This window comes from Rhodamnia argentea, chromosome 10 (genome assembly GCF_020921035.1).
Source record: "Rhodamnia argentea isolate NSW1041297 chromosome 10, ASM2092103v1, whole genome shotgun sequence".
Lineage (NCBI taxonomy): Eukaryota > Viridiplantae > Streptophyta > Magnoliopsida > Myrtales > Myrtaceae > Rhodamnia > Rhodamnia argentea.
The window spans coordinates 6,732,514-7,852,001 of NC_063159.1; the positions used below are offsets into that span (position 1 = coordinate 6,732,514).

A 1,119,488-nucleotide genomic window follows, 5' to 3' on the forward strand; every position below is an offset into this window, starting at 1 on the left:
CATATTTCCATATCCGACACCAAGGACAAGTTCACTGCTATCTTATGATACTTCTGCCTTCCGCAATGATCGAGAGGGGATTATGCTTTGGGCTGCACGTTCCTCTACAAAAACTCATTCGACGTGAATAACGGGCTCTGTTCCAGTATCGGCTGCTGCGAGACGAGCATCCCAAGCAAATCATTCAATTACAGGTTTAAGCCTCAGGAGCTATCACAGCCACTAGGATTTGCCGGCTTTTAAGTCCTTGCAGCTACTATCTTTTTTTAGCAGAATATGGCTTTTTACAACTTCCGGGCACGCGATCTCTTGCAACTCAGATTCACGGAGGTCCCTCTAGTTCTTGACCGGGCAATAGGGAACTAAACATGCGAGAACGCATAGAAGAGCAAGATAAGCTACAAGTGCAAATAGTTGACCGATTCTATCGGCGGTTGAGGACGGATCCGGACACTGTTGCCATTGTTCGCAAGGTTCGCAAGGTAAGGCTTGCCTTGCGAATGGCTGCCATGTTACTTTCAAATTGTTATTTCTCAGCTGTCTGTTCATTCAGCGCAACCAGCAGCAACATTAGCTCACTCAACTTTTTCTGAAAAATTGAGTTCCACTTGGTTGTTTTCAGTTCGTGTACATGCACAACTCGCACACGACAATAAAGCTCTACCTTGCCTCAATGGCCACTTTTCTTACTTAGAAAGAGAGAGTTAGGGGGTTCGAACCCACACTTTCGAGGGGGGTGGGAACACGTGGAGAGAGCAGATTTTCACAATCTGTGCACACGCATAACACGTACGGTGGCTTGTAAAATAGAATAAAATTCGATCGGACCAAAAACAACAAAAAAAAAAAAGGCCCTGCCTTGTACCGATCTGACACCATTAATATTGTCTTTGTCGGATCGGGTATGAAGTGGATGGAATGAAGAACACCAGAAAAATAGGTTCCAGTTCCTTGATATCTCGCTACGTCGCCCTAGGTTAGCAACAGATCCTCCAATATTCATGTTTGTTTTTCACATCTTTTTCCAGAACTTCAAAAGCAAACATTCTTCTGGTGAAGAGAAACATCGATATCTATACTGAAGCTTGACATAAAAGATCACATCTCAGCAACTTGATAGAAGCTATTAGTACTTTCAATTGACCAACCTATTTGTATCCATCAATGCCATTTCAAGTGTTACTAATTTCTCAAGATCCTTTTAGATGATTCACGGTCTTTTTTCCTTATCCGCAAGAAATCACCCCTTACAACTAGTGCAAGAACCTTTAGTAGCTACTAAACACCTGCTAGGTAGCCAAGGTATAAAAACAAACACTGCATAGGGAGGTTTGCATTGTCGCCAACTCCATGTTCGTTGTAAAAATTACAACTTAATTCTTTAATCCATTAATTTTTTACTATTCAAGGTTCCCTTGATTAATCATCATTTTCATTATTTCTTTTTCAAACTTTGTAACTTGCAAATTATAGTACACTTCTCTCACTTTTCTATCCAAATAATATTGCACAACAAACAAGCACTTGAATCCTTGTCTATAAGAATTACTATTGCGGAGGACATCACATGCGAGCCACATCCTTGGCAGGCACATAAACAAATCAGAAGCAGAAGCAGCACCATTAGTTTCACAATGGACCTTATTCTTGGGCAACTGAATTGACCAAAAGGTCTAAAGTTAAAGATGTTGGAAGATCATGCAAAAATATAATGATCATGCACAAAACCAATCAATCAATGGTTCTGAGAGAGACTCTAGAAACGCTCATAACTAAATATGTCAAAATGTTGCAAATATTGATAGGAAGAAAACAAGATGACAAGCCCTTAAGACAGTTGAACGCTTTACGTTGCTCGATCAGCTAAGGAAGATGAGTGCATAAGATAAAAAACGTCCACTGGTTTACTGTCTCCTTAAAAAATAATCAGAAAAATCTCATCACTATCTAAGAAAAGCCTCTCCAGATGCCACAAAGCTTTACTAATCTTAGTGAGACTTGACATACTCCATAACAACATGACGCGCCTCAGTCTCCTCCCCAAAATCCTGCAAATTGACCAGGTTTCCTTGAGGGGATAGAAATGGCAATACTAAGAGAGATTGCATCAATATAGACAATCACAAGCAAACATGATAAAAGAAGTTTATGTCTGGTTTAGAGTGCGCTCAAGAGTTACTAATAAGTACCAGCCACTAATACTGATCGTTGAGAAAATCTTAAAAGGCTAAAAAACATGCTAGCTTGTAATCTCCTGATAATGCATATCAAAGTAAATAGCACAAGAAAACATTTCAAAGCTAGTTCTAGTTTCGCCAACCACAGTCTACACTATTTTGGAGGGCACAAAAGGAAGACCATGTAATAACAATATAAATCAGGACTAAACCTTTATGAATAATATAAGACTATTGCAGAACATTTTACCTTTACAACCACACAAGAGCAACCAACAACCTTCCTTGCTTTACCCTCAGAATCAATTTTACACAACTGTACAGAAAAAATGAAAATGTTACTGAGCAATCAAGAAGATACAACAATTTCAACTAACAAACCGGGCTTCACTGAGATAAAACATACAGATTGTCATTGCTGCACAGGTGCCAAAAGAATTGCACAAATAAAAATTGAGCAGGGGAGCTAACTTACACCAGCCCACTCTCCAAGAGTCTTTGCACTAGGCACATTGATCAAACTGACATTATGCTCATTGCATAGCGCCTTCACCAACTTGATGTAATCAGGCTGGTTGCAATCCTCTGCTAGTAGGCAAAGCAGTCCAGCATGCTTTTCAATGGCCTTAGCACCTTCATGGAGCCCACGTACAAGACCTCCATGGGCCAGGGACTTCCTCAGCAGCACTTGTAGAGCTGTATTGAGATCCATGGGCTCACCCAAAGCTGGAGCTGGAGCCGCAACCTCAGGTGCAGGAACATCATCTTCTCTGAAAGCAATAGAATCAAAAGTAAGCAAAGATTCACAACAATGGACCAACAAAATTTTAACAATTGATTTAAGTACTTATCTATAGCAAGAAAAATTGCACAATGAGAATAGAAAAACCTAATCCTTGATGACTTCCTCTCTTTGAGGGAAAAATAAGCTACTAAATAAGGCCCCATTAGATGATCTAAAACATTATGGGGTACAAAAGTCTTCCCCATCCCACTGTTCGCAGTGAAACATTACTTTACCTTGAGAAAGAAGGAAAAGGAAAGGGGATTAGAAAACACAATCACGGGCCAGAACAAGAAAAATGCAGCTCAAATTTACATACCCCGACATTCTTCCACTTGATGCTTAGGTGAGAGATTGCTTTCCTGATGCAAAAGAACATTACATATCAAAACATAGTTACATCAGATTTTGCCACTGTAGGAAAAATATGAATCCCAAATAACAATTCCCTTGACAACCTACACGTCCAGGAACAGAGTGAAAAGAGAACATGAAGTAGAAAACCGTGCTGAGAGTGGCCTTACGGAAGTAACATCGATTCAATTAAGCCCATCAATTACAGTTGATAACCTATACATAAATCCATGCATGCATCGACCTTCCAATTAATATCTTTCCCACTTGTAACAACAAAAGTCAAGTGATTTTACTCCACTTCCAAATTGCAAAAGCCCCAAGTAGAGCGATATCACCTTTTAGCCACCATCGTATTGCATCGATTCTTAAATCACATAAAAGAAGGACAAAAATGACACAGCCATGCTTCAGTATCTAGGAGCCGAAATATGTGCTAAGGCCGTCATTTGAAACATGCATACTACACTGAAACCTTGGTTCACAAACCTAAAAACTAACAAAGTTAAAAGGCGAAGCTTTGCCGCCCTTAGCTACCAGGTCAAATAAAAACAAGATACTATGCCGACACAACGTGTCATCAAAGCACGTAATGTACTGAAGCATGAACAACTGCACAATAACGTTGATTCCGGATTCACGCATTTTCGATCGCGATCAACCTTGAACTGTAATGAAGCTACACAATCCGGACTCATAGCATCTTAGTTCCTCTGTTCTACAACAAGTGTTACGGCAGAGGACGAAACCGAAGGCTCTCCAAGTCGCTCGAATTCAAACGCCGAGCAAGCGATGACAACAGCGAGTCAAATTAAGAGGAGATGTCGCGAAGGAGAGGAAGAGTGAGATGAGACGGAACTTACTCGCAGAGACGTCGCCGGCGACGGAGAAGAAGGGAGAGGCGGGAGGAGGCGGCAGATCGTTGCGCGGAGGATGGGAGGCGTCAGAGAGTTGGAGGGTTAGGGAAGGAGGATGTTGTTAGGGTTTTGACGTAGTGAAAGTGGGCTGGGCTTGCAACAATGGGCCGCATTAGTTGCATTTTCTACTTTTTATTTTTCTTTTATTTTTATCTTTAATCTTGTACTTTGACTTCTTTTTATTTTTTTGAAGATTCTTTTTGGTCATTATTTTTTTTGCAAATCTGATCATGTACTTTTAGTTTCTTAACTAATATATTTACTTATACATAACTATTTTTGAAAACTTATGCTTATTAAACTTGCCTATGTACCATTGCGCATTCAACTTATACGAGAACAATATTTTCAAAGTTATAACGATTACAATATGATCCATTCATTTGTTTTATACATTAATTCCTCCAGTACTTACGAAACATTTCTGATATTGGATCTTGCAGAAACTGAATTACCAAGATATATTCCATTTAATCTCACTCGATGATTTGGTCATTTTTCTAGTAACTATTGTCCATTAAGTAACTGTTGCTCTAATATTATGATCTACTACATATCGTATTGGATGTAATGGAAGTGAGTTTACTTACTATGGTGCATTATATTGCAAACAACAAAATCAATTTCTCTCTTCGTGTGATTCTATAGGCACATGAGTAGATTTTTTTCATAAACATGTCACGTCATATCGTATGTCGTGTACATCAAAGTCACTTTGAATTGGAAGTTATAGTTATAATTATGTTTTGAGTTAATTTTACCACTTACTGCTTTAGATATTGCTAAATAGATGTAATATCTATATATATATATATATATGTAATAATTTTTATAAATATTCGTTCAATCTTTTGTCAAGTTTTCTCATACTTATAGATCAGTTTTCCTAGTAACTATTTATAAATTTTCCTCTAATCTTTCAGTGTTTTCCCTTGAAAAAGCTCTTAAAATTTCATCTCCACTCATTAAGATATATGAATAACATCACAAAATCTTCTTGAACGTCTTTGGTTTGTGCAATGTTGTCCTAGACTTTATTTTTTCGTGTATTCAAATCCTCGAACTTTTCCGTTTTATGCAATATTAGTCATCATGTTAAAAAATCAAACAAAAATGCTGATGTGGCAGCCAGATTCCGGTAAAATGCCACATTGGCATCCTATGTGGTGCTCAAAGCTTAAACATACAAATAATAATTTGTCATAAAAAAAAATTGAGGTGATGAACTAATATGGCAACGCACTCTTAGTTGTTTCATAATTTTACTAATATGGCCTTTTCTTCTGTGCTTCCACATCGGCAATTACATGAGGTGACACATCGGTATGATGCTGGCACGGATGTCATGCGAGAGGACTAATATTCCCCAAATTGTTCACAAAAATAAGACATATAAAAACGATATTGCACGGATCAAAAAAGATTAAGCGAGCTATTAGGCCATTACCCCTAGAATCTAATGGATCCAATGTGCCAAAAAGTCACTTAATAATATACGTATTAGAGATTAGATAAAATGATACAAATGATCCTTAATTTTGGTCAAATGTGCAATGTGATCTCTAAAACTTTTAATTTATTCAATATTATCCATTGTACTATAAGAAAATGCTCGATATTATCTTTTAATTAATTCAAAATTAAGGACAATATTGAATACCTTAATATATTCAGAGACTAAATTCAAGATGTATTAAAAGTTCATGGATCACATTGAACAAATTAAAAGTTTAAGAATCACGTGACACATTAGGATAAAATTCAAGAATCACATTGAACAAATTAAAAGTCTAAAGATTATATTACCTATCGATTCAAAATTCATGAATCATTGGTATAATTATCTTATAAATGAGAGCTTATACGCGTGGCGCTAACTTGCTCACAAACCCTCTGGCCCAAAAAAAAAAAAAAAAATTAGCTCACAAACCCGATTCGGCCTGCCCAGCCTGGATCTGCCTTTTCGGGGCATTCTTAGATCCGGGCAATCGGACGGTGTTCACGGGCTCTTGTTGTGTACATTCCTATATGACAAGCGAATGGACCCCACAACCTCAGCTTCACTCAATGTGGCGGGGCCCATGCATTTCGGTCTCTCATGATCCCGAGCGCCATAATACCCGGGCAATTCTGTCTTGTGAGTGTTTTTCCATTGAGGGGACATGCCTTGGGCAAACAATAGATGCGTATAGGCCAACGGCTGGCTTGTCTCTTCTACCAACGGCAAGCTGCTGGCCTTAACTGATTGGGTCGTGCCTTTGGTGCCGTTACTTTGAAAAAATTAAAGTGTTCAAAGCAAGTACGATCAGGATGCATAAAAAGATCCGAGAAAAATCGATGGCAATGACCTGAGCCACGGTCGGGCCAAGATCGATCATCCATTGAGTCAAAATCCGGCCACGAGTGAGACGGGACCAAGATGAGATCAAGGCACGCCATTAGGGCACGATTGAAACACCGTGATTGGTTCAAGGATGAACACATATGACCAAGCCATGTGACTTGGCCACCATCAAGCCATGATGACCATGCCACAAGTCGGAAGGTGAAGTCATTTTACCGTAGGAAGTAGGTCGAATAGCCTATTCGTTGTAAGTCATGGCCATTTTAACAAGAACAAGGAGACCTCGTTTTTCAGTAAATGCGTATTTTCCAAAAAGGAAAATAAAATTTCTCGTGTTAGCAAAGTTTTATCACAATTAACTTTATCTAATTTCATGTCATATGACTTTCATTGATAATAAATGAGTCCACTTTATTTTGAATGCTCGACTTAGATCAAGCGGATTTTGTATTGAATTTACAGAGGAAAATTATAAAAGAAAACTCCTAAATTTATTGCAATTGTGCTTATTGAGTTTTAAATCATTTTTTTTTACCAATTGAATAGTGAACATTTTGCATTTGTGTAGATTTAGTTAGTCCGACTAACTTTAGCCTCTCGGCATTGATGTGGACGCAGGAGCCTCGACTAGTTGGAAGAAGAAAGAAAAATAAAAAAAAAAAAAAAAAAATATTAAAATAATAATAAAAACTATTACGTCAGCCCTGAATCAGGCCAAAGTTTTTTAGATGGACTGAACAACACAAATATAAAGATTTAGGATTCAATTAATTTAAAAAATTAAAATTGAATTGGCACAATTTCAAACTGTCCCGATACTTAGGAAGTTGGTAGGAAAGTTCAAAAAAGAGCCGAGTTCGGTGACGGTTGCGATCACTGCGACTCCAGCACGCCCCCCACCGAAGCGAAACGACAATAAAAAATCCGCCGTTTTGGAGAGTATATTGCCAGCTAGACACAGGCGGACGCGTAAAGCCCCAAAACCAGATGGATCGCAACCTCGGCACACGTCAACGCGTTTCGACTTCAATCAATCAAGAGTGGCGGGATCCGCAAATCCGTCGGTCTCTGGAGGGCATCCTCGTCATTTCGCACCCCCAACTGCCCCGCCACTAATGTAAGACGGCATTGCTCTAATTAAATTTAACTCGTATTGAAAAAAAAAAACAAATAAAAGAAACTATTTTGACCGTCCATGCGAGGGAGGGAAGGCAACATCAACTCACAAGCAAGTGAGCATCTCCCCGGATTATCTCTCGTCCTCTCGATCTCTCTCGATCTCCGGAGTTCGGCGATTTCTCGTCAAACCCTAAGGAATCGCGATCTGTCTTGCTCGGCTCGCCGAGTTCGCTTCACTCTTAGCTGCTCCAGCTCAGGTGCTTATCAAGATTCAGCTCAAAAATTTCTTCGTTTCTTTAGCTGTTCTTGATTTTTCTGGTTTTTTTTTTTTGGGCTTCCGGAGGGCTGCATTTGGCTCATTGTTCGTGTTCTTTGAGTTTGGCTGGTTTTGCGATTGCTCTGTTCGTTTACTTTGGTTTTTTTGGTGTAATTTCGGGAGATTGGAGGTTCGAGCTGATGGGTTATTTTTTTTTTCTTTCTCTCCATTGACTGTCGTTCAGGTTCTCTCTCATTAGCTGAGATCCTGCGGTTGCCGTCTTGCTGTCGGGGTGTTCCGGCGGAGGATTGCGGGGGGTTTCGAAGTGAAGTAAGTTGTTCCGACTTTAATCTCGAATCTGGGTCTTTCTGAGTCCATGAGGACTACTGCGACGGCTCTAGTGTTTCTGTGTTTGTCGGCATCGTTGTCAGTGGTTTTGGGGGCTGACTATGTGCCGAAGGATAAAATCCTGCTGAATTGCGGGGCGGATCCGCAGACCACCGATCCCGATGGCCGGATATGGACCTCGGACATCGGTTCCAAGTTTCCATCCTCTACCGCGAACACGATCACGGCCACGGCCGCCACGCAAGACCCTTCGGTGCCCCAGGTCCCGTACATGACAGCGAGGATTTTCCCTTCTAGCTTTACTTATAGTTTCCCCGTGGCATCGGGTCGGAAATTTGTCCGGTTATACTTTTATCCCTCTATGTACGAGACGTATAATGCTTCCGATGCCATATTCTCTGTTTCTGCGGGGGATTATACTCTTCTGAAGAACTTCAGTGTGGCCCAAACTACAGAAGCTTTGAACTTTGCATATGTTTTGAAAGAGTACTCGGTCAACGTTGTGGGGGAGACACTGAATGTAACTTTCAGTCCCTCTAAGAACTATCCGAGTGCATTTGCTTTTGTTAATGGGATCGAGATTGTGTCAATGCCTGACATTTATAGTGCGACTGATGGAACTACAATGATCGTCGGTCAGACTGCTCCCTTCACCATCGATAACACCACTGCTCTTGAGAATGCTTATCGATTAAATGTGGGAGGTCAGGATATCTCACCGTCTGGTGACACGGGGCTGTTCAGGTCCTGGTATGATGATACTCCTTACATATATGGTGCTGCCATTGGGGTCACAGTGACTGCTGGTCCAAATATGACGATTCGTTATCCTTCATCCATGCCTACTTATGTTGCTCCAGTTGATGTATACGCAACTGCAAGATCGATGGGACCCAATGCAAGTGTCAATCTGAACTACAACCTCACTTGGATTTTCTCTGTTGACTCTGGGTTCAATTACCTGATTAGGCTGCATTTCTGTGAGTTGGCTGATGCCATAACGAAAATAAATCAGAGAATGTTTGAGATCTTCATCGGCAATCAAACTGCTGACAATCAGGCTGATGTAGCTGGATGGACAAATGGCAATGGAATCCCTATTTATAGGGATTATGTGGTTCTTGTTCCAGATGGAGGTTCGCAGCAGGACTTGTGGCTTGCCCTTTATCCAAACACGGCTTTGAAATCTCAGTATTATGACGCAATTTTGAATGGACTAGAGATTTTCAAACTTAGTGATGCAACTGGCAATCTTGCAGGGCCTAACCCTATTCCTGCACCAAAGCAGGATGTAATTGATCCCTCACGGGCTAGAGTAACACCAGGCTCTGGTAAATCAACTAATCAAACAGCAATTATTGCAGGAGGGGTTAGCGGTGGAGTTGTTTTAGCCATAGTGATCGGTTTCTTAGCTGTTTGTGCTTCACGTCGCCGTAGGCATGGGAAGGATTCGAGCGCAAGTGATGGACCATCTGGCTGGCTTCCTCTCTCTCATTATGGAAACTCGCACTCTGCGGGTTCTGCAAAGACGAACACTACTGGTAGTTATGCATCGTCCCTGCCATCAAACCTTTGCCGCCATTTCTCTTTTGCTGAGATTAAAGCTGCCACCAACAACTTCGATGAGGCTCTCCTCCTTGGAGTGGGAGGCTTTGGCAAAGTTTACAAAGGAGAAGTCGACGGCGCAACGACTAAAGTGGCAATCAAGCGTGGGAACCCCCTCTCTGAGCAAGGTGTGCACGAATTCCAAACTGAGATTGAAATGCTTTCAAAGCTACGCCATCGTCATCTTGTTTCATTGATTGGGTATTGTGAAGAAAATTGTGAGATGATCCTTGTCTATGATTACATGGCTTATGGAACACTCCGCGAGCACTTGTACAAGACCCAAAAACCCCCTCTCCCGTGGAAGCAAAGACTTGAGATTTGCATTGGAGCTGCTCGTGGGTTGCACTATCTCCACACTGGGGCCAAGCACACGATCATTCACCGCGATGTGAAAACCACCAACATTCTTTTGGATGAGAAGTGGGTGGCAAAGGTCTCCGATTTTGGTTTGTCCAAGACTGGTCCTACATTGGATCACACGCATGTCAGTACTGTTGTGAAGGGTAGCTTTGGATATCTGGATCCTGAGTACTTCAGACGTCAGCAATTGACTGACAAATCTGATGTGTACTCCTTCGGAGTTGTGCTGTTCGAGATCCTCTGTGCACGCCCTGCTTTGAACCCCACGCTGCCGAAAGAGCAAGTCAGTCTGGCGGAATGGGCTGCTCATTGCCTCAAGAAAGGCATTCTCGAACACATTATGGATCCTCATCTGAAAGGGAAAATTGCACCGGAGTGCTTCAAAAAGTTCGCCGAGACCGCGATGAAGTGCGTCGCTGATCAGGGCATCGACAGGCCATCAATGGGCGACGTCCTGTGGAACCTCGAGTTCGCCCTGCAGCTGCAAGAGAGCGCGGAGGAGAGCGGCAAGGGCTTCGGGGGGGTGGGCATGGACGACGGAGCTTTCAATGCCGCAGCCTGCAAAGGGAAGAAGGGTCCCGATGCATCCCCTGGTTTCGACAGCAACGTGACCGATTCAAGAAGCACCGGAATGAGCATGAGCATCGGCGGTCGGAGCCTCGCCAGTGAAGACTCGGATGGGCTGACTCCGAGTGCCGTGTTCTCTCAAATCATGAACCCTAGCGGGCGCTGAACTCGGACGCATCTTCCGTTCATCTCTTTGAAATCTCACTTTCCACGGCAAAAATGTCGAACATTCATGGCACATTTCGCTTTCCTCAATCTTCTTATTCATTAACTTGCTGTCAAGATTTCTCTTTTTCCATCTTTTTCTGGCTTCTGATATCAATTTTCTCCAAGGCAGTTGTTAATTTGTTTGTTAAACTCTACATATCGTATGAGGAGTGTAAGATAATATGCACCTTTGCTAAATATCTCCTTTGAGTTCTATCCTTAGTCCAATACATTTTGTTATTCTCTTAAACATTTAACCTCAGTCATCTTTCTTTAGTTTCTGTTCTGCTGACTTTGTGCTTGGGATGGTGTCGTGAACCCATTGACTATGACCCCTCCCATCACATGGGCGGGTCCCGAACAACGTTTTGCGCATCATACAATCTGTTGCCCGCCTATTCTTTTTCGGGTGCAGGACAGCGACTTTGAATGTTTCCATCTTCCAACTTAGCAAAAGATGGGCTGGACCAGCTTGGCACATCGTATGGGCAGCATATTTGCAGCTGTCTGGCGACCTTTGTCTGATCTCCAATTCGCGTCGCAAGTTGTCGCTGGCTTGCATCCGTCGGTCCATCATGTGGCCGTTGATCTGGTGAAACTAACGTGTGAATTGCTTTTGGCGTTGGGTCCATGGATTTAGGTCCGATAAACACGAAAAGCGAGTAATCTATGCAAGTTAGGTTTGATGGGTGGTGAAAAGCATCTTTCAAGAGTGGAAATGCAAAGTGGGGAGACCCTCTTAACAGCGACGGGTGAGACTCGGTCTCTCTTTGATTTCTTCCGCGTCCCATTTCCCGCTGGTTTTCTCGCCCATGTAGGCAACTAACGACGACGACGACGTGGGCTCTCGTCTCGCTGTCTCAAGTTTTTCCTTTTTAAGACAAAGGGTCTGTCTTGTCCACACACTCGGGTCTTGTTGACTGAGCGGTGGAGACCTCGCCACATGGCAGTCATCAAGTCGGCAAGAAAAAGTTGATCGAACGGGATCATTCTTCCGTGACGCGTTCAGGCCGGCATGCTGGCTGCACGAAGAAAGATCGACGAGATGTGTCCATTACAATCAAGATAGAGATAATACTATGGCTTCCGAGCTCGGTCAATCGTTCCCCGTCTCAATGCCACCTCGATAAGGCCCACTACCAACGATGCATCCAACGATGCAGAAACTAAAGCGAACCGCAAATTTATGGCATGGAACTTTAGATAAGGTCTTAGTGGTCCATAGTTGTCCATCCTCAATGTGTAATTTCAATATTATTTTATTGCATAATTGACTTTATCTATTTCGTCAAAAATAAATAATTAAAAGAAAGATCATACATATCCATTACAAAATGAATAAACGAAAAATATTTTCATTGTTCATAATAAAACTTCTTCAAACGAAGCCCGGCGACAACATATGATTGTTTCAAATGACCTGACATTCGTAAATCTTTCTCAGCCATCCTGTTGTTCTTTCATATTTCAAATATCGCAACGTGGGTCACCATGGCTCAGGCTTGAATCCCCTAACATAAGAACTGCACCAAAATCATGACCACAGGGAGCTAAACCGTAGTCAAATTTGTTACAAAACAGGAACCTTAACAAGGTTTGCAACGAACTAAGCTTTACTGCTCTGAATAGAGAGATTTTTCAAAATTCGATCCAAACCGATCGAGATTCTCCATGCAGCACAGATATCGAGGACACGATAAAGAGAACGGACAGACATTTCACCGTTCGTCATCCTCAAGCATTTCTATTTACATTCCAGAACAAGTGCAGCGGAAAGCATTTTACAACTTGGGGACCTGCATATACGTGGTTTCACAACATTTAAAAAGGGCTTAGCTTTGTTCTCCCCACCTCTAGCAGTCCACCATTCAGATCTGGCTTTGCCCGGCCGAGTCTAAAATCGCAGTTATCTTCTTCTGAAGCTCCGGCTTGTTGGCTCCCACGAGCTTGTCAACTTGTTTCCCATCTTTAAGAAAGAAGAAAGTAGGGGTTGCTTTAATGTCCCACGATGTGCTGAACTCCTGTGAAATAAATGAAACGGCACAAGAGCTACGGTCAGTACATTTGGCACATAACTAGGCAAATTTCTCATCCAAGTCGCAAGTTGTTGCATGGTCTGAGAGATGAAAGTCATACTTACAGTTAGTTCATCCACATCGACAAGAAGAAGCATGAGAGAAGGGTGCTTCTCGGATATCTCAGAGAAGAAAGGCGCAATCACTCTACAAGGACCACACCAGGTTGCGCTAAAGTTTGCTATAACCTGTAAAGCATTCACACGTCACGGTGGGGAGCCAAACTTTCATGTAAAGAAAATGTTATAATTAACAAGAGATGACATGACAGGATTTTCTCAGCCACCTTTCCCACATAACACCCTGAAATTATTACAGTTTGCTATAGCCTGACACCACAGAGTGCATGCTACTGTCTACTCTGGATTCTCAAAATTTGAAATGAACTCCAAAAGTCATCCCTATGTTGAAAATATATGGAGATGCAGTTGTCAAATATCAAGGCCAAGACTCAGAGAATAAACCCCAAAATCAAAATCAGTCTCATTTTCAAATTTATGTTTCTCAACAGGGGTACCATCTCATCCCGTGACCCAGGACTTATACCAAATTCCTACAACAACAACTATTAGAACACCAGGCAAATGACCTGATGGCAACAGAGAGGCAGGGTTAGGGGCAAGTCCAGGGCTCGATTACAGAGAACACCGTGGATGCAAAATTACTGAGGGAAGAAAAAGGCTATCTTGTTATGGAAAGTAGCAAGAGCGAGACATCATTTATATAAACTGCATAGAACTAATGTTGAAAACTTACTATCTTTCCGTCCTTAATAGCTTCTGATAACTTTTCATCCCAGCTCTCTTTAGTAGTGATGAGATGCACATTGCCGCTAGCAAAATCAATGTGGTAGTGGTCGGAGTCGTCATCTTTTGTTTCTTGCTGGAAGCACCATGAACAACATAGAATCTTTTTGACAAAAAGAACTGACAGTGTTTCATTTAGATATTTCAAGCCAAAACCCAGAAGACAAGCAACAGCAAATAAATGGAAGCAGCCATTAAATGTCATTAAACAACTGTTTTAGGACAAACATGGTTTAATAGAGTAGGAGAAGGATACTTAGTAGAGTTGCCATTTGTAGAGAGTAATAGATATACTATATGAACAACAGAAATCTCATCCAAACAACATAGCAAAATAACATGACAGAAGAAGTGGTCAAGAAGTCATTACATGATATGAACTACAAAAATGTGTACATATTCACAATAGACAGTAAAATATTTGAGAAGGACAGAATAGATTCCAGCGAAAAATGGCCCAGAGGTATCACCTTGGCTACACATTGCCCCATACCGATGGTTGGAATGGGAATTCCAAGATTCAGCAGAAGAAAGGACAAAGAACCTGACAGTTAAAATATACGAGGATTTACCGCATGATATGGAAGTATTGTCAAAAGGGTTTCCCAAATATGCACATAGATCACATTAACAAGTGGAGCCCAGAAATTCAGAACGAATTCCATTGGCAGAGCAGCAATACCAAACACTTAATATAATCCTTGAGTGTATCTAGAAGTAATTCTAACCTAAAACTTTCCAATCTATTATTTGCCGATGACAGCATTTTGTTCTCTTGTTTGAAGATAAGTCTAGGACATTGCAGTTCAGTAATAGGCTGCAAATCACTTAGTTGGACCCACATCAAGGAATTAAACTGAAAGATCACAGTATTCGGACCTGGTTTTTGCCAAGACAGAAAGAAGATTGGTTAGTTCGAAGAGGTTATCTTGGCAGCAGATTAACTCCAGTAAAGAGACTCATACAACTCTGCCAGTTTTTGTTTTCCTGCTTTTTCCCTCTTCAAGAGTGGCAACTAGGATCCTTGATAACATTGAGAGAAGGTTTCCATAGGAGGTAAGGCAAAGGTATAGTTTCAGCCTTGGTAGGTGGGGCATCATTAAACTCCCCATCTGAAAGTGGCTTTGCCTTTGGGTATGAGTTATTTATTACATTTCCACAAAGCTCTGTGTGCCAAGTGGCTTTGAAAATTATGACCACAAGAATTTTCTCTAGAGAGAGTTCATCAATAAGAACAATGAAACCATGTTGGCCAGGTTAACAATGTCGGTGCACTTTCAGAGTGATCCCTTGGAGATGGATTAACAAATGTTAGGTCGATCTTCCTATACTAACATAGATCACGCTGTTGGCAGAGGAGATTCTGTTTTCTTCTAGCAGGACAAAGTGTGGTTCAACACCCCTTCAAGCCCAAACTGCTTGACTAGTCAGACTTTCTAAGTGTTAAAGGCCACGTGTTGCTAAAATCTTTGACATTTCAACTTTACATGTCCCTAAAAAAAAAAAAAAAACTTTACATGTCCCAGCAGATTTGTCCGAAGCTTTAATGATTGGGTATTGGAACGTCGTGCTAAGTTCTATAACGTGCTAGAGGAGGCAAAACTGAAAGGGATGAGGAAGAGAACAAATTTAGCAAGGGAGAAGGAAAACTAAAACCCCTTAAGGATGGACAAGAACTCGGCTGTTCCTACCAAGATTTCCTTATTTATGCAGAAGGCATCCTCACCAAACTTATAACAGCATTTTATTTTGCAAAGGGCGAATAGTCTTCACAAATAGAAGCCCTCTACATAAGGTGGCTGCGAAAACAGCAAGGGGTTTGTTCATGTGCTGGTGCTGAACATGAGGTCTATGGAAATTGGAACATGATTTTTGGCTTATGTAGAGAGTAATTTGGAATATACAGGACTCCTGGTTCTACGCCATTAACTCTTTCTATATTTAGAATAATGGGATATGCTAGTTACAGTCGAGCTCGTATCTTGTCAATCATTTCAGTATGAGTCAGCATCGCATTGGTGCCACTTAAATAAAATTAGTCCTTGATGACAACGCAACAATCCAACGGATAAACTAGATCAGATGTCATTCGATTAACATGCAGAACTTCTGGAGCATCTTTCCTGCTGCAATATGTTTCACCAGAGAAAAATTCAGGAATTACATTCTAGGCATACAGCTTTCAATCCATGTCTCCTTGGGAGGACAATCCAACTGAGAGCAAGGATCTTTTCAGGCTTTAGAATGGGCAGCTCTGCTTGCAAAATAGCATGCTTAAACCGTCTCTCACTTCATGCCATACAATAAACCTCTAATCGTATCCCACAACCAGAAGAAAACGTCACCATGTTCTTTCGCAATGCTCTCAAGCAAATTTATACCACATTTCAATCTCATCCAGAAAAGATAATAGAATTCAGAACCTCATTTCTTCAACCACATTGAGTGCAGGCAGATATGGTAATTTGTAATTTAATTATCTCATTAGAAAACAAAAACATCGAGAACAACGAGAGGAAACCCAAAGGGCCATATATCAAACACAATGCGCGCGTCTGCAACACCATCAATTCAGAGGAATTCAAAACACCATGGAAATGAAAAGCGCAAACACAGCACGTACCGCGATCGAATTCCGGTTGACTCTCTATACGAGGACGAGGCCGTCTCCTACAGGCAAAATGACCAAGAAAAAAGAAATGGCTCGAAATCAAGACGAGTTGAGAGAGAGAGAGAGAGGAGGAGAGAGGACCCAGTTGAAACTTATTCTTCTCCTGAATTCTCTTTGTGGGTATGTGAATGCCTTGAATTTTACAAGCGAAAATGATTGCCAAATTTGGTCTCGCTCGTGAAACGACACGACGACGAGGTGTCAAGGTGGCAATGCAAGATCAACACCTAAGAAGACAACCCAAATTGCGTCGTCGAATGATGGGATTGCAAGAAAGAACGTCAAAATCACCCTCACCCCCCCCCTCCAGCGATGTCGAAAAGAGGTTCTCGCGCTGCGGTCAACAAGGAAAAGCCCAACTCGTAAAATCGGAGTAAATAATACAAATTATGAACTTTAACTCAATTCGCACGATCCTCAATTTTTTTATTTATTCAACATAATTCTCAGACTTTTGATACCCATTTAATTTAATTTTTATACTATATGAAAATATTTAATATTATCATTCTCTCACTTCATGTTCAGAGATAAAATTGAAGTTTTTCATAGAGTTCGAAGACTAGATTGAATATATATAAAAAGTTTAGGGACTATCGAATAAAGTAAAAGCTTCGGGACGACGATTCATATTGAGCTAAAGTTCAAAAATCACATTAAATATATTTAAAGATCATGTTGTACATTAAAGTTAAAATTTAATAACCATTTATGTCATTATCCCTAAGATCGGCACTTGAGCTTTGTAATGGACACCACGAATTCTTGTTATGATTTATTTTCTTTGTCGGGGGAGGTAGGGACAAAGGGGCATGTCCTTGAGCAATTATTTTTACAGATTGAAAAGTTGCCCCGCTCATACTTACTCGACCCAAAAGTTGTTCGAGTAGATTTACTCGACCGAGGGCAGAAGGTACAATTAAATAGTTATTCACTTTTGGCGTGTCCTTGAGCAATTTTTTTACGGGATTGTAAAGTCTACTCGGTTGGATTGATTCGACTAAGGTGAATTTTGAAAAATGATAACACTACTTAAGAATGAACTTGTCCTTTTTTTTTTTTCCTTTTAACTCGATTTTTTTTCGTAATAGACAGAAAATAAGGAAAAATTTTGGCTTTCCCCCCAGTTATTACAGTTCTCTCGAGAGCATACATGTACAGAGCAATACATATGCATTATAAACAACAGAAATCTTATCCGAACAACAGAGCAAAACATCATGGGAGAAGAAGTGGTCAAGAAGTCACACTGAAAGATTCACAGTATTGGGGTCTGGTTTTTTCCAAGACAGAGAGAAGATTGGTTAGTTTCAAAAGAGGTTATCTTACCAATGCCGGCAGATTAACTTCGGTAAAAGAGACTCATGCAACTCTGCCAGCTTTTGTTCTCCTGCTTTCCCCTCTTCAAGGATGGCAACTAGGATACACTAGTTGCAGCTCAAGATCGTATCTTGTCGATCATTTCAGTATAAGTCGGGCATCGCATTGGTGCCACTTCAATAAAAATTAGTCCTTGATGACAACGCGACAATCCAACGGATCAACTAGATCAGATGTCGTTCGATTAACAAGCAGAACTTCTGGAGCATCTTTCCTGCCGCAATACGTTTCGCCGAGGAAAAATTCAGGGATTACATTCTCGGCATACAGCTTTCAATCCATGTCTCCTTGGAAGGACAATCCAACCGAGAGCAAGGATCTTTCCAGGCTTTAGAATGGGCAGCTCTGCTTGCAAAACAGCATGCTTAAACCGTCTCTCATTTCATGCCATGCAGTAAACCTCTAATCGAATCCCACAACCAGTAGGAAAACGCCACCTTGTTCTTTCGCAATGCTCTCGAGCAAATTTATACCACATGTCAATCTCACCCAGAAAAGATAATCGAATGCAGAACCTCATTTCTTCAACCAAATTCAGGAATTGCATTCTTGGCATTCAGGTTGAGGGTCGTTAATTTTGGTTGACTTTTTTCTTTTTGCATGAACCTCACTCATAACTTGGGGTTGCAGGAGAGATGCAAAAGCCATTGCCGGATCTTCTCAAGGAATATGATTTTACCAATTATGAGTTCGATGAGGAGGCTGGAAAGCTCACTATCTTCATACCAACGGTTTGTGAAGTAGGCTACAGAGACTCTTGTTTTATGTCCTTCCGCCACGGTGACTGGCATTTTGACTGTAAAGACGAAGCTGGCGGACACAGAAGGTCAAAGTTGGGGCTAAGGCTGAGGAAGTTCCTGATGCTATGGAACAGAAATCAGGTTTTTTTTGGGTACTCCTCTCAGACCGTCTTGAAGAGAATCGATTATGGGGAAGAGCTCCTGAGATCAAGCGAGGGAAAGTAGAAGATATGGAAGTCCCTGCAATGCAGAGGACTCAAATGCTAAAAGTGAAAGGATATGTTTGATGAGCTAGTCTTTTGAATACAGGAAAAGCAATTCAGACCAGCCATGGGAAGGTTATTGACGTATACACAACGTAAAACTGTAATGTACATGAAAGCTCTTCGTCAGGGACAAGGATCTAGATAGGCTTGCTGCCATTGATGTCATAGTGGCCGTGGAGACTCTCGGTGGTTTGAAGGCTGAGGACGCTATTTGGCATCCGCCTTTTGCTCACCATCTACATGTGGGAAACTCAAGGTTTCATGGGCGGCATTTGGATCTTATGGAAGGATTGTAGAGTCTGCATTCATCCTAGTACCAACCACGTGCAATTTATCCACGCTCGTGTTGGACAATCTGTTTAACTATAACCGGTGGTTCACATCCATTTATGCGAGACCGATGAAACAGTTTGATTTACAATCTTAATAGTCGAAGAAAGAATGCAATGACAAATCCCAGGCCAAATCCTGCCCATTTCGGAATCAGTCATGTAGAAGTGATTGCAGTATGAATCCATTTGCCTGTCATGTGCTTCCCCTTCACGGAGAATGTTCAAGTTAAGCCCCTGAAATTTGGGAGGAACTACCTCTGCATAGGCGAGTTTTACTATATTGGACAGTGGACCCGAAGCTCTTAGGCAATGCATTAGATACAGTGATTGCATAGTATGTTGAACATGTGAATTTCCATATTGCCTGAGATTTGGCTATTTCAGATCATCTTGCTAGGTTCAGGTTGTGTTTATTCGAAGATTGACTTCATTACAGACTGCCTCTTTATTGTTTCATTCAACCTCAGAAATCAGGTCAATCTTCCCCAATTTGAACCAACTACCATCATCTGCAACAGATACTCGAGCGGTCGAAAACATTTTCATTGTGATCACGGCCTATATTGGCAAGAAATTTATACAAATGTGACAGCCCGGGGAACCAAAAAGAGGATCTACCCATCTTGCCTTCCCTCTGCAGTGGAATATAATCTAAGCTTTGGAATACATATTCCTTGGGTGCACAAAGTGGATCTAATTGACTAACATCGTTTCACGACTTGCAATCTGTTGCCTTTGGCCCGAGGCAGAATCTCCAAGTCCAGCATCTCCTGAGACTGGCTTTGCAAACGTTGTCGGGAGGGTGAGTCGACTGAATCATCTCCCACATCCCTCTTATCTCTCCACATTCCTCACAAGACTCCATGTCCTTGTAAAGCATCATGAGGCCATTCATGTTCCCTTCAGTACACACCACCCCGAATCAGAAGAAGAAATTGTTTGAAACCCAAAATGCTAAATCCAAACATAAAGCTAAAACTCTCCTGTTTACCTTTGGCCTTGTATGTGAGGCATGAAGTGAAGTTGACAAGCAGAGACTTTGTTTGGAAGAGAAGTGAGTTTCGGAAGCATGACCAATTTGTCCACCTGCTCATCCTCATTTTGCTCACTTTGCCTTTCCCTCACTCACACTCTCTCTCTTTCATTTGCTTTCTTTTATACTCATTCTCCCTCTCTCTCTCCCTCTCATCTCCTCACTTCACTCAACAAAAATAATTCCAAACTAGCTCCACAACAAACCTAAACCAGACATGCCACAATGTAACACTGATCAGGACAGGACGGTCCATGTAATCAAATTCCTCCTTTTATGCCGTAAACTAAACATAATTAGAATGCAATGAGACACCAGCGCTTGTCCTCTTAATCCGATAATAGTTTAGAAAAGTCGCAATGGTCCAATTTATTGCGCCAAATGCTCTAGCTAATCAAAATAAACTTGACTTGGGATAAGTTGTTGACATTTATACACAGTGAGTCACCTTGTATTATATGTTCATTGCTAGGCATGTACTTAGACATGCAGGACAAGTTTTTTTTTTTTTTGGTAAAAGTAAGAATTCTATTAACTTTAACCAAGGCGCAACTATACAAAGGAGGAGAAACCCGACACTACAAAAATAGGTCTTGCACTCATGATGACATTGACGAATGTCATAACGAGTGCAAGAGTGTCGTGGTTCCAAAACGGGGTAAGGTCCCTAGCATGTACAAAGAAGCCCGGCCAAGCAAGCGGGGCCAAAAGAAAAAAGGAACTACACAAGTGGGACGACCCTCTCTAGGCACAAAAGATTGTCGGATCAATACCCCATGTGGCTTGCATCCTTCTATTAGGAGGAGTGTCTTCCACATGTTTGAAGGTCGAGCTTTGTCCTTGACCCCGCAGCGTGTCTTGATGGTGGAATGAAGATGGGTCGGTTACGAAATAAGGCGTGATTTCTCTCCCTCCATATAATATGGCATAGAGCAGCAAACGAGAAACGGGCCATGGCTTGGTGGAATGTGTGGCCGCCGAGGTGCTGCATGGCCCAAGATACGTTATCACCCCAACTTCGTTTAACCGGGCTAAGTTACATTTGGCTGCCCAAAAGAAGCCAAGTACCCGTATGTCGGCAAGCAAAGTATAGATGATCCATGTCCGTGCATTGGCAATAGGCACAAGTAGCATTTGTTATGCGTTTGTAGTTTAATAAGATCACCTCGGGTGGGCAAACGATTGAGGGTGATCGCCAAGATGGAACGAATGGCGGGAGCAAGAGTCTTGTTCCAAATGAGTGAGTGCGATGGCATAATCTGCGCCTTTGGTCGAATGGAATTCGGCGAGGCAGTAAAAGTCACCCGAGGTATGGCCAAGCCACATAAATCGATCAACACGTGTGGTGAATAATCGGGCCGTTCGGCCGGGAGTCCAAAAGTCGTGTTATCGCGCGGATGGTCGGAAGAGCTGAGTGGTCGCCACCTTAGCATTCGTGGAATGCCTCGTCGTATATGTCTTATCGACATGAATCTATTAAGAGGTCCTCGAGGATGCCGGGGATCAAACCGGAGGATACATCTCGGCCATTGCCATCTGCCATCTAAACAAGTGCTGGAAATCGAGCGGAGGGCCAATATCTTGTTCCAAGACCAAGAACAACGTTGGCTTAGGTGCTATCCAAAAGTTTTTATTTTTCAAGAACGTTGAGTGGATCCACAACCACGGGGATTCCTTGTCGGTGAATAGAATCCGAATGTGTTTGAGCATAGCCGCCATATTACAATCATGTAGGCGAATACCCGGCCCCTCCTCCTTGGGTAGGCATACGTCATCCCAAGAGACTTTCGCTCCACGGACCCAATCCCGGGCCTTTCCAAAGAAATTGTCTAAGTATCCGTTCAATGCGGGATATTACCGACTTGGGGAGTAGGAATACACTCGCCCAATATACATGAATGGCATGGAGGTCGGCGATAGCCGCAACCGACGGTGAAGGATAGAAATCGTTGGGTCCACGACTTCGCTCTGGTGTTATCATATTGACTAGGAATTGCGTGTTCCTTCCCCAATCTTGACGGGATTACGGTACTCCAAGGTACGGAAGGGCGTGTGCCCTCCTGGAAACCGAGACTTGGCCAACCGGGCGGAGTACCTCGGTCCCCGAGCAATAGATTTCGCTCTTATTCATATTAGGTTGTAACCCCGCCCAATCGAAAATTTATCCAAGCCTTCCTTAAGTAAGCATATAGACCGCATATTTGTCTCGAAAGGAGCACATCATCGCAAAAACAGGTGAGAGAGCCTTGAGCTTTACATCTCCAAAAATTTGAACCCTGGCTGCATGGGTCGGCGATTCAATATTCCGTGAATGTTTCCATAACCAAGGTAAATAGGTAGGGAGACATGGGATCCCCTTGCCGAATCCCTCGTCCACTAGGAAAGAAGCCGTGTAACTCCCCATTAATTGAGACGGGGAACTTGAGTACGAACACAAGTCATAATCAAATTTGTGAAGATTGGGGGAAGCCGAAGCTTGAAGGGCCGATTCAAGAAATCCCAATTAACCGTGTCATATGCTTTTTGAAGTCCACTTTAATAGCACACTTGGGCAAGCATGGCTCATGATGAAAACCACGATATTCCTGAGCGAGGAGGATATTGTCGCTAATACGTCGTCCCTTTACAAAGGCACTTTGGGGCAAACTTATGGAGAGTGCAAGACATTAGCCATTCTGTCAGCCAAGATTTTTGTAATGCATTTGTATACAGTGTTGCAACATGCAATCGGTCGTAAGTCCCTCACGTAAGAGGCATTGGGGACTTTGGGGACAAGACACAAAATGGTAGCATTTATCTCCTTAAGTAGCCTTCCTTCCTCAAAGAAATCTTTTATAGCCACACTACCAGGAGCCAACTATGTCCCACGATTTTTTAAAAATTCTGCATTGAAGCCATCGGACCCGGAGCTTTGCCCGAAGGTAGCGAAACATAGTAGCAATTTGCTTAAATGGTCGAGATATGAGTCGTACTGTTCTTCCTCAAGAGTGCATCCATAACAGCTCGCAAGTCATGGGGGAAGGCCGGGAGTGGGATACGGTTGGCTTAAAGAGTCTTTCAAAATGAGAGACAAAAAGTTGTTGCATTACGTTTAGATCGTGACAAGTTGGCCGAGTCATCTACAGCGATGTTTTGAGGTGTCTTTGATTGACCGAATGGTGAAATACTTTGTATTGAGATCCCTTCCTTGAGCCATTGAATCGCGATTGTTTATAGAAGCCTTCCTCCCGAAGACGAAGGTCGAGAATGCACGCGATCTCTCTAGGGGCATTGGTTGAAAGGATCCCGTACTCGGGCATCGGTACTTGTAAGAGCCTCTAGCATTGGCCGTGCGGTGAGATATCGGAAAGCATCCCTGTTAGGTTTGGGCCGACTTTGAGCACTTGAGTTTCCGAGTAAGGATAAACATGGGAGTTCCTTGAACCCGGTATTCCACACCCGAGTGGATTCAAGAAGGAGGGATGGGACATCCAAAAGTTGAAAATTTGAATGGTCTTCTATAGTTCCCGGGAGGCGTAATCTTAATAACAATAGGAGAGTGGTCCAAACCCGGGGGCCAAGAAGGAGCCTTCGATAAGAGAAATCATTGACCTGGGCATTGATAAGAGCCCTATCAATCTTCCTCGCTACGGGCATGAGTCAAGGAATTTGACCATGTAAGCCAACATAATGAAGGTCCTCCAAACCGTTGGTAATACACTCCCGAGTTCGTTAAAGGAGGGGGACATTCGAGCTACCGATTCTATGAAGGGTCTTTAATGGCATTGAAGTCCCCGTACAAGCCATGGGGAGGATACAACAGGAGCTGGTGTGGATGAGATCGCCCAAGTGGCCGCCTAGAAACGAAGGTATGTTCGGATAAATACCGAGGAAAACATGCCTTGTTGATGTCCGGACGTAAGTGTCCATGGATAACCTGAGCCGATGAAGCGGAGACAACAAAATCTGCATGACAGGATTCCAACCTACCCAAATTCTCCTCTTGGGGAGTACTATATTTGCAACCCATTTCATTAGGCACCGGACTTGTACTCAGGTAGGAAACATGGGCAATGAAACCTTAGTCTCGATATGCCAATGCAACAAAGATTGTTAGCATAAATCAATTGGTCTCCGCTTGTTTCAAGGGTTTACTAGCCCCTAATATTCCAAACTCCTATATACATATGTACAAAGAAGGGGAAATAGTTACCATTTTTTTGCCGCCGCTTTTTTTTTGGAAGTCGGTTTGGCCACCTTAGTTCCGTGGGGCTGCTATCGAACCGAACGGAGAAGTATCCACTACGGGGAGTGAGTTTTTGTTGTTGACCGAAGGCAACTGCCCAAGGGGGTGTTGATCTTTTGTCGTGGGTAGCTGCGGCTTCCCTTCTCCTCCTCCCAATAAGGCTCGTCTCTTCTTCTTTCGAATCGGGTCGGGGTGCCAAGGGGTACATTAAGCAATGGTGCGGGATCACGGGGCCTTAAATCCGGTTGGCATCTCGTGGCCTGGCATCGTGGCCAACTTCAAAGGTATATACGGCCTCTCCTTGGGATACCAAACGTCCTTCTTTTACCATTTTCCTCCGCGAGTGGCATAGAGATTACTAGATCGGGGGGCGGGAGGGGCGACATCCAGGGGGGCCTCTATCTCGCTGATGATCTCCCGGGATCGGGAGGGACAAGAAGGGGCGGTGCCCAAATGTCCCACAAGTTACATGCTTTAGGCCTCCATTCATAGTACCTTTATGATACGAGATTCACTATTCAACAACACCTCGATCTTAGTGTTGATTGGCCTTAATCTCTACCGGCATAAGAGTCATCTTCATGCTTTCGTCCTTTGATCAACATATAATGGCTGCCAATCCACTAGCGGGAACTAATTCCGGGGGCGCGAATGGAATATTTTTTGTGGACTCTGATCATCGTTGGTTCTAGGGGGTGCCATTGTTGGGAAATAGTGGGACACGTGCAACCATTGTCGGGCCACTATCTAGTTTTTGCCGGAATACGGGATCCGGCGTGAAAACGAAGACCATCCTCATTGCATGCTTCCAAGAGATGAGACCCCCAATACTCCTTAGTAACCGATTCAACAAGCTTAAAGAATCTATTCCGTTATCGAAACCTAAAACTCGTTACTTGTAACAACTTTTTGTATTTTTCTCGCATGTGTCTTCGCACAATCCTTTGGTTATTCAATGATATCCGATGATGAGTACGTAATATGAAACCACTAATTTGAGCTTTCATTTCCTGTGATATTTATGATTGAGATTTTTACTTTGTTAGTATGTTTAGATATGAATTGTTGTCAATAGATTGCAGTAGCAAATGATGACCATTAAATATGATTAATTGTTGCAATCATTCAATTAAAAATACTTATGAAGCTTGGATAGACCTTAATATTTGTGATAAAGCAGTTTGATTTTTTTTTTTTTTTGAGTTAGATGATAGCGGGTTCCAAGTTTCAAAAAATAAGAAACTTGTTCCGACGGGTAGAGTTTAAGTGAAACCCGTACGGAATTTGAAACCGCTAACCCCTTTTTATTGCAAGTAAAAAAGTAGATGGTATGTGCAAAGTTTAACTTCTTTGCGTAGGTCCCAACCCCAACTAAACCAAACTACCCTTAGATGACTTTTTTTTTTTTTGGTAATGAAACTACCGTTAGGTGAGAGGACTTCTTTGCACACTAGATCAGTCAAGGACTCATCAGAGTCAACCACTTTGGCTTATCACGACACATTTTAAGGGACTACAATGGTCTGGCTGAGAAAGTGCAGGGACACTTAAGCAAACTCTTCAAGAAGATGATGGCTTAAGAAAACAGCAGTGAGAGATTTTTCAAGCGTGTGGTGGGGAATTGAAAGAGCATACTAGGAACAATGAGACATTTTTAAGCAGGCAAAGAAAATAAAAAGTTGCTTTGGAATACTTGGGCTGCAAGCCTCTTCTTCGCCTCCTCAATGATAGACAGCTTAATACCTTTGCCCTTTGGAAGACACCCAGGGTTTTCTTCCTTTACCGATAATGAAGACATTGCCCAACCGAGTAGCAAACTCATGTCCAAGAGAATCTTGGACGTGGATGGTCTCAAAAGTACCCTTATGCTTCTCTCCGTTCATGATGACACCAACACGCCCTCTGTTCCTTCCAGCCGTCACCACGACTACATTCCCAACATCGAATTTGATGAACTCAGTGATCTTGTTGGTCTCAAGGTCAAGCTTGATGGCGTCATTGGCCTTGACCAGAGGGTCCGGATACGTTCTCGCCAAACTGGACAGATCGCACTTTGCATACGTAGCTTACACAGCAGATGACAAACTTTTTGTGAGCATAGAAGAAAGATCATTGCCATCGCCACTTCCACACAGGAACAAAGGATGCTTTTAGATGAATAATTCAACAGAATGATAGATTAACACCCTTATAAAGTCAAGGCAGACAGAATACAGACCTTTGCCTCATCATCCCTAATGCTGTGAAGCTGGAATCCACCCTTTGTATCATAGAGGAGGTAGAAGTTCTCATTGCTCTAGGGGATTTACACAGCATCTAACAAGAGTATAAAATCTGAAATTACAATTGAGACTTGCGTCACACAAGACATTATAACCCACAGCAAAATGAACAATGGTCAAATTGCCCATCTATTCTTGACCACCCAAATCAATCCTCATTTTACTCGCACCATTATATGTGTAATAATGGGATTTTTAGTTCCTAGACATTCTATCTTCCCATGCACTAACATTAAATGCACGTTATAAGCTTTAGAAATAGTCGCAAAAGAAAGAGGGAAACGATAAAAGCCATCCTCAACTTTTCCCTCAAGAACACCTATTTGCATCCTCTACTTTCAAAATCTCTTAGTTTGCATCCCAAGGTTTCAAAAAGGACCCTCGCACCCTGGCCTTTGCTTTCCACAGTTTCTTCCCAGGTGTGGTTTTTAAAACCTTAAGGCGCAAGGTGTATATTTTGACGTAGAGGATGCACAAGTGTAACATAATACCATATTTGTGGATGCTTTATGTTATTTTCTCCAAGAAAGAACAATTTCATTATGTTGCATACAATTGTTGCACGAGCATAGTTTCTCTGAAGGAAAGGGGCACCACAGCACACATGCGTGTGTCTGAATGTGTGCTTGATACATGATTCCTATACACACAATGGGTACACGTGATAGCCAGCTGTCCATAGCAATGACTTAAATGCTTCAAGCTATCTTCATTAGTGACCAAGTATCAGAAACAGGTAATGATAGGAATGATTTCAAAGGAAGAAGATCACATGAATACTAATGTCATCTCGAGTCTTGGGTTGATATATATAACTTCTGTCTGATTCAGAGGCAAGATGAGATGCACAGCTTCGGGACAGAAACATATAGTGCACATACCCATGAAACCAGCAGGATATGTCTTATCCGTCCTCACTTTGGCATTTACAAGGACATGGCACTGCATCAAGATGGCTATAACCTCACAATATGTAAGGGCATATTTCAGCCTGTTATGAAGGATAAGGATCAATGGCAACCATTCCCTTGATTTGTGGGGTCCAGACGAAGGCTTTGGTGCCCGCAGAACGGAAAAGAAAATTAAAAAGGTATGAACAGAAGCACAAGAACCAAACTCCTGAGAGAGAAGATCACCTAAAAAGGATCACTTACAAAGGCACCTCCTGGCAGCGAACAGACCATCAGACCTCACTGTGCCCAAGGTATTTCTTAGACACCCCCACCAACCCCGATCGTCATCAGACCTCTCTCAACGTAACAGTTATAGCAGAAGATATACTGGCCGGCTTTTTTTAACGAAATTGATCGCGACAAGCTCTCATCAAAGCACCCAAAACAGCTCAAGCTAGTTCAGACCTATATTTTTCTATCCTTTATTTTCCAATTTCAACCAAAAAAATACGGTACTCTCACATGATAAACCGTACTTAGTAAAGAGTAAAGAAGCACGTCCCCAAAGAAGACAAATTGGAGCTAGTTAATTAGGTAGGAAAAAGGATACTAGACATCATAGAATCCAAAATACATATTTTCTCTCATTCCCATTACAATACACTCATTTTCCCCTAGAAATGTCAATGAACAAGATCATCACCATTGTTTATCCATCAATGGCCACACTTGCGATCATTGCCCCATGAAATCACCGTTGCAATCGCTTATCAGTCACAAATCCATGGACTGAAATCGGCAGAGATATAGAGAGAGAGGGGAGGGAGAAGCAAATTGTCTTACGAGTATCGACGGACCGGAGAAGGAGAGGCAAGCGATTGGAGCTAAAAAATGAAAAACCAAATCAAAAATACAAAACAAAATTCTCGATATGAGGGATCCATAGAAAACTGCAAAATTCAGAGAACTAATTGATGCCAGACGAGAAAGGAAACCGACGGGCTACAAAAGTTTAGCAATGTTAAGCTAAAAGCATTAGATATACTCTTAGAAATTCTTCCTAAAGATTCTTCTTGAAGCACGCACGATTAGTCAACACTCGCTTAATCCCCAGAATCCTTGTTATGCGCCCTCGCTTCGAGTTACAGCGGCTCACCTCAATCTTGAACTTATCTTTAGGCAATATCTAAATGCAATGCATCCTCATTTTCCCCATATACCCAAGACCCACGTCCCCGCTATCTAAGCGAACGTGGAACAGGCCGCTTGGCTAGCGACCCGACGATGATGCCCTCGTGGGTCCATTTCTGCTCCTTCTTGCGCTACGACGCCTTCTTGTCGCAAAGAGGGATAACGAGCCGTGGGGTGATGCGTCCTGATTCTTCTTCGTCCACTTCTTCTTGCTTCTTTGCCTTTTTCCTCTTCTTCTCTTCCCTCCTCTTGTCCATCTTCTCCTCTTGCTTCTTGGGTATAGCCCATTTCCTCTTGGGGTGGGGCTTTTTTCCCCGTTTTGATTGCTATTGCCCTAACCAATTTATTTTGCAAAGCGGAGGAATAACTTAGAATACAAAATTATATTACCAAGTTGACGTTGAGCGAAAGAGGGGTGGGCGAGCCGTGTGGATATTTTGTCCTTCGACAGAGAACCAAAATGCCTAACCTCGGATCCCATGGACACTGAGATGGTGGAATAAGGTCCACAGGGCGAGCTTAGAGGCCATGCCAGCAGCAAAAGAATTCATGATTAGTAGGAATATCCTGCATTAGTGCGAAAGTGATGGGAACATTTGAGGTGATCAAGCGACTCACAAGTACAAGCACGCTTAGTGAACACACTCACCCACAGATTCAAAGCGATTGTGTTTTTTCAATGGATCTGTCTGAATCTGTGGTGTGTGTTCACTAAGCGTGCTTGTACTCGTGAGTCGCTTGATCGCCTCAAATGTTCCATCACTTTTGCAAGATATCCCCACTAATACAGATTCTGAGCGATGGCGTTTTTCCAATGGACATGTCTTAATCTGTGTGTTTATTGAGCGTGCTTGCGCTTGTGAGTTGCTTGATGGCCTCTAATGCTCCATCGCTTTTGCAGGATATCCCCACTAACACAAATTCTGAGCGATTGCATTTTTTCAATGGATGTGTCTAAATCTGGGGGGAGTGTTTATTGAGCGAGCTTGTGCTCTTGAGTTGCTTGATCGCCTCAAATGTTTGATCGCTTTTGCAGGATATCCCCACTAATCATAATTCATTTTGCTGTCAGCATGGCATTCAAGCTCGCCCCCCTGTGGACCTTGTTTCTCCGTCTTAGTCTCTCCATGGGATCCGAGAGTTAAGCATTTCGGTTTTCTATCGAAGGATGAGATATCCAAATGCACACGGCTTGCCAACTCCTCTTTTGCTCTATTTCAATATTTCTCAACTTGGAACCCCTCATCTCTTGTCGTTTCGTAATATAATTTTATATTCTAAGTTATTCCTCCGCTTTGCAGAATACTGATCACATCGGTTTGGACACGAGCAACCAAAAGAGGAAAAAGGGGAAAGAGCATTATCCCAAGAAGAAATGGCTGTACTCAAGAAGCAAGAGGACAAAGAGGAGGAGGACAAGAGGAAGGAGGAGAGGAGGAAAAAGACAGAGAAGCATGAAGTGGGCAAAGAAGAAGAATCAGAAGAATATTTAGGAAGCATTGCCTGTGGCCCATTGTATCTCTCTACGCCAAGAAGGCGTCACAGGGCAAAAGTAGATCACACAAGGGCATCATCGTCGGGTAGCTGTCCAGCAGTATGTTCCGGGTCCGCTTGGACAATGGGGATATGGTTCTTCGGTACACAACGGGGAAAATGAGATATATTGCATTTGAATATTGCTTGGGGATAAAGTCAAAATTGATGTGAGCTGCTACAACTCGACGCGAGGACGCATCATGTTTTGCAACAAAGGATTGGGGATTAGGTAAATGTTGAGTGATTGTGCGTGCTTCAAGAATAATTTCTAGAAAGAACTTTTGAGAATAGATCTGATACTTTTAGCTTAACATGACTAAACTTTTGCAGCCCGTCAGTTTCAATTAATTCTCTAAATTTTGCAATTTCCAATGGATCCCAAATATCTCTGTTTGTGAGGATTTTGTTCTGTATTTTTAAACTGCCTCCTCTCTCCAATTCGTCGATACTCGTAAAACAACTCTCTTCTCACCCCTCTCTCTATCTCTGTCGATTCTTGTCCCTGGATTCGTGAACGATAAGCGAACGCAATAGCGATTTCATCGATGATTGCGAGCGTAGCCATTGATGGGTAAACAGAGGTGAGGATCTTGTTCATTGGCATTTCTAGGGGGAAATGGGTGTATTTTTCCTTGTAAGAAAATTCTGACAACTGGGAATGAGGGAAAATCTCCATTTTGAATTCTAGGATGTGTCTAGTGTTCTTTTTCCTACCTAATCAACTAACTCCAATTTGAAGACCAGAAAAGGAGGAATCCACCGGAGGAAATGGGAAACTTTGAAGACCAGAAAAGACTCGAGAGGTTTAGGTTTCAAAGATCTTGTTTGCTCGAGGGACAGGCTTAGCGCCTGAAACAAGAACTGAATGCTTTGGGGAGCCAGTCAGTTGGTGAAAGGGGTCTATTTCCCGCGAGTGGACTTTTGGTAAGCAAATAAGGGCCACCGCCCTTCTTGGGGGTGGCAAAGTTTGTTGGTGGGCAGGGAGGTGATTGAGCCGGAAGTGAGATGGTTAGCGGGAGACGGAAAAAGAATAAAAGTTAGGGAAGACAAGTGGCTACTATAGGTAGAATTGGGGGTCCGGCGACCCTAAATGACCCCCAAACTTGTTGAGGAACTGATTAACCAGGACACTAAAGAGTGGAATACCCAGAAGGTGATTGGACTCTTCAACGAGGATGGGGTGCAAGAGATACTTTCAACTCCACTCAGCACTAATCCAACGACGGTCAAGTTGATATGGACTGGAAACAAGACAGGGTCCTACTCGGTTAAAAGCGGTTATAACAGCCTATGTTCCCTGGACAAACCTCCTAACGCCAACCAGGCATCAACGTCATACAAGCCTCCTAGAGCTTTATGGACCACAACATGGCAGATTCATACCTACCCAAAGATTCGGTTCTTCCTTTGGAGTGTTTGCAACAATGCATAATCCACTAAAGATAACCTTTATAGAAGGAAAATGGCACCTGATCTGCTCTGTCCGGCCTGCCGGCTAGCCCCGGAAACTCCTGAACACCTCCTCATCCTATGTGACCGGACAAAAAATATATGGTCGGACTTTCGGCTTAATTGTGACACCTCCCCCAACAATAGTAACTAGAATCGAGAAATGGGGTTTTAGAGAACTTAGCTTCCCGTGCCGACCCCTCCGCGAGAGCTCTCTTTTTTTAATGATCGAACAATGCTAAAACCAACCGAAAGCTTTTAAAGAAAACGCAGTTTACTTGTGCTTGTGAAAACTGACCGAGTTCTTGCATGGTTTAGTTATCTTTATTGATGCAGCTTGCAAGAGGGGAGTTGCCCCGTTGTTCTTCTGACTAGCAACTTCTATTGCAATCCGATATAGAATCGTGTTGAAACCCGCTTTCTTGGTACTTCCTCTCCAAAAATGGCTGAATTTGTTAGGTTTCTTTTTATAAATTTTTTGTTCGTACATAGTTCTAACATTTTACCATTTTGCTCGGAGTTTTACAAATATGAAAGTTAACATTTTAGTCAATCTGATCTATAACATATAGCTAAAGTCGAGAGACGAAGAATGTCTGCTCATGTGCTTGCCAATTGGCTTTTGACTTTGCCTTTGTGATTGCTATGTATCAAGCCACATTGCGTAGCTGACCCACATGATGTCATGACCCATTTGCTACGTATCGAGTCGCATTGCATAGCCAAGCCACATGATGTCATGACCCATAATCAATCAATTATTAGTATTGATTTAGTGATTTGCATTCTCAAACGTTTGTCGTTTATTGAACTTAAATTTACAAATGGATAAACACAACGTTTCTTCAATCATATTTGCAAATGTATTAAAATTATAGGATAAATAATGGTTATGATGAAGTGTCTTGTTAAAACAACGTTAGGTCTTTTGTTCATGCATTTAGACAAGAATCACATGTTAAAAACTAGTGTCTTTTCTTAATCAAGTTGTCATGGCTTGCTAGTCTTATTTTCTCAGGTCAAGGTAGGTCCTGACCAGCATGTCTCAGATAGCATATGCATGCGTTTATAGATCAGTCACGAAGTTTCAAATCCTCTTTTTTCCATGGTCATTTGCAATGAATCTGATGGCATCGGTGACTTGACCTAAACACCGAAATAACACCGTCCAGAAGCGATTTTGTGTAATTACATCCTTTTGTCACTCCACCAACGATGTTGAGGAGAGGTTTTCACCGCTGCGGTCACAAGGAGAAGCCCAACTTGCAAAATCAAAGATAAATGACATAAATGGTATCTGAATATTGGGTCAACATGCAATGTAATGCATGAATTTTAAATTTGTTTAATATCATTGTTGAATTTTTTTATTTATTTAATGTGGTCCGTGAACTTTGGTAACACAATTAATTTAGTCTCTAAATTATATGAATATACTCAATATTGTCATTCTATTAATGCAAGTTCATGAATAATATTGAACATTTTCATCGAGTTCAAGTATTAAATTGAACGTTGTATCAAAAGTTCAAGGATCCTATTAAATAAATTAAAATTTCATGAACGACATTGTAAATTATATTAAAGTTCATGGATCACATTGAACAAATTTAAAGTTTATAGACCATATTACATATTACGTTAATGTTTAGGGGCTATTTATGTCATTATCTCTAAAATCGGCACTTGAGCTTCACATCGAGCTTCGGCGTATGCTGATAAATTTTTATTACCATGTCTGTCATTTATCTGGGGAGAAATTAGAGGAAAGCTTGTTGATACTTTCAGTTTTTATTTACTCGACCAAGGCCTGAAGGACAAATGGGCGTGTGTTTGAGCATCGTTCTTAAAGATCGAAAAGACGGGCTGCTCATGCTTGGCCCAATCCAAACATTGTACGACGTAGTTTTTACGCTATGGACGGTCCGTCGAGGGTAGTTCCAATAAGTGAGTTATCTTGATCGGTCTGACTACCGAGATCATGAGTTCAGGGGTAAATTTCACGAGATGGTGACCCGAGCAATTGCTATGTGGTGGGGCTGAGATCTCGAGGCCAAGGGCGAGGGTCATTACTTAAGTGGCTAGGGTCGCGTGTCTTGTCATCGAGGTTCGGGTCTAGTCATCAGAGTTTCAATTCTATTTGATTGAGTTGGTCCTACTAACAATATCGGTGGCGTTCGAGGTGAATTTTGAAAAATGATTACACTGATTAACGATGAACATATATTTTCTTTTTCTTTTTCTTTTTGCCTTTTAACTTTCTTTTCTCGGAATCTTGAAAAATGGTTACACTAATTAAGAATGAATTGGTCAAGCTTAATTTCGACATGGCCTCTAAAGGCAACATGGGCCTTGCTTCGGGATGTAGGCTTCTGCATAATGAATCGGACAATTGACTCTCAAGATTTGCTCAGATTGTGGGGGGTGTGCTTTTCGCTCAAAGCGGAACTGTTGGGTATTTTCTTGGATCTTAAATTAGCTATTTCTTTGGGCATCCCTAAACTTATCGTGGAGGTGGATTTGCAAGCTGCTATTTCATTGCTCCAGAAAACTACACCATCTTTGAACTTTGGTGACACGCTCATTTCTTAGATTCAGAAGCTTTTATTGTATTTCCAGCATGTCAAATTTTTGCATAATTTTAGGAAAGGAAACTCATATGCTGATTGGTTAGTAAATTGGGTCATTCACTCTTGTGATGCGTATGACACCTTAGTTTTAAATAGGCTACCGAGAGGTTTGATTCCTTTATTGTTAGGAGATCTAGTTGGATAAAGTTTCATTAAGCGAGTTTTGACGTAACTTTTGGACTTCGCCCGTTTCATTATAAAAAATAAAAAAGAATGAGCCCATCTTTTCTTTTTATTTTTGCCTTTTAACCTTTTTTTTTTTTCCGAAATAGACGAGGAACATGTTTTCGGACTCGAATCCTGCGAAAACCGACGAATGAAGAGCCGTTAGTGGCTTTCCCCACCGACGTTACTGTTCTCTCGACGGACGCGTGTCATCGACTCAATCCGCTGTTGCGAAACTGCGAACATTCGATGCGATGCCTTCTAGTTCTAATTCTTCCTTCGATGTCTCACTTCTACTCCATTGACGTCTCTCTCAGATCAACGAAGCTTTCGTTTCGAGATTCCCCCGGTTCGATCCCTCGGTACGTCTCTCTCAAACATCCGATCCATCTATCTATCTATCTGTTTCCGAGCTTCTCCTTTAGGCATTTTGATTTGATTTGTACCCTAGGGTTTCGCTGGGACGAAGGATTGGGTTTTCCGACGTGCGCGAGCGGTACGCCAGGTCGGCCGTTCGTTTGGAGGCTTTACATTGAGCTGTTTTTTTGTTTTTTTTGTTTTTTGTTTTTGGTGGCGCGAACAGTGATAAGGGATACGGATTTGATTTTTGGGGGTGGTGGGGGCGGATTTGGTCGCGGGAGATTCGATTCGGTTTGCTTTTTGAGCTGGGGGAATGGATGAGGAGAGGAGGAGGAAGAGGAACAAGAAGAAGAAGAATAATAAGCAGAACAGCAAAACGGGGGAAGACGCCGCGGGCGTCGCAGCTGTTGATGGGGAAACTGCTTCGGTTGACCAGACGAGCCGTTTGAGCAATGGGAGGGCCCATGGGAATGAGGTATCTGATGCTGGGCCAGATGCAGGGATGGATCGGATCGAACCTCTGACTAATGGCGTCGGAGATGTAAGTATTTAGTTTTGAGTTCTATTGGCATAGAAGCTGCAGGCATTTCCTTTTAAAGTCGAATGCTGAGAATGATGTTATGAGCTGTTGTTTGACTTAATGAGTTGATCCAAATCACCCAGGGTGGGATAACAGATATCATAGTACAATAGGATTTAGCCGAGCCACAATTCAGATCAGTTTTGTGGTACATCTGCATTCTCATTACATTCCTGGCATTTCAATCTGGAAAGGATCAATGTAGTTGCTAGTTAGCTTGACATGTTATCTCTGCTGGAAAAGATCTTTAGAAAAAGATGCATTGTTTTAGTTTCTAACAGAGCACTTCTGCCATGGATCAAAAGTCTACAGTTTATGTTTTCCTAGATGGAAGTCTTGTTCCAAGTACAGATCCATGGATTCCTCCCTAAGTGGATCTCATTCTACATGGCCTCTAGCGAGCCCCTTTTTGTTCCATATAACTGAGCAATCCACAACACGTGTAATCTTGGGGCAAGCGACATAATTTGAATAAGAAAGAATTATGTGAATTTGCTATCTAGTGCACAAAAATGAATGACATATTTGCCAGTCTAATGCACCTCTTAAATCCTTACACTTTTTCCTCCTTCATTTTGCACAGAAATGCCTGATAGCAGTGATGTTTTATATCCAATTTGTATTTTCTGACGCTGAGATATTTAAATCACACCTGATATCTTGAAGGAAGATATATGTTGCCTTTCTCTCTTTTCTCTTAATTACATTCAATGTTTTAGCCGATTATCTGCAGCGTGTTAGAAAATTAGCATGGGTTTTGATTTAGAATTTTAGACAAATTTTTGGAAAATACTGCAATTTTATGAAGAGAGCATCATGTTTTATTGGGAAGAACGTGTTTCATTGTTCTATATATGCAATGTACTCAATTACCATAACTTTTTAATGATAATTTTATGCCAAAGTGGAATATGCAGTAAATGAAACATCGATATCTTAAGACGAGTGGACCTATCAATGGACTCTCTATCCTCTTTTTACTATATATTTGGTTTATAATTTAACTCTAAGTGAAGAAACTTGAATAGTGGCCATTTCTTCTTCCTCCAACCTGTTGGAAAACATTTGTGAATGTGTTTCATTGTACACCTTTAATCAAACTCTGTATCCGATAATCTCAGTTGCTTTATTTGTGGCAGCTCTGCTGCTATGATTTTTTCCCCTGTTGCCCATAACCGCCACTGTTGCTACTTTCATCAATTTTGTTGACGTTTTTAGAAACAACTATGAATCAATGTGTAGAAATGAGGCTAATATCTTCTTTCTCTACTAATATACTGTACAGCATGTTGACATACAGTCCACTTTAGCCGGAGCTGTGGAACAAAACTGGTTCGAAATCAAGGTGTGGACAATGGCCTAAGAAACTTGTCCCAAACTTCTGCCAAATTTAAATTGTTGCTTCATCTTGATGTTTTACAGCTATTTCTGGCCTATGGTCATGAGCTCATAATGCGATTTTGCAGGCTAGTTTGGAAGAAAACATTCAGCACTTGCAGAATGAGAATGACTTACACAAAGAAAAAGAGGTAATTCAACATGATTATGGGTATAGAGATCAGTTCACCAGATTATATCACTTTAGCATGTGCCTGGCAGGCTCCAGAGAGTTACTTCCATTCTCTTTTATTGGCTGACATAATGTATTGGACTTGTTACAGGCTGGTTTAGCCACAAATATTGCACAGTTGGAGCGTGAGAAGGAAAGCTGGCTTCAGAAAGAGGTAATTTGTTATTGAGGATGCTTTAATGAGGTTCTTTAAGATATCTTGCAACATCCAGTTCAGTCTTTTGTCTGATGCTTATTTGAGGGCTGTGGATCTTCTCCTCCACATAAGAATGAATAACGATATGCTGCCGTCATTACTTTTCTCCATGTGACACTTGTACCTGTCTGATGCTTATTTGAGGGCTGTGGATCTTCTCCTCCACATAAGAATGAATAACAATATGCTGCTGTCATTACTTTTCTCCACATGACACTTATGCCATCTGTTGTTGATTTACCACTATGCATTTAGGTTAGCTTTAGGGACCAGATTAACCAGTTGTCTGATGAGAAAGCTAAGTTAATAGACGAGAAAGCTATTTTGGAACTGAAGCAGGTATATCTTCTTATCTTCAGCCCATTGTGAATTTTTCTTCATGATTTGTTTATTCTATTCCCATCCTATATGTAGGCTAGCTTTAAGGAGAAGATTAGCCAAATCGTAGACGAGAAAGCCAATCTGGAATTGAAACAGGTATCTTTCGAGTTCCTTAGTGGCAATCACATTATCAAAAGTCAAATATTTTGTTTGTTGTTGTTAAGGTTTGGCTGTTCTTTCTGCGTAATCCATTTTTCTTAGAAGTCTTCTTAAGCGATATAACCCACTACTTATGGAGATGACAGTGACCAACTCTGAAAGTAATTCACAGGAAAGTTTGGAGGAAAAAGTAAGACAACTCGAAAGAGGTCATAATTCCTGGGTCTCGGAGGAGGTAAGCAACTTTCTGTACCATGCTGGTTCTTGTTAGTCAAATTTCACTGGGAAAAGTTTTATCATTTTGGTTTATTCTTTTGGGCAAGCTTTTTTAAGCCATGACTGGTGGAGCTGACAAACTTTGAAAATGATTGACAGGAACGTTTAGTGGAAAAAATACGAGAACTAGAAAGGGATCATGATTCCTGGGTTTTAAAGGAGGTACTTTATGTACTACACTTGATAGCTTGTTCTTGTTTAAATTTCATTGAGAAAAAGTTCTTTCATTCAATGAGCTTATGGTCATAATTATTTTTAACCTATGACATATGGAGGTGACAGTATTTGAAAATGATTCACAGGAAAGTTTGGAGGAGAAAATAAGACAACTAGGAAAAGATCATGAGTCCTGGCTTTTAAAGGAGGTGAGAAACTTTCTGTAATATCCTGGTTCTAGTTAGTCAAATTTCAATGAGAACAAATTCTATCATTTGATGAAATTGCTACTATAGTTGCCCATCACAAAAGGAAGTTTGAATTTTTGAATGAGTAAAACCTTTTGCCTTTTGGTTCTCCATGAAAATTTTGAGGTTCATGATTGGCTCTTAATATTTGATGTGAGATATGTGATGTGATTTTTTTATTCTTTCCTAAATGTGTATGAGGGAATTTTCTGCTGCATCCAACTCGGTGGAGGGTTTGTCACCAGTAGCATCCTTGATATCCATGAGTCGTTCTGCATTTTTATTTTTACGGTATCTCAAGTCAAGTTTTGAATTTCGATTCTGATGGATACTTTTGATTCACAGAGCTCAAGTAAAGAAATCTTAGCAAAAATGGAGACTGACATTTCAGGACTACAGTTACAGGTATATCCTGCTGAAGACTTTTTCAGTTGAAATGGTGGACATCAACCATTGTCTTTTGGGACTAAATTTAGATGTCAAGTTCATACTGGCCATGCAGAACCTGGAAAAAAAATTTCAACATGATTTTTAATAAAACTACAGTTGCAATGGTTGTTGTAGCATCCCTTTGTCTGGGACTCTGGGACAAGATTATTGTAGAACTGCAGTTGTGATGATTGCTGCAGCTTCTCCTATCTAGGTGGCTGTTAAGCAAGGGATTTCTATTTTCTTCTCGCCTATGTCTAATTTTACTGAGTGAATCGCCGTAGTTTTTCTCCTACTTGTACTATTGCTTCCAAGTTGTACAAAAGACTGTCAGGGGAAAAGATCCATGACAGACATAAATCTAGACTAACGTAGAAATAAAGATAATACAATCTGATAAAGATTCTGAATTCATGATATTTTGGGAAATTAATAAGAAGAGATGTGTATAAAAATTATTCTACATTAGTGTCATGTTATCATGCAACCCTATGTATTGTGACCGGATAAAAAGCTCATTTTATCGACCTTTCAATACGTTAAGGTTTGAATGTCTTCTCGTCACTTTTTTAATGTCATAAACATTTGCCATTACTTGGTGGCATTAATGAAGAGCACAATAAAGAAACGACTTCATCGTGCATCTTTGCATGCAAAGCGATAGACAAAACAAGGTCATGCACTAATTATTTGGAGAAGAAACTAATGTTGAATGTCATACGTCATCCATCATGTTTTTGGCCCAAATATCCAACTATAGTGATGAATTTAACCAGAGAAAAATATTTATTAGCTTCTGCCTCATTGCTACTTATGACCAACCACTACGTGGCCATTTTCTACTTTTTTCTTGTGGAGTGTCTTTCTTTGTCTTAGTCCAAGCATGTTTGTCTTTGTCTAAAGGTACGGAAGTTTCTTCACCAAGAATATTCGAGTTCAGATACTGGAATCCTGAAAATAGTGCATCTAAGACTTGTGCCTCATGATATTGGGATCCAACTACTCTGAGATGGAAGTGGAATATGTAATCATTCGTTTTTGAACCTAGATCTAAACAGGGATTATGCATGTCTAAAATGTTGGCATTGTCCGAATTAGATTGAAAATATTTGAGTAGAACGAAGAGAAGGAAATAAACAATGTACATTGAAAAGTTAGGTCTCACAACGAATATTATTTTCGATGGACTGAAGTTTTTAAGAGATGGTAGACTAAAAGGAAGAGAAAGAAAAGGGATGGAGAAAAAAAATGAAAGGTAGAGTGAACTGCATTTGAGGAGGAATCAATCGACAGATTCCTATGTTAGATCTCTTGGTAAAAGGGATGGCTACTGGACCATACCTGATTTCTAGAGCCTTTAATTTCCTACCAATGCAGTGAGGGATGTGCCCAGGAGCAGCTACATAGGAAACAATTTGCCCTTCAAATGGTTAAATTCAAGCAACTTTTTTTATTCTGTTGGTTTTGCAGATGATTTTATTGATTGATTGCTTTGAAACATAGTTAGGATCTAAAAAGGAAAACCATTTTCCCTTGTTTACCAGTCCATAAATGTGACTAAATCGAGTTCCTCTGCAAGATGCCTGTCATTCATGTATCTCGTAACTTGGCTTCTCTATCTTATTTCTGTTCATGAGTTTCAGTCTTCCTAGCTTAGAGGAGTTAACTCACCACCACATTATCATGAAATCTGGATTTCACCATTAAGCTGCGAACTCCTCTGTATTTGTCCTGATATGGAAAGTAAAAACAAAGTCTGGCAGGTGTCGAAGTTGGAAGAATCCAAGAACAGTTACTTGCAAGAAAACCAAAGACTAAAAGATAATATTTTGGAGCTGCAAGGTCAGATTCATCTCCTGGAGGCCGCTTCCTCAGTCGATCCCTCAGATGAGCAAAGAAAGGTTTGCTTCCTCTGCAATTTTATCATGCCTTCTGCTTGTCCAAGTGATGTGCCCCAAAAATAGTTGCAATTTGGTTGTGCAGTTTTCATTGTGTAAAGCATTGTCATGTTGGATGAAATGTAACTCGTTCGGTGCTTTTTTTTTTTTAAGGATCAGCCAGGCCTTTTCTTCGGCTATGACAAAGAACTTTTCTTCCAGATCGTACCTCTAAGAATGCATTATGGAATTCTTACTACTTTTTTCTATGTTATAGCGGTCTTCAGAATACGACGAGTTGAACTCCCGGATGGAAGCAGCATGTGCTCTTGTGGAGAAATTGATTACAGAGAATGCAGACCTTGTTGAGAAGGTAAGCTAGCTCATTCCTGTCAGCTATTGCTTATGCTCTTATAAATAAGCGGCGCTTGCTCCAGAAGGCCATAGGCAATAATCATTTATGAAAGTGTGAGTTGCCTGGGTTCTAAGGGGAGGCCTCTCTATGTATTCCCTTCCCACCCCAAAGAACAATAACCTCTAGAAGGAAGGTTTTTGTAAGAGCCGTTAGGAAGAGTAATTAAAATAAACTATTGTTATTCCTTCATCATCAACTTTTGATGACATGGTCAGTCAATCACTTGTTTTTATCAGGTGAATGAGTTGTATCTTCAACTCGATAATGAAAAGGCAGCACCTGGGCTTTCGTCACACTTTCAGAGTGGTTCTAGCATAGAAATTGCTGAAAGCACCAGCATCACGGATCACAGCTACGCATCAAATGTGAATATGCTTCTATTAAATGAGAGACCAGAGTCTTCAAAAGATACTCAGATGCATGATGACATAAACAGTGAGGAAAAACTGAGCAGAGAGCATGGTCTTCTAGTATCTAGCTCTGTGAAGCCCGAAGATTCTGGAGAAATTGTCCAGATTCCTCTTGACGATAATGAAGGCCGGGATCTGGAGTCGCAAGCTGTTGAGAGCGAAGAAGAGCATGCGGTAGCACTCTCGGATGCCCCACTAATTGGTGCTCCTTTCAGATTAATATCGTTCTTCGCAAGTTATGTGAGCGGAGCCGATCTAGTTGACAAGGATGTGAAGTCCAGTCATTAACATAATGTTATAGCCATTTTTGGTCATTGTTCAGAACCTTCTTGCCTCGAAGCAAGCAGCAATTTTGTACATGTAATTTGTTACTGACTTGAAATTGATCCAACTACATGATTTTGTATCCTCAAATTCTTAGGTACTCCATGAGCGAGGTGTGTCATTAGGCACTATTTTGAAAACTGTGACAGTCATTGATTGATTTGATGTTAATTTTTTTTTTCGTAAGGATTGATTTGATATCGCACCTTTCTATAACATACTGCTAATCAATTGCAATAGATAAAGAGTTTAATCTGACAAAGTATACTGGAAAAAAAGTCAGCATGACAGAAAATTTAGAAACCAGGGAGCCAATTTAAGCTGGACCGTGCATCACTTTGGTTTCTTTTTTAGTTAAAAATGGAGTATGACTAAATCATCAGATAGAAAACACTTCGTCCTGGACAATTCATTGAAAGATGACAATGGAAGAGCTGTGACACTGTAACTCTCAAATTAGTTCCTACACAAAAAATTAAAGAAAAATCACTCTTGCAATTTTCCTGCTTTTTCAGATTTTGTACATTTCAGCCCCGAGAATCTGAATCTATATTCATGGCACGAATGCTAAGCTAACCCAAACAAATGGGATTTAAGTGTAAGCAAGCTTTCTGACTTACTACGATGATGGAGTCGGAGTATTTTCCGAATCAGATGGCCGAACTTCTTCAATCATCCTAACAACTTCACCCATCGGAGGTCTTGTATCAGGCATACGGTCTACGCAGGCCAATGCTATTTTAAGCATTTCCACCAGCTCCTCTTCAATATTTCCATCCTTCAGTAGCTCTTCGTCAAACACCTCAGCCGTCCACTCCTCTCTAACAACGGACTGCACCCACCTCGGCAGATCGAAGACATCCTCACGTCTAGGAGATTGGATGGGTGACTTGCCAGTCAACATCTCGAGAAGTAGTACTCCGAAACTGTAGATGTCTGATTTTTGTGTGGGTTTCCGAGTTTTTATGACTTCAGGGGCCCGATAACCTGCACTTCTAGGAGGCACTGCAGGAGTACGGATCAGAGGAGTCAGGCCGAACTCCGAGATGCAACCTTGAAGGTCCTGAGTGAGGAGGACGTTGGAGGACTTGATATTGCCATGGATGAACCTCCCGCCTCCGGCCGAATGGATATGAGCAATGCCTTTAGCCACTCCAAGAGAGATCTTCACCCGCGATGCCCAGTCCAGTGGTTGTCTCCCACCTTCTGCAAATCATTATCGGAAGGAAATGTCAGCAATGCAGGAAATAGGAGGCAACCTACAAAAGATGTTTCTAGGTAACATGACAACATCCATTCAAGGACATTAGCATTGTTCTGTCCATAGAAGACTTCGACCCTGACAGTCGGACACTTCATACTGATATTACACATCTATATCAGTTATCTCAAGTTCTAAATCTCGTGCAACAGTGCAGAATGCGTAACAAAGACATTGTCTACATTTTGCTTGGACATTAACATTCATTGGAGCATAACGATATAGGACTTTACTTGGTCATCAATTTGATCAAATGGCCTACTGTGATTTTGCGGTCTTTCCTTACATTATGTGCCTGATTACAGCATGATACTGGTCATGGTGAGAATCTTCTTTCTTACAATTTTCATAACTTACGTTTTCACTTACCTCAAGCAATAAAATTGGAAATCACTCCTCATAGCCAAAAGAATGGACTCTATAGTCTGCTCTCTAGGCCGCTGTCTCAGGCTACTAACAGCTAACACAAGACTGGTCTAGTTAAAAAGACCAATTACTAGATAATCAAGATCACCTACTCATGATATTTTTAGGTCATTGCTTTCTATTTCATCTCTTAATTTATGCAAATGGTACACATCTACATAAATGATTTGTGAAACCAGGATTCGTTGGTTCGGAAAATTGTCTAAATAATATACCAAATAGACCAGGTAAAGCATACCGTGTAGCAACAAGGAGAAGTTGCCTCCTGTTATATAGTCATATATGAGGAGCTTTTCATCTTTTGAGTAGTAATATGCACGAAGTGGAATGACGTTCGGATGATGTCCTACCCTCTGTACATTCTCCATCTGCTGCTCGAACTCTCTTTTCTCTGCCACCACTTCCTTCAGCCTTTTCACCACCACAGTGGTTCCATCCTCCATGATGGCTTTATATGTGGTCCCACAACTTCCCTTGCCTAGAACTTCTGCTGAGGCTTTCAGTAGATCTTCGAGGTCAAAACTGTGAGAACAACCTTCAAAGTACACAAGCCGGTTTTTCTCCGCCGATTGGACCCCACTGCTAAAGTCTTCAGGCTTATCAGTCCGTACTCCTTTACCTTTCACCGAGGGACCATCTTCACTCTGTTTTTTCTTCACGCAACATAAAATTAATGCCAGCAAGAGAAGAAATAGCACTAGAGTACCTCCGACTGCAATGGCAATAATAATTCCAAGACTCAGTTTCTTCTTGGATTTTTCTCGTGGTGGGTGTGGTGATATGGAAGGTGAGGGAGAAGGTGATGGGCTGATTGAAGAACACTCATTCAGAGGTTTGCCACAAAGTAAAGGATTCCCCAGAAAGGAAGACACAGGGAACTTTTGGATCCCAGATGGAATTGAACCATTTAGATGGTTATAGCTCAAGTTTAACTGCTTCAGCCTAGTTTGTCTGAGATTGGGGATTGACCCCAGAAATGAATTATTTTGGAGGTTCAAAATGGTAAGATGGGTCAAGTTTCTAATTTCAGGTGGGATTTCTCCAGTGAAGGCATTGAAGGAGAGATCAACCACACTGAGCTGGGGAGAGAGTGAAGAGGGTAGGTCACCCGAAAGATTGTTACTTTGTAGGTTGATTGTGTGGAGGAAAGGAAGAGAGAGTACATCAGCTGGCAAATTCCCACTTAGGCGATTGGATCTAAGGCTAAGTGTCGTGAGCGCATCAAGCTTTCCCAAAGTGTTGGCCGGAATAGGACCAAAAAGTCCAGTTCCAGGGAGCCGAAGGGCAATTACACGAGTATGATTTTGGGAGCAGGTGATACCAACCCAAGAAGTACAGATGGGAGAACTAGCAGTCCAGTTCAGTTTCCTTCCATGAGGGACGGCATTTGCAAATTGCAGGAGTGCCAGCTTATCCGAATCCAAATCGGCATTTGCTTGGAGAAGTATGAACAAGAGCAAGAGAAAAGGTAATGCTCTGAAGAAGTGTCGCTTCATGGTCTTCTATATAATTGGGATATCAGCAGTTGCTTCCTATTCCCTGGCCAAGTAGTAATGGTTAAGAATAATCAACTTCATGGAGCCTTCATCAGTAAAGGGAGACGTTTAATTTTCTTTTGCAAGGAAAAGAGTACTATGATGAGTATGGTAAACCCACCCAAAGAAATACTCAAATATAATCAAGGAATATGTCCAGTCATAACAACCTCTGTAAACAATGGAAACTTCTTAAGATGAAAAGCTATAAAAAGTACAACTATGAATAAAGCAGGTCCCACATGGAAGCAACAAAAGGCAAAAGGAATGTACTTGTTTAGATTTATAATTCAATGGGTTGTCTTTAATAGTTAAAAGGGTATTATTTACTGAGGAAAATTCATTAGATGTTAACTAAGCAACTGCCCTAATGACACGTAAAGTGAAGCACATGAACAATAGCTAAAAAGTAGTACATGGACAACCAGTAAACACAAGAAATACACATAGTCGGGGATCCGTGGATCCAGAACCTAGTCAGTTCAAGCAGACTCCCCACAGAGCAGAAACTAGCAAAGAGTTGAGAAAGATATCCTACAAACACTTAATATTAAGAACAACAGAAAATTGAACAGGTGGAGGGAATGTAGCCACACTATCTTTTTCTTTTGTTCATCATCTCAAAAGCACACAGGCATCGCATAGTTATTTCTCAGCATGGCATTAGTCCAGGGACTTATCCTGAAAAACGAGTCTTCTACAAAAGAGAAGAAACTTTAAAGATTCCCGTTCTTTCAAAGAAAAGCCAAAGCACTGGAGCACACAGGACCACCTTGAAGCCTTTTTATCTCTTTAGTATACAAAATATGCTCAACTATGGATCCGCTGAAAAATACGTAGAGAAAAGCAGCGTCACAAAAGTAGGAGAGAATGGCACTCTAAACCTTCACATGAAAGAATCGCAATCTTCAATATGTTTCAGAGGCCTAACTTACCGAGAACAAAAGCATTTACAAACATATGGAAGAACAAGCAATTACAGTAAATTCATGATTATACCGGTTACGGTGATAACTGACAACAATCATCAATAGGTTTCAGACAAAGCAATGCCCCAACTTACCAAGAACAAAAGCATTTACAAACATGTGGAAGGATAGGCAAAGACAGTATTTCACAAGGCCAGTGCGAGAGTTATTTGAAGGATAATGATTTCAGTTCAGTGGCCATTTTCAAGGTCCACAAGAATAGGGAATAACACAACACATCCTCAGCTACATCAAATCCACAAATACTAAGCTTTCGTAATTCTAAAAAAAGACCAGCATTATGAACAACTCCTACATTTCTCTGCATGCGAAATTATGAGGATGAATGAAAGTGAATAGATGTGAACGAACAATCAGGAGAAGAACAAATTCACTTCTAAATTAGGCCCAGACTTTAAAAAAAACTAACTTTGATCAGGCTGAGCAAAACTAGGAATCATTCCCTAACACTGAAACTGGGATGAAATCAAGAAAGCAAGCAGCTACCTTTCTAGAACGGACGTTTGAAATCAGAGCACAAAAGAGGTTCATTTCCCCTAATTCTCACTCTTCACAATCTTCAATCTCACTAGAGCCTCTTCTGCATTAGACCCAAAACAATCCAATGAGTGAGCACAATGTAGCTTGAACCCCAAATCTTGCTTGAATCTCCAGCACCCATTTCCATAATCCCAACAAATTTCTCAAAATTGGGAGAGAGAGAGAGAGAGAGAGAGAAAGGGTGGACCTTAATTTTTCTTTCCCTTCGAGAATGTGGGAAGTTGGCATCAGAGCTACAGCAGCAACAGCTGCAAAATCTTGAGCTGAAGAAGGAATGTGAGCGAGAGAGACAAATGGGCATTCTCCTTTTCGCCTTTTCTTGGTGAGACCCAAAACGGGAAGATACAATCTTCAAGAAGAAGATTGGAAGCTACCGCAGTCGCTCAAAAAGTTAGCTCATTGTTAGCTCAAAAGATTCTCGCAGAGAGAGAGAGAAGAACTTTTCAACGATGGATCGAGCTAACACTCATTACTCTCCAGCTCTGGCTCAAAATGCTTCTTCCCTAAGCAAGCTCCAAAGTTGCAGCTCAGACTCAGATCTCTATGCTACCCCTTTCAGCTCAACCACTCACTACTCTCTCTCTCCCCCACGCACCCCCCAACACACCTCCACACACATTCTGAACCCAAGAGCAAGATTCAGAGAGAAGAGAGGGAGAAGATATACTAACGGGAAAAAGAATTGAATTTGGGAAAGGCCCAGATGGGATGCAGTGTTCTTGGAGTGGCGAAAAAAAATTCAAATAAAAAAATGGGAAAAAAAATAAAGGAAAAAGGAGGCAGATGAGATTGGTTGGTCTTGTGAAAAAAAAAGACTGCGGGAGTCGTTAGGTTTGACGAATATTAAAAGTGTATGTGGGTCGACCTCACATGTTTTGTTTTGTCTTCCTTCGGGAGTCAGCCTGTCATCTCCGGACTCTCATTTGACTATTCCACGAATGAAGTACAACCTTCGCGGATCAAAAATCATGTTCGTAGTTATTCTATAACTAAGCAGAGTGAGCAAAAAAGATCGTCCGGACCAGGATCGATGGTCCGATTCCCGATTCCTAAAATTGGAACCGGTGACCGGGCGGTCCGGTTCCCGATTCCAGGGCCCAGGACCGGACCGGACCGGATTGCCCGGACTGGACCGGTCCTTTTTTTTTTAAATTTTTTTTTAAAACAAACCTAACGTTTACTTGTTATTTAGGTTTATGTCATTTAGAGTTCGATCCAGAGCTGCCAATTGAAAAGGCCTTGACTTCGCCGAGCTCGTGGTACACTGACCCTTGTTTTCTCGACCTCGAGCTCGATTGCGTCTTCTATCAAAGTGTGTATTCACTTTTTAGAACCGCGGATCGGAAATCCTTAGAACCGCCCGGGATTCGGACCGGATCGGGAACTGCTCACCCCTATAACTAACATGGAAACTCATTAGATTTATGAAGAAAAATAACTAATTATGATTGATATACGAGTTTAGCGTATGCTGTTGTATTGTATTTTCATTTTACTTTTACATTTTTTATATAGTGATGTACGTGAATAATTGCTAGCTGCTATTGAAAATACTTCGTCTCTCTTTTGAATACGATGTGGATCGCGCTGGTGTGAATTTATATTATATTTAAAAAATAAAATGATTAATGCTTAACAATTATTGTTGAAAATGACACATAAGACTTTAATTTGCAAGGAATGGATCATTCTCTTTGTAACGAGTGTTTCTTATTTTGCGTCGGATTAGGATTTGTGCTTCTCTTTCTGTACAATGAGTTCTTATCAAAATAAATAAATAAAAAGAGCATTAACCTTAACGAGTTTTAGTATTGAGAATTTGAATATTCTAACGTTGATTTTGTAACTTTTTTCTTTAAGTATTTGCTTATTGAAATGTTCTAAATATCCCGATTGCTCTTTGGGATTTTGTAACCGTACAACAATTTCTACATTAATCATGAGATCAGCACAGTATTTAATTATTACTCATTGTGATTTTCTTATATTTATATATATATATATATATATATATATATATATAGGACTTCAGAAAAACTAATTGCTTAATAATAATTATTTTAGAGCCCGGTTAATCTATTGATTCTTGGCACTACCTCTCCTAATCCTTTTTTTCAGCTATTTAAGTAGTTTTCATATATGTAAGTTACGAAATTCACAGACAATATATGGTGGAGTGACGTAATTATTAACTATTTCTAAGTCCTTGACCAACCATAGTTATGAAATCAACAAGTAAAAAAACAGAGAAATAATTAGGAACATCTATCAATATCAGCCATAATGTCACAGTCCTTCCACATCGGAGCCATTCCTCTCTTGCTTCTTGAAAACGAAATTTGGAGATTGGGATTACTTTTTAGCCCCTCAAATTTTCAAATTATCACGGATAGACCTTAAATTATTCCGCTTTTGTCTCTTTTGCCCCCCTTCTCTTCGTACCGCTATATCCTTAGAACTTGACTCTCGCTGAGTTCTTGTCGGAACTTTGATTACGTCTCTCATGCGATCAATTAGTGAATGTTGTGATAGGCATTTTAATCGAAGAGACTTTTCTTTGCATTGATGTAGGCGTTTCCGATTTCCATTCCCTTTATGATTTCTTGAAGGGGAAGAACACAATTTGTCAATTACATGTAAAAAAAAATTTGTGTAATCTTTCGCATGGTTATGTAATTAATAATTGAAAAGGAAAAAGTAAAAGAAAAAGTAGGTTCGAGATAAAAAGAATCATAAAAGATGAAAATGATTACACGAAATGTTAAAGGAGTAAGTGGGCGCTCTCTGACTTTTTCCCTTTCCTTCTCAACGAGCGTAAGCACAGGAGTTAGATGCCAACCGACAAGTCACAGGACATCGTTTACATTTCATGGTGGCATTAAATTTTTCTTTTTCTTTTTCTTTTTTCTCTTTTTTTCCTACTTTTAAAGTCAATGGGGGACATCTCTTTTTGCTTGGAAAAAGACAGGTTATCTTTTCCAATCACCAGTAGACATGAGGAGCGCGTTCTGACAAAGTGCATAATTTTCTTCTTTCGAACATGGGATTCTATTAAGGTAAGATAAAATTGCACTCAACTGTCGAAAGTAGGGATTAGAAATGCCAGGGTTGGTGAATAATTTCCAATGATGGTCATTTGAATTAAAAGATGAATTGACGTTATGTCAATTATCGTGACTTTTTTTTTTTTTGATAACCTGATGGGGATATGCCAATGCCACCGAGTAAGTGCCCCAAGACGTGATCTTTGGGAGTCGAATATGGAACCTCATCAATTTAACTGTCAGAAAGCTCAACTAACTTGTCTAACGTCCCATAGACAATTATCGTGACTTCTTTTTTTTTTTTTTCAATTATCGTGACTTGATATCTCGAAGTTAGTATTTTTTTTCTTTCCAATTTGATACGTTTTTATTGTTGTTTATCGAATTTTTCCTTGTAAAATACTTGTGATACGGTAGTAATCCATCACCATATTAGCGACAAGGAAAAACACAAAGGAAAAAAAAAAGGATTGAGGGAGAGATAGAGAGAATGGAGGCACGAACAACATGTCGCCACCTAGATCACGAATGCACCATCGACCTAACATCGTCGTCGTCCCCCTCTCTCTTTTTTTTTTTTACCTATTCCGTTCACTTTTATATTTCTTAAAATTTTCAAATGGAGATATTGGATATGATATCAATCAAATATCACCGCAACACTATGCAGCAAACTTGTTATATTCCTAATGTCACAGCATCTAGAATGGTCCAAGTAAATCCAAGGTCGGTGCCATGCATTGTTGGGCGATCCAAACACAAATAATCCCTAAACTCAACGACCACACTACCAAATTAAAATTTCCCAAAATACCCAATTAACAATCGATCGGCCAATTAATTCCCAAATATTTAGTTTTTTTCATAGCTCAAAGTCGTGCTCAAAACTAATGTTGTGGCAAGAAGCTAATCCTAGGTTGCTCTTTAGGGATTACCATAAATTTCTCTCTTTATTCCAAGATGAAGCGATGAACCCCCTTCGTGAAAGTGACCACCGACCGTCCCTACTTAGCTAATCCAAATTTTGCCAAAGCCCTACCAAATTATTTAATTTCGTCCTCCTAGTGTTTTTTTTTCTTTAGGTTGGTTAAAGTTGTGGAGCCCACGGGGAATATATATATATAGGGCCAAAAAGGGGAATTGCTGAAATCATGTGGGGAGGGCAGTGTAATAATTGATGCACGTGAAGCCATTTAAATTTTCTAGCTACTAGTTTGCATGAAATAGCAAAAATTTGGACATTATTGTAGCAAATATCTAATTTCCAGGGTGTTGGCATTCAAAGGGGGAAAAAGTAGATGTGCACTTTAATGTTTAGTGGGTAGGACAAAAATTCCAATGTGGTCCATCATAATGCGCCCTAGATTGAAAATTACATTGCTGGACTTTAATACAATATTTAAGAACCTGATTATTCCATTAGCTTAATTTTTGGAGTGTTGATGTTAACACGAGGAATTCTTCAATAAATTTATAGTTGATATTAGGTAAAATTGACGTAGATGGTCCAAACAAAATGCGTGTGTCTTAAACATTGCATATTGAGCTAGCATTTACAAGTCATTTGTGTCATTTTTCTCTTGATATTATTGTGATGTAGATCTTATTTTACTTACTGCGATGCCTGTTATGACTACATATAATGTTTGAAAAAGGATATTGAAATGCTATGATGATTAATCGAGTACTTGTTGTTAGGTTATGTTGGTTAAAAAGAAAACATAAATGATTGAAGCAGATTAATTTCTTCAAGACTGAAAAGAAATTTTCTGTAAATGATGTTTTGTTTGCATACCATTGAAATAAAAGAAGATTTAATAAAATAGTTGAAAAAAAAGAGAAAAAATTACTAAAAATGTCCTAAACATATTATATGAACGTTAATTTAAGTTTAAACTTTTTAATTTGATTAATTTAATGATAAACTTTTTGACGATTTACCAATGTAGTCATTTCGGCCAATTCTCCCCGGCAATCACTAACATGTACAACGGTCATTTTGTGTGGTATGGCCGGTTGATGTGGACATATTTTATAATTTTTTATAAGCATTCTCAATTTTTTTATTATTTTTTGTTCTTTTCCTTTTTTGTTCTTTTCATTTCACGTAAGATGGCAAGTATCCATGTTAGTAATTTGTGGGCAAAATTGAATGGAATCACTATATTGGCATATGGTAAAAAAATTTTGAACTAAATTAGCAAGATTAAAAAGTTTATAATTGAACTAACATCTGTATAGTAGGTTTAAGAATTTTTTTATAGTAATTCTCCCAAAAAAAGGAATTTGCAAACAAATCGAAACCGCTTGTTGAAACTTTCAATTATTTCTGTTATCCTTTCTTTAAAATTTTGCTAACAAAATAAAAACCTTATATTTGTTGAATTTTCTTTTCCGGGTCAGACAATATTTGTTGAAATTCCTTTTTTTTTTTTTTTGGGAAGCCGAAGGAATTTTCTAAAAAGGCATTTCCAAGGCCTCGCCGCCAACTATAAGTTGACATCTGTCTCACCATGCAATGAACAAAAGTAATTATAGTGACCCGCAATAGTGTGTGACCGCTAGAAAGTATCTGATATGTGAAAGATATGTTTGACCGATCTGCTCATGTTTCTACATGATTTGATGTTTTCTTAGTTCTATAATCAGAAATCTCTTCTGAGTCGTCATATATTTAAATAAAAAGGAGAAAAGAAAAAGCAAAGTGAAGGAGAAGCTCCCATTAGATAACATTAAAAATCGATAACCGAATTTTTGGCTCAATTGTTTATCGGCTAAGGTTTCATCCCCGTGAGGACGTACACGACTTTCAAGTTTGCCGACTCAGTTCTCCGAAAGGAGAATATATCGCATCTGAATCGATCGCTTCACGATTTGACTTGACTTGTCGAGAATCGGATATGTGAATTTTCTTTCTACTTTGGTAGCTGTGTAAGGTCACCACATATTATGTTCTTTCAAGCCAAAAGCAGGATACGTACAATTCATGCTTCATAGTACACATTCACGTTCACATGCATACGTGACTAGAAAGCTGAACAAGTCATTTTTCATTATTTTCCACGCTTAGATGCCCCCTTTTAGGTATAGTATTGGAATCCGATGTGGCCTCCTTTCCACAATCAACGTTCACATTCTAATTTCAATTAAATTCAGTGGAAATGTTGGAATTTCCTCCATTTATATTTTTTTTATGTCGCCAAAAATAAATAATTAACTTAACATTTTCCTAAAATTGATTGCTTGTATCCCTTAAAATAAGTAACCGATAAAAAATTGTCTTCATTCTGAATAACAATTTATATCTAAGCATCTTTTAAGCATCTTCATGAAAAATGAAAATGCTTCCGTCCATCCATTTATGTAAGCATTAAAAGCGATAATTTGTTGGAAAATGGTTTCCAAATAATTTAAATTTCACAAAATAAATGGCGTTTTAGTAAGCGGAATGCCGCTCAGATACACTAATTGCAATTAAATTAATAATGACCATATTCTACAGAAGAGCTGTATTACTCCTGGCATCTAATATTCTCTAATCTCCTTTTTTTTTTTTTGTGTGTGTGTGTTCATTGTTTCTTAGACAGTTCAACTTCTACCGATTTTTTTATTGGGCCAATATTCCAGCATTAAGTAGAAGACAGATGACTGCAGGTGGAATTGATTTTCGTGCTGTTTGAAAACCTTGATTTTAAAAATGCGGGCTAACTTTTATCCCGAAAATATTCTGGACTCATTGTATGTGACCGACGATAGCGTCCATGACATGGGACACCTGAATTGCTAATGATTAATGTACGTGACATTAAAGAAGGCTTACCCACATGTCTATATTATGTCGGAAGAATATCGATGTAATGCGACGAGATGACGATATGCACATGTAAACATGTAGATTGTAACTCCGGATGTGAGATCAATTATTGGAGGGTCCAATAGTTAGTTACTTATTCTATAGCGGGCTTTCGGCAGAAGGTAGTCGGATTCTGCGCGACATCAAGTTCTGTGCTTGTAATGAGATGGTATTTGTTCTCTTGACAAAACTAGTGGAATTTGGCATAGTTTGGGCTACTAGAGTTGGAAGATAGGAGTACGCACACCCAAGGCGAACCTCTATAAACTCATTTGCAATTTCGCTTTGCTTAAACTCGTTAAATTTCGCTGTTTATATTGCTAGTGCTAGTTCACTTTGAGTCTAGAGGTAATATTTTCCTCAGAGATGAGTTATACAAAATTAGTTTATATTTTCTTGAAAAAATAATTCATCCCCCTTTTGGCTGCTTATTTGGACCTAACCACTCTGTTCCCAATCCGATCCTCCACCTGTGAACCTTATTTGTAATGTCTCGTTTCGTAAACTCGATAAATTTAACTGTTTATGTTGCTACTTCACTTTGCTTTTAGAAGAAATTTTTATTGTGGTTGGTTTATATGGTCTGTAATTTCTTGAAAAACCAATCCATCCCCCTCTTGATTGCTTATTTGGACCAACCGCTCCGTCCTAGTTTGATGAAGCTCTATGCCTCCGTCGGAGGCCATCACTGTCGTCGACAAATCTCATATGGTAGCAACTTCCATTAAGGCCTAGATCAAGGTCAGATTTGACTGCGCTGACTCTGATTTAGAGCTCGAGTAGCATGAGCTAGAAGGCTCGTTCGCCTAGCTTTGCTTTGGCCCGCGAGCTTTGTTAAGAGCTAGATTTTGGGGGGGGGGTGTGGCAGCCGGCCGATGGGGCATTGGTGGTCGGTGTCGGGCGGTGATAGGGTTGGTGGTGGCTGTTGCTTTTTTTTTTTTCCTTTAGGAGACCCGACCAAGGTTCTTCCTTAGCTTTTTTTGAGAGAGGAGCAAATCGTCTTTGAGATTCAAGATTTTTTTTTTAGATGCAAAATGAAGATTATGAAATGTGAAGGTGTAATCGACACAAGTGTTAAACATTAAGACGGTATTTGATATTTTGCCAATAGAATATAATAAATAGCACAATTAACCGCATAAAATGTGTATAACCAATCAGTCATGACATGATCTATTGTATGTGACGTGATAAAAAATACTTTAGGAAACCATTTTTCACATTAATCTATTTGGTATTCACCATGTCCAAAAGTTTCGAGGAAAGTAATCCGATTTGGGCTCAGAAATTTGAGCTTTTCTCTGAGTATATTCGCCATTAATGAGATGATTGGGTTCGTGGGCCTTCAAGGAAGCCGAAGCTAGTGGGCCTTCCTTACTCTGGCCCATGTACTGCTAAAACCCCTGATGTATTTCTTGCCTTTATTAGCGAAGTGATGGACATTCACAATTCATATTGTTTGCCTAAGCTTGGACACAAATTTCTAATGAGTGAGAATATGGATCGTGTAAATCTAGATAATCACGCAACAAAACGAAAGAATTTTGTTGGAAAATAGTAACGTGATATTTGAGAGTACATCCGGAAGGGTTTTCTCCTTTTAATGGGGTGGATCCGCTTGCTCATTTGCATGCATTCGGCTTGATTGTATTACTAAGTATTATTTGTAAGGGTTTATTGTTTGATCCGGTAGAAAGATCCTTGCACATTTACCGTTGAATGAGTGACGTATGCGTTTATAATAAGTTTCGTGACAGCAATCTTCCACATGTCAACCATCCAACGGTTGATGAAAAATATTGAGGGTAGATCTAATGAAATGAATAACTTGAAAAATATTTTCTTAAAAATATGATCGCTTAAAATAATTAGCTAATGAAAAATAATTTCATTACTACAATAATTTATTTCTAAATATTTTTGTGAACAATGAAAATATTTTTTGTTAAGTCATACAAGCGGTAATTTTTAGGAAAATATTTTTTAAGTCATTCATTTTTTGCGAAACAAACAAAGTCTAAGTGCGGAGAAGTGGGGTTATGGAGAAATGAGGAATTAAGGCAATTAGCTAGTGGAAAATATTGCTTTAGTAATTCAAATTAATCAGGGAAGTGAAGCAAATTTATAGGTAACTTCCTTCATTTTCGTTTTCTGTAAATACTCTTAGATAATTCTAAATTCATTCTGATTTTTTTTTTAGTTTTCCGGTATTCTTATTATATTTAATTACTACTCTATATGGTTTAAACGAATTTTAAGATACATCAATGGAATAAGATGCCTTAATCTTATAACAGTCTTGCTTGTGATATACGCATAGTATTTTAGCGTGTGTAGAAACTCTAGTTAGACCTGTGATAACCGATAAGGGCATTTTATGGAAGGAATATGTTTATGTGACGGTTTTTCTATCTACGGTAAGATTTGACAGAATGTTGTGAGCAACAAAATATGAATAACAAACAATTAAAAATTATTATAAGGTCCACTCTTTCAAGAATTTCTGGTCCACAATATGCTGTTATTCTCACAGTCATCAAAAAACTATTATGCTAGTAAATTTTTTTACGGGATTATTGCGCGCAATTTTTCAACAAAAAATAACAACCCAAGTTTTTTCTTGAATAATGTTTGTGGGTGCCAATGATGGGTCAGCCCCATCCGCGTCAGCGAATCAAATAACTTATATAGAGTTCTATCCCATCTCAAATTCCTTTCTAACATCCCCAGCAACCTTAAATATGTGCATTTGATATCTTGGTTGTTGCGAGTATAGATTTTAATACGTATATTTGTGTCAAAATTTGTGCACATGTGATGTTGCGAGAGAAAATCTATGCCGTTTCCACGTAAAACCACGCGACTCTTAAATTGTGTAGTCCGTGTCTGTGATTATACCTCGGCCGCGGTTGCAAAACGGAATTTTACCATACGTTGAGGTAGATAATGATTCAACTGTGTTTATGATAGACTCGTGAAGATTTATTGTACGTGTTTCGTTGGAATTGTTTTGCGACAAAATATCTTCCATCGAAGTCCGATTTTCGGCTTTTAAATGTAATAAAAGGGATCTGTGATGATCGTAGATAGGAGTGATCCTAAGAGTCAGAAAATCAACACGTGAAATTTTGCAAAGATTTCAATAGAATGATACAAATGTTATTTGGCCTAGAGTTTGACTTGATGGAGAGATCTAGTAATTACAACTCGAAATTAATCGATACAAGTGGAAATGAAAGAAACAATACAAACCTTACAAAAAAAAGAAAAAAAGAAATAATACAAAAATTGACCAAACCAAAGTTTAACTTGATGGGTTGGCTTAGTAGGTACAATTTCTTCCAAAGAACAACGAACCAACGCACCCAAAATAATGTCAGAGTTTGACTCAATGACAATGCTTTGAACATGCTTCGATAAAGCACTAGAGTTTGACTTGATGGCACCGTATATGGGATAAAGATATACTCCGGAGTTTGACTCGACGACGAAAATCTGAAAGCTACAGCTAAGAAAAGTAAATGTAGTACGATAAAAATAAGATAAATTTGTTGATTTGTTCGGGGGTCGGGGCTTCTATAGCTATTTGGTGGTATTTATAATGGTTGGAGTGGTAACTGTCTTCCAGCAATTGCATCTTTTATGCACCAAAAGTTGCCGCGCTCTCTCTTCAAATCTTTCTAACTTGGTCTTCGAGCAGATATTCAACTCCAAATAACTGACGGTGTTGGGGCTTTTGTCTGATCTTTTTACTAAGGTGGATCGTATCCACGTCCTACATTTCTTGAGGCATTGAAGTTCAAAATCCTAGTAACTGTCGATGAGACGTTCTTCTTTAGATCGTGAGGTCCGTCCATGTTCTCCGCACTCCATGTGTCTTTTGATTTGTTCTCAGGACTCATTTTGAGTGTGTTTGTCTTAAAATGTCTTCCCGTCATAGAATTCAAGAGGATAATCTTCATGTTTTTGGTGCTCCTTGAAAAGGTCTTGAACCTAGCGGAATTATCTCTCATTGGTGCTCAAATTACCAAAACGGGTTAATAACCTCATTAATCGATAGTCACATGCTCTACATATGCTTTCTTCATTCTCTATCAAAACGCCTATTCCTCACGTGTATCGACTCCTCATGTATCCCACTCGGGTGTTGACTTCCACATGCTTTGTATGTGCGTTAATCCTCACGTGATCTAAGCGTGCATCAACCCCTCACATGTGCAACACGTGTTTTTGTAGATGAATTATTTTGAGTGTCAACAGTACATTAAGGTAAGCACAAAATGAACTCATTATGCTTATGACTGTAGATTCACATCTACACGCTTCCTTCTCAATTTCGTGTTGCTATCTCAAATGCGACGGAAGCGTGTAGATGTGAATCTATATATATATATTCAAGATTCGCCATGATTGTGAGGGAATCAAAACGAGCAAATGGTTGGGAAAATGGCATCTACTATGTTTCTATATGACAAGATTTTGTTCAATCCTTATATACATGCTTCGAATGGTATCTAGTGTAATGAAAGTACTGGCAGTCGGTTCGACTAATAGAGGCCACTATCCATTAAAGTGGGTGCAAAAGAAGCACTAAAAGCTAGTTGATTTGGACAACTCTTGCAAAAAGAAGAAGAAGAAAAAAAAAACAGCATTATAATTTCGGATCTTATAAGTGCTCGTTGTTGAAAAATTGGACGAAAAGAAACATTTTCTTCCAATCCTTTGAGTTGACATTCGCTCCCCACAAACATGCCACGAAATTAATCATTGGATGGAGAATCTCTGGCGGTGCAAATGAAAATGTGCGCCTGTGTATAGATTTAGGCTCCATTTGCCTCAAATTGGCGATTAGCCATAGATGAGGTCGGGCTTGCTAGATCTGGGCGAAGACGAGGTGGCTAGTCACCGATTCAGCGACTGGCTGGAAGAAGAAGAAGAAGAAGAAGAAGAAGAAGAAGAAAACTTAAAAGAAAAGAAAAGAAAAGACAAGAAAATTCGAACAAAATGTTAAAATTTTAATAGAAATTGCCACATCAATGTTGGCGTCCATGCCAGCACTAGCCAGCCAAAGTTAGCCGGATGGACTAAATTGACACAAATGCAAAATGTTTTATGATTGAATTAGCAAAAAAAATAAAGGTTTAGCACTGATTTGACACGATTACAATAGGTTCAGAATTTTTTTGATAATTTTCTTATTTTTACACTAATGCCCCTGGATTTCCAAAGGAAAAAGATAAGTTTGGATATGCTTTTTATTAGTTGGACAATAAAAAGTTAATATAGGTGCGACGGAGGTGGTAGGATTAATAGAGTCACATATATGATAGGAGGTAAGATGGACCGAGTCACTTTTTTGGAAGGATTGACCATGCGGAACGAGCCGAGTCATTTTAATAAGTAGATTTTTTTTTCTCGAGTTGAGATTGATTCGGATATTTGATCCAACTCGACAGTGTATCGAGATGACTTTAGCTCCATGGTGTTACTTGGGCCACATGACATGGTTAATTTGCTTACTATTCTTTTGAATGAAATGCGTTTCCCACTAACACAAGCATCCTTGTCGTCATTGCCACGATCTTGTGTAGTTGACTTGCGATCTCGTTCACTCACCTCTCTCTCCCCCTTTCTATGAATCTTCCGGGTGCTCCACTTGGAACCCTAACTTCTTGATTGGCCAACCCTATCGATTAATTTCCACGAACTAGAGGTGGAAGGCTAGAAGCACTTGTCGCTGTTTTACGTATCATTCCTATGAAAACCTTTTCCCTTCGTGCATCTTAGTGTGAGGATTAGGTAACACAAACACAATAAAATAAAAAGTAAAAGGCAAGAAAGAGAAATCGAGATACAAAATTTATCATGGTTCACTCTTAAATTAGGATTATATCCATAAGATGATTGTACTATAATTAGCACCTCTCACATCTCTATTACAATTCTCAATCATAAGCGAAAGACATTATACATAATAATAGCTATTCATAGACAGAAGCTTAAATTTTCAATAAAATAAGGATTCAAACTATAAAAACCTTTTGACGGCTCCCGTCCCTTTTTATCGATTGAGTGTATAAACTATACCCCAATATCTAGTGCTTATGAAACGAGGTTGGAAGCATAAAGGGGACGAGTGGAGCATGAAATATGTAGACACGACATAATGAATGACGTGCTTTTACGTGGACACGGATTCTCTAAATTTAAATGACAATATGACAATCGACATGTTAAATATGATTGACCGAAATTTTCTATTGTTTTGTTTTCTTTTTTGGACTTTTTTTTTATCATTAGCGCCTGTCATTGTTTTGAAATTTTGCTAGGTCGGTTTCATTTATTATTGCGAGATTTGGTGGGATCACTACTAATTATTTTAAAATTTTAAATTGTTAGATGATTACATTTTCAATATTTGAATATTTTAATACTCCTCTCACGAGTAAGCTGGACATTGACCTAAGCTTATATCGTGAAAAAATATAATTGAAAAGATAAATAAAGACCTAGAAAATTTCGAATTCCAAATTTCCTGTTTTGATATTTTCACCACCACTCAGCCATCCTGGTCACCGCTGCCGCTACTACCGTCTTGCCGATGCAACTTGAAGTCCTTTGTGCCCCGACAGGGGCGAGGGGCAAGAAATGAAGTGACAAGACAGCATGGAAAGCCAACGCACAGTAGAGATGTATGAGCATAGGTGGAGAGACAGAGGCGAAGGGGGGGAGGGGATTTTAGGGTTTGCGTAAGTTTTTTTCGAAATATAGAACATTGTGATCAATCTCCGTCAATCATTGCCTGACCATAAGAAATTTATTCAGGGTTGATTGGTGGTGAGACGACCAGAGAGTAATACTTACTTTATGGAAGTACGTATTATTTCGAGAGGTATGACAAGTAACATTCAAACCTAAGATCACGACGAGAATCGCGCTTCTTCAAGGCCCAAATTTTGATCGTTTCATTAACTCGATCAATCAATATGGTTTAGCAATTTGTTCTTAAAGAACATGACGGGAAAAAATAGTACTGTTCAAACTTTCTTTTAAATTTTAATGTGATCTCTTAAAATATCAAATTTCGTCCTTTTCTTTGGGTGATGAATTGTTGTGCCGGTATTCATGGAATTGAATTGTCATTTTCCTAACTTTTCATGATCACACAACCTCGTTGGGGCGGCAGTCAATGAGGTGGCGCCATGATTTCACCAATTGGTCCGTGTCAACCAATAGGTGCTGCGTGCTTCCGGGAAAGGCATGTGATTGGTCGCCCCTCGCGACGGGCGTTCCTCCACTTTCGGTCCGAGTGGTTGTTGGTCGCTGACTACCTCCCCACTTTTTTGGGCACCTAATTAGTTTTGGCTGGCCCCTCTAAGATCCTCCCATACAATTGGTTGTAAAATACACACACACACACACAATATGTGTGAGCATTTCGCTTTTAAACGTGCATGGGATTGTCCTGGTTAAGTGGAATGTGATGCATTCGAGAGTGAAGACCCCTTGACCGTCATTTCCGATTCATCGATAGTGGGTAAAAGAAAAATCCACTATGTGATTTGCTTTGATTTTAGCAGGTAAAAGGGCCGTGTTTATTCACAAATCAATTAATGTAGGATTCTGTGAGATCACTAAGACAAATTCTAAAAAAATTTTAAGCTGTTAGATAGATGCATTATTTAATAATTTGAATATTCTACTACTTTGCATTCCACGCAAGAACAAATTTTGGGCCTCAAACTAGAACATGAATATATAAAATAATGTGGGTCTTGCATGTTTCGGGGTGAGTAGGGTATTTGCCTAGTTTGAAACATATCTTATTACTGTCAAATCCGAATTTTTAAAATCCAAAACCTACCTTTTTTTTTTGTTGCTCGAAACAAAACCTACCTTATAATGTCTTTTTGTATGGTTTCCAAGGCGCCCTGAATCATCCTGTACGTTCTTTTAAACTTTTATTGAATGAAAAATAACATTGACATAAAACACAAAATGCATTCTTGATAAGGTATATGTTCACGTTTAATGATGACATAAATCCAAAGATCTAATAACTTCGAAAGCAAACAAAGAAAAATGTTATTTTCGGATATCTTAGGAGAGGCCAATGAAGCCTTGTGAACCCAGAATGCGGAGCACTTCAAAATTTCTTTTCAAATTTTTCCTTGACAGATTTAGCATTTTACTATTTAATGTTTCCTTTCTTTATCAAACTCAATTTTAGGATTTTTAGAATTTTAGATAATATTCTGATATATTAGGTTATCTCATTTTCACTTCTAATAATTATCCTATTAGATTTTAATTTATTTATCCTTTTGATTTAATAGACGTTATTTCCTCTTCTAGGAGTTATCTGATAGGAGATTTTGTACTTAGTGGATTGTCGTTTTCCAGCATTTATTCGTTTTGGTTTTGTATCTAATATATCTTACCCTTTGATGAATCAATGAAAATTAAGAGTTTTTTCTCTATTGAGTTTGTGCGGGGTGTGCGGTTCCACCTAAAACCTAAAATCTACTTTATAAAACATATTCCTCATTTTTTAGAACCTAAAACTTACCATACATACTCTAGAATCTAGAACCTACTCTGTCATAGATTTCGGGTCCAATTCCAGGGTATTCGGGAAATTGTTAATTTCAATTTGTTCTGTAGTAGAATAAGGCTCTATCATGAACTTCCTATAATGACAGACTGATAAAAATTAGCTGGTCAAGATTTGATCACCAAGCGTATTAGGTCAACACACGAAGGACGATCTCTACCCGGTGAAAATCAGCAAGTCTAACATCTAATGCATCTCCAAGGGCCTTCTAAGTCTCTGGTGGCTTTTTGAAGAAACATTTCATCACGGCTGTCAAGAGATGTAAATGGACCTGGGGATATGAAAAGCCCTACTGGTTACCAAATGATGTAGTTGGGGATACTAGTTCTAGATAAACTTCAATTTTGTTTGCAGAACCATAAAGTCAACTTTGTCACAGAACCACCAATAGGTATATCATGCAAATCAGAGCACTCCCAAGTTAATATGAAGAAGATAGAGATTAGCTAACCGAGAAGCTTTAAGTCACAAGTTCCGATTTCTAGAAAAATAGAACCGGGAAGCAAACCCCGGCTCATCCAAACATGGAATCGGCGGTTAAGCTTTTTGGTTCCTGGTTCTATCCTGGAACCATACTCACCCTCAGTTGTGAGTGTTTACTCAAATTTGTGGATTGACGAATTCGTATTTACTTATTCCTTGCAGCGTCATTTCAAGACCTCTTACCCTAATATCATTTAAAATTTTGTGGGACACATTGCGAGCAGTTATAAAAGTGAAGATGTTAGATGAAAGCATGCTTAATAGCGAAGACTGAGGAATATATTAACTCCCATTTGAGCTAGGAGGCCAACTCAAATGGTAAAATTAGATCTTGGATTTACAAAGAAAAAGGAATGATCTCCGGTTTTTTTCGATTTCCAAATAATAATTTCTTGCCTTCATAAATAGTTTGACTGAATGAATTTTAAACCATGTGGCAGAACTCTGAGCCATTAAAAATATCAATTGAGAGTCTAAATCGGCTCAATTTATAGAACAGAGACATTGACCACTTTGGCCGAACAAAATAAAGATCCGATTTATTAAATCAAATTGATTGAACCAATAATAAGAACAAAAAAAGGTGTCATCACTTTACTAGGCCTAATTCTCAAAAGAAAACTCCTAACTTACGTTGAATTCCAATCCTGCTCGAACTTTTGTTTATTCAATTTTCATTTTAGTCCCAAATATGGCCATGTGTCCAAAAATTGCCACTTGCAGTGATAAAAACACAAGTTTTGATAATAGATATCTAATTGGCCTCGGTATTGAAAACTAAAAAAAAAAATGCCAATTTTTGGACACGTGGGCATATTTGGGACTAGAATAAAAATTGATAATTTTTTAAACAAAAAAGTTAGGACATAATTGAAATTGAATACATAGTTTAAGATAAAGGGAAGTAGTTGCTCTTTCCTCCTCCACCATCAATAGAGGTCCACCGCCTCTCTCCGGACTCTTCCAAGAGTCAAATCCACCACTAGGGTGGATGACATGATATATCTGCTCCCTGACGTTACCCCACCAAAAATCAAATAATTTTTTTTTGTGCATCTTCTTATTAATATTAAGTGTGGTAGGTCAAATGGGTTCCTCATTTTTACTTTTTTTTTTCCCTACTTTTGGCACCCCACTTTGGAGTAGCCCATTGGTTGGCTTATATTCCATGGCTCCCTCTTGTCACATGATTCTCCAATTTCTATATATATACACACACATTGTTCAACTTTGAGTACGCAGTGCCAGAACTTTGTTCAAGATCAGCTGTGAGATCGGAAGCAAATTCAAAATGCCTCTATCACCATCTTGTTAGGTAATTGATTTCCCTTCGATAATCTTCTTTCCCCTCCATGCCCTTTCTCATTTTCTTTATTTCTGTGTGATCTTACGTGTATTTCGAATTCTCTCTTATTGATAAATTCAGAGTTGCCAATTAAGTTAACTAATACATAAGAACACAATGATCCACCACCCTAAAAATGTTGAGCTAGTCGCTTAAAACGGTGAAATTTGCAGTCCATTCTGTTCATAGTCTCACCTACAAATGATCGTAATCATCATATGTGTAAGATCTTAATATAGAGCCATCACACTTTATTTGATTTAAAAAAAGGATGACTGCCATCGTCATTATACGCAAATGATGGGTTGAGATAAAATAAAAAGATAGAACATCTCGAGCCTCGCAGTTCATCGCTATTTATTTTGGTATTATGGCTTACTTTCATCTAGTGTATGAAAAAATGATATCACAGGGTAAATATTATCTAAGTATGTTGCAATAACACTAACGGATGATGAAATATATGATATGCTCGCTTTTTAGGGAGCTCGGTCGTGGTGGCACTTTCGATTGTCAACAACAAAATAAGATTAGTTGAATAATATCTGAGAATATATTTTCCAAAGGAAATTACTAGCAAATAATCAATTTGGAGTAAGACGCTTAAGAGCCAAAGGTCTCATCGAAACGATAGGATACCTAATTCCTTGATGGCTTTTAGATAAAATAAAATTGAGTATATTTCACATATCCATCTTATACATTTTTAGGCTGCGTTTTCTGGATTTTTAATCAAGATAGGATTGGATAGGGTAGGATATAAAATTTAAAGATTTTGCCATATCTTATCCACTATTTGGTGAATCACAGTAATAAAATTGGATATTTTCATATCCTATCATATTCACTGTTTGATATTTACACATATCGATGTAACTTAAATTAAAAATGCACAAACGGAGACTATAAGAATCTCTCATAATTCACTGCCAACTCTATGAAGAGAGAAAATATGATCATTCACATTTGCAACTATAAAAAGTTTTGCTTCTTTGCTACTTTCGTTAAACTTCAACGTAAACCACAAAGTTGCAGAGGAGAATGAGTTTTGACTTTTTTTTCTGCTTTCATAGACCAAAAATACATAGGAGAAGTAGATGGAAACTTCTAGTTTTTTTATTTTTTATTATAGAGATTTCATTGTCCCACATTCTTCGAGAATTATTTTCATTTTCAAGTTCAAATTTTGTTCATTTAAAATCTGGGTTCTTCTAATTAATTTTTATACTTATTTTTTATTTTTATATCTCTTTTTTTATTTTTATTTCATTCCATCATTTCTTAATAAATTTTTATTAAATAATAAACTATACTACCATACCTAAAATATGCAATGTGGATATGAAGTGTGTGCATATGCACAAAATGTATATTATAAAGTAGAAAAAAATAAAATTTATATGAATAAACAAATATTTTTAAATTAAAATTCAAATATAATTCATATTTAATAATAATTTTGATTTTATTATTTAAGAAGTTTGTTATTTGAGATAAAATAGCTTTTATACCATGAACAACAGAAATCTTATCCACCTTTATCCCACCTCCCTATGGGATAATTTTATCTAGGCTATATATCCTCATTATATCTCACTTTATTCTGATATGGGCGGGAACAAAGACAAGATAGGATAAATTTTATTCTATTATGATTTTTATCTTGACTGCCCAACACAGCCTTAAATGTTTGGATCTTACCATATTTTCACGAAGTTACGAAGGAGTCGCGATAAGAAACATTGGATGATCCAGCTCAACCTGGGGATGCACGGGACAAGGCGTGAACTTATTCGTTGCCTCACACCTTTGTCGCCTACGCCTTGGCCTAAGCAAGGCACCTGGCCGTAAGCCAAAATTTTCAAAATATGATTCTCAGCAAATTCTCTAAATCCCCATTTAGACATGATTTCAAGTAATGAATGAAAAAATAAAATAAAAATTCGGTATTTCCCACTAAGATTGTTTATATAAATCACAAAATTTTTGCTAATGTTAACTAACGCAATAAAGATTCGGTATTTTTTTGACCAAAAAAAAAAACTAACGCAATATAATCAGGAGACAAATGTAGGTTGACATAACATTTATCATTAGCAGTCAAGTAGACGGATGAATTTTGCACATTGAGTCTATCGCAATGGATAGACAAAGAGTTTACTTTTGACAGGTTCTTTTTCTCCCACGTAAGTTAACTATAGAAGGAGGTGATTATCAAGTAGCTATACCTTTTATTTGGCTTATATTGTTTAAATTTATTTTCAAGCTATTTTGATAATATTGTTAATTTGTTTCTTTGAGTTTAACTGTAATATAGAAATAAATAAATTAGCTGTATAGATAGATTAATTTCATCCTTGGAGTGCTGATGATAGAATGATACATCAAATAATCTTAAGTTCAATAAAAAATTATTCACATAATAAAAGTTTTATATACATTAATTAGGAAACTTTGTAACTCTAACCGGATAACTTTGATACAATGAGTTATATTGATAATTTACTTTTTAGCATATTATTTCTGATTACCATCAATATTATTTCTGATCGATATTTGAAGATTTTATTGACAATGGCCATATATAAGAAATTATACAAATATACAAAATATTTCTATCTTTCAAAAATTTAATAAACAGGGCAGTGAGGACATATTATTGCCTCCGCCTCCGCCACCTAGAATCTCGTTCATCCTTTTCTCATGGGGGAAAATCCGCTTCGTTCAAGTCGGGGCTTCGCCGGAAGGCGGAGCCACTCTCCGTGCCCATCCCTATGTGAACTCTACCCATCCACCATACCTGATTAGGGGCTGGGCTCGGGGTAGAAGTTTTCTAAGCCCAAGCCCCGGCCCAACCCATCCATGGCATATTTTTAATGAGTATATGCACTATCAATCTTATAAATAATCTACTAAAATAATATACGTTATAAATAATAGTTTAGCATTCACATTTGGTAGTACTTTTATTGTTAAAGATTCAATTTTGTAGTTTGTACAACGAAAATGCTAGATAAAATGAAAGCTTTTAATTTTTCTCTTCCAAAATCTAATCAATTCTAGATGACCCTAGTACCGTTCATGACTCTCCCTAATTTCTCTCTTCTTCGTTCGCAACTCCCATAGAGACGCAGTTAAGGAACCGAACTCGACCCCGACTGTAGGAGAACTTGATCTAGCATCCCTGACGATGAGCTCTGCAAGGCGTCCGGACCACCACGGAGATGGCAGAAGTCAACAAATGATGGAGATTTAGCAGGCGAGTTTCGTCTCAAACTTAGGGCAGGAACATCGAGTATCATACACACCAATGGACTGCTGGATACCAATGTCCATCACGTGGGTCGCGATTGCGGTTTCTTCACTGTTTCTCCGAAACGGCCATCGTTTTTGAAAGTCCAAACTTATTCCTGGCGTCATAACGAACATTAGCCTGCATCATCATCATCGATGTATTGGACATCAATCAAATCCTCTTTGGCTAAGACGTGTATAGATACCCCCCTTCGCCATTTCAAATATCACCCGTTCTGTCATTTCACATTTTCAGCAATCCCCCTCCCTTCTTTTCTCTCTCTCTCTCTCTCGGACACGCACATGATCGCCGGTCTCGCTTCCGGTTTGAGATCCAGGTTTTCGATCCTTGTAAGATCGACGATGCCGAGCTGCCTTCCTTTTTTTCGCCACATGAAATTATGTGATGTAGCCAAATACTCACTCCAGCTATAATTCCGTGTCGGTTTATGAATGTTTGTCGCACTAGATACTTGTTCGTGTCTCGATGCGCAAATTTGTTTCAAGCAACCAAACTGCAGTGGTTACATTGCCGATTTCTTAAATATCGAGATTAAATTGACTTTCGAAGTGACACAGAAATTGGAGGAAGTATCTATATTTGTATCTTTTGCACTTCTTCAACTGATCATGATGTTCGACCAAAAAAAAAAGAAAAAAAAGAAAAAGACTGATCATGATGTTGTGTATATTTGGTGATAGGATCAAGCTCACATGATAAGAACCATGGCGCATCGAGTACAGGAGCTACTTGTCCTGGTGGTCTTGGCCATCTTTCCCAAAACAACGTTCGGCAAGCTGAATTGCAGATGGAGGGCGAGCAACGCGCCCGCGGCAGTGGCGGAAGGCAGCAATGGCTACTGCTTGAGCTGGAGGCTCGCGGTGGAGGCAAACAACGTACGTGCGTGGCGCACGGTCCCGCCTCAGTGCCAGCGCCACGTCAAGTCCTACATGACCGGGGGCCAGTACAACCAGGACCTCAACCTGATTGCCGACCAGATCATGGCTTACGCCGATGGGATCGCTGTGTCCGATGACGGAATGGACGCTTGGGTCTTGGACATCGATGACACTTGCATTTCAAATATGTTTTACTACAAGGGAAAGAGATATGGGTACGTATAATGTACATATAGATAATTTTGTCTTGAAGCTTGTTCTAGGGTAAATGTGAATCATGTGATATACCTTTTTTTTTTAATCGTAGATGCGACCCCTTCGACGCAGCGGGGTTTAAGGCATGGGCGGTACGAGGGGAGTGCCCAGCGATACCGGCGGTGCTGCGGCTGTTTCAGAAGCTGGTCAAGGATAGATTCAAGGTCATCTTGCTCACTGGAAGGGACCAAGAGACTCTTGGACTTGCCACTTTTAACAATTTGATTAATCAGGGATTTTTAGGCTATGAACGTCTGATTATGAGGTAATTGAATCATTTTTGTCTCTATTAGGGGTGATCAGTTCTCCGTTCGGTCCAATTCTCGGGCTGTTCAATGAAACCGATGGGTTATTAGTAGGGGTGAGTAACACGGACTTTAATTTTAATATATTAATTAAGATTGGATTTATATTTAAGAAATAAAAAATAACTCATGAATTATTAGGTATTTACATTTAATAAATAAAAAATAAATAAGTTAAAAATAATCATCCGAGCTGTCTAGTTTTCTTCTAGAATTGGGAACCAGATCGAAAATTAGCAGTTTCAATTTTGTGAAATTAGAAACTGGGCTAAACTGGTTGGTTCGGTTTGGTCCGATCCGATCCAATCCGGACGGTTTCCCTCTTACTCATCCTTAGTCTCTATCTCTCAACTTCTTTTGCTAGGATGTTGCAACGTGATTCGGTGGCAAATTGGCAATGACTCTATCGTCGTGCCCTCAGATTTCAAATCTAATTATTCATGGCACCCGCTTAATGGGTTCTTCTCGAGTCAATACGTCGTCGGCCAATTTGGATTTTCGTGCCCACAAAGTCAGACATTTTCAGAGCCGGAAAAACAGAAAGATATCGATGGAGTTCTTGATTTCTAATAACCAAGTTTAGTTAATTCATGGAGACTAACCCCCGTAAGAATATGATATAAATTTGTTTTTTTTTTTTTGGTTATTTTATGACATAATCTCGAAAAAAAAACCCTAAGTTTGATTTGCTTTTTATCAAGCCCCTCCAAAACCACGATCCGTGTCATCCTTCGAAGCAATATTATATTCCGGATTTGTTGAAAACCACATCCACAATATGTTGACCAATTACTACACCAATAGATTATGTTGTTGCCACATCATTTCTGAGGTCCAATTATATCATAAACTCTTATAGTCAATGAACAGTGACTGTGAGGAGTCTCCTCCGATGAGTCGGAACCCTGTCCATGTAAGAACGTTTCTGTGGTAGGAGACACGTGTTGATCAATGACTTCTGATATGAAACTGTATTATGGATAGTCGAGTGTATTACATATAGAAATGCTGTAATTAGCTAGCACACAATTCATCTTAAGGACACTATGGATGGTGGACAATATATTACTTTTGTGATGGGGAATACACGTAGATAATTACACTATTATATAGGCGCTCCACGTCACACTTACGTGGCAAATGCATGACATTATAAATTCATAAATTGGTATCATCTTGGCTATATCCTGCATGACTTAGGTCCAGTGTTCAATTTTTTTTAATCTTTTATTTTACTGAGACATAACTCATTGCTTATTCTACATTGTGTGTCCCTCTATAAAAAGAAATATAATAATCTTGATAAATTCTTTTTGGATCTTTTTTATTTTCATGCAGGACCCCGGCTTATAAAGGACAAAGTGCAATAATATTCAAATCAGACATAAGGAGGCAATTGGTGGAAGAAGGGTACAGAATCTGGGGGAACATTGGGGATCAATGGAGTGACCTTCAGGGTCAATCCGTGGGCAACCGGACATTTAAGATTCCTAATCCCATGTACTTTGTTCCTTGAGAACAATACGAACCGATTATTCCCATAAAAAAAAAGATAATTGTAAATCAACCAAAAGTGTTTTCGAATGACAACGAGAAAATAATTGAGAAAGAGAAATAAAGATTATGGAAAGTTCTACGTCCTCTTGTGCCTCATGAATCATGATTTTTATTTTTTATATTTTATGATTGAAGTGCTTTATTTAGCTACTAGGAACTCCTTGTTAAAATAATCTCATGGAAAATAGTTGAACTATCTTGGCCTATAGGATTTTCTTGAGTTATCTAGAATATTCTTAGGGGGCGATATGGTAAATATACCATATTTTAGGGCGTTCTTATAAAAAATATGTCAATAGTTATTAGATGGGAGATGAAAGATCAACCATTAGATTTAGAGTCAATCAATGGTAGTCATCAATAGGCTTTTTGTATAATAGGGGAACTCTCTCCCTCATTTGGATCATCCAACACTTGCAATACAAAGCATTCTCTCCCCAAGAGCTTCTTAATCCAACAACGATCATTGGAAAAGGCTTAGTTTAGATGTTCCAACGACAATCTGGAAAGGTTTAGCTTAAGCGTTCTTCCAAGCTAAGTGTTCTAACGATCTAATAAAATCTAAGTCGCTGCATGGTTTGATTTCAAGCGAGAGTAGGGCGAAGGGGAAGATCCCCAAGAGCACAAAGTGGAGGTCCCTCACAAAGAAAAATAGGTCATAACTGCCTCCGTAAACAATGGAGATTTCTTAAGAAGCCAGAAAAACTATAACTATGAATAAAGCAGGTCCCACATGGAACCAAAAAAGGCAAAAGGAATGTACTTGTTTAGATTTATCGTTCAATGGGTTGTCTTTAATAGTTAAAAGGCTATCATTTACTGAGGAAAATCATTAGATGTTAACTGTATAGTTGCCCTAATGACACATAAAGTGAAGCACATGAACAATAGCTAAACAGTAGTCCATGGACAACCCGAAAACATTAGAAATACCCGTAGTCGGGGATCGGTGAATCTAGAACCTAGTCACTTCAAGCGGACTCCCCATAGAGTAGAAACTAGCAAAGGGTTGAGCAAGATTTCCTACAAACACTTACTATTAAGAGCAGCATAAAATTGAACAGGTGAAGGGAATGTAGCCACACTATCTTCATGCTAACTTTATTTAATAGCAATCCGTTATTTTTCTTATGTTCATCATCTCAAAAGCACACAGGCATCTCCTAGTTGTTTGTCAGCATGACATTAGTCCAGGGACTTATCCCGAAAATGAGTCTTCTATAAAAGAGAAGAAACTTTAAAGATTCCTGTTCTTTCAAAGAAAAGCTGAAGCACTGGAGCACACGGGACCACATCAAGGATAAAATCCCTCCTTGAAGTCTTTTATCTCTTTAGTATACAAAGCATGCTCAACTATGGATCCGCTGAAAAATACATAGAGAAAAGTAGTGTCGCAAAAGTAGGGAGAATGGAACTCTAACCTTCACATGAAAGAATCACAATCTTCAATGTGTTTCGGACAAGGAAAGGCCTGACTTACTAGTACAAAGGCGTTTAAACCAAACAAGAGTTTGACTTGATGGGATGGCTTAGCAGGTACAATTTCTTCAAAAGAACAACAAACCAACGCATCCAAAATAATGTCAGAGTTTGACTTGATGACAATGCCTTGAACACGCTTCGATAATGCACCGGAGTTTGACTCGATGGCACCGCATCTAGAATAAAGATAAACGCCGGAGTTTGACTCGATGATGAAAATATGAAAGTTATGGCTAAGAAAAGTAAATGTAATGTGATAAAGATGAGACAAATTTGTCAATTTGCTCGGGAGGTGGGGTTTTTATTCTTGTCTAGTGGTATTTATAATGGTTGGAGTGGTAACAGCCTTCCAAAGGTTGCATCTTTTACACGCCAAAAGTTGTCGCGTTCTTTGTTCAAATCCTTTTGACTTGGTCTTTGAGTAGTTATTCAACTCCAAATAACCGATGATGTTGGTGCCATCATCCGATCTTTTTACTAAGGGCGGTCATGCCCACGTCCTCCGTTTCTTGAGGCTTGAAGTTCAAAATCCCAGTCATTGTCGATGCGACATTCTTCTTTAGATCGTGAGGGTCTGCCCATGTTCTCCGTACTTCGCGGGTCTTTGGACTTGTTCTCAAGACTCATTTTGATTCTATCTGTTTTAAAATTTTCTTCTCACCATTGAATTCAAGAGGAGAATCTTCATTTTTTTGGAGCTCTTGAAAAGGTCTTGAACTTGGCGGGATTATCTCTTACTGGTGCTCAAATTACCAAAACGGTTTAATGACCTCATTGATCTATACAATCACGTGTTCTACATTGTTAGAATTGACGCATAATCGTAGCAAAGTAAAATAAACGAGAAAGAGAAAAATTGAGATACAAGATTTTATCCTGGTTCATCCTTAAACTAGGACTACGTCCAAGTAGAAGATTTCACTATATTAGCACATCCCATCTCTCGTTATATCACTCAATTACAAGAAAAAAAGAGTATATATAGCAGTAGCTATTCGTGAGCCCAAGCCCAAACTACTAATGAAATATTATGGGCTTAAATCGTAAAAGCCCTTTAGTGTCTAGGGGGTGCTACCCCCTTGGGACCCAGGTGCTTTCCTGTGGTAGGGGAGTATGAACCATACGTCAACATTCTGCCACTTGGTGAATACTTTCCATGCTTATTTAGAACCAACTCGGTTGTACACCATTCATACTCCTCCCAGACAGTTGGGTAACCAACTATGAAAAGCTTCACCATAACTCTCGACTTGTTTAGTCTTCTGAACCTCAGTTCACAAAAAAGAAAGACGGCACTGTCACCATCAAATTTGCCAGAGAAAAAGAAGATTCCACTTCTTCATTCCCCTCTTTTCCAACTATTTTGTGCTTTACTCTGTGCCCTGCTAAAATGGTTAGCATGGAATGTCCAAATCCTAAAGAATTTGTCCAGTCCTTTGATTCAAATGGCCAACCTATACATTATTACAAGGATCCCTCTGGACACTTTTTTAGGATGTTGATTGTGTATGTTCTACTTGCACTAGTCATGAAGATGAAGAAGACATGCCTTCTTCCAAAAAGAAGAAGAAGAAAAGAGATTCTTTATACCAAAGATATCTTGACGGTGATCCTACTGTCGGACCTCTTGGCAAAGACGGTGGAAGATGGCAGTTTATGGTCCAATGTGGTACACCTAAACCTCCCCAGTTTTACGTACCACCATCTTGTGCACCGGAAGAACCAGCACCTCCACCACCACCACCACCACCACCACCACCAAAGAAACTCATCACATCTTTTTTTTTACAAGCCAATTTAGAAATGGGTAAAGAAAAACTCAGCTTGCCCAATTGATCTTCCTAAGCCACATACATGTGCCCCTAAAACAGCACTACCTCCTATTTTACCAAGCATTTATATGTTTCAACCCGAAGAATTTCCTCCACTTCAGCATATGAGTTCTAAGTCCAGTTCCTCTCTCCTTCGGTTTCCTCCGTTGGAGAAATTTTCAGACCCACAACAAAGATATTACCATGCACCCAAGGTGTGCTCCTTATGATGTTGATACATATGGCGGAAGGAAAGGCCCAACTTCGGTAGAGACGGTCCTAAATTGGCGACTCGAAAATATCCTAGCTCAGAATGTTGCACTCGACAAGGTATCTACTCTTGTTGAACAGGTAGATTAGTCCACAACTTTGATAAGGAAGATGCTTGAAGACTTCCAGAAAAGGCTCTATATGTTTGAAACCCAGCAAATCCCACATCATTATTTGGAAGATCAAACACTGGAGATTGAAAAGCTGAAGAAGTAGATTAAGCTACTAGAAGAACAGAAAGCTCATCTGGAACATCCTCTTCATTCTAGTTTTTCACAACCAACCCCTTTCTTTCCATAACTCTATCCATTTTGTTCTGTTCTAGGATCTTCAACCAAATTCTCGGGATCTTCTTCTTCCTTTGCTGCTGCTCTTGCTAGCGCACCACCATCGCCTAAGACCAATGTTCTGGCCCTTAGAGCGAAGTTACAAGAGATTGAAAAAGAAAAATCTAGAGAAAAAAGAAAGTTTCCTCCACCTCTTTCAGCCTCCTCCCAAACCAAAAGATTCACCACCTGATTCTCCTTCTCATCGGACCCATTCATACATGGTGACTAACCCTTTGCAAGGATTTCTTAGAAACCAAATTCCTTCTATATCTGTAGTCAATCCAACTGATCCCGCAAATGAATCATCAGATTCATATCCAAATTTGGATCCTTTGGATATCTCTGAGTCTTGTTCCTCTTCCTCATCCGACCAAATTCCACCCGACAAGTCATCTCCTATTGAGATCATGATGGCAGACCCCATAGAACCTAAAGAAGAAGATATGGCAGAACCATATGTTACTATGCCATCAGAATACACACTTTCTTCAACTTCTTCCAAGACATTTTTTTTTACCTTTGATGACATGCCATTCTATAAATGGCCCGATAAACTCCAAGAGTTTCATGCTTGGATGACTACTAGAAACTTAAAGGAGCACAATACTTATGAAGTACTCTTTGAGTTTACCAAGAGACTTACGGGGTCATTAAGAGATTGGTGGAATTCAGCATATGAGCAAGACCAAATTATCCATTTGACAACGAATTTTTCCCAAGCCATTCATGTCATGCATCTATACTTTATTGGCCAACCCGAAAACACCAAAGAACTCAAAAAGAAAGAATTCTTTGGCGCAAATGTTATTCAACCTCCAAAAAAGACCTTGATCGTCACTTTCGTGAGATGATCAAACTTTTTTATCACCTTGGAGCAGACATACATCTTAAACCTATTTTCATAGCTTTCATACCCAAAGAAATTACGGAAGAAGTAGAAAAGATTCTGTAAGCCCAAAAGAAGACACTTGAAGAGGCCACATTTGGAGAAATTCAGCAAGCAGTCCATTTAGCCATAGAGGAGATGTGCCATAGAAAGCAACTCTTCAAGAAGTTTGTTGAAAAAAATTGCAATTTTGATAAGAATTGTGACAAATCTTATTTGAAGATTAAATGTCCGAAGGACTGTAGTGATCCATCCTGTTCGGGTCACAAAAAGAAGCATCATTTCAAGAAATTCTCCTTTGCAAGAAGAAAAGGGAAAGGCAAAGGCAAATGGAGATTTCTACGTAAGAAGTCCCGTTCTTCCAAGAACAAAAGAAAGCCCAAGTTAGACAGATGTTATATCTCGTAATGAAAGGGACACTTTGCAAAAAATTGTCCACAGACAAAGCGTCAAGGAAACTATATAATTCAGAAGATAACCTAGAGCACTGGGATCTCTCTCAGCGATAAAGATATTGAATCAGTCTTCTCCGTTAAAGATGAACCCTCATTTGAAACCCTTTATACTATAAAAGCTTATTCTTCTGATTTTGATGAATCCCCAGGAGACATTTTCGTTGTTTTCCCAAACTTGATCTCGGACTCTCTCTATATTAAGACCTCTGTTTTTCATTCCCCATATGTCCCATTCTAGATCTTCCTCCTTGAACGAGAGAAACCCATCCAAGTGATTGCACTAATAGATACCGGTGCTGTTGCATCCCTCATGGATATCAAAGTCCTTCCAGAAGAATTCTGGATGCCTTATACAAGGTATTTCATCTCTACTTCCGGTAACACTTTTGCCACAAAGGTCCGCAATAAACTAGTCACCCTTCAAATTTTTCCTCGGTGTTCAACACTACCAAAATCCTTGGATGCCCATCCCATGATAAAGATCTTTTTATAGGTTGGGACAATTCAGCCCAACTTTCACAACTCAAAATTGTTCCCGATGGACTTTAGTTTAAAGATCACTTCAAGGAGTTTGTGGACATTGAAATACTCTTTATCATACAGCTTGAAATCCTTGATCCAATCACACAATCTCTCCCATCCTATTGTGCAGATTCTCATTTCCAGTTTTCTCAAAACTGTCCCCATCCCCTTTGGACAAATTTAGACTTCTTTGTCCACCTTCCATTCAAGAAAAATGAGGGTATCAATCCCACTAAGGCCAATTATTCTAGAATGAATCCTGAACATCTTGCTCTTGCCTAGAAAGAATGCTCTGAGTTACTCTCTCAAGGATTCATTGAGCCATCGTACTCACAATGGGCTTGTGAAGCCTTTTATGTCAATAAAAGAGCAGAGCAAAATCGTGGAAAACTTCGGCTTGTCATAGATTACCAGCCTCTGAATCAATTCCTTCAGGATGATAAGTTTCCACTACCTCATAAAAACTCCTTGTTTTCTAGCCTTGCTCAAGCTAAGATCTATTCCAAGTTTGATCTTAAAGTAGGTTTTTGACAATTGGGAATTAGCCCAAAAGATAAACCTAAAGCTAGTTTTTGCATCCCAAATCAGCATTACTAGTGGAAAGTCCTTCCTTTTGGACTAAAAATAGCCCCCTCATTGTTTTAAAAGGTTAAGTGCAGAGTTTTTTAGCCCATCCTGCCCAATGCCCAGATTTACATTGATGATATTCTCATTTACTCGATTGATGAGGAATCCCACCGTAAATTCCTCACCCGGTTCGCTGAAATTGTTAAAACATATGGTATCATGCTCTCTCAAAAGAAGATGATCATTGCCTAGAAAGAAATTGAATTTCTTGGCATGCATCTTAAAGATGGAACTTATTGCCCGGGACCTCATGTTGCAGAAGTTTTACAAAAGTTTCCAGATGATAATCTTACGGTCAACCAAGTGCAGGCTTGTCTTGGTATTGTCAATTACCTTAGAGATTTTGTCCCTAAAGTCTCAAAGGTATTGCACCCTTTTCACAAAATGCTGAAGAAGAATGCACCACCATGGGGACCCAAGTAGACTATGACAATCAAATATCTCAAGGAGATCCTTCGTAACCTTTCCCCCTTTGCAAATTCCTTCTACAAGCAAAGAATATTGCAAATTGATGCCGGTGACAAATACTAGGCAGCTATCCTCCTTGAAGAATTAGATGGTAAGCGTAAAATCTGCGCTTACAAGAGCGGCCGATTCATTAATGCAGAAATGCATTATTCTTCCACTTTCAAAGAGATTTTAGCAGTAAAAAATGGAATAAAAAAGTTTGAATTCCATCTTATTGGCCACCACTTTCTTGTGGAAATAGATATGTCCTCTTTCTCTCAAATGCTGAAGTTTAAACAGAAACAAATTCCTCACCCTCAGCTTTTGAGATGGGCTGAATGATTTTCCAAATACTCTTTTAAAGCCAAACACATTTCCGGAAAGAAAAATGTCCTTGCAGATTTTCTTTCCAGATCCAAAAACCAACTTCCTCTAGTAACATGTATGTAAGAAAACAAGCTTGAGACAACACCTTCCGTATTGTTAATATGAGAGAACACCAATGGCCGTCACACCAATATCCTCCCGATGTCCCTTATCAAATCCAATACAATTAGTTCACTGCAAACCTCTCCTCCAGATTTTGGCATTACCACTATCAAATCTTTAGAGATTATGATGGTTTAATGTTAAGACTAGGTCTTAATTACGATTATCCCTTTATCCATCCCTTTGCAATGGTCTCCCGGATGTTGAATTTCTAGAAGAACTTAAGTGGATGTTATGGTACATGTTTAATCTTTATCATGTTGCCATAGAATTTCCCACAAATAAGATTGTTAAGGTTTTATCTCAAGCACTTTTTAGAGATTACATAACTCATAACTAGAAACATATGATGGGTATGCTCACATGGTTTCAACCACTCCAAACATGGAGAGATTTGTCCGGAATGCAATGGCGAAATGGCAGACCAGAATCAGAGAGACACACAATTGTGGTTTTTTACGAGCCATGATTTTTCATAAGTCTTTCGGGTGATAGACGGATAGTCGCAGCTCAAGTTAGTATTTCAACTTTCAAGCCCGATATCCATGAACAAGTTGCTCGAATTCATCAAACTTTTCCAAGATCAATTTTTCAGATCCAGCATGAGTATAAAGAACTCCAAAGAATCCTATGCTAGGAGAACAAAGTCATTCCTTCAGAGATTTAGCCATATACAACCAATCATTCATTAGATAGACCAATAACACATCCGACCACTTTTGAATCCCATGAAGAATTCCGAAGAAATCAACCAGATCCCTCAATGGAAATGGATTCTCAAAGCTCTTAAGACTCATGGGGTGGTCCACTATCACAAGACCCCTATGATTTCTTATAGCCAATTATGCCTAGCCAAGATATTTCGTCTAGTTCAAGAGATGTTCCGTCCAGTTCTAGTGGCATTCCCGATGATCCAAAGACTTGACAAGAAAATATTTGAGTTTGAAGAAGAACAATTATGGAGAGCCTTCATGCGTTAGAAAGATGGCCCTGACAGCTCGGATAGCGATGATGCAAATTATTATCCTTCATAATGAGTTGTCAACTTTGTCTAATCAACCCGCTAGTCATGCATGTACTATATATGTCTTTTATTTCAATAATTGATTGCTTGTGGTCAAAAGTTGTTAAGGGTTGTTAAGTTATGTCTCAAGTTGTATATGGATCTCAATTATTTGAGTATCCAATGCTTACAGTGTATTGTCGTCTCTATGTACAATTGCCTATAAAATGCCCCCTCATGTAATATGCTCGGCAGAGCTTGCAAAGTTCAACGCTTGCCTTCAAAAATATTAATGTGATTTCCAAAATCATGAGTCACTAAATTCTCTTCTCTTCTCTTCAGAGCAGTGTTCCTCATATTTAGAATCCTCTTGTTAATTTAGCAGTACAATTTGGTTCAATATGCTCTCCACTTGCTACTACAATGCATTCTTCCCACACTAGCACAAATTGCACAGACCAGTCTAGAGGTCGTAAAATTCACTTGGAACCCCCTTCCCAAAATGCATTTGTGGAACCTGTGGATCAGAAATTTTTTATATCCTTAAGGTTGAGCTTCAAGAATGAGTCTAAGAAGCTAACAGGTAGATCCCTCAAAATTGCCCAAGGGGCTTAATACGGGATTACCATACTTGCTTCTTGGTTCGGGCTTGTCTCCGCTTCCTTATTGGTATCGAGCCATTATCGTCGAGTCTAAGTTAAGATTATGATTCTAAATTAGGACCTGCAAATAAGAGAAGAATTCATACCTCTTATGGAATCCTTTGATATTTCATCCCCAATATAGCTTACATCTCAAGTTTTGTTAGCCCCTCCTCCCGAACTTTGTCAATCGATTGTTTCTAAGATAGACTATCTCTACGATGTAACATATTTCGAAGACAGTAAGATTTTAGAAACCCAACTCCCCATCATAAACCCCTACTCTGCTTTTTCCAAACCTTCTTCTTTTTCCCCATCGGATCCATAAAACACCTTATCGGACATACTCCTATGCCATGAAGGAATATGTCCGATCCTCCAAGTTTAACCAGCATCATATCTTGGCCACCCAACAAGAATAGTTTGTGCGCCTTCAGATACCCAGGAGTTACCACTCCAATGGACCCAACAAGGTTTTAATCATCTTCATTTTGGAGCTATTCATCTTGCTTTATCCTTCCATGGCCGAAAAGGGTTACCCGTGGTAGCAAGGATTGCTCTTCCGGATACTCATTTCTTTGATTACCAATGTGCATGTATTGGTACAGTCCAAACCACCTTGAACGCTGGTATTGTATTTGTCACCTTATTCCCAAACTTCAACATGGCTCTTGCTGATCCGAGCCCGCTTTTAGCTCTCAAAGTTCGGATACAGATCACGGGAGCACTTTAGACTCTTAATTCTTTGGTAGCTACCCTTCATTACCGGATGGTCTATAGAGTTTAGAATCATACTATTGATTTAAACCTTCCCACTTCAAATGAAGCCTTGATCATCTCAATAGACCATGATGAAACTTCTTGGTTCGGGCTTGTCTCCTCTTCGTCAAATAATCTATACTATTCACTTGTGTGTCAACTTTTTCCAGCACTATAACTTTCTATTCTACTTTCTCTCGGATGAAGTGATATTGTATGTCAATGTGTTTTATTCTTGCATGAAAAGCGGGATTTTTAGCCAAGAATATAGCACTCTGGCTATCACACCCAATTTGGATGAACTACACCCCAATGAGACTTTCCGTCGCAAGGGAGTATTATATGTCAATGTGGAGCGGGACCCACGTGCCTTTCCTATCGCAGGGGAGTATGAACCACACCTCAATATATATTGGCTTTCTTCATTCTCTATCGAAATGCCTATTCCTCACGTGTCTATAAGGTGTATCAACTCCTCATGTATCCCACTTGAGTGACGACTTCTCACGTGCTTTGTATGTGCATCGATCCTCATGTGATCCAAGCGTGCATCAACCCCTCACGTGTGCAACATGTGTTTCCGCAGTGAATTATTTTGAATGTCAACAGCCCAAAATGAACTCATTATGCTTATGACTATAGATTCACATCTACACGCTTCCGTGGCATTTGAGATAGCAACACGAAATTGTACACTTGATTTATAAAATTCTTGATGCGCGCGTGTGTATATATATGTATATATTCAAGATCCGGCATGATTGAAAGCGAATCAAAACGAGCAAATGGTGGGGAAAATGGCATCCACAATGTTTCTATATGCCAAGATTTTGCTCAATGCTTATATGCATGCTTCGAATGGTATCTCGTGTAATGAAAGTACTGGCAGTCGCTGTCCGCTCGACTAATAGAGGCCACTATCCATTAAAGTGGGTGCAAAAGAAGCACTAAAAGCTGCTTGATTTGGACAACTCTTGCAAAAAGAAGGAGAAAAAACAGCATTAAAATTTCGGATCTCATAAGTGCTCGTTGTTGAAAAATTGGATGAAAAGAAACATTTTCTTCCAATCCTTTGAGTTGACATTCCTCCCCACAAACATCCCACGAAATTATCATTGGATGGAGAAGCTCTGGCGGTGCTACTGTCGGCAAATGAAAATATGCGCGCACGTATAGATTTAGGCTCCATTTGCCTCGAATTGGTGATTAGCCATAGGCGAGGTCGACCTCACCAAATCTGGGCGAAGGCGAGGCTGACGAGGTGGCCGGTCACCGATCCAGTGACCGGGTAAAGGAAGAAGGAGAAGGAAAAAGGATAAGAAAAGATAATTTTAAAAAACATAAAAATTTTAATAGAAATTGCCACGTCGGTGTCGGAGTCCATACTAGCACCGGCCGGCCAAAGCTAATAAGATGGATTGAATTGGTACAAATGCAAAATGTTTTATGATTTAATTGACAAAAAAAAAAAGGTTTAGCATTAAATTGACACAATTATAATAACTTCATAATTTTTCGATAATTTTCTCATTTTTACATTAATGCCCCTGGATTTCCAAAAGAAGAAGATATGCTTGAATATGCTTTTTATTAGTTGGACAATGAAAATATAATATTGGTGCAACGACCGAACCCATCTCACATGGGTCGGATGGCGAGAGGGGGTAGGATTAATCGATTCACACATCTGATAGAATGTAAGATGGACTGAGTCACTTTTTGGGAAGGAGTGATCACGTGGAATGAGCCGAGTCATTTTAATAAGTAGAGTTTTTTTCTTAAGCTGAGATTGATTTTGATATTTGATCCAACTGGAAAGAGTGTATTGAGATGACTTTAGGTCCATGGTGATACTTTGGCCACATGACATGGTTAATTTGCTTACTATTCTATAGTGTGACATGCGTTTCCCACTAACGCAAGCATCCTCGTCGTCATCGTCACGATCTCGTGAAGTTGACTTGTGGCCTCGTTCCCTCCTCTCTCTCGCCCCCTTTTTATGCATCTTACGTGTGCTCCACATGGAACTCTAACCTCTTGATTGGCCAACCCTATCGGTCAATTTCCATGAACTAGAGGTGGAAAGTTTAAAGCGCTTGTCGCTGTTTTACGTATCATTACGATGAAAACCTTTTTCCATCGTGCACCGAGTGTTAGGATTAGGCACAAAAAAATAAAAAATAAAAAATAAAAAAATAAAGAGCAAAAGGTGAGAAAGAAAAATCAAGATATAAAATTTATCATGGTTCACCCTTAAACTAAAGCTATATCTAGAAGATGATTGCACTATAATTAGCACCTCTCATATCTTTATTATAATTCTCAATCATAAACGAAAGAGATTGTATATAACAATAGTTATTTATGGGCTTAAACTCAAATTTTCAACAAAATATAGATTCAAACTACAAAAGCCCTATGACGGTCCTTGTGTCTTTATATCGATGGAGTGTATAAACCATATTCCAATATCTAGTACTTACGAAACAAGGTTAGAAGCGTGAGGGTTATGAGTGGAGCGTGAAATATGTAGACACGATCAAATGAATTCCGTGCTTTTATGTGGACACGGATTCTCTAAATTTAAATGGCAATATGAATCGACATGTTAAACATGACTGATTGAAATTTTCTGTTGTTTTGTTTTCTTTTTTGGACATTTTTTTTTTAATCACTAGCACTTGTCACTGTCTTGAACCTTCGTCGGGTCAACTTCATCTCATACTATGAGATTTGATGGATTACTGTCAATTATTCTAAAAATTTAAATTGTTAAATAATTACATTGTTTAATAATTGACTATTCTAACACTCATTTCACGAGTAAGCTGGACAATGGGCTAAGCTTATTTCATAAAATTACCTAATTGGGAAGGCAAGTAAAGATTTAGAAAATTTCGAATTCAGAATCTCATGTCCTGATTCTTTTACAACCACCCCACCATTCTCGGCACCGTTGCCGCCACTATCCTCTTGCCGATGCAACTTGGTGTCCTTTGTGCCTCGACAGCGGCGAGGGGCAAGAAGCGAAGTGACGAGACAGCATGGAAAGCCAACGCACGGTAGAGACGTATGAGCATAGGTGAAGAGAGAGAAGAAAAAAAGGAAGAGAAAGAGGGGGTTGGGTTGTGTGTGGGTGGGGTGGGTGTGAAGGAGATGGATTTTAGGGTTTTGTGCAAGTTTTTTTGCTTAGAATATAGAGCATTGCCATCAATCCCCGTCAATCATCGTCTGACCTAAAGAAATTTGTACTGGATGGTGGTGAGATGGCAAGAGATAAATATTTACTCTGTGGAAGTACAAGTAACTCGAGAGGTGTGACAGGTTACATTCAAATCTAAGATTACCGAAAATAAAGTTTCGAGAACCGCACTTCTTTCAAGGCACAGATTTTGATCGTTTTATTAACTCGATCAATCGGCATGGTTCAGCAATTTGTTCTTAAAGAACATGACGGGCAAAAACAACACTATTGAACTTTCCTTTAAAGTTTAAATTTTAATGTGATCTCTTAAAGTATCAAATTTAATTCTTTTTTTGCGTGATGAATTGTTGTGTCGGCATTTATGAAATCGAATTGTTATTTTCCCAACTTTTCATGATCACCAACCTCGTTAGGGAGGCAGTCGATGAGGTGGCGCCATGATTTCACCGATTGGTCCATGTCAGCCAACAGGTGCTGATTGTTGCCGGGAAAGGTATGTGATTGGTCTCCCTACGTGACGGCTGTTTCTCCACTTTTGGTCGGCGTGGGTGTTGGTCGCTGACTCCCTCCCCACTTTTTGGGCCGCCTAATAAGTTTTGGCTGGCCCCCCCTAGATCCTCCCAAACCAATATATATATATATAGAATTGCCCTGGTTAAGTGGAATGTGATGCATTCGAAAGTTAAGACCCCTTGACAATCATTTCCGATTCATCGATAGTGGATAAAAGAAAAATCCACTATGTGATTGCTTTGATTTTAGCACGTAAAAGGGTCGTGTTTATTCACAATTCAATTAATGTAAGATTCTATGAAATCACGACAGCAAATCCTGAGAAAAATTTAATCCGTTAGATAGATGCATTATTTAATAATTTGAATATTCTATTACTTTGCATTCCGCGCAAGACCAAATTTTGGGCCTCAAACTAGAACATAAATATATACAATAATGTGAGTGTTGCATGTTTCGAGGTGAGTAGGGTATCTACCTTGCTTGAAACCTACCTTATTAATGTCAATTCCGAATTTTTAAAACCCGAAACATACCTTATAATGTCTTTTTGCATGGTTTCCAAGATACCCGAATCATCCCATACTTTGTTTTAAACTTCTATTGAATGAAAAATAACGTTGACATGAAACACAAAATATCTTCATGATAAGGTACATCTTCATGTTTAATGATGACATAAATCCAAAGACCTAATAACTTCGATAGCAAAACAAAAAAAATAAAATGTTATTTTTAGATATCTTAGGAGAGGCCAATGAAGCCTTGGGAACACATAATGCGGAGCACTTCAAAAGTTGTTTTTAAATTTTTTGTTGACAGATTTAGCATTTTTTTTTGGTCGGAAGATTTAGCATTTTACTATTTAATGTTTCCTTTCTTTATTAAAATCAATTTTAGGATTTTTAGAATTTTAGATAATATTCTGATATCTTAGGTCATCTCATTTTCATTTCTAATAATTATCCAATTAGATTTTTATTTATCTTTATCATTTAATAGACGTTATTTCCTCTTCTAGGAGTTATCTGATACGAGGTTTTGTATTTAGTGGATTGTCGTTTTCCAGCATTTAGTCGTTTTGGTTTTGTATGTAATATATCTTCTCCTTTGATGAATCAATGAACATTAAGAGTTTTTTTTCTCTATTGAGTTCGTGCGTGTGCGACATCTTATTTGTTGTGAGTAGGGGTGAGCAGTTCCACCTGGAACCTAAAATCCTATAAAACAAAATTTTCATTTTTCGGACCTAAAACTTATTCTGCATGCTCTCAAACCTGAAACCTATTTTGTCATAGATTTCAAGTCCGATTTCATGGTATAAGGAAACCTATCAATTCAATTTGTTTTGTAGTAGAACAAGGCTCTATCATGAACTTCCTGCAATGGCAGACTGATAACAATTAGCTGGTCAAGATTCCATATCAAGCGTATTAGGTCAACCCACAAAGGACGATTCCTACCTGGTGAAAATCAGCGAGTCTAACATCTAATGCATCTCCAGGGGCTTTCTAAGTCTCTGGTAGCTTTTTGAATAAACATTTCATCACGGCTGTCAAGAGATGTAAACGGACCTGGGGATATAAATAGCCCCACTGGTTACCAAGTTATAAAGGGGCTGATTCCCTAAAAAGCACCAACTTTAGATCTAATGACGATTCTGGCCCAAATTTTTTTTGTCTCAAAAAAAGCACAAACTTTTGATCCAATGATGATTCTGGTCCGAACTTTTTTTCATCCATGAAAATCACCAACTTTGAACTCAAGTCCCGATTCCGTCCGCCATTATTTTAGATTTCATCTTCAAACCTGTTGAGCACTGCTACTTCTGGAAATAGTTTAGCAGCTTGTTCGGTTGCCTCAAGTGCAGACCAGTTTAAGCTTTTAGAGATGTACACCTTGCATGAGGTAAGCATCATTTTCAACATCTTTAGCAGCTTCACTTGCCTTCAAAAGCTGCACAATCAGAAAAAAATCAGATGATAAAATGCCACAACCATTAGCAATTAGTGGCCTTCTTTTGTTGGTGACCACATACTTAATCCACTCCATCTTACAAACTCACAAGAAAAGAGTGCTGTAGCTAAATAATGAAGAAATAAGAATGAAGTTACCGCATACACTGAAACCCGAAACACATCATGTTTACAAATTCAGTTCCTAAATACTAAACATTAAGAGTCTTCACTGGCTCTTCTTAAAACATAGATAGTGCAAGTGCTTCAAATACTTCCTAATTAGCTAAACCAATCATTCAGTAATTAAGCTTTTCGAATTCATGACAATGGCAATACCCCTTGATATAACTCAATACAGATTCTTCATTAAACAAGCCTTAATTAGTTTCAAATTTATGGCGGCCGGATTTGCAACTTGAGTTAAAGTTGGCGATTTTTCATGGGATGAAAAAAAGTTCGAGCCAAAATCGTCGTTGGACCTAAAGTCGATGCTTTTTTATGAGACAAAAAAAAGTCTGGGTTAGAATCGTCAATAGACCTAAAGTTGGTGCTTTCTTAGGGAATTAGCCCAATTATAAAGTTGGGGATATTAGTTCTAGATAAACTTCAATTTTGTTTGCAGGACCATAAAGTCAACTTTGTCACAGAACCACCACTAGGTGTACCATGCAAATCAGAACACTCCCAAGTTAATATAAAGAAGATTGAGATTGGCTAACTAAGGAAGCTCTAAGTCACAGGTTCCGGTTACTAGAAAAATAGAACCGGAAAGCAGACCCTGGCTTATCAAAACCTGGAATCGGCGGTTCGATTTTTTGGTTCCCGATTCTACCTTGGAATCATGCTTACCCATAGTTGTGAGTGTTTACTCAAATTTGTGGATTGACGAATTCGTGTTTACTTATTCCTTGCAACGTCATCTCAAGATCACCTACCTTAATATCATCTAAAATTTTGTGGGACACACTACGAGTAGTTGTAAAATTTGAAGATATTAGATGAAAGCATGGTTAATAGCGAAGACTTTGGAATATTTTAACTCCCATTTGAGCTAAGAGGCCAACTCAAACGGTAAAATTAGATCTTGGAGTTACAAAGAAAAAGGAATGATTTGCAGTTCTTTTTGATTTCCGAATAATAGTTTCTTGCCTTGATAAATAGTTATGACTGAATGAATTTTAAGCCACCTGGTGGAACTCTGAGCCATTAAAAACATCAATTGAGAGTCTAAATGGGTTCAATCTATAGAACAGAGACATTGAACACTTTGGTCAAACAAAATAAAGATCGGATTTATTAAATCAAATTGATTGAACCAATAATAAGAACAAAAAAAATGGCGTCATCTTTACTCGGCCTAATTCTCAAACGAAAACTCTTAAACTTTAGGTTGAATTCTAATTTTGCTCGAATTTTTATTTATTCAATTTTCATTTTAGTCCCAAATATGCCCACGTGTCTAAAAATTGTTATTTTTTTAGTTGTCAATACCAGGGCTAGTTAGATACCTATTATCAAAACTTGTGTCTTTATCACCGCTCTCACCTTTTGATGGGACAACAACAACCTCTTGATATTGATAAATTTAAAGAAATTAGTGATGATTTTTGCACATGCAGGCAGATTTAGGATTAGAATAAAAATTGATAATTTTTTAGACAAAAAAGTTAGGACATAATTGAAATTGAATATATAGTTTAAGATGAGGGGAATTAGTCGCTCTTTCCTCCTCCACCATCAATAGAGGTCCACCGCCTCTCCGGACTCTTCCAAGAGTCAAATCCACCACTAGGGTGGATGACATGATATATCTGCTCCCTGACGTCACCCCACCAAAAACAAATAAATTTTTTTTTGTGTATCTTCTTATTAATATTGAGTGTGGTAGGTCAAATGGGTTCCTCATTTTTAATATTTTTTTTTCTAATTTTGGTACCCCACTTTGGAGTAGCTCATTGGTTGGCTTATATTCCATGGCTCCCTCTTATTACATGATTCTCCAATTTCTATATATATACACACATTGATCAACTTTGAGTATGCAGTGCTAGAACTTTGTTCAAGATCAGCTGTGAGATCAGAAGCAAATTCAAAATGCCTCTATCACCACCTTGTTAGGTAATTGATTTCCCTTTGATAATCTTCTTTCTCCTTCATGCCCTTTCTCATTTTCTTTGTTTCTTTGTGTGCTTACGTGTATTTCGAATTCTCTCTCTTTGATAAATTTACAGCTGCTAATTAAGTTTACTAATATGCGAGACCACGTCGATCCACCACCCTGAAATGTTGAACTAGTGGCTTAAAACGGTGAAATTCATAATCATCATATGTGTAAGATCTTAATATAGAGTCGTCACACTTAGTTCCATTTCAAAAGGATGACTGAACGTGTCGTCATTATATGCAAATGATAGGTTGAGACAAAATAAGAAGATAGAACATCTCGAGCCTCGTAGTACATCGCTATTTATTTTGGTATTGAGGCTTACTTTTATCTAATGTATGAAAAAACTGATATCATAGGGTAAATATTATCTAATTATGTGCGTTTTGCAATAACACTAATGGATGGTGAAATATGATATGCTCGCTTTTGAGGGCGGTCGGTCGTGGTGGCACTTTCTATTGTCAATAACAAAATGAGATTAGTTGAATAATATCTGAGAATATTCTTTCCAAAGGAAATTACTAGCAAATAATCAATTTGGAGTAAAATGCTTAAGAGCCAAAGGTCTCATTGAAAGGATAGGATACCTAATTCCTTGATGGCTTTCACATAAAATAAAGTTGAGTATATTTCACATATCGATCATATACACTTTAAATTTTCGTGTCTTACCATATTTTCATGAAATTCTGAAGGAGTCGCGATAAATTACACTAGATGATCCAGCTCAACCTAGGGATGCACAGGACTAGGCATGAACGTATAGGTCGCCTTGCGCCTTTGTCGCCTACGCCTTGGCCCACGTAAGGCACCTGGCCGTAAGCGAAAATTTACAAAATATGACTCTTAGCAAATTCTCTAAAATCCCCCATTTAGACATGATTTCAATTAATGAATGAAAAAATAAAATAAAAATTCGGTATTTACAGCTAAGATTGTTTATATAAATCACAAATATTTCGCTAATGTTAACTAACACAATATAACCACGAGACAAATGTAGGTTGACATAATATTTATCATTAGCAGCCAAGTAGACTGATGAATTTTGCACATTGAGTCTATCGCAATTGACAGACAAAAAGTTTACTTTTGACATGTTTTTTTCTCACACGAAATTTAACTATAGAAAGAGGTGGTTATCAAGTAGCTATACCTTCTATTTGGCTTAGATTGTTTAAATTTATTTTCAAGCTATTTTGATAATATAGTTAATTTGTTTCTTTGAGTTTAACTGTACTATAGAAATAAATGAATTAGCTGTAGAGATATATCAATTTCATCCTTGGATTGCTAATGATAGAATGATATATGAAATAATCATAAGTTCAATAAAAAATTATTTACGTAAAAAAAGTTGTATATACTTTAATTATGAAAATTTGTAATTCTAACCGGATAACTTTGATACAATGAGTTATATTGATAACTTATTTTTTCGAATATTATTTCCAATTACCATCAATCTTTAAATTAACAAAATATACACAATTGCCTATCTAATGATCGATATTTGAATATTTTATTGACAATGGCCATCTAAAAGAAATTATACAAATACACATAATATTTCCATCTTTGGAAAATATATGAATGGGGCAGGGAGGACATATTATCGCCTCCGCCTCATCCTAGCTAGAATCTCGTTCATCTGTTTCTCGATGGGGGAAAACCCGCTTCGTTCAAGTCGGGGCTTTGCCGGAAGGCGGAGCCGATCTCCGTGCCCGTCCCTATCTCAACTCTACCCATCCACTAGACCTGATTAGGGGCTGGGCTCGGGTAGAAATATTCTAGGCCCAAGCCCCGGCCCAACCCATCATCCATGGCATATTTTTAATGAGTATAATGCGCTATCAATCTTATAAAGAATTTTTTGACCAAAAAAAAAATCTTATAAAGAATTTACTAAAATAATATACGTTATAAATAATAGTTTAACATCCACATTTGGTAGTACTTTTATTGCTAAAGATTCAATTTTGTAGTTTGTACAACGAAAATGGTAAACAAAATGAAAGCTTTTAATTTTTCTCTTCCAAAAACCAATCGATTCTAGAAGACCCCAATACTGTTCACGCCCTCTTTTTCCCAGCCCCGTTCACGGCTCTCCCTCATTTCTCTCTTCTTCATTCGCGACTCCCATAGTGACACAGTTAAGGAACCGAACTCGACTCCGACTGCGGGCGAACTTGATCTAGCATTCCTGATCATGAGCTCTGCAAGGTGTCCAGACCACTACGGAGATGGCGGTTGTGGTGTAGGTAGAGAGGCGGGGAGAGAGATAGGGCGTGCGCTATTCTTATTGGAGATTTTGCAGGCGGGTTTCGTCTCAAACTTAGGGCAAGAACATCGAGTATCATACGCACCAATAGATTGCTGGATACCAATGTTTTTTTTTTTCCAGGAAGATCTGAAAAACCATCGACGTATAAATTGGATTAGCTCAAATTATGGACCTTTTCAATGTAATGAGTTTTTTCGTCAAAAAAAAAAAATAAAAAAAAAGGGTTCCGAAGCATTAAATTTTTTTAATTTTTTTTTATGGGTCAAAAACTTGTGGGGTCAAAGAATCTAGTGGGTTGAAGACCTAGAAGTCAATGGCGTAAAAAACCATGTTTGGTAGGTCCATATAAAAACGAAATGTCGGATCTCAATCTTAAGTTAAGACCACTCATACAAGCAACGTATGTGTTGGATTTTGTTAGGAAACTTCGTGTAGCAGCGTCTGGTCTGCGCTGGTGCACATATTCTATTCACTCGTGAGGAGATATACTCGGATTCTATGTCGATCACGCGGGTCGCGATGGCAGTTTCTTCACTGTTTCTCCGAAATGGCCATCGTTTTTGAAAGTCTAAACTTATTCCTGGCGTCATCACCTGACGAACATTAGCCTGCATCATCATCATCATCATCGATGTATTGGACATCAATCAAATCCTCTTTGGCTAATTTGTGTATAAATACCCCCTTCGCCATTTCAAACATCACCCATTCTGTCATTTCACATTTTCAGCTAACCATCCCCCTTTTATCTCTCTCTCTCTCGCACGCACATGATCGGCGGTCTCGCTTCCGGTTTGAGATCCAGGTTTCCAATCCTCGTAAGATCGACTATGCCAAGCTGCCTTCCTTTTTTCCGCCACATGAAATTATGTGATGTAGCCGAGTTATTCGCTCCAGCTATAATTCCGTGTCGGTTTATGAATGTTTATTGTACCAGATACGTGTTTGTTTGTCGATGCCCAAATTCGTTTCAAGCAACCAAACTGTAATGGTTACATTGCCGATTTCTTAAATATCGAGATTAAATTGACTTTTGAAGGGACACAGAAATTGGAGGAAGTATCTATATTTGTATCTTTTGCACTTCTTCAACTGATCATGACGTTCGACCTGAAATAAAAAAAAAAAAAAAACCTGACCATGATGTTGTGTATATTTGGTGATAGGATCAAGCTCACGTGATAAGAACCATGGCGCATCGAGTACAGGAGCTACTTGTCCTGGTGGTCTTGGCCATCTTTCCCAAAGCAATATTCGGCAAGCTAAACTGCAGCTCGAAGGCGGGCGACGCGCCCGTGGCAGTGGCGGAAGGCAGCAATGGCTACTGCTTGAGCTGGAGGCTCGCGGTGGAGGCGAACAACATACGTGCGTGGCGCACGGTCCCGCCTCAGTGCCAGCGCCACGTTGAGTCCTACATGACCGGGGGCCAGTACGATCGGGACCTCAACCTGATTGCCGACCAGGTCATGGCTTACGCCGATGGGATCGCAGTGTCCGATGACGGAATGGACGCTTGGGTCTTGGACATCGACGACACCTGCATTTCAAATATGTTTTACTACAAGGGAAAGAGATATGGGTACGTATAATGTACATATAGATAATTTTGTCTTGAAGCTTGTTCTAGGTTAAATGTGAATCATGTGATATACCTTTTTTTTTTTAATCGTAGATGCGACCCCTTTGACGCAACGGGGTTTAAGGCATGGGCAGTGCAAGGGGAGTGCCCGGCGATATCGACGGTGCTGCAACTGTTCCAAAAGCTGGTCGAGGATGGGTTCAAGGTCATCTTGCTCACTGGAAGGGACCAAGAGACTCTTGGACTCGCCACTTTTAACAATTTGCTCAATCAGGGATTTTTAGGCTATGAACGTATGATTATGAGGTAATTGACTCATTTCTGTCTCTATTAGGGGTGATTAGTTCTCCGTCAGGTCCAATTCCCAAGCTATTCAATAAAACCGATGGATTATTAATAAGAGTGAGTAATACGGACTTTAATTTTAATATATTAATTAAGATTGGAATTATATTTAAGAAATAAAAAATAACCCATGAATTATTAGGTATTTACATTTAATAAATAAAAAATAAATAAGTTAAAAATAATCATCCTAGTCCAGGCTATCCAGTTTTCTCCTAGAATCGGGAATCAGATTAAAAATCAACGGTTTCAATTTTGTGAAATCAGAAATCGGGCCAAACTGGCCAGTTTGGTCCGATCCGATCCACTCCGAACAGTTCCCCATTTGATTTGTCCTTCTTACTCATCCTTAGTCTCTATCTCTTGACTTCTTTTGCCAGGAAGTTGCAACGTGATTGGGTGGCAAATTGGCAATGACTCTTTAAGTCTTGCCCTCAGAATTCAAATCTAATTATTCGTGGCACCCGCTTAATGGGCTCTTCTCGAGTCAACACGTCGTCGGCCAATTTGGATTTTCGTGCCTACAAAGTCAGACATTTTCAAAGCCCGAAAAATAGAAAGATATCGATGCAGTTCTTGATTTCTGATAACCGAGTTTAGTTACATCCTGGAGACTCATCCCCGTAAGAATATGACATAAATTCGTTTTTTTTTTTGTTATTTTATGACATAGTCTCGAAAAAAAAAAAAAACTCTTAAGTTTGATTTGCTTTTTATCAAACCCCTCCAAAATCACGATCCACGTCATCCTTCGAAACCATATTATATTATGGATTTGTTGAAAACCACATCCACAGTATGTTGACCAATTACTACACCAATAGATTATGTCCTTGCCACATCATTTCGGTCCAATTATATCATAAACTCATATAGTCAATGAACATCCATTGGAACGAGTCTCTTCCGATGAGTCTCACATGCGCTGATGGATGTTCAATTATAGTTGATCCCCGAACCTAGTCCATGTGAGAACATTTCCGTGTAAGGAGAGGTGTTGATCCACGTCTTCCGATATGAAACTGTACTATGGATGGTCTAGTGTATTACGTATAGAAATGCTGCAATTAGGAAGCGCTAAATTCATCTTAAGGACACTATGTATGGAAGACAATATATTAATTTTGAGATGTGGAATAAACGTAGATAATAATTGGAACTCCACGTCACGTTTACAGGGCAAATGCTTGACATTATAAATTCATAAATTGGTATCATTTTGGCTATATCCTGCATGACTTGGGTCCAGTGTTCAATTTTTTTTTAATCTTTTATTTTACTGTGACATAACTCATTGCTTATTCTACATTGTGTGTCCCTCTAAAAAAAAAAAAAAATAGAATAATCTTGATAAATTCTTTTTGGTTCTTTTTTATTTTCATGCAGGACCCCGGCTTATAAAGGACAAAGTGCAATAATATTCAAATCAGACATAAGGAGGCAATTGGTGGAAGAAGGGTACAGAATCTGGGGGAACATCGGGGATCAATGGAGTGATCTTCAGGGTCAATTCGTGGGCAACCGGACATTTAAGATTCCTAATCCCATGTACTTTGTTCCTTGAGAACATCAATCAATCAGTTGTATTTTTGAGTGGGAATGACGAAATAATTGAGAAAGATAGATAAAGATTATGGAAAGTTCTACGGCCTCTTGTGCCTCATGAATCATGATTTTTATTTTTATTTTTATTTTTTATGACTGAAGTGCTTTTTTGGCTACTCAGACCTCCTTATTAAAATAATCTCATAGAAAATAGTTGAACTGTCTTGGCCTGTAGGGTTTTCTTCAGTCATCTAGAATTTTCTTAGGGGCTGATACAGTAAATATACCATATTTTAAGATTTTTTTTTTAAAAAAATATCGATAATTGTTAGATGGGAGATGAAACCTCGACCATTAGATTTAGAGTCAATCAGCGATAGTCATCGAGAGGCTTTTTGTATAAATAGGGGAGCTTTCTCCCTCATTTGGATCATCCAACACTTGAGCAATACAAAGAATTCTCTCCCAAGAGCTTCTTGATCCAGCGACGATCCTTGGAAGAGGTTTAGCTTAGATGTTCCAACGACGGTCAGCTTAATTGTTCTTCCAACGACGATCTTAGATGTTTCAATCGTAAAGGCTTAGCTTAAGTGTTCTTCCAACGATGATCCTTGGGAAAGGCTTAGCTCTTAAGCGTTCTAATGATCCAATAAAGTCTAAGTCGCTGCACGGCTCGATTCCAAGCAATCGACCCGTGACACTCACGCTACAACGTAGGCAAATCTGACCTCAATCTGGGCCAAATGATGCAACCATCTAAAATTTGCGGAGGATGAGGCGATGAATTGGTTTTTAAAAAGATGCAATCTGATTTTTCACAACCAACCCTAATTCTAAAAGTAAAGTGAACTAGCAATATAAACAGTAGAAATTAACGAATTTCCAAAATAAGAAAAACCATCCTTCTTCAATTATTTTCTCATTATTTTATTACCACTCAAACAAAAAATGAGACTATTTTAACTGTCAAATATTTTCTCTTTATTTTATTATCACTTGGATAAAAAATGAGATGATTTTAACAACGAGTGTATCCTAAGTAGGATAGAGATTGGGACAAAGAAGAGCCGGTTGGTGAGGAAGAAGAGGATGATAGCTGTATGGGACAAAGAGGAGACGGTTGGTGAGGAAAAAGAGCACTATGTTGAGGACGATAGCTATTGGGACAAAGAGGAGTCGATTGACGAAAAAGAAAATGAATATTTTGACAAGGCAGAAGAAGTAGATGAAGATGAGAGGATGACGAGTAGATCCTCGCTTTGAAGCGACTCTGTCATCCTTTGCTCTTCCTCTGCTTCTTCTCTCTATATAGTCCTCTTCTTCTTGGTCCACCAACTCCTCTTTGTCCCAATAGCTATTGTCATAGTTCTATTCTTCCTCGCCAACTGTCTCCTCATTGTCCCAATAGTTATCGTCCTCTTCTTCCTCACCAACCAACTCCTCTTTTTCTCAATTGCTAATAGTCAATTTCCTCGCTCTCAACGCTTATAGTCGTCAATAGTCGTCAACCTGCTCCTCTTAGTCCCAATCGCTATTCTCCTCAGGATAGTCGATTTCCTCGTTCTCAAGATCTTTATATTCTTCTGGTAAGTCCCATATTTCGTGCAGGATACGTTCATCTTCAAATTCCGGTTATTACTTACGGACCATGTTGTTACGTTTGACTCACGGAACCTCCACTATTTCCTTTCAACAGCGAGATGGAATCTGGGCAAAAGAAAATAACATAACATGGTTCATAAAAAAGCAATCGAACGACAAACAATAAAAATGGACAAACTTACTAGAACATAAATTCTTACTTCGATCTGTTTTACATTTTCATACATTTTCAGATATACTATTTAAGAACTTTACTCAACCTCAGCTTTGAATATCCTGGTGTCCTTTTCAGGCTGTAGACATGTCAGCATCACTCAAAATTTATTGAAGGCAATGATAGGGATCACTAAAATTCCAATGAGAATGCTTGGATCTAAATGTTTCACTTACCGGTTGGCGCTGACGTGGTATCGCTAGAGCTGATGTGGCAAAATTTTAATATTTTTTATTTTATTTTTGATTATTTTTGAATTTTATTTTATTTTCCTTTCCTTCCCGACCCTCTCTGCAACAAGCAATTGACAACAAACTGCCAAAATTCAACAGGACCTCGGGGTATGGAAGCTCTTTCAGGCAAGTTGTAAGTAAAATATTTATTGATACATATGAATACCATTAGCAGTAGATCACTACTTTTTCAAGTCTACATCTCAAAAGTACAAAAGCGAGTTACTTCCTCCATGTTTAATCGGGAAAATTTTCTTTCCAATCTTCCAAGAAAACTTTTACCTCAGAATCATTCTGTCCAAGCATCATAAGCGTATTGATTATAAAGAACCGCATGACGAGGTAACATAAATGGCTTCTCAAAGTTCAGATTCGATAAGCAATCAAAGCAGAACACAAAGGCAGACGAGAAGAGTCAATGCAACGCTGGTCAAAATATAGACCTTCTCTTCCATTTGACGATGGACACTAGAGAGGAGAGCAATGTGGTACAAGGGCAATTGCGCCATAGATCATATTCAATGTGTTTAAATTTAACGAGAAAATATTGCCAAGATGACCGACGACAACAATTCTAAAACTATACTTAGGCGCATTTTACAGTATGAAAATCAAGAAAAGTAAGATCAACAGATCGAAACACATATACCATCTAAAACATAGTGTAATGCTTTACTTTTTTTTTCCCCCCAGATTTTGAAACAGGTCTTTGCCAATCTGTCTGGAGATCTTTTTATGAGCAGATATTCACAATATACCCGATACTATGGCAACTTCACACATTCTGGTCATGTTCGAGCATAGTAGATGCCTATGTGTTGGATGAGCATATTCTACATAGCACATTGATAAAGGGGTTATCTACAGAAATGGTTGAACTAACTAGCCGTTCTAAATTGAATAAATTGACTATACCATCTCTTTTACTGGAAACTTTATAAGTACATCCAACGAACAAACACGGCATTCTCTTGCCTTAGTAGGGCGGAGACGTCCCCTAACTGCGCAAATCAAGATTTCATGAGGAGCTCAATGAGTGTACAACTTTCAAATCTAAAAACAACAAATGCCAGATTTCACACGCCGCGAAAATTAGCTAACAGAAAGTTGGAATCTATAGCATAACAAAGAAACCAGTCGAAAAATGAAATAAAACAACAAAATCCTCATCTAAAACCAGTGCAAATCGAGATATCCATAGTTGGCTCTCCATCATCTTGTTCACTAATTAGTTATTAGGCAAGAACGAATGATAATCGCACACGGCACGAACCGCCGATGCAATCAAATGATTCACCGAAAGCAACGAAACGAACCCCGTTTGCACCTCACCTTTCCCGAGTGATTGGTGATGCGAGAAGTGCAAGCCATTTTCGTTTGCCCTCACTAGAACCTCCGGAGCAAGAGATCCACGGAGCCAGAAGCCGAACGAAGGAAAAAACTCGAGCCACTCGCAAATTCCAGAACGTGATCAAGTGAGAATGATACGCAGATTGCAGTAAAAATCCTGCTTTCGGAAATCCTACGGAGCGTGACAATGTTTCCTTTGAGTTACGATGGCGAGGCTAATGAGGAGGGAAAACAGTTCCGAAAGTTTAAGACAAAAGAAGGAGAAGATGACATTGGCACTTTCAGTCGTTGTCGTTTCTTCTGTTTGCGCCACGAAATTTCTTCCCATGTTTGCTCCGGTTCCGACAACGTACGTGAGCTCTAAAGGGATCCAAATCCCCCCCTCCTTACGCTTTCTCCCTCTCTATGAACTTTCGAATTTGACCTGATCATTGAGCGGGCCAAACATATCATTAGCCATTAGGAATTTCTTGCTCAAGCCCATCATAATGAAAAATATAACTACATTTTCTACGCGAAATTGACTGGATTTCGCTAGGCTTGAACGGGTCTAGATAGGGGAGCCGGGCCGAAGAAATGATTTACTTGCATAGGCGGACTCGAGCTCAGCGAATCGCCCGCCATCATCACTTCTATTAGGATAAAATGCGTGCAATGCACGGACATCACACGCATTATAGCGAGTAAAAAAAATCTAATAATCTAAGAGGGCACAAATATGATCAAGCGGTCAATTAACGGAAATTGACGAGTTTATCTCTCTTTAGGAGTAATGCTAATGGCATGGTAGGATGTAAAAGGGTAAAGCAAGGTAATTACGATTGAAATTATATTTGCTCATAATTATGGAGGGTATGGAAGGGTGGCAAGCGTAGTACAAAATGTATGTGAGATTTTCATCTTATGCGGCTCCTTATTAAATTCTTTTGAAGGCATTGTGTGAGTATTTTGGACTTCAGCTCGACGGAACAAGATGCTTTTACTAACATTTTGGGATTTTGATGGCATTTCTTGTATCTCTTTTGCTATGCTACAAGATATTATCTATTTACAATAAGCGCCCAAAGAGGGCGGCATCAAAACAAAGCAAGTCCTAAAGAACTTTGGGGGATTAACCAACCAATTTCTAAGGATAGAGCTTTGTGAGAACTATCTTCATTAGTATATGAAATGCTTATTCGACAAAAAAGAAGAAGATATTATATGTTTATATCCAACATATCAATATTAAAAAGTTTAATTTGTACTCGTGTACCTATTTAATAAGAATTTACTGAAAATTCATCATTCTTCAAATACTTTCTCTTTATTTTATCACCACTCAGATAAGAAATGAGGTTATTTTAACAAGGGGGAGTTCGGAGTAGCTAAATAAAGCCCTTCAGTCATACAAAAAAAAAAAAAAAAACCATGATTCATGAGACACAACAGGACACACCACTTTTCATAGTCTCTATTTCCCTTTCCCAATTAAAGTACAGAAGAATATGGGAATTATCGGTCTGTAATGCTCTCAAGGAACAAAGTACAGGGGATTAGGAATCTTAAATGTCCGGTTGCCCACGAATTGACCCTGAAGATCACTCCATTGATCCCCAATGTTCCCCCAGATTCTGTACCCTTCTTCCACCAATTGCCTCCTTATGTCTGATTTGAATATCATTGCACTTTCTCCTTTATAAGCCCGTGTCCAGCATGAAAAAAAAAAAAAAAGGCCCAACAAAAAAATTGATCAAGATTATTGTATCGTGTATTTAATAGAGGGACGCACGATGTGGATTAAGCAATAAGTTAGGTCGTGAAATATCGTACATACGTTCTCGTTAATTCTAAGATAAGTCCATTTCAAAGAGAGTTAGAGGTGCTCCCGGAGTGCCTTTGTCATTTACACGACCAACAACTAACGAAGCACTAAATTTCTTCATTTTAATTGTGTATTTTGACGATAAAACATGCATAGAAATGCCTTGTTAGAATAATGATATCGTGTTAGCATGTCCATAGTTATTCTTTCATTTTTTCTTTTTCGACAAAGGAGATGATCCAGCTATTAAAAACAAAATGTAATGTGGCTATCATGAGAATCATGGATTAAAACTAGACATAGTAAATGAAACTATCGCAAGTGTAGCCCCACCACTTATCGTTGCTTTGCCAAGCAAGATTCTTCCTTTTTTCCGGGTCCCCATCTCTAATTAAAGCGTCAAATGTTCTTTTTCCCCCCAAAACTTATCATTAAGCCTAAGATATACGATTTTACAGATTCTTTTCCCATCATAAACCAACATGGAATCAATAATTTCGACCAAAAAAACATGGAATCAACAAAAAAAAAAAAACAATAATAGTAAAATAGTAGGACACCTAAAGTTGCAAAGAATAAAGAGGACCCGATTAAACGATTAACCAAAATTGCTGTGTGCTCTAAAACCAGAAACGAAACGATAACTTTCTTCCAATTCTATGAAGCGTGAAAACATGCCGTGAAATCACATAAGTTTTTTTTGTTTTTTCAATTTCATGTGATGTTATAGCAAACAATATAGAGAGGAAACAAATAATTAAATGGGTCCCACTAGATTAGAGTGGGTCCCACCATAATGTTTGTGTGTATATATATATTTTTACCATTCATAACATTTGCGGTTGAGATTTCATCCTATACCCGTCGATTTTTCAAATCCCTATTTAAATCCTTATTAGTCTCCAACTCCATCATTATCTTTCTACAATCCCGCTTTGAAAATGTCTGAGTCTATGGGCATGGAAATCCAAATTGGCCCACGAGGTATTGACTCGAACTAAACCCATTAATTAATTAGATTTCTATTCCTGGCTGCACGACTAAAAGAGTCATTGCCACTGAATCTCGCTGCAACTTCCAAGCAAAAAGAAGTGGAGATAGAGAGATGGGTCAAAATTACCTCATAATCAGACGTTCATAGCCTACAAATCCCTGATTAAGCAGATTGTTAACAGTGGCGGGTCCAAGAGTATCTTGGTCCCTGCCCGAGAGCAAGATGACTTTGAATCCAATGTCAACCAGCTTTTTGAACAGCCCCTGCACCGCCGGTATCGCCGGACACTCCCCTCACGCCACCCACGCCTTGAACCCCGCCAGGTTGAACGGGTCGCATCTATGGTTAAAAAAAAAAAAATCACATAGCGTAGCTCACATTAACCCTGGAGCAAGCTTCAAGACAAAAATATCTCTGCACATTTACGTACCCGTATCTTTTTCCCTTGTAGTAAAACATGTTGGAAATGCATGTATCATCGATGTCCAAGACCCAAGCGTCCATCCTGTCATCGGACACGGCGATCCCATCGGCATAAGCCGCGATCTGGTCGATGACCAAGTTTAGGTCCTGGTCATACTGCCCCCCGGTCATGTAGGACTCGATGTGCCGCTCGCACTGGGGCTGGACCGTGAGCCACCCGTGCATGTTGTTCGCCTCCACCGCGAACCTCCAGCGCAAGCAGTAGCCATTTGCTGCCTTCTGCCGGCGCCGGCAGGTCCCTCACCCTCGAGCTGCAGCTCGACTTGCAGAATGTCGATTTGGGAAAGATGGCCAAGACCACTAGGACCAGTAGCTCCTGTATTCGATGCGCCATTGCTCTTATCATGTGAGTTTGATCCTATCACCATGTATATACGTGTACGAGATCATAATCAGTTGAAGAAGTGCAAAAGCTACGAGTTTAGACGTCTTCTAATGTCAGTATAATCTCGATATTTGAGAAATCGATATTATATCTTTTACAGTTTAGTCGCTTAAAGCCAATTTCCACATTTACAAACATTCATAACCGACTTGGAATTATAGCAAAGTGAATAATTCGGCGACATCACAAATTTTATGCGGCGAGAATGGAAGGAAGCCCGGCATCGCCGATCTTACAAGGATGGGAAACCTGGATCTCAACCGGGAAAGGAGACTGGTGATCATGTGCGGGCGCGCGCGCAAGAGAGAGAGAGAGAGAGAGAGAGAGAGAGAGAGAGAGAGAGAGAGAGGATTTATCTGAAAATGTGATTTGACAGAATGGAGGGATGTTTGAGAAGGCGAAGGGGGGATCTATACACGTCTTAGCCAAAGAGGGTTGATATTCAATACATCGATGAATATGAGTCCAAGACAAAGGACGACTTCTAGACAATGGTGGTTTCGGAGAAACAGTGAAGAAACTGCAGCTGTGATTCTTGTGATCAACATCAGAGGCCAAGAATTTCTCCTCACGAATGAATAGAATATATGCAGGGTGCAGAACAGACGCTGCTTCTGGTATACACGAAGTTACCTAACAAAACACAACACATGCGTTTCTTGCAGAAGTGGTCTTAAGATTGAGAAAAGGAATTTCATTGTATATAGACATCCCAAACCCCTTTTTTACTCCGTTGACTTTTAGGTCTTGAACCCACTAGATTATTTGACCCATTGAATTCAAAAAGTTCATAATTTGAGCTGATCCAAACTACACAATGGATCAAACTATATCGATTGTTCCACAGATAGTTCTGCAAAAACCAAAAGAAAAGAGAATCTTATGAAGATTCATAGGAAGACAAGCTAAAGCACATTATTAGTATCTAGCATTCTATTGGTGTGTATGATACCTTGATGTTCTTGCGCCAAGATCTAGCCAGGTTTCGCGGTCCTCGCTAGTCACTAGTGCCTGGGATCAGCGAGGGTCGGATGGCCCTTGCCAGACAGTTGAGAAAAAAAAAAGTAAAAGAAAGAAAGAAAAAATATAAATACAAAAGAAAGGGAAAATAAAAAAATAGAAGATAAAAAAAATCAGAAAATGCTTTTATGATCGCTTAAGATAGTAAGATAACCCATTTAAAAAATATTTAAGACCCACTAAGTTGTTAAATAATTCATTTATGATCTACTTAAATTTGTTAAGCTACTCATTTATGAGACCCACACTCTTAAATGTTGGTTAACATATGGGTTGATGACCCATTTTGACGCCTCTATGAATCTTGCCTAAGTTTGAGACGAAACCCACCTGCGAAATTACACCGTTGGTTGCCTCCCGCAATCTGTGTCTTTTCAGCTTTTCATCTTTTGCAACTAGCAATAAGAATAGTGCACGTCCCCTCCCCCCTCTCCTACACCACAACCACCACCTCCGTGGCGGTCGGGGCACCTTGCGGAGCTCATCATTAGGGATGCTAGATCAAGTTCGCGCACATTGACCTAGAGTTGAGCTCGATTCCGCCACTGCATCGCTATGGAAGTCGCAAAAGAAGGAGAAGAAAGGAGGGATGGCCGTAAATGAGGTCGGGAGAAAGAGGGCATGAATGGTACCAGGGTTGGGTAGAATTGATTGGGTTTGGAAGAGAAAAATGTAAAAGTTTTCATTTTATTCAGGGAGATGTTTCCTTAACAATACTATTGGGGATAGTATAATCTCAACCGTAGATCTCCGCATCATCACCGCGTGTTTTGTATAAAATACTTATTGATTAGAAAATCGTATGGTGATACATAAATGACAATCTTGTCAAGCTGTCAGGCTAGCACATTCCCTTTGTTTATCGGGTTTGTTGTACAAACTACAAAATCGAATCTTTTAGTAAGGGAAAAATAAAACTACAAAATTGAATGCTAAACTATTATTTATATAATATGTTATTAGGGTAGATTCTTTATAAGATTGATACGGCATATATCCATTAAAAATATGTCATGGTGGATTAAGCAATAAGTTCGGAGACAAGTGTTGATCCACGTCATCCTAACTTATTGCTTAATCCACATTGTGAGTCCCACTATGAAAAACCAAAATACAACAATCTTGATCAATTTTTCTGTTGGGTCTTTTATATTTTTTATTGCAGGACACAGGCTTATAAAGGACAGAGTGCAAATAATATTCAAATCAGACATGAAGAGGCAGTTGGTGGAAGAAGGGTACAGAATCTGGGAAAACATCGGGGATCAATGGAGTTATTTTCAGGGTCAAATCGGGGGCAACTTGACATTCAAATTCCTAATCCCAGGTACTTTGTTCCTCGAAAACATTACAAACCGATAATTCCCATAATTTTCCGTACTTTTACGTAAAGAAAAGACAATTGCAAATCAAGCAGTTGTATTTTTGAATGACAATGAGAAAAAAATTTGGCAAAGGAAAACTAAGATTATGGAAAGTGGTATGTCCTGTTGTGCCTCATGAACCATGATTTTTTATTTTTATTTTTATTGTTTGTGACTGAAGTGCTTTATTTATCTACTCGGAGCTCCTCCTTGTTAAAATAATCTTTTTTTTAATCTGAGTGGTGATATGATAAAGTGAAAATATTTGAAGAAGGATGAATGTTCAGCAAATTTTTTTATTAAAAGGAAAACGAGTACAAATTTGAACTTTTTAATATTGAAATGTTTGACATAAATATCATATCATGTTTTGTAATGAAAGAGATATAAGAAATGCCACCAGAATCTAAAGCTAGTTGGTTTTCTCCGAGATGTCAGTAAAAGTATTTGGGTGAGGGCTCACGGGCCTTCGCCCAATGGCTGGTGGAGGTCGCTGGGCCTCGGCTGATGGCCGGTAGCCTCTTGCTGGCTTGACCATCAGTCGGCCTTCTAACAATATAGAAAAGAAAAGAAAATACATAAAAAAGTACTTAATTTTTTTAAAAAAAAAATCGACATCAGCTTTGGTAGTGCCACATAGGACTCAATGGTCAATTGATGGCATCCATGTCATCAATTTCTAAGTAAAATTAGCTAGATAGACTCAATTAAAAAAAAAAAAAAAGGTGTTTAGGACTCAATTGACTAAAAAAAATTAAGTACTGAATTGACATAACTGCAATAGGTTTATGATATTTTTGGTAATTTTTCTGGAAATTTATTATTGCATACATTGTAATGTTTTGTAATGGTGTGGGAATAGTGAAAGGGTAATCTGGCCTCTTGAATGATTTTCTTACGATTTCTATTTTTCTTAATTGTACTCTAATTATTCATCCTATCAATCTTCCTACTTTTTACTTAATAAAACACCACCATTTGAATCAAAAGATATTGATCGACCAAAAAAATAAATAAATCAAAAGATAGTGGAAGAAAGAGAATATATTTTACACAAATTTGAGTTTCAATAATAAAGGGTTATTGTCTCTTGTTGAATATTTTCTAATGCGTATTGTCACTGTAGTGAGAAGGAAGTAGTTTGATAAGAAAAGAAATATCATATGGGAGACATCGAATTTAAACTTTCTAATAGAAACACGAATGAGGATGATAGATAGATAGATAGATCAACGGATAATTTATTACCGTAGACTTACGATGACAATTTAGGTGATTTGTCACTTCTTTTTCCCAATATCTAATATACCTTTTATGATTTCTTTGTGTCTAATAATGACATTATACGACTTTTATGTGTGTGATATCGGTGCATCGCACGCGTATTATCCTTGTAGAAGTGATGATTGGTTAGGCAGTTTTTCGAGCCCGCTGATGCGAGGTCGACCGAAGGGCAAAATGTAACTCATTTCTTGGACTCGGCTCATCAACTTAGATCCGTTCAATCATATACAAATCCGGTTAATTCCACGTAGAAAATGTAATTAAATTTTACATTATTAATGGGACCGAGCAAGAAATGCTTAACGGCATGCTTGGCCCGCTCATTGATCAGGTCTAATCCGAAAAGTTGGTAGAGAGGGAGAAAGAGTAAGAATGGGATTCGGATCCATTCGAAGCTAACGTACGTTGTCGAAACCGGAGCAAACGTCGGAAGAAATTTCGTGGCGCAAACAGAAAAACGGCAACGACTGAAAGTGCAAATGTCATCTTCTTCTTCTTCTTCTCCTTAAACTTTCCGAAACTGTTTTCCCTTCCTCATTAGCCTCGCCGCCGTCGTAACGTCAAACCAAACATTGTCACGCTTCGCAGCATTTCCGAAAGCAGAGTTCAGACGGAGAAAGAGCAGAAGGAGAAGCAAGGATGAACGACGGAGATGTTTCGAAGCAGATTCAGCAGATGATCAGATTCATCCGCCAGGAAGCAGAGGAGAAGGCCAACGAGATCTCCGTCTCGGCTGAGGAGGTTCCTTGATCACTCTCATATCACCTGAACTATACAATTAAAAAATGCCGTCTTTTTCGGTTAATTATGTGCACCGAGGCTCTCGAAGCGCACCCTTTTCTCCATTCGAAACTGCATTCGGTTTGCAAAGAATTTGTGTTGCAATACGGGGCGATTTGAAAGTTTAGTTCAATTTCGAAATGGATCCAGGAGGAGAAAACTGATAACTGGATGTATGATCGTCCTATGAATTCTTGCTTTTGTTAAAGGGTTTCATTGGAATATGTTTCGATCCAGGAATTCAATATAGAGAAACTGCAGCTGATCGAAGCCGAAAAGAAGAAAATACGCCAAGAGTACGAACGAAAGGCGAAGCAAGTCGAAGTCAAAAAGAAGATGTGAGCTTTCAACCGAAGCACTTATTCAAGTTTTGCTGTTAAATTCTACAATGTTTGAGTCACCCTGCTAAAGAAGTGACGTGCAGAGAGTACTCGATGCAACTGAACGCATCTCGCATAAGGTTCCTTCAAGCGCAAGACGACGTTGTGAACTCGATGAAAGAATCTGCCTGCAAAGAGCTCCTGCGCGTGTCGAGCAATAACAAGGCCTACAAGAAGCTTCTCAAATCCTTAATTATCCAGGTAGTCATTGTGCTTCTACTTTCTTTAAGCTTTTCAAAAGATGCAACAACAATGTCCTATGATACTGTCAATTTTTTCTGTGACAGTGCCTACTGCGTCTTCAAGAGCCGGCCATGTTGCTCAGGTGCAGAGAGGTTGACCGGAAGCTGGTTCAATCTGTCTTGGACGATGCTAAAAGAATGTATGCCGAGAAAGCAGGAGTTGCGCCTCCTGCCATCACGCTCGACGACCATGTGTATCTCCCGCCGCCTCCCAAGGGCGTGGATTCTCACGAGCCTTCTTGGTAAAAACCAGGCCTACCTTCGCTTGCAAAAGTTTCTTTCTTTTCCTATATGTGCCGAGCGTCAATCTAATAGCTTAATCTGTCGGTTTAGGACATCTTATCCGAATGTACTTTAGCCCACATTTGCTCATAATTCCACAAGCTTGAAGAAAACTTTTTGGAATCGCTTGACGATTAACCTTCTTCTCATCCGATCTTTAGCATTGCTCTGATTCAAAAGAATTGCAATAAGAATTTTGATACTCCTCCAACTAATAGACAAGTTGTCTGAGAAAAATGTCTGACAAATCTTTTTGGCCAATGTTCGGAAGCTCGGGCGGAGTGGTGGCGGCTTCACAAGATGGTAAGATAGTCTGCGAGAACACTCTCGATGCCCGTCTGGACGTGGTTTTCAGACAGAAACTGCCTGAGGTATGGAACTGAATATCGACTAGTCATGGGGAGATCAGTAGCAATACACCTTCTGAATTCGTGTTTCCTTTTTCGGTGAATGCAGATCCGAAAGCGTCTTCTCGGGAATATGCAGATATGATTGAGCAAATACCAGAGAAGATTAGTCAAGGTCTTCATTCAGCATTTTGGATCCCTTATGTGAATCTCTAAAAATCATCTTTGAAATGGTTCCTACTTATTCTTTCTGATCTCCAGAACATGCTTGCAATGTTCTTTTTGTTTCCATGTGTGAGCGAATAACATAGGTGTTTCCATTTTTCTATAGTTTATGCCAGAAAATTTCGGTAGTTGTAAGACAAAAAGAAAGAGATCAACCCTTGAATTGACAAAAAATTCGGTAGTAGTTTGAAAAAGATTGCTAGTTTATGCATAATCCTTATCAGCTAGAAGCAGAACATCTCCTACTCCTACCGGTTTTCCCTTCCGACCCTCTGGATTTTCTACACGGTTTCTGTTTCTTTCCTGCGGCCTGACCGTTGGAAGTTCCAATCCTCCCGAATCCTCTCGAGATCGACGTGAACAGCGTCCTTGTGATTCCAGATTTGTGCATCAGCCCCTCCTTCATAAACATCTGCTCCTTCTCCAGCTCGCTGAGCCGCACCCTCATTCTCGATATTTCTGACTTAAGCTCTCGATTCTCCCTCCTCAAAGAAGCGTAATTATCTCGCGGGGACATCGGTGCGCTTGGGATGCCGCTACTTATAAAAAACGCATCTCCTGAACTCCCGGACACTGCGTTCTTGAGGCGGAGTTGCTCAAAGTAGAGGACGCGAACCGTCATCTGCAGAGGAAGCCGGTCGTTCTGGGCAGCGTGATTGCAAGCTTCTTGCGAGAGTTTCTGGCAGTCTATGAACTTGCATAGCTTCTTACTTTCATGTTCAGTTAGCATTGGGTGTGCCTGGCAAAATAGAAGGGAATTAAGATTAAGAGGACAGATCAGGTCTGATTGATAGATACTGGAGAGCTGTCAAACGGGTGGGTTGGCTTGAATATGATCCAATCCATATTGACCCATTCAACCCGTTTTGATCTATTTTCATTTAGTATAAATCTAACGATACATACTCGACATAACCCAACCCATACCCAACTCGATCCATATTACTAAATACTTTTATATTTAATCTAATTTAACAGAACTTATGAATTATTAAAAGAATTATTTAATTAAAACATTGTGTTCAATTTTTATGATTAAAAAAATAAAATAAAAATTAAACATTGACTAACGTAAGATATCTAGCTAACCCATATATAACCCATTTAGAACCCATATAAGACCGATTAAGTTATTAGTGACCCATTTAATTTTGTTAAGCAATCCGAGCTCTTGACCCATTTTGCCACCTCATAGAGCTTGGGAATGTACAGGAATGGCGGCTTTAAATCTGTCGTGATACTTCACCTTTAGATATACGTCGATTGCCCTATATAGACCGTCGTCGATAACACGAGAATAATCTGGCAATATCTCGATCATAGCGCTGAATTTCTGCAGACTCAAATACGGATCGGGGGCGACTTCCGCGAGATAGGACTCGATCAGGCTTCCCACCTTCAGTAAGGAACCGTGGCACGGGGAACCGAGGACGTCGGACTCGTACCCATTTTCTTCTTCCTCTATTTGCTGAAGAAAATTCACGAGTATTCGATGGACTGTATCGATGTCGAACAGAGAATCGCCTACCTGGATAGACGGTATCAGCAGATCATCGAGCGATACCGTTTCGAGACGAAGGGATATCCGCCGCTCTAGCTCGAACCGACAAGATAACGTGGCATCTACCATCATCGCTATCCTCAGCATCCCGAACAAGTAACCAAGGGGGATTGAAGAGCTTTTCTCCGCCGGGAGAAGGCCTACAAGAGTTTCCAAAACCAACCTCTGATCGTTTTCTCGAGTCTCCGGACTCGGTTTTGTTTTAGCCGAACTCCAAAGCTGAGATTTCTCAATGCCCTTTAGCGATGATCGAGCGTAATGCATTAGAGACATGGTGATACTATGGGGCCGAACGCCCGCCCTTCCCATGGCACGGATCACTCTGTCATAAAAGTCAATTCGCAGTACCGATAAATCATCGATCCACCAGTCGAGGCAACCGCTTTTAAGTTCGGTTGAGGGATGGTCGCACTCTAACCTTGACAAGCCAGAAACCAACTGCTCCTTAGAAGCATTCATCGCGATAGCCTCCACGCATCTATCGACGAGACTGACATCCTCGGCCATAGGAATTAAGGACTCACAAGCAGTTAGTACCTCCACCGAATGTTCGAGACTTTGAAGAACCACGTCGTCCAAGTACACCTCCGTCCGGGCAATCAGGTTCTCTTCTCTGTAGTCCTCGGTCATTTCGAGGAACTCTGCCACGCAGCGAAGTTGGGCGACGTTCGCCGTCGTGATCTGGAAGTTCATTCCGTAGCAGAATTTCATTGCGAGCTCAAAGGTTTGCGGTCCAGCTGGTATGTTGAGGAGCTCCAACTTGGATAAATCTGAATCTTTCACCTCCGCGACCAGTTTTCGGATCTTCCCGCTGCGTTGAACCAGGGGAAACTAAACAGAGGAACCAAGTGTTAGAAACAAATTATGTCTGAATCTACTACGAAGATGAGGCTCAAGCTCTCATGTCCTGTTGCTGAGCTGCAACAAGAATCTAAAGATTGCTTTCCAGTGAAAATGCAGATGCGAGACATTGACATCAACTTTCGACTGCCAAAGTTTCTTCCTTTTTCCACTTATTGAGGTGTTGCTGCCGGCATCGCAGGGCTCACAAGAATCGCACATGATTTCCATTGATGATTATACATTCACGCACATATTCAACAGACTTAGGCAATGGCATTTTACCTTGTGAAGCAGAAAAGGCTCTCCATCGACGATGATGGTGATATCCCCCGCGACATCAGAAAAGATACTGTATTCAAATAAATCTTTCTGTGAAGGACATTCTTATGCGCGAAAATCAAACATGCTATGGACAGAAAAAGCCCGAAAGACGTTTAAAAGTGGCTAAACGCATGAGGCACATTGGAAAAGAAACTTCGCTAAAAGCAGGATGCCGGAATAGAGATTTTTTCATGGAGCATGTGAGGCATGATAACAAACAAGTACTTGGAATGTAAGTTCTCGAACGGGAGATTCCCGATATCCAAGCAAAGTTATGGATGAGTTTCTGAATTCTTCGGCCTTTTGGAAGCACACACTGAAAGTTCTGTCAAGATACATTGCTCGCAAATGGCTGAACACACCACAAATGATTCACACCTAAGACTTGGGGAGTGAACTCAAAAGTCCTAGAAGTCGTCCAAACGAACAAGCAAAACGAAATCTAATCATTCTGACATCGGAGCTTCTCAAGAAATCTAAATAGCAATAGCAAATTGTTTTTCCTTTCGACCGCCGCGTAAATCACAGCATGATGGTTGCGTTTCTCAGTTCGAAAAACAACAGAAAAAGAACAGAGGAAACCAAACGAAAAGGGCCAGTCTGGTTGAAGATGGCATTGAAGAACAGCCAATAACGGCCGGGGACTATTACACCACAAAGCACAAACACTACTTCCCATATGGGACATGGATCAAAACTCAAGCCAAGATACAAAACAGAGCATCATAACCAATGAACTTGGCCGTACATTAGACCCAATTGGTCTCACTCTCACGTTCCTACAACAAAACTCTGTTTCTCGAAAAGACTTTTGAAACAGAATGAGCACCAGAACGCGAAGATAACACTCCAAGACACAGAGAGAGAGAGAGTACCGAGCAGCGAAAGTGTGGTGGTTGGAGGAGGAGACCATGTTCAGCACCGCCGTGGATCAGAGGAGGAAGCAAGAGAAGAGCATTCACTTACAAGAGAATGCGCACAAAAACGGGGGACAAAAGAGAAAATTCGAAAAGGGGATTCAATCCATGCACTGTCCAATCGGTTCTTGGTCCAAAGAAAGCCGCCCCACATTCTCATTCTCTCTGACTCTCTTTCTCTGTTCTCCATAAAACGACACGACAGGTTCCCACAGTCCCGTCAGCCACCTTTCGCTTTTCCCCTGAATAATATAAGGCTGTCTTCGTCTCGTAGTGCTTTCTCTCCCAACACTTTCACATTCCCCCTTCTCATTTTTATTTAACCGAAGGGAGTGATTCACGAAACGGGCACATCTTACTTAGGTCGCGTTGGTTTTGCGAAAAATAAATAATCTAAAGTACATTTTTTTTCCAAAATAATTGCATCATTTGAAATTATTAATCAACGAAAAAATATATTCATAATCAATGGTAATTTAGACTTCGAGGGCAACAAGAATATTTTTCGTTTATTTATTTTTATAAGAGATACGAGCGATTATATTTTTAAAAAAATAATTTTGGAATTATTCGTTTTTTTCGCAAGACAAACGCGCTCAATCGCCAAATATGTCCACCTAATTTGTTGTCGTATCTTGTAAACTGATTTTCCATACCTTCTTTTTCAAGCTCGCTCTTGGAGAAATCCTCCGCTTCGGCTTGCATCAAACACGAGCACCCGTCTCGAGAATACATCTTGATTTCGTGACGTACTTCTTCTTTCTGCATACGTAGTTCCTCGCATCGTAATTTATCGAGCGTATCGATTTTTCGTTCGTAAGTGTCTAAAGAGAGTTTTAATCTAAACAACAATTTTACCATCGGCACGAGTTGAATGCTTAAACACGGGACATCCGAGAAACGCAAGTTATCTCACTCGACAAGTCAATCTTGCATATCCATGCCGGATCTCTTTGATGATGAAGCTTACATACCGACCCAAGTTTGTTCGATTCGGAGCTTACTTTTCTCGTTTACTTTTATTTCTTTTATTCTTTTTGTGTTCCTACAGTTTGATTTTCTTCTAATGCAAGAATCTAAAGATTGTCTCATAAAATACAATTGCAAGTAATTTTTCATGGGTTTTCCTTTAAACTTATATATATATATATATATATATATATACATATATATGTATAGACACACACATTTTCAATTTTCCTTTTGCCAAAAAAGGGGAAAAATGAAAGGATTTAATACCACGAAAAATTCCAAACGTGTACATTCGTGATAAATTTATCCAAAACTAATTTTTTGACCACCAAAAACTTCAAATCGGTATACCTGTGATAAATTTACCGTATATTAATTTTCGTTAAATTTTACTGTCAAATTACTAAGTCGGATCACACGTAACAGTTGATGGATGTATCAATTTGGGCTTTTTAACTTTTGTTTGTCGTAAGCGTATAAATTTGAGTTTTTTCGTGTTATTGCCAATTTAAAGAAAAATAATATAGGGTAAATTTATTACAGGCATATTAATTTAGAATTTTAGGCGATCAAAAAATTAATTTGCATTAAATTTATCAGAAATATACTGATTTAGACTTTTCTATGGTAAAAAATTTTAAAATAAGTTTGTCAGCATATCGATTTTGGGCTTTCGGGTGATATTAATCCAAAAAGAAAAAGGCAAAAGTTGACCTCGTCAATAACAGAGCATGCAGAAAAGGAAACTGGAGAGGGCGTATAGGAGCGTGGTGAAGGGGCTCGGAACTCAATAAAGACGCCATTATTGGAGAGAAGTTGATCGCCTTCGCTTTTGCAGCTAACGGGGAATGTGGCCTTCTTTCCTTTTCTTGTGGGGTGGCGTTGGAGTGGGGAATAGAATGGTATTTTAAGTGCCTTCCTGTCGTTTCAAATTCATATGTGGCAGTGTGTAAGAGTTGATGTCGGGTTTTAGTTTGTTTGAGATTGTTGTGTCCCGTTTGTGCGTGCAAAACTCCAGTTTAGCAACAAACATCAATTATGATATCTATTTCCGTATCTTTTTTATGTCGCGAAAAGTGAATGATTTGAAAAATACTTTAGAAAAATAATCACTTGTGTCGCTTGGAATAAACAGTAAATGAATTGTTCACTAAAGATGGTGAGGTTTGCGCTTCTTCGACGTTGTATCGATAGATAGTTGGTGCTTTACTGTATGTGTCTATGATCGGACCATATATTAGTTTCGCTGTGAACTTAGTTAGTTAATTCATGCATCAACCAAGGTTACCTCATCTCCGGGCTGTCAACCCTATATACTAATGTTTAGCCAGCACATCCACTAATGGAATACTCATCGAGCGGTGTCCTCCCACTTCATTGACTGCATATGTGGATGTAGATTGGGATGAATGCTTTGCCACTCGACAGTCTACCTCAGGTTTTTCGTACTTTTCTATGCACCAATCTTGTTTCGTGGAGTGACAAGAAGCAACCCATTGTGGCCGTTTTAGTACACAAGCTGAGTATCATGCTGTCGCTCATTGTGCTATTGAAACTATTTGGATTCGTCATTTACTTTGTGAACTTGTGATCTCCCTCTGTAGTCCTTTCATAGTTCATGTGACAACATATATACCGCCTATTTTGCTCTCAACCCCGTGTTTCTTGCTCACACCAAATACATTGAGTTGGATTATCACTTTATTCGAGAGCGGGTTACTTCCGACAATCTAGGTGTTTGTTACGTGCCTATAGCATATCAATTGGCAAATAATCTTCACTAAGGGACTAACAAGCTCGTGTCATGCGCTATTGAGATCCAATCTCTCAGTTATTACACCTACTTCGGATTAAGAAAGACTATTAATGCGTAATTCACGTATATTATGGGGTATTTCTATAATTTTACATTTCATATGTGCCCTTATTGTGCTTTAGTCACTCTCATAAATATATAACATATAACCATAATTGAGATTAAGCCACCATTAACACTTTATCATCATATTCTCTTTGACTCTAAAACATCAACAGGTAGATCATCCTGTAAGCATTCCTAAAGAATCACCTAGTGATGTCATCCCTATCTCTTAGCAATTTGACCCCAAGAAAATGAAGATGGTGCTTGCACCCACATAAGGACGCCTTGTTGTGGCTCGCTAAGTCGTTCATAGTGCAAAATTCATGCCTCTGTGTAATTCACAGTACTAATTCTTGGTGTTTCCATTGGTTGGTTTGCTATGATTTCTGGTATTTTCATTCTAGTTCCCTCCTGAAACAATTTTTGTAGGAAAAAGCGTGAGGCCGGAGCTCATCAGACGAAGAGGGAAGGTTACGGCGGAGATTGGAGATTGGAGATGAGAGAGAGAGAGAGAGAGAGAGAGAGAGAGAGAGAGAGAGAGTTGCAACGTCAAAGCCAGGGTGTTGCCGGAGGGGATGCCGGTGACGAGGGACTATAGGTGCAATAGGGTTTGCGTCTGTGTGGTTGTTGTTGGATGCTTGACCTCTCTTTTTCTTCTTGTCAACTTTACTCACCATGTAATATTTGTTGGAGTTGTCCCACGTCGTTTGTCGAAGAGGCTAGTGATTGGTTTATAAGTATGATGAAAAGTCTCATCATTTGAGCTAACTTTTGGAATGAGAGATGCTCAAGACCACCTAACACTGGTATTAGAGTCTAGGTTATCAATAAGCCTGAACCTAACAGTCACACGGGAGAAATACGGATTGTCGCTGCCTCCGACCCATGGCCCAATGTGTGAGGGGGAGATTGTTGGGGTTGTCCCACCTCGGTTGTAGAAAGGGCTAGTGGTCGGTTTATAAGTATGAGGAAAAGTCTCATCCTTTGAGCTAGCTTTTGAGATGAGAGAGGTCAAAGACCACCCAACAATATTTAACTTCGAATATTTCAAAAGTCACAGGCTACTTTGATCATGTGTTGACCTTGCCAAATCATATGTTGAGTCACACAATTCAAGGCAGCAAATAAATTTTCGATTATCTCAATTTCACAACTATTCACGAGCTTTTTTTTTGTGTTGCTGTTAAGTAAATAAGTATAAGAACCACGTTAAAAAAAGTAGGTGGAATAATCATGTAAGCAAAAGATGTCGCGAGAAATGGCTCAAAGACTAACAGTAGACCCTTTTCAAATCTACAAAAAATAGTCTTGAATAATATGAAAGTATATGGACGATGATTTTGGATCATTTATGTCATTTTTCTATCGCTTATGCATAATTATTATATTTCTCTATTAATGAACACGTTTATTCATGGAGTAGCCATATGTAGATGTGAATGGACAGGTGTTGATTCTCCACCGCACGTAATAGTTCAATTACAGGTGAAATGTCTCGTAATTCCTTTTCCTTCCTGTTTCGGAATTTATGAGATTGTCACGTAATAGTTCACGCCTCAGACATTTTAAATACCAACCTTAGTGCTTTCCATTGTACGGTTTAGTAAAATAAGTCTTTCTCATCTTTCCTTTATTAGCCTAATAATAGACAATCATATTCTTGCTATTCCAAGGAATTAAAAAAAAAAAAAATACACATGCGACAAAAGTTCTATACGTCATCCCCAATTTCTAGTTCAGTACGATTTTCGTCCTCTTTCTCATGACACCATTGCGCATCCTCAAGCAAAACCCCATGAGTGAAGAGACTGAATTGCTCCTTTCATACTATGCCAACCACAAATTGAGGTTGTTGTGGTGTCCACGACCTCAACTCTCAAATTGAGGTCGCTATAATGGTGACCTTACTCATCAGACACGCGACCCAATGATAAAGAAATGGGATGGGATTGAGATCTTGCGTTCTGTAAAGAGGTAGAGTAAAAATTTGAGAAAGAAGAAATTATAGTAAGATAGACAAGGGGAAAAAAAAAACAGAACAAGAAGAAGTAGTTGTGGTGAGCTTATCAGGGTGGGTCGCAATTGCCGGCCTCGTCAAAAGTCGAGCCCCAATTCTAGGCGCCCACTAGAGGGGGACAAAGGACACAATCGTTCAAAGGTGGCGTCGTAGTGGACACAAGCAGAGTAGATTCAAAAGGGCTTTTTTTTTTTTTTTTAATGACTTAAAGAAGTGGTGCCTCGAGTTTTTTTTTTTTTCTTTAACGGTGTTCTACATATCAAAAAAGTTTCTTTAGAGAGATTCCCAAAAGGAAAACAAAAAACTATATACTCAATTACTCATCTTCCTAATAAAGACAAGAAACACATTTCAACGATAAATTGTTGTAATTCACCAAAGATTTTTTTTTTAATGTCAGAAACAATACAAATATGAGTACAGAATTCGTTATTTATCTATTATTTTCTCCTTCCTAGATTTTTATTAAAAGATTGTGCATTATATACCTATCAATCTTAGAAAAAAGAAACTTGATTAACATAACCGTACGTATTACAATTCTCCACGTGTCGGCAGCGCCGGTTTATTACTAGTAGAAACTAAGACAAATCACTATACCGATATTTCATCGTGCACGAAAATTTAAAATGGTGCCCGGACAATTTATTGCAAGAATGATAAGATTACTGAAAGTAAAAACGAATCCATCATATAAAGGCTCAAACCCTGGACTCTAAGGGGTTGGACCCCTCGAATGCATAACATTATACTAATCGAAGCCAACGCATATCATTTGCACAATCTCTTACACCCTCTTGCGTCGACGACATGTTAGTGTATCATGCATCAAGTCATGAAACATAACACGAATATGTCCATTTTGAAGTGAGCGCGTTTGGTTTGTTGTAAATCGACGATGCTAACGATGGTTTTGAGAAACCTCTGCGAAGCAAGTGAAAGCACACGAGTAGCTATTTCGAGATTCCGATTTCAGAAAGACGAGATTTGGGCACCCAAATTTCGGACCAAAACTTCCTACTCCAAAACTTTCATCAACTATCCGACCACAAAAGCTATAAGTCGAGGCACGTTGTCTTATTCATCTGACGACGAAGGTGTAAGAATTTTTCTTTGAAGCGGCTGTAATTGCGCCCTCGATGTCTGGAACTCGAGATAAATTCGAAGATCACGTCTGTCATTTTATAAGCACGTGATTTGCGTGCATTTAACTCATAAAAACAAAACCACAAGAATGCTACACAAAGGACAGGGAAGTCTGGTCAAGAACTGGGAAAAGTTGGGGATACAAGGTTGGGCTTCGAATTGATTGAGGCCCAGGGACACGAATCAAGATTTTTTTTTAATACGAGTTAAAATTAAGAGTTTTTAATGTATAATGAAGCCCACATGGCTTGCATTTAATTGGACCGACAGTGAATGAGCTTAAATAGATGAGTTGGACTATATAATGTCGGAGGGGCCGGAATTTGCTTCGTGAGACTCAAGTTGGAATGATCGATTTATTAAATAATATTACTTGAGAAACAATTCAGAAAACTGCTTGAAGTTGAATTAGGACATAAGAACCCTCCGCCCCAGGGTTACTCCATTGCAGCGGTATCGACAGACACCCGAAGAGCTACTTTCATCTTTGTCCGAATTGGTCGACCAATTCTGTTTGGTCCACAAGCTCGACTTCCATTACTCATCCGAGGCTTCCTTCGGACGTTCTCAGCGAGCTCTAGTGTAAGGTTTGCAACTCTCAGCCACTAGCAACGTGCGAATTGACCGTGAACTTGGCCGAGCACTTCCCTAGCTGCGAGCACAACCGTCAGCTGTTCTTGTCTAGCCCACCATCATCGTCGATCGTCGTCCTTGGCCAAGAACCTAGCCCCTGCATATGATCTGCCGGTTCGAATTAGGAACACTATTTTCAAATTAGGTAATGTCCCTTTTCCGAAGTGATGCTCTAGATTACTTATCCATTTTAAATAGATTGTTATCTAACTTGGAATTTATTTTGAAATATTAGGCATTATCCGGTTTTGATTTGATTGACAGAAAATCATTATAGTTATTAACTTGATCTCCAAGACTTAATTATTTTGATTTTTTAAAGTCACGATTAACTTAATCCAAGAGACATGGGGTGGGTTGGATATGCTTTTATCTTTAATTTTGACATCTTTCCTATTCAGAAAATACCACGAAATTGCATTTCCAATAGAATCTAAATAGATTTGCATGTTGAATTAGAATATATATTAGATAAGATTGTAAGTTAAATTATAAACAAATATTAGATAAGATTGCATGTCAGATTAGATAAGATTCTAGATAGCATTGAATATTAGATTAGTAAAGAACTTTTGGATAAGATTGCATGCTATATATTATCTATAAGTGAAGATAATTTTTCAAAGTATAATAGGGTTTAACTTAGATTATTTCCTAGCATCGAATTGGATGTTATCTTACTTTAGACAATTTAGTTTCATTTATTGTTAATTATGAACATTCATAAAAATAAAAAATATCAGGAATGTATTTAACTTGGATTATTTCATAGGTTAATTGCATCTTGTCATGCCATTATTGCCATGTTGTCTCTGTTGCCATGCTATCGCTCTTGGCATGTTGCCGTGTCACCATGCATTCCATGTCATTTAGAATTGCATGTTTAGATTGATTTAATTAGAATTTGTATGTTATGATAGAATAAGTCTAATTTTGCTCGTCATTAGATTTAGGTCATGCATTCTCATGACATATTTGAATAGCTTGCATTCTCTTATGCCTTAAATAAGATGAAACCCCCAAAAATCATTCGATATTTTGCTTTGCTTGAATTTCAATTTTTTCTTATTCTTAATTTATCGCTTTGATTATTCGTTGTTAAGCCGTTGATTGTGCACCTACATAAACACTTTTTGCATGTTGGTGGTTAGGTTTTAAAATGAATTTAAGTTGCCTGCAAAACATTTTTTGAAAATAAGAGAAAAAGTGCCGAAATGGCATTAGAGAAATCTAGTGTAATCAAGTCGGAGATCTCATAATCTCTGATTTATAGAAGTAAAGTAATTCTCCCACACTTTACTTTTTTCTGATCGACCCATCAAAAAACTGATTAGTGACGACTCCAAATAAAAATACTTTGCATATTGAAAACTTCACCCAGGTGGTGAATTGGTATGGGCTTGGAGAATTTAATTTATTTTTAATTATGAACTTTCATAAAATAAAAAATGTCATGAGCGTATTTAACTTGGATTATTTCATAAGTTAATTGCATCTTGTCATGCCATTGTTGCCATGTCATTGCTCAAGCCATGTTGCCGTGTCACCATGCATTCCATGTCATAAATGCCATGTCATTTAGAATTACAAGTTTAGGTTGACTTAATTAGAATTTGTATGTTATGATAGAATAAGTCTAATCTTTCTCGTCATTGGACTTAGGTCATGTATTCTCATGTCATATTTGACTAGCTTGCATGCTCTTATGCCTTAAATAAGAGGAAACCCCCAAAGCTCATTCGATAATTAGCTTTGCTTGAATTTCATTTTTTTCTTATTCTTTATTTATCGCTTTGATTATTGGTTGTTAACTCACTAATTGTGCACATGCATGAATACCTTTTTGCATGTCAGTGGTTAGGTTATAAAATGAATTTAAGCTACTTACAAAACATTTTTTGAAAATAAGAGAAAAGATACCGAAAGAGTATTAGAGAAATCTAGTGTAATCAAGTCAAAGAACTCATAATCATTGGTCCGTAGAAGAAAAGTAATTCTCCCACACTTATTTTCTAATCGACCCATAAAAAATCAATTAGTGACAACTCCAAATAAAATTTTACTTTGCATATTAAAAACTTGAACCAAGTGGTAAATTGGTATGGGCTTGGAGGGCCCGAGCTAAGTTTAGGCTTAGTGATCCAATAGCCGAACCCCATGTGCTCTCTCGAGGCTAGGTTGTGACAGTTGGCTCCCTCCCTCCATTAGCGTGTGTCATGTCTAGGAGCCCCACTCCTATGACAATCGGAATTTCGCCTAGTTAATTAAAGGCGATTACGATATTAGAATCCAATCACTTGACATTAATTGGAATGGGGAAAACACCACCAAAAATTCTAAACTATGCCCATTGTGACACATTTACCCTAAAATTTTTTTTGTGACACAAAAAATCCCAAACTTGTACCCGTGTCACATATTTACCCCAAACATTTTTTTATGACACAAAATTTCAAACTCATATCAATGTGACACAGTTACCTCAAATTATTTTTTTTGTGACACAAAAAACCTCAAACTTGTAGGTTTGTGACATATTTTTCCTAAATTTTAAGGTAAATGTGTTATACGGATATATGTTTAGGATTTTTAGTGTCACAAAAAAAATTTTGGGCTAAATGTGTCACATTAGTATAAGTTTGGGGTAAATGTGTCACATGAATAAAAGTTTGGGGTTTTTTGTGACACAAAAAAAAGTTTAGGGTAAGTGTGTCATAATGAATATAGTTTGGGGTTTTTGGTGACTTTTTCCCATTAGAATGTATCATGTGGTTCATTGAGGATCGATAGTACTAATTTAACCTCTAGAGTAAAGAACACAAAGTGACCATAGTACAAATGTGATATCCAGGATTCTTCTTAACCAACTAAATGTGGTCACGGTATTAGATTAGATATTGACTATCACGAATTGAATTTATCAAGAGGTCAATTAAGGTGACTATAATATTAATTTGACCTCTAAGTTGCAATTATCAAGACCATAGTACAAATTATAGCTTAAATTGAAGTGTAATATACCTAATTAAATTACCAAGGACAAAATAGACATTTCCTACCCTAATATGGCCTGCCTCCTCCTTGGAAAATGAGCCAATTTTTCACTCAAGTAACTTCATGATTCACCCCTTTGACATATCATTTCATGCATTATGCCCAATGAAATTTTATAAAAAACTCACATTTGCACTCAATCTCATTCTTCTTCTTCCTCTCTACCCATGGTGGCCAAACACCCCCCTCCCATATGCACACTTCTTGCTTTTAATTTCACTCAAAAACTCTCTCAATGAAAAGCTCAAGATCAAAGGCCAAAGTTTCATCTTTTCATTACTCTATATGATTTGATGTTGCTAGATTATGGTTTATTTGAGATTTGTGGCTAACCATAGATGAGAAATGGAAGTAATGTTAAGCCTATGGTGTTGCGTGTGGTTGATCATAGTGTAAAATGGCTATACACGTGGGGTTGAGAAACCATCTCGGGTTTGGGTCCAGTCTAACTTTCTATGCTTGTTATTTTTGTACCACTTTTTGTGGATTCCTATTAACCAAACGCAAAGCATAAATGTAGATACTAGAATCCTAAACTATAATATATATTAATTAGAAATTTTTTGGAATTCATATGCTTAGCTAAACGGCCTCGTACTTTCACGGTTTAGTCTGTGTTGATTCAGAGCCTGATTTGACCTTCTGTGCTTGTTATTTTTGTACCAATTTTTGTGGACTTTTGTTGATCAAATGCAAAACATAAAATTGATGGTAATATCCTAAAATATAACATATAAAATTTTGAGAATTTTGGAACCTTTTAAGTCAACGACACGACCATTCCCTTAATCAACTTTGTTCCGGTATCGAGACTGACTTTTTCCACAATTTCTTCGATTTATTGTGATTTATACAGCTGATCTGGACTTCATACTTGTCATGAAAGTTGTATAGAAAGATCTTACCAACAACATACTAAATTTTTTTGATTTTACGAGTTGATTTACTTGAGTAAAAGTAATAATTTTGATTAGTGCGCAAAACTATCCCTAAATAAAAGAGTCACGAATTTTGAGGAGAACTCTTGTTCTGTGGGTCAAATGAAAATGAGTTTCCAACAAAAATTATTCTCCACACTGCTCTGTGAATTTTTTGAATTTTTAAGAATTTTTTCAACAATTTTAGTTGAGGTCGGCAACTAGGTTTAAATATGCCTAGTAATTAATTTTGTACTGAATTGAAGATGCGATGTTGAATATCTACATGAGAATATATCTCTATACTTGCTGAGTAGTGGTAGACTTGATTGAGTCGAGTATGGAATGTTCACATAGCATATCATATAATAACACGTGTGCATGAGCATGGAGTTAAAAGATGTGAAAATTTCCCATTGGTCAGAGTTTCGATGTAGTCTCGGGTGTTTGGGACACCTCTTCATGTATAAGGGAAGCCCTTTGCTATGTGATCAAGGAAGCCTCAGGAGTTGAGATGCCCAAGTGTGTAAATCTTGGTAGTGCCATGCGCGGATGTCGAGTGAAATCTGCGACTCTTGGCAAGTGAAATTGAGATATGAAATGAAATAAGGTTTAAAATTATATGCATATTCGTGAGTGCATAGTATATCTCATGCGATGAAATTCATTATGTCGGGTATGATTATAGAAAGAGGAAGAAGTCGAGCTACAAGAAAAATGTCCGCTGCTACCATAGTAGCTGCAAATGCTAGATCTGTATTTTTGTAATAATCCCATATAGCAATTTGGCAAATATTAAATTATGTGCCATGTAATACAAATACAAAGAAAGAATGCTATTTGACACCACCAGGCCTCAACGTGGTGGTATGGGGAATGAAAAGATCCATAAATGACCGGGGTTCGATCCTTGGAAATTGCTGTTGTAAATGTAATAATAAAACTTTTTACTTAGAAATTTAAAAAGAACGTTTATGCTAGTCTTTAATAAATGTTTCAATTGATATAATTTATAAGAATTGCATATCGAAGATGAATTTTAGTCGAGAAGCACATGAATTGCATAGTGTAAAGCTTAGATGTTTTATTTGCTGAGTTGTGGCCCACTCTTGCTAAAATTTGAGATCCTTAGATATAGATATACCACCTCGCCACTTCTATGGAGCGCCATTCCATTTTTAGGCTTGGCATGAGGATGTTGTTTTTTCCGAGTCAACGGCTGTTTTCATTAAGTATACATCCGTTTTATGGGTTAATGTGGGTCGTCTACCTGTGGTTACTTTTAGATTCATCATGTGTTATTTTAGGCAAGGTGATCATGTGTTAGGATCCTTGGTTTCATGGATGACGGCAGCTACAAAGGTGGCAACATCGAAGGTGGCGATGGCGGGCCAAATGATGAGAGCAATCCGATAGAAGTCATAGAGGACTAGGTAATAGATGCAAATATCTGTGTGTATATGTATGGGCGTACGGGGTATAGTGTCCATGTATATTGGATAAGTTTTGTTGCTTGAAACTGCCTGATAGAAGGGAGTATGATCCTTTTTGTACCCCTTTCCAAGTAGGCTAAATCATTCCCTAGACGCCTCGGATGTAGTGTGTTAGTTGGCTATGGCTTGGGTACGAATTTGTTTATGTCTATTAGCCTTAATGAATCAAGATATTATGTTCAATGTGAAACTAACATGAATTTTCTTCCGCTTGCACTAATTAATTGAAACTATAACATAATGATAAATCCCCCCCCTTCCGCTTGCACTAATTAATTGAAACTATAACATAATGATAAATCTCCCCCCCCTCTCTCTCTCGATGGCATTGCATATTAGATTAGGAAAGAACTTTTGGATGAGATTGCATGAATGCTAGATATTGGCTAGATTTGAGGTAAATATTTTCGCCAATTCTATTAACTGTCCCAATAACCTTGTGACCACATAAGACACAGATCGAAATTCACATAACTGGACTAAACATGTAATTGTTTACGTTTAATGGTACAGTAACAAATATCAATGTCGTGGGCCAAATTCTTGCACTCTTCGTTTACTAATCATTAAGCGAATCCCATATAGGTCTTATTAACATCGTGACATGCTTTCTAAGGATTTTATTTTGCTTACCAGAACTTCAAAAGTGAAAAGAAAAATCAAAATTTTAATTACTTCACCAAATCAAAATTCATAACATGGATCATCCGATCTCAATTCGAGAGTATAAAAAAGTTAACCTAGTTAAGAAAATATAAAGATCATCAGTTTTTCTAGGAAAAAAACTATCATGGTAATCCATTGCCAAAAGCGCGCTTAAATCTGCAATGTCGAAGACAAATAATTGAACCAACAACCATTGATTTTCTAGCGGAAAGTATGAGAAACACCTTTATCACCGGATCAATCCCAAGATAGGTTACCAATTCGTATTTGGTTGGACATTTAGTTAATGTCATTATCAAACATTTGTTATCAATATGCTCTTAAACCTTTTTGGATGAACGGACTTGAATTCATAATCTGGAGTCTCACGTTCACTTCCTTTGCTAAAGTTTTTATTTAGAATCACTTATCTAGATAGCACATTCTTATCCATAGAAATTGACCATTATTTTAATGCTATACTTATGAAATTGTGAATTGTTTTAGTTTCTTTCTTATATATTGTAATTTCCTTTTTCCCATCAGTTTCTTAAAAAAATAAAATACTTGAGTGGTATTAGCTTACTGCCCACGCATTGTGCAAGTGGTGCAACTATTAAAACCATAGTGTGATATACATAAAACATAGGACATCAGATTTGTTAGGCATTCAAAATAAATTATGCAAGGAAGAATATAAGAGTTTAAAGACAATAAACCAAACATAGTGATATGAATTTACCAGGTTTTGCTCTCACAGGACAAAATTTCCAAAGATGTCCGTACTTTTTTACTGGTCCATGCCTAAAACCCTTTGCTGCTCCTTATTCTAATTGTCCATTCTACTAAAAAAAGAAAAAATTATCCATGCCTAGGTCTAGAGAAGTTGAAGAATGGTTGTCCTCATATACTTTGATGACGAGGTGTATTGAATGGAAAATAAAAGATGCAAATTCTGAAATTACATTAAATTTCCAATATCACGGGTGTACTGTTTAGCAATATTAAACTCATCTAAAAGAATGTCTAGTTCTATCAAATCTGGGAAAACTTATTGTTTTTGCACAATCCATACAAAACCACCATGAATAGGATTGGCATTTGCCTAGCGTGAATACTTACAAAGACCGAGTGCGCCTATTGAGCTAGAACACATACTTCTGGCCTTATCTTCCTAGATTTGGAAGTTGTCTAAGGCAATTTAATTGCCAAGAAAATGATTAATACGACTCAATTTCTCTTAATCGCGTATCGTATTTAGATTTCTCAAAATTTAAGAAGTCATAAATTTTTTGTTCAGTACAAAAGGAAAACAAACCAACCTTTAAGAGATCCAACGACCTACCAGATATTATGTTCAAGATACTTTACCAATTCTCAAATTAGAGAAACTGTTGGGGAAACCTGCATGAGAGTCGGAGCATTCCATCTGTCACAATGACCGGAATGTTTATAAATGTAGCTAAATACTAGACTAGGAATACCATAGGACTAACTATAACCATAGAAACATTCCAACTTTGAGGTGAGGTGTAAAGAACTCAAGATACATCAAGGTGGCGGAATCGATGAAAGATAGTGGATTAATCAGCAAACAACTCATCATCTACACGGCTTGAGGTTTACATATCTAAAGAATCGCGATGTTGCAACGTATGCTAAAAAAAGAACGATATATTTGCTTCAAAGCTGCATCATCTAGTTGAAACACATGTTGTATGTCAAGACCCAACAGTTCATCCTGGAATAGTAGCGATAGCATACTATATATTCAAAATTTCCAAGAAAGGCATCAAATAGAGTTATCCTGGCACTATCTAGAGGTAGAAATTTGATAGAGGTAACCATATTGCCTCTTCATGTAGTGATAATCCCATAAGACAAGTGTACAAGTAATAGCTGAGAAGATGAAAGCCTAGACTGACCAGAGGACCATGACTATCTTTTATCTTCCCAGCTCGAAAAATAGTAACATGAGACCATTGTGCCCTTTACTACATTCGAGGGCCATTACTGTCATTCTTGGACTTTTGGAGAGACCCATACCAAGATTGACATTGGGGATCTCGGTCAAATTCTACAATGATAATTTGCAAGAAATCCGTGGCAATGTCAAAAAAGAGGGTGGCTGACATTGGCATTAGTTAGCAACGATAAAAATGAATACCTAGTAAAATGGAGATTTTAATAAAAGATTATGCGCTCATTGCTAGTTAACGAGCACTTATTGCCACAAAATTCTTTCTGCTTCACAAGTTTAGCGTTGTTCATGAAAAGTATGGTGCCCAAATAAATGATATAATTTATTTGTTCTAGCATTATTTTCATTACGTATTCATGTGATTCATGGATATATACTTGGTGCCCAACTAAATGACAAAAGCTATCCCCACGTGAACCATCATGGGGTGAGTACATATTTGACCCTTCATAGGATCAGACAATTTAAAATAACTTTTTCATTTAAACAAAGAAATAAACAACAAAATTATTGGAGAAAACTAAAGCAGGATATATATTATGCTAAAATAAAAAACAAGAAGATCCATTCGAATATCAATAAATTACAATAGTGCTATTCTCTCTAACCATCCAAGTAGTGCACGCTTACATGCATGGCATGGTTAGTATCATGATTAATTCCATCCATAAAGAAGAACATTAACTAGGTTAAATGAAGACCGTACAAATCGTTTTGAAGTTCTAATACCAATTACTAATGCTAGCTAAGCATGTAAAAACAGATCCAAAAGAATGAAAAAAAAATCCACTAGAGTGAGATGTCAAAGTACACAATAGTCAATATACATGCATTAAGGTGAAATCTCACTGGCGCCCCTTGCGTTGTCGCTTTGTTGTTCCTTTGCATTTCTATCTCCTTCGCCGTAGGCTCCATATGAATAATTAACCAAAAAATTGGCGCATCTCCTCTAAAGTCAGCCCTCATGTGTCTGGCATTTTCACGTAAACGATCAAATACGCGAAGATCACGATCTCTATGGACAAGAAGGCGGCTCGCGAGGGTGATCGCCTTGTATAGCAGAAACAATATTACTGCAAAAAATGCACTCGGCAGTTGTTTCATGGCAATGCCAATTGCGCTTATCTACGAATGCACCTTCAACGGAAAGATCTCCAAGCTATACACTGATGCAATTAGCCTCGTTCCGATGGGATTAAAATTCCATGTGTAAAAACAACAAGGGGATACACATGGCCAATGCCCACTTAGACTAGTGAGGCACATTCCGAGAGAGGCAAGAGAGCCGATCATCCCATCCATGCTGCTAACCAGCATCAAAGATATGAACTAAAGTACAAATGGGAGGTCATCATGTGTATCCCCTTGTTGTTTTTTCTACGTGGCATTTTACTCCCATCGGGGATGGGGCCGATTGCATCGGTGTATAGTTTGGAGATCTTCCTGTTGAGGATGCGTGCGTAGGGAAATGCAATCGACATCGCCATGAACCAACCGCTGAGTGCATTTTTTCAGTGACATTTTATTGCTATACGAGGTGATCACCCTCGATGAAACCGCCTTCTTGTCTGTCACACCCCGACTCTCGAACTCTCGACATCCCTATCTTACTCGCCTTAGGTCATGAATGATAGCGTCCTAGGTAGGCTATCGACCTACGAAATTACGGCGCATGCGGAACAGTCACGGCCAACGGTGAACAGTGCCGGGACAGAGAAAAATAGAGCAACACAGAGGCGTCGCAGGCTGTTTTGGGGGGTTTTTGGGTTGTGCAAGGCCGGGGGAAGGGTCGGCCAAGGTTGGGTGGTGTCCGGGGGAGCTGTAGGTGGCGACGACGGCGCCGGCGGATGGCTGGAGGCGGCTGAACCGCCGATGGGAAAAACCGGCGCAGAATAGAGGAGGCTCGGGCAAAACAGGGGAGGCTGGCCGAGGGTCAATCAGAGCTCTACGGGCGGCGGGCGGCTGGCAGAAGCTCCGTGGGACAACTAGAGGTCGAGGGCGACGGCCTGGGGTGGTCGGCCGGCAGTGGGCACGGCTCAATCGTGGCAGAGGGCGGCGGACAGTAGTTCGGCGCAAAACAGGGCAGGCGGGCTTCGGGTCTGACCTGGGCTGTTCGCGGCCGTCTCCGGCGGCGTTCGACGGACTGGGTGGTGGCTGAAGGTCGGAGGGAGGCTGGGGTAGTGACCGGTGGTGGCTGAAGGCGGCAGCGTGGGCGGCCGGAGCTCGAGCAGCTCGCTGAGGCCGAAACTGGGGACTCGGCCCAGCTGGCCTTCGCGCGGCGACTGGGACGGTAGCGACGGTTCATGGTGGCGCCGGCGGGTCGACGATTAAGGCGGGAGGTGGTGGTGGTCGGGCGGTGGTGGCCCGGGGCTGTGGTCGCTCAAGGATGGTTGAAGGAGGAGAAGTGTGCACGGTGGGGGTGGTGTTCGCGCAATGAACAGGGGAGAAGGAGGCAGACGAGGGAGAGAGAGAAGAGGGAAGAGAGAGAGAGAGAGAGAAGACTTTGATTGGTCGTTGGGAGAATTAATGGCAAGTGGGGCCCACGGGTCTCATCAGATTTAATTTTCTTCGACTCATATGCATAATATCCAAGGGCGAAACGGTCTTTTCATAAATCGGGACTGATCGGATTTTTGGCTCAATCGATTGGGAATAAAATTTGGATTTTCACGAGCTAGGTTTGGTCCGGAAAAAGTCTTGGCACGAGAGCTAAAAATCCCAAGTCGGGGCGACTACGATTTCGAGACCCAATCGAAACCGAACGATATTTCGGGAATCGTCTAAAATTCGCCATGTATGTCCTTTCGATCCGAAATTTTATACCAACTAAAGTCCAATAATAATCCTTTTTATTAAACTCGGTCTCTCTATAGAGGGCCTAATTTCCAGGGCATCACATTATCCATAGCAATCGCGATTTTCAAGTACTTATTTGTCTACGTGAAAATCCTGGAGAGATGGGGGCCGACTCTGGAGGATCTCGGTAATATTCCAAAATGATAATATGCAAGAAATCCATGGTAGTGGCAAAAAAGGAGGGTCACTGACATTGGGATTAGTTACCAACGATGAAAATAAGATACCTAAATATTAATAAATGATTATGCGCTCATTGCTAGTTAAAAAGCACTTATTGTCACAAAATTATTTTTGCTTCCCAACGTCTAGCATGGTTCATGGAGAGTATGCCGCTATTTTCATAACGTCTTCATGTGAGATAATGTGGTGCCTTACTAGATGACAAAAGTGATCCCCACGTAAACATTCATGGGGTAAGTAGATATTACACCATTGATCAGATCATACAATTTAAAATAGAATAGCCACTCCATTTAAACAATGAAATGGACAGCTAATTTATTGGCGTAAACTAAAGCAGAACCGATAGTGTTAAAAATAAACAGCGAGAAGATCCATTCGAAAATCAATAAATAGCATTAGTGCTATTCTCTCTAACCATCCAAGTAGTGGCCACACATGGCATGGTCAATATCACTATTAATTCCAACCATATAGAAGAATGTTAATTAGATTAGATGAAGACCATACAAATAACTTTGAAGTTCTAATACCAAGTACCAATGCTAGTTAAGCATGTAAAAATAAATCTGAAAGAACGAAAAAAACCAACTTCCACCAGAGTGAGACATTAGAGTCCTAGACACAGTATTCAATGTACATGCATTAAGGTGAAGCCTCACTATTGTCCCCTCACGTTGTCACTTTGCTGTTCCTTTGCATTTCTATCTTCCTCGCCACAGACCTCCACATGAATAGTGAACCAAAAAATTGCCAAATCTCCCCCAAAGTCCGCTCCCGTGTATCCGACATTATGACGTAGACAAACAAGTACGCGAAAATCGCGATTGCTATGGATAAGAAGGTGGCCTTTTCGAGGTTGATCTCCACATACAACGATAAGAATACTACCGATAAGAATGCACTCATTAGTTGGATTATGGCAACGTCGATTGATTTTCCCTACGTACATAACCTCAATAGGAAGATGTTCAAGCTATACACTAATGAGATCGACCCATCCCGATGGGAATAAAATGTCATGTAGAAAAACAACGAGGAGATATACATGGCCACTGTCCACTTGGGCTTCGTGTCTCTTTGGTTTATGCTAGTTAGGCACATTCCGAGGGAGGCGACCGACACGATCAGCCTGTCAATGCTGCTTAGTAGCAACCGCCGTTGCTCGACTTTGTCAAAGAGTAAGGTGGGATGAGGATGGTGATTGCCTTGACAATGTGAAATTTGATAGTCAAGAGGAGCTTTTCGTTGGAGGAGGCGACGTTGACATTCTCAAAATTGTGAGATTTTTAGAGGAGGATAGCGTTGGAGCCACGGGCCTATTGGAGTAAGTGAATGCCGGTAGCGCAAATGAACATGTAGCGAATGGGCGGGGTCGGGTGGAGGAGATCTCGTTACAAGCCCTCCGCATTGTTTTAGATATTGACTTGGACAATGTTGTGGTTGTACTCTACGGGGATGCCGACAACCTCCTTGATGTTGGCATCCTCGCCAAGTCTTGGCGAGGATGCCAACATCATGGAGGCTATCAACATTCCTGTGGTGTACAACCACGACATTGTCCAAGTCAATATGTAGAGCACCGCATAGGGTGTGTGGCGGGATCTCCTCCACCTGACCACTCCCGTACGCCACATGCTCATTTGCGCTAGTGGGATCCACTTATTCCAATAGGCCTATGACTTCGACACTATTCTCCTCTACATCCCTTGTCATTTTGAGAAGGTCGGCGTCACCTCCTACAACGGAAAGCTACTCATGAGCATCAAATTCCTCATTGTAAAGACAATGCTCATCCTCATCCCCACTTTCCTTCTTGACCAGGTCGAGTGGGGGCGATTGCTGCCGAGCAGCATCAATGGGATGATCGGCTCGCTCACTTCCCTCGCAATGTGCCTCATTATCATTGACCAAAGTGACTTAAAGCCCAAGTGGGCGTTGGCCATGTTTATCCCCTCATTGTTTTCCTAAGTGACATTTAACACCTATCAGGATGGGGCCCATCGCATTGGTGTATAGCTCGGAGATCTTCCCATTAAAGATGCATAAGAAGGGAAATGCAATCGGCATCGGCATAAACCAACTGGTGTGCATTTTTGTCGGTGATTTTCCTATCGCTATACAAGGCAATCACCCTCGATGAGGTCACCTTCTTGTCCATAGCAATCACGATTTTTGGGCATTTCTTCCTCTACGTGATAATGCCGGAGACACGTAACGGACTACGAAAGAGATGTGGCAATTTTTTGGATCATTATTCATATGGAGGTCCATGGCAAGGGAGATAGAAATGCAAAGGAACAGTGAACGACAACCCGAGAGTACAATAATGAGGTTTCACCTTAGTGCATGAACATTGAATATTGTGTATAGGACTCTGACGTCTCACTCTAGTGGAAGTTATTTTCTTTTCGTTCTTTTCGATTTTTTTTCACATGCTTAACTGGCATTTGTTAATTGGTATTAGAATTTCAAAGTTGTTTGTATGGTCTTCATTTAATCTAATTAACGTTCTTCTATATAGATGGAATTAATTGTGATATTGACCATGCCATGCGTGCATTTGTTCACTACTTGGATGGTTAGAGAGTATAGCACTATTGCTGTTGATGGATATTTGAATTGATCTTCTTGCTGTTTATTTTAGCATAATATCTATTTTTTTTTAGTTTACTCCAAAAATTTAGTTGTCCATTTCTTTGTTAAAATTGAATAGCTATTTTAAATGGTCTGATTCGATCAAGGGTGAAATATCTACTTGCCCCATGACAGTTTATTTGGGGATAGCTTAGGCACGAAGGCGTTACGAAAATAATGATAGAAGGAATAGTTTTCATCATTTATTTGGGCACCATACTCTACATGAACCATGCTAGACGTTGTGAAGCAGAAAGAATTTTCTGGCAATAAGTGCTCTTTAAATAGAAATGAGCACATAATCTTTTATTTACATCTCCACCTACTAATGCCAATGTCAATGTCAACCACCCTCCTTTTTTGGCATCACCATGGATTTGCTGCGTATTATGATTGTGGAGTTTGGCCTTGATCCCCAATATGAATCTTGGTACGGTCTCTCCATAACTCCAAGAACGATATTAATGTCCTTGGAATGTAGTAACGAGCATAATGGTCACATGTTGCTATTTGCCGAGCTAGGGAGATGAGGGACATTCTTTGCTTTCAATTTCTTGGAAAGTTTGAAGATAGTGTGTACTGAAGCTGCATGTTCACTTAACATGCTGAATTGGCTTCTTAAAGCATTTTATGCTCTAGAGACTTCATACATTTATTAGTAACCGTTGCTGCTGCCCTGACCTATAAATGAAGTATCTTTCTTTGTCGGATACTGTTGCATCTGAAATGTTTTGTTGGAATAGGTGGTAGTAGTCTATCACTACTATTCCAGGATGAACTGTTCAGTGTCGATTATTGTGACCTCCCCATCAAAGGACGGCTACTGGATTACTAAGCCAAAAGACTTAGCTCGAGCTCTTCCAATCCCATACCAACTCGTAACTTTCAAGTCAATTAACACGTAAAAGTTAATTCAATTGGAAGTTGCCACTAATCGATTTTTGGTGGGTTGATTGGACACTTTAGTAAAGTATGGAAGAACACTTTACTTCTACGAAACATGATTAAATGGATTCGGAGACTTGATTATACTTGCTATTTAACTAGTACCCTTTCGGTACCTAAACTTGATCATCTATTTCCTAAAATGTACATGTGTCCACGCAAATGTATTTGAGTGTATTATATCCCAAAAATGCTAAAAACGAAAAGAAAATCAATGTGTTGAAAATGTGAATTAAGTAAAATCGAAATGTATATACACAAACGACTTAGCATTTTTCTCTAAGAACATCCAACATCCTACTGCAAAGACTAAGAGCTTATTCAATTTTGAGTCCAATTTTTGTCCTAAGCCTAAAATGTTCATTAAATTCCTAAACTATGTGAATTCCAACCTAGGAAAATCTAGAACTAATTTTAAACTAGAAGTAACACTAAAAATCTAGTAAAACTAATCCGAATCTAATTTCCAAAATTTTATGGATTTTTTATTTTTTTTATTATTAGAAAATGACCTGGATTGGGCCAAGAGGCCCAACCTAATCCGCAATGTTCTGACCGGACCCAAAGGGTCAGGTTTGTCTAAAGCCTGGATCGGCCTTAAGGTGCGGTCCGAAAATGGCCTATTCTGGCCCTAATTTTGCTCAACACATTAAACTCCTCTAACCAGCTTAAGCCCAAGTGATCCAATTCTCAGCCCGTCTTTTTTTTTTTTTTTTTTTTTTTTTAATTTCTCTTTTTTGTATTGTTCCCATTACTTTTTTTTTTAATATTTTCAATTTTCTGTGTCTATTTTTTAATTTTCTTTCTTTCTCTCTTTCTTTCTATTTATTTATTTGGTCTTCTTCTTCCTCCCAAGACCTCTCTTCCCAAAACCTCACCATAGCCTCTCCATCAAGGTCGCCAGCCGCCATTCTTGATCGTCCTGGCTTGACGTTCGCCTGTACTCAACACCAACCTCACCTTCACCGTCAATCACAGCCGTTATGTACGGCCTCCAGAAACCAAAACAAACTTCTAATTACCATTATTTCATTCTCTGGCCACCGCATTTCCTAACGCAAAATCAGAATCTAACTCTACACATACCCATACGAACAGTATATGAACAAGGAATAGAGAACTAACATAAACGGCCTTAAACCGTGGGATATATAATTAGTTTAAACTCGAATATTCCTCCACCACTGGTGCCAAAAACCGAACATCATGTTACAAAACCCAAACCAAAGAAAGTCACTGGATTTCAAAATCAATGAAGTAAATGTTGATCAATCGTAGATCTAAACACGTTCAAATGGACGATTACACAAGATCAAATTCATTGTTCTTAGACAAAATCATCAAACAGTTACTATGCACTTAGAACATAGACACTCAGATTCAAATTCAATGCAGTTCTTAGCCCAAACTTGATGTAGAAAGCTCTAAATTATTCATCACAAAGCCTTGGAATCATAAGGTTTGTCCAACATTTCATCGAACGGGTCCAATACTATCAACGAGCATGAGGAGAAGAAATATACCTGATTCGGCGCTGAGGAAACATCACGGGAATCGACAACGACACGGAAGAAAGCGTCGGCACTACCTCAACGAGCGGAATTCCTTTCTATTTTTCTCTCTTTTTCTCCTTCGTTCTCTCTCTCTCGATCTCGATCTCTCTCAATCTGTCTCTTTTTCCCAGCGAGTGAAATCTTTTAGAACCTCCAATTGATCTGATCTCCCTCTTTCTGTTGTATCCCCTGATCTTATCTCCTCAAAACAGATTCTGTTAGCAACCTTCTAAAAGATATGGCCGGTTTTTCTTTCGTCCCCGGCGGTAGCGTAATATCGGTTAGGTCCTTGGATCTCTTCACGGTTGGTTTGTTTTCCTGTTGTATTGTATAACAAATTTATGAATTCTTAAATTTTGAGAAAGCTATGATTAAGAAAAACTGAGTTATCTTTATTGTTTTCTTGGCAATTAAATTGCCTTGGATAACTTTAAAATCTAGAAAGATAACGCCAGGAGTCTATGTATCTAGCTCAATAGGTGCAGTTAGTCTCTTTAGGTATTCACGCTAGGCAAATGAGATTCCTATCATGATGGTTTATGGATTGTGAAAAATCAAACCCTAACTTTTTTGCGAATTGATAAAACTAGACATTCAAGATTTGACAGAACTAGACTTCCGAGTGCACTAAAATGCTTTTTCCTAATTTAGTACACCATTAATTTTCGTTTGGATACGTTGAAATCTTTTTAGTATTTTAAATGATTTTAATGGAGTTAAACAATACATCTCATGATATTGGTAATTTACTGTAATTCCAGAATTTGCATCTTTAAGTTATTTTCTATTCAATACACATCATCATCAAAGTATATGAGGACAACCATTCCTCAACTTCTCTAGACCTAGGAACGGATAATTAGTATGAGGAGCAGCGAAGGGTGTGAAGCATGGACCAATAAAAAAGTATGGACACCGCTGGAAATTGTCCTTTCAGAGCAAAAATTGGTAAATTCATATTGCTATGTTTGATTTTTTATCTTTAAATTCTCAGTTTATTCCCTGCATTATTTATTTTGAATGCCGAACAAATCTGATGTCATAAGAAAGACTTATTTTCTTGATATTTTCTTAACTAGTTTAAGTTTTTTGTGCTCTCGAATTGAGAGCAGATGATCCATGTTATGATTTTTTATTTGGTCAAGCTATTTAACTTTTGATTTTTCTTTTCACTTTTGAAGTTCTGGTCAGCATAATTAGATCCTTAGAAAGCATGTCATAATGTTAGATGGACCCATATGGGATTGGCTAAGTAATTACTAAACGAGTAGTGCAAGCATTTGGCACACTTCTTGTAACATTAAATGTAAACAATTGCCTGTTTAGTGAATTTACATGGATTTTGGTCCAAGTCTTATGTGGTCACAAGATTATTGGGATAGTTCACAGACGTGGCGATGAAGTGGACTCTTTAACCATTGAATGAACATCCAAGCAACCTCGAGTTTTTAAATTTACTATTTGGATAACATTTTTAATTTGGTTTTGAAAAATTCGAAATGGATTTTCTTTACTGGGAGAGAGAGTTTGGGGTTAGCGACGGCTGATGAGAGACTTCCAAAAGGACTACATTCACGGTCAATTGGTCAATCGTTAAGTTATAGCTATTAGCTAAAGCAATCCTCCAAAAAATTGGAACTCGGGTAGCTAAAATAGGGAAATTTGAAGGAACATTCGATTTTTGTACCCAATTTCTTCCTAACATAGTGAAATGCGATGACGTGCTTTCAATTTTTTGAACCCGATTTTCTTTTATCATACTAATCTTTTTGTAATCAACAGTCCCTTTTAGTGTCTCGTGGATTTATGTAGGATCGGGCTCGAAGGAAGAGTTAGAATGACGAACATGATTTTCCATTCAAATGCACATGTATGAAGAGCCGTTGACAACGCGTTCACTATTTGTCCTTTTCCCGTAGCTCAAATTTCTATATTTTCTTTTATTCATTTTTCCTCTTTATCCGCATTTCGCTGTTAAATTAGAGCAACGGTACTCGTGAATATCAGTTCTTGTAAGTATGGAAATGCAAGTAGTATCTTAGACCCGCATTGAAAGTACTACTGCTTAAATGCATAAAAGCCTCACTCACATTCTGATTTGGTTGTCTATTTACTTGAATATTCGAAAGGTATTGTGTCTTTTTCACTTTCTTCAAAAAAATTAGAAGCGTGTTTATATATACAAACACCCCCCCCACACACATATATATATGTATGTATATATTGACTCATACATTCACATTCAATTTTTTCAAGATTTATACGGTGTCTTGGAATTAAAGATCGATTTTTTTGCTTTTTGGAAAACAAAAAACATGTCCTATACTAAGTCGAAATGATTGCCTATCGTCACTGTAGAGGAAACAAAAGTGTGCGTTGCGCACCTTTCACAAGATATATACTAATTAATTAGACTAGAGCTCAAAATCTTACTCATGCATTTTGTCCAATCTCAAAGGTTTTGTATGTTCATCTTTATAATGGGTCTCTAGTATATAAAGTCATATTTTCTCTTTAACTTGGCTTGGGACTTTTACAAACTCTAGGATTATAAGACTGAACTTTGTTTTAGTGAGAAAATTGCCGAAAAAATCCTAATACTATTCCAATTGTGCTAATTCAATGCGATTTTTTTTTCAATTTAGTTCTAAGCCTTTTGTATTTATTCCAATTCGGAGAATTCAACGACATGGATACCGGCCATGGCTCGTAGGTTGGCCGTTGCTGATATGGATATTTTTAGATAATGTTTGAATTTTTTTTGAATTATTTATAGTGTTTTTCTTTATTTATTTTCTTTTCTTTTTCTTTCCATGGACTAGGGTCGGTGGGGGCATGGCAGCCCTCGTTGCTGGGTCCGGCCTCACTAGATTTGTGCGAGGGGCCGCGCTCCTCGCCTTGGGCTGGTAAGGATTGGTCGGCGACACTCGCCGGCCCTAAGTGTTAGAAGAAAAAAAGAAAAAAATATTAAAATTTATCAACTTCAGTCTTGATTGTCGTATAAAAGAGGAGATTGAGAGAATATTTTTCAGGATAATTTTCATTGCTATATTTCTAAGATATTTATAGTACATGTACAAGGATGGCAACAACTAAAAATATAGAGAAAATCTCAACTAAATGATAGCTATTAACAAAAATGAGAAAGGCTGAAATTACGGATGACAATTTGAATTTTAAACTGATTCTCTTATACGCCCCCTCAAGCTGGAATTTCCATTGAAAACGTCGATCTTGGCTCGAAGTGTTTACACGCAGTATTTTGATTATAAATTGGTAAGGATGTCCGCTAGTTGGTCATGTGTGGAAATGTGAGAGACTCTCAATTGCTCATCTTTTACGAGCTCACGAACGAAGTGGCAATCAATTGTAATGTGCTTTATGCGAGAGTGGAAGACTGGATTGGCACACACAAAAGTGGCCCCAATATTGTCACCGTATATCGTAGGTATTTGAAGTGAGTGTATTCCAAGTTTGGTAACCAAGTTTTGAACGCAAAGTAATTTCAATGAGATAGCGCAACTACTCTATATTCGACTTCTATTGATGATCAGGCAACGGACCGCTGTTTGCGGGAGCTCCAAGAGATAGGATAGGCGTCAAGATAAACAATGAAGCCAAATGTGGAAGTCCTGCCATCCGAATCACCAGCCCAATCTGTATCCGAATAGGCATGTAAAATGGGTTTTGTATCTTGTGGCAAGTCAAGCCCATAAAATAGGGTACCTTTAAGATATCGAAGAATGCGTTTGGTGGTAGAACAATGATTTAATGTTGGCTTTTGCATGAACCGAGATAATTTGTTGACAGCGAATGAAATATTGGGTTGAGTGATTTGGTGGTATCGAAGGGCACCGACAAGGCTCCGAAATTCAGTTGCAGATGTGGACCTTGAATTATCATGAAGTGAAAGTGGAGTACTGGTTGCCATTGGAGACCCAACATCTTTTGCTTCGGCCATTTTATGCTTTTCGAGTAGATCCCATATGTACTTATGTTGTGAAAGCAAAAGACCCTTCTTGGTAAGAAGTACTTTGATTCCAAGGAAGTAGCCCAAGGTCCCCAAATCTTTGACGAAAAAATGCTTGGATAATCTAGCAATGGAATCATTGAGAAATTGAGTGTTGTTGCCCGTAATAACAAGTTCATGAATATATACTAAGAAATATGCCTCTATGCCATTGTGTGAGTAGATAAAAAAGGAGCTATCGACTTTGAAATTAGTAAATGAATTGGCTATTAAAAATGCACTTAACTCATTGTACCAAACTTTAGGAGCTTATTTGAGCCTGTCGATAACTTTTCGGAGTTTGCATACATGGTTGGGTTTTGCGGGGCCTTTGAAACCAGGAGGTTGTTCCATAAACACTTCATCTTGTAGCGTTCCTTGTAAAAACGCATTGTTGACATCCATTTGGCGTAGTGGCCAATTTGGAGTGATGATAATGTGGATTGTTGTAGGTTTGATAACCGGGCAGAAAGTTTCTTTAAAGTCAATTCCTAGTTTTTAGTGAAATCCTTTGGCAACAAAACGCGCCTTGTATCTCTTAATGCTGCCATCGGATCGACGCTTGATCCTGTAGACCTACCTACAACCGGCAATATTCATGGAAGAATTCTTTAGGGTTAGTTCCCAAGTTCCATTTTGAATTAAGACATTGATTTCTTCGGACATAGCAAAGCGCCATTAGGGATCACTCGAAGCTTAAGTAAGTCCACTTGGTTCATAGGTTTGAAGTAAAAGATGTTTTGTGGTGAATGTATGTAGTTGTTTAGGCTTAAAAATGTTGTTACGAGAGCGTGTGATAATATTATGGGTGTGGGTGAGGTGATTTGGGTTTGGTAGATTTGGCGGTGGTTCGGTTAAGAGTGAGGAGAGTGAGGGGCTGGTTGGTCGGACATTATTTCCGATAAAGGTGTTGCTAGTTGAGTGGCGGTTGTTACTTGGTGAGGTTGGAGGTGTGATACTGGTTCTACGAGCATCGGATAGAGGTGTGTGCGCGATGTTAGAGGAGAGATCACTTACTGAATTGTCGGCTGGATTGGTTGGCAGAACTTAGGTGTCGGTTGAGCTACTAGGAGGAGCGTTTGTCAACGCTGATGGAGTGTTCGGAACATGAGTAATATATGGGACAATAGATGACCAAAGAAGAGGAGTTTTGGTTAAGAATGAAGGAAAGACTCGGGTATGTTCAAAGAGGGGTATGGGAAAACGGTTTCATCAAAGACAACAAGACGTGATAGGAATATTTTTTGGATAGTGGGATCAAAACACTTGTACACACTTTGAGTTAAAGAATAACAAAAAAAAAAAAAATACATGGACTAGAGCATGGTAAAAGCTTATTCTTTGTGTATGGCCAAAACCATGGATAGCAGAGGCATCCATAAATTCAGAGTTTGAGGTAATTTGGGGGTTTGCCGAAAAGACGGTAACATGGAGACTTAAAATTAAGAATATTTGTGGATAGAAGATTATGAGATATGTGGCGGCTTGGGAGATATAGGTCCAAACGGTGGGAGGTAGGCCGGTTTTGTGTAGTAGGGTTAATCCGATTAAACGATGTGATGGTGATACCTTTCAGCGATGCCGTTATGCTGTGAGGTGTATGGAGGAGTGGTTAGGTGTGAAATTCCGAGTTTTGCTAAAAAAGGTTTGAGTTGAATGAATTCCCCACCCCCATCGGAATAAAGAGTTTGTATTTTTTCTTGAAATTGTTTTTCGACCGATGTTTTGAACTGTTCAAAAATAGGGGCAACATCGGATTTGTTGTGGATGGGATAAAACCAAATATAACGAGTGAACTGGTCAACAAAAGTAATATAATAACAAAAACCATCAATAGACAAAGTAGACGCCAAAACCCAAATGTCCGTGTACAATAAGTCAAGTGGATGTCTACCTTCTAAAGTTGAAGAATGAAATGCAACGACAAGAGCCACATGGTAACTTATTTCCTAGACTGAACTCATTTGACGACGGAAGTGAAAAATGCTTAATTGTATGACGTAAAATATCGATGGATGGATGACCTAAATGATCATGCCACGTAGTTGCTCGCATCTGCTCATCAACAAAGGCCGTGTGTGAGACATGTGATTGTTAAGAGGATAGCGGCTACCGATAAACGTCATTTCTGAGTTCTCCTCGAAGTAGCGCCACCCCTGTGCAAAATTCCCTCACCAAAAAATGAGTGGCAAAGAATTCAATCGAGGCTCGATTACTACGTCAGAATTGTGAAAACGAAATTAAATTTTTGGTTATGTGAGGAGTGCGTAAAACATTAAACAATTGGAAGGAAGTATGTGGGTAATTTAATAGAGTAGAACCAATGTGAGTGATACTCAAACCTGAGCCATCTCCAATGACTATCTCATCCGGGCCTTTATACTCGCTATGTAAAGATAAATTAGCAAGCTCCCAAATCAATCAACCAACCCTCTTCTTGGGTTGAACTTGGGCCTGTGACAACATTTGCAACCGGAGAATGGATTGCATTTCGAATGCGGAAACAATTTTTGGCGGAGATCCCACGCAATCACAGTATTGACAAACGGGCCAAGAGCTATTGTACTGTGGAGACCGTGAGTCACCGCTTCTGTAATCTCTTCACCTATCTGAATTGCGGGTGCCAAGGGAATTTCTGGAGTCTCCAGCAAGCTGTCCAAAATAGCTAGAGTTGTTCCATCGGGATGGGACACTCGGACCTCGAGTGTTTCGAGTGCCAAAATTGGTTGTTACCGGTAAGACTTCAGCTACCGTTTCTTCATGTTGAAGGAACATTTCATGGGCAACTAATTTGTCATAAAATTCCTTGAAAGTGATCGTGTTTTCACGAGCACAAATCGCAGCTGTGATTTCACGGTATTCCAATCCTAATCCCTGGAGAGCATAGATGACAAGGTCATCGTCATGGAGACGTGAATCAATCATTGCAAACTCATTTGCAATAGATTTTAGTTATTGTAAAAAATAAAAAATGGAACGAGAGTTGCATTTAATCGTTGATAATTGGTCCTTGAGATGCATGACGCGGGATCGGGATTTGCTTGCGTAAAGTGTTGCAAGTTTGTTCCATGCACTTTGAGATGTTGCACAAGAGGCAATAAGGGGAATGATGGCTTTGAAAGTGGGAGAAAAAAATCCTGTTGAGCAAGAGTTGGTCTTGTTTAATCCAATGAAGGTGGGCGGCATTTGGGACTATTTGATTGCTGCGGGTAATTTCTTCCGGTGGGGAAGGACGCGTTCCATCAATAAATCCTTTAGGGCCATATCCAACTAGCAATGACATGAATTGAGCCCCTTAAGAAGCATAGTTAGTGGAAGTTAGCTTCATGGGAAGCTGCGCACCAGTAGAGATTACAATACGTTGGGTTGAAGTGGCTGTAGGAATTTCAGGGAGAATTGTTTCAGAAGTAGAGTCTATGGTAGCCATGGCTAAGGTAAAACGAGGCAGAAAAACAAGTTAAAAAAAAAGGATGAGAGAAGGCTCTTACGAGCAGATTGCTCTGATACTATAAAAGAGGAGATTGAGAAAATATTTTCCATGATGATTTTCATTGTTGTATTTCTAAGATATTTATAGTACATGTACAAGGATGGCAACAACTAAAAATATGGAGAAAATCTCAACTAATTGATAGCTATTAACAATAATGAGAAAGGCTGAAATTATAGAGGACAATTTGAATTTTAAACTGATTCTCTTATATCGTACATGGCACGATTGGTGTTCACGCTAGCGATTTTCGATGAAAATTGGCTTGGTAGACTAAATCGACACAAATACAAAAGGTTCATGACTAAATTGACCACAAAAAATAACAAAGGTTTATAATTGAATTGGCACATTTGCAATAGGTTTAGAACTTTTTATGTAAGTCTCCCTAGTTTATATAGTGTAGAAATTGAGGGCTTTGTTGTTCTTTTTTCTTTGGGGTATTTCCGTGGGATATAGTTGCTGATTAAGGCTCTCTTTATTTTGAGAAAAATGAATGACTTGAAAAAACAATTCCTAAAAAGTATTGCTTGTATTCCTTACAAAATTAATTAAATGAAAAATATTTTCATCCACTATGAACAAATTTAGACATAAATGATTGTTACTAATGAAAATATTTTTATTGACTAATTATTTCAACCGATATAAGAGATCATTTTTCAAGAAATGATTTTCAAATTATTCATTTTCCGCTAAACAAATGCAACCTAAATTAGAGAAATTGAAAATAGTTGAGAAAAATTTTGCGAGTAATGATTTATTATCCTCTACTGCTAATAATGCCACATCACCTTTTTGTTTTTTTCTCTTAGTCAACGAAGATTGAGGTTTGGATTAGAAAGCAGTGGACTACTCCTAGTTATGAACTTCCGACCTCGTACAAAGATTCAAGCGGGGAAACAATTCGATAGCTAAGTTTCAATTTACTGAAAGAAAAGTGATGTCCACGTGCCGGATCTCTTAAATATGCAAAATTGCAAAATTATTTCATTGGACGTGAAAATAGATGGGATAAACGGTTAATTAAAAGAACAAGGATGAAACTCACTAGGAGGTCGTCCGGCTTCATTGCCAACATTTCACTGGCCATAGCCCTCAACTGCTTCAGAGTATGAGAACTGATCTGTATTTCAAACCCAAAAGCAATTAGAAAGCTAAATTCTTTTTTTTTTTTAAACACGTTATCCGAAAACAATTTCACTATATGAGGGAAAGTTAAAAAGAGCGTATACTTTTTACTTTATATATTTGAGTTAATATTACAAAAATCCCAAACTGATACATTCGTAATAAGTTCACCACAAATTAATTTCGTTACCACCAAAAGCCCTAAACGGTACAACAAATTTACAATTCAAAAAAGCCTCGCACTATATCCACCCCTTTATTGGCTATTGACACCCCCATCTCACATTGAATTGGCTATATTTTCCCTTGCGGGTTCCATCCTTGATTTAAGATTATTTTTTCCATTTTTTTATTTTTTTTATTTCACTAAAATAAAAACTTATCCACATGCCTTCCAAACAACTTTTTTTTTCGCCCTATCCGCTTCTTCCACCGATTACATCTCAACATTTCTTTCACGCTTATGAACTTAGTCTCCATTATTATAATATAATCAAGCATTACTCATATGTTAATTAAAGAAATCTTAGTTTTATCTGCAAATGGTTTACAATATTTCCTTATATTATTCTCATGATTGCGATTTTTTCGACTTTTTTTTTGGATCAAAATTACGAGAATTTACCAAAATGAAATTATAGTTGATGTATGCATTATACACAATTTGCTCATATATTATCCTCTTACTCGTGCTTAAGTTGTTTTTCCAATAATAGTTACCTGGTACAAAAGTTAAAGAAATATACAACTCATCAATGGAATGATTACCTAATTTTTTTTTTTTTTGATAAAAAAAAAACACAATAACTAGTTACCTATCTACCGAATACTTTTTTGGAAAAGAGGTACACCGACTTTGTCCCAACTGGAGAAAGAAAAGGCCAAAAACAAAAAAGAAAAAGGAAAGGCAAGCATTAGTCTTAAATGAAGAGTGAGCCAATTTCTAAATCTATTGCAATTATACCAACTCTATCATGAACTTTTCCCCCCATTTAGTCCTTAATCTTCTGCATTTGTGCCAATTTAATCCATCCGGGCAATTTTGATGGGAAATCACTGACGTGGGTGCCGGCCGTGTATCGTAGAACAGTTGGCATTGATGTGGATATATTTTAATACTTTTGGAATTGTTATAGTTTTTTTCTTTTTTCTTTCTTTACTTTTAATTTTTTTTTCCCAGGGAGTACGGCCGGCAAGGGCATCGCAGAGTCTAGGCTAATTTAGTCCTAAATCTTCCTTAAGGATCGCTTGTATCGCTTAAAAAATGATTGAATGAAAAATATTTTCGTCAACCACGAGCAAGTTTAAACATGTTTAATGAGAATATTTTTATTGACTAATTATATCAACCAACACAAGTGATCAATTTTTCAATAGAATGATTTTCTAACCATTTATTTTTCACAAAACAAATGCAACTAAAATAGAGAAATTGAAAAAGGGTGACAAATTGTGCCAATTATGATTTATTATCCTCTACTGCTAATAATGCCGCATCACCTTTTTTTGCCTCTTAGTCAACGAATATTGAGGTTGAGATGGTACAAAGGTAGTGATTTGATTGTTTAATTTGAGTGCAAAAATGATTTAAGACATCCTCATATCAAATGCGATCAAAGTAGTTTGTCTTAGACTTTGACCTTGAAGAAAGATTCAAGTGTGGAAATAATTCGATAGCTAAGTCTCAATTTACAAAGAAAAGTGATGTCTTAAATATGCAAAATTGCTAACTTCTTGCATCGGACGAGAAAATATATGGGTGAAATGCTTAATCAAAAGAAAAAAGGATGAAACTCATCAGGAGGTCGTCCGGCTTCATTGGCAACATTTCACTGGCCATAGCCCACAACTGCTTCTGAATATGAAAACTGATCTGAATTTGAAACCACAAAGCAATTAGAAAGTTAAATTCTCGCTTTTTTTTTCAAAACGTTATCCGAAGACAATTTCACTATACGGGGGAAAGTTAAAAAGAGCATGTTCTTTTTAATTTATTTTTTGGAGTTAATACCATAAAAAACTTCAAACTGGCATAGTTATAATAAGCCCAAACTAATTTTTTTGACTACTAAAAACCCTAAAAGGTACAACAAATCTACAATTAAAAAAAAAATTGCCCAAGTCGAACAAGCTTACTCTATAAACAAGGGACCTAAGCTTCACATTAAGGGGGCGTCACATTACACATTCAGAGAATGCACAGCTTCGGCCAGAAGGTAGAGGAGGGAAAAAGAGAGAGAGGTTGTCCAGGAACAAGGAGGAGCCAGGCTCTTCAACTCAGAGAAAGCGTTCACGCAGGCCATAATCCGGAGTCTCGCATTCACTTCCTTTGCAAAATTTTTTATTTAGGATCACTTATCTAGGTAGCACATTATTATCCGTAGAAAATTGATGACTACTTTGATGCTATGCTTATGAAATTGTGAGTTGTTTTAGTCTCTCTCTCTCTATATATATAATATATAATATATAATATTATGATTTCCTTTCTTCCCATCAATTTCTTAAAAAGAATAAAATACTTGAGTGGTATTAGCTTACCGCCCACGCATTGCACAAGTGGTGGAACTATTAAATCCATAGTGTGATATACATAAAAATATAAGACATCAAATATGTTTGGTATTCGAAACAAATGCACAGGAGAAAGTGAGTGTTTAAAGATAATAAACCAAACATAGCGACATGAATTTTATCAGTTTTTGCTCTCAAAGGTCAAAATTTGCAGAGATGCCCATACTTTTTAACTGGTCCATGCCTCACTCTTTGCTGTTCCTCGTACCGATCATCCATGCCTAGGTCCAGAGAAGTTGAAGAATCATATTCTTTGATGATGATTTGCATTGAATGGAAAATAAGTTAAAGATGCAAATTCTGGAATTACAGTAAATTGCCAACATCACGAGGTGTACTGTTTAACAGTATTAAAATCATCTACAAGAATAAAAAGATTTCAACATATTCAAACGAAAAGTAACGTTGTACTCACTTAAGAAAAAGCATTTTAGCACTCGGAAGTCTAGTCCTATCAAATCTCGAATGTCTAGTACTATCACATCTGGGAAAACTTATGGTTTTTGCACAATCCATACAAAACCATCATGAATAGGAATGGCATTTGCCTAGCATGAATACTTGAATAGATTGACCGCACCAATTGAGCTAAATACACAGACTCCTGGCCATATCTTCCTAGATTTGAAAGTTGTTTGAGGCAATTTAATTGCCAAGAAAATGATGAATAAGACTCATTTTTTTCTTAATCACGTATCGTATTTTAGTTTCATAAAAATTTAAGAAGTCATAAATTTGTTATACAGTACAAAAGGAAAACAAACCAACCTTTAATAGATCCAATGACCTTCCAGATATTATGTTCTAGATTATGGAAACTATTGAGGATAACTGCGTGAGAGTGGGAGCATTTCATCTTTCACAATGATTGTAATGTTTATAAATGTAGCCAAAGACTAGAACCACAGAACATTCCAACTTTGAGGTGAGGTATAAAGGACTCAAGAAATAACAAGATGACAGATTTGATGAAGACAGAGGATTGACTAGCAAACAACTCATCATCTATATAGCTCAAGGTTTACATATCTAAAGAGTGGCAATGTAGCAATGTACGCTGGAAAAAAAAAAACATATTTGCTTCGGAGCTGCATTATCTAGTTGAAACACATGATGTAAGTCGACATCCAGCAGTTCATCCTGGAACATCAGCGATAGACTACTGCCACATATCCCAAGAAATTGAAAGTATAGTATCCTACAAGGGCCACAAGTCATTTCAATGGCCTCAAACAGTAACAGCTGAGAAGATGAAAGCCCAAATTGATCAGACGACCACGGAATGTCTCTTATCTTCCCAGCTTGGTAAACAGTAACAGGTGAACATTGTGCACGTTCCTACATTCTAGGACCATTAATATCATTCTTGGAGTTCTAGAGAGACCCGTATCAAGACTGATATTGAGAATCCCGCATAAGTTCTGCAATGACAATATTCACGAAATACATGGTAGTGCACTAAATAGAAAAGGAGGGTGGATGACAATTGCATTACTGACCAACAATAAAAAAGACATGCCTAATAGTAAGTGGAGATGTTAATAAAAGAATACGTGCTCATTGCTAGTTAAAGAGCACTTATTGCCGCAACATTCTTTTATGCTCCACAACGTCTGGCATGATTCATGAAGAGTATGGTTCCCAAATAAATGATGAAAACTATCCCTTTTGCCATTATTTTCATAATGTCTTCATCTTATTCATGGATATTGTGGTGCCTAATTGGACAGCAAAAGCTATCCCCACATTTAACATCATGGGGCAAGCAGATATTTCATCCTTGATCATATCATATCATTTAAAATAGCTATTCCATTTAAACAAAGAAACAAACAGATAAATTATTGGAGTAAACTAAAGCAAAATAGATATTATCCTAAAATAAATAGCAAGAAGATGCGTTCAAATATCGATAAATAGAAAAAGTGCTATTCTCTCTAACCATCCGAGTAGTGAACACGTACATGCATGGTCAGTATCATGATTAATTTCATCCATATAAAAGAACGTTAATTAGATTAAAGACCATACAAATAGTTTGAAGTTCTAATACCAAGTACCAATGCTTGTTAAGCATGTAAAAAAGATCTGAAATAATGTAAAAAACCAATTTCCACCAAAGTGAGATGTTAGAGTTCTGACCACAATATTCAATGTACACGCGTTAAGATGAAACCCCACAGTTGTCCCCTCGCGCTGTCACTTCGTTTTTCCTTTGCATTTCTATCTTTCTCGTCATAGACCTCCACATGAATAATGAACCAAAAAATTGCTACATCTCCTCTAGAGTCCGCTCCCGTATCTCTAGCATTATCAAGGTAGATGAAGATCCACAAAATTTGCGATTGCTATGGATAAGAAGGTGGCCTCGTCGAGGGTGATTGCCTCGTATACGGTGAAGAATATTACTAACAAAAATGAATTTAGCAATTGGTTTATGGCGACACCGATTGTGTTTCCTATGCATGCAGCCTCAACGGGAAAATCTCAAGCTATACACTGATGATATCGTTCCCATCCAAATGGAAGTAACTTGTCACGTAGAAAAATAACAAGTAAATTGTGACGATTCAGATTTCTTGTCGAATTATTTATCATGCAGATTAATATTTATCGAATTCGAATTGTCATTAAACGGATGAGTTTTGGAAAAATTATTATACGTTTGGCGCGATGGATTATCTTGAGGCTATGAGAATAGTGGAGATGATATTCGGGACCGGTGGTGTTCGTTTATTTTATGCACCTAGTTATTAAATTGGTCCTGGTGCGAATTCGGTTCGCGTTTGAACTGCGAAGGCTTTTTATATTAAGCGCTCACGCCATTTTCTTTTCCCCCTGCGTGTCCTCCATGTGTTGTCATTTCCCCCATGCCTCTGCCACCTTCCTTCCTTCTTCTTTTCTGCTTTACGACACCCCACACCCCGGAGACGACTTCGGACTCACTTCTTTTTCCTCTACTTCATCCCCTTCCTTTTACAACACCCCACGGATCAAGCAGTCCCTTCGCTCATTCTTGAACCGGCAGTCCCTTCGCTCATTCTTGAACCGGCGACACCGCCGTATAATGATGGCGAATTCGCAAGGCCCGTCCTGGATTGTGGCTTCTCGCTCCTTCGATCCTGACTCACCCTCTCGTCCTCTCGGAGGCCACGGTGCGAAGAGTGATGGAAGGCGGCTCGGGCTCACTTCATCGACAGTCTTGATTCCATCTTCACCGAGCTTCAAACCAGGCAAGTACTTCTCTAAACCACCTACTAGTTTGTCCAATGCCGGCGCGGGGGAGAGGGGACGATGGTGAGCAGAGTGGCAGTTTTTAGTTCCGGGTAGTTGGGTTTCGAGCTTGCGAGTGTTCCGGTGCTCTTAGGGTGCTTCCGTGGAGGTGATGGGAAGTCGATTGGTGGGTGAATTGCCGCAAAGCCGATGCCTTTATAGGCTCAGACGCAGGTGACTGAGGTGGAGAAGAGGGCGCGAATGGCCTGGAGCTGATGTCACTGGTCTTAGCTGAATAGGTGTTAGTTGGGGCGGAAATAGGAGTTCGGCGATAGATTGTTAAGGGCCGCGAGAGAGAGAGAGAACAGATTTAGCCTTGAAAGGAGGAGGTGGATGCTGAAATGCATTTTCAAACGGATTGTTGTGGAAATGATATCAGATGTTTGTTACTCCACGTATAGAAAGCAGATTTTTTTTTTTTTTAGGAGTTAGAGTAATAAATATATGTCTGAATTAATCTCAAAGGAACAAAAAGATGATTATTTGGTTTTGAAGACTCAAAATGGGTATTTAGAATGAAGAGTTACTCTTGTAGGAGTTTATTTTACTTCAGAAGGTGATAGTGGCTAGTTAATGTTGGGGGGGCAAACCATGTTCCAGTTTTTCGAGTATATATGAAATGTCATTCTCCCGCTGTTACCAGCTTAGATGTCGCAGTTATGAAGGATTGGTATGAGATCTGTTCAAGCTCCAAATACTTGGATAATTTGGCTTTTAATTGTGAGAAACTGAGAAACTTACCTTTGTCTAGCTATGGATGCTTGTGGGGGTAATAAAGAGGTCGCTGCAAGGCTAATTGTCCCTGGTACCAAATCCATCCATTTCATGCTTAGCCTTCATTCTCTAATACCCATGTTCTGTAAATTAGCACACATGGACATGCTTCAAGTTATCTCCGACAGTTGGGGGCAGGGTTGTCATAATCAATTTAGCATTGCAAAGCTTGTCCTTTGTTCTCCAATGTCTGTTTTCTTATAATAGGAATCATAGTGTAGTTCATTTCCGAAGTACACGGCGAAGAATCCTAAAGGCAGAATATGGGTTGTTCATTGTGGCTTTGGATCTGTAGTGTTTTAAAGACCCTGCAAGATGACAAACGGGTTACACTGGACAAGCTAATAGATTCTCATTGTATATGACGCATTGTCTTTTGGACCAATACTTGTTATTACAAATGTTGCACGACAAGACGTGAGCATATACATTGATATTGTACTTGAGCATGGTGATACATATCATGTAAATGGCACGGGCGAGGCTCGTGGGAAATGGGCTTTGCGCTCGATTTGATACCCGATAGAGTGTGTGAGAAGACCCTGCTATGTGATCTAGGTGCTCCTAGTGTGTGATTTGGACCGGTTTCTCGGGCGAACGAGACAACTTTCTAACCGTATGTCTAAAATGCTTGAGTCATGTTAATGGCGATGAATATGTGTCATATGCACAAGTCACGATCTCATTCTACAGCATAGTATGCTTTTATCTTAACGCATATGTTATGCCTTTTGAGGGAACACTAAGTTTGACTGTTGTTGACGCCTAAATTTTGATTAATCTATTTTTTGCATAAAAATTATAAAAAAATCATCTCACATATTTATTTTTAGCGTACATTGCATTGGCATATAATCGGGCAAGCAGAACACTTAATTTAGCATGCGTCTAGACTAGGCACGGGATGGAAAAATACACCGAGAAGATTTGAAACTTCAAGGACTGTATTGCAAATACTTAAAATTTCGGGGACTGTATTGCAAATACTTGGAACTTCGGGGACTGTATTGCAAATACCAAAAGAAGATGAAGAAGGGAAGATGATGAAGGGAAGATAATGAAAAGAAGATGAAGAAGGGAAGATGATGAAGGGAAGATAATGAAGGAAAGATGAAAATGGAAGGTGAAGAAATGAAGATGAAGAAGGGAAGATGAAAATGGAAGGTGAAGAAATGAAGATGAAGAAGAGAAGATGAAGATGGAAGGTGAAGAAATGAAGGTGAAGAATGAAGGATGAAGAACTTTGCCTATAAAAGAGAGAGCTCTTGAGAAGAGTTTTAGAAGGGGGAAGTGGAAGAGAATTGAGAGAGTTTTTTAGGAAGAGTGGAAGAGAATTGAGAGAGTTTTGAGAGAGTTTTTGAGAGGAATTTTTAGAGAGGAAAAAGAGAGTTCTTGAGAAAAATCAGAAGAGAAAATTCGAGAGTGAAGAAAAGTGTTTTAGTCGAGCATCATCTTCGACGAGTCCCGACACATATTTCGCCCCTCGCAACCCAACAAGGCCATTGCTTGCCATTTTCGACGACAGCCGCGTTCTTCCAAACTCCGAGATCTTGAAGGGAACTATAACGTGTATGTGAGTAAGATTTTGTGTAATAGAAGGTAATCCTTTCCATCTCGATCTACAAAAATGTAATCGTTTGGTTTGAATATTTGTTTGTTTATTTTAGACATGCCACGTGTTTCAAATTTTAGCATTATTACATGTTAATTTATTTTTATAAATACTCGTGATTGGCTGCATTTTCTTTCTTTCTAAATCACCCATGGTGTATATCGTACAAAGTTCAATGTTTTACATCCCCATAAAAAAGAAGAAAAAACCAAAAAAATTGCATCTTTGAATTTCAAGCAAAATCCATCAAAATAGCCAAATCAAATATTTTTCATGAAAATGGTACCGAAAGGGCGTTAGAGAAATCGACGTAACCAAATCCCCGAATTCAAAATCTCCGGTTCGCGGAAATAAGATAGTTTTCTCCCGCTATTTTATTTAGGTTTCTAATCAACCTACCAAAAATGATTAGTGGCGGCTCCAAAAAATGAAAAATCTTTTGCAAGATAATCACATGAACCATAAGTTGCGATTTGGTATGGACTTGGGAGAGTCCGAGTTAGGTTAGTTAATTAATTAACCTGATAATCCATTAGCCCGAAAATTAACTCGTCTTTTTTTTTTTTAGGTCGCGACAGCTTGGCGACTCCACCGGGGATCCAAAGAGGACTTAGGCCAGATAATTTCATGAAAAAGAAATCACTTGATTTGGTAAACTTTGGTTGAATTCTCATTCTTAGGTGTTAAATGTTTTTGCAGATTGGGAGTTATAAGGGGAGGAGAGATTGACTAACCCTTTGTTTTGCAGGCTTGGTGAATTGGAATTGTGATTTAAATTTTGAATCATTGAAGCGGTGTTTGCCTTTAATTGTTGTGCATGATTTATCGTATTTGCACTACACCGCACACAACCCGTGACCGGACTCCGGGTCACACTAATAGTTTTAAGATGGTATTTAGATGGTTTTTTAACCTTGGCGGTAAGGTTTCGCTAAAGGTTATCCCATCCGGATCCCGAAATTTTTTTCAAAAAATGGCTCAAGGGTCGTTCTCATGCACGTGAGGCTACGATGCATGAGAATTGCCCTTGTCGACCGAACCAAGCCGAAGTGATTGGACTCGACTAGTCATGACTATTGTACGCGAGGTTGCGACTAGTCATGATGATTGCTTGCGAGGCTGCGACATGTCATTTCGTTCATCATTTCACTTTGCAAAAGCCTTTTGGATAGATAGAATAAGATTTAAATTCACAATTCATGCGCATGTCTTTGTGATTGGCATTTTCTTCGTATGAGAGGTAATTTCTTGTCTCTTGTACCCTGTTATCTCATTTTTATTTTGGGCCGGTCCATGGTTTAGGTTGATTGTTTAGAAGTTTCATTGTCTTATTTCCAATTTCGCACTTTGCTTCCGCAGCTTTTACAATTTCATCAGTTGTCCTCAATTCTGATTTGGCTTATTCCTGTTGTGCGATTTTTACTAAATTCTACGATCGAGCTTTGAGTAAGTGCCAAACACGAAAGTTGTAGACCTATGTTTCAACTAATATCTTGCAAAATTTCAGAATTAAATTCATAATTTAAGATGGCCCTTCATTTTTTCAACAACATGCGGTTATAACAGTTTTCTGAAAGTGATTTTTTTGGAAAGACACATTAAACTGATTTGATCCGTGCATTTCTAGTCTGATTGGCCAACATAAAAGTTGTTCATCACCTTCTCAACTATAAGCTCGTAAAATTTGGACATGTTTTGATCAACGTACGAATTAATACGAATTTTTTCGTAAAAGCGGACAAACTGAAAATTACATGTTTCAATCCTTTGGTCATAATCACTTTGTTCGTTTGAGTCTAGAGGGATGTCATGGGCCGGCTCGCTATTCTTGCTCCCTGTACTCATTTTGGGTTTGTTACTACGTACAGGTAATTTATCACGGATCCTCCACATATTACTCGATCAGTCGCAAAGAGGATGGCCGACATTAACGCCACTATCAGTGTTGCCCTGGACGAGAAACTTAATTCATTGACCGAGCGCTTTGAAGGGATGATGTCCCGAAAGATGAAAGAAATGATGGCCGCCTTCACCGCCAAATTTCAATCATCCGCCGCCAGCCCGCCGCTTCCTGCTCTAGTTCCCCCTACGGACAACTTCGGTCACAGTGCCGGAGAAGTTCAAGATGCCCGACTTCGAGAAGTATGATGGGACTTCCAACCCGGTTCAGCATGTCCGAAGCTGTCACAAATGTCAGATTCATGGTAACAAGATTAATGTCCCTCCAAACGAGTTGCATCGGTTATCCGAACCATGGCCGTTTTCTATGTGGGGCATTGATGTTATCGGCCCTATCAACTCTAAAGCATCCAATGGCCATCGATTCATCTTGGTGGCGATTGACTATTTCTCCAAATGGATCGAAGCCGCATCCTATTTAGCGGTCACGGCACGAAATATCGTGAATTTTATCCGCCGGGATATCATTGCTCGATACGATTCACCTGAAGCTATAATCACCGACAATGGCTCGAACTTAAACAACAAGCTAATGGACGAATTGTTCAAGATCAAGCATCCGAACTCTTCCCTATATCGTCCTCGGATGAATGGAGCAGTAGAAGCCGCCAATAAGAACATCAAGAAAATCTTAGCGAAGACGGCTGAAAATTATCGCGATTGGCATGAGAGGTTGCCATTTGCACTTATGGCGTATCGGACCTCGATCCGGACATCTACTGGGGCAACCCCGTATTCTCTTGTATATGGAATGGAGGCTGTTCTACCGGTTGAAGTGGAAATTCCTTCCTTACGTATATCTTGTCTCAAGCTAAGGCGACGGAAACCGAATGAATCCAGCAGAGGGCAAGCCAATTGAATCTGATCGACGAAAAGAGACTTAAGGCTGTATGTCATGGCCGGTGTTATCAGCAGAGAGTTGCTAAATCATTCAACAAAAAAGTTCGACCTCGATATTTTCAGATCAATGACCTGGTCTTGAGAAAATTATTGCCAATAGTCCCACTCCCGGAAGGGAAATTTGCTCCAAACTATGGTGGTCCATATATAGTAAAGAAGGTGCTCCCTGGTGGTGCTTTGATTATGGCCGAGATGGACGGTCATGTCTTTACCAACCCAGTTAGTTCTGACTCCGTAAAGAAATATTATACTTGATTCACTCTGATGTTTTCATAATCGAGTTATAATATTAATACTGATTCACGAGTTGTTCACATTCGGGCATTCGTTTGTTGAGAGATTATTTCAAATGGGGGAGTCTCTCCGGCCCAATTGAAATGACCATCGATAGCGTGAGATTTACATATTCACAGAGTAAAAGGCTTATCTTGCAAAAAAAAGATATGACGACCAAGATGAAATGAGTAAAATGAAGAGCCCCTTCAATCAAAGCATATGGAAGATCGAATAATGCGAAAGCGAAATGCAAATGAGTAAAAACTTGCATTTATTTCATCCATCGGAGAGCCTTACAAACAGATCATCGGGGTGGGAACGTAAAGCCAAACCGAGCCCTAATGAGCATCACAAAGGAGTTTAACCGACTCTCCATACGGTTGATGCTCCGCCTACACCGATCGCTTCGAGAATCGAGATCCGCCAGCTTAAAGAGGAGGAGCTCACATTTCTCTTTAAGCTTGGCCACCCTGTCCTCGTGATACTCGGCAGCAGATTCCAAGTCATGGATCAGCATTCTCCCGCGGGCTATATCCAGGGTCGGATCGTCCAGCCTTTCTTCCAGCCATGAGCATTGAAATTTCAAAACAATATCGAGCGGATCGCGCTCGAAGATGGTCCGGGACATGGCCAAGCGTTCCACCAAGTTCCCCCTCTCACGAATCAGCGGTGAGACTTGATCATTACCGTAGTCAAGGGCCTTCTTATAATTGTCGGCTACAAGATCGGCCAACATCAAGTTATCCGACCGATCCCGATAGCGTGCCCTCACAAGATAGGCCAAAGTAACATCTTGATAAGCATGATTGTAAGCCTCCGGGAAGTTAGTGAAGAGGGTAGGGAAGATCCTATATTCCTCTTCTAACTTGGTACCTTGAATAGAAACGGTGTCCATATCCGTAAACATGAGACGGATTTCGGTTTCGACCTCCGGATGGTTGGCTATATAAGAGTAGCCCTGGCCTAAGAGATTATAAAGTTTCTCCCATTTGGCCAAAACTTCAGCCGAGAAGATGCGTGCGGGGAGGGAGGCCATTGTTGCTTTGAAGTTGCTTTGAAAAAGAGTGGATGCGAAAGAGTGCTTAGAAGGTTGGAGATGAGGATATGGAAGCGATAATCGTCTCGGCGTTAAATCCTAATTTAAAGGGCAGAAAAAGTCATAGCAATAATTATTGTGGGGGCCGAGTTAATTATCCGGGTAAAACTACAGACGTTTCGTCCGTGAATCACGGATCTACCATCTCGAGGCTCACGAAATTCGAAAAGTTGCGAAATGACTTAAAGGTTCCGCCATATTAAAAGAGGGACAAGCATACGCGAGAAAAGATTTGAGGGTCCCACCATGTTAGAAGGAAATGAAGAAGACAGAGCGGGAAACACGAAATCTTGGGAGAAGCACCGGCTTAGTGGTTTTCATCCACGTTAAAAGGGAGGCTCGGAACATGCATGTTTACTCGGAAGAATTTGGAGAGAGTAAGCATACGGGAGAGTAGAGTGAACAAAAGGCAGTAAGAAGTATTTCAATCCAACATGTTTGGAGGCTACCAAGCACTTACCTGGAGGCAACCAACCTAGACATCCCCGAGAATGAACCGCTGAATTTCGAGGCCGGATCCAGCCGCGTGAAGCCGTAAAACCCAACTCCCTTGGCGGTGAAGTTCAAGATCTCGATAACAGCAACAACAATAGCAAAAAGCAGCAGCCGTAGTCAACCCCGAAAAGAAAACATCAAATCAAAGAGCTCGAAGCTGCCTTTAAGGAGTGCCCTTACGTGAACGGGAAACGAAAAAAATGAGTTGAGCCGGAAGCTAGGAATGGAGCCCTTGAAGGTCAGGTTTTGGTTTCAAAACAAGCGGGCCCGAGTGAAGGTTCGAAGTGAAAGTCATGAACTTGCGTCTCTAAAGGAAGAAAATGAAGAGCTTCGAGCGAGAGATCAAGAGGTATAGGGATGCTCTTAACATCGCTATTTGCCATGTCTCGCAGCAACCCCATCACCTTTGGTGGCATGTTCCTTGATGAGCCACATCCGAGCATTGAAAATGCTCATTTATCGATTCATCCTCCCGAGCAAGTTCTCGCACAATCGGATTTCGTTGGGGATACATCCCGGAATGTCGGCCTTGCGGAGGCGAAACCGATGCCCTTCGAGGGAAGTGACATGCATCACTACAATTGGAGTTTCCACGATGTCACGATCGGCCAATTCAACACCGATGAAACTCCGAATCAGTAGCCTACATGAAGCTTGAGTTTTTATTATGGGCTTTCAAAATATCACTCTTTTGAGCATTACTAGCTAGCCTTTATGAATTCTCAAGAGAAGTAGAGACATGCGTGAATGAATGTACTGTTTGTTACAAAGTCCCCATGTGAGACATTCTTCCTTTTACGCCTAGAGTTAATCAAGGGGCAAAGAACGATACTATCCGCAAATATCATCATGCTTAAATGCGTGAATTCTTTGTCGATTTGATCGAACGCCGAAAGGAAAAGCATTAAAAGCCTTCACATAGATAGATGCAAAAAGATTTGAGAAAAAATAGCTGCCTCGTTATTAGAGAAAGCAAAAAGATTCGAGGAAATAACCGCCTCGGGAGGAAGTGAAAAGATCTGAGGAAGGAAATAACTGCCTCGTTCGTAGGGGGAACCGAAAAGATCTCGAGGAAGGAAATAATCGCCTCGTTCATAGAGAAAGCGAAAAGATTTGAGGGCTCCTACATATCGGAAAAGGAAAAAGATGACAGATTGAGTGAGAGGCAAGAGTTATTACGAAATGGATCCAAGGCACTAAGACCGGAAAGGAGAGAAAAAGTTGTCCTCTTTCGTAGAAAAAGCGAGAACCTATATGCGAGACTAACGGATCAGAAAAAGTTTATAAATGACCACCGAACTCGTCACGAAAGACCACCATCACTTTTGTGATTTTCGGGCGGATTGTTTTGCAAGTCTCGAGAACATCTAAAGCTCGGTCTCTCGGTCGAAACAGCCATTTTTGATCTACATATGGAAGGTTTTAAAAGAAAAACACGTTCATTCCAAGCGGAAGTATGGGAACCTTCCTATCCCGAAGATCTGCGAGTCATGGTCATTGATGGCAACCCCGTTTCCCTCTCAATCCTCGTTGCTATCTTTGAGAAGTTGCATGTACATGGTTTTTGCTAATGCGAAAGCAACGGATGCCTTACAAGTACCGAGGCAAGTACAAATATGATTTTGACATTGTCGTCACAGTGCCGTCGTAGGGATCGACATGGACGGTTTCGATCTCTTAAAGATCATTGATTCCGAGTTGGACATACAGGTCATCGTAGTATCAGCAAGTAATGATCAGCAGTTCATAACGAGGGCCATATCGCATGGTGCTCGAGACGTCCCGCGAAGCCGGTCAACGCCCAAGTGCTCCAAAACATTTGGCAGCATGTCTGTAAGGAAGCAATTACTTGTACAAAAAAACCACGACCAAGGCGACGACGACGATTTTGTCCAAAAGAAAAGGCCCCTTTGGTCCGCCAAGCTTCATTCTATATTCATTGAGGCGGTTCGACGCCTAGGAATCAATTCAAGACGACCAATCGGCTGTACATAAAATGATGAATATAGACGGACTCACCATGCAAAGTGTCACAAATCACCTTCAAAGGGTTAGAGATAAGGCGAGGAAGCACGATGCAGCTTGGGACCAAGGCGACCGGACCCGAGTTGGCTGGAAGATCAATTCCGGGAAAACCTACCGAGCAAAAGGTACCCGGCCACTTCCCAATCAAGAATACAGGCTATACCAACCTTCCGCTGGTGGTTCTAGCAGCAGACCAATTGATCATCCCTACAAGTTCCCGAGCAACGGCGGAAGCTCAAGCTCAAGGAGTCGATCGCTCACAACGAGTCACGTCACCGGTGTTAGCAAGTAACAATGCCCAATTCGAGTATCAATTGCTCGAAAAATCAGAAGATTACTTTGATGATGAGCTTGCTACCTTGATGAGCCTGTTTGGAAATGAAGGACCTCCAGAGCCGTGATCCGAAGCAAGTTATTATGGGTCTTCAAACAACGATTGTTGGTGTTTAGTCCAAAACAGAATCGAGTTGATCGTTGGAATGGCCAAGCAAGAGAGGTGGAACCAATCTCGCATGAATACTTCTTTGATTCCATGTATAGTTCCCCTGCGTGGGATATTTTTTTTTACTTTCTAGCTGTCTAGAATTTGCCTAGAGTTAAAGGGCGAATTTTCTCCTCCCTTATCAAATGTGTGAGTTCCTTGTTAAGCTAGGCCCCGTAGAAAATCAATTTGTGGACGACGCCCCTGAACGCCCGTAAAGAGAGATTCCGAATAGCCTTACTTGAGAGAATACGAGTAAAAGGCCAAGCGGACTCAAAGATGGGTAACTCCGTATCGTCCCAATTGGCTCTCAATCATTTCAAACTCTGATTTAAGCTTATTTCATTCTCGACGGGAGATTGCCAACTGTTTTGAGAACAATATAGCAAAAAGCGAACCAACCGTGGACGCCAACATCACCACAGCCTAGTGGTTGGGGGAATGACAGTGGTCCGAGGCGTCCCAGGTTCGATCCCGTGATTTGGCATCAATGTACAAAGATTAATAAAAACCTTTTTGCTTCGCGATTCAATGCCGATTGAAACTCAGCCCATATGGTTACAAGACCGGAGAGATAACATCCCGGACATACAATCCGATCCAGATGAGTTGATCCTTTCAATTCAAAGTTCACAAGAAATTCGTACAAGGGTAAAGCGGTATCGTTTCAACTCGTTTAGAACATGAGAACGTACATTGATGCTTTCCCTTTTGATTTTTACAGGGGTCACTGCCTTTCCGGATAGGGAAGTATCCCTTCTCCCTAAAATTAATGAAATGAGAAATTCCTGGAGCCTTTGACAATCTCATGTCTCGAACCGGATAATGAAGTTTTGCAACTTATTTGCATGAGCAGGGGCAACTCACGATCCACGCCCTAAGAAGTTTCTTATGTGCTTGCGAATTCTGTCCACCAAGATAAAAAGTTGCTGCATTTTACATGCTCAAAAACACTTATACATTGCATAGTTTGCGCATGACTGTTCCTCATGTTTAATTTACCAACTCTGAATAAGGAACATGAACCGCATAAGATACATCGAATGTATGGAATGGGGCGGGACAGGATGATGAAAGGCAATCTTTTTCCAAACACGTCCCATTTTTTCAGGCGAGATGAACGGTGGCCAAATTCCGCATTCCCCGAGGTAAAGAGTTTTCTCGCAAAAGGTACGATAACCGAAGTAACGGAGGCGTTCATTTCTCTATCCTAAACACTACAAGTTATCCATTGATTACCCCTTTTGAGCGGTGGTTTCATTTCTTTACCCCTGTCAAGAACCACCCTACATCGGGGTCCAGACGAGTTAATTCTAACAGCAACACGAGGTAAATGGTTAGAAATTTTCTTGCTCGGACTAACATTAATCTGCGGGTGTTTCTTTGCATTTATACTCGAATTTTAATTCAAGTGCCTTAGGATGATGAAGATCATTCACTTCTCTATCCTATACACTTCATTCTTTGCATAGCCCACTTGAGCTTGCAAATTCATTTCTTAAACCCCTGTTGGTGATCATTTGCTCATTCCAAAGGCGAAGATAGCATTTTCCCAAGGATTAGAATTGGAGATGGTCGAGTCAACAGAGAATTCCCGAATGATCATTATGCTTGTTGTAATTCCTGGTTCAAAGTCATGGGATTGTTAAAAAAAAAGGAGAGGCAAACTCACCTTAAAGGAGAAGGGCCCGCTCTAAAAAAAAAAAAAAAAAAAAAAAAAAAAAAAAAAAGCAAAATAAAGAGATGTCGAAGGGCTCTCAAAGAAAAAGGAAAAGAAATCTTTTCTCGAAAAAAAGAAGAAAAAAAGAAAAATGAGAGTCGGGAGTAAGAAAAGCAAAGGCCGATCTCATATGAAAATTTCAAGCATAGGAAAAGCAAAGTGCCTACCAAAAGTAAGGCCAATGCACATTCATTTGTAAAGTACTTCTGAATTTTGAATGTACATTTTTGCATGTTAAGTTGTAAATTCCATGTACATGTTTGCATTGTGTCTCTTGCAAATCCTTGACAGACACTTGTTGTGAAGAAGACTCCCCAAGAAATCGGTTTGTAAAGTGCAATTTTCAGTAGAAAACTACCATCCCTCATTCAATGATGGTATTCTTTACGAAGACATTTCCGGAAGACCAAGATCGGTGACTAGTCGGCGATGATCACCAACGTCAAGCCCCTTCTCATTTAATTTCGAGCCAAAACGAGCCTTTTCGTTCCTCGGTCCCCAATCCTAGCCTACGTTATAACCCTCCAAAGTCTCTTCTGATTAGGGCACTTGAGTTAACGTAGAGTTAAATGATTTTAAGCATCACTCGAAGAAGTTCGAGCAAGATTATTTCTCTCTCATTTTTGCAGGATTCTTGACTTGTAAATCCGGAGCAAATGATGAAGAAATTCATTTCAGCAGCCTTGACTCAACTGGAGTCCCATTTGTAAACCTTTGACCTAGCTCTCATTACGGTCCTAATCAAGACCTCCGGATCGACTCGGTCGTATCAATTGCGAGATTACTTGGGTCCTTATCGAATGCGATGATGGAAAGATTGAGTGATTTCTCTTGAATCCTGCAGACAGGATAAATAGCTTTTCTCGAGAGTGAGAGAAAGCCCTTTCGGACTGAAGTCCCCCCATTCAGCTCACATTCGAGGTATTCGTAATGTGAGAACCTCCCTGGACAAAATTGGTAATGCAAACTTGACTGAATGGTTATGCATGAACCATAGTATGAGTGATTGCATTATACTCATTGTTGAATATGTTTGTGTGTGTTACCTCTGACATTCTATGATAGGTAATACATTCCCGATGTTCGAGTTCCCTCCCAAGGTCTCGAAATTCATCCAAGGATTATTGAATGAGCAAGTTTTGTTGGCAAATGCCTACCAGGTGCGATACGGCAATCTGCTTCGTTCCTTGATTAATCGTTTGGAGAACCCGGGTAAGTTTTCTGAACCCCTTTTCAAATTAACAACTCTTCTCATGATAGTTGTTATGATTCAATTCAGGCAATATGCCCCTTTTGTACTTATCGATTCCATTCGATGGTGCTCCTATCAAATATTGTTCAATTCGGGCAATATGCCTCTTCCGTCAAGTCGTGTAGACATATGCACCGGCGATCTTGACATCTTATCAAATCATAACGACGTAGCTCTTATGGTTTCAATCTCGGGACGTGAAGACATATGCACTCGGCGATCTTGACATCTTATCAAATCATAACGACGTAGCTCTTATGGTTTCAATCTCGGGACGTGAAGACATATGCACTGGCGATCTTGACATCTCTTCAAATCATAACGACGTAGCTCTTATGATTTCAGTATCGAATCACGAAGACGTATGCACTGGTGATCTTGACCTTTAGTCGGCTCATAATGACATAGCTCTTATGATTTTCGGCTCCTTTATCAAATCATGAAGACATAAGCACCCATATTTTTTGATCCAAACCAAATCATAACGACGTAGCTCTTATGATTTTGGTTCCCCCTTTATCGAATCGTGAAGACATATGCACTGGCGATTTCGACATTTAATCAACTCACAACGACGTAGCTCTTGTGAACTTGATCCCACTTCTTTCGACTCACAACGACGTAGCTCTTGTGATCTCAAACGACACACATATCTTGCGCTGTCTTGCATTAGGGAGAAGTCTCGATAACGAGATAGGCCAAATACCTTAAAATCCTTGCATCCGCAAAAAGAAACTTGGAAATTAAGAGAACCATTAGCTTACGAGAAATTTGGTAAAACAGGTATTCTTGTATGCGATCCATGTGCATGTTTCTCTAACATGGAAAAGAGGAATTATGACACATGTTATTTACAGTCTTGCATATCATGCATCACTTCATTACATTAAAAAAAAATGGGATTAAAACTCCCGCCAAAAAAGTTCATCCATAATTTGCACTATCAAAATTTAGGATTCAATTTTGTCTTTGAGCGGAACCTCTACGAGCCTCCACTCAAAGAGGGGCAGCTGTTGACGCCTAAATTTTGATTAATCTATTTTTTGCATAAAAATTATAAAAAAATCATCTCACATATTTATTTTTAGCGTACATTGCATTGGCATATAATCGGGCAAGCAGAACACTTAATTTAGCATGCGTCTAGACTAGGCACGGGATGGAAAAATACACCGAGAAGATTTGAAACTTCAAGGACTGTATTGCAAATACTTAAAATTTCAGGGACCGTATTGCAAATACTTGGAACTTCAGGGACTGTATTGCAAATACCAAAAGAAGATGAAGAAGGGAAGATGATGAAGGGAAGATAATGAAAAGAAGATGAAGAAGGGAAGATGATGAAGGGAAGATAATGAAGGAAAGATGAAAATGGAAGGTGAAGAAATGAAGATGAAGAAGGGAAGATGAAAATGGAAGGTGAAGAAATGAAGATGAAGAAGAGAAGATGAAGATGGAAGGTGAAGAAATGAAGGTGAAGAATGAAGGATGAAGAACTTTGCCTATAAAAGAGAGAGCTCTTGAGAAGAGTTTTAGAAGGGGGGAAGTGGAAGAGAATTGAGAGAGAGAGTAGAAGAGAATTGAGAGAGTTTTTTAGGAAGAGTGGAAGAGAATTGAGAGAGTTTTTTAGGAAGAGTGGAAGAGAATTGAGAGAGTTTTGAGAGAGTTTTTGAGAGGAATTTTTAGAGAGGAAAAAGAGAGTTCTTGAGAAAAATCAGAAGAGAAAATTCGAGAGTGAAGAAAAGTGTTTTAGTCGAGCATCATCTTCGACGAGTCCCGACACATATTTCGCCCCTCGCAACCCAACAAGGCCATTGCTTGCCATTTTCGACGACAGCCGCGTTCTTCCAGCTCCGAGATCTTGAAGGGAACTATAACGTGTATGTGAGTAAGATTTTGTGTAATAGAAGGTAATCCTTTCCATCTCGATCTACAAAAATGTAATCGTTTGGTTTGAATATTTGTTTGTTTATTTTAGACATGCCACGTGTTTCAAATTTTAGCATTATTACATGTTAATTTATTTTTATAAATACTCGTGACTGGCTGCATTTTCTTTCTTTCTAAATCACCCATGGTGTATATCGTACAAAGTTCAATGTTTTACATCCCCATAAAAAAGAAGAAAAAACCAAAAAAATTGCATCTTTGAATTTCAAGCAAAATCCATCAAAATAGCCAAATCAAATATTTTTCATGAAAATGGTACCGAAAGGGCGTTAGAGAAATCGACGTAACCAAATCCCCCGAATTCAAAATCTCCGGTTCGCGGAAATAAGATAGTTTTCTCCCGCTATTTTATTTAGGTTTCTAATCAACCTACCAAAAATGATTAGTGGCGGCTCCAAAAAATGAAAAATCTTTTGCAAGATAATCACATGAACCATAAGTTGCGATTTGGTATGGACTTGGGAGAGTCCGAGTTAGGTTAGTTAATTAATTAACCTGATAATCCATTAGCCCGAAAATTAACTCGTCTATTTTTTTTTAGGTCGCAACAACTGTTTGGAGTTGTCGAAGCTTACCTGTTTGCTATTGTCACGACCCGAACCTTGCGAGCCCGCTAACATCCCCTCCGGCAACGACTGTATGCAGTTCTCCAGGATCCAAAGGCCAACAAAAATCAATGAAACACGTGCGGAAGCAGAAACGAATCCCCATACAGAAACCAACAATATTAAGATAACTTAGGATGGTAAAAACAAACTTATGTACATATATACATAGTTATTACAACTCTTAAACCTAGGGCTTCAGAGGCCATTGTACAAGCTTGTGACCACCTATAACAAAAAGATTACGTGGTTGAAACCCGCTACACTTCCAAAATAAAATGCTCTACAAAAGTCAAGAAGCCAACTACCCTAGGCCTCGTCCTCGCTATCGGGTACTATCTCATCTATGGCTGCCAACTCGTGCTCGTCCAATTCGGGAGGCTGCTCCGCATTAGAAGGCTCCACAACTTCCCCGTCTTCTCCTGGTACCATGACCTTGGGGTTGGGCGCCAAAACTTCAGGTCCAAGATCGGGATTCACCACCATGCCATCCGGAGGTGCAGCATTCACGGGATCCCATTCCCCAACACCATTGTAAGGAATGTCGAAGCCACTCAGCGGTCCCATTGTCAAATCCCCGTGACGATATGTCCATGCCACGTATGTTTGGGGCTTCCAAGAGAGCTCTCCGGTGTCCACCCAAATCGTAGTAGCGTGCCTATAATACACTTTGTCCTCCCCGACCGGATACTCTGTCACTTGCGTATCCATGTCCCGGGGGATGCCGAACCTCGGGGGTGGAACACTCATGGTTGAGGCAGATGGTCTGAAAAAAAAAAAAAAAACACAAGCCCACAACGAGATGAGAATAAATCTCAGTAAGAAAGTCCATAATCCTATGTTAGGGTGCTAGTGCCTCTAGACACGTCTTAGATGAGCAATTTCTGACAAACCCTTTTTCAGTCAAAAATTCCACAAATAAATTCCAGAATATTTCATTCTTTCTTAAAAAATTGCCACACATTCACAAATATTCGACGTGACTCCCATATCGGCGTTTCGCACCTCGGACTGTCATAAAAATATTCCACATACTCCAGAGCCCACGTTTAACGCATCATGCCATAATATAAATACTCCACATAGATCCAAAGCCCGCGTTTAACGCATCGGGCTATCATATAAAATTCCAAGATGGTCCAAAGCCCGCGTTTAACGCATCAAGCTATATTATAATTGGACAGACCCGCGTAATAACGCCTCATGTTACTATCCCGCATTTAACGCCTCGGGATAATATAATAAGCACAACCCCGCGTTTAACGCCTTAGGGTAAAATAATAATAACAGAGCTCGCATCATAACACCTCGGGCAAATTATGGTCTTATAAAATACGAACCCCGCGTCATAACGCTTCAGGATAAAATTCCACATTCCTTCTCGATTTATTGCTCATCAAGACCATATAAGAATAACAATTCCTCAATCGCTCGCCCAACACCACACGATCTCTTAAATACTTCCGATCAATCGATTAATCTTCGCCACGTGATCTTGCTAAATTTCCTGATTAGCGGATCGAGACCACCCGATCTCACCAATTTTTCTCCAAATAAAGATCGGGACACATGATCTTTCTAATTTTCCTCAAGCGGCCAATCGAGACCACTCGATTAAATTGTCTTGTATAACTACTCGATCGGGACCACGTGATTCACTCATGTTGAATAAATAATAAATCGGGACTACCCGATTAGATCACACTCAAGCCATCGGCCAATCGGGCTGCACGATTAATTTATGCTACCACAAAAATTAATCTACGCCACACAATCCTAACAATGCTAACATAGCAATTAATAACTACCGTCCAATCGGAATTTCACTAATGTACATTTAAGATGTACCACAGAAATAAACTATAGTAACATGGCAATTAATCTGGGCCGTACGATTAAAATGTCCCCACGTCCAATAAATCTCCACCACTCAATTAATCTACACTAAGCAGGAATTAATTTCTGCCGTCCGATTAATCTTCCTAAGCAAGATTCAATATAAGCCATTGGATTAAAGCATGAAAGACAAGATTAAATCCTAGCCATCCATTATCAATTATGCATATTCACTATTCATGCAAGAACACATTTTTTTCTCTCTCCTCCTCTTCATTTTCGGCCATAGCAAGAATTAGCACAAATCCAACCAATTTTTCATCCAAACTACTCAATCTAAAGTCTATTAGCAACATAGATACCTAATATAAGGTTATGAACCAACTTACCACAAATTTAGCAAATTTTCCGACAAGAAGTCGGGAGAAGATTTTGATTCCAACCGGTGGCTCTGGCGATTCCTCTCAATCGGCTTCAACCCAAGTTACTCCGGCGGTTCAAGGCGGTTCACGGTGGAGGTTGAGCTCCGGCGGTTCAAGGCGACGCCGGTGGAAGCTTGGAAATTTTCGGCAATGAAGGATGGGGGAGAGAGAATTTTCGGCCAAGAGGGAGTGAGGTAGAGAGAGAAAGTGAGGTAGATAGAGAGTGTTCTTGAAATAATGAAGAAGAAGGCCAAGAATATTAATTAATAAAAGGTTGGATATTTTTTGGGTCTTCAAAGTCAAGAAGGGCAAAATGGTAATTCCACCACCCAAGACTAGTCAACATTTTCGGCCAAGAGGGGGTATTGACCGAAATGCCCTTGAGCCAAAGTGAAAAATTGGATATTCTCCAAGGGTAAATGGGTCCTTTCCCATTTCCAGTCCAAATTTTATTTTTTCTGAACCCTTTGGGCGAACCGCGAAGAAATCATACGCTAGATGAGGAAACGTCCAAAATTTAATTATTGAAACACCTGAAGGTCCGACGTCAAATTCTGAAGCACGATTCGCGATCGGTTTCGATCAATTGAAATTTTAGCGTATCTCAAACTAACGGGCGGTTTTTAGGAGTTACGCGTATCGACTCGTGATTAATATCACGTTTAAGAATTTCTCGAGCCATGGCGACTTTGGTTGTCATTCAATTGCGAGAGTCAATCACTAGTCCCGATGGACACGATCGTTAGAAAATAATTTATAGACGTTTGGAACCCACACGAGGTCAAACGGAATCACCCGTGATCCAAGTGTATGGTATTATCCAAATCGTTCCTTAATCATTCTAGGATCGGCCTATATTGGTCCAAAATATTCCCTCAACAATTTTTATGGCCAAAGAGTCAATCCAGGATCAATTACTTAGATCACATACTTGATTTTCCTAGCTAGTCATTCCCATTTGGTTAGTCTGCTCGAGAGGGATTAATTCCGAGTAAGATTAAACTGAAACACATCAATGAGACTTTTCATTTATTCAAGGCTTCAAAAACGAGTCGGAATACGGGATGTCATAGCTATTGTTCATTCTTTTCATTTGATAGATTAGTTTGTGTTTTAGAGTTGTGACTTACTGAATTATCTCACTCCTTTCCATTGATAATTTTTAGGTAACTTGTTAAGGTGCCGGAGCCAAGATTTAAGGTCAGGCTACTACACGTGATTTCGGGGAAAGAAGATCCGGGGTTCGATCTGTAACATAGACACACATGGCCACTACCCACTTGGGCTTCGTGTCACTCTGGTTACTATTATTGAGGAACATTCTGAGGTAGGTGAGCGAGGTGATCATCCCTTCAATGCTGCTTAGTAGCAATCACCACCGCTTATCAAGGAAGAAGTTGGGGACGATGATGAGCTCTGTCTTTACAATGTGAAATTTGATATCAAGAGAAACTTTTCGTTGGAGAAGGTGATTGTGACCATCTCAAAATTGCGACAGTCGTAGATGAGGATAGTGTCAAAGTCACACGACTGTTGGAATAAGTGGATCCCACTAGTACAAATGAGCATATCGCAAACGAGCAAGGTCAGGTATCGCACAACATGCCCTTTGTGGCGCTTTGTACATTGACTTGGACAATCTGGTTGTTATACTACATAGGGATGCTGTTACCCTCCTTGTTGGCATCCATGCCAAAAATCCATAGAGGGGACCGCCCTCCGCTCCCCAACATCAAAGAGGTTGTTGGCATCCTTGTGGTGTACAATCACGACATTGTCCAAGTCAATATGCAGAGTACTGCGTTGAGCATGTGGCGGGATCTCCTCCACCCAAGCTCGCCCGTTCGCCACATGCTCATTTGCACTAGTGGGATCCAATTATTCCAACAGGCTTGTGGCTTCGACACTACACTCCTTGACATCCCTCATAATTTTGAGAAGGATAGCGTCAACTCCTCTAACGAAAAGCTACTATTGTGCATCAAATTCCATATTGTAAAGGCAATGCACATCCTCATCCCTAACATCCTCCCTTGACAAGGTCAAGTGGCGGTGGGTTGTTGCTAAGGAGCATTGATGGGTTGATTGTCTTGCTCGCCTCTCTCGAATTGTGCTTCCCTAGCATTGACCGGAGCAACACGAAGCTTAGGTGAGCAGTGGCCATGTGTATATCCTAGTTGTTTTTCTATGTAACATTTTACTCCCATAAGGATGGGGCCAATCTCATTAGTGTATAGCTCGAAGTTCTTCCAACTAAGAGTTGTGTGCGCAAGGAAACACAATCGGTGTTGCCATAAATCAACTTCTGTATGCAATTTTGTGAGTGATTTTCCTATTGCTATACGAGATGATCACTCTTGACGAGTATGTCTTCTTGTCAATAGCAATTGCGATTCTCGCGTACTTGTTCGTCTATGTGATAATGTCAAAGACACGGAAGCGAACTCTACAGGAGATGTGGCAAGGTTTTGAATCATTATTGATGTGGAGGTTTGTAGCGAGGGAGATAGAAATGCAAAAAACCAGCGAAGCAATGATACGTGGGGACAACAGGGAGGCTTCAACAAAGAGAATAGCACTATTGCTATTTATCGATATTGCAACGGGTCTTATTGCAATTTATTTTATTATAATATCTAATCAGCTTAGTTCACTCCAATAATTTAGTTGTCAATTTGTTTGCTTAAATGGAATAGCGATTTTAAACGGTCTAATTAGATCAAGGGCGAAAGATCTACTTACCCCATGATAGTTCACGTGGGATAGCTTTTGTCGTCTAGTTAGGTACCATGAGGCACCACAATATCCGTGAATCAGATGAAGATGTTCACCATACTCTCTATAGACCATGCTAGACATTGTGAAGCAGAAAGAATTTTGTGACAATACGTGCTCTTTAACTAGCAATGAGCACGTAATTTTTTATTTACATCTCCGCTTGTTATTAGGTGTTTCATTTTTATTTTTTTTGGTTGCGAACTGATGCCAATGTCAACCACCGACCTTTTTTGGCATCACCATGGATTTGTTGCATATTATCATTGTGAAATTTGACGTGATTCCCAATATGAGTCATGGTACAGGAATCTCTAGAACTCCCAGAAAAAAATTAATGTCCTCGAAATGTAGTAACGAGCATAATTGTCACAAGTTTACTATTTGCCGAACTGGGGAGATGAGAGACATTCCTTGCTTTCAATTTCTTGGAAAGTTTGAAGATAGAGTATGCTGAAGCTGCGTGTTCCCTTAACATGCTAAATTGGCTTCTTGAAGCAATTTATCCTCTAGAGATTTCCTACATTTATTGTCCTCACCTATAAATAAATTATCTTTCTTTGTCGAATAATGTGTCTAAATCATTCAATGTTTTCAGTAGCATCCACTTGCTAATACTTTCAGCTTGCATCTGAAATGTTTTCAGGATAGTTAGTAGTAATCTATTGCTATTACTCCAAGATGAACCGTAGGGTGTCGATTATCGTGACCTTCCCAAGGGTGAACCATCTAAAAGAGGGCTACTGGATTATTAAGTCAAAAGACTTAGCTCGGACTCTTCCAAGCCCACCAACTCATAACTTTCGTATCGATTGACACGTAAAAGTTGATTTAATTAGTAGTCGCCACTAATCAATTTTTGTGGGTCAATTAGACATCCAAGTAAAGTATGGAAGAGTACTTTACTTCTACGAACCAAAGATTTAATGGGTTGGGGGAACTTGATTACAATAGTTATTCAACTACTGCCCTTTCGATACCGAAATTTGATCATTTTTATTTGGGTGTATTAAAGCATAAACACACTAAAAGGAAAAGGAACAATCAATGTATTAAAAATGCGCAATCAAGTAAAATCAAAATGTAAATGCACAAACGACTGTGCGAATTCTAACCTAGGAAAAATTTTATGCTAGGCAAATGTTCATTAAAATTCCTAAACTGTGCAAATTCTACTCTAGGAAAATCTAGAGCTAACTATAAACTAAAATTATCACTAAAAATATAGTAAAACTAATCAGAATCTAATTTCTACATTTTTCTGGAATTTTTTTTTTCTGATTTTCCTTTTTAGTATTGGAAAATGATTCGGATCAGGCCAAGAGGCGCAACCCACTCCGCAAATGGACTATTCGTGCCCTAATTTTGCTTGGGCGATTAAACTTTCTAACTAGCCTAAGCCCAAATCTTAAATCTGATCCGACCCAATTCTCAGATTGTCTTTTATTCCACTTTTTTTTTTTTTTTCCCCATTTCTTCTTCTTCTTCTTCTTCTTCTTCTTCTTCTTTTACATTTTCTATTTTCTGTTTCTATTTTTAATTTTTTTATATTTTTTATATTTATTTTTTTGGTTCCCGAGTCCTCTCTTCTCGAAACCTCACCATAGCCACACCATCATGGTTACCATTATTTTATTTTCCGACCACTGCCTTCCCCTGCTCAAAATCAGAGTCCAACTCTACACACACAGACATATATGAATAAGGAATATAAAACTAACTGTGAGCGATCATCATCAAATGAGCGGCAGTTTCAGCTCAAATATTCCTCCACGGCCGGCGTCGAAACCAAATATCATGTTACCAAGCCAAAGAAGAGTCACGAAATAGACTCGATTTCACAATCGATGAAGTAAATGTTGATCAATCTCAGAGCTAAACACCACAAAGATTCAACGTTCTCTTGGACAAATCATACAGTGACTCTGCGCTTAGAACATAAGCACTCACATTCAGATTCAATGCAATTCTTAGCCTAAACTTGATATAGAAATCTCTAAATCAACATCATTCATCACAAATCAACCTCGGAATCGTAAGGTTTGTCCAACATTTCATCGAGTGGATCCAAGACTATCAACGAGCATGAAGAGAAGTAATTTACCTGGCTCGGCAATGAGGAAATGTCACGGGAATCAACAATGACAGGGACGAAAGCGTTGGCACTACCCCAACGAGCGGAATTCCTTTCTATTTTTCTCTCTTTTTCTCCTTGTCTCCCTCGATCTGTCTCTTTCTCCCAATGAGTGAAATCTTTTTTTTAAAATAGAATAGAATATAACCAAATCAAATAAAAAAAAAAATCTTCCAGAACCTCCAACTAATCTGATCTCCTCTTTCTCTTTCTGTTATATCCCCTGATCTTATCTCCTCAAAACCGATTCCGTTAGCAACCTTCCGGAAGATATGGCCGGTTTTTCTTCCGTCCCCGACGGTAACACTAGCAGTTTGATGATTGACCAATCGAGCAGGAAGAACCTCGCTTCCTTCGCTCGGGCCAGGCTTAGAAAAAAATGGACCAGAAGATCAAAAGCTTCGGCCAGGCTAAACGCATTTATTTTTACTTCTCTTTCGCGCTCTCTTTCTTATCTATTGGCGAAAAAAGGATGTCAACATTGACCGAAATCATATGTTGCAACAGGATGATGTAGCTCTGAAGGAAATATGTGGTTTTTTTTTTTGCCAGCATATTTTACTACAACGCCACTCTTGAGGTATCTAAACCTTGAGTTGTGTAGATGATGAGTTGTTTGATGATTAATACATTGTGTTTCTGCGAATCTATCACCATGCTGTGAAGAGATATTTTTTTTCTTAACTACTGCCTACATAATATGGGATATCCTTGTCAATGTGCCAATATCGAGTAATTATCATTTTGATTTTGAGTATCAATAAGCTTGTAATGTTAGATCAATTTTTTTTTCGATCAAATTGCATAATATGAGTAAATGGAATGCTGCGTTCGTGATTAGGAGAATGGAATCACGGATGGAATAGTTACTTATGATGTTATGTAATTAGAGACGACCAAAATTATTATTCATTAAATATTCAGGGTTTATGACAGATAATCCGTGACTTTCTTGAATGCATCGGCTCGCTGTCTAAAATTAGAGGGACCGATGAAGATATCAAGAGATGTATTAAAGAAATATCATCGTAGGATAACAAGATGGTGAGTGGGGATGTTTGGTTGAAAATAAGTGAACCTGATCTTTAATGAGAAGATAAACACTGCGGGAGTCAAAGTTTTATTTGGTTGAGATTTGAGATGAAAGGTGGAATAAAAAAATAGGGCAGTGGAGATAATAACAACGTAACAACCATTGTAAATTTGAAAGAAAACAAACAAGTGGATTCATTTGCGTGGCTATTAAGGTATTATCCGCAGCTCTTCTCAGTTGTTAATATCTGTTTAAGTTTGAATCAGAGAATTACGGTCGTTCGTAATAAATTCTCATTGCCAATCGTGATTGCGTTCAAGAATTGATTGAGATTTCTGGCTCCCAAGTATGGTTTGCTCCTACTTGCCATATTCTGTTGGATACAACTGCGTGGTGTGAGGAGGTGATTGCTTGCATGGAGTTCCTTCTTAAGTGTTAAAAAATTAGATTTCACGTAGTTGGGTGTAATTTTTACATGTGATCTTGATTTTTCATGAATATTCTTCTAAAACCAAACTTTTCGGCATATTCTAATTCTCCTACCTTGCCAACTGATATCAAGTTGATTGTAAATCGTTATTTTTTCGATGAGTCTCGGAATGTCGAATTCCGGCATGTGTGTGTTTCAGATTTGATAAAGCTCTGATCATTGCCATGCTCTACTATAACTTTGATTCCCCTTGTTTTCTTGTCTTGCATTAATCAACGCGTATTATGGCTAATGGTCGGTTTCTTAGTAAATGCGTGATTATGGATCATACTGGTAAATCTTGAAGCCCCATGAAATTTTTTTAAGTAAATAAAGGGCCATGGAGTGAAACCATCAGTTACATGATCCTTCACAACCGGCAACATGGCTTCCAAACTATTATTCGAAAAGAACATTACTAACATAACCATTTTTAAGTCACTGTGAAAATAACAATATGTTGTGGACCACAAATTCTCGAAGGAATGAAATCCCACAACAATTTTTAATTATTGATTATTTAATTTTTGGTGCTCACAACATGCAGTCTATCTCAGAATAGATTAACAAAAAAATGGTCACATAAGCTTATTCCTACTCGGAAACTACCAAATGAGTTATGGCCCTTGCTACAATAGGTTTATATGATTTTGTCTTTTTTATTGTGAAGAAGTGGATTTATAAATGTCAGCATCCCGACAAGATGCCACAAGCTAAACAATATCATAGAGTTTTTACAACCACAAATGATTAAAATGCCAAATACAAGGATCCTCATGCCCGCCTTGAAAAACAAAGAAAGGTATGGACAATCTGAAAGTCCCCCTTGTACACAACTCTAGTGAATATAACGCTCTAGAAATGACGAGAAATATCCTAATTTTCCATCAGAAACGGCATAGGTACTTGATTCTAGCTTTCTTATGATAATTTGTGACACTTCTCTTCAATTCTCATATTTTTCATGTTTCAGATTGATTGAAATGTTGAACAACAAAATTAGTTACTAATAACCGGACCATCTTTTTGCAGGGACTCTTCATTAAAAGCTACGGCAACAAAGACATAAGAAAATCCCAATTGACAATTTCGTAACTTAGAGTTTCATGGAAAGCGTATATCAAATATTCAGAATATTCGAGATTCGATTTTTGACATACAATCTTTCGAATTAGACAATTTTCAGATATCTTAATCTCGCAACATGATTTTTCGAGATATGCAATTTCAATCAACTGGATACGCAACCAAATATTCAGAATATTTGAGTTAAGAAAGTTACCTAGATTGCAAAATTTCTTCCCTTGTTTCAATTTGCACGAAAAATTGCACTCCAAGCTTGCGAATTGAACCAATCGGCTAGTGCTTCACTCGAATTGGGTAGATGAGGATCCTCCGAAAAGAAAAGCAACTATGGTAGAGCGGCAAGGGTACAGACTGTGGTCTTGGGGATTATCGGTGTGCGGATCGCATCGCGCAAATAGCAAAGTTTGAGGGATGATTTCTCTAGTTTTCGGTTGTCGACTGAGGTTGACCATGTTGAGACTTTTGTAATACGTCGAATAAGTTTCTTTTTTACTACACTGTTGCGTTAATTGGAGTTTAGTGGGAGGAGTTAGGCTCAAAGAGCGTAGGCTGTCCAATGCGTGATCGGTAGTTTTTTGGCCCATAGGTGTCACATTGTCGTCGTTTGTATGTCATAGTCAATTTTTTCACTAGCATAGTATTTTTTTTCTAGCTTTTAATGTTGTTTTTCAATTAATTTTTAGTATTTCAAGCTTTGCGGTTCGAGTAACTTCTATAGTTTGGACATTGGCATTTTATGGTGAGTTGTGTTTCTCTTTTAAGAATTTACAAAACTCATGCCTTTGATAGTTTGATTTCTTGAAAAGGTAAAGAAATCTGATGTTTAGGGCATTATTTTTGAATAAACAAGATCGAACTATTACTACACCTTCGATTATTTGATATGGCTCATTGACGAATGTTTCACCGAAATACTGTTTGAGAAATATGTTTCTGAGGAAGGCTATGTATTCTATTTGTGAAACTAGATTGTTGTGGTTTTTTGAATTTTGGTATTCCATGCATACTGTCAGGACATCATTGAGCTGAACCATTGGCTAAAATGGTGGTAGACCTAACAAAGAGGAATAAACTTGGTCGCCTTATCACACCATTAAACGTGACCATAGTTGATGATAAGTACTAGATTATTCAATGGATGGACCATCAAAAGTTGGTTCAGTGAGATTAATTAATGGATTAGATCATTGATAGTTTGTTATTATTATGAGTTGCTATTTGATTTACTTTGATGAATGCATAGTGATTTCTTGATCTGCTTAGAAGAGATTGTACTTCTCACTAAGCTGTGCAACCACTTTATTCCTTTTATCTTTCAGGTTTATCGGCGAGCCGCAAGTAGGATCAAGCGTACGTTAGCGGTAGTTCTTTTGGAATGATGGGGGTATATTTTTGGATAAGTTATATATAGTTGGTAAGTTTCGAGAGCTAGATATATAAAGATATGTATATATATATATATATATATATATATATATATATATTTTGATATAGTAGATGAGCTCCAATTTTGTGGACATGTGATCTTTTATCAAATATATTTGGATGTGAATATTTCAATATCAGGTTTTGTTTGAGGTTGCATCCTTTGATTTTAAAATAGAGGACGGCCGTGTCATGCCATTTTTTTTTAAGAATGGGGGTGTTACAATGTCACTAGCCTATTAGTCATCCAGGCATAGCAATTACCTCTGAAACTTCAGTTCTCCAAACAATGGATGAAGAGGAGTAGCAGGAGGATGCTCGAGCACCAGATGAAGAAAGAGAACCGAGTTCTTTCGCAGATACAAAGCACGACTGCGTGACTAATATTCACAATGCTCTCATTATGAAGACCGATTAGCTTTTAGGTGATCTTCAACCTAGTTTCTGAAGTGATAAATCTCAACACCTTATAATTTGCAAGCCGTTATTTTAAATTCATGAAGCACCATCCAACAATAGGGTCGACATCAATTTAATAAGAAGGCCATTCTTCGGCACTACAATGACAGTCAAGAAATGGCCATCACAACAATAGGACTCCACACATGATGTTCAGTGTCCAACCATATCAGCTCTCCGAACGAGTAGTCCTTAGTCGCATTGGCTCCTTTCGCCTTCAGCACGATCTTGAAAGACTTCTCTTCGTCTTCAACTTCAGGCAGGCGGGCTTGACAAGAACCGAAACTCCATGTAGTTGCAGTATCGACGCCCTGTAGGTCCCTGGCAAGCCAACACTCTTCACAGTTCAAGTCACCGTGATTGATCCTGAGAGCTTAGGAACCGTGTTCGAAGGATAGTTGAAGTCTAGAAGACTGATGCGTTCTGAACAATTATAGGCACTGTCAGAGAACCTCAAGATCTGCGTCGCATTGTAACCTAGAGAACACAAGAAGTTGAGATAATCTTTGATGCCCAGATCATAGGCCAGGCCAGGGTCCATAGCACGGTTGGGTTGGATGTGTCCAGCCCCGTAACTGAAAGGAGTCGCCTTGTAGTAGGAGGCATTGATGATTGATTCCATTGCATTATCTTGTGTCGTCGCTGCAAGCAAACAGACGGGCAAAAGATCTGTCAATAATTTACACATCTTGGAAACGCCTATCAAACACCAGGCTAGTTAGTCATGACCAGATTATGTACAGGTTTATTTTGCATTTGTCTTCGGTGGAGATTGCAAGAGAGGCAGGTCACTCCCCTATGATTCAGTGTGCTCATCAGACATTACAGTTGAGACCATAATATAGTTGAAGTATATAGTTCATTCATACTCACCACTAGTCACGATTGCTGATCGAATTGCCGCAGCACTCCATTCTGGATGTAGAGTTTTCAGAAGACCAGCAACGCCAGAAACATGAGGACACGACATTGAGGTGTCCGACACTGCATTAAAACGAACCCAGAGCTTATCGAAATCCTCATTTGTCAGGCCTTCTGCTTTATGTAGGCAGCTATGACGCTGACTCAAGGTGCAGTAATATCCGGCTGTTCACAATCACTTCAGTAACTCAACTTGCTATCATTACAAAAGCAGTGTGACTAAATCCGTGATGAACCTTCAGAGTACCTTTAGAATTTCGGGTGTGATGGTGTTTGGCCCCTTCGAGGAAAAAGCCTCCATGAATGGAGACGGCTTCATGCCCACAATTGTCACTACATGGGTAATCTGAGCAGTGGGAGACCTGTCGCGATGAAAGGTTGCACAAACATGTCAAATCATACGGACACGATTTACGGCAGCCTTATGAGCTGGACCAAGAATGACATGGCTTCGCAGCAGAATCTGTCATTAGGGAGTGAAAGCGAGCCTGTGTGAACTTACTTAGTCGAGTTGATATAACTGAAGATGGCGGCCCCATCAGTGTAGTTGACCTGAGACACGGGAAGGAAATGCGGGTCCGGGATGATTTTTTGTTTCCTGAGAGCAAATTGTTGGCAAGGACCATTCCGAACACGCCGGCCAGGAAGGCCTACTCTCCCTTGTCGACCCTTGCATTATCTCCTCTAAGGCAAACCAGGATCTTCCCCTTCACATTTCTTGGATCAAGCGTTCCTCTCTTGCAGAGTAGCCTGTGTTATGCAACCATAAACACATCAAAAGTTAGCAATAGAGTACGATCGAGCTAAGCGGAAGAGGTAAATCAACGGGTTCAGCTGCAAACAGTAATTTGCAAGACACCAATAGTATGGAAATGGTTGTGATCCTTACGCTTCATCGGCCGACACATTGGGCAATCTTGCATCCGCTCCGCTGATCAGCTTGTAGAAATTGCTTCCAGGCAAGGAATTTGGGAATGAGCTTGCACCCTTCAGAGCAAAAAGAGAGAGCAAAAGGAGACATTTTTACAGAATTAGGACGTACTTGCTGATCATCTTGCGGACATGGAACATTTGAACATGCAATTTCCTGTGCAATCGTGTAGTTCTTCAAATTGGAAATTCGTCTCAAACCCTAAGAAGAGTTTCGCCAATTGAACAAGAGAGACTGACCTTGAATCGCCTCTTATCGCCAATCACCACCTAGTTAGAGAAATCCCGATCCATGGTGCTTGCTGCCACCGTGATCAGCCAAGGTGAGATGTTCGAGACCGTGCCGTCGCCGGGCCCGGAATTCCCGGCCGAGCAAACCACGACGATGCCATTCTTCACGGCGTGGAAGGAGCCAATCGCGATGCTGTCGTTGAACAGCGGGGAGGGATCGCCGTCGAGGGAGACGGAGAGGACGTCCACGCCGTCATGTACGGCCGCGTCGAACGCTGCCATGATGTCCTCGTTGCCGGCGGCCAGCAGACCTTGGAGGCGGCGACGCGGGCCCTCGGGGGAGCCCCCCTTGGCGGTGCCTCGGCCGTAGCGGAAGACGATGGCGCCGGGGACGAAGCCTCCAAGGTCGGACCTCGAAGAAAGATTCAAGCGCGGAAATAATTCGATAGCTAAGTCTCAATCTACTGAAAGAAAAGTGATGTCCACGTGCCGGATCTCTTAAATATGCAAAATTGAAAAATTATTTCATTGGACGTGAAAATAGATGAGATAAACCGTTAATTAAAAGAGCGAGGATGAAACTCACTAGGAGGTCGTCCGGTTTCATTGCCAACATTTCACTGGCCATAGCCCTCAACTGCTTCAGAGCATGAGAACTGATTTGTATTTCAAACCCAAAAGCAATTAGAAAGCAAAATTCTCATTTTTTTCAACACGTTATCCGAAAACAATTTCACTATATGAGGGAAAGTTAAAAAGGGCATATTCTTTTTACTTTATATATTTGAGTTAATATCACGAAAAATCTCAAACCGATACACTTGTAATAAGTTCACCACAAATTAATTTTTTTACCACCAAAAAGCCCTAAACGGTACAACAAATTTACAATTCAAAAAAGACTCGCGCTATATCCACTCCTTTGTTGGCTATTGACACCCCCATCTCACATTGAATTGACTACATTTTCCCTTGTGGGTTCCACCCTTGATTTGAGATTATTTTTTCCATTTTTCCTTTTTTTTAATTTCACTAAAATAAAAACTTATCCACATCCCTTCCAAACAACTTTTTTTTTCACCCTATCCGCTTCTTCCACCAATTACATTTCAACATTTCTTTCACGCTTGTGAACTTAGTCTCCATTATTATAATATAATCAAGCACTAATCATATGTTAATTAAAGAAATCTTAGTTTTATTTGCAAATGGTTTACAATATTTCCTAATATTATCCTCATGATTGTGATTTTTTCGACTTTGTTTTTTGGATCAAAATTACGAGAATTTACCCAAAAATGAAATTATAGTTGATGTATGCATTATACACAATTTACTCATATATTATCCTCTTACTCGTGCTTAAGTTGTTTTTCCAAGAATAGTTACCTGGTACAAAAGATAAAGAAATATACAACTCATCAATAGAATGATTACTTTTTTTTTTTTTGGTCAAAAACACAATAACTAGTTAACCATTTCCCGAATACTTTTTTTTTGGGGGAGGGGGGGGAAACAGGTACTACTAGAGAAAGGAAAGACCAAAAGCCCCAAAAAAAAAAAAAAAAGAGGGCAAGCGTTAGTCTTAAATCAAGAGTGTGCCTCACATTTGTCCTCAATAAATATTGTTTGAGAGAAGCATTGATAGTTTTGTCTCTAGTAAAATAGAAACAAATGGAGAAAAGAAAAAAAAGGTAAGATATAAATCTTAAATCAAGAGTGGAACTCGCAAGGGATAATGTAAGCCAATTCAAGGTAAAATGGGATGTCATGAGCCAATAAAGGAGTGAAAATAGCACAATACTTCACAAAATTGGCTAAGTTGAATCAGGGAATAAAGCCCCTATACTTACTCTATAAACAAGTGACGTAAGTTTCACAATAAGGGGGCCTCCCATTACACACTCAAATAATACACGGCCACACATTCAGAGGAGAGTTCGGCCAGAAGGGAGACGAGGGAAAAAGAGAGAGAGGTTGTCCAGGAAAGAGGAGGAGCCTGGTTCTTCAACTCAGAAAAATCGTTCACACATTGAGGATAAACTTGAACTGAAGAGGCGTGAAGAAGCATATGGAAATGCGACCCAGTTTTCATGAAAAATTACCAAATTTTTTTTTTAAATCTATTGCAATTATATCAACTCTTTGATGAACTTTTTCCCCCCATTTAGTCTTCAATCTTCTGCATCTCTGCCAATTTAATCATCCGGCCAATTTTTGTGAGAAATCACCGACGTGGGCTCCGGCCGTGTATCGTAGGACAGTTGGCATTGATGTGGATATATTTAATACTTTTGGAATTGTTATAGTTTTTTCTTTTTCTTTCTTTACTTTTTCTTTTTTTCCCGGCGGCAAGAGCGTCTCAGAGTCTAGGCCAATTTAATCCTAAATCTTCCTTAAAGATCGCTTGTATCGCTTAAAAAATGATTGAATGAAAAATATTTTCATCAACCACGAACAAGTTTAAATATATATAATGAAAATATATTTATTGACTAATTATATCAACTGACACAAGTGATCAATTTTTCAATAGAATGATTTTCTAACCATTTATTTTTCACAAAACAAATGCAACTAAAATGGAGAAATTGAAAAAGGCTGACAAATTGTGCCAATTATGATTGATTATCCTCTACTGCTAATAATGCCGCATCACCTTTTTTTTGCCTCTTAGTCAACGAATATTGAGGTTGAGATGGTACAAAGGTAGTGATTTGATTGTTTAATTTGAGTGCAAAAATGATTTAAGACATCCTCATCTCAAATGCTATCGAAGTAGTTCGTCTTAGACTTTGACCTTGAAGAAAGATTCAAGTGGGGAAATAATTCGATAGCTAAGTCTCAATTTACAAAGAAAAGTAATGTCTACGTACCGGATCTCTTAAATATGCAAAATTGCAAACTTCTTACATCGGACGAGAAAATATATGCGAGAAATGCTTAATCAAAAGAAAAAGGATGAAACTCATCAGGAGGTTGTCCGGCTTCATTGGCAACATTTCACTGGCCATAGCCCACAACTGCTTCTGAATATGAGAACTGACCTGAATTTGAAACCCAAAAGCAATTAGAAAGTTAAATTCTCGTTTTTTTTTTCAAAACGTTATTTGAAGACAATTTCACTATACGAGAGAAACTTAAAAAGAGCATGTTCTTTTTACTTTATTGTTTGGAGTTAATACCATAGAAAACTTCAAACTAGCATACTTATAACAAGTCCAAACTAATTTTTTTGACCACTAAAAATCCTAAAAGGTACAACAAATCTACAATTAACAAAAAAAAAAATTGCCCAAGTCGAACAGGTTTACTCTATAAACAAGGGACCTAAGCTTCACAATAAGGGGGCGTCACATTACACATTCAAAGAATACACAGCTTCGGCCAGAAGGTAGAGGAGGGAAAAAGAGAGAGAGGTTGTCCAGGAAAAAGCAGGAGCCAGGTTCTTCAACTCAGAGAAATCGTTCACGCAGGCCATAATCCGGAGTCTCGCGTTCACTTCCTTTGCAAAATTTTTTATTTAGGATCACTTATCTAGGTAGCACATTATTATCCGTAGAAAATTGATGACGACTTTGATGCTATGCTTATGAAATTGTGACTTATTTTCGTTTCTTTATATATATATATATATATATATATATATATATATATATATATATATATATATATTCTTTATATATATATATATAATATGATTTCCTTTCTTCCCATAAACTTCTTAAAAGGAATAAAATACTTGAGTGGTATTAGCTTACTGCCCACGCATTGCACAAGTGGTGGAACTATTAAATCCATAGTTTGATATACAAAAAAATATAAGCCATCCAATATGTTTGGCATTCGAAACAAATGCACAGGAGAAAGTGAGTGTTTAAAGATGATAAACCAAACATAGCGACATGAATTTTATCAGTTTTTGCTCTCAAAGGTCAAAATTTGCAGAGATGCCCATACTTTTTAACTGGTCCATGCCTCACACTCTTTGCTGTTCCTCGTACTGATCATCCATGCCTAGGTCCAGAGAAGTTGAAGAACCATATACTTTGATGTTGATTTGCATTGAATGGAAAATAAGTTAAAGATGCAAATTCTGGAATTACAGTAAATTGCCGACATCACGAGGTGTACTGTTTAACAATATTAAAATCATCTATAAGAATAAAAAGATTTCAACATATTCAAACGAAAAGTAACGTTGTACTCACTTAGGAAAAAGCATTTTAGTGCACTTGGAAGTCTAGTCCGATCAAATCTCGAATGTCTACTAGTACTATCACATCTGGGAAAACTTATGGTTTTTGCACAATCCATACAAAACCATCATGAATAGGAATGGCATTTGCCTAGCATGAATACTTGAATAGACAGACCGCACCTATTGAGCTAGACACACAGACTCCTAGCCATATCTTCCTAGAATTGAAAGTTGTTTGTGGCAATTTAATTACCAAGAAAACGATGAATAAGACTCATTTTTTTTCTTAATCACGTATCATATTTTATCTACATCAAAATTTAGGAAGTCATAAATTTGTCATATAGTACAAAAGGAAAACAAACCAAACTTTAAGAGATCCAACGATCTTCCATACATTGCGTTCCAGATTCCATATCAATTCTCAATTGTGGAAGTTATTGAGGATAACTGCATGAGAGTGGGAGCATTCCATCTTTCACAATGATCAGAATGTTTATAAATGTAGCCAAAGACTTGAAATACAGAACAATCCAACTTTGAGGTGTGGTGTAAAGGACTCAAGATACAACAAGGTCACAGTTTTGATGAAGACAGAGGATTGATTAGAAAACAACTCATCATCTAAATAGCTCAAGGTTTACATATCTAAAGAGTCACAATGTAGCAACTTACGCTGGAAAAAAAAAACATATTTGCTTCAGAGCTACATTATCTAGTTGAAACACATGATGTAAGTCGACATCCAGCAGTTCATCCTGGAACAGCAGCGATGGACTACTACCACAAGTTCCACGAAATTGAAAGCAAAGTATCCTACAAGTGCCACAAGTCATTTCAATGGCATCAAACAGTAATAGCCGAGAAGATGAAAAGCCAAATTGATCAGAGGACCATAGAATGTCTCGTATCTTCCCATCTTGGTAAACAGTAATACGTGACCATTATGCACTTTCCTACATTTTAGGGCCATTAATATCGTCTTGGAGCTCTAGAGAGACCCATTAATAGAAAATGAGGGTGGATGACATTGGCATTGCTTAGCAACGACAAAAAAGACATACCTAATAGTAAGTGGAGATGTTAATAAAAGAATATGTGCTCATTGCTAGTTAAAGAACACTTATTGCCACAAAATTCTTTTCTGCTCCACAACGTGTAACATGATTCATGGAGAGTATGGTGCCCAAATAAATGATGAAAATTATCCCTTATGCCATTATTTTCATAATGTCTTCATCTTATTCATGGATATTGTGGTGCCTAATTAGACGACAAAAGCTATCCCCACATTTACCATCATGGGGCAAGTAGATATTTTACCCTTGATCAGATCATATCATTTGAAATAGCTATTCCATATAAACAAAGAAATGGACAGATAAATTATTGGAGTAAACTAAAGCAAAATAGATATTATATTAAAATAAATAGCAAGAAGATCCATTCAAATATCGATAAACAGCAATATTGCTATTCTCTCTAACCATTCGAGTAGTGAACACATACACGCATGGCATGTTCGATACCATAATTAATTCCATCCATATAGAAGAACGTTAATTAGATTAAAAACCATACAAATAGCTTTGAAGTTTTAATACGAAGTACCAATGCTAGTTAATCATGCAAAAACAATCTGAAAGAACGTAAAAAACCAACTTCCACCAAAGTGAGACGTCCGAGTTCTAACCACAATATTCAATGTACATGGGTTAAGATGAAACCTCGCAGTTGTCCCCTCGCGCTGTCACTTCGTTGTTCCTTTGCATTTCTATCTTTCTAGTCATGGACCTCTACATGAATAATGAACCAAAAAATTACCACATCTCCTCCAGAGTCTGCTCCCATGTCTCTAGCATTATCACGATAGACGAAGATTCGCAAAAATCGCGATCGCTATGGATAAGAAGGTGGCCTCGTCGAGGGTGACTGCTTCATATCGCATTAAGAATATTACTAACAAAAATGAATTCAGCAATTGGTTTATGGCGACATCAATTGCATTTCCTGTGCATGCAGACTCAACGGGAAAATCTCTAAGCTATACACCGATGTTATCGGCATCATCCAAATGGAACTAAATTATCACGTAGAAAAAACAACGAGTAGATACACATGGTCACCGCCCACTTGGGCTTCGCGTCGCTATGATTACTATTAATGAGGCACATTTTGAGGTAGGAGAGCAAGATGATCATCCTATCAATGCTGCTTAGTAGCAACCACCACCGCTTATCAAGGAAGAAGTTGGGGACGATGACGAGCACCGTCTTTACAATGTGAAATTTGATATCAAGAGGAACTTTTCGTTGGAGAAGACTGTGACCATCTCAAAATTACGACAGTCGTAGATGAGGATAGTGTCAAAGTCACATGACTGTTGGAGTAAGTGGATCCCTCTAGTACAAATGAGGATGTCGCAAACGAGCAAGGTCGGGTATCCCTCCACACGCCCTTTGCGGTGCTTTGTACATTGACTTGGACAGTTTGGTTGTTATACTACATAGGGATGCCGTCGTCCTCCTCGATGTTGGTGTCCTCACCAAAAATCCATAGAGGGGACCGCCCTTCTGCTTGCCAACATCAAAGAGGCTGCTGGCATCCCTGTGGTGTACAATCACGACATTGTCCAAGTCAATATGCAAGGCACTGCCTTGAGCATGTAGTGGGATCTCCTCCACCTAACCTCGGTCGTTGGCCACATGCTCATTTGCGGTAGTGGGATCCAATTATTCCAACAGGCATGTGGATTCGACACTATTCTCCTCAACGTCCCTCATAATTTTGAGAAGGGTAGCATCAACGCCTCCAACGAAAAGCTACTCTTGTACATCAAATTCCATATTGTAAAGGCAGTGCGCATCCTCATCCCTAACATCCTCCCTTGACAAGGTCGGGTGGTGGTGGTTGCTGCTAAGGAGCATTGATGGGATGATCATCTCGCTCTCCTCCCTCGAAATGTGCCTCCCTAGCATTGACCAAAGCAACAAGAAGCTTAGGCGGGCAGTGGCCATGTGTATCTACTAGTTGTTTTTCTACGTGACATTTTACTCCCATAAAGATGGGGCGGATTTCATCGGTGTATAGCTCAAAGATCTTCCAACTAAGAGTTGCATGCGCAATGAAACACAATCGGCATCGCCGTAAACCAACTTATGTGTGCAATTTTGTGAGTAATTTTCCTATTGTTATACGAGATTATCACTCTTGACGAGTCCGCCTTCTTGTCAAAAGTGATCGCGATTCTTGCGTACTTGTTCGTCTACGTGATAATGTCGTAGACATGGGAGCGAACTCTAGAGGAGAGAATAGAAATGCGTGTGCAAGGAAACACAATCGGTGTCGCAATGAAGCAATGACGAGTGGGGACAACAGGGAGGCTTCAACAGAGAGAATAGCACTATTGCTATTTATCGATATTGGAATAGATCTTATTGCTATTTGTTTTAGCATAATACCTAATTTGCTTTAGTTCACTCCAATAATTTAGTTGTCAATTTCTTGGCTTAAATGGAATAGCAATTTTAAACGGTATGATTCGATCAAGGGTGAAATATCTACTTGCCCCATGATAGTTCACGTGGTATAGCTTTTGTCGTCTAGTTAGGCACCATGAGACACCACAATATCCATGAGTCAGATGAAGATTTGCACCATACTCTCCATGGACCATGCTAGATATTGTGAAGCAGAAAGAATTTTGTGGCAATAAGTGCTCTTTAACTAGCAATGAGCACATTGGACAAAAAAAAAAAAAAACTAGCAATGAGCACATAATTTTTATTTACTTCTCTGCTTATTATTCGGTGTCTCATTTTCTCGTTGCGAACTAATGCCAATGTCAACCACCGCCTTTTTTGGCATCGCCATGGATTGGTTGCATATTCTCTTGATACAGGACTCTCCAGAACTCCCAGAACAACATTAATGTCCTCGGAATGCAGTAACAAGCATAATTGTCACTCGTTACTATTTGCCGAGTTGGGGAGATGAGAGACATTCTTTGCTTTCAATTTCTTGGAAAGTTTGAAGATAAGAGTACGCTGAAGCTGCATGTTCCCTTAACATGCTAAATTGGCTTCTTAAAGCAATTTATCCTCTAGAGACTTCCTACATTTATTGCCCTGACCTATAAATGAATTATCTTTCTTTGCAGGATAATGTGTCTAAATCATTCAATGTTTTCGGGAGCATCCACTTGCTAATACTTTCAGCTTGCATCTGAAATGTTTTATCATGATAGGCAGTAGTAATCTATCGCTACTATTCCAGGATGAACTATTGGGTGTCGATTATCACGACCTTCCCAAGGGTGAACCATGTAAAGGAGCGCTACTGGATTATTAAGCCAAAATACTTAGCTTGGACTCTTCCGAGCCCATACCAACTCATAACTTTCGTGTCAATTGACACGTAAATGTTGATTCAATTAGTAGTTGCCACTAATCAATTTTTGGTGAGTCAATTAGACACCCAAGTAAAGTACGGAAGAGTACTTTACTTCGACGAACCAAAGATTAAATGGGTTGAGGGACTAGATTACACTAGCTATTCAACTAGTGCCCTTTCGATGCCGAAACTTGATCATTTTTTTGGGCGTATTAAAGCATAAACATGCTAAAAGGAAAAAGAAAAATATATTAAAAATGTGCCGTCAAGTAAAATTGAAATGTAAATGCGGAAATGACTATGCAAATTGTAACCTAGGAAAATTTTATGCGAAGCCGCAAATGTTCATTAAAATTTCTAGACTATGTGAATTATAATCTAGGAGAATCTAGAACTAATTATAAACTAAAATTACCACTAAAAATCTAGTAAAACTAATCAGAATCTAATTTCTACATTTTTCTGGAATTTTTTTCTGTTTTTTTTTTAAGTATTGAAAAATGATCCGGATCAGGCCCAGAGGCCCAACCCACTCCGCAGGGATCCGCCCAGGACCCTAAGGGTCCAGGTTGGTCTAAAACCCAAATCGTCCTTAAGAGTCGGTCTGAAAATGGACTATTCGTGCCCTAATTTTGCTCAGGCCACTAAATTCTCTAACCAGCCTAAGCCCAAATCTTAAATCTGACCCCACCCAATTCTCAACTTGTCTCGTATTCCACTTTTTTTTTTTTTATATATATTTTCCCCAAATTTTTTTTTTTTACATTTTATATTTTCTGTTTCTATTTTTTAATTGTTTTTATTTCTATTTTTTATTTTATTTTTTTGGTTCCCTTATCCTTTCTTCTTGAAACCTCATTATAGCCACACCATCAAGGTTGCCGCCACCATTCTCAGTTGTCACCGCCTGCTGCCAACGCCCGGACTCACCTTTATCATCAGCCGGTGACGGCGTTATTGCACCACCTTCGGAAACCAAAATGAACCTCTGATTATCATTATTTTATTCTCCGACCACCGCATTCCCCAACTCAAAATCAGAATCTAACTCTAACTCTACACACACAGACATATATAAACAAGGAATCAAAATCAGAATCTAACTCTAACTCTACACACACAGACATATATGAACAAGGAATAAAGAACTGACTGTGAGCTATCGTCATCAAATGAGCGGCAGTTTCAACTCAAATATTCCTCCACGACCGGCGTCAAAACCAAATATCATGTTACCAAGCCAAAGAAGAGTCAAGAAATAGACTCGATTTCAAAATCGATGAAGTAAATGTTGATCAATCTCTGACCTAAACACCACAAAGATTCAACGTTCTCTTGGACAAATCATACAGTGACTCTGCGCTTAGAACATAAGCACTCACATTCAAATTCAATGTAATTCTTAGCCTAAACTTGATATGGAAATCTCTAAATCAACATCATTCATCACAAATCAGCCTCGGAATCGTAAGGTTTGTTCGACATTTCATCAAATGCATCCAAAACTATCAACGAGCATGAGGAGAAAAAATTTACCCGGTTCGGCGCTGAGGAAACGTCACGGGAATCGACAACGACAGAGAGGAAAGCGTTGGCACTACCTCAACGAGCGGAATTCCTTTCTATTTTTCTCTCTTTTTCTCCTTGTCTCCCTCGATCTGTCTCTTTCTCCCAGTGAGTGAAATCTTTCTTTTAAAATAGAATAGAATAGAACCAGATCAAAAAAAAAAAAAAAACTTCCAGATCCTCCAACTGATCTGATCTCCTCTTTCTCTTTCTGTTATATCCCTTGATCTTATCTCCTCAAAACCGATTCCGTTAGCAACCTTCCGAAAGATATGGCCGGTTTTTCTTCCGTCCCCGACGGTAACACTAGCGGTTTGATGATTGACCAATCGAGCAGGAAGAACTTCGCTTCCTTCGCTCGGGCCGGGCTTAGAGAAAAAAAGGATGTCAACATTGACCGACATCATATGTTGCAACAGGATGATATAGCTCTGAAGCAAATATGTGGTTTTTTTTTTTTTTCCCAGCATATGTTGCTAAAACGCGACTCTTGAGGTATCTAAACCTTGAGCTATGTAGATGAGGAGTTGTTTGCTGGTTAATACACTGTGTTTCTGCGAATCTATCACCATGTTGTGAAGAGATATTTTTTTTCTTAACTACTGCCTACATAACATGGGATATCCTTGTCAATGTGCCAATATCGAGTAATTATCATTTTGATTTTGACTATCAATAAGGTTCTAACATTAGATCATTTTTTTCAATCAAATTGCATAATATGAGTAAATTGAATGCTGCGTTCGTGATTAGGAGAATGGAATCACGGATGGAATAGTTACTTATGATGTTATGTAATTAGAGACGATCAAAATTATTATTCATTAAATATTCAGGGTTTATGACAGATAATCCGTGACTTTCTTGAATGCATCAGTTCGCTGTATGAAATTAGAGGGACCGACGAAGATATCGAGAGATGTATTCAAGAAATATCATCGTCGGATAACAAGATGGAGAGTGGGGATGTTTGGTTGAAAATAAGTGAACCTGATCTTTAATGAGAAGATAAACACTGCGGGAGTCAAAGTTTGATTTGGTTGAGATTTGAGATGAATGGTGGAATTGAAAAATAGGGCAGCCGAGATTATAACAATGTAACAACCATTGTAAATCCGAAAGGAAACAAACAAGTGGATTCATTTGCGTAGCTACTAACGTAAAATCCGCAGCTCTTCTCAGTTGTTAATATATTTTAAGTTTGAATCAGAGAATTACGGTCGTTCGTAAGAAATTCTCATTGCCAATCGTGATTGCGTTCAAGAATTGATTGAGATTTCTGGCTCCCAAGTATGGTTTGCTCCTACTTGCCATATTCTGTTGGATACAACTGCGTGGTGTGAGGAGGTGATTGCTTGCGTGGAGTTCCTTCTTAAGTGTTAAACAATTAGATTTCATGTAGTTGGGTGCAATTTTTACATGTGATCTTGACTTTTCATGAATATTCTTCTAAAACGAAACTTTTCGGCATATTCTAATTCCCCTACCTTGCCAATTGATATCAAGTTGATTGTAAATCGCTATCTTTTCGATGAGTCTCGAGATGTCGAATTCCAGGGTGTGTATATTTAAGATTTGATTAAAACTCTTATCATTGACATGCTCTATTATAACTTTGATTCCCCTTGTTTTCTTTTCTTGCATTAATCAAAACATATTATGGCTAATGGTCGGTTTCTTAATATTGTCTCATACATTACACGTGATTAATACTTTATAATTCCTATGCGTGATTTATTAATTAAGTTTTGTATACATTGGATCATATTGGTAAATCTTGAAGCCTTATGAAAATTTTTTAAGTAAATAAGAGCGAAACCATCAGTTACATGATCCTTCACAACTGGCAACATGGTTTCCAAACTATTATTCGAAAGGAACATTGCTAGCATAACCATTTTTAAGTGACTATGAGAATAACAACATGTTGTGGGCCACAAATTCTCGAAGGAATGAAACCCCACAACAATTTTTAATTATTGATTATTTAATTTTTGGTGCTCACAACATGTAGTCTATCTCAGAATAGATAAAAAAAAAAATGGTCACATAAGCTTATTCCTACTCGGAAACTACCAAATGAGTTATGGCCCTTGCTACATTAGGATTATATGATTTTGTCTTTTTTTATTGTGAAGATGTGGATTTATAAATGTCAGCATCGCGATAAGATGCCACAAGCTAAACACTATCATAGAGTTTTTACAACCACAAATGATTAAAATGCCAAATACAAGGATCCTCAGGCCCGACTTGAAAAACAAAGAAAGGTATGGACAATCTGAAAGGCACTCATGTACACAACTCTAGTGAATATAACGCTCTAGAAATGACCGGAGATATCCTAATTTTCCATAAGAAAAGGCATAGGTACTTGATTCTAGCTTTCTTATGATAATTCGTGACACTTCTCTTCAATTCTCATATTTTTCATGTTTCAGATTGATTGAAATGTTGAACAACAAAATTAGTTATCAATAACCGGACCATCTTTTTCTAGGGACTCTTCATTAAAAGCTACGGCAGCAAAGACATAAGAAAATCCCAATTGACAATTTCATAAGTTAGAGTTTCATGGAAAGCGTATATCAAATATTCAGAATATCCGAGATTCGATTTTTGACGTACAATCTTTCGAATTAGACGATTTTCGGATATCTTAATCTCGCAACATGATTTTTCGAGATATGCAATTTCAATCAACTAGATACGCAACCAAATATTCAGAATATTTGAATTAAGAAAGTTACCTAGATTGCAAAATTTCTTCCCTTGTTTCAATTTGCACGAAAAATTGCACTCCAAGCTTGCGAATTGAACCAATCGGCTAGTGCTTCACTCGAATTGGGTAGATGAGGATCCTCCGAAAAGATAAGCAGCTACGGTAGAACAGCAAGGGCACCGACTGTGGTCTTGGGGATTATTGGTGCAGTGACCGTACTGCGCGATCGGCAAGGTTTGAGGGCTGATTTCTCTAGTTTTTGGTTGTCTGCTGAGGTTGACCATGTTGAGACTTTTGTAATACGTCGAATAAGTTTTGTTTTGACTACACTATTGCGTTAATTGGAGTTTGATAAAAAGAGTTATGGCTCAAAGAAGTTTAGCGCACAGGCTGTCCAGTGCATGATCAACAGCTTTTTGGCCTATAGGTGTCACATTGTCGATGTTTATATGTCGTTTAGTCAATTTTTTTGCCAGCGTAGACATTTTTCCAGCTTTTAATGCTGTTTTTCAATTAATTTTTACGATTTCAAGCTTTGCTATTCGAGCAACTACTATAGTTTGGATTTTGGCTTTTTAAGGTGAGTTGTTCTTTCTCTTCTAAGAATTTATAAAACTCATGCCATCACCTTGGCTACTTCTTGAAATTATTGCAATGATCCGACCAAAAAGGAAAAAAAGAGTACAATGAAAAAAACCGACACTACTTATCCTTAAATTTTTGTCAAAAGGTATAATGTTTCTTTACTTATTTAATATGATCCTTAAAATATTCACAAGTATTTAATTCAGTCATTCAACTTTTAATTTGTTCAATCTAATTTATCAACTTTCCATAACAAAATAAGTGGAATGAATCGAAAGTGTGAGTTATCGATTAGAATTTTTCTCATTTCGACTAACAATATTGTCTACGAGTGATCAAGAGGGTTTGAAGCTTAGCTTTGCATGTGAATTAGTCATGGGCTGTGCAAAAAAGGGTCAACGAAAACAAAAGTCAACAATTATGGGTTTTAAATCCTTTGACCTAATTTGATTTTTCAGACTAAAGACAAAAGTGGAAAAGAACCAAGAAGACTGTAGTCTTCGGGACCCCAGGAACACGTCAAAGCGAATCGGCGGAGCAAAATGAGATTTGTCCCTCTCGAAGGAAGACGAAAAATTGGAACAACCATTATGACAATCAAGGAGGAGTTGCGGATTGTTGCGTCTCGTGAAAGTCAGCCAATTCTTGAGTTTAAAAAAATGACAAAGGGAGAAAGAAAAAAAGGTTTCATATGTCAAATCGATTTAAAAAAAAAAGGATATGTTTAATGGAATTAGCATTTTTGTAATGTTAACTTGCTATTTAGCTCTACGCATATCAACACATTTACATGGAATTCTCTTAAAATAGGAGGTAACTCGAAAATAACAAATAGGTTTACTATTGGAGAATTTTATATAACAGATCACGGACCCAAAGAAAATTCTAATTCTCTGGAAGAAGGGCAAGTGGCCATGCCACCGGGCTTCGTAGGACTGGATATGGCATCATGAACTCTGATTCGACTCCGTGACTGGTCCGAATGTGGAGGCAAAGCGAGATCAAGAGAGGCACTTAGGCTGGGGCTTGAGAAATAGCCAGGGTGGTGGGAGATCATGAAAAAGGAAAATAGGTAATAAAAATAGAATACTCTTTTTGTTAATTTAGGGAAAAGATTGAAATGAGAAGATACATTAAAACATGGGCAATAGTGCAATCATATAAACTTGCGAATGGTGCCGATAGATTGATCTAACTTTGTTATGAAAAATTTGATGGACTACATTGAATATTTATAAATAATTCACTGATCACATTGAACGTTTCAACTGTTCAAAGATAACATTACATGTTAGGTCAAACTTTAGAGACTATCAACATCATTATCCCTTCTTTAATCGTGTCGCATATGTTGTATTGGGTAAGTTGTCCGGAAAGTGTCTTGTTTCTTGTTTCTAAGGGTGTGTTTGTCTATTATGAAGGATTGACCTAAAAAGGAAAGGGAAATGCCTAAAAGACCTGGGACACTTCCACAACTCTATTATGGAAGAAAAGTCAGCGTTGAAAAGGGAGGCTGAGAAAAGAAAGAAGAAGAACCTGTTGCAGCGAAAGCGAGGATCCTTGTCGTTTTGACAGATTACTTTCTACTTTGGAGGGATCGGTCCCAACCCTCCGTCGCTAAAGCTCTTCGACTCTGGCCACGCCCCTGCATGCGCCAAACACCCCCCACAATCGATTACACAAACACTTTTCCCATGCCATGCTGCACCACAGCCCTGTCAATTATATTGTGACAATAATAAGTCATAGGACTGACCTGTTATAAAAAAAAAAAAAAAAAAAAAAGGAAATGTGTAGACGAATGGAAGAAAGCAAGATGGAATAATTCATAGCATGCGGGCAACGAATTACTGACCGGTTACACCACTTAAATCCCTATCTTGCAGTGTATCCGTCGCGTATAAGATCATTCATATTTCCTATAAAAATAGTAAATGAGAAGGGTTATTGTCCCTTTGTAGGAACTTTAGGAAAGTGGGCAGTGAGGATATGGAGTTATGGTCCTATAGACCCTTCTTCTTCGTCTTACAAGGTCAGCTGTATTACTATTTTTATTCATGTGGGTGCAGAGGAAACTGTCAAACCGTGTGGACCGTGTGGATTTATTTTCTTATTGTGTTGATAAAAAAAATTAAAACATAATTCGATTTAATCAAAGGTGGCAATGCAAGAGGAAATGGTGGAAGTGGGCACTGGGAAATCTACTCATTTTGACCTTTCTAGTCCACTAAAGTTTGCAGATGAACCATATCCGCACCACAGTTTCGACATATTCCAAAGGCCAAAACAAAAAAATGGCCTGAGGGTACATTTCATGGCTATAAATGTCATTTTGCCCCAATTCTACATTTTTCCTTAAAGAAACATTCAGCTTTAGGTTTAGTCACAATTCTATCCTAAGCTTCTTCTTCTTCTTCTTTTGTCCCCATAAAAAACCCTCGACTTTAGGTCTTGTTTCAATTCTGCCCTAAGCTTTTTTTGTCCTATAGAAAACTCCCAACTTTAGATCCGGTCTCGATTTTACCGTACAGTTTTAATTTTACCCTAGCATTTTTAGTCTCGTAAAGAAATGCAAACTTCTACTTGAGTCACAAATGTGCCTCTATTAACTTTTCGTCCAAAATTTCTTACGGAGAACTGAGAAGTAGAAAACTCCCAAGTACGAGCTATTCGAACGTCTCAAGCGCGAGCTCTCTGATTACGAGAGATGGAGTATTCCCAAGCACAACAGATCAAAAATCAAACGCAGAATCACTAAAGCGGTTTTTACGGAGGATTAGTGAAAACAGATTTAGATATCAAGTAAAAGTTTATGATCTTTTATGAGATAAAAAAAACTAGAGTAAAATTGAAATTGGACTTAAAGCTGATTATTTTTTATAAGACAAAAGAAGTTTATAATATAATCAACATCGGATCTAAAGTTGAGGATTTTTTATAAGATAAATAGAAACTTATGGTAGATTTGGGACTTGACATAAAGTTAGAGGTTTGATATAAGACAACAAAAAAAGTTTATGATAGAATTGAGACTGCACCTAAAGTTGAAGGCTTTATATGGGACAAAAAATAGAATTGGAACAAAAGTTAAAGGTGGGAGATTTTTAGGATATTAGGCCCTTGATCAATAGAAAAGATGAAGAAAGCAATCACAAGTAAAGAAAAGAAGTGCCTTATTTCAAGGTAATAGCCATTAGGCATAAACAGATAATGATACAAGAATGGGTTCGTCGATTAGCGATTGCTTTGGGTAGATTGGAACGTCGTGCTTTGGAACATTTAAATTTAAAATAAAAAAAACTTTTGAGGACGTTCTACTTGGGACCATGAAGTTCTGACGGAAGGCGGGACTCAAAAGTCCTCCCTCAAATCCAAGCCCGATCCAGAAAGAGCTTGATTGCAGAAACGGGCTTCGAGATGTATCTATGCTAACTTTCATCCAAATGGAGCCCAAATTCTTGCAAGGTCCTTTCCGGTTGGGGGGTCCGACCGGATGAGTCGGGTCTTTTTTGTTTTTTCCTTGTGATAAATTTGGTTTATTTTCGTTCTCATTAGGCAGTTACCTTGTGGTCATCGTGTTCTTGGATATTCCAATTGCGTGTTAAAATTTGACCCACAAGCGTAGTGTAATCGGAACATCAATAATGACAAACTTCATCGACCAATCTAAAGACAATTACCATTTTCCAAAGGCTTGAACATAAGGCATAAAAGAAAATGGTAATCAGGAGACCAATCCCAAATATCACATGGTGTAGAGAGAGAGAGCATTGCATGATTGTACAGCAAGCTGGTTAAAGCTTCATCCCGACGTACGGTGGATATGTCCAGACAACTGGCAGCGCCGCCGACTTGGGTGGCTCGTCCTTCTTGGGCTTCTTCTCTTCTTGCTCCTTCCCATCTTTGACTTTCATTACCGTCTTCAAATTCGCATAACCCACGCTCTTGCGAAGCTTACTAGTGAGCTCGACCGCATCAACTCCGTCCACTGTTACTTCAATCACGTCTCGATGCGTTCCTTTTAGACTCAACGATTGGAACTTGCACTAATTGATCAAGCGAAGAAATCACGGACTCGTTAAACCCCATTCTACTAGAAAATCACACGAAACATGTTTTGATATACTGTCATTGTCTGAGTAATTTTTTTGGTCCAAATAATTTGTACGATAACTCTTTAACAAGTATCAGAACTAAAAGGCACTAATCTTTCTTATGGACAACCCTGAAAATAAATAAAATGGGAAAGTAGAGGAGATTCTATAATTTTTATTGCAAGTATTACCAGAGACAGCCGTTGCAATTCGAAGACCCTTCAGGCGATTATCTTGCCTTCTAAAATTTGGAAAGAGTGAGAACTTCTGATTCCTACCGTTCATTGACGCCTTAACCACAACCTTTTTCTGCAACCGTAACAATATTGACAACAATAGTAACAACAATAATTAAATCATAATATTAGCAAAAATGTACACATACAAATATAGAATAAGAGTAATTTTTTCTTGTGGAAATAGTTATGTTCCCATTTCTTTTCCCAGGAATAATTTCCGTCCATAAATATGTCTACTCCTTAAACGAGTTTCTAAGTAGTATAACGCATTTGAAAACTGTACATAATTTATATTTGAAAAAGAAAAAAAAACAGAAATGCATTTGATACGACTCTAACAATTTCTATTTCCAATTTTTTTTTCATTTATTTATCAAAATGTCAATGGATGCTTAGGATCTGTTTGGTAACTTTCTAGTTCTTTTTTTTTTTTTTTGGGTTCCCCGAAACAAGAAAAAATAAAAATCTGTTTGTGTATGCCCGTTCTTTTTTTTTTTTTAAATCTTTGGAGCATATCAGTGGTTAGGAAATAGATTTGGAACAAATACAAATAGTAAAAAGAAAATTACTATTTTGTTTTCAGGAACGACAAAGAGAAACAAGGTTACTTACCTTAGTCATGGCCTTGATTTGCTGATATTGCTCCGACGTCGAGCATGCGAGAGAGGGAATGACATTTCAATCGGGAAGACGATTCGATAGCGTCTAGTGTCTACCATACATTGCCATCAGGAGAAAGTCAGATTCGTATCGAGTCTTGACCGGAGTTTCCCACGTGGGAAAAGGGGTATTTTCCCGACAAAATTTAAGATTAAAAAAAAAAAGAGGGTGGAAATTTTATGTTCGGAAATTCCGATCCCAGCTCAATCATCAAAGAAATAGGATTCGAGCTCCATCATGTGCGAGTGTGCGGTCCGTATTAGCATGCGTGTGAGTTATCGATTTGATCGGATTAAAAGTTCATTCTCGTTTTTTTTTTTTTTTTTTAATTCGAACCCTTCTCTCTTTGTCTCTCTACTCTCTCAAAGGCGTCCGTCACGTTCGGTGATGCTTGTAGTGTCGTCATAATTGTTCTATTCTAAGCAAGACATTAACGGGATGAATAGAAGAAACTCGGAAGAGAAGTCCAGATGGAAATTGGAAAATTCCAAATGAAGGGTCTAAGGCTGCGCTTAATCGTTCGGATTTTGATTAGGACAGGAAAGGATAAGGTGGAATTAAAAATCCTCCAAATATCTTTGAATTGTGGAAAATCCAATGACGTGTTTGGTGCAATTTATGATAGGATTAAATTTTTTTGAAAATCTCACTTGCTCAACGCCGCGATACCCAGCTCTTACCATCCCTCTTGCTCATCTTCTTCACTGTTTTGCCATTCCAATCTTCAGATCTTATTCCTTGCTCACCTTCACCGTATCAAAGGTGAAATGAGACTCAAAAGAGAATAGAACAGGGATTTAGATTCTTCAAAAATTGAAAGAATTGACACCGGATGGAAAGGGCAAACACAAAAGAAAAATAAAAATCCGAACTCTAAAGTCTCCACAAACAACTATTCTATGCTCTCCGATCACAATATATCAGCCAAAGCAGATCTCGTTCACAGCAAAAATCTTCATCCACAGACTCGGCTGGACACCACAACAAGACCCTGACCTTCGCATTGAAGCCGTTCGGTCCAATCGAAGAATGCAAGGCGGTTACCGATAAGGCGATTACTGATAAAGCCACCGGCCAATGCAAGTAAACCTGAGCTCACGCTCGCCGCCAAGGACAAGGCCCAGCCTCGGGCGACCTCACATCTAGGTTCCCTAAGGCCAATAAGCTCGAATTTGAGGTCGCAAGCCTCAGAGCCAAGGTTAAGAGTGCCAGATATTGATCCGATGGGCTCGACAAGTCTAGATAGATATAGAAAAAGCATGAGAGACAAAGGGGATGATGGCTGACCGGTGCTACGACATCGAGTGACGATGGAGCAAGGGGACATGGTGGGGCTCGGGGTTGCAAGTGATGACAAGGGGCAGCTTGGGCATGTTCTTGGAGAAATTCATTTGGTATATTAGCACAAAATCTTCGATGAAAAATTATTATCGGCGGTCGAAAAATTTCTACTTCATTTTTAAATTTTTTTAATTTCTTTAAAAATTTGTTTGCAATGTCCCAAATATTAGTTGTCGGACCAACAATGCAACTAACGGACTAAGAGAAACAGATGATGTGAACAGAAAATACCGGAAGTTGTTTAGATCTTCTGCTCTCCTCCCTTTTTCAGTTCAGGAACTCACGGTGATTAGCATTCTTGTTCTCTATCTCTTCTCGAGTTTTATACTCCATGCATCTCTTCCGTCTCTAGGACACAAACCTTTGTCCAGACACCGAGCGGGCAAATCTGGTGGAAATGCCGGAGACAACGCGAACCAACACATTGTTGATCACCATGATATAGACCAAAATGTTGAGCAAGAGAAGAAAAGAGGTTAAAAAGCGACAAGAGAGTGTGTGAGTGTGTGTGATTAAATGGGAAAAAAAAAGACTAATGAATCGGAAATCATCCTCGCACCTCGACGATGCCAGGTGAGGACCCGCCCCGCCCTCTGCTCAAAAGCCATTCTCGCCTTTGCTTTGCTGAGCCTACTACCTAGGACTTCCAGCCTTCCACAATCCCCTTCTCAGGCACAAAAAACACTCCGCTCCAACTTTTCTCCCACACTCTCCAAATCGATTTCTTGTTTTTGCCCTCGCTGATGTTTTGTTTACGAACTCTTTGGGTAATCAATAAAAACCTAGTAGTTTTTCGACAAAAAAAAAAAATACCTTTTCTCCCATACTCTCCAAGTCGATTTCTCATTTTATTATATATTGCTATTTTCGTAAGAGTCAACTCAAAAAATCGGTTAAAACTTTCCTTTATGCATGTCTAATAAAAATACTTTCTTCAGGAAAGTTGTTTATCACATTATGAACCATTGATCTTCGTGTTTACAAAATTTTTCATGTTTGTTTAGTAATTTTGCTTAGTGCTTGAATTTGAGTAATAATATGTCCTTGCGGCGACAGAAGCAGGAGATGGAGTGGACAATGTTTGAGCCCTCGGGGATCTCGAGCATGCAAGGGGACATGGTGAGGCTTGAGGTCGCAGGTGATGACGAGGGGCAGCTTGGGCTTGTTCTTGGAGAAATTCATTTGGTATATTAGCACAAAATCTTCGATGAAAAATTATTACCAGTGGTCGAAAAATTTCTACTTCATTTTTAAATTTTTTTAATTTCTTTTAAAATTTATTTACAATGTCCCAAATATTAGTTGTCGGACCAACAATGCAACTAACAGACTAAGAGAAACGGATGATGTGAACAGAAAATACCGGAAGTTGTTTAGATCTTTTGTTCTCCTCCCTTTTTCGGTTTAGGAACTCACAGTGATTAGCATTCTTGTTCTCTATCTCTTCTCAAGTTTCATACTCCATGCATCTCTTCCGTCTCTGGGACTCAAACCTTTGTCCATACACTGAGCGGGCAAATCTAGTGGAAATGCCGGAGATAACGTGAACCAACACATTGCCGATCACCATGACAAAGACCAAAATGTTGAACAAGAGAAGAAAAGAGGTTAAAAAGCGACGAGAGAGTTTGTGAGTGTGTGTGTGATTAAATGGAAAAAAAAAAAAAGACTAATGAATCGAAAATCATCCTCGTACCTCGACGATGCCGGATGAGAACTCGCCCCTCCCTCTGCTCAAAAGCCATTCTCGCCTGCGCTCTGCTGAGCCTACTGCCTAGGGCTTCCAGCCTTCCACAATCGCCTTCTCAAGCACAAAAAACCCTCCGCTCCAGCTTTTCTCCCATACTCTCCAAATCGATTTCTCGTTTTTGCCCTCGCTGATATTTTGTTTATGAACTCTTTGTGTAATCAATAAAAACCTAGTAGTTTTTCGGCCCAAAAAAAAAATACCTTTTCTCCCATACTCTCCAAGTCGATTTCCCATTTTATTCTATATTGCTATTTTCGTAAGAGTCAACTCAAAAAATCGGTTAAAACTTTCCTTTATGCATGTCTAATAAAAATACTTTCTTCAGGAAAGTTGTTTCTCACATTATGAACTATTGATCTTCGTGTTTACAAAATTTTTCATGTTTGTTTAGTAATTTTGCTTAGTGCTTGAATTTGAGTAATAATATGTCCTTGCGGCGACAGAAGCGGGAGATGGAGTGGACAATGTCTGAGCCCTCGGGGATCTCGAGGATGCAAGGGGACATGGTGAGGCTTAGGGTCGCAGGTGATGACGAGGGGCAGCTTGGGCATGTTCTTGGAGAAATTCATTTGGTATATTAGCACAAAATCTTCGATGAAAAATTATTATCGGCGGTCGAAAAATTTCTACTTCATTTTTAAATTTTTTTAATTTCTTTTAAAATTTATTTAAAATGTCCCAAATATTAGTTGTTGGACCAACAATGCAACTAACAGACTAAGAGAAACGGATGATGTGAACAGAAAATACCGGAAGTTGTTTAGATCTTTTGTTCTCCTCCCTTTTTCGGTTCAGGAACTCACGGTGATTAGCATTCTTGTTCTCTTTCTCTTCTCGAGTTTTATACTCTATGCATCTCTTCCGTCTGCGGGACTCAAACCTTTGTCCATACATCGAGCGGGCAAATCTGGTGGAAATGTCGGAGACAACACGAACCAACACATTGCTGATCACCATGACAAAGACCAAAATGTTGAACAAGATAAGAAAAGAGGTTAAAAAGCGACGAGAGAGTTTGTGAGTGTGTGTGAGATTAAATGGATAAAAAAAAACTAATGAATCCGAAATCATCCTCGTACCTCGACGATGCCAAATGAGAACTCGCCCCTCCCTCTGCTCAAAAGCCATTCTCACCTCCGCTCTGCTGAGCCTACCGCCTAGGGCTTCCAACCTTCCACAATCGCCTTCTTAGGCACCAAAAACCCTCCGCTCCAGCTTTTCTCTTGTACTCTCCAAGTTGATTTCTCGTTTTTGCCCTCGCTAATGTTTTGTTTATGAACTCTTTGGGTAATTTATAAAAACCTAGTAGTTTTTCGACCCAAAAAAAAAAAAAGCCTTTTTCTCCTGTACTCTCCAAGTCGATTTTCCGTTTTATTATATATTGCTATTTTCGTAAGAGTCAACTCAAAAAATCGGTTAAAACTTTCCTTTATGCATGTCTAATAAAAATACTTTCTTCGGGAAAGTTGTTTCTCATATTATGAACTATTGATCTTCGTGTTTACAAAAATTTTCATGTTTGTTTAGTAATTTTGCTTAGTGCTCGAATTTGAGTAATAATATGTCCTTGTGGCGGCAGAAAAAGGAGATGGAGTGGACGATGTCGGAGCCCCCGGGGATCTCGAGGACGCAAGGGGACATGGTGGGGCTCGGGGTCGCGGGTGATGACGAGGGGCAGCTTGGGCTTGTTCTTGGAGAAATTCATTTGGTACATTAGCACAAAATCTTCGATGAAAAATTATTATCAGCGGTCGAAAAATTTCTACTTCATTTTTTTAATTTCTTTAAAAATTTATTTGCAATGTTCCAAATATTAGTTGTCGGACCAACAATGCAACTAACAGACTAAAAGAAACATATGATATGAATAGAAAATACTGGAAGTTGTTTAGATCTTCTGCTCTCCTCCCTTTTTCAATTCAAGAATTCACGGTGATTAGCATTCTTGTTCTCTATCTCTTCTCAAGTTTTATGCTCCTGCATCTCTTCCGTCTCTGGGACTCAAACCTTTGTCTAGACGCCGAGCGAGCAAATCTGGTGGAAATGCCGGAGACGACACGAACCAACACATTGATTATCACCATGACAAAGACCAAAATGTTGAACAAGAGAAGAAAAGAGGTTAAAAAGCGACGAGAGAGTGTACGAGTGTGAGTGTGTGTGATTAAATGGAAAAAAAAAAGAATGAATGATTAATCGGAAATCATCCTCGCACGTCGACGATGCCAAATGAGAATCCGCCCCGCCCTCTACTCAAACGCCATTCTCGTCTCTGCTCTGCCGAGTCCACTGCCCAGGGCTTCTAGCCTTTCACAATCGCCTTCTCGGGCATCAAAAACCCTCCACTCCAGCTTTTCTCCCGTACTCTTCAAGTCAATTTCTCGGTTTGCCCTCACTAATGTTTTGTTTACGAACTTTTTGGGTAATCAATAAAAACCTAGTAGTTTTTTCACCCAAAAAAAAAAAATACCTTTTCTCTTGTACTCTCCAAGTCGATTTCTCGTTTTATTATATTGCTATTAAATAGCAAAAATACATTAATTATCTCGCTATTAGGAATGATTATCTAAATCTTCGTAATTAAGTACTATCATTCATTCGCTAGTTACTATCTATACTAATCATGGCTCCAATAGCCATTATATCCGTAACGTATTTATAATCGCATATTATGTCAAAATCTATGTCATGAGGAGTGAAATACTTTAGTGAGGAGATTAGCTAGGCTTGATTTTGAGCACCGTTCGAATGAATTCCATTCGATATAAACAAAGACATAACATATATCATATCTTATAAAGTGCTTGGCAAACCACATTGACACATCAATACCGAAAAATGGCATAGGAAGACTCGAACCACACGATCCGCCCGACAAAAAGGACCCGCGTCCACATAAACCGACTTCTTCGCATGGGGTTGACACAAGATGGCAGCAGCAACAGTTTTCGATGGCGGAGATGCATCGCTCACGATCAGCTCCACCGCGCGATCTCCTTCATTCGCCTCCACGGTCGACTCCATTCTAATTTGGCGATTGGCACATTAAAAAAAAATCGTACATACAATTTTTTTTTCACTTTTTTCTTTCTTGTTGAGAGGTGAAGGCTCAATTGAGAGTAACGGGAGAACTATCAAAATGATCGAATTGGCGCTTACTAGACCGGGTTACCGGTCGAACCGTGAGACAAGCATTGACTCTTGGCCTATGTAGCACCGACATGATACGGGACACGGGACAAGAACGACACAATATGTCGACACATGATTTCTAAAAAAATAGAGAATTCCGACACGTTGGGACACGTTGTATATCAAATATAATTTTTATAAATACATGATAAATTATCATTTTTGTCATTCCACAAATAAATAAATTTTAGAAAAGAGCCCTAGAATGAATCTACACTAAAAGGACCATGTGCCTGCCATCTTCGGGGACGAAATCTTCCGTGGAAGGTGAAGAGAGAGTTTTCAGGGAAAATGGCCTGTGTGTGGATTTCTTGTTCTGCTTCTCATTCATAGACACAGGCCATCCGTGTTCATGTCAATGAATGAAAGTGTTACAATGAGGGACAGAAGCAGTTGGTTCACGCATGATGGAAGCCTTTATTTTTCGCGCAAGCTAAGCGGGAGTATGTCTAATGGAAGCGTGTCTTTGGAAGATGAGACGAGCAAAGACAGCGAAAAATATTCCAAGTCAAAAGAGCAGCGAGATGCGGTCGATTTTTTGAGTCCAAAAGGAAACGGAAGATACAGCAAATCATGTTACTTTGTGTCCAACATCGGATTCTAACTTGCGATAGAGAGGGAAAGCATTCTATAAAGGAGCGGCCCAGTGGCTGGAGAAATGTCCTGATCTGGATGGGGTCGATGGGCCATCAGGAAGCCCATGGGTTAGAGGCTCAGATTTTAGTTTCAAAATACAAGATTTGCTCAAATTATCCATTGGACACGCGATTCCAACGTGTCCCCCACTTGTCGACTGAGTGTCGAGAATTTCAGACACTCTGACTCGTGTCTGCGCTTGTAGGACACGTGTCGGTGTCCGACATGCGGAAAATGCATTTTTGGGCTTATCCGTGCTACATAGCTCTTGGCTCGGTGTCCAGAAGAGGCCCCCAACTTCGCCCTGTCCGCTCAGCCAACCAACCACCACGCTAACAGCCCCTCAAGTAGGGGTGTGCAAACCGGCCCGGACCGGCCGGGTAGGTCCGGTCATTGAGGTGGATGGTCCGGTCCCCGATCCCAATAAATGGGACCGGTGGTCGGGCGGTCCGGTCCTCGGGTTTCTTGTATTGGGACCGGACCGCCAATAATATATAATTATTTATATATAAATATATACAATTGCAAAAAAAGAAATTAAAAACAAAACAGAATAATAAAAGTCAATTGCCCATTTTTTTCCCAACCTTGCACGGTCGCACTCTCCTCCTCAAGACTCTTTTTTTAGTCTTATTTTCCATCTTGTTTTTGGTCATCTTTTCTCTCTGCGAGCTTTTTTGAGTGCGGTTGGTGATGTTTTTATCATGTAATGGCTAGATTTGGTATTGAATTCGAACATTTTGGTCAAGTTCGTCGATTATAAAAGTTATAGCGAGTCGCTATGTTTTTACCATGGTATAGTTTATTAAGTTGACTAGATTTTCAATAGTTAGCGGCCCTCTTGGGCGGGGACCGAGACTCGGATCGGACCGGCCCAGACTAGGACCGCCGGTCCCGGTCCGGTCCTTGGTCCCAAAAATATGGGGACCGGGACTACGGTCCGGTCCCCGGTTCCATGCCGGGACTACGGTCCGGTCCCCGGTTCCATGCCGGGACCGGACCGGCCCGGACCACGCACAACCCTACCCTCAAGGCAGCGAATTTCAACGAAAGCGGCTCCAGTTCACAGCTGAAAAACCCTTCAGGAGAGATTGGGGGATCTTATCTTTCATCGCGGCAAGGTACGCAAAGCCGTCTCAAGAAGAAGATAAGACTGCTGGTTGAGCGAATTTCTTCACTGCCTAGTTACTTTCTTCATTCAGTAGCCAGAAGCGAAACCCAATTTCAGAGAAACTGAACTCTCGGGTTCAGTTTTAGAGTTCAGTTTTAAGGTGGCCATGCCATATGAGACTCTCTTGCTCGAGCACGAAGGATGAGCAATTCGTCGTGTTCATCATCTGAACGGAACGGATTCCTTCAATGAGAATCTCATGATGGCATTCAATTCCTTAATATTCAAATACCGCGGCTTGCATAATTGGTTTTCAGAAGGATTAAATTGTTTTTTGTTCGTCACTCGTGTTACATGAGATTGAAGAACATGGGGTGCCTTTCTCAATTACCAAAACTATGGTTGCATTCGAATGATGATCACGTCTATCGTGTATTTCCTTACAACGAGGAATTATCTCCCATGTTGTTGGACTAGAGTTTTTGACTATTACGACAAATTTCGTGTGTATATCCTGCTTTTGTATGCTGATACTCTCGTCTTCTTCTTGGTAAGGAAAATTGGTTTGGTGCCAATCATTTGCGAGTATCTTTCAAAGTATAAAGAGAAGGGGAGTGATCTGCTTCCTTTTGGTAGCACTTAGCAGGCTCAGCATGGACAGGACTAGGGCTTTGACAGCTCAAAACCCAAACCAGACCTTTAGCTTACGCCGCTTTTGTTCTCCACCCATGTCGTGTTCCTCTCCCTCCAATAGCAAACTCTTTGTTGGCGGTGCGTTCTGTTATGTCAGCTTCATTCAAATTAGCATCGCGCAAAGCACTTGGGTGTCTAATTTTATGGATCTTGGTGTGATAGGAATGTCGTGGTCAGTTGATGAGAAGTCCTTGAAAGATGCTTTCTCTTCATTTGGGGAGGTCACTGAAGGTAGAGCAATCTCCAAAAGCCTAATATTGATACAAATTCTGTACTGGTTTGCTAACTCATGTTCTAGTTCATCAAAGCGTCTCAAGTGAGCAAAGTGAGACTCTGATTTGTGAATGGAAATGTGTTTTGGTTTACCATTTGGTCAAAAGTAGTGGGCATAAAGAACAGATGCGAGTGTGGACTGCTGACTGGCAAACTATTGATCTGTCTGATAGGCCCACTTAGGGATCTCTTCAATAACTAGATCCGATATTTATGGAAATGGCTCAATTTTGTAGTAGGATACTTCATCCCTGTGCTCTGTGGGTTTGCATGCTGCCATGTGACACCCGTGATTGTCAAATTTGCAGTGTTGTTTAGTTCCGAGACTTCTTGTGTTGATCCTTCTAAAATCATTCGCTTCTAAAGATTCATCTATTAAAACACCATTAGTCAAAGGAAGACATGCACCAGCACAAGTACCGGTCATGTTTCTCATTTCTCGGCAGTAGTGATGGTTAACATGTTCAGGATTAGACGATGGGGAAAGATGTTCTTACTTTTTGATGGCCTACGACTGTGTCCGAAGTTTTCTTTCGCTTATTGCCTCGATTTTTGTTTCAGTTAAGATTTTGAATGACAAAGCCATTGGTAGATCAAGCGGCTTTGGTTTTGTTTGTTTTACAAACCAACCTGAGGCTACAAGTGCAAAAGATGCCATAGATGGGAAGGTGAAAAGCATGAGATTTCCCCATTGCATTTTCTTTCGTTTCTGCGTTGTATAAGGTTCAAGTTGTGCTCATGTTTCCCAAAATTCGAGAACTCCATTCCAACTATGGCTTTTTGATTGCAGGCATTGCTAGGCCAACCCTTAAGGATAAGCTACGCTCTTGAAAAGGTCCGTGATGCTCCAGTTGTCGTCCATCGCCTCTCGAGTATTGGCAATGGCACCAGTCTGAAGCAGTGATCTTCCCTGGTAATTTGTTTGTCTCAGCATTGGCTAACTGCAAAAGGAGTAACTAAGACACCTAAATTGTCCGGGACAGCCACATATCCTCCGGTGCTCCCTTATCATCGAATTTACCTCGAGAAAGAAAAGGGTTTTCTTGCTTGTACCTAATATTAGTAGGAATTAAAACTCACAGAAAGCTTATCAAGACGCAATTTATTTATGTAGCCAGCGCCATTACTGGCTGAAAGATTAATGTGAGGTATGAGCCTCGTCTTTCTAGTCGCAGTCCACCTTTTGCTGCTTATAGGCATTCCGACTCATATGAAGAGTTGCAAGTAGTCCTGCTCTCATATGCAGAAACCGATGGCGTGTAATTAGCACTATTAACTATTGGGAAAAAGCCAAAAAAGGGCCCGAAATCCTCATGTTTTCTCAAATAAGGCCCTCAGTGAACACTGTTTCAAAAAAGGGCCCGAGGTCCTCATATTTTTTCAAATAATGGTCTCAAGTGAACACTATCTCAAAAAAAGGCCCGAAGTCCTTATGTTTTCTCAAATAAATGCCCCAAGCGAACACTGTTTCAAATAAGGACTTGAAATAACCATAAAATCTCAAAAAACCTTTTGTTATATGTTTTCTCAAAAAAAAAAAAAAAAAGAGGGAGAAAGTGGACGTGCACAGGTAGGAGGGGCAGCCCTCCCGCTTGTGGCCACCGCCCCACCGTCGGAGGGGCGGCAAAGGCTAGCGAGGTCGCCGGCGCCTCGGCGAGGGCCGGCGACCCGGTTGACTAGAGTCAACCGGGAGAGGGTCGGGCCCTCTCTCGGATTTGGGTGAGGGCCGGCGGTCCCCACCCAGATCGAGGACTGCCGGTCGTCACCCCGTTCTTGATAGGGGGTCGCCTGGTCAAGGCGACCCCGGCCTAGTCCCAGGCGACAGCCGGCGACCCCCAATCCGAGCGGGGACCGCCGGCCCTCACCCAAATCCGGGAGAGGGCCGGAGGCCCTCGCCTTTGACTAGCGGGGTCGCCGATGACCCCGTCCCCCTTCGTCACACCCGGCGATCCCCCACCCGGCGGTGGGGCGGCACCACAAGTAGGAGGGACAGCCCTTTGCCTATGCGTGGCTTCTTTTTTTTTAATCTGAAAAAAAAAATGTGAAATGACAAAAACGCCCTTCAAGTCGGACCCTTTTTTGAAACATTATGATCACTTCGGGGCCTTAATTGAAACATACAATGTCACTTTGGGTCCTTTTTTGAAACATAGTTCACTATGGGCCCTTATTTGAAAAAATAAGATGACTTCAGGCTCTTTTTTGGATTTTTCCCTTAACTATCGATAGCTGTTGTGGGGGTCTTTTTGATACGTTTACCTGTCAACCCTTCTACTCTATGCAGCTTGAGACTGAGACTGGTCTTGGCAAAGGAAGCGAATCAACTTGCCCGGTGAAAAGGGAAACGGCCATAATCCATATTTATGAAGCTTGGTCTCGTTGGCCTGGAGGATCAAACACTGATGAAGCTTGGTTTCAATTACGTGGAGGATCTATTGCTGAGATCTAATCATCAGCTATTCTGAATTGAAGGCGAATCAAGAACTTTAGCAATCTACACTTACCAAGGTCAAGTTTGTTCCCCCTCAGCCTTCTTCAGGGACAAAAGACAGGAGCATTTGGATTGGCCAATCTCCTGAAAATAAGAATGGTGGTGAGGAAAGTTAATGTCCACTTGTCCGAGGAGATGAATGTGACACACAAGCAGGCACAAGCTATAAGGTACATTAAGATTAGACCTTAATGGGCAAAAGGCCTAATGGGCCAGCCCAGGAATGGATGGGCCCGGCTATTCATTTGGGCCCAAATCTCGTGCCTACATAGGATCTTCAGTGGGTTTTTTTCCAATTTAATTTTTTTTTCAAATATTTACGAAATTATTTTTTTTTAAAAAGTATTTATCAATTTGGGCCTCGCTCGGCGGTTGAGTTGCCGAGCGAGGCCCGCTACTCGGCAGGTTGGGCTGCCGAGCGAGCCCTGTTGGGCCCGGTCCCAAGCGCTCGGCAACCCAAGCTTGAGCGGGGCTTTTTTTTTTTTAATTTCATTTTTTTAAGTGTTTTAATTATTTATATTTATAATAGTTAGTTTATTTCGTATTTTTTTAACATGTTTATATTTATTTTATTTATAATTTTTTTCTTGTGAAGCTTATCTTTATAACATAATTAGCAATAATTAATGTAAAAATTTATTAAGATCTATAATTAATAAATAATGTTGTAATTATGTAATTAATTTAAAATATTCATAAAATAAAATTAGTAAGTTAAATGAAAAAAAAAAGAGATTTTCATGATATATTCATCTATTGGAGAGACATAAATCCAATCGGAAGGCGAAACGATGATGTGTCAAGAACCGGCCGATCGGGTTGATGACATCGGATTGGGCTCAAATTCGGTCGGTTGAAGCGAAACGACGTCATAATCAATATTCACCCAGCAAAAGAGTTAAAAACCGCATGAAAAGATTAAAAACCGCAGCAAAAAAGTGGAAACGAGTAAAGAAAGGGCAAAACTTTGGAAGAGCATATCTCATCGCTCGGGCGTCCGTTTGAGACGAATTTTTTTTATTTCACGTAATTTTTTGGAAAATCGCAGTAAAAAAGTTAAAAACGATGGATTTTTGCGATTCGAGATCGTCTAGATGGGTTTTCCTATTTTTTTAGTATTTTTGGGAAACCGCAGCAAAAGAGTTAAAAACTACATGGAAAGATTAAAAACCGCGACAAAAGAGTGGAAACGAGTAAAGAATGGGAAAAATTTTGGAAGAGCATATCTCATCGCTCTGGCGTTCGTTTGAGACGAATTTTTTCAAGATCTCGTCTCGAAAATTTACGTGAAATAAAAAAAAAAATTCGTCTCAAACGGACGCTTGAGCGATGAGATATGCTCTTCCAAAGTTTTGCCATTTCTTTACTCGTTTCCAATCTTTTGCTGCGATTTTTAATCTTTCCATGCGGTTTTTAACTCTTTTGCTACGGTTTCCCATCTATCTATTATTGCGGTTTCCAACATATTCCCGCGGTTATATTACATTATATCACAACATTATTTATTAATTATATATCTTAATAAATATTTACATTAATTATTGCTAATAATGTTATAAATATAAGCTTCACAAGAAAAAAAAATTATAAATAAAATAAATATTCTAAGTATCAATAATTTAAAAAAAATACGAAATTAAAAAAAAAAAAAGGAATGCGGGCCGGATTTGTGCCTTGCTCGGCAGGCCCACTGCCGAGCGGGCCTCGCTCGGCAATTCAACCGCCGAGCGAAGCCCAAATCAGTAAATATTTATTTTTAAAAAATAATTTTGTAAATATTTATTTTTAAAAAATAATTTTGTAAATATTTATTTTTAAAAAATTATTTTGGAAAAAAACCCACCTTCGGTCTATCCACCTTCTTAAATCACAGTAAAAATTGTCTTTGAAAAGGAAAGTTTGGAACGTCTTACAATTCTGCATCTCCTATGCTGTTTGTTAATTTATTTTTATACTTTTTCGGAGTTTTATCCATTTGAATTTCGTTACGTAATTTTTTTTGCTTTCTGGAAATATCCACATGAGGCCATGTAGGCGGGCCTGGACACATGAACAAGCTCGTGATCTCGGGCCTTTGCGGGCCTCGGCAAGCCCATAAGTCCATGTGGGCCCGGCTTGCCTGTCCAGGCCCATGTATGGAGCGATTCCATGCAACCAGACTTCGTTTTAGTCTCAAGGACAGTGAGACTTTCCCGCTGAAGCGGTGCCGTAGCAGCAAAGATAGCTACGGATCCCCAGTCACTCCATCGACATAGGAATCGCAGCTGACTTGAGAAGAAACACATGCGATAGTAGTAATAATAATAACAACAACAATAAAAGAATGACTCCTTTTACACCATGGACATATATGCAAGGAAGGTAGTGGCATAATTGGTATTAATGTGGCAATGGTGTCAAAATAACTCAAGACACGGATTAAGGGTAGGATTGTAAAAAAAAAAAAAAATTCTATCAATTCAGTCATAAACTTTTTTCTGTTTACCAATGAAGCAATACATATTTTACATTTTGTGTCATTTCAGTCAATTCAATTAATTTTGATTGGAAATAGGCGACGTGGGAGGGCTGGCGCTAATCGAGATAATTTTAAGTAACGTTTTTTATACTTTAATTTTTTAATTTTTTTTCTTTTCATTGTCCTTTTTTCTTTTCTTTCTCTTTCTTTTAATATATAAAAATTAAAATATTATTAAAAATTGGTTATATTGATTGAATTGGCACAAATGCGAAAGATTTATGACTCAATCGGTAGAAAAAAGAAGTTTAAGACTAAATTAACAAAATTGCAATATGTCAAAGACTTTTTTGGTAATTTTACCCTAGATTAACACACAAATTTAAACTAATAGCTTTCTTAGAATACGCATTTGCAATCTTCTAAGCTTGCAAATTAATGTTTGTTATATTTTGTAATTAACTCATCGTCCTCAAGACACCCTCCATTAGTAAAAACACTTTGACCCAATAGCAACAATTTGTATCGTTTCACTATATTCATATCATTTCATTCAAATCAATTGGAGAAATTTTCTAATCAATACAAAATTAATTATACGAGTTGCGGTTTAGTTCTAAACTTTTGAATTATGATAATTTAATCTTTAATCTTTTCTTGAAATTTTAATGTAGTCCTTCTCGTGAAATTTTGCCGGGACCGATTAGGTAAACTTTCCCATATCAACTCGTGTCATCATCAAAATGATTACATATTTATTGTTTGACCCGTAATGGATGAAAGTATGTCGATTCTTACTATGGCACATGGCCACCGTCAAAGAATTAAGCAAAAAGATCATCTCCCTTGACGCTAAACAAATAAAAGTGACCGCTGCTCTAATCTTCGTGATGTTAGTACTGAAATTGGGTGAGGAGCAAAGACTCTCTCTCTCTCTCTCTCTCTGAGTATTAATAAGCGAAAAAAATATTCAATTAATCTTATATACACTATATGTATGTCATTCAGTTCTAAACTTTTCAATCTTGCCAATTTAATCCTAAAACTTTGCGCGAAATTTAAGCGTAGTTACCACCCACCTAGGTGGCGCCGCTGGTTTGCGCACTCTTCCTCTTGCAAAAGGTCGAGTGTTTGAATCCCGGAGGCGTTGCAAGGTGACTTAATCGGTGGCACGTGTATGGTGGCTAGCACGTGTTGCCCCCGGGGTTTACCCCCCGGCTGCCGGCCGTGTGGGGGTTCCCCGGGTCACCAAAAAAAAAAAAAAACAATTTAAACGTAGTCTTTTCGGCCAATTTCTACTTAAAATCGTCAACATGGCGATATGCCACGTTTGATGGCCGGAGATGACCGAACCGCCACATCAGCAATTTTAGGTGAAGATTGATGGTAATGAACACATTTGGATTTTGAGTAAAGTCTTATGACTACATTGGTAAAATCGAAATTTTTGAGACTGAAGTAGCATGCGTATAATAGGCTTAGAACTGATTAAATAATTTTTCCATGTATTCATCACAAACATAACAAGCGAAATTAGGGTTTAGGTTTTTATGGTTCCTGTAATTACATTTTCACCTAACATCGTATTTACAACACATACGGTCTGGAAAAAAAATCACTCATTGCGCTGCTCTCCACAGACCAGCAGAAAGAAAAAAAAAACTCTCTACTCTCAGAAGACGACATGCCGAAATAGCTCAAACTGAAGTTTCCAATAGAAGCGAGGAGAGATTCGACAAGTAAAATGGGAGATTGAGTATGGAAATTCTATATAGGACTTGGAAACTATCATAATATCTTTCATGGGGGACTAACATTTGTTCCCACTTCGTTCAGAATCCTTGTACTGTATAGCTGCAAAAGGGTGATCTAGGCCTAGATTTTTCCTCAGAAAAATGGAACTCAAGGATATGGTAAGAATAACTACAATGTTATACATCCATCTTTCTCTTTATTCCTGAGGGAACACCATAACCTACTGGTGACGCACCGGTCAAGAACGGCAGAGTGCAAGCTTCACGAGCCTAACCCATCAACGATCCAACGATCAGTCTATTGTAACAAGTATCTGAACATATCCCGGTATCGGAAAGTTCCGGCGATTTCTTTTTGGATGGCTTCTTTCTGGGATTACCTCCGTTGTTCTTTAAATCGATTGACTTGAGTTCATCTGCCAAGGAACTACAGGGAGAGCAACCAGTGGAATTTGACCTTTCCTTCAACCATGCATCCAGCATGGCCTTGCCAAACCGGTCGATATCCTTGCCGGTCACTTCCCATAGATTGGCGACAATGATAGGAGAATCGGCTAAGAGGTAGGACAATGACGTACCTTCAGGAACGTATGCCCCATTAAGAAGCAGAGAACTGCTACTACTCACCATTAGAAGAATAGCGGCACAAGTGTCCAGCTTCTGAATCTCGTGACGTGGAATATATTGCGATCTTGTGTCAGAAATTCCCGATATAACATTTAAGTGGCATGTTGAACATGTAGTGGGTCGAAATTCAGAGTGAGGCAAGGAAATTTACCATGGCAGTTGCTACTACATGTTCAACATGTATAATGCTGCATTGGGATATCTCGGGCTCTGGCTCTGATCCTGGTAACCAAACTGAGCACTCCCTTGCAGCTGTTGTGGCGGCAGCGGAGGCGAGCTCCATTGACCACTACTAGCATTGATGCCTCTGTTCTGAGGGTGAAAGTCCTGATTTTGATGCACCCCTTCATCTGGGTTCCGGTTGAAAGCCCAGAAATCAGTCGGCGGAGGCGTCGGTTGTTGTGGAGCAGGAGGAGGAGGAGGATATTCATTCGGCACCGCGCACGTGCTGAGGGCTTTCGAGAGTTCGTCTAGGGTTCGGCAGCGACTGGCGGCCAAATGGGCGGTGACGGAGTCATTCCAAGAGAGGGACCTCATGCAGAAGAGAGGAGAGAGCGCCGGGCGCCGTCTCACGAGTGAAGACGCCATGCTTGCCGCCGTCTGTCAAACGACAAGGGAAGCAACGAAAGACACAGTGGTGTCAGAAAGCTCACGCCGACACAGTGATCGCTGATAAAACTCGACCAATTAGAGAGAGAGAGAGAGAGAGAGGAACCTTGATCTTCGAAAGGGCCAAGCGAGATGGTGCGAAAAAAGCTCCAATCCCTTGGAAGCGAAGCTTGGGAGCTTTCCGAGCTTTGACGACGACGCCCCGAGACCAGCCGAGGGTTTCTCGACTTCTATTGCTGGTATCTCTTTATTATTTGCAAATTTTCATTCCATTTTTTATTCTTTCCCCCCTTCAGTAAATTTCGTCCACTTGTCATTTAAAAAATCTTTTATAGACATCTCTAAATTTTGAATTTTTTTTTTCCAATTTTTAATTCGCACTTTAGGTCTGTTGCCTTCCCTAATTTATCATCATTCTTCGTGGATGAATCATCCAACTACCAGATGTGGTGCCAAAAAAAAATAATAAAAAAGATGTGGTGCCAAAAAAAATGAGTCGAGTCCCGGCTAGCATCGCGATTCGATCTCTCCCATATCTGTTTGGACCGAAAAGAGGGGCTTTGTGGTGTTGGGATGAAGAGCGAGGGATGAAAAAGAGTTAACATAATTAGTTTGTGAAAGTGCCGTCGGAGTATTTCTGATAGGAATTCGGGAACAAAATCATATTAAAAAATCTCAGAAGGCATGCTTGATCTCTCGTTCATAAGTTAACTGGGAATTGATCTTGTTCTCTTAACGATGATCGTGGCATGCCGAAACTAATTATTATATTGAAATGATTTATATGTCTAACTCGAGAGGCTGCCCAAGCTAAATTGGCCGCGACATGTTGCAACAATATCATTTTTCTATGATCTATCAACCAAAGGCCAGCCTTTGTGCCTCAATGGGTATCGCATGAGCTTATTCTTGGTGATGAAGATTTTGGCGTTGCAAATGATATTAGAACTGGTTTCCCAAACTACATGGACAGATGACAAAAGGAGATTCGTTGCCACATTTCCGACGAGAAGAGAAATCGTCCTTGGTTTGCTAAGATCGGGAAAAACCTAGTAGACGAAAAAAGTACTTTCAAGGGAGCGCAGTTGGCTCCTAATGCTATGTTTGTTAGGAAGAGCATAAAGTGACTGGAGATTTGCCAACAAATAATAAGGATGTCGCGGAAATTGGTGAGGAAGAACATCATGATCGGATCTCTCTATCTCTAGTACCAACCAACGTGGGTTGAAATGTGGGTTTTGGTGATGTTGGAATGAAGAGTGAGAGACGGAGAATGGTTGATGCAACTAGTTTGTAGGAGAGACTTAAGGCATTTGCGCTCAAAATTTTAAGGATGTAATTATTATCGTATAGCATCTTTAAAGGTGAATCTTGGCTCGTGCATGGACTGTTCAGGAGCTAATGCACTCTACAAATAATGGCCACCATAGTTCGAAATCTGTTATTTTGCTGAAGTGATATGTTTGTCTCGCTGGAGAGATTAAATGCTCGAATTGAATTGTTCGTCGGCATCGAACCGGAGATCTGGATCTGAAACTCGTAGTTTTTCTCCTCTTTAAATCAAAGCTGCTTCTCTCTCTCTCTCTTTCTCTGGTTCTTTCCCTTTGTTGGATCTGACGTTATCCGTAATCCTCCGCATTGATTCGAGGCTCATCGCTTCGAAGATGTGCTCGCTACTACGATCGTTTCCTCATCTCCGTGTTCTTCCTCTGGTTGATGCAGATCCGCCATGGATTTTATGAAGGTTTTCGACCAGACGATTCGAGAATTGTCATCTTCGATTCCGCTCATCTTTTTGTCTTCTTTTTGCGGTTAAACCGCTGCCGTTGATGCGAATTCTGTCGTCCGCGAAGCTGGATTTGGCGCAATGCCATCTTCATTCTGTCGGTTGATTCTGTTTTCCTTTTGAGCAGAAAGAGAGGTGAATCTGAAGGTCCCTCATATCGAACAGAAGGTACGTGGCGTAATCTTTTGTGGAGCATATCGTTTTGCGAGCAGAAGATTTTTCTAGATTTTCTTCGACCTAGGCGGCTGAGCTTGGATGACGAATGTTTAAAACTTCATGTGTTTGGGGATGCAAACGTTGGTGTCGATGGTGCTCAGTGCGTAGATTTAACCCTCAACATGGAGAACGGAATGCACGGGTGCTCCCGAAAATTGAATTAAGTGCAGCAGTTGGAATTCGTAGCTTACTTACCCTTGAGAGTTGCAAGTTGGGTGCTTTAGTTTTTCATTTAAGCATCATTACCGTTCCTAATTTGCTGAGACTAGCTTTGTCCTTCAGTGGCATGCTTGTGAAATTAGTGATGCCATATGGCGTTTATGTCTCTCTTAAACCTGATATTTAAGTATTGCACGGTTGTTTTCCTTAACGCTAATGGCATTATCACATATTCATGCAGCTGTTGGTTGAGCTTTTTTCTTCCTTGCTTGTCTTCAGACCTTATTTCATAAGTTAAAAATTCATCGAGGGTTCTGTAGAAGCAGCGAGTCAAGTCCTAGGATGCTACATGGTCTGGCTTATAGCCCGAACAGCAGAAAAAGCAGCAAAATGTTCTGGGCTTGGGCCAAGATTCAACTTTTCGACAGGTTTCTCGACAATGAGCTTCATCCTTTGTAGAGGCCACTCCTGGCCCACAAATTGTATTTCCTACAATTTTTAACCATAGCATCCACAAGATGCTGAGACGAAGAGCGCATTAGAAAGGTGCCAGGATCTAACTAATTGTCCATCGTGCGTTCAGTTTATTTCTGTCCTCTGCTAAGAGCATGGCTTCTCACACAGTATCCTATTACCTAAGAGTTTCTTCTGCTGTGAAATCACCAAACATCCTGTTCACTTATTAGTGGAATGTGTATTAAAAGTCATTGAATCAACATTGTAAACCTTTTTAGCAGGATGGAATTGATTGTGCGTCAGTAAGCATTTATTGGCCCATTACAACATCAAGTTGGCGTATGCATACATATGTTGACTCATTATTCCATCGGCATTGGTGAAAAAGTTCTGCATTGGGAGAGATTGCACAAGCTACTAAGAAATTGTAATTCTTCATGCCTTGTAATATTTAAAGCTCTTCGAGCATAGTTTAACAGATGATGGTTGGTGGAAGAGAACTTTTTTGTTCTTCTAGTAATTATTGATCGCAATAATTTAACTTAAGGAATTATTTTTTTTATCAACTATACCAGCACGGAATGTCAGATGGTGATGAATGTTCTTTGGACGAGATTGCGTGAGACTGGAAAGGATTGGCGTTATGTATACAAGGGAGAATCATCACTACCGTGAAAGTTTTTACATACCTTATGGACTTCCAAGCCAGGGTTAACATTTTTGTTGGCTGAATCTTCACTTTTTCCCATTGGCTCCATCTCCTTTAAAAAAAACTTGGAACTTAAATTTGATGCAACCATGCAATGTAGAAAGCAACATTACTTGAAGAAGACATTAATGGCAGCAGTTTTGATTTACGCCAGTCACGTTAAGCAACCAGTACACTGTCCAAGTTAACTTCGTTGAGCTCTGAAAAAGCACCTCAGAAAGTCATTCAACAGGAAAAAAAGTTGCACGAACCTTCTATCTTTTGGACGATTCCCCATCTCAATCCTAACTCTGAGAATACTAAATACCAGCAGAAATCCATCAAATAACTTAGGAGGATGGGGTGACAAAATGGACAAATGCAAGCCCTAGTTCCCCACACGATGCATCTAGCAGTCTCCAAAAAATGCAGAATAAACAAAAGCTCATCCAAAACAGTTTTATCTGTAATATTTAAACCTGGAATCAGAGGCAAAGATGGCCAATCAGTATAATTGTTGTTGTTGATGCAAAAACATCAATAATACAGAGCATTGCAAACTGCCAGATACCGCAAGGATCGAGCATTCAGTTTCTCCATCATCTTGCGATAGATGTAAACAAGAAATCGAACATCATCTGTAGCTGCACATGTCATCATTTCAGACGGTGGTCTGTATGTCCAGAACTTGGTCTCTTGTAAATGAAACACGCACATCAGTGAAAGGAAAAATAATATTTTGCATTGAGCACATTGTGCACTTATGTAAAAGGAGCACATTAGTAGTCATGAACAATGGCTATAATGACCTTCGCGAATTGCTGACGTCAATCGAGATCGATTGGATTGAAGCTCTAGCATCTGAATGGAATTGGGCCATTGTACGGATCCGTATCAAGACAGCTGTCGGCCAAAGTGTTAAGTTATCCCAATAGATTCCACATGTTGATTGGCAACTACTGTATTTCACAAGTTCACTTTTCATTTCTTTTATCCCACCTAGATCTTTTTGCAATTGAGCTAATTGTCCCTTGAGCATTGCTCCCTCTTTCTTTGGAAGTCGATTAGATTATTTTGTTCCTTCTTAAGATCTTTTCACTTCTGTTCCTGTAGTGAACCCTTTTTTTCCAACATGCAAATTTATGTATTTGTTGAAACTGGAGTTATCTTTGAACTGGCCACGTACTTTGAGCTAATGAACCATACTAAAAAAATATCATCTCTTGATTGGTTTCTGCTTAAGAAATCCATAATGTAACTCAGCAGATAGTATGTGAGTATGCCAGGGGGTCAGATCTAGTGTGAGATGATAGTTAGCATTCAACATTCTCTTTGGCAGAATTTGGAAAGGATAGACACTGCTGCTGAGTTAATTAACAACTAATAATTCCCTTTTGCAGAGGGAAAATTGTGATTGCCACTACATTTGTAGAGTTTAAGGCAGACGAGAGTAAACCATAGAGTTCTGTTCCAGAGCACTTTTGTCGATCCTACAACATGCAAAAAAGTATGTCCACCAACCAAAAGTAAGAGCCACAGCGATAACGGAAGATGGACTATACCACCACAACGTGGATCTGCAAGAAGGCTGACAAAAGATATGTAATCATGGGGCAATTGCTTCCTTCCTTCTTGCTCCTCTCTAAGGATGTAAGCAATCTGCTTAAATTGAAACAATTTGTTATTCCCAATAATTTTTTAAACTTAAGGAAGCACTCCTGAATCAATTGCTGCATCAAGTTGCATAAACGAAAGACAACGCCTACCATAAGACTAAAATTTCATACAAAATGCTCACCTGAGTATCCACAACATTATTCAATTTGATGCCGAATTGGAAGTACAAAGCCTACAAAATAAAATGTCCAAGCACAAGAACTGTGTGTCATAATGTATGTCAGAGTGGCTGAGATGCAAAAGCAAATAAAATCAGTTAGAGACCTCACTATCTCATTTGCAGTCATGAATAACTATGGTGACATATGTAGACTCAAGTGCAGGCTTGCATGCCTTCATGAGCATCTCACCTCCCTAAGTGGCATCAACCAAATATAAAGCATCTGGAAAAGCTAGCTGCAGATTCCACGGTACTTGAATCATCAGAAAAAAAAATGCTAATTTTCAATAAAATGAGTTGGGTGGGACTATTGGAAACTCTTCTTGATTACAAGCACGAAAACGTGAACAGAAAGAGTCTAAGGAAGCAACACAGCATGGAAAATATGATCCAATTGCTTCTAGACAGCATATATGAACTGGTCACAGAAAATTATTCCTGCAGCGAACAAGACCTACCACATTACTTCATACATTTACTTAGGATAAAATCAGATGATCTGTGTATGTACACACACATATCATTCTCTCGGTCTGCCACGGAATATTGAAATTAGATAACCTACTAGCTGAACATTAACATAACCTGAGCCTAATTGCTTCATTTTAGTTTAATTATGTGACTCTATCTGTGTAAACCATCTGTCCTGTATATTATGCCTATCTATTGTTCTAATACAGGTGATAGGCCGTCTATAGCAAAGCGAAAGTGTTAGTGGTGTCATATTTACACCTTATCAAAAAGGCGAAAAGGCAAATCGTGTGGTTGATGTTTGATGGTAATCATTACCCTATGTATGATGGATGATGCTGAATGTCTTAATGAAACGTCAACATCGTTGAAAATGAGTACATACCTGCATGATACAAAGCTTGCCATAGCAACATAGGTCAACACCCTCACAATCAAAACCAATCACTAATTGCCTATCTGAAGAGGGTTCTAGAAATTCAGCTGATTGCACAGGTAACAAAGTGAATGGGAACCAATGGAAGTTGAGCTCCGTCTTCTACAGGTTTTTCACCTACAGGATGTGAACAAATTCAATGAAATAGATCTTAACGTACAAATGACACGTGACAAGGAATTCCAATTAGGTAATGCAATTGATATACCTACAACAAGCAGATTATGATACCAGGTGAGAAATAAACACTTTTTATTACAAAGTAGTAAAGAAAGAATCAGCACTTGAAGCAACTAAATTCGACAACATAAAAGATGAAAAAAGCATTCAACATTACCCTAAAAGCTGTAGATGCGTGAAGAACAAAGAAAATATAGACATGCTAGATAGGCAACAGTTCTGTTAAAGGCTTATGGAAAGGCAAAAGAAAGTATATCATTCTATGCGTTAATGTATCCAACATAAGTCCACAGGGTTATACGCTCTTCAAATACACATAGTCTCCCTCCACCAATTATTTTAAGCCTTTGAATTCTTATTCGGCTTGCACGTGAGATGGGGTGCCAACATATGGTTTCCTTCCACCAATTACTATGTATTGATAATTTATCCACCTTTATACCTCAATGAAATGCAGACTCTTAGAAGCCAAAGAAATATATGGAAAGAGTTGCTTTTACACAGACAAGTGAAAAACGAAGTAAATCCCACTGTCTTGCTTATAAGATAGTCGAAACAAGATGAAAATTTACTTTCTATTACAAATACCTCACCTATACAATATACGATCTGTATATTTACATAATTTTTTTTTTTTACATCAATCAGCCTTCAAGTTCAAGGTAAGTCCCAATGCACCATTACCATAGCCAGCTTCTAGAATAACTTTTCCCATTGCCCGTCTACAAGCACAATTCCACAATACTAACACAAAATCACCAAGTCACAGGCAGCTAGAATTAGCCAACCGGATTTAAGCAGCGGTTTCAGCGCTCAGCAGATTAGGTTTTACACTCAAGAGCTCCGTCGCGAGCAATTTTCTTGCGATCTGACAACTACCACACCGCATCGCATTTTCCTTTCCAGCACCTCACAAGAATCAGCCAGGAAAGAAACGAAGAACATCCAACCTCGCAACTCGATAACGAAGGGTTCAACTCAAGAGCTCAACGCCCGAAATCGAGACGAAGATCCAGCCAGATGATTCGCGAAAGCAGCGAATTCAGAGAATGATCGGAGACGGGTTTCCCAGAGTCCGGAGGCAGAGGAACCTGCGTCTGGGCCAGAGAAGGTGTGGAAGACGCCATTTTCCTCTCTCTAGCAAGCTGATCAAATCTTGCTTCGAATTGAAAATTGAGTTGGTAACAGGGCAACTGTTTTCCAAGCTCGTTACAGTTTGTGAATCTCTCTCTGTTTTATGCAGTTTGTGAATCTCTCTCTGTTTTATGAGCAACAGCCAAGGGAAAAAAAACTGGGGCTGGGTTCCGGTGCGGCACGTACTAGATTTGCGTACAGTAACCGCCAGTCCTGTGATCGCACGTTACATGTTCTCGGGATAGGTTTAAGCTAGGATTTGGTTGTTCCGCTCGAAATTTCCTAAAAATTTAATCGCTTAAAATAATTAATTTACGAAAAATATTTTGATTATTGACAATAACTTATATCTAAATATGTTTATGTAAGATTGAGGTATTTTTCATTCGTTCGTTTTTATAAGTGATAGAAGCGATCTTTTTAAAGAAAATATCATGTAATCATTTATTTCCCCAAATAAATGCACCTGCAATGATTTACAAAACAAAATTATATAATCTTTATTTATTATGCAATCTTTAAAAATAAAAATGATTATGAAGAAAGTAGGAAAGACATTAAGAAGTCATATTTGTAAAATGTTGTATATGGTAGTGTATCTTGGGAATGTTGAAGAAAAGAGCATCTAATCAAGAGATGGTAGACGAAAAAAAAAAATATGAAGTTTGAATAAAGTATCATCGACCAAAAAAAAAAATCAAGAGATGATAGATAAAATTTTCATGAAAAAATAAGACAATACTTACGGGGGAAAATTAAAAATGTTTGATAAAGGGTAGGAAATATGGAAAATTCCAAATAAGGGGTTTTCGTGGCTTGTCCATTTGATGTACAAGGATGGTGGACTCCAAGGATGCTGTCCTTATTTTAAAATGCCGATATTCACACGTCCTATCTTAAATAATGGCTTGAAACAGATTTTATATCAGTCTAAAAAGAAAAAGGTCCGACTTTCACCGGTGGAAAGGCATTTCATCCTCTTTCCTTCAATGGATATTGCGAGGCTAGTGGAGATCACCAAACTCATCTCAACCGACTCGCCCAAAAATTGGAGCGCTCAAGAAGAGATTTGGGCCGCTCGCCTCACGTGCACCCACTTGCACTTCGGTATGTCGGCGCCGGAGATCTTCAGGAGAGTTTGGCCGTGTCTTTTTTTACCTCCTATGTGGATAAAACGGGCGTAGAATGGCTATCTCCTCTTGCGTTCCCTGTGCGTGCGCGATGAAGAAGAACATAGCAGAAGGCTTCTGTTCTTGCTTCTGAAAATGGAGTTGGTCAACCAGGTTGACTGGGTTGGGTCAACCCGACCCAGTCGACCCGGTTTGGCATTGTCCTTCAAATTCGGTACTCAAATGTCCAAAAATCACGGAATTGATTTTAAAATCAGATTCTAGGACATGGATTTCATTTAATAATGTGACTTTTGTGAAAAAATTGTTCATATTTTTGTAAAAACCCCAATTTTAGTTTTAACCAGAAAAAGAAATTCACAATATACAAACACTAAATTGCGAAATCGATCCAAACTAACCCCACCAATGGATTTAGAAAGCTAAAAAACCTCTGGGTAAATGTTCATTTGTGCATGGGTACATGTCTAGAATGCCCAATTTCATTTTAATTGAAAACCAGGGACTAAATTGAAAGAATTTTATGCAATTAAGTCCAATTCATGCACTTGTGCAATTTCTCCAAACTTAACGACTAAAATGAAATGCATGATATCAAATTCCAATGTCATGACTCTAAAAATGCAAGAATTACAAAATAAAATGATTCCAACGATAATTTTTTGATCAATTCAAGCCTCTGCTCAATAAAGAGACAAATAGTCCTGAATTGAACTTTTGAAGTTTTAAGAGGTCAAAATGAAAAGGAAATCAAATTAAAAATATTGACTATTTGTGTATATTTTTGCGACCTCAAATGCTATGTTAATTGATTTTTCAATTATTTTTCTACTTTCAAAAAGTATGAAAAATTATTTTTTGTACAAAAATGATTCCCTAGGCTTGGACAAATTCCCAAAGTTGATTTTGTAATTATTTTTTTAAAATAAACCGATTAAAATTTAGGTGCCAATAAGTACATCTTCTTCGAGGACCAAAATAGTCACATGCTCATTGGCTGGCCAAAGATTCTTATTTGAGATAATTTGGCTTCTTCATGCTGTTATGTGAAAAAATAAGGATATTTCAGTTCTTTGTTTAAAATTTTCCCTAGAAAATATATATAGAGGCATTTATTCTTCTAATTCGAACAGATAGCAAGAAATTGGATAGAATAATTTCATTTTTTACGTAAGTCCTTTTTCCCAATCTAAATTTGTTGTTTTCCGTAGTTCATAGAAAACGGTTCGACTAGTTTTTGTCATCCAAAACTTGTAATACATGTGTTTGCCTTCGATTGGGACGAAAAATTCAATAATCGAGTGACATGGAGTATGGGCATAGATGACTAGTTACTCATTCAAACAATAGGTAAACTCTCTCATTGGCTCATCATCAAGTCTGGCTCGACTGACCACGTAGGGAATGTGAAGCTATACGCGTATACGCTGAATAGACGCCAAGCACACTTGGCACTTGATTGCAGGTGGATATGCGGGAGGCAACATCCCGACCGTCTATCCGTAGGAAAACAATTTGTTTAGGACATCCGACAATTTCATAAATTTCTCACGGATCCCGTTTGTTGTTCACTAAAAAAAGGACAAAAAAGAAACGATTTAAAACTGAAAATTACAAAAAGCTGGACTATTGTTAGTAAATTTCACATAAGTATCGGCCAATCAAATGGACTGAATTGGCACAATTACAAAATGTGTAGGGAAAAGAAAAGTGTATAACTAAATTGACATAGTGGCAGTAGGTTTAAGAATTTTTTTTAGTAGTTTTCCCAATAAAATGCCTTCATGTAAATGAATGTACCATAGATGTTGTGTTTAACCTCGAATAAACTATGACTATGGGATTAAACCGGGTCGAACTAGCTTATTATTTCAGTCATTATAATACGGTCAAATTTGCCTCGGTGAAAACGTGCAATGCGCGTAATTTTTAAGATGAGCATCACATCATCATCATTATCATCATCATCATCATCATTATTATTATTAAGCGTGCGGTGGGACTTTTCATTGAAGTTTAAAAATCGTATGTGTGGCACAACTTGACGGATGCACGTACTTAAACCATTACAAATGGCTAAAAATCGTAAGCGCTGCATAACTTGACGGAATACACGCGTACTTAAACCATTAGAAATAGTTACAAACGGTTACCCCATTCGAAATTCAAACCATTTCTCCCCACCCAACCTCGAAATTCGCAACCCCTCAACGTTCCAAAACCAAACCCGTCGCCCATTTCTACACAGAGAGAGATCGAACGCCGGAGGCGAAAACGATGCCGGTCGATCATCCAAGAGGAAGAACCCCCGCTAGCCCCGAACCCCCACCTCTTCTGCATGTCCCCATCCAGTACCCACAGGTGCGGGAGATGTACAAGAAGGCCGAGTCCTCCTTACGGACCGCCGAGGAGGTTGACCTCTCCTAGGACCTCTGCTACTACGACTCCCTCTCCGCCGACGAGCGCCACTTCGTCACCCACGTCCTCTCCTTCTTCCCCACCTCCGACAGCGTCGTCCTTGAAGGAGGTCTAGCTCTCCGAGGCGCGTGCCTTCTACGGCTTCTAGATCGCCATCGAGAACATCCACTCCGAGATGTATAGCCTCCTCCTCGAGACCTACATCGAGGACTCCGCCGAGAAGGACCGCCTCTTCGGTGCCGTCGCCCACAAGGCGGAGTGGGCTCTCCGCTAGATTGACGGCGCCGAGTCCTTCACCGAGCGCCTCCTCGCCTTCGCCTGTGTCGAGGACGTCTTCTTCTCCGACCGCTTCCGCGCCATCTTCTGGCTCAAGAAGCGGGGGCTCACCTTCTCGAACAAGCTCCTCTCGCGGGACGAGGGCCTCCACTACGACTTTGCCTACATGCTCTACTCGCTGCCGAGGAGGAAGCCAAGCGAGGAGCCTGTGAGGGGGATTGTGCGAGAGGCCGTGGACATCGAGAGGGAGTTCATCTGCGACGCGCTCCCGTGAGCGCGCGGGTGGGGATGATCCACGACCCGATGGGCCCGTACATTGAATTCGTCGCCGACCAGCTCCCGGCGCCCTCGGGTATAGGAAGATGTACGGCGCGGCGAACCCATTCGACTGGATGGAGAGCTCACTGCGGGGGAAGAGGCGGGCGATGGTGGGCCCCCCTTTGCCACCTGTCACCATCTCACTTTTGAGGATACTTGGTGATTCGCAATAACCGTAATAGAAAAAAGCGACGGGTAGACGTAGAGAGAGAGAGAGAGAGAGAGAGAGAGAGAGAGAGAGAGAGAGAGAGAGATTCCCCCCTGCGGTCGTTAGATAGAAATACCCCCGCGTGCTCGCACAACACACTTTCCCCGCCCTAAGAATGCACTCCTTCCTCTCTCCCCACCCTCGGAATACACTCCTTCCCCTCGAGTTTTTCCTATCAATGACCTTCGCTGGTCTCCTCCTCTTTCGCCTTGTCCATTCATCCCCCGCTCTTCGGGGGGACCCCGATCTCACCCCATCGGCGGCCCTCCATGGGGGAAGAAATCGGCCTTATCTGGAACAGGGAAAAGAAGGCCGACAGAGAAAGTTCAAGACTCCTCCGAGGCCGGAGGAGCCCGAGCCCCTGCAGAAGGAGCTGGATTGTGCGGACGGAGTCTCTGCCGAGGAGAAGAAGAAGGATAGGGATGTAAGAAATAGACTCAAGATTTGAGAATGAGTTTCGCTCATCCTTAACTCTAGGATAGCATTTGTATTTATAGAGTTTTCCTAGAAGGATCAATTCAAAGTATTTTGAATTAGTCCGTTACAATATTAACTACAGAATATAGCCACATTAATGGACTAATTCAAAATTAGTACGTTACGGTATTAACTACAACGTTATAGTATTAAATACGGATGTTACAATATTAACTATAGAATAATTTTGAATTGTCAATTACATATTAACTGCATTCCTTAATAGGCCCCCACAAGTTGAAGGAGGTCTTCTAAATGATCTTCAACTTGGATTTGAGCAGATCATGGCGACAACGTGTAAGAGGCTTGGTGAAGATATCTGCTATTTGGTCACGTGTGGATATGAAGCGAACCTCAAGTTTGCATTGTGACACTAAATGGCGGACAAAGTGAAAATCTACCTCGATATGCTTTGTTCTAGCATGAAAAATTGGATTCACCGTAAGATACGTTGCCCTTAGGTTGTCGCACCAAAGGATAGGGGATTTTGAGTGAGAGATGCCCAATTCTTATAACAACGATTGTAGCCATACCACTTCTGCCGTGGCATTTGCCAATGCTCAATACTCGGATTCGATTGAGGAACGTGCAATGGTATGTTGCTTCTTAGCCGACCAAGAAATCATATTTTGGCCCATATAAATTGCATAACCTCCTATTGATCGTCTATCGGTGGGGCAACCCGCTTGATCCGCATCACTGTATGCATGGAGTTCTATGGAGGATTGAGAAGCGATAAGTAGCCATGCGAAATGGTTTCCTTTAAATAGCGTAGGATGCGTTTCACCGCACTCCAATGGTCTTCTGTTGGTTCTTTCAAGAACTGGCGGACTTTATTTACCGCATAGGAAATATCTGGGCGAGTAAGGGTAGCATACTGAAGAGCTCTTACGGTGCTCCTGTATAAACCGGCATCTTCAAGTGGCTTACCCCGATTGATTAAACTGGTATTTGTAGCCATGGGTATGTGAACCTATTTAACACCGTCCATTACGGTTCTATGGAGGAGATCTGTAACATACTTTTGTTGTGACAAGAGGAGCCCGGATGGATGTTTGAGCACCTCAATTCCCGGGAAATAATTAAGGTCACCCAAGTCCCGTATGAAGAACTCTTTATTCAAGCGTTCGATAGTGTCTTCAATAAATGCTGGGTTTGATCCTGTAATAACAATGTCATCGACATAGATAAGCATGTAAATGGAGAAATCAGGCCGATGTAGTATGAAGAGGGAAGTATCTATTTTTGATATGATAAATCCCAGTGTTTCTAAAAAGATGTTCAATCGGTGGAACCAAGCCCGCGGTGCTTGCTTCAATCTGTATAAGGATTTTTGTAGCTTGCATATATGGTTTGGCTTTTCTTTGTCAATGAAGCCCTAAGGTTGGGCCATGTAGACTTCTTCAGTCAAGTTACCATTTAAAAACGCATTGCTAACATCCAATTGCCGGAGTTTCCACTTCCTTGTCACTGCCAATGAAATAACTGTACGGACGATGGTTGCTTTAATGACGGGACTAAACGTTTCCGTGTAGTCAATACCTTCCTGGCGATTGTAGCCCTTGGCCACTAAACGGGCTTTGTACCGATCTATTGAGCCAAGCGCACGTATCTTGACTCGATAAATCCATTTGGAGCCCACAATATTTGTTTTGGGATTTGGTGGAATCAAAATCCATGTTCCATTACATAACGAAGCATTAAATTCTTGAAGCATCGCCTCCCTCCATTTTTCATATTTATTAGCTTCGGTGAAGCACCGTGGCTCTTCTTTAGAACTCTTTTCAATCAAGCTCATATCTGGTAATGGATATTTCTTGTTAGGCTTTGGGTTCTGACGTAGTCGCATTGGATGGGTCCTCGGTGCTTGATAAGCCGGTTGTGGAGGTATTAGAATAGCTTGCGGTGGGGAGGCATCTGAAAGATTCTCGTTAGAACCCGTACCATCATTAGACAGACTAGAAACCAACGTGTTAGATGTTGAAGCAGTATTAGTATTTGATAATGTCGGTGCTTGTTTTTCAAAGATAGGTGGGGCGGTGCTACATGATGGCGTAGAAGGCAGGATATTACCATTAGCACCATGGTTCGCGTGGGAGGACACACCGGTCGTGGAGATCGTCGGCCAAGGATATGATGGTGAGAGTATTTTTGAAGGATGTGAACCAAATGTAGCGAAAGGAAAAATATTTTCAATAAAATGTGTCTTGCAATGTACATGCATCCAGTTTTGTAATCTAAACAACGGTAACCAACGTGCAATGGGCTATATCCTAAGAACACACATTGAGTAGAACGGAGTGAAAATTTATGTGAATTGTATGGCCTTAATAAAGGGAAAACAGCACAACCAAATATTTTCAAAAACTTATATTCCGGTTGTTGATTAAAAAGTGTTTGAAAAGGGGAGATATTATTTAAAATCGGTGTTGGTAATCCGTTAATAAGATAAATGGTAGTTTCAAAAGCAGAAGGCCAATACTTAAGAAGAAGAGATGCATGAGCCAATAATGTAAGGCCAGTATCAACAATATGACGAATTTTTCTCTCAGCTGCTCCATTCTGCTCATGAGTGTGTTGACAAGCTACACGATGGATAATTCCATTGTTAGAAAAAATTTTATTTAGGGTTCCGTATTCACCACCCCAATTAGACTGTACAGCTTTGATGGATTTTTGAAATTGTTTCTCAGCCATAGTCTTGAATTTTTTGAAAATGGAAGGGACCATAGATCGATTTTGAATAGGATAGTACCAAGTATATTTGGAGAAATCATCAACAAATATAACAAAGTACTTATAACTAGAAATGGAATTAATTGGAACAGGTCCCCATACATAAGTAAATACTAAATCGAGAGGCACTTTACTAATGCTATGAGTTGGAGGTAGATGTGTTTTATGAGATTTTCCTAACAAACAAGAAGCACATTTATTGAAATCAACTGTAGAAAATGGCAAATTATTTGAATGAATCAACGAGCGCACTTTGCTTTGTTGGGGATGACCCATTCGGGGCATGCCAAGTAGTGGCGATGGCGGAAGAGTCAAGTGAGATGGTGTTGGCAGATGGAGATGATGCGTAAAGACCTGACAATCGGTATAGTCCATCCTTAAGCGAACCTTGGAGCAATGGTGTTTCGGTCTGCAAATCCTTCACAACAAAGTGAAATAGATGAAACTCAAAGAAGCGGTTGTTATCACGTGTAAAATTGTGAACAGAAAGCAAATTACGAGTAATGGTAGAGACATGAAGGATATTCGAGAAATTAAAAGATTTGTTGGTATGAATTTTTAGAGTGGAAGAACCGACATTAACAATGTCTAAATGTACTCCATTACCTACACGAAGAGATTCGTTACGGTTATGTGGTGCGTAGATCCGCAAATTGGCAATGTCGGGCGTCACATGGTGAGTGGCTGCAGTATCCGGAAACCAATCTCGCTGCGATGGAGTAGGAAAAATTCCAACCATGTTAGCAATAGGCTGAATTGCAGTATTTTTAGACTGTGAATACCTGAAAGAACATCTTGCGGCAGTATGATTATATTTCTGACAAATTTGGCATCGATCTTTTCTATTTTTAGATTGATTGCCTGGGTTACCATAATTGCGATGGTTGCCTTGACCACGATATTGCAGATTTTGAGTGGTAGAAAGTTGAAAATTGGAAATCGATTGTGGTTGAATAGGAGGGGTGGATGATGGAGGAGTGTAAGCGGTAACATTTGCCTCTATAAGCCTGTGGCGAGACTTCATTCGAAGCTCATGATTGAGGAGCAATCAATGGAGTTCGGGAAATGTTATCGGATCGGGTTTTGTAGCCAAGGCAGCAACAATGTTAGAAAAATCAGAACCAAGATTACGGAAGACAATGGCATTTAATTCTTCACTCCCAAGAGGGCGATTGGCAGCAGCTAATTGATCTGAAATATATTTTACCTCGCGGAGATAAGTTGAGATAGACTTGTCACCTTTAGATGTATTCTGGAGTTGCATATGAAGTTGAAGAATGCTTGTATGTGATAGAGATCCGAAGGCGGTTTGTAGAGCCTTTCGGACATCGGCAATGATATCTAATCCAACCACATAGGGTAAAACATCGGGTGAAAGAGAAGATATCATCAAACTAAAAACAAGTTGGTCTTTTGGAATCCATTCATCATATGTAGGGTTTGGTGCTGCAATAGTGGAGTCCGTAGGGGTGATGGTTCGAGTGGGCCGGATAATGGTGCCGTCAAGGTATCCCATTAAGGATTGGCTACGAAGCAATGGAAACAACCGAGTTTTCCACAATAGAAAATTATCACTGGAAAGTTTAAGGCTAAGGTGGTGTTGCACAACCGAGTGGAGGTGGAAGATGACATTGTGAATATGAGAGATGGAAAAATGATAGAGAATAAATAGCGTCGCTATTGTCAAGGATCCTACCGGTCGTTTGATACCATGTAAGAAATAGACTCAAGGTTTGAGAATGAGTTTCGCTTATCCTTAACTCTAGGATAGCGTTTGTATTTATAGAATTTTCCTAGAAGGACTAATTCAAAGTATTTTGAATTAGTCCGTTACAATATTAACTACAAAATATAACTACATTAATGGACTAATTCAAAATTAGTCCGTTACAATATTAACTACGGACGTTACAATATTAACTACGGAATAATTTTGAATTGTCCGTTACATATTTAACTACATTCCTTAACAAAGGAGAAAAGGAAGATGTAGACGGCGGAGAGAAAAAAGAAGGAGCTGGAGGTAAAGAGCAAGAAGAAGGAGGAGGAGAAGATGAAAAAAAAGGAGATAAAGAAGCGCAAGGAGGAGGAGGAGGAGAAGAAAGCGAGAGGAGAAAAGAAGCGCGAGGAGAAGGAGAAGGCTGAGATGGAGAAGCATCGGGATGGAAAAGAGACACCATAATCGGCCGCTGAAAACATACCATCTCGATCTGGTCCGAACGTTTTTTGCTCTCGTTAGTTTCGATTTCCGCATTTGATGAATCGCAGCGTTGAATTTTCTTTTCTTCTTCCTCTTTCTTTCGTTTTTTTTTTTCGCTCTGTCCATCATCCCCCCTCCCACAAATGCCAATGCGGAAGACCTCTGTCTGGTCCGAACTTTTTTTGATGTCATTAGTTTCGATTTCCGCATTTCTTGAATCGCAGCGTTGAATTTTCTTTTCTTCTTCTTTCTTTCTTCCTTTTTTTTTTTTGTGCTCGAGAGCATTGCTCTCACCGGCCGCAATGGCGGCCCTGCTCATCTGCCTGGCGGTGGCGCAAAGCCCCGCCCGTCACTAGCCCATACCCCGTCCAAGTCACCCTCCGTCTCGTGCTCCCTCGGAGAGTTGTTGGCACAGGTGGTACAGCTGGAATGGTGCATCCTTCCACGGGTTATATGGTAACGAGAACGGTAGCAGTAGCTCCAATTGTCACGAATTCCATAGTAAGTTATCTTGGTTCCGATGGGGGTGTTTTCAGGCAATGAATTATCCGCAAACGTTTGGAAGGATTTGTGGCCCATCAAAAGGCATAGACAAAGGGAGTTCTTCCGCTTTGGTATAGATATTTTGCTTAAGCTCGATTTACCGGGTACAAGGAGATTTCTCAATGCATTTTAAGATCTAGAACCTCATTACTAGCACGGTAGCAACGAACGAACGAAGAAACAAACGCGATGCCAATTTCCTCTGCAATGGACGCCGATGCCATAGGCCTATTGCCTCTACAAGAGCAACCGAACAAGCGAGTATTCCTCAACATCGTCTTTTCGAGTTACCGCCATTTTCAGATAGAACTAATATTACCAATCTAGCGCGCTTACCATTGCTTCTAGATCCCGCATGTTGATCAGTACTTATTTCACCGTCGCAGAATGCAAAGAAAACTATACTTTCCTTTAAGAACAGAGGTCCGAACATGGCCGGGACCCCCGTGGCTCGCCGCATCCACACATGAATAGCGACTAATATCGAGCACTTCCGAGCATAATCACAAGCTTATAGGACCCTCTAAATTTTGTGAAAATGGTTAATTTGATTCAAAATCACTTGGCACTACCGAAGACAATTAAGCATGTTAGCGCGCCTATCTTTATAGCTCCACTAATGTGTTAGCAGCCCGTAGCTCTCTCTATGCACCGAAGTAGAGCTGGGAGGCTAAATTTGTTACGCCCCAACTCTCGAGCTCGCGACATCCCTACCTTACTCGCCTTATGTCATGAATGATAGCGTCCCAGGAAAGCTATCGACCTATGAAATTACGGCGCATGCGGAACGTGCAACACTCCCAAACAACAAGATCAACGGGGATAGTTCAGTAGGAAAAACATCACAGTCATTTCACAAAAGACAGTTTCATTTAAAAAGCTAGATTGGAAGAATCTTAACCCTCTTGAGCTACAAAAGACTTATACAACCCCATTCTTCGGGGTGGCTAACTAAGACATTAAAAAGACATATGGTCGGGTACGGTTAAACCCTCATCTACTCCCAAAAATCCTACAATAATTCTCGCCTTAATGTCCACGGGCTCCATCACTACCTATGTGACATTTTGAATTTCCAACCATTTTGAGGTCTATGAATGAGAAATGCTCTATCGATGTATTTCGGTTATATTCCACTCGGATCCGATCAATCTTGAGTTATCTAACTAAAAAGGGGAAGGCTAACGTGCGACAAGGTACGTTGACCTAGGAAACTAGAATAGGAATTGGCCTTCTGACCATAAGGATTTTAGAGGGGATGTTTAGAGCCAATACAGGTCGATCTAAGAACGATTATGGAATCCATTGCTAGTATTGTACGATTTGCGAAATTTTCCTGAATCGATTTACGAAGATTGAGATCTATGGAGCTAGTGATAAACCCTTGCAATTACATGACAACCAAAATGGCCATGACTAGAGTATGCCTAAGAGTGATGAAAATCATTGAGTCGATACGCGTAACATCACCGCAAAAGCCACCCGTCGGTTTGGGATAAATTGGAGTTACATTGGATAGAAAATGAATCGGAAAATGGAATCTTAAAATTGGGAAAATAGAAATGAAGAATTCCAACATTAGATATACGTTGGATGTCGCCTCATCGAGAGTAATTTTCAGTAGATAAAAGTGAAATGACCGTTTTGCCCCTCAAGCATTATTCTTGTTCTAAGTTCATCAAAGGGCATTTTGGTCATTTTCACTTTGCTTCAGCCAAAAATGTGAAGATAAGAAGGGTCAATGCTGGTCAATACAATTGTGGATAACTATTAACATGAGACAAGTGTCATTAGAGAGCATGGTCGGCATTAATGTGACCTTGACCTTACTATTCACATAATTGAATTTTTTTTTATATAAAACCAAGTCTTCTTCAGCCTTCCTCCTTATTCAAATTCACAAGCACTTCATCTCCATGCTCCATTTCCATCATCTCCTTCATCTTCAAGGTTTTTCAGCAAAAACAGAAAACTTTTTCAGCCGACCACTTTACGGCCGTTCCGTTTGGTCTGTACAACGGCACCCTCTAGTGGTCTTTTGGCCACCCCTGACCACCCACTTGAAGTTCAATGTGTCCCGACAACCTTCAATTGGAATCATGTCATTTGAAGCTCCCAGTTGAAAGAACCAAGATGAGGGAGAAAACTGGACAGATTTGGAGCTAGCTGAGGGTAAGTGGCTGTTCTCCCCCTTAGAAACTTCTTTTGTTTCCAAATTTTCGGTTGTAACTTCTAGACTTATAGGGCTGTGTATGGATGATTTAGGGACACTTAGTGATTAAGGAAAAATTTGAGTTATAATGATTGGATTATAGTGTTTCTGCTGGACATATCTTGGACAGTTTGTGCATTTTGTTTGGTTAAGTTGATTGGGGGCTCAAAATGAGTGGTTATGCTGCCAAATTTTCAGTGGACCCCTAAGACATATAGAATAAGGTTCCCACAAGTTCAATTAGTGTTAAATTAGAGATTTGAATTGGATTTTGGGTGAGACAACACAGGATCGGTTTTGCCCTGTTTTTGCCTTATTGTACCAAAGCTGTTCATGGGTTGTACAAGGAATATTTTGGCTCGGAATTAGAATATGAGACATCCTAATACATTGTGGAAGGTGTTATGAGGGAGTATATGAATTAAATTAAAATTTGGAAGTGAATTCATGGCTAATTTGTGCTTGAAACTCAAGGAAACAAACTGTCCTGTTTTTGGACAGAATATACCATGGACTTGAGGGACTACAAATGGTGTCGTTTTGCTGTGATTTTGTCGGTTGGATGTTTTAGGATGTTACTTTGAGTGCTATTAACGTTTTGGCTCAATTGGATTGAAAATTAATGGAGTTTTGCTATGATTTATATAGATCCGATGCGGAAATATATTTAGCCAAGCTTTTGCGGTTGTGAGGAGACTTTTTAAGTTGCTTTTAGAACCAAGGGTAAGTGTTCCTGAAACCTTTTTTTGATCACTAAGATGCTTTTGAATAAGATGACTTATATTACGAATAGCCGTAAAATGTGAAGTGTAACTTAATTGGCATATGAGTGAAAGAGGGAAATAGATTATCCCGAGTCTTGAACCATTCAGGGTCGATACCCCGGGTCTTGGTTATGCGGGGAATAATTTGTGTAATACTTTGGTTCTTGACATGCGGGGAATAAAAAAAAATACATGGGCCTTGGTTATGCAGAGTACATGTGAAAGGAAATATCCTAAGTCTTGATTATGCGGGAAAATGAAATATCCTAAGTCTTGATCATGCAGGAAAATGACCAATATAGGTCGACACGAACTCTAGTATTGATAGCCTAGAACATTTTGCGCGGCTATGTCGTTATCTTGAGAATCGTAACGAGATGAGAATCTCATGTGTGAGATACGAATGAATAGTTGCTAATACGTCAAGCTTGATCATTCCTGTAGTACTGATTTTGATTATACATGTTGTTATGACTTAAGTCTACTTTGCCATTACTTGAGTTACTTGATCTTGACCTCTATCTATGGCAACTTACGTGAGATATTGTATGATATATATATATGATATTGTACCGTGTAAAGACACTTATTTTGTATATTGTCATCTATATGCTTTGTAGCATAACTCGGAAGGGCTAGTGGTCTAGTATAGGATTTGGATTTACTTGTTGAGATGTGAATCTCACCCCGTAGCGGAACCTTTGTTTTCGGACCCCGGGTTATAGAAATCTTGCCGGTGCGATTGAGTTGAGTGCACATATCTCGTAACAATCTCAAGGTGGGTGTAAACCTTGAGTAAAGGATGGGGATATTCAGTTACTAGCCTTAAGGATATGTCTTGTTACACATAAAGATAAGACATATCGAGGTTCATTGGAACCATAAGGATATTCTCCGGTATACATAAGGTTTCGTGACACATAAGGAAAGAAAATGGTACCTGACAAAGGGGATGACACCTAAGGTAACTATTTTATGAGGTGTCATCCATTTGTCACACTATCATATTGAATCTATATCAGTAGAGTTAAGAACACGCGTGACCATGGATGGCTCTACATACCGTTTCATGCAATTACTGTCCTAATTCAATGTTTGAGACTCTATGGGATCCAATTGGCCATTAAGAATAATCCCTAGACTAGCATAAAGGTGCGCCCTACAATACACTTTCAATTAATATAGCCCAAGTGGGAGAATGTAATAGTTTTCCTTATGTGGGCTACATTAATTAAGATTGTAATTACTGTATTACGGAACTAATTTACCATTTACGGGGTTGGTCTAATAAAGGCACGATATAAAGATTCTTAATGGGCCAAATAAGGGTTCGGCTAGTATGGACCGAATAAAATTCGGCCCATGATGAGAGGGCCCAGCTAAAACACTATAAATAGGGCTAAGGCGCCCCCCCCTCTAACCCTATTAATTACATACACCATTTAGACTCATCATAAGATGATAGAGGAAAGTGTGATGCGGTCTCATCAACGCTAAGCATTCGGAGGGTTATAGAGGAGAAGCACCCGAAGCATTGGATCGTCAGAATTTTGCGTCAAGAACGACGAATCCCAAATGAGGTGCACAAATTTCTTTCCCTCTATTGTATTGTTTTTAGTTTTCGATTACGGCGATCCTAGGATATCGTTTATGGCGATGGACGGCCCTTTGGACGGCCAACATTTTCCACTTATCACCCAATGTAATATCGTTTCAAGTAATGTATTCTACTATGTTTTGTTCTGTTCTATTACTGATTAAAATTATGTTTATCCAGTTTCCTTCCGAAGGGCAAAAAAACCCGGAGAAACTTACGCTCAAACATAAGAAGGTGCGGGAAAGTAAGGAGAAGAGAAAGTAGAAAAAGGAGCAGAAGAAGAAGGAGAAAGACGAGAAGAAACAACAAAAGGAGAAAGATGAGAGGAACAAGCGGGCGAATGAGAACGAGGTGGGTACAAACGAGATTATGGCAATCTTGGATCGGGTGCTTGGGGGGCTGATTGAGAAGCTCTCCAATCGGCTCTCCAAGTGAACATCTCGCAGATTAGTACGATCGATCAAAAATAAGTAATCTACTAAGTAAGATGTTACGATTTCGCCTTGCAATTTCCGAAAGATGTTCCGATTTTCTCCATTAAGATCTCTTCTGATATTGTTAGCCCATTTTCCATCAACACTCTAATGCTATATTTTGCGACCTACGCTAATTTTTATTTTTCGAAAATGTTATGATGCCCTTCTTGAGCTTGGCGTTCTCTATAGCGAAATCCTACGACACTTTTCTTTTGTTTCAATTCATCAATTATCAAAGCAGATTTCTCGCGGTGGTGTGGAGATAGAGAGAAAATTCAAGATCCTCTTTGTTCCGTTCTTTTTTGGGGTGATGGAGAAGTTAGATTATCACTTTTTATAAACGACGTAATGGTGATTTTCATTTTTCGAAGATATTCTGATTTCTCGTGGCTATGCGGAGATGGAGAGAAAATACAAGATCCTCTTCATTCTGTTCTTTTTTAGGGTAATAGAGAAGTTTGATTATGTTTTTTTATGAATGAAATAATGGTGATTTTCATTTTCCGAAGATATTCTGATGTTCTGATGCCCTCCTTGTGCTTGGCATTCTCTATAGGGAAAGCCTGCGACACTTTTCTTTTGTTTCCATTCATCAATTATCAGAGCAAATTTCTCGCGATCCCGTTGAGATGGAGAGAAAATTCAAGATTCTCTTTGTTCTGTTCTTTTTGGGGGTGATAGAGAAATTCGATTATCTTTTTTTATGAATGATGTAATGGTGATTTTCAGTTTCCAAAGATGTTCTGATGCCCTCCCTCTAACCCTATTCATTCCACACACCATTTAGACTCATCATAAGACGATAGAGGAAAGTGTGGGGCGGTCTCGTCAACGCTAGGCATTCGGAGGGTTGTAGAGGGGAAGCGCCTGAAGCATTGGATCGTCAGAATTTTGCGTCAAGAACGACGAATCCCAAATGAGGTGCACAAATTTCTTTCCCTCTATTGTATTGTTTTTAGTTTTCGATTACGGCGATCCTAGGATATCGTTTATGACGATGGACGGCCATTTGGACGGCCAACATTTTCCACTTATCACCCAATGTAATATCGTTTCAAGTAATGTATTCTACTATGTTTTGTTCTGTTCTATTATCGATTAAAAGTATGTTTATCCAGTTTCCGTCCGAAGGGCAAAAAAACCCGGAGAAACTTACGCTCAAACACAAGAAGGTGCAGGAAAGTAAGGAGAAGAGAAAGTAGAAAAAGGAGTAGAAGAAGAAGGAGAAAGACGAGAAGAAACAACAAAAGGAGAAAGATGAGAGGAACAAGCGGGCGAATGAGAACGTGGTGGGTACAAACGAGATTATGGCAATCTTGGATCAGGTGCTTGGGGGGCTGATTGAGAAGCTCTCCAATCGGCTCTCCAAGTGAACATCTCGCGAATTAGTACGATCGATCAAAAATAAGTAATCTACTAAGTAAGATGTTTCGATTTCGCCTTGCAATTTCCGAAAGATGTTCTGATTTTCTCCATTAAGATCTCTTCTGATATTGTTAGCCCATTTTCCATCAACACTCTGATGCTATATTTTGCGATCTATGATAATTGTTATTTTTCGAAAATGTTATGATGCCCTTCTTGAGCTTGGCGTTCTCTGTAGCGAAATCCTACGACACTTTTCTTTTGTTTCTATTCATCAATTATCAGAGCAGATTTCTCGCGATGGTGTGGAGATAGAGAGAAAATTCAAGATCCTCTTTGTTCCGTTCTTTTTTGGGGTGATGGAGAAGTTAGATTATCACTTTTTATGAACGACGTAATGGTGATTTTCATTTTTCGAAGATGTTACGATTTCTCGTGGCTATGCGGAGATGGAGAGAAAATACAAGATCCTCTTCATTATGTTCTTTTTTAGGGTAATAGAGAAGTTCGATTATGTTTTTTTATGAATGAAATAATGGTGATTTTCATTTTCCGAAGATATTCTGATGTTCTGATGCCCTCCTTGTGCTTGGCATTCTCTATAGGGAAAGCTTGCGACACTTTTCTTTTGTTTCCATTCATCAATTATCAAAGCAAATTTCTCGCGGTCCTGTTGAGATGGAGAGAAAATTCAAGATTCTCTTTGTTCTGTTCTTTTTGGGGGTGATAGAGAAATTCGATTATCTTTTTTTATGAATGATGTAATGGTGATTTTCAGTTTCCAAAGATGTTCTGATGCCCTCCCTCTAACCCTATTCATTCCATACACCATTTAGACTCATCATAAGACGATAGAGGAAAGTGTGGGGCGGTCTCGTCAACGCTAGGCATTCGGAGGGTTGTAGAGGGGAAGCGCCCGAAGCATTGGATCGTCAGAATTTTGCGTCAAGAACGACGAATCCCAAATGAGGTGCACAAATTTCTTTCCCTCTATTGTATTGTTTTTAGTTTTCGATTACGGCGATCCTAGGATATCGTTTATGACGATGGACGGCCATTTGGACGGCCAACATTTTCCACTTATCACCCAATGTAATATCGTTTCAAGTAATGTATTCTACTATGTTTTGTTCTGTTCTATTACTGATTAAAAGTATGTTTATCCAGTTTCCTTTCGAAGGGCAAAAAAACCCGGAGAAACTTACGATCAAACACAAGAAGGTGCAGGAAAGTAAGGAGAAGAGAAAGTAGAAAAAGGAGCAGAAGAAGAAGGAGAAAGACGAGAAGAAACAACAAAAGGAGAACGATGAGAGGAATAAGCGGGCGAATGAGAACGAGGTGGGTACAAACGAGATTATGGCAATGCTGGATCGGGTGCTTGGGGGGCTGATTGAGAAGCTCTCCAATCGGCTCTCCAAGTGAACATCTCGCGGATTAGTACAATCGATCAAAAATAAGTAATCTACTAAGTAAGATGTTCTGATTTCGCCTTGCAATTTCCGAAAGATGTTCTGATTTTCTCCATTAAGATCTCTTCTGATATTGTTAGCCCATTTTCCATCAACACTTTAATGCTATATTTTGCGATCTTTGCTAATTGTTATTTTTCGAAAATGTTATGATGCCCTTCTTGAGCTTGGCGTTCTCTGTAGCGAAATCCTACGACACTTTTCTTTTGTTTCTATTCATCAATTATCAGAGCAGATTTCTCGCGATGGTGTGGAGATAGAGAGAAAATTCAAGATCCTCTTTGTTCCGTTCTTTTTTGGGGTGATGGAGAAGTTAGATTATCACTTTTTATGAACGACGTAATGGTGATTTTCATTTTTCGAAGATGTTCTGATTTCTCGTGGCTATGCGGAGACGGAGAGAAAATACAAGTTCCTCTTCATTCTGTTCTTTTTTAGGGTAATAGAGAAGTTCGATTATGTTTTTTTATGAATGAAATATTGGTCATTTTCATTTTCCGAAGATATTCTGATGTTCTGATGCCCTCCTTGTGCTTGGCATTCTCTATAGGGAAAGCTTGCGACACTTTTCTTTTGTTTCCATTCATCAATTATCAGAGCAAATTTCTCGCGGTCCTGTTGAGATGGAGAGAAAATTCAAGATTCTCTTTGTTCTGTTCTTTTTGGGGGTGATAGAGAAATTCGATTATCTTTTTTTATGAATGATGTAATGGTGATTTTCAGTTTCCAAAGATGTTACGATGCCCTCCCTCTAACCCTATTCATTCCATACACCATTTAGACTCATCATAAGACGATAGAGGAAAGTGTGGGGCGGTCTCATCAACGCTAGGCATTCGGAGGGTTATAGAGGGGAAGCTCCCGAAGCATTGGATCGTCAGAATTTTGCATCAAGAACGACGAATCCCAAATGAGGTGCACAAATTTCTTTCCCTCTATAGTATTGTTTTTAGTTTTCGATTACGGCAATCCTAGGATATCGTTTATGACGATGGACGGCCCTTTGGACGGCCAACATTTTCCACTTATCACCCAATGTAATATCGTTTCAAGTAATGTATTCTACTCTGTTTTGTTCTGTTCTATTATCGATTAAAATTATGTTTATCCAGTTTCCTTCCGAAGGGCAAAAAAACCCGGAGAAACTTACGCTCAAACACAAGAAGGTGCATGAAAGTAAGGAGAAGAGAAAGTAGAAAGAGGAGCAGAAGAAGAAGGAGAAAGACGAGAAGAAACAACAAAAGGAGAAAGATGAGAGGAACAAGCGGGCGAATGAGAACGAGGTGGGTACAAACGAGATTATGGCAATGCTGGATCGGGTGCTTAGGGGGCTGATTGAGAAGCTCTCCAATCGGCTCTCCAAGTGAACATCTCGCGGATTAGTACGATCGATCAAAAATAAGTAATCTACTAAGTAAGATGTTCTGATTTCGCCTTGCAATTTCCGAAAGATGTTCTGATTTTCTCCATTAAGATCTCTTTCGATATTGTTAGCCCATTTTCCATCAATACTCTAATGCTATATTTTGCTATCTACGCTAATTTTTATTTTTCGAAAATGTTATGATGCCCTTCTTGAGCTTGGCGTTCTCTGTAGCGAAATCCTACGACACTTTTCTTTTGTTTCTATTCATCAATTATCAAAGCGGATTTCTCGCGGTGGTGTGGAGATAGAGAGAAAATTCAAGATCCTCTTTGTTCCGTTCTTTTTTGGGGTGATGGAGAAGTTAGATTATCACTTTTTATGAACGACGTAATGGTGATTTTCATTTTTCGAAGATGTTCTGATTTCTCGTGGCTATGCGGAGATGGAGAGAAAATACAAGATCCTCTTCATTCTGTTCTTTTTTAGGGTAATAGAGAAGTTCAATTATGTTTTTTTATGAATGACATAATGGTGATTTTCATTTTCCGAAAATATTCTGATGTTATGATGCCTTCCTTGTGCTTGGCATTCTCTATAGGGAAAGCTTGCGACACTTTTCTTTTGTTTCCATTCATCAATTATCAGAGCAAATTTCTCGCGGTCCTGTTGAGATGGAGAGAAAATTCAAGATTCTCTTTGTTCTGTTCTTTTTGGGGGTGATAGAGAAATTCGATTATCTTTTTTTATGAATAATGTAATGGTGATTTTCAGTTTCCAAAGAAGTTCTGATGCCCTCCTTGTGCTTGGCATTCTCCGTAGAAAAAGTCTATAACACTTTTCTTTTGTTTTCATTCATCAATGATCAGAGCAGATTTCTCGTGGTCGTGTTGAGATAGATAGAAAATTCGAGAACCTCTTTATTCTGTTCTTTTTTGGGATGATAGAGAAGCTCGATTATCATTTTTTATGAACGACGTAATGGTTATGCATGCATGTGATCTTCTAGAGCATATGAAATGCTCAATTTAGGTGTTTGAAATTGTTCTCTACTGTAATTGATGGGTTTATCTATGGTTCAAAGGCTATGCAAATACAAACGGCTAGACCAAAAGAGCCCATTGAAAAGATTTCGGACCCATTGGATCAACTACATGACAACAGAAGGAGGAAGACGAGAGAAAGAAGCAGGCAAATGAGAATGAGGAGGCTGCAAACGAGATTATGGCAACGCTGGATCGGGAGCTTTGGGGCCTGATTGAGAAGCTCTCCAATCAGCACTCCAAGTGAACATCTCGCAGATTTGTATAGTTGATCAAAATTAGGTAATCTACTCAATAAGATGTTATGATTTCGCCTTGCATTTTCCGAAGATGTTCTGATTATCACCATTAAGATCTCTTCTGGCATTGTTAGTATATTTTCCATCAACACTCTACTGCTATATTTTACGATCTAGGCTGATTTTCATTTTCTAAAGATGTTCTGATAACCTCCTTATGCTTGGCATTCTCTGTAGAAAAAGCCTATAACACTTTTTTTTTTTTTGTTTCCATTCATCAATGATCAGAGCAGATTTCTCCCAATGGTGTAGAGATGGAAAGAAATTTTAAGATCCACTTTGTTATGTTCTTTTTGGGGTGATAGAAAAGTTCGATTATCATTTTTTATGAATGACATAATGGTCATTTTCATTTTCCGAAGATGTTCTAATTTCTCGTGGCTATGTGGAGATGGAGAGAAAATACAAGATCCTCTTTGTTATGTTCTTTTTTGGGGTTATAGAGAAGTTTGATTATCTTTTTTTATGAATGTCGTAGTGGTGACTTTCATTTTCCGAAGATATTATGTTGTTCTGATGCACTCCTTGTGCTTGGCATTCTCTGTAGCGAAAGCCTGCGACACTTTTCTTTTGTTTCCATTCATCAATTATCAAAGAAAATTTCTCGCGGTTTTGTTGAGATGGAGAGAAAATTCAAGATTTTCTTTGTCTTGTTCTTTTTTGGGGTGATAGAGAAATTCGATGATCTTTTTTTATGAATGATGTAATGGTGATTTTCATTTTCTGAAGACGTTATGATGTTCTGATGCCCTCCTTGTGATTGGCATTCTCTGTAGCAAAAGCCTACGAAACTTTTCTTTTGTTTTCATTCATCAATAATTAGAGCAGATTTCTCGCGGTCGTGTTGAGAAAGAGAGAAAATTCAAGATCCTCTTTGTTCTATTCTTTTTTAGGGTGATAGAGAAGTGCAATTATCATTTTTTATGAACAACGTAATGGTTATACGGTGCGTGTGAACTTTTAGAGCATATGAAATGCTCAATTTAGGTGTTTGAAATTGTTCTCTTCTGCAATTGATGGGTTTATTTCTGGTTAAGAGGCTATGCAATTATAAACAGTTAGACCAAAAGAGCCCATTGAAAAGATTTCGGACCTATTGGATCAACTACATGACAACAAAAGGAGAAAGACGAGAGAAAGAAGCAGGCAAATGAGGATGAGGTGGCTGCAAACGAGATTATGGCAACGCTGGATCGAGTGCTTGGGGGGCTGATTGTTAAGTTCTCCAATCAGCTCTCCGAATGAACATCTCGTGGTTTAGTACAGTTGATCAAAATTAGGTAATCTACTCAGTAAGATGTTTTGATTTCGCCTTGCTTTTTTCGAAGATGTTCTGATTTTCTACATTAAGATCTCTTCTGGTATTGTTAGCATATTTTCCATCAACACTCTAATGCTATATTTTACGATCTATGCTGATTTTCATTTTCCGAAGATGTTCTATTTCCTTTCTTGTGCTTGGCATTCTCTATAGAGAAACCCTACGATACTTTTCTTTTGTTTTTATTCATCAATGATCAAAGCAGATTTCTCGCGGTAGAGTGGAGATGGAAAAAAAATTCAAGATCCTCTTTGTTCTGGTCTTTTTTGGGGTGATAGAGAAGTTTGATTATCTTTTTTTATGAACAATGTAATGGTGATTTTCATTTTCCGAAGATGTTCTGATTTCTCGTGGCTACGTGTAGATGGAGACAATATCCAAGATCCTCTTTGTTCTATTCTTTTTTGGGGAGAGAGAGAAGTTGGATTATCTTCTTCAATGTACGATGTAATGGTGATTTCATTTTCCGAAGATATTCTGACGTTCGGATGCCCTCCTTGTGCTTGGCATTCTCTGTAGCCAAAGCCTGCGACACTTGTCTTTTGTTTCCATTCATCAATTATCGGGGAAAATTTCTCGCGGTGGTGTTGAGATGGAAAAAAAATTCAAGATTCTCTTTGTTCTGTTCTTTTTTTGGGTGATAGAGAAGTTCGACTATCTTTTTTTATGAACGACGTAATTGTGATTTTCATTTTCCCAAGATGTTCTGATTTCTCGCGGATGTGTGGAAATGGAGAGAAAATCCAAGATCCTCTTTGTCCTGTTCTTTTTTGGGGTGATGGAGAAGTTCGATTATCCTTTATTATGAATGACGTAATAGTGATTTTCATTTTCCGAAGATCTTCTGATGTTTTGATGCCGTCCTTGTGCTTGGCGTTCTCTATAGTGAAAGCCTGCGACACATTTCTTTTGTTTCCATTCATTAATTGTCAGAGCAAATTTATCGCGGTTGTGTTGAGATGGAGAGAAAATTCAAGATTCTCTTTGTTCTATTTTTTTTTTTGTGATAGAGAAATTCGATGATTATTTTTTATGAACGACGTAATTGTGATTTTCATTTTCCGAAGATGTTACGGTGTTCTAATGCCCTCTTTGTGCTTGGCATTCTCCGTAGCAAAAGCCTACGACACTTTTCTTTTGTTTTCATTCGTCATCGATCAAAGCAGATTTCTCGCGATCGTGTTGAGATAGGGAGAAAATTCTAGATCCTCTTTGTTTCGTTCTTTTTTGGGGTGATAGAGAAGTTCGATTATCATTTTTTATGAACGACGTAATGGTTGTGCAGTGCATGTGATCTCTTAGAGCACATGAAATGTTCAATTTAGGTGTTTTAAATTGTTCTCTTTTGTAATTGATGGGTTTATTTCTGGTTCGGAGGCTATGCAATTATAAACAGTTAGACCAAAAGAGCCCATTGAAAAAATTTCGGACCCATTGGATCAACTACATGACAACAGAAGGAGGAAGACAAGAGAAAGAAGCAAGCAAATGAGAATGAGGTGGCTGCAAACGAGATTATGATAACGCTGGATCGGGTGCTTGGGGGGCTAATTGTTAAGTTCTCCAAACAGCTCTCCGAATGAACATCTCGTGGTTTAGTACAGTTGATCAAAATTAGGTAATCCACTCAGTAAGATGTTTTGATTTCGCCTTGCTTTTTTTGAAGATGTTCTAATTTTCTACATTAAGATCTCGGTTGTGGTTGAATAGGGGGGGTGGATGATGGAGGAGTGTAAGTAGTAACATTTGCCCCCATTGGTCATTAGATAGAAATACCCCCGCGCACTTGCACAACACACTTTCCCCGCCCTAAGAACGCACTCCTTCCTCTCTCCCCGCCCTCGGAATACACTCCTTCCCCTCGAGTTTTTCCTATCAATGACCTTCTTTGGTCTCCTCCTCTTTCGCCTTGTCCGTTCTTCTCCCGCTCTTCGGGGGCCCCCAACCTCACCCCGTCGGCGGCCCTCCATGAGGGAAGAAATCGGCCTTATCGGGAACAGGGAAAAGAAGGGCGACAGAGAGAGTTCAAGACTCCTCCGAAGCCGAAGGAGCCCGAGCCCCTACGGGAGGAGCTGGATTGTGCGGACGGAGTCTCCGCCGAGGAGAACAAGAAGGATAGGGATGTAAGAAATAGACTCAAGGTTTGAGAATGAGTTTCACTTATCCTTAACTCTAGGATAGCGTTTATATTTATAGAGTTTTCCTAGAAGAATTAATTCAAAGTATTTTGAATTAGTCCGTTACAATATTAACTACGTAATATATCCACATTAATGGACTAAGACCTATGAAGCTAGTGATAAACCCTTGCAATTACATGACAACCAAAATGGCCATGACTAGAGTATGCCTAAGAGTAATGAAAATCATTGAGTCGATATGCGTAACGTCACCGCAAAAGCTGCCCGTCGATTTGGGATAAACCGGAGTTACATTGGATAGAAAATGAATCAGAAAATGGAATCTTAAAATTGGGAAAATGGAAATGAAGAATTCCAACATTAGATATACATTGGATGTTGCCTCATCGAGAGTAATTCAAGTTGGAAAATAATCGAATTTTCGGTCGACGAAAGTGAAACGACCGTTTTGTCCCCCAAGCATTATTCTTGTTCTAAGTTCATCAAAGGGCATTTTGGTCATTTTCACTTTGCTTCAGCCAAAATGTGAAGATAAGAAGGGTCAATGCTGGTCAATACACATGTAGATAATTATTGACATGAGATAAGTGTCATTAGAGAGCATGGTTAGCATTAATGTGACCTTGACCTTACTATTCACATAATTGACCTTTTTTTATATAAAATCAAGTCTTCTTCAGCCTTCCTCCTTCTTCAAATTCACGAGCACTTCATCTCCATGCTCCATTTCCATCATCCCCTTCATGTTCAAGGTTTTTCAGCAAAACCAGAAAACCGCTTCAGCCGACCACTTTCTGGCAGTTCCGTTTGGTCCATACAACGGCACCCTCTGGTACTCTTTTGGCCACCCCCAACCACCCACTTGAAGTTCAACGTGTCCCCGACAACCTCCAATTGGAAGCATGTCATTTGAAGCTCCCAGTTGGAAGAACCAAGATGAGGGAGAAAACTGGACAGATTTGGAGCTAGCTGAGAGTAAGTGGCTGTTCTCCCTCTAAGAAACTTTTTTTGTTGCCAAATTGTTGGTTGTAACTTCTAGACTTATAGGGCTGAGTATGGATGATTTAGGGACACTGAGTGATTAAGGAAAAATTCGAGTTATAATGGTTGGATTAAACTGTTTCTGCTGGACATATATTGGACAGTTTGTGCATTTTGTTTGGTTAAGTTGATTGGGGGCTCAAAATGAGTGGTTATGCTGCCAAATTTTCATTGGACCCCTAAGACATATAGAATAAGGTTCCCACAAGTTCAATTAGTGTTAAATTAGAGATTTCAATTGGATTTTGGGTGAGACAACACATGACCGGTTTTGCCCTGTTTTTGCCTTATTGTACCAAAGCTGTTCATGGGTTGTACAAGGAATATTTTAGCTTGGAATTAGAATATGAGACATCCTAAGACATTGTGGAAGGTGTTATGAGGGAGTATATGAATTAAATTAAAATTTGGAAGTGAATTCATGGCTAATTTGTGCTTGAAACTCAAGGAAACAAGCTGTTATGTTTTTGGACAGAATATACCACAGACTTGAGGGACTACAAATGGTGTCGCCTTGCTGTAATTTTGTCGTTTGGATGTTTTAGGATGTTACTTTGAGTGCTATTAACGTTTTGGCTCAATTGGATTGAAAATTAATGGAGTTTTGCTATGATTTATATAGATCCGATGCGGAAATATATTTAGCCAAACTTTTGCGGTTGTGAGGAGACTTTTTAAGTTGCTTTTGGAACCAAGGGTAAGTGTTCCCGAAACCTTTTTTTGATCACTATGATGCTTCTGAATGAGATGACTTATATTACGAATAGCTGTACAATGTGAAGTGTCACTTAATTGGCATATGAGTGAAAGAGGGAAATAGATTATCCCGAGTCTTGAACCATGCGGGGTCGATACCCTGGGTCTTGGTTATGCGGGGAATAATTTGTGTAATACTTTGGTTCTTGACATGCGGGGAATAAAAAAAAAATACATGGGCCTTGGTTATGCAGAGTACATGTGAAAGGAAATATCCCGAGTCTTGATTATGCGGGAAAATGAAATATCCTAAGTCTTGATCATGCGGGAAAATGACCAATATAGGTCGACACGAACTCTAGTATTGATAGCCTAGAACATTTTGCGCGGCTATGTCGTTATCTTGAGAACTGTAACGAGATGAGAATCTCATGTGTGAGATACGAATGAATAGTTGCTAATACGTCAAGCTTGATCATTCCCGTAGTCTCGATTTTGATTATACATGTTGTTATGACTTAAGTCTACTCTGCCAGTACTTGAGTTACTTGATCTTGACCTCTATTTATGTCGACTTACGTGAGATATTGTATGATATATATATATATATATGATATTGTACCGTGTAAAGATACTTATTTTGTATATTGTCATCTATATGCTTTGTAGCATAACTCGGAAGGGCTAGTGGTCTAGTATAGGATTTGGATTTACTTGTTGAGATGTGAATCTCACCCCGTAGCGGGACCTTTGTTTTCAAACCCCAGGTTATAGAAATGCTGCCGGTGCGATTCGATTGAGTACACATATCTCGTAACAATCTCAAGGTGGGTGTAAACCTTGAGTAAAGGCTGGGGATATTCAGTTACTAGCCTTAAGGATATGTCTTATTACACATAAAGATAAGACATGTCGAGGTTCATTGGAACCATAAGAATATTCTCTGGTGTACATAAGGTTTCATGACACATAAGGAGAGAGAATGGTACCTGACAAAGGGGATGACACATAAAGTAACTATTTTATGAGGTGTCATCCATTTGTCACACTACCATATTGAATCCATATCAATAGAGTTAAGAACACGCGTGACCATGGATGGCTCTGCATACGGTTTCATGTAGTTTCTGTCCCGATTCGATGTTTGAGACTCTATGGGATCCGATTGGCCATTAAGAATAATCCCTAGACTAGCATAAAGGTGCGCACTATAGTACACTTTCAATTAATATAGCCCAAGTGGGAGAATGTAAGAGTTTTCCCGATGTGTGCTACATTAATTAAGATTGTAATTACTGTATTACGGAACTAATTTACCATTTACGGGGTTGGTCTAATAAAGGCACGATATAAAGATTCTTAATGGACCAAATAAGGGTCTGGCTAGTATGGGCCGAATTCGATCCGGCCCATGATGAAAGGGCCCAGCTGAAACTCTATAAATAGGGCTAAGGCGCCCCTCCTCTAACCCTATTCATTCCATACACCATTTAGACTCATCATAAGATGATAGAGGAAAGTGTGGGGCGATCTCATCAACGCTAGGCATTCGAAGGGTTATAGAGGGGAAGCACCCGAAGCATTGGATCATCGGAATTTTGCGTCAAGAACGACGAATCCCAAATGAGGTGCACAAATTTCTTTCCCTCTATTGTATTGTTTTTATTTTTCAATTACTGCGATCCTAGGATATCGTTTATGATGATGGACAGCCGTTTGGACGGCCAACATTTTCCACTTATCACCCAATGCAATATCGTTTCAAGTAATGTCTTCTACTCTGTTTTGTTCCGTTCTATTATCGATTAAAATTATGTTTATCTAGTTTCCTTCCGAAGGGAAAAAAAACCCGGAGAAACTTACTCTCAAACATAAGAAGGTGCGGGAAAGTAAGGAGAAGAAAAAGTAGAAAAAGGAGCAGAAGAAGAAGGAGAAAGACAAGAAGAAACAACAAAAGGAGAAAGATGAGAGGAACAAGCGGGCGAATGAGAACAAGGCGGCTACAAACGAGATTATGGCAACGCTGGATCGGGTGCTTGGGGGGCTGATTGAGAAGCTCTCCAATCGGCTCTCCAAGTGAACATCTCGAGGATTAGTACGATCGATCAAAAATAAGTAATCTACTAAGTAAGATGTTCCGATTTCGCCTTGCAATTTCCGAAAGATGTTCTGATTTTCTCCATTAAGATCGCTTCTGATATTTTTAGCCCATTTTCCATCAACACTCTATTGCTATATTTTGCGATCTATGATAATTTCTATTTTTCGAAAATGTTCTGATGCCCTTCTTGTGCTTGGCGTTCTTCGTAGCGAAATCCCACGACACTTTTCTTTTGTTTCTATTCATCAATTATCGGAGCAGATTTCTCGCGGTGGTGTGGAGATAGAGAGAAAATTCAAGATCCTCTTTGTTTCGTTCTTTTTTGGGGTGATAGAGAAGTTAGATTATCATTTTTTATGAACGACGTAATGGTGATTTTCCTTTTCCGAAGATGTTCTGATTTCTCGTGGCTATGTGGAGATGGAGAGAAAATACAAGATCCTCTTTATTCTTTTCCTTTTTAGGGTGATAGAGAAGTTCGATTATGTTTTTTTATGAATGACATAATGGTGATTTTCATTTTCCGAAGATATTCTGATGTTCTGATGCCATCCTCGTGCTTAGCATTCTCTATGGGGAAAGTCTGCGACACTTTTCTTTTGTTTCCATTCATCAATTACCAGAGCAAATTTCTCACGGTCCTGTTGAGATGGAGAGAAAATTCAAGATTCTCTTTGTTCTGTTCTTTTTGGGGGTGATAGAGAAATTCGATTATCTTTTTTTATGAATGATGTAATGGTGATTTTCATTTTCCGAAGATGTTATGATGTTCTGATGCCCTCCTTGTGCTTGGCGTTCTCCGTAGAAAAAGCCTATAACACTTTTCTTTTGTTTTCATTCATCAATTATCAGAGCAGATTTCTCGTGGTCGTGTTGAGACAAATAGAAAATTCAAGATCCTCTTTACTCTGTTCTTTTTTGGGATGATAGAGAAGTGGGATTATCATTTTTTTTTTTAACGACCTAATGGTTATGCATGCATGTGATCTTCTAGAGCATATGAAATGCTCAATTTAGGTGTTTGAAATTGTTCTCTTCTATAATTGATGGGTTTATCTATTGTTCAGAGGCTATGCAAATACAAACGGTTAGACCAAAAGAGCCCATTGAAAAGATTTCGGATCCATTGGATCAACCGCATGACAACAGAAGGAGGAAGACGAGAGAAAGAAGCGGGCGAATGAGAATGAGGAGGCAGTAAACGAGATTATGGCAATGCTGGATCGGGAGCTTGGGGGGCTGATTGAGAAGCTCTCCAATCAGCACTCCAAGTGAACATCTCGCAGATTAGTATAGTTGATCAAAATTAGGTAATCTACTCACTAAGATGTTATGATTTCGCCTTGCATTTTTCGAAGATGTTCTGATTATCACCATTAAGATCTCTTCCGGTATTGTTAGCACATATTCCATCAACACTCTCTTGCTATATTTTACGATCTATGCTGATTTTCATTTTTCAAAGATGTTCTTATGCCCTTCTTGTGCTTGACGTTCTCTGTAGCGAAAGCCAACGACACTTTTCTTTTGTTTCCATTCATCAATGATCAGAGCAGATTTCTCGCGATGGTGTAGAGATGGAGAGAAAATTCAAGATCCTCTTCGTTCTGTTCTTTTTTGGGTGATAGAAAAGTTCGATTATCATTTTTTAAGAATGACATAATGATCATTTTCATTTTCCGAAGATGTTCTAATTTCTCGTGGCTACATGGAGATGGAGAGAAAATACAAGATCCTCTTTGTTATGTTCTTTTTTGGGGTTATAGAGAAGTTTGATTATCTTTTTTTATGAATGTCGTAATGGTGATTTTCATTTTCCGAAGATATTCTGATGTTCTGATGCCCTCCTTGTGCTTGGCGTTCTCTGTAACGAAAGCCTGCGACACTTTTCTTTTGTTTCCATTCATCAATTATCAGAGCAAATTTCTTGCGGTTGTGTTGAGATGGAGAGAAAATTCAAGATTTTCTTTGTGCTATTCTTTTTTGGGGTGATAGCGAAATTCGATGATCTTTTTTTATGAATTACGTAATGGTGATTTTCATTTTCTGAAGATGTTCTGATGTTCCGATGCCCTCCTTGTGATTGGCATTTTACGTAGCAAAAGCCTGCGAAACTTTTCTTTTGTTTTCATTCATCAATGATTAGAGCAGATTTCTCATGATCGTGTTGAGAAAGAGCGAAAATTCAAGATTCTCTTTGTTCTATTCTTTTTTAGGGTGATAGAGAACTTCGATTATCATTTTTTATGAACAACGTAATGGTTATACCGTGCGTGTGAACTTTTAGAGCATATGAAATGCTCAATTTAGGAGTTTGAAATTGTTCTCTTACGTAATTGATGGGTTTATTTCCGGTTCAGGGGGTATGCAATTGTAAACAGTTAGACCAAAAGAGCCCTTTGAAAAGATTTCGGACCCATTGGATCAACTACATGACAACGGGAGGAGGAAGATGAGAGAAAGAAGTAGGCGAATGAGAATGAGGTGGCTGCAAACGAGATTATGGCAACGCTGGATCAGGTGCTTGGGGGGCTGATTGTTAAGTTCTCCAATTGGCTCTCCGAATGAACATCTCGTGGATTAGTACAGTTGATCAAAATTAGGTAAACTACTCAACAAGATGTTTTGATTTCGCCTTGCTTTTTCCGAAGATGTTCTGATTTTCTACATTAAGATCTCTTCCGGTATTGTTAGCACATTTTCCATCAACACTCTAATGCTATATTTTACGATCTATGCTGATTTTCATTTTCCGAAGATGTTCTGATGCCCTTCTTGTGCTTGGCATTCTTCGCAGCGAAACCCTTCGGTACTTTTCTTTTGTTTCCATTCATCAATGATCGGAGCTGATTTCTTGCGGTAGAGTGGAGATGGAAAAAAAATTCAAGATCCTCTTTGTTCTGGTCTTTTTTGGGGTGATAGAGAAGTTTGATTATCTTTTTTTATGAACGATGTAATGGTGATTTTCATTTTCCGAAGATGTTCTGATTTCTCACGGCTACGTGCAGATGGAGACAAAATCCAAGATCCTCTTTGTTCTCGTTCTTTTTGGGGAGAGAGAGAAGTTTGATGACCTTCTTCAATGTACGATGTAATGGTGATTTCATTTTCCGAAGATATTCTGATGTTCGGATGCCCTCCTTGTGCTTGGCGTTCTCTGTAGCCAAAGCCTGCGACGATTGTCTTTTGTTTCCATTCATCAATTATCGGAGAAAATTTCTCGCGGTGGTGTTGAGATGGAGAAAAATTCAAGATTCTCTTTGTTCTGTTCTTTTTTTGGGTGATAGAGAAGTTCGATTATCTTTTTTTATGAAAGTCGTAATTGTGATTTTCATTTTCCGAAGATGTTATGATTTCTTGCGGCTGTGTGGAAATGGAGAGAAAATGCAAGATCCTCTTTGTCTTGTTCTTTTTTTCGGTGATGGAGAAGTTCGATTATCTTTTTTTATGAATGACGTAATGGTGATTTTCATTTTCCGAAGACCTTCTGATGTTTTGATGCCATCCTTGTGCTTGGCGTTCTACGTAGTGAAAGGCTGCGACACATTTCTTTTGTTTCCATTCATCAATCGTCAAAGCAAATTTATCGCGGTTGTGTTGAGATGGATAGAAAATTCAAGATTCTCTTTGTTCTATTTTTTTTTTTTTTTTGGTGATAGAGAAATTCGATTATCTTTTTTTATGAATGACATAATTGTGATTTTCATTTTTCGAAGATGTTCTAATGTTCTAATGCCCTCCTTGTGCTTGGCATTCTCTGTAGCAAAAGCCTATGACACTTTTCTTTTGTTTTCATTCGTCAATGTTCGGAGCAGATTTCCGGCGATCGTGTTGAGACAGGGAGAAAATTCAAGATCCTCTTTGTTTTGTTATTTTTTGGGGTGATAGAGAAGTTCGATTATCATTTTTTATGAATGATGTAATGATTGTGCAGTGCATGTGATCTTTTAGAGCGCATGAAATGCTCAAGTTAGGTGTTTTAAATTGTTCTCTTCTATAATTGATGGGTTTATTTCTAGTTCGGAGGCTATGCAATTATAAACAATTCGACCAAAAGAGCCCATTGAAAAGATTTCGGACCCATTAGATCAACTACATGACAACGGAAGGAGGAAGACGAGAGAAAGAAGCGGGCGAATGAGAATGAGGTGGCTGCACACGAGATTATGGCTACGCTGGATCAAGTGCTTGGGGGGCTGATTGAGAAGCTCTCCAATCGGCTCTCCGAATGAACATCTCGTGGATTAGTGCAGTTGATCAAAATTAGGTAATCTACTCGGTAAGGTGTTCTGATTTCGCCTTGCATTTTTCGAAGATGTTTTGATTTTCTCCATTAAGATCTCTTCTGGTATTGTTAGCACATTTTCCATCAACACTCTCTTGCTATATTTTGCGATCTATGTTGATTTTCATTTTCTGAAGATGTTCTGATGCCCTTCTTATGCTTGGCGTTTTACGTAGCGAAAGCCTATGACACTTTTCTTTTGTTTCTCTCCATCAATGATCAGCAGATTTCTCGCGGTGGCGTGGAGATGGAGAGAAAATTCAAGATCCTCTTTGTTCTGTTCTTTTTTGGGTGATTGAGAGGTTCGATTATCATTTTTTATGTACGACGTTGTGGTCATTTTGATTTTTCGAAGATGTTTTGATTTCTCGTGGCTATGTGGATATGGAGAGAAAATACAAGATCCTCTTTATTCTGTTCTTTTTTGTGGTGATAAAGAAGTTCAATTATCCTTTTTTATGTAGGAGTTAATGGTAATTTTCATTTTCCGAAGATATTTTGATGTTTTGATGCCCTCCTTGTGCTTGGCGTTCTCTGTAGCGAAAGCCTGCTACACTTGTCTTTTTTTTCCATCCATCAATTACCAGAGCAAATTTCTCGCGGTCGTGTTGAGATGGAGAGAAAATTCAAGATTCTCTTTGTTCTATTCTTTTTTGGGGTGATAGAGAAGTTCGATTATCTTTTTTTATGAATGACATAATTGTGATTTTCATTTTTCGAAGATGTTCTCATTTCTCGTGGTTGTGTGGAAATGGAGAGAAAATCTAAGATCCTCTTTGTTCTGTTCTTTTTTGAGGTGATGGATTAGTTCGATTATCTTTTTTTTATGAACAACGTAATGGTGATTTTCATTTTCCGTAGATATTCTGACGTTCTGATGCCCGCCTTGTACTTGGCGTTCTCTATAGCGAAAGCCTACGACACATTTCTTTTGTTTCCACTCATCAATTATCAGAGCAAATTTCTCATTGTCGTTTTGAGATGGAGAGAAAATTCAAAATTTTCTTTGTTCTATTCTTTTTTGGGGTGATAGAGAAATTCGATTATCTTTTTTTATGAATGACATAATGGCGATGTTCATTTTCCGAAGATGTTCTAATGTTCTAATGCCCTCCTTGTGCTTGGCATTCTCTGTAGGAAAATCCAACGACAATTTTCTTTTGTTTTCATTCATCAATGATTAGAGTAGATTTCTCGCGATCGTGTTGAGATAGAGAGAAAATTCAATATCCTTTTTGTTCTGTTCTTTTTGGGGGTGATAGAGAAGTTCCATTATCATTTTTTATGAACGACGTAATGGTTATGCAGTGCTTGTGATCTTTTAGAGCATATGAAATGCTCAATTTAGGTGTTTGGAATTTGGAATTGTTCTCTTCTATAATTGATGAGTTTATTTCTGGTTCAGAGGCTATGCAAATATAAACGGTTAGACCAAAAGAGCCCATTGAAAAGATTTCGGACCCATTGGATCAACTACATGACAACAGAAGGAGGAAGACGAGAGAAAGAAGCAGGCCAATGAGAATGAGGAGGCTGCAAACGAGATTATGGCAACTCTAGATCGGGAACTTGGGGGCTGTTTGAGAAGCTCTCCAATCAGCACTCCAAGTGAACATCTGCAGGATTAGTATAGTTGATCAAAATTAGGTAATCTACTCAATAAGATGTTATGATTTCGTCTTGCATTTTCCGAAGATGTTCTGATTATCACCATTAAGATCTCTTCCGGTATTGCTAGCACATTTTCCATCAACACTCTACTGCTATATTTTACGATCTATGCTGATTTTCATTTTCTAAAGATGTTCTGATGCCCTCCTTGTGCTTGGCATTCTCTGTAGAAAAAGCCTATCACACTTTTCTTTTGTTTCCATTCATCAATGATCGGAGCAGATTTCTCACGGTGGTGTGGATGTGGAGAGAAAATTAAAGATCCACTTTGTTCTGTTCTTTTTTGAGGTGATAGAGAAGTTCGATTATCTTTTTTTATGAACGACGTAATGGTGATTTTCATTTTCTGAAGATGTTCTGATTTCTCACGATTGTATGGAGATGGAGAGAAAATACAAGATCCTCTTTGTTCTGTTCTTTTTTGAGGTGATAGAGAAGTTCGATTATCTTTTTTTATGTACGACGTAATGATGATTTTCATTTTTCGAAGATATTTTGATGTTCTGATGCCCTCCTTGTGCCTAGCGTTCTCAGTAGCGAAAGCCTGCGACGCTTGTCTTTTGTTTCCATTCATCAATTATCAGAGCAAATTTCTCGCGGTGGTATTGAGATGGAGAGAAAATTCAATATTCTCTTTCTTCTGTTCTTTTTTGGGTTGAGAGAGAAGTTCGATTATATTTTTTTTACGAAGGATGTAATTGCGATTTTCATTTTCCGAAGATGTTTTGATTTCTCTCGTTTGTGTGGAAATGGAGAGAAAATCCAAGATCCTCTTTGTTCTGTTCTTTTTTGTGGTGATGGAGAAGTTCGATTATCTTTTTTTATGAACGTTGTAACGGTGATTTTCATTTTCCTGGGGATATTCGATGTTCTAATGCCCTACTTGTGCTTGGTGTTCTCTGTAGCGAAAGCTTGTGACACATTTCTTTTATTTCCATTCATCAATTATCAGAGCAAATTTCTCGCGGTAGTGTTGAGATGGAGAGAAAATTTAAGATTCTCTTTGTTCTGTTCTTTTTTGGGGTGATAGAGAAATTTGATTATCTTTTTTTATGAATGACATTATAGTGATTTTCATTTTCCGAAGATGTTTCGATGTTCTGATGCCCTCCTTGTGCTTGGCATCTCTGTAGCAAAAGCCTACGAACTTTTCTTTTGTTTTCATTCATCAATGATCAGAGCCTACGACACTTTTCTTTTGTTTTCATTCATCAATGATGAGAGCAGATTTCTCGCGGTCGTGTTGAGATAGAGAGAAAATTCAAGATCCTCTCTATTCTGTTCTTTTTTGGGGTGATAGAGAAGTTCGATTATCATTTTTTATGAACGATGTAATGGGTTTATTTCTAGTTCAGAGGCTATGCAATTATAAACGATTAGACCAAAAGAGCCCATTGAAAAGATTTCGGACCCTTTGCATCAACTACATGACAACAGAAGGAGGAAGACTAGAGAAAGAAGTAGGGAATGAGAATGAGGTGGCTACAAACGAGATTATGGCAACACTGGATCAAGTGCTTGGGGGCTGATTGAGAAGCTCTCCAATCGGCTCTCCAAGTGAACATCTCGCGGATTAGTACAGTTGATCAAAATTAGGTAATATACTCGGTAAGATGTTCTGATTTCGCCTTGCATTTTCCGAAGATGTTGTGATTTTCTCCATTAAGATCTCTTCCGGTATTGTTAGCACATTTTTCATCAACACTCTACTGCTATATTTTGCGATCTATGTTGATTTTCATTTTCCGAAGATGTTCTGATGCCCTTCTTGTGCTTGGCGTTCTTTGTAGCGAAAGCCTACGACTCTTTTCTTTTATTTCCATTCATCAATGATCGGAGCAGATTTCTCGCGGTTGTGTGGAGATAGAGAGAAAAGAGCAGATCGTCTTTGTTTTGTTCTTTTTTGGGTGATAGAGAAGTTCGATTATCTTTTTTTTAGAATGACGTAATTGTAATTTTCGTTTTCTGATGATGTTCTAATGTCTCACGGCTGTGTGGAGATGGAAGAATGGACCCACCCAGAATAACAATGAGCTCAAAAGGAAGCAATGAAATAAATTCTCATCTCCGAGCAAATCGAGTCAAGAATCACAAGCGGAGGACTTGATCAAACCCGAAAAAGCACCAAACGGTCACCAAAACAACAAAAGAAGGAGGACCCAGAAATCCGTACAATCGTTGTGATGATGACAGACCCAGAAGCAAGAAAGGGAGGCAAAATTCACGGATTTTTCCACCTGCGATGGGGCGAGATCACCTTATTTCTGGGCAGGGGACGTTCGTCAGCTGGGGAAGTAAACGAGGAAGTCGTGAAGATATCGGGAAGGGGAGAGAGATCTCTGGGTTGGACCCAAGAAAGAGAGTCAGCGGTGAGCAAATATTGGGTACACCAGGAATGCCACGTCATCTATGAGCAGACCATAGAAATTTCAACACGTGTCCTTGTGGGTCCCACTCTCAGCAAATTTCCAAATGCCTCTCCATCATCGTCTCCCTGAACCCTCTGCTCCACTGCGGGCTTTTTTCAAAAATAGTTCAAAAGAAAAAAATAACGAAATTAGGTTTAATTTTTGTATTCACCAATTTGGGGCCCGCGCGGCATTCTGGGTGTCGCACGGGCCCCGTGTGGCTATCCATGTGTCGCACAGGGAAAGTGTCGCACGGCCGCACGTGCGACCTTCTTCTTTTTTTTCCATATTTTCTACATTTTTTAATTATTTTATATTTATAACATTTATATTTATATAACTCAGTAACTATAATTTTTTTTATTTTGAAGCTTATTTTTATAATATAATTATCAATAATTAATTTAAAAATTTTATTAAGATATATAATTAATAACTAATTTAGTATTTATGTAATTAATTTATTTAGTATGTAAATAATTATTACATACTAAATAAATTATTTTTTATGAATATTTTTTATTGATTGTTTACATACTAAATAAAGTAATTACATAATTAATAAATTATTTATTAATTATATATCTTAATAAAATTTTCAATTTATTATTGATAATTATGTTATAAAAATATGCATTAAATTTCTGCACGGAGCACATGCGGCAATTAGACAGCCGCACAGGGCCCGTGCTGCACTTTGATTGCCGCGCGGGCCCCAAATTGGTAAATAAAAAAATTAAACCTAATTCAGAAAAAAATTTTACCTATTTTAGAAAAAAAAAAAAAAAAAAAAAAAGCCCGTGAACATATATACTCAATAGTGTCTATGCAATTTTAATATCTTCCTTCTCGTTGGCGACACTCGATTCATTGTCGGGAGTTGCGATTGATGAATATTGTTCCACAGTTGACTTGAGACTAGCCGACTCGTAATGGAATTTTCCTATCTTGAGAGCCAGACCGGTTCTATTGTCTGGTTTATTTGAAGCTCTTTGATTGCATGTCGGGGGCACATCATCACCATGAACACCGATCACATTATTTCTTGGCACATATGGGATTTTGTCATTGATGAATCCTCGAGCAATTGCCTAATGGGGAGGAATGGACTGCAAATGGATGCTGAACTTTGGTGGGTCTCAATGCATGTGCGTTGCTCGGTCGATCAAGTGTGAATGACTCCGTCAATAAGTTTTGCAGGGCCGTCTACGCGATTCGTGTTCGGTTCGGATGATTTCATGTTCGGTTCTAGAGGCAAAGTAAGATATGTTCGACTAAAAAGAGAAGTTGCGGTGCATACTTCAATCAGCTTGCCCTTTTTTTTTCTTTTGGAGAGATATGAATCAGCCAGTACTTTTGCGCACGTATTGATTTTTTTTTTTTTTTCCGGCCCATGTATGACAATCCTGGTCCAGAGTGTGCCAGGCATGAACAGCACTCAAATGTTACGCTTTGTAATTTCAAGTAAGGATGGTCAAGGCCCGCTTCCTGGCTCTGCAGAGGCCCTTTTCGAGTGGGGGAAAGGATAGCACCTTACCATACACGAAACATATATATTCTTCCTGGCATGTTTGACTTTGATGTATTTAAAAATTAAAAGGATTAACGTTCACAAAATCCTAAAATCTGTATCCAAAGTATAATTGAGTCAACTTTGAAATTGATATGATAAAGTCCATTCGTTAATCTCGTTCAATTTGACTGACGGAACATGCTCGTGTAATTTTTTTTCTTTTTTCTATTAAGGTAAGTGATTAAGAGTCACATTTGAGAAGAACATTAAATTATCAAGATCGATAAGTTGAGCTTGTTGCTCGAGTTTCGTCAAGCTCGCAGTCATGGCCACTCGAGCTTAGTGAAGCTTGCTATGGCCACGGCCATGGTTGCTCCAGCTTCAAAGCTTCTTCAAGCTTGCGGCAATGGCCAATCGAGTTTTATTGAACTTGGCCATGTTAGAGTGTGCGGCTATTACCGCTTGAATCTATCCGATCAATTTTTTTTCGGAAATCACCGACATGGCACATGAAATCTTTTGAATGTGCCCTGCAATTTTCAAAAAAAAAAAAAATTTCAAATTTGTCAAAATGGTCTATCCGTCCACATTAGCAATTTATGTTAAACTTGGGCGAAATGATTAAATTTACAAAATATTTTAGACTCAATTGACATAATTTCAAGATTCATGACTTTGTCGAAAATTTTCCCAAATTTTGTGTTCAAGTCTTTCCCTCCCTGCCAATACTGCTGTTGATAAATAAGAAAATCTCCATCATCAGGACTGACCTAACAACAAGGCGCTGCCTCTTGATTTTCTTTTCCTATTGGGCTCCAACAGAGTCGAACCCCAAAAAACAGAAAAAAGAAATCGGTACTTCCATTTTGCTGTTTTCATCGATTTTTATATTCCTTTTTCCGTTTAAAATTTCATTTTTTTTAATTCGACACTTGACAAGTGCTGCATCAGTGCCCTGTGTTTTAAGAATATACTGAAAATTATCACATCAAAATTTTTCGCTAGCCAAATTGATCGAATCCAACGAATGTTTTTTCCTCCTTTTTTTTGGAAAATGAAAAAATTTGATTTCATCAATTTAACAAATTTTAAGATCTAATTGCACTATTTATAAATTTTAAAATTTAATTACACTTTCGTGATAAGTTTTAAGACTTTCGATGTAATAATCCCAAAATTAAAATATATGCACCCAGGGCATTGCCATATGCTCAGCATTTTGACAAGTAAATATGAATGAGGAGTGCAATCCAAGCACGCAAGAAGCGATCAAAAGCCGAGTCTCGACCAACATCTGCCGTTATCATGCATGCATCAGCAACCAATTCTTTACCTTAAAAGCGAAACGGAGGCCAACTCTGCATATCAGTACGAACAAGAGACTGAAGAACTAAACACAGGTAAAACATGAATACTGGAAACTAAGAAACATAATTTCTCAGTATCTTTTGGCAAACGCCTAGAGCAAGACAATTCTCACTAGCTACATGCAGAACTGGTATAGATAAAAACAAGAAGGGATCACCAATAATCTCCACAAGAGCACTTGCCATCCTTGAAGTGATGGAACCTTTTGTTGTCTCTAACAATTAGTTCCCTACCCACAATCTTGGACATGATCTTTATTGCGTTGTGACAGTCGCCGCAGATCCGGAGGTTCTTAATGATTCTGAGAGGCGTCCTCGCAGGAGTGCTGATAAGCCCATAAGCTATCGCGAGCCGCTCGCTGTGATAGAGCAAGGCTTGCTCCTTCGCCTCTTGATCAATGTCGTGGAGTACATATCTTGTGTCTGGGACATAACCCCCTTCCTTCCCACTCTTGTATTTCTCGTCGTCCTTGTAAAGAGTAGGATTCTTGAACTCGCTGATTCTGTTTTTCCCCTCGAGCATGTTGATTACAGCGCGCCTCTTGGGTGGTGGTGTCGGGATCTTATTAGCAGTAGTGATCGAAGGATCAAGAGCCATCATCAACTCCTCAACATGGTCTTCAAGATCAAGATCGCCATGGATCCGTGCATAATTCTTCAATGCCTCCCAGACCTCCAATGTGGGCTCAAATGGTAGCTTTTCAACATACTCCACAGCTTCTGCGAGATGCCCAGGTTGACAGAGAACATCAATAAGCCCTAAATAATGCTCAATCCCAGGCTTAATCCCATAATCATTCTGCATCGACTCGAAATGTATAAAACCTTCTTCCACGGCCCCTATACTGGCACATGCTGACAGAACTGCAAGAAAAGTCTGTTCATTTGGCATCAATCCCAACTTCCTCATCTGCTCATACAACTCCAACCCATCGTCTCCTAACCCGTTGTACGCATACCCATTTATCATCAAATGCCACGAGTCCATGTTCTTATCTAGCAGGTGATCGAAAACTCTCCGAGCATCGATCATACTGCCGCACTTCCCATACATTTCAAGCACCTTGTTCTTCATCTGAAGATCACCTCTACACGTTGACTGCAAAAAGTAATCATGCACCTTCTTCGCATTCTCAAGAGACTTGGACTTCCCACACGCATCGAACAACCAACTGAAGCAGTCAGCATCGGCTTTAACCCCCTCATTCAACAACTCTATGGCATCTTTAACTTTCCCTCCTTGGCACAACTGTCTCAGTTCAGCAATCGAAGGCCCTGGAGCAGGAGTTTCCGTCACCTGATTCTCCGTCCCACGCACTACAGATGCTTGCTGATGGTTCCACTGATTAGTACTTGGATTCTGTGGGGCCCAGTGGTTGTGATTAGTTGGTTGCTGATACCCTTGATTTTGGTTGTTCCACTGATCAGGGCTCCTGGGCTGTTGCTGATAGTTCTGGTTCGGGGTGTTCACCCGAGTAGGGCTCTGGTACTGACCATAGCTCTCGTTCTGGGTATTCCACTGACTAGGATTCTGCTGCCGAGGATAACCCTGTCCTGGAACTTGCTTATTCCACTGTTCAGGGCTTTGCTGCTGCTGCGGATAAACCGGAGCAGGATTTGAGTACCCGCGGCCTGGATAGTTCTGACCCTGACTAGGGTATCCTGCATTGGGATAACTCGGGCTCTGGCTCTGGCTCTGGTTCTGGTAACCAAACTGATCACTCCCTTGTGGCGGCTGGGGCGGCGGCGGCTGCGGCGAGCTCCATTGACCACTAGTAGCGTTGATGCCTCTGTTCTGGGGATGAAAGTACTGATTTTGCCGCACCCCTTCCCCTGGGTTCCGGTTGAAAGCCCTAAAATCAGACGGCGGAGGCGGCGATTGCTGCGGAGCAGGAGGAGGAGGAGGGGGATACTCATTCGGCACCGCGGACGTGCTGAGGGCTTTCGAGAGGTCGTCTAGGGTTCGGCGGCGACTGGCGGCCAAATGGGCGGCGGTGACGGAGTCGTTCCAAGAGAGGGACCTCAAGGAGAAGAGAGGAGAGAGCGCCGGGCGTCGTCTCACGAGTGAAGACGCCATGGTTGCCGCCGCCTGTCAAACGAGAAGGGAAGCAACGATAAGACACAGTCGCGTCAGAATGCCCACAGCAAGCTCACGCCGGCCCAGTAAATCGCCGATAAAACTCGACCAATTAGAGAGAGAGAGAGAGAGAGAGGAACCTTGATCTTCGAAAGGGCCAAGCGAGATGGTGCGAGACAAGCTCAAATCCCTTGGAAGCGAAGCTTGGGAGAGTTTCCGAGGTTTTGAAGACGACGGAGACGACGACGCGACGAGACCAGACGAGGGTTTCTCGAATTCTATCGCTGGTCTCTCTCTGTTTATTATTTCCTCGACAAAAATTTTATTCCATTTTTCCATTCTTCCCCCTTCAGTAAATTTTTTCCATTTGTCATTTAAAAAATCTTTTTATAGACATCACTAAATTTTGCAATTTTTTTTTCCAATTTTTAATTCGAACTTTAGATCTGTTGCCTTCCCTAATCTATCTTCATTCTTTGTGGATGAATCATCCAACTTCCACATGTGGTGCACAAAAATAGCCGACCACCCCCGCCCACCCCCCTCCCCCCGCGCGAGCGCCGCGGTTCGATCTTTCCTATATCCATTTGGATCAAAAAGAGGGGCTTTGTGGTGTCGGGATGAAGAGCAATAGATGAAAAAGAGTTGATATAACGGGTATGTGAAAGTGACGCCATGATATTTCTGATAGGAATTCGGGGACAAAATTATACTAAAGAATCTCTAGAGGTATGCTTAGCTTCTTGTTTATAAATTAATCGGGAATTAATGTTGCTCTCTTAAGGATGGTCATGGCATGTCGAAATCAATTATTGTACCGAAGCGATCTGCATGTCTTGAGGACTAAATGCCAGAGTTGAATTGGGCGATGAATTATGATTATGATGATGCGATCCGTTACACTGTCCTTGAAAATAATCTACCGAGAGAAGGTTGGCCTAGTGCTTCGTCTCATCGGGCACCACACGTCCTGTGCCTATTGTGCGTGGTTGAGATCTAGCTCCATTTCATTTGATTTTTTTTTAATCATTTTCTTTTCATTTTGCGGTCGGTACTTGTATTTCATGATCAAATCTCCTTGGTACTTTTAGAATGATAATTTCATTTAGATGTGTTCAATCACGATGGATCCGCTTTTGAATATCCCTAATATATGACGTAACCTCCCTGTTTTCTATTTTATTTCGATTTATTTTTTAAATTATTTTATGAAATGAAATATTTACAAAATCCTCAAATTTCTTTCACCTTACACAAAATGATAAAACTATCTTAATTTTTTTTTTGGTCGAAGTAAAACTATCTTAATTGACTAGATTGAAAAAAACTCTGCAAAATGAGACTAATTACAGAGTTAGTGACTTGGCCATTAAGTGGCAGGGGCATTAGCACTTAAGCTTGGTGTACTTACTTGCAAGCTGCTCCCCTAATCCGTATAAACTCGCACTTTAAAAAAAGAGAAGAAGAAGAAGAACTCTTTTTCCCTTCTTTTCTTGAGAATGCACAAAATTTAAAAAAAAAACATAATAAAATATGATTTGACTTGTTAGGAAATGAATTTAAACTATTAAAAATGATGAACATTTGATTTAACATTCAAATATCCGAGAGATCTTTGTAATTTGATACTACATCGTTCATGGATATTATTAAAATATATTTATAATTTGACATTGAAAGTTCCGTTGGGTTTACTTTTATAATAGGTGTTGTATTTTGGCAATTTCTTCTCGGGGTGTTTGCACTTCATTCCCTGATTTCCATTTTGGTAGTAATCTCGAACTTGATTAGCAATATAAGGATGGAAATCATACAATTCGATATACGATTACGTATATATCGTCATTTCTTTAAAAGTTTGTCCAAAAGATTTCACGTTGCGATCAACGAATCTTAAAATAATTTCATTGTCATTTAAAATCAATTGGGTTATATCACGAAATACATACTCAGATAACAAAATTATATAAAAGGAGGGATATTTGTTGATTGAATTTTGGTATAAATTCGTGCTATCCAATGAAAAATTACAAGAATATTACATCTAGAATATGTAACCAAAAAATGATATTTTATGGCCCTATAAATTCTTATTATTTATAAATGTTAACATTACATATATGTGTGTATGTATGTGAAATTAATATCATGAAAAATCACAAGTCGATACACCTATGATAAATTTATTTAAATTAATATTTTGATCTCCAAAAATTCTAAATTGGCATACTTGTGATAAATTTACTTCTAGTTAGTTTCTATTAATTTGACCATCAAATTGCTGAATTGAATGACATGTGACTTAGCGGGTGTATCGGTTTGAGATTGTCAACATCCGTTTGTCACAAGTATATTAGCTTGAGGTTCTTCATAGCATTAATCCAATTTAACTAAAATCAACAAAAGGTAAATTTATCAAATGCGTACCAGTATGAGGTTTTTGGTAGTTAAAAAATTAGTTTGGGATAAATTTGTTACATGTGTATTATTTTGGGACTTTTCTAGTCAAAAATTAATTAGGGATAAATTTGTCATATGTTTATCGGATATATCGGTTTGGGGCTTTTCGGATTATTAACCTAATGTATACATGCACATATATTTTGTAATCCGTAAAGGGAGCGGCTGCCATAATGGGACGGTCTCGTCTCAAGGTGTAACGCCACACTTTGATCTATTTTGAGGGAATTGGAAGACTTTCTTGAATCGGTTTCAATTTTTGACTTCGATGTTTCCTTTTACTTTTTGGGCGGCACTATTTCTACCCCAATTTTAGCTAAATTACTCCTTTTTTCAATTAATATACTGAAATATCCTTCTCTTTCTTCCACTTGTTATTTCTTTTTTTTTTTATCATGCTAACCAACATAAATGCCTTAATTTCTACTTTTTCTTAAATTATCAATTTGACAATAAATTACACCCAATAAAATATCATCTTATGATGCATCATTTTATCACTTTGCCTAGAAAAGGTTGTTAGTTTTAATTTATGGTCTCATTTTTTCGATTACAAAAGCTAAATAACAGTTAGAAACTTTTAATTATAATGAATTACGAACACATAATTAACTGCCTATTTTTTATGAAATAGCATGAGGGACACTTTGTTTCAAAGTTAAAAATTATAACTCAATTTGATTATCTAATAGATTTAGACATTTTGAGTGATTTTTCGTAATAAATTTATAGGTTTATAATGTTAAACATCGCTGAATTGTGTTTTTTTTTTAGCTTTTCACATTTTAATATGAATTGCTAGATGGGGTTAAAATTTATTTACACATTCTGCACTTTAAAACTCGCATAAGATTGTTTAGGGGAAAGTTTTAAGCATATTTTAAAGTTTTGATCCATTTATTACGAGATTGGGTTTAGAATCAATATTAATTACTTTCTCCGTAATAGGAGTTCTAGAGCAAGAAGTTTCACGTTTTTTTCTTTTTTTCATTTATACATTTATCATTTGTTTTTTTTGGTAAGGAAAAAGAAATTTAGGAAACATTTATCATTTGTTAATATTTAGATATGGTCATAATTGACATTTGATCATGCTTTTAACAAATTAACCTTTTCGATATTTTGATCACTTTTTATTTTTCATTTTTTTTTATAAAGATCGGCTAAGTAATTAAATTGAATTTTGATTTTCGACTTTTAAATATAGTTTCATTCATACTATTTAGACAAAAAGCACTTAATCGTGTGTTCATAAGTTTTCATAAATACAAGTTTCTTGTGAATGAAAATATGAGATTGTAAATTAAAATTGACAACATTCTCTAGGAAAAATAATAAGATTTGGTTAATCGATATCTTCATGGGCGTAATGGAGCATTTATATTGTGAAATTAATGAGATATGATAGAAATAATGGCAGTTTTTCCTGATTAGTGTGATAAAAAAGAAACAATAAATCGAACAAAGAGAGAGAGGGGGTATTTTGGTAAGTTAATTGGATGGAAGGAGTGTCTTTGCCAAAATTTGAGTGGAAATAGCGCCGCCTATCTTTTTTCTTTTGTTTTCACTTTGTTTTTTTTTTTTTTTTCAAACCATGTTTCCGATGTTTCCTTTTTATTTTTTTTACCAATAATATTCGATGTTTCCTTTTGTTATGGAATCACAAGATCTTGAAATATCGAACTTAGAAATTTATTAATACTTTCAGCCAAATCCCCCAAAAAATGCATGAATTAGTTACAGGAGAAAATTATCCTCACTTTTCAAATAACCCACGGTTAAGTTTTCATCCCTGGAAACTGATGAATTCGCTCGAAAAGAACTTGGTTCACTAACCTTGGCTCTTTTAATCTGGGCTACTAATTTCTTAGTGAAATCGACAACACCTGAATTAAAAAACTAAAAGCGTAAAAATATTTTGCGACGGTGCTGTCGCTGCTAATAGTAATTCTACATTATTTTCCCTTGAAATAAAGATGTTTAGATTACTTTTTTTGCACTTAATGTAAAAATATCTAACACTAATAATGTTTTTTTGGTTTTTTTTGTTAATATCACGAAAAACCGCAAACCGGTACTCTTATGATAAATTCACCATAAACTATTTTTTTTTATCATAAAAAATCATAAATTGGTATATCTTAGATAAATTTATTCTAAATTGATACACTTGTAATAGGGTTAATACGACGAAAAACTCTAAAATGGTACACTTATGACAAATTTGCCTCAAATTATTTTTTCGCAATAAAAAATTTCAAACTGGCATACTTGTGACAAATTTATCCCAAACTGGTATACATGTGACAAATTTACCCTTCGTTAGTTTTCGTTAAATTTAACTGTCAAATTGCTGAGTTAATGACACGTGGTAATTGACCGATATACTAATTTGAGATTTTTACCTTCCGTTTGTCGCAGGTCTATCAATTTAGGATTTTTCGTGATATTAACTCAATTTAATAGATGGTAAATTTGTTACAAGTGTACCAATTTGAGGTATTTTGTGGTCAAAAGAATTAATTTAGGGTAAATTTATCACGGATATACCCGTTTAGGATTTTTGGTGGTCAAAAAATAGTTTGGGGTAAATTTATCACATGTGTACCAGTTTGGGATTTTTTGTGGTAAAAAAATAGTTTGGGATAAATTTGTCACGGATGTACCAGTTTAGAGTTTTCCATGGTATTAACCCCCGTAACAAATTTATCTTTTGATAATTTTTGTTAAATTTTATCGTCAAATTGCTGATTTGGATGACATATGACAATTGCTGGATGTACATGTTTAAAGATTTTTACCCTCTATTCGTCACATGCGTATCAATTTAAGATTTTTCGCGGTATTAATATAAATTAATGGAAACTAACGGAGGGTGAATGTATTTTATGAGTATTAGTTTGAGGTTTTTAATGATCAAAATAATTAATTTATGGTAAATTTTGCACACATGTATTAATTTTGGGATTTTTGATGGTTGAAAAGATAATTTAGGGTATTAATTATAGGTGTACCAATTTAAAATTTCGTGGTATTAATTTTTTTTTTTTTGTCTGGTGGGGTTTATCATTTTCCCAAGGAACCGGGTAAACGATTCACCCGGTTCCCTTGCGTAAATATGTGATGCACACACTTCACGGCAGTACCGGTTTCCTACGAGTGACGGTACCGTCCTTCCTCCCTCTAAAAGTAAAACCCCTCTAAAACCCCACCTTCGACCGACGCCCAGTTCGCTGCCCCTGCGCCACAGACTCCACCCCCGCCCGACGTCGCCACCACCTGTCAGCCGCCGCACCTCCATCACGGCCCAGCAAGTGCCTCAGCCACATCGCACGCCCGCTCGACCCTTCTCGGCGGTCGCTTCCGTCTCATTCCGGTGAGCCGGCGATTTCCATTTCTTTCTTTCTCTCTCTCTCTCTCTCTCTCTCTCTCTCTCTCATCGCTGTTCATGATTTTAATTGTTTTCAATCTGTGAAATTGATGTGGGATTGCGAAGCTAGCGGGGACGGAATAGATACTTGAAACTTGTTTTGCCGTTCTTTTGCTCCGAAACTGAGGAAATTTTCATCTTATGGTGCAGGTGCAAGAGGTTTTCCAGTTAGCGAACTACCAAACTGGCTGTCCAATTGCTATTCCTGCAATTTCCTTATATTTAATTTCGTGAACTGATCGCGCAGAGCTAAAAGCTAAAACTTTGCAGCTTTTTTAGCTCATGGAAGACCTCCGCAACAAAAGGTGCTTTTACTGATTCCGAGTTAAAATTCTTGATCACAACCATTATTGGTTAAGATAGTTAACGTGTCCACTATTTGTATTTTGAAAATTATCTTCGTTCTTCTTGATGATGCCAGTCACTCGGATGTCGACTATCAAAAGATAGCCGCTCCAATAAAATCAGCTGTTGACAAATTCCAGCTCGTGCCCGAGTTCTTGAAGGTAATCAACATTTGTATTGATATTCTTATGTCTAGGAACTATTTAGGAAATGGGAGGTGCAGTTCTGCCAACTGTTATTTATAATTTTTGTGATTTCAGGTGCGAGGGCTAGTCAAGCAACACTTGGATTCTTTTAATTATTTTGCAAACACGGAGATAAAGAAGATTGTCCGTGCTAATGACAAGATCGTGTCAAACATCGATCCCAACCTTTATCTCAGGTGACGTACCCCTTCTTTTTTCCTCATTCACTTTCTCTTTATTCCATATAGTTTATTTTCTAACACTCTGTTTTACATCCGCCCATCAATCCTTTTTTACCCTCAGCCATCAAAAGGACATTTGATGCTCTCATCCGTAGTACTGCATGATGTTTTTGCTTTTGTGTGCTCGCTACTGATCTTTACCAATATGTAGCAATTTTAATTCAAATTCCATGATAGTTGGTAACAAAAGATCATTTCGTTCTCTGTGACAGATCTCCTATTATATGTCTTTCTGAGTTTTTTATTTTCTCGTTATTTTAGAGGAAAATCTGATGTGGTGTTTCTTGCTATCTGGGTAGGTTTAAAGATGTCAGAATTGGCAATCCAACTGTAGCTATGGGGGATGGTGTTGTGGAGGATCTCTCTCCTCAAAAGTGCCGTTTGACAGATATGACGTATGTAGTGCATCATTTAGTTTCATTGCTGCATCTTGTTCAGCTGTAACTGTGTTTGCACATGATATATGCTGATTATGCTCCTTAGTCACTGGTCTTAAGTGGGTAGCCTTTTCTTTTCAGAAGAATGTGGAGAATTATAGAATTGGATGCTATAAATTTCTGATTGGTACTTCTCATATTAGAGTTGAATACTTGGTTTCATACTCGGAATTGGTGGTTGGTGAGGATGAGAATGGAAGATAGGTTTCTGATTTGGCGGTGGATTTGCAAGAGCGGCGGTTGAATTATTCTCTGAGTGTAGATGATCAATAAAGAAGAGGGTTGCTTTGGCATTCAGATAGTTTTAATGTCATAGGTCAAGATGAGATGGGACTATTTGAGTTACCACTGCTTTGATAGTTGAATTATATTTGGATGTATTTGACATCGATGTGTCATCAGAAACTTGTGAGCTACTAAGACTGAAAGATCAGCCAATTTTAGTTAACTTGACATAACGCTCTTTTGGATAATTGTTTAATTTAGTTTTGGATATTAGGATAGTTACAGCAAAGTAGGTTTATTTGTCTTCTTGTTTTCTGTTATCTTCTTCTTAACGTCATTGAAAATCCACGTTTCTCCTCAGCCCACACATCACCTTACAACTAGCACCTGGATGCCCTTAGCATGATCGTTTGATTTCATTCAGTACTTTTAAGTGTTAATGTTGACCAAGAAAACAGATCTCTCCTGCGCTGCCCTCCCACATCAAAACTAAAAACTATAATTGCATATAATTAGGTATGCTGCTCCAATTTTGGTTGATGTGGAGTATACCAAAGGAAGTCATGGAGGATATAGCTTGTCAGAAAAGGTAATTGCAGTATCTTTGATTGTTTTATATAACTTTTTGGATATTCTCTTGGGCATTCTGTAATCTCGATACCAATGGGAAATGATCTTGTAGAATGATGTTGCAATTGGAAGAATGCCTGTCATGCTTCGCAGCTGTTGCTGCGTTCTATTTGGGAAAGATGAAGATGAACTTGCAAGACTCGGTTTGTGTGCTAAATTCAAAATCTTCTCCCCTTAGCTTCTTTTAATTCTTCACCAATGAGTTTCTGTTATCTTGCTAGTTTCACTCTGTTGCTTTGCTCGCTTCAGGTGAGTGCCCCCTGGATCCGGGAGGGTATTTTATAATAAAAGGAACAGAAAAGGTACTGTACCATCATATTTTAGTATTTTCTTATTTTGATGCACAATGCTTTCAAATTATACCATTTTATAGGTTGTTATATGCATTTCAGCGAAACATGTTCCGATTGGTTCCATTCTCCTAGTAGCACCTCAACATTCCGTTATTCGTGATGGTTCTTTTTTTCTAAAGGGCCCTCAATTAAGTGGAAGGGTCCTTGACTGTTTCTTATTAGAAAATGGCCTTGAGGAGGCACCAGCGGTGACAAACCCTTTTCGAAACAATTATGTGCAGACTAAATGTTCTTTTTGTCGCTGTGAGAATTGAATTACGAGACAAAAGCCCTTTGTAGTAGAGTACAGAAGAAAGCACGCTGCGATCCACTGTTCTTGCGCCGTTGAGTGTTCTTTGCTTTCTCATTTTTAAACCATGTTTGCCTCATCCTTAGTCTCTAAATTCTAGAGGTTTGGTTTGCAAATGTCTTAATTGTGTTATGCCATGGTTTCACTGGCTGATGTGGGGAAGTCCAATTATGGATGTAGTAGTATAAGGTATGGATGGACTGAGTTCATATGTACACATGTTGATACGTTAAAATGTCTTTTCTTCTGGAGAGGAGATTGTTTCTGCGCAACAAGTGCACTTAATGTTGCTATTAGTGAACTTAAACTCAGTGAAGTTACCCACCCACGGGTGATTTAGTTGGTTAGGGCGCACTTGGGATTGTGTGGTTAGGCGCATTGGTCCCAGATTCGATTCCCCAGCTGAGCACCTGTGATTTAAGTGGGGGGCCATGGCGGTGGCTTGCTGTGCTAATCTCCCCCGAGGAATAGTCGAGGTGCGCGCAAGCTGGCCCCGACACCTCGGTTATAAAAAAAGAAAAAAGAAAAAAAGAAAACTCAATGAAGTTGATAGAGACCTTAGACAAACTGGGATTGATACCTATACTGCATCTTCTGTCATTCTGTTTCAGCCAGAGATATAATTTCCTGAGCTCACAATTTCTGTAATGTGCATTCTCTCTTTGAAGTTTATGCATATCAGTTGTGATCTGATGGTTTTTAATTGTCTATTTTAATCAACCATGGTATTTGTGCTATTGATGGCTCCGCAGTATCAGAAATATTAGGTGAATCGCATGCAGTGCTTTGAGAAACTAAGATTTGCATGTGTCTCGTTGTTTGTCTCATTGGTTTTTTAGCAAAACTTGCTGTTCTCACTTGCCTTTTTCTGCTGAATTGTCTGTTTGCTCATTTCTTATGGCATATATTTTACAGAGTTTACGGTAACTGTATTGTTTGCAGGTGATACTAATACAAGAACAACTGTCGAAGAACAGGATAATTATCGTTACTGACAAGAAGGGGAAGTAAGTTTCTTTACTGTCAGAATTTTGCTGTTATTTTACTTATAGATTGTTCTTCTTGCTACTGCCAGGTTATTGGCCTTTCTCCTGTAGAATTTGTACCAGTAACTCTGTGATTAAATTGCTTAGTCATTCTTATCCCACTTGAAGTAGATTTCACTGTAGGAAACATTGGTACTCCTTCGCAAATGTCTAGTTCAACATGTATCTGATTCTGCACAACTCCAAGCCATGTTATGACCATTGTGATGTTCCATGTCTTGACTGTAATGTTCTTTCCCATTTGACTTGTTGCAGCATAAATGCATCTGTTACTAGTAGCACAGAAGCCACAAAGAGCAAAACTGTGGTTGTGATGGAAAAAGAGAAGATGTACTTACAACTCAATCAGTTTGCAAAGGTGGTTGTGGTTTCATGTATTTCAGTTTCTTTCACATGTTTAAAAGGACCATCTTTGATCTTTTGTGTTGTCCTTTCTGCAGAATATTCCAATTATGATAGTCATGAAGGCAATGGGAATGGAAAGCGATCAAGAGGTAGTCCAGATGATCGGCAGAGATCCTAGATATGGTGCCCTTCTTCTTCCATCGATTGAGGTATGTCTCCTAGTCAAGGAAATTTTTTTAATGCTTGTCGGGGTCAATTAATTTTCATCACAATCCTCTATGTATTAAAATGAATCTTTTAGTGACCTACATTCTCCAATGCTTGTGATTATGCGCGTGTAATTATGTTGTGAGAAAGTCCAACCCAAAAGCTTATGCTAATAGGTGGAGGGAGACCACATGAATATAAAGAGCATTTAGTACCCTTTGTCAAGCAATGTGGGACATACTTCAACACCCCCACTTACGTGCAAGCCAGATTACGAGTGGCATGTGAAGTTGAAATTTTGAGTACACACATTCACGTGGAGTTTTTGAGGAATTTTTTACCATGCACATTCACAAAAGGGATAGCAGTGGTTACGATACCATGTTAAAAAGTCCAGCCCAAATGCTTAAGCTAATAGGTGGAGGGAGACCACATGAATATAAAAAGCATTTAGAACCCTTTGTCAAGCAATGTGGGGCATACTTCATCATATGTTATCTTGTTTTATGATCTCTGGGAGCATTATGTTTCTCATGCCATTTCTCATGCTATCATGACACGTTTAATTGCCAATGAAAATCATCTTCCTGGAAAATGGAATTATGGAAACCTTTGTAGTCCTGTATAAATTTAGTGAAGTCATCATGGAAAAGGATAAGCTTGATCTAGTTTATTTATCAGTACCATATAGTAAGGATATGAAATCATATTTGGCTACATGTTTCTGATGATGTGTATCTTTTCTAGGTTATGGCTTTTGAGTCTCACAAATTGCTTTAATCTCAGGAATGTGCAAGCCTTGGTATATTTACGCAACAACAAGCTCTTGAGTTCCTCGAGGGAAAGGTTTGAAAAGCTTTGCAACTTCAAGCTCTTTTCTATTGGGTTTCTGTTCTGCAAGAGTGCATCAAGTTCCTTAAACTTGTTATGTAGTCCCCATCGGTTCTACTCTTTAAAAAGAAAAGAGGGACCACTATATTATCAAATACACTGTGCCAATTGTTTGTTTATGCACTCTAGGAACTATGATTTTTTTCCAAGAATTCAGCAACTCAGATTCCCATGCATTTGAGCCTTTGCCAGAATTTCAGCCGCTGGATACAAGGTTCTGTATGGACTCTGTAAAAAATATCTTGAATCAACATGATCAAGGCACCTCTTGTATAGGACGTATTACCCACCATGCCCTGGGGGTAGCTGTTAATAATCTTCTCAACCCTTTCTTGTGCTCAGCCTCATTATTATTCTCATAGAATTATAGTTATCCGGAATTTCTTCTCAAGCCTTCCTTGAATGATAGCATTAGTACTTGTGAATTGTAGGTAACTAAGCTATGGTACTTCAGTCCAGTAAGGTACAATAACCATGTTAGATGACATCGAAAAGGTTAGAGACAGCTAATTTCTATGGTGACTATTGTATGTTAAGTAAATGGGAGATTTAGTTGCCTTTTCAACCATGTGTATATTAGCCTTGCTTTATGGTGATGGCATGGTGTTTCGGCTCATCTTCTCACACGTTGATTTCTGCTGCAGGTGAAGAAGTTGCCATATGCAAATCTTTTGACAGGAAAGGTTGTGCCATGCCCAAGGACATGCTATTAGAAATTAATTGAGTTTTCCCTAGTACTAAGTATTTATTAGCGCCTTCTGAGTGGCACTTACTTTGTTTGTATGACTTGTTCAGGCAGGTAGAGCTATGTCTATACTTCGAGATGTATTTCTTGCTAACGTGCGGGTAATTCTTTTTGATATTGTCTTTCTCCTAAACATCATTAGCATAAGCCAATTTTTATTTATTTATGTATTTGTTTCTCTATTTATTTATTTATTTATTCATTCATTTAGTGATCTATTCGTATTTTGAATGCATAAGGTGATCAAGAATAACTTCCGCCCTAAGTGTATATATGTTGCTGTGATGTTACGACGCATGATGGAAGCAATTTTGAATAAGGATGCGATGGATGATAAGGTGAATGAGCCGAACCCTATCGTGAAGAACTTCTTTCTTTTGTGGTGATATTTTGGTGTGTGAACAGGAGTATATTACATTGAGGTGTTACTTGATTCATCCTGTGTAACCATGCTTTAGTTAGTATGGTTAGGTTAAGGAAAAATTTTGGGGGGATAGGAAAACTGTTCTGCTGCTTGATTGCATCTGAAAATTTCTTTCCTCCAATGGAAGTTTGACTGCATTATCCCTAACTCATCAGAAGATGCTAATATATCACGTGCAGGATTGACTAGTGTTATAGTTACTTCTGTCTAAGTAATAATTAGTGATATTGATATTAGCATTTAGTCTGTAGGTAATATCATACTAGGCAATTAGGGTTTCGCAGTGTCTCTTAATGCTCTATAAATAGAGCCCTTAGCTAGTATTTCTTTGAGTCTGTTGAGTAAAGATGTAGCCCTTTGAGTTCTCTCTCCATCTTTCTCAATAGTCCAAAATTATATACAACCTCCCCATGGGTATGATATATAATATATGTAGGTGGAAAACGAGAATTGTATTGGGATTTGTAAGTTTTTGCAATAGATCACACGGACGTTTTTCTTGGATAAGGTTAATCTCATGTTCATAAATGACCTCTCCATAGAGCAACAACAGGCTATTAACAAGTCAGACTTGACAATCCAATTGGGTGGTACGACTATAGCCCTTGGTAAATTAACCAAAGACGAGAATGATTGATTTGATATTATGGATGACAGGGTGACCTGCAATATGGTGGAAAAGTCTTAACCTGCTCTAGCCAATACGGTGTTTACGTTTAACAGTTAAAGGATGCTTAAGCATTGTTTTATCAGTGTGATGCACATAATTCATCTGCCTAGCACAAAATTTTATGATTGTGTGAAATTTTGATAGCCTTACAGATATGGAGACTTGTTTGTGTCTCTAGATTGTTCATCCTTCCTATGTTGTAGAACCAATACGCTTCTGAGACCTGGACCAAGATGAACAATTATATGGGGTCTGTTGAAACCCCTGAATCCTAAGTTACTCCGTTTTGTATGCTTGGCTAGTTTCAAGTGATGTGGGCGATGAGTAGTGATTCCCCCTCTTTAACCTAAAAATGCGCCAACACTGCTTATCTTTATTAGGATTACGTGGGAAACAAGCGGTTGGAGTTATCTGGCCAATTAATTTCCCTGCTTTTTGAGGTATGTGTTTGTTTTAGCATTTCTTGTGATTACTCAAAAGAGAAAGTGTTACTGCTAATAAGGATGTGTATACCTCTTCATATCACTTCTTACAACTCGCCGCAGGACTTGTTTAAGACTATGATCAGCGAGGTCCAAAAGCAGGCAGATAATGTGTTATCAAAGCGCAGCAGGTCAAGCCCACTTGACTTTTCTATGGTAAGCACTCTTTTTCCTACAGTAACCAAATAATATCTTGCAACATGATAGTGCGATATTCATGTGCTTGGCATACCTCACAAGCTCCATCTGACCATTCTATGCAAGATCGGTATGGCGCTAGTAAGACTGAATTACAAGATACATAAAATAACTTCAAACTATTGTATGCTCGTCAAAATGTGCTAAAAGCCTTATTATGCTTATTTAAGTAATAAAGAGACGCCGGTTAGTGCCATTAATACAATTTACTAAAAATTAAATGAAAGAAATTTCTAGTGATCCTGTTAACTTGTAAAAGAAACACATTGAAGCTATATAAAAGCAAGAAAATACATAGCTATTTGAGCAAATCGTTTGAAAGTTTATCACAACAATGCTAGCTAAAAAGAAGAAAGGCTATTACCTTTGATAGAAGATTTAAATATTAAACCGTGCTTTCATCTAACAAATTAAGCTTTTATAACAGTTGGCAGTTTTCCCATTAAATCTCACATGGTATAAGAGCAGGAGATCCATAGTTCAAATCTTTCTAGACCCCTATTTGCTTCCCCAAATCTCACAACCTGACTTCCTGACTTCCCCAAGGGAGGTTGAAGAAGAGGTTGTCCTCTCAAAGCTGCATTCATCACTGCATTTCAACTTGACATCAAGCAACTCTACCTAGATTTGCCTTTTCTGCTTCCTAAAGTCAATCTGGGGCAAGCGGGCTCACTGGAATAGTCCTGGCATATTCTGGGCTACACATTGATCTACACGCTCATTGAAATGCACTAAAAGCCGTATTATGCTTAATTAAGCGATAAAGAGATGCTTGTTAGTCGCACTAATACAATTTACCTAAAATTGAATGAAATAAATTTCTTATGATCCCTTGAACACATTAAAGATATATAAAAGCAGGAAAATACATAGTTATTTGAGCGACATGTTTGAAATTGAATCATGATGATGGAAATGAAATATCTAGATTCGTTATTTTTGGGTCCGGAAAGGTAATTTTTTGTGTCAGTTGAAGACCTATCTAGTATCCACTTGGGAGGGAGGGAGGGAGGCGGGGAGGGAGAGAGTTGATGGACTTGCCACTTGGCTGTCAGATTTGCAGGTCCATCACAAATGCAAGTTCAACCATTGTGATGGTTGGTATCACAGGTCGCTTTTCTCACCGAGCGTCCTTTTTCTTTTTCCAAGAGTTTCCATGAATAATTTCTTCTAAATTGAAAAATCATATGTGTTTCTCTCTTTTTTAAATAATTGGTGGTAGCTTGCATCCCTAAGGAAACAAACCATTTTATCTGAGTCTATCAGGCCTTTCTTGTTAATAATCATGACTCTTTATATCAGCCCAGAGAAATTAAAAGTCGAATTTATACAAAGGGCAGCAGCAGTTACTCACAGGTTGACCCGCGATTTCACCGATTTCACCAAGTCAAAAATTGAGATCCTGCGTTGTCCCACCAGGCCTGTTTTTAGTGCGAGTTGGATCGATTTCAATTGTTCAAATCAAGAAGCATTTTTAACTACTCTGAGATGGAGAACTAGTAATTGCAATTTTACGGTTGGATTGTCCTTTTTTCCCATGGGAAACTTAAAAGGTTCTGATATGGATCAGAATGAATCTATATCATCTCTTTGTTGCCCCTTTTTTTGGTAAAAAGTAAATATCAAGGTGTACTAGTTGGTTGTCAACCCCTAGGCTTATACACATACTAAAGAGTGCATCAAGTGATTGAGCTGATGTACAAGATAAAGAATCCACAATACTAAGATTAACTGTTTACTGTTACGAATAATGTGCAAACATTTCTCTTTTCAGTTATTACCTAGGGATATTATAACTGTTGGCTTAGAAAGGGCCCTTTCAACTGGAAATTGGGATGTCAAACGTTTCAGGATGCACAGGAAGGGCATGACACAGGTTTGTCCCTTTTCCCTTTAACTTTTGTTTCTCTCTCTCTCTCATCATCCTCATTATATTTGGTGTTAATGAGTTACTTTTATGTGTAAAGGTGCTGGCTCGGCTATCCTTTATAGGGACATTGGGTTATGTGACCCGAATCTCACCTCAGTTTGAGAAGTCAAGGAAAGTTAGTGGACCTAGGGCTTTGCAACCAAGCCAGGTGCTTGATATGTTTGATTTCCTGAATAACTTCCAAATTGTGATCTTGTGTAGTTCTTATCTGTTTAGTCTGCCCTGCCTACAATAGCTAGTTTTAAATGCCTTGTAGTCAATCTTTAAAGTTTGTCTCTTTGGTTATAGTGGGGAATGCTCTGCCCATGTGACACTCCAGAGGGTGAGGCTTGCGGTCTAGTAAAGAATTTGGCTTTGATGACTCATGTTACCACTGATCAAGAGGAGGGTCCACTAATATCTTTGGTAATAGCTAGAAACTCGTTTTTCTCATTTAATTTTCTTGCGTATAGCATGTTAAGGCACTAATCTAAATTCTACTTCCAGCTCTGACAATATTTTGATTTCAGTCTGTTGTTTTTTATGCTGACCTAGTAGTTACTTAAAAAAATTGATTTTCGATTTGATGAGATAATAAGGTCCTGAACATTAGAGTTTTATCCTGTCAGTACATATTCTTTCATGCACATTGATTCCCTATTGACAATTATTTCAGTCTTGCTCACCAGCTTGATAAAATAAGGCAGTAATGATTGCTTGTCTGCGACTACGTCATCAAGATTGTTGTGGATAGCTCATGGTATTTTGGATGTGTGGCTAGGATAGGTCTTCTTTATAGCCCCTACGTCATCAAGATTGTTGTGCACATATTTATGGCTTTACAGGAGTCAGTAAAGACCTCTTAACCCTGTGCATAGCCATACCAGTCGACCCTTTTATTCCATGAATATTCATGTTTGACATGTACATGGTAAATTTGTGATGTATAGTTGTGTTAAGGAATATGCTTGACGCATATGCGATATTTGTTATTGATTCCTTTACTAATGCCTTTTTGACGTTTTTTAAACTTTCACAAAAATGTTCAATTAATGTTAAAAAAAAAAAAAATTGGTGATCATGTCGTAGGCCAATTGTTCATATCTTGGCACTTGTCTCGTACGAATTTACTCTCGTTTTTGCTGATATTGTGCACCTCCTCTTCAACGTGCCTATTCCACAGCCTCTATTTGCTTATAGGGGCAAACTTACATGCTGGTTGAGCATTGAGAAATATGTTCTCTACATGTTGATGGTGCCTTTTCTAATTGCTTGAGTTTTCGGAGAGAGATTGGTGGACAACTTGTTTAGCCTAGATTTATTTAAAAATGTCTGGTAAGTATCCCACTCTTAGGGTTTCCATTTTCAACAAGGCACAGCACCATGGGATAGAACTTGGTGTTTAAGAATAGGAGAGATTCTTTCTAGATGATCCCTCTTAAATGAAAAAACTTAAAAAGTGGTTCTATTTGTAAACACTATAATTAAACAGGTAGATATGAACTGATGAGGTTACCTTTCTCTTTTTATCTTTATTTACGTAGCTAGCTTGGTGGCTTTTAGCAATCTTTAGACCATAATCTCGACATTCTTGATGTTACTATAGTGCTACTGTTTGGGTGTCGAAGACTTGGAACTACTATCTGGTGAAGAGCTGCATACACCCAATTCATTCTTGGTTATTTTTAATGGGCTCATTCTGGGCAAGCATAGGAGACCACAGGTACCTTATTGTTTCCTTAGTCTGAAAGTGTTGTAGTATGTGAACATAATTGTTTGTGACACAATCTTTTGGTTTGCTTCTTTTTTTTTTTTTCAGAGATTTGCGAACACTATGAGGAAGTTACGGAGAATTGGCCGAATAGGCGAGTTTGTTAGTGTCTTTGTCAATGAAAAGCAGGTAAATGTTTCTCTCCGCTTTCCCACAATTAAACAGGTGTTCTAGGTGCAACTCTAAAAACTATAAAAATGTGTGAGTAAAAAAGAGAAGAGGTTAGTGGATATTTCATGGTCCGATGTTTATTCACGTAAACTGGGGTTCCACATCATCGGAAAAAGAGGAGGTCGAGAACAGTCAATTTGTTCATGGGTTGTGTAGTGAACAGAGCTGATAGGGTAGCTGATCGGTTTATGTGGGATCAGTGGTGGTCACCATGATGGCAAAAGAATTAATGCAAATTTTGATGGTGTTACCATGATGGCAAAACAATTATTGCAAATTTTTATGGTGTCATCAACATAATTAATTGCTCTTAGTGTGGCATCTGACAGCTGAATTTTTTTTTATCAGCTTTGTGTTTACATTGCTTCTGATGGTGGGCGGGTATGTCGTCCCCTTGTTATTGCTGACAAAGGTATATCAAGGATCAAAGAGCATCATATGAAGGGACTGTTGGTAAGCACATTTTATGTCTACTAATTGAACCTTACTCTTTTCTTAATGTTCATTTAACATGTGCCCTTGACATTTTCTGACTTCAATTTTCAGGATGGAGCACGTACTTTTGATGATTTTGTGCGAGAAGGTTTGGTTGAATATTTGGACGTCAATGAGGAGAATAACGCTTTGGTTGGTTTCATTTGATTAGTTCACTTTATGTTTGGAGTTATTTACTGCTACATTAGTCATAAATGAGCATCTACTGTAGATCTCTTTATATGAATGGGAGGCTACTCCAGAGACAACTCATATTGAGATAGAGCCATTCACCATCCTCGGTGTTTGTGCTGGGCTAATTCCTTTTCCTCATCATAACCAGTCGCCTCGAAATACATACCAGGTTCGTTGGAAGTTCCTGATGGACTCCTCTGACTAGCTATAATCTTGCTCTGATCTGTGGACCAATAAAACTTCATCTCACTACAGCACTTCCTATGTTTAATAGTGTGCAATGGGGAAGCAGGCAATGGGGAATATTGCTTATAATCAGGCAAGTCTCTTGCTCTACTTTGAATCTTTGAACTTTAGGTTGACTATTTTTCCATTTGGCCATATGCCATTCAAATTTGGTTGTATTGGTTCCTATATTGTTTTCTCTTGCTATGGATATTTCTCTCTCCTCCGAAACTTTATGCTTTACCTTTTGCATCTTATCAGCTCGATGAAATGGTTGTAGTTTCAACAATTTTTTGTTCATTTCCTCAAAATGAAGCCTAACAGAATTTAATTAGTTCAGACCTATTTTTAAGTACTTTTATAAATGCGAAAAGTACATTAGAATTGCCAAACGGTGCTCAGTTTAATGCCACAATAGTGCTCAAGGAATTTGATCACTTGGCTTGCTGGAAAAGCCAGTTAGCATTATTTTAACATTCAATAGTCCTACATGGCTCGCCATTGAAATCATTCCTTAATACACGAACATACAATGTTGTTTAACGATACAAATTTGCCCCAAATTGAGGAATTAGGTTTGAATTGCTCCCCAAGCCAAACTGTAGCCTCAAATTTCATTTCAATGGATTGTTTGGCAGCGGGGTAGCCTGACTCCCAGTCAACCTCTTGGGCGTTGGCAATGCTAGATATGAAGAGCCTCGTCTTGAGGCTAGTTTTGGAGGGTGGTGAGGGCGGCATGTGGTGGTAGCAACACCATGAAAGATGATAGTGAAAAGGAGGGGAGAGAGGGAGCAAAAGAGGAAAAATGATAAAAGATCCCACATAGCAAATAGGAGGCCATATAAAAAATCTGTTAATACTTAAAAAGATACCAAGTCATCAGCGTAACTTAAGTAATCGACTCTTCAAAGTTTTTGGTCTAAAATGAGCATTTGAAATGTTTTGGAGCAAACCTTAGCAATGTACCAAAATTTTGACACTTCTAATGTACTTTTCCCTACTAGGTGTATGCATCCACCATGTTCCTCTTGCTACTACTTTTATTTCTATAGAAAATGTATTGTACTTCTCCATAATTATTTTTCTGATGGTATATTGAATCATGTCGTTGCTGACCATCGCTCATCCTAGCATATTGCCCACCAGTTTCATCAGTCAATTGGAGGAAAACTTTTATGTCTCCACTGATACTGCGTAGTGGTTAACACAAACTGAACTCATCTAGTGTGCATGCAAAATTTCGACCCTTTATTTGGTTTGTTTCACCTCTGCTTGTTCTTAGTAATATTGTTCATTAATATTTTGGAACTGAAGTATTTAGGGATCAAAATGACACCTAGCAGATTTACTGGCTTTTTTTTTTTTTTTTAATGTTTCCTTTCCCTTTTTTCTGATGCTCCTATCCCCCTTTGCTTGGATTCTTTTTAGGGTTGTCTGTATGATTTTCTTTTCTTTCTTGTATTTATTCGTAATTTTTTTGGGGGGAAGAGAAAAGGAGGGGGTGGGGGGGAGGGGTTGTTGGGGATGCGGACTTATAGAGATTGATTTTCCTCCATGTAGTAGAAGACATTGTAAAACACGACTTCTTGTCATTATATCTGTTGGTGAATGTGCCTACATCATTGCACTAGTGTGTACTTTGTATTCACTCAGACCTTCTGGACCACTTCCATTTGATTTTGTTTTGTGATGACTATTTCTCAGTCTTTTTGGTTTAAGTGGCAAACTTCTTCTCTGAAAGTTCATTTTTTAAGCAATGACACAGTTTTCATTTCACGCTCTTCATGTGAAGGCCAGTATGATGACGGAGGTCTTAAGCAAGCGCAATGTAATTTGGCTCAGCAATTAAATAATTACACGCTTAGTACTAGGCAAAATACAAGACTAAGCGTGAGGTGTGATAGAATAATTGAATATTAAAGAATGCCTTCATCTAACAGCTTAAGCTTTTAGAACAGTTGGCATAGGTCCCTCAAAATCTCACATATACAATAATAACCCTTCACATAATGGCTTAAGCTTTTACATTATATGGTATTGAAGCCAGGTTCAGCCATGTCCGTGGCTCCCTGATGGTCAATTCCTTGCGTCGGTCTTGGTCTAGTTTGCATGTTAAAGTTGTCTCATATTGCTACAATGGTCTTTGAATGGGCTTTATATGTACATGAAGGCTCCTTCGACCGAATGACGTAAGGGTTTTGTGTTGAACTTTCTGAAAACCCGGCATGTATAATTGAGGGAAAACCACAAATTGGTGAAAGGGTAGTGCGAAAAATCGAATGGGAGATCTTCGACTCTGATACCATGTTCAAGTTGAGTGCGCAACAATCTTCTCTTAAATTTTAAGCCGTCAAAGAACAATGCAGTTGATGGTGTAAATTATTACATCTTTTCTCCTCAGATTTCGCATAATAATATGAGCTGTTGATTTCCTTGAGATGGTTATGTTTTAATCTAAGGATTGTTGCACTGTCTTGATTCTCCAGTTGCTTCGGATGGACACGCTACTGTATCTGTTGGTCTACCCTCAACGTCCTTTGTTAACAACAAGAACTATTGAACTGGTGAGTAAGGTCAGAGTTGTGTTATGATAGTTTAAAGTGAATAAGGGAGTGATTTGATCTCTGGTTTTAGATTGGATACGACAAGCTTGGAGCTGGGCAGAATGCGACTGTTGCAGTGATGAGTTACAGTGGCTATGATATAGAGGATGCAATTGTCATGAATAAATCGTCTTTGGATCGTGGATTCGGTCATTGTATAGTGATGAAAAAGTATGCAAATCCTACCCGGGCAATGATGCTATTTAATTCTTCTTGTCTCTCATTTCATTCCTTGAGTTTCTTGATGTGGTATCTGTGATAATCTCCAGGTATAGTGCCATCAATCAGAAGTATGAAAATAAGACATCAGACAGAATACTCAGGCCACCTAGGAAAGATGACATAAACAAGAAAGGTGAAAATCCAGACTGGGAAAGGATGCAGGCAAGCCATACTTATTTTGTCTTAAGACTTTTAACTTTTCATCTCAAAAGCCCTTCATTCCGGACTCTCTCAGCATGTTTTGCATTTCAAGAATTATAGAATGGTGATGCATTATTTTTTGTTATCGTGCTCTTCATCATGAAATGTCAGATCTCTCAAATTTCTTAGTATCTGGTAATTTGTTGAGGAAATAGAGCTTAAATTTCTATAAAATTCTTCTAAATCATTATTGACTTAGTTTTTTAATCTTTCTTGTACTAATGAGATTATGTGTTCTTTAGATTTTAAATTTCTAACCTTTGTACGTGTTTGAATGTACAAGAAGTCAGAACTATGAGGTTATGTTCGTTTTCTGAACTTTTTTGTTTGTTGCAGTTTCTTTATAATTCTCTAAAAGTATTTATCCAGTGTCATTTCTAGATGCAGCATGCCCACAAATTACGACTTATGATCTGATTATCTAATCGAAAAACATTAGTCAATAGGAATGAAGTTGCATAGAATCTGCCTGTCTTTTTTGTTGCTTCATCTATCTGGCTTGTTTAGATATTGGATAACGATGGAATCGCTGCACCTGGGGAAATTATTAGGCCAAATGATGTTTACATTAACAAGGAATCCCCTATCATAACAAAGGGAGAACCGGTAATGGTTGGGCTGAAAGATAGGTGAGTGTTGTTATCTTGGGTAAGTATGAAGTAGTTGTTGTGTCTTCTGTTGGCTTATGACTTGTTTTTTTCATGTATTGTCCAGTGACTATAAGCCTAGCCGACAAACATTTAAGGGCACTGAAGGCGAGTCTTGCGTTGTGGATAGAGTGACCCTCTGTTCAGATAAGAACAACAATTTATCAATTAAGTTCATGATTCGGCATACTCGTCGACCTGAGGTGGGCATAATAAATGCTGTTTGGCTGTAAAGGTTCTCAATTTGCAATTTACTTCTCTGAATGCATGCCTAGGTTGGAGACAAATTCAGCAGCAGACATGGGCAGAAGGGAGTTTGTGGTACCATTGTTCAGCAAGAAGACTTTCCGTTTTCTGAACGTGGGATTTGCCCTGATTTGATTATGAATCCTCATGGTTTTCCAAGGTAAAGTCCTTAGTTCCACCTTGCATCACTAGCATTGCTTGGCATGGATATCAGCCTGATGTCTTTTGTTGGGAAGTTACAGCTTTTTGAATAGTAGGCTTGTTGGAAAGCGTTTTTAAGTTTGTATTGCCTTTTTTCAGAGAAAAGTCAGTCGCTTATGTTGATAAATGGCATGAACATGCAGAAAAAGTTGTGGACGTGCCTTTTGAGAATGGCAGTGACAATAACTAGAAATTTCTCGTCTTTCATTCGAAGGAGCCCTTCATGCCTACAGGCCACTACCTTTCCATGGCTGACATTTCTTGTTCGGCTTTTTTGGGGAAAACTTTTTGGGAACAAGTCATCAAGGAGTTACATTGGAAAACTTTTGAAAGCTATTGTTAAAATATTTCAAGTAGCAAGAATTGTTTTTTGCATAGTGAAGGTTATATTGATATGATAATCTGCCAGAGTATAATCTGTACAAGAAATGACATTTGATAACATATGTTTCGTCTTTTTCAAAATAACATTTATTAGAGAAAATTCATGACAATTCCTGCAAGATCATCAAAGTTTCTCAGATGATGTTCGTAGTCAGCTAATTAGAAGTATGGATTATGAACTTCACGACAGTTTGCTGCAATTACTGCAGCACTCGTTTCATCTTATGCATATGTCATAGCTTTGCCATGCTCGGTCGCACTACCCCCACACTATTCAGGATATTCTGACATATTGGTTCAAATTTAATCTTTTTCTGAGTTAACCTTGCTTGCTGTTGTTCAAATAGGCGGTTCATATTGTATTAGCTATATGGCCTATTATCCATGGTCGTTACTATCTTAGTTTGTAAGTTTGTACCGTTAAAAGGTCCAACCCAAAAGCTTAAGCTTATAAGTGGAAGTAGATCACACGAATATAAAGAGCATATAGGACCTGTTATCAAGGGATGTGGGACAATACTTCAACACTGTGCAAGCTGGACTACGAGCGGCACGTGGAATTTGACTAATGGGGGGTGGGTGCACATTTGCAAAAAGGATAACATAGGCTCTGATATGATGCTAGAAAGTCCAATCCAAAGCTTAAGTTTATAGGTGGAGGGAGTCCATATGAATATAAAGAGCATGTAGGACCCGTTGTCAAGTTGTCAAGTGATGTGGGATAATTATTCAACATGTACCATGCTAGCCATGCTCCAAATAAAGGACTTAAATGGATTGTAAATTGTTTTTGAAAGTTAGGGACTACTTGAAAAACCTCTTGTTATATGGAATAGTTACAAGCAATAAAGGAGAGGTTCCCTTTGGATAGAACAACAGAAAGTGAAGCAGACATGAGCTAGCACAATTTACCTTTTTGAGGCTGAAATGAGAATGATCTTTCCTCCCTCCGCAGCAACCCCCACGTCACTCACAAAGGATTTTTTTCTTTGTGTTTTTTGGTGGGGGGAGCATGTCCTTTTGATGTTTCTTGAGATGGATACATACTTCTTTGGCACACTGGTCTTCTTTTTTAAGTGGAACTAAATTGTCTGATCACAGTCTATCTTCATCATCATGATGTTTTTTTGTTGGTTGAACATGCACTGTGATTAGGGACTTAGGTTTGCACTGGCACTCTTTTAGTGTTGTGTTAAATCTATTGACTTTATGCTTCTTTTTGTTAGTCGAATGACAGTAGGTAAGATGATTGAGCTGCTTGGTAGTAAAGCTGGAGTTTCATGTGGAAGGTTTCATTATGGTAGTGCATTTGGTGAACCAAGTGGTCATGCAGACAGGGTCGAGGCTATAAGGTTCTTTTATCTCTACTAGACCATCCCTCCTTTCTAGCAAATTTAAATAGGATAACAAACTTACTTATGCTTTGAATAGTGAAACCCTTGTCAAGCATGGCTTCAGCTACAATGGAAAGGACTTTCTCTATTCAGGTAATTATTCATCTCGGTCAAGTTTGTCTCACTGAACTTCAATGCATCAATATCTCTATCTTTTTTTCTTTTTCTTTTTTTCCTTTCTTTTCGTTCTAACACAAGTTTTTTGTGCTTCTCTTTGATGTCATGAAACTATAATATCCTTTTAATTAGACAAACCTGTATAATTGAAACAAAGCATTTCATATACACATTAGATAGTTGCAGTTATAACAGAATTTACCATGATTTTGTGCAAGGATCAATTTGCATATTGATTGGTTGTCAAAATATCCCCGTCGGTATCTGCGCAAGAAGTGTTTTTATAGACAGCAAATTGAAAGCAGAAGTGGCCGGTAGGGATTATAAACATTTAGTATGACATAAATGTTCTACCATATCCAGGACAGCAGTGAGCATTTCGAAGGCTGACCTGCATATGTAGAAGTGAAACACAGGACTAAATTGTCCACATATACAAAAAGATATTCCCTTGGGAAGAAGAGTTTTATAAGTAGCATTCAAGTTACCAATATGCGGTAAACGTAGGAAAAGGTGGACTTTGCTGAAGAAGTTCTCTGATCTAAATGATTACTTGAAGCGTAGTTTCTCAAATGCAACTTCATCTAATCTGTCTTTGTAGTTCTCATTTAGGTAGAAAGGATCCCTTGGCGAATCCTTGTAGTCTTGACAGTTTGCATTTATTTGGTGTAGGGTTTGCTCTGTTTCACACTTCTGCACTGTAAAGTTATTGTGAAGTAACAGGAGATTTGATAGACATGATCATGCATGGCCCAACAATATTGTGTACAGCAGTTTCGAACAGTGTATATGTTCAAGATATAGCATAAAAGTGATTGCATTAGTGCGTTCTTGTCGTCTATGCTGATTTGTGTCAACTAGTATATTGATTATTTCTGTGGTTTTATAGGTATAACTGGTTGCCCTCTTCAGGCCTATATTTTTATGGGGCCAATTTACTACCAGAAGTTGAAACACATGGTGAGTTTTTGGCCCATTGGGATATACTGCCACTCTGTGTCCATTTCTTTGATGAATTGATCTAGTGGGTTCTGGGAACTTTTAACTTATTGACCGTTGCTCTCTCAAAGGATGTAATAAATTATTGTACTAAGACATGACAAGGAGAAAAAGCTGCAATTTGCTAACTTAATTTTGTGCAGGACATTGATATTAGAAGAATTGAAAGAATAAACATTAACAGAATTATGCCTTCCACCCTCATTAGAAAATCGCAAATGGACCATACATTAAAAAGAGACTACTTTTTCTCCAAATCTTCAATTCGACACTTTGACATGCACCAAGTGAAGAGTAGCAAGAGAGATCAACTTTTGAGATTTATTTTTCTGACATCATCTCCTATCCTTCCAAGCCCATTAATCACTTCACTTCTAGAGAGAAGTACAACAGGATGGACCCTTTGTGAAATCTCCCTTTCTACCTTAAGTTGTTAGCATTCTATCATCATATTGAGGAGCAACCTTCGTGCTGCAAGATCTGCGAAATGGCTTGCCTTGTCTATCTATAAGCATTGGTCTGGTCAAATTAGACTCTGCAGATTGTGAATGAAGATGGTTCATCTACATTAATCTTAGCAACTTGCGACTCTGAACTTGAAATGTCTAGGTCTTGGATAAAATGCATGCTCGGGGCAGTGGTCCACGTGTGATGCTAACCAGACAACCAACTGAAGGAAGAGCCAGGAATGGAGGTCTCTACATCACCTGTTTATTCGATTTCAAGTTACCTCCTTTTGCAGCAAGAAGTACCCTTTATTTGTAATAATGTTGAACATCATCCAGGGCTAAGAGTTGGAGAGATGGAACGTGATTGTTTGATAGCTTATGGTGCAAGTATGCTTATCTACGAGCGCCTGATGTTATCTAGTGATCCTTTCGAGGTTCAGGTATCGATTAAATCATATTTATGTTCCTTAATAAGGTCAGTGTGGTCAGTTATCATTCGAATTACCGGTCCTGGTCCTAGTGCAAGTCCTTTTTGCAATAGAAATGCTCGATTTGGTTGGTGTGCTTGTAAGAATTTATTGCATGAATTTGCCTGTGGTATTGTGTAACATTATTACCTGTCATGCTATATTTGTTATAGAAAATATTTAACATGTGATTTTAAAGGAAAAGGGCAATATTTTGTGTCGTAGTGTTAAGCTGCCACTAAAATCATTCTACATTACTATCCAGTGGATATTGAACCTCAAATCCTCTCAAAATAAGCCTTTCTTTTAAACTTGCTGCATTGGTTTGGTAAATTATACACCCAGGATTTTCCCTCGATTTGATTGAGTTTGCAACATTTTCCGGTTCAAATTTCTGTAAGCGTTTTATCAACATTTATTGATGCCCTGATTAATGAATGATTGCTGAAAGAGATCATCGATATTTTAATTTCTCATTCTTTGGCAGGTTTGCAGAGCTTGTGGTTTGTTAGGATATTACAACCATAAGCTCAAAACAGGAATATGTTCTTCGTGTAAGAATGGGGACAACATTTCAACTATGAAATTGCCATATGCTTGCAAGCTTTTAATCCAGGTATATACTCCTTTCACACACAGCCCACCCAGAACTACTACTGTGCTTTGTAGCTGGAATGCCATCGTTCCTTCCTTTTTTTTCATTATTCCAATCTGTGCATGGTCAAAGTGATTTTATACTCGACAGTATGTATGCAATATTAATTGTCGGTGACGCTTGATTCATTGTCAGGAGTTGCAATCGATGAATATTGTTCCGCGGTTGAAACTAGCTGACTTGTGATGGGACTTTCTCATGATGTATACAACCTTGGAAAGCGGATTGATGCACTGCATGGTTTATTTGAAGTTCTTTGATTGCATGTCGGGGCACATCATCACCATGAAGCGTCAATCACATTTTCCGTGGTACATCTGGGTCCATTTATCTGCCAATGCTTCTGATACTGCATCTCGTTCCTCGTTTATGCAAAAGATGACAAGTATGGGCGGGTAGCTGTGGAACGACTACTAGGATTGGCATTGTTAAATCCTCGAGCAAATGCTAATCTGAGGAATGGACTGCAAACGGATGCTAAACTTAATGGGTCTCAATGCGTGTGATGCCCGGTTGATCAAGTGTGAATGACTTTAAATAAGTTTGTCGTTTGCTTATACGTGTAACTGTGTGTGTTCTCTGGGCCCCGGCAACTCGTTGTTGTCTAGAAAACGCTTGTAAGATATGTTTCTTGAGGTAAAGTAAGATATGTTCGATTAAAAAGAGAAGTGTCGGTACAAACTTGAATCAGCTCGTCCTCTTATTTATTTATTTATTATTTTTTTTTTTGAAGAGATTTGAATCAGCCAGTACTTTGTGCACGTACTGATTTTTTTCAGGCCCATGTGTGGCAATCCTGGTCCAGAGCATGCCGGACACGAACGGCACTCAAATGGCACGCTTGTGATTTCAAAGCAGGGAAAGGCCCGCTGCCTGGCTCTGCACAGGCACATTTCGAATGCGAAAAGGATAATGCCACACGAGTAACACGTTATATTCTTCTTGGCATGTTTGACTTTGATTTATATAAAAAATAAAAGGATAAGTGCACTCGAAATTTTTCCAAATGTGAAATTGGTGTAGTTAAATCAATTCGTTAATTTCGTTCAATTTGATTGACGCAACGTGCTGATGTGAGTTTTTTGTTAAGGTACGTGGTCAAGAACCACGTATGAAAAAACAAAAAAATACACTCAAGTATTAAAAAAGTTAAAAATGTTTATAAAAAGAAAAGAAAATGAAGAGGGTGAGAAATACAAAAATAAAAAGAGCTAACAGTTTAAGCTTAAGCTCGAGCTTCTTTTGTTGGGAAAAAGAGCATGAGAATTTTATGAGTTTAAATCGTACGCTTGCTGCCAAATTGGAGATGATAAATAAGAAAAATCTACCTCAAAAGGATTAGGATTAATATTACGAAAAACCCCAAATCGGTATATTTGTGACAAATTTACTTCAAACTATTTTTTTAACCATCAAAAATCATAAATTGGTATATTTTTGACAAATTTACCCCAAACTGATACACTTGTGATAAATTTACCCTTTGTTAGTTTTCATTAAATTTTATCGTCAAATTACTGATTTGGATAACACGTGGGAATTGCCATATGTATACATCTAGGGTTTTTACTCTCTATTTGTCACAGGTGTATCAATTTGGGATTTTTCATGATATTAATCCACTTTGGCGAAAACTAAAGGATGGTAAATTTGTGACATGTGTACCAATTTGAATTTTTGGTGGTCAAAATAGATAGTTTACGGTAAATTTATTACACATATACTAGTTTAGGATTTTTTGTAGTTGAAAAAATAGTTTAGGATAAATTTTTCATATGTGTACTAGTTTGGGTTTTTCGTGATTAAAAAAATAATTTCGGGTAAATTTGTCACAGGTGTACTAATTTGAAATTTTTTATGGTATTAATCCAAATGACTGAGCTAATAAGAAGCGCTTGGTGATATGAAGGATTCAAGAACGTTTCTCTTCTTCCATTTTTTTGTAGGTCTATGATTGAGAGAGCACACCTTGAGAGCTCGCGATTCTTGAAGTTTCTCCTTCTTGTTCTTATTCTGTATTGGGCTCCAACAGACTCAAACCCCAAAAAAGAAAAAAGAAAAATTGACATTTTCTTTTTGCCGTTTTCATCGAATTATTTTCACCTTTTTTTTTTCTGCTTAAAATTTCAAGTTTATATTTTTCATGTGATGTTTGACGAGTGCCGGACCAGTGCCTAGTGTTTTAAGAAAATACTAAAATATCAATATTTTTCGCTAGTCGAATCGGTAGGACCTAACAAAATAACTATTTTTTTGGGTAAAAAAAAGGCAAGTTTTAAGTGCAGTCAATTTATATGAGTTTAAGTCTAGATTTTTTTTTTTTTTGGGGTTTAATAAGAGGTTTTTAGCCCGTATTTTTTATAAAACTTAGTTCCGATTCCTTTTTCTAAATGTCAACTTGACTCTAGGAATATCGAATTCAACATTATTTAAGAATTTAATTGACGATGCACGAGTATTAGACACTTTCCTAGTCGATGCTTTATCCTAGTTTTCGAATCTCAAGATGTACAGAATGAGTCCAATCATGGGGGAACAAAAGTAAATAAGCCGAAATCACAGGTCCAATTTCATATTTCTAAGAGTTTGTGAGGACGTTGAAAATTGAGTGAATATTTCTTTTTCTATATGATTTTGTTAATATTCTAAGCCGATGTCTCTGTCCGAAGTGCCACAAATTGAGGGAAATTGAGAGAGGCAACTGAATTTGGTGAATTATCAATGAATTGTTCCCATCTTGACTTCTTCCACAATTTACACCCGAAATATTTATTGACTTACGAGATGAGGTAATCACTTTATTTAATTACGCCATAGTTAGCAATCTAATATCACGGCGAACAATATATATTTTTCTTATAATTAATGGGTTTTTCGATAAAAATATGTAATTAGGAAAAGTGTGCTTGGTGGAATATGTTAGCAATCCCCCAAAAAAAAAAAAAACTTTTCTTGTCTCCATCAATGGCATGTCATTCAGTTGTTTAAACCTAGCTAGATTGGCACAAAATCGGCCGACCCTATCTGTATGACGTCGTGTCCGGATAAATTCTGACTTGTTAGCTGTTACTATTACATGATGTATATACGTTGACTTACTCTTAACCCGAAACTTTTGTAACATGCGATTATTAACACGTAGATTAACGTATAATTTCTTGTAGATTTTTCTTAATTCGAATTATAAATGAAATATCGATGGAAAACTAAGATGTTACTTTCTATTTTACGTCGTGAAGTATATTTTATACAATTCTTTTAGAATTATATTGGGCCGAACAACGTCAGAAATGCCGATGGGGACCAGAGCAAGTTTGAACCTTTCGCGCCACACAAGTTGCGCACACACCCTCCGGAGGAAGAAGAACAAGTCCTCTGTTTCTCTGCATAAAATAAGCAGAACTCCATCACAGTCCGAGACAATGCACTTCCACCGAATCCGTTACCATTAGATTCCAGTTTTCTATGTGTTTCCTCTGACCCGGCCCCGACGATCCCCACGTCACCGCATCCCGTGGCGTCTACAAAGACGGCTTTTCCTGCCGCTCCCGCTAGCTCGACCCTCACCCACCTCCAGCTCCTTCTCGATCTCACGTCAGGTTAGAGCTTCACGACCCACTTCAACTCGAGCGATTTGTTTTGCTCTGATGCTCTGTTTGTGCTGGAATCTCGATGCTAGCGCCGTGTTTTCCTGGCTCGATGGATGACGAGAAAAGAGTCTGAATGATTCTGAGCTCTGAGAAGTGAGCGGGGGTTCGATTCTGTTCTGAACGTGCTTGATTTGATGTTTCACAGATGGAGAGGGAACGGCTTCTGTTGCTTGGAGTGGCTGTTGCTTTATCGGCATGTTGGTTCGGTTCGCTCGCTTCGGCACAGATGATTCATCCGGGGGAATGTCAGTTTCTCTGCCTTTTCTGTTTGTTCTGCAGTCTTGTAATATATCTGTTGGTAAATGAAATTATGCTCTTCCGTGAGAATCACAAAAAGGAGATGGCAAGAAAAAGATGATCTTTACACAAGATGATGAATTCAATATGCTGTTTTTCTTATTCTTGCTATGATGAGATAGATTCTGATGCTTTGCAGTAAAAGCTTTGAAAGCAATCCGTAACAATCTTGGCGATCCATTAAAGCATCTTCGCAACTGGAAGAAGAGCGATCCTTGCACTTCCAACTGGACAGGGGTCATCTGCACACAGATCCTGGATGATGGCTACCTGCACATTCAAGAACTGTAAGTTCATTTCTAAGAAATGAACATCTCTCTCTCTCTCTCTCTCTCTCTCTCTTTGAAGTACCGATTGACCTGGTCTGCCTCACCAATATGTTCTAAACCTTACTTCGGATACCATTATTGCTTATCTAGTGAGATACATATTTCTCACTAGTTTTGTGTTTTTCGGGTGCTTCATATGATGCTTGCTTGGTGTTTCCTTTGAATGTTTATAGCTTTAAAATCTTCTGTTAGGCTTTGTGGTAATATCTCTAATAGCATTGGATTCTTGTTCAATGAAACCAGTCTATGTTGTTGGATGGCAGAACTTTTGAATATGTGGGAGTCAGACTGTCCATTCATGTACAGGAGTTCAGTCTTGAAATCCTGAAGCAAATCTTGATTTCAAACATGTAAAAATGCTATCAAAATATTTGTGGTTTCTCATGTGGTTTCTCTCATGTGCAGGCGGTTGTTAAATAAGAACCTGACGGGGACATTAGCTCCTGAGCTTGGTGTACTCACCCATGTGACTTACTTGTATGCCGCTGGTCTAATCTTGTCGTCCTTTTCTTTTCGTGAAGTGTAGTGCTCATGCCTGTATAAACTCGCTCTTCTTTCAATTCGATAGTTGAAGTTGCCATCGATCTCTCTCTCTGTCTCTCTTCTCTTCCCGACTCTGCAATATTTCTTTGCAGGGATTTTATGTGGAACAACATAAGTGGCAGCATACCAAAAGAGATCGGCAACATGACTTCTTTGCAACTCCTGTATGTGAGAACTCAATTTGTACTAGGTCCAGCAGATATGCGACGATGCTTTAGAATTTTACGCACACGAGCATATCTGCAGCCTTCTTTCGTTTTTCACTAATAGTTATATGTACTACTTTTCTGTTCAATAAATTTCTCCTGTGTCTGTTTAAGAGTGTGAAATTATGTATGATGACCGATGAAACTATAAACAGGGGTGATTAACTAATTAGCTTGGGATAATAAACGGACAAACCTACATCCAATTGTTTGGTGCCATGGTTCATTTTTTCGGCCTTGATATTGATGAGGTTTATTGCTGCATAAACTCAACTTCTCTCTTTATTAAGAGATACAGAATTTCCTCGTGAGACAATTTCTTGTTGTCGTATGCCAGTTAACACTCTTAGTAGAGCGAGATCTTCAGTGCAAATATAAGCTTGCCTGTCCTTTTACAAAGGTTTTTTGCTTTGACTTGACATGATGCCGGTGTTCAAATTTTTCTTGGCGATGAATCCAGTGTACTTGCTCATAGAACCTTCATTAGTGTTTTGTTTCTGTGCAATTAGCAAATAGGAAATTCTTTCAGTGTCAGATGAAACTTGATATTAATATGCAAAAGCATCTTATGGAGGCCATGTTTAATGCAGGCTTCTAAGTGGAAACAATATATCGGGTCCTCTACCTGATGAGCTCGGATCCCTCCCCAATATAACGAAATTTCAGCTGGACCTTAACCAAATATCAGGACCACTTCCCAGCTCATTTGCGAATTTGCTAACCGTTCAGCACTTGTAAGCTTTACAGATAATAAGATCAACATTCCGTTCTTTGTGGCTAAGTAACCAGATTACTTACTTTTAATCCTTTGATTCTATGTCTTGCAGTCACATGAACAACAATTCCATCAGTGGCCAGATTCCTCCTGAGCTCTCTAAGCTGCCTAAGCTTAAGCACTTGTAAGTATGCTATTCACATTCTCTCGGTCTTTTCCTTCTTTATTTCAACGGTCTAATGGAATGCTTGCAGCCTTCTGGATAACAACAACTTGTCAGGTCATCTCCCACCACAGCTCCACATGATGCGAAGTCTGACGATTCTGTACGTTTCTTGTTGATGAAGCCTTATTTTCATAGAGGCTTTTTCCTCCTTGCTATCCAATCAAATAATTTTTGAGGCTGAAGTGATAACATAAACATTATTGCATATGACTGAAACGACTCACACAGCCTTACTTGTTGAATATGTGCAGAAACGAAAGTGATAAAACAGTTATGACTCCTTTGGCCTCGAAAAAAGTAAAACAGCTTCTGGGAATTCTTACATTGAGGAACCTTAAAATGTATAGGCTCATTTAAGGGAACTTTAAGCTGGTATATCTAGTTAACATTTGAACGGGAACTCAGTTTTGCTTGAGGTTGTTAGTCTTGCTCTTTGCATCTAATCCTGGTATACAAAGTTTCATACAGAGAACTAAAGTTTGAAATTCTGATCACCTATTACTAGAAACAAGCTACAATTTAAACTATCTTGTTTCATTGCAGCCAACTGGACAACAACAAATTTGAGGGGACTGAAATCCCTCCTACTTATTCAAACATGTCCCGTCTCGTGAAATTGTAAGATTTCTCTCTCCGACCAGTCCTCATGTTCAGTCACACACAGGAACGCAAGATAGCATGCACATACGCCACAGGCATGCATACAGCATGCAACCAAAGCCAGCATTGGCCTACCTTTCTGGGTCTCTTTTGTTTGAAGAGAAAACAGACAACCATGAGTGCTGATTGATGTCTCATTGCTTCTAATTCTTGTTATCGATATGGCCTTTACATGAAAATGATTACCATAGAACTTAGCGCCACATGGAGGCTAATTTCAATCAGTATTTTGGCACTCGAAAGTTTTACTCTGTTGGCGTGAGATTGCAATCTTCGCTCTTCATCTTTAGGGATCTTCAACTCTTCTGCCAGGACTAGCCACAAGCTGCATATTTCTTCTCCATTTCGTCTCACAAAAAGGATAGTTTTCTACTTGCTAAACTCGAATCTTTTAATCATAACAGGAGTTTGAGAAACTGCAATTTGACAGGTGCTATTCCTGATTTTAGCACCATCCAGAGTCTTCTTTATTTGTAAGTTTCAATCTTTACTTCTGTAAGTGATGCTTGGCAGTTAGCATCGATTATATCACCAATTGTTTGCTGTTTCGTGGCTTCTGCTGTGTAAATGGTATGAGGAGATATATGAGAAGTATCAAGTTACGTTAGAAGACTTAAATAATCTGGGCATGCTGTCTAACCAAAACTGTTGTTCAATTTGCAGAGACCTTAGCTTAAATTACCTAAGTGGAAGCATACCCACAAATAAGCTTTCTTCGAGTATCACTACTATGTAGGTGCTCCATGAGATTTTCTAGTATTTATGTTGCTCTCTTTCTCTCTCTCTCTCTCTCTCTCTCTCTCTCTCTCTCTCTCTCTCACACACACACACACACACACACACACACACACACAAAAACACAACCACACTCACACGGCTGTAACGATAATCCTTCATCCCTACTTAATCGATTTGCTTCACACCATGCAGTGATCTCTCCCATAATCAACTTACAGGGACTATTCCATCAAATTTTTCTGGTTTTACCCAGCTTCAAAAACTGTAAGGATCATCTGGACTTTCATTACAATTCTTGTTTCCCGTCAAACTCATAGTAAAATCCTTGTTTGAAGCTTTAAGCAGCTACTCACTTCACTTCATCTATTGATGGTGCTATATCATTTTTCTACAGATGGAAGTAGTTACGCAATGGACTTACATAGGAATGATGACTGTTTGTCTTTTGCAGATCTCTTCGTGACAATTTCTTGTCCGGTGATGTTCCAACCAATATATGGCAGAATATCACTTTTAAGGCGACATCAACACTAAATTTGTGAGCCAACTGCAGAGAGATAATATCATGGGTTCATCATTCTTAGCCATTTCTTAGCAATACTATGAGCATTTTGTTGTGTGGCTCAATGACTTATGGTTTGAATGCCTTAAAATTGTGATGTATGTGCACGTAGTCTCCTTCCAGGAATGTTTATGGTTGATACTTATATGAACTGTCAAATGTTGAGCGTGCTCTCTCTCTCTCACACACACACACACAATTTTTCCCCCACCCGACAGCTCCAATTGCAGAGTTTTCATTTGAACCACACACAAAGTTAAGAGATCAAACTGTACATTGAACATTAGAGGAAGTAACACAAGGAAAAAGGAACTGTTGGCTTACCTGAAGTCTTTACCGGGTTACCTCCCACTTGTTTGGAGAACTTTCGTAGGTACCTGATTCCTTTTGTCCTCTTACCCATGTATATGACTCTTTACTTGCAGGGAGTTCCAAAACAATGCACTTACTAATGTTGTGGGCAGTCTCAATCCTCCTCCAAACGTCACAATCAGGTAAGCTTTCTGCTAATCAAGATCTAGTCATGTATTCACTGTGGTCTGGATCAGTCCACAGCTGTTTTTTCTTCTTTGGGTTTAGGTATTACCTTGAACTTTTGATTTTAGAGCCGCTTAATATTACCGATTTTACGTAAACTCGGCCAAGCACCATTCATGTTTCACTTTATCTAGTAGCTCTATCCCGGTTGGGAGCAGTTTGATGACTTACTAGTTCATCTATGAACAGGCTTCAAGGGAATCCTGTTTGCAGAAGAGAGAACGAACTTGGCATAGTCACCTACTGTGCACCTGAAGATGGCAGCGCTGATGCTCCTGCCAATTATACGTTCTTAAACAGCAGCAACTGCCCATCTCAGCATTGCCCCGGCTATTTCGAACATGTGCCTGATGCCCCAGATCCATGCTACTGTGCCGCACCGCTCGGGGTTGGAGTTCGTTTACGCAGTCCTAGTATTTATGACTTCCGCCCATATGCTGATGAGTTCAGATCTTACGTAACCTCCAATCTTGGCTTAGAACCCTATCAGCTGGTGATTGACTCCTTCATATGGCAGAAAGGTCCCAGGCTCCTAATGTTTCTAAAGTTATATCCTGAGATTGGCAATTATTCTGGTGAATTCAGTGCAAGTGAGGTCCAACGACTTGTGAGCGATTTTGCAACCTTTACAATAATTGGGAATGATACATTTGGGCCCTATGATCTGCGAAATTTTACTCTTGGATATTATCAACCCGGTAAGTTTCACGCTCATATGCGATCTTTGCCTGGCAATTCAAATTTTCATGGCCTCTCTAGAAATGCATCTTGAGCATGCCTAAACTAGCGAGCCATCTATATTGCAAATATAATTTCTTCCCTTGTTCTCAAAACTCTTCCAAGTGGTCATTTGAAAGGATGCTCTGCAATTGTTTGAATCAAAGGCGTCTTCTGAAACAAATGAAGCTCTCTTTCACATTTAAACTGGAGCTTAGAGAACAGTAATCTCCTCATGTGCAGATGTTAATCTGCCAATGAGCTCGGGCATGAGCAAGGGGGTTCTGGCTGCAATTGTACTTGGATCCATCTCTTCTGCTGGTGTCACAGGCCTAGCCATTGCGTTTCTGTTCTACCGAAGACACCCTAGGAACCGGAATCAAGGTTCAAGGACAAAATCAGGTGTGCGATTTCTGCCACATAAATTGCAGCTTGAGAAGCCTTATCCCCTAAGAGTGGACTCTTTAATTTTTACTTCCTCTTGTGTAGCTTCGAAACTTTCCATGAAAGTCGAAGGAATAAAAGAATTTTCCTTTGCTGATCTTGAGAAGGCGACAAGTAGCTTCGACATCACTGCTCAGATAGGACAAGGAGGTTACGGGAAAGTTTATAAAGGTGTCTTAGGAGATAGCACTGTGGTGGCAATCAAACGTGCACAGCAAGGATCGCTGCAGGGCCAACAAGAGTTCTTTACTGAAATAGAATTCTTGTCAAGGCTACACCATCGCAACCTTGTTGCCTTAGTTGGGTACTGCGACGAAGAAAGTGAGCAGGTAGAATCTTCATGATTCTGACAGCACTGATGTGCTCATTGAAGCAATGTTTTAAAGAAGTGTCATATTGCCATTCCTGTTTGGTAATAGTATGAAGCTCCTTATTAAGATATTCTCTCACATAATAAAACCCTTTCAAAAGCACATTACAGGGGTTCAAGTGCTGCTAAACTCCAGCTACGAGGTATTCAAAAGTGTGTAGATAGCCTCCATCGTTATGAAGTCAAATGTTTCGGTTTGAATGATGACAACATGTAGAATTCCACTCTGGAAGTAAATCCTGGTAGGATTACAAAAAGTATGGTAATCAATAGGTGCGCCCCTGAGGATTCAGCTGTGATGTTTATACAGTACAAACTTACAGTGCAGCCGAGATGGAGTGCAAGCTGAAAAATCTCATAATCATGTGACCTCAAGTGCAATAAAATCAATTCTATAACAAGTCCTCAATTTTCCTACCATTAAGGTTGGTACCCATGGGATGTATGAAATGGCTAAGATGCTCTTAAAATTTTTATGATTCATACGACATTCTGTAGAATGGTGAGAACCAGGATGTGGACACTGAGTATATCTAACAAATCGGAAAATTGTTATGCATAGTTATTGTGCCTATACTATTCTTTCGTCGTTGTCCCTCTGTGGTAACAATCCTGTTTCACTGTTTTTAGTGCTGGTTTGCTGCCACTCGGTAAAGACAATGACTTTAAATAAGTTTAATATGCTTTCCTTAATTGTCCTTGCAGATGTTGGTATATGAGTTCATGCCAAATGGTTCCCTTCAAAATGTCTTATCAGGTAAGAAGTCATGCAGTTTCATAAGCCGTATCTGTGATTGTTCGGCATGCTCTGAAAAGATCATCTGTCTAATTTGTTTTGTCTTTTGGAACCATTTGGTCTCTTGATTATCGACACGGATCACCTGTCGTTTTCATTTCAAAATTGAGTAAAATAGATTGTCATAAGGTTATAAATGTATCTATCCGGAATGGAGTTCGAACGTATCTTCTCCTGTGAGTTTAAATGTGTCTTGACCATCTTGATATTTGTTAATTGGCAGATCGATATAGAAGCCCGTTGAGTTTTGCAGTCAGATTGAGCATCGCCTTGGGTTCAGCCAAGGGCATTCTCTACCTTCATACAGAAGCAGACCCTCCCATCATACACCGGGATATCAAAGCCAATAATATATTAATAGACAGCAGATTCAATGCAAAAGTCGCAGACTTTGGAATCTCGAGACTTGCTCCATTGCCAAATACTGATGGTTATGTGACTGCTCACATATCCACAAACGTAAAGGGCACGCCTGTAAGTTACCCCGCCTGTCATAGTTGGAGAATTCAGCATACTAAATGAAGAACAAAGAGTATTTGATTGATGTAGAGAAAAAGTAGAATTTAGTGGACCGTTTCTGTGGGAGAATGACCATCTGCCACCATCAACGGATAGTCTCAAACAAACTAAAGTACGACAAACCAGTCATGATTCTCTCGACTTATCTGTAACTTCACCAGTTCATTAGTATGGTATCAGACAAGGAAATTTTGGCATTATCGCTGCTTTCGGATCTGACATTGTTTCATATGCAAGGGGAACAGTAAATGAGTAGAGATCCAGCTCCAAAGTCGTCTCATGTGTGTTTTGTGCTGCTTCGCTATTTTAAGGCTTGACCTTCATAATTCTCGGTGTGCTGTTTCCCTTTGCAGGGCTACGTCGATCCAGAGTACTTCTTGACACACAAGTTAACAGAAAAGAGTGATGTTTACAGCCTTGGGATTGTATTTTTGGAGCTGTTGACAGGGATGCAGCCCATATCTCATGGTAGAAACATTGTCAGGGAGGTACTTGCTCTTTCGGCTTTACCTTAAATCCTAATAGAACGGTCATATAAACCCGACCGGAGAATCCTTATTGTATTCTCCTGACTCATGTATACTGCAATCCAGGGAAGTGCCAGTGTGATTATCTTCCCAACTCACCAAAGCGCTGAATTCTTTGTCAAGACAACATAGAATCCTCCCGTTTATTGTCCATTACTAAGAGAGTGGCCTTGACTTCATTCCATTGCATTTCTCGTCATAGTATCAGAATTTTCTGATGAATCGTCACTTTAGCATCATGATGTTGTCCCGCTGTTGGTACTCTCTCACCGAGATAGTTTATACTGTTGATGGCATTGGCAGGTGCTGCAAGCTTGTCAATCTGGATCGATGTTCTCCATCATAGATCGAAGCATGGGGCCATATCCTTCTGAATGTATCAAGAAGTTCATGGCATTGGCCCTCAAGTGTTGCGAAGATCAGACAAAGGCACGACCGACAATGTTGGAGGTGGTACGAGAATTGGAGAATATATCTTCCATGCTACCGGAAACCGACACTATTGCCTCAGAATCAGAACCTTCCATTTCAGGAACGGGGGGTTCTGCCTCACAGCCTCTTTACGCCAGGAGAAGTCCATACACATCCACCGATTTGATTGGCAGTGACCTTGTAAGTGGCGTGATACCCAAGATCAGCCCCCGTTAATGCGCCGTGAACGTTACGTCCGTGTTAACTAGGATCTGTCACGCCATGTAACGTATCTTTCGGGCCCTCCAAGAGTGTTTTTCCAACGCATGAAGAACTTGGCGAATCAACCTTGTGCGATCCTTTGACCTTCTGTAGCATTCGGACCAAAGAACTTCGACATGTTGGAAATTTCTCGAAGTTTTCTAACAACTCATGGATGGCATAAGTTCAAGAATAGGACTCTACAAGATCCTTCTCTCTTGTGAATGCTTCGAGATCGTACCTGGAAGATGCTTCAACTTCAGGCGTAATCATATGTGGAAGGAATTGTTGTGGACATCTTGAGCTTTCATGGATTGGTTATGTTGACGAGATATTTGCTTACCTTAATCGTTTGTTAGAAATACTCAGATAATGTATAATGGCCTGATAGGGGAAAATTGCTAAAAAAATCATAAATCTATTGTAATTGTGCCAATTTAGACCTAAAATATTTTACCATTTGCCAATTTGGTCATAAACTTTTCGATTATGTCAATTTAGTCATAAAACTTTTGACAATTTGCTAATTTAGTCTCAATTTGTCATTGTAGCTCTTCCGGCCAATTATCCGAATAATAGTTTGGGACTAAATTGTCAAATTTCAAAAGGTTTAGGACTAAATTGACATATTTTCATAAGGTTTGGGATTAAATTGGCACAATTGAAAAGTTTAGGACTGAATTGGCCTCCATACCACAGGTTTAGAACTTTGTGGACAATTATCCGGCATGATAGAGCAACTCATGTTGAACTAGAGTATTGTTGAACGCGAGTTCTCTGTTCAACCGCTAATCCTCTCATATAAGTGCAAGCGAGGTGTTAGAAAACAGTCGCATTCGGGGACAAAAAAAAAAAAAAATCACATCGAAACCGGATCGGAAACCCAAGCTGCTTTTGTTTGTTCCGATTAAACTTTCAATTCGGGCTCGTGGTGCGCGCATATAGATCTTCGGTTGATTGAAAGTAAGTACGATCGAAAAACGAAATGATTTGTATAGGATTAAAGTGAACTAATCTCATGATTTAGTTTAGATACGATCCTTGGAGAAGATTAGTTTGTTTTTTTTTTCTTTTATCACACTCTTTTATGTCAATGTACGAAATTCAATTGATAAGGATGTAGGAGAGTAAAAAAAAGCTGGAACCAGCTTCGGCTCGAGTCTGTTGCATTTGGGTCCAGGGAATTTGATTTGGGCCACAAAGTTGGAGGTGACTTGGGTAGGATTAAGCTTTTATCATAAGCTATGCCTTTTAGAAACGCACAGTCTTGGAAGAGATACCACAAATTTGTTGTTTGGACTTGGCATAATAGGTTTAGAGTAATTATTAACAAAGAAAAATCACAATTATATGAGAAACTTGATAACGCAAATATGCATTAGTTTTAAGGATGAAAATTTTAAGACGGAATTGTACTTCAAAAGAAGCGTGCACGGCTATTGTTACGAAAAAGCTCCACGAGTGGCTTTATCCACCGTTGATTTCGTGATTGTAACTACCCACTTTCTTTTAATTACAACCAAATCAGCGGTGTGCGAAGCCACTTGTAGAAACTTTTTTATTTACGCTGGCGATGTATGCTTGGTTAATTCATCTTGAATCCAAATATACGTCGATAACTAAAACTGGTAACTCAATAACAAATTAGATAAAGTTCAAAATAAATAAAAACAAATGTTAGTAAGCATTTGAAATGAGAGTTTAAAAAACCCGGAATTGATTCGTGACTTAATTGAAGGAAAGTGATAAAACACTCAAAAGGCAGGTGGTTTTCAAGGAAGAGATGCTAAGTTTAAATGTCGATAAACAACTCAAATGAGACTTCATAAACCAAAACTAGTTGGTAGCCTAGCAGGGCAAAAAACAGAAACATCAAATATACAAAGATTGATAAATTTGTACGAAAATTGATAAATTGAAGGACTTTGTAAAAGGGACAAAAAAAAAAACAAATAAAAGTGGAGAGTAACTCAAAACTGATTAGTAATTTTCCCTATCAATGAGGAATGTATGGTCTCCAATCACTTTTTACATGACAGTTGCAAGTCTGAACTCATAAAGAACCAGCCTAATCCTATAAATCCACGAAAGTCTCCATTTCTCGTCGCAATAGGAGCAAAAGACCCCGGGGAGGGGGATCAAGAAAGTTGTCGCTTTGTTTGGATTTGTGGAATCACGATCGTGCTTCTCGGAGTCCCGTTGAGCCATAGCCAACTCGACAAGATGTCTAGTTTTAAATAGCATCTTAGACAAAACTAAGGGTTTTGACAACCCCCATAGACCATTCCCCTATGAAATCGATAAAAGTTGGATAATGATAGTATGCTCTTGGAGAGACATCAAGAGGGATCCCAAAGTCTAGCCCTATTAAGGTATTCAGTTAGATTTGCATTCACTCAAAAGTTTAAACCAACGAGTTATAGGCTAACTAGGATATATTAACTGTTTTACACCGTATCAATTTTCTGATGTAGAATTTTTATAACATAATCCACACTTGCATTCTTATCTAATAATTGGGATCTTTTCTAACATATCCACACTTGCATCCTAATCTAATAACTGGGGATTTACACAGACGACAGTTCGAACTTTGATACTTCAGAAAAGACAGACTATGCTGTTTGTCCAAAGCTAAGCTATAAAATCTCTCTCTCTCTCTCTCTCTCTCTCTCTCATAATGGCACACTTTGAGCCTTTATGATCACAGGTCCACGTGCAGCATTTCACACTGGATTTTGTAGACAAAACATCAGATCCTGGGCGTTGATTTGCATCTAGAAAGCCTTGTCCTCGTGTGAATAAAATATAAACAGATCTGATCATACGGTGTTGTGAATGTTGACACCCCATGAAGCCATGGATGCTGTATTCCCAGCGGCTGCTTGACTTATTCAATCCCTATGATGCCGTAAATTAATCCAAAGCCAATACGCACAAGGCACTTCATATTATCTAAAGCATTTTGCCGGTTACGGCGCTACAAAACGAGTGATAGATTTTTCAATTATAAAAGGAGAGAGCCTGTGATATATTTGCAATTAGGAGGGCCAATACCTGTTTAATTATTTGTTAATGCTCACGGACATCCGCTTGACTCGATTAACTTTTGGAGATGCACGCAACCTGCCTCGGTCGCCTGTAGAACTTGTCAAAACGGGTTGGTTGCGTGGGATTTGTGTTGGGTCGTAAATGGTTTGATCCAAGTAGACTCATTTAATCTTTTTATGACACATTTATAGCAATACAAATTTAGTGATCTGTACACAACACATACCTAAATTGAGGCAAGAAAGCAAATGAGTGAGTGGAAAATCGAATGAGGGCGACAGAGAATGAAGAAAGAGTCATAAAAATGGTTTGAATATAAGCAAGTTGTGAACCGATTTATAACTCATTTACGACTCATTTAACACTCTTGTTATGTTTAAATCGATTGATGATCCATTTATTAAGCATAAGTAACTCATATAGCAACTCATTACATCATTTATGGATTAAGAAATAGATTTATGACCACTTTTGACAGGTCTAATCACGTGCATAAAATAAGACTTCGCGATAGCAAATGTGATTCTTCGAGATTGTTCTAAAGATGTTGTAATTCATTGGATCAAAAACTACTTACTTATGCTGAAATTCGGTGGCGGATGTTGCCACTGCGACCTCGAGCCATTGCCAATATAAGGCCATAACATTGGATCAACTATCGCAACCTTGGGCGACCTTAAATCTAAGATCGTTTTAACTAGTGCAGGTGGTCGCAACCTCCGTATGTTGCAAAGTGAGGAAGAGATTCGAGTCACCGAGGACGGCGGCTCGGTGTTGGGCATCGCCGGGTGTTCGGGCGTGTCGAGAGCTGCAGCAGTAGCGACATGGTTTGAGAGGGGTAGAGAGTGATTTTTTTTTTTTTTTTTATGGAGGTTATGATACCATTGATACGGGCTTATAATATTTTTATGAAAAAAAAAAAACCACGAATCAGGATTTTGGTCGTAGGAAATTTTGTTCCATTAGAGATGTAAGAAAACATTGTCCTAACGCATTAAGGCCATAGAAAATGAAACTAAGTGGATAATGAGAATACCAGGATGTTATAATATCTCACATCATTATCCATGTGACATATACTAAACCTTATCTTTTTTTTTTGGTCGAAATAGTAAAACTTATGTACATGCTGTGCTTATAATTTTTAGTGGCTTAAATTTGTAGAGTTGAATATTCTCACGGTCACCTCGGAAAGTCTGTATGTCTGAGCAATCAAGAGTAACGTCGTGGCGGTCCCAAATCATTAAAGTGACTTTCTCAAGAATATTCGACTTCTCGTACAGGACAAAAGTAAAACGATCTGCCTCTTGTCCTTGCGGAATGAATTGGAGAAAATTAAAAGTACAAAACTCAGTTGCATTTTGTCCAACTTGAGGCCATTTTGGGGGGTCTGACTGATTCCAATATTTGCTAGTAACCGTACATGTTGTCTTACACAGAATTTAGGGACGACGCATTTACACATTAAGCGCACGACCCGGATTCAATTATGAGACAAATTATCCGGAAAGTCCGGAACTTATTATGTGAACAATGAAAACTTTCTTTATTGACTAATTATTTCACGCGATATAAGCTATTATTTTTTCAAATCATCCATTTTTTTTGTAAAACGGGCGGAGTCTTAGATTTATCTACATGATCCGCGAGTTGTGTCATTATTTCATGACCACGGTTGTATAGGCTGCACTTTCGCACTCTTCTCGGAGAAACAATAGTATGAAAATGCTTCTTGATTATTTTATCAACTCTTCAAAAGACGTAAATAATTATATAAGATTGGATTTGAGATATAATTTGTGTGTTCTCCATTGAAATGAGGCAAAAACTGAAAATATAAGGAAATTTAAATTCCTTTATTAGTCTCCATCTCCAAGTAGAATGAGAACAAACGAGTTCTCAAAAATGTTTGCACAAAATATAAAATCGGCAAACGTGCAGTTTGTGCAAAATTTTGGCTCGACAAATCTTAGATAAATTAGAAAAACGATGCTCAGGTGTATTCGAGGCGAAGTTCCCTAAAAAGAACTAGAGCAATTCATCATTAAAGAGCAACAGGTACATTTTATGCTATGAACTAATTTAGGATAAGTTCTGAACCACATGAGTTGATAGAAAAAACTGTCGGAAAAGTCTTAAACCTTTCATATTTTTGTCGATTCAGTCATATTCGCCGAAAATCGCTGACATGGAACAGTTAGAGCCGACGTTGTGAACCGATTTATGACTTATTTATGACTCATTTAACACTCTTGTTATGTTTAAATTGATTGATAATCCATTTATTAAGCATAAGTAACTCATATAGCAACTCATTACATCATGTATGGATTAAGAAATAGATTTATGACCACTTTTGACAAGTCTAGTCGCATGCATAAAATAAGACTTCGCGATAACGGACGTGATTCTTCGAGATTATGCTAAAGATGCTGAAATTCATTGGATCAGAAACTACTTATTTATGCTGAAATGCGGTGGTAGATGTTGCCACTGCGACCTCAGGCTATTGCCAATCTAAGGCCACAACGTCGGATCAACTACCCGCGACCTTGGGCGACGTTAAATCTAAGATCGTTTTAACTAGTATGGGTGGTCGCGACCTCCGTACGTTGCAAAGTGACGAAGAGATTCGAGTCACTAAGGACGGCAACTTGGTGTTGGGCAGCACCGGGTGTTCGGGCATCTCGAGAGCGGCAAGAAGAGCGACGTGGTTGGAGAGAGGTAGAGAGAGATTTATTTTTTTATTTTTTTATGTAGGTTATGATACGGGCTTATAATATTTTTATAAAAAAAAAATCCACGAATCAAGATGTTGGTTGTAGGAAATTTTGTTCCATTAGAGATGTAAGAAAACATTGTCCTAACGCATTAAGGCCATAGAAAATGAAACTCATTGGATAATGAGAATACCAGGATGTTATATTAGCTCTCATCATTATCCATGTGACATATACTAAAACTTATCTTTTTTTTTTTTGGTCGAAATAGAAAAACTTATGTACATGCTGTGCTTATAATTTTTAGTGGCTTAAATTTGTAGAGTTGAATATTCTCACGGTCACCTCGGAAAGTCTGTATGTCTGAGCAATCAAGAGTAACGTCGTGGCGGTCCCAAATCATTAAAGTGACTTTCTCAAGAATATTCGACTTCTCGTACAGGACAAAAGTAAAACCATCTGCCTCTTGTCCTTGCGGAATGAATTGGAGAAAATTAGAAGTACAAAACTCAGTTGCATTTTGTCCAACTTGAGGCCATTTTGGGGGGTCTGACTGATTCCAATATTTGCTAGTAACCGTACATGTTGTCTTACACAGAATTTAGGGAAAACGCATTTACACATTAAGCGCACGACCCGGATTCAATTATGAGACAAATTATCCGGAAAGTCCGGAACTTATTATGTGAACAATGAAAACTTTCTTTATTGACTAATTATTTCACGCGGTATAAGCTATTATTTTTTCAAATCATTCATTTTTTTCGTTAAACGGGCAGAGTCTCGGATTTATCCACATGATCCGCGAGTTGTCTCATTGTTTTATGACCACGGTTGTATAGGCTGCACTTTCGCACTCTTCTCGGAGAAACTTTGATTGAGCACCTAGGAGAGAGAATTCTATGAGGTGAAGACTATCTGTTTTTTATTCGTTCTCATAACCAAACAATAGTATGAAAATGCTTCTTGATTATTTTATCAACTCTTCAAAAGACGTAAATAATTGTATAAGATTGAATTTGAGATATAATTTATGTGTTCTCCATTGAAATGAGGCAAAAACTGAAAATATAAGGAAATTTAAATTCCTTTATTAGTCTCCATCTCCAAGTAGAATGAGAACAAACGAGTTCTCAAAAATGTTTGCACAAAATATAAAATCGGCAAACGTGCAGTTTGTGCAAAATTTTGGCTCGACAAATCTTAGATAAATTAGAAAAACGATGCTCAGGTGTATTCGAGGCGAAGTTCCCTAAAAAGAACTAGAGCATTTCATCATTAAAGAGCAACAGGTACATTTTATGCTATGAACTAATTTAGGATAAGTTCTGAACCACATGAGTTGATAGGAAAAACTGTCTAAAAAGTCTTAAACCTTTCATATTTTTGTCGATTCAGTCATATTCGCCGAAAATCGCTAACATGGACAACACTTGATAAATTTTTAATAACTTTTGTGAAATTTTTAATTTTTTAATTTTTTTCTGTTTTCTTTTTCTTTTATGGCATGAAGGCCGGTGGCCGCCCGGATTATGGTCGGCAGGGGTCGCCGGTTGTCACCTAGGGGCCGGCGGCCCTAGCCGGATCTGGCCACAACGAGAGTGGGCAAGGGCCCCGACGCCCTCCCCACTACCCGCGAGGGCGAGGGGCGCAGCCCCTTGCCCGCGGCCGCGAAGGCCACGAGTGCTTCGCGGCCTTGGCCCAAGGGTTAGCAACCCTTGCTGGCCTTCAAGACAGAAAACAAAAAAATAAATAAATAAATAAAATAAAAACATTCATTTTTCTAAAAAAATTATTAAAAATTATCCATATCAGCGCCAGCGGTGTCATGTAAGATGGCAATGATTTTTTTTAGGACTTTTTTACGTCAATGATTTCCGGTGAATAGAACTAACTCAGCAAAATGTGAAAAGGTTTAGGACTTTTTTTGACAATTTTTCCTGAGTTGATGGCAATCGGTAAAGAGCTAAAACTCGGTTTGGATGGAGTGATTAGAAACTAAAAGAATGAACTTATATTATGAGAGAAAAAAAGAGAAATGATTCTAACGAATTGACTTATTACGTTGTCTTTTAACTAGCAGGAGAAAAAGAAGGGAAAGAATCTATCATGACACAAATATCATTCTATGTACTTATAAACGGATGCGAAACAAATTAATGTTTGGTAGACATGACAAAAATTGGGATACGACAAATTTTATAGGGAAAATTCCAAATAAAAGCCTAGAGTGCCATCATTTTCTCAAATAAAGGTTTAAAGTAAAACTTATTTTAAATAAGGGCCTAAAACTCCATCTTTGTTTCAAAAAAGAGCATGACCAAAGATATTTTCATCATTTGCTTCTTTTTCCTTTTTTTCTTCTTTTTTCCTTTGGTTTTTTCCCTTGGTTTCGTCGGTCGACTAGGCCACCAGCTAGGGGCATCCTATAGGATTTCTTATGTTCTTGCATAAAAATGGTCCCTAAACTTTAGCCAGTATGTAATGAGATCTATGAACTTTTAATTTGCTCAATATTGTCCCTAAACTTTTAGTAAATGTTCAAACTAGTCCATGGACTATATGAAATTATCTAATGTTTCATCAATTTAAGTTCGGGGATAATATTGAACATTTCTATAGTCCAAAGACTAGTATGAATATATATCACAAGTTCAAAGACCACATTGAACAAATTAAAAGTATATGGATGATATTGTACATTAGGTTGAAGTTTAAGGACCATATCAAATAAATTAAAAATTCAGTGATCACATTACACATTACTTCAAAGTTCAAGGACCATTGATGTCGGGAAAAGGACATTATCAATGCCAAAAGTTGTGTATGGAGATCATTTTGGTGCCAAAAGTTTTGTTCGGATCACTTAAGTGTCAACTTTTTTTTTTTAAAAACGATCATTTGAGTACCAACTCCGATTTGCTCCACCAAAAATCTAATGTAGCATTATTTTACTAATATTTGAAGCCGACATGGCTCCGGCGAGGTCCAATCAAGAATTATAAAAGGTAAAAATTGAAGAAAAAAAGCGAACTTAATTAGTTTATAAAAATATAAAAAAATCAAAAATTTGAAAAATATATATAAAAAAACACAAATTTTAATTAAAATAAATTGAAAAATTAGGTGAAATATATATATAAAAGGAAAAATTAAAAAAAAACGTAAAAGTAAACATTTGTAGAACGGGCGGTGAGGGCTTGCACAACCCTCACCGCCGCCGTCCCACTGTCGTTGGCAATGGCAGGGGCCGGTCCCTAGCCCGGGCTTAGCGACCCCCGCTGGCCATGTCACCGCCCAGTTCTTTATATAGAACCTTTTTTTCCTTATTTTTAGGTTTTTTGTAAAAATTTTAAGCTTATTTTTAATTTTATTTTAAATAAAGTTTTTATTTTAAATGAATTTAATTTTTAGCTAATTTTAAAATTTGAATTTGATTTTTTTAATTTATTTTAAAGTGTAAAAGTCCACGTGGCAGGTCACGCGGACTTTTTTTTTAAAATGTCATTTTATATTTAAAAATTAATTATTAATAGACAGTTTTGGTCGGAATATTTTGTCGGAGGAATCAAAATGTAATGTCGTTTTGTCACTTTCCCAATGGGTTGTCTGTACTTTTGTCTCCGTGTGAAAAGCACAAGCGAGCTTCTATGGCGGGGGGGAATGTTCTGTCGTTTCCTTCTTCTCATTTCCAAATCCAGAGACAAAAATGTCAACTTCCCCATTAATCAAATCTGAGAAACTGGGAATGGCGACACCTCGACGGATTAAACTTGTCAGGAAAAGAGCTGCGGGTTTCTCACTCACCCTGATTCGCCATTTGCTATTTCCATTTAATTATGTGGGTGCAACAACCCTGACGCAAATCCCATCTCATGCTTACAGTCCAGAGCTCGTGTTCACACCGGAGAAAAGTCGTCGTTCCACTCCTGCGGTCACCTTCATCATCCTGACGCTGATCTTGATGTACTCATATCACAGAGCTTTCAACTTTTTCCGTATATCCATTCGCTTGAGTTGTTTGACTTCTGGCCCTGAATCTTAAAAGGTTTCTTGAGCTCCTGCTTGCATTTGTGCTGGACTTGAGGTGAGGAAGATGCTTGAATTGAGTCTGAGTTCTGGTCTTTTGCTGAGGGGCCTCCTCTGTTTCACTTGTTAGATGCTTGGAGGAGTTTTTTTTTTTTTTTTCCCTGATCTGGTGCTGTTTCATTGCTAGATTTCAGATGTGTTTACTTTCTTTGGCAATACGATGAATAGGGTTTGTGTATGCGTATGTCTGTTTTTTCTTCTCATGAAGAAATGCGAATCTATAACACACTGCCGATGCTTTGGGAGGTTGAAGAAGTGTGCAATGTCTTAGTCTTTAAATATTTTTTCAGGGAAAGAGGATGCTGAAGCTGAGAATTCCCATATCTGCTCTCGTCCTTTCATGCTGCTACTTTGTGTACCTAGTCGAAGCGGAGGTCACCGCTCCGTCAGAAGGTGATCTTTCGAACTTTAGTTGTATCGCCCAAGTGTGCATGAGAAGAGAGTATATGTGTTCATCTCTTATATTTTCTGGTAGAACGTTGTAAAATTATAAGCTGTCAAATACATTGGTCTATTTGGTTGATGTATAAGGATCTGAGCTTAATTTTTTTTTTTTTTTTGGGCATTATTCTCAGCCATTCCACTGCTTATTATTACACCATCTGTTCTATTGTCCCGATACTCACATGTGGTGAAAGTTAATGTATACGACCAGGAGTTTATTTCTTTGTCTACCAAGTTTGTGCTCCTCGAATTCTGTTTCAGCACCAGGGTAGAAGTCATTGTCACATTAAGGAATATTACTATAGCAAAGTAGTAGTTGACAGTAAATTTCCAGTTCAGGAACTGAAGGTCACTTGCTCAAATTCTACTAACTACATGCAAACTTTTCTAAGTTAGAGTAACCTGCAAAGGCCAAAAGCCTGGACTTAACAGTTTATGGTGCTTGCATTGACATGAATTGCTTAGCTCTTTCTTTCTTTACTCTCCCTTTTTTTGGGATGTATGCAAGGATGTGACACAGGAGAATGAATCTGATGCTATTACTATTTGAGGATGCATGCTGCTTTATAGCATTGTTTCAAGGCTAATTGCTTCTTGACATTTCATTTGTAAGACTTATAAGTGCTTGTGCTATTTGCAGTCAATGCACTAATTGCCGTGAAGAGCAGTCTAATTGACCCTATGAAACACCTTGCAAATTGGAAGAAGGGGGATCCATGCACATCTAACTGGACGGGAGTTATATGCTTTGATACCTTTGGAACTGATGGTTATATGCATGTGTGCAAGATGTATGGTCTATTCTACTGCTATGAGTTCTAAAATTTCGCTAGTAAAAAACTAAATTATCATAGTATATGATAGTCTTGGTATTGAAAATGTCAACCTCCCAGCCTGCTTTTAGTCAAGTTATTCCTTGAGATATACTTAGAATGTATCCAGTTGTTCTTATATTTCCTTTCCTGATGCAGCCAACTGCTGAACATGAATCTTTCTGGAAGTTTAGCTCCTGCTGTTGGGCAGTTATCTCAACTTCTAATTTTGTGAGTTAGTGATTGTGTCATCTTCCAACTTTAGCTTCTGTCATAGGGAAAATCTTGGCTGAGCTAGTATGTAAGATGGAAGTATTGATGCTGATCTTTTCTTATTCTTTTGTTTTTGTTTTTTTGTTTTTTGTTTTTTTTGTTTTTTTTTGGGTGTTTGAAGAGACTTCATGTGGAATGAGTTAACCGGCAGCATACCAAAGGAGATAGGAAGTATTGCGTCCCTGAGACTCTTGTAAGTTGAGTTTGTGATTTGATTCTGCAATCACCAAGCTAGCTCTTTATTCACTGTTTAAACTCTTGATGCACATATAGTTGTTGATGCAGAGCAAGAATCAGGTTCCCTTGATTATCCTTTCATAACTAGGTCTTCAACTTGAGGAAGTGAATGCTAATGAAGTAGATGATAATATGCTGTTGGGTGGTTTGAAGTATTTTAATCATGAATAAGATATATGGACAATTCTTCTCTCTGTAATTTTATGGCTTTTTCTGATTGAAAACAATGTCATATACTGTAAGTTTGTGTTTAGTTTTTTCCACATTTCTGCAATTGATACAACTTGCAGTTTGCAGAGGTCTCACCAGATAGTGCTCATTCACAATTGTTCTCCAAACGGTTTTCTCTAAGCCCTAATAAAAGTAGCCGATTTTCATTTACTAACTGATTTTTAGAAATAACTAGTGAAAAGAAGACTACTAGATTTTAGAAAAGAATACTATCTGTTTTAACTAAATTTCATAGTTTGAAATTGCTTGTTTGTCTGAATGCCTGAAAAGTAGCAACTGGAGAGCAGCTAGAGAAAGGCTTTCCAAGGTTCTATGCTTTCATGATCGGAACATTCAATGTCGTGAGAGTAGTTCCCTCCATCAACCATGTTTTCCTCAGAGTGATTTGGTTTATTTCTGTCAGCGCAGGCTTTTGAACGGAAACAAGCTATCTGGATCTTTACCTGATGAGCTTGGCCATCTCTCAAACTTGAATAGACTTCAAGTGGACCTGAATCAATTATCAGGTCCAATACCAAAATCATTTGCTGGCTTGAGTAGTATGAGACACCTGTAAGTGGATTTTCATCCTTTTCTTGGGTGCTTGGTGTTGGCTGGTGGCCTAGCCTTCTTCTGCGTATTACATGTGCTTACAGATTAAATGATGCAGCCATTTGAATAATAACACGATAAGTGGTCACATTCCAGCTGAGCTTTCCAGCATATCCACGCTTCTTCACTTGTAAGTTTACAGTTCATCCATTTTCTGATTTTCTCAAACTTCTGGTACACTGCTGTTAAAGTCTGATACAGAAGCATCGTAAATTTTTTTTTGTGTGATGACATAATACAATTAATTTTGCAGGCTTTTGGACAATAACAACTTATCTGGATATCTTCCACAAGAGTTCTCACTCTTGCCAGACTTGCGCATACTGTATGACATCTTTATGTAATCCTGGATAGCATTTTGGATTAAGTTGTTTCTATTGCGGTTCTGATGTCATCCCACATCTTTTAGTAAATCAGTTGCGTCTAAAGGTGCCTATAGATATGGCTCTCAAATTCCATTGAACACATATGCATTAATAGGACATGGAACTATGATAGCCTATCGAGGTCACTGGAGCCTTCATTGTACAAAGGCCCTTGTACTCGATGTCTACTAGGTCTGCAGTAATCTGCTTACTCTCCTTTCCCTAGCTCTCTTCTTTTCCTTTTTTATACTGAATGTTGCAAAGTCCTTATGTTGAAAGAAACTTTTGGTCAGAAACAAGTGAACTCCCTACCAGACAAAAGTCTGTAAAAACAAGGTGTGGCACTGCAACCGTCTCAATCTGAAGATGCAAACAATGTGGATATAATTTCCAATTGGTAGGGTCAACTCTGTAATCGAGTAGGTTGACTGAACCATAAACACCAAGTGGTGGTGTTTTGCCCATGAAGACTTAATTGTCATGCAACATTGAAAAAGAGGATATGCGTAGTCGTAACAAGTTTGTAAATCTAATGTTGGATTGTCGTTGCCCTTCTCATAGCCTTCTTCACAAATGAAGTTCTCTCCTCAATGTAGCTGCTCTATAATCTGTAGTAGCTATATTTTGGTATGACTGGAATGCTAGGTCAACTGGTTATTCTAAAGGTAGCATGAGGAATAGCAGATCTGATATTTTTCAAATTGCCCCCTTTTTTTGCATTCGATGACTTACTCTGGTACTGCTGGAGACGTGCGCTAGAGGCATACATATTACCCTGTTAAAGTATGTTGTTGATCTGATCTTTCCATAAAAGCTCTCCTCAATCTTGCAGTCAACTTGACAATAACAACTTCGAGGGCACTGAAATACCAGCTTCTTATGGGAATTTCTCCAGATTAGTAAAATTGTGAGTTGACATTTAGTCTGTAACTGCATTTAGTATCATAAATTATGCACTGCTGGGGCATGAAATCACATGATTCTAGCATGCTCTTTGTCTATAGTAGAAAGATTGAAAATACTGGAGAAATGCATTATCAAAAAAATTGGCAGCTGGAATGATGAAGCAGCTTGGGCTATAAACTGCTTGAGAGCAAAAACTTTTCAGATCTTGTAAAAGTGGCTTGTTGTACATGCAGTTATCACCTTTGGAACTATAAATTCTGCAGTGCATCAATGAGAGAAATTTGATGTGGTCCAGACACCTAAAACTATTTTTTTCATCAGTAAAAACAGTCTTGAATGCGACGAATTCATTGATAGGAAATTGAGGAATGACTACTGTGGAACATTATAAAACTTGGGGAAGTGCTTCCCGAAGCTAATGGTCTGATTGAGATGTATTAGGAGAGGGAACAGCTTTACTCTTTAAAAAAGCAGTAGTAGGCTTCATCTAAGACTTTGACCATATATTGCATAAATTATTCCATAAGGTTTCTAATGCACTTCCAAACTTGCTTGGCAGGAGTCTTCGAAATTGCAGTTTGGAGGGATTGATTCTTGATCTTAGCCAGATACCAAATCTTAGCTTTTTGTAAGTTTGAGAATAGTCCAATATCTGGTTCTTGGTTCCTTATAATCTGCCAAGTCTGACGTATATGTTTTCCATCAGGTGCCTTTTAGAATATTCTCTTGCGAATACATCTAAAGCTTGTTTTGGCTTCTTCTTTTTTTCCATTTTGCAGAGATCTTAGCCATAATCGGCTTAGTGGGCCTATACCATCAAACAAGCTCTCTGATAACATAACAACCATGTATGCTCACAATCAAGTCTATGATTTAACTTCTCTGTCCATGAAAATGATATCAACGTATGAGTGACTGCTAAATTTGGGATACATTCTTGTTGGTTGCAGCGATCTATCAAATAACCTTCTTAATGGATCTATTCCAGCAAGTTTTTCCGATCTTCCCTCTCTACAAAGACTGTAAGACTATCTTTTCTTTCTTGATTGTATAAATTCTTGTTTTGTATGTTATTAGCAGATGTTGAAGTGGCAGTGTTTTTTAGATTAGTTTCTTGTACTTAATCTTGAGAGAGTACAAGATACTCATTCTCTAAATATTAAGTTTTCATTATTATGACTCTGGACGTTACTTATAATGCAGGTCACTGGAGAATAACAGCTTGACAGGTTCTGTCCCTGCAAACATTTGGCAGAATATGACCTTCACTCCAAGCGAGATGCTTATAATGTAAGCACTGAGTTTTCCTCCTTGTTAAGTATCTGATCTGGAAGTAAAGCAGTGTCTTGCAGCATGTTCATTCCTGAAATGCACTGTAATGTTATCAACAAGCTTATCAAAACATTATGCACATCTGTCATCTACTAGTTCTTTATGAGATGGTTGATGTTTATTTGTTCTTTTTATATGTTTATCACAGTGATCTTCAAGAGAATTCATTCTCAGATGTGGTAGGAGATCTTAATCCTCCAGAGAATGTCTCTCTAAGGTTCTTTTCCTTTCCTTCCTGCCCCTTAATTACATTAAGGAACAATATAGGTGTAGATTATGTTGTTTATACGCTGATTTTTCAACTGTACACCTGAAAATAACTATAGTGACTTGTCAAAATCTTGGTTGGTACTTCAAGTTCCTACTTTTGGTTTTCTCAAGTAGTGGAGCTCTTAGCAAATGGTACCTGGAGGTCCTGCACCTGATCAGGGGCTGTCAGTTGCTTTTGGAACCCGTCCCAAAAGGCCAAAATAAGCATTGAGGCTTATGGATAGTTTCTCTTATAGGCATCACATATGTTTAGACCTTGCATTGAAAAGCCAAAAGAAATAAGCTATTTTTGAGCTATTGGCACATGCTTTTGGCTTCTTAGTGCAAAAAAAAGTTGGAAAATGTCAAACGTTTTCATTTCTTTAATTGGAATATGCTTTGGAGGATTATTTGTCGCTGGTCCAGTCCTCCTGTCTGAAATGTAATGAAGGAGTTTTCTTTTAGGCTTGGAGGCAATCCTGTCTGCAGTAAACGGAATATAACGAATATTAGCCAATTTTGTGCGAATGAGGGTGGTGACGATGGGACACGTGGCAACTCAGTGAATTCAACAAATTGTCTTACTCAAGCATGCCCTACAGATAATTTCTTTGAATATGTTCCAGCATCGCCTGTGCAATGCTTCTGCGCATCGCCCCTGAGAATCGGATACCGACTGAAGAGTCCCAGCTTCTCTTATTTCCCTCCTTATGAGGATTCATTTGAAGTGTACGTAACCAGTTATCTTAACATGGAACTATACCAATTGCATATTGATTCGTATGCCTGGGAAGTAGGACCACGGATGAGGATGTATTTGAAGCTTTTCCCAGTTGTTAATGGTCCGACTACATTTAATGCAAGCGAGGTTCAGCGAATAAGAGGCATCTTCACATCGTGGAAATTTCCTGGAGATGACTTATTTGGACCATATGAACTTCTCAACTTTACTCTTCTGGGACCTTATTCAACTAGTAAGTACTTAACTCCACACATTTTTTTCTTAGAAAGAGTCACCTTTGGTGACAGTTTCTAATGATGCTGATGCTGCAAAGTAGCCCTTTGACATATGCCGTCACTTGATATGGGTAATCAGGAAATGTAACATGCAATACTACCTTCCTTACTTATTTCAAGAAAGTAGAGTTGCCTCAAAACAACTTGTTATGCAGTTCCATTGCTTCTTAGTGAGTACATGATGGGAAATTTATCTGCAAAGTTGGTATGAAATTCAAGAATTTGTTTAAGAGCATATTTGTTGAGCGAACTGATACTCTAGGGTGAAAATACAGCTGGCTCTCTAAAATGTCAACTTCGTATCACTTTGCAAGCAAACAGAAACATAGTCATTGCTTGATATTTCCTTCTTGATCATTGTTGTCTCTATCCATATGAAGACAATAACCTGTACATCTTCTTTGAAGATTTAATTAGGCATCTCTCATGTACGTTTTCCTCTTTTCTCTGGCACTTCCACTCTGGGTTACTGTATAAAGTTGACTGTACGAGACAAACTCAGGATCATCATAATAAACTTACCCTGATTAAGAAGTATACCTTGGCAATTTAAGCTTAGTTAGATAATCGACAAAAGCTCTATTACTCTTTTCGAGGATGGTAATACAAGCTGATGTGTCAACATGTATTATCATTAGTTAAATTTGATTTTATCAAGAATAAAGCACTAATCAAGTTATTTGATTCACGTGATTTCATAATTCGACAGTGATTCTTCCAAATCAGAAGACAAATATCAGTAAAGGAATATTGGTGGCCATAGTATTATCATCTATTGCCTGTGTTGTTGCAATCTCTGCCATGATTACTCTTTTCATTGCAAGGAAGACCAGATATCAGCCTTCGCTGTCAAGGAAGAATCTATGTAAGTTCTTCAAGATTTCCTTAGCTAAATCGAATGAGAGTTGCCTGTTATCTGATTTTGTATTGCTCCTCATAGCCTCAAAGGTATCTATGAAGCTTGAAGGTGTGAAAGCCTTCACTTTTAGAGAAATGGCAGTCGCAACTGACAACTTCAATAGATCGACTCAAGTTGGGCAAGGAGGTTATGGAAAAGTTTATAAAGGAAATTTATATGACAACACAGTCGTAGCCATAAAGCGTGCAGAAGAAGGATCGTTACAGGGACAAAAAGAATTTTTGACAGAGATAAAACTGTTGTCAAGGTTACATCATCGGAACCTAGTGTCGTTGGTGGGATATTGTGATGAAGAAGGGGAACAGGTAAACTGCTTGAGTTTGGCTTTATGATATGTGGTTGTTGGATAGTGGCATGCCTACTAAAACATTTGCGATGAATGATAAAACGATGTGGCAGCTGATATTCTATGTTTTCAGAATTTGTACTGCATAACTATTTGTTCATGTGTCTAGATGTTTGCATTTATCATGAGCAGCAGTAGCAATGGAATATTTTTATGCATGCGAAAGGAGAATTGCTAAATAACTCTTGAATCTAATTTAGCGCTCAATCCATCCGCGGATAGATGGGTTCTTGCAGCTTGCCATCAAGTATGTGCATAGCAAACAGTTGTTGAAGGAACAAATTTCAATTCTCTTTTGTTCAAAATGATCATGTTTAGGAAAATGAAAGAGCTTCACAGTTGCTGGAGAGTAGTGTTTGTACGTTGTACTTGTGTGCATAATGTCAGAACATTTCTTTCACTCAATTCTACAACCGATGGCCATCTTCCTCCAAAGAAAATTACTATTTGTGCATGGCTGTCGTGATTTAAACAGAAGAACTTATTATGTGCTCTTGGTGTGTTTACAGATGTTAGTATACGAGTTTATGCCCAACGGTACTCTGCGGGATTGGATTTCTGGTACGTGCTTTATATTCTCAATATTTTAACGACATATCAGTTTTCCAAACTTTTGACTAGTAAAATAGGCTGTCCACAAGAATAAGAGGCATGCGTATAGAAGGAATTGGATTCACATTGGTTTAATTCCTCTTCTTGAGAGAATCATATTCTGTTTTCTCTTTCATACTACTATTCTGTATTCTCAACTTCAGGAGTAATCTAGGTTGACTACTTTGTCTGGATTTGAGGATTGGATTGCCATATCAACGTGTTCTTTCAAGAACTTCCATTAATATAATTTATCTAGTACTCAGAAGCATTCATTTGGAGAGTGGTCCCATGACAAATATATCTTCACAGAACCAGTAGGATGTTCTTTTTCTTCTCTGTTCTTTTGCTGGTGGAGGCAGGAGCTTTCCATACACTTTAATGCATCAATGCTATCATATGATGCTTCATGTACTTTGTCCTTTTCTTGCTTCATGGAATTTCATCTTTACTTGCATGCAGGGAAAGCTAAGGATTACCTTAACTTCAGTATGAGGCTGCGTGTCGCGTTGGGGTCTGCTAAGGGCATTCTTTACCTCCATACAGAAGCAAACCCTCCGGTATTTCACCGAGACATTAAGGCCAGTAACATTCTCTTGGACTCCAAGCTTACTGCCAAAGTTGCTGACTTTGGACTATCACGGCTCGCCCCTGTCCTAGATGATGAGGGGACCGTGCCCCATCATGTGTCTACAATTGTTAAAGGGACTCCTGTAAGTGGTCTATTAGAAACTTCAGGTGCCCAAATCTACGTACTTTTGCTGTACCTCTGACCTCCCCTTTTTACTATGGTTTTTCTTATCAGGGATACCTCGACCCAGAATATTTCCTGACGCACAAGTTGACTGATAAAAGTGATGTCTATAGTCTTGGGGTCGTATTTCTGGAGCTATTGACAGGAATGCAACCGATATCGCATGGAAAGAATATTGTCAGAGAGGTACTTTCCTGATATGATAGGCTCTCTTGGTTCTCGTCATTCATTGTCATCGTTTGATCAGTTCTCACCTAAATAATGTCTCTGAAGTTTGGGCTTATTTTAATCATAAATAGTGATATATCTGTTTTTGCTTGAGAACCTCAGTAGTAAATTAGTGTTATTTTCTGCTTTTGGAAACTGGTGAAAGCGTGTTTAGTTCCAATCTCCTATGCACTGAAGCCTGACAGAAACTGACGCTAAGACATTCTTGCGAAGAAGGAGAAATCCAAAAACAGGTGTTCGGTGGTTTCAATATCTTCATAGTATTGTACCCGAATATAGTAAATCTGTGGTAGGTTCTAATTTTAGGTGGGGAACAACAATTAAGTGCAGCAACAAGGATTAACGAGGCATGATCTGAAATATCAGACCAATATGTAAGACCTAGTGATGGTCGCAATATCAGATGCACTGAAGAAGAAACTGGAGATGCTTTGTTTCGTTCTCGGTGCTCAATTTTTCGAGTGCATTGTCAGGTGAACATGGCGCATCAAGCAGGCATGATGTTCTCTATTATAGACAGCAGAATGGGTTCTTACCCTTCGGAATGTGTCGAGAGGTTCGTCGCTCTGGCCCTCATGTGTTGCCACGACAAACCAGAGAAGCGGCCATCCATGTTGGACGTGGTGAGGGAGCTGGAGAGCATACTCAAAATGATGCCCGACGCCGACGCCATACTTTCTGAGACGACTTCCATTTATTCAGGCACGTCACTTCCGTCATCTTCAACTTTTATGAGCCGGGACCCGCATATTTCATCAAGCGTCTCGGGAAGTGATCTGATAAGCGGGGTTGTACCAACCGTTACACCTCGATAGTGGTGCGAATTTTGAGAGATGTGTATATTCCTTAAGTGAATCGAAAACCGTCTTTTGTCTTTCTTTTCTTCCTGACTTGAAGATGTAAATATGAGGGATGTGTATATTCCACTGGCTCTTCCTTTGTCTAATCTTACAGCATATCATCTAGACATTTGATAGAATGGGACAGATTTGCGAAACAATGTTGCAAGTTGGAGTCAACATTTGTGGTGTTCTTTGTGTAAACGTATTTCGTATATTTCACTAATGAGGAGTTTTTACATTAAATAAGACCCAAGGAACTTAAAGACCAATTTACCCTTTATACCTCTAACACTCCCCCTCAAGTTGGAGCAAATATATTGATCATGCCAAGCTTGTTACAAATATATTCTATCCTCTCACTACCCAAATATTTAGTAAAAATATCTGCAAGTTGTTCACCAGTTCTAATATGACTGGGAAGAATCATCCTACTTTGCAGCTTCTCTCGAATGAAATGATAATCAACCTCAATATGTTTTGTTCTCTCATGAAACACGAGGTTGGAGGCTATATGCACCGCAGCCTTATTATCACACCACAGAGGCATAGGAACCGAAGTTTTAAAGCCTAACTCAATCAATAGTTGCTGAATCCATACCAATTCATATGTCACTTGTGCCATAACTCTATATTCTGATTCACCTTTGGAGCGGGCCACAACATTTTGCTTCTTACTCTTCCATGACACCAGATTTCCTCCAACCAAAGTATAATAGCTAGTAGTTGACCTCCTATCATCTAGAGACCTTGCCCAATCAAGCATCGAAAACCCTTCAACTTTGCTATGACCATGGTTCTTGTAAACAATTCCTTTTCCTAGAGTCTTCTTCAAGTACCTCAAAATTTGAATCACTGCATTCCAGGGAGATGTACGAGGGAAAGATAGAAACCGACCGGAAAAGCAATGTCCGAACGAGTAACTGGGGTAATTCGGTTTGCCTACCAATCTTCTATATCTCTCGGGATCATCAAAAAGTTCTCCTCCCTCAAGAACTAGCTTAACTCCTTGTTCCATGGGTGAGTCAAGAGGCTTTGATCCCAGCATACCTGTTCGGTAAGTAAATCCACGACATATTTTTGCTGCGACAAAACAATACCTTTCTGTGACTATGCTACTTCAATTCCTAAGAAATACTTCAATTTTCCTAAGTCTTTCGTCTGAAACCGCTTCTAAAGATAAATCTTTAGTTTAGCTATGCCAACCGAGTCATCTCCCGTGATGATAATGTCATCCACATATACAATCAAGAATAATTTGTCTTTCCCCGATTGTCTATAAAAGAAAGAGTGATCATTATCACATTGAGACAATCCAAAAGAAAGTACAGCTTCAAAAAATCTTCCAAACCATGCCTGTGGAGATTGTTTCAAACCATACAAAGATTTTTTTAATTTGCAAACTAGCTCCAGCCCTCCAGACTCCCCCTGAGCAACACATCCCGGAGGTTGCTCCATATAAACTTCTTCATTGAGGGTACCATGCAAAAAAGCATTCTTGACATCAAGTTGAAACAAGGGCCACTTATAAGTGGCGGCAAGAGAGATCAAGATACGAATAGAGGTAAGCTTGGCAACAGGAGAAAAAGTATCCGGATAGTCAACCCCATATACCTAAGCATACCCTTTCGCAACTAGTCTTGCTTTTAAGCGAGCAAGAGAACCATCGGGATTGACTTTCATAGTATATACCCATCTACAACCAATAGCAGTTTTGCTCGAAGGAAGAGGCACCAAGTCCCAAGTTTCATTAACTTGGAGAGCATTTAATTCTTCTTCCATAGCTGTCCTCCGGCCAGAACTTTGTAATGCCTCCGTGACGGACTTAGGGACAGGATGTTGTTCAACAAGACATAAAAAGGACCGAAAGGAAGGAGACATAGAAGAATATGAAATAAAATTTGCAATAGCATGTTGAGTACAAGTTCGTGTACCTTTACGATGAGCAATTGGAAGATTGAGATCAAACGCATGAGAAGGACCAACTAAAGACGGACCTGGGACGGAAGATGATGTAGTAGTGACGGGAGGAAGGGATGGTGTAGTAACCTGAGGACGCCGAGTGTAAACCCGTAGAGGAGGTGGTTCTTGTGTAGGTTCCGGTGAAACAGCTGGAGCAATTGATCGAATCGTGGCCACATGTAACTCTTCATCCAACTCAGACACACTTATTGGAATATCACGATAAGGAGTTCATTCAAAGAATGAAACATCAGCAATTATGAAGTATTTTCTCAATAATGGAGAATAGCAACAATATCCCTTTTGAGTACGAGAGTAACCTAGAAACACACACTTGATAGCCTGGGATCAAGTTTTGATACCCAAGTCGATGGTCGCGAACAAAACAAACACAGCCAAAAACACGAGGTGGTAAATCAAATAGTGATTGATTAAGAAACATAATAGAAAAGGGAATACCACCTCGCAAAATAGAAGAAGGCATACGATTAATGAGATAGCACGCAATCAAGACATCATCGGACCAAAAGGTTTTAGGGACCTTCATCTCAAACAACATAGATCTAGTGACTTTCAATAAATGTCTATTCTTCCGTTCAGCAACACCATTTTGTTATGGAATATCGGAACATGAAGATTCATGAATCATACCATGCTGTCTCATAAAATCAGAAAAAGGTGCAGAAAAATATTCCTTTGCGTTATTAGAACGCAAAACTTTAACCCGCACACCAAACCGAGTATGAATTTCAGATATAAATGTAGAAAATATAGAAAACAACTCTAAACGACTTTTCATTAAATATAACCAAGTAACTCCGGAATAGTCATCAACAAAAGTAACAAAATATCTAACCCAAATTGGAAGTCACATGACACGGACCCTAAACATCCGAATGAACTAACAAAAAAGGAGACGCTGTTCGTTTAATGACTCGAGGTAGATAACTAGCACGATGTAGTTTCCCGAGTTGACATGACTCACACTCTAAAGTAGAAAGAGACTTAAAACCGGAATCTAATTTCTAGAGACTCTGAAAAGAAGGATGACCAAGTCAACAGTGGATCCGATGTAGAGAGGTAACACTAGAGTATGCAAAAGATGTTGTGTCTTCAAGTACATACATGACCCCTTCCTCACGTCCTCTACCAATCGTCCTCTTCGTATCTAGATCCTGGAATATACAAGAATCGGGATAGAATGTTACTGAACACTGAAATTCTTTGGTTAACTTACTAATGGACATGAGATTAGAAGGAAATTGTGGAAGATAAAGCAACGATGACAATGGTAGTGAAGGATTGGGATGAACTGTGCCAACTCCCTTAACATATATAGATGAACCATTGGCTAATTTAACTGATTTAAGTGTGGGTAAGAATGAGGTAAGAGAGGAAAATATACCTGAAAAACCCGACATATGATCAGAAGCCCCCGAATCAATGATCCAAGGACGAGAAGCAGCTGAAAGACACACATTGGCATTACCTGTCTGACTTGAAGTAGCAGTGGAAGAAGTAGGCTGTGAAATATGAGATTGATTGTACCGAGCAAACTCTTCTTCAGACATAACAACTACCTTGCCTTCGGAAGATTGTGAGAAAGAATCAATACCGGATGCAGTATTTGCAAACCGTTGTTGCTGCCCTGGTACCGGTCTCCCATGTAGCTTGTAGCAAAATTTCTGAATATGGCCGGGTTTGTCATAGTAATGACAAGTCCGTGCAGTCCCCGAGCTAGTAGTAGACATGTGAGATTGTTCATAAAGATGCTGCTGGCCTTGGCTTCTCCCTGTTCCTATCCCTCGCCCCCCCTCCTCGACCACCACGTCCATTGTATGCTCCACGGTTTTCCCCATCACTCCTACTCCCACTAACGGTTCGAGATTGGGAAATAAGAGCTGAACTTTCTGCTATAGGTGTGGGGCCCTAAGAAGACTCACGAGATACCCGAAGAACCCGGGCAAATGTATCTGTGAGTGATACAATTGTTTCTCCTTCAAGAATCCGAGATCTAACAGTTTCATAATCGGGACCGAGACCTCCTAGGAATTCCATTACAGCCAATTGTTCTCTTTGAAGTTGCATTTGCTGAACATTGGCTGAAATAGGGAGAACGACATTCAATTCTTCATACATCCTCTTAAAATTAGCAAAGTATTGTGTAATAGAACGCCCCTTCCTCTCAAATCGGTAAAATTCCTGTGATGACTCATAAATCCGTGAGAGGTTATTTTGGCCCGAATATAATATATCCAAGTACTCCCACATTTCTCTAACTGTGTCAATATGGGTTACCGGATCAACTATATTACTCTCCATAGAGTTTAACATCCGACCAAGGATACGCGCATTAGTAACATCCCAAGTTTCATCATCTCCGGGCTTAGACTCGGTTAAGTATCTATGCTGGTTCCTACTTGTTAAAGTAAGCTTCACAATTTTCTTCCATTTATGAAAATTAGCAGCACCCTCAAGTTTCTTATCGGTTATTCGATTAGATGAAGATGAAATCACCTCGATCATCACGGTATTATTCTTCCCGGATCCACTGTCAACTTTACTCGCATCATCATTAGCCATTTTCCAATATTATTCTTCAACCCAACCTTAACAATTTAATAACCCAATGCAATGAAGAGTATCACGTCACCTACTCAGCTATGCATCACTCCATAAAATGCCCCAAAGCGTCACGATCGGAGAAACAACATTCTTGACATCAACAAATCAGTCCAACAATTGATCAACGGTTCGCATACAACCAAATGTCCATTAGAGCTACCTGCTGAATCAGAACCATGAAGATAACACTAGACAACAATCCGCCAAAGCTGGACAATACTGGGCGAGGCCGTAACAGCCCTCGTTGGTCCAGGAAACGTCCGAACAGCCCTCGTTAGCTTAGGCAACACTGGTAGAAGTCGGATCGGGATTGGGCGACATCATATCTGAGCTCGTCGGCCTAGATGACGCTTGTCGACATTCCTACTGGGCTGGGTGACATTGGATCGGGCCTCGCCGGAGCCAAAACAAGCCTCGCCGGCGTCAGAACAGGCCTCGATGGCCTAGGCAACGCTAGTCGACACCCCTACGGGACTGGGCGACGTAAGATCTAAAGCGTCGATGCCTCTCCGGATCCGGACGAGGTCGGATCTAAGATTCCAACGAGATTCTAGTGGTTCTCAGAGTAGTGGACGACGGCGGTGGTCGGTGGTCGATGGTGGTGAGCGACTGTATACCTAATCTAGGGTTTAGGCTCTGATACCATGTAAATGTATTTCGTATAGTTCACTAATGAGGAGTTTTTACATTAAATAAGACCCAAGGAATCTAAAGACCAATTTACCCTTTATACCTCTAACACTTTGCATTGAGTTGATGTAGAATGAATTTCGACACAATTTGCGAAACAATGTTGCAAGTTGGAGTTAACACTTATCATATGAAGAATGAATGTGGAATTAAAGAATGAGGAGCCACACAATTGCACCGAGGGCTAGAAAAATAAAGAACCTGACTTGATATCATGTTAGAAAATCTAACAAAGACATAAAGCCGATCCGTTTGCGATTCTTTTGTTTTTCCAGCAAAATTTTAAGAATGATATTAAATCCTACATAATTATGAAAAAAGAAATTATTGTAAAAATTTCAGGTGTTTCTGATTTAAAAAAGAAAGGTCAAAGGGAGTGATTCATAAAAGTCCGTTCGAAACCTATGAATGAAAAACGATGGGTAGTTCAACAGAGCCAACGACGACAAGTGAGTGTAGTGTCGCTTAACAAAGTGTCATTTTGCTAGGGGTTGCAGCATCAAAGCATGCAAAAAAGAGGACGGGTGGCAACAAATTTTTAGGCAAAAGGAAACTACATACGTCATAACTTTCAAACACTGCTCAAATTTTTTTTTAATAAGTGTCCTATACATTTTATATGGATGCAAATTCAGTCTTAAACCTCTCAATTTTATCAATTTGTCTACTGAGCATTTTGATAATTTGTCAATAAAGTCCTTTCGATCAATTTTGACCGAAACTTGCCGATGTGGACCTTAAGCGTATTATGAGGCACGACCGGCATTAACATTGATAACTTTTACAATTTTTTTAAAAAAAAAATTTCTACTAAGTAGGGCTAGCGACCCTCGCTTAGTGGTCGGCAAGGGTCACATGCCAATCTTGAAAGAAAAAAGGATTAATACCATGGAAAATTTTAAAATGGTACGCCTGTAACAAATTTACCCCAAACTATTATTTTTACCACGAAAAATCCTAAATGGTACACTTGTGATAAATTTACCCCAAACTAATTTTTTTATCACGAAAAATCTCAAATTGGTACACTTGTGACAAATTGACCCTTTGTTAAATTTGGTTAATACCATGAAAAACCTCAAATTGGTACATCTATGACAAATAGAAGGTAAAAACCCTAAACCGGTAGACATATGAATTGTCACACACCATTAAACTCATCAATTTGACAGTCAAATTTAACAAAAACTAACATAAGGTAAATTTATCACAAATGTATCAGTTTGAGGTAAATTTGTCACAAGTGTACTAGTTTTAAATTTTTTGTAGTCGAAAAATAGTTTGGGGTCCTTACCCAAAAAAAAAAATAGTTTGGGGCACTTTACCAAAAAAAAATTAGGTAAATTTGTCACAAGTGTATCGGTTTAGGGTTTTTCGTGGTATTAACTCAAGAAAAAAATGGAAAAGAAAGAAAGAAGAAGAAAAAAAATAATCTGACAAATTTACAAAAATTATAAAAATTTGTAAAAATTGTCCATATTAATTTCTACCATGTAGGACAGCCGGTGTCTACATTAGGGGCTCTTGTCCAAAATTAACTGGAAATACTATATTGGCAAATAGCCAAAATTTTAGGATTAAATTTGTTAAATTGAAAGGTTTATGACTAAATTGGTATCCATACATTAGGTTTATAACTTTTTGATAATTGTCCTCTTTTTTTATCATTTGAGTGCCATAACTTATGTGTGTCGCTCACTTGAATGTCACAATATTTTTTTCGATCACTTGAGTGGAATATAACTTTCAATCAATCACATGTATGCCATTATTTTCTGAAGTTATTCACCACATGTATCATGCCACATTAGGTTTTCTACACTTAGGGTAAAATGTTTTTTTTTTTAAAAAAAAAAAGTGGCACTCAAGTAATCAATTGAAAGTTATGGCATTTAAGTGAACATTTTTAGAAATAATGATACTCAAGTGGTTGAAAAAGAAGTAATTGCATCCAATTGAGTGCGTTATAGCACTTGTGATCTCCTAATCGATTTTTGAATAAGTAATGAACCCAAACGTGATATAAGAAAGAAGAAAGAAGGTATTTTACGAATCCAAAAGCTAATTTACAAACTTTATTTATCATTTACAATACAATGAGGAATAAACTTGAAAAATTGACAGGATAATTTACTGACTCTATTGAATATTTACAATACAATAAGAAATAGGATTTTTGACCACCAAAAATCCCAACTAGTGGACATATGACAAGTCTACCCTGCGTTAATTTTCGTTAAATTTTACCATCAAATTATTGAGTTAGATGACACGCGGCAATAGACAAGTGTATTAGTTTGAGGTTTTAACTCTCCGCTTGTCACAGGTTTACTAATTTGGGTTTTTTGTGGTATTAACTCAATTTAATGAAACTAACAAAGGGTAAATTTGTCACGGGTATACTAATTTGAAATTTTTGGAGATTAAAAAATCAGTTTGGGATAAACTTATTATAGGTCTACCAATTTGAGATTTTTTTGTGGTCAAAAAATTTATTTCGGATAAATTTATCACTTGTGCACCAGCTTGTGTTTTTTTTATGGTATTAAGTTCACCATAAAGAATATTATTACAAAAACGATAGAAAAGGTAAAATATGAAATCAAGAGATATTTTAAGAACTCCAATTATTATTTGCAATACAACAAAGAATATTATCAAAGATAGTATGAATGGATAAGAGAATTACCAGGAAAATTTCCAAAACTCATAAACTTATATTGTAATTGTGTCAATTTAGTTCTAAACTTTTTTTTGTCAATTGAATCATAGATATTTTGCATTTATACCAATTCAGTCTATTCGAACAATTTTGGTCGAAAATCACCGATGCAGCCCTACCAGCGTTGACGTCGACAATTTGTAATAATTTAATATTTTTGAAATATTTTTTTTGTTTTCTTTCTCTTTCTTTTTTTTTTTTCCTTCTTCCTCCAACCACACCTCGACGATCGGCTAGAGGTGAGGTCCACCTCACTAGGCAAGCACCAAACGAGCTCGAGGCTCGCCTATGGCCACTACTGACCGGTCACGGTGGAGAAAGAAATAAAAAGAAAAACAAAGACAATAAATATATAAAAAGTACTTAAACATTTAATTTTATGTAATTTACCCAAAAAAAAAAAAAAAGAGCTACACTACCATCTGGCTAGCCGTACATGTAGAATGGTTGGCATCCATATTAACCATTTCTGGTCTAATGATAACACGGAAAATCTTTATCAAATGACGAAAAACATTTTCTAATTCATTTTTGGAATTCAACAAACCACCAGAAAGTATTATCATTTTCCTGAAAAATGACTTTTTGAAATACATTGTCAAAAAATGTCACATTTTTCGCGAAAACAAATGAAGCCTAAGTTAACAATAATTTTCTTTTATGCTATTTTAGTAAATTACCTAATGGAACGTAATTGTCCTTTGCAGCACATGATCGTCCCACAGATAGTAATTTACATGTAGATATGATTTCATAACTTTTCTTTGAATGACGTGATCCGTGGTCGTAAGTACTGCGGTATTATGGTCAATAATATTCCTAGAAAATCGTAATCTAACTAAGTTAATAGTAAATTTCTTTTGTCGTATCATTTGTAAAATACCAAATTGACCTTAACTCTCCTTTATGCTCCTTGCTCTTTTGCAACCTATGATTAAGTAATTCTCCCTATTCGTCGTGATTTTCTTCAAAAAAATTTTGTACGTCATATCTCTAACCCTCCTCTGGTAAATTTTGCTTAGTCTCTTTATAGAGTGCGAAGTCGAACCCCGCACTTATGATACTAGTGTCGCCCACCCTCTCGATCCTTTTACTCGTAGGGAGATTAGGGATGCATGCCTACTGGCATTTTTTTCAATTTCAAATATAAATTTTATAACTTTTGCGACTAGAACTTTCCTTTGAAGTCAACAAGCTATGACAGGAAATCGATTTTATGGGGAATCAGTTGCACTTTATAAATGTAGATCTGAAGGATAATTTTCCTTTTTTTATTATTTTTCTATGCAATAATCCACATGGATGCGGGACTGGTCCTGTAAACACTTACTTGATCCAATAAATTTCCCCATTTTGTTGTTTATGCCAATTACAAATCCTATTAAGAGAAAGTTTCATATCAAGGACATTTCACAAAGGTTCCATTTGTTTCGTGAAAAACGAGTAGTTTAAAAAATATTTTTTTTAAGAAAGTGTTGATTTTGATTAAAATAATTAATTAATCAAAAATATTTTTTTATCAACAATGATTTATGTCGAAATATTTTCATGAACGATGAGAATAACTTTCATTCATCCATCTTTATAATCGATGCAAGTGATTATTTGACGACAATATATTTCGAATGCACAAGATAACAATGTTATCCAAATCATCGGAGACCTAACAAAATTAAAGACCAAGTAGCTTGAGTAAATAAATCACATTTTCGTATAGCCGAAGAGTATCTAATTCTATCCATTATTCAGTTAAATAGCATGTCCTGTCAAAACGGCTTTAAAGATCGCCAAACATCTAAGATTCCCTCACATATCACGCCCTACCAAAATCGCTCCAAAACAAAGAAAAAATGCGTACCATATTCACAAGGGATTGCCAGTGATATACGGATTCACCTTACCATCTTTAAAATATGGATTTTTCATATAATATACACAATGTGTACCGTACTTTCTACAAGACTCACATGTCGTCATATACATGGATAGTCATAATTTGAAAATTAAACTAACCATGGATATTATTTACATTGACAGGATCATATGTTTTCTCTTTCATAGAATGAGCTGTAAACAATCAAAATATTGAGCCAATTACGTAATACCATAAAAATGGCCCGTAAAGAAATTCCTTCGCAAGTGGTATTATCATAATTGTCCAACAATTAATGAGGATTTGAAAGAGATGTGAACGTTAAAAATTTAACAGAAGACACGGTGAATTATATTCAAAAGTAGATAGAGGGAACATGATTAAAAAAAAAAAGTCTTGAACATATTCTATGGATGTCAATTCAGTCATAAACCTTCAATTTGACCATTTTTTTTATTGAAAATTTGACCAAATTAGTTCTAAATATTTTGACAATATGATGATATAGCTCTTCCGAACAGTTTTGGCCAAAAGTTGCATGGACGTACGTGACACGACCGACGTGACATGGATTATTTTTACATTTTTATTAAATTTAAAAAAGAATAAAAGTGAAAAAAAAAAACTCAATTTTTTTTAAAAAAAATATTAAAAGATTTCTTCCCGTCGGTGCCGATCGTGCCATATAAACAGCCAGCGCCCATATTAGCAATTGCCAGTCAAAATTGATTAGAAAGATTATATTGGCAAATTATCAGAAGATTTAAAACTGAATTAGCCAAATCGAAAACTTTAAAGCTGAATTGACATTCGTACAATAGGTTTAGAATATTTTTAGTAATTACCCCTAGACAATTTTAAACTGAAATTTTCATTGTCCAACTGCCAGAATCAAAACCTTTTCTTTATTATGATTTAGAGGGAATTACGAGAGCAAGCACGAGGATAAAAATCCCTCCCGACATCTCTACTATTTCCCACATTAGACAGGCGGGAATGTAATCAAAGCCTGCTTTACCAAGAAGTTAGATTCGGGTGTGGAGAAGGACATTGGGATCTAAAAGTTTAGACCGAAAATCTGGTTGTGTACAGGATATCTAAACCTTTCACCGGCCAAGCGACCGTGGCAAGTTAGCAGCACGGCACGGGCGACCCCCGACTTGGCCGTGCAGCGTGGTCTCGCGTGGTAAATTTTTTCCGTTTTCGATTTTTCTTAGGTGCCAATCGAAGTGGGCTTGTATCAGCTCAGTATACAACAGGGGACACAATTCGAGAAAAATTGAAAATTTCCAAAAATTCCAAAAAATTCGAAAAATTCGAAAAGTTAAAAGGGCCTATATCAAACAATTCAATTAAACCTTCAAAAGCGCTCGCCTCCTTCTCTTGTGTTTCTCTCACATGAAAAAGAAGGGTTACTACCATAAAAAATCATAAACTTGTACATCTGTGATAAATTTATCTCAAACTATTTTTTTCACCACGAAAAATCTCAAACCGGTACACCTATGATAAATTTACCCCCAAACTATTTTTTTGACCATAAAAAATCCTAAACTGGTATATCTATAACAAATTTACCCTAAATTAATTCTTTTGACCATGAAATATCCTAAACTGGTACACTTGTAATAAATTTACCATATATTAAATTGAATTAATATCACAAAAAACCCCAAATTGATAACTTGTGACAAAAAGAAGACAAAAATCCCAAAATAGTATACCTATTAAGCGCCACGTGTCATCAAACTCAGCAATTTGACACTTAAAATTTATCGAAAACTAATGGATGGTAAATTTATTATAAATATATTAATTTGAGGTAAATTTGTCACAAATATATCGGTTTGGAGTTTTTTGTGGTTAAAAAAATAATTTGGGATAAATTTGTCACAAATGTATTAGTTTGGGATTTCCTGTGGTATTAACCCAAAAAAGAAAAAGAAGGAAACTTTAAAAGAAAAAAAAAACTGAAATAAACTACCCTAATCAACGGTTTGTTCAACTTTTCAATCAAGCAACGTCCTCTGCACAGGCTGCACGTGTGCATGATATTCTAACAAAAGGGAATCACCGTAAAGCTTCCCACTCTTATGCAACTTGCGAATCTTTATATTAAAACACAATAATCCAACTTCATATCTTAATCAAGCAGATCCAACTTTTCTCTAGAAGGCATCGAAATGCCAGCCTTTTCCAACATTTTCTATCATTCTCAAGATGCCTCAAGGAGCAATTATGAAAATTTAGTGCAAGTTGGAGGCACATCAAACTAATAGAAGCTGACAAAAAGCACACATCTTTAAATTCTAAAATGTCCACATACACACAAAATTATTCCAATCGGTGGCATATTAGCACCTGAATCAAACGGCAGCCTGTTTCTGGCCCAATTCCAGACAGAAGAAGGTGAAAAAAAAAATCATAAGAAAACATACTCTAATAAACCAATTCATCAAATAATATTTTGCAGCAACAGTTTGGCATTATTGCAAGGTGACAGATATTGAAAATACTTTTTAAATTTCGTTTTCCTAAGGGACAGCAAACAGTCAGAGCCATGCATCCTACATAGGATTCCCCAGGAATTAAGATACTCTTGCATGTGCACAACAATAAATGGAACATCTTTCTGTGGCCATTGTGCATGCAGCAATGCAGGCTCTTTTTCCTTTTTTTTGTTGTTGGGTCTGTTTTTTGTTAGCAGCTTTATTGTTGTTTCTTGGGTAGTTGACAAAGCTTCAATGTTTTCAAGTGATTGAATAATGACACCACCCAGAAACAGGTCAGAACCAAAGAATCAACTTGACAGTGACCTCTGGCCTCCCAAAAATCCAACATGCCAAAAGACCCAGATGCCTTTTTGTAGGGTCAAAAGATTTTAGATGCTTTTTAGATGGTCTTCACAGATCTTGCAGCAACTTTAGACCATTTATTCATCTCTATTCAAACACGATATATGTTTAAAAGTGCACGACAAGCACTATCATTGTTAGGACAACAATTTCAATACCATATATTAACCCACAATGCGCGATATCGGTGTCTAATACAAGAATAAATCCAATGAATGGGTTTACAAGGAAAAAAACTGACCTCAAAGAACCTACACTAAAAGCCACAAACAATATAGACTATATACTTCTCCTTTTTCATGTTTTTTTTTTTTTCTGTATTCATCGTTCGCCTGTGGTTCAAATAATTAAAAACCCCCCGGGACCAAAACGAATGACTAAAATCTTTTGGAGAACACCAGCAGCTCACCATAAAGAACCGTTAGCCTATGCTTTTCGTACTTGTGCTGAACTGTTATGTACCTTAGAAGTGTATTCAGCCACGAATCTTGTAAGCAGGTAGAAACCATCAGGAACGATCTTCTATGGATTCTCAGCGTCCCGTTTTCGCACGTTTCATGCCACTGGAATTGAAAGGAGAGACACTACCGCTCGGCCCAGGACTGTCTTCTCTGAAGTTCGAGTTTAGCATCGCTAACTCACGCAATTGCTGCCTCTTAATGTAGTCCTGTGACTCATCCTGCAAGTGACAATTTCAAACTCACAAACAGCACCAAACAAATGTCTGGGGCTTGTCTACATGATGACATGTAATGAGAATGTGAAACTAACTATAATTACACATTATTAAGAGCGTAAAAGGCCACATAACACTAAATGGAAGAGATCAAGACGCTACCACGGGTTTAAGCAGTTCCTCGATAATTTCCTGAGCCTGTCTCAACCTTAAGTCAACGATATTGGCAGGTAGATCAGCTTCAATTAAAATGTGGAGTGGGTCATTAAGGTGCTCATAGCCTGGTCTTCCCCTTAGCTTCTCTTCCTTGAGGATGTAAAAGCAACAAAGTAATTATAAAGAGGGCAATTCTCTGATGTCAGAAATCCACCATGATATAATCTTCCTTCAGCTCTAGTGAAATCATCCTGAGTTTTAGCACTTGATGAAGAGTCATGTCAATGAATAGCAGTACCTTGTCTGGATCCTTGATAGAACCCTTCCCTCTGATGTACACGCGGCAGCCCGTTGTCACTTCAACCCGCTTAAGCGAATTGCCTCTAGGGCCAAGAAGCCGCCCGACAAAATTAAACTGAAAGAACAAGCAACGCAGCAACTTTTATCAATTTTAGAGTGCGTAGTCAATCTTTAGTATGGCAAAACATTGGTCCAGCTTTCATAAATGAATCTTACATTTGGATAAAGATCCACTGGAATCTCCAGGCGCAAAATCCTCTTTACAGTGTACGAACTAGGGCTTGCAGGTGTTCCTTGCCAATCCATCGTCATTCCAGGGTGTCCACTCAATCTCTGTGACAAAGCAGAGCATCTTGTGTCATGTCAAACCTAACTGGAAGGAAGGAGTTGGTTGACGATTACAGGAACAGTGGCAATCATGATACATTCCTGTGCCCTTGGAAACAAAAGGCCAATCATAACCACCGCTAGAACTTAGAAGCAAATGTCTAAAACAGCTTCAACAAGATAGTTCCATAAACTGCCCGAAACGGCAAATTTAAGGGCTCATTTCTGAAACTTTTTCTCAAAAAGACTTAGTTCTCTTGTCCAAATCCTGCCAAAGTATCAAGCGCAACTATGCCTGACTGGAGCAAAAATGATGCTCTAAGCTAAACAAAACAAGAAAAAGTAATAAAAAGGAAACAATCTGCAATTGAGTATGAAGGATGTGCTTTTGAACCCCTTAGAGGAAAAGGGTTCTGCTACATACCTTTCAGGCACTAAATAGAGCTAGTTGCTTTCTTCTCAACTCCAAGGCACATTTTCACAATGACTTTTTGATAAAAACCCGTGTCATATTAGGATATCAATTGATTTATAAACAGTGATTAATGGTACAAGCAGGTATGTAACTTCAGTATTGAGGCTCAACATTTAGACATATGAGCAACAATTTCATAGAAAGAAGAAAAGTAGGACAGATAATACTTTATTGAGAACATTTACAATTGTTGGGACATTCCTGTACACGTGTCCTTCAATATCAGGAAAATCATGTAAGAAACCATAAGTCTGAATTAAGTGAACCCTCTCACAAGCAATGCCTTTGAGTTGTTCAATCATCAAGAGTCTCCTTTCACAAGGTCACTAGTTCAATATCACTATGGAGGGTACAAACTCAAATCACTGCATTCAGAAGACAGATTTTCTTCCCTTTTGCACAACATTCGAGAGTGCTAGATCTAAGCTCCAGCCCTCACTACGGCGTGATTTCCCTTGGAAATATGTAAACCTTGATTTGTTTCCCTTGTTGCGTCATGACACACTGTCAACTAGCAAGCTGAATGTTAGCCCACATAATGGGCAGCATCAACATTTCACAACTCACTATACTTGCTCAAAGAAAATCACGAAAGTTGATATTAGACTATGCTACTAGCAGGCAAAAGAGTATCAGGTGATCCATGAAGCCCCTCTCAGCATGTAAAGAATTCCATACCTGCTTTTGTTGATTTCATAGTAAATATTAATTACTTGGCACTATAAGCAGCCGAAAACAATGCTTTGATAGGACAAGAGACAAGGTAATGTCACAAATCAAAGCATTTTCCCCAACTCACTGAAAAGCTTCTGACGAAACTTCTTAGTAAGGATTCACAGAGCATCATAATAGCATTTGAGCGAAATCTTCGTCTGTATCAGCATCAGATTGATAGTTTGATGCTTGATAATATGGTATAATACCATAAGGCCCTTTGCTAACTATTCCGAAAAGAATTGATAGAGTTTTGCATCCAATTTGAAGTTCCAACAAGTACAAGTCTTTATAATTTGCCAAACTCTAAAAAATTATCTACATAGATCTCTGGTAAAAGTTAGTAGGAGGCTTTGCATCTTAGAAATGGAAATTCATAGGATATGCACAGATAAAAGGTGAAAACAATATACGTAGTCCAACAACTACGTGAAGGGAAGTAGGCTACTACCAGCATTATGTTTTGGTAAGTATGATATCACAGAAAGTCATACACTGATAGCAGCAAAAATGTTCCAGTTCAATCTACCATGGAACACAAGTAATTCATTGAGGCAATAAGACATTCTCATTGTTCAACAAAGTTTTCTCATCCGCCTCCGGGTATCACAAGTTTTTCTTAGCCTTCTTTGGCCGCATATAAAACATACACCTCGCCAATAATCATCAGAAAACACAGACCGAGTTTCCAACTCAAACAGAGATTTCACACCCAAACTTCTTAAACAAATATGTGATGACAATTGCATATATTTGAAGCTTCCAAGAAATCCACTTACAAAAGAAGCGTAGACAGAGAAAGATAATCTTCACCACTTCAAAGTTGGCAAATGAGAAAGGACAACTGGGATAAATGCATCTTGATGACAATCTAACGCCAAGCATTGAAGTATACATACCTCCTGAGTAATACTGTTCCAGCCACTTAATCCTGTCCCTCCAACACTCATGTTTGAAGATGCCATGGGACTAGGGCTTCTATACCGTAGTCTGTCATAGTCACTGTAACCTTGGTTTGACATCATTCCAGATACCCGCAGTATCTCTGCATACAGAAGGCAATACCCCATTGTGAAATGGAATGGCAATAAACAAATCCGCAGTGCAATGAAAGAATTTGACACAAAGAAAAATAGAATGATTCAGTCATTTCGAGAGGATCACTGGACTGTGACTCATAAGTAAGCCTTTTCCCGATGAAATGGAGGGCAATATATCAGGTCAATTAGACAAAACCGATCCCGCAAAAATTCTAGGATAGTAAATAACTTTTAAAAGACAATTCAAAACACCAGTCCAACTATGTCCACACAAGAGGATATCTTCTAAACATTTGACAGCATATCCCTCGAGGTGACAGTCAATAATAAATATTCTTAAGAGTTCAACAGCGCTAGTAAGACTTCTGCCACACACATCGGATAACATCACACTAGTCATTCGATCTAAAGAGCGCTAAGCTAATTTGAATTACCAGGGTGGTGAGACGTTCTCTCGCAGAATTTTAACCCAAACCCAGCTTTGCCATTGCCCTCTCCTCCTTCCAAAGAGGCACACAAAGTCCAAATGCTGTACACTGCCGAGGCAGCCGTAAATGTAGGACCTATCTATTCCTAGAATTATTATTATCAAATGCCCATTACATCAGCAGTCAACCACAAGTGGTAATACCACCACCACCGACAGTACTGTCAATAGCTCAAAACGATCCACAGAGAAAGATGGTTAAGAAATTAATGTTCATGGATGCAAAAGTAATGTGAGAATTAATCTGTGGAGATGCAGATACAACACAAAGATATCAAAATCACTAGAAGGAACAGATTCACATGCCCAGCGGCAAAAGTATATGGCATCAAGAGCAGAAAAAACAGACCCCAAAACACATCAAGAACAGAAAACAAGATCCAAAGCAGGGAGAGAGAGAGAAAGCAACCTTGATTTAGTAGTCGGCTACATATGGGAAGGACTGGTATGAAAGGTCCAAGCTTTTGATGCTCTGCCAGCAGCTCTGCCAGGTACTGACTACACAGTTTCACAAAACCCGCCACAGATCAAGACCCAAGAAACCATTAAAGCTAAACAAATTACAACTGAAAAACAGCTACGAGATGCTTCAAGAACATGGTCAAGATTGCATCTTTTCGCTGCCTCACAGGCTAATCTTATTGATACACCGATGGGTAAGTTCCCACTTCTGAGAAAGACTCACCTGTCAACATCTGGGGTGCTCCTAATCTGTGGAGAAGCAGCTCTCGCAGGTGAGTAGTTGGGATTGTATAACCCTGACATAGCCTTTTTCTCTTTGAGGAAGAAGGAAGATTCAGAGCCCGGAACAAAAGGAAAAGGGTGGTGCTTGAAAAGGGTTTTAGTTGTTGCCGCAGCAGCTAGAGAGAAAAAGGACACAGCGCCATCAATAAAGGAGGACTGTAATCGTAAGGCAAAGGAAGCCCCGAAAATATAGAACCAAAAAATTTATAATTAAAAAAAAAAACTACAGACTCGACAACAGCTCTGTGTATTTCGCAGGTAAAGAAGCCAACCCATTTAAATTATATTTTCAGCTCCCACCTTAAAAACAGTAAAACTCGCTGACCAAAACGGGAAATTCTGAAAATGGTCAGAACAGCCGTGGAGGTAAAGAAATTACAGTAAAAAAAATGAGACAAAAAAGAATTTACAGAGGAGATTCTGAAAATGGTCAAAGCGAGTGTCTGTGTGAAGTGCAGAAAGTTCAATTTTTTTTTTTAACCTGCGGCACAGGGAGACACGTGTTCAGCATGCATCGAATCAAGAGGTCCCAAGAGAAGGAACGAGGCCAGTGGCCAATGATGTCGCCAACCCTAACTTAGCTGGAGTGTGAGCGGATCCTATAGAAGTTCCCTCCCCTCCCGAAACCACGTCGTTTTCCGCACTCTCCCTTGCCCTTCCTTTCCCAAATTTCATTTTCTCTCTCTTTTTTACAATATAAATATATAGTGTTACTAGTGGTAGTAGATTCTGTTGGTAAATACTCGTACTTTTACTTGTATTACACGTACGTACGTGCTTTTTGCATAAAAATTCTTGTCTTCCAAAACTTTGTTGAACCTACGGAACCGTTCTTTGGAAGTATAACGTAGTATACACGTATAAAACACGTGACGAACTATACTTTCGAGAAAAGTACTTCAATTTTCAATTTAGTACGGCATCTCTTCAAATAGTCAATTAATGTTGTGGGATCTCATTTATCATTTATATATCAAAGTAATGACAAGATCATGAAATATTAATACATGCAAACTTAGTTTTATTTGATTTCTCATTAGATAGAAAAAATAGCAATACAATTTGATTGATAGGTGCAAGATTTTTATAATAACTTATAAGTTGAATGGCCCCTCTTTCTATAGTTACGGTTTTTGTTGAGGTGTGGTTCACATTCTCCATCGACAAGAATGTATGGAGTCTTACTTCTGAATGTAGCTCTAATTTAAAGGTGAATCGGGATAAATATTGTATTTGAATTTTCTTCTCACTTTTAAGGGGATCATTTGACTTCCGCTGCCTCCCCCCCCTCTCTCCGAGTACCCAGTTAGTGATTATCAATGACCTTCATAATATTTATTGCATTGGCTATTTGGTTTTAGGATAACATCGTTAGCCTAGGATAAAGTTTGAGAAACTAGGAGTATATTGATTATAATAGGTTTGAATGTTGTAGAGTCTAACCGAGCGCGCGAGACTCGGGACACCACAGGGAGAGCCTGTCTGTAGTGAAACATGAGATTGAATTTGCAATTTGGTCCACCCGACCTCTGTGGACCTGGACCCAAGCAAGAGCACTGGGGATCCGGCACGAGCACCAAAGGGGTCTCAAGTCCGGCCTCGATGGACCCAAGCCCGGGCAATTATGGAACCCGGACCCGTGCCCAATTCTCCAAGAGCCCGTATCCAAATTCTTGAATCCCAAATAATGTATTTTTTTTTTTTTTAGAGAAAACAAGGAGAATTTTCCTTACAAAATGTTGAAAAATATTTTCCGAATCTTTTTCAAGTTTCAGCCAAATATCGAAAATATTATTATTGTACTGAAAAATGACTTCCTAAAAAATATTTTCCAAAAATGTTACATCTTCCGCAAAACAAACAAAGCCCTAGTGTAAACTCCCGATAACATCAATCCTATGTATTGTTAAAGTAAAATCGAATTTTTTTACACCTATTTTTAAGAAAATTGAGGGTATATATCCATGCGTATCCTGTATCGTACAATTTTCCTACCCTATATTGCCCTGGCAGAAAGGATTTACTTATAAATTATAACACCTAAGAGAAGCTATTTGATTATATTGCTCTTGCACCCCCTAATTCTAATTTAAATTGCAATGATACCCCTCTGGTCATTCCAAATTTTGCATCTTACCTCTTGTTGGCTAGCTTGGGAACCAAGAGTTATAACTCACTTTGGGCCAGACAATCAACGTTTGACAGCAATGTAGAAGTTCTGTCGAAATTTAATTACATTTCCTTTCATGTCGCCAAGGCATAGTTGGTCTTAAGGAAACTCCAATGATGAAAAAAAGAAAAAATACACATTCACTCCCATTTTTTTTTGGGGGAGAGGGGGAGGGAAGAATTTAACAGCTAATGATCCGAAGGACTATATTGCAATATTTAACGAGGAATGAGGACTGCATTGCACAAACAAAAGAGTTTAGGATTCGAATGAACTTTATACGAAGTGTTTAGGATATTCAATTTTCCGGCTAATTTTTCCCTTTTTATCGACCACACGATTTTTCGATTTTGTTGCTGAAATACAATAGAATCTATATATAATCAATTACGCTACCTCAATAAGTTCACTAACAACATCATTGTGCCCCACCCTAATTAATAAAATCGGAAGAAAAGCCAGGAAAATCAAATCATCGACATCAAAATCAAATGGCCCAATAATAGTAGCGATTGCGATGAAAATCAAGTTATCGTTATCACGGTCAGAACGATGAGAATGTGGCCATCGAATTTTGGTTTTGTCAAGGGCAAAGACGTGGTTACGCTGGAGATCATTGATGAGTAATAGAAGCACATACTAGGTCAGGAAACTTTGCAGTTCGCCGAGCGCACTCAATCCCACCCGCTATCATGTGGATCCGCCGCTTATCCGGTGTATATCATCTATTTAATCTCGTTCTGTCGAGGGAACATAAGATCGTAGTCATTGCGATAATCTCGTATTGCCGATGAGGACGCTTGATCGGACACTTGCCAATAAATTTTCAAAAGAATCCTCTCTAACATTAGTGCATGCTACCAATCCCCAACTTAACTTAATGAAATCATTGGCAAATTTCACTAAAAGCAACAACCAAACCAACCTTTTAGCTAATGCTTGGCGGGCCAAATGACAAGAATCGAACACGAGCCCATGTTGGTAGGAGAGCTAGGTCGACAAGACATTCGACAGCGATGAGCCCATGTCGGTAAGCTCACTCTCAACTTTCTTCGTTCTTCCCCCACCTCCCTTCTTTTTCCTGAAATTTTTTCACGGAATATTTTGCAAGTTCCACGGACCGGCTAAGTCTGGGCATTCAACCTGTGTATATCATGCCGACCTAGAGTAGTTTGCATGCAATTAGTGGAATTCCGACATGTCGTCTCCTAGCGAGTTATGCCTTGGGGCATCACACGTTCGAAAACCGGAGGCGACATCCTGTAATTACCTTTATAGCTTTCTCGGTCTCGGATAATTTAAAGTGCATCAGTGTTTTTGTTAATTTGGAAAAATTATTCCTACCTTGAAATGTTAGCTACCTTTAATTTTTTCCACAACCTCATCAATCGATATTTTATTATAGACAATGTGGTTTATTAAATAATCATACTTGACAGACACAGTCCTCGCTATTGATGTAAAATGATACGAACGTTGCGTGGATTAACAAGATAGCAAGAATTCCACTGGAATACTTTTCCACAGGGTGACCCGCCTTGAGATTGACTTGATACGTTCTACACTAGCAAAAGCGAACACGTACTCGAAAAGTTGACCTGTAAAGGATTTTATAAAATCAATTGTTGGAAACATATTAATTGTTGTTGACACCACATGAAGAAATTAAAGACATATATATATTTTTTCGTCTGGTTCTATCATATCATATTCTACTATACAAGCCACATTGTGTGTGCTATGTACCGTGTGCGAGTTACAAAACTCTGCTCCCTCCTCACGCGTTATTTGGAAAGAGACAAAAATTTGAAAATTGAAATCCTCTCTGTCTGTAAGGTTGTATATAAGGTAGAAAAGATTTAAATTTTTAAAATTGAAGCGTTTGAGAGGTTGACTGGAATAATCGGTTCTCGTGTTTTTCCATTTATAGAATATTTACAAGATAACTAATTGAGAATATAATGGGAAAGATGATGGATTGTGATCCCTTGAAAATAGAAGGTCTTTCTTATTTTACATTATCGCATTTATTAGATTATGATAAACGTGATATTACATAGTTAATTATTATAGTAATTAACATTTCCATAGAGCTCCTGGTTTACTTTGGGAGAGTCATAAATTTCTAGAAATCCTAGGATCTAATCTAGTTCACAACGGATTGGACCAAAAAAAAAAAAAATTGTAGTTCACAACGGATGTAATACAAAGTGAACGAAAAAGAGGTTCTTGACGCGACCAAGGAAAAAGAAAAGTTCTTCCTCTTTTCTTTCTTCCGGTCGCAAAGGAAAAAGGGAAAAGTAAACCCTCGCCTATTCCGGCAAGAAATAGAAAAATGACCCTAGTCTTTTGATGGAATAAAGGATGGCGAGGGGCGACTAACCCTAGCGGCTACTTCCAGCCGTAACGATACGGGTCTCACGTAGGACTACAAAATGTTGGTGTCGGGTTACGGTTAATTTGCGTCACTCATGACTGGAAGATTTGAGGTAGGGGTGACCCCGTCGTCACAGCCCCACCAAAATGTATCCGGATAGCCTAACATTGGGATTTTCTTGACATGCGTAATATTAGTCAAATCAGGCCGTCCAAATGAAAATACACGGTCCGATTTGAGCCACGTTTGGGATTCAAAATTTTTCTATCCCCAAAAAAATTCCCGCTCATATTTTTTCCCTTCCTTTCAATACATGATGTGGCTCAAATCAGGCCTCTATTTTCATTTGAATGTCATGATTTGAGTAATGTCATGCATGTCACGAAAATTTCAATATTAGACAATCTAAATCTCACCAAAATACCGTTTGCCAATAAGTCTCTTCACATGTGGTTATGTCACAATTAGACAACACAACACGAATTGCTCACAAATCGTTCAGATGAATCAAACCTTTAACCTAAAGGAAAATAGGCGACTCATTATTATTAGACCAATCGCCTTGGTGGTAAAGTAACAACCATCTAGTGCGAGCTAAATTACTATCAAAAGTTCAATGCACTGAAAAATCATGGCATTATTAAATGTTTGGTGCAAAATGAAAATGATTTCTTTTTTTCCATTTTAATAGTTCGAGAGCACAAGTGTGAATACTCGGCCATTTGGAGGTTATGAAACACTCTGAAAACCCCATTAACTAGTTAGTCTAGACTTCTAACCTACGTAATGTGCCTTGACCCGTAACAAGATGCATGTATCATGAGCTGGCACTTTCTCGGCCTCGAAATGGCCCCAAGCGATGCCCGGTGAGTCATCTTCGCCTGGCCGGCCTTATTTCTCGTGTTGTCCCATGGAACACTCTAGCGGATAACTTTTGCGTATCGAATCATACCACTCCCAGCTTAGCTCGGACTTCTTATATCGAGTGAGACGAATAAAACACTTTAGACACCACAACTAGTTTCGGCCTACCATGGCCTCGTCAAGAGAGCGGCATCGGCTCCCAATCAATTTGTACACAAGAAGTCAATTCCGCCTTCAGAGCTCCTAAGAGTATATTCTATTTAACCTAGAACTCATAACACAAGAAGCCAATTCCGCCTTCAGAGCTCCTAAGAGTATATTCTATTTAACCTAGAACTCATAACACAAATGGCTCTGACGCCACTCCCACGGACCCGATTACTTCTTTCCTCTCTACACCATTCACTCACCATGACGATACCACAAAACTCCACTTCAAGGTTATACGAGCACGAGAGAGAGCTTTCCCATTTGTGACACGAAACAACCGGTCCGTGTCACATGAATGTGGTGAAATTCGAGTCGACGATCTCAAATTCCTGAGTCGTAAATCTCCGATGCCCCAATCAACTACGTCAATTGCGAGGGTCGAAGATTCTGATCCTATTTAATTATTTTATGGTTTCAATTCGTTGCCTCAAGCTTCTCAAGGAGCAGTTGCCGTTTATTCATAAAGGAAAAAAAAGGGGGGGTCCATAATCTAGTCTCCATCTAGAGCTAGAAGAGCATTTAGTATTGCACATCTTTTTTACTAATCTTTTCTAAGACAGTGATGTTTTGGGGCCACGCATGGTAATACATTTTCTGACGTCAGCAATTCTATAAAAACATATATATATTCTCTGACAGAATTTAATATGGCCACATCAAGTATTGCCTCTTTTAATCTTTTGTCACCATCTGAAACATTTAAGGCTTCTCACCCAACCCGTCTTTTGCTTGTAAGCTCCCCAGCTCAATCTGGTTGATGCAAGTTTTGCATTTTTCTAGATTTTTTTTTTTTGTTGTTGGAGTGTATGGGAAGCGTTTAGTGACAATATTAATTAAATCCTTGCGCTCAATGATTGTGAAAAGGACAATCTTAGACATAATCAGACTCATTCACTAACTTACCTCACCTCTTAAGTTTTGCTTTTCCAATAGACACGCACACACACACCGACTTAAATAATGATCTTGTAGAGTGATGTATTCATATCTGTCTATATGTATGTTTAAGTCATAAGTGCCGTTTGTCTCGATTTTAATTTTTCCTACTTACCCTTTTGTCAGAATTAATATTACCCGCTACTCCCTCTTGTCGAATTACTGTCCAAACGTATTGGATGCACTCAATTAAATAATCACTTAGTTCATTTCAAAGAATGATTCTTTTTTGTTATAATCAAATCTGTAAAAACTAAAAACCATGAAGGAGCTTGGAGAAAATAACTTTCAATCCCCCATATTTCATTTCTGCCTTTTTTTTTCCCCTAATAATATAAATGGTTAGGTAACGTCCGAGTCGGTTTTGGCACACATTTGACTGGTCTATCGCGTCCGGTTTTAATTTAATTCTCTCATTTTTTTTCCTTTTTCTAAATATACAATACCAAACAAAGTTAGGAGGATGTCATGACTTGGGCTAAAATGTTGAAATTTATTTCGCAAAATTTTAAAAAAAAGTACAAAAATGGTGGGGAAGGGATTGTTTGTCCGGCCTTGACTAGCATGTCTAAGAGGTGCCAATTAGCACGAAATTGATGGTCACCAACATAAAAAATTTCCATGACTGGACAGCTCATAGCAGAGCAAAATAATAGAGCATGGTGGGTGATTAAATTACTAATGAATAATTAATCACTAATCAATAATTAATTAGTGTTGACATCATATAGAAAGCCTTGACTCACATTATTCTGATTCCTATTGGATTAAATTATGTGGAAAGGCAGACAAGAAAGCACAAAGAATCCTAGGCCAAACCAGCTTTGGACTCTCTGTGTGTGTGTGACCGAAGAGCATATGTGTTACTCAAAGCGAAAACATTATGAAATTTCAAAATCATTCTATGAATGACATAATAAACAGATTAAGATATGCCGTAACTTTGAAAAAAATGAACGAAAAACTTGTCTCTCGAGAACGGCCGGATCGTTTTCCCGCAACAATTTAAACCGGCGGGGACGGCAGTTCGAACCGTCCTTTGACTGAGTGGTCCAAGAGAATATGCCCACGGGACAAATTGAAATACAGCATTAAGCATAGTCATGGCAAAATTCCAAATTGATTGGGTTCTTTTGGAAAAGGATAGGGGGGGTTGGCGAATCATCTAATCCAAAAGTCAGGAAATGCCCATTTTGGTTTGGAAAAATACGGGCGTCTTGCTAGACCGGTTCCGCATTGAATGCGGGCAATCAGGTTTAAAATTTACGAGAAAAAAAAGAAGAGAGATCCATTTTGAATGAAATTTGTTCACGTTTAAGAATGTTTACCGAAGTAGGATTGGGAAATTTTACAATTTGCCAGCGAAACTTACGCTAATCAAGCTCCGATCACTAATCGCCGTTTTCGTAGACCTATATGTAATTTTATGGATTATTAAGGTCAATTAGTGATCATAAGTTACGTCTTTTACTATAATTTACGATACATTGAAGTGATAGGAATTTCATAATACAAAACCTATAGCAAAATTAGAGATTTCAATCATCTAATTTGCTCATATTTATGGTGTCACAAATTAGTTTTTTTTTTCTCAGGCAGTAAATTACTTCTAGCTATAATCCTCAAAATTAATAATGTACCTTCAAAAGAAGAAGATTTCTCTAGACAAAAATAATTTGTCTTATAGGGAGAATTCAAAGTGACAATTGAATTGATATTATATGATGCAATTCACCTTAAAAATAGTAATTTTCCTTAATAGCAGATTGAGTGAGGGCAGATTAATGATGATTGTAATTGCACTTACTTTTATTAAATTACTACCAAAATCTAATCTTAGAAGATACTTTAGTGTATCGTAAATGAGAAATGACTATGGCAAAATAATTTCCGATCAAGCTACTCCCAATATTTGATGGGCTAAGTTGTATTTTGTGTTTGTAAAATAAGTTTCTAATGTCGTAAATTACTTTTAAGCTTGTAAATAAATACTTGTAAATGCGAAAATTTTGTACAGATTTCCATTTTTCAAAAAAAGAAGAAGGCCTAATACCCAAAAAAACTCTTAACTTTAGCATTTGTGGCAATTGTATCCAAAACTTTTTTTTTTGTCTCACAAAAAACCTCCAACTTTTACTTTTATCCCAATTCTACCGGTCTAATACACAAAAAAAATCCTTAACTTTAGCATTTGTCCCAATTATATCCGAAACTCTTTTTTGTCTCATTAAAAAACCCTCAACTTTTACTTTTGTCTCAATTATATCCGAAGAGAATACGAAAAGCGTCGTCTTGAGTGACTCTTAATCTCCCGGCAATATGTAGGGGAAGTAAACAACATAAGAGAAGTGCGAGGCTTTTTTCATGTCAACTTTGCCGAAGTGTAATTTATCAACGACATGAAAATGTCACGTAGGATTAACTAATGGTAATTATAGACGGAAGATTAACGGTTGTAGAATTGGGACAAAAATAAAAGTTGAAAACTTTTTATAAGACAAAAAAAAAAATTGGATATAATTGGGACAAATGCTAAAGTTGAGGGTTTTTTGGTACTAGGCCGGTAGAATTGAGACAAAAGTAAAAGTTTGAGATAGAATTGAAATAAAAGTAAAAGTTGGAGTTTTTTTATGAATTTTTTTTGGATATTATTGCCATAAATGCTAAAGTTGAAGGTTTTTTTTTGGGTATTGGGAAAAAACAAAAATAAAGGAAAAATATTATGAAACTTCCAACTTGCCTCTTTTTGCATGACCTAATCAAATAAATATCAAAGTTTCGTTTTTTTTTTTTTTTTTTGAAATAGATGTGGTGTGACTCATGCTGAATGAAACCCATCTGCTTCTTCTTGTCAACATAGATGTACAAAAAAGAAAAGGTGAAATTACCATTACTCAAGCTTGAACCTCGCTACAAGATGCAGAGTACATCACAGAGGAAGGCTACATTAGAAGGATGATCCTTGCCTGGACTACGGGTTCACATGAGCTACATGATCGTAACTACCGACGAGATGAACATCTGGGATAGATCCGTTACGGTATTATCATAAGTAGATCAACTGACCCACCAACTCATACTCGAGGAATGAAGAACAAGTCACAAGATGCAGATGACAAGAATGGGGAATAACTTTATTCGATCATCGACAGGATATGTGCATTGAATGCACAATAGAACAGATTTGCGCGGGGAGCATAGCACAAAGAATCATAAGACTATGGACAGATTTTTGCAAGAAACAAGGATTTACACCAGATATCCTAAGATTACCCCCCACACTAAAACCGAGAGCCTACCCAAGGACAGAACCAACCAAAGGCACCCAGAAAAAGAATAGTTGCAAGCAGGAAAAGAAGGTATCTGGATACATGGATTGAATTTGAATGAGAAGTCGTACCGAAGTAGGAGGGGAATACTGTACGGTTTATTTTTAAGTTAGGGCACATACTCGTGCTCGAGGGCGGGTTGAGTCCTGGTGACTGTAGCTGCCGGGGCTTTCGTATCGCCGATTGGCCTCATCCTTAGAGCTTCCCCTGCTTCTGCAGCTCTTTCCATTCGCTGAATTCTCTTCCTTTTCTTGTACCTTTGCACCCAAAAGACCAGCATTGCCAACAAAATCAACAATGCCAGTCCACCAAGCACTGAAGCAACAACCACCCAAGATCTGGAACTTTTCTTTGCTTGACCACTCGGCCCAGGACTCGGACCAGGGGGTGGTGGAGGAAAGGTCGGAGATGGAGAAGGGGCAATCGACTCAATCACTATTGAGAAATGCCCCTGTTGCTTCGATGAACATGTATTTCCCGATTCTACATCGCTAAAATTGACCAAACTGCCCAAATCAAACCAAACACATTTTGGCACGGACCCTGCTGGAGCCGGTCTGATGCTGCTGAAGTGGACCAGAAAAGGTTCACCAGAAGCCCTGATATCCAACTCGGGCAAATTTGTGGCTGATAAATTGGATGCATTATAAGCAAGAAGACCCAAAACCGGAGATAAATATGTATAACCAGGCAAAGGATAGTACACTATAGACCAATTGCCAAGGTTCTGGTACACCAGAACTAGCCTCTTCACATACGGGTGCACGATAACACCTGTTGGAATCTCAAACTCTTTGTACATCTTAACACCTTTCCTCCTCAAGCTCCCACTTCTAAGCCTCATCGCGGATACAGTGATACCAGTCATATTCGACGGAACATCCCCATCATAAGGAATGCCAGTTCTCGGACGGACAAATGCCCCATAAGCATAGTCTTGTAGCATCATATCCAAAGCCCTCGCAGAATCGACATTCCCATTTGAAACATTCTGGGCTCCAAGTTCCAGAGGTCGCAACAACCATAACTGAAGCACAAGCATCGCGAGACTTCGAAGAAGCCCCATCGATGCCTTCTGCTAGCGAAGATCAGCACCGCGCACTTTTTCCGATCCCTGCTCACCCCACGAACCCAGTAAAAGGAAATACCCACAAAACTCAATCAACCTCCCCAATACAACCGACCAGCTCAGGACTCAGATCCCTAAATGGCAGAGTTGGAAAGCTTCGAGGGGTTTTTTTCCAGCACATATACCATCACTCAAATTCCATGACATCGCCGAACCGTAAAGGAAAACAATTGGATGCTGAGTAAGAAAAAGAAAACATTCCATATGGGCGGCACTCAATGTAAAGCAGCTTTGAAGGTTCAACCGATGCTCATTTCCCTTTTCTTTCCCTTTTTGGATCCTTGTAAAAGAAGCCAATTCCCACAAACAGTCAAAACCTTAATATTGTTTCCTAAAAAGAAATTATAGCCTCTTGATTCCCCCAGCATTACCATATAATCCCAACATTAAGAGTATTAATGACTCCTCCTTCTGGCTCTTCTTCAGTGACAGTCTTGCAAATCAAAACCCATGTATGGAGAGACCCCAGAATCAATCAATACAACATAATCAACTCACCCTGGAAAAAACATGAAATCTTGAACTTACACGCAGATGGGTCTTGACAAAGATGCTGTATTTCTTGATTAAAACTACGGAAAACCCAGTAATGGCGAAAAGGAATCAGTCCCACCAGATTCTTGAAGCTGAACGAGAGAAGAAATTCCACCCCCACAATGCAACAAGACGGCGCTCCCTGATCGAACCACAGGGGCGGCGGTTGAATGGATTTTTGGGATCCACTTCGCTAGAGAGAGAGAGAGAGAGAGAAAAAAGAGGTATGATTCAGGGGTTATCGTGTATGGGGCTATCTTGGAAGGAGAGTCAGGGAGACGGAGCAATCGCATGGAGGAGGAAGAAGAATCTTGAGTTGAGCAAAGGGAGAAGATAAGCTTCCCATGGCCTGGATGACAATGGCCAGTGAAGCAAGACTGGTGTGGTGTGAAACAAGAAGAAGACAAATTCTATTCCGTAATATATAAATCTTGGTGCTTGGTCTACCAGAGAGAGAGAGAGAGAGAGAGAGAGAGAGAGGATTTACAGATATGCAAAGCAAATCGATGAACCCTACTCCTACTTTTAGATTTCTGCTGTTTGTTCTCTTTGGTCTTTACACGTTTTCTCCTTTTCCCATTTTGTTTGAAATACTGGAATTTGTCCTCTGTTTTTTTTTTTTTTTAACTAGCGGCCAGAAGAACGGGTCTTAATCAAGAAATTGTCTAGCTGCTTCCTTCCGTGCGGTTGGGGATGATCATCGCTCATAAAGAAAGCACCACTTCCGGCGAAAAAGAAATCGTCTTGCTCAAATCATTGCGGCGGTGGCGGCGGCGGCAGCGGCAGCGGTGTTTGGTTCGCGGGATAACCGACCGGAGTGGAGAGATAAGTTTGGACTGCGCCACCTTGTTTTGGGTGCGGGGATCCCATTGTCGGCGAAAACAAATGTTCCGATGAGACCAGCCATTGCATTATTCAAAGGAATTGACAAATGCTTGCCGTGGGGGAAGGCGTGTACTTTACTTCCCTTCCAAAAAAAAAAAAAGCCCATATCAATTTCCTTTGAAAAAGACCAACCATGTGCGAGTTGAACATGGTGGGTGTCGGGTCGGGTCCACCCCATGATGGGCCGACCCAAAAACCGGATCCACGTTCTTTAAAGTTTTGTCAAGAGGGAAATGTTAGGGTGGATAAACGCTACTCCCCTTAAAACAAGCTATCGTGAGTTCAAGAAACGGTCTTGCTAACCTGAATTGGACTAGGAATGGGACCACGGTCGGATTTGGTTTTTTATCGATCCCCATTTGATTAGGAAACGGTCGAGCCCAGCGTCGAACCAATTCGACCGATCATTAACTGAACCGATCATCACTTTGACCAAGCTTTTGACTTTGTAAAGAGACTTTTAGGGAAGGAGGCAACATGGATCAACATTTTTAGCCTCTTGGGAGTGCAACAATATTATTCTGGGACTGTGACAGTAACATTGTTAGTCTTGATTTCGTTTTGCGCAATGTATCATGTGCGATGCCTTTCCAAAATTTTTAATTGGTGCAATTAAATCCCTAAAGTTTCGTGGAATATTCAAGGTTATTCATGAATTTCAATCGGTTCAATCATGTTCTTGGATTCCTTTTTAATTTTGGCTGTGATCCTTGTTTTCAAGAGGAGCTTCCAAATTAGTCAAGTAACACTTGCTCAATACGAACAATGTCATCGTCTTTCCCAAACTTTTAATTAGATTGGGTTAGGAGCGATATCACGATATCTGCACTAATCACCGAGGATAACCCTTCTCTTCATATAACCTTTGCAAATTAACTTGGAATCACCATTGAATAGAGTTGAGTCAATAAGAACGATCGCTTAAAGTGAACGAGCAAAGAAAATTTTATTTATTTAGATAAATAGTACAAAGGAATGGTTATTACTGGTTATTACTATTTTGCAATTTCAAGTTTGTATGAACCGTATAACTTTTTGTTTTTAATTGAACATAAATCTCTTTAGATTGGTAGCCATGTTACTAAATTTTGTCGAAGCTTACTCATACGAGGACAACCTTGAATAATTTAAAATAGTTTACCAAATTAATAAGAGATTCCGAGGATAACATTATATATAATATAAAAGTATACGAATTTAATTGCAATAGTTGCAATTTGATGAATTGTACAATGGACGAAAGTTTAGACTATCGGTGTCATCGCCCCTTTTTGTGATAATCGGATTTCATATTAAAAAGCAGGAGGATAACATCATTTTTCAATTTAATTAAATTTTTGAAAATGGAGTATGACTTCAAATTTGAGTTGATCAGTATAAGCTACTAGAGTCTCCTTAGTAGAGGAGAGAGAGACACGTAGAAAATATTGGCTACTTTAGACATGCCACGTAGATACTACATTCAACCAGTCACAGATCGGCACGTGGCAGACAGCCCCACCGGTCAGAACTTTAGAAAAGAACTGAAGCAAACGGTCTCCGTTATCTCCCTCTCCACTCGGCTGTCCCCGCCTCTCTATCCAAGTTCACTCTCTCTGTCTCCCTCGACCACCAGTCCCTCGACCAAAACCATGCCGCCGCCTCCGCCTCCGCCGTCTCGAAGCCCCTGCTGCCACCTCGTCTCTCTCCGAGTTCACGGCATGCTCTGCTCTCTCCAAGTTCACTCTCTCTCCCTCGGCCAAAACTCTTCGCTCGACGGCACCGCCACCTCCCGGAGCCGCGGCTTCGATTTGTCCTTTGTGTCCGACGAGCTCAGGTTAGGGTTTTCCCTCTTTCCAATCCAAAGGCTGAAATTGAGGGTTTTTGCCGAGTGTGGTAATTTGAAGGATGCTAAACTGTAGTGGTGAGATAGGAAAGAGTAATTTCGAGCTTTTGCGAAGGGACTTTCAAGAGTCGTTGCTTCGTCGATGGGCAGTGTTGCAGCTTGTTAGAAGCACAGTCGACCATTTGATTCAGCGCTAGAAGCGCGACCTCCATAAGAAATTAGTTTAGTTTGCTGGAGGGAGTTTGGTTTTTAACCTAAGCACGTTTAAGCATGGGAAGATTTGATAGACATCACTAATCGTTTCTTAAAAGGCAGATGTTGCCCGGGTTTTCATCTGATGTTTAGGATGGGGCCAGTTTCTGCATGAGAATAGGGATTGCTTTCTGCTTTTTTTTTCCTCAGGGACCTTTTTTCCTTCTTTGATCCTTAGCAGAGCAAATCCTGTACAGGCAGGATCTCATACCGAGTTCTCCCAGTGGCTATGCCATGTGCATAATGAAATCAACAGAAGGTAGCTTTCCTGTTTGTTCAACTCCTTTTCTTGTTTTGGTCTTCCAGATAATCAAGAACGGGCAGTCTATATATAAAAACATCTAAACACTCTCCAGATAATCAAGAATGGACAGTCTATATACAAAACATCTAGACACTCTCGAGACCAGGGGATGCTTTCGCTAGAGAATGCCACCTAATGGATACAGGATTCAGTTTTGGCATGTTTTGATCCCTTTCGATCTCTTGGCCTACCGTTGGATGTTCATACTGGTCTTGGTTCAGCGGCAGTTCCTCGGTTTCTCGTTGTTATTGTCGTGACCAAACCTAGATTTACACAAAAAGATTGGATACATATATTTCTTCAATTTTGGTGGGAAGGGGATGCGTGCATGTTATTTTGAAATTCGTATAATCTCTCATATATAGGCATGTATATATTAGGTTAACTGTGTTGGAATGTTTGGCAGAAGCATCTATCACAATTGCTTGAGAACTGAGACATTTGGATGCATTGTCCCACAATTGGTCCAGGCACGTATGATGTAAGTCTTGAGCATGTCATAAATACTAAATATTGCTTTGACCTGAAAAAGAATCATGACAAAGCACCTTTATTAAAAGGAGAAAGTAGAGTTGAAAGAGTTAACTGTACCCTTGGTCCATTAAGCTCAAAAAAGAGGCCTAGATTCATTCTTTGACATAGGGAGATGGCATTCAAGGTAAAATGATATAGAGATAGATGGCGAGATTGCATCTCCCTAATTAGCTCCTCTGCGGCTTCAAGGTTTTCAACCTGCCAAAGTCCATTGTTGTTGTCCCCCTTTGAGCATTTCTCAGAAAAAGCATCTTTGACTTGTCAACTCTTCCCTCTTTGCAGTATCCGTCGATCAACGTGTTATAACTAATAACATCAGGTGCGCAGCCTCTTTCACTCATCAAATCAAGCACTTTCATAGCATCCCTCATTCTATTTTGCAGACAATAACCATTCATCAATCGATCGGTCCAAGATTATTTTATTCTTTAAATCTCTTTAAATTCTCTTCTAAGGTCATGGATATTTTGCCAATAAGATTAAAATCCCAGAAAGAACAGAAATCTGGGACCAGCACAGCCCATGTTGGACGTCTTCTCAATGGGGCCGAAGACAAAGCCATGCTAGGGAAGGATGATCAATCTGCATCAACTTCAACACATGGGATTCCTGGCCGAACAGTCGTGCTATCTTAACTAGTGGTTATGACCTGTTTGTGGATGCATGATAAGAGTGAGGCAAGCCCTTTCGTTTTTCATGAGAGGGCTAAAAATGGTTGGATTGATGTAATGAATTGAGTTTAGCGTACAACAATATCAATTTCTTTTATAACTTAACAAGGTGTGTGCCAAAGATCGATGCGAGTGTACTCGCTCGCTGGTTCCGTGGCCAAGTTGCTCAAAAGAATTCATCCATAATGATATTTGCTTGCACAAAGGTTTGTTACACTTTCTTGAGGACTATGAACTATTGTGGAGATTAAGTCGATCCCATCATGTGCGAGTGAAATACGGTGGATATCGAGTCGGGTCTGCCCGTGATGCGTTGACAGAAAAATTCGACCCATTTTCTTTGAATTTATTTTCTAGAGGGAACCGTGCACAACTCTTCTCAAAACATTCCGTCACGAGTTAGAAAAGGAGGGAGGTGGTTCGATATAAGGGCTGACTAATTATCATCTGGACATAAAAGGTTGTCATCCAGCCTTAGACAAGAGGAAGAGAGGGAGAAGAAAAATGTCTTCATCAATGCAAATTATTTCAAGCGAGAATAAACTTGAATTCAACCAAGCATGTGGCATGGTTGGGTATGGAAACTTGGGCGCTTTGGATTCGTGATTTTGTCTTCGGCCATTGGTAACACGTGCATTAGTGAAAACGATCATTGATCATGGATGCACAAGGCGCGATCCCGCAAACCTTGAAATCCGACCAACTGATTCGATTGATTGGACCGGGAGCCGGACCATGGTCTGATTTGGTTTTGCCTCAACCCCCCGTTTGGTCAAGAAAGGGCCGAACCCAGCTTCGAACCAATTGGACCAGTCATTTAGCGAATCGATCATCACTTTGACCAAGCTTTCGACTTTGTAAAGGGAATAGTAGGGAAGGAGGCAATGTGGATCAACATCCTTAGCCTGTTGGAAGTGCAATAATATTATTATGGGACTGTCACGACAACAGTGTTAGTCCTGATTTTCTTTTTGCCCAATGCATTATGGGCAATGCCTTTCCAAAATTTTTAATTTTGGTGCAATTAAGTCCCTCAAGTTTTGTGAGGCTATTCATGAATTTCAATAGGTTCAATCATGTTCTTGGATTCTTTTTTAATGTCTTTAAAGAAGAGCTTCCAAATTAGTAAAATATCATTTGCTCAATACTTACAACGTCGCCAATAGGCATGCGGCCTTGCCGGTAAGGGATTTTTGGGGGGGCGGGGGTGTGGACGCTAGTATCATAGGCATGTGATTCAACTTTCGCGCTCTATATATAGTCATAGCAAAAGTCAAAGAGATGAGATTTAGCATGAGGGTAACATCATTATTCAGTTTAATTATATTTTTGGGAATGGAGTATGACTTCAAATTTGAGTCGATGAGTGTTAGCTACACACATACGGCCCCCGAACTTTGACTTAATATATAATGTGATCCCCGAACTTTTAATTTGACCAATATTGCCCATGCACTTTAACCCAATGCGCAGTATGATCCATAAACTTTCAATTTGTTCAATGTAGTCCCCGAATTTTTGAAACTTGTTCAACTTAATCCTTGAATTATATAAAGATATTCAATGTAGCCCTTCTATTAATTCAAGTTTAGTTATGACTTTGAACAATTTTTTATAGTTCAAGCACTAAGTTGAACATGTTTCGAAAGTTCAAGGATCATATTAATCAAATTAATATTTCAAGGACCATATTACATGCTGGGTGAAAGCTTAGGGATCATATTGTTCAAATTAAAAATTCGGCGACTATATTACATATTTCATCAAAGTTCAGGGGTTGTTTGTGTCATTATCCCTTTTTTTGTTTTTTCAATTCATCGAACATTAAAATGACAAACAGAGGATATTGGTTTCCAAATATAGTAGGGAGGGTCCTCGTCAAGCTCTGCTTTTGCTAGCCGATACGCAATTCGATTTGTTTCACGAGAACTAATGGCCCACTTCAATGCACCGGGCTAACGTCGTCGCAGAGCTTTGACGATGGTGACGAGGCGATTTCCGATCTGGCAAATGCCGTGACATCTCGGCGGAGGAATCCCGACAAATTCCAGCCACGGGCTCCCTCCGTTTCCCCTGCCGCCGGCGACCCATCAACGTTAAAATTCGAAGAGCCTGTCTTCGGTGGGTCCCCATTGCTCGGGTAAGGTGCTCCCTCGAGTTCTTCAGATTCATCTGCTGATGAAGCGTACGTCCTAGATTATGTCCTAGCACAAAGAGTGGCCTCCAAAGCATATACAGTAGACCAATATGAATCGTACGTCGCGTTTGTAGATTGTCCAACTTCCCGATCCGATGGTCTGACGGTTGACCCATGAACCAAGAGTTAACGTCTGACTTCATGTCTTTGTCTAGCAAGGTCGATTCTGGATGATGGTGATGCTTCGTTGATTGAAGTGTGCATGTGGTGAACAAAGTTCATGGAGAATGAGCAGCGATTTCTCTCATTTTGTTTTCCTTTCTTTGTTGCGATGCATCGTTAATGCCGACGAATCATGCATATTTGTGTTATAAATTCGTATTAGCCTACTGTATATGCTTTGGAGGCCACTCTTTGTGCTAAAGTTTCGCCAAAATGGTTAGTGTGGACTCTCGCCTGTTGATAGGAATTTCCTCTTTTTGACGATTTCAATTTCAAACGTTTATTTAAACATATTCCGCTCATTAAAACCACCTGCAAAAAAAAGGAGAGAGAGAGAGAGAGCATTGGATATAATGATCACAAGATTTGTCAACCATTAAACTAAAACATCATGCCATAGAACCATAAACTTTGAGTAATTTGCTATTGCCAAGTTTGGTAAGTTAATGTAAAAGTTAATAAAAGGTAGATGGAAAGGATATGTGATTGACTACAATATTATTCTTGAATTGCAACAAGGACACTATAGTTTTGAATTTCTTATTCAGTGGGTGATATCGAATATCTTTTCGGATCTTTTAATAAGTGCGTCTAAGTTTTCAATAGAGCATTGAATTATCTTTTAACGTTCGATATGATCTTTGTTTCAAAGAAAAAGCTTCTCACTTAGTAACAGATCTATCACCCAATACAAACCAGGGAAAAGGATAGCATACATACACTGACTATTATACAACGCCAACTTTGATGGCAAAATCTTGCAAACGGTTATCTAAGTGCTGCTATTTTTCAAAGAGCGATTATTTAATTGATATTAGCGATGAAATATCCAATGCGGCTCACCAGAATCATTTAATGGGACACTTTTAAAAGGTTGTGACACTAAATTGATGGTTTATTAAGTGTCGGCTACTAAAGTTATTGTTTTTAAAGTTTTAACCCAAAACCTTTTACCATTTGTTCGTTTGTAATTTTTTTTTTAATAATCGAGGTTTCCCACGTGTAATGGATTATTTCTCGGGATAGTGGGGGTATGAGTGCCAATGCCACCAGTTAAGTCCCCTAAGACGCGGCCGGGAAGATTCGAACTTGGGATCTCATCGGTTAGGTTGACGTGTAATTTATGTAATCTATAGCTTAGTTAAACGCATGTATTTTTCAAAGTTGAGAAATTGGGGTTAAATTAGTTCCCAAAAGCAGAGCTATACGGGGAAGTGAAGAAAAGTTTACTTTGCTTCCCTCATTGTCTTTTGCAGGAAAACAAATAAATCTTTGTGATTTTAAATGAAACAATCTTGAGAGAATGTTTTACTTTATGATCTTGACTTTTGAGTCTAATAAAACTAAGAAAAATAGGGGTGAAGTTAGGAAAATATTTGCTTTTGGCACATGTCGCCAGTTCGTTAAATTTCTAAACTAAAAAAAATTTGGAGCAAAATAACTCGTAAATGATCAATTTGGGGTCGAAACTCCATGAGCGATAACTTCAATACCAAAACCTTTATAAAATGTTCAATTAAGTGATTTCGACAAGCCGAGCCACGTCGGATTTTACAGCAAATTAAAATATTAGAGCCGCTTAAATGGTCGATTTTATAAATGGATTAATATCACAAAAAGTCCGAAATTTAGTACACCCGTGATGAATTTATTCAAAATTATTTTTTTTATCACGAAAAATTCTAAATTAGTATACTGCGACAAATTTATTCCAGATCGCAAATTTAACCCATTATAAATTGGGGCACTTAAATGACATGTTCATGGAGACATGAACGGAGTAGCATCGTGGGACCGCTTAGAGGTGAGCATGGTTTCGGGGTAGAACCGAGAACTTGGAATCGGAACCTGTATGATCCGGTGCGGTTCCGGGTTCCAATGTATGTAGGGTAGGTTCTAGGTTCCAAAAATTGAGGGGACTGCTTAGAGGTGAGCATGGTTTCGGGGTAGAATCGAGAACTTGGAACCGGAACCTGTATGATCCGGTGCGGTTCCAGGTTCCAATGTATATAGGGTAGGTTCTAGGTTCCAAAAATTGAGGATCCTGTTCCAACGGGTAGGTTCCACTACATAGAACCTAGAACCCGGAACCTGGACCCTAGATTCTGAAATAAATTTTTATATTTTTCTTGGTATATATTTTTGCACAATTATACAATGTTCTATGGCATCCGATGATGAATGTATGATTTGGAGCCAAAAAAATTTTTAGGTTTCGTGTTCCGATGGATTGGTTTCGGGTTTTAAATGTAACATGTACTGAGTCTAAAATCACTCACCTTTACTTTCTCTTAGATGTTATAGCGTTCGTTCTCATTTTGCTTAATTAAAAATGAAAAAATAAAAGAAAATAAAAGAAATTGATAAGTTCTCGGGTACTCTGGAATCGACCTTAGAACCTGTGACAGGGTAGGTTCCAGGTTCCAAGGTACGACGGGTAGGTTTCAGGTTCCGAAAAATAAGGAACCTGTTTAACGGGTAGGTTCCAGGGTTCCAAGTGGAACTTGTAAGGAACCTGGAATCGCTCACTCCTAGGACTGCTCAAAGCGAAAAAATCTCTTTCAGTTTTTCAGATTCCATCTGCTGATGAAGCGAACGAGTCTCCATCTCCCTCGTCCTCCTTCTTCTCTCCCTTTCTCGTCTCGCGGTCGTCGGAACCCTAATTGGGACGACCGGAACCAGCTCTTAAGTTACGTGAGGGAAAATTGCAGAGCTGGTGGTGTGCTTACGAGTGTGGGTGATGCCCTGTGTTGCTTCGTCAAGATGATGAAGGCGAACCCTCCACCTTCTTCCAAGGATTTTAGTCTACTGTTGGGTGCCATTGTGAGGATGAAGCAGTACTCTACTGCCATCGGGTTGATTAAGCAGCTGCGCTCTTTGGGGATTGAAGATAATCATGTTTTGGTGACGATTTCCCTCAATTGCTATTGCCGGTTGAGGCTGGTTGATTTGGGTTTGTCTATCTTGGGTAGGATCTTGAAGCTTGGGTTTCACATCGATGTGGTGGCATTGAGCACGCTAATTGACGGTCTCTTTATAAAGGGCAAAACTGATCAAGCGTTGAGGTTGCTCGACGATATGCAACGAAAAGGCCCCAAACCTGATGAGACCACGTATGCTATAACTGTGAAGGGGTTATGCAGGGCAGGTAACACTAGACTGGCCTTTGAATTGCTAAAGGACTGGGAAGAGAGGAGCTGCAGGATCAATTCCTTCACATACGGCATAATACTCGATAGTCTTTGCAAGAAGGGATCGATCACAGAGGCCTTGAGACTCCACGAAAGTATGAGTAGGAAAGGCATCCAACCAGGTGTTGTTATTTATAACTCCTTGATCCACGGTCTGTGTAATGTAGGCCAGATAGAAGAAGCTCTCGTATTGTTGAAACAGATGACAAGCAGAGGGATCCCACCCAACATAATCACTTATAGCTCCTTGGTTCATTGCTTATGCAACCTAGGCCATTGGAAAGACGCTACGGTCTTGTTGGAGAAGATGATGAAGGCAGGAATTGAACCTGATGTCGTTACTTATACCTCCGTCATTCATGGAGTTTGCAATTCTGGCCAAGTGACAGAGGGTCGAAGACTGCTGAACCATATGTTGCAAAGCAAAGTAATGCCGAATGTTCGAACCTTCACTATTCTTGTGGATGCATATTGTAAAGAGGGAATGCTTGTGGAGGCAGGGGCCATTGTCGACCAGATGATTCAATTAGGTCAAATGCCTAATAGTTTCACTTATAACATGTTGATGAATGGCTATTGTTTGCAAAATAGAATGAAGGATGCTATGGAAGTGCTTAATTTGATGGTTGAAAGAGGCTGCTCACCTGATGTTGTTAGTTACTCCATGTTGATTAACGGATACTGCAAAGCGAGAAGAGTTGACAAGTCAAAGATGCTTTTCGGAGAAATGTTGCAAAGGGGCTTGATTCCTAACGTCATCACATACAGCACTCTCATAAATGGATTTTGCCAGATTGGGAACCTTCAAGCCGCGGAGGAGCTAATCAACGAGATGCGATCTCGCGATCTCCCTCTTAATCATTATATCTTGAGCGCTTTCGTGGATGGCTTGTGTAAAGTGCAGCAGATTGACAAGGCCATTACATTGCTTCGAAAGATGGAAGATTTCAAATTCCTCCCAGACATTGTGACTTACAATATTCTAATAAACGGCATGTGCAATGCTGGAAAGCTCGACGATGCTAAGGGGCTGTTCAATAGTTTGAATGCTCGAGGCTTGCAACCTAATGTGTGGACGAATAACATTCTTATGCACGGGTTGTGCAACAGAGGACGCACGGAGGAAGCATGTCAGCTGCTAAAGGATATGGAAGGAAACGGATGCCTTCCAGATGGGGTCGCTTATAACACCATAATCCAAGGACTACTAAGAAATAACGTAAATACTAGGGCAGCCCAACTTGTCAATGAAATGGTTGAAAGGGGTTTTTCTGCAAGTGTAGCGACGGCAGAGTTATGGGTTAAACATCTCGTGACAAATGGAACTTCTTCCTTTTCTAGTTGAGCTCTCCATTGTCTCTGAAATATGTCCACGTTTTCATCTGAAATGTGAGGATGAGTAAACCAGAAGGATGGCAAGTTTTCTTCCACACATCATCTCATTGAGTCCCATGTCCCGTTAATGAAGTTGTCTCAAGTCTGGGAATTTTGATCTCTTGCTTCCGTGTAAGGCTTTTGGAGGTATGGAAGGTGGATTTATTTCTAGCATACCTAGGTTCTGTAAGAAGTCTCTGTTTTAATTGGTAGCTGCACTCGCCGGTTAGTGCTTTTGGTTTCTGGTATTTATCAATCAGGTGAGATTCATACAAATGATCAAGCGGTGTGAGGATATTCTTGAATAACTAGATGTTAATAGCATTAACTCTACCATGTACTAAAGTCATGCAATTCTGACTTTGTGCACAAATATCATGGGGCTTTTATACTCTTTTCTTTGCACAATCTGATCCCTTCCATGTCCTATCTACTATTGTTACTTCAAAGATGATGCATACGTGAAGGTGGATGCCTGGATGGTATTCAATCATGGTGTGGTCACTCTGAATCGACAAAGTATTGACAAGTAACTCAAATAACATGGTAGTTAGGAGATGGAAGGGATCTGGCCAGTACTGCCCGGTTCCAGTATATTGGATTCGGGAACCGGTCGGTCCGGTCCGGTCCGGTCCGGTCCAGTCCGATCCGAGGGATTCTCGGTTCTTTCGCACATCTCTAGTGGATGGTATTTTGATCATGGTGGCGGTCACTTTGAATCAATAGCGGGGAATATTTGTGATGAGCTGGGTACTCAGATTATCATCGCAGGTGAATTGCAGATTTGGGTTATTTGCTCTGCTTCTTACATGCAAATAAGGGCCAAATTTGGGGGACGGCTTTCTGACCGAGTAACATGGCAGCAAGTGTATGAAAACTACTTGCAGTATCTTTTCCTTTGCACCACGATGGATTTTCCAAGAAGCATTTGATTTTCGGGTGAGCATCATATCAGATGGCACTGCATTTTGCACAGTTCATCAACGAGCTCTTACTACAATGTTCTGACTCTTTCTCTTTGCTATTTCTCTTTGAACATCATGGATCAGAATGTACTTCAGCAAATAGACTTGGCTGGGCCTCATTTCCTCATATTCATTACCAAAAAAATTGGCAAAATACAGTGCATAAGATATGGTGAATTGCAATGCGAACAGATTATCGAGCTTTGTATGTAGTAGTTTTGAGGATGGCTTAAATAGTTAAGATTTCTCCAATTCTTTTCAAGCCGAGTCAAGTAGCTCATGCTTGAAATCTTTTACTTAAATTAGCAAGAATATCGTCCAAAAAGTCTTAAACCTATTGCACTTTAACCAATCCAGTCTTAAATTTTTTAATTATGCGAATTGAGTCCTAAATCTTTTCACGTTTTGTCAATTGAGTCCTAAATTTTCCTTTGTAAATGGGTCTTCTAAGTTCTCGATGAGTTCATCCTTCAAGCCATCGTCGTCCTTGTCTTCCTCGTCTTTTGTGATTGGTGAAGTGGGGGAAAGTGAGAGCATGCCAGCCGACTGAGGGGTAACCAATGGGATAAATTCCTGCAACCTCTTCAATCAAACTTCAATCTTTCATGGTGAGTTGGTGGTACTCAACAATTTCCCCTTGGGAAGCGCTTTCTCGTGTGCGTATGTTTCATTCTCGTACAAATTTGCTTGGACATCTCTAGTCGTCGTTTGTAACTCAAGGTGAAGTCGGGAAAAAACAGAGCATCTGCAAGAAAAGAAGCTATTAAGCAAGCAAACTGCCTCCCGTTGGAATCTGAATTTTGCTTGAATGACAGAGAAAAAGCAACAACGTTAACGTGAATCTCAGAAATACTATCACCTGCGGATGACGGCCGTGTTCCTTAATCTGAGTTCATGTCGGCCACAATATCCACACGTACACTAAGCTCAAAGACCGATGTCCGAAACACTTGCACGCTATTATGATTGCGACAGAACACAACAAGTAGAGGGCGTGATGAGAGGTAGACTGGCCAGGCAACCCCTTCTGTCGTGGTAAGTGAAACAGGCATTAGCAACAGAACAAAAAATATGCGCTTCCGAGCCAGCAATAGAGACAGATGCCAGTGGCAAGGAATGTAGCTCCGTGGAGAGCCAACCCTATCTATCGGGAAAGTAATTCAATCTATGTGGCGGAAATGACGATGGAAAGTTAAATCATCCGGGCCTGACTTTGATGAAGTGGTGTTGCCGATGATGTCTATGCAGTTTGGCATTTGGAATGCCCGTCAATGGCGTTCGTGGTCCCCACGTAATTAAGAAATTCGGAAATGACATTGCACATGATATAAAAGGTCACGATCTATCTCTGAATCATTATACCTTGAATCTTATCCTGGATGGCTTGTGTAAAATGCAGCAGATTGACAAGGCCATGATATTGCTTCGAGAGATGGAAGATTCCAAATTCATCTCAAACATTGTGGCTTACAATATTCTAATAAACGGCATGTGTAATGCCGGAAAGCTCAATGATGCTAAGGGGCTGTTCAATTGTTTGCATGCTTGAGGCTTGCAACCTGATGTGTGGACATATACTATTCTCATGCGTGGCTTGTGCAAAGGAGGAAGCACGGAGGAAGCATATCAGCTGCCAAAGGAGATGGAAGGAAATGGATGGTTTCTAGATGCTGTCACTTATAACACAATAATCCAAGGTCTTCTGAGAAATTATGAAAGTAGGAGAGCAGCACAACTTGTGGGTGAAATGGTTGTAAGGGGATTTTCTGTGGATGTACCGACGACGGACTTGTGGATTAAATATTTCGTGACAAATGGAACTTCTTCCTTTTCAAGTTGAACTCTCCATTGTCTGAGATCTGTCCCTCTCCATTTTTCAGCTTAAATGTGATGAAGAGTGAACCAGATCTAAGGCAAGTTTTCTTCCACACATCACCTCATTGAGTCCCTTGTCCTATTGATTAAGTTGTTTTAAGTCAGGGAGATGTTTTCCCTTGCTTCATTATAAGGCTTTTGGAGGGGTGGAAGGGGTGTTTCGAAATTTCTCGTATAGCTGGGTTCTGTAAGATAACTGGTACATGAACTTGTCGATTGGTGTTTTTGGTGCCTAATGTTTATAAAACGGGCGAGATTCATAAAAATGATCAGCTGTGTGAGGACGTTCTTACAATTAAATAGATGTTAATTGCAGTAACTTTACTATGTAGCAAAGTCATGCAATTCAGACATTTGCACAAATATCATGGAACTCTTCCTCAATGTGGAACTAAAGAAAATGATTGTTTTTGGGGGTGGTCAACAAATTGTGTCACAAATCCTGAGTAGGCTGTTATGTATGTGCCTTGAGAAAGAGATTCTAGTTTTGTTTTTCACTCTTTCCTAACACAATCTGTTCCCCTCGATGTCCTTGCAGCTCGATCAAGTATTTGGGTTATTTTGCTCTGGTTCTTACATGCAAATAATGGCCAAGTTGGAGGGACGGCTAGCTGACTACATTGCTGCAAGCGTATGAAAACTACTTGCAGTACCTTTTACTTCGCACTGCGATGGATTTTCGGAAAAGCAACTACTGATGGGGGACCACGAACGCCATTGACGGACATTCCGAATGCAAACTACATAGACATCTTGCGCAACACCATTCAACTTCATCAAAGTAAGGCCCGGATGATTTAACTTTCCATCGTCATTTCCGCCCCATAGATTGAATTACTTTCCCGATCGATAGGGTGGGCTCTCCATGGATCTGCATTCCTTGCCATTGGCATCTATCTATATTACTGACTCGGGAACACATCATTTGTTTTGCCAGTTGTTTATGCGCGTTTCACTTACACACAGCAGGAGCTGCGTGGCCAGTATGCCTCTCCTCACGCCCTCTACTCGTCGTGTTCTGTCACCATCACAGCAGTGTACAGGCATTTTGGGGAATGGTTGGTGTGGATATTGTGGCCGACATGATCAATTGAACTCAGAAAACGGAACTTGTCAAGCAAAATGATCAAATCGAAGCTCTGCAAACGTCAGAAGAGGATCAACTCTTCATCTGTCTGTGAGGCAAAGTCAGTTTTACCTGAAAATGAGGAAAGCTGTATCATTGGCTTATTTCAGATAAGATTTGACTTATTTCAGATGAACAGAATAGAAGAGCTCGTATTAATTTTTGCAAATTCAAGTATGTAGATTGGTGTCCGTCTTAGTAAACATTGGCACTTAATTACGGGGGGATAATATTGAATATTTGTAATTTGTGTTCAGGGATTAGTTGAACAAATAAGAAATTCGGAAATGACATTGCATATGATATAAAAAGTTCATGGACTTAATCACATAAATTGTAAAGTCATTGATTCGCATTAGACGAAAGTTCATTGATTATTTATATCATTATCTTTTTTTTCAATTTTTAATTGATTTATCTTCTCATCCATAAGAACATGTATAAAAGCACGAACTTGACATTATTTTTCCATTTAACATCCATTAGATTAGAGTGGCCTTGCCAGAAACTGGCGTACTGCGAGAGAAGAGAGAGAGAGATCCCAAAGCAACAGCTATTCAGTTTTTCAGAATCGATGATGAAGCGAACGAGTCTCTGCCCTGCTTTCGTCTTCCTTCTTCCTGCTCTGGCTGCGATCACCCGCGAGTCTTCATTATCCCATTCCGTTGATGAACAGCTATTGTGTGCAAAAATAGAATGAACGAACGCATGGTTGAAAGAGGCTGCTCATCTGGTGTCATTACTCATAACACGTTGATTGAACCGGTCAGCGTGTGGATGCATAATATTCTCATGTTGGGTTGTGCAGAGGAGGACGGGCAGTGGAAGCATATCAGCTACAAAAGGAGACGGAAGGAAATGGATGCTTTCAAGATTGTGTCGCTTATAACGCAATCTTCCGTGGACTACTAAGAAATATCGGAAGTACGAAAGCAACGCAACTTGTCAAAAAAAAATGGTCGAAAGGGATTTTTCTGCACATGTAGCAACGACAGAGTTGTGGGTTAAACATCTCGTGACAAATGGAACTTCTTCCTTCTCTCATTGAGATCTCCATTGTCTCTGAATCTGTGCACATTTTCATCTGAAACGTGATGATGATTAAACCAGACTAACGGCAAGTTTTCTTCCACACGCCATCTTATTGAGTCGCACGTCCCATTAAAAGAAGTCATTTGATGTCTGGGAATTTTCATCTCTTGCTTCATTGCAAGTAAGGCTTTTGGAGAGGTGGAGGGTGGATTTTGTTTCTCGTATAGTTAGGTTCCGTAAGAAATCTCTGCGTTTAACTGGTAGGAGTACTGCTGTGTTAGTGCTTCTGGTGATTAACATTCATCAAACCAGTGAGATTCATATAAAGGATCAACCGGCGCGAGGACGCTCTTGAATTAAATAGGCAGCGATAACTTTGCTATGTTCTAGAGTTAATGCAATTCAATCAATGAGCAGAAACAGCATGGTAACTCTTCCTGATAATGGAATTAAAGAGACATTCCCAATGCCCAACCCCGTAGAGACTGGGAGCAACACCAATCAACTTGATCTCAGGCTCAGATGCTGTAACTTTCCATTGTCTTTTCTGTTGAATCGAATTAGTCTCCTGATGAATAGGCTTGGCTCTCAATGGGGATACGTTCCCTGCCATCTTAATCTGTTTCGGTTATCCTTGCCATTTTTATCTGTTTCGGTTAGTGGCTCAGGAACACAGTTTACTTCGATGGTTTTTGCGTGTTTCACCTACGACAGCAAGATTTGCCTGGACAGTCTGCCTTTTGTCACACCCTCTAATCTTTGTTTCCTGACGCAATCATAGTAGGTAAAATACCGACAGGCAAGGAGATAACTCTCCTAGATGCACTTCGGAGGCAAGCTTGATGATGACGTTCGATCTTTTTTAAGTGTATGTGGTGCTTGATTCTATGCTCTAAAGTAATTTTTGAATTGCAATTTACATTGCTATGATTCATATGGAATCTATATACTTGAAGAAGGCATTGATCATTGTTCATACCAACCAAGCAATTGTGAGGAATATTTCTGTTTATGCTCCGTAGCAATGTGACTCAGACGCTCTACAATGTTTGCCAAGCCAAGAATCTTATAACTGATCAAAGTTTCCATTCTCAAAAGACATAATCTAGGTTGCCATGGTTTCTGTTGTGCAGTTCCGAATCGCAAAACAATCTTATGGATACAGCTGATCGCGTGATTTGTCCAATATGAATCGTACGACGCGTTTGCAGATTGTCCAACTTACCGATCCGACGGTCTGACGGTTGACCCATGAACCAAGAGTTAACTTCTGACTTCATGTCTTTGTCTAGCAAGGTCGATTCTGCATGATGGTGATGCTTCGTTGATTGAAGTGTGCATGTGGTGAACAAAGTTCATGGAGAAGATGAGCAGCGATTTCTCCCGTTTTGTTTTCCTTTCTTTTGTCGCGATGCATCGTTAATGCCGACAAATCATGCAGATTCGTGTTATAAATTCGTATTAGCCTACTGTATATGCTTTGGAGTCCACTCTTTGTGCTAAGTTTCGCCAAAATGGTTAGTGTGGACTCTCGCCTGTCGATAGGAATTTCCTCTTTTTGACGATTTCAATTTCAAACCTTTGTTTAAAGATATTCCGCTCATTAAAACCACCTGCAAAAAAAAAAAAAAAAGGAGATAGAGAGAGAATGCATTGGATATAATGATCACAAGATTTGTTAACCATTAAACTAAAACATCATGCCATAGAACCATAAACTTTGAGTAATTTGCTATTGCCGAGTTTGGTAACTTAATGTAAAAGTTGATAAAAGGTAGATGGAAAGGATATTTGATTGACTACAAGATTATTCTTGAATTGCGACAATGACATTGTAGTTCTGAATTTCTTATTCGGTGGGCGATATCGAATATCTTTTCGGATCTTTTAATAAGTGCAATTAAGTTTTCAATCAAGCATTGAATTATCTTTTAACGTTCGATATGATCTTTGTTTCAAAGAAAAAGCTTCCCACCTAGTAATAGATCTATCACCCAGTACAAATCGGGGAAAAGGACAGTATACATACACTAACTATAATACAACGCCAACTTTGATGCCAAAATCTTGCAAACGGTTATCAAAGTGACGCTATTTTTCAAAGAGCAATTATTTAATTGATATTAGCAATGGAAAAATCCAATGTGGCTCAACAGAATCATTTAAATGGGATGCTTTTAAAAGGTTGTGACACTAAATTGATGGTTTATTAAGTGTCGGCTAATTGAAGTTATCGTTTTTTAAGTTTTAACCCAAAACCTTTTACCATTTAGTAAAAGGTCTCTACTCTTTTCTTATCCCCGTTTGCGGAGGCAGCTCGAGCATTCTTCGTGTTTGGCGACTCGCTCGTCGACAATGGCAACAACAACTACTTGGCAACCACAGCCCGTGCGGACTTGCCCCCCTACGGCATCGACTACCCGACTGGCCGGCCCACTGGCCGGTTCTCTAATGGGCTCAACATTCCGGACTTCATCAGTAGGTTTTTCCATTCCCACATGTTTCAGTGCACATTTTTCAGTTTCATTGTGATGCAAATGAGGTCCGACTTATCAGCTAAAATGCGATGAATTGCCCAGGTCAGGAATTAGGATCCGAGTCGACATTGCCGTACCTGAGTCCGGAGCTCACAGGAGAGAAGCTACTAGTCGGTGCTAATTTTGATTCCGCCGGAATCGGAATCCTCAATGACACTGGAATACAATTCGTAAGCATAATCTGTACTAGCTACCTCTAGAATGAGTAATATTTGTGTTGGTATCAACCAAGTGCCTGTGTTTTTTTTTTGGCAGATAAACATTATAAGGATGTACAGGCAATTGCAGTACTTTGAGGAATACCAGCATAAGGTGAGTGCCCTGGTAGGAGCTGAGAGAACTCAACAGCTGGTAAACCAAGCTCTTGTGCTCATCACCGTCGGAGGGAACGACTTCGTGAACAACTACTTCCTGGTGCCTTACTCTGCCCGGTCGCGCCAATTTGCTATCCCCGACTATGTCATATGCGTGCAGAGTACTGACGATTTCCCTCAATTGCTATTGCCGGTTGAGGCTGGTTGATTTGGGTTTGTCTATCCTGGGTAGAATCTTGAAGCTTGGGTTTCACATCGATGTGGTGGCATTGAGCACTCTAATTGATGGTCTCTTTAGAAAGGGCAAAACTGATCAAGCGTTGAGGTTCCTCGATGATATGCAACGAAAAGGCCCCAAACCTAACGAGACCACGTATGCTACAACCATGAAGGGGTTATGCAGGGCAGGTAACACTAGACTGGCCATTGAGTTGCTAAAGGACTGGGAAGAGAGGAGCTGCAGGATCGATTCCTTCACATACGGCATAATAATTGATAGTCTTTGCAAGAAGGGATCGATCACAGAGGCCTTGAGACTCCATGAAAGTATGAATAGGAAAGGCATCCAACCGGATGTTGTTACTTATACCTGCTTGATCCATGGTCTGTGTAATGTAGGCCAGATAGAAGAAGCTCTCGTATTGTTGAAACAGATGACAAGCAGAGGGATCCCACCCAACATAATCACTTATAGCTCCTTGGTTCATTGCTTATGCAACCTAGGCCAATGGAAAGATGCTACAGTCTTGTTGGAGAAGATGATGAAGGCAGGAATCGAACCGAACGTCGTTACTTATACCTCCGTCATTCAAGGAGTTTGCAATTCCGGCCAAGTGACAGAGGGTTGAAGACTGCTGAACCATATGTTGCAAAGCAAAGTAATGCCGAATGTTCGAACCTTCACTATTCTTGTGGATGCATATTGTAAAGAGGGAATGCTTGTGGAGGCAGGGGCCATTGTCGACCAGATGATTCAATTAGGTCAAATGCCTGATAGTTTCATTTATAACACGTTGATGAATGGCTATTGTTTGCAAAATAGAATGAAGGATGCTATGGAAGTGCTTAATTTGATGGTTGAAAGAGGCTGCTCACCTGATGTTGTTAGTTACTCCATGTTGATTAACGGATACTGCAAAGCGAGAAGAGTTGACATGTCAAAGATGCTTTTCGGAGAAATGTTGCAAAGGGGCTTGATTCCTGACGTCATCACATACATCACTCTCGTAAATGGATTTTGCCAGATTGGGAACCTTCAAGCCGCGGAGGAGCTAATCAACGAGATGCAATCTCGCGATCTCCCTCTTAATCATTATATCTGGCACGCTTTCGTGGATGGCTTGTGTAAAGTGCAGCAGATTGACAAGGCCATTACATTGCTTCGAAAGATGGAAGATTCCAAATTCGTCCCAGACATTGTGACTTACAATATTCTAATAAACGGCATGTGCAATGCTGGAAAGCTCGACGATGCTATGGGGCTGTTCAATAGTTTGAATGCTCGAGGCTTGCAACCTGATGTGTGGACGAATAACATTCTCATGCACGGGTTGTGCATAGGAGGACGCACGGAGGAAGCATATCAGCTGCTAAAGGATATGGAAGGAAACAGATGCCTTCCAGATGGGGTCACTTATAACACCATAATCCAAGGACTACTAAGAAATAACGTAAATACTAGGGCAGCCCAACTTGTCAATGAAATGGTTGAAAGGGGTTTTTCTGCAAGTGTAGCGACAGCAGAGTTATGGGTTAAACATCTCGTGACGAACGGAACTTCTTCCTTTTCTAGTGGAGCTCTCCATTGTCTCTGAATTATGTCCACATTTTCATCTGAATCTGAAATGTGATGATGAGTAAACCAGAAGGATGGCAAGTTTTCTTCCACACATCATCTCATTGAGTCCCATGTCCCGTTAATGAAGTTGTCTCAAGTCTGGGAATTTTGATCTCTTGCTTCCATGTAAGGTTTTTGGAGGGGTGGAATGTGGATTTATTTCTAGCATACCTGGGTTCTGTAAGAAGTCTCTGTTTTAATTGGTAGCGGCACTTGCCGGTTAGTGCTTTTGGTTTCTGGTATTTATCAATCAGGTGAGATTCATACAAATGATCAAGCGGTGTGAGGATATTCTTGAATAACTAGATGTTAATAGCATTAACTCTACCATGCACTAAAGTCATGCAATTCTGACTTTGTGCACAAATATCATGGGGCTTTTATACTCTTTTCCTTGCACAATCTGATCCCTTCCATGTCCTATCTACCATTGTTACTTCAAAGATGATGCATACGTGAAGGTGGATGCCTGGATGGTATTCAATCATGGTGATGGTCACTTTGAATCGACAAAGTGTTGACAAGTAACTCAAATAACATGGTAGTTAGGAGATGGAAGAGATCTGACCAGTACTCACCGGTTCCAGCAAAATTGGATCCGGGAACCGGCCGGTTCAGTTTGGTTCGGTCCGAGTGATTCTCGGTTCTTTTGCACACCTCTAGTGGATGGTATTTTGATCATGGTGATGGTCACTTTGAATCAATAGCGGAGAATATTTGTGATGAGCTGGGTACTCAGAATATTTGCACACCTCTAGTGGACGGCTTTCTGACCGAGGAACATGGCAGCGAGTGTATGAAAACTACTTGCTGTATCTTCTCCTTTGGAACACGATGGATTTTCCAAAAAGCATGCGATTTACGGTTGGACATCATATCAGATGATACTGCATTTTGCACGGTTCATCAACGAGCTCTTACTACAATATTCAGATTAGTCGGGCCTTTCTCTTTGCTATTTCTCTTTGAGCATCATGTATCCGAATGTATTTCAACAAATGGACTTCGCTAGGCCTCATTTCCTCATACTCATTACCAACAGATTTGGCAAAATATAGTGCATAAGATATGGTGAATTGCAATGCAAACAGATTATCGAGCTTTGTATGCAGTAATTTTGGGGATGGCTTAAGTAGTTAAGATTTCTCCAATTCTTTTAGAGTCAAGTAGCTCATGCTTGAAGTCTTGAACTTATATTAGCAAGAATATCGTCCAAAAAGTCTTAAACCTATTGCACTTTAGTTAATCCAATCTTTTCACATTTTGTCAATTGAGTCCTAAATTTTCCTTTGTAAACGACTTTCCTAAGTTCTCGACGACTTCGTCCTCCAAGCCATCGTCGTCCTCTTCTTCCCTGGGCGGGAGATTAAAAATCTCGCCTTTTGTGATCGGTGAAGTGGGGGAAAGTGAGAGCATGCCAACGACTGAGGGGTAACTAATGGGATAAACTTCTGCAACCTCTTCACTCCCCTCATCAATATAAAACATGGTGAGTTGGTGGTACTCAACAATTTCCCTTGTGAATCGCTTCTCGTGTGCATATGTCTCATTCTCATACAAATTGGCTTGTAAATCTCTAGTCGTCATTTGCAACTCATGGTGAAGTCGTGAAAAAAACAGAGCATCGTCAAGAAAAGGAGATATTAAGCGAACTGCCTCCCGTTGGATTCTGAATTTTGCTTGAATGACAGAAAAAAAAAAAAAAACATCAACCTTCACGTGAATCTCAAAAATAATATTCCATGCGGATGATGGCCGTGTTCCTCACTCAGAGTTCTATGTCTCATGTCGGCCACAATATATCGAGAGGTACACTAAGCTCAAAGACCGATGTCCGAAACACTTGCACGCTACTATGATTGTGACAGAACACGACAAGCAGAGGGCGTGATGAGAGGCAGACTGGCCAGGGAACCCCTGCTGTCGTAAGTGAAACAGGCATAAACAACAGAACAAAAAATATGCGCTTCCGAGTCAGTAATAGAGGCAGATGCCAATGGCAAGGAATGTATCTCCATGGAGAGCCAACCCTATCGATCGGGAAAGTAATTCAATCGATGCAGCGGAAAAGACGATGGAAGGTTAAATCATCCAGGCCTGACTTTGATGAAACTGAATGGTGTTGCTCAAGATGTCTATGCAGTTTGGCATTCGGAGTGTCCTTCAATGGCGTTCGTGGTCCCCCATCAGCAGTTGCTTTTCCGAAAATCCACGGCAGTGCAAGGTAAAAGCTACTGCAAGTAGTTTTCATACCCTTGCAGCCATGTAGTCAGCTAGCCGTCCCTCAAACTTGGCCATTGTTTGCAGTAAGAAGCAGAGCAAATAACCCAAATACTTGACCAACCTGCGATGATAATCTGAGTGCCAGCTCGCCACAAATATTCAAAGAGCCCATCACCATGATCAAATGCCACCCACTTCCACATATGCATCTTCTTTGAGGTAACTATTGGTAAATAGGGCCATAGAGGGGAACAGATTGTGTTAGGAAAGAGTCTACAACAAACTGGGATCTCACATACTTTAACAGCCTAATCAGGATTTGTGACACACGTTGTTGACCACCCCAAAAAACAATTGTTTTCTTCAGTTCCATATTGAGGGAGAGTTCCATGATATTTATCCATAATGTCTGAATTGCATAACTGTTGGGATGTATGGGGGTGTATGGGAGAACCGTGGTCTATCCATGTAGACTATCCTAGCCCCTTATCTTCTTTTATAGGTGCCAAAAGCAGTTACTCCTTTTTAAACGTGATAAAGTTCGCGCTTGTTTTTGCATTCTGAGAAGAACAGCATTCACTTAAGTGAGAATAAGAGAGAACAGCAAAAGGAAGAAAAGTGACGATGATATTCAGCCTCTCTCCTGTACGTCAAATGGAGGAATGATCTTTCGAGGGACTGCAATGGGTATTTTTTTTTTTTTTTTGGGTTCAACAATGGGTACATTTAATCTGTGAAAAACGAGGTATGTCCGTTTTGTGATGTACCTTTCCGATTAGTGATTCAAATAAGTTCTTGGGCCTGTTAATTTCCGTATAACTCCGCTGCATATGTTGTCGGCGTGTTCCCTTCTTTGGTATTAAAGCATAGAAGTTCTTGTTTCCCGATCATGTATAATTTGTGAACGAAATTGAAGCATACTCAGCTTGCTCTTTTTAAGCCCTGATAGGTATCAATATTGATGTCATTCTCTAAATAACATACCAACGTCGAGTTGTTTTCCATTTATGACAACTATATTTATACATTCGTAAGTGTTGGAACATGCCTATAACATGGTTATTCAATTTTTGACATCCAGATTGAACTCCCGATCAGACTAATATTTCCTTTTGACATTTGAGTCAAGTCAGGTCAGCTAAAGGTCGAGCTCGAGAGACAACTTATCCAGTCGGAACTTGAGATATGTACAAGTGTTCTTCGCTCCAAGTTGTAAATTACATCGACTTACCTCAGGCCGATCCTTCTCCTAGTCATATATCACTATTCAACTAGAGGCCTTGAAGCCTTCAACCTTTGCAAGAGTTCAGAGCGCAGTCTTTGAGAGAACATCATTTACAAAATTAGCTTCGCGCTCTAGGCCATCAACGAAGGAATACAAACAAACATCAAGACATTATTGTAAGAGCAAAACCAAACAGCTCGCATTACAGAGTCAGAAACCCAAGGAATAGCTTAATGCAAGCAAGCATACGGTCTACTCCCGACCCCTCCTTTTTCCTTCCAGATGAAAAACCACAATGGAAGAAAAAGAAGAAAAAGAATTAAGACAAATCGGCATTCGACATATCTTGTAAATGAAATAGGGACACAAAACTTAGGCAGAAGGTGGTGTTTGTAGTCTATCACCTGCTTCCTTGGTAGCCGAGTCATCTAAATTCTCGATGACTTCATCCTCCAAGCCATCGTTGTCCTCTTCTTCCACGGGCGGGAGATTAAAAATCTCGCCTTTTGTGGGAGCAGGTGTCTCAGTTGGTGAGGTTGGTGATTTTGGTGAAGTTGGGGAAAGTGAGAGCATGCTAGCAACTGAGGGGTAACCCATGGGATAAACTTCTGCGACCTCTTCAATCCCCTCGTCTATATAAACCACATCTTGCATGGTGAGCTGGTGATACTCAACAATTTCCCTTAGGAAGCGGTTCTCACGTGAATATGTTTCATTCTCATTGGCCAAACGAGCTTTCTCCGCAAGAAGGGTCTCGAGTTGAAGGCGTATCTGAGAAATATTTTTCTTTAATTATGAGATGCTTAACCATTTTGGCTCTTGGGCCGGATAATAACTTGCAAACTAATAGCAAATTGGGAAACAGTTACATGTAGATAATGACGCATTTGAAATGAAGCTGAGTAGAAGGTGGGCCTAAAATGCCTAACAACATGCAAAGAGTTACAGTGCAGGGCACAGATTCATGCACGGAGAATATTTGTGTGCTTGAGTGCACGTGTGCAAAGCACGATTGTGTGTTTGTTGTGGTGGGGGGTGGGGGGGGGGTGCGGTTGGAGAGAGAGAGAGAACCATATCGTCATCTGCTGGATTACCCCCCTTCTCCCGGCTTTCTCGAAGGCTCTTGTTTTCTTCTTCAAGCTGAGAACATCGCAACTTTGAAAAAGCCAAATCTGCTTTAATGGTTTTTAGCTCACGTAGAAGAAGTTTTGCTTTTGCAGCTGTTGCCATTGCAACCTGTGATCAAAAAAGGATTTGCAGCTAGTGGATGTAAGAAACTGGATCCGCCAAAAAAAAATGGAGGGAAGGACAAGCACCTCCGACAGTATAGAATTAATGCTAAAACTAATCTAGCGACCTAGTCAATATTTCGAATGCATAATCAGGAAAAAACTTAATAGACATTCATATTCCGGCCTTCCAAACAATGTAAAATACAAAAACCCATTTGGATTAATATTCGGTCGGCGTATCATGACTGGAACTTCTATTGTATAACCGTTGTACAATGCAACATTAGGACATGCTGTCACAACTAAGTAAAAATGCCGTAAACCATCCTAAAATGCAATTTTTTTTTCTTGTTTTACGACATTGCAGTGTATGGTTGTCATCAAAAGTTGTTGTGAAATAGAAAAAATTATACTGTACACTGGTTGTACCATAGTAGTTCCTATCATAGACCGCAAGATTGGGTCAAGTAATGTATGAGAACAGTTTCTTCCTAATTGAAAATGCCTTGCGTGAGAGGGTAGTCCTGGTATAGAGCAACATGCATGAGCAAATAATGTTTTACCATCCAATTGCACAAATCGAATTTCGCAATTTTGAGGCATTTGATACTTAGCCATTCATACACTACAAGGGTGCAACCTTACGTCGCGAGATGCCTTGAGTTGAGTTTCATGGGTGGTTGGGTTCTGCTGTTGGATTGGCTGCTGCCAGGAACTATTCATGCCAGTGGGTTGATTCTGCACCTCCAGGTTACTACCTTTCCGTCTAATTTGCAGTTTAATATCTGCAGTCTTATTTTCCACAATAGTCCGGCCTTCCTGCACATATTTGAGAAGTTTATGAACATATTTCTTGTATGGCAAGGAATGCCGTACATCATTTCAAGGCTTTATAAACACTAATCTCTCAAAGACAGCACAGTTAAATGTGGAGAAGGAGATTGAGCACAGGGCAACATTTCACTCCAATCGCTTTATGACTCGAGTTCTAATCTTGCGTTAATCAATACATAGCAGAAAATAGCATTAGTCTAAAAAGGAATTGACATAGTCATTAACATCTATTTAATCTCAGTGAAAACTGTTTGTCAATACAATGGAAAAAGAACTTGTTCTTAGTTAGCAGTTATGTGTTGGCCAAGCTGCTGTATCATATGTGATATCACTATTCACGTCAGCCAATTAATGAGAGGTCATGAGGGTATGCACATGTCAAGATGGCGCCAATCAACATGTATGCAGAGGCAATAGCAGCAGAAGAAACATTTTACAAAATGAGCAGTATTGCTTGGCTTAAAAAACAATGATGCAAGAGATATATGTTTTCATATTCCCAAAGTTCTCATAAAACATGACAGAATATGCATTGGTATTAACAATGCTGAAATATAAAACAAATTCAGTTTGCAAAAGATGACATTAAAAAGCTTCCCTGATGTCACCCACAGTGGCAGAAGAACATAGATTATTATGCTCTATTAGCTGGGGAACATGAGTTCCAGACGGAATACTAAATGATTCCGAGAAAACCCTGGAGGTATTATCTCAAACATTCGGGGCCCGTAGATCTGGCAATGCTATTGCAATCTCTCCGGTATTAGACAGTGTTTTGAAGTGATTGTTTTGAAAGAAAATATTAATTTGTCCACATTTCCTATAGATCGATGGATAACAGGTTTCTAAATATTGGCTGAAGCCTTGTCGTGATGATCATGCATACTTAAGGTGACGGAAAAGGAGGACACAACACTTGACCTGGTAAAATACCAATAGGCAAGGAAATAACTCTTGCAGGTGCACTTTGAAGGCAAGCTTGACGACAGCATTTGATCATTTTAATTGTAAGTTATGGTTGATTTTAGGCTCCCAAAGCATTATTAGATTTCCAATACTTGGCTATGATTCATGTGGATATTGTATGCTTGATGAAAGGCATTGATCATTGTTTATACCATCCATGGAAATTTGAGGAATCTATGTCTGTTTATAATTTGTGGCAAAGTGACTCAGACGCTCTGCAGCAAAGTTTAGTCTAAATAACAAACTTTCCACAAGAGATGAGCCAGAAAAGTGGAATCAAGCTCACAGCACTAATTGGTCTTCTGCCCGACATGTTCATAACATTCTCTAATTGCAGTACCATTTCCTTGCCGAACCTAAAATTCTCCAGAGTTGCTTATCTGATAGAATCTGAGGGAATTGGAATTAGGAGCTAGACTAGGTGCACATGAAGTTTCTCTGTTGTTATTTTTCTCCACTTTCCTTTTGGGCCAACGGCTAAGTTAAAGGGGGATCATATACATTTAGCCTATCTCTACCATGCCTATAACCGAAGAATCTTGTAACTGATCAAAGATTCTAATCTCAAAAGAAATAATCTAGGTTGGCATTGTTTCTGCTGTGAAGTTCAGAACTGCAAGCAATCTTGTGGATACAACTGAGCACATGATTTGTCTAACAGGTAGTTCACATCTTGTTAAGTTGGTCCGATTTTACTCTCTGATTAATATGAAGTTCTCTGTAACAGCTCCTATATCCTGCTTTGGTAATTTTTCCATAAATAGACTTATCTAAAGGGAAGAAGGATCATGGCCATACAAATATATAACATTAAGATGATAGATGGATAAAACTCATGAACTTCTTTTTCCTTGAATAAGTTTAAAGGTGGATGAATGTGTCTTGAATCCAAGTCATCGAGAGGGAAATATTTGCAACTGGGCCAACTTGGGTATTCATAGTGAATAAACTCAAATCACAGATTCGCAGGTAATATGAAAAAGCGGCTAAACTATGATGACAATAAATAATGACTACTGATGTTACCTCAAAAGCCTTTTCAAAAGTGTCACCGATTTGATTAAGCGAAGTTGTGATCCTATCCAAGCCCTTTCGTAATCTAGGGTTGTCCATTCTTCTGAAGCTCTCAGAGATCTGATGAGTATGCTAGAACCAGTAGAAACAAGCACCATAAATTGAGGACATAAATATCACAATGTACTATTGTATATTAAAAATTGGTTTCAAAGTTCAAATCCAGAAGTATCAATATTTCTCCTCAAATCATATATAAGATTTACCTGGCCATCCACAGAGCTATCAATCACCTGAGGCGTTGTTCTACTGGGGTTTTCAAACTGTTGAGATACATTTTCATCTTCCAGTATTGACTTAGCTTTGCGAGCCAAAACACCCCAAAATCCAGATTTTGACTCCATTTGCACTGGTGAATTCCCATAGGCAGAAAAGCTCTACAATTCAATCACTATATTTATTGAGCAGCAGCAGCAGAGAGAGAGAGAGAGAGAGAGAGAGAGAGAGAGAGAGAGAGAGAGTAAAATACATAATTTCTTTTACTGAATGAACCACTACTTATATGTGTTCTGTCACATTAAGGAGAAACTTGAAAGAAAGAATATTGTTCCCTTCAGGTACATGCAACTTTAGGTTGAAAGAAAGACAAGACATGAACAGTCAACGTTATGGAGAAACTTGAAAAAATTTGCAACATGTTACCTCCAACTTAACACTAACATAAGGCCAAATATTGTCAAATTGTCACTGCAAACAATAAAACTCTACAAAAAGGAGATAAATTCGTTCAGCAGAACTTCTTGGAATAAATAAAATTTGAAGGGTCCAGCTAGGGAAGATAAATTCCAGATATATCTCTGACAACAACCGAAGGAAAAATCAGATGCCCTAAGATATATCCAGAGCTCAATCAGAAAAAATTCCTTCAGGCAATCAGATTCTACTTATCAGTCACCTTCAATGCATTTTCCTTCTAGGACATGAACAGAAATGTCCTACAATAAAATTCCTGAAAGAATGAAGGGTCCCAGGACCGGGTGTAGATGAAGCTAAATTATTGACATGTAATTGCACTCTCTTCTTTTACCCCTCCATACTTTTTCCAGACTGAAATTATGATGCCAGTAAGGAAATTTTAGTTCCTCATACATAATCACAGCAATCAGGACAATTTCCCATGGAAATTATAGCCGACGGGTCAAAAAGAAATGCCTGAATAAAAAAAATGTCCTTTCAGTTCTTCAGAAAGTATAATCCAGGCAATCTGTTTCAATCACTGAAAAGCAGATGCTTGAACTGCTTCACGATGATGAATTTTCTATAAATTCTCAGCATTTTGCAAAACTAAAACACATATGAGAATTTACAATATCCTCTAATCTGCGTGCCACACGTGAATGAATGAGATTGAATTAACAAATCGCATGTTATCCAATCCCAAGTTGCAAAGACGTTGTGCTTCAGTGATCGAGAACTCCTGAAATTAACTTTTGAACAGGCATAAGTAAAGGGAAGATTCCAAATTGACTAACTAGAACTTGCCCGCTTCGTCGGACGCGGAAAATTCTGATTCACATAAATGATCTCAGATCACGTGAATCCTGCATGAAAGAAAAGAGCAAGCAACACGGGCACCCTGACAAAGCCAACTCTCCGTTCATCGACAGCGAATGAAATTAAATCAAAGCGAGACACGAAACAGAGAAATCAGACATCGACAGAAGCTCCTGAAAAGAAAGGAAAAAGCAGAAGCAGAACCTTAGATCTGAGAGGATCATTCTCTCTGTCTCTGTAAGCAAAAGCGGAGTCGCCATACGCAGACGAGAGCGACGATTCGCGGTGAGCGGCGGACGCCCTGATCGCCTGGGCAGCCAGCGAGGAGGACGAGGAGGAAGAGCGGTCCTTGTCGTCGGCGGCCGCCGGCGGAGCGTAATAAATCTCCTCCTTGAAGGTCGAAGATTTCGTGATCCCGTGCCTTCGCCGATACGCCATTTCCGGGCTTTCCCCCCACTTCGACGCTCCGTCGTCACAGACCCGAGCAACCAGTCCCGCGGATCGAATCGAGCCGAATCGGCCGCCGAGTGGGGGGTGGGGGCGAAACCGCCGCGAGAGACGCCGGAGAAGTCCGATGAGCCGCCGCGATGGCGAACCGCCGACGATGGTGGATGATGGTGGTCGCCCACACGAACGAGTTGGAAAGGTGATGAGCTGTTTTGCGGGGGAACGGAAAGGAGAAAATGAAAAACCACCTCATTCACGTCTTAACGAACTCTTTCGGCCCCTCCTTTTAAAAAAATATATATATATATTTTCTAAAAATAAAATTAATGAAAAAACGAAAAAAAAAAAAAGTATCAGCAGAGAGAGAGAGAGCGAGAGAGAGAGAGAGAGTAGGGGATGATCGCGCGCAGCAGTCCCATCTAACCACCGTCCGATCGGAGCTTTCATGTAATTCCCGCTAAATCCGACGGTCTATATCTAATCTTATATATGTATCAGCTTTCATGCGATAATTGCAGCCTTAAATTCTGAAAATGATTGTTGGAGAGATCAAACGCTTGAGATCCGATGCACTTGAATCTCCGTTCCGCACTTGGTTACTCGGCGTTCACTGCGGGCACAACAGTTGATACACTAGAGGTGCGTCCTTTCTAATTCTCTCGTACAAAGGAAAGGTCCTCTCGGTGCTCTAATGCTCAAACCATATATGGACCGATACTGTATATGGACTGATCCGTCTCACGACATTCTGAACCCAGCTCTCGTACCGCTTTAATAGATGAACAGCCAAACCCTTGAAACATATTATCCATTGAGATGCCAAACCTTCTCGTTGATGTGAACTCTTGAAAAGACAGAGCAACTTTTATCTCTTGAGCAACGGCCCTTCCACTTGGCACTGTCGGATCAATCGCATCACAATCGTTGGAGGCCCTGCGAAAACAGCTTTTGATTGCGGGAGTTTCCTTTTCTTGAGAACAACATCGCCCTTTTTCTTTTCTCTTTTTTTTTCCTTTGCCTATCTTCGAATCATTTTACTTTTTTTTTTAAAAGCAAATCATGACATATCTCCTGGAAAATGCAAATATATTATTCCGATTTTCCTTTTGTTTGACATGCGAATGCGAATAAATAATAAAAGTTTCTCGTTCTTTTATAGTTACTCTCTAAAGTCCGGTCGATCGAAATTTCAATGCATAATGCGATTCCTAATATATGAGGTGATGAAACAGATAACCTATGAACTTTGGTCTAATATGCGGTTTGGTCACCGAACTTTAAATTTGTTTAATATGATCCCTAAACTTTTAATTTATTCATTTTCAAAATAATCCCAAAGTTTTCAACCAAAAAAAAAAAAAAATAGTAGTCCCAAAGTTATGTGAAAATATTCAATTTCTTTTTTTAAGTAATTCAATATTAGGGACAACATTGAATATATTCCTATAATTTAGGCACTAAATTGTGCATGTTTTATGAACCACATTGAACAAATTAAAAGTTCATGGATCACAATAAATATTGAGTTAAAGTTCAAATAAGGTCCTTCATTCACGTTATGTACGATTTAATTTGTTCTATGTGATTCATGAAATACGAACATGAAGGGTTGCTTTGGTGATACAAAGTGGAAGATAAAAATGCCGGATGGCTGGTTGGTGAGGACTGAGGAGCAAGGACCCGTTTGAAAAGAACCGCTCAATTTTCGTTTGGTGAAAGTTGATCGCTTCATAAACAAGTCTCATCTTCGTTGTGTTATCCTTTCATGCTTAGCGAGGCGAGGCGAGCCGTGGCGAGGCGGCATTGCATGATGCGCGGTTTCTTACAGTTAAAGGGTCGAATCAGTGTGATGACGCGGATCAAACAACGTTCCTCGTCGCTTACGACTGTAGCAATGGATGTTCGGCTCCTTGTCACATATCAAAGGTGGCCGGTACGCATTTCCGTTGGAAGAGGGCTTCTCGGCTTGGAGACTTGGATGAGCTGACCTTTCCGGACCTGAAGAGATCATCTGGTCGAGCCTCTCCTTCAGGTACGGTAAGTCGAACAAGAATTGTGAAGCCGCACGCTCCGGTTGGTTAGTTTTTGATGACGCTCCGACATTGCATGGTTTGTTGACCACAAGGCACGAATCTCTACGGTTGTGTGATCCTGAAATTTCCGTCCAGGCGTTAGTTGCTCCGACAATGCTCTTGTTCTTCTCAAGCGACGATGGGGAAGATCGCGAGACACGGTTCTCCTGCAAGGATTGCGGAACATCCAGCCCAAACGTGTCTAATGCCAAGTCCAATGCTCGCAACTTCCTTTCGACGGTCTTCTGTGCGGCTGGTCCTAAGCCCTTGGAGAACAATACCAGACTCTCTCTGTAGCCGATATCCTGTTGCTTCACCTGGAAAGGCGAGAATTCTCACCTTCAACACCACATTTTCATTTTTGATCTTTTGCGTATTTCGCCTTACTAGTAGTGAAATCACTCATCAATTGAGACTAGGAATTTTACGCCGTGTGATCACATATTCGTCAGTAAGTATAAGCACCCTGAAACCACATCGCGCTTGAATTTAGACGCACACATAAGTAAGAGCTAAGAACTCACGTGCATTAGCGGCTGTATACACCCGATTGTTTTGCTTACAGGATCACTTCTGTTGAGGAGGGATGTCCCAGGCCTGTATGAAGAACGCCAATCGGCATCAGGAAGGCTGGATTGTCGTCCCCAGTCTCTGCTGTAACCTAGAGAAAAACGGAAAGTTCATTACATAATCAGGCGAGATTCCGTTCTCCGTTCCATTTCTGTCTATTAGCTGAGATACTGTGTAAGCTTAGTTTCTTGCAGGCCAAGGAACTTTTGAGACGTGGGAAACATGATGGCAAAAGCTACTTCATTTGTTACCAAAAATCGGTCCATTTGATGCTTGCACAAGACTAGCAGTACGAAAGCTCCTGGAGTTCGTCGAGGCATTCCTGAGATTCGATGGACCTCTTGCAGATTGGGAAGCCCTTGATGATGTGTCCTGACTCGACCTCACGTTCTTATGAGTTCTCCTGGAAGAACTGTTCGTTTGACCCCTAACTTCTGCCTGAGATCTCCTAGTCACTCGCCTCGTCTCCGAGAATTGCAATTCGAAGTCATTCGGATTGGTTCTAAGTATATGAAAGACCTGCTTTGCTAGTTCATGGATGGCTCGAGCCTGCGCAACCATGTGAGAATTGACTTGTTGAGCATTCTCGGATTTTTGTATATATTGAAGGCAGCTGTTAGAGTAGCGAAACATACCTGTCTGAAGTAAGTGGTTCCTGACGGATTAAAATGCATTGCGTTTTTGGTAATTAAGAAGGCATCATGCTGCACGGGACATAGCAAAAGAGAGAAGAAACTAATTAGTCAGATGATGCTGAGAATTTTACATGACAGTGATCCTTTCTTACATTTCAATTCAATTCAGTTGCTGTTTTATCCTTGACTCGATGGTAACGTGTACGCGTCATTGGGATGATAAAAAGACTTAATGTAGAGCATGGAAACGAAAATCTATGACACCGGCATTGTGTAATAATGACAGGACCGATCCTAACTAAAACTACAAGGAAAAATCAAGAGCTACCATCTTTCAAGCTTATGGCAGTATATGCCTCTGTTTATCGTGGTATATTTCGTACTGCATAAGATGTCAAGCTGTCCATCGATAATCGATAACAAATTTCAGTCAGAAATCAGAAACAAAATTACAGGAAGTCTATTCTCCTATTCCAACCAGATGCTATTCCAATATTGCAGTGCCGTAAAACAGTGGATGCTACCTTCGGACGATAAATCTAATGAATCGACAGACAGTAGCTACTGGAGAAGGAAAAAAAGCAAATTTATCAGAAGACGAAAGGACTATACCTCAAACTGTTCAAGACTGCCATACATTCCTTCGTGAAGTTTAGCTCTCATGGTTCCGAAATCCATAGGCTCCTCAATGATTTTGTAATAATCCTCAACCTTGTATGGAAAAAGAAACAGAGAAAACACGGGGTCAGTTGCATAAGGAGAAACGCATGTGTAGAAGCAAATGCTGTCATGACGTACAAGACCAGACAAATACCTCGGTCGGATCAACTGGTTCACCAAATATCTCGTAAGTGTCTCTCCTGAGTAAAGAACACGAGATCATAAACAGAAAGACATTGGCAAAATATGTTCAGTACATGACCAGATCGACAATTTACCAACTCTAATTGCCAGAGTTTGTCATAGATCAACTGTCATAAGATTCCCACCTTTGTAAAGTGTCGATAACGAGTTCTAGCACGCGCTTTTCCGGGATCTCCGGTGTCGGGGACAACTTGAGACATTGAGCTGATTGCTGGCCTGAAGAAAACGAGATCGAGTATCTATGTCAGATGACTCGCTCTACTGGGAGGATTATATAGATTGCAGATTTAGATGACTGAACTGAGGCAACCAACCATTGTTTCTGTTCTCATCATGATCTCCAAGTTTAGACTTTGCCCGGTCCTGCATCACCTGCTGCTCATCTGAAAACGTTGAACAAAGTGAAATTCAGGACAATCACAGTTAGGAAGTAATACCGTTGTTCATTTATTTTGCTGGTGCAAAAAAGGCTCACCACTATCAACTTCATGATCTTCATGTCTTCTTATGCTTCTAACCTGTATTAAGATTTCCAACAAAAGCAAGAAAGAAAATTCTGAAGTGTCACAGAAACAGTCAAAAGAGCAGCACCCTCTTGGTTCTAAAGAACCCAGTAACTTGGAGAAGAATATAATCACCTCAACTACAAGAGGACCTAAAATTCTCCGTAGCTCAAAACACATGCTTCATCAAAACATAATTGGACATAAATTTCTTATTAATGACGAAGAACAATGAATCAATACACAGGCATGCACATTGCATATAGGGTTGATATTTGTTAGCAAAGTAAGAGGTTAGAGGACTAACTGCCGCATCGTCGTCATGAGGGATGGGCAATTTTCTCTTGTTCCTTGCTCTGGTCCTGGAAGCTGGCCCCTCCTCCTGGTCCTGGGAGTCATTTCTCTTCTCAGCAATATCATTTTGTGGCGAAATGCGAACAGAATCATCCGCAAGATTCGATCCCCGTGACTTGCACTTATCCAAGGAATAGACTCGCGGGCTTTTCCGCCTCTGTCCCTCTCTCCACTTCAACACCTGCACTTTTCTACTGCACCAGAAATTAATATAAAGAAACTAGGACCTATTTTTTCACACCAACTACAGTTACATATAAATACAGATATCTGAAGCAACTGAAGAGGAAAAGAAAAGAGGAACAGAACGGAAATTTTTCTTTTTTAATGAAGTTACATGATGAATGATGAACCAAACCTGGACATTGTTGTAATTTTGTGAAGAGAGAAAATTTCCAACTTTCTGAAACAGAAGAAAGAAAGTGAGTGACTGGGTTTCCCAAGGTTTGCTTCTTCAGCTCAACAGATTATATAGATGGACGTGGTGTGAAGTGGAAGTGAAGAGAGAAGGCGAGAAAGAGAAATGTTTGTGTCTGTCACATTTTTGGTGATATGCATGCCAAATTTGGCTTTGCTATGTTTCTGCTTCTGGGAAGATTTGGACAACGCAGTCATGGAATGAAGTGGACATCAAATCACCACAGGTCGTCGGTTTTTGATTCGATTCATTAACAACTGGATTATATCATTGGTTTCAGAATACTAACCGGAAAGAACAATGATCTGTAACCTGCAAGACAGTTTTTTTTTAAAGTTCCGGGTTGATTTGGCCAAGCCCAATTTTCTTGGTTCAGGTCAAGTTCTTACTGTCCTTATAGATCTCCGACCCCATGAGTGCGGAATGGGCATGATTTTAAACTGACGTATTCTGGTGAAAATCCTTAAATGGAAGAGAGTGCGCAAGCCAAACTGAACGAAAGAGAACGAATTTGCAAAAGCATCATCTCTGGCTAGCCTCTACCATATGGAAACTGGATCCCGCCTAATTTTCTTTTACAAATGATCAGGTGGCAGGAACATCCAGGAGGGAGGGGTAAGAGAGGGAGAGAGCAACAAGTATCTAGAAAGATTGAAACACAGAACGTATCTTATAATGACTAAGAAATCTCAACATACAATTTCCATTTTTCTACATCTGAATCACACTCACATCACTGGACTCCACCCTAGGAGATCCCTCATTGTTGCCACTGTGACCAAATGATTGATGATGCAAAACTAATAACAGATTCTACAGCACGCAACTTTGACTTGCATTCATCAGACTCTCAGCAGTATTGTCCAATGAACAGCATAGTCTTGCTTCGGCAGCCAAAGAAGACACGAGGCCGTCCATAGATGTCAATTGTCCGTGGAACTCCGGATGCAACACCAATGAGGAGAAGTTGGTGTCCAGCACCAGGCTGAGGCATCTGACAACATCTTCGAGTTTAGGAACCAGATCACAAGCCCACAATCCCAACATGGACGACGCTTGTGGACAAGGGCATGCTTGAGGAAACTTTTCATACTTCTTCAGCCACTTCTCCAAATAACTGAGCAAACTTGCCATCTCTTCTCCATTCAATTTGCTTATGGCAGACGACAACATCACTTCATCGACGTTTGCCCATGCTAACAGATGATGCAAACAAAGCTCGGAAATGGTAAAACCATCATGAGCGACCATAAGCAGAATCGCAGCATCCCTCGCGACTGCACATTCTTTCTCTGTAAGATTCTTATCACTTGCCTTCGCAATAGCTGACATGCCCTGGCTTTCCAATTCTTTCCTCACAGTGACCATGCTATCCAAGGCATCTTTAGGTGGACAAAGGAAGTACTTCAAGATGCAAACCAGCTCATCTACATGAAGAACCGGGGCATGCTTAATGCAAAGACAAACCAAATCCGACCTCCTCTTCAGCAATAGATTGAATATCAATTTCGAATAGCATGAATGATCGACAATCCCACAAATAATCAAGCATCGCACCAGTTCCCATAAATTCAGAGCCACACATGCTTCCAAAATCAAGGACATGATGTCTTTACCCACGAGAGTACCCGCATTCTCAATCAAAACCTCTGTATACTTCCTATGGTTTCGAGAAACCCCAACTGAAATTCCGACAATCTGAAGAACTTTCTCAAGAAAAGGTTCCAAAATTCCAAAAAACTCACTCCTGTCAAATTTGTTAGTGTCCTTGAGCTTTTGCTTTAAGTTCTTAGAGAACTTGCCAACTAAATCAATGAGTTGGGAATCAGTTTGCGAGACTTGCCATCCTGTAACAGGGCAAACAAGAGATAGAGGATCTCCGTCTTCTTGTTTAGGCTTCAAATTCTGAAGAATATGGTCTGGGTTCAGGGTCACTGGACATTCTGACTCAGAATCTGTTGAGTCGTGACCACCCCCGGCCTTGGTTATAAGCTCCAGCAGAGTCATAGCGGCAGACGTCAAGCTAATGTAAGAACCTGTCGGGCAAAAAAGAAGAAGAAAAACTCACATGATCAGAAGCAAAAAGTAATTGATCCAATCATGATAGCATTGTTCTCGGGTAAGACTAAGCCATGTGAGGGAGTTTTGGAGCGAACTCTAAGCAGAGGACTTCCCCTTTAATAATCTGTCTGAACAACCAGATGCATTCCATTATCGCGCTCTCATACCCAACACGAACTAACCCGCATGGCTGATTACATGCCGACACAAGATTCTTTACAGCCAAGTTTTTGCAAGCAAAACGACAAGGCAAATGAGTGACATGACCCTCTGATCAGCCACACAAAACAGAAGAACAGCACGGGTAATCCACAAACTTTATCAATAACCGCAGGCAGGCTATTGTACATTGTTCTAGAGAAATCCGAAGGGCTCAAAGCTTAAAAACTTGAATTTTCCGAAAGACCAATGAAGACTCTGTCCCAGGCCATACGAAATGCACCCAGAAAACGAAAATCCTCAATCAAACAACCCATTTAGCCATTCAAACAGCAGAAGTTAACAACCGCTTAAAACATCAGTTCACACTCTCTATCACCGAAAGATTAGTCAAATAACAGCAAGGCAAAGGAACGCAATTGAACAGCACCGACAGGCACCCACATGAGTGAAGAACATGCCGACACACACCAATGCCGACACAACAATGTCATTTGCCAACAAAATCTTGGTCCGGCAAAAGGATCAACTTTTGCTTCATGAAACTAAGTCTAATGGTTCTGAAGAAGCGATTCCAGAAGCTAGCTTCGACAGGAAAGCGTACCTCAATGGTTTTGATCGTTCGGCGGCTTGGAATGCAGAGAGAGAGAGAGAGAGAGAGAGCGAAAATGGCTGTGAGTCTCGTGACGGAGGATTAACGCGAACGGGATGCGCTGCGCTTCGCTCCGCTTCCCAGAGAAGGGCGAGCCTGAAGAGGGCGAACGTTTGAGCTTGGTTTTGCTAGGGTTTTGTCCCGTCCCCTAGACGTGTCTATTTTTCATTATTGTTGAAAATCGATTTTTCTTTTTTCCAAAATAAATCTCCCAATAGAACCATTCCAAAAATATATTAATCCCATTACTATTTTCAAAAATCTAGAATTCATATTGCCAAATAGCCAAGTCATCACCCTCTTCATTCTTGTCGCTTATGCTTCTATCTCCCTTAAACTATTAGTGCACCGACTTGTTGGCGACGTACCTTGATTCAAAGACACTGTGCGAATAATTTCCAATGCCTTACGTAATCCTTAGTATTTCGCGATTACTCTGTTATACATAATAAAAAAAAAAAAAGAGATAAAATTTCAAATAAAGGCCTGAAGTGCTTTCATTTTTTCAAATAAAGACATGAAGTAGACCTTATTTTAAGGAATGACCCGATTAAGGGTATTTTTGTTATTTTCATATTATGATTTTTTCCCTTTTTCCTTTTGCCTCCCTTTTCGCCGGTGGCCGTCCTCGCTAGGGGCCTGCGGGGCGGAGCCCCGCCATGGTCGGGCGAGGTTCCCCTCATCGCGGGGAGGTGAGGTCCAGCCTCGCCCGCCCAAATCTGGCGAGGCTTGGCCCCCGCCGTCGCTCCCATTTCAACTGGATGTTGCTTAAGAAGCAGGTGGAGGGAGACGCTGGGGCTAAAGAAGCCATTGAAGTTGAAAGAGAGATTGAAGATTGTAAGGTACTCAAAGAAAGAAATTAAACGAGAGAGAGAGAGAGAGTGTGTGTGTGTGTGTGTGTTCACGCAAGTCTGTGAAGAAAACATTGGGAGGTTTGGCTTGGAACGAGAACTCAAGAGTAATCTTCAAAACAGGAGAAGGGGCACATGCTGGACAATACTATAATATTTGCTTCGGGTTGTGGAAAAACTTATCTACAAGCTCTCATGGAACTTGGGACTCTCTGGCTCTGCGTATCAAGAACGCAAATAGGAGCAGGGGCGTGAGGAGGTCGCCAAGGCAGTGCCAGGCTCGCCTTGCTAGATCTGAGCTGGCGAGGTTCGGCCACACCCCACTACGATGAGGGGAGCCTTGCCGGCCCCTGGCGAGGCCCGCCGTCCCTCTGGCAAGATGCCTGACCTCAGCGACCGGCATCCCTGTGAAAAGAGGCGTCCTTGTGAAGACCGGCGTCCCTCTACAAAAGAAGAAGAAGAAGAAGAAGAAGAAGAAGAAGAAGAAGAAGAAGAAGAAGGGGAAGGAAAAAAGAAAAAGGAAAACAAAGAAAAGAAAAAAAAAGGAGAAATAAAATAAAAAATTCAGAAATAATATTAAAATATTTGGTCATCGGCCGGCCGGTGTCCACGTTAGCGCCGGCGGGCCAAATTTTGCTGGATAGACTGAATTGTCACAATTGCAAAAGGTTTATAACTGAATCGGGAAAAAATAAATTTAGGACCGAATTGGCACAATTGCAATAAGTTTAGGATTTTTTGGTAATTTTCCGATGAATGTGAGAGGGTATTTAGCAAGAAAATAAGGATAGGGATTTCAGAAATTGAGAATTCGTTATATAACTAACCGGTCAAGTATATCGAATTTTCATTAATAGTATTTAAATTTTCTTTATTTATTTTCATATTCTTTTTGGTCGGCCTTTTTTTTTTTTCATATGAAGAATATTGCCGTTTGAAGGTTTTACATGAATTTCCAAATTTGACAGTATATCTACTAGAATTAATATTGTGTTCGGCTAAAAATATTGGAATGAAACGGAATCCCCATTCTTTCTTCTTCTTTTTCCTTTTTGTTATCCCCATTCTTTTCGATCGTGTGTTCGCTTAGTAGCGTTAGAACAGAAGGGAATTTCAAATGAAGCCCGCCAAACATTCCCCTTTTTGAAAGCAAAGATGAAAGAAGTTTCTGAATGGACCTGAGCAAGTCCGTCTGAACTTTGGAACATTAAATTTCGGGAGTATTTCCTGCCTTTAGTGAAAGAAAAAAAATTTGATTTGCAATTGGAGGTGCAAGGCGTGTAGGCACCGGCACGTTAAAATAAGGAACGCATCCGTGGAGCCCGCCGTCTTTAATTATCAAATGAAACACCCATCCCCTTTCTTTGTTCTTTTTTCTACTTTTTGTCGAAAACATTGCCCTTTTTGAACGGAAGGATGAGAGAAATTTCTGAATTATTGGAAATTGTTCAATCAAGTCTCAATTTATTTCCGTAAAATTGGGTCCTTGACCTAAATTCTTTTTTGGATCAAGTCAACTCTTCCGGAAAAAAAAAAAAGAAAACATTTGTTGACGTGGACTTGTACACCTGTGCACCAACGCTGATTTGATAATGTAGATATTCCAATTTATGAAAGAACAAAGAGTAAGGCCAAAAGGGAGAGAGAAAAAAGAGGGAACACGGCATCGAGCGATAGGGAGTGGAGGTGGCAATGACCCACAAGTCAAGGGCGACCGAGCCCTTGTCGGCAGTCGCTGGGGATCTTGCAACCCATGTCGGGCGGCCCCTACCGCCTATTCCAATTGTTTAGGATTGGGATTCGCCCTACCAATTATGGTTTTAATCAGCCATTCATGGCCTCGTTCAGGAGATAAGTGAATTCTTGGATGCGAACACACTTCTCTCTCTCTCTCAAGATTTGCTTTTTTTTTTTTTCTTATAATTTTGTAGTAATTATCTTTTCTTTTAATGTTTTCATAATGCATTCCTTCTACTTAACCACCAAGTTAGCATATCCTTGTCTTTTTTTAACAGAATGACTAACTCGAACAAAAAGTACACAATTTAGAGGTCCAATTGCAAAAAAAATCAAAAGAAGAAAAGTTAGAGAGTTCATTAAACAATTTACAGTAATTCAGAAGAGACTTCTTGCGCCTAAAGAGTCGTTTGAAGGGTCGGCATCATCTTCTGAAATTCAATAATATAGTATTAATCATAATCGGTATAACTAAAACATGAAATGCAATTAATTGCATTGATAAATTTCAAGCGGTTAATAATTCCAAATTAGATTTTGTGCTTTAATTATTATTGTGTTCGATTAGATAATCATTTCAAATTTTGTGAAATGTCATGTATTATATAGTTTATTAATTATGATTTGAAATTATACTTAAGAATTACCAACTATTATACTATTAATGCAAGTTCATACATTTTAAGTCTATTTATAATTTAATTTCTTCGGGAAAAATTGTCCAAAAATGTTTTAAGCCTATTGTATGGCCGCTAACTCAGTCTTTTGCCAATGTAATTGTAAACCTTTTGATGATTTTCTAATGTAATTCATCCGGTCAATTTAGGTGAGAATTCACTAGTGCCAACCGTCTCACGTGCCACGTTGGTAGCGGACTCGGATAATTTTTACAATTTTATTTCAAATTTAAAATACTTTTTCCTCTCCTTTTCTTTCTTTTATGCTCTTGTTCATCTTCGTCCTCCGCCAATTACTAGGCCTTGGCAGTGGTCAGCAAAAGTTGCTTTTACCAACCGGCCACCCCCGCCTAGATTTGGTCGAGGGCCCGCCCTCGCCGGCACGACTCTCTTGCCTAGATTTGGCGAGACATTGCAACCTTCGCTTGTGGTTGGCGACCGGTGGAGGAAAAAGATGAACATAATTGGGAAAAAAAAATAAAAAAAAATGAGAGAAAAGAAAAGGAAAAATACAAATAAGTCAAAATAAATCGGAAAAAATTATCAACGTAAGCATTAGCCATGCCATGTTGATGCTAATTGGACCGTCACATAAGCAATTTCCAACTTAAAATTAGCTAGATGGATTATATTAAAAAATAGTTAAAAAATTTATGGCTACATGGAAAAGTTTATGACTCAATTGAAGGTGCTATGATATGTTTAGGACATTTTTGACAAATTTTCCATTCCTTCACCATTACATTTTTCTTACAATCAAGAATGAGAGTCCTCAGTTCTATTCTATTCAACCGTTTACTAAGCAAAAGTAATTTGAATCGACATTTCATTTCATTCCATTCCATTCCATTCCATTCCATTATGTCCAACCAAACGCAACATTAAAGTTTTCTAATTGGCAGGCTGCAGACATAAACATATTTACGGGTAAGTTTGCAGATGAACGAGATCCTTATCTTTTAGCTCAGCAATCATAGATGTTCCATATAGCCACAGAACTATAAAGTGAAGATCAAAAGAAGTCCATCACTATTACTATTATTGCTGCTAGTCCAATACATGTTGCGGATCCAACTTAGAGTGAAGATCAAAAGTAGAATCCAGGGAACGGCACAAACGAGCTCTTGCAATGAGCAATCGCCGCCTGAATGGAGTTCTCTCCGGCATGAAGAGGAGAGCACCTAATGGAGCTCGGACAACTTGCTGACGACGATGTTCTTTCAAACCGGCCACCGTTCAAAGCCTCCGCCACACTCTTTTTGCTGTTCGTCTTCGCAGACGAGCTCTTGTCGTAACGTTGGTCTTTCCCAGCTGATGATGACGACATCGATGCTGACGACGACGAATTCTTGGCGGTTTTACCAGTGGACATCCTCCAGTAGAACCCGAGCGTCTCCTCCAGTTTCTGCTTCCTTTCTCTGCCTGAAATCCTCTTCTTGCCTTTGGGATCGGTCGCGGTCGCGGTCGCGTCGCGGGTCTTCATGATCGGGGCCAAGAGGGCTTTCGCTTGCATGGCTCGGAGCTTGATGAAGAACTTCATGATGCCTCCGTTCGTCGTCGTCCTTGTCTTCGATGATGGCTTCCTTTTAAATTCAACAAAAATTGAATTAAGGCAGGCACATAAACCATGCCATGAATTTAGGACAGCTTCAAGGACAAGATGACGCATCTGAATCTAAGTTTATTACGGTACCTCGCGCGCGGCATCTCGGTCTTCTTATCTTGCTTTTCATTGCTACAAGCATCATTGTTTTCTTGGCGAATCTCCTGCGGAGCCTTCAAGCTCGATATGAGCATATTCAATAGCCGGCTGACAGACGGAAACTGCGCTGCGCCTCTCCCGCCGCCGGGAGATCCCTTCGATTCGGGTGCCTTCTTGTTGTGGTCGCGAGCTTTCGACCAAAACCAAGAAGTCGAAGCGTATGTGGCAGACGAAGGTGACTGGCTGCTTCCGCTCTCAGCGCCATCGGTCTCCCGGCTGAAGCTTGGAATCGACAGCCGGGGAAAGGGGGCGTGGGACGAAATCGAGATCCGCAGCTCTATCTCGCCGTCCTCGCCGTCAGATTGGACGTCGCCTCCGGTCCTGTGGGATTTGGCTCGTTCGAGCTCTATCTCGATGTATGACTCGTCGCTGTCCTCGCCATCGGACAGGACGACGCCGAAGGAGGAGGAGGAGAAGTCATAGTTGCTCAAGGAGAAGCTCTCTTGACGATCTTCGAGCTTATCCTGCTCTTTCAAACTCATGCTTCAGAAGATCACACCACAGAAGAGCTGATTGGCATGAATAAAAAGGCTTTTAGCATATCAACATCGGATTGAAATGGACATGCAAACACGAAATAATAAAGTTAGGGTTTTTGTAAGTCCAAAAATCATTGCATGGTCTCTGATTAATTATAAAACTTTGGTCGATTACTGATTTAATTTTTAAGGACCGTCCACTAGGTTGACTCTTGACCACTAATCCCGAAACTCCACTAGATATTGGTTCCTTCACGCATGCAAATTTGTTGCCTCTGTCTTCTCCATGATTTTTCAATGCTATCGAATATGACGTAGGAGCCCACACCTAGTTGATATTGATTAACGTTTGATTAATCTAAACTCTGATATTAAGTCTTAATTAGTCAGCTCACATAGTTCTCCTTTTTCTTTGTCTTATTTTTTTGAAAAAAAAATTATTTTTAGTGGTATGCTACTCGTGTCGCGATCATTAGTTTATCTTTCTTCCACTTAACTTGATTTGTGTACGGAAATTCCGCCTTATATCGAGTGCGTTGTTTAAAATCATCATGAGTAAATACCTAAATATGTTCCGTATAAATTGTAACATAAAAATAAGGAATGCCCATCTTTAATAATTTTGTCATCATCCAATTATTTTCGAATGGGTCCATTCAACGTTGGGAAATATCAAAATAAGATAAGAGACTCGATTAAAAAATGACTCTACAATCAAATTTAACAATTCGATTGGCCCTTCAGTCATTTTACTATTTAATAACTTTAATCCCATTTTGGAAACTAAATATTTGCAAACTGAAAATTTTAAACAGATTTTTCAAGAAATTGACTATCAATGGGCTACACAGACCATGTAATCAATCAAACTTCTACATATAACAAGATTGACGCGGTCCTCGTAACCAAGGTTAGTCGTTTTTTAATGGTCGGCGTCCAGAAGTATGGTTTGGACGTTATCATTATAGCCTTAATTATTCTCCTCATCTAGTCTTGTTCCTCAATGAATTCTTAATCCATGCTTTTAATATGATCAACCCGGAAAAAATTCATGCTAGTGCCCTGTTTGTTTAGTGAAGAGTAAACAGTTCTAAAAATATTTTCGTTAAAATGACAGCTTGCATCACTCATTAAAATGTATGAACAAAGTATTATTTTTTGCTTCAAAACGTAAATTATTTTCAGTAATAAATACATTTTTCATTGACTAATCATTTCAATCAATTCAAGCGATCGTCCCTAACAAAATATGCTTTTCAAGTCATTAATTTCTTGCGAAACAGACGGAGCGTAAGGCTGGATCAATCTCATGAACAGGATGGTAGACAGGTACAAGAACAGAATCCCACGATGTCATCTTTTGTATGTGCTTATGATGCTGAAAACTGAAAAGAGCCTCCGAACCACCTCAGTGTCCGTGGGGCTCCACTATCTTTGTCGACTCTTGTTTCTTAATCAACAAATAAATACAGATTTTATCTATAAATCCCCTTTTTTACGGACCTTAAATTAAGGTTGATCTGTCCATAAGTATGACTAGTTTGACTTTGACGACGAACGCTATGGGCTCCATTGATTTGTCCATGTCCTATTGCATGGAGGGCATCTCCTTGGACAAGTCATTGAGGTATCAATAATGTGCTCGGAGAACTTTCTTTAATCGGTTTTTTTTTTTTTTTTTTGTGAATTGTAAAGGCAAATCGGTTTCTCTTAATCGTGATTATGCATGTAAATACAAATATAAATATTATGGATGACTAAAATTTGAAACATAGTATTATCTACAAGAACGAAGATCCTGAAATTGGAAAAAAAAATGAAAAGTAATTAGGGATGCCTTAATCTAGTTTTGCTTATTAGTGATGAGATTTTTGGTTTCAGGTCTTGCTTGACTAAGCAATCAAGAAGGAATAGATCCGCTTTGATCTTCCGAGCTAAACAGAGGGGAAAAAACTGTAGAACGCTGTTAACAATTCACTGTGAAATTTTCTAAATCTATCCGGTGTTTTTCTTTTGTTTTGAAAGACGAAAAACTTCATCTTGACATGAGCGCAGCACCATCACCCTTAAATCTCTCTCCATTTTTTGTGAATTGATCGTTCCTTGAGCTGCTGCTGTGGTAAATGCTTCACCCCTAATGAAAAAGCAATCACGATGTGAACTTACCATATATTTTGAACTCAAAGTACAACTCCGTGTTGAAATTCGGAAGCAACAACGATGACTTTGTCCCCAGTCTTTGCATAAGGATGGCTGCTCGAAAATAATCAAGGAGGTCGAGAACATATTTACACGGTGCAAGATAGGTGCAGCATAAGATGGAATCAAACAAACATCTAATGACGCAGTCGGGGATGCTTCAATGCTTTTTTTTTTTTGTGGGGTCGGAAGAAACCAATGCTTTAGAAACCAACTTTCTGTTAGATTTGACGTTTCATCGCGACAGTGGCTTTGCTACAGCTGCTAAGCCCATGAACCTGCTCTTTAAAATTAGGAAATGGACAAAAGAGGCAGCTGAGGAGTTGATCCTCTTGTTACATATGCAGAACTCAGATTTGATCCTTTTGCTTGACAGGTTCTTTTTTCTGAGTTCAATTGATCACATCCGTCATGGTATCCACACGTCAAATTAGCTCAAAGACTGGTCTCCGAAACGCTTGCAAGCTATTATCATCGTGTCAGCAAACTAAGAGTAGAGGGCGTAAACGGGAGGCAGACTGTTCAAGCAAATCCTCCTGTCATAAGTGAGACACCTAAAAACAAACAGAAAAATGTGTTGCCGGGTCAGTAATTGAAACAGATAAAAATGGCAAGGAGCGTACCTCTGTCGAGAGCCAACCCAATTGATCGGGGAAAGTAATTCAATTGATGCATTGGAAAAGGCAATCCAAATTCACACCATCTGGGCCTGATTGCGATGGGATTGATTGGTGTTCGCTCAAGACGTCCAGCATTGGGAATCTCTGTCAACGGCGTTCATGCTCACCCATCATCAGATGCTTTTCGGAAAATCTCATGCAGTGTGAAGGAGAAGATACTTCATGTAGTTTTCATACACTTACAGCCGTGTTCCTTAGTCAGCAAACCATCCCTCAAACTTCACTGTTATTTGCATGTAAGAAGCGCAGCTAGCCCAAATATGTAATCGACCTGTGCCGATAATCTGAGTACACAGCTCGACCCAAATATTCTCAACTATTGTTTCAAATACCATCCACTCCAAGGTATGCAAATAGTGTCAGGAAAGGAGTAGAGCAGAAAACTAGGATCTCTCTCTCAAAGCACATACCCAACAGGCTAATAAGGATTCATGACTTAACTTACTTTATTACCTGGTAAAGTTATCGCCATTAACATCAATTTAATTCAAGATCAGCCTTGGACCGCTTGATCATTTGTATGAATTTCACTTGTTGAAGAACATTAGGCACCAGAAGCACTAATCGGCAAGTACACGTATGACGTACCACTTAAACACAGAGACTTCTTACAGAACCTAGGTATACTAGAAATAAATCCACCCTCCACCCCTCCAAAAGCCTTACAGGGAAGCAAGAGATCAAAATTCCCAGACTTGAGACAACTTCATTAACGGTACATGGGACTCAATGAGATGATGTGTGGAAGAAAACTTGCCGTCCATCTGCTTTACTCACCATCACATTTCAGATGAAAATGTGGACATATTGCAGAGACAATGGAGAGCTCAACTAGAAAAGGAAGAAGTTCCATTTGTCATGAGATATTTAACCGACAACTCCATCATTGCTACATCAGCAGAAAAACCCCTTTCAACCATTTCATTGACAATTTGAGCTGCTCTAGCATTTTCGTTGTTTTTTAATAGCCCTTGGATTATTGTGTTATAATTGATCCCGTCTGAAAAGCATCCATTTCCTTCCATCTCCTTTAGGAGCTGATATGCTTCCTCCGTGCATCCGGATTTGCACAACCCATGCATGAGAATGTTAATTGTCCACACGTTAGGTTGCAAGCCTCGACCATTCAAACAATTGAATAACCCCTTAGCATTGTCGAGCTTTCCAGCATTACACATGCCGTTTATCATGGCCTTGTCAATCTGCTGCATTTTACACAAGCCATCCAGGAAAGAATTCAAGGTATAATGATCTAGAGATAGATTGCGAGATTGCATCTCGTTAATTAGCTCCTCCACGGCTTTAAGGTTCCCAACCTGGCAAAATCCATTTACAAGAGTGTTGTATGTGATGACATCAGGTGAGCAGCCTCTTTTAACCATCAAATTAAGCACTTCCATAGCATCCTTCATTCTATTTTGCAAATAATAACTATTCTTCAATGTACTATAAATGAAAATATTAGGCATTTCACCTAATTGAATCATCTGGTCCACTATGGCCTCCGCCTCCACAAGCATTCTCTGTTTGCAATGTGCATCCACCAGAAAATTGAAGGTTTGAACAGCCGGCATTACTATGCTTTGCACCATATGATTCAGCAGTCTTCGACCCTCTTTCAATTGGCCAGAATTGCACACTCCTTGAACGACAGAGATATAAGTAACAACATTCGGTTCAATTCCTTCCTTCATCATCTTCTCCAACAAGACTGAAGCATCGTTCCATTTGCCTAGGTTGCATAAGCAATGAACCATCAAGTTATAAGTGATTATGTTGGGTTGGGTCCCTCTGCTTGTCATCTGTTTCAACAATACGAGAGCTTCTTCTATCTGGCCTACTTTGCACAGACCGTGGATCAAGGAGGTATAAGTGACAACATCTGGTAGGATGCTTTGTCTACTCATACTTTCATGTAGTCCCAAGGCCTCTGTTACCAATCCCTTCTAGCAAAGACTATCCATTATTATGCCGTATGTGAACGAATGGATGCTGAAGCTTCTCTCTTCCCAGTCCCTTAGCAATTCAATGGCCAATCTGGTGTTACCCGCCCTACATAACCCCTTGGCGATTATCACATATGTGGTCTCATTAGGTTCCGGGCCGTTTAGAACCATATCATCGAGAAGCCTCGGTGCTTCATCAGTTTTGCCCTGAATAAAGAGACCATCAATTGGGGTGCTCGATATAACCACATCGATGTGCAACCCAAGCTTCAAGATTGTGCCCAGGATAGAGAAACCCAAATCAACCTGCCGTAACCGGCAACAGCAATTCAGGGAAATCGTCAGCAAAGCAACATTATCCTCGATCCCTGACGATCGCAGCTGGTTAATCAACCCGATCGCAGTGGAGTAATGCTTCATCCTCACTACAGCACCCAACAGTAGATTGAAATCCCAGGAGGAAGGCAAATGGTTTGCGCTGATCATTTTACCGGAGCAGCACAGGGCATCACCGACACTCGTAAGCACACCACCAGCTCTGCAATTTTTCCTCACGTAGCTCAAGAGATGGTTCGGGTCGTCCAAATTAGCGTTAGGGATCGAACAGAACCTCCGAGGAAGGCGAGCCGAGAAAGGGAGAGAGAGAATGGGAAGGGATGACGACTGGCTGGAGATGGCAGCTGGAGCAGGAAGAAAGAAGACGGAAGCAGAGCAGAGACTCGTTCGCTTCATCAGCCGACGACGAACCGGAAAAGTGCAGAGCTTTGGCATCTCTCTCTCTCTCTCTCTCTCTCTCTCTACACTAAGGAGATCTCGTGTTTTGATATTAAATAAATTTATTTCCGAATATTCATCAAATATTGTATATTAAATTTTTTTTTTTTACCAATATCACGAAAAACCCCAAATTTTTTTTTGTGGTTGAATATATTAATTTTGAGATGGCCGAATATATGACTTAAATATATATATATTTAATTGTGCGTATTGAAATGACATGAATATATGATAAATTTACATTTTGATTCCTAACTTTTTGATAATGCTTAAAATTGATCCGTGCGTATCGAACCGACGTGTCGGGATGCTGGATTCGCGCGTCATTTCTAAAGGCCGGCCACATGTGATCTTATATCGGAAATTGTCCAAAACTATTAGACACCACACGAAAACTCCCGAATAGTATCGGCGCTTAATGCCCAACCTCTGCTAAATCTCAAAAGAATGGTGATCTATCTGATCCCAACATAGAGAACATTGTCGAATGGTAACAACACACGGATGAGCATTGCGCTAGTGTGTTGAAGAATAGATGCTTTAGTCATGCATCCTAATTTCTATGATGTGTAGTTGTTTTTCTGCTTGACATGATGTCATGTTTATCGTGGGAAATGATACTGACACGTGTTTCCTATACTTCTTATAAGCTTCTCAAACTGATTTTTTTTTTTTTTTTACCACGAGAAAACCTAAATGACTAAAAGCTAATGACTAGTATAAAAACATAAAACTTGCATCGTGTGTCTAATCCACGCAGACGTCACAGGGTTTGTTCCTACAATACTAAATCGAGTCTTCAAGAAACAGCAATTGGAGAGGCTAGGACGTACAAGATAGTGCAAGATCAAAAGCCTAAATCAATATAAGGAAAAGCTGCCCAAAGGCTGAGGAAATGGTTACGACCTTGCTAAAAGCCGGTTGTGAACATACCATACATGTCGAACTCGAACCACGACTCCGTGTCGAAATTCGGGAAGAAACAACCATGACTTTGTCCCCAGTATTTAACATGAGGATTGGTACTCGAAAATCGTTAAGGAGGTCGAGAACAAATTCACGCCATGCAAGATAGATGCCATGCGATGATAAAGTCAATTTCAAGGGACCCAAATACGAAAACCAGAAATGCAAAATGGAATTATCGGCACAAGATTGAACCAAACCAGCATCTAATAACACGGTAGGGGCTTTCGATCCGTCTGTTTTCAGTAATTTTTTAGAAAATTCATAAAAAAAAATCTATAAAAAGTAAAAGAATTGCAAAATCAACTTTGAAAACCTTAGCCAAAGCCACGGGGACTAATTTTGAACAAAAAAATAAATTTTCATACTTTTCCTATTTTTTAATATTTTCCGAATATAGAAAAATATGTAGAAAATCGGGAAAATCCCGTCATTCTGCACTGTTGACACCTGATTTTTTATCAATCAGTTTTTACTAAATTTTACGAAAATTCATAAAAAAGTAAAAAAAAAATTGCAAAATCTACTTTTGGAACCTTGGCCAAGCGTAAGGAAGCATTTTGCTTCAGAAACCAACTTTCTCTGGAGATTTTACGTTTCATCGTAAAAGTGGCTTCGCTTCAGTTGCTAAACCCATGAACCTGCTTTTTTCAAATCAGGAAACAGACAAAAGCGACAGCTGAGGACTTGATCCTCTTGTGATACATGCAAAACTTCAATTTGATCCTTTTGCTTGGCAGGTCGTTTTTTCTGAGTTCCATTGATCACGTCTATCCAAGACTCTTCTCCGAAACGCTTGCACGCTACTATGATGGTGTCAGCAAACAAAGAGTAGACGGCGTGACGAGAGGCACACTGTCCGGGCAAATCCTCCTGTCCAAAGTGATCCACTTAACAACCAACAGAAAAATGTGTTCCTGAGCAAGTAATTGAAACAGATAAAAATGGCAAGGAATGTACCCCTGTTGAGAGCCAAACCTATTGATTGGGAAAGCAAATAAATTGATGCAGTGGAACGGACGATGGATATTCACACCATCTAGGACCGACTGGGATGAGGTTGAATGGTGTTCGCTCAGGACGTCTAGCATTTGGAATGTCTGTCGGCAGCGTTAATGTTCACCCATCACAGATACTTCAGAAAACCCCTCGCGGTGCAAAGGAGAATTAGATACTTCAAGCAATTTTCATACACTTGCAGCCATGCTCCGTAGTCAGCAAGACGTTACTCAAACTTCGCTGTTAATTGCATGTAAGAAGCAGAGCAAATAACCCAAATATGTAATCGACCTGTGGTGATAATCTGAGCACCCAGCTCGACCCAAATATTCTCCACTATTGATTCAAATACCATCCACTTCAAGGAATGCATCTTCTTTGAAGTATCTATGGTAAATAGGACATCGAAAGGATCGGATTGTGCTAAAAAAAAAGAGTATAACAGAAGACTCTCAGTAAATAGGACATCAAAAGGATCAGATTGTGCTAAAAAAAACAGTACAACAGAAGACTTGGATCTCTCTCTCAAAGCACATATACAAAGAGACTGTTATCACGTCTGTGAAGAGCTCTCAAGATGTTATTTACAGTGACTGTTATTTTCAAGTTCTCAAAATAATGATTTTGATTTTTTCATGACCAGAAAAGCTGAATTGGTTTGTTATTGTGATACTTAAGTGAGTCTTCAGGAGAATCTAAACACAAAATCAGTTCGTCACAGAGCAAAAAAGCTGATTAACATCTGTCTAAAATGAAATCATCATCATGCCTCCAACTTTAGCAATGCTTGAGCATTGATCATCTTCACTAAACATAGTGCAAAACCAAAAGTCTAAACCAATAGGAGGAAACACTGCATAAAGGCTAAAAGAAATGGTTATCACCTTGCAAAAGCCACTTGTGAGTTTACCATATATGTTCAAATCCTGAAAGACATAACCATGACTTTGTCCCGGTATTTGCATGAGGATCGCCACTCGAAAATCAGTTGAGAGCTAACCCCATTGATTGGTAAAGTAATTCAATTGATGCAGAGGAAAAGACAGATGGAAATTTTACATCTCTGAGCCTGACTGGGATGAAGTTGATTGGTGTTGGCTCAAGAAGTCTAGCATTGGGAATGTCTGTCAACGGCGTTCATGTTCACCCACCATCAGAAGCATTTCGGAAAATCCCTCACAATGCAAAGGGGAAGATACTTCAAGCAGTTTTCATACATTTTCAGCCATGTTTCTTCTTCGTCGTCAGTTGCATGTAAGAAGCAGAGCAAATAGCCCTAATATGTAATCGACCTGTGGTGACAATCTGAGCACCCAACTTGACCAAAATATTCTCCACTACCGATTCAAATACCATCCACTTCAATTTAGGCATCTTCTTTGAAGCATCAATGATACAGAGGACACTGAAAAGATCAGATTGTGCTAAAAAGAGAGTAGAACAGAAAACAAGTATCACTACCTCAAAGCACATATACAACAGGGTAATCAGGATGTACAACATAATTTATGTATGACGCAGTAAAGTTATTCTTATTAACATTTATTTAATTCAGTATCATCCTTAGACCGCTTCATCATTTGTATGAGTTTCAACTTTGAATACAATAGGCACCAGAAGCACTAAACGACGAGCACACTTACAAGTAAAATACAGAGATTTCATGCCGAACCTAGGTATAATAAGACCACTTCCCCCCCTCCAAATATTTGCCTTCTTGGGCAGTTCGATTTGGTCAATTGTCTCCCAGATTGAAAAAAAATTTGTTAATTGGACATGGGACTCAAAGTGATGATGTTTAGAAGAAAACTTGCTGCAAATCTGATTTACTCTTCATCACATTTCAGCTGAAAAAATGGACACATCTCAGAGACAATGGAGAGTTCAATGTGGAAAGGAAGAAGTTCCATTTGTCACGAGATATTTAACCCACAACTTCATTGTTGCTACATCTGCAGAAAAACCCCTTTCAACCATTTCATTGACAAGTTGTGCTGCTCGAGTATTTTCGTTGTTTTCTAGCAGTCCTTTGATTATGGTGTTATAAGTGACCCCATCTGGAAAGAGTCCATTTCCTTCCATCTCCTTTAGGAGCTGATATGCTTCCTCCGTGCATTCAGATTTGCACAACCCATGCATGAGAATGTTATATGTCCACACGTTAGGTTGCAAGCCTCGAGCATTCAAACAATTGAATAGCCCCTTAGCATCGTCAAGCTTTCCATCATTACACATGCCGTTTATTAGAATATTGTAAGTCACAATGTCTGGGACGAATTTGGAATTTTCCATCTTTCGAAGCAATATCATGGCCTTGTCAATCTGCTGCATTTTACACAAGCCATCCAGCAAACCATTCAAGGTATAATGATCTAGAGATAGATCGCGAGATTGCATCTCGTTAATTAGCTCCTCCGCGGCTTCAAGGTTCCCAACCTGGCAAAATCCATTTACAAGAGTGTTGTATGTGATGACATCTGGTAAGCAGCCTCTTTCAACCATCAAATTAAGCACTTCCATAGCATCGTTCATCCTATTTTGCAAACAATAACCATTCATCAATGCATTATAAGTGAAACTATTAGGCATTTCACCTAATTGAATCATATGGTTGACTATGGCCTCTGCCTCCACGAGCATTCCCTCCTTACAATGCGCATCCACCAAAATAGTGAAGGTTTGAACATCCGGTGTTACTCTGCTTTGCACCATATAACTCAGCAGTCCTCGAGCCTCTTTGAATTGGCCGAAATTGCACACCCCTTGAATGACGGAAGTATAAGTAACGACGTTCGGTTCAATTCCTGCCTTCGTCATCTTCTCCAACAAGACTGTAGCATCTTTCCATTGGCCTAGGTTGCATAAGGAATGAACCAACGAGCTATAAGTGACTAAGTCGGGTTGGATGCCTCTGCTTGTCATCTCTTTCAACAATACGAGAGCATCTTCCATCTGGCCTATATTGAGCAGACCATGGATCAAGGAGTTATAGGTAACAACATTTGGTTCAACGCCTTTTCTACTCATACCTTCGTGCAGTCTCAACGCTTACGTGATCAATCCCTCCTTACAAAGACTATCAATTATTATGGCATATGTGAAGGCATTGATCCTGCAACTTCTATCTTCCCAGTCCCTCAGCAATTCAACCGCCAATCTGGTGTTACCCGCCTTGCATAATCCCTTCACGATTATCGCATATGTGGTCTCGTTAGGTTCGGGGCCATTTCGCCTCATGTCATTGAGGAACCTCAATGCTTGAACAGTTTTGCCCTTAATAAGGAGACCATCAATTAGGGAGCTCGATGTGACCACATCGATGTGAAATCCAAGCTTGAAGATTCTGCCCAGGATAGACAATCCCAACTCAACCTGCTTTAAACGGCAAAAGCAATTCAACGAAATATGCAGCAAAACAACATCATGCTCGATCCCCAACGAAGGCAGCTGCTCAATCAACCGTATCGCAGTGGAGTACTGCTTCATCCTCACTATAGAACCCAACAGCAGACTAAAATCCCTAGCAGAAGGCAAAGGGTTTGTCTTTATCATTTTATTGAAGCAATACGAGGCATTACTGACACTCTTAAACACACCTCCATTTCTGCAATGTTTCCTCACGTATCTCAAGAGCTGGTTCGGGTCGTCTACACGAGGGATAGGGATCGAAGAAAACCTCCGACCACCGCGAAACGAGAAACGGACACAAGAAGGATGAAGGTGATAGAGAAAGGAAAGGGATGACGACTGGCTGGAGATGGCAGCTGGAGCATGAAGAAGGAAGATGGAAGCACCATAAAGACTCGTTCGCTCCATCAGCAGATGAATCTGAAAACTGAATAGCTTCTTCTTTGGAAGATGGAAGCACTGTATACGCAAAGACGTGGACTTGATTTCAAATGATATCACAACATCAATTCTCATTAATTTTTATAGGCGATCATTTTGAAGAAATTTCGTTTTTCGTTCGAAGAAGTGACTATTCACACGCACAGTATTACTTCTCTGGCAAGTAGTTGAGATTTGCTGGATCATTGGATGGCTTGATAAACAATGTGATAACTTGATAATGAGCATCAAACAATATATACTTCAATGAATTTATGTGTATAGGCATTTGACACACAATTCACCTCAACTCACTCTGTGTCCTAATTCAAGACAGAAATTTGATCTGACAACCTAAACAGAGAACAAAAATTTGCGCACCACAGGTCAGATTCACAAGTTAGATTTTGGAGACTCTAGGCGCATTTCAAATCCTAATTTCTCAAACATACCTGACTCAGCTATTCCTATTTCAACTGCAAAAACTTGAGCCATTCCGCTCCATAAACAATGATCCTTCCAAAAAACGTGACTGTCCAATGAGCTAAGCTGAACAGAGAGAGAGAGAGAGAGAGAGACGGAACCTGAGCGGTGATGGACTATCCAATGCTTCGGAGATTACTGTTGGAGCGGCGAAAGTGGCGAAACCAGAATTGTTTTGAGCGAGAGAGAAGCAGGCGAGGACGGCGATGGCGACGAATACTCCAGTCGTGGACGGCGGCGCGTGGGCCAGTCATTGGTAAGAGTTACCCAGAGAGGCGAACAAGAACAATAGGGCAAGAGAGGCGTCGAGCGTGAGAGTGAACTGAGGCTACGAGTTTACCCAGACAAACCCAAAAAGAGCTTTCTTCTATTATTATTATTTTTTTTTTTTTTTGGTCTAAGCCAAAAAGAGTTTTTGCATTAGATATGAATTTTATTTAGGAGTACCGATTTTGAATTTTTATCTGAGAAAGAATTAATTTAGAGCAAATATTACCTTAATAGTAATAACTAGGCCGAACATGTCTTGGTTTGTCTTTGACGGTTCTGATTTTAGGTCCAGTTGCCGATCCATACGAGTCGGATAATTTTCCGCCCGATCTGATTCACCCATTAAACCGCCCCAAATGTCACCAAATGAAAGCAAAAAGCTATATCCCTTTGAATTATGCAAGATGGGACATTGTGATTCACATTGATGTGTTTGGTTCATATGGGAGGCGTCCAATCAAGAATTAATTAACGTATTTAAAAGTTTGAAGTGATTATTCAAAGGTATGCGCATGGATTAAGTAAGATTCAAAGTAGGCATGAACATTATTAAAGAGGGAAATTCTTCTTACGCTAGCAATTCATCGAGCCACTTATCCTCGTCTATTGTGTTTATCACCATTTTCTTGTCATTTATCTTTGTTAATTTCCCGACCCAAAAAAAAAATCTTTATTAATTCGTTATTTACGTTAGCTAATGGAAAGGAAGAGAAATAGATAATGGCTTGAATATATTGCTCATGAAGATCCAACTTACTGAATTAATCTCTACACACATAAAAAAAAAATGCGACATGGGCCTAATAATGTAAAATCACAACATTTTAACGTGGGAACCCTCCAACAATTTTCTTTATTATCGAGCGATAATTCATACAATAATGACAGCTACTTTTTAATTAGAGTATTTCAATTAATTCGACGTTATAAAAGAAAAAAGAATTTCATACCGCTAATAGTCTCATATATATCACCAATTAATCGTTTCGTTTTTATACAGGTAATTTCGATAAACCGCAATGTAAACACATTAAAGTCTGAGAGGATAAATGACATTTTAATGCCCTGACACACCACACAATCATATTGTACCGGTGTTAATAGTGATTACATTAAAAAAATATATATTGAATTGAAAGGTCACTATGCTTCCGGGTCATTATCCTTAATCAATTGTATTATCTCCATGAAACAATTCATTAAGTAGCAACCGGATTATTGAAATAAAACCGAAAAAAAATCATATTACGAGAAACGTGTATTTAAAGCAGAACGTGTGTCCAGCAGACAAAGAAAGTAAACATCCGAAGCATTCTTACGTTGGATAAATGCTTAACGAGGAATGAACTTGTAAACAAACCGTATTAGACAATGCACAGAGCTCAGCTGTATCCACAAGATTGCATGAGAAACGAACCGGCAGAAAAGCATGATCTCAGCCTAATCTAGCTCCTTGGACAATCATGCGTTCGACCAAGAAATGGTAGTGCAATTAGAGAATTGTTAACTCCAGATTCAAAAACACGTTCTGCAGACGACCAATTGGTATAATCTGAAATGTTCCTCATATTTCCACTGATGGTATGAAAAATGATCGATGCCTAGTCTAGCTCCTTGGACAATACCAAGAAATTGTACTGCAATCAGATTCAAAAAGCACGTTCCGCAGAAGACCAATTACTCTAAATGAGCTTGATTCCACTTTTCTAGCTCATCTCTTGAGAAGAGTGTTACTAATGGACAACCAGAAATTAAAACCAAAATTTGCTGTAGTGTGTCTGAGTCACTTTGCTATAGAGTATAAACAGAAATATTCCTCATATTCCCATGGTTCGTATGAAAAATCATCAATGCCTTCATCAAGTATACAAATTCCATATGAACCACACAACCAAGTAATCCGGATCTAAGCTTACTTTGAGAGCATAGAATAAAGCATAACATACAGTTAAAAAGATCAAATCACATCATCATGCTTGCCTTGAAAATGAAGCCTGCAGAGAAAAGAACGACCGAAAATGATCAAATCGCAGAGTGTCGGAGTCTAGCTCCTTGGACAATCATATGTTTGACCAAGAATGATAATGTAATCAGTTTCAAAAAACATGTTCTGCAGAAGACCAATTACTTTAAATGAGCTTGATTCCACTTTTCTAGCTCATCTCTTGAGAAGTGTTACTAATGGAAAACCAGAAATTAAAACCAAAATTTGCTGTAGAGTGTCTGGGTCACTTTACTACAGAGTACAAACAGAAACGTTCCTCATATTTCCATGGTTTGTATGAACAATCATCAATGACTTCATCAAGTATACAAATTCCATATGAACCATACCAAGTAACGCGAATCTAAACTTACTTTGAGAGCGTAGAATAAAACATAGCATAACATGCCGTTAAAATAATCGAATCACGTCATCATGCTTGCCTTCAAAGTAAAAAGGAGGAAGTTCCATTTGTCATGAGATAGTTAACCCAAAACTCCGTCGAAGCTATATCTGCAGAAAATCCCCTTTCAACCATTTCACTGACAACTTGCTCTGCTCTCGTATTTTTGTTATTACTAAGTAGTCCTTGGATTATTGTGTTATAATTGACACCATTTGGAAATGATCCATTTCCTTCCGTCTCCTTTAGCAGCTGATATGCTTCCTCCGTGCATCCTCCTTCGTACAACCCATGCATGAGAATATTATACATTTACACATCAAGTCGCAAGCCTCGAGCATGCAAAACATTGAACAGCCCCTTAGCATCGTCGAGCTTTCCAGTATTAACACATGCCGTTTATTAGAATAGTGTAAGTCACAAGGTTTGGGACAAATTTGGAATCTTCCATCTTTCGAAACAATATCAAGGCCATAGTCTTTCGAAACAATATCATGGCCATATCAATCTGCTGCACTTTACTTAAGCCATCCAGCAAACCATTCAAGGTATAATGATCAAGATATAGACCACGGGATTGCATCTCATTAATTAGCCCCTCCGCGGCTTCAAGGTTCCCAACCTGGCAAAATCCATTTACAATAGTGTTGTATGTGATGACATTAGGATTCGAGCCCCTTTGAAGCATTTTTCGCAAAAGCATCTTTGATTGGACAACTCTTTTTGCTTTGCAGTATCCATTAATCAACAAGGAATAACTAACAACATCAGGGGAGCAGCCTCTTGCAACCATCAAATTAAGCACTTCCATAGCATATTTCATTCTAATTTGCGAACAACAACCACCCATCAGTGTATTATAAATGAAACCATCAGACATTTCACCTAATTGAATCATCTGGTCAACTATGTCCTCTGCCTCCACAACCATTCCCTCTTTGCAATGTTCATCCACCGGAATATTGAAGGTTCGAATATCCGGCGTTACTCTGCTTTGCAACGTATGGTTCAAGAGTCTTCGAGCCTCTGTCAATTGGCTGGAATTACACACTCCATGAAGGACGGAGGTATAAGGAACGACATCCGGTTCAATTCCTTCCTTGATCATCTTCTTCAACAAGACTGTAGCATCATTCCATTTGCATAGGTTGCATAAGCAATGAACCAACGTGCCAAAAGTGAATATATTGGGTTGAATGCATCAGCTTGCCATCTCTTCCAACAATACGAGAGCATCTTCCATTTGGCCTACATTGCACAAACCATGGATCGCAAAAATATCTGGTTGGACACCTTTTCTACACAAACTTTCGTGTAAGCTCAAGGCCTCTGTGATTGATATCTCCTTGCAAAGACTATCTATTACCATGTTGTATGTGAAGGAACCCAGCCTGCAACTTCTCTCTTACCAACCCCTTAGCAATTCAATCTCCAATCTGGTGTTACCCGCTCTGCAAAACCCTTTGGCCAATATGGCATAAGTGGTCTAATTGGGTTCGAGGTCCTTTAGAACCGTATCATCGAGGAACTTCAATGCTTGATAAGTTTTGTCCTGAATAAGATACCACCAATAAGGTGTTCGATGTCACCACATTGATGTGAAACCAAGCTTCAAGATCCTACCTAGGATAGACAAACCCAAATCAACTCGGTTTAAGCGGCAAAAACAATTCAACAAAATATTCAGCCAAAAATGATTAACATCAATCCCAAAGAACACAGCTTCCCAATCAACCGGATTGCAGTCGAGTGTTGCTCCATCCTCACTACAGCACACAACAGTCGACTGCAATCCCTGGCGGAAGGCAAAGTGCTCGCACTTATCATTTTACCGAAGCAACGCAGGGCATCACCGACACTCGCAAGAACACCTCCATTTCTGCAATTGGTCCTCACATAACTGGACAGCTAGTTCAAGTCATCTAAATTAGGGTTGAGAACATATTTACACCATGCAAGATAGATGCCATGCGAGGATAAAGTCAATTTCACAGAACCCAAATTCGCAAATCAGAAACTATATCAAATCATTTACTGGTCATACCATGTAATTGTAATCAACACAAGCCAAAACAAGTACAGAGGATGAGCTAATGCATGAAAAGCAAAATGGAATTATCAGCATAAGATGGAACCAAACCAGCATCTAATAATGCAGTAGGGCATTCTTCAGAAACCAAATTTCTCTGGAGATTTTAAGTTTCATCATAAAAGTGGCTTTGCTTCAGTTGCTAAGCCCACGGACCTGCTTTTTTAAATCAGGAAACCAGACAAAAGAGACAGCTGAGGAGTCAATCCTCTTGTGATATGCAGAACTTCAATTTGATCCTTCTGCTCGACAGGTTCTTTTTTCTGAGTTCAATTGATCATGTCTGCCATGGTATCCGCACGTGAACTTAGCTCAAAGACAGGTCTCCGAAACACCTGATTGTGTCAGCAAACAAAGAGTAGAGGGAGAGCGTAAATGAGAGGCAAACTGTCCAGGCAAATCCTCCAGTCCTGAGTGATTCACTTGAAAATAAACGGAAAAAAGACTTCCTGAGTCATTAATTGAATCAGACAAAAATGGCAAGGAATGTACCTCCATTGACAGACAACCCCATTGATCTGGAAAGCGAATAAATTGATGCTGTGAAAAAGATGGAGGAAATTCACATCATCTCGGCCTGACTGCAGTTAAGTTGATTGGTGTTCACTCAAGACGTCTAACATTGGGAATGTCTGTCCAGGGCGTTCATGTTCACCCATCATCAGATGCTTTTGGAAAATTTCACACAGTGCGAAGGAGTGGACACTTCATGTAGTTTTCATAGACTTGCAGCCATGTTCCTTAGTCAGCAAGCCATCCCTCAGACTTCACTGTTATTTGCATGTAAGAAGCAGAGCAAATAACCCAAATATTTAATCACCCTGTGCTGATAATCCGAGTACCCAGCTTGACCCAAATGTTCTCCACTATTGTTTCAAATACCATCCACTTCAAGGTATGCTTCTTCTTTGAAATAACTATGGTAAATAGGACATTGAAGGGATCAGAATGTGTTAGGAAAAGAGTATAGCAGAGAACTAGGATCTCCTTCTCGAAGCACATACACAACAGGCAAATCAGGACTCATGACTTAATATACTTTATTACATAGTAAAGTTATTGCCATTAACATCTATTTAATTCAAGATCATCCTCAGACCCCTTGATCATTTATACGAATTTCACCAGTTTGAAGAACGTTAGGCACCAGAAGCACTAAACAACAAGTACATGTACCAGTTAAAAATAGAGATTTCGCACCGAACATAGGTCTTAGAAACAAAATCCACCTTCCACCCCTCCAAATATTTGCCTTCTTGGGCGGTTCAATTCAGTCAACAGTGCCCAGACTTAAAATAACTTCAGTAATGGGACAAGGGACTGAAAGAGATGATGTGACGAAGAAAACTTGCCTTTGGTCTGGTTTACTCTTCATACACATTTCAGATGAAAAATTGGACATATCTCAGAGCCAATGCAGAGTTCAACTAGGAAAGGAAGAAGTTCCATTTGTCACGCAATATTTAACCCACAACTCCATCGTTCCCACATTTGCAGAAAAACCCCTTTCAACCATTTCACCAACAAGTTGCGCTGCTCTCGTATTTTCGTTATTTTTGAGTAGTCCTTGTATAATTGAATTATAAGTGACGCCATCTGGAAAGAGTCCATTTCCTTCCATCTCCTTTAGCAGCTGATATGCTTCTTCTGTGCGACCTCCTTTGCACAATCCATGCATGACACTACTATACGTCCGCACATTAGGTTGCAAGCCTCGAGCATGCAAACAATTAAACAGGTCCATAGCATCATCGAGCTTTCCGGCATTACACATGCCGTTTATCAGAATATTGTAAGCCACAATGTTTGGGATGAACTTGGAATCTTCCATCTTTCGAAGCAATGTAATGGCCTTGTCAATCTGCTGCACTTTACACAAGCCATCCAAGAAAGCGCTCAAGATATAATGATTAAGAGAGAGATCGCGAGATTGCATCTCGTTGATTAGCTCCTCCGCAGCTTGAAGGTTCCCAACCTGGCAAAATCCATTTATGAGAGTGCTGTATGTGATGATGTTAGGAATCACTCCCCTTTGCAACATTTCTCCCAAAAGCATCTTTGACTTCTCAACTCTTCTTGCTTTGCAGTATCCGTTAATCAATATGTTATAACAAACAACATTAGGTGAGCAGCCTCTTTCAACCATCAAATTAAGCACTTCCATAGCGTCCTGCATCCTATTTTGCAAACAATAACCATTCATCAATGCATTATAAGTGAAACTATCAGGGATTTTACCTAATTGAATCATCTGATCGACTATGGCCCGTGCCTCCAGGAGCATTCCCTCCTTACAATGTGCATCCACCAGAATAGTAAAGGTCCGGACGTTTGGCATTACTCGGCTTTTAACCATATGACTCAGCAATCTTCGAGCCTCTTTCAATTGGCCAGAATTGCACACCCCTTGAATGACGGAGGTATAAGTAACGACGTTCGGTTCAATTCCTGCCTTCATCATCTTGTCCAACAAGACCGTAGCATCTTTCCATTGGCCTAGGCTGCATAAGCAATGAACCAACGAGTTATAAGTGAGCAAGTCCGGTTGGGTGCCTCTGCTTGTCATCTGTTCCAACAATACGAGAGCATCTTCCATCTGGCCTACATTGCACAGACCGTGGATCAAGGAGTTATAGGTAACAACATTTGGCTCAATGCCTTTCGTACTCATACCTTCGTGCAGCCTCAACGCTTCTGTGATCAATCCCTCCTTGCAAAGACTATCTATTACTATGCTGTATGTGAAGGAATTCAGCCTGCAACTTCTCTCTTCCCAATCCCTTAGCAATTCAATCGCTAATCTGGTGTTTCCCGCCCTGCATAACCCCTTCGCAATTATCGCATACGTGATCTCATCAGGTGCGGGACCATTTAGAACCATATCATCGAGGAACCTCAACGCTTGATCAGTTTTGCCCTTATTAAGGAGACCATCAATTAGGGTGCTCGATGTGACCACATCGATGTGAAATCCGAGCTTGAAGATTCTGCCCAGAATAGACAATCCCAACTCAACCTGCTTTAAACAGCAAAAGCAATTCAATGAAATATTCAGCAAAACAACATCATGCTCGATCCCCAACCAAAGCAGCTGCTCAATCAACCGTATCACAGTGGAGTACTGCTTCATCCTCGCTATAGCACCCAACAGTAGACTAAAATCCCTGGCAGAAGGCAAAGGATTTGTCTTTATCATTTTATTGATGCAATACGAGGCATCACTGACACTCTTAAACACACCTCCATTTCTACAATGTTTCCTCACGTATCTCAAGAGCTGGTTCGGGTCGTCTACACAAGGGATGGGGATCGAAGAAAACCTTCGACGACCGCGAAACGAGAAACAGACACAAGAAGGATGAAGGTGATAGAGAAAGGAAAGGGATGACGACTGGCTGGAGATGGCAGCTGGAGCACGAAGAAGGAAGATAGAAGCACCATAAAGACTCATTCGCTCCATCAGCAGATGAATTTGAAAACTGAATAGCTTCTTCTTTGGAAGATGGAGGCACTGTATACACAAAGACGTGAACTTGATTTCAAATAATATCACAACATCAATTCTCATGAACTTTTATAGGTGATCATTTTGAAGAAATTTCGTTTTTCGTTCGAAGAAGTGATTCACACGCACAGATTTATTTCTCAGGCAAGTAGTTGAGATTTGCTGTATCATTGGATGGCTTGATAAAAAAATGTGATAACTTGATAATGAACATCAAACATTATATACTTCAATGAGTTTATGTGTATAGGCATTTGACACAGAATTAACCTCAACTCACTCTGTGTCCTAATTCAAGACTGAAATTTGATCTGACAACCGAAACAGAGAACAGCAATTTGCCCATAACAGGTCAGATTCACAAATTAGATTTTGGAGAATCTAGGCACATTTAAAATCCTAATTTCTCAAACATACCTGACTCTAGTCGCCTCGAAGTGTATAGCATTTGACAGAGAATTCAGGACAACTCATTCTGTGTCCGAATTAAGACTGAAATTTGATCCCACAAACAAACCTGACTCAGCTATTCCTATTTCAACTGCAAAAACTTGAGCATTCCGCTTCATAAACAGCGATCTTTCTGAGAAACAGAACTTTCCGATGAGCTAAGCTGAACACACACACACACACACACACACACACACACACACAGAGGAGGGCAAAACGGAACCTGAGCGGTGACGGACTATCGATTGCTTCGGAGATTACTGTTGGAGGGGCGAAACCAGGAATCGTTTAGAGCGAGAGAGCAGCAGGCCAGGACGGCGACGGAAACTCCATTGGTGGACGGCGGCGCGTGAGCCAGTCACTGGTGGCTGGGATCCACGACGAGAGAGGCGAACAAGAAGAAGAGGGCAAAGAGAGGAGTCGAGCGTCAGAGTGAACTGAGGGCGAAGAGTTTTACCCAGGCAAAACCAAAAAGAGCTTTCTTTTTTTTTTTTAAACTTAAAAAATAGAATTTTTTGATTTTTTTTTTCTGATCGGAACCAAAAAAGAGTTCACTTACCCCATAAACATTTACCCTTAAGACTTCCAAAAAATTCTCAAATTAATACCTCAGGACATATTTATCCCACTAATTTTTAATCTCACGAAATATCTCAAATTCATGCCCCTCACCCAGATCTACTCTTAGTTAAAATTCAAACTTGTCAATATACATATATTTCCCACTCGGATCTTTCGTTCATATTTAAGTACTTCATGTCAACCCGTCTGCCACATGTGTTGACAAAGTTGCACTAGATATGATTTTTTTTTAGGAGTACCAATTTTGGATTTTTATGTGGGAAAGAGTTTATTTAGAGCAAACGTGTCATGAATTACCAATTTGAAAAATTTAATTGTATTAGCCTAAAAAAAATTGAGAAAAAAGATGCCCAAATATCTCGTCCAACGGTTTTTCTTAAAATACCACTTTAGAATGGGCTTTTCTCAAAATTCCAAATTATCATGAGGTCTCTCTCTTGAAAGAACACCAAACTATACCAAGGCAACTTCAATTGCTAATCCTCGTCATGATAGTTCCTTGAGCTTAAAATTTCTTTCTTGAAAAGTTTAAAAGTTTTAAAATGAATCGAATTTGGAAGTCTTACTCCATTTCCAAATGCATAATTAAACTAAAAAATCATGTAACCTTAATATTTTTATATGTCTTTACTTTTGTGTAATGTGAATCCATGAAGTTACTATTCGCATAGTGTATGGTAAACTAGAGTACCGGGTTGACACGTCGGTTTCCAGACACTATGCAAAGCACAAGTCAACCCAGCAAAAGCCGAAGCTTTCCTTCATATGTTTTTCTTCCTTGAAGAGAGGGAATACGGATATAACCTACGGGGAGATCCCTCAACCATATGGGGGAGTTCCTTCCCTTGTCTCCCCTTGAGCCTTTTAAGGACCTACTTAGGTCCTACTCACGATCAATGTATAAAGTCTAAGAACTTTCATGTCATATGTAATGTCATTGCCGAACTCTCTATTTATTCAATTGGGTCCCCTGAACTATTTTAAAGTATTTGATATTATCCTCGCATTAGTAAGCGCTAATGAAATTTACTGACATGGACAACAACCTAAAGAACATTAAAGTTGCCTAAAGAACATTAAAGTTGATTGAAATTAACTTTTGTATATTTCAAACATATTTAAAATTGCAAAAAATTATACTCGTTCATTTGAACTCTTTATTTATTTACAAAGGTTTCTTTGCTCAATCAATTAAAAGACATTCGCATTCACCTAACTCTATTCAATAGTGGTTTTAGAGGTCTCAATTGGTAGCAGGACAAGAAGAATAAGGAAAATTATTAATAACAAGCATGGATTCTTTTTAACGGGTCCAATAGTGAGTTCAACAAAGAAGATGAAATTATTTGTATGGGAAAAGGACAACAACAGTGTAACAAATCGTGTATGGCTTCCACTTTAGTGTTAAAACTTTTTATACGATTATTTAAGTGCTACAACGTTTAACAAGCAATAAGTAAGTGACATCGGTGACTTAGTTTTCAAAAAAATTAAACGTACTTTCCGAAGTCACTTAATCGGATGTTTTCAAAATGTCTGGATAATATTTATCATTTATGAAATGTTTGCTCTAAAACTTTTGAAACGTGAGCCAAAAGTACAAATCACGAAGCAAATATTCCAGTTACTATTTTCCTTTGTTTATTACGCTAAAAAGAAAAGCCATAAAGGAAAGATTCTCTTAAAATAATTTTATTTAAAATCACGAAGATGTATTTGTTTTCCTCTAGAAGGAAAAAAAAATAAACAAAAAGGGAAGTGCCAGAGCAAGTAACCTTATGAAAACGGGCTACTTCTCTTTAATCAACTGGGAGAATCAACACTAGAGTTTGGGCACCAATTTATCCCCAAAATCTCCATGTGTGAAAAATTGATGCATTTAATGATGTTGTTCGGTATATAAATTACACATCACCTAGTTTTAAAATGTTTCGTGTCGGGACTTCAAACACGACTACTTTAGTACCAAAACTTTATAAACAATCAATTTAACTCCCAAAACTTTTTAAAAGCATCTATTAAAGTGGCTTTGGTGAGCAACAATAGAATTTCCGTCACAAAAATGTTAGGATTTAAATTTATCACTGTAAAAGTTTTGGCATCAAAATGGGTGTTGTAGAACAGCTATGGCACAACCGTTTTTCTCCCTTGATAGTATTTAGTGAATGGTTTTTTTTCTTATTAATTTTAGAAGCTTTTATTGAAAATAAGGATCACATTGAAGCTTAAAAAATAGCTCAAAAACTGGATTGAACCGAACTTCAAATGTTATCCCAGAAAAAAATTGCAGACGAAATTGGACCAAAAAATTAGAGACAAGAATGCAACGAATAAGGAAAGGCATTAAGAATCTTCTCAATTAATTTGTCTACTACCGATGGAATACTTGTTACTATTTGAGTAGCGATCCTTATGCAAAAGGCGTGGCTTATGTCCTTGAGAACATGGTGACCGTGACACCACCCAGTGGCTGCCTATACTCGTGTGGACTGTAGTCAAGTGCTTTCTTTAAGGATTGTTAATTTAAATTTCTCAAAACGATTTCCATTTTTTAGGACGAGAAACCTAAATTGGGTTTGTTATTTTGATACTTGAGTGAGTTTTCAAGAGAATCTAAACACAAAATTAGTTCGTGACAGAGCGAAAAGAGTGAAACTTGATTATCATCTGTCTAAAACGAAATCATCATCATGCCTCCAACTTCGTACATACTCGAACACTGACCGTCTTCACTAAACATAGTGCAAAACCAAAAGTCTAAATGAATGGAAGGAAACGCTGCCTAAAGGCCAAAAGAAATGGTTATGTCCTTGCTAAAGCTCCTTGTGAACTTATCGTTTATGTTGAACACAAAGCACATGTCCATGTTGAATTTCAAAAAGACAAAACCATGACTTTGTCCCTGGTATTTGCATAAGGATCGCTACTCGAAAACCAGTGAGGAGGTGAAAAAACAAATTTACACAATACAAGATAGATGCCACGCGAGGATTCGGTCATTTCGATACCAACAAAATATTTCAAAGAAGCCAAATCGACAAAGATGAGACCTAGGGTAGGGTAACCCTTTCACATGTCAAACCAATTGCTGGTCATTCCCATTCATATAAGAGTCATAAAATGGAAAAAACAAAAGAGGATTCTAACCATGAAACACAATGGAATTATCAGCAAAAGATTGAACCAAACCAGCAACTAATAATGGAATAGGGGATTCTTCAGAAACCAACTTTCTCTGAAGAGTTTACATTCCATCGTAAAAGTGGCTTCGCTTCAGTTGCCGAGCCCATGAACCTGCTTTTTTAAATCAGGAAATGAAGAAAAAAGACAGCCAAGGAATTGATCCTCTTGTGATATATGCATAACTTCAATTTGATCTTTTTGATTGAGAGGTTCTTTTTCCTGAGTTCAATTGATCATGTCTGTTGAAGTATCCATGCGTGAACTTAGCTCAAAAACTGGTCTCCGAAACGCTTGCACGCCACTATGATCGTGTCAGCAAACAAAGAGCAGAGGGCATGACAAGAGGCACACTGTCCAAGCAAATCCCCCTAAGTGATACACTTTAAAACAAACGGAACGTGTTTGGGGGTAAATGTGCCGCACAAATATAAGTTTGGGGCAAATATGTCACATCGATAAAAGTTTAGGGTTTTTGGTGTCACAAGACAAAGTTTAGGATAAATATGTCACAGTGGGCATAATTTAGGGTTTTTGATAGCTTTTTCCCTTGTCATTATGATACTTGAGTGAGTCTTCAAGAGAATCTAAACACAAAATCAGCTCATGACAGACCGAAAAGAGTGGAACCTGATTATCATCTTCACTAAACATAGTCCAAAACCAAAAGTCTAGATGAATAGGAGGAAATGCTGCCTAAAGGCTAAAAGTAATGATTATGACCTTGCTAAAGCCATTTGTGAATTTACCATATATGTTGAACTCGAACCATGAGTCCATGTTGAATTTTCAGAAAGATGTAAAAATGACTTTGTCCCAGGTATTTACATAAGGATCGCTACTCGAAAACCAGTAAGGAGCTTAACGACAAATTTACACTAAACAAGATATATGCCACGCGAGAACTTGGTCATTTCGATACCAATAAACTATTTCAAAGAAGCCAAATCAGCAAAGACAAGACCTAGGGTATTGAAACCCTTTCACATGTCAAACCAATTACTGGTCATTCCCAATCAAGTAAGTGTCACCAACATAAGCCAAAACAAAAAATACAGAGGATGAGCTAATCCATGAAACACAAAATGGAATTATCAGCATAAGATTGAACCAAACTAGCAACCAATAACGCAATAGGGGATTCTTCAGAAACCAACTTTCTCTGTAGATTTTACGTTCCAACGTAAAAGTGGATTTGCTTCAGTTGCAAAACCCATGAACCTATTTTTTTAAATCAGGAAATGGACAAAAGAGACAGTTGAGGAGTTGATCCTCTTGTGATGCAGAACTTCAAGTAATATCATTTTGCTTGACAGGTTCATTTTTCTGAGTTCAACAGATCATGGCTGCCACCGTATGCACACGTGAACTTAGCTCAAAGACTGGTCTCCGAAACATTTATCCTAGTTCAACCCAAAAAAAAAAAGAACATTTATCTTAATATTTCAACACTGACAAAAACAAAATCATCATCATGCCCCCAACTACACAAACACTCAAACACCGACCATCTTCACTAAACATAGTGCAAAACCAAAATTCTAAATGAATGGAAGGAAACGCTGCCTAAAGGCCAAAATAAATGGTTATGTCTTTGCTAAAGCTTCTTGTGAATTTACCGTATATGTTGAACACAAAACACGAGTCCATGTTGAATTTCGGAAAGACATAACCATGATTTTGTACCCGGTATTTGCATAAGGATCGATACTCGTAAACCAGTAAGGAGGTGAAAAACAAATTTACACAATACAAGACAGATGCCACGCAACGATTCGGTCATTTCGATGCCAACAAAATGTTTTAAAGAAGCCAAATAAGCAAAGACAAAAAGACAAGACCTAGGGTATCGAAACCCTTTCACATGCCAAACCCATTACTGGTCATTCCCAATCATGCAAGTTTCCTCAACATAAGCGAAAACAAAAACAGAGGATGAGCTAATCCATGAAACACAAAATGGAATTATCAGCATAAGATTGAACCAAACCAGCATCTAATAACGCAATAGAGGGTTCTTCAAAAACCACCTTTCTCTGAAGATTTTACGTTTCATCGAAAAAGCGGCTTTGCTTCAGTTGCTAAACCCATGAACCTGCCTTTTTAAATCAGGAAATGGACAAAAGAGACAACTGAGGAGTTGATCCTCTTGTGATATATGCAGAACTTTAATTTCATCCTTTTGTTGACAGGTACTTTTTTCTGAGTTCAACAGATCATGGCTGCCACAATATCCATACATGAATGTAGCTCAAAGACTGCTCTCCGAAACGCTTGCACGCTACTATGATTGTGTCAGCAAACAAAGAGTAGGGGGCGTCACTGTCCCGGCAAATCCTCCTGTCCTAATTGATACACTTTAACAACAAACAGAAAAATGTGTCCCTAAGTCAGTAATTGAAACACATAAAATTGGGAAGGAATGTACGTCAGTTGAGAGCAAACCCTATTGATTGGGAAAGTAATTCAATTGATGCAGTGGAAAAGACGATGGAAATTTACATCATCTGGGGCTGACTGGTATGAAGTTTATTGGTGTCGGCTCAAGACGTCTAGCATTGAGAATGCCTGTCAACCACGTTCATGTTCACCCATCGTCAGAAGCTTTTCGGAAAATCCCTTGCAGCACAAAGGGGAAGATACTTCAAGTAATTTTTCATAGATTTGCAGCCATGTTCCTTAGTCAGCAAGTCATCCCTCAAACTTCGCCATTATTTGCACGTAAGAAGCAGAGCAAATAACCCTAATATTTAATCGACCTGTGGTGATAATCTGAGCACACAGCTCGACCCAAATATTCTCCACTACCAATTCAAATACCATCCACACCAAGGTCTGCATCTTCTTTGAAGTATCTATGGTAAATAGGACACTGAAAGCATCAGATTGTGCTAAAAAAAGAGTATAAAAGAAAACAAGTATCTCTCTCTCAAAGCACATATACAACAGGGTAATCAAGACGTATGACATAATTTATTTATTACGCAGTAAAGTTGTTGCTATTAACATCTATTTAATTCAATATCATCCTCACACCGCTTGATCATTTTAATGAGTTTCAACTATTTGAAAAACACCAGAAGCACTAACTGACGAGCACACGTACAAGTAAAATACAGAGATTCCGTGCCGAATCTAGGTATACGAGGACCAAAATCCACCTTCTGCACCTCCAAACATTTGCCTTCTTGGACGGTTCGACTGAGTCAATTGTATCCCAGATTGGAAAAAACTTCATTAATTAAACATGCGACTCAATGAGATGATGTTTGGAAGAAAACTTGCTGCAAATCTGATTTACTCTTCATCACATTTCAGATGAAAAAGTGGACACATCTCAGAGACAATGTAGAGCTCAACTTGAAAAGGAAGAAGTCCCATTTGTCACAAGATATTTAACCCACAACTCCATCGTCACTACATCTGCGGAAAATCGCCTTTCAACCATTTCACCGACAAGTTGTACTGCTCTCCTAATTTTGTTATTTCTTAGAAGCCCTTGGATTATTGCGTTGTAAGTGAGACCATTTGGAAAGCATCCATTTCCTTCCATCTCCTTTAGCAGCTGATATGCTTCGTCCATGAGTCCTCCTTTGCACAACCCACGCATGAGGATATTTTATGTCCGCACATTAGGTTGCAAGCCTCGAGCACGCAAACAATTAAACAGCCCCTTAGCATCATCGAGCTTTCCGTCATTACACATGCCATTTATTAGGATATTGTAAACCACAATGTAAGGGACGAATTTGGAATCTTCCATCTTTCCAAGCAATATCACAGCCTTGTCAATTTGCTGCATTTTACACAAGCCATCCAAAAAAGCACTCAAGGTATAATGATCTAGAGATAGATCGTGGGATTGCATCTCATTAATTAGCTCCTCCGCGGCTTCAAGGTTCCCAACCTTGCAAAATCCGTTTACGAGTGTGTTGTACGTGATGGCGTCAGGAATCAAGCCCTTTTGCAGCATTTCTCACAAAAGCATCGTTGACATGTCAACCCTTCTCGCTTTGCAGTATCCGTTAATCAACATATTATAACAAACCACATCAGGTGAGTAGCCTCTTTCAACCATCAAGTTAAGCACTCCCATAGCATCGTTCATCCTATTTTGCGGACAATAACCATTCATCAATGCATTATATGTGAAACTATTAGGCATTTCACCAAATTGAATCATCTGGTCGACTATAGCCTCTGCCTCCACAAGCATTCCCTCCTTACAATGTGCATCCACCAGAATAGTAAAGGTCCGGACGTTTGGCATTACTCGGCTTTTAACCATATGACTCAGCAATCTTCGAGCCTCTTTCAATTGGCCAGAATTGCACACCCCTTGAATGACGGAGGTATAAGTAACGACTTTCGGTTCAATTCCTGCCTTCGTCATCTTCTCCAACAAGACCGTAGCATCTTTCCATTGGCCTAGATTGCATGAGCAATGAACCAACGAGTTATAAGTGAGCAAGTCCGGTTGGATGCCTCCACTCGTCATCTCTTTCATCAATTCGAGAGCATCTTCCATCTGGCCTACATTGCATAGACCGTGGATCAAGCTATTATAAGTAACAACATTTGGTTGGAAGCCTTTTCTACTCATACCTGCGTGTAGTCTCAATGCTTCTGTGATCAATCCCTCCTTGCAAAGACTATCTATTACTATGTTGTATGTGAAGGAATTGAGCCTCCAACTTCTCTCTTCCCAATCCCTTAGCAATTCAATCGCTAATCTGGTGTTACCTGCCCTGCATAACCCCTTCGCAATTATCGCATACATGATCTCATCAAGTGCGGGACCATTTAGAACCATATCATCGAGGAACCTCAATGCTTGATCAGTTTTTCCCTTAATAAAGAGACCATCAATTAGGGTGCTCGATGTGACCACATCAATGTGAAATCCAAGCCTGAAGATTCTGCCCAGGATAGACAATCCCAACTCAACCTGCTTTAAACAGCAAAAGCAATTCAATGAAATATTCAGCAAAACAACATCATGCTCGATCCCCAACCAAAGCAGCTGCTCAATCAACCGTATCGCAGTGGAGTACTGCTTCATCCTCGCTATAGCACCTAACAGTAGACTAAAATCCCTGGCAGAAGGCAAAGGGTTTGTCTTTGTCATTTTATTGAAGCAATACGAGGCATCACTGACACTCTTAAACACACCTCCATTTCTACAATGTTTCCTCATGTATCTCAAGAGCTGGTTCGGGTCGTCTACACAAGGGATGGGGATCGAATCGAAGAAACCTTCGACGACCGCGAAACGAGAAACGGACACAAGAAGGATGAAGGCAATAGAGAAAGGAAAAGGATGACGACTGGCTGGAGATGGCAGCTGGAGCACGAAGAAGGAAGATAGAAGCACCATAAAGACTCGTTCGCTTCATCAGCAGATGAATTTGAAAACTGAATAGCTTCTTCTTTGGAAGATGGAGGCACTGTATACACAAAGACGAGAACTTGATTTCAAATAATATCACAACATCAATTCTCATGAACTTTTATAGGTGATCATTTTGAAGAAATTTCGTTTTTCGTTCAAAGAAGTGATTCACACGCAAAGAGTTATTTCTCTGGCAAGTAGTTGAGATTTGCTGGATCATTGGATGGCTTGATAAACAATGTGATAACTTGATAATGAGCATCAAACAATATATACTTCAATGAATTTATGTGTATAGGCATTTGACACACAATTCACCTCCACTCACTCGGTGTCCTAATTCAAGACAGAAATTTGATCTGACAACGTAAACAGAGAACAAAAATTTGCGCATCACAGGTCAGATTCACAAGTTAGATTTTGGAGACTCTAGGCGCATTTCAAATCCTAATTTCTCAAACATACCTGACTCAGCTATTCCTATTTCAACTGCAAAAACTTGAGCCATCCCGCTTCATAAACAGCAATCCTTCTAAAAAACGTGACTGGCCAATGAGCTAAGCTGAACAGAGAGAGAGAGAGAGAGAGAGAGAGAGACGGAACCTGAGCGGTGATGGACTATCCAATGCTTCGGAGATTACTGTTGGAGCGGCGAAAGTGGCGAAACCAGAATTGTTTCGAGCGAGAGAGAAGCAGGCGAGGACGGCGATGGCGACGAATACTCCAGTCGTGGACGGCGGCGCGTGGCCAGTCATTGGTAAGAGTTACCCAGAGAGGCGAACAAGAACAATAGGCCAAGAGAGGCGTCGAGCGTGAGAGTGAACTGACGCTACGAGTTTACCCAGACAAACCCAAAAAGAGCTTTCTTCTATTATTATTATTATTATTTTTTTTTTTTTGGTCTAAGCCAAAACGAGTTTTTGCATTAGATATGAATTTTATTTAGGAGTACCGATTTTGAATTTTTATCTGAGAAAGAATTAATTTAGAGCAAATATTACCTTAATAGTAATAACTAGGCCGAAAATGTCTTGGTTTGTCTTTGGCAGTCCTGGTTTTAAGTCCTGTTGTCGGTCCATACGAGTCGGATCATTTTCGGCACGATCTGACTCACCCATTTGGCCGCATTAAATGTCACCAAATGAAATCAAAAAGCTATACCCCTTTGAATTATGCAAGGTGGGACATTGTGATTCACATTGATGTGTTTGGTTCATATGGGAGGTGTCCAATCAAGAATTAATTAACGTATTTAAAAGTTTGAAGTGATTATTCAAAGGTATGCACATGGATTAAGTAAGATTCAAAGCAGGCATGAACATTATTAAAGAGGGAAATTCTTCTTACTTCTTACACTAGTAATCCATCGACCCACCTATCCTTATCTCTTGTGTTTATCACCATTTTCTTGTCATTTATCTTTGTTAATTTCTCGACCCAAAAAAAATCTTTATTAATTCGTTATTTATGTTAGCTAATGGAAAGGAAGAGAAATATATAATGGCTTGAATTTATTGCTCATGAAGATCCAACTTACAGAATTAATCTCTACACACACACACACAAAATGCGACATGGGCCTAATATAATGTAAAATCACAACATTTTAACGTGGGAACCCTCCAACAATTTTCGTTATTATCGAGCGATAATTCCTACAACAATGTCAGCTACTTTTTAATTAGAGTATTTCAATTAATTCGACGTCATAAAAGAAAAAAATAATTTCATACCGCTAATAGTCTCATATATATCACCACTTAATCGTTTCGTTTTTATACAAGTAATTTCGATAAACCGCAATGTAAACACATTGAAGTCTGAGAGGATAAATGACATTTCAATGCCCCGACACACCACACAATCATTTTGTACCCGTGTTAATAGTGATTACATTAAAAAAATTATTGAATTGAAAGGTCACTATGCTTCCAGGTCATTATCCTTAATCAATTGTATTATCTCCATGAAACAATTCATTAAGTAGCAACAGGATTATTGAAAGAAAACCGAAAAAAAAAAACATATTACGAGAAACGTATATGTAAAGCGGAACGTGTATCCAGCAGACAAAGAAAGTAAACATCCGAAGCATTCTTACGTTGGATAAATGCTTAACGAGGAATGAACTTGTAAACAAACCGTATTAGACAATGCACAGAGCTCAGCTGTATCCACAAGATTGCATGAGAAACGAACCGGCAGAAAAGCATGATCTCAGCCTAATCTAGCTCCTTGGACAATCATGCGTTCGACCAAGAAATGGTAGTGCAATTAGAGAATTGTTAACTCCAGATTCAAAAACACGTTCTGCAGACGACCAATTGGTATAATCTGAAATGTTCCTCATATTTCCACTGATGGTATGAAAAATGATCGATGCCTAGTCTAGCTCCTTGGACAATACCAAGAAATTGTACTGCAATCAGATTCAAAAAGCATGTTCTGCAGAAGACCAATTACTTCAAATGAGCTTGATTCCACTTTTCTAGCTCATCTCTTGAGAAGAGCGTTACTAATGGACAACCAGAAATTAAAACCAAAATTTGCTGTAGAGTGTCTGAGTCACTTTGCTACAGCGTATAAACAGAAATGTTCCTCATATTCCCATGGTTCGTATGAAAAATCATCAATGCCTTCATCAAGTATACAAATTCCATATGAACCACATAACCAAGTAACCCGGATCTAAGCTTTCTTTGAGAGCATAGAATAAAACATAGCATAACATGCCGTTAAAATAATCGAATCACGTCATCATGCTTGCCTTCAATGTAAAAAGGAGGAAGTTCCATTTGTCATGAGATAGTTAACCCAAAACTCCGTCGAAGCTATATCTGCAGAACATTCCCTTTTCAACCATTTCACTGGCAACTTGCTCTGCTCTCGTATTTTTGTTATTACTAAGTAGTCGTTGGATTATTGTGTTATAATTGACACCATTTGGAAATGATCCATTTCCTTCCTTCTCCTTTAGCAGCTGATATGCTTCCCCCGTGCATCCTCCTTCGCACAACCCTTGCATGAGAATATTATACATTTACACGTCAAGTCGCAAGCCTCGAGCATGCAAAATATTGAACAGCCCCTTAGCATCGTCCAGCTTTCCGGTATTAACACATGCCGTTTATTAGAATAGTGTAAGTCACAAGGTTTGGGACGAATTTGGAATCTTCCATCTTTCGAAACAATATCATGGCCATGTCAATCTGTTGCGCTTTACATAAGCCATCCAGCAAACCATTTACGGTGTAATGATCTAGAGATAGACCGCGGGATTGCATCTCGTTAATTAGCCCCTCCGCAGCGTAAAGGTTCCCGACCTAGCAAAATCCATTTACAATAGTGCTGTATGTGATGACATTAGGATCCGAGCCCCTTTGAAGCATTTCTCGCAAAAGCATCTTTGATTGGACAACGCTTTTCCCTTTGCAGTATCCGTTAATCAACAAGGAATAACTAACAACATCAGGGGAGGAGCCTCTTGCAACCATCAAATTAAGCACTTCCATAGCATATTTCATTCTAATTTGCGAACACTAACCACTCATTAGTGTACTATAAATGAAACCATCAGACATTTCACCTAATTAAATCATCTAGTCGACTATGGCCTCTGCCTCCACAAGCATTCCCTCTTTGCAATGTTCATCCACCGGAATATTGAAGGTTCGAACATCCGGCATTACTCTGCTTTGCAACGTATGGTTCAAGAGTCTTCGAGCCTCTGTCAATTGGCCGGAATTATACACTCCTTGAAGGACGGAGGTATAGGGAACGACATCCGGTTCAATTCCTTCCTTGATCATCTTCTTCAACAAGACTGTAGCATCATTCCATTTGCATAGGTTGCATAAGCAATGAAGCAACGTGCCAAAAGTCAATATATTGGGTTGAATGCTTCAGCTTACCATCTCTTCCAACAATACGACAGCATCTTCCATCTGGCCTACATTGCACAAACCGTGGATCGCAAAAATATCTGGTTGGACACCTTTTCTACTCAAACTTTCGTGTAAGCTCAAGGCCTCTGTGATTGATATCTCCTTGCAAAGACTATCTATTACCATGTTGTATATGAAGGAACCCAGCCTGCAACTTCTCTCTTACCAACCCCTTAGCAATTCAATCTCCAATCTGGTGTTACCCGCTCTGCAAAACCCTTTGGCCAATATGGCATACGTGGTCTAATTGCGTTCGAGGTCCTTTAGAACCGTATCATCGAGGAGCTTCAATGCTTGATAAGTTTTGTCCTGAATAAAGATACCACCAACAAGGTGTTCAATGTCACCACATTGATGTGAAACCAAGCTTCAAGATCCCACCCAGGATAGACAAACCCAAATCAACTCGGTTTAAGCGGCAAATGCAATTCAACAAAATATTCAGCCAAAAATGATTAACGTCAATCCCCAAAGAACGCAGCTGCTCAATCAACCGGATTGCAGTCGAGTGTTGCTCCATCCTCACTACAGCACACAACAGTCGACTGCAATCCCTGGTGGAAGGCAAAGTACACACACTTATCATTTTACCGAAGCAACGCAGGGCATCACCGACACTTGCAAGAACACCTCCATTTCTGCAATTGGTCCTCACATAACTGGACAGCTAGTTCAAGTCATCTAAATTAGGGTTGAGAACATATTTACACCATGCAAGATAGATGCCATGCGAGGATAAAGTCAATTTCTGAACCCAAATTAGCAAATCAGAAACTATATCAAATCAGTTACTGGTCATACCATGTAAGTGTAATCAACACAAGCCAAAATAAGTACAGAGGATGAGCTAATGCATGAAACGCAAAATGGAATTATCAGCATAAGATGGAACCAAACCAGCATCTAATAATGCAGTAGGGCATTCTTCAGAAACCAACTTTCTCCGAAGATTTTAAGTTTCATCATAAAAGTGGCTTTGCTTCAGTTGCTAAGCCCATGGACCTGCTTTTTTAAATCAGGAAACGGACAAAAGAGACAGCTGAGGAATCGATCCTCTTGTGATATATGCAGAACTTCAATTTGATCCTTCTGCTCGACAGGTTCTTTTTTCTGAGTCCAATTGATCATGTCTGCCATGGTATCCGCACGTGAACTTAGCTCAAAGACAGGTCTCTGAAACGCCTGATTGTGTCAGCAAACAAAGAGTAGAGGGAGGGCGTAAATGAGAGGCAAACTGTCCAGGCAAATCCTCCAGTCCTGAGTGATTCACTTGAAAATAAACAGAAAAAAGAGTTCCTGAGTCATTAATTGAAACAGATAAAAATGGCAAGGAATGTACCTCCATTGACAAACAACCCCATTGATCTGGAAAGCGAATAAATTGATGCTGTGAAAAAGACGAAGGAAATTCACATCATCTCGGCCTGACTGCAGTTAAGTTGATTGGTGTTCGCTCAAGACGTCTAACATTGGGAATGTCTGTCGAGGGCGTTCATGTTCACCCATCATCAGATGCTTTCCGAAAATTTCACACAGTGCGAAGGAGTGGGCACTTCATGTAGTTTTTGTAGACTTGCAGCCATGTTCCTTAGTCAGCAAGCCGTCCCTCAGACTTCACTGTTATTTGCATGTAACAAGCAGAGCAAATAACCCAAATATGTAATCGCCCTGTGCTAATAATCCGAGTACCCAGCTTGACCCAAATGTTCTCTTGTATTGTTTCAAATACCATCCACTTCAAGGTATGCTTCTTCTTTGAAATAACTAGGGTAAATAGGACATAGAAGGGATCAGAATGTGTTAGGAAAAGAGTATAGCAGAGAACTAGGATCTCCTTCTTGAAGCACATACACAACAGGCAAATCAGGACTTGCGACTTAATTTACTTTATTACATAGTATAGTTATTGCCATTAACATCTATTTAATTCAAGATCATCCTCAAACCCCTTGATCATTTATACGAATTTCACCAGTTTGAAGAACGTTAGGCACCAGAAGCACTAAACGACAAGTACATGTACCAGTTAAATACAGAGATTTAGTACCGAACATAGGTATTAGAAACAAAATCCACCTTCCACCCCTCCAAATATTTGCCTTCTTGGGTGGTTCGATTCAGTCAACAGTGCCCAGACTTAAAATAACTTCAGTAATGGGACAAGGGACTGAAAGAGATGATGTGACGAAGAAAACTTGCCTTTGGTCTAGTTTACTCTTCATACACATTTCAGATGAAAAATTGGACATATCTCAGAGCCAATGGAGAGCTCAACTAGGAAAGGAAGAAGTTCCATTTGTCATGCAATATTTAACCCACAACTCCATCGTTCCTACATTTGCAGAAAAACCCCTTTCAACCATTTCACCAACAAGTTGCGCTGCTCTCGTATTTTCATTATTTTTTAGTAGTCCTTGTATAATTGAATTATAAGTGACGCCATCTGGAAGGCATCCATTTCCTTCCATCTCCCTTAGTAGCTGATATGCTTCTTCCGTGCGTCCCCCTTTGCACAATCCATGCATGACACTACTATACGTCCACACATCAGGTTGCAAGCCTCGAGCTTGCAAACAATTAAACAGATCCATAGCATCATCGAGCTTTCCGGCATTACACATGCCGTTTATCAGAATAGTGTAAGTCACAATGTCTGGGACGAATTTGGAATCTTCCATCTTTCGAAGCAATGTAATAGCCTTGTCAATCTGCTGCACTTTACACAAGCCATCCACGAAAGCGCTCAAGATATAATGATTAAGAGAGAGATCGCGAGATTGCATCTCGTTGATTAGCTCCTCCGCGGCTTGAAGGTTCCCAATCTGGCAAAATCCGTTTACAAGTGTGCTGTACGTGATGACATTAGGAATCAAGCCCCTTTGCAGCATTTCTCCCAATAGCATCTTTGACTTGTCAACTCTTCTCGCTTTGCAGAATCCATTAATCAAAGTGGAGTAAGAAACAACATCAGGTGAGCAGCCTCTTTCAACCATCAAATTAAGCACTTCCATAGCATCGTTCATTCTATTTTGCAAACAATAACCGTTTATCAATGTATTATAAGTGAAACTATCAGGCATTTTACCTAATTGAATCATCTGGTCGACTATGTTCTCTGCCTCTACAAGCATTCCCTCCTTACAATGCGCATCCACCAGAATAGTGAAGGCTTGTACATTCGGCATTACTCTTCTTTGCACCATATCACTCAGCAGTCTTCCAGCCTCTTTCAATTGGCCGGAATTGCAAGCTCCTTGAATGATGGAGGTATAGGTAACGATGCTCGGTTCAATTCCTGCCTTCATCATCTTCTCCAAAAAGACTGTAGCATCTTTCCATTGGCCTAGGTTGCAAAAGCAATGAACCAAGGAGTTATAAGTGAATATGTCGGGTTGGATGCCTCTGCTGGTCATCTCTTTCAACAATACGAGAGCATCTTCCACCCGACCTACATTGCACAGACCATGGATCAAGCTGTTATAAGTAACAACATCTGGTTCAACGCCTTTCCCACTCATACCTTCGTGCAGTCTCAACGCTTCTGTGATCAATCCCTCCTTGCAAAGAATATCAATTATTATGTTATATGTGAAGGCATTGATCCTGCAACTTCTATCTTCCCAGTCCCTCAGCAATTCAATCGCCAATCTGGCATTACCCGCCCTGTATAATCCCTTCATGATTACCGCATACGTGGTCTCATCAGGTGCGGGGCCATTTCGTCTCATATCATCGAGGAACCTCAATGCTTGATCAGTTTTGCCCTTAATAAGGAGACCATCAATTAGGGTGCTCAATGCGACCACATCAATGGGAAACCCAAGCTTCAAGATTCTACCCAGGATAGACAATCCCAACTCAACCCGCTTTAAACGGCAAAAGCAATTCAACGAAATACTCAGCAAAACAACATCATGCTCGATCCCCAACGAAGGCAGCTGCTCAATCAACCGTTTTGCAGTGGAGTACTGCTTCATCCTCACAATAGAACCCAACAGCAGACTAAAATCCCTGGTGGAAGGCAAAGGGTTTGTCTTTATCATTTTATTGAAGCAATACGAGGCATCACTGACACTCTTAAACACACCTCCATTTCTGCAATGTTTCCTCACGTAACTCAAGAGCTGGTTCGGGTCGTCTACATGAGGGATAGGGATCGAAGAAAACCTTCGACCACCGTGAAACGAGAAACGGACACAAGAAGGATGAAGGTGATAGAGAAAGCAAAGGGATGACAACTGGCTGGAGATGGCAGCTGGAGCACGAAGAAGGAAGATAGAAGCACCATAAAGACTCGTTCGCTCCATCAGCAGATGAATTTGAAAACTGAATAGCTTCTTCTTTAGAAGATCGAGGCACTGTATACACAAAGACGTGAACTTGATTTCAAATAATATCACAACATCAATTCTCATGAACTTTTATAGGTGATCATTTTGAAGAAATTTCGTTTTTTGTTCGAAGAAGTGATTCACACAAAGATTTATTTCTCTGGCAAGTAGTTGAGATTTGCTGGATCATTGGATGGCTTGATAAAAATGAGATAACTTGATAATGGGCATCAAACATTATATACTTCAATGAGTTTATGTGTATAGGCATTTGACACAGAATTAACCTCAACTCACTCTGTGTCCTAATTCAAGACTGAAATTTGATCGGATGACCGAAACAGAGAACAGCAATTTGCCCATAACAGGTCAGATTCACATATTAGATTTTGGAGAATCTAGGCACATTTAAAATCCTAATTTCTCAAACATACCTGACTCTAGTTGCCTCGAAGTGTATAGCATTTGACACAGAATTCCCGTCAACTCATTCTGTGTCCCAATTAAGACTGAAATTTGGCCAGACAAACATACCTGACTCAGCTATCCTATTTCAACGGCAAAAACTTGAGCATTCCGCTTCATAAACAGCGATCTTTTCGAGAAACAGAACTGTCCAATGAGCTAAGCCGAACACACAAACACACACACACAGAGGAGGGCAAAACGGAACTTGAGCGGTGACGGACTACCGAATGCTTCGGAGATTACTGTTGGAGCGGCGAAACCAGGAATCGTTTCGAGCGAGGGAGAAGCAGGCGAGGAAGGCGACGGAGACTCCAGTGGTGGACGGCGGCGCGTGGGCCAGTCATTGGTGGCAGGGATCCACGACGAGAGAGGCGAACAAGAAGAAGAGGGCAAAGAGAGGCGTCGAGCGTGAGAGTGAACAGAGGGCAAAAGGAGTTTCTTTTTTTGACATTAAAAAATGCGTACACGTCAACACACAGGGATTTTCCACTCTGGTCTTTCGTTCATATTGCTCTGTTTAAATACTTCATGTCAACGTACCAATTTTGACAAGATTGCATCACATATAGATTTTATTTAGGAGTACCAATTTTGAGTCTTTATGTGAGAAAGAATTAATTTAGAGCAAACGTGTCGTGAATTACCACTTCGAAAACTTTGATAGTATTAACCTAAAAAAATTTGAAAAGAAAAAAAAAAGATGCCGAAATACCCCGTTCACCGCTTTTTCTTAAAAAGACTCCTTTAGAACACGCATTTCTCGAAATTTCAAAGTGTCATGGAATCTCTCTTAAATAGAACACCAGCCTATACCAAGGCAACTTCAATAGCTTATCCTCCTCTTGATGGTTCCCTGAGCTTAAAATTTTCACCATGAAAAGTATGAAGTTTTTAAAATGAATCGAATTTGGAAGTCATACTCCATTTCCAAATGCATTATTAAACTAAAAAAATCATGTAACCTTCATGTTTTCATACTAATGGGTACAAAACTATAATGGATATATGTAAAACTTTGAAAAGGGCTAATGACACCGATGGGTCTTTACTTTTGTATAATGTGAATCCATGAAGTTACCATTATACTTGCGATCAATGTATAGAGTCTAAAAATTTTCATGTCATATCTAATGTCATCCCTGAACTCTCTATTTATTCAATTGGTTCCCCTGAACTATTTTAGAGTAATAAATTTTATCCTCACGTTGGTAAGCGCTAATGAAATTTACTGACATGGGCAACAACCTAAAAACATTAAAGTTGATTGGAAATGACTTTTATATATTTATACATCGAAAAATTATACTCGTCCAATTGAGCTATTTAATTAAAACAGACAAAGTTTTCTTTGCTCAATCAATTAAAAGATATTCACATTTGCCTAACTCTATTCAATAGTGATTTTAAGTTGTTTGAAAAATTCGTACGGGGACAAGAAGAATAAGGAGAATCATTAGTAACAAGTATGGATTCTTTTTAATGGGACCGGTTGGTTACCGGGTTCAGTTGGTTCATTATGCTCTGCTCTAAAACCAAGTACTAGTCATTCCCAATCATTTAAGTGTCATCAACATAAGCCAAAATAAAAACAGAGTGGTAGTGGGGATTAAGCTCGAGAACAGGAATTGTATTGCTAGAGTGGCAATGGGGAATAACTTTGAGGTTCAAGTATTTGAAAAGAGATTTGTGGTTAACTTGGCTGGGAAGACCTGTGATTGTAGGGAATGATATTTATCTGAAATATCATGTAAACATGTGATATGTTGCATTTGTTTCGTGGAGTTCGATATTAATGATTACATTGATGACTGCTTCAAGAAAGATGCTTATGAGAGATATTATCGACTTTCCCTCCCAGCCATGAATGGACAACAAATGTGGCCCAAAGTCATTGGTGAGCTAATCAAACGCCCACTTTTCAGAAGGAAAAGGGAGAGAGAGAGAGAGAGATAAAAAAAAAAAAGAACAGCAAAATTAAGGGCAAGGATGAGCGAAGTAGCAATGGTAAGAAATTGAAGAAAGTTTGAGTCCAAATGCGATGTTCAAATTGCCTTCAGTATGGGCACAGCAAAAAAAAACATGTAAGAATGCTACAGCCCCAAGGCCACCCGAAGTAAGCTTTATTTGACAATTATGTGACTTTTTCTAATAAATTTTTTTGAGGGATATCATGACGGTTAACGTTGGTGTTTTTCTTTTTCACACGTAGGTAAAAAGAGGAAGACAAAGAAAGATACTGGGTAGGATAGTGCACAGGCCAGTAGACCATCTAAGATGGACTCTGCTATTGTCAGAAAGTAGAGAGCACAAGTCGGTATTTCTTTAGCCTTATTCTATGTTCGTAATACTTTTGTATGTTGTGATTAATATTGTATACTCATTTTGTATCTTCAAGCTTGACAAGGATATGGACTTTTTATTTCTGAAACTGGGAATTCATATTTAAGGGTATTATCCTTGTTTAATGTTCTATATGTTTATCGAAAAGGAAAACAAGTTCACATGTCAGATTTTTTTTTTCTTTACTACATATGCCTGGGAGTGATAGAGTTACTGGCATGGGTAGTCCATCCTTCTCCAACATACAAGCAAGAGCGAACCAATCTCAATTGATATTTCAAAGTCTCCATGTACTGAACAATCTGAAATCAGTGGGGGATTGTGAAATTGTGGACCAAGAAATGCTAGTTGATGTTCAGTGCTAGCTGTGCTAGCTGTTAGATAGGGATTTTTGTTGCAGATTGAAAAGTGCTAACATTTTTTTTTTTAATGGATTTGGTTGAGTACTATCTATTCGGCCTGCGGATTTGATAATTTTTAGTTCAATTTCTATACTTGGAGTTTAGGTTCAGCATTTTGTAATGATCTTACTGAAGGCGATAAGCAACTTTTTGCACCTTGTATTATTGCTTTTCGATGGAAAACTAGTGATTTCTAGACGGGCAATATATTGTGAATGAATACTCTGTGATGTTTTTGCATTAGTCTCATGTATGGTGTGAAATTTTGGAGAAACGCTGTGAAAACCACTGCTAATGTAAGTTTCAAAAGAATAAAAAAAACATAGGAAAATTGTTGCGAGCTCTCCCGATCAGATTATCAGTTTGCTGTTGAGAAAGAGGCTTCTATGCACTACCTTTGGAAACATTTATCATATGATTCAGGTTAGCCGAGAAGGGAGGCTGTTGTCCATTTTGCAAATCAAATAATGTGGTACAAAACATAGTTGTTTAACAGACATGCAACCTGCTTTTGACTTGTGCACTTTGTGTCTGGTCTTTCGACATGTACCGTTTGTGGTGCTGACATTCGTTGAAGGTAATTGGTTGGATTATTTGTGGTAAAGCTAATGATAAAAAACAAGCTAATACAGTAACTTTTGTATTTGTATTTCAAGATCACAGAATTACAACTCAAATAGGTCTTTCACCAAGTTACAAACAAATAAATCGAGAAGAGAAAATGGGAGATGTTAAAAAACGGCTACAAGATGCTCTGAGTCATCCAAAACACAACTACATTTCGGTCGACCCCTACTGAAGGATGCCATGGATGTGAGAATGCTTTCTGAAAGCACCACCGTCAATAAAGGTTTTTCCGCATCCTCCGTATCATAGCTACATAAGTTGGCTCTGACTCTGGCTTGGGCACCTTTGCTCCTTTTTCCTTCTCTTTCTAGACCTTCAATGTGTTCTCTTCAAGTGCTGATGTTCAGTTGAAAATCCATAAGCTTCTTTACTCCCATCCTTCAGTAAAACACATCAAGAAAAAATGGCTTCATGAGCTTCTTCAGTTCTGAGTAAATATTATGCAGTATCCTGAAAAAATCATACATGGATTCCTGTTCTCATTGGCATCTGACAGGAGACGGCTTCTTGTCCTTCTGCTGGTCCCGTCTTTGTGTAGGACTGTATTATTTTTCATGTAGCACATTGACCAAATAAGTGAGAACACTCGTTCAGGAAAGACAAATATAAGTTTAACTTGAAATTTTTATAATATTGAAACTGTATGGTAATTTTTTAAATCTTATATGCCCATAACACGTTACCAGTACACAACCCACACACACGACTTAAAAGTTATTCAACTGCCCCAAAAGAAAGATCTCATGCCTGCTTATATGAGTCTGATATCAGTTTCAGAAGCCTTTGCGATTATCAAATGCAATGAATTAGATATACAATATCTGTATTGCAGAACCTGATCGCATAAAAATGCTGGAAATTGAATAATATCTGCAACTCTTCCCATTGCTTCACACTGAAAAAAAAAAGAAAACAAAGGAAAAGAAAGATAATTGATACTGATTAGCTTGCAGTATTTACACAAACAGCAATTCGGGCACATACTAATTACAGAGAGACAAGAAGAGACAACAACAACATTAGCAATTTGCACCATGAACAAGAACAACGGAGCTCCTCTTTAAGAAAGGAGAATTCTTTAACAAAAAATCGAGCTGTAATGTGTGCGACAGATATCCAAGTCCAGCACGAGCACAAAACAGCAATGGTTGAATTCGTAAGAAAACAAAAGAATGAACGTCGACCAAAAAAGACACCACCAGGAATTCCAACCCAGCACTTCAAAAGAAAATAGTATTAGGAAGCAGAACCGGAAGCAGAATGGCAAATCAAAGAGATGCAACTAGCCCGAGCTCCCATGGAAGCGGAGAAGCTCTGGCTTTGTTGCGTCGAGCAAAGCAATGGAGAGAGCGACCGCTGGCTTTGGTCTGATGTGTAGTTGTTTCTGCCTGACATGATGTCATGTTTACTGCAGGAAATGATACTGATATGTGTTTCCTATACTTCTTATAGGCTTCTCAAATTGATTTTTTTTTTACCACGAGAAAACCTAAATGACTAAAAGCTAATGACTAGTATAAAAAAATCAAACTTGCATCGTGTGTCTAATCCATGCGGACGTCACGGGGTTTGTTCCTATAATTCTAAATCGAGTCTTCAAGAAACAGCAATCGGAGACGCTAGGACGTGCAAGATACTGCAAGATCAAAAGCCTAAATCAATAGAAGGAAAAGCTGCCTAAAGGCTGAGGAAATGGTTACGACCTTGCTAAACCTGGTTGTGAACATACCATATATGTCAAACTCGAAGCACAACTCTGTGGTGAAATTCGGGAAGAAACAACCATGACTTTGTCCCCAGTATTTACATAAGGAATGGTACTCGAAAATCATTAAGGAGGTCGAGAACAAATTTGCACCATGCAAGATAGATGCCATGTGAGGATAAAGTCAATTTCAAGGGACCCAAATACGAAAACCAGAAACGCAAAATGGAATTATCAGCATAAGACTGAACCAAACAGCATCTAATAACACAGTAGGGGTTTTCGATATGTCTGTTTTAAGTAATTTTTTAGAAAATTCATAAAAAATCCATAAAAAATCAAAAAATAGCAAAATCAACTTTGGGAACCTTGGCCAAGCCTAGGGGACCATTTTTGAACAAAAAATAATTTTTTGCATTTTTTGCAATTTTTTTATTTTTTTCTGAAAATAGAAAAATACTTAGAAATTCGAGAAAATCCGGCGATTCTGCACTGTTGACACCTGATTTTTGATCAGTCAGTTTTCAATAAATTTTTCAAAAATTCATAAAAAGTCAAAAAATTGCAAAATCTACTTTTGGAACCTTGGCCAAGCCTAAGGAACCATTTTGCTTCAGAAACCAACTTTCTGTGGAGATTTTACGTTTCATCGTAAAAGTGGCTTTGCTTCAGTTGCTAAACCCATGAATCTGCGTTTTTCAAATCAGGAAATGGACAAAAGAGACAGCTGAGGAGTTGATCCTCTTGTGATACATGCAAAACTTCAATTTGATCCTTTTGCTTGGCAGGTCGTTTTTTCTGAGTTCCATTGATCACGTCTATCAAAGACTCTTCTCCAAAATGCTTGCGCGCTACTATGATGGTGTCAGCAAACAAAGAGTAGAGGGTGTGACAAGAGACAGACTGTCCAGGCAAATCCTCCTGTCCTAAGTGATCCACTTAACAACAAACAGAAAAATGTGTTCCTGAGCAAGTAATTGAAACAGATAAAAATGGCAAGGAATATACCTCTGTTGACAGCCAAACCTATTGATCAGGAAAGCAAATAAATTGATGCAGTGGAAAAGACGATGGATATTTACACCATCTAGGACCGACTGTGATGAGGTTGAATGGTGTTCGCTAAAGACGTCTAGCGTTTGGAATGTCTGTCAGCAGCGTTAATGTTCACCCATCACAGATAATTCAGAAAACCCCTCACAGTGCAAAGGAGAATAAGATACTTCAATTAATTTTCATACACTTGCAGGCATGCTCTGTAGTCAGCAAGACGTTACTTAAACTTCACTGTTAATTGCATGTAAGAAGCAGAGCAAATAACCCAAATATGTAATCGACCTGTGGTGATAATCTGAGCACCCAGCTCGACCCAAATATTCTCCACTGTTGATTCAAATACCATCCACTTCAAGGAATGCATCTTCTTTGAAGTATCTATGGTAAATAGAACATCGAAAAGATCAGATTGTGCTAAAAAAAAGAATATAACAGAAGACTTAGATCTCTCAGTAAATAGGACATTGAAAGGATCAGATTGTGCTAAAAAAAGCAGTATAACAGAAGACTTGGATCTCTCTCTCAAAGCACGTATACAATAGGCTAATCAGGACTTATGGCATAATTTACTTTATTGAATAGCAACGTTATTTCTATTAACATCTATTTAGTTCAGTATCATCCTCAGACAGCTTGATCATTTGTATGAATTTCACCTGCTTGAAAAATATTAGGCACCAGAAGCACTAACCAACTAAGTACACGTACCAGACTCAAAAGTAAAGCCATTGAGCAAACACTCTCTTAAAATAATTTGATTTAAAATCACAAAGATGTATTTTCTAGGGAAAAAAAAAAGAACAGGGAAGTACCAGAGCAAGAACTCTTGTGGAAACAGACTACTTCTCTTTAATCAACTGCGAGAATAGTAGAACACTTACGGCATTGATTCCGCCATTCGCCCTTGTTTGCATTTAGTGAATGATTTTCCTTTTTATGAATTTTAGAAGCTTCTATTTAAAACAAGGATCACATTGGACATTAAAAAATAGTTCGGAAACTTGATTGAACCAAAATTCATAAGTTATCCCAAGAAAAAATGGCAGATAATTGGATGAAAAAGAAGAGCCAACAAAGCAACAAATGGGGAAAGGCATCAAGAATCGGTGGTATGGCGACCATGACACCGATTCACACAAACTACTACTAGTCCACTGCGTCTCCTTAAACCCACAGCAGCTGCCTATGGTCATGCCGCCTGTAGCCAAGCATTTTTTTACGGTGATTGTTATTTTCAAGTTCTCAAAATAATGATTTTGATTTTTTCATGACCAGAAAAGCTGAATTGGTTTGTTATTGTGATACTTAAGTGAGTCTTCAGGAGAATCTAAACACAAAATCAGTTCGTTACAGAGCAAAAAAGCTGATTAACATCTGTCTAAAATGAAATCATCATCATGCCTCCAACTTTAGAAATACTTGAGCATCGATCATCTTCACTAAACATAGTGCAAAACCAAAAGTCTAAACCAATAGGAGGAAACGCTGCATAAAGGCTAAAAGAAATGGTTATCACCTTGCAAAAGCCACATGTGAGTTTACCATATATGTTCAAATCCGGAAAGACATAACCATGACTTTGTCCCAGTATTTGCATAAGGATCACCACTCGAAAATCAGTTGAGAGCTAACCCCATTGATCAGTAAAGTAATTCAATAGATGCAGAGGAAAAGACAGATGGAAATTTTACATCATCTGAGCCTGACTGGGATGAAGTTGATTGGTGTTGGCTCAAGAAGTCTAGCATTGGGAATGTCTGTCAACGGCATTCATGTTCACCCATCATCAGAAGCATTTCGGAAAATCTCTCGCAACGCAAAGGGGAAGATACTTCAAGTAGTTTTCATACATTTTCAGCCATGTTTCTTCTTCGTCGTCATTTGCATGTAAGAAGCAAAGCAAATAGCCCTAATATGTAATCGACCTGTGGTGACAATCTGAGCACCCAGCTTGACCAAAATATTCTCCACTACCGATTCAAATACCATCCACTTCAATTTATGCATCTTCTTTGAAGCATCAATGGTACAGGACACTGAAAAGATCAGATTGTGCTAAAAAGAGAGTAGAACAGAAAACAAGTATCACTACCTCAAAGCATATATACAACAGGGTAATCAGGATGTACGACATAATTTATGTATGATGCAGTAAAGTTATTCCTATTACCATTTATTTAATTCAATATCACCCTTAGACCGCTTCATCATTTGTATGAGTTTCAACTTTGAATACAATAGGGACCAGAAGCACTAACAAGCGAGCACACTTACAAGTAAAATACAGAGATTTCGTGCCGAACCTAGGTATAATAGGACCACTTCCGCCCCTCCAAATATTTGCCTTCTTCGGCAGTTTGATTCGGTCATTTGTCTCCTAGATTGAAAACAACTTCGTTCATTGGACATGGGACACAAAGTGATGATGTTTGGAAGAAAACTCGCCGCAAATCTGATTTACTCTTCATCACATTTCAGATGAAAAAATGGACAGATCTCAGAGACAATGGAGAGTTCAACGTGGAAAGGAAGAAGCTCCATTTGTCACGAGATATTTAACCCACAATTCCATCGTTGCTACATCTGCAGAAAAACCCCTTTCAACCATTTCATTGACAAGTTGTGCTGCTCGAGTATTTTCCTTGTTTTCTAGCAGTCCTTTGATTATGGTGTTATAAGTGACCCCATCTGGAAAGAGTCCATTTCCTTCCATCTCCTTTAGGAGCTGATATGCTTCGTCCGTGCATCCTCCTTTGCACAACCCACGCATGAGAATGGTATATGTCCGCACATCAGGTTGCAAGCCTCGAGTATGCAAACAATTAAACAGCCCCTTAGCATTGTCGAGCTTTCCGTCATTACACATGCCGTTTATTAGGATATTGTAAGCCACAATGTCAGGGACGAATTTGGAATCTTCCAACTTTCCAAGCAATATCATGGCCTTGTCGATTTGCTGAATTTTACACAAGCCATCCAAGAAAGCACTCGAGGTATAATGATCTAGAGATAGACCACGAGATTGCATCTCGTTAATTAGCCCCTCCGCAGCTTCAAGGTTCCCAACCTGGCAAAATCCGCTTACGAGTATTCTGTATGTGATGATGTCAGGAATCACGCCCCTTTGCAACATTTCTCCCAAAAGCATCTTTGACTTCTCAACTCTTCTTGCTTTGCAGTATCCGTTAATCAATATGTTATAACAAACAACATCAGGTGAGCAGCCTCTTTCAACCATTAAATTAAGCACTTCCATAGCATCGTTCATCCTATTTTGCGAACAATAGCCATTCATCAATGCATTATAAGTAAAACTATTAGGCATTTTACCTAATTGAATCATATGGTTGACTATGGCCTCTGCCTCCACGAGCATTCCCTCCTTACAATGCGCATCCACCAAAATAGTGAAGGTTTGAACATCCGGCGTTACTCTGCTTTGCACCATATGACTCAGCAGTCTTCGAGCCTCCTTCAATTGGCCGAAAGTGCACACTCCTTGAATGACGGAAGTATAAGTAATGACGTCCGGTTCAATTCCGGCCTTCGTCATCTTCTCCAACAAGACCGCAGCATCTTTCCATTGGCCTAGATTGCATAAGCAATGAACCAACGTGCTATAAGTGAGCAAGTCCGGTTGGATGCCTCTGCTTGTCATCTGTTCCAACAATACGAGGGCATCGTCCATCCGGCCTACATTGCACAGACCGTGGAACAAGGAGTTATAGGTAACAACATCTGGTTCAATGCCTTTCCTACTCATACCTTCGTGCAGTCTCAACGCTTCTGTGATCAATCCCTCCTTGCAAAGACTGTCTATTACTATGCTGTATGTGAAGGAATTAAGCCTGCAACTTCTCTCTTCCCAATCCCTTAGCAATTCAATCGCCAATCTGGTGTTACCTGCCCTGCATAACCCCTTCGCAATCATCGCATACGTGATCTCATCAGGTGCAGGACCATTTAGAACCATATCATCGAGGAACCTCAACGCTTGATCAGTTTTTCCCTTAATAAGGAGACCATCAATTAGGGTGCTCGATGTGACCACATCGATGTGAAATCCGAGCTTGAAGATTCTGCCCAGGATAGACAATCCCAACTCAACCCGCTTTAAACAGCAAAAGCAATTCAATGAAGTATTCAGCAAAACAACATCATGCTCGATCCCCAACCAAAGCAGCTGCTCAATCAACCGCACTGCAGTGGAGTACTGCTTCATCCTCACTATACCACCCAACAGTAGACTAAAATCCCTGGCGGAAGGCAAAGGGTTTGTCCTTATCATTTTATTGAAGCAATACGAGGCATCACTGACACTCTTAAACACACCTCCATTTCTGCAATGTTTCCTCACATAACTCAAGAGCTGGTTGGGGTCGTCTACACGAGGGATGGGGATCGAAGAAAACCTTCGACCACTGCGAAACGAGAAACGCACACAAGAAGAATGAAGGTGATAGAGAAAGGAAAGGGATGATGACTGGCTGGAGATGGCAGCTGGAGCATTAAGAAGGAAGATGGAAGCACCATAAAGACTCGTTCGCTCCATCAGCAGATGAATCTGAAAACTTAATAGCTTCTTCTTTGGAAGATGGAAGCACTGTATACACAAAGACGTGAACTTGATTTCAAATAATATCACAACATCAATTCTCATGAACTTTTATAGGTGATCATTTTGAAGAAATTTCGTTTTTCGTTCGAAGAAGTGATTCACACGCAAAGATTTATTTCTCTGGCAAGTAGTTGAGATTTGCTGGATCATTGGATGGCTTGATAAAAAATGTGATAACTTGATAATGAGCATCAAACATTATATACTTCAATGAGTTTATGTGTATAGGCATTTGACACAGAATTAACCTCAACTCACTCTGTGTCCTAGTTCAAGACTGAAATTTTATCTGACAACCGAAACAGAGAACAGCAATTTGCCCGTAACAGGTCAGATTCACAAATTAGATTTTGGAGAATCTAGGCACATTTAAAATCCTAATTTCTAAAACATACCTGACTCTAGTCGCCTCGAAGTGTATAGCATTTGACACAGAATTCAGGTCAACTCATTCTGTGTCCTAATTAAGACTGAAATTTGATCCGACAAACAAACCTGACTCAGCTATTCCTATTTCAACTGAAAAAACTCGAGCATTCCGGTTGATAAACAGCGATCTTTCTGAGACACAGAAACTTTCCGATGAGCTAAGCAAGCAAGCAAGCAAGCACGCACGCACGCACGCACAGAGGAGGGAAAAACGGAACCTGAGCGGTGACGGACTATCGAATGCTTCGGAGATTACTGTTGGAGCGGCGAAACCAGGAATCGTTTAGAGCGAGAGAGCAGCAGGCGAGGACGGCGACGGAAACTCCATTGGTGGACGGCGGCGCGTGGGCCAGTCACTGGTGGCTGGGATCCACGACGAGAGAGGCGAACAAGAAGAAGAGGGCAAAGAGAGGAGTCGACCGTGAGAGTGAACTGAGGACGAAGAGTTTCACCCAGACAAAACCAAAAAGAGCTTTCTTCTCTTTTTGGTCCAAATCTTTCATTTCCGAAGGAGGAGCTTCTGAACACAGCCACAAGATTTTTCAGCTGTCGCTCACCCATGCAAAAAAAAAACAATAATTTATTTTTCTGGGTACAATGTCTTTGTCAGCGCGATACAACAAGAAAACAAAATTGGTGTTTTTTTTTTTTTCTGGGGTCAGAACAAAATTGGTATTCAAGAAGTGGCAATTAATTATTATTATTGTTATTGTCATGATTATTATTTAAGATTAAACTTTACTATCATAATAATTTTTGGGTGACCGTGAACAATATCAATATATTATGGGTCATAATTTTTTTAAAAAAGTGAACTCTAAGATAATTTTTATTTTTTATTTTTTATGGCCTAAATCAAACGATTAACACGACGGTCGTCCGAAAATTATATTTTCATTGGGATTTGCTTGTCCAATTCTTTTGTACGATGAGGTGGTCGTGATTGACCGAGTTCGCTTGTCGTCGCGCACTTTGCATTTGGCCCTTCTCCAATTAACCGGCGCCAGCCTGTGATTTTAGAAAAATAAATTATTGTTTTTACCTATCAACGAAAGATTCGAGGAAGAACATTAGGGCCCCAATGGGAAGGTCATAAGTGATTCTCGTACGTCGATGCGTGCTCGATGCAAACAACCTAGTCAAAATTGGCCATTTTTATTGGGAACTCGATGGAGCATATCTGTTTTTTTTGTTGTTGTCAACAACAGTGAACAGAAGGATCAAAAGACTGTGAAATTAGGGTTCTTGTTAGGTTAAATCCCAACACTTTTTTTTTCTAACTTGGCCAGAGTTTGTTTAAAATGTAAATGGACCAGATGGTGCAGCCACCATGCTGGTTTTGTTGCTCATTAGATAACATGAAATAAAATGACCGAGATCTCCGATTTTCTCTACCTAGATTACAGACATCAGTGTTCAAATCTTCCAAATGAGGTTGAAGTTCAAAATAATTGTGGGAGGTAGATACTTCTACTATATATACTTTCATGCCAAATATCTCGTCCAACGCTTTTTCTTAAAATGCCACTTTAGAATGGGCTTTTCTCAAAATTTCAAAGTGTCGTGAGGTCTCTCTCTTGAAAGAACACCAGACTATCTCAAGGCAACTTCAATAACTTATCCTAGTCGTGATAGTTCCCTGAGCTTTAAATTTCTTCCTTGAAAAGTTTAAAAGTTTTAAAATGAATCGAATTTGGAAGTCATACTCCATTTCCAAATGCATAGTCAAACTAAAAAATCATGTAACCTTCATGTTTTTATAGGTCTTTACTTTTGTGTAATGTGAATCCACGAAGTTATTATGTGCATAGTGTATGGTAAACCAGGATACTGGGTTGACACGTCGGTTACTAGACACTATGCAAAGCGCAGGTCAACCTAGTAGAAGCCAAAGCTTCCCTCTGTGAATCCAAGTGCGGGAGGCTACTATACCTACCTACCCGACGGTCGCCACCCGGAACCGATTAGGAGTCTACATTTCCCTATCGGAGGCCCCTAAGTTCCCCTTCATATGTTTTTCTTCCCTGGAGAGAGGGAATACGAACAAAACCTACGGGGAGATCCCTTCACCATACCGGGGAGTTCCTTCCCTTGTCTCTCCTTGAGCCTTTTAAGGACCTGCTCGGGTCCTACTCACGATCAATGTATGAAGACTAAGAACTTTCATGTCATATGTAATGTCATTGCCGAACTCTCTATTTATTCAATTGGGTCCCCTGAACTATTTTAAAGTATTTGATATTATCCTCGCATTAGTAAGCGCTAATGAAATTTACTAACATGGACAACAATCTAAAAAACATTAAAGTTGATTGAAAATAACTTTTGTATATTTCAATCATATTTGAAATTGCAAAAAATTATACTCGTTCATTTGAACTATTTATTTATTGACAAAGTTTTCTTTGCTCAATCAATTAAAAGACATTCGCATTCACCTAACTCTATTCAATAGTGGTTTTAGTGGCTTCAATTGGTAGCAGGACAAGAAGAATAAGGAAAATTATTAACAACAAGCATGGATTCTTTTTAACGGGTCCAATAGTGAGTTCAACAAAGAAGATGAAATTATTTGTATGGGAAAAGGACAACAACAGTGTAATAACTTACGTATGGCATCCACTTTGGTATTAAAACTTTTTATACGATTATTTAAGTGCTACAACTTTTAACAAGCAGTCAAGTAAGTGATATCAATGGCTTAGTCTAAAAAAATTAAACGGACTTCCCAGAGTCACTTAAATAAAAATAAAGGAGTCAACGTTTTGTTACATATACGTCATTAAAGATCTGCAACATCTCTTGCGGCCGCGGCCACGGCCACCGCCAAATGGTTGTTTTGGCTAAACTTTTGCATAGTCACTACCTCTCTCTCTCTCTCTCTCTATGTGGAAAATACTGAAAAGTCATAATCCTATTTTTTTTCGTAATCATAAATTTATTGTACTTATGCTAATTCAGTCGCAATCCTTTTAACTATGCCAATTGAATTTTAAACCACTTCATGTTTTGTCAATTGAGTCCATTCGATCAATGTTGATTTGAAATCACCGACGTAGACGCTGGCTATTTTATATGACACGAATGGTGCTGAAGTAAATACTTTGAATAAAATTTTCATGATTTTATTTTTTTATTTTCTTTATCTTTTTTTATATTTTTATGTTTTTGCGTAGAGGGCGAACAAGAATTGCCGGCCAACCCTTGCCAGCCACAACAAGGGCACGCGAGCCCTCAACTAGTGCACGAGCGCTTTGTATTCCTTTGTTCATCCACGCACGAACTCCAGATCCAGAGCAGTAGGTGGACGAACTTGCAACAGTACGTGGACGAACTTCAAATCTAGGGCCAAACGACTCGAGCCACCGTCCAATGGCCGCGAGCGCAGTTTTTGAAAGAACCCTAGATTTGGAAGATAGTTAAGTGGGCAAGCCCTAAAAATCTGGAGCCACGGCTGCGAGCAACACGACTTGTTCACATATTCCACATGTTGAGCTTGTCCATTTGCGCGAGTCTTGACGCAGAGGTCCACGGCGACTCTGCCAGCAGCGACGGTGAAGGGAGGCGCCGGTTACTGGCTCAGAGCCAATAAACATGCCACGTTAGTTGGTTAATGACATCCGTTTTCCTCCCTTGGTTGTATTTAGTGAATGGTTTATTTTATTTTATTTTATTAATTTTCTCCCTTGATTGTATTCAGTGAATGGTTTTTTTAGAAGCTTTTATTGAAAATAAGGATCACATTGAAGATTAAAAATAAACTTGATCGAACCGAAGTTCAAAAGTTGTCCCAGAAAAAAATTGTAGACGAAATTGGACAAAAAACAAGAGACAAGAATGCAAACCAATAAGGAAAGGCATTAAGAATATTCTCAATTAATTTGTGTACTGCCGATGGAATACCTGTTACTATTTGAGTAGCGATCCTTATACAAACGGCGTGGCTTAAGTCCTTGAGGACATGGTGACCGTGACGCCGAATCATGCGAACTACGACTACTCCACCGCGTTTCCATGTCCCGCAGCGACTGCCTATAGTATAGTCATGCCGACTGTAGCCAAATGCTTTGTTATTTTGATACTTAAGAGTGAGTTTTCAAGAGAATCTAAATACAAAAAGGAATAATTATCATGCCTCAAACTTCGGAAGTACTCGAGCATTGACTAACCATCTTCACCGAGCATAGTGCAAAACCAAAAGTCTAGATGCATAGAAGGAAACTCTGCCTAAAGGCTAAAAGAAATGGTTATGACCTTGCTAAAGCCGCATGTGAATTTGCCATGTATGTTGAAGTCGAAGCACCAGTCCATGTTGAATTTCAAAAAGACAAAACAATGACTTTGTCCCTGCCGTTTGCATAAGGATCGCTACTCGAAAACTAGTGAGGAGGTAAAAAAGCAAATTTACACAACACAAGATAGATGCCACGCGAGGATTCGGTCATTTCGATACCAAGAAAATATTTCAAAGAAGCCAAATCAGCAAAGACGACCTAGGGTAGGGTAACCCTTTCACATGTCAAACCAATTACTTGTCATTCCCAATCATATAAGTGTCATAAAAAAAAAATAATAAACAGAGTATTCTAATCCATGAAACACAATGGAATTATCAGCATAACATTGAACCAAACCAGCAAGTAATAATGGAATAGGGGATTCTTCAGAAACCAACTTTCTCTGAAGATTTTACATTTCATCGTAAAAGTGGCTTTTTTAAATCAAGAAATGGAGAATAGAGACAGCTGAGGAGTTGATCCTCTTGCGATATATGCAGAACTTCAATTTGATCTTTTTGCTAGAGAGATACTTTTTCCTGAGTTCAATTGATCATGTCTGTCGTAATATCCATGCGTGAACTTAGCTCAAAGAATGGTCTCCAAAACACTTGCACACTACTATGATCGTGTCATCAAACAAAGAGTAGAGGGCATGTCGAGAGGCATACTGTCCAGGCAAATCCTCCTAAATGATACACTTGAAAACAAAAAGGAAGTGTTCCAGAGTCAATAATTGAAATCGATAAAAATCGCAAGGAATGTACCTCAGTTGAGAGCAAACCCTAATGACTGGGAAAGCAATTCAATTGATGCAGTGGAAAAGACAAATGGAAATTTTACATCATCTGGACCTGACTGGGATGAAGTTGATTGGTGTTGGTTCAAGACATCTAGCATTGGGAATGTCTGTCAACAGTGTTCATGTTCACCCAGTATCAGATGCTTTTTCGGAAAATCCCTCGCAGCGCAAAGGGGAAGATTCTTCTAGTAGTTTTCATACATTTGCAGCCATACTTCTTAATCAGCAAGCTGTCCCTCAAAGTTCTCTGTTATTTGCATGAAAGAAGCAGAGCTAATATGTAATCGACCTGTGGTGATAATCTGAGCACCCACCTCGACCAAAGTATTCTCCACTACCGATTCAAATACCATCCACTTCAAGCTATGCATTTTCTTTGAAGTATCCAGGGTAAATAGGACACTGAAAGGTAACAGAAAACAAGCATCTCTCTCAAAGCACATGTACAACAGGGTAATCAGGATTTATGACATAATTTTTTTATTATGCGGTGAAGTTATTAATATTAACATCTATTTAATTCAATATCATCCTCACACCGCTTGATCATTCGTATGAGTTTCAACTGTTTGAAAAACATTAGGCACCAGAAGCACTAATCAACAAGCACGCATACCAGTTAAATACTGAGATTTTGGGCCGAACCTAGGTATACGAGGAGCAAAATCCACCTTGCACCCCTCCGAATATATGACTTCTTGGGCGCCGGGCGGTTCGATTCAGTCAATTGTTCCCAGATTGAAAACAACTTCATTAATTGGGCATGGGACTCAATGAGACGTTGTTTGGAAGAAAACTTGCCGTGAATCTAATTTACTCTTCATCACATTTCAGATGAAAAAGTGGATAGATCTCCGGGACAATGGAGAGCTCTACTGGAAAAGAAAGAAGTTCCATTTGTCACGAGATATTTAACCCACAACTCCATCGTCACCACATCGGCAGAAAAACCCCTTTCAACCATTTCACCGACAAGTTGCACTGCTCTCGTATTTCCCTTATTTCTTAGTAGTCCTTGGATTATTGTGTTATAAGTAATCCCATCTGGAAAGCATCCATTTCCTTCCATCTCCTTTAGGAGCTGATATGCTTCCTCTGCGCATCCTCCTTTGCACAACCCACGCATGAGAATGTTATACGTCCACACGCTAGGTTGCAAGCCTTGAGCAAGCAAACAATTAAACAGCCCCTTTGCATCATCAAGCTTTCCGTCATTACACATGCCACCTATTAGGATATTGTAAGCCACAATGTTAGGGATGAATTTGGAACCTTCCATCTTTCGAAACAATATCATGGCCTTGTCAATCTGCTGCATTTTACAGAAGCCATCCAGGAAAGCATTCAATGTATAATGATCTAGAGAGAGATCACGAGATTGCATATCATTAATTAGCTCCTCCGCGGCTTGAAGGTTGCCAACCTGGCAAAATCCATTTATGAGTGTGTTGTACGTGATGGCGTCAGGAATCAAGTCCCTTTGCAGCATTTCTCCCAATAGCATCTTTGACTTGTCAACTTTTCTCGCTTTGCAGTATCCATTAATCAATATGGAGTAAGAAACAACATCAGGTGAGCAGCCTCTTTCAACCATCAAATTAAGCACTTCCATAGCATTGTTCATTCTATTTTGCAGACAATAACCGTTTATCAATGTATTATAAGTGAAACTATCAGGCATTTTACCTAATTGAATCATCTGGTCGACTATGTTCTCTGCCTCTACAAGCATTCCCTCCTTACAATGTGCATCCACCAGAATAGTGAAGGTTTGTACATTCGGCATTACTCTTCTTTGCACCATATCACTCAGCAGTCTTCCAGCCTCTTTCAATTGGCCGGAATTGCAAGCTCCTTGAATGATGGAGGTATAGGTAACAACGCTCGGTTCAATTCCTGCCTTCATCATCTTCTCCAAAAAGACTGTAGCATCTTTCCATTGGCCTAGGTTGCAAAAGCAATAAACCAAGGAGTTATAAGTGAATATGTCGGGTTGGATACCTCTACTGGTCATCTCTTTCAACAATACGAGAGCATCTTCCACCTGACCTACATTGCACAGACCATGGATCAAGCTGTTATAAATAACAACATCTGGTTTGACACCTTTCTTGCTCATACTTTCGTGGAGTCTCAACGCCTCTATGATCAATCCCTCCTTGCAAATACTATCAATTACAATGCTGTACGTGAAGGAATTGATACTGCAGCTTCTCTCTTCCCAGTGCCTTAGCAACTCCATCGCCAATTTGGTGTTACCCGCCCTGCATAACCCCTTTGCGATTATTGCATACGTGGTCTCATCAGTGCTTGGGCCATTTAGAACCATATCATCGAGGAAGCTCGGTGCCGGATTAATTTTGCCTTTAATAAGGAGACCATCAATTAGGGTGCTCAATGCCACCACATCAATGTGAAACCCTATCTTGAAGATCCTACCCAGGATAGACAAACCCAAATCAACCCGGTTTAACCAGCAAAAGCAATTTAGGGAAATATTCAGCAAAACATGATCATCTTCAATCCCCAAGGAGCGCAGCTGCTCAATCAACCGGATCGCGGTCGAGTATTGCTTCATCCTCATCGTAGCACCCAACAGTAGACTAAAATCCCTGGCGGAAGGCAAAGGACTCGCATCTATCATTTTACCGAAGCAACGCAGGGCATCATCGACACTCGTGAACACACCACCATTTCTGCAATTTTTCCTCACATAACTCAAGAGCTGGTTCAAGTCATCTAAATTAGGGTTTGGCATTGAACAAAACCTCCAATGACTGCGTAATGAGAAAGGGACACAAGAAAGATGAGGGAGATAGAGACGGGAATGGGATGACTGGCTGGAGATCGCAACTGGAGCACGAAGAAGGAAGATGGAAGCACCATAAAGACACGTTTTCTTCATCGGCTGACGAATCTGAAAACTGAAGAGCTTGAAGAATGCCGGCCTGTACCAAGGCGACGTTAAGCCAAACACAAAATTATAGGAAAAATAAAGTGAATGCCAAAATAACTTAGGGATAAGTGCACCTTGTAAAACTTGTCACGAAAATGTACTTGAGTTCTAATAAGACAACTTCACTTAAAAAACTTTGCCATATTTGATCGCACTTGATTTAAGAAATGCAAGAGCATTTGCTATACATATAATCAAGACAAGAGAGAAGTCCAGCAAAGTAATCAACATCAGCACCAACAGATTCTACTTGAGTATAATTCCAGAAGAGAATGTGCAGATTCTACATCAGCACCATTCTTTTCACGTTAGACCAGACCAGACCAGACCAGACCACTCATTTCCCAAAAGGTTTTCCTGAAAAAATAAAAAAAATCTTGAGGGTGATTAAGTACAAACTCAAGAGGTCTTTGTTGTAAACGGCAAACATTTCTTGTGCCTGTGTTTCTCTGCCTTTGCCTTTCTTGGGTTTTGATCAGTGAATTAATACTTTCTAAGCAGACAAAAGAATAAGAAGAAGAAGCAGAAGCAGAAGTGGTATTTCAATGTCACGGAAACTGGAACAAAGGAGAGATTTTTCCAACATCGAGATTCAAAAGGAGCTCGATGTAACACTTTTTTTCTTTATTTGATTGCTTTAGGTGAATTTCATCAAGTGGGCAGAGCAGCTGACATGGACCAGCCCCAGCAACAAAATAAAGAACAATCTGTGCAGAAACTTTTGGGTGTTGTCACTACATTTTCTAACATCATCTGCATTTCTTGAATCTTCCATCACTCTTCAGCACTTACTGAGATGCAAAATGTAAGTATAGAATTGATAACAAATGAACCCAGATGAAGGAATTGAGTTGGCCAATCGAACCCGCAAATGGAGAAGTGACCAGCAGTTTGTCAATCGCACACTCAAATTCAGTTTGCCCAAAAACCTCAAAATGAACAACAAGCCTACCTGAGAAGAGAGACGAGCGCGACGGCGTGCGTGACGGAGAGAAAGCGGCGTCTCGAGGGGCGCAGGAAAAGCGGCGTCCGGCGAGAGAGCTCGAGGGAAAGAGAGTCGCGAGGCAAGAGAAAGAGAGAGACAGAGAGAGAGGGGCGTCTTTTTCAGGATTTTGTTTGCAAATGGCAAAAACGGAATTATGTGTAATAAGTGAGGGTGGGATGGGAAAATGAATATATTTTCATTATTGTCGGAAAATGCTACTTTCCGACAATAATTTTGTTCGCGGGCATATATCATTTCCATTTAACTTTTATTAAACCTTATCCTCAACTTATCAAATAGAGTGGGCCCAAAGCTTGAAAGCTTCAAAACAAGTGAGTAATAAAAGAATTCCTCACAGTCAAAGGCTGCGTTTTGATTTCGAGGGTAACATTGTCCTCATTTTTTGGGCAATTGAATAACTTAAAAGAAATGAGTTAACGGAATACCTTTTTCCTATTGAATCTTAAATTCAGGAAAATGATTAACTATTTAAAAAATCGAAAATAATATTTCAAGACTAGGTATCGCCGGCAACACTGCGCTTAGGCACAAGAACTCTAAAGGTTATTCCCCGAGCCCTTGGCAGCGGGCTGGGTCCTCGGTGCCCGGGCCCCGAGTCCATCGAGGTCGAGCTTAGGAGCCCGCGCTCCAGCTCGGGTCCATCTAGGTTGTGACCGAGACCCCGGCCGCCGCACCTGGGTCCATTGAGGCGGGGCCCGTGCTTGAGTCCATCAAGGCGGAGCTCCAAACTCCAGGCGCCCATCGCTCAAACCTGGGTCCAATTAGGCTGGGCCATAGACCCCGACGCCCACATTGGGTCCATCAAGGTTGGGGCTTGAAACCCTGTGCCCGCACTCTGGTCCATTGAGGCCGAGCCCATGACCCTGATGCCAAATTGGAGCTCGGCAACAAGCGTTCGAGCACCTCTTGGCCTTAGCGTCGGATCACAATGTTTCCCAGCTAAACACGTTAAAAATTAATTGTGCACAATTCCCTCGTGATTTTATGGCATTGTTTAGTTCAAGGATGGCTTCAATTTTGTCATCATTACACACTAGACATTTCTCTTGTTCTATGAGTGTTCCCTCTCAGCATATCACAACCCAATATACTCACTCAGAGTAATTCACTACTTCCACGTAGTATAGGCCCGCGCGAAGTGGCACACGCCATGTAGTTAGATTACGCAATGCTCCCGACATATGTTAAAGCAAAGATCTGGATTTCCAGCAAAAGAAAACCTCTTAAGTTTCTTTCAAAACCCAGGCCTGCCGTGTACTTGCACATGGTTTTTAGTCAGGGGAAAATGACAAAATAAGTGAAACTAAAATCATCATCGTGAAAGAGGCTTTGCTTCAGTGGCAAAGCCCATGAACCTGCTCTTCAAATCAGGATATGGACAGCAGAGACAGCTGAGGAGTTTGATCCTCTTGTTATATATGCTGAACTTCTATTTGTTCCTTTTGCTTGACAGTTCCTTTTTTTCTGAATACAATTGATCATGTCGGCAATGATATCCACACGCGAACTTAACTCAAAGAGCGGTCTCCGATACGTGCTTGCATGCTACTATGATTGTGTCAGGAAACAAAGAGTGGAGAGCGCGGCGAGAGGCAGAACTGTCTAGGCAATCACTGTTGCCGTAAGTTAAAACACGCAAAACACAAACAGATAAATGTGTTCCAGAGTGAGTAATTGAGAGGGAATAAAGAAAAAAAGGGCAAGGAATGCACATCCAATGAGAGCCAACCATATTCATCAGGAAAGTAATTCAATTAACGAGGCGGAAAAGACAATGGAAAGTTACATCATCTGGGCCTCTGTGATGAAGTTGATTGGTGTCGCTCCAGACGTCTACATGCTTTGGCATCGGGAATGTCTGTCAACGGCCTTTATGCTCACCCATCAGCAGATGCCTTTCTCAAACATCTCGCAGTTGCAAGGAAAAGATACTGCAAGTAGTTCTCATACACTTGCAGCCAAATACTTAAGAAAGCCAGCAATCCCTCAAAATTTGCTATCATTTGCATGTAAGAAGCAGAGCAAATAACCCCCATATATAATCGAACTGCGGTGATAATCTGAGTACCCAACTCGCCACAAATATTCTCCACTACTGATTCAAAGTGCCCATCACCATGATCATATATCACTTCACATTCACGGAGCCATCTTCTCTGAAGTAACTACTGTAAGTAGGACATTGAAGGGATCAGATTGTGTTAGGAAAAGAGTATAAAGGAAAACCAGTATCTCTCCCCCAAAGCACATGCATAATAGGCTAATCAGGATTGGTGAAATCAACAAACAAAAAAGAAGAGAGATTTTTATGCATCGTAAACTTATTGGTATTTCGACCAACAAACAAAAAAGAAGAGAGATTTTCGAGTATTGTAAACTTATTGGTATTTCGTCCCAAAAAAAAAATATTGGCATTAGCATCTATTTAATTTAAGAGCATCCACACACCGCTTGATCATTTATATGAAGCACTAACCAATGAGTACGTGTACCAGATAAATACCGAGATTGCTTGCAGATCCCAGGCATATGAGAAAGAAAACCCCCCTTTGACCCCTCCAAAAGCCTTATAATGAAGCAAGAGAAAATCTCCCAGACTTAATACAACTCCATTAATGGGAACATCGGACTCAATGAGATGATGTGTGGAACAAAACTTGCCGTCATTCCAGTTTACTCTTCATCACCTTTCAGATGAAAAATTGGACAGACCTCAGAGACAATGGGGAGTTCAACTAAAACAGGAAGAAGTTCCATTTGCGACGATATTTAATCCACAACTCCATTGTCGCTACACTTGCAGAAAAACCCCTTCCAACCATTTCACCAACAACTTGAGCTGCTTTCGTGTTTTCCTTATTTCTTAGTAGTCCGTGGGTTATCGTGCTATGAGTGACACCATCTGGAAAGCACTCATTTCTTTCCATCTCCTTTAGCAGCTGATATGCCTCCTCTCGGCATCCTCCTTTGCACAATACACACATGACAATACTATACGTCCACACGTCACGTTCCAGCCTTGAGCATGCAAACAATTGAACAGGCCCATAGCATAGTCAAGCTTTCCGGCATTACACGTACCTTCTATTAGAATAGTGTTATTCACAATATCTGTCACGAATTTGGAATCTTCCAACTTTCGAAGCAATATCAGCCCCACATACTCCAATGAATGGGTCGAGAAAGCATCATCACCAATAGTCATTGCATGAGCATGTTCCACCCATAAAATGGTGGAACCTATTCGCATCCCTTACGACTATAGCTCTTCCAGTTGCCATGGAGATATATTTGATTGCCGAATGACAATCTCCGCAAATGCGAAGATTCTTAAATACCCTGATAGATTTCTGACTGGAGGTGCTTATAAGGCCAAAAGCAACAGCAATTTTCTCACTGTGTTGGAGCAAATATTGTTCCTTTTGTCCCTCCTCCACGTCATGAAGAACAAATTCAGTATTCGGAACATGACCCAGTTTCTTTATTCGACTAGCCAATTGGTTCAGTTCGTCATAGATCTCCTGTGCCATTGGGTGTGAAGTGTCACCCACATAGAACTTGTGAACTGTATTTTTCACTTCAATCCAGCTACAACCGGCTTCTTTTGTAAGATTTTTCACTTTCATCTTCTTTCTGATAGCTGCTGCATCTTCATATAGACCAGCCGAGGCATACATATTCGACAGCAAAATATAAGCAGCGGAGTCATCTGGTTCCTGCTCAAAAATCATTGCTGCAGCTTGTTTTGCAAGATCAATATTGCCATAAACTCGGCAAGCTCCAAGAAATGTACGCCAGACCAGTGACTCAGCCCTGAAAGGCATTGAATTTATAAATTGAAGGGCTTTGACAAGGGATCCTGATCTACCCAATAAGTCCACCATGCATGCATAGTGTTCGGTTCTGGGCACGATTCCATGTTCTGTGTACATTGACCTAAAGTGTTTCCATCCATCAGAAATCAAACCCACATGACTACAAGAGGATAAAACAGCAACATAGGTGATCTCATTTGGCCTCACACCGGCATCAAGCATGTTATGGAAAGTGTCCAGAGCTCTTGTCCCAAATCCATGTTTTGCGAAACCAGTGATCATTGAAGTCCAAGTTATGATATTTTTCTCTCTTGTCTCGCTGAAAACTCGAAAAGCAGCTTCTATGTTTCCACACCTGGAATACATAGAGATCAAAGCATTGGAAATGCACTGATTTGAGTCGAGCCCTGATTTTACCATCCTCGCATGGATTTGCTCCCCCTTATCAATAGAGCCGACACAGGCAGCTCCACTTAAAAGGCTCGCAAATGTAAAAGCGCTCGTTCCGATCCCTCTCTCCTCGATCTCATGCAGTAATTCAAAGGCTTCATCGGATTCCAAACTTTTGGCATAGGCATCCACAAGGGCATTATAAGAGACCAAATTCTTTTCAAATAGCGCATCAAAAGCTCTCTGAGCATCTTCCATGTGGCCCGACCGGGAATACATGCTAATAAGAGAATTTCCCATGCAAGTATCACAGGCAAAGCCCGATTTTATAGCTAGTGCATATATTTGAATCCCCATATCTACATCACAAATATTTCCACATGCCTTGAGAACACTAGCAAATGTGAAATGGTTGGGCCTCACAGGACCTTTTGTCATTTCCCAAAAGAGTTTAATAGCCTCCTCATTCTCCTCAGCGTGCACATATCCTGTGATTACAGCTGTCCAAGACATCACATTGTGTTCCTGCATCCGATCAAACACCTTTCTCGAATCATGAAGCAATCCACTATCTACGGACTTCACGTACATGTCCACCAAACTGCATCCAACACAAACATCCAAAGCCAATCCAGACCGTATAACCCAGGAATGCAATTGTAACCCAAGCAATAGCAACTCCAACTCAGAACATGCCGACAAAACAGCCGTGAGTGTAAATCTGTCTGGCACAGGCCCACTCACCAGCATATCCAAAAACAAATCAACAGCTTTCTTTGGACAACCCAACCGAGTACATCTTGTCATCATCAAAGTCCAAGCAACCACATTCCTCTCAGGCATTTTTTCAAACACCTTACAAGCTGAAACCAAATCAGCACTACCCTTTGCAAACATGTCAATCAATGCACACCCAACACACACATCAGAATCAAGATAGCCACTTTTGATTACAAACCCGAAAACTGTATCACCAATTAATGCATTCTCTGGAACCGAACAAGCCCGAATAACTGCCGCGAAACAATAATCATTAGGAAAAAAACCATCTTCAAGCATACGAATGAACGTATCGACGGCTTCAAACTCCTTGTGATTATTGGCATAGCAGGAGATCATGGAACTCCAAGAAACTAAGTCCCTTTTATCACCCATGTCCCCAAAAACCCTCTCCGCCTCAGCCCAGTCGCCGGATTTTGAGTACAGACTGATGAGCGAGTTGAGAATCACCGAGTCGGGCTCGAGCCGGGACCGAACGAACGCGCTATGGACTCGCCTCCCCAGCGCGAACGCGCGGGAGCGAATGCAGGACTTGAGGAGGAGAGAGAAGGTGAGGAGGTCGGCATGGGACCCGTCACGCGACACGAGGTCGAGGTGCGAGATAGCACGGCGGAGGCGGCCGCCATCGAGGTCGGTGGTGAGGCGGCGGTCGAGGGTCGAGGGGGAGAGGTTTTGGCGGGAAGGAGAGAGCTTGAGACTGGACGGTGGACAGAAGAGAGAGAGATTCATTGCTCCTTACAAGAAGACAGAGCTTGGCCTGGCCTATCATCTCGAGCCCTCAGGACACAAGAAACGTAAATAACATGGGAAAAAAAAGGCAGTCAAACATGCACGATTTCGTAACTTCATTGTTATTTTGATGTTGGAATTATTCTCAATTTGTCGGGACACTCGATGAAGTCGAGAATGATCCAAGTTCGTTTTCAATGTCAAAACTTCATCAACCGTGTCTATCTGACGGATACAAAAGCGGCTGTGCGGCGGGTCGCAGTTTATCAACATCTCTTTCCAGCATGTATAGGTACTCTGCTCATCGATGGCCGATCACTGAGGACTAATTGTATACACCAAACGGCAACAATCATCGTATTCCCCGTTCGGAGTTATCCTTCATTTCTTTTCTAATTGTTTCATTTCCACATTTGCATTTACATTTCTCCTCCTACCGGCCATTTCCATCGTCAACATCCCAAAACTATGAAAAACAACTTTATAGGAGACACCGTCAATGCCTTGTAACATAGCGCGGCAGCCATACATCTCACTGTTCTCTTGGAGTAGTCAAGGATCCACAGGACCAAGAAATGCAAGCCCAAAGTCAAAAACTTTCGGAATGAAATTACGGTCCATAAGAATATTGTGAGACTTGATGTCAAAGTGCAAAATTTGTTTGTCGCATCCCCGATGCAGATATCTATCCCTCTAGCCACATCGAAAGAGATCTCGCATATTTCCCTGTAATCAAGAGAATAGTCACCTTTAAAGAAAAATAAGGTAATCGTAAACAACCTGCTCGACATGAGATCATACACGAGAGCTAAAAAGTCCGTCATCTTCTTACGAGTACTAGTCAAGCTAAAGATTTTGAAATAGTTCCAATGTCAAGGAAGAAGAAATTGCAGACGAAACAGTATGGGAAAGAATAAACGAGAATGCAACGAACAACGAAAGGCATCAATAAATCTTCTTGATTAATTTGGCTTGTCCTCTTCGGCTCGACCAACAATAATTTCGGATACAAATTAGAGCCCTAGGTGAAACCACAAGATGAAAGCAAACAGAAGCAAAATAAACCAAGTGCACATGAGCAATCTAGCAACTTTGAATAATATTTAACTCTTGGCCAATTAGCAAATCGACAAATTAGCCGAGATAAAAAAAAAATGACAGATGTACAGTTGAGGAATAATTTGAATTACTCCAACAGATCAAGTTGCATACTTGGCCCACAGCAAAAGATCAAATTGCATTGTTTCCATTCTATACCCGAAACAAGCAGAAGGTTTTGAGATTGCTCCATGCATTGGTATCATCACAGAAAGATTCATATGCCAATCATAGGTGCTCCGGACACCGGCGTAGCTTCTAGGAGTTGCAATGCCGTCAGCTATTTGAGCAACGGCCCTTACGCTAACAGCGTGGCTTATGTCCTCGCAGACATGGTAAACGTGACTCCAAATCACGCGAACTACGACTGCTCCACCACGTCTCCTTATCCAACGGAGGCTGCCTATGGTCATGCCACCAGTAACCTAGAGCTTTCTTATAGCGATTGTGGCATATGCTCAAGCTCTGCTAAACTTCAGATTCTGGCGGACTGTCTATACAGTCTTGGCGTTTACATGGCGCTTCAAGATAGTTGTATGAGGTATGATTTCTACTCGTTCACTGGCTAAGTAGTCCTCCATCAAGCCAGAGAATGTGGTTGTTTCGGCCATTCGTGTTGCCATGTTTGTTTTTGTCGGAAATGATATGACAGTCGTTATGATTTCTTTGTTATTTCAAAGTCCTCAAAATAATATTAGACTAATTATGACAAAAAAAAACCTAACTAATTAGTTAAAACCTAATGACTCGTACGAAAATTCAAACTTGCGACGTGTATATAATCCACACTTACTCATTGGATTTGTTATTATGATTCCCAAGTAAGTCCTCAAGAGACAGCAGTTGGAGACACACAAATAAGAGGACGCGCTAGATAGTGCAAAACCAGAAAGCCTAAATCAATAGAAGGAAACGCTGCCTACTAAAAGTTAATGGTTATGACCATGCTAAAGCTGCTTGCGATGAACTCGCTACTTCGCTAGCACAACATCATGTTGAAATGCGGCAAGAAATTAGCAGGGCTTCGGCCTCAATATTTGCATCGGGATCATGATATATACGTATGAAGCCATCTGCACATCAAGCTAATAAATATTGCAGTGTCGAGTTGTAACAAATAACACCAACTACCAGAAAAACATGCACAATGGCCAGCCACACGACGGGACGAAAGATGTAGTGATAATCAACCCTTTCAACCAATGTGTATGCGCCTTATATCACTTTACACCATCTGATAAGCTGATTACCTCTTATTTTTGCACACCCATCTACGTAAAATGGGTTTCCTATTCAGAAGAAAAGTTGCAAGAGACCACATTTCAGTGCTATTCAAAACACAGAAATAAACCTGATTAGTTTTCCACGTACTTGAATATTCCAGCTTGATCGTGATTATTAGGATCCATAGTGGAAGATAAAGCACTAACGGCAAAAACGGGAAGAAAAATATTTTTGCACAAAATTTTGTGCTCCAGAGGAGCACCACCAGATTGTGAAGGTAATTGAAATTGGTTTGACAGCAAGCATAATCTAGTCCACAATGCATGGGATGATGGCAGATCGACAAGAAGAAAAGTGGATGCCTTTGAGGTTGTGTGTAGAGAAGTGTTGCAAGGAACGAGTTGGCAAATTTGGCAAATTTGTACCGGAATGAGAATGCGCAAGAGAAAACTCATCATCATATCTTATTCACGCTTCCCCCAAAAACACATTTTATCGACTAACATGAAGGTTTTTGATTTAGAGATACAAAGCTTTGTAACCCTCAAGAGAAAAAGCATAGCGAATAAGCTTAGACAATTGCGTATTTGACTTGATTGAGTCAGATCACAACCTAATCAAGCTCATCTCTTTTATTCAAGTCAAAGCAACTGAAAAACTGCAGTATATTGAATTCTCAGACAGATTCAAGCCCAGCAATGCAACTTATCATGATTCAACCACAAAGCAAAGAAATTCTCCATCTAACCCAAGAATGTTGCTACCCCTTCAGTTTTTTTTGTGGCCGAAATACCCCTTCCCCTTCAGTGGAGAAGCATCCAACAATTATGCAAATCAGGTACCATAACATTCAACTTTATTTACACAACCTTGCAAATGCAAGTACGGCTCTTCTAACAAGCAAAAAAATAAAAACTAGGAAGAAGAGTTAAGATACAATGATGACTCAAAAGTCAAAGCAACACATCTTTGTGTGTGCTTTCTACATTTACAATAGGCCTACCTGCAACATGTCATGGATGTCCAGGTTTTGAAGCTACATTCGTTGTTCTATCTGTTTCTTGCCGCACTTTTGTGAACCAAGTTGTGTAGAGAAATTGCTTATTCGGACCAACATGGTTGCATATGAGCCGCAACTTTTGTCTCTCTCTCATCCATCTCAACACAATTTTCATGTGCCTTTTGCTAGTCAGTCCTCTTAAACCAACTTCCTGAATTGTTTTGACAAAATGATAAGCAAATTAAGCACCCCAACATGACAATAAGACAACATCCAAGATACGCAAAGGTGTTGATGCATTATACAGAAGAGGCAAAGAATAAGGGATGGGAATTGGCAAGCACTGAAACTTTTTAAAAACAAAAAGGACATTACTTGAACACGTTCCCAGGTGTCTGCTATCGTGAGAGGACCATGCTCCTTCAATAAGTCAAAGATGACCCTCGTGATTGTTTGTGTCTGCTCTGGAGGCATCTTGAGCTCAGTCGGTTTCATCTTCGGTTTCGGCTTCGTCGAAAAAAGCCTAATTGCTGTCCCCAACATGACCCTTTATATGCCTGTCTCCTGCTTGGAAGACGGAAGCTTCTTATAACTTAAAAACTAGCGAGCAATTCCGCACATTGCCATACGATGAAGTTGAACAATCAGTAATTCCACCCAAAAAAAATCACTTTTGGCTATCCCTCGTTCGAAGAAGTGAGAATTCATGTACACAGTTCTATATCTCTTGCAAGTAGTTCAGACTTGCAGGATTATGGATGGCCAGATAGATGATGTCACAACTTGATAATGAACATCTAACGGTGCGCATGATCTATGAATAAAGTAAAGCATTTGGCAAAGAATTTAACTCACTCTACTCCTAAGTTAACAACAGAAATTTGATCTGACAACACAAACAGGGAAAAAAATTGCACAAACAGGTCAGTGTCATCAATTAGATTCCGGAGCCTCTAGGCACATATCAAATTCACTTTCACAAATGTCTAACTCAGCTATTCCTAATTCAACTAGAAAGACTTGAGCATTCCGCTTACCAAACAGCAATCTTCCGAGCAAAGTAATATCTGTCCGACGCGCTAAACAGTGACGCCGGAGAGAATTCACGAGCTGAATAGAGAGAGAGAGAGAGAGAGAGAGAGAGAGAGAGAGAGAGAGAGAGAAGGTACCGGAGCGGTGCCGGAGTACCGAAAGAGACGGAGATCGCTGTTGGAGCGGAGAAAGTGGCGAAACCAGGGACCGTTTCGAGCGGGATCGTCGACGAGCACCGAGCGGGGGAGAAGCAGGCGAGGAAGACGACGAATGCTCCGGCGGCGCACGTCGGCGCTCGGTCTAGCCGTTGGTGGCTGAGATCAGCGAGAGGGGAGGACAAGAGCGAGAGGGCGAGAGCGGCGTCAAGCGGGAGAGCGAAACTGAGGGCAACGAGAGCCTATCCCGAAATGGGAAAATGAAAATAAAAAAGAAAATAACGGTGGAAAATGCCAAAAACTAGCCGGTCCGGCCAGCACGTGAAAGCCACGTGCCCATTTCCCCTCGAATTGCTGACGTGGCATGAAGTCATGCGAATTACACAAAATAAAGCCCAAAAATCTTGGTTGAGCCAACATATATTAAAACAAAATACTTGACGATAAATTTTATCGCATTCCCCTCAGATGACAAACTGACTTTCGTCACCACAGGTCACCCAGAGGCGACTAGACATAATTCGTGGTCTCTAGGCCACAAATTCTTAGTTAGGAAAAACTCCATGATATGACAAATAGCGTTATATACGGATAAGCTTTCGGTGTAATTATTTTGTATGATGCAAAACGAGAACGCTTAACAAGATTTTTAACATCACATCCACATGTCCAGTGATATAATACAAAAGGTTTTTTCTTTTCTAATTTTGTAGAGTTCGTGTGTATGAAAATCGAATGGTCAATCGCTATATCTTCCTCGACTCTCGTAACTCGTAAAAGAAACACGATAACAATTCATTTGATTGCAAATTGTGGAAAGATGTGATGAATGACTTAAAAACTAACGAACAAATGAAATATATTTACTTCAACAATGAAAATATCGAAGCGTGATATAAATTTTCGGTGACAATGAAAACATCCCGAGACAACCAATCCCTTTATAACAAAACATTTATCGAATTTTTTTATTTTTCACAAAAAAAAAAGTGATCGAGGGTTCATTTCTTTCACGAAAAAAGAATAATGGGAAAAAGTATTTTCCTATCGCTTACGGCGGTTGAAATAGTTAATCAATAAAAATATTTTCATCATTAATGATAATTTATGTCTAATTATTTTTATAAGATCAAAATATTTTTTATTTATTTATTTTTTATAAGCGGTACGAGCGATCTATTTTAAAAAATTTTTTTTTTCCGAACGGACTCCAAGTCAAATGGAGGGTTCTTTTAGCTCTCATGATGATTATTCAAAGGACTTCATCTACTATAGATCGCTGCATCTTCCGAGTCTTCCGCGCCCCAAATCGGTTTGCTGATGGTCCACGCTCTCGCACGTGGCGGAGCGGTCCACTGGTCCGCACGGCGTTATGGAAGTCTCCGCCCCACCATCCGTTTGACTTTTATCCAACGTAGAGCACCGTGCTCCAGATTTTATCAAGCCAAAATAATCGACCCACCGCGAAAGCGCACCGATATTCGTGTCGACAAACAGGTCAGGCGTGCCGTGTCGAGCCGTGTTCGAAATATTTTTTTTTTCTTTTTATAATCCGCGTTTATCTCTCGTGCTATGTGAAAGGAGATAATAGCCGTTATGGTTAACCCCTAGGGCCATGCTATCAATGCGACCTAGAGGTGTCGATATGGATTAAGAACTCATATTCAATAAAATGAGCCAAATATGGGTTAGCCTAGATCGATGGATATGAATTTTAAGTCTAATTATATATAGGTTATAAATGAGTTTGTCTTTGAACCCATTTATTATCAATTTAGTTAGACAAACCCAACTCAATTGCAATTCACTTAGCATGTGAAATTTATTAGTTTTTTTTTCTTATTTTTATTTTTATAAGTAAAAGAAAAAATTAAAAATATAATTTATAAATATAATAAATGTCCAAAAAAGTAGAATGTTGTTGTATGTCCCCGATGACCGTCGCTCATCGCCGTCGTTTGTCGCCGCCAACCCCCTCCATCTAAGGCCACCCCACCGCATCCCCAACCGTCATCTGCTGCCGACCATTGCCGATCGTAGCTGGTTGCGGGATTTTGGAGGAAAAGAAAATAGAAAATAAAAATAAAATAGAAAAGTTAAAAAAATATAAAAAAAATACTAAAATTTGTATTTGTTTTAGCAATATCATTTATCTTAACAAATTTATAAGCATTCCACGACTTGTTCTAAATATAGAAGTATTTAAGCAATACGGGTTGAGTCGAGTATGAGTCGATACATTTATGTTGCAAGAAAATGAGTCGAAATGAGTTTAAAATGTTACTATGAATCAAGTCGAGTATGAATCGGACTATATTCAACTCGATGCATTCACTTGACGTCGCTAGTGGGGCCCAACCTCGTGAACTTCCTATAGCGAGCGACGGTCCCCCTCCTCTCCAATTCAACGTTGAGGAGGAGTGGCTTTGTCAAGATCTAGAAACCAGGAAGCAGTCGCGCAACGACAGCGCCAACGGCCAACGGCCGCCAAACGCGCATTACCTCGTAAAAAAAAAAAAAAACCCATAAATCAAAATTAGAGACTCCACTCATAATTCCACGTCAGCAACAACGAACTCTCCCCTCTCCCTCTCCTCTCTATGTCTCCTCCTATTTAACCTTCAAAAGCGCGCACACAAGCACGTTCCTCCCTCTCCCTCTCTCTAGACGCTTCTCTCTCTAAAGGCGAAGAAGGAGACCCGCGGAAAGCCATGGAAGTCGCCGCCTCCACAAGGCTTGGGTCTTCTTCTTCCTCCTCCTCCTCTCCTCTAGCGATGGCGTGCGGGAGGAGCCTCAGCAAGAAGTCGGCCTCGTTCCGCCTCCACAGCCCGAGCCTCAACTCGCTCCGCCTCCGCCGCATCTTCGACCTCTTCGACAAGAACGGCGACGGGGTCATCACCGCCGGCGAGCTCGGCCACGCCCTCACCTCCCTTGGCCTCGATGCTAGTCCCACCGAGGTCGACTCTGCCGTCCTCTCCTTCGTCAAGCCCGGCTCCACGGGCCTGGAGTTCGACGACTTCGTCCTCCTCCACCGGTCCCTCGACGACATCTTCCCTGCTCCGCACGAGAACGGCGACAATGACTCCGGCGGCAACAGCTCCTCCCCTTCCTCCTCCTCCTCGCAGGACGAGAGCGACCTGTCGGAGGCGTTCAAGGTGTTCGACGAGGATGGCGACGGGTTCATATCGGCGACGGAGCTGCAGACGGTCCTCGGCAAGCTCGGCCTGTCGGAAGGGCAGGAGATCGCACGGGTCCGGCAGATGATCGTGTCGGTCGACCGGAACCGCGACGGGCTGGTCGACTTCTTCGAGTTCAAGGACATGATGCGAGGAGTCATTGCCACGATCGGTTCTTGATTCAACATACATTTTTAGGGTATTTGAATACGGTTTTCCGTATATTGAAATCGTATCTTAGCAAAGTTTCTACGTGGAAATGAAAAGGATCATGATTATGTGAAATTATTGACCGACCATATTTGCTGGACTTTTCTTTATTATATTTAGGGTTTGCTTTCGTTACTGGGACCACGTGGTGATGACCATAGCCAGATCAGAAGTAACGTTTAACAAATATCTGGAATAAAAAGAAATGGTCGATCACGTTCTGGTGTTTGTGTATGGTGCCCCGATTGAGATATGATTGAATCTTCGTATTTGGAAATAAACTCAATTTCATCGTAAATGAACAGATAGCATCCCACCTTGAGTGCTTCGGTTCGAGCAGGGTCAGCGACGATCAAGATATTTTTCTCAATTTGCTGTATCTTTCGTAATTCTCTATATCTCCGTTTGATTATGTATTTCCTAGACTGATCTTATTACTTAGATTGTCATATTGTAAAGCAAACTTGTACCGTCTTCATTGCTATATAAGAGAATTACACAATTCTCTCTTCCTACATTATTCTTATCTTGCATTTGAGAGGGGTGCTAGGTATCCATATGCTCTTTATGTATCTACAGTACCTTTCCACTTATTAATTTAAGCTTTTGGATTGGAAGTTTTTTTTTTTTTTTTGTGGAGAATCACCCTAACAAGCATTCGTGGGATTTGGTCCATTTAACTTAATATGACTAGTGTATTTTAGGAGATGCTTCTTTCTGCCTAAGCTAATCTTCGTTCCATAGTTGTATAAACATTCTAATTCCTTACGTGCTATGCATAAACACGGTAAAACTATCAAAAAAGTTCTAAACCAATCATCCGGTGGCTAACTTAGTTATACCATTTTAGTCCTACAATTTTTAATAATTTTTCAATTTAGCCTTTTCGACCAATTGTGGTAAAAAACCGCTAATGTGGATATTGGCAATCTCACGTGGTAGAACCCGCATTTCACATGGACAATTTTTTCAGTTTAAAAAGAATTTTGAATTTTTTTTCCTTTTGCCCTTTTTTCTTTCTTTTCTTTTCTTTTTCTTTTATACTTCCTTGGATTTCTAGCTGGCGGGGGCCTTGCGGCAACTGGCAATGCCCTTGTTGGCCAAAGGCTAGGGCGTCAATCCCTCGTCTAGATCCAAGTGAGTGCCGTGCTTGTTGGCCAATGAAGGTTGCGGCCCTTGCCTGCATTTGGGCGAGAGCTACCGGCCCCTTGCTTGGATCTTGGTGAGGGCCACGACACCCTCACCCAGACCACCCGACAAGGGTTAGCTGAAGATCTTGCTGGCCCAAAGTTGAAGTAAAAAAAAATTGAATGAATATATAAAAATAATAAAGAAATTTTTAAAAATAAAAAGTTATAAAAATTGTCTATGTCAATCCTGGCCGTGTCACGTAGGATACCCGGTATCTACGTCACCGAATTTCGATCAAAATTGACCAGAATGACTATATTGACAATCTTCAAAAGATTTAAAGCTAAATTAGAAAAATTAAAATATTTATGATTGAATGAGCCGTCGTACAATAAATTTATGATTTTTTTTTTATGATTTCTCGAACAAATAGTATACATGATGCTTGGGTCCTTACCTATAGTAAAGTTAGCGATCCAAACGAACCCAATTAGAGAAAGTGCAGCTCTTGGAATAGTACCCATCATACTACTAATCTCTTCCTAATTAATACTTTGTGCTCCTAATTGCTACTAAAACGCCCATTTTAGGGCTATGCATGAAGTAGGTTACATTGGGGTTCCACCCGCTACTAATTTGCGTTGTGGATGATTAAATGCAAACAATAATCAATTTCCTAATTTTCTATGTATATGCGTTTCTAGTTTCTTCGATCAATTTTGGTTTCTTAATGTAGTTATCTTGTCAACACTTAACATCATCTTTTTGTCTTGGAGTATGTCTTGACTTGTTGATTGACCAAGAAAGTTGACTTTTTGTCCCTTGAAGTTTGCACGTAAATCAGTTGCAGTTAATATAAAAATTTAAAATTGATACATCCGCAATATATTTGTCCCAAATTATTTTTTGATCAAAAAAAATTTCAAACCGATACACCTACAATAAATTTATTCTCAAACTATCTTTATGACTATAATAAACCCCAAACTTCTATGCCTATGAGAAGTTTATCCTAAACTATTTTTCTAACCATAAAAATTAATAGTCTCGAATCCATCTGATCCACTTTGAAGTTAGATGCTAAATTCTAGTGCAATCTTTAGAAGCTTAAGTCATGAATGGTTAGAGGCGAAATCACTACGAAGTTTTGATGATGAATAAGTAAATGATGCAAATGAAGGGTAAAATTTTCCCGTATTTTGTCTTCAACCTGTCATGTTCTAAATGGAGCAGAAGAAGATAGGCTACACATAGATCGATCATCAATATTAACAGTAATAGCTAATCTATGTACAAACTTCAAGTGACCAAAAGTCGATTTTCCTTGGTCTATCCACAAGTGAATACATACTCCAAGACAAAAAGATAATGCTGACAAGATAACTACATGAAGAAACGAATTAATCACAGAAACTAGAATAGCACGCGCTTAGAAAATTGGGAAATTTATTTTTGTTGGCATTGACAAATTCACTCCAAACTAATTTTTTCACCATCAAAAACCTCAAATTGATATACTTGTGACAAATTTACCCATCGTTAGTTTTCATTAAAATTTACTATCAAATTACTGAGTTAGATAACACGTGCGGTTGATGGGTATCCCAATTTGGGGTTGTTATTCTTTATTTGTCACAAATAAAGAAGGTTTGGAGTTTTTTTGTGATATTAACATAATTTAACAGAAACTAATGGAGGGTAAATTTGTCACAAGTGTGTCAATTTGAGGATTTTGGTGGTCAAAAAATTAATTTGCGATGAATTTATCACAAATGTACCATTTTATGATTATATATACTTATTGTCCATTTTAGCTTACGGCTCTCTAAGCTCATCCAAGTTTTTAGAACATGATGCCCGATGCCAACAAGAATTCTTAGTTCAACCTCTCTAAAGAAGAGTCCGCTAGTAGTCTTCACTCAACCTCATGCTACTCCTTTTGCACGAGAAATTACATACCATATGTTTATCATTTCGTTTTCTTAGCATCGATTTAGGTTGCAAGTACTGTCCGCGGCAAAATTGTCAAGTAATTGAAACGAACTTTAGTTTTAATACCCAATACACTTAGGTTTTGTGCCATAGCAATTGATGTAATTCCTCTATATTTTGATCTATTTTCCATCCAAAATGCACTTAGCAACTACTATTCTGTATTCTCACTGGCGATGACTTAGGCATTACTGTGCCAAAAAAACACATCTGCATTGATTATTTGCCAATTGAATGGGAGATGGCAAGCGGCGAGGGTTGAGTCAATAGAAACATGGGAAAATCACGAAAAAGTCCTAAATTTATTGTTGGCTTGGAGATTCGTTATAAATCTTTTAATTTTATCAATTTTTTTTGGTTGAAAATTTTACCAATTTAAGAGTAACTTTTTTTTATGATTTTTCAATGTAGTCTTTCCAGCCAATAGTGGCTATAAATCTCTAATGTGGATGGAGACAGTCCTACATGGCACAATAGGCATTGACATGAACCATTTTTGCAATTTAAAAAAATTATAAATTTTTTTCCTTGGTCCATTTTTTTCTTTCTTTTCTTTTCTTTTTACTTTACTTTTCTATTTTCCCTCCTTGGATTTCTAGCTAGCGGGCCCCTAGACAAATTGGTGACGCCCTTGTCGGCCATGGGGAAGGGCCATGCCTATCGGCCAATGATGGTCACAGACTATTACTGCATAACGAAATATGATTATTTTTTTTGTAAGGTAAGTATGTATTGATCTTCCAAAAAGCTAGGTACAAAAGAGCCGGACACAAAAACCATGAACTCAAAGTGGCACAGGATGTGGCATAGGGAGTTCATGGGTGAAGCGGCTGCAAAATATAACTAGGGAAAGAACAAGTTAAGGGATAACAAGCCGATAGAAGAAAGCCAAACAAGTGGCCTAAAACTAAGGGGCCAACTAGCGAGGAGAAGAAAGCCAAACAAGCGGCCAAAGATTAGCATGGGAGTCAGCAAAACCAGAGAAACGGCAAGCTGTACAAGTACAGGAAATGGTATAGCAATAAGCAAAAAGGAAGCTCCGGAGACGTGTGTAGCAGCTTCATCGCGGCACCACAGCGACAGCAACAGAAAGTCCCGTGAGTACGTTGAGGACAAAACAGCAGCAACAAAAAACCAGGAGCAGTGGAAAATGGAGAGAAAGTCCCCCAAGTAGCATATAGTAGGAGCCAGTGGCAAGAGAAAAGAAGAACTGAAGCAGCAACATGGATCCGCAGCAGGTTAGTAGAGGCTAAAGCATCCACAGAGAACTGAACAGAGGGGCAGATCCCAGTGGGTGCAGCAGCGGCCAACAGCAGAAGAAGTAAGCAGCAACAGTATAATAGTTGGAGAAGAAAGAAGAAGCAAAAGTCCAGGCGGAGGCAACTCCCAAAGTGTAGAAGAGGCAAATTCGACAAGAGCAACCCCGGACCAGAGGTAGAAGAGGTGAGCAGCATCAGCCAGGGCACCTTCGCAGCAACTAACCAGAAATAGTAGAGTAGTCGCAGAGGCTGTAATGAAACAACAAGAAGCAAAAGAAGAAACAACAGAAGAGGCCCCAACCAGGGCAAAAAACCCACAACAACTAGCGGGATAGCCCAACAACCGGTGGGCAGAACAAATGCTAGACATAAAAGAAAAATTAAAAGAACAGACAGATAGCAGAAACCAGAAGGGCCAAAGGCCAATTAAAACGACAAAAGGCAGACTGAACCAAGAGGAGGCTGTGTGAAAGGATCCACGACTTAAGGCTCAAGGTAAGAGCCACCAGGAGGGCAACCAGCAGGAGGTGAAGGAGGAGCCAAAGGGAGACCAGAGCACCAGTGGGAGGGGCATTCCCAATGATCAGCAACAGTAGAGTGATGGTGAGAATCCAGCAACCACAGTAGGAGGCAAAGGCAAGAGAAAGAAATATCTAGCAGGAGCATCCATAGCGGGATCACCCAGCAGTCTATAAACCCCAATAGTAGTGGACACCAGGGGGGTAGAGAGGACCTCCTACATAAGGCCTAGAATACAGCAGCAGGTATAGGCAAGCAGCATTAAAAAGAAGCAGGGGAATCCCCATAGTCCAAACAGTAGGGGCAATGGCCACAGAACAGCATAGGGAGCAGAAGCCATAAAGCATAGACACTATAAGGTCAAGGCTCTCCATGATAGAGTAGCAGTAGAAGGCATCTGTGAGGGATTGTGGCTGTATAACACCGTGCAGATAGCTTCCAGCAGCAACATAATCCATCGTGAAAGCATATAGTCGATGCGCCTATTACGAGGATAGTCCCAAACATGGAAAAGGGGTAGACATCACAGAAGTATATCGAGCTGAGAACCGAAAACCTCCCCTTAGTGAACAAAGGGACCAGCAACAGAACCATCAAGGCATGTGCATATTAGTCCAGCAACAGTGCAGGTGAATTAACGTTGAAGAGGCCATCAATGGAATGAGGCCTTGAAAAGTCCCCCTTAGGTCCCCCTTAAGTCCCCCAGAGGGAATAATAATGCATAGAAACAATAGGCAGTAAGAGCAGAATCAGTCGAGACTGTCCAACCGTGTATTTAGGAGGAGTAATGCTGGAGCCAGATAGGAAATGTGTGGTCCAACTCGAGCAAAGGCTTGGCAGCAGACTTATATAGTACTATGGTAAATGTAGAAGGAAACAGTAAATAAAACCCAGCTGCTTAGTAATAGTAACATGCCCCAGCAACCAGAGTATGAGGTCAGCAATGACAATGAAAGTTCTAGTAGGGACATCAATGATCCAAAGTGACAATTAGCAAGTGCACAGTGAACCAACAGCCTCATAGCACATAGCAGAGACGCAACAGCAGCAGCCCAACAGCAGGGTAATTCAGTTACAAAAGACCCGAGAGCATCACAGCAGCAGAAATAGGAAAACAGCGACAAAAACCATCAGGGGCGCCCATATATACAGCAACAGAAGAGCCAAGGGTGATAGACCAGCATGGGAAGCAGAAGGTATAGATCTAAAAGAGCATAACAAAAGCCTTCCATATACGAGTGGGGACAGAATCACAGCTCCCATCAGTACTACAATCCAACGTGTGAGCATGTATTTGATGCAGCAACAGCAATACTATAAAGGCTCATCAAAAATAGCAGCAGAAAGACCCCAATTGTTTTGGATGCGTCTATTTCGAGAATGATCTCGAATAAGCCCCAACGATAGGGCTTTATCCTTGACGAGTTTAGTGAGGTGGAAAAGCATCGCCGGAACAAAAAATTGCTTATTGCGAAATAGAATATCATTCCTTGTGATCCAAATAATGTGACAGAGGGCACTAAGGGCAAATCTCGCAATCCTATGGGAAAATGAGGGGCCACCCAAACGTGCATTTGCCCATTTAATGAACTCATTCCAAGGTCGATTCCGCCAATGTAGGAGAAAGTTGGAAGCCCAAGTAGAGGCTAGTTGGCTAGTAATAGAGCAGCCAAAAAAGAGATGATCCACCGAGTCCGGTGTACTATGGCAGAAAACACATGAGCCATCGTCTATTATACGATATTGAAGTAGAGTTTGGGTTGGAAGACGAATATGTGAAGCTAGCCACATAATAAAAGTATCCCGCGGTGCAAGATCCTTGTTCCATACGAATGAATGCCAATGAACCTTCTGGCCTCTCGGCCCAATAAGGTCCCAGGCTGAAGAAACGGAAAAGTGTCTAGAAGAGTGACCACTCCAAATGAATCTGTCAGCCCTACTCTCCACAAAAGACGGCACCGGATCCAACCAAGGCTGAATGGCAGAGAGTACCGTAGATGGTGGGAAGGAAGAGTTAAAAAACTCCCGAACGGTGATCGTGCGAGGGATCCTAGCCCGGTAGATATCCCCAACTGTGAAGAACCTATATAGAGGGCCTTTCTCGTGCCAGTGGTCAAACCAGAATGAAGTTGAGAGGCCATTCCCTAATCTCCATTTGAAGTGCATGAAGAAGTCTTGGCGGAGGCCTAGTACTTTCTCCCAAGACGAAGAGCAAATAGTCGGTGTAGTTGTAATCCAAAAGTTGGATTTACGTAGAAAATTGGAATGAATCCATTTACACCGGAGAGATTCCTTGTTGGTGAAGAGAGACCATATGTGTTTTACCATCAATGCTTTGTTACAGTCCAGAAGCCTGCCGATCCCCAAGCCACCTTCCCTTTTAGGGCAACATATGTTCGCCCAAGAGACCTTAGCCCCTCCAACTCCAAGATCAAGGCCCTTCCACAGAAATTGTATAACGAAATATGATTGAACTGCACTAAATCGATAAAAGCTCAAAAGATAAGATTAATGGAGTCACGTTCAGCCTATTACGATACACAAAAAAAAAAAACAAAAAAACAGCAAGCATTAAGAATTTTATCAATCGCAAAACAATGAGCATAAAATAACCCACACAACCAGTGATGCAAAAGGAACCCTTTATAACGAGGTCGGACAATGCGGTGGCTAACTCGTTAAACGGGTATTCTTCGTATCTCTGCAGTCGTCTGGGAGCTCAATCTGAGCCCCGAAGCTATTAGGACAAGCCTTAGATATTCAAACCTAGCAGCAGGAGACAGGCAAAGCAGCTGTGGAAAGAAAGCGTGTTGCTGCAGTTCGCATGACCATAGGCGATCAAGTAGGACAAGGAGACCTGGTGTAGTAGTCGTAATTCGATTGGCTTTGTGTGAGGATCACCATATTGTGGAGGACAAGAGCTACGTGGTCTTCATAAGGATCGCCGCTTGCATAAATTCCGGTGTTGCAGACGAATACGTAGGTGGGGAGTTGGTCACCTAAAACCATGTTGAACATCCAAATGAACCCAACGAAAGTGACTACAGTGCTTGGTAAATTAGCCATAACACCTTCTCCTCCTCCTTCATTGGCAATATATAAAGATCTGCTTCTCTTTTGTTCCTCCGTTGCTTAGTAAAATTTCCAGATGACTTTGTACGTCTATTTTTACGTGCTCTGGGAGATTATGTTTTCTTGTATAGATGTGTTTCTTGTTTTCCTTTTCTGAAGATCCAGAAAGGCTTTTTTTTTTTTTTTTGTTAGGTCTTTTTGGCATGTAAGGTGCTTCTCTAGTGATTGATCAAGGACTTTGTCTCTTTTGCAGTTAAATACTTATGAGGTGTGTATTTTCTGTTGGAAAAATACCGGAGGAAATGGAGTAACAATGTAGTCGGACTATGAGGCGTGTAATGACTTTCTTTTAGGATCACTTTGCCTCACAAAATTACAATAGGTTTCTGGTAAATTCCCTTCAGGATACAACAAAGTCACGGTGAAAATACTGAATAGTAATTTTAGTAAATCTCCTGAAACTCTCCATGAAACAATAGAAAATTTTCTATCTCTCTTTTGAAGGAAAACGAAAAATGAAAATAAGTAACTAAAAATTAACAAAAATGTTCATTATATAATACGAATAGAACACACCTCTTAGTGTTTGAACAACTCATACGAACGTGCCTATTTATGTCCAAAAAATCGCAATTTGGACATCGTTTGGGTGTAATAATCGCCATTCGGACACAACTGTTTGCATGTGATAACCACCATTTGGGCACAACCTTTCATGTCCTAACAGTCACAATTAAAAAAATTAATGAAATAAAATTATCGAATAATTAATTTCGAAATAAAAACAATTGTTAATTGAGGCTTATTTCCATCTGCGGCCCACAAAGTGCTAAGTGCGCCTAATAATCGGGCAATTATTCACGCACCTGCACATGGGTATGGTGAGGTCTAGCCTGCTCACCTACCCATTTCTCTATTTGGAAGACTACAATAATCTTCTCTTATTTAAAGTGTCTTGCACTCTCTCATCCGTCCAATGTGGGATAAGGAAAATGCCTTATTTATTTGTTTTACAAACAAACACCAGCAATCCCCCACTTTGTTTATAAAATAAATATTTTTAATAACATATATATATTTATTTAAAATAAGATACATCCAAAATTCCATGAGATCAGTATACTTACATGACGATCTCTTTCAAGTTAAACCTTCATTTAGTGCAAGTATCTCAAAGCTCTATCAAAGTCAGAAGTAGCTGCCGACTTTAAACTTCTTACTTTCAGTAATAGAATAGGACATACCGCACATACACTAACCTTTTGTTTCAACGAGAAGTTTACAATTTACTTAGCACTGTTATGGCCTTGTATTTGTACCTTTTATGAGTTCTCTAGAAAGCAAATATAACTTTCGTAAGAAGTGGCACCACTTTTAAGCTTATATAGGTGAAGTATCTATCACATGTTTTTGTTACTTTTTAAGACAATACATTAATGTATTATACTTCATTAAGAATATAATCAGCCTCTAAAAAGCTAACAAATGATATTGATTTCTCATGTAGGGGCGAATGTCAATATCATACAATTACTTTCAATAACTTATTCTTACCCATTAAACCATATAACTAGTAATGTGCTAGTATTTGGTCGGGTTACCATTACTAGTGATTTTAATTAAATGGTTTCACCCCATTTCTTTCGAACTCATTATTACTACCTCTCTTGGTAATGCCTTTGTGAAGGGTTGGCCAGATTCTTGCTTGGCCTTACATAGACAATTATAATGATACCATCTTGAATCAATTATCTTACATAATCATGTCTTACACTAATATGCCTAGACTAATCATTATAGGTGCTACTATAAGCTCTTGCCAAAGTAGCCTCACTATCATAATAGGTAGAAATAGGAGGCATAGAACTAGGCCACAATTTGATGTCCGACAACAAATTCCTAATCTACTTGGCCTCTTTTCAGCTACTAAAGCAATAAATTCTTATTCCATTTTTAAGTGAGATATGTAAGCTTGTTTCTTACTCGCCCAACATACAACACATCCTCCTAATATGAAAATCCATAGGATAATCCTAAATTTTTTGTTCTCTTAAGATAGCAAAAAATTCTGGTAATAGCATTCCAATATTCTATACTTATATTACTAGTATATCTACTCAACTTACGCACAAAAAACAAAGGATTTTCTATGTACTTATTCATCAATTTCGTCTATAATGATATTTGCAGTTGTCTTATACTTATTGTCCTTAGAAACAGCGTCTAGCAACTATAGTCCATTTTAACGTTTGACTCTGTAAGCTCATTCAAGTTTTGGAACATGATGCATTTAACTTAGTATGAATAGTGTATTTGAGGAGATGCTTCTTTCCGCTAAGCTAATATTCGTTCCATAGTTATATAAGTTTTCTAATTTATTATATTAAATTTATGTCTCGAGTTTGAGATTTGTTTGGTTTGTTGAACTGTCGGAAAGAAATCTGAAGAACCTCTTGAAGGGCATACAGAAATATATGTTGAGATTTGGTTGGTCATTTGACTCTGCGTATGACCGCACACGAATATCTCCGAAGAAAGCCGTTGCAAGATAAAAGTAATGGGCTCACAAATGTTATTATTTACGTGGTTATTGGTGGGAGCGAAAAGGTCTTCGCTGGTGGAAAGAAATAAAACTGAAAAGAGGAGACTTTGTGGTTCCCTTGTTTTCTGGAACAGCCGAGAGCGGTGAGAAATAGGAAAGTCAGACGTTGGTACGCAGATCCCTCTTGCTTGGGCTTGAACACGGTGATTTGTGCTTTGGGAGTTTTCATCCAAATTGAGTTGTTTTATTAGTTAATACATTAGGCTTAAGTATAATCTTGATGTAGGAAACACTCGAGCATTGTGAGCGATTGTAACTTCGATTCATTGATTATAAAGGGTTATTACTGCTGGCTCTCCCCTTGAATGTGGATACCGATATTCGGACTGAACCAAGTAAATCTCTGGTGTCCTTTATTGTTGCTCTTTTATTTCGCTGGTGATTTCGCATTGACTTAATTTGCAAGATCCTAATACGTTTCTGTGTTAATATTACAAGATATTACGTGGTATGAGTAAACACGGGAAAATTACCAAAAATGTCATAAACATATTATACGGCGGCCAATTCAATTGTAAACTATTTAGTTTTGTCTTTTTTGTGTCGAATTTTTTTAATGATTTTTCAATTTCGTCTTTACGGTCAATTGTGGCCCCGAAATCACCGGGCGTGGATCTTGTTGTCTTACGTGCCACAACCGCCATTGACATGTACAAGATTTGCAATTTTAAAAAATTACGATTTTTCTTTTTTCCTTTTTTTCTTTTTCCTTTTTTTTTTCGTAATCTTTACCTTTTCTTTTTCCCTTCCTTGGATTTCTAGCTGGTAGGACTCGTGCAACAATTGGCGACGCCCTTGCCGGCCACATGCAAGGCCATTGATCTCTCGCCCGGATCCGGACGAGGGCCGTGCCCGTAGGATGGTGAGTGTTATGGCTCTTGCCTACATCTAGGTGAGGGCTACGAGCCCCTCCTTGGATCTTGGTGAGGGTCATTGCGCCCTCACCCGGACCACCAGATGGAGGGTCGGTCGAAGACCTCGCCGGCCTAGAGTGGAAGAATAAAAGAGGAGGAAAAAAAAAGAAAAGAAGATATAAAATCATAAAGAAATTCAGAAAAATAAAAACATTGCAAAGCTTATCTTCATTGGTGTCAATCGTGCTATGTAGGATAGCTAGCATCTATGTTAATGATTTCCCACGTGGCCGAAAGCACTGTATTGACAAACCATCAAGAGTTTTAAAATTAAATTGATAAAATTGAAAATTTTATAAATGAGCGGTTGTACAATATATTTAGGTCTTCTTTGGTGATTTCCTGAACAAACACTATACACCATGATTGGGTCCTCACCTACTGCAAATTGAAGATCCAAAAGAGCACAATTAGAGTAAGTGCGGCTCTTGGAATGGTACCATCATACATCAATTCCTTGCGAATTAGTTCTTCGATGCATCCAGTTACATTAGATTTGTAGCCTTTTGTATGCACTTGAATGCGGAAGTAGAAGATTACCAATCAAGAATCCGAAACAAGGGCCTCATCATTAGGGGCTAGGCTCCACAGGCGGTGATTCTCAATCACGAGGCGATTGGGGGGGTACGTGACGCATTGGGAGTGGAACTCAATCCTGGAGGAAGTGAAGGCAGGCGTGCGGATGATGACGTGGCCGGTCGCGGCGGAGCAATTCTACAACGAGAAGCTGGTGACCCAAGTGCTGGCGGTGAAGAGAGTGCTGGTGGATGAGGAAGCAGAGGAGATGAGGAGGAGGAGAGCAAAAGGACTTCCAGAGATGGCGAGAGGGGCTGTGGAAGAAGGCGGGTCTTCTTGGTCCGATTTGGGTGCTCTGATCGAAGAGCTCAAACTGCACAAACTGGCTCACAATAAGAAGATCTGATTCATGGCCCGGAGCAATCGATCTCAAATTTTTGCTTCAAGAGGATAAAACTTAAGAAATGTTTATCTCGTTTTCTCGGTTTCTGTTGTGGTTTCGCAGCAGAGAAAAATGCTGGATTTGCTGTTTCTTTTCGTGGGATTTATCATCGGAATGTTGTGATCATTCATCTTTTTGTCCGTGTCTGGTTTGAAATAGTCTCTCTCTCATTTGTTGTTCTGTGGATGGAAAATTACAGGGGGAAACACATACAATTTCGGAACGTCGAAGCAGCGGAGTATATAAACATAGATATGGTGTCCATTCGGTAGGGTTTTTCGTAATTATAACAGTGGCGAAACATGGCATCTTGTCTCTTCGAAACGTTTGATAAAGTTTAGTATCTAACTTCAAAGTTAATTAGATGGATTCGAGACTATTACTACATAAAGAAATATGATTGAACTACACTAAATCAATATAATCTCAAATAAGATTAATGGAGTCATTGTCACACTATTGCAGTACCAAAAAAAAAAAAAAAGGGCAGCATGCATAAAGTGCTTTGTTAATAACAAAAAGATGAGCATAACATAACCCACATAACCAGTGATGCAAAAGGAACACTTGATAACGAGATCCGACGATACGGTGGCTGACTCCTTAGTTATCGAAAAACTGGTATTCTTCGTATCTCATTGTACAGTAGTTGTCTTCCATGTGCAACTGAGCCCCGAGTCTATTAGGGCAAAACTGAAGAACTTCATGCCTAGGAGTAAAGAGACATGAATAGCAGTTGTAGTAATCCATCCCAGTGTAGCAGGCGGCATGACCGTACGCGATCGCAGTAGGAGAAGGCGACCAAGTGTAGAAGTCATAACCTTGGCCTTGTGTGAGCATCACCAAATTGTTGAGGACAAAAACTACGTTGTCTCCGTAAGGATCGCCGCTATCATAAACTTGATCGCTGCAGAGGTATGTGAAGGTGAAGGCTAGGTTACCTAAATCCATGTTGAACATCCAAATCAACCCAACGAAAGTGACTACAGAGCTTGGTAAGTTAGCCATAACACTTCCTCCTTCATTTCTTGCTTATGACTCGATGGCAATATATAGAGAGAGCTGCTTCTCTTTGGTTCCTCCGTTGGTTCGCATTCCACTAGAACATTAAAACTACATTGAAATTCGATATGGCTTTGTATGTCCATTTCTACATGCTTCTGCGCATGGAAGATAGTCTATACAATAATGACTTAACAAGCTTTGGGAAATCATGTTTGCTTGTATAGTTGCGTTTCTTGTTTTCCTTTTCTGAAGATCAAGAAAGTCTTCTTCTTTTTTAGATCTTTTTGGCGTGTAAGGTGTTTCCTCAGTGATCGATCAAGAACTTTTGTCACTTTCGCCGTTAAATACTTAAGGGGTGTGTATATTCCATATACTTGTTTATCAATTTCGTTTATAATGATATTTGCAGTTGTCTTCTTATGCTTATTGTCCTCAGAACCAGTGTCTTGCAACTATAGTCCATTTCCACTCGTGACTCTCTAAGCTCCATCCAATTTTAGAACGTGGTGCCCATTGGGAAAATATGATGAACGAATGGAAAGAAATGAAATCAGATTATGATGCGTGATAGTATTCTCATTAAAAAATTATTTTCTGCACAGCATTACTAATAGTTACCAGCAAAAATTCTCTAGGATACAATAAAGTCTTCGAATGAAAATATTATATAGTAATTCTGATATTTCCCCAAGAACTCTTAAAAGGAAAAAAAATTGGAAAGACGGATGGATCTCTTTCACAAAGAAATAACGAAAATCGAACCAACACTGCCCTAATGCTAACAAGAATTCTTAGTATTATACATCCAATGTAAAGAAAAGTCTGCTAGTAATCTTCCCTCAACCTCACGCTACTCCTTTTGTAGCTGAAATAACATACCATATGTTTCGTCATTTCGTTTTTTCAGCATCGATTTTAGTCGCAAGTACCGTCCACGGGAAAATTTTCAATTAATTGAAAAAGACTTATAGTTTTAACACTCAATACACTTAGTTTTGTGCCATAGCAACTAATGTATTTCCACTATCTTTTGATCTATTTTCCACCCGAAATGTAGCAATTCTTATCCAATATTTCTCACGGCAGATGACTTAGGCTTTACTGTGCCAAGAAACACATCTACTGTTTCAACCGAATTGTTCCGTGACAAAATGTCTTTCATCGAAATTCGTGCTTCGGCTTGTAAATGTGATAAGAGATTTTGTGATGATATTGGACAGGAGAATTTCATATAATCAAAAAAATCAACTTGTGAAATTTGTATAGAATCCAATAGAATTACACAAATATTTGTCTTGACCGGAGTTTGACTCGATGGTGAAAGTTTACAAGTACAAATCCAAAGGAATCGATGCAGGTGAAATTGTAAGAAAAAGTGCACATATGTGAACTAAACTAGAGTTTGACTTGATGGAATGGTCTAGCAAGCACAATTCCTTTCCAAGGTAACAAACCAGCGCACCTGAAATAGTGTTGGAGTTTGACTTGATGTCAAAGCTTTGAATACACTTTGATAATGCACCAGAGTTTGGCTCGATGGCATAGTATATAGGATAAAGTTAAATGCCGGAATTTGACTCAACGACGAGAATTTGAAAGTTACAGTTAAGGAAAGTAAATGCAGTACAATAAGTAAAGATAAGATAAATTTATTGATTTGTTCAGCAGGTTTTTATGTGGATGCTTGGTGATATTTATAATGGTTGAAGTGGTAACTGCTCTTCAACGGTTATAATCCAAGCATGCCAACAATTGCCACTGTCATTAGTCTTTTTTGAATTCTTTCGACCCGAGTCTTTGAGCAGTTATTCGACTTTAGATAGCTGATAATGTTAGCGCTTCTCTTCAATTTCCACGTGCGTCAATCATGCCCATGTCCTCCACATCTTGAGGCTTTGAAGTTTGACAATCTAGTAACTGTCAATAGGATTCTCACGGGTTCTCTTTCGGTCGTGAGGGGTATGTTCATGTCCCCCGCATTTCGCGAATTCCTCGACCTGTTCTTAGGGAATCATTTTGCTTCAAAAATGTCCTCCCGCCATGAAATTCAAGGAAATAGCTTTCATATACTTTGGCGCTCCTTGAAAAGACCTTGAATTCGGCAGGACTGCTCCTTGTTGGCGCTCAATTTACTAACGGGTTTGACGATTTCTTTAAATGATGCCCATCGGTACCATCACGTGCTTTGCAAGAGCTTCTTCGTTCTCTCTCAATGTGCCTTCTCCTCACGTTTAACACGTGTGTTGACTCCTCACGCGTTCTGCTCAAGTATCGATCCCTCGAGTGTTCTGCACATTTATTGATCCCTCACGATGATAGTACGTGCCTCGGAAGGCAAGTTATTTCGAGTGTCAACATCTACAAATGGCAGATTTGCCACATGAGGTATTAAGAATGGTAGTTGGGCTCTATTTTCAATTAATTGGAAAGGACTTTAGTTTTAACACTCAATACACTTAGTTTTGTGCCATCGCAATTAATGTATTTCCACTATCTTTTGATCTATTTTCCATCCAAATGGCAATTTATATCCTATATTTCCCACGGTAGATGACTTAGGCATTACTATGCCAAGAAATATATCTACAATGGCATATTTGCCACACGAGGTCTCAAGAATGATACTTAGGCTCTATTTGTTTCACAAAAAAAATGAATGATTATGAAAATATTATCTAAAAAATGATTGCTCGTATCACTTATAAAAATGAATGAACCGAAAATAATTTCATCGCGCACGAAATATTTAGGCACAATTTGTTGTCAAAAACGAAAGCAATTTTCATTGATTAATTATTTCAAACAACACAAACAATCACTTTTAGGAAAATGCGCCATGTGGCAATCTTCATGTAGGAAATTGGCGGCAGATAGGTTGCCGTGTGTCAACGAGACACAGGCTAATCATGAGGACACAAACCAATGATAGGTCGTTTCGTGTTACGTTAACAAAGGTCTAACACCAAAAAAACTAGAAATTGGTTAGCATATAAACCGAGCAAGAACATAAACCGAGCCATCCCTAACGAGCTCCGTTTGGAGCTTACCAAGTCAAAACATTCTGTGCAATTCAACAGGATAGCTGCCACTAATGATACGTTATTCCTGCAACGAGCGCAGCAATGCTCCACGGAATAGATATGCAGCAAATCCATGGCAAGGCTATTAGGTATTAAGTTTGAAGATTATATCAAAATACATTATATTTTGCTATGGCATATGTATTGAATGGCTAAATTTGCGCATCCATACATAGCCAATTGACTATGTATTTGACTTATTTACAATTTCGACTTTATTGTTTCGTCCGTTTTTGTGGAATGGTGTAGTGATATCGACATGATTTATCGTGAATTTAGTTGTAATTTTTGTTTTTTTAGCAGGTTGAACATAGCAAAAAGATGCCGAAAGTGCATCAATTGCCAAAAGAGCAAAGTTAAATGAGTTTAGGGCATGTTTATTTACACAAAAAATAAACAAAAATACTTTTTATTTTCTCATAAACAAATTAAAATATTATTAATATCTAATAAGATTTTGAAAAAATTATATGTGCATTTACATGTCAATTTTTAGTGTTAAGAATATTCGGGAGTTTCGCATTAAAAAAAGTTCACAAGATTTATATTAAGAAAAACAGACAAAGGAAAATCAATCCAATGAAACTCTTAATAATTGAAGGGTTTTGTTAATAAGTGTCCCTTCAACGCTAGTTAAGGGTGCACATAAAAACACTTCTCTCCAAGAAATCAACTTCTGATCAGAAGTTGATTTCTCTACTTCTCATCAAAAGTAGAAGTTGATTTTTCTACTACTGCTCCAAATTGACTTCTGATCGGAAGTTGATTTCTCTACTTCTCATCAAAAGTAGAAGTTGATTTTTCTACTTCCGCTCCCAGTTGACTTACGATCGAAAAAATTCGTTTGCTAACAATTGAAAATTTATACTTTTGAAACATTATTAATAAAATTTTCGGCGGTAATGGTTGACGGCGGTGATGGTCAACGGCGGCGGTGGTAGTCGGCAGCGGCGGTGGTCGGAGGCGGTGGCGATCGGCGATGGTTGGCGGTGGTCGGCGGCGAAGGCGGTCGGCGGTGGTCGGCGGCGGAGGTGGCTGCGATGGTCGGCGGCGGTGGACTGCGGCGACGGTGGTGGACGACGGTGGACGACGGTGGGCGGCGATGGGCGGTGCAGTGGGTGGCGGCGCGGCGGTGGTCGGCGGTGGTGGACGGCCGTGGTGGCGGTCGGCGGCGGTTGGCGGTGGTCGGCGGCGGAGGTGGCTGCGATGGTTGGCTGCGGTGGACGGCGGCAATGGTGGTGGACGGCGGTGGGTTGTCGGTGGGCGACGGCGACGGCGGCGGGTGGGCAGCGATCGCCGCGATTGTGGTCGGCACGGGGCGGTTGCAGAAACGGTGGTCGGCGGAGGCGGGTGTGGTCCAAGAAGTGAATCTGGAATTGAGAAGTCAAAATTTTTTACTTCTCAAAATTGGCCAAAAATCCTATCAGAAATGAAAAATCTTACCAAAAGTGAAAAATCCTACCATAAGTCAATTTTTTTACCAAACAGATTTCTACTTCGATTAGGTTTTTATCAAACACATTTCTCTGCTAGATGGGCTTCTGGCGGAGAAATGAAATTTTTGAAGTGATTTCATGCAGGCCCTAAGCTAACTAAAAGCAAAAATAACTTCTTCTAAGATAATTTCGAAAGGAAGACGTTACTTTCGCCAAATGTAAATTCTCAATTTTCAGTGAAGATTTTGATAAAATTTGACAAGTGCCAAGGGGTCAAAATTTGACAAGCATCTAAGGGACACTCTTGGAGATTTTCCATAATAAGACAAACAAAATGTAGCAATACCATCAGAAATTGCATGAACGTATTAGAGGTGGGTCCTACCATGGCTTTTGTATACATAATACTTACCGTTGAAATTATAATGTTACACGGTCAGCTTCTCAAATCATAATGTTACATTTTGATAAGATTTAACATGTGATTATACGCTTTCATATACGCGGAGAAGCTAACGGCCATTTGTTTTTCCCGTGTTTTTGCCTTTTGCCACATGGAAACTAGAGAGACGGTGTGCTTCGACTGGAGTGACGCCTCGGAGTTTGGAGTCTTGTCCGCCACCGCCCTCGGCCCATCCCTTCTTTCCTTCAAAGCTCGGGCGAAAGTTAGCGCGCGCTCCTGCAAGTCCTTCTCGATCTGCTCGCCTGCTCTTCTTCTTCTTCCGTTGCGAAGAGCAAGCCCCTTTTTGCACAACACCAAAAGGTACTTTCTCCTGTAACCTGAGAATGCCCCTCGTCTTTTTTTTTTTGGTCGTTTTCTTTTGATTTCTCATGGGATTACACCCGCATTTCACTTTTCGATGATCATTTTCAAGATTTGTCGTGGGACTCTGTAATCGTTGATGGACCCAGTTTGTATTCCGCGTCAAGGTTTGAACTTGAAGAGACCCTTTTGAGATTTGCCCTCTTTTTTCGTCTTAGGTTTTCGTTCTTGTGGGTTTATTGTTTCTTTAAAGATCCTGGGTTCAATCTTGGACGTTTTCTTTGAAGACTCTTGTAACCTGCAAATTCCCCTCTTTCTTTTTGTCGTTTTCGTTTGATTTCTCATGGGATTAGACCCGCATTTCACCTTTCGCTGCACGTTTCTTTCTTCTTTGGATGATCTTTTTCAAGATTATCGTTAGACTCTGTAATCGTTGATGGACCCAATATGTATTCCGCGTCAAGGTTTGAACCTTGAAGAGGCCCTTTTGAGATTTGCCCTCTTTTTTCGTCTTAGGTTGGAGCTAGGGTGGAGTCAGGTATTGTTGTCTAGCAAATGCTCATGGTGCTGTGTGCTGTTTTTTTCTTTTTTTCAACAGGTATCGTTTTTATGCTCGTGTTCATGGGTTCTGAAAGAAAAGCAGGTTCTTTCGATGATGTTGAGCGTCGATGTACAGATTCAGCACAGAAGTTAGAATCTTTTAATGTTAAGGACACCAAGAAGGGTGTGGGAGGGCAAGTTGCTTCAATTTTGGATGACAAGTTGTATGCTCAATGCCGAGTTACTTTGGATGTTAAAGGCGAGACAAGAGATGCAATCCTCGATCTCGAATCTCCCCTTATCGCATTGGAGAAAGGAATGGGTTGCCACACTCCTAAGGATGATGCATTGGGCAACAGTGTCATCGATGGTCGCGACAATGCTAAAATGACTTATCAAAAGCTAAAGCATACAGATGAATGGCGAACCAACGTTCCTCGGCAGCTTAATTTCGGCCCCTCAACCGATTGTAGGGGAGGTGGAATTCGTGGGAGGGATCTCGCCATGCTGTCAGATGAGGAGATGGTCGAATTAATTTACCAATATTTATTAGACATGATTTTGCTCGAGAAGGCCGAGGATCTTCTCTCTGAAAAGTCGAAGGTGAAGCTGGATTTCGGCGATTGCAGGACGCCTCCTTCTGTACCACGGTCAAATGACACTGTAGAAAGTTGTCCCGGAGCTCCTGTAAAACGCATGACTCAATCGAGGAATGTCGGTTCAGGTTTATGCAGAAAGCTTCAGTTTTGATACTTTTTACTGCTGTGCTGTTGTGTTGAGACCTATACAGGTTCTTCTTTGTTTGGTATGACGATTATATGCTAATTCAAGATTGTAACATATACTCCTTCATATCATGGTCATGCAGAAGCGATATTTCCAGGGAAATGTGTCCTTAACATTCTGTTGTCAGAAGAGGACGATGGATCTGTCTGCTGTTTGGATTGAGTTTGTGTTAAGTCAGGATGTATTGTTTTTCTTCATTCGGGTTAGGGGAGTGTTTCTGTAACTGCAGCATTTTGCATCTAAGTCATATAATTGCAATTCTAAGCATGCAATGTATCCTCTATTGTTCTTTTCGACAATTAAAGTGACTGAAATATTTTCGCCAGGCTTTCCTTTCGAGACTGCAGTTTGTAATCGCATATCATGTAATATTGCAGTGATATATGTCCTGATGCACCATTGAGGCCATTGAGGTTGTTTTCCAGTTGCTGGTTTGATTGAGTTGTTCTCAGGAGAGGAAATCAGAAATTCTTTGGGACCATTGAAAGTTTTCGACCATGAACTTTTCAAGCATTTCGTGCTTTCCTCTGTGAAAAGAGCAGGCTGTCAATTGTTGTCTCTGTCTTGTTGCATATGGCTCACAAAGCAAAACCAATCTGTCTGCAATTTTAAACTGAACCAACATCAGATGCCAGGACAGGACAAACTCGTCAAGTTACTGAGAACAAACTGAGATCCTTAACCATGTTCCGCACATCCTTTCGTTCATCAGACTTCCATAGCTTCGAGACCGATGAATAGCTGTCCTCCGCAAGTAATCAGAACCTAGAGGTTAGTGAGAGAAGCTGTCTTGCTCATTCGAACAGTTCACTTACTTGCATGCTACAATGGTCCAACAAGTAGCTGCCAAATTCCATGAAGTTCCCCCGATGATCTATTTTTACTCGAAAGTTTACCCTCAAGAACACGATAAAATGAGTCTGCACAATGTTTCTTTTCGAATATATCAGGGTTCATCGTCGATAGTTGTCGTCCCCTTGGATGCTTTTCACTTTCCATTTTTAAGTTTGAATCGTTGAATATGAATCTATGGGCTCAGCACAGTGCTGGCTTTTCTGATTGATTCATCAGAAAACCAAAATCAAATGCTTCTACAAAGCAAAACCAGTCAGATTTCGCTAATCTGAATGTTCTTGAGCTGTTGGTTTCATCTGCACTGTTCTTATGGATGAAAATTATAATCAGATTGAACCATATAATCCATCTCCCGAGGGAACAAATTCTTTCATGTGTTTGAAACAAGATCATAGAAGCTGTTTGAAACGAAAAGATGCTTGAAAGAAGAACACCTTCCTCAAGATCGAAGCCTCGCCATTATTTGCATGAAAGCAATCGGGAGTTATTTGGGAAAAGTTCAAACACGGCGAGCAATGAGTTACACGACTCCGAAATTAACGATGCCGACCCCGGTGCGTTCACGATAAGAGGAATCATTTTTAAGGAAATGAAAACAATGGGGCTATGGCAAAAAAGTTTGAGCATTCCTCTTGTTCCATCTCTTTCGTTTCTGCGTAAGTGAGATTCTGGTTCTGCCTTCGGGCTTACCCTACAACTTCGTCTCATACTTGCATTGGTGGTCGTCAATGGTTCTATTGGAAATGAACACATTGATGTCGCAGGAAACGGCCGACGTCACATGAATCTTGAACACGCTCAAGATGGAAACCTTGCCAGATATCTTCGCGTAAGTGGTGAAGGGAAGCACGCCCCCCATGACGTCGGAGAACGCCCGCCGGTTCGACAGAAGGCGATCTGCCATCACCGTCACCACGATTTTCATCTCCTCCGTGCTGTCCGCTGAGATCCTGCCTGCAGGGATCGGAGCATCGCCGACAGGATCTCCTCGGTAGCCTAACAGTGCGGTCGAGTTTGTGTACTTGAAACCCACCCTATTCGGGTTCCTCACGGAGAGGTCCGCGTCCACCGTCATGTTCAGCAAGGCGCTCATCCGCGCCATGTCGAAGGAGACATCGAGGTCCTTCAGGTTCACCGAATTCACCGTGATGACCGGCTTCTTGGCCTTGAAAACTGTCAGGGCCAATATAAGAATCACCAGGGCGACGATCACGGTGACCGCCGACACGGCGGCGCAGATGTTCCTGCACCTGTTGCTCCGCTTACCGTCCTTCGGCCGCTCGACGGGCATTGGAGGCGCCGACGCCACTTCCATGTGATGCGACCCCCGGAAGCTAAGGAAGGCTTTAGGACAGGGCCCTTTTAAGGCATAGGAGGATTTCAAGGCTCAAGAGGCAGAGTCGGAGGTTATAGCTATTTAGGCCAAATGAGGGCGAAGATGATCAAAGGCTAAATTGGTGATTCGATGCTTTAGTTAGTAACCCAGTATCGGCCGTTGGATTGGTTGCCGAGCACATTTAGGGGCCAATTTGGATCGTCGGATTTCGATAACTACGTGCATGAATTTTTTAGCTAAGTAATCCTCCGTTTGCTCGATAGTAAACTGTTCTCGAGAATTTGTCATCTAGCATCCAATTGATCGACGCATGTTGTGTGTAGAAATCGAATAAAGCAAGTCGAAGAAAATCGGTATGTTGGATTCACGGGTTTATTTTGGTTTTGCAAAAAAGGAAAAGAAGAAATGGTCCTTTTGTTTAAAGAAAGATTGTTTCTGAAAAATTATTTTTTGATTTTACGGTGTTTGGATGACTAATATGTGGAAAATATCTTTTTTTAGGCAGAAAACAATAAGTTTAGATTGAGGGAAAGTAGGGGTGATAGGTTTCCGGTTTGGGTCGGTCCAACCCAAGACCCGAGAAGAGGATTGGGAGGACCGGTTCTCGGTTTCAAGGACTGGGAATCGGATCGGAAGATCTTGGGGGTCTAGTTCCCGAGCGGTCCAATCATTGGACCAATGCTTTCTTTTGCGATTTGTCGTTCAATTTTTTCTTGTTAACAACATATTCATTAGACCATCTCTCGTTAATTGCAATACATTATCGCAAAACCTGAAACTCATAATAAGCATCTTAAGTTTATGTTTAGGTTTACTTTTAGATTTTTTTTTTAAAAAAAACATATATTAGCAGATGTGGTTCGAATGGTCCAGTTTCAATTTTATGGAACCGCAGACCGAACCGAAGCTCTTGAGAACTAGATCCAATAGGCTGGCTCAATCCAATTCAGGGGGTTCTCGGTTCGGTCAGTCCATCATACTCAGCCCTAAGGAAAAGGACTTTCTCTTTCGGCAAACCACTTTTCCAAAACAACCAAATAAATGAAATTTAACCATTTCATTTGAAACGATTTCCATGTAAAATATTCTCGTTTATCATGAAGTTTTTAGTGAAATAAATACACTCCAAATTTAATTTGACTATGACCTGACATTTATTAACTCGAATCGAAACGCTAAAGAAGCCTCATTTTCCATAAGTAATTTCACTGAGGAGATCATTTGTTTCTAAACTGTACGTTTTCCGTGGACCTATGCATATCTTTTCATTTGGTGATTCTACATCATTAATTTTCCGTACTCAATAAACATTCTTACATTAACGTCTTGGACAACGATTTTTTTTTCGATTATTGTAATTATTAGTATTATATGCTTACGGTAATACCCACAGCCCATGGACCAAATAGAGGATAGCAGAAGGTTCTGAGAGACAAAATATTAATACGCTTATCCCTTGACTAAGGTTAGGACGCTAGTTAAATTTAGGAATAGATAATTGGAAATCCTAAAATTTGTTATGAAAGTGCAATCGAGTCTTCAACCTTTCAAAAAGTACAATGAAGTCCTAAAATTATCGCGAAAATGCAATCGAATCCTAAAACTTTCAAAAAGTGCAATCGAATCCTAAAACTTATTACGAAGGTGCAATTGAGTTCTAAAACTTTCAAAAAGCGCAATCAACGAAAAGACTTAATTTTACCAATTTGACAATTTTTAGAACTTGATTGCACTTTTTTCAAAATTTTGAGGCTCAATTGCACTTTCTGACAAGTTCTAAGACTTAATTGCACTTTTTGAAATTTTGAGGATTTGATTGTACTTTCGTAACAAGTTTTAAGACTTGCAGCGTACTTGTTCCTTAAATTTAGGTGCCTTTGTTTCATGGAAAAGAGATTTGAAAAAACACTTTTTCATGAATAATTGTTTGTATCGCTTACAAAAATAAATGAAAGAAAAAATTTCGTCACCCACGAAAATAGATATGTTTAAATTATTACCGATGATGAAAGCATTTTTTGTTAACTCATTTTTTTCAAGAAATATAATCAATCATTTTTCGAAGTACGTTTTCTAAATCTTGAGTTTTCCCCGAAACAGTCGGAGAACCAAGAACAACACATCATTCAATATTTTGAATTCTCCTGCTTGACTAGAGCAAAAAAACAAACCTTTAACGTGAAAAATCAACCCTCATTATCCCTCTATACCCAAGTTTCTCCTCACCTTATATCGTTAGCCAACTCTTGAGGTTATGTTTGGACGTCTGGATTTTTTTGTCATAATAGAATTGGATATGACGTGATATGAAATTCAGAGATTTTGCTATATCGTATTTATTGCTTAGTGAATCAAAGTAATAAAGCCAAATATTTTCATATCATATGATGTCATTGTTTTGGTATAAACCACAATGTAAATGAACATAAAAATTGCACAAATGGATATATTAAGAATCTTGCCTATTCATTTTTATTCGCTTATTGTTTTTTCCTCTCTCTTTTTGCTTCTTTTATTTTTTTATATCTTTTTTCCCCTTCCATCAAATTCAATTAAATAGTAAACTATGCTAACATACCGAAAATACCAAAGTACATGACATATGTAGTAAATATATTTATATACTGAATATGTATTAATGCAGGAAGAAATTCAAACATATAAATAAAAATAGGACTAAACAAAATGGAAATTCCATAATTCTGGATTTTATATATTGGAATTCAGATATTACTTATAGTCAAAGATCATTTTGATTTTACTAATTTAATAATTTTTTAATTGAGAAATAAGCTTTTATATTATGGATATTAGCTATCATATCCGCATTTATCAAGGTTATGTCTCTCTTATATCTGACTTTATCATGTCTTTAGCAGGCTTGAATTTTATCTTGACTTCCAAACGTAACATAAAGGTTTCATACTACCCATTGGCAACCCTCGACTTGAAAATGCCCTTGAAAGAACGATCCAATCGAGAACGTTGGTTACCCGGAAGGAAGGCTTCGAATTCGTCACGCCATGCGTGTGCTTGTGTACCCTAATCGATAGCCCGTGGAATCCCCCTCCTTCCCTGCTCGCGCGACGTCGCTTTTGCATGGCGAATTCAACCAAATTACAGGGAGCCAGCATAGCACGGATGAACGCAACATGAGAAGAGCGAAAATCGACACGGCTATGAGTAGACCTAGATGGCAAGTGAGTTGTTTTGTGGTTAGGTAAAGAGCGCCGGAAGAGAGAGGTAGGCACCCACAACCAGACGATAGCTAACGTGCTGATGACCCTTTCAGTCTTTAGCTACCACCGCACAACAAAGAGTGGTCCATGCGAGGGAGAGCTTAGCCCACCAATGCTTTGATTGGGGTCCGGAGATTTAGCCGAATCAAGAACCCGTCCTCGTTCCCCCCCTATTCATGCAGGCGGTTGTAGCTTGGAATTAGATCACCACGAGGCAAGCAGAAGATGGGAAAGTCGGTTGGTGGGGGAATTGATTGGATATGATGTCAATCTTCTAGACTCATCTAGATCGATTTGATTCTCCGGAGTCCCGACACGGGTAGTTCGATGTCTAATCCGAACGAGGGAAAAAAAAAAAAAAACCACTTTCAAATCGTGGGTCCTTCGTTAAAAGTGACTTTAGAGACCGTGTTTGTTGTCCGATGAGAGTAATCGATAAGAATGGTCGAGATGGTTCGATTATGTTTATGGGAAATAGTTAGGTCGAAAAGGCTTGGATGCCATAATTCGCTCATACATTTTTTTATTATTATAAATGTTGGATATTTTTATTATTATTATAGAAAAGTGTAAATTGATAAGGAAAAGTATACTTTGCTAATTCTATTAGTAGGTGATAATAATTCACTAAATTTTGATACACTTCACAAAGGTATCCACTTAATTCTTTAATAAAACTAGTGCGGCCCGGCGGCGCTATGCAAATAGCCTTTTGAACGGCACGTCGTTGCCAAGTGTTCTACCAATTTCCGCTTTTATGGAAACGTACGTAGAATTCCCGTTGTGGTCCGTCAATTGCAAAGTTTGGAGTGGCTCTTATAACTTTTCATTTTTGGCCTTTTTCAAATTTTGACGAAGTACGCGCTTTATTGGTTTTACAAAAAAAAAAAAATGCTTGAAACATTTAAAGATGTGTTTATCTGAAATATGTTGATTCATAGATAGAATTTATTCGATTCTATTTTCGATAAAATTGTTAATTTCTATAGAAATGTAAAGAAAAAGGAATTTTTTAAGCCAAAATAATTAGAACTATATTGAATAAGTTCATGGAAGAATCTCAAATAAAGGTTTGAAGTGCCCTCATTTGCTTAAATAAGGGCTTGAATAAAAATTTATTTTAAATAAAGGCATGGAGTGATCATATTAGTCTCAATGAATGGCTTCACCTCACCCGCTAGTTAAGGGCATTTTCACCATTTACTTTTTTAAAAATAGTTAATTTATATAGAAATGTAAAGAAAAAGGATTTTTTTAAGCCAAAACAATCATAACTATATTGAATAAGTTCATGAAAGAATTCCAAATAATCGTCCGAAGTGCTCTCATTTTTTCAAATAAAGGCTTGAAGAAGACATTGTTTTAAATAAAGGCATGAAATGACCATATTATTCTACGAGAAGGGCCTAATTTCACTAGCTAGTTAAGGACATTTTCATCACTTACTTTTTTCTTCTTTATTAATTAAATTAAATAAAAAAATCAACTAAATTTAAAAATATAAGCCTTAGGCCCTCGCCGCCGCCGCCCTTCCAATCGCCAAAACCATCGCCAAAAGGGCCCACTATAGTGGGGCGAGGATCGGCTAGGGTCGCCAGCTCGAATTGAGTAAGGGCTTGCAAGCCCTCTCCTATGGTAAGCAAGGGTCGCGGGCCACTAGCCATAGCCTAGAGGCGGGGCTTTTTCTTTTATTTATAAATTCAATTTAAGAAAAAAAAAATAAACGATGAAAATGTTCTTAACTAGCTAGTGAGGTTAAACCCTTCTTTGAAACCGATTTGAGTACTTTATGTCCTTATTGAAATAAAATTCACCTCATATCCATATTTAAGAAAATAATTGCACTTCAACTCTTTATTTGAGAAAATGAAGACATTTCGGGACCTCGTTGGACCTTGTTTGAAATTTTCCCAAAGTTCATTAACCAAATAGTTTATAGTTTTAATTCATCCATCACATCAAGCTATACAATTAAGAAAATCCAAAACCACTTTCAAACTTAAAATTTGGCCCAAAGAATTTTCTAATACACCGAGGGCTTATGTAAATGACAACATTATAACATTAAATGACCGATAAAATGATAATTCTATAACCCCACAAGACTTTCTTAAATATTAGAATTTAAATCAAATCCTTTTCATCTTACTACAAATTGCATTGTTTTTTTTTTTTTCAAAGTAATTCACATAACACTATCTTCTATAAATGTATGCAAATTTGATATTTGTGTTTGTAGTGTATTAGAAATTTTAAAACTTGTTACAAAAATGCAATTCAAAACTAAAATTTTTCAAAAGTGTAATTAAGTCTCAAAACAAATTTTTCAAAAGTGTAATTAAGTCCCAAAACTTATCTCGGAAGCGCAATTAATTCTTAAAACTTGCTAAAAGCACAATCAACTTCCAAAACTTGTCACATTGGTTTGATCCAATCCTTTTGTTGATTGCGTTTTTTTGAAAGTTTTAAAACTTGATTGTATTTTTATGACAAGTTTTAGGACTTGATTGTATTTGATGAAAATTTTATGATATTTTTGTGACAGTTTTCTGGCTTAATTATATTTTTGAAAGTTCTATGGCTCAATTACATTTTCACGACAAATTTTAATATTTCTAATATACTTTATTCCTTTTTTTAAAAATGATAGAGCGTGAGATTATAACTCGACAGATCTCGACCGTTCGATATGCCTAAATATAGAAAGTTGTGATTTTCTGCTTTATTATTGTGTTTTTCCCATAAATGTCCGATACGATTCGAAACGCCCTCCAATATCGCATCCCTGTTGCCCATGCACCGACTCACCTACCTCATCCCCCTCTCCCTCCCTCCGTCTTCTCCGTGGGCTCTCTTCCGACGCTCCATTCTCCGGCGAGCGCGAGCGGCGGAGCGATGGGAACCGAGAGCGGCGGCGCTGGTTGCGGTGGCGGGGGGCCGGCTGAGTTCGAGAGGCTGGTGTCGGAGGCCATGAAGCGGTGCCGAGCGAGGGGGGAGGCTCCGGCCGTGTGGTCGGCGGAGGTCGCCAATTGCGTCGTTTCCCGGGGGCTCGAGCTGCCGAGCGCCGAGCTGGGGCAGTTCCTCGTGTCCCGCCTCTCCTCCAACTTCGGCGAGCCCTCCCTCTGGAAGTTCCTCGACCACGCCATGGCCTCCCGCCTCATCTCCTCCCTCCACGCCCTCTGTCTCCTCACTCCCAGGTACGCCTCTCTCTCTCTCGTTTCGTGGAATTCACTCGGGCGGTTGTTTCTATGTGCCTGCGATCGTTCTTTCTAGTTTCGTGTCGCTGAGCGCCGAGTTAAAACAAACTGCGAGAATGACGATCCAGAAGTGTAGGAGAGATTGTGCCAATGCCTGAGATCAGGAGTGGAAAATGGCGAACGTTATGTGTTTTTTTTTCCCTTTCAATTATAATGGCGTGGAAATTTGAATCTGATGCGGTGATTGAAGAAGTGACGCATGCTAGGGGAGGCAATACTCTGTCTGTGATGAATCAATGTCATGGAAAAACGAATGGGAAATAGATTTGATGATTTTTAGGAAGATTTCACATTAATACGATTCAATGAAGATTGGAAAGAGTGATCGCCGGGACTGCTTTTACGTCTGTACTTGTAAATGACTGATTCTCAAACTTCTGCTCTTGCTTTGTGATTTAATTTCTTCGAGAAGTTTAATGGCTTGTTCAAGGGTGGTTTTAGAAGCAAGAGCAGTTGTCTGATTATCTCCGCTTTTAGGCCTTTTGCTCTAAGGCTCTGCTTGGACAATGATTCGATGGATTGTTAAGTCATATCTGTAGCCGATGTGTAAAAGATTTTGGAAACTCTATCCTGCATTTTCGGCAGAAGCTTCTTGTCCCTTAACTCACATTTGCAACAGGGTCCTCTCCTCTCGGCAGGCTCAACCAGAAGCATACAGGCTCTATCTCGACCTCTTAGCTAGATATACATTTTCCCTTGAAGATGTTCCCTCAAAGGCTTCCAGAGATAAGTAAGTTTTAGTTTCTTGATTTCGACTTTTACTTAGTGGAGTACTAGATTTATCACCTTCATTCATGATGTGGCACCTGCTGAATCTGTGAGAGTAGTTCTGTGTGTTATTATTTATACCGAATGCAATTGAGTTCTAAATCATTTAGTTGATGCAACTACTTTATGAACTTTGAAAAAGTGCACGTTCTACTGGAAAATGTCTAATTGGTGGGAAAAACTGTTTGTATGGCAATTCACAGGTCATTTTGCCGGATACATCAGAAAATTTGATGACCCCTTGACTTGCCCACTTTTTCCTTTTTCAAATATGTTTAGGTCTTATTGCAGCAATTGACAGTTTTAGCACTCAATTATGCACTTCATATAAGATGTAGAACTTTCGGCGTACTTATCCCCTTTTAAAGAGTTCACTTGTGTTTAGATAAAGGGTGGTATGGTTTCTCAATGTCCCCTTTTGCAGCACTCAAAGTCGGAGACGTCGAAATGGCTTTGGCACACTTTGTTGATGATCAAGATGGAAGCATACTCTTGAAGTGTTTACTTGGCATGCTGATAATAATTATGCTTTGAGTTTATTCATCGCATGGATATTCAATTGAAGTAAATCTTCGGATTATTGTTCATGAAATTCATGAAGACATTACTTCATGCGGTACTCTCAGTATTTATGCATAGCTTCACATGTAGGTTTTTTGTTCATTTTCTAGATTTTCCTTCGAGCTTTATGCAAGTTTCCTTCACAAAAAAACAGACGTTTTTTTCTCATCGTAGTCTCCCTACTTTTTCTGCTTCTAATATTAAGGACTAGAAGGAGAATGTGGAACTGGATAATGATTGGATGCATAAGAAAAGGCATATCTTTCTACTTTGAAGCAAAGGTTGACCTGGATTGGTTCCATTCATTTTCCTCGACCTTGGAGTACGAGGTTCTTTATACAACCATTTTGCTTTATAGCCATTGCTGAATAAATAAATGTGGAGTGTGCCACGTGGAGCAAGATCATTGTCTTCTAGCCTTGTTTTGCCACTTGTCACCAGCTCACTTTGTTTTTGAATTTGTAATGTAGTGCTAATTATTGTGCTTGCTGGTGCATGGAAAATGCTAACAGAATACCTATAAAAGTGTGCAGGATTGTAAGAGCTATCGATGCCAATCTTCAGCTCTCCCGAATTTATGGTATCAATGTTGGGGAGCTTGGACATACACTAGTGATTTTCTTCTTCAGCACTATAGTTAGTTTGATAGATAGCACTATGGATGATTGGGGATTACAAATTGCACCTGTGGGCAGACAGAGTGGCTCATTTGGAAGCATGGAGCACCACCAAAGGAATGTAGATATAAGTAGTCAAGATAACAAGAGAAGTGGACATCGTGAATACATGAGGAACATGAATTCACTTATTGCCATGGAGGTGTTAGAGAACCTAACACGAAGCAGGAAGGCTTTAGCTTTACTTCGCCTCGTTCACATGAATATGTAAGCACTGCATTCTTTTCCTGATCTATCTCTAACTTTTCCTCCATTCAAGTTCTCTAAATGATTGTAGTGAGAGCTATGTCTTTTATTTTCTTAACAGCTTCACATCCTTGAAAATTTTTAGGTGTCTTGGACATTTTAGTGTACAATTTAATTCTTAGTATGCCCATTATTCACAATATGTGCCTTCTAGTCCATACCGCTTTTCAGCCTGTTTCTTGAGACAAAACTGTTAACCTGTGACTGGTGATGGTGTCCTCTGGTAGCTGCTATTTCGGTGTATATGTTCTCCACTATGACCTGTAGAACGTAGCATATTTATGTTCATCATTTTACTACCATCAACAAGCCCTATTTTGCTAGATTTTTCTTAATCGTAGATAACAAGATCGGAACACCATAAGAAGGCTCTACGCGGGAATGTGGTTTAAGATAATGATTCTGATGGAATACCCGATTACTGACTATGTGCTTGGTTCCATTGTTCTCGTCTAATCACATTTTTTTATAGCCGCATAGTGCGTATCTACACCCATTTATGGATGGCATATCGGTCTCTGTACTGTTTGATGCATCTGATGAAGGCACCTTATTCTTTATTAGATAATGTTCATGGGTCATTGATTTCTGATGGTGGATAACCAAGTGAGTGTATTGGTTGTGTCATAGGCTGTGCTTAATGATCTCATATGATCTTACACTTGTTATAAACATAAGCTAGTAATCTTTGGGATTTGATTGTGTCAGTCTGGTTGACAACATTTTTGGTTTTCTTTTCCCCTTTTATAGGCCTGATAAATTCAATGGGCTCCTTCAGAGGCTGCAGTTTCTTGAAGCCTGCAAGTTACCGTCCCCAAATCTAATTTCTGCAAAGGAGGTTCTGGCAAGATTGTCTTCCAATATCCACAAAGTTTTGGCATTTGAATCTGACTTAAAGAGGAGTTTCATTGGGATGTTCCTTGACATCAGATCGATCAAGAATGTACCCTGCTCTGACTCTGGATCTGCGCTGTCTGCGTGTTGGGCACCTTTTGATATTTACATGGAGAGTGCAATGGATGCAAGACAACTTCCTCTAACCTCAACGACCGCTATACTTACAGGTGACCTTAAAGATTTTTTCTTAAGCTTGTATTTTTAGTGCTTCATCATTTGGTAGTTTCTCTATTAAAGGGACATGAAGCATCCTTTACACTTAAGAGGATTTATCTACTCTTTATATCAAATTGCAGAAACAATATTTTCTCTCCAAGCCTTAAATCGGGCAAGTTGGCAGGAAACATTCTTAGCGCTCTGGCTTTCTGCCCTTCGGCTTGTGCAAAGAGTTAAGTCGATCTCATTAATTGCATCCCTTATATCGTGCAGTACAGCTGATAGTTCAAAATTTCCTTCATAATTGTAGGAACGTGATCCAATTGAAGGTCCTATTCCGCGTCTGGAGGCCCGTCTTTGCATCCTTTTGTGTATTGTCCCCTTGGCAATAGCTGATGTTCTGATGGATGATATCGATTTGAGTTCCACCTTCTCTTGTGATCCATCTGCGTGTATTCTTTCGGATCTAGGGCATGGACACAGGATAGATGAGAAAGTCCACGGATTGAGGAGAAATGGGCTTATATCCTCCCTTCAGTTGCTAGGACAATTTTCTGGTCTCTTGCACCCGCCAGAACTAGTCCAAGATGCAGCCAACAGCGCAGCTGCAAAAGCAGCAAATTTTTCTTCTAAACAAATGAAGGGGAACGATAGCGTAGGTATAGGGGATCATGATGTTTTGGTGAAATGCGGTAATGCTGTACATTCGCTGTCTAATAGCTAATTTGAGAATATCATCCAGTGATTTTGGTGCTTACCTCTAGTGCTTTTCAGGTGGTAATATGAGGCACTTAATAGTGGAAGCTTGCATTGCGAGAAGACTAATGGACACATCCGCATATTTCTGGGCTGGTTATGTGCCCACTTCAGTAATGTCAATCCCTGATTCCTCAATGAAAGAAATGTCTCCTTGGTCAGCTTTTATGGAAGGCGGTGCACTGACTGCCTCTCTAATAAATTCACTTGTTGCAACTCCAGCTACTTGGTATCAGAAAAGATGTTGCAATTTACTTTACCTGACTTTTTATGTACGGACGAAAATAAATAGTGGAACTGATGAAAGGAGATCACCTCATGTGCAATGGTTAATTCTCTTTTGCTTTGCTTGTTCAAGTTTTGCAGAGATAGAGAAATTATATTATGTTGCGTTGAATGGGTCAAACGAGGAGAAATCAGCAGCTGCAAGGATTATATGTGGTGCATCTCTCAGTCGTGGATGGAACATTCAGGTCTCACCTCACTAAATTATGTTTGAGGTTTCTGTTTTTCTTCAGTGGTTACTTCCATAAATTGTTGCATTACTTGTTTGGTGGTAGGGAGATGTTTGTGGAATTACCAACACCGACATTATTTTGTTTTCTCAGTTTTCTTCTTTCGCTGTCCTTTTTAATCATTTCTCCTGAGCTTTATGGAGTACAAGCATCTGATGTCAACAAAAGCCATACAAGAAACTTAGCTTCATGTTGAATTTCACTGTCTCTTTTTCAAGTTACAGATTCCATAGTTTAGAACCATCAGTGTATCTAGTTATGAACTTAGCTTCATGTTGATTGTACTGGACGTATCTCTCCATGAAAAGCGAATTTATCAGCATATGATGTTTCTTTTTCTCTTTGGCAGGAACATGTGGTGAAATTTGTGGTCAAGCTTCTTTCTCCTCCGGTGCCTGCAGGTCATAATGGACCGCAGTCTCATTTCGTGGATTACATGCCCATGCTAACTGCTCTTCTATTTGGAGCTTCCTCAATTGATACTGTTCATATACTTTCCTTGCATGGGGTGGTAAGTTATAGTTCTGAGTGCAGAGTTATTTTTGCGCAATACTCCGATATATATTCGGTCCTACATATATTGTGAATGGCGGATCAATTGGCACCATAGTTCAGACAATGCGTCATATTAGCTTTGTCACTTTATGGTTTGTCAATTTTTTGAATGTTGAGGCCATGTATATCAGCACAAATGTTAGTATTGTCTAATTTTTGTAATTGATCTATAGTGGCCTCCAGTGAACATGACATAACAATTGGTGTAATAGTTCATACTGTTCTGGTGGCACGTTAACTTGGTTAGTTTAATTCTCAACGTCTTTTGATTTTGATGTCATCATTATCAAAACGAATGTTCAACAATGTATAGTTTTTGTTTTTTATTTTTAATGGCATCTTCTATATCAGAGAAAATCTTTTTTTTGTTTTTTCAAGATTGAATTCTAATCCAAAGTTTTTCTTTCCTTTTTTACTAAAGTTATGCAAGTGTTTCTGGTTTTGGCAGAATTAGTCTTTGGTTTATGTACCCTGTGTGAGTCCAGTTTTTAAACTTTTGGGTTTGGAATACTAGGATTGCATTTGTTTCATGGTCAGTCGTCCATTTAATCTGTTGCCACTGCTGCTAATTATCTCTTGACTCATACACTGAATTGTTTTTTATTATGAAAACCGCCTGTTTCAACTTGAAATCTAGATGCTTTAGTTGATTGCATTAATTCAGGTTCCTGAAGTTGCTGCAGCTTTGATGCCCCTTTGTGAGGTATATGGTTCACTAATTCCTTTGTCAAGCTGTGAATCTCGAGCCAGCGAGGAACCCTCAGTCTACATGGTTTTCTCTGCTGCATTTCTATTTCTTCTCCGTCTATGGAAATTCTATAAGCCAGCGATTGAAGGAGGAGCTATTGGAGCTGAGCTAACTTTGGAGTATCTTATGCTTTTGCACAACAGCCGCAAATCATTTGCGTCACATGATTCTGCTCCTCAGAATGAAGTGAACTCCAGTACGAATCAGACTTCTTCCACATCAGATGAACACGTATATATTGATAACTACCCGAGATTACGAGCTTGGTATTGTCAAAACAGAATTTGTATCGCTTCACCACTTTCCGGCGTCTGTAGTGGTAGTCCTGTCCATCAGGTCGCAAACAAAATTCTTAGTATGATATACTGGAAAATGACTAGAAGTACCTCCTCATCTGGTAATTCTTCAACGACACCACCAAACAGCGGCGTGGGTGGGTCTCCAATATCTGCTGGAGAGGAGCCTTATCAGAGACCTGTGCTTTGTGCATGGGAAGTGTTGGAAGCTATTCCTTTTGTCCTGGAAGCAATTTTAAGTGCCTGTGCCTATGGGAGGCTTTCATCCCGGGACCTGACCACAGGTTAGCTTTAAGTCGTGAACTTGTGTAGAAGAATTGGGTATAGAATAAATCACTTCTGAAGAAATCTTTCTCACTTGCAGGCCTGAGGGACCTTGTTGACTTTCTACCTGCATCACTAGCCACCATTATTAGCTATTTCTCTGCAGAAGTCACCCGTGGTATTTGGGGGCCGGTTCCAATGAATGGAATTGACTGGCCTAGTCCAACACAAAATATTGAATCAGTTGAATATGAGATCAAAGAAATCCTTGCATCTGCAGGCGTCAATTCACCAAGTTATCCCTCTGGTAGACAATCGTGTTTTACCAGTTGTCAAATTGTACAAGATGCTTTGCTGTTTATTCTGTCATATGCATTCATCCGGTTAGTAAGGGGAGGGGAGGAATTACTATGGTTCTGGAAACTTGCTTGTTCATGTTGAATAGTTACATACTTGATTACAGCAATTAATCCTTACTGTCTACATGGATTATATTTTGCTTTCTGATTTGCGACTTGAGAGGGGGGTGTTTCGACTTGCATGTTGGTAGCTATGTGCTCCCCATTGAGTTCTCAGGTAAATAGCAATCCATGTTTGTGTTTTGGGGATACGCTTGGACATGTATTTTATCATGGGGGCTCCTCAACATCCTGTTTATTTTGGATTTGAAACTTTTCTCTTGTTTTTTTGTGGCCCTTCGGTGGTTTTGGTGATCTTCATTTATACATATTAAAGCAAGTAGGAATGCGTGTTATGCGTGCGAACTCGAACTTCCTACTGTCTAGTAATGAGTATTTGCATCAAATGGTTGGTTGGTACACGCCTTTGAGTAACTCTTTGACTGCTTGCTTTGTAGGTGTCGTGCCAATGCTTCCACTTCCGATGGCAGCTCTGGTTAGTTTAACCATCACTTTTAAACTTGACAAGAGCCTCGAGTACATACACGCTGTTGCTGGACCAGCTATGGAGAATTGCGCGTCATATTGCCCTGGGCCTAGCATGCCCATAATTGGTTCTCTATGGACGCAAAAGGTTCGACGGTGGCATGATTACATTATTGTGTCATGTTCTCGTTGTGTTCTACAACAAAACAAAGAAGCCCTCGCCCAGCTCGTTAGGAGTTGCTTCGCATCATTTCTTGGACCACCCGATGATTTAAATCGTCTATTGACTAATCAACCTTGCTTAAATGGGCTGCTGGGCGACAAGATTGCAGCCCTTGGTGTTCCTCTTTCCATAGCTCCTGGACTTCTTTATCTACGCTCTTGTAGGTTCATCCAAGACAAGCAATACCTAAGTGACACTATCATAAGGCTAGTGGTTGAATATGGCTCCAAATTAGCCACCCAATGCACCGAGACTAGTTCCGCCCGTTTGAAATCTGGTCAGGCATCCTTGTCCCTTGCGGCTGCCCGGATAAAGGAAGTGGCCTTGTTAGGTGCCAGCCTCTTGTGCTCGGCGGGTAAGATGCAGCTTGCCCAAGAACTGTTCCAGGAGACCATTCCGACCTGGCTCCTCACAAGTCGGGAAGAGAAACACGGCGAGGGAAGTTTTGCGTCCTGTATGTTTGAGGGATATGCAATGGCATATTTCGTGTACTCGACATGTGCATTCACATGCGGCATTAGGGTGAGAGCAGCGCCATGGACTTATTCCCGGAGATCTCACATCATCGGGATTCACATGGACTTTCTGGCGGGGGTGTTGGAGGGGAACATGTCCCTCGGGTGCCATCCCGTCACCTGGAAGGCTTACATCTCTTGTTTGGTGGGTCTAGTTGTGAGCTTCGCGCCAGCGTGGGTTCGAGAAGTGAAGCACGAGACGCTGGGGAGATTGGCCCGGCGTTTGTGGGGATGGCACGAGTTGGAGCTGGCCCTGTCTCTTCTTGAACGAGGTGGATTTGCGACCATGGGGCATCTGGCCGAGTTTCTCAGTGTAATTGACTGAGGATCTCTCAAATCTATCGAAAGGTTGGAGTTGTGAAGGTGCCTCGTATTTGTTTTGCATCCAAGCGGGCTAGGCTTATGTTCACTTGCAAATTTACCGAGTGGTTACAGCTCAAGTCGAGGTTTCGTTTATTTTGCGAAAAATAAATAATTCAAAAAATATTTTTTCAAAAATGATTATTTGTAACGTTTTTAAAATAATAAGGTAATCAAAAAAAAATTTCAATTCGATGATAAATTATGTTTAGATGGTGAAAATATTATTTATTTTATTAAGTTATGTAAATAATATAGGCGATCACTTTTATGAAAATATTATTCATATTAGTTATGGCATTTATTTTTATTTTTCGTAAAATAAATAGAGCCTAAATATTTCGTTACGAGGGAAGAACATGCTCGAAATCTTAACGTTATGGGCCCAACGTTTGCTTTTTATTCAGCCCTCGATGGCTCACAGGAGAACAAAATACCAGCAGTATCCGTTCACAAGATATTCACTCTCCATGGAAATCCTGAGATGCAAGTAGAGCTACAAAACGATCCCCTTGTAGACATACTGTCATTTCGCCGGCCGCTGGTGGGGCGAGCCCTGAGCGAGAGGCTAAGGCCGGAGGAAGAAGAAAAGAAAAATAGTAAACAGAGAGAAAGAAAAGAAAAAACATAAAAAAATTGAAAAGTATTTTAATATCATTAAAAATTATCTACATCATTGGCGTCCATGTCGGCATCGGCCAACATCCACGTCAATGTCGGCTGGTCAAGTTGATCAAATGGACTGAACCGACATAAATATAAAAGGTTTAGTCTCGAATTATCACAAAAAAAAGTTTTAAAACTGAATTGGTACAAATATAAAAGGTTTAAGATTGAATTTATAAAAGTGCAAAAGATTTTTAGGACTTTTCTGATAATTTTACTTTGTTTCTTTAATTAGCCCTAATTTAAAAACGAATAGGGCTCATTCTCTCTCTTTCCCTCGGAGCATGAAAAATCCTCGGTCTTTGTCTTCATCTAGCACATTCCTTCATCATGTGATTAGGCATTGAAACTCATTCAAGTACACTTTATCTTTGATAATCTTCTCGTATTCGTTTTTCTTTTCAGATCGCCCCTCTCTTGGAACCACTTCCAATAGCCATTGAACATCCTAAGTCAATGAATTGGATGAGTTCGCCAACTGAACCTTGGAAAAAAAAAATTTGAAAGCGAGAAGATTAGCAGAAATAAATGTTTCCTTGCATGAGTTTCAATGGCCAATTATGAAGATGAAGACAACGATGAAAGAGAATATGATTTATGATTTTCGTACTTGAGGGAGAGAGAATGAGCCTTATTCGTTTTCAAATTATAGCTAATTTGAAGTTTTTCATGACATTAACCCTTTAGAAAAATTGTCAGAAAAAAAAATAAAACGACCATTTAAAAATAAATAGTCACTGAAATACTACAACCAGATAAAAAAAAAAAAATTACTACAACAAAATTACTTCGAAGTGTAGAGGATATGCCATAAAAGTTGCAAACTTTTGCAAAAGAAGAAGAAGTAAATTCAAATCCGTTTGCCTCCTAGGAACTCTGAATAAATTATTCATGATGTTGAAGACTTCACAATATTTATTTTATCAAATGCGAGCTGCGAAGATGTGGGTGCGGTCGTCGTAGGGTCGATTCTAGCGTCGAAGTATTTTCCCATGTTATAGAGTTTCTAAGAAAGTTTGAGGTCCTAAACAACGTTGGTTGGGAAAAATGCGACCGGCATAAATTATTTGTCCGGTGTCTCGTTAGCAAATTATCGACTCATATATCAAATTACCAACCTTCGGTTTGATTATTTCAAATTCACACACTCTTTAGGTAAATTACTAATTTGTATTTGCGAAGGTTAAACGCGTTAAAATTACCAATTTTGATGCGAAATTGCCAACTATAGCATGAGTAGCTTACCAACTATTTTTAACTCATCAACTCTTATTCGAGCCACTTATTACTAATGTTTGTTTGGCCATTCCAGAATTATTAATTTATGTAACAACTTATATTTTTTTTTTTCTCTTTTCATTTGGATGGCTGACCAAAATTATAAGCTTACAAATTGTTATGTCAAATTTATGACCTGAGCTATTTACCAACCTTTTATTTGATAAATTTGTCAATTAATTTTAGATTATCAATTAATATTCGAATCATGTTCGTGCCACACATGCGCCATTTCGGGTGTTCATCTTTTTTCCGAGCAAATCAGAGACGCCCGTAAAATTACATAAAATAATAAATTTAATTAATAGAACCCTCGTATCGGGCCAATTGTGAAAAATTTAGAAGTAATTGATTGAAAATCTCCGCGATTATGAAGTGAGTAAAAAAAGTTCCTAATATTTGTGGTGTCGTTATATTTTAGAACGCACCCGGATAATTTAAAAAAAAAAAAACAAAAATTAGATGGAGGATTTCGATTTTAAGATATTCAACAATTAATCCGGCTGACCGACATCTCTCTGTTCAACTTGAGCTCGAGCTCTCGTCGATCCTCGTCGTCGTAGCTCCATTTGCTCCACAAGCGGTCGTCGTTTTCGTTTGGCGAAACCTCATTAAAGATCCCCAAGTCCCAACCTTTCCATCCAACTTCAATCCCCCCATCAAAAATCAACGTTACCCCCACAACCCCAATCCCCAAAATCTCTCCCCTGTTCCTCCCCTCTTTCCCCCATTTCTGCTGAGAAAGCACCCATTTCTGAGAACGTCCCGTTTCGTCACCGGAGTTGGTGATTCGAGGTGAATCCCTCAGGGGGATGATGTTCCCCCCTTTGGGTCGAGCTTGAATTGAGCTGGGTGTCGTTGGTGGTGGTGGTGGTGGGGATGATGATTGAAGGGAGGAGGATATCGGCGAGCCCTAGGCCGTGCTCCGGCCGGAGAGTCGTCGCCAAGAAGAGGCCGCGCGGCGAGGGGTTCGTGAACAGCGTGAAGAAGTTGCAGAGGCGAGAGATTCGCTCCAAGAGGGATCGCTCGTTCAGCATGAGCAATGCCCAGGAGAGGTTTCGCAACATGCGATTGACGGTCAGTGTAATTTCCTATTTGGGTTCGCTTTAGAACCTTTGGTTTCTATCAATTGATTTTGGACCGTGTATTTTTGGTACTATGTAGTCTTGTGTACTCTTTGTTGTAATTCGTGATGTACTTGAGATGGGTTTAGAAAGACAGTTTGTGAGGGTCGGGATGCTTAATTCGTGCTTGCAATCGTTCTATACCTGGGATTGGAGATACTTAATAGCTGTTAGAGCTTGATTGAAATGCTTGTAGACAGATTTGGAGTGAGAAAGAAGAGTGGTGAAGTTGCAGCGATAGTTCTGAATTGAAGTGCGCAGTTGAGAAGTAGCATCTTGTTGACGGAGAGGAGTGCGGATGCGACACCTCTCCTTTTCTGCTCATCTTACTGGGTGAAGGTTGGAGTTGCAATATTAAAGGAAAGTATTTTCGTTTGGGTAGGTTTTAGCTACTTTGTTTGAACCGCACACTAGGAGTGTCCAATCAGATTATATAGGAGAATAAGTTCATTACTTAGATTTGACAAGTTCATTAGCTAGTAAACCATGTCTCTGCACCTGGCTAATGCAGATCTTGGAGTTAGACATAGGATGCATATTTGTCTGCATCTGATGCTTTTGGGGGAAGTCGTGGTGGAGTTTCTTCTTTGACAGAATTGTGTTCGAGCATCTTTGGAACGGTGTTTGTCTTTGGTTTAAAATGATTGTATGGGTTGGGGAAGCAGGATTTAAACTGCCAGTTCTTATCCCAATGGGTGTCCTACTGGATGGTGACAATCAGCTCTTGTAGGTAATGTCTTTCCTCACGACCAATGAATTTAGATTAAAATTGCTTAGAAATGAAGTGAAAATAATGGATCTCGCATTACAGTTTCTGAAACTTTATTAACTTCTCCTTTCTAATCAGTGCGACTATCATCAAGACGACTTGAATATTTAGCTCAACAGAATTTGCACCAACTGTTATTAATTGGGTAATGTGTTATGGTTCAGGAGGAGTACGACACCCATGACCCCAGTGGACATTGTTCACCTGTATTGCCTTTCCTGATGAACAGGACAAAAGTTATTGAGATAGTGGCTGCACATGACATTGTCTTCGCTCTTAACCATTCAGGTGTTTGTGCGGCTTTCAGCAGAGGTACACACTTGATTCATTTGTCCATATAGGACTGCAGGTTTGACACAAGAATGCAGTGAGCTAATCCAATGCCCACAACTCCATAATAGAATATGCATGTAACAGTTAATGTTTGGCTATTCGTGCAGAATCAAATGAGAGGATATGTTTCTTGAATGTTACTCCTGATGAAGTCATTCGGAGTTTGTTTTACAACAAGAACAATGATTCGCTTATTACAGTTTCAGTATACGCTTCTGACAACTTCAGCTCCTTGAAATGCAGATCTACTAGGATCGAGTGCGTACAGTTTACCTTTTGTTTGTTCTTCTTTCAACTTAAGGAAGCAGATTTTGTACATGACATGTTGTATTCTATTCTCTCTGATAGATACATAAGGAGGGGCCAACCAGATGCTGGATTTGCTCTTTTTGAATCAGAATCCTTGAAGTGGCCTGGCTTTGTGGAGTTCGATGATGTAAATGGGAAGGTTCTTACTTACTCGGCGCAAGATTGGTATGCTTCTTTGCTAAAATTGTAGATTGTTACCATAGACTCAATCCTTGATTGGTCCTCTCTTTTCTCCCTGCTTTTTTACCAGTATATACAAGGTCTTCGACTTGAAAAACTATACAATGTTGTATTCCATCTCGGACAAGGATGTGCAAGAAATAAAAATCAGGTAATCTCTCTATCTCTCTCTCTCTCTCTCTCTATGAGATACATTTGTTTGCGCGTGCCTCCAAATTTGAACAATGATAAGCTCAATTTTCAGTGTGAAATTTTGGTACGAATCATTTGAAGCGAAGAACAAGTAGGGCCTCTGTTAATTGATGCGATACTTTTGTGGTGATAGTGGTTCACTTGTCACAGCCGCTTCTTTAAACTACTCATAAGGCTCCTTAAGAGAGTTTAATTGCTGACTTTGTGCCATCAGCTATGTAAATCAGGTGATAGTAAATTTATTCTCCATGTGTCTAGTTGTTTCGACTGCCTTTTAGCTAGATGCTTCAGTAATAGAAATAACAACGCACATGCAGTCAGTTGTTAACCATACAATCATACTTAAACCTTCTCCTTTTTAAGAGCATCTTTGCTGTTGTAAGTGCCCATCACTACAGTGGCCAGTAACCATGAACTCAGTCTCTATATCTACATTTTCTAGTTGTCAGTTGTAAGCATGTTATCTTCTGTCTATCACAAATTGAATATAGAACTGAACAAGTTGGATTTCCAGAAAATACGTACATATTATGACGTGTCACTGCTTCATCTTGTAGTACATATGCATACTACACAGCTAATGCCTCTTTTTTTCTACTTTTTCTGGTTACAGTCCAGGTATCATGCTACTGATTTTTAATAGATCTGCTAGCCACGTTCCTCTTAAGATACTGTCAATAGAGGATGGAACAGTCCTCAAGGCCTTCAACCACCTACTTCATCGCAATAAGAAGGTGGACTTCATAGAACAGTTCAATGAGAAGCTTCTGGTCAAGCAAGAAAATGAGAATCTCCAAATACTTGATGTACAAAATATCTCTCTAAATATCTCCTTTGATGTCTTTTTAATTCACATCTTGGTAACTGTTAGTCTTTGTTCCTTGAAGGTTCGAAATGCGGAAGTAATGGAAGTTAGCCGGACGGAATTTATGACTCCATCAGCATTCATCTTTCTTTATGAGAATCAGCTGTTCTTGACATTTAGAAATAGAACTGTCTCGGTGTGGAACTTCCGCGGGGAGCTCGTGACTTCATTTGAAGATCACCTGTTGTGGCATCCTGATTGCAACACTAATAACATCTACATAACGAGCGATCAGGATCTTATAATTTCTTACTGCAAGGCCGATTCTGATGATCACTGGACAGAAGGGAATGGTGAGCATTCTTCTTTGCAAAATTGACATTGAACAAGGGCCATGCATGATTCTGGTGACGATGTATTTGCAAAATTGACTTTTCTGGTCTAAAATTTTGGATACGCTTCTCTATAATTTACCCTTATATTCTGTCGTTACTATGTAAATATATAGCCTGGGATGACTGTCAATGTGGCTTCACACGTTTAGATGCTTGTGTCTGGGATTCATTTGGTGTCACTTTCGGTACAGCTGGATCGATCAATATCAGCAATATCTTGACGGGGAAATGCCTGGCCAAGATAAATGCTACTAATGGCAGTCCAAAGGTCGACGACTGTAGCAGCGATGGTGAGAACTTGAAGAAGCCGAAGCTGCTTGGCGGGAAGTTGAAGAAGCCAAGTCTGCCGAGCCACTCTCAGAGGATGAGAAGCACGGTCTCAGAGGCCCTGGAGGACATAACTGCACTTTTCTATGACGAAGAGCGGAACGAGATATACACCGGTAACCGCCGTGGCTTAGTTCACGTATGGTCTAATTGAGGAACTTGTCGATTCAGCCGACGTGTGGGCAACCTGCAAAAATGGGCATCGCAGGTAGAAAAGCTGTGGCGCACCTCAAACCCCCTTTGATGGGTGATGATTGCGACGCACGTAGGAAAGTATATTCGAAGTGCAGGCCATGTTGTAACATTAATAGGTGTCTCTTAGGATTTGTTTGATGATAGCCTATTGAAGATCTGTTGTATTTCGGGGTAGAACGCTAATACCAATTGCCAGATATCAAGACTTGTATGTTTCAGAGATTCTTGTGAGATTCTTCGATCTGTGTCGTCAATTCGAGATTTGCCCTCTTACTAATACCGTTGGTTTGCTGTTTATTATCCACCTTGGTCAGATTGGATGCTTACGCATTTTGTTCATTGATTCCGATAACTCTAGCTTTTGCTTAAAAATGAAGAACTCTTCTGGCTGTTCGCCACCGCGGAACTTGGCAACCCCCGAACTTGGCTGCTGCCACCATTACTAGAACCTCCAAACTCGACCGATGCCACTGATTGATTTGCAACAGCTGCCAACATCGCCTCCAATCCCACTAGCCCGGCCCAGCACCACCGCCATCGCCGTGCGCCCAGCCCACCAACTTCCTCTTCAATGAACCCTGGTCAATAATGGATCAAGCAGGCAGTCCGATTGCATCGTTGGGAATTCTGCATTATTTTTTTCAGTGAAGGGTATGTTTTTTTTCTCAAAAAATAAATGATTTCGAAAATAATTTCCATAAGTGATGTGCTTTTATCACTTATAAACGTGAATGAACGAAAAATATTTTCATTCATGAAAATGTTTAAACATAAATTATTATCGATGACCACAACACTTTTCGTTGATTAATTATTTTGAGCGATATAAACGATCATTTTTAAAAAATACTTTTCAAATTTTTCGTGTTTCTTGAAACAAATGGAGCCTGAGTGTCAGTTCCACCTATCCGCACACATGACTTTTGGTTGTGGGAAATAGCCATTTCATGGAATGGCTCAATATTACGGAGTGTTGAATGGATATATTTATTAACTGGGAAGTTAAATGAGGAGTGAGTTATCTCTCCGCGATTTCATATTTAGTAATGCATGAGTGGCAACATGAAGGACCGACCCAATTTGAGCAAAGGCGGGGATTGGCACAAATGAAGGTTGCTCTATGTCCGCGATTTCCAGCCAAAGAATTAATCAGATAGATTGAATTGTCACAAATACAAAAAATTTACGATTTTTGACACAATTACAATAGGTTTATGACTTTTTTGGCGGTTCTCCTATATATTTAGCGCTTCATCAAATCTAAGGAAAAGAAAAGGTACAAGTGTGTCACCACATATCCTAGCAAACTAGTATCCTCGTACTATCTCCAAATGTGGGATACCCATTGCTTTCATTGAAAAAGAAAGCGGTAGGATTAAAGTATTGCAGACCCTTTGTTTAATCCGCGATCGAATAATCCTGGCATCAAATTGTGCAATCGTGGAGCACCATTTGAATCCCGATACCATTCGGACTAAAACTGATCACGAGAATCAAACTGTTGAGAAAACATGAAATATACTTTGTCATTACCATTTACAGATTTCGATCTCGTGATGTATCAGATTGCGCAAGGAAGACAACCCGCAGTTAATAAGATTCCGGTTATCGTAGGGCAAATGAGTTTGGTTTGAAGTTTTTTTTTTTTTTCAAAGAAGTTTATCTTGGCAGAAAATGATTTCGTTTCCCTTTATTGACTGTATTCTACAAATAATATGGATGTGATTTTCTGATGTTTGTCACAGGAAATGGACGTTTGACCCAAAAAAAAAAATTCTCGAGTTCAACCCAGATTCTGGGTTAGGACACCAGGGACCTGTACCCGGTCTTAGGGTACTCGAGCTTCATCACGAGGATTTTGGGACCAGGCTCGGAGGACCCGTGCCGACCCTCGGGTACCGAGGCCTGGGCTTGGATAAATTGCATGTGCATTGGGGTCTTAGGCATGGGAGCAAGGTACTTGGGTTGCCGGGGTCTCAAGCACGTTACGGGGGATCAGGGCCCGAGCATCAGGCTCCCGGGTCCAAGCACCAATGTCTAGTCATATTTTGGAGAATTATTTATGACTTTGAAAAGAAGGAATCAATTTGGGACTAACATTCTATACTGGATAATTAATGGTGTTACTTTGCCTTTCCTATTCATTGCGGGATGGCAATTCATCAACACGAAGGAGGATATGAACATTTTCGGTTTATAATAAAAGTTTTTAGCGAAACAAAGAGTGATCACATGTCCTAACAATTTTTTTCACAAACGCGGAAAGTAGACCGAGGAGAGCGAGTTCAAATGGAGGAACAGAAGCCATGACCTCTGTTTTATCTTTTCATTTGTTACCAACTCTTTCCACCTTTGTTGCAGCTAATTTGAGTTCAGTTTAAACCTATACATAAAAAATAAAAAAATTATCTTTGTATCCTCCGGCCTTATTGCTGGCTGTTAGTCTGAAAATGTTAGCCTGAGAGAGTAGACGTAGCCCGAGTGGAAGGTCGAATCAACTGCATTTGCAAATGACACTAAAACTACGTCTTTTTTCTCCCACCTACTTCCTTTTCGTTTCAGTTCAGTTAATCCCATCGAAATGATCTGGTCAGATAGGAACGAGGTTCAAATTTATCGGTCTATCAGCTAGGAGGTCTCAACTGCACACATCACTGCATTCGCAGTTGAATCTAGCATAGCGATCAATGGCGGCGCCGTGAACTTCCCTTTGATTTTACAAAACAGTTCCATTCCCACAGGGGCAGACATGGTTTAAGGGGAGAAAAGCTGTAAAGTTTTGCAGTTGTCAATATGGTGTACCTAATAAAGCAACTATTAGCGGCAAAAACAAAGAAAAAAAATAACATATGATGATGATGTACTGCTTTCAGTTGAACGAGAGCCAAGTACAATATTCATCACTTATGCTAACAATTTGCCGTAATTCAACGAAGCAGGAGAGATGTCTTAAGCTTTTTATTCAGAAGTAAGCTTGGACTATCTCCATATCTGAGATAATCATTGCTCTTTTCGACAATTGGAAAAGGGCGAAAAAAAGAAGAAGAGGAAAATGCTAGACGGAAAGTGTTTGAGATCTCTTCTCTACTCCGAGAACTGGTAATTTTCGTATCTCATTTTGCAGTGCTGAAGCTGCATTTGAACTCCCATTCTCTTGCCGCATTCGTTGACTATCCTGCTCTTGGCATGGCTCACGCAGGTAGCGCAATCGGTATACGAAAGCGATGAATCACAGAAAGCATGGCCGTAAGCGGTTGCTTCTGCGTAAGGAGAATGGGTGTAGTAGTCGTAGCCGGGGCGGTTCGCTGTCACGGTCGCCATATCCTCGAGGACATATGACACGCTGTCCGCGTAAGGATCGCTGCTTTCGTAAGAATCGCCGTTGCAAATCTTGTTTACTGCCGCCACATTCGGATCACCTCGGACAAAAGCGAACACGGAAAGGAGACCGAGGAGAGGGAGAGCGAATCGACGAGCAGAAGCCATGGGTTATGTTTTTATCTCCTCTTTCTTGCCAACTCTCGCTCTCTGGCTCTTTCTTTTCGCTCTCTTTGCAGCTGATTTGAGTTCAAGTGTGAGGCCCTATAAAGAGAAGCACCTAGCTTTGTTTCCTCCGACAATTTGAATAATAGAACATTACATCCAATCATATGTTTTGTCGATCCTGGAAGTCTACTTGTAAGATGTTTTCTTCGATCCGGTTTTCCGTGTACGCAAGTTTTATCTGTATTCATGAGAATAGCACCGTCCATTAGACACATTGGGCTATTTGTTTCTTGCAAAAAAAAAAAAAAATGAATCGTTCGAAAGATATTTTCCTAAAAGTGATAGCTGGTATCGCTCGAGCTAATTAGTCAATGAAAAATAAATTTGTTACCGGCCACAATTCATGCATGTATGAACATCTTCGTGGACGGCAAAAATGTTTTTTGTTTATCCATTTTTGTAAGAGATATCGGTGATCATTTTTTAGGAAAATATTTTCCAAAACGGAGAATTCGAAGCAAATCTTTTTCCCTACATGTGATTGGGGGAGATATGGCTCAGTCTCAACTGCCTGAAAATTCTGTTGAACTTGCCAATGACCAAATCAACCACATGGTAACAAAGCCGTCCGTCACTATTTGCCGCTCATGTATACAATGATCTTTGTTGATCTCAACATCGTATTCAGTTTTCGTCTCGTTTTCATTTTCACCTCTGGCAATACGCGTACCTCGTTCGGCTTATCTCTTTTTTCCCCCCCTTAGTATCTTTTCGGATTTCGATAAGATTTTCATCTTTCTCAGCCTTGAACTATTGTATTACCGGAGGGCGATTTCACAGTATATGATCGTTGTTAATTCAATCATAAATGACATACTTGCTCTTCCAAAATCAATGACATGAGAAATATTGTGCCATTAGAAAATTTTTGTGATCTTTCAAAAGGGGGAAAATTATCCGGAAAGTCCCGAACCTATTCCTCGGCGGCCAATTCGGTCATATACCTTTCGGTTGTGTCAATTTAGTCCTAAACCTTCTGACTCAAGGTCAAAGAAAGAAAGATCTGGTGTGAACTTTAACGCCAGCATAAGAATTGGCTAATTAAAATGTGCAAGTCCAAGCCAAGAAATCTTGCCTACATTCAAGTCCTCCTCAACCGACAGTAATATTGCGGAAGAATGGACGAACTTTCCCTTCGGTGGGTTCTCTACTACGACAACCGGTAATTTTCGTATCTCATCTTGCGGTCCTGAAATTTCATCGATCGGTTGGCATGCGTAAGGAAGAGCGGCCCGTAGTAGTCAAATTCCTAACGTTTGCAAATCAAACTTGGATGATGACGGCGTGTTGGCAAAATTTAGGTCATTTTGCTCTCTCCATGTAGCTTAGTTTTAAGCTTCCTTGTTCGTAAGAGCAAATTTTCTACAATCTTCTAGTAGGAATTGCTCAATTGAGTTTAGTAAATTCGATCCGTCGAAAGTTAGAAAACTATGGCTCTGTTCGTTTCGCGAAAAATGAAAGATTTAGAAAATGTTTGCTTAAAAGTGATCGCTTGTATTGCTCAAAATAATTAGGCAATGAAAAATAGGTACATTATCAAAAACAATTTATGCCCAAATTTTTTCGTAAACGATACAAAATATTTTTTGTACATTCATTTTTGTGAGCGATAAGACCCTTTATTTTTTAGAAAATATTTTTCAAATCATGCATTTTTCTCGAAATGAAACCTATGTTGGATCTTGTCTCATGAGTCAGCGACGCCCTGAGCTAGTTCATTGCATATTGTGCCTCGCGATTTTGTAATTGCGATTTAGTGGTGAACACTGAAATTCAACTTTAACTTTTGATAGACCCATTTTGTATACTCGAAAATCACCCTTAGGTACAATATTGACAATCTCTGAATATGAAACTTTAGTGATTTTCCATTTATAGATATCATCGTTTACGAAAACAATCCCCCTCCGAAGGGGAAAAAGAAGAAGAAAAAGATCATGTTGTTCTTCATTTAATCGGACAGGACCAAGTACAATATTCATCACATATCCCAACAATTTGCCCTACTTGAACGACGCAACACAAATGTCTTTAAACTTTTAATTCAGGAACAAGCTTTTACTATCTCCACAGCTGGGATAGATTGCTCCTTTTGATAATCAACAAAGAAAAAAGTTGAAAGGGAAACACCGGATAGAAAAGTACTCGGGGCCTCTTCTTTAATCTGTGAACACGTAGTTTTCATATCTCATCATACAATCGTGAAGCAGCCTCCGAGGCTATTCGGGCATTTGCTGAGTATCTGACTCTTTGCGGAGCTTACGCTAGTAGCGCAATCGGTATAGGAGAGCACTGAATTGCAGACAGCATGGCCGTAAGCCGTTGCTTCAGCATAAGGAGAATAGGTGTGGTAATCGTAGCCGGGGTGGTTCGCCGTCACGATCGCCATATCATTGAGAACATACGATACGCTGTCCGCATATGGATCACCGCTTCCATAGTCGTTGCTGTTGCAGAACTTGTTTAGCATGGTCGTATCCGGATTGCCCCGACAAAGTTCGACACGAGAAGCACACCGAGGAGCACGAGCGCAAATCGACGAACAAAAGCCATAGCCATGTTCATTGTTTTCTTCTCTCTCTCTCCTCTTGCAGCCAATTTGAGTTAAGTGGAAGACTATAAATAGAGAAGCACACATCTTCGTTTCCTCCGATGATTTGGGTGGTGGATTATCATGTCCATCAGTACGCATTGCCGATCCAACATGTCTATTTCTAAGATGCTTTGCTTTGTTCCATCCGGTTTTCCCCATAGTTAATGTTCATCCGTATTCATGAAAACCATGCGGTCTATTAGATCCCTTGTGAGTAAACTCTTTTCCCTACTTTTAGCTGGAGAGAAATGGCTAAATTCGAATCGGCTAAAAAATCGGGAAATTTGTACCAGAAGTAACTAAATCTTATATATGGAATCCAATTAAGTGCTAAACATTTCAATTAATTCAAATATGTCATAAGTAATTTTTTCAAAAATTGTAATCGAGTCATTTCGATATCTGTGTGACATCCATCAATATTTGTTGCTCGCGTTCACAATGATCTTTGCTGATCTTAACGTTCAATTCCGATTGATCAGATCTTGGGTCATTTTCAATGTCCTCTGCCGATACAAGTTCCTTGTCAGGCCTGTTTGTTATTTTCTTCTCAACTTCACTAAGGTTGTCAATTTTTTCTGCTTTGAACTGTGATCTTTCCGGAACTCGACTTGAAGTTATATGATCTTTGCTAATTTAACCACGATAGACGCGTTTGGTCTTTCGGAATCAAGAACTGAGATATATTGTGAGAAAATTGTTAAAAAGGTTCTAAATCTACTGTAATTGTATCATTTCAATCATAACCTCTTCTTTTTTTTTGCCAATTGAGTCATAAACTTTTTGCATTTATGTCAATTCAGTTCATTCAACTAATTTTGGCTAGAAATCGCTGATGTGGATAATTTTTAATAATATTTTTAAAAAATTCAATTGTGTTATTATACATTTTATTTTTATTTTTGTTTTTATTTTTGTTTAATTTCCTCCCTTCTTCCTCAAGTCGGTAACTCAAGTCGACCTCCCGTGGCAAAGCTCACCCCCGACAACCCCCGGCAAGGGCGAACCTTACCCATTGGCGACGAGACGATGGACGAGGCTCACCCGGCAATGCCGACGTCAACCTCGCTATGGCTGGGCAAGGTCGACCTCGCTCGACGATGACGAAACTCGCTCTCACTAGTGGCCGAGGGACAGGGGGAAGGGGGAAGGGGGGAGGGGGTGTGAGCTTCGCTAGAGGCCGGCAAGGTCGACCTCAATTGCCCACGGTCGATCGTCGAGGTCCGGCGACCGGTTAGTGGAAGAAGGGCAAAAAAGAAAAGAGAGAAAAGAAAAAATATGAAAAAATTAGAATACTATGCCACATCAGCAATTTTAGCTAAAATTGGCCGTATGGACTGAATTGGCATAAATACAAAAAGTTTAAGACTCAATTGGCAAAGAAAAATATTGAAGACTGAATTGGCACGATTACAATAGGTTTAGGACTTTTTTTGGTAATTCTTCCTATATTGTGTCCTAGCTATTATTTGAGCGAGAAATATTTATTAATAATTTTAACGGGTGGTCACTAAACTTTTGTAAATTTTGCAATCTAAACTTTGACTTCATATCTCATCCTACAGTACTAAAGTTGCAACTGACATACGAGGAAATACGATGCGCTGTCTACGTACGGATCACCCCTTCCACAAACGTTGCCGCTGCAAATCTTCTTGTTTAATATGGTCGTATCCTGATCACCTCGGACAAATTTGAGCACGACGAGGAGACCAAAGAGCAAGAGCACAAATCGGCGAACAAAAGCCATAGCGATGTTCATTCTTTATTCTCTCTCTCTCTCTCACACACACACACACAGCAAATTTGAGTTAAGTGTAAGACTATCTATAGAGTAGCACTAATGTTTGTTTCCTCCGATAGTTTGGAACCTAGAACAAGTCATTGTGTTTTTCTTGTTCTTTAGTTTCGCGCAGTCTTGCAATAATCCATAGAGCAATGATGAGTGTGTAATCTGGAACCACTAGTTTGAGCATCCATTTTCGGCGATATACATTTCTGAGACTTACACTTTATTAATATTTTGTATTCTTCCTGTGTCTAAATATGAATGGTGGCCAGTTAATATAGCAACAAGTTGTTGCCATTAGAGATGATGATTAACTGTAATCATTCAATTAAAAATGTAGGTGGAACTTGGGTAGACCCTGAAATCTATGACTGGGTAGGTTCTAGGTTTCAGGATATGCATGATAGATTCGAGATTCCAAAAAATGGAAGATCAATCCCAATGGATAGGTTTCAGGTGGAACCTCAACCGATTCTCAAACCGGTCATCCCTATAACGAAGTTTGGATTAAACCGACCATGCTACCCTAAAATCAAAAACAAACTCACAGCCTCACTCCAAATTTTACAAGAAAAGGAGCAAGGGAAGAACAAATGGGATCTAGATTCTAATGTGCATTGAATGAGAGGTCAGGTAGTGCTCTGTGTGAAGGCTAGCACTATCATCTAGAAGAGAGTGAACAAGTAATTTTGAAACTCTTGACTAAATAATGCGGAATTAAAACAGTCAAGATTATCATCTGAAGTTAGAGGCTGAAGACAGATTATACGATAATCATATTCACCAGTGTGTAAAATATTATCAGATGCAGTAAATAAAAATTAAGAGATAGAAGAATTGCAAACAAAATTTATAGTGATTTGACTTATAGCAAGCCTACGTCCACTCTCCACGCAGAAAACCCACTAGCTGGATTTCACAAGTGAATTAATAAAATGTTACAATGAGCGATGTTTCTCATATCGATAGATCACACTATCTCACACAATCACTCTTTTCGATGCCTCTTAGAGATTACATTTTTGAAGCTCACATAAGACAAAATTATATTGAAGCCCTCTTGACCTTAGGAATTTTATATGCAAGAACTCTATTTCTCTTCAGCACCAGAATCCCCTTTTATACTCCTCCACTTCCAATTTAGCCGTTGGACGGACTTGAGAGGATCATTTTCCAATCCACTCGTTGGACACGAAAACTTCAAGGAGATTGAGTACCCGTTAACAAATAAAAGCAAAATCCCCACTGATTCAATCGCCCATACAACTAAAATTGGGTTTCCATAAGTAGAGTTTTTCGATTGGAAAGATTATCTTGTCTTCAAAAATATTGTCAATCAATAAAGATGTTTCGCATGATGAGCTGTGTCGCAAAACAATCTTTAAGATTGACGATCGAAACCTCAGTCGAGATCACTCATTGATGCTATATATTGTTGTATTCTGATTTTGAATAGATTTCCATAACATATGATACTGTGAATAGATCATCAGTCTAAATAGACTTAGCATAAATATTGAAGATGCCAAACGCCTTGACATTATCCATGTATGAGAGATGCTGATATCCTTGTCGCATTGTTGATATCCACTAAATAAATATTCAGAGCTTTAGACGCAAAATCTAGAATCTGAATAAGGTTTCTCCATGAGTATGACCTGAAAAAATCTCCATCATATCTTAAACAATTTGAAAATTTTTGTCATTCTCCAAAACAAGTTAGGAGGTTTTCTCGACGCTCTCGATACCAAGCATCCGGCTCCTTGTGCTTGAGTGTGGAAAGCTTATCATGGATAGCTGTCCTATCAAAGTTGCGAGGCCAACCCTGGTAATATTTGGAGAGACACAAGTCGATGCTGACTCACCTTAGTGCTTCTATTGTCGCTTCTATAAACATTGCCCTTACTAATCTTGTTCACTATGGTTGTACTAGAGCGGCCCGGACCAAATCGAAAGCGAAAAAGAGGAGGAGGTGAGCAATCGCAGCTGGACGAACAAAAGCCATAATGATGTCTATCCTTGCTAACTTCTTACCAACTTTTTCTCTCTCTTTTTCGTTTTTTGGCATCTATTCAAGTTATGAGCTAGATTATATAAAGCAAATTACATCTTTCTTTTTTTTTTGGGTAAAGTAAGCAAATTACATCTTTGTTGGGTAAATTGTCCAAAAAAAGTCATAAATATAGTACACTTCTTTCGATTCATTCCTAAACATTTTAATTATGCCAATTTAGTCTTAAACGCTTTCACATTTTGCCAATTGAGTTCTTCCGGCCAATATTAACTAGAAATCACCGATATGGACATTGGCCATCCTACTTAGCTCTGCCGGAAAATTTATAATTATATTATAATATTTTTTGAATTTGTTTTTATTCTTTTCGTTTCTTTTCTTTGGCTTTTCTTTTCCTCTTCCTCTACCGGACACCGAGCATTGGCCATGGCCGACGACGGGCCAAACATAACTACCGGCGACGGTGACCCGCCAGCCTCGGTCGATGTCATCCTTACCAGGATCTTGCCAAGGGTGATCTCCTAAGAGGCCAATGATGGTCGGCCTCGCCCAAGGCTAACGAGGATGACCTCATGCGTGGCCGATTGCCGGCCATGGCTAAGGCCGGGCAACCGACGGAGGAAGAATGGAAAAAAAATTAATCAAAAAATAAAAAACTAATTGATAAAAAATCAAAAGTATATCATAATATTGTTAGAAATTCTCTACGTCAGCACCGGCCTAACCACATAGTATGACCGACATTTACGTCGGCGATTTCCAGCCAATATTAGCTGGATGGACTCAATTGGCAAAACTTGAAAAGGTTTAGGTTCAATTGGCACAATTAAAAAGTTTAGTACTAAGTTGGCAAAAGTGCACTAGATTTAGGATTTTTTGGATCATTTTTCCTATCTTTGTTTCCTCCAATATTTCATAAGATATTGATGAAAACAAGTTTAAAAAAGGATTGATGAATCCTCAATGTCAATTTGTAGAGGTTTTCTTTCATCAGTTTCCCTCTCTCCCTCTATTTACATAAGTACCAGAAAGTTGAATGTTGGATTTGACGAAATCCACCCAAATATGTGAGCTATCAGTTTATTATTTAATTAAATATATTTTGGGCACATATTTGTTATATAATTGTCACATTCAATTGGACTTCTAGAGCCCTTATCTTTAAACTTTGACGGACGGTTGAGATTTCGTAGCTCTAGGATTGGTCCCATCACTCCTTATATATAAGGTCTATTTTTGTGGATAACGGCTATCGCATTCGTACGCTTCCACATTCTTACGTTTTCACAAAATTACAAAAGAGGAAAAAAAAATACACACTTCATCATAATTATTATAAAGGAGAGTGGTGAAAATCCATACTTATAAGAGGACATCTTCTCTCTCGTCGGATCAACAATGGCTTCTTTTGATTTGGGTATGTTTATTTATCGATTTATATATGTTCATGCGATTGAAAGATTCAATAAACTAACAATGAAAACGTGGCGGTCTGACTTTTATTAGATACCTTGTAAAATATGAGGTACTTTCTTCGTTTGACTGTCGTTAAGTCACATTAACGAATTGACTAGAAATTAATTCTCCATGTGATATTTTGTAAGACTACGTGAGTGAGGGGTCCAAAAATGTCGATCTACCATTCGCCCCTCATGCTTCCAATGATCATTTTGTCCATCTTAATATCAACAATTATAGATCTATGATCATATATTGTCTAATCTTCATCATCTGCCTTTCGCAATAGAAAGTATTCAAAAACTTTTCTCTAATTCGAGAGTAAGAAATTTTCATATCTCGTCTTACCGCTTTGCAGCTGCATCTGACCCCCAATGTTATTCAGGCAAATGATGGGTAGCTGGTTCTTCGCAGAGCTTACGCAAGTAGCGCATTCAGTAGATGAGCAATGTATTGGAAATGGCATGGCCATGAGCCGTTGCTTCAGCGTAAGGAGAATTAGTGTAGTAAACGCAGTTAGGGTGGTTCACCATCACCGTCGCCATATCCTCGAGGACGTACTATTCGCTTTTTCCGCATGGATCCCGCTTCCGTAAACGTTGTCGTTGCAAATCCTAATTACTACGGTTGTATCCTGGTCACCCCGGACAAAGCTGAACACGAGAAGGAGACCGAGGAGCGGGAGCGCCAATCGACCAACGAAAGCCATAGCCATGTTCATTCTTTTCTCTTCTTTCCTACTCTCTCTCTCTCTCTGAGCTAATTTGAGTTAAATGTAAGATTATTTATAGAGAAGCATTCATCATCGTTTCCACCGATGGTTTGAATAATAGATTATCATGTCCACTGTCGATCCTAGATGTCTATTTCTAAGATGCTTTGTTCGATCGGGTTTCTCCCTGTAGTTAATGTTCATCTGTATTCATGAAAACGATGCAGTCTTTTGGATAACTTGTGAGTTGTGAGTAAATTCTTTTCCCTACATTTGGCTGGAGAGATACCGCTTAGTTTGAATTGGCTAAGAAATCGGGAAATTGTACCTGAAGTCCTAAATCTCACATATGGAATGCAATCAAGTCTTAAACTTTTCAATTGGTTCGATTAATTCCTGAACTATTTTTCGAATAGTGCAATCAAATCATTTTGATAATCGTCTCACGTCCATCATTATTTGCCGCTCGTCTTTACAGCCATCTTTATTGATCTCAATTTTCAATTCGGGTTCATCGGATCGCGTGTCATTTTCATTTGTCTCTGACCATACAAGTTCCTTGTCAAGCTTGCTTTTTATTTGGGTTAATTGTTGGGAATCGCACACCAATTCCAAAAATATAATCTAAACAAACAATCCACACTAGTAGAATATAATAATAAAAGAATAGAATTAGAAAAATACACGGGAGAATTTGTTATTGAAGTTCACCCAAACTTGGGCTACGTCTCCACACAAAGGCGCTCTGCGAATCTACTAGTCTTCGAGACAATTGATAATCTTCTCACAAGATTGGGGTGCAAAGAAATTAAGAACATTCGAGATTGCGATCACGACTCTCTTTTATTTTTTTCTCTATATTCGATACTTTGCGTTTCACTACTTTTCTCTTCTTTCTTTTTTTCCCCCCTTAACGGCTACTACCTATATAGTCCTAATATATAAGGTATGGCTTTTAACCTAGAAGCAAAAAAAAAAAAAAAAAAGGAAAAGACAAAAAAGCCCTTAATGATATTTTTTGCTTCACATGCCATCATTAAGATCACGAAAAATCCCAAACCAGTACACATGTGACAACTTTACCCCCAAACTATTTTTGTAATCACAAAAAATTTCAAACCGATTCACATGTGACAAATTTACCCCAAATTAATTTTTTGACCATCAAAAATTTCAAATTGGTGCACATATGATAAATTTACTCTCCGTTAATTTTCATTAAATATTATCATAAAATTACTAAGTTAAATGGCACATAGCAGTGGATGGGTATACCAAATTGGATTTTTACCTTCTGTTTGTCACGAGTGTATTGGTTTGAGATTTTTCGTGGCATTAATTCGATATTACAAAAAATAAAAGAGGGTAAATTTATCGAGAGTGTACCCATTTAGAGTTTTTAATGGTTAAAAAATTAATTTGGGATAAATTTGTCACGTATGTACTAGTTTATGATTTTTATGGTTAAAAAATTAATTTGGAGTAAATTCATCATAGATGTACCGGATTGGTGTTTTTTATGGTTAAAAAATTAGTTTAGGTAAATTTGTCACCGCTGTACTAGTTTGGAGTTTTTCGTGGCATTACCCCATTTTATTTTCTTCTCAACGCCACTAAGGTTCTCGTTTTTTTCTGCCTTGAACTGTCATCTTGCCAGAGCTCGACTGGAAGGTGTATGATCTTTGTTCATTTAATCATGATAAACATGTTTGCTCTTTCGAAATCAATGACATGAAATATATTATGTCCTACATTTTAGTAGATGTTGCATTCAGGTGACTAAACTATGATTTCACTGAAGTGCTAAAATGGCGGACACGAAGGGGTGACATGCTCCCCCAGAAAATTTGGCCAATAACAAAGTCCGGATTAAACCGACCGTGAACGAAACCGATGCCCGAGCGGCTTAATATGAGCAGAGGACTCTGTCGTTCGAACACGAAATCTGATACATCCGAACCAGATGCTCGATCTTTCGCCCAGTCCTATGGAGTCGATTGCGTTGTCTGTTATTATTCCCATCTATTGCCGGAGGATCACAGAAACACTGAAGTGAACATTGCTAGATAGGCATTTTTACAACAATCAAGCCATTGTCTGCCTAGTCTCACTGTCAATTTCCTTCGGATGTGCATGAAGTTGCATGAGGCATTACTCACACCACCTTTCAAAGCTTCGACTCCAGATTTTTACATCATCGGTATTCGAATCATCTGCTGAATTCCGCTACAAACGCAAACCCAAAACGAGCTTGAGCTCGACCTTCCTTTTGAAAGTTGTCCGGCATCTCGAGTTGCGAATTTTTTTTGCACTGTTGTGCATCAATTCCTATTTGGAAATGACAGGAAGCTTAGGAATAAACTACTCAGTCCCGTGAGTTGCAGAAGTACTCTGCTCGTTTGTTGTCACCCTTCCTCAACCCCATGGCTTTACAATCTGAAACGAGCATAGCAAGCTCGCGTCCACGTTCATTAGCGCCCCAGCATTGTCGAATTCCCCGCAGTAATTAGGAGCTGAAAATATGGTTACCAGCTGCCGGTCTGCGAAGAATTCGTAACCATCTTCGGCCACCTGCAAAACAATTTTACAGCCAAAATGTCAGCAACATCATCTCCATAGAGCAAAAGATTCATGGCCAATTAACAGGTATTGCCAATGCATTCCCTCATTTCGATCGAATTCGACAGAGACAACCTGTTTGTTTGCTCGAAAAATCTCAATTACACTAGTACTTTCCAATAAAATGCGTAATTCTAACATATATCTTTTGTTTTCAGTTCTTAATTACGGTGTGCTGGATCCAGAATGAGTTTCTTGCATATGACATTGAACAGAAAGAATCTTGATGCATAGGCGAATCGAAAATGACCTGGTGAGCACGGCATATTAGATCGAGGTCGTGTTTCTTCAGGAACTCTTCCACTTTGTCGGCTCCGAATATGTAGGAAACGCCCCTGTCATTCTCGCCCCACCCTTTGATGTCTCTATCAGGATCCGACCAAAGCAGGTCACACAATAGCCCCTGGTCCGGCACGTCCGTGGGCCTCTCTAGGCCCCTGATCTGATCCAAGTTCTCAAGCTCCGGCGAGAGTCCACCGTGCATGCAGATGATCTTGTCATCAATCACTGCTGCCACCGGCAAGCAATTGAAGCAATCCGTAAAGATCTTCCACAGACGGACGCTGAAGCGACGCTTGCACTCGTCATAGAAGCCGTAGATCCGGTTAATGGAGGCACACTCGTGGTTCCCTCGGAGGAGGAAGAAGTTGTCCGGGAACTTGATTTTGTAGGCTAGGAGGAGGCAGATGGTCTCTATGCTTTGCTTCCCTCTGTCGACATAGTCTCCGAGGAACAAGTAGTTAGCATCCGGTGGGAAACCACCGCTTTCAAATAATCTCAGTAGGTCTGGGTATTGTCCATGTATGTCCCCTGAAGATGTAAGAGAAGAAAAATCATTTCATGAAGTTGTTTCATAGGCTAAATCCAAAAAATTGATGCAAGATAATTTGAGCTATCCGACGTTCCATTCTATGACAGCAGTCCCAGGAAAATCGACGCCAGAAAGAAGCAGAACCAACGCTCAAGCATTCGCTTGGCGTACCTGTACATATTTCCGTGTTCGTTGTAACCCAAACCGGCCTAAACACCGGTGGAACAAGTTCCCGTTGAAACATTTGAGCATCGACACCATTCTAGTACTTCTGTTCTTGTCGTTCTAGCAAACAGGAACTTCTGAAATTTCCTTGACACATCTAGCATTCCTTGTTAGCAAACAATGCCGGAGTTCTTCATACTAGAAAGGACAATGTTAACTAATGCATAGCACGTATGTTAAGCCCATTTCCTGATAGTTTAAGAAATCTTCTGCGATCATCGATAAATTCACAGCAGCAAATTCATTTCGCTATCATGAGTTGGACATTCGTGGGAACAAGAAATGAAGAGGAGAAGAAGAGTGGCAGGGTTTTGAGGAGCACAATAAGTGAATCCAATTTGATGGGATTCGCCGCATCAAACCTTGGAGTTACTCGAGACTTCAGTTTTGTCTTGTGCAATGAACTCTCGTAATGCATTTCGTTTTTCCAAAACCCGAGCCGACATTGTTATTGTTATCCAAGTCTGGTGTTGTTAAAAAGAGCCCCGGAACGACAAGATTCTCTCGGGTCTCTCGGCCATTCCTTGGACTCCATGTTTGAGCAACAAGCATCACCTTTATAAGCCAATTCCTCGGCGAGATATCTATAAACGTAACACAACCCACGCAATCTTTTGCCTGGTTGAATCTCAATGACATATTGCGGGGAGCAAGATCGCATGATTACAGAGGAAGAAAAGTCCACAATCCCGCGATCTTTCGTTGCCTATGCATTACCATTACCACAATCGCACAAAATGATGGGAAAGGAGCACAGGATTACCACAGATGTTAATGGGGGCTTCTAACTCGAGGAGATTGGGCTGAGCAAGAAAGACTTGTTTGGCGACGGTGCAAAGCCGGCGAATTTCGGGCTCCATCAGCGGAATGTATTTCCCTCTCTTTTTCCTTCCTTCCAACAATCTGTCTATCATCCCTCCAACTTCTTCCATAACATCATCCATGCTGATCTCCTTTGTTCCTTCTGAATTCATTTGTGATCAGATTCAGATAGATGAATCAAGAATCGTACAATAAAGACTCGGCCGGAGAGCAAGGGTGATGGGATGACAGAGAGAGAGAGAGACAGAGAGACAGAGAGAGAATATATGGGATTGCTCTAATTTGAGTGGATGGTTCAGATTTGGCACGGAAAAAGTAGGGGTGAGCAAAAAGGACCACCCGGACCGGGACCAATGGTCCGGTTCCTGGTTTTAAGGGGATCTGGTCCGGTTCCCGGTTCCTAAAATTGGAACCGGTGATCGGGCAATCTGGTTCCCGGTTCCGGGGCCCAGGACCGGATTGGACCGGTCATTTTTTTTAAATTTTTTTTTAAAAAACAAACCTAACGTTTGCTTGATGTTTAGGTTTAGGCCATTTAGAGTTCAATCTGAAGCTGCCAATTGAAGAGGCCTTGACTCCGCCGAGCTCGTGATACACCGATCCTTGTTTCCTCGACCTTGAACTCAACCACGTCTTCTATCAAAGTGTGCATACACTTTTCGGAACCGCAGACCGGAAACCCTTAGAACCGCTTGGGAACGGACCGGACCGACGGTCCGGTCCGGTTCCCGGGTCCGAGGGTGGCCAGTCTGGTCCGCGGTTCCGAAAAGTGGGAACCGGGACCACCGGTCCGGTTCCCGGTTTTGTATGAGAACCGGACCGGACCGGGAACCGCTTACCCCTAGGAAAAAGGAAGAAACATTCTACAACGTCCCTTATTTGCCCAACTTGCATCCAGCAATGGCATCACTCTGTTACGAGAGCCCACAATAATCTCTAATGAATAAAGAACCTCCATCAAAATAGTCACAATTCTTATCCCAATTGCTAAGGGAACCGAAAGCGCCCCTTCACTACACATGTCATCCATTTTTGTCAACTATATATAGCAATGGACATTCAACCATCGACGCCTGATTAAACGTTAGAAAGACAGAGACATTGGAATTCTCGGGGAACATAGCCATTGCCACTATTTAAAAAAAAAAAATCATTGGTAGTGTTACATGAAACTTCATCACCAAGATGATGACAGTCGGATTCATCAAGTGCCGAGCAAACAGAAGACCTTTAAGCAGTGAAAGCAACTTTAACGTAAATACAAGAACTACATAGAACATAAGAGCACGTCCAGTGAACACTTGACCGTATCCGAGGCATTATCAGAACTGAGACTTGTCAAGACTGTCAAAATAAGGATGATCAAGTGCTGCTTTGGCTGAGATCCTCTCGGCAGGATCATATTTCAGCATTTTCTGCATCAGTCAAGTACAACAATTAAGAGTCTCCAGGATGTAGAATATAACAGAGAGATGTATCATCCCATAAGATTCGGGCAATTATTTGCCAAAGAGCAACCAATGTTGGCTACAGACATGCATGATTGAGCACTACAAAAAGCTCAGATACTCAAATCAGAAGTCATATCTTTCCACATGCACATTATTTGTGACCATCGACACAACCTAGAGTTCCAATCCTTGGCCCTCTCGCTTGCCAGAAAACAACTTCCAACTTTTTTCTGTACTTCACATTTGCTTGCAATTGTATTTTGAGGGCTTTCACTTCAATATAGAGAACAGATTCACGCATTAAGCCAAGAATCAAGGCATGCTGGCACTACTAGGAAAATCCATGGATTAGCTAAGAATCCATACTTATTGGCATTGCGCAATTCCGCCCCTACATCATTTGTTTTACTAGCCTCCAACTCTTTTTATGTAGCCTTACAACAATGATCATGGGTCAATGGTAGAAAACAGTTTCAGACAGAGAGCACAATTCAAGCCAAATCATCTTCTTGCATATATTTATGTAGCGTAGACAAACAAGGGTACAAATACTAACCGACATAAGGTCCACCCCATCAGGTCCAAGGGATGGAACAGCTCTTGCCAAGTTCTGAGGTTCCCATTGTGGATAAACATGCCAATCCCTCAAAGTGGTAACTCCTGGCCATTGCTGCTCAGTTGGGGTTCCCATTAGCCTTCAGTTGCAAATATCCAAATAATCTTAGCAGGATTACTAAAACTCATCATCAACATAAACTTGAACACACAAGGTACGACTTGGGATTGTCCCTTATCATCAGAGTGGAGAAAATACACATCAAATAGAACAACTGAAAGTGAGGTACTATTGTCAATTACTACCCAGTTCACACTGTAGCCTAACAAATAGACTATGGTGTGTTATTCTCAGCGGATCAAGGATTCATAAGTACTACTTCCAATGCATCAACAAAGATTAGAAGAAGTTAGAAAGAGGACATAAGATAGCTGGTTTTAAGGCCTTCATATTAATGGGCGAAACAAATGACCTGAATATGTGAAGCAGTTGCTGAAACTCAGAGTCCCCAGGAAATAACGCTTGCCTTCTTACCATCTCAGCTGTGATGAACCGGGACATCTAAAGTTAGGATAAGCAGGAGACGAGAGATATACTTTCCATATGCGGAAGGAAATCGACAAAAAAAAAAAGAAAAGATCAAAAAATCGAGCAAAATAAGGAAGTGTCTGAAATTAATCACAGCACTATACAGAGGGAACAGAGAAAGCCAGGACCTGTTGCTGACCACAACAAGCACCTCATGACTAGATATGACAGAAACCAAAGAGATGGAAGCACAAGCACTTGGCGCAGGAATGTGAGGAAGAGTGTCTCCTCTCTACTTGCCATTCAACATATCGATCAAGTTTGACCATGGTGTAACTCTTTTCGTCGAGTCACCCATGACGCTAAAAGTGAGATGATCACAACAATTAACACCGTGTCCTGCATATTATGGACTCTACATCCTCATGAAAAATCTGAAATCAAAGAAACCGAAGAACTTATACCTATCCATGCTTTAGAAACGCAACACCTATACCTCTACAGAGACCGCTTGAAAGTGTTGTCTATAACATCCGAACGAAGAATATTTGAGTCCCATACTGAAGAAGGTGATTTCAGCAGAAGTAAGCCAGAGATCTAACATGGCTGATGCAAAGGGCTTTCAGAAAATAGAGCAAATAACTAAAATAAAAAATGACATCACCCACTTCCAGGCGACAGATTTCATTAGATTGTTACCGAAGATACACCCAACAGACCACATATCCACCCCAATTGAGTAGTGAGTAGATCCCAGCAACACCTCAGGTGCTCTGTACCAGAGAGTGACAACCTGCACCAAGAGTTTGCCAAAATCATAAGTTCCATTCAACAGCGGTCTCCAACTCCGAACACCATGAAAGGATCATTAAAAAGCATAAACCTCATGAGTATAACTCTTGAGAGGGACGGTGAAGGCGCGACCCAGCCCCAGATCGGCGATCTTCAAGATCCCCTTCTCCTTGTCGACGAGCAGGTTCTGTGGCTTGAGATCGCGGTGGAGCACGCCGTGGCTGTGGCAGTGAGCGACGCCCTTGAGGAGCTGGTAGAGGAAGTTCTGGACGAGCGCGGGAGGGATGGGCCTAGGATTCGGCCCCTTACGGTGCGAATCGATGAACTTCTTGAGATCGGTGTCCAGGTACTCGAACACGAGATACAGCATCGGCTTCCCGGCGGCGGCGGCGGAGGCGCCATGGCCGCCGTCGTCGGCGGCGGAGGGGGCCTTGCGCTTGGAGGTGGCGGCGTCGACGTGCTCGACGCAGAGGAGGCGGACGACGTAGAGGGACTGGGAGAGCAACTGGAGGAGGGAGACCTCGCGGAGGGCGGTGGGGGGCACGCCTTCCTCGTCCATCTCGAGGCGCGTCTTCTTGAGCGCGACGAGCTGGCCCGTCGCCTTGTCCTTGGCCTTGTAGACCTTGCCGTACGTGCCCTCGCCGACCTTCTCCAGCTTCTCGTACTTCTCCATCTCCGATCTCCGATCACTCTCTCTCTCTCTCTCTAGTAACGGGCGGTGGTTTTGGTTTTGGAACGTTGAGCGTTGAGGGGTTGCGAAGTGGGGGGAGGGAGAAACGGTCGGCGTCGGTGACGATTTTGAATTTTGTCGAGAGGAGGGAGATGAGTTGGCACGTGCTTTCCCTCCTCCATGTGCTTTGAATTTCGAATGGGTCTCTGCCACGTCATTTTGTCGATTTGCCCTTTTTGCCCTCGATGATCATCCAATTATTTTTTTTTTCCCATTTTACTAATTATTTTATTATTATATCCACACAATAATAAAACATTCAAAATGAGTAAATATTCATGTAATTGTTATTGTGCAAAATTATGATACTACGAAGTCATTTATTATGTCGGAAATGATTAGTTATGTAATAACTAGCACAACATTAGTCGCTTACCGTTAGGGATGATTCTCTCGATCTTCATAATTAATTATTGCGCTATTCATTTAATTGTTTCTTATCACATATTATATGATTACATCTAATCATAATCATACATTAATTATTTAAATAACCGAAAGACGTATTGTTACTATTAAATAACCACATTGATCATCTTGCTATTTAGAATTATTGTCTAGATCTTCGTAATTAAGTATTATACTATTCATTCAACCCTTTTTTTAGCTACTAATTATACTAATCATGGCTCAAATTGCTGTTATCGCCACCATAATGTTAATAAAGTATATTATTTCAATGATACTATGATTTATGTAACAAATAATACATTTCAATATAATAGTTAATGTCTCGAAAAATCTCAAACCGGTACATCTATAATAAATTTACCATTTGTTAGTTTTCATTAAAATATATTAATTTCACAAAAAATAACTTGAAATCGATACACCCGTGATAAACGAATGGCAAAAGCTCCAAATTGGTACTCCTATAAACTGTTACATGTCATCCAACTTGTTGACACTTGTTTTTCAATCATTTGTATTTTCAAAATTAATTAAAAATCAAGAAAAATTCATAAAATTCAAAAATCAACTTTGGAACCCTTGACCAGGCATAAGGAATCAATTTCGAGCAAAAAAATATTTTTTTTTCATTTTTGAGGATTTTTTTGGAATTTCTTTTCATTTAAAAATGGCAGAAAATTAGAGGAAATACCGAATGAGGTTAAAAAAAAATCTGGAAAAATAGTCAAGAATTCTCTTTTGATTCCATTTGCACCTCTGCCACTTTAGATTTCGAGAACTTGATTTGGGTTTTAAAAAAAAAAAAAAACTCGATTTGTTCAGAAAGATTCTAGACCGACCGGACAAACGGTAGGGCCCGAACCGCCGTCTGGATCGAGGAAGCGTTCTTACTCTTGCAAAAAGCGGGTCCAAATCAGAACTCCCGACGAGCGCGGCCGTCGCGTCCCCACCGTTGACCCGAGCGCTGTCGATGGTCTCTCCCTGCCCAGTTTTGTTGCAGAACCAGAGGAGCAAAAGAAGAGCCGTGCGTGCGAGGAGGGAACGAGAAGAGAAACGGAAGACGCCTTTCTCTCTGGTTCAGCCTCACGTTAATCTGCCGACCACCTCCATCATCTCTCGCGGGACGACTACCAGCCAGCAAAGGTCTGCGCAAAGAGAGCTCGAAAGAGCCTGAGGGGACCGGGAATTCGGGCGCTCGAAATCGAGATGTCCATTCGCGAGTTGAGTCTCCACTCAGCTAGCCCTTCTTGCGTAAGGACGTTAGCGGTATGGGTCCGGTATTGGTCGTTGGAGATGGCCGGCGATCCAGAGGCGACAACGGCAAGGCGAGCACGACCCCAGTAGGCTTCGGGCGCGCGAGAAGAAGCGGTGTGGTTGGATCAGACAGCGGGTCTGGGCCAGACGAAGGGCGTGCGTTTCTGAGCTATCTCTATATGTGTCTGGTTAGTAGCTCGCCCTCTTGTCCCGTAGTGCTTCTCCGCATTGTTCATTTGCGCTCTTCGTGTAGTTGCTTGTTGTTGGCTGAATTTGCGCGTCACTGTTTGTCGACCTTCAGTGTTACGTCGCGAAGAGCTCGGCTACTTATCGCGTGGCCTTGGTGGTTGTCCGCGTTGGCGTTAGGTCGACGATGGATAAGGTTAATGGTTGGCTACGTCCATGGCGGGTCGCAGTGAAGTCTGAGAGAAGAAAATTCACGTAGAAGACTCAAGGGGAAGAAGACCCGGGAAACCGAAAAGAAGAAGGGAACAAGTAAAAAGTAAACAAGTGATAAAGCCTATTAGAGGTTGGCCCGAGTGTTTATTAGTTCTGGTATTATGACCCTCGGGCTTGTTCTCAAATTTGGGCCAAGATTGAGTTTTAGGATTGGTCCCAGTGGGGAGAGAAAATTGAGGGAAATTCGGGCCGATCCGGAAAATAAAAATAAATAAATTATAAAAAGTTAAATATTAAAAAAAAAAATAGGGAAATGGTTGGATTAGCCGTGTTTCCCTGGCTTTGACCCTTAAAACGCCCGAAAATGACAATTTTGCCCCTTCGGGGAAATTGTCCCGAAATTGTTCCAAGTTTTAATCACACCGTTCTCTAAGCTCCTAGGGTTTAACTAGGGATGCCATGTTTGATTTGATGTATTTTATCCGCACGTCATTGATTCTTTGATTGCGCACATTACACACCTTGATCGTGATTGATAGGACAAACTCATACTTGCACGCGCATATTACAAAAACTCCCAATTCTAGTGCCGAAAGGACATCGGTGGAAACACTGGTGTAATCAAATCCTTGGACCATTAATCTCTTGTTACGTAGAATCAAACGACATTTCTCGAATATTTGATAGGGTTTCCAGTCTACTTTCCCTAAAGACTGGTGGTGACTCCCCTTTGCATGTACGCATACACATACCACTCGATTACACTAGGATCGACTTCGAATTTTCCCCTTAACATTTGGTATGGGCTTGGGAGGGCCTAAGCTAAGCTCATCCTGGAGGCTTAGTAATCCATTAGCCCGATTTTTTCGAGATCGGGTCGCGACACAACTCAGCAATTTAACATTTTAATTTAACGAAACCTAATAAAGGGTAAATTGATCATAGGTATACTAGTTTCGATTTTTCGTAGTGTTAACCGTCAATAAAAACACATATCGTGTGATTATATCCGAATCATAATCATACATGAATCATTAAGTAACAGAAATACATATATATTATGACTTTTGATTATCAAATAACAGAAACACATTAATTATCTCACTATTTTTTTGGTCAAATAATTATCTCACTATTAGGAATGATTGTCTAAATCTTCATAATTAAGTACCATAGTATTCATTTAATCATTTGCTAGTTACTAATTATACTAATCATGGCTCAAATAGCTATTATATCCACCATACTGTTAACAACGTATATTATTTCAATGATACTATGGTTTATGTGAAAAATAATACCTTTAACATTGTCACATATTATGTCAAAATCTGTGTCATAAGGAATGAAATACTTTAGTGAGGATATTAGCCAGGCTTGATGTTTGCTTTCGAGAGAGCCACCAACTTAATCACTAGTTTTTCCCAAACTCTATGGTCATGTGATCAAATGAATTCCACTCGGTATAAACAAAGACGCAGCACATATCAGATCTTATAAAGTGATTGGCAACCCAATTTAACATATCAATACCGAAAAATTGCCTAGGAAGACCTGAACCACGCAAGTCGAGAGACAAAAAAGACCAGAATCCGCATAAACCGACTTCATCGTATGGGGCTGACACAATCAACAGCTGTGTTTTTTTTTCTGTATGATACGTTCCGCCAACAGTTTTAGGCAAAATTGAGACAAAAGGAGAATGAGAGAACACTCGGATGAGGTCTGAGAAAGAGTAATCAGATATTCAGCAGATAGTACAACAATTTGCCCGATTGTGAATTGCTGTTCAGTCCGTAAGCAACAAAATTTGGGTGTTCGATACCAATGACTCACCAAATCCGGGTCAAACTCAGTTTGAACTTATTCAAGCATATATTAATCCACAGGCAATCCTCATCGCCTGGCGCTCAATCCAAAACTGCCGAGACTTAATTGAGTTTACACTAATTATCAGTCGACTACTTCTATAAGGGTAGGCTCGTAATCGCCAGGAGCCTCAAACCCGTGAAGATTCATCACAGTGGCAGCAACGTTCGCGAGCCCTCCAGCAGGTACGTCGCTGCGGAACCTAACTCCAGGTGCCAACCCTGGGCCTCCAATGGCAATGGGCACCTGCAAAACAAGTACGAAAGAGATCTCATTAATGCTTTCCCGATAACCAGCACTAGCAGCGAATGAAATTCTACATTGGAGATCACTAGCCCAATTTTTGTAATGTATGTCATGTTTTCCACAAAAAGAGATGAGGAAAAGAACAAAATGAACTTACTGGCTCAAGAGTGTGGGAAGTGAGGATCTGAATGTTTCCATTCTTGTCAAGCTGAGGCTGCCCCGACTTGTTTCTCTTCACCATATCTTCAGCATTTCCATGATCTGCAGTGACGACATATATTCCTCCCACTTGCTCTACAGCATCAAGGATCATCTGCAGTTACAGAAGGTACCCCATTCAGTGACCCCATACTCTCTCTCTCTCTCTCTCTCTCTCTCTCTCTCTCTCTCTCTCTCTCTCTGTGAATGTATGTGCGAAAAGAGGCTCAGTTACTTGTCCTAGAAAAGAGAGGAAAGATATATATATTTCGGTGCTTGGGGGTTTTGTTCGGTGGTGGGATTAAGCGAAGCTTCAATGAAGATCCTCTTCTTTAAAGTTCTGTGTGCTCAACACAAATATACTGTCTCAGAACTAAACAGGCTGAGCCAATCTGTTCATGGCAAGTCAAGCTTAAAAGAATGTCCCCGAATGAACACTGGAAACAAAACCGACACTTGGACTAAAGTGTAACAAAATTCAGGACATCACACCTTGACTGCTTCATCAGCAGCTTTGCATGCCACAATCGTTGCCTCAATGTCTCCTGTATGCCCCACCATGTCACCATTGGGAAGATTAACTCGTACCTTCAGTTGCAAATGCAAATGTAACAGTCAAATTATAGGATAGGATCAAAACTCAAAGCCTCCTGTGTCAGGCTGTTCACTTCTTCCATTTTCACGATGATAAGTAATGGGAGCCGTCATCCACATCACAGAATTACCTGGTCAAATTTACCGCTTAGGATGGCATCCCTAGCTTTCACAGCAATTTCGAGTGCCTTCATTTTTGGATTGACATTGAATGTAATTCCACTGTCGCTAGGAATTTCCACATATTCTTCCATTTCAGGATTAAAATAGCCAGAGCGATTTCCATTCCAGAAAAATGTGACGTGGCCAAATTTGACAGTCTCGCTATTTGGATGAAGAACGAAAGAATGTCAGTATATAAACTCTAACAAATGTTAAAAGCAAAACCAGGTCAAATAAAATGCAGCTTCTAAAGAAAAACAGTAGACATGAGAACCTGAAAAGTGACTCCACTATTCTTAAACATTACAATGAGTTATGCAAGACAAAACGCTCAATAAGTAAAAGAGCAAGATATCAGATGTCAATTAATGAGGAAGAGCACAACCAATTTCAAAAATGTACAGCTTGAAATGCACATTCAGCACAGTTAAAAAGCAAAAAAAAGGCAATATGGCAGACTTACCTGCAGGCAAATGTCCGTACACCATTATACACAAGATATTCACCAGATGTTCTTTCTATCTCTGGAGGAGAGACAAGGTAACGGCTTGGAAGCTTCAATTCACCATCATACTGAAGCATTCCAGCGTAACGAATTTTAGGGACTCTAACACGATCAAATTTGTCAAAATCTTCATATTCGAGTGACTTTGCAATCATAACCATCCGGTCAGCACGGAAATTAAATGTAACAACAGCATCACCATCCACTATTGGGCCCACTGGCTTTCCATTGTCATCGACAATGACAAATGGAGGCAAATATTGGTCGTTGGCCTTGGGTTCCTGCCTTAGCTTCTTCACAGCTTCAACAGCACTCTTAAACTTGTGAGGAGCTTCACCGAGAACTTGTGCATCCCATCCTCGTTTTACAACCTCCCAATCGTTCTGCGCGAGGTTCATACTAATATGTTTATCATGTGGTCAACATTACAACTGATGAAATGCTAATATAGAGAGACTTGCAAGAAGCTCCTAATATTGTGGTCTGAAAACAATTCAACAAGAATATTTTTCCATGGCAGATCAACAAGATATAGTATTAAGGAGGGACTTTATATGGTATGCACCGGATAACAATTTAATGACATTCTTTCTATTGATTATCTAACAGATTAAGTAATCAACGTCATAGGCCGGCCCTGGAATTTGTTGGTTTGCTCGCCCAGGCGGCGCTATCTATGTTGGTGTGGCAGAAATGAACGAAAGTAGATGGGTAGATCACAGGCAAAGAATAAATCGATAACCAAGTTCCTACAACTTTCAGCATAACCAGCTAGATTTTACTGGACAAAGTCCCCTATCTCACCTGTCATAACAGCAATAATAGAAGAGAAATAGCAATAACAGATACAAAGTTCCTACCAACCATCTTATGCAAAAGACCTCACACATGTAACTGGTTCTTTGAAGCGTTAAATTTATTTTCATATACAGAACTAGTAAAATGACCCAATCAACAACTAGAAAAGCTCTATGACCAAAAAACAAAACAACCAGAAAAGCTCACAAACACTTAAAACCACACCCGACACTGGCATGATCACATACCTCATACCGGTCCATAGTGACATACATTCGACCTCCACCAGATGCAATTTGTGCATCAATACCTTTAGCTCTTAAATCTGCAAGGTCATTTTCAAGAGTTTCTACAAAGCCCACGCTTGAACCATCCAAAACATCACGTCCATCTGTAAGAATATGGACACGAATTCTTTTAGCACCACGCTCGGCAGATCCTTTTAGCAGCAACTGCACCACGGAGCAAAGGGCTAATCATTACAGCTGCAAAAGTCAGCTAAACGTGCAAAAGATGTACAAGATGGGATTAGAGAGCAGACCTGCACTTGATCAAGCCTAGAATGCACTCCACCATCACTTAGGAGCCCAATCAAATGTAAGGTACCAGTCTTGAAACTTTCCTTAATGTAGTTGAAACCTTCTCCATCATAAATCTTTCCGGAAGCAAGAGCAAGGTCAACAAGCTTTGCACTACATTTGGAAAGAGAGGTTTTACAATTTCTCGCTTTCAAAGCACTTGAACCATTACATAAATAAAGAGAAGGGCCGAAGTGATACCGACAATAAAAGAAGCATAAACTATGCTAAAACCCAGCAGAAAAAGCTCACCCTTGAGCAAAAATGCGGCCAGCGCCGAGAGCGTTGTGACCGACCTCACTGTTACCCATGTCATCCTCCGTTGGGAGACCCACTGCAGTTCCATGAGCTCTGACCAATCTCCATTTCTCAGGGGCACCCTTTAACACGAAAAGTGTAAATTCTCATTCAGCATAGAATAAGATCCATAAGCAAAGGCTAATGGAGCATCCAAGCAAATCTAATTTGACGATAGCTAAACAAACATCAGAAGCAATAATTCGATTCCATACGAATTGGGTAAACTATATGGAGCTTGAGTTGCTCAGAGATGTATATGGTATAGAAGATAAAGCTAGGAAGATCAACGATTGTTCATTGGGTAATAAGGTGGGTCAAAATTAGAAATTTGACATGGAATCGTCAGATCACCGACAATAAAAAAGAGCCCAAAATCGACAATTAATGTCCAAATCACGGGATAGCATCAGCGACCAAGGCAAAGGATTAATGATCTCCAGATCCGTCACCAATCCACTCGACAGTCTCTATCAAAGACTCACAGTCCATCACTAGCAACCAATTTGCACCACTCGACTCAAATCAACCGGAACAACTCTGACCCATGATCGGAACCAAATCAGCCAAAAACCCAGATCCTACATTCGCCGATCATTATTCGTAAGCTATAAGGGACGCAAAGAAAACCGAGCTCGCAAAACGCACCTCCTTGAGCGAGTCCATGGTGGGGGTCTGGGCGATGTGGATGCAGTTGTACTGGTCGGGCTTGGCCTCGCCCCAGCCGTCCAAGACCACCATGGCGATCGTCTTCCCCTTGGGCAGCTTCGGGTGATCCGCCAGCTTCCATGAGAATCCGGAGCTCCCCATTTGCGTATCTCCTCAACACAGCCTTAACTCCAAGCTTGTCGTCGCACGAAAAATATCACAGAGAAGCAGACGACCCAAGAAGCCTCTCTCCTATGACGACAACAACCAACAAAGCCCGATCTGAACGAAGACAGAGATGGGTAAGAATCGGAATATGCTTCGCACCCAAAATCGAAGGAAATGATCGGCAAACAGCATTATATATAGAGAGCGAGAGAGAGAGGACAAGTGGAGCTGCGCGACCGTTGATTTCGCATCCGTCGTATTAGCAAGGAACAGGATCTGGGGCCGCTGATTTTAGGTTTACGACGTTGGAGTGGGGACCAAGGCAGTATCCGTCACGTGGCTCCGCCTCTTCACCACAACCAATCTACAAATCGGGAAAAACCAGAGTCTCTTGTCTTGCTTTAAGCTTTGATTGGTAACGCTGTAACTTCGGCTGTGCTTTTACTTTCTTTCTTTCTTTCTTTCTTTCTTTCTTTTTTTGCCAATAATAAAATGACATTTTCAGGCAAAAGAATGATCCGAATGCATTAAATAAGTCACGTCGTGTCGTGCCATGTCGAGTTTGGATTTCTCTCTATAAATTTTCTTGATATGCGAATTCGTGCTCGCTTGACCGTGCTCTCGTCGGCAGCGGTGGAGATAAGTGCTCTCGTCGGCGGCGGTGGAGATAAGAGCTTGTCTCCTTTTTTATTTTATTTTTTTCTCCCATGAAGGCTATAAGAAGAGGCGAAGATTGAAGGTTCGATAGCAGGTTTGCATTTTGTAGCGGCACGCGATTCTTATTCATCACCAAAGTGGGTCTTAAATTGTTTTGTAAATGACTACTAACAGGCTACATCGAAGTATAATGGCTAAATGATATAAATGATCCGTAAATTTTGGCTTAATATGCAATGTGGTTCACTGAATTTTAAATTTGCTCAATATGAACTTCGAATTTTATCCCAACGTGTATTGTCATACCCGAATTTTTAATTTATTCAATGCGATCTTGCACTTTTAACTTGTTCATTGTGATCCTCGTACTTTTGATAGACATTCAATTTAGTCTCTAAAGAGACGTTATTGAACATCTTCATATAGTTCATGGATTACATTACTTGTTGGGTCAAAGTTTATGGATTATTTATGTCATTACCTCAAATATAATTACGTAAGCCAGGCAAAATTCCAGATTCGTGGGCATCCCCGAAAGTCAACGTTGCGTAAGAAAGTCGCGATGCAAAAATATCTCGATTTTATGTTATTTCTAATTTCAGTTTTGCGCCTACATAGTCGAGCCAGTTCGTGATTTGAATTTATTTATTTTGGGTATAATAAGGACTTGGAGTTTTATTATTAGGGTGAAATTTGCATTTCAACAATTGAGTGAGGTCAAGACCCGTGAATAGATAGAACTGAAAATTGTCTAAATAGAATATGCTTTGAAATATATTTTTGTTAATATTGTGTTGTTGACGGGTCAACTGTCAAATAAAGTTGCCGCTTTTGACGGGTCGGGGTTTGGTGCAACCGTGAGTCTCATTGGCTTCAAAAGTAGATGTAACTTTCTTTCTTTATTTCTTTTTTTAAATGTTTTTGTTTTTTTAACTAGCCACGAGACTTGAACCAAAAAAAAAAAAAAAAAAAACTAGCCACGAGACTTGCATGTGAAATGTGCGGGATAAGCATGTTAAAATTCCTAAAATTTATCACGAATTTAGTCCTAAAACTTATCATGAAAATGTAATGGAATCCAAAGTGCAATCGAGTCTAAAATTTATCAAATTGATCCAATCAAATCCTTCCGTTAATTGCAATTCTTGAAAATTGTAAGACTCAATTGAATTTTTTTAAAATTTCAATACTAGATTGTACTTTCGTGATAAGTTTTAGAACTATATTACATTTTTTGAAAGTTTTGGGAGTTCATTGCACTTTCGTGACAAGTTTTAGAACTTTCAATGCATTTATCTCAAAATGTCTTAAGTGCATAAAAATCCAATAAATGTTAGAGAAGCTTACAATTCTTTCGTGGTTTTTTCCAACTTTTTATTTTACGGTAATAAAAGGTTTGAAATGTTCATCTTAGTATTGACACCTTTGTTTTATTTATCAAAAGAAAATGCAACCTCAAGCAAAAAAAGTCACAATCGGTAGCACGACATTACAGCATTTCCGTTTGCGTAGTTAAAATAATTTACAAAAAAAAAAAGAGAAAGATGTGTCGATCTTAGACTTTATTCTCGATAAATTTCATATGAAGTTGATCATGAATTATACTGATATATTACTAAACAAGAGACTCAATCAAACTTTAAGGGTCGGCTTGTTTCGCGGAAAATAAAGGATTTGAAAAATATTTTTTTAAAAATGACCACTTCTATCGATTAAAAAATGAATGAAAGAAAAAATATTTTTAGCATCTATGACAATGTTAAGACACAAATTATTGTCGATAATGAATTTTTTTTTATTAATTAATTATTTCAAGCGATACAATTGATCATTTTTAAGAAATTATTTCTCAAATCCTTTATTTTTTGCTACAAAAATGAAGCCTAAAAGTACTAAATTTCTAACGCTTCAAATCACGATTCTCGGAATCAGTAATGCTTTCCGGACTCAAGTTTAAATTCTCACTTTGGTAAGTTAAATTTTTCACATTTCGGAATCTTAAGCATATTAACTTTTTCTTAGCACGCGCCCTTTTGTTAGAGACTCGGTTGACTTTTGAATATGATAGTATGACATCATAATATATCATGGACCTTTCATGAAAGTTATGACAAAAAGTTTGAGATTGAAATGATTTTTTTTTTTTAAGTTTGTTTGATCATGTTAGAGAGATAAATAAGAACATAGGTGTGTAGTTGTTTGTTGAGGGTTTTTTTCCAAAATAATTTTAAAAAAATATATATTTACAAAAATATTTTTTAAAAATAAATATTTACCGATTTGGGCCTCGCTCGGTGGTTGAATTGCCGAGTGAGGCCCACTCGGCAGTTCGTTTGAGATGATTTTTTTTTTATTTCATGTAATTTTTCGAGACGAATCCATTGGCAAACCGCCGTAGGTGGTTTGGCCCGGCTTTTTCCCAAAAAACGCCATTTTCCTTGTCAATTTTGCATTTTCTTCCTTCGGTGCCACTTCTCGATATCGAACGAACCCTTCTTTCCCTCTTTCCTCTTTCAATCTTTCCATACCATACTCATTAAATCACGTCTTTTGTAGTGGGAAAGGGGTCTAGGCAGTTTTTCATGTCCAAATTAATATCACGTCTTTTAATATGTGTACAGATTAATTAAACTGCAAATAGTGTTACTTACTGTACCTTGTACCCCGTTGGTTGTCGTTCGGGCTTGTTCCATCTCTTGTGTTTTTTTTTTTCAAAAATCAATATACTCCAATTGATTGAAAATGGGCCTTCTTGGAGCACTTTGGTTAGGAATGGGCAAGACATAACAGTTAATAGTAAAATATTACCATATTCCTAATAAATAATTATAGATCTTAATAAAAAAAATACGAAATTAAAAAAAAATGGGCCGGGTGTCTGCTTTGCTCGGTAGCCCAACCGCCGAGCAAGGGGTTGGGGTGGGCCCAGCCCCTTGCTTGGCAATTGGGCTGCCAAGCGGGCCTCACTCGGCAATTCAACCGTCGAACGAGGCCCAAATCCGTAAATATTTATTTTTAAAAAATAATTTTGTAAATATTTTTTTTAAAAAAATTATTTTGGAAAAAAACCCGTTTGTTGACTCTATGATAGCCCTGATCAAATGATAGATAATAAATATTGTGTAAACACTAAAATGAAACGGGACGAGACAATACAATGGGAGATTAATCAAATCGAAATTTATTTGGTATTGTGAGATGGAACAAAATGAAAAATTCCGACAAATTTAATTTTGCTAAACAATTTCACTTCCATTTGTTCTATAATGTAGACGATGCAACAGTAGAGATCGTAACAATTATTCCTGCTCGCAAAACAACGAAGAAGCAAGAACGACGACGACCATGACAATAGAATGGTAACCTAAGCCTCTTGCCCGATTCCATCATTCACCACATCTTCTTCTTCTTGCCCACCAGTATTTTCGTAGGAATATCCTACTTATATTAATTTAGATCTTTTTCTTAATTTCTTGACTAGATAAAATTTTCAAATTTTTGCGTCCCATGTCTTAGTAATTAAATTTGTTTAAATCTTATGCGTTATTTTTGTGAAGATACTTTATTTATGGATCATGAACCCTAGAGCTTGAAAACGCACAAAATTAACTAACAAAAAGCTTGAAAATTTTACCTATAAAAAAAAAATATTACGTCACTATCTTCAAACAAAGTATTTCCCATGGTAGGAACAAAATTTAGAATTAATATAATTATGATATCCTTACGAGAATAATTAAGCTTAAATTGGCGGGAATATTTGTCGAATATCTAAATTCAATCCTCTCAACGATGCAAAAAAGTAGTGGAAATTTGCTCAACACAAGAATTTACGTGGTTCAAGAGGGGAGATAGTTCGCCTATCTACGTCCACGGGGAGATGAGATCCGTTTAACCGATAACATAAAAAAGTGTACAACCATTCTTTCTCAGACCCTCTCTCTATAGAGACATGTTTCGCCCTAAATATATATAACGAAACCCTACATGACACAAATTACAAAATTGCCCACATAACCTAAAATATTTAACTTTCCTATATAAATCCTTTTATGACCGAATATAAATCGTCTATGGCGGCTCGGGGGTGCTGCCCCCACGACCCTCACCGGGGCGGCCCCCCCGAACCCCCGCCCGCTCGCCGGGGAGCGGGACCCCCTTGCTGTCCGGTCGTCAGGGGGTCTTTCGGAACCTCCTCATAATTTCTTAGATAACAAAATATAAGACATCAACTTCAACAATATTAACCTGACGTAATTCTAAATGGCGCATGCTATTCTCTTCAAGAAATTCATAACATATTCTCGCATGGACAGAGCCGTCATGCTTCGACACCGCCCCAAAAATCATTTAAACTACTTAAAGGTGATGCCTTCTTCCATGGCGTGCACCATGTACCGATGGAGACTCAGCTAGCAGGGTCGTGCAATCGATTTTCAAACTTAGGAAATTATTATTGTAATCACATGATTTTGCCCTAGCGTCATCTATATTCTATACTTGTAAGAATCTGTTTAAATCCATATCAAGTGTACCTCACAAAGGGAATAAACATCCAACGAGATGCATGCATCTTCCCTATCTTTGACCATTTTTACATCAATTTTTAATAATAGAACTTTGGTTCTTTCATAATTCATGCTTCGTTAAATTATTCATGAAGTCTTCTTTGGGCGTATCTTTTCTTTCTAAAGTTGGTATGAGAGGAAAGATATATGCATATAGGGACAATTTGCATAGGTGGGTACTTACATAGAAAAATATTTGTGCATGTAGCTGTCTAAGACAACTAAGAAAAGTGGAATCAACATTTTTCTCGTCGCCCAGAGCCATGACTTTCGATTGGAAGAGAAAATGAGTGTCTTTCATTGCTCGATAGTAGAGGTCGATCTCCTATCGACTGCTGTTTTCCCCTCGGTGCCTCGCTATAGTCGGTACATCTTCTTTGTAGACATCCATTTTATTAAAAAGTCATACCCAAAATTTAAACTGATAGGTGGATGAAGACCATATGGATATAAAGATCATTTAAGGCATGTTATCAAACGGTGTGAGACAATACTTTAACATATTCCATCGAACAGATGATGAACTTGTCTATCTCTAGCAATTGAAATGCTTAACTTGGGTTCCCATCGGATAGTTATTTCCTACTTTGCCACTTTGCGCCCGACCTTCATTTTGGTCGCCGACAAATTGAATTAAGGGGTTTGAGATATAGACTAATGGTGAAGAAAACATTAACTAAATGGAAAATTCAACAGTTACGCAAGACTTGCAAAAGCAATTATGTATTGTAGAGTAATCATACCATGAATCATAGCCATGGAACTAGTCAAATATACAAATACGAAAAAGTAACTAGAACGAAGTGCGATTGAGCTATATCATCACAACAGAAGGTTTCTATTTTCACCAATCTTTACATCTATTGGAATTAAAGGAACGAAGAAAAATTAAGGTTTTTGACGGTTGTTTTTAGCAATTTGAAAAGTAAAGGAGCCAAGGAGGGGAAAAGAAAAAAAGGGGCAGTTCACAGAATCCATGGCGGCGACGGCGAATGCATGTTCAGGCTCTCTCACTCCGCTCTGCAGACGGCGTCGAACCTTCCCAATTGCAGGCGATGACACAGGCGAAGAAGTAGAACAAGGGCAGCAGCGAGAAGAAGATGATCGCCTAAGCCTCTTGCCCACGACGGACGTCTTCAAGACCCGCGCCCTGACGACCAGGTGGCGCGCTGCTCTGCGACACCGTCCCGACCCTGGCTTTCTCTCTGCCCTGGAAGGCGCGGCTCTCATCAGTGGAGGCATTCTGCTCCTTCGTCGACACGGTCCTCGACCTTCGCTCCTCGACCCACCTCGCAAAATTCCACCTCGATCTCCCCCGCCTCACTCCCAATGTGGAGTCCAAGCTCGAGTCTTGGCTTTCGTTCGCCGCCACATGCCGTGTCAAGGGCCTGCGCCTCGTGCTCGCCCCCTTCGAGCAACTCTTTTCGGTGCTGCGAACCTTCCGCGATTGCCCTTCGCTAGTGGAGCTTCGGTTGAGCGGCGGCCGAATGGGGTTCGAGTTATCGAGCGGCGCCATCAATTGGGCCTCTCTCAGGTTCTGTCTATGGCGTACTTGTGATTGACGGATGACAGATCAGGGTGGTTTTCGCGGGGCAGTCCCGTGCTCGAGTCCCTCGAGCTGAAGTATTGTTGCAGCGCGGCCCGAATCGAGGTTCGCTCTAGGAGGATGAGAGAATTGGTGATTGATGGGTGGGTTTACTCGTCCCTCGGAGGATCCACGCTGGAGGTTTCAGCTCCTCATTTGCAGACGCTGCGCCTGCGGTGTAACTTCCCCTGGATGGAGTTGCCATTGGCCGGGGCCAGCTCCGTGGCCGAGGCCGAGCTGAATTTTTCCCTGAGTATCGATCATAGCGATTGGTTTCATAACTACAGATGGCCGCACAGCTTGGTAGGGAATTCTTCAGAAGCTGTGCAATGCTACTAAATTTGTACTTGGGTGTTGGTACCTTCAGGTGGGTATTTGGTACTACTTGTGTTTTGCCTTTGAAATTTATTCCTAGTCAAGATGGTCGATTCGATGGGCCTCAAGTAGTATGCTATTAAGAAATGAAGGTACTTGATGAATAGTTAAACGGTTAGCTCTGATAGCAAGTTGATGTCTGGACATGTTGAAGCACATGCTTAGGTAGCTCTGGAGCCCTGGTCTGCCATGTTCATGGATTACTAAAATCTGTTTCCTCGAGAGCATGAAAATTATGATATGTTTCATACTATGTAATGTTTGTTGACACAGATACTGGACTTGGCCAACAATGCTATCTCGTGCAAATTTTCCTAGCTTTTCTCTATCATGTAAATTTACTACCCTTTATATTCAATGGTTGATGACTGGCCACTAGGGGCAGATGCTCACCGCTCCAGCAAAGCAGACATGGCGGTTCTTAGTTTGAATCTGTTTATTCTTTCCCTCCCTTCACAGTCATGTCCGTTCACGGGCAAATTGGCTAGTTGGCATGGATCTTTACCCAAAACACACACTGACCCAATTCAATTCTGTGTTTTCCCTGTCCCAAACATTGAAAATCCAACTGATACATGTTCTGAACGAAAAATAGTATGGGTTATCAGGCCAAGAGCTTTTTGACACACCTATCGGTTGTTCCATAGCCCTGAATAATGTCATAAGTGGCAGTGATTTTTTTTTTGTTTTGCACCTTCCCTTTGTGGCTTTGTAATGGTCAGCTTCGTTTGCAGTGTGCACCCTAGTTTTCTCTGGAAAATTAGATCCTGTAATAGGGTTATGGTTTCTGCAGATTTTGTATGAACTGAATGAGAAATATTCTAACAATTCTTCATCTTTTCTGTCTTCGGGTTGGATGTGCTCAGGTTCTGTCATGTTTGGAGGAGGGAGATTGGCCTCCTCTGCTTCCCAATTGCAGTATCTCTTGGACTAGACACACGTTGTCTATCATGGGAATGCCATGGTATATCGAACATGATAGAAAGTTCACCGCAGGTGGAGAAATTGGTCATCAAGTTGGTTCGACAATTCTGGAACTCCGTAAATTCCTCTCCAAAGCTAGCTCTTTCTGTGTAAACACAGTAGTATTTGTACCTTTGGGGTTGGGCAGGATCTCTGGGGTTCGAGCCCAAGCAGGCCCTGCCTGAGCCCTCCCGGTGAGAAGGTCTAGTCGCTCGACCCGTGTGTTAGCACGGATTTAGAAGTAATGAATATTTTCATCTTTGTTACGTTTTCGACTGGATCACGATAGCTTGTTCTCATTCCCATCTGTGTAGCTCGAGTTTAATAAGTACATCAGGGTGTTCGCCTCCGGTAAGCAGAAATACTCGGGAACCTTAAAGAGGAATAATAAGCTCGAATGCGTGGATTGACACTTGAGGCGGGTCGACATTGTTCGTTTCAATCCTAGGCATTACTGGTGTAGCAGCTTGCACGACCCGGTGAAGTTTATCCTTAAAGAGGCGCTCGTCTTGGATATGATGCTCATCGATGCTTGTAAAGTCGAGGCAGATGGATCGAATTCTGCGGAGGTTCACGATCCACGCTGATTGTGAAGAGGACTTTTATGAACCACATAATCCGGTTTTCATAACTAGAGTCATGGCTCGCATCATTCCGACGCTCGCCCTTTAACCGTCTTAATGAGAAGTGGCCTAAACTCGCGCGGTGCCGATGAAGCTAACTTTTTTTCCTATTGGCTCATGTCGCATTGAAAAGTTACTAGTTAAGGACGAGAATGATGATCGACCGCGCCATTATTGAGAACTTTCGAAATCATGTTTGGAGTTCTACATTTGAGACTAGGAGACTAGTGTGGCACACTGCATTAACATTTATGGAGGCTCTTGATCCTCACAAATTAGGGGCGAATTATGTTTGATAGTATTATCACGAATAGGTGAAAGCCGTTTATGCTTGAAGTGCTTCCATGAAGGACTTCCATATGACTGGCAAGGAAGGTGGCTTTTCTCCTTTTGATGTGATTCTATGCAATGTGAATCGTAGTTCTCGGAATGACGACTGTCATCGCTCGCGTTTTGGACCGTTTTAATGAGAACTAACCTGCACTTTGTTATCCCTTTGTTAGATATGCAATTTGGTTTTATGCCGCGGGAAAGGGCTCAGTGAATATTACATGATAGAATTTAAGAATGCAGTCATGAATTGAATTTACACTGAATGCCGAGCAATCGGGGAGGCAGTTGGCACCGCCATCCGGGCTCGTGTCCCAACCTTGCTTCACAAAAATTGCAATTGGCAATGACTTTGTCAGAGCCTGTGGCGTCTCAGGCTCGCCACATCCATTAACGAATAATATTAATTAACCAATTAAAGGCAATTACATAGGCAACTTATCAAAACATAATACTTTATTTACTAAAGATCGGCAAAGGTCGGATCGGTTTTAAGTACAACCAAGGAGAATACATCGAGGAAGGCCTCAAAAAATCGCATATCGCCTATACCCGGTACATAAAAAGAAACTCAAGCACTCACATGTACATCCAAAACAAACTCCCATGACTCTACATCGGTGAACTCCTATCCCAAAAAGTCATTGTCGTCGGTCTTTGCACGGTTGCCATCTACCTACAACTATCGGGAGTCCCCTAGACCGAACCATCCCCGACCACGTAGTTGAATGGGATGGGGCCAACGAACCCCAAACCATCGTCTAGGAGGCCGTAGATGGCCACGAAGCGATGGGGAACCTCCCCTACGTTGAGTCCGCCATGGACCATCATAGTGATAGTGACACGGGCGAACTCCAACTCGGGCAAACTCGGGACCGAAAAAGGTGCCAGACTTCATTATAGTCGAAGTGGCACCCCATAGGAAATGGTTGGTAGGCTAGCCATACTTATCTAAAAATTGTCAACAACAACGGAGTGAGAAACTCAGCAAGTCGAAACTCTAAATCACCGACTAAACTATCTGATGTGATGAACAAATAACAGTAAAATAATAAGTATCAAAACACTCGATAGCCAAGATCACGTCCATCGTCTCGAGGTTCATTATATGCGAGAATGCGCACGAGATGCTATGATATGTTGTATGATCATGCATTCATATTATCGTCTCGTACCACCTCAAAGACCGATCCAGTCACACAACATGGTCACCCAGTCACACAATAGGGTTTCCCATAAACTCCATGGAGTATATACATTCAATTACAAACTTAACTTTGCGATCCACAATCGCACCTTTTTCATGTTATGCAGAACCATTCTTGTGCACATGAATAATATGTGCCTTATGCCATGCTATACCGAGTTTTACGATACCATATTCCTATCATAGAAGTCAGATTCACTATGCCAAGTATGTAACCAAACTTGGGTCCACACGAAGCCATCCCTAATACTCATATTCACACGATTGTGCTGAACTGGCACAACCTACATCAAGAAGGGGTCTACCACATGCAGCAAGAGAAGGCATACGACTGTAACCCACATTGCACACTTCAATCCCATCCCCAAGGTTCTTGAACACCAATACCATGCCCCAGACTTTACAACTTTCTGCCTAATGTATCCTATTTATTCGTTTACCCAACTAGTTCAACTACAAATAAGCTTTTACAACCATATTGTGAAAATTCCAGCACTCCCAACACAACCGAGACTATTCCCTCACGGTCCTCCCTCTTAGTTTACAGCTTCGACGCCTGCCGTGCACGGTCATACTCCCTCCTCAGTCCACATTTCTATTTACACATCCTTGCATCACCTTTTTCAATGGCTCGGCCAACATCTGACTGACCTAACTCCCAAGACGCCCACACCTATCAACAAATCAGACATGCAACGCAATTCTGCTCCCTAACGCTTGACGAATGTAACCCGAGCCTGCTGAGTGTGAGCCAAGCCACACCTTCCCATCGCGCCAGTACATTTTCGAGGCCAAATCCTAGTCCGCAAGACCCATTTCTTCATTTTTTTCACCCATGCAATTGAATCATGACTAAAACGCACTCCGGCACTCCTCGACCGAACCCAACCCGCAGCTTATACACTTCCGTTCGCCATTCTCGACCCCCCATCAGAACGATTTAGTAAGTGAGTTAGAGGGTCGACTCGCCTTAAGTTTTGCTGCACTTGGACCGAGCTCGTCATTCACCGTGAAGTCGCTAGCGCCTAGTTGGACGAAGAGGACTGCACAGTTGAGCGGCGAAACAGGGGAGGGAAAACTCCACGATTGACACAATCAAGGTAAAGAAGGAGCTGAAGGTGGGTCTGCCAAAATGGGGTTTTGAAGTTTCTCGGGTGGGCTAAGCTTTAAGAATTTCTTAGGCCTTCGTAATTTGCAGCTGGGAGGCAATTGGGCCAGTTCCTTGCAGCCCATGTTGCTGGCTGGGATAACCAAGGAGATAGCTACCCAAGTTGAGATGGGTCAGCTTCACGCGGCCCGCTATGTCGGCCCAAAAAGAAAATAAAAGGGGCCAGCTGTAGTTGGGCTGCAGAAAAAGAAAAAAAATGGTCGAGCTATTCGGCTGGGTTTTGCGCCGCCCACGGTAACTGGCAAAGAGCAAAGAGGGCCAATCCCCCTAAGGGGCTGAATCCAAGCAAAAGCCAAGACCACTTGTAGCCTGATTACCATGAACCGTGTTGGGCAATTCCGCTTGGCCCGCGATGGTTGGCTGAAGGATTAAAAGGACTGGCAAGTCCAGTAGGCTGTACAGTTAAGTGGCTAAAATTCCAAAGAGGTCCCTCTCGCGGCCAAGCACAAATGGGGCGAGATTCACTTGACGGGCCGAGATCAAATATCCGGCCACTCAATCACCGTTCATCCATCGAGCCTGTAAATTAATCCAGTGACTAAAACCAAATCGTCCACTACTCCTTTCTGCCTGAGTCAGCTTTCTAATCCATTTCTTCCAATTCTCGTTTATTTAGAACTATTTAAAAAGGGGTGTCACAGACTTGGCTAGCACGATCGACCATGAGAGACTCATTATGTGATAATGTGACATGTCGAGGTTTTTGAGGCATGATCGATCTATCATATGGCCGAGAAAAACCCCAAGACTTGTCGTGTCTTGGACCACTAGGGTTTCCTAAGGTTCTCTAGGCCTATCTAGAATATTCTCAAGGGTGGGCGATATTGTAATTGTCTCTCTCTAGATGCTTTATATTTATTGTCGGTGGTTAGGAAGATGGGAGATGCAATCTTAGCTATCAGATTAAATATAAATCAACGGTTGTAATCCGAAACCCTCTGCAATATAAAGAGTTGCCCTCTTCTCATTTGATCATCCATAAAAGAAATACAAAAGCATTCGTCCCAAAGTCTCTCTCTAGAACCGCTCCAATGATACATTTACAAGACAGGTTACCAAACATATCAAGAATCTAAACCCCATAGGGGAGCTGAAAAATAACTCAAACATATATATTAACAGAAATTGGGATCTAACCAAGTTGCTATAACTTTCAGCATAACCAGCTTGATTTTACCAGACAAAGTCCTATCACACCGGTTGTAACAGCGATAATAGAAGAGAAATAGCAATAATAGATGCAAAGTTCCTCCCAACCATCTTATGCAAAAGATCTCATACATGTTTCATTCTAATTGGTTCTTTGAAGCGTTAAATTTACATTCATATACAACACCTGTACAATGTGCTAATTGAGACCCAATCAACAACCAAAAAAGCTCTATGACCAAAAAGCAAAACAACCAGAAAAGCTTACAAACACTTAAAACCACACCTGACACTGGCATGATCACATAACTCATACCGGTCCCCAGTGACATACATTCGACTGCCACTAGATGCAATTTGTACATCAATACATTCAATTGCCACCAGATCACTGGCTACAATCCATACCTTGTTGTGCATCTTGCCTCGGATGTGGCAAAGTCGCTTGGTCTTGTCGATGCACATGGCTCGCACCTGCCATTGCCGAGCATGCAATGAACCAAGGCATACTCTTGCCCGTTTTCCTTGAAGACTAGCACACGTTTCTCGTCATTAAAAACTCTATAAATAAAGCTCAAGTCGCTCCTCTAAACACTAATACCCATATAACCTCCATAAGTAGTCATAAAAAAGCGATATGTGAGGAGCCATCTTATTGAAGTCGGTGTTTAAGGAATTCATAGAGAAACTCTTGAACATCGGATTGTCGCAATTCCGCATCAAGAACAATGGTTCCTAAACAAGATGCGTCAATTATTCTATTTTTATGAAACTGTGATTCGCATATCTAAACCTTGTTGTGCATCTTGCCTCGGATGTGGCAAAGTCGCTTGGTCCTGTCGATGCACATGGCTCACACCTGCCATTGCCGAGCATGCAATGAACCAGGGCATACTCTTGCCTATTTTCCTTGAAGACTAGCACACGCTTCTTGTCATTAAAAACTGTATAAATAAAGCTCAAGTTGCTCCTCTAAACACTAATACCCATATAACCTCCATAAGTAGTCATAAAAAAGCGATATGTGAGGAGCCGTCTTATTGAAGCCGGTGTTTAAGGAATTCATAGAGAAACTCTTGAACATCGGATCGTCGCAATTCCGCATCAAGAACAATGGATCCTAAACAAGATGCGTCAATTATTCTATTTTTATGAAACTGTGATTCGCATATCTAAACGTGTCAATCTTAGACGTTGCTTAAAGTTATAATTGCACCTTACATGTGGTATTAGAGCAACGTTCTTTCTCCTTTTCTTGTTCTTACCTCCCTTACCCTTGTTCTTCGGCGTGGTCGTAGGTTCTCCCTCGGAACTGAAGATAGAAAATCAAGAAACTCAATCACACCTTATCGTATCATCATCGACACAGATAAATAAAAAAACAACGTTTGGTTTCAAGGGAATCAGAGAAACACAAAATCACGCAATCCGATATGCAAATCGACATAAAAAATGAAAAACTCGAAGGCAAAAGGGGGAATTCATCAAAGAAAAGAAGAACTTTTAAGTACTTGAAGGCATTATAAAATTAAGGATAAGGGCACACAAAGCATGCTAAAACCCAGCAGAAGAAACTCACCCTTGAGCAAAAATCACAAACGAGCCTCGTTTCTGCATCTTTTTCTTCTCCCTTTTGTGGTTGGCCTCCTCTAGGAACTTCCTGTGTTTGGCCACCTTATCGTCTATATCTCCTCAAGTTTTTTGTTCTTTGCATCTGCCCATTTTTCAATGCTCGAGGTGTTTTCCAGAGAATGAGCGTTCAAAGTTTATGAAAATGCGAGGCTTGATGTCTCCTTTCGAGAGAGCCACCAAATGAATCACTAATTCTTCCTGAACTCTACGGTCGTGATCGTGTGTATTCCGCTCGATGTAAACAAAGACATAACTCATATCAGATCTTACGAAGTGCTTGGCAAACCAATTTAATATATAATACTGAAAAATTACCAGTTAAGCACGTATGATGATCGACTGCACCATTATTGAGAACTTTTGAAATCATGTTTGTAGTTCTACATTTGTGACTAGGTGTCACACTACATTAGCATCTGTGGAGGCTCTTGATCCTCATAAATTAGAGGTGTCAATGGATCGGGCCGGGTCGATTTTTCATTATACCCCACCCGACCCACCCGAAACACTATAGGTATATAACCCAAAGCGGCCGGGTCTGTAGATGAATGACTAACGAGGTGGTTAAATAGGTCGGAATTAAGTTTGATAGTATTATCACAAATAAGTTAAAGCCGTTTTTGCTTGAAGTGCTTCCACGAAGGACTTCCTTATGACTAGCGAGGACTTCCTTCTATGCAATGTGAATCGTAATTCTCGGAATGACGACCACTGTTGCTCGCGTTTTTGACTGTTTTAATGGGAACTAATCTGCACTTTGTTATCCCTTTGTTAGATATGCAATTTGTTTTTTATGTTGTGGGAAAAAAGTCCAGTGACTATTGCATGACAAAATTTAAGAATGGAGTCATGAATTGAATTTACAACGAATGCCGGGCGATCGGGGAGGCAGTTGGCATGGCCATCCAGGCTCATGATCCGACCTCGGTTCCCAAAAATCATGACTTGCAATGACTTGGCTCGCGCGATCGACCATGAGAGACTCATTATGTGATAGTCTCTAAGTTTTATCGATGCATAATTTTTCACTCTACGTGGATCAAGACTAAATGAATCTTAGTTCTCTTTTGAAGATATATGTACATGTACCTTAACATGATCATAATGCTTTGAATTTGAATATAACAGGAAAATTACCAAAAAAGTCTTAAACTTATGGAATCGTACAAATTCATACCTATACTTTTGTTTTTACCAATTTAGTTTTAAAGCTTTTATATTGTGTCAATTCAGTCATTTTCAATCAATTTTGGCCCGAAATCGCTCACGTGTCGTAGCCGGCATTAACGTGGTGTGACCAGCAATAACGTGAACAATTTTTAATGATATTTTACATTTTTATTTTATCAATTTTTTCATTTTATTTATTTTTCTTTTCTTCCCTTTTTTCTTCATCTAATCAATCGCCGAGGTCGACCTTGCCTCGGGCGAAGCTCGCCCCCACCAGCCATTGTCGAGGCTTGACCTCGCCCAATCAAGACGAGGCTGGTCTCACCCGGATGTGGCGAAGCGCGACCTCGTCCTCACTAGTGGCTGGCGGGGGCGAGCTCGTCGGCTCTCGCCTTTGGCCGATCGCCGAGGTCCGGCAACCGGTTAGAGGAAGAAGAAAAAAAAAATAATTCAAAAAAAATATTAAAAATTATTAAAAATTATCCACGTCAGTGCTGTTCGCGACACACGTCAACAATTTTCAGCCAAAATTGACATAAATGCAAAAGGTTTAGAATTAAATTGACAAAAAATTAATAATTTTTTGGATAATTCTCTCTAATATAATAGCTAGCAAAAATTTCAATTTTCTTATTTGTCTTTCTCCAATGATGTACTAGTGCAGTGCAAATTACGCATACCGTCTAACTTCTTGGATCCATTACGGGCGTCCCTGCTTGGCCCATTATGCTTCGAAAAAGAAACTATCCTCTTTATAAAATTATAGACCGGCCAACACGTGTTATAAATAAGTTTAAACATAATATAAGTGTTAAATATGTCATGGATGAGTTATAAATTGATCATGAATGGGTTTATAACTTATATAGACCTAATTCACACTTTTTTCATTCTCTCTCGCCCTTTCTTGCTCCGTATTCTCACCTCAATTTGGACAGGAGTTTTTTCAAATTGAGTTAAATATGAAAGCGTTGTAGAAATATGGGTCGGATTAGATGTTGGTCACTAAATTTACATTTCATGTAAATGAGTTAAAACGAGTCAAATGAGTCTATTTGGGTCGGACCACTTTCGATCCAATCCAGACCTGATTGGATCCACTCGTTTGATGAGTCTAGTGCTTCGAAACCGCCCAAAGATCATTGAACTATCTAAAGTCGACGACGGCCATGTCGAGCACCATGTCCTTCTCCCAATCAAAATAGTCTTTGTAATGTCGACTGAGGTTCACTACGTAAGCTCTCCATTCTTTTTTGTATTGGGCCACAACATTTTCAAGCATGGTCATGCATTCCAAATTTTCAAAACCGTGGAGACATTCATTATTGTAATCACATGATTTTGCCCTAAGCGTCAGCTAAACTTGCAAGAAACTCTTTCAGTTCACATCAAGTGTGTACCTCAGCAACAAATTTTAAAATTTTGGACAGAGATTGCTACATTCAGGAGCAAAGGTAGAGAGATGCACGCATGTTCTCCATGTCTGACCAAATTAATATCCAATTTATTGGCATTTTATTAAATAGAACTTCGGTCTATAATAAATGAATTTTCCATTAAATTATTGAATAAGTCTTCTTCGGGTGCATATATTTGCACCTCCACGGTTGGTGTACCATTGATGCATGTCATGTCGATAGCGAACGTTTAGCTTGAAAAATTATTCAATGGAAGTACGTAGGTTCTAGCTAAGCTTTTACTTGGATAAATTTATCAATCTAAAGTTGGTAAATGAAGAAAATGACATACCAATGCGGACGGTTTGCATAGGTGTGCATAAGATAATTAAGAAAAGCTAAACCGTTAAGTCGATGGAAAATTCAACAGCTATGCAAGACTTCCCACAAGCAACGAATAATTTAGAGTAATTATGCCATGAATTGTAATTATTGAACTAGTCGAATATACTAATAAAAATAAATAGAATTACTATTATTTTTTTTTTTGTGATTGAGCTACATGGTGACCACAACAGTTCGAATAGAAAAAGAAGAAGAAAAACACTTAATTATTTCGCCAACAATAACATTAATCGCACTTTTATTGTCAATTTGATGTATTTCAACGTGTAAATTGAAGCATTCTCCTGAAATTTATTTTCACTTTCGAATCATCTCATAATCCGATTAAAACAAACGAAAATTCTCCTAATATACGGCATAGTATTATTGTAATTTTGTTTTTTGTCTTTTCATCATGATTTTACGATATATATACACACACACAATCTGAATAATTTTTAAGACGATTAAAACAATGCATCACCCGCGACTTCCCAAGGATTATAGAGGTAGGAGTTTGGGGCTACCCAACCAAAATTTCATTTCGACCAAAAAAAAAAAAAACCAACCCTAAATTTCATGGGAGACTAATGGTTGCTTACCTAATGACCATAATGGTCATAGTTATCTAAATGAACCATCTTCTTAATCCGCATCATCTAAAGTTGTGGTATTGCTAATTAGGAGCGGTACCTTCTCAAACTAGACAATTACCTCTCGTACCTAAACAAAATAAATCTCCTTAATTTAATTCGCACCAAGGCATCAAATAAGATATTGAGCTCATTGATCTAATATAGACGTAGCATTAGCTAATTCTATTTTTTTATCCCTACACTTTCACGCATTTTCACTTGACTTTCCTTTTCGACCAAAAAAAAGTCAAGTCTATGTACCTTTAATTTTTCTAATAAAGTCTTTCTACTTTCATAAATTATTCCAGATCAAGTCATTTTTGACACCAAATCCAGCAGGCAGTTCGACTTTGATGATGTTTCTCGGTGTGGGCATCCACACATCATGCTCCGATGTTGTCTTCATTGGCTAAATTTTTTCCACACACGTCCACTGGGGCATCTGCATAACTCATCCGTGCCGTGCTTTAGCGCCGTCCGACGGTCACGTTGGTTGAGTACGGTTGGATCTGGCGTCGGGACTCGATTAGAGAATCCGTGAAAGTCGAAGGACTTGATTAGACGAACTAAACATACATTGACGCGGCTAAGGAAAAAAGCACGAAAGTGGAGGGCAGGGACAGTGTAATTTTTTTCCTTGACCTAATGCCCCGAGAAGGCAAACAAACAACGCCTAATATCCTAATGATAATCCCCAAATTAAACTTGGTTGTGAATTTGTAATGCACGTATGAGAATCTTGGAGTCGGATCGTTAGCTATATTCGTATTTTATTACCTGTGGCAAAACAGAAAACATAGTGGAATAAGACGATCATAATAGATGAACTAACTATTTCTTCTTGTCCTAATCCCATTGTCATATATAAAGACAAGTAATATATTCAAAAAATTTATATATATTATAAACATGAACGTCTATTTCATCATTCCATTTCCTATTTGACGAAACTTGTCCGAAGCAACTTTTTATTTGAATCGATCCCTTCCTTACCGTGCATGGAAACTAATTCCAAATTAGAACGGCATTTGAATTTTCAACTCTGATTTAAAGGCGAATCAATTTATATTTAATCATAGTTTTCACACTATTTTTCGTAATCAGTGGCTTCAAGGAACGTTTCTGGCCATCGATTGAGTTTAGAATTCAGATGTCCGGTGACCCATTTACTATAAATAGTTGTTCTTTTCTTTAGCTGTCTTTTTCTTTATATTCGAAACCATAAAATTGACCAAATCGTACTTTCGAAAAATCATACTCGAAGGCATCAAATTGAATAAGCAAAGATGCGATGTGATGCACGGAATCTCGACAAGATTTGCAAATTATACCTTAGCTTTTCATAATGTGTCTGGATTTTCGGAGTCTCAATCGATAAGCTTTTACGCAACTTCTATGGTTAATAATATATGACTTAATGTAATAACAGAGAATATAGAGACCATAATTTACTTTTATAGCATTATTTATTTATTATTTTCCGACACTGATAAATAAAAAAAAAGGAAAAAAAGTGGCAAAAAAAGAGAGAAAATTACACAATAATACAGCATATATATATCTCCCCACTTGGAGCTTGGTTTTTTATTTAAAAGGAAAAAAAACGAAGCTCCAAAAAAAGAGCAACAAAAAAAAAAACTCTCAGATTAAAAAACATAAAAAAAAAATAAAAAAAAAGTGGGGAAATATATATATTTTTTATGTGACTGTCTAAAAGAGGGAAAATGGTTGGAGATTGTCGATGGTTTGTGGTTGGTGCTGCTTCCAAATTGTATTCATATATATGACGTCAGAATTTATGTACGTCTCTCTAATGTACTTCGCTGTCCAAAACGAGGTCGTTTCGGGCGTCGATTCAGTTCGAGAACCGCCTGGAAGAGCCGAACATTTGGTCGAGCAGGATGACGAGGGCCATCGCCACCGCCATGTCCATCCCCGGCTTCACCACCAGCCGGAACACGTCGCTCCCCACCGCCTCCTTCTGCCGTATCTCCGCCACCACCCTCCTCTGGGCGTCGTACACCGTGCAGCAGCGCTGCGCGTACGATCCCTCGATCTCGTACGCCACGTTCTTGCCGCCGCTCCTGGGGGACCAGGATGAGGACGGCGAGGACGGCGCCGAGGACGGCGAGGAGCTCCCACTAGCGGATCCGCCGCTGCCCACGCTCACCTGGGCCAGGCTCTTGGTGTTGATGATGTTGGTGTGCTTCCTCGCTGTGAAGCGAGGGTTCGCCGCCGTCTCGCCGTCGAAGACTTGCCAGTTGTCGCTGAGGCTCAACCTCTAGTGTAATCAACATAATAATGCTCCGTCAGTTCGGACCCGCAAATCATTTACGAGCAAGTTATAACCCATTTCGCTATAGTTGAGAAAAAAAAAAACTCCTTTTGAGATCGGCAACAATAACAACGATGAGAAACGTCGGCTAACCTTGCGACGGATGGTGAGGAGAGGCTTGCCGGCGGCGTCCATGAGGACGATCTCGCCCTTGTTGCCGGCGAGGTAGTTGTCGACCCGGAAAACAAGATTCCCCTTGCAGTCGTACACGGTGAAGCCGTTGCAGTTGAGGAGCAGGGACTTCTTCCACACCGTCAGCACCTTCTCCTCCTCGTACGCCATGGAGAAGCTCCTGACCTGGCCGAGAGCCTGGCTGCCGCCGGCTGCGGCCGCTGCTGCGGCTGCTGCTGCGGCGGCGTTCGGATGCACCTTTGTCATCTCTATCACTACAAAGCCCTAGTCCTCACCAAGCTATTCCTAGAGAGAGAAAGAGAGAGGAGGGAGAGAGAGAAGCTCAAGTGTTTGCGTGTGGTTTGGAGATGCAAGTTGCAGAGAAACCGCATGTCCTTATTTATATATGAAGGGAGGAGGAGGAGGTGGTGGTGGTCCGAATTTTAATTCGCCCCCTTGCTTTGGACCAAACGACAAAACGCGCACTCCTCGCTAAAAAGTCTACTCCGTGTGTGAATAAACTATAGTTACTATGCTCTAAAAATTTAAGAAAGGTTTATGGCCCCGCGAAATCGCGATCGACGAAACCAATCGCAGTGTCCAAAAACACGCATTAAAGCAAAGGAAAATTTCAAATAAAAGTTTGAAGTGCATTTATTTTTTCAAATAAGAGTCGGAAATGAACTTTATTTCAAATGAAGGCAATAAATGATCATGTCAACCTCAAAGAAGGGCTTGACCTCACTAGCTGATGAAGGGCATTTTCGTGCTTTAATTTTTTATTTTAATTTTCTTTCCTTTCTTTCTTTCTTTTTTTCATTTTCTATTCCTTTCTTACCACCGGCAATTCCCAAGAGAGGGCCGGCCGAGGCCCTCGAAATCCACAAGTGAGGCCTAGCCTCGCTTAGATGTCGTTTTGATCTTGAACATTAATTTTTACATGAAATATTAACTAAATTAGGTTAAACAATGCAAAACAAACATATTCCATAAAAAAAAAGCTAAAAAAATTTCAAAGCCTCCGCTTGCGGCCGACGAACCTCGCCAACAAGAGGTGAGGGTCGCTGGCACTTGTTGGCCATGGACAACGCCCCACCAATGACGGGCCACCGGCCAGAGGTGGGAGAGCCCCGACGTTTTTTTTCTTTTCTTTTCTTTTTTAAAAAACTCTAGTTTTATTAATTTCTAATCTAATTCAGTTATACTTTAAGTTAAAATTGTCTTTGGACAAAAATGCCATTGATCGGCCGGAACATTTAGCCGGCCGGCGAGAGCATGCCCTTATTTAAAATCGCCATGGCCATTTCGGATCTTAATTTGGAATTTTCCCTTAAAACGATTTCTTTTTATCTTTGTCAATTCAATTGTGAATCGTAGTGTTTCGTGATTCGGCGATGGCGATTAATTTTCCCTCCTAACCCGGTGGGGAATAATAATGATTTACGGCGAGCGCGCCACCATCGCGTGACGTCGGGGAGATAGAGATAGAGAGAGAAAGAGGTGGGGGGTGGTGGCGGGTGGTGGCGGGCGATGGAGATAATTTAAGAGCAGCCAGGGCGATGATAAGTTATTCATTTATACGTCCATTTTAATATAAATGGAATAGAACAAAGTCCTATCTAATCTTTACTTCCAAAGCTCGATATAATAATGACAATGAGAACAAAAAAATAAAAATAAAAATAAAAACAAGTCTTTTATTTTGTGGCTGAGGACTGATTCGCGGCCGTGGGGAGGGGGACGCCTGTCACCCCCATGGTCTCAGATTTTTCTGTGCAACCTTGCTAATTTTTTTATTTTCATTATTATTTTCCCCATTTTCCTGATAATTTAATCTCGTCCTAATTATTTATTTAGTTTAGAGGATAACCATCCTGTATTGGGTAAGGCCTCGTCGGTGTGCCCGTGCGACACGTGTCGTGCAATGAGTGAGACCGGGAACGGATGACGTGGCCATTTTCAAGGACGTGGGCCGTTGACCGATTCCTCGTTCTCTTTTGTTGGTGTGTTTATTAGGGTTTTGATAATGTTGATTAGCACTGCATCAGATGGAAATTTAAAAAAAAAAATTAATTAATTTTTGGTTGATTAGGAGAGCATGAGATGGAAAATAGGAAAATTAGTTTTGTTGTGACTCACATTTGGAGCCGCGGTATCTAAAGTTTCAAAGCTATTCCGCTTCTTGATTTGCCTCTCACTTTCCTTAACAAGAAAACAAATTATTAACCGTCATTTTCGGCTTCGAGTTAAATATTGTTCAACCCTATAGATTAATGCAGAGGCCAAGCTGACTCCACCAGAGGACAATTGAAGTACGCGGCCTGAGATTCGACTATCCAATGGGGGTGAAAATTCGATTCAATAGAAACTAGAAAGTGACGCGATCGCGTGTATGGGGTGAGGATCATTTTCGAGCTGATCGATGTTTGAACATTAGAAGTTTTCAAAGATAACCCTATTTACGAAACTATTTTCATGACTTACAATCCCACCAAACCTCCTAAAAATCATCTAATATTGGCCCCTATTACATAGGCAAGGAGTTTTTAACAAATTATACAAGACTTTTTATAAAACTCATCTAAAAATCAATCTGAAGAACTGGGGCATGCGCGTAACGCATCGGTTGATTGTAGGAGTATTTACTGCCAAAGAGCTATGAACTTCAGTTTTGATTTTCCACTACTTTTTGAAATCCCATGAATCGACCCAAAAAAAAAAGAAAAAACCCATGAAATGCAACTTAGTTGTACATTAAATTGCGAGATTACTCTTATATTCGCTGTTCAATTACAATAATTCTCCTAACATTCCATTTTGTTCATGTACATTATCGATCTTATTTCAAGATATATATATTTTGTATACATAAATTCCTAATCTTGAACAAAATTCTATTGCATTGCCTTCTTTGATGTAAGAGGAACTAGAGTGTGTTAATGTCTGTTCTTCATATTGGAGTTTAAAGATCTCATGACAATCAAACGTGAGAGAGCCGCCTAACTCGAACTCTTTTGACCCTTTTTCAGTGCCATGTCAAGCTTTAAAAAAAAAAATTCCAAAAATTGCTCTCTCGACATCATATGAATTTACGATAAAATCAACCGTTAAAAAAACAGAAAATTGGTAATAATCTAATACTCAAAACAAAATCACGTCAAATCGTTCGACAACCGACGGGAAATTAACCGCGGCGTTGCTTTAATAAGTCCTTTTTTTTTAAACATGAAATAACCCCGAATCAACGGTGGACTCGCAACAAAACATGGGTTGAGTTGAATTCACAAGCTACCCCACCAAAAACGACTAAGACTAAAACTCAATTTAATAGCTTGAGTGCAGCGCACTCCACCTCGGCTTCTTCTGCCTACGATTATGTGGACAACATCCTCAAACGACTCGCCGTCCAACTCTGAAAGCGACCGAACATCTCGTTCCTGTTGCTGCCTTCTGTCCTAATTCGCTCCCAGCACCACGCCGTTTAACCAGCGCCAGCAACAAGCGAGAAACATCGATCTTAGGGCTTGCGGCCAATCAAAACGCTCGGGAGATCGTCCCGATCGGGTCGATAAGTCCACCACGAAGTTGGCCACAAACGTCTCATCATTGCAAAGACGGTGCTGGGGCGGCAATCCCAAACGCAAAAAAGGCAAGTGGGTGGGGGCCCTCGCCAGTCAAAAGTTTTTGCGATTTGATTGGAGGAGAAGAGATTTATAATATTATATATATATATATATATAAATGTTTGTTTATGTATTAATTAATTAATTAATTGGGACGAAAATGGAAATGGGTTGGTGGGAGGGTGAGAGGAGGAGGTTGCATCCCCATCAAATGGAGTTGGGAGAAAATTTTCATATTTGGGTAAACCCATCATCATATTTAAGGATGACATATCAAAATAAAGAACGACCCATTTCCTACGCATGCTCAATCTTCTACTTACATATCTCATGCGAGTGACCCATCGAAGAAAAGGAGAAAGGACGTTACATAAAGATTCATAGAACCTTAGAACAGCCTCCGTTCGTGAGATGGGGATCGGTTCGATTTCGAGGCCACATGCATCTCGGCCGCACTTTCGTTAAGCGAATCGATCTTATCATTTGAAACCGACAAGACCCGTTATTTTTCCGGCAATGTCCTCCGGACAAAAGGGGTGGGTAAAAAGAGAATAAAAAAAAATAAAATAGAGCGACGATTATATCGAATGTAACGGGCGATCGGGGCGAGCGACGCATTTGGAATAGTCTCGCCCGCGATCAATGGACCCCAGTTAACGATGAGAGCGTGTGTGATTTTGCCTGCCATTTCTTGTTTCAAAGAAGACATAATTTTCAAAAAACGTGGGGGGAAGCATTGGATCCCAAAAGGGGTGGCGGTGGTGAGCGTGCTTGTCTGAAAACGACAGCCACACACGGTTTTTGTCTTTTTTTTTTAATTATATAATTTATAATTCTTCTAATTTTTAATTTTAATTCAATTTTTTTTTTTTTTTTTTGTAAATGATTAGTATTTTCGATTTTGAAGAGAATGATTTGAGATTTGTGGGCTTGCGTGGTGTTGTCTTGTGAGGCCAAATTCCAAATTCCGATTCCCGCATCCAACCTCTCCTTTTTCTTTTCGCCATTTGCAATCGCAGCAATATGAAAACTTTCTTGGATTCGATTCCCATTCACTCCCAACCAGCAACGACAACACACCTTCGTTGTCTCCCATCTCCACCATTTGTTCGGTCTCCTTTCTAAAATCAACAAATCCCCACAGACCACCAATCCTTTTTCAGTGATGACCCGTCTCACCACCTCCTCCCATCGCCCCTCTCATATTCTCAAAAGCCACCCCCCTTCCGTACGCTGTTCGTGAAAATTGTCCAAAATATCCTCAACCCGTTTGCACTTTTCGCCAATTCAGTCCTAAATATTTTAATTTTTTGCCAATTGAGTCATAACGCCTTTTCAAATTCTGCCAATTGAGTCTATTTCGGCTAATTTTGATCGGAAATTGCTAACGTAGATGCCAACCGTCTCACGTAACACGAACGACATCGACGTGAATAATTTTTAATAATAATTCGGCATCTCTCCAATTTTTATATTTTTGTTTTTTTTTTACAACTATTACCGACAAAGGCCACGATGCCCTTGCCTAGACCAAGCGAGAATCTTTGGCCTCTCTTGCCTATGGTCGACGATGGTCGGCCAGAAATGTTAAAACAAAAAAGAAAAGAAAAGGTTAATAAAAAAAATTATGTAGTTATTATTAAAAATTATCCATGTCGGCGCCGATAGCTCCATGTAGGACGATCGGCCTTCATATCAGCCATTTTCTATCAAAATTAGTTGAATGCACTCTATCAGCAAAATCTAAAAAAATTTAGGACTCGATTGATAAAAGCACAATATGTTTAAAAGTTTTTGGACGATTTTCCCATCCTCCTTCTGTCCTTGTCAAGGCTCTTGGGTTGAGCTTTTCCTAACCTTAATAAATCCCACCAAACCTACGGCCAAAACCTAGGGCTACAAAGACTCGTATCATGCTCTCCTTAATAGGAAATCGAAACGCCTTTTCGGATAGACCGTTCGCTTTATTCTTGGCTCGCGTCACAAAGGTAGAGCAACTCAAAAAGGAACTCCAAAGTCAAAAGCTTCATAGCAACCCAATGGTCAACTTGCTCTAACCAGCCTTTTATAAAGCAGGGGACTTCAACTCGAAGCACACAAAGCAGAAGCCGATACCGCGGTACGCGTAACTTTACAGGCCGACGGTTTACATTAATCGAACACGTAGAAAGGCCGGCGGTATGCATAACTTTACAGGCCGACGGTTTACATTAATCGAACATGTAAAAAGGCATCTGATGGGGTGTGATTCATACTTTTCTGTGATAGAAAAGCATGCGGGTCCGCTTCACATTGAGCTGGTGGGGATCCGAAAGAGCCGCCCAGGCGGAGGTTTTAAGAGGACAGCGCCTCTAGGCACCATAAGACTTTTACGATTTAAGCCCGTAATTTTTTATTAATAGTTTGGGCTTGGGCTCATGAATAGCTACTTTTTTTCGCTTGTAATTGAGTGATGTAACGAAAGATGCGAGCTGCTGATGAAAGTGAAATCCTCTGCTGGACATAGCACTAGTTTAAGGGTGAACTAGGATAAAATGCCGTGTCTCGATTTCTCTATCTCGCTTTATGTTTTATCTCGACTTGATTGTGCGCCGAATCCTAACGGGACCGAAGCGGAGACTGCTACGTAAATTTATCTACGAGTGGTTCCCAAGAAGCTACTAATGTCGGTCATTCATTCGAACATGCACCACAAGTAAGTCGACAGGCAATGACAGGTGAAAAATAAACATGAGAGGAGGAGGAGAATCTACAAAGGAGACCTTGCAGTTGAGCCATTATCGTATGAATTGGAATGGAATAACATATCATGATAGGAAGCAGTCACCAAATTGACATTAGGCTGGAACAGCATGGTACCTGTTCCCAACAAAGAGATTCCGAGCCTCCGGGAGGCGGGCCCACCGGAGATCTCGAAAAACGATTCGGTTCCATCCGCCCGCCGGAGCAACAGTATCATGTTCAATGTGCTTGAAAGTTCAAAGCCATCAGATGCACGTAGGTACGCCCTTCAAACGCCCCGGTAAGAGAAGTCAAAACGAAGGACCCCCCTCTTCCTTTTTGGCCTTTACAGAAGGCTTAGCCAGATGGTCCACAAAGCGTTGATGTTCTTTCTTCCGTATCAGTCACGATCGGAACAGAACACATGAAACTTGCGAACGCCGCAATACTAAGAGTCCGAAACAAACGGGACAAGTCCTAAAGATGATAGGTCGGCGGCTTGGCGTATCAGCGAATGTAGCAGCAAATGATACAGCTTGAGACAGCTAAGTGCGACCTCAGTTGCGTGATCAACTCAAACGCTAAGCATGGATGGCCTCATCTTCGCAAAACCACCCACGTGTCCTCGCCTCGAGGTCTTCAAGCCTGTGAAGATTATGAAGAGGATGCGTCAAGTTGCGCAAATTTAAGCTAACATGTTGAAGCAAAACGAGTTATTTCTCGTCACTTTGAATGAAAATGAAAAAAATAACAATATTGAATTGACTCATTCAATCTAAGCAAACGGTAGGATCACAGACCTTAGTACATCGCGATCGTGAGAACTCTCTATAGTCGACATCTGAAAATCGCCTTAGTTGGAGTTGAAGTGAAATTATACAGATGATTTCCAAGAACGACGAGGAATACTCGCCCCCAAATAGCACGAGCATCGGTAAGGAAAAAGCTAACATAATCAATAACTAAATCAATTGATAAGATGACCCTCTGAGTTTTGTCCATATCATCATCTTATACTCCTCATTTTTAACTCTTGTAGGTTTGAATTTCGCAAATAGCTCTAACACATAACAATGATAGACGTATTGGATTTCCCGATTGAACGCAATCGGAGCGAATAAATCAACTTCAAAGTGGATTTGTTGTGCGAATAGTGTGTTATGGCCCGTGGCCGCCTGCCCGGTGGGGGTGGCTCCTCCGTTGTGGGTAAATGGGAAACCCGATTAAGAGAAAGAGCGAAACATTGAGCCCCCGAAAATTCTCAAGTAAAGTGAACTTGACATGTATTTTCCCATGCAATCTCAGGAATCCAATAGTCCTAGCTAGCATTAACTATATACTAGGCAATTCCACTGGCAATAGTATGTTAGGCAAGCGTTAAAGAAGGTGGCTACCAAGTACTTAACACAGACATTGACATTCGAATTGCCTAAGGGAGAACAGGCGCGACATGAGATTTAGAGATGTCAATACGGGTTTTTGACGCACTTTTTAACCTACTTTCATTTACTTGAGTCATATATGAGCTCGGTAGATTAGAAAAATGAGTCAAATATAGATTTAGACTTATAAAGTTTATTCAAATATGAGTTTTAACTCAACCCATTTTTAACCCATGGCCCACAGCTTTTGAAGCATCACTTGCAAATGGGGCTCAATTATATTAGATTATATCTTTTATATGTTAAAAAAAAGGACAAAAAAAAAAAAAAAACTGTTTTGGGACGCTACCGCAGCCTGCCGCAGCCTGGAACATTGCTTCCTAACTATCAGGTTCAGTTTTGCCAAAAAGACAGAATAAGCGGTTTTGATTCGCCACCACAGTGCAAACATGCCAAACAAAGTTGAGAAACAAAAATGTTAGCATTCAAGAAGTTTGACTTTTAACTAGGTGGTAAACGTTGGAATGGTGTATCGGTGAAAACATGAAGCCATAGCAGAGGTAAACAATGAAGCAATAACATTTACTTTCCTTGTACATGACAGCAATTCTCATCGTCAAACAATAAGCTACATTAATTTGGTTAAACACCAGATTCACAAATTTGCCGGTAGAAAAGTTAACTAGACAAGCTCGATATAGGCCATAGGTGCATTGTCCCCGCGCCTTGGCAGAGTTCTAATAATTCTTGTATAGCCACCATTTCTCTCGCCATACCTCTCTGGGACTTCGGCAAATAAAGCATGAACGATCTGCTTTTCATAGATAAAGCCAAGGGCTTGTCTTCTTTTGTGAAGAGATCCATCCTTTGCCAAGGTAATCATCTTGTCGACATACTTCCTAATGGCACTGGCCCTTGCTCTGGTGGTCTTGATCCGACCATGTTTGAGAAGCTGAGTTGTGAGGCCACGAATTAGTGCGCGTCGCTGGTCAGGGGGCCTATTAAGCTTGGGAACCCGCCTGCCATGCCTCATAGCGAAAACTCGAGATCCGTTGTCAATGAGGGTGAAGTTGTGTTCGTAGCTGGTGTAATCTGGAAGAAAGCCATTCACAGGCAATATTTCAAAGACGAACATGATAATTTAAATAAACGCAATGCACAATCTGTGGAAGTTAGATGCTACAGATACTAATTTAACAATAAAAAACATCTTCTATTTTGGTGGGAGCATAGGACCCGGAAGATAGACCCTAAAATTGAAACTTAGATTCAAGTGGGCCTTAAACTTGAGGATCTATGTAAAGGCTGCAAAGCCCATTTTCAGCAATTTGAGGTTGTTTCAGTCGATCAACTTCAGAAAAGATTAAGAGGTTCTTCTCCCAACCATCGAAGCAAGTGAAGTCATCATAAGATCATCAAACTATTGGACAGAATGTCAACCATTGCCTTTTCCTCACATAAGCAAAGTGACATTAAGTACAAGTTTGGAGCTTTTACCTGCTCAACCTTCATGCGTCGCTTCTCCTGCATAAAAACACCTCGACACAAACAAGCCCTAAATGCAGAGACAGGTACGAAAGCTAGAACCAACAACAGGTTCTGGACACGGATGGACTGACAGAAATGGGCAAAAAAAACAATATTGCAAATTGTGCCCCTATTGTAGGTGTCAGCTCATGTTTTCTATCACTAAGGTAGCCTGTTGCCAAGTAAGACAGATAATTAGCACACCGGAGTAAAAAGCTCTCCCCATGGGAAATATGAAACACAACTTGCAGAAAGATGCATGGGCAACACTGGGTTGCAGTAGTCCAGGTTATCAGCCGACTATAAAGGTCAATTAGTGAACCAGAGTCCCCCTAGTTTCATTTTAAGCTTTGCCAAACATCTTAATCACTTCTATTTCTTATTGATGAATTTTTCCGTGATAATCGGATCGGCCAATGCAAAGAATAGATCAACAGGAAACAGCACATCCAAGCGAGAGGTCAGACCAATCCCATTCATTCTGGTCTGATCAGAACGGATCTTGTTGAATGAATTTATCCATTATGCCCCAATCTAAATATCAGCTTTAAAGACTGGTCAAGGATTCCTCACCCTTCACCAGGTTACCTTGTTTCATTTCCTGCGTTTTGCAGTTTGACCACGATCACATGTGATCACACAGGACCCGTGTAAGCACCAAAAGTAAGTCTAGAGCCAACCCTTTGTTGCCATGGCCCATGCTAATAATAATCTCAATTATCATATAGTCCTCATCTCACATGTGTTTCTTATTTCTCTTCACCTTTGCAGCTTAATAAGCAGGTGTTTCCTTGTTCTCAAATTTTTGGCTCGTGTAGGATAGTTTTTCTTTTTGACAAAAACAGATTGGGAAGGTAAGACAGAGTATTTGGGAGGTAATTGGAGGAGCATAAGCTAACTATGGTCTTTGTAAAGAAGAGAGAAGTAAAAGATATTCAACTAATATACTTCAACAGCCTACACGTGTTTCATCCAGAAACGCCTAAACAGACGAAGTCCAACATCTGAGCAATGCCTGATCCGACGACTATTATGGGCACATCAGCCTCCACCCAAACACACTGCTTTCAACATGGATTCTACATCTTGTAGTCTGTTTTTACCAGATAAACAACCCAAAGACAGATCAATGTTTATGACTCAATAATGTCTTGCCGATCCAGCCAAACAAAGGGAGACAGCACCTACTACCAAACCAATGTTTTCAAATCATAGGATGGAGAGCTCTACTTCTATGAAGTAGCAGCACAGAAACAAGTAACCAGTACATGAAACAGAAATGTGAGGTCCCCTGGCATTAGAGTTCTTGCCATATTTTCTGCTTAGTGTGAAGGGTATAACCTCCCACCCAAGTAAACCTTTAGTTCTTGAAAAGGGTGCGGAGAGGAGCAATTCGATCCAAGACTGCATGTAATGTTTTAGACCACAGAACCGGCCATTCAAAAACGACAATCAATCACATTCTCTCGAAACTTGAAGCATAAATCTCTACCAAAACAAAGACTCATGAACCACATATAATGCTGCACATCATGTCCGGCTTCAACCTGTTAATAGACTACAGAAAACAAATTTGCCTCGAGAGAAACTCATTCAACAAGAACGAACGACAAAACCAGCCCTATATGGAGCTAACTCTATCCCCAAGTCCTAGCCATCATTTCGCAAACTCAGTCAATTACTACCATAGAAACAATGCCAACAGGCTAATTCACCAAATACATAAGAAACCCACAAAAGCAAGGACGTCAAAACACAGAGACGCTCTCATTGGATCGAAGAAGAAGTAGACATACCCGCGAGCCCGAGGGAGAGAAGGGGATTGAGAGGGGACAACCCCGCGAACGAGCCCAACTGCAACTTGGGTTTGCGAAGGAGAGGAAAGGAGGTCCTTTTAGCGACGGAAAAGAACCGAACAGAAGGAGGAGTCGTCTTCGAAGCCGCCGCCGCCGCCGCCTTGGGAAGAGAAGGAATGGAAGGAAGAGCCGACTTGAGAGACGCCATGCTCCATCGGGTATCAGTAGAACTGCATCCACAAGCCATCGCCATAGCTCAAGCTGCAAAGCTCAAGAAACTCTATCCTAATCCAGATGATAACAGCACTGGAGTCTACGAAAGAACCCAGAAAACAGAGGGAGGGAACGGAGAGAAACGGGTCATTTGGCATTTGCTCGATGTCTCTCCACGTTTGGGCCTTTCTTGTTCTATCCACTTCGGCCCTTTTGTCATTGCAAAAAAAATTCCAAGTTGTTGTTCTTGTTTTTTTTTTAAGGTGTAAGAATGAATTTCCTCCTAATTCGGAAAAGGAAAACACAAAAAAAGGAAATTTGTGTATTTTTCTCTTGCCATGATGGATACAAAGTTCTATAAAGGCATGATCTTTTGAAACTCTTATGGTAATGATTGGGCCTATTTTGATGACCAATTGAAAGAAGTTCGAGCCTTTTGGTCGATACCTCGCATATGACTATGATTAATATAGGGCACAGTTGAAACTAGAGTTAGTTCCCAAAAAATGTGAGATTGTTTTGCCCTTGTTGTCTCACAAAATGAGAAATGTGTCCTAAACGTAAATCACGCTCTTACATTTGAATAGCTAAGTCCTCCGCTAATTATAATCTTGCTTTTCCTCCATTTTTAATTTCTTATCGAGAACGTCATATCATCATTCATGCTTACTCACATCAAGCAAGTTGCGCATAACCAATATTTCAAAAGATGCGATAACTCACTCGATATAATTTTGGCGAGATGTAATGTCAAATTAGTCATGAATATATATTTTTTTTGCCATTTATTGGTTTAACTTTAAAAATCCTCTGGCCATAAAATAAGATGAACAGGAAACTTTTATCTGGAGAAATAAGAAAAATGAAAAATAAAGCCATTAAATCTATATATATCCATGACGACACGTGTCGTTTTCCAATTAAGCCTTACAAGAAATGACCGTGCTCCTGAACTTCTCACTTTTCACCAGCAAACCCTCACTTTCTTGTCACTCTCTCTCTAAAATCTTTCTTTCCTTCTCTCACCTTCCATCATCCACTCAAGACACGCAGAGAAGTGGCGATGATAGCGTCTTCGACTCCATCAGCCACCTCTGCGCGTTCAAAGCTCACCATCGTCGCTTCATCTTTAGCTCAAATCCAACTTAAGGGCAGCCACCAGTCATACCCGTCAGTGCGCTCTCTCTCTCTCCCTCTCTGTCTCTCTCTCTCTCCCCTCATGACTTTGTCTTGAATCTGAGCTGCATTTTGAATGTGAAGTCGGAATCTTGAGGATGCTTTTGAGTTTTGGGTGTGAAACCCATCTCTGAATGCTGCAAAGTCCGCAAGATTCAAATTGTGTTGCCTTGATTTTGATGTTCATGTCGAGAGAGTGTCTTTAGCTGTAGAGTTCAAGATCACATTTTTCTCTTCTTGTTTCGAGCGGGGGCAAACCGCACGAGTCGCGGGACCCAGAAGCCATTGTGGGCCGGGACACGCGATCCCCGCCCCGCCCTGCCCCGTTGCTATAGGCGACTTTTGGGATCTGGAGATGTGTAGTGGCCATTGTTTAATAGTGATCATGTTCTAAGTATCTTTTGTGTTGGCTGTCTTCTCTCCCAGTATGTGTTCGCATTGTTTAATGGGTTTCTCTTCCGTTTCTTTCTTTTTTTTTTCTTTTTAAAGTAGAGAAAGTTCTCATCTACTTTGAGAGAGAAAAGAAGAGTATCATATAGATACTGAAGGGTCGAGAGAGGAGGGAGCAAAAGGGAAGAGGAAGGCAATCACTTGGAGCTCTGCAACTAGGAATTCTTCCTTTCCACTGCTGGTGTTTGCGCTTTTGCATCATCTAAACAAGAACGTTCAGACCAAGAACGACGGTGGGCGACCAAAATGGGCAACTGTGGTACTAGAGAAGAGTCTGCCGTTGTGGCTAATGCGCATGCGCAAGGTCAGATTTTCGTGTCTCTCACATTTCTATCTCTAGATCTAGTGCTCTTGTTTTGCCTCTTACATTGTGCTCCTGCAGACGCTTTCTACCGTTTGCTTACTTTTTTCTTTTGGGTAATGATGAGGAGGATGATGATAGTTCGAGCTGAAGTTTTTACTTCGACTTTCTGAATTTGACAATGTTCCTTACATTGATGGGCTTCTTTGTTTCTGATTTTGATGACCCATTATAAACATGTTGGCAATTTTAATTTGTGGGTCAGACTTTAAAATGTTGGGCGATTTCGCTCCTTATGGAAGGGACAAAAGAAGCATCTTGTTCTTTCTTTTTCTCCTTGCTAACTAGCTGTAAGGGTTTCATTCATCTTACAATTAGTTTGTCCTTTTGGCAGTCCAACAACTTCAAATATTATCTCCATTGCCCGGTAAAAATCCACCATCAGAGAGAAAGCATAGCCGCTCCACATCAGATCTGAGTGATTGTTCTACCCCCAGAAACTTTGAGGACTCAAGAAAAAATGCCGTGCTCTACACCCATGTGATTGCTTTCACACTTTATGAACTCGAGACTATTACAAAGAGCTTCCGCTCCGATTACATCCTGGGGGAGGGTGGATTTGGGACTGTTTACAAAGGTTATATTGATGAGAATGTGAGGGTTGGTCTTAAATCTCTTCCGGTTGCTGTTAAGGTTCTCAACAAGGAGGGTCTTCAGGGCCACCGGGAATGGCTTGTATCGTCGTTTTCCCTCACTTTCTCTTCCTTTTAAATCTCTAATTAGCATCATTCTTTAGTTGTGCCAGCTTGTTTGACTGCTGATGTGTATTTGGCAGACGGAGGTCAACTTTCTTGGACAGCTTAGACATCCAAATCTGGTGAAATTGATTGGTTATTGCTGCGAGGAAGATCACAGATTGCTTGTGTATGAGTTTATGTTCCGAGGGAGCCTTGAAAACCACCTGTTCCGAAGTGCGTACATGTCTCTTTGTCTCCTGTGTATTTAAGTATCGCATGTAATTTTGCATTCAAATTATGTCTTAGTAGCTAGTTTGAATGCTATTTCATAGATGTCGCGTTTTTTGAAAATGAACCTCTTTCAAGTGAACTCTCATATTCATGACCTTTTTACTTAACATTACCATTTTCTCAAATCTCTATGACTAGAGGAATTACAATAGGTCTAAGTGCCTTTTTAGGCCTGTGAAATTGAGATGAAACGTGTTGTCTTTTCTGCATGTTCATCTCATTCATCTTGTGAGTTGCATGAATTTTGCTGGTTGAATGCGGTATCCTCACTCAGATCTTGTACCAATGCAACAGCTTAAGCCTGTCAAATTTGTTTGTCCCAGTTCCCTTGTTACTAACAGACATGAATTGAAGAATATTCGCGATATTCCATTTGCGCCTATCAACAACTTCGTCACCTCTTTGTCCATATTGGCATAGGCAATAATTCATGCCCCGCGGTTTATTATTAGTTACTATGATATTCGTAAAAAGTACCCTCATTTATTTCAACTTAAAATGTTGCTGTATCTTTAAGTTGGTGTCTACTGATCAGTTCCATCATGTATTATGAAAAACATATGTGGTCAAATCAGTGTAGCACATTTTCAGTTTCAATTGCTGCAGTTTGACTTTATCTGTCTTTATGCACGTGAGCAAACGCACGGAGATGTTGAATCCCATTTTATGGGATTTATTGCTCTGGAGTTGCTTTTGATTCACATTGGTTAGCACGCATGTAACTCAGAATTTTACCCATGCTATGATCTTATATGCTGTTTATCTGATACTTTTTTTGCACTGACATTACTCCCCGCTTTCTCCTCAGTCTCAGCTGTCAGGATTATACTTTAGCTGATCGATGTCTAACAGTGGTTTAAGTGAACTAATTATATAGGCTAGTGTTTCCTTTTTTATCTCATCTTTGAACATGAGCTTCCAGCATCATGTCTCTTCTGATGCAGTCAAATCATTGTCTCTAACAGTTAGCATTACCGCTAAATTATGCTTTGTCCACTGAAAATTCTTGCAGTCATGCAATTGACTATGGATGGATCAACAAAGTAGCGACTCAACATTGTGCATCATTCAATCAGGGAACTCTTATTTGTAAATCTTCAAAATGAGGTTGCTCTATTTTGGAAATTGATTCATTTAGGGTGACTTCATTAGCCTTTTAAGAATCTAAAGTTAATGCGGCACTTAAGATGACATGTCATTTTATCTACATGCGAACGGCCTTATGACACGACACAGTAGCTTTTCATTAGCTTTTCCAGAGGATGGCTGACAAATTCATTCAATTTTACATTCAAAGCTTCAATGATCTGATTGAAAAACTCCAAAGTATAATCTTTTTATTGTTTGAAGTCTAGTCAATAAAAGTTTGGTATGTTTATTATTGTCTGCTGCTTTGATTTCTTAGAGAAAATCCAGCTAATTAAAACCGTTATACTAATTGTGAGCTCATTTCTTGCATTTACAAAGATACATGCTAGTTTTTTAAAATTAATACAATATGGTCTTTTCATGAGGTATTTAGAAGCAACTATTCCTTTACCATGGGCTACAAGGATGATGATTGCTCTTGGGGCTGCCAAAGGACTTGCTTTCCTTCACAATGCTGAAAGACCAGTCATCTATCGGGACTTCAAAACCTCAAATATACTTTTGGACTCTGTGAGTTTGCCACTTACCCTTAATCATACTCAGTATCACTTTACTAAGAACGAGAGATTTATTTTCCTACTTTCCTATGATCGACAGGATTATACAGCAAAGCTGTCAGACTTTGGGCTAGCAAAAGCTGGCCCTCAGGGTGATGAGACTCATGTATCAACCCGTGTTATGGGAACATATGGTTATGCTGCCCCTGAGTACGTAATGACTGGTAGGTTGATGAGATATTTTAGTGTTTGTTCACTTTACTAGCATGTGTGGAAGCATATATTGCATTTGTTTCAGGTATATCCCATTGCGTTATGAACTAGGAGTGAACTATTTTAACCATACTTTATGGGTGGGATATAACATACATAATATATATGGGTGTGACCTTGGCGCCAGTGGTGTTATTCTATTTCATCAATTTGCTGGTTATAACGAGACTCTAATTTTCTGCAAGAGCTATGCTCTTTGTATCCCCAATGTATAAAATGTATTTCTTATAGCAAAAGTCTACAAGGGAAATTCATTGTCCATATGGGAATGTGGTAATAAAATACCTATGAAAAATTGATAATATGGTAAAATTCATATGATCAATTAAGGACAGATGGACAAGATTTTGCATTGAATTTTATGGACAAATCATGCGAAAGACTGGTCTTCTTAAAGTAGATGAGCTGCATTTACCCATCTTTCTTTTCTAAACATGCACCGCTAGATCTACTTTTTATTTACTATTTTCATCAACGGAAGATGGATTGTGGAAAGATTATGTAGAAATTATAATCAAGCAATGGAGTACGTAAGTCATATTTCCCTGATATGGTGACAAATGCTGGAAGTTTTGAAATTTGTTGGACTAATGGGGAAAGAAGTTTTCACTTTCTGGTGTAGTTCTCATGCATTCGATGCCCTATGGCTTCTTGTTTGGAAGAATACATGCAGAGCAAATAGAAATGATGAATACAGGCATTTCCAACTATATATGAAAGGACTTCAGGAGAAAAATTTAGGATAATAGGTGAAGTGAAATCTTCCCTATCTCATTTGCATGAAGGAAATATAACAGCGAACTTTGAAGAAGATTGACGGATGTCAAGTTATTTTCTTGCAGTGCTAATGTAGAATCTGTGCTGAGGAATCTTTGAACTTTGTTGCTAGCAATTCCTCAATTTATTAGCCACTGAATGTTTCTTGAAGAGGACTGCAATTGTGCATTCTTGGCAGGCCGGGTTCGGTACTACTTATGACCAGTTGCGCTTACATGATGTGTCGAAGATTGAAACTCCTAACCTTTTCATTAAAAAGACGAAACTTCTGATGATTGTGTTGTTGAAGAGTCCAGCTCAAAAAGTTCTCCACACTTCTGAATGAATTACTCTAATACTCTATATAATGAGCAGGTCACTTAACAGCGCGGAGTGACGTGTACAGCTTTGGAGTTGTTCTATTGGAGCTTTTGACTGGGAGGAAGTCTTTTGACAAGACCAGACCAAGCAAGGAGCAGAACTTGGTTGACTGGGCCCGGCCGAAACTGAACGACAAAAGAAAATTGTTGCAAATAATCGATCCAAGATTAGAGAATCAGTATTCGGCAAGAGCAGCTCAAAAGGCGTGCAGTTTGGCCTACTATTGTTTGAGCCAGAATCCCAAAGCAAGACCCCTAATGAGTGATGTTGTTGAAACCTTGGAACCTCTACAAGGTAGTAATGATGGTGTAAATGAAATGCCATCAACACTAGGACTTGGCGGGTCCTTCACGATGGGTGGAGTTTCTCATTATCAGACCCGTCGCCGGTTCGTAAGCAACGTGGGTCCTGGTGCTAGCTGCCGGTCTCCAAACCCTAACTGTTCACCGGGTGGCCCTGCAGCATGCCGAGTGAGATGAGTAACCACTCCTCAATTGTGTATACTCCTTTTGTTGTGCCTCTTCCTCCCCAGGCCTCTTTAGAATGACAAAAAGTCGCTTAACTATAGTGGCGGGTGCATTTGCTTCTTTATGCAAGAAGTCACATGGTGTCCTGGTGTTCCATAGTTCCAGTCAACTCCACCGTGGTCCGTGGATGTTGTGGTTGTATTAATCTCGAGGTCTTGTTTGGCTGATACAGTGGTAAATTTCTCATGTGAAAAGTTCTAATCTTTGCATTTTGATTTCAAACGGGGTAGTTCTGTATCTCACCCTTAGAGTTTCTTTCCTCCTCTCTTGTTTTGTTTTGTTTTGTTTTTTTTCCTCTGGGGATGTCAGGGCGGGGTTCCCTGAAAGAGGCTAAAGTTTCATAACTGATGATGCAATTCCAGTTTGGGAATTGAGAAAATGTGTGTAATGGCTGTAAGTTTTGATAGTTCCAGGAAACTCTAATAGTTATTCTCCTGTTAATTGTTACTGTTCCAGTGTCATGTGTGTATTTTCTTTTGCTTGTTCGGCTGCAAAAGTTGGCATGTTTTTGGTCATTTGCTCATTCATGCTGTCTGGTTACCATGCAATATTTAGTAGCGCAAAACAGAAGTGCCGATCAGAAAGTAGAGGCCTGCGCATTCAACATTGTCGTGAGCTTGTGCAATGGCAATGAGACTGCATGATGTGGGTTGCTTAGCAAAAGTGGACGCGTTATCAGAAGCGACGGATCAAATTCTTGAGACCCCTCCAGGAAGAGAAGTATTCTGGGGTGCATCAATCTCCTCCTAAGAGAGGTAATCTCTTGAGAATGAATCTTTTCTAGCCTCTACTATTTGCACGTTGGTTCTGCTTTCTGCCCCTCTTTTGCTTTCCTATGGACATTGGAGTCATCTATATTGAATTACCAATGATTATGTTTTTTTTCCTGTGATTATTCCTTATGGTTCATTCGAGTTAATATTAGAATAATTTTGATCTAGTACCTCCATCTTTCCGCATGAATTTTTCTTAAATCTATAATTCCGACTTTGAAAAATATCTTGGGATTTTTTTTTTAGGGAGAGGAAGCTCAATTTAAATAGGTAAGTTTCGACTCCATGTAGTTAATATGACCAATGTCACTTCTATGGATAATAATTTGTCCTCTCATTCCTCCTAACAATTCTTGGTCCCCCATTAAAGTCTACAAGACGTAGGCCAATTCTATGTCCATAATATTGATAATGTTGTTAAGTGGTTGAACCTACCAGCCTAATGATACAACGTGTTCAATAAAATGTTCCCGGTTCATCATTAGGTTCACTATAGAAGAGGGAATAGCAAATGCCGGCACGCCATCGCGTAAGCGAGAGATCCGCATTTGAACGATAAGCACGAAGTCGCCTTAGTATGAAATATTTGAATCGTTGAATAATCGTACGGGGATAATCGATAAAGCTACACAATTCAAAGAAATGGTACATGTGAAAAGATGAACATATTTGAAGTAGTGGGGTTGTTGTAAGATAGAACAGATGCAAATTTCACAACGTAAGAGATAATAATTTAGAATTATGAATTTGTAGTGGGGCAAAAAAAGATTGAGATCTCTTAAAAATAGGACGCCATTTTTGTCATGCACGGGTATTCCTAAAACTTGTCACGATCATGCAATCGAGTCTTAGAACTTTCAAAATGTGCAATTCAGTTCTACAAATTTTCGTGCAATCAGGTCCTAAAATCTAAAACAGATACAATTAAGACGGATTTGATTCCATAAATTTACTAAGTTTTAAGCCTTAGATTGCACTTTTTGAAAGTCTTTTAAAACTCAATTGTACTTTTTGATAACTTTCAGGACTTAATTGTACCTTGCGAAAGTTGTGGGACACAATTACACTTTTGTAATAAATTTTAAGAATTTTGGGGCACTTATTCCTCTCTCTCTCTCTCTCTCTATATATATATATATATATATATATATATATATATATATATATATATATATATACACACACGTCTGTGTGTGGATAGATGGTCGCGTGTTAGTTTGTGGCCGTTGTTTCAGACCAATGTCATTTAGATCTGCATTTTTTTACCAGCTCATTTGAGACCATCCAAATAATTTAAAATATGCCCGTAAATTAGGACCTTGTCAATTGAAAATATATTCTGACAAGAAAAGATTAATATATATATGCATATGTATATGTATATATGTATATAGGCAATTATTTTTTAAGACAGGCCAGGCAACCGACATGTCATTTAAGAAAAGGAAATGTAACCCTGTCCTCCTTTCTCTTTGTGCTATAATCTCCCGGTTGACTTTGACTTTTAGCTAAATATTGGCCAAATATAAAATAAAAATAAAAAATATATAATAAAGAGATCATTTTTTTTTTCCAATTTCTTAGTACTCAATTTTTCATTTTTTTTTTTAATGTTTCACACCGCCACCACTTCCATAGTCTCTGTGCTAGTCACCATCCCCTTCCCTCCTCCCACCATCATCTAATGGATAAAACAAAGATGAAAACAACATTATCGAAGTTTGAGGGTGAGAACATGGAGGAGGAGAGTTGTCGATAAAGACTGGCGTTCTATATTGCTCCTTATCTTTTTGCTACGTGCAGTGTCTTATCAGGGTGAAAATTTTATTTGTGGTGTGTTCTTTTGGTGGGGAGGAGAAAGTACCGAAAAGTCCCTGAACATGTTTGCGTTGGTATCCATTCAGTCTTGAACATTTCGATCAAACCAATTTAGTCGTGAACTATTTGCTTTTGTGCCGTCCGGTAATTTTGGATGAAAAATGCTGATGAGGACCCAGGCGTGGCTGACGCGGAATTGGGCATTTTTAATAATGTTTTTCTGAAAAATTTTGAATTTGAATTTGGATTTGGATTTTTTTTCCTTTTTTTTTTAATTATTTGGCCAACAAGGACAAGGGCCAGCAAGCCCTCGCCGGCCATTGGCGTGGGTTGCCTTGCCCAAAGCCGGTGGGGCCGTGAAGGCTTGCTTGCTATCGGCGAGGCGACCCTCACCGGCCAAAATGAAAGGAAAAAAAAAAAAAAAAAATTGAGAATAAAGTTTGTGTAAAATATATATGTTTAAAATGCTCATGTCAATATTAGTCACACTACATAGGACGACCGACGTTCACGTGAACTTTTTTTGGGCTAAAATTTGTCGAAATGGACTCAATTTGCACAATGCAAAAGGTTTTATGATTAAATCAGTTAAATTGAAATGTTTAGGACTAAATTGAAATAAATACAATATCTTTTAACACTTTTTTTGGGTATATTTTCGCTTCTTTTTAGGTAAAGCATCAGCATGTGTAGCGTTTATGTTGAAATCTCTCGTGCTCCTGTCTCAGTTGTGCGGTCCGCATGGGCTTATCTGGTTTGCATTCTTTACGTTTCGCGCTGTCTGCTGTGTAATGAATCGGAACACAACATCATGGATCTTGTGAAGTGATGAGGTTACATCACTTAATCCCACTCTCTCTCTCTCTCCGCGCCTAACTTGCTTGATTAATTAAGTGAAGTGGAGTGTGCTAAACCGGATCGATTAGGACGCCTTTTGGGTTATTGAAAGCGATTATGTAATTTAGACATTGAGCGATAACGGCCTAGGAAAAATTACCGAAATAGTCATAAACTTATTGCGATTGTGCCAATTCAGTCCTAAACTTTTTGTATTTGTGTCAATTCAATCCATTCAGCCATTTTTGCCCGGCCGACGTTGACGTGACAATTTTTAATTGTATTTATTTATTTTTCAAATTTTAACTTATTATTTGTTATTTATATATTTTATTGTATTTTATTTTCTTCTCCTTTTTTCTTCTCGACCCTCGCCTCTAGCGAATTGTTGATTCGGTGACTTGTTGGATGAAGAAGGAGAAGAAGAAAAAAGGAATCGAAAGAAAAGAAAAGAAAAAGGGAAAAAAATATATAATTAAAAAAAATTAAAACATTATTACAAAATTTCTATATTAGCGTCGACGTTCATGTTTGCATCGGTTGGCCAAAGTTTTATTTCGGTTCACCCTTAAAACAGGGTTACATCCGACAGAAAATTTTACTATAATTAGCACCTCCCACATTTCTATATCATCCCTCAATTACAAGAGAAAGAAATAATATATAGAGGCCGTCGTGCTTTCCTGTCTATGGAGGATATAAATTACAATATCCCAACAAAAGTTAGCCGGATGGACTGGATTGACATGAATACAAAAGGTTTAAGACTCAATTGATAAAAAAAAAAGTTTAGGACTGAGTACAATTACAATAGGTTTATAATTTTCTTGGTAATTTTCCCTAATGCCTAAAAGTTAATCATCACGACGGAGTATTACTTTTTTTTAGCAATTTCCCGTTAATCCTTCATGCAAAGTGACATGTAAAGATTGAGATGGTAATATAAACCCAAAACCAAAATCACCAAATCGTTTCATTTACACTACGCAATCACTAGGTGCCACAATTAATGATTTATTTATATCTAATTGGGAGCCACTTAATTGCAAGAGGACAACTCATGATAGCTTCGACTCATTCATGACCAATCACTTTCTATATGAAGAAAGAAAATTGCCGATAGGCTTCTATTAGCAAAAATCCTAAATATGCGACTAAACACTTTTTTTTTCTTTTATTAGGTTTTTCTTGCCAACGCGTGCTGGTTAAATTTAGGATTAATACCACGGAAAACCCTAAACTGGTACACCTATGACAAATTTACCAAAAACTATTTTTTTGATCACAAAAAATCTCAAATTGATGCATATGTGATAAATTTACCCTCCGTTAGTTTTCGTTAAAATTAGATGGCAAATGGTAGTTCATGGGTGTACCACTTTAGCGTTTTTAACCCTCTGTTTGTCACAGGTGTATCAATTTGGGATTTTTTTTGTGGTATCAACCGAATTTAACGAAGGGTAAATTTTTCATAGGTGTATCAATTTGAGGTTTTTCGTTGTAAAAAAAAATTAGTTTTGGATAAATTTATCACATGTATACCAATTGAGGATTTTTAATGATAAAAAAAAAATAGTTTGTATCAGTTTGAGATTTTTCGTGGTATTAACCCAATATCTACAAAAGTAATACCGCATGTGGAATTGTATTTTTTTGGCCGCCGCACTTGGAACAGACAATAAATTAAAATTTAAGAAATATAGTTAATTATAGGAAAACCACTTAAGAAGGGACATGGGTAAGAACATCCTAGGCTTTGGGCTGCATGGATGGATTTTAATCACCTATCCCTTTTCTCTCTGCTCAGCTTTTTTTTTACTAAGGACAAGAAGCCCTAATGGGTGTCGGCTACCATGGAAAAGCCACCAATTTTTTCTTAGATTAATCCTCTCTCTTCAAGTGAAAATGACCTTTCTTCAGCCATGCTTTCATCTTGAGTATGTGATTTAATCATATTTTAACTCATGTCATTGTTTGAGTGCTATTCTGACTCAAAAACATGGGGCACTAAACCAAGTTTGATTACATTAGCCTCGGACGACTCCTCATGTCTCAACTCAAGTTGCTAATATATTAACACATCGAAACATTCCATTTGACCTTTTCGTACATTCTATTCAAATCTTAATGGCGAACGCACATCGAAGTGCTGCCATCGGATAAACTTCACGCCAATTTTTTCGAACCGCGACGGTAGGAAGAGTACAAAGACCACGCTGTGGTTCCAATCGGAATGCGCTCAAAATTGTTTGCGACATTTTGGAATGTTAATTAGATCGCGCTTGGCGGAAGATTTGATTCCGCCTAAATAATTAGACGGAGAAAACTACAATCGGCCACAATTGACGAAATTTTTCACGTGTGTTTAAACGAGACGTCGACATACGACTCGATAGAGATTAGGTTAATGTGGAAAGTCCTTGGTGCTCATACATATCATTGACGCAAGTAAATATTTTCTTCCTCTATCTAATCCAAACTAACAATTTTAGAAAATTAGAGAACGTGTTCAAAATGACAACTTTAGTGATGATGTAACGGAAAAGAATCTTGGGGGAGAATAAAGCACTTAAAATCTTAGATGCCATTGCACATCTTTATAGGTGGCAAACCATGCCTTGGAAAGAGAAGACATGGACCTAACAAAAACCAAAATCATCATGTAATTGGTAGCTTGTTGCGAACTTATTGATTGCCAAGTGAAAATCACGGATATTTGTCCAAAAAGTCCTAAACTTTTTGAAAATTTACCAATTTAGTTATGAACTTTTCAATTTTGCCAATTTGCTTATTAACCTTTTTACGTTTTGCCAATTTAGTTTTATTTGGATAATTGATCGAAAGGACTAAATTGGCAAACCGTCAAAAAGGTTTAGGACTAAACCGGCAAATCGCCAAAGTGTTTAGGATCAAATGGCAAATCGTCAAAAGATTTAGTACTAAATTGGCTCAATTGAAATGTTTATGAATGAATTGACCATCGCATAATAGATTTAGAGCTTTTTGTACAATTTTTCCATGAAAATCATGTCTGGAAAAGCATACCAAAGAAAACCAAAGATTAAAGGAGAAAAGCAGAATATAGCCAAAAAAAAGAAGAAGGAATAAAGCAGAAAAGCACAACAGGTAATCGATGACGCCATAAATTAAAGCTAAGTAAAACCCTACGTAATGGACCACTACTGGCCAATTAGAGAGACAAACATCAGGGACAAAAAGCTCTCTCTCCCTCTCCATGCGAGTTCCTTGTATCAACCAACTTCCTTACAACTTATAAAAAGAGCTTTGGATTCAGTTCAAGTTTCAGACAACTCTGTTGCTCCATCAACTTTTCTGTTGGATCTTTAATCTCCTCCTTCGGTCTTTCGTTGAAAGGTGTCGTGTCCTCCATGTCTAAAATCCACCCAGTTGAGAATAAATGCGAGGGCGTAGCAGGAAACGGCAGCTACCGGCGCCCTGATCCATGTCCGACCAAGTTGACGGTGTGGAAGAGATCGAGCATGAGCTTCCAAGGGACTGACGGGTTCACGGTCTTCGACGAGCATGGGAGACTCGTCTTTCGCATGGACAACTACTCGAGGAAAGGGTGTCGCTCCGCTGGGGGCGGGCTCGTCCTCATGGATGGAGCCGGCAATGGTTTGATGAGTTTGAGACCCCAGGTAAAGGCGCCGTCCCCGTATCTTGACACTTGACGAGGAAATCATAAGACTACGTCGTTTGTTGATGCGAAACCTCATAAACACCCTTTAATATGCTGTTGTGTTACGTTCGAAAGGCTGATTTAATCGAGCATAAACAGTAGTCATTGTTGTCGTGACTCATTCTAGTAGACACATCGGTCAAATTCTGTATTCCGAAACATACGATGATGAGTGACATGTTATTATAGTATCACCGATCCAATTGCGTATTTTGGTAGCAACATGGTATCATTTACGTTTATCGCTCTATTCGGAGACAATATTACATCGCGCTAGCGTAGCATCCGATGTAGGAGAAGCGCCATAGGAAACAGTTTCTCCTGAGCAATTCTACCAAAGTCCCTATAGATGTACATATAAAAGGTTTATGGCTTCTGAGTCTTAACGTAGTAATATTCCCCTTCACATACAGATTCTGAGCATGCAATGCCAGTGGAATGCATACAGAGGAGAAGATGAGTGCAAAGAGGGTCAAAACTTCAAGCTCTTTTCCATGAGAAGAGCGTCATCCTTCCTCCATCGAAGAAAGGAGGAAGCAGAAGTCTTCGTTGAGGGATCTAGGATACCGGCATTCACGGTCGAAGGGTCATTTGGAAGCCGAAACTGTACGATCAGGCGCTGCGGACGCCAAGAACTCGTGGCCAAGATCACAAGGAAGAGAGCGAGCCCTACGGTTTTGCTCGGAACCGACGTGTTCAACTTGGTGGTGCAAGATAGCTGCGATAGCGACCTTGTCATGGCCTTCGTAGTCATAATGGATCGCATTTGCTCCAAGTCCTTCGCTCCGGCTTTGTGCTCTTAAATTAGAATTGAAACCCTAGTTAGAACTGGCTGAGATGTATAATAGAACCAAATAGCTGATGAAAATATTGTACAGTCAAAACATGCTCAAAGTCTCAACATTTCTCAACATTGCAGGAATAGGTACAGAATTTGGGTTAATGAGTTCTGACATGAAAATAGATAGACATGGATGTAAACTCTGTCAAAATGCATTTTATGATCACAAGCTCATCTACAAACTTGGTATGATTGACAAGGTTGGGTAGGCGAAAGTTTATGCGGGGATGCATCGGTTGTTCTTGCCGCTCATCTTCACACCCTAACGGGATGCATTTGTTGCGACTCGCGAATGGAGTTGTGTATCTTCCTCTTCGCTGTTTGTTTGAGTATATTCATGGCCAGTCATACGAGATACATGTGAAGAATGGATTCGGAAACTCCGAATCGACATCTTCTACTTTCTGATACATAAGTCCCTGCGAATTTTTGATTTCCTTTTGAGTAAAACATTTCCACACGCATTGAGTCCGCGAGTCATCCCCGTCCCTCGATCTCTATTCCCCTTACTAGTTATTGCTCTTCAATGTAAGTGAAGACTAAATCTTGGCACCAAGAATTGACCTAGTGATGGAGGGTTTGCAGAGGGTACACAAATGCCAGAGTATGCACGAATTAAGAAAAACCTAACCAGGCAAAAGAAGAAAACCGAAGGAAATGTCTCCTATCTATATGCTGTCCTTAGAAAATTCACTTTCTAGTGGATTTTATGATTTTTTCATAAGCAAAAATGTAGGATGGATGTGTGAATTATGTTAGAGAAATCCCATATCGAAAAATCGGTATGATGTAAGATAGTTAATATATCATAATTGGCCATAATTCATTAGATTATCTATCGCTATGTAGCCAATTCGATGGCCTTCCAGACTGAGCATAATCACATTGGGATTTAACACAATCACATGCGGTGCACGAAATCAAGGACTAAACTGCTGACTTAACGACATTTAGGGACCACAGAAGCAGTCTTCTCAAACTCGGTGAACAAAAGACCAACTACTGTGATGTGGACTCGATGTCATTATTCCTCCGGAGCGCTTTTGGTTCTGCTTTGAAAAATGTCTTTTGAAAATATAAAGATTTTTGGAATAAAGGTGTTTTTTGAAATGCAAAATTCGAAATGCAAATAGTATTTGAAAAATTGTAATTTTTGAAGTGCATTGAAAATAGCTTTGGCTCAAATGATGTTTGGCAAAATCACACTTCGGAAAGCATTTTTGCATATATTTTTTACTTTAAAAAATCAATTCCGACAACGACTCAGCGGGAGACCGGCGAGGCTACATCCGATTGCTAGCAGCCTCGCTTGGGTTCGCGTGACCCAGGTTGCATCGCTTGAGTTCTGGCCTCAAGCGAGGCTGCCGACGCTAGATTTGGCTCACCGGAAGCTCATTGGCTGACTAAATCCTCACCGGTAACGTCGCATTAGGCAGAGATGTTTCCAGAATTGGGAAAGTGAGAGGGCAAAGTCGAAAGAAAAAAAATTGCATTTGCATTTCGCAATTCAGCATTCCAAAGTACCTCGGGTTCTACCTTGAGTTGAAAGTTTCCCCAAAATTTTGGCAAATGGCATTTGCATTTACCCAAGGGGTTTTGGGGGCCCCAAAGGGTTTTGGCAATGCTGAACCAAAGGCATTCTAAATCCCACTCTTATCCTCTATAGATCATATAAAGTGGGCTCTAATATGCAGCAAGAGCACGTTAATGCTCAGAAAAACTACCCTGATGGTAACAATGAAGAGTCATCACATGTTCCAAGCACATGAAACCAATATCAATGAAAAGTAATTACATCTTCTTCAAGTGCAAGCAACATATTACTTATCCACGGGTGTTATTGAATCAGATGAGCCCATGTAAAACTATAGTGGCTACATGATTGAGCGGTCCAAGGATGTATTTTTGGATAAGTTGCTAATTTACCTAAACAGAAGAAAGGCACAGAGCCATGAATCACAATTGGCAATTTGGCTTCAACAGCATGCTAATTCCTCAAGGAACAAGCTAGAGATGTGACTTTTGGCTCAATTTCATAATCGCAAGAATGTACAATTGGTACAAATACACGTAATAATTGGCCCTTCGATTGTTTCGACCACCAAAAAAAAAAAATATCTAGTTCAAAAAGACATGAAAATCAATCTGGAATAAAAAATGTGAAAGAAAATGAGTAACTTACTCTATAATAATCGCTTTCCATCCAAAATTATCATCAAGCGGTAGTTTTCTCTTCCCAGGAGCACCTTGCAGTAGCACCTTGAATGAACCAATTATTCATGCCGGTTTCCACTCAAGTCGTCCAATTCCAACCCTATGGAACAAACAGAGAGACCCATATTCCCTCTTTGTCCGATTGATTCGCTGCCAGAGAGATATCATTCCCTTGCTAAGATTCAGACGTGATCACAGAATGTCTTCCTTTCCTGCTTTGCAAAGGTAACTAGATATCCTTTTATTTACCAAAAGAATCGGAAATAAATCTCAATGTTCATGGCTGCTAGCACTTGATTCACAGCTACCTTTCTGATAAATCTTTCAACTGGTCAGTATGGTACCAAAGTCAACGGGCATCTGCAAGACAATGCTACCAGCAAAAAGGCAGTTGAGCTTCATGCAGTGTAATTGCCACCCAATCAAGGGTTCACATTGCATACGCTCAATATCTGATCTTCTAGATTCAAAAACTTTCTCCAGTAGTTCTTATATTGAGGAATTCCCATCTCAAGCCATGGTTTCATGTTTCCATTATAGTGCAAAACTGCAGCTTTCCTGATGGCTTGGCTATCAAGACCATAATGATGCCCCAATCCCGACAGAACCCACTCACCATCCAAACCCAAAATTAGGTCCTGAAAGGTAAGCAAGCTTGCACGCAACGCAGCAGCTTCAATTGATTGCTCCCCAATATCCGACTGCAATATACATCCAGAGAGAAGAAGGTTAGCCAGACATCCACAATAACATATATGATAATCTTGCAAATGAAAATTAGTCAAGACTCTGGCCAATGACGTCACTTCAAAGCTGAAGAAACAGATACATATAAGTTGAAGGAGAAACATTTGCTAGAACAGGGTTGTGTGGGTGATAATTTCAGCACAACAAGTCATTAAATTACAAAGTAAGTACTGTTTAGAGCAAGGGTAAATGACAAAAGAAGTGCACAATGCAGTAGGGTCCTCACCTCTTGCACCAACCTCCGATAAGTTTCAGTGAGTTTTAGCTCTCTCCACCTAGCTAGATCAATCAGATTTAAACCAGACATCCAAGCACAAGAATTTTTATCTAAACTGTTCTCACCCAAGTAACTTTGTAGCTGACCCAATCTTACAGAGCAAAAATGCACAGCGCCGTTCACTTTCCCTCCCATACTGAGGCTCCACAGTGCAGACAAGTCCTGCTGGACAACAACATCATCATCTAGAACCACAATTTTCTTCAAACTCGGGAATAACTCTGGGAGAATATAGTGAGAATTTGAAAAAATAGAAATGTATTCTGTTCTCGTCTTGGGGATTGACATATTATTCATGCCGTGAAAGGAAACGCGAAATTCCTCTGACAAAGAGAGAGGCAATAAAGATGCTTTATCGTGGTAGCCCAAATCAAGATCTTCAACATTTAGCACTTGAACAGTGGCATCCTTATAAGCATTTTTAAAGTACCATAGCTTCATTGCAAAGTAATTCTCTTGATCTGTCAGCACATGAAAAACTAAATTTTGGCTTTCCTGCAACATATAATGGATATAGAATTTCAGTGACTAACAAATTTCAACAATTGAAAAATCAAAGCTTGTATCAGAAGTCTGTAATTATACTTTTGCATGCATGATTGTTGAGTTTATCACCACTGAAGATGCAAGTATATTCTTGGAGAATATGACCAAGTGACGCAATGTGGGATCTAAATACTTCTCCGAAAGTGGAACCTGCATATCACTTGACGGTGATGTAAAATAGTCCACCGTGAGCCTCAAAGAAAGGCAGTGAAGGCTCTTTGGCATGGTCTGAACTGCTACTTTGTAGAGGAAGGCACTTTGTTTCATATGGAAGTTAGCCTCGTCCTCAGTCAAATCCAAGATTTGACTCAATTTCTTGTATACATTATTACAATCTACTGGGAATGATTTAGCTTTTGCAATTGACGCCTCCATTTTTTGCAGCTTCTTTCCGATCCTGATATGTAAACACATTATGTAAAGGAAATTTTAAAGGTAAGGACTAAGGTATATTGAATATGGCAGTATAGTTATATCCAGACAGGAGGAAAAAAGATGTAATACTAGGAATAATAACACTATTCATGAAATTGTTTTACAAAATGGTGTGGAAAATTATAAGTGCATATTTAACAAGTGAATCCTATACGAGTACCCAATAGAAGTCTGTCACTTTACTTTATAAATCAATATTACAAACCAGTCTTATTATCTTAGCATTGTTCAAAGATGACAAAATAACTCAGGTAAAAAGGAAGCAGTGGGGATCACAATACATGCAAGGCATGGATAGTCAAGAAAGGTAGTTAAATAGATCTACAATGTGCCTCACTCTAAGATTATTGTTAGCTCATTGTGGATAAGAACTCTTTTATCGGATCATGTTCCTAATACATCAGATAACAATGATACTGATCCAAAGAACCACTTAAAAAGAAGCTCTCTGAAGATTAAAAAGTCAGCTGTAACTACTATGTTTCACAAACTGGAAAGGAAGCAGTACCATAAACACTTTGAAAAGGAATGAATAGGGTATGACACACACGACTTCACAGATCATAAGAGTATAGCACCACAGGGTCTGAAAGGAAGGAACTGGAAGGACAAGCATAAGAAAATTAAAATGACTACTTCCTTTAAATCAACAGCATAACTTGTGAGCAGAAACACCATTATCTTGCTTGAAAGAGTAACTGGAAGACTATTACGAATCATAAGTCTAAAGTCACTGTATATGCCAATCAAAACAAGTACAAGCTTCTAATGATACTTGCCAAATTACACAGCAATGCACTATTTTGACATAGTGATAATGCCAGTAGCCGCTCGGTCAAAAACCATGACAAAAGCAAATGCATGATGTACAGAGATAAATTCAATAACATCAAACAGAGAAGGTACAGTCTGGCCCCTATCAGCAAACTTCCATCACTATAAGCATTTCATGCAGTTTATAACTTACTGGGGAGGAAGATCAGCATCTTTAGAAGATTCACTCAGAACACGCTCAAAATCCTGAATATTTTGTCTCAATTCACGAGACAACTTTTCTTGACTGGGAAGTTTTGCAATACTAGGAAAATATGCTCTTGCAACAAAAAGCTGGTCCTTCAATCTCTTCACCACAGAATCCTTTATATCCTCCTTATGTTCTTGCAGCCATAAACAATAGCTTCCAAATCTCAGTTCACATGATTTGCCAAGATCAACAATTGCAACTTTGCTAGATTCAGAGCCTTCAACTTTTTGAGCAATGGTAACCTGCAAGACTATTGATTTGGTTATTGAGGCTGAACAGGAATTCACTGGGATAAATTTTCAAAAGGCTCAATATAAATATTTTGGATGCATACGCACATTTGAACTTGGGACAGGCTGCAAAACTACTTTAGCAGGTGCTGGAAAACCTGCAAATGTATGAAATTTCAATGATCTCAATGAATAAATCTAGAAAGACAGCAGACAGCATCTCAGAAGCAGATTAGTTTGAAACCAAACCTTTTCGTTGATGACTGTTGTGTTTGTTCACTGAACTGATGGAGTGGTTCTTCGATTCATTCTCAACTTTTTTGAACATGTCCTGACATTAAAGAAGAAAAATGAATGAATATGAAGAATAAAACAGGTGGGCTGAGCATGAATCAGATGCTTGTAAGAACGCATCAGATCAATTGTCATCTTATCATATACAAAGCCGGATGATAGACAATATATTACCCTTTTGACAAAGAGAAACAAGATTTCTAAAACTCGCACATAGTTTTGGAGTATTAATTTGAATTATAAGGATGACTGTATCAAATATGACCCTTGCAACAAATAATCACAGCATCCATTGTAAGTTTGAAGACAAAGCATGAAGGAACACTATTCTGGAGTAGCATAAATGAGTACTTCTCAATTTTCCAGCATGTTTAACGGTCCAAGGCTTATCATTCTCATGGTCTAGCTCCACGAGGGATGAAACATCAAAAGCTCATATCACATTATTCGGAAAACAAAATAGATGAGAAGAATAAGATCAGCAGAAAAGACGGTCAAAATAAAGAAAAATAAATCTATGCAGATCATAGTGCAGTAAACAATCAGCAGGCAAACTAGGGCAAGAAAGGTTAGACAAACAATGCAAAATAGATACATGTCAATAAAGTTTTCTGCAAAAAATGGTTGTGCGATTTAGTATGACAGCAGATTATAATATACAAATGTTAGAACATACACTGCTTCCACCAGTAAGCGTTGTGGAAATTCAGAGCATGCATTTCAGAAGGGGGAACTCAGTTAAACTTGATTTAGATGCATCTGAAGAACTCCAAAAACTGTCAATAATTTTCACCTTGCTGGAATAGAACTCTCCAGCTTACTAACATCTTTGGGAATCCCTTTTAGTGAAAAAACAGCACAAGTGCACAAAAAGATAGACAAGACAAAAATGCAAAGTTATAAAAGCCATGATAAGCTTGGACAAAGGACCCAAAATTCACCAAAAAATTTCCTGTGAAGCAGTCTCCTTATAACTGCTTCACTTGTAAAAAGATCGACAGAGCCTAAAGTTCGGATATAATTCAAAGCAGATTCGGCTATATAATGGGTAATTCTGACAGGAAAAAGACAATGATCACTGACATATGGTAATTCATTTGCATGACAGGCATCTCTTTCTTCAAAGATCATTCCACCTCGCTTGATTATCTTTTGTCAAATACCACAGAATATATTAACTTCACATCAAATAATCGCATGGCAACGTCGATGCACCCTTTTCTCATTATTAAATATGCTCTTGCACTCCCATTAGCTACCACACACCTTAACCAATCCTCATACTGAAGTGCACCCTTAATCTTTTCACTCACATCTTAGGTTCTGGGTGGGTCTCCTTGTAAGAGTGACTCACAAGTCATGACAATATTATAACAAGAAAAAGTTAAATCCCCAATTTAGTCCGGTCAATGTCACATTGTTCCTAGACCTAAAAATATGCTTGGCATGAAAATTGAAAGGTTCAATCTTGATTCCTTCCACTTAACAGCAGATTTTGCACCAACATTGTCCAAAATAATGCCATGTATCTTCTAGCATTAGACGCTTTATAGAGCCATGCAACCCTTTTCCACTGTATCCACACTCATATAAAACAACCGGGTATCTTCGGCAAGGATATTTGGGACTCACAAGAGTGGATCGAGAAAGTGCATCATCTGTTTGTGCAACTTTTCATATTCTGTAGCAGCCTTAATTCTTCCAAATGAGTATCTCTTACTGCTCCATCTCAAATTAAGTACCCAGAAAAACAAGTGAAAGTGGATTTTATATGGAGAGAGGGCAGAAGAAATGACCTAAAACTTCCCAAGCTCCTTGTTAGCTGATTAGCAAGAAAAGTCGGATATCCAAATATGCATCTAGAGCATAGAAATGACAAATAACCTGCTTTCAGCAGCGAAAAACAAAAACACCTCCTATTTGTTGCCAACTACAATATCAACAGGATTTCTTCCTTCTTTTTCGAAATTAAATTTACGACGTAGTGTTTTCTCCCGTGTTTTTCAAGTTACTCTCTCAAAGTAACAAATGTTTTCCCACATGCACATCTCTATTATACCGTCCCTTCATTCCCATCTCATGTCTCATGGACTAGATCAAAAGTTTCCTGTAAAACATTACATCCTGATGACACTACAAATATCAAGCTAATAGTGACGACCCCATGCTGTCGCAATGGTGGAGAAGGATTAGTGATACACACAATAAAGGGTCTATGCAAATTTGTACATGAGTGGCAGAGACCTACTTTTACAATCTTCTGCCCATTCTAACTGTAGTATGGATCAGTTTCCTTACAAAAAGTCTCTTGTCAACCATTTAAGAATGACAGAGAACATCAACTCCTAAGGATAATGCTGATATACATTGTCAAAACAAAACAAAAGAAAGACACAAAAGACCATATAAAGCACCTTAGGAATTGCTGGTCCCAATTTTTTAATAAGATCTTGTACATGTTTCGACTGATCCTTCTGCAGCATAAAAGAAAAACAAGTTATTTAACAGCTGATGGTAGACTAAAATCTCCCCCATAAAACTCCCGTACAGGAAGAAAACAATTTTGCTAAAGCTCACAACAAAATCTTAGCCAATGAACTGTGAAGCATTCTGAGGAACAGAATGTGGTAAGTACTGCGCATGGCCCAAAAAGAGCACGGAAACTCATTACCTCGGACTTAGACTGATTCCTGCTTCGTGTGTTGTACTTGTCATAACTCCTAATACCACTCTGATTCCACATCACAAAACATAAACACAAATAATCAATATCAAGTCATCACAGAAAAACCTGACCTTGCAATCACATAATTGAACGAAAAGTTGACCCATGATAGTAAAAGGAAGCAAATTAAAAGATTCAGTATTACTTACTGAGCCTTCATTGAGGTGGTCAGCCACGAAAACTGCAGAAAAGGCAAAACCCACGAATGAATGAGAGACAGAGACTATTCAGTTCTAGATGCTGCTCAATAGAGGGGGCGCATTACGTCAGAGATCTACAAGACGCGACAGTGACCAATCAAATTAAATAACTCATGATGAGCAACAGACCGGAGATCGCGATTGATGGCAACTGAACTGAAGAATCAGAAGTCAGAAAGTAGATAAGAAGGAACGATCCGATCACCATACATTGATAACGACCCAGGACCAAGAGATCCATAAATGGCGTAAGCAGAGAGAGGGTGAGAGAGCACTGAAAATTTTTACCAGAAGTGGAAGCAGAGTGAAATCTGCCGAGCAAGAACCCGAGAGGGACGAGCATCGAGAGGACGACGAGCCCCAACACCCCAATCACCAAGCCTCTCCATCGCCGTTTGCCAACTCCGCTCCCTCCACCACCGCCTTTCATCCCTCTCTCTTTCTCTCCCTCTGATTCCTTCGACTTCAATGGCGACGCGATTCGAGCAACAACACCATGACGAGCACGAAATCCGCCGAACGCCGAGAGCCTACCGACCGGAGATCTCACGAACCCCGATTCGATTCCGCCAGAGAAGAGGACAAATCTCGAGGCGTCGCAGCCGTCCCTCTGTCGCAGTTCATCACTGAACTCGGCCCCACTGAATCGTCGAAACTGAGTCGGTCCGAGTTCGGATTTGGATCGCAATCGCACACTCTCACTCTCACTCGCACAGAATCCAGGAGAGGGGGAGGAGAGAGACGCGGAGATTTGCACATGGCGACGGGGCCAGTTTAGAATCACCGTCAGTTTACGGATCCAAGTTCACGTTGGCGCACGTGGAATCATCCCATTGGTCAAGCGCCTTGCGGCTACCCTGCTTTGAGTTGCACGGGAAGATTGTGCAACATTCCTTTTCTTTTTCTCTCTCTTTTTTCTTTTAATTTTTTTTTTACATAAAAGTAAAGTCATGACCCATGAGGAAGGAAAAGTAATGTCGCCAGAAAAAAGGGAAGATAAAGTGAAATTTTTTTTAAATGTAGAACGGAAAAGTGATTGAATGGGATAATTGCAATATCTTAATTTCAAAAGAGCATGGTAATTTCCCCGAGTAAAGCATATCGATCTTTTCGATTAAGCTAATCACATTCGATCCACTTTAATATTTAATTTGAACGTTAAGTTCGATTGGTGACAATTTCAAATTACATAATGCATATTAGATCACGTAATATCTATATGTGGTTCCGTCACCGATCTAAAAACACGGGTAGAGAAATGAGATTGTGCATTATCTCGACTCGTGAGATATCGGATTGCGACAACTACGACCTCGGCCGAGATATTGCCACAATTTTGACATGAAGAATTATCGGTCGAATCAAACATTCGGTAACAAGTATGACTTGTTCTGACGATGGCGACCGATATCTAGCAATGCCAATAAGAATCTGTCCTTTTTAAGAAAAAAAAAAACACAATAATACTAATAATCTATCTTCCTCCCGTCCTTCTCGATTATCAAATGACATAAGATTAAAAAAGTGTGGATATCAATTTATTTTGTCTGTAAAAAGCTTGTCACATCAACTAATCAATTGCTCATAATAACATGCTGTAAACAGATTCTAACCCGAGGCCTTGATCTACCTGCACCTCCACGTCAAATCCATGTAGGGTTGGAAAGTTCCGACCCCGACTCGTTTGCATGACGGGGTTGTTACGCGTGCTCAGGATTGAGCGTGATTGTATTCGCGTCGTAATGCGTATCATAAACGAGCCAAGATAGTCTTGATTATATATTTTAAACTTGTCGTGTCGAGTTTTATGTCACGTAAGTAATTCAGTTAATAAACTTGTCGTGTTTAAGCTTTGATAATAGGAACCCATCGGGCGGACAGATTACTGTACGAAGACACGTCTAGACATCTATTATCTCGGTTCGACAGCAACTTGTAGCTAGAACTTCGAATGAAAGTTGACGAGAAACAGTACGCTTTTATTATCTCATCCTTTCGATAACTTATGCCATTTGCTCCTCTCTTAAACCGGTCGGACGGACTGAGTCTACTCTGAGACATCTTAACAAGCAATACTCGGGAAACCGATGATAATTCCGAGGCATTGGCTGTCATCTTTTTCTCTCTTCCATCTAAATTGTTTTTGCCAAACATGGTCATTGATTCAAGATAAACAGACAACCAAACATGGTAAGAACGCCAAAATGCTATTACAATCATATTAACATAGCTACATTACCTGAATGAGAAGATGGAACATAAAGCAGTAAGGCATTTGCACAAAAACTTTCTTCAGTTGATGCAGCTGATCAAAACTATTACACATGGGAAACAGGTTACGGAAATTGTGAAGAGGACCAAGCCAAACCTGAACAAGAACAAAGGAAAAAGAAAGAACAAAAGACCAATGACTGAGCAGATCGATGATCATGGTTCACTTGGGTTCAATTTTTGTAGAGAGTGCATATCCACCACTGTAATCAAATGAATCACTATAGCTAACATCCTTCTTGGGCAAGGCGTCGTTGTTGTATGGATGCCGAGGAGCGCCGCCTTTGGACGAACCAAAATCCGTCGCCGACGAGGATGCTGATGTCGAGTTCGTGTGTATCCCATCGTTCTGCAACATGGTCTCGATCGCCTTCACTACCTCGCTCATCGTGGGGCGGTCCGCAGCCGACTCCTCGACGCATTGCATCGCCAATTCCAAGAACCTGTCGAACCCAACAAGGTAGCCCATGTTCCTAATGGACGGGTCCATCATTTCCCTAACGCCGTGGTAGTCTTGGTCGTCCTTCTCCATGGCAGTGCGGATCTCGCGGACGACGTACTTGCCCTTCTCGATCGGTTGCTTTGCAGTGATCATCTCAAGCATAACCACCCCGAAGCTGTACACGTCGCTCTTTTCTGTGAGCTGTTGAGTCATGTAGTATTCGGGATCCAAATAGCCCTGCGAAATGCATAGCGTTCAAGTCAATGTTGCTACAAATCGAGCTTTCACAAAGACGAGTTGTCGAGCAAGGGCGAATAACACTTACCAGTGTGCCTTTCACTTGCGTGGACACATGCCCCTTTGCGCTGTCTGATACCAGTTTGGACAAACCGAAATCTGCAACTTTGGCTGTCAAATGTTCGTCCAACAAGATATTTGTGGACTTGACATCTCTGTGGATAATTGGAGGATTCGCGAGTTCGTGCAGATAAGCAAGTCCTCTAGCCGAACCTAGAGCTATTCGAAGTCTCCTCTTCCAATCAAGATATATGCCTGATTTTCCTGCAATTTATACGAACATAACATCCTTCCCTTAGGCCGAGTTACTAATGTCGTGCCTATCAATATCTCACTTTACTGATTCACAGAGTCGAATTGCGTTTTGAGTACCTGTCAAGCTATCCCGGAGTGTCCCATTAGGCATATATTCATAGACCAACATCTGCTCTCCTTGCTCGAAACAGAATCCTACAAGGCCGACCAGATTCTTGTGATGAACCCGCGACAGCAGCTCAATTTCTGTCTTGAACTCGACTGCACCCTGCATCGACCCTTGTTGAGCTCTTTTGATTGCTAGTATATGGCCATCAGGAAGCACTCCCCTGTACACCTGAGGCAAACCGAATAGTAGAAGGATTAAGAAAGAGGCAGCACAAGGCCTCACCTCATCCAACCTGAAAGGACTGTCGTGTCAAAATGTACCTTTCCATATCCACCGGAGCCTAATTCATTACTTTCAGAGAAATTATTGGTGCACTTCTTTAGTTCGTCGTAAGAGAACCATCGGGCTCCTTTCAGTTGCGGCGCTCCTCCGCTATCTTTACCACTGGGTGCCCAGGATGCTGATAGATGGACAAAAGCATATGAGGCACACAGTTTTTTGGTTTTCTTTGGCTTCAATCTGCGTTAAATCACTTTATAGTTCACATGGGAAGGAATCTATTACCGAAGGGTTTGCTCAGCTCAAGAGCTTTCTCTGCCCGTTTCTTTTGTCGAACAGCATAAATACCTAATCCGACAAGGCCGAGAAGCAGAACCGTGCCGCCAATAGCGATCCCAACTATCACACCTTTGCTTATGGTGGTTCCTCCATTAGCTGCAAGCAATGTCAATCCTGTCTCAGAAAATTTGTAGTCAAGAACAAGTTGTATTCACAAGAAGATGAAGGCAAGCTACCTGGAAAAGCATAGGGGGAAGCGATGAAGTAATAGGGGCCGAATGGTTTAGGAGGCTTGAAAGTTTGGTTGGTCAAATCGAAACCGATCCTCTGGATATCCGACCGACTGAAATATTTCCCGCTTGGGGGGAAGAGTGATAGCTGCACTTGAAGGTAGTCGTCAAGGTTGAAGAAGGGGTTCTGAAGAGAAACCGAACCTGGAGTGAGATTCAACTTCGTCCACAAGTCCATTTCGAGCATGTGAAACAAGGTGACATTGGACAATTCCCTGAAGGAGGGACCTCTAAAATATAATGTCCCTTGGTACGGAAATGCGCACTCGCAGCTCTGAGGGTTCAGCCTTTCATCAGGGACGCACGACTTGCTTCCGCAGCTGGCCAGGCTGGTCGAATAAGGCTTCACTGTCTGCTGCTGAAGCTGGCAGTAATTAGTGTTTGACAGTTCGGTAGTGCAAACCGGGTTGCCTATTAGCCTAAGGGACAAGAAAATGAGTTTAAAAGTTGATGAAAATGCTCATAATCAGAGAGATATTAGCATGTTACTGTGAGCTTTCTCACATCAGTGTATTTGTGAATCCCGGAGAGCCCAGCGTCACCGATGAAATTTCGTTGTTTTGCAGATCGACAAGCTGCAATTGAGGACTGATGTTGTCTCCGATGTTCAGCGTACCATTGAAAGCATTGTTCCTCAATTTCCTGTAAGAAGATTAAGAAAGAAAATGAATTACTGATGTTACCTTGCAATGCAAATGCATAAATAATGAGAATCATTGACGTTGTCCATACACTTGCTGTAGCTGAGGAAAGCTGAAGAGCTTTTGTGGGACAACCCCTTTAAGCGATCCGTATTCTATAACCCTGTCATGAATGAATCAGCAAAATTCTGATGTTCAACACTTGCTAAATGAAGTATTGCAAAATGCCATGTATCAGATGCCGATAAGTGATAATGACTTACAGCGTGGTAAGAGAAGGTAACGTTGAGAACCAATCTGGAGCTTCCGAAGGGTCAAAGAAGTTGTTGCTAAGGTCACTGCAACAATGAATTTCCGCCATGTCAATTGGAGTACGGAGCACAAAACATTTTAGAAAAATAGGCGTGAAACTTCGTTCTCGGCGTGTCTACTCACAGGTAGTTGAGGGAATTCATATCCGTCAAGTCCGGTAAAGGGCCGGTCAATGCATTATGGGCTACGTTCCTAAACAGAACTAATAAAATCAGAACGAGTATTGTTAAACCCTTCAGATTGTCCCAACATCATCATATTAGAAGTGTTTACTCACAGTTCACTAAGGTTTGTGAGGCTTTTGAGATTCAGAGGGACTTTTCCAGATAACGAATTCCTGTCAAGTCGACTGCGTCGCATTCAAACAGTTTGCAAGAAAACTAGTTAGCAGAAAGAAGAAAAATGTACTTGGAAGGATGTTTATGATTGAGAAAGTAAATGTGGCAAGGTTATTTTTTTACTCACAGAACCTCAAGATCTGGAAGAAGTCCTAATGAGGACGGTATAGTACCATTAAGCTGATTTCCATCGAATAAGCTGTCAACAAGCACAGAGCGGCGCTAAGAATGACAAGAGCAAAATGTGGGATGCGAAATAATCACAGAAACGTACACGTGTATTAGAACCATCTCCGAGCTGAATAGCTTTTCTGGAATGGGCCCTGAAAGCTTGTTCTTGTTGAAATGACTGAAACATTAATTCAAGTCGTCATTATGCTCAGCATTGTCGCACAAAGTTGCAGTTCTCTTGTCGAAAGAGAATCCTTAGCTCAAATTTGATTGCTAGCTTGAACTGCGAGTCGTGGGAACAGAAGACTTACAAGTGCTTTGCTTTTAACAGGAGGTCCAACCCGGGGGACGTGTCCGTTGATATCGGGATAGGCCCCGTTAGTTGATTATCAGCCAGGTCAAGCCAGTAAAGCTTGGAGAGTTTACCCAAGGAAGCAGGTATATTACCCGTGAAGTTGTTTGAGTTCAGTGCCCTATATTGACAAGTTCAAACCAAAGGAAACCATGAGCTCATAATGTTTAACTGGCATGCAAGTCAAAAGCACAAAACGCCTCTGAGACCGAAGTCGTACAAGAACGATAGCTCCGCAAGGTTGCCCAGTTCGACCGGAATACTACCAGTGAAACTACAGCCAGCCAAAATCCTGAAAATTACAAAAAACCAACACTCCTGGTTTGGTTATATGTCTAGGAATAAAAGATATCAGTGAAATAGACAATGTGACTGCTATTACAGTATGTTCAACTTCTGTAGATTGCCCAACTGCCGAGAGAGCGGACCAGTGAGGTCTTTGTTGAAGGAAAGGTCCCTGCAATCAAAACATAGACAACGTAAGTTCGAAGACCAACTCATGTTAGTTGCCTAATATAATTGAGAATGGGAAAGAGCATGAGAATTCATGTGTTCATATTAAGGAGAATGACTCACAGAGATCTTAGTTCCGTGAGTCCAGCTATGTCACCACTTAGCTGTCCCTTGATTCCCATTGTCGATAATCCCCTAAAAGTAAATTGATACTGGTGAGTCTCTGGCTAAACCGATGCGACACTGGAAAGCGAAAGATGTGAAATCAATGAGGACTACACACAAGTAAGGTACTCACAATGCAGTCACCCTCGAATTGTTATTGCAGGTTACTCCTTCCCATGGGAGTCCGCACGGGTCACTTGACCTTCCCCAGCTAGGCGGCGTGTTCTGCCATGTGCTCTTGATGGATTGGAGAGCCGCGGCTGATCAAACACAGTCATGCATATTTCGACACAGTCAATTCAGAGATGGACTATGATCATTTAAGCACCAAAGTTTGAATCTAATTTATGATGGACAAATGGCCACCTAGAAAATTTCCCCACTATAAACATTTGCAACTTTAAATGCTGCCCTAATAGAACTTTTCTCCTACAGCCCCAGTCGAATTGCCCAAGAAAGTAACGGACGGGTATATAAGATTTATCAGACTGTGAGGATTCTTTTCAGGTTGATTGTAAACAACCCCCGATCTGCGATATCCCCCTCACCTATCGAGCTTTACGCAATCCAACCTCGAAAACACTAAGAGCCAGGAGTAAGAGATGTACGAGACACGAAAGATCCCATTACGAGCATTTCCTAAAAATATGTCGTTGGACATGAATCTATCGATCCCTGAAGACTAGAAATTAGCCATTTTTCCAGTCCCCTATGTACAGTATTTGCCCCAAGACTTCAAAACTAAGCACCCCATACGGAATCCTTCAAAATCTGAGCACAGGGACACGACATGTCCAGGTTCAAACGTCATCTTCTTATCACACACATGAAAGCACTGAAATCGAAAAGGATCACAAAGATCACTACTTCCTTTCCCTGTTAGGAAACTCATTTTGACCAGCCCTGCTTTGTGACTCCAAACGGAGAGATAAAAAGACTGCTCTTTTGTCATCATCTACAGATGGAAAGCTAGCCAGAATGGGCACTTCCCCAGAAAAAAAGTTTTTAAATTGGAAAGAAAAACGTCCATTTGACTCAGAAGACAGACACTAAAGCCGCCGCCGCCACTACATATAGGCAAGTATACTTACAGTCATCAGAATTGGTGAAAGAGAAAACCAGCTGCAGCTTGGCAGACAAGAGCACCCCCACCAAGAAGATCACCCTCAAAACCCTCAAGGTTGCTTCCTCCATACCTTCACAAGCCAAGGAAAGAAAAGAAAGTCAAAGAACTCTTCCTGCCTCCAAGGCTCTTCCTATTACTGTCCCAATACTGTGTGCCAACTTGCAGAGCATAGTGAGGAACGTGAACATGATATTGATGTGTGGAAAAAATCAGCACAGGAGTGTGTTGGGAGGGCTTGGTTGATGACCCTGTCAAAAGTATCTTTCCTCTAAGAGAAGAAAAAGCTGGGGAAATGTAGCAAAAGATAAATAAAGAAGGGAAATTAAGGGGGGATGCTGGGGGGTGTTGGGCTTGCTTTTTAATTGATTTTGCCTTGTCTTTGAAGCCAATTTATCTCCCTCCCACCACCACCGCCAATGGGCATCAGCTATCATTCTTCACACCCTTCACTTTCATTATGACTGTTGTTAATCACGCTTAAACATAACAAAAATGGACATCCCACCATTCATTCTCTCTCTCTCTCTCTCTCTCTCTCTCTCTCTCTCCAGCTGAGGATAAAGCTTGAGCCTCATGAACAAAACTATGATTTGCTTTTGTTTAGTAAACTTTAAGGCACCATCATGTCTTGCTGGTTGTTGTCATAACTTTTTTCCTATTTTAAAAGAAATCTCATGGCTATCGTTTTGTTTGAGCATATGCTATAAGTGTATTTCCAGGCTTGAGTTCAAATCCTTTTAAAGAATCAGAGTAGGGGAGATCTTAAATTCAAATATTTTCATACTTCATTTGCTTCTTCAATTATATATTTTCACACTTCATATTAGGAAAAAGAAAATCAGACTAAGCACGAGGGGAAATAATCATTTTTAGCTAAATATTGAATAACTTAAGCGTTTAGAACAGTTGATAATGGTCCTATACAATCACACACATGTCAGAAAGATTGTGTTGTTTAATGAAATTTGCATATGGCAGAAGATTTCTCTTCTTCTTTTTTTGTCCTTATTTTTGTTGTTTTAAGAGAAATCTGGTAAATGGGTAATCAATGTACAGTTGGGAAGTAGGTGGAGGTGGCCCCACATGGGACAAGACTTATTAATCCAATGCAACGATCTAAAAGGAGCCCACTAACCGAGAGCACTATTTCTGGACACAAATGCCAAATAAAATCTGACAAAAAAATGCCAAATAAAAAATAATTCAATTATCATGAGATCAAAACAAAAAAAAAAGGAAAAATTTCAAAAAAAGGCCTCAAATGCCCTTATTTGCTCAAACAAGGATCTGAAGTGGTTATACTTACTTCAAATAAGGGCCTTATCTTGCTTGTCGATCGGCCAAATTTTCCGACCGATCAAGGGTATTTTTGTAAAATTATAAATTTAATCAATTTTTTTGTCAAATTAAACAAAAACAAAAAATTAAAAGAAAGGAAAAAACACATGCGGAAGGACTAACCTCTCGCTTGTAGCTACCGCCCCACCACTGGTGGGGTGGTGGCTACGACGGGTAGGGGTTCTTGGCACCTCGGTGGGGGCTAGCAATGCCGTCGACACGGCCCTTGCCTCGCCCAAGAGAGGGCCGTGACCCTCTCCTAGATCCGGGCAAGAGTCTCGTTGCGCCTTGGCGGGGCCGGTGACCCCACCAACCATCGACGACGGCCCGCGGGCCCTTGCCTCGGCCGAGAGAGGGCCGCGACCGTCGCCTAGGTCCGGCAGAGGGCCGCGGCCATCGACAAGGACCGAGGGTGGGTCGGAAGGCTCCGTCTATCCCGGGCCGGTCCCCGCCCACGGCCGCAGCCCTCGGCCGGACCCGAACAAGGGTCGTGGCCCTCTCCCGACTAAGGCGAGGGCTTGTTGGCCCTCGCCGATGGTTGGCGTGGTTGTCGGCCCCCGCCGAGGCCCGAGTGACCCCGACGATAGTAGCCGCCCATCCCAGCGGTGGTGGGACGACAACCATAGGTGGGAGGTCTGTGTATTTCCCGCTTTTTTTTCAAAATCTCTAAAAAAGAAAAGAAAAAATAAGTTAAAATAATAAATGACCAAAATACCCCTAATTAAAGTGACTTAGGCTCTTTTTTGAGACTAATATAGTCACTTTAGGTCCTTATTTGAAACAATATACAATTCAGACCCTTCTTCGACATAATGTGGGCACTTCATGCCCTTATTTGAAATAATATCCACTTGAGACCCTTATTTGATAAAATGAAGGCACTTTTGGCCATTTTTCTGAAATTTTTCAAAAAAAAAAAAAAAGAGGAAAAAATAAAAGGAGAATTTTTTTTTTTTTTGTGCGTGGAAATAGTCGCTATCCATTTCTACCTTGGCAAGTAATTGAGCAGCACAACCTAAATCTTGACTCAGGAAGAGCACGATTGTTGCTTTCAAACGCGCATATGGGTGTCAACATGCAATTTAGGGTTTCAATTCTCCCCACGTGATTAGGAGTAAGTCTCAATAGGTTCGCCTTTAAAATGATTTAGTGGTTAAGAAATATGTGAATTAGCTGCACGACGTGTAGATCTAATTTCTTGCGTTACTATAGGCAAACGGTTTCACAACAAGAGAGATGGGTGGCTCGAGCATCCAGTGCAACCGGCCTAAATCTACCTGAAAACCGAATCGGGTCATACGAAAAACAGGTCTTAGAATCGATTTCTGGGGGAACCTATTAGAACATGTCCAGTTTCCAGTTTCGAGCGAATACCCACATGAGAATTGGACTATAGTGAACCGGTTGTGGAACCGGCTTCGGAAACGGTTTCATGACTTAAAAAAGCCAAACATTAAAATCTACGGCAGCCACAACTCAACAACAGGGCGGTACTACTTCGCCCTTCCTCTTTAGAGATTGTTGCTTTTGGCGGATAGTGATTTAGATTATTCTTTTGTTACTTTGAATTGTTTCATTGCAATTCACATGATTTTGCTCGTAAAAATGAAATCAGAAAAAAGGAACAAACGAAAAACAAGTTGCCGAGTAGATCTTGGAACCGGATTGGAAAAACAGGACAGGTTCCAAAACAGATTTCGGGGAAAATAAGACAAGTTTCAGGTTCAAAAATTGGGAATCAATTATAATATGGTAGGTTACAGGTAGTTATCTCGGAACCGATCGCTCCGTTGAGGCATAGTGTCTAGGTATTAAAGAAACAGCGAAATCTCATTATGAAAGGATTGAAATCCTTTTGGTGTTCCTCGATCAGATGATGAGTGACTCGGAAATTGAATGATCACCGATGGTCCCTGGCGTCATCATCCATGCCCCGACAGAAACAAAAACTGCCAGTTGAAGAAACAGATGAGCATTTCCCTAAGGCAATAGAGACGTTGATTTTGGCAGAGTCTGATGAGAAGTAGCAGAATTTCTTACAACATGAAGAGAGACTTCAGGCCATTAATACTGGCCAAGAGGAGAGCTAGGCCGTTAATAATCCGATCCAAACGACACTCCGTAGAACAATGACCACAAAGAAGAGTACCAGCCGCAAAGTCAACTGTGAAACCAAGATCGAATAGCAGTCCGGAAAATGAATCGCCATCCTAATTGGCAGTCAATCTCCGTCCGGCCCGAGGAAACCTTTGCGCCCGTTTCATCAAGAGCTTCCAATCTTTTTCGCCAATAATAGGAAACGTCGGCCGGAGACTGAAACCTACGAGAGGTTCCCACCCATATGCAAGCAGATTCAGGAGCATTTGCCCCTCGCAATCGAAGTCGGCATGCGCTGTATGACATCCTAACGGACAGTTATCGAAGTTTCTGAGAATCGAATTTCCGGGACCTCGGATATGTTTTGTGAAAGTCCGAACATTATAATTTTTGGATATATGGCGGGGAAAAAGGCTAGAAACAATATGTTCTCCATGCGGATGACAAGAATTGAGAAAATCAGAGAGTAGGTGAACTATTGTAAGTACTATCTTAGAAAAGTCAAAACTCGTGTTTACAGTTGGCCAGTCAACTTAAGTATACTTAAAACGTAATTAAAGACAAAACGATAACCACTCCTATGCATTGACCAGATTTTTAGTTGACTGGAAGAAGCAGATTAATACGTTAGTTAGAAAATATTTTTGAAGATATCATCGCTTATATCGCTTGAAATAATTAGTCAATAAAAATAATATTTTGATTAGTGATAACAATTTGTGCTTAAACAACTTTATGAATAATGAAAATATTTTTTCTTTATTCAATTTTATTATTCATTTTTGAAAGTTTTTTAAGCGGTTATTTTTTAAAAAATATTTTTCAAATCATCTTCATTTTTTCCTAAATCAAACGCACCAGTGTAGTCAGAATTTTTATGCCTTAAGTTGACAGATTGTGGTTGTGGTTGGTAAGTACGGAGAACGATGTGATGCTCCAACGAAAATGACAACAAAACCATATGGAGTCTTCCATAATATGTAAGCACGCATCAATGCATCATGAGAATGACAAAAAAAGGTTACGTTACCTAGAGAGGAACTGATGCACCAAGAGGAATTTGAACATTGAACCAAAAAAGAAAGGAACAAGTTAAGTGGCTCACACCATCCGCAGTTACTTCGGTTCGATCTTCGTGGAAAGCGAGTATCCGCCGCTGTAATCGAACGAATTGCTGTAACTAACATTCTTGGTATTGAGCGAAACGTCGCTGTACAAAGGATGTCTAGGAGCGCCACTGTTCGACACTCCAAAGTCTGTGGCGGATGAGGACGCAGAAGTCATGGCTGTGTCAATCCCGTCGGCTTGCAGGATTGTCTCGATTTCCTTTACAACTTCGTTCATCCTGGGACGGTTGGTGGACGATTCCTCCACGCACCGCATTGCTAACTCCAGGAACTGAGTAAACCCCGCGAGACGCCCCTCGTTGCGAAGGGACGGATCCATGACCTGGCGTAGTCCGTGGTACTCTTGGTCGTTCTTGTCCATTGCCGTGCGGACTTCGCGGACGATGTACTTGCCCTTGTCGATCGGCACCTTCGAGGTTATCAGTTCAAGCATCACAACCCCAAAACTATAGACGTCGCTCTTATCTGTTAGTTGCTGGGTCATGTAGTACTCTGGATCCAAGTAGCCCTGCAAGATCACAAATTCCGAACAATCAAAATCGGAGTTGAAATCAGGAAAGCATACACTACACCTTCTGAGGAATTTCAGTCATCCTGTGGGTGTCCTGTGTTTTCCTTAATTCTAGGGAATCTGACATAAGCATATCATCTGCTGAAGTTTAGGGGGAAGACAGGGGAACGCATTTCAGTTGGAGTTCGACAAAATACTAGAGGTTATCTTTCGTGTAAGATCTCGTAAACCGCCGGTGTCGCCTAAAATGGACATTCACGTTGGAGTATACCATACCAGTGTCCCCTTGACTTGTGTTGAAACATGTCCTTTCGTGCTGTCCACCACCATTTTAGACAAGCCGAAGTCTGCAACTTTAGCCACCAAACTTTCGTCCAACAAGATGTTTGTGGACTTAACGTCTCTGTGAATTATCGGGGGATTCGCGAGCTCATGCAGATATGCCAGTCCTTTCGCAGAGCCAAGAGCGATCTGCAGCCTCCTCTTCCAACCAAGAGGTATGCCAGTTTTCCCTGCATCAAATATATTCAGTGTGCATTGCTACAAAACAATACGCAGATTCATTCACAAGAAAGCCCTTCCTCGTACTTATGCTAGAAATAACGAGACAAGAACATGGCATGGTATGCATAGTTTTATGTGGAATCTAACAAAGCTCGACCCAAATTTAGGCAAAGGGAAGTACCTGACAAGCTCTCCCTAAGTGTCCCGTTAGGCATATATTCATAGACCAACATCTGCTCTCCATGCTCGTAACAGAAGCCGACAAGGCCGACGAGATTCTTGTGGTGGACTCGAGAGAGTAGCTCGATTTCCGTCTTGAACTCATGCGCGCCCTGCATCGACCCCTGCTGAGCTCTCTTGATTGCCAACACTTGGCCATCGGGAAGCACTCCTTTGTAGACCTATCAGATAAGTGATAAAGAATTACACAGCAGTGATACGAAGCATGTTATGAATTTACATGGAATCGGCGCAGCATGTGATTTTTACCTTTCCATAGCCCCCAGAGCCTATCTCATTACTTTCAGAAAAACTATTAGTGCACTTCTTGATTTCGTCAAAATAGAACCACCTTGCCCCCTTCAACTGTGGTGCTCCTTCGCCATCACTTCCCCCCGGTATCCAGGATGCTTAAACATGGATAGATCAATGTGAGTGACGCAACAAAATTCTGGGTCTTATTTATTTACTCATTTTCTACGATATCAGAAATCGGCCTCTCTTAAGTGCTTTAGAAGCAAAAAGATGAAGAGTTTGTGCGTTAATTACCAAATGGTCTGCTCAATTCCATTGCTCTTTGTGCTCGTTTTCTCTGTTGAATAGCGTAAATCGCTAACCCCACAAGTCCAACAACCAGGACTGCGCAGCCGATGGCAATCCCTGCTAGGACGCCTTTGCTGATGCTTACTCTGTTAGCTGGATCGATTTTTCATGTCAAAACACATGAACGGCAATCAAAGCTGATACACGAGAGGATGAAACTTGGTTACCTTGGAATGGATAAGGATGTGCGCTGAAGAGATAGGTACCGAAACCGCTGGGCGGATTAAAAGTTTGGTTAGTCAAAACGAATCCGATCCTCCGAATGTCTGACTTGCTGAAGTACGTCCCATTAGATGGAAAGAAAGACACAGATACTATAAGATAGCCACTGCTTGGATCAAGGCCGATATTCTGAAGAGAAACTGAACCATTAGTTAGGTTCAATGTCTGCCACAGGTCTACCTCCAATGATTGAAACAGAGCGGCATTGGACAAATCGCTGAATGATGGAGCTTTAAATGTCAATGTTCCTTCGTACGGAACTGCGCACGCGCAGCTTTGGGGATTGAGCCTCTGATCGGAGGGACACGAAGCACCTCCACAGTTGGTTGGGGTAAAATAAGCTTGTTGCTGCTGAACTTTGCAGTAGCTCGTCGTTGAGAGAACAGGTGCATTGGCACATACCGGGTTTCCTACTAGTCTGAAGTAAAAAGACAAGTGATTAGTATAAAAATGCCTACCATATCTCAGAATGGAAGTCTACTCCCAATGAACTGTCTGTCTCACATTAATGCATTCTTGTAGGAACCAGTCGTCAGCGATTCAATCTGGTTGTCTTCCAGATTAACGAGCTGCAATTGGGGACTGATGCTGGTACTCATATTCAGCGTTCCGTTGAAAGCATTGTTCATCAGATCACTGTAGAAGTTTGAAAAATCATCAAAATGGTAGAAGAAAGAGGACGCGAATTAGCAATATGTTTTCCTTACACTTGCTCTAGCTGGGGAAGGCCGAAGAGGTTCGGTGGCACAGATCCTTGAAGCGGTCCATTTTGTATGATCCTGGTATGGTAAGATAAATTTTAGGTCTCAAACTAGTTTCAAAAAGCCACACAACTTTTCATTGTAGCAATTGCCCTGAGAAATCTTACAGAGTGGTGAGAGATGATAAAGTTGAGAACCATGCTGGAGCTGCCGAAGCCGCAAAAGAGTTGTTGCTGAGGTCACTGCAAAGATACAATATTGCCAATTCAACCGGTCAACGGGATTAATCGTGTGATATTATGAGGGAGAGACAAAGCCAGGGTGTCTTACTCACATGTAACTGAGCGAACTCATAGCCGTCAAGTTTGGCAAAGGACCGTTCAATCCGTTATATGCTAAATTCCTGAAGGAAACTTAGCAGAATGAGGGGAGATCTTTCCTTGATCTCGCTACAATACCATTGTTGAAGAAATCTATACTCACAGTTCACTGAGGTGCGTAAGGTTGTTGAGAGTTGAAGGGACATCTCCAGAAAAGGAGTTCCTATCGAGTCGGCTGTGGCATGTTGTGCAATGTGAGTCCAAACAAATTTAGCAGGACTTAAATATCCCAAAGCACAAAACAAACATTAGATGAGTGGTTACTTACAGAGCCTCGAGCGTCTGAACAAGGCATACTGTGTATGGTATAGAACCAGTAAATTGGTTGTCATCAAATAATCTGTCGGCAATAGCTGGCGCAAGTTAGAGCAGAAAGCTAGGGATATTAGAACAAGTGATAAAACTGGCAACTTACATGTGTATCAGAGACATGTTTGAACTGAACAGTTTATCTGGTATGGTGCCGGACAGTTGGTTCTTGCTGAAGTGGCTGCAGTTACGGATGCGGCACAGTCCAAAAAATTAACGAGGAAAGAACACAAAGATTATGTCTCTATCACTAGGAGCTGGAATGAAAAGATCCTTAATCTATATTCATCACACTTGGCTCCGAATTATTGTAGACAACTTACAAGTGATTACAACTGAACAAAAGGTCCAACCCCGGGGTGGTGCTCGTCGAAACTGGTAGCGATCCGGTTAACTGATTTTCCGACACATCAAACCAGTAGAGTTGGGAGAGTTTACCCAAAGAAGCAGGTATATTACCGCTAAAATTGTTGGAATTTAGCGCCCTGGTACACATGGCAATTTGAAAAAGTCTAAGCAAAACATTTGGTTAAACTTCCTTAATCAGCGAATTAGTGGCATTCTCATTTTGACAAGCCTTACAAGAAAGTCAGCTCCGAAAGGTTGCCCAGTTCATCGGGAATACCACCACTGAAGCCGCATCCAGCCAAGATTCTGAAAATTGGAAAGATCAAGGCTCATACATGAGAAAAAAGAAGAAGAAGGAAAACAAGCTGTTTAAGCAATGACTGCAGTCAAAAGGGATATTACAAGATATTCAACTTCTGTAGACTTCCCAACTGTGAAGGGATCTGTCCGGTGAGACCCTTGTTTAAGGAAAGATCCCTGCAGTTCAAAGGGTAAATGAGACAAATAAGTAGACTTGTTCGTATGCTAGTTGATGATTGACCACAAGATATGACCAGCTTCCCTTTGAAGTACTTCATCTATGCAATTCTTATTACATATCTAAAACTCAAAATATAATCATGACAGAAGGTAGAAAGTCAAGAAACTCACAAAGAAGTGAGTTCTGTGAGCGCCCCTATGTCAGTTAGCAGCCGCCCTTTGATATTCATGCCAGATAACCCCCTGTTAAAGTGAAAACAGAAAGAAAGTATCAAATCAAGGGCTGCTAAAATGGCATTATTGATGTCAAAGAAAAAAGACAAAATATTCTAGGAACTGAGAACAGAAATGAGCACCAATGAGACAAGTAGAGAGCACTCACAATCCGGTCACTCTTGAATTACCGTCGCAGGTGACTCCATCCCAAGGCAGTCCGCAAGGATCATTGGACTTGCCCCAGCTGGATGGTGTGTTCTTCCACTGGGCTTTCAGGGCTGAAAGAACGGTTTCTGCACATGTGTATGGCAAAAAAGAAAAAGGAGTGAAATTTTAAGATGGGCAACAAGCCAACAAGGTCAAATGCACATGCGAGTCTCCAGAAAGTCTCCAGAGATCTGTTGTTTTTCAAATTGCAAGAGATGTGGTGTCGTTGCGTACTAAAGCTTTCTGATGGCTGCAGCAGTTGAGCAAAACTGCTAATGGTTGTGACAGCCATTTTTACTAAAATGCTCATCGACAGATATTTGGGCATGCACTTTTGTTGCAGCTGTTGTAAGTGCAGACTTCTCACTGATCTTCAGTCGTTTCAGCAGCAGCATCTCTTTTCTATTGCTGCAGCAACTGCTCGAGAATCGATGCAGATAGACGGTTTCCCTTTTCCTTAAAAATACAGTTGTTTCGCATTTCTTTCATGGTCAATGCCAGAACTTATTCTCCGTACAGGGCGTATGATTAGATACGAAATTTCATAACGCTAGGATACACAAGCTTAGTTCTACATCTACAAGGCAGAACAAGGCCAACATGTTCGACAGGGCTAAATATGTCATGTTCTGCATTGCCTCAGAGCAGATAATCGAATTGACTGCATGGACAGCTAAGACAACTCTCGCGGCAATAACCACTAGACCTATACTCGCGCATCTAATCTCTATTTATTCTTGAGTTCCACTTTGCCGAAATTGTCTTCAAGGAATATGTATAATACTTTCCAAGTTTATGAAATGGTTAAGAACATAGTGGGAGACCTCTTTCTTGCATCTATGTCAGCTCATCCTTTGAGTAGTCATACCAAGGCTGGAATGACTCAATCCCAAAGCACATAGCGAACAATATAGAGTCCTTGTTGATCAAGACTAGAGGGAAAATTTGAGACAAGAAAGACCTGCGAAACTAGCATCCTTTTTAAGAATTTCTGCAGATACTTAACGCAATCCGGATGATCCTCCAGGTCCAAAGAGACCAAAAGTAGCCCTTTCCTAGTTCCAACAACATAAAATGTTCACGTCTCGCCAGACAAGCTCAAACCTTAAAAACCTGAGGACTTCTAAGGCCTACACAGACAGCTTAAAAACCTGATGACTATCTACCCATTTTCTCACACCATCCCAAAGCCAAAAACAAGACGAACCCAAAACGAGATACAGATAGAAAGAAATAAAGGACGAGAATAACAAGAAATTCATAGACCATAGCAACATAAAGAAACAAATTCATGTGTCTGCGCTTACGGTCATTTGTGTTTGTAGTGGAGCATATCAGATGAATCCCGGAACAGAAGACAACCAGAAACAAGAGCAACCGGAGGTTCTTGCTTGCCATGATTCTGCCACCTCTCCTTCCTTTTCCAAAGTCAAAGCCCTGCATCTTCTCATTCACCACCATCTTGATACATACTGTTCTTACCCAATATCACAACATGTACTAAGGCTCGTTCAAGATTGAGACGTTAGGTCTATCTGAATAAAAACATATTCTTTAGGACAACCTGGGAGTGTGAACGACGAAGAGGTGGTGGGGTTTGTTGAAGACTCTGTCAAAGCACATCTGGTTCAAAGTCAACAAGAAAGGAGGGAGGAAGGAATGGGACAGGCTTTGGTTTGATTCTTTCTCTATTTTTTCTTGTTGGGTTCGAGCTTGATGATTGATTCTATTTTAAATTTTAAATTTTTGGCTTGTGTTAAGAGTTAACATGACTCGTTACCAACCATTTGACCATCCTTCTTCCAAACCATCATCTCATTAATTCTCGCTAGATACTGTTCATCACACGATCCAACAACCATTTGCTTATTTAATTCCCTCCGGCCGGCTCTCCACCGAAACGCTGGAGAAAAGAATGTGTAAACAAAGGCTAGCTGGAATATTCTGCTCCTCTTGTTTCACTTTTCTTATTTGCTTTAATACCACGAAGAATCTCAAATTGATAAACCTATAACAAATTTACCCTCTATAAGTTTCTATTAAATTTTATCGATTGTCGAGTTAAATGGCACGTGGCGGTGATGGTCTGTACCAATTTGAGATTTTTACCCTCCCTTTATCACATATGTACTTTTTTGGGATTTTTCGTAGTATTAACCCAATTGAATGGAAACTAACGGAGGTAAGTTTATAACATTTGAACCATTTTGGGATTTTTGCTATCAAAAAATTAGTTTGAGGTAAATTTGTGATAAGTGTACCGGTTTGAAATTTTTGATGGTCGGAAAATTAGTTTGGGATAAATTTGTTATATGTATACCGGTTTGAGGTTTTTCATGGAGTAGAAGAACATTAGAAATGCCAAAAATTATTACCAAGCTCACTTTAGTGTCAAAGTTTCTTTCGGATCACTTTTCAGTCCGATCTCTTTGGCCAAAAATCCAATGTAACTATTTCTTATTAATATCTTGAGCCGACATGGCTCACCGGAGATCTAGTCAGCAATGTAAGTTAAAAAAAATAAAAAAGTATTAAAGAAAAGAAACTTAATAAGATTAAAAAAAAAGCTACAACAAAAATTAACGGTAGGTGTTGGCCAATCCCTTGTTGATGGCCGTCGCTACAACCGTTGGAAGAGCCAATGGAGGTTGCTTGGGCCTTCCCGAAGCCCGATGACCCTTGCCGACCTGGGGTGTGGCCTCAACGGCCCCCGGCGAAGGCATGCTGGCCCGGACTAGGGTTGGGCACGACCCTCACCCCAGATCCGACCGCTTGACCCTGGGTGAGGCCTCATCGGCCCTTGCCTAGCCTTAATTTGGGCCAGCAGGCCCTTGCTAGGGGCCACCGAGGCCTTGACTCAGGCGAGCGAGGGTCGTTGGGCTTGGGAAGGCCCGAGCGACCCTAGCGGCTGTGGCGGCAATCATTAGCGAAGGCTTGGCCGGGTGACGCAGGAAGTAATATCTAGAAAGCTTTTCCAAAGGATTGACTGAAATTTGATAAAATGAATCGTAAATATTACATAGAGTAGACGTCCTTTATATAGAGATGGCTCCTTTGTGGCTTTGATGGCGACTATATCAACGCAATATTGCTTCAAGAGAAGTTCCTATCGTAATTGTGTGGTTAGAAAGAGAAATATCTGCGGGAATACAACAACGTATTGGTCCCGGATATGCCGATCCTTTGGGAATTCTTCAAACTTTAGCAGATGTGACAAAACATAGTTTCAAAGAGAATCTTTTTACATCTAGAGAAGATACTCGTTTGGGCTCCTAGAATATGGCGCCCTTGAGGCTTTCTATTTTATTGTATCGAAAGGCCCAATTCATTGGGATGTCCTTGTTGGGCCACGTCATTTTGGGGCAAGCAGATTATTTATGATGAAAAGGAGGAGCATCAAGAGAATGAGTCGGAGTTTTTGCAGAGTGGAACCATGCAGTACCAGACATGAGATGGATCTTCCAAAGAACAAGGCTTTTTAAAAATAAGCCAATTTATTTGGGACCCTGCAGTCAAATCGGATATCTTGCAAAGTTGCCTAAAATCGAAAAATGCCTAAAAACCCATCTAAACGAATCGGAAACGCAAAAATACGACGTCAAATCCGAGCGCATTCCGAACTCGGCAACCCCAAGTGCACATCGGTGGTGGGTTCGCCCCGATTTCCGGCGATCGCGTTTTTTTAGGAAATTAAATGCCTATTGTTCTACATCACTAGGCGATGATTTTTTTTTTGTTTGATTTTTTTTCAATTTTAACATTTTTAATATCTTGCGTTTTTTTTTTTTTTAAGTTTAGAAGTTGGAATGAATTTTAAAAAATATGCCACGTCATATTAAAATTTTAATTGTAAGTGCCAGAAAATCAATTTGGCCGGAATTTTTCTCGATTTCTCGAATCCTTATCCCTTTATGGTAGTATTAACCCTTCTTCTTTTAGTATAGGTGGTGTCCATAGCATTTTGCACGACAAGTTGATCGCCTTATCTCCCCGATTCGATCAAAGATAGATAGTCCGCAATGCCACGAGGAATTCTAGGGTTTTCGATGACATTATCGCAGCTAACCTCTTGAATTTGCCGCTCATCTCTTTCTATGGTTCTTGAGAATCTATAATATTATCTACACTAATGATGTCTCGCGTATGGATCAATCCATACAAATTCGAGATATTTACAAGAATAATCTGATGAATCAAATAAGAGACTCGCCCCACATCGGCGTTTATTTCGGCTCGATCTTCGTCGAAATCGCGTACCCACCGCTGTAATCGAACGAATTGCTGTAACTAACGTCCTTACTGTCGATGGAAACGCCGCTGTACAAAGGATGTGTAGAAGCACCACTATGCGATGCTCCAAAGTCCGTGGCCGACGAGGACGCGGACGTCGTGCTTGTGGCTAACCCCTCGGTTTGCAGGATCGTCTCGATTTCCTTCACGACTTCGTTCATCCTGGGACGGTCGGGGGACGAGTCCTCGAGGCATCGCATTGCTAACTCCAGGAACCATGTGAACCCAGCGAGGCGCCCCACCTTGAGGAGGGACGGGTCCATGACTTGCCTGAGTCCGTAGTAGTCTCGGTCGTTCTTGTCCATCGCCATGCGAACTTCGCGGACGATGTACTTGCCCTTGTTGAGCGGTGGCTTCGCAGTTATCAGTTCGAGCATCACGACCCCGAAACTGTAGACGTCGCTCTTGTCTGTTAGCAACTGGGTCATGTAGTACTCTGGATCCAGATAGCCCTGCAAGATCACAGGTTACAAAACTATCAAAACTCCAAACCAAATCAGAAAAGCATACACTTCACCTTCTGGGGAATCTGGCATTAACATAAGATCTGCTGAAGTTTCCAGCAAGACAAAGGCGAACTTATTGTCAGTTCGAGTTCGATGAAAAACTAGAGGTGATCATTCGGTTAAGATCTCGCAACCTGGCTCTGTTGCCAAAACTGGACATTCAAATAGGAGTAAAGCATACCAGGGTGCCCTTGACTTGTGTTGAAAGATGTCCTTTCTCGCTGTCCGCCACCATTTTAGACAAGCCGAAGTCCGCGACTTTAGCCACCAAGTTTTCATCCAACAAGATATTCGTGGACTTCACATCTCTGTGAATTATCGGGGGATTCGCAAGTTCGTGCAGATATGCCAGTCCTTTCGCAGAGCCAAGAGCGATCCGTAGCCTCCTGTTCCAATCAAGAGGTATGCCAGTTTTCCCTGCATCATTAATTGTCAGTGTCCATTGCTACAAACCATAGGCAGTTTCATTCATCGGAAAAGTCTCGCTCACGGTTATGCCGGAAATAAAGAGACGAGGATAAAGCAAGATAGGGGAAGTTTCATATGGAATCTAAAGATCACGAAGCCCAATGCGATTCTGGCAAAGGAAAGTACCCGACAAGCTCTCCCTAAGTGTCCCATTAGGCATGTACTCATAGGCCAACATCTGCTCTCCTTGTTCGTAACAGAAGCCAACGAGGCCGACGAGATTCTTGTGATGGACTCGCGAAAGTAGCTCGATTTCTGTCTTGAACTCGTGCGCGCCCTGCATCGACCCCTGCTGAGCTCTCTTGATTGCCAACACTTGGCCATTGGGAAGCATTCCCTTGTATACCTATGGGATCGTGAAAAAGAATTACAAAGCAGTGACATGAAGCATACTATAAGTTACATACGACCAGCACACCGCGTGATATTTACCTTTCCATAGCCCCCGGAGCCTATCTCATTACTTTCAGAAAAGTTATTAGTGCACTTCCTGATTTCGTCGAAATAGAACCACCTCGCCCCCTTCAACTGCGGTGCTCCTCCATCGTCACTTCCCCTCTGTATCCAGGATGCTTAAACATGGATAGATCGATGCGAGTAACAGAACAGCTTATTTAGTTTACTCATTTCCAATGATCTCAGCAATCAGCTTGTCAAAGTGCTTCAGTAGCAAGAAGATGAAGAGTTCATGAATTAATTACCGAAGGGTTTGCTCAATTCTGTCGCTCTTTGTGCTCTTTTCTTCTGTTGGATAGCGTATATTCCTAACCACACAAGTCCAAGAACAAGGACCAAGCAGCCAGCAGCAATCCCTGCTATGGCGCCGATGCTGATGCGTATCCCGTGAGCTGGATCAGTTGTTCATGTCAAAACGGATATGAGATGATAGTCAAACCTGATACAGGAGAGGATGAAATAAGTTACCTGGGAATGGATAAGGATCTGCGCTGAAGGTATAGGTACCGAAAGCGGGGGGCTGCGTGAAAGTATGGTTAATCATATCGAATCCGATCCTCCCAATGTCTGACCTACTAAAGTAGGTCCCATCAGATGGAAAGAAAGACACGGGTACTATAAGATAGCCACTATTTGCATCGAGGACGATATCCTGAAGAGAAACTGAACCATTAGGTAGGTCCAATGTCTGGCACAGGGCTACTTCCAACGATTGAAACAGAGGGGCATTGGACAAATAGCTGAACGATGGAGCTTTAAATGTCAATTGTCCTTCGTACGGAACTGCGCACGCACAGCTTCTGGGGTTGTGCTTCTGATCTGAGGGACATGATGTGCTTCCGCAGTTGATTGGGGTATAATAAGCTTGTTGCTGCTGACCTTTGCAGTAACCCAAGGTTGAGAGAACCGGCGCATTAGTACATGCCGGGTTTCCCGTTAGTCTGAAGCACAACAAAAGAATGAAAGAACAAATGTTTAGCATCATAATGTCTATCATATCTCAGAATTGAAGTCTTAACTCCTGTGAACTGTCTGTCTCACATTAATGATTTGTGGTAGGGACTGGTCGTGAGCGATTCAATCTGGTTATCTTCCAAATTAACGACCTCCAGTACAGAACTGATGCTGGTACCCATGTACAGCGTTCCATTGAAAGCATTGTTTCTCATATCACTGTAGAAGTTCGAAAAATCATTCAAAATGGTAGAAGAAAGAGGACACAAACTAGGAATATGTTTTCCTTACACTTGCTCTAGCTGGGGAAGGCCGAAGAGGTCTGATGGTACAGTCCCTTGAAGCGGCCCATATTGTATGATTCTGGTCATAGTGAGATAAATTTGAGTTCGCGCACTAGTTTCAGAAAGCCAGATAACTTCATATTGTACCAATTGCACTGAGAAATCTTACAGGGTGGTAAGTAATGATAAAGTTGAGAACCAATCTGGAGCTGCCGAAGCCGCAAAAGAGTTGTTGCTGAGGTCACTGCAAAGATACAGTTTTGCCAATTCAACCAGTCAATGGGATTGATCGCATGATATCACAAACGAGAGATAAAGCCAGGTTGTCTTACTCACATGTAACTGAGCGAACTCATACCCGTCAAGTTCGGCAAAGTTCCGTTCAATCCGTTATATGCTAAATGCCTGAAGGAAACTTCGCAGAATAAGGGGAGTTCTTTCTGTGATCTCGCTAGAATACCATTGATGAAAAAAATCTATACTCACAGTTCACTGAGTTGTGTAAGCTTGCTGAGATTTGAAGGGACATTTCCAGAAAAGGAGTTCTTATCGAGTCGGCTGTGGCAAATTGTGCAATGTGAGTCCAAAAAAATTTAGCAGTTTCCTATGGTTGATAATTAAGTATCCCAAAAGCACAAAACATGATCTACTTACAGAGCGTTGAGTGTCCGAACAAGGCCTAATGTCGACGGTATAGAACCGTTAAATTTGTTATCATCAAATAATCTGTCAACAATAGCTAGCGCAAGTTAGAGCAGAAAGCTTGGTATTTTTTACCAAGTTAGAAAATTGGTAACCTACATGTGTATCAGAGACATGTTTGAACTGAACAGTTTTTCTGGAATGGTGCCGGACAGTTGGTTCTTGCTGAAGTGGCTGAAGTCACGGATGCAGCACGGTCCAAACAGTCAATGACGAAAGAACATTAAGATGTGTCACTTATCAGTAGAATCTGGAATGTAAAAATCCTTAGTCTATATTCATCAGACTAGGTGCAGGATTATTGTAGAGAACTTACAAGTGATTGCAATTCAACAAAAGGTCCAACCCTGGGGTGTTGCCCGCCGAAACTGGTAGTGATCCGGTTAACTGATTTTCCGACACGTCAAGCCAGTAGAGTTTAGAGAGTTTACCCAACGAAGCAGGTACATTACCGCTAAAATTGTTGGAATTTAGCGCCCTGGTAAGAATGGAAATTGGATAGTCTAAGCAAAACACATAGCTAAACTTCCATAATCATTGAATTAGTGGCATTTGCATTTTGACAAGCCTTACAAGAAAGTCAGCTTCGTAAGGTTGCCCAGCTCATTGGGAATACTACCACTGAGGCTGCATCCAGCTAAGATTCTGAAAATTTGGAAAGAACAAGGCTCATCATACAGGAGAGAAAAGGGAAAAAAACAAACTGATTTAGCAATATATGCAGTCAAAAGTGATATTACAAGATATTCAAGTTCTGCAGACTTCCAAACTGTGTAGGGATCGATCCGTTGAGACCCTTGTTTAAGGAAAGATCCCTGCAGTCCAAAGGTTAAATGAGACAAACAAGTAGACGCGTTCATATGCTACTTGATGATTGAACTCAATGTTTTGAAGTATTTCATTCATGCAAATCCTAACACACATCCAAGAATCAGCATATGACCATGACGGATGACAGAAAGAGGAGAAACTCACAAAGAAGTGAGTTCTGTGAGCCCCGCTATTTCGCTTTGCAGCAGCCCTATGATACTCATGCCAGATAACCCTCTGTGAAAGCCATAACAAAAAGGAAATATCACAGTCAATGGCTAGCTAAAATGGCATCACTAAGTCTGAGAAAAAAGACAGAAAATTCTCGGAACCGGGAACAGAAATGTGCACCAATGAGAACAAGTAGAGAGCACTCACAATCCCGTCACTCGTGAATTATTGTCGCAGGTGACTCCTTCCCAAGGCAGTCCACAAGGATCACTGGACTTGCCCCAGCTGGGTGGCGTGTTCTGCCACTGGGCTTTCAGTGCTACAAGAATGGTTTCTGCACAATTAGATGGCAAAAAAGAAAAAATTCAGAGGGGAAAGGGAACAGACTTTGCCCTGGCCACAAGCCAACAAAGGTCAAGTGCCATTGGATGGCTAAGACAACTTTCGCGGCAATTTCCCATTAGGTGCTTCAATTTCTATACTCATGCATCTAATCTCTGTTTATTCTTGAGTTCCACGTTGCCGAAATCCTCTCAGGGGAATAACGGACACGATCGTATCCAAGTTTACCAACTTGGTAATGGTGAACACCATAGTGGAGACCTCTTTCCTGCACCTATGTCAGTTCTTCCTTCAAGTAGTTATGCCGAGGCTGGAATTACACAATCCCAAAGCACATACTTGTTGATCAAGACTCCAGGGACATTTTAAGACGAGACAGACCTGCGAAACTAGCAGCCTTTTAAGCATGTCCTCTTGAGCACGTAACGAAATCCACATGATCGTCCGGGCTCAAAGAGACCGGAACGGAAGTAGCCCTTTCCTGGTTCCGATAACATAACATGTTCACGTCTCGCCAGACAAGCCAAAACCTCAAAAAACCTGAGGAATTCTAAGTTCGAGACAGAAAGCTTAAGTTCTAGACAGAAACCTTCGTTCTCCCAACCATCCCAAGCCAGGACAAGATGAACCCAAAAGAAGTACAAATGGCAAGAAAGAACGTGAAATGACGAGAACTTCATACACCATAGCAACATACATAAACAAATACATGCGTGTCCACTTACGGTCATCTGTGTTTGTAGTGCAGCAAATCAAATGAATCCAAGAGCAGAAGAGAACCAGAAACAAGAGCGACCGGAGGTTCTCGCTCGCCATGTCCCCGCCACCTCGCGTTCCTTTTCCAAAGCGAAAACTCCGCATCTTCTCATTCGCCTCCATCTTAATACATACCGTTCCAACCCGATATGAAAACATTGTAGTTAGGCTCGTTCAAGACTGATATGTCAGGCCTACCCGCTGATGAGCGCTTTCTAAAAGCAAAAACAAAAACATTTCCTTTAGGACAATCTGGGTGCGTGAACGATGATGTGGTGGGGTTTTGTTGAAAAATCTGCCAATGAATATCTGGTGCAAAGTCAACTTGGAAGGAGGGAGGAAGAACTGGCACAAGCTTTGACTTTTTTCTCTCTTTTGCTTGCGGGTAAATACCACCAAAAATTCAAACCCAAACCGATGCACTCGCCATAAACTTACCTCAAATTAATTTTTTCACCACCGAAAACCCTCGAACTGGTACAATTACGATAAATTTACCCTCAAATTAATTTTTTTCACAACAAAAAATCTCAATTTGATACATATGTGACAAACTTATCCCATTTTAATTTGCATTGAATTAGGTTATTATCACCAAAAAATCCAAACCGATATACCCGTGACAAATGGAAAGTAAGAACTTCAAACTAATTCCCCCGTTAATTGTCACGTGTCATCCAACTCAGCAATTTAACTGCAGAATATGACGGAGATTAACGGAGGGAAAATTTATCACAGCTATAGCAAGTTGGAGTTTTTCGCGATCAAAACTTAAGTTGAGATAAACTTGTCACGTGTGTACCAATTTAGAATTTTTCGTGGTATTAATCCTTTTCTTGTCGGGTTTGTGTTTGATGATTTCTTTCTTGCCTTTTTGTTTTGGCCTGTGTTAAGAGTTGACGAACCCATTCTCAACCATTTGGCCATGCTTCTTCCAAACCATCTCCCACATGAGTTCTCACCAGAGACTTTTCGACTCGCTTACGATCCAGTAAACGTCTAGAAAATTTATTTCCTCGCCAAAAGCCTAGAGAGAAGAATGTGTAAGCAAAGGCATGCTTGAATATCCTGCTCCTTTTGTTTGACGTTTTTTCTTGTTTTAGGTACCGATGACGGCGCACTAAGCGTTTTCGCGTGACATATTGACCACCTCAACTTCCCGATTTGGTCAAAGATAAACCGCCCACGGCGTCACAACGAGTCATATCTGTGTCATAATATTTAATAATATTTTAAGAAATCCGTCCTACGTAGGACACTCGGCGTCCATACCGGTGATTTTAGGCGTAAATTGATCGGATGGACTGAATTAATACTGATGTGAAAAAAGTTTATGATTAAATTAGTTTAATTAAAAGCTTTATGATTAAATTGGTACAGATGCAATAAGTTCAGAACTTTTTTGGTACTTTTTCCCGCAAAAGGGCGACATCGACTCTCTTTCTCGCTCGTCGTGTTCTACCGAAATTCGAAAGTCTATGGTTTCGGCTCACATGCTCCGAGTGCATACAGAATTTTTACGGCGCATTTAGAGAAGAAGACAGAAGTAAATGCAATTGAAAAGCATGGGGGCCAATTTCTGACCTAAAGGGAAATAGACGGGGTCAATTAAAATGGGAGCAGGTGAAGAGGGTGACGTCCTTGCATGAAAACCTTCCTTGAGATGAATGCCGCTATTTCGGTCGTTTTTGCTTCTTTCTTCTTTTTTATTTGGGCTTAAACCTCGTTATCCAAAGGGATAACGTCACAAATTGTTCATAAATTTTAATTCAATATACAATATCGTCCATGAACTATTAATGTGTTCAATATAATTTATATATTTTAGTTCAATGTGCAATATTATCCCTGAACTTTTAATTTGCTCAACTTGATATATGAACTTTTGGTAAATTTTCAATTTAGTCCCTAAACTCTATGAAAATATATAATTGTATCCATCCATTAATTCAAGTTTCAGGTCAACATTGAACGCATTCATATAGTTTATGGACTAAATTAAACATATATAAAAAAAATCAAAGACCAAATTGAATAAATTAAATGTTCGTGGATGACATTGCGTATTAGGCTAAAGTTTAGGAATTGCATTGAGCAAATGAAAACTTTAGGAACGACATTGCACATTAGGCTAAAATTCAGAGATAATTTGTCATTTTTCCTTGTTGAAATTGCAAAACCGCGTGAAGGAACTAATGAGACGAATCATTGAATTGTTCGGCTTGCATTGTCAATTTGTCATCTTGGCTTCAATCTTACAAGTCCTCAGAGTTATTTAATGGTCAGCTTCTCCTTGCATATTTTTTTCCAAGAATTAGTTAGCTAGCTCATGCCCAAGTATTACTTAAGAAAAGATTACGATTTGCAAAACCCTTCTTGTAATTGGGTAATTAAAACTCGTCTTGCAACTTCTAATAACCATTGTTTTTTTTTCTTGTTTGGGATTTGAATTCCTCTTAATATATGGAACGTCTGAAATCTTTGAAGCCACATGACTGTCTCTGTTTGTTTCGCAGCAAATGTAACATTTCTGGAAATTATTTTCTAGAAATTTATTTTCCAAAAAAATGACAATATTTTCTGGTATTTGGCTGAAATATGAAAAAGATTCGAAAAATAATTTTTGGTGTTTTGTATGGAAAATCGGATTTGATTTTCCCCCATGTACTCCTTTTAATAACTTTTTCTTTTTTCTTTTCATTTTGTTAAAAATGAATTTTTAATTATTTATCTTTATCTTTTATCTTTTTTCTCTTTTCTTTTTATCTTTTTTATTTTTTTTCTTGTCCTTCTAGTTTTGGCCGGTCGCCAGTCATAGGCAAGGCAAGGCCGACGAGGCTCGGCTTGAGCTCACCGGCCTCGGACAAGCACTTGTAGCAGGCGATTTGTAGAGAAAGAAAAGGAAAAGAAAAAAAAAGAAAAAAATTAAAGAAATAGAAAAATTGAAATTATTTTTTAAGTTAATAAAAAAATGAATGTAAAGGAGTTGAGGGATCAAATATGAGGGTAAATATTTCCCCACTTTTCAAGGAGTTTTTTTCCATAGGCGAAAAATATTTTCCTTAACTCACTTATTTTCCGTGAATTGAACGCTGGAAAATCTAGAAAATATTTTTTTGGAAGTTGTTTTTTTCGTGAAATAAATGGAGCATATTCAAAATAATTTGAGGCATTTTTTTTTCAAAATCATATAATTTTTTTTTGAATTAAAATAAGTACTTAAAAAAATTTGTCCGGGACACCAAAAAGTTCTGATAATGGCCGACGAATGATCTTCTGATATGTCAACGACGAATGATCTTCTGATAATGGCCGACTAGATGCATCAAAAAGTTCCTCTCATTTTCATCCATTTTTAAATAATTACTGTTCTTTATGCAACGATAGATTAATCCGGTCGATCACAAAAATATGAGACGTGCAAAGCGCGCGATATTGAAGTAGGCATCACGTGAAAATTCCGCTATTTTTCTTGAATTGTGATAGTTAGCTTAATTGATCTATGTCGGCACGGACGATTTCCTCTAATCCCCCACGTTGGAAATGAAAATATGCTCTTATTCCGTGGTTGACAAATATCTAGGACGCGCACGCGTATATATATATAGTCAAAGTCAAATCAAGCCCCTTAATTTTTTGGGCGTTGAGAAAAATATCTTAAGAGAATTTTCAATCCCCATCAAAAAGGGATGACTTCTCAATAAAAAAAAGCAAATTTTTTTCAAATTTTTTTTTTTGGTCGTTTGTTTTTGCCACTAAATACAAAAGCAAGGTCGAACATAGTAAGTTTGTCATGTTGTTATGTTACAAGTTTTCAGCAAGTGGTGGTCCCTAGGGCTTTGTGGGAAACTAATAATTCCTTGTTCAAACGCAATCAAACCCATCGTAAATTACAAAATTGCTATCTATGATGTTTTCTACTTTTCAATTTTAATTTCGTTTTAATTTTCACATTATCATAATAATTATTATTATTAATTGTTATGGAAGTCGTCGCTAATGTGAACACCTGGCGAAAGCACGCGGAAGACTCCATTCAAGTCAGACAAGTCGTGGTTGATTCCCCGTCGCCAATTAGCCATGATGCTTTCTCGTATTCTCCGAACGCCGTTCGATGATTCTGCTGATTTTGTTTTGTGTGTGGGGCCAGCCATTCTTGCCATAGGCCTTTTAATAAACGTGTAAATTGGGGTGTTCATAAGTTGACAAGTAAAAGACACGTGAGAAATCAATAGAAGTTTTTGTACCGATGAAGTTTTTAGTCATAACTTCAGACGAGGGGTAAATTACTAAAAAAAAATGTAAAATCTATTGCACGAATACAAGTCAGTTCTTAACCTTTTTAATTTAATCAATTTAGTGCTAAACCTTTCAACGATTTGCTAATGTAATCTTTTCGATCGATTTTAGCAGAAAATTACTCACGTGAAGATCCGCAACCTACGTGGCATGACCGGCGCCGACGTGAACAATTTTTATAATTATTTCTCTTTCTCCTTCTTTTATTGTCTTTACTTTTTGAAAAAAAAAATTATAAGGAATAAGTTTCAATAGATTGAGATAAATATGAAAATGTATTAGCAATATGAATCGGGTCGGATATGAGTTAAGTATGGGTCGGATCGGATATAGATCAAGATATTTGCATTACTAATAAATAGGTCACAAGCGGGTTAATGGATCAATTTGGATCGGACCATTTATGACCCAATCCGACCCACCTATTTGATTGGTCTACTCTAGGACAAACTATTTAATTTTGGTATTAATCACCCGAATAGCATTTATTTCTTTGAGCTAGCTAGTAGGGCTTGGTGGTTGGGTATGCATTAATGACTATAATGCCAGAATGGCGCTCTCATCTACTAGGACTTAGGAGCAAATTTTTACCACCAAGCAAGTGAATCCCAAAGAGGTACATTCAATGCAAGATCGATCCCTGTCAGAACCCATTTCCTTCGCTGGGCGTTCACCATCACCCCCAAGAATGCTTCGTTGAGCTAGTTATTAGGGTTTGGCAGATGGTTCTATCATGATGCCAAACACAGTGCTCTCAACACTTATTGCTCCTGTCCTAAAGGTAAATTGGACGGTGACTTCAGGATGGCAACTGCAGGAATGAAACTGCGAAAACGACACGATACTAAAATTGTTTCGGTCCTGAGAAGACTGACCTCGGGTTCGAGTCCACCCAATGCCACCGGTTACAATCATGAATTCACATACATAGGGTGCCTGGAAATTCATCGCGAGTCCCGTTGGGGTCTAGGGATGGTGGGTGATTGCCCATTTGTCAACATCAAAATACAAAGCGAAGAAGCTAACACCGGCCAGGTGCACTTGCCAAAGGTAAACGAAATCCTCAGTGAGAATGCGCTGCCATGGCGACAAGTCATTATAGCGACAAGAAGGATGCTCAATTGCGTCAAAACTAATCATCAACGGCAAAAGAAATACAAGCACACGGACAAATTTCAGCCCTCACGGACGATAGCGTTGCAGCACGTTTTCACCCAAGAAGTGAAAAACTATCTGCTGGGGAAAAAGAAAATATATAACCTCAGAGAGAGAGAAGAATGGAGACAACCTATTGGTTTGTGGCTAAAAGAACAAGAACCCTTTCACCAGACTTGAATTGATTTTCGTTTCAGACTGTTGCTTCCTCTGTCCGATGGTGTTTATGTTTTGCCAACGCTAGAAAATGTCATTGTTTTCCTACTGTACAATTGGGTCGACTCTAGCGAAACTTCAAGAATTGGACTCCTATAGCTCCTTGCAGAATTCTTTCATGTAACAATTCCGAGCCAGCAATGCTGCCCCAACCGCAGGCTCCACCTGCACTTCAAGTGCAGACTTGGGTAAAATCCACAGCACGAGCACCAGCATCAAATGCTGGCTAGAAAGAATCTCGGTGGACAAGTACAAAATGCACAGACGTCACGGGTAAAAGCAACCATCAGAGAACTTATTCGAACATAAAAAATGTATTAGACATTGCGTGCCAGAAGCCCCGAAGTTTTAGAAGAAAAACTCACAAGATCCGTATTCGACTATTTCTTTTAATGCGTCTACATGTCACGTACCAAACGCATAGGGCCAGGCCTACTGAAACATAAAGATGTATGATCTCTTTAGATACATATAGACACACATCACATGTGTGTGTCTGCATATATCCGAAACTTCATTGATTGCAAATTTAAGGTTGAAAAAAAAAATTACAATTTGCTGAAGCTCTCTATGTTCCCATGAATTTCTGGTCACAAGAACGTGAGAATCATGAAATGCTAACCAGTCGACACACATTATCCGTATGTTCCTAAAGAAATTGTCATTCTTTTCGCTTGAACGGTAATGGACATGCTTACCTTTGAACTTCGTTGCCAATATCCCATCTCTTCTTCCCTTCAAGAACACCACCCACCATGACAAGGGGGAAAGAATCTTTTCCATCTGTAATGCCATTTTCATGATTATGTAATACAAATTCCACATAGTAATTTATCAACTGTGTCTAATGGGCACATAGAAGAATGCACAATACGTGTCCATCAAAGTTTTCATTTCCATTGCAGTAGATGACTCGGAAGGTTAGAATCAAATGACCGCGATGCAATAAAAATATCCAAGAGAGAATAACCAAGGCATATCTGCCATTTTACGAAACAATGGCTGAAAAATATGTTGAGTTCCCTCATAGCCATTCATCAATAATAATAGTACAGTGGAAAAATAACTACAAATCTCTGCCCATTGCTGAAAGGAATATATTTGTTATCCATGAGGTACACTGTACCGAAGCTTCCCTGGTTTGAAGTTTTTGCTCATTGGAACCTAAACAGAGTACAGAGTGCCTGCGAAAGCTTAATTATAATTGAAGAAAACCGTCGAAACTGAGAGTTTTGATTTGAGTTATTTCCATCTCCAGAGAATATCAAACAAAATTTAGTAAACCAAATCTACAGATAAAGCAATTGGGAAATGAGGAACAAGGAATAACCAAAAGATGAGCCATTTTGATAATTTGAGGCTATTATGCAATTGCATGAAGATTTAAGAGGATCAAACGAGCACTCTAAGTTGACTACAAAATCCCATTGAAGTACAAGAACTCCATTAATGCGCTGTAAATAAAACTCTATTTAGTTGATATCCAATTGTTCTATTGAAAACCACAAAAAAAAGGAGAGTGATATCAGTGTGCATAGAAGATGGATTAATATGAGATGGAGTTGATCAGGTATATCTGCAGACACGTCACATAGCATGGAGATGATTGTTTCCAATAGGAGAAAAAAAAAATTAAGACTAGATAAACATGTTTGAGGTGTTTGGACATGTCTATCGGTAGCTCCAAAAGATGTTTTCAATTAAAAGGTCAAACTTACTTCAAAATTGCTAAGGCAGGCCTAAAGAACATAGACTCTGACAAAGGACTCTGAGAATAAGAAGCTTTCAAAACTTTGGTAGTAGATATTATGGTTTAGAGTAGAAGGGTACCCAACTTAGGAGTAAAAGATTTAGTCACCATTACTAAATTGGTGCCAGTGCTGACAAATACTTCCTCTCCCCTATTTTCCACTCTTTTAATTTCCTTTCAATGTATATCATGGTTTAAGAGCACTAAAATCATAACTTCTGATGTCAAATTTGCACGTCACATCTAATGAGAAAATAATGAAGGGTAAAATGGGTCCTCAAGTATATCTCTATGGTGAAGTGTCTCACCTTCACCACACAGATGAAGTCTTTCAACAACAGCTTTAACACTTAAAGCCAACTCTTGGACAGATTCAAACAAGATCTTGTTAGCAACTTCATCCCCTGCCTCTGCACAAGACACCACGACTGGGACAAGTGCCGCAATGCGAGCCCAAGATGGATCTGCGTGGGTCCACCTGATTTATTGAGAGAGAAAGAATCTCAATGCAACACTAACTACTGATTATGCATAGAGTGCTGATTTACAACAAGCAATCAGTAGAATTGCAATTGGACAGAGACTGACTACCCAAATTTCAGAGAGTTATCTCAGTCTAAATTGCAATGAACAGCCCAGTAGAAACAACAGTGTTTCTGAATATCCTCTGAAAATGAATCATCACTTGAACAACTAGTACCACGTTTAGTGACATGGAAAAAAAGAAGAAGAAGAAGAAGAAAAAGATGTACCAACAAGGAAACTGTGCAATCAAAGTACAAATTTTTGGTTTTTTCTTCTTCTTCTTCTTCTTTTTTTTTTTGTCAAAAGAATGAATCCGTTCATCTTTTTGCTAAATTAAAAGGAACAAATCTGTTGTTGACATAAGGTCACAGTGATCCAGAAGTTTGGAAACAAATGTGCTCACTGTATTCTACTCAGTAATCTTCCTAAAGATTTCTAGACTTTGAACCTACAGACAATATGACATCCACGAGTTAAAAGCATACCCAATTAATTCATCTGCCGAAGAAAGGCCAAGCTTTTCCAATATGCTGGAAGTCAGATTTGTTTCTGGCCCACGACCATCATGAGCCCGAATTACTGCCGTTAATGCCTGTGCAGCTATTCCATAACCACTGCAATCAAAAAAGAAAAATTATGCTAAATGTTGCTGAACACGCACGCAACACAATGATTTGAAAACTAAACCCACAAATTTCTTTAACAGCTACATGATGGAATGCATCAAAGCACATAACAGAGGCAAATCGATTAGAGTTAACCTCAAGAAATCCAGAGGTAAACAGACGGGAGATAACATAGATCTCAAGCCCTAAGCAGCATCTCTGGCAATCATGTGCCATCATGATACAGGAATTGATGCCGTTAAAACTTCTGACGCAACAGCAATTACATAAACAGGAATTCAGGTAGTTGACATACTTATGACAGGCATAAGAGATGAGAGAGCTTAAACTTTCCTGCCACACATAACACATTTCCAATAAATTCTCATCGTGACAACATGACCTGATGCTCATACTCGATGTTGGTCAACTTTCATAAACAAACCGCACGGTTCACTAGTATCATATCATATGGACCACCCGCGTCAGTATTCCATCTTGATATGACTTGACAGATGCAACTACCTCCCTCCCTCCCTCCCTCGGGCCCAAACAAAGAACAAAACTAAGATTTGTTGACTTGGGAAAACGACGTGGTAGTCCACATCATTACTTTGGCCCAGTAAACGCCGACATTGCAATACACATAGAAAAATGCGCGTAATATTACAATTCAATTAGCAGAAGAATATTGAAGCGATACTTTTTTCAAATTTTAGTGATTGGATAGGAAAAGAGAAAAAGAACTCGGACCACATTGAATATTGAAGAAAAGTCTAATGACCCCCCATGTCATCACCCCTTAACAAATCAAACTATTAAACTCTAATAATGAGGCACATCCTAAGGCAATAAATGAGCATTATAACCATTAACTCTAAATTTAGTCAAAGGCCATAATCTCTTATCCCGAAAAAGAACGTACAAAATATGCATGTAGGATACATGCAAATGTAGAGCAAACTTTTAGCCCTACGAAATTGAAATTGGAGAAAATGAGCCATGTACCTTCCCCAGCCCGAGCTTCTCTTCCATCTTCTGTAAATCCATAAGCGATGGTGCCAGTATCGGCAATTGAAACACATCCATGAAGTTTTCCCAGGGTTCCACTCGCCAGAGCTGCAACGGCATCATTTTGAACATAGAGCCTAACATAGCTCGGGAATATTTCCCTGCAAATATTTAGATCCTATTAATACATGTAAAACAATGTTAAAAAACGTCATGAAATTTGATGTAGCCATATGCAAGTACACCACTCAGTGAGAGAACTTGTGCACTTAAATCAACTGAAAGAGAGCCATCTAGTTTCTACAATGTGTCTTTTTATTTTGAAGAAATTACGGAGTTATAAGATAACTAACAGAGTTGCATGATCTCTCCACTGTATTGGAGCATTCACAAATCACAATCTGCATGGAAACTCTTTCATTCCTCTATTTCTCTTTGTGTCTGCTTTTTTCTTTTTCTTTTTCTCCTTTTGTTTCTTTATTCAGCACTTGAGAAACTCCTCTTTCTTAATGGTTTCAAAGCGCAAGATGCGTGTATGAAAAAATGAATTCGTCAGAACCTTTTCATTCTTGTTTGCTGTATAATATTTCTTTTTACAGCTGGGTGGTGTGTTCTGCCACTGCGCTTTCAGGGCTAAAAGAACGGTTTCTGCACAATTATACAGCAAAATGCAAAAAGAGTGAAACTTCAACTGGGACAAGGAAAAAAACTTTGCCTTGGCCTCAAGCCAACATGGTCACATGCACATTCGAGCCTCACGAGATCCATTGTCGTTGCAAGATTTTTAGAGAAAAACTTTCAAATTGCAAGAGCCACGGTGTCATCCTGTACTAAAAGCTCTCAGATGGCAGAAGCAGTCGGGTAAAACTGCTTATTGTTGGCTGAAGCAGTTTGGTAAAACTGCTTATTGTTGTGACAGCCACTTCCATTAAAATGCTCATCGACAGAGATCCGGGCATGCACTTTTGTCACAGTTATTATAATTGCAGACTTCCCACTGATCTTACCGTTGATTTAGCAGAGGCATCTTTGTTCTATTGCTCGAGCAAGTATTCAAGGACGGATGCAGATGGACAGTTTGCCTTTTCCTTTCTCTCCCTAAATTTAGCACTCGCATTTTGTTCGTGGTCAATGCCAGAACTTATTGTTGTTCTGAGCATATGATTAGATACGCAATTTCAGAATCTAGAATTTAAAAGCTTAGTTCTAGATCTACAAAGCAGAAAAAGACCGACATGCTCGAACAGGGCTAAATATTTCATGATCTGCATTGCCTCGTAGCAGATAATTGATGGACAGCATGGACGACCACGACAACTTTCGTGGCAATAACTATTAGATGCTTCATTTTCTTGCAACTATGTCAATTGTTCCTTCGAGTAGTTATTCCGAGGATAGAACGACTCAATCCCAAAGCACATAGCGAAGAGTATATCCTTGTTGATCAAGACTCCAGGGACGATTTAACCCAAGAAAGACCTGCGATACTCGAAGCCTTTTAAGCATGTCCTCTCAAGTATGTAACGAAATCGAGATGATCGTCCAGGCTCAAAGAGACTGGAAGTAGCCCTTTCCTGGTTCCAATAACATAACATGTTCACGTCTCGCCAGACAAGTGAAAACCTCAAAAAACCTGAGGAATTCTAAGTTCGAGGCAGAAAGCTTAAGCTCTAGACAGAAACCTTTGTTCTCCCAGCCAGGACAAGATGAACCCAAAAGAAGTACAAATGGCAAGAAAGAAAGAACGTGAAATGACGAGAACTTCATAGACCATAGCAACATACATAAACAAATACACGCGTGTGCACTTACGGTCATCTGTGTTTGTAGTGCAGCAAATCAAATGAATCCAAGAGCAGAAGAGAACCAGAAACAAGAGCCACCGGAGGTTCTCGCTCGCCATGTCCCCGCCACCTCGCATTCCTTTTTCAAAGCGGAAACTCCACATCTTGTCGTTCGCGACCATCTTAATACATATTGTTCCGACCCAATATGAAAACATGGAGTTAGGCTCGTTCAAGACTGATGTGTTAGGCCTATCCGTTTATGAGCGCTTTCCAAAAGCAAAAACAAAAACATGTCCTTTAGGACAATCTGGGTGCGTGAACGATGAAGTGGTGGGGTTTTGTTGAAAAATCTGCCAATGAATATCTGGTGCAAAGTCAACTTGGAAGGAGGGAGGAAGAACTGGCACTAGCATTGACTTTTTTCTCTCTTTTGCTTGCGGGTAAATACCACCAAAAATTCAAACCCAAACTAGTGCACTCGCCAAAAACTTACCTCAAATTAATTTTTTCACCACCAAAAACCCCGAACTAGTACAACTACGATAAATTTACCCTCAAATTAATTTTTTCACCATTAAAAACCCCAAATTGATACATATGTGACAGACATACCCCCTTTAATTTGCGTTGAATTGGGTTATTATCACCAAAAAACCCAAACCGATATACCCGTGACAAATGGAAAGTAAGAACTTCAAACCGATTCGTCCGTCAATTGTCACGTGTCATCCAACTCAGTAATTTAACTGCAAAATATTACGGAGATTAACGGAGGGAAAATTTATCATAGCTATACCAAGTTGGAGTTTTTCGCGATCAAAACTTAAGTTGAGATAAATTTTTCATGTGTGTACCAATTTAGAATTTTTCGTGGTATTAACCCTTTTTTTGTTGGGTTTGTGTTTGATGATTTCTTTCTTGCCTTTTTGTTTTGGCTTGTGTTAAGAGTTGACGAACTCATTCTCAACCATTTGGCCATTGCTTCTTCCGAAACCTCTCCCACATGAGTTCTCACCAAAGACTTTTCGACTCGCTTACGATCCAGTAAACATCTAGAAAATTTATTTCCTCGCCAAAAGCCTAGAGAGAAGAATGTGTAAACAAAGGCATGCTTGAATAGTCTGCTCCTTTTGTTTGACCTTTTTCTTGTTTTAGGTATCGATGACGGCATACTAAGCGTTTTCACGTGACGTATTGACCGCCTCAACTTTCCGATTGGTCAAAGATAAATCATCCACAGAGTCACGACTAGTTATATCCATGTCATAATATTTAATAATATTTTAAGAAATCCATCCTACGTAGGATATCCGTTGTTCATATCAGTAATTTTCAGCATAAATTGACCGGATGAACTGAATTAATACTAATGTGAAAAAGGTTTATGATTAAATTAGTCTAATTAAAAGCTTTATAATTGAATTGGTACAGGTGCAATAAGTTCAAAACTTTTTTGGTACTTTTCCCCACAAAAGGGCAACATCGACTCTCTTTCTGGCTTGTCGTGTTCTACCGAAATTCGAAATTCCATGGTCTCAGCTCACATGCTCCGAGTGCATACAGATTTTTTTACCGCGCATTTAGAGAAGAAGACAGAAGTAAATGCAATTGAAAAGCATAGGGGCCAATTTCTGACCGAAAGGAAAATAGACGGGGTCAATTAAAATGGGAGCAGGTGACGAGGGTGACGTCCTTGCATGAAAACCTTCCTTGAGATGAATGCCGCTATATCGGCTGTTTTTGCTTCCTTCATCTTTTTTATTTGGGCTTAAACCTCGTTATCTAAAGGGATAATGACATAAATTATTCATAAATTTTAATTCAATATGTAATATCGTCCATGAATTATTAATGTGTTTAATATAATCTATGAATTTTAGTCCAATGTACAACATTATCCCCGAACTTTTAATTTGTTTAACTTGGTATATAAACTTCTGGTAAATTTTCAATTAGTCCCTAATCTATATGAAAATATATAATTATATCCATCCATTAATTCAAGTTTAGGATCAAACATTGAACGCATTCATATAGTTCAGGGGCTAAATTAAACATAGATAAAAAAAATTCAAAGACCAAATTGAACAAATTAAATGTTCGTGGATGACACAGCTTATTATGATAAAGTTTAGGAATCGCATTGAGAAAATGAAAAATTTAGGAATGATATTGTACATTGGGCCAAAATTTAGAGATAATTTGTGTCATTTTCCCGTATTGAAATTGCAAAACCACGTGAAAGAGCTAATGAGAAGAATCATTGAATTGTTCGGCTTGCATTGTCAATTTGTCATCTTGGCTTCAATCTTACAAGTCCTCAGATTTATTTAATGGTCAGCTTCTCCTTGTATACTTTTTTCCAAGAATTAGTTAGCTAGCTCATGCCCAAGTATTACTTAAGAAAAGATTACGATTTGCAAAACCCTTCTAGTAATTGGGTAATTAGAACTTGTCTTGCGACTTCTAATAACCATTGTTTTTTTTTTCTTGTTTGGGATTTGAATTTCTCTTAATATATGGAAACTCTGAAATCTTTGAAGCCACATGGCTGTCTCTATTTGTTTCGAAGCAAATGTAGCATTTCTAGAAATTATTTTCTAGAAAGTTATTTTACAGAGAAATGATAATATTTTCTAGTGTTTGGCTGAAATATGAAAAATATTTGAAAAATAATTTTTGCTGTTTTGTACAGAAAATCGGATTTGATTTTCTCCATGTAATTCTTTTAATAATTTTTTCTTTTCATTTTGTTAAAAATGAATTTTTAATTATTTATCTTTATCTTTATCTTTTATCTTTTTTCTCTTTTCTTTTTATCTTTTTTATTTTTTTTCTTGTCCTTTTAGTTTTGGCCGGTCGCCAGTCACAGGCAAGGCAAGGCCGACGAGGCTCGGCTTGAGCTCACCGGCCTCGGACAAGCAGTTGTAGCCGGCGATATGCAGAGAAAGAAAAGGAAAAGAAATAAAAAAGAAATAAAAAGACTGCTCTTTTGTCATCATCTACAGATGGAAAGCTAGCCAGAATGGGCGCTTCCCCAGAAAAAAAGTTCTTAAATTGGAAAAAAAAAAAAACGTCCATTTGACTCAGAAGACAGACACTAAAGCCGCCGCCACCACCACATATAAGCAAGTATACTTACAGTCATCAGAATTGGTGAAAGAGAAAACCAGCTGCAGATTCTTGGCAGACAAGAGCACCCCCACCAAGAAGATCACCCTCAAAACCCTCGAGGTGGCTTCCTCCATACCTTCACTAGCCTAGGAAAGAAACGAAAGTCAAAGAACTCTTCCTGCCTCCAAGGCTCTTCCTATTATTGTCCCAGTACTCCGTGCCAACTTGCAGAGCATAGTGAGGAACGTGAACATGATATTGATGTCTGGAAAAAATCAGCACAGGAGTGTGTTGGGAGGGCTTGGTTGATGACCCTGTCAAAAGTATCTTTGCTCTAAGAGAAGAAAAAGATGGGGAAATGTAGCAAAAGATAAATAAAGAAGGGAAATTTGGGGGGAGGGTGGGGGGTGTTGGGCTTGCTTTTTAATTGATTTTGCCTTGTCTTTGAAGCCAATTTATCTCCCTCCCACCACCACCGCCAATGGGCATCAGCCATCGTTCTTCACACCCTTCACTTTCATTATGCCTGTTGTTAATCACGCTTAAACATAAAAAAAAATGGACATCCCACCACTCATTCTCATTCTCTCTCTCTCTCTCTCTCTCTCTCTCATCCTTCTTTCTAACTGAGGATAAAGCTTGAGCCTCATGAACAAAACTATGATTTGCTTGTGTTAAGTAAACTCTAAGGCACCATCATGTGTTGCTGGTTGTTGTCATAACTTTTTTCCTATTTTAAAAGTAATCTCATGGCCATTGTTTTGTCTGAGCATATGCTATTAGTGTTATTGACACCTAAATTTTGACTAATCTATTTTTTGCATAAAAATTAGAACTAATTTTAGTTCTAAACAAAAATCATCTCACATATTCATTTAGCATACATCGCATTGGTTTATAATTGGACAAGCAAAACATTTGAGCTTAATTTAACAGGCATCTGGACTAGACATGGGTGAAAAATACACCAAGAAGATTTGGGCTTGAAAAAAATAATTTCTCAAGGACTGCATCGCGAATACTTAGAACTTTCGGGACTGTATTGCAAATACTTAGAACCTCATGGACTGTATTGCAAATACAAGAAAAGAGGAGATGATGAAGAGAAGATGGAGAAAGGAAGATGGTGAAGAGAAAATAAAGAAGAGAAGATGAAAATGGAAGATAAGGAAATGAAGATGAAGAAAAGAAGATGAAGTTGAAGAAGAGAAGATGAAAATGGAAGATGGGGAAATGACAATGAAGAAGAGAAGATGAAGAGGAAGAAGAGAAGATGAAAATGGAAGATGAGGAAATGAAGATGAAGAATGAAGGATGAAGAACTTTGCCTATAAAAGAAGAAGAGTTTTTGAAGAGAGAGGGGCTTTTTTTGGAGAGAATTAAGAGTTTTGGTTATAGAGAATTTAGAGAGCTATTGAGAAGAGTTTTAGAGAGAAAATTTGAAGAGAGTTTTAAGAAAGTATGAGAGTTTTGAATCCCGGTGCTACCATTGCCAATTTCTGTACCAATCAACACAAGCCACAAGTTCATCCCCATCGTTCAACCCCGTCATAGCAAAAGAAAGCTAAGTGATTTCCTAATTCCCTCTAAGTTCTGATGCAAATTAGCCCAGATTTTCTACACTGATTTCTCTATGTTTTATGTTAAATAACAGTTGCATATCAATGATGAAACATCAATGGTACAAGAATAGAAGGAAAGCAAAAACGGAGAGAAGACCAACACTTAGATTGCATTCGTCCCGATGATTAATTTGCCAAAGCAATTTCCTCCACTAGAGCTAAGTCCTCTTACTTTCTCTAGCTTGGTTCAAATCAATCGCACTCATTTTAGTCTTTTCTTAATTTGCAGAGCCTCATGGAATTATAACAAGATGAAAAAAAGCATAAAGGAGAGATATGGCCAAGAAACTTCTCGGTCTAATAAGCCACCGAACCGGTCCAATGGTCAAGACAAGCCTGGAATATAAGTTTGGTGTGAGAGCTCAAACCGGGGAGTAATCTTAAACCTATTTAATCTTAATTTCATGTAATTTCTTTATTTTGAAAATAAACAAAAACTAAAAAAAAGGGTCATAAGAAGAAAAACCCAAAAAAAAAAAAAAATCACACCTTTGAACATCAAGCGGAATCTATCAAAATTGCCAAATCGGACAACTTTTCATGAAAATGGTATCGAAAGGGCGTTAGAGTAATCTAGCGTAACCAAGTCCCCAGACTCTTAATCTCCGGTTCGCATAAATAAAATAATTCTCCCACTATTTTATTTAGGTTTCTAATCAACCTACCAAAAATGATTAATGGCGGCTCAAAAAATGAAAAACCTTTTGCAAGATAATCACATGAACCATAAGTTGCGATTTGGTAGAGCTTGGGAGAGCTCAAACTAGGTTAATTAATATAATTAATTAATCCGGTAATCCATTAATCTAAATATGAAAACTCGTTTTTTTTTTAGGGTCGCAACAAGTGTATTTCCAGGCTCGAGTTCAAATCCTTTTAGAGGATTAGAGTAGGAGAGATCCTAAGTTCAGATCTTTTCATACTTCATTTGCTTCTTCAATTATATATTTTCACACTTCATATTAGGAAAAAGAAAATCGGACTAAGCACGAGGAGAAATGATCAATTTTAGCTAAATATTAAATAACTTAAGCGTTTAAAACAATTGATAATGGTCCCATACAATCACACACATGTCACAAAGATTGTGTTGTTTAATGAAATTTGCATATGGCAGAAGATTTCCTTTTTTTTTTCCCTTATTTTTGTTGTTTTAAGAGAAATCTGGTAAATGGGCAATCAATGTACAGTTGGGAAGTCGGTGGAGGTGGCCCCACATGGGACAAGACTTATTAATCCAATGCAACGATCTAAAAAGAGCCCACTAACTAAGAGCACTATTTCTGGACATAAATGCCAAATAAAATCTGACAAAAAAAATGCCAAATAAAAAATAATTCAATTATCACGAGATCAAAACATAAAAAAGGGAAAAATTTAAAAAAAAAAGGCCCCAAATGTCCTTATTTTCTCAAATAAGGACTTGAAGTGGTTATAATTGTGTCAAATAAGGGCCTTATCTCGCTTGTCGACCGGCCAAATTTTTTGGCTGATCAAGAGTATTTTTGTAAAATTATAAATTTAATATAATTTTTTTGTTAAATTAAACAAAAACAAAAAATTAAAAAAAAAAAAGGAAAAAACACAGGTGGGAGCACCGACCTCCAGACTGTGGTTGCCGTCCCACCACCAGTAGGGCGGCGGCTACGATCGGTAGGGGTCGCCGGCACCTCGCCGAGGGCCCGTGACCCCGCCAATCCGGCCCTTGCCTTAGTCGGGAGAGGGCCACGACCCTCTCCCAGATCCGGGCGAAGGTCGACGGGGCCTCGGTGGGGGCCGCCGACCCCGCCAACCATGGGCGAGGGGTGCGGCCCTCTCTCGACTAAGGTGAGGGCCTGCCGGCCCTCGCCGATGGTTGGCGGGGTCGTTGGCCCTCGCCGAGGCACATGTGGCCCCGACGGTAGTAGCCGCCGCCCCACCGGTGGGGGGGTGACAACCACCGGTGGGAGGTCTATGTACTTCCTGCTTTTTTTTTTTTCAAAATCTCTAAAAATAAGTTAAAATAATAAATGCCCCTAATTAAAGTGACTCAAGCTCTTTTTTTAGACTAATATAGTCACTTTAAGCTCTTATTTGAAATAATATGCAATATAGGCCCTTCTTTGATACAATGTGGGCACTTCAGGCCCTTATTTGAAATAATGTTCATTTCAGGCCCTTATTTGATAAAATGAAGGTATTTTGAGCCTCTTTTTGAAATTTAGAAAAAAAAAGATAGAGGAGAAAAATAAAATGAGAAATTTTTTTTTTTTGTGTGTGTGGAAATAGTCACTATCCATTTCTACCTTGGCAAGTAATTGAGCAGCACAACCTAAATCTTGACTCAGGAAGAGCACGATTGTTGCTTTCAAATGCACATCTGGGTGTCAACATGCAATGTAGGGTTTCAATTCTCCCCACGTGATTAGGAATAAGTCTCAATAGGTTCGCCTTTAAAATGATTTAGTGGTTAAGAAATATGTGAATTAGCTGCACGATGTATAGATCTAATTTCTTGCGTTACTATAGGCAAACGGTTTCACAACAAGAGAGATGGGTGGCTCGAACATCCAGTGCAACCGACTTGAATCTATCCGAGAACCGAATCGGGTCATCCGAAAAATAGGTCCTAGAATCAATTTCTGCGGGAACCTATTAGAACAGGTCCAGTTTCCAGTTTCGAGTGAATACCCACATGAGAACTGGACTATAGCGAACCGGTTGTGGAACCGGCTTCGGAAACGGTTTCATGACTTAAAAAAGCCAAACATTAAAATCTATGGCAGCTACAACTCAGCAACAGGGCAGCACTACTTTGCCCTTCCTCTTAGAGATTGTTGCTTTTGACGGATAGTGATTCATATGTTACTTTGAATTGTTTCATTGCAATTCACATTAGTTTGCTGGTAAAAATGAAAAAAAAAAAAAAAGGAACAAACGAAAAGCAGGTTGTTGAGTAGACCTTGAAATTGGATTGGAAAAATATGATAGGTTCCAAAACAGGTTTCGGGGCAAACCAGACAAGTTTCAAGTCCCAAAAACTGGGAATCGGTTATAACATGGTAGGTCACAGGTATTTACCCCGAAATTGATGGCTCCGATGAGGCATAGTGTCTAGGTACTAAATAAACAGCGAAATCTTATTATGAAAGGATTATAATCCTTTGGTGTTCCTCGATCAGATGATGAGTGACTCGGAAATTGAATGATCACCGATGGTCCCTGGCGTCATCATCCATGCAACAAAAACTGCCGGTTGCAGAGACAGATGAGCATTTCCCTAAGGCAATAGAGACGTTGATTTTGGCAAAATCTGATGAGAAGTAGAAGAATTTCTTTCAACATGAAGAGAGACTTCAGGCCATTAATACTGGCCAAGTGGAGAGCTAGGCCGTTAATAATCCGCTCCAAGGACACTCCGTAGAACAATGACCACAAAGAAGAGTACCAACCGCAAAGTCAACTGTGAAACCAAGATAGAATGACAGTCTGGAAAATGAATCGCCATCCTAATTGGCAGTCAATCTCCGTCCGGCCCGAAGAAACCTTTGCGCCCGTTTCATCAATAGCTTCCAATCTTTTTCGCCAATAATACGAAATATCGGCCCGAGATTGAAACCCGCGAGAGATTCCCACCCATAGGCAAGCAGATTCAGGAGCATTTGCCCCTCGCGATCGAAGTCAGCGTGCGCTGTATGACATCCTAACGAATAGTTATCGAAGTTTCCGAGACTCGAATTTCCAGGACCCCGGATATGTTTTGTGAAAGACCAAACATTTTAATTTGGATATTTGGCGGGGAAAAAGGCTAGAAACAATGTGTTCTCCATGCGGGGGACAAGAATTGAGAAAATCACAGAGTAGGTGAATTATTGTAAGTACTATCTTAGAAAAGTTAAAACTCGTGTTTACAGTTGGCCAGTCAACTTAAATATACTTAAAATGTAATTAAAGACTAAATGATAGCCACTCCTATGCATTGACCAGATGTTTAGTTGACTGGAAGAAGCAGATTAACACATTACTTAGAAAATACTTTTTAAATTATGATCATTTATATCACTTGAAATAATTAGTCAATGAAAATAATATTTTTATTATTGATAACAATTTATGTTTAAACAACTCCATGGATGTTGAAAATATTTTTCGTTTATTCATTTTCGTTATTCATTTTTAAAAGTGTTTTAAGCAATCATTTTTTAAGAAATATTTTTCAAATCATTCATATTTTTGTGAATCAAATGCACCGGTGTAGTCAGAATTTTTATGCCTTAAGTTGACAGATTGTGGTTGCGGTTGGTAAGTACAGAGAAAGATGTGATGCTCCAACGAAAATGACAACAAAACCATATGGAGTCTTCCATAATCTGTAAGCACGCATCAATGCATCATGAGAATGACAAAAAAAGGTTACGTTACCTAGAGAGGAACTGATGCACCAAGAGGAATTTGAACATTGAACCAAAAAGAAAGGAACAAGTTAAGTGGCTCGCGCCATCTGCAGTTACTTCGGTTCAATCTTCGTCGAAAGCAAGTACCCGCCACTGTAATCGAACGAATTGCTGCAACTAACATTCTTGTTATTGAGCGAAACATCGTTGTACAAAGGATGTCTAGGAGCGCCACTGTTTGACACTCCAAAGTCTCTGGCGGATGAGGACGCAGAAGTCATGCTCGTGTCGATCCCGTCGGCTTGCAGGATCGTCTCGATTTCCTTTACGACTTCGTTCATCCTGGGACGGTTGGTGGACAATTCCTCCACGCACCACATTGCCAACTCCAGGAGCTGAGTAAACCCTGCGAGACACCCCTCGTTGCGAAGGGACGGATCCATGACCTGGCGTAGTCCGTGGTACTCTTGGTCGTTCTTGTCCATCGCCGCGCGGACTTCACGGACGATGTACTTGCCCTTGTCGATCGGCGACTTTGAGGTTATCAGTTCAAGCATCACGACCCCAAAACTGTAGACGTCGCTCTTATCTGTTAGTTGCTGGGTCATGTAGTACTCTGGATCCAAGTAGCCCTGCAAGATCGCGAGTTCCGAACAATCAAAATCGGAGTTGAAATCAGGAAAGCATACACTTCACCTTCTGAGGAATTTCAGTCATCCTGTGGGTGTACTGTGTTTTCCTTAATTCTAGGGAATCTGACATGAACATATCATCCGCTGAAGTTTAGGGGAAGACAATGGGGAACACATTTCAGTTGGAGTTCGATAAAATACTAGAGGTTATCTTTTGTGTAAGATCTCGTAAACCGCCGGTGTCACCTAAAATGGACATTCACGTTGGGAGTATACCATACCAGTGTTCCCTTGACTTGTGTTGAAACATGTCCTTTCGCGCTGTCCACCACCATTTTAGACAAGCCTAAAATAGTTTCGCATTTCTTTCATGGTCAATGCCAGAACTTATTGTTCGTACGGAGCATATGATTAGCTATGAAATTTCACAACACTAGGGTACACAAGCTTAGTTCTACGTCTACAAGGCAGAAAAAGGCCAACATGTTCGACATGGCTAAATATGTCATGTTCTGCATTGCCTCAGAGCAGATAATTGAATTGACTGCATGGACAGCTAAGACAACTCTCGCGGTAATAACCATTAGACCTATACTCGCACATCTAATCTTTATTTATTCTTGAGTTCCACTTTGCTGAAATTATCTTCAAGGAACACGTATAATAATACTTTCCAAATTTATGAACTTGGTATGGTTAAGAACATAGTGGGAGACCTCTTTCTTGCATCTATGTCAGCTCTTCCTTTGAGTAGTCATACTGAGGCTGGAATGACTCGATCTCAAAGCACATAGCGAACATACAAAGTCCTTGTTGATCAAGACTCGAGGGAAAATTCGAGACAAGAAAGACCTGCGAAACTAGCATCCTTTTTAAGCATTTCTGCAGATCCTTAATGCAATCCGGATGATCCTCGAGGCCCAAAGAGACCAAAAGCAGCCCTTTCCTAGTTCCAACAACATAACATGTTCACGTCTCGCCAGACAAGCTCAAACCTTAAAAACCTAAGGACTTCTAAGGTCTACACACACAGCTTAAAAACCTGATGACTATCCACCCATTTTCTCACACCATCCCAAAACCAAAAACAAGACGAACCCAAAACGAAATACAGATAGAAAGAAATAAAGGGCGAGAATAACAAGAAATTCATAGACCATAGCAACATACAGAAACAAATTCATGTGTATGCGCTTACGGTCATTTGTGTTTGTAGTGGAGCATATCAAATGAATCCCGGAACAGAAGGCAACCAGAAACAAGAGCAAGCGGAGGTTCTTGCTTGCCATGATTCTGCCACCTCTCCTTCCTTTTCCAAAGTCAAAGCCCTGCATCTTCTCATTCACCACCATCTTGACACATACTGTTCTGACCCAATATCACAACATGTACTAAGGCTCGTTCAAGATTGAGACGTTAGGTCTATCTAAATAAAAACATATTATTTAGGACAACCTGGGAGTGCGAACGATGAAGAGGTGGTGGGGTTTGTTGAAGACTCTGTCAAAGCACATCTGGTTCAATGTCAACAAGAAAGGAGGAAGGAAGGAATGGGACAGGCTTTGGTTTGACTCTCTCTATTTTTCTTGTTGGGTTCGAGTTTGATGACTGATTCTTTTTTAAATTTTTGGCTTGTGTTGACATGACTCGTTCTCAACCATTTGACCATCCTTCTTCCAAACCACTATCTCATTAGTTCTCACCAGTTACTGTTCATCACACGATCCAACAACCATTTGCTTATTTAATTCCCTTAGGCCGGCTCTCCAGCGAAAGGCTGGAGAAAAGAATGTGTAAACAAAGGCTTGCTGGAATATTCTGCTCCTCATGTTTCACTTTTCTTATTTAATTTAATATACCACGGAGAATCTCAAATTGGTAAATCCATAACAAATTTTCCCTTTATAAGTTTCTGTTAAATTTTATCGATTGACGAGTTAAATGACACGTGGCAGTTGATGGGTGTATCAATTTGAGGTTTTTACCCTCCTTTTATCACATGTGTACTTATTTGGGATTTTTCGTGATATTAACCCAATTTAATGGAAACTAACGAAAGTAAGTTTATAACATTTGAGCCATTTTGGGGTTTTCGCTATAAAAAAATTAGTTTGAGGTAAATTTGTGATAAGTGTACCAGTTTGGAGTTTTTGATGGTTAGAAAACTAGTTTATGATAAATTTGTCACAATTGTACTAATTTGACGAGAAATACCAAAAATTATTACCAACCTCACTTTAGTGTCAAAGTTTCTTTCGGATCACTTTCAATCTAATCTCTTTGGCCAAAAACCCAATGTAACCATTTCTTATTAATATCTTGAGCCGACCTGGCTCACCGGAGATCAAGTCAGCAACGTAAGTTAAAAAAAAAATGTATTAAAGAAAACAAACTTAATAAGATTATAAAAAAAAAATGAACGGCGGGTTTGGGCCAAGTCCTCACCGATGGCTGTTACCACAACCGTTGGAAGAGCCAATGAAGGTTGCTTGGGCCTTCCTAAAGCCCGACTACCCTCGCCGACCTGGGGCGTGGCCTCAACGACCCCTAGTGAAGGCATACTGGCCCAGACTAGGGCTGGGCACGACCCTCACCCCAGATCTGACCGCCTGACGCCAGGTGATATCTCGTCGGCCCTTGCTTAGCTTCAATCTGGGCCAACAAGCACTTAGTAGGGCCGCCAAGTCCACTGGGGCAAGCGAGGGTCGTTGGGCTTTGGGAAGGCCTAGACAACCTCAAGCAGCTGTTGCGGCGAAATGGAACAAATTCGAGCTATTTACAAGAATAATCTGATGGATCAAATAAGAGACTCGCCCCCCACCGGCATTTATTTCGGCTTGATCTTCGGCGAAATCGCGTACCTGCCACTGTAATCGAACGAATTGCTGCAACTAACGTCCTTACTGTCGATGGAAACGTCGCTGTACAAAGGATGTCTAGGAGAACCACTATGCGATGCTCCAAAGTCCGTGGCCGTGGAGGACGCGGACGTGGTGCTTGTGGCTACCCCCTCGGTTTGCAGGATCGTCTCAATTTCCTTCACAACTTCGTTCATCCTGGGACGGTCGGGGGACGAGTCCTCGAGGCATCGCATTGCTAACTCCAGGAACCATGTGAACCCAGCGAGGCGCCCCACCTTGAGGAGGGACGGGTCCATGACTTGCCTGAGTCCGTAGTAGTCTCGGTCGTTCTTGTCCATCGCCATGCGGACTTCGCGGACAATGTACTTGTCCTTGTTGAGCGGTGGCTTCGCAGTTATCAGTTCGAGCATCACGACCCCGAAACTGTAGACGTCGCTCTTGTCTGTTAGCAACTGGGTCATGTAGTACTCTGGATCCAGATAGCCCTGCAAGATCACAGGTTACAAAACTATCAAAACTCCAAACCAAATCAGGAAAGCATACACTTCACCTTCTGGGGAATCTGGCATTAACATAAGATCTGCTGAAGTTTCCGGCAAGACAAAGGCGAACTTATTGTCAGTTCGAGTTCGATGAAAAACTAGAGGTGATCATTCGGTTAAGATCTCGCAACCTGGCTCTGTCGCCAAAACTGGACATTCAAATAGGAGTACAGCATACCAGGGTGCCCTTGACTTGTGTTGAAAGATGTCCTTTCTCGCTGTCCGCCACCATTTTAGACAAGCCGAAGTCCGCGACTTTAGCCACCAAGTTTTCATCCAACAAGATATTCGTGGACTTCACATCTCTGTGAATTATCGGGGGATTCGCGAGTTCGTGCAGATATGCCAGTCCTTTCGCAGAGCCGAGAGCGATCCGTAGCCTCCTGTTCCAATCAAGAGGTATACCAGTTTTCCCTGCATCATTAATTGTCAGTGTCCATTGCTACAAACCATAGGCAGTTTCATTCATCGGAAAAGTCTCGCTCGTGGTTATGCTGGAAATAACGAGACAAGGATAAAGCAAGATAGGGAAAGTTTCATGTGGAATCTAAAGATCACGAAGCTCGATGCGATTTCGGCAAAGGAAAGTACCTGACAAGCTCTCCCTAAGTGTCCCATTAGGCATGTATTCATAGGCCAACATCTGCTCTCCTTGTTCGTAACAGAAGCCAACAAGGCTGACGAGATTCTTGTGGTGGACTCGCGAAAGTAGCTCGATTTCTGTCTTGAACTCGTGCGCGCCCTGCATCGACCCCTGCTGAGCTCTCTTGATTGCCAACACTTGGCCATTGGGAAGCATTCCCTTGTATACCTATGGGATCGTGAAAAAGAATTACAAAGCAGTGACATGAAGCATACTATAAGTTACATACGACCGGCAGACCGCGTGATACTTACCTTTCCATAGCCCCCGGAGCCTATCTCATTACTTTCAGAAAAGCTATTAGTGCACTTCCTGATTTCGTCGAAATAGAACCATCTTGCCCCCTTCAACTGCGGTGCTCCTCCATCGTCACTTCCCCTCTGTATCCAGGATGCTTAAACATGGATAGATCGATGCGAGTGACAGAACAACTTATTTAGTTTACTCATTTCCAATGATCTCAGCAATCAGCTTGTCAAAATGCTTCAGTAGCAAGAAGATGAAGAGTTCATGAATTAATTACCAAAGGGTCTGCTCAATTGCGTCGCTCTTTGTGCTCTTTTCTTCTGTTGGATAGCGTATATTCCTAACCACACAAGTCCAAGAACAAGGACCAAGCAGCCAGCAGCAATCCCTGCTATGGTGCCGATGCTGATGCGTATCCCGTGAGCTGGACCAGTTGTCCATGTCAAAACAGATATGAGATGATAGTCAAACCTGATACAGGAGAGGATGAAATAAGTTACCTGGGAATGGATAAGGATCTGCGCTGAAGGTATGGGTACCGAAAGCGGGGGGCTGCGTGAAAGTATGGTTAATCATAACGAATCCGATCCTCCCAACTTCTGACCTATTAAAGTACGTCCCATTGGATGGAAAGAAAGACACGGGTACAATAAGATAGCGGCTATATGCATCGAGGACGATATCCTGAAGAGAAACTGAACCATTAGGTAGGTCCAATATCTGGTACAGGACTACTTCCAACGATTGAAACAGAGTGGCATTGGACAAATCACTGAACGATGGAGCTTTAAACGTCAATTTTCCTTTATACGGAACTGCGCACGCGCAGCTTCTGGGGTTATGCTTCTGATCTGAGGGACATGATGCGCTTCCGCAGTTGATTTGGGTATGATAAGCTTGTTGCTGCTGACCTTTGCAGTACCCCAAGGTTGAGAGAACCGGCGCATTAGTACATGCCGGGTTTCCCATTAGTCTGAAGCACAACAAAAGAATGAAAGAACAAATGTTTAGCATCATAATGTCTATCATATCTCAGAATTGAAGTCTTAACTCCTGTGAACTGTCTGTCTCACATTAATGATTTGTGGTAGGGACTGGTCGTGAGCGATTCAATCTGGTTATCTTCCAAATTAACGACCTCCAGTACGGAACTGACGCTGGTACCCATGTACAGCGTTCCATTGAAAGCATTATTTCTCATATCACTGTAGAAGTTCGAAAAATCATTCAAAATGGTAGAAGAAAGAGGACACAAGCTAGGCATATGTTTTCCTTACACTTGCTCTAGCTGGGGAAGGCCGAAGAGGTCTGATGGTACAGTCCCTTGAAGCGGCCCATATTGTATGATTCTGGTCATAGTGAGATAAATTTGAGTTCGCGCACTAGTTTCAGAAAGGCAGATAACTTCACATTGTACCAATTGCACTGAGAAATCTTACAGGGTGGTGAGTAATGATAAAGTTGAGAACCAATCTGGAGCTGCAGAAGCCGCAAAAGAGTTGTTGCTGAGGTCACTGCAAAGATACAGTTTTGCCAATTCAACCAGTCAATGGGATTGATCGCGTGATATCACAAGCGAGAGACGAAGCCAGGTTGTCTTACTCACATGTAACTGAGCGAACTCATACCCGTCAAGTTCGGCAAAGTTCCGTTCAATCCGTTATATGCTAAATGCCTGAAGGAAACTTTGCAGAATAAGGGGAGTTCTTTCTGTGATCTCGCTAGAATACCATTGATGAAAAAAATCTATACTCACAGTTCACTGAGTCGTGTAAGCTTGCTGAGATTTGAAGGGACATTTCCAGAAAAGGAGTTCCTATCGAGTCGGCTGTGGAAAATTGTGCAATGTGAGTCCAAAAAAATTTAGCAGTTTCCTATGGTTGATAATTAAGTATCCCAAAAGCACAAAACATGATCTACTTACAGAGCGTTGAGTGTCCGAACAAGGCCTAATGTCGACGGTATAGAACCGTTAAATTTGTTATCATCAAATAATCTGTCAACAATAGCTAGCGCAAGTTAGAGCAGAAAGCTTGGTATTTTTTACCAAGTTAGAAAATTGGTAACCTACATGTGTATCAGAGACATGTTTGAACTGAACAGTTTTTCTGGAATGGTGCCGGACAGTTGGTTCTTGCTGAAGTGGCTGAAGTCACGGATGCAGCACGGTCCAAACAGTTAATGACGAAAGAACATTAAGATGTGTCACTTATCAGTAGAATCTGGAATGTAAAAATCCGTAGTCTATATTCATCAGACTAGGCGCGGGATTATTGTAGAGAACTTACAAGTGATTGCAATTCAACAAAAGGTCCAACCCTGGGGTGTTGCCCGCCGAAACTGGTAGTGATCCGGTTAACTGATTTTCCGACACGTCAAGCCAGTAGAGTTTAGAGAGTTTACCCAACGAAGCAGGTACATTACCGCTAAAATTGTTGGAATTTAGAGCCCTGGTAAGAATGGAAATTGGATAGTCTAAGCAAAACACATAGCTAAACTTCCATAATCATTGAATTAGTGGCATTTGCATTTTGACAAGCCTTACAAGAAAGTCAGCTTCGTAAGGTTGCCCAGCTCATCGGGAATACTACCACTGAGGCTGCATCCAGCTAAGATTCTGAAAATTTGGAAAGAACAAGGCTCATCATACAGGAGAGAAAAGGAAAAAAAAACAAGCTGATTTAGCAATATATGCAGTCATAAGTGATATTACAAGGTGTTCAAGTTCTGCAGACTTCCAAACTGTGTAGGGATCGATCCATTGAGACCCTTGTTTAAGGAAAGAACCCTGCAGTCCAAAGGTTAAATGAGACAAACAAGTAGACTCGTTCATATGCCACTTGATGATTGAACTCAATGTTTTGAAGTATTTCATTCATGCAAATCCTAACCCACATCCAAGAATCAGCATATGATCATGATGGATGATAGAAAGAGAAGAAACTCACAAAGAAGTGAGTTCTGTGAGCCCCGCTATTTCGCTTTGCAGCAGCCCTATGATACTCATGCCAGATAACCCTCTGTGAAAGCCATAACAAAAAGGAAATATCACAGTCAATGGCTAGCTAAAATGGCATCACTAAGTCTGAGAAAAAAGACAGAAAATTCTAGGAACCCGGAACAGAAATGTGCACCAATGAGAACAAGTAGAGAGCACTCACAATCCCGTCACTCGTGAATTATTGTCGCAGGTGACTCCTTCCCAAGGCAGTCCACAAGGATCACTGGACTTGCCCCAGCTGGGTGGCGTGTTCTGCCACTGGGCTTTCAGTGCTAAAAGAATGGTTTCTGCACAATTATATGGCAAAAAAGAAAAAATTCAGAGGGGAAAGGGAACAGACTTTGCCCTGGCCACAAGTCAACAAGGTCAAGTGCCATTGGATGGCTAAGACAACTTTCGCGGCAATTTCCCATTAGGTGCTTCAATTTCTATACTCATGCATCTAATCTCTGTTTATTCTTGAGTTCCACGTTGCCGAAATCCTCTCAGGGGAATAACGGACACGATCGTATCCAAGTTGACCAACTTGGTAATGGTGAACACCATAGTGGAGACCTCTTTCCTGCACCTATGTCAGTTCTTCCTTCAAGTAGTTATGCCGAGGCTGGAATTACACAATCCCAAAGCACATACTTGTTGATCAAGACTCCAGGGACATTTTAAGACGAGACAGACCTGCGAAACTAGCAGCCTTTTAAGCATGTCCTCTTGAGCACGTAACGAAATCCACATGATCGTCCGGGCTCAAAGAGACCGGAACGGAAGTAGCCCTTTCCTGGTTCCGATAACATAACATGTTCACGTCTCGCCAGACAAGCCAAAACCTCAAAAAACCTGAGGAATTCTAAGTTCGAGACAGAAAGCTTAAGTTCTAGACGGAAACCTTTGTTCTCCCAACCATCCCAAGCCAGGACAAGATGAACCCAAAAGAAGTACAAATGGCAAGAAAGAACGTGAAATGACGAGAACTTCAAACACCATAGCAACATACATAAACAAATGCATGCGTTTGCACTTACGGTCATCTGTGTTTGTAGTGCAGCAAATCAAATGAATCCAAGAGCAGAAGAGAACCAAAAACAAGAGCGACCGGAGGTTCTCGCTCGCCATGTCCCTGCCACCTCGAATTCCTTTTCCGAAGCGAAAACTCCGCATCTTCTCATTCGCCACCATCTTAATACATATCGTTCCGACCGGATATGAAAACATTGTAGTTAGGCTCGTTCAAGACTGATATGTTAGGCCTATCCGCTGATGAGCGCTTTCTAAAAGCAAAAATAAATGCATATCCTTTAGGACAATCTGGGTGTGCGAACGATGAAGTGGTGGGGTTTTGTTGAAAAAACTGCCAATAAATATCTGGTTCAAAGTCAACTTGGAAGGAGGGAGGAAGAACTGGCACGAGCTTTGAATTTTTTCTCTCTTTTGCTTGCGGGCAAATACCACCAAAAATTGAACCCCAAACTGATGCACTGGCCATAAACTTACCTCAAATTAATTTTTTCACGACCGAAAACCCCGAGCTGGTACGACTACGATAAATTTACCCTCAAATTAATTTTTTTACCATCAAAAACCTCAAATTGATACACATGTGACAAACTTACCCCTTTAATTTGCGTTGAATTGGGTTATTATCACCAAAAAAATCCAAACCTATATACCCATGACAAATGGAAAGTAAGAACTTCAAACTGATTCACTTATCAATTGTCACGTGTCATCTAACTCAACAATTTAACTGCAGAATATGACGGAGATTAACGGAGGAAAAATTTATCACAGCTATACCAAGTTGGAGTTTTTCGCGATCAAAACTTAGGTTGAGATAAATTTGTCACGTGTATACCAATTTAAAATTTTTCGTGATATTAACCCTTTTCTTGTTGGGTTTGTGTTTGATGATTTCTTTCTTGCCTTTTTGTTTTGGCCTGTGTTAAGAGTCGACGCACTCATTCTCAACCATTTGGCCATTCTTCTTCCAAAACCTCTCCCACGTGAGTTCTCACCAGAGACTTGTCGACTCGCTCACGATCCAGTAAACATCGAGAAAATTTATTTCCTCGCCAAAAGCCTAGAGAGAAGAATGTGTAAGCACAGGCATGCTTGAATATTCTGCTCCTTTTGTTTTACCTTTTTCTTGTTTTAGGTATCGATGACCGTGTACTAAGCGTTTTCGCATGACATATTGACTGCCTCGACTTCCCGATTTGGTCAAAAATAAACAGTCCGGGGCGTCACGGCAAGTTATATCTGTGTCATAACATTTAATAATATTTGAAGAAATCCGTCCTGCATAGGACACCCGGCGTGCAACATCCCACTTTTGATGGATTCCAAATGGTCAAGGAGGACCGAAATGGGTTTGAAAGTTGACTTGTGACTAGGGGATTCACGTATCTGGTACAATGGTCAAGAGGGGAGGTTAAGTTATAATAAGGAATCGCATGTGATTAGGAACATGAGGAGACTATAGGATCGAGCAACTCATGGTTGGTGTATTCAGTGTTGCGAAATGGGATTACATCGAGGATTCGAGGAAATCGATTTGGAAATCTTAGTTAATGTGGGAGAGATACATGGAGCATGGTCACTAGTGATGAGAGCCGAATGGCACTATGAAATAATTTGGATCTGATCAATGTAATATCGAAAACCTTATTTAGGGCGTCCAGTGTGACTTGTTGGATTTGTCGCGCATAGATGACTGGGGAAAATAAACCCCTCAATCCTCCTATCACATGTGAGTCCATTATGGGGAATTGGGAATGTCATGAAGAGACATTAGAGCATTTAAATGCAAGTGGCAGAAAATGAGGAATTAAAGGAGGATGCATTCTCTTGTCAATCAAGTAAGCCAAGATATGTTAAACGAGTGGCAAGAAGGGGAACCCATTAGCCAAGTTTGGCGACAAGTGGCCGATACATTGGGGGATTGATGGACCAGTCATTGCATTGGAAGTGATTAAGCTTCGGCATGTCACACAAGTGGCATCTCACATACAACAAATGGCATCACAAACTTGACAAGTGACACCCCATTCAACAAGTGTCTAACCATATATGACAAGTGGCAAGTTGGAAGATCACTAATCCAAGAATTAAGACAAGTAGGAGATTTTTAATCAAAGAATATAACAAGTGGCAAAGGAGGGGGAAGATTGGAAGTGCATGTTAGTGGCTGATGACAAGTGTTTGAAGGATATCAAGGAACTTGCATGCAAGCTGCCACTTGTTAATCTTGACATCACATCAATCCTTCCCTCCCATCACTGAATATGTGTATTTGAGTTGAGGGAGAGGTTTATTTGGTTGCTTCAATTTCCTCCCATCAGAACTGCGAGCAGGAGGAGCACTTCATCCCGAGAGCTCATTCTCTCGGAACCCTGCGCGTCCGAGAAGCAAATGCTTGTTCGAGCTCATCTGGAGTCCAAATTGAGCTTCCTTTTTTCCACGCGACCGTCAGATCATGAGAAACATCAATATGAGGTCTGATTATCCAGGAAGTGGGCAGAATTTCGTCAGTTGGGGCTGGAATGATTATGGTCGTGGAGACCCATTGTTGTTTGGTGCAATTCAAGCTTTGTTTTTCTTCGTGCGCGATCATAGGCAAGTGTACATCTATCCTTACCACTAATCTACCCATTGGTCTCTTGTTCTTGTGTGAATCATTGAAATTAGAAAATGGGTATTTGAGATTGAGTTTTCTCTTGCATGGGCAAGGAATCTATCCAACTCTGTCATGTAGTCTCGCTAGGATGCTCTGATAGAGTAGATTAGCTGGTTCGGTTCTGCTTGCACACTGATTCATTTAGTTGGATTGGCAACTCGACGACTCAGATTAGAGGAATGGACGGGGAAAATTATGGAGCTCGAGCCATGAAGTATAACTTCCCCTTTGATGCGATCCAGCCTAGACTCAAAGAATACTTAACGATTTTGCTTGTTCTACCAAATGGATTGATTATTGTCGTCGAGGGTAGAACATCGAAAGGATAAGCTAGTTATAGTGTATTCTGAGTTGGATTGTGGCCTTTGGAACATTAAAATAATGAGATATTGCTAGTCGGTTGAATTTGCTTGCCATCTTAGTACCTAAATTTGATTTCGGTGTTTTCAATTGATGTGTAGTGCCTCGACCGATTACTTAATGGATCTATTGAATGCAAGGGGTTGTTCTATTTATGTGTAGAATGGTGGTTATAATGTGCAATATGAATATCTAAAGACTATGTTCTAATAGCATCGAGATTCTTTGTTCAATGTACTAGATTGACTAGTGCTTTATTAATGGTGCACACATAACATGAGGCGTATATATAGCATTATATTTGAGTGCCTATCAACATTGTTCATTTAGAGTTGTTGGAGACACCCTGAGCTGTGTGCAGGGAATGTCATAAAGTTGTGGCACCCTGAGTCGGGTGCGAAAAAGTGCTATACGGATATCCAGGGAGCCTCGGAGTAAAGGAAGCACGTGGAGCCTCGGAGTAGAGGATGGTAAATGGAGTGTTGTAAATGATGGATCAATCACGGGTTAATGGAGATTGGCGCATTTGACGAAAATACCTCAAGCATGCACCATTTACATATCATTCTTGCACACGTATATACACGCTAAATGATGGCGAAATTATAGTCCTATGACATGTGCATTGGTATGGCTTGTGCTTGTGATTGTCAATTGTAGGATTCTGCTTGAATGAGTGGTTGAGTGGACGGTTTAGTCGTTTAGCTAGATGCACTTACTTGCTAAGCTGTGGTTAGCTTACCCCTATTTGGGTACTATCTTTTCGGATACTTGGATAAGGAATGAGATCCAACTTAGAATATGGTGGTGAATATGAAGCTAGATGATGATGTCGATAGGATGAAAGTAGTCATCGTAGTTTGTAGCATTTGAACTTTTGTAAAGAATCTTTCAAAAGATATAAAGAATTATTCCCAAGTCTATTGCTTATTGATCGTTCGCTTTAATAGGAATATGAACTTTATAAATAAAGCCAAACCTTAGACGTCGTGCCTGCCGCACGTTCTTCATGCACTTGTATTTTAGCCTTCCTCTTGCACCATTAATATTAATAATATCAAATTAAAGCGTAACGCACAAGCGTGTCGGGTCAAGCAGGTGGCGGGGGCCGAGCCGCTACACGGCATCCATATTAATGATTTTTGGCGTAAATTGGCCGAATGGACTGAAGTAATACTAATGTGAAAAATGTTTATGATTAAATTAGTCTAATTAAAAGCTTTATGATTGAATTGGTACAGATGCAATAAGTTCAAGATTTTTTTGGTACTTTTCCCCGTAAAAGGGCGACGTCGACTCTCCTTCTGGCTCGTCGTGTTCTACCGAAATTCGAAATTCCATGGTTTCCGCTCACATGCTCCAAGTGCATACAGAATTTTTCCGGCGCATTTAGCGAAGAAGACAGAAGTAAATGCAATTGAAAAGCATTGGGGCCAATTTCTGACCGAAAGGAAAATAGACGGGGTCAATTAAAATGGAAGTCGGTGAAGAGGGTGACATCCTTGCATGAAAACCTTCCTTGAGATGAATGCAGCTATTTCGGTTGTTTTTGCTTCTTTCTTCTTTTTTATTTGGGCTTAAACCTCGTTATCCAATCGGATAACAACACAAATTGTTTATAAATTTTAACTCAATGTGTAATATAGTCCAACATAGTATATGAACAGTTCAATGCGCAATATCATCCTCGAACTTTTAATTTATTCAACATGGTATATGAACTTTTGGTAAATTTTCAATTTAGTCCATAAACTATATGAAAACACATAATTTTATCCTTCTATTAATTCAAGTTTAGGGACTATATTGAACGCATTCATATAGTTTAGGGACTAAATTATACGTGTACCAAAAACTCGAGGACCAAATTGAACAAATTAAATGTTCGCGGATGACACTACGTATTAGGCTAAAGTTTAGGAATCGCATTGAGCAAATGAAAAATTTAGGAATGACATTACACATTGAGCCAAAATTCAGAGATAATTTGTGTCATTTTTCCTTACTGAAATTGCAAAATCGCGTGAAGGAACTAATGAGACGAATCATTGCATTGTTCGGCTTGCATTGTCAATTTGTCATCTTGGCTTCAATCTGACAAGTCCTCAGAGTTATTTAATGGTCAGCTTCTCCTTGGACACTTTTTTCCAAGAATTAGTTAGGTAGCTCATGCCCAAGTAGTTAAGAAAAGATTACGATTTGCAAAACCCTTCTTGTAATTGGGTAATTAGAACTCGTCTTGCGACTTCTAATAACCATTGTTTTTTTTTTCTTGTTTGGGATTTGAATTTCTCTTAATATATGGAACTTCTAAAATCTTTGAAGCCACATGACTGTCTCTGTTTGTCTCGTAGCAAATGTAGCATTTCTAGAAATTATTTTCTAGAAAGTTATTTTACAGGAAAATGATAATATTTTCTGATGTTTGGCTGAAATATGAAATAGATTCGAAAAATACTTTTTGTTGTTTTGTATGGAAAATCGGATTTGATTTTCCCATGTACTCCTTTTAATAATTTTTTCTTTCTTATTGTCATTTTGTTAAAAATGAATTTTTAATTCTGTATCTTTATCTTTTATCTTTTATCTCTTTTCTTTTTATCTTTTTATTTTTTACTTCTTCTAGTTTTGGCCGGTAGCCGGTCACATGCAAGGCAAGGCCGACAAGGCTTGGCCTGAGCTTACCGGCCTCGAGTGAGCAATTGTATCCGGTGATCGGCAGAGAAAGAAAAGGAAAAGAAAAAAAATTAAAGAAATAGAAAAATTTTAAGTTAATAAAAAAAATGAAAGTAAAGGAGTTGAGGGACCAAAGATGAGGAAAAATATTTTCCCACTTTTCAAGGAGCTTTTTCCATAGGCAGAAAATATTTTCCTTAACTCGCTTATTTTCCACGAATTGCACGCCAGAAAATCCAGAAAATATTTTTTTGGAAGTTATTTTTTTCGTGAAACAAACGGAGCATATTCAAAATAATTTGAGGCATTTTTTTTTCAAAATCATATAAAACTTTTTTGAATTAAAATAAGTACTTAAAAAAAATTGTCCGGGACACCAAAAAGTTCTGATAATGGCCGACGAATGATCTTCCGATATATCAACGACGAATGATCTTCTGATAACGGCCGACTAGATGCATCAAAAAGTTCCTCTCATTTTCATCCATTTTTAAATATTTACTGTTCTTTATACAACGATAGATTAATCCGGTCGATCACAAAAATATGAGACGTGCAAAGCGCGCGATATTTAAGTAGGGCATCACGTGAAAATTCCGCTATTTTTTCTGGAATTGTGGTAGTTAGCTTAATTGATCTATGTCGGCACGGACGATTTCCTCTAATCCCCCACGTTGGAAATGAAAATATGCTCTTATTCCATGGTTGACAAATATCTAGGGCGCGCTCGTGTGTGTGTATATATATAGTCAAAATCAAATCAAGCCCCTTAATTTTTTGTGTGATGAGAAAAATATCACAAGAGAATTTTCACTTGCTTTCCACACATTTCATATAACTCGAGGCGGCTAGTCCGATGGCTATTCTTATTCAAAACATAATCATTCCCATCCCCACCAAAATTGGATAACCTCTCAATAAAAATAAAAATAAAAAGCAATTTTTTTTTTTTTTGTCGCTTGTTTTTGCCACTAAATACAAAAGTAAGATCTAACATAGTAAGTTTGTCATGTTGTTGTGTTACAAGTTTTCAGCAAGTGGTGGTCCCCAGGGCTTTGTGGGAAACTAATAATTCCTTGTTCGAACGCAATCAAACCCATTGTAAATTTACAAAATTGCTATTTATGACATTTTCTTCTTCTCAATTTTAATTTCTTTTTAATTTTCGCATTACCATAATAATAATTATTAATTGTGGTCGAAGTCGTCGCTAACGTGGACACCTCGCGAAAGCGCGTGGAAGGCTCCATTCATGTCAGACAAGTCGTGGTTGACTCCCGTCAATTAGCGGCGATGCTTTCTCGTATTCTCCGAACGCTGTTCGATGATTGTGCTGATTTTGTTTTGTGTGTGTGGGGCCAGCCATTCTTGCCATACGCTTTCTAATAAAGGCGTAATGTTCGTAGGTTGACAAGTAAACGACGCGTGAGAAATCAATAGAAGTTTTTGTCCCGTTGAAGTTTTTGGTCATAACTTCAGACGAGGGGCAAATTACTAAAAAACAATGTAAAATCTATTGTGCGCATACGAGTCGGTTCTAAACCTTTTTAATTGGATTAATTTAATACTAAACCTTTCAATGATTTATTAATATAATCTTTTCGATCGATTTTAGAGGAAAATTGCTCACGTGAAGATCCGCAGCCCTACGTGGTATGACGGGCATCGACGTGAATAATTTTTGTAATTATTTCTCTTCCTCCTTCTTTTATTGTCTTTACTTTTTTGAAAAAAAAATTATAAGAAATAAGTTTTCTTAGATTGAGATAAATATGGAAATGTGTTAGTAATATGAATCTGATCGGATATGAGTTAGGTATGTATTGGATGGGATATGGATCAAGAAATCTACATTACTAATAAATAGGTCACAAACGGATTAACAAGTCAATTTGAATCGGACCATTTATAACCTAATCCGATCTACCCATTTAACTAGTCTATTTTGGAACAAACTACTTATTTTTGGTATTGATCACCCAAATAGCATTTATTTCTTTGAGCTAGCTAGTAGGGCTTGGTGGTTGGGTATACATTAACGACTATAATGACAGAATGGTGCTCTCGTCTACTAGGACTTAGGAGCAAATTTTTACCACCAAGCAAGTGAACCCCAAAGAGGCACATTCAATGCAAGATTGATCCCTTTTACAACCCATTGCCTTAGCTAGGCGTTCACCATCACCCCTAAGAATGTTTCGTTGAGCTAGTTATCAGGGTTTGGCAGATGGATCTATCATGATGCCAAACACAGTGCTCTCAACACTTATTGCTCCTCTCCTAAAGGTCAATTGGACAGTGACTTCAGGATGGCAACTGTGGGAATGAAACTGCGTAAACGACACGATGCTAAAATTGTTTCGGTCCTGAGAAGACTGACCTCGGGTTCGAGTCCTTCCGATGCCACCGGTTACAATCATGAATTCACATACATACGGTGCTTGGAAATTCGTCACGAGTCCCGTTGGAGTCTAGGGATGGTGGGTGATTGCCCATTTGTCAACATCAAAATACAAAGCGAAAAAGCTAACACCAGCCAGGTGCACTTGCCAAAGGTAAACGAAATTCTCAGCGAGAATGCTCCGCCATGGCGACAAGTCATTATAGCGACAAGAGGACGCTCAATTGCGTTGAAACTAATCATCAACGGCAAAAGAAATACAAGCCCACGGACAAATTTCAGCCCTCACGGACGATAGCGTTGCAGCATGTTTCACCCAAGAAGTGAAAAACAATCTGCTGGGGAAAAAGAAAATATATAACCTCAGAGAGAGAGAAGAACGGAGACAACCTATTGGTTTGTGGCTAAATGAACAAGAACCCTTTCACCAGACTTGAATTGATTTTCTTTTCAGACTGTTGCTTCCTCTGTCCGATGGTGTTTATGTTTTGCCAACGCTAGCAAACGTCATTGTTTTCCTACTGTACAATTGGGTCGACTCTAGCGAAACTTCAAGAATTGGACTCCTATAGCTCCTTGCAGAATTCTTTCATGTAACAATTCCGAGCCAGCAATGCTGCCCCAACCGCAGGCTCCACCTGCACTTCAAGTGCAGACTTGGTTAAAATCCACAGCACGAGCACCAGCATCAAATGCTGGCTAGAAAGAATCTCGGTGGACAAGTACAAAATGCGCAGACGTCACGGGTAAAAGCAACCATCAGAGAACTTTTTCGAACATAAAAAATGTATTAGACATTGCGTGCCAGAAGCCCCAAAGGTTTAGAAGAAAAACTCACAAGATCTGTATTCGACTATTTCTTTTAATGCGTCTACATGTCATGTACCAAACGCATAGGGCCAGGCCTACTGAAACATAAAGATGTATGGTCTGTTTAGATACATAAAGACACACATCACGTGTGTGTGTGTGTGTGTGCAGATATCCGAAACTTCATTGATTGCAAATCTAAGGTTGAAAAAAAAAATTATAATTCGTTGAAGCTCTCTACGTTCCCATGAATTTCTGGTCACAAGAACGAGAGAATCATAAAATGCTACCCAGTGGACACACATTATCCGTATGTTCCTAAAGAAATTGTCATTCTTTTCGCTTGAACAGTAATGGACATGCTTACCTTTGGCCTGATAGGAACTGCCCCAGGATACTCCTTGGAGATGCAGTTTATGACTTCGTTGCCAATATCCCATCTCTTCTTCGCTTCAAGAACACCACCCACCATGACAAGGGGGAAAGAATCTTTTCCATCTGTAATGCCATTTTCATGATTATGTAATACAAATTCCACATAGTAATTTATCAACTGTGTCTAATGGGCACATAGAAGAATGCACAATACGCATCCATCAAAGTTTTCATTTCCATCGCAGTAGATGATTCGGAAAGTTAGAATCAAATGGCCGTGATGCAATAAAAATATCCAAGAGAGAATAACCAAGGCATATCTGCTATTTTACGAAACAATGGCTGAAAAATATGTTGAGTTCCCTCATAGCCATTCATCAATAATAATACTACAGTGGAAAAATAACTACAATCTCTGCCCATTGCTGAAAGGAATATATTTGTTATCCATGAGGTACACCGTACCAAAGCTTCCCTGGTTTGAAGTTTTTGCTCATTGGAACCTAAACAGAGTACAGAGTGCTTGCAAAAGCTTAATTATAATTGAAGAAAACTGTCGAAACTGAGAGTTTCTATTTGAGTTATTTCCATCTCCAGAGAATATCAAACAAAATTTAGTAAACCAAATCTACAAATAAAGCAATTGGGAAATGAGGAACAAGGAATAACCAAAAGATGAGCCATTTTGATAATTTGAGGCTATTATGCAATTGCATGAAGATTTAAGAGGATCAAACGAGCACTCTAAGTTGACTACAAAATCCCGTTGAAGTACAAGAACTCCATTAATGCGCTGTAAATAAAACTCCATATAGTTGATATCCAATTGTTCTATTGAAAACCACAAAAAAAAGGAGAGTGATATCAGTGTGCATAGAAGATGGATTAATACGAGATGGAGTTGATCAGGTATATCTGCAGACACGTCACATAGCATGGAGATGATTGTTTCCAATAGGAGAAAAAACATGAAGACTAGGTAAACATGTTTGAGGTGTTTGGACATGTCTATCGGTAGCTCCAAAAGATGTTTTCAATTAAAAGGTCGAACTTACGTCAAAATTGCCAAGGGAGGCCTAAAGAACATAGACTCTGACGAAGGACTCTGAGAATAAGAAGCTTTCAAAACTTTGGTAGTAGATATTATGGTTTAGAGTAGAAGGGTACCCAACTTAGGAGTAAAAGATTCAGTCATCATTACTAAATTAGTGCCAGTGCTGACAAATACTTCCTCTCCCCTATTTTCCACTCTTTTAATTTCCTTTCAATGTATATCATGGTTTAAGAGCTCTAAAATCGTAACTTCTGATGTCAAATTTGCACGTCACATCTAATGAGAAAATAATGAAGGGTAAAATGGGTCCTCAAGTATATCTCTATGGTGAAGTGTCTCACCTTCACCACACAGATGAAGTCTTTCAACAACAGCTTTAACACTTAAAGCCAACTCTTGGACAGATTCAAACAAGATCTTGTTAGCAACTTCATCCCCTGCCTCTGCACAAGACACCACGACTGGGACAAGTGCTGCAATGCGAGCCCAAGATGGATCTGCGTAGGTCCACCTGATTTATTGAGAGAGAAAGAATCTCAATGCAACCCCAACTACTGATTATGCATAGAGTGCTGATTTACAACAAGCAATCAGTAGAATTGCAATTGGACAGAGACTGACTAACCAAATTTCAGAGAGTTATCTCAGTCTAAATTGCAATGAACAGCCCAGTAGAAACAACAGTGTTTCTGAATATCCTCTCAAAATGAATCATCTCTTGAACAACTAGTACCACGTTTAGTGACATGGAAAAAAGAAGAAGAAGAAGAAAAAGATGTACCAACAAGGAAACTGTGCAATCAAAGTACAAATTTTTGGTTCTTTCTTCTTTTTTTTTTTTTTTGTCAAAAGAATGAATCCGTTCATCTTTTTGCTAAATTAAAAGGAACAAATCTGTTGTTGACATAAGGTCACAGTGATCCAGAAGTTTGGAAACAAATGTGCTCACTGTATTCTACTCAGTAATCTTCCTAAAGATTTCTAGACTTTGAACCTACAGACAATATGACATCCACGAGTTAAAAGCATACCCAATTAATTCATCTGCTGAAGAAAGGCCAAGCTTTTCTAATATGCTGGAAGTCAGATTTGTTTCTGGCCCACGACCATCATGTGCCCTAATTACTGCCGTTAATGCCTGTGCAGCTATTCCATAACCACTGCAATCAAAAAAGAAAAATTATGCTAAATGTTGCTGAACACGCACGCAACACAATGATTTGAAAACCAAACCCACAAATTTCTTTAACAGCTACATGATGGAATGCATCAAAGCACATAACAGAGGCAAATTGATTAGAGTTGACCTCAAGAAATCCAGAGGTAAACAGAAGGGAGATAACATAGATCTCAAGCCCTTAGCAGCATCTCTGGCAATCATGTGCCGTCATGATACAGGAATTGATGCCGTTAATACTTCTGACGCAATAGCAGTTACATAAACAGGAATTCAGGTAGTTGACATACTTATGACCGGCATAAGAGATGAGAGAGCTTAAACTTTCCTGCCACACATAACACATTTCCAATAAATTCTCATCGTGACAACATGACCTGATGCTCATCCTCGATGTCAGTCAACTTTCATAAACAAACCGCACGTTTCACTAGTATCATACCATATGGACCACCCGTGTCAGTATTCCATCTTGATATGACTTGACCGATGCAACTACCTCCCTCCCTCCGGCCCAAACAAAGAACAAAAATAAGATTTGTTGACTTGGGAAAACGACGTGGAAGTCCACGTCATTACTTTGGCCCAGTAAATGCCAACGTTGCAATACACATAGAAAAATGCGCGTAATATTACAATACAATTAGCAGAAGAATATTGGAGCGATACTTTTTTCAAATTTTAGTGATTGGATGCGAAAAAAGAAAAAGAACTCAGAGCCCACATTGAATATTGAAGAAAAGTCCAATGACCACCCATGTCATCACCCCTTAACAAATCAAACTATTAAACTCTAATAATGAGGCACGTCCTAAGGCAATAAATGAGCATTATAACCATTAACTCTAAATTTAGTCAAAGGCCATAATCTCTTATCCTGAAAAAGAACGTACAAAATATGCATGTAGGATACATGCAAATGTAGAGCAAACTTTTAGCCCTACGAAATTGAAATTGGAGAAAATGAGCCATGTACCTTCCCCAGTCGCCTAAGATGGGCCCTGCACCAGCAGCCCGAGCTTCTCTTCCATCTTCTGTAAATCCATAAGCGATGGTGCCAGTACCGGCAATTAAAACACATCCATGAAGTTTTCCCAGGGTTCCACTCGCCAGAGCTGCAACGGCATCATTTTGAACATAGAGCCTAACATAGCTCGGGAATATTTCCCTGCAAATATTTAGATCCTATTAATACGTGTAAAACAATGTTAAAAAACGTTATGAAATTTGATGTAGCCATATGCAAGTACACCACTCAGTGAGAGAACTTGTGCACTTAAATCAACTGAAAGAGAGCCACCTAGTTTCTACAATATGTCTTATTATTTTGAAGAAATTATGGATTTATAAGATAACTAACAGAGTTGCATTATCTCTCCACTGTATTGGAGCATTCACAAATCACAATCTGCATGGAAACTCTTTCATTCCTCTATTTCTCTTTGTGTCTGCTTTTTTCATTTTTTTTCTCCTTTTGTTTCTTTATTCAGCTCTTGAGAAACTCCTCTTTCTTAATGGTTTCAAAGTACAAGATGCGTGTATGACAAAATGAATTCGTCAGAACCTTTTCACTCTTGTTTGCTGTATAATATTTCTTTTTTCAGAAATCAGACAAATATAAGACTGCCCTGGGAAATGAAACTTCAGAAATTGAAAATGTATGATAATAAATTTCTGCACAGGATAATGCATTGTATAGGGCAATTTTTGCTAATAGCTATTGCAAATAGAAAAAACGATATTGGAAGTACGACATCTTATACAATTAGAAAAAACAACATTTTGCATGCGACAACTTCTAAAATATTCAATAAAGAGTATAATAGAATAAACCAAGAAGTTTCTAAAATGGAAAGTAGCTTCCCCGTATCAATAAATTCAAGAAAGAAATCCTAGCCAGGACAGAATTCACGCACTGAAGTCCATTCTTTCTCGGTTAAGTGCATCTATATTCCTCACGAAATAATAAGAAAAATCCAAAAGGAAACTTCTTATAATGTCAGGCATTCATTGAATACCCATCGATGTGGATTTAATTGAAATCACTGCAACAAAATAAACCTTCTCCTGAACAGCTTATAAATTAGTAATCAAACAATGTACTGCCAGAGCAGACCTGAGCCACTTTACTATTCTCTGCTGATCAGTTGGATGGTTAACACCAGACACGGCTAGACAAACAGCCCGGACAGCTGACCGGTTAGAACCAGATTTAGCAAGAGCATCTGCCATAACTTGCTCCAGCGTCTCCCTTGCAGCAGCTTCTTTAAAATGGAAAGATTGAGAAAAATCATTAGATCATCTCATGAAAATTGGTCCATGTTACAATTTTTCCAGACTTGTAGTTAATCACAAGTCATGCAGAAAAAGAGCAGCTAGAAATTGTATTGAAAAGATATATGACAAATAAAGCAAACTCGTGCAAAACGCAGTTAAGGTATATCCTCCTATCTCTCGGCCCAGTTCCAAGGTTCAACTTCAACTCAAAAACGACATCAAGAAAAAAGGAAAATTCATTCTTGGAAGATGGCATGACAAAATAGCACTGGGACATCACCAAATAGCATTGAATTTCAAAATATCACCGGTTTCGACAAATATAGCAAACTCATGCAAAACAACGTACGGTATATCCCCCTATCTCTCTGCCCAGTTCCAAGGTTCAACTTCAAACTCAAGAATGGCATCAAGAAAAATGGAAAATTCATTCTTGGAAGATGGCATGACAAAATGGCACTGGGACATCACCAAATAACATTGAATTTCAAAATATCACCGGTTTCTTTAATTCTTTTATGAGTAGTACAAGTAAAAAGCCCACGATGCCTGCAAATTTCAATCGTGGAATGCGCCTTTCAGTTGAAAATTTCCAGTAGTATGGCTGCCATTACTGCTTTTACCATAGAGAGCCACTGCCATCATTTACCTCAAAATGTATTAGCTTATCATCGCTCCCTTACTTGTCACATCTCAGCCATTGGGACACTTTACACCTACAGTGGAAAAAGATATGGACAATGCACTCATGCACAGAATTGACTGCCCACATAACTGACATAGTCAATTCGAATTTTAGAGTAGCCAATGGCTTCAGTTTTCTATTTGCAATCTATCGAGTTTCGACTGGTTTCAAACAATATAGCAGAATTTTGGGAAACCCATACTCAGATTGAGCACAATCTTCTATTCATAATGAGAGACACTCTGATTGTTAATTTTACATAGCACAGACAATGCGTACGCTTTATATTGACTTCTCCTTTTTCTCTGGAGGCTATACTTCCAGTGAGGTTCATCTCAACCAGCAGTTAAAAGCCAAAAACTTGGATTCAATGTTGAAGACCTATGCCATTCGTAGACATGTGAAACAATTCCCTGACCAAAAAAAAAAAAAACCAGGCCAACAGCAACATGATCAAACAAGCAAATATGCAGCCCAAATTACATTTCTTTCTCCAGAAGCATTGTAGTTGGAGTACCTACCCCATTTAATACAGAAAAAAAGGAATTCAAAAGGGAAACCACTGATCCAAAAAAGTAACAAGGACCTTGCATCTCAAACAGCCTTTCCTTGAAGAAAAAAAACAAGCATAATCGGCAAGAACTTGTGAATTGAGGGACATACATCTATGATCCACACACCTCCTCATTGCAAACAGCCTATTAATTGGCTCTCTCTGTAATTTGACACCAAATACGGATATATTGATCCGGCGTCAAAAAGTTGGTAAATCCCTTCAGAGGTCAGAGCTCAGACACAATGAACTCAATTAGCCCCAATTTCAGCAACACATGAAGAATGCCGTACGCAAACACAAACCAGGTGGTGCGCAATGCAGCTTGAACACAAAAAAAACCAAACCGACACCATACACAACTTCGCAAACTTCTATATTATCAAAACCACCATACCACACAACATCAAGAAAACATGACGCACATGAAACGAGTAGACAAAAAAAATCAAACACATCTACAAACAGAGAGAAAAAGAAAACTCAAGCAATAACTGAACAGTGACAAAATTTTTACCGCCAACACTGTTGTGATTGGAGCAACCGGCGACGGCTTTGGCCAGAACAGGCAGGGGGTCGGGGAGAGGGTCGGAAACCGGAAGCAGAGGCATGCATATGCACACCGTCGACGTCGTCCCACCGTCCAACCCAAGAATCACCTCGTTACCCATGACCGGCATTTCATGCTCAAAGTCCCAAATCTCGCCATTCCTGTACCTCTTCATCACTCCTGACTGTCACCCACCACAACCCACGCCCGAAAAGGCCAATCGGGTTCAGAAGGGCCAATTGGGTCGGAGCGATTCTTGATTCGCCGAGCCTCCCTCGTCCTTTTACGTGCTGATGATGGCCAGACGGAAAGAGACAGTTGGAACAGAGTGCGCGAGAGCGAGGCGGGCAGAGAGAGAGAGAGAGAGAGAGAGTCGACAAGAAGGAGACACCCAGTTTCAAGAATTAAGTAATGACTCAAGAGGAGGGGGAGATCATTAAAAAAAATGGTGGGGGCGTGGGGATTCGGACGGCAGGGCAAAGCCAGACGCTAAATGGTCGATCTTTCAGTGTTTCGCTTTGAAGTTTTATTTCCCCTTTTCTCCTCTCTTGAAATTTATGGCGTGATGCGTTGAAGAGAGAGAGAGAGAGAGAGAGCGAGCGAAATCCATTTGACTGGCGTTTCTGCTATCTGCGTAGGAATCGCGGAATGAAGGCGACAAGAAGCTGATCATAGGGGTTCAACAATGCACTCGCCTTCTTCTAACAACTCTTGCTTGAGACGACGGAAAGATGACATAAATCATCATTAAACTTTGTCTGAATATATATAATATGATGTTTATAATTTTAATTTGTTCAATATAATGTCTCGTTAACGTAATATGTAATATCGTCATTGAATTTTATATTTATTCAATATAATTTTTAAACTTTTGATTCATATTTAATTTGATCCTAGACTATGTAAAAATATTTAATGTTGTCAACGGTTCAAGACTAAATCAAACATAAATTGAAATTTTAGAAATCATATTAAACAAATTAAAAGATTAGAAATGGTATTGCACATTAAAATAACGTTTATGGACTGCATTGAATAAATCTGAAAATTAGAGACCACGTTGCACGTTAGGCAGAAGTTCTCCGTGAGCAGAATTACATTAATGTTCCATACGAACCATTTATGTTGCAAGTGAATAAGTATGCTTGCATATAAAATGATTTTCTAACAGTAGAAGCATTTTTCTTTTTCCGAATTAGTTTATACAATTTCCAAGAAAAAAAAGAAATTACAAACAAAATCTATTAAAATCTCAATCTAAGTACGGACATGTAATTACATTATGACATTTCGTATGTCTAGTCAAATAGACCACGTATCACGCACGACAATTACACGGTGGAGAAATACAGAAAATTATTAACATGAATCAATAGATAGTGTAAAATTACTTTGGATCAATACCAATATGAAAATATTTTAATTTGGCCAATTTAATCATAAACATTTAAGCAATTCACCAATTTAGTCCTTTCGGCCAATATTAAGCTGGCGTGGACAAGTTTTACGGTTTTTAAAGTTCTTCAAAATTTTTAATATGCGTATCTTTAATTTTATTTTGTGTCTTTATAAATTTTTCTTTTCTTTACAACGAGGGTCACTAAGGCCTCGCCTATGTATGGGTCGTCGAGACCTTCGTGGCCGACAACCCTCCCAACTATAGTGGAAAAAAGAGGATAAAATAAAAATTATAAAATAAAAAAAAAATTATCCATGTTAGCACCGGTCTTGTGGCATAGGATCGTTGAATTTTCAGACAAAATTGATTGGAACAACTATATTGGCAAATTGTTAAAAGGGTCGATACTAGATTCACGGAATTGAAAAGTTTAGAGCTGAATTTGCATCCATACAACATGTTCACGACTTTTTTGTTGGTAATTTTCCCAATTAAGTTCTTTATCTTATTAGCAACACGTTAGTTGCATCTAGACATACAACTACGATACAAACACACAAATCCTCAATTTGTCTTAAGTTGTTGGCTTGAATCAACTTGCATCCGTCTGTTATCCTCGTCGTTTCAGAGTCTGAAGCTCGATAGCGGAGAGACAGCATCGAGTCTGTTTTCCTTGCAGACCTTGGCATGGTAGGACGCCAGATAACCCGGCGCCGTGGTTGCCCGGTACACTGGCGGGTTCTCTTCCGACACCAGCTCTTCAATTGGTCCGTAGAGCTTCGAGGCCTGCTCGATCCCAAAACTCGTCCTGAAGAAGCACGCAATGGAGACTCTAGGGCCCGTGGCTTTGGCCAACACCCGGTGGCTCGCGCTCTTGAACTTGTCATTCGAAATCAGCTGCACCGCAGAGCATTCACCAAACAAGAACAGGAATCAGTTTAAACACTGAATGGTAGACATATCACCGTCATGCAACCCTACTGGACCTGCTCCAAGTTGTTTCTTCTTCTTTTGGCTATGTGTAATCCAAACCCTTTTCCGGCGTAGCTAGTATTTTTGGGTTTCTTTCGTATTGCATATAGAAAATTACGATTTTCGCCTATGATTAATGTTATGCCGCCGTCGTTATTTACAGCATACAGAATCAAACCTGTCGTATTTTTTTTTTTTGGAGATCTACAGAACATCTCTATCCAACATGAGACAACCATAAAACCTCCATCATTGCATGTCCTATGAAAAGCCGAATTCGCATCGAATGTGCGAATATCGTGCGCCCGTTGCATTTAATCTGCTCTTCTCAATTAGCAAAGACGAGACGATTACAGCAGCGGAAAGGAGCAACTCATAGTTATAGGCTTATAGCTTTAGCTTTGCTTGCCTGCATAAGGTCTCCAATGTTCACCAGCAAAGCTCCTTTCTGAGGAAGGACATTGACCCACTGATCCTCATGAAGGAACTGAAGGCCGCCCAGTTGATCCTGCAGGAGTATGGTCAGAAAGTTACCGTCGTTGTGAGTGTTGCACCCCATGGCTCGGTCCGGCTCGGGACACGGCGGATAGTACTGGCACAAGAGGAGTAATCCCTCGCCGCAATGCATGTCCTTCAGGTGGTTCGGCTTGAGACCGAGCGCCTCCGACAACAGCTCCAGCAATGTGATCCCCAAGTTGTGCACTTGTTCCGAGAATTTGATCACAATGTCCCTGGCAAGCAACGCGAAAAACAAGCACTTCAAAGTCTTTGAAGTCTAACCAAAATCAGAAGTAATGGTCTATCTTTAGGATTCATCGTCAGGGTTTTCAGCAAGTTAATGGTGAAAGTCTTCAACAGGGAAATTGCGAATTTCGCCAATCTTGAGCACCGATACCACTGTTTCGAACAGGGGTCTAGTCAAGTTCAGTTGGGCCGACAGGGTTCGGTGCCCGGAGTCGGAGCTCGACTTGACTAGGTTGGGCTTGCTGATATCCTGGCTTGAGCACGATTCCTCTGGCTTGAGCGTGGTCGATTTCACTAAGCTCAAATTCGACCTCAAATTCTTGATAGTGCAAGACCAGAATACTTATATGATCTTGCTATTAACAGCATTTATAAACGCATCCATACTATTTTCAATTGAGCGATTCCGCTATTGAGTTATTCCAGTGCAAGTATTCTTGGACTCAAACTCGAGAAAATCAAGAAGGTTCCGGAGGTCGTACCTACACGATTCCGGCAATTCCTGAGGCTCCGGCGGGCTCGGAGCCATCTCGCAGACCAGCGTGTCCCTCCAGTCCGCCGCCGCCACGTTGAACAGAGTGAGATTCGAGTAGTACATCACCTTCCTCCCCCTTTCGCGGGAGTACCAATCCCTCCTGCTGTCGCTCTCGTGGAACCTCCGGACCCCTCCGATCATCTCCTCCAGCACGCCCTCCGGGATCCCGTGGTTCACAACCTGGAACAGGCCCCAGCCCTCGCACGCGCTCCGGACTCCTTCCACCACGCGCCGCCGGAGATCCCCGCCGCCGCCGATGACGCCTCCTCCGAGGTCGACGGTTGGGATCGGGAGGTCGACGCCGTCGGCCGTTGACTTCCGAGTGTGGACGAAGAAGGACGGGATCTTCGAGACGCCGGAGTCGTAGAGGCCCTTGACGCCGAGCTTCGTGTCGTCGAAGAGTTTCAGCTCTTCGTCGCGCCGGAGGGTGGCGGTACTCGTCGCCGACATCCTCGCTTTGCTTTTGCTCCGACGAGCTAATCGGCGAGGTCCGTGGCGCAATGGTCGGATAGTGCGCTGCCGTACGACCTGCATTGTTGTAATTATTATTATTATTATTATTATTATTATAACTTTATCACTTTTTTCTTGTTAGTATCTTGAATTTGGATCAGGCTAAGCCGACCGTCCCACCAAATCAGACATAAGGACGGCACAACAAAACTATTCTATGGAAACCGGATCACTTGCTTATCTGGTTTCCACACTTTGACACCCCATTGTTGTTTTCTTTTTTGTAGAGATGGCCGGTTCCGATTCAGGAACCGGCGGTTCTAGTTCCGGTTCCGGTTCAAAACCGCCGGTTTCTAAGCCCAATAGTTCTTTTTCCCGAGCCTTCTCCCTTTTTTTTTTTTTTAAATCGGGTCGGAACCGGAACCGTGGGCCCGGTCAACGAGCTGGTTCCGGCCTGGTTCTGAGCCCCGGTTCAATATTGGCCATGTCTACTTTTTTGTGTACTTTTATGTATTTTTATTAGAAGCTAAAATTCGAAGAGAAAAATATAAGAGGTTCGCACAATTAAGATTTCAATGAAACATATGTAATTGGCAAGTTTATCACGTAAATATGTGGTGCGTACATGTCAAGCATAGACTTTTGGGCGACAAGCATGTCACGCGGATATGTGGTGCGTATATGTCAGACGTGGACTTTAAGCTGACAAGAATATCACATGGATATGTGGTACGTGTGGGCCTGTCACACTCATGCAATGTCACCTTAGCTTTTCTCAATTTTTAATAACTCAAAAAAATATAAATGTAATTATCTTGCATAATTTTGTCTTCTAATTTTTATAAATAAAAAAAAGGAAAATGATGAGTCAAAGTGTGGGAACCGGATGAGCAAGTGATCCTGTTTCCATAAAATAGTTTTGTGGTCATTAGTTGACTGTCCCACCATCCGACTTGGTGCGACGGTAAGCTAAGTGTTCTCTCTTGGATTTTTAAAACTGTCAATAGGACACGGTCTATCTACATATGTATACGAGATTTTATTCACGTGTAAATTACTGAGTAGTACTCTACGAATTTAAGATAAAAATGCAAGACTATTAAAACAATAGGCACCACAATTTTAAATCACATTTACAAATGGTGAAATTTGAAAAAAAAAAAAAAACCGCCCTGAATTTTCCACTCGATACCTCTTTGCATTCTCTGTTTTTCAAAATACTCTCTCTCTCTCTCTCTCTCTCTACACTTTTGCGATGATGCACCGGATTTCATCTTGCCCCACATTATCATCCGATTTTATTTTCGAAGTCTGCAATTTTTTTTCTCCAAATTGTCCTTCTCACTTTTATTTTTTATGCCTTATTACTTAGAAAACCCTAGACACACACTTCAAACATATAGCTTAAGTTGTTGTTGTTGCTGCCGCCACCGCCGCCGCTCCTCTGGCCATTAGTCGTCGGCCATCGCTGCCATCACCTCTCTCTCTCCTCTCCATGCATTCATGCCTCTATTTCTCTCCATCCCCTACAAAATGACTTGTCCAGGCTCTTCCTTTTCAGTGGGACCTAAAATGCCCTCCACATTTAATTGGAATCATCGCCTAAAAGTGGGATCCATAGGGACAATATGGTCAAAATAAAATGTATCTTATATGTAATTAGTACGGGCATGCGATCACTTCTCCTCTCTCTCTCTCTCGGCGACTCCCGCACGGCGACAAAGAGAAGCACGTATCAATTCTCTCGCCACACGGAGCTCGCTCTTCTTTTCATCCTTTTCGATCTCGCTCACGCCTTCGCATAGTGCCAAGAACGTAGGAGCAAAAAACTCCGATGATTCACTTTATGCGCGAATCGCTACTATACGAATTTATTCTGTGATAGTCATTCGAAAGTGGCATGAAGTCTATCCGCCACATTTAATTGAAAAAAAATATTTTTCTTCGTTTTATTCTAAAGAATATCCTCGAAGTTTTACATTTCACAATTTAAATGAAATTATTTAAAGACTTGCATAGATCCGTCCAGCCGTCCAGGCTTTTCTATCGGTGGGACCCAAAATGGACTCCACATTTAACTGGAGTCATCGCCTGAAAGTGCTCGATCAAACTAAAAAAAAAAAAATCGCCTGAAAGTGGGACCCATACGGATAATATGATCAAAACACAGTGTATTAAAAGTAATTATTCGGACTTAATCCGTGATTAGCACTGGCATGCGATCACTTCTCGTCTCTCCCGCCCTCTCTCGGTATTTCCTACACGGCGACCAAGAGAAGCACACAGCAATTCTCTCGCCATACGGAGCTCGTTCTTCCCTTCGTCCTTCTCGATCTCGCTCACGCCTTCGGGTCTCCGATCGCCTGACCGGCCTCGGATCGTCCACGGATGGCGGAACCGAGGCACCCGCGCTTCCCGCAGCCGAAGCCGCCGTCCTCGCAGCTGCTCCGCGCCACGCTCCTCATCTTCCGCTTCGTCGTGCTGATCCTCCTCGTGGTCGGCGCGTGCTCGTTCCCGAGCAGCTCCGGCGGCTCCTCTAAGGCGAACGAGCTGAGCTCGATTTTGAGGATGAGCGTGGAGAGGTGGGTAATGTGGCTTCGGATTGCTAGAGGTGCGAGTTAGCTGGTAGTTTGGCCGCTATGTTTGAAAACGTCGGTTTTAATCTCGCACCCGAAAGGAAATTCACGTTTTCCTGGTCAAGTTTGACTGAGAATTTACTCGAGCTAATACCTCCTCCATCTATAAGCGAGTCTAAATTGACTGAGAATTTACGACCAAAAAAAAAATTTTTTTGACTGAGAATTTGGATTTTATTTAGGTGCAAAAGTTGAGGTAGGCCATCATGTTGTGAAAATGGATTTGCTGCAGACCGTCCTATCTGAATGTTGCTACTGGATTGGCTGTGTGACAATATTTTGACGAGAAAATTGGTGTTCTTGTATGGTGTGATGCAGGAGTGGACTTGGAAGGGAAGGAGACAGAGGCGAGCAGTGGGTTGAGCTCATCTCATGGGAACCTATAGCGTTTGTGTATCACAATTTTTTGGTAAGCAGGTCAGAATTGCGAGAGTTTTACTGCATATCATTTCATAAATTGGAGATGCTATTTTCCAGTTGTTGGATTTTGGTTTTTAATAAATTGTTTGGTTTTTTTCATCTGCCTAGCTTCTGATGTGCATTTCATGTGCCGCATCGTACTTCTATTTTCGCTGATCTTTGAATGGGTCTCCATCATCAAGTACAATACTGCCTCGCCGGTAGATTCTGTGGTTTCAACACATACATGGACATCATAGGAATCACGTAGTGAAAGTTTCGACCGAAGAAAAAAATGTGGTGAAAGCAAGTGAAAATACTAAAAGTATGCAGGTCGCTAGTTTTGGGATTTGATTGGAAAATTCTGTCAAGGTGCATTTAAATGGTGCATGGTCATGTCCTCTAGCTGATACATTTTCGGAAATCCATCAAGATGGAATCGATTCAATAAGTTGAATTCCCAACTCAGTAAGTCATCCTTGAGGCTTTCTATCCATTAGACAAGCACCTTGATGTTTGCTACGCCATAATTTTCTTGTAATGACCAGGAAACCCGCCTAACCAGGTAAAACTTGGTCCATGAAACACCTCACTAACCTCATGGCTCAGTGCTGCCCATAATTTAACAATGATCAATCAGGCTTGACTGCAATTTCCTGACTAAAAACCTCGTCCTTTAGCCTAACATATGATAAGTTGAAGGAGTTCGGTTATATGAGTTTACATTTACATTAGCACATTTGTTATGGTCCTGCACTTGGATTTTATAGCCTTTAACATTGTCAAGCCTTTTTTGTGCAGTCTGAAGACGAGTGCATATACCTAATCGAACTTGCCAAGCCCCATATGCATAAGTCAACTGTTGTAGACAGTAGTACTGGAGAGATTAAAGATAACAGGTTCACTTACCATCTATTTCCCAAAGTCAAACATTGAGTTTTTAACACACCTCTGTTTCATCCCTCTTCATGAAATATCTGGTCGATAGTGTATTCCTTTATAATCTCATTGTATGCAGGGTACGGACAAGCTCAGTGATGTACCTGACGAGAGGGCGTGATAAGATAATTGGGGATATCGAGAAAAGGATAGCAGATTTTACCTTCATACCCGCAGGTGTGCAATAGAATTTCCTTAACCAGCATCATAGCCTACACATCAAATAAGAAGTATTGATGATTAGGTTTGAAATACTTCAATTGCAGCTATCAAATTAATATGTCTTGAAACTATTGTCTCTTCCAAAATCTGTCTGACATAATGTCCGCCAATTCGTGGATACATAGCCATTTTTTACCCAGATAAATCTTTTTGCCCACGCATCAACCACATTCTTGTAGCAACACTGATACCAATTTTCATGTATTTAACAAACTTAGCAAATTGTAGAGCATGGAGAGGAACTTCAAATCCTCCACTATGAAGTTGGGCAGAAGTATGAACCTCACTATGACTACTTCCTTGATGAATACAACACTAGGAATGGTGGTCAACGAATTGCAACTGTTGTCATGTACCTGTGAGTACAATGGCCTTTTAGCTTTTGCATATAGTTGTATTAGTACATACTGTGTTGTCCCTCTATGTTCCTTTTGTGACTTTCTCCATTTGCATACTATTGCAGCTCTGATGTTGAGGAGGGAGGTGAGACAGTTTTCCCTGCAGCCAAGGGTAACTTGAGTGCAGCACCTCGGTGGAACGGGCTTTCTGATTGCCGTAAAAAAGGACTTTCTATTAAACCGAAAATGGGTGATGCACTTCTTTTTTGGAATACGAAACCTGATGGTGCTCTGGATGAATCCAGTTTCCATGGTTAGTTGTGCTCTCTATTTGGTTGTCATGTGTTCTTGGTCATGCCTAGATTTCGTAATACAATAGCATGTCGAAGTCTGTACAATTTTACTAAAATCTATATGTTGATCTTGTAAATGAGGTATCGAATTTATTCTCTGGTTTCTGTCACCGTTCACTTAGCCATTCTGATTCATGTCAGGTGGTTGCCCTGTTATTAAGGGGAACAAATGGTCATCTACTAAGTGGCTGCGTGTGCATGAGTACAAAATTTGAGATACTAAGGTAATTGTTTTTCTCTGCTGAGAGGAGATGGTTAGGATACACGCACAAGTATCATTTTCAACATGAAGTGGTTCACGATCATGTTTCCTTGCAGTAGCGATTGTTAGCAATGTATGATATAGTGATAGTTTCTCTGCTGCTAATAAGTGTCTCACCCCGTACGTTAGTAACGTAATAGAAATTTCATTAATCTAGCTTCTAACCATCTGGTAATTGCATGATGGGTGAAATATTTCTGGTTTTATCTTTTGTGCTATTTTATACAGACATCACTTTATTAAATGGAGACGATCCAGGTTATGTTGGGTTGGTTTATGGCTGATGTTATGTTCAGCTCCAGGTTGGATGAATCCAATATGTTTACTTTCTAAAAGGTATAAACCTTGCCGAGGCTGTTCATATACGTTTTGGAATGTTTAGAAAGGATTTAGGAAAGCGTTGGCTGGATAGGTTGATTCACCTAGTGTGTCGGTCATGCTACAGATAAGGAAAGATTGCCCTGCTTCGATACTACTTTCAGTTCGGTGCATGTATCACCCTGAGTAAAACTGGAATTATCACCATTTTGGTTTTCCTTCCTGAACTTACCTAGATTTTAAATATCAGTACCGATTATTGCCTATAACTACTCCATCTTGCACCCACTGATAGGTGCTTCGTTTGCAGGTACAAAAGTTTGTAAACTCCTACTGTTGTAACCTGTTTGAATTCTCTGGCGAAGGCCCCGTCTTTTGGGTGTCATGTACTCCTTTCACGTTAGCAACCTGCATGCAGGGACTCGCAATTGTGCGTTGTCTTCATAGTCCTATTGTAATACAGAATAATAAGCTTGAACAGCAGTCCTCGTTCCCCCCTCTCTCTTCCTTCCCCTCTTTTCCGGAATCACATTAGAACACGAGGATGCTGATGAGTGCCATTATTGTGAACTTCTGGAAGCAATGGGTGACGCATTTTGCATTCCCCGCCCCTTAAATGCGAGTACAGATCTCATCACATAAGTTATGAATAGACATTTTCTGTTCTAGCCAAGATGTGACCTCTATTGTAGCGTGAGCCAGAATCGGCATGCATCCACATAGCCGTTCCAATATGCAATATGGAAAAGTGTCTCTGCTAAAAGTGTTGTAGAATGTACTGGAGAGAATCTGCGCGTATTTGGCCTTTGTCGTTATGGTTTTGATTGCTTTCGACCCAAAACCAATGAAACGACCAAAGGCCCCTGGATCCCATTTCCCTTCTTATTCAGCTATTAACAGGAAGAGTGGTCACGTGGTAAGATGCCATTCGGACATCTAACACGTGACCTCCTAGTACCCGTGGATATGGGATCTCCACCACCTCAATAATGAATTTCATGTTCTCTCTCAATTCGTTTTGTGTTTGTAGCTTTGAAAGAAAGCGTCTCTTGGGCATGGATCGTACACCATCGTCTTGCACCAGAAGGCGGCAAAACCAGAAGAAGGCAAACTGGTCGAGTAAATCAAGGTTCGGGACACAGTTGGAAAAAAACTTGTTGGTTTCTGAAATCCAAATCATTTGTCCGGTGAAAATCAAACTGAAAGCTTTTGAAACGAAAATGGGAGGCCAACAATGGATTGTCCACATATCGTGAACACCGACCCTGACCTTGCGATGTTAATTCATCCGCCACCCACGAGTCAGAATGATAAGAGTCGGCTGGTGAACTTGCCTGGTCGCTCAATGTCTAGCTCCGATCAAGTTCCCGATGACGTGCTGCAGGATGCCCCTGTGATCGAAATAAGCCAGCTCAACCTATATATGACTCAGCAAAGAGACGAGAAGATAACGAATCTTCCAAGGATATAGAGAAGTGACGGATTAATGTTTTCACCTCTGTGTCGAACCGTAGTGTGCACTACAAATGACTCGCCAGGCTTTCCTGCCTGGTTGTTTGGAGAAACCGAGGAAGTGAATGAAAGTGAGCCAAAAGAAGATGGTAGTTATTAAAGAAAGTGGTTCAATTTGTCTCATTTCTTTTCTTAATATCAGATAGGTTAAATGTGAGGGCATGATAGTAATTTAGGTGAAAGACATCCAATTTAGTAATTGACTTTATAAAGCATTATAGATATAAGGGTTAATACGACGGAAAACCCCAAACCGGTACATCTATGACAAATTTACCCTAAATTATTTTTTTGACCACCAAAAATCCCAAGCTGGTACACTTGACAAATTTATCCCAAACTGGTACACTTATGACAAATTTACCCTCCTTCAGTTTTCATTAAATCTAACTGTCAAATTGCTTAGTTGGATAACATGTAACAGTTCACGGGTGTACTAGCTTGGGATTTTTCCTCTCTGTTTGTCACAGGTTTATTAATTTGAGATTTTTTGTGATATTAATCTAATTTAATGGAGGGTAAGTTTGTCACATGTGTACTAGCTTGAAGTTTTTCTTGATCAAAATAATTAGTTTAGGGTAAATTTGTCACAAAAGTACTAGTTTATGATTTTTGGTGGTAAAAAAAAATAATTTGGGATAAATTTGTCACAGGTGTACCAATTTGAGGTTTTTTATGGTATTAACCCTAAATATAAATAGATAGTAATAAGACTATCCCTAAAGATTACATGTAATTCTAAAAGCAAGTATGATTTCATTTGGCATTTGGCGTATTATTTGAAATGGGTTTTAGACCTCTAGAGTAGACATGGCCGGTTTCAAGGAACCACTGGTTCCGATTCATGAACCGACGGTTCTAGTTCCACGAAAAGGTGGAACCGGCAATTCCGGGTAGGTTACGGTTCGGAACCGGTGGTTCCGGCTGGTTCCTGGGACGATTCTGGTTCTGTTTTTTAATTTTAATTTTTAAAATAATAAATAATAAAATAAACATAATAAATTATAAATTATAATCAAATTTTACATTGTAATAAAATGTGGGGAAAAAAGAGAGAGAGGAGGAATGGGCTTGAATTTAATGAATTATCATTAAGCGCCTACATATCTTCTTAGGGATAGAAGAATCAAAGCTCATGTAGTTCTTTTACCTTTGATAACCCCAACTTACCTCATCGTCAATTGTCGCTACCGGTTGTGGTACTCGTGGCGGTGATATCTCCACAATCCTCACCAAAAAATTCGTGTTCTTGATCTAACTCTTGGTATCGAAATCTAGCTTTCGTCCAATTGTCAATACAAGCTTGAGCTTCCATAAACTCTGGACTTAATCTTGAACGGCGAGAGTCTAAAATTAATCGTCCAGCGCTAAATGCTTGTTCAACCGCAATCGCTGAAATAGAGGTTACTAATATCTAGCAAGCGATGAGGGTGAGAACTAGGTAATCAATTGAGTGACTCTTTCACCACTCCAAGATTTGGAAATCTGTACTATGTTACGTATCACGAAAGTTAAATTGAGTGATTAAATATTTTTCTAATTCAGAAATACTACATGTTGCCCCTTTTTATTTTTTTTTGTCTACTCTTGAGCATATTGTACCATCTACTAAGTGAACTACCATCTTAGTTTCATGAGGCAGTAGATTGTAAAGATCCACAACCACTTAAACCATATCTACTATAAAATTTTCCATATAACACTACTATAGATTCTTTAACATCTCATTGTATATTTGAAATATTTATTGAATCTTCCAAATGTAAAAAATCATAATAATACACATTCGGATAATCTAGTAAACCGTCTAATTTAATATGTGGATCAAAAATAATACCAACTAAATAGACAAGAGGAATTTTGAAATAATAATGCAACCATTTTTCTCACATTATTAAAATAGTCTGATCTAATTCAGTATCTTTTTTTATATTCACTAAAAACACTACTAATATTAACACACTCTATTAAAAATAAATGCGTAGTATGATAATAAATACCAGATAAAGTATTAGTAGCACCATTAAAAATTTTCAAAAAAATCTAAATTTTTTTTTTTGCAAACGTCCCAATGTTGCGTAAGTAAAGTAATTTTGGGGAATATTTTACGAAATAAACTTACATAATAAATCTTTGTAATCAAAAGTTTGACGAAACAACTTGTAGGTAGAATTCCAATGAGTTAGAATATCTTTTGGAAACCTTTTTGCTATTCTCCCATGTTGTTTACAAAATTTTCCCCATACTTTCATAAAATGGGCAAGACTCCATAAAAATTTAATTGCATCATTTATAGGGGCGAGAGAAGTGTCAAGAGTTCGTAAACCATCTTGTACACATAAATTTAAAACATGGCAAGCACATCTAATGTGAAAAAATTGTCCGCCAAAAGAGGATTTGCAAATATTTTCTAATTCGGGAATGGAAGCGGTATTTGCGGCGGTATTATCAAAACCAATTGAAAATACTTTATTTATCAAATTATATTCTTCTAAAACTCGCCTAATTATTCTATAAATATTATGAGCCAAATGTTTTTCATCAAAAACTCGAAATGCAATAAATCTTTTTTGAATGGTCCAATCGTCACCTATCCAATGACACGTGACACCCATATAAGAATGAATTTGCCAAGAATCACTCCAAATATCGCTATCTAAATGCACACGTCCATTGAATTTCGCAAAAAAATTGGCTAAAGATTTTTTTTTTATAAAGATACAAAAATTCGCCTTTAAGAGTACTTTTTGGAATATTTGGTAATTGCGGAACCAACGCAGTATTTATCAAATATTTCGAATTAAAATTTTCACCAGTAGTAAACGAAGCATGATTAAGGGCAACATATTCAGCTAATGTTTGTTTATAAAGTGCATCAGTATAAAGGATGAGTATTAAAATTGGCGTACTTGGAAATTTGTTGTTGCGTAGTGTCGATTCCCGCTTGCATTAGATGTTTTTTCGTTAGATGCCGACGGAATGTTCCGTAGTCGTCTCCTTTCGTAAATTTGTATGTTTGCGAACAATATTTACAATTTATATTATACTTACTTTCGCTTTCATCACGTACCTTATCAAAGTGCAGCCACAAGTCGGATGTACTCTCTCGGCCCTTCCGTTCCGACTCATTTGCCGTCGACGTTTCTTCGACACCCGTAGGAGGATGAAGACTTTCTTGTGTTGAGACGTGCTCGACGTTCGAAATGGGAACAACGTTGATATTATTGTCGTCGTCTTCCCAACATGCATACTCACGAGGATCATATCCGGGAATAGGATACTCGGAATCTCCTATCGCCATCTTGGCCTTTCTAGTATTTCCGCTTCCACTTGCCATTTTTGAGAGAATTGATCGGAAATCCGATTGAGAGAATTGAGGCGGAATTGAGAGAATTGAGGCGGGATTGAGAAAATTTGAGAGAATTGAGAGAATTTGAGAGAAAAATGAAAGGGGGATGATATGTATTTATAGAGAAGGGGAGAGCTATTTAACTAAAAAAAAAATTAATTTTTTTTTTTGCATCATGCAACGGCCCAAAGAGCCATTTGTCTTGGAACTCGCGGGGAGAGTGGGGGGGTGGGGAAAGAGCTCGGGCCGGTTTCGGGCCTACGGTTCCATTTAGCCATTTCTACTCTAGAGCCTTTTGTGTCAAAGTTGAGGTGTTTGAGCAAGAAAATTCCAAAGGCTTTTGAGCCAATGCCAACATTTCCAAAGGCCCTTAAACCCATTGCAAGTTTTACTAGCCTTGACTTTGGGCATTTCGAGAATGTTAATGTTTTTTTTGTCTTCTAACTTTGTCCTTGCTAAATTATCTAAATTTCGCTCTTCATTGTCACTGTTCAAACCTCGTGCGACTCTCCGACGAGCCTAATCTAGATTCGACAAGCCACGGTTGGGGTCGTACGACCACAAACAGGGCTGCCCGAGGTCCCACAACCTCAACATGGTGTTGCTAGGGTCCTATGATCGCAAGCAAGGGCCGCCTAAGATCGCACCACTTTCGGATGGCCGACGCCTAAGGTGGTTAATGTAGTTACTAAACGCGTTTCTGTTCTTTTTTTGTTCCGGGAACAGAATTTTTTTGCGGTTACCAAACGCGTTTCTGTTCTAGAAAATCGTTGCTGGGAACGGAAACAAAAAAAAGTGTTTCTGTTCTAAAAGTTGTTCCGGGAACAGAAACGTTACCATACGCATCCTAAGCTGCAGCACTCGAGCGCGATTAAGCTGGGGTTTCCTTTATTTTAATTTAATAATTTTTAATCACCACTTTCCTTGATGCGAATAGTGTTTACCCGTACAATGTTTGCATTTCATCAAAATCCCTTTACCCTAAAACCCTTTACATTTACTTAAAAGGTACTTCCCAATTGCTCTTCCAAGTCCCAACCCTACACCTTCTCTCTTATTGCTAAGTTTGGTTTCCTCACATGCTCCATAAATAGCAATACCACCTAAGCATCTCGTGTACATTAGTGAAAATCGACAAACGCTCTACATTCAACCATTATATGAAAGGTGCATAATATACACTAATTAACATCGACACACACTCGCCCGCCGGGATTCCCAACCGATGGATGCCAACCTCGCTCTTGCCCTATCCGATTGCCATCCCTACACGCGGACCGCAATGAAGAGCGTGTGTCGCGAATCCGCTCTCGGGGCATGGCTCCCGGAGACGTAGCAGTGATGCCTCGAAGATTAAGGCTGCGTATGGTAACGTTTCTGTTCCCGGAACAACTTTTAGAATAGAAACATTTTTTTTTCTATTTTGTTTTTGCAGCAACGATTTTTAGAAACAAAAATGCGTTTGGTAAGCGTAAAAAAAATCTGTTCCCGGAATAAAAAAAGAACATAAACATATTTGGTAACTGCATAAAATTTATGTTATGGAACAAAAAAGAAGAAGAAAAGAAATGCATTTGGTAACCGCAAAAAAATTGTTCCTAATTTTTTCATTTAATTAAGGGGACTATATTTATTAAAATTAAAATGTCTTTATCTTTTTAACTTACTAAATCAAATTAAATCGCATTTGTTCAATTTACTAAATCAAATTGGACCAATATATGTATAAGTAATTTGTGCATGATTTATCAAATGATGATATGGACGAGATCAACTATAAAAAGAAAAAAATTGAAAGAGAAGACGAATTGGAATTAGATAACGATAACATCAAATATGTTTTCTATAGATAGGAAAAATTACAATTATGAGTTACAAGTAAATGTTTCCAAGTAGTTAAAAATATGATTACTTTTAAACGGGGACACTAGAAAAATATTAATTACACTTTGAGTGAAATTGGGGACTAAAATGAAAAATATTTGTGCATTTAGGCCCTTTTAGTCCAATTGTGCAATTTTCCAACATGAGGACTGAAATGAGATGCAAGATATCAAAATTTCATGTCATGACTCTAAAAGTAAAAATTTTGGCTAAAATGATTTAAAATGAATTTTTTTAGTCAATTTAGGATTATGTTCAATGAAGAGGCATGTGGTCCCAAACTAAATTTTTTTAAATTTAAGAGACCAAAATGAAAAGGGAATTAAAATAAGAATATGGACTATTTTTGTACATTTTTCTGACCACAAATACTATTTTTCCTTATTTTCGGATATTTTTATAATTAAAATAAATCTGCAAAATGTTAAATATTACAAAAAACATTTTTTGTTCAAAATTGGTTGCTAAGGCTAGGCAAAAGCTTCCAAGGTTAATTTTGTAATTTTATGAATTTTTTCATATTTTTAATTAATTTTTTAAAATAAAATGATCAAAAATCAAGTGTCAACATCATGCAAGAACAAAAGAGAAAAAAGTGTGTTCAAAAACAAAATTGTTCCCAATTATTTTTAAAAAATGTTCCAAATATGTTTCTAAAAAGTGTTCCAGGAACACAGAAACAAGTTTTTCTTGTTTTTTGTTTCTGCTCCAAAAGTGTTTCTGTTTCTCAAAAGTGTTCCCGGAACACTTTGGGAACACTTTTTTGCCATACGCATTTCTGTTCCCAAAGTGTTCCGAGAACACTTTGGGAATAGAAACACTTTTTCTGAAACGTTACCATACAGACCCTAAAGCAGCAAGAGTCTTCGAAGAAAGGCCAATCCTCAAAGTCCAAAGCAATATTGTGATCATACATTTCTCTGACCATATATCATAGAATTTCGTACTCGCACATGTCAACAGTCAAGTTCTTGTCTTGGAACAACTCAGCGTCTGTCTGTCCTCATCGCTTCGCGTTCTGAAGCTCGCCAGTGGAGAGTCGGTGTCAAGCCTGTTTTCCTCCCAGACTTTGGCGTAGTAGGATGCCAGATAACCCGGCACTGTGGTCTCCCGGTAGAGTGGCGGGCTCTCTTCCGATACCAGTTCTTCAATGGGTCCGTAGAGCTTCGAGGCCTGTTCGATTCCGAAACTCGTCCTGAAGAAGCTCGCGATCGAGACTCTCGGGCCCACCGCTTTGGCCAACACCCGGTGGCTTGCGCTCTTGAACTTGTCATTCGAAACTAGCTGTCCATAGAGCATTGATCCGAACGAAACGAGAATCAGTTCAAAGACCAAACAGTAGAATTCGTACCGAACGAGTGAATATTTGTGTCCGTGTGAGAGTGCGTGCGCAAGGGCGTGACGACTCTTCTCAATTAGCAAACGATGAGATGATTACAACAGAGGAAAAGAGCAACTCATAGTTATGGGCTACTGCTTTAGCTTGCTTGCCTGCATAAGGTCTCCAAGGTTCACTAGTAAAGCTCCTTTCTGGGGAAGAACATTGAACCACTGATCCTCATGAAGGAACTGAAGGCCGCCCAGTTGATCCTGCAGAAGTATGGTCAGGAAGTTACCGTCGTTGTGCACACTACATCCCATGGCCAGCTCCGGCTCGGGGCAGGGCGGATAGTAATGGCACAGGAGGACCAATCCCTCGCCACAATGCATGTCCTTCAGGTGGCTCGGCTTGAGACCGAGCGCCTCAGACAACAGCTCCAACAATGTGATCCCCAATTTGTGTACTTGTTCCGAGAATTCGATCACAATGTCCCTGGCAAGCAATGCAAAAAACAAGCACTTCAAAGTCTTTAAGTGCAACCAAAATCAAACTGCTGGGTGTAACCAAAATCAAATTACTGGATTTGGGTCTATTTTTTGGGACCACTATCAGGGTCTTCAGCAAGTTAATGGCAAAAATTCTCGCCGCCAAATCGGGAATTCACCAATCCTGAGCATCGACACCACTGTTCAGAACAGGAGTTCAGTCGAGTTCAGTCGGGTCAACAGGGGTTCAGTACTCAAGCTCCACTCCGACTCGATTGGGCATATTGAATTTCTGGCCTTGAATCAAGCTCGAGCGAGGTCGACTTCACTAAGCTTAAATTCAACCTCAAATTCTTCAAAATGTAAGCTTAATACTATATTATATAGCTACTTGCAGTGTCTATAAAATGTATCCGTACGATTTTCGATCACTCGATTCAGCTAATGAGTTGAACTTGACTTAGAACTCGAGAAAATCAAATCTGCGATCGAGTATATTATGAGTCAGAGCGGAGCCAAGTAAAACGTGTCCAAGGTCGTACCTACACGACTCAGGCAATTCCTGAGGCTCCGGCGGGCTCGGAGCCATCTCGCAGACCAGAGTGTCCCTCCAATCCGCCGCCGCCACCTTGAACAGATTGAAGTTCGAGAAGTACAGCACCTTCCTCCCCTTTTCCCGCGAGTACCAGTCCCTCCTACTCCCGCTCTCGTGGAACCTCCGGATCCCTCCGATCATCTCCTCCAGCACGCTCCCCGGGATCCCGTGGTTCACCACCTGGAACAAGCCCCAGGCCTCGCACGCGCTCCGGACTCCTTCCACCGCGCTCCGCCTGAGATCCCCGCCGCCGCTTTCTCCGCCGACGACGCCTCCTAGGTCGACGGTTGGGATCGCGAGGTCGGCGCCGTCGGCCGTTGCCTCCCCCGTGCGGTGGACGAAGAAGGACGGGATCTTCGAGACGCCGGAGTCGGCGAGGCCCTTGACGCCGAGCTTCGCGTCGTCGAAGAGCTTCAGTTCTTCGTTCCGCCGGAGTGCGGCGGTGCTCGCCGCCGACATCTCCGTTTAAGCTGATCGACGAAGTCCGTAACGAAATGGTAATGGAGTCTGCTGCTGAGTTAGGTAGCAATGTGCGTGATTTCGTCTGAACCAGTGTGGGTCGTGACTGATCAGTTCGTTTGCCTATAAAAAAAATAAAAATAATAATAACAACAACAACAAAGAAAACTCGTTATTTTTTTTTATAATATTAAATTTCCACAAACTATTCCAATGCTAAAGAAAAATAGAGATATTAAGGATTAAAATTAACATCCCGAAAAATTTCAAAATTGTATACCTCCGAAAAATTTACTCCAAAATAATTTTTTGACCACCCAAAATTCGAAAACGATACACTTATGAAATTAATTTTTTGATCACAAAAAGTTCAAAACTTGTACATTTGTGACAAATTTACCATCCATTAGATTCCGTTAAATTGTGTTAATACCACGAAAAATCATAAATCGGTATACCTGTGACAAACGGATGGCCAAATTATCAAATTAACATGTCATCCAATTCAGCAATTTGATAGTAAAATTTAATGAACGTTGACGGGGGGAAAATTTGTCATAGATATACCGATTTCGAATTTTTGGTGTTAAATTTTTTTTTAGGTAAATTTATGACATGTTTTCTAATTTAGAGTTTTTTGCGATATTAATCACAAGGATTATCTCTTTGCTAAAAAATGAATTACATGGAGAATTTGATTTCTCCTTGTTTTCGTGAATAAATGGGAAAATTGCTTTGAGTAAAATCAAGAAATTAGGGGTTTGGATCGAACGAACCATGAATTCGCCGCGGTCGATCTTGGGCCTTGGCCCAAATGGGCCGTTCCCTAGTAACCGGGCCGAGTCACTGGCTCAGTGACTCCGGCACCTGCTTTTACTTCAGCCCACATCGCTCGCGATGAAAATTTGGCGCCTTTTTCTCTCCCTTCTCCCTCCGCGAGAGTCTGAACTGAACCTCAGCGATTTCAGCGACGGAGAGACACCGAAACCCTCAGCCGGCGAGCCTCTTCTCCACCCGCAATGGTGTTCCTGCACCAGCAAGGACCTTCTCGGAAGAGAAACTCCTCCTTCAACCCCCCGTTTTCTCAGTCCAAGCTCCCCAGAACCACCACCGACCATCCGCCTCCGCCTCCGCCTCCACCGCCGCGGCCGGCGGTGAACGAAGTGGCGGGCGCGTCCCCGGAGGAGAAAATGGTGTCCATTCTGGCCGACGCGGGTTGCACGCTCTTGAACCTCGACTGCCCGCCCTGCCTACCCTCCGACGTCCACAGGTTCCGCGCTCACCTCCATCGCCTTCTCTCTGCTCCTTCTAACGACGCTCTGCGCTCCGATTTCGTCGCCGGTTTCTCCTATCATGTTCAATCTCCTAAGAATCTCCTCAGGTAATGGCGTATTTTTCAGTTTCCTTGAAGTTTTGTGCGATTCTCTGTTGCGAATGGGGGCGAAGAAATAATCTGTTCCGAATTGGTGCGTGCGATTGACTGTGATTGTTCGGAGGGATTTTGGTTCTGAGCCATTTGTTTCGTTGTTGAATTTGTACATGAATCGAAACCTAATCTGAGAAACTCTGCTTCTCTACCTTGTACATGGTCAGTTGTCTATGGGGGTGAATTAGACTCGGAACTCTCTGATGCTAAAGATATAAACCACGTGTGTTCTTCTTTTTGGCAATGAAATGCATCTTCGTAATCAAGTTAGTGTATTCAGTTGCATCGGAGGTCATCATGACGTTGAATAAGTTACAATCTCTCTCTCACCATTTCTCTGTTTTCAGGGTTCTCACAGGTTCAGATAATGGCGGTCTTTTGGCCACGAGAAGCAACAGCCTAGTTAGGAACCTCCTACTGGTCCCCTCAATTCAAGTTGATCTTCAAAACATACTCCTTGAGAAGCTTCCTGAATTTTTTGACGCAAACCCTCAACCCTCTGGGGCATCTTTGTCGCTCAAAGATGATGTTGCCAGGCTTATCATCAACCACTTGAGATGGCTTGATTTTATTGTTGATTCTAATTCATTCATTGATAAGTTGATGCAAGTCCTGTCCATTTGCCCCTTACATTTGAAGAAAGAGATTATTGGATCATTGCCTGAGATGATTGGTGACCAGAACTATGATACTGTGGTTAATTCCCTGGAACAAATGCTTCAAGAGGACACAGCAATTATAGTGCCTGTGCTCGACTCTCTTTCCAATCTTCATTTGGATGATCAGTTGAAAGATCAGGTAACATGTTTTAGCTTAGTCTTTGCTTTCTCTTTGGCTTGATTGTTGAGAAGATCTTGCAGAGAGTGACAAAATTGGACTTTACAAGCCCAATTGTTTTGTGAGTGTTACCCTCAAGCAGTTTCAGAGCACCCAGTTGATGATTATCTTTTCTTTCTTGAGCGATAACATTTCCATATTATAATTAGTTGTAGTCACTGGAACAATGTGTTTGACCAATTGCTTATACTGGATATTCATCCTTTGCGGCAGCAAAACAAAGGGATAAGAAAAATAGATTCTTAGCAATTCTTGAAACAATTATCATGCGAGGTTTGCCATCATTTGTAGGAAGTATCTGATGCAAATTTATGTAGTCCTCCATTGAAGTCAATCTAATGCATTTACTTCCAGACTGCACCAATATAGGAATTGACGTTCTTTTCGATTTGAAGGTCGTCACGATCGCATTATCATGCCTTAGAACAATTGATGGGGAGCACATGCCGTTTTTACTTAGGTTTTTATTGCTTTCAGCAACACCAGCAAACGTTCGAAGAATCATCTCACACATTCGTGAGCAGTTGAAATTTATTGGGGTATCCAATCATCATAGTAGCCAACATAGAAAACTAAAGGGAAAGTGTGTTGCAGATGGCATTGAGGCCTCCATCCTCAACACATTGAGATTGGGTCTAAGATTTAAGAATGTAAGTTTCCACTATTATAGTTTCTAGTAGTGTCACCACGTTATTCAGTGGAGCATTTCTTGATAGTTGTATTCACAGATTCTCTGTCAAGAAATTTTGAAAGAATTTGACAGCCTTAAGAGACCGCAAGATCACAAAGTCATTGACTTATGGCTTATCATGGTCATGTACATGAATGGCGATTCTGTCCAGAAAAGCATAAAAAAGATCTTCAAGAGAAAGATAGTTGATGATTGCATTCCGTTAGAAATGATTGATCAATGTCTCCATGGCCATGCAAACCTCGTACTGGTGCGTTTCTCTATTTATTAGCTATATGGGGATACAATATACTCTTCCTATCAAAAGATTTGCATATCAGCTAAAATATTTGGAAGCTGTATTTGATTGTTTTGCTCATATGTGATAGGACTACTTTCCGTCATTTCTCTCTCTGTGTGAGTACATTTTTTCTTGCAAAGAACACAAAGCAAGGACGTTTGGCATTCACATGTACACTTGTCTGTTTGAAGAAGTTGCGGATCCATATTCAAGGCAGGAAGTAAGAAACTCTAACAGATGTATTACTTCCTTTGGATGAGAAGAATATATGTACTGTGCGTATCATCATAATCTTGTTATGGTTTCTGTGCAGATTATAGGAGCATTAGTTACTCATGTGGGAAGTGGTGTAAATCTCGAAGTTGGTTCTGCTTTAGAGACCATGAATTTACTGGTTGCAAAGCATCCTCTGGAATTAATTCGGCTTTCTTCTTATATAAACGGTATTAAAGCCACCTATTGTTGTACTTAAAACTTCTATTTCAATAGATGTTGATTAGTTAAGACTTAAAATTTCTTCGATACACTTTGTGGTGTCCTCAGGTATCTTGGACTTTTTGGAAGGATTTAGTATGGAAAACCTGTATAAGGTTGGCATTTTCTCTCATACGTTCTCAAGTCAGGCCCTGAATTATCTCTTATCTTTTACAGACTTTCTCACATCGTAGGTGTATGAGGTTTTCAGCAATCTGGCACTATCAGTCAGATCAAGTCAAGATTCAATGGGTTCGTCTTTTGCAAACGAGCTTCTGATAGTTGTTCGAAAGCAGGTATCTAGATTCGTTCATGTACAAGGAAGACTAAGGATGTTTTCTTTCTGTAGATTTTGGTGTATTGATTTGACTAAATTGTGTCAATTGGTTGACTAATTGGTGGCCTTCTAATTGGGTAGGTCAATCATCCAGATATGAATTACAAGAAGATGGGATTGATTGGAAGTTTGAAGATAGTTTCATGCATTGGCGATGCAAATAACATTCTCTCTCCAGATCCATCTCTGGTGCCACCTACTGCTGTTGCTTGACTTCTCCATCGCTTGTCAATATTGTTTACACTCAAAAGTGGCCAAGAATCTTGATTATACCTTCTTAAGAATAGGGAGTAACCTACCCTGAAAATGAAAACTAAGAAGTGAAACAAAGCTGCATATGTGAAGCTTGCACATACAAGCATAGGGTAAACACTAGCAAGTATGTGTTACCGTGTTCTTGCCATGTAACTTGGAGCGCTTTAACTCATTAATTCTATGATATGTGACTTTTTATGAGATATTTTTGCAGAAGTCCAATGTTGAGGAGGCCTTGGAGCTCTTGGAAACATGTTTAAAGTCCTGCAAACAATTGGCCTTGCCACTGACCCTCTTTTATGATGAAATGACCGCCTTGTTGAGTCAAAGAAATCTGCACCCAGCAATAATGGAATGGTGAAATTTTGTTTTGAGTTGATTTAGCTGTTAATTTTGGCTAAAAAAAAATACATTGGGGGCATTACCTACCCGTTCTTGTTGTAGGATTGGTAAAAATGCTGGAGAATTAGAATCTATATATCTTTTGGATCTTGAAGATGGGAAGTTGCCTCTTAATGATTCCTATGGCGGATTAGAAGGTGAATAAAGTCTGCATTTTGGGAATTTTGCTCTTCAACAGAAATTTGTCAATGTGTTCGAGAAAAGATAGTTGCACATAATAGCTTCTCTGACTTCCCTTTGTAGGGGAACTATGGATGAACTTGGATGGTGATATATCTCCGATATGCGTGAACATTTTGCCTTTGACTTCCTCATCATTGCAGTTATGTCAATTTGATGCCTAACTCTCCGCTTCATGAAAGTCTTGGTGATTTCTTTTGACACTGTTATTTCTTTTTGTTGCAGGTCTCCTCTATTACAGATTCTGCCTGCCAACATTCTCCTACTTTCTACAGTAAGTGCATGTTCTTTCAACCAATTTGAAGAGCTTTGAATTCTCGCAAATTTATACAGTTTCTGTTGCCAGGTTGAAAGATCAACGAATCAAGGATCTCTTGGAGGGATTGATGCACTCCTTGGATGTCCCTTGCACCTTCCTTCCTCTAAGGTGAAACTACAATGTGCCACCCTGAGCTCTATTTCATCAACTTACAATCTTTGTAGAGGTTAAAAGGTGAACATTGATGGACGAATTATGTATGCCTATAATTTTCCTCGTAAGACTGGGGTGGTTCGGAAACTCTCTCTGTTACTTGGGATTTTTTTAGCAAAGAAGGGTATTTTGGATATCTTGAGCCGATTTTTTTTTGGTTTACTGTGTCCGCGGATGCTAGTTTTGTGAATCCTCTATTATTTGACCTATGGAGGAGAGGAAAAGAAACCCTTTATTACTTGCCCCATGGAGGAGAGGAAAAGGAAACCTCCATTACTTGCCCCATGAAGGAGAGGAAAAGGAATTGTCTCATCCCTAGAAATATTGCATATGTATGTGGAGGAAGCAGGCTCTTTCTGATGATCCATTACCAAGTCAGAGAAAGCACCTTAAATATCAACTGCAATTTGTGACATTTTCCATGTGTTGCTCTGTTGACATACCTTGGTTCATTTTTGTTGCTTGTTAATGCAGCTAGATGTTTTAGTTATAACATGCATTTTTACTACCTTGATGCCAGTATTTCTCCAAAGCTGTGTGGCAGTCTCTCACAGGAAAGCAGAAGCAGATAGTGTGCCTCTCACTCTATTATGCGGCTAACTGGATTAGAGAACTGGTATATAAAGTTTAAAGTCATCCCTCCACCCTTAAAATTTAACATGAAAGTTTGGTGCATAGCCTGTAACAATTGTTCTGTCTCATGTAGCTCAATGCTTTCTCCACACAAGTTGCTGGAAAATTTGAATGTACTAGTCAAGCTACAAAAGAGGACATAATCAACAAACTGCTGAAGCGATTGAGGAACCTAGTGTATGTGCCTCTTTCACAAATTTTCATGCTTTGTACAGCTGCCCCTTTGGTTGTCAAACCCACTGCGCCAAGTGATTTTATGTTTATGTTGTGATTGAAGTTAAGAGCCATGGTCGTTAAAATCTGGACTTAAATCTTAAAATTTTATGATTTTACCATTTTGAAGCCATTGCATGATGTAAATCCGTCTTAGACTTTCTAGTAATATATAATCTTTTAAAATTCTGTGTAGATTCAAAAGATGTTGAATGATTTTTCATCATGTGAAAGTTTTAAATCGGTGGAGTTGTATATGTGAGTATTCTAAGATGTTCAAGAGAGGGAGAAAAGATTTAAAGGCTACATGTTTAGTGAAAGACTTGATGAAAGAAGGTAATTACGGTTTTTGGGTGTCTCTTGTGCTCTATAATGGAGCCATCTTATGTATTTTCATCGAGTCAATCAGCAAAAATTAACCTTTGAATCTTTTCCCCCTTCCTCTCTTGAACATCCAAACAGAGTGTAAGAGACCTGAGAAGCTTGTGTGATGACAGCTGATACGAAAAAGTGTATCATGCTTGAATCTAACTAGGGTTCGCGGTGGTAGAGGAACTTCCTTTGGTTTCCATATAAAGGACACGACGAGCATAGACTTGCCGTGGTAAGGAAGAAGGGTGGAAAGAATTTGGAATGGCAATTGGGTATAATTCCTGAGGGCGAGAGGAGTAGAATAAAACACAGATAGACTATTGCAGATTGGTAGCCTGTAAAGTTTTCTATTTGGTAATTGATGCTTTTGTTGCAATGTCTTGCCTTTCCTTTCGAGAACTGTATTGTCTAGACAGGGATGACAATTAATTTTATCTTTGATGTAGACCGTTTTCTTCTGCTTTATTTTATTTCATACAGGATAATTCGGCCTCCTTATTCTGAAGTTTTACATGACATGCACATGTTTCACTGATGTTGTTAGTAAATTTGTAGTTCTATGTTGCTTATACATTAAACATGAGCATGGTGCTACTAAAAATTGGCGAGTGATTGATTTAAGAGGGAGTCAGTTTCATTCTTATATTTGGTGATGTAGATTTTTGGAGAGCTTGTTAAACAATCACTTAGAGTCTTACCCACTATGCCTGCCGGAGCTCCATCTTCACTTAGAGCAGCCCAAGTCTTCAAATTTAAGCCAACTTTATCCAGTTGGACATCTGAAAAAGAAGAATGAGCTGAAGAGAGCACATGATCTCACTTTTCCAAACAAGTGTGAAAAAATGACTGACTCTGAACCAAGTTCATGCGCTGATAGAAAGCTTCATCAGCCCACTATAGTGGATGTGTTAAATAAGGCAAGAGTAATGACAAGCCCAGAAGTGCAAAATGATGATTCTTCAAGTCCACATATGAATGGCGGGAGAACCACGTTGGAAGATCAGCATACTTGTGATTCTGATGAGAAGTTAACCCTAGAAATTTCTGCAGCTACTACAGTTCTGGAACTGCAGAGATCCAAGTTCAGACCACTTCTGCTTCAGTGTTACTCCATTTTGGCATTCTCAAAGGTATGATGAATGGACTTTGTCCTTTATGTCTCTGTTTGCAAGCTAAACTGTTGCATCTATCTTTATATCTTGGTCATTAGCACCTTTTTGCATCCCACTTTTTTTAAAACTTTGCAATAGCTGAAAGAAAATGACAGTGGATTGCAAGTACTTGAATGAATCCTAAGTCATTCCTTTGGTGGAGGAAATCTCGGTATTATTTGGAATCTTGTGACAGATTGTCCCCATTGTTACTTTCTTTTATGTAGGTAATCAAACAGATAGTTCGACATGTCACCAGAATTTTTTGTAACTGTCTATGTTCTCTCATTCATCAAATATAAATTGCATGTTCTGATGTGCATGAGATGCCACTTTTTCTGTCTTATCATACTTCTATCAGTGGTGGCAATTATTTTACTATACTTACCAATGAAGTTTTAAGGCTAGTGATAGATTATGTACAATTGGTAAATGAGTTGGGATCACATTATGGACTAGTATCACATAATGAAAAATTGATGGCCATTTAAAAGTAGCACACATGGAACTTGCTGGCTATTTAGCTAGTGAATGCCTATGGCAGTAGTGCCAATTACCTGCGTAGGATCTTTGCCTTCGCTTAGGTGAACATGAGTTGTAAAGAAGGAAACTACTCCTTTCCGGATAGCTTAAGCAAGCAGAACCAACCATAATAAATACACGACGGAGAGTAGCAACAATAAAATTATCACGGTGGATAAGATAGCAATGGCGTTGATGTCAAGTATATAACCATGAGATCAACCAAGAAGGTGGAAAAGGGATGGCAAATAAGTCTCTTTCTAAGCTACCTATGACTTTCATGATGCATAATGTTCAACTGTTCTAGAATGGAAGAGCAATTCAAATGCCAAGAATGATGGAGGAAACAAGATTGACATTGAGGTGGTGAGGCTAGTAACCTGACCTTACTTATGAAAATAGTATACTGCATCTAATAAATAGGCCCTAACACACCCATATTGGACGCAAATTTGTGGCCAGTTCCTAGAGATACACATTTCAGAAGATCCTTAACTTGGTACATCAAAAAAGTGATGCTTGAGCTGACAAATGTCCCTGAATGTCTCTTATTTTGGATGACGAGTTCTAGCTTTTTATATTTATACAACTGTGGAGCTCATGGGGTCTCCCTTACAGGTGTGAAACCTTTATACCTTTTGGAGAAGGGAACAATCCAGGTTGACACTGCTTAAAATCAGCCTTAGGATAGTAAAGTTGGATGAAATTTGGTAGACGGTGATAAATCAGCCAATTAATTTTTGAATTACATGGACGTGATCCTTTCACTCACTCCCCCCTCTTCTCTCACACATGTAACCGGGATCAGTTATAAAATTATATGTTGCAGGGTTATTCTCTTCTTGAGGTTAAGAGCAAACGCTAGGCATTCCTTTGATTAGGTTTTTAAGCTTAAATGTAGCCAAACTTGCTGACACGTGATTTTTTTATTTTTATTTTAGAGATTTGCTCTTGCAAATGGGATCATGCCCTCACAATTTGATTTTATAAATTTGGCATCGTGTGGCTGTGGTAGAAAATTGGTGTGTACTATCATGAGATAGATGAAGACTTTTTCAAAGATACTGTCTAGTTTATTTTTCAGATATAGACATTCAGTGGCATATATATATAACAAAAATTTATATTGTTGTAATGTTGCAAAGATCCTTGTAGTATATATTTAGAATCACACATTTACAGGATGAAAGCAATAGCCTACTTGGTTGTAAATGATAGGCTGTTTTAATAATGGCTATTCATGTCCTCTAAATTGCAGAAAGAGGAGACCTGTTGCTCAGATCCCATGGCTGAGGTACCTTATCAACCTAGATTTGCCGTTTTTCTTTCAAGTTAAGATCCTTACTAGTTTCTTAAGTTGATTATCTTCTTTCAGTTACCCCTATGTCTGTACCTTCTGAGAGATCTTCATAAGAAGCTGGATTACTTCAAAACTACATGTAATGGCTGTGCTGCATCTGGATTTGCTGGTGTTACCTTGGAAGAGTTCTTACTTAAAATCAGACCACTCTTTCCCTCTTTGAAGAGGCATTTAGATAGTGCAATGAGTATCCTTGAAGAAGGTATGTATGCCCCCTCTAGTTGGTCGAGATATTTGCTTGTGATGATGTTCCTAAAATTTTAAGAAAATATTTTGCAGGTGATCACAATTGCAGAGGACACTGGAAAGATCAGAGCATTAATGCTGGGAATCCAAATCTTCCTGATTGTGTGCTCACGGTGACTTCAGCGACAACTTTTTTAATAAAGGAAGTACTTCATTGTCTTAGTGAGGTAGGTCTTTATGCTTGTTGGCTCATCATCTTTTGTGATCACTGCATGCATGGCTTGTCTTAATAATATATAATGGAAATGGCAGATGCTAAATCTTCCAGATATTCAAAGGGACACAACAATCCTTTCAGATCTGCTACGTGCTTTTCAGCCACTTGAAATGCCTGACAGTAATATCTCAGGCATGCAGCCCCGTCCTATGCCTGGGAGCATAGAATACTTATACTGCGGTGCTTATTCATTTCTGGAGAACATTTTGGACAGTGGTTTGTCGTCCATCCTTTGTTTTGTTTCATTTTGTATTTGGATGCTTTGTCACTCCAAATTCCTAAGAATTATCTCCTTCCTGCAGCCTGCTCCTTTTCCATCATGACAGCATCAGAAACTCTTCTTACGCTTGAAGCAGCTTTGAGCTCAGCCCAGAAGTTCAACAGTAAGTTGATTGGGGCAAACTGTAAATTTCCACAGTCAGGATTCAATCAGGATGTCCTTCTAAACCTGCGTAGAAGACTTGGAATTTGTGCTGAGAAGATTCTGAAGCATAGATGGGATGCTGAGAATGTTGAGAACAATTGGAAGAGTAAAGTGAGACTATCCCCATTACGCCATCTCCCTTTACTTCAAAGTTTGATTTTAGTGATGAGAGCGCCCTGTCAACAAATTGCATATGGTCCTTGCTCCATTAGGAGTGTGACTTAGCTTCTAGATTTTCTCAGAAACAGTCACGTATCTTTTATGATAAAGCTTTCCTTTCAGCAGGGAGACAGAGTACACAAGGTCTTGCATGTTTACCTGGGGAACAGTGAATCTACAACAAATGTGCTAAATGAACTTGCCCTCTCTGTGTTACCACAGGTGAATAAAAGTACTTCGCTGCACATTTGAAATGATTCTTTAGTTCGAAGATGGATGGCTACCAAAATAGGCATTTTATTCCTGGCTGTTTAAAGCGCTTAAATTTGTTGTTGTTTCTTCTGGCCAAAGCTTCAATTTGTTGTTAAAAATGCCCTCCAAGAAATTAAATTTAGTCTCAAGCAAGAACAAAAATAGAGTAGCTGACTTGGCTCAGGCTGTGAACAGACTTTCTAGACGAACTTATTTATAAATCCCGCCGTGCCCCAATATTCATTATCAATGCTTCTTTATTAGGCCTTGGTGTGCAAAATGGACGAAAGCGATGTGCATCATGGCTTCGCATGCTTGTGCTCTGCGACATTTCATGTATGGTACCGGGTTTTGGTAAGAAATCTGATTCCTGTTATACATCTGGTAATTAACCATGCATTTTCGGGAAGTATTCTTACAGAGGGTGTTTCTCATTTAGCATGAAGTCAACCTTATTCGATTCAATGATTTGGTGAGTTCCAAGTCAAAGATTGAACGCTAGTTTATAATTTTTGCCAGTTTATTTAAAATATGCCTTTATTTGTCCTCAATTGTGATTCAGGTTAAAGAAGTTGGTCTTAGGAGTAAATCGGATGCTGGTAGACTTGGAAAGGATGCCACACACGATGTCGTAAGAGGACTTCTTATTAAACTGCTGGAGCCTGTGAATGTGGTTGTATCCCTAGTTAATATGTGCAGGACATGTGACAAGGTAAGCGAGCTGCACAGAATAATTCGTGTTTCCCCTTATTTAGGGGGAAGATCTTGATTTTAACTGTTGCATTGAATTGATTACAAGAGATAATTGGGTAGGTGACTATGCATGCTATGGCTGTCAAATATGGGGGGAAATTTGTTGATTCTTTTCTAAAAGGTAAATAATGATTTTCAATTGCATTAATTGTTGTTTTGAGTGCTTTTTCTACTGAGCTCTCGACTGTCTTCCCAGTTCTTGAGTTTTTGGAGTTGCAGTTTCAAGCGCACCAAGAACTTGTGATACAGCTGGTGAGATTAGATGCTTTAAATGTACTCTGCTACTTGGATGTTATAAACTGGAAAAAAGTCTTAGCGGCTGTCACAATGCTTTTTATTAATGATCAAGGTTAAAGAGCTCCAGAAGGCCACAAGAACATTGCAGACACTGTGCTCTGAAGCAAAGGTTGGCATTGCTTCTTCAATTTGTCAGAGGCAAAATCATTTTCACTTAAATGCTAATGTTTCTGTTTACTTTTAAGGGTTTGAAACAAATGTCCATCACCAGCAAAATTCCTGCTATGAAAAGGTCTCTAGAGCGACTTTTATTTCGTGTCAAGGCTCTTCTCCACAATCCATCAAGCGGATGCGCTTTTTGGATGGGTATGCAAACTTATCCTTGTTTCACCCCGTTAAAATATTTTCTTGTTCTTCAATGTTCACACACTGGTTTCCGAGTTTAGTCCGCACAGTGGCCACTTTCCACTACTTGTTTTCAGGTCTCACGAGATAGTTACTTATGGCTGCAGGTTTTTGTACTTTCGCAGTGGCCTTTCAATTGTTTGCTTCTGAAGAATCACTATTGATCTTTCAGTCGCTGATATGGTTTTCTCTAAATGGCAAAAGCTAACCATGCTTGACCTCTGACTGCTGTTCACATCTTCCCCTCTGCCTGACAGGTAATTTGAAACATAAAGACTTGGCAGGTCAGGTTGTAAGCTCGCAGGCATACAATGATGAACAAGACTTTAGTGTCGGTGAAGATGCGAGGGGAGAAGATGCGGATGAGCCTCCGTTAGGCGAGCCTGATGAAGAAACGGAACAAGGGTGAAAAGATAGCAACGCCTTCATGTCACCGGCTGTGAATGGATCAAACGTGCAAACTGAAGGTTTTTGTTATCTACTGCGTTCAATTTATTTTGGCGGCATCTGTACATAATAGCAGAAGCGCGGCTGTTGTATCATTGTCCGCATTCCGGGGTCATCGACTTTCAGCTTACAAGGTGGTTTTTACCCTCTCGCAGGGCTATTTAATATATTTTAATTCCTCTGGCATTTCATTAAGATGAGTGTATCGACACAATGGTAAAGTGATATAATTTTCCTTTTTTTTTTAAGTAATTGATTTAAGTTTTCTTTTCTATTTCATAATTTGGAGAAAGGGAAGTGTCATAACTTTCTTACTATACTAAGTGCCGTGACTCTTAAAACATATTAACTCAGGTGATATAACTTTCGCGCCATGTTCACTTGATAGATATGACTTTGATAAAATGTTCAATATAAGTGTCGGATATCTAATGGGGTGGGCCACTTGTGGTGGACGTTTATTAATAGTTATGACATTCAAGTGACCGATTGAAAAGTCACAACACTCAAGTGAATAAATTTTAAAAGTTATGGCACTTAAGAGATTGATTGAAAAGTTAGAACACTCAATTGACCGTCATATCAAAGTTAACTAAAATATGCAAAGGAGAAAAAGCGATGTACCATTCGTTCGTAATCGTGCTCGGGGCCACGAATAGGTTGCTTCACTTCATCCTCCACGGTCGTTGTAGTGTTCTCTGGGCTTTGTTGAGTTGCGTAGGTGATGGTCTGTGCGTAAAATGTGGACTAAAGTAAAATTAAAAAAGGCGATCATCTAATAGGAGCAACGCAACGGGGACTCGCTTCGACGGTGTAAGTCGTCTGTGCCCTCTTGTTTAAGCAAAACATTCATGTCCTCTGTCTCCGTTTGCTTTTGTATCGACAAATTTACTTCTCTTGCTATCTACAATCTCTGACCAACCAATAGAAACCACTTGCTTCCTCTTCGATGAATCGTACGGTCGAGAGTTGCTCAACTTGTGGTTTTTCTCGTCCGTATGAGCGGCGATGACAAAGAGGTCAAAGTGCAGCCATGGATCTTTTGGGTCTGCGTGGAGCAATCAAATGGACATTTTTAATTTTTTTTCATTTGACATGTCCTATTTCTAACTCTCATTTCTCTGATTTTTGCTCCGCGTCTTTACAGCAGGCAGGAGTCCAACATTCGTACTTGTGAAACTAGCGCCCCCAAGCATGCGGCCCTGCTGGTAAATGATGATAGTGGAATCAAATGGACTTTACAGAACTTTCTTTTTTGCTTTGTTTCCTTAAGGTAATAAGGATGATATTAGGTGTCAATTCTACTTTCATTTTTTTTATTATCATATTTAAAATGCTGTTTAATTATAATGTCTAGGAATTTTCAAAAATGTATCAAAATATGAATAGATTGAAACGTTCATGATATCTTCAATTTTTTTTTTCAAAATGTATTTCTTCACTAGAACCACCCAGAAACCGAACCGATCGAACCGAATTTTGAACCGCTTTCATAAAGCCTAAAAATGCTCGATTTTCTCTTGGCATCTTTTTCTATATTTTTTTCTTTTTCTTTTTTCTCGAACCTCACTCGGACACTTTACCCTCGCTACTCGCTTGTGACTCACCCTTCCTCTCTCGTTCGTGCCTCACAACCGTCGCTCCTTCTTGACTCGCCGTTGCTCGCTTGCCCTTATTCATCTTTTATTTTGAACCGCCTTGTTGCTCATATTATTTTTGCTGTAAAAAATGAAACAAAAAAAATGAGCAAAAGAAAACAAAAGGTTTTTTGGGTAGACCCTAGAACCGTCGGAAAAACAAGGTAGGTTTCGGGATCTTTTCTAAGGAAAATGGGATAGGTTCTAGGCTTCAGGTTTCGAAATATGAGAAACAGGGTAAGTTTCAGATTACATGTGCGGAACCTACCAATCATGATATCAAACGCTCCTAATCAAAATGCACAGGATTCACAAGGACTTAATGCATTTAAAGTGTCTCACATCCGATAAGAGTGTGTTCGCTTCTCTACAAAGTATAGTCGCGCTAAAATAGCCATGCCTGCACTTCTAGCGACTGCCCCCTTTTGGCAGATACTTAGGATCGATGTTAGGCTGATGAGCACTGCGGCACTAGTGGTATCTGACGCGCATGGAAGATGATTTTCCACACCTCATTATATTTTATTGCAACCTACAATCTACTTTTACATTTGATGTGCCAATAATATGAATAACTCGAAAGTTGCATATGCGTTTTTCCCAAGTTTTATTAGTTTGGAGCAGAGCAATGTTGACTCGGGGAAGAATAGTTCTTTCTTTTGCCAGGCTTGGAAGGAAATAGCTGGTTAAAGTGCACTACAAGTATCAAAATTTGTGTACGGTGTTTACATCAGTGTCAAAACTTTTAGAACGATCACTTAAGTGCCAATTTTTTTTAAAAGCGATCACTTAAGTACAAATTTTTTTTAATAATGATCACTTCAGTGTCAACTCCGATTTGAGCTAACGCGGGTCACTGGAAATCCAATGTGGCCCTTTTTTTATTTATTAATATTTGAGTTGACGTGGCTTACCAAAGTTGACATTGAAGTGAGTGTTTTTTAAAAAAATTGACACTTAAGTGGTCATTTAAAAAAAAATTAGCACTTAAGTGATTGTTTTGAAAGTATTGGCATTGAAGTGATCATTTTTAAAAAAAATTGGCATTTAAGTGAGCGTTTTGAAAGTTTTGGCACTAAAGTAAGCGTCATACACAAGTTTTGGCATTTTTAGTGTAGTTAAGCAAAAATAACTCAATGAATATTTTCAAAAAAAAGAAAAACATAAAAATGGGATTTTGATAAAAGGAAAATTTCAAATAAGGACATGAAGTGCCTTTGTTTTCTCAAATAAAGGCTTGAAATGGATCGTGTTTCAAATAAGAGCCCGGAATGTTCTCATTATTTCAAAAAACAGTCTGACGTAAAGGCATTTTCGTCTTTTCACTTTTTTATAAATATTTTTTCTATTTTTTATTTTCCTTTGTTTTTTTTTCTTCTTGTTTTGTTCTTCCCCTCTCCTCCCCAACGTCTTCTCTGCAACCTCGACACCTTCATCTTCTTCGACCCCAACGTCTTCTACAACACTTCGACCGCCTTCTTGGCGGAGTACAACGGGCCGCTGAAGCTATCGTTGGCCGCGAGCATGGCGGCGAAGACGTTGGGGAGGGGAGGGGAAGAACAAAACTGGAAAAAAAAAAAAAGAACATAGAAAAAATTAAAAAATTAAAAATTAAAAGGATGAAAATTCTCTTCGGCCAGACCATTCTTTGAAACAATGTGAGCACTTCATATCATTATTTGAAATAAAATTCACTTTAGGCCCTTATTTGAAAAAATAAAGGCACTTCAGGACCTTTATTTTGAATTTTTCCTTACATAAATGAGACGAGGATGTGATAATATTTAAATAAGTAGGACATATTAAAACACATTGTCCTATCGCTTTATTAATTAACTTTATAAAAGTTTCATACTTCTAGCATTATTCTACTAATAGGAAGGCAACGAGATGGATCCTGATGCTCTTACATGGTCATATTGTCCATTGTTAGAATATTCACATTTTAAATCATGTCTTCATCTAATATTGGCAGCGGTGGTCCCACAAAAAATCTTCACATGATGTTTGAAAAAGAGGTTTTGCGTTCAAACCTTTCTAGACCTCAATTTGTCTCTCGTGTTATACATTTCCTCAGGAAAAAGTGTCAAAAAAGTCCTAAACCTATTGCATTAGTGCCAATTCAGTCCTAAACCTTTTTTTAGTGCCAATTTAGTCCTAAATCTTTTGTATTGGTGCCATTTAAGTCTTAAACCTTTTATTAATACCAATTTAGTCATAAACCTTTTATAATAGTGCTAATTTAGTCCTAAACATTTTCTATTTATACCAATTGAGTCAATTCGGCCAATTTTGATTGGAAATCACTAGCGTGGACGTCAATTATCCTACGTGGCACGGTTGGCGCTAATGTGGATATTTTTTAATTTTTTTATATTTTAAATAATTTTTAAAAATAATTTTGAAAAAAAACCAAAAAAATGCTTAAAAAATTATTTAAATATTAAAATAATATTTAAAAAATATCCAAGTTAGCGCTAGCCGTGCCATGTAGGAAAATATGTCCACATCAGCGATTTTCGATCAAAATTGGCCGGATTAACTCAATTGGTAAAAATATAAAAGATTTAAGACTGAATTGGCAATAATACTGAAGGTTTGGACTAAATTAGCACCAATAAAAGGTTTATGATTGAATTGGTACCAATACAAAAGGTTTAGGACTGAATTGGCACTAAAAAAAGGTTTATGACTGAATTGGCATTAATACAATAGGTTTAGGACTTTTTTGACACTTCTCCCCATTTTCTCATGCAGTCATAGGCCAAAGTTTGAGCTTACGTTTGAGAGGAGGGAGTTAAAATGTTTAAATATTAAAGAACGCCTTCATTTATCAACTTAAGCGTTTAGAATAATTGATAGTGGTCTCACAGAATTTCACAATCATAATGTTCTAAATTTGAGAGGGTGAATCAACATTTGGGGTTGTCTGAAAAAAAAAATTACAAGATCGAGCATTTAGTAGATTTTTTTTGTCCTTGTCGTAGAGCATTTAAGAATTCAATGCATGGAAGTAATGTAACCACACCAATTAGAGACTATATATCATTAACTAAAGCCAGAAATTGAATATCAAAATTCTTTGGCAAGTAGGGAAGCATTTCACCTTTTTGTTGTTGTTGTTGTCGTCGTCGTCTTGTGTGTGAATATTTCATTGAGGAAGCATTACTTTGGCCAAGAAAAAATAGAGAAAATAATAATTCCTTACATTTCATTCAATGAATATGTATTCTATGCGAGATACGGGTGGGAATAAATTAACCAATTAACTTATGGACGGAGATCTAAAATTCTATCCTTTCCTATAAATTCATCGTTAAAATATTTAACCCGCAAGTATGTATATAAAAAGTACACTAATCCTTTAGATTAGTAGACAAAATGTCGAATAAGGAAAAAACAAATCACTTTCTCGCGTAAAAGAGAGGGGTAATGACATAAATGATCACTTAACTTTGATCCAATGTGCAATGTGATCTATGAACTTTTATTTTGACCAATATGATCTTGAACTTTAGCCCAATGTGCAATATAATCTTTGAATTTTTAATTTGATCAATGTAACCCCTAAACTTTTGGAACATATTCAACTTAATCCTTGGACTATGGGAAGATGTTCAATGTAGTCCTTTCATTAAATCAAGTTTAGGGACTATGTTACACATTTGTCTAAAGTTCATGGACCATATTGATCAAATTAAAAATTCAGATATCATATTGTACATTGGATAAAAGTTTAGGGACCATTTACGCCATTTTTCCTAAAAGAGAAATTGAGTGGGTCAATGAACTTACAGCAATTATTGCGTTAGCAATCGCAAGCTCTTGCGCCTACAAATGTGAAGTATTATTGTTCTTCCAAATTTTGTCTTTCTTTATGCGTGGTTGGATAATGAACTTTCCAGCATAAAATAGAAATATTGAGTGGTCGATGCTCTATGATTTTGCGTCATATATCAACTACATATATTTAACTTCGAGAAATTGTTTGGTCAACCCTTTATCATGCAGCTTCTAGTTATTTCATAGTAGAAAGCATAGAATCATGTTATTTAAATAATTGATTCGTTAATCTATTCTCGTCAACTAAATGATAACACAAGCTTTTTTCACGAATCAAAGATTGAAACTTGGTTATGACCATATACATTAGTCGCACAGCCAAAAAATCAATTCACGAGATGAATATTTTCCATTCTAATCATTTCCCATGTGTAAATTCGATCGAAAGCAAGTGAATTGTTAGTTCTAATAAAGAATGATGGGCAAAATCAAATTACAAAAATCGAAGCACAAAAAGTCGATTATTGCAAAGCTTGTAGCCTTATGTATATACTTTATAAGGTTAAAGGTTCTCTCGTTCGATTTAGGTGAACATTTCTATTTATGAACAGTCATATAACGATGATCAAAAGATTTACGGACTTTGGCACGGTCTTTGGATAATGATCATCAACCCAAAACCCTAGGAAGACAACTATAGCAAAAAAAAAAAAAAAATACCGTTTCCAACTAAGTAACTACGGAGAATTATCCTCCGTCATTCTCTTGAGATCTTCGACAAAGCCGGCCATATTCGCCGCCGCTCTCGAGTTCGTCTTTGCCGACATCATCCTCTCCTTCAGCTCCTCCAACCTCAGCCCCATCTCGCCGTCCTCCATGACCCGTTTCACCCCGTCCTCGACCTCCCTCTCCCCGAACCCTTCCAGCCTCATCCCGACCCGCCACGCCTCGACGATGTACTTGCAGTTCACAAACTGGTCCCCCGCCACAGGCCAGCACAGCATCCGCCGCCCGCACTGCACCGCCTCCGCCGTCGAGTTCCACCCGCAATGCGTCAAGTAGCACCCGACCGCGCGGTCCCGCAGGACCTCCACCTGCGGGGCCCACGGCACGACCCTGCCCCGGCTGCGGACCCTCTCCAGGAAGCCACGCGGCAAGCCATCGCGCCACGACGGCCCGAGCACCCACAGGAAGGGCCGGCACGTGGACTCGAGTGAGAGGGCGAGGCTGGCGACTTTGTCGCATCCGATGGGACTGACCCAACTGCCGAACGAGACGTAGATCACCGAGTTGGGTTTTTGAATCTTCAACCAGGCCAGGCAGGTGGCGTCTTCTTCCCAGAAGCTAGGGTTCTTGGTCAAGGGGGACGGGCAGGCTAACGGTCCGATGGGGACGATGGTCGGGTAGTCTCGGGAGCACTGGATCTTAGCTTCGTCTTCCTCCTCGGGGAACGAGTTGATGAGGAGCCACCGGAGAGACGCCGACCGGTGTAGAGTTCGGGTCCAGAACCGGAATCTTGCTTTCCGGGCGCTGACAGGCCCGATCAGCCATGGCAGGTCTTGGGTGGTCAACGAGGGGTTTTGACGTACTTGGCTTTCTTTCTGGGGTATTCCTGCATCCATACGGTCACATCTCACAAGAATCAACACGGGTTCGATCGCATCCGACTTTGACAATTCTCAAGTTATACGAGACGGGGGGGTCGTGGGATCATTTTCACGTGGATCTTCGTTCATTTTGCGTAAAATACTTATTAATTAAAAAATTTTATGATAAAAAATAATTAATTATCAGACTATCAAGATACTAGCTCCCGTAATGTCGTGGCCTTCAAGAAATAGTCAAAATAAACGGTTTCGTCACTTTATAGGGTCGTTCACGGATTCCTGAAATCAGGTTATACGCAAATATTATCAGCTTGAAAGAAAGGTGAATCTGCTCGGCCATCAAAGCAACATGGGAGTCTAAATTGTTAATACATCGGCATACGATAAAATAATTTTTGGACTGTCCAAAATACAAGAACATGTTCTTGTTAGTGAAGGTGGCTCTACGCGTGACATTCCAGGCAACATGATCTGATCGTACGCGGAAGAGGGTAGATTTCCTGACACAAATCCGTGATTAACTTTTTAATCAAAGTGTTAATTAATGAATGGTTGACCTGGGAAGCGATCTTGCTAATTTGACATGAGGAAGGCATGTCCGCCTTTTGATTCCTATGGCAAAGTCAAGTGTACTAACTGAACATTTTACTACAACGCCATCAGTTTTGCAAACAACATATGAACGATCCTCTCAACTCGGTCGGTTTAAATCTTATGAATTCCGTCAGGCAATTATAGCAACTTATGTTTCTAACATATTGTACATGCGATACTAGGCTCGATAGAACCGCAAGAACGTATCTTGATCAAGACTTTCATGGGTGACATGTCAAGACCTTTTGCAGTATGGAAAAAAAAAAATATTAGGAGGAAGTGAGGACTTTGAGAGAAAGTAAAGTGCATGGATGGAAGCGATCAGCGATCGGAGACTCACCGCAATCGGAAATGTGACCTGCTCGGACCAGTTCCGGGATGGCCGTGACCAGCTTGTAGGTCGCGAGCATGGCCGTCCAGAGCCCTGCGGTTGGGACACCGCACTTGTTCCCCACCTCGATCGCGAACGAGGCCAGCAGGTCGACTACCATTAGTGCCACGCCACCATCCACCACGTCGAGCTCGCCCACGAGCCGCTCGAGGTGGACCGGCATGACATCCTCCATGGCCCTCTCGACCGAGAAGAAGTCGCGGGGCTTGCCGTCGTCGTCGGCACCCGAGCCATCGGGGATTGGCACAAAGGCGATCGCCTCCGCCGTCGCCCGATCGACTGCATGATGAGAGATCCGGCGGTGGATGGATTCTGGGGTGACGAGCACCGGGTCGAAGCCGTGAGAGTGGAGGATTGAGGCTAGCTTGAGCATGGGAGTGACATGGCCTTGTGCTGGATAGGGGACTAATATCACCTTTGGCCGCCTTGGCCAGGGCTTCATCTCTCTCTCTCTCTCTCTGAGGATTTATGGGGTTCGTATGTATTTATGTCTTGAAGCACATTTGTCTATATAGTTCATTAAAGGCGCATGGCCCTGAGAGAGCGAGAGAGAGAGAGAGAGAATGGAGTCAAACAAAGCATGTCAATTCACAAGTGTCGTTCGAGAAGAATGAGGAACAGGTGCGCACGTCATTTGCTATTGGGACATGGTTTCCTAACAGTCAGTAATGATATAACTTAATCGTAAATTCACACGTCATTATCACGTATTTTACATAAAACACCCATTGATTGAAAGATTGTGTGGTTAGAAATAAGCGACTGATCTTGTCGGATTGTCAGGCTAGCAGCTTCCTTTACTATTCACTATGTGCTACATGCACGCGTAGGCTATACAATAGTAATGGAAGAGGGAAGAGCTTAATTTTGAAATTCCAAAAAACAAAAGTCATGTATTAAGGTACATATTGTGATATTTCAATACGTTTTCTCCACCGTGAGTGAGTAGCAGCGAAAAGACTTTCGACCCCCTCGGGTGACCGTCGACGACAACCTCAATTTCATAAATCAATGGTTGAGATTTTTTGGGAACACGGGGGGGGGAGTACCCATGGGTTAGAGAATCCATATCCCTCGCATCCATGGTGGAAATTTTCGTAACCATATCGTTAAGACATGTACCAAAGGGACGCATTGTGTCGAAGTTGTGTGATCCTACTGTCGACTAGAATCCTATTTGCCATCAAAAGTAACTCCGATTATCTCGATTCTCGAGTTTATCCGTACAAAATCGGTTGAAAATGAGAGACGGGTGGAAAAGGGCTATTGTAATTGAAGCAAGAAATTACACACTTTGAAACAGATTACAAAGGATGCACACGAGAGATAGCGCTCCACGAGCCTTTTTAAGGTCATCCGATTACATGTGAGCCTACCGTATCTCATCCATTAATGTCGATTCATCTCATATGGAATTCACATGATCTAAGGGTGGAGACGTAGCGGAAACAGATACGCACGATGCATCGAGAGAGGTCTCGCGTTTTGCACGTGTGTACCTTTGCTCTTTTAGGAAGCAAAAGTCAAATATCACAGCGCTCCAAAAGCCATGCCTGCCTTTGTAGCGACTGTCCCTTTGGTAGGTACTTACATTTTGATGTTCGGTGGAAGGTCACTAGTGCACTTATTGATGGCGAGTGGGAGGATTGAAAATTTTCCACACGTGACGATATTTTATAGGAAAGCCACAACTTTATTGTCTTTTTGGGGAGCCAATTAAATGAATTTTTTGGTCGGAAATGACATGAATGGATGTGCCTGTTTTTGGGCTAACTGTGCTTTAGTAGCTCGAAAGTTGCAAACGTGCTTTTCCACGAGTTCGAGGATTAGGAGCAGAGCACTGTTGACTTAGGACAAGATGCTTCTTTCTTTTGCAAGACTCGGAGAAACGATGGCTCATTGAATGATGTTAGGGATCCACTTAGAAGTCTAAGCGATAATATTTAAACGAATAACAACACAAATAATCTATGCATAAGCTTTGATTTAATGTGCAATTTGGTTTATAAACTTTTAATTTAACTAATACAGTCCTTAAACTTTAGCTTCATATGCAATGTGGTCCTTAAAATTTTAATTTGACCAATATGATCTCTGAACTTTTGGAACATGTTTAACTAGGTTCCTGAATTATAGAAATATGATCAATGTAGTCATTCTATTAATTCAAATGCAAGGATGACTTTGTACATTTTCTTATAATTCAGAGATTAAGTTGAATATATTCTAAAAGTTTGAGGACCACATTGAACAAATTGAAAGCTCAAGGACCATATTGCATATCGAGCTAAAGTTTAGGGATCATATTAGTCAAATTAAAAGTTCATGGACTATATTGCACATTGAGTCAAAATTCTTCTCATATTTAAAAAAGTGAGGCGTATAGAGCACTATGTCCTAGCACTTCATAGAATTTTGTAACTCTACCATTCCTTTAGCATTCCTCAACTTGCCAAAATGGGTTCTGATGCTCTTATATCGCGATATCAATTAGAGGTGATCAACTCCTATTTCGAATATTCGGAATCGTAAATCGAACCCATCGATTCATGGTTCTGCTCGAAAGCCTACCCTACTTTATTATTTTCTATAAAAAAAAATATGATTCTTTTCTTCATAATAAATATGAAAATTGCACCATCACACTTAAAAAATATGTGTTAGTTAATCAAATGGTTGTGTTGTTGTTTATTCATGCTGAAGTTCTGGTTCAATTCTCGTTGGATGCAAAAGTAATTTTTTTAAAAGAAGCTTCTAAACTAGTCCTCGGGAGGAACCGGGAAACGAACCGATCCTAGGTGGGTTCCAAGTTTGGAACCGAGAACCCAACCTAATCATTCTCCCAAGAGCCGCTCGAACCATTCGGCTTAGGCATGTTTGGTTTACTTCTTGAGTTGAACCGGATCTGATTCTCAATATTAGCAAGGACCATGATGCTCCACGTGGGTTGATTTTGTAAAAAAAAATTGACACGTAGTATTGAAAATTAATAAAAAAAAATACCACGTGTATTGTTTGGCCGGAATTGGCACTTCAATGATCTTTTTTTCTACGATTTGGCACTTAAGTGGTCCAAATAAAAATATTGGCACTAAAGTAAGCGCCATACACAAATATTGGTACTCTTGCTGTACTCTTGCTGTCCTCCATACGAGTAGATCCAAATTTAAAAAAAACAAAAAAACAAGTTATGAATTTCCTTCCATTTCATCTATTGAATCTATATTCCATTTTAAATTCAGGTGGGAATATGTTAAATCAACTAGCTTATAGATGGAGATATATAAATTAACTTACACGTGGAACCCTAGGTGGTGGATTGTACCCCGGCGTCCTACAAACGTGAAGTGTTTGTTACATGCGGGGGTTCGAGAATGAAGTTTGGGGCATAGGAGGAGAAATTGAGCGGTCAACACTCAATTAATTGCGTCACAAAAGGTTCATTTCGCGTCATGTGATGCGTCAGCCACATGCATTTTTCGTTTCGAACGTGAGGAAGTTGGGCGATGAGCACTTATCATGCATCTTCCAGTTGCTTCGCAATTTAAATCTAATTCACGTTTAAAAAAAGTTATGGACGTGCATGTACGCCATTTAAGAAAACCAAATACGTACACCAGGGGCTGTTTATTTATATGAAAGTGATTTCCACGAAATGATTTTTTTCAAACTTTCGTGTGCTTGATTCGCTAAAAGCGCATAATCGTAGTTAAATTAAGATATTACAGTCATGTAAAACGATCGTAGTTAAATTAAGGAAAAAAAAATGATTTCTCCGCCATAATAGGAGATAAATGGAAAACCGTTCTCTCATGAAACTTTATGAGTATTGAGAGATTAAGTTTGTAAAATACACTTAAGGGGTGTTTATTTATATGAAAGTGATTCCCATGAAATGGCTTTTCAAATTTTAAGCATAATCAATGGAAAGACATTGCGGGTCATGAAAATTAATCGTAATTAAATTAAAACGGTGGATGCGGCTTTTAATAGTCGAGCCCATGCCTGTGGCGGCCATGCAAAAGGGTTAGACTCGGAGCCATTCCCGGGTCGCCCTTTGGCGCTCCGCCGTGGTTCAATTTTGCCATGTTCTTTTGGGATTTTTTTTTTTTTTTTGGGGTCAAAAGGAAAGTACTTCCATGAACTTTCGAGTACCAGCGAAATAAACACGACTCGAGTCCTTACATAACAAATCTCAAAGGGGTTGAGGGGGCTTAGAAAGCCAATTAGGGAAGAGATAACCAAGTCTATGAGCTTTTGCGACCCCGATGTGCACACCCATTAGTTTCATGTTCTTTTGGGAATTCACTTTGCAACTTCTTTTGAATTGTTGATTCGGCTATTGGACACAATCTTTTCATCACTTGCACTTGGAGGCTTGGCCCCTAATTCAAAATGGACTTGTTCCCCCCAACTTCGAGGCCAAATTGGAGGATCCCTTGTTTAGCCCATGTGACAAGGAATGGCATCTGAAATTCAATAAAGTGCTAATCATTTTGGTTTGTTCGATCAAAATATTAATTTTTCAATAACTCTGATCTAATCAAGTAATGTTACTAAACCAAAAGGTCACTGACTATATTCACATATATGTTCATTGTTAATTTTCTTACATAGGAAGTCGAACCATACGTAAAAAGCTTATAAATACTTATTTGTAGAAAGAATGTTCTTATTCCTTATTAATTATTACTAATTGCGAAATTCTACCGCCTTATTGATAGTTTGATTAGAGGTTATCAATTGGCCAACATAAGATCGGATCAAAATTTTTTAGCTCGGGACTGCTGATGAGCAAAATGAGTTTGATGAGGCCCGGTTGGACCCAATAATAATAGGCTCTTTCCCAAGCCTGCCCAAGGATGAACGTGGCACGGCAGCCGCCAGATCTATGATCAAGTATAATTCTTATGCTTACGTGTAACATTAAGGTTCTTGTAACCATATGAAGAATCCGATTTTAGTATCGGTTAAGATATACGGTGAACTTAATAAGCTTTTAGCTTATTAAGCTTTAAAACTTATCATGAAAGTGCAATTGAGTCTTAAGACTTTCAAAAAATGCAATCAAGTCCTAAAGCTTATCACGAAAGTGCAATCGAGTCTTAAAAATTTCAGAAAATGCTATCAAAGGAAGGGCTTGATTTCACCAATTTGACAAGTTTTAGAAATCGATTGCACGTTCTGACAAGTTATAGAACTTAATTGCACTTTTTAAAAAGCTGTAGGACTCAAGTGCACTTTTGAGACAAATTTCAAGACTTCCAAAGCGCTTATCCCTTGATTTTTATCACCGAAATTCTCATCTCTTATTGAATTTTGAATATTGAAATAATGCTAAAGGAAAGGAAGTATATTCCGTAAAGAAATGTCGGGGGTTGCTATTGCTGCGCGATGGTTGGATCTTCCAAAGAGATGATGAGTCGTCATCAGTATGTCTCCCGACGAAGGAACATGAGCTAGATGGATCATTTGCAAAATTTATTTATTTATATTTATTTATGGCACCTCTTTTTTTTTTCTCCTTTTTTTTTTTTAAAGGTGAAAGGCTATTTATTTTTTGGGGGCTTGATTCTTCAACGCAATAAAAATGTAATGAATGAATGAATGAATAGACGAGGAAACAGATTGCTTACAGAAGAAGGCTTGCGTTCCGTAGGCTGGGACCGACCGACCGACTGACCGACCGACCGACCGAAACGACCCCCGAAGAGACATTCACATTGGGCACGCGGAGAAGGAAAGGCAAAACGGCAAGACGCACGCAACCCGACATTAATTACTGTCGTTATTAATGTTCTTTCGCGGTGAACGAAAAAAATAAATATAAATGAATGAAATGGTTCGATAAAAGAGACCAGCCTGAGACGACACCGCGTTTTTCTTCTTTGGGGCTGCATCAAACAAAGACGGCGGTCTCCTCCGGCTTTGTTGGCTGACGCCGCCAAAAAGCGCTTCGTCTCGCGAATGAAGAAGCTGTGAAAGTTCCGATCTGTATTCAACCTTTCGAGATTCTCTTGAAAAAAAAAAGAAAAATCTTTATCGTGTCTGCTCATATGATCCTCACAGTTATTTGCGATCTGATAATTCAAATGAGTAATAAAAATAAGTTATCCAACATGTCATCGGAAATCAAAACTCGTTCGATAATCCCATCGGCACGGATGTACGGAATTCAACCGAGCAAGGAACTCGCTCATTATGTTAAGTAACATCGGGACCACCTCGCGCTTTGTCCAATAAGGATTTTTTCTTTTTTTATGGTCGCCATCCAACACCGAAGGGAAATGATAGTATGAGAAAATTGCCCGAACAATATCGTGTTGAGATATGCCGGCTTCGATTGCGTTTCCGACTATATGAGAATTAACAACATTCAGCAGTCGACGTATTCGGTGATGTTATCGAATAAAGGTTCATTTTCGTTTATCAATGTTTTCGACGCTTACTTTCTGATTCCCTACGATGCGATCTCTAGTGTGATTTTACATATTGTTACATCTCATAAGAGTCCGGAGCGACATTTATTTTTTAATTTTTTATTTGGTTGATCTAAATCTTCAAATTCACACTCGAAGTCCGAAACTCTTGAAAATGAACAACTTTTTTTTTCCCTTAATTTACTTAAATTTATAATAAGCATATTTTAAATTTTGAAAGGAAAGAAGAGTAAAGATAAGAACCGGTTCTCGAGCTAAAGTCCGGGAAGAAGGGGAAGAAAAACGCTTGCTTCGCTTTCGCTTCGTGCCCCACGAGCTCACGCGGCTTGACGCGCCTTCGGAAGCATCGTCAACCACCTGCTCCCTTCTCCTCTTCCGTGTCGTCGTCTTCCTCCTCCGTCCTTCTATAAATCTCGCACCATACCTGCACTCTCTCTCCATCCTATCGTCTCTCTCTCTCTCGCTTTCTCTCTCTACCACCTGTATCATCTCTCTCTCTCTCTCGCTCTCCAAAGCACAGACTTGTTCGTGAGCTAGATCTCAGTCAACGTTCCCCGATCGAAGATGAGCCAGTACAACAACCAGAACCAAATCCCAGGTAATGATCGAAACCCGTCCTCGATCTCCATCGATCCTCCTGCCCTTTTCGGTTTTGATCCTCTCCCTCGAATTTCGCCGGTTTGTTCTCGTCAAAAATCGCTTCTTTTTACCCACTTAGTCAGATCAGGTCGATCGACGATTGTAACAGCAGTTCAGGAGTCCTTTGTTTGTCTGTCCTGTCTTTTTTTCTTTTTGTTCTAATTTTTGTTTAGACTTGACGAAGGAATCGAGCTAGCTCTCGCCGTTCTTTTCGGTTAGAACAATTGTTTGTATTCTCGGGAGGAGTTGCCGGCTTTCTTCCGAGGGGGCTGGTGGAGGCGGCGGATGTGGCCGCTGGCCCCACCACCTACTTTCGAACGGTTTTTTTTTCAAAGTATTGGGATTCTTATACCGATGACTTGTGACGACGGTACGTAATGTTTTGTGTAGTGGCCTACCCACCACCGGTGTCGGCAACGGCGTACGTGGCGCCTCCACCGGTCGGCTATCCCACAAGGGACGGCCAACAGCCGGCGCAGAATGCCGTCCCTATCGAGACCAAGACCAAGGGAGACGGCTTCTGGAAGGGCTGGTAAGTAATTATCTCACAAAATGTAGCCCTTTTTTTATTTTATTTTTAAATACATTTTTTGTGTTACATTAACTTGTCCTAATTGCTCCTCTTCTTCTTCTTCTTCAGCTGTGCCGCGCTGTGCTGTTGTTGCGTCCTGGATGCTTGCTTCTAGGAATACCACCGGAGAGGATTCACATTTTGCTCTTTATGTTTAGCATTCTCTTTATCGCTGTTGACATATATTGTGACATGTTATTGTCTCTTGATATATACTAGTTTTCTCGAATTTTTTCTTGAATCTTTTGTGTTGCCAATTCGCTCCTTATTTCCTTTTTTTTTTTTTTTTAATTTTGTATGTTAAACCCCGTAAAATGAGTCCGACTTTGATTTAAACGTAAGATTTGGGAAAATGCAAATGCGAGACCTTGGAATTCACATCTTCCATTCAGTGGGCATGCAAAGATTATTACAGACTTTATCTGCAAGAGAGTGATTGTTATACCCTTATACCCCTTGACCAACCTATAAAATCGTTTGTGCAAAGTTGATGTGCGTTTAATTTTTCGAAAGCAAAATGTTGCTGCTACCACTAGAAACTTGGTCCAAAATAGTAATGAACTGAAATTCATTGGGGTTTTTCACATTAGATAGCCCATTTCCTCGAATTCTGTTTTTTTACTAGTGTGAAATGAGACATGCGATGTCGAAAAGATGGTTCCATATGATGTGACGTTGTTTCTTGTTCAAAATCTTAATTGCGGAGACTAATCAAGATCAAGAGATTAAGGGTGTGGTTTGCGAAAAATAAAGAATTCATAAAATATTTTTTTTAAAAAAATAATCAAATGTATCATTTATAAAAATAGATGAACGAAAAAATATTTTCTTCGTGCACAAGATTATTTAGACATATTATCAATAATGATATTATACCTTTATCAATTAATTTTTTTATAAACTATTAATGTCCACCCAGTGGTATTACCAGCCATTCTGGAGGAGCAGTTGATTTAGCAATTTCTAGTCTTCATCTATCTGGTGTTTCATCCATTTTAGGTTCTATCAATTTTATAACAACTATCTCCAACATGCGTGGACTACGAAAAGATCGCTTGGATTTAAGAAAGAGTCGCTTGGATTTTTCCATGGTTTGTTTATTGCTTGTCCCCAAAATCCTATTTCAATCTGGTCCAAAAAGATTTCGAAATCAAAATATAGGATTTGATTTGGCTTTTTTTTTAGTTAGTTAAATTATGTTAACTAGAATATATAGAATAATATGGTATATTATAGAATATGTCCTTTCGTGTTCCTTGTAAGAGTGACACGGAGGCACTTGATTCGAGTTAAAAAATATTTCATAATTTTTCATGTTTTATGAAACGAACAAAACCTGAAAAGAAATTGCCACTACGCGAAATGTCCCCGCGTGTCATATTGGCCACCACCTTTCTCATCGGTCAAACTAGATGATTCTAATTGGTGGACGGGTTATTTCTTTGGTCGTAAAATTATTATTTTTTCCAAGTCGTTACACACAATGTGATTATGTTACCATGGTAATGTCAAATAAAATGTTTGATTGCTGAGAGGGCTTGTCCATGAAATAGGATGCCTTTGATTCGATTTTGAGGAAATGCAAAATTTTTAGGCTAAAAGAATTTTTCGGAATGTAAGTAGTGTTTGGTAAATTGTGATTTGAAAGTGCATTGGCAAAATACCTTTGTCTTAAATGATGCTTAGAAAAATCACGGTTTGTAAAGCATTTTCAATTTTTTTAACTAAAAATCGGCAAGGACTTAGCGATCGGCGAGAGGTTGACAAGGTTAAATTTGGCTGTCGGTGAGCCGAATCTGGTGCCAGTAGTCTCATCCGGCTTCGTGCAACCGTAGGCGACGCTACTTGGGTCGAGCAAACCCACGTTAAGGGTGAGCAAGATGGATCGATCAGACCGGGATTCGCCCAAACTGGACAGACCGATGGGTTTGATCCAGTTCTAGTGGTCATCGGTCCGGTCCCCGGTTCCTCAAGGTGCAACCAGTGTCCAAGCAATCTGGTTCCCTATTCTAGGGAGGAATGAAACCAATGGACAAAAACCCACTCGAATCGAGAAATTTTCATTTTTTATTTAATATTTTAATACACAGCTTAAATATCAGCAATCATTGGTGAGGGTACCATTAATGGGGCTAGGCCTGGCCATCCGAGTGGACGCCATCAAGGACGAAGTCCCCGATCGTGATCAATTTAAAGGTGATACAATTCTGAAGCTGCCTGTGGCCAAAGAAGGTGGTCCTGCAGTTAGGTCTGGCCATCTAACGGGGTGCATTTTTCCGAATAATTACATCTTTGCCTTCTAAACCGGCGTTCTTGAATAAAAGCTTTGCGTTCCAAATAATTAGTATGCTTTTATTTTTATTTTCATTTTACCGGTTTTATTGAACCGCCCGGAAATAGATCGGACTGGTGGTGCGGTACAGTCCGGTTCTATGGATCTTCGATTCTGAAAATTGAGAACCGAAACTACTGGTCCGGTTCTCGAAACCCGAACTATACTTACCCCTAACCCACTCGTCACGGCCTGGGTCATGCGAACCCAGGCAGCCGTTGCTTGGATTGTACGACCCTAGGAGAAGTTGTTGGACAAAACAAGGCTCGCTTCTCCTTTTTCCGAGCCATAGCACGATGAAATGACAAAAACACAAGTAGAGGTGAGCAAATTTCTAGAGTAGAACAGCAGAACCGAACTGATGGAAATTAGGGCAGATTTTCAAGTTCAAAAAATTAGAAATGGGGTAGGTTTCAAGTTGGAACCTAGAACGAATCTTTGTGCTTTTTTTTGTTCTAAATTTCATGCAATCGTGTGGTATTCCGTGGCGTCCGATAATGAATGTGTAATCTAGAACTACCGTTAGTCTAAGCTTCTATTTTCGGTGATATACATGACTGAGACTTTTACTTTGTTAATGTTTAATATTTTTTGTATGTTTAGATTTAAGTTATAATCAGTGGATTGTAGCTAGAAATAATGATCATCGAGGGTGATAATTCATTATAATCATTCAATTAAGAATAAATGAGGAATCTAAGTAGATCCTAAAACAAACCTTAGAACCTGTGATAGGGTAATAGATTTCAAGTTCTAATGTATGCAAGGTAAGTTTAAGTTCCAAAAAATAAGGAATCGGTTCCGATTGATAGATTATAAGTACCTAGAATCTAGATGATCCTAGAACTGCTCACCCGTAATCACAAGTTGATCGAACGCGCTACGGGCGAGTTTGAGAGCGTGCAGAATTGGCTCGCTTCCAATCCTTGTGCCGATCGACGCGCCCGTCATGAGATGAGGGGATGGGATGTCTACTTCGTTGTCGATCTCAATGCTGGCGTTTGGGAAAAGTTATTTCCCAGATTGCGTGGGAAGCCCAATAATGCTCAGGTGGCCCTCCATGGTTATTTTTTCAAACTATTGGTACTCTTATACCGATGGCTTGTGATGACGGTGCGCAATGTTTTGTGCAGTGGCCGACCCACCACTGGCATCGGCGACGGCGTACGTGGCGCCACCACCTCCCGGCTATCCCACAAGGGACGGCCAACAGCCAGCGCAGAATGCCGTCCCTATCGAGACCAAGACGAAGGGCGACGGCTTCTGGAAGGGCAAGTAAGTAATTATCCCACAATGGATCCCTTTTTTTTTTTCCTTTTTTTGATACATTTTTTTATTACATTAACTTGTCCTAATTGCTGTTCTTCTTCTTCTTCAGCTATGCTGTTGCTGCGTCTTGGATGATTGCTTCTAGGAATACCACTAGAGAGGATTCGCGTTTTGCTCTGTGTTTAGCATTCTCTTTGTCGCTGGTGACATAAATTGTGACATGTTATTGTCTCTTGATATATACTAGTTTTCTCGAATTGTTTCTTGAATCTTCCGTATAGCCAATTCGATTCGTATTTTCGACTGAAAAAAATTTGACACTTATTTCCTTTTTGTATTATGTTGCCCCCGTCTAACAAGTCCGACATTGATTTAAACGTAAGATCTGGGAAAATGCGAACGCGATATGTCGGAGTCCACATCTTCGATTTAGTGGGTCGCGATGCAAAGATTATTACAAACTCTATCTTTGAGAGACTGATATTGTTATAATCCTTGACCAACCTATAGAATCGTTTGTGCAAAATCGATGTGCATTTAATATTTCGAAAGCAAAATGTTGCCATCACCACTAAAAACGTGGTCCAAAATAGCAATAAACTGAAATTCATAGGTGTTTTCCAAATTAGACCGCCTGGTTCCACGATCATTGGTTGCTTTACTAGCGTGAAATGAAACACGCGATATCGGGTTCCGTGTGATGTGAAGTTGTTCATTGTCCAATGGAAATGCTTATCTTTATTATAGAGATTAAGGATGTGTTTGTTTCGCGAAAAATGAAAAATTTGGAAAATATTTTTCTAAAGCTTAATCGCTTGTATTGCTTATAAAAATAACTGAACGAAAAATATTTTCATCGTCTTCAAAATCAAATAGGCATAAATTATTATCAGTACTAATATTATTCCTTATCGGTTAATTATTTACAATCAATTATCTTTAAATATAATTTTTTTTCTCCTTTACTACCTGTGTTGTTGCTGCGTCCTGGATGCCTGCTTCTAGGAATCCCTCCCCGGGAAAGGATCCGCCTTTTGTCCTTTGTGTTTACCATTCTGTTTTATCGCAATTGGCATAAATTGTGATATGTTATTGTTACGTGATATATATTGGTGTTTTCAATTTTTTTTTTCTTGAATCTTCCTTGTCGCCAATTCACTTCAATAATGGCTAGCTAAAGTTAGCTGGATGAACTGATTTGTTACAAACGCAAAAGGTTTAGGACTTAATTTGTAAAAAAAAGAAGAAGTTTAGGATTGAATTATCACAATTGCAATAGGTTTAGGACATTTTTTGGTAATTCTTCCATACTAAGTCTCATTTTCCCCTGGAGCCCTTGGGGGTCCATTGCGTATTGAAGCCGGCTTGGACGGCCCTTCCAGTCTTTTCTTACCAAAATTGAATAACTTATCATTTGACCAAGAAAAAAATGATTTCCATACACATGTTCATTGCTGGAAAGCTAAAGCGGGATAGGTGTAACGACTACTGAACATTTTGGATCGTTGCTCCATGAGGTCTTGACATTTCTTTCTTGTCGTGGAATCACAAGAGTCTTTAAGGTTTCGTCAATCGAGTACAAAACCCGCATTGCGTTTGAGCTTCTGAGGTCTGAAGATTGGACGGGACTCGCCTCGCTCGTTTTTTCCTCGCGACAACCAAAGTTGACCATACGACTAGATTGAATTGAAAAAAAGACCCAATGGTGTCACGCCATATGGCCAGGACAGGGCGCCACATGGCGGTAATGTGACCCCGTGTGGCATGAAGTTAAATACCTCAATATAATCCATTAGTATTGGTTAGGATGTAAGATGATCAAATAAGCTTCGGCTTATTAACTTTTGGGACAAATGCATTGAAAGCCCTAAAACTTGTCATGAAGGTATAATCGAATTATAAAACTTTCCAAAAATGTAATCAAAGGAAGGACTTGACTTCATCAATTTGACAAATTTTAGGACTCGATTGCACTTATTAGAAGTTTTAGGACTCGATTGCACATTCATGACAAGTTTTAGAACTTAATTGCACTTTTTGAAAGTTGTAGGGCTCAATTGCACTTTCGTGACACGTTTTAGGATTTCCAACGCACTTATCCCTCGATTTTTATGATCAAAATTCTCATCTCTTATTGAATTTTGAATATTCAAAAATTGTAAACAGAATTCGTTTGGTAACGCAACTTCTAGAGCACAAATATGTTTGATTACGCAACTTCATTTTTCTACTTCTAGAACATCTTTTCGATTCAGAAGCGGTTTTAGAGCCATCGAAAGAAGTAAAAAAGAAAAAAAATTTACTACTCTCAAGAAGTGGAAAAATCAAATTCTATTCAGAAGCAGAAGTAGAAAAATCAACTTTTGACCATAAGTTGATTTTTATAACAGAAATATTGGCATGCGACCTCTTAGGGCATGTTTTCCGGCTTTAACTACTTTTACTACCTCCTCGAGAATTACTTCCTAGTTTATCAATAGGGTTACTAAATTCTCAAGCATTAATTTTCTTCAAAAAAAGAAAAGAAAACCTCTTCATGTTTTCCAACCTACTACTTATACCATTTGAAATTGGCATTTCTCAAGCACAATAGATTTTCTAGTCACATTATCGGGAATGCTTAGCGAGAAAGGAAAATTATTTTTTGTTCTTTCCTTTTTTTTAAGGTGAAAGGCTATTTATTTTTCGGGGGCTTGATTCTAAAGCGCAATAAAAATGTAATGAATAAACGAGAAAACAGATTGCTTACAGAAGAAGGTTTGCGTTCCGAAGGCTTGGACCGACCGAAGGACCGAAACGACCCCCCGAAAAGACATTCACATCCGGCACGCGGAGAAGGAAAGGCAAAACGGCAGGACGTACGCAATCCGACATTCATTATTGTCGTTATTAATATTCTTTCGCAATAAACATAAAAAAAAAATGTAAATGAATAAAATGGTTCGGTAAAGAGACGGGCCTGAGACGACACAGCGTTTTATTTCTTTGGGGCTGCATCAAACGAAGACAGCGGTCTCCTCCAGCTTTGTTGGCTGACGCCGCCAAAAAGCGCTTCGTCTCGCGAATGAAGAAGGTGTCAAAGTTCCGATCTGTATTCAACCTTTTGAGATTCTCTTGAACCCAAAAAAAAAAAAAAAAATTATCGATCCACACAATTATTTGCGATCCGATAATTCAATTGAGTAATGAAAATAAGTTATCCAACACGTTATCGGGAATCAAAACTCGTTCGATAATCCTCATCGGCATCAACGTACGGAATTCAACCGAGCAAGGAACTCGCTTGTTATGTTAAGTACCATCAGAACTACCCTGTGCTTTGTCCAATAAGGATTTTTTTTTTTTTTTTGTGGTCATCATCCAACACTGAAGGGAAATGATAGTATGAGAAAACCGCCCGAATTATACGGTGTTGAGATATGCCAACTTCGATCTCGGTTCCGACCACACAAGAATTAACAACATTCGGCAATCGACGTATTCAATGATGTTGTCGAATAAATGTTCATTTTCGTTTCTCAATGTTTTCGATACTTACTTTCCGATTCCCTACGACGCGGTTTCTAGTGTGATTTTACATATTATTACGTCTCACAAGAGTCCGGAACGACATTTATTTTCTTTTTTTTTATTTGGTTGATCTAAATCTTCAAATTCACACGTTTATTGTTTTTCGAAGTCCGAAACTCTTGAAAATTAACAACTTTTTTTTCCCCTTAATTTACTTAAATTTATAATAAGTATTTTTAAAATTTTGAAAGGAAAGAGTAGTAAAAATAAGAACCGGTTCTCGAGCTAAAGTCCGGGAAGAAGGAGAAGAAAAACGGTTGCTTCGCCTCTGCTTCGTACCCTCGAGCTCACGCGGCGTGACGCGCCTTCGTAAGCATCGTCAACCACCTGCTCCCTTCTCCTCTTCCGTGTCGTCGTCTTCCTCCTCCGTCCTTCTATAAATCTCGCACCATACCTGCACTCTCTCTCCATCCTAGCTATCGTCTCTCTCTACCACCTGTATCATCTCTCTCTCTCTCTCTCGCTCTCCATATCACGGACTTGTTCGTGTGCTAGATCTCAGTCAACGTCTCCCGATCGAAGATGAGCCAGTACAACAAGCAGAACCAAATCCCAGGTAATGATCGAAACCCATCCCCGATCTCCATCGATCCTCCTGCCTTTTTCGGTTTCGATCCTCTCCCTCGAATTTCGCCTGTTCATTCTCGTCAAAAATCGCTTCTTTTTACCCTCTTAGTCAGATCAGGTCGATCGACGATTGTAACAGCAGTTCAGGAGTCGTTTGTTTGTCTGTCCTTCTTTTTTCTTTTTGTTCTAATTTTTGTTTAGACTTGACGAAGGAATCGAGCTAGCTCTCGCCGTTCTTTTCGGTTAGAACAATTGTTTGTATTCTCGGGAGGAGTTGCCGGCTTTCTTCCGAGGGGGCTGGTGGAGGCGGCGGATGTGGCCGCTGGCCCCACCACCTACTTTCGAACGGTTTTTTTTTCAAAGTATTGGGATTCTTATACCGATGACTTGTGACGACGGTACGTAATGTTTTGTGTAGTGGCCTACCCACCACCGGTGTCGGCAACGGCGTACGTGGCGCCTCCACCGGTCGGCTATCCCACAAGGGACGGCCAACAGCCGGCGCAGAACGCCGTCCCTATCGAGACCAAGACGAAGGGCGACGGCTTCTGGAAGGGCTGGTAAGTAATTATCTCACAATGTAGCCCTTTTTTTTTTATTTTAATACATTTTTGTGTTACATTAACTTGTCCTAATTGCTCCTCCTCTTCTTCTTCAGCTGTGCCGCGCTCTGCTGTTGTTGCGTCCTGGATGCTTGCTTCTAGGAATACCACCGGAGAGGATTGGCGTTTTGCTCTTTATGTTTAGCATTCTCTTTATCGCTGTTGACATATATTGTGACATGTTATTGTCTCTTGATATATACTAGTTTTCTCGAATTTTTTCTTGAATCTTTCGTGTTGCCAATTCGCTCCTTATTTCCTTTTTTTTTTATTTTTTATTTGTATGTTAAACCCTGTAAAATGAGTCCGACATTGATTTAAACGTAAGATTTGGGAAAATGCAAATGCGAGACCTCGGAATTCACATCTTCCATTCAGTGGGCATGCAAAGATTATTACAGACTCTATCTTCAAGAGAGTGATTGTTTATACCCCTTGACCAACCTATAAAATAGTAATGAACTGAAATGCATGGGGTTTTTTCAAATTAGACAGCCCAGTTCCTCGAATTCGGTTTCTTTACTAGCATGAAATGAAACATGCGATATTGAAAAGGTGGTTCCATATGATGTGACGTTGTTTCTTGTTCGAAATCTTAATTGCGGATACTAATCAAGATCAAGAGATTAAGGATGTGTTTTGCAAAAAATAAAGAATTCATAAAATATATATTTTTTTAAAATAATCGAATGTATCATTTATAAAAAATAAATGAACGAAAAAATATTTTATTCGTCCACAAGATTATTTAGACATATTATCAATAACGATATTATTTTTTGTCAATTAATTTTTTTTATAACCTATTACTTTTCAAAAATATTTCATAATCTTTCATGTTTTATGAAACGAACAAAACCTGAAAAGAAATTGCCGCTACGCGAAATGTCCCCTTGTGTCATATTGGCTACCACCTTTCTCATCGGAATAAGTACACTAGAAGTGTCATGACTTTTGTACAGCATTCATTTGAGTGTCATAATTTTTAAAACGTTCACTTAAGTGCCATAACTTTCAAAAATCGTTCACTTGAGTGTCATGTTGACGTAGACGTCGGAAAAGCAGACGTGGCTCGCCGGAAAACTAATGTGGCTAGCTAGAAAACCGACGTGGCACGCTGGAAAAGATGATGTAACACTTAAGTGAATGATTTTGCTACGATGTGGCACTCAAGTAAACGATTTTTAAAATTATGGTACTTAAGTGAACGTTTTGAAAGTTATAGCACTCAAATGAATGCTGTACACAAGTTATGGCACTCACGATGTACTTATCCCTTTCTCATCAGTCAAACTAGATGATTCTAATTGGTGGACGGGTTATTTCTTTGGGTCGACATCTAAGTCGCTATCATAAAATTATTATTTTTTCCAAGTCGTTACGGACAATGTGATTATGTTACCATGGTAATGTCGAATAAAATGTTTGATTGCTAAGAGGGCCTGTCCACGAAATAGGATGCCTTTGATTCGATTTTGAGGAAATGCAAAATTTTTAGGCTAAAAGAATCTTTTGGAATGCAAGTAGTGTTTGGTAAATTGTAATTTGAAAGTGCATTGGCAAAATACCTTTGCCTTAAATCATGCTTAGAAAAATCGCCGTTTGTAAAGCATTTTCAATTTTTTTAACTAAAAATCGGCACGGACTTAGTAGTCGAGAGTAGGTTGACGAGGTTAAATTTGGCTGTTGGTGGGCCGAATCTGGTGCTAGTTGTCTCGTCTGGCTTCGTGCGACCGTAGGCAATCTACTTGGGTCGAACAAACCCACGTTAGGGGTGAGTAAGATGGATCGATCAGATCGGAATCCGCCCAGGCCGGACAGGACCGACAGATTTGATCCAGTTTTAGTGGTCATCGGTCCGGTCCCTGGTTCCTCAAGGTGCAACTAGTGTCCAAGCGATTTGGTTCCCTGTTCTAGGGAGGAACCGGACCAATGGACAAAGCCCACTCGGATCGAGAAATTTTCATTTTTTATGTAATATTTTAATACACAACTTAAATATCAGCAGTCACTGGTGAGGGTAGCATTAATGGGGCTCGGCCTGGCCATCCAAGTGGATGCCATCAAGGACGAAGTCCCCCATCGTGATCAATTTAAAGGTGATAAAATTCTAAAGCTGCCTGTGGCCAAGGAAGGCGATCCTGCAGTTAGGTCTGGCCACCTAACGGGGTGCTTTTTTTCCGAATAATTACATCTTTGCCTTCTAAACCGGCGTTCTTGAATAAAAGCTTTGCGTTCCAAATAATTAGTGTGCTTTTATTTTTATTTTCATTTTACCGATTTCATTGAACCCCTCGAAAATAGATCGTACAGGTGGTGCGGTAGTCCAATTCTATGGATCTTCGATCCGGTCCCCGATTCTGAAAATTGAGAACCGAAACTACTGGTCCGGTCCTCGGAACCCGAACCACACTTATGCCTAACCCACTCGTCATGGCCTCGGTCATGCGAACCCAGGTGACCGTTGCTTGGGTTGTACGACCCCAAGAGAAGCTGTTGGACAAAACAAGGCTCGCTTCTCCTTTTTCCGAGCCATAACACGATAAAATGACAAAAACACAAGTAGGGTGAGCAAATTTCTAGAGTAGAACAGGAGAACCGAATTGATGAAAATTAGGGTAGATTTTCAGGTTCAAAAAATTAGAAATGGGATAGGTTCTAGGTTGGAACCTAGAACGAATCTTTGTGCTTTTTCTTGTTCTAAATTGCGCGCAATCGTGAGGTATTCCATGACGTTCGATAATGAGTGTGTAATCTAGAACCATCGTTAGTCTAAGCTTTCATTTTCGGTGATATACACGATTGAGATTTTTACTTTGTTAATGTTTAATATTTTTCGTATGTGTAGATTTAAGTTATAATCAGCGGATTGTAAAGACAAATAATGATCATCAAATGTGATAATTCACTGTAATCACTCAACCAAGAATAAATGAGGAACCTAAGTAGATCCTAAAACCAACCTTAGAACCTGTGATAGGATAGTAGATTTCAGGTTCTAAGGTATGCAATGTAAGTTTAAAGTTCTAAAAAATAAGGAATCGGTTCCGATTGATAAATTCTAAGTACCTAGAATCTAAATGATCCTAGAACTGCTCACCTGTAATCACAAGTCAATCCAACACGCTAAGGGCCAGTTCGAGAGCGTGCAGAATTGGCTCGATTCCAACCAACGTGCAGATCGACGCGCCCATCATGAGATGAGGGGATGGGATGTCTACTTCGTCGTCGATCTCAATGTTGGCGTTTGGGAGAAGTTCTTTCCCAGATTGCGTGGGAAGCCCAATAATGCTCAGGTGGCCCTCCATGGTTATTTTTTCAAACTATTGGTACTCTTATACCGATGGCTTGGGATGATGGTACGCAATGTTTTGTGCAGTGGCCTACCCACCACTGGCGTCGGCGATGGCGTACGTGGAGCCACCACAGCCTAGCTATCCCACAAGGGACGGCCAACAGCTGGTGCAGAACGCCGTCCCTTTCGAGACCAAGACAAAGGGCGACGGCTTCTGGAAGGGCTGGTAAGTAATTATCTCACAATGTAGCCCTTGTTTTTTTTTAATACCTTTTTGTACTACATTAATTTGTCCTAATTGCCGTTCTTCTTCTTCTTCAGCTATGCTGCGCTATGTTGTTGCTGCGTCTTGGATGCTTGCTTCGAGGAATACCACCAGAGAGGATTCGCGTTTTGGTCTTTGTGTTTATCATTCTCTTTGTCGCTGGTGACATAAATTGTGACATGTTATTGTCTCTTGATAAATACTAGTTTTCTCGAATTTTTTCTTGAATCTTCTGGGTAGCCAATTCGATTCTTATTTTCGTCCAAAAATAAAATAAAATTGACTCTTATTTGCTTTTTGTATTATGTTGCCCCCGTAAAACAAGTCCGATATTGATTTAAACGTAAGATATGGGAAAATGCGAACGCGATATGTTGGAGTCCACATCTTCGATTTAGTGGGTCGCGGGTCGCGATGCAAAGATTATTACAAACTCTATCTTTGAGAGACTGATTGTTATAATCCTCGACCAACCTATAAAATCGTTTGTGCAAAATTGATGTGCATTTAATATTTCGAAAGCAAAATGTTGCCATCACCACTAAAAAAGTGGTTCAAAATGGCAATAAACTGAAATTCATGGGTGCTTTCCAAATTAGACGGCCTGGTTCCACGATCATTGGTTGCTTTACTAGCGTGAAATGAAACACGCGATATCGGGTTCCGTGTGATGTGAAGTTGTTCATTATCCAATGGACATGCTTATCTTTATTATAGAGATTAAGGATGTGTTTGTTTCGCGAAAAACGAAAAATTTGGAAAATATTTTTCTAAAGTTTAATCGCTTGTATTGCTTACAAAAATGAATGAACGAAAAATATTTTCATCGTTTAAAAAACATAAATAGACATAAATTATTATTAGTACTAATATTATTCCTTATCGGTTAATTATTTACAATCAATTATCTTTAAATGTAAATTTTTTTTCTCCTTTACTACCTATGTTGTTGCTGCGTCCTGGATGCCTGCTTCTAGGAATCCCTCGCCGGGAAAGGATCCGCCTTTTGTCCTTTGTGTTTACCATTCTGTTTTATCGCAATTGGCATAAATTGTGATATGTTATTGTTACGTGATATATATTAGTGTTTTCAATTTTTTTTTCTTGAATCTTCCTTGTCGCCAATTCACTTCAATAATGGCTATCCAAAGTTAGCCGGATGAACTGATTTGTCACAAACGCAAAAGGTTTGTGACTCAATTTGTAAAAACAAAGAAGAAGTTTAGGACTGAATTATCACAATTGCAATAGGTTTAGGATATTTTTTGGTAATTCTTCCAAACTAAGTCTCATTTTCCCCCGGAGCCCTTGGGGGTCCATTGCGTATTGAAGCCGGCTTGGACGGCCCTTCCAGTCTTTTCTTACCAAAATTGAATAACTTATCATTTGACCAAGAAAAAAAAATGATTTCCATACACATGTTCATTGCTGGAAAGCTAAAGCGGGATAGGTGTAACGACTTCTGAACATTGTGGATCGTTGTTCCATGAAGTCTTGACATTTTCTTTCTTGTCGTTGAATCACAACAGTTTTTAAGGTTTCGTCAATCGAGTACAAAACTCGCATTGCGTTTGAGCTTATGAGTTCTGAAGATTACACGGGACTCGCCTCGCTCGGTTTTTTCCTCCCGACAACCAAAGTTGACCATACGACTAGATTGAATTGAAAAAAAGGCCCAATGGTGTCACGCCATATGGCCAGGACAGGGCGCCACATCGCGGTAATTTGACCCCGTGTGGTATGACATGTGTAACTCGGTATTTAACTTCACTAATCAGTTAGGATACAAGATGATCACATAAGCTTTAGCTTATTAACTTTTGGGACAAGTGTACTGAAAATCCTAAAACTTGTCATGAAAGTATAATCGAATTATAAAACTTTCGAAAAAATATAATCAAAAGAAGGACTTGATTTCACAAATTTGATAAATTTTAGAACTCGATTGCACTTGTTAAAAATTTTAGGACTCGATTACACATTCATGATAAGTTTTAGAACTTAATTGCACTTTTTGAAAGTTGTAGGACTCGATTGCACTTTCGTGACAAGTTTTAGGATTTCCGACGCACTTATCCCTCGAGTTTTATCATCGAAATTCTCATCTCTTATTGAATTTTGAATATTTAAAATTTGTAAAAGGAATCCATCTGGTAATGCAACTTCTAGAGTACAAATCTATTTGGTTACGCAACCTCATTTTTCTACTTACGGGGCATCTTTTCGATTCAGAAGTAGTTTTAGAGCCCTTGAAAGAAGTAAAAAATTTTTTTTACTACTCTCAAAAAGTGAAAAAAACCAAATTCTATACGTAAACGAAGCGAGAAAAATCAACTTTTGACCATAAGTTGATTTTTATAACAGAAATGTTGACATGCGCCCTCTTAGGGCATGTTTTCAGGCTTTAACTACTTTTACTACCTCCTCGAGAATTACTTCCTATTTTATCAATAGGGTTACTAAATTCTCAGCGTTAATTTTTTGAAATAAAAAAAAAAATCCTCTTCATGTTTTCCGACCTACTACGTATACATTTGACATTGGCATTTCTCAAGCACAATAGATTTTCTAGTCACATTATCGGGAATGCTTAGGGAGAAAGGAAAATTATTCTTTTTTTTCTTTCCTTTTTTTAAGGTGAAAGGCTATTTATTTTTGGGGGCTTGATTCTAAAGCGCAATAAAAATTTAATGAATAAACGAGAAAATAGATTGCTTACAGAAGAAGGTTTGCGTTCCGAAGGTTTGGACCGACCGAAGGACCCAAACGACCCCCGAAAAGACATTCACATCCGGCACGCGGAGAAGGAAAGGCAAAACGGCAGGACGTACGCAATCCGACATTCATTATTGTCGTTATTAATATTCTTTCGCAATAAACATAAAAAAAAAATGTAAATGAATAAAATGGTTCGGTAAAGAGACGGGCCTGAGACGACACAGCGTTTTATTTCTTTGGGGCTGCATCAAACGAAGACAGCGGTCTCCTCCAGCTTTGTTGGCTGACGCCGCCAAAAAGCGCTTCGTCTCGCGAATGAAGAAGGTGTCAAAGTTCCGATCTGTATTCAACCTTTTGAGATTCTCTTGAACCCAAAAAAAAAAAAAAAATTATCGATCCACACAATTATTTGCGATCCGATAATTCAATTGAGTAATGAAAATAAGTTATCCAACACGTTATCGGGAATCAAAACTCGTTCGATAATCCTCATCGGCACCGATGTACGGAATTCAACCGAGCAAGGAACTCGCTCGTTACGTTAAGTAACATCAGGACTACCCTGTGCTTTGCCTAATAAGGAATTTTTTTTTTTTTTATGGTCGTCATCCAACACTAAAGGGAAATGATAGTATGAGAAAACCGCCCGAATTATATAGTGTTGAGATATGCCGGCTTCGATCGCGGCTCCGACCATACAAGTATTAACAACATTCGGCGATCGACGTATTCAATGATGTTGTCGAATAAATGTTCATTTTCGTTTCTCAATGTTTTCGATGGTTACTTTTCGGTTTCTTGCGACGTAGTCTCTAGTGTGATTTTACGTATTATTACGTCTTATAAGAGTTTGGAATGACATTTATTTCTTATTTTTTTTATTTGGTCGATCTAAATCTTGAAATTAACATGTTTATTGTTTTTCGAAGTCCGAAACTCTTGAAAATTAACAACTTTTTTTCCCCTTAATTTACTTAAATTTATAATAAGTATATTTTAAATTTTGAAAGGAAAGAGTAGTAAGGATAAGAACCGGTTCTTGAGCTAAAGTCCGGGAAGAAGGGGAAGAAAAACGGTTGCTTCGCCTTTGCTTCGTATCCTCGAGCGCACGCGGCGTGACGCGCCTTCGTAAGCATCGTCAAGCACCTGTTCCCTCCTCCAACGCGTCGTCTTCCTCCTCCGTTCTTCTATAAATCTCGCACCATACCTGCACTCTCTCTCCATCCTATCGTCTCTCTCTCGCTTTCTCTCTCTACCATCTGTATCATCTTTCTCTCTCTCGCTCTCCAAGCGCAGACTTGTTCGTGAGCTAGATCTCAGTCAACGTTTCCCGATCGAAGATGAGCCAGTACAACAACCAGAACCAAATCCCAGGTAACGATCGAAACCCATCCTCGATCTCCACCGATCCTCCTGCCCTTTCCGGTTTCGATCCTCTTCGCCGATTTTATCTCGGCAAGATCGCTTCTTTTTCCCGTCTTAGTCTGATACTGGTCGATCGACCATTGTAACAGCAGTTTCAGGAGTCGTTTGTTTGTCTATCCTGTCGTTTTTCTTTCTGTCCTAATTTTAGTTTAAACTTTGACGGAGGAATCGAGCTCGCTCTCGCTGTTTTTTCGGTTAGAACTCTTGTTTGAATTCTCGGGAGGAGTTGCCGGCGGTCTACCGGGGAGGCTGGTGGAGGCGGCGGATGCGGCCGCTGGCCCCACCACCAAAGTTCGAACAGTTATTTTTAAAACTATTGGTATTCTTATACCGATGACTTGTGATGACGGTACGCAATGTTTTGTGCAGTGGCCTACCCACCACCGGCGTCGGCAACGGCGTACGTGGCGCCTCCGCCGGTCAGCTATCCGATGAGGGACGGCCAACAACCAGCGCAGAACGCCGTCCCTATCGAGACCAAGACTAGGGGCGATGGCTTCTGGAAGGGCTGGTAAGTAATTATCTCACAACGTAGCCCTCTTCTTCTTCTTCTTCTTTCTGCACATTCTTGTATGCATTCGCTTGTCCTAATTGCTCCTTTTCTTCTTCTTCTTCTTCTTCTTCAGCTGTGCCGCGCTGTGCTGTTGCTGCGTCCTGGATGCTTGCTTCTAGGAATACCACCGGAGAGGATTCACATTTTGCTCTTTGTGTTTAGCATTCTCTTTGTCGCAATTGTGACGACGTTGTTGTCACTTGATATATACTAGTGTTCTTGATTTTTTTCTTGAATCTTTCGTGTTGCCAATTCGACCCTTATTTTCTTTTCTAATTTTGTATTAAAATGAGTCCGACATTGATTTAAACGTAGGATTTGGGAAAATGCGAGCGCGAGACCTCAGAATCCACACCTTCGATTTAGTGGGCACGCAAACATTATTACAGACTCTATCTTTGAGAGAGTGATTGTTATAGTCCTTGATCAACCTATAAAACCGTTTGTCCAAAATTGATGCGTATTTAACTTTTCGAAAGCAAAATGTTGCTGTCACCAATTAAAAAACATGGTCAAAAATAGCGATAAACTAAAATCATGGGTGTTTTTCAAATTAGACAGCCCAGTTCCTCGTTCATGAGCTTCTTTAGTAGTGTGAAATGAAACATGCGATGTCGAAAAAGATGGTTCCATATAATGTGATTTCTTGTTCGACGACGTGAAATGCTTATCTTAATTACGAAGACTAATCAAGATCAAGAGATTAAGGGCGTGCTTCACGAAAAATAAAGAATTCATCAAATATATATATTTTTAAAAAAATAATTGACTATATTGTTTATAAAAATAAATAAACAAAAAATATTTTCATTATAAATTTATTTAGAGATATTTCAATAATGATATTATTTTTTATCAATTAATGTTTTACAAATGATTACTTTTAAAAAATATTTCATAATTTTTCATGTATTACAAAACAAACAAAACCCGAAAAGAAATTGTCGGCTACTCGAAATATCCCCTTGTGTCATATTGGCCGCCGCTTTTCTCATCAGTCAAAGTCAAACTAGGGGTGAGCGGTTCCAGCTTCCTTACAAGTTGTACCTGGAACCTAGAACCTACCCGTCGGAACGGGTTCCTCATTTTTTGGAACCCGGAACCTACCCGTCACACCTTGAAACCTAGAACCTACCCCGTCACGGGTTCTAGGGTCGGTTCCAGGGTACCCGAGAACCGATCAATTTCTTTTATTTTCTTTTATTTTTTCATTTTTAGTTAAGCAAAATGAGAGTGAACACTACAACATCTAAGAGAAAGTAGAGGTGAGTGATTTTAGGTTACGTACAAGTTACATTTAGAACTTGAAATCAATCTATTGGAACACGTTTATCATTTTTTGGAACCTGGAACCTAAAAAATTATTTGGCTCCAAATTATACACTCATCATCGGATGCCATAGAACATTGTATGATTGTGCAAAAATATATACCAAGAAAAATATACAAATTTATTTCAGAATCTAGGGTTCGGGTTCCAAGTTCTAGGTAGTGGAACCTGGAACCTACCCGTTGGAACGGATTTCTCAATTTTTGGAACCTGGAAATTATCCCGCATACTTTGGAACCCGAAACCAAAGTGGATCTTACAGGTTCCGGTTCCAGGTTCTCGGTTCTACCCTGGAACCATGCTCACCCCTAAGTCAAACTAGATGATTCTTAAGACAAAAAAAAAAAAAAAAAACCTAGATGATTCTAATTGGTGGACGGATTATTTCTTTGGGTCGACATCCGAGTCGCTATCATAAAATTATTATTTTTTCCAAGTCGTTAAACACAATGTGATTATGTTACCCTGGTAATGTCGAATAAAATGTTTAATTAGAGAAAGAGAGAGAGGGCTTCTCCATGAAATAGGATTTTGAGGAAATGCAAAATTTTTAGGCTAAAAGGATTTTTCGAAATACAAGTAGTGTCTCGTAAATCGTGATTTGAAAGTGCATTGGGAAACTAATTTTGGCTTAAATGGAGCTTAACAAAATCATACTTTGTAAAACTCAACTTTTTAACTAAAAATCGGCAAGGATTCAGCGGCCAACGAGAGGTTGACGAGGCCAAATCTAGCTGTCGGTGAGCCAAATCTTGCACTAGCAATCTAGTTTGGCGTCGTGCGACCGCATACGATGCTACTTGGCTTGAGCAAACCCATGGTAGGAGTGAGCAAGATTGACCAATCGGATCGGGAATCGCTCGAATTGGAGTGGACCGATGGGTTTGGTCTGTTTCTAGAGATCATCGATCCGATCCCCAATTCCTCAAGGTAGAACCGGTGTCCGGTGGTTCTCGATTCTAGAAAGGAACCATACCAATGAACCGCCCACCCGGACTTAACAAATTTTTATTTTTATTTAATAGTTTAATACATAACGTAAATATTAGCAAACACTAGGCCTAGTCATCCAAGCGGCTCTATTTCAAGCTTTTGCCTAGTTGCCATATATCGTGAGAGAGAGAGAGAGAGAGAGAGAGAGAGAGAGAGAGAGAGAGAGAGAGAGAGAGAGAGAGAGAGAGAACTATCCAACCGCTATATCTATGAATGTGATCGGGGCTGAACATTAGGAGAGACGTGTTCCCAATATGGCGCCGACCAAACCGATAAACGACACGGACTCAGCAACGAAGTGTTAGCCGCTATAAACCTTAAGTTGGCAATCCCATGATTAACATAGTTAAAATCTAGAAACACAGTAATGGTTTAAAGGAATTCGTGCACTTAATTTGACATCGTCGTTCTTGATGCAGAATTCTGACGATCAAATGCTGAAGTACTTCCCTTTTATCACCCTCCGAAAGCCCGGCATCGATGAGACCGCCTCACACTCTCCTCTCTTACCTTATGAGGAGACTAAATGGTGTATGAAATCATTCGGGTTAGATGAGGCACCTTAGCCCTATTTATAGAGTTTTCAATTGGGCCCGACTTGGCCCACATTAGCCGGACCCATATTCGGCCCATTAAGAATCATTATATCTATCCTTTATTAAACCAACCCCGTAAACGGTAATTACAATCCTAATCAATATAAACCCACATTAGGATAACTCTAACATTTTTTTATTTGGGCTATATTAATTGAAAGTGCACAATAGTGTGTGCCTTTATGCTGGTCTAAAGATTATTCTTAACAGCCAACTCGATCCTATATAGTCTCAAACACTGAATCATGGCAATAATCGCATAAAACTATATGCGGAGCCGTTCATGCTCACGAGTGTCCTTAACTCTAATGCTATGTATTCAATATGGTAGTGTGACAAATGAATGACACCTCATAAGTGAGATACTTTATGTGTTATCCCCTTTGTTAAACACCATTCTCTATCCTTACGTATCACGAAACCTTATGCGCACCGGAGAATATCCTTACGATTCCAATGAACTTCGATATGTCTTACATTCATGGTCAACCTTACTTTATGTGTAACAAGACATATCCTTAAGGCTAGTAACTAAAAGCCTCCAGCCTTTACTCAAGGTTTACACATACCTTGAGATTTTCAATTGATATAAGTATTCAATATCACCTTAATCATAAATACTTTATTGCATGCTATAGAGTAGATACATATCTAGATGTTACAAAATGTAACAAATATAGATGTGAACTTTTTTAAAGCGAAAACTATAAATAGCTCCCATTGAACCACCGCATCCAATGATGCCACTAAGCCCATTTTAATGACATGTCATTCAAATAATAAGGGCGAAGATCTTTAGTTAGTGGGTCTACATCCATATCATCTGTGGAACTATGCTTTACTTTAATGTCACAATTTTCATCTGTTTCCTTTATGGTCAAAAACTTGACCGCTAGACATTTAAACCCCTTAAGACCTCTGTTGTTGTTAACAAACAACACTACAGAGTTATTTTCCATAATATAACTGTATGGGCTTATCCACAATCAAATACGATCAACTCTTTAATGAGGTTTCATAGCCAAATAACTTGAGTAGCAGCCTAAAAGCATGCTATAAATTCCGCTAGCATAGTAGAGGATAATACAAACTTATGTTTCTCACTTTTCCATTATATTGCACTGCCTGCTAACATAGAGATGTACCTTGTTGTCAACTTCTTGTCATCTTGATAACTAGTAGGGTCTAAATTCGAATACCCTACTAGTTGTAAGTCCTTAACTTGTTTGTAAATAAGCATGTAGTCTTTTGTCCTCTATAAGTATCTTAAAACTTTCTTGACAGCAACCCAATGATCGTTTCTTGGATTTGACAGATGTCCGCCTCAAGTTGAAAAATATAATGTTTGGATTTTCTCAATATCCTTATGAGGATACTGTAACTGATTCAGTTTATCACCCTTAATGATAGAAGCAACTCTTGGATTGCGGAGCTGCATACTGAATCTTTCCATAATACGATCTACACATGTCTTTTGGGACCAATCTAATACCTAGCGAAAACGATCCCATTAGATCTCAATGTCCAGGACAAAAGACGCATCACCAAGGTCCTTTATGACAAAATATTTTTACAACATTTGTTTCACCTCATGCAGTCATCGAAGATCACTACTTGGGAGCAACAAATTGTCTATATGAAGATTATAATTCCTCTCACCGACTTTGTAGTATATACACTGATTCACTTTACTTTCGACATTACTGAATGAAGTGATAACACTATCAAACTTTAAATATCATTATCTAAAAGCTTTGCTTGAGACCTTAAATAGATTATTTTAGTCTACATATAAGCTTACTTGAATCATCAGCTGCAAAGCCTTTAGGTTATACCATATAGACTTCCTCATCAAGGCTTCCATTCGGAAAGGTAGTTTTAATATCCATCTTGTGTAACTCCAAAACAAAATGAGTTACAAATGCGATAATCACTCTGAAAGAATCTTTATGAGAGACTAGGGGAAAAATTACTTCATAGTCTATGGCTACCCAAACGACCCTCATAATTATTTCCGATCCGATAATTCAATTGAGTACTGAAAGTAAGTTATCCGACACGTTATTGGGAATCAAAACTTGTTCGATAACCCTCATCGACACTGACCTAAAGGAATTCAATCGAGCAAGAAACTCGCTCATTATGTTAAGTAACATCAGGGCTACCCCATGCTTTGTCGAATAAGGATTTTTTTATTATTATTATGGTTGCCATCCAATACTGATTGGAAATGTTAGTATGAGAAAACCGCCTAAATTATAATGTGTCGAGCGAGATCTGCCGATTTTGATCGCGGTTCCAACCATACGAGAAGTAACAGCATTCGGCGGTGGGCTAAAGTTCGGGAAGAAGGGGAAGAAAAGCGCTTGCTTCGCCTTTGCTTCGTGCCCTCGAGCTCACGCGGCGTGACGCGCCTTCGTAAGCATCGTCAACCCCATGCTCCCTCCTCCTCCGTGTCGTCGTCTCCCTCCTCCGTCCTTCTATAAATCTCGCACCATACCTGCACTCTCTCTCCATCCTATCGTCTCTCTCTCTCGCTTTCTCTCTCTACCACCTGTATCATATATATATATACATATATATCTCCAAAGCACAGACTTGTTCGTGAGCTAGATCTCAATCAACCTCTCCCGATCGAAGATGAGCCAGTACAACAACCAGAACCAAATCCCCAGTAATGATCGAAACCCGTCCTCGATCTCCATCGATCCTCCTGCCCTTTCGGTTTCGATCCTCTCCCTTGAATTTCGCCGGTTTATTCTCGTCAAAAATCGCTTCTTTTTACCCTCTTAGTCAGATCAGGTCGATCGACGATTGTAATAGTAGTTCAGGAGTCCTTTGTTTGTCTGTCCTGTCTTTTTTCTTTTTGTTCTAATTTTTGTTTAGACTTGACGAAGGAATCGAGCTAGCTCTCGCTGTTTTTTCAGTTAGAACTCTTGTTTGTATTCTCGGGAGGAGTTGCCGGCTTTCTTCCGATGGGGTTGGTAGTGGCGGCGGTTGTGGCCGCTGGCCCCACCACCTAAGTTCCAACAGTTATTTTTTCAAAATATTGGTATTCTTATACCGATGACTTGTGACGATGGTACGCAATGTTTTGTGTAGTGGCCTACCCACCACCGATATCGGCAACGGCGTACGTAGAGCCTCCACCGATCGGCTATCCCACAAGGGACGGCCAAAAGCCGGCACAGAACGCCGTCCCTATCGAGACCAAGACGAAGGGCGACGGCTTCTGGAAGGGCTGGTAAGTAATTATCTCACAATGTAGCCCTTTTTTTTTTCAAATACATTTTTGTGTTACATTAACTTGTCCTAATTGCTCCTCTTCTTCTTCTTCAGCTGCGCCGCACTGTGCTGTTGCTGCGTCCTGGATGCTTGCTTCTACGCATACCATCGGAGAGGATTGGCGTTTTGCTCTTTATGTTTAGCATTCTCTTTATCGCTGTTGACATATATTGTGACATGTTATTGTCTCTTGATATCTACTAGTTTTCTCGAATTTTTTCTTGAATCTTTCGTGTTGCCAATTCGCTACTTATTTCTTTTTCTTTTTTTATATATTGTATGTTAAACCCTGTATAACGAGTCCGACATTGATTTAAAAGTAAGATTTGGGAAAATTCGAACGTGAGACATTGGAATTCACATCTTCCATTCAGTGGGCATGCAAAGATTATTACAAACTCTATTTTCGAGATAGTGCTTGTTATGCCCCTGACCAACCTATAAATCGTTTGTGCAAAGTTGATGTGCGCTTAATTTTTCGAAATTGCTACTACCAGTAGAAACGTGGTCCAAAATAGTAATGAACTGAAATTCATGGGGATTTTTCACATTGAACAGCCCAGTTCCTCGAATTCAGTTTCTTTACTAGCGTGAAATGAAACATACGATGTCGAAAAGATGGTTTCATATGATGTGAAGTTGTTTCTTGTAGAGACCAATCAAGATCAAGAGATTAAGGGTGTGTTTCACGAAAAATAAAGAATTCATATTTTTTTTTTAAAAATAATCGAATGTATCCTTTATAAAAATCAATGAAGGAAAAGATATTTTCTTCATCCACAAAATTATTTAGACATATTATCAATAATGATGTTATTATTTTTATCAATTAATTTTTTTTTATAAACGATTACTTTAAAAAATATTTCATAATTTCTTATGCTTTATGAAACAAACAAAACCCAAAAAGAAATTGCCGCTACGCGAAATGTCCCCTCGTGTCATATTGGCCATCACCTTTCTCATCCGTCAAACTGGATGATTCTAATTGGTGGACGGGTTATTTCTTTGGGTCGACATCTAATTTCATAATTTCATATAATTATTATTTTTTCCAAGTTGTTACCCACAATGTGATTATGCTGTCATGGTAATGTCAAATAAAATGTTTGATTGCCGAGAGGGCTTCTCCAAGAAATAGGATGCCTTTGATTCGATTTTGAGGAAATGCAAAAATTTTAGGCTAAAAGGATTTTTCAGAATGCAAGTAGTGTTTGGTAAATTATGATTTGAAAGTGCATTGAAAAAATACCTTTGGCTTAAATGATGCTCAGAAAAATCATAGTTTGTAAAGCATTTTAATTTTTTTAAAGTAAAAATCGACGAGGATTTAGCGGTCGACGGGAGGTTGAAGAGGCTAAACTGGTTGTCGGTAAGCCAAATCTGGCGCGAGCAATCTTGTTTGGCTTTGTACAACCACATGCGACGTTACTTGGGTCGAGCAAACCCACGTTAGGGGTGAGCAAGATGGATCGATCGGACCGGGAACCGCCCAGATAGAACAAGACCGACGGGTTTGGTCCAGTTCTAGAGGTCATCGGCCTGGTCCCCGGTTCCTCAAGGTGGAACTGATGTCCGAGCGATATGGTTCCCTGTTCTAGGGAGGAATGAAACCAATGGACAAAAGCCCACTCGGACCGAGAAATTTTCAATTTTTATTTAATTTTTAATACACAAGTTAAATATCAGCAATCACTGGTGAGGGTAGAATTAATGGGGCTAGGCCTGGCCATCCAAGTGGATACCATCAAGGACGAAGTCCCCGATCGTGGTCAATTTAAAGGTGATAAAATTCTGAAGCTGCCTGTGGCCAAAGAAGGTGGTCCTGCAGTTAGGTCTGGCCATCCAACGGGGTCCTTTTTTCCGAATAATTACATCTTTCCCTTCTTGAATAAAAGCTTTGCGTTCCAAATAATTAGTATGCTTTAATTTTTATTTTCATTTTATCGGTTCCATCGAACCGCCCAAGAATGAATCAGACTGATGGTATGGTGTTGTCCGGTTCTATGGATCTTCAATCCAGTCCCTGTTCCGAAAATTGAGAACCGAAACTACGGGTTCGGTCGTCAATGCCCGAGGAACCCGGACCGTACTCTCCCCTAATCCACGCAACACGGCTTGGGTCATGCAAACCCAGGCATCCATTGCTTGGGTTGTACAACCCCATGAGAAGCTGCTGACGCCACATTTAGTTCGCCAACAGCCACATTCGACCTCGTCGAGTGCTCGCCGATGGCCTAAATCCTTGCTAGCGATGACGCTTTAGGTAGGGACAACTTAGAAATTATGAAAGTTGAGCGAGGGCAAAGTTAGAAAAAAATTATATTTGTATTCTAGAGATGCAGCATTCCTAAGTATCCGGAGACCTCTATTGGGCTAAAGGCCTCTACGGAGCTTTAGAAATGCAGTTTCCATCTCTAAAGCTCCCCAAAATTTTTACCAAAGGGCATTTGCATTTGCATTTGCCCAAGAGTTTTGGGGGCCCCAAAGGGCTTTGGCAATGCTGAATCAATCGCATTGTAATTAAGAATTCATTCTTTCTTTCCTAACTCTATAGAAAATAAGTGACGTGACTAATTTTGATACGAACAAAAAAGTTGACCCATTTGATTAACCGAATCAAAGCGTGGCATAAGTAGGTTGAAATAGTTAACTCATCACAAACACGTTTATCATTCTTATACAAAAGGGATCAACCTCAACACCCTCAATTACGTGTCTCGTGGATGATCTCGTACAAAATTGTCAACCTTCATTCATATGCCATTGTCTTATGTATTTATATTGCGCGTATCCCTTCTGCAACTATTTAAAATTTCTTAATCTTCAACCCTTTTGCCTTGTGCTGTAGTTTAGTGTTGGTTTTTCAAACGAGGGGCAAAAGGGTACTCAATCCAAGATTTAATGAGAAATTACACCTTATTCACGTGCATGGTTCATCATGACAATCGAAAAAGAACTATAGCTGATTACAGTTGCGACATCCAAATTCAAATTGGGATAAAATGTACCTTTTAATCAAGAGAGAGCTCTGATAGATGAGTTGAGGGCCCAAAGATGAGGGAAAATGTTTTCTCTTCTCAAAAAGAGGTTAACATTTTCCCCATTTTTTAAGGAATTTTTTCATTGGTGGAAAATGTTTTCCTCGACCGGCTTATTCTCTGTGAACCAAACGCTCGAAAATTCAGAAAATATTTTGTTAAAGTTATTTTCTGCTAAACAAACGGAGCTTATAAAAGACCTTTTACGAAACATAACAATTCAACAGGTCAAAAAGATGTCTTCTAGATAAATCAAAAGGCATGGTCACAAAGAGCTTTTCCAGTTCACCTTCTGATGGAGATGTTATTCCCCACCAAGCGCTTTGGTTCTCTCGGAAGGTTCTTGTCACTGGCATCTTATTTCGTCAAAGCTAAACTTGAGAGATCAACCAAATTGCAAAAACTCGAACGTGTTAAGTACGACCACTGCAAACTTTCGAGAGTGCAACATGCGCTATTCTCGCCGTGACGACGAACTATCTCAATTTCTCGTTTATCCAAAAATCACAATAAGGTCCATTTTAGCTGGTTCATGCAATGGAATTTTTGTTTGTTTATGATCTCGTGATGACAGGAACCCTCACGGCTCAAAGATCTTTAGTCAAGAAGCAGCCGTTCCTCAACCCAACTTTCACGTGTCAAACTTGGTTGGCTTTGGATTCGATTCCGTCAAGTTATCATCTCGACGATGTTAAAATAGTCAAAGTAGATATTTATTTCAAAGAACCACCCCTAGATGTACCTCCCAAGAGATGCGGTTGGGAAATTGTTTTTTTAAACTAAGTAAACATCTTGGACATAAATACATTGGACCATGTCAAAGAGACTTCCATTTGTCTGATTAAGATTCCACCTCTTTTCCGCCTTCCACGGACAATGCTGAGCATTAGGTGTTTGGAACATTGTTTATTCGGACTAAAAGAATTTACCTCGGGGAGAATTGAATGTGCATGTGATGTAAATAGAAATAATTATGCCTTTAAGAGCTATGCATACTTTATCATCAAATTTTAAATAAAGTTTTGTCAATTGAAGTTTCATAATATTAATAATTTTATTAGATTGTAAACAATTTTGTTCTTTTATACGGAACCCCTAATGCCTTAGGGACTAGACATTAGTCTCTAGGGACTCAAGCTCGGCCACCAAAGTCCTCGTCGTAGGAACCAAGGTTCTCAGGCCTCGCCTCCATGGAAATAGGCCTGTGCCCTGGTGACTTGAGCACTGGAGCTAGGTACTCGGGCATGGCCTCTAGGGACCCAAATTGTGCATTGAGGTCTTGGGCTTGGCCTCAAGGAGCCTAGGCCATACTTAGTGGACTCGAGCTTGACTGCCGAGGAACCGGGCTAGCCTCCGATTTACCGATACCCAAGTGCTAGTGACTTGAGCATGAAAGCCAAGTACCTAGGCACAATCGCCAAGGGACCAGGCACCAGGCATCGACGACTAGAGCGCTGGAGCGCGGTACTCATGCATGGCTACCTGGGACTTGAGTACGGCAGTAAAGTGACCTAGGCTCGACCACCGTGGACTTGCGCACAGGCATCGGGAGTTCCCGTGCCCTAGTGCCGAGGTATTTGGTCCAAGCATTGTTGTCTATTCACATGCGTGGCGCATGACTAAAGACAAAAGTTCAGCTAACCAGGATAACAACATCCAAACTCAATTTGGGATGAAGTGTAGCCTCTTTAATTAAAGTTCAAAGGCAGAGTATATAAATATTTTCTTCTTCTTCTGCTGCTTCGCCTTGGCTTCCGTGTATTCGAGAGCTCACGCGGCGTGACCCGCCTTCGGAAGCATCGTCAAGTCAACCATCTGCTCCCACTTTCTCCGTATCTTCCTTCCTCCTCCATCCTACTATAAATCTCGCACCATACCTGCCTTGTCTCTCTATCCTATCATCTCTTTCTCACTTCCTCTCTCTCTCCCTATCGTCTCCATCATCTCTCTCACTTTCTCTCTCTATCTTCTCCATCTTGTCTCTCTTCCAGCACAAGACTTGTTCGTGAACTCGATCTCAGTCGACGTTTCCGATCGAAGATGAGCCAGCACAACAACCAGAACCAAATCCCAGGTAATGATCGAAACCCATCCCATCCTCGATCTCCCTCGAATTTCGGAGAAAATATTGCGTACCCAGGGGGTAACGCTGACGTGGTCCTCATCTCCACTCAGCGCGCGACACGTGTCGCACGGCCCCATCAATATCAAAAAGAAAAATTTCTCTCTTCATGAACCCCTTTTTTCTCTTTCTGTATTATCCCATCTCTCCTCCGTCTGACCCCGACGACTGGCGCACTGCTCGGGATGAGCGGCTGAAGGCTCATCCATCGCCATCGTCGGCGTCATTCGGGTAGATTAGATCGGCTCGGTTAGCGATGCCGGCGAGGGAGGACTGCTCGAGTCCTTGATGAAGTTGACGGCGACGACAAGGGGAGGGGCGAGGGCTCTCAAGCTTGCAGGTGCCATGGCCTCTCGCGCTCGAGCTTTAGCTTTGGGTTCACCGGCCACCGGCAAAGCTGCCTCGGCCATGGCCGCTCGAGCTCGACTCGCGGCCATCGCAGCCATGGCTGCTCAAGCTCAGCTTCGGCCATCTTCGTGAGGCGCACGACGGGATAGGGATCAATCGGCGGCGAGCCCGCTGCCGGAGACTCCGAATCATGCTTTCCGCCGCAGTCGGTAATGGCGATGGCTCGGGCTCGAGGTCGGAGAAGGGAAAAGGGATCAACTGGAAGAGAGAGGGGGTAGGAGGTCGGAGAGGTCACGCGCAGGAGAGACGGGGAAGAGAGGAGAGTTTCTTTTTCTGAAAAGTGGGCCCGTGTGACACGTGTCGCACGATGGATGGAGTGGGTATTTGCTGACGTGGTTCCCCGACGGTACCTAATATTTTCTCCGAATTTCGCCCATGAGATCGCTTCTTTTTTCCCTTCTTTTTCATGCAAGAATATTGCGAGTCAGATACTGGTCGATCGATCGACGATTGTAACAGCAGTTCAGGAGTCTTTATTTGTTCTAATTTATCCTTTTTTTAGTCACCGGTGGTCTTCCGGGGGTGCTGGTGGCCCCACCACCGGCATCGGCGGCAGCATATGTGGCGCCGCCACCGCTCGGCTATCCCACGAGGGACGGCCAACAGCCGGCGCAGAACGCCGTCCCTATCAAGACCAAGACTAGGGGCGACGGCTTCTGGAAGGGCTGGTAAGTTATCTTATTATCTCACAATGGAGCCCTCTTCTTCTTCTTCTTCTTTTAACTACATTTTTGTGTTACATTAATTTGTCCTAATTGCTCCTCCTCCTCCTCCTCCTCTTCTTCTTCTTCTTCTTCTTCTTCTTCTTCTTCAGCTGTGCCGCTCTGTGCTGTTGCTGTGTCCTGGATACCTGCTGCTAGGAATCCCCGGAAAGGGTCGCCGTCCATCTTACTTATCACTCTTTGTATTGAGCATTCGATTTACTACAAATGGGATATGTTATTGTCCCGTGATATATACTAGTGTTCTCGAATTTTTTCTTGCGTCTTCCACACTCTTATTTCCCCTTTTTTCAATGTTTTTCCCGTAAAACGAGACATAAATTTAGGCGTAGGATCTGGGAAGATGCGAACGCGAGATGTCGGAATCCACATCTTCGATCGAGCAATATCTTTGTCTCGTTTTAGCGCAAATCACCTCGAACTTGAGCTGAGGAGGGGGAAGGAGGGGGCAATTTATCTGTATTCGGGAGAGAGATCGTATATTCCTTGACCAACCTATAACATCGTTTGTGCAAAATTGATGTGCATCTGATTTTTCCAAAGCAAAATGTTGCTATCACCACTGCGAGCGGGGTCCAAAATAGCAATCAACTGGAATTCATGGGTGTTTTTCAAATTAGACGGCCTAGGTCCTCGGTCATCGGTCATTGGTTGCGGTACTAACACGAAATGAAATGTGCGATGTCAAAAGGAGGATTCATATGATGGGAAGCTGTTCTTTGCTCGCCGGAAATGCTTATCTTCGTCACGGAGACTAATCAAGATCAAAATATTATGGGCATGTTTGCGAAAAATGAAGAATTTAAAATTTTTTTCCTAAAAATGAACGAATAAATAAATAACTATTTTCATATATTATAAAAATATTTTTATTGATTAATTATTTTAAGTAACATAAATGATTATTTAAAAAAAATTATTTTTAAAAAATATTTATTTTTTACTAAACAAGCAAAAATTAATTTTTTTTTAACCACCTTCTGTTTATGTCCCTACGTGTCATGGTGGCCAGTGGCTACAACCTTTCTCATCATTCACACTAGATGATTCTATTGGTGGAGGGGCTACTTTCTTTGGGTCGACGTCTCATCCGGATCAACGTCGCTCTCATAAAATTTCATTTTTACCAAGTCGTTACACAATATGGTTGTGTTACCTTGGTAATGTCAAATAAAATGTTCGATTGTTGGGAGGGCTTCTTCACGTGATTAGGCATTCACTCTTTCTTTACTAACTCTCTGGAAAACACGTGACGTGATTAATTTGAAAAAACGAACCCCTCTAATTGACCGTATCAAAGCATGTCGTAAATGAATTGCAATGGTCAACACATTACAAACACATTTACGATCCTTCCACAAAAGAGATCGACCCCGTAATGGTCAAACAAGAATTTATTCGTATCTGATGAAGGACCTTGTAAAAAATTGTCAACCCTCATTAATTTGCGCTTGTCCCTTTGCAACTACTTTAAATCTCTTAGACTGTGTTTGGTTGTTTGGACGATTAGCTCCAGCTTTCTTTGCAGCTTTCCCTTATATATGGAGCACAACAATGCCCTTCCTTCAACCTGAATCCTAGAACCAACATCAACCCCCCAGAGAACAGGGAGAGAAAATGGGAAGCAAGTCGTCGAACCGCCAATTGGCTCCTAAAGTTCTGTTCTTCTTGATCACCTTGCTCACGAGTTTGAACCCAATGGACTCGATAACATGTCAGGATGCTCTGAAAGTTGTACTTCCCTGTGGACCGTTTGCTTTCGGCGCAGTTCCACCTCCGTCAAGCGCGGAGTGTTTTTCAGGCATGCGAACCTTGGCGAGCATGGTGAATACCACCGAAGCATGCCGGACGCTGTGCCGATGTTACAAGGGCATACCGCCTTTTGTAGGGATCAAGCCTGAGAGAGTCCAAGGGATCCTTCAGTATTGCAAGGTTAATGTCACCATCCCAACTGACCCTCAAGTTGATTGCAGCAGGGGAAACCGCCATATCTCTGTATGGTAACACTTTTGATTGCCTCCATCAAATTCAAGTAGCGAAATTCGATCGTGCGGAGACACTCGGTCAATATAGATAACGTTACCTAGCCACAAGTTTTCTATATATGTCAACACTCTTGATTGCCTCCATCAAATTCAAGTAGCGAAATCCGATCGTGCGATATGATATGATGTCCGAAGATTGTCTGCACAAAGTTCCCTATTTGTGCATTGTCTCTTTCGTGCACATATGGAGAGATCTATCTGAAATTTACTCAATTGAAGAATGAAAATAGGAAGGGCTAGCCTCGCGCAAGCCAAATTTGGCGAGGGTCGCCCTTACCGGGGGTCGCCCTCACCTGTGGCAGGCAATGGTGACCCTCGCCCGGGCAAGGCCAACCCACCCAATCGCTGGTCACTGACAAAAGGAAGAAGAAAGGAAAAAGAAAAGAAAAGAAAATCACAAAAATATTGTAACGCTATTAAAAATAGTCCAAGTGAACATCGACTATGTCACGTAGGACTATCGATATCTATGTTAGCGAATTCTGACCAAAATTGATCATATGGATTCAAATGGCAAAATGTGAAAATGTTTAGTACCGAATTGACAAAATTGAAAGTTATAATACTGAATTGGCAAAACTGCAATAGATTTAATAAGTGAAATGAGGCTTATGATTGTACGTACCTACTCGTCCACCGATCATTTTTGGAGAAACACATAAATGATGACTGCCTCCTTAGTATTAGAATGCGGGTTTTGCATAAAAGCCGTACATTTGCAGATGCAGACATATTTTAGTGTGTCGTGTTGTATGATATGCTGTGGTTCGATGCTTGCCCAATCTTTAGTTATGGAAGAACTTCAATTCATTGTGTACATGGGCCGTGATCTTGGTAAGATAATCTATCTAATGATGCTTGGGTATATTCTCATTTTTCCTTTTCTTTGTTTCAAGCATTCCGTGGAGGAGGAAATCTTTAGATGGTTCCTGATCTTCAAGTCAAGACGTTTTCGGAGACAGCATAGTTTTGACACATTGCCAATGTCTTTACATTTTCATGTATGTAATAATCGAATAAGCAATGTGAATGAAGAGATCTTAATTTTCTCAAAATTTTTTCGGTGTTGTATTTCGTTTCTAATAATTGATCTGCTACCACATACGGCAAATTTTATCAGCGGACTACTCCTCGGTCCTCACTAAGGGGGCACAAACTAGAGATCAAACACTTTCAGTTTGAAACCGACGATGTTCCAACGAGCAGCCTGATGATTTCTTCGCATTATGCGTCGGTCAAATTGTTAAAAAGACAGCAAGTTTCCAGCAAGTCTGATTCAGTCCGATTCCGGAAATTAAGAATCGGGACCACCAGTTCGGTTCTCAACTCTTGATGGAAACGAGACCGGACTAGACCCGAAACTACTGACCCCTGTTAGAAGCGGCCAAACCAGGCAGAGTCATGTTCACAGCTTGTCCATTGTTCATATAATTCATAAGACCATAACCTGGAATTGAAGACCGAGCAATAATTCCCATATGATTACAAGAGACCTTTTATGAGATATGACAATTCTTCAATTTTTTTTTTTTTTTGGTCAAAACGAGAAATAACAATCCAACATGGCCAAAAAGATGTCTTCTAGATAAGTCAAAGGCATGGTCACAAAGAGCTTTCCACTTGACCTTCTAATGGAGCTGTTATTCCCCACCAAAAGCCTTGGCTCACGTGTGTCCGTAAATCTCGGAAGGTTCTCCTCACCAGCATCTTTCTTCGTCAAAACTTATCTTGAGAGATTAACCAAATTGCGAAAACTCAGATCTTGTTAAGTACGACTTCGGCAACCTCTCGAGGAGAATTACCACAAAAGTTTTACATCTATTCTAATTGTGTCATTCGGTCCTAAACTTTTTTTTTTGTTGTGTCAATTTAGTTTAAATCTTTTACATTTATACTAATTAGTTCTAAGCTTTTTGCATTTGTACCAATTTAGTCCATCCGGCCAATTTTGATTAACCGGTGCTTGCGACGTGCCATTACCGACACCGACATGGACTTCTTTTTAAGAATATTTATAAATATATATTTTTTATTTTCTATTCTTTATTTTTTTCCCTAACCCTTTGGCAGGAGAAAACAAAAACAAAACCTAAAGAAAATAAAATAAACAAAAATTATAAAAAAATAAAAAATAGTAAAAATATTTTAAAAAAGTTGACGTTAGCACCCATTCGTAAAATTGGCCAAATACACTAAATTGACATAATTACAATAGGTTTATGACTTTTTTTTTTTTTAATCATTTTTCCCGACCTTTCGAGAATGCACATGCGTTATTCTCGTGAAGACGAACCAACTAATATCAATGTCTCATTTATCCAAAAATCGCAATATGATCCATTTTAGTTGGTTCATGCACAATAGAATTTTTGGGTTATCCACCTGTGACAACAAGAATCCTCACGACTCAAAAGGTCTTTAGTCAAAAAGTATCCCTTCATCGACCCAACTTTCGGGTGTCAAACTTGGTTGGCTTTGGATTCGATCCGGTTCAGTTATCATCACGATGATTTTTAAATAGTCAAAGACCACCCCCAACTGTATCTCCTAAGGGAGGTGGTTGGGAATTTTTTTTTTCAAACTAAATAAACATCTCGGACATAAATATATTGGGTTGGAATATGTTAAAGAGACTTTTATTTGTCCGATTAAGATTCTTCCTTCCTTTCCAAGTGCTTTAACACCACATCTCGGACATAAATTCATGTATGATTAAGATTCCACCTTTATTTCCCCGCGCTTTCATACAAAACCCGATCGGTTACTCGCATAGAGAGTTTATTTGGCCCTTTGCTAATCGGGGCTATATGACACAATGAAACCCGGACGAACAAAATGTTGAAACCTAAGGTCTAAGGGTTAATATAAAGCTCATTTGAATTTAATGATTTCTTAGGAGTATTTGATATTCAAAGAAGTAGAAGGTATCGCAAGATAGCCCAAGTCGGAGGGAAAAAATTTGCATCTAACCTATCAATTCATGTTGAAAATAAAAAGTCAAGTAGAAGTGAGATGATGTATGCAGCTGAGGCACGTGTTCAACTTCTCTGCCATTCATAAACAACGCAGAGCATTAGGTGGCTGGAACATTGTTTATTCGGACAAAGAATGCCTCGGGGATAATTATCCTGTACTTATTTGTATGATTAAGATTCTCTCTTTATATGCACGTGCTTTTGAACCACAATTTTGTTTGGTGAATTATGGATTGTTTGAGAATTATAGCATCTTCGCAAAAAATTAGAAGAGTCGTGGGTGTTTGTCGGAAGGTAAGTGAATGTGCATGTGATGTAATTTGAAATAATTACGCCTTTAAAGAGCTATCCATACCTTACCATTATATTTAAATATTTCTTTTGTCAATTGAATTTTTATAACCTTAATAATTTTATAGATTGTAAACAATTTTTTTAAGTACTTGTGTACAACCGTCGAAGATTCGGGCATCGGTGTAGAGATCTTGAGCCTAACCTCGAGGGACCTTGGGTCGTTCGCCGGGATTCTGAACTTGAGTACCAAGGACCCTAGTTTGAGCATTAGGGACTAGATCTCAGCCTTGAGGGACTCGGGCTTGGCCACTGAAGTTCTCATTGTAGGAACCAAGCTCGAGCCTTGATGATTTGGGCACTAGAGCAGTACTCGGGTACAGCTGTTGGGGACCCGAACTAGGCACCGAGGTCTTGGGCTTGGCCTCGAGGAGTCTTGGACTTATTGGACTCGAGCTTGGCTGCCGAGGAGCTCGCCGTGCCTCCATTAACCGACACCCGAGTACTAGTGACTTGGGCATGAGAGATGAGTACCTGGGCACAACATCTAGGGACTCGGGCACGGGCACCGAAGTCCCTTGCTTGGCCTTTATGGACCTAGGCTCGGGCTTTGATGACTTGGGCGTGGAAGCCGGGTTTGCATGCACTGTTACTCGGTACTCCATCATGGACCTGCGCACGGGCATTGGGGTTCCCGTGCCCAAGTGCTGAGATATCTGATCCAATTATGGTTGTCCGGTCATATTTTAAAATATGATTTTTTAATTTTTCTTTCTAAAGAGTAAATTATTTATCTGAATTTTAGCACAGTTTTTGGTCGACTATGTAAAAATCTCCCGACCACTCGTTTTCCTAAGTGATGTAATATCTAAACAATGAGGATATGTTATCGGGAGACACATACAACCTAATGAGAAATCAAACCTCATTCACATGCACGGCGCACGACTAACGACAAAAAAGAAAAAATTTAGCTAAACCAGTATAACCTCTTTAATCAAAGATGGCGTGTAAACAAATATTTCCCTCTTCTCTTCTTCTGCTCGCCTTTGCTTCGGGCGTTCGAGATCACGCCGCGTGACGCGCCTTCGGAAGCATCGTCATCGTCAACCACCCTGCTCCCTCTTTCTCCGAGTCTTCCTTCCTCCCTCTCTCCATTCTTCTTCTATAAATCTCGCACCAGACCTGCACTCTCTCTCCATCCTGTCATCTCTCGTACTTTCTCTCTCTATCGTCTGCATCATCTCTCTCTCTCTCTCTTCAAGCACAGACTTGTTCGTCAGCTAGATCTCAGTCTCCGTCTCCCGATCCAAAGATGAGCCAGTACGACAACCAAAACCAGATCCCAGGTAGTGATCGAACCCATCCTCGATCTCCGTCCGTCACCCTCCTGCCCTTTTGCGATTTCGATCCTTTCCCTCGAGTTTCGCCGATTTTATCTCGAAAAAAATTGCTTCTTTTTCATGCGAGAATACTCCGAGTAAAGATACCGGTCGATCGGCGACTGTAACTGCAGCTCAGGAGTCGTTTGTTTGCCTTTCCGTCTTTCTTGTTTTTGAATTTTCTTCATCTTGACCAAGAAATCCAATTTGCACTTGTCCTTTCTGGTTAGAACTCTTGTTTGACTTCTTGGGAGGAGCCGCCGGCGGTCTTCAGGCAGCCAGTGACCCCACCACCGAAGTCCAAGCAATTTTTTTTCCGAACTATACTGCTTGAATTATACTAATGGGTATTCATATACCGATGCCTTTCGATGACGATGTGTCTACACGTGCAGTGGCCTACCCACCACCGGCGTCGGCAGCGGCGTACACGGCGCCACCTCCACCAGTCGGCTACCCGACAAGGGACGGTCAACAGGCTCCCCAGAACGCCGTCCCTATCAAGACCAAGACTAAGGGCGACGGCTTCTGGAAGGGCTGGTAAGTAATTATCTCACAAAGTAGCCCTTTTTTTTTTTTTAAATGCATTTTTATATTGCATTAACTTGTCCTAATTGCTCTTCTTCTTCTTCTTCTTCTTCAGCTGCGCTGCGCTGTGCTGTGCCTGCGTCCTGGAAACCTGCTGCTAGGAATCCCCCGGAAAGGATCACCGCCCGTCCTACCCGTCGCTCCTTGTATTTAGCATTCGATTTAATGTAAACGGGACATATTGTCGTCGCCGCACACCTACTATCGTGATGTATACTAGTGTTTCTGAATTTTCCTTTCATCTTTGGTGCAATCGATTTGACCCTTATTTTATCTTTATGTTCTTTTTATCCCGAAAAGTGAGTCCAAAATGAGTTTAAGCGGCGAGAGATGTCGGAATCTTCGACTTCGTTTTAATGGGTCATGATGCGAAGAACACTATAAACTCCGATTTTTGTCTCATGTTATTGGAAATAACATTGAACATCAAATTAAATTGGATAATCACATCATCCTTTAAGCAGTTGTCAAAGCAATTACACTGGCAATTTCATAAACTATTTTTCTGAGCGACATAGTTCTAATTTTCAATTAAGCGCATATGAAACCATTTGTGTAAAAATGTCGTTTTTTTTTAATATTTACCAAATCAAAATGTTAGCAATTTACTAAAATTGATGGGTGTTTTCTAAATTAGATAGCCTATCTCCTTGTTGGCTGCTTGCCTGACTAGCGTGCGAACCTTCCTTAAAGCATTTCGTCATAAAAGATCATGTCTCACGCGTATGATGTTGCTTAATAAGTCCTGAAATCTTTCCTTAATTTTTCTTTGTCTGAAAATCTTTCCTTAATTAAGTATGTGATTTTTGGGATGATTCAAATCGCTGGAAAATACTTATTTGGATATTCCATATTTTATTTCAAAGATTAGACAAATTAAAAAAAAAATACAGATCAAGAGACTAAGACAATATATGTTCCACCAACTTAGGATGCCGCCTCGTGTCACATTGGACCACTGACTGTCTCATCAATATCGGCGGCGGTATCATACCATCATTATTGATTTTTTTTTTCTTTACCAAGTCGTTGGAACACAATATAACTGAGTTAGCCACGTAAGGTTGAACGATATGTTCGATTGGTTTGAGAGGGCTTCTCCAGCTAATGTGATTAGACATTCATTCGGTCTTTCTTCACTCTCGGACAAAGAGGGCCGCGACTTATTTTGATACAGATAAAATGTTGACGTATTTAATTAAATCTGTCATACAGTTTTTTTTTTTTTTTTTTGTGGTTGAACATAAACGGGTTAAAAATGGTCATGTCGACAGAGGCATTGTTAACACATAAATTGTGATTTTTCCTTAATCATTTATTTTGCATAAAAATTAGGAACATTAGGAGTTAAATTTTAATTCTTACAAAAAATAATGAAATCATTTTTCACATTTATTTTAGCATGCATTACATTTGCATTAGATTGGATGATGGCAAAGGCAAAGCTAAATTGAAAGACGATGGAGTCGAGTGGATAGTTTTGAGATTAATTAAGATGAACCTGCGGTGACGCAAATTCAACCTAACCCATGGCTGAAAATTAGATCGTGCTTAATTCAGAAATTGATTAGTGCCGCCGAGTACGTCGTCCACAGGCTGTCCACCGGTCGCTGCGCCAAACTGTGAACTCCTCCATCGTAGTCGTCGAGCCCCGTGACGTCCATATTGATCAGCCTCTCGACCGTGCCTCCCGTGCCTCACGGACACCGGTCCCCGCAGCTGCCGTCGCTCCGGCCGCCGCTGTGACGATGGTGTCGCTGCTCCTGCATTACCCCCAAGCATCCCTTTTGTACTCTCGACGATAAATTGTTCTTGGCCCCAGTTCGAGAATAATAAGTTCATATTTTCACAGGTTAAAGGAAGGGTTCCAGGAGATGGTCAAAAGAACTTTGGTGGGGGGTTTGAATTAAAATAAAAAAAAAGGAACTCAAGCAGTCCAAGGTGAGCACGTCCACAAAAGAAAATAATAAAAAAAAATCCCACTGAGCCCCCGCCGCGACGTGACCAAGTTGATCCGCGAACCATCGTCATCGTCGCTGGGCCCAATCCCCGATCTCGAGCTGATTCGGCGCAATTCAAATTAGGAAAGCTTATCTTGCAATCAAGGTAATTTTCAAATCTCGGGTCTTTTTGAACATTTGGCTGCCTATTTTGCGTAAATTGTGTATTCAATCGCATATCTTGAGAATATTGTTTCTTGATTTAGATCCTTGCAATGTATCATTGCCTAAATTGAAAAATTGCATGTATAAATTAAGTATCCTGCAAGCTTTGCAATAAATCATTGGTTAAACTGGAAAGATTGTGATTCACGTGAACATTTTGGAATTTTATGATAATATTGTGATAATTTGAAAATTTCCTGAAGGTACTCAAAGGTATCCAAAATATTTTACAACGTAATTGATTAAAAAAATTTCCTAATCCGTAACCGCATAAATGGAATAGGTCTATCTATCAAGCTTTAGATAGAATTATTTCCATAGCATGTATTTTAAATTTTAGGGTTGATCTATCGGACTTTAGATCGAAACTTAATTCGAAATAAATAGCTAAAATTATCTTTCAATTTAAAATTTGTAACTCGAATTTCAATTCACCCATAAAAATCGAAAATCGCAAAAAAAAAAAAATTCCTTGGTGGTTCATCTTTTAATTTAATCTCACAAAATCTCAGAAAATTCAAAAAGAATAAATCTAGCAAAATATGATTTCTTAAAAATCATGTCTTATCATTTTTAGAAAGACAAGATTTTCTAGAAATCCTATCTTATGGATTGCTTGAATAAAATCTTTTTGAATCCATCTTAACTTTTAAAAGATATGACTTAGCTTAACAAGATTTTCCTAAAATTTTGGGAATTAATGCAAATTAAATCCAAAAATTATAAGTTAATCTTGAACAAATTCGTACTTATTTTAATTTAATTTTTAATTTATAAAATTACACAAAAATGCGAAAAAATTCATAAAAAGATAACCCAAAAAAATACACGTTTGGAACTTTAAATCATGGTTCATCAAAATTGACAAATTGATCAAATATTTTCACAAAAATTGGTATCAAAAGGACATTAATTTTAAAAATTAAGGTAACCAAGTCCCGAACTTAAAATCTTTGGTTCATAGGAGTAATTTAATTCTCCCACTAATTTACTTAGGTTTCTAATCGGCCTACTAAAGAACAATTAGTGGCGGCTCCGAAAATTAGAATTTGTTGCATGATAAATACTTGAATCTAAAGTTGCGATTTGGTAAAGTTTGGGAGAGCTCGAACTAGATTAGTTAATCTAATTAATCAATCTGGTGACCATTAACCTAAAATTGGAAGCCCGATTTTTAGGTCCCTACTGGCATGCTCATTTTTCTTATACAAACGAGGTTGATGCATTTATGATTAAACACCATTATGCTCGATTTTGAATGCCCTTAAAGGAGTATCTTGTGACGGGTGTCGTGAAAAAAATTGTCAACCCTAATTAATTTGCCATTATCATGTTTATTTATGACGTGGATATCACTTTAGCAACTTTTACAATTCTCTTCACTTTTAACGTTTTTGCCCTATGATAAGTATTAGTGTTGTTTTTTCAAGCGAGGGCAAAAGGATACTTACCACAAGATTTAATGACAAATTGAAATTTATTCACGTGCATGGTTCGTGATTAACGAAAATAATTTGGCTAACTACTGAAACAACATTGAAATTCAAATTGGAAGAAAAGGGTATGCGGGTTGCAATGACTCGTTCAAGATAGAACCATAGAAGAATCCTATTATATTATATTTTCTTTGGTAACCCTAAATTGACTGCCAATAGTGTGGCAAAGACCAAGACATAATAACTGGGTAGGGCCCAAAACGATGTCTTCTGGACAAGTCAAATAAGGCATCGTCACGTCCTAGAAGCAATTATGGAGTCTAAAGATATTTTCTACATTTTGCTTGAACAAGTCTACACGGCTGCCGAGGACCCGAACGAGGCACCGAGGTCTTGGGCACGGCCTCGAGGAGCCTTGGAGTTGAGCTTGGCTGTCGAGGAGCTCGGCCAGGCCTCCATTAATTAACACCCAGTTGCCAGTGACTTAGTTGTGAGAGCTGAGTACGTGGGAACAACCGCCGGGGAACCGGGCAGGGGCACCGAAGTCCCTTGCTTGGCCTCTATGGACACAGCTTGGGGCTTTGATGACTTGGGCGTGGGAACTGGGTTTCCATGCACGGCTACTCGGGACTCGGGTGTGGGACTCAAGTGACCCGGGCTGGGTCATTGCGGACTTGGGCGCCGGCATCGGGTTTTTCATGCACAAGTGCCGAGATATCTGGTCCAATAACCGTTGTCCAATCATATTTTGAGATATGATTTCTAGTTTTCTTTATTAAAGAGTAAGCACACTATGTCAAGATCTCCTGACCACTCGTTTTCCCAAGTGATATAATCGCTAAAAAAAGAAGGATATCGATTTCTACAGAAAACTTGTCCGAAAACAGATAAGAGCCTAGTGAGAAATCAAACCTTATTCACATGCACGGTGCATGACTAACGACAAAAAAATTTGCTAAACAAGTATAACCTCTTTGCGTTACGGGTCTTCGGAAGCATCGTCGTAGTCGTCAACCACCCTGCTCCCTCTTTCTCCGTATCTCCCTCCCTCCCTTCCTTCCTCCCTCCCTCCCTCCTTCTTCTATAAATCTCCAGCCGGACCTGCACTCTCTCTCCATCCCATCATCTCTCTCTCTCTCTTCAAGCACAGACTTGTTCGTGTGCTAGATCTCAGCCGACGTTTCCCGATCCAAAGATGAGCCAGTACGACAACCAGAACCAGATCCCAGGTAATGATCCAAACCATCCTCGATCTCCGCTGATCCTCCTGCCCTTTTCGGTTTTGGTCCTGTCCCTTGGATTTCACCGATTTTATCTAGAAAAAAATTGCTTGTTTTTCATGCGAGAATACTCCGGTCGAGATACTGGTCGATCGGCGATTGTAATTTGTGACTGCAGTTCAGGAGTCGTTTGTTTGTCTGCCCGTCTTTCTTGTTTTTGAATTTTATTCATCTTGACCAAGAAATCGACTTGCACTTGTCCTTTCTGGTTAGAACTCTTTGTTTGACTTCTTGGGAGGAGCAGCCGCCGGTCTTCATGCGGCCGGTGGCCCCACCACCGAAGTTCAAACAATTTTTTTTTTCCGAACTATACCGCTTGAATTATACTAATGGGTATTCGTATGCCGATGACTTTTGACGACGGTACGTGCCTACATGTGCAGTGGCCTATCCACCACCGGCGTCGGCGACGATGTACGTGGCACCTCCTCCACCGGTCGGCTATCCGACTAGGGACGGTCAACAGGCTCCCCGGAACGCCGTCCCTATCGAGACCAAGACTAAGGGCGACGGCTTCTGGAAGGGCTGGTAAGTAATTATCCCACAATGTAGCCCTAATTTTTTCTTTTTTGCTTTTACTTTTGTTTTTATAGGTTCAGCTAATTATACATTCACTCGTCCTAATTGCAACCTTTTTTTTTTTCTCTCCTTTACTAGCTGTGCCGCTCTGTGCTGTGCCTGCGTCCTAGAAGCCTGCTGCTAGGAATCCCCGAGAAGGATCGCCGCCCGTCCTGCTTGTCGCTCTTTGTATTTAGCCTTCGATTTACTATAAATGGGACATGTTATTGGCGCCGTGCACCTATTATTGTGATATATACTTGTGTTTCTGAATTTTTCTTTTATCTATTTTTGTAATCGATTTGACCCTTATTTTCTCTTTATGTTCTTTTTATCCCGAAAAGTGAGTCCAAAATGAGTTTAAGCGATAAGAGATGTCGGAATCTTCGACTTCGTCTTAATGGGTCATGATGCGAAGAACACCATAAGCTCCGATTTTCGTCTCATGTTATTGGAAATAATATCGAACTAAATTGGATTATCGCTTTTTCCTCTCAACAATTGCCAAACAATCACACGAGCAATTTTATAAACTATTTATTTGAGGGGGAGAGTTCTCACTTTCAATCAAGGGGGAATGAAACCGTTTGTGTAAAATGCCGTATATTTTTCTTTCATGTTTACCAAATCAAAACGTTAACAATTTACTAGAAGTGATGGGTGTTTTCTAAATTAGACGGCCTAACTCCTTGGTGGTCGCTTGCTTGACTAGAGTGCAAACCTTCCTTAAGCGTTTCGTCATAAAAGATCACGTCTCGCGCGCATGATGTTGCTTAATAAGTGCTGAAATATTTTCTTAATTTTTCTTTGTCTGAAAATCTTGTCTTAATTAAGTACGTGATTTTTGGGATGATTCAAATCGCAGGAAAAATATTTATTTAGATATTTCATATTTTATTTTAAAGATTAGTTAAATAAAAAAAAATACAGATAAAGAGATTGAGACAATACATGTTCCACCCACTCTGGATGTCGCCTTGTGTCACATTGGCCACCAACTTTCCCATCAATATCAGCGGCGCTATCATACCATAATTATTAAATTTTTTTCTTCTTTACCAAGTCGTTATAACACAATATAACTGAGTTAGCCACGTAAGGTTAAATGAGATGTTCGACTGTTTTGAGAGGGTTTCTCCAACTAATGTGATTAGGCATTCATTCGATCTTTCTTGACTTTCGGATAAAGTGGGCCGTGACTAATTTTGACACAGAATAAAATGTATACGTATTTTATTAAACGTGTTATAAAAAGGTTAAAACATGTTCATTTTTCACATACAAATGGATTGATGCATTTATGACCAAACATGGTTATACTCGATTTTGAACGCCCTTAATGAAGTATCTTGTAATGGGTGCAGTGAAAAAAAATTGTCAACCCTAATTAATTTGCCGTTATCATGTTTATTTAAGTCGTGGATATCCCTTTAGCAACTTTTACAATTTTCTTCACTTTTAACGTTTTTGACCTTTGCTGAGTTTTAGTGTTGTTTTTTCAAGCGAGGGCAAAAGGATACTTACCACAAGATTTAATGACAAATTGAACTTTATTCACGTGCGTGGTTCATTATTAACGAAAATAATTTGGCTAACTACTGAAACAACATTCAAATTCAAATTGGAAGAAAAGGGTATGCGGGCTCCATTGACTGGTTCAAGATAGAACCACACAAGAATCCAATTATATTATATTTTCTTTGGTAACCCCAAATTGACTGCCAATAATGTGACAAAGACCTTTGATTAATATATAATAATTGGATAGGGCCCAAAAAGATGCCTTCTAGACAATGCATAGTCACGTCCAATAAAAATGCATCGTCATCTCCATTGAAATCAGAGGCAATTATGGAGTGTAAAGATATTCGCCACTTGAACAAGTCTACAAAAATTCCAACATAATAATAATAATAATAATAATAATAATAATAATACATAATTCTAGAAAAACAATGGGGATCTTATCTACAGGCCCCCAGGAAAGCCTTTGATTCGGGTCAAGTGTGTCTTTTATCCGAGCTTATCTTGAGAGATCAACCAGACAGACAGCTAGGGGCGTCCAAAAACGCATCGAAAACTGAACTAAAATACAAAAAACCAACCGAACCAAAATTTTGTGCATTTTCTATTAGTTTAGGAGAATGAAAAATAACCAGTTTTTCTTTTTTGGGTTTGGATAATTCCCCTTGAACGAAAAAACAATCTAATCTGCTGAGCGAAAATCAAGATGGAAAATGAATTGACTCCAGAAAAAAAAAAAAAAAGACTAAATCAAAACCAAACGTAACCAAACCGGGTCTTTGGTTCGATTCAAAGCTAATGCATACCCAACCAAATTGGTTCGGTTCAGGTTTCATGAAAAACCAAACCGAACAGTTGACACTCTTACTAATAGAGAAACTTCGATCTTATTACGTACGGCGCGAACACCCAAGTGAAAGCGCAGACGAGGTACTCTCCTGAAAGCGAAATATCTAATCTCAATACTTCATTCGTCCAAGATCACGCGAAGGTCATTTTAGTTGGTTCCGCAATGGAAGCGCCTTTTTTTTTTTTTTAAGCCGCTGTCGACAGTAAGAACCCTTATCACTCAAAGATCTTTCTTTGGAACCCTTCGACCGGTTCAAAGCGTAGCTCTTTCTCAAGTTGCCATCTCCGTGATTTTAAAGTAGTCAATGTAAATATTTATTCCAAAGAACACCGGAACCATGCCTCCCAAGTGGAGGGGTATAGTTTAAGAAATTGTTGGAAGCAACTGTTGGTGTGAACTGTAATTCCCTATTTTGTAAGATTAATCATCATCTCAAAGAATATTTTCTGCAGCATGGCTTGCTCCATGAAATGTCATACTCAGGAACGCCCCTAGTTTATCAACTTTCTTGGAAATGATACAAAGAAAAATGTCTTTGCTGACAAGAGAAAAACCGATCTTTCAGAAAATGGATTCCTATTCGAAGAGTGCATAATTGCATGGATAAGCTCACACTAACCCGAGCCGGATCTGGAGTATCATAAGGGATTTGCCTTTTCTATGGATTCTTACGTATTGGATCAAAAACAATTCTTGAATGAGGTATTTGGGTTGAAGGGAGATAGTGCATCAAGCTGTTCACAAGGGCGGAACTCCAATAATTTGTTTAATTGATACAAATTGTGACTCGGATCTGCAGATATTTCGATTCCAGCAAATGATGACGCTATAGCTTCAATCCGATTAATTCTCGTCCTATAGTAAGAGGAGTGGTTATGAACCCCGTAGACCATCCCAAGCATTCTTCTTACGACTAGATCCAATCTCCAGGTCCCTGCAGAAAGCCCAATAAAACGGAGTAGCAGAAATGAAGAACATGTATATCCTTGAGATAACTCGTTCTTTATTATTTGAAAATTATGTCCCTCACCACGAGAGAGGGGAGAGAGATAGTCGGCGTAGTTTGTCGAAGGGGCGTACTGCTGTCCCCACTTCGCTCGCTAGTTAGTTCTCATAAGGAAAATTTAAGTTAGAAGGCTTGTCGTCCCAATAACAGCCTGATTGGACAAAAATAAGGAATGAGCTTGGGTCGAATTTGACACAACAACCATTAGTATCAGCTTTTCCACTCGGATTTTTTCCATTTTGCTCTCATGACTGAAAATGCCATCAGGATTTAAACTCATATATATATATATATATATATATATATGTATATATATGCATAGTCCATGCGTTTTTTAGTATATGAATCAAAACATCGAAAAATGACTTGCAAGTAAAGGGAAAATGACAACACAAGAGCCATAACTTACTTCTTACCTAAGATAAGGACTTCACTTCATGCTTAAGATAAGTAGTTTGAAAAGTAAAAAAATAAAGGAACAAAATCCAACTTTTCTTTTTCTAACCAAAAAATCAATTTTATTTGATTTCTAATAGTTGGATTGCCAATTCTGACATATTTGAACCTACAAAGATGGCATAACTTCATATTCTTCTCGTTTTGATAAAAATAGTCATAAACCTATTGCAATTATGCTAATTCAATTCTAAATCCTTTTTTTTGTTAATTCAGCCCTAAACTTTTTGCATTTGTGCTAATTCAGTCATTTTGGCCGACTTTGATCGGCCGACAACGACGTGGCACTATCGTCACCGACATGGCAATTGTTTTTTCAGTTGAATCAATTTAGTGCGGTAGTATTAATTCAGTCATAAACCTTCCAATTGAAACAATTTAGTCCTAAACCTTTTTGCATTGAGACAGTGAACTAATGCTCGAACTTGATTGTCATTGTAGTTGGAGTTCTCTCCAACTTGCCCAGCCGATGCAACTTGGGTTTGCTTTTTATTTTTTTTAATAAAGTTTTTAAGCTTACTTTTTAAATATAATTTAATTTCTTTTCAAAATTTAATTTAATTTCCACCATGGACTTATTTTTAAAAAAATTGCCTCATGGACTTATTTTTTAAAAATAATTGCCACATGGACTGCCTTTTTTAAATAAAAAATCCACATAAAGTTTAAAAACTAATAAAAAAATGCCATATGGACTGTTTGGCCGGAAGTGGCACTTAAATGATCGTTTTCTCCGATTTGATACTTAAGTGAGCCGGCAAAAAAAAAATGGCAGCAAAGTGAGCACCGTACATAAATATTGACACTTGAGGCGTCTTTTTGATGAAGAAAAATATGTTAGCATACCGGAAGGATGCGTGTCTCTAATAGTGCATAATTCATATACCGGACATTACGAGTATGAATCAGGAAACAATCTGGTGTCCACGAATCGGGGACAAAGTAGTATACGATTGGAGCGTCTATGAGAAACATTGCTTCTTTTTGGCCACTTGGGTTCGCAAATTCTAGTGAATTTTTCTTCCTAAAGCTCATGGATGTGGATTTACGCATCAAATCTGCTTCTTCTTAGGATTGCTGTGTAATTTATTAATTGGTGAATCGATTGGGCTGTTTGTTGGAATTTAATTCAATGTTTGTAAGACTAACACCGTTTACCTGGTCTCAGGTTGATTATACTAACACATGACATAGAAAATGTATATCGAGAAATCTAAATTCCTTATCAGTTTCTCCCTTATTTTCAATAGATTTCCTACTTTGACTAGGTTTCCTAGTTCAATGTTTCCTAATTAGATTTCCTAGTTTGATTTTTACTCTTTTAAGATTTCCTATTTATTATTTCCTAATTTAAGGTTTCCTGTCTTAATATTTCTTAGTTTGACGTTCCTTAGTTAAGTGTCCTAATCCCTTTATAAATAAGGGGTCTTCTCAATTGTAAGATGCAGATTTGTAAGTTGATATAATATATGAGAGTTCCTTTCAATTAAGCACTTGAACTGAGTGTGCAAGATCAATGGCAAGTCTTCCGGTTGACGTTCTAATGGAGATTTTCTTGTGGCTCTCTGCAAAAACTTTGGTCCGATTTAGATGTGTATGTAAATCTTGGAATTCTCTTCTCATAAGCCCCTTTTTCATCAAAGCTTATCTTGAGAGATCGATCAAATTGCACAAATTTTATCTTCTTAAGGACGACTTCAACTTTTCGCGAATACAGATCCACGATTGTCACAAAAGTGAACTATCGGATCTGGACACTTCATTTGTGGAAGATGGCCAACAATTCAAATTAGTTGGTTCTTGCAACGGGGTCGTTTGTTTGTCCAATTTTGGCCATGGGTACACTCGCCACTCAAAGATCTATCTATGGAACCCGTCAACGGGTGAAAACAGAGCCCTTCCGCAAGCCAACTCGCATGTGTGCAACGTGGTTGGATTCGGGTTCGATCCCTCAAGTGGTCATCTAGATGATTTTAAAGTGGTCAGCCTGAGTATATATTTTGAAGGACCTTCGGACCACACCTCCCAAGTGGAGGTTTATTATGGTTTTAGAAGAAATTGTTGGAAACAAGTCGGCGACATTTTCCCTGCATCGTTTGCGCATTGCTTGCACCATCAAGTTATCTTGGAGAATTTCATCTGTTGGTGCCCTTTTCATCCCCTCAACGATGAGTCATCGTTGATCCTATTTGACGTAGTTAAAGATGTTTTCCAAAGAATAGCAGTTCCAGATGTACTGCCTCTTGCACAGAAATATATCAACTTACTGGATGGATGCTTGTCTCTGATAGCATACAACTCACTAACCCAACTGTTTGACGTATGGCTAATGAAAGAGTTTGGCGCCTGCGAATCTTGGACCAAGTTGTACACAATTGGAGCGCCTGCGGACGGATCTTTGGGTTATTGGCCAGTGGGGTCTGCGAATTCTGGAGAAATTCTATTCTCAAAGGCACTTGAAAGCGGTATAGCGAAGAGACATTGGGTTCTGCTTCTATACAACGTGGGAAGTGAAGAGTTTGAGGAATTTGGAGTCGAACTTGATTCTTGCTTCAACGTTCGAGTGGTTCCTTTTATAGAGAGTTTGATTTCTCTCTCGTCCACAAACAATGTTGAGCATTAGTTGGTCGGGAAAATTGCCTTGGTATTTGTTGAAGGGACTTCCATTTGTATTAGTAAGATTCTCTATTTTATTTTGATGTACTTTCCATAGTATAGCTCTTGACCGGGTTTCGCGTTGATGACTTCGATTGTTGTGCTAGTCTAGAGTAGGCAAAATGACACAAATGGTCCTTGAACTTTGACCCAATGTGCAATGTAGTCCCTGAACTTTTCATTTGACCAATATGGTCTTTGAACTTTAACCCAATGTGCAATGTGGTCCATGAACTTTTAATTTGACCAATATGGCTTCTGAACTTTTAGAACGTGTTCAACTTAGTCCTGAAACTTGAATCAATGGAAGGATTATATTGAACATTTTCCTATAGTTTAGGGATTAAATTGAAAATGTTCCAAAAGTTCAAGGATCATATTGTTCAAATTAAAAGTTCAAGGAGCACATTGCACGTTGTGTTAAAGTTCAAGGATCATATTAGTCAAATTAAAAATTCATGAACTACATTACACGTTGGATAAAAATTCATAGACTATTCGTGTCATCATCCCTCTAGAGTACAATGAGTAGGGGGTGTCAATGGGCCAGGTCTCATATAGGCTCGATCCAGCTCGAAACCAAACAGCGCCAAGCTCAGCCCGGGCCGGCCCGATAGCCGAATCATATACATCCAAGATATTCGAGTCCGGTCGGGTCGGGTTTGTTGTTGTTTTTTTTATATACTATTATTATTATTGTTATTATTGTGGAATCAAGCTCCAAAAAGCCCATAGATTTCAAGAATTTAATATTTCTACCATCTCCAACACATAATTCGGGAAGTTCTTGTTTTGCTTAATCTAAATCCTCTTGCGTTTGATGAACTGCAGAGATGTGAAACTTGTGTTCAAGGATGGCCTAAAACAGAGCAAAAGCAAAGTTCCAAGCATCCAATTGCACCTCTTTCTTCCCATTAGAACGGCTTTTCTTTGTTACAATTTTAGACTGAATTGAGAAGCGACTTTTGATGAGTAAATTCATTGGTTATTCACGGAAAAAAAAACAAAAAATTTGAATGTGGGAGGACTAAATACCTACTACAAGCCCTTTTGTAGTATATCCATCATGAGCTATACGAGCTAAGCACAAGCTTCATGAACAAAACTCTTTTATCAAACTGTCATAGCCAATATTACGCAACATGTCCGCAGGTAATAAACATCGATTTTCACGAATGAAGAATCAATCAACAGCTGCATTTGGCTTTGGAACATTGGTCTTCAAAACAATGAGATCTGGCTCCGTGACTTCACTATCTGCCTAAGAGTTCTTTCGATTCTAGCACGTGGTCCCGGACCCTTATTACTTGCTGGTTGTATTGGGAAAGCAGGTAAAGCCAGCACTGTCCGCCGCCTCTTGGCTGTCGAAAGGAATGAACATAGTGACTGTTTGCTATGTACAAAGTCTAAAGAAACAGCCCAACTTTCAGCAAAAAGCAACTAACCAGTTTCTGCTTGTCGATGATGCTCTTGTAATATCCCCTTGGAGGTTCCAAGTTTCTTTCCAAGTCTAAACAGTATTGCATTTTTGACAGGATGGGTCATACTCACGTACAGTGAACTCAGCTGGGGAATTTGAGCTGTGACAAGAGAATAGAAGAAGTGAGTTTTTTCCAGCCTAATATGCGTGAGCCAGAGAAAAGTAGCACTACTTTAAGAAGGACATTCCACATATCCCGGAAATATAAGACAGATGGTACTAAAGAGAAAAGGAAATAGATAAATTGAGGGCAATGATCGGCATGTTAAAGATACTTTCAGCCCCATTTTACGAACTGCTTCCATCTCACTCAGAATGTGAAACTGCATTTTTCATCTTGCAATGGATCAATCAATTGTGGCACCAAGAAATTCAAATCACCAGAATTTTACTCAAAGATGCAACTCTGAAGAACATTACAGATCGAGCATTTCACAAGTTCAGTCAGACCATGATACTAAGGCAGAGACAATCTCGTGCTCCATCAACAGGACAAATACTTGAGCACAGATCTGTCATTTCCGTTAAGAAGTTTTGGCCGGAACAAGTCCATCACCACCCCATGAAGGATAATGCCGGTTAAAATAATAGCATGGTTGTGAAGAAGGTCGACATCATATATGAGAAGATATATTACTTCATCCATGAAATGACGCTGGATCGTGCTTGCAGAGCAAATAATGGCACAAGAAAGGACTTCTGAACAGGAGTCCCTTCGCAAGCATCAGTACCCTGTATCGGCACAAGAAATCATACGAAGATGCTGTACAATCTCGATAAGCAGAAAAGGAGCACCCTGAAGGAACCAATAACTACTTCTAAGCTTATTTATACACCATTAACAAGAAAAAAAGCAAACTCGAACGGTCAACTGAAGGGATAATAACACTACAGGTTACTGCATTTCTCAAACAACATTACTCAAAAAAGAAGGCTATCAGATTACATTCTCCATACGCTCGTGTCCAATTAAATCAATGTTTATCTGAAAGGTCAAATTTGAAATCCATCGAGTGCGATAAATTACGAAAGAAAAACGGAATATAGTTCATAGTTTCCAAAATTACTTTGCGAGTTCGCACGATTACAACTCTCGGCAACAAGTTGGCAACATTCAGATTGAATATCACATTTGCAAGGACCATAGACTCTATTTCGCAGATTGAACTACTTCCTATAACTCGGACCATCCCCATGAACCATCTCAACAACCCTTAATACAATATCGAGTCCAATTTAACTAACATTGAGAGGAAATGCCGCAGCATCCATCAAATACGCCATCACAGAGTGACAAAAGAGAGAGTCTCGCGCGGAAGAGATGGTGGAGATCCACTAGAGATCACGGACAGTGAGAGACGCGGCGTAGCAAACAGCACCAACGCCTTCACTCCTCTTCATCTTCCTCTTGGTCAAAGCCATCCTCTCGCACTCAACCGGATATCTAGCAAAAACCATCGGACAAAACGACCCGACATTAGTTTCGAAGCCAGCTCGTTAATGGGTACGTCTCCAAGATCGATGGTGACCGAACCAGCGAATTCAAGATGGACGAAAAAGACCTGAGAGGGTTGTAAGCGAAGGAGCTTGCGCGGGGAGGAAAAAACGGCGAGCGGTTGCCGATGAGGCCGAGCGGAGGTCTTGGCTGGCCGAAAGCTCAAAGGTGAGCGAGACGCCGTGGACCCGTGGTTGATGAATGTTATGTATCTCTTCGTGCACTAGCAGATTGCGTTGTATTCACTGATTCACGGTATTCTTCTTTCTGGGCAAGCTGACTCGACAAAGAAGTTTTGATAAAATATACAAAGAAGCAAGGCAAAAGATGTCTTCCTAAAGTCCAAAGGCACCATCACATCCAAAGAAGTTGGCCCCCGCTTGCATAGAAATCGTAAGCAACTTGCGTAGTCCTAAAAAGATCTTCCTGAGCACCTACCCAAAAAAAAATATATGCAACAAAAATGGCAAGCTTGCCGGTTGATATTCTGATGGAGATCTTACTAGGACTTCCGGCTATTAAAAAATCTAACCCCAAAGTTTATGCTGATAGATGAAAGGAGACCACATAAATATAAGAAGCATATATGACCCGTTGTCAAGCCATGTGGAACACCATTTCAACACCAGCGAGACTTTTGATCCGATCCAGGTGTGTATGTAAATCATGAATATTTGTCTCTAACAACACATAACTCATCATCCAAATATTATAAAGTATGGATCATGAAAGAGTTCGGCACCATTGAATGATGAACCCAGTTGTAACGATCCGAGTGTATTTTAGAAGCACTACACGCAATTTGCTTTTTCTCAATTAAAAGATGCAGTTAAAAAGTGCAGCGAAATCCTCAGCAATTGAAAAGTGCAATTAGCTATGTTCAATTTGAGTGATGGAAAATACCAATTCAATATATTCCAATATCATGTGACGATCCAATCTGAAAAAAAAGTGAAAAGGAAATAACCAAAAAGAATAAAAGGAAAAAACCAACAATAAAAAAGACGAAGCAAACTCGACACGAGAGACAGAGAGGAGAGAGATAATCGGCGTGGGCTGTCAGAGGGGCACACCACCCATCCCCACTTCACTGGCGAGTTAGTTCTCATAAGGAAAAAGATTAATTTAGAAGGCTTGTCGTTCTAATAGTAGCCTGATTGGACAAAAATAAGGAATGACCTCGGATCGAATTTGGCACAACAACCGTTATTATCAACTTTTCCACCTGGATTTTTTCCATTTTGTTCTCAAAACTAAAAATTCCATCACGATTTAAACTCATATCTATGCATAGTCCATGTGATTTTTAGTGTATGAATCTACTAAAAATTAACTAAAGCATCGAAAAATGACTTGCAAGTAAAGGAAAATGACAACACTAGCCACAACTTACTTCTTACCTAAGATAAGGAGTTTGAAAAGTTAAAAATAAAAATGCAAAATCCAACTTTTCCTTTTCTAACCAAAAAATCAATTTTATTTTATTTCTAACAGTTGGATTGCTAATTCTGACATCTTTGAGCCTACATAGATGGCATAACTTCATATTATTCTCATCTTGACAAAAACAAGTTCTAAACCTGTCAATTCAATTTTAAATCTTTTTTTGAGCCGATTCAACCCTAAATCTTTTGCATTTGGGCTAATTCGGTCTTTTAGGCCAATTTTGACTAGCTCATGCTGACGTGGCACTATCGTCAATGACATGGCAATTGTTTTTTTAGTTGAACCAATTTAGTGTGGCGGTGCGAATGCGATCTTAAATCTTTCGGTTGAATCAATTTAATCCTAAATCTTTTTGTATTGAGACGGTGAACTGTTGCTTGAACTTGATTTTCATTGTAGGTGGAGTTCTCTGCAACTCGCCCAGCAGTTGCAACGTGGGTTTGCTTATATATATAAGTTTTTTTTTAAAAAAAATTGGCTTAATTTCCCACATGGACTTATTTTTTTAAAAAACTTTGCCTCATGGACTTATTTTTAAAATAATTGCCACATGGACTGCCTTTTTTAATTAAAAATCCACGTAATATTAAAAAATTAATAAAAAATGTCATGTGGACTGTTTGGCTAAAATTGACACTTAAGTGATCATTTTTTATCCAATATGGTACTTAAGTGAGTGGCTAAAAAAAATTGATACCAAAGTGGGTGCCGTACACAAATATTGACACTTGAGATGTCTTTTTGCTGAAGAAAAACATATTAGCATACCGGAAGGATGCTTGTCTTTAATAGTGCATAATTCATCGACCAGACATTACGATATGAATCAGGAAATAGTCTGGTGTCTGCGAATCGGGGACCAAGTAGTATATGATTGGAGTGTCTATGAGAAACATTGCTTCTTTTTAGCCACTTGGGTTCGCAAATTCTGGTGAAATTTTCTTCGTAAAGAGCATGGATGTGGATTTACGCATCAAATCTACCACTTCTTGGGATTGCTGTGTTATTTATTAATTGGTGAATCGATTGGGTTGTTTGTTGGAATGTAAGTCAATGTTCATAAGACTAACACCGTTAACCTGGTCTCAGGCTGATTATACTAACACATGACATAAAAAAATGTATATCGAGAAATCTAACATTTATTAGCAGTTTCTCTCTTATTTTGAGTAGATTTCCTAATTTGTCTTGGCTTCATAGTTTATGTTTCCTAATTTGGCTAGGTTTCCTAGTTTAATGTTTCCTAATTAGATTTCCTAGTTTGATTTTTCCTCCTTTAAGGTTTCCTATTTTAACGTTTCCTATTTTGTTATTTCCTAATTTAAGGTTTCCTATCTTAACATTTCTTAGTTTGAGGTTCCTTAGTTAAGTGTCCTAATCCCTTTATAAATAAGAGGTCTTCTCAATTGTAAGATGTAGATTTGTAGGTTGGTAATATATGTGAGAGTTCCTTTCAATTAAGCGCTTGAACTGAGTGTACAAGATCAATGGCAAATCTTCCAGTTGATGTTCTAATGGGGATTTTTTTTGTGGCCCTCCACAAAAAAATTTGTCCAATTTAGGTGTGCATGTAAATCTTGGAATTCTCTTCTCATAAGCCCCTTCTTCATCAAAGCTTATCTTGAGAGATCGATCAAATTGCACAAATTTGATCTTCTTAAGTATGACTTCAACAACTTTTCTGGAGTATAGATCCGCGATTGTCACAAAAGTGAACATTCAAATCTTGATGCTTCATTTATGGAAGATGGCCAATAATTCAAATTAGTTGGCTCATGCAATAGAGTCATTTGTTTGTCCACTTTTGACTATTGGAACCCTCGCCACTCAAAGATCTTTTTATGGAAACCGTCAACAGTGAAAACAGAGCCCTTCCACAACCCAACTTGCATGTGCCAAATGTGGTTGGATTTGGGTTCGATCCCTCAAGTGGTCATCTAGATGATTTTAAAGTGGTCAACGCGAATATACATATTGAAGAAGCTTCGAATTGCACCTCACCTCCCAAGTGGAGGTCTATGGTTTTAGAAGAAATTGTTGGAAACAAGTTGGGGGCATCTTTCCTGCCTCGTTTATCCTTCACTTGGACCATCAAGTTATCTTGGAGAATTTCATCTGTTGCTGCCCTTTTTATCCCGTCAGCAATAAGCCATCGTTGATTCTAGTTGACGTAGTTAAAGACGTTTTCCAAAGAAAGTAGTTCCAGATGTACTGCCTTCTGAAAGAAATTTATCAACTTACTGGATGGATGCTTGTCTCTGATAGCGTATAACTCACTAACCCAACAGTTCGAAGTATGGATAATAAGAGATGTTGGCGCCTACGAATCTTGGACCAAGTTGTATACGATTGGAGCATCTGCGAGTAAATTTTTGAATGATTGGCCAGTCGGGTCTGCAAATTCTGGAGAAGTTTTCTTCTCAAGGACACTTTATAGCAGTGTAGTGAAGAGTTATTGTGTTCTACTTCTATACACCGTGAGGAGTGAAGAGTTTGAGGAATTTGGAGTCGAACTTGATACTTGCTTCGCTTGATTGGTTCCTTTTATAGACAGTTTGATCTCTCTCGTCCACAAACAATGTTGAGCACTAGTTGGTCGGGAAAATTGCCTTGGTATTTATTGAAGAGACTTCCATTTGTAGTAGTAAGATTCTCTCTTTTAATTTGATGTACTTTCCATAGTATAGCTCTTGATTGGGTTTCGAGTTGACAACTTCGATCTCTGTGCTAGTATAGAATGGGAAAATAATACAAATGATTCTTGAACTTTGACCTAATGTGCAATACAATTCCTGAACTTTTAATTTGATCAATATGGCTCATGAACTTTAACTCCATATGCAATGTATTGTTCTTTCTCGGCAAGTTGACTCGACAAAGAAGTTTCGATAAAATATACAAAAAAGAAAGGCAAAAGAAGTCTTCCTATAGTCCAAAAGCATCGTCACATCGAAAGAAGTTGACCCCCATTTACATAGAAATTGTAAGGAACTTGCGAAGCCCTAAAGAGCTCTTCCTGAGCACCTGAAAAAAAAAAAAAGTGCAACAACAATGGCAAGCTTGCCAGTTGACATTCTAACAGAGTTCTTATTAATACTTCCAGCTATTAGAAAATCTAACCCAAAAGTTTAAACTGATAAATTGAAGGAGACCACATAAATTTAAGAAGTGCATATGACCCGTTGTTAAGCCATGTGGAACACTACTTCAACATCGGTGAGACCTTTGATTTGATCCAGATCCGCATGTAAATCATGAATATTTGTATCTAACAACACATAACTCATCATCCAAATAATATGAAGTATGGATCATGAAAGAGTTCGGCACCATTGAATGATGGACCCAGTTGTACACGATCCGAGTGTATTCCAAAAGCATGACATTCACCTTGCTTCATCTCAATTAAAACACGCAGTTAAAAAGTGCAGTGAATTCTTGAACAATTAAAAAGTGCAATTAGCTATGTCCAATTTGAGTGATGGAAAATGTCAATTTAATGTATTCTAATAACATGTGACGATCCAAATTGAAAAAAAAAAAAACTGAAAAGGAAACAACCAAAAAGAATAAGAGAAAAAAACCAATAATAAAAAAGAAGAAGAAAACTCGACACGAGAGAGTGAAGAGAGATAATCGGCATGGGCTGTCGAATGGGTGTACTACTATCCCCACTTCGCTCGTTAGTTAGTTCTCATAAGGAAAATTTAATTTAGAAGGGTTGTCATCCCAATAACAGACTGATTAGACAAAAATAAGGAATGAGCTCGGATTGAATTTGGCACAACCATTAATATCAACTTTTCCACTTGGATTTTTTCCATTTTGTTCTCGTAACTAAAAATTCCATCACGATTTAAACTCATATATATGCATAGTCCATGTGATTTTTAGAGTATGAATCTACTAAAAATTAACTAAAGCATCGAAAAATGACTTGCAAGTAAAGGGGAAAATGACAGTACAAGAGCCATAACTTACTTCCTACCTAAGAGAAGGACTTCACTTCTTGCCTAAGATAAGGAGTTTGAAAAGTCAAAAATAAAGAAGCAAAATCCAACTTTTCTTTTTGTAACCAACAAATCAATTTGATTTGATTTCTAATAGTTGGATTGCCAATTTTGACATCTTTGAACCGACACAGATGACATAACTTTGTATTCTTCTCATCTTGACAAAAGAAGTCTTGAACTTATTGTATTTGTGTCAATTCAGTCGTAATTCTTTTTTTCTCTACCAATTCAGCGCTAAACCTTTTGTATTAATACTAATTCAATCTTTCCGATCAATTTGACCGGTTGACGCCGATGTAGCGCTGTCGTCACCGACATGGCAATTGTTTTTTCCAACGTAAAGGGAAGATGACAACACAAGTGTCATAATTCTTGTACGACGCTTACTTCTATGTCATAATTTTTTTTCAACCACTTGAGTGTTATGACTTTTGTACGGTGCTCACTTGAGTTCCATAATAATTTTTTCGATTGCTTGCGTGTCATATAACTTTTCAATCGATCACTTGACTGCTAAAACTTTTAAAAAACATTCACCACAAGTGTTATGCCATGATGGATTAAATCGTGAGCGCCGCATCTTCATTAGAGAATCGAACACAAAAATCCCAGTATGGCAGTCAACAAGGGAAGGTGAATTTGTTGACAAATAAAATTTCCAAGGATAGAACTCTAATCCTATCATCCGCCGAGTCTGAATTCCACTATTAAATCAAGTAAATCACGAGTTGCAAATCCTTCGCAGTAGCAACAGCAAATCCTTGGTGCTTACAACTTCATGAAACACTTCCAGTTTACGTTTACAAGAGAACAAAACCTCCCCGAGTACAATTCAGGGACTCACTCAACATATTCGCAAGTCTAGGTACAAGAGCGGCAGCAATAAGCAAATATAAGCCCACTGTTTTCCTCTATTCTTCTCGTATTCTTTCTTTAGTCTGAAAAGCAATTTTCGTAACCACCTGGAGCCCAACACTGACTTTGGATTGAGAGAGAAATCAAACTCTCAATACAAGTAACCAGTCGAGTGGTCGAGTAGGAATCCACTTCGACTTCAAATGCCTCAAACTTTTCACCTTGTAGGTTGTATAGAACCAAATAATTGGGAGACTCGAAGAGGGAATCCATATACGTGCTCTTTACAAAGAAAACTTCTCCAGAATCTGCAAACCCAACTGGCCAATAACGCATGATGCTTCTAGTAGACAATCCAAACGAATACAACTTGGTCCACGATTCGCGGACGCCAAACTCTTTCATGATCCATACTTCATACTGTCCGGTTGATGTGTTATGTGCCGCTAGAGATAAGCATCCATCTAGTGGGCCGATATGTTTTTCTTCGGCAAGCATTATATCTGGAAGTGCTAATTTTTCTGAAAACATCGTTGACTACATCAAATAGGATCAACAATGTGACTATTCCATGACCAAGGCGAAAACAAGGGCACCAACAGATGAAATTCTTGATGATAACATGATCGCCCAAGTGTTGGGTAAGTGATGGAGGGAAAATATTGCCGAGTTTTTGCTGCAATTTCTTCTAATACTGTACACGTCCACTAGGGAGGTATAGTTCGGGCGTTGTTCAAAATATATGTTCACGTTGACTACTTTAAAATCATTTGGATGGCCACTTAGGGGATCGAATCCAAATCTAACCATGCTTGACACATGAAAACTAGGTTGAGGAAGAGCTATGTTTTCACTGGTTGACGGGTTCCATAGAAAGATCTTCGAGTGGTGAGGATTCTTACTATCAAAAGTGGATAAACAAACAATACAATTGCATGAATCAATTGACTTGCATTTCTCACCATCTTCGACAGATGAAATATCGAGGTCAGATAGTTGGCTTCCGAGAGGATAGCGAAGCCGTACTCTGAAAAAATTGTCCCAGTCATACATTTTTTTTGGTCGAACTACGATACTGCATTCATTCAACTTGAAACAGAATAACTACAATTAGCGTTCCCAGAGTCACAAAAAAGAAGATCCCAAAGCAGTTGGAGAGGTTTAATCATCCAATTGAAGGGGAGCAAATTCTTCCGACGGACTTTGTCAACCCAATCGGCTGCACTATTAGCAACTCGCGGGACACGGGTTACGTCTACTGCTTCCGAGCCGAGTTGGGCTATGATGGCCTCGCAGTCTTCTATCAAGCCTTTAACAGCCCATGGACACTCCTCCGAATCCTGTAGAAGATAAGGGATGGAAACACAATCTGTCAGAGTATCCACTTTTAGCTTCTTTTGTACTGTTTCGCCCATAGAGCTGGCCAAAACCATCTGGTTTTCTGTCTTGGCCTTACCCATCTGCAGAACCCGAAGAGCAGAAAGAACGCCGAGGATCTCCATTTCCTGCACAGAGCACGCTTTCTCCTCCTTCGCGAAGTCAGCAACAATGAGACCCCTACTGTTTCTGCAATTCCCAGCCACGGATCCGCTTTGGTATCCTGTTATACACGAGCAAACGACATTGAAGCTCCATGCTTCAGGTCCTGGTGGTGTCCAAGCATCAGGTGCCGTGACCTTTTTTCCTTCCGCCGTAGGTTTGTTCTGCTTCCTACTGTCGAAAATAGCTACTTCCACCTCTGCTTCATCTGCGATTAAACTTGACTTGGGCTGTCTCCCTCGGAAACCCTGTTATTTCTCTCTTTCCACAGACGCCAGAGGATATTAGCCACCAGCGCAGGTGTTGGGAGGCTATGGCTGCAGGTAAAAACCTCCATAATCCACTTATCTAGCCTCTGGACTTTGAGTGGATTTGTGTCTAACTGAACTCTATTGTCTGACCATATGACTTTTACCTAGTCGCAGAGCAAGAATAAGTGTTCCAGCGTCTCTGGGGCACGGCCACACACAGGACACCATGGGTCAGGAGCAAGCTTCCTCTTGAAGAGATTTTCTTTAGACGGTAAGGCATTTTGACACACCCTCCATGGGAAGAATTTGATTTTCGGGGGTAGGTATGTTCCAGATTGATTTCCATAGTTTTCGGGGAGGCTGGTACGAAGTAGATGCTGATTGTGAATTGTGCTGCATTGACTTGCTTCTTAGCTGTCCAGATATCGCCATTTGGGTAGTATATGCTTTTGAATACCCTACTCCATAAGGATGATGGGTTTTGTCCAAGTCTCCATGCTTGCTTGCCCAACATAATTCTATTAACAGCTATTAGATCTCTGAATCCGAAACCTCCCTCCATTTTGTTCTATTTTAAGGTTTCCCACTTCCTCATGTGGATTCTGGCTTTTGATGAGTTCTGTTTTCACTAGAAGTTAGCTATTTTTTGCTCAATCCCCTTATAGATCGAGATAGGAATCTTGAATATTGACATAGCATATTAAGGAAGGGCTCCGACAACCGTTTTGATCAAAATCTCCTTTCCTGCCTTAGACGACAGTTTTTCTTTTTAGCTTTCAAATTTCATGTTCACTCTCACTGGGATTCATGCAAACATGTCTTCCTTTGTTTGGCCCTAGTTCGAAGGTATATCCAGATATTTCCTAGTTTTATCTAGGATTGGGCCTCTCAATTTTGATGCCATATTCAACTTTAGTTGTTCTGGGCAGCCATGATTGAAAAAGATTCCTGATTTATTAAAGTTGGGGTTTTTTTTTTTAAATTTATTTTTTTAAAAAAAAATATTTATAAAATTACTTAAAATTTTTTTACAAATTTGGGCATCGCTCGGTGATTAAGGTGTCGAGCGAGGCTTGCTTGGTAGCGGGGCTGTCGAGCGAGGCTTGTTTGGCGGCCGGGTCGCCGAGTAAGGCCCACACCTGCTTAGCGGCGGTGCTGCCGAGCGGGCCAGATTTTTTATTTATTTATTTTTTTTAATTATTGATATTTATAATATTTATTTTTTTTATAATTTTTTTCTTGTGAAGCTTATTTTTATAAAATAATTAACAATAATTAATGTAAAAATTTATAAGATCTATAATTAATAAATAATATTGTAATTATATAATTAATTAAAAATATTCATAAAATAAAATTGTTAAGATATATGAAAAAAATAAGATTTTCATAATATGTGACAATCATCGATCACAATTACATCTATTAATGATGTCCTCCTATATGACATCATGTTTCACAAGCATGCCTTTTTCATTGTTCGGCGGGTCCGGTATTGTATCGAGGAGGAGGACGAGGATCCGGATGAGTAGGAATTATATATGACGAAGGCATATCTTATGAAAATATGATGTGTCTAGACTCTATATTAGGAGGTTATTGAAAAAATGGAGTGAAATCGGATTCATATAAACTAGCAAAACTAGTTGGAGTCTCAGGAAGTAGATTGTTACTAAATTAAAAAAATGGATCCCTATAAGATGGGCACGCAAACTGTGCGAACCTTACATTAAAATCTGACTAACCAAACCTCGGAGTGAAATCTGTCATATGATAATCCAAGGGGTAGGGGACGAGATCACCATCCGGATGAGCTCGAGTAGTCTTCCGTGTCGGTTGAACAGTTTCGGATGGATCATTATCTTGCGGCCCAACGGGTGTTGCTGTAGTTGATGATTGAGGCGATGATATCATTGTTAGTCGTTTTTCCTCATTCCGGGTATATAGCATCGCCCTAGCTATATTTCCTACTATTGTCCAAGACCGACGAGATTGATTGACATTACTTATAATGTGTAAAATTTGTTCGACGCCATCACCCCGTTAATGATATCAAAATTAACAAAAGTTATAAAATGATAATAAGTTATGTTACTAAAAAATAATTAATGAATTAAATTGAAAATGTTTGCACGAATCGTTATACCCATTGCGGCCCTCGAAATGGAAGTCTAGCTTCGGGTATGTCTACGGTACCACTCCATATATCCCGAATGATAGTGAAGTGCCTCCTTGCAAGATTACCATTGACTATATAATCGATACGGCGATTTTACATATCAATCCACCGTCTGTGTTTACATACCTAATTCTTTCTAACTAGCTTTAATTCAATATCATGCAATGTTGTATGATCACGCAGACGAGTAGGTATTAGTTGTTGCATACCTAATCGACGAAGTACTCGGTCTGGATAATGCCACTCAACTATCCAGAATGAGATGAGTGGGACATGAGCCCTCCAACTGTCTTGTCCTTACCAGCGATAATATGATAGAGCCTCCCGAATGTCATGGGAGTAAAGCTCCCAAATAATCTGATATAATAATAAAACATATCAAATTAAATCAAGAATTAATTTATAAACTAACATTATATTAAATTTATTGGTTGTTATCATTACTTACGTCTTCTGATCCTATTCTATTGAGTTGGTAGCGCAAATGTGGCAATGTATGTGTGGGGAGTTCCGTTGTCGGTAGGCCTTGACTCTAGCCGCATATAGAGGTGGCCGGTTCCGGTTTAGGAACCAGTGATTTCGGTTCGTAAAAAAGATGAAATCGCCGGTTTCGGTTTCGGTTTCGGTTTGGAACCGCCGGTTCCTATGCCCAAATTGCTCTTTTCCCCCAAGTCTCCTGCTCTCTTTTTTTTTTTTAAAGCGGCTTGGAACCGGCCTAGCAGGTTCCGGGCCCACTGTTCCATTTCGCCATGTCTAATTGGATAAACAAAAAAAAAAAAAAATGAGATTTTCATATAGTATACGCATTGAAAAGAATTAATGACTCACGAACTAAAAAAAAGCAATAGATCACATACCGACTATCGAGAGGTGCATCTTCTAAAGGATAATGGTCTGTTAAGGATAGTGACACATTTGAAGCGCTCGCACGCCCAAATCCGCAATACATATAGGGCGCTCTCGATTTCATATTTTGATGGATCGGTTGCACCGCATAACTCCCGATACAATCACGCAAGCGCCGCCGAGCCCTAATTGTCTTGTGTAAGATCGTTGAGGTTCGCTAGCAATGGAAGAAACAACAAACTAACTCATGTCATTAATTTATTCAAAAAAATATACCATCCAATTAGGCGAAGAATGAATGCCCTACCATGTTATACTATAGTGACGTCATTCGCATATGGAGGAAGATCATCAAAGTGTTCTCTCGGTTAGTTTAAATTTATCTGTGTGCCGTGCAAATTAGGTGGACGAGCACTAAGTAGATCATCACAGAGAGTGCCCCAATTGAAATCCGTAGGGCTAGTAACTTCACATCCATCAATGGGAAGCTTTATATGCACCGTTATATCCTCAAGCGTGATCATGCATCTACCTTCCAGCATATGGAAGGTGTGGGTCTCGAACCTCCACCGCTCAACAAACGCAGTAATCAAATGCCAATTTAGCTAAAAATATCTAATCATATAAATTTCATAAAATCCCGAAACTTGAAGATATGGGAGTATACACGGATCAAGTTCATCTACGTGCAGCATCGATGGTTGGCATCTAAGAAGTGCATTTTGATTTGGCTATGAAATGTGATATGAATCGTTAGTAACAATTTTGATATTGGTATTACGAATGATAGATGAACTGCTATATTTCTCAATTACCCGAGTGTTCTATACGGTCTTTGATTTATGTCGAGCCCGCCGTGTAAGCAGTGAATCATCATGCCGCTAACAGGTTCATGTCGTTGATCGAGAATGCACTCCTTAGATTAGAGACCGTATGGAACGCTCGGGTAATTGAGAAATTTAGCGGTTTATATATCGTTTGTAATACCAATATCAAAATTGCTACTAACAATTCATATCACATTTCACGATCGGATCAGAATGCACTCCTTAGATGTCGGCGATCGATACCGCACGTATATGAACTTGATTCGCTCATACTCTCGTATCTTCAAGTTTCGGGATTTTACGGAGTTTATATGATGGAATATTTTCAACTAGATTAACATTTGATTACGGCGTTAGTCGAGTGGTGGAGACTCGAAACCTACACCTTCCATATGCCGGAAGGTGAATGCACGATCACATTTAAGGATATAGCGATGCTCACAAGGCTTTCCATCGATGGACGTGCAATTACCGGCTTTACTATTTTCAATTGGGGCATTATCTATGATGATTTACTTGGTGCTCGTTCATCCAATTTGCGTAGCACGCAAATAAACTTAGGCTAGCCGAGAGAATATTTTGATGATTTTTTTTTCGTATATCGAGGACGTCACTATAGTACAACATGCTAGAGCATTCATTCTTTGTCCGATGGGATGATGTATTTTTTTCGAATAAATCAGGGGCACGGGTTAGTTTGTTTTTTTCACCGCCGGCAAACCTCAACAACCCTACATAGTATAGTTAGGGTTCAACGGTGCTTGAATGGTTGTGTCGGGAGCTATGTAGTGCAATCGATCGATTAAAATATCAAATCGGAAATGCCCTACATGTATTGCAGATTTGGGCGTACGATCGCTTCATATGTGTATCCCCATTCTTGGTAGACCGTTATCCTTTAAAAGATGCACCTCTTGGTAGTCGATATGTAATCTATTACTTTTTTAATTCGTGAGTCATTAATTCTTTCCAGTGCGTATAATATATGAAAATCTCATTTTTTTTTATGCAGTTGGAGCCAACGCCTACCGACAACGGAAGTCTCCATATATACGTTGTTGTATTTGCGCTACCAACTCGATAGAATGGAATCAGAAGACGTAAGTAATGATAACAATCAACGAGTTTAATATAATGTTAGCTTATAGATTAATTCTTGATTTAATTTGATATGTTTTATTTCGATACCATATTATTTGGGAGCCCTACCTCGATGACTTTCTGGATGTTTTACCATATTACTGCCGGTAGGGATAAAACAGTTAGAGGGCTCGTGTCCCACTCATCTGTTAATGGATAGTTGAGTGGCATTATCCGGACCGAGTACTTCATCAGTTAGATATGCAGCAGCTAATACCTACTCGTCTGCGTGATCATACGGCATTGCATAATATTGAATTATAGCTAGTTAGAAAGAATTGGGTAGGTAAACACAGACGGTGGATTGATATGTAAAACCGCCATGTCGATTATATAATCGATGGCGATCCCGCAATTGACACTTAATTATCATTCATGATATATGGAGTGGTACCGTAGACATCCAGAGATGGATTTCCATTTTCGGGGCCGCAATAGGTGTAACGGTTCGTGCAAACACTTTTAATTTAATTCATTAATTATTTTTTAGTAACATAATTTTGTTAATTTTGATATCATTACGAGGGTGATAGCGTCAAAACAAATTTTACATATCATAAATAACGTTAATCCATATTGTCGGTCTTGGGCAGCTATGGGGAATATTATTATAGCAAATGTTATACCCCTAGAATGAGGAAAAACGGCTAAAAATGATAACACCGCCTCAATCTGCAACTATAGTAGCGTTCGTTGGGCCGTAGGATGATGACCCACATGAGATTGTTCATTAGACTCGGAAGACTTTTCGAGCTCATCTAGATGGTGATGTCGTCCCCTATCTCTTGGAGTATCATATGAGAGATTTCACTATGGGGTTTGGTTAGTCAGATTTTAATGCAAGGTTCGCATAGTTTGCAGGCCCATTTCATGGGGGATCCGCTTTTCAATTTCCCGACAATTCATTGCGCAGACTCTAGCTAGTTTTACTAATACATATGGATTCGATTTCTCTTCCTTTTTTCAATGCCCTCTTAATGTAGTGTATGAGCGTGACATATTTTCACAAGATATGCCTTCGGCATAAATACATCCTACTCATCCGAATTCTTATTTTCCTCTTCGGTACAATACTAGACCTGTCAAACAACAGAGAAGACCCGCTTGCGGAACATGAGGTCATATAGGAGGACGATATCATTAGTAGATGTAATTGCGGTTGATGATTATTACATATTATGAAAATCTTATTTTTTCATGCATCTTGCCAATTTTATTGTATGAATATTTTTAATTAATTATATAATTACAACATTATTTATTAATTATATATCTTAATAAATTTGTACATTAATTATAGTTAATTATATTATAACGATAAGCTTCACAAGAAAAAAATTATAAAAAAAATAAATATTATAAATATCAAGAGCATATCATTTTATTCATAGCCGAGATGAGTTCATTGAGCATAAAATTCAACGGGCATTTGGACCAAATTCAATTTGAAAATCTCGGACGAGGCAATAGGGTGTGCCAAATTTATTAAGGTCAATTGGACCTAGTTTTGAGCTAAATTCAGTCCATTCATGCTTAAATTAATTATTAAGCCTTTCAGTTAAATATTCATATTTAGAAAAAGCCTTAATTGAGCTCGAGAATGTGAGACGAGCCCATGATTTGGACCGCAATTGGATGGGTCATAGACATGAGAGTGCCAAAATTCTGTGTTGGTTTGGACCTCATTCAAGCTCAAAACAGCCCATTTTAGCTCTTTTAATTGAGTGAACTCCCAATTAACTACCCATTAATTATCTAGAACCCAACTAGGCTCAAAATTGTATTCTAAACTCACAAAAGAGGCCCTTTTCAGCTACTTCTCTCATCATTGCCCCCTTTGGACGAAATACATAGTCCTAGTGGAGTTGGACAATCAAATTTTCAAATTGGATTAAGAAGTTTTCAATCAATCAAAAGATCTTATCTTAATAGGTGTGTTGACACCTGATTTTTAAATTAAATTCTTTTCAAAAAATTTCATAGAAAATTCATTAAAGTCAAAAAAAAATTTGCAAAATCAACTTTGGAGACCTTAGCCATGCCTAGGGAACCATTTTTGAACAAAATTTAATTTTTCATATTTTTATATATTTTTCTAAAATAGAAAAATGATTGAAAAATTGAAAAAAATAGCATTTGAGATCGCAAAAATACACAAAAATAGTCAATATTTTTATTTTAATATCCTTTTAATTTTGACCTCTTAAAAAAAATCCAAAAATTCAATTTAGGACTATGTGTCTCTTCATTGAGCATAGGCTTAAATTGATTCAAAAATTACCATTTGAGTCATTTAATTTAAAATTTTTATATTTTTGGAGTCTTGACATTCGACTTGGTTACCTTGCATTGCTACTGAGTCCTTGAATTTTAAGAAATTACACGATTGCATGAATTGAACTTAAATGCAAAAAAAATTTAAATTTAGTCCCCGGGTTTCAAATAAAATGAAATTAACTAAAATCAAGAGATCGCCATGCAAAAGTAAGACCACCGCCCTATGTCTTTCAACCTTATGAAACAATTGGCGTGGGTATTTTGAAATGATTTTGTCATTTAAACCCTTAATTGCACAGTTTTCATAATTGGATCTAATGAACAACTTAGGGTTTTTATACAATTTCACACGAAATATTGGGGAAAATGACATTTCCAAATAGAATTCAAGGTGTTGAATCCAATTATATGGTTTAATTTGAAATTTTCTCAAGAATTATAAGTCAATTTCGAGAAATTGGTTCAATCGGGTCTACGGGATCAAACCGAGTCCGACCCACCGACCCAGTCGAATAGTGTCATCTTCTTCTCCATTTCACGCCAAATTCAAATGTTGCAGGCTAGATTTCGTCAACCAAATTGAGACTCTTCTCGGCGATAATCAGAAGAGCTTGGGGAGGCATTTTGCTCAACATGTCACCTCGTGTCGATCGGGATAGGTATCATCGCCGGTGGCTGCCGAAGCACGACGGAATGTGATGTTCAATGCCACAACGACTCACCAAAGTCAACTTTCATTGAATGTCCAAATTAGACGTCAATTCGCGCAGATAGGAGAACCGGTTTGACTTAACAGAGTTCCCTATGGTCTCCTTGCCATCGACGTGCATTCTCGTTCAACTTAACTTCCTCCAGCTCTAGAACAAAAGGCTCATCTTTAACTATAACAAAACTTTCTACATTGGAGAAGCATTTTTTTAGGCTTTATTATTGGGGTCAACCTTATCCCAATAGTGGGAAGTTCGAACTCTTCCTAAGAAAGTCATGGCGTAATCCTTCTATAAGCGTGTTCGTAGAGTTGGGTTGTAACCCTATTGTAGAGAGCAAAAAGACCCTATTCGTTCACAGGAGATGGCTACTCTTACTTCCTAGAAGGTAGGAGGTGAGAAACCGCTTTGTCTTTGTGCAAAGCGGGAGATGAATGAGAGTACAAGTTTAGTGCCATTGCCCCGGTGTCACATGAGATTCAAGTCGGCGAGGCCCCTCCCGTGTTCGCTCGAAATTTCGAATTGGGATATGAGGCCTCACATGGTTTCGATCAAGGGAGAGCCGGCATTCTGTTCATTCGAGCCTAGTAAAATATATATAAGGGAACTAAGATCGATAAATCGGTGCATAAAATTTGAAATTAAGATTGAAGAGAAGAATGATAAAAGTATGTAGAAGAAAACAAGATTATAACAAAAGATTACTCAAAAGGATGGAAGTGAATATCATAAAGGATATCGATTGGAATATCCAAATTAAACCACTCACCAAAATCACAAATAAATTTTATCCATAAATGTACACAACGTGTCAGAATGAGAATGATAAAAGTATGAAGACAGATAGTAAAAATAAACAAAAATAAAAGATGCAGCATGTGAGGGGTCGGGAGATCCGACGTTCTCACTAGTCAAGATATTAAGAACAGATCTTCTTGAACTTAACAAAGCGAGGGGAGGGCTCCCGGCGGACTCCGCACTCTATTCACTTAATATGTAAATTAGTTAAAATTAGAAATATATAAAAGGAGCATGTAATGCCGACCACCGATAGGAGGCACGGCCTTCCGATTCTGGGGTTTAGAAAGTAAATAAATTATAGAAATTTAAAGTACATAAAGTAAATGCAGAATGTAGAAGACAAAGCTTGAAACTCCACAAGTAGGAGGCAAAGCCTTCCGCGATCTATGGGTGTTAAGCCCGGATATAATAAAACTTTACAATATTATTCATAAATATGAGAGTTTACAACAAAAGATCCGTAGATCCGTGCATAATAACTCCAAAAACAAAAAGATCCGGAGTAGATCCGAGAAGAAGATGAGAAAATAAAAGGATTAGGGAAGATCTAGGCAAAATGGGTTCTTACCGGAGACCTTCCGAGAAGAAGAGAAAGGTTTCTTCAAAATGGGATATGGATTTCGGAAGATAGAAAGGGTTAGTTCTTTTCTATGGGTGCTCGTAAGGAGCTATCAAAAAGATAAGATATCAAAAGGGTTAGAAAACGGGAGAGAGTAAGGGGCTCACAAGGTTCCGTGTTTTCTATGATTTGAACTTCCCGCCCATATCGTTTACAAAACGGGTATTTAAAAGCAAAAATTTATTGTTGCTACGGTGCTACATTTTAAAATTAAAAATCGCTACATTGTACAGTGAAAGTCTACAATGTACAATGTTGTACGATATCGGAATCAAAATCAAAAGCTCGGTTTAATGTCGAGTCTTCAGCATCTTCTTCTTCAAGAACATTTGCCCAATTTAATCTAGGCAGTATTCCATAGCAGTCATCCTCATTTGAATTTCCGCTATGGTGCGATCCTTCTTGAGAAGCCTTAGATTCTTTATAATCGGCTATTGCTTTCTTCATTTTTTGATAGAATTCCTCTTTTGTTGTGGATCTTGCCAAGTTAGAGACAGCAATAGCTCTGTCGTGCAAAAATGAGGTACCGATTGATGATGGCTTCGGAGGTTTTTTCATTTGAAGCCACATCTCAACCGCATCTCTAGAAACATTTTTCCATAAGTTAAAGCCATCCCACTATTTGACTTTGTATCTTCCGGTTAAAGTCAAAATATCAAATTTCGCCGATTTTCTCCGGTATTCAAAATTCGAACCAAGAATCCAAGAGATTTTAAAAAAGGCTGAGAATAACAAAAGAGAAGGGAAATTTTTCTCTTCTGCAGTTAGAGTATATTTGTGAAAGAAAAGATGATAGGAATCCAGAATACTTCGTGGTAGTATATCCTGGATTGGACCAAATGTTTCTCACCATCTTACAAACCAGAATGGGATCATAAAGAATTCAAAATTATCTTGAAAATAAAAAAGCCATGCATGGGTTGTATTAGGATTTTGTCGAAATAATACATTCCATCGGGCTTGCCGATAGTCAAAATAAGTGAAAGAAGGTCTGTGAAAAATAATCTCAGTTCACTAGCTTTCGAATTTGATGGGTGAAGCTGGAGAAACATCCCACTCATTAGGGTTAATGACCCTAAGTAATTTTGCAGTGGAATAATTTACAATTCCTGGATGAATTTTATCCGGAAAATGTTTAAAAATGACAGACTGGGTCTGTGTCAAGATCTTCTCATAAAATTCTATTGGTTTTTGTAAATCATGGGGAGTATAAAATCTGTTTTCCCCGAACATTTTCTTCACAAAAGTGTAAGGGTTTTGATGGTAGAATCCCCTTTCTACCGTAAAAACTTTATCAAAATGTTTTAAGAAAAATTTTGATTTTTGATTTTGATTCCGATAACTCTGAAGACCGCTATGGAATACCGCCTAGATTAAATTGGGTAGACGTTCTTGAACAAGAAGAGTCTTAAGACTCAGCATTAAACTGAAATTTTGATTTTGATTTTGATTCCGATACCGTACAACACTGTACACCGTAGACTTTCACCGTAAATCGGAGCGGCTTTTAATTTTAAATCGTAGCACCGTAGCAACAGTAAATTTTTGCTTTTAAATACCCGTTTTGTAAACGATATGGACAGGAGGTTCGGATTGCGTAAAACACGTAACCTTGTAAGCCCTTTACTCTCTCCCCTCTTCTAACCTTTTTGATATCTTCTCTTTTTGATAGCTCCTCATGAGCACCCATAGAGAAGAACTAACCATTTCTATGTTCTGAAACCTATATCCCATTTTGAAGAAACCTTTCTTTTCTTCCCGGAAGGTCTCCAAGAAGAACCCATTTTGCCCAAATCTTCCATGATCCTTTTATTTTCTTATCTTCTTCTTTTATCTACTCCGGATCTTTTTGTTTTTGGAGTTTTTATGCATAGATCTACAGATCTTTTGTTGTAAAATCTCATATTTATGAATAATATTGTGAAGTTTTATTATATTCGGGCTTAACACCCATAGATCGTGGAAGGCTTTGCCTCCTACTTGTGGAGTTTCAAGCTTTGTCTTCTACATTCTGCATTTACTTTATGTACTTTAAATTTCTGTAATTTATTTACTCTCTAAATCCCCGAATTGGAAGGCCGTGCCTCCTATCGATGGTCAGCATTACATGCTCTTTTTACATATTTTTGATTTAAACTAATTTAGATATTAAGTGAACAGAGTGCGGAGTCCGCCGGGAGCCCTCCTCTCGCTTTGATCAAGTTTAGCGAGATCTGTTCTTAATATCTCGATCGGTGAGAGCGTCGGATCCCCCGACCCCTCACATGCCGCATCTTTTATTTTTGTTTATTTCTACTATCCGTCTTCATACTTTTATCATTCTCGTCTTCAATCTTAATTTCAAATTTTATGCATTGGTTTATCGATTTTAGTTTCCTTATATATATATAATCCTCTCTGCAACGCCATTATCGCGAGCTCGAACTCGGACTATGGATCTTCAATTTGAGCAATTCAGGCCAAATCAAAGCTTCAATCCACCTCTAAAAGCTTCGCATCATCCTCGGGAAGCGATCGTACTAGCTCACGCCGTCGATCATCCTCGGAAAAGGTGAGATTTACTCTCGAGCTTCTCATTGCACTAGCATGGCATCTTACTTCACCATGATCATTCTTTCAATTATCATGTGCATTTTGCTCTCTGAATACTATCGAACATCGTCGCAACCTTTTTTTGCTTCGATTTTACATAATCACCCCGAGTCAAACCTCCTACCGGTCGAGAAGCATTGTGACTTGGCCAACCAAATCTGGCGATCTACGGCTCTATCGGGGCCTCAAGTAAGTCTTCCGAACTTGAAAGGAAGTGATTCCGTGAATTAATTGAATAGTTATGATCTAGATTGCATGTCCGAAGTTCACCATTGATGTCTTGTGTGTGCTCGATTGATCGTGTTTTAGTCGATAGCTAGGTCTAATTCTTAGATATGTTAAATCGGAGGTCATGGCAAGTCGATCGACACCAATTTCGTGCTGATTGGCTAAGGTTTCGTCGTCGATCGGCGCCGGAGAAACCTCGGCCATTCATTTCAATCTGTCGAGAGGTTGAAAATGAAGACCGTTCAACTTTTGACGTAGCGCTATGAAGCTTGACATATGGAAGCCACGTCAACGTAGTCGGATATTCGAACATGTTTTTTGTAAAAGAATACAACCCGGATCGGATGGGCGGCATTAGGCTACGTGCCACGTGCCACGATCCGGGAATTTTTTAAAATAAAAAATGGTTTTTAGAAATTAAAAAAATAGAATTTCTGATCGAACAGTTGAGAATTAGTTTCGGCGTTCGATCGTGGCCGTCCATTTTAGCATTTAGATCGGATAGTCTAGGATCAGTCATTGATAGATTAGAGCTGTCCATTTCGGTAATCAAATCTAAAGGCCGAGGCTAGGCCACGTGGCTCAATAGGAGCCGTAGGATTAGAAGTTAGATTTTAAATTCCGTTAAATAGATAGAAAAAAAATTAAAAAATTAGAAAAAATCAAAACGGTGTCGTCTAGGGCAATTCGGGACTAATAGGGTCTGGACTGGGTTGTTCGGTCCACGAAGGATGGTTCAACCCGGTCTGAAAAATTAAAAAATAGAAAAATCAATGATAAATAGAAGAAATTTTAAAAAAAATTCAAAAAAAAAGAAAAAATAGGAAAAATTTCAAAAAATCACAAAAAATGGGAAATTGCCACACTCAACTGGTCCAACCCTAGATTATGGTTTTTTAGGTGTCCGAACATCCAAAATGACCATTTTACCCTTTTGGGCATTTGGCCATCAAAATTTTCCGAACCAACTCCCGAACTCTAGTAGGCCATTCTCTAAGCCTATAGGGCTATACTAGGCATGCCACATTGCTTTAATTGATTGATTTGATGCGATTTATCCATATGTCATTGCTTCCTTGGTTTGCGCACTTAATTTCTTCATTGTGATTGCTATGGTAAAAAATCCCCATCTGCAAAATATCCATAGGTTGTTAGAGCCTACCTCACCTCCTGAAGCATCCGTATGAATTCTTAGATTAGAAAAATACTCAACTTAGGTACCAAAAGGGCATCAATGACATCCTCGGCGTAACTAAATCCTCGAACCCATTTCTCTTATTTTCGCCGAATCGATTGGTAACTCCCAACCATTCGATAGGATTTTCAATCATACCCTCCAAAAAATTATTAGTCGTGACTCCGATGGCATGTACACTATGCACATGCAACCCCGACTACACTAAGGTCAACCCCTATTTTAATTCCTTCCGCCGTTACGATTTAGGTAATGGGTCTTGGGAGGGGCCCACATCCGAAATCCATCCATTGCGAGTTGGACGACGACAACCCATTAACCCTTGAGAGCATTCCCCATCCAACGTAACCTCGCGAGAGGGTCGCGACAAGTTGATCTAAGAAATTAAAACTCTATCATTATGCAACTAATAACAGAGAGTTTTGATGGATCGGAACTCCTCTAAATCTTATGACCATTATCAAATCCCGTTCTAGCTAGAACTCTTGATCCGACGGTTGTCAAAGACTCCTATTCCTATTAGGACTCTAAGGACCAAGTCTATATAAACATACCTTTGGTTCAAGCACAAAGGCCAGCATTCTTGGGTTCAACACATTCAGAAACTTAGAGGAAAATGAGAGAGGGGGGGAGTCTCGGCCAAGGCATCCAACCGTCGATTGCTACGAGCGGTTTCGTGCCAATCGATTGTGCATCGTCGTCCTTGCTCCATTTGAATCGTGCTAGCCACCACAATGTTCTACACTCGTCGATCTATCAGCAACCGCCGATAGTGTGACGATCCAATACCTAGAGCTTCTTGTGCAAGCCCCTAAATTTGCCGTCCCAAGTGCCCGATTCAGCTACGGTTCCGTCGATTGTGAGCTGTTGTCCGGCTACTAATCAGCCTCAATTCAAGGTTGATTTGCTTTCATTTCGTCATTATTTAAAGCTCTAACATCCCTATTATTTGTGCTTGAACATTCGGAAAGGTTCGGCAATGAAACGAGCTCGAAAAGGCGTATTCTCAAACGAATTTTCTAGATCGCGAGCTTGTTGAATTTTTTGCTAAAAGTTACTTTTTTGCTTAAACTTTTGATTGTGACTTGTGCTTGTTTTGCTTGGAAAACTTGCCCATATGTTCTAAGGATTTTATGGGCATTCGATTCGCAATTGAAAGTGAAAATTCCGAACCTTTCTTGCTAACTTTTGTGCTAGAACCGAGCATTGAACGTTGTCAATCAAAATCTGATTTTTCTTTACATCAAACTCAATTTGATCATGAATTGATCTTGCAATGCTCTTGAGAATTGTTTAAATTAAATTGGAATCATGTCTTTTCTCAAAGTGAAAATTACTCAACCCCTTTATTAAGATCAAATTGGATTGATTGTTAAAATCAGATTTTTGGTTGAAAGGGAGATCAATTTTCGGCACATATATATTGCCTTGGCCGAATCACACGCGGGTGACCTTTGTTGATTACCTCTTGCTCTTGAATTGTTGAATTATGTTTATCCATTATTTGTTAGATGCTATCTCTATGTCATGGGTGCAAATTTGAGCTCAATTGGATAGTATCTATTCTTAATGGATAAAGTTTTGAGCTTGTTGTTATCTTTAACATGCTAATTGTTTGATGTTTTATTTGACAAATTCTTATATTATCTCTTGCAATTTTTCTGAATATGTTTGACTAGAGATAGGATTTGATCTAGATTGGACATTTATTTAAGTTTTGAGAATTACATGAAATAAATTTTCCAAACCTTAAAGATAATTTTCTCAAATTAAAATTGGATTAAATTTTTTATGAGGAAAGGTGGGCCCCAATGTCATATTTTCAGCCACCCCTCTCAAATTCTCGAAAATTCAATTTAAATTGACTCATTTTCTTTTTTTTTTGTCATGTTTATTTTGATTTGTTATAAAATTTGCACATTTATAAGCAAATATGCTCATAATATATGCTCCCCAATGTGCCTTGCCTCGACGAAAAATTAATTCATACGCCTTGTCCATGTTCTTATGGAATGAGATAGTGATTTAGTATGAAGCTTCTGTTCCATGCCTATGGCAAAAGGGACATTGATGCTCTATACAATTATCCACATAGTAGCTCGAATCTTCGAGGATGTAGCGGATAAAAATTCTGCTATAACCTAAATCTTTGAGAATAAGTGAATTTTTCAAAAAATTCAAAATTTAAAGGTATATTATGGGCATTTTTGTTTATTTTTGTTCAAAATTTTTATTTCTTTTTTTGGTGCTTTTTATCTTTGACAAAAAATAGAAAAATCAAATCATTCTTTATCATCTGTTCTCATGTCACATTTTCCTAAATCAAATCAATTCACATCAATCAATTGAAAAAGAATTTTTCATGAAAATGGGCTTAAGTACACCCCAAGTGCCATAAGTTGTGTACGGCGCTCACTTTAGTGCCAAAACTTTCAAATCGATCACTTTAGTGCTAAGTTTTTGTAATTTTGATCACTTAAGTGCCAACTTCTTTTAAAAACGATCACTTTAGTGCCGGAGCTAACGTGGCTTGCCGAAAATTCGACACGTGGTATTTTTTATTAATATTTGAGATGACATGGCTCGGTGAATTTGATACTAAAGTGATCGTTTTTAAAAGAAATTGGCACTTAAGTGATCGAAGTTACAAAAACTTAGCACTAAAGTGATCGTTTTGAAAGTTTTGGCACCGAAGTGATCGAAGTTACAAAAACTTAGCACTAAAATGATCGATTTGAAAGTTTTGACACTAAAGTGAGCGCCGTACACAACTTATGGCACTTGGGGTGTACTTAAGCCCATGAAAATGGTACCGAAATGGCATAAATTTTTCAATTAATGTAACTAAGTCCTCGAACTCATTTTCTCCGATTCGTAAAATAAAAATAGTTCTCTAGCTATTTTATTTAGGTTTCTAATCGAACTACTAAGAAACAATTAGTGGCGGCTCTGGTCAAACATTCTTTTCATGAATAAACCTAAGTTACAATTTGGTAGGACTTGAGAGAGTCCAAATTAGGTTAGTTAATTGAATTAACCCGATAGTCCATTAGCCTAATTTTTAGGTCGCGACAAAGCATTTGCAAAAGCTATCTTGCTGACGCGGGTTATGAGTTCTCTATCAATGGTCAACAAGAGATTGGCTATGGAGATGTTCACAAGCTGAAGGTACCTGAATAGAAAGTGAAAAGGCGTAGAATGGGAAATTTGGTAAAGCTTGGAAAGACCTTGGATAGTTGAACAGTGAAGCATAGCCACAATTGCCAATACGTTTCGAGGGATCAAAAGATAGATCGTTGATACACGCGAGCAAAGAAGTTTATATTAACCTTAGTTAGATGTTCGGACTCCAGTGAAGAGGATCGTGTATCTATTTATGAAGAAATTGAATTATGTTTATCCAAATTATTTGATTATATAGATTCAACTACGCCTTCGAAGAAGACTTATATGCGAGCATCAATAAGCACTCTATTAACTTCCAACTCGGTGTTACCTCTATTCAGATTTTGAAAAGTGGTTTTGTTTTTTTTTTAAGACTGTCCCGAAACCGCGATGTATATAGAAACTACGACTTGTCGAGAGACTACGACAAATTCTAAAACTGTCCTTATGTGTAGACCCACATATGATGAATGCTATATATGGCTGCGAATTTGTTTTCAAGGAACTTTGTAATCTTCCATTTTCAAGATAAATCTACAACATATCGTAGAATATCTCAAGTTAGAAATTACTTTTCTAGAAACAAGCATACTTCCATAAATGAAGGGATCTACTAATGGAAATCAAAGATTTGGACATATGGGTGACGGAATCAGCAAGGTTCGGATGTTATTTCTGAACAGCTAGTAAATCTTCAAGATACAGCTTCGTTGAATCAAGATTGATGGCGTCCAATCAAAGATTGAAGAACGATCCGCTGCAGACCTATCATCATTAGTACTATTACGAGAGAGGGAGTTTAGAATCATAAATTCCAAAGTGCAAGAGAGCTTCAGATCCTGGAAGCCGGCCATGGGCATCTCACTTCGAGGCATCGCGGTTTACTAATCGCGGCATCCAAGGTTTGCCGACCTTGGGCATCTCCATACTCCCGGGTGGCATCATCGGTTTGTCGACCGATGGTCCTCACATCATTTCTTTTCGACCAATTCGTGCATGATGCTCAATGCATACAACTATGCGAACACCATGCCAGACATGGGGGGAGAAGAAAGTTCCTTGCCGAGAGTGAGAAATGAGGAGAGAGAGAGGATTTGGGGTTTATATAGAGGTGGGAAGGAGAGAGAGAGAGAGAGCGTTGCACATGGCACACATGCACACAATTGCATTTATGTGGCCGGCCCCGAAGGAAAATACACTAGTTGTACTTATTTTCATGCAAACTTGGCTCTATGGGACCGAAAATAAGGTGCCATTGCCTTTCCGTTCCAATAAACGTCGCGCCTTCAACTAAAAGTCTTTTAATTGTGATCTCACAATTATCGCCGCTATAATTTATCCGCTTTGCTCTTTAACGAATAGGCGAAAATCAAGATGTCACATTAACTCCAATTGTAATAAATTAAATTTGGAAGTTTCGGGTGTAAATATGGCACGAATGTACCGGTTTGAGATTTTTTTTGATATAGTAATTAATCTGGAGTAAATGTGGCCCGAGTGCACCAATTTGGATAAAATGTGGCATAGGTGTACCAGTTCGCGACTTTTATACTGCAAAATTAGTCTAGTGTAAATGTGGCATAGTTGTACTAGTTTGGGATTTTTCGGTGGTATAAACCCAAACAAAAAATATATAAGACCTAGCATTCATAAGACTTACTTTTGAATCACAGCTTCATTGGAAAGTCTTATACCTAAGACAATTCATCTTAGGCAAGGAACAAGTAAAAGATCGGAAATCCAGTCTCTCCTTCGATGCATCTACATGACCGATTCATTATGGTAATTCCATCTTAAATCAACAACATTTGGCCTTCATTGCAGTCATTGTTCATCGCTGGGAAAACATTCCACTAGCATTGTATGAAGGAGCCACAATGGCGTAACCACTTTGGCACCTATAAATGTGAAGCCAAAGACATCATAGGAATCAGGAACCTTATAAAATTCTACTATACTTGAGCAATTAACAAAACTTTTTACTCTATTCAACACCTGTGGGTTGTAGAAGGTGTTTGATCGTGGGGATAGTTCAAAGTTCAACTAAAATGCATTTTAAGCCATGATGTAGCTTGTCAAGATTAAATCTAGACCTTATTTCACCTCTACGAAGAAGGTTAGAAACAGTATTGAATACACCTACTCTGCAATTCCGATCATCAGGCTAAGGAAAATGGGACCGCTTTAGCTTCAGATAAACTTATACCGAAAGCAAACTTCCATAGCCAAGTATAAGAACCGTTGATCGTATTTAGTTCTATACCCGCCGAGATCAACAAGTTTTTTCCATTTCGATCTTTCTTTTCGAGGCCACTGCCTCATTTTGGCTTGAGGTTTGCGCTAACATAGAGCGAGATCCTTCCATAGCAGTAAATCCATGTTTAGCCATGTCGATGTACCTGCTTTCTCATCTTCCACCAAAATCTTAGATTTCCTCCATGACCTATATCATACATAGTCGGAGAAAATTTCAAAATAATCAACAAAAAATTCTATGCTTTGAAGATTTTGAAAGTGTAGACAGCACAGTAAGAGTGAAGGTACATCTAGAAACCTCCCTATCAACTCAATGCGAACTGAAATTGAGAAGGCAAAAACTGAAATCCAGGGCATGTGTTTATCATGGCTTGGGGTGCAAGCAATGAAAGCAGACCATTTCTTTAATCTCTCAATGACCACCTTGTAAAAGACGGTTATGATATGCATCGATTGAGAGCACCTTCTTCACCTGGACCAATTTTATCCCCCACAAAATAGAGGTTAATCCAACACTAACAATTCCATGGAGTGTCTTCTATTACTGTAATTCACAGCTAATCATAATCAACAACAAAATGTCTGCATGTAGACTAGCGGCATTTAAAAAAACAAGTGCATTGTAAAACTTATTTTATAAATAACAATTTCGGCTCTCTCAATTAAAGATGTTCCCTTCGAGCAGTGGACAACCCATAGTAGTCTACATTCAGACCGAAATAAGCTATTGCAACGGAGGATCTCGCACCAAAACTGAAGACTAAAACCCTACCAAGCGACGCCGCTTCCAACAAAATTACGCCTCGACAAACTTCTTAAGCATCTTCAACCACATCAAGTACTCTCTGCTGCCTTTGTTGATCATGTATCCATACAAGAAATTGGCTGTGCTGGCTCTGATTCCTCTAATCGCTAAATACTTGTGAAATTCTTTCTGCAGATTCTCATCCAAATCCCTGGAGAAGAGAGAGCACAAGAGAAAGTGAAATGGTTAGGTCGAGGGACTATGTGTGACAGTAATTAGACAAGATACGAACTGTGTATCTTACAGATAAGGGGGGAAAGGAAACAAAAAGAGCTTACTGGAAATCACGCCCTTCATAAGCAATTTGGTCCTCAAGTTTTCAGGATTGTTAACACCCAAGCAGTCAATTTCGAGGTTATCGGTGTAAGCAACGCAGTCGAATTTAATAAACTGTCTACTGCCGTTGGCAACGCTTATGACTAGAGGAATGCTCTCCTTCTCATCACTATAGGCCTGGATGTCATCACTGGTCACGCGTTTAGGGCAGCTGACTTCAACTTTTATCTCTTCACCCGCATACTCCCTTAACAGTGTAATGGTGGCAGATCCAGGCTTGTCTTCAATTTTAAAGGGGAATCCATTTGGTGCATCTTCAACCTATAAACAACATCATAAGTTCAAAAGAAAATGTGAATCTCGTATAGGAATAGCCCTCCATATCATATTTTTTGTACTTCTTATTTGAATTGTATTTTTTTGCTTCGAACCCTCAATGATAGGAGATGCAGATGGAGAGTTTCTCAAGAAGAGGAAATTCAAAATTAGTATATAGTTAGTTTTTCTCCCCTAGCAGGCTAGCACATCCTGCACAGTTTCGCATAAAAAACGGGGGCAAAAGCATATAATTAATGGCATGATCCTTGATAGAAAAATAAAAGCCCAGTTGTTGTGTTTAGAAACATGTCTCTTCCTTCTGCAAAAAACAAGCAATGTTTAATCATTTGCCTAAAAGAATTTCATCCTTGTTTTCACTCACCCGATAGTGGTCGACGGTTTCCTTAGCGCATTGCATTTCCGAGTCGAGGACTCGGAGGAGATTCTCGTCAGAGCTCGGCCTCTTCGTGGAGTAGCTAAAAGGAGGAGGCAGAAACGGACTGAGACGAGGCTCGCTGGAAATGATCCTCGTCTGGTTAAGAGCGGCAAAGATGGCAGAGTGGCAATTCCGCTGGCTCCGGAGAGCACGAACCGCGAGAGACGCGAAAGAGGAGGCCGATCGGCGAAGAATAGAAGAGAAGGCCATTTCTTAGTAGTTTCAGAGAGAGAGGGCGAGACAGAGGGACAGAGGAGGGGGTACGGGTTTTAGGGGAAAGGGACGGACAGGCGCGAAAGATTACGTAGGGTTTTAGAACAAGTTAGTGAAGAAGAGTCGAGACTTCAAAGTCAAAGCCGGCCGATACGGTGCGTCGTATTTCGTTGGGGGACTGGGCTGTCAAGTGGGCCCAAAGAGGCCCACTAAGAATAATTACGGGCCTTTGGGTGTCGATTATGTAGGCCCATTAGAAAAGAGTGAAAGCATCCAAACAGAACCAACGCCTGAAACAGGATCAAATGATCAAGAAAGCTTACCTGATCAACCGACGGTCCAGGTTTTGCGTGGAATGAGCTCATAAGCTCGTGGGTTCAGGGCCGACACTGTAGGTTTCATGCAACAAAAACATAGAAAAAGTATAGATTCGAGATCAGTAATGCATGAGTAGTAATCTGGATCAAAAAGCACTAAGAATCCTTTTGCCTTTAACACGAACTCGGGCGGACTGAAGCTGGACTCACCTTTTCCGGCAATGAAATAGTGCCCGACTGGGTTCAAAAGCTTCGTCTTGTCTCTGTAAAGCTTGCAAGCTCAATCTTGAGGCCCGGCTCGCTCTGGATCACTCTGACCAAAGCTTTGAAACTTCGGCTCCAACTTTCGTCCAGGGCAGAAGTGTCAAACCCTCGAGAGTGTTCATTTCTCTTCTCCCCCTCTCTCAGATCGTTGGAGATCGTTTTTTTGTCCCTCTGAATCTGTTACGACCGAAAAATGGAAAAATCTCCCCCTTTGATCCAAAAACCAATTTTGTTTTCTATACCCAATCGACCTCCCCAAAAAAAAAAAATCGATCCCGGAGGGGGAACTTCAAAATGCTTGCGCCCAACGGGAGTATGGGCGTGCACCAAAACGTCTCGGAGATGGCTTCCTCATTTCTGCCTGTTTCTGACTGTTCACTACACAAAACATAAGTAGATGGTCTGCTGGGTCGCGGGTCAGATCCATCCGACCCGACTGATCCGCACATTCGAAAAAAATGTCAATTCGAACCTGCAAATACTCAAATTTTATGAAATTAAAGCCAAAATTAGATTATATGATATGTTTTTCATCTAGGAATGAAGCTTGGGTCCAAATGGCTTAATTTCACGCAGACCCCCAAATTTTAAATTTGATCCGATTACCCAAATTTAGTCATGGCCACGGGCCGGTTTGCACCCGAAACCAACCCGGAACAGGCCCGGGTCAAAATCGGAACAGGCCCGTTGATCGGGCCTGCAATTCCAAACTAGAATTGGCCCATGGCATACGGGCCCGGTCACAGTTTCATGAAAACTTAAACCGGGCCCGGAATCGGAGGTTACGGGCCGGTTCGGAATGGCCAAAAGAAGAATAAAAATTGAAAAAATTAATAAAAAGGAAAGAGCCGTGGCCTTGGCAACGGCTCTTGGTAATGGTCACCTCACTTTTTTTTTTTACTAATTTCTAACTTATATTATAAATACCCCTTCCTATCTATCATTTTTTCCACACAAATTCTCTCTTTATCTTAATTCTTTCAAATTTTCTCAATTCTCTCGAAAAATGGCAAGTGAAAGTAGAACTAGTGATAAAGGCAAGAACAAGGTGGGGGAATCCAATTATGCTCCTAGTCCTCATTATTTGAAAGATTGGGGAGTCGATGTTGATGTAAATGATGAAATCAACATTATTCCTAATATGGAGCATGTCCTAATGCAAGAGAGTTTTTATCCTCCTACCGATATCGAAAAAATGTCAACAACAAAGGAGCCTAAGCGAGAGTTTACACCCGATGTGTGGGGCCACTTCACGAAGATAGAAAGATTTGATATAGCACCAAAAAGGTATGATCTAGTTTGTAAACACTATGCGACAAATATAACTATATCGGTGGACCAGGATATAGAACATTTAAACATCATCTTAAAGAGAAACATCTAACCGAAGCTGGAATTGACACCAAGCAATAACAAATTTTTGAATATGTCAATTCTAAAACTCCTCCTTTATTTCGTTATAATGAAAAAACTTATAAAGAAGAATTAGGTAAATTTATTTCTGTTGAGCATTTATCATTTAGTTTTGGTGAAAGATTTGGTTTTAATCAATTTATACAAAATGCATGTATTCCACAAGCAAAACGTGATTCTAGAAATACCTTTAAACGCATATAGATAGCGATATTTGGAGTGATCATTGGCAAGTTCATTCTTATATGGGTATAACATGTCATTGGATAGATGATAATCGGAATATTCAAAAAAGAGTTATTACATTTAGAGTTTTTACTAATAAGCATACAGCAAATAATATTTATAGATTAATTAGAAAAATTTAGAAGAATATTATTTGCTTAATAATTTTTTTTTTCAATTGGAATGTCACGGCAAATACCGCTTCAATTGTTGAACTAGAAAAAATTAGTAACCCGTTTTTGGTGGATAATTTTTTCACATTAGATGTACTTGTCATGTTTTAAATTTATGTATACAAGATGGTTTAAAAACTCTTGATATTTTCCTTGACGCAATAAAAATAGCAATTCAATTTTTTTGGAAATAATCCCAAGTAATGAAAGAATGGTTAAAATTTTGTAAAGAAAACAAAAAAAAAAATTCAAGAGATGTTTCAAATCGTTAGAATTCTACTTACGAGTTGCTTAATGAATCTTTTGCATATAAAAATTTATTATGTGCATTTATTTCAGATAATATAACTCAAATTAATTTATAACCACAAGAATGGGATATTTGAAGAAAATTTTTAGATATTTTAAAAAATTTTAATGATGCAACTTATACTTTATCAGGTATTTATTATCCTACTACACATTCATTTTAAATAGAATGTATTAACATTTTTGAAATTTTTGAAGAAAATGAAAATGGGGATAAATTAAGAGATACTATTATAGAAATGCAAACAAAATGGCTACGTTATTATGGGGAAATTCTTATTATTTATTTAGTTACTTGTGTTTTTTATCCATGTTATAAATTAGATGGTTTAGATGATTATTTGAATACGTATTATGAATATTTACATTTAATTGATAGGGTAAATATTAGAGCTATACAAATAATGGTTAAAAACGTAATGATATAATTATATAATGAATTTTATAGAAAATATAATCTAGGTGATAGTTGATCTTCTTAATCTAGTGACATACAAAGTGGGAACATATATAAAATTAATAGAGGGTACCAACTTCTGTTGCATAGGCAAAAAAAGCAAAATGGAGCAATATGAAGTAATTCTGAAATAGAGAGCTATCTAATCATTTCTTTTGAGTTTGATGAATCTGAAGGCAACATTGATTTCATAATATTGGATTAGTGAAAGAGGCACTCCACCCAATACTCAATTCTAGCTCTAATTGCAGAATAAATTTTAGCAACCTATCATTCAACAATTGCGGTATAACAAGCATTTAGCACTGGAGGTAATATTTTGGACGAACGACATTCAAGATTTCTTCCCGATTTGATGAAGGCTCGAGCTTGTGTTGATGATTGGATAAAGACTCAATATAGATAACAAGAGATAGATTGCAATAATAAAACCGAATTCTTTGATAACAGAGATACCACCACCATCGGTACCAATACCGGAACGGCTAGCGATGATTGAGGATGAGGTAAGTATGGGGTTATCATAGGAAAGAGAACTACATGGGATTAGATTCTTCTATCCCCAAGAAGATATAAAGGCGCTTAATGATAATTCATTAAGTTTAAGCCCCCTCCCCCCTCCTTTTTCCCCCTAAATTTAATTACAATTTGATTACAATTTATATTTGATAATTCATTATTTTATAATTTCATAATTCATAATTTTCTTTTGTTTAATAATTTATTATTTGATAATTTGATTACAATTTTATTACGAATTCCTTACAATTTGATTTTTAAACTCAAAAACCGTAACCAAAACCAAAACCAAAACCTCCAGTCCCATTTTCGATTTTGAGCCGAAACCGGGCACGAAACCAGCGCGAAATTGCCGATTTAAAATCGGAACCGGAACCATCACTTAAGGGCTCGGTTCCGGTTCCCCCGACATATGGAACCGAAGCCGCTTGATCATGAACCGGAACAGCCGGTTTCGACCCGTGGCCATGACTACCCAAATTGTGCAATTGGGATAGAAAATGATGAATTTAGGCCAAGCTATTCCCCACCGTCATGTTTAGAATGCGTAAAAACTAGGGGTAGTGGTTTAGATTTGAATGGGGTTATCTAAAAATGACTAATTGCACTTTGGATAAAATTGAGGGACTAAATTGAAAAAAAAATGTGTTGAAATAGAGCAATTACGAAAACAATCGGATAAAATGTAATATGAGGCACTAGAGGCAAACTTCATGACTTGTAAAAGAGAAAATAAAATGAGCAAAATGTAATTTTTTTTGGCTCAATTTCGGTTCACTTTTGTGAAAAATCATGTGATCCCAAATTGAAGTTTTCAAACTTTCAAAGAGAAACATGAAAATAGAATTAAAATAAAAATATTAACTATTTTTTCATATTTTTTCCACCACAAATGCTTTTTTTTTTTTTAATTTTTATGTATTTTCCTAATTTTCAAAAAATATTAAAAAAATTCAAAAAAATACCGAAAATTATTTTTTGTGTAAAAGTGGTTCCTTAGACTTGGTCAAGGCTTCCAAAATTAATTATTTGATGAATTTTTATTGTATTTCTAATGATTTTTCTAAAGAAAAATTGATTAAAAATCAAGTGTTAACAGCAGTAGAACCAGAGCAACGAACTTCTTCTTCCGGAGGAGGAGAGTTAGGGCTTGCTACTTCTTATTCTTCAATTTTGCTCCAAGAGAGAGTACCTTCGATCGCTCTCTCCGTATCATATTGGCTCTTGACAACACGAAGTTAGAACCATATCAAATTCGCTCTCGACAACACGAAGTCGAAGCTTCTCCTTCCTCTGCGTGTCAACCCCTCTCCGTGTGTTAGCCTCTCGACTTGTTTCACTCAAAGGATTCCAACAAGCCTATTTGCCTCATATTCTAAACTACTGCTAAATTTATTGATATTGGTCCTAGAATTTAAATTATCATAGTGACACATATTTAACCTATTTGCCTCTTCATGTAGAGCCTTGATATACGTGCTCATGTTCGGTCGCTCAAAGGAGAGGGTGGCGGAAACTGCGAACAACCTTTGTGACAATCATGTATTGTTCTATTGTTTCTTTTTTCCTTTTTCCTCAAAATTTAACGACGAAATTCTGATGAAGTATGAGTGCATTTATCTTGCCTTTGTCAATTCTTACTTATGTGTATTATTCTGATTAGAGGCTTGCTGTAGTTATTTCCATTTTGTCTGTAAGTTAGTACCTTTCGTTGTTTCCTCATGGTCATCACTATAACCTCAAGCAGTGGAAATAAGAAAGATGTGCTCAAAGTACTCGGGTCCTTGAACAGAATTCAATCACAGAAAAATGTTGGTTGATTGTTATGGTAGTCAATTGTTCCGAATATGTAAGTTGTGTTATTCACATGTCGCTTCAATCAATGTGATGCGTTTAACATTGAACTTGTCGGTTGATTGTTGTTTTTCTCGTAAGTTTTGCTCGCAGAAATTGGAGTATTACTAGGTTGAATTAGAGCTAATGATGAGTTGATTCGATTGTTGACTCTTTATGTTCGAATATTGTTTTTAGTTATTAGCTTATGACTTTGTGCATTTTTTAACGGAATGAAAGTAACAGTGATTACAACTTATTGGATTGGAGTGATAAAGAACCAAATATATTATATGATGAAGAGTCGGTGCCAAAGGACATGATGAGAGAATTCGAAGAAGCAAGAATGAAGGAGGAGGAGGAGGCGGATGATGGTCGAGATTTAGATGTAATGTCACACTCTGATCCCCGGACCCGCAACAGCTCTACCAAATCGTCTCTGGTAAAAAAGGACGACGTCTCGGACACGTCATCGGCCCATTATTTTTATCTTATTAATACACGCATGTGGAGCGTAAAACTCCCAAATAGTTATAAAATGAACAGGAATAGCAAAGCAAGATGTTAAACAAATCATCACATTAATCAACATCAGCAACGATCATTTTTTTTTATTTGTTGTTAACCCGGGAAGTATATATATACAAGTCCTATCTCATGGCCACTTCCTACGACCCACAAAAATAACAAAGCGGGTTTAGGGGTTAACACTACTCCGTACTACTCAACAATAATCCATGCCCACTTCTAGCTCTCCATAGTTAAAGGCTTGAAAAAGGTTAATAATAACGGAGTGAGATATAAATCTCGGTGAATCAATGCCTAAGTCCGAGCAAGATCCCGATTCGCTCAAGACAACCTATACATGCAAGATAAATTTCGATGACAGATTAATAGCGTGCGACTCTCGCCACGCTCTAACTACCATATGATCGGGCATAACCTCACAATATATCATCAATCGTGTGCAATCTTACCTCACCTTAGCCCACACATGAACATTATAACATGGTAATCTATTGTACACAATCCAAGACACATAACCAAAACACTCATTACAATTCGCATGCACAATATACCACATGCATTCCGATTGTTAATAGCTCGCCCATGGGACATCCCCAAGTGACATTTTATCTTCGGGACACCCTCAAGTGACGTTTTATCCCCGGTACACTCCCAAGTAACGTTTTATTCCCGAGACACCCCTAAGTAACGTTTTATTTTCAGGACACCCCCGAGTGATATTTTAACCCCGGGACACTCCCGAGCAACATTTTATTCCCAGGACACCCCCGAGTATTGTTTTATCCCCGGGACACCCCCGGGTGACATTTTACCTCGGAACACTCCCGAGTAACGTTTGATCCCCGAGACGCCCCTAGGTGACAGTAACCATCATGCTAGCCAATTTATATCTTTGGATTAAATCCCAATGCACACACGGTTGTGCTCAAAACATGGCTCAATGCCATTTTCATGCTCAAAATTCAGTCCATACGTGGTCACATAAATACACATATTGTCTACCGGACTTTGCATTTATAAACAGGGTGATCAATCACATCGATCCGAACACTCAGCAGTCACATATAATCATCCAATAATAATAATCATCTAATAATTAATTAACAATTAATTAATTATCCCAACCGTAATTAATTATTCTATCTCGATCAATTACTTCAGGCTCCGATTAATTGTCATCACAATATTTAACTGACTCAACTTCGGGCAAATAATCCGATTACGATTTAACAAATATATTCAGCAAACAACAATAATTAATCTAATCCTTAAACACGGTTAAGGCACTATTCGTAGTTTAGGAATTAACTCACAAACTCCGGTGATCAATATAGGGTCAGACACGATGGCGATGTAAACGGCGGGGCTTGCGGGAGGCGGCACGAACCGGATGCGGGTACTATAAGTTTCGGGTCGGGTCGGTTTGGGTCAAGTCAGCATTTCGAGTCGGGCCAAGGTCAAAACAACGGTTTCAAGTTGAATCGGGTATCGGACAAGAGGGCTTCGGTTTGGGCCAAGGTCGGATGGGTCAGGTCGGGGTTTTGGGTAGAGTCGGTTTCTCGGGTTTGCCGTGCGTGGGGACTTGGTGGTGGATGGGCGTCGGGCTGGGGTAGTGGTGACGGCCGGGCGGCGGCGCGGCCGACCGGAATGACGGGCAAACAGCTCGACGTAGAGGAAACTCAGGCCAAGATCGCGAGGTCGGGCACGGCAATAGATCGCGATGTGGGTGGGCAGCAACGTCAAGGGCAGTAGCTGCTCAGCTGGGTATGCGTAGATCCGGCGAAGCTCAAACGGTGGAGGACGGCTCGACTATAGGCGGAGGGAAGTGGTGACCAGATGTGGATAGAGTGGGTTAAGCGAAAGGTTCCAATGGATGCCACGGGTCTCGTCCCGCTCGCACGTCCGGCGGGTGACGGATGACGGAGCGGTGGCTCGGCGCGGCGGCAAGGTAGCAGAGAATGACGAAGACCGGCTGGGGTGGGGGTGGTCTCGAGCTCTCGGATCCGGAGGTCCCGTGGTTGGGACGGCTGCTCGCAAACGGCTGCTGCCGCCGGGAGGCTCGAGCAGATGGATGGGTGAGCCGGGCAAGCAGCTGAGCGACGGAAGGTGGCATGGTGGTCGTGCGAAGGGGCTGGCCAACCGGAAAAAGAAACAAAAAAGAATGAAGAAGAAGATGGAGTAGATGCGTAAAGAAGGAAGGGGGATGGTCTTCGCATGCGAGCAGAGCAGAAGAGAAAGAGAGTCAAGTCGGTCACGTGGGGGGGGGGATGGGGGAGGGATACGGGCCTTGTAAAGCTTACGTGGCCCGGTTCACCATTCAATTTACAACACGTATCGAATAGGGGTCCACCACTCGGGAAAAAAAGAAAAATTTCTCTCTCCTTTGTCTGTCTTGCCACTCTCTCTCTCTCTCTCTGTCTTTCGCCCGACCTCTCCGACCACCGACCCACTCTTTCCTCCGACTAATCTCTTTTCCCGTTTCGACCTCGAGCCGGCCCACGGCCGCTACGGACCGCGTCGAAGAGCGCTCTCAAAGTCTTCGACAACCGACTTGCCGCTGATGGATTCTGTCCCTTCATTCGTCGACGTCTTACCGCGAAGCTCGAGCCTAAGGCTCCCGGCCGCCATGGCCGTGGAGCTCGAGCTCGAGCTACGTGGCCATGGCCGTTGGGAGCCATGGCCTCGAGCTCTGTTGTTGGGGCCAACGTCTTCTCTGCCCTCGGTCGCGAAGCTCGAGATCACGACTCGCGACCGCCATGGCTGTCGAGCTCGAGAACTCGAGGTCCGCGGCCATGGAGGCCGCGAGCCGTGAGCTCGAGCTCTGCGACGGTGGCCGACGTCTTCTGGGTCTCTGGCCGCCAAGGTCGAGCCCATGGCTCACGGCCGCCATGGCCGTGCGGCTCTAGAGCTCGAGTTCCGTGGCCATGGCGGCCACGAGCCGTGCGCTCGAGCTCCTCGCCCATGGTGGCATGAACTCGTCGGTCGGCGCCCCGGCCGTAAAAGTCGCAGCCGCCATGGCCGTGGAGCTCGAGCTCTGTAGTCGGCGTCTTCTTGATTTTCCGGTCGAGATGCAATGCGAGAGAGAGACAGTGGAGAGAGAGGAGAGAACTTTCCTTTTTCTTTTTCTTTTTCTTTTTTGTGGTGGGACCCTTTTGCGCCACTTGTCATGCACTAAATGGTGATCTGGACCACGTCGGATTTCCCACGTTTGTACCTAATATTTTCTCGGGGAGGAACCTTGGGCAGAAGGTTTTGGGCGGGCGACGTGTGAGGGTGACGCCATGGGGGGCGATTGATTAAGAAAGAAAGAAAAGAGTCGGGGCCCACAAGTTTCTTCACAATTCAATTTTTCTTCACCTTTTGAGTTAAAATTGGGGCAATTTGGTAAATTGGCAAAATGGGTATCGGTGGTCATTTGTCTCAACCAACCGAGGGCAAAATTAAGATTTTCACATTTAGAGTTCGATCAAGACCGGGTTCAAGCGCGAAGGGTTTCAAGATTATGAGTCAATGTTTGACTATTCAAACATAACTTTTTCTGACCGACATCTCAAAACGAACCAATCATCGTCTCTTAAATCTTCAATATCCAAATTTATTTTCTACGCTGAAATTCATAATTTTTCTTACCAACATTAAAATTCCAGGATGTCACATGTAGGTTCCACCAATGTTGTTTATATGAAGATGAGGCAGCTGATGAAGATGCAAATTCTAATAATGAATCTCCAAGTGGACTCGATATTGATGATTTCGAAGAAACCAATGGCATATCATGCTTAATAGTTAAGAGATATGATCCTACATGTGACCATAACGAGGAAATATTTAGTATATGCATGAGATTTGAATCTCATGAACAGTTCAACAATGCAGTGAAAAGCTATGCCATAATTAATTATTTAACATTTTTTGGAAAAAGAATGAATATAAAAGAATGGAAGCAGAGTGTGTAAGAGGATGCGGTTGGAGGTCATATCGTAGTTCAATTCAGAATGAGAAAACTTTGTCATTAAGAGAGTTGGAAATCCCCAAAATTGCAATAGAAGTCTTTAAAATAGGCAAGCCACTGCTGCATGGCTTGCTCAAGAGTACATGCCCAATATTAGAGCCATACTTACTTAGTCGCTGAAATACATGCAGATGCAAAGAAAGGTTTACCCCGACACTTAACAAGAAAAAATGTTACAAAGCTATAGGGAAAGCTCTTAGTGATATAATAGGCTCAATAGAGGAGCAATATGGTATGTTGAAATCTTATTTGGCGGAGCTCAAGAGGGTTAGCAAAGAGGGAACATTTGATGTAGAAGTCAACCCAATAACCAAGGTATTTGAGAGATTTTATGTGGGTTTTGATGAGTTGAAAAGGGGTTTTTAGTAGGATGTAGATGTGACATAAGCTTAGATGGGTGCTTTCTTAAGACTAGATTGAAGGGTATGTTGTTGTGTGCTGTAGGACGAGATGGAGACAATCAAATATTTTCAATAGCTCCGGTAGTTACGGAAGTTGAATCCGAGACAACTTGGACTTGGTTTCTCACCCCGTTATTCATTGACTTGAGCGTCGGCATAGGTGAGGGTTGGACTTTTATTAGTGATCAGCAAAAGGTGATGTCTCATATTTTGTCTTTAATGGCTATTACCCTACAATAGTGCGATTATTCATGTGATTTGCTTATTCTTATAGGCTGATTTTTTTGTTGCAAGGACTAATGGATTCAATTTCAGGCTTATCTCCATAAAGAAAACATCAAAATTATGCAAGACACATATATGCTAATTGGAAAAAAATTTGCATAAATGGGATACTCTTAAGAATCTATTTTGGAGGGCTATAAGATGTACATTTCAAGCTGAATTTGACATAGCAATGGCGGATTTGAAGGAGGAGTGCCATAAAGGTTATGAAGACTTTTTTAGGCAAGGCCTTCAGCACTTTGGTAAGGCTTTCATCGGGATAGATACCAAGTGTGATGCAGCTGATAATAACTTAAGTGAGACCTTCAACAGATACATTTGGATACCAAGAGCAAAACCCATACTTGAGATGCTGAAAGGAATAAGAAGAACTATGTTGATGGACAGAATGGCAGAAAGAAGATAGTTAATGATGGATTGAACAGATCCAATTTGTCTAAGGATTAAATGAAGTTGGAGAAGACTAAGTTGGAGAGCATGCATTGTATTGCTAGAGTAGAAATGGGGAATAACTTTGAGGTTCAAGTATTTAACAATAGATTTGTGGTTGACTTGGCTGGAAAAACTTGTTCTTGTAGAGAATGGGATTTGTCTAGAATACCATGTAAACATGCCATGAGTTGCATTAGTTTCATGAAGTACAATATCAACGATTACATTGATGATAGCTTCAAGAAAGATGCTTATGAAAGATGTTATCAATTTTCCCTCCCAGTCATGAATGGACAACAAATGTGGCCCAAAGTCAGTGGTGAGCCAATCAAACCCCCACCTTACAAGGAAAAGGCGAAGAGAAAAAAAAAACAGAATCAAGGATAAGGATGAGCGAAGTAGTGATGGTAAGAAATTGATGAAAATTGGAGTCCAAATGCGATGTTCAAATTGTCTTTGGTATGGACATAACAAAAAAAAAAATGCAAGAATCCTACAGCACCTAGGCCACCCAAAGTAAGCTTATTTGACAATTTTGTAACTTTTAATAATTTGTTGGGGATATCATGGACGTTAACGTTGGTGTTTTTTTTTTTTTTTCACATGTAGGCAAAAAGAGGAAGACCAAAGAAGGCTACTGATGCGCAAGATAGTGCACAAGCTAGTGGACCATCTAATAGGGACCATGCCATCATTAGCATGGAGAGAGCAGAGGTTGGTAGTCTATTCATGATATGGACTTCTATTTTGTTTTGTTTTCATAACACTTGTGTACATTGTGATTAATGTTCTATCTTCATTTTGTATCTTCAGGCTCGCCAAGGATATGGACTTTTTATGTCTGAAATTGAAAGTTCATATTTAAGGGTAATATATTTGTCTAATTTTTTATACGAATATCGAAACGAAAAACAAGTTCATATTTTTTATTTCACTACAGATGCCTGGTAGTGATAGAATTATTGACATCGGAGGCCCATCCTTCTCCAATGGACAAGCGAGAACAAGTAATGTTCAAGTTTCACCGAGCCAATCTTCAATTAGTATCTCAGAACCTCCATGCACTCAACAATCTAGAACCGGTGGTGGATTGTGAAATTGTGGACCAAGAAATGCTGGTGGAAGTTCAGTGCATGCTGTTCGATGAGGATATTTTGTTGCAAATTGAAAAGTGCTAGCTTTTGTGTTTTTTTTTTTTTTTTTGTAAATGGATTTGGTTGTGTACTATATGACTGGTATGGGGATTTGGTAATTTTGAGTTCAATTTCTGACCCTGGAGCATTTTGTAATTGATCTGGAGTTCAACATCAGCATATCTGTGCATTTTGTGATGTCTGGTTTGGCGAATGTGAGTTCCAAAAGAAAACAAAAAGGAAATTGTTGCAAGTTCTTTTGATCAGATTATTAGTTTCACAGGGCTTGAGTTGCCTCTTCTTTGTAATCTTCCATTTATATGAAGTTCTGCTTCAAGAATTTTATCTGAAGTTGCTGCTGCTCTGGTGAAGTCCGTGAGGTTTACCTTTTTTCAGCAAGAGAAAGTTTAAGTTGTTGCTAAAAAGTCTTTTTTCACATCAATAGGTTTGGCCTTAGCATATTCTAATTGGCCTGATGTAGATGCTAGATGTGGTAGTGAATAATGAGATGATCCCACTTTGCACCGTAATGAGTCCGACACGGATCCATCTTTGCTTCAAAGTTTCACTTTTATGATTTTGTATGTGAAGGTTTCCATCTATGAATACAGAGGAGAGGCTGAACATGTGAATGTTTTCATCTATGTTGTAGTACATTCATCAGATTTGCAGAATAATTGGTCTAAATAATCTGAAGTACCATGTGTACTCAGTTTTCCATAAGCAGCATGGCTAATGCGAGGTTATCTGTTGTTAAAATCATTGAAGTCGTGTTGATATTCCTGGATGAAAGGGCCACTGTTTAGCATTGCTTCTTTTCCGAGTGCAGTTAATGGCAAAGCCCCAAACGACATTGTTCTTATGTTAATAAAACATGATTAAAGCTGAAAAGCTGCCTCTATTAGAATCAGTTTCGGTGAGTTTTGCATTGTCTGTTCAACTCGCTACTCTTACAAGTAAAAGATGACTATACTTAGAATTCCACCAACTTCTCATTGAATAAAGACCGGCAAACTAATATAAAACTTTGGAGACAGGTAGGGGTGTCAACGGGCCGGGTCTCGGCCCGGCCCGGCCCGAAACTAAATAGTACCAACCTTGGCCTGGGCCAACCCGGCCCGGCCTGAATTATATATGCCAAACTTTTCGGGCCGGGTCGGATTCTTTTTTCTTTTTTTTTTCTTTTTTTGGAATTAAAATTACTTGACAAGCCCGTTGAATAAAAATAATAAAAATAAATTAAACAAAAAAGAAAATGTGGGTGCCAAAAAAACCAGAACCGGGTCGGGCCGGGCCGGCCCGAAAGGCCCCAAAAATTAGGTGAATTTTCTGGCCGGCTCAGGTCGGCCTTGGCCGGCGTAGGCTTTTTTGACAACCCTAGAGACAGGCTCTCGTCATCCAAACTAGAACCATACCTTGGTCCGTCTAAAATTGCTGACTTGGAGTTCGTTGCTGACTCCAAAAACCACATGCAGCCCAAGAGCACGATAATGTTCTGCTGAACCATGGCTTGAGTCGTCCACAAGATCTTCCGATCTAACACTAGACATGCTTTGGCTCTCGCTTGCAGAACGAGCTGCCCGACTTCCTTCTTGCAAGTACAGCCTTTTGATCATTTCTTTACGTGTACCTGCAGTGGCATTTAAGTAATGCCCTTTGATTTCACATGTTTCAGCTTTCAAAACGGATGATCTCTTGAATGATGAAATGCAAAAGGGCGGTTTTACCATCCTTTCCTCTGAGATCAGACAATTCCATTTCAGATGCAAGTCATGTGTCAATCTTTCGTGGTTGTAGTAGCAAACTCTAGAATGGTCTTGGTTAGTCTTTTGAATTACAGTCCGACCTCTAAACAAAATGAAAAGTGATTTCCTCCTTCTCTATGAAATTTAACTGATGATGATCTGAATTTTGTAGTTTGTGACTCGTATTAACGACGGGCCTTCTCTCATGACAGCAAATGGTGCGACTTCAATGGAAGAAACAGAGAGTAAGAAGTGCTTACTTTTAGGGTGTGTATGGTAACACTTCTGGAAGTGGATTTCTGTTCTAGAATTATTTCTGGAACAAAAATCCGTTTGATAATTTAACTTCTGAAGCATAAATCCATTTGGTATAAATTTTTATTTCTAAAAGAAATTTCCACTTCTTAGGTGAATTTCCACTTATGAATCTATTTTTCTCCCAATTTAAGATGTTAAAAAAATAGCTTCTCCAACTCAAGAAGTAGTTCTCGTCTTACCATCTTTTTATTACATCCTCACTCTCTTTTCGATCATACCCACATCCGACAACCTCCGCCACCGCGGACCGTCACCGATCGTCGCCGGCCACCGCCCATTGTCAACCTCCACAAGCCGCGGCCCACGACCACCGCCGACCATCGCTTGCACCAGCCCACCGTAGACCTCCGCCAACCGCCACCCCCCAACTGTCCTCGATAGCCAACCACCGTCGGCCACCTACAATTGCCTCCCGCGACTATCGACCACCGTCGCCACTAACCACCAATCACCGACCATCGCCCGGTGATAGCCTCCAATCTTCGCCGATCGTAACCGCAGCCAACCATTGATCACCGCGCCGGCCGCCGCCGCCAAATCGCCATCTCCGGCCGCCGAAGTAAAAATTAAATAATATTTTAATAATAAAAATTATTTTTAAAGAAATTTAAAAATTTCATAAATGAAATAGAAATTTTTCGGCCCCCGATAATAATTTTTCATAGAATATTTTTTGTTAATAATATTTCAGAAGTAGAAATTTTCAACCGTTACCAAACGAATTTCTCTGATTAGAAATAACTTCTAGAGTAGAAGTTGAAAAATCAACTTCTGTTTATGAGAAGAAGTAAAAAAATCAACTTCTGGCCAGAAGTTGATTTCTAAAGCAGAAGTGTTACCATGCGTAGTGGTCACCCTCACCTTTAGTCTCATCACTACAGTTCTTGGTCTTTCAAGAAAAGACGAACAAAATGAACAGGGAGAGTTCAGATTCAGAAGCAGCAAGGCCATCAAGAACTCCTCTGCTTGTGAAGAGAACCATTTGTCTAGATGAAGGGGGCGGTGGATCTTCTTCATCTTCTTCTTCAGTCACGCCTGGTCTTGTTCTCACCACGTTGGTGGCTGTCTTCGGTTCATATGTGTTTGGTTCTGCCGTGAGTATTAGCAAAAACATCTTTTGTTATCACTTGGGTCATAAATGATATGTTTAATTTGAGTTCTTGTCCGACCAAAAAAAAAAAATTGAGTTCTTGTCATATGACTGTGTTCTTGGGTTTATCGTTGCAAGCTCTTCCTTCAGATTTGGTCGTACCATGTGTTCTTCAAATATGGTTTTGGCGGTATATATCAGGAGACAATTGAAATCATGAATCTAGATTGACAGTCATTTTTTTCTTTTTTGTGGATTTTGGTTTCATTGGACTAGATGAATGTAAATTTGGATAATGACAGTACAAAGTTATTCCGATGCCCACTTGATGGTTGTTTATGGGAAACGTTTCTCCTTGATGAAGGTAAATTTGCATTTTTTATTGAAAATTCTGGGACTTAATTTGCTCAATCCGCTAATTGGAAAGATGTTCATATTGCCTCTTTGCTTCTTCTGAAGATGGTTTGTAATGATTGTATTTCGTTTTTATGGGTATGTTGGATCGTTTTTATTTTGTTTCGAAAGTGGCAAGTCTTTGCATTTCGCGTTGTCGGGCATTTGATGCCAAATGGATTCTTGTTGCTTGTCATAAATTGTGGTCTAATGGCTAGGTTTGATCGATTTTTAACAACTCCTAATACCAAAAACAAGAAAATGGCGATGTTTTTTGGAGTTTGAAAGTGTTATATGCCTGTGTTTTGTTGCCTTGCCCTGCAGGAGTTACTCTGTGTTGATGTCCCTAAAGATGGGGTGGAGCTTGATGCATGATTTTGCTCCGGGACATGAATTCGAGAACTGAGATTCTGTCGAAAAATGAGTTAGGTAATTCAGGTCGAACATGCTTGATGGTCGGTTAAATTCATCGAACACATGTATATCTGCTTTCAAAAAACGAGTTACCCATACGAAAATGGGCTCGTTAAATACGGGTCACAACCGACCAAAAAAAAATTGGTCACAATCCATTTCGTTAGCCTTTTTTTTTTTAATAAGTATTCCAATTTATATATTTTTTGTATTTTTTATTTTATTATTAATTTTGTATTTTTTTAATTTATTTTTAATTTGATGTGAAGTTTTTATCCATGGTAACATATACATGTGAAAAGCTTAAATTAGGTTTAGTGTGTTTTGGTAATATGGGTCAAAACGGGTTAGATGGGTCAATATGGGTCGGATCATATTCGACCCGACCCGATTTACCCATTTGACACCTCTAGCCCGATCAAAACCACCGAAAGATCTGGTCTATAAAGTTGTTTATTTAGTTCTTCTTTCTCTTGACTTCTCATTCAAATGAGGGGCACATTCTTCTAGTTGCAACTTGCAGGGCCAGATGTTGGGTCTTGAATATTTTTTCCTTTGTTGTAACAAATGCGAAAGCGAACACAGAACACAATGATTTACGTGGTTCGATCAAGGTGATCTACGTCCACGGGCGAGGCAAAACAAGATTCCACTATAATCAAAGAGAGTACTTATTACGTAAGTCGGTCTTATCGACTAAACAAAAGCACACGACTCACGAGTCTTTCATGTAAAGAAAATTCTCAATACCAAACGAAAAAAACCTAACCACAGTATAAATAGAGCCCTATCGGCCCAACTCTCCGCGTCACGATCTAAATCTTAATTTTTTCTCCACTTTTGGGCCACACAAAAATATATCGGGTCAGGTGATGAACCGAACCGGATACATAAAATTCAAGACATATTTAACATCCTTCATGGACGGTTCCAAAAATTTCTAATTATCACATGCTTACTAAGTTGATATACTAATTTTCTAGTCTTTCGACAGTCTCAAACAAACCCCCCCAACAAACACCCCCACTCACCCCCACCCCTCCACCACACCCCCCCAACTCTGACCCCAGTCCTCCCGAAAGATAAGCTTTGGTGCCTTCCACTGCAGAGTTTATACTTTTAGACTGGGTTTTTCCTTGCCAGGATCATATTGGTTTACAATTTGCTAATCTCTATTTGTTCTATAGGCCATATCATCTGAGGATAGGGGAAACATCCTGCTTGACATAGCTGACGCGCTCGAAGCAAATCAAGAACAGATAATGAAGCTGATATTGCTTCTGCAGAAAAGGCAGGATACGAAAGATCTTTGATCTCTCTGTTGGCTCTGATGCCTGGAAAGTTTGGAGATCTGAGTGTCTAATTAATCATCAAACCCAGTAAGAGGTTTTCTCAACACATCACATTTTTTTCCCCCCTGAATGCAGATAACTAGCCTTGCCAATTCTATTCACGTACTTGCAAAAATGGGAAGATCCAATTTGGCGCGTTTTGAAGAGAACAGAGGTAAAAGAAGGGGTCTTAAGCACTTCTTGCTTGAGCTTCTTTTATTCTCTGACATACTAGTGCATACATCAACCTCTTTTTGAGTTTGTTTTACCTTAAACAAGATCCCTACCACTGAGAAAAATCATCGGCGTAATGATAAGGAAGTTAGAATGAGACTAATGGTTGTTGACTTCCTAGAAAAATAGGTCTTCTTCATGTGAAATGCTAGTGATTTTTCATAGCTTTTCTCATTCTTTAGTTGATTTTGCATCCAGCTTGCTGATGGGCTTGTCCTAGAGAAAACATCATCTCCTTTGGTTGTCCTGCTCATTTTTTTGAGTCTTCATCTGATGCTCTAGTTCAGGTAATTACTTAAGGATCTTCATCTGTTGGGAGGACCGAATTATGGGTCTAATCTGGGCTGCAAGAGGAGGTACATTGTCTTAAGTATCTGTTTTTTGGATATGTTATTTTGATTTTTTAAACATTGGAGCAATTTAAACTGTCTCATAGAGAATGGTCCAACCTTACTAGGTAGTGCACAGGGATTCTCTTGTGCAACAAAAAAGCATGCTTGACCTCAAGTATTTATTGTGTCCTTGAGACATGTGGATCGGTGACTATCAATGCTTCTAAAATGATGGCAATTGCATGAAGGTATTTTTTGAAATGAGTTGTTGATCCAATAAAGCTTGGGTATGCATGTTAATAGTTGACATAGATATAGTGCTTGCACACAAGCACCAGTATTGCTTTTTACTTAGGTTATCTCTGTGTGTTTTTCTTTGCAACATTAAGGAGTCTGATCTTATTTCTTGGTATCACAAAGTAGGGATGCAGTCAGAGTTCATATTTGATGTTTTTTATTATGTAACTGAGCTATAACTTAGCTAACAACGTGTATGAATAACTGTCATTTTTTTTTTCTAATATTGTGACAGATAGCTTCATCAGCTGTTCGAAGTGGGAATGGGCTACCCTTGGTCTTGAAAGTGGGTAAAGAGGCCAAGTGATCAAACACCATTCTGCACAAGGTTTAATTTATATAAGGTTACTGATTACAATTTTATTTTGATAGGATCTGGCCAGCAATGAAATTACTGCATCACGTTTCTCATATTCTCTCAAATCATAAGGTCGTCACCGACGATATTCTAGACAGCATTGGTGGGAGACTAATTGGACTTGTATCTTCGAGAGAGGAGATACAAGATTTGCTTAAGGTGAGTAAATGTGTAAGGAACATCTATCTAATGTCTCGGCGTCTATTGTCATGATCAGTTGGGGAAATCAATTCTCTGAGGAATTTTTGTGTATCGGCTATTGATCTAGTAATACCAAGAGGAAGTAACAAGCTGGTTTCCCAAATCATGGAATCAACCGAAATACCTGCTCTTGTTCATTCTGGTGAGAAAGAACCGACATGCTAGTTTTATATTTCTTCTTATCTTTTACGAGAAGAATGTGATCATTGACCGATTGCATTTAATCACACTGTTTGTTTGCTAGATGGAAGATGCCACGTTTACGTTGACAAGTCTGCGAACACGGAAATGGAAAAACGCATCATTGTGGGCACAAAGGCAGATTATCCAGCAGCCTGCAACGCAAGTAATCAATTGGATCATGAATATTTTCACAATGCTTGCACGAGATTCTGTGACGGAGGCATGATTTGGACAGGTTACAGAGGTACTAGTCTTATTTTTCGTCAATTTTGAACTGTAATCAATTGGATCATGGATTATTTATTCTGGAGAGCACTTTCAAATGGCCTCCATGCTGGGGGTCCAGTTGGAGTTGAAGGATTGTTAACCACAAGATGGTAGGATTCTGAACTAGTTTTTCAATTTTGGTTATCTGAAACAAGAAGAGGAAACAAGTCATTCGACACATCCCCAATAAGTGTGCAACCATTGATATTGAATATACAGATGCTTAAACTAAAAGTACGTTCACGAATGAAATATAGCAAGTTAAAACCATGCAGCAATGCCAATATAATGCCGGATGATGCTGCTTTTGTTTTGGGTATTCTGGTTTCACGTGAGTGGTTGAATTCGCTTTTCTCTTTAATTGCAGGATTCTACGGGAATGGACAATTGGTGGATGGTGATAAAGGGGTCACTTACACCCACAGAGACCTCCCCATCCAGTCCTAAGTTGTTTCCAGTGGGGTGCAACAACTGTTGCTGCTGCTGCTTATAATTTATTCACCCCCTTGCAAAGGGGCAGGCAAGTGCAGCTGATTTTTAGATGCTGCTATCGTTGTGAAGTGTCGCTCGGAGTTCACTTGTTTACCAAGCTATTGAGAGAAGAAGAATAGTTCGCCTCTGTCGATTCTGGTCTTGGCAGTTACAACTTTTTTAGTTCCCATATGTTACCGCAAGTATCGTAGTCTTCTTATGGATTTTTTTTCATTCCCTTGAGATTTCTGGTCAGTCACCGCGGTTGACTTCTTCCCATTCTTCTCTAATTGCAGCAAAGATTGTGCATTGGTGCCAAGTTTTGCTTCTTCGTTTCGTTTATTCCATTTTTCTTTGTTTCCTTGTTCCTTCTTCCTCCTGTTTGCGTCCAGCAAAACAGGAATCGCATCCCACTTTCCTGAATGTCTCACAAATCACCTGCTCCTGTGGGGCGTATGGATGGCTTGAAAAGCCGAAGAAAATAAGGTTGCGATCGGCCCAACCACAGCACCATTCTCTGTACTTTCTAGTGGATTTGATCTTTTATTTCCTGACCAGATTTGGATTTGCAAACTCAGTCCTGCGCCGGTAGTTTCCAAGCGTTGTTAAACAATTTCCTAAGATCTGTGTCCCAAATATCGTGATTATTCTCTTGGTCACAGTTATAGGAGACTCACTGGTAATTCGACGCAAGCAAACACTTCTCCTCGATGGAAATTTGCAAAAACAAATTTATGTAATTGGCAGAATCGGACTTGGGGCACTTCTATTACTGTAATGAGCAGCTAATCATAATCAACAACAAATTGTCTGCATGTAGACTAGCGGCATTTAAAAAAACAAGTGCATTGTAAAACTTATTTTATAAATAATAATTTCAGCTCTCTCGATTAAAGATGTTCCCTTCAAGCAGTGGACAACCCATGGTAGTCTACATTCAGACCGAATAAGCTATTGCAATGGAGGATCTCGCACCAGAACTGAAGACTGAAACCCTAACAAGCGACGCCGCCCCCAACAAAATTACGCCTCGACAAACTTCTTGAGCATCTTCAACCACATCAAGTACTCTCTGCTGTCTTTGTTGATCATGTATCCATACAAGAAATTGGCTGCGCTGGCTCTGATTCCTCTAATCGCTAAATACTTGTGAAATGCTTTCTGCAGGTTCTCATCCAAATCCCTGGAGAAGAGAGAGCACAAGAGAAAGTGAAATGGTTAGGTCGAGGGACTATGTGTGACAGTAATTAGACAAGATACCAACTGTGTATCTTACAGATAAGGGGGGAAAGGAAAACAAAAAGAGCTTACTGAAAATCACGCCCTTCGTAAGCAATTTGGTCCTCTGAGTTTTCAGGATTCTTAATCCCCAAGCAGTCAATATCGAGGTTATCGGTGTAAGCAACGCAGTCGAATTTAATACACTGTCCGCTCCCATTGGCAATGCTTATGACTAGAGGAATGCTCTCCTTCTCATCACTATAGGCCTGGATGTCATCACTGGTCACGCATTTAGGGCAGCTGACTTCAACTTTTATCTCTTCACCCTCATACTTCCTTGACAGTGTAATGGTGGCAGATCCAGGCTTGTCTTCAATTTTAAAGGGGAATCCATCTGGTGCATCTTCAACCTATAAACAACGTCATAAGTTCAAAAGAAAATGTGAATCTCATATAGGAATAGCCCTCCATTATCATATTTTTGAGACTTCTTATTTGAATTGTATATGATAGGAGATGCAGATGGAGAGTTTCTCAAGAAGAAGAAATTCAAAATTAGTATATAGTTAGTTTTTCTCCCCTAGCAGGCTAGCACATCCCGCACAGTTTCGCATAAAAAACAAGGGCAAAAGCATATAATTAATGGCATGATCCTGGATAGAAAAATAAAAGCCCAGTTGTTGTGTTTAGAAACATGTCTCTTCCTTATGCAAAAAACAAGCAATGTTTAATCATTTGCCTACAAGAATTTCATCCTTGTTTTCACTCACCCGATTGCGGTCGATGGTTTCCTCAGCGCATTGTATCTCCGAGTCAAGGACTCGGAGGAGATTCTCGTCGGAGCTCGGCCTCTTCGTGGAGTAGCTAAAAGAAGGAGGCAGAAACGGACTGAGACGATTCTCACTGGAAACGATCCTCGTCTGGTTAAGAGCGGCAAAGATGGCAGAGTGGCAATTCCGCTGGCTTCGGAGAGCACGGACCGCGAGAGACGCGAAAGAGGAGGCCGATCGGCGAAGAATAGAAGAGAAGGCCATTTCTTAGTAGTTTCAGAGGGGAGAGAGCGAGAGTTTCCGGGGTTTATAGGGTTTAAGGGGAGAGGGACGGACAAAAGCGAACCAAAACGTAGACTCGGATTGAAATAAGACAGGACAAGGGAGATTTGAAATCTTCCGAATATTTCCTGGATTTCTAGAATATTTCATTGATAATATGCATTTGATTCGGGTTTCTTTTGGTCGAATACTTCCTAGTTTAAGATTTCTTATTTTGATGTTTCCTAATTTAATTTTTCCTATTTTGACATTTCCTAGTTTGTTGTTTCCTAGTTTAAGTGTTCTAGTCCCTCTATAAATAAGAGGTGATTCTCAATTGCAAGATGCAGATTTGCGAGTTGATAATATCTGAGAGTTCCTCTCAAGTAAGCACTTAAACAAGCGTGCAAAATCAATGGCAAGTTTTTCAGTTGACGTTCTAATGGAGATCTTATTGAGGCTCTCTGCAAAACCTTTGGTCCGATTCAGGTGTGTAAGTAAATCTTGGATTTCTCTTCTCACCAGCCCTTTTTTCATCAAAGTTTATCTTGAGAGATCGATCAGAATGCAGAAATTTGATCTTCTTAAGTATGACTTCAACAAATTTTCGAGAGTACAGATTCTCAATTCTTCCAAGGATGAAATATCGGATCTCGATTATTCATTTTTCGGAGAAGGCAAAAACTTCAAATTAGTTGATTCATGCAACGGGATCGTTTGTTTGTCCATTTTTGACTGGATGAACCCTCAACTCTCAAAGATCTTTCTATGGAACCCATCGACCGGTGAAAGCAGAGCCCTTCCTCAACCCAGTTTGCAAGTGTCAGAATTGGTTGGATTCGGATTCGATCCCTCAACTGGTCATCCAGATGATTTTAAAGTGGTCAATGTGAATATACATTATGAAGTAGAAGCAGACCATTGGAAACGTACCTCCCAAGTGGAGGTCTATGACTTCAGAAGAAATTGTTGGAAACTAGTTGGCGACATTTTCCCTCCATCGCTTACCAAATGCTTAGACCATCAAGTTGTCATCAAGAATTTCATCTGTTGGTGCCCTTATTTTCGCCTCAACGATGAATTCGTCTCATTGTTGATCCTATTCGATGTAGTTAAAGATGTTTTCCAAAAAATAGCACTTCCAGATATAATGCCTCCTGAACGGAAACATATTAGCTTACTGGATGGATGCTTATCTCTAATAGCGCATAACTCACCGAAGCAGCATTACGAAGTATGGATCATGAAAGAGTTTGGCATCTGCGAATCGTGGACGAAATCGTACACGATTGGAGTGTCTGCGATAAGCCATGTGAGGTACAGGCCAGTGGGGTTTGCAGATTCTGGAGAAGTTTTCTTCCTAAAGAGTTCTAAAATGGGCGTACGCCGCGAATCTCCCATTCAATGTGTTCTGTACAACGCGGGGAGCGAAAAGTTTGAGGCACTGGAAGTCGCAGATGGAGTCGATGCCCACCATAGCACTCGACTGGTTACTTGTGTAGAGAGTTTGATTTGTCTCTCACCCACGAACGATGTTGGGAATTAGGTGGTGAGGCAAATCGCTTTTCAGACTAAAGAATACATGGAGAGAAGTATGTTATTCTCTATTACAGAGACTTCCATTTGTATTAATAAGATTCTCTCTTTTATTTTCATGTACTTTTCATAATATAGCTCTTGATCTGATTTCGAGTTGATGACTGATTGCTGTGTTAATTCAGAGTATTATGAGTGCGATCCCATGTAAAATGAACTTCCTTCCCTAGTCTTTTTCTGTGCTTGCGATTGTAATTTATCTCTTCGTGCATTAGCTGATTGCAGTACATTCACTAATTCCCAGTAAACACGTAGGTACATCCCACGGTCTTGTTGTTTCTTGGTAAGCTGACCGGACAAAGAGCTTTTGATAAGATATACAAAGCAGCAAGGCACCAAAAAAAAAAATTCTTTCTAAAGTCCCAAGGCAATGGCTCTGATACCGTGTCAGGAAATCCAACTCAAAAGTTTAAGTGTTGATAGTTGGAAGGAGACCACATAAATAAAAAGGGCATATAGGACACGTTATCAAGCGATGTGGTAAACCAATTCAACAGCGATGTGGTAAACCAATTTAACACCGGCGAGACCTTTGATCTGGCCTAGATGTGTATGTAAATCATGGATATTTGTCTCTAGCAGTGCATAACTCATCACCCGGAAATTATGAAGTATGGATCATGAAAGAGTTTGGTATTTGCATAAGAAGTTTAATCTTTCGTCATTGGGTAGCTTTTGTTTTTAAGACTAATAATGTGTTGGATAAATATATGTTGTACTATAACAAAAGAGACATATTATTGCTAAAGATTCGATTCTCTATACTTTTTGTCGCAACCTTCCTGGAGGTGAACCACCCAGGAGGAAAGCTAATGGATTAGTAAGCCCTAAGACTTAGCACCAACTCTTCCAAGCCCATACCAACCGCAACTTTCGAGGTATTAATTTGATCAATTGAACATGCAAATCAATTTATTTAAGAGTCACCACTAATCAATCATTGATAGGTCCATTAGAAACATGTACTCTTCATTGTGGAATATAAAGAATTCACACAATGCTCTTTTCCCCGTAGTGTTATCTCTAGTTGATCAGGTATGCCAACTTTGTCGCACCAAAATTATCGTCATTAACTACATCTTCAACCATCATCCAAACTTTTAATTTTGCATTGACGAGTTCACGATAACATACTACATGTGTCCATTGAATTATATTCATATGATTACCCTGGATTGACAGAGACCTTTTATTAACATACAACAATTCAAGTGGGCCAAAAATGTGCATTGAAATCGAAAGCAATCTTGGAGCTTAAAGAGATAATTGATCCTTGAACAACTCTACAAGAACAGTGGAGTGCTTTCCTGTTGACCTTCTAAAACAGACCTTATCGAAGCTCCCAGCAACACGTTAGTTTCACTCATTTGTGTATGTTAATCTTGAAATGTTCTTCTTTGTAGCACCTCTATCATCAAAGCTTATCTCGATAGAGCTAATTGTCCAAAAAAACATTAAACTTATCGTGCGGCCAGCAATTCACTGATAAACTTTTAAATTTGGCTAATATAGTCCTAAATATTCTGACGATATTTCAATTTAGCCCTACTGGCTAATTTTGGTCGAAAATTGCTGACATAGCGACCTACTTAGAACCGATCGTCTTATGTGGCACAGTCGATGATGGATGATTATTGCAATTTTTATTATATTTTTGAGTTTCTTTTCTTGCCTTTCCTTTTCTTTCTTTTTTTGTTGTTTTTCTTATTCATCTTCATCCCTATGCCAATATCACCTAGAGGGGGGTGAATAGGTGATTCTGAACTAAAATAAATTTAATGCGGAATTGAATCGGTTTTAATAAACTATTGATCAGAAATAGTAGGAATACATGTAGTGATAATCTAAACAGAAAACTAAAAGATCAAGGAAGAGAAGATTGCACGCAATGTTCATAGTGATTCGGCTTGTTAGGCCTACGTCCACTCTCCCACGACGACAGCCGATTAGCTGAATTTCACTAGAATGAATTCAAGGAGATTACAAGAGATGATGCTCTCAATCGCTCTTACAAAAACCTCACCAAGAAAGTAACTTTACTTTCTTTGAAAAACACGAATTTCAATCTGAAACACTCAGCCTTTTTGGATTGTATGTTCTCACTTCTACTCTGCCGATTGCCATGGCTCTTCTTTTATACTCTTTTGCTTCCGAACTAGCCGTTGGACAATCCTTCGAAGGATTGCTCTTCAATCATTAATTGGACGTTATCAATCGTAATTGAACGAGACCGTATCAAAGAAGATATGGTAGCCGTTGAAGTAGAGTTTGAACTCTTCAGATTCGATCGCCCATATAACTAAATCTTCGATTGCCAAAAATAGAGCGAATCAAATAAACTTCAAATTTTATAATTGGAAGGTAATATTTAATCGTAGATGCTCTCCTGATTTGATTGAAAAATAATCTTGTCAATCAAATATTACGAACTTCTATAAAAAGATACCGCCAACATCGAAAACCTACCAAACATGGGTCTTCGGAATTTGACTGGGATATATCGATGAATTCGAACTTTATTCAGAAGCAGTCTTCAGAAATAGAGACTCTCTAAATCCGAACAGACTTAAAACAGTGACTCTGAGCTCCAATAAAGTCCTCTAGGTCAGTACCATACTCCATCCGAACTCCTTCAGAAGCAAATACATGACTACTTCCATTTAAGTCTGATTGTCAAAGTTGGATCAATATGAACTTTTGTTCACTTGTTCTCCTGCAATAAAGATTTAAAACCATTATACAGATTCTCTCCGAATAAAGATAGTTTTGTCGGAACCAAAATATTCAGAATGAGGGTTTTCTTCAACATTAGATGACGTTGTATTGAACAAATTTTTGAAAGACAGATTGAACAAATTAGAGGGAAATTAGAGGTTACACCAAGCCAGAGTATAGCAAAATGTAAATGACTAAACATTTCGTCATGAATGTCGTGACTTAAAATAAATAACCATCCCTTTTGCTAGCAATAAAAATCATTACAAGTATCACGTTGAATAATCAGTATAGAAAGACTCTCATTGATAAAATTTGTGATATTCGAGGATGATTCCAATGGAAATATCCAATGGTCTGTTGCTAGCTGAAAATTCTTAAGGATTTTAACATTTGATTTGACCGATGAGCATATTTCTAGATCAACAAGATCGGCACCCTTAACTCTTGTACATGTCTTGTAATTAGATGGCCGAGCGAAAGATCGACACCCTTAATTTAATTTGCTTTTGTTATATTCATCTAAATCGTGCTTATTTCTAAGCAACAAATTCAAATTTCTCATATTCGACTCGTTACTTTTTATCTACTTCATTGATTAACTTTTCAGCCGATTCCAATTTTGACGAGAGAGAATCAAACTCTATTCATTTGCACAGTAAACAATTCATGAGAAAATTTAGGCGGACTTAATTGTTGCGACAGTATCCAAATTTGAGTTGGGGTAAAGAGTGACGCTTTTACCATGTTGGCAGATAAATTTTTTCTTGTTTTTTTTTTTTTTTTGTGTGGCAATCCATTAGATTGTCTCATCTTGATAACCCTAGACTGATATGGACATTTTTATAAGATATATAACAAATCAACAAGGCCAAAGACGCGCCAAATAAAGAGACGAGCCATCGCTGTATCCAAAGAAATTTACCTCCATTTACATTGAAATCAGAAGGCAATTTGCGAAGCTCAAAGAGATGCTAAGCACTTGAACAAGCGTGCAAGATCAATGACAAGCTTTCCAGTTGACATTCTAATGGAGATCTTCTTGAGGCTCTCCACAAGACCTTTGGTCCGGTTCAGGTGTGTATGTAAATCTTGGAATTCTCTTCTCACTAGCCCCCCTTTCATCAAAGCTCATCTTGAGAGATTGATCAAATTGCACAAATTTTATCTTCTTAAGTATGACTTGGATAAATTTTCGAGAGTACAGATTCACTGTCATCCCACGAACGAACTATCTGATCTCGAAATATCATTCATTGAAGATGGGGAAAAATTCAAGCTAGTCGGTTTGTGTAATGGAATTATTTGTTTATCCACTTCCGATTATGAGAGACTTCACCCCTTAAAGATCTTTCTATGGAACCCAACAACTCGTGAAAACTTCACCCTTCCTCAACCCAATTTTCATGTGTCAAACACGGTTGGATTTGGATTCGATCCCTTCAGTGGTCGTCCTGATGATTTTAAAGTAGTCAACGTGACCATATATTTTGAAAAGTTCCCCAGCTATACCTCCCAAGTGGAGGTGTATAGTTTTAGAAGAAGTTGTTGGAAACAACTCGGCAACATTTTTCCTCCATTGCTTACTCAACACTAGGGCAATCAAGTGATCTTCGAGAATTTCATCCGTTGGTGCCCCTGTTTTCGCCTTAACCGTGAACTAATTACATTAGTGATCCTATTTGATGTAGTTAAAGATGTTTTTTGCAAAATAGAACTTCCAGAGATAATGCCTCCTGAAGAAAAATATATCAGCTTGCTGGACGGATCCTTGTCTCTGATAGCACATAACTCATCGACTAGACATTATGAAGTATGGATTACGAAAGAGATCGATGTCTGCAAATCGTGGATCAAGTTGTACGCGATTGGACTGTCTACAGCAAGCGTCTTGCCCTATAGCCCACTAGGGTTTACAAATTCTGGAGAAGTTTTCTTTGTAAATACGATGCATGTCGGTATACGATTCAAATCTCGCACTTATTTGGTTTTATACGACGTACGGGGTGAAAAGTTTGAGGCACTTGAAGTCAAAGTGGACTCCTACTATAGCACTCAAATGGTAACCTGTGCAGAAAGTTTGATTTCTCTCTCATCCACAAACAAAGTTTGACTTACATTGTGCTATGTTAAAGAGACTTCAATTCGTATGATTAATAGCCTCTCTTGCATTTCCGTGTACTTTTCAACATGTAGCTTTTAATATTTTTTCGAACTCGTGAATGAGTTGTTGTGTAATTTTATTACCTGTTGAATCGATGGTCTGCTTATTGGAATGTAAGTCAATGTTCATGTGATGTAGAGTTTAAAGGACCAATTAGCCTTCTAGGCGCAATTAATCTCGAGTTTCAAATTGACAGCCTGAACATGTTTCTTTCTTATCTTAAATAGACATGCATTGTCTTAATTGCTCTCATAAAAAAAAAAAAATTCTTAGCGGGCCTGAGTAATGTTTGTAGGCCTAATAACAAACCCGATCGAAAGACTGTGCTTGGGCCGAATTTAGGGCAGAAACCATTCATATCATTTTTTCTACTTGGGTTACTTTTTTGTCCTTTTGTTTTGGAAACTAAAAACTCCACTAGGATTTATATTTAGAATCAGTGCATGGCGTTTGTCAATTTTTACTATCACGATCTAAAAATTAACTAGAACATCAAGAAAGGGATAATTACCAAATAATCTATAATTATCATACGGATGTCAATTTAGTCTTAAACATTTCAATTTGGCCAAATTAACCATAAATCTTATGTCAATTTATCAATGTAGCCCTTCTGGCCAATTTTAGCAAGAAACCGCTAACGTGGATGCTATTGTCCTATGTGGCATGGCCAAAACTGACGTGAACAATTTTCAAGATTTTTTAAAATTTTTGTGGATTTTTTTGTTTTTTATTTTCTGAATTATTTATATTTCTTTTGTTTTTTTATCTTTTCTTTATCTTTTTCATTTCTAGTAAAGCCCGGTGAGTGACGCTGATTAAGCCTTGCCTAGTGGCCAGTGAGAGCCCTCGCGGCCTTTGTCCAATGGCCGTTAACCCTCGTTGGAAAATTTAAAGGAAGAAAAGAAAAGTAAAAAATATATGAAAAATTGGAAAATTAAAAAAATGCAAAAAATAATCAATGTCAGTGCTAATCGTGCGATGTAATGGGAGACGAAGTATGGTTTATGGTATACACGGCAATATTACAAGCCTTTCCCAAAACCGTCAAAGACGAAAGGATGAGATTAGAAGATTGCGTGTCTCAACATTGATCAACGTATATGAAGTTCCAAACGTATTGTGCTGGCGCTGGTAACATGTTGCCTGTTTCATAAAACGTGTCTAACTATGTCATAAGCAAGTTGAAAGATCCTCCCGTCAAAGACACGTTTGCCATTCTTGAACAGCCGGATCAAGACGTTCACCACCCGAATACAATTGTTGCGCGGAACCAAGCGATCGAACAATAAATAGACAGAACAAGAAAATAAATCGGACACCAAATATACGTGGTTCGGTCGTAGAAACCTACGTCCACGGGGAGAGCAGCAACGAATTTCACTATAGAACGAGTGATACACGGAGATTACAGAACCACACTCAAATCACTCAAACACTCTCGGTGTTTCCCAAACCCCAATTACATCGAAGAACGCACACAGTGTTTAGCCCACAATTCCTAGCGAAACAATCTCTCAATCTCGCAAAGGAATTAACACAAATCTAACCTCAAGATTTAATCGGCTTCGACACTTGAATTCTTGATGTAATTATGCGAACAAAACGAAATCTCAATATCAAGCACTCGCTTAGAAACCGGCGCTTCCAGAAATCTCCTTCGTTTTCTCTGGACATGCAAGCACCCAGCACCTATGGACTTAACCACGGCACTTTGAGAAAAAAATTGTGCTTCAAGACCTTCTGCGTCTATATTTTAGGAACAAGGAACGCAAAACCCACAATATATATTATTAAACCCATCGCCAGAAGGAGTCCAACATGGGTCAACGAAAAAGTTCCTATTTGACCGGTCCAAGAAGAAAAGCTCATCTTAAACTTTTCCTCTTTTGTTGTTATCTTGACAGCCTTTAGTTATTGACCTTATCTTCTTCTTTTTTTGTTTCTCACGATCAAACTCCTACTTCAAGATGCGGTAGATATCTTTAGACTTCAAACAAACTTCATCCAATCTTCCCAAAAGATATCAAACGCATGCATATTGTGTTTTGCTCAATTTCAATTGTCCATAAAATATTCGATTCGGAATATTCACAATTTTACTTCGGGCTCAAACTCGAGACATATTTTAACAACAATTAAGCTCAATTCAAACACGCTTAACTCTTGTCCAAGTCCATTAATAAGAAGGCTGTGTGAAAGATCCATACCCTTAATTTGCTCTTATTATGTTCAATTAAATCGAGCATCTTAAATTCGACCGCAAAAAAAAAATCGAGCATTTTAATGGTTTTGTCTTTTCATCTGTTTCATTTATGACTTCTTCAAGCGATACAAGATTTGATGAGAGATAATTAAACTTTATCTATGTGCACTACGCAATTAATGAGAAGATTTAGTGGGACTTGGTTGTCGTAACAACATTCGTATTCGCGTTGGGCTAAAGTGTACCTTTCTAACCCAAAGGGTATATATAATTTTCCCAAATTTTTGTTAGGCCCATTCTAATACAAGAGTTAGAAAGGACAACATGTTACAAGTGTCAACACGATGTGCTTAAATGTATTTACAATACTTTGTATTTGTCAACCAAAATTTTCGTAAACATGTTGATACACGTAAATAAAAAAAAAATTCTAGTTTTTTAAACCATTTTATGATTTTTTTAAAAAAAATCAATAATCACATGTGATATTATATATCAAGACAAAGAAAGAAAATGCAAATATTCAAATTTTTCTGCTTTTCTTTTTCATCACTTCAAATATTGCTTTCTCAAGCATGTAAATACCAATTTAGTGGGACTTGGTTGTCGTAACAACATTTGTATTCGCGTTGGGCTAAAGTGTACCTTTCTAACCTAAAGGGTAGATATAATTTTCCCAAATTTTTGTTAGGCCCATTCTAATACAAGAGTTAGAAAGGACACCATGTTACAAGTGTCAACACGATGTGCTTAAATGTATTTACAATACTTTATATTTGTCAACCAAAATTTTCGTAAACATGTTGATACATGTGAATAAAAAAATATTCTAGTTTTTTAAACCATTTTATGATTTTTAAATTTTTTTTTCAATAATCACATGTGATATTATATATCAAGACAAAGAAAGAAAATGCAAATATTCAAATTTTTCTGCTTCACTTTTTCATCACTTCAAATATTGCTTTCTCAAGCATGTAAATACCAATTTCCTTTCATAGGCAATTGCTCAACTTCAAACACGCATGTAACGTGTGCTCCAACACATCGATCTCTAATTGCCAAGAAAGTCATCCACTGCCGATTCTTCCACCCAGAATTAACGGCAAAATAGTTATGGATTACTATTAAAACACCTTGGTGCTCATGGCCTGTCGCGACCTTTTCAGAGGTAATCACTAAGGGAAAGCAATTGAATTACTAACCAAATACTTAGTTCGGATTGAGCCCACATAAACACTATGTCGTTATTTCTCTTTAACTCTAAACATCAACATCTATTACATATCCTAAAATTCCCACGTACACCATTATTTTAGTGACATAAAATCATTTTCCAAGCATCATGGCCTTCATGAAACCCAAGATTTTTATTTGTTTTCTTTTGTTCATGTGTTAGTAAAATCAACCTCAAACAAGGTTAACGGCATTCCCGTTTCTTACCTCCATCATATGAACATCTACTTGCGTTCTACTAACCCGTTCATTGATTCACCAGATAACAATTTACACAGCAATCCATCCATAAATTGAAAACCATACTAAGAGCTATACTATGAGAAAGTACATGGAAATAAAAGAGAGGATCTTAATCATACAAGTAGAAGTCTCTTTACTATAGAACAACATATTCCTCTACACGAATTCTTTAGTCTGAACGGCGCTTTTCCCAACCAGCTACTACTCAACGTTGTTTGTGAACGAAAGGGAAATCAAACTCTCTATACAAGTAACAAGTCGAGTGCCCCTATAGTATGAATCGACTTCGACTTTAGGTTCCTCGAACTTTTCACTCTGCACGTTGTACAGAACCAAGTAAGTGGGAGATTTCAAGCGTAAACTCCTATACCTTCTGCTTACGAAGAAAACTTCTCCGGAATCTGCAAACCCTAGCGACCGATAACTTACACCGCTTCTCATAGACACTCCGATCATACACAACTTGTTCCATGATTCGCAGACGGCGAACTCCTTCATGATCCATACCTCATAATGTCCGGTCGTTGAGTTATGTGCCATTAGAGACAAGCGTCCATCCAGCAAGCTGATATATTTCTCTCCAGGAGGCATTATATCTGGAAATGCTATTGTTTGGAAAACACCTTTAACTACATCAAACAGGACCAACAATGTGACAAGTTCGTGATTAAGGCGAAAATAAGGGCACCAGCAGATGAAATTCTCGAAGATGACTTGATCGCCTAAGTGTCGGGTAAGCGATGGGGGAAATGTGTTGCCGAGTTGTTTCCAACAATTTCTTCTGAAGCTATACACCCCAACTTGAGAGGTATAGTTGTGGCGTCGTTCAGAATGTATATTCACGTTGACTACTATGAAATCATCCGGATGACCACTTAAGGGATTGAACCCAAATCCAACCAAGTTGGACACGGTATAGCTGGGTTGAGGAAGGGCTATGTTCTCACGAGTTGATGGGTTCCATAGAAAGATCTTTGAGCGTTGAGGATATTTGCGGCTAAAAGTTGATAAACAAACGATCCCATTGCACGAACCAACTAATTTGAATTTTTTGCCATCTTTGACAAATGATGTGTCGAGATCAGATAGTTCGTTCATGGGAGATTGGCAAGCATGTACTCTCGAAAAGTTATCTAAATCGTATTTAAGAAGATTGAATTTGTGTGATTTGATCGATCTCTCGAGATGAGCTTTAATGAAAGAGGGGCCGGTGAGAAGAGAATTCCAAGATTTACAAACACACCTGAATCGGACCAAAGTTCTTGAGGAGAGCCTCAAGAAGATCTCCATTAGAATGTCCACCGGTAAGCTTGCCATTGATCTTGCACCTTTGTTCGAGTGGTTAACGTCTCTTTGAACCTCACGAATCGCTTATCGCTTCCGATTTTTGTATAAATAGTGAAGAACTTCTTTGGATGCAACGATGCCTTTTGACTTTATCTGGCATTTCTTTGGCCTTGTTCATTGTTCTATTCCAAGAAAAAAAAATGTCGTAAGTTAGTTTATTTTAATTGTGATTGTTTACAAATGTTTATTGTCATCGCCCAGAGGATAACTTCGTAAGCTTCAACTTTTTTAAAATTACCACGTTTTACAATTGTTTACAACGGTATGTGGTAACTGAGAATAAATGTCAAAAATGTGGATTTTTTACTAGTCATTGGTTTTCAAAAAGTTACGATTTTTTTCGACGTAATCTCTGTAATGTTCCAAAAGAATCGCCAGCGCTGATCATCCCACCCTTCTTTTTGTCAATAAAAAAGAACTCCAATCGACAAAAATCATTTAATAAGATACAATAATTCTTCTTCTTTTTTTTTATCGAAAGATACAATAATTCAAGAGGGCCAAAATGATGTCTTCTCGTGAAGTCAGAAGGCATCGCTACCTCCAATGAAAAATCATTATAGTTTACATCAAAGTCAGAAGGAATTGTGGACAAAAAAAAAAAGTCAGAAGGAATTGTGGACTTGAACAATTTGACAGAAGCAAGGATGAGCTTTCCGGTTGACCTTCTAATGGAGCTCTTATTGAGGTTCCCATTAATTCAATTCGGGTGTAAATGTAGAATTGAAATGTTCTTCCTAAGAGCACCTCTCATCAAAGCTCATCTTGAGAGATCAACCACATCGCATAGTTTGATCTTTTAACCAAATTCTTGCGCATTAGATAGTGGGGAAGATTGTGAAATCAGTGCTAAACTTATTGCATGGTAGACCCGTCAAACGGGTGGGTCGGATCGAAAAGGGTCCGACCCATATAGACCAATTTAATTCATTGTGATCAATTTTCATGCAATGCAATTCTAGTGACTCAAACCCGACCGACACATACGCGACTCATACCCGGCCCGACCGTTTCCTAAAATACTTCCATATTTAACCTAATCTAGGAAAACTCATACCCAAACTTAAGTGAGCGTCCGGAGTAAATGAGGGCGAGAAAAAATGAAAAGAGAGTCACAGAGGTAAGTTGGGTCTTAAGTAAGTTTTAACTCATTTCCGACATATTTAACACTCATATCATTTTTAAACCCATTTATGACCCCTTTATCTAACATAACTAACTCATAAAACAATTCAACACATCATATATGGTTTAAGAAATGATTTTTAACCCATTTTAACAGGTTTATGTATGGATACCAATTATGTCCTAAACTTTTCTACATAATCTCTTTAGGACTTCGCGAGTTGCTTATAATTTCCATGTTAATGGCTGCCAACTTCTTTGGATACAATGATGCCTCTGGACTTTATGAAAACTTCTCTTTGCCTGGTCGCTATGTATATTTTACCAAAAGTTCCCGGTCAAGCCAGCTTCCCAAGAAAAAGAACTGCTGTGGAACACACCATGGATGTACTTTGAATTAGGCTTTGTTTATTTTATGAAAATATTCAAAAATATTTTTTTAAAAATAATCGTTTGCATCGTTTCAAATTATTAATCAATGAAAATAAACAAAAATAAACATCTAAATAATTTCATTGACGGTGAAAATATTTTTTGTTCATTCATTTTCATAAGCTATACAAATAATTATTTTTAGATAAATATTTTTCAAATCACTCATTTTTCATGAACCAAACAGAGCTTTAGTAAATACAATACGGTTTGCCAGCGCACGAAGAGACACATGAGATCCAAGTGTGAAAACGCTCACTCTTTACATGGGCTTTAGCTTATCATTGCGGAAGCAGAAGTTCAATCATTCCTCATGCACTTTGGTGTTGAATTCATCCATAAGCTCCATTTTCAAACTACTTAAACGAAAAATCCTAGGGTGTCAAAGTGTCTCTCGTTAGAAAATTGATTATATAACAGTATCTTGATAACTGTGAGACTAACATTCTGTGCCATAAAAAAAACCAAATAACAATTAATTAAAAATTATTGTGAGGTCTATTCTTTTAAGAATTTGTAACTCATAACGTGCTATTATTCTCATAGTCACTCAAAGATTGTTAGGCTAGCAAAACCTCTCTCATTATTGTGTTCTCATTCACTACTTTTACATGTCTATAAAGACGCACAACATCATTAGAAGAAACATACACAAGAAGATAGTTTCCTTAAGTAATCTATGATGAGCTTGTGCGTAGTATTCACAGCCATTTGATGTAACATTCTTCTCATGACAATCTGTTTAACCTCTTTTCTTTATCATGAATTGACATTTTAGTAGGCAAAAAATTTGACATTGTCCCTCAAGTACCTTGCCAAGGGGAAAACACATTCATAATCAATTATTTTTTTTGCATAATCCGCCTTTGATATCGGAAGATATATCAATATGAAAAAAAAAAAAGATACATGTAGGATCCATATGTTTTGCAAAAAGTGAATATTGTTCGTCAATAAAAAATATTTTCATTATCAACAATAATTTATGTCTAAATATTTTCGTAGACAATGAAATTATTTTGCGTTTATTCATTTCCATAAGCGACACAAGTGTTCATTTTTCAGAATATATCTTTCAAGTCATTCATTCTGCCCAAAATAAATAGAGCCTTAAATATAAACTGTGATAGAGTTTTTAGCATCAAAAAAGGGGAGTAAAAAAATACCATAAATTTGGCCCAAGCTCATTCCTTCAATCAAGGTTTTTATGAGTCCTGTAAACATCACTCGAGATATATATCTAGGGAAAATTTCAAATAGATATCTGAAATGTCATCGTTTTCTCAAAAAAGGATTTGAAGTTGACTTTATCAAAATCAAGAGCCCGAAGTACTCATTTAGTCTCAAAAAAGGGCCTGACTAGCCGACCAATCAAACTTTCACTGGCCGGCGAACAGATGCATCTCATGTACGTATTTCGGCAGCCCGATTAGAGGTATTTTCGTCCAAAAGACATTTTACCTTTTTTCTCTCGCTTCTACCCTGTTCATTTTCTTCTTGATCCAAGCCACGGTTGTCCCTATTCCTCGTTTTCTTCGTCAACGTAGAAGACAGGCATAAGATTAATGCTCAAATCAAGAACACCGGAATGATTGTTTCAAATAGGCGCATGAGAAACGAAAGATATGACATCCCTCTCTTTTTCGGTGTGTTTCACGTATCCATCGACACTCATCCCCTAATGCGAAAGATTCTGAATTGAGGGGAGGTTTCAGCACGAGCGCCAATGTAAGAGACGGCGGTGGTGCTTTGAGGAGGGCTGAATCTGAGGCCGCGCAGAAGAGATTGCTCCCTGACTGTATCATGGTGAAGCAAATTTGAGGAGGAAGAAGATGATGAAGCACCAGCTCTGCCATGGCCTGGAACCAAAAGAAGAAGATGGGTAGAGGGAAAGCAAAAGAGAGAACGATTTGGGAGCAACGCGGTCAAGCACTGCCTTCTCTACCGCGGCCACGTCCACTCCGCCAACCTCCTCCCTCGTAAGCACCTCTGCCCCTGGATTTACGACAATTACACCTCCGCCGGTTGCTCCACCAACAACCTCGTCCTCTGCCGGGACTACAACTGGGAAGCCCACACCGCCTTCCCCAGCTGCCCCCCCGCGGCCCTTGAACTCGCCTCCCTCCGGTGCCTCGATTTGGCCGACATTAATCTAATGCCTATCTTCAACATTGACGAGGAAGATGATGTTTAGGGTCAGCCGCGTCTTGGACGAAGAAGAAGATGAACAGGGAAGAAAAGTGGAAAAAAAAAAAAGGCAAATTAAGATGCCTTTGGACAATTATACCCCTGATTCAGCTGTCGGAATATGCACGTGACATGCATGTGCATGCAGCCGGTGAAAATTTGATCAGTCGAAGAATCGGGCCTTTTTTTTTTATTTTTTAATGGCCAATTCATTCCCTTATTTGATACAAAGTTCCCTTAAAATTTCAATACACACCAATATTTTAGCGACATAAAATCTTTTCCCAAGCATCGTGGCTTGTATGAAACCCAAGATTGTTTTTTTTTTTTTTGTTCATGTGTTAGTAAAATCAACCTCAAACAAATTAAACAGCAATCTATTTATAAATTGAAAATCATATAAGAGCTACGTCAGGAAAAGCACATGGAAATAAAAGAGACAATCTTAATCGTACAAGTAGAAGTCTCTTTACTTCTGGAAAGACATGTTTCTCCACGCGTCTTCTTTAGTCTGAAAAGCAATTCTTCCGAACAGCTACCGGTCGACATTGTTTGTGGCCGAGAGGGAAATCAAACTCTCCACACAAGTAACAAGTTGAGTGCTGAAGTAGGAATCGACTTTGAATGCGAAGAAACATTCTGCTCACGAAGAAACATTCTCCAGAATGTGCAAAACCCAAGTAGCCTAAAGCGCACAATGCTTCTCGAAGACACTCCAATCGTACACAACTTGGTCCACGATTCGCGGACGGCGAACTCCTTCATGATCCATACTTCATAACGTCCCGTCGATGAGTTATGTGCCATTAGAGACAAGCTTCCATGCAATAATTAAGCTGATATGTTTCTCTTCAGGAGGCATTATATCTGGAAATTCTATTGTTTGGAAAACATCTTTAACTACATCGAATAGGACCAGCAATGTGACGAGTTAGTTAAGGCGAAAACAAGGGCACCAACAGATGAAATTCTCGAAGACGACTTGATCGCCTTAGCGTTGGGTAAGCGATGGGGGGAAAATGTTGCCGAGTTGTTTCCAACAATTTCTTCTAAAACTATACACCTCCACTTGAGAGGTATAAGTGGGGCTTTGTCCAAAATGTATGTTCACGTTGATTACTATGAAATCATCTGGATAACCACTTGAGAGATCGAATCCATATCCAACCAAGTTTGACACAGGATAGCTGGGTTGAGGAAGGGCTATGTTAGCTCGAGTTGACGGGTTCCATAGAAAGACCTTTGAGTGGTGAGGACTCTTATCTGTCAAAAGTGGTTAGACCAACAATTCCATTGCACGAATCAACTAATTTGAATTTTTCGCCATCTTTGACAAACGATGTATTGAGATAAGATAGTTCATTTTTGGGATAATGGCGAACTTGTACTCTCGAAAAGTTGTCCAAATCATACTTAAGGAGATTGAATTTGTGCCATTTAATCGATCTCTCAAGATAGGCTTTGATGAAATCGGGGCTGATGAGAAGAGAATTCCAAGACTTACATACACACCTGAATCGGACTAAAGGTTCTAGGGAGAGCCTCAAGAAGATCTCAATAAGAATGTCAACCGGAAAACTTGCCATCGATCTTGCACACTTGTTCAAGTGCTTAGCGCCTCTTTGAACTTCACAAGTCGCCTCTGAATTTAATTTATATAGTGGTGAACTTCTTTGGATGCAGTGATACCTTTTGACTTTATCTAGCACTTCTTTGGCCTTGTTCATTGTCCTAGTATATCTTGTTATAATGTCCTCATCAGTCTAGGTGTATCCAGAAACAACAATATGGTAAGTGCATACTAAATTAAGGGCGGCCATCTTTCACCAAAGCTTCTTACAAGTAGACATGTACAAGAGCTAGGCGTGTCAGAATGGCAAACGTTTCTTTGACGAGTTAATCCTTTCGACCCATTTATGACCTATTTAGACTCGTTTTTTTTTTTAAAAAAGTAGGCTAGCATGTGACTAATGCCAACACTATGTGCTTGGATACATTTAGATAACTTGATGTACGTTAGTAAAAATTATCGTTGATATATGTCAAATCAAAATTTTTCTAGTTTTTAGAACTACTTAATAATTTTCAAAACTTTTCAATCAATCATATCTTTTCTATATATCAAGACAAAACCACTTTCTGCCTAGCTTTTTCATTACATCAAATATTGCCCCCATCAGCAAATGAAAGATAACAGATCTATTCAGACCTGTACTAAATAATTGAAAGACAAGTATGATTGACGCTATTGTGATGACCAGCATTGCCATGGGTAAGCCATGGAAGGAAAATATTGACAGGTTTTTTTTTTCTCTAGAAATTTCTTCTAAAGCTATGGACTTTCACATGGGAGGTGCAAGTCCATTTTGATAAATCCACTACCAATTGTGATCTCCCCCTCCGACAATTTCGATGGGATAATGACATTAATAATCAATAAACTTTGGCCCAATGTACAATATGATCCCTAAACTTCTAATTTATTCATTATGTTTTTTGAAGTTTAACTCAATGTGCAATGTTTTTCTTGAACGTTTAATTTGTTCAATGTGGTCAATGAACTTTTGATAAATGTTCAAATTATGTCCGAACTATATGAAAATACTCAAATGTTATCCTTCTACTAATTTAAGTTCAGAACAATGTTGAACATTTTCATATAGTCCAATGGCTAGTTTGAATATGTACCAAAAGTACAATGGCAATATTGAACATATGAAATGTTAAGGGATGATGTTGGGCGTTGGGCTAAAGTTCGGGGACCACATTACACATATTAAAAGTTGATCTATCATTTATGTCATTTTTCAATTTTGATTTGACTTATGTTTCCTCTTTTTTCTTAACTTTGTCTTCTTCTTTTTTTGGCTTCTTTTTTAACCTTTGGCCTTTTTTCCTCGCATAGAGCCCGCTTGACATCACATCAACACCAGTGACCTCTAAAAATATTTTAGAAGCCTTTTTCACCAATAAAAGATACCTTCATAGAATTAACGGAAGAACTCGATTGTATCAATTAACAAATTTAGAAGTTGATAGCACTGTTTAAGTTTTTTGGACCTCGATTGCATTTTTGCAATAAATTTTGAGATTTTCAATAGACTTATCCCTTTCATTAGTATTAAATTGTGAACCATGGAGTCATGAACTGCTTGAGACTTTGTGTGTCATCAGAAATAATCGAAAGTATATATACTTGTATCTGAATGTAAGTGAACGTGCATGGGATAATAACATAATTTTGCCCAACATTTGGTAGGAGCGAAGCGTGCACCTGCACGTGAGAAGTTCAGAGCCAATCATAGACCGGGCAACCTCTAGGCCCAATCCAGTTCCCTTGGGCCTCAAATCGTCCAACTTCAATCTCAAACTGCATCAATGTATCCGTCAAACCCATTTCCCTCTTCTGAATCGTTGTGTTCCCATCTACCAATCACCCAGACATTGGTTTGGAACAGTAGTCGTAACCTCTTGGGAAAACATATGTAACACTACTTGTTGTAGCAAGAAAAAATAATAACATGGAAAGGCGATAACAACTTCAATAATGATCAAGTCGATGACCAAACGAGGATACAATAACAGATCAAATTGATATAAAATTATAATAGGATTACACGAGAGGTGAGGTACAGCTAACTAAATTTCCTTAAGACGATTAATTCCTATCAACGGTTAAGCAGCTTCACAGAACTATGCCCCCAAGATACAGCACATCGAACCCATTTGAGTTAGTAATGCAGGGCTCTGCCGAACCCTTCTCAAAATTGGCACACTTAGAGCATGACTACAGAGAAAACTAGAGGAGTAGTTCAAGGAGTTCTTCTCTTTTGAACTAAAGAGACACGTCCATTTATAGATAAGGAAAACAACTACAGACAACCAAAAGGACATGAACTCAAGAGTCATGTAGATTATGTTCACATTTGTTGAGCCATTAACCCTTTATAATGATAATATTAAATTGAAAAATTGCCACAGAACGAAGAGTCACTTGAAGTCATTAACTCATAACTGCAACAATTAGGACATGATCCAGAAAGACATAACTGATGCAAGAGATGTCTCACTTATGTTGATCCATTAATAACCTACAATAAAACGACATTAAGAACATCCCAAGCACAAATACATATCCAATCAGTAATAGGAGAGCTCCCTTCAACCCATCGACCTATTGTCTTACCCAATCATTCTCAATGTTGTTCTACATTTAATTTTTCTACCCTAAACCCAGAAGCACTCTCCGTGCCCATCTGACTTTTTTTCTTGGCTTGTGAGGTATGGTTTGTACTCATCATCAACAAGAAAGCACGGGGATCTCGAGTTTAATGACGAGCTCGTGAATTTGATGAAAGGTGTTATTGTCTCGGTGCATCGCGAGGGGAGCTAACTAGTATATATTACATTTGAGTGTAGGCAAGCTGATGATGGACCGAATCATCCTTGCGACCAAGTAGACCGGTTCCATGGGCCCACTCGGGAATCAGACCGTATCGGACCAGCCATTCCCATCTGTGGAACGGGTCCTTAGTAGGGGTAACCAGTTCCTTAGTAGGGGTAACCGGTTCCAAGTTGGAAATTACTCATCCCGAGACCGGTCACCCCTACTACTAGGCAGCTGGGAAATAAAGGATGATATTGTGTGTATCCTCTTTTCTTTACCATGCATTGACATTTAAGTAGCCACATTCGACACTGTCCCTTAAGTACTTTGCCAAGGGGGAAAACATAATCATAATTAATGATTATGTTGGGTACTCTGCCTTTGATATCAGAAGATTTGTCGATATGAAAAAAAGGAAAAGATACAATTAAATATAGATCGTGAAAGTACCCCAAATTCGGCCCAAGCTCATTCCTTCAATCAGGTTTGTCATTAGGACTACAAACATCTATCGAAATTTCTATTACACAAATTCCCAGTGCACCATTAACTTAGGGTCTGTTTGGCGGTGATTCTGATCCTCTGTTTCTGTTCCCTTAAACAAAAAAGGATCAGAAACATGTTTGGTAATGGAAAAAAAAATGATTTTGATTCTGGTCCCGGGAACACTTTTGGACCACTTTTCAGAAGCAAAAAAAAGATGATTCCGGTGTTTTGGAACACTTTTGGAGATCACTTTTTTACACAATATACTTATGACTTATCTCTCATACTTAAATTAAATTTTTAATATAAAATGGTATTATTTTAAAAAAAAGTCCACGTGGATTTTCAACTTTACATAAATTAAAATTCAATTTTAAAAATTGCTAAAAACTCATTTTCTTAAATTAAAAATTTTATTTAAGGAAAATTTAATAAAAAAATTTAAAAATTTAAGAAATGGGGGAAATAAAAAATATTTAGATTTTTAATTTAATAATTTAAAAATAATTAAAAAATTTTAGATTGAAAATAGCTAAAATTTTGAAAAAAAATTCTAGTCACCAGATTCTTCCCCTCCCCCCCTCCTTTTTTTCTTAAAAAATTAGTTTTTTTTTAAAATTTTAAGCCTATTTCTAAATTCAAGTTAAATTTATATTTATATTTAAAAAATTAGTTTTTAGAAAATTTTGAAATGTAATTTATTTTTTATATTAAGGGACCTCTAATACCCCTTTTTTTTGAATTTTTAGCTATTTTATTTTTTATTCTAATTAAGTTTTATTTTTTATTTTCTATTATGTTTTTTCAACTTTTATCTTTTTTTTAATTAAAGATTGGACCCAACCCTCCGCGTCGTCAACTAAATCTCCATTTTTTCTCCATGTTTTCGAGCCGCACAAAAAATTTGTCGAGTCGGGTGAAGAAAAAATCAATGTAGTTAAGTTGCGGGTCTTGTAAGTTTGTACGATATGTAATTACAAGAGTGCAAAACTATAGGCGGTTGCACAATGAGGAGCTTTTCTTTCATTTTTTTTTTTTTTTGGTAATCAATCTACAAGTCACGAGAAATAATAACAAACAAATGATTTAGAAAAATTCTGTAAATGTAATACGAATTACTTTTTAAACAATATAAACGATTGCATACTCATGAAAAATCGACAAACAAATTGGGAACGGAAATTTTGTTACTTTTTTTTTTTTTGCTCCATAATCACTATTTGATTATTTTCCCTCTTTGCCATCAAACGTGATTATATAATTATTTGATTTAAATGAAAAATTAGGAACAGAAATTTTGTGCAGCTACCAAACGCCTTTCTATTCCAGGAACAAAAATTTTAAACAGTTACCAAACGCATTTTGATTCTCAAAAAATCATCCAGGGAACAAAATCAAAAAAAGTAATTTTGATCAGAATCATTTTTTGGGAACAGAATCACTGCAAAACGGACCTTTAGTGACATAAAATATTTTCGCAAGCATCGTGGGCTTTATCATTATGAACACCAAGATTGTTATTTGTTTTCTTTTGTTCATGTGTTAGTTAAATTAACCTCAAACAAGGTTAACGGCAATCTCGTTCCAATTACCTATTCATTAATTCACAAGATAACAAATTACACACCAATCCATCCATAAATTGGAAACCATGGGAAGAGCGATGTCATGGAAAGTACATTGAAACAAAAGAGAGAAATCTTAATCGCACAAGTAGAAGCCTCTTTAATGCAGAACAACATTTTTCTCTACACGTATTCTTTTGTCTGAAAAGCAATTTTCCAAACCAACTAATGCTCAACATTGTTTGTGGACGAGAGGGAAATCAAACTCTCTACACAAGTAACAAGTCGAGTGCTATAGTAGGAATCGACTCCGACTTTAAGCGTCTCGAACTTTTCACTCCGTACGTTGTGTAGAACCAAATGAGCGGGAGATTTGAAGCGTAAGCCCCCTATATTTTTTGCTTACAAAGAAAACTTCTCCGGAATCCGCAAACCCTAGTGGCCGAAAACGCACACTGATTCTCGTAGACACTCCGATCGTACACAGCTTGGTCCACGACTCGCAGATGACGAACTCGTTCATGATCCACACTTCATAATGTCCGGTCGATGAGTTAGGGGTCATTAGAGACAAGCGTCCACCCAATAAGCTTATATGTTTCTCTCTATGAGGCATTATATCTGGAAATGCTACTGTTTGGAAAACATCTCGAACTACATCGAATATGACCAGCATTGTGACGATTTCATGACTGAAGCGAAAACGAAAACAAGGGCACCAACAGATGAAATTCTCGAAGATGACTTGATCGCCTAAGTTGTTTCCAACAATTTTTTTCTAAAACTATACACCTCCACTTGAGAGGTATAGTTGTGGCGTTGTTCGAAATGTATGTTCACGTTGACTACTTTAAAATCATCAGGATGACCACTAATGGATCGAATCCAAATCCAACCAAGTTTGATACGGGATAGCTGGGTTGAGGAAGGGCTATGTTCTCACGAGTTGACGGGTTCCATAAAAAGATCATTGTGTCGTGAGGATTTCTACGGTCAAAAGTGGATAAGCAAACAATCCCATTGCACGAACCAACTAATTTGAATTTTTTTGCCGTCTTCGACAAATGATGTATCGAGATCGGATAGATCATTTATGGCGAAACGGTGGAGCTGTACTCTCGAGAAGTTGTCCAAATCATACTTAAGAAGATCGAATTTGTGCAATTTGATCGATCTCTCAAGGTGAGCTCTGATGAAAGAGGGGGTGGTGAGAAGAGAATTCCAAGATTTACATACGCACCTAAATCGGATCAAAGGTCATGGGGAAAGCCTCAAGAAGATTTCCACTAGAATGTCAACCGGAAAACTTGCCATTGATCTTGCACACTTGTTCAACTGGTTAACATCTCTTTGAACTCCACAAATTGCTTTTGATTTTTATGTAAATAGTGGTGAACTTCTTTGGATGCAACGATGCCTTTTGACTTTGTGTGGCACTCCTTCGGCCTTAGTTCAGCGTTCTATTCCAAGAACAAAATGTCGTAAATTAATTCTTTGTGACCTTTAGAAATGTTTACAATGGCCTTAGTTTATGTTTACAATGGTATGTGGTAGCTAAGAATAAATGCCGCAAACTTGGATTATTTTAGATGGTTTCGATTTCATTTTATGGATTGCTGTGCAATTTTTTATCGAGTGAACAGATGGAACGATTTATTGGAATACAAGTCAATGTTCATATGATGTGGACAACAAATGGTAGGTATTTCCAATAATCTTAACCTGATTTCAGGTTGATTTTACTAACACATGACATGGAATCTAACACGTATTATCAGTTTTAAATCTTCATCACTCTTAACACATGGAATATCAAAGATAAAGCCCGTTATGTTACTGAAGCCTGATCCCATTCTTATATTTCTCTTGGCTAATACCGTCAAAAATCCCAAACCGGTATGAAGAATCTCAAACCGATGCTCCCGTGACAAACTTACCAAAACCTTAAAAGAAAAATAGAGACAAATAGAAATCTTGCCTTATACTTGGAAAGAAAAAGTTGCGCGCTCACGCGTGAAATTTAGAGCCGATCATGGACCGGACAACCGATTAAAAAATTTATGGGTTTCCGTTAGGAAACTAACCGAAAGAAAATTTAGGGTTTTCAATACGTTGATCATTCTCGTGACGTGCATAATCAGTGCCTCGAAAAAAAAAATCGTCGAAATTTAGAGAGGATCACGGACAAGTCGATCGGCTAAAAAAAAATTTTTGTCAAAATGGATGGGCTGGGCCAGGCTGTTAGGCCCAAAACACAACCTGATCAGATGTACACAAAGACTGGGCTTGGAATTAACACGCTGAAAAGTGAAGATGGGGATATTTTTCCGCGTAGTTTTCACAAGGGAAAAAATTGTTTGCATATGAAAATGAGCTAAGCATTATTTATGAGAATTGCCCGCTAATTTTGAAGTCTTCATCAAGTCCAAAAGAGAGTTGAGTTTTATGGAGTTCCAAAGGATTACGACGGCCAAGAAGAAAATGTCGTAAATCTATGTAAAGAGTTGCAAAGTTTGGTCGTAAATAATAATTCGACGCTGTAACTTTGCACATTTTCAATTCCTAGCCAATAGGCACGTGGCGCTGGCAGTAAAAGGATTAGGGGGTAGAGACGCTAATATCATAGGTACGGGGTTCGACTCCCGTGCTCCGTAAAGAGGCCGAGCAAAGGTCAAAGAGAAGAGAATTAGAGATAACTCGGACAAAAAAAAAAATTACATTCTTTGCAAATGTCTATAATGGTCTATCATAATGAAGAACAAAACATCGTATAATTAGAAAAAAAAAAAAGGAAAAAATTTATTACAACGTTTTTATAAATGTGTTCAATATTCCAATGATTCGTTTTTTCTCTTTTCAAAAAAAAAAGTTCCCATTTCACATGGAATAGAGGTATGTAATTTCAAAATATTATTGCAAATCCTACAAAGCAAGTAAATATAAAAAATGAATCAACTTGGTAAAGCCTACGGAAATTCACCTATTTTACAAAGACGAATCTATCATAGCATCAAAGCATAATCGATGCTTGATCGCCGAATCTCATATCATCATCAATGATAAGAGCATACCGAGATTTTTCTCTCCAATAGCTACAATTTTACCAAAGAGCGATGCGCATCTAAGTTCGGCATCCCCAGCACCATCACCTTCTAGAAACAACAACACAATCAACTGGTTGAAAGAGCATATAAAATACCTTGAAAATCTCATATCTATATTTCCATAGGAATAGAAAAATACCCAAATCAAGATCTAGCTCTGGATCGAAAGAGAAAAGATCCAAAATAGATACTAGTTGATCAAAAAATTACTTTCAGATAAGCCGCTCCTGAAGGTAGCAGTAGAGGAAACTCGGAGACTTGTAGAGCGCTCGGCTATCTAGAGCAAGCATCAAAGTCGGAGAGAGCTAGCAGATCCGAAATAGCAGATTCTTTCGAGACGCCACGCTTCATACTTCTGAACTCACAAGACAGAACTCTCTTCTTCCGCGAAAAATATCAATCGCGTTATCCACGAAGTCAACCAAAAGTATTGAAGACGAGAAGATAGAGAGATAGAGAGACAAAGAGGGGGATGCGACGGAGGAGGGAGAGGGAGAAAGTCCCTCTCTCTCCCTCGGGAATGTCGCTATAGAAAGACGGCTGGGCGGCGGGCTTCTCATAAACCCTAAGGGGAAAAGTGAAAAGGACATTTCTCTATCATCGTATACAATGTTCCAATATGTCCAAGAACTTAATGTTGTACGTTTGAATTCTTTTAATTACACAAACGAAGGTTTGCATCATCGAACCGAGAACATAATGTCATGAAAGTTCGTTAAATTTGAATTTTATTTTTACAGCTATACTCAAATCCACTTGAAAAGCATAGCACATTTCACTTTTAAAGACTTCTCCTCAATAACAAATCTAGTCTTTGGAAATCTAGTTATTTGTGGAAATTTTCAAGGGGCATAAGCAAAAACTTTGGCACTTGCATTTAGTAGCCACAAAAAATTATGATTTGAGGCTTACTAGAATATTGGAATTATGTCCTTGGCCGCATTAGGTAATGGGGGGAGATGATGTTTGATTAGCTAATTAAACCATGATTAAAAAAACATAGTTATGAATAAATAAAAAAATCCCCCCAACCCCACTGCCCATGTCACAATCATCTAGTGGCCAAGATCAAGCCCCAAGTAGATACAACCCTTCTCTCAAGAGCAAATTTAAAAAAAACAAAACAAAACAAAACAACAAAAGACACATCAAAGTCCCAAAGAAGAGACGAAGCTTTTTGCATTAATCAAGTCGTCCCTAAACACAACATCCTAAGAAACCAATGATGATGGCAATTAGGAGGTCGGATTAATAATCTAATCATGATTATCTTCCCCCCCCCTCACAATAACAAACGGACATAACGACACCCTTGAACGGAGTACCTAACGAGGATTACCAGAGACCTCGATCCTGCTATTTAATTTATTGTTCCTGACAACGACGCGTCCGAAGTCTCCGAGAGACCAATCAATTCTCCCCTAATTGGTGGAAAGTGATGCCCAATGATGTCAATACTCGTGCGCTAGAATAATATACAAAAAAACGGGGCGGTGAATTGTAAGCAGTTTGTGCTATTTAGCAAATTAGCATTGTTCATCAACCGCTCGATCAGAATTTGTCGTGTTGCCTTGTGAATTAAACTAATTTACCGATAATAAGATTTATATTGGAAATTCATGTGTTATTTAATGTAGTGATTAGTGCATAAATGTCATATTTACCACTAATTTTTTTCCTTTTGGGGGGATGGTACAATGTAGCATAGGAACAATGATAGGTTGAAATTGAATTATCAACAGCCCCCCACCGGCCACCACCCATCTTCTTCTTCTCTCTCTTCTTTCTCTTTCTCTCTCTACGTTCCAGCTCTGACCCTGACACCAACATCTCTGCAACTTCTCTGCCGAGCTCGTCTTGTCTTTCTCTCTCGGATTTGTTCGTCTTCCCCGCGAAAAGCTCTTCCCCTTTCGATTCTCTCTCTGACAATTTCCGCTTTTTCTCTCTCTCTAACCCACCCCGACCCACCGTTTCTCTCTCTACCTTGACTCCCATCGATCATGCTTCAGAGCTCGCTAGTCCCTCAATCCCCCGTCACTTCTTCGACCCCAAACCTCCTCCGCCCCTCCTCCATGAAGACGAAGCGCGACAGAGAACTCCCCGGCGCCGATTCTCCCTCTTCCGCGGAGGACCAGCCCTCCTCCAAGCGACCCAACTTCTCGGGCGGGGACGAAGCCACCATCTCCGGCGAGAAGGCCACCGAGGAGACCGATCAGGAGCAGGAGCCGCCGGTCGACGAGGGCGAGTGCAACGGGCTGAGGCTCCTCGGGCTCCTCCTCCAGTGCGCCGAGTGCGTCGCCATGGACAACCTCGACGACGCCAACGACCTGCTCCCGGAGATCTCCGTCCTCTCGTCGCCGTTCGGGTCCTCGCCGGAGCGGGTCGCGGCATACTTCGCCCACGCGCTGCAGGCGCGCGTGGTCAGCTCGTGCCTCGGATCCTACGCGCCGCTGGCCGCCCGGGAGCTGACCCTCGCCCAGTCGCAGCGGATCTTCCACGCGCTCCAGTCGTACAACTCCATCTCGCCGCTCGTGAAGTTCTCTCACTTCACCGCGAACCAAGCCATCTTCCAGGCCCTGGACGGCGAGGATCGCGTCCACGTCATCGACCTCGACATAATGCAGGGCCTCCAGTGGCCCGGATTGTTCCACATCCTCGCCTCTCGGACCCGGAAGATCCGGTCCATACGGATCACCGGGTTCGGGACCTGCTCCGAGCTGCTTGACTCCACGGGGCGCCGGCTCGCCGACTTTGCGAGCTCGCTCGGCCTGCCCTTCGAGTTCAACCCGGTCGAGGGCAAGATCGGGAGCCTGACCGACCCGGGCCGGCTCGCGGTCCGGCCGGGGGAGGCCGTGGTGGTGCACTGGATGCACCACTGCCTCTACGACATCACCGGCAGCGACCTCGCGACGCTGCGGCTGCTGACGCTGCTGCGGCCGAAGCTGATCACGACCGTCGAGCAGGACCTCAGCCACGGCGGCAACTTCCTCGGGCGGTTCGTGGAGGCGCTGCACTACTACAGCGCGCTGTTCGACGCGCTCGGCGACGGGCTGGGCGGCGACAGCGTGGAGCGGCACGTGGTGGAGCAGCAGCTGCTGGGGTGCGAGATCCGGAACATCGTGGCGGTCGGCGGGCCGAAGCGGACCGGGGAGGTGAAGGTGGAGCGGTGGGGGGAGGAGCTGAGGCGGGTCGGGTTCCGGCCCGTGTCGCTGGCAGGCAACCCGGCGGCGCAGGCCGGGCTGCTGCTCGGGATGTTCCCGTGGAAGGGCTACACGCTGGTGGAGGAGGGCGGGTGCTTGAAGCTGGGTTGGAAGGACCTGTCGCTGTTGACTGCGTCCGCGTGGCAGCCGTCGGATTGATCTTATCCTTTTTCGCCCCCTCAAGATCGGACGGCCGCGAAGAAGTCTGTGGGTAATGCTGGAATACGGCATATGCGTTCGTTTAAGTAATGAGCGAGTGTCCGGATTCCGTCGATTTTCGACCCTTTGATCGGTGATACGGGCATCGGCGCATGGACGCGATCGTACGTCGAAAGCACCTGATAAAATTCCTCGGAAGACTCGAATGGTAAGCGGAATAGCGTTTTGGACAGGGGGGATTCCGAAGCCAAGGCAATCTTCTTGTTCACTTTTGTTGTTGTAATTCTTTGGAGGGATTAATTGGCAACTTGTATTTATTTGTCGGAACAACAAAAAAAAAAAACCAATTTTGTGAAAAACTCTCTTTTTTTGTAATTTATTTATAGCTCCTGACTTTTAGGAATAAAGAATCAAAATTTCTATTCTTTAGTTAAAAAAAGAGAGACCCCCCAACTTCTGGGGATTCACAGATTTGGTCCCTTTTGATGTATAGGTGGGGGGCAATGTGTTTGGATTCTCCTTTTTCCTCCCCCGGTTTTTTAGGGTGATCCACACAAGCTTTGGGAAAGTAAGTTGTACAGTTTTTGCTTTTGTTGCTAAACAGGTGTGTATCCATGTTTTCATAGGCAATAGTAGTGATTAGCCATTTGAATTTCGAGTTCGATCGTTGGAACATGCCCAAAGGAAGACGGTGCTTTTGTCTCAATTCGATCGACCGATGTACATAAACACCCCCGATATCCACAAGCGACACGAAAAAAAAATCATAATTAATGTTGGAATTTGGATACAATATCTATGATTCGAAACCAAAAAGGCAATTTAAATTTTCTCGCTACATTTAGTCAACAATCTAGTCTTGCCCCCTTATTTGGTTTATTATCATCAAGTGTCTGGTCAAAGAATTGACTGCAATATGTCAAAATCATCGTCTAGTCCCAGCACTACAAATGGGAGTGGGACTAGACGTTTTTACCAGAAGGAAACTTCAATTGACTAGCCCTATTAAGTTGGCCGCTTTGTTTTTTTTCTGACAAAAAAAATTGGCCATTTTGGTAAAGTGCCATTAAAAGAAGCCGTAACAATTGAAGTGGTTTAATGGACCTGAGCATAGATATGGCCACGGACCAATTTGAGCCCAAAATCAGTCTGTGGAAGAATCGGAATCGGCCTAGCCTCTCACGGGCCGATTACGATTTAACAAAATTCCGAATCAACAGTTCTAGGCCGATTTTGAACCGCCAAAAAAAAAAATGCGACTCTTTCCCTTAGGCCATTGCATACACCCCCTTCTCCCCCCCTCCTTTTTTTTGTTCTTAAATTTTCTATAAATATCATTCCCCCTTTCATTTTTTTCACAATTTCTCACAATTTCACTCAATTCTCTCAAATTCTCTGAGTGCTCTCAAATTCTCTCAATCTCTGCTCAATTATGTCAATTTTCTGAATAAGCTTTCCGCTCAATTCTCTGACAAAAATAGTAAGTGGAAGCGAAGCTCGTGATAAGAGAAAGAGCCCGATGCTGATGGGGATGGGGGAATCCGATTATCCTCAACCTCATGATCAATATGATCATCGTGAGTTTACATGTTGAGTAGACGCCGATGATAATATCAACTATATTCCCAACATCGACCACGTCCTAACGCAAGAAAGTCTTCATCCTCCTACCGACGTCGAAGAAACGTCTACGGCAAATGAGCGGGAACGGCAAGCCCGAGAGAGTACATCCAACTTATGGCAACACTTCGACAAGATATATGTAGGCGGAGATAAGTATAAGATAAGTCGTAAATATTATACAAAATCATACAATTTTAATAAAGGAGACGGCTATGGAACATACCGTCGGCATCCGACGCAAAAACATGCAATACAAGTGTAAATCGACATTAGGCAATAACAAATTTTCGAATACGTCAAGCCTAACACTTCTCCTTTATTTCGTTTTAGTGATGAACTTTATAAAAAAACATTAGTTCAATATGTTGCCATTGAACATTTACCGTTTACTATTGGTGAAAATTTTGATTTGAATTTTTTGATAAACACCGTATGTACTCCGTAAGCAAAACCTGTTTTGAGAACTACTCTTAAACGTGAACTTTTTAGGGTTTATAAAAAATAAAAAAAGGCTTTGCAAAAAAAAATTACGGATTTCAATGAACGTATGCATATATGTAGCAACATTTGGAGTGATCCTTGGCAAATTCATTCTTATATGGGAATCACATGTCATTGGATAGGTGGCAATTGAAACATTAAAAAAAAAATACTTGCATTTTGAGTGTTTGATGAAAGGCATACTGCCAATAATTTTTATACAATAATTAGACAAGTTTTAGAAGAATATAATTTGATTGATAAAGTTTTTTCAGTTGGTTTTGATAATGCCGCATCAAATACCGCTTCCATTTTCGAGTTAGAAAATATTTGTAAACCCTCTTTTGACGAACAATTTTTTCACATTAGATGTGCTTGCCACGTTTTAAATTTATGTGTACAAGATTGTTTACGAACTCTTGAGGCTTTTCTCACCCCAATAAAGAGAGCAATTAAATTTTTATGAAGTCTTTCCCAAGTTATGAAAGAATTGGGCAGATTTTGTAAATCACATGGACAAAAACCAAAAAAAATTTCAAAAGATGTTCTAATTTGTTGAAATTCTACTTACAAGTTGCTTCATCAATCTTTTCCTTATAAAGATTTATTATGTACGTTTATTTCGAATAATGTTTTCGAAATTAGTTTACTCCCGCAAAATTGGGTTATTTGCAAAAAAAAAATAGATTTTTTGAAAGTTTTTAATGATGCAACTTATACTTTATCTAGTGTTTATTATCCTACTATGCATTTATTTGTAATAGAGTGTGTTAACATTGTTGGTGTTTTGGTGAATATGAAAAAGATGTTCATTTAGCCCCAACTATTATAGCAATGAAAGTAAAATGATTGCATTAATATGCCTGCATTTTCTAATTATCCGAAGGATTATTTTTATGATTTTTACATTTGAATGAAACAATAGATATTAAAACTATACAAGTGGAGGTTAAAGACGTTATAGTAGCATTATATAATAAATTTTGTAGTAAATATGGTTTAGGTGGTAATGGATTTTCTCAACCTAGTGCCTCACAAAAGGAGAAGAGTGATAGACTTAGTAGATGATACAATCTGCTCATTATAGGCAAAAAAAGATAAAATGGAACAATAGATAATATTTCTGAATTAGAAAACTGTTTAACCATTGCTTTTGAGTTCCGTGATTCCGAACGTAGCACAGATTTCAAAATTCTGCAGTGGTGGAAGACTCATTCAACCAATTCCCAGTCTTCGCTCTCATCGCAAGACGGATGTTAGCAACCCATTCTTCAATAGTTGCAGTTGAACAAGCATTTAGCACTGGAGGATTAATTTTGGACGACCGCCGTTCAAAATTAAATCTGGATCTTGTAGAGGCTCAAACTTGTGTCGATAATTGGACAAAGGCAAAATTTGGATAACAAGAGTTGGATCAAGACAACTAATTCTTCAATGATGATAATAGAGATACCACCGCCACGGATACCGCAACGGATAGCGACGATTGACGATGAGGTACGTTGAGATTATCAAAGGTAAAAGAACTACATGGACTTTGATTCTTCTATTCCCAAAAAGATATATAAGCATTTAATTATAATTCATTAAATTCAAGCCCATTCCCTCTCCCTTTTTTTCTCCCCAAAATTTGATTACAATGTACAATTTGATTATAATTTATAATTTATAATTTTTTATTTTTTATTTCATAATTTATTTTTTAAAATTAAATTTAAAATTGGAAACTGGAACCCGCCCTTGAGCCGGCCCAGAACCTGGACCGCCCTTCTAGGGCCGGTTCGGGTTCAAGCATGGTCACGAACTGGAACCACCGGTTCCTGAATTGGAACCGCCGGTTCCCGAACTAGAACCGGCGTTTCACGGCCCATGGCCATGTCTACCTGAGCAGGTCCTTAAAAGGATAAAAGAGAAACAACGAAAGGAACTTCCCGATATGGAGAAGGGATCTCCCCGTAAGTTTTCACTTATTCTCTTTCTCCAGGAAGAAAAACATCAGAGAGAACTTGGAAACCTCTTCTTAGATGAGTGGTCGGCTAGTGTTGACCTGATTGTAATGTCGGAGTCCGATAACCGACTCGATCAACACAGCCCTAGTTATCAAACTCCATTTGGGTTAAGCCTTCAAAAAGCCAACTTCTAGACCAATGTTTTTTTCTAGTATTTTCGTATCCAAACTAGTGCAAAACAATATTTACCCAAAAAAAACTAGTGCAAAACAATGCCCTTCTTTGGGCTATTCAAGAAGTGGAATAGTTGGGTCGAGTTTATTGATCTTTTGTTCAAGAATATGTCCATTAATTTTCTAACGGAGTAGGAATAACGATGCAAGCTGGTGACCATCCGAAAAGTGATTTTTACTCACGAATAACATCACAAAAACCTCGTCGATCTAATGTTGGAATTGGGGTGTCACAAATTCCCTCTTGAACCACTAACGTTCTCATTAGGGTGGATGCATATTGTCTAGCAATGCTCCTCCCACTTAATGTGGAAAAAATTATCAAAAAAATCTTAAATCTATTGCAATTGAGTCAATTTAATTCTAAATCTTTTTTTAGGATCAAGTACTAAACTTTTTTATATTTTATCAATCGAGTCCATTGGCCAATTTTGGCCATAAATTGATAACATCTCACCTGAATTTTTATTTTATTTTTCTTGAAATTTTTTATTAAATTTTTTCTATCTTATTTTTCTTTTCTTTTCTTTTATTGTTAAGGGTCGACACACGTCCAGTGGACAACAAGCATCCATGTCATCAATTTCTAATCAAAATTGGTTGGATGGACTCAATCAACAAAACTTGAAAATGTTTGGGACTGAATTGATATAATTACAATATGTTTAAGACTTTTTTGGTAATTTTTCCTTTGATGTGCAAATCGATCCATTTTCACCCCTTCATTATCTTAGAAGCCCACTAAGAGTGTGTTAAGTTCAACTTTTCCAAAGCCCCTTAGGGAAAATGTGGAGCATTTGGCAACCATTCCCAAGGAGCTTTAAGATAAAAATCGGCCTTGGGAAGGCTGAAAACTCAATACTGGTAGGGATCATCGGACCGGAATTGAGCTTTCAGCATTTGGCTAAATGTTATCCTAGGATTTTGTCATCCAAAACTACCATCATCGATTCTTTCAAATTCCAATTTTTCATCTCATCTTATTTGCAAAAATATTAAAAAAATAATAAAAACAAAAATCAAACCTTAGGATAAGGCCATCGGCAAAGGCTCTTAGGGGTCGGGTGACCCTCGACGAGAGCCGCTTGGGGGTCGCGGCCCGGGGAACTAACGCTAGGGGTCAACCCCGGCCTCCAAGAGCCCTTGGTAGGGTCAGGTGACCTCGGGCCTCATCGTCGGGTTGCGCGACCCAAACGACGGCCGCCTAGGGTCACGTGGCCTAGGCAACCATTGCCGAGGGTTGCTCGACCCTTGGCGACCTCAGCCTAAGGTTGCTAGCATCAAATCTGGCTCACCGGCGGCCTTAACCATGGGGTTTATTTTTTTATTTTAATTTTTAAAAAATTGTAGGAAAGCCCCATTACACAAATTTACTAGTTCGCCCAAAGTTGCTTTTCAAAGTACTTTTTCATAAATGCCATTTGCATTTTTCCAAAGTTCCTTAGGCTAAAGGTATTTGCATTTTTCCAAAATTCATTTCTAAAGCCGAACGAAACGCACTCTAAGTATCACAACTTATTCGAGCTCTCTAGCCTCAGCGATCACTTATTAGTCTTATCGAATTGAGTATGGGCATATTCCTCTATGAGCCATTCATATATTTTGACATCATCTGGAACAACCCAATCCGTTTTATGTGAGCCAAGTCCTCAAAAGGAGTACTCAAATAATTACTAGAATGGTGGTTTGAGTGTAGATCTTATTTATGAATAACATCCCAAGATTTCGCGCATATAATGGGTACTTAGGGTGTCACGAAAGACGTACTTATCCAAAGGAAATTACCCCTCTGTCCTTTCCTCCCCGTCACCTTAATTATCATAAAGAAAATTAAAAACCCATAAATATTGGACAAAATTAAAAGTGAGATGATTTGGAGAGGTTCGAGATCAACTAGTGTTTTGGGTCTTTTTCTAGAAGACATTGCATTTCCTTTCTTTTCCCCTCAACTCTCCTACTCTCAACCGAACAATTGATAAAGCTCTTTCTTGCATTCGAAATCAACATATAAAAGATAATTTCCTAAAAAAATCCTAAACTTATTATACAATTCAATCATAAACTTTTCAATTGGGCCAATTTTTTTTGTCATCAATTGGACCAATTGAGTCCTAAATTTTTGACGAACTGTCAATGTAGTTCGTCCGGTCAATTTTGGCAAAGATAGCTAACGTGAATACTGGTCATATTACATGGAACAGAGAGTGCTAACATGGACGATTTTTGTATTTCTTAAAATTTTAGTTGAAGCTCACCAAGGGCAAGCGAGCTTCGCGAGAGAAGAGAAAAAAAAAAAGAAAACAAAACAAAAAACAAAACGTTTGAAAAATATTTAATTATTATTTAAAATTGACCACGCTAGTGCGAGCGGTGCCACTCAGCGATTTTTGGCCTAAATTTGTCGAAAGGACTGAATTGATACAAATGCAAAAAGCTTAAGACTAAGTTGACATGAATACAAAAGATTTAGGTCTAAATTGGTATAATTGCAATAAGTTAAGGACTTTTTTTGTAATTTTCCCTCGAGACTTGTATCAAACTAAGTTTGACTGACTATAGTTTAGGTAGTGCATGATAACACTTCTCTGTTCCGGAAGTCATTCTGGCAAGAAGTGAATTTTTCAACTTCTGCTTTTTAGCGTAAGTAGTTTTTTCTATTTTTGCTTCAGAAGTTGATTTCTGACGGAGAAATGCGTTTGATAACCGAAACAAATTTTTACTTCTGATAGGAAAATTTGTTTGATAATGGCTTAAAATTTCTATTTCTGAAATAGAAATTCGTTTGAAAATAAGTGCAAATTTTTACTTCGGAGTAACTTCCCAGCACAAAACACTTTTACAAAAGCAATTGGGCTTTTTCCCTTTGGTCGATCTTCCAATTCTGGCCAAAATGAAAACAACACTAGCAACCTACACTCCTCCCCAAAGCAAACAGGAAAAACCCTAAATTTGCTCCATCGAAGATCGTCACTCCTTGAGGACGGAAGACAGCCGTCGGCGGCCATCGGATGCTCGACGACCCTCGCTCCTCCTCTTCGTCGCCACTCTTGCGTAGCCGTTGGACACTCACCACCGAAGGCCTTCACCTTTCGATGACGGACGACGGCCACCGACTCTAGCAAGAAGCCTGGGGATTTTTGCATCACAGCGACTCGTTGAGTCACCACCGAAGCCCTTCATCTCTCGATGACGGATGCCGGCCATTGACTCTAGCAAGAAGCATGGGGATGTTCGCACCACGGCGACTCGGTGAGTCACCACCGAAGCCCTTCACCTCTCGATGATGGACGTCGGCCATTGACTCTAGCAAGAAGCCTGGGGATTTTCGCACCACAGCGACTCGGTGAGTCACCACCGAAGCCCTTCACCTCTCGACGACGGACCCCAGCCATTGACTCTAGCAAGAAGCCCGGGGATTTTCGCACCACGGAGACTCGGTAAGTTCCCTCGATCGATTGGAATCCCTAAAAATCACCAGCCATAGTCCGGTGTTACGTCGTTGTAGGTATTTAGATTTGTAAAGGTTTTGGAAACTTCATGCAAAACCAGTGTGGATTATATGCAAACCGGGAGGTAAAATGTGATTTGTTGGGAGAGTTATCCGGGAAGATCTTACAGAGTGCCAGTGTGCTATAATGCCTGCAATACGGTTGATGTCCGATCTTATGTTTCAATGAAGGAAAAAGAAAAAGTCTTTATGCCATTGTGCATTGCCATTGATCCTAACTTTAGTGAGAAATCACCTTCCATTGAGGAATATCTTCAAGTAATTTGCGACCGAGAGAGATCTGCTTTAGCTATCTTGCTGAATCACATGTAGATGCTGGTTGTAATGTAACTGACATCTCCTCCACGGAGAGACTCGAAAATGGTGCTTCTGTGATCGGTGAATTACATTTGAAACTTCACGTAGTTTCTCGCCGAATGTGTGACGTCAAATGCATGATAGTCATTGGATAACATCAAAATCACGTCCGCTGAACTTTTCAAGTGATTGTATAATCGGAATGGCTTGTGTAAGTTTTGTTCCATCTTAATAAGGTCTAACGATAGTACTTTCACTTAATACGCCCGATAAATCATGAACTAATATAGTTGGTGTAACAGGATCAACCCGAGAGCCATGCTTGAGGGCAGTGGATATGGCTTTAGATGGTTACTCGATAAAATTAGGGGATGATCATCATTGTTTGATCGTAGCACTGGGAGCTGCATTGTGTAGGGACATCAAACAAGCTGGTTCTGTAGAAAAAGGAGTTGGAATTTTATTTACATGCTTCTCTGTTGCCATCGGTGAATTCACATATTTCAGTATTTTTCATTTATATAGTATTGATTGTGACTAGTAGGGGTAGAATATATGTTGGTTGTTCGTTCTTAAACGAAGAAATACTGAGGGCAGTGCATTTCTATGCGGGAAGGTTCGAACCGAAGGATTCAAACATGATATCCTCAACCCTCACGGTTCGTAAAAAAATTAATGCTATCCACACTTCTTTCTTGCGGATGGCGGAATCGAAGACGTTGGTTCCCCCAATGGACAAAGATACATATGTGTTTTGCTATTGTGGCCCGAAAGCTCCTCTACAAACAGCAAAGACGAAGGAAAACCGGGGAAGACGATACCGTGGCTGCCCAAGATACAATCGCTGTAATAAAGGGGAAAGTTGTGGTTTTTTCATTTGGGTAGACGGGGAAATCGGTGAATCGTGTAGTATGTCCAGAAGTTTGCAACGGAACAATGCCAAACAAGAACCAATATCGACTCATGATGAAGACGATGGTTGCTCAATAGTCGCCGAGGTCAAAGCTCTCAAGGCACAATTGAAACAAATGAAGCAAGTAAAACAAGAGTCGGCATACCCGAAGAAAGAAAATTGTAGATTGAAGATAATTGTGGCTGTATTGTTATTGTTTATAGTGATAACACAATTTATGTAGCCGACATAAAGTTAAGGATCACGAACCTATTCTGTATATATATGCTCACTGTTAGTGATTTGAATGAAGGCAATTTTGTTGTCTTGCTATTTGGCAAAGTTTTTCCGTCTGTTCTTTGTTTGGAATTTGCTGGTAGATTGATTCGTGTTGAAGAATCTACCCGCAACATTTGGCTTTCTTGAGTTTCAACTCGGCCTACTTGGGTAGAAAGGGGTAACGTTTTTTATGTTGGGAATGCCTGTTAGTGATGTCCTCATAGCAGGTTGTAAGAGAAAAAATGCTCATGGTTTCGGGAAAGAACCATTTTATTGAGTTCCACGAAATACTTGTAAAAGTTTTACTCGCACGAGTAGATCACATCGCGTAAGGAGATGTCCTCCTTGCTCTTGAATACATTAGTTTCAAGAACTGTATCTGACTAGATCTAAGTTTCAATTTGTCTATTGATTTGGGGGCTGAAAGAAATGGGATTTTAAAAAGAGCTAGAGTAAATCGAGCCACTCATGAACTAAACCTTAATTGCTTGTGGTGAAACCTGTGCAAAAACAGGGGTTGAGTTTCATCCGCAACTGAAATTTATTAAACGCAATGAAGTGTATTACCTTAATTGTTTGTGGTGAAACCTGTGCAAAAACAAGGGTCCAACGACTCATCAACTAAACCTTAATTGCTTGTGGTGAAACCTGTGCAAGAATATGGAGGAAATTTATCGTAGTTGATCTTAAATGCAACGAAGTGTATTACCACGGATGAAGCGGGAAAAAAAAATTCTATATCTTAGAATGAAATTTACCCAAAGCTTTCTAAACCAGGCTACAAAATGAATCACGGTGGCATTGGAAACAATGAATTCATATAGTCTAGCGTAGACATCATATAGCTCCGAACAAAGTGATCAACTAGCGGGCTCATGTCATTCTCATATCGACAATCCGATTTCTCCAGGAAATCATAAAGCTGAAACTACCCGAACCCTTTTCCTCATTTCTTTTGGACCTACGTCAACCGTACGTTCAAGAGCTTAACAGTTAACAGCGATAAATGAATGCACGGACCGAAGAAACTTTCGGTAACCTAAAGTATGACAAGAAGTTGAACGAAAACAAGCCACACATCGGTGCGAAACCGTGAACTGTTGCAATCTGCGCAGCACAATGATCCAGGCTAGGGTAATCTGTGTTCATATAATCGAATCTTCCTCACCACAATTTGCTCTCCCTCAAGGACAATAATGAATCCTAAACATGCCCTCAATATCGAAACCGAAAAGGGAGTCCAAAAAAATCGTGCGTGGGAAATTTGATACATGTATACTTGAACAAATCCGATGGTCTCCATCAAAGTCGATATTAAACAGGAATACATAGCTGAATGAGAAGGTTAGGACTCAAAAACTTTGTGCGAAAAGTTCAACAAAGTGTGTACTTCAGAATTACAATGAGTATCTACGTCAAAATGCCTTTCCATTACACAAGAGGAATAGATACACATGAGATAGTGTGTACTTCAGAATTACAGTGACCTCGTAATAGATACAAATGACATGAGCTCATTCAAAATGAACTTGCTATTCAAAAGAGTGTATTTCAGTTTTACAATGACTAACGTAACGAAGCACGTGATCACAAGCACCTTGCACACATGAAAACTCCCCCTCGCAGTTCAACTCCATTTGTACCCCGTATGAAAAGGGAGAAAACTCTGAAGGAAACAAATAAATTAGTAACACTATATTCAACCTCAAAGAAGATCCGAATATACTCATTAGAAAGAAGTTTGAAAGTCTAACTTGATGCATAGCATTTGTGTCACATGCACGAACTTAACTCAAACAAAACCTTAAGCCACAATAATATGTCACGGACTCCGCAAAACTATGCACTTGACTCCCTTGGAGGCAAAACTTGTATCTCATTCAACAAGAGCATGTCACAACCGAGCAACCCGAAATCATGGAATCTCCTCCATACCATGATCCCTCGCTATTTTATTGGCAATATGTTTTTCGAGAATGCTCATCTCGGTTCCCTCCTCTGTCGATATAACATCATCTGTCACCTCATCGTGCATAGATTCATTCACATACTCGGGATCTCTATATTCAGAAAAGTTTCTATCTCTCCTATCTTGGTCGCGGATGTAATTATGAATGGCACAACACGCTATGACAATATGTGCCTGCTTCCTAATTGAAAATGGAGGCATATGTCTTAAAATGAAGAAGCGATTCTTCAAAGCCCCGAATGATCTCTCAATGACGTTCCTAAGTGAAGAATGTCTATAGTTAAAAAGCTCTCTTGCATTTGTAGGCCTTGCATTTCGTCTAAAATCATTTATATGATACCGATCACCTTTAAAAGGTGTTAAAAATCCCGATGTTGATGCATAACCAGAATCGACCACATAGTATTTGCCTATAACAAAGTATTCAGACATTTGTCATAATAAGCGATCACAGCAAAATCACAAGGACAAGTACTCATTTATAGCAAACAATTACCTTGAGGAGGTCGTGGAAATTGTAGTGTGGGATCCTCGAGTGCCGCCGTGAGAACCCGACAATCGTTAGCAGATCCTTCCCAACCAGCGTATACAAATGTAAATTTCATATCAAACGAACACGCGCATAATACATTTTGAGTGGTAGTTCCCTTCCTACATGTAAAACGATTCCGCATTGCAGCAGGTACTCTCGCATCAATATGGGTGCCATCAATGGCGCCTATGCACCCCTGTCACAATTATCACAGACCAACATTAAACAAGATTATTAACAACATTAAACCAACGGTGCAAAGAAATGATAAAAATGATACCTTGAAGTAAGGTTTGTGCTTAGGATCCATGAGAATCTCCTGTGGGACAACATCTAAGGGAGGTGGTGCGATAAGCTCCTTTGCAAGTTTTCGAACCGCTTTTAGAACTAATTGAAAGTACCAACTAATAGTCCGTCCCGAACGTTGAAATCTCTCGGCCAAGACTCTATTGGAACCGCCATGACAGATTATAAATAAGAAAATCCCCAGCTGTTCGGATACTTTAAGATATCGACTATCGGCCACCCAACCTCTTGCAGTCAAGAAACCACATAAGTTAAGAAAAACATGTCTCTCCATTCTAAAAGCTTCGTATACTCTATCAGAATGTCCATTAAGAATTTCACTTATCCATTCCGCTCTGGACAAAGCGATGTCCCTAATACGTTCTCTCGTACGCAGGGCCTTATGTAGCTGACCAAGACATAACCATGCATGCAGTATACGATAATATTCCTCATCAAACTCTTCACAACTTGATTCATTTCCTCCAGCTGGAGCTACTTGATCACTAACTCCATCCATATTACCTATAACACGAAAAGCGTCAACACACGAGACCATACCGTAGTCTTAGATGAAACGAGAGTGAGAAATGAAAGACTTTATCTATTGAAAAGTAAAGCAATCTAAATAATAGTCAACGCGTAAATAGGCAATCCAATATCAACTAGAAAACCAGTCACAATATAACCATAGTCGCATAAAATTAAAACAAAGCTCAAATGTCTCAAACACATAGGTCTTGTGAAATAAACCACTACGAAATCCATAACATATGCTAACATCTATTTAAATGGAATCAAGAACTGCACGACGCCATTCGGGTTCCGTTAAGATGAAACCCTCTCTCCAAGCAGCATTCATGGAACCATAATTCAAAGCTTTGGCATAAAGAGTAGGTTCCATGTCGGGCATGCTCTTCAGGATGGCAATGAAGGCTCCCATGGAGAAAGGCTGTTCGGGCGGTGGAGCTTGTGAGGTGACAGAGGAATGTGATGATTGAGCCATCTTCATTTGGAGAGATTCTTGAATGGCTTTGCATGTCTTGGCAAAATCATATGAAGTGCTCTTTCTCCTTCTCTTCGAATTTGGAGTCCTATTCAACTTGTGCTTCTCGAGAACCGGGACAGCTAACAATTCATTATTCAACCCTTGTCCACTTTGGTGTTCATCATCTAACCCATATTCAATCTGTGCTTCTTCTGTCCTTGCTTCCTCGGGAGTACCTAATGCAACACCACAAGGAAATTCATCCCCAACACCATTGTCACCTTCATCCGATGAAATCTGGTCTTACACATTTCCCGATGCAAACTCTCCAAGAGCATAGGTATCCCCAAACACCACACAAAGTTGGGGATACAAAGAAAATCCGTCCTTTCTAAATGTACCCCGGTCGGGATGCTCCCGCATCATTTTCAAAATGGTATACATCAACAAATGAATTTAAAACAGATTACTTCTTTCATATATATACAAAGCTGGCACGAACACCCAAAAGTGAGGCTATACCTTGATATGATCCTCCCAAATAGTTCCCTCATGCACAATAATCTTGTTGTTGACATTGTCCCATCCAAATCCGGTTTGGTTAATCGGCTTCTTGAAACCGCCATCTTGCTTCTTCGGTTTGAATACTCTGTTTTTGAACTTGTCCAAAGAATACCGGCACCCCGAATGCTTATTGAATTCGCGCTGAATGTTATTCCACCCTGCTTTGTTGAAAGTAGAGGTGGTTCGATTCCCCTTTTTTACCTCATATACCATCAAGCTTACCAACAATCGCGTCAATGGCTCGGTCCACTTAGCAGTGACCGTTTCTTTTTGGGATGCCATTTAACGTAAACCGATGGAGTGTAACATGAGGCAAATCATTAAAATGAATTAAAACATTCGCCAAATAGAAAATATGAACTCGTTTCCGAGCATTACAGATATACTTAGTCAAATGACACATTTTCAGCAAACATAAGTAAATTTCTACTGCAACAAGAAATGTAAATGCAAAGGTTGTGCATCTCATTACCTTTTGTTCACCTAATGCAGTCTTTGCTGAAGGCCTAGATTATATGATCCTACTCCTGTTCAACAAATCAGTTAGAATGTCAAACGGAATGTTATGTAGATAGCAAGCATGAAGCAAGAAGTTGTCTTGTTTCGTGCGAAACATACTTTCCCACGATAAGGGAGCGATGTTTAACAGGGTTTAATCTAAAATTAACTTTTGCCATTCGGCTTTAGCTGTCTTCCCAAGTTAGTTTGTGAATTTGTTATTTGTGTAATACTTCCTACAATAGATTTCTGTCTTCTGTCCTACCTACTTGGTGTGATTTAGAAGGAAACCTCATTTAGACTGCTTGAAATGTTCAAAACGATGCATGATGACACATATTTTTGGAAAAGAAGGGAAATTTCTATAAAAGATCAAATCCGCGACTTCAAAGTTGAAAATTGCAAAGCTTTGACTCTCCTCCCAAGCATGGCCTTTATCAGAAATACAGTTTATAAATAAATAAATAAAAAAACCGCCCTAGGCAGTTTGAAGAAACTATATGTCATCAGTTTTTTTAATCTCACAAGCTTTACTTTATTGCCCACGTAAATCGGAGACAACTTGCGCACTCAGAAACAACTTGCGCACACATACTTCACAATTCATATCTTAAATGCGTAGTGGAAGACATCTATGTGAGATCTTAGATACTTCATGTAGAAAACTAGAAAGTATTGATAACCTATTAATACTCAATAAAGCACGAGTACCTATCTAATGCTACTAAAGAGATTCACCTTGAGATGACAATTGTCGGTGGAACTGGTTGAGTGCCGATTCAACGGAGCTGCAGTTTCCTTATAAGCTCATGATGCGGCTCACGATAAGTAGACCACCAGCGTAACTTGTTAGCCTGCATTCAATTTCAAAACTAGCTTTATCTTCCTAACTGAAACATCTATCAAACGAATGCTGCAACCACCCCAACAAAATACCCCCTGATTTGAACTTGTACAACTAAAAAGAACTTGTATTCGATGAGAAGTAAATCCAACCATGACTGAAACATCTACGTAGAGCCGAGGGAAATCAGCCCAAAATGAGGAATTTGGAATTACACGGGACTCAAAGATGTGAAAAACTAATCTTTTCTTTTTCGGTTGGCTAGGATAGAAGCGACGAGTAAAACCAATGGTAACCGAGATGATTGAAGCCCAATAGAGAACACGCAACAAAAAATTCGACACAAAAGTTGAAACCGCCTTCACAAACAACAAAGAACAAAACGCAAAAGAAAATCCTGCACAAAAGTTGAAACCGCCTTCACAAACAACACAGACCAAAACGCAAAAGAAAATCCTGCACAAAAGCCTTCACAAACAACACGGAACAAGTTAAGGCAGAGCATACCCTAACATCGCAGAACCGATTTCATTGCATAGGAGGCAAATCGGAACTGTTGATAGAGTTTTTAGAAGCAACGGTAGAAGCGAAGGTTTTCAAAGGGGGTAATCGGGATGTGTGGCTGCATATGAATATAGAAGAGGACTGGGATGAGCGAATTGCAATCAGCAGCTCATTGAGGTCGTCGGATCTGCAAATCGAGAGGATATGGTGGAGGCAGAGGTCGAGGCGAAAGCGGAGGTCCAGGCGGAGGCGGAGGCGGAGGCGGAGGCGGAGGCGGAGGCGGAAGCGGAAGCGGAGGCAGAGGCGGACGCGGAGGTGGACGCGCAGGGACGGGAGCTTACCATCGAGAGAAGCTTTTGGGTGTTGTCCACAAAAAAGGTTTTTACGATGGGATGAATTCTGGTCAAGAATGGAAAAAGGGAGAAGCAATTTTTTTTTACTTCTCAAGATTGAAGGAAAACGTGATCTGAAGTTAATTTCCACTTCAGAAGGCCAAATTCTTGTCAAAACTAAAAAACATTTGTCAAACGGCTTTCTACTTCTGGTGGGTGTTTACCAAACAAATTTCCCTGCCGGATTGACTTCTGGCGGGGAAATTAAAAAGCAGAAGTGTTATCATGCACTACCTTAGTGATCACCCTGAAAAACAAACTGGTGGCAACTCCATACTCGTTACAAGATGAAGGTGATTCGATACGCCGGTCGAGCTTAGAAGAAAGGAGATTCGAGAAACCTAAAAATGCCATCGAGTAGCGATCTTGGTTTTGCAAAATTTGAACGCGATACAATCGATTTAAACGGATTTGGAATCGGCCCTTGTGACTCGAATGGTGGATACGACCACCTTCGGTTCAATCCGACGAGTCCTAGATGGTTTGACAAATTTGGAATCGTGAACGGAATTGATTCACATGAGAAGCGGCGTGAATTGGAACCGCGATGCCATATCAACCCGATTTCCGCGTCGAACCCGCTCGACTGCTCGTCTAAATCTCCACTCTGTTCAGTTTGGCAAAATCTGGAGGATGAACAAGGGTGTTCCATTCTCTTGCTTCCATTGGCCCCCCCATTCCCCGCCGAAGCGAGCGTTCATTGCAAAATCAGACGAAGCTAGTTTGTGCTAAAATACATGTTAGGTAATGTTAATCTGACAAAATTTAGAGAATCCACTTAATTTGGAAAGCATGTCCAAACGAATGGTGAAATTTTCACAATATCGATTTTAATTTTTCTCCATAACTTGACGGATAGAGGAAAAAAAAAAACACACACAAATCACATTCAGGAGAATCAGGAAGCTCTACATACAACCAACAACAATGCATCAATCAAATCCATGAGACCACTTTTTTTCTGTGCATAAGGGCGAGGGAAATAAATGAAAAACAAATTTCCCGACCAGCTTCGACCATACAGCTACAAATCATGCAGAAACAGGCTCTCCGACCAGCCCGTGCATACCGAAACAGGCTAAAATGAAACAATAGAGCGGAATAAATTCGCACTAACAAGGAAAACCAAATATCAAAACTTCAAACAGAGATAGTAACCTTTCCTGTCTGGCGGGGACAAGTCCGAGCTAATACCGTTTCCCCAGGATTATCCCGAGGATGATGGAGACGAGGGCAACTCCAAGTATGTACTTGAAGGTCGTAGCGGAAGAAGCATCCTGGGCCTGAGGTTGCATCTGCAAAGAGGTTGAGACCACAGAAGGCGATGCTTCAGCCTTTTTCTTGCTCTTCCTTTTGGATGGGGTCGAGACGGGCGATCCGATGTCCCTAGACTTTATCTCCGTCGCATTCTTGGGCTCGACTTCACTACCCACGGTCTCCTGCGAAAATAAGACAGTGATTGTCAGCAAGTTCTTGATGCCATCAGGAAACCTAACCAAGATAGTCGCAACACATGGCATGAATTTTGCACCAATCATATTTTCCTGATACATTGTATGGCTTCATCCTATAAAAGTGAGTTTTTTTCTTTTCCTAGAAGAAACTGACCTTTTCCAGTAGTTTAGCTTCCGTCAGTTGTAATTTGTGCTCAAGCTCGGTGACTTGCTGCTCCAGAGTTGCGACCGCTTTGCTCTTCTCTTCAAGTTTTTCAAGGGACGCCTTTAAAGATGCTTCTCGTTCCACAAGTATTTCTGCCTCCGCTCGTTCCCTCTGTTTCAGTGAACAACACAAACTCCATTTGTTTACTGGTCCCAATCTCCAGTCAAAAGACGTACTTTGAAGTATGGCAAAAGACGCCTATTTCCCAGGAAACTAGTCTTGCCGGTGGCTTTACGTGATCTCACATGAATTGGAAAAAAAATAAACAGAAGTACTTAGATTTCCTCACCTCATCAATAATGGACTTCTCAGCGATCTTCTCTTCAAGCTCCTTGAGACGGGTTTGCAGTGCAGACTTCTCCAGGATCTCAGCCTTAAGATTATCAATTTCACTTTTTAAAGTGTCTTCACTCGTTTGCTTCTCCTTTGCTCGTTCTTCCAGCTGGAACATCAAAGATTCAAGTTCTTTCTTTGAATTGCCATATGTTTCCCCGAGCGAGTTCTTCTCTTCCATAAGCGAATTTATCTATAGCGCAAAACAAAACAAAACAAAACAAAGCAAAACAAAACCTCCGTTACGAAAAACCATTCAAGAAAATTCCTCCCTCTAATCATTTGATATGATACGCTGAGATAAGAACATCAGACCTGAGATTTCAGTGTTTGCCCCTCTGTAGTAAGCTGCAGTTCCAACTCCTCCAGTGCTTTTTTGGATGAGTGAAGCTGTTCAGTGACTTCATCCTTCTCAGCTACTGCTGCCGAAAATTTCACCTGCAAATCATTGACTTTACCTTCATAAGCAGCCAGTTCCTCAGCAAGCTTTAGGTTGGCCTCAGCTAACCCTTCGTTCTCCTTCTGTTCCTGACTTGACTTGGCCTGCAGTTCCTCAACAACATCTTCCAAGTGCTTCAACTTCGATAGAGTCTCTTCCAGCTCAACCTTTTGCTTTTCAGTAGTTATAGATACTTCACAAGCTTGTTCTTCAAACGCTTTTATTTGGCCTGCTAGTGCAATGAGCTTCTCATTTAACTCTTTAGCTTCTGCATCTTTCTGGCTGAATCTGTGTTCAGCTTCTTGCAACAGCTTCTCTGCCTCCATTATGCGAGTTTCGCTTGCTGTGTGAAGTTCTATAGCTCTAGAGTGCTGATCTTTCAGGTTGTTAATGTCACTGACATGCGAGACAAGCTGCTGAGCAGTGGCTTCCCTCTCAGAAATTGCCGCATTCAGTAATTCCTGGAGTTCATTAACCCTGTCCTTTAGTTGGACATTAGTCTCGACCAACAGCTCATTGTCTGAGAGGGATTGTGAAGCCTTGTTTTCCGCTTCCGCAATCTGCTTTCTGAGTTCCTCAACTGTACCCTCCAAAAGAGCCACTTTCATCACACTCTGATCCAATTCTTCCTTCAAAGAGGCAGATTTTCCTGATGCTTCAGCAACTTGACTTTCATAACCTTTTGCTTGGTCTTCAAGATATTTCAGTTTCTCAATTAAAGAGTTTGCCTCAGAATCTCTACTGGAGAAGCTTGTCGTTGCTTCTTGGAGTTTCAGCTCGAAATCCCGAGTTACAGATTGATGCAAGGATTTGAGCTCGGTATTTTTCGATGCAGTTTGTTCCAACAATTTCACTTGTTGCTCCATCTGCTCCCCTGCAACCCTAAGCTTTTCCAGGACTTCACTCTCTCTGATCCCAGAAGCCTTCAGATCGTTCTCAATGCTCTCTAGCTTCTCACGTGTCAGAGTCAACTCATTCCTCAAAAGTTCTACTAGATTTTCTGAATCAGCAAGCTCCATAGCGGAACAGCTCGATGCATCTTCTAACCTTTTCTTCTCCTCTGTAGCCACATTCAAACACTCTGTCAGCTCTTTCTCTTTCTCCTGAGCTGCTTGCAGTGCAATTTCCAAGCTTGAAGACCTTGCTTGGAATGCCTCAACTTCTGATGCGAGTTCGGATGCCTTGTCAGAGAATTTCTTGGAATCTGCCTCTGCATCGGCACATTTCTTTTCCAAAAAACTTACTTGTTCTTCAAGCTCCTGAATTCTGTATTTCTCTGTTTCAAGTAACAATTCCAATTCACTCACCTTTTTACCTGAATCCTCTGCTTTGGAGTGAGAGATCTGAATCAGATCTTCCAACTCAAGGCTACGCTGATGGGTCGTTTTGGCACGGTCCTCGTGTTCCGCACATTTTCCCGAAATGCTCTTCAACTCCTCTTCAAGTTCAGAATGTCTCGTAGATGAATGGCTCAGAGAAGCTTCCAACTGGTTAATTTTGTCCCGGTATTCCTGTACTAAAGTACTTTGTTGTTCCTTTCCCCCCTCCAATTCTGTCAGTGTGGTAGTGAGTTCTGATACCATAGTAGCAAAGTCTTCCAGTTCTCTCTCTGCATCACTGCTTTTCTGTACCGCTAAATTCAACTGTTCCTCCAGCTCCGTGTTCTTCTGTTCTGCTGCTAGAAAACGCGCCTCTAGCTCCTTCATTTGGGCCTTTGCTTCTTCTGCTGCTGCAGTTGAAGCTTGAACAATACTTTCAAGCTCAACTTTCCTCTGTGCAGCTGCTGTTGCTGCGTCTCCAGAAGCATTATGGAGCTCTTCCAAGGATTTCAACTTCTGCACGAGTTCTTCAATATTTGACGATGCCTGAGACAAAAGAGAATCTGCTTTGGAGGAGTTGTCTTCTGATAGCTTCAATTTGCTTTCGAGTTCTGCACGTAGATCCTCCATGAGTGCCAGATTAGCATTGAGATCGCTCACAGTTGCCTCAATAGCTTCTTTTTCGGTAACTACTTTTGCCAACTTATCTTGTACATCCAAAAACTGTAACTCCTGGGCTTTGAACTGACCTTCAAATGTTCCCCTCATATTTGTTTCCTCCTCCAGGTTTAATTTGATCTGCTCCACTTCTTTAACCTTTGCCTGAAGATCATCCTTCGTAGATTCCAAAATATCCTGAAGGGTTGCAAGATCTCCCTTCACCTGAGATTCAGATGCCTTTATCAGGTGCAACTCCTCCATGAATTCAGTTATAGTAGCTTCCTTCGAAGAAAGTCTCTGCTCGAGTTCCAGCATTTGTGATTTTGAAAGCGTCAGCTCCTGCTGGACAGCTGAAAGTTCACCTGTTGTTTTCTCAAGCGCTTCTTCCATTTTTTGATTTTCAGCAATCTTGTCATAGAGGCTCTTCATTTCTTCCTGCAAGCAAGTCACCTGATCCTCCATTTCTTTTGCACTCAGTTTTGCTACTTCTAGAAGTCTTTCGAACTCCGAGGCCCTTTTCGTCTGAGACTCGGCATGTGAACCACTTTCTTTGTGCAGCTCCTCAAACTTGCGTGCTTCACCTGCCGAGCACTGGAGCTCATGCTCCAACTCCAGTAACCTCTTCCTTGAGTGCTGAAGCTCAAGTTGAAGACCATCAAAATCCTCTTTCACATTGATCAGCTCCTTGTATTTTGCTTCCTGGGCTTGTAACGCCTGCTGCAAAGTGCTAAGTTCAAGACCATATTTCTCTTCAGCTTCAATAATCTGCTGTTGCAATTTCTTGTGATTGTGTTCAAGTTCTTCATACTTCTTTCCGCTTATCTCCAACTTCTCCTTTGTTTGCGAGACCTCATCCTTAAATTGGATATTCTCAGATTCGGTATGCTTTAATGCCCCAACCACTCTTTCCAATTCAATCTCTAGCTCTTTCATCTTTTCTTGGGTTTCTAGCAATTCACGGACTGAATTGCTTGAACTTCTCTCGAGGGAAGAAGTATCATGCTGTGACGAAGCTGATTGCACCATGTGGTGACCGTCCTTCCCTTCTAACGACTCCTTCTCTACTTTGATGAATTCACCATCCAATGCAGTTTCCTCCTCCTCTTTCTTCGCTTCCTTGGCAACAGGAGGCACGTCTCCATTTAGAGCCTACAATAAGAACATCATTATTCACAAAAGTATCACTAAATACGTTCACAAAGGTTCTGGTTCAACTTTCTTTGTTTGCACAAAATTAATTTATCCCAACTTTTTAGAGCTTTACGTTGTTTTGTAATCCTCCCCACAGTAAAAGCTCAAGAATCATGGCAACTGTATCGAAGCGACAGTTTGTCATTGGCAATTCAGTTTTTTAATAGAAAAAGAGGAACGTCTCACTTTAAGATTTGTGTTTTTCACGAGTAATTCCCCAATTCTTTCAAGTAGGAAACGATAGAAATCGCCATGTAACTATAAACGAAGTTGCAAGGGAAATAGCTTTGCCAATCTTTAGCTTTTTCTGAGAACAGGTGAACAGAATTACAAAGTTAGCCAAAGTATATAAAACAGATTTCCAACTCCTTCAATCTGCAGAATGTTTGGAAACTCATCCTAAGCAAATGCCACGGGTAAATGAGAGTGAGTGACTGAGTGACTTGAGATGCCCATATTAAAGTTGGTAAACTCTGCAACATATAGTATAAGCGTGTGAAGCTAAAGATATAAAAGGGTAGGGAGGAATGTAGTCTACTAGCTACCTTAACAAGATCAGCATTGATCTCGCTGTCATCGATGACTTTAGTGACAGGACCAACTGGACTGGTTGTTGTCTCTTCTTCCATTTCTAAGTGAAGCTAGAAGTACCCTTTTTTGGTCCAAAGTGCCTGGCAAATTCATTCCCAGGTTACAATTAACTATGCAAAACATAATTGGAAAACAAGAAGAGCAAACTATAGATTCTAAGAGAATAAAGAAAGATCTTATATGACCACGAATGATGACCTTTGATGATCTTAAACATATACAAAATTTATTATCATGCTGGACATTTGAACATCAGTTTGTGGAAATTTTTAGCTGAACTATTTCTTGGGAATTTTTTATAACCCATCTGAGTTGATGGATTAAAAATTGTATATGCACCAGGGTCGTGCTGAGGACAGTAAAGACGAGTATAGAAATATTGTTACGATGCAATGCAATACCAATATAAAATAAGTAAAACAGAACGAATAAAAAGATATTACATTATTCAGCTGGATTGACAGGAGGGCTGACAAATTGTCGTACAAGATGATTACACAATCTGATGTGAAAACGAAAAGGCTTTACTTTTTCTATTTTCTAAAGAGATGTTCTAAGTTCGACCAAAAAGCCAAAAAAGAGATATTCTACGAAAGTACAAGAAACAAAATAAAGATAAAGTTTAAGTATTCTATCCTTAGAAGGTATTACGTCTTATAATCTTTCATCCTCAGATTAAAATGCAGCAAATCCCTGATAATTGTGATTGTTTGCTTTTTCGATCCAACGGTGAAAGATTATAAAGTACAATATCTCGGGGACGATAGAGCCACACAAAAACTCAACTTCTTCCATGAAAAAACTCAAAAGTTTGTTAAATAGAAGTTAGAGATCCATCTATCTATTTTAAGAAGTATATTGTGAAAATGATTAAAATAAAAAATTACTATAGATAATAGATAGAAATATATATGATCTTTTTTTAATGATTCTATCGCTAAATAACAATCAATTAAGAAGTACCAAAAATTCAGAGAAATGACAAATTTTCAGATTAAATCCGTCAAATGTGAAAGAACATAAATAGGATGACAACTCTGCTAATCTATCACTCCAGTTTCATAAACAAAAACTAAATGTTGAGGCATAATATAATTTGAATATTGCATAACAGAAATATAATATAATTTAAATTTTGTACACCTGCATTAATCATAAAAAGATATTACACCTACACCAAGGACAATTGAAATGATAAATGGAAAAGAAATACATTTGATCCATACCCTCGTGCTTGTCTCGACTTGACAATCCCATCAAAATATATAATACGATTCAAATTTCACATAAACTATTAAAAAATAATATATGGATTTATATATCGAAAATTCTACAGTTTCTATGTTTCGTATTGAAAGAAAAAACCAAAAGCATGTTTGGCGTAATAAATGAATTCCAGGTCAGTATTTTAAAATTACTATTTTAAAGAACAGGCTGATCTCGGCTAATGGAAAGTGCTCGGACATTTTAGGCACCAACCATGATTTGTACAGCATACCGACAACATCGACGTGGAATCCAAAGCGGGGTCCCTTCAATTTCACACAATTCAAATCAGACACACTTTTGCCCAAAAAAAAGAATTCAGACACACACACTTTTCGACCAAACAAAAAAAGAAAGGACACGCAAGCACAGACAACGATGACACCTCTTCATTAATCGAAAAGATTCTTAGCTGCCAGTCCTATGTGCTCCTAACTCTAATGGTACAGCTCTTTATAATATGCCACCGTTTTTCATTTTACTATTGATATTTCGAGTTTTGATTACACATATTCAAATCCAAACTAATTTACAAGCATGTAAAATTAATTATAATAATTGATAATATAATATGGATTTTCCATCTCGATAGAATGTCTAAGCATTAGGCAGAAATCTATGCCCTTTAATAACCTTAAAAACAACTCTATATATCATGCAATAAGTCACAATGACCATATTGAGAGCAATCATGCTAGATAGCGGAAGGCCCATGTTAAGTTAACACTTCCCTTTTTCTAGACATCCACCGATGCCAATCTGCGAGGATACCATCTAAAGAGAGAGACTAGAGGTATAAAATACGACCAGAGAAAAAAAAGGGGAAGCAAGCAAGAAATGCTCTCCCTAATTAAGAGTGAAAGATTAGTATCACCAGAAAATATCATGAGATCACACGTGGCATCACTATACTCCAGAATATGTAAAAAAAAATCTTGTTGTAGGAGTATCTAAAACTTTCAACGACGTTCAAATGTCTAAATCTGATCGCAGATTTTCTAAGTCTTGTAATCTACGCATAGAAGTAATGCCGTCAGGTGGGCCCAATCAAAATTTGAACAATCAGAGACTGGAATTGGAGGGTTACTGGGTCTCTTTCCAATTAAATTACTGCTTTTTGGTAATGCAAAGTTGAAGTCATCTGGAAACTCCACCGTACAGCGTGAGGTGCCCGCCATACACGCACAGTTAAGAAAAAGAGTGCACTTGTTTGGAACCTATACAGGGTGTGCTAAGACAGCGACGTATACCCACCCTTCTACTTTTAGCAAGCAGATCCATTTCATCACCACACACCTTGACATTTTTTTTTCCCATCATTCTAATACAGTAGGAGACCTTTTGCTAGATCAATCTCAAGCCTCAATACCAAACACCGAAATGCATCGAAAGTAGATACATGACCGATACTCCAAGTAGCATGTCAAAGCACGACCATGGTTCGACCAAATAAATAAATAAATAAAAGCACGACTATGGGCATAATCGTAAATAGATCATAATCTCAGAGGGTCCCCCAGAAGAACCGAATGGGGCTCGTCTCTGTGCATTTTCACAGATAAACCAAGGAAAGCAAAGTGGGTGGAGCCCACGATCAATTGACAGATTCTCCGCCGGTCTCTTTTCAGCCTTTAGCTTTTTCTCGCTTTTCAATGGATTTCGAGAGTTTCTAACCGCGTGGACAGCTCAATCATACGCACCCATTCCTTTGATTAATCGACTGATTAGTATCGCTTGCCGGGAAAAAGGTTACTCGAACAAGATACAGCTAATCACCGGTTGTTATCTCGAAGGTCGAGAGTAGGAAATCGCACTGAAACTATAGACTCTCTGGATACGCTTGTACGGTCGTAGAAACCAAAAGGCAATGGCTACAGCGAACAAATTCCAGAAGTGAATAGGTACAAGCTTCAAGAAGCGAGAAAATGGCGTGATGCGGTTTAATATGTAACATGCACCTGCCACAGAGAGACTGAAGCAAACGATAGAGTGGGGTGGATTAGTGAAAAAGGCCAGAGAAAGAGGATCTCATGCAAGTGAAGATCTCGGAGAACGGGATCGGATCGGAATTTTGCAGACGCGAAGAAGGGAGGAAGGCTTCTTAGATGAAGGATCGGGATCATCGGAGATTGACCGTGCCAAGAAACAGGGGAGACTGATCGGATTCGTAGGGAGCGACGAAATCGGGACGAAATTCTATCAACCGAAAAGATCAGGTATTAGCAGACAGGTCGAAGATAGAGAGCGAACGAAACGGAGACGAAAAAAAAAAACAAAAGCACAGAGAGAATCTGGAAATGACGAAACCGACGGCGTATCAGAACCCAGCCGGACAAACAAACATGCAATACCAAACGTCAAACGCATCAGCAATCCGCGTTAAATCCGCGGTACCGATCGGGAAGGAGATCGGAACATATGCGATGATTGTTTCCGAAGCGCGAAGACTGACCGGGACACAGTAGACACCATCAGTCACCGATCGGTATCGCAATCGCAATCGCAATCGCCACCAGATACGGAGACGATACAGAAAGCTCAGCACACCCACCACGACGGCAGTGACGACAAAAGCAGGCGGCTTACGGAATAGCACACGGCGCATGACGACACGGAAGCAGAATCAAACGAGAGAGAGAGAGAGAGAGAGATTGCCTGAGAGAAGAGGCGTTTCGCTTCTCGATTGGCGTCGGAGAAGCGTTTCCGATCGGCCGTGCTTCCTTCGCAGAACAGGGGAATGACAGAGGGGAGAGAGAGAAAGATGAATAAGAAGAAGGAGAAGAAAAAGAAGCGGGTGGCGAGGTAGAGGAAGTAGGAGTCCACCAGTTCGTAGTGGCTGTGGGGACACCATGCGGGTCCCACCGCCCATCGGAGGCGGAAGAGTCGGGTCTCTCAACGCTGCCGCTCTTTGCCTTTTCCCTTCTTTCCTTTTCTGTCATTTTACCCATTTGCCCCCACACACCACACAAAATGCCCCTCCGTTTTACATTTGTGCCCCTCAGCCGACGGTTATTCATCCGCCGTCGTTTTTTTTTTTTGGAAAGGTTGATACCACGAAAAATTTTAAATTAATATATTTATAATAAATTTACTCTAAATTATTTTTTTGACCATAAAAAATTTCAAACTCATGTGACAAATTTGTCACAAACTAATTTTTTTAACCACGGATAATTGCAAATTGATATACATGTGATAAATTTACCATAAACTATTTTTCTTACCACAAAAAGTCTCAAACTGATAGGACAAATTTATCCCCAAATATTTTTTTTACCACAAAAATATTAAATTGATACACTTGTGATAAGTTTATCCTTCGTTAAATTTTACCATTAAATTACAGAGTTGAATGATACGTGGTAGTTGATAAGTATATCGGTTTCGGATTTTTACCTAATGTTTGTGACATGTATATTAGTTTAGATTTTTTTTATGGTATTAACTTAATTTAACGGAAACAGACGATGGTAAATTTGTCGCAAGTATATCAATTTGAGATTTTTGATGGTCAAACAATTAGTTTAGAATAAATTTGTCACAATTTTATCACTTTGAGATTTTTTGTGGTCAAAAAAATAATTTGCATTAAATTTATCATAAAACCAGATTGGAGCTTATTGTAATGAAAAAATAATTTGGAGTAAATTTAACACAAGTATACTGAAATTTTTTAAGGTCAAAAAATGGTTTGGAGTAAATTTATCACATGTCTACTAATTTGAGGTTATTGATGGTATTAATCCTTTTGAAAAAACCTCAATATTAGATATTTCAAAAATGGATTCGCAATATAGAGATGATAATATCAATGCGGCTGATTCGGCTTTTGCAAAATGTGTTTGTGTGAATGCAAAGAATTTTAGGTTAAAAGGTTTCGCAAAATGCAACACAAACTTGTAAAGGACTTTCATTATAGAAAAAAAAAAATGAAAGTGAAAGCATAGATAGACCAGGGTGACGCTCAGGCGAACCCCGAAAGAGAGGTGAGGGCCCGACGCCGAGGTCGCACAACCCCAGGCAACCTCGGTACGACCTAGACCTGGCCTTCCGGGAAGGATTGGGGAGGCGGCGGTGAGCATATTCTGCCAAGTGGAGAGCTTGATCAAGAGCGAACTCATGAAGGACAAGACGGAATCCTCGTCGACGATGATGTTGCCATTCTCAGTGCAGTTGATAACGGTAATGTACCTAGTAATTTGTATAAGGACCCATCGTTGCGGTGCATTTTCTTGATAAACAATGGGAGGTAGATTGTGCAGAAGATCAAGGGATCAAGCTAGATACGCAAGCTAACGGGGGACACAGGGTGCTAGAGGAGGTCGTCGGATTGAGGGTGAGCGGTTTTTGAGCCGTTTTCTATTTCATCCGGAACCCGAAACCTATCATGTCGAAATCGGTACGCAGGCTTTTGAACTTGGAACATGCTCTGCATACCATGAAACCTACCCTATCCATCGGTTTTAGGGTCTACTTGAAAACCGGCCAATTTCCTTTTCTTTCTTTTTTTTTTGTTGTTTCATTTTTTTTTCTTCTTTTCTTTAGTTTTAATAGCAACATACCTTAAAAGATGAACGTGCAAAATAAAATAAATAATAAAAAATTTCAAAACACGTAACATAAAACCTAAATTATAGAACTCCAGTTCTCAATCATTCATGAAAAATTATTTGGAATTCTAACCACTTGAAATCAAAAGAAACGATAAACATGGTTGATCACTTGATGATAATTTTTATTTTAAAATTAATATTAACTAAGCTAAAATAAATTTTAAAGAACCTCACCATGTACATTCATTTTATTTCAACTCGTAAACTCTATTTACCGGTGATAATCTCTTTATTAAGACAATTCATATTTAAAAATAGGCATCGTTTGTAATTATCAGCAAGCGTACAAAGAGAATTTAGAGTTAACTTAGGTCCAATTCATCGGTTCCATGTTCTTGGTTCTACTGTGGACCCACGCTCACTCTAGTCGAACCTCGGCAACCTCCGTCAAAGGGCTGGCCAGACCACTATATCCTTGACCTTGACGAGGAAGAAGATGAACAGTGTTTTTAGAGGGTAAGATTGGAATGCGCAATTATCAGTGAGCGCAAGATTGGAAGAAAAAAGGTCATTAAATTCCACAATAGTGTTCCCAAAAATCTAGCCTATGTTGGGTTTTCAGTTTTGTCAATGCCGACATTTCTCCAAAGTGGTTCAATAAAATTTTACCAAACCCCTAACTTTTTCCCTAAGGCTCAAAGTCCCTCGAAAATCCTTGGAAAAATTGAACTAAACGCGCCTTAAATTCTCAGCTCTATGTAATTTTAACTGGAACTCCCAAACTTTCCCATGAACCGATGATGTGGTGGATGCATGGTCATTTTTCCTTGGGCCATGTTTGTGATAACCCTAGATTAATCCAGCCGTCCTAGTAGTACTCTCACTTAAGAATGCTTAATGTTACATCAAAACAGTCTCTTAGAAGTTAATTCTACTTTACACATGTAATCCAATAAAAGCTCTATCCCTATACGTATGGTGCACGACTCGTTTCATCGCCACCACTTTCACCATCTTAAAAGGCAATCGGGGCCCCGCTCTGTTCGAATTCTCTCGCCACGGTGATCACTCCCTGCTTTTGCCGGATCGGGCCGTCACGGTCAGACAACATGCCATTCCAAATCGAGATTCTCAATTTGCCGCCGGTGGACTGACGGATGCGGAGGAGGACATGTAGGTCGTTGGACAGTGATGCAAAAATACGAAAATGTTGGCTTTTTGGTCTCAAAGTGGCGGCCACGGGGGCGACCGACCAAACCGCCCTTCCCTCGCCGAGCAAACAAGATGAGTCGGATGACGACTGCGACTTTGGCTTTAGCTGATAGAGACGCTTGCTTTGTCCACTCTTTTATATGTTGGTTCTGTCATTTCTCTATTTATTCAAACTTTTCAATCAACCCCATCAAAAATTAAAATATACTTATCCTAGTTTAGCCCCTCTTTAAACATTTTATATGCATTTACACCCTTGCAAGAGCCTGAAACCATCGTAATCAAGACGCCTCCTGTGCTCCCGCGCCATTAATTACTACATGGTTTTCGACCCAAAATCCACTTCAATTATTCCGAAAATAATTATTTTCGCGACCGGGTGCTGAATTCGTGATTATTCATCCGATTACCTGCTTAGTTATTATCTTTTATGTAGTGAATTATGGTAGTCTTGTCTTCTAATTTTACTTTATTTTAAAGAAGTGCTTAATTTAAATTTTTTTTTTAGTTGTTTAATCCTCCATTTAAAGATTCAAGATCCGGGATTCATGTGGGAAGTTCATTTGTCTAACGTCATCGATTTTTCATTTTTATTTTTATGTTTGCTTTTATTTTTTTACTTTTCAGATGTGCACAACCTTTCAAGTTATCTTCATCTTTCTTCTTTCTAGAGATGATTCCCAACAAGGGTCGACACGTGTTTCGTGGTCGAGACATTGAGCTACCCCCGACAGGGTGCAATCTTGATACCCTCGGGAACAAGGAAAACCAAATTCTAAGGAATCTAAAGAAAATAACGAAAAATCGGATCTTCTCGATGATGCGGAGTGATAAAAAGAATCTAACGATAATACATCGGGACTCCAGAATTAGAACTAGGAGTATCTCTATGATGCTTATTACTGTGTAAATGATATTTCGAGAAAAAGATCTCAAATTATAGGACACACCACACATAATAAAGAATAAGCACCGGTGAAAAAATAAGAAAGATAGGAGTTCTATGCGTCTAAGCAATCCCTAGAGAGCAATTTTAAGAGTTGGGTTCTCCTAATAACGGAACAATCAAGAAATTACGTGCGTGCACTCAATGCATGTCTTCCTTCATTTGCCAAAGGAATTTCTCTAAGGCATCAGTTACTTGACATTAGGTTTTTTTTTTTTTTTTTTTTTGTGGGGGGGGGCACCAAACACACATCATCAACACTCCAGCACGTAGATAGTTTTTGTACCTTTTTCATGTCCAAATACTATACTTTTACTCTTTATTATAGCACTCCGCAGTTATATTTAAGTAATCTGAATAATTCGGTGTGCGCGGCACTTGTATAAGCACGAGGGCCGTCTTAGGAACGACGAATTTGTAATTTCATCCTTCAATCGTGGTTAGAGGATAATGCAGGTGATATCGAGGTGTTTTCAGATTTTCCGAGTTGACGACAAAATTCTAATGTAGATGAAATTTTGATAATACGGAAATCTCTCAGTAAATATTCACCACTTGTTGAAGAATCTAGATGGAATTTCGTTTTCTTCCTTTGGCTTTGATGGCGTTGAAAGCCTGGCGTTTAGAAAAACTCCAACGTAGGTATCAAGAACCCCAAAATTGAACTTTGAATGTTGGACTTGGAATTTGGCTGATTACCATGCCAACGTACGGCATCATGGCTAACGTTAGTAAGACTTCCAGTCTTCCAAAAGGCAGTCCAAGATAGTGCACTAAAGATTCACATCACCATTTCACATTTACAAGAACCAAAAAAAGTAATGACTCAAAGAATAGCCGTCAGGCATGCCCGGCAGCTCGCCTTCGCGGGGGGGGGGGGGAGTTCAAGAGTTCAAGATCACGACCTGAGATCCAAATCCGAGCCTGTCAACTATGGAACTAAAGAGTTAAATTGCCAAGAAAAAAAAATTATTCACACGCGAATATATCTACAATCAATGAGCAGAGAAATTTTGGTTCAGGGAACAAATTCTATGCTATTTGACAAAGTTTCAAATGAAATATTCACCATAAATGAAAAGAGCTCTCGCAAAAACACCTATAATGAACCGTCCTAACTCCTAATAAAGTTGTTCGACCAAAAAAAAAAAAAACTTCCCAAAAAGTTCGACCAAAAAGACAAAATCCTAATAAAGCAAAGTGAGGGTAGGAATCAGTCCATTTATAGAAAGGGAAATTTGCAAATGAAAAGGAAAATTGCTAACTTGTCCCCAACTATATGTCAAATTATATTTTGTCTCTCGTCCTTCTAATACTTTTATAATTGAGTGCGTTAATTTGGGTTTTTGGAAATTAGTTTTTCGGACTTTCACACGTTTGGTTGACCGAAAATGATTTAGTCAATGGAAAATTCATGTACAATATTAGGAAAGTGATTTCCTAAATTTGAAGAGGTGAAATCACTTTTCGAAATTACTCCTCGCGAAATTTTTTTGGTTTTTTAATTTTTTTATTATTTTATCTTTTCAATTTATTTTTTATTTAATTGATCTATTAATTTATTCTTATTTTATTTTTCATTTATGTTTTTCTTTTTTCTTCTCCCTCCACCCGTCGATGAGCCTCGGCAACGGTCGGCGAGCCTCGAACTTGACTTGCGAGCTAGTCGGTCGCGGTGGAGAAAGAAAGAAAGAATGAAAACAAGAAATAAAATTTAAATAACAGAAAAAGTTAAAGATTATTTTTCGATTTTTTTTTCCTAAGATAAAGTGATGATATTGAAATCATTTTAAAATGAGATCCAAAACTCACAAAAATTTTCGATCTCATATCACGAAACAAAGAAAAACTAACCAATATCCTAAAAAATGATTTCCCAAAAACTATTGTCCTTTAACATAAGTTTTCTGTGAAACAAAGTTGTCACGCCCAAGTTCTACTTGTCGATGATATTGTCTGCTTTGGGTCAGAACTTGCATGGTTTTGTCCCACTTGTCAACAATATTGTATGTTTTAGGCCGGAGACTGCACGATTTTATTCTTCTAGGCTTCACCCAAAAAATGCATCACTACAAGTTAAGGACAAGTACCACACATATAGCACTCCACTTCACCACACCCAGGCGATGTGAGATTCGATTCATCTTTGCCCCTTTTTGCCATCCTAAAAGCCTATTAGGAGTCGCTCCTTATCTAAGCCCTCTAATCCCAGGGACCACTCCCCGCCTCGTCGAATCGGGCCTGGCCCACCATCTTCCAGCGGGGCTTTGGCTCTGATACCATAATGTCACGCCTAAGTCCCACTTGTCAATGTTATTTTCCGCTTTGGGCTAAAGCCCGCACGATTTTGTTCTTCAAGGCTTCACCCAAAAAAGGTCTCATTGCAAGTTAAGGACAAGTGCTACATATATATAGCACTTCATCTCATCACATCTAGATGATGTGGGATATGATTCATCCCTCGCCCCTTCGCCGGCTTGGAAGCCTGCCGGGAGCCGTTGTTTGTCCAAATCCTTTAGCCCCAACGACTAGACGTGACCATTCGGAACAGGGGGCCCGGAACCGGCCTGTTGACCCGGCCCACGGTTCCGACCCAGAACCGGAACCGGCCCTCAAGGGCCGGTTCCAGTTTCACAATTGTTGGAACCGCTGGCTCCGACACGTAAAAAAATAAAATAAAAGGGGGGGGCTCTTTCCCCCCTTTTGCAATGGCCAAATTTGACCACTCCCCAAAATTTTTTTTTTTAAAGTTAGATAACCATCTCCTTCTCTATAAATACCTATTATTCCCCTTTCATTTTTCTCACAAATCCTATCAACAATTCTCTCAATCCACTTAATTCTCTCAACCCCGCCTCAATTCTCTCAATCGGATTTCCGATAAATTCTTTCAAAAATGGCAAGTGGAAGCAGAAATCTTGGAAATGCCAAGATGGCGATGGGAGATTCCGAGTATCCTACTCTTGGATATGATCCTCGTGAGTATACATATTGGGAAGACGACAACGATAATATTAACGTTGTTCCCATTTCGAACGTCGAGCACGTCCCAACACAAAAAAGTCTTCATCCTCCTACTAGTATCGTAGAAACGTCGACGGCAAATGAGCTGAAACGGAAGGGCCGAAAGAGTATATCCGACTTGTGGCTGCACTTCGACAAGATATATGATGAAAGCGAAGGTAAGTATAATATAAATTGTAAATATTGTTCGCAAACGTACGAATTTACCAAAAGAGACAGCTACGGAACATTCTATTGGCATCTGATGCAAAAACATCCAACGCAAGCGGGGATCGACACTAGGCAACAACAAATTTTCGGGTACGCCAATCCTAATACTCAGTCTTTATTCCGTTACACCGATGCACTTTATAAACAAACATTAGATGAATATGTTGCTCTTGATTATGCTCCGTTTACTACTGGTGAAAATTTTAATTTGAAATATTTGATAAATACTGCATTGGTTCCCTAAGCACCAACTATTCTGAAAACTACTCTTAAACGCTAACTTTTGCATATTTATAAAAAATAAAAAAACATCTTTGGCAAAAAATTTTGCGAAATTCAATGAACATATGCATTTAAGTAGCGATATTTGGAGTGATCCTTGGCAAATTCATTCTTATATGGGTGTCACATGTCATTAGATAGGAGACAACTAGACCATTCAAAAAAGACTTACTGCATTTCGAGTTTTTGATGAAAAGCTGGCCCATAATATTTATAGAATAATTATGCAAGTTTTAGAAGAATATAATTTGATAAATAAAGTATTTCCAATTGGTTTTGATAATGCCGCCGCAAATACCGCTTTCATTCCCGATTTAGAAAATATTTGTAAACCCTCTTTTGGTAGATAATTTTTTCACATCGGATGTGCTTGCCATATTTTAAATTTATGTGTACAAGATGGTTTACGAACTCTTGAGACTTCTCTCGCCCCAATAAAGGGTGCAATTAAATTTTTATGGAGTCGTATCTATTTTATGAAAGCATGTGGAAAATTTTGTAAACAATATGGGAGAAGGGCAAAAAGATTTCCAAAAGATATTTCGACTAGTTGAAATTCTACCTATGAGTTGCTTCGTCAAACTTTTGATTACAAAGATTTATTATGTATGTTTATTTCGCAAAATATTCCCGAAATTACTTTACTTCCGCAACATTGGGACGCTTGCAAAAAAAAATTAGAATTTTTGAAAATTTTTAATGATGCTACTAATACTTTATCTGATATTTATTTCCTACTACGCATTTATTTTTAATAGAATGTGTTAATATTGACGGTGTTTTTAGTGAATATGAAAAAGATACTGAATTAGCTCAAACTATTTTAGTAATGCGAGAAAAATGATTGCATTATTATTTCAAAATTCCTCTTGTCTATTTAATTTGTATTGTCTTTTATACAAGTATTAAATTAGATGGTTTACTAGATTATCCGAATGTGTATTATTATGATTGTTTACATTTGGAAGATGCAATAGATATTTCAAATATACAAAGAGAGGTTCAAGAATCTATAGTAGTATTATATGGAGAATTTTGTAATAGATATGGTTTAAGTGATTGTGGATCTTTAGAATCTATTGCCTCACGAAGCGAAGCTAGTGGTTTACTTAGTAGATGGTACAATATGCTCAAGAGTAGAAAAAAAAAATAAAAATGGGCAACAAGTAGTATTTCTGAATTAAAAAAATATTTAACCACTCAATTTGAGTTTCGTGATGCCAAACACAATACAGATTTTCAAATCCAAGAGTGGTAGAAGAGTCACTTAATCAATTACCCAGTTCTCGCCATCATCGTTTGTCGGATATTAGCAACTCCTTCTTCAACAGTTACAGTTAAACAAGCATTTAGCGTTAGAGGATTAGTTTTGAACTCTCGCCATTCAAGATTTAGTCCGGAGTCCGTGGAAGCTCAAGCTTGTATCGACGATTGAACGAATGCTAGATTTCGACACCAAGAGCTAGATCGAGAACATGAATTCTTTAGTGAGGATTGTGGAGATACCACCGGCACGGGTACCACAACGGGTAGCGACAATTGAGGATAAGGTAAGTTGGGGTTATCAAAGGTAAAAGAACTACATGGGCTTTGATTCTTCTATCCCCAAGAAGATATGTATGCGCTTAATGATAATTCATTAAGTTCAAGCTCATTCTTCCTCTCTATCTTTTTTTTCCTCAAATTTTATTACAATGTACAATTTGATTATAATTTATAATTTATTATGTTTATTTCATTATTAATTATTTTAAAAATTAAATTTAAAAAACGGAACCGAAACCGGCCCGGAACCTCCTGTTCCACCTTTTGTAGGAACCGGAATCGGCGAGCCAGAGGAACCGGCCACGTCTACCAACGACCACTCTCCACCCTCGTCGAGCCGAATCATTACGAAAGCACCTAAGTTAAGACATAATTTTTGAGCATGTTACAATGGTACCTTAAATTTAGGGGAAAGTACAAAAAGTCATGAACTATATGTCAAATTTTATTTTGTCCTCCGTCCTTCTAATACTCATGTGATCGTGCCACGTAGGATGGTCGGTGTCTATATCAATTATTTCTGGCCAAAATTAATTGGATGAAATGAACTAACACAAATGCAAAAAATTTCAAGACTAAATTAGTTAATTGAAAGTTCTAAGATTGAATTGACGCCAATGTAAAAATTTAGGATTCTTTTGGTACTTTTACCATCAAAATTAGACTTAATTCCCCAAAAAATTTCCAACTTTTGGTTCAGTCCCAAATTTACCTTGAACATTTTTGTTTCAGAAAAAACCTCCAACTTTATGTCTAGTTTCAAATCTACCCGAACTTTTTTTAGTATAGAAAAAAAATCCCAAACTTTAGATATAGTCTCAAATTTGCCTCGAATTTTGTGGTCTTACATCTACCCAGTGGTCCAATTATAACTTGACGTGGCATTTCTACATCAATAAAAACACCAACATAATAATGGGAAAAAGTATTTAAAAAAAACTCCAAATATGGACGTTAGTAGTCCATAATTTTCAAATCCTAGAACGGTTTCATTTTGGAGGATTTATTTACTAGGGTGGATTTAATATTCATGTGAAAATGTCACATTGGTTCGTACGTATGCCCATTACATTGTTAAGGAAAAAGTGTCAAAAAAGTCATAAATCTATTGTATTAGTATCAATTCAGTCATAAACCTTTTATTTGTGCCATTCGGTCCTAAACCTTTTACATTTATGCAATTTAGTCATAAACCTTTTGCATTTGTGTTAATTGAGTCAATCCTCCCAATTTTTGGTCGAAAATTTGTTCACATGGATGTTGATTGTCCTACATAGAACGGTTGGTGCTGACGTGGATATTTTTAAAGTTATTTTAATATTTTTAATACATTTTTAATAAATATTTTGGTTTATTCTTCTTTTTCTTTTCTCTCAATCATTTTTAAAAATTATTTTAAATATTAAAATAATATTAAAAAATATCCATATCAGCGCCGGTCATGTTATGTAAGACAACCGATGTCCACGTCGGTGAATTTCCAGCCAAAATTGACCGGATTAACTTAATTAACACAAATACAAAAGGTTTAGGACTGAATTACACAAATATAAACCGTTTAGGACTGAATTGACATTAATACAATAAATTTATGACTTTTTTGACACTTTTCCCTTAACAATGTAATGGGCGATAGGTACGGACCACTATAGCATTTTCACGTGAATATTAAATCCACCCTAGTAAAGAAATCCTATAAAATGAAACCGTTCTAGGATCTGAAATTATGGACTACTAACATCATATTTGGAGATTTTTTCTTGGACAAAAAAATTTAGGGTAGATTTGAGACCGAAACTAAAATTTAGGATTTTTTCCGAGACGAAAAAAAAATTATGGACAAATTTGATACTGAGCTTAAAATTGGGGTTTTTTATTCTGAGACAAAAAATAGGTACAGATAAATTTTAGACTGAACCTAAAGTTGAGAATTTTTAAGAGAATTTAGCCCTCAAAATTACATATACAGAAGGCCCGATCTTTTTACATGGTACGGCCACAACTAAACTGCAGTCATGTGATGGGGTTGCCGTTCGCCATACATGTTTTAAAACTACGCTGCCCAAAAATTGCGCGACACAGCTTCTTAAAAACTGCTGAATTCCGGAGGCGATACCACCGAATACCACAGAAAAACTGCAGCATCCTTTCCATGGTCAAACCTGTTTCGAAAAGCTGTGTGGGACGGTCTAGTGTATGGATCGCCTGCAATTTCCTCCGACTGTGAAACTCAATTAGTTTCTCACTGGATCCACCCTTCCTGGTTCTTGCAATGGAGTCGGAAAGGAATGGACAGAAGAAAACGACGGTCCAATGTGTGATATTGAAGAGGCAAACGGGCAACTCAGGGAATCAATGACAATATCAAAGTCAGAGTCGAATTAGAATAAATCTCAATTTCAAATAACTAAAAGGCAAGTTTAAGTTAAAAGCCTCGCCCTTGAACATCAATAGATCTAATTCATGAACGGGGCCAACAACCATGGACATCTAATCAGATCTAAATCCGTCTTTAGAAAACTCCCTCCTCTTAAACCCCTCTTGCGAGTACTTGGTCTTGCATTATATGATGGATTTCATTTACTGTGGATGCTTGCAAGGAGACCTCCTCGAGATCAAGCAGCGAATGTAGAGATTAGATTACTAAGCTGCATTAACACTCAAATCAAGCAACGAATTGGAAAATCAAAGAGAACTCAGTGAAAAGTTACTCAGATAGCCTCCTTCTATTAGACAGGTAATAAACTAAGCAAAAAGTCAGATTAAACGCAGGTACATGTGAGCTTTTCCAAACCACCCACAACTAGCCTTCAATAAACCTTTAGTGTTCACCGAGTTAAGATAATCTCACTAAGAAGTTAATCGACAAAGGTCGTTCCAACACCAACTTGATTTCATGGAAGTATGCACAGCCAAAGATAAGGCTAGCAAAGATTACCAGTCACTAGATTGTTGGTGTAGAATGCCTTTCCTTATTCATCAACAGCACATTGGGAAGACATTGTAGGCAGAGGTGAGGGGGAAAATAACATATTTGGTATACATTATTCTAAAGGTGCCCAGATAAATCCGAATAGGTGATATAACAGATAATGTGATTAATGCTGGGCCAACGCAAATGAGAACTTGAAATCATTGCTCGAGAATATGCATGTTGGGTATACTTAAAGGAACCAAGCAAATGTCGGTCCTAAAGCTGCAGAAAATGTCGATTAATGGAGTACCAGATACATTCAAGAGGAATAGCCAACCTACACCTATCAGATGAAAGCAGAAGTTCTCGAATGCGTGGATGGGTTGTTCGCTACATGTACAAGCAAGATTTAATAGTAAAGACGATAGTCGCACCTGCTCAGCAGAGACAAACATAAAACTTGGCCCTGAATATCTCAATGCTGATCACGTTACAACATGCGGCTGCCAAATAACTGCAGTTTGGACGAGGGAAGAAACATCCCCGAGCACTTTCTCGTTAACAAATCTGAAGAGAGTAAATACGTCATGATGCTAACAGATAAATCTGCCAGTAAATGCACTGGAATGAACTGGTCAGCAGCACAAATTGCAACCATCATGTCTCCGCAAGCAACTTATGTTCAAGTGAATTCAGATTTGTCAGCTCAATGAAACTTGATGGATGGAGGAGGTACCAAGCATTCAAGTCAGAATCCTAGACTTGATCACCTAATCACTGTTTTAAACCAGACACAGATGGAGGATTCTGATCAAGTCCCCCCGGGATGAACACTGGCAACTGCTTTGAAGCCGCATCCCGCTTAAACCGAGATTCACGTGGTAAATTCAGTACCACCCTCTCGAAGGCCTCTCTAGAACCTTGACTACCTTCGGCTCTCAAATTATCCCTTACTGGGGCACTCAAAAGTGGACCACCAAAGAAGATAGAATCCCCCGTGTATGTGAGTTTCTCTGCCTGCTGCACCAACGATACTGCCTCAGAAGATGATGATTCTTGCTGCGGAGGCTTTCTTCCATAACTACTCTTTTCTACTCTAGAATTTGGCTTTGTCAAGGCTTGATTGGGTAATCTATTTCGAGCTTCTGAAGCAGATACAGGGACCGAGATGTATCTACCTGCTTCTTGGTCCCAAACAACTGATGTCCTTTTGACATCTCTGAGAATAGAGTGGGCTGGAGCCGATAGGAGTAATGGGTCGGTGCTACTTCCCTTTTGTACCGTTTTATTATCAACTCCTAGTCCAGGATTTGTTACTGGATTGTTCGGACCAGAATAAGTTGACCCGGCAATTACAGGCCGATCAGGAACAATTCCAGGAACTGAAACACCCAAACCATAGCTTTGCGGTAGCGGGCTGAGCGTAACAGTCTCGTGCACATGGCTTGGACTGCTCATGCTACTCGCACTTTGAGTATACAATTCACTCTCTTCCTGGCTACCCTGACTAGGAGCAAACGAGTTCCTAAACTGAGACATCCTCAGATCATTTTTAATTTCTTTATTTGCCCCCAAGTCAGTGCTCACACTACTTCTCACACTGATGTTTTCACTAGAGCTTAAATCAGTATCGTGTAAACGCCGACCATCAACAGGTCTTAATACTGAGGATGATGCCCTAGCTCTGGCTGCTGCTCTCATGGCATCATGAGAATCTAATTTGGCGAGCTTCCATGCACTAATACGAACGGGCTTTTTGGGAGCCTTCTGCCCTCTGTCTACAATTCCAGCTGCATCTGGGTCCACAGTTGATGGAACCATCCCAGGCTCCAAGTGAGGTATGACTTCATCCTGAGCAGTATAATAGCCATGTAAGAACCCATCAACTTTATGGAAGCTTATTGCTAGCGTATTGGAAAAAATACTTTTCTGAAATCAAAGTGACAAACTCGCACAAGGGAAAAACCAGCCCAAAATAACCATGCACATGAAGAAGATGGTATGATATAGCATGCCATCAGCTGAATGGATGGGAGGCTGATAATGAAAAAATGTTGCCAATGGAAATCTATGAAATCCATGACATAAATGAAAAGAGTAATTTCAACTCACACACGAGAAAGAAAGATGATGAAGGTAGAATCAGCACTTGAAGAGGAAAACATATCATGAAAAGTGAAAGCATATCAGTGTTTTACAGAGGGGTACCAACCCCTGTAACAGATTAGTAGGGAAAGGCAAACATAGGAGAAAAAGCACAAGAACTTTGTAAAAAAGATTCAGTGGATTAGTCGTTTGTCAATTAACTTTGGAGCCACTTTCAATTAAGTCACATCTCAGCATTTTGTCACTTGTCGGACAGATATTTAATCCGATTGAATATTCTAAAACAATCAGTTAACTAATTGAATGCGATCTCAAAGTTGAGCCATTGTTGATCCAAGTTACCCTGTTACAATTTAGGCTGAAAGATTTAAGAAATGTGTGAAACAGCAGCAGCAAAGCAAAAGCCAGCAAAAACATTCTTGGTAATTACGTAAATAAGTTTACTCACTTATAAGTCTCCTTTGTACCCATTAAAACCTTATATTTAACCCTTCTAGAAGTGGCTAGACTGAGAAGTCAGCCATCTAAAGCCCTACAGGGACAGGAATCTGCTGCAAAGGATATGCCATGGTGCTCATTTGGATCATAAAGTCAAAATAGAATGCACTAAAATTAATATCATAGACACCGAGGAAGTACCTGATAGTCCACAAAAACTCTTGGAGGTGTGCACCATGAACCTTTGTACTGCAAACCAAGAGAACTGCCACCACTCAAGCCAGTTGTAGCAGATCCTGATGGAGAATACAGCACATTAGGAAGTTCCTCATCTACGGATGCTGCTGCAGGTGCTTCACTCATGGCCCTCATTGCCACAACATACTCATAAGTTGTAATTCCCTAGGGAAGAAAAAGGACCATCAAGTTTAACAAAGAAAAATAATCATTCAATCTCATATTTCTTTTAAATTCCAGTAGCTATCCAAAACAATGGTTCGGAAACCAAATGGAACTGGCAGGTTTAGTCATAAAGCAGGCTACACCTGGTTCAGTTGATCTTTAAGAAACAAAATTGGTCAAAATATGGATTGAACTGGCATTCCCTGGTTCAACGGATCAAGCTGAACAGGTTTACCAGGTTGAACTGATCCACTCATCTGACACTTTTAATAAAAGACAAAAACAACAATCTAGAATAATAAGCCCATGTCAACACACTTTCCTGGCATTGTTAAAGCACATCAACCATTGGACCAAAAACTTGCTCATGGATTGGTATAAACTTTTTACATATCAGGCAAAATGCAGACCTAAACACTAAAAGGGAAAACGACAAAAAACATTTCAATATGCAACCTGTCTGTGATTGGGCATTCTACGCCCATCTCAAAAACTGGATGGCCACTTCGACAAACTTAGGCGTAGAATTTAGACATTATGTTAAGCTGGTGGCTCCACTAGCTTAAGCCGGTACGTGAACCAGTCTCTTGACTGGTTCTGACACTAGTCTAGATTTAATTAGACAGTACATGACTTGCATTTTCAACTTCCCTGTTGAGTTAAAACTTAGCTTCTCCAGAACAAGTGACTCTACAGCTACAAACGATCAGATCCAAAATAGTTGTTTACAAGTACAAAGTTGTCTGCTCACCTTCCTAACCAGTATCATGTGGAAGAAGAAAAGTTCACCTAAAGGTACACAAGCCAACATAGACACTGCAGTACAAACAGCCTGCACGCAATGCAACAGCCAATTAGATATAGATATGATGACCAATACACTGCAGTACGAACAGCCAGCATGCAATGCAACAGTCAATTAGATAAAGATTGATGGCTAATTGAAGACATTACTACCAAGAAACATACCACCACTGATGCAAAAGGGATCCGAGAAAAACCGTTTCCAAGCCTGTCAACAATTTCTGTCTCCATACTTTTCTTATTAACGAAGCAACGTACAAAGATAGCAATACCGACTCCTGCCTCAATGACAAGCTGAGACAAGCAATGGCATCATTAGCAGTTGAGAAAGAATTTTTCTTTGAAATGAATGTCAACTATACTCACCCAAACCAAACTAATGGCCATGAGAGATATGAAAGTGACATAATTTCTCCGTCCCACACAATTGTTAAGCCACTACAGCAAGGCAATATGGGTTGAGATTAGCCAACAGTAAAGATAGATGAACTTCTTAATTATCAAATCAAGTCAAAACCAATTCAAGTTCTAAACTGTACCCGACAATGGTGATCAAAACCATCCACACATTTATCACAACTTCTGCAATGTTTACTGAACTTGCGAACCTGCAGCCAAGAATATACGTCTCATCCAGCACACCAGATAATGGTGGGACACATCACTTTACACACGCACGAGAGTATACACAAGCGTGTGGAGTTTTTCCAGCAGATGGCATAGAAGCAGTTGTCATCCTTTTGCAACGAAGGATATGATCCATGGAGCCAGTGATAGGAGTGGATAGTCATTCAAGATAGAGACTATCACATTGACAAGCCAACTGATCAATGGTACCAACATCTGTTAATTGACGGACGTGGTAGTACTGATGGCTATCGTGGCATTGGTCTTAGAAGGCAACTAGCTGGCCTGGTGGTGCTAGTGCTTGATATCAATGACGATGGTTTGGTGGGTGTGGGTGTCTCTGTGTGAGTGTGTGCGCTTGTGTATCTGCCTAGTGCGACCATGCTGTGAGGCTGCTACCTCAGGCGACCTCCGACTTGAGGTCACCCGAGGTCCACAACCTCCAAAGGGTTGCTGCATATGAGCATGCAGTCATGCAAGAGAGAAGGAAGGGAAGGTTTGCAGCTTGCAGAGGAAGGCAATCTCAAGTTGAAGCAGTCGACCACAGCAGTTACGGTTCTCAAGAGAGAGATTGAGATGAGACAGGGAAATGGGGAACTACGCATGAGAGACACTCAAGCAAGTGAGGGCGACAATGGGGAGGGCAAGTGGTGGGGGCCCTAGTGGGCGTGGTAGGCCATGGCTGTGGTGAAAAAGAGATTAGTGTATGGGTGTTAAGGGTTTTATGGTTTGTGGTGATTTAGGAAGTATGTTACTATTCTTCTTTAACAGCTTGAAAGCATGTTATTTGAAAAATCAAGAAATCCCATTTCACTAGGCTATTATTTTATAGTGACCCATTTTTTTTTAATCATATTCTCTGGCATCAGTGTTTAAACTAAAAAGTAGGTCCTTGACCCACTTTGCCACATCTCTTTTAAATATTCCGTTCTCCACCCCTCGAACTTTGTAACTTAGTCTTCATCTATAATCACAACTCCTCAATGGAGTTGTGATCAAGATAGCACGCAAGTATGCACAATGGAGGGATAAAAGGGTTTTGCCAAACTTTCTAAGTGAATATATAATGAAATGGCTCCAAATAAATTCCAAGAAACTCTCTCACTAGAACAGATATCCACATAAAAACTGACCATGCACAATTGCTGATTAAGTACCATCAGGAAACTGAGAAGCAAATGAAGCCATACGATTTACCTCGGCATTACACAATGTGCAAAACAAAGCATCTTCAACAGTGCCCTCTTGCTCAGTCAAACCATTCTCATTTCGACAATCTTCAAGCACAAATAAAGCACACATAATTCCTCCAATTCTACAACCGGATTTCCTCGCGATAGGGATGGGATTTGAAGAAGTATCTACTCTCTCCACATCTCTATCCAAGACTTTCTTACTAGTATAAGTTGGCGCTACGGAACTTTTAGAAACTGATGATGGAGAGGAAAGCACACCAGCACCAACTTCATCAAGATGTCCAGAAGGGTCCATTGCAGACAAACCGCTATTCTGGTTAGTTTTAGTTCTGGACCGTGGGTCAAATCTTGACATAATGCCAGGATCTGCAGGGTTAATTGCAGTAGACCGGACATAAAGAATGAAAACAAGAAGTGCCTGCAATGCCAGCAGGGAAAAACAAGACATATACCTTTGTGAGAACCAAATAACACTTGCAAAGAACTAAATGAAGCAAAATATAATGAACTGGCTATGACAGCAACTATTGAACAGTCTGGCCTTCTCATTGAGAGACCAAAAACAGAAATCCGGAACTCCAAAGCAAATTGAGAACAGCCAATAAAGAAGCGGTAAAAAAAATCCAAATAAACTCATCTAAAATCACATAAAAAAGATAAAGATAATGAAGAAAGCCTCGAAATATAGAGAGAAGAGTTTTACATACCACAGGCGTGTAAGTGCCAATCAAGATGTATTCCCACACACGTCCTCCAAGGAAAGGTGCAAAAAAAGCATAGAAGGCAATAACCAGTAAGCAGAACACAGTGATTGCGACAACCTACATAGGTGAAAATTCAAGCTTTTAGAATACCATGGTTCAACCATAAAATATAAATGCCAGAGTAAGTTTGGCAATGATGAATGCTTTACAATAGAAGAGGACAAGAGGACCATCAAAGATATCAATTAACAATCCCAACTAGAGACAATTTCAAGACATCAAGAAAGTTGTGTTAGATATTTTAACATATTTTTACCCAAGAGATAGATAAAACATTGTGAAATAAATCAAGGTTCTTTGCCAAGCTGTTGAGACCAGCATACAACTTCATACCCAGCCGTCCTCTCACCACCGCATCTCTGTTTGGTGGCATGGGAGAGAGACGTTGTGGGAAAAAGGGGGGGGGCGGAGTCAATCCCAGGAAAGATGTATGGACCTGTGTGGTACTCCAAAAATCCAACCAATTCAAAAACAATAACCAGCGGTCCTCTTTAAGAAAGGAGAATTCTTTTAACAAAAAATCAAGCGGTAATATGTACAACAGATATCCAAGCCCCAGCACGAGCACAAAAGAGCAACGGTTGAATCCCCAAGAGAACAAAAGAATGAACGTCGACCAAAAAAAAATACTACAAGGAATACAGACCTCCTCCAAAAGAAAATCAAGTATCAGGAAGTAGAACCTGAAGCAGATTGGCAAATCAAAGAGATGCAAGAATCTATCTCTTTCCCTCTAGCTACACTTTTTACATATCTTGTTGCTTATGTATCAAGTACTCTAGGAGGTGGACATGAAATTTTCCAGTTCCTCGTCTTATCACTTCTTGTATAATTAGCACAATTCACCAAAAACTGTCCTCTCCAACCTCCTCTTCCCCCCCTCTCTTCTCCCCCAACAGATCATATAGCTTTGTTTTCTCACCTCAGCAATTTTTTTTATTAACAAATTATAGAAACTAGAAGAATCCACAATTTCATACTCACCTGTTTTCATGTTGCTCAAACTACGAATAAAAGCTCATCTCACCAATTTCTCAAAACTTCAAAAGTAACCAACGAATGCTTCACAGCTCTTGGCACTTCTTTCACCCCCAGAGTTGCCTATGTGAACTTTAGATATCTGAGTTAGCCAGACTAAAGTTCGCCCAAGGTAATTCTCCAAAAACATATCTTCTTATTTACACAGAACTATATCTAAGGAAGCACTAAGCAGGCAGTGACGCGGCAATCAAAATCAGTAGAGAGCAAAGAATCCTTGTGCCCTGCTTTGGCTATTCCTCACGTTCCTTTTCAAGAGCAACACAGCCGGTCCATCAGAACCACGCTTACAACTTAAAAATTGCAGAAATTCAACTGATGGGTGCTTCATCCGTATGTGCACGAACCTAGTTTTAAAGCCAATTACGCCAAAAAAACTCTCCACCCCAAAAGCGTGCTCTAAAGGCAGATGAACTACAAAGCGGAAATAGCTCGTCGAAATCTAGAAACACTACATGGACCTGACTTCCTCTCCCATAATTTCTCAGAAAGCAAACACTCAAAAAGGGGGGGAAAAAATTGCACAGGAGGAAGCGAATCACGGTTCAGTTCATGGAATGAGCAAGAACTTCACCAGAAACAACAGTGCGATCGCCGAGGGAACGTACGAAACAGAAGACTCGGGGGTCCATACCTGCAAAGTGTGGGCAGGCAGTTGCCATCCGTGCTTCCTCACCATATCTGCAAAAAAAAACCCCCACGCCCCTAACCCCTCCCTCCTCGCCGCCGAACGAACCGAAACCCTAACACACCCACGGCGAGAGTCCCGCGACTGTGAGAGAGACGGAGCTCCGTTACCGAGTCAAAGTAACAACGACCCTCCCGTTGACGAGATGATGCGATCTGCTCAGTCACTGAGCAAGCGCCGCTAGTGCGACATGACGAGGCTCGCCATTATTGCGACCATGGAGAGAAGAAGAAGGAGAAGGAGAAGAGGAGTCGTAGATTCGTGGAATCAGAAAGCGGAGGGAAGAGGAGGAGAGAAGGAGATGTGAGAAGGGGGGACAGCTTTTTCTGCGCAAAGTTGCGACCGACCGAGGAAAAGAAAAGAAACGAAAAGAAGAAGAAAAATTTAAGGTATATATATGTAATAAAATTATTTAAAAAATGTATAAAAAAAAAATAAAGTCCAGGCGAGGAAATTATAAGGTATGATGCATGTACAAATGAGACGTGTACGAGCATTAGTTGAGTCGGTAAAGTTATTAAATGCGGGGAGTTTTTGGTGGGTCCCATCTCATCTTTTAGTTGCTCCTTTTGCGATAGTGACAATCGGTCCCCCAGAATTTGGCCGAATATGGGATACGCCGTATCATGGCCAATTGTGAACCGGGGCCTGGAACCGGCCCGTTGACTGGGCTCACGGTTCCTAACCGATTTTTTTTTACAAAAAAAAACAGGGAGAAGGTTCGAAAAAAAGAGCTATTGGGCCTAAGAAGCGGCAATTCCGAACAGGAACCCGAACCGGCGGTTCCAAACTCGGAACCGGTCACCTCTAGGATCTTGTCATTTCCCTTTTAATTTGATCAATGTGATCTTTAAATTTTTATTCACCATATAATATCATCTCTAAACTTTTAATTTATTCAATGTGGTCCCTGAACTTTTAATAAATATTCAAACTAATTCCTAAATTATATGAAAATATATATTATTATTTTCTTCTGATTTAATTTTACAGTCAAAATTGAACATTTTCATATAGTTGAAGAACCGGCTTGAACATATATAAAAAATTCAGAGAGAAACAATTAAAATTTTATGAATGATATTACGCATTAATCAAGAATTTAGAGATCACATTAAATGAATTAATTATTCAATGACTACACTACACGTTAAGTCAAGTTTAAGGACCATACGTGTAATTTTTTTCATGTTCTTTCCTTTCCCAAGGACTTATATGATCATAAAACCATTTTCGTTGCTGGTGATTCCGCAAATTCTAAAATCCCGGGGGCTCTTTGCAAAATAATATTGTTCGGGGGGCATCTCTGGCGTTCATTTTCGAAGAAATGATGAACACCGTTGGATCAAGGAAAGTGGAATTCTAACTGGCAAGTGGCGTGCAGGATTTTGAGTAAGATTTTTAGCAAAAGTGATGACTTTGTATTTGAAGTTACTAAAAATTTATTTTACGGAAATTACATGTATGTCGAGAAATTATTAATACGAAGGGACTTTCATAGCAGAGTAAAATTACAAAGTGTTGTAGGAGCACACTTACTTTTCATAATGGTGAATGTAATTTGTTTACGTAGCGAAGTAAAAAATTATATTCGATTAGTAACTTTTTGTTCACTAGTGATATCCATATATGATCGGTAATTTTGTTTTAAGTGAGAAATAATTTTCGATATTCTTACTCCATTTCAACATAAACGAAAATGTAAAATGTCGTATGCAGTAAATGATTTTTCATCTAATTGTGATGTCGTAATTTTCGCATGCATCGAAGTAACTTTTAGAATGCTTAATAACTTTTTTCTAACGAGTTTCATGCGGTTAGGAAATGACAGTATACTCAATAATTTTTTGTATAAGAAAGTATTAAGATTAGTGCGGATAGTGGCCTCCCGTTTATCAATGATGTTAATAAGCGATTAATGATTCTCATATGAACTGAGGGAACTTTGTATATATGTCATGTCAGTTAACAACCTATGGACGCAGCAAGTATCGAAAAGTTCGAGGACCTAATTGCACAAATTAGGTAAGTTAGAGGACCAAAAAGGGATAGAGCATACGCATGATTAGGAGCATCCCAAGCCAATTCATACGAATTGAAAGGTTGTGAAGACAATTTTGAAGTTAAAACTAATGAAGGGATTGCTTCTGTCTCAATGCTTATACCTACTGAGAGTATGTGATCATTACAGCACAGCAAGAAGATACTTCATGGTGATCCGTCCAAAGATGAATACATCCCTTGTCATTCGTGCCCCTACCACACAATTCATTTGATCTATAGCTGGTTGAAACACCGAAAAGGAAAATGCAGGCCATCCGCGACACATGAGTTCGACCACAGATGCACGAGATCTGGATCTGTTGTTAGAAAACACCCGCATAATCGACCTCCATGTCATGGCATACAAACTCGAATTGCTACCTGGTTTTGCCTTGAAAACATGAGGGCACAACCGCACAATGTAATCGTCACGGCACGGAATATCCACGGTGACTTTAGCCCAAGTGCCATCATACACCATTAGTCACTGATTTCAACTTCGCTCTCCAGTAAACATACTTTACCCTGATTACAGGTAAATTCAAGTTAAAAGTGTAATAATTGAGACAGTATGCCATTCTGATCCATTGGGGGCATCCCAGCTTCTAACAGCCGCAGCTAAACAGCTATAGCTTACATTTGCCTGTCGACACACTAGAATCCACTGCACATATTATTTTGCCTGAACTTGACCTTCCAACTACGAACCATCTCATTCCCTCTGCAACTATAATAGACCGTGGTAGAGTCAGTTTCGATGGTAAGAAAGGCCCACTGTTTGCGGCAGCCAGTGACGCTGCTAACTAAATTGCTTGACAAATAGGCCTTGCCTCTGCAACATCAGCACAATCAGTGACACTCTTTCTGCAGCCTCCAACCAAAGCGCCACCTAATGATCTCACTACGACAATGTTTGTCTGCTTGCCTTCCTAATGAGCACATGCTTGAAGAAGACTAACCGCTCATGGTCTTCTCAAATCAGTATCTGCTTGAAGAAAACTAACCAGCATATTCTTCTCAGTCAAGTCAAAACTGATTCAAGTTCGAAATACCCGACAATGTTGCTAAAAAATCATCCACACATTTGTCACTACTTCTGCTATGCTTGCTGAACTTGCAACCTGCAACATAGAGTATTACATCTCAGCCAGCATAAGATGCAACAAATCATAACATCCACAAAGCTTGAAAGCCGTGAACTTCAAGCAGATGGAATGTAAGCAGCTCATCCGATCCTTTTTGCAACAAAGCATATATCCCATGTGCCAGCGATAGTGGCTGTTACTTACTGGCTAAAGGTCGAAACTTTCTCATAGTAGCATATTTCAATTGATACTACTGGTGGTACCGACTGCTAGCTGTGGTAGTCATCATTTGTAGAAGGAAGTTAGCTGGAATTGCTCAGTATCTGTCACCAACATCATTGCTCAGTTAGCATAATGAGGAAACTAGTATTAACGACCAAACGAAACCATTCAATTGCATCACTAAGAAGGATGTGCGATGGTTTCTGTGAGTTTTTAGTAACAATTGTACCACTGAGGACTTCATCCTACCTTAAAACTACGGGTGTCAACGGGCCAGGTCTCGGCCCGAGCCGGCCCAAAACTAAACAGCACCTAGCTTGGCCTGGCCCGACCCGAGCCTGAATTACATATGCCCCAACTGTTCGGGCCGGGTCGGGTTAGGTCGGATTTTTTTTTTTTCTTTTTTTTCCTTTTTTCGGAATCAAAAGCACTTGACAAGCTTGTCGAATGAAAGAATATAAAAAATAAAAACGAAAAGAAAATAAATTAAAAAGAAAACGTGGGTGTCAAAAAAAGCCAGAGCTGGCCCCGCCTGACCCGGCCCAAGCCTTACACGGACAGTACCGAAGCCCAGCCCGAAAAGGCCTGAAAAATAGGTGAATTTTCGGGCCGGGCCGGGTCGGGCTTTTTTGACACCCCTACTTAAAACTGTGTTCAAGGACTTACAATGTCATTACTTTTCACTTGTCACCAAGCTTCTGAATGCACGTCTATCTCTCCAAGACTAGAAGAACCATCTGCAATCCAAAAGTCTCTCGTCACCCCTTCCCCCAGCAACTCATCACTTTCATCATTACCATCAAAATGACTATCCCAATCAGTATCGTTGGACTCCAATAAATTCTCAAAACCATCATCAGAAAATTCCCCATTGTCCCTGTATGCCTCCTCGGATTCCACGATAAAATCACCAATGTCATCATTGTCCATTTCACTCTTTCTCCTTTCTCTTCTGATCCTCTTCCCTTCCATTACAAGGTCCATTAGCCAATCATTAATTACTAAAGACTGGTCCTTCTCCAAAAGTGTACCATTGTCATCATATCCTTCAACTAGAAAGACCGAATCCCTCTGCCCTTTCAAGCTCACATAAAACAAATCTCGATGCCTTATAATCATAGATCTCAACTTATTAGGGAGAGCAAAATCCTTCCTGAAATGAGTTAAATGGTCTACTAAAGTCCTCTTTTCAACTGTCATGCCCAAAATCTCACGTACTACGCTACATGCTCTCTTCTCTGCCTCAACGGATTCTTTGCTTAGCTCAGATGCACCAGTGGTATAAGGGCATACATCTGGCAACTCCCTGAATCTGATTAAGAAGTCCTGATGGCGCCTCTTCAAATTCAGCCCTTTCTGGAGTTTTAAGCGCTTGAATTTCAAAGGCCGGTCCACTATGAGCTCACGACAATCAACTTCTGTGAATGATAGTGGTCTAGCTAACTCTGGATTCCACGAAACGAGCTCAAGAGCACGGCCATAGGATGTATCAACAGTCTTAAATTTATCTGGATGCTCATTGCAAAGGCGAGAGCGAAAATTTGGAGGTAAACCCAGATCAGGGGCAAGGTGAACCAGTTTGGATAAAACAAGGCGATGGTGAGAAGAGAGCATAAGAAGTTTCTGCAGTTTGGCAGCCAGGACATTGGAGATAGCTGACTTGAGATTGGACTCTTGGGCTGCGAGAGCAGATGCAGCTGGCGTGAGACGAACACAGAGCTGTGAGCATGATTTTGTCGCATTGAATGGTGTCGGTGGTGTAGGGATGGTAAAGAGCTCAAAAATAGTTGGATATCGACGTATCATAGAGAGAATAGAGCGAGGCTTCGAGAGTGAAAGGTAGGACCGGCACTTAGAAAGAATATGAAGTGGGATGAAGTGTTTGGGCTTAGAAAGGAGCAGTGTTTTCAGTTTCTGAACAAAGCGAATTTTGTTTTGCCTCACCACATGCTTGTCCAGAGAAGGATTCCTAACGATCTTCAGCAATGAACAGCAAGGACAACTGTATGCATACTGTTTATTAGTGTGCCTGAAAAGTAAATGATGCCTCGCAAACTTTAAAGGAGAAATTGGAGGAAGGAAGTTGGACTTGAATCGTGGGATGAGCCGATCTTTATGGGATGAGACAGGGAGAGAAAACTCCATGATTATATCTGATAATGTTTAGGTTTATAGGTATTTAACCTCCTGTGGTATCACAGGCAAACATGGGATAACGACATCGATCACCCTCCTGCCAATTTCAGCTGGACTTAGGCGAAACTATAAATACGAGTTCTCCTGAGCAAGTTAAAGCAAAATGATAGCCCTTGATAAGACCTGTCAAGAACAAGGCCAACATGCCAAATATTAGAAAGAAACGTGAGGATCAGACCTGAATCAAAGCAACAGACATCAACTGTGTAACGAGCAGAACACTGGAAGGTCCCATTATGTTAAAAACCTTACTACTTGGCAAGAACGGTAAAAGAAAAGGGGATGCACAGAGTTTCCCAGTGAAAACTCAAAAACCATAGACATTCATCACCATTAAAGGTAAACGTAGGGAATCAGGATCAAGTAGCCTATATAAGGGCAATATAAGAATGCATTTGAATTAACACAGCCAAAACACCAGAAGAAACAAGAGACAGCTTGGTCACAGACTAGATTAAAATCATTAGAAACGATCTTTATGCATTTTCATAGTGCTAGATAAATTTCATGCAAACTAATTTTGGCATGTCACCTTTATTTCCTCCTGTGACAACCTTTTTGCTAATTTATATCGTCTGACGTTTTTTAAATGGGCAAACCATGAATATCCGTTGCCTGGTATAACTTAAGTACACCATAAATATCATCAAACCCCTGCACCAAACTGCATAAATTTTCGTTGAACTAAAATCGCATCCACAAAAGGCCATCACTTATCTGTGTGAGAACCTATATGCGCATAAGCAACTGTCCTTAAGCATTATGAGGGAAGTGATTGAAGTTAATCCATATACATTCCTCAAAACGGAACTAATATGGTTTGTACATTTTCTTGAACTATTGTGATCTAGTAATCTATGAAAGCTTGCTCCATAGAGATAACCCTACCCTTTACACACAGGCCACCAGAAGAAATGCAAAATGTCATGCTAGTCATGCACAGATATGTTATTTTTAACAAATACATGGAAAGAATCATGTCAATGTGCGTGATCTAAACTCAAGAGAATCATTTGGTATATAGAAACCATTAGATCCATTCCACTACTGTATTCCTTCATAATCCCCAAAACACCAAGATTTTGGTAAGCGGTACTAGACAACTGACGAATCTCTCATGGAGTTGCTGGTTAACCTTTTGTCATGTCTCTCATGGCCAGAGGTAAAGGTTCGACACAAATTCAGCAAAATTGGCATGAGTAGTTATGAAGAATAATTGCTAGATGAGGGATGAGGTAAATTGTTAAGACTTCTGTGACAGTCGTAAGTTTCAATGTTGAGAATAAATAATGGGGTGTTTTTAACCTTTTGTCATGTCTCTCACGGACAGAGGTAAAGGTCAGACACAAATTCAGCAAAATTGGCATGAGTAGTTATAAAGAATAATTACTAGACGAGGGATGAGGTAAATTGTTACTTCTGTGACAGCCGTAAGTTTCAATTTTGAGAATAAATGATGGGGTGTTTTCAACTGTAAGACCATATATTTAAATGAATAGGAATACTCTCTTACTTAAGTTCCTCCTCCTCCTCCTCCCCCTCCTTCTTCTTCCTAACTCAAGTTCTTCGCTTACTTTAATTTTATTACGTTCTCCTCAGCTTACCTTCGTTGGAATTCTTGGGTCCTGACAGATTCATCCACCCGCAAGCCATAACCATTGCTAAAGATTTTCCACCTTAGTAATCATCCTCAAAATACCATCGCCCATGCTTACGAAATCCCCTAATTCATGATATGAACCGTATGATTCGAGTCAAGACGCAGAAGTTTCCATCCACCTCTTACGGGGAAATCAGCACAGAAGGAGGGTAAACAGCGGCGATTCGAACACTTCAAGGGGAACCACGAAAATCCCATATCTTTCCGCCTAGCCAAAAGTGTTCGGGATTGATCCCCCATTTCGCAGTATCATACCCAATTCCGACGATTCCTTAAGAAACGAATCGAAGGAACAAAAGGACAACTAAAAATCTCTGGAGAGGCTACTTGTGGAGATTAAGCAACCCAAAACTCGATATGCAATATCAGAACACTCGCTACCAGTCAATGCTGCTTGATTTCCCCCATCGTTTTCCATTCTCCAAAAAGTGACAGCAACTGAGATAATTCAAAGAGATACGAACCTATCCATCCCCTATTCACATCTGCAAGCATCCATCCAAGTCCAATCCGACAATTCATACAGGAAAAAGCACACATCCCCACGTAAAAGAAGAGGGAAACAAAAGCCATGGAATCAGCACGAATTAAAGGACGAAGAAGACGGGTAGTTCTGCTTCTTCGCTCACCTTGCGGTTCTGGGCCTCGTCACACGAACTCGAGCTGTTTATAGACTGACCCAGGAAGGCAGAGTCGAAGAGAAACAGAGATACAGAGTATGAAGAAGATGTGTGGCCAGAAGGCGAGCGAGAGAGAGAGATTATGCTCTGTTTGAGTGGGGGGGAAGAGGATCGGTCCTCAAATGTCGAGAATCACACTCATTTTCCACCAAAATCTTAGATTTTAAACGTTAAATTTTAAGAATTCGCACGAATTTTTCTCATCGACCCTTTTTTTTTTATTTGAATTTCTCATCAAGTTTTACTGGACGCTAATTCTAATCGATTCGAGCTGAAGTGGCCGTCGAACCATATCGGAAAGACCTGACCCCTGCTTTCATAGAGGAACCATCATGGAAATTATTTACTTAGGTGCAAAAGTCACCACGAAAATATCATTTTCATTTGGTTGACCATAATAAATCGATCAAAATCAAAAATCTTCTGAACCGAATTAAACTTGCCCATTTAATTTGGTTTGGTTCCCAATATCATAGAATTAAAACCGATTACGATCGGTTCGATTCTCGATTTTAAGGTAATCGAAAACCACCGAATAACTTTTCTTTAAAAAAAGAAATCGATCCTCCCTACCCGATTTCCGATTCCAATGTGGGATAGGATCGATCACCCCTACTTTCCACATCATAATCTGTCAAGACCCAGCAATGATTTCAATTCAATTTGATGGAGGTTAATATCGAAGGGATTTAATTAGAAAATTTACATAAATTCAAAGGTCGGTTTTATTTTAAATACGGAGAGATGATAGAGAAAAAGCACATAACTTTTTAGATAAAAATTAATAAAACAAAACAGTTTTTTCTTTTTGGTCGAACTAAAATAAAACAGTTTAAATAGGAAGTTTTTGGCGCCGGCACCATATTTCCATGGAAAAAGGTCCTTCGTCGGAGGTCTCCCATTAACGTTGAGTGAGTTGATTCGAGAGAGAGTTGATTCGAGAGAAAGTGGATAATTGCGGTGGACACGCCTTTTCAAGAATCCTTGCCACTCCACTATCATATTTCCAAAGAGTATATTTTTATTTTGCAAAAAATAAATAATTTAAAAATATTTAAAAAAAAAATCCGTTAATATCGCTTGACAAATTTAGTCAATTACAAATATTTTCATTATTAACAATAATTTAGATCTAAATATTTTCGTAAATAATGAAAATATTTTTCGTTCATTCATTTTTGTAAATAAAACGGTGATTACTTTTAGGAAATTGCTTTATATATTATTCATTTTTCATGAAATAAACGCGCCGGTGGTTTTTATTACATTTTTGGAAGCAAGCAATGGCAATGAAAATAAGCATTCCATTATCTCTAGCCAAAATTATAATTTTTCTTTTGGGTCTGAAACAAAATTATAAAATTTAACTACTACAGCAAATGATAATGGATTCACTATCCACAACTAATCTTAAGTTCTATGATCATAATTTTTAATACAATAATCCATTATATATATTAACCAATGTCGGAGTGGTTTAATTATTTAAATATCATGATTAATACTTAACTTTTGCTAATTCGTGCTAAGTAATAAATTGAACTTAATACACCAAGGATTCACGGTAACCCCACTTAGAGATCAAATGGCCTTTTTTCCATTATCTCCGTTGCCTTATCATTATTTAATTGGATTAATATCCCGAAAAACCCAAAAATGATATATCTATGTCAAAGCTACCCCAAACTAGTTTTTTAATCACAAAAAATCTTAAGTTGGTACACTTATGCTAATTTATCCCAAATTAATATTTTTACCACTAGAAATCCCAAACTAAGACACGTATGATAAATTTATCCCTATTAGTTTCTGTGAAATTGGGGCTAATGCCACAAAAAACTCTAAATCGGTACACTTGTGAGTAGTATAGTGTAAAAATCTTAAATCGGTACACTTATCAACTCCCGTGTATCATCCAACTCAGCAATTTGATGGTAAAATTTAATGAAAATTAACAAGGGGTAAAGTTATTGTAAGTATACCAATTTGAGATTTTTTATGGCAAAAAATTAACTTGGAATAAATTTCTCTGGTGTGTATCAGTTTGCAATTTTTTGTGAGATTAATCACATTTGATTTACAACATAACTATAGACGTGGCATGTGTCGTCTCATGTTGATTAAGTTGCAACTGAAGCATGATTCTTTTCACTAATGATTCGTAGTAATTTAAGATCCAGAGGCATATTAACGTTTTTTATGCTAGAAGAATTGTATGGGATTATTATGCGGTATTCTAGTAAAATTTTATTTAATAATACATCTTCCAAATGCATAATGCTAGCCTAGGAAGTATTAGCACTCTCCAGGGGTCTTCGTGTCATATTGCGTCATGTCCGACACCCCGATACTCTTCTGCATGCGATTGACACGTGATCGGCTCTCCGGACACGCCAATAACATGCGAGTCTAGCATTTCCATACGGCATTTCGACACGCACGGGATTAATTTTAAGCATTTTCAATAAATTATGGATCAAAATGTAAAGTTATCAAAAATACATATACTTCGATCATATACCCAGCCATCCCTAAATTAATCTACCAAGCTAGCCAAAAAAGAAAAAAATTAATCGTGAATCCCTAAAAGAAGAAGAAACTCGTCACTAATTTTTTTTTTATATACATGATAAATACATGATAATTTATAATATACATATGAAAAACATACATTTAATATACAATGTGTTCCATCGTATCGGAATTCTTTATTTTTGACAAATGAAGTATCGGTGTGTTGGTATCGGTGCTACTTAGATGCTAACATACTTAGCCCATGTTTCGCATGGGTTCAATTTCTAGGAATTTGTGAAAAGCTTATTTTTATCAAAACCAATAAATGCAAAGAGCAAGATAGAAGTCACGATTGGTATACATTCAAATCCAAATCATTATAACGTAATTTCAGTCCACTTCTTATATATTTTCCTCATTATATATGGTACAAATTTACATGCAAACAAACTATAATGTACATTAGGTATTTTATCTATATTTTCTTGTAAGAGTCTCATCGCGCGCTCGAAAGATTGAGTAATTATTTTGAAAATTAAGACCGGGCACGTAGACCGTTTTCATTTAATACACAAATAATTTTGGAATGTCGAAAGGGGGATACAAAAGCTATTATACTTCAGTTGTGTAGTGGGATTAGAGATTATCATTAATTACATCTAAATAAAAAATCGTTAAAAAGAATTTAGCGAAAAAAAAAGAAAGGAGGCGCAGCTGGCACGCGCCGGGGCGGGGCGGGGCGGTCCGCAACCCGAGACTGACGAAGCGGTTTGGCACGCGCGGGGCGTGCGGGGGTGGGCGAGTGGCGTGCAAAAGGCGAGTGGCCAGGAAGAGAGAGAGAGAGAGAAACGGATGGGAATGGCGGAGCCCTAACGCGGCGTGAGATCTGCAAACCCCCACTCGCTCCTCCCCCTCGCGTGAGGCGGCCTCTCCCCCACTCTCTCAGATCTGATCCCCACGCTCCTTCCCAGAGGTTGAAGCTCCAATCGCTGCTTCCTTCTCCAGTTCGTCGATACTTGTAAGACAGCTCGCTTCTCTCTCTCTTGGCCGATTCTTGTCCATTGAATCGTGGTCTGTGGCGATCACGAACGTCGCCATTGATGGATAAAATAGCGTGACATTGTTGAAATGACTTTAAATTGGTTGGTGCTTGTGTCTATGGACGTGTAATCGCGGATTGAGCTTCTTGTGCCCGAAATTCGGGTCGACGCGCGCTTCACTCTGCTACTCTCTGTGGCACCAGAGGAAAAGATCGTCTTCGTTTCTTCGTGTGTGATTTTGTCGGCTGAATTCGTGGGTTTTAGGCGGTTCATTCGGTGGAGTTTAGGTTCTTGCTGGGTAGTGATTTGAAATGCTCCTCCTAGTGTTTGCTTCTTCTCGGCTTCCGATCGTTTGCCACTTGCAATCTCTGGTTTCCTTTCCTCTTCTGTAGTCCTGCAATTGTTGTTACTTTAGGATAGGTGGAAAGTCCTAGTTGAAAGCACAGGCCTTCGTTTCGGCAAATTGAAATGGCGATGATCTTGTTCATTGGCATTTGTAGGGAGAGATGGAAGTATTTTTCTTTGTCAAGAAATTCTGGAATCTGGGAGTGGGGGAAAATGTGCCTTTTGAATTCTATGGTATGCCTAGTGTCCTTCTTCCCACATAATCAACTAGCTCCTGTTTCTCTCCTTTGGGGACGTGCTTCTTTACTTTCTCTTTACTATGGGTTATCATGTGAGAGTCAGAATTTCGCTATTTAGATTCCTATTCGATTTACCTAAGTAAAGCTTGAAATTTGTTTGAATGAGCCCTATCTCATCTAATTTTGCGAACTGTAGTAGTGTCTTTTTTGTCCTTTTTTTTGGCTTTTTGAAAGAGAGATGTAGAAGCTCGTCATTGCAGTGGAGAATTGCAGAATGGGCTTATTGTCCATTTTTTCCCATACTAAATGAAGAAATCTACACCAACTGCCACTGGATGGTAAATGCAGGACCAGTGGAAGAACATGAGATAGCCCTGAGCAGATGTATTTTGAAATGAACTTGACTGCATTTTTAAGTAATGACTTCGTATACGAGCTGAGTGCAGTGCTAATATCAGATTCCATGAATCAGATAAGGAACCTTTGTATTTATTTGTTGTCATTTCCTTCCTTTTCCTTTATGTTATTCTTTTGAATTCGGAAGGATCATATGCATGACCCAATTCCCTTTGCCAAGGTAGTTTTAGATGAGTCCATTTTCTTTATATTGGGGTCATCCTATGAGATGAGCTGCTGTTTGCTTCTGCAGCTGCGTAATTCCATCAGCATATGCCGATTCTATGCCACTTTATGTAAATGCTTGCAATGCAGGCAAGAAAATGCTTTTGAAATGTGAATGTGCTTTGATTGGATCATATAAGGAGGCTGATACTTACAAGAACTTTTAATTATTCATATTGGGCTTGTGTGGTTTGTCATGTCCTTTGGATGCTATTACTCAAATTAACATGTTAAGTACTTTAAGTTGCTATAACGCCTTATATTTTCTCCATTTTGCAGGTGCCGAAGAATAGCATATTGTTGAGCTTATTGTTTGACGTCATGAACATTGATCTCAGGCTACCTTCCGGTGGACATGAGAAGGAAGAAGGAGAGCCGCATGGTATTGACAACATGTTGAACGGCCAGGAAAAATTGCATAATGGTGATATAGTGACTACAACTCTGGCAGATCTTGGAGATGCATCCCATGTTTCAGATGGAGGTGTTCTGAATCCCGTCACAGCAGATATGATAGAGGTGAAAGAGTATATGAACCTTGAACCACTTTCAGGTATGGAGTTTGAATCGCATGGAGATGCCTATTCTTTTTATCAGGAGTACGCTCGGTCTATGGGTTTCAACACTGCAATACAAAACAGCCGTCGTTCGAAAACATCTAGAGAATTTATTGATGCAAAATTTGCGTGTTCTAGATATGGGACAAAAAGAGAATATGACAAGTCTTATAATCGGCCTCGGGCCCGCCAAAGCAAGCAAGATCCAGAAAATGCGACTGGTCGGCGAGCTTGTGCTAAGACGGATTGCAAAGCAAGTATGCACGTGAAGAGAAGGTCAGATGGAAAATGGGTTATACATAGCTTTTTCAAGGAGCATAACCATGAACTTTTACCAGCCCAAGCTATCAGTGAACAGACGAGAAAGATGTATGCCACAATGGCTAGACAGTTTGCGGAATATAAAAATGTGGTTGGTCTGAAGAATGACATAAAAAATCCCTTCGAGAAAGGTCGTAATATTCTATTAGAAGCTGGAGACGCAAGGATCTTGCTTGAGTTCTTCTCACAGATGCAATGCTCAAATTCAAATTTCTTTCATGCGGTTGACCTGGCTGATGATCAGCGCGTTAGAAGTTTGCTTTGGGTTGATGCAAAGAGTAGGCATGACTACAGTAATCTCAGTGACGTAATCTCCTTCGACACTACTTACATTAGAAGCAAGTACAAGATGCCTCTTGCCTTATTTGTTGGCGTGAACCAGCACTACCAGTTCATGTTGCTTGGATGTGCACTATTGTCGGATGAAAGTGCTGCTACATACTCTTGGCTCATGCAAACTTGGTTGAAAGCCGTTGGTGGTCAGCATCCAAAAGTAATAATCACCGATCAAGACAAAGCCATTAAAACAGTCATTTCAGATGTTTTCCCTAATTCTCGTCATTGCTTCTGTTTGTGGCAAATATGGGGGAAGCTTTCTGACAATCTCGGTCATGTGATAAAAAGACATGATAATTTTATGGCAAAATTTGAAAAATGTGTCAATAGGTCTTGGACAGAGGTAGAATTCGAGAAAAGGTGGTGGAAGATTATAAACAGATGTGAACTAAGAGAGGATGAATGGATGCGCTCATTGTATGAGGATCGCAGGCATTGGGTGCCGACCTTCCTGAAGGATGCTTTCTTTGCTGGAATGTGTAGCATTCAGCGAGTTGATAGTGTAAATGCCTTCTTTGATAAGTATTTACATAAGAAGACCACCGTGCAAGAGTTTGTAAAACAGTATGAAGCAATTCTGCAAGATAGGTATGAAGATGAAAGCAAAGGAGAGTCTGATACATGGAGTAAGCAACCTGTACTGAAATCTCCATCTCCATTTGAGAAGAGTGTTTCGGGATCATACACACATGCAGTTCTTAAGAAGTTTCAAGTTGAGGTTCTAGGTGCAGTTGCTTGTCGTCCCAAAGAGGAAAGACAAGATGAGACCTCCACGATTTTCAGAGTCCAAGATTTGGAGAAGGACCAAGATTTCACTGTCATGTGGAACGAGATGAAGTCAGAAATTTCTTGTACATGCAGGTTATTTGAGTACAAAGGTTATCTGTGTCGACATGCGCTGATTGTTCTACAAATGCGTGGTCTTTCTGCAATTCCATCTGCTTATATTTTAGAAAGATGGACCAAAGATGCAAAGAACAGGCTTTTGATGACAGAGGAATCTGAACAGGTTCAATCAAGAGTACAGAGGTACAATGATTTATGCCAGCGGGCAATGAGATTGAGTGAAGAGGGATCGATGTCCCAGGAGGCTTACAGTCTAGCAATGCGGGCAATTGAGGAAGCTTTTGCAAACTGTGTTAATCAAAACACTATTAACAAGAGTCCTGCTGAAGCCGGCACATCAGCAACTCATGGTCTATTGTGTGCAGAAGATGACAGCCAAGGCAGAGGAATGAGCAAAACAAACAAAAAGAAGAACCCGACCAAGAAAAGAAAGGTTGGTTGTCAATGTCATTGGTATTTTTTCTCACCGGCATTCTTCCTATCTGATTATGACACCAATTCCTTTCTTTTACAGGTGACCTCTGAGCCAGATATAATGACAGTTGGGGCACAAGAAAGCTTGCAGCAAATGGTTTGTCCCCGTTCTTCATCTTGGAGTGATATTGTTTGATCAATCCACTATTTTTACCAAAGGGTCCTTTATTCAGACGACTTGCTAAATGCAGTAAAACTTTCGCTGGCATATGCCGAATGGAAAAATGCTGGAGGTTCTTGTTGTTGAGTTGAGTTCTCTTTCTTTCTTTTTTATAGGAGAAACTAACCTCAAGATCAGTGACCCTTGATAGCTACTATGGCACTCAGCAGAGTGTTCCGGGGATGGTAGGCGGCGTTATTTATGCTTGCATCTGGGGTGCTATTAATTCATTGTATAGCTAATTTTGTGCTGGAACATTCTTGTAGGTACAACTAAATTTAATGGCACCTACTCGTGATAATTACTATGGGAGTCAGCAGACAATTCAAGGGCTGGTATGTTGTAAAGAAAGTGGAAAAGTATGTTATAATTGTTACCGTGCGGTTTGGGTATTAATGTAGCATCTGGATTCCACTGTTGCAGGGGCAACTCAACTCAATAGCACCAAGTCATGATGGATACTACACTCCTCAGCAGAGTATGCATGGGCTGGTAAAGTATCTCAGGCTTGCAATAGTTTACGGGGTTTTTAATAGATCTCTTGCATAACTATTTTATGTGACTATTCTTGCAGGGACAGATGGACTTCTTCAGATCCCCAGGCAGTTTTACTTACAGTATTCGGGTGAGTTTACCATATTTAGTCGGATATGGTTGTGTCATTTAAATGGAGACACTTATGTTGGGTTTTCTGCTTCTTGATTGGACCAGGATGATTCCAATGTCAGAGCAGCGCAGTTGCATGAGGATGCATCAAGACATGCTTGACATCTATTAGATAAAGAGAGGTGATAGCATGCAGCATATAGATCTTGATTATTGCTGAAACTTTGTCAATATATGACTTCCATTTTTGTGTTCGACAGGAAACAGAAGCTGTAGTTCGCCAAAGGGCGGCAGGTGAACTTATATCCCAAATGGAAGTAACATAAGTCTACGATTGTAGTGTTTGTAAGATAGCAGATAGGCTAATGATTTTCATCACCATAGATCGGCTGTTGTATTTTATTTGTGGAATCTGGAGGAAAGTTGGGATAAGCTCGAGGTAGGATCGTTATCAGTTGTACAGGGTGTTCTTGTTGTATCTTGGATTGCATCAGCTCAGAATTAGAATAGGATTTGTTGAGATGAGTCGGTAAATTCTCCATTTATTCAGTCTCAGCTCTAATGTTAATGTTTGCCAGCATAGTTCCTCTCTCTTCCCCCAGTGTTTTCCACTACACTACTATGATTTTTTTTGTTGTTTTTGGGGTCGAACCCACTATGATTGATGCATTTGCAGAACGTGGGGATAAATTTGGCAAGTACTGGCAGGCTTTCCCACTTCAAGTGGGAACAAATTTGGCAATCTTGACAATCTTCTCAGGCTAATGAGCCGCGAGTTTGCTTTCCTAATCGTATGCTCAGAGCCTTTTCTCCAACAGGAACCACGCGAGGTTAGCCACCGAAGAAGAAAATGGGGAGGAAAGAGTGCAGGGAATCAGATCAAGCAACCATGACTCGCAAAGGAGTCAACTTATTTTCTAATGTGTAGTCATGAGCCCTTACAAAGGATTAATTTCAGGAATATTAGGTTTGTATACTAAATTGTTCTTACCAACTGTGTGCAAAATGCTCTGAGGTAAGGTTACCTGCAGAGGTCGAGGGCCTGAATTTGATCGGTTCATGAAGCTTGAGCCTCTGAGTAGCCGTTTTTTTATACCTATGTCACTGAATTATAAATAAAAAAAAATTTATCATCTTACCAATGATTTTTACGAATTGATCTTGTTATTTCTACCTGGTCACGAGGAGGAGATGCTAGAGGAAAAATAGGGTATGGTGTCTGGAGGTAAACCGTTGTTGCTCTCCAGCATGTCTTTGTGGGCTTACTTCTGTTAGGGATGAGGATTCATGATTTCTTGTCATGCTTGAATCACATATTATATTTGCCAAACTCCACGGTCTCCAGCATGATTAATTTCAATAACCTGTTGTAATTTTGAAAGACAAACACATGACATTATTAAACAAATCACTCAACATGTTTTGTAAAAATAAGCCCTCGGACAAAGTGCTCAGGCGTATTTAAACGTGCCTAAATATATTTGAACATGTCAATATGATTAACAAGTTAACGTTTAAGTTAAACTGGGTCAGATCATACAATTATGAAAATGTCATTTTAACATAATTAACAAGTTACAAAGATTAGACATGCATGTTTTTTATTCACATTAAATAAATGCGTTTATCACATGAACACAATTAAGTTCGACATGAATGATCTCAATTGAAGTGACATTTAAATGGGTGACATAAGAAATTGTCTACTCTATTTTGTATTGAAAAAGATATCGATAAAGATGGACTAACAATGCTAGAAACTCCCCCTATGTGCTAGTTACAGCATGTTCGATCCGTACCTATCTAGAATAAATTTCCAATTTGGTATTCTAGATTTTGTTTTTTTTTTTTTCAGGGAAGTCCTCTAACCTTTTACAGTCATGTCATTTAGTCATCTAAGTTTTGTTTTCTATAATCAAATTCTTGAATTTTTCTCAATTCTTCATAATAAATCCTCTGGCAACCGCTTTAATTGACCTGTCAATCAAGTAATGATGTTTGCATTGTTTATGTCATAGAAAATGACACGTTTGACATCAAATGATCAGAAAATAAATGCAAAAAACAAGAAAAAAGAAATTCTAGTTTGAATGAGAAAGCATTTGATTATGCAAATAAAAAAAGAGGATTCGATTGTAAAAAAAAATTAAACTTACGGGATTAAATTAGACAAATCTAGAAAGTTCGAGGACTTGATTGCATAGAATAAAACATAGAGGACCAAATTACCCAACCACCAAAATTTAGAGGACTAAATCTGCCTTGAACCCTATCTAAAGCTCTCCGCAGTAAGCCCTAGTTTTGCCCTGCACTCTCGGCGCCACTATAGAACTCGCAGGGAAGCTGAAGTTGCCGCCGACCCGGGTCTAATCTCTCTCTGCTCAGTTCTTGCCTTGTGTATGCCTCTCTCTCTCTCTCTCTCTCTCTCTCTCTGTAGCCAGTTCTACGAGTTCGAACGATGGTTTTTTCGCAAACAAAAGTTTCTGCTTGGCTCGTAATGAACCACATGGAAGCTTGCCATTGTAATCTACTCAAAGTTTCGAGTGGTTAACACAGTATGAGCTTGTTGGGTGTTCATGGTTTTGCGTGGATGCTTAGATTTCGGTTTCTGGAACATTCGAGTGGCTGAAGCTGAAGCAGCTACTTTCGAATTAATGGTGAATTTATGCTGATCTGGTCTATTTCCATTGATTCTGCTCCGACATCTGCAGGTTTTATCGAGCCACGATGTATCTTCAGTTCTACATAAACGATAATGGGGACAAAGTGTACACCACCAAGGTACTGTCTTTTTCCTTTTTTCTAGGTATCAAATTGTCGCGTTTTATACATATGTTATTTGCGGTGGTAAAGCTACTAATCTCGTGCCTGCTGATTGGATTCATCTGGACGCTTTACTTAGGAAAATAGACCGTCGTGTTCACTGAATAGAAAAGGGAAAGGAAAAAGTTCTCTGCTTTAGAATTCTATGTCTACTTGCTTTGCCAAATCGAATAGGAAAAAGAGCTTTGGCTTTAGAGTCCTTGTGCAAATGTATGGGGATTTTGGTATTAGTAATGCCTTGCGGTGAGCAAATGAAAATTGTTTTTGACTATTACAATGGTTGCTTGAACTCTTACAGCATTTCATAGAATTGGGTAGGGGCATTGGTTTTCAAATTGTAACATGCAATTATCCTGCCAGAGAGTGATTTTTGTAAGTTTTAGACAATTAATTACAAAATGATACACGAATCCAGCTTGTTCGCTTTATAAAGCGCATGCTTTGATTGGTAATTGATTTTTGGGTGGCAGTTAGTGCCCACTTGGTGCCTCTCTTACCTTCCATACTATTTTGCCGATCTGTTCTAAAGTGGCTACGCTATTGTATGCAGAAAGAATCACCCTTGGGTCTCCCTACACAATCTGCACATCCGGGTTAGTCACCTCTTTGGATCTTTTCTTTTCTTTTCTTGAGTTATGTATTTGGTTGTTATATTTGTGTGGTCCTGGTGGGATTATCGCACTGGACTGAGATGGTTTTTAATTGAACGTAGGGCTGTTACAGTTTTCTAAGTTATCTTCTTTCTATACCACTGTTGAGATCATTTTATTGCCCTTATGGGAAAAGTTGGATTTTATTGACCTTCATAGTCCATCTTGGCAAAGCTAAGAAGCCTAGTGGCAATGATTAGCTTTGAATGCTAATGGACTTAGAGTAAATGTTACTCTTAACTATCCTGCGCTTTCTCCCTATAATGAAGCTGCAGTTCAGTGGAGATGAAACACATATGCTTCAACCGCCATCTTCTAATTAGTCCATATTAAGTTGGATTTTATTGCACTCTGTAGTCCATCTTGGCAAAGCTAAGAAGTCTAGTGGCAATGGTTAGCTTTGAATGCTAATGGACTTAGATCGAATGTCACTCTTAACTATCCTGCGCTTTCTCCTCCAATGAAGCTGCAGTTCAGTGGAGATGAAACACATATGCTTCAACCACCTGGTCTTCTTAGTCCATATTATTTAAATCATGCCTTCACGCAATGCAGCAAACTACAGAATTTCGTTAATAAGGTTTCTACAACGTAGACTGATCTTTTTATTTATGTTCTGTTCATGTTCTTTCTGCAGCTCGCTTCTCGCCTGATGACAAGTACTCAAGGCAAAGAGTTCTTCTAAAGAAGCGATTTGGATTGTTGCCGACCCAACACCCTCCTCCGAAATACTAAATTTGGGTTGCATAGGTGTTCTTTTCTTGTGAAACTAAGATCCTTGCCCGTGTAACAGATTTGGTTTTCTAGTACCATGTGTGTCCGCAAGTGTGTCCCTGTTACACATTCCTTCGACCAGTACTTAGCAAAACTCGAGTCCGTCGCATGACCATCTAATGCCGTGCTTTAATGGGACACACAAACATCTGGGGTGATGTTCTTGTGACCTGGAACGGATGTTCTGTATCGCGTGAGGTTCATTGTGTTTCCGCAGTCTTGTCTTTGTCAGTTCATTTGTTTTGGCTCTTCGCATTTTCATGATCATATTATGGGACATCCTCGCTGAGCTGGTTCATTCTGTTTCCTTTTGTCGGCTCGCGCCCTTTTGAGGTGCCATCCAGAACTGGCCGTGGACTGTCCTCGCCTAAGTTGTCGGGAACCAGACTCGGTTCTACTTCGCCTTATGAAATGTTTGCAAACTCTAGTGCAGATTTCTCATTCAAATCTGTAGGAGCTATAGCCGAGAAGCAGAAACAATGCGAGGGTATGAGAGGTTCGGTTCTGTTTTCTTTGCGGATTTTGCTAATTTCCAGTTTGGATGACATGTCGATGATTGAATCCTGGAGAGAGACTTGGACGATGGTGTAAAACGCATTTAAGCATTTAAGACGGTGCATTGATCCCTATTGACTGAATTGTGGGTTCCTATGTTGCTGTTTTTTTTAATCGAATAACAATTTAGGTTTAGTTCATTTGGAGAAGATAAATGATTTGGAGCGCGTCTTTTTATAAACGATCGCTTATAATAATAATTAGTTAATGAAGAATAATTTTATTATTGTCAATTATTTATGTTTAAATGTTTTCATAAAAGATGTAAGCGACCAAGAGTTAGACCTATTAAGATTAATCATTTGACCGATTTAGAACCTTTTTTTTTTCTCTCTCTTTGATTGGCTTGACGGTGGAACAACCTATTATTCTTGAATGCCTGATTCGGGGCTAAAGAACTTTCCATAAAAGCAGTGAGTTTTCTTGAATTGCACTATGATACAATCTCAACAAAATTGTTCATGAAATTCACCTAGAAAATAATCACCGACTGATATAGTTTAAGGCCATTGGAAAACAAAAGGATCTAGTTAGTTTTGACAATGGTATAATGTTATTTATGGGACTTTCTCTCAACACACTTCTCTTTAAAATATGAACAATGTTAAATATTTTTAAATATTTTTAAAAACTAACTTGGACAATTTGAAAATTAAGGATGACATCCTAAACAGAATTTTAAGGATCCATATGAACTAACCGAAAGTTAAGAGATCGCATTGCACAGTGGATAAAAAATTTAGACTCCTCAAAAGCTAGCGGTCATTGTTATTATTAATGCTAATCTAGTTACCCTTTTTTTACTTATGATTGAATTAATTGAAAGCTCAACCTAAATGGACCAATTAAATGGGCAGAGATGATATATTGCACTTCGACTAAAATCAAAGGATAGGGGTGCGTTTATTCCACTAAAAAATGAACGATTTGGAAGATATTTTTTTAAAATAATCACTTATATCGTCTAGAAATATGAATGAACGAAAAAAAAAATATTTTCATCGTCTACGAAGATTTTAGAACATATATTGTGGTCGATATCATAAATATTTATCATCGACTAATTATTTCAAGCTTTACGGATGGTTGTTTTAAGAAACTATCTCATTTTTCGCGACTAATATAATTATTCTTTCCTCGTCGTAATTAACCTTTTTTTAATACCTTTTCACTTTATTCCCCATCCTTTCCTCTCTCAAAATTTCTCCTTGGTCTCTCTATTTTCAATATTGTGCTGCTTTTCTATTCCTTGGGGTACTTTAAAAAAAAAAAAATCAAGCACAATTCGGCGACTATATATTGGTTATGTACGTCAGACATTCCATTTTCTTGAATTACTTAAAATTATTAAAAATATATATTCCCTATAATTTATCATCATCACTAATGTGAAATGTGAATGTCTCTTTTTCTGTGAATGAATTATGATGATTAATGATGTGATTGCAAAGGATCGTATTAGTCTGTGGCTAGAGACACTCATTAAAAATAGTTAGTTAATAACTAGACATAGGATTAAGGACATGAAGTTCGTCTTGGCCGTCGAGGGCGGCCTCGCCTCGACGACCCCGGGTGAGGCAACTGGGAAAGCGAGGCCGCCGAGCCAATTTTGGAAAAAAAATAAAGGAAAAAAGGGAAAAGGAAATTTTTTTAAAAAAAAAGCAAATAACAAAAATGCCATTGATCGGACCCATCTTTGAAATAAAGGATGCACTTCAAGTCCTTATTCGAAACAAGTCCACTTCAGGCCCTAACTTGAGAAAATGAGGGTTGCTTCGATGCTTTGCTACTCTTTCATGTAGGAAATTAGATTCAATTATAGCAAAAGTGATATTCTTAAAAAAATAGAGAAATTAGAATCAAGTTACGAAGATACGGGTTAATCCTTTCTTCTTGTGCCAACGATCTTATTATTTTTTAAGGAACTAGAGTTACATTTGTTTTCCATTTCCATTTAGGAGGTCTTACGTGTTTTTGCGCGATTTTGAAACCCAAAAAAATGGATAAATTCTTCTTTTTTTTTGTTTTAGAAATGCATACAATATTTGTCCTTCTTGAAAGGATAACCGTAACATCCCAATAACTATTTCATTTATAAATTTCATAGTAATAGAAGTACATCTCCTTTTGAAACGGAATTTATAACTTGCTATCCTCTTTTTTTATCGAAAAATTCCTTATTTTTTGGACCAAAAAAAGCCCTTATTTGTTTTTTTTAAATATATTAAAAATTGAAAAATGTATTAGTTATCGATGAAAAGACTTAAACAGGAAAATTCGCTCTCCGTTCTCACTTCCCCTTCATTTCTTCTCGGTCACCTGCTTTTCCTCTGCTAATCTTTCTTTTTCTTCTTCTTCTTCTTCTTCTTCTTCTTCGGTTCATGACCAACAATCGTCGGATCAGACCCAAAGCTTCATAATTCATTGGCGCAGCGCCCAACCCCGAAGCTGGACCCTCTCGTTTCATCCGCCACTGAACCGATCGCCACTTCGAACGAGGTCTCATGTCACGACTTCCTCTCTTGCTCCTCTTCAGGTACTAATCACCATTCAGTGCTCGCTCTACTTCATTTGCGCAGTTCTCAATGTCCGTTTGATTCGCATTTGTGGGTCTCCAGACTTCGGCCTCATCGCTCCCTCGATGTCCTTGTTGTATTCGTCTTTGATTCAATAGAACCCGCTTGTAATCCGAGAATTGCATTGGGACAGCCTCACGAGTTTCAAATGGCTCGCGGTTGTGTTCGTCCGTGTCTTGGACGTCTGATCATCACTTGAGCCAGGGCGGAGCTTGCGGTTTTTTTGTCAGCGGGTGCAATGGCGCCCGCTCAATGGGGCAAAACACGTTTTTGTTTTTTCTTCCATAAACCTAAATCATCCACGAGACAAATAGTCCTAAGATGCTATTGTCTCAACGGTGTCTACTTCCTCTGGAAAGAGGAAAGGCGAAAAATTTGAATCTTGGACAAGTGAAAAAAAGTGTCTCCAACGTGGGTTCACTGGGCTGTTTTGTTTCATGGCAAAAAAGAGGATCAAACATGAGGAGACTTAATGATATCCCTCATACAAGTAAGAAAAACAACTAATAATCAGACTTCTACATACGTAAAAAATCTATATCCATACTCCATGTTTTTTTCTCTATTTTCGTGATTAATGGGGCATAAAATTATTAACTGCGGTCAAAAGAAATTACGTTATAGCGACTCTTACGGTCATTGACGTGTTTCTGTGCATGTAAAGTGTTGGAGTGTGACCATTATTTCTTTTTCTAAGCCAACTTAAATTTTCTTAGCAAAGTAACTGCAGATTATTCATCTACTAAAATGTTTCTGTGTTGGATGAGTAGATTAAATTTAGTTTCTTCCCGAAGTCTGTTATTCATTTACATGATATGAAAAAATTAATATATCCAATTCCAAAGAGTAGAGAAATACTTTACATTATTGTAGGTACTATTGTCGTATGAGAATTTGACTTTATTTTAATGTGATCTGACGTTGTTTACTTGTAAGATGAACATGGGTTTGAAGTCATCCCATTACGTTTTCCAGTGTGGTCAAAGAACAGGTCTATCGGAGCAATCTAATTTGTAACACAAACACGATATATTACTTGAAGAATGTTGAAAGTTCAGTAGGGGCACTTGCACCCACTGATGATTTGGTAGGGCACATCCCTGACTTGAGCTCTTGGACCAAGGCATTTGTTGGTTGGTTTTGTAGTGTCATTGGCTTACAATGGCATGGGTCAGGTCAGTCATGTGAAAAACTTTTGTGCAATTTCATCAGCGTCAGTGGAAAAATCAACTCACACAAATGATTGATTGAGTTATTTAGTCCTTTAAGTTGATTAAAAGGAATGTAATTGCTCGGATTGACCTGGCTTGTGGACTATGGTGGAGGGGAGGGAAGGGGAGTAACGACTGGGCTTAACTTTTTTTCGTCATTCCACAAAGCTTAAGTTTCTTGAAAGACCCTCAAACGACCAACACTGAATTTATACATGCATACTAAGTTTGTCTTGAAGTATTTTCTGCCTTGGTATTGTGAATTCTAACCCACAAAAACTAGAATCTTTGGTCATTGCTGTATGATTTTTCATGAAATATGTTCTCTGGATTTGTCATCTGTAAACAGTTTTCGTCTTTCTTTCGCCTGAAATTTGTGAAAAGTTCTTCCCATATTCTTGCAGGAATCTAAGAGTTCAAAAATTAGTACATGGAGATTGATTTTGAACTTCCTTCAGATGGAAAAGAGAAGTTAGACTCCGACAAAAATGCAGGTTTGGATGTTGGAGAGTCTTCCAATTTTAACATGCTTGCTGAGGAAGAGGATGTAAATTCTCTTGATAGGAGTGAAAATATTCTGGTAGCACCCCAGTGTGACAGCGGGGAAAATGTAGATTTTCTTAACAGGAGTGAAACTAGTTGGGAAAATGTAAATTCTCTTAACGGGAGTGAAGATATTATGGTAGCCCCCCAGCATGACAGCGAGGAAAATGGTGCTTGTGTTATGAATCAGGCGGAGACAAACTCCATTGTCGATGTTCATCATAGATTTCCGAGGACGGCTCCTCGGATTGGTTTAGAATTTCAAACAAAGGAAGCAGCATACTCTTTCTACAGAGAGTATGCCCGCTCTGTTGGATTTGGCATCACAATAAAAGCAAGTCGTCGCTCTAAGAAATCTGGGAAGTTTATTGATGTGAAGATAGCTTGTTCTAGGTTTGGAAGCAAGCGGGAGTCCAGTTCAACTGTCCATCCACGCCCCTGTATAAAGACGAACTGCAAAGCCGGAATGAATATGAAGAGGAGGGAAGATGGCATATGGATTATATATAGTGTTGTTAACGAGCATAACCATGACATTGTCCCAGATGACTTCTATAATTCCCTCCGGGGAACGACAAAGCAAGCTGGTGCTTTAGCCTATCGAAAGAAAGGTCTACAAGCTGTCCTAAATGAGGAAGATACACAAGTGATGCTTGACCATTTCATGACCATGCAGCAGGAGAATCCCAATTTCTTCTATGCAATAGATTTGGGCTGTGACAAATGCTTGAGAAGTGTCTTCTGGGTTGATGCTAAAGGAAGGCATGATTATGCCAGTTTCTGTGACGTGGTCTTCTTTGATATCTTTTATGTTAAAGAAAAATACAATGTTCCTTTTCTTCCTGTTGTTGGAGTCAATCACCATGCTCAGTACTTACTGCTTGGATGTGCATTAATTGGGGACGAAGAGAAATCGTCTTATCGTTGGGTGATGCAGGCATGGCTCAATGCAATGGGTCATCAAGCTCCTAAAGTTGTCATAACCGATCAAGACAAACAACTGAAAGAAGCTGTGGCAGATGTATTTCCAGATACACGCCATTGTTTTTGCTTGTGGCACATTTTCAGAAAAATTCCTCTAACTTTGGCACATGTTCTAGATCAATATGATAAATTCATGGATAATTTTAACAAATGTGTGTATCTGTCTTGGATGGATGAACAGTTTGAAAAGAGATGGCAGAAACTGATTCATAAATTTGAAATAGGGGAAGATGAATGGGTTTGCTCATTATATGAAGATCGTAAAAAGTGGGTCCCAACTTACCTGCAGGATGCCTTTTTAGCTGGAATGTCCACAGCGGATCGAGCTAGAAGCGTGACGGCTTTTCTTGATAGGTACCTAAATAGAGGAATTTCTTTTAAGGAATTCTTGAAGCAATACAAAGCGTATTTGCAAGAAAGGTATGAAAGTGAGGCTGCAGCAGATGCCGAATCACAGTGCAAACCACCTGTATTAAGGTCTACTTCAACATTTGAGAAGCAAATGTCAACAATCTATACAAATGCAGTTTTTAAGCAATTTCAGGATGAGGTTCTGGGAGTTGAGTTGTGTCATCTGCAAAGAGAAAATGGAAATGAACCAGCTGCAATCTTTCGAGTTGAAGATTTTAGGGAAAGTCAAAATTTTGTTGTCTCTTGGAAGGAAGCTGACTCAGAAATTTTTTGTTCGTGTAAATCATTTGAATACAGAGGTTTCCTTTGTAGACATGCAATGCTTGTTCTTCAAACATCTGGCGTTTCTAGCATCCCATGTCCGTATATTTTAAAGCGCTGGACAAAGAATGCAAAGATCAGGGAAACTGACTCTGAAAAATCAAAAGGATTGCTTGCTTCCAGAATGCAGCGGTTTGATGATCTTTGTAAGCAAGCAGTTAAACTGGGGGAACTGGGGTCTTTATCTCAGAAAGCTTACAATATTGCATTTCAGGCCTTAGAGGAAGTGTCAAGACAGCTTTCGAGGGTTAATTCTGGGTGGAGTGTTTCGGACCCTAGCTTAGTTACTGTTCACCAAAATGCTGAAGCCCCAGAAGAGAATCACGGGAACGTGGTTAAGTCACTTAAGAGAAAGAAAATATGTAAGAAGAGAAAGGTCAGTTTAGGCTTAGTTTCTGACACTTCGAGGAGCAGATGTGTTGCAGCAACTGTCAGGTGATCCAGCCCTTGAGCATGTCCTTATTCATGTTGCAGGTGGCGCATTTTGAGCAAGGAGGTGCGGCTATCAGGACTCAAGATAACTTCCATGATATGGTAAGGCTTATTCATTTTAGTTCATTCCGTTATTATGATAATGCCAGCTTGTTCATTGAGAGGTGATGTAACTTAACTAGCTTTGTGCCTTTAATTGTAGGAGCAAGCAAGTTCGAGAACCGAAGGCCAGGATAACCGTTGGATTTCCCTACAGGGCATGCAACACACGGTATGGAGTGTGGACAGTGTTTAGGAACACAATTTCAAGATTATGCTGTGGTTATTCTCTTTCATTTCGCTGTCTTTCAACTGTGTAGGAATCAAATTTCAGAACAGCAAGTCTAGATGGCCATGACGATGCTCATCAAAGTATGCCAGGAGTGGTACGGAAACTTACCATCTTTGATAAACAGATTTTGCCTATCATGGATGGTGCTATTGAGCTCTTTTGTTATACTAAATGCGGGGACAACTAGATTCACTATGTCCCTCTCGCAATGGTTATTATGGCAATTTACAGGGTGGCCTGGTTTGTGTGTTACATGCTTGCCTTCTGTCCTTAACTTCTAATGCATAGTTTTCTGTGATCCTTTTGTCCATATCTTCTGGTCTTTGATCCTGACCTTTGATCTTATTAGGGACATTTACATTCAGTGTCATCGCGAGTTTTTCACTGTGGGACACAACAAATTTTGCCGGAACTGGTACAGAATCTAATTAACCGATGTCCCGGTGAGGAGATTTTGTTTCAACAAATTAAATTGATGGAGAAAGTTTGTTGATTTCAGGGACACAGTTTTGGAGCACAAGAAATTCCTGGGTGCTTCACCATTCGGAGTGATTTCCTAAACACTGTATGCATCTTAACTAAGTCGTGCCTTTTCTTTTTTGACTTTCTGATTGTATTGTACCGTAAGCTTGGCGCTGTGCAGGGACAGCCTGTTGGTTCGATGCACTTGCAGTTTCAGGGCATTGCATTGAAGAATTTGCCGGATAAGAAATTGCATAGGTGAATTTACCTATTGAACTTTTCAGTGAAGTTAAGAATGGCAAGAGCATTCTCAATTAGCTACCAACATATGTAAGGTAGAAAAGGAGCTCTCAACATCATGTAGATTCACTTTTCTGTAGATTAGATGAGCATAGTGACAAATGGCCACAAATCTTGTATGTCTTCAACTTAGCTGAGCATAGGTGACGAATCACAAGAAGTGTAAAGGGATCTTTTCTCATATCTGAATGATGTTCTCTCTCTCCCTCTCTAGATTCATGTTGCAAATTAGAATCTGTGTCATCATTTCTCAGTTCTGTGTTGCAGTTGCCAAATCAAACTAAGAATTGTCAATTGGATACTTAATTTGCTGCAGTAAATCGTATTGGCAATATATGGTAAAGTGCCTGAAACAACGCTCAGCTCTGTGCTGAAAAAGACAGTAAAATATATTGCAAAAGTGAAATTTCACGACCAATCTGTCAATACAACCTTCGGACCTATTTTTTTTTTCAATCTGAAAAAGACAGTATCATAGATGGCCATAGAATACCCCCAATTTTTTTTTTCCAAGATGAAGCCTCATTTTTTTTTTTTTTTTTGGGCGTAGCAAACCAATTCTGCCAATACAACCTACACACATCCAAGTGGACGAACATAAGTGCTCATTATGTTTTTCTGCATATGACTCGCTATTCAAGTCTCATATAACATGAATTCATAGAGAAGTCATTGTTACAGAGCACCAGATTCTTGCATCTAATCTCGACTCTAGGTAAGGGAAGAGGGTTTTCGCCTATTGAATCTGTACTGTGTATGTATCGCACTGGCGAACTTGAGTCTACGAAAAGCAAATGAAGATCTGTTCATCAATGGCAAGCTAAGAGATACAAAGAACAACCCGAGAAAAGGCTGACTTGCCCAGCCTTTAAGAGCTTATAATGCATTTTGATGATCAGATTTGGGGTTGATCAGATCTCTTTCTCAATTTACACCACAATCCGTTCTTCGTGTGGATCGTTGCGCCTGTGACAAGTTCCACAGAGTCGGCAGATCCTTTCAGCTCCACATCAAATTTCTGGAGCAGCATAGCCAATGCCACCGTCGACTCCATTAGGGCAAATTGGTCCCCGACGCACTTCCTAGGCCCACCACCAAAGGGCAAGAAGGCAAAATCCGAGATTATCTGATCATCACCCCAAAAAATTTACATTTGATAAAGGACGCGAGCCATTTTTTTTTTTTTTTGTGGCCAAGTAGAACGAGGCTTATTGCTTGAAAAGATTTCAATTTAGAAGAAGTAACCTCGTTTGGGTAGAGTGCTCCAGGACTCCGAGATGGATCGAAGCCGGCCCAGCCTTCAATCTCCTCGCTCTTTCTTTGTGATAGGAACCTCTCCGGTTCGAAGTCACTGGGGCGATCCCAAAAATATGGAGATCGATGAAGGTTATACACCTGAATAGTTTGATTTAAAGGATAAAAGGTTATGCACATCAGAATGAGCGGAAGCAGGAAGTGAAGAAAAGGCTAGTGTATAAAGCCAGACTAAAATTATAGCTTCACAAAAGTGGCAGTACAACCGATAGGAACTAAGGTGAAAACAATGCATTTACTCACAGAAACGAAGATATCTGTGCCGGCAGGAATCGCATAACCATTTTTGTCACCTTTATAACCTCCTGAAAGACAAAGTTGGCAGAAAAATGCAGACCTCGAATTCATAATTAAGACGACAACTACCACAGAAAATCAATCACAAAAGTAAACGAGTGTCTTCATTCCCGTCGACATGCTTCTACCACAGGGATGCATGGAAGAAACACTTATGTCACATGGTATAATGCCACCTCAACTAGCAGCTCATTCGAACTTCGCTTGGTTGATTGGATACTCTCTATCGGTCATGCAGACTTTCTTGAACAAAAACATCAAACGATAAGACAAGGGACTTCCTTGGGATAGCTCATTAGCTCATACAGAGGAGAACTTGCAGTTGGGCAACTCAATGCAAACCATGTTTATTATTAATCTTAAGGATGACCTAATGGAAAACCACCAGAAGTAGTTTCTTCAAGATGAATAGAGATGGTAATGCCTGCAGATCAACATGACCCACTCATACTAGCATTTATTGAGACTGAGTTTGTAAATATATTTCTATTTTATTTGATCCAAAAGTGGTTTAATATCTCCTTTCACAAGCAGTCATACTAATAGCAGTCCTGGTATCTGCGATTGCATCAAAATGATCTCCACACCATTGGAGGTTAACCTACAGGTGGGCTTTTTATACCAATGCAGCATACACTACAAGCTACCGAGTTTAAAACTTAATAACCAATCATGTTTTACGATTGCTAGTATTTACCTGGCAACCGATCTGATTTGAGGGCACGCCTGATAAGCAAAGGTGGTTGAGGATACAAACGAAGCGCCTCTACAACTATTAGTCTAATGTACCCGAAAGAATGGAAAAAGACATGAATTTTGATTATCAAGAAAGAAATATATAGTCCAGATACCAAATCAATTAAAGAAAGGTTAATACCACAAGAAGCTCCAAACCGGTACACCCGTGACTAATTTATCCTAAACTATCTTTTTTAACCATGAAAAACCCCATCTTTGGGACACTGCGAAAAATTTATCCAAAACTATTTTTTGACCATAAAAAACCCTAAACTGGTACACATGTGACAAATTTACCATAAACTAATTTTTTTTAACCATGAAAAACTCCAAATAAGTACATCTATGACAAATTTACCCTTCGTTAACTTGGGTTAATACCACAAAAAATTTCAAATTGATACGCCTGTGACAAAAAGAGGGTAAAGACCCTAAACCGGTATACCCATGAATTGCCACGTGCCATATAACTTAGTAATTTCCCTAAATTTCTATTTTTATATAATTTTTTCTTTTCCAGGAAAAAGGATTAAAAGGACAGTTTGGAACATAGGAATTTTGTCCCTCCACAATGCTAATGGCTTCCCTCCACTTCGTCCTAAGATAAACCGTACGCCAATCTATTTCCCACTTCATTAAATCTTGCTTTATTACTTTCTCCTAGGTAAATTTCGGCCGACCACTTCCTTTCTTCATGCCATGCTCTCGGTAACAAACTTTTGTTCTTACCGAAGTATCTAGAGATCTTCGAAGAATATGCCCAAACTATCTCAATCTATGTTCTCTCATCTTTTACGCCACTGGTATTTCTCCAACTTTTCGTCGAATATCTTCATTTCTTATCTTATCCATCCTTATATAACCACACATCCACCTTAACATCCTCATTTCCGCTACTCCCATTTTATGCTCATGTTGCCTCCGTGTTGGCCAACATTCAACTCCGTATAGCATTGCAGGCCTTATTGTTCTATAAAATTTTCCTTTTAGACTAAGAGGGATTTTGCGATCACACAAAAACCCCGATGCACTATGCCATTTCATCCAACCTGCTCCGATTCTATGGCTTACATCCTTATCAATCTCTCTCCCCTTTTGCATATTCACGGATTCTTGATCTCTTCCTCTTGCCGTGACGAACTCAAACTTCATGTATTCGATCTTACTTTGACTTAACGTAAATCATTTAGACTCCAACGTACTTCTCCATAATTTTAATTTAGCACCAATCCCAGCCCTAGTCTCATCAATAAGCACAATATCATCCGCAAAAAGCATACACCACAACACCTCATTTTGGATATATTTTGTTAGCTCATCCATAACTAGGGCAAAAAGATAAGGACTCAAAGCGGAACCTTGGTGTAAGCCTATTGTGATTGAAAAATAATTTGATGTGCCATTATAAGCCTTTACACATATAGTAACACCATCATACATATCCTTGATTGCCTATACATACTTTGAAGGTACTTTTTTCTTCTCAAGAACCCACCACGGAACCTTTCTTGAAACCCTATCATACGTCTTCCGGAGTTCAATAAACACCATATGTAGGTCTTTCTTCTTTTCTCGATATCTCTCCATCAACTGTCATATCAAGAAGATAGCCTCCATAGTAGATCTTCCTAGCATAAATCAAAATTGATTTACAGAGATCTTGGTCCTTAATTCTTAAACAATGCTAAATAACTCTCTCCCACAACTTCATTGTATGGCTCATAAGCTTAATGCCTCTATAGTTGGAACAATTCTAGATATCCCCCTTGTTCTTGTAGATAGGCACAAGCATACTCTCCCTCTATTCATCGGGCATCTTATTAGTTTGGAGAATCTTGTTAAAAAGGTTAGTCAACTAACTTATTGCCACATCCCCCAAGCATCTCCACACTTCAATAGGGACACCATCGAGTCCCAAGGCTTTACTAGTCTTCATCTTCTTTAATGCCTCCTTAACTTCATGCGCTCTAATTCTACACACAAACCTTCCGTTTAAATCATCAGAAGCATTCTCCAAATCCATCTCACTTCTATCGCTCTCTCCATTAAAAAGCTTGTTAAAATAGTTCATCCACCGTTCCTTAACTTCTGCATCTCTTACTAAGAGTTTTTGATTTTCATCCTTGATGCATCCAACCTGTGTCAAGTCTTTACTTCTCTTGTCCCTTATCTTTGCAAGCCTATAGATATCTTTTTATCCCTCTTTGCTCCCAAGTTTTTTGTACATATCGGAGAAAACCTTGCCTCTAGCCTCTCGCACTGCTTTCTTGGCATTGTTTCTCGCCAATCTAAACTTTTGCAAATTCTCTTAATTGGGACATTTATGCAAACATCTTAAACACTCCTTCCGTTTAATTGCCTCCCGCACCTCTTCATTCCACCACCAAGTTTCCTTTGTTTGATGTCCATTCCCTCTACTTTCCCCTAACACCCCTCATGCCACTCTTTGGATGTGGTTAGACATCTCGTTCCACATCCTATTTACTTCGCCCTCTAGTTGCCATGGTCCTTCTTGAAGCATTCTTTACTTGAAATCTGTTTGTTTTTCCTCTTTCAACTTCCACCATCTTATTCTAGGGTTCTAAGCACTTCTCCGCATTTTGACATAGTAATTTGACGGTTAAATTTAACAAAAACTAACGAAGGATAAATTTGTCACAGGTGTACCGGTTTGGGATTTTTTGTGATCAAAAAAATAATTTGGAGTAAATTTATCACGGGTGTATCGGTTTATGGTTTTCCATGGTATTAACCCATTAAGAGACTACCAAACCAAGGATTAGAGAAGAGAAATCTTGCAAGTATTGCATCACAGTTCATAAACATGCCCGAGCTTGCTACTTACATAACTAGATTTAGATAAGAGAAAACAAAAGCACCTTGGAAGAATCTTTCTTTTCCATGGTCTTTCTGGCTGGAGGTAAATAAAAATACTAGGAAGAGAAGTTGCGGCCACAGAGCAAGCAAACAACATCATTGGAAAAGATCAAGGGAATAGTTCTGCAATAATCTCCCCGTCTCACTCTCTCTCTCCAGTGCAACAGAAATAAACATTTCCTCAAAACAAAGTGCGATCAGATTTTTAGCTTTGAGTAGTCAAACAGAGAAACTAATGTTCAGCTTTTTTTTTTTTTTGGTAAGGATGTTCAGCTTTTTTTGTGCTGCATGGAGCTAAATTTCTCTTAACACAATATTAACATATATAGATTATTGTCTGCAGAGAGTCAAGTTCCACAAATCACTTCCATTTAGTTAAAGCCTTGTCTTCAAGAAAGAGATCCACAAAATGGCAACTCTGATTCTGAGCTAAGAATTATTGCCCTCAACAGGAGAAAACTCTCCCAAAGACGGCCACGAGTCAACTTCAACACTCATTTGTCACTATAACATGCATATATGTACCAGAAAGCAAGGCGTATCATCCAAAATTAACAATATATGAGTAGATACATGGCTTACTCCAACTTCTTTAGAGATTCAAAAGTTGGCTCCTTGTGACCTAGCACCGAATCAATCTCTACTTGTGCTTTTCTCATTTTCGATGGGTTCTGCATTCAGAAAACTAAAGTGATCAATCAAAAAGAGAGTTTTTGGCAAGTAAATTTCAAGCGGCACAGACACATTAAATCCATTCCAACATGATGCAAGATTGAAATTGCTCCATAAAGAAGTTCGTGATTGGAAACATACTTGAGCAAGTAAGAAAACAGCCCAGGTAAGAACAGCAGCGGTTGTTTCATGCCCGGCAATGAGCATAGTCATAAGGTCGTCCCTCAACTGTTATAATGAGTTGTTCAGAAAAAGCCAAAGGCACATCCCTGAACTATATCCGTGTTAAAGCAATGAATTTCAGAAGCATAGGTGCAACTACTGTGATGAATTTTTTTGAAGCATATGGTCCAGTGTAGGCATGAGCAACTAGCATCCACTATGTGTGAGCATAACTCTAGCCAGGGATGAATACAGAACTAATATACTGGGTGTCAGGACTTGCAAGAACTATCAATTTAGCTCAGTGTTCAACTAATATCTTGAGAAAGACTGACCCCTTAGATGTATTTATGTCTAAGATGATGAAACAGAAACATTGGTTGAAAATTAATAGTGGTGAAAAGCAAACAGAAATATGACACTACTAAAGTGCAACTGAACCGAGCTCTATTCTTCAGTCTTTTGGTTCATTGGGTTTGTTTGGTTGAAAAAAAGGAAACTGATTGATTGGGCCTGTTTTCAGAATCGCCACATCTCAAAAGTAAGCCATAACAAACAAACTGAAGACATCCTGACAATGGTTCCTCATATAGTTTAAGTTTATACAAGTACTTATATGCTCGAAGATCTTCAGGTTAAAAAGATGTCTTACATGGTATTATGGATACATCATTGCCCGTAATTATTGAAAAATATAACCTATTTACTATTGATCAAGACTTGTCAGACATATTGCAACTAAGAACCCTTAAAAATGGCACTGATGGTCAAATTTAAAATGAGACAAAAATATTTGTTTAATTTGGAAGTTTAACTCCTCCAGTTTGACATGTTTAGCTTGCAAACTTTTCCTAACACAATGTTGGCGTGAGGAGGATTTCAAAACAAACCAAGATGGACAGTGACCAGCACAAGGGACTGCACTCAGAATAGCAACTTATTGTTAACCCCTGGGGAAATTTCAACTAGCTGAAGTTTTGAGAGATTATGGAGTAATAACTTACCTGGCGATCATCTACATCTGCTCCACGCATATCAACTAGAAAACGTAAAAGACTGGCATCCTGCAAACTTAAAAAATACATTGCCTGGATTTGATAAGTTATATGCTCATTGACTCATGCAAACAACTCTTAACTTGAAGGGAGAAAAGAATTAAAACATGTGTACCCACATTGAGATTTAAATAATCCCTCTGTTGCAGCTTTTCAACATCTGTTTCCTGCAGTTTAGTTCCATAGGATATAATTCTTCAAAATGGTTTATCTTGAAAGTAGGAGAATTAAACAACAAGATGCGATTCACACGGGCTCCTGCAACTTCACATACATGTGATTCATTTGCATTACGCAATCCAGGTCTCCACAAATGGAGTTCTCGCTGCTAATTTTTTCAATGGGATGGTGGATAACTTTCATAAAAAACCACCGCTAAGAATACAAACTTTAAAATTATAGCCGTCAACAGAGTAAACTCAGAAACTGTGACCAATTACAAGACAATAACTCAAACCACAAGTATTTGAATTGAATCTATATTTTTTATCAATATATGCAATGATATGAACATCAAGTTACTTGAACTTAGGATTGTCCTTGCCATTTATGGAGCCTTGATCTTTGCTATGACCTAATCAGCAATCATCAGTTACTTTCTTCCAACTCCTAACACTTTTCATACTGACACCGATTCCTATTCCTCAATGATATCCCACGATCATGGAGGTTTTCATTGCCAAGAGAACGCACCCAATATATTTTAAAATCTCAACAGCTATATAACATGCACTGTAAATAGCAGGTATTTCCTCACCTGTCTGGTCTCTTTTGCATTTTTTATGAGTCCGTCAAGACAGTCATTGATAACCTTGAGATTTTTCCGGAATTTTCGCTGCCTAGGAACAATCCACGAAGCTAAAGGGACTTTCCAATAAGGAATGTAAAAGGTAGACCTATGCTCTGCTTCAAAAAGAGTACCATATACCGCCTACACCAAAATGACAGAGTATAGTCATAGAGCTGTCAAAGTGAGATCGGCATCATGAACTGAAATTCTTATATTGTGTCTTTAAGATCCAGTGAACTACCTGTCGATTCTAGGGACATGAATTACACTAAGAATACTGTAAAATGAGATGTTTTCAAGCAATATTGGATGAGACAAATTCAACCGCACAATATTCCCATTGAAATACCATTTAATCTTTTGCACATATGATGCAGATGAAAGTGTCAAGCATTTAGTCATAAAAGTTTGAAACATATAAAACAACGATGCACATAGGAGACACTCCCTGTAAATCCTGAGGATTTATAATAACTTGAGGTGATCCAATAAACTTACTTAGTGGTCATATGTGACAAATGGATGCTGCAAACAGTTAATTATTAATATTTCTCAACCTCTATATTACTTGATTGTGTCATATTTCAATGACATAATAGGCAAGATATAGTCAAGTGAGCTGATGCCTATCGATCCCATTTTTCCTGCAGTAATTTGTAAGTTCACAAATTGTAACAAAATGGGTTTATTTCATAACGACCCCTTGCTTTTTAGTGAATTCGATGAAAATCCCATGATTTCCAGAGTCTCCTCTACAACCCTTGTCAGAGGTCAATCCCTTTTCTAAGACTCCATGTCCCAAAACTAGAAGGGTTGACCCACTCAAACAGGTTTCAACCCCCTTAACTTCGATGGTGCTTACAAAGGATATTTGAAAATGTAGGAGGTTTCACTGTAGGACAGGAGGAAGAGGGAGAGAGGAGGGGGGGGGTCGGTGTCAATATAATTACTGGATACATTTGGCCTTTGATAAATCCAGAGTAAAAATTCATATGTTCATGCTGAAAGCGAATTCAATGTGTCATTATTCTAATATTGATGGCAGTAAAATCATAGCCACACGAAAACAAAATTCTAACTGACAAATTTGTGAAGCCTCAAGTTTTTATAGGTTTTTTAACTGTGATAGAACTGAGATCAGTATACACAAGAAGGAAGCATCTTTGAGAGATTAAACAAAATGAATGCCACTAAAGGAAGAAGACTAGTCACAACTCATCAAACCTTGATCACAGGCGACTCTTTTGTGACTGAACCAAAGTCATAATTGAAGACGCCAAGGCCTATAATATCAAGAGCCAAATTCGAAAACTCTGCTTCAAGATCCAGCTCAATTTTCCTCTCTCCATGTTCCTTTGTGCCTTCTGCAATCTTCTCAAATTTCTGGATGGTCCTCTCTGAACATTTTGTGAACACTTGGGTCATAGCTTCCAAGTATAACGAATGGAATCCAGGAGCAATAACTGTAATGTTTCAGACAAGTTAAGTTAACTTTAGACAAGACCCCATACACTTGCATGACCCATGCAATTAAAACAAAAATATAGATAGTTTGTCGCGACTAAGGCAACAAAAAAAGTCACTACATACACATTATCCAAAATAGACTGAGCACAACACTTCATTACGATACCATTTGATAATTCTAGGTTGATATACTATGCATCACACCCTAATAGCTTTAGCTTTTAGAACAGCTGGATTGTCCTGTCATAGTTTCCAACAAATAGCTAATGACAGGATGATAAAGAGCAGGAAAATTAGATGAAGTATCAACAGTAAACAGTTGACACTAACTGGCTAATTGTAAAACAAAAGGTAGGATGCTAAAGGGAAAAAATTGAGGTACTAGAATCCAACTTATATTTTTGACTGAGCAACTCTGATCAAATAAAAGGAATTCTGACTTAAAGATTAATTGACGACGTTGCTGCAAAACAAGCTAACCCTTCCATTGATCTCCTAAATACCCATTTGAAGGCAAGGTAGGGACAGCCATAATTGTTAAGCGAAACAGAAAGCAAGGATCCGAATGGCGTTGATCATTGCATCCTGCAGTTGTTCAATGCCTCTCAAGATCATGTTTATTCGGTTTAACCTGTAAGCAGGCCAATAAATTCTTCTACAAATATACTTGGAATTACAGATGAAATATTTCATATGGAGGAAAAGTGCCTTATAAGTTTTAACTAAAAACTGATAGGCAGGTACTCCAGATTGGTTTAGACCCATGTCCACACCTGAAATGGCATAATCTTAACTTGCTCACCTCTTCTCCTCTGCTTCCAAGTGTCAAGGTCGGCAGGTATAAGTCCTTTTCCCATTATTGGCTCTAGGATATCAGCTAGAATTCCCTATTATAGCACAAAATACTTGCTTGTGAACCACTACAATGGATACTACCATACGTTGAAATCTTCAAATAACTTAATTAGCCTAAAATAATCATCCAAAATTTGCAGACTCCATTCTATCTGTCTCAAACTTTTGACGAAGCTCCTACATATCTAGCAAATACTTAATCACCAAATTGTGTCTGGATTTAATAATTCAATCATTTTCACACTACCAGATATTCTCAATTCCAAATTTGAAGAAACTTCGCTATTTTTTTTTTCTGGCGCAAGCAAATAAATAAAACAAAATGAACCTTGACAGGGAATTCATGAGAGTTACTATATTCGTTACATAAACGTAAGGCATCAAACTACATTACCTTATCGTACAAAAACGCATTTTCTCTAAGGATGTGCCTTGCGACTATGGGATCCGATACAACAACAAATGCTTTTGGTCCAAAAGCAAGTTTATAAACAGCTCCATGCTGCACAATGAGTAAAGTGAGTCTAAGTGGCTTCATAACCAGTGCAAGATGGAAGATAAAGTAACTTTTATGACTTTCGTTTTGACATGATTGGCATTATAAGAAATTGCATGTGACAAAACAACTAAGTGCAGCTTAGTCAGTCGATTAAATTATGAACCATCTACACACTTCTAAAAATAACAAGCAGCTAACATGTAATAGTGGACTCCTAAGAAGCCTGGAAATTTATTTAGACATCTTTGTCAAACCACCATAAGTTAATTGGATGTCAACCACTCAGCCTTTTTGACAAGCAGAATATAAGAAAATCGATGAAGAACTTCAATGATTTGTTCGAGTACCTCTAAGAACCAATCATACAGCGAGAAGAAGAAAGGCTTGTCAAACAAATCTGTCACTGCACCTTCAGCTATTGGCATCGATCCCAGACTCCCTCCACTCAACAAATTAGTAAGAAGATTGCTGGCATTGTCGAGAAGATTCCTTTTTGTCCTTGGTTCATCTGTACTTGTTGTCTGGCATCTGTCATTAAAAGCTTTACTGATAAACCTTAAAAGTGAAGCTCAATCAAGCATGCAATGCTAGCAGAAGTCCAAATGACTGGAACCATTTCTAGTATTTGCTAATTTAATATTAATTCTACTTAGTACAAGCAGCATGAGGAAAAGGGCAACTTTCCTGCTCCAATAAGTTTGTATAAACTGAAAGAAGACTCCATACTTTAAAAGTATAATTACCACAAAAAATACAGACATCTCTATTACAGACCAATAAGACTACACTTCACTTTCCATTTTTTCCATTTTCACTCCAAGACTCTGCCTCATAAGAAATCCGTGGCGGTGTTTTCTTAAGATAAGAATCAAATTAGCATTAACCTAAGTCCAAAAAAAAAAAGCACTCTTATTTTTATCTCTCAACGCAATTATCCATTCCCTCAATTTGAACTCTCTCAAACAGAACACTCCCTAGTCCATACATTAGCCCATAGCCATACTTACGAAAACACAGTTTCCTCTCTCTTTCAGTTTTCTTGCAAACAGGCAGGGAGGAGAAAGAAAATAAATTGGGTCTCTATCACCGGCAGCTTCATCACTTTAAGGAATTATACGACTGCTTCCTGAAGGTTTCACTTCAGCACGAAGATATCAACATTCAAGTTCATTAAGCCAAGAATCAAAAGGCCAAATAACATTCAGAAACTAATTGACGGTTCTTGCATAGCATTCGCCCAGAACTTCAAACTTGAACTTCGCACCCTCCACACAGCCGATAAATTTCACGAGTGAATCATCTATTACCGCAGGAAAAACGGAGAGCCATTTATACCACACGACGGCTTCTCCAAAACCCAAAACAAGAACAGAACTAGACGAAACATCAAACGAGAAGAAACGGAAGTTATCCGCTGATTTTGCTCAAGCACTGTGGGATGAGTACCGGATACAAGGCCCTCTTGGCCTAGCAGCGCAAGAGCGAGAGCGATGCGATCTGGAGACACCCATGAGCCCAAAATCGCTCCTTTTGAAGCCGCCGTTGAAGGCACCAACGGAGAGCGAGAGCTGGGAGAGAGGAACGGCAGCCATTGATGGGGCAGCTTCGTGTTTCAACTTTCAAGAAGTGACCAGCCCAGTGCCAACACTAGCCGTAAAAGAAACCAAGATAAAGAGGGAAACATACGCCAGATTTTGGTGGAACATTTGCTGTGTCTTTGTTATTGGACTACCATCTTATCCGTGTGTTTTTTTTTTTTTTTATGCTACAATTGCATTTTGCCTTCGCTAGTGGGTCGGTGTGCACACCAACTGTCAAAAGATTGCATATAAAAAGGAGGGGGGAGGGGAGCGAAGAAAACAAGAAGAAGAAACTCCCACGTAAGTCCTACAATTTTGGGAAAATTCTAAAAAAGAGCTCCAAATGACTTTATTTTTTCAAATAAAGATCTGAAGTGGACATTATTTCAAATAAGAATTTAAGTGCACTCATTGTGTCAAAAAAGTACATATTATTTTAAATAAGAGTCCGAAACAACTATATTAGTCTCAAAAAAGAGCTCGAATCACTTTAGTTATGAGCACTTTGATCATTTACTATTTTATTTTATTTTCTCTTTTTTGAGAGATTTTGAAAACAAAGTAAAAAAACAAAAAACAAAAAAAACACATGCAAGAGGACCGACCTCCCACCCGTGGCGGCCGGCACGTCGGCGAGGGCCGGTGAACCTACCAGCCGGAGGCGAGGGCCTACTAGCCCTCGCGTCGGACGGGTGATGGTCATGGGCCCTTCCCAAATCTGGGGGAGGATCGGCGGCCCTCACCTAGGTCCGGTTGAGGGACGCCGCCATAGGCCGAGACTAGATCGGCCCGGGGTGGCACCGTCTACCTCGATCCGAGCCGAGGGCCACGGCCCTCGATTGGACCTAGGCTAGGGCGGCCAACCCTCGCCCATATCCGGGAGAGGGTCGCGACACTCTCCCAGTCGAGATGAGGGCCAACCCCGGCTTTCGGTCGACCGAGGCACTAGTGACCTCGACGGCCATAGTCATCATAGGCGGGAGATCTCTCCCGCCTGATTTTTTCCCTTTTTTTTTAATTTTTTTGTTGTAATTTAATTTAATAAAAAAATTAGATTAAATTTATATTTTTACAAAAATGCCCTTGAACGATCGGTAAGGTCAAACCCTTATTTGAAATAAATATAATTACATTAGGCCCTTCTTTGAGACAATAAAGGCACTTCAAACCCTTATTTGAAACAAAGTCTACTTGAGGCATTTATTTTTTAAAATGAGAGCACTTGGGCCCCTTTTTTGAAATTTTCCTAATAATTTTTTGACCAAAAAAACTTCTTTCAATTTATTCTAAAAGTTCAATTAAAATCAAAATGTTATGCTGGTAGATTTTTAATTTTTTGTTTTAAGTTAATTTAAATCTCACTATCCATGCATATTTATTGATACAAAATATCGAAAAATAGATCCACATATAATTTCTCATATAATTTTTTTCCTCATATACTGTTAGAATAGAAACAAATAAGCCTAAAACTTTCGAATCACGGAATCAAATTCTAAACCTTATAGAAATTGGTGCAATTAACGGTTTTAATCAAGTGAAATAGCATTAGCCATTAGGTCACCATCGATTGTGCCGGTTAAATATGAGGCATTTAACGTAAAATTCTCTTGTGCGTCGTCTATACTTTTATTAACGTTGGACCCCTCCTTTTTTTTTTTTAAAGAAAATATGGCCGAAAAATTTAAATAACCTTTGCATTTGTTCTTTTAGGACACCAACCTATAATGTTTCACCCGGCACAGCAGACAAAAAGAACACAAAAAACACAAAATCTTCCAAGCCTGCTCTAAAGGTTTGAGACCAAAGAGTGCATGACAACCATTCTATTTCGGAAATAGAATTTTTTGTTTCTATTTTTGGATGAGTTTTGGAGCAAAAAAATACGTTTGATAACGACATAAAATCTATGATCCTAGAACAGAAGTTCGTTTGACAACATTTGAAAGTTTCTACTTCTAGAAATTATTAATTACTATTTAAAAATAATAAAATTATTATTTATTTTTTACTCCGGCAGAGGTCGGCGGCGCTTGGCCATGGTTGCGGCAACCTACGGAGAGTGGTGGTGGGCGGTGGTTAGCGGCGATAAGGTTAGTGGCGGCCGGTAGTAGCTATAGGCGATGGGTGGCGGTGAAGTGAGGGCGACGGTGGGTGGTGGTTGGCGATGGCAAAGGTCGGCGGTGGACAGTGGTTGGCGGCGGTCGGCGGAGGTCGACGGCGGCCAACCATGGTTGAGGTGGCCGGTGGCGATTGGCGGCTGTCGGCGATAGTTGAGGAGGCCGGCGGAAGGTGGCGGTGGGCGATGGTCCGCGGTAGGCGGTGGTCGATGGCAACGGGCTGTGGGTAGCGACTGTTGGCGGTGAGGCAAAGGGCGAAGGCGAGCGGCGGGAGGTTGTGGTCGGGGCAGCGGGTACTTGAAAAAAAGTGTGAGGTTATTATTTCTGATTTCTGTTTCTCTAAATAGCTAAAATTTTTTGTTTGTGATTTCTCTTCCAAATTTATTTATGAAAAAACTTTTTATTTCAGAAATAAAAAAAATAAAATTAAGTTACCAAAAGAGTTTACGTTCCAAACCTGTTCCAAAAATAAGTTTGGAATAGAAACAAAGAAGTACAATGGTTGTCATGCATCCCCTATTGGGTTTCTTTTCTTGGACTTGTGTAACTTCCGTTAGAGCAGGAATCATCTACTAATTTGGGGGTCGCCCGAGAGTAACCTTGAGGTGAGGGAAATGTTGGATAAGCTCCGATTGCCATATCAATAACACAAAAGTCGAGATCGATTCATTAAAGTCCTATGAACTTCCGGGAGTTCGGCTGATTGTTCTTCTCCTCTGATGCGAAATGTCTTGCTCGAGCGCATGACATCGGCTAGGAGGCTCCGGCGGTGCGGCTCGTGACATGTTCTTGGATGTTAGAATAATTAAATATTAAACCACGTCTTCATCTAATAACTTAAGTCTTTTAGAATAGTTGATAATAGTTCTATCAAATTTCATATGATATCGTAGCTTGGGGTCCTATGCCCGTGGTCGTAGACCATGCCAACTAGAGGCAAGGGCCTTTTTTAATTTAGAAAAATGAAAAAACAAAGAAAAAGAAGAAAATAAAAAAAAATGTGACGAAAATGCCCTTAATTAGTCAATGAGTCGGACCCTTTTTAGAGATTGATATTGTCACTTTAGGCTCTTATTTGAAATAATACGTACTTCGGACCCTTATTTGATAAAATAAAGTTAGTTTGCGCCTTTATTTGGAATTTTTCCTGAAGAAACTAATGTGATCACAGATGGAACTTGCTCATTTTGGCAGATCTGTTCATGATTGTATATACCAGGTCTTCACTTTTGACCTTAATGTTGGTGTTATGGTTAGAAGAAGCTAAATACAGCCCAAACACCTGGTTTGTATTATAGATATGTTGTGTCCAGAGAAAATTATTCAAAAAAACTTAAATTTATTGCTTTTTTACTGATTTATTCTTTGACATTGCAATTTTGTCGGATGAGTCGTAAACTTTTTGACAATTTGTCAATTGAGTCTTGTTGGCCAGAAATTGTTAATGTAGATGCCGATCATTTACGTGGCACGGTGGATCTTGATGTGGATAATTTTTATTTTTTAGATTGAAATTTTATTACCATTTAAAAAATAAATAAAATAAAAATAAAAATAAAAATAAAAAATCAATTTTTTCTATAAAAAATAAAAAAAAAATGATCCACGCTAGTATTAACTTTGCCATATAGGATGATCGGCGTCCACTCGAGCGATTTTTGATTAATATGACTAAATAGGTAAATTGTTAAAAGATTTATGATTCAATTAATAAATTATCAAAATGTTTAAAAATGAATTGGCAAAAATGCAATAAGCTTAGCACTTTTCGGACCATTTTCTTGTTGTGTTAAGGTATCGATTTTCCTACCCAAAAAGATATTCCATAACTATATTCACAAAAAAGCCGATTACATGAATAAAAGAGCTATCGATTATAGGGTGAGGTTAACCGATCATATCATAGTCAAGTTTTCGATTTTTGGAACTAGGAACCGAACCGGTCGGTTTTCAATTTAGCCTGTGAATCGGGCCTACCTTTAAAGAAAATAAACTTGTAAGTAGTAATAATAGAAAAATATACCATGTGAACAATATGTGAATATACGAAAGTAAATGAAATTAATGTAAACCCTAGTCCCTCTTTTTTTTTTTTCTTTTTTTTTCTGTTAATTTCTCCGAGTGACTGAAACGGTGAGACTCGCCTCTCTCACGCATTTGCCTCTCTCGCCTCACTCCAACGTCGGTCTTTTAGAACGAGCCGCAACGCAGCCATCTCCGCCGTCGCCGTCGGCGTACTAGCAACTCCTCTTCGCCGTCGCAGGAGCGTCGACAGCTTTCACTCCTTCTCCCCGCTTACGACCTTCGCTCTCGCTCATTGCGCCTGACTCTCTCGAGGCTCGCTGCCGTCGAGCCTCACCTTCACCAAACCAGGTTCGTTCTCTCTCTCTCTCTCCATGAATTCGATAGGTGCTTCGAAGTTTTTTTAGGTGAACAATCCCGTGGGTGTGTTGTCATTCGATTCAGTTCGGTGACGCGCGATTCATGCAACAATTTACACTGCTGTTGCCCCCTTGAGGACGGAGGGGGCTATAGAATCCCGTTTCTTTCGTTGTTATTGCTGGTGAAAGAACAAAGGTTTCCGATTTCTACAGTTGGGTTTTTGGGTAATGCTGAAAGGAAAATGGGAATGTGATTTTCGGAATTTAATTGTACCCACCACCGGCTTAGCTGGTGAATATTCTTTTTCCATTGAATGTGGTAATCGCATACAGGAAGAAAGAAAGAGAGAACTCATAGATGCAAGAAAGAGAGAATTCATAGATGCAAGTGATTGCTATGATAGATTTGAAATTGACTTCTGTGTTGTTTTGAGTAATCTGATTTAGATTTAAGGATAAGTTGAAGGTGTCATTTTGTGAACCAAATAACTTGAGCTCAATGAGACTGTAATATCAATAGAGTAGTTGGAAAGAGAGAGGTACTGGGGGAGAGCAAAGGATGGAAAAGAGAAATTTTGGGAGAGGGGACATACATTTGTACCGGTAGTTGTTGGATTCTACATCTTCTTCAATATGCATCTCTTTCTACATTATTCTCCCACAACAATCGAAGTAGTTAAACAAATTTCCTTTTATGACAAAAAGAGGACAGTCAACGTATTTTCTCTATGTGGTCCATATGAAAACCTGGTGCTTCTGCATGGTTATTTCCATTGTATCCTGCTCTTTGCTACTGGTTTATACTCAAAATGATTCAACAACTATAGTCAAACAGTGTACTGGAGTGAAGCTACATTTGCGAATTACTGACCATATATCTGGAACTTGAATCTTTAAATGCAGTTCTGCTAGCATGAAGCTTTGATAGCTTTCTTTATCGTCTTAGCAAGCAGCTGAAAAGAAGAGGAGAGGAGTAGGATGAGCGCCCGTAGATTATCCCCGCAAGTAGCAATCTCTTGGTCCAGTCTTATCTTCAAGCAGGGCCTTGCCAAGAGATCAATACACACTTTACCCTTCCTGTACTCCGATACTTGCTATTCCTCTAGCAGAAAAGTCCCTTTCCGTCATCTTCCCAAATGCCATTTCTACACTTCCCAAGAGGCGGCATCGAGAGCTGTTCATGAACTATTGGCGGAGGTGGAGAAGGAGAAGCAGAGAGAGAGAGAGGCTAGGAGGAGGGCTGGCCTTGATACCAAAGACATCGATGCAGAAGATGAAGAAGACTACATGGGCGTAGGCCCGCTTATCCAAAAGCTCGAGAAGGAGAAGCTGAAGGGCGATGCCTCTACTGATCTCGATTTTTTTGAGGAGCCCACTGACTCAGAATCCGATGACGACGATGAGCGGTTCAGCCCAAACAATCTCAAGAAGAGGTTCGAGCAATTTGAGAAGAAGTTCAAGCGCCATGAGGACTTGCTCAAGAATTTTGTTGAGTCCGGTACTTGCATTTTGCTTTTGTATTCCTCTATCTCTTCAATGTTTCAATTCCTTGGTGATTTTTGGCGCTAGTTGAAGGTGCATATGGTCTTCGATCATTATAATGAGTGGGCACAAAACGGGCTTATGATGCTGATGCAAGAATTGATTTCTGTTGAATTTGTCTCAGTGGGACCAGTGGGATTGAGTTAGACTTGCTAAATGGTTGTACTTGTTAGTTTATGTCCACTGCAGTTTAGATTGCTGAAGTTTCCAATAATATACACACACACACACACACACACACACACACACACACATATACATATATTTGGTGCTTGAGCAGTTTTCCTGCCATTTCTATGTTACTGCTTTACCCCTCTTTGTTTCTGTGTGCTTTGTTACAGATACACTTGATGATGCATATAAATGGATGAACAGAATCGATAGGTTTGAGGATAAACATTTCAGGCTTCGTCCAGAGTATCGAGTCATTGGAGAATTGATGAACCGTTTGAAAGTAGCAGAAGGGAAGGAAAAGTTTATTCTTCAGCAGAAACTAAATAGGGCTATGAGATTGGTAGATTCGAAGGAGGCTTATGATCCTAATAATCCTGCTAATTTCGGAGTCATTCAACTTGCACAAGTGGATCCCTCAGTTGATCTTTTAGATCAGGCGGGCTTTGAGAAACAGAAGCAAGTTTTACAGGGGGTTGATGATGATGAGGATGAGGAATTTGATGACATGAAAGAGAAGGATGACATGCTGATAGAGCAAATTAATGAAATTGATAAGATACTTGAAGAGAAGTTGGCACAGTTGGATCATACTTTTGGAAAGAAAGGAAAGGTGCTAGAGGAGGAGATCAAGGACCTCGCAGAGGAAAGAAATGCTTTAACTAAAACGAATATAAGGCCTCTTTACAGGAAAGTAAGTAATGGTGGCATATTCTGCTTTATTTCATGCAACAGTTGTCTTCTTAGAGGAACGGGATTTCTGGTCTGTGCCTTTTTCTATTAATGTACTCTTGCAAATAGCAGACTACCAATGGCTGCCATAGGGCATTGGATAGGATTTTTTCTTCAATGTGGTGACAAGTTGACAACTACTGGAGCCATTGCTATAGGAACAACTTTCAAAGACTCCTAAATTTATTTGCATCTTATTCTATGACTTCATTGCGTGTACTATTTAAAGAAAGGTAAGACGAAAAAGGCAACCTCATGGAACTTAATCTCTTTAGTGTGTAGAATTCTTTTGCTTCAGACATTAATAGTTTGAGTACATGCTATTATTCTTTCTCAATGGCTTATTGCCCTTTGAAATTATTGGACTCAATAATACATAATAATGAAGTTTCGTTATTGATGGCAGGGATTTGATGTGAAAGTGATAGATCTGAATCGGACTTGTAAAGTTACAAAGGTATCATCTGCTTTAGAGCTTATGCTTTGATTCCTTTATGGATATTGAGTGGCTTGAATGATATTTGTGGCCTTATTCTCAGGGTGGGAAGGGTGGGAAAGTGGTCAGCTACACTGCTATGTTGGCTTGTGGAAACTACCATGGTATTGTTGGTTTTGCAAAAGGAAAGGGCCCTAAGCAACCTGTTGCTTTTGAAAAGGTATAGTATTGGGTGATTGCTGTTTGAACTCTCACATGTTATATCTAGTTAGCTAGGATTGTTTTTCGAACATTGTTGTCCTTATTTTGCTAAGGAGGAATTTGAATTTAAGGGTTGAAATCATTAACAAAGTATTTGCTGATTAAACAGTCACTGGATAGAAATGTCCTGCATAATCTAGAGATGCATGGTGTGCCTTTCTTTTTGGTGGTAGGGGCATTTCCTGGTTACTCTATGTATGCTTGCTTGAATGTACGTTCACGTGAAGGCCCCTGAACTACTGTGATGAGAGAAAAGCTGCTTGGTTTAATTGCGTCGGATGTTTGATTATCTCGAGAATTTGGGGTGGATAAGAAGCCCTTTTCATTTATCTTGCGATTTTGTTTGAATCAATCAGGCATATGTAAAATGCTTCCAGAATCTTCATTATGTGGAAAGACATGAAGAGCATACAATTGCACATGCTGTACAGACAACTTACAAGAAAACCAAGGTTTTAAATTTACTCTTACACTGTGCTGGGTTTTAACTACTGTACTTAAGTGGTCAAAGATCCTGCGCTCCCCGTGGTTTTTCAAATCTATCTGAGGATTGTTACTCGGTTAGGTATATCTGTGGCCGGCTTCAACCAGAACTGGTATTAAAGCTGGAAGAACTGTTCAAACAATTTTGTATTTAGCTGGTTTCAAGAACGTGAAGTCTAAGGTAACAGATCGTGTTCCAAATGATAGTTAAAGCGATTATTCAGTTGTACCTCTGTTGTAAACATAAGTTCTCTATTAGGTCATCGGCTCAAGGAATCCTCATAATACTGTTAAAGCTCTTTTCAAAGCTTTGAATGCGGTAAGTAGACCCTGCCTCTTTCACCTGATGTTATGACTCCTTCCTTTAGCCTTCTCAACATGATAAAACTTGTTGATGTGATGTTATTACAGATTGAAACTCCAGAAGACGTTCAAGAGAAGTTCGGCCGGACAGTTGTGGAGAAGTACTTACTATGAAGTCTTTGTGTCTGCGAGCTAAAAAAATGTTTGGCCGGTGCTGGAACAGGTCGTGAGCTAGTTCCTACGATGTCTTTTGAGTCTGCAGGCAGCACGTTTTCTTGGATTTTGAAGGGGTTTTGACTATCAGTCCCTCTTTTCGAAACTGAAGCTTTTGCGAAAAGTCGAGTCTTTTCCGCCGGATGAGTTCAGGCCATGATGGGCGTGTGCTCTTTGCCTACGAATCTGGATTTACCTTTGGATTAAGGTGTATCAGTTTAGTTTTTACCGAAATTAAGGTATCCATTTAGATACTTTGACGTCGAAATGTGAATTTTCTTTTCTCCGCATCATCCCAACAACCAATGCCCTGCTTTAATCCCAAGTTGCATTTTGCATTTGCGTACCGTTGCGATTTGGATTCTTCTCGGTCTGTCTTTTTCAGCTCTTTTGGTGAATTTGCCGTTTGATGTGCCTCCTCATCACAGCACAACCATACGAGGGTGGAACACATCAGATAGCCAACATACATCAGCTGCAAAACAATGGATTGTCCATAACGTTTAAGATGTAAAGAGATCATATAAATCTCCTCAGTGGTCGGGTCGACTGTCGTTGGTCCTCCTGGTCGTTCGCCGGCCATCATGGCTTGATGTCATGAGTGGTCACCGACAGAGGAAGAAGGAAAAAAAAAAAAAAAAGAAAAAGAAAAAAATTTATTAAAAATTCAGGAAAATAAGAAGAAAAAGTAAAAATTATTCACTTCATTGTCAATTAGGAGGGTTGGTATTTACATTGGCGATTTAGTGATTGTTAGTCTAAATTGATCGAAAGTATTATATTCGCAAATCATTTTTAGATAATTTGACTATATTGAAAAGTTAACGGCTTTTTATGATTTTATTTTTTTTATTTTCTCATGCAAAAGCGCCCCATCACTCCGCCAGCCAACCCACAGCGAGAGAGGTCACACGTGGCAATCGAATGGGGCCTGCGCTTGTGTGTGTGAATGCAGGGGATTGGGAAGCACGAGCGTCGGCCATCCACGTGTCGACCGCAGTTAGGTGCCAAAAAAAGAAAAAGAAAAAAGAAAAGAAAAGAAGAAAAATAATCCACAAAAATAAAAAAAAATAATGAAAATGAAATGGGGGAAAGCCGACGGAAAAGGGGAGAGAAGACCCGTTCAACGTTCCAAGTGTGGATTCCGGAGGTTTTGGTGGTTATTTGAAGACATCTTCGATCGTCGCGGCGATGGAGAATCAGGCGCAAGCAGAAGCACTCCCGCCTCCTCCCGACAGCCCCGATCCCATGCCTTCGAGCAAGCCCGTCCGCGTCTACGCCGACGGCATCTACGATCTCTTCCACTTCGGCCACGCCCGCGCTCTCGAGCAAGCCAAGAAATCGTTCGTCCCCCGCTTCCCGTTTTCGCTTTCCCCGATCGCGTTTTCTTTTTTTTTTTTTTTTTGGCGCTTCAGATCGTCGTGTTTCGTTAGATTGGTCACTTCGTTCTCCTTCGCTATCTGTGTTTGTTGTCGCGGGTTTTGATTTTGCAGTTCGATTCGCGCCTTCTCGTGGCGTGATTCGCGGGAGGTTTTCCCCGATTCTTAGCGGTGTTGATCCCGCGTTGGTTGATTGACGCTTGTGAGGTTTGATTGGCTCTCGCGGGTTGAGTTTCGTTGGGTGTGTCGTTGTTGTGTGAGTTCCTATTGCGGGAAATTGGATTCCAAAAGTGTCTGATTATTTTTTTCTGTTTGGGGCGTAGGTTTCCAAATACTTATCTGCTCGTCGGATGTTGCAACGATGAAATCACCCACAAGTTCAAGGGCAAGACCGTCATGACGGCAGAGGAGCGCTACGAATCGCTTCGTCATTGCAAGTATGGTGCTAGATCCTTTGTCTGAAAGCTCGTTCTTCTGTCAATCCCTTGTTATTTTGGCGTGCTGTTCTGTTACATATTGTTGCCAAAAATGGGGTGATGAGAAACAAAGGTTTTAAGCAGTCTGCACCACAATTCTGATTTGAAAGAAATCTAACAAAAGGGCACCACACAGCTATTCATTTATATTTGTAGGACCACGATGACGAGCTTCAATCGAATCATCCATGACTTTTTTGATACCTTTGCTCGTTCTTATTATTCCTTATAGAAAAGGAAACACAAATTATTTACTTGTCGATCTGTTTATTTCGTCAGATGGGTAGATGAAGTTATTCCTGACGCTCCTTGGGTGGTCACGAAAGAATTTCTTGACAAGCACAACATCGATTTCGTAGCCCATGACGCTCTTCCGTAAGACTACTAAACCAAATATTTGATTTTGCGATGAATGAAGTATGCTGGATGAGATGATGTCAGAGATGAAAAGGCTATGTTTCTGGTGGAATTGTAAGGGCTCTTATTGTAAAGGAGAATGAATGATATAAACATGAGAAGAAAGAAGCGCATGTATTCTAGCCTGGACAGCAGTAACCTACTTGCAGTGATCTTGGATAAGAATCGATAAATAGCTAAGTGAGAGTAAATTGTGGGAATGCTGCTTGCCTTCTGCTACCTTTTGATCCTTGTAAGTAGCTGATTATTTGTCATCCAGGAACAATTAGTAAGACAATACCCGTGAATTTGCATCGCCTACCAAAGAGTTTGTGCCTTATAGTTAAGCAGCGAAAAAACATTATCCTCGAATTACATGCTGAAGTACAAGAGAGCCATCTTCCTCGCGTGTTATCCAGGCATAACGGTCCAACTGACTCTATGACTTCCGGATGGCTAGTCATTATCCACATTGTTTTGTGGAAAAACTGATTTGAACCCCAGAACATATAGATGTGATTCCTTGAAGGAAACTCCATAGAAATGATATAAAGTACTCACCCTATTAGGTAGTGACTACGAATACTAAATTAGATGCCATTATAAAATCCCTTAAGAAGCTATTGAGGATGTGTAGAGGATGGTACTCTTTGTTTGTGTCGCACAATAAGTTCTGTGCTGTTGAAATCTCTCCCATGTCAAATAGTGGATAGTAGGATGTGTTTTATCTATCTCTTGTACTGAATCCAGGGGCGTTAGCATGAATTAGGAAATATTGCTGACAATTATTTACTTGATTCAAGTGCCAAAGGAGATGCATACAAATTGCTCTAGGCCTTTCACATGAAAATAAAATTTAGTGTTTCCTCATGACTGCGGTAAATGAGCGTAATAGGTCCGTACTAATACATCCATTCCTTAAGTTCTCAACTGCGGGCAGTGCCCTATGGAGGCATTTCATGTTGTGTTGTCTGTTTTCTAAAGGGTACCGCGGGCTTCTAAAGCCAAAATCTGTTTCTTTTTTAGTCACATGCACCTATGGCATCAGAATTGATTGAAACTCTAGAAAGTTGAAAGTTTTTAAGTTGACTTTACGAGTATGGAAAAATAAGAGTTGACTTTGAAAAAATGACCATCATTTTGGCTATTTCATGGAGGCTGAACTCCATCATATGATCCAATTCGAAAATATGTGAAGGATATCTCCTACAAAAACTGGATTAAACGGATGACATGCTAATTGTGGATTCCTTGGTCTGGCTGGCACATTCATGTTATGTTAGTTCATTACACTCCCTTCACTGGGCTTGTGAATATCCTTATTCATCTTTATCTAGTCAATACACTTGATAGTTGGTTGAGGGATGGGCTTTTGCTATGTATTAGACAACAACCCAAAGTCTGCGTGCTGCCCTGCCCGGTCTTGGGCCTAAAATATTCATATGCGTATCCATCTATTTAAATCAGGGACTTGTCCAGGCTCCACCCAAATGGCCATGCAACTAGAAATGGTCGATATGTTTGCTTCTAATATTGGGGTTATATTTAATTATTTCTTCAATATGATAATGACTTTAGTCAGCTAAACATTTTATAAGACATGTTGCCCTTATATACTCTTTCATGAAAATTGCATAGTTATGCTGATGCCAGTGGAGCTGGAAACGACGTATATGAATTTGTACGTAAGAGATCTTCTGCTTCTTGCCTTTGCTGTTTTTTTCTCCAACTATTACATTAACAGGAGTTTTACAGGTCAAAGCTATTGGGAAATTCAAAGAAACCAAGCGCACTGAAGGGATTTCTACTTCAGACATCATAATGAGGATCGTCAAAGACTACAACCAGTATGTGATGCGGAACTTGGACAGGGGTTATTCAAGAAAAGATCTTGGTGTTAGCTATGTGAAGGCATGACTCTTTTCTTTCATGTGAATATGCGCTTTCTGATGTCCTGATGTAGGTCCAAACTATTATCTGTGGTTATGCATTTATGTGTTTTCTACGTTCACATAGTAGTGAATAATCTCTGTTAGAGGCTATATTTATTTGTGCAATGATGTAAGCAGGAAAAGCGACTGCGGGTGAATATGAGACTAAAGAAGCTACATGAAAAAGTGAGGGAACAACAAGAGAGGGTAAGTAGGAGATCAAGCTCCAGTTTATTTCATTCTTTTGCCTTAAGTGTCTGACTCGATGTTTCTTTTGAATTTAGATTTTCCAATGAGTTTCTTTGTCTTACATGTGAGCTCGGGGTGAAATAGTATTTCTTGAATTTCCACATGGGTGAAGAATATTCTTTTCTTCCTAAGAGGGAATTTGCCCAACATTGACAATTACTTGTATTTTGTTTCCCCACACGTGTATGATATAGTTGTGCGGCCTTCATGTGTCAGATTCAAACTGTGGCAAAAACTGCTGGCATGCATCGGAATGAGTGGGTTGAAAATGCGGATCGCTGGGTTGCTGGATTTCTCGAAATGTTTGAAGAAGGTTGCCATAAGATGGTAAGTAATCTCGACTTTTGTAGCTTCTAACGATTCGATGCGCATTTCTTTCTAACTCACAGTTTCTGTATCTCACCAGGGCACGGCCATCAAGGATCGGATCCAAGAGAGCTTGATGCTATCGAGAGATTCTGGATACCTGTTGCAGAACGGGAAGGATGAGGACGACGGCACCGGTGAAGATGACGAGTACTTTGATTACTATGGACAGGAAGAGTATGATGATAACGATGAGTATTACGAAGAGAAAGCAGAGGAAGTGCAGAGAAAGAGCTAAACGTCTCAACTGCCGAGTGCCAGGGATTTTCCGTTTAGCTTTTGTGTGCTATTTGTTCATGGAGTGCAATATATAGCAAGTGCGAGATCATATACACTTAGGCTGCGTTTGGTCGTCGGGATTTCGGGTCGGGATAGGATTGGATAGGATAGGATAAGAAATCTAGGGATTTGGCCATATCCTATCCATCATTTGGTAAACTACGGATTTAAAGTCGGATATTCTCATATCCTATCTTATCTCGCATTTGGTAGAAAGCGTATATCAATATAAATGACATATATGCTCTATGTGATGTTATGAAATATTCCAATCTTATTACTATAAAAATAATATTCTCATACAAAAAAAAAAACTTGAAAATGTACACATTTTATTAGATTTTCAAAACTCTTTGCAAAAAAAATAAATAAAATGAAAATAGAAACAAATGAGACAAGAAAGTTAGCTTTTATATGACGGATAAGAGAAATCCTATCCGACCTTATCCTACCCCCTCCCCTAGGATTTTTTTATCCGGATTATATCCCCCTTATATCCGACATTATACTATCAGGGACACCTACCAAACACGGGATATGATAAAACATACCCTATCCCGAGTTTTATACGGACGACCAAACGCAGCCTTAGATGTATCCGGTATACCTTGTCCTTTTTGTTTAGTTTTATGAATTGAAGATTTTACATATTAATTATTCTTTTCCTATCTTATCTAGAATATTGGGTGAGGGGGTCCGGATCTGTCCGTACATGTTCCCATTATAAAAACGGGAGAGTTGACTTCTAGCGCGATTCTTCGTTTGGATCGTGAACTCCTTGGCCAATGTACAATTGGGTCTTGGGACTCCAATTTTGTTCGATTTGATTTTTGAATTTCGAAAATTCGACCGATTTTGATCATTAAACATTATTTTTGTACAACTTAATTCTTGAATTTTTTGAGGATTGAAGCGCTTTTTGTTCCGACTCATATTTTTCCAACCGTATCGTCAAATAGCTGCATCATCGACCGGGTGACTGTCATCTACAGCCTCTCGGTTCTAAATTTCAACTAACCATCTCGGTATCTTCCGTCGGATCTTTTTCTGTTGTAATGGGGCGGTCTTTGTAGGTTCAGAAATTCACTTTGTAAGTCCAATGGCGAAAAAATTAAACGCCAAATAAGATGTGAATTTACTCAAATACATTAGCTCTACTAGGTAAACCCCAAAAAGGATTTTTAGTTGCTTTTCATTCTAAAACAAAAATTTCACGAAGTCATCAAACTAGCAACTCCGAATATAAGATTGAACATGGAGACAACATCAGACGTGGGACTTATGAAAGACTTTCTTCAATGGGAAATATTATGGTCACGTGCGAGAAAAAAAAAAAAACGAGATCGATCCTGTTCAATAGGTGCTTTTGAGATTTAGAGGGAATAAACTTTCACCGTCGAACCCACCGATCGGTGGCCGAGTTGGTTTGAGTTCGGTTTCTTTCACGAGAGGTCTTGAGTTTAAAACTCCTCGGCGCCGGTGTCTTAAGTGAGGAGTCGTGGTGGTGGGCTCCTGCGCTAGCCCCTCCCGATGACTAGTCGTGTTCCACCGCTATGTTAAGCGAAGCTTACCGGCTGCGCGGAACCTCGGTCATAAAAAAAAAAAAAAAAAACTTCCACCGTCGATGATTTCAAAAGGGTAGTAACTTTGATGGTAAGTAATCTCAGCTAATTATCGACAAAAAAAAAAAGAGCTAATTGCGATCTACGAATTAGATGGTAAGTAATCTCAGCTAATTACGATCAACGAGGATGACGAGTACTTTGATGGCTATGGACAGGAGGAGTATCATGATAACAACGAGTATTACAAAGAGAATGTTGTGGCCCCAGCGGCTTTGTCATTCTCTTAGCGTGGCCCCCGTGAACTCCTTGGCCAATGTTCAATTAGGTCTTGGATTTCAATTTTCCCTCAATTGGGTCCTTGAATTTCGTGAATCCGGCCGATTTCGGTCACGAAATTTTAGTTTTGTCGAACTTAATTCATGAATTTCGAGGATTTAACCCTTTTTTTTTTCCCGACCCTTATATTGGTCCTTGAATTTCCGAAAAATAAGATTGATCCTGTTCAAATGTGCCTTTTAGATTTGGCTCTACTTGTTTCATAGAAAATAAATGATTTGAAAAATATTTTCTTAAAAACGATCAATTGTATCGATTAAATTAGTTAGTCAAATGGAAATTACTTTGCATTAGCGACAACAATTTATGTCTAAATATTTTCATGAATGATGAAAATATTTTTCTCTTTCTCATTTTTGTAAGCAATACAAGTGCTTGTCTTTAAGAAAATATTTTCCAAATTATTCTTCGCGAAGCAAACAAAACTTGAGAGCGGATAGACTTTTACCATTGATGATTTTGAAAGGATAATAACTTGCAAGCATTTAAGAAAATCACCGATTATAAAGTCATCGATGTTGCTGTTGATCAAGGAAAGTAACAAATGATGATAATTACTCACTCGAAGGTTCTTAAATTTACCTACTGTTAAGTGATGTTGCAATTATTCAGCCAAGTTACTAAGATTAGGGAGAAAAAAATTTAGGATAGCTTCAGGTTGTTTACGATTTTTTTTTTTTGAATATGAATGTTAGAATATCCAAAATTATGAACTTTTAAGTTAAATTTATATCCAAATTTGTACGAGTGCTAATTTAATTTTAAAATTTTTAATTTAACATATTTAGCTCTATTCATTATGACAATATATTAATGTAGTTCTTCCGGTCAATTTTGATCGAAAATCCTTGACGTGGACACCAAATGTTCTATGTGCCATAACCAACAATGGCATGATTTTTTTTTTTTGCATTTTTGATTATTTTTTTGAATATTTGTTCTTTTTTCAATTTCAAAAAACTACAAAAATTATTTACGTAAGCGTCGGTCATGCTTGTAAAATCGCCGACATCCACGTGTACAATTTCCTCCATGCATTAGCAAATTGTTAAAGATTTACAACTAAATTGATCAAATTAAAATGTTTATGATTGAATCGACATCCGAACAATATATTTAGGAATTTTTTTTAGTGATTTTCCCAAATTGTACATATAAAGGGTGCTCGCCGATCCATTGTCTGTAAGGACTTTTTGGGACACGACAATTGTTGAGGATCACTTGCCAAAATTTAAAGCATATCTCTACGCCCTTGCCACGTTACAAACTCTATAGTTAATCCATAAAAAGAAATTACAAATCACAAGTGCAAACAAACTTCGACAATCAATTAGAAAAGTCTATAGAACAATTTATGGTCGGACGAATAAAATGAAGTACGGTACTAATGAATTGGGGTGGAGAATCCTTTCTTTTGCCAAACTTGAAAGCAGACGTGATTGTCAACGCATCTGTCACGTCGAGGCCGAAAGCCAACCCAAGTTGACCATTTTTTTTTTTTACGACCGTTGAATTGAACCGACCACCATCACCACCACCACCAGAACACTCTGCAGCACATATCTTCACCACGAGGCTTCGTTATGTGTAGTCACTAGTCAGGCTTTAGATATAAGGCACACTTTTTGTCTCCCAAAAAACGGAATGCCTAACTGTTTATCGACACGGGCAAAATCAGGAAAAACCATTGAAACTGTTTCAATATTTAATCTTGGATATGCAATAGTTCTGAACCGAATCTCTTTAGAAAGAAAATCTTTTGTTTTATAGTAGCATGCTCCAATCCTCTCATGAAACTTTCGCTGTTGGGTTAGCCATACACTTTACATGTTTCTAGTGCTTCACAATATATAATTAATACGAGTCTTGGATAAAAATCTACAACGCATTAGAACGCCCTTGTTGATGATTCTACAACATATAGGGCTACTCGAGTAATGTGGTATCTCATACTCGATAAATCCTTAACCCTTCTTCCTCTTATTAAGACAACATAATGTTCTTGTGAATTATAGTCAATATCAAGTATATAAGTAGTGTCGATTCTTGCATTGATAATCAGATGGTCAACTTTCACGTGCCGGACTAAAACGTATTCGTAACGCGATCGACAGTGTGCCATCCGCCTCGCCCTTAGGCAATGGGGGCCCCACCCGTCACAAACTCGGGGCGGGTGTCCTCATGGAACTTCGAAAATTTCGTTCATTGGATTTATGGTTTCTCATTGCAGATTGCTAACATATAGTTGATGGGTTTTTTTATTTTGAACCCAAATTGTTTTAACCATGGTCTCTAGGGTGGTCCATACAAGATATATCTTTTATTTTCACAAAAGATGCAATTGGTAGTTATTGACCCCAATTTTTTTTTTTTAAAGAAGATCAGTTTGGTTTATTTGGAAAACCGGTGTCCGTTCACGCCAAGATGGAAGGCTTTCAGCATCAAAATTTTCAAAATCTTATGCATTTGATCTCATGACATTTTGCAAAGCTTGAACATTTTACAACTTCTTTTGCTTAATGATAGTCGAGGAAAAGAGGGATACTGTGATCTGACGGGGAATCAACCTGTTCCACTTCCCCTAATCTCATCAAGGATGACTTTATAATGTACCTCCAGATTAAATGCCTAATATCCTAAAAAGTCTTCAAATTTGGCTCTTGTCCCAATTCCACCTTTTGACGCATAAAAAACTTCAAACTTTAAGTTCAGTCCCAATTCTGTCTTAAATCATTTTTTATCCCATAAAAAACCCCCAACTTTAGGTCATGTCCTAATTCTACCCTAATCATTTTTGTTTGTCATATGTCCAACATTAGGTCTTGTACTAATTTTATCGTTCAGTCCCAATTATATCCTAAAGTTTTTTACAGCTTTATGTGATGAGAGGGATCGACTCGTTCCTTCTCCTTGAATCTCTTCATGATTGACTTTATATCTACTGAACTGAAAAGTAAAAGCAACGGTGTCTTGAGAAATTTGAGAATTCACATTGTCGACCAATGAGATAAGAACAACAAGAGTACCACCACTTTCGTATGGCTCTTAATTGACTTCCATAACTTTTTTTTTTTTTTGCTAATTTGAGTGTCACATCGGAGTAAAAGCGATCGTTTAGTACCGGTGACCCTCAAATTTTTTTTTTGGATTGTTATTTTATTTTTTGACTTTTCTTTTACTTTTTTTTTCTTTGCTAGTTAGGGTCATCGGCACTAAAATAAAAAATGTTATGGCATTCAAGTGAGCACTGTATGAAAATTATGGGACTTTTGCTATTTTATGCCGCCTACCAATAGTCCAACCAACAAAAATTTCTATCCTATTCTGTGGAGCCTACTGTTTTGTGGTCAAGATAGAGTACCCACTTCACTTTGGACTTACAATATGAAGGGAGGAGGAAGATGCTCCCCACAATTTTAGGATACCTCTCCTTTTCCTTTCTTTTCATGATGAAAAAGATTATCCAAAATTTTTTAAATTTGATACACTTTTGTTAAATTAGTTCTAAAATTTTAATTGCACTAATTGAGTCATAAACATTTTCACGGTTTTTCAATTGAGTCCATCCGGCCAATTTTGATCGAAATCGCTGATGTGAAAATTGGCTGTGTCGACGCCGACATGGATAATTATTAATAAATATTATATATTTTAAAATTTTATTGATTATTTTATTTTTTCTTTTCTCTCTCTTTTTTTTCCCCTTCTTACTCCGCTGGTTGCTAGGCCACTGCCACAGTGGACGACCGGCCAAGGTAACTACCAATGAGAGGGTACCTCGTTGGCCTCGAGAGAGGCTCGCCCTAGCCTGAGGCTGGCCCTCCCCGGTCGTTGGCGAGGGCAACCCTTGCTCAAGGCTAGCGAGGTCCCCTCTAAACAAATCCCTGCAGTAGCTGCCTTTGGCCGATCGTAGCCTAGAGGTCCAACAATCAGCGGAGGAAGAGGAAAAGAAAAAAGAAAGAAAATAAACAAGTTAATAAATTTATGAATATACTATTATAAACGGTCTATGTTAGCGTAGCTTGAGCCATGTAGGACGGCTAGCATCTATGTCACCGATTTTCGTCCAAAATTGATTGGATGGATTCAATTGAAAAAAACGTGAAAATGTTTAGGAGTCAAATGGCGCAATAAAAAGATTTATGACTGAATTGACAAAAATACAGGACTTTTTAGACAATTTTCCCACTACGATTTCGTCAAACTTATCAACTGAAACAACATCGATACAAAGGACAGATCTATAGGGTGCGTTTGTTTCGTATAAAAACGAATGATTCGAAATATATTTTCCTAAAAATGATCACTTTGTATTATCTACAAAAAATGAATAAATGAAAAGGTATTTTTATCGTCTGTAAAATATTAAAAAATTATTTATTAAAAAATTATTTCAAGCAATGATTGTTTTTTAGAAAAATGTCTTTTCAATCATTCGTTTATTGTAAAATAAAGAGATAGAAAGCTAAGTGCATAGGGTTTCGTCATTGGAATGAAGGTCTGAGCCCGTGACACAAGTCATAGTATTAACAAACCCTTCCCCTACGTATCAAATGTTTTACTTTTCTAAGCTTGATTTGGCTGTAATCGAAAAAAGTACCAAAAAAATCTTAAATTTCTTGTAACTATTCCAATTCAATTTTAAGCCATTTTTTTTCAATACAGTCCTAATCCTTTTCGGGTTTTGCCAATGAAGTCTATCTGACCAATTGGCCAAAAAATACTGATGTGGACACTAATCATCCTACGTGACATGGCAAGCATTGACTTAGAAAAAGTTTAATAGTATTTTTTCTGACAATTTTTTTTTCTGTTTTCTTTTCTTTACCTTATTTTTTTTAAATTTTTTCCCTAGCTAAAGGTCGCAACGGCCTTACTCACCGAGATCGGGCAAGGGTTGCAACACCCTCACTCGAGGCATGTGAGGGTCATCGCGGTCCTCTCCAAATGCCCTCGCTTGATCTGGGTGAGAGGCCACAACGTCCTCGCTGGCCCCAGGTACATGGAAAAAAGAAAAGTAAAAAAAAAATTCAAAATATTAGTTAAAAAGACTATGAGAATTATCCACGTTAGTATTGATTGTGCCATGTAAAATCGCCGGCGTTCATGTTAGCTATTTTTAGCAAAATTTGCCTAGATGAATTGAATTGGTATAATACAAAAGATCTTGGCCAAAAAAAAAAAAAAAAAAGAATTCGATCTGATTGACATAATTGCAGTAGATTTATGATCTTGTTAATAATTTCCTAATTAGAATCTTCCGAACCCAATCTCGCACACCAAGTTTTCTCATTAAGAAGATGGAAAAATTCTTCTTTTTTTTTTTTGGACCGCCTGGTTAAACCCGCCTCCTCGTTTTGCTTTTTCGAACAATTTCCGGTCACTCATCTAATATCTTCAAATTCTTTGACCAAAAAAAAAAAAAAACAAAAAGAGAACATCTTCAAATTCGGGCAATCATTTCACTTTGCCAATAGGAAGCAACGTAAATTTCCTTGCAAGTGGCAAGCGATTATTACATCAATAAATGTCGGGGGAGGAAGAACTTGACCCCTAGAGTTCAGATGCTTCCACACGCAAGCGTTGACTTTTAGCAGTTCATGCCACGAAACTGAGAACGAGGGTGTTTGACCCCAGACCAGTTATGTCGACATAGTTTCGACACTCGGAACTGTCCTTGCTTTATATAACTTCCCCCTAGAAATTTCAAACCCTCTTTGCCAACTCCCACGTTCTGTGCCTCCTACAAATAATGCCTCCATTGTTGGATATAATAATGCATTGAACATGCTGTCGTATAATACGGATGCTAATCACATCTTATAAATAAACCAAAGCGAAATTACCAGAGACATAAACAAGAAATAATAAAGAACATCACAGATTTACGTGATTCGATCCGAGTGTCGGTACCTACTCCACGAGGAGAGTCGGCAATAAATAATCCACCGACACACCAAGATTAAGCCCAAAGCAAACTCACAAATATTATCTTACAATCTCTCAGAAATAACTCGCTAAGAAAACTCAGAGGGAGAATGACACTCCTCCTGTTTGCCCCTTGTATCTGATCCGAGAGTAGAATAAATGTAGTTCAAATATGAAACTTGTTTTAGGATACCTACTCAAGCTAGGAAATCCGCTTAGCTTGGAGACATATTCTCAAAAAGGTTTTCTATCCAAACTATTGAAACCCGTGTTAGGAAAACCTATTCAAACTAGGAAATCCGTCCAAACTAGAGACATATTCTTAAGGACTTTGCTGGTATAACATCCTTTGAGCGATCGTGAGAATGACTGCTGTTGTAGGTGATGCAGATGTCATTAGTGGTGCGTTTCTGGATCGATTGGATCGATAGAAATCCATCGGAAGGCGAAATGGTGCTCTTGCTAGAACCGGCGGATCGGATCGACGACGTCGGATTGAGCTCAAATTCGGTAGGCTGAAGCAAAACGGCGTCCCGATCAATACTCACCGCCTTTGGCCGTGACTAACGATGAATTTTGGCCGTTCGGGAATGTCTAGATGGGTTTTCCTTTTTTTTTTTTTATAGTATTTTTCGGGCTTAATTTTATTTCAGTGGCACTTTTGTAATTTTCCGTTTTTTGATATTTCGATTCCTAATTGGACTACGGTTAGGATAACACCCGATAAAAGGTGTTTATCACGTTTTTTTGAAGGACATCATCAATAATATTCATAGAATTTTCGATATTTCTCTCCTTTTAGCAAGGATTTACTTGGGATCTTCACTCGAAGTTGCGTCAGTAGGCCACAAATTCTTAAAGAAATGGACCTCATGATAATTTTTAATTATTTGTAATTTGTTTTTTTTTCATTAATTTCAGAATTAAAGATAATCACATATTCATTACTCCATTCTCAATGGGATAGCTAACAAAATCATCACCCAAATGTAAACAAAATAGAGTTCAAACCGGTTTGTCATAAAAGTGTCCTCATTTTTGCTCCATCAGGCAGCAGCAGGGCAAATTCTTCCCTGGATGGCTTATTCAACACCGATTCTTATTTAGCTTGCGGTCACGTCTCAAGCTTTGCAAGGCCTTTTCTTTTCAGTCTCGACAAGCAAGCAAAAGCAGAGTCTCGTTTCCCATCCCCTTCTTCTTCTCTTGGGTTCAATTCGATCTATCTCAGCGTCTTCGAGAATCGAGTTGCGACGATGATCGACCCGAGCTGCCGTCGTTCGTACCGGCTCCTGTTGCTATGCGCTCTCGTCCTTCTCCCCTCGCTCGTCCTCGGAGATTGCACGTGCGACGCCGCTGGTGGGCAGCGCAACAAGAGGGAGGCTCTCAAGTACAAAGTGGGCGCGATAGTCGCCATTCTCTTAGCGGGCGCGGCCGGCGTGTGCATCCCGCTGCTGGGGAAGGTCGTCCCGGCCGTAAGCCCCGACAAGGACGTGTTCTTCCTAGTCAAGGCGTTCGCGGCTGGCGTGATCCTCTCGACGGGCCTCATTCACGTCCTCCCCGACGCCTTCGACCACCTGACATCGCCGTGCCTCGACCAGAACCCGTGGGGCAAGTTTCCCTTCGCGGGGTTCGTGGCCATGCTCTCGGCCATCGGGACGCTGATGGTGGACACCTACGCGACCTCCTACTACACGAGGTCCCACTTCAGCAAGGCTCGGCCGGCGGGCGATGGGGATGAGGAGAACGCCGCCGCCGGCGAGGATCACGACGGGCATTTGCACATGCACACCCATGCTACTCACGGGCACGCCCACGGCTCGGCCTATCAGGATCAAGAACTGGGCTCGTCGGACCTTCTTCGCCATAGAGTCGTATCGCAGGTAACATTAATCTTCCAAGTTCTGTCAAAATGGCTTCGAGCAGGATCCCTTTCACCTGCACACTGTCCATCAGGAGTGATAGAACCAAAACATAAAATCTGGATTGGGTCGGGGTTACTAAAAAAGTCATAAACCTATTTCAGTCTAATTTTTTTTTTTGGTCAATTTAGCTCTAAACCTTTTGTATTTGTGACAATCCAGCCCTTCCAACCAAAATTCACTAGAAATGATTGACGTGGCGCAGCCTGACTGTTTAATTTTTTTTTTTGAATTTTTTCTTTTTCTTTTAAAAAGAGTGAAGAAAGAAAAAGATAAAAAAAAAAAAACGAAAGGAATTATGTTAAATTTGTCCCAATCAACGCCGTGCCATATAGGATGACCGACGTCCACATCAATAATTTCCGATCAAAAGTAGCTGGCCGAATTGAATTGGCACAAATGTAAAAAATTTAAGATTGAATTAATATAATTACAATAGATTTATGACTTTTTCGTTAATTTTTCTGGGTTGGGGGTGATCTTGTTGGCTATGTTGCGTTTGATTTACACTTCGCTGCTTCATTAGCTGTGGACGGATTCCTCTTCAAATCTTCACACCGAGGACCTGAATGCAATTCTTGCTTTTCTTGTGGGGGGTGGAATGATAAATAAACAGGTCTTGGAGCTGGGGATCGTGGTGCACTCGGTGATAATAGGGATTTCCCTGGGGACTTCCGGGAGCGCGAAGACGGTGAAGCCATTGATGGCTGCTCTGACTTTCCATCAGTTCTTTGAAGGCATGGGACTCGGCGGATGCATCACTCAGGTAACAAAAAGTCATCTCATTCTCATTTTCATTCATTCATTCATTATGACCTAATTAGCTTTTCCAATTTTTTTTTTTTTTTATTCTCATCATAACGTTTCGAGATTATGACTCTTATTTGTTTCGAGAAAAAACGCGACGTTTTTTTTACAAAAAGAAAAGATTTAGGACTGCAAATGGCACATGCATCTTTTGAAAAATGATAAATTCTTGACGTGCGTCGACATAGGTAAAGAAAAAAAGGAATTTTCTTACACAACTAGATGCATTCGGTGCCTCACGCATCGGTATTTCACCGTTTGGCATTGCAATTCGATGTTGCCCGATGCGTTCGTTTACGGTAGTAACTTCCAAACAATTCACCTGCTTAAGGAACATAAACAATGGAAAAAGATTAGTGCTAAGTGCATCGCCGGGGTCTGCTAAATCACTTAGAGATCACATCAAGTAGAGACCATTCAACCAGATGGTTCGCCTTTTTTTTTTTATAATAATTGTTGTACGATGTCGTTTACCCCCGGCTTCCGTTGACCTAAAACATGTGCGGGCGGGTCCCGGCACATTTGTTTTTAAAATTTTTTTACAAATTTTATGATTATGGTTTTTTTTTTTGCACATTTAATTAATTAATCTTCACTCTTTTGTTTCCCCCCGGCTTTGGGAAGGCCAAGTTCAAGGCACGAGCCACGGTGATAATGGCCCTCTTCTTCTCCCTCACCACGCCGGCCGGGATCGCGATCGGCATCGGGATATCCGACACATACGACGAGAGCAGCCCGAGGGCGCTGATCGTCGAGGGCGTCCTGAATGCCGCGTCGGCCGGGATCCTGGTCTACATGGCGCTCGTCGACCTGCTCGCGGCGGACTTCATGAGCGCCAAGGTGCAGGGGGACGGGAGGCTCCAACTGTTGTGCAATTGCTTCCTCCTGTTGGGCGCTGGGCTTATGTCCTTCTTGGCCAAATGGGCATGAGCGAGTCTCAAACGATTTTGTTGTACAAAATGTGCATAATAATAATGGCGTTCAATTCTCTTTTTTTCTCTTTTTTATTTCTCAATTTTGTGCATTGGATTTTCTTGCTCACATGTCGGTTCTCGCATTCAATTTCCAATGCATCTTTTCTCTTTTGAATAAAATAAAGGTGGGAATTCTATGTTCATATGATCTATTAATGTAAAATATGGAGGACTGCATCATATGGGAAAATTGTCCAAAAAATACTAAATCTATTGCACTTTTGCCTATTCAGTCATAAACCTTTTAATTTTTTCAATTGAGTCTTAAACCTTTTCATATTTTAGCAATTGAGTCCACCCAACTCTTTTTGGCAGGTGTTGGCGTGTACAATTTTTAATAATACTTCAATATTTTTTTCGATTTTATTTTATTTTTCTTTTCATTTCTTGGTTTTTTTTTTTTTTTTTACATTTCTGGCCTCACCGATATGGCGTCGTCAAGATGTAAAAAAACAAAGAAAAGAAAAATCAATATATACAGAAATTTAAAAAAATATTATTAAAATTTATCGACGTTAGCGTTGGCCATGCCTCATAAGATGCCCGACATCTACGTCAACGATTTTCGGTCAAAATTAGCCGGATGATTTCAATTGGCAAAATGTAACAAGTTTAAAACTCAATTGGCAAAAATTTTAAAGTTTAGAACTGAATTGGCAAAAATGCAATAAGCTCGCGAGATTTTCAACAATTTTCCCCGATAATAGATAGTAAATTCTTAATTATCGCGTTAATATGACAAAGAGAAGTTTTGTATAATCAATTAAATTGTTGTGATATTGAGAGCATAGTAAAAACCTTCCAATGATATACTTAATACCATTTTTTTTTTCTTGGTCAGAAGGAATAGTTAAGAGGGAAGGATGCAAATAGTGAAATACTACCCCATTGTTGAACGTAAAGAACTTGCCAATTATTATAATACGAATCGCCCCAATGACACGAAACAATAGAATACATGCGGTTTGACAGACTCGATCGCGTTGACGCTGCGCTCGCACAGGACGTTCCGAGTAAAGCCCAACGAGCTGATACGAGTCGGACTAGGTGAGAACACGGGGCTCGTAGCCTTCGGTGTATAGATCACGGACCTTGAACGTGCCTGAGTACGGCTCAGTGAGCTGACGCGAGTCGGACTCGGCGAGTGCATGGGGCTTGAGCAGCCACGGTCATCGAGTCGGGCGAGGAATCGCCTCCGGTTGCCGATGTCGGTTCGAGACACCTTCTGTTTTGCTCTTTGAAATAGAAACGAGAACGAAAAGATAAGAGTGAACAAACAAGTGATATTAGTGTGTTCATGAATAATAAGATCACGATGCTTCGAATACTCTATCTCGCTTTCTTTCTTTTCCATATTTAGAAAGGGAAACGTTTCATAGACAGTACTATCGGAAGCGGTACGATCTCAACCGTAAATTTACACATTATCACCACGTGTTTTGCACAAAGCACTGGTCGATTCGGAGATCGTATGGTCACGGATAACCGACGGTACTATCAGACCGTCGGGCGGCTTCCATCCGAAAAACAAGCAACATTACGTAACTTAATCTTATTGCAAATCGATTACTAGGACTTTTTACATTTTACTAAATCAAAATCTTGTAAATTCACTTGTTTTGATTTTATCATGATACGAAACTCCTCAAACATTTGCCACATTCATTTATGTTGCTCGCGGATTCACATATAATTTCATATCGCATTTTAAAGTTTTATGACTCGATATCGTTTTTTTTTTAAAAAAATTTTAGGATCCAATCGTACTCTTCTTCATAAATTTCGAGACTTTTAATATATTTATATCAAATGAAAACGAGAATGATCATTCAAATGAACACGAAAGTAACATTAGTATCTTCATGTATAAGATCATGGTGCGTGGAATCTCCAATGTTAATTTCTTCTCAAAGATCCTTCTACTTGCTCCGAATCCCCCCCTTTACTATGCTGCAAAACAATTGAAAAATGCACAAAATAGAAGGAGAAGAAATCGGTGGAGAGAGGTGCAATACTTCTTTATTCAATTTTTCAATTCGCTTTATTTCCGTCTTTTTATGGGAGATATATTTAATTATATTCCACCCATATTCGAGCGCGCTTGGCACGTGCGACCATCCGGAAACTCCCACATCGGAATATCGCTCAAAGGAAGATGGGTATTTAAGAGAGGGAGTGATGGGAAGAGGCCACGACCTTACTTGAACAGGATCTGTTCTATAGGCTCGTACCTCTGTGTCCTTGAGACCCAAGGAGACAGGAACCGAAGTCTGGTGGATGAGCCATGGCCGTGTGATCAGAGCGTGATTAACGGTTCTGATGAGTCCTCTTGGATCCCTCAGAACTGTAGAGGATCGTTCTCAGCCGGGTATTCTGGCTGGGGTGATCACCCGGCGGTCTGACAGACTGCTAACTCTTTTTCCTTTTTGTTTCCTCTCGCAGTCGGAACGGTAAGACGGCCATCGCTGAAAGCCGGTTAAAGAAAGTCAACGTGAAGAACGCGTAGGTGGGGATCTGGACCTCGCTCGCCACATCGATCAGCGCCGTGCAGAACATGTTGAGGAAAGCCCGGTGAGGCGAGGCGAGTTGGGACCGAGTAAACACTCTGCGAACACGCGGGGCTTGTAGCTTTCGGTGCCAGAGGTTGTGGACCTTGCTGGGGCTTGGTCTCGGAAATGGGATGTGAACGAGGGAGACGATCGAAACGAAAGCGAGGCATGGCCATCGGGTTGGGTCGGCGAGCCAGCGTGTCCGGTCGTGAACGTCGGACCAAGACTCACCGTGGTCCGTGGCAGCTTCACGATCAGGAGGGGGATCGATAGGCGGGGATGGTTGTGTTCGACTAGGAGCTTGTCCATCTCGACCGCCTGGCCCGGCACCGGTGGCCAGTGATGGGGACGAACAAGGGTTCTGTCTTCACTATGATGACGATTTCTATGAATGTTTAATGTCAAAGGTCCATTCACTAAGAGGTGCGAGCACACGAAAATCTATTTCGGATTAATAATCATTGAACACTTTCTATATATATAGAGTAACAGACGTCATCATAACGAACGGCTTCCGATCGATATTTTACTATCAATGATGAAGTACTATTTAGAGTAGCGGTCCTAATATATCGTATTAAACATGAATTATAGTCACAAGATCACTAGAACACACCCTCCAAGTAATTAAAGATTCAAAATACTATCTTGCAATAGGAAGTGAAGATTACATCAAAGCCCTCCTACTCCCTGGAGGGGTTTGGCCGGAGGGAGGATCGCAAAGCGGATGCCTGCAGCTACGGAGACAGCGAGCAACACGGACGCGCGGGAGTCGACCTCGGAGGCGAAGGGCAGCTTCATGATGAATGAAGACGGTGTCGGAGAGCCGGTTATCGCGGCCCACGAGGAGCTTGGCGATCTCCACCGTCGACACCAGGTGGGATGAACATGAGCGCAGATTAAACGAAGGCTCATTGACTCGAGACATCCTCGATGAAGTGAGCCAAAGACAAGTAAGAAGAGCCGCCCTCCGCCAAAGCCTTCCTGCTCTTCTCGCTCACCTCCTTAACCTTCTTCCTCCTCTCCCTGGCCTCCTCGCCCTCCATTAGCTTCCTTATCCCTCCCTCTATTTCGTCCGCCGTCACAACGCAGTCACTCCCTATTGCATGATCTCTCCGATAATCCATCTTGATCTCTGCCGCGAGGCCGAGTTCTACCACCAGCTGGAATGCGTTGAGCTGTTGCTCCGCATATTGAGGCCACGTGGCGACCGGTATGCCGAACCAAATGCTCTCAAGGGTGGAGTTCCACCCGCAGTGCGACACAAACCCTCCGATGGCTGAGTGGGCCAGGACTGCAACCTGCGGAGCCCACCCGATCACTCTCCCCAGGCCGGCCGTCCTATCAAGGAACCCCTCGGGCAGGGCCTCTGCGGGATCCGGGTAGTCACAGGGAGCTTTCATCATGCCCTTCGCCGGTGCCTGCCGTAGGGACCACAGGAAGCGGTACCCGGTCCGCTCCAATGCGTGGGCAATCTCTTTTGCCTGGTTCTCATGGAAGGTCCCGCGGCTCCCGAAGCACAGGAACACCACCGACGCATCCGGCTGCTGGTCGACCCAGTCCAGGATCTCGAAACCCTTTTCGCTCTGGACCTTGATGTTCAGTATGGGGCCGATTGGGTACACCGGCGGCGCTCCCATGCTCGCCAGGGCCTCCAGCGCGCGTGGTTCCAGCTCCGCGAATGTATTTACCAAAATTCCCTTGGTCTCCCTAAACCTCAGGGCATGTCCCAGGAATATCCGGCGGTCTTCTTCCATAAACACCTCCAAGGGCAAGAACTTGGAGGCGGGCAGCGGGTTAGCGAAGCACGGGAAGTCAAGCTCGGCGTCTGGACCCTTGAGCCTGGTCAGGTCCATGTGTTGCTCATCTTGGAGAGACTGGAGGTGCAGCATGATTCCGAGGAACGCCGCGCCAGACGTGAAGAACATGTATGAAGGGACGCCGAACTCAACAGCCACGTCGATCATCGAGGTGCAGAACATGTCAAAGACGAGCCCCGTGAGCCGCGGCGAGCTGCGGGCGGAGAGCTCGGCCACGGCTTCTCGGACGTCGGCTTTGTGGCTCTCAACGAAGTGATGGACGAAGAGCAGCGGGGACGTCCTCGGGGAGGGGTCTTGCAGAGGGAGGAGGACGAGGCGGATGCGGGCAGCGATGGAGGCCGCGAGCGACTCGAAGTGGGAATCAATCTCGGAGTCGAAGGGGAACTTCATGATGAGGACGGAGACGGAGAGCCGATCGTCGCGGTCGACAAGGAGCTTGGCCATCTCCACCGTCGGAGCCAGGTGGCCGTGGCCGGGCGATGGGATGAACACGAGCTCGTATTTAGTAGTCATGGTTGGTGACGACGATGCCTTCGAAAATTTCTTCTTTCCCTCACTGATTTCACTCGGTTGCGAAGATGATGGCGAGGTGGAGGCCCTTATGGACCTCGATTTTGTGGGTCTTCAGTTAGTGGCTATGAAGGCAGCACTCACAAAGATTCGGATGGATCGCTAGGACGAGGTGACGACGACAAGCTGATTGTGGTCTGCCTCGTCGTTTAGTTTGACTCGTATGTCTCGAATTTCAATTTTGTTTCTCAAAAAATAAATAATTTAAAAAATACATATTTTAAAAGTTCGTTCAATATCGTTTGAAATAATTAATCTGAAAATTTTTATTTTAATAAACAATTCATTTTTCATGAAACAAACGGAATGTAAGTTTAATGATTGATTGTGAATACCCCGAATTCAACCCGCGCATGTCGATCCAATGCATCTGAAGAACGTTAGCGGGTTCATCGTGAGAAGCTATTTCACGCCGAAAACGTCGAGTGATTTATATGAGTCACATCACTATATAATTGAGAAGTTGTTAACATAATACGTAGGTCATTTACAACAATATCATCTGAGTCAATAATCGAGTGACGACATGATTAGTAGTTCAAACGAGCTCAGTCTATATAATTTGTAATAATTATTATTTTTTTAAATTGGGAAGCCCGACAACTACCTTCCAATTATTGATTGCCATGACAACATTATTGGTGATCTTTTTGGAGATGTGGCCGTGAATGACCCCTTCCGTGTATGCTCTTAACAAGGAAGAATGCCATGGGCGACTTCATGATCTGGAGCTGCGTTTGAGGTTTGTTCGATAAAGAAGGATGTGAAGACAGGATAAGATAAAAGACACTAGGGATTGACGGATTGAGTAGGAGTGAGCAAAAGAATCGGACTGAATTAGATCGATTTTCGTTTCCTAACATTCGGAACTAGTAAATATTGGTTTGGCTCCCAATCTCAGGTGTGGAACCACCCATCCGGACTGGATCGATTTTTTCTTTGATTTTCATTATTCGAAATTTTCAAAACCTTCATTCCCATTATTTTCTCTCTTAGACTCAGTCCTCATGCCTCTCACTGTCACTTCTCTCAGTCCCAATCACGCAATGCTCATGCCTCCCTTGTGGCTCGACGCCTCTCAGACTTGGTTCTTGATGATCAGTATAGCCTTGTTCGTGGAGATGATCACCATGTTTAGCTTATCACAAGCTTGTTCTCATCACTTATGTAGTACCTTAGACCATACAACCATATTTGCAATCTTTTTGGAAATAGGAAAAAATAAAAAATGGAGATACGGCCAGTTCCTAGACCCACCCGAAATCCGCTCCATACCGGTTCCCAATTCTAGGATGGGAACCGGCCCACCTTGAAAGCGACCAACCCTATAAAACACAGCCTTGTATCCTATATTTTATTGGTTACCACGAATTTGAAATGGTGGGAAAGGTCCGAGGAAGTGGAGGTGCCAGCGACACCTAATTCTCACCTGAAGATCTCTCATGTATTTATGCAAAAATAAGAATATTTGATACCTACACAAAGATATCGATTGCGGAGAGTTTTGCGTTTGCGTTCGCATTCTTTAATGCATTTCTATGATTTTAGATACTAGAGACATTTTGTTTAGGGAACAACATGTCCGCATCGAATGAGACATAGGTCAATTATTCAAATCATTCCAATGTGCGAAATGAGCTTGAATTTAGAAGATGAGGATTCTAAACTCACTTGAGTTTTCAACACCGAGCCCATATGAACGATTTGAGCCCGGCCTCTATGCAAGATTCGGCCATTCTCATTTTTGTTCTTGCTTGGCTGGATGAGAGCATGTGCGATGTAAGGAAAATTATGGAAAAAATCTTAAACCTATTGTAATTGTGCTAATTTAGTTCAATTTTTTTTTTTTCAATTCAGTCCTAAAGTTTTTGCATTCGTGCCTATTAAGTCCATCCGATCAATTTTTATCAAAGATCGTTGATGTGGCGCTGCCGACGCCGATGTGGCAATTTTAATAATATTTTAACAAGCAACCAACTAGACGAAGAAGAAAGGCTAGAGAAAAGAAAAGAAAAGAAAAGAAAAGAAATATTCGAAAAATATTAAAACATTGTTATACCAGAGCCGGTAACGTCACGTCAGCGATTTTCAACAAAAATTGACCGAATGGACTGAATTGATACAAATGTAGAAGTTTTAGGACCGAATTAACACAATAGCAATATATTTAGAACTTTTTTTTGGTAATTCTCCCATGTGATGCATGATTGGTGCTAAATTAGGAAATGAACTAACACAAGATAAGAACATTCGGCTATATGAAATATGAATTTGATGAAAGTAGAGAGAAAAATGGAAGGGGAATTATGCTGAAAACAAGGGAGGGTAGTATTGGCGTGAGCTGTAAATTGAGACTAAATGTTGAAAATATAATTTTGTTTTGTAGATCTTAAATTGATTGATTCTGTAAATCATTAATATTAGATACTTAGCCTATACAATAGGAAAATAGCATCTTGTATATTCTTTTCTAGACTAAAGTACACTACAAGTGCTAAAATTTATGTACGACACTAACTTTAGTACTAAAACTTTCAAAACGATCATTTAAATACCAAATTTTTGAAAAACACTCACTTCAGTGTCGTTGACATCTAAATTTTGATTTTTTATTTTGTTGCATAAAAAATGAGGGGCTAACTTTAGTCCCTACAAAAATAATTAAATCATCTTGCATATAGTTTACACTCATTTTATTTTATTTTATTTTTGGCACGGATAAATTTACGTTTTTGTTGGACTGATGGTGGATGATCTAGACTTAAGTTTTCTCGACGAAACCCGCAAAGGCGAACCTAAATTGAAGGAGGATGGATTTGAGTGGATAGTTTTGAGCTTAATTCTTTAGATATTTTGAAAAGGGAAGATTATCAGCAGATTTCATATCTTCATGAATGGGAAGACAACAAAAAAAGGAGAAGAAAATAAAAGGGACGTGAATCAAGATGAAGTGGGCAGAGAAGTTGTTAGACAAGGGGATTTGATCGGATTTGTTGGAAACCAGAATTGATTTTTTTTAATAATCTGGAGGTTGGAACAAAAATATTTGAGCCGATCTATTTAGTTAGGTCCGAATATTTTGCGAAACTTTAAAAAAATATAATCGTCATCTCGGCTATTCTTTTCAGGCTTTCTGTGCCTATAAGTAAAGACACCTTGGCACACGTTCAAGGGGGCCTCCCGAGTATCATAGGGGCAGAAAAGTTAGATGAGGTTCTTTCTTTTTAAAAAAAAGAGTGAGTTTCGTCCAGCGAGAGAAAGAGAGAAGTGTGAGGAGGGAGGGGGAGCTTCTTCCAGAAAAGCCAGAGAGAGAGAGAGAGAGCAGAAAAAGAGTGATAGAGGGAGACTCCCCCCAAAGGCAGTCCACGAGTAGAGTTTGAGACAAACGGGGTGCATTGCTTTGTTCCAACTACTCTAGTTCAAGCGATCCATATGCTCATCTAACGGGCTCCCAATTGTATAAGATGCGCATGAAAACACTTCTATATGAGAAATCAACTTCTGATCAGAAGTTGATTTCTCTACTTCTCTTTAAAAGTAGAAGTTGATTTTTTATTTCTGCTCCATATTGACTTCTGATTAGAAAAATTCGTTTGATAACGGTTGAAAATTTATACTTTTGAAACATTATTAACAAAATCTTCGGCGGCGATGATCAACGGTGGTGGTGGTCGGTGGGCGACGGTCGGTGGTGGTTTGCGGCTGCGGCAGCTGTGGTTGGCAGACGGCGGTCACAGCAACGGTGGTTGGCGGTGGTCGGCGGCGGTAGTCGCGGTGGTCGGCGGCGGTCGGTGGCCGCGGTCGGCAGCGGCTGTGGTCGACGGCCGGCGGTCACAGCAACGGTGGTCGGCGGAGGAGAGTGTGATTCAAGAAGTGATTCTGAAGTCGAGAAGTTAAAATTTTTTGCTTCTCAAAATTGGCCAAAAAACCTATGAAAAATAAAAAATCTTACCAGAAGTAAAAAATCCTACAAGAAGTCAATTTTTTTACCAAACGGATTTCTGCTTCAATCGGGTTTTTATCAAACACATTCCTCTACCAGATGGACTTCTGACAGAAAAATGCAATTTCTGGAGTGTTTTCATGGGCACCCATACTCCAGTCAATCCAGCAAGCATCCTGGTCTGTGGTCCTACATCGCTTTCCGACGCTGTTCCTCCATCCGGACGAATAAGACTTGCGACCGGGGATTTGTACTAGTGCTGTTGCTCGACGCCTACCAGTTGCATTCGTCTCGAACAAATCCATACTGGCGAGTCAGAAGTCTTTCGGTTGAACCGGTGGAGTCCTTACATGAAAGTCGACAGTCTTGTGAAGTCCTCTTGACATGACGTCCTGCCAAAAGTCTGCAGAAGATACAAGAAGCACATAAAAGCAATAAAAGAGAGAAAATTTGTTCCTTTTGTTAACAGGTCGCTTTTGTCCCATTATTCCATTATTTTGTTGACCAGAAAGCTCAAACAATCCAGGTCCAGCGAAGGAGCATCACCTGCAGTGATTCGGTGACGCCTACGGCATTGATGGACCACCACTGACCTGCATCGGCGCCACCATCAAGTCCAGTACAGGACCTACAGGTCTCTCCTTTGGGCCGATCCTCACCCGCAAGTCCCATCTGGATCCAAACGAGGAACGAAAATCTGAAATTTTTTTTCAGATTAGGTAAAATTCGATTTGTTTGTATTTCGTTTCTTGCTTTTTTAATATTATGTGAATATTGGATGATATTCTTTTAGGCAAATTTTATCTATGTTTAGGCAAATCTTATTTATTGATATTGCAATATATGATAGTTGCGTACTTGAATTTTTTTTTCTCTCCGGCATCGTTAGCATGTTTTATAGATTAGAAAACCGTTTCGAATCAGAGGGATGATTCCCAACCGACAACGTGCAAATTCAGACTAATTTCAACCCTGAGATTTGTCTCGATGGCACGGGGATCGAGATGTCTAATCTTAACCACCATATTTGACTCCTCGATCCAACCCGTTATCCAATTCGAATCGGAAAAATATTTTCGTAAAAGATCCTGCATGATTTGATTTGTTACGTAAAAAAAATATAAAAAAAAACACCCAAAACATCTCATGTAGTTGCATATAGTTTGGAACATTCTATTCATATAGATTGAATATATTCATTTTATATATGCACGTCATGTAGGTTTAGTCTCATGACCGTTATGTCATTTTCATGGTGCATTGATTCGCTATGTCATATAGTTTTGCCGCATCATAAAAGTCCGTCATATCATATAAGCATGTCGTTTTGTCATATTATTTATTGCATGTAGTATTAGCTTGGCAATGATGCCATTTTACATTTGTTTGTCATTTAGGTTCGTCCATTTTAAATTGATAGGCTGGTCTAGTCTGTCACATGCCATTTAGATCAAATTCATGTCATTTTTGCATGACATGTAGGTTAGAATTTATGTTGTTTTGCATTTTTTTTAAGATTCAAAAACTAAAAAAATTCGTTATGCATTCAAGTCATACTAGGATAGTCATCATTTATCATGCCATTAGAATAATTGTTCTTAGAATACAATTACATTCATGCATTGCATCATTCACTTAAATTAAAAAAATAAAAAAATAATTACACCTTTGGAACTTTAAATCACAATCCTCGAAAGTTGCCGACTTAGATAATTTTCATTGAAATGAAAGTTAATAAAAATATTAGCGTAACGAAGTTCCCGAACTCAAAAAATCTCTGACTCGTAGGATTAAAGTATTTCTCCCGATACTTTACTTAGATGTCTAATCAACCTACCATAAAATGATTAGTGGCGACTCCAAATATAAAATCTTTGCATGAAATTGAACCATAAGTTGCGATTTGGTATGAACTTGGGAGAGACCGAGTTAAGTTAATTAGATAATTAGCTTGATAATCCATTAGCCTAAAAATCTGATTTTTTAGGTCGCGACAAGTGTCAACTTCGATTTGAGCTGACGTGGCTCGCCGGAAATCCTACCGAGCTAATGTGGCTCGCTAGAATTGACATTGAAGTGAGCATTTTTAAAAAAAATTGACATTTAGGTGATTGTTTTGAAAGTTTTGGCTTTGAAGTGATCGTTTTGACTCCCGGTGCACTTATCTTGGTTCACACTCTTGCCAGGACGGGACACAGAATACCGAACACGACACGACAAGTCGACACGTGATTTCTCAAAAAATAGAGAATTTCGGCATACTATATATTAAATGTATATTTTTTTTATATATACATGACAAATTTCGACCCAAAAAAATATATATGATAACTTATTATTTTTATGATTCCATCTGCTTTTCTTTTTTGATTTTCTAAAAAAAATTAAAAAAATTACTAATACATAAATTAAAGCCCAATTAAAATAAAATAAATTCAGGAAAAATATCACTAAAAATCAAAACCCTCTCTATCTCTATAACTCCAAACACCTTCTCTCTTTTCCTTTTTTCTTTTTTCAGTCACAGTGATTCCTTTATTCAGTTGGAAGATTTCTTTGTCCAAGCCCTTTGCGCCTTTCCTCGAAAGTGCAGTTTGCACGACTAGAGATAATAGTGCGAGGGAGCCTCCGTTGGTCTCCTTCTTCTTTCTCCATCGTCGTCCCACCGCCATCGCAGCCGAAAGTAGGAAACCCTAATTCTCTATTGCCATGGATCCCTAATCCACCTAGTTCCTGCAGGCAAAGGTTGCGATTTCCTCGGCCCCGACCCCTCCGACTTCGAAACCCTAATCTCTCATGGTAAGGCAGCGAGTGGCGAGGCGAGGCAAAGCCGAGAGTAGAGAGACAAAGCGGAGAGGAAGATGAAATTAGGTTAGCGATTTGGGGCTTTCAGATTTTAGTTTCACTTAACTAAGTTTTCCCAAATTATCCCGGGACACTTTTGTTGATTGCATGTCAGAAGGTCGGACACGCGTTGACTACGTGTCGGACACTGTCCCAGTGTATTGGACACCGACACGTGTCCGACAAGCGAAAAACGCCTTATATCTCGAGTCCGTCCTACATAGAGGGGAATTAGGGTTTTATTGGACCAGTTACCCGTTCGGTCCGGTTTCCCTGGATGACCTAGCCTACAATTTGATTACCCTGACTAATATTTGATAACTTTGTTGATTCACTGTATCATTTGAGATTGCGCATATATTTTGACTGATGTATAATTTAGATTGTCATCTAATAAAGCCTAATATGAGAGGATCGAAAACATTATTTCTAACTCTTCTTGTCATCGTATATAGTCAATTGTTATTTTTCTTTGAAAACCTTTTTTTTTTTCGAAGTTTCAATTTTTTTTTCCAGTTTTTCCTGAATTACAATTGTATAGATTAAAATGAGAGAACCGTCAAATTTTGTGCCTGATCCCTCTAATTTTCACAGAATAACCAACATTTCTATTCTTAATGAAATATTGTAACGTGTTCTTCTAAATTACAAGAAAATCTTAGTGCGGGCGTTACGGTAATTGCATTGCTATCGTATATGACGTTAAATTTATATATCGAGTTTGAATCGTTTATGAATATATGTTGATTTGTTAAATCGATTTGTTCAAAGAAAAATATCCACAAACGGCGTGCACCGAGTGACAACTTTCTCTGATCTGAGAATGACACTACAGGATGAAGGAGGGGCACACTTATCTCTATATGGAGCAGATTGTGCATATCTCTTTTTGGTTGTCAAAAGGGCATCTTGTGGGGCCCATTGAAGAAAAGGACAAAAAAAAGGGGTTGATTTCTCTCTCTTTCTTTCTTTCTGAGTCCTGCAAAATCCCGATTAGTTTTCGCGCATTGCTATTACAACATATAAAATTCAACACAATTTTCGTCCAATTTTAATAAACTTTCCGTGAGAACCATGTTTTATGTTTAAAGTGAAATGAAAAATTGGCAAAATAATGAAGAATCTTTTTGTTTTTATTTCGAGGAAAATTTCACGATAAAGGAAAATATTTATCAAGACTAGAAAAAAGTCTCTCGCTTTTTCGTTTAAGGAATTCATTTTCCTAACTTTAAGCATGTATATTTTCTCCGAGCGGAAATGATTTTCTATTGATCAATAGTTTTCAGCAAATTAAATATGCGAAAGTCCATAAAACTAATGCGCAAAAAGTCATTTCACTCTGACAAGCACACCATAAATATAAAATGGTTAGGATGGTAATTTCACAACTTCACAAAATTATTCTGAAATTTAGATAAGATCAAATGTCCCAATATCACGTTCTTCGTCTTGTTCAATCGATAGGATTGATCACGAGATGTCTCCATCACCCTAAAAGAAAAACAAATCAAGGATGAAGGAATTTCCTGGATAAAGTCAAAAAAGAATACCACCCGCATTGACGAACCAAAATTTTTTCTACGTCTTGTTAAGAATTACGTATAAAAAGTATTAACTAGTCACTTCACTACACAGATTGAACTTGTACGTTGATACTGATATTTCCTTTTATGAATAAAACGGTCGGGAAACAATGACCACTGACATCGGCATGAATTATATCTTGTTAAGCAAGGTTAGATTTTTCGACTTATACTTGGAGATCAAGAGCCGCCGGCTGGCCCTCACTCGATCTGTGCAAGGCCACGCGATCTAGGCATTGCGGCCTCGTCCGGGGCCAGCAAGGGGACGAATTATCCGAAGAGGATCGCTTAACCGTAGTAAGAGCACGAAAAATTGAGCGTTTCTTATCCCAACCCTTTTTCGTAGTAGAAGTATTTACCGATTCCCTCGGGAAATATGTTGGTCTAGCAGAAACAATTAGGGGATTTAAATTGATGCTTTCCGGAGAATTAGATGGTCTTCCTGAACAAGCCTTTTATTTGGTAGGTAACATCGATGAAGCTACTGCGAAGGCTACGAACTTTGAAATGGAGAGTAAATTGAAGAAATGACCTTAAATCTTTGTGTATTAACCCCTAATAGAATTGTTTGGGATTCAGAAGTGAAAGAAATCATTTTATCTACTAATACTGGACAAATTGGCGTATTACCAAATCACGCGCCTATTGCCACGGTGCCCTTGCCTGGCCTTATTTATATTTGGAGATAAAGGAGGGATGCTTGCCGGTCAATTGATTCTTTTCGAACACTTTCTATGGCTTGTCTTTGCCTTTTGTATGATACCACATAAAATACGTCAAAGGGTCGACAAGAATCAACGTGGTTTATTGTCACAAAAACAGATCCGCTGAAGCACACACGCCAAGTAAACCTAGAATCAAAATGCCAACATTTACTCAAAATACTAGTCAACTAAGTCTCCTGGCTGAATGGAGGCTCATTGGCTCCGGACATCATCGATGAAGCGACCCAAAGACAAGTAAGAAGAGCCACCCTCCGCCAGAGCCTTCCTGCTCTTCTCGCTCATCTCCTTCACCTTCTTCCTCCTCTCTCCGGCCTCCTCGCCCTCCATTAACTTCCTTATCCCACTCTCTATTTCTCCCGCCGTCACGAGGATGTTGCTCCCTTTGACGAGATCTCTCCGATAGTCCATCTTGATCTCCGCCGCGAGACCGAGCTCCACCACCAGCTCGAACGAGTTGAACTGTTGCTCCGCATACTGGGGCCATGCGACCATCGGCACGCCAAACCATATGCTCTCTAGGGTGGAATTCCACCCGCAGTGCGACACAAACCCTCTGATGGCTCGGTGGGCCAGGACCTCGACCTGTGGGGCCCACCCAATCACTCTTCCAGTGCCGGCCGTCCTGTCAAGGAATCCCTGGGGCAGGACATCCGCAGGGTCTGCGTAGTCACAAGGGGCTTCCAGCTTGCCTTTCGCCGGTGGCCGCCGTAGGGACCACAGGAAGCGGCACCCGCTGCGCTCCAACGCGCAGGCAATCTCTTTCACCTGGCCCTCATCGAAGCTCCCGTAGCTCCCGAAGCACAGGAACAACACCGACGCATCAGGCTGCTGGTCGAGCCAGTCCATGATCTGCAAACCCTTCTTGCTCTCGACCTTGATGTTCAGTATGGGGCCCACAGGGTACACCGCCGGCGCTCCAAGGCCGGCCAAGGCCTCCACCGCGAGTGGTTCCAGCTCGGCGAATGTATTTACCAAAATTCCCTTGGTTTCCCTAAACCTCCGAGCGTGGCCCAAAAATATGCGGCAGTCTTCTTCCATGAACACTTCCGAGGGCAAGAACTTGGCGGCGGGTAGCGGGTTAGCGAAGCACGGGAAGTCCAGCTCGTCGTCAGAGCCCTTGAGCCTGGTCAGATCCATGTGTTTCTCGTCTTGGAGAGACTGAAGGTACAACATGAGTCCGAGGACTGCCACGCCCGACGTGATGAACATGTACGAAGGGACGCCGAACTCGACAGCCACGTCAATCATCGAGGTGCAGAACATGTCAACGACAAGCCCCACGAGCCGTGGCGAGCCACTGGCGGAGAGTTTGGCAACGGCTTCTCGGACGTCAGCTTTGTGGCTCTCCATGAAGTGTGTGAGGACGGCCATCGGGGATGTCTCCGGGGAGGGGTTTTGCTGAGGGAGGAGCACGAAGCGGATGCGGGCAGCGACAGAAGCGGTGAAGGACTCGACACGGGAGTCGATCTCGGAGTCCATGGGGAACTTCATGATGAGGACTGTAACGGAGAGCCGATGGTCGCGGTCAACGAGGAGCTTGGCCATCTCCACCATCGACACCAGGTGGCCAAGGCCGGGGGACGGGATGAGCACAAGCTCGGATGTAGTACTCATGATAACGTTGAAATTTCTTCTTTTTCCTCAGTGAGTTGAATGGTTTGCGGAGATGATAACGAGGCGGAGGCTCTTATGGAGCTCAATTTAAGAGTCTTTAGTTAATGGGAACCAAGGAACACACAAAAGGATGCGGAAAGTTTTTTTTTTTTTGGTAGAATCCAAAAGGATGCGGATAGATCAATAGGACGGAAGTCACGACGTCATGCTAGCTGTGGTCTGCGTTGCCGTCTAGTTTGACTCGCCTCCATTGGATTCTAAGTTTGGGGGGGGAAGCACAAAAAAATTACCAATTAAGCCATAAACTTTTTAGTTAGATTAATTTAATCTTAAACTTATTTCATTAGTATTAATTGCGTTCATCCGATCAATTTTGATCTGAAATTGCTGACATGAAATTGGTTGTTTTACGTGACACGACCGGCACCGACGTGGACAAATTATATAATTTTTTTTTAAATTTTTATTAATTTTTGTTTCTTTTGACAACGCGAGGGTCGCTGGCAATGGCTGCCAAGCTCTTGTCGCGACCTAAAAATTGGCTTTTTCAAGGTTAACGGATTATTAGGTTAATTAGATTAATTAACCTAATTCGGACTCTCCCAAATCCTACCGAATCGCAACTTAGGTTCAATTACATGCCAAGATTTTAAATTGGAGCCGCCACTAATCTTTTATGGTAGGTAGATTAGAAACCTAAATAAAGTATTAGGGAGAAAATACTTTATTTCATACGAACCGGAGATTAAATGGATTCGGGGACTTGGTTACATTAACTTTTCAATTAATGCCCTCTCGGTACCCGATTTTCATGAAAAATCCTTAGTTTGATGATTTGAATTAATTTTTTTTTTGGGGTTTTCTTTTATTAAATGCAATGCTAATGCAATCTACCTATATGACATGTGAGATGTAATGACATGGCAAAAATACGTGACATGGCATAATGACGTGGCAAATATGCATGACAAGGAAAATATAATAATGCAAACTAAACTATAATGCTATGCAACGTGGATGGTATTTTTTTTTTTTGGTATATTTTTGTGTATTTTCGGATTCATGAAAAAAATAAAGGTAAAAACTACTCTAATGTGAAGTAACATCTAATTTAACTTAAGAAATTGATTTCTCAAAGTCCTAATTTTATTAGACATTATTTTCATGCAAAAAGTGAAGAGAAATGTGATTTAGCTTAAGAAAACGTGACATCTTTTTTTGGGATTTTTTTGGAATTTATTTAAACCATGAAAACAATGAAATTTGAACAAAAATAAACAATATTGCCCATAAAACACCTTTAAATCCGAAATTCCGATTTTTATTCACAACATCCCCCGAGATTAGGGTTAGCAAGTGAATATATTATAGAATTACCGTCGTCCCTATATACATAGGGCAAACCTTGAAATTCTATTTAGGAATTAGCGATCCGCTCCTCGAGATCGAGGATTTGATATCTAATTCACACGTACGGGCACGATCGTACTTCGAGATCGAAGTCATATGTTGCCTTTAATGTACGTTTTCCGAGGGACAAGGCACAATTGGGGAGCATGTGTTATGGGCAGTTTTGTTTAAAGATGTGCAAATATTTATTGAATTTTTTAAAATCCTTAAGGGATTCTGAAATTTTCAAGGAGATAAGCTCCTATCCAAAAGGATTTCAAATCTTTTAAAATATGGAAAGATTATCTTCTGAAATTTTTCAAAGTGTATTAGATAGCTTTCCAAATTTTAAAAGATATGTTCCAATATTCGAATAGATATACCTGGTACTTTCAAAAATTCGATTTGGCTATGAGATATGCTCAAACATTTCAAAAATCTATCGCAATCTTGCAAGATATGATCCAAATCACTTCACAATCAAATTACCGGATAATATGCTAAGTATCCAGGAAGATAAGGATGATATCCCATATTTACTCAGAAATTTTCGAACATACAAGATTTAAGCAACAAACTTCCTCATAGATACGCTCAAAAGTGATCCGAAAGTATATATGCACAATATCCCGAGATGCTCCCAAATTCGAAATTTTAAATTGAGCAACTATAATTTATCTGGAAATCATGCAATATTCATGAAATATTCATGTCGAGCAAATATTCTCATAATATCAACATATTAGAAAATTACCTAATTTGAAGAACCACTTGCCAAGTTGTCCGCGGATGGAACTTACGGCTCCCGTTGACGTTCGGCTCAGAGGATTTGCAAACTGAACCGTCTTGTGGATGGGACCTGCGGATGAACTCACGAGCAGAGTTTGTTGATGTCAATGGTCTCAATTTTGATAAGACTCAATGGTTCACGACTCAATATCGGTGTCCTGCAAAATTAGACGCTAAAAAAATTCTCTAGGAATCCTTGAACAGTGGCGGTTCTGATCTGTTGATTATTGGGGGTTCTTCGTGTGCACATGAAAAGGAGTATCGTCCAAGTGGATGCCCTTCAATGTGTGTAGATATCCCAGAAAGGTCCTCCAAGTGGCGTTTTTTTTCAGAAGCTTTTGACTGAAATATCTTTGACCTTGATTAGCAGAATAATCAAAAAGCAATAGAACCCACCTCTTGGACTCAAAGTTTCGGACCTTCGGTAGTAACGACTGTGGCAATCAAAGGGATCACAAGGTCAGCAGATGGAGCCAACACTGGAGTATGCAGGAAGCGGTCGCCAATCGGAGGAATAAAACAAAACGCCCCCACGAGATGATTCCCAGCCACAACTTTTAGCTTTTGGCCTCTCAATTCTCCCGTGCGTCTCTCGAACTTTCGGAATTTTTCTGAGTGAGGGTCTGTGTGAAATCTCTTTTCCCAACGTGAACGCAGCCTTGTATTTATAGAACTTGTCTCGACAATCCTAGTAGGAATAGGAGTCAATTTGGATCGTTGGATAGAGAGTTCTAGTTAGAACGGGATCGAATGTAAGCCTTAGATTTTAAGAGTCCGTATCCACCAAAACTTTCTGTTATTTGCAGCCAATTAGTGATAAAATCTTAGTTAAGATAAGACTCTTTAAATAAATTTTGAATTTTGACCTTAAAAGAGTCCTAATCTAACTAAACACCTATCAATTTCGGCCAAAGTGAAGTCATCATGTGTGGGCAAAATTTCTTCTCACTTTATGGGCTACCACACGTAATCTTCAAGGTCTTTGGGCCTTAATTAGTTCAACAAGTAATAAACTAAAGGCTTCAATGACCAAAAATGGGCTAGATTAAATTTGAGATAAAATTCAAGCCACGAGTAAGAGTTATATGACCAAATCAAAACAACTCATGGGCCTGCTTTATTTATGATTTGTCAAAAGCATCCCCTTACTTCCACAAAGAAAAACCACCTGCGGCTCCCACTTGTTATTCCTCCTATGCCCGTACCTCCTTTTCTTTCCATGGTAATCCCTCTTGGACACGTAGCAATATAGAGATCATTCCTTGTGACCCTAAATAAATATGCAATGACAGAGAGTAAATATGCAATGCATGAAAAATTTATTTTTGGTGAGAACTATGACTAGTTCTCATTTTATGGTCGAAATGGATGATTTTAGAAAAATCAAAATTTAGGTGTCAACAATTGCCCCTCTTTGAGTGGAGACTCGTAGAGGTTTCGCTCAAAGACTAAAATTGAAACCTAAATTTTGCAAATGATATGATAATTTATTTTTGGTGGGAGTCTTAATCCCATTTTCTAATGTGGTAGGAAATAATGCATGCCATGCAAAACAGTAAATGACATGTGCCAAAGCTTCTCTTTTTTCCATATTAAAGAAACACGCATATGGATCGCATACGAGCATACTGTTTTACCGGATACCTCATAAGCTAATGATTCTCTTAACTTCCAAGCTTCTTATGCGAGGATCTTAAGGTACTAGGCCCATCTGTTATCGAAACTTTCCTCGATGCGAGACGACGCAAGATATGTGTGTCCTTCAAGATCACAAGAGCTACGTCGTTGTGAGTCGATAGAAGTGAAACCAAGTTCACAAGAGCTACGTCGTTGTGAGTTGATAAAATGTCAAAATCGCCGAGTGCATATGTCTTCACGATTTGACAAATGTGAACCAAAATCATAAGAGCTACGTCGTTATGATTAGGTTTGGATCAAAATCATGGGTGCTTATGTCGTCATGATTTGATAAAAGGGCCGAGAATCATAAGAGCTATGTCATTATGAGCCGACTAAAGGTCAAGATCACCGGTGCATATGTCTACGTGATCTGAGACCGAAACCATAAGAGCTACGTCGTTATGATTTGGTAAGATGTCAAGATCGCCCAGGTGCATATGTCTACACGATCTGACGGGAGAGGCATATTGCCTGATTTGAACAATATTTGAGAGGAGTACCACCGAATGGAATCGATAAGTACGAAAGAGGCATATTGCCTGAATTCAATTATAACAACTATCATCGGAAGAGTTGTTAATTTGAAAAGGGATTCGGAAAACTTACCCGGGTTCTCCGAACGGATAATCACGAAACGAGGTAGATTGCTTGTATCATACCTGTTTAATCACTTGAGATGAACATGATCAATTGTTAACATGACACGTCCACAAATTCTTGATTTTTTTTTTGCAAAGCTCCATGGGGATTTGTCAATAAGGAAATAAGTCTGATCCTTTTGACGAGTTTGATCAAATCGAATGAGGAACTACGATCAAAAAGGACTTCCGCTCACTCTCATGAAAAAGGTTTTGAAACCCGACCATTGATACGGGTAAGAGAAAACACTCGGAACCGCCATCATCACACTTGACAAGGGTCCGAGTATTCTCGCAATCGGTATGACCGGACCAATCTATGAGGTCTTTTGCAAGGACCGTAATTCGGGCTTGGTCAAAGGGTTTATCAAAAGGGGACTCGTATGAGTCATTTTTGGCTTTGAGATGAAATGAAATTCTTGTCACCTGCATCGGGTTTACAAGTCGGGAACCCCGCAAAATGAAGTAAAAATGAACTTGCTCGCACTTCTTCGAGCGATATTTATAAGCAATTCAAAATCCTACATTAACCCAAGTGCCCTAATCGAAGAGACTTTTGGTAACGGTTGTAATGTAGGTTCAGTGGTAGGCCTAGAAATGAAAGGCTTATTTGCAACAAAGGGTGCATAATGATGAGGCTCGGTGACCATCTCTTTGCTTAGAATGGTATTCTTGCGAGACTCCCTGGGAACATTTGAATGCGTCCAAACCGAGACACCTCTTCATTCCAAAGATTTTCCCAGGAGTTTTTTCCTCTTTTTTTTTACGGGGAAATGGCCCCCTTTTCTCTTTTTTTCTTTACGGGCCGCATTTCCCATTTTATTTTCCTTTTTTTTTTTGGGATTTTGGGGTGCTCAAAATTTTGCCCATTATTTTCTCTTTCTCTCTTTCTTCTTCTTTTTTTTTTTTTTTGAGTGGTAAGCCTTTGCTTTTCTTACTCCTTCTCTCGCCTCTTTTTTTTTTTTTTTTAAAAGGAAGGGGTATGTCCAGATCCTACACATTTTGCTGGCAAATCTTTCGAGTTCGAGTTTGCCCCAAGGCATTTTGCTCATTTGCCGGATGATTTGAAATGATTCCTCGCTAGAATGATCACCAATTGGGTTACGAGAAATGAATCCGCCGCTCAAATTGGGTTTGCAAAGGGATAAATGTGTATGATGTAGAGAATGAAATGCTCTTCGTCATGTCTAAGGCACTTGGACTAATACAGAATTCGCATGCAATAAATACACTCAAAGATTGATGCAAGTGAGAGCAAGAAAATTTTACTCATTCCTTGATCTAAAAATTGCCCCGATGTGGGGTTGTTCCTGACAGGGGCATGAAATGAAACGCCGTTCAAAGGGGTTTATCAACAGACAACCTGTGGTGTTTGGATAGAGGAAATGAATGCCTCATATCATCTTGGTCGTCATACTTCTCGCGAGATAACCCTTTACCTTGTCGGTATGGAAACTCTCTCTTTTCCTTTGGGGGTTATGATATAGACGTGTATAGGAAATGGCTTGCCTTTCATCGTCCCGATATTCCTCATTCAAAATGATCAATTCAGCAGAATCAAAGAAATTTCCTTATCGAAAACTCCCACATTGAAGATTAACAATGCGAATAGGAACAATTCAAGTACAAGTATAATGCATGAACACTCATTAGATGAATTGTAACTTGATTAAAATGTCAGAGCACATCAAGCATAATATTTCTTTACGACATCAGAATTGTGAGGGTTGGTAAAAACACGACCATCCATCTCATTCAAAATCAAAGCGCCTCCCGGGAGTACCTTCTTCACAACATACGGGCCACCATAGTTTGGAGCGAACTTCCCTTCCGGGAAGTGGAACAATGGGCAACAATTTCCGCGGGACAAGGTCACCAACCTGGAAGTGTCGAGGCCGAACCTTTTTGTTGAAGGATTTAGCAACCCTTTGCTGATAGCACTGGCCATGACATACGGCCTTAAGCCGCTTTTCATCGATCAAATTTAATCGGTCCATCCTCCGTTGGATCCAATCAGCCTCGATCGGCTTGACTTGAGATAGGACCCGCAAAGAAGGAATCTCCACCTCATCGGTAATATCTGCTTCCATCCCGTATACAAGAGAGTACGGGGTTGCCCGATAGATGTTCGAATCGAAGTCCGATACGCCATGAGGGCAAACGGCAACCTCTCATGCCGGTCGCGATAATTCTCACTGTCTTAGCTAAGATCTTCTTAATGTTCTTGTTGGTGCTTCCACCGCCCGTTCATCCGGGGACGGTATGGAGAAGAGTTCGAGATGCTTGATCTTGAATTCCTTGAATAGATCATCGACCTGCTTGTTGTTCAGGTTTGAACCATTGTCGGTGATTATGGCTTCGGGCGAACCGTATCGCGCGATAATGTCACGACGGATGAATTTTACGACATTGCGAGCTGTGATCGCCGGGTATGATGTAGCTTCAATCCATTTAGAAAAATAGTCAATAGCGACAAGAATAAATCGATGCCCGTTAGATGCTTTAGGATTAATAGGACCAATCACGTCGATGCCCCACATAGAAAATGGCCATGGTTCGGACAAGCGATGCGGCTCGTTCGGAGGAACGTTAATCCTATCACCATGAATCGGCATTTGTGACGACTCCGGACATGTTGAATACAATCACTCTCTAAGGTGAGCCGGTAATAGCCCAACCTCATGATCTTCTTGGCTAGCATGTGTCCGTTCATGTGCGGACCACAAATTCCTTCATGCACTTCCATCATTAGGCGGATCGCTTCGGTGGAATCTATACACTTTAGAAGGACCGAATTGAACGACCGTTTGTATAAACTCTCTCCGCTCGAGAAAAATTTTGAGGCCATCTTCTTTATGTACCTTTGGTCGGACGCGGTACTTTTCTCGGGAAACTCCCCGCTTCCGAATATATGTCTTGATATCGTGGTACCATGGCTTGCCGTCGGGTTCATCGGTCATAGCCATACAATATGCCGGCTTCCTTAGTACCTCAATCTTCAACGGCTCAACCTCAAGTCCATTAGTGACTAACATTGAGGACGGGGTAGCCAAAGCATCGGCGAATTGATTGTGAGTTCTAGGCAAATACTCGAACGAGATATCGTGAAACTCCTCTACTAATTCATCCAGATACTCGTGGTAGGGCAGCAGTTTGGCATCCCGAGTTTTCCATTTTCCAACTGTTTGGAGGATAATCAACGCCGAATCCCCAAACACCTTGAGTCGAGTAACTCCCATTTCGATCGCGGCACGCAAGCCGAGGATACACGCCTCATATTCTGCTATGTTATTTGTGCAAGGAAATACCAACTTTGCTGCCACAGGATAATGCCGACCACCGGGGGATATTAGGACCGCTCCAAGTGCACGATCCGAGATAAATTTACAGCTCCGTCAAAATACATTGTCCGAGATGTAATCCTCTACCGACATGATTCGATCCTCGGAATGATAGGCATCATCATCTCGCCCCGGATTTTCGGCTAGGACATCCGCTATAACCCGTCCCTTGATTGACTTTTGGGACAAATATTGAACATCAAACTCAGAAATGAGGATTTGCCATTTGGCAAGTCTACCAATTAAGGCGGGTTGATTTAGCAAGTATTTGATAGGATCGCACTCTGTCACCAGAAGCACTTGGTAATGCAAGGTATATTGCCGAAGCTCGTGCGGTACCCGGACTAACGCCGCACATGTTTTCTCTGCTTCGGAGTACTTCATTTCCGAAGCTGTGAATTTCTTGCTTAGATAATAAATGGCTCGTTCTTTTCCATCTTCCTGCCTCTCTTGGGCTAACATAGCGCCCAAAGACTCACTATGGATTGTGAGGTAGAGGATTAAAGGTTGCCCGTATTTGGAGGAACAAGCACGGGTGGATTCATCGGATCTTTGCTTCGACTTCTCAAAAGCTTCCTCACATTCGCTATCCCATTCGACTAGCGCATTCTTCTTTAACGGCTTGAGGAACGGCTTAGCGGTTTCGATAAGCGAGAGATGAATCGAGCAATATAGTTTAGCCTACCCATCAAACTTCGAACTTCTTTAACCGTCGCCGGCGGCTTAAGCTCACGAATAGCCTTGACTTTAGAAGGGTCGACTTCAATACCCTTTACGCTTACCACGAATCCGAGCGGCTTGCCCGAGCTGGTCCCAAAGACACATTTGGCGGGGTTGAGGCGTAACTTGAACTTTCGAGTCCGTCGAACAATTTCTTCAGCGTTTCGACGTGATCTTCTCCATGCCTAGTCTTTGCTATCATGTCATCGACATAAACTTCAATCTCATTATGCATCATGTCGTGAAAAAGGGCAACCATGGCTCGTTGGTAAGTAGCTCCAGCGTTTCTGAGACCGAACGGCATCACCCGGTAATGGAACATTCCCCATGGTGTGGTGAAAGTGGTTTTCAACTTGTCATTGACATTCATCAAGATCTGATTGTACCCGGAGAAACCATCCATGAATGAAAACAATTCAAATCCTGATGATCTGTCAACGAGTACGTCGATATGCGGGAGGGGAAAATCATCTTTAGGACTGGCCTTGTTCAAGTCTCGATAATCGACACAAACCCGAATGCGGCCGTCTTTCTTTATGACGGGGACTATGTTAGCGACCCAATCGGAATATTACGTAGTCTCAATGAATCCTACGTCGAGAAGCTTCATGACCTCCTCTTTGATCTTCTCGCACTAATTGCAGTCCGGCCCTCTTTGACTTTTGCACTTCGGCTTAGCCGAAGGATCGATCGGCAAACAATGTTCGACAATGGAACGGTCAAGACCGGGCATATCCGCATAGGACCCAGGCGAAAATGTCCTGGTAATCCTTCAAAAGCTTGATCGGGCGCTCGGACATTTACGGGGAAAGATTCGCCCCTATCTTAATCTCTTTAGGATTTTCCTCATCGCCCAAGTTGATTGATATAGTCTCATCGCCAGTTAGAGGTCTAAACGTCTCGTGTTGCTCGAAGTCTTGACGTATCTCCTTGTAGTCGGGAGTAAACTCGTCCAAGTCGTATACTCCGGAATCCGCTAGGTCTCCCTCTTCCCATTTACCCCTGAAACAAGAAATAGGAAAATTAGGAGGACAAACGGGGTTTAGATATTCGATGCATTTCTTTGCAAATCGAGCACCTTTAGCCACTTTTTTTATTTATTTTTGAAGACCCCGGGACGAGAAATCTTGGCGGAGTCCAACCCTCAGTGCTTACCATAGATGACGGATTGTTCAATCGTTGGTTATCGTCATTGGGTTGGTTTGGGATACTCCGACAAGATTCCAAAGATCATAATAAAAATTGATTGTAATTTTATTGATATCAAATCAATGAATTACATCTTATTGAAAGGGAAGTACGACATTGAATCAAAATCCTACGAGAGTAATGTAACCTAAAGGAAAGCAGGAAATGTCCCACGCAGGGGAATATGAAAATAAATAAGCAAGTGTTACTCTGAAACCAATCCCTCCAGCGGATCGCCTAACGTGGCATCGACGGATAGCTTCGGGAGTTCATGTGCTATATTAGGCTCCTCTACAAATGCGCCATCAACCTCTATGGTCTCTTCCAATACAGCAGCAATAGTAAGATTATCGAACCAAGCGGCAAGGTCGAGGTCTTCATCTTCTTTGTCGAGTATCATCGGATTAGCATTTTGGCATTCTGGGAACACTATTCCCGGATCATCCTCAAACCGGCTCAACTCATCAAAACCACCGGTCACTTCAGCCAATCGGAAGGTAGTGTACAGGGGCGGTGGCAAAGGACTGCGCTCTTCCTTGCTCCGACCGGTTGTATATTGCTTGTCACGTTTAGGGCGGGTATACCCTCGATATCCCAAACCACCTGTGTGGGACTGCTCTTTAAGTTTGATCGGTGTGCGGATCCCTTGGCCGTGCCGACCTAAACCCATGCCGGGCTCGAAACCACAACCGACCATTACTTTTGCCACCATAAGAGATGCAGATGACACTTCGGAATGGGTAAAGGGTTCTCCGGAGATGCATGGATGGTGTGTACTATCTCAAAAGCATGGTAAGAATCTTCTTCATCATGCGCCGGCTCGATGTAAGGGATAGCTGTTTCATTGAAAATCCGGTAATCTTCCTCTCCGTGGACAATCACCAACTTCGCGCTCGACCACGAACTTAATTTTTTGATGAAGGCTTGACGGGACTGCCCCGGCGTTGTGAATCCAAGGACGGCCTAGGAGAAGGTTAAAGGCCGAAGGAATATCCAGTACCTGGAAGAGAACGTCGAACAAAGAAGGCCCGATCTGAATCTCCAAGTTGATTTGCCCCAGGACATCCTTCTTCACGCCATCGAACGACCGGACGGAAGTCTTGGCCGTCTGCAACTTAGCCAAGTCGATTCCAAGACGATTCAATGTGGCTAATGGGCAAATATTCAGTGCCGACCCGTTGTCAATAAGTACCCGAGCCACGTGAGTTTGCTTGTGTTTGACTGTTATGTGTAAAGCTTTGTTATGACCCCGCCCCTCGAGCGGAATCTCATCGTCGGCGAACGCGACTTGATCCTTTAGAAGGATCGTCCCTACAAAGTTCTCCGGTTTGTCCTGCTCAATATTCTCGGGTACGTGAATTTGATTGAGTACCTTCATTAAGGACTCCCGATGCTTCTCGGATGATTGCAGAAGTTCAAGTAGGGACACCTGAGCCGGTGACTTCCGCAAGCGATCGACAATGCTATACTCACTCGCTTTGATCACGGCTAAGAATTCCTTAGCATCCTTCTCGACAATTTGCTTAGTTGGCTGGTCGTCGTTATAAGCACGTCCCGATCTTGTTATCGGGGCAAGATCGTAGGACCAAGGAACCGCCTTGTCGCTAACATACGGAAAAGGCTGGGGCGAGGCAATGACGATTCCGAGTTCATCATCCACTGCATCTTCCAAGGCGGGCATATCAGCCAACTCCGGGTCATTCTTGATCAAGTCGGTCACATCAGCATCTTCTACCCGAGATTCTCGAAAGGTCCCGGGTTGGGTCAAAGCTGCAAGTTCCTGATCCCAATCAATGACGATCCGGGAAATGGTGGCCATTGTCCCGACTTGACTTGTCCAAACTATGAATCCGTTCTTCATGAGACCGGAGACCTTTTCCTTCAAGCGATCGAGTGATATCGGTTCACCGACCTTATAATATCCTGCCACGATCGGAGCGTCGAGGATATCGGCTACTTCAACCTTAACAGCAACAACCTGTCTAATTCCTAACCCAAATACAGCATTAACTTTATTTGAATGATGCGGCAAAGGATTATTACGGACGTTAAGTTGTTTGTTACCCTGGAACGAGAATGCCTTGGAATCGAGTAGATCTTGAATCCGATGCTTCGATCTGAAACAGCCGTCGGTATCATGTCCAAGCTCCCCACAATGGTAATCACATTTCTTTGATGGATCGTATCTCGGCGAGCTCGTGTTCTTGGGTCGCAGAGGCTCGGAAGTCGATAAGCCTCTCTTACGTAGAACCGCGAGTACCTGCGACGGGGTCCCCGGTAGAGGGGTAAACCGCCGAGGGACCGTAGATTCCCTCTTTGTCGTTGCGCGCCGAAATTAGCCTCGTTGTTGATTAGGAATGCATACGGCGGCGTCCGAGTCATGGGCTTTTGGCTGTAGGTCATGTTGACCTGTGGGGCCGGCTCCTTGTCCTTCCTTACCGCAAACCTTTTGGTTGTCATGGCGGCTTCACCGTACCAACCTTTCTTCATGCCACTCTCGACTTCTTCAGCCATTGCAATGAGATGGCTGAATGACGTGGCGACGGATCCCAAAACTCGAGTTCTCATAACTTGCGGCGGGGTGGAAACAAACAATTTCATGAGCTCCCTTTCGGGAGGGACCGGTTTCGGTTGAGATGCCACGTTCCTCCACCTGGTGGCATCTTGCTTGATCGTTTCTCCTTTCTTCATCTCAAGCTGCTCAAGATCTTCTCTGGTGGTGAGCACGTCCAAGTTAAAACTAAAATGTTTGACGAAAGCATTAGCTGCCTTCTCCCAATCATCCATCCGATAGATCTCGTAGTCCGTATACCATCTCATGGCAGCTTCCTTTAGACTAGCCTGGAAAGTCTGAACCATTAGGGGGCCGTTGGTCGCATGCTTGTTCATTCTTGCACGATACATCCGGACGTCTTTGGACCGGGTTAGAAGTCCCATCATACTTCTCGAAATCGGGCATCTTAAACTTCTCCGGCACCGTGACCTTTGAAAAGACAGATAGGTCAATCTGGGGTATCTTTGTGCGTTCCTTCCATCTCACGGATTCGCTGCTCCATTTGGGCCAATAACTTGGCCATTTCAACGGACGGTCCCATAGTCACGGGGCTGGCTTGGGAGATGAGAGCTGGTGATGGGGCGCTCGAGCTAGCGCCGGTAATGACAACATCCTCTAGCGGCATGGTGTAATCAAGGACATGCTCAGAAGCCTTCTCGGGATTGCTTGCGGGAAGGGTCGGAGAGACGACGTTCTGAGGTGTCGGACCGGTCGGGTGCTTAGCAGAAGCAACAGTAGCAGCCATCATACGTTCCATCATCTGGCTCATCATACCCTCAAACCTCTGGTTCATAACCTCGAATTGCTCTCGCAGAGCTTCCCGGACCGCGTTGTTGATTTCAGCTTTGTCCGCCATTTTCTTAGCCACCGATCGGGTAATGTGTGGAGGATCCGTGATAAATTACCTACAAAAGAGAGTCATATGATGAGTATAATGCATGAAAGATGTTGAGCCGATCCATGGCTATACTAGACTCATGAGCACTTGACTCGTGACCTTGACCTGCAGGTTCCAGCCTCGTCGGGTTTCGGGAATTTATTCATGAAAAATCATCCGATTGTGAAAATGGTGTGAAAATTTACTAGCTTAGAGTCAAGAGGCTGATTAACAACTTTTGTGTTGGACAATCGAGCTAGATCTGAGTGGATCAAACCAGTTTAATGCATCTTTGTGAAAAATTACGTTCAGAAAACTGTTTCGTCCACCTGTTGTTAAAAGAACGAAGGACCCCTTTAAATGGTGAATTTAATTCCGAAATTTTTCAGGCTGTTAATTGAAACATAGATCAACAACTTTCATGTTTGGCAATTTAACAATGCGGCACGTTTACTAGTAGTAAATCGCAAAATGAATCTGTAGTCTGAGAACGTGTCAAATTCCAGCCTGCCTGACTCCGGCCATTAATTCCATAAAAAATAGAAAACACGATGGATTATTACGAAATTTTTTGAATAGATGGTTCAAGATCTTATGAACATTTTTCATTTGAAGTGAGGAAACTGAATCCAACAGGAAAAGGGTGTAAAAATTCTTACAGAACAGCAAGGTCAGAATGAGAACAGGACTGTTTTATTTATCTGAAACTGCAATTAAAGGATAACAAGCCTAACACTTGACGAAAGTTTCCCTAACAAGAGGCCTAGGAAAATAAAGAATGTGTCCAGACATCGAGAAGAAAATTAATTAAATGTAAGACCAATAACCAAACGACTCGATGACGATACGATCTCGATTTACTACTCCAAGAGAGCATTCTTGTTTTTCAACCGTTTCAATGCCCGTGTCGCCTCTGCCGCTTTCCTCTTTGCCCGCTCCAATTGCTGCGTGAGATCTTCCACTTGAGCATGAAGAGTAGCCGTAGGTCGCACCTCTGGGATTACCGGTTGTAAGGCTTCAGGAATTGAATGCTTCTTGATGTATTGAGGGGTGGCATGATATATCTTTTCATTGCCCAGCAACTCCTTCCTCGGTAGCTTGAGCTTGGATGGCCGACAAAAATTCCACAATGAGCGAATGGTAATCACTGATTGTTCACGCTCTGGGACCTTGACGGTGAAGTCGAGCCGAACACCTTCGGCCTCTAGGGGTGGTGGTAAGGTCTGGACAACTCCGTATTGACGTGCCACCCGTAGTGGATAATACTCGGTAGCTCCGGTGAATCCGAGCAAAGGGATTGGTCTTGCACCAGCGCTTGCCAAACGAGCCATACCTATCTTGAACCAACTAGCTTGCCATAGGAAACCCCTAGGTTCCGGATCCTCTAACAATCCTATCCACTCACAAAAATGGTAATCTGGAATTTTATCCTGTTTTTCTTTGAAAACAATGATTGGGGGAGAAAAATTTCTGAGCTTTTCGATTGTTACAAGATTTTGACATCCTTTAATATGAGAAAGGAACCATATTTGCAAAAGCTCAGCCGAACCTTTAAAAGTACCACATTTATCTCGCTTATACTCGTTCAAAGACATAAAAGTTTCCGCCAATATTGCATTGACGAAATTTTTCTCTTCACAAACTTGTTGAACGAAGTAAGCTATCTTTGGGTTAATCGAATTTTTACAATGTGGAAAGATTACTAATCCAAAGAAAGCCAGCAAGAAAATTTTCCCTTTTTGCAATGAAATAGCTTGATTAAAACATTCGGTCAAGAACGAGAATGAGCAATTCCCGTAATTAGCTTTTAAATTTCTTTGAACTTCAGCTATTCCAATATTCAAAAATTCAGCAAGCAAGAGTGGAGGATCGGTACCGATATATGGACTAATAGGTTCCGGATCTAGGGACTTTCCAATGAGCATGCTATATTCCTCCAAAGTTGGGGTAAGCTCATGCTTACCGAATATAAACGTCGAGGTCTCGGGGCACCAAAAATGAGCAATCGCCTGAATAAGCCCGGTACGGACCCGTATCTCACAAAAATGCACCAAACGCCCCAATCTGTGCTCCACATAATCTCGAGCTATGCTGTCCAGCTGAGTAAACCAACTGCCTAATCCCTTTTTGGGCATTGGAACGGTTCGGATGTTCTTGCATTCCATGCACTCCATGAAGTAGTAAATCGAGACACGACCAACCTAATTGCCATGGACCGACCGAAATAGTACACGAGGATAAGTAATTTGCACGAAAAGGATCAGAAAGCTTACCCACCAACATTATGACATTACACGGACATGCGCGTGACGGGTGTCAGGTGTGTGCCCTTTTTATGATTTTTTTTTAAAAAAGTTCGAAATCTTATAGACAAACCGTACCAAATTAGATTGGTCAATGCTCAGCCTTTAAGAATTTCATTTAGGTCGAGGGTCCATTCCATGCTATGAGATTATAGCCAGGTTGGGTGATCCTCCGTACCAAAGCTCGGGATCAAAGATGGGGTCACCCATTCCCCGTGATCGAGGCTAAGGAGATTCCCAATCTTGATACCGTCCTAAATTTTACTAAGGTTTTGAAAATGGTGTAGTGCAAACAAATGAAAATTCATGCACAAGAGTTTATGATTCCCAAGATATTAAATTACAATATGACACAGCTATCAATTATCCAAAACAAAGGCAGATAATCAGAAAATCAATATAACAATTAACACCCAAAGAAAAAAAAAACGAACAAATTACAAATCCAAATCATCAACCAAGGAGAATCAACATGAAAATCACTTAGGCTTAAGTCCACCAGAATTTTTTCGAAAAAATTCATGTCCCCAAATGAGTCGCCAAGCTGTCGCGACCTAAAAATTGGCTTTTTCAAGGTTAACGGATTATTAGGTTAATTAGATTAATTAACCTAATTCGGACTCTCCCAAATCCTACCGAATCGCAACTTAGGTTCAATTACATGCCAAGATTTTAAATTGGAGCCGCCACTAATCTTTTATGGTAGGTAGATTAGAAACCTAAATAAAGTATTAGGGAGAAAATACTTTATTTCATACGAACCGGAGATTAAATGGATTCGGGGACTTGGTTACATTAACTTTTCAATTAATGCCCTCTCGGTACCCGATTTTCATGAAAAATCCTTAGTTTGATGATTTGAATTAATTTTTTTTTTGGGGTTTTCTTTTATTAAATGCAATGCTAATGCAATCTACCTATATGACATGTGAGATGTAATGACATGGCAAAAATACGTGACATGGCATAATGACGTGGCAAATATGCATGACAAGGAAAATATAATAATGCAAACTAAACTATAATGCTATGCAACGTGGATGGTATTTTTTTTTTTTGGTATATTTTTGTGTATTTTCGGATTCATGAAAAAAATAAAGGTAAAAACTACTCTAATGTGAAGTAACATCTAATTTAACTTAAGAAATTGATTTCTCAAAGTCCTAATTTTATTAGACATTATTTTCATGCAAAAAGTGAAGAGAAATGTGATTTAGCTTAAGAAAACGTGACATCTTTTTTTGGGATTTTTTTGGAATTTATTTAAACCATGAAAACAATGAAATTTGAACAAAAATAAACAATATTGCCCATAAAACACCTTTAAATCCGAAATTCCGATTTTTATTCACAACATCCCCCGAGATTAGGGTTAGCAAGTGAATATATTATAGAATTACCGTCGTCCCTATATACATAGGGCAAACCTTGAAATTCTATTTAGGAATTAGCGATCCGCTCCTCGAGATCGAGGATTTGATATCTAATTCACACGTACGGGCACGATCGTACTTCGAGATCGAAGTCATATGTTGCCTTTAATGTACGTTTTCCGAGGGACAAGGCACAATTGGGGAGCATGTGTTATGGGCAGTTTTGTTTAAAGATGTGCAAATATTTATTGAATTTTTTAAAATCCTTAAGGGATTCTGAAATTTTCAAGGAGATAAGCTCCTATCCAAAAAGGATTTCAAATCTTTTAAAATATGGAAAGATTATCTTCTGAAATTTTTCAAAGTGTATTAGATAGCTTTCCAAATTTTAAAAGATATGTTCCAATATTCGAATAGATATACCTGGTACTTTCAAAAATTCGATTTGGCTATGAGATATGCTCAAACATTTCAAAAATCTATCGCAATCTTGCAAGATATGATCCAAATCACTTCACAATCAAATTACCAGATAATATGCTAAGTATCCAGGAAGATAAGGATGATATCCCATATTTACTCAGAAATTTTCGAACATACAAGATTTAAGCAACAAACTTCCTCATAGATACGCTCAAAAGTGATCCGAAAGTATATATGCACAATATCCCGAGATGCTCCCAAATTCGAAATTTTAAATTGAGCAACTATAATTTATCTGGAAATCATGCAATATTCATGAAATATTCATGTCGAGCAAATATTCTCATAATATCAACATATTAGAAAATTACCTAATTTGAAGAACCACTTGCCAAGTTGTCCGCGGATGGAACTTACGGCTCCCGTTGACGTTCGGCTCAGAGGATTTGCAAACTGAACCGTCTTGTGGATGGGACCTGCGGATGAACTCACGAGCAGAGTTTGTTGATGTCAATGGTCTCAATTTTGATAAGACTCAATGGTTCACGACTCAATATCGGTGTCCTGCAAAATTAGACGCTAAAAAAAATTCTCTAGGAATCCTTGAACAGTGGCGGTTCTGATCTGTTGATTATTGGGGGTTCTTCGTGTGCACATGAAAAGGAGTATCGTCCAAGTGGATGCCCTTCAATGTGTGTAGATATCCCAGAAAGGTCCTCCAAGTGGCGTTTTTTTTCAGAAGCTTTTGACTGAAATATCTTTGACCTTGATTAGCAGAATAATCAAAAAGCAATAGAACCCACCTCTTGGACTCAAAGTTTCGGACCTTCGGTAGTAACGACTGTGGCAATCAAAGGGATCACAAGGTCAGCAGATGGAGCCAACACTGGAGTATGCAGGAAGCGGTCGCCAATCGGAGGAATAAAACAAAACGCCCCCACGAGATGATTCCCAGCCACAACTTTTAGCTTTTGGCCTCTCAATTCTCCCGTGCGTCTCTCGAACTTTCGGAATTTTTCTGAGTGAGGGTCTGTGTGAAATCTCTTTTCCCAACGTGAACGCAGCCTTGTATTTATAGAACTTGTCTCGACAATCCTAGTAGGAATAGGAGTCAATTTGGATCGTTGGATAGAGAGTTCTAGTTAGAACGGGATCGAATGTAAGCCTTAGATTTTAAGAGTCCGTATCCACCAAAACTTTCTGTTATTTGCAGCCAATTAGTGATAAAATCTTAGTTAAGATAAGACTCTTTAAATAAATTTTGAATTTTGACCTTAAAAGAGTCCTAATCTAACTAAACACCTATCAATTTCGGCCAAAGTGAAGTCATCATGTGTGGGCAAAATTTCTTCTCACTTTATGGGCTACCACACGTAATCTTCAAGGTCTTTGGGCCTTAATTAGTTCAACAAGTAATAAACTAAAGGCTTCAATGACCAAAAATGGGCTAGATTAAATTTGAGATAAAATTCAAGCCACGAGTAAGAGTTATATGACCAAATCAAAACAACTCATGGGCCTGCTTTATTTATGATTTGTCAAAAGCATCCCCTTACTTCCACAAAGAAAAACCACCTGCGGCTCCCACTTGTTATTCCTCCTATGCCCGTACCTCCTTTTCTTTCCATGGTAATCCCTCTTGGACACGTAGCAATATAGAGATCATTCCTTGTGACCCTAAATAAATATGCAATGACAGAGAGTAAATATGCAATGCATGAAAAATTTATTTTTGGTGAGAACTATGACTAGTTCTCATTTTATGGTCGAAATGGATGATTTTAGAAAAATCAAAATTTAGGTGTCAACTGCTCTCACCAAATCCAATGAGGGCTCGACCCTTGCAGTCTTGGTAGTCCTTGCCTGCAATTAATGATGGCTTGGGTCCTTGGGGCCCTCGCCCAGGAGGCTTGGCCAGCAAGGGTGGTCGGTGACCCTTTCCTAGATGGCCAAAATAAAAATAAATAAATAAAAGAAAAACTTAAAAATTAAAAAAGTATTAAAATATTTTAAAATTTATTCTCATCAATGTCGGTTGTTACGTAAGATGGCTGGCGTCTATGTTAACGATTTCTGACCAAAATTGATCGGAAGAATTGAATTAATACCAATGCAATAGGTTTAGGATTAAATTGATTTAATTAAAAAATTTAGCACTGAATTAACCAATGTAATATTTTTAAGATTTTTTTTTGTACTTTTCCCTCGAGTTTAGTCATTGCTCGCCATCGGTTGGCTCCATGAAACATTCTAGGAACACGCCGACACGTCGTCCAATGCATCTGAAGAATGTTAAGAGGGCTCTTCGTGAGACAAAGAAGACCTAAGGGAAGAAATGGATTGGTTTATATGCAGTCGGTGCCCCCAAAGGCTATTCCATGCAGAAAATTCAAGTTGTTCATATCCCGTTGTCGCGACCTAAAAATTCAAAAAATTTCAGGCTAATGGATTATCAGGTTAATTATTTAACTAACCTAACTCGGACTCTCCCAAATCCATATCAAATCGCAACTTAAGGTTCAATTGATTAACATGCAATATATTTTAATTTTGGAGCCGCCACTAATCATTTATGATAGGTTGATTAGAAACCTAAATAAAATAGCGGGAGAACTATTTTATTCCTACGAACTAGAGATTAAGAGTTCGGGGACTTGATTACGCTAAATTACTCTAACGCAATTTCGGTACCATTTTGTTTCATGAAAAATCATTTGAGAATGCAACATTAATTGATTTTAACCTAAGTCACTAACAAAGGTTATCATGCGGGTGCACAATCAATTAATGAACATCCAGAAGTCAATATAATCAAGGGAGCATGCACCACACAAAATTATTTTTTTTTCTTTTATAATTTTATATGAATGCATGAAAAACTATACTATATGTGATGCAATGTCGTGATGCAAATGCAAGACTAAGCTAAATGACGTGCAAAAGATGACATGCAAATGAAAATTAACTTCGTGACGTATGAATTAAAATTTTAAATATGCAATTTTAAACTAATGTATAAAGATATGCTCATAGTTTAATTAAATTGATTACGTGATGTCGGAATCAATTAAATTAACCTAAGCATACAATTCTACATGCAATGCAAACTAACATGCAACCTCTATGACATGGTATGAGATGACATAGCAAAGATGAATGACGTGGCAAAGATGAATTTTTTTTTTTATTTTCGGATGAATTTATTTCCTAAAATAGAACTATGCCAAAACAATTTTTATCTTGTATATTTTAGAGTTTACATTAAACTAAACCCTAATATATTAAAGACAAATTATTTTAAACATGAGATTCTATCTAAACATGCAATTTCTACCCTAAAATGCAATCTAACCTAATTATTTACAAGAAAAAGATTAGATATGCAATGATCTACATGATGCTATTTTTGAAAAGATACGTAATTTTCAAATATGGAAAGTGAATGAATACAATTTTTAGAATTTTCGAGATTGGATCACGCGACGGATATATTCTAAAAAAATATGGCAATCAAACAATTCAAATCAAATTAGGAAAGTGAATATACCAATCAATGTCAATCAAGAAAGTGGATATATCAATCAAGTTTTGAAATATTTCGCGAATATTTGAGTTAATCTTTAATTCGTAATCTTACGATTAACAATTAAACCTAAATCCTTGCCTAAACGAGTATTCCATCAATAATCCTAAAGATGGATGTTCTCGATCGTGTGACAAGTTGCGGATTAGGAAAGAAAATTTTCCTAATCAACCTGTATTTTGAAAAAATATCCACTTCGATGCAATATTCAAGGTATGCAAATAAATCACATAATAAGCAAGTGAATATATCAAAGTTCAAGATAGAAAATTTACCTTGTCTTGCAAATTTATGCTTCCCTAATTTGGACCGGACCAAATTTTGCACTCCAAGCTTCCACTCCTTGGATCGGTTTAGTGAGGACACGTTCGATGGGAAATCTGCTGGTCTTTGTGCTATGCAATGGTGTACAACGCGAGACTTGTGGAACACCTATGAAGGGCCTGTTCATCACCTTGCATGGGGATGAGGACGTTATGATGAGGGCGCCCACTAATACTTGGACTTGAGGTGAAGCCTTAATGCCTGCAGATCAACTCCATGAACGTGAGACAGAAGTCCCTCTCTATCCTTTTCTTCCTTTTTTTCTTCTTTCTCTCAACTTCTCACGTGATTTTTGAGCTGGAAAATTTTCCTGACTCCCTCTCTCTCTCTCTCGCCTATGGCTCTCGACATTCTGCCCCCCTTCCGTCTATAGTGAGTCTTATTTATAGGCAAAATCAGTATGCCTCCTTTCCAGCGGTGGGTGAATTTTTAGGAAGAAAACTGTCTATGAATCATGCGGAAATCCCATATTTTATATCTACCGAATCATCCAAAATATTCCTTTTATTCACATGATCGAGAATAACAAAACAAATACGCTGAGAATAATTTGCACATGCTTGTTGCTTCACAGAATTTTTCTTTCCCATTAAACTTTACACAATTCCCTTAAATAGTTGAATGTGCATGCATGTATTTGGAACCATCTGCACGTCACATGTAACTTCGGTCCCCATGGCGGAATTCCAAGATTATTCAAAACCATTCATTTTATGCTCATCCATCGCCAGTCCGGATAATATGCAAAATGCATGATCGACAAAAACTAAATATAAATTATGAATTATTTTTTTTGTGAGAGCTAAAACTAATCCTCTTTTTTTATACAAGATAAATGATTTAAGAAAAATCAAAATTTAGGTGTCAACACCCGTCATGATAAATTTTGAAATTATTGCATGGTGTTATTTAGAGCAACATAATATAAGTCAACAATAATGTCATTATTATCGTAGAGCTTATGTGATCAATAGTGTAAATGAGCGATATAACGTAAGGATTGTCATGGGATAGGTTGTATTTTGAAAATTAGGATTTGATGGATTGACCGGAAAAGATAGCCTCCTATCTTCCATTTTATTATTTGTAGATCTGATCTCTAAGTTGGCAAACAAGGGCTTATGGTGGGAGAAGTTTAAGTGCGAGGAGCTCTTGACACCTGATCTTTGCCGGAATATCGGGAAAAGTACACTAGAAGTGCCATAACTTTTGTACGGCGTTCACTTGAGTTTCATAACTTTCAAAACGTTCACTTAAGTGCCATAACTTTAAAAAATCGTTCACTTGAGTGCCATGTTAACGTGGCAGTCGGAAAAGTTACTATAGCACGCCGGAAAAGTTACTGTAGAGGCCGGAAAGATGACATGGCACACCGAAAAGCTAACGTGGCTCATCGGAAAAGTTCTTGTACCACTCAAGTGAACAATTTTGCTCTAACGTAGTACTCAAGTGAACGATTTTTGAAAGTTATGGCACTTAAGTGAACGTTTTGAAAGTCATGGCACTCAAGTAAACGCCGTACACAAGTTATGACACTTCTAGTATACTTTTCCCCAGAATATCCCTCATGCACTTCATAATAGTTAGGGCTTAAACTTCGTCGAACACCGCAGAAGTTGAACCCTAAACAAAACGTTAATGCAGAAGAAGGGCTTGTACATTTCTCTTACTTTAGATGCTAGAGACATTTTGTTACAACATTTCAACATCGACATGAAATATAGATCCGGCCGTAGTTGCATTTCGAATTGGCCCCACGTGTGCAATGAGGTTGAATTTAGAAGAAGGGGGAAACTCATTTGAATTTCCAAGACCGAGCCCACATGAGCCCGGCCACCACCCGATATTCGGGCCATTCTCATTTTTATTCTTGCTTGGCCGGGGTAGCTCGGGTGTTATGCATGTGTGGTGTTAAATTAAATATAAATAAAACTAACACAAGATAAGAATATGTCAATAACGTTATTATTTGACACATAACCACAATGAAATAGAGCGTAAATGTGAGAATATAGAAATCGAGAGATAAAGTTTATCTTGATTCACCCTTAAACTAGGGTTACTTCTAGTAGATGCTTCTGCTATAATTAGCGCACCGTGTCAAAGGGAATGATGACATGTTCTGATTAGATACAATTTCTCCATCACTTACTCGTCAAGTACCATTTCAGTCGGCTATAATCTCTCCCCTACTTGCGCATCAACTACAATCTTAGTCAGTTACAATCTCTCCATCACTTGCTCATCAACCACGATCAATTCTTTCCAAAGAGAAGATATTATGATTGTGTCCTTCATTAATTCTGTAACCCTAGCTTGTATTATAAATAGCCGAAGCATGTACAAAAATTCTATCAATGAAACACAAAACACTTATTGGCAATCGTCACCCAATCTCATCTTGTTTGTTTATTGTTTTTACATGGTATCAGAGCTATATTTTGCGAAAGCATATATGACAAACGAATTAGATTCATCCACCACCCCATCTTCCTCAAACGTAGCTACTAGCAATCAAGCAACATGGAACCCAATCCCAAGTGTTGCTAATCCCACTGACCTCATCAAGAATGGTATCCCATCGTGTCCTCTCATCCCTTCCACAAGAGGCTCATCCGGATCAATCACATGTCCTGTGGTTGGTATCAAATTAATCAGAGATAATTACATCATATGGAAGGCACGCCTCTTGCCCTTCTTTGGGCCATTTCACTCCTATCAATTGTGGATAGAACTAGACCATGCCCTCCACACACTATCACCGAAATCAACGAGAATGGTGTCACCAAAAGTTTACCAAATCTAGCATATGAGACATGGTTTATCCGAGATCAAATTGCCTTGGGGTGGATTCTCATTTCCACAACTGAAAACATCGCTGCACAGTTCTCCAATTTAGGCTCTTCGGTAGCCGTGTGGTCTTTCTTAGCTCAATCATATGCAGCACATAACAGTGCCCACGCCACACATCTACAAATGCAACTTCAGACTCTTTGCAAAGGAAATCAAACAATCACAGAATATCTACAACAAGCGGCCTTCCTTGTTGATCACCTTGACTCGATTGGTGAGAACATCTCTTCACAAGAATAACAAACTCACTTGTTTAGGGGACTCGAAGCGGAATATCAAAGTTTAGCAGTGTCGATCTCCATTAAAGTCAATACCAATACCTTACATGGGAGTCTCTACATGGGCTACTCTTGGTTCTTGAGGCACAACTTGATTTGCTTGAGCCCATCACCTCCACTCCAGCAGCGTTCATGACGCAAACAATACACCAAACACCACAGCAGGTTCCTTCTCACGTGGATAGGTCATATAGCCCGGGCAACAATTTCCGCGAAGTGACCAGCACTTTGACCCACCAAATTGAGCCCAAATTACTCACCAAATGCAAGCAATTACAGAAATCAAAGGAGGGGCAGTGTTTGATGTTACCTCTGCAATCGCTGTGGTCATCGAGCCAACGTGTGTCGTGATCATGGGCCTCCACCATAATTTTTAGGCTTATCACTACAGCTCCAAATTGCTGAAATTCCACCACCACTGTCAAGTCTTTTCGGACTCATGGTATCCAGATTCTGGTGCAACACACCACGTCACAAACAATCCGTCTCAATTGTCCTCTCTCCAGCCTTACACATGCAACCAACGTTTTACTATAAGTAATGGGTCTAGCCTCCCAATAACCCATACGGGTACTTTTTTTTCCCAAAATTTACGTTTGTCTAATGTCCTCGTTGTTCCCTCTATATAGAAAAACTTACTTTCCATTCGTCAATTTTCTTAGGAAAACAATTGTGATTTCATTTTCTCACCAAATTGTTTTTCTGTGAAGTGCCGCCGTACGGGTAAGATTCTCTTCAAGGGAACCTTAATCAGGGATTTTATCAACTGTCGGGACAGTCCAAGTTTTCTCCTTCAGCTTATTACTTCTCTTAGTCTAGCTCTCTTGTTTGTTGGCACCATCATTTATGCCATGCTGCATATTCCACTATTTCTCGCATGTTCAATAAGTTGTAAGTTGTTCAACCAAATTCCTCGGCTTGTGCATCTAGTAAGAGTCATCATCATCCTCATCCTCCCAATTTTCACAGGTCCACAACTCCCCTAGAATTAGTTCATTTTGACATTTGAGGGCCAGCTCCTATAACGTCTCATCAAATAATAAATATTATGTTTGTTTTATTGATGATTACTCCAAATTTTCCTAGCTTTATGTGTTCAACTCTCGTGATCATTTTTTACATATCTTCGTGGTCTTTCTAAACTTTGTTGAAAACCAGCTCAATACTCGAGTTCTGACTATCCAAAGTGATTATGCTAGAGAATTTCTTTTTGCATCTTTTAATAAATTGTCACGGGAGCGTGTCATTTATAAACGGATATCCTGTCCTCGCCTGGCCCTTCAAAATGGTTCGGTCGAACACAAACATAGATTTGTGGTTGAAATGGGCCCGGCTATGATGCACCACGCGTTTGTTCCCTCTCATTTTTGCGATTTTCCTTTTAAAAGTGCAGTTCACATTATCAACCGACTACCTACTCCCCGTTCTGCAGCATTGTTGCCCCTAGGAAATACTCTTTTCTATCGCACCACCCATTGAGCACCTTCGGGCTTTTGGTCGTACTATGTATCCGAGCCTATGACCCCATGCTAAGCACAAACTAAAGCCCGGGTCAAATCGGTATATTTTCTTGGGACATCCCTCTGGTGTCAAGGACTATCGCTGCTATTCCCCACAACGACAACGGTTCTATACGGTTGTAGACGTAGTTTTTGATAAAACTGTTTTTCCGTTTCTTGCTTCCATCATCGATATATCATCAATTGTGTCCCCATCAACACCTTTGGAGTTACCTCTTTATGTTTCCCCACCGACGCATTTGCGACCTGATGATTCACATATGTGGGAATCGAGGATTGATGCATCTCACATGTTGACATTTGTACACAGTAGTCCCACCACCTCTCGTTTAGTATCCCCCCAACTGCTATAAGAAGTGCCCTCTCCTGTCATTGAAACTGTCCCATAGAGCACAATCTAGTAAGCTACCGGTCTGCCACTACAACCAATGCTACCCGCCCACCCCATGGTGACCGGACTTCGAGACGACACCGTTCCTTGCCGACATGTTCAAAAGGATCACTTCTATGCACTCACCACTTTGGTAGCATCCCCATCCACACCATCTTATTACGGTCATGCGGTAAAAGACCTGAATTGGCTAGCAGCTATGGCCGACGAGTACACCGCATTGCTGAAAAATCAGACCGGGAGCTTGTACCATCTCCTCGACATTATAAGCCTATTGGTTGCAAATGGATCTTTCGGGTCAAGCTTCGTGCAAATGGCACTTTTGAACTATACAAGGCTAAATTAGTGGCAAAGGGCTTTCATCAACAGTAGGGATTCGACTATCATGAAACCTTTAGTCTGGTGGTGAAACATGTCATGGTTCGCACAGTCCTCGCAGTTGCATTTTCTCGGGGTTGGCAACTCCAACAGCTAGATGTCAAGAATGCTTTTCTCCATAGTCATCTCACCGAAGAAATATTCATGGATCAATTTCGTTGATCCCCACCATCCTCATCATGTTTGCCGCCTGAAATGATCTCTCTATGGCTTGAAACAAGCACCCCGTGCCCGACACCAACGTCTCAGTAATTTTCTCGTCTCCATTGATTTTGTAACTTCTACCACTAATTCATCACTATTAATATTGCATACAGCCCAATACAGCATTTGCTTTCTCATATATGTCGACGACATCATTCCTACATGATCCCCTATAGCACCATTGTGTGCTCTCCTAAAGTCGCTACAAAAGGAATTTGCTATCAAAAACTTGGGTACACTCCATTATTTTCTTGGGATTGAACTACAATGCACTTCGGATGATATTCTTCTTCACCGGACAAAATACGTAGCGGATATTCTTGCCCGAGCAAATATGCAAGATGCGAAGCCTGTCACCACCTCATGTTTAGCAGGCTCGAACATTCCATCTACCCATTGTGGTGAGTTGTTCTCGGACTTGACACCTTGTCGTAGTGCCATGGGTGTATTGCAGTATCTTACTCTCACTCGGCCCGATATTGCCTTCAACATTGCCTGTCGGTTCATTCTTGCCCCCATGGAGGTCCATTGGCGGTTTGTCAATCGCATATTGCACTTTGTTTGAGGCACGCAGCACTGTAGCATACTCTTTACCCGCAGCCACAATTTCCATCTTCATGCTTTTTCATATGCAGGTTGGGTTGGGGACCATGACACCGGACGGTCGGTTAGCGGCTTTGGCACATTGTTTGGCTTAAATCTCATCTCATGGAGTTCCCGTAAGCAATGGATGGTCGCCCGATCTAGTACAAAAGCCGAATTCAAAAGCTTAGGCGACATAACTGCTGAACTTATTTGGATCGAGGCTCCCCTTGGCGATCTCGGTGTCTTTTGGCAAGGCCCTCCGATTTTTTGGTGCGATAACATCTTAGCTATCCATCTGACTAGGAATCTAATCTTTCATGCTCGGATAAAGCACGTGCAAATTGATTATTACTTTGTGCGAGAACGAGTCGCCAAAAATCTACTGCATGTTCAGCACATCTCCACTAATGATCAACTTGCCGGTATCTTCACCAAAGGGCTCTCCACGGCTCACTTTCAACTTCTAAAGTCCAAGCTTACTGTGCGTTCCGCCACATCAGCTTGCGGGTGTCAAAGGAAATGATGACGTGTCTTGGTTTAGCTACAATTTCTCCATCACTTACTCATCAAGCACAATCTCAGCCGGCTACAATCTCTCCCCTGCTTGCACATCAAGCATAATCTCAATCAGCTACAATCTCTCCACCATTTGTTCATCAAGCAAGATCAATTCTTTCCAAAGAGAAGAGATCATGATTGCGCCCTTCATTAATTTTGTAACCCTAGCTTGTATTATAAAAAGTCACCACACTACATAGCCGAAGCCTGTACAAAAATTCTATCAATGAAACACAAAACACTTATTGGCAATCACCACCCAATTTCATCTTATTAGTTTATTGTTTTTACACATCGCACCTCTCTGTTATATCACTCGGTTACAAGCGAAAAAGAGTATATATATGCAGCAACTATTCATGGGTCCAAAACAAAACTACTAATAAATATATGGGCTTCAACTATAAAAGTTATTCGTACCTTCCTCTCGATGAGGAATATGAATGACACCCCAACAAATTGAACCACAAGAATTCTTTGTTGAAACGTGGATTTTCACAGCTGAATTGGGCAATATGTTCTTAGCTGTATAGGGCATACCTCCTAGCTGAATCTGAGGGGCATATGTTCGGCCTGAGGAAGACAAAACAGGAACAAAAAACACAAAGGGAACACTCGATGCAAAAGATTCGGTCAACAATAGAAAATAAAAATAAAAAAACACTAGGTCGAAACGTCCAGCAAAGAAGAATATGGTCACTCAGCACCCTAACACACATCAAAGATATATTAAGAAGCGAAAAAATGTATGTCTTCAGTAAAGATTCAGGTCTAGCACGATCCGGAGAGGCGATCGGTTGAAGCAGTGATCGAGAAAAGTTGCAAGAAGAGACCATGGATGAAAGCGAGCATAAGAAAACATGTACGATCACGAGATGGAGCTCAACGTCGTTAGCCATGTTGATTGTCCACTTAGGATTCTTTGGGCGGAAAAGATAATTCAGCATAGCTTTCGCACCCCAAACCTAGGATAGTTCCACTAGGAAAGTCTAACCGCATTGAAAGACAACGTAAGGTAACAATTAGCTTCCTCTTCAAGTAGGATTGATTCTGGCTCGGGCACATAAAATGGATGGTCCGACAGAAAACCAATCCGAACAGGATGTGGCGGTGGTAAGATGGTCAGATCGAAGTAAAAAAGGGCCAAACCAATGCCCCTCATGGTATGTCTTCCAATGCTTGATCTCCTATTTCAACCGAGGATGCACGTGTGCAGGGTGGTAGGAAGGTGGGCACGGCGAAAGGACTTAACGGTTTTATTGCAATTGTTGTGGCATGAAAGAACTTAGTGTTTCGGTCCCCCACTTTAGTCAATTTATCCTCGATCGCATCGCCCAATACATTTCCTCCCTTCTCCAAATCCCTTCAATCTCATCCCTCAATCCCTTGATTTGTTCTTTCCCCTTCACAGTATTTCGGCTGTTCGTTATCCTTTGGACTTCTTCCATTAGCACCTTAATATTATTTCGTCCACTTGAGAATTTCTTCTTGCTCCATCTTTGCAATGCTACAGTAGCCTATTCATCCTCGCCAACAGATTCTCATTTTCCATTTCAGCTGAGGTCCAAGCCTTGTTTATGACCATTCTACACTCCTCAATTCTAACCAATAGGCTTCAAATTTGAACTCTCTCCTCCTCCTTTGTTGAGATTGGAAACACGACAAAAGGATAGGGCTATGGTCGGAACGGATAGCCGGTAATGCAAAGACTTCAGCCTCGGGGAATTTTAATCTCCGGTCTAGATTGCTAACTGCCCTATCTGATCTTTCTTTCACAAACTATTCTCCCTCACGGTCGTTGGACCATATAAAAGCAGAGTCCTTACTCTCAAGGTCCATTAATGAGCAGCTATTTAAGAACTCCCCGAAGGCATGAATCCTATAGTGATCCGCCATTCTCTTGCCAACTTTTTCCCAATGGTACATGCAAACCCAGGGTAGCTTGTTCACCTCACTTGTAGTACGAATTTCATCCCTCACCTCGAGTCTTGCATAGTAATTGTTAGGCGCATGTACAAAAGTCACTCTCATCTTAATTCCATAACCCTCTTCATATATGATATATCTATCTATTCAGTCGAAGCATTCATGACTGAAATTGTAGCATCTGTGGTCCACATTACAACCAAGCCCCCCTCCTATACCAATTGGGTTGACTAAATAGCAATCTTCAAATTTCACCCTCCTCCTCAGCCTGTGTATTTTCTCTTCCTGATTTTTTGTTTCCATAAGAAATAGTACATTGGGCCTTTCTTGAGCCACAATAGCTCTTAATGCTTAGACTATCGAGGTTGTGTCCAACCGTTAACAGTTCCAGCATAATAGCTTCATTTAAACCCCGATGGCTTATTAGGGCTAGCCACCAAAAACAGCCCATTTTTTCCGAGCCTTCCAATACTTGAATTGGTATATCAAGAAGTTGGTCTTCATCAATAATGAGAATGTTGTTACCCTGAGCACCATAGGAACTGAATCTTTTCACCTACTTACCCACTGGAGTCTTCAAACTACTTTATTTTTTCTTGTCTGAACTCGCATGGTCCGTTATGCGAAACAAACTATCGAACAATTAATAGATAGAATAAAAAAATAAATCGGACACTAGATGTACGTGATTCGATCGTAGCGATTTACGTCAACAGAAAAAGCATCAACGAATTTTATTATAGATCAAGTGATATACGGAGATTACAAACAATACTCGAGTCACTTAAACACTCTTAGCGTTTCTCAAGCTGCAATTATATCAAATAACATACATAATATTTAACTCTCAATTTTTCGTGAAATAATCTTTCAATCTCATAAAAAAAATTATACACAAATTCTTACCGCAAGAATTTTTAAGCTGAAACATAAAATCTTCTTGGATGTAATTCGCAAAGTAAAACTTCACTCGTCGTCGGATGAATGGCACGAAGACCCACGCACAGCCACGAAGACTCACGAAAGCGGTGCTTCAAGACTTCGTACGAATGCCACGTACAGATCAACCAGGGCGGCCCACGTTTGAATAGTCCAACCCCAATTTGGACTTTTTCTCTTTTGCCCTTATCTTCACTTATCCCCCTTTTCTTCTCTCATCTTTAGTTGACCAAGTCAACCAACCAAGTCCTGCTGCCATTACTCCTTTTCCTGATAAACCCCATCATTCCCACGTCCAACCGTCAGCAGAGCTTCCTTCTTTTATTTTTGTCCTCTTTTGTGTCAAAGTCCAACCCGTCTTTGGACTTCATGCGTGCAATCGTAGCCGAGTGCAACTTGGAACGACTCCCATTCTTAATTCCACATTCATCACGAAAGTAATTTAGCAACTTCGATTTTGACCCGGGATTTATTTGATAGACTTAAACTCGAGACATATTTTAATAGGGTCAATAGTTAGATCAAGTTCCTTTGGGACAGTCATATCTCCAGCAAAATTAATTGGTACTTCTGTACAAAACCCATCTGGGTTTGAGTTAAGAGCTTCTGTAATTTTGCCCTTTCTTTTTCTCCTGCTGTTCTGTTGCAAAGACACATTAAGAAGCGAAAAAATGTATGTCTTTCAGTAAAGAATCCGGTCTAGCGCGATCTGGTGAAGCCGTGATTGAGAAAAGTTGCGAGAAGAGACAATGGGTGAAGGCGGGCATAAGAAGCCATGTACGATCTAGAGATGGAGCTCAACGTTGTTAGCCATGTCGATTGTCCGCTTAGGATTCTTTGGGTGGAAAAGATAATTCAACATAGCCTTCGCACTCCAAACTTAGGATAGTTCCACTAGGAAAATCTAACTGTATCGAAAGACAACGTAAGATAATAATTAGCTTCCTCTTCCAGTAGGATTGGTTCTGGCTCGGGCACTATTGCAATTACGTTCATGATTTTTTTTTTAAATCTTACGGCAATTTAAACATTCTTTGTAACTCTTCTCATATCTGTTAGTCTTTGAAAAGCTTTTTTATTATTATTTTTTTTTTGGAGTTTCCAATTTTCCATAACACTGAATTGCAATAGTATAGATAAAATAGAAAAGTGCACCAGGAATCTTAAGACTTATCATAAAAGTACAGTTGAATCATATAATTTTTACAATGTACAATCCAGACCTAAAATTTATAAAATTTGCACAACCAAGTCTCCCCATCGATTTTTCTAATGTGATTAGTGAAAAATGTTGACATGAGCGCCCACCAAACGTCACTTCAAGAAAAAGTTATTTAAAAAATAAAAAAAGATAAAAAGTAAAGGAGAATAAAAGAAAAAGAGATGCTAATTAGAAATAAATAGATGATTGAATGTGAAAAACTATAGAAAAAAATGCAAGACATTGTTGGTCGCCGGCCCAGCAAGACCAAGCTCAAACGGCCATAGCCTATGTAGCATCGACACGACACACGACACGCGGACTAGAGGTGATCGGTTTCCAGTTCAATCCAGTTCCTCTCAAGAACCGAGAACCGGACCGGTGGTTCCGGTTCTCAATTTTTCAAAATTGGGAATCGAGACCACTGTCAAGTTCGGTTCCCGGACGGTTCTATTGGATTGGACACATGCTAAAAAAAAATGCATCATTTCGGGACAGTCACGGTCCAGCAAATATAGAAGTTGAACAAAAAAAAATTTCAAGTTCATTTCTTCTCTTTCAAGACAAAGTTAAGAACTTTTTGCAAGATTGTTTTCAAAATACACATGGGATTCAAGTAGAAACGATCTCCCTTCAAGTCAAAAATGGCCCAAGAAGCGGCGGAGGTAAGATCGACATGGGAATTTCGTTTGGGAACTAAAAAGGCAAGATCGAGAAAACTCCATGCGCATGGAGTTTTCTTGATCAAAATAAAATAAAAAAAATTCGATCGGTCCGGTCCTAGCGGACCCTAGAACTAGGAGTTGGACCACCGGTTCCGGTTCGGGCGATCCAATCTGGGAATTTCGTTTGGGGACTAACGTAAGGATTTGAATGCATTAATTAAAAAGTTCTAGGATTTTATTGCATTTTTTGAAATTTTTAGGATTCATGCGCACGTTGGTAATAAGTTTGAAGGCTTTTAGTGCACTTATTCCTAAATAAAATCATAAACCATCAAAATTTGTGCCTAGTCCCTCTAATTTTCACATAATAGCTAACACTCTCTATCCAAATGCATTATTGTAACTTGTTCTCGTGTTAGGAAAATTGCTAAAAAAGTCATAAACTTATTGCACTTTTGCCAATTCAATTTTAAATATTTTAAGTTTGCCAATTGAGTCTAAATCTTCTCACATTTTGCCAATTTAGTCCTATTGATCAAAAATAGCTAACGTGGTCGTTGGCCATCCTACATAGCACAGCTGGTGTTGATGCGGGATTATTTTTATTTGTCTTTTTATTTTCCTTTTTTTTTTCTTCTGTTTTTTTTCAACGGCCGACAAGGGTCACTTAGCCCTCACCTAGATCCGGGCAAGGTTGCCTTGTCCGGGACCGGCAATGTTGGCTTTGACTAGACCATTGTGGCTGTGTTGGCCTCACCCGGTGATCGGCGAGAGTATAGCGACCCTCGCTGGCAGCTGAAGAAAAACCAAAAGGAAAAAAAAAGAAAAATAAATAAGTAATACGAAAAACGCACTAAAATATTATTAAAATTTGTCAACGTCAGCGCCGGACATGTCACGTAAGACGGTCGACGTGTGCCACAGCCCGTGAACGTCTACATTATCTATTTCCGGTCAAATTGGCAAAATTACAGTAGGTTCAAGATTTTCTTGATAATTTTCTATTCTTTTGTTTAAAGTAAACATGAAGCTTAAGTTTAATAGTGTCTTTTTTTTTCTTCGTCTTTATAAGAAACAACCGCTAGATGTCTCCATCGCGATAAGTTAAAACAAATCAAGATGAAGAAATTTCGTGGGCCCCAAGTCACGACCTTGTCATGTCTCCATCATCCCTCCTTGGTCTCCAAGGAATAATATTCTGCCCCCCCATCTTATAAGTCAAAAAGAATACCATGTGCAATGACGAACTAATTATTTTTTTAAATAATTTACCAAGAGTTAATGATAGATATATTAAAAACGACGTATAAATATATCATTTTACATTGAACTTGTTTCACGGATTAAGTGTTCTCAATGTAGAGAGAGTCATCGAATGGACGTTCACATAGAGAAGTTTTCCTTCATTCTTCGTTATCATTGTGAGAACGACTTATTTTATAACTTAGAAGAATGACGTGACGATATCGTCAATTACCAACATGATATCTTATCGCTTTAAAAAACGATAACTGTTATCTATAATGGGTAATGAGCTGGCTTAGCCTATATGAGTCCATCTCCTCGCCCATAAAATTCAACAAAGATATCAAAATTATTCATGAATTGTAATAAAGCCAGAGCTATTCTACACCCGACACGAATCGAACCGTTGCCATAGGCGAATTGGGATTTTCTCGAAACCGGCAAAGGATGAAGGTTTAATTTGAACTTATTGGGAGAGTGAACCTTCACCAGGTAGTTTAATCACCAGTTGCATACTTACTGTTATGTTACGTATAATCAACAAAAAATGTTTTTCCACCACGTGGGTGGCCACATCCTGATTCGTATAAGTAACCCGAGCCTCTCAGCTTTAGGCAACTTCATCCGACAAGGAAAGAGACCTCCACGTCCATCGGAATCGTCAAATATGGTCAAAGCAGAGCTCGTGTTCGTTCCGTCGCCGGGCTTCGGCCATCTGGTATCGACGGTGGAGATGGCGAAGCTCCTCATCGACCGAGACCCCCACGTGTCCATCACCCTCCTGATCATGAAGCCGCCGTACGTGTCGCATTCCGGCATTGACGACCGGACTCGATCGCTCGCCAACTCCATGGCCGCCCGCTTCCGGTTCGTCCATCTTCCCGACGTGGGCCCTATCTCGGAGACCAACCCCAGCAAAACCCGAGATCTGTACGTCGAGAGCTACAAGCCTCACGTTAGAGAAGCTATCGCGCGGCTCACCGAGCCCGGCTCGGGCCAGGACTCGCCTCGGCTCGCGGGGCTCGTGGTCGACATGTTCTGCACGACCATGATTGACGTGGCGAACGAGCTCCGGGTCCCCTCGTACGTGTTCTTCACGTCGAGCGCGGCCTTTCTGGGGCTGATGTTCCATCTCCAGAGGCAGCGGGATGAGCAAGGAATTGACTCGACCGAGTTCAGGAACTCGGACACCGAATTGGACTTCCCAATCTTCGCGAACAAACTGCCTGCCAAGGTCTTGCCCACCGCATATCTGGTCAAGGAGGCCGCCCCGGCTTACATTGGCCACGCCAGGAGGTTCCGGGAAACCAAGGGCATTTTCGTAAATACGTTCGCCGAGCTCGAAGCGCATGTGTTGGAGTCCTTGGTCGACGACATGATCCCACCGGTTTATCCGGTTGGACCCATACTGAACCTCACAAGGTCGACCGGCGGCCCAGGACCGTCCAACGGTTTGGAGATCATGAAGTGGCTGGACAATCAGCCGCGTTCGTCCGTGGTGTTCCTGTGCTTTGGAAGTCGGGGAAGCTTCGACGCGGACGCCGTGAGAGAGTTCGCCACCGCACTGGAGCGTTGTGGGCACCGGTTCCTGTGGTCCCTGCGCGAGCCGCCGCCCAAGGGCAAGGTAGGGACGCCACGTGACTATGCCAATCTCGAGGAGATCCTACCCGAAGGGTTCCTCGATCGGACGGTCAAGATAGGGAAAGTGATTGGATGGGCTCCGCAGGTGGATATCTTGGCCCACCCAGCAGTCGGGGGATTCGTATCCCACTGCGGTTGGAACTCCACTCTCGAGAGCATATGGTTCGATGTGCCGATCGCGGGATTGCCACTATATGCAGAGCAACAATTCAATGCGTTCGAGATGGTGGTGGAATTGGATCTAGCGGTGGAGATTAAGATGGAGTATAGGAGGGACGTTCGAATACAGAGCGAGACGAGGGTGACCGCCGAAGAGATAGAAAGAGGGATACGGCAGGTGATGGAGATAGATAGCGCGCGGAGGAAGAAGGTAAAGGAGATGAGTGAGAAGAGCCGGAAGGCCTTGGATGAGGGCGGTTCGTCGTGCTCGTCCCTCCGCCGTTTGATCGGCGATATCTTCAATAATATGCCCCGATAAGACAGAAATTTCACATTCGATGGACGCGATCGCTTGATGTGTCCAAAGGATTTCTATGTAAGTTTGGATTGTAATGTATCTCTATCATTATTTGGATGCAGTGCAACCATGGAATAAATTCAAAGGCAGCATTTTAATGGGTGTTCTAGGTGGATATGGCTTCTGCAAAGCAGTTCCTTATGTGTATGCTTGCAATTTGCAACAAAGAAGAGAACCAAAATTTGCGAGGTTTTTGGTTAATTTTCTACCGTGTAAATTAAGATCAAATAGAGACCTCTCGGCGACAAAAGTCTTAACTTCTCGCTAAAGCAATAACCGCGATCGGCACGCCGAACCATATGCTCTCCATCCTGATCTCAATCGTGAGGCCCAATTCCATCATCAGTTCGAATGTATTGACTACTTTCTCTGTATATAGGGGTCACGTGGGTATCGCCACGCCGCACCATATGCTAGCGAGAGCCAAGTCACATTCGCAATGCGACACGGACCCTCCTCTCTCTCTCTCTCTCTCTCCCCAAATTTATAAAAAAAAAAAAAAAAAGGCTGGATGGGCCCCGACCGCAAGCTTGCGGGACCCACTCAATCACTTTCCCGATGCCAGATGTCCGGTTTAGGAGGCCCTCGGGCAAGACCTTTGGGGATTGCACGTAATCAAGTGTTGTGGAGTTCTGTGGTTGGACAGGGCGGTGACGAGGCTGGAGGCATTTTATGTTGATTAGTTAATTTCGTGTTGGGAGGTGGGCAAGATTCTTGGTTGAGAAGAGTCGTTCTTTCTATTTGCTTTGTTTGATTTTATTAATTCCATTTCGCGAGACATTTGTGCTTCAATGCATGTGCGCCCTATTGCTACCTGTGACTTTTTCGTCAAGTTGAGAAGTATATAAAATTGGGATATGTTCGCTACAAATTTTAAAATTTATCACGAAAATATAATTGAGTCTTAAAATTTATAAAAAGTACAATTGAGTCCTAAAACTCATCAAATTGGTACAATTGAGTCCTTTTATTAACACTATTAATTTGTCTAACGAAAAATTTTGACCTGACATTTTTAAATTATTTTCTCTGTCTTGCGTGATATTTTTTATTAGTTTCTTTTCAAATTCTTATTTAAATCAAATTAAAAAAACTAAAATATTAAAATTTAAAAAGCTAAAACAGTTTTGAAAAAAAAAAAAAAAAAAGAGGGCGGTTGAGGCCCCGCCTCGCTGCTGCGGCCCATCTCGGAGCGGCCGGCTGAGGTTGCCGGCCACGGGCGAGGGTGGCTGGCCGGCCCTCGTCATCCCTAGGCAAGGCTTCACCGGCCCCAGGCAAGGAGGAGGCACACCCAAGCTTGCAGAAGTACTATGTATCTCCGATTCTGAGGCTATCTAAAGGACACTTATACATTCCTTCAAGTACTTGACGGATCGGGAGAACAGAGAGTTACTGGGCATGATGGCACACTGAATGAAGCAACTCTCCTCAAAATTGGCTCTCGATTGCCCAAGAAACATCCCCAACACTAGATTAACCACAAATGCAGATTTCACTTTGTCCACGTTCTTCTCTTACAATGAGGGAGAATTAGAAGGAGCACAGACGATGTGACAATTTGAGAATTAGGGAGAATTGCGGATCTGGTCCGATTGCGTGGTTCCTTCTTCGCCATCCTCAACACCACAATCACCTCTGCCTCTCAAACCACTTCCGGATCCGGGTTGAAAGCTTGGCGAGTCGCTTGCCCTTGCCTGGGGCCGGCGAGGCCTCGCTTGAGGCCGGTGAGCATCGGCCACCCTTGTCCAAGGCTAACGACCTTTGCTGGCCCCTCTAACAATGGGTTGCGGCGGCGGCCGCGCCTCACTAGTGAGGCCTTGCCTTGCCCTGCCCTCCTTTTTTTTTTTTTTTTTTCCTGTTTTATCGTTTTCATATTTTAGTTTCTTTAATTTAATTTAAATAAGAATTGAAAAGAAAATAATTTGTCCAACTAGCCAATTTAGATAGAGGATCGGAGAATGTTAGGTTGTTGGAGAAGCATTGGGTGGGCCGACCCCTCCACGTCAGCTCCACCATCGCATCTCGGAGCCACTCCCTCTCTCTCTCTCTCTCTCTCTCTCTCTCTCCCAAGAGCCCCGATGGTGTCATCCCGAGCTCAAATCTGCCTTCGCTCCCGCCGCCTCTGTCGAAGTATATTTTTTATGCTATCACTTTTGAGTCCCTTATTTTTCTAACTACGAGCCTCTGCCGAAGAAGACGCCGTAGTTAATGAAGAGAGAGGAGGCAACAGTTTGAATGAAGGAAAGTGGGACCCGGATGATATGTGGCGCCACATGTCGGCCAATGAATGGGCTGCATCTATGGTGACGTGGATGGTTCGGGTCACATGGGAGCACATACTGCTAGTGTAAACAGAACTTTATATAGTCTAATCAAACCCTGATATGAGAGGATTTTAACTAGCAAGAGTGAATAAAGCCACTCGTTAAAAAATTATTGACTTTTCTAACATACCAGTTTTTGAATAAATGTAAGAATAACTATTTATTATGAGTCAAATATTTTTAAAAAAATGAATCCCATAAAATTTTTTGATTGTTTGTTATTTAATTTTATATGGATCAAAATAGACGGTTAGTCTTATAGAGTTATAGTCACTCAGAAACTGTTACATAATCAATTCTGGAAAATTATCTTACACGAACTATATAGTTAGATTTCCACAATAAACTCACTTTTACGAGTACAAATTGATTTAGTACAATGAAAGCAACCTTTTTCGATCCAACGCGGATACAACCCAAGATGCTAAAGATTCCAAACACCAGAGTCACCTCAATCTAAGGCATATTACTCAAGATATCCTCAATCAAATGACCCAAAGACATGTAAGAAGAGCCACCCTCAGCCAATGTCTTCCTGCTCTTCTCCCTCACCTCATTCACCTTCTTCCGCCTCTGGCTGTCGACGTCTTCCATTAACTTCCTTATTCCACCCTCTATTTTCTCCGCCGGCACGATAAAGTCTCTCTCCATCATGAAATCTTTGTAGTAATCCATCTTGATCTCCACCGCGAGGCCCAGCTCCACCACTAACTCGAACGCATTAAATTGTTGTTCTGCGTATAGAGGCCACGTGGCCACCGGTACCCCGAACCAAATGCTCTCCAGGGTAGAGTTCCATCCGCAGTGCGACACGAATCCCCCGACCGCCGGGTGGGCCAAGACCGTGGCCTGCGGGGCCCACCCAATTACTTTCCCTACTCCGGCTGTTCGGTCCAGAAAACCCTCCGGCAAGACCTCCGCGGGGTCCACGAAGTCACGCGGTACATCAACCTTGCCCTTCGGCGGCGGCTGCCGTAGGGACCATAGGAAGCGGTGCCTGCTCTGCTCCAGCGCGCGGGCGATCTCCTTCACCTGGTCCGCACTAAAGCACCCCCAACTCCCGAAGCACAAGAAAACCACCGACGAAGGCGATTGTTCGTCGAGCCACTCCATGACATCATCGCCTCGGCAGCTACCATCATCCTTATTTTTAGTCTCCCCTTTCAAATTCAGGATGGGCCCCACGGGGAACACCGTGGGTGCCCCGAGGCCCGCCAAGGACCCTAGTGCATGCGGTTCGAGCTCGGCGAACGTATTAACGATAATTCCCTTGATCGCTCTTATTCTCTTGGCGTGCTCCAGGAATGGTTGGACCGACTCCTTCGTCAGCACCTTGGACGGTAAGACCTTGGCTGGCAACGGGTTTGCGAAACTCGGGAAGTCCAGCTCGGTGGCCGAGTCCTTGAATTCGGTTATGTCCACGTGTTGCTCGTCTTGGAGCGACTGGAGGTGGAGCATTAGGCCGAGACACGCCGCGCTCGACGTGAAGAAGACGTAGGAGGGGACTCCAAACTCGCCCGCCAGGTCGATCATGGTGGTGTAGAACATGTCCATAACGAACGCCGCAAGCCGCCGGGTCGAGGAGGCCGAGTCGGCGAGGTCAGCGACAGCCCGCTTGATGTGGGGCTTGTTGCTTTCTATAAAGCGATTGTGGAAATTGCCCGACGAGATCTCAACGTCTGTGTTCACAGGAGGGAGGTGGATGAGGCGGATGCGAGCAGCGTCCAAGGAGGCGGCGAGCGAGCTGGTATACGAGTCCAGTTCAGAGTCGAAGAGAGGCTTCATGATGAGGACAGAGATAGAGAGGCGGGGGTCACGGTCGACGAGGAGCTTGGCCATCTCGACCATCGACACGAGATGGCCCATGACAGGGGTTGGGACGAACACGAGCTCGGCAGAGGTCATGGCGATGGAGCTGACTCAAATTGAGTGCCTCGTAGTTTTGTGGAAAGGCGGTGATTGAGGTCGACGCTTCTTGCGTTGGGTTGTGACTAGTGTGAAGTGGGGAAGATTCCCGGTTAAATACGTCATCTCGCGGCAATTTTTTGTCATTCTTTTATTTGCGCTGTTCGATTTTATCAATTCAATGTCGTGTCAAACTCGTCTTTCTTCACATGCGTCGAATTAAAAAAAAGGAAGAGAAAGAAAAAGAGATGCTTGGGCAGCAAGAACTAGAAGTGAAATAACGTCATGGCTTTGCTGGCAGCGGTCGTCCACTCGTGATTAAGAAGGGACCACCTGGGTTTTGAATGCTCACCGTAGGATTGGCAAGGCTCGATCGATGGGAGAAGCACCGCAAAATTCTTAAAATTATTGCATCGGCGAATCGATCAATTTTTTGATCGGAAATCGTCCCCGTGTTACGTGGTGTACCAGCGCTTACAAGGGCATTTTCAAGAAATTTCAAACAAATTGATTTTTTTCTCTTTCCTTTTCTTTTGGCTGCCGAGGGCCCAGATACCCTGCCGTCTTGTTCGCGGCCTCGCCTGCGGCCACGAATGAGATCGCGAAGGCGCCACAATGGCCTCGCCCATGGCCATCACGATCTCGCCAGCCGTGAGCTCGGCTCCGGGCAAGGCGGCCCATGCCAACGGCTGACGACGACTTGTCGGCCAAAATGAAAGAAATAAAAATTAAAAAATGATTAAAAAATAATCCTTGTACTACTCTACCCATGGAGTAGGTCACACCGAAAGCGTTCGAATAACTCGAGCGTGGTTGTAATCTCCATTATATTTGCTTAATTGGAATCTTTTGTTGCTCTTTCCGTGGAGATCACCATCTGAACCACGTAAATTTGGTGTTCCATTCACCTCCTCATTCTATTAATTTTGTTGTTCAATCATTTTCTTTTACAGCACATGAATATAGAGACTGTTGATTGAGGACGAAAATTCTTTTATGGGTGCTTGAATAAAAGTTCCATGTATGTTTATATCGTCATAGAATTTGTCATGTCACTACATCAATGATTCCATGAATTCTGGAAAACATTTTTCGAAAAGTCAATTTTCAGAAAAATGACTATATTTTTTGTGTTTGCCTGAAATATCAAAAAGGCTCGGAAAATATTTTTCGTTGTTTTGTTTGGAAAATTGTATTTGATTTTTTTCCCATGGATTCCTTTCAATAATTTTTGCATTGTTCCGAAAAAAAAATTCAAATTTTTTTAATGTTTTAAATATTTGTCTTTATCTTGTTTCTCTTTACTTTTTTACGTTTTTTTTATTTTTTTCTATTCCTGTAATTCTTCAAAATCCACCTCGCCTTCTCCGATTCCGACTCCGCCCTCGTAAAATCCCCCACCGGACTCAACAGCTCGCTCAACCACCTACCGGCTGCCGGCCTGTGGCGAAGCCTCGCCTTGCTAGATCCGGAGAGCTCGCCCATGGCCGTCAAGGAGTCGAGGCGAGCTCGCGGGAATAGAGCTCGAGCCTCGATTCCTCCGGATCCGGCGTGGCTCAATGATCAGACATCGGGCAAGATGGCATGGATTTGGCGACTCCCCGTAGAGCCGGGGGTTACGAGGCGGGGAGAGAGAGAGACGACAACTGGTTGCGGAAGAACTGTCTATAATTGAAAGCGCATTTGGGAGCAATCAAGAAGAGAGCGAGTGGGAGTGAAGGGAATTTAGAGAGAGAAATTGAGAGGGGTTTTTCAGAAATGGAAAACATTTTCTTCAATTTTAAAAGGATTTTTTTATTAATTGGAAAATATTTTCTTTAATTACATATTTTTTTTATCTCTAAATGCTAGAAATTCAAAAAAAAAATAATTTTTAGGAAAACTTTTTCCGTGGGATAATTTGTCAAGAGGAGAAGATTCAATTCTACGCAATAAGCAGCTAATAAAACGTAGTGATTCAATTCTACCGTTACTTGATTCATGGGTTCCATCATAAAGGTTTTTCAAAAGCACGTGGGTCTATTTTCTTCTGCATCACAAAGAATTTCCTGAATAACAAAAAGTCCGCCGGCGAAATAAATCGCTCTCCACAAAAAAAATAATAAAAAGAAAAGACAGAGAAAGCGTGGCGGACTAGGAAACATTATAAATAACGACAGCGACAGGAACAAGTGCCCAAAAAAACAAAGGTTGGGCATTGTCATGTCTAATTGTCAATCTCTTTCAAATGAGTTGAATGCATTTTTTTTTTTTGTTGATAAAATGACACTTCATAAGTCAATATTTATGTATGTTGCATATGGTTGCATTATTATTTCAAAATTTCTCTTGACTATTTAGTTGGTATTATTTTTTATCCACGTATTAAATTAGATGGTTTACTAGATTATCTAAATGTGTATTATTATGATTGTTTACATTTAGAAGATTCAATAGATATTTCAAATATACAAGGAGATGTTAAAGAATCTATAGTAATATTATATGGAGAATTTTGTACTATATATAGTTTAAGTGATTGTGGATCTTTACAATCTATTGTCTCACGAAGCGAAGCTGGTAGTTCACTTAGTAGAGGGTACAATATACTTAATAGTAGACAAAAAAAAAAAAAGGGCAACAAGTAGTATTTCTAAATTAGAAAAGTATTTAACCACTCAATTTGAGTTTCGTGATGCCGAACATAGTACAGATTTTCAAATCCTAGAGTGGTGGAAGAGTCACTCAATTGATTACCCAGTTCTCGCCCTCATCGTTCGCGAGATATTAGTAACTTCTTCTTCAACAGTTGCAGTTGAATAAGCATTTAGCGCTGGATGATTAGTTTTGGACTTTCAACATTCAAGATTAAGTCCGGAGTCTATGGAAACTCAAGCTTGTATCGATGATTGGACGAAGGCTAGATTTCGACACAAAGAGCTGGATCAAGAACACGAATTTTTTAGTGAAGATTGTGAGATACTACCGCCACGGGGTATCACAACGGGTAGCGACGATTGACGATGAGGTAAGTTGGGGTTATCAAAGGTAAAAAAATTATATGAGCTTTGATTCTTCTATCCCCAAGAAAATATGTAGGCGCTTAATGATAAGTTATTAAGTTCATGTCCATTTCTCCTCTCTCTCTCTTTTCTCCAAATTTTATTACAATGTACAATTTGATTATAATTTATAATTTATTATGTTTATTTTATTATTTATTATTTTAAAAATTAACATTAAAAAACGGAACCGGAACCGGCTCGGAATCGGCAGTTCTTTTGAATCGGTCACGTCTAGTTTGAATGAAGGCAAGTGGGACTCGGCAGATATGTGGCGCCACGTGTCGGTCAATGAATGGGCAGGATCTGTGGTGACGTAGAGGGGTCGGGTCACATGGGAGCATATACTGCTAGTGTAAACAGATCTTCATAAAGTCTAATGAAACCCTGATTTGAGAGGATTTTAACTAGCAAGAGTGAATAAGGCTGATTGATAAAAAAAATAATGGGCTTTACTAGCATACCAATTTTTAAATAACTATAAGAATAACGATATATTATTAGCTACATATTTTTAAAAAATAAATCCCACAAAAAATTTTGATTGTTTGTTATTTAATTTTATGTGGATCAAAACGGACCGTTAATTTTACAAAATTACAGTCACTCGAAAACTATTACGTAATTAATTTTGGAAAATTATCTTACACGGACTACATAGTTAGATTTCCACAATAAGCTCACTTTTACGGGTACAAATTGATCTAGTACAATGAAATCAACCTTTTTCGATCCAACGCGGATACAATCCAAGATGCTAAAGATTCCAAACATTACAATCACCTCAATCTAAGGCATATTACTCAAGATATCCTCAATCAAATGACCCAAAGACATGAAAGAAGAGCCACCCTCAGCCAATGCCTTCCTACTCTTCTCACTCACCTCTTTCACCTTCTTCCGCCTCTCGCTGTCGACATCCTCCATTAACTTCCTTATTCCGTCCTCTATTTCCTCTGCCGCCACGATGATGTCTGTCTCCATCAGGAAATCTTTTCTGTAGTCCATTTTGATCTCCACCGCGAGACCTAGCTCCACCACCAACTCGAATGCATTGAACTGTTGCTCTGCGTATAGAGGCCATGTGGCCACCGCCATCCCAAGCCAAATGCTCTCCAGGATGGAGTTCCATCCGCAGTGCGACACGAACCCCCCGACCGCCGGGTGGGCTAGGACTGCGGCCTGCGGGGCCCACCCAATCACTCTTCCAATGCTGGCGGTCCGTTCTAGAAACCCCTCCGGCAAGACCTCCGCGGGGTCCATGTAGTCACGCGGTACGTCAACCTTGCCCTTTGGCGGCGGCCGCCGTAGGGACCATAGGAAGCGGTGCCCACTCCGTTCCAGCGCGCGGGCGATCTCCTTCACCTGGTCCTCGCGGAAGCTCCCCCTACTCCCGAAGCACAAGAAAACCACCGACGAAGGCAGTTGCTCATCGAGCCACTCCATGATATCGTCGCCGCGGCAGCCACCATCGGCCTTCTTTTTAGTCTCCCCCTTCAAATTCAGGATGGGCCCCACGGGGAACACCGTGGGTGCCTCGAGGCCCGCCAAGGACCCTAGTGCATGCGGTTCGAGCTCGGCGAACGTATTAACGATAATTCCCTTGATCGCTCTTATTCTCTTGGCGTGCTCCAGGAATGGTTGGACCGACTCCTTCGTCAGCACCACGGACGGTAAGACCTTGGCCGGCAACGGGTTTGCGAAACTCGGGAAGTCCAGCTCGGTGGCTGAGTCCTTGAATTTGGTTATGTCCACATGTTGCTTGTCTTGGAGCGACTGGAGGTGGAGGATTAGCCCGAGACACGCCGCGCTCGACGTGAAGAAGACGTAGGAGGGGACTCCAAACTCACCCGCCAGGTCAATCATGGTGGTGCAGAACATGTCCACAACGAATGCCGCAAGCCGCCGGGATGAGCCGACCGAGTCGGCGAGGTCAGCGACAGCCCGCTTGATGTGGGGCTTGCTGCTTTCTATATAGCGATTGTGGAAACCGCCTGAGGAGATCTCGGTGTCTGTGTTCACACGAGGGAGGTGGATGAGGCGGATGCGAGCAGCGTCCACGGAGGCGGCGAGCGAGCTTGTATACGAGTCGAGTTCGGAGTCGAAGGGAGGCTTCATGATGAGGACAGAGATGGAGAGGCGGTGGTCGCGGTTGACGAGGAGCTTGGCCATCTCGACCATCGACACGAGATGGCCCATGCCGGGGGTTGGGACGAACACGAGCTCGGCAGAGGTCATGGCGATGGAGCTGACTCAAATTGAGTGCTTCGTAGTTTTGTGGAAGGCGATGATTGAGCTCGAGGCTCCTTGTGTTGGGTTGTGATTTGGGTGAAGTGGGGAAGATTCCTGGTTAAATACGTCTTCTCGCGGCAATTTTTTGTCGTTCTTTTATTGGCGTTTGTTTGATTTTATCAATTCAATGTCGTGTGACACTCCACTTTCTTTACATGAGTCGAACTAAAAAAAAGGAAGAGAAAGCGAAAGAGATGCGTGGGCAGCAAGAAGCGAAATAACGTCATGGATTTGCTGGCTGCGGTCGTCCACTCGTGATTACCACGTGGGTTTTGAACGCTCATCATAGGATTGGCAAGGCTCGATGGATGGGAGAAGCACCGAAAAATTCTCAAAATTATTGCATTGGCGCATTGATCAATTTTAATCGTCAACGATTTTCGGTCAAAATTGACGGGATTGACTGAATTGATACTAATGCAAAAAGGTTTAAGACTAAATTGATCCAATTGAAAGGTTAAGATTGAATTGGTACCAATACAATATATTTAGAAAATTTTCAATACTTTTCCCGTATGAACATAGCATCGGGAAATTGGACTTATTCACGAGCATTGGCCCTCACTCTCATCATCGAGGCGCGCATCATGTTAGGGTTGATTCTCCTTTGAAAATACCAGGGGAAAGATGGTTTCTCGAGGCACCTGTGAAGTTCCTTGTCCCAAAGTTCTTGCACGGCTGCTTTTGGACCAAACCGGCCTGGCTTTGTTGATTCCAAATATCACAAGAACCATCACAAAACCAAAGTCGAAAACCGCAGTTAAGAAAAGTATGAATTCTCAGAGGATAAATGGCGGGTTAGAGATGGGAAGTCAAAGGACTCTGTTGGGTCTTGGTTTTCAAGCTCAGTTACCTTCCTGAGTGTTTCAAGGATCAAAACTTGGCTACCATATATTACAACCATCAGAAAGAGACGTGGCCAATGGCAGTAAAGCTCCTTCGACCAGGCATTCGCTGGACCAGATAAGATAGCGGCTCCGTCGGTTCAGGTAAACTGAGCGATCAGAATAATCAAGGCCGATCAATCCGAGGGACTAAAGCTTCACGGACGATATGAGGAAAGAGACATGAAAAAGGATGGATTTCTAAGGGCCAAATCAAAAACACAGAGCTTCAAGCCGCAAGAATAAAGTTCAATAAAGACTCTGTCCTTGAATGTTCACCGGGCAGAAAACAGTTCCATCACAGGATACTAGGAGAGAAATCCGTCGGCACCCATCGTAGCTTCTTTAGAACTGTGCCGACTAAAATACACGTTTCGTATAAAAAATCAGGCAGTTCAAAAGCTGAAAATCCGTCAGCAAAAGCCCCATAGTCGAAGAACATCTGTCCCATGAACTCTTGGGCCTTTCGGTCACCTTGGAACCTCCAACGTGCATGCCTCAAAAGGTTACAGGCGCCCTGTCCTGTTCGTGTCCTTACATTGTCAACTTAAACTAGTTTACAGTTGAACAATAGCCATTAGAATACGTTTTCAATTGCACAAACATAGGAAAAACTAATGCAATGCACAGTCCACTACAAAGTCACTGAACCTAGGCATCCCAAATGATTAAAATCGACCCACTACAGAAGCGTAAGCAATGAAAATGCCCCATAAATGGCCGAGGTTTTCAAAGACGAAGCACAGAAGAAGGACATCCTTGAACTCATATCTCTCTCGCAGCACTTCGAGTTTTAAACTTCATTCTGCCAGGATTTCGTGTTCAGGGATGAAAGTTACCTCTACGAAAACCAAAAAGCATAGAAGCGAAAGACAATGAATACGTTAAAATTCATACTAAGGAGAACGGCGTTAACTAAACTTAAAATGAGGGTAGGAACCTGATTCGTATCTCTGAGCATTCTCCAGGCTCTCTTCAATGTAATTACGGATGGGACTTCATCTCGACCAATCTTGTGCAAAAACGAAAGAGTCCAGGACCTTTGGAGTCAAAGAGCAATGAAACTGATCAAGCACGCATCTGGCCTCTCTGAAAGCTGTATCGAAAGCAACCGTAGATGCTGGAATTGCCAAAATAAAGAACTGGGTAACCATCAATTCAGTTCGCTAAAATTGTTCATATTTCCATTAAATAGCATAGCCTGCTAACATTTCACAAAACAATTCAAACTCATTCGACCATGGGATATACTTAGATTCCATCAAAATTGCAAAATTTTCTAGTTTAATGTATGTCGAATTACATAATGAATAGAAAATCATGAATGAAGTGTCTGTCCAACCATCCAATTTAAGTGAAGGATGAAGAATGTTAAGTCACTCGAGAAAATATTGGATGGGCCGACCGCTCCACGTCACCCCACATTCAATTGTGGACGCGTAACGCCATGTGTCGGCCGGGTCCTGCCTTTCCCTCTCCTTTTTGTTGCTTCTTCTTCCCTCTCCAGCCGCACGAAAGAACCCCCACGGGTGGCATCGCAAGCTCAGTTGGTGTCATCCGGACCTTAGATCCACCTTCATCACGTCACCATTGCCGTAGCCTTCGCCTCTGTGTCACGTCGCTTTCGCCTCCATCGTCGCCTCTAACGAGGTATGTTTTTTATGCCATTACTTCGAGTCCCTCATTCTTGAAAAAATTCAAATAAAGATTTGAAATAGCCTTATTTTCTTAAATAAAGACTTAAAAATAAATTTTATTTCAAATAAGTACTTAAACCCCCTCATTGTTTCAAAAAAGGACATGACTGAAAGGCATTTTTATTGTTTACTTTTTATTTTATTTTTTGTTTTTTTTCTTTTTCTTTTTATGCTTTGTTCTTCTTCTTTTCATTTTTTTAAAAAAATTTCCCCCTCTTCCCTCCCCGACCATTGCCGAACTCAAACGAGGACCTCCCTCGCAGAATCTAGTGAGGGTCACCCTCACCAACCGGTGAGGAAAGCCTTCGCCGGCCCGGGTGAGGGCGAGGCTTTTCCTGGCCAAGTGAGGGCTATCCTTGCCCGGGCTAGCAAGGCCGGGCGTTGGGCGAGGTTGCCCCTATTGGATCTGGAGAGGACGACCCTCGCCCGATGTTGTGAGGACAACCCTCGCCCGAGGCCGATGATGGGCGAGCGAGGGGAGAGGAAAAAGAAAGAAAAGGAAAGGAAAATAGAAAAAAAATTTAAAAAAAAGTTAAGGACGAAAATGGCCTTTGGCCAAGCCCTTCTTTGAAATAAAAATGGCACTATCGGCCCTTATTTGAAAGGGTGAATATCATGAAAAATCCTAAACTGGTACATCAGTAACAAATTTAGGTCAAACTATTTTTTTGACTATGAAAAATTTCAAATTGGTACACCTGTACAAATTTATCTCAAGCTATTTTTTTACCACCAAAAATCCTAAAAGCGATACACTTATTACAAATTTACCCTTCGTTAGTTTACATTAAATTTTACGGTCAAATTGTTGAGTTGGATAACACGTGACAGTTGGCGGGCGTATTAGTTTGAGATTTTTATATTGTGTTTATCACAACCGTATCGGTTTGTGATTTTCCGTGGTACTAACCCAATTTAAAAGAAACGAACGGAGGATAAATTTGTCACAATTGTAACAGTTTAAGATTTTTTATAGTCAAAAAATTATTTTGGGTAAATTATCACAGATATATCGATTTGGGATTTTTTATGGTAAAACGTATCAAAAACCTAATTTATGGTAAATTTGTCACAAGTGTACTAGTTTGAAATTTTTAATTATCAAAACATAAATTTGGATAATTTATCATAAATGTACCGATTTAAGATTTTTCGCAATATTAATTATATTTAAAACAAATCCACTTTAAATCATTTTTTGAGAAATAAGGGTATTTAAGATTTTTATTTGAAATTTTCCGTCTATTTTTCTACTTTAAGCCTCTGTCGGAGTATTGCTGGCTCAATTCAAAATAAGAGAAAAGCTATTATGACAACTGATGAGAGTGCCGAATTCAATACACATATCATATATCTGCGTGATATGTTTATCAGTTAAAAATGCACGTCTGACGAGCATGATTCAAGTGACATCGTTGACATACAGTAAAGTCGAGCAAAGCCCTCAAAAGAATGAGCACAAAAGAAGATTTGGCTTGACGGAGAAGAAGACGCCGTCATCAATGACTGAGAGAGGAGGCAAAAGTCCGAATGAGGGGAAGGTGGGACCCGACCGACAATGGCGCCACGTGTAGGCCATTAAATGGTCGAGAAAATATTAGGTACCTTTAAGGAACCACGTCAGCAATCTACATCCACTCATCGTGCGACACGTTTCACACGGGCCCACAATTCCCAAAAAGAAACTCTCTCTCCTCTTTCTTCACCCTCTCTCTCCTCCGCGTGACCTCTCCAACATCCCACCCCCCGTCTCTCTCTCCGTCTTTCTCCCTTTCTCCTCCGCCTCATCCCTTTTCCCTTCTCCGACCTCGAGCTCGAGCCACCGCCAATGCCGGCCGCGGTGGGGAGCACGATTCGGAGTCTCCGGCAACAGACTTGCCGCCGATTGATCCCTGTCCCTTCGTTCGCCTCACGAAGATGGCCGAAGCCGAGCTCAAGCGGCCATGGCTGCGATGGCCACGAGTCGGGCTCGAGCAGCCATGGACAAAGCAGCCTTGTCGGTGGCCGGCGAACCAAAAGCTAAAGCTCGAGCGCCAGAGGCCATGGCACCTGCGAACTCGAGAGCCCTCGTCCCTCTCTCTTGTCATCACCCTCAACTTCATCAAGGACTCGAGCAGTCCTCCCTCGCCGGCGTCGCTGACCGACCCAATCGAATCTGGCCGAATGATGCCGACGACGGCCATGGATGAGCCGTGGGCCGCTCGTCCTGAGCCGTGCGCCAGTCATCCATGGAAAGAGGGGTCTGGCGGAGGAGTGATGGTGGGAAAGACGGAGAGAGGGGCCTCGTGAAGAGAGAAATTCTTTTTTTTTTTTTTTTTTAAACTGGTGGGCCCTGTGCGAAATATTTCCTCAGGTTATTCGGAGACATCGAGGTGGCGTGCTCCATGCATGAGGAAAACTTAACAAACGATGGACCATCCTAGTCCCCAATCGATTGACAAATGATGTTTAAGTGACTTAAGCCTTCGCTCAGATCGCACAAAAGACTCTTAAGACAAAATCAAAGGTCCGCACCATTCATGCACTTTGTGTAGAAATGAGGCTTGTTTAAGAGATGCAAATGATGTTCTTAACCATTCAAACCGAACAAGTATTTTAAAATGAAACATGAGAGCATACACGGACAAACTCTTGAGTTGGGAGGATCTTAACTAGCAAGTAGCAAGAGTGAATAAGGCCGCTTGGTGAAAAATTATGGATTCTACTAGCATAAGAGTCTTTGATAATCGTACGGATAACACTATGTTATGAGCTAAATAATCGTAAAAGAATAGATCCAATAATAATTTTTAATTGATTACTATTTATTTATTTTATGGCTCAAAACAATTTATTAATTGTATAATCACTCAAAAACTATTACCTAATCAATTCTGGAAAATTATCTTACACTGATGATATATGCTAGATTTCCTCAATAAGCTCACTTTTATGAGTACAAATTGATCTAGTACAATGAAAGCAGCCTTTTTCAATCCAACGCGAATACAACCCAAGATGCTAAAGATTCCAAACATTACAGTCACCTCAATCTAAGGCATATTACTCAAGATATCCTCAATCAAATGACCCAAAGACATGTAAGAAGAGCCACCCTCAGCCAATGCCTTCCTACTCTTCTCACTCACCTCTTTCACCTTTTTCCGCCTCTCGCTGTCGATTTCCTCCATTAACTTTCTTATTCCGCCCTCTATTTCCTCTGCCGCCACGACGATGTCTGTCTCCATCCCGAAATCTTTTCTGTAGTCCATTTTGATCTCCACCGCGAGACCTAGCTCCACCACCAACTCGAACGCATTGAATTGTTGCTCCGCGTATAGAGGCCACGCGGCCACCACCACCCCGAACCAAATGCTCTCTAGGGTGGAGTTCCATCCGCAGTGCGACACGAACCCCCCGATCGCCGGGTGGGCTAGAACCGCGGCCTGCGGGGCCCACCCAATCACTTTCCCGATGCCGACAGTCCGGTCTAGGAACCCCTCTGGCAGGACCTCCGCGGGGTCCACATAGTCACGCGGTACGTCAAACTTGCCCTTTGGTGGCGGCCTCCGTAGGGACCATAGGAAGCGGTGCCCACTCCGTTCCAGCGCGCGGGCGATCTCCTTCACCTGGTTCTCGCGGAAGCTGCCCCCACTCCCGAAACACAAGAAAACCACCGACGAAGGCAATTGCTCATCGAGCCACTCCATGATATCGTCGCCTCGGCAGCCACCATCAACCTTCTTTTTACTCTCCCCCTTCAAATTCAGGATGGGCCCCACGGGGTACACCGTTGGCGCCCCGAGGCCCGCCAAGGACCCTAGTGCATGTGGTTCGAGCCCGTCGAACGTATTGATGATAATACCCTTGATCGCTCTAATCCTCTTGGCGTGCTCCAGGAATGGTTGGACTGACTCCTTCGTCAACACCACGGACGGCAAGACCTTGGCCGGCAATGGGTTCGCAAAACTCGGGACGTCCAGCTCAGCCGCCGAGTCCTTGTATTCGGTTATGTCTACGTGTTGCTCCTCTTGGAGCGACTGGAGGTGGAGCATTAGCCCGAGGAAAGCGGCGCTCGACGTGAAGAAGACGTAGGAGGGGACTCCAAACTCGTCCGCCAAGTCGATCATGGTGGTGCAGAACACGTCCATGACGAACGCCACAAGCTGCCGTGTCGAGCCGATCGAGTCAGCGAGGTCGTCGACAGCCCGCTTGATGTGGGGCTTGTTGCTTTCTACCAAGCGATTGAGGCAAGCGCCTGAGGAGATCTTAGTGTCTGTGTTCACACACGGGAGGTGGACGAGGCGGATGCGGGCAGCGTCCACGGAGGTGGCGAGTGTGCTTGTGTACGAGTCGAGTTCGGAGTCGAAGGGAAGCTTCATGATGAGGATGGTGATGGAGAGGCGGGGGTCGCGGTCGACTAGGAGCTTGGCCATCTCGACCATCGACAAGAGATGGCCCATGCCCGGGGCTGGGACGAACACGAGCTCGGCAGAGTTCATGGCGATGGTGCTGATTCAAATTGAGCGCCTCGTAGTTTTGTGGAAAGGCGGTGATTGAGCTCGAGGCTTCTTTTGTTGGGTTGTGACTTGTTGGAAGTGGGGAAGATTCCTGGTTAAATACGTCTTCTCGCGGCAATTTTTTGTCATTCTTTTATTTGCGTTTGTTTGATTTTATCAATTCAATCTCGTGTGACACTTGTCTTTCTTTACATGCGTCGAACTAAAAAAAGGAAAGAGAAAGCGAAAGAGAAAGCAAGAAGTGAAATAACGTCATGGCTTTGCTGGCTGCGGTCGCCCACTCGTGATTGCCACCGGGGTTTTGAACGCTCATCATAGGATTGGCAGGGCTCGTTCGATGGGAGAAGCACCGAAAAAATCTCAAAATTATTGCATTGGCGCATTGATCAATTTTAATCGGAAATCATCCCATGTTACATGACATACTGGCGCTTCCTTCCACGGGCATTTTCAGGAAATTTAAAACAAATTGATTTTTTTTCTATCCTTTTCTTTTGGCTATCGAGGGCCTAGATGCCCTACGGCCTTGTACGCGGCCTCCAAGATCATGAAGGCGCCGCAATGGCCTCGCCCATGGCCATCGCGATCTCGCCAGCCGTGAACTCGACTCTATGCAAGATGGCCTTTGCCAACAATCGACGAGGACTTGCCGACCAAAATGAAAGAAATAAAAAAAAAAAAAAATTTAAAAATGATTAAAAACATAATCCTTGTGTTGCTTTACTCGTGGAGTAGGTCAAACCAAGAGTGTTCAAATAACTCGAGTATAGTTGCAATCTCCGTGATATTGCATGATCGAAATCTTTTGCTGCTCTTCCCCGTGGAGGTTACGGTCTAAACCACGTAAATTCGATGTTCAATTCACCTCCTCATTCTATTTATTTTGTTGTTCGATCATTTTCTTTTACAGTACTTAAATAATAGAGATTGTTGATTGAGGACGAAACTTCTTTTATGGGTGCTTGAATATAAGTTCCATGTATGTTTATATCGTCATGGTATTTGTCATGTCACTACATCAATGAATCCATGAATTTTGAAAAATATTTTTCGGGAAGTCAATTTTCAGGAGAATGATTATATTTTTCGATGTTCGACCGAAATATCAAAAAGACTCTGAAAATATTTTTCTTTGTTTTGTATGAAAACTTGGATTTGATTTTTTTTTTTTTCCCTTGTACTCCTTTCAATAAATTTTTATCGTTCCGAAAAAAATTTCAAAATTTTTAATGATTTAAATATTTATCTTTATCTTTTTTTCTCTCTTTTTTTTTATTTTTTTTTATTTTTGACGTTTTTTATTTTATTCTATTCCCGTAATTCTTCCTAACCCGCCTCGCCCTCTCCGCCTCCGACTCCGACTCCGACTCCGCCCTTGTAAAATCCTCGACCATGCTCAACAGCTTGCTCAGCCACCGAGCGGGTGCAGGCGAGCTCGAGCCTCGATTCGTCCAGGTTTGGCGAGGCTCAGTGATTGGACGTCAGGCAAGATGGCGGGGATTTGGCGACTCCTCTCCTCGCAGAACTGAGCTTTTGAGGCAGGGGAGGGAGAGAGAGAGACAAGGACGGCTGGTTGTGGAGGAGCCGCCCATAATCGGAAGCGGGTTCGGGAGGGATCAAGAAGAGAGAGAGAGAGAGAGTGGGAGTGAAGTGATTTTAGAGAGAGAAATCGAGAGGAGTGAGAGAAGGTGGGGGAGGAATTTCGGCTTGAGGAAGAGGATGAGAGCACGTGTGAGAACCAAAGGAAAATGATTTTCGTTTTTCAGAAATGAAAAACCTTTTTTTTTCAATTTTAAAAGCATCGTTTTTGACCACTTATTTTCCGCCCTCAAACCCTAGAAATTTGGAAAAATATTTTTCGCCGAAAACTTTTTTTCTGTGAAACAATTTGTCAAGAGGATAACACTCAATTCTACGCAATAAGTAGTTAGTAAAAACGTAATGATTCAATTCTACCCCCACAACTTGATTCATGAGTTCCATCAGAAAGGTTTATCAAAAGTATGGGTCACTTTTCTTCTGCATCACAAAGAATTTCCTGAATAACAAAAAGTCCACCAGCGAAATAAATCGCTCTCCACATAATAATAATAATAATAAGAAGAAGAAAATACAGAGAAAGTGTGGCGGACTAGGAAACATTATAAATAGCGACAGCGACAGGAACAAGTGCCCAAAAAAACAAAGGTTGTGAATTATCATGTCAAGTTGTCAATCTCTTTCAAACGAGTTGAATGTTTTTTTTTTTTGTGTGTGTGGGGAGAAAATGACTCTTCATGTGTCAATATTTATATACGTCGCATATTTTGATATCAATATTTGTTTTGAATCACTTAAATATCATTTTTTTTAAATAATTATTTAAATGCCAACTCTGGTAAGGTCGCCGAAATTTCTTACCGATGGCACTAAAGTGATTATTTTTCTTCGATTTGACACTTAAGTGATAAAAAAAATATTAAAACTAAAATGAACACCGTACACACACACACACACACACACACACACATATATATATATATATATATTGACACTTGAAATATTCTTTTGCCACTTTTTTGTTATTTTGCAAAGTACAAGAAGCTAAAGGGTACTTTAGGTTTGTCCGTTAGAACTCTCCAATGCTTGAACAAGTAAAGAAGGCAAGAGAGAGAGAGAGAGACACGGGTCGATTCTCTAGCCAGAAAAGTACTTATGGTTTCCTTTGCAGTCACATTGGCATTTTAGAGTACAAAAGCGAGGGAGGTGTCATCGGTTAGGATGCGCAAGGCCAAAAGAATAGGTTTCACTTTTAGTATTCATTTATTTCTTGAAAAATAAATAATTTATAAAATATTTTTCTAAAAATGATAGTTCATAAAGTTTGAAATAATTAGCTAATGAAGAAAAAAAATCATTAGCTAGAACAATTTACGTTGAAACATTTTCGTGAACGATTAAAAAGCTTCTCATTTATTCATTTTCTAAGGGATATAAGCAATCATTTAAATTTTTTTTAACTAATATATTATTCGTGAAACAAACGAAGCCTACGCAGCAAATAGATTAACTCTTGAGGTAAAAAAAAAAAAACTTGAGTTGAAGTATCAACTTGAGCAGCAAACTCACTGGCCACAAAAATTGAGAATTAATGGTGATGCATCACATGTCGATGAGATGTGACACCTCAACTATGCAAGTATAAGGAAGTAACACGACCATCCTCCCACCTAAAGTGCAACTTCATGCACATAATTAACATTATCATGCTATAAAAAAGTTTATGTTCTTCTATATATTTTGATAAAATAACAAGCTGGTTATAGCATCACAATTCTAAAGTCCACCAAAAGGAATATATTACCAAACCTAACAAGTACCATTTCGAAAATTACATACAACTATATAAACTTATACCAAAACTCGCCCAGATATCATTCTCATTTTATTTGCCGGTAGCTGTAGAACCTAAAAAAGAATTGAGATGAATTGTAGGGGCAAACCACCGCTTAATTAGTAGTACAAATCTCTTCTAAGCAGATCAAGCATCCACTATGCATAGTGATGCACTGAAAAAAAAATGTTTTTTGAAATCTAGTATATAATATACATATAAACATCAAAGACGAGTTATATCACTTTAATGAAACTCCACATCACTTTAAAAATACTCATTCAATTAGGAATATCAAAGGATACATCACTGATTTGGGTTATGAAATGCAATTAAATTTACCAATTGTCAAGCTGATAATTCAGACATGAAATGGTCAAGAAAAAAAATTATGTCCAATTAAATGCATTTACCCAAAACAAACCAGGGGCAGACTATCTAATTTTCTTCTTTTAATAACAAAAACAATTGTTTTTTGCAACCCAAATAAAAAGAGCAATAGTCCAAATAGCTAGGTAGTTGATCCCATTGCCAAAAATAGCTCGATGTGGCAGTACAATTTCATTAGATCATGTTGAAGAATGACCCGGTTTAGATTACCACTTTCTGTTTCTTGAATGACCGACTAATGTTTCCAATATTGTATGGTAAACTCATTAGAATATGTGCTGTAAAATCTCTAGCATTACTTAAACGATAAGACTGTCGTTTTCCATCCTTAGCAATACATCCACAGTCACTTTAGTCTACTAAAAACACTCGATGGAACAGTCGAGATTTCAATCCTTAGGGTTGGATCCTCGGTCGCTCGGAGTAGTTCGTGATATAAGTTCACGTGGTATTTTCAAAGGAGAATCAACCTTAACATGATCTACGCCTCGACGATGAGAGTGAGGGCCGATGCTCATGAATAAGTCCAATTTCCCGATGCTATGTTCATACGGGAAAAGTACTGAAAAATTTCTAACTCTAATGTATTGGTATCAATTCAATCTTTAACTTTTCAATTGAATTAATTTTGTCATAAATCTTTTTGCATTAATACCAATTCAGCCCCTCCCTTTTTTTTTCCTTTCTATTTTAGCTATTTGATATTTTAGTTTCTTTAATTTGATTTAAATAAGAATTGAAAAGAAAATAATTTAAAACTGCCACATAGGATAGAGAAATTAATTAAAAATGCCACGTCAGTATTTTTAATTTGACAGTGTTAACAAAAGGACTCAATTGCTTAAATTTCACAAATTTTAGGATTCGATTGCACTTTTGCAAGTTTTAGGACTTAATAGCACTTTCGTGACAAGTTTTATGATGTATACCAAAAATATCTCATATAAAATTGGTTACAGACGATGTGAATGAGGAAGCCCCTTGCAGACATTTTTGGGGCAGTCGTCTACCGAGGAAGGTGGATGAAGCGTGTGAGGGCGGCGACCGACACGACACGATTGGCTCTATCCGAGAACCAATCTCGGAGCGAAACAGGACCTTGGTGATGGAGGATGGTGACGGAGAGCCAATCGTCGCGTTCGACAAGGAGCTTGGCATAAACTGGAGTTTCCCGATGCCCGGCGATGGGATGAATGCGAGCTTAAATTTAGTTCTCATGATGACGATGATGTGTTTAAATTTTTTTATCCCTTACGGAGCGAACTCGCTTGAAGTAGGCTAAGGCTGCGTTTGGTCGTTGGGATTTCTGGTCGGGATAGGATTGGATAGGATATGATAAAAAATCTAGAGATTTGGCCATATCCTATCCACTATTTGATGAATTGTGGATTTAAAGTCGGATATTCTCATATCCTATCATATCCTGCATTTGGTAGAAACCGTATATCAATACAAATGACATATATGCCCCTACGTGATGCTTACGAAATATTCTGATCTTATTACTATAAAAATAATGTTCTCATACACAAAAAAACTTGAAAATATACACATTTTATTAGATTTTCAAACCTCTTTGCAAAAAATAAATAAATAAAATGAAAATAGAAACAAATGAAACAAAACAGTTGTTATCATTCTAAAAGTTAGCTTTTATATGACAAATAAGAGAAATCATATCCGACCTTATCCTACCCCATCCCCTCGGATTTTTTTATATGGGTTATATCCTCTCTATATCCGACATTATACTATCCGGGACACCTACCAAACATGGGATATGATAAAACATATCCTATCCCGAGTTTTATACGGACGACCAAATGCAGCCTAAGGGTTTTTATGCACATCATGCGTGGGAGTTTTTTACTTAGTCTGAATGACAAATGATTATATGATTGTCCTTAATTCATAATGAGATGAACAACATATTTTGAGCCATAGAAAATTAATTACTTGAACAATAATAGTGGACCGGTCAAGCGTCGGTTGAATCCGGGCCTATTAATGGACCGGGCCATCCCGAACACGGATGGTCTGAGCTTATGAGTTTTAGTATCTCTAGCGTTACTTGAACGATAATAGAAAACTAATTAGCATTCATTTTTTATTCTTGATATCTGAGCTATTCCGTTCCTGGAAATTTGAAATGACTTCTTTGCAAATCACCAATGCACGAAATCAAGACATCTTCTTGGGATAGCAATCTTCGTCAAAGGCTCAAAAACTATGTTTCCTAAGAACACTCGATGATATAGTCGAGATAAAGCATCGGGCAAAGCCGTTTTCAATCCTTAGCATTTCATGTATGGTCACTTTAGTTTTTACTAAGAAAACTAATTGAAGCATGGAAACGTACCAAAAAAGTTTTAAACCTATTGCATTAGTACAAATTTAGTCATAAAATTTTTAATTCGATCAATTTAGGCTGTAAATTGCCGATGTGAATGCCGATTGTCCTACATGGTACGATTGGTACTAAAGAGGATAATTTTTTAAAATTTTTAATATTTTTTTTAAATTTATTATTTCTTCTTTCGTTTTTTTTTTTTTCTTCTTCTTCTTTTAATTTCATTTTTTTCCACTGTGATTGGCAAGGGTTACCGGGGTTCACCAGCCACTGGATGGGGCCAAGCTTGTTGCAAGCAAAGGCGGACGTAGCCACAGCTGCCTGAGCCTCGCCGGACGACCGTGAGCGAGGTTGTGTCACTCAATTCTGAGTGAGGTTAGCCATGCCATGGCCTCACCATTTGTGGGTGAAGGCGCTATAGCCTGGCTAATTGCGAGAAGGCCGCCTTCACCCATAGTCGGTTAGGCCAGGGCGAAGCCGACCTATATAAGATCTGAGCAAGGTGGCCTCGCCGAGTGGCCGGCGAGCTCGCTTGAGCTCAATGGAAAAACAAAAGAAGAAAAAAAGTGGAAAGGAAAAAAGAAAAGAAAAAATAATAAAAATTCTAAAATTCTTAAAAAAGCATAAAAAAAAAAAAAGAGTCCACATGGCACCACTCATGTCACGTAGGATTGTGGTTTGTCACGTCGGTTATTTTCGACCTAAATTGGCCGGATGGATTAACTTTGTACCAATGTGAAAACATTTAAGATTAAATTGGTCAATGAAAATGTTTAAAACTGTATTGGTGCAAATGCAATAGATTTTAGACTTTTTTGGTGCTTTTCCTCACTGAATTAATCAAGATAAGCATTAAGCTTAGTGTGCTCTCAATCTCTAGGGTTAGATCTCCGGTCACTCGTTACATTTCGTAGTGTAAGTTCGCCTGGTACTTTCAAAGGAGAATCAACCCTAACATGCTTTACATCACGATGATGAGAGTGATGACTAATGCTCACGAATAAGGCAATCTTCACGATACTCTATCAATACAACATCCCGAATTGTCTTCGTTCACAAGTTTAAGTCATCGATCGGGGAAAAGGACTGGTAACCATCAATTCGGTTCACTAAAATTGTTTGTGCTCTCATTAAATAGCTTAGCGTGCTAACATTTCAGAAGACGATTCAAACTCATTCGGGCGTGGGATATATTTAAATTCAATCAAAACTACGAAATTTTCTAGTTTAATGTATGTTAAATTATATATTGGATAGAAAATCATGAATGAAGTGTTTGTCCAACTAGCCAATTTAGGTAGAGGATTGAAGAATGTTAGGTCATTGGAGAAAATATTGGGTGGGCCGATCCCTCCATGTCACCTCCACCATCGCCTCTCGGAGTCCCTCCCCCCCCCCGGCTCTCTCTCTCTCCCGGGAGCCCCAATGGTGTCATCCCGAGCTTAAATCTACCTTCGCTCCCGCCGCCTCTGTCGCAGTATATTTTTCATGCTATCACTTTTGGGTCCCTTATTTTTCTAACTACGAGCCTCTGCCGAAGTATTATTGGCTTGGTTCAAAAGAACGAGGAAGAAGAAGACGTCGTAGTTAATGAAGAGAGAGGAGGCAATTTGAACAACGTAAAGTGAGACCCGGCTGATATGTGGCGCCACGTGTTGGGCAATGAATGGGCTGAATCTATGGTGATGTGGACGGGTCGGGTCACATGGGAGCACATACTGCTAATGTAAATAGAACTTTATAAAGTCTAATCAAAACCTGATTTGAGAGGATTTTAACTAGCAAGAGTGAATGAAGCTGATTGATAAAAAATTATGGGATCTACTAGCATACCAATTTTTGAATAACTATAGGAATAACGATATATTATGAGTTAAATATTTTAAAAAAAATAAATCACACAAAAAATTTTGATTTTTTTAATTTAATTTTATGTGGATCAAAACAAACTGGTAGTCTTACAGAATTATAGTCACTCGAAAACTGTTACATAATTAATTGTGGAAAATTATCTTACACGGACTACATAGTTAGATTTCCACAATAAGCTCACTTTTACGAGTACAAATTGATCTAGTACAATGAAAGGAACCTTTTTCGATCCAACGCGGATACAACCCAAGATGCTAAAGATTCCAAACAGTACAATCACCTCGATCTAAGGCATATTACTTAAGATATCCTCAATCAAATGACCCAAAGACATGTAAGAAGAGCCACCCTCAGCTAATGCCTTCCTACTCTTCTCACTCACCTCTTTCACCTTCTTCCGCCTCTCGCTTTCGACATCCTCCATTAACTTCCTTATTCCATCCTCTATTTCCTCTGCCGCCACGACGATGTCTGTCTCCATACTGAAATCTTTTACGTAGTCCATTTTGATCTCCACCGCGAGACCTAGCTCCACTACCAACTCGAACGCATTAGATTGTTGCTCTGCGTATAGAGGCCACGCGGCCACCGTCATCCCGAACCAAATGCTCTCTAGGGTGGAGTTCCATCCGCAGTGTGACACGAACCCCCCGACTGCTGGGTGGGCTAGGACCGCGGCCTGCGGGGCCCACCCAATCACTTTCCCGACGCCAACGGTCCGGTCTAGGAACCCCTCCGGCAGGACCTCCTCGGGATCCACATAGTCACGCGGTACGTCAACCTTGCCCTTTGACGGCGGCTGCCGTAGGGACCATAGGAAGCGGTGCCCACTCCGTTCCAACGCGCGGGCGATCTCCTTCACCTGGTCCTCGCGGAAGCTTCCCCTACTCCCGAAGCACAAGAAAACCACCGACGAAGGCAGTTGCCCATCGAGCCACTCCATGATATCATCGCCTCGGCTGCCACCATCAGCCTTCTTTTTACTCTCCCGCTTCAAATTCAGGATGGGCCCCACGGGGTACACTGTGGGCGCCCCGAGGCCTGCCAAGGACGCTAGTGCATGTGGTTCGAGCCCGTCGAACGTATTGACGATAATACCCTTGAGCACTCTAATCCTCTTTGCGTGCTCTAGAAATGGTTGGACCGACTCCTTCGTCAACACCACGGACGGCAAGACCTTGGCCGGCAGTGGGTTCGCGAAACTCGGGGCGTCCAGCTCAGCCGCTGAGTCATTGTATTCGGTTATGTCTACGTGTTGCTCATCTTGGAGCGACTGGAGGTGGAGCATTAGCCCGAGGAACGCCGCACTTGACGTGAAGAAGACGTAGGAGGGGACTCCAAACTCGTCCGCCAAGTCGATCATGGTGGTGCAGAACATGTCCATGACGAACGCCGCAAGCCGCCGGGTCGAGCCGGCCCTGTCGGCGAGGTCAGCGACAGCCCGCTTGATGTGGGGCTTGTTGCTTTCTACAAAGCGATTTTGTAAATTGCCCGACGAGATCTCGATGTCTGTGTTCACACACGGGAGGTGGACGAGGCGGATGCGGGCAGCGTCCACGGAGGTGGCGAGTGTGCTTGTGTACGAGTCGAGTTCGGAGTCGAAGGGAAGCTTCATGATGAGGATGGTGATGGAGAGGCGGGGGTCGCGGTCGACGAGGAGCTTGGCCATCTCTACCATCGACACGAGATGGCCCATGCCGGGGGTTGGGACGAACACGAGCTCGGCAGAGTTCATGGCGATGGAGCTGACACGAATTGAGTGCCTCGTAGTTTTGTGGAAAGGCGGTGATTGAGCTCGAGGCTTCTTGTGTTGGGTTGTGAGTCTTGTGTGAAGTGGGGAAGATAAATACGTCTACTCGCGGCAATTTTTTGTAATTCTTTTATTTGCGTTTGTTTGATTTTGTCAATTCAATGTCGTGTGACACTTGTCTTTCTTTACATGCGTCGAACTAAAAAAAGGGAAGAGAAAGCGAAAGAGACGCTTGGGCGGCAAGAAGTGAAATAACGTCATGGCTTTGCTGGCTGCAGTCGGCCACTCGTGATTACCACCTGGGTTTTGAACGCTGATCATAGGATTGGCAGGGCTCCATCGATGGGATAAGCACCGAAAAATTCTCAAAATTATTGCATTTGCGTGTATCGATCAATTTTAATCGAAAATCGTCCCGTGTGACATGACGTACGGCGCTTACACAGGCATTTTCAAGAAATTTAAAACAAATTAATTTTTTTCTATCCTTTTCTTTTGGCTATTGAGGGCCCAGATGCCGTGCGGTCTTGTACATGGCCTTCGAGATTATGGGCGCCGCAATGGCCTCGCCCATGGCCATCGCAATCTTGCTAGCCGTGAGCTCGGCTCCAGGCAAGGCGGCCCTTGCCAACGGTCGACGAGGACTTGCCGACCAAAATGCAAGAAATAAAACAGAAATAAAAAAATTTAAAAATGATTAAAAATATAATCCTTGCGTTGCTTTATCCATGGAGTAGGTCAAACCAAAAGTGTTTAAATAACTCGAGTGTAGTTGCAATCTCTGCTATATTGCATGATCGAAATCTTTTGCTGCTCTTCCCGTGGAGATCACGGTCTAAACCACGTAAATTCGGTGTTCGATTCACCTCCTCATTCTATTTATTTTGTTGTTCGATCATTTTCTTTTACAGAACTTAAATAATAGAGATTGTTGATTGAGGACGACATTTCTTTTATGGGCGGTTGTTCCATGTATGTTTATATCGTCGTAGAATTTGTCATGTCACTATACCAATGAATCCATGAATTCAGAAAAATATTTTTCGGGAAGTCAATTTTCAGGAAAATGATTATATTTTTCGATGTTTGACTGAAGTATCAAAAAAACTCGGAAAGTATTTTTCGTTGTTTGTTATGGAAAATTGGATTTGATTTTTTTTCCCATGTACTCCTTTTGATAAATTTTTATTGTTCTGAAAAAAATTTCGAATTTTTTAATGATTTAAATATTTATCTTTATCTTTTTTTCTCTTTTGCGTTTTTATTTTATTCTATTTGCGTAATTCTTCCCAATTTGCCTCGCCCTCTCCGCCTCCGACTCCGCCCTTGTAAAATCCTCAACCATACCGATTAGCTTGCTCAGCCACTACTCAAATCAGACCGTCCAAATGAAAATGGACGGTCTAATTTGAGCCACGGTTGGGATTCAAAATTTTTTAAACCTCAAAAAAAAATTTGCCCACATTTTTTCCCTCCCTTTCAACACATGACGTGGCTCAAATCAAGCCGTCCATTTTTATTTGGACGGCTTGATTTGAGTAATGTCATGCATGTCGTAGAAATCTCAATGTTAGGCGATTCAAATCCGAGCAGCTACAGGCGAGCTCGAGCCTCGATTCCTCCACATTTGGTGAGGCTCAGTGATTGGACATCAGGCAAGATGGCGGGGATTTGGCGACTCCTCGTAGAACTGAGCTTTTGTGGCAGGGGGAAGAGAGAGAGACAAGGACGGCTGGTTGTGGAGGACCCATCCACAATCGGAGGCGGGCTTGGGAAGGATCAAGAAGAGAGAGAGAGAGTGGGAGTGAAGTGATTTTAGAGAGAGAAATCGAGAGGAGTGAGAGAAGGTGGGGGGAGGAATTTCGGCTTGACGAAGGGGACGAGAGCACGCGTGAGAACCAAAGGAAGATGATTTTCATTTTTTCAGAAATGAAAAACCATTTTTTTCCCGATTTTAAAAGGATCGTCTTTGACCACTTACAAAAAGCGACCGCGACAGGAATAAGTGCCCCAAAAAAACAAGCAAGGTTGTGCATGGTCATGTCAAATCGTCAATCTCTTAAAAGAGGGGAGAAGTGTCAAAAAAGTCCTAAACCTATTACATTAGTGCCAATTCAGTCCTAAACATTTTTTTGGTGGTAATTCAATCCTAAACCTTTTGCATTGATGCCAATTAAGTCCTAAACCTTTTATTGGTGCTAATTTAGTCCTAAACCTTCTGTATTATTGCTAATTCAGCCCTAAATCTTTTATATTTATACCAATTGAGTTAATCCGATCAATTTTGATCGAAAATCGCTGACGTGGACATCAATTGTCCTACATGGCATCGCTAGCGCTAACTTGAACATTTTTTTAATATTATTTTAATATTTTAAATAAATTTTTAAGCATTTTTTTCGTTTTTTTCAAAATTATTTTTAAAAATTATTTAAAATATAAAAAAATATTTAAAAAATATTCACGTTAGTGCCAACTGTGCCACGTAGGATAATTGATGTCAATGCTAGTGATTTCCAATCAAAATTGGCTGAATTGACTCAATTGGCACAAATGTAAAATTTTTAGGATTAAATTGACACTATTGTAAAAGGTTTAGAACTGAATTGGCACTAATAAAAGGTTCAGGACTTAATTGGTACCAATACAAAAGGTTTAGGACTTAATTGGCACCAAAAAAAGATTTAGGACTGAATTGACACTAATGTAATAGGTTTAGGGCTTTTTCGACACTTTTCCCCTTAAAAACGAGTTGAATGTTTTTTTTCAAGCAAAAGGACACTACAATGTCCATATTTATGTATGGAGCTTATTTCGACATCAATAATTTTTTTAGATCACTTAAATATTAATTTTTAAAAAAAGATTATTTAAATGCCAACTTCGGTGAGGTGGCCGGAATTTCTTGCCATTGGCATTAAAGTGATCATTTTTTCTCCTCTTTTACACTTAACTAATCTTAAATTTTTTTTTAAAAACGATTATTTGAGTGTCAACTTTAGTGAGATCGCTAGAATTTCTTGCTATTGGCATTAAAGTGATCATTTTTTCTCCTCTTTTACACTTAAGTGATCTTAAATTTTTTTAAAAAACGATTATTTGAGTGTCAACTTTAGTGAGATCGCTAGAATTTCTTGTCATTGGCACTAAAGTGATTGTCTTTTTTCCGATTTGGTACTTAAGCGATCCAAAAAAGCTATTAGCATCAAAGTGAGCGCTATACACAAATATTGACACTTGAGGTGTTCTTTTGCCCTTTTTGGTTGTTTTGCAAAGTACAGGAAGCTAAAGGGTATTTTAGGTTTGTCCATTAGAACTCTCCAATGCTTGAACAAGTAAAGAAGGCAAGAGAGAGAGAGAGAGAGAGAGAGAGAGGTCGGTTTTCTAGCCAGAAAAGAACAACATCCCGAACGGATGATGCAGTGACATTATTACAGTTTATTTGCCGGTTCCGAGGAATCTGAATTACCTTACCAAAAGTACTTACAGTTTCTTTTGTAGTCACATTCGCATTTTAGAGTACAAAAGTTAGGGAGGCGTCATCCGTTTGTATATGCAAGGCCAAGAGAAAAGGTTTCACTTTAGTATTTATTTGTTTCGTGAAAAATAAATAATCTGTAAAATATTTTTCTAAAAATGATAGCTCATAACGCTTGAAGTAATTAACTAATGAAGAAAAAAATTGTTATCTACAACAATTTACGTTGAAACATTTTCGTGAACGATTAAAAAACTTCTTGTTTATTCATTTTTCTAGGGGATACAAGCAATCATTTTAAAGAATTTTTTTTCAACTAATACATTATTCGCGAAACAAATGGAGCCTAAACAACAAATAGATTAACTCTTGAGGTAAAAAAAAAAAAAAACTTTGAGTTGAAGTACCAACTTGAGCAGCAGACTCATTGACCACAAAAATTGAGAACTAATGGTGATGCGTTACATGTCGATGAGATGTGACACCTCAACTATGCAAGTATAAGGAAGTGACACGACCGTCCTCCCACCTAAAATACAACTTCATGCACATAATTAACATTATCATGCTATAAAAAAGTTTATCTTCTTCTATATATTTTGATAAAATAACAAGATGGTTATAGCATCACAATTCTAAAGTCCACCAAAAGAAATATATTTGTGGTAACAAGTACCATTTCGAATATTACATACAACTATATGAACTTATACAAAAATTCGCCCCGATATCATTCGCATCTTATTTGCTAGTAGCTGTGGAACCCGAAAAAGAATTAAGATGAATTGTAGGAGCAAAGCACCGCTCAATTAGTAGTACAAATCTCTTCTAAGCAGATCAAGTATTCACTATGCATATTCATACACTGTACAAAAAAAAAAAACGTTTATAGAAGTCGAGTATATAATATACATACAAAAATCAAAGACGAGTTATATCACTTTAACAAAACTCTACATCACTTTAAAAATACCCATTCAATTAGGAATATCAAAGGAAACATCACTGATTTGGGTTATGAAATGTAATTAAATTTACCAATTGTCAAGCTGATAATTCAGACATGAAATGGTCAAGAAAAACTTATGTCCAATTAAATGCATTTACCCAAAGCAAACCAGGGGTAGACTATCTAATTTGCTTCTTTTAATAACAAAAACAATTGTTTTTTGCAACCCAAATAAAAAAAGCAATAGTCCAAATAGCTAGGTAGTTGATCCCATTGCCAAAAATAGCTTGATGTGGCAGTACAATTTCATTGGATCATGTTGAAGAATGACCCGGTTTAGATTACCACTTTCTGTTTCTTGAATAACCCACTAATGTTTCCAATATCGTATGGTAAACACATTAGAATATGTGCTTTAAAATCTCTAGCATTACTTAAACGATAAGACTTTCATTTTCCATCCTTAGTAATACATCCACAGTCACTTTAGTCTACTGAGAACACTCGATGGAACAGTCGAGATTTTCAATCCTTAGTGTTGGATCCTCGGTCGCTCGGAGTAGTACGTGATATAAGTTCACCCGGTATTTTCAAAGGAGAATCAACCCTAACATGATCTGCGCCTCGATGATGAGAGTGAGGGCCGATGCTCGTGAATAAGTTCAATTTCCCGATGCTATGTTCATTTGGGAAAAGTACTGAAAAATTTCTAAACCTGTTGTATTAGTACCAATTCAATCCTTAATCTTTCAATTGGATCAAGTTAGTCCTAAACATTTTTGCATTGGTACCAATTCAACCAATCCCATCAATTTTGGCCGAAAATAGTTGATGAGGACACCGGTGATGCTACGTAGGATGGCCGACAACGATGTAGATATTATTTCATATTTTTTAAAAATAATTTTTAACTTTTTTTCATTTTTTTGTGAAACTTAGGGTTTGGCCGGCCACAGGTCATGGCATTGCACGCGGCCATACTGTCACGACGTAAAAATCGGGTTTTTCAATTTTAGGTTAATGTATTACCAATTAATTAATTAGATTAATTAACTTAGCTCGAACTCTCCCAAATTCTATCAAATCGTGACCTATGATTCAAATGATTATCTTACAAAATATTTTTAATTTTGTCGAAGCCACCATTAATTGTTTTTTGGTTGGTCGATTAGAAACCTAAGTAAATTAGTGGGAGAACTAAATTACTTCTATGTATCAAAGATTTTAAGTTTGGGTCTTGGTTACATCAATTTTTTAAATTAATGCCCTTTCGGTAGCAATTTTATGAAAAATGTTCGATTTGGCAATTTTGATTAATTCTAACTTGAAGTTCAAAGGTGCAGTTTTTTGGGTTTTCGTTTTATGAATTTTTTGTATTTTTTGTGTGATTTTCGAAATTAAAAATTAAATAATGAGAGTGAATTGGTTCAAGATGAACTTATAATTTTCAGATTTTTTTTTTTTTTTGGTAAGGTAAATAATTTTCAGATTTAGTTTACATTAATTCCCAAAAATTTTAAGAAAATATTTTTACACTATGTCTACATCTTTTAAAAGTTAAGATGGATTAAAAAAGATATTATTCATTGAATGCAATCTATGAGATAGGATTTCTAGAAAATCCTCTCTTTTTGAAAAAAATGATGAGACGTGAGTTTTAAGAAACCATATTGTCCTAATCTCTTTTCTTTATTTTCGAAGATTTTGTGAAATAAATTAAAATACGAGACATGAATGATTTTTTTGAAATTTTTGAATTTTCTGAGGTGCATCTAAATTAAAGTTGCAAATCTTTTAAAATTGAAAAGATAACTTCTGTTATTTTTCTCCAATTAAGTTTCGCTCTAAAGCCCGATAGATCAACCCTAAAAATTCGAAAATACCCGCTATGGAAATAATTTCATGTAAAGCCTGATAGCTAGACTTATTTTCATGTATGCGGTTGTGGATTAGGAAATTTCCTAATTGATTACACGATCAGAATATTTTGGATAACTTCAATATATTCAAAAGGATTTTTCAAATTTAACTAGACTATCACAAAATTCCAAGAATATTCACATTGAAATCACTAACTTCCTTTTGACAAAAAAAAAAGAAGAAGAAGAAATCACTAACTTCCAAATTAGGCAATCCAATTATTCACGAAATTTTTCAAGATACTTAATTTAGACGTGCAATTTCTCAATTAAAGCAACGATATATTGCAAAGTTCTAAATCAAGCAACGATATCCTCAAAATATGCAATTCAATCGGCAATTTATGCAAAATAAACAACCATATATTGAAAGCATTCGGAAATAGGAAATACACCCAAATTGCTTTCAAAATTGAGTCTTGCTTGGAAGATGTGGTGTTCTTCTCGGTGTACGACATCGAGACTGGGGGATGGCTGGACGTCGCTCTTCTTGTTGGGAACAAATATGGGCTGAGCGTTGGTGAAGGAGCGATTGTTTTTCGCAAAGCAACGGGGGCTCACGGAGATGCTGACTTCGCCGGGTTGGGCGTACTCGATGCGCTAGACTGGTATTGGAATTGTTGAAATTTGTGGCATCAACCCGCCGAGCAGAACTAGTCGATCGTGAAACACCAAAACTAGTTGACGTCTCAGCTTTTGGCCCACCTTCGATGCCGGTCCAATTAAATGTAAATGTAATGTATAAATGCTAAAATTGTTGTGAAAATTGATTTAACTATTTTTTATGGGGACTAAGGTTAGTCCCTAATTTTTATGCAAAATAAATGCTTAAAAAGAGTAGCCAAAATTTATGTGTCAACAGGAGGCCGTGATGGCCTTAGGCAACGGCCTTCCTCGCCAGATGCCGCAGAGGGTTGGCCGGCTCTCGCTGGCCAAAACCTAAGTTTCACCAAAAAAAAAAAAAAGAAAAGAAAATTTAATTTTTAAAAAATATTATTAAATAATATCCACATCAGCGCCGAACTTCTTACGTGGCATCGCTGATGTCCACGTGAGGATTTCCGATCAAAATTAGCTGGATGGATCGAATCGGTACCAATGCAAAAATATTTAGAACTAAATTGGTTTAATTAAAATATTTAAGACTAAATTGATATCAATACAATAAATTTAGAATTTTTTTTTTAGTACTTTGCCCATGTTAATACAAAAACCAAAATTGTCTTTGTTCACAAATTTGGGTCATCGATGAGAAAGAAACTGGGTAATTATCAAATTCGTTTTGCTAAAATTGGTCGTATTCCCATCGAGGTGACGTGCTCCATGCACGAGGAAGACGTCAATTTTCACGAGCAAATGCATAAACAAAGTACAAGAAGAAAAGGACAAAGGGGATAATTTTGCATTCACACGCCAGTGCACCCAGACAATGATGACTGTTTTTTTTTTTTTTTTTTTGGTAAGGTAAGTGTGTATTGAACTTTTCAAAAGGCTAGGTACAAATGGAAAACCGGACACAAGAAACCATGAACCATGAGTGGCACCATCGGTGCCAAAGAGGGTTCAACGGTGAGCCGGTTGCAAAATACAAAGCATGAGCTGGAAGAATGAGCACATAGCCAAGCAATCCGCAAGGGGAGAGAGCAAAAGCTAAACAAAAAGCCAGTAGGGCAGGAGATAAAAAGAAGCAGCGACATAAAACATGCAAAAACTGGCAATACAAGGGAGATTGGTTCACGAACACCGGAAGTGACACCAAGGGAGAGCCACCTGGGCAAAATAAGCTTCGATCATCGCCTGCAGGGGTCGATGCGATAGATGAAGAGGAAGAGGCCGATAGTTGTAGCAGTAGAGGCTGTCACGAGCAAAGTTGACAGTCTCTAGCGGGAGGGATATGCGCCATTCTGTGTATTATAGTCACAGAAGTATTGTCTTCAGTCGTTGGGGTAAGCGTGCAAGGTTCGAGCAAGTAATGGCATCCCAGCAAGACATTTATACAAGGAGCAGCATTCTACGGGGCTGGACCATGGGTGGTCTATAATGATGCTCAGCGATCTTCAAAAATGGTGGTAGAAAGGGCCCAATTCCTCTGTATAATTCTATTGAAGGGGCTGTCACGGATAGGGGCCATAGAAACAGCTTTGTCCTTGACCATTTTAGTGAGATGCAACATGATGGCCGGTATAAAGAGGGCTTTGTTTCGGAAAATAATGTTGTTACGCTCTATCCAAATGATATGGCATAAAGCTCCAAAGGAGAATCTAGCAATGCGGTGCCAAAAAGATCGGGTACCTATCTGTTGTTTGGCCCATCGAATGTGATCCAACCACGACCGGTTGCACCATGTGAGATTGCATTTAGATGCCCAATCCGCTGCAAGGCCGTGAGTAATGGGACAACCAAAGTAAAGATGGTTGACTGAATCCGGTTGGCATTGACAAAAGGCACATACACCAACTTCAATCCTACGGTACTGGAGTAGTAATACCTGCATGGGTAATCGGTTGTGGGAAGCAAGCCACATAAGAAAGGCATGTCTCGGTGCAATAGCCTTGTCCCATATAAAGGAGTGCCAATGGACGCGTCGTCCTTGGATTCTAAGGAAGTCCCATGCGGAAGAGACCGAGAAGTTCCCGGAAGGTTGAGGTGTCCGGGAGAATTTATCTTCCTTATCGTCTACAAAGGTAGGAGAAGGCCCCAACCACTGTATTATGCCGTCAAGTATAGTAGATGAAGACCAATCCGTGTGGTAAAAATTCCGAACCGTTACCTCTCGAGGTATTCTAGAACAATAAATGTCGCTAGCCGTAAAGTGTTTGAAGAGGGGGCCCTTATGGTGCCAATGATCAAACCAAAAAGATGTGGAATGGCCATTACCTATTCTCCATTTGAATTGCAAGTAGAAGTCGTTCCGGAGATCTAGGCAGACAATGATGACTGTGCCGATCCACAATTTCGATTAACCAATGATTTTTATAGGGAAAACAGCCCAAAAAATCATAAACTTATTATATTTGTGTCAATTCAGTTCGAACCCTTTTAATTATGTTAATTCAGTTCTAAACATTTTGACAACTTATCAATTTAATCATAAACCTTTTAATTATGCGAATTTATATGATTTGCCAAACTATTTCAAACCTTTTGTTAATTTAGTCATTTCAACAAGTTACTAAAATAATAGATTTAAGACTAAAATGGAAAAACTTCAAAAGATTTAGGACTAAATTAACAAAATTTCAAAATGTTTAGGATTAACTTGGCATAATTGAAAGGTTCACGACTGAATTGGCAAGTTGTCAAAAAGTTTAGAACTGAATTAATATAATTAAAATATTTAGGACTGAATTGACATAAGTACAATAAATTTAAGATTTTTTAGTAATTTTGCCGATTTTTAGGTGACTTAACTCTTCACCGAGATCGCACAAAAGACTCGGGACAAATTCAACTGTCCACGATTGGCCTGGATATTCTCAACCATTCAAAGTGAACACATATTTTTCCACCACAATAAAAAGTGAATACATATTTTAAAATAAAATATTAGAGCACAAAATGCTAGGGCAAATAAACCTTTGTACAAATAGTCTAAATAAACCTTGATTTGCGAGGATTTTGACCACCATGTCTCTATCTAACGATCATATCAACGGTGGATAAGGCGGCTCGTGAAAAGATATTTTTACACCATGCTAGATTTCCAGGATACGCTGACTTTTATGAATACAAATTGATCTTGTCCAATGAAAGCAACCATCTTTTAATCAACTTGCATACATCAGAAATGCTGAAGATTTTCACCCATTGTAGTCGCCTAAATCAAGGCATACTACTCAAGATGTCCTCAATCAAACGATCCAAAAAGACAAGTAAGAAGAGCCACCCTCAACCATCGCCTTCCTAGTCTTATCACTCGCCTCCTTCACCTTCTTCCGCCTCACGCGGCTGAACTCCTCCATTAACTTTCTCATGCCACTTTCTATTTCATTTGCCGTCACGATGACGTCGCTCTCCATTTGGGAATCCTTCCTATAATCCATCTTGATCTCCACCGCGAGACCCAACTCCACAACCAACTTGAATGTGTTGAATTGTTGCTCCGCATATAAGGGCCACGTGGCTATTGCCATGCCGAATCATATACTCTTTAGGGTAGAGTTCCATCTGCAGTGAGACACGAACCCACCGATCGCCGGGTGTGCCGGGAATGTAGCTTGCGGGGCCCGCCCAATCACTTTGCTGACGCCGACTGTCCAATCCAAGAACCCTTCGGGTAAGACCTCCGCGGGGTCTTCATAGTCACTCGGTAACTTGAACTTACCCTTCGGTGGTTGCCGCAGTAGGGACCACGGAAATGGGTGCCCTCGTTGCTCTATTGCGCACGCAATTTCCTTCACCTAGTACTCGCGAAAGCTCCCCGCGCTTCCGAAGCACAAAAAAACCACAGATGAAGGCGGTTGCTCATCGAGCCACTCCACGATCTCATCGGCTCGGCGGCCACCATCAGCCTCCTTTTTAGTTTTCCCCTTAAGATTCAGTACGGGCCCTATAGGGTACGCCGTTGGAGCCCCGAGGCCCACCAAGGACCGCAACGCTTGCTGTTCTAGCTCGTCGAACGTATTTATGACAATTCCCTTGGTTGCCCTCATCCTCCTAGCGTGCTCTAGGAACGTTTGGACTGCCTCCTTAATCAAAATAACAGATGGTAAGACCTTGGATGGTAACGGTTTCGTGAAACTTGGGAAAGTTCAGCTCGGTGGACAACTCCTTGAATTCGGTTATGTCCAAGTGTTGCTCGTCTTGGAGCTGAAAGAGTTTGAACGTGAATTGATCACTCACACAATTAGTGTGGCGATTTGTATTATATTTATAACATGTACAAAAGATTTTACAGAAGGTAAGAATATACAATATTATCGCAAATTATGGAGATTTGCTCTATCAATGGAATCAACGCAAATCATGGAAGATTGGCTCAATTAATGAAATCAGCACAAATCATGGAGGATTTGCTTTATCATGATTTGCTTTATCACACCCCCTCAAGCGAAACGGTGGCGGTGTCACTGTAAGCTTGTTGCGCATAATAAGAAATTTGGATATTGACAGAGGCTTTGTCATGACATCAGCCGTTTGCACCTGTGTAGGAATGAAGCGAACTTCCAATTTCTTTCTACCGATTAAATCACGAACAAAATGATAGTCAATTTCCACGTGCTTGGTCCGTGCATGGAAGATGGGGTATGCGGCCAAATATATTGCCCCGACATTATCACAAAGAACAAGTGGTGATCGATGAAGAGTGCATCGAAGATCTAGAAGGAGTTGTGATAGCCATAACAATTCAAAGGCTGCATTAGCCACCCCTTTGTATTCTGATTCAGTATTGGATTGAGCAACAGTTGGTTGCTTTTTAGAACTCCAAGAGACCAAGTTGGGACCAAAATAAATACAATAGCCACTTGTGGACTTTCGGTCATCAAGACAGCCGGCCTAGTCTGCATCCGTAAACGCAGTGAGAGTCGGTTATGCATAGTCCGCAAGTTAATCCCATGATGAATAGTAGCTTTGAGATATCGTAAAATTCGTTTGACGGCTGACCAATGATCCACAGTAGGACAATGCATAAATTGGCACACTTTATTGACAGCAAAGGATAGATCCGGTCCGGTAAGAGTGAGGTATTGCGGTGCCCCAACCGTACTTCGATATATGGAGGCATCGGCTAGTGGTTCACCACTTTGCTTGGACAACTTAGAAGCCGAGGGAGCCATAGGCGATGAGTAAGGTTTTGCATCAACCATTCCTGTGCGAGTGAGAAGAGCAGTAGCATACTTGGATTGAGTAAGAGACAACCCAGTAGAGGATCCGTGAGTTTCAATGCCAAGAAAGTAGGATAGATTTCCCAAATCGGTGATTGCAAACTCCGTGCCAAGTTGAGTGATTAATTTGGTGATGGAGGAAGTAGAGCTCCCAATGATGATGATGTCATCAACATAGATAAGAAGAATTAGAATATAATCGGATCTACGTTGAATGAACAATGAAGAGTCGGCAAGAGAGGCCACAAATCCGATAGATAGTAAATAAGAACTTAGTCGAGAAAACCAGGCTCTTGGAGCTTGTTTTAGCCCATATAGGGCTTTCCGAAGACGACATACATGGCCAGGATAACGCGAATCAACAAATCCTTGGGGCTGCTTCATGTAGACTTTTTTCTTGAATGGTTCCTTTTGCAACGAGCCGTGCTTTATATCTATCAATTGAGCCATCATCCTTGGTTTTAAGGCGATAAATCCACTTGCGATTGACCACATTCATGGAAGGGTGATGAGGAACCGGTTCCCAAGTGCCATTTTGAATGAGAGCATTAAATTCACCGGCCATAACTTGTTGCCCGTTAGGGTCTTTATTTGCAATAGAAAAACAAGTGGGTTCACTTGATGTCGGGCTTGAGTAAAAACAAGAACACGGTGGGTGCTTAGTGGTAAGAAAAACTTTTGGCTTACGGATGTTATTTTTTAGACGAGTCACCATTGGATGGGTAGAAGTTGATGGTTGAGGCTTGGAAGATAGCAAGGGTGGAGCTTCTAGAGAAGAGGATCCACAAGAAACCGTGAGAGTAGATGATGGTTGAAGTTGTGATGAGAAGTTGTCCATGATATTAGATAAACTTAATGGAAGTGATGAAGTAGTTGACACCTCCCGAAGCTGCGAGGGCTTTGTAGAGGAATAACCAACGCAAACAGGGTTACTTGGCAATGGTGATGATGATTGAACGGATTGTGATTTGGCAAATGGAAATAGATGCTCCTGAAAAATCACATGGCGAGAGACATATATTCGGCTAGTGCTACGATGGAGACAACGATATCCACGGTGATGAGGAGAATAGCCAATGAAGATACATTGCATCGTTCTATCATCAAGTTTATGGCGAGTATAAGGACGTAGCCAAGGATAGCATGCACATCCAAAAATACGCAATCGTAGATAATCAGGTTTCTGGCTAAATAATTTCTCATAAGGAGACAATCCACCCAACACCGTTGTAGGCATGCGATTAATCAGAAAAACTGCAGTGAGGAAAGCATCAATCCAATATAGACGTGGAACAGAAGCTCGAGTAAGTAATGTAATGCCGGTTTCTACAACGTGACGGTGTTTGCGCTCCACCCGACCATTTTGTTCCTGTGTGTACGGGCATGAGAGACGGTGCGGGATGCCATGAAGACGAAGATAAGGATCAAATTTCTTATACTCACCCCCTCCATCGGTTTGAAGGGCCTTGATCTTACGGTTAAAATATTTTTCCACTTGGGATTTAAATCGCACAAAAGTAGAGAGAGCATCGGATTTCACAGTAAGTGGAAAAAGCCATGTGTAACCACTGTAGGCATCAATAAAAATAACGTAATAACGAAAACCATTCAATGATGTAATGGGAGAAGGTCCCCATAGATCGGAATAAATTAATTCCAAAGGAGCATTGTAAGTGGTAACCGATCTAGTAAAGGGAAGACGATGCGACTTGCCCAAGTGACATGATTCACAGAAACTAGATGATGATGAAGTAGATATCGGCAAGCCATGCTTTGAAATAACTGAAGAAGTAATGCGAGTAGTCGGATGACCCAAGCGCTCATGCCAAATAGAAGTAGGAACTCGTTCACCGATAAAGCAGGATGAAGCTGGCGGTGATTTATTTGATTGTGGAGGTACCTTATGAATGGTACGTGCATTATTAAGACGATAAAGTCCATTCTTACTCCGGCCTTTGAGTAGGAGGTTCCCCGAGGATCGATCCTTAACACAACAGAAAGTAGGATGAAATTCAAATGCCACATCATTGTCCTTAGTAAATTGAGAAACAGATATTAGGTTCTTCTTAACAGATGGAACATGATAAACATTCCGTAGATTAAATGAACTGGTAGGAGAATGTAAAATAGAAGAACCAATATGTGATATTTGCAAACCCGACCCATTTGCGGTGCGGATTTGATCGGTGCCGTAATAGTCATTCTGAATGTTCAAATTTGCCATCTCAGCCGTAAGATGATGAGTAGCACCGTAGTCCGGGTACCAGTATGGGTCAAATGACTCACTAGTTGAAGAGGCATACATTGCGGATGGAGAGCTCGTATTGGCTTTATAGCCAGGATTAAATCGCCGATAGCATTGGAGAGTTGAGTGACCCGCACGACCACATACCCGACGGATGATTTGAGAATTAGAATAAGTCCCATCATAAAAATTACGACCACGGCCTCGGCCGCATCCTCGTCCTCGGCCACGACCTCGACCATTGGAGGGAGTATTCCGAGCATCGGATGATTTAACCGCAACATTCACAATTGGAGAAGACTCTATTGGAGATTCAATGGTGCGGCTTTGAAGAATAACTTCCCGATTGTAAAGAAGGCCGAGGAAGTCATCAATAGGTAGTGGATCAAGACGAGAAGTAACGGAGGTAACAAATGCATCATACTCCGAACCCAGGCCACCGAGGATGCTGAGAACTAATTGAGAATCAGAGATTGGATGAGCAGCTGCAGAAAGATGATCTGCAATATTCTTGGCCTTTTGAACAAAGGCCTCCATGGAAAGAGAGCCCTTCTTTAGAGATCGAAGCTGATACTCTAATTGCATTATGCGAGCTTGAGATTGTGGTGCATAAAGTTTCTCAAGCGAAGTCCAGACAGTATGAGAAGTGTCAAGACCAACAATGTGTGAGAAAACCGATTCGGTAAGTGTAGAGAGGATGCAGCAGAGGATGAGTTGATCTTGATAATGCCGGGCAGTATAATCCGGGTTGACGGTCTCGGTACTATCAGCTATAGTGATAGAAGGTGCCGGACAAGGATATGAGCCATCAACAAAACGAAGATAACCATGAAGACGAAATAAAGGAAGGAATTGCGCTCGCTACAAAAGGTAGTTGTTGCGATCTAGTTTGATTTGAAGAACATGGGATATATTGCCCAGAGCAAAGGATGGTTGAGAGGGGGCCAACAAGGATGGAGAGCTAGCAGCGGTGGTAGCGGTAAAGGTGTTTGAGGATGCTGAAGAAGAAGACATTGTAAAGAAGAGAGATAAAAGAAAAAAAAATTGAGAAGCTCGGATACCATGAAAGAGTTTGAACGTGAATTGATCACTCACACAATTAGTGTGGCGATTTGTATTATATTTATAACATGTACAAAAGATTTTACGGAAGGTAAGAATATACAATATTATCTCAAATCATGGAGATTTGCTCTATCAATGGAATCAACGCAAATCATGGAAGATTGGCTCAATTAATGAAATCAGCACAAATCATGGAGGATTTGCTTTATCATGATTTGCTTTATCGGGAGCGACTGGAGGTGTAGCGTCAGGCCAAGGAACGTCGCGCTCGACGTGAAGAATACATAGGAAGGGACTCCGAATTCATCAGCCAGGTCGATCATGGTGGTGCAGAACATGTTGATCACGAACCTGGCGAGCCGCCCAGTTGAGCCGGCTGAGTTGGCGAGGTCGGCGACAGCTCGCTTGACATGGGGCTTGTTGCTTTCGATAAAGCGAGTGAGGAAATTCATACCAGAGTTCTCGCTGTCTATGTTCACACGGGGGAGGTGGATGAAGTGGATGCGGGCAGCGTCCACAGAGGTGGCGAGCGAGCTTGTCTACGAGTCGACGTTGGAGTGGAAGGGAAACTTCACGATGAGGACGGTGACAGAGAGTCAGGGTTCGCGGTCGACGAGGAGCTTGGCCATCTCGACCATCGATACGAGATGGCCCATGCCAGGGAATGGGACGAACACGAGCTCGGCATAAGTCATCCTGATGTGGCTGATTCTTTCCTGGGCTCAAGTGGTGAGTGCTTCGGCCCTTTTGTGGTCGGAATGGAAAAGGCAGGGGTGAAGCTCGAGGCTTCTTGTGTTGGGCTGTGACTTGTGAGGTGGGGAAGTGTTCACTCGTTTTGTGACGATGAATATCTTTTACCGAAATTCATTCTTCGGTTAGGGGTCCTGTGGCTCAAGTATCTAGGAAAATTTAGGTGAAAAGTGTTTAGGTGGATTGGTGTATATGGAAAGATCGAATGTAAATGGATTGAGTACGGATTGTAGACTGATATCAAGTTTCAACAAGTTACAATACTTCCAAGGAAAACAATAAATTGCGATGAAGACAAATGTCTTTTGTTGATCAATCGGGGGAGATTTCCTCCATCTTCATTGCATATTTATCTTCCCTTGTACTTTATAATTGCTCAGTCGATTATTCCCAGACTTTCAAATCTTGAATTTTGGCGCTTCTAATAACTTCCTTTTGATCCACGATCCTTATAACTTGTCGGCCAAAATTCAAATGACTTCTTTTCAAGATAGGCCACGATTTGCTCGCGCCCATTATTTCCGCTCTCTGCTTGTAACTCCCTTGCTGATATGGTTAAGTCGACATATTCATGTTCAGTTATATTGCTCCCGATCACTAATCTTCTTTATGGTTCTATCGGCGTTATTCATCTCAACTTATCAATTTTATTATTAATCGCAACAAATGAAAAGAAAAAGGGCACCAACGAAATAAATCGCTCTCCACAAAGGGCAAAAAAGAGACGCACATTGTAAAGAAGCAAGACGGAAACTTCCATATTCTTCGAACCATTGGACTCGAGCTGCGCTCCTTGTAGAGGAAATCGTGGGCCCGATGTGAGGGTGGTGACCGAGTCTCTGGCTTGCGGGGAGGTGGAAAATGCGCGCTTGAGGAGGCGAAACGAGGAGGGTGTGGTCATTTCTATGTCTCTGATCTTGTGAATCTGCAGGTGGAATGGACGCGACCTTCGAACTGCAAAATGGCGAGGGTTCTGTGGTGGAGTTTAATCTTGAGGGCTTGGGCTTGAAGAGACAGCATAGGATTGGTTCGCCAGTTCCTTACTTAGGCCATGTACTCGTCTTTAGACAGATTTGATGAACACGCTTCGTTTTGATCGAACGGGAGAGAGATTGGAAATGACGAGGACTTACGACGGCGCAGGCGGCGAAATTGGGGTTGAGGCGAAATTAGGGTTGAGGACTTTCTTGGCGAGGTAGTGAGTGATGATCTCCTCGTCCGTCGGGTGGAATCTGAAGCCCCGAGGCAAGTTCACGATGTCGTCTTCCATGGCAACCGTGAGCTTTAAGTTTTTAAGTTTTTATTTTTTCGGTTCGGTTTAGTTGACTAAACGGAACCGAAAAAAACTGAATCGAAAAATAAATTGTGGTTCTTTCTACTATCCAAACTGAGAACCGAACTAAGATTTCAGTTCGGTTCAGTTCTTTATTTAGTTCGCGGTTCAGTTTTGACACCCCAAGTTGATGGTGAGGCTGGTGATGATGATTAAGGCTACTTTCAAAACAAGGAAAACAACATAAATTATTGTAAATTTTGGCCCAATATGCATTGTGATCCATGAACATTTAATTTATTTAATATAATCTCTTAACTTTAACCCAGTGTGCAATATATGTCCTAAACTCGTGGTTATATTCAACTTAGTCTCCAGACTACATGAAACGTTCAATATTGTTCCTGAACCTACATTAACGGAAGGACAATATCAAACATTTCGTAATGTCCAAGAACTAAATGGAATATGTACCAAAGACCCAGGGACCATACTGCACAAATTAAAAGTTTTAGAGATCATATTGCATATTAAATTAAAGTTCATAGATCATGTTAAATAAATTAAAAGTTTATGGACCACATTATATATTTGATTAAAGTTTAGACACTATTTTAAGTCATTATCTCTAAATTATTCCGATATTGAGTTGATCTGTTCTGCACCTGAGGAAGACTGTCGATAGTGGTTGAATGATTCTCGGACACTTCAAGACGAAAACATGAACTATTTTATCAAACAAGTGCGAGAAGTAAAAAATAGTTTTTAGTGGAATCCACGCACACCAGTGCGACCAAACGAGTATTGTAATTGATTTGATTCGATTCGATTGATCACATCGTTCGTGAATCAAAGTCTAAATTAAAACTTCAAACTTTTTATATCTGAGACGTTTTGTCCTGGAAGGAGGTGCCGTTTGCTGAAGAGATGCAATTCACATTCTAAATCATTCAAGATGTGCACATATTTTAAAATAATTCATTAGGGCTTATTCCCTTTTGTTTTGATTGCAGCTAAAGAAGAATATTACATTATACTGTCTGTATGTGCTGGAAGATACCTTAATGTAGGGGCACATTTGTTTGAAATTTCCACGTTAAGCTGACTTTAATAAGGACAAATCGATTTAGTACTATGAAAGCAAACTATTTTTATTCAATGGGGCATAGATCAGGACTTCTAACCCAGTGCAGTCACCTAAATTAAGGCATGTTACTGAAGACGTCCTCGATCAAACGACCCAAGGACAAGTAAGAAGAGCCACCCTCAACCAACATCGTCCTGCTCTTCTCGCTCATCTTCTTCACGTTCTTGCTCCTCTCGCCGTCGACCTCCTCCATTATCTTCTTTATTCCGCCCTCTATTTCGTCCGCCGTCACGACAAAGTCGCTATCCATCCTGGGATCCCTCTTGAAGTCCATCCTGATCTCCGCTGCAAGGCCCAGCTCCACCACCAGCTCGAATGCGTTAAACTGTTGCTCTCCGTATAGGGGTAATGTGGCCACCGGCACGCCGAACCATATGCTCTCCAGGATGGAGTTCCATCCGCAGTGGGACACGAACCCCCCGATTGCTGGGTGGGCCAGGACAGCAACTTGTGGGGCCCATCCAATCACTTTCCCGACGGCGGCCGTCCGGTCCAGGAACCCCTCGGGCAAGACCTCCGTAGGGTCCACAAAGTCACTAGGGTACCAAACCTTGCCCTTTGGCGGCGGCCGCCGCAGGGACCAAAGGAAGCGATGCCCGCTTCGCTCCAAAGCGCAGGCCATCTCCTTCACCTGGTCCTCGCCGAAGCTCCCCATGCTCCCAAAGCACAGGAAGACTACCGATGCAGGCAGCTGCTCCATCGAGCCACTCCATGATGTCATCGCCTCGGCAGTCATCCTGGGCCTTCGTTTTAGTCTCATCCTTCAGATTCAGTATGGGCCCTATGGAGTACACCACCGGAGCCCCGTGGCCCGCCAAAGACCTCAGTGCATGCGGTTCGAGCTCTTCGAACGTATTTACAATAATTCCCTTAGTACCTCTCATCCTCCTGGCATGCTCCAGGAACGGTCGGACGGTCTCCTTCGTCAGAACCAGGGGGGGTAAAACCTTGGCTGGCAACGGGTTCGTCAAACTCGGGATGTCCAGCTCGGCGGTGGAGTCCTTGAACTCGGTTATGTCCACATGGTACTCGTCCTGCAGCAACTGGAGGTGCAGCATCGTGCCGAGGAACGCAGCGCTCGACGTGAACAAGACATAGGATGGGACTCCAAGCTCGTCTGCCAGGTCGATCATTGAGGTGCAGAACATGTCGATGACGAACCCAGCAAGGTGCCCAATCGAGCCGGCCGTGCTTGCTAGCTCAGCAACAGCCCGCTTAACAAGGGGCTTGTTGCTTTCTACGACGTTGGTGAGGGAATGGCCCGGGAAGATCTTGGTGTCGACTTCCTCACGCGGGAGGTGGATGAAGCGGAGCCGGGGTCCGGCTGCGGAGGTGGCGAGCGAGCCCGTGTATGAGTCTACGTTGGTGCTGATCGGAAGCTTCGTGATGAGGACGGTGATAGAGAGGCGGGGGTCGCGGTCGACAAGGAGCTTGGCCATCTCGACCATCGCGACAAGATGGCCCATGCCGGGGGACGGGATGAACATGAGCTCGGCAAGCGACATGGCCATTGTTTCCCGCGCGCTTTAAGTGATGGCTTTGAAGTTCTGCGAGTGTTTTGAAGCTCAGCTGATGAAGCTCGAGGCCTTTTCTGTTGATCTTTATGTACGCCGGGTCGCGAGGTGGGAGAAGATTCTTGAACAGCAAGAAGGGAAATTACATCGTGGCTTTGCTGGTTGCGATCAACTTGACTCGACAAAGTACTTAGTTAATTTCGAAGGGTCGTCATATTATTAGCAGGACTCGGTCCATCTTTAGATCCAATCGGCAATGTCGCATGCGGTGCGTGAATTCCACTGTGTCCAATATCTTAATGACTTTTTGTAACTTTTTATTTCTGCGGGTATTGTCAGGAGGATTAAGCGCACAAACCCAACAAAATATAGAAAAAATGTAAGATAGAGAAATCGCGACATAAAGTTTTATCCTAGTTCACCCTTAAACTAGGGTTACATCCAACAAATAATTTCAATATAATTAACGCATCCCACTTCTATGTTACAACTCCAAGAGAATGCGGATAAGTATAGTTTCAATAGTTATTTACAAGCCTAAACTCAAACTACCAATAAATTCCAGACCCAAGCTATAAAAGCCTTCTGGAGTCTCATAGTGCTATTAAAACGCCGATGAATCACCCCAAAATTATCGATTGAGGACAAATTTTACGATGCTTGAATGTAAATTCCATTCGTGCTCACATCATCTTAGGATTTGCCATGTCACTAGATCGATTTTAGAAAATGAATCCATGTAGACCTAATGCTACTTGTGACTTTTGGTCAACGACGAGAAGAATAAAATATCGTTTAGGCCGGCGATTCATTCCTTACTTTCTCCGCCATGCTTTTCTCGCCCGTTTCTTTAGGAAAAGGGCTGCCATTGGCCTACGAATCACTCAACAAAATTTGCAAGCAGCCCTGGCCCAAGCACGTCGGAGTTATATAATAAAACTATAAGATAGTTGACGCAAATGGAAAAGGAAGAACGAGTAGGATCGAAGAAAGTAGCAGACTAATCACTAAACAAAAACAAATAGGTGCAAATTCTGGCTCTCTGCCGATCCTTACGAAGCTGAAGCACCCGGGTGCAATTACTTATCATATGTAGAGTCTTTCCTCAAATACGTCTCTCTTAGACGGGGTCACGACATATATTAAAAGTCTATTAAAATCAGTTTATTAAGTGGGGCAATAATTGATAGCTAATAAATAGAACGATTCACAGTGATTTCACCATAATTTAATTCACGAGTTTTATCGGAAATATCAACACCAACTCCATCTTTTTTCCTCGAGAAAACTGTCCAAAAGATCCTAAATTTATTGTGCTTTTGCTAATTCAGTCTTGATCATTTTAACATTTTGTCAATTGAGTCCTAAACATTTTTGCATTTTGTCAATTGAATCCATCTGATCAATTTTGGCTAGATATCGCTAACGCCGATGCCGACCTTCGTATATGGCATGGCCAGCACCGACGTGGACGACTTTTCTAATATTGCGATATTTTTTGAAATTTTTTATTTTAAGTTTTTATTTTTATTTCTTTTTTCTGTGATTTTTTCCTATGCCGACGAGGGTCGCTAGCGAAGGTCCTGGGCAATGCCATCGTGGCCTAACCAGCTATGGGCTATGCAGTCCTTGCTAGATGCGGGCAAGGGCCTTGGCGCTCTTGCTCAAGTTCGGCGAGGCTGCGAAGCTCTCACCTAGGGCAATTGCGACCTTATAATTTAGGCTAAGGCTGCGAGTGAGGCAGGTGGCGGGGCTGCAAAGGCCTCACCCATAGTAGGCGGGACCCGATGGCCTCACCCGGGGCCTTTGAGGCCTGCCGCCTACATCCATCGCCGGTATAGAAAAAAGCAAGGAAAAAAAGGAAAATTGTCAATGTTAATGCCGACCGTATCACATAGGACAATAGGCGTCTACGTCCATATCAGCGATTTTCGGTCAAAATTCGCCGAATGGACTCAATTGGCAAAATTGAAAGGTTTAGAACCGACTTGATAATAGTGCAGTAGATTAAAAAGTTTTTAGACAATTTTTCCTCTTTTTCTCAGTCCCGTCATTTGTCTTCATAAATCCTTAGGTTGCGTTTGGTCATCAGAATTTCTAGTTAGGACATGATTGGATAGGATAGGATAAAAAATCCAAGGATTTCATCATATCCTATCTATTGTTTGGTGAACTACGGATTTAAAGTAGGATAAGCAAAGGCAAGACGCGGCTGAGATCGACTCTATTCTGCTAAAACATCATATGCTTCATAAATTATTCAATAATGAGTTCTAATGAGTGAATTATTGTTGATAAGAGATTTGTACCATCTAAATTTGGGCATAACATCGACATAGCAGACCTCGTAGAATCAAGGGTCTTGATTTGGAGTCAAGCCTTTGAAATTGACCCACTGGCCTTGCTCTTTGTCTTGTTGAGTGAGTAAACGGGTGTTGAACAATCTAGTTATTCATCCTCTTTTCACAAGTTAAAGATGCACTCATACAGGTAATTCAAGAGAGCAACCTTGAAAGTCGATGATCATCCTTGAATTTTTCATAACATGTTGAAATCCCATTAGAATATTTGAAAGGTTCAAGCAGTTAACGAATGAGTCACACCAAACAATTGATTAAAGAATAAAGTCGTGAATATACCCAGCTTTACGATCGGAGACTCCAGCATGGCGTCGCCGGAGAGGCGGCCACGCCGCCACCGAAGAGGTGGCCTAGCACGACGAAGAGGCGGTCCAACGCAGAGGAGAGGTGGTGGTTGTGGGAAAAACCTAGTTCTCCTCATGTCTACTTTCTTGAGAAATCCTATCATGGTCTATCCCACATGTTGCGGAAAACGCCAAGAGATAGGCAAATTCAAGCGCGAAATATAGAAGGATGAAAGTAAAATAACAATGTAAAAACCCAAAATGGGAAAACCACGAGGAGAGAGAGGGATTTTACTATCTTCAATAATGAGTACAAGCATACAATCAAAGATCTAAGGATCTAACAAGAAGAAGTGAAAAACAAAAGATTTCGGGATAGAAGCGAAAAGCTCGGGACAAAAGTAAAACAAGCATTGCAATGTAATGTGCAACATATTTTTTTTATAGCCCCATCTAAAAAAATCCTAAGATAAAGTGTATGATCCAAAATAACCTTATCTCCGACTAGAACTTTATCTTTAATTTGAAAGTCAAACTTAACAAATCTCCACCTTGACTTCAAATTTTCATAAGAACATTTTACCAAACGCCACAAGACTCCTCTCCCTCACCACCAAGAGTGACCACACGAGGCCACCCGCTAAACGGCAGAATCAATGACGCACATGCCTAAGTCTACGTGAGCGTACTCAATGTAAGAAATAATGGATGAACATTCATCAACACCGTCTAAGCAACTCAAATGGTGAGAACACCAATCAAGTCTAAACAATGCTTGAACTTAGTTAAAGGAATTGGTTTGGTCAACATATCTGCCGAATTATCCGTTGTAGATGCTTTCTTCATTGTAACTATACACTTAGCAACCTCATCACGCATAAAATGAAAATAAATGTCTATGTGTTTCGTTCTCTCATGATACATCGTGTTCTTAGTCAACTTAATCGCACTTTGATTAGCGCAAAAGATAACAGAGGCTCCCTTCTGCTTTACCCCAAGTTACGTAACCAAACACTTCAACCAAAGAGCTTCTTTTGATGCTTCCATTGCTGTCATGTACTCTGCTTCAGTGGTAGATAAAGCAACCGCGCCCTAAAAAATAACCTGTCAAAGATCTCCTTTTGTCAAGATCACCTGCATAGTTAGAATTAACAAAGCCAACAACTAAATGCCCTATATCACAAGTCCAATACTTTCACTCGGAGAGATGGCCAAGAGAGAGCCCAAATCCGAGCCCGTTAACATATCCAGTTGAACCCACCTTCACTCAAAAGCTTAAGTCAATAAGTTATGAGGCAACATGGATATATTAACCGCTTCATACCATATTAATTCTCTAATGTGGGATTTCTCTAGCACAACTCACATATACATTCTCATATTAATGACAATGCCATTGGTCGCTCTCATCCTCTTGGCGAGCTCCAGGAACGGTCGGATCGCCTCCTTTAGTAGAACTACGGAGTGTAAAACCTTGGCTGGCAACGGGTTAGTGAAACTTGGAAAGTTCAGCTCACCGGTCCAGTCCTTGAATTCGGTTATGTCCGCGTTATGCTCGTCTTGGAGCGATTGGAGGTGCAGCATCAGGCTGAGGAAGGTAGCGCTTGACAGGAAGAAGACACAGGACGAGACTCCGAACTCGTCCGCCATGTCAATCGTGGTGGCGCAGAACATGTCGAGAACGAACCCCGCAAGCCGCCAGGTCGAGCCAGCCGAGTCGGCAAGCTCGGTGACAGCCCGCCTGACGTGGGGCTTATAGCTCTCGATAAAGCGGGCGAAAAAATTGCTCGAGGAGATCTCGGCGTCGAAGTTCTCTCACATGGGAGGTGGACGAAGCAGATGCGAGGGGCGGCATTTTCTTAATTCTTTTTATTCTCGCCGTTCGATATATATATATATATATATATATATATATATATAGGATAGCAAGAAGGGAAATGACGTCATGGCTTTGCTGTACTAAGTGACTTTTTGGAGTGCTCTTCACATTATTGGCAAGACTTGATCAATTTTATAAGATAAGTCCATGCGCACCTAATACATGAGATGAATATAAAATAGGTTTGGTAGGCCATTTGCTCCTTTCTTTCTCAGCAATGCTTTTCTCGTACGTTGTATTTCCTAAAAATTCCTAAACTTTAGATTCAGTCTCATATCTATAAACTTGGATTTTTAAGATATTCAATACTCAAGTTTTCCCGAAGTGGTTATTTTGTCTCGGAAAAAACCCCAAAATTTAGGTCTAGTCCCGAGCAGAAGCAGAAGATCTAGATACTTGAATTGACCTTCACTTTTGAACTAAGGGATTTCAAGCACACGTACCCGCTCGAAAATGAGCTGATCACGTGAGATCCAACCAAGAGAGCTGGCTACGAATTGCCTTATTCAAGGCTCTCCAACTCGCTCATACATAGTTGGCTATGATCTTTGGCTTGCTCTTTCCATAAACCTCCATGAACTTTTTTTTCTTGAAAAAAAAAACCCAAAATTTTAGTACAATCCCAAATCTATCACTAATTTATTTTGTCTAAAAAAAAGCAAATTTTCAATATATTATCAAATCTACCCCATGGTCCAATCCCAACTTGATATGACATTTCCTCGATAAGCAACTCGCGTTAGCTAAGTAATGGGATGATAGATACAGACCAAAGTGGCATTTTCACGTGGATATTAAGTCTACACCAATAAAGGAATTCTAAAAAATGAAGCTGTTCTAGGATATGAAAATTAGGGACGATCAATGGTAATTTCTGGACAGAGGGCTCATGGAGTATATTTGAGGTTAGATTAAAACTCTGTCAATTTTTGTAGACAAAACAATTGGGATAGATTTGAGACTACACCTAAAGTTTAGGATTTTACCGAGATAGAAAAAAATTGGGGGCAAATTTGGGATTGAACCTAAAATTCCAAATTTATTCTGAGACAAAAAAAGTTCGAGCCATATTTGGGACTTAACCTAAAGTTGAAGATTTTTTTAAGGATTTAGGCCGCTGAAAAATTGTCCAATAGTCTTAAATCGGGAAAATTACCAAAAAAATAATAAATTTATTGCATTTTTACTAATTCCATCATTAACTTTTTAATTGTACCAATGGAGTCATAAACTTTTTCACCTGTTATCAATTGAGTTCATTCAGTCAATTTTAGTTGGAAATTGCTGGCGATCCTTGTTTAGATAAATATTTCACAAAAATATTTCTGCAGATTAGATGAGCATAGTGACAAATTGCCACAAATCATATTGAATTTAGCTGAGCATAGGTGACAAATCACAAGAAGTGCATAAGGGATCTTTTCTCGTATATGAATGATGTTCTCTCTCTCTCTCTCATGTAGGGAGTCATCGTGGCAACCTTCTTTTTTTTTTCTTTTCGATGCACAGGAGATTATCAAGCGACTTAAGTCATCAATCTCATCGCTATATAAATTTGACAAAAGACTCGTCAAATCAACCATCCGCGATGAATCAGTTCATTACGTACTAGTTTAGGGACTTTGCTAATATAACAGCATTTGAGTGGCTATAAGAATAACATATCGTGGATCACAATTTGTTGAAGGAATGGATCAAACAATAATTTTTAATTATTTTTTTATGGCTCACAACATGTTGTCGATCTCCCAAGAGACAAAAAACTATCACATAAGCATCTTCCACAAATGTTTCACATGCTTATTTTCACGTTATTCCTACATTGTGATAGATTTATATTCTTCGCATTGTTACAAGTCAAGTGTAAGCTAATTTTTTTAATATTTCATATGTCGTGCTTTTGAAGGAGGCCCCATTTGTTCAATAGGTGCGATTGGCATTCTCAACCATTCAAAGTGACCAAGTATTTTAAAATGAAACATTGGAGAATTCACTAGCGTAAACAAAATTTTAATTACACGAGAGCTTTACCCTTGATTTGATGATTTTGATCAATCTCTAACTCACCATCAAATTTCGATCAATCTTGGACTCGTTTTGTGGTTGAACATTAATCTAAAATTTTCATGTTAAAGACGACTTTAATGAATACAAATTGATCTAGCACGATGAAAGCAACTTTCTTTTTTGTAATTCAACATGCATACACCAAGAACTGCTCTATCATAGCAGTCACCTAAATCAAGCCTTATTATTCAAGATATCCTTGATCAAACAACCCAAAGACAAGTAGGAAGAGCCACCCTCAATCAACGCAAGCTTGAAATGACTAGTTTGAACTCTACGGACGCTCATTTCAAGTGAGTCCAAAGTCATTTCAAATCTAACTCTACATACTTAACAGGCAAACTCGCCTCCGACCTAAAAGATGGACAAAAATAGAGGTACGAACCGGCTCCAAACAGAGTAGTTCAATCCGGTTCCAAAAGTGCGCAACAAACTTCAAAGTTTTACCTAGTGCTTCGAAACGACATTGATTTGGCATCGTAGATTGCTAAACCGGTCGATTTCCCTATCTTTTCTATCATTCTTTCTTTTGCCGACTCTTCCCTCTCTTTTTTCTTCTCTTTATTTTCCTATGAGCTAGCTACAGAAGGAAATAAAAATGGCTCAGGGCTTGAGTCTCTTGGGCCTGAATTCCTCCTTTCTTTTGGAAGGCCCATTTGCTATACTGGGCACACTAGGCGAGGTGAGACACGGCGAGCGAGCGAAGCTCTGCGACGGCTTATCAGATGTTGGGTTTGTGGCTCCCGGCGAAGTGACTGAGGGAAGCTCATTGCGGTGGAGGTAAATGAAGTGGTGGAGGGTGGCGATAGACGTGGCGGGAGCGACTCGATCCGAGAGTCGATCTCAGAGTTTTGATCTAGAAGGAGGCTACATGTGTTCAGGAGATGCAATTGCCATTCTTCACCATTTAAAGTGACCACATATTCTAAAATGAAGCATTAGGGCAAACATGACTTGTGTAAATAAAACTTAATACAAAAGACCTGATCGACTTTTGATTTAACGATTTTAATTACCAAGTCTCTCGATAACAATTAAATCAAGAGAGGATATAACCGATTGCGTTAGCGGTGTATGCTGGATTTACTCTTTCAAAGTCCTTGCCGACCCAATATTTAGAGAGAATTTCATTTTCTAAAATGCCCACATCAAGCTGACTTTTACGAGGACAAATTGAGTAAGCAACAGTTTTTGATTCGATGTGCATATACCAGAAATGTTAAAGATTCCAACCATGGTAATAATTTGAATCAAGGCATATTAGTCAAGATGTCCTCAATCAAACGACCCAAAGACAAATAGGAAGAGCCACCCTCAACCGATGCTTTCCTACTCTTCTTGCTCGCCTCCTCCACCTTCTTCCGCCACTCATTACTGCCCTCTTCCATTAACTTTCGTATTCGACCTTCTATTTCTTCTGCCGTCACGACGTCGCTCTGTATCCCGAGATCCCTCCTGTAGTCCATCTGGATCTCTATCGCGAGGCTCAACTCCACAACCAGTTGGAATGCGTTGAGCTGTTGCTCTGCATACAGGGGCTACGTCACCACCGCCATGCCAAATCATATGCTCTCCAAGGTGGAGTTCCATCTGCAGTGCGACACAAATCTCCTGATCCCCGGGTGAGCCAGGACCACAGCCTGCGGGGCCCACCCAATCACTTTCCCGACACCGGCTGTCCGGTCTAACAACCCCTCGGGCAAGACCTCCGAGCGCGCGGTAACTCAATCATGCCCTTCTACGACGGTCGCCTTAGGGACCATAGGAAGCGGTGCAGCACGCAGGACATCTCCTACACCTGGTCCTCGTCGAAGCTCCCGTTGCCCCCGAAGCACAAGAAAACCACCGAGGAAGGCGGTTGCTCGGCGTGCCACTCCATGATGTCATCGCCTTGATAGCCACCATAAGCCTTCTCTTAAGTCTCACCATTCAGATTCAGTATGGGTCCCACGGGGTACGCCACGGGGTCCCCGAGGCCCGCCAAGGACCTCAACGCAAGCGGTTCAGGCTCGTCAAACGTATTTACGACAATGCCCTTGGTCGCTCTCATCCTCTTGACGTGCTCAAGGAACGGTCGGACCCACCCCTTTATTAGAACTACGGAGGATAAAACCTTGGCTGGTAATGGATTCGTGAAGCTCGGGAAGTCCAGCTCACCGGTCGAGTCCTTGAATTCGGTTATATCCACGTGGTGCTCGTCTTGGAGCGACTGGAGTTGCAGCATCAGGCTGAGGAACGCAGCGCTCGACGGGAAGAAGACATAGGATGGGACTCCGAACTCGTCCGCCAGGTCAATCATGGTGGTGCAGAACATGTCAAGGACAAACCCCGCAAGCCGCCAGGTCGAGCCAGCTGAGTCGGCGAGCTCGGTGACAGCCCGCTCGACGTGGGGCTTGTTGCTTTCGATAAAGTGGGTGAAAAAATTGCCCGAGACCTCTGTGTCGATGTTCTTACGTGGGAGGTGGACGAAGGGGATGCGAGGGGCGGCCAGGGAGGAGGCGAGTGAGTTTGTGTATGAGTCGACGTCGGAGTTGTACGGAAGCTTCCTAACAAGGACAGTGACAGAGAGGCGGGAGTCGCGGTCGACGAGGAGCTTCGCCATCTCGACCATCGACACCAGATGGCCCATGACCGGGATCAGGACGAACATGAGCTCGGCACGGGTCATGGCGATGGCGATCGCGGAGGAAGATGCATTGTGGTTGGAAAAGACGGTGATGAATCTGGAGGCTTTGTATGTTGATTATAGTCTTTCCGTGTTTTAAGGTGGGGAAGATTCTTGGTTTAATACTTCTCCTTCTCGCGGCAATTTTGTAATTCTTTTTTATTTTCTTTGTTCGATTTCATTTATTCTATTATTTGAGAAATTTGGCTTTCTTTATTTGTACGGAACTAGAAAGAAGGGAAATGACGTCATGGCTTCGCCGGATGCAGTCAACGGGAGGTGTAGTTTGACTACGCACGGTACTTACTTCTTAGTAACTTTTGAATGCTCTTCACATTATTGGCAAGACTCGATCAATTTCATAAGGTCAATCCACGTGCACCTGATGCATGAGATGAACATGTAATTCGTTGGGTCTGAAAAGTTATCTAAAAAATTCTAAATAAAAAAAATTACTAAAAATTTTTTAAATTAATTACACTTTTACCAATTCAATCGTAAACTTTTTAATTGTGTTAATTGCGTCATAAAGATTTTCACGTTAAGTCAATTAAGTCCATTGGGTCAATTTTGGCCGAAAATTGCTAGCGCAAGTGGCGACCATCCTTATTTAGATAAATATTTCACAAAAATACTTTCTGCAGATTAGGTGAGCATAGTGTAGATATTCAATTGAGCTGAGCATAGGTGACAAATCACAAAAAAGTGTTAAAGGGGTCTTTTCTCATTCTGAATGATGTTCTCTCTCTCTCTCATGTTGGGAGTCATCGTGGCAACCTTCTTTTTTTTCTTTTCGATGTGCAGGCGATTATTAAGTGGCTTAAGTTATCACTATATGAATTTGACAAAACACTCGACAAATTATCAGAAAAAAAATCCTAAATTTATTGTAACTATAGCAATTTAGTAATAATTTTTTTGATTCAGTTCTAAACTTTTTGCATTTGTAGCAATTCAATCCATTTGAACCGTCAGCGGCGACGTGGCATCGCCGGTGCTACGTGTATAATTTTGAGTAGTATTTTTTAAAATTTTTCCTTTCCTTTATCCTTTTTTCTTTTCTTTTTGTCTTTTTCTTTTCTTTCCCACTTTGGCCGGCAAGGGATGCCAGAGCTCGCTGGCCATTGGGCAAGGGCTTTGCAGCCCTCCATTGGCTCGCCTAGGCGGGACAGAGGCCATGGCAGCCGTGGGTGACGGTGGCCATGGCCTCGCTAGCCCCGAGCATGACCGCTAAGCCCTCGCCGACCACAGGGAGAAAGAAAAAATAGACAAAAAGGAAAGAAAAAAAGGAAAAAGAAAAGAAAAATAAATAAATACAAAATAAAAAAAATATAAAAATATTATTTTTTAACCACTATAAAAATATTATTTAAAAAGTCCACATCAGCTCCGCCTCGTCAAATGGGCTGAATTGGCACAAACGCAAAAAGTTTAGTACTCGAATTGGTAAAAAAAAAAGTTTATGACTTAATTAGTACAATTGCAATAGGTTTAGGAATTTTTTGGTAATTTTTCTTAAAAAATTTGCATACATATTTTCACGTTATTCATACATTATGATAGATTATATTCTTCGAATCAAGTGTATGCTAAATTTTTTCATAGTTCATATGTCGTGCCCCATTTCAAGAGGTGCAATTGACATTCTCAACCATCCAAGGCGAACAAGTACTTTAAAATGAAACATTGGAGCATTCCCTAGTGTAAATAAAACTCAAAAACTCTACACAAGAGTTTTAATTTACCCTTGATTTGATAATCTTCGATTAATCTCTCCCTCTCCATCAAATTTCGATCAGTCTTGGACTCATTATGTGGTTGGACATTAATATAAAATTTTCGCGTTAAAGATGACTTTAATGAATGCAAATTGATCTAGCACAATGAAAGCAACCTTTTTCTAATTCAACATGCATACACGGAGAACTGCTATATAATAGTAATCACCTAAATCAAGCCATATTATTCAAGGTGTCCACAATCAAACGACCCAAAGACAAGTAAGAAGAGCCACCCTTAACTAACGCCATCCTACTCGTCTTACTCACCTCCTTCACCTTCTTCCTCCTCTTCCCCACCTTCTCGCCCTCCATTAACTTCCTTATTCCACCCTCTATTTCACTGCCGTCACGACGATGACGACATGGCTCCCAATCTAAAATCCCTCATGTATTCCATCCTGATCTCTGCCGCGAGGCTAAGATTCACCACCAGCTCGAATGCATTGAACTGTTGCTCTGCGTACAGGGGCCACGTGGCTATCGGCACGACGAACCATGTGCTCTCTAGAATCGAATTCCATCCGCAATGGGACACAAACCCCCAATTGCTGGGTGGGCTAGGACTGCAACGTGCGGGGGCCACCCAATCACTCTCCCGACACCTGCCGTCCGGTCCAAGAACCCCTCCAGCCAGACCTCCGCAAGGTCCACATAGTCACGCAGGATCTCAACCTCCACTTGCCTTGGCAATTTGAGATTTTTTGGGTTCCCCGGTTTTCGTAGGTTATTTCTTTTCTTTATCATTTGTGCAGAGGTCTCATTTACTATTGTTTATTTGTTTATTGATTTGATAAATAGTAGGATTCGTGCTCCAAGAAAATTGGAGAAGAATTTTGGGATGGTGGTTTTCCTCAGTTAGTCAAGATTCCTTCTTTGATGAGATTGTAACGAATGATTATTGCTGACATTCCAAAGAAAGCCATCCCGTCTTGATAATCGTTTCTCGGATGTTGTAATAGCCCTCTCATCTCGATGACCGCTTCCTGAGCCCACATTGAACCGATTAGGGTCCGGTCCTTCACAAGCCACGCTAAAAAGAGGGTCGTGCTCCAATTCTCTCAATGGATAATTTGGAAGCTCGTCCTTTATTAGCCAAATCCTCGAACAAATTACTTAGTTAGGACCATCCGTGAGTTAATCTTTTACTTACAAGTAACATCACAGGTTAATTCTCCTCTCTTTTATGGTCCAAGATGGTTGCCATGGGAATTAATTGAATCAATTCTCTCCTTTCTCCACTGACTACAATAAGCATGAGTTTATAAAAGAAATTTTCATAGAAAGGACTTAACTAGTGACATACGGGGTACCATGTACTAGTCTTTGTTTTCTTTCTTCTTTTGAAAATTGAAACCTCAATCTCGCTTAAAGATAGCGATCTTTGAGTCTTTTCCATGGATTGACGACGAGAAGTACAAATTTTCCTGATGATTAGGAAAGTGTTCACTCATTTTGCAACAAGGAAAATCTTTCACCGAAATTCGTTCTTCGATTTTTATTAAGAGGGTTCTGTGTTCAACTATCGATGGAAATTTTAGCGAGAACAAGGAACAACGCGGATATGTGGAAATGAATTGGAAGTAGATGAACTGAATGAGTACTTGAGATCAACACGGGTTTGAACTACGTTACAATGCTCCTAGGAAAGCAGTAAATAGCTGGGAGTTAAACTTGGGTTGCAAAAAACTGAAAGTGCAGGAAACTTGAAATGCGTTGAAAGCTAAATTGTAGAAGACATTGAGTATTTTTTGCATGAGTTGTTGATCAGCCTCCTTCCTCTTCTCTTCTAAGTATTTGTATCTTCTCGCATCTCATAACCGTCCCGTCGGTTATTCTCTTATTTTCAAACCTTGAATCTTGGCGCTTTCAATAGATGCCCCTTTTACCCATGTTCCTCACTTTCTTTGTTCGCCAAAACTTGATCCTTAACTACCCACATGATTTTGAATTTGAATCTTGATAGATAACTTCCCATGATCTGCTCAAGCCCATTACTTCCGTTTCCTGCTCGTAAATTTAACTTAGTTGACTCATGGTTCTCTTTAATCCTATAACTCTCTATCGTTGCTGGCCTTCTGTAGTTTTCGGGACATTCCCAAATCATGACCACCCTGCCAAATCTCCAAACTACTCAATAGTCCTGCTCCCCCACTTCCCGAATATCGGGTTTAGCCTCTTTGCCACTTTCGGTATCTTGCGGTCAACTTATAGACTTCGAGAAGTGGTTCATAGCTCCCGATTTGCCGAATTCGGGACATAATGACACCGACGCCCACTCGGCATTCGTGCTCATTCTTATTCTAGTGTCAACAAATGCCCCCTTTTAAAAGAATTAAAAGAATAAACATCAGAAATAAAGAGTCACTCCCTTTTTGCTTCAACCGCCATCTCGTTGCCTCGTTTTGCACGCTTGGTTTTTCAACCCTTTTCGAATCAATCTGATATATAGACGGCTATCCCCACGCAATCCGACCTCTCGCCTTCAAATCTATCCTTTCGAAATTCATCTTCTTAGTCATTCTCGTGCCCTTTTCGCTTTCTCTGCAACCTTACTCCGTGTTTGTCCAAACTCCATGGCTCCCAAGGCTCAAGCCCCTTCCTTTTCCACATCCAATGCCCTAAATCAATATCGTCTATTCGGGGACTCTGACGATTTCAAAGTTGAACGGCATCCGTTCGCGGTGCAAAACGATTATGAGGATTCCTACATCTTCAGCCCCGCGGTCTACAACCATTTTTCTGTTCCCAAGTGCCTCTCCAGTTTCTTCCCACGCCATCAAACCGAGGTACTCCAAATCCATGATTCGTCCATCTTGGCTTACAACTAGCACTCTCGCCCTTCTCGTCTTAGGGCTTTTTCTGATTTCGAACCAAATTTTTACCAATGGTACCTTCGACCCCTTCCTTCCAAGAGCTCTCTTTGGGATGAGCTTCTGATCCATAATACCTTGCGTCTTGTTGTTTTAATTATCATCTAAATCACGGGCTAATTAGTGCGTTGTCCTATTTTTGATCTTCTTCTACCAATTGCTTCTTTTTCCCTTTCTCTCCGATGTCGGTAACCTTGCTTGACATCTATCGCCTCACCGGTCTCGGTCCTTTAGGCATGCACCCGTCGATTTTGTCTTCTTTAGATTCTCGCTCGGGGCTCGGTAAGTTATCCGACTCTGAGTTGGCTTACTGAGCCTTTATCGTTAAGTATTTTAGGAAGGAAGATGCGGTTACCGATGAAGAACACACTGCCTTCCTTTTGTATTGGCTCAGTAAATTCCTCTTATGCCATCCTATCGTTAGAGTTTCCAAAGACTTCTTTGCCATAGCTTCTGCTTTAGCTTCGGGAACTTAGCCGGCCCTAGGCAAAACCACTCTAGCCTTACCGTATTGAGGCTTAGGCCATGCTGCTTCTTCTATCATTTCGGATGAAACCGGTGGAGTTTATAGTGGTCATCTCTAGATTCTCCAAGCATGGGCATCCTTTTGATTCCCTTCTTGGTTTTTTGAGGACCAAGTCATCCAGCCTCTCTCTATTTCCATCTTGAATCATCCTGTCTATCCAGCTCTAGGCAGAGAATTAGTCCTCGTTTAGAGGGGCGGTCTTCGTATCTTCGGTATTTTCTTTCTCAAATCCTCTCTACCGAAGGGAAGCAGCCTTCTTTCTGCCCTTTTCTCACTTCTCAATTTAGGTCATATCTTCCTTCTTTTCATAAAAACAAGAGTGATTTCTGGCGGTTAGTCTTGACCTCTGTTGATCTCCCCGTAAGGTTTTTCACAAAGGGTAGATTCGTCGCTAGATTCGAAATCTATTCTCCCCAATATTGTGCTAGACAATTTGGGTTGATTCAAGGGGTTCTAATCCCGGCTCTCTATACTTTTTCCTTTTCTTCTATCAATAAAGCCTTCTGTAAACTGGGTGACAGTCAAACCTTCGCGAAACCGACCACACTAATCGGTACATCTACCACTTGTTTCGTGTTACCAAATTTTCTACACATCCCGATCGCTCTTCGGTAGAGTTCGACTACTGGTGGAAGGACTATCGAAATGATGTATTCTTAGAGCACCTGGACATGGTCCTTCTGAAGATAAAGGACGTGGTTCCTCCCACACTTCCCAAAGCGATCGAAGATGACTACACACCTTCTGCTGAACCGACAAAGCCCATCAAGGGTTATCTACCTCTTCTTCTTCCAATATGTATCTTCATTCAGTATTTAGTTCTGCATCTAACCATCTACTTTTACAGCAAGTAAGAAGAGAAAAATTTTGGAACCGCTTGCTCCAGTGAAGGTGCCGAAGAAGCCTGCAACCAAAAGAATTTATGTTTGGCCTTCAGAACCATCTCCCGAAAGCTCTCCACTAATGAGCTCATCTCCCGAGCCTACGCTTTGGGCCATGATGAAGCCGCGCACTCTAAAGGGTAACTTTACGTTTGTACCCAGTTTTTTACGGTCATAAGTGTATTTGCCAATGCTGACTTGTATTTTTTCAACTAATTCGGACACTCTTAAGACTTATAAGTCCAATGTAGTATCCCTCACTTCACCTCCGGCCATGGCTTCTTCTATCAAGGCAACGACTCCCGATCCTGCTTTGGTGATTCCTACTTCCTCAACAGAGATTCATCTGAGTCGGTATAATCCCAGCCTTCCGGCCTTGAGGAAAATGCGCCAGCAAAGGATCCCTTTCCTCCTTCAATCATTGGTACACCTTCCTCCCTTCCTCTGGGAGTTGAAACCAAGGAGAAGAGCTCGTCCCTTACCCCAGGTGACGAATCGTCTTACGCCCCTCTTTCGGGATCCGAGGAGAATCAACTTCCAGCTCCGATTGGTAAGTTATGTCCTTTCTTTGTTTCTTCAAGTGCTTCTTGTATTATTGGTTAATGTATATATTTACATTTGTAGACATTGATGAGCCTCCACCTACACCAAAGAAAATTCTAATTCTTGATGGTGAATTTCTCGAAGGCCCATCAACCGTGTCACCACCTCTTGCCCCTCCTTCCACAATCGTCCCGCCCCCTCAAGGAGCTCATGTCGTAGCTAATTCATCCGCTCCTCCTACTCCTTCTGCAACTAAGGCGGCACCTTTATCAAAGGAGGAGAGAGCCAAAATGAAGAGGATACTACTCACTGATCTTCCTTGCTCCTCTGCTATCGACCATCCTTCAGAGTCCCTCGATCCATCATCACTCTCCGACGTCCCCAGGCATATAGCCAAAGCCAAATGGAAAGAACTCCTTGAGCTGTTGGAACCTGGTTATGGGAAGTTGATCAATGACTCAAAAAGGGAATGCCAAGCGAGGGCTCTCTTTCGGGAAGTATGTTATGGTAATCCTTCTTTCATGTTGTCTAAAGATTTCTAGGACAAGAGTGACCTCTTCGCTATTGGCTTTGTGGATGCCGTGAATAGCATTAGAGTCAACCTCGATCACCTTCCTCATCTCCTCTTCGGGGAACAATGGGGAGTGACCATTCAAGATGAACTGGCCCGCAAGCGTGAAGATGCTTGTCTTTTCTACGATAGTTATAAAGCTAAAGAGAGCAAAATTCATCGCTTGATAGAGAGGAAAGCAGAGCTGAAGAGAGTAGAAATTCAAATAGCGGAACAAGAGGTTACAGTGGACAACCTTTGTCCTGCGGTCAGGCGGAAACTAGAGAGGTGTCGGGAGCTGGAGAAAGAGTACGATTCCACAAATAGAATAGTCAAGATCCATGAGAAGAAAAGGGCTGCAATCATGGAGGAGAACTTTAGGCTAGAGTCTGAATCGCACTCATTTGTAAACGAAGCTAAGGCTTTGTTAGCTAAATGGAAATGAAATGAGCACTCCTTTCTTTGACTCCGACACTTGCCGAATTTTATCTTTGCCTTCTTTTAATTTGTTTAACTTCCAAAGAGTAATAAACATCCCAACGATGAAGCTTCCCAATGCCACGCTCTACCAAATCTAACTGTTTGATCATCTTGACTAATTATCAAATACAACGCTCATCCGACTCTCGCTCCATTTTGAAGTGCTTGGAAAGACACAATGCCGCGACTTCCATAATAAAACCAACAAGAAGGTTGAAGCACTAACCCCTCTTCACGTTTCTCCTCTTGACGTGATTGACAATAACATCCATAACCGTTTCTCCACATGCACGAACCACGTTCCTCCACTTTATTCCACTTTTTCAGAAATAATCTTGGACACGACGTGGAGTAGATTCTACCCATTGCTCGCGCTATATCTTCCATCCTTACCCCTTCCAATCAACTTCCACATTGACCATTCTGGATATCCTAATCTTCCTTGATTGCTACTGATTTGCTTGCTATGTCTTCGCATGGTTCCTCATCTCATATTCCTCTCTGGCCTCATCCAAGGGAACATTTCCTAACTCATTGAGGTAACAATCTCACTAGACACCAATTCGTGTTCTGTTTGAATTTGAGAACCGATCCCTTTTTCTTCTTGCAGAATTCACTTCTTGTAGCCGGGTACCCACCGACGATCGTTCTTTGTGGAGGCGGTTACACAAACTATTGTTGCAAGGGTATCATGGCTTGCTGCTAAACCGTGAACAGAGAGTGGAAGTCACCGAACTAGCGGACATATTCAGGTCCAAAGTGTTTCTATCCGTGGACTCCTATTTCTTAGATTTAATATGGGAATTATGCTCTCTTTCCCGCCAGACTGGATGAATTTAGGTACAATATGGAGGAAATCTGGAGCCTTGAACCTTCAATTGTTGAAGCCGGTGTTCTTGAATCTCGGATAATGGAAAGAAGAATATGCTTGGGCTAAGGATGCTTGTATTCGATCTAAGCATGAGATCGACATGGCATTCAACCTTCTCAATTTCCTTTCCAATCTTATCCAGGATGGAAGCAGAGCACGGTTGTTGGAAGAAGAGATACTTCGTGCTGAGACCTTGGGTGAACTCCTATCGAGTCGGTATCGCCAACCGGTTCGAGATGTCAGGGAAATGTTTGAAGTTCTTCAAATCCATTCACATCGGCTAATGCATCTTGAGGAGTGCCAATCTGAACTTCAACATGATCTTCAATTACATTCCAATCTTGTAACAAAGAACTCTAAACCGATCAAAGATTTGAGAACTTTTGTAATTAAGATTGGAATGCACTTTCACTTTTCATACCGAACTTAATTCCCTTGCATTTCCCAGATTGACGGATGATATTTCTTCGGGAATCTTCCATTAATAGAACGAGACAACTCCTTTCAATTAACATCCATCAGCCTATATGCATTTCCACCGAATGTTTCGGTAACTATTTAGGGTCATTCCCAATTCGAGGACCACTTACCGAATTCTCTATCTTGGTCATTGAGTGATAGAATTGCTTTCCATGTTAAATCTCAATGACAAACCGCTTAACTTTGACCTTCTTGTTAAAAACCTGAGATACCCTCTTCTTTTGCGCAATCAATTGATCTAAAGCATCTGCACGAACTTCATCCAACTCGTCCAAATTTATATGCATCCAATCTTTATAATCTTTATGCAACATTTCACTTTGTAACTGGACTGCAACATTTCACTTTGTAACTGGACTCTTAAGGATCGTACAATTATCTCCATCGGGTAACACCGCTTCTTGTTCATATGTTAGCATGTATGGACCGACACCGGTGCTTGATCTTTGCGAGGTTTGGTACGCCCATAATATCGTTGATAGTAAAACATCCCACTCTCTTGGGTTCTCCTCCAAATGCTTTTTGATCAATCCCACCACCACTATTTGATTGGTGGCTTTTGCTTGTCCATTCGCCTTTGGATAATAAGGTGTTGAATGCATCAATTTGATCCCTCTTAATCAAGCGAACTCCACAACCTCACTTCCGGTAAACACTGTCCCTTGATCTGCTGTGATGGACTCGGGCAAATCAAAACGATGAATAATATTCTCCTAAAGAAACTTAATTATTGTCCTCTGACTAATGTTCTTATATGGGATTGCTTCTACCCATTTTGTAAAGTAATCCGTAGCCAGAAGAATAAAACTATGCTTATGAGAAGAAGATGGATAGATCTTGCCTATTATGTCCATTGCCCAACCCCCGAACGACCATGTCTTTATAATGGGATGGAGTTCAAGAGCAGGGACATGTTGTAGTGGTCCATGTTTTTGACACGAATGACATGCTCTGCATAATCAATACAATCCTGCATTATTGTTAGCCAAAAATATCCATATCTTTTTAACAGCCACCTCATCTTAATCCCAGCTTGATGCGCTCTACATATGCCCTCGTGTGCTTCTGCCATGACCAATTTTGCATCATCCTCACATAAACATCGCTGTAATGACCCATCCGAAGATTTCCGATACAACTCTTCTTCTACTATCACGTACTTCTAGGCTTGTCTCCTCAACTTTTGGTCTCTTGAATCAAGATTTCTCAAGTATTTTATGATAGGCTGTCTCCAATCTTCTTCTAGGTCTGCCTTCACGACCGCTATCGATATCTCTCTTTGTTCAATGGAAGGTACCGATAGTACAATGGTGGTTGCAAAACTTGCCAATTCTTTTGATATTTTATAGCCCGAAGCCAATTGTGCTAACTCGTTGGCTTCAAATTTTATTTTTCTTTTGACATGGACTATGTCATAACCCTTAAACCGAACCGAAAGCTTCTTGGCTAAATAATAATAGCTAATCGGATTTTCATTTGAGCATTGATACTCTTTTTTTAATTGCTTAACTACCAACCGTGAATCACCTAAAATCTTGACAAATTGCGCTCTTAGATCAATTAATATCCCTAGGCCTATTATCAATGCTTCTGTTCGCTCGTTTTGCAACAAGGAAAATCTTTCACCGAAATTCGTTCTTCGATTTTTATTAAGAGGGTTCCGTAGTTCAACTATCGATGGATATTTTAGCGAGAACAAGGAACAACGAAGATATGTGGAAATGAATTGAAAATAGATGAACTGAATGAGTATTTGAGTTCAACACAGGTTTGAACTACGGTACAATACTCCTAGGAAAGCAATAAATGGCTGGGAGTTAAACTTGGGTTGTAGAAAATCGAAAGTGCGTGGGAAGCTAAATTGTAGAAGACATTGAGTGTTTTTTGCATGAGTTGTTGATCTACCTCCTTCCTCTTCTCTTCTGAGTATTCGTATCTTCTTGCATCTCATAACCGTCTTGTCAATTATTCTCTTATTTTCAAACCTTAAATCTTGGCGCCTTCAATAATTGCTCCTTTTACCCATGTTCCTCACTTCCTTTGTCCGCCAAAACTTGATTCTCAATTGCCCACATAATTTTGAATTTGAATCTCGATAAATAACTTCCCATGATCTGCTCAAGCCCATTACTTCCGTTTCCTACTCGTAAATTTAACTTAGCCGACTTATGGTTCTCTTTAATCCTATGACTCTCCATCGCTGGCCTTTTGTAGTTTTCGGGATGTTCTCAAATCATGACTACCTTGTCAAATCTCCAAATTACTCAATAGTCCTGTTCCCCCACTTGTAGAATATCGGGTTTAGCCTCTCTGTCACTTTCGGTATCTCGCGGTCGGTTTACCGACTTCGGGAACTGGTTCGTAGCTCCCGATTTGTCAAATTCAGGATATAATGGCGGTTGGCACTAACGCCCACTCGGCATTCGTGCTCATTCTTATACTAGTGTCAACAAAGGCCCCCTTTTAAAAGAATTAAAAGAATAAACATCGAAAACAAAGAGTCGCTCGTTTTTTGCTTCAACCGCCATCTCGTTACCTCACTTCGTGCGATTGCCTTTTCAACCCTTTTTGAATCGGTTCGATATATAGACAGCTGTCCCCACGCAATCCGACCTCTCGCCTTCAAACGTGTCCTTTCGAAACTCATCTTCTTCGTCGTTCTCATGCTCTTTTTGCTTTCTCTGCAACCTTACTTTGTGTTTGTCCAAACTCTATGACTCCCAAGGCTCAAGCCCCTTCCTTTTCCGCATCTGATGCCTTAGATCAATACCATCCGATCGGGGACTCTGATGAATAGCATATGTTCGCGGTGCAAAACGATTATGAGGATTCCTACATCCTCGGCCCCGCGGTCTACAACCATTTTTCTGTTCCTAAGTGCCTCTCCAGTTTCTTCCCATGCCATCAAACCGAGGTATTCCCAATCCATCATTCGTCCATCTTGGCGTACAACCGGCACTCTCGTCCTTCTCGCCTTAGGGCTTTTTCTAATTTCAAACCAATTTTTTACCAATGGTACCTTCGACTTCTTCCTTCCAAGGGCTCTCTTTGTGATGAGCTTCTGATCCATAATGCCCTGCATCTTTGTTGTTTTGATTATCATCCGAATCACGGGCTGATTAGTGCGTTATCCTGTTTTTGGTCGTTTTCTACCAATTGCTTTTATTTTTTGATTTATCTCAATTTCAAAATAACATTGAATATTTTTATATAGTTCAAGGACTAAATTGAACACGTACTAACTCGGTTAAATTCTTTTGAACACGGAGAAATTCAAGACTCAAGTAAATATACATAAAGAAAAAAAAACTTATTTACGAAATCTCATTTTCCCGATCCACTATACGAGAATATATGGAAAAACAAGTCAAAAACTCCGAAAACTAACATTCCTTTAATTATCTAAATTGTCTAGAGAACTGATAGAATCAAAATCGATCTGACATCATCATCCTCTTGTTTGCTCGAAAACCACGATGTATCATCAACCCATTTACCAAATCCGATCAATTTAATTTTGTTCTGTTGCATAAATCAAAACTATTTTTTTTTCTGTTCAAAAATGAAAGGAAAAAGAAGAGGGGGGGGAAGAAGTAGATGGAGTGGTCGTAGGCTGTAGGCCATAGTTTTTTGGCTGCGGAGGTTTTAGAAAGAGGAATCTGAGGGGCACCGGGAGTATCAGGAGTGAATTAATTAGAAGAAACTGTTGTCGTCTAAGTTTGTATAAACAGAAATAAGATTGAAAGACTAACCTTTAGCCAATGTAAAACGAGAACGCAGAAGATTGATTCGAGCCCAACAAATGTCGTTGTGTCCTTAAGACAAATTTGTCCCTTCAATTTCGTACCCGAGGACGTTGGACAATTGTCTCCCAAGATAGAACGGATCGCGTTCCTCCGAAGTGGTACTTTTTCAAAAGACTCCAACGAACGTAACTTTGTAGGATTATCGCACAAAATGTATGAGGGAAAAACAGGTATGCAAGTTCCGGAAGAAACCGAAAATGTATGCTCAGGAAAAAGAAAACGTGTCCCGAAATGGCCTATTTGAGGACTATTTATTTTGGAAGAACGAAAAGCCACGAAGAGTCACGAAGCTTGAATCCGGGCGGTAGTTTACATAACCGATCGACTCTTTACGAACAATTGTGTTTGTTTGTTATTCTTTAAACGAATTTTTCCTTTCGAACAATTGCAACTGTTCGTTCGCGGACGAATGTCCAGAAATTTCTAGACAATTCTGTTCGGCTATGTGTCTGTTCGGCAAAAAATAAAAGACCGATGGGCAAAAATTAAAATAGAAAAAATGGAATATAAGAAGCCCCGACGGCCGGGCCCGACCCTAACCGAACCAAGCCCGCCGGCGGAGGGCGGTGGCGGCGCGCGCGCGTGTCGGCCAATCTTAGCTTTGCGTAGGTCCTCTCCCTTTCACAAAAGTTGGGTGCCCCTTGGGGCCCAAACCCATTTGCAAAGTTCCAATATATAAACCCATCTCCCATCTATCTCTTATCCTATGTGAAACACCCACACTTCTCATTCACATTTAAAGGACTTAAGGGATAACATCCCCAACAATCCTCCACATAAATGAGATGTTCGGACATCATGACTTTTCGTATATGTATGAAATGCAATGTGCGATTATTCCATGAGAAATCGTTACATCGGGATAAGTAGTCCGAGACTTTGAACTTTCCTAGTAAGACCTATCGGATTTACTCGGTCAATCAGTAGACTTGATGTCTTTGAACTGTCGACCTTTGGTGTAAGCCTAAACAATAGAAATCACATAACTCTCTCTCGAATAAGGTTAGTTCTCATTGTTGTGTTCGTTGTGGCCATGAACACCGCCTAGTTTCATGAGTGTTATAGAGAATTTGGCGTTTTCAATTCTCACCGAAGCGGCCCTCACTTCACACTCACATAGGTGATTTTCGAACATATAGTATATCATATACTCAATTTAGAATCATTAAAAGCTTTTGCTTAACCTTCATGTATTAGTACTGTCTCTATCCGGGAATGAGTAAAAATTTGACAATACTTTACACTATCTTCATAACTTAGTTTTCCATTTGAACCTAGATCTTGGGATCTCCAGTCAACTAGGTAGGGTTTCCGCTATGATGACTTGTTTATAGGCCTTAAAGCCATTCCCCTTGATGTTTTCGCAACCATCTCTCTAGTTAGGCCTTTTGTCAATGGATCCGCAATATTATCTTTTGACTTCACATAGTAAATGGTGATAATTCCACTAGAAAGAAGTTGTCTTATCGTGTCATGTCTTCAACGTATGTGTCGAGACTTACCGTTATACATGACATTCATTGCCCTTTCTATTGCCGCTTGATTGTCACAGTGTACACATACAGCGGGCACTGGTTTGGGCCAATTTGAAATATCTTCCAAGAAGTTTCGAAGCCACTCTGCTTCTTCACCGGCCTTATCCAAAGCAATAAACTCTGATTCCATTGTAGATCTTGCTATGTAAGTTTGTTTTGATGATTTCCAAGACACTGCTCCCCCACCAAGTGTGAATACATATCCACTTGTTGATTTTGCGTCTTTAGTGTCGGTTATCCAATTTGCATCACAATATCCCTCAAGTACCGCTGGATATTCTGTATAATGCAAAGCATAATTTTGAGTATGCTTCAAGTAGCCCAATACACGCTTCATAGCTTTCCAATGATTTTCATTTGGACTAATTGTAAATCGGCTTAGCTTGCTTACCGCACAAGCGATATCCGGTCTATTGCAGTTCATGACATACATTAAACCGCCTAGTATACTAGCATACTCATTTTGAGCCTTACTTATACAAGTATTCTTTGAAAGATGTAAATTAACATCTATCATTGTACTTATCGGTGATATGCCTAGATTCTTGCTTTTTTCAAGAATCTTCTCAATGTAATGGGATTGAAATAGAGATAGTCCTTCAAATGTTTTACGAATTTTAATTCCTAAAATGACATCTGCGATCCCCATACCTTTCATATCAAATTTACTTGTGAGCAAGCATTTGATCTCCTTGACAACCTTACTATCACTGCCCATTATAAGCATGTCATCTACATATAAACATAAAATGGCAAAGATATTATGAGTTTGCTTAACATATACACATTTATCGCAGTCATTAATTTTGAAGTCATTTGACAACATGACTTGGTCAAATTTAGCATGCCATTATTTTGGTGCTTGTTTTAAGCCATAAAGTAACTTAATAAGTCGACATACTTTCTTCTCTAGTCCTGGAATAATAAACCCTTCAGGTTATTCCAAATATATCTCTTCTTCTAGATCCCCATTTAAAAAAGCTGTTTTAATATCCATTTGATAGATTTCAAGTCTATACATCGCTGCTATGGCAATTAGCATCCGTATAGATGTAACTCTCGTGACAGGTGAATAAGTGTCAAAATAATCGGACCTTCACGTTGTCTGTAGCCTTTTACTACAAACCCAGCCTTATACTTATCAATAGCACCATCTGCCTTCGTTTTCCTCTTAAATATCCACTTACATTGTAGTGGCTTATTACCAGGAGGAATGTCAACCAATTCCTATGTATGGTTTGACAAGATGGATTCAACTTCACTATTGATAGCTTCTTTTCAAAGCGGGGCTTATGGCGATGTCACAGCTTCTTTGAATGTCCGAGGCTCATTCTCTAAGAGATACGTTAAAAAATCGGGTCCAAAAGACGTGGAAGTCCTTTGTCTTTTACTACGTCTAGGTTCATCCTCCATTTGATCATTTCTAGATATAGTATCTCGAGGCCTCTTATTATTATCAATTGGCTCATATTCTATGTTATACGGGAATATATTTTCAAAGAACAAAGCGTCCCTTGATTCAATGATAGTATTAACATGTATATCTCGGGATCTCGACTTATGAACAAGAAAACGATATGCATTGCTATTCTAAGCATATACAATAAAAACACAGTCAACGGTCTTTGGTCCTATCTTAACCTTTTTAGGTTTAGGAACCGCAACGTTAGCCAAACACCCCCACACTTTGAGATAATTTAAGTTAGGCATTCTGTCTTTCCATTTCTCATATGAAGTTTGTTGTGTCCTTTTGTGGGGTACTCTATTTAAAATAAAGTTTGCTGTCAAGACAGCTTCCCACCACAGATTATGCGGTAAACCAGAACTGTTCAACAATGCATTCATTGTTTCCTTTAGGGATCGATTTTTCCTTTCCGCCACATCATTCGATTGCGGTATATAAGGGGCGGTAATTTGGTGAACGATACCAAATTCAGAACAAATTTCCTCAAAAGGAAATTCATATTCACCTTCTCTATCACTTCTTATTATTTTTATTTTCTTATTTAATTGATTTTCAACCTCACACTTATAAGTCCTAAAAGCATTCACAGCTTCATCTTTACTGTTAAGTAAATAGATATAGCAATACCTCGAACAGTCATCTATAAATGTGATAAAGTACTTCTTACCACCTCTAGAAGGTATTGCTTTCGGATCACAAATGTCTGTGTGTATTAAATCTAAAGGTTATGTGACTCTATTATCTACAGAATGAAAAGAATGCTTGGAAAACTTAGATTCAACACACACTTGGCACTTTTCACTTGGACGGTCAAACTCCGGCAATAGTCTCATACTCATTAATTTCTTTATTGACTTATAGTTAACATGTCCTAGTCTTGCATGCCATATATTAGAAGACTCAAGCATATAAGTAGAAGCAACTTTATTCATAGCATCTTTGGTTACAACAGTCATTACATTCAACTTGAACAAACCATCACTCGGATAACCCTTTCCTACATACATCTCATTTTTGGAGAGTACAAACTTGTCAGATACAAACACCAACTTGAAGCCATTCTTGCAAAGGAGAGATGCAAATACTAAATTCTTGCGAACATCCGGCACATGAAGAACATTGTTCGGTGTCACAATTTTCCCGGATGTCATCTTTAAAGCAATCTTTCCAACACCTTCAACTTTAGAGGTTGATGAATTATCCATATAGAGTTTTTCATCATCCCCCACGGTTGTGTAGGACGAGAACATCGACCTGTTTGCACAGATATGACGAGTTGCTCAAGTATCAATCCACCACTCCTTGGGATTTCCCACCATATTACACTCGGATATTATAGCAGTCAGATTGATATCATCAACACCATTGGAAATCTCTTCCACCACATTTGCCTGAGTTTTCTGCCTTTTCTTGGTTCTGCAGTCTTTGGCTCGATGTCCGGACTTTCCACGCTTAAAGCATTTGCCAACGAACTTTTTCGGACCTTGGGTGAATCCCTCTCCAAACTTACTAGGCATTTTCCTCTTCTTGTTGCGTTTCGATCTTTTTTCAACAACATTGGCCCTTGAGACATCCAGATTTCTGCCAAATTTCTTCTCGGAAAATCTATTATCTTCCTCTATCCTCAACCGAACAATATAGTTTTCAAGTGACAACTCATTTCTCTTGTGTTTGAGATAATTCTTAAAATCTCTCCAAGAAGGTGGCAATTTTTCAATAAAAGCAGCCACTTGAAATGATTCACTTAGAGTTATTTCTACAGCATGAACATCATGCATAATCACTTGAAGTTCTTGAACCTGGCTTAAGACGGTCTTTGAATCGACCATCTTGAAGTCTAGAAATTTGCCAACAATGAATTTCTTCAATCCGGCATCTTCGGTTTTGTATTTCTTGTCCGGACTATCCCATAACTCCTTAGCCGTTTTCAGCGGACTATAGATGTTATAGATAGTATTATCTAGACTGTTGAGGACATAGTTGTGACACGGGAAGTCGGAATGCTTCCATGCATCCACAGTAGCAACCTTTTCTTTATTTGTCTCTCCAACGTCCAATTTAGGACCATCCTCATTGAGGAATCTTGCCAAGTTCAAGGTTGTGAGATAGAACAACATCTTTTGTTGTCATCTCTTGAAATCAGACCCGTTGAACTTTTTCGGCTTTTCTCCATGATTCGGAATAGGAGTAATCGGAGTCGAAGTCGAAGCCATTTCTTTAAAAAATAAAATAAAATTTACTAATGAACGACGTAACAAAGAAAACTTACAAAAAAAAAACGTCGAGGACAGATTATATCGGACAACACGTGAGTATGTGAGCAACAACAATTCGGGAAAGACAACTATACGAAAGTTGTATTCAACACAAAAGCCCGACATAACACTTTCTTCAAATTGTAAGTAGTATACGAAATGTACAACCACACAGAATACTCACAACGTTGACGAATAGCAAAATACGTTTATCTCGAAAAACAACTCTTATAAACGTTAGGAATGAAGTTCGAGAATGATCATTCGAACATCATAACAGAAACTTGATACACCACTAAACGAACGAAGAACAGATTGTTCACAACAAAAAATTATACGAACTAAGCGCAAAAACAAGAAGTCCAATACAGAAAATTTTTCTTAAGATTGTTGTCGTCTAAGTTCGTATAAATAGAAATAAGATTGAAAGACTAACCTTTAGCCAATGTAAAACGAGAACGCAGAAGATTGATCCGAGCCCAACGAATGTCGTTGTGTCCTTAAGACAAATTTGTCCCCTCAATTTCGTACCCGAGGACGTTGGACAATTGTCTCCCAGGATAGAACGGATCACGTTCCTTTGAAGTGGTACTTCTTCAAAAGACTCCAACAAACGTAACTTTGTAGGATTATCGCACAAAATATATGAGGGAAAAACAGGTATGCAAGTTCTAGAAGAAACCGAAAATGTATGCTCAGGAAAAAGAAAACGTGTCCCGAAATGACCTATTTGAGGACTATTTATTTTGGAAGAACGAAAAGCCACAAAGAGTCACGAAGCTTGAATTCGGGCGGTAGTTTACATAACCAATCGACTCTTTACGAACAATTGCGTTTGTTCGTTATTCTTTAAACGAATTTTTCCTTTCGAACAATTGCAACTGTTCGTTCGCGGACGAATGTCCAGAAATTTCTAGACAATTCTGTTCGGCTATGTGTCTGTTTGGCAAAAAATAAAAGACTGATGGGCAAAAAATAAAATAGAAAAAATGGAATATAAGAAGCCCCAACCCCCGGGCCTGGCCCGAACCGAGCCGGGCGGCGGCGCGCGCGTGGGCCAATCCTAGCTTTGCGTAGGTCCTCTCTCTTCCACGAAAGTGGGGTGCCCCTTGGGACGCAAACTCATTTGCAAAGTTCCAATATATAAACCCATCTCCCATCTATCTCTTATCCTATATGGGACTCCCACACTTCTCATTCACACTTAAAGGACCTAAGGGATAACATCCCCGACAGAAACAAATTTTGACATATAGAACAAACGAAAGTTTTGTGGACACATGCCAATCCCTTTCAAAGAGGACAATGCTTGTCGCGCCGCAAGGGGGCCTCTCATCCATTGCGAAATGTTTCGCCTGAGCCGAAATTGCTCGGTCCATTCATAGGTGCAAGAGGTAGCAAATGCGGAAGGCACGAGCTAGGTTAGACGTTCGCTCGCGACACGGCGTGAACGTGCCGCTTTGTGGAGGAAGAGAATTTTTCGAATTGTCGCGAACAAGATTATTTATATTTTTTTTATTGTCACTAATGCGATTGTAACAAATGAATTTTACATAGCTGAACACATCTCGACTTAGTTATTTTGGATTTCTCTCGCAAATTCTCAAAAGAGGACCATTTTATTGGACTTTCGAGGAGCTAAATGTTTTCAGCGCGCCCCAAAGGTTCATTGCTAGTGGAGAATTATGTCCATTGGTCTTGCTTTTTACTCCTCAACAATGAATACAAATAGTCTTTTACTTATCTTTGTCACTCAAATTGTCCTAGCGAGGCTCCCTGATTTTTCGCTTTCTAATTTCAAAAGGATTTCCACGTGAAAATATGTGTCTTCTTCTTTGTTTTTTTTTTTACCCAACAAAACGCGTGAGAATTACCAAAAAAATCTTAAATCTATTGTAATCGTGTCAATTCAGTCCTAATTTTTTTTTTTATCGATTGAGTCCTAAACCTTCTGCAATTATGCCAATTCAATCCATTTAATCGGCTAGCGCCGACATGATAATATTTTTTAATTACTTTTTATAATTTGTCTATATTTTCTTCTTTTTGTCTTGTTTTAGGATTTGGCCCAGTAGGAGGCCGCAGGCTCGCGGACCCTTGCCTAGCCCTAGCAAGGGTCGCACCCCCTGTAGCAGAGGCTGGTGGTCGGCAGCGCCGCCGACCCAAACCCTAAAAAAAGACATATAAAATTAAACAATTTAAAACTAAAAATTAAGAAATTGAAATATTATTAATAAGTTTCATGTCGGTATTGGCCGGTCAAATGGGCTGAATTGGCACAATTGCAAAATGTGTCAGGAAAAGAAAGGTTCGGAATGGAATTGGCACAACCGCAATAGGTTTAAGATTTTTTTTAGTAATTTTCCCAACAAAACGCCTTCATGTAAATGAATCCATCATAGACGTTGTGTTTTACCACGAATAAACTATAACTATGGGATTAAACGGGGGTCGACCCAAACCCGAAATGTTCCGGGTTGGATCTTTTTAACCTTTTAATTTTTGTCGAAAAAAATGCCCGTCCGAAGGAGATGTTATGAACTCATACGAAAGGGGTTGAGATGGGATATTGGTTCATATCACCAAGCTAGAAATTGTGCGACATGCTTTGAACTGTACCTCCCCATGCTCGTCTCACCGTCTTCCACGTTAGGCCCTAGTTTTTTCATTCAACTTTTTCTATCTAATTAAACCGTGTACTTTAAATCATCACACTTTACTCCCTCGAACTAGCTTATTATTTCAGTCACTATATCACTGTCAAATTTGCCCCGTTAAAACGTGCAATGCACGTGATTTTTAAGATGAACATGCTGATTATAATACATTTTTTTTAATCAACAAACTCTGTAATGGGATTCTTCATTGAAGTTTAAAAATCGTATGTGTTGCACAACTTGACAAATACACATACTTAACGGAAAAATTTGACGGTGAAAATCGATAGGATAGTTTATAAGTTAGGGAGAGTAAAAAGTGCAACGAATTTTAAAATTTAGAGTTTTACTTGTAATGGATTCAAAGTTGAGGGGCTTATTTGAAAATTTTAGAATTTTATGTGTAATAAGTGATTGTGTGGATATAATTATAAAATAATTAGTATAATAATAATAATAATAATAATAATAATGGGCAAAAAAGAGAAATCGACAAAATGACGTGGCACGGACCCATTCGAAATTCAAAGCACAGGGCGAAGGGGAAAGCACGTGCCAACTCATCTCCCTCGTCACGATAAAATTCAAATCTGTCCCCAACGCCCACCCTCTCCATTTCTCCCTCCACCTAGATGTGGCCATTTAGAACCGTGGGCCCGGAACCGGCCCGTTGACCGGGCCCACGGTTCCAACCCGTAATTATAAAAAATAATAATAATTAAGTGCCGGTGGGGCAAAGAGCCGTTAGGCTCTTTTGCCCCACGGCGCCGGGCCCCCGTAGGCCCGCTTCCCCCACCCCCCAAAATACAACGGCTCTTTGGGCCGTTGGCCCAAAGAGCCGTTGCCTTTTAAATAAAAAAAATGAATTATTTTTATTTTTTGCTTATAAATACATATCCTCTCCCTTTCATTTTTCTCACAAATCTTCTCAACAATTCTCTCAAATCCTCTCAATTTGTTCAAATTCTCTCAATTCGCTCAATTCTCTCAATCCCGACTCAATTCTCTCAAAAATGGCAAGTGGAAGCGGAAATGCTGACAAGGGCAAGATGACTATGGGAGATTACGAGTATCCCATTCCTAAATATGATCCTTGTGAGTATGCAAGTTGGGAAGACAACGACGATAATATCAACTATGTCCCGATTTCGAACGTCGAGCACATCCCAATACAAGAAAGTCTTCATCCTCCCACCGGTGTTGAAGAAACGTCAACGGCAAATGAGCCGGAACGGAAGGGCCGAGATAATACATCCGACTTGTGGCTACACTTCGACAAGGCACGTGATGAAGGAGAAGGTAAGTATAATATAAAATGTAAATATTATTCGCAAACGTATAAATTTACGAAAGGAAACAGCTACGGAACATTCCGTCGGCATTTGACGAAAAAACATCCAACGCAAGCGGGGTCGACAATACGCAACAACAAATTTCCGGGTACGCCACTTCTAATCCTTATCCTATATTCCGTTACAACGATGCACTTTATAAATAAACATTAGCTGAATATGTTGCCCTTGATCATGCTCCGTTTAATACTGGTGAAAATTTTAATATGAAATATTTGATAAATACTGCGTTGGTTTCGCAAGAACCAACTATTCCAAAAAATACTCTTAAACGCGAAGTTTTTCATCTTTATAAAAAAGGAAAAAAATCTTTAGGAAATTTTTTTGTGGAATTCAATGGACGTGTGCATATAGGTAGCGATTGGAGTGATCCTTGACAAATTCATTCTTATATGGGTGTCACGTGTCATTGGATAGGTGACGATTGGACCATTCAAAAAAGACTTATTGCATTCCGAGTTTTTGATGAAAGACATTCGGCTTATAATATTTATAGAATAATTAGACAAGTTTTAGAAGAATATAATTTGATAAATAAAGTATTTTCAATTGGTTTTGATAATGCCGCTGCAAATACCGCTTCTATTCCCAAATTAGAAAATATTTGCAAACCCACTTTTGGCGGACAATTTTTTTACATTAAATGTATTTGCCATGTTTTAAATTTATGTGTACAAGATGGTTTACGAACTCTTGACACTTCTCTCGCCCCAATAAAGGGTGCAATTAAATTTTTATGGAGTCGTCCCCATTTTATGAAATCATGGGGAAAATTTTGTAAACAAAATGGGAGAAGGGCAAGAAGATTTCTAAAAGATATTCCGACTCGTTGGAATTCGACGCACGAATTGCTTCGGCAAACTTTTGATTACAAAGATTTATTATGTATGTTTATTTCACAAAATATTCCCGAAATTACTTTACTTCCGCAACATTGGGACATTTACAAAAAAAATCTAGATTTTTTGAAAATTTTTAATGATGCTACTAAGACTTTATCTGGTATTTATTATCCTACTATGCATTTATTTTTAATAGAGTGTGTTAATATTGGTAGTATTTTTAGTGAATATGAAAATAATACTAAATTAGCTCGAACTATTTTAGTAATGCGAGAAAAATGGTTGCATTATTATTTGCAAATTCCTCTTGTCTATTTAGTTGGTATTTTTTTTTATCCACGTATTAAATTAGACGGTTTACTAGATTATTTGAATGTGTATTATCATGATTGTTTACATTTTGAAGATTCAATAAATATTTCAAATATACTAGGAGATATTAAAGAATCTATAGTAGTATTATATGGAGAATTTTGTAGTAGATATGGTTTAAGTGATTCTGGATCTTTACAATCCTTTGTCTCACGTAGCGAAGGTGGTAGTTCACTTAGTATAGGGTATAATATGCTCAAGAGTAGGCAAAAAAAAAATAAAAAGGGGCAACAGGTAGTATTTCTGAATTAGAAAAATATTTAACCACTCAATTTGAGTTTCGTGATACGTAACATAGTACAGATTTCGAAATCCTAAAGTGGTGGAAGAGTCACCAAATCGATTACCCAGTTCTCGCCCTCATCGCTCGTCAAATATTAGCAACCCCTTCTTCAACGGTTGCAGTTGAACAAGCATTTAGCGCTGGAGGATTAGTTTTGGACTCTCGCCGTTCAAGATTAAGTTCGGAGTCTGTGGAAACTCAAGCTTGTGTCGACGATTGGACGAGGGCGAAATTTCGACACCAAGAGCTAGATCGTGAACACGAATTTTTTAGAGATGATATTAGAGATACCACCGCCACGGGTACCACAACGGGTAGCGACGATTGACGATGAGGTAAGTTGGGGTTATCAAAGGTAAAAGAACTACATGGGCTTTGATTCTTCTATCCCCAAGAAGATATGTAGGCGTTTAATGATAATTCATTAAGTTCAAGCCCATTCCTCCTCTCTCTTTTTTTCTCCATATTTTATTACAATGTACAATTTGATTATATTTTATAATTTATAATTTATTATGTTTATTTTATTATTTATTATTTTAAAAATTAAAATTAAAAAAGGAACCGGAATGAATCGGCCCGAAACCGCCGGTTCCGAACCAGAACCGGCCCGGAACCGGCATTTTCAAGCGCCGGTTCCTAAACCGGAACCGGCCATGTATACCTCCACCCCACTTCGCAGCCCCTCCAACGTTAAGGTTCCAAAACCGAAACCACCGCCCATTTCTAGAGAGAGAGAGAGAGAGAGAGAGAGTGAGAGAGTGAGCGATCGGAGATTGGAGGTGGAGAAGTATGAGAAGCTGGAGAAGGTTGGCGAGGGCACGTACGGCAAGGTCTACAATGCGTGGCCCCACCGCCCTCCGTGAGGTCTCCCTCCTCCATTTGCTCTCCCGGTCCCTCTACGTTGAGCACGTTGACGGCGCCGCCTCCAAACGCAAGGCTAGTGCGCCGCCTCCGGGAAGCCGATGCCGTAGCTCATGTCCAAGGAAGTAACTGGACACCGATCTCCTCAAGGGCGTCGCTCATCGCCACAGCCACGGCGTGCTCCACTGCGATCTCAAGCCCCGGAACTTGCTCGGCGACAAGGAGAAGGGGATCCTAAAGATCGCCGATCTCGGGCTGGGTCGCACCTTCACCGTCCCCCTCAAGAGTTATGCTCATGAGGTCTTGCCTTTTAGTGAGTACGTCACACAATCTTTTTTTGTATCTTGTGTGCACTTGATAGTTGCAAAGATGGCGAAGACTATGATATTATTGGGTATAGATATTGAAACATGTTATAGGTATTTTGCTCATTATTTTCCTACGTGTCATTGGGGGTTGTCCAATTAAAAAGCAAGGCGTAATTTATTTAGGAAGTGAAAACAATAATCATATATGAAGAAGGCACGGTTTCATGCAATCTGTCCTTCATCTACATGGACATGGGCTAAAATTAATAAACAAGAGCCAAAATTTCTGAGTAACATCTTACTCAAATCATCATCATGTTAATGAGACATTTCATGGATTTCAATCCATCTACATAATCCTCCGCGAGGTCTCCCTCCTCCGGTTGCTCTCCCAGTCCATTTATGTCGTCCGCCTCCTTTGCGTCAAGCACGTCGACGGCGCCTCCTCCAAGCGCAAAAGAATCGGACCGACCGCGGTAGTGGAAGTTGATGCAGCTATGCAGCTTCAATTTCATAGGGACCTCGATCTCTTGCACTCTGGTGGTAGACCTTGAGGGTGTTGGAAAATGGAAGTTGAGAAAAGAGGAACACAAGAGATTACTTAGAATACTCTTTATTATTTTCGGGCTTAGTATATGATTCAATCACAAGCCCTTATATGGATACACACGGAGACCCTTAGTACATTGTATGCAATTATGAAGACCTCATAAAACTCCTAAAACTTTGAAGTACATGAATCTTGAAAATCCAATGGACTAATTAAATGCATGATACATGCATGAACTATTTTAATGCACCTAGATTCATGAATCAAGTTTAACTTCCAACACTTCCCCTTAAACTTGATCATATCTAGTGACTCCAATCGAAGCACGCAATCTTGCAAAATCTTCAAACTTCAATGCCTTAGTGAAGATATCGGCAACTTGATCATTAGTCTTCACATAAGCAAGCTTTACTTCTTTCTTCTCAATGCACTCTCTTATGAAGTGAAATCTTGTGTCAATGTGCTTAGTTCGATCATGGAAAATGGGATTCTTTCCCAAAGCAATAGCAGACTTGTTATCAACATAAATTGTGGTAGCATCTTCTTCTGGCATGTGAAGCATAATCAACAACTTCCTTAGCCAAATTGCATGACATACACATGATGCAGGGATACATACTCGGCTTCACAAGTTGAAAGAGTCACAATTGGCTGCTTCTTTGAACACCAAGTAAATGCAGTATCGTCCAAGAAAAATAAGAAACCGGTGGTGCTCTTTCGATCATCAACATCACCACCCCAATCACTATCACAATATCCATGAAGCTTGAAGTCTCTAGCAGGGGAATAAATTAAACCATAATCAAGAGTACCTTTTATGTATCGAAGTACCCTCTTGGCCATCTTCATGTGATTCTCGGTAGGTGCTTCCATGTATCGACAAACAAGACCAACACTATAGAGAATATCGGGTCTTGTACAAGTTAAATACCTCAAACTTCCAACAAGGCTTCTATAAAGAGACGGATCCACCTTCTTACTTTCATCAAACCTTGACATCTTTGCTCCACATTCGATGGGAGTGCTCACCGGCTTACATTTCTCCATTTTGAATTTCTCAAGAATTTTATTTGCATAAGCTTCTTGAGAAATGAAGATACCACCATCATCTTGCTTCACTTCAATTCCAAGATAGTACGACATAAGCCCAATGTCGGTCATCTCGAACTCTTGAGCCATCGCCTTCTTAAATTCTTCAAACATTTTTACATTGTTGCCGGTGAAGATCAAATCGTCGACATACAAACATACGAGCATAAAACCTCCAGCTTTGTCCTCTTTGACATATAGAGCATACTCATGTGGACACTTGATGAATCCATGGTCTTGAAAATATTTGTCGATGCGACTATACCAAGCCCTTGGTGCTTGTTTCAAGCCATACAAAGCCTTCTTCAACTTCAAGACCTTATCTTCATGTCCTTTGACAACATAGCCCAAAGGTTGCTGAACATACACTTCTTCCTCAAGATAGCCATTCAAGAAAGCGGACTTAACGTCCATTTGATAAATTTTCCACTTATTTTGAGCTGCCAAGGAAATAATCAAACAAATAGTTTCCAAATGAGCTACGGGAGCAAATACCTCATCATAGTCAATGCCATGCTTCTGACTATAGCCTTTCGCGATGAGTCTCGCTTTGTATTTTTCCAATTTTCCCTTGGCATTTTTCTTCACTTTATACACCCATTTTACGCCAATTGCCTTTTGTCCTTTAGGAAGGGTTGCTAATTCCCATGTGCCATTCTTCTGTATTGCTTGAATCTCCTGCTCCATTGCATGCCTCCATTTCTCATCATGCACCGCTTCTTCAAAGTTTAATGGTTCAATGTCAGCAAAGAAACAAAATAAACTTGGATTATCAACAACTTCTGTTTCATCATATATCTCCACAAGATTCCTTTTGCGCATCGGCCCTTCGGAGGAACTATCATGGGAACCTTGAGGAGTAGGAGATGGAGGTGGAGTAATATCACCTTGGTGTGTTCTTTGGCTTGATTCTCCCTCTTGTAAAGGACAAATGCCATATTCATTAATTTCGGCGACATTCCAATCCCATGAGGCATTTTCATCAAACTCTGCATCTCTACTAATCACGCTCTTCCTATTGGAAGGATTGTAGAACTTGTACCCTTTAGATTTAGGATCATAGCCGATGAAGACAAACTTCTCACTTTTTTCATCAAGTTTGGATCTCTTCTCATCTGGAACATGAATATAAGCAATACTTCCAAAAACACGTAAGTGAGAAACACTAGGTTTCTTACCACTCCATGCTTCTTGAGGTGTCACGCCACGAACACTTCTCGAAGAAGATAGGTTGGACAAATATACCGCACATGCAACGGCCTCAGCCCAAAATTCCTTCGGCATCCTTTTGCTTATAAGCATGCTTCGAACCATGTTGAGAATGGTTCTATTCTTCCGTTCTACGACACCATTTTGCTGTGGAGACCTTGGAACAGTCCGGAAATGACGAATCCCATTGGTGTCACAAAAGGTTTCAAATTCCTTGGAAGTAAATTCTCCACCTCGATCAATCCTTAATGCTTTAATGTAAAAGCCACTTTCTTTCTCAACAAGGGTCTTAAATTTTTGGAATGCTCCAAAAACTTCATTTTTAGCCTTCAAAAAATAAACCCAAGTTTTGCGAGAATAATCGTCAATAAAGAGTAGGAAATAATTAGCTTTACCATATGATGATGGTTTTATAGGTCCGCACACATCGGCATGAACAAGTTGGAGTGGCTTCAATGCTCTTGAAGTCGCCTCCCTTGGAAAGCTTTTTCTAGCTTGTTTGCCAAAAAGACATCCTTCACAAAGTTGGTTGGGATGATTGATGTTGGGCAACCCATACACCATATCTTCATTTGCCAAAGTCTTCAAGCCACCAAAATTCAAATGGCCAAATCTCAAATGCCAAAGCCAAGAAGTATCTTCAACACAACTCTTCAAGCACCTTGGATGATCAACTTGAACATTTAGCAGGACCATTCTATTTTTCTCCATAGGCACCTTAGCTATCAACTTATGAGATTCGTCTCTCAAAAGAAGACAACAATCTTTCAAGTGAACATCATATCACATCTCAAGTAATTGTCCCAAACTCAGAATATTAGACTTCAAAGTAGGAACATAATAAACTTGAGAAATCAAAAGATGACTTCCATTTTTAGCACGAATTAAAACATCACCTTTTCCTTTGATTGGAACTTTAGTATTATACCCAAAAATGATGTTGCCATTCACCTCGTCCTTAAGAGTTGAGAATAACTCTAGGTTGCCACTCATGTGATTGGCGGCACCGGTGTCAAGATACCATGCTCCTTTCTCTCTTTCTTCTTTGGTTGCCAATAACAACAATGCCTCATCATCTTCTTCTTCTTCTTTAATTTCAACATAATTGGCCTTCACTTCATTGTTAGTAGTGGCACTCCTACATTTATTGGCATAGTGGCCAAATTTGTGACAAGAATACCATTGAATATTAGATTTATCATACCTTCTCCTTTCACCTCTATTGTAGCCATAATTTCCACGTCCTCTTGATTGAAAGCTTGACCTTTTATTGTTGGAATATTGGTCTCCGCTCCTTCCACGACCATGACCACGACCACGACTACGACCACGACTACGGTCACGATCATGACCACGACCATGGCCAGTATTTTGACCTCTCTCATGGGACCATTCTTGCTTTTTCACTTGATCTCCCAAAGAGACCTTTGTTTGGAGTACTTGGGCCGCCGACTCTCCCTTCTTCTTCAATCTTTCTTCATATGCTTGCAATGACCCCATGAGTTGATCAAGGGTCATAGTCTCCAAGTCGTTGGATTCCTCAATGGCAACACCAACAAGATCAAGCTTTGAGTCAAGCGATCTAAGGATCTTTTCAATAACACGAACATCTTCAATATCCTCGCCATATTGCTTCATTTGATTGGTTACGGAGGATTCTCTAGTGAAGTAATCAGTAACGGATTCGGATTCCGTCATATGTAGAGATTCGAACTCCCCACGAAGAGTTTGAAGACGTACCTTCTTCACCTTTTCCACTCCTTTGAAATTATTTTCTAGAATATCCCAAGCTTCTTTGGCCTTTGATGCGGAAGCAACTTTCTCAAACATGGCTTCATCCAAGCCCATGTGAATAATAGAGAAGGCAAGTTGATCACCTTTACGAAACTTGCTCAAAGCGTTCCTTTGATTTTGGTTCATGGCTGCTTCATCCTCCGGTTCATCATAGCCTTTTTGAACAACATCCCACACATCTTGTGAGCCAAGCAACGGCTTCATGCGAATGCACCATTGCCCATAATTTTGCTTCGTAAGCTTGGGAATGGCATAAGGAAAGGAGCTATTCATCTTCAACCGTATGGCTCTGATACCACGTTGTTGGAAAATGGAAGTTGAGAAAAGAGGAACACAAGAGATTACTTAGAATACTCTTTGTTATTTTCGGGCTTAGCTATATGATTCAATCACAAGCCCTTATATGGATACACACGAAGACCCTTAGTACATTGTATGCAATTATGAAGACCTCATAAAACTCCTAAAACTTTGAAGTACATGAATCTTGAAAATCCAATGGACTAATTAAATGCATGATACATGCATGAACTATTTTAATGCACCTAGATTCATGAATCAAGTTTAATTTCCAACAGAGGGAACCGTTTGGAGTCGCTGCTGTAGTTGTAGATCATGTACTTCTGCTGCACCCAACGGAGCCTGTTTCTGGCGGGCCCCTCAAGGGATTGCTCCTGCCACGCGCTTGTCTGTAAGCCATTGGTAGACTTTGAGGCGCAGGACGAAGACCCGGAGGAGACCACATAACCATCGGCATTGAAGTTCCTGAAAGATGCGGTGAAAGGAGCTTTGGTCCAGTCAACCTTGACGGGGCCACACATTGTCGCCCAGTCATCGGCGTTCCAGAGGCTAGAGTAAAGCCTCATGGGCTGGTTTCTTGGGAAAGGCACGCCAATCGACTCCAAGTTGTTGAACACTCTTATGGGACTGTTATCCACCAGGAATCTGAAATAGGGAAATTGGCGGGTTAGTCAACAACTGGAGCGTATACCAGTTTGTATAGAGAGGAAAATGGTCATGGTCATAAGGTTTTGGGGACATTACATGGTGCGTCGAGCCTTCCAGACGATGGAGTAGGTGTGAAATGCCTTGGTGGGATCGAACCAGAGGTGGAACTGCTGTTCTCTGTTCCCTTTCCCCTGCGTGAACACATTGGTGTGGAGCGTATAGGGGTTCCCGGATAGGTTGCCAAGAAACTTGAAGTCAATCTCGTCGTGCCTCGGGCCTTGAGAGGACAACTGCACGAGTCATAAAAGAGGAACATAAGATTTTTAAGCACGCAGCAGGGCTCCCATGATTATTACCACGCATGGTGAGGAGCGGACGGTTCATGGAAAAGAAAAGCTTACGTAGTATGCAGTGACTGTCCCGGCCGAGTTGCCTTCCACGAGCTTGATCTGCATGTCGATGCGTCCAAAGAGATACTCGTTCTTAGACTTGAAACCGGACCCTGAAACCTAGTCGAGAGAGAGGGTGAGCCCTTGGCCTCCGTCGAGTATCTGGGCACGGTAGTCGCCCCAAGTGATGTCAAAGTCCGTGTAGAAGTTGCCAGCGGAGGCGAGAGGGGAGATGGGCCGCCAGGTGGAGCAAACAAAGGCAGAGCAGCTTCAGCGAGGGCGACGACATCATCATCTCGTGCCTCGACTTTAAAATTGGGAGAGACTAAAAGAACGGGGTGCTGTGCGCCTTTGGAGGAGGAAGAGGAGGAAGTTTGGGTCAAGCTAAGAGGATTGCGCGGGGGGGGGGGGTGGTGTGGGGTTGTTTGTGTAGGCGAAATTTCAAAATATTGGGTGAGTCTCGTTTCATGAGAACATATTGCGTGACAATAAATGGTCTCAATCGAGTTTCATAGTCCACGTAAGCAAATTATCACTCCAGTCATTGATTGCCATCTGTCCGAATTGGGCCCACCTTTCAGATTCTTTTTTTTTCCCGTCCCCTCGCCTCTCTCTTTCCCGCTCGATTACCCTCCCTCTCCCCTTCGTCAGTTTCCTGTTGCACCACACCATGACATAGAAAATGCTTGCACGCCATTAAAGCTCCAAACAAAGATGTGCGCAACATGATGACCGAATTTGCAGGAAAAATTCACGAGCAAAAGCCCTCGAGCTTTATTGAATGAAACAAATGGAGAAATCAAAACCTTCTTCAAATTGCAGAATCCTTCATAAACTCACGCCCAACCTCGAAAACAACACACCTCCACCTCATAGAAACCTAAGCTCGAACCTTCCCTTCGTTCCCAAGAACAAGAAGTGCGACGAGGCCATCGCCAGGCTCGGCGACCGTCACCAAAGCACACGTCAGCAGCTCCCTGCTCTGTGAGCTTGACGCCGACAACCGTCCGGACCCCTGGAATTTCGGTTGCAAGCTCTACGACGGCCACTCTGCCTGGAAGCATTTTCATCTTTTTTGGACCCTAATTTGCACCGGAATTTATAGTTTTGCCCCTACCTGGTCGCCGGTCGGAGGTAGGTGACGGCGGCGGCGAGATTCCATGAACAATTTTTATATTTGTTGATTTTATTTTTCTTTTCTGATTTCTTTCATTTACTTATATAAATAAAAAATTAAAATTAAAAATAAACAAGTTGAACCTTCAAGGCCTACCTGTGGGAGTTGCAAGCTAAGTCCATTCCTCTTGGGTAGAAAATGGGTTTGAGTGTGCGGCCCATTTTTGACCAATCTGATTTAACTTTAACATTTTGAATCCAATTTTTATTTTGTCCTTTAAAAATTTAGAACCCATATACAATTTTTTTGTACAAAATATTGGTCGAAAATGGATCTTTGACCCATGTTGACGGTTCTAGCTAGAACTGAGGTTAAAATCGGGTTGGGTATCCACAAAGTTGTAGTTATAATCCGGGATGCTGTTTTCTATATTAATGCGGTCGTCGTTTTGTGAGTAATTTTTCAATACCGCAGACAATAAATCGTCTCGAACCATTTATGGCACGAGGGCTTCATCGGATCAAATGATTTCGCACAAAAAATACCTCCTAAAGGTTGAAAAACCTCGTAGACAGCTAGTGTCCTGATGATCGCCCCACTGACCAAAGATCTCCGAAATTATTTGGAATCTGGCACGGGTGCCTGAGCGGGAAGGCACTAACCATAAAAATTAATGACTCCCTAATCGTTTCTTTAATCACGAATGTTCTACGGGAGGGCTCTACCACTTGATGATAAATTATTTTTTCCGAGTACACACACACACAACAAGGCCACAATCAGAAATGTCGTGATCCAACAGTGGCTGGACTCTTGATTATGGTGTTATTATCCACTGTTGCTATTGTTGTTGGTATTATTTCTCAATCAGAAAAAGTGAGGGATAACAAGTAACAACATTGATTCACCAAGTGGCTTTCCGTATCGAAGTTTGATTGGTACACAAGTTTGCTAAAAATGATCATTTGTATCGCTTGAAATAATTACTCAATAGAAAATGATTTCGTTATCGGCAATAGTTTATGTCAGAATATTTTCATGAACGATGCGTTTTGTTTTTCATTTTTGTAAGTAATAAAATCGATCATCTTTTTAAAAATATCTCGTACATTATTCACTTTTCGAAAAAACAAATGGAGCCTAACAGCATGGTGCATTTGGATGGTGACAGAAAGCATAGAATCCTCGGTGTTCATCACGTGACATGCATAACCCTAACCGCAACATGGAGGGAAAGCAAGAGAATGGAAGATGGCGTCGATGAGAAACAGACTTTGGAACAGATATCAAGAAGTAGATCGGATTATCTAAAGAGACAAAGCAATTAAAAAAGCATGAACTCAGTTGTTGGACTCAACATGCCACTATCTTACTCGGTCCAAATTTTATGCGGAACCCCAAAATTATGACATCATAAACCACACGAAAGATAGGACACGACACGTAATCGATGAGCCAGGTATTATATAATTATAGCAAAGAGCGATTAATGATCAAACATCTCTCCATCCAACTTCAGCTGAATTGTCAACGTAAGGGGGTGGTTGAGGATTGGCCGTGGTCTTAGGATTTGTGTTCTTGTAGTATCCTTTTGATTTTATAGGTCGGGATTTTTAGCCACCCAAACAAGTCATTGTAAGTTGATATTGCAGCCAAGGTTGATTGCTCAATCTTAATTAAAAGCCAAAATTGACAAAGGACACTTTGATTCCATATGAACCGTGTGCGGTACGGGCGAGCGTGCCAAAAAAAAAAAAAAACATACACACAAAGAGATATCATGCATAACCACCACCTGATGACTCATTCCCGAATGCGGTGTCGTTTGACCGACCCCGACCGTGGCATAAACTTATGTTGATCTAATCTAACCGATTATAAATGAAAATTCTGCTCCGAACCTTTTTTTGTCTCGAAAAAAAAAACTCATAAATTTTAGGTCCAGTCCCAAATTTACCCTGAATTTTATTTTCTTTAAAAAAAAATTATTAACTTTCCATCTATAACAAATTGACATCGGGAAGAGGAGATGGAAAATTGTCCCCAAAGTGAAAACATTTCGAGCTATTAAAGCTTGGGGTTTTTTCTGCGACAAAAAAACATGTTCGGGATAGATTTTGGATTGGACCTAAAGTTTGAGGTTTTTTTCAAGACAGAAAAAGAAGTTGGGGTAGATTTGAGACTGAATCTAAAGTTATGATTTTTTCAGGGAATTCAGCCCCAAACGTTGGTAAAGAAGCGACGTACCCTAGAGGAGAACTTGACCAATTAAGTTTAATCTTTGTACGGCGCGGACTTAAGTGCCGTAACATCATCAGCCACTGTGTGAAAGGAAGAAGAAAAGGAGAGAATAGAAGAAAGAGAAAGAGAAAGAGAAAGAGAAAGAGAAAAGGAAAAAAAAAAATGCCTTCCACGAAAATGCCCACATCATTTAGGCCATATTTTAGATTGACTTGACCACTTCAGACCCTTATTTGAGACAATATATACTTCAGATCAATTTTTTTTTTTTTAGAAAATGACCCAACCTTAAACCCTTATTTGGAATTTTCCCTAGAATCTATACCAATTTTTTGTATATTTTCCTTATTAAACATGCATAATTTAAGAAGATACACGAATGACTAGTTAAACTGCATTCATAATGAGTTCTGAGTTACATGTCGCGGGTTAACTCAAAAGGCCTGCACGAGATGTCAATGAAATTTAGTCCTAGATGACGAGTGACTCACCAAGTATCTTGCAAAATTTGAAGTTCACAATAACTGTTTCTCCAAATTAATGCAATCTTATATGAGACTCCCTAAATAGATTTTTGTTCTTTTTCTTCGTTAATCAACCAAAAGAAAAAAAAACTAATTGGCTCCTAAAGTCTACGTATTTAATGAACGTGCATCAAGTGTTAGACATACTGGAGTTAAGATTTAAGAGGAGGAAAACTGCTTAAGTATTATATGCTAGCGTTGGTGTATGGATCTTCATGTTTAATTTGATAGTGAGGAATTGTTGCGTATATAATTGCTATCTGTGGAGTTTGAGAACACCTGATATTTGAGAATGAGTCCCGTTTTGTGGGTTTAACAGAAAATTAGAAGCACGTTTAAGATTCTATCTTGAGTTTTTCCCCCTGAAAAGAGCTGAGCTGACCTCATTACATTTGTTGAGGATGGCGTCGTGGCAGAGAAGAGCATTTACTTAGGTCAGGCATTGGGATGGCAATTCACATGTGCTTTACAACTGGATTCGATTGTAATCTGGTTTGGTTTTCTCCTTATTTATGTAGAAATACAAGTGTATTCTTGCCTTTCGACTGGTAATCTATGTTGCAAGACCTCGCATCGACACGATCACAAATTAAGTCATCTTACGCTCGCAAGATTAAGATGGTCGTGCCTAGGTAAGTGATCTCCATAAGTTTGTGCCTCATTGAAATAAGGAGTAACCTGTGCTGCGTACAAATTTGCGATGTATTTGTTTCGCAAATCTATGCAGCACTACTTATTTCCTACGAACATTAGAAAACCAGATTCTTTTTTTCTATGAACTCTTTCAAAAACAATGGACGATGTTGACTCTGCATTTCATTGTTGTGGACTTCTTAAGTAAAATCCCCATCTGCATTATGGAGGAGAGTAGCAAAGGATTTTGAACAATGATGCAAACAAATGAGGGGGTCGGCCGAGGACGACAAATTCTCGGTGACGACAATTTTTTTTTTTTTTTTCAAAATGTTTTCCTACAATGTGATGTACAGTCCATTACAGAGTCACCAAAAATATACATATCAAATGAGAGAACCTCCATTAAAGATTAAGGCATGAAAATGACCAGCAAAATGGCCAGAGATCTTTCCATAAAGAGATCTTCAACTCAATATAGCCTTCTCCTGCAGCAGTTCAAGCTACCAATCTGCAAAAGTTTATTGAACACGCGATCCTAGTCAATCCCAACTTCGTTAATCTTTTGAAAAGTTTACGCGGATGTATGCTCCTAGAAAAGTTACCGCTTCTTTTAAACTTCATCCTACTGGGATTCCCTCGTCAGTGAGGCCAACAAATCTGTGTAAAATTTCAAAAGCTAAGAAGCCAAAATATAATCAATCCGTTGAATCATACTAAGAATATAAGCTCTGCACACAAAAGCCGTAAGAATAAGGTACCGCGCGAAAATGAAGTTACGCATGATGGAAGAAACCTGATTCATGTTTCTCTGCATTCTCAAGGCTCTCTTCGATGCAAGATGGGCCTGATACTGGATCTCAACAGATCTTGTGCACAAACGGGTGAGTCTGCAATCTCTGAGATCAGAGAATGACGTGCTGAAAGCTGCACCAGAAGCAAGTGCAGAATGCAGACGCTGGAATAGCCAAGATATCACTCGCCATGCAGCAGAGAACCTTATATCTTGGTCAACCGTGCTTATACCATGACTAGATGTCAAACTCACCTTCACAATCTCCACATCGCTGCTCGAGATACAGATGTACTCCGTCTTATTCTACTTTTAAGCTTCTCTCATAAAGTCGTGGAATTGGCAAACATCATCAGTCATCAGGCGGAGAGGATTGCGCTTGCAACACAGCATCAGAATGCTCAAAAAGTCCTCAACCTTCATACTTGTTAACATCCAGTCAACTTTTCCAGCTTTATTTCCATTAGAATCCACCATAGCAGATCTAGTACTACTGCTGTGAGCATCATCGAGTCTTTTTCCCCGATGCTCCCATGGTACTTGTCAAACATCTCTTTGATTCTTATTGACATGGAACTCCACACATGGGTAAATCAAATCTTCCACAGAACTCCACACATCAGTGCTGAGGACAACTCTAGATTTCAAGGTTCCCATCAAAGATTCCAACTTTACCTTCTTAATCAAATGAAGTTTCATGCAATCCCCAGCGACAGTAAAGTGTGAACACTCATCCCAAACACACATTGCAGCGCGCTCACGAAGTCTCCAAAGCTCTACTTCCCCCTCCCTCCCCCAACCCCAAGAACAAAAACAGGGCTAATTTTTTTTAGCTTTGGGCGAGGGCAATGGCGGACTAAAGAAATCTAACAACGCGATGACGACATAATTGGCGGAACAAAATGCACGTGCCCGATCTGTTTAGGTTGCTTCAAGTCCTCGATATTCGTCGCCAATCTTCCTTTCTAAGTTCAACAGATAGTATGATGATGATAAAGACATTGCGCGTGTAGGAACAGAGAGAATCTACATAATTGGAGAATGATGTAGTGCTACAAGAATTTTCGTTCTGGGAACTTTCGGAATGTTACAGATTTTCATTCCAACGTAAGTTTCAGAATCATCAAATTTCATGGTCATTCGAAGCTGAACAGAATTACGAATCACGAGTACCAAATCTAGCGGAAAAAAAAAAGAAAAGGAATAAATCTCAGCCTTTCAAATAATTGGAGAGCTTCACATGGACCGTAGGATCCCTCTTCTTCTTCTTCTTCTTGAAATGCTTGGATGCTGCCTTCAGCACCTTATCCCAGCCCTGAAAAATCCAAAACCAAACGAACCCTAAAACCGGAAATTTTGAATACAAATTCGATAAATTGCACAAAGAGATCACATGATTCAAACTTAGATTTGCATAATCAAGCACAAATAATCACAAAACCATAGAATCTTTAAATTGAATGAATTACCGAAAAAATTTCTTTTGACAAGAACAGAGAGAATGGAATAGGGTAGTACCTTTTTAGCGAAGGGCGCACAGGCAACGCTCGTCGGAGTCAGCGACGAATCAGAGACCTTCGCCGACTTCTTCTTCGTCTTCATCATCTTCTTCTTGTTGCTCATCGAGAGTTTAACCTTCTTCTTCCTCGCCGCCGACGTCTTCTCGTGACCGAACCCGAAGCAGAGCTTCTTCGGAGTGGCGAAGCAGCCGGAATCGATGGGGAAGTGGGAGCGGGGGAGGAGCGGGGACCAGATGGAGCTCTGCGAGTAGTCGAAGCCCAAGGACGAGTTGTCCGGGAACATGTAGAGGAGGTCCCGCGACATCACCGGCTCCAGATACTCCACCACTTTGCAGGCGTTGGGCAAGAGGCCGAGGGTTTCTTCGTCGTCGGCGTCACCTCCGTTCATGGCGTCGTTCTCTGTCGCGAATCGCGAATCGTTTTGCCGTTGGGTGATCGGTGTCTTGCTCTGGTTATGTAGAGAGAGAAGAGGGGGAGGGGAAAGTTACCGTTGGATATGGGAGAGGGAGGTACAAGTCAAGGAGTCACGTGTCGCAACACGTCAACGTTACTCCTCGGAAGGGCTTTTTTTCCATAATATGATAAAAAAAATAATTTACCAATTTACATATATTTTAAAAAAATTTACTGATATAGGGCATGATAGAGGCGCACATGCCCAAAGTATCACTCGTGATGATATCGTTCTCCTACGTCTCCTGTTCCGCAACCGGGTTCTGTTCGGCAACCGGATTGTCTCGGTCTCCTATTCCGCAATTAGGTTCCGTTCAACAACCGGATTGTCTCCGTCATTCGGCAGGTCTAGTATCACACTATTTATTTGCCGGATTTTTTTAATTCATGAATTGTTATCTACTATTGCACTTTCTTTTAATATGGATATTTCATTGTTATGTATCTTATCAATTTATTTTATGCATTTTGCTTTTTATTTTTTTTTAGCAATTTTATCTATTATTTTATCTATATCTATTAATTATTCACATACTAAACAAATTAATTACATAAATATTACATTATTTATTAATTATATGTCTTCATAAATTTTAAATTAATTATTAATAATTAGCTTATAAAAAGAAGGTTTAGAAAAACATTATATTTATAAAGTTGTAGAAATATAAACGTTATAAATAAACGTTATTATAAATACAAAATGAAAAAAATTAAAAATTAAAAATAAAATGTGCCTCTAAAAAAAGGGAAAAAAAATGAAGATGTCACAAGCAATGTCCGCCTCCCATAGAGAAGCACATGCCCTATATCGGTAAAAAAATTTAAAATATACGTGAATTGGAAAAAAAATTTTACCATATTATAAAAAAAAAAAAAAGCCCGAATTGGTAGATCAAAAAGCACGCTGGATTCAAATTTTAATTTTTAAGATTTGATTGTACTTTAAGCTAAATTTTATGAATTTTGATCTACTTTCCCCTCTTTTGCTTGAGTATTTTATGGAAGTGCTCGTTAAGAGTTAGCAATCAACTCAACCTTGTTTTCGGAGGTGAGTATCAACTTTTTTGGGTCTCGTCCCCTATTTATTGCGGAACGATTTCAATTCAACTATAATTACTCTGTCGTGCCAAGAGTCTAAGAATTTCCTCATACGGGGCAGTAAATGCCCAACATACAAGCCAGCCGAGATTCGCTTAGGATTTGATTCGAACTCGTAATCCCGTGAAAGACATGCGACACATGTGTCACTAAGCTCTTGCACTTTGTCGCAAGTAGTTTGCGTTTCATCTATTTCTAACATTCTAGATGGAAAACTAACAGTTGATCATGGTATAGTATCACTAAAACGATTTTTTTATAAAAAAAATTTTGCATCGGAAGTACGAAATATTTTCCAAGTCTTTTTTAGGTTTTAGCCAAACACGGGAAAATATTGTTGTTTTCCTGAAAAAATAACTTCCTAAAAAATATTTTCCAGAAACATCACTTTTTCTTGAAACAAACGGAGCGTTAAAGGATTTATTAATGTAAAATATGATAGACTAATAATTTAATATATATATATATATATATATATATATCGGAGGAAATTTGGTCGTCGCCTCACAAGAGGAAATGATTAAACGAAATTCAAGGTGATATTTTTAGGTAATTGTATTTTCATCGATTGACCATTTAGATATATTTGATGAGTAACCAACTTTTATAATTTGACCTTTGTGTTATTGAGGCCTTTGTCCATTTTACTTAATTGTGTTTCTTTTCCTGAAATATCTTGTTAGCTCTATCCACATATCGATTAAACTTTATTCTCTTTGTTAATATTACCATCTATTCTTAATTTTCTGATATTAATGTTTTAGTTAATTTAAAAAAATCACAAAAATCCAGGTGAAAAAACGATTTCCCAGAAAATGAGAATAAATTTAATTTTTTTACCGCTATAAGTCATGTGCATTTTAATATGTTGAAGGAGAATATAACACAATGTTAACAATTGTCACGAAGGTTCTGACAAAAATAAAAAATAAAAAGCGTTCGCGGGGTAATAATGTATAACACTTGAAAGTTTGGATAAACGTGTACCATCCCATGATTCAGGGTGTTTTGTGCAATTTCCCCCTTGTTCATATAATGAGAGGGGCAACCAACGTTAGCAATTCCCCCTGAAAATTATTATAAGGGTTTTGTACTCGCTACTAAATGTTCGATTTGAACCATAGCTATTCAGCATCGCCGCAATCCTAAGGTAGTAGCCAAAATATCTAACCACACAAGGGATTTTGGAGTTAGGATTCGCTACATGATCTATTTGGAAGTTCAATCGCGATTTGAGTCCAACTCATGACATCGTGGAAGAACAATGAGCGATTTACCCCTATGCTAATCACTTTTTTTTTTTTTTTCATATAATGATCAGGTGGCATCCGAGCCAGTTTTTTAGAGGCTCGACTGGTCCCTTTCCTTGCTCGGGAAATCTTAAAAGTGTACGTCCCCGTATCAACTTGATGTTGATCAGGATACTCAGGAAGACTTGAACTCGAAGATCATAAAGTGAAGAGCTAACTTCTTGCCATCTAAGTCATGCTTCTTCTTCTTCTTTATATACTTTAGGAGGAAAGAAAGGTTACTCAAATCCAGGGCAGGGCAATTACAAAATCACCTACAGAAGAGAACTGCTGGTAGCGGGATTCGAACCTAGGCATGGTGCGCACTGCAGGGAGTTCGAACCTTCCCAGTCGAGCCAACCCACTAAGTAAAGTACTTCGTTTTGTGAGGAACCACCTTGTTATCAATGCAAAAGATGCACCAGAAGTTAAGGCTGCAGCTAAGTTCGTTCCTAATGCAAATTGCAAACTCGAGTGAGAAGAGTGAAAACCAAGCAAAACAAAAGTGCACAGAAAACCCAGTTTCTTGTTCTTCTCGACCATCAAGCAAGGCACATATTCCATATCGGAACAAAAGAGGGAAAAAGGCAACAAAACAACACACACTAGAACAATCCTAAGATCACTCCTGTTTCGCACTAAGCTTATCTCTCCTGGAATTCACGTGGAAAAAGCAAAGCGACCAAAAAGAATGATGCCTGCTCCCCTTCCATTTAAAATCCTGTATTTATACCTTTGCTGATGAAGCGAACCTATGCAATCTATTCACGTAAGAAACCAAATTGAGTCACAGAAATAGCAACTTAGTCCTGGCTTGAGTGCCCAGCTGCATCTTCGCAGGATGGTGCTCGGAAACTTTCGAACGAGCATTCTGGTCGTGTACATCGTCGCCATGGCCGGTTCCGACTTCGTGTTATGCGGTAATTATGTCTGTGCCCTCTCCTCCTCCTGGTAGCTCTCATTCGATACTACTCTTGCCGGAATATCACAAGCGTTTGTTTTTTTTGGTCACGTGGTGCAGAAGCGAGAAAATCGTTCGGTGCATCGAGATCACGAGGTCAAAGAATCCCCGACGATTCGGTAATTCAACCAGTGAAGACGCTGAGAAGATCAAGTGAATCGGACATCGGTGCTCCGTTTAACGCTCCCAAACCATACGGCACAATGCCTCATCTCTCTCTTCCACCTCTTGATTCAATAGCACCAACTCCTCCGCCGCATGATCGAATCACCAGTCCTCCATATTGTTTACTACCTCCACCACCAAGCGTGCCTGCCGTCATGCCTAGCCCACCAAAGTATAACCCCAGCCCAAGCCCACCAAGAAGCTGCTGGCCCAGCCCGCCCAAGCTCGCCCCCGGCCCCCCGCTCTATTCGCCCCCCGTCGTGCACCCGCTGGTGCCGCCTAAAGGCCAAGTCTATGCCGTCTGGTGCGTGGCCAAGCCAACGGTGCCGGACTCGATAGTCCAAGCGGCTATGGACTACGCGTGCGGGGCGGGTGCCGACTGCAAGCCCGTCCAGCTCAACGGGCCCTGTTACCAGCCGGACAATCTGCTATCGCACGCCTCATTCGCCTTCAACAGTTACTGGCAGAAGAAGAAGGAGGCCGGAGGGACTTGCGACTTTGGCGGGACGGCGATGCTAGTCACCGTGGATCCAAGTAAGTGCATCACCATCTGCCATTACTAACACAAACTTAGACAAGCATACGAGGATAATGTCAAGGTCCGGTTCTTCTTTCTGTCTCAAGCTTACCCATTGTTTTGTGGCCAGGTTTCAATGGATGTCACTTTGATTTCAGCTGAAATCCTTTCTGTGGAGTGCCTCCTTCCCAATGTGCATTTTTGCTCATGAGTCTTGACACAGAAAGTTTTGTAATTAGCTACATATGGCTTTTGCTTGGAAAGATGTAAGTCGGTACATAACATATCCGAGACTCTTTTAACGTCGCCACATATTAACGTCGATCGAAAGTATATTCTGGGTGCGACGTCAATCTCCAAATGTCACCGGTATAATACCGAGCCATCCTTATGCGTTTCGCGATGAATTCACGACCTAAATCCATCCTTATCCGGGGCATTGTTTGTCCGGTTAGTGAGGATAACTCGAATAAGGTGAAGAACTCGGAACCGAAGAGTCTGAGTACCAGCGAATTTGAGGAGTTCCGGACAAACGCAAAGAGTATTTTGTGTATCGAATGCATCAGGCGACGGTGACCTTTAAAAGAAATAATTTACGAATAAATATCATCTTTTGGGAGGGGAAAAAAATTTAAAATAGTTTAGGCAAGAATTTGTCAAAATTCTAAGGAGCGGGAGAGGCAGATGTGAATTACCGGCGACAACTCCCGCGTTTTTGTCATTCGTGCTTTTTGGCTAATGCCTTCTTGCTTAAAAGACAACACTAATTTGATGTTCTCCAATGGCGTCGCGGATCGCCATGGTCGCAACTTCGACACTTCTTCTTCTTCGTCGTCTTCGCCTCTTGCGTAGCTCAAACTGAGACAAACCCATAAGGGAAGATGGAGATGCAACAGCTCCTGAGCATGGGCTTCTCCGACGAGTTAGCCGCCGAGGCGCTCGCCGCCACCGGCGGCAAGTCCACCCTCCGGGCCACCGAGTGGATTCTCACCCGGCGGTCGTCCTCGTCGTCGTCCTCGCCCTCACCGGCCACCGCCAACCCTAACCCTAGCGCTAGCCCCAATCCGGACCCGCCCCCGTTTCAGCCCAAGCTCGACCGGTTCTTCCACTTCCACTCCAAGCCCTCCAATCCTTCGCCTCCTTCTCCTCCTCCTCCGCCTCGGACAGGGGCGCGGCCGCGGGACGGTTCGCCGACCCCGACTCCTCCCGATTCCAAGCGTCCCAAGCTGTTTTTGCCGCAGAACCCGCAATCCGTTGTTCCCAGAGGAGCGGCGGGGAGGAAGGATTCGCCGCCGCACGAGCCCTTGGCGGAGCGGATGCGGCCTCGGACTGTCGATGACGTCGTCGGGCAGGACCATTTGCTGGATGGGAGCTCGCTCCTGCGATCGGCGATCGCAGCCGATCGCCTGCCCTCGATCGTTCTGTGGGGGCCTCCAGGTACGGGCAAGACCTCCATAGCTAAGGCCATTACGAATTCGTCCTCGAGGGTCTCGGTGTATCGATTCGTTTCTCTGTCTGCTGTGACTTGTGGGGTTAAGGAAGTGAGGGAGGCGGTTGAGGAGGCGAGGAAGGCGAGAGTCAAGAGCAATAAGAGAACTGTGCTGTTTGTGGATGAGGTGCATAGGTTTAACAAGTCGCAGCAGGACTCGTTCTTGCCCGTGATCGAAGATGGGAGCATCGTGTTCTTGGGGGCCACCACGGAGAACCCGTCTTTCCATTTGATCACGCCCTTGCTGTCTCGCTGCAGGGTCCTCACCCTCAACCCTCTGAAACCCCATCACATAGTCTCGCTCCTTGAGCGGGCGATAGGCGATTTGGAGAAGGGGTTAGCGAGGAGTGCCGATATGAAGGTCGAGTTGGAGGAGGATGCGGTTGAGTTTCTGTCCACTAATTGCGACGGTGATGCCCGGGTGGCATTGAATGGCTTGGAAATTTCGGCCATAACTGCTGCTGCGCGGGCGTCCGAGCAGCAGCTGAAATTGAAGGGTGTGAAGGAAAGCTCTGATGGCAATTCGTTGGAAGATGTGGGAGACGGGATTGGTCCACCTGTGGCGATCGTTACGCTGGATGATGTGAAGGAGGCACTCCAGTGTAAGCACCTAGCTTACGATAAAGCTGGAGACGAGCATTACAATCTAATTAGCGCGCTTCACAAGTCTATGAGGGGAAGTGATGCGGATGCTGCCATTTACTGGTTGGCGAGAATGCTGGAAGGAGGTGAACAGCCTCTTTACATTGCGCGGCGATTGATCAGGTTTGCAAGCGAGGATGTTGGTTTGGCCGACCCGTTGGCTCTTAATCAGGCTGTTTCCTGTTACCAAGCTTGCCATTTCATAGGGATGCCAGAATGCAACGTGGTTCTCGCGCAGTGCGTCGCCTATTTGGCTTTGGCTCCGAAATCGATCTCTGTTTATCGAGCGATAGAAGCTGCGCAGAAGGTAGTGAGAGAATCTGTCGGGCAAAATGAGGGAGTCCCACTGCATCTGAGAAATGCGCCTACCAAGCTGATGAAGGAAATCGGATATGGGAAAGGCTACATATATCCTCCCAACAATCCTCAGTCGGCACAAAGCTACATGCCACCCTCACTTCAAGGGTACAAATTCCTGGACATGCCGAGAGCTAACCCCCCATAAATGAGGAGCTCTGAAGCTCCCACAGAGCAGTCTTTGGCGCTGTAACTTTTGCTCGTTAGGCAGTTTTATCCGTTCCCAACTTTTGTTTGGTTGAACGAGTTAAAGACCCTTTTTTGCCAGTCGCGTTTATGATCGCCTTGTTTGTTTTGAAGTAGGCCGATAACAAGCACTGTAAAAAGTATCTCAAGGCTGTAATTATGAAGCTTGTGAAGACGAGTTTAGACGCCGAATGTGCGAGACTCTTTCTTAGCTGCACCTAGTGTTCTTATACTGATACTACGCTACTCCTCTCAAGACAGTTCGACAACTGAGACGATTATCTTATCATACTCTCGCGCCAAGAGATTGTCACTGTTTCTTGCACCTGATGTTTGTTGTTTGCCGGAACGAGACAGATGCCGCCTCAGCGTTTGAGGTGACTATTGGCTTCAGATGATGTTGTGCTGAAACAAGAAGCAATTGAAGCATGGCATTGTGATGTCTTGAGTTTTGAACCAGGGGTAGTCTCTGCTCGCTTGACAGAACCTCCTTCCATTCAAGCGGCGGACCTTTCTACTGCTTAATCTGATCATCCAACTTGTAGTCTTCAGATCATTGGGTAACGATTCGCACTGTTCATCATTATTCGCTGCCTGCATCTTGTCTTTCGTGTTATTTGCGTGATAGATGTGATCTTTTCTCTTAATAGTTGTCCTCGGACATTGGTAATTGTATTCAACTCTTCCACGCAAGCATATATAGCATCTCGAGGACCCGGAAACTTCAATTTTTTTCTCAATTTGGCTATGCCACAATTAACCATATCTATGGTCCAATCTCAGTCAGGACAATTACTCCGAGCTACCTTATTACTAAATTAGTGCGTTCCTGTCTTGGATAAATCACAGAAACGTTTCGGCTTTTACTGTATCTCCAACTCCATGAGAGAAAGCATAGTTCGGAATCACTTACTTCCATTAGAAGTCATGTACTACCCTCACTGTCTACCTAAAGATGTTTCAACTAAGACATCCGTCAAAGAGAAGTCTCCCCAAAGACCCCTTCAAGAAATTTCAAGTTTTCCCACTTTGCACTCCCACCAATCAGATTGATTGATTTGTTTGTCCTGCATAATCATTTCTCATTAAGCATAACCAAAGCATGTTTTGACTTATAACCTGATGGAATTTTGATGCAGACGTGTTTGACAATAATTGTCCTTTGTACCAGTAACTTGACAGACCACAAACACACAGCAATTGCTAGTTTGACCACCCTTTTCTAGGAATCAAGAAGAATCCCAGAGTCTCATTCTTTAGTCATCCATTCCAACCGGATCTTATGCAAGCCAACTCGAAAACATTGACACTCGTACTAAAACTTGAATACAGACCGACCCGCCATCTCGAAGGTCTCAAAGAACGGGCGACCAGCCAAGGGCAAAGACAGTTGCGCCATTCCAGGGAATTTCAGTGTTTGAGATACCAAACTGTTTAGTCCATAACAACAGACCTACTTGAAAATTGTCAGATCAAGAGTGCTGATTGAGAAGCCTCTGATGCCTTCCATATTGGCTCCTGAACAAAGACTATCAAAGGCGAAATTGCAGCTTGCAAGACATGAAGTACAACATAACAGAAGTATCTACTTGTGTCATCCAGAGTCTATCCTGCTTAAAAGAATGCATCGGCTGCTTGGTATATACTAATTTCATAACGACTGCATCTTTTGACAACAACCTAAAATTCCCACCAGCATCAAACAAAGAGACCCCAGAATAAAATCTTGCCGCTGTGCAATCCGCGAGACAAGGAGGTTCAATTGTTTCCGCTTCTATATAGTAAGTAAGGCACCAAAGGACACTCAAACTCTCCATGCCTTTAAGCATAACAAGATCAAATGACGACATGCAGAATGTAAATGATTGAGCAGTTCCAAGTTTGACATCAAACCAACCAAAAGTAGATAGACGAGCATAGACTAACACATGCTGGCAGATGATTATGCAGCTGCACACTCAGAAAACATCATGTGATCAGTACCGGAACCAACACTAACGAAAATGACTGAAGAAGCAGACCCAGAAGATAGGGAAGTTAAAAAGGTGGGTGAATCGCTGCAGAACTGGTAACAATCATCCATTGAGAGAGAGAGAGAGAGAGAGATTCCATTGAACTTGCAACTCCTTTCGGCAGTTAAAGAGGACACAGATACAACAGCAACCACAACTCCTAATAACAACACACAGCGGAAACGGACAATATACACATCCCAGAAAAATGGACAAACCATGCAACTGGCAACTACTCAACAACCTTCACACCAGAGAGGTAAACTTTACTCTGGATTACATTGCCACCAATCAAAAAACCAGGCATGATCATCAGACCAACCCTCGGCTTTTCGTCACCATCATCCATCACCAAATTCTTCACCACGCTTTCCATGTAAACCTCAGAAAACTCGCTACCGCTCTTGACCTGGAAAACTTTGGCGCTAGGATCAAAAGAATGAGCCAGCCTATGCAAAAGCCATATGGACTTAGCCAGTTTTAGAAATACTTGATAGAATGGAGTCCGAGGATGCCCACCATCAGTTACAAAATTCCGCTGATCCAAGTTCCCGAAGAATGAAGCCTCCATCTTGGGGTGAACAACCAAAAGGTACTTGCTCCGACAGAATTTCCCAAAGATCGAGTCCGGGTTCTGGCCTAACATGTCCAATGGATCCATCTCCTTCAAGGCCAGGAACTGATGGAAAAAGCTCTCTTTATTTACAGCAAGAGTGTCCGATTCTATCCCAAAGCTTTCCTGTTGAAAAGCACCGAACATTCTTTGACATATATGGGACTCAAATGCATACTTCTTGTGAGCACGCTTTGCATAAACAACGTCAGGTTCAATGGAGATAGCAGCAGCATCAAGGTCCCAACCAGCCGCTTTCATCATATTGATCAAGGGCTTCGAGAAGTCATGAATGGCTTGGTAAGCAGCTTCAACAGTTGAGATGAACAGATCAGGGGTTAGATCAACAGGGAAGAACCCGTTCTCATGGCCTGAATCATCCGATTCTTTGCTTGACAAGCCCCTAAGCTTAAGATTCTTTTCGAGTTTTGCCTTCTTCACATTCGCTTCTTCAATTTGCTGCTGCAATTGATTAATCTCCGAGTCCTTATTATGAATTTCTGACTGGAACTTCTTGACCATGACCTCGTACGTTTTCAGGAGGCTCTGCTGTTCTTGGATTTCGGCAGCTAACCGAGAGTCCTGAGGCGAGACGCACACCGGTTTAGGGTTGTTCTCCCGATAAGAATGCTTGAGTTCGGACAGGGTCTTCAGCTCCGAGACAACGAGTTTATCAGCGGCCTGGATCTTATCTGGATCGTACGGAGTATGAGCGGCTTGGAGCTGAATGTAAGCAGATTTCAAGGAGGAGACATTGGTGAATATTTTAGATATGATGGCTTCTACGGCTTCTGGGTTCGGACTCCTGGACTCGTCCATGGGTTGAGGATGAACCTTCTGGCTGTTGCTCTCACGGAGTTGATTATCTCGAACTCCAGTGGGTAGCATAGCTACTTCCAGTGGAGTAGTTCAGACAGTTTCACTTCAAAAAGAAAAAGGAAAAAACACCAATTTAACTAACACATCAATATGTTCTTGCATCATGATAAGTTAGCAAACATAATGACTGTGAATGAGTCGGCCTGAATCACGTTGTTCAAACAAAGTTTCCAAATTGGTCTTCATTACTTCACAGTTCACTCAAAAGTCTATGCAGCTCTATTATCCTAAACAAGCTTCTAAGTTCCAATCCACGTCGAGGTCGACAACTAGGTCAAAATCACTACTTGAAAAGATCATCGACCGCAGAAAAAAACCAGCATCATGTGGCAAATGAAGCACATCCACAGAGCTTACAACATGCCCTGAAAGAAAGGCGGATCCCAAAGCATCAATAGATCAGCAATGTTAAGACATACGCTGGGTTTTTTTTTTCTTTCTCAACTCTCCTCCTGATCTGAAAACGAAGCGACGACAACGAAATCAAGCCCAAACCAAGCGAGAGACGCCACAATCAGACGGTACACGACCACAGAGAGCTCGTGCAGAAGCTCGAGGAACGCGTGGGGAGCACGAACGAGCCGATCTGAGACATTGAAGGGGGGCGAAGGAGGAGGAGGAGGAAGAGGAAAGGGAGTACCTTGCTTGCCGAGAGGAAGACGCGATGCGGAGACCATGAACGTCTACTACCCGGGGGAGAATCCAATAGGGTGTGCCCTTGTCTTCAGTCTCTGTTCAAAAACAGTGGCGATAGGCTTCACTTTGAGCCCAACAAGCAGGTTGGGCTTTCATATTCTCCAACATTCTTCCTGTCTTCTTGATTGAGAGAGAGAGAGAGAGAGGAAAGAATGGATTTTTCAACGAAACGAGAAGAGAAAGCAGGTTACATTGAGAAAACAAATGATCCGCGCCATTTTCACCTTCATTTTGCTTAACACACTCCATTTTAAAATTAAGTTCCGTTTATTTCACGAAAAATATGACTTTTTTGAAAAATATTTTTAAGGAAGTCATTTTCCAAGAAAATAAGGATATTTTTCGGTGTTTGATTAAAACCCGAAAACGAACTAGAAAATATTTTCTACCATATGATAAGAAAAATCAATTTCTACCGCACGCGTCTTTTAATATTTTTTTTAAAATCGCTTTTAATTATTTCCTTGTATCTTTTTTTTTTTTTTCATTTTTTTTTCTTCCTCCTTTCTTCTTTGGCCGGCGTTGGTTTTCTTCCTCCTTTTTCTTTGGTCGGCAACTAGCCACGGCGATGGCCGGCGACCGGCCGCCGAGCCCGGCCACCAGCTGAGCTCACCAGATTCCGGTTATTCATGAGAAAGCATGAGGTTCTTCCTTCTATGATTGGCGGATCGGGTAGTACTTCTACAAGGTGTTTGTGCTTGTTACGTCCGACTTTAATGCCAAATTCGTGCTCGATGTCGTCGACATCTTCTTCATCTTCATCACCCTCCACTCTTGGCCTTGCTTGAGGTCGGCGAGGCGAGCCTCGAGCTAGTCATCAGCGAGGCCGCAACACTCAAGCTCACCACAGAAATCAAACCCGAGTTTGCCGTCAAGGCGAGGCCTAGCCTTGCCTTGCCGACCTCGAGCTCGGCCTCACCTCACTTCGCCGGATCTCGCCGGGCTCCTCCTCATCCAAGGCAAGAAGTTACTTTTTTTTCCCCTTTTTGTTCTTATGTTTTTTTTTATGTTTAGATAAGATCTAAACATAAACATATTTACTAACAAATTAACCTTTTTCAATATTTTTAATCAATTTGTCTTTTCCATTGTCGATTAAGATCGGCTAGATAATTAGATTGAATTTTAATCTTCAACTTTGAAAGATTGTCTCAATGCAAATAATTGTGTTCTTATAAGCCGTCATGTATAGAAAATTCTAATATTCTATGTTTGCTTTTATGATGAAAAATGTGAAATCATGAATTAAATTTAACAACTTTCACTTGGCAAAGTGATAGTATGATGCGTGATAAGATGATAACTTATCGAGTATGATGGAGCATTTGTATGATGCAACTAACAAGAAAGATGGTAGAAATAAAAGTTGTTTTTTTGTTGGCTTGATAAAAGAAAAAAGAAAAAGAAAATAGAGTGACGAGAGAAATGAGGGTATTCCGGCCATTCAACTGAAAAGAACGAGTGTCTTAGCCAAAATGTAGTTAGAAATAATGTCGCCCAAACAAATTTCATGGTATTATCGATCGGCGATGCCACATCAGCATTTCGCATTGTAATAAGGAATTGTAGAGAGTTCTTCGTCATTCAACAAAAAACGAATATCCAATGCAATTGGTAAATGGAAACAACATTTTACAAACTCAATTGAAAAGAACGTTCCAAAATTCGATAAACCCTGATGTTTTTCCTGGGCAATGCATCTTTCTTTGCCAAACATATCTTTGGTCAACCTTCTATTGCTTCTCGGTTTTGTCTAGATCTTGGGTCAACCAATTGCCATTGACATTACATGAATTATCCAATTTTTCAAAGCCACAAGCTTTTCCATGCGATACTTATAACCAAGGGTTTCATGATGGAAACAAGTGCCATTAAACTTATAATCTTTTCTTGTTAAGCAGATCCTTCGCATTGGCGTCTTCGTTGAAATGATCACGTACACGCTGCACAATTGAAAATGAATTGTGAATTTCGCCAAGGAGGTGTAGACAGACATGTGTCCCCTAAAGTTTGCAAGGGTTTCTGTTGCTGTAATTGCAAAAGAAGAGTGTGTACTTCTAACATTTGGGGGCGGACACTTGCGGTTAAACTAGACGGGCATGTTGACGCAGACCCTTCAAAGCCATGAAACGAGGAAGGCTGGTCCCAAAGCTAATGGCCCGCTCCAAAGAAAAACGAAGAGTGAGGAAGGGGAACAATGGAGAGGTCCGAACTCATAGGTCTGAACTCGTAGGGCGTGCATGGCAACATTTCTGCTTCAGAAATTAACTTCTAGTCAAAAGTTGATTCTTTTACTTCTGCTTTTGAACAAAAGTCGATTTTTCTACTTCTGCTCCGGAAGTTTATTTCTGATCGGAGAAATACGTTTGATAACATGACAAAATTTCTGCTTCTAGAATAGAAATTCGTTTAGTAATGGTTCCATGAAAAATTATTGATCCTAACCTAAAATGCATGTTATTCGAGAAAAATGAAATGCAAATACCGACGGATGTATTTATAATTTTTCATTTGATTATATTATGCAAATGAGGACCAATTTTATGGGGAGTATTCTTTTAATGAATATGATGACCGAGTTGATATATCAATGCTAAAAGCACGGATAGTTCCGATGCTTCTTTGCCTATGCCTCTAGCGTGGTTTATGCCGCAATGGACATAGTATATAAAGCTTCCATGCCTAAACCGTTTCTAGTTCAAATGTTTATCATGATACATTCAGTATACCATACCATTGGACGAGTTGGTTTATGACAAATAACAATGCTCTCCAACAATTTGGTCTAGTACTTGTTGATAACCTAAGGAGAAATTTCAAGTGAATACATTTGAAAATGACATTCACAAACCCTGGGTAGTGCTTTGAAGGGTGTGAAGAATATCCACAAACAGAAACATACATGCATTTTGCCTTCTCAACATCAAATTTTCTTGCTTTCAAGAATTTGAAAAACAAGACAAATGACTTGAAAAGTTCAAAGAGGCAACAACAATAGTATAATTGTGTCTTTGTGGGATTGCTCGGTTCACTTTAAAATATTTGTGGGATGCCATTTAACCGGTCAATTACTCGATCAACATGGACTCGATTGTCTGTTTGAGGAATGTCATTTAACCAAATCATGGAACATCTATTTCTTATAATTCGTTAAAAGAATGATATTGTTAAAAGACTTTCATGCAATACAAAATTTAGTGAAATTTTTTAATAAATTTTTATTTTTTAAAAAAATATTATTTATTTATTTTTAAAATATATATTTTTTATTTTTATTTAAAAGCTAGAGGAGACGAGCTGCAGCAAATGGCAATCACCAACGGTAGCGGATAATGGTCACCGACGGCGGATTGTCTCTTTCTAATTTTAACTTCTAGAGAGAAGTAATTTTTATTTACTTCTGAAAGTTGCTCAAAAACAACTTCTAAAGCAAAAAATTGCTTTAAAAGTAGAAAAATGAATCTGAGTAACCAAATAGATTTCTATCTTAGAAGTTACAATACCAAATGAATGTCTACTCTAAAAGCACTTCGGGAGCGGAAATTCTACTCCGGAAGTGTTATCATGCGTGCCCTTAACGACTGTCGTATCTTCGAAATTAGGAAACTCCAAGCTATCAAAGTAAGTGTGAATAGGCCAAAATCTACCTTTTGAGCTAGGAAAATTTCGAGATATGTCATTCATTATTTACGTCAATTTCGATTCTTTTAAGCTCGAACTTACTTGGGTATTGGAGGTGTTAAAATTAGGCGCATAAACCACAATCAAAGTAAAGCATAAAAGTGAGAGAGAGAAATCAAGATACCAGATTTTATTTTGATTCATCTCTCGTTACATCACTCAATTACAAGCGAAAAAAAGTATATATAACAGTAGCTATTCATCTAGGATGTGACCTACGTGCTTTCCGATTGATGAGCAGTATAAACCATACCTCAACAGGAGGGTCACTAAAAATAGTTCCATTAGGAACCTTCTTTGCCTATGGTGTGCAGAGTATGCTGAGCTGGGAGTCTGGTGAACGAGAAATTAGTGCAAGGAAGATTGAAGGGCGGCATAACTGATATTTGAATGTTATCAAAATATTGTACCTCTTGTTAATAAAAATAAATAAATTGAGCTATGATAATTATCATCGAAATATAGGTTAGCAAAGCATTTTTATCAGCAAAAGATATGCATATATTGTTAGAACCAACACAATAGCGATGACTTTGAAATTTAAAACAATGAGACAAATAATGATCGGACTCGGAGGAAGAACTCTTTATTGGAATGCAAATGCTCTTTTCTTCGGTGTGTATTACTACTCTGAACTTCACGTCACTTTGTAGTGCCATTCACAAACAATATTGAATGAGAGAGAGACCAAGAAATTCGTACAATAATGAAAACACGCAAACACAAAGTCAAATAAAACACAAGACAATAAATGCTGAAGGAAAATAAGCTTGGCTTCTTTTTCTTTGTTCCTCTTCAGTAGCCCTCCTTCATCTATGGCAAATAGTTCTTCTTCCTCTTCAGTAGCCATCTTCAGTAGCCCTCCTTCATTTATGGCAAATTGTTCTTCTTACCCTTTTCTTATTCATGAATAGTTCTTCTCGTTTTCGACTATTCATGAATAGTTTTTTCTTTTCTTCAATCTTTACCTTTAGGTGGCTACCATGAATCAAGGCTTTCTCCCAAGACCACCAGCAACCAAATCCTAAACAGCAACTCAAGTGCTCAAATTCAATAATCAATTTTATGTTATTCAAAAATATATATGTATACAAAGTAGAATATTTATTGCATCATATTCCTTTGAGAAAATGCATGCTTGATCCGTGTCATTTTCTAATAGAAAATTCATTCTTATAGCTATTAGGGCTAAAGTACACTACAATTGCTAAAACTTGTATACGGCGTTTATTTTAGTGCCAAAACTTTCAAATCGATCACTTAAGTGCCAACTTTTTTTAAAAACGATCACTTAAGTGCCACTTTTTTTAAAAATGATCACTCAAATGCCAACTCCGATTTGAGCCGATGTGGTTCGTCGAAAATCCAACGTGGCCTTTTTTTTTATTAATATTTGAACTGATATGGCTCGCTGAAGTTACCATGAAGTGAGTATTTTTCAAAAAAATTGGCACTTAAGTGATTTTTTTTTTAAAAAAAAATTGGCACTTAAGTGATCATTTGAAAGTTTTGGCACTTAAGTGAACGTTCTTCAAAAAATTTGACACTTAAGTGATCATTTTGTAAGTTTTGGAAGTAAAGTAAGCGTCATTTATAAGTTTTGGCACTAAAGTAAGCATCGTATATAAATTTTGGCACTTATAGTGTACTTAAGCCTTGCTATTAGTTTAGAAAAATGTTAGGAAGTGCACTAGTAACGCTCTATGAGTCATTGGTAGGGCATCGGAAACATAGACATTTTCCATCTGTAGTAGCTGACTTCTTTAGAACGTGCCTTTGCTCGATTTTCCATGGGGCCATGTTTTCCTCCGGCCATCCTTTTGACGGGTGGGTTATAACTATGGACCGTATTCATATTTACATTTAGGGCGCGTTTATTCTGGAGATAATAAATGATTTGAAAAATATATTTTCTAAAAATAATTATTTTTTTTTATCTCTTACAGATATAAATAAACGAAAAATATTTAGACATAAATTGGTATTGATAATGAAAATATTTTACATCAATTAATTATTTCAAGTAACATAAGATATTATTTTTAGAAAAATATATTTCAAATCATGTGTTTTTCGTGAAATAGACCAACCGACATTGTACGTGGGGATGTACACGACGTGTAACCCACAAATTAGTTGGGCAATTGTAGAAATAGAATAAGGCGAAATAACACAAATTATCCCTGAACTTTGATCCAATGTGTAATAATGTTCTTGAACTTTTAATTGGACCAATATGGTCCCTGAACTTTTATCCAATATGCAACATGGTCTGTGAACTTCGAATTTGACCAATGTGGACCCCGAACTTTCGGAATATGTTTAATTTAGTTCATGAACTTGAATTAATGGAATGACTATATTGAACATCTTCATGTAGTTCAATGACTAAGTTGAACATGTTCCAAAAGTTCAAAGACTACATTGATTAAATTAAAAGTAGAGGGACCACATTACACATTGGGTTAAAGTTCATGAACCATACTTGTCAAATTAAAAGTTCATTGATTATATTACATATGAATTTTAAGGACTATTTGTATCATTATCCCAAAGAATAACCATTTTCGAAGCGCGTGGTCATGCATTATTACAATTAGTATGAACTGGTGTTGTCCCAAACCAATTTCGGCTTTAAAATATTGCCCCAAGAAAAAAACATGTACCTAAAATTCCAAATTTCTGCCTTGCATCTCACTCTCGTACAATTCTTCCAACCACCAAGTCCATAACACAAACGACATTTCCTTGTGGAATACGTTCGCCTGTCAAGTCGATGTTCACTATGAGAGAAGATGGTGCCCTCAACGTTGACTTGGACTGTCGTTTCTAGTTGCGGTCAACTTCCGTTTGTCCATTCATAAAACCCAAGTTTCTTCCCAGAAAGTTACTCAAGATACTGTCAATTTCCATCAATGGTCGCATAAGTGGCGAGAAACGAGAACGAGAAGAGCTGCAATTTCATCGTTTGCGAGGTACGTTCTATTGTCACTAAAGTAAACGTCGTATATAAGTTTTGATACTTATAATATTCTTAAGCCTTGCTATTAGTTTAGAAAAATGTTAGGAAGTGCACTAGTAACGCCCTATGAGTCATTGGAAGGGCATCGGGAACATAGACATTTTCCATCAGAAGTAGCTGACTTCTTTAGAACGTGCCTTTGCTCGATTTTCCATGGGGCCATGTTTTCCTCCAGCCATCCTTTTGACGGGTGGGTTATAACTGTGGACCGTATTCATATTTACATTTAGGGCGCGTTTATTCTAGAGATAATAAATGATTTGAAAAATATTTTTTCTAAAAATAATTATTTTTTTTATCTCTTATAGATATAAATAAATGAAAAATATTTAGACATAAATTGATATTGATAATGAAAATATTTTTTATCAGCTAATTATTTAAGTAACATAAGAGATCATTTTTAGCAAAACATATTTCAAATCATGTGTTTTTCGTGAAATAGATCGACCAACTTTGTACGTGGGGATGTCCACGACGCGTAACCCACAAATCAGATGGGCAATTGTAGGAATAGAATAAGGCGAAATAACACAAATAATCTATGAACTTTGATCCAATGTGCAATATGATCCCCGAACTTTTAATTGGACCAATATGGTCTCCGAACTTTCATCCAATATGCAACGTGGTCTCCGAACTTCTAATTTGACAAATGCGGTCCTTGAACTTTCGGAATATGTTCAATATAGTCCCTAAACTTGAATCAATGGAAGAACTATATTAAACATCTTCATATAGTTCAAGGACCGAGTTGAACATGTTCCAAAAGTTTAAGGACCACATTGCTCATTGGGTTAAATGATCCATGAACTTTGATACAATGTGCAATATGGTCCTTGAACTTTCATCCAATATGCAACGTGGTCATTGAACTTCTAATTTGACCAATGGGGTCCCTGAACTTTCGAAATATGTTTAATTTAGTCCCTAAACTTGAATTAATGAAAGGACTATATTGAAAATCTTCATATAGTTCAAGGACTAACTTGAACATATTCCAAAAGTTCAAGGGCCACATTGGTTAAATTAAAAGTACAGGGACCACATTGCACGTTG

The 1,119,488-nt window shown here is 39.8% G+C and overlaps 78 protein-coding genes, 4 long non-coding RNA genes, 1 other non-coding gene and 11 pseudogenes across 187 annotated transcripts; 35 read left to right on the top strand and 59 right to left on the bottom strand.

The window, feature by feature from the left end:
* Positions 1–1,745: 1,745 nt before the first annotated feature.
* LOC115750618 (40S ribosomal protein S12-like) lies at positions 1,746–4,320 on the bottom strand. The gene is made up of 5 exons (XM_030688101.2): positions 4,179–4,320; positions 3,281–3,323; positions 2,653–2,947; positions 2,428–2,493; positions 1,746–2,048 (listed from the first exon to the last, which is right to left on the bottom strand). The coding sequence occupies exons 2-5, from the start codon at positions 3,286–3,288 to the stop codon at positions 1,989–1,991; spliced, it is 429 nt and encodes a 142-aa protein (XP_030543961.1). The 5' UTR covers positions 3,289–3,323; positions 4,179–4,320; the 3' UTR covers positions 1,746–1,988.
* Positions 4,321–7,802: 3,482 nt separating this feature from the next.
* LOC115728235 (receptor-like protein kinase FERONIA) lies at positions 7,803–11,265 on the top strand. The gene is made up of 2 exons (XM_030658575.2): positions 7,803–7,952; positions 8,196–11,265. Exon 2 carries the CDS (start codon positions 8,328–8,330, stop codon positions 10,998–11,000), a length of 2,673 nt encoding a protein of 890 aa, XP_030514435.1. The 5' UTR covers positions 7,803–7,952; positions 8,196–8,327; the 3' UTR covers positions 11,001–11,265.
* A 1,371-nt stretch (positions 11,266–12,636) lies between these two features.
* On the bottom strand, positions 12,637–18,339 carry LOC115728175 (thioredoxin H9-like). Of its 9 annotated transcripts, none has more exons than XM_048285994.1 (5): positions 18,229–18,339; positions 14,393–14,466; positions 13,873–14,025; positions 13,182–13,304; positions 12,637–13,062 (listed from the first exon to the last, which is right to left on the bottom strand). In XM_048285994.1, exons 2-5 carry the CDS (start codon positions 14,411–14,413, stop codon positions 12,910–12,912), a joined length of 450 nt encoding a protein of 149 aa, XP_048141951.1. In that variant the 5' UTR covers positions 14,414–14,466; positions 18,229–18,339; the 3' UTR covers positions 12,637–12,909. The 9 variants fall into 9 exon arrangements, with proteins under 9 accessions (XP_048141951.1, XP_048141945.1, XP_030514367.2 ...); XM_048285988.1 differs by having other exon boundaries at positions 13,873–14,042; positions 18,229–18,254; XM_030658507.2 differs by lacking the exon at positions 18,229–18,339 and adding an exon at positions 16,546–16,709.
* A 12,721-nt stretch (positions 18,340–31,060) lies between these two features.
* LOC115750563 (protein FAR-RED ELONGATED HYPOCOTYL 3) lies at positions 31,061–905,968 on the top strand. Of its 3 annotated transcripts, XM_048285936.1 has the most exons (10): positions 31,061–31,105; positions 90,319–90,322; positions 901,144–904,577; positions 904,659–904,715; positions 904,895–904,963; positions 905,045–905,113; positions 905,202–905,270; positions 905,353–905,403; positions 905,490–905,566; positions 905,645–905,968. In XM_048285936.1, exons 3-9 carry the CDS (start codon positions 902,406–902,408, stop codon positions 905,544–905,546), a joined length of 2,544 nt encoding a protein of 847 aa, XP_048141893.1. In that variant the 5' UTR covers positions 31,061–31,105; positions 90,319–90,322; positions 901,144–902,405; the 3' UTR covers positions 905,547–905,566; positions 905,645–905,968. The 3 variants fall into 3 exon arrangements, with proteins under 3 accessions (XP_048141893.1, XP_030543881.1, XP_048141894.1); XM_030688021.2 differs by lacking the exons at positions 31,061–31,105; positions 90,319–90,322 and adding an exon at positions 900,678–900,857 and having other exon boundaries at positions 902,364–904,577; XM_048285937.1 differs by lacking the exons at positions 31,061–31,105; positions 90,319–90,322 and having other exon boundaries at positions 902,511–902,637; positions 902,780–904,577.
* On the top strand, positions 34,887–42,238 carry LOC115750541 (sporulation-specific protein 15). Of its 4 annotated transcripts, none has more exons than XM_030687982.2 (14): positions 34,888–35,077; positions 35,167–35,616; positions 36,941–37,000; positions 37,122–37,184; positions 37,317–37,379; positions 37,677–37,760; positions 37,836–37,898; positions 38,074–38,136; positions 38,277–38,339; positions 38,480–38,542; positions 38,927–38,986; positions 40,774–40,911; positions 41,165–41,260; positions 41,539–42,238. In XM_030687982.2, the coding sequence occupies exons 2-14, from the start codon at positions 35,389–35,391 to the stop codon at positions 41,998–42,000; spliced, it is 1,506 nt and encodes a 501-aa protein (XP_030543842.1). In that variant the 5' UTR covers positions 34,888–35,077; positions 35,167–35,388; the 3' UTR covers positions 42,001–42,238. The 4 variants fall into 4 exon arrangements, with proteins under 4 accessions (XP_048141911.1, XP_048141912.1, XP_030543842.1 ...); XM_030687981.2 differs by having other exon boundaries at positions 35,299–35,616; XM_048285954.1 differs by lacking the exon at positions 38,927–38,986 and having other exon boundaries at positions 34,887–35,077.
* LOC115750538 (probable inactive receptor kinase At5g58300) lies at positions 42,418–47,522 on the bottom strand. Of its 7 annotated transcripts, none has more exons than XM_030687977.2 (4): positions 46,975–47,522; positions 46,749–46,827; positions 43,962–45,262; positions 42,418–43,242 (listed from the first exon to the last, which is right to left on the bottom strand). In XM_030687977.2, the coding sequence occupies exons 3-4, from the start codon at positions 45,217–45,219 to the stop codon at positions 42,656–42,658; spliced, it is 1,845 nt and encodes a 614-aa protein (XP_030543837.1). In that variant the 5' UTR covers positions 45,220–45,262; positions 46,749–46,827; positions 46,975–47,522; the 3' UTR covers positions 42,418–42,655. The 7 variants fall into 7 exon arrangements, with proteins under 7 accessions (XP_030543837.1, XP_030543838.1, XP_030543833.1 ...); XM_030687978.2 differs by having other exon boundaries at positions 43,962–45,305; XM_030687973.2 differs by having other exon boundaries at positions 46,734–46,827.
* On the top strand, positions 64,022–103,260 carry LOC115750542 (acid phosphatase 1-like). 3 transcript variants are annotated; one of them, XM_030687989.2, is made up of 5 exons: positions 67,698–67,771; positions 68,123–68,535; positions 68,628–68,840; positions 70,219–70,414; positions 103,201–103,260. In XM_030687989.2, the coding sequence occupies exons 1-4, from the start codon at positions 67,724–67,726 to the stop codon at positions 70,394–70,396; spliced, it is 852 nt and encodes a 283-aa protein (XP_030543849.1). In that variant the 5' UTR covers positions 67,698–67,723; the 3' UTR covers positions 70,397–70,414; positions 103,201–103,260. The 3 variants fall into 3 exon arrangements, with proteins under 3 accessions (XP_030543850.1, XP_030543849.1, XP_030543848.1); XM_030687990.2 differs by lacking the exons at positions 67,698–67,771; positions 103,201–103,260 and adding an exon at positions 64,022–64,096 and having other exon boundaries at positions 70,219–70,442; XM_030687988.2 differs by lacking the exon at positions 103,201–103,260 and having other exon boundaries at positions 70,219–70,442.
* LOC115750544 (acid phosphatase 1-like) lies at positions 64,033–103,230 on the top strand. Of its 3 annotated transcripts, none has more exons than XM_048285980.1 (5): positions 64,033–64,096; positions 91,452–91,864; positions 91,958–92,170; positions 93,596–93,780; positions 103,190–103,226. In XM_048285980.1, the coding sequence occupies exons 2-4, from the start codon at positions 91,476–91,478 to the stop codon at positions 93,771–93,773; spliced, it is 780 nt and encodes a 259-aa protein (XP_048141937.1). In that variant the 5' UTR covers positions 64,033–64,096; positions 91,452–91,475; the 3' UTR covers positions 93,774–93,780; positions 103,190–103,226. The 3 variants fall into 3 exon arrangements, with proteins under 3 accessions (XP_048141937.1, XP_048141936.1, XP_048141935.1); XM_048285979.1 differs by lacking the exon at positions 64,033–64,096 and adding an exon at positions 87,833–87,952; XM_048285978.1 differs by lacking the exon at positions 64,033–64,096 and adding an exon at positions 90,998–91,103 and having other exon boundaries at positions 103,190–103,230.
* LOC115750545 (acid phosphatase 1-like) lies at positions 98,622–101,125 on the bottom strand. The gene is given in 5 exon segments (XM_048285981.1): positions 98,622–98,844; positions 100,078–100,290; positions 100,382–100,644; positions 100,646–100,792; positions 101,056–101,125. Coding segments are annotated over 5 exon segments (849 nt in total). The 5' UTR covers positions 101,104–101,125; the 3' UTR covers positions 98,622–98,666.
* Positions 104,846–106,778, top strand: LOC115750546 (V-type proton ATPase subunit E2-like). Its single transcript, XM_048285984.1, has 7 exons — positions 104,846–104,968; positions 105,076–105,228; positions 105,505–105,605; positions 105,692–105,848; positions 105,935–106,131; positions 106,443–106,542; positions 106,628–106,778. Exons 2-7 carry the CDS (start codon positions 105,127–105,129, stop codon positions 106,661–106,663), a joined length of 693 nt encoding a protein of 230 aa, XP_048141941.1. The 5' UTR covers positions 104,846–104,968; positions 105,076–105,126; the 3' UTR covers positions 106,664–106,778.
* On the bottom strand, positions 106,884–110,527 carry LOC115750540 (BTB/POZ domain-containing protein At3g08570). The gene is made up of 4 exons (XM_030687979.2): positions 110,344–110,527; positions 109,430–109,496; positions 107,990–109,135; positions 106,884–107,482 (listed from the first exon to the last, which is right to left on the bottom strand). Exons 1-4 carry the CDS (start codon positions 110,379–110,381, stop codon positions 106,964–106,966), a joined length of 1,770 nt encoding a protein of 589 aa, XP_030543839.1. The 5' UTR covers positions 110,382–110,527; the 3' UTR covers positions 106,884–106,963.
* LOC115750591 lies at positions 174,554–177,249 on the bottom strand (annotated as a pseudogene).
* On the bottom strand, positions 181,427–186,892 carry LOC125316750. The gene is made up of 2 exons (XR_007199831.1): positions 186,751–186,892; positions 181,427–181,638 (listed from the first exon to the last, which is right to left on the bottom strand). It is a non-coding gene; the product is annotated as an uncharacterized LOC125316750 (long non-coding RNA).
* On the bottom strand, positions 193,843–195,068 carry LOC115732866 (disease resistance protein Pik-1-like). Its single transcript, XM_030688098.2, has 3 exons — positions 195,033–195,068; positions 194,372–194,490; positions 193,843–194,128 (listed from the first exon to the last, which is right to left on the bottom strand). The coding sequence occupies exons 1-3, from the start codon at positions 195,039–195,041 to the stop codon at positions 193,882–193,884; spliced, it is 375 nt and encodes a 124-aa protein (XP_030543958.1). The 5' UTR covers positions 195,042–195,068; the 3' UTR covers positions 193,843–193,881.
* Positions 203,700–206,535, top strand: LOC115750616 (glycine-rich RNA-binding protein 4, mitochondrial-like). Its single transcript, XM_048286010.1, has 5 exons — positions 203,700–203,881; positions 203,966–204,034; positions 204,638–204,744; positions 204,867–204,989; positions 206,361–206,535. The coding sequence occupies exons 1-4, from the start codon at positions 203,764–203,766 to the stop codon at positions 204,978–204,980; spliced, it is 408 nt and encodes a 135-aa protein (XP_048141967.1). The 5' UTR covers positions 203,700–203,763; the 3' UTR covers positions 204,981–204,989; positions 206,361–206,535.
* Positions 215,396–219,467, bottom strand: LOC115750557 (annotated as a pseudogene).
* On the top strand, positions 222,425–223,693 carry LOC115750590 (annotated as a pseudogene).
* On the bottom strand, positions 258,717–261,208 carry LOC115750556 (pentatricopeptide repeat-containing protein At2g15690, mitochondrial-like). The gene is made up of 2 exons (XM_030688011.2): positions 261,034–261,208; positions 258,717–260,905 (listed from the first exon to the last, which is right to left on the bottom strand). The coding sequence occupies exon 2, from the start codon at positions 260,891–260,893 to the stop codon at positions 258,971–258,973; it is 1,923 nt and encodes a 640-aa protein (XP_030543871.1). The 5' UTR covers positions 260,894–260,905; positions 261,034–261,208; the 3' UTR covers positions 258,717–258,970.
* Positions 266,532–288,043, top strand: LOC115750555 (DNA-directed RNA polymerase III subunit 2). 2 transcript variants are annotated; one of them, XM_030688008.2, is made up of 39 exons: positions 266,532–266,729; positions 266,934–267,088; positions 267,205–267,289; positions 267,389–267,510; positions 267,855–267,950; positions 268,734–268,806; positions 268,900–268,990; positions 269,097–269,149; positions 270,432–270,496; positions 270,791–270,893; positions 270,976–271,089; positions 271,874–271,933; positions 272,623–272,661; positions 272,774–272,824; positions 272,963–273,061; positions 274,198–274,257; positions 274,363–274,455; positions 276,272–276,373; positions 276,465–276,575; positions 276,716–276,832; positions 278,013–278,129; positions 278,226–278,306; positions 278,697–278,801; positions 278,895–278,975; positions 279,055–279,186; positions 279,292–279,336; positions 281,729–281,806; positions 281,877–282,016; positions 282,115–282,229; positions 282,776–282,897; positions 282,983–283,118; positions 283,191–283,321; positions 284,973–285,098; positions 285,178–285,233; positions 286,147–286,217; positions 286,866–286,950; positions 287,042–287,145; positions 287,660–287,788; positions 287,963–288,043. In XM_030688008.2, the coding sequence occupies exons 2-39, from the start codon at positions 267,066–267,068 to the stop codon at positions 288,011–288,013; spliced, it is 3,462 nt and encodes a 1,153-aa protein (XP_030543868.1). In that variant the 5' UTR covers positions 266,532–266,729; positions 266,934–267,065; the 3' UTR covers positions 288,014–288,043. The 2 variants fall into 2 exon arrangements, with proteins under 2 accessions (XP_030543868.1, XP_048141886.1); XM_048285929.1 differs by having other exon boundaries at positions 267,208–267,289.
* Positions 291,290–300,546, top strand: LOC115750558 (probable LRR receptor-like serine/threonine-protein kinase At1g06840). The gene is made up of 22 exons (XM_048286015.1): positions 291,290–291,426; positions 291,569–291,570; positions 291,623–291,722; positions 291,914–292,061; positions 292,509–292,580; positions 292,739–292,810; positions 293,443–293,586; positions 293,680–293,751; positions 293,822–293,893; positions 294,337–294,411; positions 294,858–294,926; positions 295,117–295,185; positions 295,384–295,455; positions 295,643–295,729; positions 296,179–296,247; positions 296,480–296,988; positions 297,251–297,409; positions 297,497–297,780; positions 298,527–298,578; positions 298,841–299,091; positions 299,490–299,624; positions 299,967–300,546. The coding sequence occupies exons 3-22, from the start codon at positions 291,623–291,625 to the stop codon at positions 300,309–300,311; spliced, it is 2,856 nt and encodes a 951-aa protein (XP_048141972.1). The 5' UTR covers positions 291,290–291,426; positions 291,569–291,570; the 3' UTR covers positions 300,312–300,546.
* LOC115750535 (probable LRR receptor-like serine/threonine-protein kinase At1g06840) lies at positions 309,907–320,346 on the top strand. 3 transcript variants are annotated; one of them, XM_030687966.2, is made up of 21 exons: positions 309,908–310,193; positions 310,486–310,588; positions 311,280–311,430; positions 311,611–311,682; positions 311,846–311,917; positions 312,601–312,744; positions 312,842–312,913; positions 313,037–313,108; positions 313,981–314,055; positions 314,614–314,682; positions 314,834–314,902; positions 315,005–315,076; positions 315,258–315,344; positions 315,535–315,603; positions 316,101–316,609; positions 317,362–317,517; positions 317,593–317,876; positions 318,427–318,478; positions 318,971–319,221; positions 319,314–319,448; positions 319,964–320,346. In XM_030687966.2, the coding sequence occupies exons 2-21, from the start codon at positions 310,495–310,497 to the stop codon at positions 320,303–320,305; spliced, it is 2,847 nt and encodes a 948-aa protein (XP_030543826.1). In that variant the 5' UTR covers positions 309,908–310,193; positions 310,486–310,494; the 3' UTR covers positions 320,306–320,346. The 3 variants fall into 3 exon arrangements, with proteins under 3 accessions (XP_030543829.1, XP_030543826.1, XP_048141892.1); XM_030687969.2 differs by lacking the exon at positions 314,614–314,682 and having other exon boundaries at positions 309,907–310,193; XM_048285935.1 differs by lacking the exon at positions 309,908–310,193 and having other exon boundaries at positions 310,354–310,588.
* On the bottom strand, positions 322,763–324,083 carry LOC125316745. Its single transcript, XM_048286011.1, has 2 exons — positions 323,697–324,083; positions 322,763–323,466 (listed from the first exon to the last, which is right to left on the bottom strand). Exons 1-2 carry the CDS (start codon positions 324,040–324,042, stop codon positions 323,438–323,440), a joined length of 375 nt encoding a protein of 124 aa, XP_048141968.1. The 5' UTR covers positions 324,043–324,083; the 3' UTR covers positions 322,763–323,437.
* On the bottom strand, positions 333,194–338,139 carry LOC115750537 (KH domain-containing protein At2g38610-like). The gene is made up of 7 exons (XM_030687972.2): positions 337,917–338,139; positions 337,641–337,729; positions 336,604–336,749; positions 334,405–334,521; positions 334,187–334,303; positions 333,895–334,038; positions 333,194–333,735 (listed from the first exon to the last, which is right to left on the bottom strand). The coding sequence occupies exons 1-7, from the start codon at positions 337,994–337,996 to the stop codon at positions 333,589–333,591; spliced, it is 840 nt and encodes a 279-aa protein (XP_030543832.1). The 5' UTR covers positions 337,997–338,139; the 3' UTR covers positions 333,194–333,588.
* On the bottom strand, positions 347,646–350,016 carry LOC115750536. The gene has a single exon (XM_030687971.2). It carries the CDS (start codon positions 348,925–348,927, stop codon positions 347,971–347,973), a length of 957 nt encoding a protein of 318 aa, XP_030543831.1. The 5' UTR covers positions 348,928–350,016; the 3' UTR covers positions 347,646–347,970.
* LOC115730517 (pentatricopeptide repeat-containing protein At3g22470, mitochondrial-like) lies at positions 358,896–366,571 on the top strand. Of its 2 annotated transcripts, XR_007199825.1 has the most exons (2): positions 358,896–360,969; positions 366,551–366,571. XR_007199825.1 is itself a non-coding variant. In XM_030661142.2 (1 exon), exon 1 carries the CDS (start codon positions 358,941–358,943, stop codon positions 360,888–360,890), a length of 1,950 nt encoding a protein of 649 aa, XP_030517002.2. In that variant the 5' UTR covers positions 358,896–358,940; the 3' UTR covers positions 360,891–361,268. The 2 variants fall into 2 exon arrangements, 1 of the variants encoding a protein (XP_030517002.2); XM_030661142.2 differs by lacking the exon at positions 366,551–366,571 and having other exon boundaries at positions 358,896–361,268.
* LOC115730523 lies at positions 363,470–370,597 on the top strand (annotated as a pseudogene).
* LOC115730525 lies at positions 374,134–380,362 on the bottom strand. Its single transcript, XM_048285965.1, has 6 exons — positions 379,858–380,362; positions 378,366–378,536; positions 378,112–378,231; positions 375,931–376,104; positions 375,125–375,289; positions 374,134–374,824 (listed from the first exon to the last, which is right to left on the bottom strand). The coding sequence occupies exons 1-6, from the start codon at positions 380,089–380,091 to the stop codon at positions 374,426–374,428; spliced, it is 1,263 nt and encodes a 420-aa protein (XP_048141922.1). The 5' UTR covers positions 380,092–380,362; the 3' UTR covers positions 374,134–374,425.
* On the bottom strand, positions 381,929–385,464 carry LOC115731030. The gene is made up of 11 exons (XM_048271362.1): positions 385,457–385,464; positions 385,052–385,292; positions 384,717–384,912; positions 384,556–384,624; positions 384,367–384,457; positions 384,192–384,237; positions 383,990–384,088; positions 383,378–383,446; positions 382,994–383,291; positions 382,697–382,833; positions 381,929–382,489 (listed from the first exon to the last, which is right to left on the bottom strand). Exons 1-11 carry the CDS (start codon positions 385,462–385,464, stop codon positions 381,929–381,931), a joined length of 1,815 nt encoding a protein of 604 aa, XP_048127319.1.
* LOC115731032 lies at positions 386,156–388,526 on the bottom strand. 3 transcript variants are annotated; one of them, XM_030661646.2, is made up of 3 exons: positions 388,406–388,526; positions 388,341–388,362; positions 386,156–387,552 (listed from the first exon to the last, which is right to left on the bottom strand). In XM_030661646.2, the coding sequence occupies exon 3, from the start codon at positions 387,521–387,523 to the stop codon at positions 386,330–386,332; it is 1,194 nt and encodes a 397-aa protein (XP_030517506.1). In that variant the 5' UTR covers positions 387,524–387,552; positions 388,341–388,362; positions 388,406–388,526; the 3' UTR covers positions 386,156–386,329. The 3 variants fall into 3 exon arrangements, with proteins under 3 accessions (XP_030517506.1, XP_048141923.1, XP_030517508.1); XM_048285966.1 differs by having other exon boundaries at positions 386,156–387,554; positions 388,324–388,362; positions 388,406–388,496; XM_030661648.2 differs by lacking the exon at positions 388,406–388,526 and having other exon boundaries at positions 388,322–388,373.
* On the bottom strand, positions 392,557–394,013 carry LOC115731028. The gene is made up of 2 exons (XM_030661641.2): positions 393,347–394,013; positions 392,557–393,236 (listed from the first exon to the last, which is right to left on the bottom strand). Exons 1-2 carry the CDS (start codon positions 393,895–393,897, stop codon positions 392,741–392,743), a joined length of 1,047 nt encoding a protein of 348 aa, XP_030517501.2. The 5' UTR covers positions 393,898–394,013; the 3' UTR covers positions 392,557–392,740.
* Positions 397,148–405,628, bottom strand: LOC115732826 (annotated as a pseudogene).
* Positions 401,741–423,644, bottom strand: LOC125316740 (annotated as a pseudogene).
* On the bottom strand, positions 408,815–409,537 carry LOC125312641 (pentatricopeptide repeat-containing protein At1g62680, mitochondrial). The gene has a single exon (XM_048271364.1). It carries the CDS (start codon positions 409,535–409,537, stop codon positions 408,815–408,817), a length of 723 nt encoding a protein of 240 aa, XP_048127321.1.
* Positions 411,080–414,134, bottom strand: LOC125312525 (pentatricopeptide repeat-containing protein At3g22470, mitochondrial-like). The gene has a single exon (XM_030688035.2). It carries the CDS (start codon positions 414,084–414,086, stop codon positions 411,942–411,944), a length of 2,145 nt encoding a protein of 714 aa, XP_030543895.2. The 5' UTR covers positions 414,087–414,134; the 3' UTR covers positions 411,080–411,941.
* LOC125312531 lies at positions 420,866–429,631 on the bottom strand. Its single transcript, XR_004016493.2, has 2 exons — positions 429,595–429,631; positions 420,866–421,090 (listed from the first exon to the last, which is right to left on the bottom strand). It is a non-coding gene; the product is annotated as an uncharacterized LOC125312531 (long non-coding RNA).
* On the bottom strand, positions 429,697–431,970 carry LOC115750570 (pentatricopeptide repeat-containing protein At1g63330-like). The gene is made up of 2 exons (XM_048285944.1): positions 431,812–431,970; positions 429,697–431,748 (listed from the first exon to the last, which is right to left on the bottom strand). Exons 1-2 carry the CDS (start codon positions 431,876–431,878, stop codon positions 429,842–429,844), a joined length of 1,974 nt encoding a protein of 657 aa, XP_048141901.1. The 5' UTR covers positions 431,879–431,970; the 3' UTR covers positions 429,697–429,841.
* LOC115750588 (pentatricopeptide repeat-containing protein At3g22470, mitochondrial-like) lies at positions 440,928–443,606 on the bottom strand. Its single transcript, XM_030688057.2, has 2 exons — positions 443,513–443,606; positions 440,928–443,102 (listed from the first exon to the last, which is right to left on the bottom strand). Exon 2 carries the CDS (start codon positions 443,049–443,051, stop codon positions 441,015–441,017), a length of 2,037 nt encoding a protein of 678 aa, XP_030543917.1. The 5' UTR covers positions 443,052–443,102; positions 443,513–443,606; the 3' UTR covers positions 440,928–441,014.
* LOC115750571 (pentatricopeptide repeat-containing protein At3g22470, mitochondrial-like) lies at positions 449,408–452,704 on the bottom strand. 2 transcript variants are annotated; one of them, XM_030688043.2, is made up of 3 exons: positions 452,534–452,704; positions 450,312–451,573; positions 449,408–450,152 (listed from the first exon to the last, which is right to left on the bottom strand). In XM_030688043.2, exons 2-3 carry the CDS (start codon positions 451,528–451,530, stop codon positions 449,449–449,451), a joined length of 1,923 nt encoding a protein of 640 aa, XP_030543903.2. In that variant the 5' UTR covers positions 451,531–451,573; positions 452,534–452,704; the 3' UTR covers positions 449,408–449,448. The 2 variants fall into 2 exon arrangements, with proteins under 2 accessions (XP_030543903.2, XP_048141900.1); XM_048285943.1 differs by having other exon boundaries at positions 449,408–451,573.
* On the bottom strand, positions 455,188–458,365 carry LOC115750568 (pentatricopeptide repeat-containing protein At3g49170, chloroplastic). The gene has a single exon (XM_030688033.2). It carries the CDS (start codon positions 458,299–458,301, stop codon positions 455,779–455,781), a length of 2,523 nt encoding a protein of 840 aa, XP_030543893.1. The 5' UTR covers positions 458,302–458,365; the 3' UTR covers positions 455,188–455,778.
* Positions 459,621–459,968, top strand: LOC115750586 (antifungal protein ginkbilobin-like protein). Its single transcript, XM_030688056.2, has one exon. It carries the CDS (start codon positions 459,621–459,623, stop codon positions 459,966–459,968), a length of 348 nt encoding a protein of 115 aa, XP_030543916.2.
* LOC115750623 lies at positions 461,449–463,052 on the bottom strand. Of its 4 annotated transcripts, XM_030688107.2 has the most exons (4): positions 462,898–462,996; positions 462,793–462,865; positions 461,999–462,187; positions 461,449–461,834 (listed from the first exon to the last, which is right to left on the bottom strand). In XM_030688107.2, exons 3-4 carry the CDS (start codon positions 462,164–462,166, stop codon positions 461,637–461,639), a joined length of 366 nt encoding a protein of 121 aa, XP_030543967.1. In that variant the 5' UTR covers positions 462,167–462,187; positions 462,793–462,865; positions 462,898–462,996; the 3' UTR covers positions 461,449–461,636. The 4 variants fall into 4 exon arrangements, with proteins under 4 accessions (XP_030543967.1, XP_030543966.1, XP_048141969.1 ...); XM_030688106.2 differs by having other exon boundaries at positions 462,812–463,052; XM_048286012.1 differs by having other exon boundaries at positions 462,793–463,052.
* On the top strand, positions 465,454–466,219 carry LOC115750608 (calcium-binding protein CML42-like). Its single transcript, XM_030688090.2, has one exon. The coding sequence runs from the start codon at positions 465,522–465,524 to the stop codon at positions 466,164–466,166; it is 645 nt and encodes a 214-aa protein (XP_030543950.1). The 5' UTR covers positions 465,454–465,521; the 3' UTR covers positions 466,167–466,219.
* On the bottom strand, positions 479,247–479,594 carry LOC115750585 (antifungal protein ginkbilobin-like protein). The gene has a single exon (XM_030688055.1). It carries the CDS (start codon positions 479,592–479,594, stop codon positions 479,247–479,249), a length of 348 nt encoding a protein of 115 aa, XP_030543915.1.
* On the top strand, positions 483,769–484,284 carry LOC125312642. Its single transcript, XM_048271371.1, has 2 exons — positions 483,769–484,078; positions 484,262–484,284. The coding sequence occupies exons 1-2, from the start codon at positions 483,769–483,771 to the stop codon at positions 484,282–484,284; spliced, it is 333 nt and encodes a 110-aa protein (XP_048127328.1).
* On the top strand, positions 484,716–486,520 carry LOC115750534. 2 transcript variants are annotated; one of them, XM_030687965.2, is made up of 2 exons: positions 484,716–484,932; positions 485,531–486,520. In XM_030687965.2, the coding sequence occupies exon 2, from the start codon at positions 485,537–485,539 to the stop codon at positions 486,215–486,217; it is 681 nt and encodes a 226-aa protein (XP_030543825.1). In that variant the 5' UTR covers positions 484,716–484,932; positions 485,531–485,536; the 3' UTR covers positions 486,218–486,520. The 2 variants fall into 2 exon arrangements, with proteins under 2 accessions (XP_030543825.1, XP_030543824.1); XM_030687964.2 differs by lacking the exon at positions 484,716–484,932 and adding an exon at positions 484,957–485,201 and having other exon boundaries at positions 485,451–486,520.
* Positions 487,800–488,423, bottom strand: LOC115750584. Its single transcript, XM_030688054.1, has one exon. It carries the CDS (start codon positions 488,421–488,423, stop codon positions 487,800–487,802), a length of 624 nt encoding a protein of 207 aa, XP_030543914.1.
* Positions 494,454–503,363, top strand: LOC115750605 (mediator of RNA polymerase II transcription subunit 33A-like). 4 transcript variants are annotated; one of them, XM_030688086.1, is made up of 12 exons: positions 494,454–494,880; positions 495,560–495,670; positions 496,803–497,153; positions 497,943–498,256; positions 498,386–498,477; positions 498,556–498,937; positions 499,020–499,230; positions 499,360–499,474; positions 499,866–500,027; positions 500,736–501,402; positions 501,483–501,686; positions 502,236–503,363. In XM_030688086.1, exons 1-12 carry the CDS (start codon positions 494,579–494,581, stop codon positions 503,324–503,326), a joined length of 4,002 nt encoding a protein of 1,333 aa, XP_030543946.1. In that variant the 5' UTR covers positions 494,454–494,578; the 3' UTR covers positions 503,327–503,363. The 4 variants fall into 4 exon arrangements, with proteins under 4 accessions (XP_030543946.1, XP_048141883.1, XP_030543947.1 ...); XM_048285926.1 differs by having other exon boundaries at positions 498,595–498,937; positions 500,736–501,399; positions 501,480–501,686; XM_030688087.1 differs by having other exon boundaries at positions 494,743–494,880; positions 496,796–497,153; positions 500,736–501,399; positions 501,480–501,686.
* On the top strand, positions 505,829–510,234 carry LOC115750607. The gene is made up of 8 exons (XM_030688089.2): positions 505,829–506,382; positions 507,363–507,510; positions 507,639–507,789; positions 507,880–508,005; positions 508,091–508,171; positions 508,826–509,018; positions 509,100–509,370; positions 509,604–510,234. Exons 1-8 carry the CDS (start codon positions 506,185–506,187, stop codon positions 509,891–509,893), a joined length of 1,458 nt encoding a protein of 485 aa, XP_030543949.1. The 5' UTR covers positions 505,829–506,184; the 3' UTR covers positions 509,894–510,234.
* Positions 513,019–513,420, bottom strand: LOC115750583 (antifungal protein ginkbilobin-like protein). Its single transcript, XM_030688053.1, has one exon. The coding sequence runs from the start codon at positions 513,418–513,420 to the stop codon at positions 513,019–513,021; it is 402 nt and encodes a 133-aa protein (XP_030543913.1).
* LOC115750561 (serine/threonine-protein phosphatase PP1-like) lies at positions 524,000–526,759 on the bottom strand. Its single transcript, XM_030688016.2, has 3 exons — positions 526,465–526,759; positions 524,916–525,475; positions 524,000–524,617 (listed from the first exon to the last, which is right to left on the bottom strand). Exons 1-3 carry the CDS (start codon positions 526,673–526,675, stop codon positions 524,462–524,464), a joined length of 927 nt encoding a protein of 308 aa, XP_030543876.1. The 5' UTR covers positions 526,676–526,759; the 3' UTR covers positions 524,000–524,461.
* LOC115750560 (cell division control protein 2 homolog C) lies at positions 527,601–535,175 on the bottom strand. 3 transcript variants are annotated; one of them, XM_048285972.1, is made up of 6 exons: positions 535,110–535,175; positions 529,942–530,531; positions 529,758–529,851; positions 529,003–529,072; positions 528,531–528,669; positions 527,601–527,938 (listed from the first exon to the last, which is right to left on the bottom strand). In XM_048285972.1, the coding sequence occupies exons 2-6, from the start codon at positions 530,521–530,523 to the stop codon at positions 527,846–527,848; spliced, it is 978 nt and encodes a 325-aa protein (XP_048141929.1). In that variant the 5' UTR covers positions 530,524–530,531; positions 535,110–535,175; the 3' UTR covers positions 527,601–527,845. The 3 variants fall into 3 exon arrangements, with proteins under 3 accessions (XP_048141929.1, XP_030543875.1, XP_048141928.1); XM_030688015.2 differs by having other exon boundaries at positions 529,942–530,538; positions 535,128–535,160; XM_048285971.1 differs by lacking the exon at positions 535,110–535,175 and having other exon boundaries at positions 529,942–530,623.
* LOC115750559 (2,3-bisphosphoglycerate-independent phosphoglycerate mutase) lies at positions 534,363–538,889 on the bottom strand. Its single transcript, XM_030688013.2, has 9 exons — positions 538,540–538,889; positions 537,847–537,974; positions 537,558–537,708; positions 537,265–537,468; positions 536,177–536,601; positions 535,683–535,875; positions 535,450–535,545; positions 534,917–535,072; positions 534,363–534,759 (listed from the first exon to the last, which is right to left on the bottom strand). The coding sequence occupies exons 1-9, from the start codon at positions 538,699–538,701 to the stop codon at positions 534,598–534,600; spliced, it is 1,677 nt and encodes a 558-aa protein (XP_030543873.1). The 5' UTR covers positions 538,702–538,889; the 3' UTR covers positions 534,363–534,597.
* On the bottom strand, positions 558,050–559,376 carry LOC115750613 (protein LURP-one-related 8-like). The gene is made up of 2 exons (XM_030688097.2): positions 558,979–559,376; positions 558,050–558,831 (listed from the first exon to the last, which is right to left on the bottom strand). The coding sequence occupies exons 1-2, from the start codon at positions 559,261–559,263 to the stop codon at positions 558,406–558,408; spliced, it is 711 nt and encodes a 236-aa protein (XP_030543957.1). The 5' UTR covers positions 559,264–559,376; the 3' UTR covers positions 558,050–558,405.
* On the bottom strand, positions 567,281–570,386 carry LOC115750548 (50S ribosomal protein L17, chloroplastic). The gene is made up of 2 exons (XM_030687997.2): positions 570,046–570,386; positions 567,281–567,814 (listed from the first exon to the last, which is right to left on the bottom strand). The coding sequence occupies exons 1-2, from the start codon at positions 570,296–570,298 to the stop codon at positions 567,405–567,407; spliced, it is 663 nt and encodes a 220-aa protein (XP_030543857.1). The 5' UTR covers positions 570,299–570,386; the 3' UTR covers positions 567,281–567,404.
* On the top strand, positions 571,224–577,249 carry LOC115750547 (probable serine/threonine-protein kinase PBL8). 2 transcript variants are annotated; one of them, XM_030687994.2, is made up of 7 exons: positions 571,224–571,428; positions 571,927–572,188; positions 572,580–572,920; positions 573,021–573,156; positions 574,736–574,872; positions 574,960–575,083; positions 576,264–577,249. In XM_030687994.2, exons 2-7 carry the CDS (start codon positions 572,131–572,133, stop codon positions 576,746–576,748), a joined length of 1,281 nt encoding a protein of 426 aa, XP_030543854.1. In that variant the 5' UTR covers positions 571,224–571,428; positions 571,927–572,130; the 3' UTR covers positions 576,749–577,249. The 2 variants fall into 2 exon arrangements, with proteins under 2 accessions (XP_030543854.1, XP_030543855.1); XM_030687995.2 differs by having other exon boundaries at positions 571,933–572,188.
* On the top strand, positions 583,517–584,996 carry LOC115750602 (protein LURP-one-related 5-like). The gene is made up of 2 exons (XM_030688077.2): positions 583,517–583,883; positions 584,338–584,996. The coding sequence occupies exons 1-2, from the start codon at positions 583,614–583,616 to the stop codon at positions 584,725–584,727; spliced, it is 660 nt and encodes a 219-aa protein (XP_030543937.1). The 5' UTR covers positions 583,517–583,613; the 3' UTR covers positions 584,728–584,996.
* LOC115750600 (probable galacturonosyltransferase 7) lies at positions 586,766–601,773 on the bottom strand. Of its 3 annotated transcripts, XM_048285947.1 has the most exons (11): positions 601,743–601,773; positions 593,746–593,891; positions 593,407–593,438; positions 593,204–593,263; positions 592,947–593,006; positions 590,488–590,569; positions 590,347–590,396; positions 589,952–590,250; positions 588,589–588,946; positions 587,953–588,498; positions 586,766–587,680 (listed from the first exon to the last, which is right to left on the bottom strand). In XM_048285947.1, exons 2-11 carry the CDS (start codon positions 593,885–593,887, stop codon positions 587,402–587,404), a joined length of 1,908 nt encoding a protein of 635 aa, XP_048141904.1. In that variant the 5' UTR covers positions 593,888–593,891; positions 601,743–601,773; the 3' UTR covers positions 586,766–587,401. The 3 variants fall into 3 exon arrangements, with proteins under 3 accessions (XP_048141904.1, XP_030543934.1, XP_030543936.1); XM_030688074.2 differs by lacking the exon at positions 601,743–601,773 and having other exon boundaries at positions 593,746–594,231; XM_030688076.2 differs by lacking the exons at positions 593,407–593,438; positions 593,746–593,891; positions 601,743–601,773 and adding an exon at positions 590,884–592,328.
* LOC115750597 (leucine-rich repeat receptor protein kinase HPCA1-like) lies at positions 595,693–649,945 on the bottom strand. Of its 11 annotated transcripts, none has more exons than XM_030688073.2 (19): positions 634,729–635,124; positions 600,245–600,371; positions 600,070–600,141; positions 599,876–599,950; positions 599,714–599,785; positions 599,453–599,614; positions 599,245–599,319; positions 599,098–599,169; positions 598,910–598,981; positions 598,756–598,824; positions 598,584–598,658; positions 598,412–598,483; positions 598,184–598,321; positions 597,626–598,098; positions 597,396–597,545; positions 597,152–597,291; positions 596,840–597,059; positions 596,496–596,731; positions 595,693–596,407 (listed from the first exon to the last, which is right to left on the bottom strand). In XM_030688073.2, exons 1-19 carry the CDS (start codon positions 634,832–634,834, stop codon positions 595,892–595,894), a joined length of 2,922 nt encoding a protein of 973 aa, XP_030543933.1. In that variant the 5' UTR covers positions 634,835–635,124; the 3' UTR covers positions 595,693–595,891. The 11 variants fall into 11 exon arrangements, with proteins under 11 accessions (XP_030543933.1, XP_048141889.1, XP_048141891.1 ...); XM_048285932.1 differs by lacking the exons at positions 596,840–597,059; positions 597,152–597,291; positions 597,396–597,545; ... (12 more) ...; positions 600,245–600,371; positions 634,729–635,124 and adding exons at positions 606,996–607,215; positions 616,196–616,335; positions 616,465–616,611; ... (12 more) ...; positions 619,348–619,474; positions 620,208–620,445; XM_048285934.1 differs by lacking the exon at positions 634,729–635,124 and adding an exon at positions 601,203–601,496.
* Positions 658,214–665,739, bottom strand: LOC115750553 (N-acetyl-D-glucosamine kinase). The gene is made up of 7 exons (XM_030688005.2): positions 665,176–665,739; positions 663,260–663,407; positions 662,120–662,311; positions 660,998–661,126; positions 660,308–660,477; positions 658,905–659,035; positions 658,214–658,365 (listed from the first exon to the last, which is right to left on the bottom strand). The coding sequence occupies exons 1-7, from the start codon at positions 665,381–665,383 to the stop codon at positions 658,294–658,296; spliced, it is 1,050 nt and encodes a 349-aa protein (XP_030543865.1). The 5' UTR covers positions 665,384–665,739; the 3' UTR covers positions 658,214–658,293.
* Positions 667,148–684,500, bottom strand: LOC115750551 (1-aminocyclopropane-1-carboxylate oxidase homolog 1-like). 6 transcript variants are annotated; one of them, XM_048285968.1, is made up of 4 exons: positions 669,220–669,407; positions 668,809–669,165; positions 667,992–668,313; positions 667,148–667,507 (listed from the first exon to the last, which is right to left on the bottom strand). In XM_048285968.1, the coding sequence occupies exons 1-4, from the start codon at positions 669,393–669,395 to the stop codon at positions 667,235–667,237; spliced, it is 1,128 nt and encodes a 375-aa protein (XP_048141925.1). In that variant the 5' UTR covers positions 669,396–669,407; the 3' UTR covers positions 667,148–667,234. The 6 variants fall into 6 exon arrangements, with proteins under 6 accessions (XP_048141925.1, XP_048141926.1, XP_030543864.2 ...); XM_030688000.2 differs by lacking the exons at positions 667,148–667,507; positions 667,992–668,313; positions 668,809–669,165; positions 669,220–669,407 and adding exons at positions 680,726–680,881; positions 682,547–682,810; positions 683,018–683,339; positions 683,875–684,498; XM_048285969.1 differs by lacking the exons at positions 668,809–669,165; positions 669,220–669,407 and adding an exon at positions 683,875–684,500.
* LOC115750554 (probable prolyl 4-hydroxylase 10) lies at positions 671,563–676,388 on the top strand. Of its 4 annotated transcripts, none has more exons than XM_048285974.1 (8): positions 671,563–671,896; positions 672,269–672,359; positions 673,151–673,262; positions 673,304–673,465; positions 673,739–673,868; positions 673,974–674,161; positions 674,343–674,425; positions 676,377–676,388. In XM_048285974.1, the coding sequence occupies exons 1-7, from the start codon at positions 671,703–671,705 to the stop codon at positions 674,414–674,416; spliced, it is 951 nt and encodes a 316-aa protein (XP_048141931.1). In that variant the 5' UTR covers positions 671,563–671,702; the 3' UTR covers positions 674,417–674,425; positions 676,377–676,388. The 4 variants fall into 4 exon arrangements, with proteins under 4 accessions (XP_048141931.1, XP_048141930.1, XP_048141932.1 ...); XM_048285973.1 differs by lacking the exon at positions 676,377–676,388 and adding an exon at positions 675,092–675,454; XM_048285975.1 differs by lacking the exon at positions 676,377–676,388 and adding an exon at positions 675,092–675,454 and having other exon boundaries at positions 673,739–673,862.
* LOC115750550 (Fanconi anemia group D2 protein homolog) lies at positions 685,204–697,372 on the top strand. Of its 4 annotated transcripts, XR_007199824.1 has the most exons (32): positions 685,204–685,767; positions 686,160–686,610; positions 687,045–687,299; positions 687,378–687,590; positions 687,709–687,840; positions 687,934–688,063; positions 688,164–688,210; positions 688,289–688,390; positions 688,513–688,620; positions 688,901–689,043; positions 689,131–689,225; positions 689,332–689,410; positions 689,494–689,542; positions 689,615–689,695; positions 690,261–690,356; positions 690,447–690,550; positions 691,617–692,088; positions 693,890–693,925; positions 694,007–694,193; positions 694,271–694,404; positions 694,490–694,670; positions 694,757–694,989; positions 695,161–695,259; positions 695,554–695,643; positions 695,729–695,761; positions 695,852–696,001; positions 696,103–696,163; positions 696,239–696,294; positions 696,392–696,448; positions 696,525–696,645; positions 696,942–697,242; positions 697,328–697,372. XR_007199824.1 is itself a non-coding variant. In XM_030687998.2 (31 exons), the coding sequence occupies exons 1-31, from the start codon at positions 685,406–685,408 to the stop codon at positions 697,091–697,093; spliced, it is 4,509 nt and encodes a 1,502-aa protein (XP_030543858.1). In that variant the 5' UTR covers positions 685,204–685,405; the 3' UTR covers positions 697,094–697,326. The 4 variants fall into 4 exon arrangements, 3 of the variants coding, with proteins under 3 accessions (XP_030543858.1, XP_030543859.1, XP_048141882.1); XM_030687998.2 differs by lacking the exon at positions 697,328–697,372 and having other exon boundaries at positions 696,942–697,326; XM_030687999.2 differs by lacking the exon at positions 697,328–697,372 and having other exon boundaries at positions 695,164–695,259; positions 696,942–697,326.
* On the bottom strand, positions 689,898–690,351 carry LOC125316752. The gene is made up of 2 exons (XR_007199833.1): positions 690,009–690,351; positions 689,898–689,970 (listed from the first exon to the last, which is right to left on the bottom strand). It is a non-coding gene; the product is annotated as an uncharacterized LOC125316752 (long non-coding RNA).
* On the bottom strand, positions 703,207–705,597 carry LOC115750582 (UDP-glycosyltransferase 82A1). Its single transcript, XM_030688052.2, has 2 exons — positions 705,093–705,597; positions 703,207–704,163 (listed from the first exon to the last, which is right to left on the bottom strand). The coding sequence occupies exons 1-2, from the start codon at positions 705,583–705,585 to the stop codon at positions 703,289–703,291; spliced, it is 1,368 nt and encodes a 455-aa protein (XP_030543912.1). The 5' UTR covers positions 705,586–705,597; the 3' UTR covers positions 703,207–703,288.
* On the top strand, positions 705,579–754,888 carry LOC115731471 (protein CYSTEINE-RICH TRANSMEMBRANE MODULE 3). 19 transcript variants are annotated; one of them, XM_048285996.1, is made up of 6 exons: positions 711,870–712,210; positions 720,466–720,549; positions 728,731–728,785; positions 729,206–729,347; positions 729,463–729,545; positions 735,730–735,838. In XM_048285996.1, the coding sequence occupies exons 1-5, from the start codon at positions 712,148–712,150 to the stop codon at positions 729,506–729,508; spliced, it is 390 nt and encodes a 129-aa protein (XP_048141953.1). In that variant the 5' UTR covers positions 711,870–712,147; the 3' UTR covers positions 729,509–729,545; positions 735,730–735,838. The 19 variants fall into 19 exon arrangements, with proteins under 19 accessions (XP_048141966.1, XP_030543952.1, XP_048141953.1 ...); XM_048286000.1 differs by lacking the exons at positions 728,731–728,785; positions 729,206–729,347; positions 735,730–735,838 and adding exons at positions 720,941–721,091; positions 754,740–754,888 and having other exon boundaries at positions 720,466–720,520; positions 729,463–729,496; XM_048285999.1 differs by lacking the exons at positions 728,731–728,785; positions 729,206–729,347; positions 735,730–735,838 and adding exons at positions 720,941–721,091; positions 749,274–749,406 and having other exon boundaries at positions 720,466–720,520; positions 729,463–729,512.
* Positions 728,564–748,699, bottom strand: LOC125316749. The gene is made up of 2 exons (XR_007199830.1): positions 748,584–748,699; positions 728,564–728,821 (listed from the first exon to the last, which is right to left on the bottom strand). It is a non-coding gene; the product is annotated as an uncharacterized LOC125316749 (long non-coding RNA).
* LOC115750581 (F-box/kelch-repeat protein At3g23880-like) lies at positions 759,959–761,065 on the top strand. Its single transcript, XM_030688051.1, has one exon. It carries the CDS (start codon positions 759,959–759,961, stop codon positions 761,063–761,065), a length of 1,107 nt encoding a protein of 368 aa, XP_030543911.1.
* Positions 791,670–793,161, bottom strand: LOC115750580 (annotated as a pseudogene).
* Positions 813,862–815,324, bottom strand: LOC115750620 (uncharacterized protein At2g39795, mitochondrial-like). The gene is made up of 3 exons (XM_030688105.2): positions 814,983–815,324; positions 814,303–814,622; positions 813,862–814,174 (listed from the first exon to the last, which is right to left on the bottom strand). Exons 1-3 carry the CDS (start codon positions 815,244–815,246, stop codon positions 814,015–814,017), a joined length of 744 nt encoding a protein of 247 aa, XP_030543965.1. The 5' UTR covers positions 815,247–815,324; the 3' UTR covers positions 813,862–814,014.
* On the top strand, positions 841,766–843,755 carry LOC115750617 (scarecrow-like protein 23). The gene has a single exon (XM_030688100.2). The coding sequence runs from the start codon at positions 842,037–842,039 to the stop codon at positions 843,393–843,395; it is 1,359 nt and encodes a 452-aa protein (XP_030543960.1). The 5' UTR covers positions 841,766–842,036; the 3' UTR covers positions 843,396–843,755.
* On the bottom strand, positions 860,103–869,457 carry LOC115750562 (myosin-11). 3 transcript variants are annotated; one of them, XM_030688018.2, is made up of 6 exons: positions 869,346–869,457; positions 865,376–865,504; positions 861,540–864,791; positions 861,181–861,417; positions 860,841–861,002; positions 860,103–860,671 (listed from the first exon to the last, which is right to left on the bottom strand). In XM_030688018.2, the coding sequence occupies exons 2-6, from the start codon at positions 865,460–865,462 to the stop codon at positions 860,420–860,422; spliced, it is 3,990 nt and encodes a 1,329-aa protein (XP_030543878.1). In that variant the 5' UTR covers positions 865,463–865,504; positions 869,346–869,457; the 3' UTR covers positions 860,103–860,419. The 3 variants fall into 3 exon arrangements, with proteins under 3 accessions (XP_030543878.1, XP_048141884.1, XP_048141885.1); XM_048285927.1 differs by lacking the exon at positions 869,346–869,457 and adding an exon at positions 869,143–869,252; XM_048285928.1 differs by lacking the exon at positions 869,346–869,457 and adding an exon at positions 869,143–869,251 and having other exon boundaries at positions 865,379–865,504.
* LOC115750564 (probable protein S-acyltransferase 19) lies at positions 881,647–897,405 on the bottom strand. Of its 6 annotated transcripts, XM_030688022.2 has the most exons (11): positions 897,394–897,405; positions 889,498–889,535; positions 889,386–889,449; positions 887,657–887,770; positions 886,951–887,367; positions 885,666–885,734; positions 885,493–885,564; positions 885,292–885,420; positions 885,074–885,154; positions 884,122–884,322; positions 881,647–883,227 (listed from the first exon to the last, which is right to left on the bottom strand). In XM_030688022.2, the coding sequence occupies exons 3-11, from the start codon at positions 889,428–889,430 to the stop codon at positions 882,151–882,153; spliced, it is 2,205 nt and encodes a 734-aa protein (XP_030543882.1). In that variant the 5' UTR covers positions 889,431–889,449; positions 889,498–889,535; positions 897,394–897,405; the 3' UTR covers positions 881,647–882,150. The 6 variants fall into 6 exon arrangements, with proteins under 6 accessions (XP_030543882.1, XP_030543884.1, XP_048141895.1 ...); XM_030688024.2 differs by lacking the exons at positions 889,498–889,535; positions 897,394–897,405 and adding an exon at positions 889,550–889,775 and having other exon boundaries at positions 889,386–889,432; XM_048285938.1 differs by lacking the exon at positions 897,394–897,405 and having other exon boundaries at positions 889,386–889,775.
* On the bottom strand, positions 891,472–897,430 carry LOC115750565 (protein WHAT'S THIS FACTOR 1, chloroplastic). 7 transcript variants are annotated; one of them, XR_004016492.2, is made up of 4 exons: positions 897,275–897,430; positions 893,456–895,108; positions 892,772–892,890; positions 891,472–892,603 (listed from the first exon to the last, which is right to left on the bottom strand). XR_004016492.2 is itself a non-coding variant. In XM_030688029.2 (3 exons), the coding sequence occupies exon 2, from the start codon at positions 894,932–894,934 to the stop codon at positions 893,477–893,479; it is 1,458 nt and encodes a 485-aa protein (XP_030543889.1). In that variant the 5' UTR covers positions 894,935–895,108; positions 897,275–897,430; the 3' UTR covers positions 891,472–892,890; positions 893,456–893,476. The 7 variants fall into 7 exon arrangements, 3 of the variants coding, with proteins under 3 accessions (XP_030543889.1, XP_030543887.1, XP_048141913.1); XR_004016490.2 differs by having other exon boundaries at positions 892,772–893,045; positions 893,438–895,108; XR_004016491.2 differs by having other exon boundaries at positions 891,472–892,353; positions 892,487–893,045; positions 893,438–895,108.
* A 1,652-nt stretch (positions 905,969–907,620) lies between the features above and the next one.
* Positions 907,621–909,847, top strand: LOC115750619 (H/ACA ribonucleoprotein complex subunit 3-like protein). Its single transcript, XM_030688103.1, has 4 exons — positions 907,621–907,781; positions 908,096–908,165; positions 908,758–908,800; positions 909,495–909,847. Exons 2-4 carry the CDS (start codon positions 908,112–908,114, stop codon positions 909,590–909,592), a joined length of 195 nt encoding a protein of 64 aa, XP_030543963.1. The 5' UTR covers positions 907,621–907,781; positions 908,096–908,111; the 3' UTR covers positions 909,593–909,847.
* A 2,625-nt stretch (positions 909,848–912,472) lies between these two features.
* Positions 912,473–917,970, top strand: LOC115750603 (protein FAR1-RELATED SEQUENCE 2). 3 transcript variants are annotated; one of them, XR_004016496.2, is made up of 9 exons: positions 912,473–912,722; positions 914,378–916,608; positions 916,707–916,766; positions 916,867–916,935; positions 917,024–917,089; positions 917,345–917,410; positions 917,495–917,560; positions 917,639–917,792; positions 917,838–917,970. XR_004016496.2 is itself a non-coding variant. In XM_030688079.2 (8 exons), exons 2-8 carry the CDS (start codon positions 914,404–914,406, stop codon positions 917,717–917,719), a joined length of 2,613 nt encoding a protein of 870 aa, XP_030543939.1. In that variant the 5' UTR covers positions 912,473–912,722; positions 914,378–914,403; the 3' UTR covers positions 917,720–917,970. The 3 variants fall into 3 exon arrangements, 2 of the variants coding, with proteins under 2 accessions (XP_030543939.1, XP_030543940.1); XM_030688079.2 differs by having other exon boundaries at positions 917,639–917,970; XM_030688080.2 differs by having other exon boundaries at positions 912,473–912,685; positions 917,639–917,970.
* A 377-nt stretch (positions 917,971–918,347) lies between these two features.
* On the bottom strand, positions 918,348–930,218 carry LOC115750566 (cytochrome P450 97B2, chloroplastic). Of its 4 annotated transcripts, none has more exons than XM_030688031.2 (14): positions 929,930–930,218; positions 928,831–929,011; positions 928,379–928,486; positions 927,932–928,016; positions 926,887–927,125; positions 925,630–925,803; positions 924,992–925,039; positions 924,822–924,881; positions 923,797–923,883; positions 923,566–923,654; positions 920,066–920,157; positions 919,315–919,376; positions 919,003–919,152; positions 918,348–918,883 (listed from the first exon to the last, which is right to left on the bottom strand). In XM_030688031.2, exons 1-14 carry the CDS (start codon positions 930,073–930,075, stop codon positions 918,653–918,655), a joined length of 1,752 nt encoding a protein of 583 aa, XP_030543891.1. In that variant the 5' UTR covers positions 930,076–930,218; the 3' UTR covers positions 918,348–918,652. The 4 variants fall into 4 exon arrangements, with proteins under 4 accessions (XP_030543891.1, XP_048141907.1, XP_030543890.1 ...); XM_048285950.1 differs by having other exon boundaries at positions 918,348–918,839; positions 924,822–924,905; XM_030688030.2 differs by having other exon boundaries at positions 924,822–924,905.
* A 4,088-nt stretch (positions 930,219–934,306) lies between these two features.
* On the top strand, positions 934,307–938,802 carry LOC115750567. Of its 2 annotated transcripts, none has more exons than XM_048285953.1 (9): positions 934,307–934,587; positions 935,467–936,062; positions 936,448–936,971; positions 937,416–937,466; positions 937,549–937,665; positions 938,063–938,158; positions 938,272–938,370; positions 938,449–938,508; positions 938,601–938,802. In XM_048285953.1, exons 2-9 carry the CDS (start codon positions 935,543–935,545, stop codon positions 938,664–938,666), a joined length of 1,533 nt encoding a protein of 510 aa, XP_048141910.1. In that variant the 5' UTR covers positions 934,307–934,587; positions 935,467–935,542; the 3' UTR covers positions 938,667–938,802. The 2 variants fall into 2 exon arrangements, with proteins under 2 accessions (XP_048141910.1, XP_048141909.1); XM_048285952.1 differs by having other exon boundaries at positions 934,307–934,556; positions 935,468–936,062.
* A 1,015-nt stretch (positions 938,803–939,817) lies between these two features.
* LOC115750579 (choline-phosphate cytidylyltransferase 2) lies at positions 939,818–944,440 on the top strand. The gene is made up of 9 exons (XM_030688048.2): positions 939,818–940,048; positions 940,408–940,521; positions 940,840–940,935; positions 942,595–942,637; positions 942,712–942,867; positions 943,026–943,094; positions 943,353–943,463; positions 943,543–943,841; positions 944,374–944,440. Exons 1-8 carry the CDS (start codon positions 939,897–939,899, stop codon positions 943,738–943,740), a joined length of 939 nt encoding a protein of 312 aa, XP_030543908.1. The 5' UTR covers positions 939,818–939,896; the 3' UTR covers positions 943,741–943,841; positions 944,374–944,440.
* Positions 944,441–952,652: 8,212 nt separating this feature from the next.
* LOC115750578 (zinc transporter 8-like) lies at positions 952,653–955,341 on the top strand. The gene is made up of 3 exons (XM_030688047.2): positions 952,653–953,490; positions 954,146–954,295; positions 954,961–955,341. The coding sequence occupies exons 1-3, from the start codon at positions 952,864–952,866 to the stop codon at positions 955,264–955,266; spliced, it is 1,083 nt and encodes a 360-aa protein (XP_030543907.1). The 5' UTR covers positions 952,653–952,863; the 3' UTR covers positions 955,267–955,341.
* A 2,160-nt stretch (positions 955,342–957,501) lies between these two features.
* On the top strand, positions 957,502–957,718 carry LOC115750624. The gene has a single exon (XR_004016502.1). It is a non-coding gene; the product is annotated as a small nucleolar RNA U3 (small nucleolar RNA).
* A 1,016-nt stretch (positions 957,719–958,734) lies between these two features.
* LOC115750577 (anthocyanidin 3-O-glucosyltransferase 2-like) lies at positions 958,735–960,274 on the bottom strand. The gene has a single exon (XM_030688046.2). The coding sequence runs from the start codon at positions 960,190–960,192 to the stop codon at positions 958,771–958,773; it is 1,422 nt and encodes a 473-aa protein (XP_030543906.1). The 5' UTR covers positions 960,193–960,274; the 3' UTR covers positions 958,735–958,770.
* A 9,114-nt stretch (positions 960,275–969,388) lies between these two features.
* On the bottom strand, positions 969,389–971,036 carry LOC125316741 (anthocyanidin 3-O-glucosyltransferase 2-like). Its single transcript, XM_048285961.1, has one exon. It carries the CDS (start codon positions 970,956–970,958, stop codon positions 969,537–969,539), a length of 1,422 nt encoding a protein of 473 aa, XP_048141918.1. The 5' UTR covers positions 970,959–971,036; the 3' UTR covers positions 969,389–969,536.
* Positions 971,037–1,005,494: 34,458 nt separating this feature from the next.
* On the top strand, positions 1,005,495–1,007,154 carry LOC115727978 (anthocyanidin 3-O-glucosyltransferase 6-like). 2 transcript variants are annotated; one of them, XM_030658301.2, is made up of 2 exons: positions 1,005,495–1,006,492; positions 1,006,523–1,007,154. In XM_030658301.2, the coding sequence occupies exons 1-2, from the start codon at positions 1,005,551–1,005,553 to the stop codon at positions 1,007,000–1,007,002; spliced, it is 1,422 nt and encodes a 473-aa protein (XP_030514161.1). In that variant the 5' UTR covers positions 1,005,495–1,005,550; the 3' UTR covers positions 1,007,003–1,007,154. The 2 variants fall into 2 exon arrangements, with proteins under 2 accessions (XP_030514161.1, XP_030514160.1); XM_030658300.2 differs by having other exon boundaries at positions 1,005,495–1,007,154.
* A 2,581-nt stretch (positions 1,007,155–1,009,735) lies between these two features.
* On the bottom strand, positions 1,009,736–1,011,307 carry LOC115729984 (anthocyanidin 3-O-glucosyltransferase 2-like). Its single transcript, XM_030660618.2, has one exon. The coding sequence runs from the start codon at positions 1,011,268–1,011,270 to the stop codon at positions 1,009,822–1,009,824; it is 1,449 nt and encodes a 482-aa protein (XP_030516478.1). The 5' UTR covers positions 1,011,271–1,011,307; the 3' UTR covers positions 1,009,736–1,009,821.
* Positions 1,011,308–1,015,042: 3,735 nt separating this feature from the next.
* LOC115727973 (anthocyanidin 3-O-glucosyltransferase 2-like) lies at positions 1,015,043–1,033,482 on the bottom strand. Its single transcript, XM_030658296.2, has 3 exons — positions 1,033,448–1,033,482; positions 1,029,583–1,029,589; positions 1,015,043–1,016,592 (listed from the first exon to the last, which is right to left on the bottom strand). The coding sequence occupies exon 3, from the start codon at positions 1,016,547–1,016,549 to the stop codon at positions 1,015,101–1,015,103; it is 1,449 nt and encodes a 482-aa protein (XP_030514156.1). The 5' UTR covers positions 1,016,550–1,016,592; positions 1,029,583–1,029,589; positions 1,033,448–1,033,482; the 3' UTR covers positions 1,015,043–1,015,100.
* On the bottom strand, positions 1,022,056–1,062,900 carry LOC115729985 (anthocyanidin 3-O-glucosyltransferase 2-like). Of its 2 annotated transcripts, XM_048285960.1 has the most exons (5): positions 1,062,872–1,062,900; positions 1,060,608–1,060,618; positions 1,057,701–1,057,705; positions 1,031,900–1,033,413; positions 1,022,056–1,022,131 (listed from the first exon to the last, which is right to left on the bottom strand). In XM_048285960.1, exon 4 carries the CDS (start codon positions 1,033,401–1,033,403, stop codon positions 1,031,955–1,031,957), a length of 1,449 nt encoding a protein of 482 aa, XP_048141917.1. In that variant the 5' UTR covers positions 1,033,404–1,033,413; positions 1,057,701–1,057,705; positions 1,060,608–1,060,618; positions 1,062,872–1,062,900; the 3' UTR covers positions 1,022,056–1,022,131; positions 1,031,900–1,031,954. The 2 variants fall into 2 exon arrangements, with proteins under 2 accessions (XP_048141917.1, XP_048141916.1); XM_048285959.1 differs by lacking the exons at positions 1,031,900–1,033,413; positions 1,057,701–1,057,705; positions 1,060,608–1,060,618; positions 1,062,872–1,062,900 and adding an exon at positions 1,022,162–1,023,797.
* On the bottom strand, positions 1,043,587–1,049,712 carry LOC115727972 (annotated as a pseudogene).
* LOC115727976 lies at positions 1,052,083–1,053,702 on the bottom strand (annotated as a pseudogene).
* Positions 1,061,368–1,062,841, bottom strand: LOC115727971 (annotated as a pseudogene).
* Positions 1,062,901–1,065,192: 2,292 nt separating the features above from the next.
* Positions 1,065,193–1,093,905, bottom strand: LOC115739219 (annotated as a pseudogene).
* Positions 1,093,906–1,099,854: 5,949 nt separating this feature from the next.
* Positions 1,099,855–1,100,840, bottom strand: LOC115739264. The gene is made up of 2 exons (XM_030672267.2): positions 1,100,365–1,100,840; positions 1,099,855–1,100,161 (listed from the first exon to the last, which is right to left on the bottom strand). The coding sequence occupies exons 1-2, from the start codon at positions 1,100,752–1,100,754 to the stop codon at positions 1,100,057–1,100,059; spliced, it is 495 nt and encodes a 164-aa protein (XP_030528127.1). The 5' UTR covers positions 1,100,755–1,100,840; the 3' UTR covers positions 1,099,855–1,100,056.
* Positions 1,100,841–1,103,991: 3,151 nt separating this feature from the next.
* LOC115739215 (leucine-rich repeat extensin-like protein 3) lies at positions 1,103,992–1,105,339 on the top strand. The gene is made up of 3 exons (XM_048285982.1): positions 1,103,992–1,104,129; positions 1,104,231–1,104,869; positions 1,104,983–1,105,339. Exons 1-3 carry the CDS (start codon positions 1,104,051–1,104,053, stop codon positions 1,105,012–1,105,014), a joined length of 750 nt encoding a protein of 249 aa, XP_048141939.1. The 5' UTR covers positions 1,103,992–1,104,050; the 3' UTR covers positions 1,105,015–1,105,339.
* Positions 1,105,340–1,105,524: 185 nt separating this feature from the next.
* Positions 1,105,525–1,107,739, top strand: LOC115739098 (ATPase WRNIP1). The gene has a single exon (XM_030672000.2). It carries the CDS (start codon positions 1,105,734–1,105,736, stop codon positions 1,107,486–1,107,488), a length of 1,755 nt encoding a protein of 584 aa, XP_030527860.2. The 5' UTR covers positions 1,105,525–1,105,733; the 3' UTR covers positions 1,107,489–1,107,739.
* Positions 1,107,740–1,109,618: 1,879 nt separating this feature from the next.
* Positions 1,109,619–1,111,810, bottom strand: LOC115739099 (protein GRAVITROPIC IN THE LIGHT 1). Of its 3 annotated transcripts, none has more exons than XM_030672002.2 (2): positions 1,111,671–1,111,810; positions 1,109,619–1,111,073 (listed from the first exon to the last, which is right to left on the bottom strand). In XM_030672002.2, the coding sequence occupies exon 2, from the start codon at positions 1,111,037–1,111,039 to the stop codon at positions 1,109,771–1,109,773; it is 1,269 nt and encodes a 422-aa protein (XP_030527862.1). In that variant the 5' UTR covers positions 1,111,040–1,111,073; positions 1,111,671–1,111,810; the 3' UTR covers positions 1,109,619–1,109,770. The 3 variants fall into 3 exon arrangements, with proteins under 3 accessions (XP_030527862.1, XP_030527861.1, XP_030527863.1); XM_030672001.2 differs by having other exon boundaries at positions 1,109,619–1,111,068; positions 1,111,671–1,111,799; XM_030672003.2 differs by lacking the exon at positions 1,111,671–1,111,810 and adding an exon at positions 1,111,450–1,111,664.
* Positions 1,111,811–1,119,488: the final 7,678 nt, after the last annotated feature.

What these genes read in the sequence shown, in the direction of transcription:
- LOC115750618 (XM_030688101.2), bottom strand. An exon ending in CTCTTGGAGAGTGGGCTGGT is followed by an intron (nt 2,494 to 2,652) that starts GTAAGTTAGCTC and finishes TTTTCTGTACAG; the next exon opens with TTGTGTAAAATTGATTCTGA. An exon ending in GCTCTTGTGTGGTTGTAAAG is followed by an intron (nt 2,049 to 2,427) that starts GTAAAATGTTCT and finishes GTCAATTTGCAG; the next exon opens with GATTTTGGGGAGGAGACTGA.
- LOC115728235 (XM_030658575.2), top strand. Translation starts at nt 8,328, where the DNA reads ATGAGGACTACTGCGACGGCTCTAGTGTTTCTGTGTTTGTCGGCATCG.
- LOC115728175 (XM_048285988.1), bottom strand. An exon ending in TGGGGCAATGTGTAGCCAAG is followed by an intron (nt 14,043 to 14,392) that starts GTGATACCTCTG and finishes AAACACTGTCAG; the next exon opens with TTCTTTTTGTCAAAAAGATT. An exon ending in TCGATGTGGATGAACTAACT is followed by an intron (nt 13,063 to 13,181) that starts GTAAGTATGACT and finishes TTTATTTCACAG; the next exon opens with GAGTTCAGCACATCGTGGGA.
- LOC115750541 (XM_030687982.2), top strand. Translation starts at nt 35,389, where the DNA reads ATGGATGAGGAGAGGAGGAGGAAGAGGAACAAGAAGAAGAAGAATAAT. An exon ending in CTATTTTGGAACTGAAGCAG is followed by an intron (nt 37,761 to 37,835) that starts GTATATCTTCTT and finishes TCCTATATGTAG; the next exon opens with GCTAGCTTTAAGGAGAAGAT. An exon ending in CCAATCTGGAATTGAAACAG is followed by an intron (nt 37,899 to 38,073) that starts GTATCTTTCGAG and finishes AGTAATTCACAG; the next exon opens with GAAAGTTTGGAGGAAAAAGT.
- LOC115750538 (XM_030687977.2), bottom strand. Translation starts at nt 45,219, where the DNA reads ATGAAGCGACACTTCTTCAGAGCATTACCTTTTCTCTTGCTCTTGTTC. An exon ending in CTTCTCCTTGTTGCTACACG is followed by an intron (nt 43,243 to 43,961) that starts GTATGCTTTACC and finishes AATGATTTGCAG; the next exon opens with AAGGTGGGAGACAACCACTG.
- LOC115750542 (XM_030687989.2), top strand. Translation starts at nt 67,724, where the DNA reads ATGATCGCCGGTCTCGCTTCCGGTTTGAGATCCAGGTTTTCGATCCTT. An exon ending in GATCCAGGTTTTCGATCCTT is followed by an intron (nt 67,772 to 68,122) that starts GTAAGATCGACG and finishes ATTTGGTGATAG; the next exon opens with GATCAAGCTCACATGATAAG. An exon ending in TATGAACGTCTGATTATGAG is followed by an intron (nt 68,841 to 70,218) that starts GTAATTGAATCA and finishes ATTTTCATGCAG; the next exon opens with GACCCCGGCTTATAAAGGAC.
- LOC115750544 (XM_048285978.1), top strand. Translation starts at nt 91,056, where the DNA reads ATGATCGGCGGTCTCGCTTCCGGTTTGAGATCCAGGTTTCCAATCCTC. An exon ending in GATCCAGGTTTCCAATCCTC is followed by an intron (nt 91,104 to 91,451) that starts GTAAGATCGACT and finishes ATTTGGTGATAG; the next exon opens with GATCAAGCTCACGTGATAAG. An exon ending in TACAAGGGAAAGAGATATGG is followed by an intron (nt 91,865 to 91,957) that starts GTACGTATAATG and finishes TTTTAATCGTAG; the next exon opens with ATGCGACCCCTTTGACGCAA.
- LOC115750546 (XM_048285984.1), top strand. Translation starts at nt 105,127, where the DNA reads ATGAACGACGGAGATGTTTCGAAGCAGATTCAGCAGATGATCAGATTC. An exon ending in TCTCCGTCTCGGCTGAGGAG is followed by an intron (nt 105,229 to 105,504) that starts GTTCCTTGATCA and finishes GTTTCGATCCAG; the next exon opens with GAATTCAATATAGAGAAACT. An exon ending in TCAAATCCTTAATTATCCAG is followed by an intron (nt 105,849 to 105,934) that starts GTAGTCATTGTG and finishes TTTCTGTGACAG; the next exon opens with TGCCTACTGCGTCTTCAAGA.
- LOC115750540 (XM_030687979.2), bottom strand. Translation starts at nt 110,381, where the DNA reads ATGGTCTCCTCCTCCAACCACCACACTTTCGCTGCTCG. An exon ending in CACCACACTTTCGCTGCTCG is followed by an intron (nt 109,497 to 110,343) that starts GTACTCTCTCTC and finishes ATTTGAATACAG; the next exon opens with TATCTTTTCTGATGTCGCGG. An exon ending in AGCCTTTTCTGCTTCACAAG is followed by an intron (nt 109,136 to 109,429) that starts GTAAAATGCCAT and finishes TCCTCTGTTTAG; the next exon opens with TTTCCCCTGGTTCAACGCAG.
- LOC115732866 (XM_030688098.2), bottom strand. An exon ending in ATTGCAACGGCTGTCTCTGG is followed by an intron (nt 194,129 to 194,371) that starts TAATACTTGCAA and finishes CAATTAGTGCAA; the next exon opens with GTTCCAATCGTTGAGTCTAA.
- LOC115750616 (XM_048286010.1), top strand. Translation starts at nt 203,764, where the DNA reads ATGGACAGGACTAGGGCTTTGACAGCTCAAAACCCAAACCAGACCTTT. An exon ending in TAGCAAACTCTTTGTTGGCG is followed by an intron (nt 203,882 to 203,965) that starts GTGCGTTCTGTT and finishes TTGGTGTGATAG; the next exon opens with GAATGTCGTGGTCAGTTGAT. An exon ending in ATTTGGGGAGGTCACTGAAG is followed by an intron (nt 204,035 to 204,637) that starts GTAGAGCAATCT and finishes TTTTTGTTTCAG; the next exon opens with TTAAGATTTTGAATGACAAA.
- LOC115750556 (XM_030688011.2), bottom strand. Translation starts at nt 260,893, where the DNA reads ATGGCGTCTTCACTCGTGAGACGACGCCCGGCGCTCTCTCCTCTCTTC.
- LOC115750555 (XM_030688008.2), top strand. Translation starts at nt 267,066, where the DNA reads ATGGAAGACCTCCGCAACAAAAG. An exon ending in GAAGACCTCCGCAACAAAAG is followed by an intron (nt 267,089 to 267,204) that starts GTGCTTTTACTG and finishes TGATGATGCCAG; the next exon opens with TCACTCGGATGTCGACTATC. An exon ending in GATCCCAACCTTTATCTCAG is followed by an intron (nt 267,511 to 267,854) that starts GTGACGTACCCC and finishes CTATCTGGGTAG; the next exon opens with GTTTAAAGATGTCAGAATTG.
- LOC115750558 (XM_048286015.1), top strand. Translation starts at nt 291,623, where the DNA reads ATGGAGAGGGAACGGCTTCTGTTGCTTGGAGTGGCTGTTGCTTTATCG. An exon ending in TACCTGCACATTCAAGAACT is followed by an intron (nt 292,062 to 292,508) that starts GTAAGTTCATTT and finishes TCTCATGTGCAG; the next exon opens with GCGGTTGTTAAATAAGAACC. An exon ending in TTTACCCAGCTTCAAAAACT is followed by an intron (nt 295,456 to 295,642) that starts GTAAGGATCATC and finishes TGTCTTTTGCAG; the next exon opens with ATCTCTTCGTGACAATTTCT.
- LOC115750535 (XM_030687966.2), top strand. Translation starts at nt 310,495, where the DNA reads ATGCTGAAGCTGAGAATTCCCATATCTGCTCTCGTCCTTTCATGCTGC. An exon ending in TTGAGTAGTATGAGACACCT is followed by an intron (nt 312,745 to 312,841) that starts GTAAGTGGATTT and finishes TAAATGATGCAG; the next exon opens with CCATTTGAATAATAACACGA. An exon ending in TTCTCCAGATTAGTAAAATT is followed by an intron (nt 314,056 to 314,613) that starts GTGAGTTGACAT and finishes CTTGCTTGGCAG; the next exon opens with GAGTCTTCGAAATTGCAGTT.
- LOC125316745 (XM_048286011.1), bottom strand. Translation starts at nt 324,042, where the DNA reads ATGTCTACTACTAGCTCGGGGACTGCACGGACTTGTCATTACTATGAC. An exon ending in TCATATGTCGGGTTTTTCAG is followed by an intron (nt 323,467 to 323,696) that starts GTATATTTTCCT and finishes TGTATATTCCAG; the next exon opens with GATCTAGATACGAAGAGGAC.
- LOC115750537 (XM_030687972.2), bottom strand. Translation starts at nt 337,996, where the DNA reads ATGTCAGGGTTATACAATCCCAACTACTCACCTGCGAGAGCTGCTTCT. An exon ending in CTATCAAGGATCCAGACAAG is followed by an intron (nt 334,039 to 334,186) that starts GTACTGCTATTC and finishes TACATCCTCAAG; the next exon opens with GAAGAGAAGCTAAGGGGAAG. An exon ending in AGGAACTGCTTAAACCCGTG is followed by an intron (nt 333,736 to 333,894) that starts GTAGCGTCTTGA and finishes TGTCACTTGCAG; the next exon opens with GATGAGTCACAGGACTACAT.
- LOC115750536 (XM_030687971.2), bottom strand. Translation starts at nt 348,927, where the DNA reads ATGGGGCTTCTTCGAAGTCTCGCGATGCTTGTGCTTCAGTTATGGTTG.
- LOC115730517 (XM_030661142.2), top strand. Translation starts at nt 358,941, where the DNA reads ATGAAGCGAACGAGTCTCCATCTCCCTCGTCCTCCTTCTTCTCTCCCT.
- LOC115730525 (XM_048285965.1), bottom strand. Translation starts at nt 380,091, where the DNA reads ATGGCGTATCGGCGAAGGCACGGGATCACGAAATCTTCGACCTTCAAG. An exon ending in ATGATCCTCTCAGATCTAAG is followed by an intron (nt 378,537 to 379,857) that starts GTTCTGCTTCTG and finishes ATTGAATTGTAG; the next exon opens with AGCTTTTCTGCCTATGGGAA. An exon ending in AACTCAAGGCATCTCGCGAC is followed by an intron (nt 375,290 to 375,930) that starts GTAAGGTTGCAC and finishes TTTTGATCACAG; the next exon opens with GTTGCAATGGCAACAGCTGC.
- LOC115731030 (XM_048271362.1), bottom strand. An exon ending in AGATCATGAAGTTGATAGTG is followed by an intron (nt 384,625 to 384,716) that starts GTGAGCCTTTTT and finishes CAACGTTTTCAG; the next exon opens with ATGAGCAGCAGGTGATGCAG. An exon ending in GTTATCGACACTTTACAAAG is followed by an intron (nt 384,238 to 384,366) that starts GTGGGAATCTTA and finishes TTCTTTACTCAG; the next exon opens with GAGAGACACTTACGAGATAT.
- LOC115731032 (XM_030661646.2), bottom strand. Translation starts at nt 387,523, where the DNA reads ATGACTCTGCTGGAGCTTATAACCAAGGCCGGGGGTGGTCACGACTCA.
- LOC115731028 (XM_030661641.2), bottom strand. Translation starts at nt 393,897, where the DNA reads ATGAGTTTGAAAGAGCAGGATAAGCTCGAAGATCGTCAAGAGAGCTTC. An exon ending in ACCGAGATGCCGCGCGCGAG is followed by an intron (nt 393,237 to 393,346) that starts GTACCGTAATAA and finishes TGAATTTAAAAG; the next exon opens with GAAGCCATCATCGAAGACAA.
- LOC125312641 (XM_048271364.1), bottom strand. Translation starts at nt 409,537, where the DNA reads ATGATCAAGGAAGGAATTGAACCGGATGTCGTTCCTTATACCTCCGTC.
- LOC125312525 (XM_030688035.2), bottom strand. Translation starts at nt 414,086, where the DNA reads ATGAGAATTGATGTTGTGATATTATTTGAAATCAAGTTCACGTCTTTG.
- LOC115750570 (XM_048285944.1), bottom strand. Translation starts at nt 431,878, where the DNA reads ATGGAGCGAACGAGTCTTTATGGTGCTTCTATCTTCCTTCTTCGTGCT. An exon ending in TCCAGCTGCCATCTCCAGCC is followed by an intron (nt 431,749 to 431,811) that starts AGTTGTCATCCC and finishes TCTCGTTTCACG; the next exon opens with GTGGTCGAAGGTTTTCTTCG.
- LOC115750588 (XM_030688057.2), bottom strand. Translation starts at nt 443,051, where the DNA reads ATGGAGCGAACGAGTCTTTATGGTGCTTCCATCTTCCTTCTTAATGCT.
- LOC115750571 (XM_048285943.1), bottom strand. Translation starts at nt 451,530, where the DNA reads ATGAAGAAAACGTGTCTTTATGGTGCTTCCATCTTCCTTCTTCGTGCT.
- LOC115750568 (XM_030688033.2), bottom strand. Translation starts at nt 458,301, where the DNA reads ATGAATCTCTCTCTCTTCTGTCCACCGTCCAGTCTCAAGCTCTCTCCT.
- LOC115750586 (XM_030688056.2), top strand. Translation starts at nt 459,621, where the DNA reads ATGCCAATCATAGGTGCTCCGGACACCGGCGTAGCTTCTAGGAGTTGC.
- LOC115750623 (XM_030688106.2), bottom strand. Translation starts at nt 462,166, where the DNA reads ATGTTGGGGACAGCAATTAGGCTTTTTTCGACGAAGCCGAAACCGAAG. An exon ending in ACACCTGGGAACGTGTTCAA is followed by an intron (nt 461,835 to 461,998) that starts GTAATGTCCTTT and finishes AAAACAATTCAG; the next exon opens with GAAGTTGGTTTAAGAGGACT.
- LOC115750608 (XM_030688090.2), top strand. Translation starts at nt 465,522, where the DNA reads ATGGAAGTCGCCGCCTCCACAAGGCTTGGGTCTTCTTCTTCCTCCTCC.
- LOC115750585 (XM_030688055.1), bottom strand. Translation starts at nt 479,594, where the DNA reads ATGGATTTAGGTAACCTAGCCTTCACCTTCACATACCTCTGCAGCGAT.
- LOC125312642 (XM_048271371.1), top strand. Translation starts at nt 483,769, where the DNA reads ATGGTCGGCGGCGGTGGACTGCGGCGACGGTGGTGGACGACGGTGGAC. An exon ending in ACGGTGGTCGGCGGAGGCGG is followed by an intron (nt 484,079 to 484,261) that starts GTGTGGTCCAAG and finishes TTTCTCTGCTAG; the next exon opens with ATGGGCTTCTGGCGGAGAAA.
- LOC115750534 (XM_030687964.2), top strand. Translation starts at nt 485,483, where the DNA reads ATGCTCATGGTGCTGTGTGCTGTTTTTTTCTTTTTTTCAACAGGTATC.
- LOC115750584 (XM_030688054.1), bottom strand. Translation starts at nt 488,423, where the DNA reads ATGGAAGTGGCGTCGGCGCCTCCAATGCCCGTCGAGCGGCCGAAGGAC.
- LOC115750605 (XM_030688086.1), top strand. Translation starts at nt 494,579, where the DNA reads ATGGGAACCGAGAGCGGCGGCGCTGGTTGCGGTGGCGGGGGGCCGGCT. An exon ending in TCAAAGGCTTCCAGAGATAA is followed by an intron (nt 495,671 to 496,802) that starts GTAAGTTTTAGT and finishes AAAAGTGTGCAG; the next exon opens with GATTGTAAGAGCTATCGATG. An exon ending in CCGGGACCTGACCACAGGTT is followed by an intron (nt 501,403 to 501,482) that starts AGCTTTAAGTCG and finishes CACTTGCAGGCC; the next exon opens with TGAGGGACCTTGTTGACTTT.
- LOC115750607 (XM_030688089.2), top strand. Translation starts at nt 506,185, where the DNA reads ATGATGATTGAAGGGAGGAGGATATCGGCGAGCCCTAGGCCGTGCTCC. An exon ending in TTCGCAACATGCGATTGACG is followed by an intron (nt 506,383 to 507,362) that starts GTCAGTGTAATT and finishes GTTATGGTTCAG; the next exon opens with GAGGAGTACGACACCCATGA. An exon ending in TTGTGCGGCTTTCAGCAGAG is followed by an intron (nt 507,511 to 507,638) that starts GTACACACTTGA and finishes CTATTCGTGCAG; the next exon opens with AATCAAATGAGAGGATATGT.
- LOC115750583 (XM_030688053.1), bottom strand. Translation starts at nt 513,420, where the DNA reads ATGGCTTCTGCTCGTCGATTCGCTCTCCCTCTCCTCGGTCTCCTTTCC.
- LOC115750561 (XM_030688016.2), bottom strand. Translation starts at nt 526,675, where the DNA reads ATGAATTCAGAAGGAACAAAGGAGATCAGCATGGATGATGTTATGGAA. An exon ending in AGCCCCCATTAACATCTGTG is followed by an intron (nt 525,476 to 526,464) that starts GTAATCCTGTGC and finishes TTACATCTTCAG; the next exon opens with GGGACATACATGGACAATAC. An exon ending in TAATATGCCGTGCTCACCAG is followed by an intron (nt 524,618 to 524,915) that starts GTCATTTTCGAT and finishes ATTGTTTTGCAG; the next exon opens with GTGGCCGAAGATGGTTACGA.
- LOC115750560 (XM_048285972.1), bottom strand. Translation starts at nt 530,523, where the DNA reads ATGGAGAAGTACGAGAAGCTGGAGAAGGTCGGCGAGGGCACGTACGGC. An exon ending in TCAAGAGTTATACTCATGAG is followed by an intron (nt 529,852 to 529,941) that starts GTTTATGCTTTT and finishes CTCTTGGTGCAG; the next exon opens with GTTGTCACTCTCTGGTACAG. An exon ending in ATGGGGTGGACCTTATGTCG is followed by an intron (nt 527,939 to 528,530) that starts GTTAGTATTTGT and finishes TGACTGATGCAG; the next exon opens with AAAATGCTGAAATATGATCC.
- LOC115750559 (XM_030688013.2), bottom strand. Translation starts at nt 538,701, where the DNA reads ATGGGGAGCTCCGGATTCTCATGGAAGCTGGCGGATCACCCGAAGCTG. An exon ending in GGCCGCATTTTTGCTCAAGG is followed by an intron (nt 537,709 to 537,846) that starts GTGAGCTTTTTC and finishes TTCCAAATGTAG; the next exon opens with TGCAAAGCTTGTTGACCTTG. An exon ending in GTACGGACATTTGCCTGCAG is followed by an intron (nt 535,876 to 536,176) that starts GTAAGTCTGCCA and finishes TCATCCAAATAG; the next exon opens with CGAGACTGTCAAATTTGGCC.
- LOC115750613 (XM_030688097.2), bottom strand. Translation starts at nt 559,263, where the DNA reads ATGACAAAGGTGCATCCGAACGCCGCCGCAGCAGCAGCCGCAGCAGCG. An exon ending in TCCTCACCATCCGTCGCAAG is followed by an intron (nt 558,832 to 558,978) that starts GTTAGCCGACGT and finishes TGATTACACTAG; the next exon opens with AGGTTGAGCCTCAGCGACAA.
- LOC115750548 (XM_030687997.2), bottom strand. Translation starts at nt 570,298, where the DNA reads ATGGCGATGGCTTGTGGATGCAGTTCTACTGATACCCGATGGAGCATG. An exon ending in TCTCTCCCTCGGGCTCGCGG is followed by an intron (nt 567,815 to 570,045) that starts GTATGTCTACTT and finishes GCTTTCTTCCAG; the next exon opens with ATTACACCAGCTACGAACAC.
- LOC115750547 (XM_030687994.2), top strand. Translation starts at nt 572,131, where the DNA reads ATGGGCAACTGTGGTACTAGAGAAGAGTCTGCCGTTGTGGCTAATGCG. An exon ending in TGAAAACCACCTGTTCCGAA is followed by an intron (nt 573,157 to 574,735) that starts GTGCGTACATGT and finishes TGAGGTATTTAG; the next exon opens with AAGCAACTATTCCTTTACCA. An exon ending in CCCTGAGTACGTAATGACTG is followed by an intron (nt 575,084 to 576,263) that starts GTAGGTTGATGA and finishes TATAATGAGCAG; the next exon opens with GTCACTTAACAGCGCGGAGT.
- LOC115750602 (XM_030688077.2), top strand. Translation starts at nt 583,614, where the DNA reads ATGTCTAAAATCCACCCAGTTGAGAATAAATGCGAGGGCGTAGCAGGA. An exon ending in TGATGAGTTTGAGACCCCAG is followed by an intron (nt 583,884 to 584,337) that starts GTAAAGGCGCCG and finishes CTTCACATACAG; the next exon opens with ATTCTGAGCATGCAATGCCA.
- LOC115750600 (XM_048285947.1), bottom strand. Translation starts at nt 593,887, where the DNA reads ATGAAAGGCGGTGGTGGAGGGAGCGGAGTTGGCAAACGGCGATGGAGA. An exon ending in TCACTCTGCTTCCACTTCTG is followed by an intron (nt 593,439 to 593,745) that starts GTAAAAATTTTC and finishes CCTTTTCTGCAG; the next exon opens with TTTTCGTGGCTGACCACCTC. An exon ending in AGCCTGTCCCAAGTTCAAAT is followed by an intron (nt 590,251 to 590,346) that starts GTGCGTATGCAT and finishes ATAGTCTTGCAG; the next exon opens with GTTACCATTGCTCAAAAAGT.
- LOC115750597 (XM_030688069.2), bottom strand. Translation starts at nt 620,397, where the DNA reads ATGTTTTCATATCGGGTTGGAACGGTATGTATTAAGATGGAGGCGAAT. An exon ending in CTTCCCCAGCTAGAGCAAGT is followed by an intron (nt 608,495 to 608,565) that starts GTAAGGAAAACA and finishes AAACTTCTACAG; the next exon opens with TGATCTGATGAACAATGCTT. An exon ending in GCTCTGGGGGCTATGGAAAG is followed by an intron (nt 607,216 to 607,303) that starts GTAAAAATCACA and finishes CTTATCTGATAG; the next exon opens with GTCTACAAAGGAGTGCTTCC.
- LOC115750553 (XM_030688005.2), bottom strand. Translation starts at nt 665,383, where the DNA reads ATGAAGAGGTACAGGAATGGCGAGATTTGGGACTTTGAGCATGAAATG. An exon ending in TCAGCAGATGAATTAATTGG is followed by an intron (nt 660,478 to 660,997) that starts GTATGCTTTTAA and finishes TCAATAAATCAG; the next exon opens with GTGGACCTACGCAGATCCAT. An exon ending in CAGTTCCTATCAGGCCAAAG is followed by an intron (nt 658,366 to 658,904) that starts GTAAGCATGTCC and finishes CTTGAAGTGCAG; the next exon opens with GTGGAGCCTGCGGTTGGGGC.
- LOC115750551 (XM_030688004.2), bottom strand. Translation starts at nt 669,395, where the DNA reads ATGCAGGTCGTACGGCAGCGCACTATCCGACCATTGCGCCACGGACCT. An exon ending in GAATTGCCGGAATCGTGTAG is followed by an intron (nt 668,314 to 668,808) that starts GTACGACCTCCG and finishes GTTGCTTGCCAG; the next exon opens with GGACATTGTGATCAAATTCT. An exon ending in ACATTGGAGACCTTATGCAG is followed by an intron (nt 667,508 to 667,991) that starts GCAAGCAAAGCT and finishes TCTGCGGTGCAG; the next exon opens with CTGATTTCGAATGACAAGTT.
- LOC115750554 (XM_048285974.1), top strand. Translation starts at nt 671,703, where the DNA reads ATGGCGGAACCGAGGCACCCGCGCTTCCCGCAGCCGAAGCCGCCGTCC. An exon ending in TTGAGGATGAGCGTGGAGAG is followed by an intron (nt 671,897 to 672,268) that starts GTGGGTAATGTG and finishes GGTGTGATGCAG; the next exon opens with GAGTGGACTTGGAAGGGAAG. An exon ending in TAACAGGTTCACTTACCATC is followed by an intron (nt 673,263 to 673,303) that starts TATTTCCCAAAG and finishes AACACACCTCTG; the next exon opens with TTTCATCCCTCTTCATGAAA.
- LOC115750550 (XM_030687998.2), top strand. Translation starts at nt 685,406, where the DNA reads ATGGTGTTCCTGCACCAGCAAGGACCTTCTCGGAAGAGAAACTCCTCC. An exon ending in AAGCGATTGAGGAACCTAGT is followed by an intron (nt 690,551 to 691,616) that starts GTATGTGCCTCT and finishes TTGGTGATGTAG; the next exon opens with ATTTTTGGAGAGCTTGTTAA. An exon ending in AAGAACTTGTGATACAGCTG is followed by an intron (nt 696,295 to 696,391) that starts GTGAGATTAGAT and finishes TTAATGATCAAG; the next exon opens with GTTAAAGAGCTCCAGAAGGC.
- LOC115750582 (XM_030688052.2), bottom strand. Translation starts at nt 705,585, where the DNA reads ATGAAGCCCTGGCCAAGGCGGCCAAAGGTGATATTAGTCCCCTATCCA. An exon ending in AGGTCACATTTCCGATTGCG is followed by an intron (nt 704,164 to 705,092) that starts GTGAGTCTCCGA and finishes GTATGGATGCAG; the next exon opens with GAATACCCCAGAAAGAAAGC.
- LOC115731471 (XM_048285995.1), top strand. Translation starts at nt 712,148, where the DNA reads ATGAGCCAGTACAACAACCAGAACCAAATCCCAGGTAATGATCGAAAC. An exon ending in GAAACCCGTCCTCGATCTCC is followed by an intron (nt 712,211 to 720,465) that starts ATCGATCCTCCT and finishes TGCTAGATCTCA; the next exon opens with GTCAACGTCTCCCGATCGAA. An exon ending in GAAACCCATCCCCGATCTCC is followed by an intron (nt 720,550 to 728,730) that starts ATCGATCCTCCT and finishes AGCTAGATCTCA; the next exon opens with GTCAACGTTTCCCGATCGAA.
- LOC115750581 (XM_030688051.1), top strand. Translation starts at nt 759,959, where the DNA reads ATGGCAAGTCTTCCGGTTGACGTTCTAATGGAGATTTTCTTGTGGCTC.
- LOC115750620 (XM_030688105.2), bottom strand. Translation starts at nt 815,246, where the DNA reads ATGGCCTTCTCTTCTATTCTTCGCCGATCGGCCTCCTCTTTCGCGTCT. An exon ending in AAACCATCGACCGCAATCGG is followed by an intron (nt 814,623 to 814,982) that starts GTGAGTGAAAAC and finishes CGTTGTTTATAG; the next exon opens with GTTGAAGATGCACCAGATGG. An exon ending in TACGAAGGGCGTGATTTTCA is followed by an intron (nt 814,175 to 814,302) that starts GTAAGCTCTTTT and finishes TCTCTTCTCCAG; the next exon opens with GGATTTGGATGAGAACCTGC.
- LOC115750617 (XM_030688100.2), top strand. Translation starts at nt 842,037, where the DNA reads ATGCTTCAGAGCTCGCTAGTCCCTCAATCCCCCGTCACTTCTTCGACC.
- LOC115750562 (XM_030688018.2), bottom strand. Translation starts at nt 865,462, where the DNA reads ATGGAAGAAGAGACAACAACCAGTCCAGTTGGTCCTGTCACTAAAGTC. An exon ending in ATGCTGATCTTGTTAAGGTA is followed by an intron (nt 864,792 to 865,375) that starts GCTAGTAGACTA and finishes TTCTTATTGTAG; the next exon opens with GCTCTAAATGGAGACGTGCC. An exon ending in AGAAGTCCATTATTGATGAG is followed by an intron (nt 861,003 to 861,180) that starts GTGAGGAAATCT and finishes TCACTGAAACAG; the next exon opens with AGGGAACGAGCGGAGGCAGA.
- LOC115750564 (XM_030688022.2), bottom strand. Translation starts at nt 889,430, where the DNA reads ATGGTGAGGAAGCACGGATGGCAACTGCCTGCCCACACTTTGCAG. An exon ending in GCACATTGTGTAATGCCGAG is followed by an intron (nt 885,735 to 886,950) that starts GTAAATCGTATG and finishes TCTTGGCTGCAG; the next exon opens with GTTCGCAAGTTCAGTAAACA. An exon ending in GTTTTGATCACCATTGTCGG is followed by an intron (nt 885,565 to 885,665) that starts GTACAGTTTAGA and finishes GCCTTGCTGTAG; the next exon opens with TGGCTTAACAATTGTGTGGG.
- LOC115750565 (XM_030688029.2), bottom strand. Translation starts at nt 894,934, where the DNA reads ATGGAGTTTTCTCTCCCTGTCTCATCCCATAAAGATCGGCTCATCCCA.
- LOC115750563 (XM_048285936.1), top strand. Translation starts at nt 902,406, where the DNA reads ATGAACATTGATCTCAGGCTACCTTCCGGTGGACATGAGAAGGAAGAA. An exon ending in AGCAGAGTGTTCCGGGGATG is followed by an intron (nt 904,964 to 905,044) that starts GTAGGCGGCGTT and finishes ACATTCTTGTAG; the next exon opens with GTACAACTAAATTTAATGGC. An exon ending in GTTTTACTTACAGTATTCGG is followed by an intron (nt 905,404 to 905,489) that starts GTGAGTTTACCA and finishes TGATTGGACCAG; the next exon opens with GATGATTCCAATGTCAGAGC.
- LOC115750619 (XM_030688103.1), top strand. Translation starts at nt 908,112, where the DNA reads ATGTATCTTCAGTTCTACATAAACGATAATGGGGACAAAGTGTACACC. An exon ending in ACAAAGTGTACACCACCAAG is followed by an intron (nt 908,166 to 908,757) that starts GTACTGTCTTTT and finishes TATTGTATGCAG; the next exon opens with AAAGAATCACCCTTGGGTCT. An exon ending in TACACAATCTGCACATCCGG is followed by an intron (nt 908,801 to 909,494) that starts GTTAGTCACCTC and finishes TTCTTTCTGCAG; the next exon opens with CTCGCTTCTCGCCTGATGAC.
- LOC115750603 (XM_030688079.2), top strand. Translation starts at nt 914,404, where the DNA reads ATGGAGATTGATTTTGAACTTCCTTCAGATGGAAAAGAGAAGTTAGAC. An exon ending in TACAGGGCATGCAACACACG is followed by an intron (nt 916,936 to 917,023) that starts GTATGGAGTGTG and finishes TCAACTGTGTAG; the next exon opens with GAATCAAATTTCAGAACAGC. An exon ending in AACAAATTTTGCCGGAACTG is followed by an intron (nt 917,411 to 917,494) that starts GTACAGAATCTA and finishes TGTTGATTTCAG; the next exon opens with GGACACAGTTTTGGAGCACA.
- LOC115750566 (XM_030688030.2), bottom strand. Translation starts at nt 930,075, where the DNA reads ATGGCTGCCGTTCCTCTCTCCCAGCTCTCGCTCTCCGTTGGTGCCTTC. An exon ending in AAGAGTCGCCTGTGATCAAG is followed by an intron (nt 925,804 to 926,886) that starts GTTTGATGAGTT and finishes ATTTTGGTGTAG; the next exon opens with GCGGTATATGGTACTCTTTT. An exon ending in GAATCTCTAAAGAAGTTGGA is followed by an intron (nt 920,158 to 923,565) that starts GTAAGCCATGTA and finishes CCATTCTTTCGG; the next exon opens with GTACATTAGACTAATAGTTG.
- LOC115750567 (XM_048285953.1), top strand. Translation starts at nt 935,543, where the DNA reads ATGAGCGCCCGTAGATTATCCCCGCAAGTAGCAATCTCTTGGTCCAGT. An exon ending in AACCTGTTGCTTTTGAAAAG is followed by an intron (nt 937,666 to 938,062) that starts GTATAGTATTGG and finishes TGAATCAATCAG; the next exon opens with GCATATGTAAAATGCTTCCA. An exon ending in TTTTCAAAGCTTTGAATGCG is followed by an intron (nt 938,509 to 938,600) that starts GTAAGTAGACCC and finishes ATGTTATTACAG; the next exon opens with ATTGAAACTCCAGAAGACGT.
- LOC115750579 (XM_030688048.2), top strand. Translation starts at nt 939,897, where the DNA reads ATGGAGAATCAGGCGCAAGCAGAAGCACTCCCGCCTCCTCCCGACAGC. An exon ending in GAATCGCTTCGTCATTGCAA is followed by an intron (nt 940,522 to 940,839) that starts GTATGGTGCTAG and finishes TTATTTCGTCAG; the next exon opens with ATGGGTAGATGAAGTTATTC. An exon ending in GAAACGACGTATATGAATTT is followed by an intron (nt 942,638 to 942,711) that starts GTACGTAAGAGA and finishes GGAGTTTTACAG; the next exon opens with GTCAAAGCTATTGGGAAATT.
- LOC115750578 (XM_030688047.2), top strand. Translation starts at nt 952,864, where the DNA reads ATGATCGACCCGAGCTGCCGTCGTTCGTACCGGCTCCTGTTGCTATGC. An exon ending in GCCATAGAGTCGTATCGCAG is followed by an intron (nt 953,491 to 954,145) that starts GTAACATTAATC and finishes ATAAATAAACAG; the next exon opens with GTCTTGGAGCTGGGGATCGT. An exon ending in TCGGCGGATGCATCACTCAG is followed by an intron (nt 954,296 to 954,960) that starts GTAACAAAAAGT and finishes GGCTTTGGGAAG; the next exon opens with GCCAAGTTCAAGGCACGAGC.
- LOC115750577 (XM_030688046.2), bottom strand. Translation starts at nt 960,192, where the DNA reads ATGACTACTAAATACGAGCTCGTGTTCATCCCATCGCCCGGCCACGGC.
- LOC125316741 (XM_048285961.1), bottom strand. Translation starts at nt 970,958, where the DNA reads ATGAGTACTACATCCGAGCTTGTGCTCATCCCGTCCCCCGGCCTTGGC.
- LOC115727978 (XM_030658300.2), top strand. Translation starts at nt 1,005,551, where the DNA reads ATGGTCAAAGCAGAGCTCGTGTTCGTTCCGTCGCCGGGCTTCGGCCAT.
- LOC115729984 (XM_030660618.2), bottom strand. Translation starts at nt 1,011,270, where the DNA reads ATGACCTCTGCCGAGCTCGTGTTCGTCCCAACCCCTGTCATGGGCCAT.
- LOC115727973 (XM_030658296.2), bottom strand. Translation starts at nt 1,016,549, where the DNA reads ATGACCTCTGCCGAGCTCGTGTTCGTCCCAACCCCCGGCATGGGCCAT.
- LOC115729985 (XM_048285960.1), bottom strand. Translation starts at nt 1,033,403, where the DNA reads ATGAACTCTGCCGAGCTCGTGTTCGTCCCAACCCCCGGCATGGGCCAT.
- LOC115739264 (XM_030672267.2), bottom strand. Translation starts at nt 1,100,754, where the DNA reads ATGAACGGAGGTGACGCCGACGACGAAGAAACCCTCGGCCTCTTGCCC. An exon ending in GTGCGCCCTTCGCTAAAAAG is followed by an intron (nt 1,100,162 to 1,100,364) that starts GTACTACCCTAT and finishes TGGATTTTTCAG; the next exon opens with GGCTGGGATAAGGTGCTGAA.
- LOC115739215 (XM_048285982.1), top strand. Translation starts at nt 1,104,051, where the DNA reads ATGGTGCTCGGAAACTTTCGAACGAGCATTCTGGTCGTGTACATCGTC. An exon ending in TTCCGACTTCGTGTTATGCG is followed by an intron (nt 1,104,130 to 1,104,230) that starts GTAATTATGTCT and finishes CACGTGGTGCAG; the next exon opens with AAGCGAGAAAATCGTTCGGT. An exon ending in GCTAGTCACCGTGGATCCAA is followed by an intron (nt 1,104,870 to 1,104,982) that starts GTAAGTGCATCA and finishes TTTTGTGGCCAG; the next exon opens with GTTTCAATGGATGTCACTTT.
- LOC115739098 (XM_030672000.2), top strand. Translation starts at nt 1,105,734, where the DNA reads ATGGAGATGCAACAGCTCCTGAGCATGGGCTTCTCCGACGAGTTAGCC.
- LOC115739099 (XM_030672002.2), bottom strand. Translation starts at nt 1,111,039, where the DNA reads ATGCTACCCACTGGAGTTCGAGATAATCAACTCCGTGAGAGCAACAGC.